General features: G+C 44.2%; 6 protein-coding genes across 7 annotated transcripts in view; 2 read left to right on the forward strand and 4 right to left on the reverse strand.

Annotated features, from left to right (window-relative positions):
• Positions 1-11,105: 11,105 nt before the first annotated feature.
• Positions 11,106-67,733, reverse strand: WASF3 (WASP family member 3). Its single transcript, XM_066583406.1, has 9 exons — positions 67,590-67,733; positions 36,864-37,006; positions 33,144-33,278; positions 24,874-25,027; positions 23,347-23,464; positions 21,964-22,139; positions 18,963-19,229; positions 16,177-16,538; positions 11,106-13,610 (listed from the first exon to the last, which is right to left on the reverse strand). The coding sequence occupies exons 2-9, from the start codon at positions 36,994-36,996 to the stop codon at positions 13,453-13,455; spliced, it is 1,503 nt and encodes a 500-aa protein (XP_066439503.1). The 5' UTR covers positions 36,997-37,006; positions 67,590-67,733; the 3' UTR covers positions 11,106-13,452.
• Positions 67,734-165,355: 97,622 nt separating this feature from the next.
• On the reverse strand, positions 165,356-231,211 carry CDK8 (cyclin dependent kinase 8). The gene is made up of 13 exons (XM_066583420.1): positions 230,944-231,211; positions 214,932-215,007; positions 208,055-208,165; positions 205,064-205,204; positions 186,694-186,751; positions 184,580-184,711; positions 175,021-175,164; positions 173,159-173,228; positions 171,567-171,639; positions 170,368-170,465; positions 169,750-169,828; positions 168,854-169,012; positions 165,356-166,708 (listed from the first exon to the last, which is right to left on the reverse strand). Exons 1-13 carry the CDS (start codon positions 231,069-231,071, stop codon positions 166,583-166,585), a joined length of 1,395 nt encoding a protein of 464 aa, XP_066439517.1. The 5' UTR covers positions 231,072-231,211; the 3' UTR covers positions 165,356-166,582.
• A 111,851-nt stretch (positions 231,212-343,062) lies between these two features.
• On the forward strand, positions 343,063-908,826 carry ATP8A2 (ATPase phospholipid transporting 8A2). Its single transcript, XM_066588982.1, has 38 exons — positions 343,063-343,185; positions 343,309-343,450; positions 359,798-359,942; positions 416,089-416,188; positions 428,423-428,521; positions 439,098-439,143; positions 440,114-440,154; positions 442,750-442,823; positions 449,178-449,247; positions 454,078-454,205; positions 458,006-458,117; positions 461,781-461,946; positions 465,189-465,316; positions 467,042-467,119; positions 468,834-468,922; positions 472,234-472,278; positions 478,243-478,315; positions 488,638-488,743; positions 492,866-492,948; positions 494,924-494,973; positions 501,141-501,210; positions 514,313-514,397; positions 520,937-521,076; positions 522,128-522,266; positions 526,452-526,516; positions 566,684-566,856; positions 642,670-642,853; positions 650,235-650,345; positions 734,912-734,986; positions 747,270-747,392; positions 750,677-750,755; positions 767,698-767,759; positions 767,856-767,912; positions 768,566-768,673; positions 850,229-850,317; positions 867,571-867,675; positions 901,508-901,599; positions 906,141-908,826. The coding sequence occupies exons 1-38, from the start codon at positions 343,063-343,065 to the stop codon at positions 906,236-906,238; spliced, it is 3,753 nt and encodes a 1,250-aa protein (XP_066445079.1). The 3' UTR covers positions 906,239-908,826.
• Positions 908,827-947,208: 38,382 nt separating this feature from the next.
• Positions 947,209-973,703, reverse strand: SHISA2 (shisa family member 2). The gene is made up of 2 exons (XM_066583432.1): positions 972,982-973,703; positions 947,209-953,306 (listed from the first exon to the last, which is right to left on the reverse strand). The coding sequence occupies exons 1-2, from the start codon at positions 973,283-973,285 to the stop codon at positions 952,753-952,755; spliced, it is 858 nt and encodes a 285-aa protein (XP_066439529.1). The 5' UTR covers positions 973,286-973,703; the 3' UTR covers positions 947,209-952,752.
• A 42,265-nt stretch (positions 973,704-1,015,968) lies between these two features.
• NUP58 (nucleoporin 58) lies at positions 1,015,969-1,063,086 on the reverse strand. Of its 2 annotated transcripts, XM_066583445.1 has the most exons (15): positions 1,062,873-1,063,086; positions 1,055,452-1,055,585; positions 1,050,796-1,050,936; positions 1,049,278-1,049,412; positions 1,047,820-1,047,921; positions 1,046,910-1,046,934; positions 1,046,648-1,046,713; positions 1,044,641-1,044,815; positions 1,043,792-1,043,871; positions 1,041,575-1,041,693; positions 1,041,402-1,041,484; positions 1,039,126-1,039,327; positions 1,026,650-1,026,748; positions 1,021,539-1,021,634; positions 1,015,969-1,017,737 (listed from the first exon to the last, which is right to left on the reverse strand). In XM_066583445.1, exons 1-15 carry the CDS (start codon positions 1,062,977-1,062,979, stop codon positions 1,017,568-1,017,570), a joined length of 1,734 nt encoding a protein of 577 aa, XP_066439542.1. In that variant the 5' UTR covers positions 1,062,980-1,063,086; the 3' UTR covers positions 1,015,969-1,017,567. The 2 variants fall into 2 exon arrangements, with proteins under 2 accessions (XP_066439542.1, XP_066439551.1); XM_066583454.1 differs by lacking the exon at positions 1,026,650-1,026,748.
• Positions 1,063,087-1,072,038: 8,952 nt separating this feature from the next.
• Positions 1,072,039-1,117,617, forward strand: part of MTMR6 (myotubularin related protein 6) — a 90,620-nt gene continuing 45,041 nt past the window's right edge. The window contains exons 1-10 of the mRNA XM_066583465.1: positions 1,072,039-1,072,155; positions 1,082,767-1,082,883; positions 1,087,771-1,087,933; positions 1,088,651-1,088,808; positions 1,091,387-1,091,515; positions 1,101,507-1,101,641; positions 1,102,010-1,102,142; positions 1,104,415-1,104,524; positions 1,114,125-1,114,250; positions 1,115,710-1,115,759. Coding sequence (XP_066439562.1) covers positions 1,072,132-1,072,155; positions 1,082,767-1,082,883; positions 1,087,771-1,087,933; positions 1,088,651-1,088,808; positions 1,091,387-1,091,515; positions 1,101,507-1,101,641; positions 1,102,010-1,102,142; positions 1,104,415-1,104,524; positions 1,114,125-1,114,250; positions 1,115,710-1,115,759 — 1,145 coding nt within the window. The 5' untranslated portion in view covers positions 1,072,039-1,072,131. The remainder of the gene's footprint in view (positions 1,072,156-1,082,766; positions 1,082,884-1,087,770; positions 1,087,934-1,088,650; positions 1,088,809-1,091,386; positions 1,091,516-1,101,506; positions 1,101,642-1,102,009; positions 1,102,143-1,104,414; positions 1,104,525-1,114,124; positions 1,114,251-1,115,709; positions 1,115,760-1,117,617) is intronic.

The raw sequence follows: 1,117,617 nt of genomic DNA on the forward strand, positions 1-1,117,617 counted from the left end.
AAAAGAACTTTTTCTGGGGACTTGATTTTGTTTTTTTAAAAAGTGTATTTCCCATATCTTTTCAACCTACTTCTGGCATTGGCTCCAAAAACTTTATCAAAAACTGCATTTTTTTAAAAATAACTGTATGAAACTTCCCTTATGGTTACAAATCAGAAAGCATAGCTATATGGTGCCTCACACAACATACAGTTCCTTAGAGCTCCAACAGAGGGTGCTGTACCCCTTTATTTCTATTTCCAGCTTTCCCCTGCACCAAACTTCTAGTAATATAAACGGATTTCGTTTGACCTTAATTGTACTGCCAAAGTATTTCCAAGTACGATTCAAAGCTCTGTCTGTATGTATGACTACATGATGCCTTGAAGCAAAATTTGTACACATTTAAAAGGATTGTCTAGGGAGCGGAAATACTTATCAGGTCCAGTATTTCCCAAACCTCCACTTCATGGCCAATTCCAACACCAGGTTATGTGGTATGACTTCTCAGTTGTCATTGGTGTCATCATAGGGGGCTGGCTGCTCAGCTCATGTAATTAAGCTAGCCCCCTTCACGGTCTCTGCATTAGGCCTGGCAGGAAAGGGGGCTGGTTAGTTACTGAAATGACCCAAGTAGCCATCTCCTGGCCTAACGTCACAGGCAATGAAAAAGTCGAAACCAGCGCCACACCCAACCACAGATTGGATGTGGTATTGCAGCGGGGTCAATTCACTTTATTAGGACTGCAATACCAAAAAAAAAAAAAAACATGAATAGGTGTGGTGCTGTTCCAAGACGAAAGAATCATGTTTTTCGAATCTTGCAGTCCTTTTAATGAAGAGATCCATTGACTTTACTCAATGTGTGAGGACTGTAGCTTATGCCAGAAGTGCAATGTCATGGATTGTCAGCTTACCACTATTGACTTTACAAAGTAAGAAGTTGTTGCTTTTCATTTTCATTTTTTAAAAAGGCTATCCACTTCTGACAACCCCTTTTTGTCCAACAGCCAAGACCCCCAGCGATTGTCTTTAACCCACAGAGAAAGTTAGGCAGTGCTTAATTACCCTGCAGCACCCCCACAGGGAAAATCAAGCATTACATACTTGAATTGTAATCAGTGGACTGTCTGTGGAATACATAGATGAGATGGGTTTGCCGCAACAAGACCCTTTCTTTGCTATCGCTAATACACGGCACCCTATAGAGTATTTGAAAATGGGTTTTCTAAGTCAGTCATCCCCTGCTCTAGAAAATCTATTATGTTAGGTCATACGTGTTGAAACAGTTCTGAAGAGTACATATAGCAAATGCCCTGTGCTCATTAATATGGTGACCTACGACAAGCTCCTTCAACTGTTTTGCTTTCAACAAAAATATAAAGTCTATATTCCAATCAAATGTCGATATGGACAGCTTCTGGATATCTGAACTTGACAGGTGAGGAACCATCCTACCTCAGCTAGGTGATGGTTTTCTAGACTTTAACCCTTTCCAATCCACTGTCTGACATCTGAAGACATTCTGATTAAAAACTGTACAGCTCCAATGTTAGAAGATATCCGGCAGGGTATTCTTACTGTATATTGCAGGACACTCTGTTGTCGGGGGCCTCTGAGGCATGTCCCATACTGCAGTACTGGTTCTAGCCAGCAGATGGCGCCATTGTATAATGGCAGAAAGAGAAAGCCCCCTAGGAAACCATGAATCTAAAATAGGATTGCAAAGGGTTAAGATGAAGTTACACGTAGTTGAATGACTTATTTCCTAATGTACTGGTAACCCTTCCCTTAAAACAACCCTCCGGGCCTGGAGAAACACGGATGGCCGCACAGCTTCTATGACTACGTGATGCACACTGTGTATTAGAATGGGTTGGTAAAGACCCTACATGGTGCTCTGGCTGGCCAGCACTGCTCATGTGCACAGCACTGGTTAAAGCAGGTTTAGTGACTAAAGGCCTTTTTACACAAAACGATCTCAAAAGCCATCTTTTGAATGATAATTGTTGCATGCAAATGTGTGCCCATCGTGCACTTACCGTGCACTTTTCATCTATCACCAAGTTCAGCTCAGCTTAAAATCCATCAGGACTGATAAGAGGGATCGCACACTTAGTTCTCAGTGGGCAACGCTAATAACATTCTTTCAGCAGCTGTCCCGCTGGAGAACAATAGCCATGTATTTAGAGAACAGACCACCTAAGGTTCTCTAAATACATGCAAACTAAGCTAGTTAGCTACTAATGGACCGATTAGCCCATTAGTACCTATGCAAAATGATCGCTCAAAACTGTCATGTTTCTGACAAATTTTGAGCGTTCGTGTGTGTGTGTTCGTGTGTGTGTGTTCGTGTGTGTGTGTTCGTGTGTGTGTGTGTGTGTGTGTGTGTTCGTGTGTGTGTGTGTGTGTGTGTTCGTGTGTGTGTGTGTGTGTGTGTTCGTGTGTGTGTGTGTGTGTGTGTTCGTGTGTGTGTGTGTGTGTGTGTTCGTGTGTGTGTGTGTGTGTGTGTGTTCGTGTGTGTGTGTGTGTTCGTGTGTGTGTGTGTGTTCGTGTGTGTGTGTGTGTTCGTGTGTGTGTGTGTGTTCGTGTGTGTGTGTGTGTTCGTGTGTTCGTGTGTTCGTGTGTTCGTGTGTTCGTGTGTTCGTGTGTTCGTGTGTTCGTGTGTTCGTGTGTTCGTGTGTTCGTGTGTTCGTGTGTTCGTGTGTTCGTGTGTTCGTGTGTTCGTGTGTGTGTGTGTGTGTGTGTGTGTGTGTGTGTGTGTGTGTGTGCGCGCACGCAAATGGATGTTTAGCCCAATGATACATACAAGTGCACAGATTGCATCAGATAGTCAGAGAAGCTGGTGTGGCCAAGTTTTGCTTCTCAAGGCCTGAAGAGTCACTTGAAAGGAATTTCCTACTTGAAAAAAAATATATGATGGGCTTAAAACAGTGTGGAAAAAAAACCAAAAAGTCACCTACTGCAGACACTCCCTGTTGAACGCTGGATTCCTGGTGCCTGCCCCTTCGCAGTTAAGTGCCGTTCATTGTGCACGCAAACAGCCAGCGAATTTTAGGCCATAGCAATGATTCTTCCTTGGCCATTGAAGCCTGTGATTGTGCATGTGACCGCTCAGTTAATGTACAACAAGTAACCACCTACCACTTCCAAGTTCAGGGCAGCAGGCCCCCCCAAGTCTCCAGCACTGGACAGGGAGCCATTGAAGTAAGTGTGTATACAGTTTTATGTCATTTTAAGCCCTTAATTATTTTTAAATAGTCAAAAAAAAAACCTTCTTGATCAGCCATTTTTGAACTTTTTTTTTTTATCCCCACCTTTCAAACTTAGACTTTGGTTTAATGTTGCCTTCTGCTTTCTTGTCTGCATGAAATCTAGAACATTTTAGGCACATTACAGTGTAATATTCCTCTATAATTTACAAGAAATCCTCACATTATGGAGCATTACAGAAACAGGAGAGCACCGGTCACATCCATTACTCTGCACACCTAAGCCATCCTTCACTGTAAAGTACAAAAAAAAAAAAGGGGAAGAGAAGGAAAATTCATAAATTGAATGCAGAACACCTTAAATGCTCACAGTTACCTTATATGAAGAGAATTTGTTAATTCTACCATTGCCTGCCCTCCCCGAGAGTGTCACAAAGCATAGCTAGAAGTGGCAGCTCCTGCAAAACCCAAAGGAGCGTGGCAGACCTTTAGTCTCCAGGAAGCAGCTAAATTATTCAGTTGCCCAAAGTAGGTCATTGGCATTAAATGCAGGACAAGGATGGAATAAAGTTGGTAGAAAGGAACACCGACAAGTACAAAATGATCACTCCGAATGTAGAGTGACTGGAATTTATATGTATACTTCTACTATGGGGTAGGTGGTAAAGAGGACATTGGTTTAAAAAAAAAAAAACACAAAAAAACCCGCTGATTCTTTTTTGCTATAGACAATAACTTATGGTAAAGCTGTATTTACACAGGCGAGTGTTATATAGGTCTGTGAAAATTGGACATATGTTGCATTCAGAAACCTGCAATTGCGATGCATTTTGGAGTTAAAAAACGCATTGCGGTATGCTTGTTTTCCATACGTGTGAAAAAACAAACAAACTGCAAGTTCTTCCAATAGTAAAAGTGGAGAAAAAAAAACAAAAACACAAACACGCCACACTCACATGCAAATCGCATGGGAATGTGATGCAATTTTTTTATACATTCCCATAGGCAATGAGTGATCCTTTGAAGGACAGCCCAAAAATAGGACACACTGTAACTTTCTATCTCTGACTTCCGGGCCATAGATGTAATGGATCAACTGTTTGGATGTATGAAAAATCCCACCACCTACAGTAAAAATTGTGGGCCATGGTGTAAAATTAAGCAAAATTATATATTTTCACATAAATCGCAGCGCAGTGCCAAAAGGTCCTCAGTCAGCATCACTCTGAACTCAGAAGAAGCTGGTAGCGGCCAATCCCCAGCCAAACGGTGGAGTAATACTGCATTCTCTTCATGAGACAGACTACACTAGCTAAGGCCGCCTGCAGACGGGTGGGTCGGATCCGGCGGCGAGAATTCTTGCCACGGGACCAGCGCATACTCACCCGCGCCCGCCGGCTCTGGCTGTTTGATGTGCCGACTTGCCGCGCAGACCGGAGCCGGCGGCGGGTGAGTGGCATTTCTGTGCGGGGCTCTGCGAGCCCCGCAAAGAAATAGGGCATGCCGCGATGTGTGCAGGAGGCCTAAGAGCTCTGGTGACCGGGGCTCCTGTGCCTGGGGAGACACTTAAACGAGTCTGGAATTTATTTATTTCACAGCATTCAGTGGGCTTGCAAATGTTCATTTTCTTTCTACGGTGTACACACTGCAACAAAAATTACATAACTATTTTATGGTTCAGTATGATGGGTCGTTCGGGACCCCCAAACTCTGATCAGGGCAATCAGAATTGATAACAGCATTTAAAGGGTTAACAGTCACGATCAGCATAAGTGCTGACTGCAGCAGTTGCCACCAGCAGGTGTAAGCTGTAAGAAACAGCTAGCACCTACAATGCCGCAGCAGGAAAAAAAGGAAAGAATGGACATGCTGCGGCTGGCGAATCCGCTTCCGCCGGCGTTGCCACAACAGACTTGCCGTCCCGCGTGGTTGAGATTTCTCAAAAATCTCATCCACATGGCTGGCTAAGCTCAGGATTAGCGGCCGCAGGCGGATTTGCCACGGCAAAATTCCAGATGGAATTTCCACGGCAAATCCGCCCGGTGTGAACCCAGCCTTACTGCTGCCCATCAGTCATTTTGTCTACCTAGGATGTCTGTAATCCTGGTTTCCCGTAGAAGGCTGCAGCTGCTACATTGTATCTACTGTAGTTCTGTGAAGTGTTTACTGTGCAAACAACAGGCTGTCATGTATGATGGAGGCGAGCAGCAGCTGCAGGCCTTCCACAGGACTAACATCTTCATCGAGTATCCATCCGTCGCTGTGTTCTGGGGGGACGCCGGGTGATGAACTGTCTGATTGAGTGACAGCTTCACTGACCGAAGTGTAAGATGAGAGAGCAGCTGTTTCAGACCAGTCAAATGTCACAATTTCATATAGGAAAAGGAGCAGAAAACAAATCCTATACAGCACAATCTAGCTTCTATGATGTATCTAGGGAAGAACACTTGCTGCACCATTAACACTTGGACTTCCGATGCTATAAGAGGGCGATCTTATAACATTATGGCATAGGGTGCAATACGGTACATGTATAAATCTAGAATACATACAGAAGTAGACTTTAACTAAGAAACATTTATTTTCAGTGTAGACCTATTGAAACAATGATTTACAGTCTTATACTAATCACTTAGTAGTTGCTAAATACAGTAAAAATTAGCCCTTTTATACAACATAGTAAACCTATGGCAGGAATCAGTGAGCACATTGCATCGTTCTCTGAGCATTTCCAATTGTACAGATGTCGGACATTTCAATTAAAAAATAATACCAACTCTTAGCAGCCGTATTCACCAGAAAGAAACCCATTAGTTCACAAGTAAATAGAGATAAAACGGTGCATGAAATTAGGAATTCGTGGCCAGTTTCTTCTAGAAACAGCACCACTCTTGACCATAGGTTGTGTTCGGAATTGCAACTTGGCTCCTTTCAGGTGGAGGGGCTTGGCTGCATTATCAGACACGACCTACGTAAAATAATAGCACTGCTTCTAGAAGAAAGCAACTTTAAAATAATCATATGCAACTCTGTTTCACTGAAGCAATAAAAGTTAAATTTAAACACTGGAACCACTTTAAACATTTGGTATAATTACCCAGAATTCCAAATTACACATATATTATTGGAATTACTTCTGTGGGATTGGTAGCAATTTAGGTAAATCAAGCAAGGCAACTGCAGAGAAATCAAATTCCCATTCCTGCCTCCTTGCAAAATACAGGTGGCAATCTTCTACCCTATAGTTTTGGAATATAGTCAGCAGTGTAGAGACCTTAACTAAAAAAACAAAGTACACAAATAAGCATCAAAATACTCCCCATAAAACAGCCATTTAGTACCACCTATACTGCCCATACATAAAGTATTCTAATACCAAGCCCCTGCAGAAAAAAAAATGATGTACCTAACGGTTTTGTTTTACATTGAATTTTCCTTCTAATGCATTTAGAAAGCCTCATACTTGGTTTACAGGCTCTCCTACATAAAAGTTTTTGGCTTTGGGGTGTTCCCAGCAATGATCAGCTGCTCTCTCTCTCTCATGAATGTGTACAAGCTCATATTCCCCTCCCCCTTTCAGAGGCTATGTAGCATAACCCAACCCACTTAACACCAGACAGCTATTTCTACATTCTCTCTGAGCAGCCCGTGGTCAGAGTAGAAAATTCACCCAAAGTGAATTAAAAACCTCTGTAATAGTAGTTTTCGCTTCTCTGCTCTCTGTCCTCCTGATCTCCTTAATCATACAACCCATTGTAATAGTTCAGTGTATAGGCAGTGAATGCACCTTCACAACAGGGGTGCAGGCTAGCAGAGGAGATGCAGGTTTACTCTGACCGTTTTCTAACACATTTCAGTCCTCCAGCCTGCAGTGCCTAGAAAAACAAATTACCAAAGGTCTTCACTTCTAAATACACACCGATTGGGGAAAAAAGTGCAAAAAAGGTGTACACAGCCTTTAAGAGTCCACATAATACCGCAATTCAATTCCCAAATACCATCACCATACACAATGTAATACTAAGTGTTAAGGTAATTTTAATCTAAATTGATTCAAAAGGCAACATCTCCAGATGCCTGGAGCAATGAAATGATAAATGGGGGTTCAAAAGGCGGTGACGGTGTTATTGCCCAAATCCCTGATGGTCACTGGCAAAGAAGGAGTTAATCGCTAAACCCCTCCTGGTCTAGGGCAGTGAAGGTATTAATTGTCCTGGATGGTATGGTGGTTAAAGTGGCCACACTGCTTCTCTGCCTACCTGATAGACTATGGATGCATGCTAATGCACAGTGTGCAAGACATTACATGCTGCTCTGATTGGTCAGCACTGCTCACATGTTCAGACTGGCCAATCAAAGCAACATGTAGTGTTTTAGACCAATACAAAATATTGCATAGTGTGTACCAAGTAGTTCAAGAAGTAGTATAGCCACCTCGGTTTGTCCAGGACCAGAGGGTTGCTTTAAATACCTAGTGTCCTTTTTATTTCCAATGAACAAAGCCAGCCTGCCCAAATACTGAAGCCGACCATAGAGAGAGATTTTTCCGTGTTACTACTGGTGTCTCATGCATAGGGAACGGCCTGCTAAAAAATGGTGGCACTGGATAACTGCCCATGGACAAAGCCAACTGCAATAGGCCCTCTGCCACCGCATTCCACTGACAGTACCGATTCCAGAGAATAGAAATTCCCGGGGACTGCCCTACAATTCCAGTAATAGATTTGTATTAGATTTCAAGCACATGGGGAAGTCATTCAAACACATTTATCCCCCGGTGGGAACTAGTGACAGCACACAGGCGTTCAGTGTAGGAAACGTCCTTTCAATGGCAATTACTGTAAACTGATTTAATGTTTAACCAAAAATATAGAACAAACATCTACGACATAAACCATAAAATTAGTATCACTAAAATGTATTAAGGGAAAAAAAGACGACTTTGCTTGACTATGCTCACAATATTTTGCACTTCACGGGCTTAACATAATTATGCAACACAGAGGTTTACCATTTTCACAGTTAGAAAAAAAAAACAAAAAAAACTCACTTCAGCAATATGGAATAGCACCAAGAACAATAGATGTATTGTGATATTCAGGCTATATCCACACAGGACATCATTGGAACAGCAGAGAGTATGTAGTGGATTTTGGTACAGATCACACGCAGATTTCCCACAGATTTCCCCCCCCCTCATCCACAGCATGATTGGACTATTTGTGGATTTTTTTTTCACTATTTGATAAAAGACTCATCCACAGAACTCCTACTGAACTGTCATACAGGATTCCACTGCATTTACGCCCCATGTGAACAAACCCTAAGGCCTCATGTCCACGGACAAAAGAAGAATTAAAATCTGCAGCGAATTTTAACTCTTCTCCCAGCACGCGGATCCGCATCTCATAGGGATGCATTGACCACCCGTGGGTAGATAAATACCCGTGGATGATCAATAAAAGTGATTTTTTTAAAAATGGAGCATGAAAAAATCTGGACCATGCTCCATTTTCGTGCGGGTCTCCCGCGGGCTTCTATTGAAGCCTATGGAAGCCGTCCGGATCCGCGGGAGACCAAAATCGGAATTTACTCACCTGCTCCGGATCTTCCCTTCGCCGCGGCTTCATCTTCACTCCGTCGCGGCCGGATCTTTTTTCTTCGGGACGGCGCATACGCGGGGCACGCAACCGACGTGCCCTGCGCATCCGCCGGGCCGAAGAAAGAAGATCCGGCCGCGATGGAGAGAAAATGAAGTCGCGGCGAAGGGAAGATCCGGAGCGGGCGAGAGGTGAGTTAATTCTTATTTTTATGCCTCATGTCCGCGGGGCAGGAGGGACCCGCTACGGATTCTACATGGAGAATCCGTAGCGGGCCTGATTTTCCCCGTGGACATGAGGCCTCAGGGTATATGCACACGGCCAATTCCACCTCTAAAATAGCATGAAAATCTGCAGCTTTCTGCCACGGTTTTTGGCGCTGAATCCACACGCAGAATTGGTCCAGTGAATGGGCAAAATGCACATACAGAATTCAGAAGTGGAAAGCAGTGTTTCTGCACCAAGAAATGACATGTCAGTTCTACATGCAGCAACACATTTTTCCGCTTCAGAAATCCACATGTGGATTTTGCCCATTGATAGGGCAAATTCTTTGTCAGGACGGTGTAAAAAAATGCATCAAAAAGACAGATTTTCAGACTTTTTTGGCATCAGAATTTACATGGAAAAATCCGTGTAAGGTATGTTCAGACGTTGCAGAAATGCTGCAGATTCACATGCTATGGGGGCACAGGCGTAACCTGAAGCTGCTGGGACCTGATGGAAAGCCTGTAACAGAGCTCCACCTATAATGCTTTGTCCATAGTACTGGGCTCCCTATATGGAGAAAAGAGGCCTTATGGGCCCCTAAGGCTCCTGGGCCCGGGTGCAACCGCATCCCCTATAGTTACGCCCCTGGCTGGGGAACATCTGCAGCAAACATTGACTTTTTTGATTTCAAATCACACTGCAGATTTTCAGAGCAGATTTCACCTCTTCAAATGAAGGAGCGAAACCTGTCAAAATCCATGCAGATCCACACTAAAAGCCACAGCCGATTCTCTGCTACGTGTGAGATTAGAGAATAAAAGGCTTCCATCATTGAAAAACAGCCCCACTTTTGTATACAGTCAATTGCATTCACTTGATTGGGTCTAGTTGCAACTACAACCCACAGACAAAAGTGGCGCTGTTGGTGAAAGACAGAAGTCCCTTTTTTCAAGTCTCATAAATGCTCTTAAATGACAAATTAACCCTATTTATGTACGTATACAATCGCCTGCCATAACCGACTGTGGAATGGGCCATTCTGTAAAAACAATCCAATTATTCATTAGCATGGAACCTGCAAACTAAAATGGACATATAAGAAACCTTTACCACATATCAGATGAAGAGAATGTGTAGTCAATACATAGTTTGGTTCAGATTTTAACCCTTTCGCTGCCAGAGGTTTCAGAAGTTTTTTTTTCTTTTTAAAACACTTGACATGCTCAAAAAACCTGAATTATAAAATAAAAAAAACATGTGACAACCCATCTAGTTTCGGAATTTAGTCACCATATGGTAAGAATGTCACCAGTACTTAATACTTAGGGGCACCTTCAGTTTATTTTCCATCAAATTGAAAGGTTTGGCAAAAAATGCACAACAAATAGTGTTTGTGACTAAAAGACTGACCCAAGCAGAGCCCGAGACACACAGGGCAGATTTATGAAACAGTCTAAGAAAAACTAACTTTGTTGCCCATAGCAACCAATCATTGTTCTGGTTTCATTTCCAAAGAGCACTTCAAGCTGAGCTGTGATTGGTTGCTATGGGCAACATTTTTTCTCTTGTCCACGGGCAAAATGTGATTTAAAATCCGCAGCGGATCTCCCGCGCGCGGATCCGCACCCCATAGGGATGCATTGACCACCCGCGGGTAGATAAATACCCGCGGATCGTCAATAAAAGGCATTTAAAAAAAAATGGAGCATGAAAAAATCTGGACCATGCTCCATTTTCATGCGGGTCTCCCGCGGGGTCGGCTCCCGCGGGCTTCTATTGAAGCCTATGGAAGCCGTCCGGATCCGCGGGAGACCAAAAATAGGAATTTAAAAGAATTACTCACCCGGAGCGGACGCTGAAGTCTTCTCTTCCTCACGGCCGCATCTTCCTTGCTTCGGCTCGGCGGATGTGCCCGGCGCATGCGCGCGGCACGTCGACGACGTGCCGGCGACGTGCCGCCGGCGTCAGGGATTCATCCGCCGGCCGAAAATGAAGATCCGGCCGTGAGGAAGAGCCGCCCGCTACGGACAGGTAAATACTTTTAAATTTCTATTTTCGGCGCTCATGTCCGCGGGGCAGGAGGGACCCGCTGCAGATTCTACATGTAGAATCTGCAGCGGATCTGATTTTCCCCGTGGACATGAGGCCTAGACTGTTTCATACATCTGCCCCATAGTAAATCCTAAAATTAAGAGTTCATGTGCCTCCATCTACACGCACACCCGTGTACAAAATCAGCAAAGCAGAAGAGACCAAAAATCTTTCTAGTGGTAAACATTCAGGTTACTGAATGGACAAGTGGTAATATTAGGCACAGGGAACTAGATGTGCAGGTGCTCATATCCTCCACCCTAAAGCAGAGGAAAAAAAATATATAATCAGAGAGCCTATAACCTCTGTAGGGGATAAGATGGGTGAACAAAACTTCCTGTACCGCCCCCGGGGGGCATCGGACTGTAAGGGGGAGACGCTAGTGGCTGGTTGTGATCTTCCTTCCTATTCTTTTTGACAACTATCACCACATATCTTACATTTTCCTTACATATATATGGAAAAAAATATCTTTTAATCTTGCTCTCAGAATATTTCAGCCATGGAGCATTACAAAAACTATGCTTGCGGGAATTAAAAAGATACCAAGATTTTACGTACGCCCTAGGCAATAAAGGGTTAAAACACCCCATGAGGAATTGTAATACAGTTCCAATAGCTTAAGGCTAGGACTCCACAATAAACATTAAAAAAAGGAGGGTGGTGGTAACAACCAAATGAGATTTTTGCAACTTTTTGCTTAAAAACTGTGCAGGTCACAGTAAGGCCGCATGCACACGGCCTGGTCGGATTCCAGCTGCGAGATATCAGACCCTGTGCCGGCCAGTGACCCCGCGTACCTGTCTCGGAAGCCCTGCATATGTCCTGGCTGGCGCGCCACCGCACATGTGCAGTGCAGAGAATGACGCACAGTCGATGACGCGGATTTCGAAATTGACATTTCGGAATCGCCACGGGACGGACGGTTTCCATTGACTGCAATGGAAGCAGTCCATGCGAGTCTCGCACAAAAATAGAGCATGCTGCGATTACTACTTGTGTACAGAATTCGCGGTGGGCGTCTGACTGAATTTCACAGCAAAAATCCGTCCGTGCACATTAGGTCTAAGGGTGGTGACACAACTGCGTTGGGGATTCCGCTTTCCTGCTCCGCTCGGCTGAATGGTTCCGTATTTGAGAAGAACCCAACAGCACTGGACGCCCCCAACTTACTATAATGGGATTCGCCCACTTTCTGCCCAGCTGCCAGTATTTTGGACAGAAGAAAAAGTGCTGCATGTAGCGCTCTTTCTTCCAGAATTTTCAGCGAGATCTGTGACTGAACCTTTGTCTGGAGGTTCCGACGGAGATGTGAAATCAGCCTAATGCTGCAATTTTCCCATGAAATGTGGGTGACTCTGTGTCACCATGGGCACATAGCCAAATTATTTTGTCCACTAGAAAAGATTTCGGTGCAACTGAAATGTATCCATAATGGATAAATTATCTTCACATCTAGGACCCTCTTTGCGCCTTAGTGTCCCCCCCCATTGTGAGACTGTGCATTAATCTAATGTCGGGTAAATGATGCCTGACACTCGTCTCCGCATGTACTCGCTCCTGTGCTGTTACACAGGAGCGAGCATTGCTGGCTCGCTCACGGAGCAGCCAGCAGTGGGCTGGGACAGCTGGAGGAGATTTCACTCCTCGCTTTCTCCCGTCCCTCTTCCTTCACTTAACACAGCAGCCGTTCAGTACTGAACAGCTGCTGTTTACACTGAACGCTCATAGTTCAGGACTTATGCAGCCAGCGATACTCCCTCCTGTGCAGCAGCACGGGAGCGAGTACACACAGGAACGAGTGTCGGGCACTGTTTGCCATAAGACATGCGCCTTATGTAAATGGGCCTTTAGCTGTGAGTTATTAGCCACCATTGGGACGTTTGTGTATTTGTACGAAAATGGATCCTATTTCCACAGCCGCAATATCATTTCAAACTTACCTGTAAAATACAACTAGAGATATACAGAATAGATACCTGTGAGTACTGCAGTTAATCCTATATACCCTTCCAGTCAAGCACTAGTTTCATGTGTCCCTGAGTTTACACTGTTGGAGATTACGCTCAAAACGAAGGGAAAAAAAAAACAAAAAAACAATAGGCTAAAAAATTTTGTAATGCCCAGTACATTTACATAATTTTCTGCACAGTTATCTAAGGCATAGCATGTCCTTGTTACCTATTTCACATACAGACTAGATTCTTAATATTCCTGCATGCCGTGGACTCAAATATCTCTTTTTTCCATCCATGCGGACACATTAGCCGGAGAAATACTATATGGACAACTGGATAGCAGACGGGACTCTACAACTACCCAAGTCCTGGAAGCAGGGAAATGCCACTTGTTTGATGGGATCAGTCAGACCAGTCATTCTCATCAAACTCTGAATCATCTTCAGAGTCGCTGTACTCCACGGCAATGCGTCTGGACAGAATGGTCGCTACGTCATTTCCAACTGGCTCCCTCTTGGCTTCCTGCTCGCGCTGTTCTTGTACCTTTTTCAACTGGATTCCTGCATAACAAACACAAACAGTGAGATCCCAAATCACTGCACAACAACGGCACCATCGCGATCGTCACGCTTTGCGCAAAACAATATTATCTGTAAAAGCACTATAATCCTAATACTGGGGCTGACGGCAACTGTCACTCGTGAGTCGCTGGAAAAAAACACTGCATTATTTCAACGTTTCCCTACAGGGCAAGTGCGCAAATCATAGAAATTCTAACATGGTCAGAACCCTTGTGATCGATGCGAGTTACCTGGGACTTTTTCGCCTTCATAGGGAATTACCGAAGTCATGTGTGATATACATCAAATTTTACAGCGACATGTAATGCAACGAGATTTTGCATAGAACACCCTTTTCAAGTATTTCATGTTGGGGAGCGCCACTTATCAAAAGGCAGCATTTATGCCGGTCACTGTTAGACTATTAAAACAAGTCTTATAACGACCGATACCCTAAGGCCGCCTGCAGACAGGCGGAAATTCCACGACGAGATTTCCCGTGGAATTTCCGCCCCTGGAAGCTGCCATAGGATTGCGTTAACAAACGCAATCCTAAGCAGACGGACGCGATTTGGCCGCGCGAAATCTCACGTGGCAAACAAATCTCGGCTTGCTCTATTTCTGTGCGGGGCTCGCCGAGGCCCACACTGAAACGTCACTCACCGGCCGCCGATTCCGCTCTGCGCATGCGCCGGCTGCCCGGCAGCCGGCACATGAAAGAGAGGCGAGTGCCCGCACTGCTCTCTGCAGACGCTTGGGTCGGGTCCCGCTGCGAGAATTCTCGCAGCCGGATCCGATCCGGCCGTCTGCAGGCGGCCTTACCCTTCCTGACCCATGTCATAGGCCTCTCACTAGCCAAGCCAGAAACCTACTGCACATTGATGAGGGCCAAAAACCCCAAATAGGATTTCTGGCTTTGGCTTACAATTTCCAGTTATTGTTATAAGACTTAGTATAAAGTCTAACATTGACTTGTAGGAATGCTGCCTTCCAATAGGTGGCGCTGCAAAGGTATTGTTCCTTCTTTCCATTTGCATACTTCCCAAGGGAGCATGGACAGCCTTAGAAGTCTCCTCACACACCTTGTAGGTGCTCTCTCCAAGGAGAAATGATACCTTTCTAGACTTCCATCTTGGAGGTAATGGGGGTCAGCATTATTTTCTCAAAAAATGCTGTTCCTTCCAGAAATTTGTATTTATCCCTTTGTATTTCTTTAACACCCCTCCCCCCTTTTATATTGCATAGAGGCTTACGTGTTCGTCAGCCAACCTTAACACGTCTCAGCAGTAATCCAATGTATTCTCTTAAAACCTCTACTTAATCCAACCTAATTGTAGCCTTCTGCTATCATACTCTTTGATTGCTTCCATGTTTTTGCTCCCACAACCCTACACTATACGTCTTTACGTATACAGGTTTCAGTGCATTCTGTTCCTCCCTGAAGGGAGATGTTCTAGAAGTTCTCCAAAGAGAACAGGGAACTGAGTGAGAAAAACTAGAAGCTGAGCCAGCATTAGAACCCAGCAAACTCAGGCAGGTGGGGTCTGGGGTGTCCATTGAGGGGTGGGATCACTCCGGTCTTCATTCTTTTAAATTACCTATACCCATGTCTTTGGGATATTAAGGCGCTCTCTGTCACACAAGTGGCGTGATTATGTCATCGCACCACCTGCGTTGGACTGCAAAATCCTGGATAGAAGAGACCAATACAGAGAAGAAGGACATTGTGTAAGCATGAGAGAGGAAAGTTTATTATTTTACTGCCAGTTTAGAACAGAGCCTATAAATGACTCCTGGATCACAACGGGGCCTATAAATTACTAATGGAAGACATTTTGACTCTGTCACCCAAAGGCCCATGTAAAGCTGAAGCTAGACCTGACTTGAAAGTATAAGGAATAAAAATATATAGGGACAAACAGTTCCTAAATGCATGAACATAGCCTTATGCAGGAATAACAAAGAAGCTATTGTACCTATATTAAAGCGCTAAAGGGGTTAGCTAGGATCAAAGCTATCCTCCATCCACAAACTAAAGGAGAGGTTTCAAGTCGGTAGGGGTCCAACCACTAGGAGCCCCACTGATCTCAAAAAAGCGTAGGTCAAGCATGCACACCACCGTTCCAGGCATTTCGATTGGAACTGCTGGAAATAGCTAAATTCAAACTTTAGACTATCTCCTGCAGTCCCATTGAAATGCTGTGCATGCGCACTGCCACTACATACAATTCAATGTGGCTGCCCCATTCACATGGAAGCTTCAGGACACCCATTCTTGGGAGCAGTGGGGGGTCCCATTGGATAGAGGATGACTTCTAATCCTGGCACACCCCCGTTAACATACTAGAACGCCTTCTCCAGAGCACTTTTCACATGGCTTTCACCCACACACCATATCCTGTCGGCATAAAGTCTGATTTATCTGTATTCCAAGTTAAATTTAGTTAAGCTGAGAGGTCGAGGTTTGAGGTTGTAATAGAAGAGCTACAATGCACTTGGTTACTTGAAAGTGGCCTCCAGGAACGTACAACAGGATGGGCTAAGCATGTTCTATCAACGGACTCACCCATCCTAATAGCGGAGAGGAGATCACTACGAGCGTCGCTTGTCAGGCCAAGGAGATGAGCACCATCAAGACGTTTTGCTTCTAACACTTTGACAAAGTGCATTGGAGATGAAGAGAGAGACAGAGCGGATGAAGGTGGTCCTGGTGGTGGAGGAGGTGGCCCAGTAATAGCAGAAACAATGACCCCGCCTGGAGGTGGAGAAGCTGCATATGGAGACCCAGACAACGGCCCTCCAGGGGATCCAGGGACTGGGTGCTGAAGTGGACTAACAAAAGCAGTTTGAGCTGAAGGGATGACTGGCGGAGGTGGGGGTGGTGATCCAGTGGGATAATATTCCATCATCTGTGGTGGCAGAACCCGCCTGAGAAAAGATTTAAGATAAATTAGCTGTTATTTCCCATTTCTTAACTAAGCTTTCAGCCATAGGTCTCTAACACACTTTCTGATTTGGGAATGTGTACGGTCTGTGTTCATCCACAGACAGAATACTGACCCATTATAGCCTAAGAGGCTACATACATGGAGTTTATTGTATATTGGACAGCACATGCTGTTCGATGCAAGTTGCGCCCAAAACAGGAATAAAAAGTAATCAAAAACTCGTAAATACCTCGGAATGGTATCATTAAAAACTACAAGTCATTCAGCAAAAAACAAAGCACTCCTAACTCTAGCCACAGAGAAAATAAAAATGCTATGGTCTTGGGATATGGTGATGCAGTTTTTTTTTTTTACACAAAAAAGTGTTTATATTGTGCAAAAATTGAAAAACATAAAACTTATATAAATTTGGTATTGATCTTTAACACTTAGGCATCTCCAAGAGTTTTTTGAGATGGATATTTTGAAGAGGAGGCCGATTTTTGCATGTTGGTTATACTGACAAGTTACCGTATTTTTCGCTTTATAAGACGCACTTTTTCTGCCTCCAAAGCGGGGGGGGGGGGGGAAGTTCCTGCGTCTTATAAAGCGAATGTGGCGAAAAATCGTTCCGATTGCCATTTTTAGCGCAATCGCGAATTTAACGCGCGGACGCGATTTGGCGCGATTGCACGTTAAATTCGCGATCTCGTGAACAAATGTGCGATCAGTTAGAAGATTTCTCTCCTCCTGTCAAAAAAAAAAAAAAAAAACAGTACTCACCTCCCCCGGCGTTCTGCGGCGCTGCTGCAGGCTGTCGCTCCCTCCTGGTCCCCGGCAGAGCATTGCTTTCTGGACGCAGGGCTTGAAATCCCCACCTCCAGAAAGCTAATACTGTGATTCACTAACACACGCCGTCAGCCAATCACAGCCATTCAATGACATCATTGAATGGCTGTGATTGGCTAACACACGTGCGCCTTCAGCCAATCAAAGTATTAGCTTTCTGGAGGTGGGGATTTCAAGCCCTGCGTCCAGAAAGCAATGCTCTGCCGGGGACCAGGAGGGAGCGACAACCTGCAGCAGCGCCGCAGAACGCCGGGGGGAGGTGAGTACTGATTTTTTTCCCCCTATTTTCCCGCTCTAAAACGGGGGTGCGTCTTATAGACCGGTGCGTCTTATAAGGCGAAAAATATGGTATGTCTTTTTTATACACGTTTTATAGGTCCTGTGAGACCTTTTTGAGTTTTGTATGTCTTGTAATCTATCTTATTGAAAATTTCAATAAAAAAGGACTGAACATAACAATTATGATAATATCAAATTTAAAGGGGTTGTCCCGCGCCGAAACGGGTTTTTTTTTTTTTTCAACCCCCCCCCCGTTCGGCGCGAGACAACCCCGATGCAGGGAAGTAAAGAAAGTTTACCGGAGCGCTTACCTTAATCCCCGCGCTCCGGTGACTTCAATACTTACCGCTGAAGATGGCCGCCGGGATCTTCTCCCTCCGTGGACCGCAGCTCTTCTGTGCGGTCCATTGCCGATTCCAGCCTCCTGATTGGCTGGAATCGGCACGTGACGGGGCGGAGCTACACGGAGCCGCTCTCTGGCACGAGCGGCTCCATAGAAGACTGCTGAAGACCCGGACTGCGCAAGCGCGGCTAATTTGGCCATCGGAGGCCAAAAATTAGTCGGCACCATGGAGACGAGGACGCTAGCAACGGAGCAGGTAAGTAAAAAACTTTTTATAACTTCTGTATGGCTCATAATTAATGCACAATGTACATTACAAAGTGCATTATTATGGCCATACAGAAGTGTATAGACCCACTTGCTGCCGCGGGACAACCCCTTTAACGATCTGAAGAATAAAGTTAACATATTCATACCACATGGTGAACGCTGCAAAAATAAATCCCAAAACACAATGTTTTTTTTCCCCATTGTTGCCCAGGAAGAAAAATTAGTGAAAAATTAGTGAATACGTTGCATGTATCCAAAATTGGTTCCTAGAAAAACTAAAACTTGTCACGCAAAATAAAAGATCTCACATAGCTATATTGATGAAATAAAGAAACAGGTTATGGCCGCTGGAACACAAAAGGAGAAAGGATTTTCATATTTTCAAGGCTGAAATTAGTTTCATCACTCTGGCGTTTAAAACGAACTTAAGGGAGTTATGCAGGCAGTAGCAGCCAGGATACACAGGGGGCCGAGCAGTGCTTCCGCGCCAATCCTGATGTATCGCACCGACCGCTTCCTGGATAACCCCTCTAAAACGACTGAGGTATGAGCAAAATATTTTACATGAAAGAGGAGATCAAAATCTACAATTAAAAATAAAAATAACATTGGAAAAACATTCCCAAAAATGGCAATGTGACCGTTAGTGGGTTAAAACAGATCAGTAGCATAAAGGAGCATTACCGGCACTCAGCAGAAGTTAGGGGAGGTGGATGCGGCCCATCTATAGTTGACGGTGGTGGTGGCGGGGGTGGTTGTTGCGGTCTACTCAACGTCCCATGTCTTAGTGTGCCAGTTGAAGATCTATAATCGTGTTCATGGACTTGACTAGTGCCTATATGATGCAGTGACTCTCCAGACCCAACATACGTTGGGGTCATGGGATGTTGATGCATGGAGTGGTTTGGGGTTGCAGGGTAGGAGTATTCTGTCAAATCAGAAACATGAGACCTTCGGAAAGGAGAAGAAAAAAAAAAATAGTTAGACCCCGCTAAATCACAGATTACTTAATGTATGAGCCAATCACAATTCCACTCTATATTGGTTAAAGAAAAACAAAACCTGAGAAAAGTCATTTAGCATTGTATGTAAAATACGACACCACATTTGGAGCCTTTTAGTCAAATTAATTCATTTAGTAAACTCCAAGACATGCCAAAACTACAAGGTAGTAAACAATGATGGAGATATATATATATATATATATATATATATATATATATATATATATATATATATATATATATACACATACATACACACACACTACAGACTTTCAGGGATGAATCGACTGGGTTACAGCATATGCCATGCGTTTCAAAAAAAATTCCCATAGGAAATCAAAGTCACTGGTATCTCTTAAGGGGATTCCCTGTCAATGTGGCATGGCAGCTTGCTAGGAAGGATAAAACTGAATTAAAGAGAGCTCCGTTAGCACCACCACTAAGCCATCTGTATATACTGTGTAGCCCTAACTCTCCCCATCGTGCTTTACGCTGGCTATACACTTGGAGATATCATACAGTCATTGTCCATGAGTTAAAGAAGTCACTGCTCTCCGCCTTGATCTATGACCTGGGCTGGGCATTTGTGGTTTAGAAACAACTTTGCAAGTAAGAACAACTGCACCCAACTTCAACTGTACAAAAAAAAAAAATCAACATGTTATTGACTTTCCATAAAAACTGCAAAGAAAGTAAAAAAAACTGGTCTAAAATGTCCTTTTTCAGCAGTCTGAAAACTATATGTATGGCCAGCTTTAGGGAACATCTCACTGATGCCAATAGAGGCGCTATCCCAAGATTTAAACTAATTTCCTATCATATGGATTGGGGCTAAGTGTCCTGATAGGTGGGGGTCTAACTTCTAGGACTCCCACGGATTACAAGAATGGAGACCCTGCATCTAACAAGTCCCTCTCCCCTTTATGTCTTGGGCTAACCTCTCTAAGCAGCGATTTAGACAATGCTGATGGAATAAAACCTGAGAATGTTGATTATAAAAGTAGCCAAAATTAATTGGATTAAAAACGTGTTATTGATCACTATGGGGCAGTTTTATAAAAGGTACATAACTATAATAAAAAGCAAACACTAGTGATCTGTAACAATACATCAGATCAGAGGAAGACTGACAAACCGCTTATTAGATTACATATAAAGGACTACTTTATTACTTTCTATACATGGCTCACAATTACCGGTGACTAGTATCCCACTCCCGTTACATGTGCAGTTAGAAAGTAAGGGGCCCTATGCTGTCCGCATCCGCCTCTTTATCAGATTACAGTGGATTTTATAAATCCCCCTTTTTCTGCAAACCATGCAAGTAACACCAGCACACCACAGGCAGAGGCACGTTCAAAGCAATAGAATAAATGTAACTAACCCTTCTTTTATTTTGTCTCCAGCTGAGTTTCCCTGGAAGAGCCTGAACCACCATGTTACTAGATATTCAATCCTTCCATATTATATTATAGCTGTTCCTGTAGCTGCTGTTCCACTTACCAGATACGACCACTTTTAGGTCAGACCCGTGCTCAATTCTTCAATGCTAAATTACATGGCCCTTTTTCAAATAATGTCTAGTCCACTTTAAAGAGATTATAATGGAAATGCCATAAGCGCAAAGTAAAAAAAGAATGTGTCACTAGAACAGCCACATTGTCGAAATCAAGATTTTGCGTTAAAATTGCCATGCTGCTAAATGCTGCGATTTTCACTGAGCCTTATGATACTCTAACACTTCCTGGTCTGTAGCGATCACTTCTCAGTATTCATGTCATTATCGTCACAGGCAGGATTACAATGAAAGGTGACATCTATTTGTAACACAACAATAATGTACATTCACTTCAATGTAAGAGTTACAACATTATTCTGGGCCACTGCACAGTAGACAATGTTGAGTCTTCCAGCAGGCTGCAGTTCCTTCACAACAGCTGTTCAGTTGGGGAACTAGGGTCAGATTCCCCCAATCCGATACTAATCTGTCAAGATTAAAAATTTTAGCGATCTTTTTGCATAAAGTGTTAATGGACACTAATGACCATTAACACTTTATCATCTTCATTTGCATATAAATGGGCCTCCAGGAGCTGTTTGCAGAGAAAAATAGAGAAAAGTGGGATGTTGGCAGCCTTGGCCCTTCACTGCCCTCAGATTTGTTTCAATTTAGCCGAGAGTGAGTGATTCAATACAGAGTAGCTACAAAGTTTTGCAACCGCAAATCAGAGACCCTTGCGCATGCATTCAACTTTTTATCTGAAACACTCCTGCTCCTAGGGTCCACGCAAAAATGAATATATGGACAGTCTTCTCTTTTAGGACCCCTTTCAGGGAAAAAAAAGGCAAAAAAAAAAAAAAAAAAAAAAGTACAAACACAAAACATAATGAATTGGGCCCAAAAGGTGAGCCCATGCTTTACTGACATAAAATAAATAACAGCATATTATTTATATTACAATGCGTCTTGGGTCATGGAAAAATAACCATTACAAAGCATTACTTTTTAAGTCATTTTAGAAAGAATTTTTAAAAAGTTAAAAGGATATATAATGAAATGCATTATAAAAGTGATCTGAGTGATGGATCAGTCATTTGATAATAATTGCAATTTCAAACAGCACAGTGCAATACTGAGCTTTTGCTGAGTAGATTGGACAAAGACAGAGTTAAAGACAGACCTAGTGTCCGGGGACATGGATCCCTCAGAAGACGCTGCTTGGTAGACATTTGGAGACAGCCTGCTGTCAGGCCTGAGCTCTTTGTCATAGGCCATTATATTCCACTCCTGACGCCTGTTCCTGGCTTTCCTGACTTTTTTCACTTCACGAGTTGTGCCGTCGACGCGCTTTTGTTCCTGGCACAGGAAAATGAAATGGGTTAATCTGATAATCTGTTTCTGCAAATAAACGTTAGCCAATTATATAAACAAAAAGTAAGAAACTTTCATGGTTTACTCCAAGGGCATTAAAAAAATAAATTAATTAAAAAATAAAAATTGACCCTGGCCATATGATGATCGCATAGGTGCAGAACTTGTTGCAGTGTAACGACTCGGTGCGTGCACTGCCCCCGCAGGGCGCCACTGCTCGGGGGACACACTGCCCCGCCGCAGGGCGCCACCACTCGGGGGGGAGGGGGGGGGAGAGACACACTGCCCCGCCGCAGGGCGCCACCACTCGGGGGACACACTGCCCCGCCGCAGGGCGCCACCACTCGGGGGACACACTGCCCCGCCGCAGGGCGCCACCACTCGGGGGACACACTGCCCCGCCGCAGGGCGCCACCACTCGGGGGACACACTGCCCCGCCGCAGGGCGCCACCACTCGGGGGACACACTGCCCCGCCGCAGGGCGCCACCACTCGGCGCACACGCGCACACTGCCCCCCTGCAGAGTGCTATCACTGAGATAGACTAATATAATTAAAAGCTTTATTTTGAACTTCCAGCCAAAGATAGTCATGGTGTAATGGGGCCCTATTCAAAATTTTGCTATGGCTACTTGTTAAGCCCTTAAAACCAGCTTGCCTCTTGCCTAACTTTGGTAAGGTTCGTTCGCACGTAAAAGGCGTTTTCTGCCACATCATTATCAAAGCATGTAAATAACAGGCCATTTACAAGTAAAGATTGTCGCTTAAAACGAAGGAAAATGCATGATCATAGTTACATCTAAATACAAGCCATTGCGCACTTTTTATTCGCTTTGTCGCTCAGTTTCAGCCTGCATAAAAACCATCGCCGGCGCACTAACTTTCTGTTACTTTTAAACAGTTCCCACTCAGTGTTTCACATGGGAACGTGAAGCACTGAACGAAAAGTGAACAATTCTCAACGATGATCTGCCAGTTTAAAAATATTCTGCGCAAGCAACTTCGGACAAATTAGCGGTGATGTCACTCGCTCGTTGAAACGGAAATCGCCCCGTGTAAAGACCTTAGTCTAGTAACCTGCTACAAGGACGGTATACTAAAGGTTTACCTCCATGCATCCTTCAGCTTCCTGTTCAGAAACAAAAATCAGTAGAACCCAGAAGGGAAAAAGCGCCGATACCACCACCATTACCTTCTGCCGCCTCTTCTCCTTTCTTTTATCTTCTGTGTCTTGTAACATCTTTTCCTTCCAAAGGTCAAAGAAATAAGAAGGATCAGTGTAAAATTTCAAGCCATCCTTTCTGTCATCCCTGAGAGCAAAAAGGGAGAAAATGCATAAACGTAAATTTAAAAACTTCCAGGAGAAAACACCAACAATAAAAAATACTTCATGTCTTATTAAACAGGGTGTCTCAAAAGTATGGAAACGCCCAAATAAAATGAAAGTGGTTTGGCAGGCAAGCTGTGAGGGAAAGGATGAACCTGTTGGCCATGTCCCCAACAGGACAGCCATTTTGAATACATCATCTTTAATTTAACTCTGATTTTTCAACGGGAAGGTAGGTGTGTGATATATCAAACCGGTAGAGAATTTCACTAGAAAAAAATGGTGGGTTTCATCTTACCAACGATGTTAAGATGTTCTCAGGTTAACACTGATTTTTTTTCATTACAGGCAGTGTGGGTGATGACGTTGTCTTCAAGCAGAACATGTTGAGATGGTCCATATGGCAGGTGAATGAAGCACATGCGTTGTTGCAGAGGATTCCAACCAACGTCACCCAACCAGACCTCCCATGACCCACTGTGCAGTTGCTAGGAGACAGATTTGGCAAGAAGTTTGGCAACTTCAGATAAATCCTCATTTTCCATATAAGGTGCTCTTCAGTGATGTAATCCATTCTGCAAATTCTAACAGTCTGGGCGGTCCTGCGTGACGATGCCAGTTATGCATAGGAAAAGAAAAATTGCTACATGGGGGCATGGCTAACTTCACATTCTTGAGACAGAGGAGTGTTACATTGTGGGTTCTTGCTGAATGAGGCCAGAACAGCGGTTGCTTCTGTTTCATCAGTAACTGTTTTTGGCCAATCAGCCAAATACTTGGGAAAGAAGTTTGGCCACTGCACTGTGGGTAAAGGGAATTCTGGTTGTGTGGCATTGATTGAAATCTGCAGGGATGACATGTGCTTTTCGTTCACTTGACCTAAGCTCAACAGGTTCAGCTTGACATAATGTCGTCATTCACATTCCCTGTAATCTAGCCACTGTGCTTACATGGGAATGAATAACGTTATGTTCAAAGGAAGCACACAATTGTTTTTTTGGTGAAATTCTCTGCCACTTTGATATATCACACACCTACCTTCCCATCAAGAAAATCAGAGTTGAAACCAAGGCGGCTGCATTCAAAATGGCCGTCATATTGATGACATGCTTAACAGGTTTACCTCTTCTCCCGCAGATTGCATGAAAAACTGGATCACTGCCTGCCAAACAGTTTTCATTCAATGTGGGCGGTTTCACACTTTTGAGACACCCTGTCCTATTTTTTACTATCTATATCATACTTTTATAAATTAGTGAAATAATTGCAGGAAAGGAAATCCCTTTTAATCCTGCAGGTTTTTGAAACATTATATACACTGATGGCAGACAGAGATAACTAATTGGTATATCATCGATATTTATTGTCTGAAAACCCCTTTAGGTCCCTTACCTGTAAGGTGAGAGTATATTAAGTGGAGGTGGCTTATCACAGGTGTTGTATATGTCAGTGATCGGATGGGGAATGCTATTCTTGGAGACAACTTGCTGGTCTTGGATGGTTGAACTCTTGAAAGCTTTTCGCATATTAATATCTTGTAGGGAAACTAGAATTGAAGCACCAAAAGTAAAAAAAAAATTAAATTAAATTAAATAAGACATGGCTCCAAAAGAAAAAAGTACAGATATTCAGTAACTGTCAGGGTAAGATGAAATGTTGCCACATCCATGGCATCCAATTACTGGGCGGTGGGAGGAACAATACAATCGGGCACTGCAAGGGTCTCTACATCCCCATTTAGCTTCCTACAAATAAACCATAACCAGTAGTTCAAGGGCAGATATATACTTCAAAGGCGTTGATGCAGCCATCTAGCAGACAACGGTAAACACATTAGAAGGGGTTGTGCCAAGTTATAAAGTCACCCTCTATCTACAGGAATTTTAGGATTGGTGGAGGCCCGAGCGCTTGGACTCCTGCTGAGCCCGACAATGGAGTCCTGAAGGCCCCTGCATAAATAGAGCAGTGGGATCCCATTGCATGGCCCAACTCCAATTATTTCAGTTGGACTGCCGAAAATTGCAGTGGGAATGCCAGAGATTATGTCAGTGCAGCATACATGTGAGCCCTCTGCACCATTCATGGACCCCCATTCTTAGAATCGGTGGAAATACCAGTGGTCAGACTCCCAGTGATCAAAAAATTGTTCCTGTGGATAAGGTATTACGTTATAACTTTGGCACAACCCCTTAAAATTGTTTTTTTTTCCCTCAAAAAATGCTAACGCCACTGCAGTTTTAGACACAGTTTTTAGAGCAGAGCCAGAAGTGAATCCAGCAAGGAAGAGAAGGTTAAGACCTTCCTTTATCATTTCGATTCACTCTTAATCCAGTTCTCACACCGGTATGAGAAACTACTTTGACAAAAACAACAAACAAACAAAAAAAACCCTGCAGCTTTTTTTCCCCCAAAAGGCATGGCCTAAAACCACCCTCAGGGTGCATTCAGACGACCGTATATCGGCCGTGTATTCATGACGGCCGATATACGGCGTCTCTCTCTGCAGGGGGAGAAGGCTGGAAGAGCCAGGACCAGTGCTCTGAGCTCCCGCCCTCTCTCTGCCTCCTCTCCACCCCCTCTCCGCCCCTCTGCACTATTTGCAATGAGAGGAGGCGGGACAGGGGTGGGGCTAAATTACGGGAATTAGCTCCGCCCCCGTCCTGGCTCTCCTCATTGAAAATAGTGCAGGGGGATGGAGAGGAGGCAGGATCTCAGAGCACTGCTCCTGGCTCTTCCAGCCTCCTCCCCCTGCAAAGAGAGACGCCGTATATCGGCCGGCGTGAATACCCGGCCGATATACGGTCGTCTGAATGCACCCTCAGGCTGATTTCAGAAGCTGCATCACTGCATCCAGACATTAAGTGCAGATCATAAATCAGGCCATTGAACAGCGGATCTGCAAGGTCTGCCGCTCAGCATAGGTTATCAATAGTTAGGTCCTGGAAAATCCCTTTAAAACTTGCATTTATTAAAAAAATAAATAAAAGTATCATTAGTCAACAGTCTATTAAAACAGACATTTGGTGTTTTGTCAGGTGCACAGGAAATACACTAAAGTCCTTCACGGTGAGCCAGGAGTGTGACGCCAATGATTACACATTGTCTTATACATCCACCTTACACTACCATTACATGCTGTAATTTACGTCTCTTTCCTCCCCCAGCTTCCCATCGGCAACATCCGTCAGACCTTTGTACATACTAAATGCACCAGACTTGCCGGTGGGGCTTCTTTCACCTGCTAATTTCATTTCACAGCTTGAGGCTTCTACAGAAAGCATCTTCACCTTCCTCCCCACAGACGCCAGTCCACCCTGCTGCTAATCTATGCTCCGCAGTTATGAATTGCTTCTAACGGACACAGATTTTACAGCCCAAACCTTTTAGGATCACCTGCAGGGTACTCCAGCACTCTAGAACAAAATGCATAGACCCTACATGCCGTTAAATTCAATAATATCAAGAAAATGAAACATTTCTCACTTATTACTGAAAGAACAAATCCCAGTCTGTATCCAAGCATGGCCTTCAACATGCCAGAGAATGAAGAACCTCCTAACAATAAACATGAAAAATGCCTCTACAGCGCCACCTCTTCAAAGGTATATGTGGAAACTTTCTCCATAAGAAAAAAAATGACAGGAAGTTCCAGGGTAAAAGTGCAGTGCAGAGTAGGATTTTGGTTGGCTGAGTAAGAGGCCATAGATGTGGGTCGGAACAAGGGGTCGGAGGTTGAAGAGGATGTGGTTACTGTTTTTCCTTGTGGAGAGCAGAAGTGCATAGGGTGTCTTAAAGGCCATGGAATACTCCTTGGGGAAATGGTACACAAATAGAATGATGGAAAGTTGTCTTCACAGTAGCTGCCTCTGGTTTGGCCTATATGCTTAGTCATATTGAAGAGTCTGTTAAAAAGGTCAGACATTGACTTATGGGGTAGATACCTTCCAATAGGTGGCACTGTGGAGGTATTTTTTTTTTTCACCTCCCCATTTACATACCTTTTCCCAGGCAGCACTGCATGGCCTATAAAACTCCTTATGCCCTCAAGGCTCTTTCCACAGGGAGAAACAGTCCACCCCACCCCCTCTGTACCATAAGAATGATAATCATTGTGTCTGTGCTACTAAGGCCTTATCCAGATGGGCGTATTTTATTTCCATATATTTCACGGATAGCACACAAACCCATTATAGCTTATGAGGCCGTTCATATAGGTGAATTTTCACACGGATGGATGATCCATGTGAAAAAAATAACATCAGGGCATGTTCTCTGGAACACTCTACACCAGACAATCGGTTTTAAGCATGCCCTTAAAAAAAAAACCAAACAAACAAAACACACATCTTTTTAAAAAGAGGCCTACCAAACTACTACATTCCCCCTTAGTAACCTGAGCCCCTTCTTCCCACTGCATCCCCCACAAACCACGTTATTTGTTTATTCACTAACAAGACTAGTGAGCCGCTTACACAGCTGTATGTATCCTTTGCAAACAGAGGACTCATTGCTGTTGAGAGGTAACCCAACAACGAGCAGCTTTTGAAGCATGTGCTTGATGTAAAGGGTGGTTGTTTTAAGTGTGTGTGACTTAAAAATCAGGTGGAATTTCGGCTTATTTGTGTTTTATATCAAGTCACAGTGGTCTTCTAGCTTATACATTGTAGGTATATTTGTCTTTCCTAGAGTTTAATGCATTGTCCTGAGCGAATATATTAGGGATTATATTTAAAAACACATTGTTACATTTACAAAGCACAGTTCTGTAGTGTGTTCAGTCTCCAGTTACCAGCAAAGAGGAATAATTAAGGTCTGATAAATTGCACCTGTCCTTGTGCAGGATGCATTTTGGACTTAATATTAACCAATAGACCTGACAGAATAACAGGAGTGCAGATCAGGGGGGCACCTGGGAAATAGTGACCATAATATAAGACTCCCTAATGAAAGACAAGTTGACTTTTATCAGGGTGCATCAAAATACTAAACTTTAGGCTACCTACACATGGGCAAGCGTGGTATCAGGCCATGAAACTCAGCCCAATATCGCGCTCATGAACGTGATTCACCAGCAGATTAGAGGCGTTTTTAAGGCAAAAAACGCATTGCATCTGTGAAGTTCCGATCCTCTTGCACGATAGAGGATCGAAAGGGTTTCCCATTGATTTTAATGGGGAACCTCGCATACGTTACAGAATTAAAAGGGTTAGTAGGAGAAAACCAATGTGGCTCAATAAAGATGTAAGGGGGCAATGAACAACAAAAAGAAAGCATTTAGCTACTAAAACAAGAAGGCAGCGAAGAAATAAAAAGACAAAAAGAATCATTGCCAAAGAGTAAAACTAACCCTAAAATGTTCAACTATATAACAAGCAAAAAAGATTAAAAATGAAAAGTTTTTGCCCTTTAAAAAAGTAATGAGAGAAAAATAATAGAGGCTGACGAGGAGAATGCAAATGTGTTAAATAGTTTTTTCGCCAGTGTATTCACTCAGGAAAATGAAATATGAGATGAAATGCAAAGTGATAAAGTAAACTCTCCATTAAATGACACCAGGCTAACCCAGGATGAAGGGGAGAGCCGCCTTAAAAAGATTTTAAAGATTAGAAAAATCACCATGTCCTGATGGCATACACCTCCTGGTTCTAAGGGAATTAAGTAATGTGATAGACACTGTTGTTTCTTGCATGTAAGAACTCTATAGTGATAGGGTTTGTTCCACTAGATTGGCACATAGCAAGTGTGGTGACAATATTCAAAAAAAAGGGGTCAAAAGGTGAAGGCCAATAATTAACTTCTATTGTGGGTAAAATGTCTGAAGGGCTTTCTAAGAGATGCTATCATGGAGTACCTCAAGAAAAATACCCGTAGAGGTCCAGATCACCATTTATGAGAGGTCGCTTCTGTGAAACCAATCTGATTAGCTTTTACGAGGCGGTAAGTTCTAGCACGCACCAGGGAGAGTCATTGGATCTTGTATACCTTGATTTTTGTAAAGTGTTTGATACTGTGCCGCATAACAGGTTGGTTTATAAAATGAGAACGCTTGCCCTGGGTGAGAATATGTGTAAGTGGGTAAGTAGGTGGCTCAGTGAGAGAAAGCAGAGGGGAGTTATTAATGGTGCATATTCTGTTTAGGTCACAGTTACTAGTGGGGGAGCACAGAGGGCAGTATTGGGCCCTATGCTCTTCAATAATTGATAATGACTGGGTAGAAGGATTGCATAATAAAATATCAATATTTGCAGAAGATACAAAACTATGTAAAGTAATTAACACAAGAGAGGACAAAATGCGGTTACAAATGGAGGTGGATAAATTGGGGACTTGGGCAGAAAAGTGGCAAATGAGGTTTAACACTGATATACGTAAGGTAATGCATATGGGCAGAGGAAATATATGTCACCATTACACACTAAATGGAAAACCACTGAGAAACACTGACATGGAAAAGGACTTGGGGATTTTAGTTAACAATAAACAAACTGGAGCAACCAGTGTCAGGCAGCTGCTGCCAAGGCAAATAGGATCATGGGGTACATCAAAAGAGGTCTAGGGGCACATAAGGAGAACATTGTCCTTACAAATCACAATATTCCATGTGTGGTCCGACTGTTGGACAGTTTTGAGCATCGTTACTCAAGTATGACATATCAGAGCTTGAGCGGGTTCAAAGATGGGCAACTAAGTTAACAAATGGAATGAGCAGACTACAATACCCAAAGAGGTTATCAAAATTGGGGTTATTCACTTTAGAAAAAAAAGGTGAGGGGCAAATAACTATGTATAAGTATATCAGGGGACAATACAGAGATCTCCCCATCTATTTATAACCAGGACTGTGACTGTAACAAGGGGGCGCCCTCTACATCTAGGGGAAAGCAGGTTTCTACTCAGGCATAGAAGGGTGTTCTTTACTGTAAGAGCAGTGAGACTATGGAACTCTCTGCTTGAGGGCGTGGTGATGGTGAACTCACTAAAAGAGTTAAAGAGGGGCCTGGATGCTTTTCTTGAGTGTTATAATATTATGTTATAATCACTAATTAATTCAGAAGGGTTGGTGATCCAGGGATTATTCGGATTTCCAGATTGGAGTCAGGAATGATTGTTTGCCCTAAAATGAGGAAAATGGTCTTCTACCACATGTTTTTTTTGCCTTCCTCTGGATCAACATTAGGGGGTAATAGGCTGAACTAGATGGACATAGGTCTTTTTTTCAGCATTACACATTATGTTACCATGAACAGAATCCTATGCGTATGCTTCCATATAGTCTGTAAGCTCTTTACCCCTATTTGTTCAAGATGTGTATTGGTTTGTTACTGGATATTCTGACCTATTTTGTATGCTTTTCCCAATTTGTAAAGTGCTGCAGAACATGTTGGCACTATATAAATAAAAATGATTATTTTTACCATTATTCAGGTCCGTATTATGTACAACAACAGGCACCTGTTGTACAACAATAGGGCTTGCAATGTATACTGTTCCAAATGATCAGACAGTACATGGGCAGGTGCCTGGATGCAAGTTGTGCCCAAGATTTCTATGCACAACTCGCATTCAGCCATCTGAGTGAGGAATGAAAGGGATTGGAAACTATCAACCAAATTTTCTAACATTCCAATGGACTTTAAAATAAAATGATGCATTATTTCCATGTATGTACTGATCAGGTGTTCACTAGAGAGGAAGCTGGACAGGGCAAGTGCTGCTTTTATACAGCTTGTCCAGTATTAATGTATTCAAAATAATGGCAATAGGCACTAAAATAGCACTGGGAAGGTAAAGGCGATAAATATAGATCACAGATCTAACTGTAGTAGATGACAAGCTGAATATGAGTCAACAATGTGATGCAGCAGCAAAAAAAGTCAAACACAATTCTGGGATGTATTAAGAGAGGCATAGAGTCTAGATCACGTGAGGTCATAATCCCCCTCTACTCTTCCTTAGGCCTCCTTCCCACAAACGGATTTACGCCGCGTAAATCTGCGGCAAAAATTCGCTGCGTTGCCCCCTGCTATTAGGTTCTATTGAACCTAATAGCACAATGCTCACGATGCGTAATTCCACCGCGGAATTACGCACCGTGAAATCTCCCGTTCTCACCCGCAGCATGTTCTATTTGCTGCGGGTGTACGCGCTGACGGCTTCCATTGCAGTCAATGGAAGCCGTCCGTTCACGCTATCTCCCGCTGCAACCAGCGGAAGATAGCGTGAAAAAACGCTTCCCCGCCTACCGCCGCGCGTCATATGACGCGGCCGGCGCGTCACGTGACACGGCCGGCCGCGTCATGTGACGCGGTGGGCGTGTCACATGACGCGACGGCGGTGGGTGGGGAAGCGTCTTCACGCTATCTTCCGCTGGTAAGTATGGGGTCTCTGGGGGGGCGCCGTGACGGGCTTCACTGCGGAATATTACGCGGCGGAGCCCGTCACGCTCGTGGGAAGGAGGCCTTAGTCAGATCTCATCTGGAATACTGTGTCCAGTTCTAAGCCCCACAATTTTTAAAAAAGACCGACAAACTGCAGCAATTTCAGAGAAGAGCTACCAGGATGGTGAGCAGTTTGCAAATCATGTCCTATGAGGAACAGTTAAAGGGTCTGGGAATGTTTAGCTTGCAAAAAAGAAGACTGAGAGGAGACTTAATAGCTGTCTACAAATATCTGAAGGGCTGTCACAGTGCAGAGGGATCAGCCCTATTCTCATTTGTACAAGGAAAGACTAGAAGCAATGGGATGAAACTGAAAGGGAGGAGACACAGATTAGATATTAGACAGTGAAGGTGATCAATGAGTGGAACAGGTTACCACAGGAGGTGGTGAGTTCTCCTTCAATGGAAGAGTTCAAACAAAGACTGGACAAATATCTGTCTGGGATGATTTAGTGGTCTTGCACTGTGCAGGGGGTTGGACCCGGTGACCCTGGAGGTCCCTTCCAACTCTACGATTCTATCTACATAAATTGCTCAACTTTTTATGTAATACTAATCCTGCATTACAGCCTCTAACAGTCCTCAATGTCCAACTGCATTATGGGAGTTCAGCTGAACTGCTAGGGATCGGTTTGCCGATTGGACAGTTTTCTATGATGACCATTAGATCTGTGAACACATTTCTAGGTTATTACGCAGGCTGTGGCTCAGGATCAGTACAAGACACTGTGAAGTAATGCAGTATATTTACATCGTTACTCAGTTTATGTAAGGGATATCTATATGGAAGATATAAAATGTTCCTTAAAAAGATTGACATACCCTTTGAACCCCCACACAGCAGGGGTTCACGGATGTGAGGGGCAAACCACAATATTATGTCAATTAGTGCAATATACAAAAATGGAATTCTCTTGGGATGGGAGAAGTAAACCTTAGCTGCCATAATATCAGTAAATGTGATTACATTACATTACAGTGCAGAGTGTGTGGGTGGAATCTTGGCTGCTTTTGAATTAGTCTGAACAAGTTTTCATACAAATTATGGAGATACAGTAAGTTACAATATGTTGCTGGCCAATTAACATTTGATATAGTAACGGCATGCTCAGCTTCCTAGGAAGACAGAGGCGATCTCCTGCTAGGAGGCAGCTGCTGCTGGGTAATTAATAGCATTTGTACGTAACACACTTCCAATAGAGCAGCTTCTGTGCAGTCACCCACCCTCTTCCACCGTTGAATCCAGCTGGGTGACTTTGACAGCGAGCCGATCGATTCTGTCTTGAAGAGAATTTGCTCTGATGTAGAAAGTATTCGCCTCATTAAACAGCTCGCCAAATATGTCTTCTGCATGTTTGCCTGCCAAATAGAGAAAATATGTCAACACACCCTGGCAAGGATTGCTGATGTGACTGCAGCTTCATCCCCAAACACTAATACCTCATCTTATCCCACTACAATGTAGAAGGAATTATTAAATGTGAACAATGGAATTAACTAATGCTTACACCACTTTTATTTAGACTTCTGTTAAAAAAAGGGGTCCACTTAACCCCCCCCCCCACCTCCCCAAAACAGCTCCACCTCTGTGCAGGGGCAGTGTCTGGTATTGCAGTTCAGCTCTATGCACTTGAATGGGGATGAGCTATAAAATACTTAAAATTAAGACTTAAAGGGGTTGTCACGCGCCGAAACGGCTTTTTTTTTTTTTTTCAATAGGCCCCCCGTTCGGCGCGAGACAAATACAAGGGATGGGTTAAAAAAAAAAAAAAAGTACTTGCCCGAATCCCAGCTCTGCGGCGACTTCTTACTTACCTTACCAAGATGGCCGCCGGGATCTTCACCCACGATGCACCGCGGGTCTTCTCCCATGGTGCACCATGGGCTCTGTGCGGTCCATTGCCGATTCCAGCCTCCTGATTGGCTGGAATCGGCACACGTGACGGGGCGGAGCTACGCGATGACGCGTAGAAGGGGGCGGAGCCAGAACTCCGCTCGTGCCGAGACCCAAGAGAAGGGAGAAGACCCTTCTGCGCAAGCGCGTCTAATCGGGAGATTAGACGCTGAAATTAGACGGCACCATGGAGACGGGGACGCTAGCAACGGAGCAGGTAAGTGAATAACTTCTGTATGGCTCATATTTAATGCACGATGTACATTACAAAGTGCATTAATATGGCCATACAGAAGTGCTTACCCCCACTTGCTTTCTCGGGACAACCCCTTTAAAATTGCTCTACAGACACTCTGTACTTCCTGGTTGCTCCTGACCAGGACATGCAACTGCTGCAGCCAATCACTAGCTATAGAAGATCACTGCTGTGGCCAGTGATTGGCTGCAGCAGTCGCATATCCTGGTCAGCAGCAACCAGGAAGTAGAGTGTGGCTGTGGAGCAATTTTAGGTAATGGAAAAACCCCTTTAAGTATGGAAAAACTTATTTAAAGAGTTCCATCAGATCTCCTTACGCCTTTTTAAGCAAGGGACACTGTTTTTTGGGGGGGTTTTTTATGTCCTGCGTGTCCACCAGGAATGCTCCTAGCAATTATGCCAAATGTATCCATAGGCCCCCATTCAACCGACATTCATTCAAAGAGTAATACTATTGCCCAATGCTGAGTTGTAAGACAAGTCCACACATAATTATTTAATGGAAAATACTAATATTTACTAAAACAGACATGTCGAGAGGCAATGGGCTCTTTTCAAAGGGGTTGTCTCACTTCTAGTTGTTTTCGTACATTGCGCAATGGCCTGAGTTTGTACTGCAGGCCGAGACCTATTCACTTCAATAGGATTCAGTCTGCAATACCAACCCGGGCCACTGTTCAATGTACAGAGCTGTCTGTTGTGTGACAGCCCCCCTAACCCTTTCTAATCCAATTGTAGATTCAGGTTTTCCTAAAAGGTTTTCCCTTTTTCCTGTCATACAACGATGCCATCTGCTGGCTATAGCCTGTGTATGTGCACCAGAGAGGCTCCGACAGTGGAGTGGCTGCAATAGACGGTAAGAATACCCTGTTGGATGTCTTCTGACATTGGACCTGTACAAGCTTCAATCAGAATGTAGGAAGACGTCAGACGGTGGATTGGAAAGGGTTAAAGCCAATCTCCATAAGTAAAAAATCTCAAGCTCAATTTGGGCATTCTAACCTTGCAGCTGCATAAACTGGTGTCACGAGCCACTTAGGTTTTCAGCAAATACGAGCTTCCTCCCAAGAAATTACAGGATTTGACCAATAAAAAGAAAATTTACAAAAAAAAAAAAAAAAAGGAATATTTCCGTCTAGATTTCTTGTGCCATAAACTATCTAGTGCAGGTAGTAAGAACACATTTTCTCTATTAGAAGCTGAATTATTATGTTACAGTCAGGGGGTGGGAGAATTGTAACTTTTGCTTTTCCCTAAAAAAACAAAAAAAAACAGCCATAGCATTCAATTTGCAGTGCAAGTGTGGAGTTCCCAGAATAACTACACTGTCAAAAGCCATTGCCAATTCCTTCAGACAATCTTACATAGAACGTACGTTACCCCAAAATAAACAGGCCAAAGGGTTTCCCACTGCTGGGACCCCTAGGAATCACCTGTAATATGTGGAGGAACTCAACAAGTGTTAATTTTTCCAGAAGTGCCATCACAGGAGAAATGAGGTATTACACAGCTGTAATTTAAATCAATTGGATGTTTGTGTAATACATTAGCACCCCAGGTATTCTGGGGTAAGAGATACTCTCGGTAGACACTCTTTTCTGTGGTTAACAGATGAGGGTCCTGTACTGGCGACCCCCCTCTATCACCTTAGAATTCCCTAATAGAATACTTTAAAAATTACAGTGCACACCAAAATGTAATCCCTTCTTTGCCACATTATGAGTCCTGGCAGGTAAAGCCTTCTGTAGCCTAGGACATGAATAGGACAAGAGCTGCTAACTAGTGGCGAACAAACTTTTGCAAAGTTCGGTTCCGCCAGTTTGCCAAACTTTTGCAAAAAGTTCTGTTAGGTCAAAATTGGTTCAAACCCGAAGTTCATTAAAACCCCTAAAGCTGGTGTATAACACTGTCTAAAAGCCATAAAAGCCCTATATAAACACATTATAGACAATGTTATACAACAGTGTTCAGGACTAGTGCTGAGGGAATAGAACCAGTAAAACCCTGTATCCACCAGGACTTTATTAAAAAGTTTGGTTTGGGTTTGCGCTTTGCCAAACCGAAGCTTTAGCCAAGCCTGACCCAAAATAGGGTTCTACTGCTTTGGTTCACTTAAGACTACTACTGACAGAAGAACAAAATGTGCTGCATCTCCAGATAGCAAAAGGGTAAATTACTCCACCCCCAAGATCTTTGAAAGTACTGTAAATGCCCTTGTGCTTTCTGTCCCGCTCACGGTGCCTTTGTTTTAAAGTCGCCCGCCTGGTCCGTGCTGAAACCCGAAGCAATAAGGTCATATTTATTGGCTGCATCAGTCATGGGAATTACTGGCCACTGTGGTCCTGCCATGTGACAGCAGAGGTCAGAAATCGGCTGCCTCATTCCTGCGAGTGAAGAGCGTGACCTCATTGGGGATGGTTCAGTGGTGTTGGACTAGAGGCACCGTGGAGAAGGGGAATCATTTTTTTCCAGCTTTTTTTTGCGGCATTACCTACTCAGGGGTTATTTTTGGTACGTGCTGGAAAACCCCTAAATCAGAGGGAATCCTTGGTTTATTGTGAATGGTCATAGTTTTGCAATGCAGTTTTCAGCAATAGGACAAGCACAGCTGAAGTATATGGTTTCTATATCACTCACCTGTACCAGCTGCTCAGTCATAAAACCGCGGCAACTCCAAGCAAAACATTCAGTTTATGTTGCACAGCACAAACAACTGCATGTATGGTTGCCCTAAATTTGACTTCCATTAGAAGTATAGAAATGTATAACTACAACACATATGAAGCATTCTTACTTAGGCTGCTAAGTTGTCGGATGATGGCGGCAAGTGTATTATTGGTCACGCATTCGAGTTCACTGGTGATCCCATCCGGCACGGCTCCCCGGCAGAGGTGCCTGGGTTCTATGTTTCTCTTGACCAGTGGCATGGCTTCGTAACTATAGGAACAAAAGAGAGAGAAAGGGGGAAAAGAAAAGAAAAAAAAAAGATGTAAGATAATGGTGTCAAACTCACGAAATGCAGAAATACAGCATATGGCGCCACATGGTGTTCAGAGTGTATAGTAATGTGCGTATCCACCTACTGGGAAGGCACACATGCTCAGACATTCTCCCCACAGCCAGGTCTTTACATAATGATCCCCTGTTCTCTGCAGGGCTTTCTGATTGTTAGGGAAGGAACAGCCTCTGCAGTAAATGGCAGTACAGCTGAGAAGACTCCTCCTGCAGGGGTAGGAAAAAGAGTCTATATTGTCAACTGCCAGAGGGGGAAGGAGACCAATTCATCCCAGAGCCCACCCTTCAGCTGCAGCATGGGGAATGTCTAGAAAAACACTTGTAAATAAGGTTTTCATCATCTCTTTGCTTCTGTTAATGTTTTGAGCCTGCATGATGCAGAAGACATAAAAACAAAGATTTCTATTAACTTCCTAATACCACACCTGATTGATATTAACAAGCACTTTTTGTTTCTATTGCTGTAGTTCATAGGCAGTTTTTTTTTTTCTTAGGTTGATATCACTGCATAAGGCCGGGCTCATGGGTCAGATTCCGCATGTATGAGGCTCACAGCGGATTCCGGATGGGAGCTCGGCCGGTCACCCTGCGTACCTGAGTTCTCTGTATAGCGGATGATCGCAGCGGCTCACCGTCAATTTAGTGCCGCAGCGTTTTGTTTTTTTCATTGTTTGTATTTCCCACGCTGTCGCTAAGTGATCATGCGGGTACCCACAGCCCTCATGCAATGTTAATTGTGTATGGGCTGTGGGTCGGATATCTCCTTTGACTTCAATGAAGGACGTTCGCGGTGAAATAGAGCATGCTGCAGTTTTTCTTCTGCCTGTGGGATACGCAATTCGTATCTGCAAGTGCGTAGGAAAAAAAAATTTAAGGTTCATGCCTTTAAATGCCCGCATATCACCGCGGATTGCAGATTCTGCAATTAGAATCTGTTCACGTGAGACTTCCCTAAGGGCTTGATTTCTGCAGGACAAGTTGTAGATTTCACTTGCACCACCTGGGAGCACATGTAATTAGATTTACGTTTATTTTTGGGAGGGGGAACTTAGTCAATATTTACCGGACTGCAACAATAAATAAGTTTATTCTATGAGTCAACACAAATACAACAATACCAAATAAGAATGGTTTCCCCACCCAATCGGCATACTTGTGGAAGGTTTTGTTTTTCGTGAGACATGAAAAGTTTATTGGTATTAATGTGGGGCTAAACTTTTTTAGACTTTTTTATTTGGGTGAGGTGGGGGGAAAGTGATGCAGAACAAACATTATTTTCTGCACCCCCCCCCCCCCCCTCCTGTTTGATGTGTGATAAAACTAACATATTGTCTTTATTCTGTAGGTCAGTGGTGGCGAACCTATGGGACGCATGCCAGAGGCGGCACACAGAGCCCTCCCTGCTGGCACGCGTCACCATCAGCCGCTCACCACATTAGTGAATGCCTGCAGGGGCCGCGGCTCCCCTGCCGACATTCACTCAGCGCTGCTATCTGCGCTGATCCCGGCGCACACTGTGACGTCAGAGTGCAGCCGGGATCCTCCTCCCCCGTTCCCCGACGTCTCCTACTTGGTTCCGCGAGAGCAGGGGAAGAGGCATCCAGCAGCACACTGACGCCAGTGTGCACCAGCGATCAGGCAGAAGAGGAGCGGCGCTTCAAAGAAGAGGAAGGGTAAGTATGTGGGTCTCGGGGTGGGGGGGAATTATGATTGCTGGGGGACTACTGGGGGGGGGGGCATTATTACTGCTGGGGGACCGCTGGGGGGGGGCATTATTACTGCTGGGGGAGGGCATTATTACTGCTGGGGGACCGCTGGGGGGGGGGGGGCATTATTACTGCTGTGGGACCGCTGGGGGGGGGCATTATTACTGCTGTGGGACCGCTGGGGGGGCATTATTACTGCTGGGGGACCGCTGGGGGGGGCATTATTACTGCTGGGGGACCGCTGGGGGGGGCATTATTACTGCTGGGGGACGGCTGGGGGGGGCATTATTACTGCTGGGGGACGACTGGGGGGGGGCCATTATTACTGCTGGGGGTGTCACTATTATTACTGCCGGGTGACCGCTGGGGGGGGGGGGGGTGTCACTATTAACACTGCTGGGGGCTGCTGGGGGGGGGGGGTGTCACTATTATTACTGCTGGGCCGGTGTCACTATTATTACTGCTGGAGGGCCACTGGGGGGCTGTCACTGGTATTACTGCTGGGGAACGTCACTGTTATTACTGCTGGGGGGCCGTTGGGGGCTGTCACCATTATTACAGCTGGGAGGCCTCTGGGGGGGGGGGGGTGTTACTATTATTAATGCTGGGGCGTGTCACCATTATTACTGCTGGGGGCTGCTGGGGGGGATGGTCACTATTACTGCTGGGGGGGGGGTCACTATTATTACTGCTGGGGGGGCACTGGGGGGGTGTCACTGTTATTACTGCTGGGGAACCGCTGGGGGCTGTCCCTATTATTACTGCTGGGGGGCCATTGGGGGCTGTCACTGTTATTACTGCTGGGGGGCCGCTGGGGCGGTGTCACTATTATCACTGCTGGGGGCCGCTGGGGGTGTGTCACTATTTTTACTGCTTGAGGGGTGTCACTATTATTACTGCTGTGGGGTGTTACTATAATTACTGCTGGGGGACCACTTGGGGGCTGTCCCTACTATTACTGCTGGGTGGCTGTTGGGAGCTGTCACTATTACTACTGCTGGGGGGCAGCGGGGGGGGGGGTCACTATTATTACTGCTGGGGGCCGCTGGGGGGGGGGGGGTGTCGCTATTATTACTGCTGGGGGTGTCACTATTATTACTGCTGGGGGGAGGCGTCACTAATATTACTGCTGGGGGGGGGGGGGTCACTAATATTACTGCTGGGGGGGGGTCACTAATATTACTGCTGGGGGGGGTCACTAATATTACTGCTGGGGGGGGTCACTAATATTACTGCTGGGGGGGGGGGGGTCACTAATATTACTGCTGGGGGGGGGTCACTAATATTACTGCTGGGGGGGGTCACTAATATTACTGCTGGGGGGGGTCACTAATATTACTGCTGGGGGGGGGTCACTAATATTACTGCTGGGGGGGGTCACTAATATTACTGCTGGGGGGGGGTCACTAATATTACTGCTGGGGGGGGGGTCACTAATATTACTGCTGGGGGGGGGGGGTCACCAATATTACTGCTGGGGGGGGGTCACTCTGGGGGTGTCACTATTATTACTGCAGGGTGGCCGCTGGGGGAGGGGGGGGGGGAACACTTATACTGGGGGCCTCTGTGGGATATCACTATTATTGCTGGGGGGGGGGGTTTACTATTATCTCTGGGGGGGTGTAGCTAATACCGCTGGGGTATGTTTACGTGTGGTGGAAATGGGCGGGGCCACTTCAAAATAGACAGTGTGCTGATTTTGACTGCTTTTTGGATGTGGAAATGCTGCAGAAATTTCCACAGAAATTCCCGCTGAGGACATTTGGCAGTATTTTTGCATCCAAAAAGCAGTTAAAATCTGCATACTGTCTATTTTGAAGTGGCCCTGTCCTTTTTAGAATTATGGAGGTAAAATCATACGTCGTGATAAGCCCCGCCCACTGATGTGTTGGCACTTTGCGATAAATAAGGGGGTTTTGGGTTGCAGTTTGGGCACTCTGTCTCTAAAAGGTTCGCCATCACTGCTGTAGGTCGTCATGATTCATTGCAATGGTGTCAAATATGCATTTTCTTCACAGGAGAACCATATTAAAAAAATTAAGTAATGAAAAATGTTTACATGTTTATTTCCTTTTTTTTGCAGGGTGAGAGGTTATTTAATAAGCTTTTTTACTTTGAAGCAGGATCGGTAATGCTTTACGGTCACAAACGGTTTTTAATTTTGTGGCCTAACTAAATAAACTGACAAGTGGAATTCTTCTCTACAGGGTTCCTCGCCGTAGAAAGTAAGGGTACATGCAGTAGCAAGATATGCCATAACTTTCTGCTTGGTGTGGGTGTAACTGACAGGACCCCCACTAACACCAAGAGCTGTGGCCCCCTTACAAAGTTTCCCTGTCACCTGCCAAACAACGAACTGTAGCATATACCCAGTCACTTTAATGGAGCTATGCCGTAGTGGAAGGGGCCTCGCCAGAGATCACAAGGGGAGAAGGAAACCATCACTTCGACAAAGATTTCTATCTTCTAAAATACATTACAATTGTCTAAAACTAAATAATATAGAATGTACTTTTCACTTGTCCAGTAGTGTTTATGCCCCCTCCCTGGCATATGCCAACCTCCTGTATTTCAGCAGGGGTCTAGGCTCTCCATTGTTTGCAAGGTCTGCCTGGTAACGTGTTCTCTCTTTCGCCACACAGCAACTAGATTAAAGTATTAAGAAGATGCTGACGTGTTAATCCTTCTCTTATGGACACTCGTAATGACGTTCTACAGATCCAGAGGGCTCACAAGGGGGTCTCTAGAAGATGGGAGCTACTCCTACGGTATGCCAGCTGCCTATGATACCAGGTTGTTCTTCTCCACACAAATAGCTTTATTGGGATTAAAAAGCTTCACTAATTCCAATCAAGCCATCGTCAAAGAAAGATCTGGAGCTGGAAAGCGGTTAACAGCAACTACTCCACTTAGTTAATGTTCATAGACAATACTTCCCCTAAGGATGTGCTGAATCTTGAACACTGCTTGAACTCTATGCAGCCTATTTCTTGAAGTTTGAGACACCCATTTGAGCTTGATTTGGCTTATGAATATTAAACCAAGTAAAAGTGGTAAAAGTTAGGAAGACCAAACTAGGAGCCAGCCTGATTTTTTTTAGTGGTCCTGCAAGAACTTTGAGATAGCAGTAAACAATGCAAAAGATTTGGCAGCTGCAATATATTTCTTTTTTTTTTTTAAAGCACACAGGCCATCCGACTCAGGATTTGTCAATTTTTTAACCCGTGGAAGAGATTTATTGGCTGGCGTTTTACATGTCATAAGAAGCCCTACCCACTTTTCTATCCATTTTTAAAGATGGAGAGTAAAATGTGCAAAAAGTTTTGCATAAAACTGTCATGCACCAAAATCAACATCTTCTTAACCAACATGTGACGCAACTCATTCACTAGCCCACGCCCCAAGTTGACCTCCGTTGTTCCCACATGGACCTTGGCCTTAGTTTGAAGGTTAAGATTAACTTGAATAGCTTCACGGTCAATGAGAACCTTATTAGTATTTTAATTGACATGAAAAGTTCGGTTTGTTGGCATCCTTAAGAAATTCAATATCTTATTTTTTGAGATGAGCAAGTGTACTCGCTAAGGCAAAATACTCGAGCGAGTAGTGCCTTATGCAAGTACCTGCCCGCTTGTCTCTAAAGATTCGGGTGCTGGCGGGGAGCAACTCACCGCTCTCCCCTGCCGGCACCCGAATCTTTAAAGCTGAGCGGGCAAGTACTCGCATAAGGCACTACTCACTCGAGTAGTTTGCCTTAGCGGGTACGCTCGCTCATCTCTAATTATTTGTAATCCAATCTCCATCTCCCTGCTGACTCAATTACCTTTTACATGGCCCGATGACCAGGAAATAGCGCTCATATGAAAATTCATTTGCCCAATCAATGGGCTGTGTGAAGGTGTCCCCAACCACCCAAAGAGAGAGAGTGTCAAGGAATTAATGCCAGATATGAGTGTTACCAGCAAGTCTATTGAAGTTGTCGATGACTGTAGAACCTGCAAAGTTTGGAACTGTTTCAGGATATTTCAAGTGTCGAGTAAACACTGTGCCTCCAGTTTTACCAAAGTTCTTAGAGTCTGAATTCTTTATTTTCCTCATTACTTGATACTCAGAGGCACTGGCGTCACATGGAACCCTTACTACTGTGGTTTCTAGCCATCCTTGTGTGATTAGTCTACTGCATGGTCTTTCGTTCTACGCAGAGTAGACTCCACTATGACCATGCTACCATTAGTTTATCCACTCAGGCTTCCTCTGCCCTTTCTGATTGCTGCAAAGTCTATTTAGAGAAGTGCCATCTTAGTTGATTGGTGCTTATCAAATAGATACTGTTGACTTATATAAAAAGGTTCTTATAATGGGGCCTGTTAAAAAAAAACAAAAAAAAACAAAAACACACAATTGTCCAAATAAATCATACACTACTGTGGTTTCTCTACCCAATATGTTTCCAATAGCCTTTTTTGACAGGCCTTCATTGTCATTTGGATCTCGCGAAGTCCCACAGCTTCCACTGACCTCATATCCATCAGAATTTAGTGTGAAGCGAATAGGTCTGTCCGAACATCCAGCCTGTATTCAGATCAGATGGACAGGGGGGCAGAAGTGGATGTAGCATGTGTAGTGGGGCAGAACTAATGCTGAATGAGATGCCAATACAACGCGACATGGTAAATATAGTAGAGCATGTGACGCAAGGAAGCCGTCATGCTGCGCGTCAAAAGCAGTCTAGAACCAGTGATATAAGGTATCGGGCATATTATTCTGCTGCCATATAATGCCTTCTTTCAAAATGGCTACCACTTCAGACAACCGCTTTAATAAAGATGCCTTAATTGGTCTCTAGCCAGACCTCTTTATACCTCCAACCGATGCCCTAGCAGATGCTAGGCACACCATGGCATTGTGCGGTATGTAAAAGTTCACCAGCTCGCCATTTTTGAGCCAATCCCATAATGCTTCCCAGTCAGTCAACACCATTTTAGAATGTGCCCTAAGAAGTGCGTTCCCTTAAAGGCACTGCAATCAGTTTGGGTGGGCGATCAGTGGTTATTTATCCCACAAGAACCATACAATTAGAAAAAGTTCTTTAAAAGAAATAGATATCTTGCAATGTCAATTATACAAAAAAATTGCTGCATTTCAGCCATAGAAAAAGAAAAAGTCTACTATATAAACCATGCCGATATATAACCAATCTCATGACAACACGGTTAAGTACATCATTGATGAGGACAGAGGAAACACCGGATCAGGCAGGTATGTATACGATGATATTTGCTGGTTACAACAATGGGAGCAAAGGACTCGAAATTATCGGCTTGATACAATGGCGCACACCTGTTCTATCACAGCGTTCCAATCACTTCAGAGGCTCAAAAATAACAGCCATGCAAAAACACAACTTAGACACAAAACTTGAAGATGCAGAGAGTTCCTTAGGAAATTCCATCCGCAACACTGAGAAGAGAACCCAAAGCAAGAAAAGGAAAGTTTGTGTCCCTGTTCTGTACTTCCTCTGCCTACAGATCTAGAGATACTGTACAGCTTCCCATCACTGTGAGGCTGACGGAAACGTTGCGGAATGCCGGCTACGCAATTTCAACTGGGCGGTTGATAAACCATCCTGAAATGCGCAAGACAAATTTAGTTCGTTTCGGATTTCATGGCGTTTTCTCGGCTGATGGTGCGTTGTTAAAGTGCGATGTTGATTTCCGTGCGTTCATGCGGATTTTCTACTATGTTCCTCTATGTTAAAACCTGCTGCGGAAACATGCAGAAAAAGCCACTTATACGTCGCTTTTCCACAACATTACAATCCGCTCCGCAAGCACAATTCTGCACCGGATATTTTCCGCTTCACGTAGATGAAAAGCCACTAAAACTCACTGGGATTTAAAAACGCTGTGGATTGTACGCCGGATATTCCGCAGCGTGACCGTCCTGTGCGACTATATATAGCTCAGTCACATACACCATGGGGAAAATATATTAAGACAGTCGTCAGATCATTGCCACCGGCGCATGCTACATGAAGAGGCACGCACACATCTTAGGCACACATATAGCGGCTCCAAGTCCGATCTGGCAAACGTTTTTGACATAATTTATACCAATTTCTCTGTAAATTAAACATAAATGCGTCAGTCTGAGGCAGCCACTCTCCTCAAGCCACATTCTCTTTTCCGCAAAGTGTTGTAGACCGGCATAGAAGGCAACAAGTTGACTTTTTTTTTGCTTTCACAAAATTTGACAACTTTTTTGCCAGAATTCAGCGTAAAAAGCTTTTACAAATTTCCCCAAATAATATGATGTTATGCATTTTTTGCAAGCAATTAGCAAAGCACAATTCACCTAAAATTTAAAAGGAAAAAAAAAAAAAGAGAAAGCAACTTTCCAAAAGGGACTGACCCTATTGTGTCCACAGGCTGTATGCTTCTCCATGGGAACAGATGACCAACAAACTGCCTCATCTTCCGGTCATACACCTTGCCATAAAGCCCCATTCTTTTTGTTAGGTTAGCAAGAAATGGGAAACCGATGGAATAATGCATGACTACAAGATGAAACCCCACAGGGTTCTGTTTGTAGTCTGTTACCATGGAGACATACCAGTTTGCAATGCAGCTGTAGATAAATTCTTTAAAATTGGTCATTGGCCAGGCTCACAGCCGGAAACTGCTGCAGGCCTCCCACATGAGGAATCAGACCCGCTCGTGTGAGCCGGGCCTAAATTAGGGGATCCCAACAGGTCATGTTATCAGGATATCCTATAGTAAGAACACCCATGTATTGTGGTGGAGCTGAACACCCCTGCTCTATGGGATAATGAGATGACTGTTGAAAAGGTGTTTCAGCCTATTATTAGGGTAGTTTCACTGTGTGAAGGCATCCTGATGCTTAGTGATCAGTGTGAAAACTGCAGGATTTGATGAGCTTTTTTAAAAATATAAATTATGAAAAGAACAACAAAAATCTTGCTATCTGTATAGCGCCAACTTATTCCGCAGCGCTTTCAGGTCATTTTTTTTTATTTATTACCCCCCACCAAGCTGGGTACTCATACAAAAAAAAAAGTCAATCTCATCAGAATCTTAGGACCTTAAATGGCCTTTTGCCAGTAATATCCTCCCACCCCCAAAAATCAAAAGAGGAAAAAAAGAACAAAAAAGTCGCAAAAAAGACACATGAACTTTATTATACACTCACCTATGAAATGATGCACTGCTGTGATGTATGCTTCTTCACACCAGTCATCCTAACGGCTCCCGCACACGGCCATATTACCACTCCCAATGCTAAGCACTAAATATACAGCCCAGGCATCGGCTCCCATCCCGGGAGAACAAGAAATGTTTTCCCAAAGCAAGCTTACTTGTTCTGGTTCTCCTTTGAGTCGAATTTGACTTCGCAAGAGTCAAAAAAAAGGGGGAAACAAACCGTTCTCTTTAATTATTAACATCTATAGTGAAAAATAATTCATGAGTCATCCGGAAATACAGAAAAAAAAAAATCAATCGTGGCTCTTTGACAAAAAAAAAAAGAGAAGAGATGCGAAGCAGCAGACAGATGAGAGCTGATATACAAATCTTCTAGAGATATAGTCACATAACACAGCTTTATTGCAGAAACCATTCCCGAAAGTCATCCGAAAGGGGTTGTTTAGGCGGGAAGCACATGGATTTCAGTACGATTAACGGTACAATCGCTGAAAGTTCTCCAACAAATGTGAATATTCTCTAATCATAGTCATCCTCTGCTCCCGCTTTCAGAAACCTCTCCAATTAAAGGGCATGTCCAATGAGTTGAGCAAAGCCATTATTATAGAGACTTTCATGCATTCCAAGAAAGGTTGCATTGATATACAAGCTTTGGCAAACTCTGATGCAGCCGGCTCCACATAAACTGACACTTATAGAGGGTCCTCTGCAAGCAGTAACCTCCTCCATTAGCTCATCACTGAACTACATCCCCCAGCATGCTTCACTCCCTGGGGAAATACCTGGCAGCTATCAGTGCAGGGCTATATATTATTCAGTGTGTGCCTTCAATACTCATACATTATTTATATGCTTTGTACATTCAACTGGAGTTACCTTATAAAATGTATAAGACCAACACATTCCTTCTTACAGCAGTCACAAATCTGAAATATGCAAGATCTAATGTCCATAATGAACTACAGATTTAGTCAGTCGTGTCTTCGGATGGAAGGCTTTACTAACTCTGATTGGTTGACAACGCTTGTTTAAAAGCAAACTCCTGGGAAACTTTTTAGCATTTCTCTGGGAGGCAATTGCCATAGGGCATCTACTAGGGGTCATAACATACTTACCGAATGCTATCGGACAAGTCGTAAAAAGTGTCTTAAAATACATGATAAATGTGGCGCAAAGTACATTTTCTGCTGCAATTTTTGCCAGAAAACTGTTGAATTATCAATAGTACATTTTCACCAGTGACTTCCAGTCTGCTGAAGGATTCGGCTGGTGTGGGTCAGGTGGGATGGCGGGGTCCGGAGCAAAGGGGCCATTTCATCAGTACAGCATTTGGTAAGTATATTATCTGCCCTAGCAGGAAACGTACAGCAACTGTACTGCAAGGAAACTGTAAAGACTTACCTGGGAGTGGCCCTTTAAAGGGATTATCTGAGGAGGGGAAAAATTAAAGGGAACCTGTCAGTATCTGTGAGCTCCATAAACTATGGTGCTGTGCCCCGCACGCACGTACACACGGTGACTCTTTTCAGAACGCTATGTATGCGCGCCTCTCTGGTTGATCTCTATGGGAAAGCGGATGCACACAGCATTCTGAAAAGAGTCACGATGTGTGCGCAATTTCACCGGACCGGGGCGAGGCGACGGAACAGAGGAACCAGCGAGTATAAAAAGCAGCTCCCCAGACTCCCCCGTTCCTTTACTTTTGAGCCCCATAATGTAGTTTATGGGTCTGAAAAGGTGCTAACAGGCTCTTTTTAATTCGGAGTCTCATACGTACCTCATCAGATCCCCTGCTGCTCTCCGCTTCCTACTGCAGCGATGCCAACATCACCAACGGCTCGGATGTGTGTCTGCCGCAGCCAATCACATGCTCATGTTTGGGAACATTATCACTGCTGCAGCAAAAAGCAGAGAGCAATGAAGGATTTTATAGCCTGATTAGGAAAAAAATATTTAAAAAATTTGTGACTCCAAGTGACCCCTTTAAGGACCAAGCACGGTAAATATATATAGCACTTGGTCCGGGGCTTTAATCCTGGCTAATAGCAAAAGTACGGCGCATCTATAGGGAGCAGGTTGGGTCTTTGGCTGATAGTCACAGCTGAGGACCCAGAGGAGAAGGAAAAAGCAGTTTTTAACCACTTTTGCCTTCTCCTTTACAGGCTACATAGCGCTCAACAAGTGCAATGTGGTGCAGAGAGAGAGCAGAAGTGTTATTTCTGCTATTCGACCCGACTTGCAGGTGCCCCAAAGGGCATAGCAGAATTACAGGGTCCTAGCAGATCCTGATCAGCTCTCACAGTGACTACTGTCACTAGAAGGGGATGTTTTCCCCTTTAGGCCAGCTGCACACAGCCAGATTTGCATTGCAGAACCTGGAGTGGGCGTCCACCTCCGGACTCCACAGCAAATACCTTCCATAGCATGCTGTGGAAAAGCGTTTTCTTTTTTTTGCTCATGAGCGGAAATCAACTGCGATTTTCGCTTGCGGAGTGGGGGAAAAAAATGTACCCCGGCCGGCACATTTGCAGGACAGTATAAAGAGGAATCCGGAAAGGTACGTGGGGTCACTGGTAGCGTGCAGGCGACCTTAAATGGAGCCCCTATGGCTGTGTGAAATTAAAAACAATAACAAAAATAAACGTCAATGTGAATGACCACCCCCAAAGATTTTATATTACGTCAAATAAAATAAAAATACATACCGTATTTTCCAGCGTATAAGATGACTTTTTAACCCAGGAAAATCTTATCCAAAGTCGGGGGTCGTCTTATACGCCGGGAATAAGCTGTAGAAAACAAATAAATAAATCAATACTCTCCTCCTGCAGCATTCTGCGATGATCTGCGGCGCTGCTGCAGGCTGTCGCTCCCTCCTCTACGCCGACAGAGCATTGCTTTCTGGATACGGGACTTGAATGCCCCGCCTCGAAAAAGCTAATACTCCGATTGGCTAACTCAGAGCGGCATCAGCCAATGAAAGTCGGCGCTGCGTTAGCCAATCAATGACATAAGTCAATGACATCATTGAATGGCTATTATTGGTTAACGCAGCACCGGCTTTCATTAACTGACGTCGCGTTGAGTTAGCCAATCAGAGGATTAGCTTTCTGGAGGCAGGCCATTCAAGCCCCGCATCCAGAAAGCAATGCTCTGTCAGCGTGGAGGAAGGAGCGACAGCCTGCAGCAGCACCGCGGAGAGGAGTATTAATTTTTTTTTCTCTACAGTGTATTCTCGGCGTATAAGTCGAAAGTTGGGGGTCGTCTTATACCCTGGAAAATACGGTACATAAAGAAAATAACCAAACACCAACCAAAACTGTTGCCACATGCATCCTGTAATATAAGACTATACAAATTATATATCAAAATGTCGGAAACAAAATGAATTTATTTTAGTCTAAATATACAAATTTAAAAAAATAAAATTATACATTTTTTTTTTTAGCTTTTTACCACCAAAAAAATTTTTTTTTTAAATGTCAGTGTAAAAAGATAATAAAATAGTCCTATATATCGTGGGGGATGGGGGAAAAAAAGCAAAAAAAGAAATGAATAAAAAAGATGGATGGATGGATGGATATTTTCCTCCCTCCCCCTTTTGCTACAAAAGCAGAGAGGTAAAATCACCACGTGGGTATAATCCCTAAAAAGTGTCTGGGCCTTTAGGACCAAAACACCCTGGTCTCTAAGGGGTTAACAACCATTTACACCTGTAAAAACCATGTGGTCAGAAATGATCTTTTGGCTACAACATAACCACCGCAGCCACATCTCAGCTATGTAGAGACTCGCCCTAACGGCACGCAAGGATTCAGTACGTGTTCCACATATGGAAGTAATGAATAATAAGGGGGTCGTGTCACAACATGTTCGCTCATCCACCATAAATGAGATCTGGAAACAAGAGGATCAATTACATTCATTTATAGCATCCAAATTAGCACAGCTGGATAAGGTCCAAAAGAAAATTTGTGCCCAAAACCCCATGATTATCGACAGAGACCTTGTATCCAGACACCAAAATTACAGATTACATCTTCTGCTGGCTGGCTAGGTAACATCAAAGAGCACCGATGGATATAGAAGCTGGTTATTAGTGGCGGAGGTCTGTCAGATAATGCTGAGCCAGCTGAAAGGTACCACGAGTCTTGTGGAACGTCACACAAACCGCTGCCAACACGGATTTACAATGCTGGATCTTTTGGCAGCGTTTGCCGTTCAGCACGCTGGCTGACGCAACAGAAAAAGCGCTAAGAGCTTCAAAATGAACAAGACATAATTACAATTATTGTGTGTGTCAATGCCGGAGGAAGTCAGGAGCTGAAATTGCCTATGGCTGGAAAGATTAAGCAAATGTTCCAAAAGTTTCTTGAAAAGAACCTGCCACCATAATGTCTCGTGTCAGGCAGCACGTTATAGAGCAAGAGGAGCCGAGCAGATTGATATATAGTTTTATGGGGAAAGATTCACTATAACTTGTATTTTATTTATTCTGACCTCCTTGTTCTGAGCCTAGAAGTCCAGTGGGCGACCCTATCACTGATAGGACCGCCCACTGGACTTCTAGGCTCAGAAACAAAGTTAAAATAAATAAAATGACTAAAATGCAAGTTCCATTGACTCTTTTCCTATGAAACTATACATCAATCTGTTCAGCTCCTCCTGCTCTAAAACATGATGCCAGTAGATTGGACTGCATTTTCTTGGCCCAGAAAAGAGGTAAATAAAAACGGGGCGGGTATCTCGAAGATATGAAACTCCATGTCAATAGAGCAATTGATATATCTTTATTGCTAAGCGTTTCAGTGCCTTAAGACCCATTTCGAGAAATAGGTGGAGAGAAGTGGAGCGAACCCACAGTGAAGACTGAGACTAAAGGCCTGGGAAGATACCCTGGTTTTAAAGTACTTATATTGGATATGGTAGATAACAGGAGGTGCTGCCACCTAGATTACCCCACCGATGGTGGGAGGGTAGAATATGCTAAAAGAAAAATCTGCTGTGTAGGCGCAACTCTCTGGAGGTTCCAATAAAGGTACCAAAACGATTAGATGAATTTCAAACTTCTCGTTTTATTTAGAATATAAAAATTTAAATCCAGGCATTAAACGCGTTTCGGGGTAAACCCCTTCATCAGTAGTGCTGGGATGACTAACAGTACATGGGCAATGGCAAAACACATCTGAATATAAAACAAGGGTACGATTATCGCTCATAATTCGCTCTAATGCCATCCATTGAGCGATAATCGCTGCATCTAAACATGTGCGCATCGTGCACTGTTCGTTCATTGCTGACTTCAAGCCAGCTTGAAGTCAGCGATGTGTCTTATCAGGACCGAATGCAGAGTTCTCAGCGGGAGATCGCCAATAGCATTCTTTCAGCTGCAGTCCAGCTTGAGAACAAAGCAGATAAATGCAGATAACAGACCTCCAGCTGTTATCTGCATTCAGCGAAAGGCTTCATTTGCACGCTAAGAAAAACTCTTAAGTAGCTACTTAAGATTTTAAGCAAAATGATCACTCAAGACTGTCAAAACTGAAGAAGTAGGGATGATTTAAATACAATAAAACTAAGAGGAATAGGAGGGATGAATAACGACACCAATAAGATTAAAAGCCAGTGAATAAAGATATCTTAATACATTATTGATATAATGTAAAACAGAACACTTAATTTACAACAAGTATATTCCAACAGTGACCGGTCAATAAGAACATAAAACAATGCCGAGATCGAGTGCATGAATATCAGTACAGGGGAAAGTACTAGAGACACTCGGAGAGGCCGATAGGGAACCACAGATGCTCAGAAGTCCCTATGGAAGCTTGTATGACGGGTTAGCTACACCTTCAGCTGTGTTCACACGGGTGAAATTTGCCATGGAGTGTCCATTCTGCAGCACAGTCGCAGTGCAAAATCTGATTTTGACATGTAATTTGGTGCGGAATTCAAAAGGCGGAATGAGCACAGCAAAACCGCTGCTAAAATGGACATGCTGCGGATTTAAATTTCTGTACCGCGGAATTTCCAAGTGCTGGTACCAAAGACTTTTGTGCCATCGAAGTGGAAATATTATCAAAGATTCCTCAAGGACAATGCAGCCATCTGATCGTCTACCACTCACTACGCAATCTACTTCTATCCAATCATCTTCAATCCACAATCTAATCTTTGGCTATGGAAGTCTGATTAGGCAGGAACCTTTCTCCAAACATTTGTCTAACAGTTGGCTCATACAAAAGGTCCAATGATCAGATGACAAATGAACGAACACTCGTTTCAGCAAGCGTAAAAATGCTTGGCGATTTGGGAGACAGGCAGCTGTCCTATAGGGGCGAACAATCATACTAACAATCATTCATCTTCATAGCTGCGATTTTTGACACTTGTAACGGAGAAGGAACTTAAAGCGACTGTGAAGAAACAAAGATGGCCGAACCACTTCTCTGACTACCTGATGCACACTTTGTATAGTACACATTGGTAGTCTAAAACATGCTGATGTGACTGACCAGTATTGCTCACATGGACAGCACTGGTCAATCAAAGCAGGAGTAGTGCATTAAGCCCCATTTACACGCAACGATTATCGCTCAAAAGCCATTGTTGGAGCAATAATCGTTGTGTGTAAATGCTCCCATCTTTCATTCTTCGGCTGAACGATTTTTAGGCGAGCATAAAATCCATCGTTTAGCCGGGGAGCTGATAGCAGGGACCGCACGCTGTGTTCTCCACGGAGAGCGCTGATTACATTGTATTCAGCTTGCAGCTCCACGGCATTAAACTAATGATTCATACTAGTGCGCAGTGTACATCTGGTAGTAAGATAAACTAGTGTGGGCATCTTCGTTCGTCCTGGCATGGACAGCTGCTTTATCACTAAACAGCAACATGAAGATCTCAGAGTCTTATTGTAACATTGCATCTAAAGATACACATTGCAACAAGACTGTTACAAGAAATCCAAAAGTGTTGGATGTTAGCAACACAACTTTGTCAGCATAGACTGCGTGGGACTTACCTGCAACCCTTCTGTGATTTGGCTGTTTTTTAGTTTACAGCCAAAATATCAAATGTAAAAAAGTCCCAGATGCAGACAAAAAAGGAATATGGAAAAAATACATCTACAGCGCCACCTATTGGATGGCAGCATTCCTTCAAATCAAAGTGACTTTATAACAAGTCTTAACAATGATTGAGAATAGGAAACCAAGCCAGAAAACCATGCACAGACAGACTGTTTCAGGGTGATTGCCCCTCATCAGTGTGCAGCAGGCTTCTGGCTTAGGGCTCATGTCCACGGGCGGGTTTGAAATCCGGGTGCCCCATGCGGATGATCCGGAGTTCGAGCTGCCTATAGACAATCATGGGCGCCCACAGCTTAAAGGGGTTGTCCCGCGCCGAAACGGGTTTTTTTTTTTTTTCAATAGCCCCCCCGTTCGGCGCGAGACAAACCCGATGCAGGGGTTAAAAAAAAAAAAACGGATAGTGCTTACCTGAATCCCTGCGCTCCGGTGACTTCTTACTTACCTTGCGAAGATGGCCGCCGGGATCTTCACCCTCGGTGGACCGCAGGTCTTCTGTGCGGTCCATTGCCGATTCCAGCCTCCTGATTGGCTGGAATCTGCACACGTGACGGGGCGGAGCTACGAGGAGCAGCTCTCCGGCACGAGTGGCCCCATTCAGAAAGGAAGACGACCGGACTGCGCAAGCGCGTCTAATCGGGCGATTAGACGCTGAAATTAGACGGCACCATGGAGACGAGGACGCTAGCAACGGAACAGGTAAGTGAATAACTTCTGTATGGTTCATAATTAATGCACAATGTACATTACAAAGTGCATTAATATGGCCATACAGAAGTGTATACCCCAACTTTGTTTCGCGGGACAACTCCTTTAACTAAAGGATGCGGGTTTGTTTTCCGGACCTTCCGGTCTGAAAAGCGAATCGCGGCATGTTCCATGTTGCCGTGGATCCCGCAGGGATGGCTTCCATTGTAGTCAAAAAAGCCGTCTGATCTGCGGCACACCATAAAACTCTTACTCCGGGTGTGCTGTAGGTCCCGCGGGAAAGTAGGAGATTTAAAAAAAAAATCTCCACTGAGAATGTGCGGGGGGCGTGCCATGCATGGAGGAGATGATGGACGACCCGCACGCATCCAGCAGAGTGGGATACCGCGGTGGGGCTCCCGCCCATGGACATGATGCCTTAGTTTGTGAGAGGCCAATAATGTGGCTCAGGAGGGGAGACACAACACCCCGCCAGATGCAGACGAGTCACACAAGTATCTTTCTGTTGCACAACCCTGTTATCCAGTGACAGGTGCTCTTTAAAGGGAATCTAAATGCTACTTCTTGGAATGGGTACGGTGCTCATCTTTCAGCAAGCAATATATGGTGTATGGCCTGTGGTCAGCTCTCAGGGCAGAGAACTGAGCAGAGTGCTCACACCTTTCATTCTAGCAGAAGGTGGGCGACTTACGGCCTGGACCCCCACCAACAATTTGTAACATGCCAAAGAGGGATTTTCCAAGCAGATCCTAATTTTCACAACTTCCCCATCTCTTATGTCAGACAACCTTGTATAATACATTCCCAATGTCAGACATAGAACAACCGCACACAGAAACCCTGTTAACTAGAGAGTTGTTACTGCTGGATCCACTGCACAGGCTTCCATTGCAAACACCCCCAAAACTGGTTAGGTTGGGTTCCCAAATATCAGTTGTTCTATGCCTGAGCTGGACACAACCGGTTATGTACAGCAGTCCAGCGATCACAGCCTGCAACATCTGCCCCCGTTGTGACAACATCTGCCCCCGTTGTGACAACATCTGTGCTGAATCCCATCAGTTCTGGCATCAGCTTCCCTCCGGCATTTTACTAGCACCTGCAAAAGGTGAGAAACTAAATAGAAAAGCCAGATAAATGGAAGCCCAGTCCTCTACTTTATAAACGAAGAATAGGTACACTGCGCAAAATGTCAAATGCAGGAGGCCAAGAGGAACAACGGTCGGTACGTGCGAATGAAGATCAACGTAGTGGTTAGCGGCACAAGAGGACTGCCCGTTTCACACAAACGTATTTGCGCAGCATTTTGCACGCGCAATATGCAGTGAATAGAACCCATTGATCTCGAGTCTATTTTGCGCACCCATTTAGTGCGCGCAGAAAAATACGCATCATGCTCTATTTTCCTGCATATTTGCGCAAAGAGCACATATTGAATTAATTTGATTGTCGATTTCAATTAATGGGAACATGGAAGCATTCTTTTTTAAATGCACAAAAACCTGCGTAAACGCACTAATGTCCTTGTGTCGCTATATTTGCGCACGCCAGAGCACTGCATTTGCAGAATGAACTATGCTTTTTTATGTGCGCATTTGCGTATTTTGCTGCACTTTTTCCGCAGGTAGTGCACGGTTATACGCACGCGGCAAGGCAAAATGCACCGTTTGAAATGCGTAATTGTTCTAATGAGTTCCAGGTGGGTTCTTTTTCCTGTGCAGTTATGTCGTGCTTCACGCATCACCATTGACTTCTATGGCATGCTGCGTGTTCATTGGCACAGGACAAATACGCGCATGTGAATGAACCCATTGAAATTGAATACGCCCGTGTAAAGGCGCCTTACGGTGTATTTAAACAAAGCATTTTCCGCCATGCACGTTTCATCAGATCACTTGGGGGAAAAAAAATTATATATTTTTTTTTCCATTTAAGCACTAGTTTACAAGTGTGATATCGGTCCGAGTTTCTCAGCCCAATATTGCGCACACTCTTGTGAGTACGGCCTTACAAAATTCCCATACAAATCGCCTGGCTAAGGGTGGATTCAGATGACCGTATATCAGCTCGGTTTTCACGCCGAGCCAATATACGGTGTTCTCATCTGCGGGGGGGAGTGGGGGATGGAAGAGCCAGGAGCAGGAACTGAGCTCCCGCCCCCTCTCCGCCTCCTCTGCACTATTTGCAATGAAAGGAGGAGGGACAAGGGCGGGGCTAAGTTCCTTGATTTAGCCCCACCCCTGCCCCGCCTCTCCCCATTGCAAATAGTGCAGAGGGGCAGAGAGCACTACTCCTGGCTCTTCCAGCCTCCCCCCCCCCCTGCAGAGAGAGAGGACGTATATCGGCCGGGCGTGAAAATCCAGCAGATATACTTTTGTGGGAATCCAGCCTAACAGTGTGCCACAAATACTTGAAAGCTTCTCCGTACCTCGCAGTGTATCAGGCGTATGTGCTCTGCGTATTATGCGCAGATTTTTCACGCATGTAGAATACACAGTAAATACATGTTCAAGCATATTTGCTGTGCATGTTAAATCCCCATAGCCCATACTGGTGTGCAATACGCACCAAAAATTGGACATGCTACGTTTTTTTTTCGCGTACGTAAAAAAAGATATATGTGCGAGTAGCCCAGACGAAATCAATGGGGTTTTAGCACCGCTTAATACGTGGCACACATATGCCTGTGTGAGTGAGCCCTAACGGTCTCAAATCTAAGAAGGAACGTGGGAGGGAGGCATGGATGCTACACATGGAAATATGGTACCAACTCCATAAGAAATCTTTAGACTAGTTCTAAGAAGTACAACCCAGAACTATACTTTAAGTAGTTATACAAGATATTAAAGGTTTTTTTTTAAGTAATTGTCAATTGGCCGGTATCCACTGCTTGGGACCCTGACCAGCTATTTGAACGCCAGCTGTCAATGCAACACACAAAGTATCGAGCTGAAGCAGTTAGCACCAACCCGTGTGTAGTGGCCAGTGCTGGTCATTGCAGATACAAATTTAAATTAATGACAGTTGCACCTGCAATAACCAGCACTGGCCACTACACAGGGATTGGCGCCATCTGCTTCAGCTCCATACTGTGTGTTGAGGTGCTGATAGTGGGCGCCTTAACAGCTGATCGCTCAGGGTCCCAAACAGCAGACCCCAGCTGATCAGCTATTCATGGCCTATCCTGAGCATAGGTCATCAATAACAATTGCCTGGAAAACCCTTTTAACTTCCCCCCTATCCAGTGGAAGGATAATAAGTGCCCGATCTGGGAAGGGGGATGGTGGGGGTGATGAAGGAGCTGACCCCTGGGACTCTCACTGGTCCCTTATCTCCGCGTATGAATGGAGCAGCCGTCAAGCATATCTGATATGGTTGCATTCATCTCTAAGGAACAGCCAGAGATTGCGTCTCTGCAGCCGTCCCATAGAAGAGATGAGTGAAGTGGCGGCACACATGCTTGGCCGCTGATCCATTCATATGCCGGGACACAGCGGCCCATCACACAAGATGTCATGTGCTGCAATCTAAGGCTAGGTGCACGCTTGCGTGAGAAAAAAAAAATGCCCATGCTATGTCCGCAAAAAAAATATGTAATATACTGCGGAAATATGCCTGTGTGAACGAGTCCTTAGATAGCTGGAGGCACTGCAGCACATACATGCGCCACACTACAAGGTATCACCCTCTAGAGGGTACGTGGGCAAGGAAATACAAGTCATTATTTGCGTTGGGTGTTATTTATATGGCAATTTCTCTCTCGCTGCGAGACGGAAAAAAATTGCAGCATCTCCTATTTTCATGCAAGCCTCGCATGAGACTAGAGAACGTGTGCATTTTCCTGGACTTCTCACAAAACGCGGCCGCTGTCGCTCACGTGAATGCACCCTAAGAAAAAAAAACATTTTGAAAATGTTACAATCTACAACCTCATGATAAAAGCAGAACCTTCCTGCCCAGGCACCGCTCGCCCTCTTTTTGGGGCAGGACACGCATTTATCTCCTGTCGTGTCGCATGTTTCTGGTTCCCACCAATTATGTAAATGTAGATGCAAGTGAATACTTTGAGAACAATCCTTTTGAGTTCCAGGAGCGAAAACCAGGAAAACCGTGGGAAAGCCCAGGACACAATGAGGGGGAATCTATCAAGGCTGTCCTGTAGTTCTCGGTCATCGAAAAGTTTTTGCGCAAGCAGGATTTTGCTAAAAACAACTTGCAATGGATAACGGCGATCACGTAAAAGTGAAAGCAAAAAAGTTTAAAAAGTTAGAGGAGTTTCCGGGCAAAATACTATTGATAACCTATTCTCAGGATGGGTCGTTGGTTGTTGATCGGCTGGGGTCCTTCGCTTGGGGCCCCGACCTATCGGCTTGTTGCGCACCTGCTGACAGCGCTGCAGTTGCGTGGAGGACGAAGCAGCGTGGGGGTGGTCGGGCTCTGCTTAGACTTCTGATGCGTTGATTTCAATGCGAGCCGTACTGGCAGTTACAAGCGCCGGCTACTGTACAGGGTCAGAGTAGAGACTTCCGCTCTGGCCCCTGTGTGGTTGCGGTGCTGTCAGCGGGCGTACAGTCGGCTGGTTGGTCGGGGTGCCAGGCGATTGGCTGTTGATGACCTATCCTGAAGATAGTATTTTGCCTGATTTGAGCGGTGAGGGGAGAGGAGAAGAAACGTATTACCGGAGGTATCCAGATTGCCACCAATGCGATCATCCTTCCCGGGCCTTCCCCGGCTTCTGCCAGCAAAATTGCAGACACATGCGCAGAAGGCGAAGAAAGCCAGAGAAATAAAAAGTTTAAATAAACCTTGCAACTTTTTGCTATTGCACAATTCTCGTTTCATTTTTCCCAAAGTGTCTAGAAAAGGGGATGTAGTTTGAGTGGAGTGACGTTTTTAGACAAAGAAATGCGACTTTGTGCCAATTTACTCCAGTAAGTGTGCGGTGTATGAAGGGGACTCCACATTTCAAGACATATTTAAAAGATACAAATAAAGTATAGTAAATGTGCGCCATTTGAAAAATCTGGCGCATATAACAGCAGTATGACAAAAAAAAAAAAAAAACGAAAAAAACCCCACAAATGATAAATTCCCCCCCACCCCTCCCCATTATCATGTCTCCTGTTAGCTGAAATGTTGTTACTTAAAGAAATTTACTGCTGATGACCTATCCTCAGGATTCTATTATCAATGGTTGATCAGCAGGGGTCCACTGCTCAGAAGTCCCACCAATCAGCTGATATCGGGCCAGCTGTCATTGCTGACAGAGCTAGTACTTCAATTCGATGGTAGCTCCGCCTCCATTACCAAACCAGGCCTGTCATCTTCCAGCTCTGTCCACAATGACAGTGGGCCCGGTGAAGAGCTGATTGGCAGGGTGTCCACCATTCAGGTGCCACACCAATCAACTATTGAGGACTTATCCTGATAATAGGCCATCAACAAAGTCCAGGACAATCCCTGTAAGATCTGAAGTGCAGATTGAAGCCTCAGGTTCACAGGCAAATTAACATTTACAATCCGCAGCGTTTTTCCTGCACGCGGATCCGCGCCCCATAGGGATGCATTAGACACCCGCAGGTAGTTAAATACCTGCGGATGTCATTTTTCCCTGCAGGCGCGGGTCCGCGTGCAGGAAAAAATCTGGACCATGCTCCATTTTAGTGCGGGTCTCCCGCGGGGACGGCTCCCGCAGGCTTCTATTGAAGCCTATGGAAGCCGTCCGGATCCACGGGAGACCCGCACCTGAATTAAACTCACCTGCTCCGGATCTTCCCTTCTTCGCGGTTTGATCTTCTCTCCGTCGCGGCCGGATCTTTTTTCTTCGGGCTGGAGAATCCGTAGCGGGCCTGATTTTCCCCGTGGACATGAGGCCTTAAGCCTCTCTTGAGGCAGGCTATATAAAGCACAGACTGTTTTGTTCTTTTTGAAGAGTAAAGTCCAATTTACACGCAAAGATGATCGCTCAAAATTCGTTTTGCAACCGTGTGGAGAGTATAACCAGAGTTATATATTTGAGGAAAAACATCCAGTGAAAGAGGATCCTGTGGACTTTAATGATTCATCAATAAAAGGGGTCAGAGGAGGATGTCAAGAATCAGGTGGTGCACAGTCAGTAAAGCAAATTGCAGCCACATTAGTACCAAATTGTTGTTCCTTAAGAACGAATAGGTTAGAAAGCAGACAACCAGTTCGGGTACCATTGCTGACTAAGAGAAATAGGGTCGTCCGCTGCATTTTTTCCCATCCTTCTAAGGCCTAATGCACACGGCTGGATTTCCGCCACGTAAAATGAGGTGAAAATCTGCGGCGTTTCACTGCAGCTATTAGGTTCCATTGAACCTAATGGCTCAATGTACATGCTGGGGAATTCCGCAGCATGAAATTACCCGCAGCATGTTCCATTTGCTGCAAGCATACGCGCGGACAGCTTCCATTGTAGTCAATGGAAGCCGCCTGTCACGCTATACTTCCGAGGTAGCACAGCGGAAGTATAGTGTGAATACGCGCCCACCTCCGGCCGCGTCATATGACACTGTACTGCGCATGTGGGCCGGAGCGTCATGCGGGACTTCGGGCAGCGGATCCGGAAGTATGGGGTCTTTGGAGGGGCATCGTGACGGACACCGCTGCGGTATTCTGCTTGCGGAGCCCGTCACGGCCGTGGGCATAAGGGCTAAAAACACTGAAACCTTGTGATAAGGAGACCAAAGAGGTCTCCGTTTCACACATTAAAGCCTATGGTTCTGTCCAGGTTTCTGTCTCAATGCCGTTTTCGGCACGTCAAATGGAAACCCGAGACAGACAGCAGAGGCAAAACCTTATTTTCTGGAGCAGAAAGATCCTCAGCTTGTGGCCCTCAAGCTCTCGGGAAACTACAACTAGGCTGGAGAGCAGCGGTGTAGCACTTGCTCTGGTGTGAGGCAGTCGTTATGGTACTTTTAGAGGCACCTACCCTGGCCCGCTACAGAGTAACAATATACAACATGATGTGTTCTCAGGATTAGTGCCATAATAGTGCCCACAGCAGTCTGTGCCCCCCACTAGGGCACAGAGGAAAATTCATAAAGCCAAAACTGGTACACTATTGACTCAAAATGTGGCGCAAGCCTTACTTGTGGTAAAATGTTGCAATTTTTTACTTTTACGGCAACTTTACGTAAAGGGAGAATGGTTTTTCGGAAGGGGGCGTGACTGCCCGATCCGACAGATTCACATGTAATTTACATGAAAAACCAACATGAATTATACCAAAAATCTGTGCCAGCTCATACCTGGCAGAATTTTCAGCATGGACGGTGTGCACCTCCTCATAAATTTAAGGGGTTGTATCACAACTACAAGTTATCATCTATCCACAATCATCTCGGTCTCGAGAACAGGACTCCCATCACCACAGGCTCGCTTCTTCCCCACAATGACATTACTCTGAATGGAGCAGAGGGAAATACCTGAGCAGGTGCTGCTTAGGCATCACAGCAGTCCCATTGAAAAGGAATGGAGCACTGGTGCATTTGCACAACCAGGCTTCTCCTCACTGTGGAGGGGTGCAGTAATCCTGAAGTGAGGCGGACGAAGAACAAGGGATCACTGGGGATCTCACTAGTGAGACTCCTACCAATCAGCAAGTTATCTCTTATTCTGTGGATAGGAGATAACTTGTAATTCTAGTACAACTCCTTTAAGCGCATCCTGTACCATAAAATGGCAGCGATGGAAGGAACCTGCAGACTCTACTAGAACCCCATTTACATGCAACCATTATCTCTCAAAAGCGATCGTTTGAGCGATAATCGTTGCGTGTACATGCTCCCATCTTTCACTCTTCGGCTGAACAATGATTTTTAGGAGAGCATAAAATCCATAGTTCAGCCGGAGAGCTGATAGCAGCAACCGCATGCGGTGTTCTCCACGGGGAAGGCTGATTACATTGTATTCAGCTTGCAGCCCCACGGCAGAACAAAGGAACTGTACGCAGAGAACGGACCACCTGCTGTTCTCTGTATACAGCTCCGGAGGCTCATTTACATGCAAATGAAGGTAATAATCTGCTAACAGGCATTAGTGCCTATTAGCAGCTTATGCAAAATGATCGCTCAAACTGTCATTCTACCTATCTTTTGAACGAATTTTGAGCAATCATCTTTGCGTGTAAATGGACCTTAAATCATTCCAGACAAATGTTTATCCAGAGTCTGTTTGAAAACTTCCATTGAAGAAGAACTCAACACCTCCCATGGTAACCTGTTCCACTCATTGATCACCCTCACTGTCAAAAAGTTTTTTCTAATCTGTGTCTCCTCCCTTTCAGTTTCATCCCATTGCTTCTAGTCTTTCTTTGTACAAATGAGAATAGGGCTGATCCCTCTGCACTGTGACGGCCCTTCAGATATTTGTAGACGGCTATTAAGTCTCCTCTCAGCCTTCTCTTCTGCAAGCTAAACATTCCCAGATCCTTTAACCGTTGCTCATAGTACATGATTTGCAGACCGCTCACCATCTTGGTAACTCTTCTCTGAACTTGCTCCAGTTTGTCTATGTCTTTTTTTGGTGTATGGGCGACGGAACACTCAAATTCATTGACTTCAATGGGGGCCGTCTGCGCAATACGTGCTAAAATAGATTATGCTGTGATTTTTCTTCTGCTCGTGGAATACTTAATTGTACTCACAAGTGTGAATGAAAAATCAAAAATACATGCCTTTCAATGGCAGCATTTTATCGTGGATCCCACAATTAAAATCTGTTTGTGAGAGGCCCTCCCTAAGGAAAAATAGAAGGACATAGTTACCTCTCGTGCTCTAGAGACTATATCCCAGAATTGTATTTGTCTTTTTCACTGCTGCATCACACTGTTGACTCATGTTCAGTCTGAGATCTGTTAATCTACCCAAGTCTTTTTCACATGAGCTGCTGCTTAGCTCAATTCCTCCCATTCTGTATGTGCATTTTTCGTGCCTAGATGAAGGACTTTGCATTTCTCCTGGTTAAATATTCTGTTAGTTCACCCACTGTTCACGCTTGTCTAGATCTTTTTGAATCCTCTTTCTCTCTTCACTAGTATTAGCTACACCTCCTAGCTTTGTGTTGTCGACAAACTTGATCAGTTTCCCCTTATCTAGATCATTTCTAAAATTGTTGAACACTGGTTTGTGACACCAGTCTTAATAAATTCTCCCTATAGTACCTATGCAGTAGTGCCAACTGTATTGCTCCATGATGAAGCACTATCTTAGCTATTCATGAATGAATAGCTAAGCACTAGCTGCTATTGGCTGAGCACTTAGCCAATAGCTAAGCACTAGCTGCTATTGGCTGAGCGCTCAGCCAATCAGCACAGCCCTTTCAGGAGGCAGGGAGGCCGGAGGACGTGTCTGAGCGGCGGAGAGGTGAGTTTTGGGTTTTTTTAACCACTTATTGATGCTTTTCAGGGAAGGGCTTATATTTCAAGCCTTTCCCCGAAAATCATACTGCAGGGTTTGCTACAAACCACTGCTTTCAATGGGACCGGCAGCAGCGCCGATCCCAATAAAAGCAATGGGATAGCATGCTGCACTTCTGCCACAGCTGTGGTAGAAGTCCGCGGCATTCTCCATATCTTTTTAATGGGGCTAGCGCTGCTGCCGCTGGCCCCATTGAAAAGACTTGTGATATCACGGCGTGATCCTGTTTTTTTTCTCGCACTGCGCTGAGAGAGTTTTCACTCACTCTCGCAGCGCAGTGGAGAAAAAAACGCCAGTGGGTGTCCACCCTAATAGTCCGATAGAGAAAAATCTCTGCGTGCCCTGGCCACCCCACCTCCATGCCGGCAGTGCTTTCAGCAAGGCTAGCGATACTCGCTTCTGTGTGACAGCACAGGAACGAGTATCACATCACTGGGATGCACTATCGTGTATAGTTTGCCTGAAAGCTCATCCCATCTAAATGGGGCATTATTTGCATGCCATGCAAGTGCGACGTGTTTTTAATGAAGGTGACTGCAGGAACCCATATAAATATCCATTTGTAGGAGAAATAAAAACCCGCAGTCTGTGCTAATTCTTTCCAGAGAAAATGGAAAGCGAAGAGAACGGATCTGAACTGAGCATAAATGAAGCTCAGAAAATCCTACTGAAATCAATGGACAATAGAATCGAACTGGAGAGCAAAAGCGCTGATGCAGACGAGCCCTAACAGTTTCCATAACTCAGCACATTAGAGAAGACAAGTTGAGCAGAAAGAGGACTGTCTCGTTGAATCCTGGATCCTCGTTTGTGATGGGAAGGACTAGTCAGGAGCCACATGACTGGGGCCCCCAAACCACACTAGAAAAATCGAGAGCATTGCCTGGTACTTATTCTTCTGGCCAACACTCCAGGTCCTCCTCATTTCTTGCACTTCTCAGTCCGATGCATAAACAGTCTGACTGCCACAGCTGTGGTAGAAGTCCGCGGCATTCTCCATATCTTTTTAATGGGGCTAGCGCTGCTGCCGCTGGCCCCATTGAAAAGACTTGTGATATCACGGCGTGATCCTGTTTTTTTTCTCGCACTGCGCTGAGAGAGTTTTCACTCACTCTCGCAGCGCAGTGGAGAAAAAAACGCCAGTGGGTGTCCACCCTAATAGTCCGATAGAGAAAAATCTCTGCGTGCCCTGGCCACCCCACCTCCATGCCGGCAGTGCTTTCAGCAAGGCTAGCGATACTCGCTTCTGTGTGACAGCACAGGAACGAGTATCACATCACTGGGATGCACTATCGTGTATAGTTTGCCTGAAAGCTCATCCCATCTAAATGGGGCATTATTTGCATGCCATGCAAGTGCGACGTGTTTTTAATGAAGGTGACTGCAGGAACCGCATGTAAAAGAGAACTAGGAAGTGCCCAGCAAATAAAGTGCGGTTTTCACATGCATGAAAAAAAGTTCAGTTTTTCACCGACCAAAATTTGCCCTTGCCCATATAAATATCCATTTGTAGGAGAAATAAAAACCCGCAGTCTGTGCTATTTCCTTCCAGAGAAAATGGAAAGCAAAGAGAACGGATCTGAACTGAGCATAAATGAAGCTCAGAAAATCCTACTGAAATCAATGGGCAATAGAATCGAACTGGAGAGCAAAAGCGCTGATGCAGACGAGCCCTAACAGTTTCCATAACTCAGCACATTAGAGAAGACAAGTTGAGCAGAAAGAGGACTGTCTCGTTGAATCCAGGATCCTCGTTTGTGATGGGAAGGACTAGTCAGGAGCCACATGACTGGGGCCCCCAAACCACACTAGAAAAATCGAGAGCATTGCCTGGTACTTATTCTTCTGGCCAACACTCCAGGTCCTCCTCATTTCTTGCACTTCTCAGTCCGATGCATAAACAGTCTGACTTTACTCCGGCGCTGGAGACACTTAGAGGCAGGGATGTAATGGATTTGACATGAAATATTTATGGTGTGCCACCGAATTCTGCGCGGTGACAGGTTGCATTTTGGCAGATTTATGTGGTGTTCAATTCTCAATTCCCCTGACTTCTGAGGTTGGAGCGTCAATGATACTCTGTGGGAGGGATCCAGAGTGCACCTGCTCCGCCACGGCCACGCTAAAAGGCTTTCAGCCACAAATTGCCCGCACACGAGATGACTTGGAGCCCACTAACAGCCCGCTGCCACATCAAACCTCATCCGGCATTAACACTTACTCTGCTAAACACTTCTAGCTCCCACTACTACATAATCACTTGGACTCGGATAGACCTGATCTTTCCAAATCCCAGCTTGTCATCAGTCACAGACTGCAGGGACAGCTGGACGACTAGCGAGAACTGCATGATCTACACATGGTCAGTGCCTGGCAGGACGAGCGGCTACAGGAATTCCTGAGGACACAGCATGGATATTGCAGCCGGATCTAGTCGCCCAGAGACAATTGTGCAAAGAGCCGTGAGATCTCACTGAGGCTCATTCCTCACCAGACTATGAATGAGTAGAACAATGTGCAGTCTACCCCCTATTCACACTGCGCTCCCAGCAAATGCCCTTCACATAACAGAAGACTGGCGTCAGATGCAGAGATCGACCCCCACCCCCCTTCCTCACCGTACAAGCACAGTCAGTAGCAAGATCAATACGACTGAATATTCGCTTTACGAGCAACTGTTATAATAGGAAATCCCCTGTTCATAAATGTTATAGGGGGAGTTGGGGGGCTGTAGTTGCTGATCTCCGGCCCCAAAGAGCCTGGAATGAAGAGGGTTACAGGAACGTTTCTGGAACCAATAGGTTCTACAAGTCAAAGATTTCCACAATAGCGCTGGATTGGAAAAGCGAGTGGATATATCCCACAGGGAAGCAGCAAATCTGTGGGAAATCCATAATGGCAAAAATCACACCAAATGGTCGCGGATTGGAGGAAAAGCTGTGGACGTGCAGCAGATTTCGTGCTTGGCATTGCAAAATATGGAATCGGCGAGGACAAGCTACACCATAAAGCAAGTTTAGAGTCTGCACCACAGGTCAAGCTCTGTGCGGACTCTTTACAGTGTGTGGATGAGGTTTAAGAGTGCATGCAAATATGGCGGATTCTGGTGCACAAAAATCTGCAGTGTATGTTGCACTGTAGAATTTGGTGCCAATACGCAGTTTTTGGATAATTCAGATCAGCAGCAGATTTCATCCTTTCCATTAAAGGGATAAAGTCTGCTGCGGATCCATGTCAAAATCTGCATCAATGGTTTGTCAAATTGACATAGATGTTTGTACGAATTTTCCGCTACATTTGAACTCCCTCTAAGGCTACGTACCGTTTAGGTGTGTGAATTCCGCCCATAATCGGTGCAGTTGAAGCATCCCTTTACATCCAGTGGGATTTCAAGGCACAAATCGTGTAGTTTTAAGTTTGAATCGTGGGAAAAAGTTAAGGGGAAAAAAAAACAAAAATTGACATTTTCAATTCTTGCCCTGCTTTTAATATTAGGTTGTTGCCCACGGATTTGCCTCATTGAATCAATCTACACCCACATGGGGGATCGGTGGCGTTTTAAAATACAAGCCCACAGCAAAAATCCAAAGTTCATCCTCGGATATCTGCTGCGAGTCATGTGACAGACCCCCGCTAAATACTCCCAATGCAGATTACGGTCACATGACCGAGACCCGACTCTCATCCACTACAATGCTGCCGTTTTTTAGGGTTCATGCCCGGTAGAACCTTACCTATTGATTTCCAACACCTTGCGGCTCATCCAAGGGGGTTCAAGGGTTAAAACGATCGCTTTTATTCCGGCCGTTCAGCTGGGTCACAAGTTATTGATGCCATAACGATGCATCAGATTACCCTTATAGAAACTCCCTTTAAATGCGTCATTAGTAAAGATTACAGGCTACACGGCGACTTTGACTGCGACAGTGGTCAAAGATCTCACTAAATCGCATTCTAGCAAATGCGTCGCAAGTTGCCAAACCGCAATATGACCATTTGCAGAAGCCCAAACCTGAAGGATTTCTTGCGGTCTTCTAGTAACTTGCAATGCATGGAAATAACTGATACATTGTTGCAACTTGATACACACAATGGATACAAATTACTGACAAGAGAAACAAACATTAACCATTCAGTTACCGGTCACCTCTGTGCAGATGATACCCATGACCCCACATACACAGAGGCCTCAGTGCAGCAGCAGCCACAACAACATCATCACCCAACCCCCCCGAACAGCAAGTCCATGGGGGATTAATAAAGCGACCTTGTTGGGGATGGAGGGCACCTGTGCTGCACTTCACCACTGTTCACATTAAGCAATATTAAAAACGCACCGTGTACAAGCCGCAGCCCCGGCCGAGCTCTCCCGTCTGACAGAAGGATAACGGCGGCGCCGGTCACCGTCCTCCCCCGGTAATCCCGCTCTCCATCACTGTCCTCAGCACTGGCCGCTCACACAACGCTGTGTGGGAGGGGCCAACGCGGCACCCGTGACGTCACCTGCTCGACACAACCAATCCGAGCAGAGGGCGGGGATTGGATGTACAAAGCCCGCCTAATGACTTTGATAGATGTCTAAAACAGCCAATCAGAAAGCGCAAGGATGCCACTGCTGGCCAATGGCATGACAGACATAGTGGTGACGTCAGACAGTGTTGTGTGAGTGGAGTTAGCGGTTTGTAATCCCGTTTGTTCTGTCCAGCGGTAGTAATGCTGGAGCCTGGGGCTTGTCAGGCGGCATCAGTGAGGGATGCCTGGTTATACGGCGCTCTGTGAATACTGAGAATTGCACAATGCACATTAGACAGTATTAAAATGCGTCAGATTTATCACTGAGACTCTGCTGAATGATGAATCCTTAGACCGGCTAGTGTGACGTCATAGCACCGAGTAATCGGTGTGGTTTATGGCTAAAAAACTGCACCAAAATGTTGCCTCAGATTTTGCACAATTTTTGGCGCACGATGTCGCCTTTAAGTCCCGCCTACTTTTCACAAAGTTATGCCCAACCACACGTTCTAAAATGTGGTGCAAAACCGCGTAAGGCAGTGTTTTGTGCAATGCGCTATAGTAAATCTAGCGTTAGGCTACATTGCACACGGGTGAGAATATAGCGCGAGGTCTGAGCGCTGCGAGACGCACGGACATGAACATTCTTTTGAATGAACGTATTCACGTGAGCGCTTATTTTCCTAACAGCGATGCTGCAAGCTTAAAAATCGCAACATGTTCCATCTTTTGGCGTCCCTCAGAACGCATCGCCCATTATTTTCAATAGGACCATTGAAGAATGAAAACAATGGGAGACGCTAGCGATCCTCGGACACGCCTGAGGCCACTCTCGCACGAGCGTCTGTAAAAACTACGCTTTACGCCTTTTTGTGCGCGCTTGACTGCATCTTTACTGCATGTTTTTGCACAGCAGCAACGCAAGCAAGCTGATGATGTCACTACTTTTTTCCCCCTCCTTGTGGTATGCTGACATGCATAAAAACACAGTAAAACGCAGTATTATGCGTGCAATTGCGTATTTATTGCGTTAATTTTACGCACCCCATTCATTTTAATGGGCGATTTAGTGCATGAATTAGAGGCTGAAATGCCGTAAAATGCGCCAGTGTGAGAGACCCCATTGAAATACATAGAGCCTTAGTGCTGCATAATACGCGGTAAAAACCGCTTGTCAAAACGCTGTACAATGTGTTCAAAAATGCGGCTCAAGATTGTGGTAAAATGCATTTTCTAAACGTATTTGTGAGAGTGGAAATTCCGCAGCATTTCTGCAGCCATGGTGTTGATTCTGATTCCGCATCACCTGACCAGCAGCGCTGCGCTCACTGGAGGCCGCTGGGTACCAGGTGAAGTAGAGCGCTGACAGCCGCAGACAAAGTATCTCATACTTATTGAAAAAATCACCAAATATGGGATTGAGAAGGCAACTGTTAGTGGATTCACAACTGGCTGAGTGATCGTACTGAAAGAGTGGTCATAAATGGCTGCACATCCAAGTGGAAGAATGTATGCAGTGGGGTACCACAAGGCTCTGTCCTAGGCCCAGTGTTGTTCAACATTTTTATAAATGATCTGGAGGAGGGAATTGAGGGGAAACTGATCAAATTTGCCGACACAAAACTAGGAGGGATAGCTAACACTAGAGGAGAGAGAGAGAGTATTCAAGAAGATCTAGACAAGCTTGCACAGTGGGCAGCGACTAAGAATGGTATTTAACAAGGAGAAATGCAAGGTCCTACATCTGGGCAAGAAAAATGAAGAAAGCACATACAGAATGGGAAGAATTGGGCTAAGCAGCAGCACATGTGAAAAAGACTTGGGTATTCTAATAGATCATAGACTGAACATGAGTCAACAATGTGATGCAGCAGCCAAAAAGCAAACACAATTCTGGGATGTATTAAGAGAAGCATAGAGTCTAGATCACGTGAGGTCATTATCCCCCTCTACTCTTCCTTAGTCAGACCTCATCTAGAATACTGTGTATGGTTCTGGGCACCCTACTTTAACATGCAACAAGTTCAGAGAAGAGTTACCAAGATGGTGAGCGGTCTGCAAATTATGTCCTTTGAGGAACGGTTAAAGGATCTGGGAATGTTTAGCTTGCAAAAAAGAAGGCCGAAAGGAGACTTAATAGCTGTCTACAATTATCTGAAGGGCTGTCACAGTGCAGAGGGATCAGCCCTATTCTCATTTGTACAAGGAAAGACTAGAAGCAATGGTATGAAACTGAAAGGGAGGAGACACAGATTAGATATTAGACAGTGAGGGTGATCAACGAGTGGAACAGGTTACCACAGGAGGTGGTGAGTTCTCCTTCAATGGAAGTGTTCAAACAGAAGCTGGACAAATATCTGTCTGGGATGATTTAGTGATCCTGCACTGAGCAGAGGGTTGGACCCGATGACCCTGGAGGTCCTTCCAATTGTACCATTCTATGATTCTATCATTTCAGAGGTGAGGGAAGCACTGTATCCTCTGAGATCAGTTGCAAATATACAGCTGATTTTGACACTGTTTTAGGTGCGGAAATGCTGTGGAATTTGCAGCAGAATTTCCACTGCAACATTCCACAGCATTTCTGCCCCGTGTAAACATACCCTTAATGGGGCTTTACCAGAATAACAGGTTATCCCCTATCCACAGGATGGGGGATAGCTTGCTTATTGTGGGGGTCCTCCCACTGATCTTAACAATAGGGGTCCTGTTTCTCTCTCTTCTCATCACTGTGGGGTTACTGCACCCCCTGTAGTGAGAAGGAGACAATGATGCACTGGTCACACCAGCGCTCCATTTACTTTCAATAGGACTGCTAAGATGCCTAAGTGGCACCCGCTCAGGTATTTCTGGCTGCCCCATTGAAATGAATAAACCACTGACTGCGCAGTGCGGCCAACACTCCATTCACAGGACAGGAGAGCGGAATATGGGAGTCCCATTCCCGAGATCGGCGGGGGTCTCAGTGGTGATACCCTGGAGATAAATTGAAATTCTGGTACAACCCCTTTAAAGTGTTGTTAGATGTTCCTAATAAAAGTGGGTCCCCCATGCAATAAAGAGCTCATATCGCTCCCCGTATGTCCACCGCTGGTTGTTCTGGGCCTCCTCTGTTACTGCAACAGTCTGACTATCCATCACTGAGCTGTCATTGGCTACAGTAGCCTGTTTATGGGACCGCACATGCTGACTGTAAACAGAGGAGACCCGGAGCCACAGGTTGAGTATGAGCTCATTATTATGTTTTTCACATGAGCGACCTGTTTTTATAAAGACGTTTAATCTCGGACAACTGCTTTAATCCAGTTTTCAGCAGATCGGCCCCATTTTGAAAAAGATTGAAGTATGAAATGCAAGTCTAAGGCCTTATTCCCACAGGCATATGCAATTTCGGTCTTATAAAAACGCACCGTTTTCAGTGCGTTTGTACTGTAGGTGTGTGTTTGGTGCATATGTAAGTATTTTACATCCGTGCTGCATCCATATTCACTGCATTTTTCACGCGTCCCAAAAAATGCAAGAAGGCCCAATTGATGTAATTTTATTTTTCTCACTGTCTCCTGGCAACATTCGCAAAAAAAAAAAAAATGGGCCGTTTTGGTTCATGACACAAATCAAAATAGGACATGGTGAAATTTTTGTTACGCATGAAAAAAACACACATCTCACTACACAACTGCAGATCCATGGTGTTGTATGCCGTCCATATTACAAACATTACGGACCTAATATGTACAGAAAATACGCCTGAGTTAATGGTACCCAGTTTATGCTGGCATAAGTGCAATGAATGGGTTAAGAGGTGTAAACCAGGCTGAAATCTATGCTAATCATGAGCTGGTGTAAATATATATATATTATAGTAAATCTGATGGGCCTATAAGAGGTGACGTCCTTTCTTGCTTAGCCCCACACACTGTTAGGAAAGTGCCAAAGGCCAGCGTAAAAAGGCCCAAATTCATACACCCATGTGGATGAGCCCTAATACAGATGTGAACGAGCCTAGAGATGTGTGCAGTTTATGCACTGGATAGATTGTAACACATGATATTTGTCAATATGTGAGCAATACTCATAACAAATAAACAGAAATATTGCATTTGAATCAATATAGCTAAGGCTCAGTTCACATTTGTGTTTGAATTTTGAAGTCTCCATCACAAACAAAGGGGGGCAGAATCTCTCTATTGGATGTCCCCTGCATATAGGGATGCTTGTGCTCCTGCTTCCCACCACACACTGCTGTTCCAAGACCTCCAGCACTAAGGCCTCCAGCACACTTCCCATGTGTGAGCTGTGCCCAAGAGGTTTGAGAGCAACTTGCGCCTGATAGCACACGGATACCTTTCCTTGTGCAGTCTGATTTATGCACAGGCATGTCTTATTGAGGCTTCTTTCACATGAGCGCATACCTGCCTGTCGTTTTTACGGCCAGCCGATATGCGCTGTGATCTGATGCATTGGATTCCAATGCATCAGATCACATGGGTGTATTTGTGAGATGTAAAATCGCCCGGCCAAGCCAATATAGCACCGGGCAATTTTACATCAGACCCAAAACATAGTCCTGGAACTATGTTTTGGGCAAAAATACGTCGGCCGCTGCATGGGCTCCTACGGGAGCCCGTGGCAGCGGCCGTAGGTGGGAGGGAGTTTAAACTTCCTCCCTCTGTTCTCCTCCTTCCCCCGTGCAGGGTCACCTCTCTTCCTCCCCGTTCGTTCTGTGCAATGGGAGGGGGCAAGACGGGTGGCGGATCTAAGCGGCAATCCGCCCGCCTCCTCCTATTAGTAGCTATGGACAAGGGGCGGGACATGGGCAGAGCTAACGCCCACCTCTCCCCGCCCCTTGTTCATAGCCATCAATGGGAGGAAGTGGGGTGGGCTGGCGCTTAGTTCCGCCCCCTCCCATTGCACAGGAAGAGAGGTGAGCCTGCACGGAGAAGGTGAGGGGAAATGGGTGATGGCCTGATGAGGTCACATGAGGCCTCACCAGGCCACATGAACGGGCACACAAACGTCTGATTTGTGCGCCCGTTCACCAGTTTTTTCTCCCCCAACGTAGCCTATATCGGCCGGCTGTGAAAATGGCCGGCCGATATCCGCTCGTATGAAAGAAGCCTGACAGTGATACGACTTAGGAATAGGGCATTCGATGAGTTATTCATGCGGATTGTTGAGTCACAACACAAGTGTAAGCATGCATTACTGTATGCAAAAATCAACATATCTTACAGCAAGAAAGAAACACACTGAAAATCAAGTGGAGAAATTCTACACCTTGTACGTGGGCATTCATACCATGTTTTGGTGTTTATCCCTGGTTCTGTCCCGGGGTTCAGATAGAAACTTTGACAGAACCATAAGCTCCCTTTGCTCAAGCAGACATTTGTGCTGGACATAATAGCATCACCAACCCCATTATTCTCTTCGGCACAAATGCCAGATATGAACCAAAACCTGCCCAAATGGAGCAATGAAAGCCTACGAATACATCTGAATGCCATTTTTTGTAATCCTGATGGAACCCAGGGAGATACATCAAAGTACGGTATATACACCCCCTTGAGGCGGGTTTGATTTGTGGAATCTGCACGGGGTACCAACAAATCAAGCCACCCATAAAGGAGCATGGTCGTCTGTAAATTAATTAAAGCATGCAGACTTATTTTGTGGACCTTTTGGTCTGGAAAATAAAATTGCATCATGCTCCATTTCTGTGCGTTTCCCGCACAGACGGCTTCCATCGATAACAATGAAAGCCGTCTGATCAGTGGCCCGCCCACAGCTGCAGGATCCTGCAGGAAAGAGAGAGATTTTTAAGAAAAAATCTGTACTGCGCATGTCCGACAGCGAGCCGTGCAGACCATCCGCAGTGCAGATGTCGCGGCAGAAGATAGGTCCGCGCCGAAGCTGCTGCCTGCCTGCACAGGTATGCAGGGTCCTCGGCCGTGGGTAGGGTGGGATTCCGCTGTGGGCTCCCGCACGTGGAATCCGACCTGCCCGTGGACATGAGGCCTTACACACACCCTATGATTTTATGTTCTAATCATTGAAGATCTGGTTAATGGCTCTTAAAAATATGGACGAAACCTAATAACTGGGTGTACTAATGTAGTCTAAAGGCGAAGTTATCCACAGCTCTGGATCACAGGGCCTTCGGGGGAAAATGTTCATGCTAAGTTTAACCTGTTTTTCTCCCCATCGCATTGTTTCAAGCAAGAATATTGAAAGTGAAGGCTTCTTGCTGTCCGCTCATGCTACCCCATACACACTGCTGTACTAGATAGGTCTGCCACGTACTTGCCCCATCCCAACCCATCTGTGACATTGCATGACTGAGGTGACAGAGAAGGTCTTATAATTTAGTTCTGGATGTAACTTCTGTCATTTTTGTCTGTCAGTTACTAAATAGGCAACTAAGAAAGCTACCACCTGCAATGAAAATCATCCTTCTTCGTAACACTGAACTAGTGTGCGAAACCTCGTAAGACACCAAAACACTGTGACTAAATCCCCATTTCTTACAATCTTACGGCTCAGTCAGACAAGTTTGGTTTTTTTGCGCACCATGCATTAGCAAAATGCGCATGACCATGGTGCCATGCCAATTGCTTTCAATGAGGCCAGCGCTACAGCCGCCGGCCTCATTGAAAGTAATGGAACGCAGGCAACCCCCACAGTGATTTTTGGGGAAGGGCTGGAAATGTAAGCCCTTCCCTGAAAATCATCCCTAGCTGCTGTAAAAAATTTTAAAACTATATACATCACCTGTGCGCCGCTGTCGGGGTTCCAGCGCGACTTGTCTCTACAATCCTGGCACTGTTCTGAAGCTCTTTCAGCAGGCAGGGATTTAGAAATCCATGCCTCCTGAAAGGACTGTGTCTGGTTGGCTGAGTGCTCAGCCAATCACAGGCAGCACATTTATTGAATGACACCTGAGCGCTGCCTATGATTGGTCACAGTGCTCAGCTAATCAGAGGCAGCGCTCAGCCTTTTTTTGAAATCAGTGGATTCTGGCTCTGACCACGGTCGGCGACACCGCGTTCCTGCTTTTTCAGTACTGCGGATGACGACGGACACTCACCGTCGGTCATGCACCGTACAGATTTTTTTTTTTAATTGTTTTTCCAGCGCTGTCGCTAGGCAATGACGCGGGTACCCACAGTCTATTCGCAATGTGAATTGTGGATAGGCTGTGGTCGGAGAGCTTCCATTGACTTCCAAGGAAGCCGTCCATGTTGAGTACACAGCAAAATAGAGCATTCTGCGATTTTTTCTCCACTCGTGGAAATCGCTATTAGTTTTCACGAGTGTGAAGGAAAGAGCAAGTTTAAATAGCAAACTTTGAACAGTATTTGCTGCAGATCCCCCATAGGGATGCCCGCTGTGGATTGTGCAGCAAAAATCAGTTAGTGTGCAGCCATCCGTATTGTTTATGCCGATAGAATTTTTTTATTCTACATATAAACAAATAAAATGCTCCTATATGTCATAATTAGAGATGAGCGAGCGTACTCGTATCAGGGTAATAAAATATTCTAAGTACAGCACCAATCAGGCCCACCCCACTTGCCCCGTTGCCGGCGGTAAGAATAGACACCACACAGAGGTCTGGTATAGTTTCTCACACGGGACATGGCTCTCAGCTGTGCCGACGTGCTTTATTACAGATTACATGAGATCTTATACCCTTTGTCCCATCCCCACCAGGGGGTGATGGGCTCATAACCATATATGGGAAGTCCGGATTTCCGCCTTAGACAGTGAGGCGCCTCTGGCTTGTACAGAAAATCACGTATTTAATTAACTCCAGTGCAAAGAATCACCCACTCAATTCTAAGAAGTCCGGATTTCTGGCCTGGGACAGTGAAAATTATGTACATAGTGGAACATCTTGATATGGGCTTCTGGGAAAACGGCCAAGTACACGCGTCCTTCATGTCTGGTTCGGTATCATCTCTGAATTTCTAGAACATCTCTCTCAGCCTTCTAAAGCCTTGGAATATCTGATGTAAGGCGACATATAAGTTTTTTTCATTTGGAATTGAATAAAACTTGCATATAGGTATAAAAGTATAAAGAACATATGGCAATATATATATATACCCTCACAAACCCCCCTAAAAAACTTAATATGGAGATCAAGCATCAGACTTTGCACTCTTCCTCGGTCGTCTCTCCCTTGCGTCAGGGTTTCTCCACTGCCCGTAAGTCCCTACTCCTAAAAGGGAGGGATCCCTACCTCACCTCAGAAGGAGGCCATGGATTCCCTGGGCTTATTTCCGGGCATCCATACCCTCTATCTGTACGAGTTAACACCCCGCAGGGTGTGCCCTCGCCGGAACCTAAGGTCCTCTGCACTTTCCCTAGGCAAATGGGAATTCCACTGACAGTCCATCTTATGAGATCGGGGCGGGCGCAGTACTGATACATTTCTCCATTCTTCTGGTAACGTACGTGGTTGGCATTATCGGAACTGGCTCTTCATTTTTTTTCAAACAAGGGAAATTTTGGTCACATTGTCCAGTCCCTTACTCATACTCTTTTTGATCAAAGGGATAATACACAAACAGGAAATTACATACTGGTGCAGTTTACAAACCTCTGCTGATTGTAATAGATATAATTCATCCAATCTACATTATTATTAACAGTGACAATAGCAAATAAGGACTCAAAACCTGCTTTAACCTAATCTCTAGAATTAAATTCATCTGGCACCCCCCTTGGCACTCCTATTGCATCTATGTATACATGTGGATCAAAGTTACCACCTGGAGCGTCAACTTCTCTCTTAGCACGATGCGGTGTTGGATTCTCACCCTCAGGGTAGTCTTATTGATTGTATTAATTTGTTCTGAAACAGGGGGCTAGTGTACAGTAGTCAAAGGTGTGTGTTAGAGGAATTGTGCCACATTATAGCATGTAACGGATATGCAGGATCATTAGTTTTTTCAGTGCGAAGTGTGGATCCAAGTGGGCTTTCCTTCGAGCTTGACTGCAGTTGGGGTGGTGAACAACATCTGGTAGGGACATTCAAACCGGGTTTCTCGCTCAAACTTTTTGCATAGACCCTGTCACCTGGTTTCAGATAGTGACACTCATCTGTAGGACCTTGGAGAAAAGCAGAGACTACAGAATACATTATTGACAATTCCTTAGAGAGGCCTATGACAACATTAACAAGAGAATCATTCCCCAAACTCTGCTACTTTGGCATGTATCCTCCTAAGAAAAAGAAAAACTAATGAAAGACACTCAATTCAAGATTTACCCATTTTCTTCATTGCCTTTTGTATCTACTTTCCCACTACTCCGCGGATGGTAGGGTGTGTGAAAAGCCTGGAATATACCCAAAGCAGACATGATGTGTTGCATTATTTCACCTGTGAAGTTTGTACCTTTGTTTGACTCAATCACTTCCGGTACCCCATATCTGCGGATTACCTCATTCATGAGCTTCTATGTGGTTACCTGCTTATTTACTTTGGTAACAGAGTAGGTCTCCAACCTGAAAAGACATCAACAACAACAAGCACATTTTCATGCTTCCCAACAAGTGGTAGCTGAGTGTAGCCAATTTGCAATCCCTGAAATGGGTAGAGTGGCCTAGGCAAGTGTGATGTGGCAAATTTTACTTCTGCACTGTTGCTTACGGCAAAGATCATGCAAAACTGGACAAATGATGCAGCAGCTACAGAAAACCCAGGAGCCACCCGTCCTTGTTCAAGCGTCGACATCATTGTTGCTTTGAGAGGTGCGTCTTTCCGTGCGTCAGCTGGGCCATCATGAGGCACAGGGACTATGGTAAGCAAGTTCTGTTGACTGTTCACCATACGCCGTCCCTTTTTAGTCCATTTGTCTTTTTCTTCACTGTAAAGTCTTTAGCATATCAAAGTCCAAGTTTTTTATCAAAGTCCAAGTTCAAATCAAAGTCCAAGTTCAAATCAAAATCCAAATTTATTATCAAAGTCCAAGTGTAGCCAAAGTCCAAAGTTATTATCAAATTCTTCTTTTCTTCTTTCTTCCACGGCTTGAGGGCCGCTGCCTTTGCTGTGTGGCCTGTGATGGCGTTGCCTCTTGCTTCTCCGGTGTAGGAATTGGTGTGAGCTTTCCACCTTGTCAGGTAGAAGTAGGGTTTCCATGAGACTGCACCGCTGCATCATTCTTAATTGGCTGTCCTGCTGAGGTAAAAAACTGTCTGGCCTTCCATGTTGGGCCGTAATCATGAGCTATGCCAAATGCATACCGGGAGTCAGTGTAAATGTTTGCCGTCTTACCTTCCTCCACTCTACACGCCTCAGCGAGGGCCTTTAGCTCCGCTTCTTGTACTGCGACATGCGGAGACATTCTGCTTTTACCGTGTCATGTTGTGTTACGACTGCATAACCGGTGTGGAGTCGTCAATCACCCTGGGTACCATCTATAAAAAACAACTCAAAATATACATTATTAACAAGGGCTTTCAGTAACTTTTTTAAAACTTAAATTTTCTTGTTGCATCAATGCTAGACAATCAGGCTGATATTCTATTTGAAAAAGATCAGAATCTTGTTGCAAAAAATGTAAAAAAATTTAAAAATGGCTTGCAAAAAATTTAAAAATGGCTGACTTGCAATACCTAGATTACCTATGCCTTCTCCTCCCCCCCTTTGAAACAGGGTACTCAATTGGAACAATAGTAGCCGGGTTTAAGTTATTACAACATTATAACATTGTAAAAAGATTTGATGGATGCAGATAAGGCCTGTAAGATGTTAGCACCTATAACAGAAACATGAGTTACATCGGGACAGAATAATCTACAAACACCTATTAATATTTAAAATGTGAGATCCCTTTAAGTGAATTCATTATTAGTCTGTTCCTGCCTGCAATTTCTTATCAAATCTGAGACAGGAGAAAAAACAAAACAAAAACAAAAACTTTTACTAGCTGCTCACGCTCCTCACCCCCTCCCTTGTGGACAAGAGGGATGAAACATTACGTACTATTACATCATCTAGCTCCACCCCCTCGATATTGGCACATTGCGTCTCTTTTCAGAACCCATTTCAGCGTAACAGTCCACACGTCCACATCTCAACCAAGCAAAGTCCCATGCATGGGGAGGACTTTTATCCCCAGTCATTACCTGCATCACACACTCCACACTCACCGCAGCTTGAACACGGGTCACTAACTCTCATCCATCCATGCTCTCAAGTCTGCTCCGTCACCCCCTATTGAAGGTGTACCAATACATACAGATGCACGGACAAAAAAAAGTTTGACAAACATACATACATCAGTTGGAAAACACCGAGGTGAGTGCTATTATAAAGTACATGATTCTATTGAGATGAGATTGTGAATGAGCGCTATCTTTGACAAATTATGTGAAAAAAAAAGTTTGCTGAGTGACTGAGATATTCTATATTTCTTATCTACTGAAGCTATTATATGCTGTATTAAACGCTGAAGTATTTTAGAATCTCTGGGTATTTTTCAACCCCCCTTATCTCTCTTTCTCTGTATTTGACCCTGAACAAAAAGTGAAGTCTGAAAGCCCCCACCTTTTCAAAATAAATCTCTGAATATGCATTCACTGACTGAACAGCCCTGCATTTGAACTCATAAATACAGCACAACATGTTCTTCATTTTCAACCCCTGTATAAGTAAGAATATAACTTAGAAATTGATTGCTATATTTCCTGCCTACTAAGACAGTATAACTAATTAAATTCATTTCAATTCATTGTAAGCAAGCAAAGATATTAACCAAGGTTGTTATTGCATTTTCTCTCTCGCTGTTATCTTCCGACCTTGGAAAGCTTACACAGACTCGCAGCTACATGTCAACAATCTTTCTCATCTAAAAGCAAGCTCAGTTAACTATTTGCACTATTTGCACATACAGTATATACATATATACACATATATATCCATATCTATTATCTATCTTGTATTATACACATTTTCATCTCTCTTTGCCAACAAATCACGTGCATTGTAACTTTCTTATCGACTTGCTTGTTTCTCATACTTCTCTCCCCTACCTAACTGCCAATATAACCTTCAATAGACACTCTCCTGACGCCCTCTTGATCACTTACTGTACTTTTCAACATTTCACTTACGGATACTTTCTTAAACAAATAATGTGTACATACCTAACTTACTCTGACTGTCTCTCTCTCTCTCCTCCTCCTCCAGCACTGTCTAGCAAAACCTGATCTTCCAAGGCACCTCTGGGTCCTAAAGACCTCCCTCCCAGACACCATTTTGTAATCTGCCGTGCGGGTCGGTGTCACACATTTTCATTAGAGTTTTCTTCCATTCTACAAATTCATCCACACGGCGGCAGCCCTTGAGGGGCTCTGTCTTCTTTAATAAGATCTTACGCATATTACAACAACAACAACAATAAAAATAACACGCTCCATAGAGTGCATCCTTCTGACCCGAATTGTCAGCCCCTTATATACCGGCAAGACAACCGAAGGCATCTTCTTCCATGGAACCAATCTCATAGAGTGCGTCTCCTCCTCAGCTAAACTATTAACTCTTAACTAAACTAAACCCGAGGGTCCCTTCTTTTATGAGACAAAATAAAAAGTAAGAGAAAAAAAACTTCTGCAGATACAACAATCTCCACTATTATTAAAACGTTAAAACTTCAAAGTACAAATAAACTACAGACTAGTTTCCGGGTGACCGATTGGTGCGCATATCACGGTCAGTGGTCCATGACGGCAAACCCGGAGCCCACACGAGTTACCGTGTAGAACTCTTAACCCAACCCGTCCGGTCACAAACCACAGATAGTCAGTCCTGCTGCAAGACTCGCAGTAAAACACAACATAAATATATGCTGGCCTTACCTGGAGTTCTAAGTGAGTTGATCAGGCTCGGTTTGCAGCAGGACGGCTTCTCTGCGGCGTGGATCCGGGTGGAATGCGTTGTAAGCTCCGGTTTTGTCGCCGCACGTTCGGGCGCCATTTATCAGGGTAATAAAATATTCTAAGTACAGCACCAATCAGGCCCACCCCACTTGCCCCGTTGCCGGCGGTAAGAATAGACACCACACAGAGGTCTGGTATAGTTTCTCACACGGGACATGGCTCTCAGCTGTGCCGACGTGCTTTATTACAGATTACATGAGATCTTATACCCTTTGTCCCATCCCCACCAGGGGGTGATGGGCTCATAACCATATATGGGAAGTCCGGATTTCCGCCTTAGACAGTGAGGCGCCTCTGGCTTGTACAGAAAATCACGTATTTAATTAACTCCAGTGCAAAGAATCACCCACTCAATTCTAAGAAGTCCGGATTTCTGGCCTGGGACAGTGAAAATTATGTACATAGTGGAACATCTTGATATGGGCTTCTGGGAAAACGGCCAAGTACACGCGTCCTTCATGTCTGGTTCGGTATCATCTCTGAATTTCTAGAACATCTCTCTCAGCCTTCTAAAGCCTTGGAATATCTGATGTAAGGCGACATATAAGTTTTTTTCATTTGGAATTGAATAAAACTTGCATATAGGTATAAAAGTATAAAGAACATATGGCAATATATATATATACCCTCACACTCGTCCGAGCTTGATGCTCATTCGAGTATTAGGGTACTCGAGATGCTCGTTACTCGAGACTGCTCGACTCCATTACATTTCCTTCCCTGAGAAACTTGCGCGCTTTTCTGGCCAATAGAAGCACAGGGAAGGCATTACAACTTCCTCCTGTGACGTTCCAGCCCTATCCCACCCCCCTGCAGTGAGTGGCTGGGGAGATCAGATGACACCCAAGTATGTAAATCTGCCCCGCCCGCGGCTCGCCACAGATGCATGCTGACAGAGATCAGGGAAAGTGCTGTCTTGCTGTAGCTGCTATAGGGAGAGTATTAGGTGTTATATTCGTCTTCAAGAACCCCAACGGTCCTTCTTAGGGCCACATCTGACCGTGGGCAGTACTGTTGAGGCTGCTTTTAGCAGTGTTGCACATTTTTTTTTTTTTTTTGTATATCGGGCGTGCAGACCATAGCGTCCTCAGTCTGCAGTCATTTTACTCAGTATAGGGGCAGTACTGGTGAGGCAGGGACAGTGGTACAGGGAAAGAGATATACTGGCTATATAGGCAGTGGGCTTTTTCAAAAACATACTATATTTAGGCTGCCTGTGACCGTCTTCAGTTTACTGCGTGTCTGCTGGGGGTAGTAGTTGCTAATTAATACCCATCTAAGCGTTACAGCAGGCTTGCGCATAATTGTTTCCTGGCTCTGCTGTGCCCGTTAAATGACTGCCTTCATCCCGCCACAGGGAAACAGTACACATTATATCCGCTGCATGCGTTGTCTCTGGTTTTTCACCTCACCATTTTAAAAAATTGAGGCAAAATACTTAAGGCCTACCACTGGGCTTTGTCCACTTCACTGGTTCTGCGCTGTGAATTGCAGCAGCTCAGTCATACGCACCTAGGTCTCACTAGAGGCTTGCGCATAATTGTTTCCTGGCTCTGCTGCACCCGTTACATGACCGCCGTGATCCCGCCACAGGGAAACAGTACACATTATATCCGCTGCATGCGGTGTCTCTGGTTTTTCACCTCACCATTTAAAAAAATTGAGGCAAAATACTTAAGGCCTACCACTGGGCTTTGTCCACTTCACTGGTTCTGCGCTGTGAATTGCAGCAGCTCAGTCACACGCACCTAGGTCTCACTACAGCCTTGCGCATAATTGTTTTCTGGCTCTGCTGTGCGTTCTGTAAGCGAAGTCAGCCTCCAACCACAGGCCAATAAGCGGCACATTTAATTACAGCGTTCTGTTTCTGCTCTACTCGTAATACACCATGCTGAGGGGTAGGCCTAGAGGACGTGGACGTGGACGCGGGCGAGGACGCGGAGGCCCAAGTGAGGGTGTGGGCACAGGCCGAGCTCCTGGTCCAGGTGTATCGCAGCCGACTGCTGCGGGATTAGGAGAGAGGCAAGTTTCTGGGGTCTCCAGATTCATCTCACAATTAATGGGTCCACGCGGTAGACCGTTATTAGAAACTGAGCGGTGTGAGCAGGTCCTGTCGTGGATGGCAGAAAGTGCATCCAGCAATCTATCGACCACCCAGTCTTCTACGCTGTCCACAGCTGCAACTCAGAATCCTCTGGCTGCTGCTCCTCCTTCCTCCCAGCCTCCTCACTCCATGAAAATGACACATTCTGAGGAGCAGGCAGACTCCCGGGAACTGTTCTCGGGCCCCTGCCCAGATTGGGCAGCAGTGGTTCCTCTCCCACCGGAGGAGTTTGTCGTGACCGATGCCCAACCTTTGGAAAGTTCCCGGGGTCCGGGGGATGAGGCTGGGGACTTCCGGCAACTGTCTCAAGAGCTTTCAGTGGGTGAGGAGGACGACGACGATGAGACACAGTTGTCTATCAGTGAGGTAGTAGTAAGGGCAGTAAGTCCCAGGGAGGAGCGCACAGAGGATTCGGAGGAAGAGCCGCTGGACAATGAGGTGACTGACCCCACCTGGTGTGATAAGCCAACTGAGGACCGGTCTTCAGAGGGGGAGGCAATTGCAGCCGCAGGACAGGTTGGAAGAGGCAGTGGAGTGGCCAGGGGTAGAGGCAGGGCCAGACCGAATAATCCTCCAACTGTTTCCCAAAGCGCCCCCTCGCTCCATGCCACCCTGCAGAGGCCGAGGTGCTCAAAGGTGTGGCAATTTTTCACTGAGAGTGCAGACGACCGACGAACTGTGGTGTGCAAGGTTTTTCGCGCCAAAATCAGCCGGGGAGCCACCACCACCAGCATGCGCAGGCATATGATGGCCAAGCACCCCACAAGGTGGGACGAAGGCCGTTCACCGCCTCCGGTTTGCACCACTGCCTCTCCCCCTGTGCCCCAACCTGCCACTGAGATCCAACCCCCCTCTCAGGACACAGGCACGACCGTCTCCCGGCCTGCACCCACACGCTCACCTCCGCTGTCCTTGGCCCCATCCAGCAATGTCTCTCAGCGCAGCGTCCAGCCGTCGCTAGCACAAGTGTTTGAGCGCAAGCGCAAGTACGCCGCCACGCACCCGCACGCTCAAGCGTTAAACGTGCACATAGCCAAATTGATCAGCCTGGAGATGCTGCCATATAGGCTTGTGGAAACGGAGGCTTTCAAAAACATGATGGCGGCAGCGGCCCCGCGCTACTCGGTTCCCAGTCGCCACTACTTTTCCCGCTGTGCCGTCCCAGCCCTGCACGACCACGTCTCCCGCAACATTGTACGCGCCCTCACCAACGCGGTTACTGCCAAGGTCCACTTAACAACGGACATGTGGACAAGCACAGGCGGGCAGGGCCACTATATCTCCCTGACGGCACATTGGGTGAATTTAGTGGAGGCTGGGACCGACTCAGAGCATGGGACCGCTCACGTCCCCCAGAATTGCGGGCCCCAGCTCGGTGGTGGTATCTGCGGCGGTGTATGCTTTCTCCACTAAACCACCCTCCTCCTCCTACGCAACCTCTGTCTTGCAATCAAGACTTGTCAGCAGCAGCACGTCGCCAGCAGTCCGTGTTGCGCGGCGTGGCAGCACAGCGGTGGGCAAGCGTCAGCAGGCCGTGCTGAAACTACTCAGCTTAGGAGAGAAGAGGCACATGGCCCACGAACTGCTGCAGGGTCTGACAGAGCAGACCGACCGCTGGCTTTCTCCGCTGAGCCTCCAACCGGGCATGGTCGTGTGTGACAACGGCTGTAACCTGGTGGCGGCTCTGCAGCTCGGCAGCCAAACGCATGTGCCATGCCTGGCCCACGTCTTTAATTTGGTGGTTCAGCGGTTTCTGAAAAGCTACCCACACTTGTCAGACCTGCTCGGAAAGGTGCGCCGGGTCAGCGCACATTTCCGCAAGTCCAACACGGACGCTGCCACCCTGCGGACCCTGCAACATCGGTTTAATCTGCCAGTGCACCGACTGCTGTGCGACGTGCCTACACGGTGGAACTCTACGCTCCACATGTTGGCCAGGCTCTATGAGCAGCGTAGAGCTATAGTGGAATACCAACTCCAACATGGGCGGCGTAGTGGGAGTCAGCCTCCTAAATTCTTTACAGAAGAGTGGGCCTGGTTGGCAGACATCTGCCAGGTCCTTGGAAACTTTGAGGAGTCTACCCAGATGCTGAGCGGCGATGCTGCAATCATTAGCGTCACCATTCCTCTGCTATGCCTCTTGAGAAGTTTCCTGCAAAGCATAAAGGCAGACGCTTTGCGCTCGGAAACAGAGGCGGGGGAAGACAGTATGTCGCTGGATAGTCAGAGCACCCTCATGTCTATATCTCAGCGCGTTGAGGAGGAGGATGAGGAGGGGGAGGAGCATGAGGAGGAGGGGGAAGAGACAGCTTGGCCCACTGCTGAGGGTACCCATGCTGCTTGCCTGTCATCCTTTCAGCGTGTATGGCCTGAGGAGGAGGAGGAGGAGGAGGAAAGTGATCTTCCTAGTGAGGACAGCCATGTGTTGCGTACAGGTACCCTGGCACACATGGCGGACTTCATGTTAGGATGCCTTTCTCGTGACCCTCGCGTTACACGCATTCTGGCCACTACGGATTACTGGGTGTACACACTGCTCGACCCACGGTATAAGGAGAACCTTTCCACTCTCATACCCGAAGAGGAAAGGGGTTCGAGAGTGATGCTATACCACAGGACCCTGGTGGACAAACTGATGGTAAAATTCCCATCCGACAGCGCTAGTGGCAGAAGGCGCAGTTCCGAGGGCTAGGTAGCAGGGGAGGCGCGGAGATCAGGCAGCATGTACAGAGCAGGCAGGGGAACAGTCTCCAAGGCCTTTGCCAGCTTTATGGCTCCCCAGCAAGACTGTCACCGCTCCCCAGTCAAGGCTGAGTTGGCGGGAGCACTGTAAAAGGATGGTGAGGGAGTACGTAGCCGATCGCACGACCATCCTCCGTGACGCCTCTGCCCCCTACAACTACTGGGTGTCGAAGCTGGACACGTGGCCTGAACTCGCGCTGTATGCCCTGGAGGTGCTTGCTTGCCCTGTGGCTAGCGTCTTGTCAGAGAGGGTGTTTAGTGCGGCTGGGGGAATCATCACGGATAAGAGTAGCCACCTGTCAACTGACAGTGCCGACAGGCTTACACTCATAACGATGAACAAAGCCTGGATTTCCCCAGACTTCTCTTCTCCACCAGCGGACAGCAGTGGTACCTAAACAATACGTAGGCCGCACCCGCGGATGGAAGCATCGTTCTCTATCACCATAAAAAACGGGGACCTTTTAGCTTCATCAATCTGTGTATTATATTCATCCTCCTCCTCCTGCTCCTCCTCCTGAAACCTCACGTAATCACGCCGAACGGGCAATTTTTCTTAGGCCCACAAGGCTCAGTCATATGACTTTTGTAAACAATGTTTATATGTTTCCATTCTCATTAAAGCGTTGAAACTTGCACCTGAACCAATTTTTATTTTAACTGGGCTGCCTCCAGGCCTAGTTACAAATTAAGCCACAGTAACCAAAGCAATTAATGGGTTTCACCTGCCCTCTTGGTTGGGCATGGGCAATTTTTCTGAGGTACATTAGTACTGTTGGTACACCAATGTACAGTGTAATCCTAGTAATTTTTATGGACTTCGCCTGCACTCATGCTACAGCAAGGTGTGTGGGGTTGGCCCACACTTTTGCTACATAAATGTAACTGGGGCCTTGTCTATACTGCAACTACTGATATGTGAAAGAGACTGTTATCTCCCTAAACTGTTGCAACGGCAATGTTACTGTGGCCTGTCTTTACTGCTACTACTACTGAAATGGAACTAAGACTGTGCTCCCCCTATACTGCTGCTAGTGATATGTTACTGGGGCCTGTCCCTAATGCTACCGCCGAAATGTTACTAATTCTGGGCTCTGACTATACCGCTGCTAATGCTATGTCACTGTGGTGTGGAAACGGAGGCTTCCCAAAGACATGATGGTGGCGAGGCCATTACCCACCAACGCAGTTACTGTTAACGTACATATTACCAGTCTGACTGGGGCATGCACTGTGGGCCGAAACCCACCTGTATTGTATGTGACGTTAGCTCTGCTGAGCAGGGCACTGCAATGGGATACATTTATGTACCGCCGATGGGTTCCAGGGAGTCTCCCTTGCTGTGGGTCCACAGTGACTTCACATTAGTGATTTGTACCTGCCAGTGTCTATGTATTAAAAACCCCGGTCAGACTGGGGCATGCAGTGTGGGCCGAAGCCCACCTGCATTTAATCTGACGTTACCTCAGCTGTGCTTGGCAATGCAATGGGATTTATTTATGTAACGCCGGTGGCTTCCTGGGACCCACCCATGCTGTCGGTCCACACGGAGTTTTACCTGCCTGTGTCTACTTATAAAGAACCCCAGTCTGACTGGGGCATGCAGTGTGGGCCGAAGCCCACCTGTATTTAATCTGACGTTAGCTCTGCTGTCCAAGGCACTGCAATGGGATTTGTTTATGTACCACCGGTGGGTTCCAGGGAGCCACCCATGCTTTGGGTGCACACAGACTTCACATTAGGGAGTTGTACCTGCCTGTGTCTATGTATTAAAAACCCCGGTCAGACTGGGGCATGCAGTGTGGGCCGAAGCCCACCTGCATTTCATCTGACGTTACCTCAGCTGTGCTGGGCACTGCAATGGGATTTGTTTATGTACCGCCGGTGGGTTCCAGGGAACCACCCATGCTGTGGGTGCACACAGAATTCCCATTGCGGAGTTGTACCTGCCTGTGACTATTTATAAAAAACCCCGGTCTGACTGGGGCATGCAGTGTGGGCCGAAGCCCACCTGCATTTCATCTGACGTTACCTCAGCTGTGCTGGGCAATGCAATGGGAATTATTTATATACCGCCAGTGGCTTCCTGGGACCCACCTATGCTGTCGGTCCACACGGAGTTGTAACTGCATATGTCTACTTATAAAGAACCCCAGTCTGACTGGGGCATGCAGTGTGAGCCGAAGCCCACCTGCATTTAATGTGACGTTACCTCAGCTGTGCTGGGCACTGCAATGGGATTTGTTTATGTACCGCCGGTGGGTTCCAGGGAGCCACCCATGCTGTGGGTGCACACGGAATTCCCATTGCGGAGTTGTACCTGCCTGTGACTATTTATAAAAATATGAGGCCAGCGTGTGGCATGAGGGCAGCTGAAGGCTGCGCAGGGACACTTTGGTGTGCGCTGTGGACACTGGGTCGTGCGGGGGGGGGGGGGGGTTGAGCAGCATGTAAGCCAGGAGAAGTAGCAGCGGAGTGTCATGCAGGCAGTGATTGTGCTTTGTTGGAGGTAGTGTGGTGCTTAGCTAAGGTATGCCTTGCTAATGAGGGTTTTTCAGAAGTAAAAAGTGTTGGGGGGGGGGACCCACTCTTGCCACTATTGTGGCTTAATAGTGGGACCTGGGAACTTGAGATGCAGCCCAACATGTAGCCCCTCGCCTGCCCTATCCACTTCTGTGTCGTTCCCATCACTTTCTTGATTTTCCCAGATTTTCACAAATGAAAACCTTAGCGAGCATCGGCGATATACAGAAATGCTTGAGTCGCCCATTGACTTAAATGGGGTTCGTTACTCGAAACGAACCCTCGAGCATCGCAGAAAGTTCAACTCGAGCAACGAGCACCCGAACATTTTGGTGCTCGCTCATCTCTAGTCATAATTCATCTACTACCACATCCTGCCTTCCTTTCTGCTCATGGCATACACTTATCATCCACTCTCATTCACATTAACTTTACTCTAGAACATTTATCAGAGATCTAATGGAGTGACCTCTATCAGGGTATGTTCACAAAGGCCAGTAGTTCACAAAGTAGAGTAGTTTGCCATTGCTTTCTCCACCCCTCCCCATTAATCTGGGCTTTGGATTGGCATGTAGCTAGCTACACTGCTGGGTTCCAACACAAGTAGCATGGCACAAAAACAAGCCAAGATCAGGAGTGGAGAAGACAGGAAAACTGAGTAGAACATACATGGGTCAAACAAGGAGTCATTCAGAAGAAGAGCACACCTTTGCATACCAAACTGAACTAGTTGCTCAGATGCCTTCTAGTAGTGGGAGGGTGCCTTAAACAGCCAGAAGCTTTTCTTAATTGGCCAGAGATGGAAATCTGGGTGGACAGACTGGCCCTTCAAGAGGTAGGCATGCACCCTTTGCAGACCAGAACACTGACAGGAGATGAAAAGCCTACAGCAGACAACATGGAGGACATCATAAAACTGACCATGCCAGGAGGAGGTAGGGAACGCTGTCATGAGCAGCAGCCATGGCAGGTAGCGTCTGGGGATCCTCCCTTCTCTGGCCTTGGCTTCTCTTGCATTCTCCAGCATGGGCACACCACTTTAAGGCCGCCTGCACACGAGCGGGTCGGATCCGGCAGCGAGAATTCTCGCCGCGGGACCCGACCCGAGAGCCTGCAGGGACGAGCGCGTACTCTCCCGTGCCTGGCGGCCCCAGCTCTTTCATGTGCCGGCTGCGGCGCAGACGGCGCATGCGCAGACCGGAGCCGGCGGCCGGGTGAGTGCGTGCCCCGCACAAAAATAGGACATGTCGCGGTTTGTTTGCCGCGCGAGATTTCGCGCGGCCAAACCGCGGCCGTCTGCATAGGAGTGCATATTGTAATGCACTCCTATGCAAACTTTCAGTGGCGGAAATCCCGCGGGAAATCCCGCGGCGGGATTTCCGCCCGTGTGCAGGCGGCCTAAAAGTAAGAATTTCTGCAAATGCAAAATGTTGTTTTTTGGGGGGGGGGAGGGCGGGTGTAAGGCATGTGTGCTCTGCGTGTGTCATACTGCTTAAGGGCTTATTCACATGAGCGTATATTGGTCGCTATACGCTACCATCTGATGCATTGGATTCTAATGCATCAGATCACACAGCGTATTCCCATAGCGTAAAAGTGCCCAGCCGGCCAATATAGTGCTGGGCAGCAAAGATAGTCCTGAAATTATCTTTCTCTCCCCAATACGTCAGCCGCTGCATAGACTCCTATGGGAGCCAATGACAGCTGCTGGAAAAGGGAGGTGGGAGGGAGTTTAGCAGCATGACTGCTAAACTCCCTCCCTCTTTTCTCCTCCGCTCTGGCTGTTTTCAATGGGAGAGGGTGGGACTGGGATGGAGCTAAGTTCTCGCCACCTCCCTACCGCTTGTCCACAGCCAGCAATGGGAAGGAGCAGGGCGGAGCGGGGTGAAGCTTGGTTCCGCCCTGCTCCTTCCCATTGCTGGCTGCGGACAAGGGGTGGGGAGGTGGCAGGAACTTAGCCCCGCCCCATTCTATTGCAGCCAGAGGGGAGGAGAGAGGAGGTAAGTTGGCGAGGGGAAGGGAAGAGGGAGACAGCTTAGCACAGCTAAGCTGTCTCTCCCTGCCCAACGGCATTGCGGCCTCGGCATATATTCGCCAGGCCTGGGCCATCTGAACAGGCGCACAAATGTTAGATTTGTGTTACCGTTCACACGTTTTTACGTGCGCCCGCTGGCCAGATAGCGCTGGTGGGCGCACGTAAAAGCATTCAGACAGCGCCGGTGGGCGCACGTAAAAACGTTCAGACAGCACCGGTGGGCGCACGTAAAAATGCTACGTGTGAAAGAGCCCTGATACTATGGCGACGGATTGAAAAGGATTTTTCAGGTGACAGATTCCCTTTAACAACAAGAGGCATCAGGAGTGACTATGAAGAAAACAGAATGACACCAAAATTCGGAGAATTCTGGATAATGTTAATATCCGGAAGGAGATCAAATTACTGCATGATTACAATTGCGAGACTATTCATGGGATAAAATTTAGCCTTGATTCTGTCTATTGCTACATCGCCTCAAGACCACTAAAATATCTCAGGAGATGTCAGACAATGAAAACTTGATTGGAGAGGAAGAGATTCAATCATTCCGCACTTGTTGACATTTAGCATGGGCCCCATTTAAGTAGCAGAGTTAAATTTAGATTACTAATTGAAGAGTCTGGTATTGCTGGTAATTAGCCTAAATTGCCAGCTGTTTGTACATACACAGCAGAGTGATTAAGAATTGATGAATGCATGCGGAGGGCACATTTAGTGGGCTATTTCCTTTAATTTCCCTTTTAAAAGACTCCAAACATCATAGATGCAATTCTCTCGTTTGGCAATGGTAAATATCATTACAAGTTCACAACGTATGTCATTTGTTCCAAAGGAAGGAATAATATTTCCAGATATAGAACTCTCCATTTCTACAAATATAGACCATGATGTCATGGAATCCATGGCTTTAAACCAAACTGTGAACAAAGGCTATGAGCCAATTGTTTGGCAAGATTTCCTGATGACCATTGTGAATAATGCGGACATGCACCTGGGCCACCCGCTTATCATTTCAGTGCTGCCAATGAGCAGATTGTAAGGAAAACCGTACCATACAGATATATTTGTATTATTCACTAGCCATTATTATATGACACAAACATATTCCTTAGTAATCCATTGAGAATGTAATTTTTCACTCTAGCCATTGGCTACAAGAGCCTACAATAGAAGTTTTCCTTGGTTCATATGCAGGGTAGTGCCCTTTTTTAATGGAAACTTATCAGGATCAGCTGAGGTGGATCCACTGAGCCACAGACTGGTTTGGCTTTGGGCCACATCCTGTGGCAACACCTAAGGTAATCCGGTCTTCAACTTTTAACCCCATCAGTTGGGATCTGGGCTTCGCTTCAGGGTACCCAGGCCCTTACTCAGTATGTGGTCTCTAGTACTAAAGTCTAGGCATGGTATCTGAGGGCATGAACAGTATCATAGTCTGACAGTTCAGGTCAAGGCAGACTTTAGCATGAGGAACAAAGCCAGAGATCAGATCACAAAGAACAGGTTTAGTATCATAATACAGGCCAGAGGTCAGGGCAGGCAGTGGACAGAAGTGTAGTCAGTTGAAAAACAAGTCGAGGTCAGGAGCGGAGCCAGGAACGAAGGTAGGTATAGCCTAAGGGAGTCAGAACAACCTAAAAGCACCTTGAGCGGGCCAGAAGGACCTCAATACTCAGGCACTTCTGAGAGGCGGAGGATGCCTGATATAGCCACAGACAGAAACTGATTGGCTGGGGAAGATTTTGACTGAGCTGCACTGGCTTTTTAAGAAAGACAGCAAGTGAGCAGAACTCGGGAGTGGATATCTGCCGCAGGAGGATGCAGAGTGCGAACTGCGGCCACCAGGAGTGTTAACCCTTTCCAATCCACTGTCTGACGTCTAAAGACATTCTGATTGAAGGCTGTACAACTCCGATGTTGGAAGACGTCCGGCAGGATATTCTTACTGTAGATTACTGCCCGCTCTGTTGTCGGGGGCCTCTCCAGCATGTCCCATACCGCAGATAGCACCATTGTATAATGGCAGAAAGAGAATGCCCCCTAGGAAACCCTGAATCCAAAATTGGATTGCAAAGGGTTAAGTCAGCAGCCACAGCTGCAAGCTGTCACAAAACTAGTCAACCTTCTGGTATGTTTTTGAATTCTGGGATAAATCTGAATAGCTTCCAAATACACAAGGAAAATGTATTAATTTACTGCAGAAGGTTCAAGGGACTAGTGTCAAATGTGTCCACCACAGGATGCTTGGTGTGCCTAGGCTCAGACACAATAATGGACTCCAATAGTCCAACGGAACTCGACCCAATTTTGAGTTGTATCCAATGACTTACATGGTGAGCAAATGAATATGTACACATGGTAGCAGAACAAACAGCTGCTGTGCTTGTTGCAGGTTTTGCCACTAAAGGTCAAGAACTGCTGCAGGATAAAAACTCTTGGGCTAATGCTCAATAATCTTTGGCCAAAGGGGTATGGAAAGGGCCTGGTGGGTAAAGCCGAGATCCTACAATTCTGTCTCGGGTGTCAAAATTAGATACTAGAATGGGACCCCATTTTAACCTTCACTATGCCCTCTATCTTTCATTTATGCCATTGACTGAGTCTTCTCTTTGTTTATCATGTCATTAGCCTAATGTTTGTTTTGACATTCTATATTTCTTTATGTTTACTCTGTTCTGAAAAAGATTATTATTACTAGTATTACAATTAACCCCTTAGTGTCGAAGCCTGTTTACGCATTCATGACTAGCCCACATTTTGGAAATCTGACATGCGTCACTTTAACATGGAATAACTCCATAAAGGTTTTGCATATCCAAGTGATTCTGACATTGTTTTTTCGCCACATATTGTACTTCATTTAGATGATGAAAATAGACCGATAGAATATGTGTATATATTTATTAAAAGCAACAACATTTCAGAGATTCTTTTTAAAAATTGGTCATTTTTTTCACATTTTCAACTGCTGTATCTCAAATATGTGCAAACATACTATACATATTTGTGATTAAATATATTTTCATCTGTTTACTTCAAGTACATTTGAAAAATGTTTTCGTTTTTTTGAGCAATGTAGATGTGCAAACTTAACATTAATTATAATTTTGAGGAATATTTTCTTTTTTCTGCACCAAGCCAAAATTGCAAAGGCTCATAGTTGTCACAATGACTGATACAAATGACCCCAATTTAAATAAATACACCCCTTAATATATTTACTGCGGGATGTCATGAGCATTTTGATCTCCCTTTTTTTTTCAAGAGTTATTGCAATTTAGAGAAGAGAAAATAAAAAATATTATAGTACTGCAAATATGTTATTTTATAGACAGTTTTTATGCATCCATCACATGAAAATGAGGATGTACACTCTAAAATTAATACCCCTGTTTTACAGTGTTCAGAAATATATTTTGACCCCGTAGATTTGAAGAAAAAAAAACTGAACAGGGGCATTCTTTTACTTTGTGGGTGACGGGGGGTAATCACAGGGTGATGAAGGGTACTTTCTTTAACTTAATACAGCACAGGATTAGTAGCTCAATATGTCCCTCCTCTCTTAAATGCACTCAGTGAGGGGAGAGAAATAAGCAGCACTAATCCTGTGCTATATTTACTAAAAATATGACTGGGCAGATGTTTTGGGGCGCACTGTCCCCTGCAACATCTGTCCAGTTCTGGATGAACTACAAATCACAACACAAACATACATGATGTGTGTGCTGGAGGCCTCAATACCGCCATCTATACCACAAGATTTGCATGCCTTGATAGATTAATGACAATACTTTCACCACCAGCCCCACCGCCCACACCCCAAAGCAGTCATCTGCACACACCCATGTATAGCCAGGGGTTTTCTGAGCAGCCCTCTATGGGGTAGTATAAGTCTCCAGTTGTTGGCCATCAGATTTAGTGGCCACATATAGCAGTGACCCAGTGACCACCCTATAAAAATCTCACTATGGCCTCCAAGTTGCAGTGGCACAGATTTCAGGCCGTGGTTCACAGATTTATAGTGTCTGGAGGGGGGTATATGTTACATGAGTTTTTGTTTATAGTTATTTATATTTTGAAATGTTTTAAACAATTTATATTTACATTTTCTCTATTTATTAAAAAATGTTGGTTTTCAGCCTTTGTGTTTTCATTAATGGTTAAAGCGGTTTTCCTGGGAGAATACTATTGATGACCTATGAGGATAGGTCATCAATAGTTGATTCGCTGGGTTCTATCACTTGGGATCCATCGCTCAGCTGATAGGTCTGGGTTCCAAATGACGGTCATCAGTAGTATTCTCCCTGGAAAACCCCTTTAGGGTCTTTACCTCTGGACTTTTCACACAAAATGACTGTCGTGTGAAAAAACAACTGACAGCAGTTTCAGATTTGCAGCATGATTTTATTTGTCCTCTACAAAGCCCATATTTAATGGGCATTACTGGCAAACTTCTTCAGCCTGCATATTTAAAATTATAATACTCCTCCAGCCTGTTACACTGGTTTTCAAGAAACATCTTTATTTTTTTAAGTGGCCTGACAAAAAAAAGATAATCAGATATTAGTTTATAATGGGGCCAAATAATGCAAAGAAGAAAAAAAAAGGTATTTTAAATAACATTATTTTCAGAAAAACTTTGGATAGCTAGACCATGTTATATAAACTCGCAACCCACATCAAGGTTTCTCATTGTTTTGCGAGTCCCTACCTAAAAAACAAAAAACCTTAGTTAAAAAATTAAAACAGAAAGCTGGTTTTCAAAAAAAACACGGTATAGAGAGTTTAGATCACCTATCTTCTTGGACTATCCATATGCCATGGAACTTCTCCCTGAGGCTTCAGAAAGGAGTCTGCAAAGATGTCTCCGACTCAAAGTTCAGATGCTGCAGGGGTACGCTGTGGGGTCTGATCCACTGCAACAACTTGTGAGGTTGGTGCAACCAGATCAACCACATTCCAATTCATTGTTCCAGCAAAAATTGTGCAGAACCACAGCGACTTGAATTACCACTCACACATTCTCGGTTCTATCTGAATCATGCCCAGGAAAACTCGACGCTTACTGGTAAGAAGCCCAAAGGCACATTTGACAAAAGAATGAGCCCATATGAGACAATAATTAAAAAATGGTCTCCTGGTGTCCAACCGTCAAAGATCCGCTACAATAACAAATGGGCCTGGTGGGACTCAAGAACCAGGCAGTATCCATAGCTCCGCCAGAGACAGCTGGTTGGAAAGAAGGCGCTGCACTATTCTGGAAACCCTGAAAATGCAAGCATCCGCAGTGCCTCCATAGGACCCAATATTAACAAATATAAACCAATAGTTCCTATCAGCCAAGGCCAACAGAACTACCGAAAAGTACTGTTTATAATTATAATATCGGGACCCTATGTGCAGTGGCTTCTTCACATGGATGTGCTTGCCCTGATATAGTTCAGAGACTGCACAGCAGCATCACCGATGGCTTCAGCAGCTCATAAATCATATCGTAGGACCTCCTGATGATCCCATAGATGGTTGAGTGATCCAACAGGAACTCAAAATGCACTAATGCAAATGAGTTACAGGTAGCGAGGAATCTGAAAAGAAAAGAGAGATATGAATATTAAAACTTTAAATTACAAAAAGGAAAATAAATACCAAGGAGCACATGGAGGGAAAAAGGAACTTTACACTATATAGCTTACATAAAACACAAAAACCACATGGAAACCTGCTTGTTCTTACCTCAGGGTGACCAGCAGATGCTTTTCAGGGGAGACAAACCGCCGCATGTTTGTGTTGGCGTAGCTCAATCCGGAACACATCTCCAGCAGCTTGTCAAACGATGTGGCAGAAGGCAGAGGACACATCCGGATGCTGTCTCAAGTCGCTACAAAGGCTGTTGAAGTCGCCCATACAACCTTCGCAACTTTCTTCTGGGCTCTCCCTCCAGCATTAGATGGGGCTCTACAAAGGTGAAAGAAACCAGCCAAGCCAAGAGAGCATCATCTTCTAGTGCAGACCTAGTTCTCAGAGCACAGCTAACACACAACTCTCACCAAAACACCGCGAAGTAAAGAAAATGGCACCTGTGCAGTCATGTGACCACTGAAAGGGCATTTCCAGGTGGTTGGGCAACGTCTGACATTTTGCCTGCTTGCATTCGTTTTTGCATGTGTGAATTACACAGTACATATGAAAGCAATATGCACACAAAAATGAACGCATATGTAGCAAATACAGGAATACACAATTCAATATGCAGCTAAGCTATGAATTTAACGCAATGTATTACGGTACAGTCATGTGAGCCCGGCCCTGTTCATTTTAATTGATGTTAGGGTGTGCTGCTGGGATCTGTTGTTCTGCATGGGTTTCCAGCAGCGTAGCCCCACAGGTGGGGGTTTATTGAGCTGGCTAGGTGTAGATTTCTCTAGCCAGCTAGTCCACCAGGTCTCAGACCCCTGTGGAGGTTCTGTTAAGGTGTGCTGCTGGGATCTGTATTTCTACGTGGGTTTTCAGCAGCACAGCCCCACAAGTGGGGAATGATTATGCAGGCTGTGTGTGGATTTCTCCGGCCAGCCAATCGCCAGCGTTCTGCTGCTCATATATGCCAGCCGCTTTGCTAGAGGCTGCTGGGCTTTCCTCTGTTTGTTCAGTGGAACAGTGTCATGTTCCTGCGTGTCTGTGCATGTGCCGGACGTGTGGTGTGAACAGTCCTGTTCAGGGTGCACGGTGTGCTGTGTTGTATGCAAATCCCTGGTGTGTTGGTGTGAGCTGCATTCAGTCCTGCTTTGTTTCATTCGTCACATAGGTTTAGGTAGGTAGGTCCCTAGGTTCTAGCGGGGCCGTGCCTGTTGGGACAATTGCCCCATATGCAGGCAGGTTTCATGTGGATGTTGTCTTGTTAGAGTAGGGACTCGCAAGACAACGTGGACCTTTGACGCGAGCTAAAGTATCACGGGTAAAATATGAACTAATACCTTGTACATTCTACAGTTATTCCATCTGGCTATGTGAGCAGGTATGCAGGTGAGTGTTTGAGCCTTTGTTAGCCATGATTTATGTCTATTTCTTAGTTATGTCTGCTGTTTCTGAGCTCTGCCATAGTTTCGCCAGTTTGTGAGTGTGAAAATCCTAACAAATAAACATGGTATGGCAAGTGTTTTCGGCCTAATTGTATATATTAGCTAGTTAATGGTTATTGAGCTGCTAAAAAAAACACTACCAGCATGGTCAATATAACTATATACAGGCGGATGTATAACTGATACCAGCTGCCGGGCCCCATTAGTGCACAAAAGGGAGACTTGCTCCGGTTTTGTATTGCAGCAGCCAGAGCAGTCATCCCTCGTCACTGGCGATCCACACAAGTTCCCTCAATGAGGGAGTGGCAGCAGGAGATGTCATACCTTAGCCAGATGGAGGAGCTATGTGCGGAGCACTCTCGAGAGCCCGAAAAACAAAAGGAGAAATACAGAAAGACCTGGCAGCCCTGGATTATGTTCGAGTCCTCAGCAGAGTTTGCCAGCTTGTTCTACTAAACGTACTCACGAGCCCTGTAGGGGCCGCAGGGCCTTTGAAGTTGGGGACCGACTGGAAGACGCTCAGGGTGCTCCCGCCCCCCCCTCCCCCCTTTTTTTTCTTTGTTGTTGTTGTTGTTGTTCGTTCTCTTATTTTATGTGTGAGTGTATGTGTGGTTCTGTCTGTGTAGAGGTGTTCAGTGAGCTATAGTCAAAGTACCTTGTCTTCCTGCGCTATCTAATTAACTTGCTCAGATCGTTTCTATATCTTCCCCCCCCCCCCTCTTTTTCTCTTCCTTCTTTCCTCAAATGAAAAGGATTCCCACCACATAAACCATAATATTCATCACGACATAGACCCCACCTTTACCGTCAGTTAAATATGCGTTGATATAGTAAAAGAACAGTGGATTGGGGGCAAGGGGGTCCGGGGATCATCTATGGGCTAGACGAATTGACTGTTTTATTTGTTGTTTACAAGAAGATGTGCCCAATTGTTGTACAATATGAACCATAGGCCCTGCGAGGCCTATTTCCATTTTCCCTTTTATTGTTTTTCCTTTCTTCTTTTTACTGATATTTCCTAATGTTTGTAAAATATTCTGAAAACTTAATAAAAAGAGATTAAACATAACTGATACCAGCTATACGTATATAATTATATACAGCAGATAACCCGGTTACACTAGCATGGTCTATGTCACTATTTACAGGAAGATGTAGAACTGATACAACAGGGTACTAGAGCCTCCATGCCTGGCCGCATCACATCTTGTATCCAAGCTAGAGGCGATACAACAGGGTACTAGAGCCTCCATGCCCACCCATATCACATCTTGCATCCAAGCTAGAGGTGGTACAACAGGGTACTAGAGCCTCCATGGCTGCCTGTAGCACATCTTGTATCCAAGCTAGAGGCGATACAACAGGGTACTAGAGCCTCTATGCCCACCCATATCACATCTTGCATCCAAGCTAGAGGTGGTACAACAGGGTACTAGAGCCTCCATGCCCGCCTGGATCACATCTTGTATCCAAGCTAAAGGCAGTACAACAGGGTACTAGAGCCTCCATGCCTCCCTGTATCACATCTTGTATCCAAGCTAGAGGCGGTACAACAGGGTACTAGAGCCTCCATGCCCGCCTGTATCACATCTTGTATCCAAGCTAGAGGCGGTACAACAGGGTACTAGAGCCTCCATGCCCGCCCATATCACATCTTGCATCCAAATAAGAAGCGGACCAACAGGGTACTAGAGCCTCCATGCCCGCCCATATCACAGCTTGTATCCAAGCTAGATGCAGTACAGCAGGATACAAGAACCCCCATGCCTGCCCGTATCACATTTTACATCCAAGCTAGAGGCGGTACAACAGGGTACTAGAGCCTCCATGCCCACCCGTATCACATCTTACATCCAAGCTAGAGGCAGTACAACAGGGTACTAGAGCCTCCTTGCCCACCCGTATCACATCTTACATCCAAACTAGAGGCGGTATTATAGCCTGCCTTCCAGGGGTCAGTTTTTCACAATAAATTGTGGATAGGAAATAACCTGCAGTAAAGCTAGTCAAGGGTATAACCCCTGCACCTCTGAATATTAGCCTTGGGGAGAAATGACTTTTTTTATTTCACAATGCACAAAGACAGGGCAGTCAGACTAGTACAGGATGTAGGACACAGTCATGGGACCACCACACCTGAAATGGCAGTCGTGACCCCAGAACCGGACCGCTGCTCTGTACTACTTTGACAGACAGCCGTTCACTAGTGCCCAGCCGCAACGTGAGGAGAGCATTGCACACAGACGCTGTGTTCTTGGTTTTCAGGAGCAGCGGGATGATGACATCTTCACCTGGCTACACTCCACTGCGTGCACTGTGTCGGCATCCCCTCCTCCAACAGCCACACACTCTGGCCACACCAATCACGCGATAGGCAATGCGACCGGCCGGTAAGTGTGCATTTTGTATATGACGGGGGCCTCTGGGCCCCCTCAGCACACTGGCAAGGTTGCAATTGTGACCCCTAGCGGTACGTCTATGGGTCGGAGCCAGAAGTATCTTAGAAGCTCTGCTCCCATTGAAATCTATGTTAAACCTTCTATTGCACTTCCAGCTCCTCCCCAATGTGGTCACTAGGGGTCCTGAGCAGCAGCCCCCGACCGATCAACTATTGATGAACATCAATACTGCAAGAGCTTAAATGCCCAGAATACCCCTTTAAGCTTCTAGTCACCAGTTATGGAGACAGACTCATGAGTTGGCTTTAACACCAATATATTGATTTTTCTCCAGTCTATGAATCTGTATGTTTTCATACATCTAAGCACATAGACAGATAGATGAGAAAGATACGATGGATATAAGAAAGTTTTTATCATGCTAAGAAAATCTGACCCAGATGAATAATTTCATATTTATTTCCTCCATCACTGTGACCCGTTATCTGTGCAATTCCATTGAAAAAAAGGCTGAAATCTTTAAGGATGGAAAAAAAAATAAAAAAATAAAAATAATGTGGTTGGTAAAATATACCCAGCCTAAAACTAATACCCATTGCCCATTCTTCCTTGCAAAATCTGTCAGATTGCGAGGGTATCACGTTTGTAGTGCCCTCTTCAGGTTGACCCACATATTTTCAATTGAATTGAGGTCTGGGTTTTAATCCTTGTTACCGGCACTACAAAGCATAGGTTTTAGTCTTCTATATAAGGGCCAATAGTCCAATCAGATAAGAAATACATACACTTATTGCATTCTGAAACATAACAGTTTATGTGCTGTGACATGAGCGTATGCACCATTGTGCATGCCTGAGTCTGACATATTTCCTATATGAAGGAGGTAGATTTGTGCATATATTACGCATTCTACTGTACTTTTTGCACACGCAGGGCAGGGTTTTTTGCACGTGGGACATTACCATGCCCCCATTTTAAAAGGCTATTTAGCGTAATTAGGTCTAGGTGTGCATTCGTGCACCTCCCATATACTTTTATGGCGACCCTTGGTGCACAAGTCCACACAAAAATAAAGCGCGCTGCATTTTTTTTCAAGTACAATTGAAAATATTGCATTTGAAAAATTTGCGTAAGCAAAAAAAAGGAAATTAGTACACTCTAATTGAAATCAATGGGTTCTATTCCCTGCGTATTGCACACGCACATAGGTCTATGTGAAGCCACCCTAACTTTGATGGGTATGATTTCTGGCAGTTTCAAAAGCTAACAGAACTTGGACTTTAAAACCATCCGTGTAAATTAGCCCTTAGCAACTAATAAAGATCAGACCAATAAGAATGATCCTGCTTTGCCTGCAGCAAACTAGATACACATATATTGCCTACACCATAAAGACCACTGCAAAGGAGAGGCAGAGATTGTGTACTCACTGACTGCAGATCTGAGGGAGTGTGAGTGCAGGGAGGAGCTTGTGAAGATAACCCCTCCCCCACAGCTAACAAACGTCCTAGAGTCCTGGTTACTAGAGAAGCTAAATGCCTAACAACATGCAGTGGATTGCAGAGGATCTGCACTTCAACCTTGATTTACAGTGGTAGAACAAAACAAATTAATGAAAGAATATTACAGAATTGATGATACATGGTGAATGCCGTAAAATAATAAAGATATATTATTTATACCATCATATCGCTGTAAAAATAAATTCCAAAGCATATTGGAGGAATTTCAGTTTTTCTATCCCTCCCAAAAAATAAATAAAAGTTATACAATACATTATCTATAGCCCAAAATGGTGCCATTTAAAATACAACTTGTCTCACAAAAAAAACAATCTCTCAGGCAGCGATGTCAATGAAAAAATAAAAAAAAAATGGCTCATGAAATGTGATGAAGAAAAAACTGAAAAAATGTTGGTTTTTGAGACTTAACATGGGTTGGTCATTAAAAGATTAAAATAGGGAGCATAACCAGGTATTCCCAAACCACCATACGATGGAGAAACCCCAGTTACAATGTGAGGATTTTGAGCAGACCCCAGTGATAATGTAACTGGTAAGAACAGGAGATACACATTCATTGACAAGTCATTGGACTGAATATTGGACAAAACTGGCCGTCGCCCGGATTGTTTGCTTCCTTCATCCCCCAAACTGCCCTGATTTCCATCAACTTTACTTATTATCAACCTCCAGGAGCTAGAAATGAAATATGGGCATCACTGCCAACTCAGATATACCAGTCATACCATCTTATCTTCCCTCTCCTATTTGTTCTTAATATTACACCAGTGGAAAACCCATCCATGAATTTCTGTGCCCATCCACACCCCAGATGCCACTCATGATGCCTACAGTACAATGTATATGGCAAGAGAGCAGGTACATGCAGGACCAGCATGGCATGTGCCAGGAAGCTTCTATGACTCCTCGGCCTGATGTCATGAGACCAGCCAACTGCTATTGACTTTTCAACAGTCGACTGCCATGTGCGGAAGATCATTGGATTGCTCTGCAAGATTTCTGCAGGATGATGTCCAATGGACAAAACGAAGACAAGAAGAGGAGAAGATGGAGGGAGGAGAAGTGGAAAAGAATGGAGAAGAGAAGGTGAAGAGAAAAGGTGACAGCCTGGATGAAGACCTCAGGAGGAAAAAGAGGATTGGACCCAATACCAGAGAGTTGGTGGATGAGGAGCCAAGAGCAGGTAGGGAATATCCTTCATTGGGAACCATTTAAACTCTCTAAAGTGGTTATAGTTGTATTTATGGTAAATGTTCCCATATAACCAGTATGAGATTCATCCAGGGTCCATGTATTACATGTAACTACATATATATGTAGTCACATGTAATACATGCACTGTATTATTATGATATAGGTATGTAATCAGACTGTGAGGGGGAAGGTACAATTTATTACCGGGATGCTACCACCACACAACGGTTTGTTCTTTTTACTGCACTAACCATAAAGTTAAAATAATAGGGCAAGTTTAGGAAACTTTCTAAAAGAAAATCTGTCTTAGTTGCCCCCCAACAACCAATCACAGCACAGTATTCCATTAACAAAAGCAGAATACAAAATGTAAGCTGTGCTGTGATTGGTTGTTAGGGCTAACAATGACAGTTTGTCTTTCAGACAGTTTCATAAATCTCCCCCAATATTATAAGCGTCATTATGATTTTGGTGATACCATACTTTTGGGTATCACTTAGCAGGTCGCAGACAACAAATAGCTCCTTCTTCAGTTTTATAGAGACTAATCTCATGTTCTCTGTTTGTTTTATTACATTTCTTCCAAATAAACTAATATGTTATTCCTTATTCTCTCCCTTTAGGACCCAGCACCGCTGTAACACCCAGGTTCAGTGCCTAACTTTCCATTAACGGGTTCAGGTTCCATCAGTTATTGATTAGGGCGGCTTCAACAAGGTAAGTTTTACACTTCTCTATTTCATCTGAATCGGATATAAAATCCCAGACACAGTGCTATAGCGCAGATATTCAGTACGTTCCCCACACTAAGCCATTTTAGTGTGGGGATGGTTAACAGTAATTTTCTGCTAATTGTATATCAGCGATTTGAAGAATTGAAACACTTCTTTTGCATTTTTTTTTCTTAGATCGTCCTGGCATCTGTCCATTGCCAAAATATCTTCAAGGCCATTAAGATAATCAACAAGGAGGACAACACAGAAGAGCTAGAGCGCGAGAGACGACTACTCCTAGTGGCCAGAGATTGCCCGTTCCTTTGTCATCTCAGTGCCACACCACGGTCTCAGGTATACATAGGAGTCTCCCTGCTCCGGTCATCTTTATTATAATAGGTGACGGATGAGAAAATATGTTTCACACGGGAGAGCGTGAGTCGTGTCCAGCATTCCCAGGGGGCGAAACTCACATGGAAATAGAACATGCTGCAATTTTTCCATCTAGCAGCATCGTTGTGAGAGAAAAATCGCCCATGTACATAGATGCATTAAGAAGAATAGGTTCTATTTTCAGGTGAGTTTTGTGTGCCTTTCAAAGCACAAAACTCTTGCGATTTTATCGCCCATGTGATTGAGCCCTTACTATAATATTATGCTTTGTATTACACGACCATGTCTTCTTCATCATGGAGTACCTGTCTGGTGGCAGCCTTTAGACCCTAATTGATGTGTCCAGTAAACTGAACCGTCTCACTATAGAGTGAGTAACTAATTCTGGGATATGGGCAGATCGGTTATGTCAGAGGTAAGATGATAGTTTTCTTTATGGCAGTTATCCAGAATGATTTCATCATTGATACTAAACACTTTCCTCTCTTCATCAGGTTCTTCACAGCAGAATTGATTTGCGGCCTCCAGTTTCTCCATCGGCATGGCATCGTCCATCGGTAAGAGGAACAGAATTTATGTTGTTGTTGTTTTTAATGAGCTGTGTCGGGTATTGTGGCTTAGCTTTATGCACTTGAATAGGGCTGAGTAGCAATACCAGATACAGCCATGGACAAAAGAGGTGCTGTTTCTAAAAAGGACTTCCATTTCATTACAGAGACATCAAGCCAAACAGCATCATGCTGGATAGAGATGGCCACATCCAAATAATCGACCTAGGTCTAGCGCAAGATGGTCTGACCACGTCCAACAAGATCACTGTAGTAGTGAACTGCTGGAGTATGAGTATAGTTGTATCCAACATGGCAGCTGGACATTCACCATTTTTTGCTGCCAGGAGTGAAATGGAAAAAAAACAAACTTCCGCCATTTTTCAGTGCGTCTTGTTTCTACGGCGTACACACTACAAAAAAATGACACAATATCTTTATTCTATGGGTCAGTACTATTACTACGATACCAAACTTATATAGTTATTTTTTGCTTTACTACTTTAATTTTTTTCAAAGCCATTTAATTTTTTTAAATGATTTTCTGTTGCCATCTTCTGACCGGAATAGCGTTTTTATTTTTCCCTCGACATAGTTGTGCGAGGGCTCATTTTGTGCGGGATGTCTTGTAGTTTCTGTTGCTAATTTTGAATACATACAACTTTTTGATCACTTTTTATTACGTTTTCTTCTTGGAGACGGGGTGATCAATAAAGCACAATTCTGGCGTTCTTTTCTTTTTTTTTCTGACAACATTCACTGCGCGGGGTAAATAATGTGTTACTTTGCTAGATCGGACTTTTACGGACGCAGCGATACCAAATATGTATTTTTATTTTATTATTTAGATTATTTTGCTCTAAATATAGCAAGGGGGGGGGGGGGGGGTTTAAACTTTTTATTTTATTCATTTTAATAATTAGTAAAACTTTTTAAAACTTATTTTTACTTTTCTTATATAGTCCCCAGAGGGGACAACAACTTGCGATGGCTTGATAGCTTCTGCAGCTTTCCCCAGCGATCTCCCTCCATACATACCCCGAAGCTGCAGGATGTAACTGTATGTTCTGCAGCGTTAAAGGGTTAATAAGTTACGGAAAATTTACCATTAGGCAGGCAGGGGGGCTACGGAACAAATAACGGAGCAAAAAAGCTTGGAAACCTCTGCTCTAGAAGCCTGATTCCCTGTGTTTAGTCACTGACACTTCAGACAGCAAGTCTTCTCTTGGACTGATGTTCCTGCATTCGCATCAATCTCTGAGCATTGCAGTGGAGAGAATAGAGGGGCTTCTCCCATCTCTAAAACTTTATCTAGCACCTGTTTGAAGGGTGCATGAAGGCATGATGTAAACCAAACCTACGAATTCCGAAGAAATAGTCAGGGAGGAATACACCATTTCCAAGACGATTTGCGCTTTAGTATATAAGAAGCAAAGAAACAGTGCAGAAAGATGGTGCATGCATGATAAAGCATTACAACTGAAGGGTGGGGAACTATAAAAAGACATTGTGGGGAAGTGGCATTTAGAAGAACACGCCGGATTATCTATGCTAAGCAGAAAAATACAGATGCACCAAGAAATAGAGAAATACATTCACTGATCAGAGGGAAGTCAAACAATGACCAATTTGGCAACTCTGGACAATGACGGATTAGAGACCCAAATATAGCATTTCCTCATGCAAAAACAGTTCTGAAGAAAGACATCTGGACATTCAGTTTCGACATATTACAACCACATTATGTTGTTTTTAAGCAATTTTATTTAACTTCACCTCTCCGTTTCGGTCAAATCTTGCAACTGATTTTCCTCACTTTCGCTGAAGCGATTCTCTTTAGATTTTGCATACATATTCAGCACTGATGATAATGCCATACTTTAGTGATTTTGACTGAAAATACTGAAACTTTAATAGAGGTGCCATGTAGAGATGAGCGAGCGTACTCACTAAGGCAAACTACTCGAGTGAGTAGTGCCTTATTCGAGTACCTGCGGGGAGAGCGGGGGAGAGCGGTGAGTTGTGGGAGTGAGGAGGAAGGAGCGGGGGGGGGGAGAGAGTGAGAGAAAGATCTCCCCCCCCCCCCCCCGTTCCTCCCCGCTCTCCCCCGCCGCTCCCCGCCCCACGCCGACACCCGAATTTTTAGACACGAGCGGGCAGGTACTCGCATAAGGCACTACTCGCTCGAGTAGTTTGCCTTAGCGAGTATGCTCGCTCATCTCTAGTGCCATGTCATCTCAACTTACATAACAGCTCAAGAAAAACAGTATTCCTCAACACTGGTAAGCCTCAGCTGCACTACAAAGTTCTAAAATTTGATGAGGCAGGTCAAGCTACAGGATACTGGGCAAACATGTTTGCGGGGTATGAAAGGCGTCTGACAGAACATTCTCTTTATCACTTCAACAATATCAGTTTGAAGGAATTTGCGAGGTTGTTTGAGACATATTATGCAAGGCAGTCTGAGGAAAACGGAGAAAAGGCTAAGGTGTCGTTCACACGAACGTCATTTTAGCGTTCTGGTAGCTGAGCTAAAAAATCACGGCTATCAAAGCGTTAAATCACTTGAACGAAGAATAGCCGTGAGTTGGTCGCGCCTTTTTTTCACAATTTTAACATGGCTGGCTGCGGCGTCTTGCAGTGCAATGACGCCGCAGCCCCAAGATGCAGGGAATCCCCGTTGACATGTTAAACTTCCTCACCTTCCCTTTGCCAGTCAGCTTGCATAGGCTCCAATAGGAGACTATGGAACTGCCGTCATTGTGCCATCAAAAGATAGGACAAATCCTATCTTTTGACGGAGAGAAATTTCGGGTTAAAAAAATAACGCCTACGTCGTCACGAAATGACGCTTGTGTGAAAGAGGTCTAAAGGCTCATTTACACAGATCGATGATCACTCAAAGATCGCTCAAACGACAGTTTTAGTGACAGCTTTGAGCGATCATTTTGCATAAACTATTAAGTAGCTACTCAGCTACTCAATAGCTATTTAGCGTGCAAATGAAGCCTTTAGCTGAATGCAGTTAATAGTCCGAGGGCTCTTATCTGCATTCAGTTCCATTGTTCTCCGATGGGAAAGAATGCTATCAACGCTACCCGTGGAGAACTACTGATAAGGCTGAAGGACGATTTTTAGGTTGGACTGAATTTAACGATCAGCTAGCAGTGCACAAAAAGTGCACGATGGCCAGGCGTTTAGATGCAACGATGATCGCTCAAATTATCACTTTTTAGCTATGTTTGAGCGATTATCGCTCCATGTAAATGAGCCTTAAGGGTGCTTTAATGCAGGAGGATCTGTCAGGTAATAGGTCATCCCAGCGATAATCGTTCCTGTGCTTTTGATTATTGCTAATGAATGGGGGTCTAGTTCCAGCCCACTTGCCTCCATTCACAGTAAGCAGGCAGTCGTTCTTAAGTGAATGACTGACTGTTTACACTAAATGATACGTCGCTCAGTTGGTGCATGCATTTACACTGACTGATAATCATTCAGATTCTTGCTGATCCTCTGGGATCCGACCGATAATCCTTCTGTGTAAAAGCACCTTAAGGATATTCTTCACTGGTGGAGCTGCTGTGGGCAAGACATTCCTGTTGAACCTGCTATAAAATCAAATCAACAGATGTTTTGCAAAGGACACAGTCTAGGTGTGTGCATTAACTGGAGTTGCTGCTGGTCTAGTAATTGCCTCATAAATTCATGCCACCTTGAAGCTACCTGTCCAACAGGATGGCCAAATCACTGATATGTCACCACTGAGTTTTCAATGGTGCAGAAACTACTTACATGCAACTACAATGTGTTACGTTCGTGGGAGCAACGACCTACGCGAACGTAAAGGAAATAGAAGACTAAACAAGAAACAGAAAAGGGTATGCACTAGAGATTAGCGAACATACTCGTCCGAGCTTGATACTCGTTCGAGTATTAGGGTGTTCGAGATGCTCGTTACTCGTAACGAGTACCACGTGATGTTCGAGTTACTTTCACTTTCTTCCCTGAGAAATTTGCACGCTTTTCTGGCCAATAGAAAGACAGGGAAGGCATTACAACTCCCCCCTGCAACGTTCAAGCCCTATACCACCCCCCTGCAGTGAGTGGCTGGCGAGATTAGGTGTCACCCGAGTATTGAAATCTGCCCCTCCCGCGGCTCGCCACAGATGCATTCTGAGATTAGTTCAGGGAAAGTGGTATCGTGTTGGAGCTGCTATAGGGAGAGTGTTAGGAGTATTTTAGGTTTCAAGAACCCCAACGGTCCTTCTTAAGGCCATAAATCTTCTCTATATGCGCTCAATGGGGCCGGCGGCAGCAGCGCCGACCCCATTGAGAACATATAGAAGACAAATCCTTCTTCTCTGCCACAGCTGTAACAGCTGTGGCAGAGAAGAACGATGTTTGCCCATTGAATTCAATGGAGCCAGCAATACAGCAGGTTCCACTAAAAGCAATGGTCTGCCGGCGTGCGCGGGGATGAATTGTCGGGAAGGGGTTAAATATATAAGCCGTTCCCTGCAATTCATCCAGAAATGTGTTACAATAAAAATATATACCGGCGTATAAGGCGACGGGGCGTATAAGACGACCCCCCAACTGTCACCTTATACGCCGGCAATACAGTGGAGCAAAGAATAAAAATCATTACTTACTTCTTCTGACGTTCTGCGGCGCTCCTGCAGGCTGTTGCTCCCTCCTGGTTCCCGGCAGAGCATTGATTTCTCTACGAAGGGCTTTAAATCCCCGCCTCCAGAAACACACGTGCCTTCAGCCAATCACAGCCAATGACAATGATGTCATTGAATGGCTGTGATTGGCTGTGTTTCTGGAGGCGGGGATTTCAAGCCCTGCGTCCAGAAAGCAATACTCTGCCGTGGACCAGGAGGGAGCAACAGCCTGCAGGAGCGCCGCAGAACGTCAGAAGAAGTAAGTAATGATTTTTATTCTTTGCTCCACTGTATTGCCGGCGTATAAGGTGACAGTTGGGGGGTCGTCTTATACGCCCCGTCGCCTTATACGCTGGTATATATTTTTACTGTAACACATTTCTGGATGAATTGCAGGGAACGGCTTATATATTTAACCCCTTCCCGACAATTCATCCCGCGATCGCCGGCAGCCCATTGCTTTCAGTGGAACCTGCTGTATTGCTGGCTCCATTGAATTCAATGGGCAAACATCGTTCTTCTCTGCCACAGCTGTTACAGCTATGGCAGAGAAGAACGATCTTTACGCTGACAGTGGGTGGGGGGCCACTCTTGCCACTATTGTGGCTTAATAGTGGGACCTGGGAACTTGAGATGCAGCCCACCATGTAGCCCCTCGCCTGCCCTATCCGTTGCTGTGTTGTTCCCATCACTTTGTTGAATTGCCCAGATTTTCACAAACGAAAACCTTAGCGAGCATCGGCGATATACAAAAATGCTCGGGTCGCCCATTGACTTCAATGGGGTTCGTTACTCGAAACGAACCCTCGAGCATTGCGAAAATTTCGTCCCGAGTAACGAGCCCCCGAGCATTTTGGTGCTCGCTTATCTCTAGTATGTACCCATGTGCACCAAAAAAAAGAACAGATATGCATACCAACACCAGACGACCAAATACCTACCAATGAACCAATACACACAGGCAAATAGAATTGCTAATAAGTAAGTACGAGGTATTGGTTTGTAGTTTGGCCAGAATACGTTAGCTCACGAGACCACACCAAGGGTCCTCATCTTGTGAGTCCCTACTCTAACAAGACAACTAAAACCACAAAAAGGGAGTCCTGCCTACAAGCAGGGCGATCGTCCCAGTAGGGACGGCTCAGTGCTGGAACCTAGTGGCCACTGGCTTGCTCTAGATGGTAACAGGCAGGGAAAATAACACAACAGGCATCTGTTTACCTACAGACACAGGGGAATACAACATACAATATAAAACTCACCAGGTATCAACACACCTACAGACACAGATGTAATCACACAGAAAGTCAACTATGTATACAGAAACAGAACAAAACATTGTTCACACCTAATCCAAGAGAGTAGATGTTACTCTGTAGCAGCATATAATAGTGCCAAAGTGCAACGTAAAAAAACAGCCTTTATTTCTCCATTAAAAGCAATGTTTTGATCACACAATGTGATCTTTTTCAAGCTTCCCCACATAATTACATCACATACCTTTATAAAAGACAGACACATGCCCCAACCAATCATACAGAGGCTAGCACAAATGTATATAATCAACACAATACAACACCATATACAAATTACCCAAAGACCGACCCCTAAATTGGGGTATATTATGCATCAGGTGTGACTCCACCCCTCTGGAATAAATACAACTCTGCGGCATCACACGTCATATCCCAATGCTCCTCTTCTCCAACACAACTGCACATCCAGGGAAGATGGTCGAGTCACTTCCATGGAGCCAGCTGCTCTGTGTGAGATGAATCACTAATGACGATATGATGGATAAGCGCCTGGATGAAATTTGTCAGAAATTTACAGTGAGAGGGTACCCGGAGAATTTATTAAATAGTACTGTCTGTAGAGTTAGAAGGCTGAAAGATGACCTATTGGGTGAGAAAATCCAGAAATCTAAGAAAAACAGAATTCCGTTCACATCTACATATGGCCCCTTAAGCCAGAAAATCAGTAGCATTATTAAAAAACATTGGCCTCTGCTGACTAGGTATTGTGGCAATATTGTAGAATTTCGCCGTTATCCAATGGATAATGGCGATCACACAAAAGTAAACAGAAAGTATAATAAAGTTAAAGATTCAGCTCCCCTCACGGATCGGATCCATGAGGGGAGCTAAGAGTACTCACCTCAGTTTTTGGTGATGTCCCACAGCATTCTGGTCATATCCATGAGGGAAGATGAAATTACATACCTAAGGCCCCTAGATTTATCTGCGGACCTTACCCCGTCTTCTGTACACGCGCCCGTAGCAAAAATAGCGGGTCATTTGTGGGGGTATTTATCATTCTGACACTTATGAGCCTTTACAATCTTGGCTTGGTGCAGGAAAACAAAATGTTCCTCAAAATGTTTTTAATAATTAATGTTAAATTTGTATGTCTCCTAAATGGGTAAAAAAAAAGTTTTTCACATGTGCATCTAGAATAAAGTAAACAGATGGAAATATATGTCTTATCAAAAAATTTTACAGTATGTTTGCACATATTTGAGATATTGCAGTTGAAAATGTGAAAAAATAAGTTTTTCAAAATTTTCCCAATTTTGGTACTTTTAATAAATATACACAAATTCTATTGGTCTATTTTTACCACATAAATGAAGTTCAATATGTGGCGAAAAAACAATGTCAGAATCACTTGGATATGCAAAACCTTTACAGAGTTATTCTATATTAAAGTGACAGATGTCAGATTTCCAAAATTTGGTCATTAAGGTACAAACAGACTTCATCACTAAGGGCTTAACTTGATCAATAATACACTCAAAGGTAAATAATAACTTTTTCTTGTACCACAATTTTGATATATGTCACTTTAAATAAAATTGTGGAGCGCCCATGAATTCATTCGATCAGTCATAGATGTCATAGAGTTTTGTTTTTTTTACTTGTAGTGCATTATTGATCAAGTTAAATACCATTGTTTACCTTCAAACATTTGTTTTTTTTTTACTTTAATACAATAGAAACTGAGCAAAAAAGATATTTACCTCACAAAACATTAGGCAGCCATAGACAAGAGGTAGAAATCAGCCCTTTGCATGGGCATCAAGTAATTGTTTGACGATACTACGAGTATTTCAAATATACAGTGGTGCTTGAAAGTTTGTGTTGCAGACGTTCTGGAATTGTTGCCTTGCTGAGAAGTCTGGTGCTGGTTTTGGAACTGTTTCTACATCTTCTGGCTCAGTGGGTGTGATGCTGGGTGTGACGTACTTATTCGCACCTGTGAGTAATAACTAGGGCTAGTTTACCTGGCCTGATACTGAGCTGAACTGCAGTTGATTTTCACTCTCTGTCTAGCTGAGCTAGCATTCAGAGCTCTGGTCCTGGATCATTCACTTACCTGCTGCATCTCAAGCTAAGTACTGTGCTTTTTTTCATTGCTAGTTTTGGTTTTCTTGTGTTATTTCCCTTTTCCACATAGGGTCGACTAGGAACCGAGGCACGCGGTCAGGGCCATCCTTATTAGGGTGATCACCCTGCGTTCAGGCATGGCCCTTCCCTGGGTTTGGTTATATAGAAACAGTGTTTCCCATATTTTGGTTCTATCCCTGTTTTGTTCATTTGCATTTTTCAGAGATCTGTAGGTGACAGGTCCAGAGCATCTTGGTTGCATGTAACATAATCAACCACCTCACTTACTCGGTGGGATATTTTCATTTTCCGATATGAACCCCATTGAGGCTTTGTCAAACCAGCTGAGGGCGCTGGCAATTGAAGTTGCTGAAGTAAAACAACAGCAACCAACCCTGGGGGCTTCAGGTAAGGAGCCTAAACTCAAGCTGCCTGGCCATTTTTTTTAAGATAGACAGAGATTTGTTTGCTTTAAAAAGTCATGCAAGCTGTATTTCATATTACGCACTGTGTCTTCTGGTGATGGGTTACAGAGGGTTGGCATCGTCATTTCCAGGCTGCAGGGGGCTCCACAGGTGTGGGCTTTTTTGCTGCCTCCCTCCTCTGAAGCTTTTTCCTCCATGGATCGTTTCTTCAATGCCCTTACTGGCAGAGGGAAACCTCAGAGGTTTACATCAGGGAGACTCTTACATTGAGGATTTCTGCGCTGAATTCCGCTGTTGGGTGACTGAGACTCAGTGGAATGAACCTGCTTTGTGAAGCCAGTTTAAGGACTCATTGGTGGTTTATCCAGTTCCCCAAAGTCTTGATGAGGTAATGTCTTTAGCCATCAGAGTAGGTAGATGGATTAGAGAAAGGTATAATGAGCTTTCCTCTACTTCTGTTTTCTTGCCTTTTGAGGGGGGAGAAACCCATGCAACTGAGTTCATTAGCTAGCAAGGTCAGTAGAAAGAAGAGGGGTCAGGTAAGAGGGCGGTGCTTTCTCTGCAGTCGGACGGGAAATTTTGTGCAGAATTGTCCTCGCAGCCGGTCACAGTCAGAAAACTAGGTGGCCTGGAGGTTAGAGGGAAGATTCCTCTAGGCCCACAGATAGCCTGGATGTCGTCCTTCAGGCTGGTTTTTCCCACTGAGATACTCTTTGGGGGTGATAGTGGGCTGATTACAGTCTTTTTTGACTGTGGAGCTGGTGTCAATCTAATTCATCAGGAGATGGTAAAACGTTTGGGGTTAGAGGTAAAACCTCTGGATTCACCCATTCCTGTCTCTGCCATCAATGCCTCTCCACAATCACAGAAATGTTTGAAGTTTTATGTTCCCAATCTTTGTCTCAAGATCGGATTATTTCATACAAAGACTATCACCCTTTATATTGTGGAATCCCTTCCAACACAAGTGGTTTTAGGATTGCCTTGGTTGCGGTTGCATAATCCCGTGGTGGGGATTGGGAGAGGGCAGACATTTCTAAATGGAGCCCTTTCTTTAAAAAGTGTTGTATTTCTGTAAAGTTGTCTTCCGTGCAAGTGGATGATTTGCCTGATTATTTATCTGACTTCTCTGATGTCTTTGCTCTATTGAACTCATCCCACACTGTAAACTGCCTAAAAGCCGCATCTACAATCTGATTCCTGAGAGACAGGCTCTAAAAGTTTATATTCGGGGCAGTTTAAGAAAGAAACACATATGCCCCTCAAATTCGCCTCTGGCCGCTATTTTTTTTTGTTGTTGAGAAAAAGGATGGGGGTTTGTGGCCCTGTCTTGATTTCAGGGAGCCAAACAGATCACCAAGCGTAATCCATATCCATTGCCTCTCATTCCAGATCTGTTTGGCAGTTGAATGGTAACAACTGTTTTTCAAAATTAGATCTACGAGGAGGATATAATTAGATTCAAATTAAGGAGGGGGATGAATGGAAAACCGCATTTAACACCCCTGAAGGGCACTTTGAGAAACTGTAGTTTTCCAGTTGTTTATTAATTAGGTCCTCTATGAATTTATTGGCCACTTCATTCTGGTATACCTCAATGATATTCTTATCTTTTTGTTAGATTTCGATTCACACATTTGTCATGTTTGTCAGGTCCTCCAAGCTTTGCGCGATAATAGTTTGTTTGCATAAAAGGAAAATTGTGTTTTTTTCCATACAAGAGATCACATTTCTGGGACCCATTATTACCCCAAGGGGGTTCAAGATGGATCCAGAGAAGGTGCGGGTGGTGCAGGATTGGGTGTTACTAGAGAATGTGAAGGCGCTTCAGAGGTTTCTGGGGTTCGCAAATTATTATCGGAAGTTTAAAAGAGGATTTTCGGTGGTGCTTAAACCATTTATGGATATGACAAGGAAGCGTTGTTTCCCTTCTAAATGTTTAACAAGGGTATTACAATCTTTTCATGCCTTGAAGGGATGTTTTGCGACTGTCCCGATTCTAGTGCAACCAGAATCATCTAGACCATTTGGGGTGGAGGTTGAGGCCTCAGAAGTTGAGGTTGGGGCAGTGCTATCCCACGGAACAAGTACATTGCAAGATCTTCATCCTTGTGGGTAAATTCTCTACTGCTGAGCAAAATTATGACGTTGGTGACAGAGAGCTGCTGGCGATTAAGTGGGCATTTGAGGAGTAGCAGCACCTCTTAGAAGGGGCTCAGCATAAGGTGATGGTTTTTATGGAACACAAAAACCTGATTTACCTAGAGTCAGCCAAAAGATTTAACCCAAGACAGGCTTGGTGGTCACTATTTTTTTTGCATTTTGACTTCTTGGTTACATACTGTCCTGGCAGTAGAAATGTTAAGGCCAATGCTCTTTCCAAGAGTTTTGTTACAGTGATTTTGGACAAACCTCCCACTCCCTTTCTTTTGGAGGGGGTTGTGGTGTCCGCGGTTTCCCTACATTTGGAGGAGCAGGTCCATAAAGCGAAGGATTTAGCTCTGGCAAGTCTTACTGTGGGAAAGCCGTTTGTCCCTGCTCATTTGAGGTTGCCAGTGCTCTCTGAAGTACAGAGTTCCATAGTGCTGTTCATGCAGGGATTAATAAAACCCGTGGGTTACTCACAAGAATTTTTTGGTGGCCATCTTTGGGCCGAGATGTATTCAGCTTTGTCTCGTCCTTTGAGGTTTGTGCGAGGACTAAATCGCCTCGTAATTCCCCTGCCGGGAGTTTGATGCCTTTGCCATTACCTGTGAAACCTTGAACTCATTTCTATGGACTTCATTACAGATTTGCTGCTTTCAGGGGGGTAATACTGTTATCTGGGATGTGGTTGATCATTTTGTGGCTCTACCCTGTCTTCCCAATGTTAAAACTTTGCCAGATTGTTCATTACTAAAGATGAGCGAACACCAAAATGTTCGGGTTCGCGTTATTCGAAACGAACTTCCCGCGATGTTCGGGTGTTCGTTTCGAATAACGAACCCCATTGAAGTCAATGGGCGACCGGAACATTTTTGTATTTCGCCGATGCTCGCTAAGGTTTTCATGTGTGAAAATCTTGGCAATTCAAGAAAATGATGGGAACGACACAGTGACGGATAGGGACGATGTTAGCCCATTGAATTCAGTGGAGCCGTCAATACAGCCGACTCCACTGAATGCAATGGGCTGCCGGCGATCGCGGGATGAATTGTCGGAAAGGGGTTAAATATATAAGCCCTTCCCTGCAATTCATCCAGAAATGTGTAAAAATAAAAAATATATATATACTCACCTGGTGCCCGCAGACGGAGTTCAGCGCGGCAGGCTGCAGTTCTCCTGAACTGCTCTGAACAGCTGTGAGTAGTATTCAGCAGCCGGGGATTTAAAATCCCCGCCTGCTGAATAAGATGCCTCTGATTGCTCACAGCCTGACCAATCAGAGGCCAGCCCTCACTCACACCCATTCATGAATTCATTTTAAATCCCCGGCTGCTGAATACTACTCACAGCTGTTCAGAGCAGTTCAGGAGAACTGCAGCCTGCCGCGCTGAACTCCGTCTGCGGGCACCACGTGAGTATATATATATTTTTTATTTTTACACATTTCTGGATGAATTGCAGGGAAGGGCTTATATATTTAACCCCTTTCCGACAATTCATCCCGCGATCGCCGGCAGCCCATTGCATTCAGTGGAGTCGGCTGTATTGCCGGTTCCATTGAATTCAATGGGCAAACATCGTTCTTCTCTGTCACAGCTGTTACAGCTGTGGCAGAGAAGAACGATTTGTCTTCTATATGTTCTCAATGGGGTTGGCGCTGCTGCCGCCGGCCCCATTGAGCGCATATAGAAAAGATTTCTCAGGGAAGAAATTAAAGTAACCCGAACATCCGAACATCGTGTGGTGTTCGTTACGAATAACGAACATCCCGAACACCCTAATATTCGCCCGAGCATCAAGCTCGGACGAGTACGTTCGCTCATCTCTATTCATTACTCATATTGTGAGATTGCACGGGTTACCAGCAAATATTGTCTCTGACTGTGGGGTTCAGTTTGTTTCCAGGTTCTGGTGTTTTGTTTGCTCTTGGTTGGGTATTAAGCTCTCGTTTTCCTCGGCTTATCATCCAGAGACTAATGGACGAACTGAGAGATGTACCCAGAGTCTGGAACAATACTTGCGGTGTTACATCTCAGAGAATCAGGAGTATTGGTCTGGGTTTTTGCCTTTCGCTAAATTTGCACTTACCAATAGATTGTTGGAATCTATGGGGACATCACTTTTCTTTTGTAATTATGGGTTCCATCCATGTTTGGGTCCCTTTTCTAAGGAAGTGTCGGAGGTACCTGAGGAGAATGACTTCTCCTCTAATATTAAGGGGCTGTGGGAAGATATTCAAAAGAATCTTTAAAGAGCGGTTAAAAATTTCAAGCGGGTGGCGGGTAATAGACATTCTGAGGGGACTAATTTCTTCGCTGGAGACTTGGTGTGGTTGTCAACTAAGAACATAAAAATCAAACAACAGACTTTTAAGTTAGGTCCACGTTTTATCGGACCTTTCAAAATTATTGAAAAAATGTATCCTGTGTCTTTTCGTTTGGAGATTCTGAGTTTGATGAGAATAACTAACAGAGACTTATGAAACACATTAAAGAAGTTTGTTGATTCAGGAAATGGTTCACCTCCGCCAGCCACATTGGTGGTTAATTTGGATATTCATTTTGAAATAAGTCACATTGTGGACTCTTGTCCAGTTAGGAGATCACTACAGTTTCTAGTGCATTGGCATGGTTATGGAAGTGTTAAAAGTATGTGAACCCTGGCTTTCAGTAGCTGGGGTGACCTCCTCATGCAGAAATAACTGCATCTAAACAATTCTGGTAATTGTTGAGTAGTTCTGCACGTCAGGTAGGAGGAATTTTAGCCCATTCCTCCATACAAAACTGCTTAAATTCTTCATCAACCATTCTTTTGTAGAACGACTTGTGTGCTTTGGGTCGCCATCTTGCTGGTTGACCCATGTTTTTTTGAGATTTAGCTTATGGACAGATATCCTAACATGTTCCTTCAGAATTTGCTGGTATATTTCAAAATTCATTCTTTCATCACTGAGGGCAAGCTGTCTGGGCCCAAATGCAGTAAAACAGGCCTAACCATGATGCTACCACCACCTTGTTTCACAGATGGTATGAGGTTTTCATGCTGTAATACAGTTTTTAATTCTCCAAACATAACACTTCTCATTTAAGTAGGATTAATGCTTCTAATTTAAGGCAAAAAGTCTTATTTTGATCTCATTCATCCCCAAAATTTTGTTCCAATAGCCTTCTGGCTTGTCTAGGTAATCTTTAGCAAACTGCAGACAAGCAGCAATATTCTTTTTGGAGAGCAGCAGATTTCTCCTTGTGATTCTGCCATGCACACCATTGTAGTTCAGTGTCCTTCTGATGGTGGACTCATGAACATTAAGATTAGTTAATGTGAAAAGGCTTTTAGTGGCTTAGAGGTGTTGTAATATCCATCTACTGACTATTACTATTTCTACATTGGTATTTCATCTGGTACTTTGTGTGCTTATTTAACATGTATACCATACAGATTGTTACATATTGTACCGTAGTAAACATTATCCCTGTTTTCCAAATAGGGAAAGTCATGGTAGTCTCAGGTTCTTGATGTGGGGTTGCCTTGTCAGGACGAGTGCTCCACTTTTAGGTAGAGTCTCTGATGTATCAGTTTGAATCCTCACTGTGCATTTATCTCCTCTAACTCTGATGGGTGTGTCAGCTGTTGGTGTACACCTGGGGGCAATTAGGGAGGGTTTTTAGTTCCTTCTTGGTCTGAGCTCAGTGTTGGTCAATTTCAGTTCAGTCTCCTTCTATTGTGGAGTGAGGATGTCTCTGGTTCCGGCTTCCATGGTTCTCTCAGCAGTCCTCTCAGGTTCTGAAATGCTGTGCTGAGATTTTTTCGTGGAGGGTTTTGTTTATTGTTATGTTGGGTTTTCTTTGTCACTTGCTAGGGTTATCAAGTGGCCAAGGCACGCGGGTGGATGCGTCCTTATGAGGGCGGACAATCTACGAGTAGGTAGGGGCTGTCACCCTTTAGTTGCCCTTAGGGAAAGTTTCTTCCCGGCAGTGTGGTGTGAACACTGCCAGAGACTTAATATTTTGGTTTGCAGTTAGTGCACGCCCTAGGGGACATGACATGCTTCATTGTATTAAAAAGATTAGGGTGAGATTTCACATTCTCCCAATTATGAGTTTCATTATAGATATTTTTTGTTCTCCATGTTAGTATATTGTGTATATGTCCATCCTTTTAGGACAACAATTATGTTCTGATCCGGACAAAGTGTTTTGCATCCAGCTCGGACATAACATATAGCTTTAGAGTGGCCACAATGCTATTCGGGGTCCAGATGCAGCTACTAAACCTCTTTCAAAAAGCTACTGAACAACTTTCTCCATAGCAAATACATTTCTAGGCAGAAGCATAACTTGAAGCTTCTGGGCCCCAATGCAAAACCTATAACAGGGCCCCCAACTATAATGCTTTATTCATAGTACTGGACTCCCTATATGCAGAAGAGAGGCCTTATGGGCCCCCTAAGGCTCCTGGGCCCGGGTGCAACCGCAGCCTCTGCATCCCCTATAGTTATGCCAATGTTTCTAGGATTCAATGACATGCTCCTAGATTCCCGGTACTTACCTGTCCTCCGAACGTATGGATGTGAGCAGAGTCAAAGTTCTTTATAGTGAAGTAGAGAGCAGGATAGGATCAAGGAGGTGAGACGTGTGATGCATTATAGAGGCACTATAGCCGGCACATTTGTACGGGCATTTAACAATTTCCTTTTAAGCTCTCTATTAGCTACACTCTGTGGGCACTACTACCGTATGTGACTGAAACCTTTATATGCACACTGAGTCATGGCTGGCACAATGTTAAGTGTGATTCTGTGTTATAGGTAGAGTTGTATTGATATTTCTCTATATACTGTATATATCACTGCAATTTCAAAGGCCCAATTAGATTCAATGTGCTACTAGATGAGGGTCTCTAATAAAGTAGCCATGTAGTGCACATGATATACTCTGACATCAACCTCCCCTATGGTCTGTGTAGCCGACGGGCTTGTCACCTAACCAGGGTTTTATATCTATATCTTGGACCTCTTGTCACTGTAATAGTCCTCTAACAACTAGGGAATTGTCAATACATCTCTGATGAAAAGAGAAAGAACTTAAATTACACTACATTAAATATGGGTCACTGAAGACAAGTGTATGCAGGAGTAGTTCAAACTTCAATAGCTCATATATACGTGGAGAATTTCACAGAATGGGAGTTGGCAGAGTATTCTAACAGTCGTATAGACAAGCTAAGTCTTATTATGGATGGCCATGACTGCAATTAATTGCTCAGCCTTCTAAGTGTCAGTCGTTATTAGCCTTAATTATAAGTAAGACCTGCACCTTCCCGTGTGAATTATTTGCAAGTTACCCTAACTCTTTTGTAAAACACGGTTTTAATGACTACGGGGGCTTTGTGTGATTTATGTGATATTATATTCTGACTGAAAGGCGCTTTTGGAGTTGCTAAGCAACATGGTTCTAAAAGCTCCATTCCTGAAAGTCACAAGTGTAGAATGAGAATTAAGGCAACTCAATACTTATTTTTTTGGCACGGAGGTCTAAGTGCACATGTACTGTATAAGGTATTGTCCTCCACATTAACATTACTCAGGTATACAATGTTCCTAATGTAGGTAATGAAAGTCAATTTGCAAAGTAGTCCTCGCAAGTTCCTCGCTCCTCTTATTGTTGCTTTTAAAAGTAGACAAAAGTGTGTTTTACAAAGGAGTACTAAACTTTTAGAGTTGTAAGTGGAAGTTTTCACTTGCGATGGGTCCTACATGTGAAGCTTAAGATTCTTTAACACATAATGAATTGATTTGTTTAGGCCATGTTTTGTGGATGAGTGTTCAGAATATAACACAATGGAAGAGATGATGTAATCCTAGAGCCGGTAATCTTTCCTGGGGTCTAGTCATGTCACCATCTGGACTTGGCAGAATCTATGCTTACATAATACCTGGAAGCGAAGAACGTTTTTGGGACGCTGTGGAATTATAGAGGAAAGAGGTAAAAAAAAAAATAGCAGAATGGTGCTAGTTCCCACCATGACTACCATTATACCATACTTTTGAGTTCAGTACTTCTTCAATATGCATGTAGGATAGAATGGCTGGTTGGCCCTCAAGCTGCTTCCTTGCTCTCAGTACTGCTAACATTATGGTGCATCCAGAGGAGAGGAAGCCTGCAAAGTTTCACATCACCCATAGGGAAGGATAATGGAGTCAATGTAAGTTTAGAAGGTCTTCACAAAGTTATTTCAACTGCAGCATCTGCCTTTACGGCAGTCGTGGTCAACCTACTGTAGAACATGGTGGTGGCTTCAGATGACTCCATCCAAGGGCCACACATTACATTCTGTGTCCTTTGTCCCCCACTGGCAGGGAGCGGTGGTCATACATATGTAGTCATTCTTCATTATCATCTATTGGTGATGCATAAAGAGTAGAGATGAGCGAACGTACTCGTCCGAGCTTGATACTCGTTCGAGTATTAGCATGTTCGAGATGTTCGTTACTCGTGACGAGTACCACGCAATGTTCGGGTTACTTTCACTTTCATCTCTGAGACGTTAGCGCGCTTTTCTGGCAAATAGAAAGACAGGGAAGGCATTACAACTTCCCCCTGCGACGTTCAAGCCCTATACCACCCCCCTGCAGTGAGTGGCTGGCGAGATCAGGTGTCACCCGAGTATAAAAATCGGCCCCTCCCGCGGCTCGCCACAGATGCGTTCTGACAGAGATCAGGGACAGTGCTGCTGGTGCCGGAGCTGCTATAGGGAGAGTGTTAGGAGTATTTTAGGCTTCAAGAACCCCAACGGTCCTTCTTAGGGCCACATCTAACCGTGTGCAGTACTGTGGAGGCTGCTTTTTGCAGTGTTGCACTTTTTTTTTTTTTTGTATATCGGCCGTGCAGAGCATTGCGCCCTACATACTCCAGGGCCAGTAGTGGTGGTGAGGCAGGGACAGAAGACATATATTGTGAGGCAGGGACAGAAGACATATATTGTGAGGCAGGGACAGAAGACATATATTTATTGAATATAGGCAGTGGGCCTTTCCAAAAACATTTTGGGAAAAAAATCTATTTGGGCTGCCTGTGACTGTCCTCAGTGTTCTGGGTCTGTGCTGGGTGTAGTTGTCCTCCTAATTCATACGCAGCCAGCTAAGTGTTACAGCAGGCTTGCGCAAAATTATTTCCTGGCTCTGTGTTGGCTGTTACATCACCGCTGTATTCCTGTCCACAGTGCAACAGTCTGCAGTTATTTTACATACTCCAGGGCCAGTAGTGGTGACGCAGGGACAGAAGACATATACAATGTATATAGGCAGTGGGCTTTCCAAAAACATTTGGGGAAAAAAATCTATTTGGGCTGCCTGTGACTGTCCTCAGTGTTCTGGGTCTGTGCTGGGTGTAGTTGTCCTCCTAATTCATACGCAGCCAGCTAAGTGTTACAGCAGGCTTGCGCAAAATTATTTCCTGGCGTTCCGTAAGCGAAGTCAGCCTCCAACCACAGGCCAATAAGCGGCACATTTAATTACAGCGTTCTGTTTCTGCACTACTGGTAATACACCATGCTGAGGGGTAGGGGTAGCCCTAGAGGACGTGGACGCGGGCGAGGACGCGGAGGCCCAAGTCAGGGTGTGGGCACAGGCCGAGCTCCTGATCCAGGTGTATCGCAGCCGACTGCTGTGGGATTAGGAGAGAGGCACGTTTCTGGCATCCCCACATTCATCTCACAATTAATGGGTCCACGCGGTAGACCTTTATTAGAAAATGAGCAGTGTGAGCAGGTCCTGTCGTGGATGGCAGAAAGTGCATCCAGCAATCTATCGTCCACCCAGAGTTCTGCGCCGTCCACTGCTGCAACTCTGAATCCTCTGGCTGCTGCTCCTCCTTCCTCCCAGCCTCCTCACTCCATTACAATGACACATTCTGAGGAGCGGGCAGACTCCCAGGAACTGTTCTCGGGCCCCTGCTCAGATTGGGCAGCAATGGTTCCTCTCCCACCAGAGGAGTTTATCGTGACTGATGCCCAACCTTTGGAAAGTTCCCGGGGTCCAGGGGATGAGGCTGGGGACTTCCGGCAACTGTCTCAAGACCTTTCAGTGGGTGAGGAGGACGATGACGATGAGACACAGTTGTCTATCAGTGAGGTAGTAGTAAGGGCAGTAAGTCCGAGGGAGGAGCGCACAGAGGATTCGGAGGAAGAGCAGCAGGACGATGAGGTGACTGACCCCACCTGGTTTGCTACGCCTACTGAGGACAGGTCTTCAGAGGGGGAGGCAAGGGCAGCAGCAGGGCAGGTTGTAAGAGGCAGTGCGGTGTCCAGGGGTAGAGGCAGGGCCAGACCGAATAATCCACCAACTGTTTCCCAAAGCGCCCCCTCGTGCCATGCCACCCTGCAGAGGCCGAGGTGCTCAAAGGTCTGGCAGTTTTTCACTGAGAGTGCAGACGACCGACGAACAGTGGTGTGCAACCTTTGTCACGCCAAGATCAGCCTGGGAGCCACCACCACCAGCCTCACCACCACCAGCATGCGCAGACATATGATGGCCAAGCACCCCACAAGGTGGGACGAAGGCCGTTCACCGCCTCCGGTTTGCACTGCTGCCTCTCCCCCTGTGCCCCAACCTGCCACTGAGATCCAACCCCCCTCTCAGGGCACAGGCACTACCGTCTCCTGGCCTGCACCCACACCCTCACCTCCGCTGTCCTCGGCCCCATCCACCAATGTCTGTAAGCGCACCGTCCAGCCGTCGCTAGCGCAAGTGTTGGAGCACAAGCGCAAGTACGCCGCCACGCACCCGCACGCTCAAGCGTTAAACGTGCACATAGCCAAATTTATCAGCCTGGAGATGCTGCCGTATAGGGTTGTGGAAACGGAGTCTTTCAAAAGTATGATGGCGGCGGCGGCCCCGCGCTACTCAGTTCCCAGTCGCCACTACTTTTCCCGATGTGCTGTCCCAGCCCTGCACGACCACGTCTCCCGCAACATTGTACGCTCCCTCACCAACGCGGTTACTGGCAAGGTCGACTTAACAACGGACACGTGGACAAGCACTGGCGGGCAGGGCCACTATATCTCCCTGACGGCACATTGGGTGAATTTAGTGGAGGCTGGGACAGAGTCAGAGCCTGGGACCGCTCACGTCCTACCCACCTCCAGAATTGCGGGCCCCAGCTCGGTGGTGGTATCTGCGGCGGTGTATGCTTCCTCTACTAAACCACCCTCCTCCTCCTACGCAACTTCTGTCTCGCAATCAAGATGTGTCAGCAGCAGCAGCACGTCGCCAGCAGTCGGTGTCGCGCGGCATGGCAGCACAGCGGTGGGCAAGCGTCAGCAGGCCGTGCTGAAACTACTCAGCTTAGGAGATAAGAGGCACATGGCCCACGAACTGCTGCAGGGTCTGACAGAGCAGACCGACTGCTGGCTTGCGCCGCTGAGCCTCCAACCGGGCATGGTCGTGTGTGACAACGGCCGTAACCTGGTGGCGGCTCTGCAGCTCGGCAGCCTCACGCACGTGCCATGCCTGGCCCACGTCTTTAATTTGGTGGTTCAGTGCTTTCTGAAAAGCTACCCATGCTTGTCAGACCTGCTCGGAAAGGTGCGCCGGCTCTGCGCACATTTCCGCAAGTCCCACACGGACGCTGCCACCCTGCGCACCCTGCAACATTGGTTTCATCTGCCAGTGCACCGACTGCTGTGCGACGTGCCCATACGGTGGAACTCTACGCTCCACATGTTGGCCAGGCTCTATGAGCAGCGTACAGCTATAGTGGAATACCAACTCCAACATGGGTGGCGCAGTGGGAGTCAGCCTCCTCAATTCTTTACAGAAGAGTGGGCCTGGTTGGCAGACATCTGCCAGGTCCTTGGAAACTTTGAGGAGTCTACCCAGATGGTGAGCGGCGATGCTGCAATCATTAGCGTCACCATTCCTCTGCTATGCCTCTTGAGAAGTTGCCTGCAAAGCATAAAGGCAGACGCTTTGCGCTCGGAAACAGAGGCAGGGGGAAGACAGTATGTCGCTGGATAGTCAGAGCACCCTCCTGTCTATATCTCAGCGCGTTGAGGAGGAGGAGGAGGAGCATGAGGAGGATGAGGAGGAGGGGGAAGAGACAGCTTGGCCCACTGCTGAGGGTACACATGCTGCTTGCCTTTCATCCTTTCAGCGTGTATGGTCTGAGGAGGAGGATCCTGAAAGTGATCTTCCTAGTGAGGACAGCCATGTGTTGCGTACAGGTACCCTGGCACACATGGCTGACTTCATGTTAGGATGCCTTTCTCGTGACCCTCACGTTACACACATTCTGGCCACTACGGATTACTGGGTGTACACACTGCTGGACCCACGGTATAAGGAGAACCTTTCCACTCTCATACCCGAAGAGGAAAGGGGTTCGAGAGTGATGCTATACCACAGGACCCTGGCGGACAAACTGATGGTAAAATTCCCATCCGACAGCGCTAGTGGCCGAAGGCGCAGTTCCGAGGGCCAGGTAGCAGGGGAGGCGCAGAGATCAGGCAGCATGTACAGCACAGGCAGGGGAACACTCTCTAAGGCCTTTGACAGCTTTCTGGCTCCCCAGCAAGACTGTGTCACCGCTCCCCAGTCAAGGCTGAGTCGGCGGGAGCACTGTAAAAGGATGGTGAGGGAGTACGTAGCCGATCGCACGACCGTCCTCCGTGACGCCTCTGCCCCCTACAACTACTGTGTGTCGAAGCTGGACATGTGGCCTGAACTCGCGCTGTATGCCCTGGAGGTGCTTGCTTGTCCTGCGGCTAGCGTCTTGTCAGAGAGGGTGTTTAGTGCGGCTGGGGGAATCATCACAGATAAGCGTACCCGCCTGTCAACCGACAGTGCCGACAGGCTTACACTCATCAAGATGAACAAAGCCTGGATTTCCCCAGACTTCTCTTCTCCACCAGCGGACAGCAGCGATACCTAAACAATACGTAGGCTGCACCCGCGGATGGAAGCATCGTTCTCTATCACCATCAAAAACGTGGACCTTTTAGCTTCATCAATCTGTGTATAATATTCACCTCCTCCTCCTGCTCCTCCTCCTGAAACCTCACGTAATCACGCCAAACGGGCAATTTTTCTTAGGCCCACAAGGCTCAGTCATATAATTTTTATAAACAATTTTTATACGTTTCAATGCTCATTAAAGTTTGAAACTTTCACCTGAACCAATTTTTATTTTAACTGGGCTGCCTCCAGGCCTAGTTACAAATTAAGCCACATTAACCAAAGCGATTAATGGGTTTCACCTGCCCTCTTGGTTGGGCATGGGCAATTTTTCTGACGTACATTAGTACTGTTGGTACACCAATTTTTTGGGGCCCTCGCCTACAGTGTAATCCAATTAATTTTTTGCCCACCTGCATTAAAGCTGACGTTACATCAGCTGTGTTGGGCACTGCAATGGGATATATTTATGTACCGCCGGTTGGTTCCAGGGAGCCACCCATGCTGTGGGTCCACAGGGAGTTGTAACTGCATGTGTCTACTTCTAAAGAACCCCAGTCTGACTGGGGCATGCAGTGTGGGCCGAAGCCCACCTGCATTTAATCGGACGTTACCTCAGCTGTGATGGCAACTGCAATGGGATAGATTTATGTGCAGCCGGTGGGTTCCAGGGAGCCACCCATGCTGTGGGTGCACACGGAATTCCCATTGCGGAGTTGTACCTGCCTGTGACTATTTATAAAAAACCGCGGTCTGACTGGGGCATGCAGACACCTTGACAGAATGAATAGTGTGTGGCACATAGGTTCCCCATTGCTTTGCCCACGTGTGCAGCTCCAGATGGAGGTGGCACAGGATTGGATTTCTCATTGCTTCTGTACAGCATTGTGGGCTATCGCCCCACCCCTTTTAAAGAGGGTCGCTGCCTAGCCGTGCCAACCCTCTGCAGTGTGTGCCTGCGGTTCCTCCTCATGGCAGACGCACTTATAAATAGACATGAGTGTGGCGTGGCATGAGGGCAGCTGAAGGCTGCGCAGGGACAGTTTGGTGTGCGCTGTGGACACTGGGTTGTGCGGGGGGGGGTCAGCATGTAACCCAGGAGAAGTGGCAGCGGAGTGTCATGCAGGCAGTGATTGTGCTTTGTTGAAGGTAGTGTGGTGCTTAGCTAAGGTATGCATTGCTAATGAGGGCTTTTCAGAAGTAAAAGTTGTTGGGAGGGGGGGGGGGGCACTCTTGCCGGTATTGTGGCTTAATAGTGGGACCTGGGAACTTGAGATGAAGCCCAACATGTAGCCCCTCGCCTGCCCTATCCGTTGCTGTGTCGTTCCCATCACTTTCTTGAATTGCCCAGATTTTCAGAAATGAAAACCTTAGCGAGCATCGGCGATATACAAAAATGCTCGGGTCGCCCATTGACTTCAATGGGGTTCGTTACTCGAAACGAACCCTCGAGCATCGCGATAATTTCATCCCAAGTAACGAGCACCCGAGCATTTTGGTGCTCGCTCATCTCTAATAAAGAGCTGAGTGAATGTGGTTTGGTGTTTCCATAACGGAGGATGGTGGTGCGTGTACAGCCACTAATGTGGGACCTTGTTCTCAGTATCAGCAAGGTTCTTATTAATTGGACTTTCGCTGGTTAAGTATTTTTTGCAGATTTTTTTTTTTTTTTTTTCAAATCCAAGTTTTTTATTGTATTTTAAACAAATAAATGTACAATAACAAATTGCCAAAAGCATATATCGAGTCACTGATGATCCTGGCAGGGACAATGCAGCCAATTAGGCAATAGCCTATGCAGTGAGAGCCAATCTGTCTTAGTGTGGCATCATCTTACAAACATAGGAATATAGGGGGGGACATACAACGACTGACAGAGGGGGTAGGGAGGGTGGGAGTAGAGACGAGGGGGTAGGGGAGGGGTGGGGAGAGTGCCCTGAGGGCTTGTCTTTTAAAGGCGTGGGGGGGGGGTCAAGGACCAATATGGAGATGCACCCCGCTCCGAGGGCCCTCCACATCTCCCTGTTGTCGCAGACACAGCGCAGCCGCGCATCTCCGGTTCCCGAGGGAACTCAGGGGCCGATCGAGCCACGTATTACGCTCCAAGGGCTCCAGGTCTCCACAAATTTTTCATGGGAGCCCGTGGTTTTAGGCGGATTTTGACGATAGCCATAACTAACTCAATGCTGATGATATACCAAAAAAATTAAAAGTTTTACCTTCTGGGCTCAGATGATGATTTATGTAATGTCCTAGACCGTCCGCAACTCAGAGCACGCACTTTTCTATCCTACATAAATACATACAGATATGGAAAAAGAGAAGCAGCAACCATGGAAAGAGCAGCTGAGGGTCACATGTGATTAACAATTGTCCACCTCAGCTCTCTTGTACACTATCCTGTAGTAGTAGTGTTTATTTCAATATGTTAATACTTAGTGGGGCCTCCTTTCACACTAATGGCATCAGTTTTCTCCATGGTATACTTACTACTAATGTCTGATACACTTTGGCTGGTATTTCCCTCCATTCCTCCTGCAAATGGCTCGCAAGTTCTCTCAAAGAAGATATGCTGGCCTGTCTATAATGGTGTAAGGAGTGTTGACATTGGACAGTTGAGCAATGAAAGAATGTTCTATGGCTTGATGAATCACACTACTCCATCCTCACATCAAATGGACGTACCTGGTTGTTGCAGAGCTCCAAAATCTGCATCTGTGCTGCATCCTGCGGACAATTCTGTCCCATGTGAAAGGCCCCTTATAAGAAATCCTAAATGCACATGCCCAGTCATCGGTTGGTGAACTGAATGAAACTAAAGCACAATTGGGCTACACAGCAGCAACAAGGCAATAATCAGGTATGACTTACTTATGTTAAACTTTGTTTGCACATTGAAACACATATACAGAAATAGAAAAACCAGAGAAGGTGCAAATTCTGTTTCATAAATCCCTGCATGTTTAGCTACATATATGTTTGTGATATAGAGACTGGTAGGCAGTCAGCCATTTCGCGTGGGTCATCCATTTTGTGTGTGTCAGGTCTGGCTTCTCGCAGACTCTCAGGAGACGGAATTCAAATTAGGGAAAAATCCTTGAATAAAGGTTACTGGTTGTGTGAAGGTCCTAGCCAGAACAAAACGCACCTAAACTCATTGGGGTGCGGGGCCCAGAACACCCCCAAATGGCGTATCCGCATACCTGGTAATAACATCTGTATCGCACTTGGTATCACTGGCTAGATAAAATCATAACCGGAAATATGCCAAGCATATATATCAAATCGGAAGATCTGGCCGAAACATTAAATTGGGTTTCCATCAAAATGGGCTATGCATACATTAAACACACCCCTCGGTGATGCCGGAAGGGGGCCGGAGGAAGTGTGGTTTGAGGAGAACTTAAAGTAGAGGGGTTCCCTCTCCCATGTGTCAGACCTTCGGAGATATGCCCAGCATAAGGACTTTCCCATTGCTTCAGTGGCTCTGCACAAATCAGAACCTTAGGCCGACATCCCAAATCCAGTAACTAGAGATGAGCGAACGTACTCGTCCGAGCTTGATACTCGTTCGAGTATTAGCGTGTTCGAGATGCTCGTTACTCGTGACGAGTACCACGCGATGTTCGAGTTACTTTCACTTTCATCTCTGAGACGTTAGCTCGCTTTTCTGGCCAATAGAAAGACAGGGAAGGCATTACAACTTCCCCCTGCGACGTTCAAGCCCTATACCACCCCCCTGCAGTGAGTGGCTGGTGAGATCAGGTGTCACCCGAGTATAAAAATTGGCCCCTCCCGCGGCTCGCCACAGATTTGTTCTGACATAGAGGAGGGAAAGTGCTGTTGGTGCCGGAGCTGCTATAGGGAGAGTGTTAGGAGTATTTTAGGCTTCAAGAACCCCAACGGTCCTTCTTAGGGCCACATCTAACCGTGTGCAGTACTGTGGAGGCTGCTTTTTGCAGTGTTTTTTTTTTTTTTTTTTTGTATATCGGCCGTGCAGAGCATTGCGCCCTGCAGTAATTATTCATACTCCAGGGCCAGAAGTGGTGGTTAGGCAGGGACAGAAGACATATATTGTGAGGCAGGGACAGAAGACATATATTGTGAGGCAGGGACAGAAGACATATATTGTGAGGCAGGGACAGAAGACATATATTGTGAGGCAGGGACAGAAGACATATTTATTGAATATAGGCAGTGGGCCTTTGCAAAAACATTTGGGGAAAAAAATCTATTTGGGCTGCCTGTGACTGTCCTCAGTGTTCTGGGTCTGTGCTGGGTGTAGTTGTCCCCCTAATTCATACGCAGCCAGCTAAGTGTTACAGCAGGCTTGCACAAAATTATTTCCTGGCTCTGTGTTGGCTGTTAAATCACCGCTATATTCCAGTCCACAGTGCAACAGAGTGCAGTTATTTGACATACTCCAGGGCCAGTAGTGGTGACGCACAGAGAGAAGACATATACAGTGTATATAGGCAGTGGGCAGGCTGGCTTGCGCAAAATTATTTCCTGGCGTTCCGTAAGCAAAGTCAGCCTCCAACCACAGGCCAATAAGCGGCACATTTAATTACAGCGTTCTGTTTCTGCATTACTGGTAATACAGCATGCTGAGGGGTAGGGGTAGGCCTAGAGGACGTGGACGCGGGCGAGGATGCGGAGGCCCAAATCAGGGTGTGGGCACAGGCTGAGCTCCTGATCCAGGTGTATCGCAGCCGACTGCTGCGGGATTACGAGAGAGGCACGTTTCTGGCATCCCCACATTCATCTCACAATTAATGGGTCCACGCGGTAGACCTTTATTAGAAAATGAGCAGTGTGAGCAGGTCCTGTCGTGGATGGCAGAAAGTGCATCCAGCAATCTATCGTCCACCCAGAGTTGTGCGCCATCCACTGCTGCAACTCTGAATCCTCTGGCTGCTGCTCCTCCTTCCTCCCAGCCTCCTCACTCCATTACAATGACACATTCTGAGGAACAGGCAGACTCCCAGGAACTGTTCTCGGGCCCCTGCTCAGATTGGGCAGCAATGGTTCCTCTCCCACCAGAGGAGTTTATCGTGACTGATGCCCAACCTTTGGAAAGTTCCCGGGGTCCGGGGGATGAGGCTGGGGACTTACGGCAACTGTCTCCAGACCTTTCAGGGGGTGAGGAGGACGATGACGAGACACAGTTGTCTATCAGTGAGGTAGTAGTAAGGGCAGTAAGTCCGAGGGAGGAGCGCACAGAGGATTCGGAGGAAGAGCAGCAGGACGATGAGGTGACTGACCCCACCTGGTTTGCTACTCCTACTGAGGACAGGTCTTCAGAGGGGGAGGCAAGGGCAGCAGCAGGGCAGGTTGCAAGAGGCAGTGCGGTGTCCAGGGGTAGAGGCAGGGCCAGACCGAATAATCCACCAACTGTTTCCCAAAGCGCCCCCTCGCGCCATGCCACCCTGCAGAGGCCGAGGTGCTCAAAGGTCTGGCAGTTTTTCACTGAGAGTGCAGACAACCGACGAATAGTGGTGTGCAACCTTTGTCGTGCCAAGATCAGCCGGGGAGCCACCACCACCAGCATGCGCAGACATATGATGGCCAAGCACCCCACAAGGTGGGACGAAGGCCGTTCACCACCTCCGGTTTGCACCGCTGCCTCTCCCCCTGTGCCCCAACCTGCCACTGAGATCCAACCCCCCTCTCAGGACACAGGCACTACCGTCTCCTGGCCTGCACCCACACCCTCACCTCCGCTGTCCTCGGCCCCATCCACCAATGTCTGTCAGCAAACCGTCCAGCCGTCGCTAGCGCAAGTGTTGGAGCGGAAGCGCAAATACGCCGCCACGCACCCGCACGCTCAAGCGTTAAACGTGCACATAGCCAAATTTATCAGCCTGGAGATGCTGCCGAATAGGGTTATGGAAACGGAGTCTTTCAAAAGTATGATGGTGGCGGCGGCCCCGCGCTACTCAGTTCCCAGTCGCCACTACTTTTCCCGATGTGCCGTCCCAGCCCTGCACGACCACGTCTCCCGCAACATTGTACGCGCCCTCACCAACGCGGTTACTGCCAAGGTCCACTTAACAACGGACACATGGACAAGCACAGGCGGGCAGGGCCACTATATCTCCCTGACGTCACATTGGGTGAATTTAGTGGAGGCTGGGACAGAGTCAGAGCCTGGGACCGCTCACGTCCTACCCACCCCCAGAATTGCGGGCCCCAGCTCGGTGGTGGTATCTGCGGCGGTGTATGCTTCCTCCACTAAACCACCTTCCTCCTCCTCCTCCTATGCAACCTCTGTCTCGCAATCAAGATGTGTCAGCAGCAGCAGCACGTCGCCAGCAGTCGGTGTCGCGCGGCATGGCAGCACAGCGGTGGGCAAGCGTCAGCAGGCCGTGCTGAAACTACTCAGCTTAGGAGATAAGAGGCACACGGCCCACGAACTGCTGCAGGGTCTGACAGAGCAGACCGACCGCTGGCTTGCGCCGCTGAGCCTCCAACCGGGCATGGTCGTGTGTGACAACGGCCGTAACCTGGTGGCGGCTCTGCAGCTCGGCAGTCTCACGCACGTGCCATGCCTGGCCCACGTCTTTAATTTGGTGGTTCAGCGCTTTCTGAAAAGCTATCCACGCTTGTCAGACCTGCTCGGAAAGGTGCGCCGACTCTGCGCACATTTCCGCAAGTCCCACACGGACGCTGCCACCCTGTGCACCCTGCAACATCGGTTTCATCTGCCAGTGAACCGACTGCTGTGCGACGTGCCCACACAGTGGAACTCTACGCTCCACATGTTGGCCAGACTCTATGAGCAGCGTAGAGCTATCGTGGAATACCAACTCCAACATGGGCGGCGCAGTGGGAGTCAGCCTCCTCAATTCTTTACAGAAGAGTGAGCCTGGTTGGCAGACATCTGCCAGGTCCTTGGAAACTTTGAGGAGTCTACCCAGATGATGAGCGGCGATGCTGCAATCATTAGCGTCACCATTCCTCTGCTATGCCTCTTGAGAAGTTCCCTGCAAAGCATAAGCCTGGGTTCACACAGGCCGCTAATCTTGGGATTAGCCAGCCATGTGGATGAGATTTCTCAGAAATCTCGTCCACACGGGACGGCTAATCCGCTGCGGTAAATCCGGTTGAAACCACGGCTGTGGCGGCCGCAGCCGCGGTTTCCAGAAATTGAGCAGGTCTCTTTACCTTTCCTTTTTTGTTTATTTACGTCGCGGCCCCGCTCTCCTCTATGGGAGCGCCGGCCGCAACGGAAAAGCATGCGGCCGAGCCGCTTCAAAGCCGGTTCTCCCGGCGGAAATCTTGAGGTTTTTGCTGCAGCCAAACCGCGAGATTTCCGACGGGAATCCACCCTGTGTGAACCCACCCTTAAGGCAGACGCTTTGCACTCGGAAACAGAGGCGGGGGAAGACAGTATGTCGCTGGATAGTCAGAGCACCCTCCTGTCTATATCTCAGCGTGTTGAGGAGGAGGAGGAGCATGAGGAGGATGTGGAGGAGGGGGAAGAGACAGCTTGGCCCACTGCTGAGGGTACACATGCTGCTTGCCTGTCATCCTTTCAGCGTGTATGGCCTGAGGAGGAGGAGGAGGAGGAGGATCCTGAAAGTGATCTTCCTAGTGAGGACAGCCATGTGTTGCGTACAGGTACCCTGGCACACATGGCTGACTTCATGTTAGGATGCCTTTCTCGTGACCCTCGCATTACACGCATTCTGGCCACTACGGATTACTGGGTGTACACACTGCTCGACCCACGGTATAAGGAGAACCTTTCCACTCTCATACCCGAAGAGGAAAGGGGTTCGAGAGTGATGCTATACCACAGGACCCTGGCGGACAAACTGATGGTAAAATTCCCACCCGACAGCGCTAGTGGCCGAAGGCGCAGTTCCGAGGGCCAGGTAGCAGGGGAGGCGCAGAGATCAGGCAGCATGTACAGCACAGGCAGGGGAACACTCTCTAAGGCCTTTGACAGCTTTCTGGCTCCCCAGCAAGACTGTGTCACTGCTCCCCAGTCAAGGCTGAGTCGGCGGAAGCACTGTAAAAGGATGGTGAGGGAGTACGTAGCCGATCGCACGACCGTCCTCCGTGACGCCTCTGCCCCCTACAACTACTGGGTGTCGAAGCTGGACACGTGGCCTGAACTCGCGCTGTATGCCCTGGAGGTGCTTGCTTGTCCTGCGGCTAGTGTCTTGTCAGAGAGGGTGTTTAGTGCGGCTGGGGGAATCATCACAGATAAGCGTACCCGCCTGTCAACCGACAGTGCCGACAGGCTTACACTCATCAATATGAACAAAGCCTGGATTTCACCAGACTTCTCTTCTCCACCAGCGGACAGCAGCGATACCTAAACAATACGTAGGTTGCACCCGCGGATGGAAGCATCGTTCTCTATCACCATCAAAAACATGGACCTTTTAGCTTCATCAATCTGTGTATAATATTCATCCTCCTCCTCCTGCTCCTCCTCCTGAAACCTCACATAATCACGCCGAACGGGCAATTTTTCTTAGGCCCACAAGGCTCAGTCATATAATTTTTGTAAACAATTTTTATACGTTTCAATGCTCATTAAAGCGTTGAAACTTTCACCTCAACCAATTTTTATTTTAACTGGGCTGCCTCCAGGCCTAGTTACCAATTAAGCCACATTAACCAAAGCGATTAATGGGTTTCACCTCCCCTCTTGGTTGGGCATGGGAAATTTTTCTGACGTACATTAGTACTGTTGGTACACCAATTTTTTGGGGCCCTCGCCTACAGTGTAATCCAATTAATTTTTTGCCCACCTGCATTAAAGCTGATGTTACATCAGCTGTGTTGGGCACTGCAATGGGATACATTTATGTACAGCCAGTGGGTTCCAGGGAGCCACCCATGCCGTGGGTCCACACGGAGTTGTAACTGCATCTGTTACCACTTCTAAAGAACCCCAGTCTGACTGGGGCATGCAGTGTGGGCCGAAGCCCACCTGCAGTAAGCACGACATTACCTCAGCTGTGATGGGCAATGCAATGGGATATATTTATGTACCGCCGGTGGGTTCCAGGAAGCCACCCATGCTGTGGGTGAACACGGAACTCCCATTGCGGAGTTGTACCTGCCTGTGACTATTTATAAAAAAACGCGGTCTGACTGGGGCATGCAGACACCTTGACAGAATGAATAGTGTGTGGCACATAGGTTCCCCATTGCTATGCCCACGTGTGCAGCTCCTGATGGAGGTGGCACAGGATTGGATTTCTCATTGCTTCCGTACAACATTATGGGCTATCGCCCCGCCCCTTTTAAAGAGGGTCGCTGCCTAGCCGTGCCAACCCTCTGCAGTGTGTGCCTGCGGTTCCTCCTCATGGCAGACGCACTTATAAATAGACATGAGTGTGGCGTGGCATGAGGGCAGCTGAAGGCTGCGCAGGGAAAGTTTGGTGGGCGCTGTGGACAGTGGGTCGTGCGGGGGGGGGGGGGGTAGGGTTGGGCAGCATGTAACCCAGGAGAAGTGGCAGCGGAGTGTCATGCAGGCAGTGATTGTGCTTTGTTGGAGGTAGTGTGGTGCTTAGCTAAGGTATGCATTGCTAATGAGGGCTTTTCAGAAGTAAAAATTGTTGGGAGGGGGGGCCACTCTTGCCGCTATTGTGGCTTAATAGTGGACCTGGGAACTTGAGATGCAGCCCAACATGTAGCCCCTTGCCTGCCCTATCCGTTGCTGTGTCGTTCCCATCACTTTCTTGAATCGCCCCGATTTTCACAAATGAAAACCTTAGCGAGCATCGGCGATATACAAAAATGCTCGGGTCGCCCATTGACTTCAATGGGGTTCGTTACTCGAAACGAACCCTCGAGCATCGCGATAATTTCATCCCGAGTAGCGAGCACCCGAGCATTTTGGTGCTCGCTCATCTCTACCAGTAACTTTTGTATATAGTTCTCCTTGTTGTATTTTAAAGTACTGTTTTGTTGTGTATGCCTCCCGTGTAACAGCCTTTTTGTATATCATATATATATATATATATATATATATATATATATATCTGCACTGCTAATCTTTTTTAGAATAAATCTGCAATTACTAGTCAAGCCTTGTCCAGTTTAAAATGAACCATAACTGTGAAGTTTTAGTTCATAATTCATAAGTTTGGGTTCCAGCTTACCTTTGAAAGTTGGTGGTGGCAGCATGTGTATGAGCGGCATTGTGGAGTGCTAGAATAAATTACACCGGATCAGGGGGCGATTTGTGCGATTTTGGTCTGGCAGGACCCCGTGAAAGCTAGTTACAAATCCACCTGTAGTTTGGGGACTTCACATTCGCAATCTCGTTGGAGCGATCGGACTCTGCTGTGACAAATTGGATGCGGCGGTTAGCGCGATTATCTCTCCCCTCTCTATCTATGACAATGTTGTGTCGATCTTATAAACCTTCTAATTTATTAATGCAGTGTCCGAGCAAGATGCACCAAAGTGGGGGAGACCACGGGGATTGCAAGATGGATGTCACGGGTGGCTCTGCAATCTCTCCTAACAATGACGGCAAAGGTGTCCTACTCAGTTGCAGCACACTGGCACAAAATGAACATAATTTTACTGTTAAGATGAATGGTGGTTTGTCAATCACATGCTGCCAGCACTTCATCCAGGACTACAGTAGTCAATGGCAGGAAATAATTTGACACGAGTCCTGGTAACTGTTTTGTTAGCAAACCGGAAGTGCACAGTTTACTTCAGTATTTTAAAGTAGTTGAAACATGGTACAATTCACAATTGCAGTCTTGCAAAATGATAGCAGAACGGTTATGCAGTACAGTGGATCCACTTGTAAACACAATTTTCCTCTTCAACACTCTCTCTTTCTATTTGGAACTTGAAAGGTTACTCAGTATGAATTCCCACAGGCCTAGTTATCTATTGGGCTGCTTTATTATCCCTGGCTTTGAATTCACCATGTTTTGTTTAACTCATTGTTTAGTGGAACAGATTCAATCTCACTCCTCCACACTGCTGGTAAGACTAGGGAGCTGGTGATCCTGGCTTCCATGAAGAGAAAACGCTTTCTTCAGCTGCTCGCACTGCAGACCTCCTCCCTGCACGACCTCCTCCAACGACTCCCTCTGCAGACTGACTCTCTGAAGACTGCTCTGACTCCTCCTTCACTTCCTGTCTTCTTCACACACTTTCTCTCCTCCCCCTCTGCATAGAGGCTCACTGTGTAGTTTCCCGCTATGAGCTCTAACCAAACCCCCTGTCCAATCTGTAAGAGCATGACATACAGCCAATTAGCAGCCAGCTGTTGCCAAGCTTTTAGCTCGGGAAGGGGAGAAACAGGGTTTCTCTGACCTAAGGCACCTCCTATGCCTCCTTGAAGCACATAGGCAGGTGTGACAGGACAATGATTGTGTGGCTCTTCTGGAGGACCTTCTGGGCCACTATAGTTATGTGCTTAGTAAAGGACCTTTCACACAGGACGGACCTGTCTGCAAGATGCAGCACAGATGTGGAATTTGTCAATTAATGTGGATTTTGTCGTGTTTTTTAAAATGCAGAAAGCGTTCTGTGGATTCCTTGTGTTTTTTCGCAGACTTTAATTGCAGAATTACATCCCCTGTATGTTACAAATCTGCAACAACAATTCCACAACACGTCCTTAATTTCACAGCAGAAAGCTTTTTACACTGAGGAATTTAATCTTACGGATTTTAACATGTGCGGAATTCAAGCCCCTGAGGGATAACATTGTGATGCAGAAATCTCCGCACGGACTGATTCTGACCTGTGTGAAAGGTCCCTAAGAGATTTCATGCCCCCTGCTGGTCATATGTTTTACTTAAGTTTTTCTCCTTTGATCTTTTTTAAGCTTTTTTTTTAGCTGATTCCTTTCCAGTGGGATGCAGTTTTATGAATGGAAACTGTTAACTCCTTGAGTGGCAGGTTTCTTACCACCCTGTCGTGCCCACCAGGGCAGGTTTTTTAAATCGTCTAATCATGTAATTTCAACTAATTTTGCAGTCGCGTTCCAAGAGCCATAACTTTTTCATTTTTCCATTGCCATATGAGGGCTTGTTTTTTGCAGGACAAGTTGTACTTTTTGATGGCATCATTTTTGGGTTTTAATAAAATATTGCATAACTTTTCTAAAAAAAAATTGTAGGGAGATTGGGGGAAAAAAATTCTGCCATTTGTTTTTTAGATTTCATTTTTACAACGTTCAGCAGAATAATTTATGTGATAACAGCACGATTCCGGCGATATCAAGTTTATACAGTTTGTTTATGTTTTACTATTTTTGTACATTTTTTCTTAAAGGTTTGCTCTTTTGTCGCCACATTCCACGAGCCGTATAAATTTTATTTTTCCATTGCCAGAGCTCTAGAAGGCCTTGTTTTTTGCAGGATGAACTCTAGTATTTATTTATCTAATTTTTTTGGAACATGTAAAATTTTTATCGCTTTTTATTCCATTTTTGCTAGTGGCAAGATTAACAAAATCTGTAATTCAGGCAAGTTTTTTATTTTTATTGCATTCTCTCAACAGTATAAATAATGTATTAAAGTAATTCTACAGGCCGGTACAATTATACCAATACCAAATTGTAATAGATTTTTTTTTTTTTCACGACTTTTTCGCACTTAAAAAAAAAAAAAAAGTAATAAAAGTTTAAATCACCCTCCTTTTGCCATATCTATAATAAAAAAATCTAAATCATAAAAGAAAAATACATATTTGGTGTTGCTGTGTCCGTAAATGTCCGATCTATCAAAATAGTCCATTATTTACCCCGCACGGTAAACGTAGTCTGAAAAAAAATAAAGAACCCCACAAATGCACTTTTTCAGTCACCCTGTTTCCCTGAAAAAATGCAATAAAAAACAAACAAAAAGTCGTATGTATTCTGGATTGGTACCAGCGTAAACTACAGGACATCCTGCAAAAAATGAGCTCTTGCTCAAGTACGTCAACAGAAAAATAAAAAAAGTTATTGCGCGCAGAAGATGCATTAGAGAATAATTTTAAAAAATTAAATGTCTTTGAAAAAAAATACAAGTACTACAGCAAAAAAAAAACTATACAAGTTTGGTATCGTAGTAATCGTACTGACCCATAGAATAAAGTTATCATGTCATTTTTGTTGCAGTTTGTGTGCCGTAGAAACAAAATGCACTGAAGAATGGCGGAATGTCATTTTTTTGTTTTTTTTGCATCTTACTCCACTTAGAATTTTGTAAAAGTTTTTCAGTACATTATATGGTAAATTAAATAGCACCATTGAAAAATACAACTTGTCCCACAAAAAAAAAGCCCTCATACAGCAACGTCGATGGATAAATAAAGGAGTTATGATTTTTTAAAGAAGGGGAGGAAAAAAAGAAATGGGGGGAAAAAAGAAAAAAAGGGGCCGTGTCATTAAGGGGTTAAATAATATACTAAATTCCTCCTCTGGGTCATTACGACGCAAGGATACCACATGTGTAATTTTATTTTTATTTTTTTACAAAGTAAAGGGAGACAAATGTTTTTATTTTTTTAATAATTTTTTAACTTTTTTTTTTTTTTCTTACTTTAGGGGACTCCCACAGAGACCCATCAGGACTCCTGATCACATTCTGGGGGTCAGATGGTGACAGCCCTTTATATGCTGCAGTCACATAGATCGGAGGTTTTCTCTGATACCTGCTGTAAGAGCTGATGCCTGGCTGTCCTCTGACAGCCGAGCACCAGCTCTCCCTGCCACAGAGACCATCGGCTTGCTTCTGACAAGCCGATGGTCTCTATGGCAACCTATAAACAAAGCAGTGCAGGGACTTTTGAATTCAGAAGCGGGAGATTGCCGGCAGATCGGCAATATCTCCAAGCTTCAGTTTTTCAAAGTCTTGAGCTGTTTTATAAGGGACTGTGCAGGCAGAGCACACTGCCACAGCTTGTGGCAATGTGCTCTGCAGCTCCCGTAGTGATACATAGCCCGGAAATCTTCCGGGCTATATCGCTATGGGCAGTGGAGCTCGTCCCGGAAAATTTCCAGGCGTGCCACTCAAAGGGTTAATAGACGCTAAAGGGTCTTTTACACTGCCCACTTATCAGACATGAACTTTCGCCATAAAGTTTGATTGTCTGATAATCGAAATGTGCTGAGGTTATCAAATGGCCGCGTCTTCTATAATTGTTGCTGGCAACATTTGACAATGATGAAACTGTATGTGGACAAGCAATCATAGAGTCTGAATTGTCCTATTTAAAGGCCAAGCAGACAAGCATTGATCTTGATGATCAGCGCTCATCTACCAAAGTAAATTGGTGCAGATTAAAGGACCCTTAGGGGCGTTTTACACAGCCCGTTTATCAGGCAAGATCATTAACTTGAACACAGGGGTGTAACTATAGAGGGTGCAGGGGATGCGGTTGCACCCGGGCCCAGGAGCCTTAGGGGGCCCATAAGGCCTCTCTTCTCCATATAGGAAGCCCGGTACTATGAATAAAGCATTATAATTGGGGGCCCTGCTACAGGTTTTGCATTGGGGCCCAGAAGCTTCAAGTTATGTCTCTGTGCAGCATGGTTTAGGTATGGGTACGGGTACAGATACAGATAGAGGGGGGGTCCCAGCTCACATTTTGCATCAGGGCCCCTGAGCCTTTAGTTACGCCCCTGCTTGAAATTATATTTGCCTGAACGTCAGGCCATATAAATATGACTTCAATGAGCTGATGAACGAGCAAGAAAAAAAGAATCATTGTCTGCATGTGAATGGAGCATGTGCAGCTGACCATGGCAAACTGTAATAGAGACGAACGATCATATTGATGATCATTTGTCTCTAAGACAGCCAGCATTGCCCTGTGTAAAGTCCAGTTATACTAGCACCAATCTCTTTGATCGTGTAAAAGGGCCCTTAGACCCTCAGTAGTGTCATTTGTGATTTCTCTGTTTACTCTGTTTCTTATAGGTAAATGCCCCAGAAAGGAACAGCATTGGATGTAACAGTTGTCCAAAAGGACGGATATACACGTTAATAGAAAACTTGGAGACAAAACTATTCATAAGAAAACTAAACAATGAGGAAAGGGAAATCTCACCCTATCATACTAATATGAGAAAACCCTGCAGGGCAATGAGCCGGATGAGGGCAGCCCCATATCCAGAACATGGGGGTTATCTAGTCTGTCCCTAGATGGTAAAAGGGGGGGACAACTGACAGATGTAATTAACAAAAGTCACAACAGTATTAGGAAGCAAGCGTTACACCAAGTAGAACAGCATGGACTTATGAGATGACACCACGAGGACATGGACCTGACCAGAACTTCACCATGTAGAGGAATAACCGGCGTCCTCTGAGAGGGGGAGACAGAATTTATATACTACAATAAAGGCTGATTGGCCAGTTTGGGGAAACCAGCTCTCCGCTGACCAATCAAACCCAACACAGCAAATGGATGTTTATACATTGGTATTCTGTGTGGAATGGCAAGGCACAAGTGCCAATGTTGCAGTTACATAAGCCACGCTGAGCTCCTGATGTCAGCCTGGGCCTGCTTCTATGACCATGACAGGCATGTTGCAAAGAAAAAAAAATCCCAGCTTAGTCACTTTTGTCCTATTGGTAGACTAGAATTCCCTGGCAACTCTCAAAATTGCAAAGGAGCGTTGAGGCAATGAAAACAATAGGGTTTGATTTCACTTTATTCTCAAAACTGGTATTCTGGGATTCCTTGTAAATGGCCAATTGGCTCCCCAACCAGTGCAGCTAATGGTCCCATATACTCGTGAAATAAGTTGTGTCTTCAGATATTAACTCTTCAGTTCTTTTCTCTTCCCCTCCACCTTATTTTTATCTCTCATATGTCATCTCTCTTGACCCCAGCTTCAATATGACACGCTGGAACTAAACATCTGACTGGTTGGGATTCATCAAAGCTGGTGCAAAGGAAATATCAGGGTCCCCACAGCCACCAATCAGGCTGATGTTATCTCCAAAAGGGCCTCTGAAAAATAACAGCAAGAGTATGATTGGTTGCACTGTGCAACAAATCCCTTTTTCCTTTGCACTACTTTGATAGATGTCCCCAATTGTGGATTCCCAAAAGTTTTTTTTTACTTCCCTTTTTGTTTTTAAACAGAACCAACAATATATGTCGCAAGTACATTGTCATCACCATTGTTATTTTGAGACAGAAATTGCGTTCATACCCAGTGTGCCGATCTTGGTTTCTGGAATGTGCTGTGTGAATCTCAAATCTACTCCATGCAAACTACAGTAAAAAGTTTTTATAAAGTACTTTTTATAGTTGTGTTAGGTGAATGTAGCCCCCAACCTTCATTATAATACCATTCCGCAGAAAGATTAAGGTTACCTGGTGAGTCACACGGCTCTGACTGAAAATGATCAAAGACAGCAATGTTAGTGTCACAGCAGTACCAAGGACAGCGATTCGTGTCAATGCACTAAAAGTGAGAATAGTTCCTTAATAAAGACATGTAATGGAATCATAAAGAATCCAAGATAAAAATGTTATATATATATATATACCCCCTTATATGAACTCATAGCCAAGTGAAGATATACTTAGGTCCCATGCACTTCTATTATGGCTCCGTATAACCCATACAACTGTGTTTTTGTTCTAAAAACTCTACTAATTTTTGCAGATATTGTAATAGGAAATATAACGTTATGGGCCATTTACATGGAAGATAATCGCTCAAAATTCGTTGTCAGTGTAAATGCTCTGCACGAGCGCTAACGACCTTAGCAGTGACGTCAGCACTCGTGCAGTCATTTACCCGACTGTCGGTCCGTCTAAAAGGGACAAAACTGTCCTACCAGGACCTTCCCTCCAGACAAAGTCATCATGAAGCACTAGTTCCCTGCACTCTTTTGGTGTGGGTTCTGCATGCCTCTCTCCTTGGACATATGCATGCTACGCCCAATAGAGATTGCAGGTGCAGACAACGGAGTGGGACTCACATTGATAGACTGCGACATGAGAGGAGGAGGGTGTATATTCCACAGAACAGATCCGATCACAGGTTGGAAAAGAGAAAGGGAAATCACAAAGACTTATCATGGCAGGAATGTGTGAGATGAACGATCCACTGAAATCAATAGGTTCTATTCACTGCGTATTATACACTCAAAAATTGTGGGTGGAATACGCAGCGCAAATACGCTCATATGAACAAGTCCTAAGTAAGTATGCACCATAGACTACTAAATATTGAATATAATATTATAGTTTTAATACTACAAAAACACAGCTCTGCTTTTAAGGGGGTTGTCTGAGGCAATTGGCAAACCCTTCTACTACCAGGAGCAAACAGCCGCTGCGACAACATCCCATAAACTGTGTATTATTCAGGTGACCTTTGATTTCAGTTAGTGCAATATAATGCTTCATTTTTTATTGCAAAAATGAACCCCTAGCAAGATGTCCTCAGTAAAAATAGCTTCCAGGGGCATAGATAGGGGTGCTGGGGTACCGTCCGTGCCTTAACCCCTTTAGTGGCATGCCCAGAAAATCTCTGAGGGCTTGCTGCACTGACCATGCAGTTAAACCCCGGAAGATTTTCGTGGACAGCTGTAGTGCTGAAATGCTGGCCAGGACACACAGCTATTGTGCCACTGTACACGTTAGCCACTTCGAATTACCTCAGGAAAATCTCTGGGGCTTGCTGCACTGACATGGTAATAATATACCTACCACTGAAGGGGTTAATGGACCCCATAAGGCTCCAGTATTATATAAAACACATAGTGCAGGGGGTTTTGTTACAGATTTTGCATTGGGGCCCAGAAGCTTCACCTTCTGCCTCTGACCCTTCTACTACTAGGGTTGTCCAAGCTGTTGTTGAGTAGAGGGGCTTGCGCCAACAAAGAGACATAGTCCCCCTGCCAGAATGATGAATTTGCATGTGCAGATTTCTTTGGAGAATCTCATTTCTTCGCACTGAAGCTCCGGCATCAAAGGCTCTGGGGGTGCAGTTCGCCATAGCGAGTGCTTTATTACAGATAATCACAATTAAATCCCGGCTCTACACAGGCTTTTTACTTTTAATGAAAGTCCTCATTTGCTTCCAGCTTTAGGACATCTTCAATTGGGCGACCTCACAGTTCTCCTCTATTGGCACCTCCATTGCTTGTGATGTTTGCTGTGCATGGGAAATGCTAAATACCAGATTTAATATAGAGTGTGCCGGAGTAAGATGCTGCATTTATTAAGAGCTGCACCCCTCCTACTAAATCTGCACCATCTTTTAGCAGTGAGTGCATCGGGAAAAAAAGGCAGTTATGAGATGTTGCATAAATTAGTAAATCTGTCAGTGCTGCGGGAGCCTCCGCCCTTCTGCTGAGCCTCACCTGCTTTTGGCAAGGGCAGAGTAAAAGCGAAAAAGTAGCAAATTTTTGCATTTAAAAAAGGAAGCACTAAAATTTTCCCATAAAAGGTTTATTAGTAAAGAAAAATTTCCTTCATTCTTTATATTTAGTTTTGCATCATTAACCCCTTCCCGCTCCAGGATGTACATTTATGTCCTGGAGCATCAGGGCATGTATGAAGAGAGGTCGCGGTGCGACTTCTCTTCATACAGTGCTGGTGTCAGCTGTTTATTACAGCTGACACCTGCGGGCAACAGCTGCAATCGGCCACGCATGGCTTTTAACCCTTTAAATGCCGCTGTCAATTCTGACAGAGGCATTTAAATCTCCCGAACGATGTTCGGGGGTCCCGTATGGCTCCCCCCGTGGTGAGATCGGGGGAGCCGTGCAGGTGTTATGGCAGCCGGGGGCCTTCCGAAAGGCTTTAGGGCTGCCTTAGGAGACTGCCTATCAAATCGCAGTATGACGTAATGGTATTACGTTATATTGCAGGAGTGATCAAAGCATCGCATGTTGTAGTCCCCCGGGGGGGGGGGGGGGGGCTTAAAAGAAAAGTGAAAATAAGATCAATAAAGTTTTATTAATTGTAAGAAAAAAAAAAGTACTAAAAGTTTAAATCGACCCCCTTTTGCCATATCTATAATTTAAAAAATCTAAATCATTAAGAGAAAATACATATCTGGTATCGCTGCGTTCGTAAAAGTCCGTTCTATCAAAGTAGCACATAATTTACTGCACGCAGTGAACGTCGTCCGGAAAAAAAATAAAGAACGCCAGAAATGCACTTTTTCAGTCACTTTGTCTCCCAGAAAAAAACGCAATAAAAAGCGATCAAAAAGTCGTATGTATTCCAAATTAGTACTAACGGAAAGTACAGGACATCTCGCAAAAAATGAGCCATTGCTGAACTACGTCGACAGAAAAATAAAAAAGTTTTTACGCGCACAAGATGACTATAGAAAAAATTTGGAAAAATTAAATGTTTTTGAAAAAAAAAAGTAGTATATTAAAAAAAAAATATACAAGTTTGGTATTGTAGTAATCATACCGACCCATAGAATAAAGTTGTCATGTCATTTTTGTTGCAGTTTGTGCACAAGACGCACTGAAAAATGTGGGAATGTCGTTTTTTTACATTTTACTCCACTTAGAATTTTTTAAAGGTTTTTCAGTACATAATATGGTACATTAAATAGCACCATTGAAAAATACAACTTGTCCCGCAAAAAACAAGCCCTCATACAGCGACGTCGATGGATAAATAAAGGAGTTACGATTTTTGTAAAGGGGGGAGGAAAAAACGAAAATGAAAAAAAAAAGGGGGGCTGCGTCATTAAGGGGTTAATAGCACTTAGAGGCAGCACACTGGGGAACATTTACTAAATCTGTCTATAGACAGTGCAAGCTTAGACTAGACTGTCTTAAACCGGTTTCACACGGACGAGAATCTTGCGTAAGATTTGTGCATTGTACAACGCACATATCTCACGCAAATATGAACCCCATTTTTTTGAATGGGGTCATATACATGGGCAATGCGATGCAGGGAAAAAATCGCGGCATGTCCTATCTTTGGGCATGCCCTCGAATCGCCCATTGTTTTCAGTGGGGACAGCGAAGCATCACACTGCATGCAAAGTTTCCCATTGAAAACAATGGGAAACACTCCGTGTTGCACCACTGCGGCTGTCAGACGCATCAGAAGATCGCTGCTTCCCTAAAAGTGATGTGAGGCGCAGATGTGGGGAAATTGCATGTTGGCAAGCATGATATTAGCCCGAGTTTCATGACCCGATATCCCACTCGTCCGTGTGAAATTAGCCCTAAAAATGCACCCGTTTTATCACTGTGGCTATGTTAGATGAGGAATCTGGCACATATTTAGATACCTTTATCTAACTTTCGACTATTGATTAGTTGACTTAGTTTATGCCAGTTTTTGTTGCAAAATTTTGGGCATTTAGGCAATACTCCATTTTCTGGGAAATCATGTACTTTTCCACAAGGGACATGGTGAAAAAAGTGCCACAAACATAATAAATTCAGAGCAATACACGTTAGACAGTTTTCTGGCACAGGGAGGGGGATTTATCATCAGGGGATTTTTTAATGCCAGTTTTCTGGCCCAGGGAGGGGGATTTATCATCTGGGGATTTTTTAATGCCAGTTTTCTGGCAGCTTTTTCCCCCTTTTCCAGTGTAAAAAATGACAAATTTATCAAATGTCACCAAATGCGTGTAGAGATGTGGAGTCACTTTGTACACCACCAGATACTGGAGTGAGATTGTAATAAATTGTACAACTTTTAAAAAAGTCTCTAAATCCTGACCAAGCAACAATCCGGGAGTGAAGTGTAACGTCTGTTCTTTTTGGCACAAATAAATCGTAAATCTGTCTAAATTGATTTGTGGTAAAAAAAAAAAAAAAAGATGCAACTTATGCCAGAGTTCTGCCCAGCACCCTGATAAATGTGCCCCATTGTGCTATCTGGCCACTGTATAAACTGATAACATATGCTCAGACTATTAGCTGGTCGGGAACACTGAGCACATTGTGTTGGCTTGTCCCATAAGATAAGACGTTTGTCAATATTTAGGCACTTGGCACAGCGGTAACTCCTGACTTGTTACATTCTAGAAAATTGTAACCAGTCATGTCACCTTGTATAACATAAAGATATCCATAAGTTACTCACACGGGGTTCTAATGCTAAAGTGCCGAATTGAAAATGTCACACTGTTTCAAAATCTACATTTGTAGCCAGTGTGCAAAGTGATTTTTTCCCAAAGTTTAGTTGTTTTCCTACCGAACAACCAATATTATATAACTTTTCCCCCCCTTTCAGGGAGCAGGTTTGTGTGTGATTGCTACCTCTACCCTGTTAGGGCTTTCTCACACAAGCGTATTTTGGAGCGCACTGCATGCGTATCTCCCACGCGGGAACACGCAGTAAGTATGCAATAAATTGCATACTTGCTGCGTGCTGACAATCCCCATACACTCATGTATGTGTGTGTAATATGCTCCAAGATAGTGTATGCCGCAATCTTTTTTGCATGCATTTTGCGTGCTGTGTAAGGCACAATTGAAAGTCAATGCGAAGATTGGTATCACATATTACACGCGTAACGCAGAGTAGTACGTGCTCTTGTGAGAGCCTTAAGGTCAATACATAATAAAGAGTTCATACTCCCCGCTTGTCCCCTGTCGGTGGTTTGGGCTCTTCCTGATGATGTATTCTTTACACACTGCAGTCAGCCTGTGCCATCCCATAAACAGGCTGCTGCAGCCAATAACGGCCCTCAGAGATGATCGCTCTGTCATTGGCTGCAGCAGCAGGTTTACAGGATCGCACAGGCTGAGTGCAGCCTGTAAACAATACGTCACCAAGAAGACCCCAAACCACTGGTGACGGACAAGTGGGGAGCAAGGGGTTGTATGAGCACTTTATTATCTTTGCACATGGGGCACCTGTTTAAGAAGAAGCTGTAGCTCGGACTATCCTTTAAGACACATAATTTTCTTTATTACGCTTACATCATTCAGATGGGATGGAAAATGAAATAGCTATGAAGGTCCCACTGCTACAGCTATGAAGCCCACCAATAACTTTTATATTGTTTACTACAAGTTACAAGCAGTGTGTAGACTGCCGCCCCCCCCCCCCCCCTCATGAGCGTTCGTGGCCGTATCCGCAGATCAGTTCCCAAGTTCAGCTATGTGCAGACTTTGCCCATCAACCCATCCTATGCTTGAATAGGAACTTATAGGAAGATGTCTGACTGTGGTCACTATATGAACGGTGAAAAGTAAGCCCTAGGCACTAAGTATAGATATTCCCCTGCTTGTCATTATCTAGACAGTCTTACTCATACTTTCAGCCTTTTTTCCTACAAGGAGATTAGTAGAGCATGAAAAATAGGGGCAACCACCACAAGTTTTATATTAATTTTTTTAACCCCTTAAGGACTACGCACAGTAAATATATGACTTTGATTCCTAGCAGATCCTGATCAGCTCTGCCAGTAGCTATTTTGATTACTGGGGAAGGTTTTTTCCTGTAACTGGGCCTCCTATAGATGCCCCAACTTCAGAGGAAAAATGTGTAAAAAAAAAAAAAATGTGAATGACCCCCAGAGGTCTTATATGACTTCATGGGGGACATAGATGTTAAAAAATATTAACAAAAATGAGTTTTTTTTAAAATTACATAATAAAATAAAAATCTATATAAATAAAAAAAGAAAACAAGCCAATGTCGATGCCAATCAATTCAAAACAGCCGCCGTATGCGCCATGTAATACGTGACTATACAAATTATTTATTAAAACGTCCGAAACAAAATAAGGGACCCATTCCTGTACTTTTTTAAAATAGTATATTTATATTAAAATAAACAACTATAATTTTTTTTTTCCGTTTTTTTAGCTTTTTATCGCTAATAAAACTAAAAAATGGAAAGTCGGTGGGAAAAAAAAAAAGATATAAAAAAACAGAGGAAAAATAATTTTGGTAGATGAAGAAAAAAAAAATGTAGGGCAGTAAAACCACCACATCGGTAAAATGAGAAATCATTCAGTCATTCACATTGGCTGTTTAAACTGAACAATAAGCGATCAAACCAATAATGATTTTTATGCCTGTATAAAATGAACAAACGAGAAGTGAATGATGGTCAGATGTGAGATTCTGCGTCATCGCCTAGTGATGGTGCAGGAAAAAACTAGGATTACTCTTACCATTAATTCCTTTTTCCATGAGTCCATCCTGACAGCACACATGGAGATTGCTCTCTTGACCTTGTTGGGACACTAAGAGCTCAGAAGGCCACCTCCTACCACCATTCAGCAGTGACTTCAAATTCGCAACAGATACGTGACTTTTATTGTTGCTGAGAAAACATACTGTTATGTTACATGCATAGTATCTTTAGTATCATAGGTTCTAGCGCTGAGTCCCTTATTTTGGCCCTCTTGTAGGAAATCTAAAATCTTAGTAAGGTCCGGGCTGCTCAGGTCCAGACTGTTTGATCCGCTCCAGGTACGGAATTTCCTCCATACCTTAGAGTATATGGATAAGGTAGAGATCTTCTGACTCTTTAAGAGAGTGTTAATTCCTTTGGACGATAGTCCTTGGTGCCTCAATCTCTGCTGCTCAGCAGCCAAGGCGTCAGCTTCAGCCAGTGGATCTCCTGGCAGAACACCGGACCCTGGGACAGAAGGTCCTGCCTAAGAAGCAGCAGAATCGGTTGTCTGAATTGGCAGAGAGGACAACAACGGGAACCAGGGTCTTTTTTGCCATCCCAGGGCAATGAAGATAACACTGGTCCGGCCGTTCTGGATTTTTTGCAGGGCTCGAGAGATTAAGGGAAAGGGGGAAAAAGCATACGCCAGGTCCATGTCCCATTCCTGGGAGAGTGTGTCCAGTGCTAGGGGATTGTCTGCTGGGCTTAGGGAAAAGAACATGCGGCACTTTAAATTTGTCTTTGACAAATTCGACGCAAAGAGGTCTATCTGGGGATGATCCCACTGAGACGTCAGTAGATCGAATACTTCCAAATTCAGAGACTATTCTCTAAGTTTTTCCTGCTCATAAAGTCTGCTATAGTGTAGCAGGTAGAACGTGGCAGATCATAGTGTATTGTTTATGGCAGTTAGCTTTTTAGGTATCAAAGTTGTTTCTGTTTCCCTGGAACTGGTTCCAGGGTGTCCATAGGGCTGTGAAGTCGTCTCTTGAGCCAGTTTTCAAGGCTAATATCTCTTCAAATCGGAAGATTTGTGAAACCCTCTCTATCCAGTGAGGGATTTGCGGGGTATCTTTTTTCCGCCAGAAAAGTGGGATCAAAAGTTTGGCTGCAGTTAATAGGGTTGTCAGCAGGTTTTTGTGGGATGGTTTGAATTGGCTTGTGGGTAGCCAGATTAGGATCTCGTCTGGTCTGAAAGAGCACGTTGTGTGGCAGATTTTATTAATGAGATTGGTGACAGATCGCCAGAAGGGTTTAATTTTAGCGCACTGCCACCAGATGTGTAGGGCGGTTCCTCTCTCTTCCTCACACCTCCAGCAAGTGTCTGATGAAGCAGGGGTCATTTTGGAAGTTGTGACAGGAGTCCTATACCACCTAGTTAGGGTCTTATAGGAGTTCTCTTGGATATGGACACATCTAGAGAATCTGTGTGAGTTTTTTAAGACTGAGGATTTCTTCTCTGCTAAGATTAAGTCCAAGTTCTCTCTCCCACTCCCTGAGGAACCAGGGCCTCTCGGGGGCGGTCAGTAAGAGGAGGCCTTTGTAGAGTTGACTGACCAGCTTCTTCAGGTGCGAGGTTATGGAAATGTATGTCTCGAACCAAAGAGAGTCTCTCAGGTTGTTCAGATTAGTTGATTGGAATCATCTCAGAGAGTGGTAGAGACTGTCTCTGTTCAAGAAATTTAGGGGGTGGTGTGGGAGGTAGGTGTCCAATTGCGCCTGGTTTGTTAATTTGGGGCCTTTGAGGATGTCGTGTACTGTGAGGTCTTCAAATTTGTCCCATACCTCTTCGGTTTTAAGTGGTCTATTTGCTAAGATGGCTAGTATCAGAGAGGCCGGAGCCATTGGGGGGAGGGATTTTCCTCCTGTTGCCTCTTGGCGGATAAATCTTAGTATTTTTATTGTGCAATTTGTGATGAGGCTAAAGTATGTTTGTTTACCGAGGGGGGTCCATTGATCCAGAGCAGCACTTGTTTGTCTTTGCCTAACATCGCTCTTTCCATATCAAGTGTGGGGGTGGATGCTCCCTTATCTATTAGGGAGTTCCATCTGGTGATATGAATCGCTTTTTTGATAGAGCTGTAGGTTCGGGAGGCCAGCGCCTCCTTGGGGGCGTTTTTGAGTAAGGAAAGAGAATGCCAGCCGCGATTTATGCCCTTCCCATGTAAAACCCCTGAACAGTTTGTGTATTTGTGAGAAAAAAGTTAGGGATTTCTATTGGGACCGAATGTAAAATGTAAATGATTGGTGGGAGTATATAAGTAGAGATAAGATTTTTACTACCCAACCATGAAATCAGCAGTATATTAAATTGTGTAAGTTGGTTCTTCACTTTTTTGAGCAGCGGGATATAGTTAGCCTCGTATAGCTGAGAGGGGTTGGCAGTAAGTATAATACCTAGATATTTAATGTTGGATGTGGGCCACTTAAAGGCGTATCGCTCTTTCAGTTTGTTGATTGTATGAGGCGAAGCGGAGATATATAATGCTTCTGACTTTTAGTAATTGATTTTAAAGTTGGACAGCCTGCTGAAAAGGTCGAACATCTCCATAAGCACCGGTAGTGCCCTGTTTAGATTAGTGACCAGCACCAGTAGATCATCTGCGAAGGCCGCTGTGGTGTGTGTAGTGTCCCCTATCTTGAGGCCTTCAATGTCTGAGTTTTGCCTAATTTCTTGGAGTAAGGTCTCCATTACCAAGATAAAGAGCGTAGGGGACAGTGGGCAGCCTTGCCTGGTGCCGTTTTCGATAGCGAAGGGCTTGGAGAGTGTGCCATTCACCTGAACTCTAGGCGTTGGTTCCGAGTATAGGGAGAAGATAGCTCTAATGAACAGGGGCGGGAAGCCAAATTTAGTCAGGGTATTCTCCATGTAGTTCCAGTTGACCCTATCAAAGGCCTTTTCGGCGTCTGTAGAGATCAGAACTAGCGGGAGTTTATTACGTTTAGCGTGATGTATAGCGTGAATTATTTGGGTCGTGTTGTATTTTCCCTCTCTGCCCGGCACAAATCCCACCTTGTCTGGGCTTATCAGCTTAGTAAGAAAGGGTGCTACTCTTTGGGCGAGTAGTTTCACCCATAGTTTAATGTCCGCGCTGAGTAGGGAAATGGGTCGGTAATTACTGCACTAATCCTTGCGGATTAGTGAGATATGGGGTTCTAAGGATTGTTTAGGTAGCGCCAAGCCGGATGGGAGGGAAGTGCAAAGTTTGGTTAGTTGTGGGACAAGTATACTGGTGAATTTTTTATAGTAGAGGATAGGGAGCCTATCAGGGCCTGGGCTCTTTCCGCTAGGAATAGAGGCTAAAACCTCAGCTACTTCGTCTTCCATGACCTGTCGTAAGAGCGAGGAGGCTTCTTCCTTGGATAATCCAGGGAGTTTTAGATTTTTTAAAAAGTTAAGTGTGTTGTCCTGTGGCTCCTCTGCATCTCTACCTAAATTATATAACGTGGTGTAGTATTTTTCAAATTCTGTGGTAACGTCTTCCATAGACGTCACCGTCTTTCCTGTGGGGGGCTTAATTTGGGAGATAAAGGATTTCTCTTTTTGTTTTTGGATGAGCCTCGTCATTGTTTTTGATCCTCTATCACCATGTATATAAATTTTGTATTTAGATAAGAGCAAGGTCTTTGCCGATTTTATATTTAGGACCTTTTTAAGTTTGTCTCTCAGATTTGTGAGCTCTTCTAATGTTTCATTATTAGGGTTGTTTTTGTGGAGCGTTTCTTTTTTCGAGATCTGGGCAAGGACGGAGTTAATTTCCTCATTTCTCAGTCGTTTGACTTTGGTGCCTAGTGATATCAGTTCCCCTCTGATGTAGGCTTTATGTTCTTCCCAAATAATTGGGGCAGGGACTTCATGGGAATCGTTGATTAGAAAAAATTCTTCCAATTTCTCAGATAGGTTTGAGAGGTTTTCCCTCCGCCAGTTACATTTCCTTCTCGGCAGGTTGTCCACTATCAGAGAAAGAGAGATTGGGGCATGGTCTGATATAGTAATGGAGCCGTTATCGGCCGTGGTGACTGAGTGTAGATATTTGCCTGAGATTAGTAAATAATCAATTCTGTGGTAAGTTGTGTGGATATGGGAGAAGTATGTATATTCTCTGAGACTAGGGTTTTTCAGTCTTAAAGCATCTCGCAGGTTCAAATCCGACAAGAGGCTCTTCAGTCTATGGACTTGTCTACAGGAGGCCGGGGCGGAACCCGAGGTGGTATTAATTGAATGCTCTAGTGCTAGGTTGAAGTCGCCGCCTACTACCTGCAAACCCTCTGCAAATTCTCCAAATTTAGTAAAGACCCGTGATAGCCACGGGATTTGGTTTTATTTTGGGCATACAGGTTGGCAAATGAAACCACACTGTGTGCCATCATACCTTTCAAGAATAGGTATCTACCACCTGAATCTAGCTCTGACTGTGTAGGGGTAAAGGGGCCTTTTTTGCTTATTGCGATAGAAACCCCTCTTGAGGCCGAGGAGTGCGTACTGTGGTGCCATTGGTTGTAATTGTAGGTTGGGAGGTTAGGGATATGATTGTGGCGGAAGTGGGTTTCTTGAAGAAACAACACTTCCGGAGTGTGTTTTTTCATAAGATTAAATGTCTGGGATCTTTTCTGGGGGTTGTTCCAGCCTCTGACATTAAATGAAATGACTTTAACCTCTGCCATGATCCAGTTCCAGGTAGTCCACTCTAAAATCTAGATCTGCCTTATCCTTGCCTAATAAATTGTATACAAACTTGCTGTTCAAACAGGGAATAACAATAAACTCCACATAAAGTGGAAAAAAGAGGAAACATGTTAAGAGGGAGGGCCATTGCCTAAGGGGCCCCGGGTCTGTTCCTCAATCTGTCCCTGGGCTGGGGAAAAAAAACCCTGGCTACTCCCATTCCTAGTGAATTGGGCGGGGGGGGGGGTGGACGCACACCTTTCAAGTAGTTGGGTGCAACCCCCAATGACCATGCGAACTTCAATTGTCAAATGCATAAATCAAACATTAGCGTTTTCTTTCAAAAAGTATTTATTGATTTTCCTTAGACGAAATATAAACCGTACAGACAGTCGAATTAACAATAGGTAAAACTCGCCAATCAGAGTAATAAAACATTAGCGTTTTCAAGATGTACATATAAGTGTACAGGAAATGTAAACAGAACAGGGTAGGCGCTCGGTGAGCGTGAATCACCGCACAGTGGTGAAAAATTCAACAATAGAAACTAGGTTATGTATTGATTAGAGATGAGCGAGCGTACTCGGAAAAGCACTACTCGCTCGAGTAATTTGCTTTATCCGAGTATCGCTGTGCTCGTCCCTGAAGATTCGGGTGCCGGCACGGAGCGGGGAGCTGCAGGGGAGAGCGGGGAGGAACGGAGGGGAGATCTTTCTCTCCCTCTCTCCCGCCTGCTCTCCCCTGCGACTCACCTGTCAGCCGCAGCGGCACCCGAATCTTCAGGGACGAGCACAGCGATACTCGGATAAAGCAAATTACTCGAGCGAGTAGTGCTTTTCAGAGTACGCTTGCTTATCTCTAGTATTGATAGCATAACTAAAGTATAAGGTGGATCTGGAATCTTGTAACGAGCGTACGGAATAGAGTGAGAGCCAGGATGTGCTCACGGAGAGGGATGAGGGGGATGATGGGGGAAGAGGGGCATAGCCCCAGTCTCCCCTAGTATTAAGTTGAGGTACTCTGGTCTTATGTCCCCGCCTCCGATGCCCATTACGTGGCCAGATCCTCCTCTCGGGTCAGCGAAGTGGTTGGGGGGTCTTCCTTCTCTCCATCCTCTCTGGGTCCCTTCGTAGCTTGAGCAGTTGGCGTTGTTGATCTGAATGAAGAGGGGGGGGGGGGTGGGCGCAAAGGGGATGGGGGTAGGGAGGGGTGTGGGTAGTAGAGAGAGAGAGAGAGGAAGGGTTCCCCAAGTTGCCTGAAAATGGGTTGAGAGGAAAAAAGTTAAAGAAGTACCCCTTTTCAGGTTTCAACTTGTGGTCTCTTTTTGTGTCTGGGGGGTCCTAGGAGCCTTGTTGATTGTCCAGTTTTCAGGCTTCTTCAGTTGAGGCATTGGGGTTTTGGGCTGGCAAGGTAGCCAAGATGGTATGTCAATCAGGGGTATCTCGAGCTTCTCCCACACCTTCTCGAGGTCGATCGGTGTTCATATAGTTATTTGTTGACCGTCTTTAAAGGTAGCAAGTCCAAACGGGTAGAGCCACCTCACCGGGAGCTTTTTGGCACGGAGTGCTTCTGTCAAGGGTTTCAGTGTATGTCTTTTGGCCAGCGTACTGGGAGCGATGTCTTGGAATAGAAGGATTTTATTCTCTTCAAAAAGAATCTCATTTGATTCTCTGGCTTTTTATAGGATTGCTGAGGTGTCAAGGTAACTCAGTAGGCCACATATGATGTCTCTCAGGGGTTCCCATGGTGAGGACTTAGGTCTCAGGGCTCTGTGTATTCGTTCTATCATGACTGTCCGCTTTGTCTTCCCCCAAGGAGGGATTGGAATATATGTGAGGCAGTAGAATTTAATGTCTCCGGTGCTCTGGATTCTGGCAGGCCTCTAAAACGTATATTTTTCCTCCGGCTTCTGTTTTCTTGGTCTTCAATTAGGAGCATTGCTTGATTTATCTGGTCTTATTGCTCCGCTAAGGTAGATTGAAGGGCTAGGTTGTGTTGTATCAGTTCTTGTTGGGTGTTCTCGAGGTCTTCTACTCCATGGCCGATTTGCTTAACTTCTGATTTTATATCAGCTAGCTCTTTCATAACTGGGAGAAGATGGCTTGAGTCAGGATTTTTTTAAGGAAAGAGCGAGAAATCGGGTCTCTATCTTGGTCCTCATTGTGTTCTGAGGCGACAGAGGCGCTTTCTGCGTCTGAGTCCTCTGTGTGCAAATCTGCTGCATTTTCATGAGAGGGTCTCTGCCTTTGTGCCGCCGGGGAGCTGTGTTTTTTTTTTTTTTTAATATTTGTCCATCTCCGCTTGGTTTTTGTTGGTCTTGGACGTTTCCTGATTTTCACCATTTTGTGTAGAAATAGATTAAGTACTTCGCTGGAAGCTGTTAACTCAGGATTATGCATTTGTGCGGGGTTTGTTTTGTCTGCTTGGCAGTATTCACATGGGTCTCGGGGGTCTGTTATCACATAGTAGGGAGTTAAGTGTCCATTTTAGGCCTTCTGCGTCCCAGCAGTTTAGTGGCAAGGTTTATTGAAATTTGCGGGTGTATCCGGTTCTTGAGATTTTGAAGATGCTCCTACTGAGTAGGTAGCGCTCCCTGGCCACTGCGTCTGAAGTAGTACTTGAGCGTGTGTGAGGTTATAGAGAAAACGCGAGCGTGATAGTAGGACGGAGGATATGCTCAACGTATAATGCGGAGTGGCGTCTGTAGGTGAGGCAGGGCAGTAGGCAGTGCTTGTGCTAGTTCTGCAGTGGCCCCTGCACATTGTGCTTCTAAGACGTTTACTGCTGGCAATCTGCCAGCAGGGCCTCAGAGTCCTCTTCAGGCTTATGAGCCTGTCAGCAGTCCCAGGTTTGGAGTGTGGGGGCTCTTTTAGATGGTGGTAGTGAGGGGTGTCCTGAGTCCTGTCTGTTTCTCCCCCCTTTCAGTCCTGCTGGCTGAGGTAAGGCTGATGGTGGCGATTGGAGGTGGTGGTGGTGGTGGTGGTGGGGTTGCAGTCCCCGCATTGTACTTTTCTGCTCCTCTAACATCCGGCACCGGGGAGGGGGAGGAGGGGGGTGGGGCGACACCGGCGCTGAGCCCTCTTGTGTCCTGCTGGCAGGGCAGGATGTGTGCCTACCTCTGGCTGCTTGTTTGCAGTCTCTAGCGTCAGCGCCAGCCGGCTGTATCCAAAAATTGAGGCCGGGGATGCAACTGCCTGAGTAGGCCCCACTCGCGATCTCCTCCAAAGCGGTGTCCCTCTGTTCCTCTTCTGGTGAGGAGTACTTCGGGAGGGTAGTCCGGGCTCTCAGGGGCGCAGGGAAGGCACAAAATCCCGGTTTTCACCGCTTCTTTAGGGAGCTCAGCAGGCTGCGTCCTCCTTCCTGCTCGGCTAGCTCCGCCCCCCAAAGGATTTAAAATTAAGTATTGTTCTGAAGGCTTAAACTGTGAGGCTTAGAAACCAAAAATAAAGAAAAATAACAACCATAAAAATGTTCCTTTACAGAAACGGGGATAATGGCTCCTAACTGTATTCAATCCCGAATCTCTTGCTCCAATCTCTCTTGCAGAAAAGGGGTCTGGTTCAGAGTAACTAAAAGTTCTTTAGGGGGAAGGGACCCCAGTAATCTGGCTCCATCTCCCCCAGAACTGTGAGAGCCTACTTCCTACGGGCCCTCTAATTTTATCTGGGCATGGGCTGTCTGGGGAAAAAAAAGGGACCGCTTACCCTTGCCTCCTTTAGGGTAGGACCATCTATCCACCTTGCCTTTACTTTTCTGTTCCCTTGGCTGATACACCTGTTTATGAAAGAGTTCTTTTAGGAAGGTAAACAGTTGGGAACCCTTTCTTCTTGTCCCCTGCTTTTTCCAGAATTTTATCAAGCTCTGGCCCAAACAGATACTCCCCTTGGACGACGGAACATAATTTATTCTTGGAGATAGGGTCTCCTGCCCAGGCCTTAATCCATAGCACCCACCTAGCAAAGTTCCCCAGCACTACATTTTTGGCAGAGAAGCGCACAAAATCTGCTGAGGCGTCAGCCAAGAATTCGGTGGCCATTTTGAGTAATGGCATAAATTTGAGTATCTCATCCCTGGAGGTTTTAAATGCTTTTTCAAGTTGCGAAAGCCACAAATACATAGAGCGTGCAACGGAAGTGACTGCTATATTTGTTTCTACCAGACTATATGTGGTTTCCCATGATTGTTTAAGGATAAAATCTGCTTTCTATCCATGGGATCTTTCAGTTGAGACACTTCCTCAAAGGGCAGGGTGGTCTTTTTAATTATCAACTTTGGGCACCTCATTCCGAAGTTTCGTATCTTCTGGTGCAAACAGGACTCGGTCTTTAAATTCACAGGAGATAGCCAGCCTTCTTTCAGCATTTTCCCACTCATCTTTCATGAGGCATTTTAGAGTCTCATTCAAGGGAAAAACTTTCGTCCTGAACCGAACGTGGTTGCTGGACGTCCACCACCTCCATAGTATTATGAACCACTGATACTATTTTTCTAAACAAAATCTTGTAGAATTGCTATTTCTTATAGTCATCTACAGTTAAGGGGGTTGTTAACTCGGAAAGTTCCCCCTCTAAATATTATAATTCAGATGGCGCAGATGTGGAGGATACATAACCCTGAGTAACGGCCCTTTTGCCAGCTTAGGGTGACTACCCACTAGCGTTTGCGAATTTGCTGCGTTTTTTTTTCCAGGTGTCTATAGGGCTTTCATCCGCAGTACAGAAATAAGAGTTTGGCCATGGTCAGAGCCGGAATCCGCTGCAAGAACCCGCATGCGGAATCCGGCTCTGCCGTGGGCAGGCGGCCTTAGACAAAAGTGTCTAAAGATGCACCATATTTACCCATCATGAGCCACTGTAAATAAATTTGGCACACTTCTAGAATGCCTGATTTAGGTTTACATTGTCTATCTGACCCGATTAGTAAATCTGCAGCAGTGTTTCCAAGAAACGTAAGCAGATTCATAGGAATCATTGCCTCTAAATCAGGAATGTCCTCCGATATCTCTCCTTACATGACATTTTCCAAATACGCTTGGTACCACCAGCATTTACTATAATAATAGCGTGTCTCAGCCATAAACACATCTTAATCCGGTTTTGGTCAGCGCAGCTGAGACTGCAGAATATGTAGCTTGTTCTAATCACAGAAGCAGCAGCTTATTGAGGAGTTTATTACAGAGGATATAAAATGCTATAATAGACACGACATCATTGGTTCTACAACTATTGGATCGGACACAGTGATTTTATCATTGAATTGAATATTCCATTATTTCCCACATACCGGGGTACTGCACATAAGATTATAAACCTTTTTATGGACAAGGAGACAGAATGCCGAGATCCCATTAGCATTTTTTCAATTGATTTCCGTTTTTTTAGTCTTCCATTGACTACAATGTAAAAAAGAACTGGAAACAAAAGTGTAACAAATCCACAGCATTTCACTGCAGCTATTAGGTTCTATTGAACCCAATAGCTCAATGTACATGCTGCGAAATTCCGCAGCATATAATTACCCGCAGCATGTCCTATTTACTGCAGGTATACGCACAGACGGTTTCCATTGTAATCAATGAAAGCTGCCCGTCACGCTATACTTCCACTGTAGCACAGCAGAAGCATAGCGTAAATACGCACCGCGCCCGACCGCTGCGTTATAGGACATGGCCGGCGGGTCATGTGACACTGCCGGCGCTGTACTGCGCATGCACGCCGGAGCATCATGCGGGAGTTCGGGCAGCGGATCCGGAGGTAAGTATGGGGTCTTTGGGGGGGCGCCGTGACGGACTCTGCTGCAGTATTCCACTTGCGGAGCCCATCACAGCCGTGTGCATAAGACCTAAGAACCAGTTGAATGGAGTGATCTGTAGATATGGTGTACTAGAAGTAATAGCATGTGATAGAGGTACACATTACACTGGTCAGATACCTTAGGGGCTCCTAGAGGGATTGGGGTTCACTCAGGCGTTCCATACTCCATACCACCCCCAGAGTAGTGGCAAGGTAGAGAGACTGAATAGCACTTTGAAGTTAAAAAATACAAAAAAAAAATAAAAAAATAGAAGGGACGGGAAAACCATGGCCAGAATGTATTTCTTTAGCCCTTTACTCAGCAAGAACCATACCCAATAGAAACACCAGGCTGTCCCCGTATGGAGTTATGTTTGGTAGGGCCCCTGTAACAGGATTATATACTTTCTCCAGGCCCAGCATGGGGACCCTACATGACACATGAGTGCGTCACATCAGGAGTTAACTGTCACTCAAACGTGTATTTTCCTCAATTCTAGAACCAGACTCAAAAAAAGGGTTGCATAATATGGAAAGGATGCCTGGATATATGCCAACCATTGAAAAAAAAATTAGTTCCAGAGCTCAGGAATGCTTGGAAGGCTGCTTCGACTGTCATGGACAATCCCCAATATTAAGGGACTCAATGATGCGTTAAAAGACTTGAATTGTTTAACCTTGTGGCTAGATGGAAAGCAAAAGCACTAATGTGAAATAGATACTGTCATTCTGGAGCATATTTCTCTGCCATCCATGGCACAGTACTACATGTGTTGGCATCTATACCACTGGTATCACTATGGCAAAATAAAGTGTGATTGTTCTCAGTAAGAGGAACCAAGTGATCTTGTAGATATGATACTTTTTAATGGCTAACAAAAATACACGATGATGTTGTGAGCTTTCAAACCTACACAGAGTTCTTTCTCTGGATAATGGAACAAATCTAAAGACGTATTTATATTAAAACACATACACATGATCACATGGGAGGGTACAGACATGGTGAACTTAATTTGCATTAGATAAATACCAGAGACAGGACAAGAAGGCACAGACATTGTGATTAATAGCACTTGGATAAACACCATGGAGGGATGACCATAACAGTAAATAATTAGTCCAGTGACCAGGTATGTGAATGTTTATGGTCTGTAAATTGCTGTTAGGGGGTCACTACCAGGTCAACCTGTTACCTTTGCTCTGGGTTTCTCATAATCTCCACTGTTGTAAAAAAAAAAAACCTCCAAGATTCATACCATTTCTGATACTATCAAGGCGGTTATAAACTTATATTCCCAAATTCTTCTGTGACGTTGGAACTTAAAATTGCCCTTAAGTATGATAACTCTCATGTGCTGTATGTTGTGTCTGTGACTAAAAAAAGTGCTCGGCCACGTGTAATTCTGTCTTTCTCTCTTTAATTATGTGGCGATGAGATCTCATCCTCGCTTTCAGTTTCTGTCCTGTTTCTCCAGCATAAAGGACCCCAACAGGACATTTACTGCTCAGGATCAGGTACACAACATCAGATGTGGAACATGTGAATATCACAGGGATTTTCTAGTCCCGCTGTGTGTTGGGGATTTGTATCCTGTCCGCAGTCAGTGCATGTGAGCAGGTCTTGCTGCTCTTTACATTGCAGGGATAAGTTCCTTTTTGTGTGCCAGATGCACTTCTGATTATAAGGTTCCTCAAATTTGGAGGTTGCCTGTAACACAGAAGGGGAGTGTCCGGGAATATGGTTTTCAGACAGTCATCCTTGTGTAGGGTATGATGGAGTTTCTTTACAGTTTTCCTTGGTACCTCTAGCTGCGGATTGTAGGTCACTACTAGAGGCACACGACCGGTTTCTTCCTTCTCTGTGTTTTGTAGCAGTTGATATCCGAGTTTCCTGGTGGCTCTGGTCATCAATTGAGGTGGGATGGTAGCCCTGGTTTAAAAATGTCCTGTTAAGATGGTATAAATGTTCCTCTGTCTGTTGGGTTGGAGCAGATCTGGTTGTATCTGATGGCCTGGCTGTAGACGATGGGCTTTTCGATGCGTTTAAAATGGGAACTGTCCCAAGTGAGGTATGTGGGGCAATCAATTGGTTTTCAGTATAGGGATGTCCATGTTGAGTTGTTTGAAATTTTAATGGTGGTGTCCAAAAAGTTGATGTCTGTATAGGAGTAGCTTAATGTCAGGTTTATGGTGGGGTGAAATGCATTGAACCTCTCATGGAATTTTACTAGTTCTTGTTTGGTGTTTATCCAGATGATTAAGATGTCATCAATGTAGTGGAAGTAGGCCAATGGTTTGCTGGAGCAGGCAGCCAGAAAGTCACTCTCCAGTTTTGCCATGAAAAGGTTGGCATATTACAGTGCTATTTTACTGCCCATGGCGGTTCCGGTGAGTTACAGGAACATCTCTTTGCTAAATGAGAAATAATTGTGTGTGAGGATGAATCTTGTGAGCTGTAACACCGATTCAGAGGCAACTCCATTGGGCTGAAGGTGCATCTGGCAGGCGGTCAGTCCATCTTCGTGTGGGATGTTAGAGTATAAGGATTCCACATCCATAGTGGTCAGGATGGCACCATAGGAGAGGGGACCAACGGTTGACAGTTTGTTCAGTAGATCCCTGGTGTCCTGCAAGTAGCTGGCTGTGTTTTTCACCAGTGGTTTGAGGACACCTTCTGAGATTTTTCAGTGAGGGATCCCACACCTGAGATAATTTGCCTCTCTGGGTTGCCAGTTTTGTGTAGTTTGGGAAGCACGTAGAATACACCAAGCATATTTTTGAGTCGGGTCTTGGTCCAGTCTGGTGTAGCATCTGATGTCCATCAGCTGTCCCTCTACTTCTTTCTTATAGTCTGATGTGTTCATGAGGACTATAGCACCACCTTTATCTGCAGGCCTAATGGTGTAGAATACCTCCAAGCTGGTAATAGTTGAGGAGCCACTGGTTGGTGATCACTGATCCAGAAGATGAAATATTGCCATCTCAGTACATATTATAAATGAGGATATCGCCTATTGGTATCTGACTCTGTACTAAAGCAAGATGCAGCCAGCACAACTATTCCCAACCCATTTAACTTGTGCACAAACATTCTCCCTTAGAAGCAATGCATCTAAAACCCTGTAACTATGTTCATGACGCGGCCCATTTTTTCCTCCCCACTTTAAAAAAAAAAAAATCATCCAAAATAGTGGAAAAGCGTCCGTCTGGTAGGGGTACCAGCGTATCACAAGAACAGGGATTTCATGTACCCTCAAATTAATGGAACTTTGGTCAAGAATGGACACTGAGAGATTGCAGATCGGCTATCTTAATTAGTCCCATAATGTGGGAGTGTACACGCTCCGTCACTGTTCCTTGTGTTCCAGGGGAGGAATCAATGAACCCCTAATTCTTGCGATTGATGGGAGCCTTTGTACCCCCACTGACCAGGATGTGGAGATAGAACTTTAATCTTGACTCAACCTTATATTAAAAAGGGAGCGTCCTGCCCATTGCATGCTATATATGAGTGTATTAAATCAGTATATATTTTCAGCCTTCGCTACAGCTTTATAGGTTGCTGTATTTACAAAAGGACTTTTTTGTTATGAGCACATGTAATTAGAATTCACAATTAAAAAAAAATGTAGGTCAAAGTTAATTAAAAACTTCAAGCTTAAGTTTAATTAGCTTCTTATCTTTTGATTTAAAGCTCAATGAGCTAAACATTTATAAGCTTGATTTATTCCTCAAACAAGGTTTACTTCAGAGCAGGTGCGCCATTATCAGATCCAGGAGTCACAGATTAGTAGTACACATGCCTAGGAGGGCAGGGAAGCAAGATTGGGATCACCCTGCATTAGAGCTCAGTTCAGGTTTGTGTTTCTCTGCTAATTTTTTTTAAAAGGAGAAAAACAAATGAAACGAAAAAAAAAAAAAACGAGATCCGTTGCTTTAAATATAGGGCTTCAAACAAAACTAAGCAAAACAGAAAGGCCTCTGATCGCTTCCATGCCGTCAGATTACTGAAAAAACAGAAACCTAACAGAATGGAAGCAAACAGAAGCCTTTCCGTTTTTTGAATTCCCATTGAAGTCAATGGGTGGGTGGGGATTTTTCCCCCATTTTATAGGACTTTCTCTCCTCTAAAAACAGACTTCTAGAGCCAGAAACCCTGAACTGACACTGATGCATGCGTGAAAGCTGCCTAAAACAGGACACGGTGGTTTCATACCAGGCTATGCTTAAAATAACTAGGCATCCATATCATAAAGGGCTACTCCCTAATCTCAGACTTTCATGGTATATCTACGGGATAAGCCATAAAAGTCTGACAGCTGGAGAGCACGCTGCTAGGACCCCCCTTATCACTAGTTCCAGCCCCCACTGCCCCTGACCCAGTACAATGCAGTTAACAGAACTGGTCAGGAGTAACAAACAGCCTAGCGGGCTTTGCTACGCGATTTCTGTAATTCCCATAAAACTCAATGGAAGTTACAGAAACTGTCGCACAGCGACTTACTCTGTATATGTAATTCAGCAACTTCAGAAACAGCATAGCTTACTGCTACGCCATTTCCGTAACACACATTGACTTCTATAGAAGTTACGGAAATAGCATAGCAAAGCAAACGTGACGTAGGGGAGGGTTTAACAGGTAAGTTTTGTCTGTTTGCTGATGACACAAAACCGTGCAATAGGGCCGATACTCCCGGTGAGGTCATCAACATGAAGAACAATTTAGCTTTACTGGATAAATGGTCAAAAACAATAGAAACTGCAGATCAGGGTTTCCAAATGTAAAGTAATGCACTTAGTCTGAGGGTTTTGTCTTCCTGAGTTTTGTACCGGCTGTTCTGTGTTACCTGGGAGTTCGTGGGAAAAGGATTCAGGGGTTCTGATTTCTGACAGCTTCACAATGAGTCCACAGTTGTCAGACAACAAAGAAAGTAAGTAAGTAGGAAGCTCGGCTCAATAGCAGGAGGTATAACCAGTAGGAGACCAGTAGAAGGAGGGAGATTGTGATCCCGCTGTATAGAGTTCAGATAAGACCACATCTGGAATACGGTGTGCCGCTCTAGGGGCTGAGACCTCCAGCAATCAGACATTTATCACGTGGATTGGGCGCGCACACACACAGGCTTTTGGTTTTTTTAGCCACTAAGCATGGGACAACCCTTTTCAACTACCCATAGCCAGATTTGGTGCTCAATGAGGAGATGTATAAGACATTTCACTCAAGTTCAATCCTTATTTTAACTCCTAATGTGTATAACTGCATTAATTTTTATTGGGGACTCCTGTCCCATTTATCGAAAAGGTCTATTATTCATTAGGAGGCAATGCATATGGTTTACAGTTCGAATTTTTTGGAGAAAGTAGGGCTCATTTACCAAAATTAACAGACTGTCTTTGTTGCACATAAGTAACCAGCTGACCTTTCATTTTACTTGTTTCCAGAATTGCTGAAAACTAGGCCATCCTCAGGAAGGGTTGGACATCACATGATTCACAGACAAAGCAAGGTTGTCAATGTGGCCACGTGCATAACCAAAACACACAGATTTTGGCCACAGCTAACCTGCATGAAATCCATGAAAAAAAAAAAATTTGCATCCCGGAGAAGTTGTTGTGTGGTGTGCATGGTCCTGTCGGCACCTCACTGGTATCCCTGAAGAGGACATCAACCCTGAATGTTACCCAACAATCACTGAAGTCATGAAGCAGCTGGACGATGAGCTGTAGAATGGTAGCTTCCATCGAGTTGTGGCAATTTCTCACAAGTCCAACCACAGTATGGGAAAAATGTGTTTTCTTCAGGGACAGGATCATCTTGAAGGGCCTGTTGTCACCAGCATGACTGACCTTACATGGCAGACCTTTTGCTGTAGGGACACTTATAGGGTACAGAGTTCAGTGTGCGGGGTTTATTGGTGAAGACTAGACATGTTATTGCTTCGATCGATGCAGGCATGTTCCATCACACAACATGAAGCGTTGGGTTCAGAAGTCCTTGGAGTTAGGTGATGGCCACTTTCAACATCTTCAGTGATGACTCTTGAGCTCACCAACGACCGCGGCAGTATTCCCTTTTGTGAGATCTTGGCCTGAACACAAATACTGTGAAATTACTAGTTTGTGCTTCAAATGAAACACCCTGTAGCTAAAAGTTCACTGATATCAGTCTGTGAGCCCAGCAGGTCAGATGCAAGAGCATTCCCCCGTTCTGCACAGCGCTGCCGAATAGAGTGGAGATCCAGAACAGAACTTTGTGACAAACAGACACAAATTATCCTTTTGTTTTATGAAAAATAAATTTATTACTTAACACCTTGCTTTAACAATGTTGAATTTCTTTAAATCAGAATACTTGTCATTCATGTAAAATAGTTTGATACAGTACATTGTATGTTACAGTTTCTGTTTTCCTTGTAAATTCTAAGGCTTACCTCCCCAATGTCCTTTGCTGTAACAAGATCCACCCTAAAAGTAAGGTGCCGACCGAATAAAACAAAAACAAATAGGAACTGATTTGAAATCCACTACACCAAGCCAGCTGAGAAAGATCCGAACAGACGCAGCGTCTGAGGAGGAGCAACTTTCATGCTCATTGTTTTTGTTTTTTTTTTTTTGTTTTTTTGCTTCGTAAAAACTCCATAGCATGCTCACAAGTCAGCAACATCAACAGGGGGAAAAGAAAATGGGACAATTGAGGTTTTTTTTTTAAACATTTGCTTTAATTAGAATTTTTTCTTTTTTTGCTTGTTTGCTGGAGCAAACGGATTCAAATCAGTTTCAGACATTTACTATCATATAGCAGCTTTAATACCAGTCAAGTTAAGAAGTTATTTAAAAAAAAAAAAAAAAAGTCAGGTTATATAATCTTTGGGAGGTTCATAGTGAAAACGAAAGAGTTTCTAATTAAAAAAAACAACTAATTGCTGGTCAGAAAAAAAAAAAAATAAAAAAATACTGATTACGGTGATAATCTGCATCATCACACAACGCATACAATGCAAAAGGAAAAGGAGGGGGGAGAGGGGGGGTGGGTGAAGGTACCAAAATGATCTGGATACGTTTCTTCCAGCCTTGTGCGATGAGGATGGTAAATATTTAAAAAAAAAAAAAAAGTGTAAAAAGAAAAAAACTAATTGGTCAGATAATATTCTTACGATAAGAAGTCACCACATACGATAACGAAAAACTGTTTGTTCCAAGCATACTTCACAGCTTCACCTGCTAGCATCACTGAAAGAAATGCATTGGTCAATTTAAACCATTTTCAAGTATACTATGGAAGTAGCAAATTCACAATATCGACTGTGCTAAAATTTGCGCGCTCTCTTGCGTCGAACCTCCACGTGGGATCTACATTCTGCGAAATGTTGTGTATTCTTGGCTTTTGGACATTTTCAAGGTGTGGTTGTACAGTACATTCCAAAGCCAGGCTCCAGGCAGCTACAAGCTCAGTCCTGTAGCCCAAGCAACAGTGCATCGACGTTTCCTGGTCTCTGGGTACAGCTCAGTACCGGTGAGTCTGATGGGAGTATTGTGGAGGCTGCTGGGAGGTAGTCGAATATCCCATGCTGCTCTGAGGTTGTGATGTGCTTGGTCCAGGGTTTGGATAGGCAGCATGTGGATTGGAACGCTGCAGAAGAAAATACGATGTTGAACATGGATATATACGTGGTTTTACAAGGTTGTAAATGGCCGTCTCATCACCGACAAGCCCTTCAATATGAACACCGACAGATACAAGATCACCTGTAAACGGCCTCCGGCAGCCACTGCAGAGGGAAGGAGCAGCAACAGGGGAAACGTAGCACTACATGATGGTCATCTACACAAGCTACGGAGAGGGAGAATCATTGCCTCTTCATGGCTCACAGATTGTGTAGAGTCGGGTCCTGCAGCGTTTCCTAACTCCAGTTCTCAGGGACCGCCAACAGGTCATGTTTTCAGGATTTCCTCAGTGTTGCACAGGTGATGTAATTATTGTCGGTGCCTCAGACATTGCCACAGGTGTTCTTACTATAGGAAATCCTGAAAACATGACCTGTTGGGGTCCCCAAGGACTGGAGTTGAGAAACACTGTTGTAATGAAACTAAGAAAAATAGTTGTACCTTCTGGTCTTTTATTGAGCACATTCAGTAAACACTGTGCAGGGAGAAAAAGTAAGTGAACCACTGTGTTAAGGCCCATTTATACACAAAGATAATCTTTCAAATGACTGAAAGATTTTGCGATCTATTTGCATAAAGGTTAATGGCCATTTACATGCAAATGAAGATGAAATGTTAAAGGGCCTCCAGGAGCCGCTTGCAGAGACCAGCGTGTGATTAATCACACGACCCAGCTGCATTGTTCTCCTGGAGGCTGACTGCAGATTGCAATGTTATCTGCCGGCTTTAACTCTGTGTCTGAACAATGGATTTAAATTCACCCTAAAATCATTGCTCAGACAAAAAGTGCATGAAGCCCGCATTTACATGTAACGATTATCGCTCATTTTCGGTCGGTTGAACGAATTTGAGTGATAATCGTTACATGGAAATGGGCCTCTACTGACGTCAAGAGCTAATTCGTAAAAGATGTGATTAGATTAATATTGCTTCTCCGTCCCCACATTACAAGACCCAGAACATTTTTATTTCTTCATCTACATTCTGTATATGAATTTATTTTTTGCGGGACAAGCTGAAGATTTTATTGCTACCACTTTTGGCTACAGATGACTATTGCGCTTTTTGGGAGGCAGAAGTAGCACAAAAAATAAATTCATTCTAGGATTGTGTAATTTTTAGTTTTCTTTTGTGCCACACCTTTATTCTGCGGGTCAATTTGATTAGTGATACCAAATTTATATATAGTTTAAGCTTTTAACTATTTTTACACAATAAAAAAGAAAAAAGGGTATCGCTGCGCTCGTAACAGCCTGAACAAGAAAAATATTTATCTTGCATGGTAAACGTTTACAAAAACGTATAAAAAAAGAGTCATAATTGCTACTTTTTTTTCTGTCCAACTGCCTTGCAACAAAAAACAAAAAATATAAATAAAGTGTCGAAAAAACAAAACCCCAAAATTGTATTAATAAAAACTACAACTCTTTCCGCAAAAAAACAAACAAAAACCCTCACATAACTGTGTTGGTGGAAAAATAAAAAAAGTTATGGGTCTTGGAAAGAGGCAATGCAAATTCTTGCATTGCAAACAATCTCCACCCATCCTTGACAAAAATCCCTTTGCTTTCCTTGCCCTCTGCTAGTTAATGAAGCAAATTCGGATTCCCTAGGAGGATGTGTCATGGCACCTCTGATGGGTCCTCACAGCAGCTTGGTTTGGACTCGCCACACTACACTATAATTAAATTAGCTTTGGAACACGGTGTCACCACTTGTATTACCCAAGTAATGCTACTTTTGCACGGGCAGAGAATCTAAAGATTCTCTTTTGCCCGAGCGAACGTGCTGGTTACGTCAATCGCCAGCTCATACGCACTAGGAGAGCGTGTGCAACTCTCGTGCACCAGTCGTTCAGGGTTTCACATCCCTATGTGAAACCCTGAAGATCAGTGTTGAAACTGCAAGATAAGTGAACGAGCTGCCACTGATTTTTATACCGTCTGAAACTGAACAAGAAGCGCACAATTTTTGCTTGTCGTTCGGTCATTTGCTGTGTTTAAACTGAATGATTATCGTTGAGTTTCACTCGTTTGAACGATTTTCTGAATGATAATAGTTCAGTCTAAACGCAGCACAAGACATAACAAGAGAGCTGAATGGTCCTTACCTGATAGTCTGAGGTCATGATGAGTCCACCTGAGGTAGTGGTAGGGGGAACAACCCTCACTTTCTTCAGCGGTGGCCCTTGTGCGTGGCTGTTATCTTGGTTTCCTGGGTGCCCGGTACCATTAGTATGATTATTGCCTTGTTGCTGCTGTTGATTTTTCTATATAGATTTAAAAAAAAAAAACAAAAAAACAGAAAGTTAATAATTCAATGGTACGATGTTATTGTAATAAGCAGATACAAAACCGATATGCAGAGTACATGTCGACCGCATTCAAGAAGCTGAGAGTTGAAAGAGGACTTCTGACATCTGATGTGAACCAGGAATGTCAGCACCATCATTCCAGTTCTCTTCCAGATGCTACTGAATTAGGCTATGATCACATCTTCATTAGGGAGTTAAGTTTTCCTGCTCCAAGCCAGTTTTATGAGGGTACCAAACAGACCACCAAAGATTATAGTAGGGTCCGTTGGGTCGGCCATCCCATATTTTACTGGACGAAAGAGTCCTGCATGCTGGATCTGTGATAGAGGCTCCAAATGCAGATGTGAACACAGCCCAACCATTCTATAGCCAAGAGCTTAGCAGTTTGTTTGCAGGCAACACTACTACTAGCAATCGTTCCAAACATTAGGCTGGTTTCACACCAGCCGGAGGTTCTGTTACAGATCCAGCTGCAAATACTGGAAGAAAAAGTGCTGCATGCAGCACTTTCTCTTCCATCCGAAAACCATCTCCCCCCCCCCCCCCCATATGGACCTATCAGCCAAAGACAACTAACATGGTAGCAAAATTCAATTAGTTGCAAATGAGATCAATCATCCATGTATTTATGATGGACATCAATATCTAGACAGACAGTGACTGCATTAATCCCTTATAGCTGTGAGACATACCTTGTCCCCCTTATCATCAGGTTCCTCTTCTGTGAGGAACTCCCTCTTCGGGTAAGGAATCTGGCAGCCAGCAAATACACTGCAGGAAGACAACGGGTCGTTACAATCATACATGACATCTCCTATTGCTTACTGGTGGGCTGTATATCTGGTGTAAGTAGGGAGATGTGCAGCTGACCAATGTTCGCTGTATGGGGACACATCTTACCCCCCCTACTGCAAATCTGCCATTGTAGACATAAGGAGCAAGCACCGACATGCTCACTGTCGATCAGCACTTGTTAGCAAGGGCAGATATGGGCCCACGTAACACCGCTGTACATCTACAGTATATAAATCTATATGTAGTATAACAATTGTGATCAATAAAGCCCAAGTCTAATTAATGAACGTTCCACAATAAAGGACGACTAATCTGCAGGGACATTAAAGTATCTGCATTAATCCCGTCTTCCCGTATCTTAGAGAATGAGAGCCCCGGAGACCAGATTAAAGATGGCTATGATGAACTGGTTCATGAACACTCCATTCAGATCTACACATGTACCGCTATTATCCAGCTTAGAATAATGCATTTAACTATATATAAATGAACAAAATCCGGATTCTGGCGCTTACTCTGATGTGGGAAGCGGGTCTTCTAGAAAATATGGATCCTGCATAGCTTGCTCGGAGGAAATTCTCTTTATTGGGTCCATTGTCAGCAATTTCTGAAGCTTTGCAGAAAGAAAAAAATTATATATATTTTAACCACCAGCAAGGTTTTTAGGAATCTGGGCTGAACTTTAAACTTGTCTGTATTCTGCATGATATACAGCATGTAACCCTTATTGCGGAAAACACAAAACGGTCCCAAAGCTGCATCTGATGCAAACTGCAGCAAAGCAACTGGAATTCGTACCCTTTTTTAAGCAGTTTGTAGTTTTGGGGATCGTTGCCTTAGCAGGAACGCTACACCTGAGCTCAGCCTTAAAGCGTACCCGTCTTTTCAGGTGACTTCAGATGAGCTGTTGTGTGTACATGAAGAGCAACACTATTTCTGCCCATTATGTGACTGGTATAAATCATTTTTCACCAGCTTTTCCAGGTTTTAGATTCAATTGTCAGTTTTCCCTGAGCTATTGGGTGGAGACTAGCTGCTATATCATCTCCCACTCCCATTAGCTGCTATAATATCTCCAACTCCTCTCTAAAAAGAGAACAAAAAGGATCAGGAACTGAACTTCAGCAGTTGATCCTTCTTAACCTCACCCCCTCCCTCCCCCATTTCAAAAATACCTTATTTTCTTAAAACCTTGTATCTGTTTTAAAGAGGTTTACTGCTCATTGCTAGGGGTAACCAACCACCGCCACTATGGAGTAGAGATGGCCAGCACTTACACACTTCTAACTCCGTGCTGGGTTGCCAGGATCTCTGCTGCGCATGTGCAATAGCTCCTGACCCGGCCACCAGCTAACCGCTACCTTCTGCAGTATCTTTGCATAGAAGGGCTTCTGAGCAGTGCAAACAACGAGCTTCTATGGAAGAATAAAGCAGAGCGCAGACGTAGCTGGCAGCTGGACAGTATTGCACATACGCTCCAGAGATCCTGGCCACTCAGCAGATCCTCACACTCGGAGTTGGCAGGCGCTTGCACACCATCACCCCTCCATAACGGATCTATAGCCAGATCCTCTAGCAACGAGCAGTGAACAACTGTAAGATATAGGTTTTCAAGAAAATGGGGCATTTTTGAAAAATTGGTGAGTGCTTCAGTTTCCTATTTGCATCAGATCGGAATGGAGTACCCAACATATAAAACCAACTTGACACTTACCAAGTGGAATGTTTTGCTGTCTGGTTTAACTTTATGCTTTTCCATATATTTAATAAGGCTGCAGTTGGTATAACTGAAATATAAAGCGGTATAATGTGAGCATTGCAATTAACTGGGATATACCTGCAGAAATGCCATTTGTACCTACAGACACATATCTAATCTCTATGGAGTACAGAACTTGTGCACATGGTTCTCATACAATGACAGAGCCATAACATGATGGGTAGGAGGAAGTAGAGAAGGCCCAATATTGTATGGAGCCATAATAGGGCAACTGTAGTGGAGTATGGGGTATTAGTGTACTTCCATAGGCCTCCCATTCCATACAAATAGGACAAAAAACAAGTCGTGCAATGTCCAACGAAAGGCGTCAAATTCATCATATGGCACACAGAGTACCGCAAGTGTGGCTCTATAGTACAGAGCCACAGCGCCCCTTCCCCCCCCCCCCTCCCCTCCTAGACACCTTAGTGCACATGGCTCTGTCCTACATAAGAGACTTTATAGCCCATATTCAGCAGCCCTTGTCACAGTCAAGTGGATACATATAAATATATACGTAAGGCTGCCTTTGAGCACAATGACAGGCAATTTAGAAGGGCCATTTGCATGAAGGCACTCTTAGTAACATAGCATAGTAATATAGTAGGTTAGGCTGAAGGGAGACAAAGTCCATCCAGTTTAGCCCATTTCCACCCCCATGTTGATCGAGGTGAAGGCAAAAAAAATAAAATAAAAAAAAATAAATAATGAGGTAGAAGCCAATTTAGCCCATTTGGGGGAAAAAAATTCCCTAATGGCGGTCAGAATAATTCCTAGATCAACGTTTGAAAGTTCCTACCTGTCTCCAAGACCAGTAGTTGGAAGAATTCCGGATCAACAACCCCACTGGTTATTTAATGTCTATATACTGTAATGTCATAACGCTCTAGAAAGCGGTCTAGTCCCCTCTTAAACTCCTCCATCGATTTTGCCATCACCACGTCCTCAGGCAGAAAGTTCCACAGTCTCACTGCTCTTACAGTAAAGAACCCTCTTCTGTGCTGGTGATGAAACCTACTTTCGGCTAACTGCAGAGGATGCCCTCTTGCTACTGTCGCAGTCCTGGGTATAAACAGATCATGGAAAGATCCTTGTATTGTCCCCTCATGTATTTGTAAAGGGGCGACCAAATAACTATGTACAGTCTTTTTTCCAGGGTAAATAATCCCAACTTTGATAGCCTCTCTGGGTATAGTCGTTCTCCCATTCTGTTTATTAATTTAGTTGGCCTTTGAACCCCCTCCAGCACTGTAACATCTTTCCTGAGCACCGCTGTCCAGAACTGTGCGCAGTATTCCATGTGGAGCCTGATAAGTGCCTTATATAGTGGAAGAATAATGTTCTTGTCCCTCGCCCCTATACCTCTTTTAATGCACCCCAAGACCTCATTTGCTTTTGCAGCAGCTGACTGGCATTGGTTACTCCAGTTGCTAGAGATAAAAGTGCATTCAAAGTCAGAGAATATGGATCTGCGTATCACAAACACGTGTGGAACCTGCCATATTCAGTCGAAGGGAATCGCAAAAATGTACCATCTATAGACTTACGTATTTCTGCGAAAATCCTTCATAAGTGTAGAGTGTTCAGGCATCTTCTTAATGTCTTCCCAGTCTTTATCTAAATAAATAAAAAAAATAGAAGTTTTCTACTTGTCCAAAAGGAATTCAGAGTTCTCTGAAGTGTGAAAACCGTTATATTCTTATGTCACACTTATAGAGCAGTAAAACATGAAAAATGTGAAGATCTCAGACACTTAAGGCTAAGGCTTTACTCACACGAGTGTATATCAGCCGTGTTTTCATGGCCGGCCGATATACGCGACCATCTGAGGCTTTGGTTTCCAATGCATCCGTTCACATCGGTGAATTTACAGCACATAAAACCGTTGCATCGTAAAAAAATTGGAACATATGTGACCAGAATGCGCATCAGCAATTATACAGTAGGAAAAAAGATAGTTCTGGTTCTATCTTTTGACTGATACGGTGGCAGCTCCCATAGACTCCTTTGGGAGCTGGAAGAAAAGGGAGGGGGAGGGAGTTTAGCAGCATCCAAAGCTGCAAAAGCCTTACAATGCCTCTATTTAGGCATTTAAAGTCATTCCAAGGATTTATGCCGAGCGAGGGATTTCCAGGGTGCAACGTATTTATTCACGAATATCGTCGCAGCAGACCGCGTGAAGGGATGAGAAAACGCTTATTTAAGCTCGGGAATTGATCACAGAAAATGTTCATTCAAGCGAATTTACGGCACGGACGTGCAAACATAAAAACATACGCTCGTGTGAAAGCCATAATCACGATAAAAAATAATTGCAAAGAGGTACAACGTCAAAAGGCTTTTTTTTTTTTAAATTCCCAACCCCTTATTTTTGAATATAAAATACAGCTGTAATGATTTGGTAAAACCACCATATTTCAAGGCACAGATAAGGCACCTCCCTTAAAAAAATAAATAAATACAAAAACAAACAAAAAAAAAAAAACGAGGTGCAATAAACCATTACCGCCTATATATGCATAGCATATTAGTCTGACTGAGCCCAAACCCTCTGGAGGATGCTGCATGCAGCAGTGAAATAAGTCAAGGGGGCTTGGTACATACATATTAGCAGTTATGTGCCTCCTTATGCGGGACTCTGAATGCAGTAATAGGTTCCCCTATTGATATTAATTACTCACTGGAGGCAGAGTGCGCCAGAGATATCTTCCAGCCCGCCACCTCCGTTCAGCATAAACAGGCAGTCATTCAGATAAAGGACTGCCTGTTCACACCAGCAAATAGTTGTTCCGTTTCTTATTTTTTGGCATAAAAACCTAATTATCGTTTGTTCAGCTGTTGACCAGGTTTACACTGAATGATTATCACGTTACAATGCTTCATGGACCGGTAATTGTTCTGTGTAAAAGGGCCCTAACTAATTGGTCCCCCAGGCAAATCACACACCTGATAGCTGCTTGGTAAGCGAGTGGACCCCAACATGCTCCATAGACCCTCCGAGGTCAAATGACATTTATGTTACGTAGTTGAAAAGCTAACCAACATATCATCAGAAATCTCTTAATGACAATTCCTGAAGATGGCACCAGGGAAAGTTACATAGGCCCACAGTGCAATCAGCTCACTTCTAGAGATTACTCTCCTCTTAGAGCCATGTTGATGGCAGTTCCATGGAGTTAAACCATAAGCCTTTTTATTTTAGTGATCTGAAGGGACCTTCTTGTGATCGGACCAAAGATGGCTTAAAATGGAATTACACTCATCAGGGTCATAGTGATTCGTGGTGACTACTTCATGTGGTGAAAATACAATCTGCCATTTATTAAAAAAAACAAAATTGCCAATAGAAGTCAGTAGAACCATTTTGTTTGCCCTCCGCAGTCACCTCACATCCTTGTAGATACCGTACCTGCAGGAAATCCCATGACATTAAATATTCTATCTAGCTGGTCATGATGGTAAGGATTACTAGTCTTTATGTCTTCTTGCCGACAGTGAAAAATTGGCTCAGACGTTAGAAGTTCTGCAAATATACATCCTATAGCCCATATATCTGGAGGACAAAAGAAAAGAAACCACGTAAGTCAGAATAGTATCACATCCGTAACGAGTTTAGGTCACCTTCACCCCATTTTGTAATGCTATGTTGGCAGTATGCTCTAATTATGGCAGGGGAGGGTCGTCTGACCTCTGGGGCCGCTGTTGTTCCCGTGAATGGGGTAGTATTGCAGTTTTTGCACTATGGATGGACAGAAGCTTCATTCTAAGGCCTCATGTCCACTAGAAAAATACAATCCGTGCAGAATCTGCCGCGGATTTCCGCAGCGGACTTTCGCGCGCATTTGCTTTAAATGGTATTTTTTTTGCATGCAGATATCCGCACACATTGTGATAGCAATGTTGCCGATCCGCGGCAGAATGGAGCATGCTGCGTTTTTTCTCCCGCGCGTGAAAAACGCAATTCTTTTAAAATGCCATCCGCGGGTGGAAAAATCAATTTAATGGACCGCGGATGGTCAATGATTTCCTATGGGCGGAATCCGCAATTCCATTTAGCTAGTGGACATGAGGCCTAAGGACTTATTCGGACAAGGGTGAGCAATTTTGTACCAATGAAAAAGAAATAAACATCCAGATTTTAAAGTGGCATTGCGTGTCAGTTTTTTTCCCCACGTGGAAAGAGCCCAAATTTTTTGTAGCACTGCAGAGCAGAGATTAGTGAATAGTGGAGCACTCAAATGTCAGGTATTATTGTATCTCAACACTGCCGAAAGCTATGGATTTGACAGGACTTTCATAGAGGAACACGCCCGTCACACCCTAGCTCCCGATTGGTAGACATTTTTCAGGTCCTGGAAGATCAAACCACCCTTGGTATTGATTGTACAATGCCCTGGAGGGTTAGGGATTCGTTTTCCAGTTAGGCTTATACATTCTTTGCTGTAAATGTTTCCATGTTACAGAGGAAACATGGAAGCATTTAGAGCTTATAGCCAAAGCCCAACCCTAACCCTCCAGGGCATTGTAAAATCAATACTGACCCTGTGCTCCCCATGATGTATCACAGAGAATGTTGTGCGGCAGGCCAGCCGGCTGCCCGGGAAGAGTTTTTCGGCCAGGTAACATACACCCCGGCGCCGATGTTGTACCCCGTGCTGTAGCGCTGAGAGCTACTCCTCTCCCCAGCTGCCTCTCAGCAGCGGCACCGGTGACACCTGCTGAAGGGAGAGAAGGCAGAGCAGCGGAGCAGCCGAATCCCCTCTAACTGCGGAGCAAAGCAGAGTGCCGGCGGCAGCATTCATTCACCGCTAGGCAGCAGCGGACCACATAGCCAATGGCCAGGGTGATGGAGGAGTGCAAAGCATCCGCCACAGCAGCGGGGGTGGTGGTGGTGGTGGGGTGTCAGTCCAGTGGAGGATGACAGCACATAGACAATAGCAGGAAGGGGTGAATGTCAGCAGCTGAGTGAAGATCACCACACTTAGAACTTTCAGGACCTGAAAAAGATCTACCAATCGGGAGCAAGGGGTGTAACTGGGGCATGACTCCATCCAAGCCCTGTCAAACCCCTAGCTTCCGGGTGGTGACCAGATACAATAATACCCAAATGTCATGTGTGCATATTTTAGACCCAATGACCTGAATAGGTGACTGTTGTCTAAGAAATAAGACCAGAACAGGAGATGCTCTTTTTTTTCTTCTCTTCCTTTGTATAGAGGAAGTCTAATGGGCAAACCCCTTTAAAGAAGACCTGTCAAGTGATAAAAATCAGCAGGGCTGGCTACATTGCTCTACAGTCACGGGCCTACTAACTGGCCCCATATTCACCTTCCTTCACCCAGACAGGTACTTCTTAGATTCAGCTCCTCATGTAGCTCTCAATGGTTGACTTGGAGCGGTTTGAAGTCATCCAATGAGAGCTAGCTGTGCAGACCGCCCACTTGGCACATTGAGATTGTTGTTAGGCAGACCCAAGAAGTGTCTATCTAGCACAGGAGGAGAGTAGTATGGAAAAAAAAACAACAACAAAAACAAAAAACTATACCCCAGGGATAGAATTAGAAGGGCCGCAGCTGTAGAGCCATGCAGCTAGCCTTGCTGATTATATCCCAAGTGGTCCTCTTTAAGCGTCATTTACATCAGAGAAGAGGACTCGCTCAATAGATAAGTTATTTGGGACTTTAAAAAAAAAGGACAACAAATGGAGTAAAACAATAAGCTATCTAGTGCTCACCTGTTAATTCTCCTGATGCCAAAAGTCTCTGCAGCAGTTGCTGTTCATTATCCAAGTGACTGCAGCAGCCTCAGCAGTCATTAGCCAAACACCGTAATTGGCTGCAGCAGTCATGTGACTGATGAACGGCACGTGACTGCTGCAGGAGCTTGCTGGACAAGGATGGCTTTGTTGGAGCAGAGGGACATTTAACTGGAGTGCTGGATAGTTTATAATTTTATTTTCACGCTCCACCCTTCCCAGAGAGCGAAACACATTACATTTTTGTAAGCTTTTTATTTTCGGGTTGTAGTTTTTTTTTTAAAAGTTCAATTTCCCTGCCCTTTAAGCCCCACGACTTAGTACATGGCGTTTCTACGATGTGGCGGGTTCCCTTTACATATGCTTAGCAAAAACAGGTTTTCTACAAGAGGTCATTTTCTGATGACACCTTCCCTTTAAAGTTGAAAATCTTCAAAACAAGCCAAGGAGTAAATGAAGAACACTTACATATTCTATTAAATGCAACCAGCAGGAATGTAAAATTCATGAAATGTGTCTTGTAGGATTTGCACAGTTTGAGATTTCAAAGAACATGATAATTAAGCATCAAGGAGGGAATTCCCTAGAAAAAGCAGCGAACGTTCTGCTGACCTTATTTTTTTTTGCTTGGCATAATCTGCGTAAGGCAGCGAAAACCCCAGCGAACCGTGCAAAATGTTATTAAGAAACCCTAAAAGGAACCTAGATAGTAATCTATAGTATTACAAACACATACAAGAATAGATAAGGAACAAGTTTTAGGTTAACACAAGACATTCCTGCTTCTAGCCAGAGGCCGACACCCAATACTTCTTCCTTGCTACAATTGTAGCCCGTCTAGGCTGTCTGTCAGATATTTTTCTGACTGATGATCATGAGTCCCACAAGCATAGTACAATACTGTGGGCTTAGGAGTCCAGTGGGCGGTCCTATCTGTGATTAACAGCTATTTCTGTAAAATACCACATATCTGACAAGGAGACCGTCAGCAAGTCAAAAATATTTGGAGCCAAAATTTCAAGGTTGCGTCTCCCATCTGTGCAATAATTCTTCCTTACATGTATTCGGTGGGTTAGCAAGAAGTAAGCGACAGGGATAGCAACAAAATTGCATATTTTAAACAATGTAAAAAAAAAAAAATATTTGTTACTATGAACGAATTTTTTTTTTAAATTCAGGAAGTTTTCATTTAAAATTTAGACACCCGACAGTCGTCCCCACGGATAAATCGCTCAGTGAATGGAGACGGACGGAGATCTCTTCCTCCTGACCCTCACAGCAAGCAGGCAGCCTTTCATAGATGGACAGCCTTGGCCGATCTTCATTTGATTTCTAGGCCTACAAACACTTCACAACGAAATCATTGTCGTTCAGCTGCTGGCAGCATTTACACTGACCAATTATCATTCAGATCCCCACGATCCAGTGAGTAACTGTAATCGATCAGTGTAAACAGGGCAAAGGGCTTTAAGTGTTGAAGTTTCCCTACAGCGCCACCACAAGGAAAATGAAGCACGACGCTGCGCCTATTCATCTCTAAGCCAGACATCCCTATAGTTTATTTACATAAAAATCAGAAAATCTATTTAAAAGAACAATTCGGACCAAACATCCTATATCAGTGGTGGCGAACCTATGGCACGTGTGCCAGAGGCGGCACGCAGAGCCCTGGCACGCATCACCACCGGCCGCTCACCACACTAGTGAACGCCTGCAGGGGCCGCGGCTCCCCTGCAAGCATTCACTCATCAGCGCGCTGCTATCTGCGCACACTGCGACGTCAGTGTGCAGCCGGGATCCTCGTCCCCCGACTTCTCCCACTTGGTTCCGCGAGAGCAGGGGGAGGAGGCATCCAGCAGCGCACTGACGTCAGTGTGCACCAGCGATCAGACAAAAGAGGAGCGGCGTTTCCACAAGGAGCAGGGGTAAGTATGTGGGTCTCAGTGGGGGGCATTATTACTACTGGGGGGACCGCTGGGGAAGAAGGGGAGAGCATTATTGCTGGGGAGGAGGGGCATTATTACTGCTGGGGGGAGTGCATTAATTTTGTTGGGGGATTGCTGGGAAAGGGGGAGGGGGCATATTGTTGGGCAGGGGGAGGACCTTTCTTCCCCCTCGCCGACTCTAGGCAAGGGGTGGAGGCGGGACGGGACCGGAGCTAGTGTACTAAGCTTCCGCCCCTTGTTGCCTGCCAGCAATGGGAGGGGGGCGCGACCAGCTCCCGTTTCCCCCCCTCCCATTGCAAACAGCCGGCAAAGCGCTGAGAGGAGGAGGGAAGCAGGTGGGAGTTTAGCAGACACTCCGCTAAGCTCCCTCCCACCTCCCTTCTTCGGCAGTTGTCATAGGCTACCATAGGAGTCTATGGCAGTGGCCGTATGCCGTACGGAAGACATAGTTCCAGAACCATCTTTTCTGGCAGGCGTAAAAGCGCCCAACAGGAATGTGCGCTGTGTGCACCATCTTGTCCGGCTGGGCACTTTTAAGCAGAAAAACGCCCATCTGAACTGGGGCATTGTTTCCAATGCCTCAGATGGGTGGCGTCTATTGGTCGGCCTTGAAAACAGGGCCAATATACACCAATGTGAAAGAGCCCCAAGTGAGTGGAATGCCTGTTGGGATGATGGCCAGCCAGAGGACAGTGGGGGGGAGGGTTTCATTATCATTACTTGGGCTACTATGGGGGACGCTTTTTACTACTGGCCAATATAGGGGGACACAATTACTACACGACCCACCATGAGGGGCACCATTCCTACTGGGGCCACCGATATGGGGGACACCTACTAAGGAGGCCACTATGGGGGTTACTATTATTACTGGGGCCACTACAGGGACCCTATTACTATTGGGGCCACTATGGGACAACTAACTTCTGGGCCAGTGTGTGTGTGTGTGTGTGTGTGTGGACTATTACTACTAAGGCCATTATGGGGGTCACTATGGGAGCACTATGACTGCTGAAGCCATTATGGGGATCACCATTACTGGGCCACTATGGGTGTTACTACAGGGGCTGCTATGGGTGACTCCATTACCACTGGGGCCACTATGCGGGACCCTATGGGGTTCACCATTACTGTCCAGTCTTACTATTAGAAATCGGCCCTTTGAAGGCAACCATAAGGCCCAATGTCCACAGGCGGATTTGATTTGTGGCACCCGAGCGGGAGATATGCATATTAAACTGCTCATAGAGATGCATTAGCATCTGCAAAACAATTTAAAGCATGCGGATGTGATTTTTTTTCCTCGATGTGCGGATTGCACATGCGGGAAGAAAATCGCAGCATGCTCCATTTTTATGGGGGATCACGCGGGGCGGCTTGCATTGAAGTCAATGGAAGCCGTCCGATCCACGTCACAGCGGATCCACGGGGAACCAGGAGATTTAAAAAAAATTAATAAATAAAAAAAAAAATTGCACTATGCATGAGTCCGGCACATCGCCGGCACGTCTGGACGCATCCTCTGTGCTCAAGAAAGAAGATCCGTCTGGCACGGAGGAGACCCGCACTAGATCTAGACAGGTAAGAAAATGTCTTTTCCTGTCCATGTTTGCGGGCATGGCTGGATTCTGCTCTGGGATTCAGCAGTGGAATCTGTGTGTGCCAGTGGACATTGGGCCTAAGGCTGATGTGGCCCTTTGTGAAAAGGAGTTTGACACCTCTGGCCTAGAGCATTTAAAAAAAAAAAAAAAATCATAATAGCTACATTTGTAAAAACTATCATCGGTTATATTCTGATACACGATATAGTAAAAAGCTTTGATATCAGGTTTTACTACTGAGCCTTAAATAAATTCTCCATCTCTAATAACCGGGATAGAGGACATCGCACGACACTGGAAGAAGAGATGTTAGTGAAGTGTGCACGCAGCCTAATAGAAAACCACATTAGTGTGATCTGGAATACAAGAAATTGCTGCCTTGTATCCAATGCCAAGAATCCCCAGTGTTACAGTCCAGATAGCCAATTGATGTATTAATCTATACAATGCTTGACCGCTTTGCACTATTTGACATACATGTACGTGGGCCGTGTGTGCTTTGCATGGAGCAGGCTTGGGAGTCTAGCTCGCTCCATGCAGAATGCTTATTGTAAAACACATCCGACGGCAGCGGCCTGAACTCCGATACCGTCAGTTTAAAGGGGTTGTCCCGCGCCGAAACGGGTTTTTTTTTTTTGTTTTTTTTTCAATAGCCCCCCCGTTCGGCGTGAGACAAACCCGATGCAGGGGTAAAAAAAAAACAAAAACAAAACGGATAGTACTTACCCGAATCCCCGCGCTGCGGCGACTTCTTACTTACCTTGCTAAGATGGCCGCCGGGATCTTCACCCACGGTGGACCGCAGGTCTTCTCCCATGGTGCACCGTGGGCTCTGTGCGATCCATTGCCGATTCCAGCCTCCTGATTGGCTGGAATCGGCAAACGTGACGGGGCGGAGCTACGAGGAGCAGCTCTCCGGCACGAGCGGCCCCATTCAGAAGGGAGAAGACCGGACTGCGCAAGCGCGTCTAATCGGGAGATTAGACGCTGAAATTAGACGGCACCATGGAGACGGGGACGCTAGCAACGGAACAGGTAAGTGAATAACTTCTGTATGGCTCATAATTAATGCACGATGTACATTACAAAGTGCATTAATATGGCCATACAGAAGTGTATACCCCCACTTGCTTTCGCGGGACAACCCCTTTAACCATTTAGATAACTTAGTCAGTGCTCACCACTGCATTAAATTAATGGCTGGACGTTGGGTCCTGATTGCAGGTTGCTGTTCGGTAGCCACTGAAGTATTGCAGTATTGAAATAGTATAGCAAAAAAGTGAGTTCCATTGTATCTGCAGCTCTCAAGTTACAAAAACAATGTAACTCGCTGTACTACAGTTTCCATAATTGCACTAGAACTGAATGCAAAATTTCGAAAACCGAATAGCAGAGCCCAGTCACCCACTCAAGTACCGCCAGACACCGGAGGACCGAGATTTATTTCCATTACAGTCTTGCTGGGAATCCCCTAAATTGTATTGCCGCCACTTAAAGCAATATAAATCTGACAATGCAGCCCTCACACACACACAAAAGAAAAAACAAAACAAACAAACAAACAAAACAAAAAAACACGATCAAAACCATCTTTTGAGCAATAATCGTTGTGTGTAACTGCACTGGAATCGTTCAGTTTTCGTTAAGGAATCGCTGATTGTTCTTGTTCAGCATGCTGAAATACAACGATGAGCCTTATGAGGAATTCACAGCAGGATACAGCTGATACTATTGTTTCAGCTGTATCCTGCTCCCTGATCACAGGCGGAGTATGAAGAATACAGCGCTCCAGCTGTTTTCTGCATACCCCACTCGGAGTGCTCAGCTGTATAACAGCCAGGCACTCCGAACAGAGAACAGCTGGATGCAGAAGACAAGTGGCAGAGCTTGTCTTCTGCATCCCCCACTCGGAGCGCAAAGTGATCGCTCAACATTTGAGCGATCACCTTGCGCGTAAAGGCACCGCACACAACGATTATCGCTGAAAAGTTGCTCAAAATATATCTTTTGAGCGATAATCATTGTGTCTAAACCAGGCTTTAGTGTAGATACCGCAAGATCCTTCTCAGCCAATTAGCACGTCTGACAGCTCATGCACAGAATCGGAGTTGGTACCCTTGCAATCACTACTGGGATTTTTTTTTTGAGGACTCTTAGATAGATGCAATTGCACCCACTAATATAGCTAGCTTCATACTGAAGGGAGGCTGGTGGAAATACACAAAAAAAGTTTGAGATGAATTTGAAAAAAAAAAATTCAAAGTTCTGTTTTCCGCCATATATATGATTTAGGGTGCCTGCACACGAACGGAATTTCCAGCGCGTTATTTTAGGCACATTATCTGCCCCAGACCGCAGCCAATATACTCCTATGAGGATCCGCAGTTGTCCCCAGACGGACGGATTTGTATCGCGTTTTTTCACGCGCGTGAAAAAAATCTGCGACCTGTTCTAATTTGGGTCGGATTCTGCGCGTGAAGCCTCCAATACAAGTGAATGGGTGCGTTTTTTTCACGCAGTACATCCGCAGTGCAGCTGCAGATGGAGTCACTGGTTGCTATGACTACAGGAAGTAGGCATGGTAGGAGGCGTCCCAACACACAGCACTGAGCTTCACAGGCAAATTTGTAGAGGGAGATAGGTAGTATTTCTTGCCAATGCAGGATCTAAGAATGCAAAATCTGTAGTAATGAATTCGGCCGCCTGCAGACGAGCGGGTCGGATCCGGCGGCGAGAATTCTCGCCGCGGGACCCGACCCGAGAGCCTGCAGTGACGAGCGCGTACTCACCCGCGCCTGGCGGCTCCAGCTCTTTCATGTGCCGGCGGCCGGGTAAGTGCGAGCCCCGCACAAAAATAGGACATGCCGTGGTTTGTTTGCCGCACAAGATTTCGCGCGGCCAAACCGCGGCCGTCTGCATAGGAGTGCGTATTGTAATGCCGCGGGATTTCCGCCCGTGTGCAGGCGGCCTTCCTCTTGTGAATTTTTTTGCAGTGACCGAAAAAGTCACGCTGGAGAAGCGCCTGAAAAAAGTTACATGGATCAACCATGCCCACAAAGACATCAATAATTTAACGGTGCTCGCACAAGCAAGAGGGACAAAACGGAGTCTGGGTGTTGGTTTTTAAGCTGTTTTCCAAGGAATGGGCAGTTCTCTAGGGGTTGGGTTTACAATAAGGGGTGGCTGCTGGTTTTTCTGCGCATTTTATTCCGCAACACATCCGCGTATATCCGCGCGTGATTTTTCACGCATCCGCACCTATCCGCAAGCACATTTAGGTACCATACGCGCGTGAAAATCCGCTAGTGGAATCCGGAACGCTCGTGTGCAGGCGGCCAAAGTGCAATAAAAAAAGTTATAAAACTACCGAACTAACTACTAAGGAAGCATTCACATCAGTGTTGTGGTAGCTAAAAAAAACTGAATTTCCTGGCTAAATGGATCCACCTTATGCAGAACGCCGCCAAAAGGATTGCACTAACTAATGGGGGTATATTTGTTTTCCATCATGTTGTCTTGCATTTCCCTGGATGAATTAGCACCCAGTACGATGTGCCATTCTGTCCAGGATTTTAACGGCATTCATAGATGGAGGCTCCCAATGCTTGGTTGTCCTGTATTATGCAAATAATCTTTAGTCCCCATGCATCCATCTTCTCTACTCACCAATAGCTTTGGTATAATGTCTGGCCCCTAGGAGCAGCTCTGGAGCTCGATACCAGAAGGTAACAACTACGGGATCTAAATCAGCTAAAGGCTTTAAAGGTGAATTAAATAATCGGGCGAATCCCATGTCCGCTGCAAGAGACAAAGAAAAAAAAAAATGGACATTAGTTAAAAAGCAGGAAGAACACCGCCCTTCAATGTACCCTACAGGGAGACACTTCTATAATCTTCCTATACCTATCAATCCTAGTTACCATCAACATCACTTGCCAATAAATGGCATCTGGCTGCCTGTTCAAAGGCTTGCAAAAATAGCACCTTTCCTGCCCTTTTTGGATTGGTTTTGCCCATAAAGCTAATGTTTCCAAGAACCGTAATAAGTTAGTAGAGAAGTTTAGTGAAAAGCAGCGTCTCCCATGTAACTTCTTACCTGAAGTCTTGATATACGGAGATTTATGCGTAAGGTATTTGCTGTAAATAAGCTTGGATTTTGCACAGCAATGATCTGTGCATGTGTTTAGCAACTATTGCGGATCTCTGCTATCCTATGCAAACACTGTTTTTGAGATCCTACAGGCAGACCTGCCCTCCCCTATAGAGGACTATGTAAAAATCTAGCCATACATCACCCATACTGTAATGAGAGAAGAGGAGTCGGGCTATGCTGTGCGCGGTTAGACTGCACGCAAATGACAGGAGGTAGAAGTGGCGCTAGAATAGGCTGCAAGTACTAGATTGTGCGAATTAGATTGAGCTCTTCCTGTGGCAAGTGGACCATTGGGGCAAATCCCTGCATGGGCTCAGGAATACTTTCAGAAATCATTGTCTATGAACACCATTCACCATGCAATCCTCAAATGCAAGTGGTGAAGCTGTATCATGCAAAGACACAATCCAGAAATGCCAGCATCTTCTATGGGCCAAAAGTAATTTAAAATGTCCCTTTCAGGAAAGGCCTAGCATATTTCAGCAAGAGAATGCTAAGCCACATATGGCATCCATCACAACAACATGGCTTCACAGAAGAGCCCGGGTGCTGAACTGTCCAGACCTTTCACTGGTAGAAAATATTTGGCACATTACGAAACGAAAAATCCAGCAAAGACGACCCCGGACTGTGGAGCAGCTAGAATCCTACATCAGACAAGAATGGTTGTAAACACCTGGGAAGTGAGACAGACTGTTGTAAAAAGGGGGGATGCTAGCATCTACTCATTTGAACATTTCCCAGAGAAGCTTAGATGGCCTTATAGAAGTCTCCTCACACACTTTCTCCCTAAGGAGAACCGATAAATCTCCTGACCCACATCATAGGCTTCTCACCAGCCAAGCTAGGACCTTACTGCACACTAATGAGGGGCAAACACCCCGAAACAGCAGCCTGTGTATGGTATTCTGGCTTTGCCTTAAAATCCCCCAGTAATAACGCTCATCTAAAAAGTCTGACATTTACTTGCAGGAATTCTGCATTCCACTAGGTAGCACAGCAGAAGTATTGTCTTCTCATCAACACAAGGCTAGATATGGCCCTGTGACAACTTTTGGGAGATGTGTTGCTGCCATTAATTTCTAAATTATTTAATTCTGTTTAAAGAAGAAGGTCGCTTACAACTTTGACCATTACATTCACAATAGAACATAACTCATCACTATATGAGCGATCAAAGTCCTTGCATTTCTCCTTTGACTTTTTATACAGCATCCCACCTTTTTTGGAACAGATGTCAGCAGGTGAGGCTGAAGCTTCACGAAATTAGAGTTTGGTTATAAAAGGTTATGTGGGGTTATTAGTGCAGGTTCACCTTTACGCACAGAGAGATATACAGAACATACAACTGAGGCAACGAGTCATTAGGGACTATGAGAAACTGGATTAAAAACCCAGGCCCTGCCTTTTAGCAATTGTCTATCATGACATTTGTGCATGCTGGTAATCCATTAGCAGAGCGGGTTTGCCATCAGTGTGTAACAGATTTGTAAGCCTGATGACTGGATATGCTGAGGTTTGTAGGAAAAGCCACTTTCTACACAAGTTCTTCTTGGCTGGGCTGTCTGGCTTGGCATACTATTAATAGGATTAAACAAAAACGTGGGTTTTTTTTTTTTGCACAAACCTATTTTTACTCGTCCTCGTTCCGGACCTTCACCCATGACTAAAATGTTGGCAGGTTTCTGTGGAAGAGAAGAAGGTGGTTTTACTATCTGGGTTTTAGACCTACAGACCAAACTGAGAACCAGGATCATAGAATTGATTGCAATAAGACCCCCCCTAATACCCTATGTAGCAGGAACTGAATCTAATGCCTTTACCTTCCAAGCCTGGAAATAAAGAGTACAGAACAGTCATTGACCAACCCCATGGACCATGCCTGACGATATATGAAAGTACAGGGATACAAAGACAATGGTGTATGTTAGGAGCAGACATTTGAAGTGAATCCCTAATGATAAGCCAACACTCTTGATCCTTAACCTCTTAGAACCCCAGGACATATTTGTGTCATTGATGTGCAGAGTTTGCATGGAGCAGGATCCAAGCATACTCCATGCATGACAGGTGTCGGCCGTGTTGGACAGCAGGCACCCGGCCACAACAGCTGTGATCAGCATTCCACACCGATCGTAGCTATTAATCCTTTAAATGTCATTGTCAGTTTTGACAGCAGCATTTAAAATGCCCCGATCAGCATTTGGTGGAGCCACCACTACAAGGAGATCTGTACAGTTGACATGGCAGCCCAGTGTCTTCTAGAGGCCCCAGGGCTTCCTATTACGCAGGGTCTGCAGCTTAAAAGAATGCAGGCAGAAATACCAATACTGATGTATTGCAGTATTAAGATACTAACGACCACCCGTCTGTGAGCGAGTTACATGTGATCAGTCAACAGGCCTCTGAGCGCCGCCGCCGCCCCCCCCCCCCCCCCCTCCTGATCACGTTTGTGAGGGACGGAGCTCAGAGCCCCGGTGACATCACAGGTCCTGAGTTGCAAGTTCAAGTCCCCAAGCAAACAAAAAAAATTTGGTTTCACATGGCCTAGAAACTCGCGCAAGGTTTGTGGGCTGAGAGACGCACGAATATGAACCCCATTCTTTTGAATGGAGTCATATACATGAGCAATACATGTCCTTTCTTTTGATGTTCCTTGAAATGTGTTGGCCATTACCTTCAATGGAACTGTAAAACATGGCATGGCGAGGCAGTTTCCCCAATGAAAATAACGGGAAACACTTGCCGATCCTCTAATGAGCCTGAAAGCCGCGCTGGAGGATCGCTATTTCACAGAAGTGATGGGAAGCATTTTTTGCCCGAAAAAACCCCCTCCCTCGCCCGTGCATAGGTAGCCTAAGGCGGATGACCACAAGTACAAGCTGTATTTATGCATCCTTAACACCTTAGTGACGAAGCCTGTTTGCGCCTTAGTGACAGAGCCAAATTTTGGAAATCTGACATGCGTCGTTCAACGTGGCATAACTCCGTAAAGGCTTTACATATCCCAGTGATTCTGACATTGTTTTTTCGCCACATGTTGTACCTCATTTTGGTTGTAAAAAGAGACCGATATAATTTGTGCATATTTATTAAAAGTACCAATATAGGAAAAATTTTGAAAAAAAATGTCATTTTTTTCACATTTTCAACCGTAATCTCAAATATGTCCAAACATACTGTACAAATTTATGATAAGATATGTATTTCCATCTGTTTACTTTATTCTGAATGCACACTTGAAAAACTTGTGTTTTTTTTAACCATTTAGAGGACGTACAAATTTAACATTACTTTTCAGCATTTTGAGGAGCACCAAGCCAAGTTTGCAAAGGCTCATAAGTGTCAAAATAATAGATACCCCCACAAATGACCTTATTTTAAAAACTACACCCTTTAATGTATTCACTGAGGGGTGTCATGAGTATTTTGACCCCATCCTTTTTTTTTTCAGGAATTAGTTCAATTTAGGGGAGAAAAAATAAAATTTCATATTTTTGCAAATATGTCATTTTAAAGACATTTTTTTCCTATCGAGCCCATGAAAATGAGGATTTACACCCCAAAATGGATACCCCCGTTTCTCCCGTGTTCAGAAACATACCCATTGTGGCCCTAATCTTATGTCTGGATGCACAACGGGAGCCAAAATGAAAGGAGTAGTCAGTGTCTTTCAGAACATAAATTTTGCTTGAAGGCGTTTTATGCCCCATAGCACTTTTGCAGAGCTCTTGAGCGGCCAAAACCAAAGAGAACCCCCACAAATGACGCCATTTTGAAAACTAGACTCCTTAACGAATTTATCTAGGGGTGTACTAACCATTTTGACCCCACAGTTTTTGAATGAATTCAAGCAAAGGGGAAAAAAAAAAAAATTGTGATTTTCGTTTTTTTGTCAATTCTGTCATTTTAAAAACAGCCTTTTTTGCACTGCACACGCATATGCGAATGAAGCCGTTCACCCCAAAATGGATACCCGTTTCTCCCGTGTTCAGAGACATACCCATTGTGGCCCTAATCTCATGTCTGGATGCACAACGGGGCCCAAAACGAAAGGAGTAGTCGGTGGCTTTCAGAACATAGATTTTCCTTGAAGGCGTTTTAGGCCCCGTAGCACATTTGTAGAGCTCTTGAGCGGCCAAAATCAAAGAGAACCCCCACAAGTGACCCCATTTTGAAAACTAGACCCCTTAACGAATTTATCTAGGGGTGTACTGACCATTTTGACCCCACAGTTTTTGAATGAATTGAAGCAAAGCAAAAGTAAAAAAAATGTGATTTTCGTTTTTTTGGCAATTCTGTCGTTTTAAAAACTGTTTTTTTGGTACAGCACACATATGAATGAAGACTTGCACCCCAAAGTGGATACCCCTGTTTCTCCCGTGTTCAGAGACATACCCATTGTGGCCCTAATCTTTTTTCTGGATGCACAACGGGGCCCAAAATGAAAGGAGTAGTCGGTGGCTTTCAGAACAGAAATATAGCATGAAGGTGATTTAGACCCCATTGCCCACTTGTAGAGCCCTTGAGCGGCCAAAACGACAGAGAACCCCACAAATGATCCCATTTTGAAAACTAGACCCTTTAATGAATTTATCTAGGGGTGTACTGTGTATTTTTACCCTACAATTTTTGAATAAATCTAAGCAAAGCAGTAGGAAAAAAAATTACAATTTTCATTTTTTGGCAGTTGTATCAATTTAAAAACTGTTTTTTTTGTACAGCACACATAGGAATGAAGACTTTCACCCCAAAATGGATACCCCTGTTTGTCCCGTGTTCAGAACCATACCCCTTGTGGCCCTAATCTACTTAAAGGACGCATGGCTAGGCCTATAATGGAAGGAGCACCCGTTGGATTTTAGGGTACAACGGAATAAATTCCAGGCCCCATTGCCCACTTATAGAGCCATTGAGCGTCCAAAACGATAAAGAACCCCCACAAATGACCCCATTTTAAAAACTAGACCCCTTAACGAATTCATCTAGGGGTGTACTGCGTATTTTGACACCACAGTATTTGAATAAATTTAAGCAAAGCAGAAGGAAAAAATTACGATTTTCATTTTTTTGGCAATTTTGTCAATTTAAAAACTTTTTTTTTTGTACAGCACACATATGAATGAAGACGTTCACCCCAAAATGGATACCACAGTTTATCCCGTGTTCAAAAACATACCCATTGTGGCCCTAATCTACTTACAGGAAACATGGCAAGGCCTGTAATGGAGGAAACACCCGTTGGATTGCAGGGCACAACTGAATAAATCCCAGGCCCCATTGCTCATTTGTACGGAATAAAAATTGACTCCCTAAAAATCCCCCCCCCCCCCCTCCGCGCCCTTTTCGGCGTTCCCCAAATCTTAGATAAGAGTAATAATGTGAACTGTGAAGTATTTCCAAAGACGGGTAATTATGGAGGCTGGTTGGGATGGGTACATGGGGCAATAAAACCGTGTATCCCCCCTCCTCTCATGCTTTTTGGGGGTCATTTTTTGACCTCAGTGGCGGGTATGGGGTGCGCTCTGTGAGTCTCCGTAAGCTTGATGAGGTGCGGCGGTCTCACACAGAAGGCGCTCAACAAGCTTCTCCTGGAACTGCAGGAAGGCGAATGTTCCCGGGGCTTCTTGTAAATTACGTATTACAGGTAGCGGTCTGAATAACGCCGGGCTCACGCAGCCGTAGGTGGAATCCGCTTGCGGAGGCCTGCAGAGGATCCCAGCTGTGAGCCCGGCTGTGACCCTGCGTACGGCCGCGTAATGTACTGCGCATAACTGCCTACTCACACAGGCGGTCATTCGCAGTACACTTTTTGTTGTTGTTTGTATTTCCTGCACCGTCGCCTAGCAATGACGCGGGTACCCGCAGCCCGTATACAAGGTAGTTGCATATGGGCAGCAGGTATATCCACGACCACGGAGCACAATGGGCTCTATGTTGCGGATATCCGCGGTAAAATAGAACCTGCTGCGTTCTCTTTTCTGCGAGTGGATTACATAATTCCAACCCACTAATGTGAGCGGAATTGTGTAATCCAATGCGATTGATCTGCGTATTACCGCGGATCAGATGCATGCGGAATCCGTAATTCCTATCCGGTCATGTGAGACCGGCCTAAGGTAGATCGCTACCATTTTTTCACGTGTCCGAGGACCGCTCAATGAGGCCACCCGCTACCGCTCCAGGCTCTCGGTGACCAACGGTCGCCGAGAGCAAGGAGATTTTAAGTTTCCTGGGCTCCCCGACTCCTGCGCATGTGTCCGGTGTTTTGCCGGCGGTCGCATGCGCAGAATACGGGAAAGTTCACGGAAGATTGCGTCGGGGTGCAAATACGGAGGCCTCCGGTAAAAAGTTTCATCTCCTCTCACCGATCGCATCAGTGAGGGGAGATGAACCTTCCCCTTTTTTTAACTTTTATGTGATCGCCATTATTCTTTGGATAACGGCGAACACGTGACCAGGAACCGCTCACCGCGGCCCCCCGTGAAATCTCCAGGCTCTCGGCTAAGTTTTGTAGCCAGGAGCAGGGAGATTTTAAATTACCACGGCTTTTGCGCATGCGCCTGCCATATTGGCGACGGGCGCGTGCGCAGAAGCTGGGGCGTGGTCCGCCATTTCATCCTCCCTCACGGATATGATCTGTAGGGGGGACATGAAACCTAAGCTTTTTTTAACTTTTTAAAAAAAAATTTTTATTTTTTACCCCTTTTTTTTATTTTTATTTTTTTACTTTTTGCACTTTTTTTTTACTTTACATGATCACTGTCATCCATTGGATGACAGTGATCATGTCCCCAGTGACATCCCTCTGCTCTTGGCTACACATGGCAGTCAGGAGCAGAGCAATTTTGAATTTCCCGGGGCTCGAGCCCCTCTGTGCACGCGCCCGATGTCAATCATCGGGCGCGCAGGCGCAGACGGGGATTTCGGGTCCCGGGACATCGCAGAGGACCGGGGGTGAGTATTTTCACCTCCCCTCATGGATCCGATCCATGAGGGGGAGGTGAAACTTTACTTTTCTTTTTCAACTTTTTCGCGATCATCGCTATCCAATGGATAGCGGTAACCGCGGGCCCCGGTAACACCTCCTGGTTCCCGGCTACCTTCGGGAGCCAAGAGATTTTAAATTTGCCGGGGACACCCGGGCTTCTGCGCGTGACGTCATCGTCTGGTGCGCATGCGCAGAAGGCCGCCGGCGGGTCCGGGAGGACCAGATCTCCGGGGGACACCGCCGACAAGCTGTGTGAGTATTTTCAGCTGCCGTGATGGATCCGATCCATCATAGCAGCTGAATTACTACTTTTTTACACTGTTATTAACTTTTTTGCGATCGGCGCTATCCATTGCATAGCGCCGATCGCAATACCGGGAGGGACTGCCCGCATCCTGGGATGACAGCTCCATGCTGTCGGCTACCTGCGGGCACCGACAGCATGGAGCTGTCACGTCCTCAGGCCAGTGGGCATCAATCCAAAGAGGATGCATAAAACTACGTCCTCTAGGATTAAAGCCCACTTACTGAGGACGTAGTTTCCCGATGGGGCGGTCGTTAAGGGGTTAATATAAGGATACATGCCCTACCATGCCGCAGGTCTCCTGACCCAAACACCGAGCATCATGGGAATCTACAATGCTCAAGAGTTCTGGTTCTGATCAGAAGACCCAAAGTGAGACTGGGACACTCATCTGCATTACGGACACTTAAATGTGGCTGGAATAAGCCCGTGTGCCACTGGCCTAAGGCCACTGTGCTGGAGGCTTGGTTTGGAGCCTCCAATACAGGGCTAAGTGGGAGTGGATGGACCTTATTATAGTCAACAGGGTGTAGTGTCCTTCCATCACAGGACAGTTTCCACACTACGATCTTCTAGGACAGAGTAGGAAAGCACGATATGCAACAGTGGGCTTCCCTAATAGACGGTAAAGCCCACGTGGTGCACTGCATGTAACCATGTGGCACGCTATACGCAGTGCTGGATTAAACACTGTGTAGGCCCCTAGGTAGTCGAAATCCCAATGCGTGCCACTTCCCTCTCACAAACTAATAGGTTTTTAAATCTTACCATCCAATAACTTTTAATAAACTAATGTTAAATACACAAGACTATTGTTATTAACAAAAAATATAGAATCTGAGTCAAGCTGCTTGAGAATTCTCCCCGCTGTCATCTCCCTGCTTGGCTTTGAATTCCCCGCCGTCGGCGCTGTGTAAGTAAGCACTAATTAGATTGAGCGCCGGCCAATCACAACCGGCGCTCGATCATTCACAGCCATTCAGTGAATGACATCACTGAATGGCTGTGATTGGCTGGCGCTCGATTCAATCACAGCGCTTACTTACACAGCGCTGAGGGCGGGGAATTCAAAGCAGAGCAGGGAGATGACAGCAGGGAGAATTCTCAAACAGCTTGCCGCACCACCAGGGAGACCATCGCACCAGGCACACAGACGCCGGCTGGGAGGTGAGTATTTCATTTTGTTTTTTTTAACTAGCGTTTTTCAAACAAAATATGTTTAAATCTCATCCACATGTGCAAAATATATATATGTAATGCACTTAATTGATTTGCATTGGGGTATTCAGACCTGCGTATTTACACTCAGAAAAAGCCTATTATGAGCAGAAATAGCCCATTGAAGTCAGTGGACTGTGTAAATATACATGATATATGCGAGGAAAATCAGCGTATCCGCTTAAAGTTTTTTTGTGCGGGTCAAAAAACACGGTTAATACATGCAAATACAAAGCAATCAGGACCAGATACAAAAGGAAACGTGTAGTGTTTCGGTCCGTGAAAACGCTGCATATTCACAGACTGCGCCCGTGTGAATGAGCCCTTAATCGCAGCATACTTCTGACTATTAGAATAGCTGGTCTACGGAACCACCGAATAAAAGGGGATTTATAAACAACTGCCCCAGAATAAACTACAAAGACCCGCCGGTGACTAGGCCAGTATTACCATCCATTTATAGAAGGGCTTCTTGCTGCAACAGGAGCGAAGCCCGCTGAATATAGGAGCTTAAGAAAACGGCCAAAAGTGCCATGTGCAGAAAAATAAATAGCCGTTCGCCAGTTAAACAAAAGCATGACCTGAAGTGAACCGCAGGTGCAACTCAACCCCAGACAATCATATCCCACCGCAAGCCAAACTATTCCTGCAGGCCATAAGCTGCTCATCTGGTCAATTCTCAATACCAGTCTACCAGCGGCAAAGCATATGGTCCAAACAGGAACACTTATGGATCTGTGCGGCCAATAGTGGAGGTACCTTTTAAGCCTTCTGGCGCGACTTAAGGGCAGCTACTTATAGGGAGCACTATATACGTGCTCCTAGTAGGCCAAAGTACCATATATACTAGAGTGTATGAAATATAGACATATGCCCTACTTGCTTGACTGTGTGCCACGTTTGTCAAACCTTGACATCCTCCTCTGACCCATTTTCGTTGTTTACGTCCACAGGATCCCCTTCTGCTGAATGGTGTGATGGAGGAAAATCATTCTCAGTCTAGTACCCACACCGTTGCACACAAAAGCCCCACAAAGTTGGCAGTTTTTGAAATTCATGGCCCCACTCCTCTAGTACCGATGACCGGGCCTCGTTGGAAGTTATTTAGAGGACTCGATTTTTCCATTCTAATGTGGAGTCACACTGAAAACAGATTCGTGGAAAACTTGCAGATTTGGTTTCATGCTGTAATGTGTGTGGAAGGAGGTCACCTGTTTTAATTTCCATACAGGGAAGCTCCAACTGTGAAAAGGCCCAATGCCTCTACTGAAGTGGCCATTCACTGTAGAGAAGGATGCTGATGCTGATGCGGAAGGTGAAGCTGCATGTACCTACATTAGGTGTACATTACATAATTAGATTAGCCAGTGTACACAGCCTGTACATGGTGATATACAATGAGATATACTGATGGCACCATTACTCTGTTAACAGTAATATATTCACTTCAACTATCAAAAATGCTCTTAAATATGTTATGGCGCCCACTGCTGTTCTTTTGAGTCCCTCTCAGATCCACCATCTCTGTCCTGTGCCCGTGAGATGCCACTTCCAGTGCACAGATTTATATTGACCACTCTACAATAGCAGGAACCAGTCCATTGCCCGTGTGCAAGACAATGTAGCCGATGGGACTCTGCTGAGTCGGTATGACCACCTGACTCTAAGGAGGACTCAAAAGAACACCAGGGGGTGCTATAACAAGTATGTAACCCAATACCTAGACCAAAAGGAGCATTGTTTTAATTTTATTTTTAGAAATCCAATTCAAAAACTGTTATGCTTTGCTTAAGCCAACAATTTTAATATGTAATCATGGACGGGCCCTTTAAAAGTTGCAGCTTGGTCATTTGTGCCATCTATAATATTCCATGTCTTCACCTTCTCTATACTTTGCATGGGGAAGCTGCACAATAAGATGAACAGCCATGAAAAATAGCAAAAACTGGATATCCCAGACTTCAAGCAGCCACTGCCAATACTGGCCAAAGAAGGGGTTGTGGGGGACTTAGGTGATGTCTGAACACAAGAGCAACGACTTATTTGCTGTGTACTCGGCCCTACTAGACTATGTTATGATATACAGTCATTCAGCGGTATGAAGGCTTCTCATTTCTGACATTTTACACTGCTAAAGTTTTTGAAAGTCTATAAATAGTTCCGCTATTCTTCACACAACTTTATTTTCCCAAGGAATACAATAGCTTCACAACTACAAGTGTATATATATTCTTTCAGAGTCAATTTGTATGTCAGGCTCCGAGAGTTCCAGAAATACATCAGAAGCGGTTCCCATTGTCAGAACCGCGTTCGAGGAGAATATACTTGAACTTATGAAAATGGAATCAAAGAGAAAGCATCACAGGGCGATAGCAGACGAATGGAGCTAAAGTAAAGCGGATTTATTCCTGCGTGAACCGACATCCAACAGCCGGAATGATATGAAGAGATAGAAGAACTCTTCACGTTTTTACTGCACCTTCCAGATGTTTGATGTGGGTGCTGCTGGCGACGCTACGTGACCTAAAACAATGCATCCCCGCTGCAGTGGGATCCATAACTGGGGACTGGACTACCAAGTTGACATCTGCCTGCATCAAACATCTGTAAGATGCATTAAAAACGTGGGAGTTCTTCTACCTTTTCACGTCTTTTTGGCTGCTGGATGTTAATTCACGTAGGAATAAGTTAGCCTTCCTTTTGGAGTCCCCCTGTATTTGCAGACAGGATAATGAATGCTTGGGGCCCCAGCAATCCCCAAATCTCATCTCATTCAGGGCTCACACAAGCCTTTGTCAGATGATCTGGTGTTAAGTAGATGGAGAGCACTTGTAGGTTTATGGAAATGTCTTCCATTCAGTGTAAGAGGGACATTCGAGTGGCCACATCCGCGGGGATCTTAGCTGAAGGACCTCCTAGGAGAAAAAGGCTTCTAAACACATCAGACCTGATTTATGCATTTTGTTTTTGGGTAAATAGAGGAAAATATTGAACTAGCATCTACTATTTATAATAGAAAGTGATCCGTGCCGAGCCAACAAACTGCAAGCTACAAAATAATCCAAACCAGCCACTTAATGTGTTCATTATGTAGCCTATACAGATGCCAAATGAGTAACAGGCCGCTCTCATGTCCTCCACGACACGACGGCTGGCTCTTCTCAAAGTCCCACCATGATCTAATGTCCTTGGAATGTTCCCCACATTCCCATCCCACCAAATTGCCTAAACAGACTAATTTTGTATGGACCCCTCCGCAATATCAGAAGTGTGAATTACTGTGCATCTACACACAGCTAAAACGCTCTAAAAGAGGGGAATACTCTATCCTCCGGAGGGCAACCCAAACCCCACAGCTCAAAAAGGGACCATGACATAGGTTGGGGGGGGGAGGGGGAGGCTTTTTTCCCCCAAGCAGCACCCCTACTCCGGTTTCTGGGGTGTATTTAGTAACGAAGTTCAATGAATGGGAATGAGCTGCAATACCAGACAAGCCCATCAGCACAATGGCGGTTACTGAAACATTTTTTTGCAGCTCACACACAACTTTTCAGAGATCCACGCTTGTGTGAATGCAGCCTTACACTACGTTTTCTTAACCCTTTCCAATCCACTGTCAGACGTCTGAAGACATTATGATTTAAGGCTGTACAGCTCCGATGTTGGAAGACGTCCGTTGAGGTTCTTTACTGTATATTGCCAGCCTCTCTGCTGTTGGAGCCTATCTAGTGTGTCACCTCATGCAGTACTGGCTTTAGCCAGCAGATAGCGCTGTTGTATAATGGCAGAAAAAGAGTAAGCCCCCTAGGAAAACCAGGATACAAATGGGATTGGAAAGGGTTAAATGTAGGTGTGGCTGCTGACAAGCAAATCTGTGGTACTACAAATCCCAAGACATCTGCATTAATAAAATACTTCAATTCCCCATGTAACAACTCATTTTTCTAACAACTCTGGACAAACTGACAAGTGGGTATTACCATTATCCTTGGCAAAGGGGTGTGTCTACACTGTCAAAACAAATTAGACGATGTCAGACTGCATAGTCAGACGCCCCCAACTGGTTATGCTGACTGCAAGTCAGCGATAACGAGAAGCGAGCGTTTTTTTCCCTTGCAGTTACACGGGACGATTATCGCTCAATTTTGTTCGTTTGAACCAATTCTGACCCATGATTGTTCCGTGTAAATGGCTCTTTAGAAAAGATGCTCCAGGATTGTTATTTTATGGAGAATGCAAGTATTTACCAAGACAGACTCGTAGAGAGATGATCACTCACCTTTTAGCAAAATGGCTGCAGTACTAGTCATATACAGGACAAAAAAAGCACTGATACAAATCAGAGGAAATACGGGTGAAAAATTAAAGAAAAAACATAATATCTCATCTCAATCTAGCCCACCAATGCACAAACATAAGCTCTGGCTCAGTCTCACAAGAGATCACAACGGAGCAGTAAGGCAAGTCTTCACCACCGTTATGGGGAACAGAGAACCGCCACTTTGTGGAAACTTACCAGCGGCTACAGACACCCTCCAGAAAGAGACAGACTGAAGATCTGCACTTACAGAGATTTCTGTAACCACATGTAAACAGCAAATAAATAAAATGCATGTACAATGCGAGTAAAGGTTAACCGAGCATCAAGCTGGGTGGTCCCCATTCAGTGAACAGAGGGGGCTTCCACTTAACAAGGACAGGGGCTGATTAAGGCAACAGGAGTGCGCCATTTCTCCTGATGTTACTGCTGTGCGGCGAGGCACACGGAGGACGAGGCTTGTTTGCTATAATCTAGTGACAGTGGGGAGCTATTGATTATGGCTTGTAAACTGGGACACATCGAAGAGACATGGCACGGCGTGATTTGTTGCTACACCTTCCATAATGACAATGCAGTAGCTGTAAATAAGGCTGATTGGATCTAATTCCGAATATGAAGCTGCAAACAAATTGCCACACAGGCATGGATGGATTAATCAGCGCAGAAAAAAAAAAAAATTAAGCGTTCTTCTGAATAAAGACGTTAGATTGCAGATCTGCAGGAGAAAAAAAAAATTATATATATAAATTTTTTTTTTTCTCTTTTCCCAGTGGGTTGTAGAAATTTAAATATAATATAAATAAATGACCCTCTGATCCTGGAGAGACAAAGATGGCTGCACAACTTCTGACTACCTGATGCACACTGTCCATAGTAAATATTGGTAGTCTGAGACACTGCAAGCTGCTCCGATTGGTCAGCACTGCTTATGTGTCCAGCTGCCATGGGAGCCGATTGGTACACCTTGCGAATGGCATTGTGGGGATGCTGGTAAAGGGCAGGAGGAGTTACATGTTGCAGTTGCTATTGATTGTGGCATGTAAGGGGTTAAACTGACAGGATCTGGGGGTTTCTACGTTCCGGTGGTTAAAGCAGGAGCCTGGCTGTCAGTAGTCAGCCAAGTCACAGTCTTCCAAAGATGTATGTGCAAGTTTAAAGCCCATTAGTGAGGTCAGTAAAAAGGCGTATTGGTCATCACAGCGCTATATGGGGCAGTCTTCAGTTATTCAGAGGCGTGCTCCAGACTAACTGCTTGTCTACGGATCGGAGTAACTGCAGTTTGTGTTCACAGCAAGTTATCCATTATAGTATAAGAAGCTCCAAAGCATCAATCTCAGCGTAAATAAGTGCAAACCTGCATAACCAGTCGTTAAGAAGAAAAAGCTAATACCACAGCCTGAGACAGGAATTACATGGTCCGACTAGTGTATTGCTCCCCTCCTGTCCCTGCTGTAAACACACAGCCAATCCTATCACATTTTCTGCATCTGGTTACTATGCAAATATTGCTTAACAACCAAAAGCTTTTCAAGGGTGCTGCTATGCAGTGTCCCCCTAGGAACCAGTCTTCTCATATTGTCATTAGTACAAAATTGATTTGCCACTTGAACGGGTGGGTATTTCGATCAAGGTTATCAAAATACTAATGACCACTTGTCTGAGTTACATGCCCCGCCCCTGGTCACATGACGGTGACATCAAAGGTCCCAAAACATAACATATGCAGAGCCTGACAGCAGCCATGTGCTTACCGGACCATTGATGTCACAGTCATGTGATGAGTTACTGATGCTGAGCTCCGCCCCTTATCACATGACAGTGATGTCCAACACAGGTCCTTCACTTTTATTAAGAACCTGCAGAGCCAGATAGCAGCTGCGTAGCAGAGTCACTCATAATTCGGTTAAAAGCCGTCTTTTGAGCGATAATCATTGGTAACTGCACACACATCGTGCAGTTTTCGTTAAGCAGTCGCTCATCGTTGTCTTTCAGCGTGCTGAAAGACGACGATGAGCCTCATCAGGGATTTACAGCAGGATACAGCTGATACTATTGTTTCAGCTGTATCCCGTCCCTGATAACAGGCTGGGTATGAAGAACAGAGCAGTCCAGCTCTGTTCTCCATACCTGGCACGGAGCGCTCAGCTGTATAACAGCCAGGCGCTCCGTGCAGAAAACATCTGTATGCAGAAGACAAGCTGAGACACCCCGCTTGTCTTCTACATCCTATGCTCACAGCCCAAGTTGATCGCTCATCTTGAGCAATCATCTTGCACTGTAAATGACAACGATTATCGCTCAAAAGACATCTTGAGCTATAATCGTTGTGTGTAAATGGGCCTTAACTTGGGGTTGTTCACATCAGTTTTCACTTCCATCAGATGAGCTGCAAAATAGAAAAAATGGTTCACTTTTAAAGGAGATGTCCCGCGCCGAAACGGGGTTTTTTTTTTTTTAAACCCCCCCCCCGTTCGGCGCGAGACAACCCCGATGCAGGGGTTAAAAAAACCACCCGCACAGCGCTTACCTGAATCCCGGCGGTCCGGCGTCTTCATACTCACCTGCTGAAGATGGCCGCCGGGATCCTCTGCCTTCGTGGACCGCAGCTCTTCTGTGCGGTCCACTGCCGATTCCAGCCTCCTGATTGGCTGGAATCGGCACGTGACGGGGCGGAGCTACACGGAGCCGCTCTCTGGCACGAGCGGCTCCATAGAAGACTGCTGAAGACCCGGACTGCGCAAGCGCGGCTAATTTGGCCATCGGAGGCCAAAAATTAGTCGGCTCCATGGGAACGAGGACGCTAGCAACGGAGCAGGTAAGTAAAAAACTTTTTATAACTTCTGTATGGCTCATAATTAATGCACAATGTATATTACAAAGTGCATTATTATGGCCATACAGAAGTGTATAGACCCACTTGCTGCCTCGGGACAACCCCTTTAAGTCATTGATTTCAATGGGATTTTCAGAGCTTCAGTTTGACGGCGTTCACTTCAGTTTCGTTTGATTTCCTATTCTGCGCAGTCTGGGCCATTACGTCTGCTCAAAAAACTAAAATCAAAACAGACCTTTTTTTACATTATAGTCAGCGGCTGACTGAACAGAGGTTTCTGTCCGCTTCGGTTTTTGATGTCCGTGTAACGAATCTGTTTTTAAATGAACACGTGCAGAAGGTAGGATAGACGAGAACACAAACGAATGGAGGCAAAGAGGAAAAAAACAGCTTCTATCAGTTTTACAAGTTTGCCCTCTGTTTGAAGGGCATGCTCACACGTAGTGGAATTCGCTGCGGTTCTACACCAAAACCCACACTGTTTGGCACAGATTTTTACGTGGATCCGCAACAGATTTCACCCGTTCATTTGAAAGGGTGAAGGTTACTGCAGCTCTGTGTCAAATTGAGCAACAGAATTGGCACCAATGGGTTCTGATGCATTTGTTCATGGATTTTCTGATGCAGAAGATCGGCACAATTCCACCATGTGTGATGTACCAGAATGCCATTTTGCTGTCCATTCAATTTATAAACTAAGGGATACGTTCAAAACTGAAATCAAAATGCAGATGTGAACAAGCCCTCATTTAATGGTCACTTACTAGACTTGAGCTCTACCCCACCCCCTGGGATCATTAACAATAAGATCAGAGCTACCCCATCTCTTCCGCTGCAGTTCCTGCACGCCTACCAGCATTTACAATAAGCTACCATGCGACTACTCTAGCTGATCAGTAGCCGCAGCGGTCATGTGCCGTACTCCTGGCATCATGGCTCCCAGCATCTGAGAGGTTATTCCAGGAGCATGGCACATGACTGCCGAGGTCACCAATTGGCTGCAGTCGTCACATGGTAATACTTCATAAACAAGGACTTGGAGCAGCGCAGGATCCGCAGCACTGGATCGCCGGCACAAAGAACAGATAAGCAGCCCTTGTTTTACGACCCTCACAGCAATTTATAAAAGTCTACAAAAGTTAAAGAGCCACTTTAACACGGCCGTGCAGCTTAGATAGCCCCGTGTCCCACCTGCCCACCAATACATGTGCTCACTTAGCTCAAGCGTCATCTTTCCCCTCCTCCAGCTCCCCTGATATCTGCAGTGGTGGGGTGCCCTATACATGTACGCGTTAGTCGGCACACAGATTTGGCTACCGTTTAATGTGAATGGGCACCGTTGGATTAGCAGATCAACAGGCTTGGCAATGCTGGCACACAACTCTGGAATCTTTTTCAAGTGCATTTTTCCCTACTTGACCATCCAAAAATAAATATTACTCACCAGCTCTTAATGCGAAACCGTTTTATCACCCAATTGTTTCAGGAGTTTTCCACAAGTACTTGAATTAACAAACACTTAAAGGGAATCTGTCAGCATGTTTTTGCAGCCCTCACCGAGAGCACCATAAGGTGGTGCCTGTCACACTGATATGTCCGCTATTTAGATCTGTGCTGTGGTTTCTGAGAAACTTACATTTATTTAGTAGCAGCCAGACACAGAAGTAGTCCTACATGTTAATGAGCTGTAGTCTAGCCACACCCACCCCACCCTCCAGCCAATGACTGTCAGATCTCTCTATGCATAGCAGAAAGCAGTCATCACAGCTGGAGAGCAGGGAGGGGGGTAAGCTAGCTGCAGCTCATGGATATCCAGGACTACTTTATGTAGTCCTCTCTGCATTCACTGCTATTAATAAAATGCAGTTTTCTCCAAAAGTACTGCATAGATCCAGCAGACCCATCCCTGTAATCAGTGTGCCTGTCACTACCTTGTGCTGCTCTCAGAGAGGGGTGCGAATAGATGGTAACAGAGAATCTTGAAGGTTTGGATGAAACTTGAGATTTAGTTTAAACACGAGACAAGATTATTTAGATAAAATCTTTACCAGTTCCTGAAATCTTAGTTTTTCAGCAGATTTATTCGTTTTCCCTCGTCTGAAGGAATGGGATTGGATGGAAACTTTGGCAGCAATGTGATCCCGGGTCCCTGTAGTGTGTACAGAACTGCGTGTTCCCAGCAACACATTGGCCCTGTATGGTCCGGCAATCAGCTGACTGGTGAGGACCCTGGGTGGCGGACCCCTGACACTCAACTACGGGTTACCTATACTGAGGATAGGCCTTCAATAATTCAGAAGTAGGAAACCCCTTTAATGTCCCCACATAAGGGCCACTATCCATGACAGATCAGATGTAGATTTTGCTGCATTTGTAGTCTTTGAGGACGGACGGACGGACACACGCGCACACACGTGTTTCTTTAACGCTGCATTTTTTTTTCCATGCGATTGTCAATGGAACTTTCTAATGTTAAAAACAGATCGCACAAAAATCGCGAAGCGCAAACTTGCGATGCATTTTTTTTTTAACATTAGAAAGTTCCATTGACAATCGTGTGGAAGCCCTTCAACATACAAGATGAGTTTTTTCTGTATTTTAATGTACAGGGCGATTAAAAAAAATAAAAATAAAAAATATGGGTCACCCAGAATATCTTCTGAATGAAAAGAGATACAAGTAAGAAAGTTTGTAGAACACTTAAATGGGTGGGAAACTTTCATACTACAAGCCTGTCTGACATCTTGTAGGCAGCCATCTTGGATTCAGGCCAAGATGCTTCAGCAATAAGAGGGTCATGAGCTATAGGATTTAGGGGTAGAATGTCATCAGACATTTGTAGGCGCAGTCATTTTTTCAACACCAGCAACCATTTTTGAATTATAAATGTCATGTCGAGACCTAATAAAGTTACGTTGAATCACGTGGTACAGAAAACACTAATCATCACGTTTTTTCAAAAAAAAAAACAGAAGATGTGGTTAACAATTCAGGACAGACTTGTGATCATCCTGATGGTCAGTAACAGAAATTCATTTGAGGTAACCGAGGCTTTCAGTCAAACAGGAAGACAGTCGGTGAACACGAGCCGTCAGGAAACGGATTCAGACGTCAGGTGAGGAACCAAGAATTGGGAGCGCTTCCGATCCCCAGATGTCAGAAGCTGTACTTTTCTGTGGATTCCTCATGAAAACAGTTAGCACAGCTCCTCAATCCTGGGGATCAGACTACCAGTCCTCGGATCATCCGGGACATTACCAGTTCCCTGAACTTCTGAATCAGTTGCCTGACAGTTCTTGCACTCACCGGCCGGCTTCCTGAGTGTTCAGCCTCAGTCACCAAATGTGAACGTCTGTCACTGACCATCAAGACCATCTCAGTTCTGTCCTGGATTGTTAACTGCATCTTCTGGTTTTCCATACTACATAAGTCAACCTATTAGATCCCAACAGGACATCAATTAACACTCAAAAAGGTTTGCAGATATTAATGAAAATGATGGCACCTACAAATTTGTACTGAAATTCCCCCATTAAATCATGTATCGCATGATACCCTTAACATTGGAGTTTCTTGTGCTGAATATAAGGTGGCTGCCACCAAGATGGCCGACAGGCACCACCAGAAGAGCAAAAAGTTTCTCTCACCCTCTTAAGAGTGCCACTTGTATCTTTGATTTAAAAGTCAGGGCCACCTGACCAGAGACCCACAAACTTACTACTGTTGCCCGCATGATATGGGTGGGGCAGTTTCCTTTCACCATGATAATACAGGGCATATAATAAGTCTGACCATACCAACACCATGTTCCTAGTAGAAGGAATTAGAAGGCGTTTAGTTGGGAGATCATGCATCAGTGTCCTGAACAAAGAAGGCTTCATACATTTTGGTGTAACCCTGAATAATAGAGTGCCACTGGGCATGGGCATCGATATACTAATTACTACTTCAACCATTCCACCATTCAATTGCCTTTGAAAACTTGCAATGTATTTTACCTGCTAAGGTGTTTTTAGGAAGAGCTGGGCGAGAGGAGATATGCCAATGACTGGAGGATTATGAGACCAGATGGGATAGGGGGAATCACTGCATAAGTAAATCAGTCTGGGAAACCTGTGCATTAACTCCTGTTACACAGCCACTTTGCAAAATCTTCAGCAAGTTCCCTCAAGCCTTGAAACTCCTAATTAACTTCCTAGGAAAATAAGGGGTACTCTCTAAAGATCTGAATTCTCTCTTTGGATAAGAGAGAATGATTGCTACGCTTAACAAGCTTTCCTCCATTTGGCTCTCAGACCCGTTAGTAATGCAGAGCCGCTGATCAACTTACCAAATCTCTATGTAACACCCAGTTGGCATGCAGGTAGTGAATACCATCTAGAATCTGATACAGTAGTGACTTCACCATTCCTCGAGGTAACTGCACTGGTTTCTTGTTGGCTTTAGACGCTCTGTGAAATTTGATTATGTGCTGAAAGAAGCAAAAACATATTTGGCAATGAGACGAGACATGGGAAAGGTTATTTCCATTCAGTTGCGCAGTCTTTTTCCTGGAACCTTCTTTGAATGAACTTACGGATAAAAGGTCAGACAGCGGGAGTATAAAGGAAAGGCAGACAATTTACATTGCTATCTGGTGAAAAGGCAGCAGAAAGAAGCTAAAATTAGAAAATGGGTTAAGGTCCATTTACACGCAACGATTATCGCTCAAAATCCGTTCAAAACTATGGCATATGAGTGATAATCGCTGCGTGTAAACGCTGGCATTGTTCACTCTTTGGCGGAACGATGATTTTAAGTTGAGCCTAAAACCTTTGCTGGCCCAAGGGTCATAATGAACCACCCCCAAGGCCACAATAAAACTTTAGTGGCATTACCATTCAGTGTTAGGTCACGCAGTGACGAGAACAGGGCGGAGGAACCCCCGTTCAGCAAGTTATCCTCTATCCACAGAATAGAGGATAACTTGTCATTCTGGTACAACCCTTAAAATGCATGGAGTACAAAAAAAAAAAAACTTGCATATCCCCTTGAACTGTTCCTTTAAGACATGTTGCATGAACGTGGCCTCAATATAGAGATTTGCTGCTTTTTTAAAAGGTAATCATTTCAAGAAATAAGCCAGCAATTCATTAACATGCTTCATAATAGGTTACAGGATGAAAACAGGAACCTGGGAGGGAAGAGCAGCGAATAGCTGAAATGCGCGGCTCAGGAATCGGACACCTAATCATTCCCCCAACACAAAAGAAGGCATTTAAGAGACAGAACCAGCAAAGTGCATCCATTCTACTTGTGGCGGAGGCTGATGAAAGGCGAGATGCTGGAATAGTGCCGGCTCTGAAGTGCACTTTCAAAATCCCTTTTCTAAGAATCGGAGCCAGGTCCGGAAGCTTGGCCGCTGCCTCTGACACAGTAACAGTGGCTCAGTATACTTGGCTGAAAGGCGAGCCGGGCCCATTGAGGTCATTCTACGGCCTGCTCCCCCTATCTTTTCTTTGGTGTGTTTATCCAGAGCAAAAATGAAAACAACTGACTGGAAAAAGCCAATGAAGGCCGAGCCAAAAAGAGAAGAAAATAACCCTTCCTGTGACTAAATGGAAGCAGCATTAAAAATCTGGAAGCCAAACAAAAAAACTGGGCACTGGAGAAAGCATTGTACAGACACCTGTAACAACACAGCCATGGCCTGACACACAGCAGTAAACGAAGGGCTGTCAATCAAGTCCCACACCTCTTAAATAAGGAGTGCAAGATCCGGAAGGGATTCATAAAAGAAGTCTCATTAGACCACCGAAGTTCATCAGAAGAACACTGCCCTTCTCCTATGGTGGCACCATGATACAGGAGGTGGCATGCTGCAGCCCCTTTACCCGGACCGGCTGCCTAGTCACACAAACAGATTTCCAAGTATTTAAATGGCGTTACCTTTGCACAGATTTATGCAATCTCAGTCAGATGAATGGAGCAGCCACATAAGCCTGCCGTGTGCGAGTATACCCCGTTTCTATACTTTCATTGGCTGACTGGATCTTTAATGTGGGTATGAATGCTCCCTCATTGACTGCACAACCCCCAATATAAAGCAGGGATTTATGGGGCCCATTAATGCGATCTGTATGGGAATGAATAATCCTAGTAATGACCATTCGTCCTCATACCAGTAATCCTCTGCTATGGGGGACGAGCACCGACTGACATGTGCCATTTGTTGGCCGGTGCTCGTTATATTGGCAGAGAATCTGCCGCTATACCAGGGGCCTTACTCTCAATTTGTATCTATAGCCAAAATCAGAATTGTGCCGCTTTCCAGAATCCGGCAGATCTGAAGCGGCTCATACACATTAGATAAACTTCGGAAACTTTTACAATTAAACGAGTGATTTTGACCAACTGTTTCCTTCTGCAAAAGTGGGAGCCAAGAGGGTACGGAGGGAGAAACTGTTTATTAGTCACTTTATTTCAGCTTGCTGAATCACGTTATCTTTGAGCGACTGCCTGCTCACAGTGAATAGAGGCAGGCAGGCAGAGATCTCTGGCGCACTCCACCTCTATTCACTGAATGGCCATTACTTACTGTATGTGAAAGCACAGAAGCGGCAATCGTTGGGATGGCTGTCGGGCGCTTAAGCACCCAGCAGTTGGCCTGTGTACAAGCGCCCTTAGACAAGAACATCAGACCATCTAATGTGCATGCATAGTGGTGAACCAACTTTTGCCTGCCGGCAGATGTCAAAGGGGAGGAGTCTGCAGCAGCTTCTCCCCCTCCCTATTAAGGAGGCATGCATGCTCAACCAAGCTAAAATGTTTACTGAACAAGTGTTTGGTGGACAGCCATCCAAGGCACACATTGACAGCAGGGTGGAGCTAGACTGGCAACCAGCAGAATATAGAATACATACGGCTGTTGGACAGCATGAGGTCCCCGGCTCAGGACCCACTACTATTAGCCAGAGCACAGACTCTGCCGTCTAGATAGGACATGGCCATCCATATATTGGAATTGGAACCACCAAGTACATTTAGATGTCTTCTTCTGGCGTGTTATCCGCTAATTGCCAGGAATTTCAGAAGCCAGACCTACGGTGCTCAGTTTTATTTATCTAATGGACTAAGTTTATTGAAAACGGCAGCATAGAAAAGTTAAAGCAGTTGCCCATGGCAACCAATCAGGTTGCTGCTTTAGCTTTCCAGAAAGACTATCAAGTTGAAATTGGAATCTGATTGGTCACTAGGCTTTACACTACTTGTGGTAAAAGTCTTCCAATGGCAGCATGGTATATAGATATTACTGAAGTACAGATGGCAGTTCTGGCCTTACCCATAAGTCGTGCTCTGCAAAATCAAATAGAAGATACACTTTTCTGTCAGCATGAGAGAGGAACACTTTTTGTAGAGAAATAACATTCGGATGTTTCAGCTCTCGTAGAAGCTACAAATGAAAAGAAACAATAGATTAACAATGAACCATCCTGAAAACTGATCACAGAAACCACATGAGAAATACGGCAAAAAACGTAAACTAGAGGAAACGGAGATGTGTTATTACTATGGGTACTGGAGGCCAAAAGTCCTTCTACACGGGTCAGTAACATTAGCATCAGTTTGACGGCATGTCAACGAGCCCTTGTATATATGTGCCTATGCAGACCAGGAATCTCTGCTATGGAAGGGGTGGGGGGTGGGGGGGGAAAATCACCACTACAATCGTTCGTCGCCATAGAGACGTCCGTGGCTCTTATCCTTGTTAAAAAAAAAAAAAAAAAGCAAGTGATTGCTTGTTTGCTGGCTTACTGCAGGGTCTTTTACACGGACCAACGATTAGGAGAATAAATGTTCATGCAAGCATTCTTGCCTGGTAATCAGCCTCAGTAAGTTTAGAGCCTTTAGAGGGTTTTTCAACAAAGCAATTTTATTAAAGCGAACTGTTGGTTTCAAGATCTAAAGTCCATTGCAATGCTACTGCTGCGGGATGATCTAGTAGGGCCCAGAGGTGGTACCTGCTCAACTTCTCCTTGAGGTGCCATCTGGCAACACGGGTGCTCCAAAAAAAAAGCATGAAGATTTGGCCATCTAATGCCTGCCCTCCACCCCACCCCTTGCCCCCCAACAGAGTCACAACTTTCCATCTCAATCTAGTTCACAATGTAATGCCGTATTTGCAGAGACCATAAACCTGCAATGAAATTTGTTCCTTACATGAAGAATTGCACTTTTTTTTTAAAGTTATTTCTTATAACGCCTGAATCAAATCATACCTGTAAAAATGTGTAATCATTTCCTGTGCGGCATGCTAATGCCCGGACAGTCTCTGCTGGCTTAAGCATGTCCTTGTGCCATGCGTGGTGCTGGAAATGTTGTGCAAGCACCAGGAGTTTTTGGAATGGCGCATCCCTTTTGTGCACAGATGAAACTACACTCGGCGGTGCATGCGCCAATCCAGGATCTCCTGGCGCATGAGATTACCTACGTCATCCACAACACAAATGGCAGAGAGGGGTGGCGTCAGAGGACGGACTTCGGTCTGCAGACACGGTCTGGCCCACCACCAGATGGCTCGCCAGTCATTAGCATGCGGTGCAGGAAGTTATAATACACTTTTACAAGCATGTTTTGATTAGGATTTTTAACAAATAGCTTTGAAAAAGTGCAATTCACCATTGTTTAATTGGTGCAGACAGTTTTATAGCTGCCGAACTGCTGAGAGGGTCCCTTTAAGAGTTACTACATGCATTCCTATGGATGGTCTGACAAGGTTACCCACCACTTCAAGTTCACATGATAGAAGTCATCAGAAAGCCGCAGTATGAAATTGCATTAAAAGCAGGAAAAAGTTTCACCTACGTAGTTTTAAAAGGAGTTTTCTGCTTTGAACACCTACTCATTTAAAGGGCCCATGGACAGTAAACAGATTACCAAGTGTTTCCCGCTTGGGACCACCAGCAATCAACCATTACTTGTGGAGAAACCTGGAAGTAAGTGTTCAGTTTCCCTGCAGCGCCCCAAAAGGGGAAATGAAGAATTACACAGTGCCTAATCAAATCAGTGTGTGTTGTCTGTGTATTGCAGGACGGTCCTTCAGAGCGAGACACTCTTTGTAACAGTTCTCTGGCCAAGAGATCATCGCTGAGCTGTCACTGGCAGCTGGTTTAGGGAACATCACAGGCTACCTGTAAAGAAGGCATCAGCAGAAAGACCCAGAGCTGCCAGCAGGGGAAGAGCAGGGATTAGCAAGTATGAGCTCCTTATGTTTTGCACGCGGCGTACCTGTTTTTATTAAGAAATTGTATCTCGGACAACCCCTTTAACTCAAAAAAGTATGAAAGTAAGTTTTCCAAGCCGGACAATCCCTTTAAGTGGGATTTAGAGAACAAATGGAGGACACCCAGCAAGAATATGAATTTCACATGGGAAACCTTGTTTATATGAATCCTTTTATTAAAAGGATTTACTCCATTATCAGCTCATAAAACTAGGCTCTACAGAGGTAAACATGCCATAGTTTAGGGCAGGACATGCAGAAAACCAGAAGAGTTTCCCAACTGGGGGAAGAAAAAAAAAAAAAAGTTAGCTTCAGGAACTTTACCTCTAAGACTTCCCTCGGTCACAACGCTCTCTGGTGCGACAGCAATGAACGGTGCAATGTGGAGGACAGCAATATTGGTGAATAAATCCCCTTAAACCTCCCAACGTTCCCTTAGCCAAAGCTTACAAGTGTGTTATTGCAGTAAGCAGGCACACATCCTACTCTGCCCTGAAACATGAAGACCTGCAGGAAGGAGTCAAAACCGCATTAACCAGCGCACAAAAAAAATAAACAAACGACCAAGTAAAACATCCATAAAAAGTGGATTAGGTGCTTTTCACTCGTCTTCTCACTCTTAGCTGAAAATAAAGCTACACGGGGTGAACCCATAAAAGGCCACTTATGAGGTACTGACAGTTTAATGAGCAGTAAAACATGGCTGTGGATGTCCATGTTTAATTGGCTCGCGCCAATGCTTTTCACGCTGCCCCAGAAAAAGTCTAACAAACCAGCAGGAAGGTGATCAATCTGTAGTGTGTGCTGCAGTTCTCCGTTCTACTGATGAGGATGTATCCCAAGCGTGCAGAGGGGAATTATAAGACCAGTGGTCAGACAAAGTCCAGAAGTAATGGGCGCCAGAACCCGTAGGGTCACCGGTATCCAGTTGTCCATGCACATCTGAAGATTAAAGCGGTTGCTCCCACATAGACTCAAAGGAGCGACTGCAATATCGTTACAGAAAATACAAGTTCTGCCCACTAGTTATAGTGGCATTATGCTGTGCCATGTCCTCCTTGCACATCACCCAGCTCTCAATTGGCGGCACCATGTGCAGTTGTGAGGATTAAAGACCCTTAACCCTGAGGAATGGAAAGAGGACACATTGCAGGGGTTCTTTCCTTATACCCTGGTCTGCTACAGATTGCCTTGGGAAGGAAATATGTTTCCAGCTATTTTCCTATGACTAAAAAGTTAGAAGAACACAACTTTAAACTGTGCGGAACGAAGGCTAAAGGAAACACACTACGGTAGGTGTGAGGGACTGTGGAGCACACCATGGTGGCGTAAAGAAACTCCCAGGCTATGCAATGCTCCTGTGGGGAAATGTGTTATGCAAATGAGATGCAGAATCGCCAACTGGAAGGTGGCTTCCCTTTAAGGCTGGCTGCACACCAGCATATTTGCATTGCGGAGTCCGGGGCGGGCGTCCACCCTCGAATGCTGCAGCAAATACTGCCCATAGCATGAAGTTTAAAAGCGCTTTTTCCTGCATATGAGCCAAACATCTATTGTGATTTTCCACTCACTGAGGGGATGAGGTGTGGTGAAGGCTATGATTTGGCTTATATCCATAGTCACATTACAAAACCTGTTAAAGGGTCAGACACCGACTTCTGGAAAGCTACCTTCCAATGGGTTGTCCTGCAGAGGCGTTGCACCATTTCCCACTTGTATACACAATGGTCCTTCATTGTGCAAACATTAACAGGATATTAACAGTAGGACCCCTTGAAGCTTTAATGCATTGCCATTTTAGCAGTTTGTCTGAGGTTATTTTTTTTTTTTAAACCACATTCCCAACACAACAAAAAGTTATATACTCACCCCTCCCGGTTCCCTGCATCTCCCGCACCACTGCTCGGTCTGCTGTCCCTGCCGGTCTATACTGCAGACAGCCAGTGCATAGGAAGTCATAGGCTGCTGCAGCCAATGACATGGTTCAGTGATCAAGCTCTGTGCTCTGACATTAGCTGAAGCAGCCTGTGATGTCCCCACAAACTGGCTACTGCAGCCTGTAAGTTTACATCACAGGTAAGGGGCAGAGGAATGAAGCTGGAAACAGAAGGGAAAGGCAGGTATTCTCATTTGCACAAGGAAAGACTAGAAGCAATGGGATGAAACTGATAGGGAGGAAACAGATTAGATATTAGAAAAAAACTTCTGACAGTGACCAATGAGTGGAACAGGTTACCACAGGAGGTGGTGCGTTCTTCAATGGAAATCTTCAAACAAAAGGCTGGACAGACATCTGTCTGGGATGATTTAGTGAATCCTGCACTGAGCAGGGGGTTGGACCTGATGACCCCGGAGGTCCCTTCCAACTCTGCAAGTCTGATTTTAAGTATATGACCATTTGTTATTTTGCCATCTTGTTGCATGGAGAATGTGCTTCAGAAAAAATAAATAATGAGACATCTCAGAAAATGCCTTTCAACACAACTGTTACTGAAATCCCGTTTTACAAGGTATAGTACTTCAAGTAAGAGGTCAAGGAATGTCCTGCGGCTGTTCAGCTATGCCATCAGAATGCAGGCGTTATTACAACACCTTGCATGGAGTATGAATCAGCCACAATCCTGCAGACAGGCTTCTTGCAGGAACCGTTGCATGCAAACAAGTGGCCATAAATGGCATCTGCATTTTGCCGAGTATGCGATACTCCTGCTGCTGTCCTACTCCATAATACAAAAAAACCTCCTGCTTATAAGGAAAGGTCTACCAAAGGTCAAACGGCACATTAAAGGGGTTGTCTCACGACAGGTTTTTAAAGGTTACGTAGAAAGCCCAACTGCGGCACATCCCAAAGTGCAAGTCAACAGTGGCTGTGCAGGTACTCCATTACTTCATTAACTTCAATGGGACCGCCAAAGACAGCCAAGTCCTCAGACAGTCTCCTTAACCCCTTAATGACCAGGCTTTTTTGCTTTTTTCCATTTTTGTTTTTTCCTACTCCCTTTTAAAAAATCGTAGCTCCTTTATTTATCCATCGACGTCGCTGTATGAGGGCTTGTTTTTTGCGGGACGAGTTGTATTTTTCAATGGCACTATTTATTGTACCATATAATGTACTGAAAAACTTTTTAAAAATTCTTAGCGGAGAGAAATGGAAAAAAAAACAAACAAACTACATTCCACCATCTTTCGGTGCGTCCTGTTTCTACGGAGCACAAACTGCAACAAAAACGACCTGATATTTCTATTCTATGGGTCAGTAAGATTACTACGATACCAAACTTATAGGTTTTTTTAGCTGTAGTACTTGTATTTTTTTTTTAAAGATATTTAATTTTTTTCAATTATTTTCTGCAGTCATTTTGTGCGCGCAATAACTTATTTTTCCGTCGACGTAGTTGAGCAAGGGCTCATTTTTTGCGGGATGTCCTGTAGTTTCCGATAGTATTAATTTGGAATACATACAACTTTTTGATCGCTTTTTATTGCATTTTTTTCTGGAAGACAGGGTAACTAAAAAAAGTGTATTTCTTGCGATCTTTTTTTTTTTCGGACGACGTTCACCGTGCAGGAAAAATAATGCACTACTTTGATAGATCGGACTTTTACGGATGCGGCAATACCAAATACGTATTTTTATTTTAGGATTTCGATTTTTTAGTAACTGATATGGCAAAAGGGGGGTGATTTAAACTTTTACAACTTTTTTTTTTATAATTTAAAAAACTTTATTGATCTTTTTTCTTACTTTACTTTGAAGTCCCCCTGGGGGACTTTAACATGCGATGCTTTGATCGCTCCTGCAGTTTGACGTAATGCTATAGCATTACGTCATACTGCTTTTTTACAGGCAGTCTATCAAGCCACCCTGTGTGGATAGCTTGATAGGCAGTCTGCTAAGGCAGCCCTGGGGCCATTCATTAGGCCCCCGGCTGCCATGACACCTGCACGGCTCCACCGATCTCACCGCGGGGAGGGGGGGGGGGGGGGGGGGGGGGGGGGGGCCGTGCGGGACCCCCAAACAGCGTTCGGGGGAGTTAAATGCCGCTGTCAGAATTGACAGCGGCATTTAAAGGGTTAATAGCCGAGTGCGGCTATTGCCCGCGGGTGTCAGCTGTAATAAACAGCTGACGCCCGCGCTGTATGGAGGGAGATAGCGGCGCTACGTCCCTCCATACACGTCCTGCAGCTGCAGGACGTAAAAACACTATAGCGTGGTCACTAAGGGGTTAAGCAACGCAGGAGCCCTATATGATGAAAGGACTCTGAAAATGAGACATTTTGTATATACACATTGTATATATAGATTGAGAACTTTAAAAAGGGGCTTCCCGACAATCGCCATTTATCACCCATGCACTGGATAGTGGATAAGGGTCTGATCACTGGGACAGACCCTAATGCCTACAACCTCCTTAATGCTAGACTGCAGCGGGCGAACCTTAAATTTAGTGGTGTGAGAGCCCACGCCCTGCTGCTCCATTCACTTTCTACAAGGCTGATGGAAGCAGCTGAGCGCTCCACTCTGTCAGTATGATAAACTGATTGGAGCAGTAGGCTATATGATCGACCACTGAGCCACCAAACCAACAGTCTTCCTTCCCTATTGCAGTGCCGACTGGCGGGACTCCCAGGGATCAGACATTTATCACCAATCCTGTGGTTACCTGATAAATATCTACTGTGAAAAAAAGTTTTTTTAAAAGTTGACTCCAGTTGGGTTCCTTCACCTATCAGTCATGTATTACATGCTACAGATACCATAAGTGTCTATGGGCAGACTACAGCTTTAACTGATGAAATAAAACAAAGCAAACACCTTATAAAGACATTTTGTGAACTTTGGGATACGTATCAGAACAGCGACCAGAAGGCATCTATAAACTATCAGAATGAAGTCTGTAGGGTGATCATGTACGCAACACAGAATTGTACTTACAGCAATCTCTCGGCATGCAGACATAGAAATTCCAGTACCTTCTATTTGTTTCAGCGCATAATCTCGGTCATCTTTCCTAAGGCAAGGTAAAGACAAACAGAATTAGAGTTATGTTTGCATACTGTGCCGATAGGTCCGTGCCAATAGCCAAAGAGCGCGTCCAACAAAAACAGCAACTCTGGAAACAAGCAAGTTAAAAAAACAAAAATGCAACCAATGATCGAAAGGTAAGATTACAGAAAGTTATGATTAACCGTAGACCTCAAGTACAACTATAGACAAAGTATCGAGAGCTGCAGGAGTTGTAGGGCTGAGCGAGTTATAGAGCGAGTCGGTAGAAAAATACCAACTACTGTTCCAAAATAAAAGCATTCCATATATTAAATATATAGTAACGGGATGGTCAGGAGAAAAATAAATAGTTTCATTAAAAGCTAACAGTTTTCAGTTTACGTCGATTTCTGTTTTGTTTTTTGAAAGGAAAAAAAAATTATCCATCTGCAGCGCTATTTCTTTCATTAAACTAAAAAAGGAAAAGAACTAAAGCTTTGCATTTCCTTTCATTTTGTTCAAAAAAAAAAAAAAAAAGAAATCTATGGAGAAAAATGCACCCTTTAAAGTGGTTTTAAAAAGCACACAATGCTTACCCCCCCCAGGCAGTCTACTTACCGCATCTTCTCCATAGGTCATCTTCTCCCTGGGTCACGTCACCTCCCGCTGGCCGGTTCTTCTTCCTGCAGGTCAGTGTAGGCTGGGGTATTGCAGAGACTGCGCATGCGCAGTGTCTCATGGCAGTCATCTAGGAACACTCACACTGAGCCGGCGCGCATGAGCAGTCTCAGCATTAGCCAGGCATAGCGTTCAGCACTCCCTGCTTGGCAGCGAACACTACGTCACTAGTGACCGGGTACAGTGACCTGCAGGAAGAATAATGCTGGCAATGTACATAACAGGAAGAAGAGGATCCGGCCGGCCGGGCACGAGGACTGCAGGAGCTAGGAGAAGATCGGGGAGGAGGCAGAATACTGATGGGGCACGAATAGATAAGTATTATGACAGAACCCGTTTAATTCCATCCTAATTCAGTCTCTTTGCTTCAAAGGAAAAAAGATGGGACAGCCTAGAACCGCAGGCGTGAACGAGCCCTTAGTTTGATTGTCCAGTTAGAGAGCTATTTCATCATATAACTTGATAGCATATCACTAGGTTATGGTTTTTAGTTAGTGGGGTCCGCTTTAGGGACCCCAACAGACCCCCGAGTGTGATGGTCCTACATTTCTGATCACCAAGGCCCCTTCCAAGCTTTAACCCCCAGTAGCACTGCTGGAGAGCCGATTGTAGGCAGAACTGCGCATGCACTTTATAGGAGCGCCGCCAGCTAGGGCTCCATCACTCAGCATCATGGGGGTCCCAGCCGTCAGATCCCTCACCAATCAGTGCGATAATGGGAATAACCCTATAAAGGACCGTGACAACGCTAAAGCTACAACCCCCCCCCCCCTCCTTTAACAGTCGACATTTTTCAATATGGCAGATGGAGCTGAGGAAACGGCAAGGAGATTGCAATGCATCAAGTCTACTATACTGTATCTAGTTAGGGGACGCATTAAGCTGGAATTCCTCTGAAGTCTGCAAATCCATTACTTTCTTTTTTTTTTGGCTCTGCAGTCCCTATGAAATCAAGAAGAACCCATCAGTGTCATCTGAAGTACACATTACTCTCATCTTTCTGCATTAAACCATAAAATCCTTCCAACGGCACTAGAAATCATTGCAAGAACCGGAGGAGGATTACTGTCCTCAGCAGAAGTCTCGTCCTATTAAAGGCTTTTTTGGAACTTTAAAATAAGTTACTGGATAGTTATGCCGAAATTGTCCACACAGGACCCCTTTGGCATCCGTCTCATCCATTATAGGGCATGGACACGTGTGATGCAGACGCCGAGGACATGGGCAAAACTATCAGGACATTGAGAACTCGGGTCTATATGACGAATGCTATACAGATTGTAAATAAGAAAATCGTCGCCTTCTACAAGTCCGCCACATAGTAAACGCCTCGATCCGGGCCGCCGGTGTCGGTGACCTTTACCTCTACAATTGCTCATTCATGGCTTTTCTTGATGCGTGATATAAAAGTAAACCCCGAGAAGTATGAGCTATTCTCCTGTGTCACCAACTCTGGTCACATCTGTGTTTGGGGTTTTCCGTCTTCCTGTTCCATCACGGAGCAAGAAAAGGAAACCCTGCAAGGAACAGATCCATCCGGTGACAGAAGCGGACACCGCTGGCTAGAATGGGCTCCGTCCGGCTTCAGTCATACTCCAGACAGATAGCACAGCATGCTGCACAATTTTGGACAGAGACTTCAATGCAAATGTCAGCAGCGCCTTAATACCCAACTCTCCCCCCCCCCTGTATACACAGCAAGTCATTACCCTTAGGATTAGGGGTCAAGTAGGAATGACAGATCCGATTCTCGGAACTCATTGGATGCAAGTCAGAATGTAGGTGGTTAGTCCAAAAATAGACGTGTGGCCACCAGGATACGCAACTGAATATCTGAGTGCTGGGGTCCGACCTCATGGACCTCTAATCCCTACAGCGCTAGTTAAAGGGCCAGTAAGGGATGACAAACATATGGCTCCCTTCTTCCAGAAGCCTCGCACACCTGTTCATTTTACCCTTCCAATTTAATTCACTCTGAAGGAATAAAGTCCACAGATCTGAGCCGAGATCCCCGACAACCTGCAGCAAGTCAACTGCAATTACTGCTCAGAGTCCACCATCCAGCAAAAACCTGAAGAGCCAGAATACAATGCAATACAGTATATAACAGGAGTATAGCTAGGCAATGCTGGGCCCCTTGGCAAACTTGATGGGGCCCCTATATAGAGTCTGACAATATACAGTATATTGTATACTGTATCTACAATCCCATTACCTTTGTATGCCACCAGCTCCTTGCTCATGCTTGTGGGAATGGAAAAGGGAGGTTTGGCATGCAATAGCTGTATAGTGGGGCCGCTCATGGCAGGTGACCCCCCCCTCCCCCCTTTTACAACGGGGCAGCTCCTGGCAGGTGTCCCCCCCCCTCCCTTTTACAGCGGGGCAGCTCCCGGCAGGTGTCCCCCCCCCTCCCTTTTACAGCGGGGCAGCTCCCGGCAGGTGTCCCCCCCCCCTCCCTTTTACAGCGGGGCAGCTCCCGGCAGGTGTCCCCCCCCTCCCTTTTACAGCGGGGCAGCTCCCGGCAGGTGTCCCCCCCCCTCCCTTTTACAGCGGGGCAGCTCCCGGCAGGTGTGTGTCCCCCCCCCCCCCTCCCTTTTACAGCGGGGCAGCTCCCGGCAGGTGTGTGTGTCCCCCCCCCCCCCCCCCCCTCCCTTTTACAGCGGGGCAGCTCCCGGCAGGTGTGTGTGTCCCCCCCCCCCTCCCTTTTACAGCGGGGCAGCTCCCGGCAGGTGTGTCCCCCCCTCCCCTCCCTTTTACAGCGGGGCAGCTCCCGGCAGGTGTGTCCCCCCCTCCCTTTTACAGCGGGGCAGCTCCCGGCAGGTGTGTCCCCCCCCTCCCTTTTACAGCGGGGCAGCTCCCGGCAGGTGTGTCCCCCCCCTCCCTTTTACAGCGGGGCAGCTCCCGGCAGGTGTGTCCCCCCCCTCCCTTTTACAGCGGGGCAGCTCCCGGCAGGTCTGCCCCCCCCCCTCCCTTTTACAGCGGGGCAGCTCCCGGCAGGTCTGCCCCCCCCCCTTTTTACAGCGGGGCAGCTCCCGGCAGGTCTGCCCCCCCCCCCCCTTTTTACAGCGGGGCAGCTCCCGGCAGGTCTGCCCCCCCCCCCCCTTTTTACAGCGGGGCAGCTCCCGGCAGGTCTGCCCCCCCCTTTTTTACAGTGGGGCAGCTCCCGGCAGGTGTGTCCCCCCCCCCTTTACAGTGGGGCAGCTCCCGGCAGGTGTGTCCCCCCCCCCCCTTTACAGTGGGGCAGCTCCCGGCAGGTGTGTCCCCCCCCCCCCCTTTACAGTGGGGCAGCTCCCGGCAGGTGTGTCCCCCCCCCCCCCTTTACAGTGGGGCAGCTCCCGGCAGGTGTGTCCCCCCCCCCCCCTTTTACAGTGGGGCAGCTCCCGGCAGGTGTGCCCCCCCCCCCCTTTTACAGTGGGGCAGCTCCCGGCAGATCCCCACTCCCTCACAACTCTACTGTAGAAACTTAACTAACTAGTTTGGAGTTGCTGGTGGTAGGATTTACCTGAAGTAACTCCATGCCAGTCACACCCCTAGTGAAATGTCCAGAGTGGATCTACTAAAGGGAGGACCTGCCAGGAGCCACTCCAACCTAGATGGGACCCTGACAGTTCCCTGGTTGGACATCAGAGCTACTAACGATGTCATGATTCAGAGGAAACTCCGAGTTGTGTGGCATTAATGTGGCAAATTAATAGATTTTGATCACCCAGACCTACAGCAGCTTTTATTATAGCCATTAGTGCAGCAGACATGAGCTCAGCCTCCTAAAAGCTTACAGTAGTTTGCGTTTATTTCCCTTTATTAGCATGGCCGTCCCCTTCTTGTAGTGGTCAGCGCCGCCGCAGTACTTGTCCAACAATGCCAGCTTGTTACGGATGTACAGCTATGTATAATGACTTGTGACACGCTAACATATACCATGCACTGTGCGTCGCTGTATATTTCACATATGGGTAGAGCTATAGGCAAGGGATGTCAGCGAGCCACGTCCGAGAGCCACGGAGGCTTCACACCTCATCTCAGCCAGCAACAACCTCACAGCAGCCGGCGCTCCGATAAGTAATGACTGTAGGGTTTCTTATCAGCACCCCAACACTGCGGAGAAAACATGGATGTCAGCGGTAGCAAAGTAACACAATCATCCCAGTCAGTGCGGTGGCGTCATGGGTCCAGATAGTTAGTCCGTGCGTAGACGATGGCCTCTAGAAAACATAGCAATAACTAATACAACGTGACGCTAGGGGTCTGTGTGCCATGAGGAGAGACAAGGCAGAACCACCAGGGGCACACAAAAAAACATTAACTATGAATACCATATCCATTTCAACTGCGGCATCTAAGGGGTTAGGCCAAGAGAGGGGAATGCAATCATGCCCACCTTAGTACATCTATTAGGCCCTACGAAACACAAAGCCTAAAAGGATACCTGTCAGCCACGTATGACTAAGGCTGCGTTCACAAAGGGCAGATTTGCTGCGGAAATTCTGTCCAGGCTTTCGCTGCAGCAGGTCCGCCTGCGGCCGCTAATCCCTTGGTTAGTCAGCCACGTAGACGATATTTGTCACAAATCTCGTCCACATGGGACAGCCAATCCCTCGCGGCAAAGCCGGCGCGGATTCCGCAGCAGGTCAATTTTTCTTTTTTTTTAATGTTGCGACCGCACTCTCCTCTATGGGAGCGCAGGCTGCAATGGAGAAAAAAAAACAAAAAAAAACAAACGACGTTTTGAAGCAGCGCTTTCCTGGCAGCAATCTCACGGTTTTTGGTTGCGGCCAAACCGCGAGATTTCCGGCAGGATTCCGCAGTGTGAGAATCCAGCCTCAGGGCGCCTTTACACATACATGTGTATATAGATTCACGTGCGCCTCATTGCAAAACGCGGATGGGCGTACTTTGAGCTTTTGCCCACGGCAAGCAAGACGCACTGCTTGAAACGGCCAATTAGTTCCAGGTATCTTTTTTTCCAGTGGAATAACACAGAATATTACGCATTTCCTCACCTATTGCTTGTGTATATGCACACCCCCCATTAACAGATCATACAGCTTCCCCCCCCCCCCTCCCCGCAGTTGAAACGCGCACAAAATACAGAAATGTGAACAAACCCAGTGTAAGTCAATGGGTTCTATTCTCTGCGTATTGCGTGCGTAAATACACTCGTGTGTAGGAGCCCTACGACTACAAAAACAATACATAAGGCACTAACGCCTAGAACACAATCTACCAAAACGTTATCCTCTAAGGTAAAGAGGAGTAGTACATAATGCAGACCAGTATATTATATATATGTTTTCACTGCATGTGCACGAGCATTTCTGGTGCATAGGTGCAACTTTTATATCTGCGTTACGGAAAAGCAGAAATTAAAAAGCCAGCTTAAGAGTTAGTTTTGTCACAACCCACAAAAAAAAAAAAAAAAAAAAAAAAAATTTAAAAAAATAAAATAAATGTATGCGAAAAAAACGGATGCCAGTGCACATCTGCTGTCGCCTTTTTAGGCGCCCAAAAGAAATTAAAGAAGGATCTTGGTCTTTGACTGTGGATCCAGAAGTAGGAAGTGCCGTGATTTTTCTCCTTTTGTTTTGCGTACCTCAGTCCATGTAAAGTTAAACCAACAAGTCAGGATTGGAGAAAAATAAAATATATATAAATCTCGCCATGTCCTGAAGGGGTTAAGCAAGAAAACTGCAGAAACCAGCCGAACCCTCCGCCACCGTCCTATTCCTGAGGCGGCTCGGAAGGAAACTGCAGCAATCTGTAACCTTTTCTTAGCTGGTGTTAAGCTTAGAGGTCCTCTATAAAAGTGCTGGCTGGCGGAGATACAAGATCCAAGATCCGAGACGCTTCGTTGTCCTCCGTAACCAAAGGGATCCAAAGATATCCAGCATGGCATGAAAGGGAGGGGGGGCGGTAAAAATAGACCTCTGTTGCTCCGTACCTTATACAGGTGTGCGCTGATCAGACCGCGAGATGGAAATGGCTCTACCGTACTGAAAAGGTGCGATAAGCTGATGACATGTTTAGTCACCGCCGAGGCATCCCCCGGTGACACCAACCCCCTGCCCAAGCACATTGGTAGTTGGCCTGGAGACACATCTGACCCCACATCTATCAAACCATATGGCGATGCAGAGCAGGACGGAACGGCACCGGTAGTAGACACAATGTTGCTAAAAAAAAGGGGGAATCCCAAAATGGCCACTTTATTAGAGACACCTGCCCTTTCGTGATTTGAGCTTCCATGTATGGAAGACTTGTGACAAGTTTCAATCCACATCTGAATGGTTTGGGCTACATTGACTGCACCACCCGAGAAGCTCAGATGCAACTCAGATACAGCCTTATTACAAAAGCGGCAGTCAATACCCTAAGCCCTGCTCCTGGGGAAACCATCCGCTCATCATTCATCTACCCAATATTATTGCATGGCGCCCCCTGTTGGTTATCGTAAGCCAACGGTGAGCAGCCTCTTACCAGCCACTGCATATACATTCATACCCTTCAAAACGCCGGAGTCATCTAGGAGCAGCTCGGTGATCTCCATCCCTCAGAAACGGTTTGTGGACAGTCTGTAGGACTGGACAAAAGCCAGTTGTCAAGTTACTATGGCAACTAAAATATTGGCCCTGGAGACCAGTGTTTGTCCAGCCATGTCCTCTCGGCTGTGACGAGCCTGAAGTGGATGTCACAACCCCAGCTTGTTGCTAGAATGACTGAGTAGTCCTACAAAACACTGAGATCCTCAGACAGGGGATGAAAGCTGCACGTACCTTGTAAGGTATTACTAGGGGGTCAACTAATATCCATCTGATACTAAAGGTGCATCTATTAGGGCATTCTGTCACCAGGTTTATGCCACCCGGGGACAGGGAGGACGATAGTCTCCGTGAGGGTTTTAATCTGAAAGGCTGTGATGTTTCAGAACACTTTGAAGTTCTACTTGGATCTTGGCTGAGTCTCGGGCCGCGCCGGCCTCTTCCCCGCCCGCTTCTCGCAGGGTGATGGCATCCCTATACTCATGCAGGGAGAGAAGCCGTCAGTTTATATGCAGCAATAATAAAACATCCAAGGGGAAACAGGTATCCCCGTCACAGGTTCATGCTGCCCGATGACAGGATCCCTTTGGAATGGCAGTCCGCTTACCGGCCAACATTCCCCTATACCGCCATGAGAACAAAATGGCCAGTAATAGTACTGGACTCGGGTCTGTACGCAATTTAATGTGGATTTTAATCTTACGGATAATAAACTATTGGACTTGGCTGGAACACCTAATTGTTGATTACCTCCGCTTGAGCCAGCGCTTCTCCAGCAAGGACTCCTTGTATTAATGGTATACGTTTTTCCCTTCTCATATACTGGATGGACCTGTTTTAGCAGAACACTAGTCAGCGGTATCCAACGTGGATTATGCCAAGTGACTGCCACCTTTAAAAAGGCACAGCTGAACAGATTAGCCAATGGTGAAATCCACATGCGAAATCACCGGCTATGCCAAAATCTTGGTGAACATATGCTGTAGTGACCTCTTTCTCCACTTGTATGGAGCTTGTTGACCACTAGACGCCTCTACGATGCGACCAAAAAGAGATTTTGACCAGTTACCAGAGTTTGAGAGGGGCACATTATTGGGATGCGAGAAGCTGAATGGTCATACCGATGAATTGTCCCCCACCGGGCCGTTCTGACCAGATTGTTAGAAGGTGTTGGGACCAGTGGATGGGTGAGGGCACACAAGGCGACCGGGCTCAGAACACCCCCTACAGACCACCAGTAGAGGGGATCCAACTTGTCATGGTCCACCATCCAGAGACAAATGGCACCATCGTTACAGGCTCCTGTGTCTGTCGGAACCATTTCCAGACGCTTGGCTGAAGGACATTCGGTCTCACAGCGCCCATTACATGTACTGCCTCGGACACCCGCCGTCACCTCCATTTGCAGTGGGGTCATGAAAGATAAGACTGGATGCTACAGAACGGTATCGGGTTGTCTTTCACAATTAATCCAGGTTTAGTTTGGGCACGGATGATGGCCGGGTTCATAGCCTAGAGACCTAGGGATAAGCGCTTCAATCCTGCCTTTGCTGTGGAGCGGCACACTGCCCCCTGCTGGTGGAATGGTCTGGGAGGCCATCACATATGACAGTTGGTCCCCCCTAGTGGTGGTACGAGGGACAATGACAGCTCAGAGATGTTCAGCACATCCTGCAGCCACATGTGTTCCTCTCATGGTGACTTCCAAGAGGCAGCAGGATAATGCTCGGCCACACACAGCCTCTAGCTTGTATCCAAGCTAGAGGTGGTACAACAGGGTACTAGAGTCTCCATGCCCACCTGTATCACATTTGTATCCAATCTGCAGACGGTAAAACCGGGTACTAGAACCTCCATGCCTGCCTGTATCACATTTTGTATCCAAGCTAAAGGCGGCCAAACAGGGTACTAGAGCCTCCATATCTGCCTGTATTACATCTTGTATCCAAGCTAGAGGCGGTACAACAGGGTACTAGCGCCTCCATGTCCGTCCAGATTTTTTTTTGATAATGAGTATCTCTGCCTGACTCCCCCAACCTCTTTCCCCTCGGATGGTCATGTGATCTCCGTTCTGACCAGCTCAGATCTACTTGGGGTCATGGATTCATTTTCTAGTCAAGGTCTCAGTTTGTGTGATCCTCTTATATTGGTCTAACACAGAAACTGATAACTACCAGCCATTTTTCAGCTTTTTGGTCTTTTTTCATCCCCATCTTCCAAGAGCTAGAATGTATTTTTCCATTAACATGGCCATACTAGTAACTGTTCTTGCAGGAGTTGTATTTTTTTTTTAATGTACCATTGATCACACCATATCATGTATTTGGAAAACTATTTTTATTTTTTTTCTTAAGTGGGCGAAATGGAAAGTAAAATAGTAATTTTTTTCTTAAGTGGTAAAAAAAACCATATAAAAGTCAAACCCCAGACACAGGAATAATAAATGGTGCATTACCACAGCAGGAGCTTGCTTAGAGGGGTATTCCCATTTCGGCAAGTTATCCTCCATCTACAGGTTAGGAGCCAACTTGCCGCTTGGTGGGGTCCAACACCTGGGATCTCCACCAATCCCAAGATATCGTCTGTGGTGTACCCTTAGTGTTGACAGTGATGGCCACGCATGCACACCAGTACTCCCTTCACCTCAATGGGAACTGCAGGAGTTCAAGTGCTTGGCCATTTCCCACAGTCCCTAGTGAAGCGAGCGGTGCCGCATTGTGCATGGGAGGCCGCAGGTGTTGAAGTTCTGGGATATGCCGGGAGCCATATGTCTACATTGGAGGGGGTCCCAGCGGTCAGCCCCCCACCGATCAGCAAGCTATCCACTATCGTGTATAGTGAATAGCTTGCCGAGATGGGAATACCCCTTTAACTACCCCTGGATCAGAAATCACGCCATCACGTTTTTGTTTTTTTTTTTAATTCACAGGCTAGGCGATAAATGTCTAATCATGTAAATTTATACGAGTAGATCCAATTTAAAAAATATATAAAAAAATATATATATTCTCCAGAATTGTTATATTGCGAACAATACACTTATTTACTAGTTCAGTCATGTCAGCAGAGGGGACGGGTGCCCCTAGTCCTCCATAAAGATCATACACCCAGGCAGTATATGCTGTATGCCTGCAGTCACCACTAGAGGGAGCTTCATGCACACTTCTAGCTGAGCTCCATGGATGACAGTAAGTAGTGAACTCCCTTGCTCCCTCTAGTGGCGGCTGCCGTAAGGTAGAGACTGTAACCTATAGTTTACCCACGGTCCAGCGGAAACAATGCAGTTGGAGCCCATTGTAAAGTCTCTTTAATAAGGCTATAGTCACAAGTAGATGGTGCAGACTGCGCTGCGGTTTCCGATACCGGCCCACCGCAGCTTCCAGGGGTGATGTCACATATGGATTTTGAAATCATGATTTTGGTGCAGACTTCCTGCATTTTGACTACAGGGGAGCCCACCCCAATGTCGATTTCTCATCTGGCAACCAAAAACACTATATAACATGGGTCGTAAACTAGGCCTGCATACAAGTGACTACGGCCAGCCCGGAGATCCCTTCTGTAGGAGGGCAGAGCAGGAAGGGTTATGAGGAAGGCACCAGGAGATGTGCTGCACAGATTACCAGCGTAGGCTAGGGGCCTGATTACACAGAACCAGTAATCTGCTCATACAGGCAATTACAAGTATTTATAGCAATGATTGCCTCATGTTCACATGCCGTGTGTATGCTGCAAACACGTCTATCATTACTTGTGAACGCTTCATGTCAAACAGTGACAAGTCTGCCGGGAGCCGACGATTCAGGTGCATTTGACACAAAAACGAAAAAAAAAATTAAATAAATTGCGCCGCATGGAGCGCTGTCTTTTCTGGTGACACGATCTACCCTAACTGACCCCACAAGTCAACGGGTACCGCAGGATTGGCCAACTACCTAGTGTGTATGAAGGTCTGCATAGGCTCCCTGACATCCAGGTGACTAAAGCCCCATTTACACGCAAAGATGATCGCACACAATTCGTTCAAAAGACTGGATGATTGGCAGTCTGAGCGATCATTTTGCATAAACTACTAATGGGCACTAATGGGGATTAGAAGCTTATTAACTTCATTTACATGCAAATGAAGCTCCCTTTGCTGTATGCCGCTATCAGTAGGTGGTCTGCTATCTGCATACAGCTCCATTGTTCTGTGGCGGGACAGCAGCTGAATACAATCATATCAGCGCTCTCGCGGAGAATCACAGCATTCGGTCCCTGCTATCAGCTGGCCGGCTGATGGTTTTTATGCTGAACTAAAAGTCATCGTTTGGCCGAGAAGCCGACAAGGGTAGCATTTACATCCAACAATTATTGCTCAAAAGACATTTTTTTTAAAGAATTTTGAGCGATAATCGTTGCGTGTAAATGGGCCCCAAGGCGGAACTCTCGCTGTCCATGTGTGGTCTGGGGAACAGCAACATTCCCTCATCCAAGAAATAGGGAGTAGACGTGGGGGGGTTAGGTTTATTGTTATTTTTCTTCCATGGTGTGCCCCATACAGGTTGAGGGTATTTTTTCCCTTACGGGTGCTTTCACGCCGGCCGATATACGTTGTCTCTCTCCGCAGGGGGAGGAGGCTGGAAGAGCCGGGAGCAGTGCTCTGAGCTCCCGCCCCCTCTCTGCCTCCTCTCCACCCCCTCTGCACCATTTTCAATGAGGAGAGGCAGGGCGGAGCTAATTCCTGGAACTTAGCCCCGCGCTTGTTCCGCCTCCTCTCATTGCAAATAGTGCAGAGGGGCAGCGGGAGCTCAGAGCACGGCTCCCGGTCTTCCAGCCTCCTCCCCCTGCAGAGAGGGACGCCGTATTTCGGCTGGGCGTGAAAGCACCCGTAAGGGAAAAAATACCCTCAACCTGTATGGGGCACACCATGGAAGAAAAATGGGAGTGAAAACCCAGCTGATAAACAGTCGTCTGAATGCGCCCCAAACGTCGTCATGATCAGAGATACCAGATGGGTGAGGATTTTTTTTCACATATATAGTAAAAAGGTGGAGTTTTAACGCTTTTATTTTTATTATATTTTTTTACATTTACTTTAGCTTTGATGGTTCTTATACACCGCAGTACTTCTGTATAGCAGTGCATCATATTGCCTATGAAGCTCAGCCTCATAGGCCAACATATATGGCAGTCTTCAAGCCTCCAGGCGCTATGGCAACCCATTAGGACGTTGTAACCACATTGCAGGAGTCCAATGAGTGCCAGAAGAAGCCCCCTCCCCATCAGCCTTTTACATGCCATGGTTGTAGTGACTGTAAAGAGTTAAACAGCGTTGATTGGAGGTTGTTCCAGTCCCCACTGTTAGAGCAGGTGCTGAGCCGTCACCAGACCACCGGGCCCCCGACCCCGTCAGCGTGGGAGAACTGTGCCGTTATCCTAATGCCGCGCCGTAAGAAGGTGCCACATCAGAATAAAGTCTGTTAGTGACCACCGTCAAATGGTGTATGGACGGTCACTGCGGGGTAAAAGTTGTCAGTCCAGCGCATCGCTCTCCCTCTGTGTACGCCATCTAGAGGAAGAAGTGTGCGGTGCAGTATATAGTAGAACACACTGGGTCTAGGAAAACCTGCACTTTTTCAGGACACAATGTAGTCCGCTGCGCCCCAGGGTACGGCAGAATTAAAGTGAAGCGCAAACCGGTGAAACATAGAACAACGCACCACATTTTAGCTGTAAAACTTTTTTTTTTACATAAATACAAACAGTTTAATGTTTTCAACAGAATAACCCCTTCAAAATGGTTGTCCAGGATTAGAAAATCATTGCTACCTTCTTTCAAGAACAGCGCCACCCCTATCCGAGTGTTTTATGTGGTACTGCAGATCAGTTCCATTCAGTTGAATGAAAGCCTTACAATACCTGACTCGCCCATGGACAGGGGTGGCGCTGTTCTTGAAAGACAATAACCATGATTTTCTAACAACAGCATTCTGAATGCCGCATGTGTAATCACACTCACTGCTACCGGACGGGGGGCACGTCCGGGACACCAGCACCACGCTCCAGTCATGCCACATTCAGGGTGCGCCACTGTCAGGATCATTGAGGGTCTCAGCACTCAGATCCCAATAGGCCACAGATGTCTTTAGTGGAACCCCCCCCTTTATGTTGACTTTCCAAATCCTGGAGAATTGGTCGTATTTACCATCTTCTCATCTACTGAGGATCTGCTACACCGACCAGCGATAGACTAAGGACATTATTGTACCCTATAGACTCCCAGTCATTACAGGAACACGTTGTTGTACCCTATAGGTGCATTGTTGTAGCCTACAGACCTCCAGTCATTATAGGACATTACGGACGCACAGTTATAGGGGGACGCTGAGGTGCTCTACAGATGGAGGACATTATTGTACCCTATAGAACGTCAGTCCTTATAGGAGGACATTACTGTATCATACAGACCTCCAGTCATTATGGGGGACATTATCGTACCATATAGATACACTGTCTTAGCCTATGGACCTCAGGTCATCACAGGAAGACACGGTTGTACCCTATAGATGTATTGTTGTATCCTACAGTCATTATAAGAGTACATTGTTGTACCCTACAGTTATGGGAAGACGTTGACACCCTATAGGTGGAGGACATTAGCGTACCCTATAGACATCCAGTCATTATAGGAGAACATTGTTGTGCTCTATAAAAGAAAGATATTCCTGTACTTTATAGAACTCCAATCCTTATACAATGACATGACTGTACCCTATAGAACTCCAGTCATTACTGTATCCTACAGACTTCAAGTCATTACAGGAAAACATTGTGGTAGCCCTAGAGATGGCAGGCATTGTTGTACCCTATAGATGTGTTGTGTCCTACAGATGGCAGACATTGTTGTACCCTGTATATGTATTGTTGTGTCCTAGAGATGGCAGACATTGCTGTACCCTATAGATGTGTTGTGTCCTACAGATGGCAGACATTGTTGTACCCTGTATATGTATTGTTGTGTCCTACAGATGGCAGACATTGCTGTACCCTATAGATGTGTTGTGTCCTACAGATGGCAGACATTGTTGTACCCTGTATATGTATTGTTGTGTCCTAGAGATGGCAGACATTGCTGTACCCTATAGATGTGTTGTGTCCTACAGATGGCAGACATTGTTGTACCCTGTATATGTATTGTTGTGTCCTACAGATGGCAGACATTGCTGTACCCTATAGATGTGTTGTGTCCTACAGATGGCAGACATTGTTGTACCCTGTATATGTATTGTTGTGTCCTAGAGATGGCAGACATTGCTGTACCCTATAGATGTGTTGTGTCCTACAGATGGCAGACATTGTTGTACCCTGTATATGTATTGTTGTGTCCTACAGATGGCAGACATTGCTGTACCCTATAGATGCATTGTTGTGTCCTACAGATGGCAGACATTGTTGTACCCTGTATATGTATTGTTGTGTCCTACAGATGGCAGACATTGTTGTACCCTGTATATGTATTGTTGTGTCCTACAGATGGCAGACATTGCTGTACCCTATAGATGTATTGTTGTGTCCTACAGATGGCAGACATTGCTGTACCCTATAGATGTATTGTTGTGTCCTAGAGATGGCAGACATTGCTGTACCCTATAGATGTATTGTTGTGTCCTACAGATGGCAGACATTGTTGTACCCTGTATATGTATTGTTGTGTCCTACAGATGGCAGACATTGCTGTACCCTATAGATGTATTGTTGTGTCCTACAGATGGCAGACATTGTTGTACCCTGTATATGTATTGTTGTGTCCTACAGATGGCAGACATTGCTGTACCCTGTATATGTATTGTTGTGTCCTACAGATGGCAGACATTGCTGTACCCTGTATATGTATTGTTGTGTCCTACAGATGGCAGACATTGCTGTACCCTATAGATGTATTGTTGTGTCCTACAGATGGCAGACATTGTTGTACCCTGTATATGTATTGTTGTGTCCTACAGATAGCAGACATTGCTGTACCCTATAGATGTATTGTTGTGTCCTACAGATGGCAGACATTGTTGTACCCTGTATATGTATTGTTGTGTCCTACAGATGGCAGACATTGCTGTACCCTATAGATGCATTGTTGCGTCCTACAGATGGCAGACATTGTTGTACCCTATAGATGTATTGTTGTGTCCTACAGATGGCAGACATTGCTGTACCCTATAGATGTGTTGTTGTGTCCTACACACCTCAAGTCATTACAGGAGACCAGTATTGTACCCTATAGCTAGAAAATATGGTTGTGCCCTATAGCCCTCCTGTCATTACAGGAAGATGTATCCTATAGATGTACTGCTGTATCCTACAGATCTCCAGTCACTATAGGGACATATTGTTGTACCCTACAGACACTGTAGGAGGGTAATTATAGGGCACACTATTGTACTCTATAGATGTATTGTACCCTATAGCTACAGAGCATTGTTGCCCCCCTATACCCCTCCAGTCACTATGGGGACACTACTGCCCCCTATAGATGGCAGACACGGTTGTATCCTACAGACCTGCAGTCATTATAGGGAGTGTTGCTGTACCTTATAGATGTATTCTTGTACCCCACAGCCCACCAGTCATGACAGGAGACCATTGCTGCCCCCCTATGCTAGAGCCCATTGTTGCCCCCCGTATGCCACAGACCATTGTTGCGCCCTCCAGTGATCCCCCCGCACAGACGTGTCCTCCGCCTCCTGGCAGCGGCGCCCCCCAGCACTCACCCGTCCTTTCTCTTGGCTTTGAACACATGCCCGTATGTGCCTCTTCCAACTTTGCAGCCTTCGTATTCAAACAGGTCCTCCACCCGCTCGCGCTCCCCCGTCAGCTTCACCTTGAAGTCATAGTCCATCGTGAGCCGGGAACATGTAGCGTCCTGCTATCCGGGGCGGGAGAGGCTGCCGAGCGTCTTCTGGTTCACCACAGCAGCAACAGCCGCCGGTCTCCCTCCCTCACGCACACAGCAGACGCCGCTGCCGCAAACACTGTCGTGAAGAACCACGCCCCGCCCATTTCCAGAGAGTAAGCGAATAGTCCCGCCTGCCGCTTAGCGAAGCCCCGCCTATTTCTATGGAGTCACTGAGTGGTCACGCCCATTCACAGTCAGGAAGCGATTACCACAGGCCGTCAGAGCTAAGCCCCGCCCACTTCCAGTGCGGAAGCGGATGGTCGTATCTGGGTTAGCCCGGTGTGGCCGCGTCTAGAATGGAGTGGCTCCTGGGAGGTCGTCCCTGCAGACCTTACACTAGAGAACTGGATAGAATGGAGCAGCTTGTGGTGGCTGCCCTCCATTCCAGACAGTTCAGTAGTGAGGACTGAAGAGGCTGCCAGGATCACCTCCATTATAGATCTCTCATTACTAGAATGCAGTTCCTCATAGGATCTACTAGAAACTCCATTGCTGTATTCCATCAAAGATGATATATATTGTGCCTGTATGCTGTATGTGCAGGAGGCAGTGGGATGGCATACTGACACTAGGACAGCTCAGTGAATAAATACAGTACCAGAACCAAGCTCCCCACTGATCCAGACCGCTGTGTACAGTTGTGACGTGTGTTTACCCACGTGACCGTTACAGCCCATGGGAGACCACCATGGACGTCAGTGACATCCCTTACACCTACATTAGAAGCCCCAAGAGATAGGTTTATGGGACCGTCACCTGTTAGATGCCATGGTAGCGCACCGCCAAAACGGCGGTCCGGCGCCAGAGTAAATGTATTACTTTTAGAGATGAGCGAGCATACTCGCTAAGGCAAACTACTCGAGCGAGTAATGCCTTATTCGAGTACTTGCTCGCTCGTCTCTAAAGATTCGGGTGCCGGCAGGGTCTCCCTCTCTCCCCTCCCTGCTCACCGCAGCAACTCACCTCTCACCCGCGCCGGCAGCCGAATCTTTAGAGACGAGCGGGCAGGTACTCGAATAAGGCACTACTCGCTCCAGTAGATTGCCTTATCGAGTATGCTCGCTCATCTCTAATTACTTTTATACAGTTTTGGCCACAGGGAGCCCCAAAACTATACACAAGCAATAACCCGGAAAGCCCCTCTTCAATACAGCACCACAATGTAGTCCAGTACATAAATATAGCACTAGAACCAAGTTCATAACATAAATACAGCACCAGAATCAAGCTCATAGCATAAATACAGCACCCTAACGGCTCTGCATAAATATAGTGCTAGAACCAAGCTTTTGTATTTAAATACAGCACCACAAGCAAGCTCAGAACATAAATACAGCACCAGAACCAAAGTCAGCACATAAATACAGCACCAGAACCAAGTTCAGAACAAATACAGCACCAGAATACATCAGTGCATGAATACAGCATCAGAGCCAAGCTCATAGCATAAATACCGCACCAGAACAGCTCAGTGCATAAATATAGTGCTAAAACCAAGCTCTGTACATAAATACAGCACCAGAACCAAGCTCATAACACAAATACAGCATGAACCAGTATCAATACACATATACAATACCAGAACCAAACTCATACATTAATACAGCAGCAGAACTAAGTACTTGGTGAGTTAATGAGCCATCAGCAGCACCTCAGAACATTAGCGGGGAGGAGCTGGAGCCAGGAGGAGGATGATTCATGAACCTCCACAAAATGCTGCTGCACAGAGCAAGAAGATCATCTGGCTGGACCTAAAGGGGGCCAATCATCCCCAACCTACATCTGCCGGGTACCCTACCTACAGGACAGCAGACGGTGTGATTGCATGGGTCACACATAGCCAGGGCCGGCCATGCCCCACATTTCTGGTCCTGTTAACATGGTGTTTTATTGATGCAGATTCCAACTTGGTTCCTGCGCCACTTTAGCAGCTTATTGAGGTCAATGGGAATCCACGTAATTCATACAGAATGGATTTAAAATCCATGCTGCAGGAGGTGTAACTTAGGTAAGAAGCTTCTTGCCTGAGCTCCAGCGAAAACCCCCCAGGTTACAGCGGCATCACAATCCACAGGCAGAGCGGACTGACAGAGATGTGTCGGCAGAGGAAATCCTGGCTCCGGCGGTGACCAAGGGAGAAGGAGGCTCCATTGAGTGGTTTTTTTAGCGCTCAGACCCAGTGGTGCAAGCAGCCGCAGAGATCCAAGACGCCTCTTAGGGACAGTACTCCGCCGCCCGATCAGCCAGGCTAAGCGCAGCTCAGAGCGGCACCCAGGAGGGATTCCCCGAGCTTTCCCCTTCTCAGGTCAATGAGGTGCAGAGTCCAGAAAGGGAGATACAGACCCCTGCCAGCAGATCCCCAGAGACAGGATAGGGGATGAATACTCAGGCCTCTTCTCCAGCAATGAGTGAGGACCAGGACGGTGGATGATGGCCCTGGGCTGTCCCCTTGGGTGGCGGTAAGCAAGCATCAACCTAGCCCTTCTCACATGCCTACATGTCATCAAACACTGAGTGGACATGTGTAGGGCAGCCATGCTCATTCCTCAGGCTCAGCAGAGAAGGGTGATTAGGACTAGAAGGCCAATTTCTGAGTTATACCAACAAAAGTGGAGTTGGATGAGATTTTCAACTATTTAGCTACCTCCGTCAAAGAAGATATGGCGTCCCTACAAAAAGTGATAAAATCCATAGACGAATAGAGGTAGAGTAAACTCTAGATCAATTAGTCACACTTATTGACAACCACCATACTATTTTACTAGATTGCTCCATACAGATCTCAGATACTCTCACTCATTTGGACGACACTGAAAACCACCATAGGTGGGACAACATCCATATTAGGGGCAAAGCAAGGAAGTGGGAGCTGCAGGCCTGGAGATCTGGGCTGAAAAACGTTTTAGTGATCTTTTACAACGCCCTCGGAGAAACCTGCGGAATTCAACAGGACACACAGATCCCCGAGTCCCAAATCTTCATATCGTTCCCGTCCACCCGATGTGATTTGCAGGATCCATTTTTATAGGGAGTAGCAGGACATTCTGAAAATGATCTGGAAAAAGGGGCCTATTAAATTTAAAGGTACGGCTCTTACTGTTCTCCTGGATCTCACCAGAAGGACTCCGTAGAGCGCATTACTCACAGCTTTAAAGAAGAGAGAAACACCATATAGATAAGGCTATCCCTTTCAACTAGTGGCCAAGAGGGACTGGAGATCGACCGCTTTTCGAGGCTTGGGAGACCTTCCTAAATTCCTAGCAACCATTGAGCGGGCCATGATATCATTTGTTTTTCTCTCTCTACCAAAGAAGGCAAATTCTGCATGCAGGAACAAGGGACCCCCTTCTACACCCATTTCAGACACTTATTTAAGGGTTGACTTATGCCCCCCTCCCTTGAAAGGTCATCATGTCCTCCACAAGGACACTATTTTTGCTTCTGTTTAGAAACTGCTTATTTCTTGCTATATGTCACATTAAGACTGAATGCACACGAGCACGCATGGATTGCGCATAGGGAATCCCGCATGGAATCCGCCCGAGGGCCAGCGATCCTGCATACCTGTCTGTGTCTTCTTTCTTCTGTACTGCGGATGTGCCGGCCTGTGCACATGCGCAGTATAGATTTCACTAGGTGATGACGCGGAATTCGTGACCTCTCCGGAATTGTCATTACGGTTAGGCTGCGGACCGGATGGTTTCCATTGACTTTAATGGAAGCCATCCCTGCGGAAAACGCTCCGAAATGGAGTATGCTGCAATTTTTCCTCCGCAAGCGTAAATCGCAGTGTATTTTCGCTTGTGTGCGTGGAACAATCACTTTTGCATTGCATTCTATGGACAGACATTGCTGCGGAACTCGCGAGCAGACACCTGCCGCAGATTGCGCAGCAAAAATCCGCCCATGTGCATTGGGCCTTAGTTACAATATGTTAAGAGGTGGACACGCTGCTCCTTATTTATACTAAATATCTTTAAAGTGCATGCCTTGGGTCTTCCCCGGGCTTTCTCCTTCCTGGGAGTTACTGCGGGGGGCTTTGGGCAGACCCACACCACAAGGAGCTGCATGTTTGCTGCCATTACTCACTACAATGTTTCTTGATGCCTAAATTTACCTCTCATTATTAAAGATATAATTTCAACTGCGGGTTGGGATGGAGCTGGGACCTTGACATTTATTCCTCTTCTCCCCAACACTGGTGGTGTGGAAGACATGATTTGAACATCAGGTTTAGTTTTGGGTCGCCTCCTTGCAACTTTGGGTTTAGTTATACTTAGGAATCTTAGTAACTTTTGTAATACTTCTCTCTTTGTTTTGTCCTCTCGCCTTCCTTTTTCTTCTTCTTTTCACTTTCCTATGCCCACTTTTGTGATGTCTCTGCAGGATAGGCCTGCTTACCTAGTGGTATGCTATTTAAAATGGTTATGGCGTCCTTGATTTTTAGTATATACAACACCAGGGGTCTCAACAAACCGGAAAAACAAAGACAAAGAAAATAATGGTCGCCATGTTTCAAGAGACCCATTTTGTGGCCTCTGGGACTCCTCGATGTATTAATAAATATTATCCTACTTGGTAACATGCTCCCCATCCAACTTGTAAGGCATGTGGAGTCTCGGTGGCATTCCACAAATCATTCAACTTGTCCCTCTTAACGTCACAGTTTGATGAAGAGGGAAGATATATATTTTTTAAATTACTGGTCGTTGGCTTGCTATACAGCATTGCTAACCTTTATTTTCCCAACCAGGAAGTGGTTACTTTTAGGTCTAGAGTCCTCTAGAGACTAGCTGAGTTTGCTGAGAGTTTGAGTATCACACTGGGCGGAAACTTTAATGTTGCATTAGACCCTCTCCAGGATACTTCCACGGATCGATCGTCTGTCTCTCGCTCCGTGACCCATAGGCTAAGGAGGGCTCTGGTAAGACTACACATAGTTGACTTATGGCGGGTCCAACACCCTAACAGTAGAGACTGTAGTTTTCACTCCCTAGCACACAACTCATTAGGTAGACTAGACTACCTCTTCATATCACACAACCTCTTGTACTGCAATCCTTGGTGTTCCTTAGACATGTTCTTATAGTCGGATTGTGGTACGAGGACTTATGAGCTATGTTACCCGCAGCACCAACGCATGTAACTTCATCAGTCCATGCCGGGCGGCTCAGAACCAGGTTGGGTTTGGATATGGGAGAAGGTTCTAGGAAGATCGTTCTCTGGAGAGCTCTGGATCAAATCTTACATAATGTCATATAAATTGTCCTTATCCTGTAGATAGCAGGAGCCTAATTACAAACATTATGTCACAGTGGTACAGGACCCCTGAGAAACTACACAGAAATTTTCCCACTCTTCCAGATCAATGCTGGAGATGTTTCTTAGATGTAGGTTCGATGATACACATACAGTGGGGGTATCCGCACGTAGCACGCCTCTGGAATTATATCTCTAGACTCTACAGAGCCATAAGTTGATCCTAACTAGACATTACACCAGAAATTGCACTTCTGCGATCCCGGGCTCAGTTTCGAAATTTAAAAAAAGGGCTGCTCAGGCACTTCGTAACTGCAATGCGCCAAATTATTCCTAGATACTGTAAGCAAAATGGGTCTATCCCCAAGATAGCCAGGTTGAAGCTATGGATGCTCCGACCTTGACACAGGCTTTTACTCTACCTGCTCGTTATGGTTGGACTTCCCTGACTCACCCTCCTTTGTTGGATGGATGCTAAATGGTACTGTGTAGGAGGCATACATTTGCTAAACATGAGCAGGTCTTTCAAGACACCATTTTCCTTATTCTTACTCTCTCTACCTTCTTCTCTTTCCCTTTTAGTTTTCCGGAATTTTCCCTTCTAGTTTATAAGATTTCTCTTCTTCTGTTATTATCTTATATTTCCCCTGGCGGGGTGTTTCGACGGTTGGGGCTTGTTATACTAATGACTGGTCCCTGGCTGGCAATGCCCCCTCAGGGCAGATTTGATATATTAAAATATAAGCTATCCAATGGGATCTAATGCGAGATGACAAATATATATATAACCTATTATTATTGTTTCTACGCAGTGTAATAGCCCATTGAAATCAGTGAGCATGTGAAAATATGAAGGAAACTTGCGTATTTGCTGTGTATTTACATTAAAAAAATGGGATTTTGTGCGTTCTTTTATGCCCGTAAATATGCTGCGTATTTACGAGCACAGAAAGTCTGTTAATAGGCAGAAAAACACAAGGCAACATACACCCATGTGAATGCACCCTTAGGCCAGCTTCACATGAGCATAGGTGTAGTTGCGTGCGCCTAAGCTTTGTTTTTTTACGGAAAGAACGCTTTTTTGTAACCGCATCAGCATATTTTACTGTACATTTTGCCCCCACAAAGCATGTTAATTTGTGCGCGGCAAACAAAGACTCACCGATTAAAATGGCTAATTAGTTCCAGATGTGTTCTTTTACCAGCACAATTCCGCAGTGTTTTTAAGCATATCCTTGCATATTGCGCACGCGTTTGCACCCCCATTAACTTCTATGGGGACCTTTGCTGCACAAGTATTCAGAAAAATAGAGGATGTTCTATTTTTTCTTTTGCATAACCAAAATCCGCACACAAAATACGGAAATTTGAAGGAACCCATTGAAATCACATGACAGCACATGGTAAAACACGGGCATTGAAAGGCCACCGGTTGCTGAGACATGTGAGTAGGAATTGCGAATTCCGTGAGCTGAATAATAATCGCACATGTTCTATTGTAGCACTGATCTCGCGTGGACGGCCTCCATTGAAGTCAATGGATGCGAGTGTTCCGTGGCCCATACGTAATTATCAGCTGTAGAGGAGCGAGAGATCTTACTTCCATGCAGACAATACACTGTGCATACTGCATACATCCACATGGAAAAACGATTGTATTCACGATCCTCCGCGACCAATCGCAATTACTTTCTGCGATGTATTGCAGGTCTTGCGTTGTGGAAATCCACATTGGGAAATCTGATCCGTTCGTGTGAACCCGGCTTACACGGATAAATATATGAAAGTGTGGATGGCCCCCTAAGAAAAATCTTTCCCAGCACACAGTTTTTTCCCAATCTACATAAACTCCCCATCCTACTGCTACCCCTAATTCTGTGCCTTTTGCTGCCCTATGAGATGACAGAAGGAGATCCCTACACAGATTAACGCAACACAATGACATCATCATGCTCCTCAGGAGTGGGAGGAGTCAGAGAGTGCGGGAAATGGAGCTTGCGGGAGAAGGGAAGTGAGGAGAGCATGGAGGAAAGTGAAGAGAGAAGCAAGTATTGGAGAGTGCAGAGGCCCAAGGCTGGCGGTGGCCAGTGCCCTGAGCGGGAGAGGAGTCTATTTCACCCTGCCAGGAGGAACCTGAGCCAGGGAAGACCCTCATGTAAGCTGGAAAGTTACCAGACACCGTAACTGTGAGTTTCAGATATCCCTACACAGTCAGGAGTTAGTTTTCCCACAGGAGAGCCTGCAACATACTCCTCAGCTCCCCAAAGGTGTTCAGCACACCAAGGTAACCCATTCGTTACAGTGTTAGTCTCAGCTAGGAGAATAGCCCCAGCGTCCAGCAAGTGTCCTCCTCAGTCTTGCAACCTAATCTCCTCCTACAGTGAAGGTAGAGAAGTTAATGGTCATCTTCCACTGGGATGAGTGAATATTTTGTGTACTTTACCGGTTCCTGTAACAAGAGTGTGTGCATTGTAATCATTTGCCAAACCCAACTAAACTATGTGCCTTCAGATTTATTGCATCACCATCTGACTTGTCTCCTTATTCCACCAAGGGAATACCTAAGATGAAGGCACTGACGTCACGACAAACCAACACCAATTTCATTAGCCAAAAACCCCTTTACAATCCCGCCTGCAGCTCGAGCTATCCTCGTAGGCCGAGTAGCCACCACCGTGGACAGGCAAGAGTTGCCACCCCCACTCGAGCTACTCCCCATCAACTCCTGTTCGCTGCACATACAGAAGATCCATCCCGGCATTCTTATAGGCTTAAAAGGCTGAGCTCTGTTCATTATGGGACTAGGTGAGTAATGTTATTACTGGAAGTACAGGCCTTACTCTTTTGGTGGTGTCCAGGGATTTAGACAACGGCATGGAGAGTTTTTGTTATGTTTTTTTAAAATAAGTCCTATTTGGTAAAAAACTTTTATTTTAGGGGTCTATTGAGGTTTGAATTAAAAATGACTCTCAAGTTGAGGTTATTCAAGTTTAGATAGTAGGTTCTTTTTAAATAATTGATGTTAAAAATATTTTTCGTACTTAGTTGCTGCTGGGTGTCGACCTGACGCCACGCCTTACCAGATGTTACCTAATTGAAGTACCCAGCTATTTTCTTTTCAGTTTAAGGTCTGGATAATACATCATGAACAAAGCTGTTTTATCAATCATAGATCATTTGCCTCGAATGCCTCTGCCTGCACTGTGGGATTTCATCATTCTTTTGTGTTTTAGTCCAAATGTCTTTTTTGCAGAGAAGAAAGCCACAGGTGCGCAGTTATCTACCATAGAGACACTCAGACAAAGGAAGCTCTGTACAAGGCCACAATATAATTATGCTTCCCAAATCAACACATACTTGTTACAGGACAAGATGATTTGGTTTCATCTTCTTAGGAAATAATATTTTTTTTTCCATATTGAAAATCACTTGTCTTCCATAATAGTATGACGGTATGTGGGTGTAAGGGGAGCTCAGGTTTGGTAACACTTTTACCGGTTTGTCTCATCAAGACTGGCCATATATTTTGGGAGTGAAGATCCATCGCAAAAATACAAATTTCCATTTACAGCGGTCTGTGTTCTGTCAACTGACTTGCAGACGTAGACTAAACTATAAGAGCTAATCAGACACTTCAGCAAGCAACTAGATCACATATAATTTTCTCATCTCAAAATAGGAAAAGGTAGTCTGGTTGGCTGCTAGGAATAACATTGTGCCAGCACTACGTAATAATTCCAGCTAAAAAGCAGAACTTGACTTCACCTATAGCAGAACACCTATAGATTCTGCTTTCCTGGGTACTAACAGTGCCTCCCAGTAGTCAGATATCCCCAGCACTTATAAAAGAGCCAAACGGTGTAACTACTAGACAGCTGCAAGAACAAATAGATGAAACACGTATCACTCATAGCCATCTTTTGAGCGAGAATCGTGTGTGAATGTGCACCCACTGTGCCCTTACCATGCACTTTTCGTCCATCACTGAGTTCAGGTCAACATGAAATACAATGTTGCTGATCAGACGGACCACACGCTGAGTTCTCCGCGGGCAGTGCTGATAACATTTTTTAACAGCTGCTGTCCCACTGAAGAACAATAATGATGTATTTAGAGAACAGACCACCCGCTGGTCTCTAAATAGATGCAAATGAAGTACTAAATGGCTGATTTAGCCTATTAGTATTTATGCAAAATGATTGCTCAAAACTGTCAGTTCCTGATGAATTTTGAGCAATCATCTGTGTGTGTAAATGCACCTTTACTTTCCAGTTGTCTTTTCCTAATCTATTCCTAACACTGACCCTAACACCATACACCACTATCTCTATGTATACTACAAATATCCCTAATGTCAACCCTATCTTTCACTGTCCCTAAGATACAATGAGGGACACTGAGACCAAGACAAGTAAAACCAAGCAAAGAAAGGATGAACTATAACACAAGACTAGGCAGATATAACAGGGAAGGAGCAGAAAAAAACACAAGGCCAGGAAACATGGACTGGACTACCCATAACCACAGAAACAAGATACTAGGAATAAACAACCACATAGGGGACCACTATTACTACTAATGAAGATCACAGCGAGGGGCACTATTACTAATTAGGGACACAATGGAGATACTATTATTGCAGGCTACAGAAGGGGGGACTACTAGTAATTGGGTCCACAATGACAGGCATTATTACTATTTGGAGCCGCAGAGGGAGGAGCTATCAGTATGGCCAAGGCTCACACGAGCGGGTTGGATTGTGCGTGTGAGTTTGCGCAGTGGAAGACTTGTGAATGATCATGGAAGCAAACTGCGTATGGTTGCATTTGGTCGCGTATGCGTTCGGTTTTCTGTGCAGGTGTACTGTGTACGACACTGTATCGACCACATGGAAAAATGATGGCAAGCTGGGAATGACATCAGAAAGTTGCCCAACCCCTTGGAAACACCCTTCTATCGCTCAGACGACATGGAGGCCTATGGAGGGTACTAAGAGGGGCAGAAGTGGCAGCAGGAGTGTGCTGAGACAAGTTTTGGCTGGACAAAGTTGTCATCTCGGTCTCAGATATAGAAGAAGAATAAAATAGACATCACCAATCAGAGAAGACATCACCTGTGATCACTTCAACGTTAGCGGTAACTTGCACTGTAATCACTACCATAAAGGTATGTTAGAACTGAGCTGCTGTATCTGTGTTATTAAATAGGTCTTAAAGAATATATATGTTGTTGTTTTTTTTATTTTTTTTGCTATGGGGCACCATGACTTCCATGTATGCCTTTAATTATAGTAGGTCACAAGTAGTCCCTAATCTACCAGGGCATTTTATTGAAGGCATCAAAGCTTCAAGCTTGGATTGGCCCACAAGGATGCCGGTGAATCCCCCGGTGAGCCCTTGAGCCAAGAACTGGGTCTCCCTTTTAGGTCAACACATGTTTACCTGCAAGTCCCTCCTCCAACCGCGAATGAGTGGCACACACCCCAATGAACAGCGATCTGCTTGCAGTTTATCAACTCTTCTGGGGAGAGTATGTATCGTAAGGCAAAGGACTGTCAGATTGAGGTTGCTGAGTGCTGGACCTGCCAAAGGAAAACATGGTGAAGCGATGTACATATTTATTGTTGTGTGTGTGTGTGTATGTGTATAAGCATATTTGTTTCCACTTGTGAGTGTAGTATTGTGCCTATGTGTATATACTAGTATGTATGTATAAAAGCATGCCTGTGAGTTTGTAAACACATGCTGGTGTGTTTATGTAAAACGTGCGCTATTTGTGAGTACATATCTAAAAGCGTACCTCTGTTTGTGCTTGCAGGTAAAGGTGTGCTGCTTTGAGTGTATCAGAAAGTTTAGGACCATACACAGGTGCGTTCAGAGATTTCAGCCACAATTCCAGTTTTCTGTTCTGTTTTTGGAGCAGAAAAAATGAATTAGGATGGAAATAAATCTTTGTTATTTCCTCCTCAGGTGTTATTTCCCACACACTTGCATGCTTTTAGCGCTGCGGTATTTTTAACGCGAATGTCCATGGGACTTTCTAATGGTAAAACGCATCACACAGAAATCCCAAAGCATAAACTTGCGATGTGTTTTTAACATTAGAAAGTCCCGTTGACAATCGCGTGAAAAAACGCAGCGTTAAAAAAACGCAAGTGTGTGGGGGCCCTCATTGATTTCAAAGGAGTTCCATTGAAATGCTTTTAGATTGCTTCTGCTCCTTTTTGGTTTCCGTTTTTTTTTTTTTTTAGGCTTCAACGCTATTTGTTCTTGTAAAAAATGGACACCTCAAAAAAGAGAAACAAACTAAAAGCTTTCTGTTTGCTTTCCTTTTTTTTTTTAAACGAATTGAAATCTACAGAGATAAAAACCAAAAGATTTATTTCCATTTCATTCCATTTTTCTGCTTCAGAACTGGAATGGAGAAACGGAATTGTGTCTGAAGCCCTAAACGCAGCCGTGCATAGGCCCTAAGTCTGCTGCTGTGTTTGACCAGTGTCAAACAGACGTAAGCGCATTCACTGGTGCATTTGCGTGCACAAAAAAACACACCACCCTGCTCCCATTCATTGAAATGGGCAATTAAGGTAATTAGTCCAATATGTGCTAATTTCGTGCGCAAATGTGCAGGAAGATAGAGCATGCTGCATATTATTTTGCGCAAACAAAATGTGCGCACAGAATACGCTTACATGAACGAACCCATTTAAAGCCGGCTGCACACGAACGGGTCAGATTCCGGATGCAGTATCCCACGGCGACCTGGCAACCTGTCATTTTCTTCTTTCTTCTGTACTGTGGATGGTCTGACTGGCGAGCTGTCAGACATGCGCAGTACAGATTTTCCTGCACCTTCGCTAGGCGATGATGCAGATCCCATGAACTGTCCGCAATGTTAATTGCAGAAGGGCTGTGGGTCGGACGGATTCCACTCAAAAATAGAGCCTGCTGCGAGAAAATGCAGCCATATCGCCCCCAAATTGCGGGAACACAGCTGCCATATTGCTGCGATTTGTCTTGTGGTGTTATTGCAGTCGCCTGTGTGAAAGATGCCTTAGAAGAATTCTTCTTTTACCCTCTACACTACACTACCAAAAGAAATTGGGCACCTGAGCAAGAATCAAACACCTGGATGGCCATCAGGCCATCTACAGTGGTGCAAGGAGCGTCGTCATTGGACAGGTCAGCAATGGAAGAACGTTCTATGGAGTGATGAATCCCACAACTCCATCTTTACATCAGATGGTCATACCCGGGTGTGGAGGATGTCTGAGGAACACCTTGTGCCTGAGTATGTTGCCAACAGTTAAGTATGACTTGGGTACCGTTGTGGTCTGGGGATGTTTTACGTGGCATGGTCTCGGTCCGTTGGTTGGAGTGGCAAGAACCATGAACATGGAGGTGTACCCTGACATTCTAGACACTAATGTGCTGCCGATAATGTGTTAATACTCTGGGAATGGTCAGCCATACTTCCAACAAGACAACGAGCCTTGTCACACATCCAACGTTGATTTGGGGACATGGATGTTCCATGATTGGACTGGCTGCACAACCTGAACACTTCTGAACATCTCTGGGACAAACTGGAACATCGGGTCAGGAAATATAAAGAGTGTCCATCTTCTGTGAGAAAACTCACCAGACGTGTATCAGACGGTAGTAGAAAGTATGCCACGGAGATTATCCGATGTCATCAGGGCCAAAGAAGGCCCCACTAAGTATTAACATATAGAAATAAATACTATGTTTGATCCTGCTCAGGAGGCCAATTACTTTTGGCAGGATACTGTACATCTTTCCAGAAGTTTAGGCTTTCCATGGATTCATTTTCTACCTGGATATAATAGTCTTAACAGCCCCCCGCTGACTGATAACACAGAGAGGTGAAATGTGTATGCCTATGGATACATTCACATAGACGAGCGCGGTATCAGGCCAAGACAAACACCTCTCATTACTTCTGTATAATTGCTTCACGTCTGTCGGAGGATTGGCAAGTGTTTCTGACTGATTTCAATAGGAAACATTACACGGGATGCGATGTGTTTGACTGTCCTATTGAAAACAATCGGTGATGCGTTTCGAGGGACATGGAAAAATAAGACATGTAGCGATTTTTTTACCCTGCAGAATCGCTGTGGGAGAAAAAAAACCAAAACGCTCATGTGTATGACTCCATTCAAAAGAATAGTCAGGGCTCTTTCACACGGGGAGCTACGCACACAATAATCACATGCGTAAAGAAACACAGGGATTAAAACCAGTGGTTTCCTATGAGAGTGTTCAGATGAAGGAATCATGTTTTTTAAGTGTGTGATTTTTGCACGCGTAGCTCCCCGTGTGAAAGTGCCGTGACTATCTGCGCGCGAGAGATTCATGCTCGCGTGAATGTAGCCTTACAGATGAATGTTTAGCTGGATAGTAAGCTGTGGCATTCTCCCTCATGCATGGCTGAACATGGCTGAACAGGAGCTGCGTCATCGTCATAGCGCTGGTGCGGCGTCCTCTCAATTGCACATGTGGCGGCCAGTACTCCGGGTGGCACATTCCCAGCAGGAGAACATTCTGGACAGGTAAGCTGGGGTCACCGGCCGGGCACCGGGTTGAACTCCACTGCGGGAATCCCACATGCGGGGTCCAACCCACCCATGTGTAGGCGGCCTAAACCTGCTGATTTTGGTGGGAAGGACTGGCCATCTGATTATGTTATGGGGGCTCTCCACGCAGTGGATGTTGGGGGGAGATAAAGATTGGGCAGTTGGATTTCAACTACTTGATCCTTTTGTTCCTGGAAGGATAAGCCAATGCTAGAAGTGTCTGTCAGCTGCTTTCTTCCCTCTCTACCTTCAGAGCATATGTTCACCAGAGCCATGCATGTATGTGAATAGAGAAGGGGGTCAAGAGGATAGAGGTTGCCAAAGCTAGTTTTCTGCCAAAAACTAATGTGTATGGCCAACCTTACTGGATATTGGAGGCAACCTTCCATTGTAGAGGCTCTTCCATCTTCTGCAGCCACTGGTTGTCTACAAAAGACAGTGCCCGGGGGTCTTACATCCTGTTCTTCTGAGAACTTACCAAACTCCAAGGGCTCCTCTAACTACATGCCCTGCCTATTGAATATGTCAGCTGTCCTTTGTGTGGGGAATAAAGTACTTCACTGGTGCCTGCTCCTATTTGTTTGCTGTCAGTGAATGAGAACACTTGTACAGGCTGAACATGTGAACAGTACATAGCTAGTCCCGCCGGCAGCTGAGAACTGGATACAATTGTATCGGATCTAGACAATGCTCTGTGAGCTAAATAGCTAAATCAGCTGAATGTAGTCTGCTACAATGTATCAGTGTGGAGTTCAGGCAGTTTTGCTCAAGCTGCTCAGATAAAATGAAAACTGCGCTGTGATTGGTTGCTATGGGTAACAAGAACATTTTTTTTGTATATATTCTTTATTTTTCAATTTTAATAGGGTGGGGGGGAGGGGTTACAACAGAAATAGAAATAAATCAGTGGTAAATCACATTACAAAACAATCAATCCTGTAACATACAAAGAACAATGACAGCTCTGCTGAAAATACACTCCAATATCAGAGAAAAAACTATTAGAAATATAGAATAGAACATTTATGCATTACATACATATAGTAGAGTACATAAGTAATCCAATGGTTGGGGGGGGGGGGGGCGGGTATCAATTATTTATGGTGTAACAAGAACATTTTACTGTTAGACAGATTTGCTAAATGAGGCACAAAAGTTTTATCCCGCCGTAATCGGTGCTCGGGGGATATAGTACAAAATGGCTGCCAACGAAGACAGCAGAGCATTGTGTCCTTGACTGTGAAGTCCACCAGTCTGTTATTAGTGTGCAACGTCATTTTGAGGAAACTGTGGTGAAGATCCACCCAGCGGGCGCAGAATTCATAAGTGGTCTTAATTTAAGGAACAAGGTGGTAATTGTAAGAGAAAATCTTCCGCCTGTAGACCAGTAAGAGTGGAAACAATGGAGCATGTCCATGCAAATTTCACATGAAGTCCTCAGAAATCCACCGTAAGAGCGAGTAGAGAATTGGACGTCCAGCAGCCGACTGTGTGGAAGGTTCTGCGCAAATGTTTGTGATGTTATCCCTACCAATTGTAATGATTACCGGCCCTGAAAACGGACGACGAAGCAAGACAACATTCTGCGAGTATGCGAACTAATGGAAAGATTTGGCGTCATGGAATCTTTAGTGTTTAGTGATGAAGCCGCCTTCCACATTTCGGGCACAGTTACCAAACGTAATGTCGGAATCTGGGGGAGAGAAACTGCTATGTCTACGTGGAGTGTATGAGAGACTCCACCAAGGTGAATGTGTTTTGCGCTATAAGGAAAGTGTACGGCCCCTTCCTTCTCCATGAGGGAACAATCCCTGGGATTTTGTACCTGGACGCTACAGGTATGGCTTCTGCCGCAGCCGGAACAGGAAATCTCATTTTCCCAATGAAGTCAGAAGTGAACTCAATAGGTGACCACCAAACAGATGGGTTGGCCATGACGATGGTGAACGTCTTTCTTGGCCTTCATGTTCCCGGGACCTTACACCTTGTGATGTTTTTCTCTGGAGCAGTGATAAAGATGGAGTCTACATGCCCCCCTTACCACCCACAATGCATGATCTGCGAGTACACATCACAGACACCATTGTATCAGTCAGTCATGATACACTGCAACATGTATAGCAGAAACTTAACTACAGGCTCCATGTCTGTCAAGTGAGAAAAGGGGCTCACATGGAATAACTCTGATGTGAAAAATATTTTTGAAGTTGTGCAACAAAACATTTTGAGTTTCTGGTTCCATTGATCACACATTTATGTATCTGAATGTGAGTAAATGGGAGTTATGAGAGTTTCAAATCAGGAAGACCATTTGTAATAACCTTGTAGATTGGCAGGGGTGTGCCACCTGGGACCCTCGCCAATTAGTTGTTTGCTGGGCCAGTGCTCATGAACTGAGCTGTTTTCTGCAGGAAGCAGACAGCTCTATTTTCATTGCAGTGGCCAGGCTTAGTATTGCAAGACAAGTTCCCATTCACTTCAATGCGAGTTGGGCCTGCAGTACCAAGTCTGACCACTGCACTGGGAGAAGTCTGCTTCCTGCAGAAATCAGCTAAGTGCACAAGAACACAGGCCCAGCAAACAGCTGATTCGGAGAGGTCCCTGGCAACAGATCCCCATTAATCTACTATAGATGACCTATCTTGCTTATAAGCTACCACTACTTTCAAACTGGACAACCCCTTTACACAATTGTATTCACTTCTTAGATGAAAGCAGCACCAACACCGATTTGACTCTATAGAATTTAAGTGTTCACATTCATGGACAGCAGAGAAACAGCTTGACAATAGTGAGGAACTGGAATCCAAACTATAGTAGAAAGTTAAAGAACTTTTCAATTTTTTCTCTCACACTGGCAAAAAAAATCATGTGATTTTTGAGCGATGCAAAAGTGAGTGAAAATGCAGAATTATGAAGCCTATGCTTTTCAATGGTTTCCTTCACATTTGCGATGTTTTCACTCATTCGATATTGCGTAAAAATAATTGCAGCTTGACCTAGATTTCTGCATTTTGCTTTTTTTATCTCCCATGTTTCCCTATGGAGCCTCCTTTCTATTGCATCACAAAGCATGAAACTGCGATTTGCGTGTGATGTGTTTTTAACATTAGAAACTTCTATTGTCTTTCTTGTAAGAAAATTGTGTCAAAATTGCGCGGAAAAAAACACACGAGCAAAACGCAAGCGGCAGCGATATTTTTGCAATAAAATGCAGGGCTGACACTCAAAAATTGTGGGAAAGAAGTTGCAAATTAATTGTGATTTTCTCACATTATATCGCGATCGCCATTGTGATACTAGACTCAAAGGGAATTTGGCACCACCTATGAGCACCATAAACTTATAAAGTTGTGGTGCCCATTGGTCAGGCCCTAAGGAATCTGGGGATGTAGTATTTATACACACTCCCATAGAGAACTGTGCGCGCACATGCAGCCTGCAGAGATGAGTCCGCTGTACGCACACACACTGTTCTCTATGGGAGTATATGCACAAAACTGCAGTAAGGAAGTCTACTGGTGACGATTTACAGCACAGGAATAAGGAGCTGGGTGAGTATAAAGACTACAACCCCGAACCCCCGGATCCTGTACTATGGCCTGTGATGTAGAGACTGTTAGGCTATCAGTCATTTTGTTCTCTGTGTCAGGCTCTAGATCTATATTCTGCATCCAATTTTGTTATCTACTGTATAATCCCATGCCGGCTTTAAATAGTTGGAATGCAGTTATAGAGGTTTATCAGCTCCCCCTGCATGTTGATATGCACATTAAGAAACAACCATTGTCTCACCTGGACAGCTGTGCTAGGATGTAAATAACCCCCTTTCTTTCTTCTCTCACCTGTATTTGTTTGGATAGTATTAGCATGAAGATACTGAGTTGTTGACCGCGCACTAATTCAGATTAGGGAAAATCTTTTAATAAGAATTATTAGTTGCACGAGGGTCCTAGCCCAATGTGAAATAGATTTTCAGAATCGGGCGGCCCAGCTGAAAAAAAAAAGCACCCACAAACATTTCATTACAGGTCTCCGAAACACCCTCAAACTACGTATCCCCATATCTGCTCATAATTTATGTGCCATATTTGATATTGCTGTGTACATTAAATCATGACTAGAAATAGGCTGGGCCTATATTCTCGAATGGAGGGCCTCCCGCTGAAATATGGCTGAAAATGTGGAATTATGGTTTTCCATAAGTCCATATGCATTTACTCCACTCTTCTCTGAATCACGTCAGGGAGGGCGGGGGGAGTTGTGTTCTGGGAAACTGTTAAAACTAAGGGTCTCAGAGAGACCCAGTGCCAGGCAACAGAGATATACTGTGGCATATGGACTGTCCCTTTGCTTCCTATAACTCCACCAATCAAATCCATTGAGCCATGTATCCCAAAATCTGGTAACTTTAATTTCTTCCTGTTTATTTTAAAAATACTGCTTGTTGTGTATACCTGTATTTCCTTATACTCCCTTGTGACATCTTTTTCTGTATACCTTTGTACATATCTGCACTGTTAGTCTTTTTCTAGAATAAATCTACAATTTATTAGTTAAGCCTTGTCCGTTTTAAAACAAATCATAACTCTGAAGATTGTGTTCATAATCCATAAATCTGGGTCCCAGTTTCCCTTAATAGCTGGTGGTGGCAGCATGTGTATTGTGCATGGCATTGTAGAGCACTGGAATCCATTAGAACTAGAGATGACCGAGCATGCTCGGTAAGGTCAGTTACCCGAGCGAGCCTCGCTCTTCTCGAGCGTGCTCGGGGGTCAGCGGGGGGCGGCAGGGGAGAGCGGAGGGGAGCCGGGGGGAGAGTGAGAGAGATCTCTCTCCCCCCCCCCCCCCCCCGCTTTCCCCCCGAACATGCTCGGACGAGAAGGCAGTTACTCAAGAAGAGCGATGCTTGCCGAGTAACTGACCTTACCGAGCATGCTTGCTCATCTCTAATTAGAGCGGAACAGGTGGTGGTTTGAGCTTTCGCCTTGCATGCTTGCAGGAGCCCAGGAAAGCTGGATACAAATCAGCCTGTATGCTAACGACTAAGCTTGCAATCCTGCTAGAGTGATTGATCGAGGCTCTGCGGTGACAGTTTGTAGTGGCAAGTGCGCTCGAAGCAGTCGATCCATGAGTAATCAGGGACAGAGGGGGGATCGATAGGTATTGTCCCCTATCCTCTTGTACGTGACATGAGCAGCAGAACTTGGTTTACCATGCTCAGAGTTGGTGACAGATTCCCTCTAAACCCCTGATACTACCCTGCAGGGAGATGCAGTAAGTAGCACTTGGTAGTGCATTCTGCCACCATTTTGCTTAAATAACAAATTTTTAAAAATCCTGAACCCATCTAAAACCAAACACACCTAACATTGAAAAAAATGATTATGCAGATTGTGCGGAACGTGTGAAGACACAAAGTAAAGAGCGTCCCATCACTACCAGAGGCCTCTATTCCCCGTTAAACCTATTTCATGTTGATGGTGTAATTCCTTGTAGCAAGTATTTAAACGTGATGTAAATCTAGATTTAATGGGCACATCTGTTAAATATGCACATTCCCCTAACTTGGGAAACATTTCTTTTGTAAAAGTGCGGCATAAAAAGAAGCAGAAGATGACTGCATTTCATAAACATGGCCATTAATGAGAGCTAAAACATCGGTCACATCTGTCTCCTTCTCCACATAAAATAACATTTCAAGGTCTACAATGTTTCAAATGTTTTTATGAAGCGTGTAGCAGGAGACGGGAGAACAAACAGGAAGGAACACACCATATGCAATAAACTAGTATCTGCTCAAGAAAACACACAGCTAAGTGTTCCTGCAGACGGACGCAAAATATATAAGCGCAATTTGTAGAGATGTCAATGAGTTTTTCCATATAAACGATTTTTCATTTTTTGCGTGTATTTCAGTCATTTGCCAAAAAATAGGACCTGCTTTACTTTGCTGCGTATTTGCACACCAAAGAGCCCCATAGAAGTCTATGGGAGGTTTGCAAATACGTGTGCAATACGCAAGTGGATGTGTGAAACACTCGGGAAAAGAACACATCTGCCCCTCATTAGGCTCAATAGCCTATTAAAATCAGGGCAGTGGGGTATTATGCGCACATATGTACATGCCCTGTGAGCGCAAAATGTATAGTACTATGTGCAGACACGCGCACAAATCAGCCGCGTTCACTGTGCTAATATGTTGCGCTGAAATGTGCATATTTGCAAAAACGCTTAACTGAAGTCGCCATAACAAGACAGTGCAAGCAATCTCCCGTTGAAATCATTGGGAGTGAAGCCTTCTATTTCCCTTTCCACTGATGTGAACATGCAGCCTCATTGCAGTGACAGTAGGCCAGATGATCAGCTGATCCATGGGGATATTGAAGATAGGTCATCAATAGTAAACGGCTGGAAAATTCCTTTAAAGGAGTTGTCCGGCCACACAGGGTAAAAATTTTTATAATGCTGCTGCTTCCCTTTCAGTAAGGATAGTAACAGACAGCATACTAGGGCTCAAACTGGCCGGCAGATCAGCTGCAATGTCAGTTTATTACCTTAGACTGATCTTCTCTGCAGTTTTCAAAGATGGCGCCTCTGTGCTGCCTTCTCACATGCCCTGCGCCCCCCCCCCCTCTTGTGCGCGCTCCCGATGGTAGTAAGACATGAAAAGGCAGGATTTCCCTCAGCTCACGTCCTAGCCCCGCCCACGACACGCCCACCTCTATTGAACTGCTCTACAGTCCTCCCCGCCCAGGCCCCGCCCCCTGCTAAAGTAAAGTAAAACATTTCCCCACACACACATGCCCTCATAGTGCCCCTCTCACAATGACCCCCCCCCCACACTTCTGTCAGCCGGGTCAATGCACATACACATCACTGCACCCCCCCCCCCTTCCCCTGCACACATCCATCCATCCATCCATCGATCTCTCCCACTCCACACCCCCCCCCCTTCCCCCGGGACTTCTGTCAGCCGGTCCGTGCACACCACACACACATCACTGCCCCCCCCCCCCTTCCCCTGCACACATCCATCCATCCATCCATCGATCTCTCCCACTCCACACCCCCCCCCCTTCCCCTGCACACATCCATCCATCCATCCATCTCTCCAACATTTCTCCCCTTCTCCCCTACTCCCCTTCTCCCCTTTCACATACTTTTAAAGTCCCGACGGTCCCGACAGCGGCAGGCAGACACTCACTCCGCTCTGGTATATGAAACCAGGAAGTGAGTGTACTGCGCATGCGCCGACCGGCGGCGCGCGTCCGCTGCGATGAAGAGGTAAAGAGCGCGGTCCCGGCAGAAGAAAGAAGGACTGCGCATGCGCGGAAGGGAAGAGGAGCGTTCCAGCGCCGACGAGAGCTGCTGCCGGCCCGACAAGAAATGCAGAAGATTTCTTGTCGTAACCTGGGACGACCGAGGGTCAACACAGGGGGGGGCACCCCTAAAGGTAAGTCCAAAACTTCTGTTTGCTTCATTTTCCATGCACAATGTATATTACAAAGTGCATGGAAATGGGCAAACAGAAGTAATGAGACCTGATGTTTCTGGCCGGACAACCCCTTTAAGGGCTTCTACCCACTAGCAATATTTTTTCTTGCGATACGAGAGCGATGATTATGAGACCAATGATTTTCAATCGTTTCATAATCATTTGCGATTTTTCACTCCAGCCCCGCAGTGCAGAGAAAAAAATCTGCAATATCGCGCAGTGTTTTCAAATGGGGCTAGCGGCAGCAGCACTGGCCCCATTGAAAACAGGGAGTACATCATGGACTTCTGCCACAGCTGTGACAGCTGTGGCAGAGGATTTCTTCATGTCCGCAGGGACCGCGGGGCTGAGGGAATCTTCTGTCACAGCTGCGGCAGAAGTCCGTGATGTACTCCCTTCTTCAATTGAGCCAGCGCTGCTGCAGCCCCATTAAAAAGCAGTGAGTTGCAGGCAACTCCTGCAGCGATGATTTTTCGGGGAAGGGCTTGAAATATAAGCTCTTCCCTGAAAATCATCCTTAGATGGTAAAAATGTATTTTATATATATATATATATATATATATATATATATATAAGCATATTGTGAGACGGTGACCGGCAAGGTGCTGGAGGGCAGGTATGTGTTGCCTAGGATGCTCTCCTATGAGGCGTTGGGGAGCGCTTGGGCAGATACGTGCCACCGAGCAGCCTGGGCTCGGTGGAGGAAGCCGGCAGTATAGTGTTAGTGGCATTAAGCTACTAACACGCTGTAGCAAGTAAGTGGCTCCAAGCCGCATAATCCGGGCCGGCTTTTCCTGGAGTGACCAAAGTGAAGGGTGGGATGGTCACTCCCACGTACCAGGTGAGGCTGGTACCAGGCCATATAAAGCCTGGGCCTACAGGGCCTAAGGGAGAGCTGAGACCTTTGCAGGTCTGAGAGTCCTGGCTGGCGGTGTGCAGGAGCCATTTGTTACCAGTGTGTAGACAGGGACGCTCCATGTATAGTAAGTGCTCAGACGAGCAGGATTTACGTTATGTTTGCCTGATGTTAAGGCCTGTCTTTTGCTTTTGTTTGCTTGGAAATAAACCCAGGCAAAGCCTGGACTAAAGACTTTATCGCAAGTGTCACTGTCTCTGACTGATTATTTCCAGGTTGCTACCGATCCTAAACGCTAATCCCTCACATATGGTGTTTGGATGCGGGCAGCGGTCTTAAAGAGACATACACCAATTAATGGACATTTTGCTGCAGCAGCTGGAGAACCGTTGCTAAGGGCAACCGCCCAACTGAGATTGACGGGAGAGTGCTGTAACCCCCAGGTCCTGGGTGAAAGCTGCAACGGCACAGCCATCAGATACTGCCAAGATGGAGGAACTGATAAAGCAGCTGGTACCCAGCAAAAGATCCATGAGGAGGCCATGAGAGCTCAGGCCGAGACTAATGCTCTCCTGGCGCAAAGTGTACAGAGTTCGTCTGGTTCGCTCCCCACCACCCGTACCGCGGTACAGGCGGCCCTACAAAAGATGACGGCCACTGATGACATCGAGGCCCATCTCGCGGTCTTTGAGAGAGTGGCCGAGAGGGAGAAATTACCAGCGCCTCAATGGGCTGAGGTAGTAGCGCCTTTCCTGACAGGAGAACCCCAAAAGGCCTACTTTGACCTCGGTGAGCAGGATGCCAAGGACTATATCAAGCTCAAAGGTGAGATCCTGGCACGCTTGGGCGTGGACACCCATGTGCGGGCCCGACGAGTACACGCCTGGACTTTCGCAGACGACCTACCAGCTCGCTCCCAGATGTACGACCTGCTCCACCTAATGAGAAAGTGGCTGCAGCCGGAGGAATCGTCCCCGGCGGAGATCGTACAAAAAGTGGTTCTGGACAAGTTCATCCGCTCGTTGCTCCCCGCAATTCAGCGCTTGGTGGGACAAGGGGGTCCCCAGGATGTGGGCCAACTCGTGAGCCTCGTCGAGAGGTATAAAGCCACGGAGGACTTACTGCAAGCCGTGCCTCCTCAACGTTCCAACCCCGGGAACAGCACCTGGTAAGACTGTTCCATATGTAAGGGGTGTCAAAAGTGTCCCCAGGGGAGGCAGCTCAGAGGGGGATCGTTTGGGGCAGAGGAGGAGCCCCAAATGGACATTCGGGTCCCGGGTAGAACCCCAAGGAGACCGGGCCCCCATACAATGTTGGCGCTGTCATGAGCCCGGGCATCTTGCTGCCAACTGTCCCCTCACTGTGGAACCCATGGACTGTGACTCTGCCCGGCGGAGGTCGATGTTCGCACGGTCAGTATGTTCTGCAGAGACTGTGTCAGAGACTGATCGACCATTATGTCACCTAAAGGTGAATGACTTTGCGGTGACAGCTCTACTGGACTCAGGGAGCTTGGTTACGCTGGTGCACTCCAGCCTGGTCGATCCCACAAACTTCACCGCCTGTCGCATGGGGGTTGTGTGTGTGCATGAGGACACCAAGGAGTATCCTATTGCCCTTGTAAGACTTGAGACTCCGTGTGGACTTCCCACCCATGAGGTGGGTGTCGTAAAATCCCTAATGCACACCGTGATCCTCGGGAGAGACTTTCCCCTATTTTGGGACTTGTGGCGACAACGAGGGTCGTCTGCAAATAAGGTTCATGATAATGCAAATGTGTATGATGTGTGTCCAGAACCGTTTGAACCTGAGGGTACGGTTCCAGCAGTAGGGGTGACCCAAGAGAATGGGGATAACTTTCCCTTAACAGTATTGGCGGGTGAGACGGAGGTACAGGATGAAGTAGTTGCTATGCCTGACTTAGAGGTCTCACGTGCCAATTTCGGAACTGAGCAGCTCCGAGACCCCACCTTAGTAAAAGCCAGGGAAAATGTTAAAGTGATAAATGGGGAGCCTCAATTCCCAGGGGCTAATACTGTGTTTCCACACCTTGCAGTCAACCAAGAATTGTTGTATCAGGTTGACAAGGTCCGTGGGGAGGTTGTGGAACAGCTGGTGGTACCTCAGTCTTATCGTAGGATGGTCTTAGACCTGGCGCACAAGCATGTGCTTGGAGGTCATCTCGGGAGCGAAAAGACTAGGGAACGCATCCTTCAGCGTTTTTTCTGGCTGGGGGTACATGGTGATGTAAAACGTTACTGTGAGTCGTGCCCGGAGTGTCAAATAACAGCTCCTATGCCCCATTACCGGAGCCCCTTAGTGCCCTTGCCCATCATAGAGGTGCCGTTTGAGCGGATCGCTATGGACCTAGTTGGGCCCTTGGTAAAGTCTGCCCGGGGTCACTAACATATATTAGTGGTTGTAGACTATGCCACCCGTTACCCCGAAGCCGTTCCTTTACGCAATACGTCATCGAAGGGTATTGCAAAGGAACTACTTCACATGTTCTCCCGCACGGGCATACCAAAAGAGATCCTGACGGACCAAGGAACCCCCTTTATGTCAAAGGTCATGAAGGAATTGTGTAAGCTGCTGAATATTAAGCACTTACGGACGTCTGTGTACCACCCACAGACGGATGGTCTGGTTGAGAGATTTAATAAGACCCTAAAAAGCATGCTCAGAAAGGTAGTCAATAAGGATGGGAAGGACTGGGACTGTCTGCTGCCATATTTAATGTTCTCAATCCGTGAAGTCCCACAATCCTCCACTGGGTTCTCTTCCTTTGAATTAGTTTATGGTAGACATTCCCGAGGGCTCCTTGATGTAGCTAAGGAGACCTGGGAGCACAAGTCCACCCCCTACAGGAGTGTTATTGAACACATCTCCCTCATGCAAGATCGAATTGCGGCGGTCATGCCCATTGTTAGAGAACACTTACAGCAGGCTCAAGAAGCCCAAAGTCGGGTATATAACAGGTCCGCCAAGGTGAGAACCTTCAACCCTGGGGATCGGGTACTAGTGTTGGTGCCCACCCTAGAAAGTAAATTCCTAGCAAAATGGCAAGGGCCCTATGAAATAATCGAGAAAGTCGGAGAGGTAAACTATAAGGTGTACCAGCCAGGTAGGCGGAAGCCAGAACAGTTGTACCATGTAAACCTAATTAAGCCATGGAAGGACAGAGAAGCCCTGACTGCAGTGAGCACCCCCCATGGTGGGGTCCCAGAGGTGTGTGTATCAGGGTCCCTGTCCAAATCCCAACAACAAGAGTCGAGGGAATTTATACAACGTAATTCAGATGTGTTCTCTGATATACCAGGCCGTACTGGTGTCATAAAACACGACATTATAACTGAACCAGGGGTAAAGGTTCAGTTGAAACCGTACAGGGTTCCAGGAGCCCGCAGACGAGCCATCTCAGAGGAGGTCAAAAAAATGCTAGACCTCGGAGTAATTGAGGAGTCGAAAAGCGAATGGTCCAGCCCTATCGTGCTGATACCAAAACCTGATGGCTCTCTGCGCTTCTGTAACGACTTCCGGAAGCTAAATGACGTGTCAAAATTTGACGCATACCCAATGCCGAGAGTGGACGAGTTAATTGAGAGACTGGGTCATGCCAGGTACTTTTCCACTCTCGACCTTACTAAAGGCTACTGGCAGGTTCCCCTTACAGAGAGCACGAAAGAAAAGACTGCGTTTGCCACACCAGAAGGGTTGTTTCAGTACATCTGCCTACCCCTCGGTTTGCATGGAGCCCCAGCAACCTTCCAAAGATTGATGGATATCATACTCAAACCCCATCGTCAATATGCGTCAGCATATTTAGATGATATCATCATCTTTAGCGAAGACTGGAACAGCCATCTACCCAAGCTACAGGCAGTACTGAACTCCCTTAGAAAAGCAGGGCTCACAGCAAACCCAAAGAAGTGCGCCCTGGGTCTTGAAGAAGCACGATACCTGGGGTATATAATAGGTAGGGGTATTATAAAACCCCAGGTCAATAAAGTTGAAGCCGTTCAGGACTGGCCACAACCCACAACTAAAAAGCAGGTGAGAGCCTTTTTAGGCATTGTAGGGTACTATAGGCGGTTCGTGCAAAACTTTGCTAGCATAGCAGCGCCCCTAACAGACTTGACCAAGAACAGTAAGTCAGTCATGGTCAAGTGGAACCCTGACGCAGAAAAGGCGTTCCAAGAGTTAAAACGGACCCTCTGTAGACGTCCAGTGTTAGTCACACCCAATTTTAAAAGGCAGTTTATTGTCCAAACAGACGCGTCCGACGCGGGACTGGGAGCAGTTCTGTCCCAAGAAGTAGAGGGAGAGGAACATCCCGTGATTTATCTGAGCAGGAAGCTCACGCCACCAGAGAAAAATTACAGTATAGTTGAGCGGGAGTGCCTAGCCATCAAGTGGGCCCTGGAATCCCTAAAATACTACCTGCTAGGTTGGCACTTCAGGCTGATCACAGACCACTCCCCCTTAACCTGGATGTCACAGGCAAAAGAAAGAAATGCCAGAGTCACTAGATGGTTCCTGACCCTTCAAAATGTTAGTTTTTCGGTAGAGCACAGGGCCGGAAAGCTACAGGGCAATGCCGATGCCTTATCAAGGACGCATTGCATGACGGCGAAAGGTGTCCGACCCCACAGGCTCGAACAGAGGGGGAGGGTATGTGAGACGGTGACCGGCAAGGTGCTGGAGGGCAGGTATGTGTCGCCTAGGATGCTCTCCTATGAGGCGTTGGGGAGCGCTTGGGCAGATACGTGCCACCGAGCAGCCTGGGCTCGGTGGAGGAAGCCGGCAGTATAGTGTTAGTGGCATTAAGCTACTAACACGCTGTAGCATGTAAGTGGCTCCAAGCCGCATAATCTGGGCTGGCTTTTCCTGGAGTGACCAAAGTGAGGGGTGGGATGGTCACTCCCACGTACCAGGTGAGGCTGATACCAGGCAATATAAAGCCTGGGCCTACAGGGCCTAAGGGAGAGCTAAGACCTTTGCAGGTCTGAGAGTCCTGGCTGGCGGTGTGCAGGAGCCATTTGTTACCAGTGTGTAGACAGGGACGCTCCATGTATAGTAAGTGCTCAGACGAGCAGGATTTACGTTATGTTTGCCTGATGTTAAGGCCTGTCTTTTGCTTTTGTTTGCTTGGAAATAAACCCAGGCAAAGCCTGGACTAAAGACTTTATCGCAAGTGTCACTGTCTCTGACTGCTTATGTCCAGGTTGCTACCGATCCTAAACGCTAATCCCTCACAATATATATATATATACACACATGAGCGATGTTTTCCTGCAGCATGTACTATCTCCCTCTGTGCTCTCGCATCGCAGTGCCCATTGTCTCCAATGAGAGCGGTGGCATCATTGTGAGGTCCTCCACTGAAAACAATTATTGCGAGGCTGTTTTGACATGAAAATGCCTTGCATCCACGGGGCTTTCACATGATGAGGAGTGCAATATGGGGGCCGGATTCACAACCCCATATCGTGCTCGCCTGTGTGAAGTTCCAAAATTGCTGTGGACTTGAGGTCCTATCCAGACATACTGTAGTAGAAAAATTCAAGAAGAAATCTAATCTTAGGCCTCCTTCACACAAGCGTGACGTAATCACGCTAGGGAGAGCATGACGTAATTGCGCTGTTAATGCATTCCAAGCACGTCTTCTAGCAAGTGATCCTGTGCAGGTAAGTATCCTTTTCTGCACTGCCAGTCCTCTTCACCCACGCCATGTCTGAACAGACGAGACATTCTAATGAGTAAGTGGGCCAGCCTAATTAGTCACCAGTGTTACTTGTTAACACCACAAAATTGCGCTGTGAATAGTGCAATTTTGTTCAGAATGAAGGCACATTTGCGCACACAATAGACTCCTATGGATCCTTGGGTGCGCAAATGCAGGCCAAAATAGAGCATGTCGCAGCTGGGCGGCTTGGGACAGCTAGGCCGCTCTGCACCTTCCTCTAACAGAGGATGGTACAGAATGGCCGCTCCAGCGCGCTCCCGAGCAGTGACAGCTCGTCTGCGCATGCGCAGAAGAGCTGTAGCGGGGAGCACACTGAAGCGGCTCATGCTGAAAGGAGAAGAACGGACTGCGCAAGCGCGTCTAAAAAAGCAAGCTGCCAGCGAATTTAGACGGAACCATGGAGACGAGGACGCCAGCAACGGAGCAGGTAAGTGAATAACTTCTGTATGGCTCATATTTAATGCACGATGTATATTACAAAGTGCATTAATATGGCCATACAGAAGTGTATGACCCCACTTGATTTCGCGATACAACCCCTTTAAGCCTAAAATAGGCCATGTCCTTAAGGGGTTAAAAAAAAATTTCTTTTCATGCGGATATCCGCACCTATTGATTGCAATGTGATAGCAATGTGGCCGATCTGCACGGAATCCGCACTAAAATGGAGTCTTTTTTTTTTGTGCGTGAAAAACGCAAATCAATTAAAATGCCATTTGCAGGTACAAAATTTAATTTAATTGACTGCAGATGGCCAATGATATTCCTATGGACAAAATTTCATCCGCGGAATCCGCATGCAGAATCCGCAATCCAATTTTGCTAGTGGATATGAGGCCTTAGACTGTAGAAGCTCAAAACAACAGATTTTCATAACACATTACCCATTGCAGTGTACAGTACAGGGCGAAAGCCGCTGCAAAATCCACATGTAATGGGTTTACTAAGAATCTGCATAGAATCCGTTACTGGAGCCAGCTTCTGAGCTAACTTTAACCTATGCATGGTAGAGGTTGAAACCTATGAGTTTTCTGCAACATAATGAGATTTGCTAATTTGCATCAATCTCATATACAGTGGTGCTTCAAATTTTGTGAACTCTAGACTGTTATTACCCTCCCCAGGAGTGATTGACCAACAGAGATCAGGCCAAGAGCAAGGCAAATAATAGTCTGCGAGGTTACAAAGAAACCCAAGATATCTTCTAAGCAACTAAAGGCCTTTCTAACATTAGTTGATATCCATGAGTCCACCATCAGGAGGACACAGGACAACAATGGTGTGCATGGCAGGGTTGCAAGAAAAAAGCTGCTGCTCTCCAAAAAGAATTTTGCTGCCTGCAATTTGCTAAAAATCAATCAGACAAGCCAGCAGGCTACTGGAACTATGTTTTGTGGACGGATGAGACCAAAATAAAGCTTAATATTTGGAGAAATAAAAACACTGCATTATATTCTATCTGTGAAACAAGGTGGTGACAGTATCATGGTTTGGCCTGTTTTGCTGCATCTGGGTCAGGGCGGTTTGCCATCATTGATCAAATAATGGATTCTGAATAATACCAACGAATTCTATAGGAAAATGTTAGGACATTTGCCTGTGAGCTGAATCTTAAGAGAACCTGGGCCATGCAGCAAGACAACGACCCAAAGTACACAAGTCGTTCTACAAAAGAATGGTTGAAGAAGAATAAAGTTCAAGTTTTGGAATGGCCGAGTCAAAGTCCTGATCTTAAGCCTATAGAAATGTTGTGGAAGGGCATAATGGGAACAGTTCATAGGAGGAAACCCACCAAAATAACAGACTTAAAACTTTTTTGTGTGGAGGAATGGGATAAAATTCCTATATGCCGATGTGCAGGACTGATCATGGATTTTTGTCTGACATTTTCACAAGCCCATTCATATGTATTGTATTGTAAATTACCCTAAGAATTCCATCACTCCTGAACATACCCTTAAAGACTTGTGTGTCTCAGCATAAATCCAAACTTTAGCTTCTGTCATTAGGTTTTTCTCTCCCACCCACTAAAGCAGTGTGTCGCGGTCTGCTCCTGGGACCTGTAATTCTAGTTTCTGGGAGCACACTTCCACAGGTGTGGAATGATTGAGCTGGTTGGGTGTGTATTGCTCCAGTCAGCCAATCAGCATTGGTCTTCTGCACATAAATGCTGGCCGCTCTTACTAGAGGGAGCTGGTCATTTATCTTTCTCCTCATTCCCCTCCAAAACCCTGGTGTTTGGAGTCATGCATGTTTCGCTTGGTGTTGCTACATGCATGAAGTTCTGGGTGGGATTCCCTTGTCTGTTGATGTGAACAGTGTTCTGTTTAGCTTGTATGCAGTTTACCATCTATGCCGAGCCAGGCCCCTAGGTTCTAGCATGGGATGATCACTGCGCTTGTAGTTGTTGTCATGTCAGAGTAGGAACTAACGAGACAATGAGGACCCTTGTCGTGGGCTCGTGAGCTTAAGTATCTTGGCCAAAATATGATCCAATACCCCGTACATATTTTAGCTATTCTATCTGTGTATGCATGTTGGTATTCTAGGTAAGTGTTTTGGCATTTGTCAGTCATTTTTGGATGTTTGCTTGCCAGTCCCATTTACTGTTCAGTTTGTTTCAGTTTTCATTTGTGTGCATTCCCCTTCTATTCGCATTCGACTTGGGCATAGTGTGAATTACACTCAGGCTGGATGTGACACAGTGTTTTCCTCCCAGGGTTTTTAGAAACTTTGGGGTTCTTTGAGCAGTTATTAGGGTTTTTTCAGGACTAAATAACAAGACCTGTCATATTTGCAGCAGGGAAGGAAAACTGTTTTTTGTCTGCGTAACAATTCTTTGCAGATCTGAGTTCACTTACAGTACTGGACAAGAATGACACCTCTGAGTCATTAACAGGCCACCACAGTAGCATGAGTAGGTGGCACACGATCAACTGCACGGAAGAGCAGCAGAGAACCCTGCAGTAGTGACACTGGTACAAGCCCTTTAAATCAAGTACACTGTACCTAGCAATACATGTCATAGCTGCATAACACATCAATAAAAGAAGACATAGAGCAATAAAAAGGATGAAACTGAAAACCCATAAGGCAGTGCGAAAAGAGGGCAAATCCTGGCATGAAAACATTTGGGTATCATAACTCAATGTATACATGCCACACTTTTGCATGCATATATGTACTTACTATATAATCTCTGTGATGCTAAACTGACTTCAGAAAAACTCAAAGAACAAATTAATGGCTTCGCTGCTGATATTTAAAGTTAGACATAAATACACAGAACACACAAGAAACCCAACGGAGTTTGACTTAATATTCTGAGACACCATCTCCCCTCTGTTTACGACTAGTGCCAGTCTCTTGGGATCACCAGTGAACGCATTCAGCGCTCCGACATGCCCGATAAGCATCAATAATCTCCCTAGTGACTGCATGTCTGTCTGCAATCATATCTATGACACAGAGATAAACAGCAAGGAAGCGTACTATATATGATGACTATGACAGATGCCTGGATACTCGGCTCTGCAGCAATCAACATGAGGTCGATGAGAAGGCTGATTACCGCCTGATTTAACCCTACAAGTAAAAGGTAGTGGAGATTGTCTGCTTTTGGATGCAGCACAAATTGGACTCTAGATTCACAGTGAGTCATAGAAAAGAAGTTAAATGCTAAAAGAAGGACTTTTGTTCAAAATACGTTAAAAAAAACAAAACACCCCTATGTCAGGATGGGAAGCCATGATAATGTGCAGTATTAGAAAGAAAAAGTTTCTGGAAATAGCACCACTGTTGTCCATGAACTGTGTGTGGTATTGCATGTGATTTAGTAACCCTGGACATCCCCTTTAATTCTGACTCCATCTAATCATCTAGATTTTATTATCAGCAGAAGTTCTACTGATGCATAGACATCTCCATCTAGTTTGTTGTTGCCACAGTTGCTTTGTAGATGATCCATTAGTGAGTCAGCTGACTACACTGCTCAGTCCAGTCTGTTTGAAGATTAATTAGTCACTGGCTAGCTTCTCTTTAATTATTCCTGGTTTCTGCAGTGTGGTGCTGGTTATAGTGAAAACTATGTGTTTAAGGCTGGGCTCACAAAGGCATACAATTACTGCGTATTACGCAGTTCCATTCAGATTAGCTGTAAGAATTGTGTAATACACAAGCTCAAAGAAGAACACAGCATGTTCTATGTTGCCACATATATACTCGCGATAGAGCCCATTGTTCTCTATGGGCGTGTATATATTACATTGCTGGCTCCACAGCTGTAAAAGGGTGCATGACCCACGTAGTATTTAACACTTATGGCCACGTGAGCCCGACCTAAATCAGTATTCCTTGTTTTTGTTTTTTTCTAGCATCTTGTTTTAGTCTAGCTTGTTTTTGTTAGTGTAGTCTTGTTCTTATATTTGTCTAGTTGAGTCCTTGCTTCCTGGCCTTGTTGTTTTTGTCTGCTCTTTCTCTGTTGTATCTGCCTATACTTGTTTCATAATTCAGCTTGCTTTGCTTGGCTTTCTTGTCTGTGGCTCTTAGCATTCGGATATTGTTTGTCAGGGACAGTGTTTCAGATAGGGTTGCCTTTTGGGATAACTGAGGGTTACTCGGAGACAAAGGTTTCTGGTGATAGGATCAGTGTCAGGCATTGATTAGGAAAAGACTTTGGGTGAGCTAGCAATAAGGTTATGTATTGTTAGGTTGTTATTTCTGTTTCCATCAATCATCTGCTCCATTACTGTTGTCATAATCATTATCATCAGACAATTATGTTCCTGTTATTTATGGATGAATTCTTAGTCTTGCATTTGTGTTTTTTTTGTGTGTTGCTACCTAGGCAAATTGGAAATCGGGGTAAAAATAGGTGGCAGAAACATCAACAATATGCAGGTGATACAACTCTGCTTGCAGAAAGACAAGCAGGTCTGAAGCAGCTGATATGGAAGATTAATACTGAAAGTGAAAAAATGGTCCCTTTACCTGAATTTAAAGAAGAGTAAAATTATGACAATTGCAAAAAAATGGCCAAATTCAAAATTAACCATTAAGCTGAAGAATGCATGCCAGACTTCCTCTTCCTTGGTTCAAAAATTAACCAGGATTGAGAATCTATGCCAGAGATAGCATTGGGGTGAAGCGCGATGCCAATCATGGACAAAATCTGGAAAAGTAGGGATATCGTTTTCCCCATAGCCATGTATGGATGTGAAAGCTGGACTCTCAAAAAAGCTGATAGATGCAGGATTGATGCGTTTGAGCTGTAGTGCTGGCTGCGTACGCCCTGGACGACGAGAGTAACAAACAGAGAAGTCCTGAATCCTATAAGACCCGATATATCACTGGAGGGCAAGATGGCCAGACTCAGGCTCAGGTGTTTTGGCCATGTAATGTGAGCAGAGTCACTAGAAAAATTTGTAATGCTTGGACAGATCAGTGGCAAGAGAGGACCCGGCTGCCAAAGAACACAATGGCTGATACTGTCAGCTGATACTGGCATGGATATCACACAACTGAAAGAAGCAGTGTGAAACCGAAAAACATGGAGGGAGCTCGCCTTTAGGGTCACCGAGGGTCGTGAATGACTAAACAGCTAACAACAAAAACTATTTGTGTTGATACATGTTTTGCATATTTTTTCTTTTGACTGCCTGGTTCCAATACAATTCTGTCGTTCTTGTAAGTCCTAGGGCTATATCAGTACTGGGAGACACTGTTAACAAGGAAAGGTGGCTGCTACAGGTGAGTCTATTACTCCCATCTAGTGTCCAACCAGCGTTTTAATGCTAGAACCTTCTCTCACTCCTCTGTCCAAAATAGGTAACCTGGAACAATAGGCCATGCCGCTTACATAACCCCGCCCCCTCAGCTGACTGCCACATAAAAATGGAGAATATAAAAAAATATAACAGCGGGACTATCTGTAATAATTCTACAAAACTGTTAACATAGGGATTTTTTCTTTGGTATTTTTGAATGTTGCATTATACCCTGTCCCATCAGGCCCTGCACTAGATATAATATCATGTATTAGTTTTACTTGGAGTATTACTTTAACCATAGACTATTTTAACCCCTTCCTGCTGCTGCCTTTATTGATGACCTATCCTAAGTATAGATCATCAATAGTATTCTCCCTGGAAACCGCCTTTAAGCCTGCGGGCCCACTTCAAGAGTCCTCGTCTTGTGCGTCCCTACTCTAACGAGATAACTTCCACATGAAATCTGCCTACAAGCAGGGCAATCATCCCAATAAGGATAGCCCCGAACTGGAAACTATGGACCTAAGTGCCCAGGGTGGAAAACGAACCAAAGCAGGACAGGGCGCAGTTCACACCAACACACTAGGGATAGCATGCAACACAGAACACCATTTACACTGAACATGCCTGTACACACCTGATTTCTGTCCGCCTGCACAGACACTGAACATGACACTGTTCACACACATATATATTGAACATACCACTGTGCACACCTATAAACACACAACACATAACAGGCATGCAAGAAAACCAAACCCTAGAGTGAAGGGATACCAGCTTCCTCTTGCAGAGGGACATGTATATATATGCAGCAGACCTGTGGGGATTAGCTGGCTGGAGAACTCCACACCCAGCCAACACAAACATGCAACACCTGTGAAGGTGTGCTCCTGGAAACCCATAGAACAACAGGTCCCAGCAGCACAACCTGACAATTTTATGGTATATCGGACTTTTTGGATTGCTTTTTATTCTATATTTTCTTGTTTACAGGGTGACTAAAAAAGTGCAATTCTGGCATTGTGTATATTGGTTTCGGACGGTGTTAATCATGCAGGATCAATAATGACACAATTAAATAATCTAGAGGTTTTTTTTTTTTTAGTCCCCACAGGGAGACTTGAACTCTCGGTTGTTTGATCCCTCCTACAGTATAATGCAATACAACAAGGCATCACAGCTAGTTTTAATTGGGTAACCAACTGTGAGAACATGAGTGTTTTATCCAGGTAAGAAGCTGTGACATGACATCTCTATGTCACAGTTAGTTTCGGCCAGCTCGAGGGTGAACATAATAAGGGATGCTTGTCATCAGGCTAATTTTTGCCGCAAAGTTTTCTGGCAGCTTCCCTTCCCTTCTTCAGTTTAAAGCGACACTCCTGTTTTGGGACAAAACTCTGTCCTGGGACCAGAGTGGTAGTGGGGGGTGTATATTACTTGCATTCATTCTTCATCTTGCGGTCATCTAAGATGGCTGCAGCCATGTTCTTCCTAGCTAATGCACACTGTGCACTGCTGATTGGCCAGTGCTGTTCATATGACCAGCTCTGGCCAATCAGAGAGCAGTTAGAGTCCATTAACCATTTCCAATCCACTGTCTGACGTCTAAAGACCTTATGATTTAGGGCTGTACAGCTCCGATGTTGGAAAACGTCCGTTGAGGTTCTTTACTGTATATTGCCAGCCTCTCTGCTGTTGGAGCCAATCCAACATGTCACCTCATGCAGTACTGGCTTTAGCCAGCAGATAGCGCCGTTGTATAACGGCAGAAAAAGAGTAAGCCCCCTAGGAAAACCAGGATACAAATTGGATTGGAAAGGGTTAATAGTCTATCACTACCAGTGCATTGTAAGGATTAGGTAGTCTAAAGATTGCGTCGGTCATCTTGGACAGGCAAAAACAGGACCGGACCCAGGGGTAGCAGAGAACAACTGCAGGTAAACTTCTCTCAATTTCAATATTTTCTAACCTTACTAATGGTCTATATAAATGTGAATTGCCCTTCAGAGACTAAGCAGATCATTGGAGCACATAACTCAGGAGTCATGACCAGGATCTCAGCCCTCCCGAATATCCCTGGTAGATTCACATCCCCTTATTTCTACATTGAGCCTAGTTATTTGGTTGATTTTGCAAAAGTAACTTCTACATTTACTAAAGACCGCTCTTCTGGACACTGACATAGTGATATAGTATGTAAGGCTGTAGAAACAGACATGTCCCTCCGGTTCAGCCTATTATTCTGCAGTGTTGATCCAGATCCCAATGACGTTGAAGCCAATTTTCCTAATTTTATGGAAAAAAATCCTTCCTGACTCTAATCTGACATTCGGAATAATCCCTGGATCACCGACCCTTCTGAAGTTATTAAGGATTATAACTAGAGATGAGCGAACACCAAAATGTTCGGGTGTTCGTTATTCGTAACGAACTTCCCGTGATGCTCGAGGGTTCGTTTCGAACAACGAACCCCATTGAAGTCAATGGGCGACCAGAACATTTTTGTATTTCGCCGATGCTCGCTAAGGTTTTCATGTGTGAAAATCTGGGCAATTCAGGAAAGTGATGGGAATGACACAGTGACGGATAGGGCAGGCGAGGGGCTACATGTTGGGCTGCATCCTAAGTTCACAGGTCCCACTATTAAGCCACAATAGCGGCAAGAGTGGGCCCCCCCCCCTCCCAACAACTTTTACTTCTGAAAAGCCCTCATTAGCATGGCATACCTTTGCTAAGCACCACACTACCTCCAACAAAGCACAATCACTGCCTGCATGACACTCCACTGCCACTTCTCCTGAGTTACATGCTGCCCAACCGCACCCCCTCCCCCCCACAGCGCACACCAAAGTGTCCCTGCGCAGCCTTCAGCTGCCCTCATGCCACACCACGCTCATGTCTATTTAGAATTGCGTCTGCCATGACGAGGGACCTCAGGCATACACTGCAGAGGTTGGCACGGCTAGGCAGCGACCCTCTTTAAAAGTGGCGGAGCGATAGCCCACAATGCTGTACAGAAGCAATGAGAAATAGAATCCTGTGCCACCGCCATCAGGAGCTGCACACGTGGGCATAGCAATGGGGAACCTATGTGCCACACACTATTCATTCTGTCAAGGTGTCTGCATGCCCCAGTCAGACCGGGCTTTTTAATTCATAGACACAGGCAGGTACAACTCCCTATTGTGAAGTCCCTGTCGACCCACAGCATGGGTGGCTCCCTGGAACCCACCGGCGGTACACAGAAATATCCCATTGCATTGCCCAACACAGCTGAGGTAGTAATGTCGTGCTTAATGCAGGTGGGCTTCGGCCCACACTGCATGCCCCAGTCAGACTGGGGTTCTTTACAAGTGGACACATGTAGGTTTAACTCCCTGTGGACCCACTGCCTGGGTGGGTGCCAGGAAGCCACCGGCGGTACATAGAAATATCCCATTGCATTGCCCAACACAGCTGAGGTAGTAATGTCGTGCGTAATACAGGTGGGCTTCGGCCCACACTGCATGCCCCAGTCAGACGGGTTCTTTAGAAGTGTACAGATGTATTAAAAACTCAGTGTGCACCTACAGCATGGGTGGCTCCCTGGAACCCACCGGCGGTACACAAAAATATCCCATTGCATTGCCCAACACAGCTGAGGTAGTAATGTCGTGCGTAATACAGGTGGGCTTCGGCCCACACTGCATGCCCCAGTCAGACTGGGGTTCTTTACAAGTGGACACATGTAGGTTTAACTCCCTGTGGACCCACTGCCTGGGTGGGTGCCAGGAAGCCACCGGCGGTACATAGAAATATCCCATTGCATTGCCCAACACAGCTGAGGTAACGTCAGCTGTAATGCAGGTGGGCTAAAAATTAATTTGATTACACTGTAGGCGAGGGCCCACAAAAATTGCTGTATCAACAGTACTAATGTACATCCCAAAAATTGGCCATGGCCAGCCAAGAGGGCAGGTGAAACCCATTAATCGCTTTGGTTAATGTGGCTTAAGTGGTAACTAGGCCTGGAGGCAGCCCAGTGTAACGAAAAATTGGTTCAAGTTAAAGTTCCAACGCTTTTAAGCTAATTGAAACTTATAAAAATTGTTCTGAAAAATTATTTGAGTGAGCCTTGTGGCCCTAAGAAAAATTGCCCGTTCAGCGTGATTACGTGAGGTTTCAGGAGGAGGAGCAGGAGGAGGAGGAGGAGGAATATTAGACACAGATTGATGAAGCACAAATGTCCCCGTTTTGGATGGTGAGAGAGAACGTAGCTTCCATCCGCGGGTGCAGCCTACGTATTGCTTACGTATCGCTGCTGTCCGCTGGTGGAGAACAGAAGTCTGGCGAAATCCAGCCTTTGTTCATCTTGATGAGTGTTAGCCTGTCGGCACTGTCGGTTGACAAGCGGCTACGCTTATCGGTGATGATTCCCCCAGCCGCACTAAACACCCTCTCCGACAACACGCTAGCCGCAGGACAAGCAAGCACCTCAAGGGCATACAGGGCTAGTTCAGGCCACGTGTCCAGCTTCGACACCCAGTAGTTGTAGGGGGCAGAGGCGTCACCAAGGATGGTCGTGCGATCCGCTACGTACTCCCTCACCATCCTTTTGCAGTGCTCCCGCCGACTCAGCCGTGACTGGGGAGCGGTGACACAGTCTTGGTGGGGAGCCATAAAGCTGGCCAGGCCCTTAAAGACTGTTGCACTGCCTGGGATGTACATGCTGCTCGATCTACGCACATCCCCTGCAACATGGCCCTCGGAACTGCGCCTTCTGCCACTAGCGCTGTCGGCTGGGAATTTTACCATCAGCTTGTCCGCAAGGGTCCTGTGGTATAGCAACACTCTCGAACCCCTTTCCTCTTCGGGAATCAGAGTGGGCAGGTTCTCCTTATACCGTGGATCGAGCAGTGTGTACACCCAGTAATCCGTAGTGGCCAGAATGCGTGCAACGCGAGGGTCACGAGAAAGGCATCCTAACATGAAGTCAGCCATGTGTGCCAGGGTACCTGTACGCAACACATGGCTGTCTTCACTAGGAAGATCACTTTCAGGATCCTCCTCCTCCTCCTCCTCCTCAGGCCATACACGCTGAAATGATGACAGGCAATCAGCCGGTGTACCGTCAGCAGCGGGCCAAGCTGTCTCTTCCCCCTCCTCCTCATCCTCCTCCTCCTCCTGTACGCGCTGTGAAATAGACAGGAGGGTGCCCTGACTATCCAGCGGCATACTGTCTTCCCCCGCCCCCGTTTCCGAGCGCAAAGCAGCTGCCTTTATGGTTTGCAGGGAATTTCTCAAGATGCATAGCAGAGGAATGGTGACGCTAATGATTGTAGCATCGCCGCTCACCACCTGGGTAGACTCCTCAAAATTACCAAGGACATGGCAGATGTCTGCCAACCAGGCCCACTCTTCTGAAAGGAATTGAGGAGGCTGACTCCCACTGCGCCGCCCATGTTGGAGTTGGTATTCGACTATAGCTCTACGCTGTTCATAGAGCCTGGCCAACATGTGGAGCGTAGAGTTCCACCGTGTGGGCACGTCGCACAGCAGTCGGTGCACTGGCAGCTTAAAGTGATGTTGCAGGGTGCGCAGGGTGGCAGCGTCCGTGTGGGACTTGCGGAAATGTGCGCAGAGCCGGCGCGCCTTTACGAGCAGGTCTGACAAGCGTGGGTAGCTTTTCAGAAACCGCTGAACCACCAAATTAAAGACGTGGGCCAGGCATGGCACGTGCGTGAGGCTGCCGAGCTGCAGAGCCGCCACCAGGTTACGGCCGTTGTCACACACGACCATGCCCGGTTGGAGGCTCAGCGGCGCAAGCCAGCGGTCGGTCTGCTGTGTCAGACCCTGCAGCAGTTCGTGGGCCGTGTGCCTCTTATCGCCTAAGCTGAGTAGTTTCAGCACGGCCTGCTGACGCTTGCCCACCGCTGTGCTGCCACACCGCGCGACACCGACTGCTGGCGACATGCTGCTGCTAACACATCTTGATTGTGAGACAGAGGAGGAGGAGGAGGAGGAGGGTGCTTTAGTGGAGGAAGCATACACCTCCGCAGATACCACCACCGAGCTGGGGCCCGCAATTCTGGGGGTGGGTAGGACGTGAGCGGTCCCAGGCTCTGACTCTGTCCCAGCCTCCACTAAATTCACCCAATGTGCCGTCAGGGAGATGTAGTGGCCCTGCCCGCCTGTGCTTGTCCACGTGTCCGTAGTTAAGTGGACCGTGGCAGTAACCGCGTTGGTGAGGGCGCGCACAATGTTGCGGGAGACGTGGTCGTGCAGGGCTGGGACGGCACATCGGGAAAAGTAGTGGCGACTGGGAACTGAGTAGCGCGGGGCCGCCGCCTCCATGATACTTTTGAAGGACTCCGTTTCCACAACCCTATACGGCAGCATCTCAAGGCTGATGAATTTTGCGATGCGGACGGTTAACGTTTGAGCGTGCGGGTGCGTGGCGGCGTACTTGCGCTTGCGCTCGAACACTTGCGCAAGCGACGGCTGAACGGTGCGCTGAACTACACTGCTGGATGGGGCCGAGGACAGCGGAGATGAGGGTGTGGGTGCAGGCCATGAGGCGGTAGTGCCTGTGTCCTGAGAGGGGGGTTGCATCTCAGTGGCAGGTTGGGGCACAGGGGGAGAGGCAGGGGTGCAAACCGGAGGCGGTGAACGGCCTTCGTCCCACCTTGTGGGGTGCTTGGCCATCATATGTCTGCGCATGGTGGTGGTGGTGAGGCTGTTGGTGTTGGCTCCCCGGCTGAGCTTTGCGCAACAAAGGTTGCACACCACTGTTCGTCGGTCGTCAGGCGTCTCTGTGAAAAACTGCCAGACCTTAGAGCACCTCGGCCTCTGCAGGGTGGCATGGCGCGGGGGGGCGCTTTGGGAAACACTTGGTGGATTATTCGGTCTGGCCCTGCCTCTACCCCTGGCCCTGGCCACCGCACTGCCTCTTGCAACCTGCCCTGCTGATGCCCTTGACTCCCCCTCTGAAGACCTGTCCTCCTGAGTAAGCGTTGCACACCAGGTGGGGTCAGTCACCTCATCGTCCTGCTGCTCTTCCTCCGAATCCTCTGTGCGCTGCTCCCTGGGACTTACTGCCCTTACTACTACCTCACTGCAAGACAACTGTGTCTGATCGTCATCGTCCTCCTCACCCACAGAAAGTTGTTGAGACAGTTGGCGGAAGTCCCCAGCCTCTTCCCCCGGACCCCGGGAACTTTCGAATGGTTGGGCATCAGTGACGATAAACTCCTCTGGTGGGAGAGGAACCGCTGCTGCCCAATCTAAGCAGGGGCCCGAGAACAGTTCCTGGGAGTGTTCCCGCTCCTGAGCAGGTGTCATTGTAGTGGAGTGAGGAGGCTGGGAGGAAGGAGGAGCAGCAGACAGAGGATTCGGATTGGCAGCAGTGGACGGCGCAGAACTGCGGGTAGACGATAGGTTGCTCGAAGCACTTTCTGCCATCCAGGACAGGACCTGCTCACACTGCTCATTTTCTAATAACCGTCTCCCGCGTGGACCCATTAATTGGGCGATGAATGTGGGGACGCCAGAAACGTGCCTCTCTCCTAATCGCGCAGCAGACAGCTGCGACACACCTGGATCAGGAGCTTGGCCTGTGCCCACACCCTCACTTGGCCCTCCGCGTCCTCGGCCACGTCCACGTCCACGTCCTCTAGGCTTACCCCTACCCCTCAGCATGCTGTATTACCAGTGATTAGATTTCCCAGGCAGGAAATAAATTGGCGCAAGACTGCAGGCCAAATATAATTTTTGCCCTTTTTGGAAAACGAAAGGCCCCACTGCCTCTAGTGAATGAATTATCTAAGTTTAATAACTGCGCTGTGTCCCTGCTTATGTGTCACAGAACGTGAGGGTAGCAGAGTTATTAACTGTGGCAGAGCAGGTATTTTTTTTCCCAATTAAGGAAAGCAAATGGCGAACCCAGCAGTAAACCGTAGCTGGCTGCGTATGATTTAGCAATGTTTTTCACGCAGCTCACACGTCTCCACAGGCGTAAGGACGGACACAGGCTGGACAAATAGATTTCTTTTCAGTTTTTTCCCACCAACAGGCAGCACTGCGTATATTCAATGAACCTGCGAAGTTTAATAACTGCGCTGTGTCCCTGCTTATGTGTCACAGAACGTGAGGGTAGCAGAGTTATTATAACTCTTGGAGAGCAGGTATTTTTTTTCCCAATTAAGGAAAGCAAATGGCGAACCCAGCAGTAAACCGTAGCTGGCTGCGTATGATTTAGCAATGTTTTTCACGCAGCTCACACGTCTCCACAGGCGTAAGGACGGACACAGGCTGGACAAATAGATTTCTTTTCAGTTTTTTCCCACCAACAGGCAGCACTGCGTATATTCAATGAACCTGCGAAGTTTAATAACTGCGCTGTGTCCCTGCTTATGTGTCACAGAACGTGAGGGTAGCAGAGTTATTATAACTCTTGGAGAGCAGGTATTTTTTTTCCCAATTAAGGAAAGCAAATGGCGAACCCAGCAGTAAACCGTAGCTGGCTGCGTATGATTTAGCAATGTTTTTCACGCAGCTCACACGTCTCCACAGGCGTAAGGACGGACACAGGCTGGACAAATAGATTTCTTTTCAGTTTTTTCCCACCAACAGGCAGCACTGCGTATATTCAATGAACCTGCGAAGTTTAATAACTGCGCTGTGTCCCTGCTTATGTGTCACAGAACGTGAGGGTAGCAGAGTTATTATAACTCTTGGAGAGCAGGTATTTTTTTTCCCAATTAAGGAAAGCAAATGGCGAACCCAGCAGTAAACCGTAGCTGGCTGCGTATGATTTAGCAATGTTTTTCACGCAGCTCACACGTCTCCACAGGCGTAAGGACGGACACAGGCTGGACAAATAGATTTCTTTTCAGTTTTTTCCCACCAACAGGCAGCACTGCGTATATTCAATGAACCTGCGAAGTTTAATAACTGCGCTGTGTCCCTGCTTATGTGTCACAGAACGTGAGGGTAGCAGAGTTATTATAACTCTTGGAGAGCAGGTATTTTTTTTCCCAATTAAGGAAAGCAAATGGCGAACCCAGCAGTAAACCGTAGCTGGCTGCGTATGATTTAGCAATGTTTTTCACGCAGCTCACACGTCTCCACAGGCGTAAGGACGGACACAGGCTGGACAAATAGATTTCTTTTCAGTTTTTTCCCACCAACAGGCAGCACTGCGTATATTCAATGAACCTGCGAAGTTTAATAACTGCGCTGTGTCCCTGCTTATGTGTCACAGAACGTGAGGGTAGCAGAGTTATTATAACTCTTGGAGAGCAGGTATTTTTTTTCCCAATTAAGGAAAGCAAATGGCGAACCCAGCAGTAAACCGTAGCTGGCTGCGTATGATTTAGCAATGTTTTTCACGCAGCTCACACGTCTCCACAGGCGTAAGGACGGACACAGGCTGGACAAATAGATTTCTTTTCAGTTTTTTCCCACCAACAGGCAGCACTGCGTATATTCAATGAACCTGAGAAGTTTAATAACTGCGCTGTGTCCCTGCTTATGTGTCACAGAACGTGAGGGTAGCAGAGTTATTAACTGTGGCAGAGCAGGTATTTTTTTTCCCAATTAAGGAAAGCAAATGGCGAAGCCAGCAGTAAAGCGTAGCTGGGTGCGTATGATTTAGCAATGTTTTTCACGCAGCTCACACGTGTCCACAGGCGTTAGGACGGACAGAGGCTGGACAAATAGATTTGTTTTCAGGTTTTTCCCACCAACAGGCAGCACTGCGTATATTCTATGAATAATAACTGTGTTGTGGCCCTGCCTATACAATTCTTTCCCTGCAGTATCAATGGAGGGTGCAATGCTCTGCAGAGGCGATTTTGAGAAGCCCAAAAAAAATGCAGCACAGCCAACAGCAGCCTGGACAGTACTGCACACGGATAAATATGGCCCTAGAAAGGACCGTTGAGGTTCTTGAAGGCTACACTCACTCCTAACACTCTCCCTGCCTATGCAGCACTTCTGTCCCTAATGCCAGGTGCAACGGTCTGCAGAGGCGACTTTGAGAAAAAAAAAAATCCCACTGCTAACAGCAGCCAACACACAGCTATCAGTGGCCCTAATAAGGACCTTTGGGGGGTCTTGAAGCCTACACTAACTACCAATTCTTTCCCTACAGCAGCTCCGGTATAAACAGCACTGTCCCTCATCTAACTCACACCGCATCTGAGGCGAGCCGCGGGAGGGGCCGACTTTTATATTAGGCGAACACCTGATCTCGCCAGCCACTCACAGCAGGGGGGTGGTATAGGGCTTAAACGTTGCAGGGGGAAGTTGTAATGCCTTCCCTGTCTTTCAATTGGCCAGAAAAGCGCGCTAACGTCTCAGGGAAGGAAGTGAAAGTAACCAGAACACCGCATGGTGTTCGTCACGAATAACGAACATCCCGAACACCCTAATATTCGCACGAATATCAAGCTCGGACGAACGCGTTCGCTCATCTCTAATTATAACATATACTATTGTATCTCTCATGAAAGGCATCCAGGTCCCTCTTGTACTGTATTAGTAAGTTTGCCATCACCAGGCCGAGAGTTCCATAGTCTCACTGCTCTTACAGTAAAGAACCCCCTTCTATGTTAGTGTAGAAACCTTCTTTCCCCTAGATGTAGCAGATGCCCTCTTGTTACCGTCACAGTCCTGGGTATAAACAGATGATGGAAGAGATCTCTGTATTGTCCCCTGATATATTTATACATAGTTATCAGGTCGCCCCTCAGCCATCTTTTTACTAAACTAAATAATCACAATTTTGATAACCACTCTGGGTATTGTAGTCCACCCATTCCATTTATTGCTTTAGTTGCCTGCCTTTGAACCCGCTCAAGCTCTGATATGTCCTTCTTGAGTACTGATACCCCAAACTGTCCACAATATTGCATGTGTGGTCTGACTAGTGACTTGTACAGAGGAAGAACAATGTTCTCGTCATCTGCCTCTAGACCTCTTTTGATGCACTTCATGATCCTATTTGCCTTGGCAGCAGCTGCCTGACACTGGTTGCTCCAGTTAAGCTTACAGTTAACTAAAACTTCCAAGTCCTTTTCCATGTCAGTGTTCCTTAATGGTTTCCCATTTAGTGTCTGATGGTGACATGTATTTCCCTGCCCATCTGCAGGACCTTGCATTTATCAGTGTTAAACCTCATTTGCCACAGAATGAACAGATTGTTAGTCCACATTTGAGATCACTGCAAAATCCAGGCAGTTATGCAGTTCTGAACGGTAATCAACTGCAGAATGATTTTATTCAGTGCTCCGCTAAAAAGAATACTTGCGCCATCTAGAGGACATAAGCAGTATTGCATTTAAATCAGTTATTGTAATTTTATTTTTTAATTACACTGAACTGTAATAGGCGCGCAGTAAATTAAGTGAGGATAAACCGTAATAATATCATTAGCCTTTTCAATTGTTTCCAAAATAGTTTTAATATTGGATTATAAAAGCTTAACTTTTATTTCTGGATGAATCCCAAGCAACTCGACTTCGATATTACTTTCTTCTCCCAACACCAGGACTAATCATGTTTAACTGCCACATTTGCAGTAAAGTAAACCTTTTTTTTTTGCTCACCCTGTCAGTTACATTGTGGTGCCCAGCTGTAGTGACTACATCTTCCTTCTTGCTCCCCTGCATTTTGCATTCTGATTTCTCCTACTCTTGAGGTACATTGACAATGAAACAAGATGCACATGTTGCCAGTGGGTGCCCAGATGTGATAGACCAGGTGATTAATTGTCTAATGCCTGTAAGAAAGAAGATCACTACAGTAATGTATTAGCGAGTGCTTTCAAGAAATAGGGGGAGATCGGCCACAAATAGGGGCTTATTACTGTGGGGGCCACAAATGGGGGATTATTACTATCAGGGGCTACAAAGGGTGGCTTATTATTATAGAGACCACGAATGAGGCCTTATTACTGTGACATATAAGAACGGATGTGTGGCCTCTTCGCTATCTATCTATCTATCTATCTATCTATCTATCTATCTATCTATCTATCTATCTATCTATCTATCTATCTATCTATCTATCTATCTATCTATCTATCTATCTATCTATCTGTCTGTAAAAGCTGTAAAGCTGAGCTTGTAACCCTTTAGCTGCTGCAGTGCACTAACTATAGAAACAGCTGCCGCCTAAATATAATATGGATTGACATAAAACATAAAAACAGAATTTAACCTCATTATTGCATAATAAAGCATCATTATTTCACATATAGCCCGAGATCTACATCTTTAAAGGTACCAGGTGCATGCTTTCTGGTACCACATGAAGACCTAATAGACTCATTGCTAGCCGTTTACCTGCAGTGGTGACATCATGTTTGTATCATCCGCACATCACATAACTCATCCTTCAGTGACTCCATACACCGCCATCCTCAACCTGTCACTGACAAGTCACTTCTTTTCAGCCTGGGAACACAGGTACCAGCAGGTGAGCACACAATAAAGGGGCCTCCTGGCTCTATTGTCTTTTAACTTTACCTTTATACAGGCAGTCATACATTACATGGATATATATTTATGGCATGTACTAGAATGGGGCTACATACTGAAACTGGCTATTGGTCGGCGCAAGAAACACGTGTAGTGCAACAGTAAGTCTTGGAATGATAAAAGTTAAAGAGACTCACCTACTTTTAGCTATAGCCTATAAGCTAAGCATATGGGCTAAAAGTATCTGACCCGCTGAGGCCGGGGATGTGGGTGTTATACTTTCTTTCCCCGTTGTTCTCCTGGTGTCAGCGCTGAAAACCGCCGCTCAGTGCATTGAGCGGTGCTGCTAAATAATCAGGGTATTCTAATGTTATATTGGGCGAACTACTTAGCAGCGCCACTCAATGCACTGAGTGGCGGCTTTCACCGCTGACGTCAGAGGGAAGAATGGGGGAAATAAGTATAACACTTACATCCCTGGACTCAGCAGGTCACCGACTTTTAGTCCATACGCTTAGCTTATAAGGCTAAAAGGAGGTGACAGAGTCTCTTTGTGCTAAACTCACTAAGTAGGAGGCAAAAAACATCCACAAGTAAACCTGTGTGTTGGTACAGGATTCTCCTGATAGAACTCTGTGCACACCACATGGGGGATGCCCTCTCCCTCAACACTCTCATCAGTTCTCATCAGAAACTTATCCTAAAGGGTTAATGTTGCTATGGGATCCAACTGGAAAAGTGCACCAAAAATTATGGGCAAATTGCCAATGAGCATGCTCGCTGGACTGATTATGATTGGCGAGTGCCCCAATATAAAAAGTACAATTTCTGACAGTGTAGTAAGTTGAGCAGGAGCTGGACAGAGGCAGGAGAAGCTGCTGACTATGAGGAGAAGGCAAGGAAGAGCAAGGGGGCCGAGTTGCTGCTGGAGCGGGGCTGAGGAAGCTGGGGAAAGCCCAGTAGCCCGAGTAGGAATAGTGACCTTCATAGTGGCCTCAGTAGAAATAGTGGCCCTAATAGTAATAGTGACCCCCATAGTAGCCCCAATAGAAATAGTGACCTTCATAGTGAAGCCAGTAGTAATAGTGGCCTCAGTAGTTATGGTGACTCCCATATTTTTGCCTTAGTAGGAATAGTGACCTTCATAGTGACCTCAGTAGGAATAGGGACCTTCAGAGTGGCCCCAGTAGGAATAGTGACCTTCAGAGTGGTCCCAGTAGGAATAGTGACCCCTATAATGGCCTCCGTAGCAATAGTGACCCCATAGTGGTCTTAGTAGGAATATAGACCCCCACAGTGGCTCCTGGAGTAATACTGATGCCCATAGTGGCTTCAGTAGTTATAGTGACCCCAGTAGTAATAGTGACCCCCATAGTGGCCCTAGTAGTAATAGGGACCTTCATAATGACCCCAGTAGGAATAGTGACCTTCATAGTGGCCCCAGTAGGAATAGTGACCCCTATAATGTGGGCCCCATAGTTCTAGTGACTCCATTAGGAATAGTGACCTTTATAATGGCTTCAGTAGTAATAGTGTCCCCCATAGTTATAGTGACCCCCCATAGTGGTGCCAGTAGGAATAGTGCTTCATAGTGGCCCCAGTAGGAATAGTTACTCCCATAGTGGAACTCCAGTTGGGCAGCAACTTGACAAACATTTCAGTCCCTCCATCTGTAACTCTGGTTAGGTGCCCACTGTGGCTGGCATTAGTCTGTGACCCCTTACCTGTTCCTCCGGTGTCTGCTCTGTGCATAGGAACACAAAGACACTGGGGGAGAGGTCAGGGGTCACAGCCTGCTGACAGCCATGATGGTCGGAGCGGCGCTACAGACCCAATGAGTGAAATATTTGTCTGGTTGCTGCCCGGCTGGCTCACACCTGGCAGTTATATTTTACCGGCCATTAATACGACTGGTAAAAAAATAAATACCGACTTGACAGTCTCTTTGGTGGCACAGTAGCTTTGCTTTGTCACCATTGTCTCTCACTTGCTTACATGCAGGGAGACCCTCTCTCCTCCCACATACAGGACTACTGATCTCACAGCCGTGGCCTTCTTCTGTTTACTGCAGCCACAGAGACTGTTACTCGTCCCCAGTTGTGGACTCTGTCCAGACCTGGACTGCTAGGTCTGGTTTACAGTCCTCTGTACAGGTCATCTCTCCGGCCGCCCTGCTGTCCTTACATGGACCTCCCCGACCCTATTGTGCCATGCACTACTTTCCTCTGTTGCAGCAGCCACTACCGTAGGCATTCCTAGTGGTCATCCCAAGCAGGAGAGGAGGTGAGTGCACATGTGTGGCAGTGCTTAAAGGGGTTGTCCCGCGCCGAAACGGGTTTGTTTTTTTTTCAACAGCCCCCCCGTTCGGCGCGAGACAAACCCGATGCAGGGACTTAAAAAAAAAAACGCACAGCGCTTACCTTAATCCCCGCGCTCCGGTGACTTCTTACTTACCGGTTGAAGATGGCCGCCGGGATCTTCTCCCTCGGTGGACCGCAGGGCTTCTGTGCGGTCCATTGCCGATTCCAGCCTCCTGATTGGCTGGAATCGGCACGTGACGGGGCGGAGCTACACGGAGCTGATCTCCGGCACGAGCGGCCCCATTGAGAAAAGAAGAAGACCGGGACTGCGCAAGCGCGTCTAATCCGGCGATTAGACGCTGAAAATTAGACGGCTCCATGGAAACGAGGACGCTAGCAACGGAGCAGGTAAGTGAATAATTTCTGATAACTTCTGTATGGCTCATAATTAATGCATAATGTACATTACAAAGTGCATTAATATGGCCATACAGAAGTGTATAGACCCACTTGCTTTCGCGGGACAACCCCTTTAATAGTGCCCCCTACTGTCACCAGAGCAGGTGACATGCTGGCTGCCTCACTGCTCATCATCCAAGCAGGCTGACACTTTTCTTTCCCTGCTTGGCTTTTACCATGCAGTCCTTTTCACTGGTGATGCAGCAGCACTATCTATACCAGTGCTGCCCCTGCTCCATACAAGGGCACTGTGCTGCTGGTCCACAGGGGCTGGATGGCGGCACAAACATTACCAGGTCTGTGGGAAATATTTGCACCTCAGACCCCTGGTGTGGCGAACTCCTCCACTGCCTTGCCGTTTTTTTGCAATAATACACATAGTAGGCTGCTAAGGTTATTAGAACCACAAAATATGCATTAACCTTAAGGCCTGTTTAACACAGGCGATGCGATATCGCCGCGAGAAAATCGCAACGTTACTGCTTTGGTCGTCCCTGTGATATGGCTACGTTTTTTTGCTGCGATACCACAATTTTGTGGCACTACAAAGTCGAGCAAGGATTTTCGGGGTGGGACTTGAAATTTAAGCCCTACCCCGTAAATGAGCCCTAGCTGCAGAAAAAAAACACATACATTACCAAAGAAGCACTGTGAGCCTGGCACTGGTCTTCAGGCATGTCTTCTGGCCGGGAACTGGAAAATTCCTGCCTCCAGGAAGCGCTGCCCCTGATTGACTGAGCGTCGAGGCAGCGCTCGATGAACTAATCACAGCCATTCATTGAATCAATCACAGCCATTCACTGAATGGCAGTGATTGGTTCATGGCGCGTGCACAGCCAATCAAAGGCAGTGCTTCCTGGAGGCGGGGATTTTCCAATCGCCAGCCAAAAGACATGCCTGAAGACAAGTGTCGGGAACCGGGAAGAAGATGCAGCGGAGCTGACAGAGCTTCTTATATGATTTAAGTGTTTGTTTTTATCCGCAGCTAGGGTTTAGTTTAGGGCTTTGACAGTGGGATTTTCTACTGTCAAAGTTGCATCGCACCGCACAAAAACAGCGTTTTCGTCTGATGCAACAGACAGGAAGGTTAAATAGGGAAACATAGGCTACAAAACATCGCAAGTCACAGGCATATTGCAAAACCCGCAAGGTTTTTGACTCGCAATGTTGCATGCTGGCTGGAATCGGCACACGTGACGGGGCAGAGCTATGCGATGATGCGTAGAAGGGGGTGGAGCCAGAACACCACTCGTGCCCGGACCGACCAGAAGGGAGAAGACCCTTCTGCGCAAGTGCGTCTAATCGGGCGATTAGACGCTGAAATTAGACGGCACCATGGAGACGGGGACGCCAGCGCAGGGAAGGTGAGTATATAACTTCTGTATGGCTCATATTTAATGCACGATGTATATTACAAAGTGCATTAATATGGCCATACAGAAGTGTATAACCCCACTTGCTGCCGCGGGACAACCCCTTTAAACTTTGACGCCTTGAGGGAAAATCCAGCACTCGAATGTCAATATAATATCGCAATCGAAAACCGGTTCCACACTCTGGGGAATCTCACAAGAGATGCTATCCGTGAAACCACAAAGACCGTTCTCAAATACTGGTGTTCCCGTAGGCAGTCCTGGCTAACGGACGACACTATGCAGGTCCTTGAAGCGAAGGCGAAAGCCCACCTTAAAAACGACCAAGTGGAATGTAAGCGGCTCAAGGGCGTGTTCCGGGCAAAAGCCAAGAATGACAGGGAGCGGTACTATAATGCTCTGGCTGATGAAGCCGAGGAAGGTCTGAAGTCAAACAATCTAAGAGCAGTATACAAAGCAGTCTCCAGAATCCGAGAGTCCTCAGGGACAAGCCGGCATACGCCAATCCACAAATCTGATGGCAGCCCTTGTACTAACCATGATGAGACTCTTTAACGCTGGTGTTAACATTTCTCATCCGCCCTAAATCATTCACTGGCTAATCTGTGCCATGACCTTGATGATCTCGCATCCGTTGCTGTGGATGACCATTCTGTGCCTACGGATGCTCTGTCACAGAAGAGGTCCATTCTGCCTTTTTAGAAAATAAGGTACGGACGCGCCGCCGGCACAGATGGCATTCCACCTGAACTGCTGAAATGTGCAACTGAGCCGATAAGCACTGCTTTACATCAACTATTCTACGCGTCTGGTCTTATGGGAAAGTGAATGGAAGCAGGACATCATCCTCACCCTGTACAAGGGGAAGGGCCCAAAAACAGCATGCACTAGCTGCTGGCCGATAATGCTCCTTTCGGTTCCTGGCACGGTCTTTGCGCATGTTCTACTACCCTCAAGGATACAACCACTCCTGACCTCCAAGCGGAGACCCCAGCAGTCAGGCTTCATGGCAGGTCGCTACACCATGGATGCCATACTCGCTCTTAGACTCCAGTCAGAAATATATAGAGAATTTAACAAATCGCTCCTTGCTGCGTATGCCTATCTCAAGGCGGTGTTCGTCTTGGTCAACAGAGAAGCCCTCTGGAAGGCCTTGCATGGCATTGGCGTCCCCACATCCCTTCTAAACCTACCAAAAGACATGCTTCAGGGCACATCCGCCAAAGTCCGTATCAACAGTTCAACCCCTGCTAGTTTTGAGACCTCGTCTGGTGTTCAACAAGGTTGCGTCTTCGCTCCCGCACTCTTCTGCAGGGCCATGGACTGGATTCTTCAGCGTATTGTCTAATGTAATGGGGTGACTCTTCTGGAGTACCGCTTCACCGACCTGGACTACGCCGACGATGTTGCACTCTTGGATACCGAATCTAATAATCTAAGACACTCATTGGAACAGTTTAATTTTGAGGCATCCTGTCTTGGGCTTCACGTCTCCTGGCAAAAAACCAAGCTGCAGAAACTAGGAGCCGGTGCAATCCCTCCGGACCTAGACATAAACGGCCAGAGAGTCGACGCTGTCAGTGAGTTCGTGTACCTCGGAAGCGTTCAGCACACAGATGGGTGGGCGCTTCCAGACATCCTGCTGAGAATAGCGCTGGCAGCCTCGGCGATGAGGTCCCTGGATAAACTCTGGCGGAAGCATAACATAACACTCAGGACTAAGATTCGATTCTACCAGACCTGCGTCATGCCAATATTATTGTATAGCTCGGAGACCTGGACCTTGCTGTCACATACCACTGAGCGTCTGGAGTCTTTTCACTTGCGATCCCAACGCCAGGTTCTCTGTGTCCGTTTGTTTGACGTCATCAGAACAGTGAGATACAGGCTTGCATGGGGCTTGAGTCAATCACAAAAACAATAACAAGGGGACGACTTGCACTTTTTGGTCATGTTGCATGCTTGTTAGAAGCCGTCCCGGCCCACGGTGCTCTAACCGCAGCAATTGCTAGGAAAATCGAGAGACGACCCCTGCTGGATGACGGAGGCCTCCCGGTCGTCCGCGGTTCTCATGGGTGCAACAGATAGGCAACGGTACCTCCTCTGACATCGACACTGAATGGAACAATGCTCTTGGTCGTGGTCATTCTAGATCGGCGCTACGGACCTCGTTGTCCAAACGAGATAACTAACCAACTAACTATATCTTTAATAATCCTTCTGCCGCATCATAACCTGAATCTGCATTGCAACACTACCACCTGCGACGTGTGCGTACATGAGGAGTGGCAAAATTTCTAGGCATTATATGTTTTGTATTATGCATTTTTTAGCAGTTTTATCCCCCTTAAGGCTCCATCTATAATTGTCAGCTTTCATTGAGCTGCTCCCTGGAGCTATACACAACACAGAAAAAAGGAGATGCTGCTCTTCTAGCACTCTGTAGCACAACCCAGAAGCAGCAGCATAGAGGACATTGTGCAGCAGAACTAGCAGTATAAATATGAACCCAGCACTGGTGTGAGAAAACACGCTAAAACAAGCAGTGTCGCTGTATATTTCTGCCACTGCTCCTTCCACCTACCCTTGCACCTCTCCATAGACTTCTACCAGCAGCAAGTAACCTGATCTCTTTGGCCGGCTGCACACAGGTGGGCAGGACTCCCGCAGTGGAATCTGACCCTTGTGTTGAGTCGGCATTCGCGTGTACCTGTCCAGTTTTTTTTAAACCCCTGCTTTTTCCGTGTCATGGCCTAGCGATGACGCGGAATCCACGACCTTTCCGCAATGTCCACGGATCAGACAGCTTCCATTGACTTCAATGGAGGCTGTCCGCGTGGAAACCGCACAAAAATAGTGCATGCTGTGATTTTTTTTTCTGCGAGCGGAAAAATTGATTTCCGCTTATGTAGAGGAAAAAGGGATTTTCAATAGCATGTTATGGACAGTTTGTGCTGCGGAATCTGGAGGCGGACGTCCGCTCCAGATTCCGCAATGCAAATCCGCCCGTGTGCAGCCGGCCCGTAGTGAGCTCATAAATCATCTTGTCTCTGCCTCTTTCAAAACCTTTAAAAAACATTAGTACTGAAGTGAGAGTGAATAATCAGTGCAGGAAGCAGGGGAGGAGAAAAATTGGCTGATAAGTGGTGTAATAAGATACAAAGTTTCTTATCTTCATTGTAGCTATTCATTTATATAGTTTGTGAAATGACCGCACCCATTCCAACTACCCTACAAGCTTGTATATAGTAGAGGGCAATGAGAGATGACCAAAATGTATGCTTTTTTTTTTTTTTACATACACTGAATAGCCACTTTATTACAGACACCTGCCTTCTTATGATTGGAGAGTTTCCCTGTCTTGAAATAAGACACGTGACCCCGGAGTGCAGCTTAGCTCCACCCCCTCCCATTGCAAACAGCCGGAGGGGAGAAGAGAGGCAGAGAGGTGGCGAGGGGGAAGGGAAGGGGGAAGACAGCTCAGATGGTAGCTTATATAGGCCGGCCGTGAAAATGGTGGTCAATATACGCTCCTGTGAATAAGCCCTTATCCAAACTTTTCTAGCTCCAAAGGCTATATCCACACAAGACATATTGTCTGAAGCGGATTTTTCTGCACTTCTGAGGCAAAACCTGCAACAAATCCATGGCAAAATCAACGTTTGCTACAGATTTCACTCCATTCATACTGCAGATTGATTTTTACTGCAAATATTTCTGCAGTTTGGGAATCAGATTTCTTGGCTTGTGCTGTAATATGCTGCATATTTTGCACATCCAAATCAGAAGCAGAAAATATGCAGCTGATACATTAGGTATGAACATACCCAAAGAGTATCAATTATGACAACAAACAACAAAACAACATAGATTGTTGCCTAGAAGCACTCTAGTATTGTCAAAATGTCTCCTAATTGCCATATAAGATAGATAGATAGATAGATAGATAGATAGATAGATAGATAGATAGATAGATAGGAGACATAGATAAAAAGATAGATATGAGATACATAGAGAGATAGGCCGCCTGCAGACGAGCGGGTCGGATCCGGCAGCGAGAATTCTTGCCGCGGGACCCGACCCGAGAGCCTGCAGGGACGAGCGCGTACTCACCCGCGCCTGGCGGCCCCGGCTCTTTCATGTGCCGGCTGCCGCGCAGCTGGCGCATGCGCAGACCGGAGCTGGCGGCCGGGTGAGTGCGAGCCCCGCACAAAAATAGGACATGCCGCTGTTTGTTTGCCGCACGAGATTTTGCGCGGCCAAACCGCGGCCGTCTGCATAGGAGTGCGTATTGTTATGCACTCCTATGCAAACTTTCAGTGGCGGAAATCCCGCGGGAAATACCGCGGCGGGATTTCCGTCCGTGTGCAGGCGGCCAAAGATAGATAGATATGCGATAGATAGATAGATAGATAGATAGATAGATAGATAGAAAGATAGATAAATATGAGATAGATAGATAGATAGATAGATAGATAGATAAATAGATAGATAGATAGGAGATAGATAGATAGATAGATAGGAGACATAGATAAATAGATAGATATGAGATACATAGAGAGATAGATAGGAGATAGATAGATAGATAGATAGATAGATAGATAGATAGATAGATAGATAGATAGATAGATAGATAGATATGAGATACATAGAGAGATAGATAGATAGATATGCGATAGATAGATAGATAGATAGCTGGATAGATAGATAGATAGATATGAGATAGAAAGATAGATAGGAGATAGATAGATAGATAGGAGACATAGATAAATAGATAGATATGAGATACACAGAGAGATAGATAGGAGATACATAGAGAGATAGATAGATAGATATGTGATAGATAGCTGGATAGATAGATAGATAGATAGATAGATATGAGATAGATAGATAGATAGATAGGAGATAGATAGATAGATAGATACATAGGAGATAGATATATACACACACACACATATATATATATATATATATATATATATATATATATATATATATATATATATATATACACCTTGGGTGGTAAAGGCTTTCAGTGAAACAGCATATATTTACATCATATGGATGGTGTGGGCTCAGGAACTTTGCCACTGTCATCTACGGGCTTATTCAGACAATCACATATTGGTCGGGTTTTCATGCCCGACCAATATACGCTGCCCCTCTCTGCAAGGGGAGAAGGCGGGACTGGTCAAGAACTAGTGCCTTGAGCTTCTGCCCCCTCTCGGCCCCTCGCCACTGCTTCCAATGGGAGGGCGCAGGACAGGGCGAAACTTAGCTCCGCACCTCCCCTCCCATTGCAAACAGTGGTGACGGTCGGAGAGAGGGCAGAGAGGGGGCGGGAGCTCAATGCACTAGCTCCCGTACCGACTTCTCCCCTTGCAGAGAGGGGCAGCGTATATTGGTCAGGCATGAAAACCCGACCGATATATGATCGTCTGAATAAGCCCTACAGCTGTGGCCAAGATAGCCCATACGAGCGCATTTCGACCAGGCACTTTTACGACAGCCAGGAAAGATAGTTCAGGAACTATCTAACTGGCCGGAATACGTCAGTCTGTGCCATAGACTCCTATGGAAGCCAATGGTAAATGGCTTCCCCTTCCCATTGCTAGCAGCCAACAAGGGGCAGAGAGGGGGCGGTAGCTTAGCACATTAGGCCCTACCCCCTTTCGTTGCCTAGAGCAGGCGAGGAGGTGAAAAGGGGGAAGGCAGTTTAGCAGAGCTAAACTGTCTCCCCCCACCCGACGGCAATCCGGGCTCAGCGTATATGTCTGAACAGGCGCACAAACGACAAATTTTGTGTACCCATTCACACGTTTTTACGGCGCGCCTACACTCGCTGAATAGCCCCTCAGGCCCATACAGGAACATAAAAATATCCCAAAGGAAAACTTGTTTGCGCATTTTTTGGTTAAAGAAATGATAGAAAAGAAACACGTTGGCCTTCACCACATTCGTATTGATCATACAATAAAGTGCTTTTTTAATTTGTTTTGCCTTTCAAAAACCGCAATAAAAGGGAACGACAAAAATTGTATGTATCTCAAAAGCATACCAATAATAGCTACAGCACAAAAGAAGCCCTTGTACTGCTCTGTCCAAGGAAAATTTTTAAAAAAAGTATGGGTTTTTGAATGCAGTGATGCAAAAAATCCATTTTATTCCAAGAAGGATTTTTTAATTGTAAAAAAAAAGTAAAAATGTATATAATTTTGGTATTACTGTAGTCATATAATTATACCAACCAGCAGAAAGTGAGTTATGTCATTGCTAACACATAGTGAATAGAGATGAGCGAGCATACTCGATAAGGCAAACTACTAGTGCCTTAGCCGAGTATCCTCCCGCTCGTCTGTAAAGATTTGGCGCGGTCGACAGGTGAGTTGCGGCGATGAGCAGGGGGGGCGGGGGGGGAGAGAGTGAGATATCCCCTCCGTTCCTCCCTGCTCTCCCCCGCCGCTCCCCGCCCGCCGCCGGCACCCAAATCTTTAGAGACGAGCGGGCAGGTACTCGCATAACGCACTACTTGCTCGAGTAGTTTGTCTTATCGAGTATGCTCGCTCATCTCTAATAGTGAAATCTGTAAAGATACAAAATAAAAAAAAAAACCTATGGCAGAATTCATGTGTTTTTTTTTCAACCTGCCCCTCCAAAAAAATAAATAATAAAAGTTATACAAAACATTATATGTAACCACTAAAACCTACAGCTTTCCACATAAAGAACAATCCCTCATACGGCTAGGAGTTATGGATTTTGAAAAGTGGAGATGAGAATCCCCCAAAAATCGTAGCATCCTTAGGTCCCACGTCGTCGAAGAGTTAATACTGTAGATTAAAAAATCTGTTTTTCTACCCAACAGGCCACAGTAAAACAGCTCCAAAGTAATTTCCATTAAAACTAATATACACTTTTTTAGTTGCTCGCTCTGTGGCTGTTTGCTCAAAAAGTACAAAAAAATTACCCTAAAATTAAACAAAAAACTGCTGACTTTTGCTGTGCAGACATCTGTGCCATCCAGGCCTGTGCTGCTAATACCTGTGCTGAGTATAAAGCTATTAGCCCTGGCTGGCAGCAGCCTCCCCGGTGCAGCAGTGACTTCCTGTGCTCCCTCCCTCCTGCCAGAGCTGTGGCACAGGGATGCATTAGCCGCTTGCTGCAGCCAGGTTTTCTGTATGATCACATATCCTGAGCTCTTTAAAAATGTCCTTGCAGAGGAAATCAAAGAAGATCCACTCCTCGGGGGGTAAGTGGCTCTTTAACGGAAGGGGTGGGGGGTTGGTTGTGCAGAAGAAGGCGTGCTTTTACCATAATGACATCCTCTGCTATCCGGCTACAATGTTGACACTGCGTGTTGCTGCAGGCTGCGCTGTCTGCACTTGCGTTAGGATGCCCATAAGTCGTCATACGATTAGCGTTTGTAAACAAAGCCATTTCTAGCGTTTCTTAGGCGTTTTAGTCAATATCGGATCCACAGTGTTTTTTCATTTTTTAGGATTGTAAGGTGCTGCGGAATATGTTGGCGCTATATAACTGATTATTCGTATTGCTATACGTGATTACCAGGGGATGCGATAAAGCGGTGATGGAGCTGTAGGCATCTGTCTGCTCCGGTTACCTACACTGCAGAATTACTTTCAGACAGGAAGCACTGACTCATCAGTTCTGTAATTGTATACATGGGAACATATGACTGTACACCAGCAGCTACGCCAGGTAGTGCCCTGTCAGCAGAGGGCATTGTTGTGCTGGACATGTGATTTACGGCATCAGTGTTACTACTGATAGAATGGACATACATAAATCCTGAATTCGATTTTCATTATATCCCATGATGCATCATTTCCAACTTTTTGCAAATCTTATTTAAAGGGATTGTTTGGCTGTTTTTTTTCTATCATCAGGATAAGGTCATCAATAGATGATCGGTGGGGATCTGCTGCTCCAGATTCCCGCCGATCAGCTGCTTTCCTGGTGCTGCTGTCAATGTGGTAAGGGTTGGAAGAAGATGGCGCTGAAAACATTGCAGTGGCCCAGTACAGTACTGCAGGCACAGCTTTCATTGAGTCCATGGGAGCTGTTCCTGCAATACCAATCCAGTCCGCTGCACTACGGATAGGTCAGTCTGCGCTGTCCATGTTGACAACTGCAATCAGCTCATTGGTGGGAATCCTGAGCAGTGAGGAGTTCTGACATTTACTTACATAGTATGGCGCCACCTGGTGTTCAGCATGTATAGCAATATGCAAGTCCACCTAATGAGCCCAGTACTGCAGGACGTACATGTCCAACATTCTTCACATATCTAGTACTCTACATAGTGATGCTCTGTTCACTGCAGGGCAAACAGAAACAGCTTTCTGTTTGTCAGGAAAGGCGCAGTCTCTGTAGCACATGACAGTATACGGCGGGATTTACATGGGTGAGGGCGATATTGGTGCAAGAAACATGGACTGATATCCCATTCTTGAGCTTACCATTTTGGATGCGAGTGCATTTTTGCTTCCTGCATCACATTGCATCTATGTAGTTTCAATTTTTACACGCATGAAAAAAAAATCACAAGTTCTTCCAATAGTTTGAGTGGTAAAAAAAAAAGCATCATACACGCCTGGAAATCGCTTGGCATGTGAGTGTGATGTGAGTTTTTGAAAGATCTCATAGTAAGCAATGGGGGATTCTTTCTGAAGAAATATGATACGGAGCATCGCTGCGAGAGAAAATTCGTTCATGTGAATAAACGCATGACAATCAATGTGTTATTTTCACGTGTGAGTTTCATTCATATTATTGGACTGACGTTGCATGTGAAAATCACCCATGTGAATCCATTCTAACTGAGAAGACTCCTTCTGCAGGGGATATAAGAAGGGACTGCGTTGTCAGCTGCCAGAGGGGGAAGGAGACTGATCCTGTCCAGAGTTCCCTCCCTACAGCGCCAATTAAGATTAGCACTAAAGGAAACATGTAGATGATATATTCTGATGCCTATGTCTTTTACGGCGCTGTATTACGAGGCTTGAGTGGATCTCCCGTGCCAGGGAGTGCTGGGGCTTGGCTGTCTGTTGAAACCCAGGCTCCAGTTCTAACGGCAGAGAAATCTCGGATTCTTTACTTTAACCCTTTACATGCTACGGAGTGTGATACAGAGGCTTGAAGATGGATCCTGGGTTGCCATCTATGGTGGTCTGTGAGGCTCAGCCTTAGGGTGGCTACCCACTAGTAATATTTTAACTAGCGATGTGAGAGGGAGTGCATCACAGTGCAGAGAAAACTCTGCAATGTCGCTCATTGTTTTCAATGGGGCTGGCGGCAGTAGCGCCAGCCCCATTGAAAACATAGAGAGTACATTGCAGACTTCCTAATGCTATCCCATTGCTTTCAATGGGGTCTGCACTGCTGCAGCCCCATTGAAAGCAGTTGGTTGCAGGCAACCCCTGCGGCACCAGCCCAATTGAAAACATAGGGAGTACATCGCGGACGTCTGACACAGCTGTGACAACTATGGCAGGAATCCTCTGCCACAGTTGTCACAGCTGTGGCAGAAGTCCGTGATGCTATCCCATTGCTTTCAATGGGGTGGGCACTGCTGCAGGCAACTCCTGCAGCGATGATTTTCGGGGAAGGGCTTGAAATATAAGCCCTTCCCTGAAAATTATACTTACCTAGAAGAGCCGTCCGGCTCTTTTCTCTGGCACGGTAGTCTTCTTCTGTGTTCTGGATGCCGGGGATTGAAAAATCCCTGCCTCCAGAAAGTGCTGGTCCCATTGGCTGAGCGCTCAGCCAATCACAGGCAATGCTGAGCCATTGAATGACAGCTGAGCACTGCCTGTGATTGGTTACAGTGCTCAGCCAATGAAATCAATGAATGGCTGAGCGCTGCCTATGGCAGAAGTCCGTGATGTACTGCCTGTGTTTTCAATGAGGATGGTGCTGCTGCCGCTGGCCCCATTAAGAACACTGAGTGATATTGTAGATTTTTTCTCTGTGCTGCGAGGCTTGAGAGTAAAAATTGCAAATTAATATGAAACCATTAAAAATCATTTCATAATCATCGCTCTCGCATCGCAATAAAAAATATCGCTAATGGGTAGGCACCCAGAGGCTGAAGTATTGCAGTGCATTATAGAAAAATCAAAGCTAATGAAATTCAAGTTCCCTAGTGGGACAAAAATAAAAAGTGAAAAAAAAGTAGTAAAAAAAAAATTTAAATAAAGTTAAACCCCATCTTTCTTCTCTTAGGCTTCCCTCACACAGGCGTTTTTGTACAGAATTTAGCGCTGCGCTGTGTGTCGCCCATTGAAATGAATGGACAGCGGTTTCAGCGCTACTGAAAAGGCAGCACAACTTGGTACCGCGTTTTTGGCAGCGTTAAATGCACCCTGATTTTCGGGGGGGGGGAAGGGGCTTGAAGCCATACCTTGAAAATGAGCCCTAGCTAAACTAGATGAAAAAGAAAAACCTCACCTAGCAGGCGCCATCTGTGTCCCTCCTGCTGCTCTCCGGATCTCTGTGCAGGCTTCCAGGCACTTGTCATTCCCGACAGGGCATCTCTTGATAGTAACGGGGTTTGAAGACCCTGAAAACTCTGGCAAAATGCATACCAGCGCTGCTGAAACTGCAATTGACGCAGAGTTGAAAAACGCTGTGTTTCTGCAAACGCCTGTGTGAGGGAGGCCTCACTATGTAGAAAAAAAAAATCACAAACTTGGTATCGCCATATTCATAATGACCAACTAAAAATGTTAGTACATTATTTGACATGTACAATGAACACCATGAAAAAAAATATTTTAAAAAATGGCCAAAATAGCTAATTTTGCATATCTTGCCACATTAATAACGAAATAGAAAGCGATTAGAGATGAGCGAGCGTACTCGTCCGAGCTTGATACTCGTTCGAGTATTAGGGTACTCGAGATGCTCGTTACTCAAGACGAGCACCACGCGGTGTTCGAGTCAATTTCATTTTCTTCCCTGAGAAATTTGCGGACTTTTCTGGCCAATAGAAAGACAAGGAAGGCATTACAACTTCCTCCTGTGACATTCCAGCCCTATACCACCCCCCTGCAGTGAGTGGCTGGGGAGATCAGATGACACCCGAGTATTAAAATCTGCCCCGCCCGCGGCTCGCCACAGATGCATGCTAACAGAGATCAGGGAAAGTGCTGTCTTACTGTAGCTGCTATAGGGAGAGTGTTAGGTGTTATATTCGTCTTCAAGAACCCCAACGGTCCTTCTTAGGGCCACATCTGACCGTGTGCAGTACTGTTGAGGCTGCTTTTAGCAGTGTTGCACAATTTTTTTTTTTTTGTATATCGGGCGTGCAGACCATAGCGTCCTCAGTCTGCAGTCATTTTACAGAGTATAGGGGCAGTACTGGTGAGGCAGGGACAGTGGTACAGGGAAAGAGATATACTGTCTATATAGGCAGTGGGCTTTTTAAAAACAATTTGGGAAAAATACTATATTTGGGCTGCCTGTGACCGTCTTCAGTTTCCTGCGTGTCTGCTGGGGGTAGTAGTCGCTAATTAATACCCAGCTAAGCGTTACAGCAGGCTTGCACATAATTGTTTCCTGGCTCTGCTGTGTCCGTTACATGATCGCCGTCATCCGGCCACAGGGAAACAGTATACATAATATACGCTGCATACGGTGTCTGTCTGTTTTTTCACCTCACCATTTTAAAAAATGGAAGCAAAATACTTAAGGCCTACCACTGGCCTTTGGCCACTTGACTGGTTCTGCGCTGTGAATTCCAGTAGCTCAGTCATACGCACCTAGGTCTCACTATAGGCTTGTGCATAATTGTTTCCTGCTCTGCTGTGTCCGTTACATGATCGCCGTCATCCCGCCAGAGGGAAACAGTATACATATATACGCTGCATACGGTGTCTGTCTGCTTTTTCACCTCACCATTTTAAAAAATTGTAGCAAAATACTTAAGGCCTACCACTGCCCTTTGGCCACTTGACTGGTTCTGCGCTGTGAATTACAGTAGCTCTGTCATACGTACCTAGGTCTCACTACAGGCTTGTGCATAATTGTTTCCTGGCTCTGCTGTGCGCTCCATAAGCGAAGTCAGCCTCCAACCACAGGCCAATAAGCGGCACATTTAATTACAGCGTTCTGTTTCTGCTCTACTCGTAATACAGCATGCTGAGGGGTAGGGGTAGGCCTAGAGGACGTGGACGGGGGCGAGGACGCGGAGGCCCAAGTCAGGGTGTGGGCACAGGCCGAGCTCCTGGTCCAGGTGTATCGCAGCCGACTGCTGTGGGATTAGGAGAGGGGCAAGTTTCTGGGGTCCCCACATTCATCTCACAATTAATGGGTCCACGCGGTAGACCTTTATTAGAAACTGAGCAGTGTGAGCAGGTCCTGTCGTGGATTGCAGAAAGTGCATCCAGCAATCTATCGACCACACAGTCTTCTACGCCGTCCACAGCTGCAACTCTTAATCCTCTGGCTGCTGCTCCTCCTTCCTCCCAGCCTCCTCACTGCATGAAAATGACACATTCTGAGGAGCAGGCAGACTCCCAGGAACTGTTCTTGGGCCCCTGCCGAGATTGGGCAGCAATTGTTCTTCTCCCACCGGAGGAGTTTGTCGTGACCGATGCCCAACCTTTAGAAAGTTCCCGGGGTCCGGGGGATGAGGCTGGGGACTTCCGGCAACTGTCTCAAGAGCTTTCAGTGGGTGAGGAGGACGATGACGATGAGACACAGTTGTCTATCAGTCAGGTAGTAGTAATTTCAGTAAGTCCGAGGGAGGAGCGCACAGAGGATTCGGAGGAAGAGCAGCAGGACGATGAGGTGACTGACCCCACCTGGTTTGCTAAGCCTACTGAGGACAGGTCTTCAGAGGGGGAGGCAAGTGCAGCAGCAGGGCAGGTTGGAAGAGGCAGTGCGGTGGCCAGGGGTAGAGGCAGGGCCAGAAGCACGTCGCCAGCAGTCCGTGTCGCGCGGCGTGGCAGCACAGTGGTGGCCAAGCATCAGCAGGCCGTGCTGAAACTACTCAGCTTAGGAGAGAAGAGGCACACGGCCCACGAACTGCTGCAGGGTCTGACAGAGCAGACCGACCGCTGGCTTTCGCCGCTGAGCCTCCAACCAGGCATGGTCGTGTGTGACAACGGCCGTAACCTGGTGGCAGCTCTGCAGCTCGGCAGCCTCATGCACGTGCCATGCCTGGCCCACGTCTTTAATTTGGTGGTTCAGCGGTTTCTGAAAAGCTACCCACGTTTGTCAGACCTGCTCGGAAAGGTGCGCCGGGTCAGCGCACATTTCCGCAAGTCCAACACGGACGCTGCCACCCTGCGGACCCTGCAACATCGGTTTAATCTGCCAGTGCACCGACTGCTGTGCGACGTGCCCACACGGTGGAACTCTACGCTCCACATGTTGGCCAGGCTCTATGAGCAGCGTAGAGCTATAGTGGAATACCAACTCCAACATGGGCGGCGCAGTGGGAGTCAGCCTCCTCAATTCTTTACAGAAGAGTGGGCCTGGTTGGCAGACATCTGCTTGGTCCTTGGAGTCTACCCAGATGGTAAGCGGTGATGCTGCAATCATTAGCGTCACCATTCCTCTGTTATGCCTCTTGAGAAGTTCCCTGCAAAGCATAAAGGCAGACGAGATCAGGCAGCATGTACAGCGCAGGCAGGGGAACACTCTCCAAGGCCTTTGCCAGCTTTATGGCTCCCCAGCAAGACTGTGTCACCGCTCCCCAGTCAAGGCTGAGTTGGCGGGAGCACTGTAAAAGGATGGTGAGGGAGTACGTAGCCGATCGCACGACCATCCTCCGTGACGCCTCTGCCCCCTACAACTACTGGGTGTCGAAGCTGGACACGTGGCCTGAACTCGCGCTGTATGCCCTGGAGGTGCTTGCTTGTCCTGCGGCTAGCGTCTTGTCAGAGAGGGTGTTTAGTGCGGCTGGGGAATCATCACGGATAAGCGTACCCGCCTGTCAACTGACAGCGCCGACAGGCTTACACTCATCAAGATGAACAAAGCCTGGATTTCCCCAGACTTCTCTTCTCCACCAGCGGACAGCAGCGGTACCTAAACAATACGTAGGCTGCACCCGCGGATGGAAGCATCGTTCTCTATCACCATAAAAAACGGGGGCCTTTTAGCCTCATCAATCTGTGTATTATAGTCATCCTCCTCCTCCTGCTCCTCCTCCTGAAACCTCACGTAATCACGCCGAACGGGCAATTTTTCTTAGGCCCACAAGGCTCAGTCATATTACTTTTGTAAACAATGTTTATACGTTTCAATTCTCATTAAAGCGTTGAAACTTGCACCTGAACCAATTTTTATTTTTACTGGGCTGCCTCCAGGCCTAGTTACAAATTAAGCCACAGTAACCAAAGCGATTAATGGGTTTCACCTGCCCTCTTGGTTGGGCATGGGCAATTTTTCTGAGGTACATTAGTACTGTTGGTACACCAATTTTTTTGAGCCCTCGCCTACAGTGTAATCCTAGTAATTTTTATGGGCTTCGCCTACACGCATGCTACAGCAAGGTGTGTGGGGTTGGCCTACACTTTTGCTACATAAATGTAACTAGGGCCTTGTCTATACTGCAACTACTGAAATGTGAAAGAGACTGTTATCTCTCTAAACTGCTGCAACGGGAATGTTACTGTGGCCTGTCTTGACTGCTACTACTACTGAAATGGAACTAAGATTGTGCTCCCCTATACTGCTGCTAGTGATATGTTACTGGGGCCTGTCCCTAATGCTACCGCTGAAATGTTACTAATTCTGGGCTCTGACTATACCGCTGCTAATGCTATGTCACTGTGGTGTGGAAACGGAGGCTTCCCAAAGACATGATGGTGGTGAGGCCATTTCCCACCAACGCAGTTACTGTTAAGGTACATATTACCAGTCTGACTAGGGCATGCACTGTGGGCCGAAGCCCACCTGTATTGTATGTGATGTTAGCTCTGCTGAGCAGGGCTCTGCAATGGGATACATTTATGTACCGCCGATGGGTTTCAGGGAGCCACCATGCTGTGGGTCCACAGGGACTTCACATTAGGGATTTGTACCTGCCAGTGTCTATGTATTAAAAACCCCGGTCAGACTGGGGCATGCAGTGTGGGCCGAAGCCCACCTGCATTTAATCTGACATTACCTCAGCTGTGCTGGGCAATGCAATGGGATTTATTTATGTACTGCCGGTGGCTTCCTGGGACCCACCTATGCTGTCGGTCCACACGGAGTTGTAACTGCATGTGTCTACTTATAAAGAACCCCAGTCTGACTGGGGCATGCAGTGTGGGCCGAAGCCCACCTGCATTTAATCTGACGTTACCTCAGCTGTGCTGGGCACTGCAATGGGATTTATTTATGTACCGCCGGTGGGTTCCAGGGAGCCACCCATGCTTTGGGTCCACACAGACTTCACATTAGGGAGTTGTACCTGCCTGTGTCAACTTATAAAAAACCCCAGTCTGACTGGGGCATGCAGTGTGGGTCGAAGCCCACCTGTACTTAATCTGACGTTAGCTCTACTATCCGGGGCACTGCATTGGGACAAACTACAGGAGCAATACAGCGCTAATGAGACGTGCACAGCTACGCTAGCATTGGAGTCCGCTGTAGGCCCGCGATTGCTGAGGGTTTGTGCAGAGGCCTATGTCCTGGGTGCAGTGAAAGTCCGCTTCCTGCCTAGGATTGCTGAAGCTGTGGGCCGAGGCTATGTTGTGGGCACGGTGCAAGTCTGCCATGTTTGGCCGGTCAGATCAATTTTTGGTTCATGTCTTGGGTTTCCTAGGACCCACCTATGCTGTTGGTGCAAACTTAGCTTCCATCGCGGTGTTTGACCTGTCTGGCACAAAGACACTGACTGACTTGGGTAGGGGGCAGAGCGCAGACGGCTTTCCCCTTGCAGTGTCGATTGAGCTATGCGACACCTTGACAGAATGAATAGTGTGTGGCACATGGATTCCCCATTGCTATGCCCATGTGTGCAGCTCCTCATGGAGGTGGCACAGGATTGGATTTCTCATTGCTTCTGTACAGCATTGTGGGCTATCGCCCCGCCCCTTTTAAAGAGGGTTGCTGCCTGGCCCTGCCAACCCCCTGCAGTGTGTGCCTCCGGTTCCTCCTTATGGCAGAAGCACTTATAAATAGACATGAGGGTGGTGTGGCTATGAGGCCAGCGTGTTGCATGAGGGCAGCTGAAGGCTGCGCAGGGACACTTTGGTGTGCGCTGTGGACACTGGGTCGTGCGGGTGGGGGTGGGGTTGGGCAGCATGTAACCCAGGAGAAGTGGCAGCGGAGTGTCATGCAGGCAGTGATTGTGCTTTGTTGGAGGTAGTGTGGTGCTTAGCTAAGGTATGCCTTGCTAATGAGGGTTTTTCAGAAGTAAAAATTGTTGGGAGGGGGGGCACTCTTGCCGCTATTGTGGCTTAATAGTGGGACCTGGGAACTTGAGATGCAGCCCACCATGTAGCCCCTCGCCTGCCCTATCCGTTTCTGTGTCGTTCCCATCACTTTCTTGAATTTCCCAGATTTTCACAAATGAAAACCTGAGCGAGCATCGGCGATACACAAAAATGCTCGAGTCGCCCATTGACTTCAATGGGGTTCGTTACTTGAAACGAACCCTCGAGCATCGCAGAAAGTTCGACTCGAGTAACGAGCATTTTGGTGCTCGCTCATCTCTAAAAGCGATCAAAAAGTCATAAGTCACAAAAATGGTACCATTAAAAAGCACAAATGTTCCCACAAATAAAAAGGTCTCACACGGCACTGCTGACAGAAAAAAACATGTTAGGGATCTTTGAATGTGATGATAAAAAAAAAACAAGATATCTTTTTTTAAAAGTAGAAAAACATTTTAAAAAATATATTTCAATTTGGTATCAATGTAATAATAATCAATTTAACATTATTTATACCGTACTGTGAATGCAGTTGAAAAAAATGCCAGAATTGCAATTTTTTAAAAAAAGCTTGCCTTCAGAACAAAAGAAATGGAATACAAAGGGATTAAATATTATATGTTCCCAAAAAATGGGATCAATGAAGACTAGAGCTTATCCTGCAAAAAACAAGCTCCCATAGAGCATGGTCAATGGAAAAACAGAAGCATTACCCTTTCCAATGCAATTTGTATCCTGGTTTTCCTAGGGGGCTTACCCTTTTTCTGCTGTTATACAACGGTGCTATCTGCTGGCTTAAGCCAGTACTGCATGAGGTGACACGTTGGATAGGCTCCGACAGCAGAGAGGCTGGCAATATACAGTAAGAGAACCCCGACGGGCGTCTTCCAACATTGGAGCTGTACAGCCTTAAATCGTAATGTCTTCAGACGTCAGACAGTGGATTGGAAAGGGTTAATATATCATGTTGTTTTGTTAGCCATTAAAATGTATCATAACTACAAGATTACTTGGTTTATCTAGCTGAGAAACAATCACAATTTCATGTAAAACAATAGTTAAAAAAATAAATATTTACACTGGGAAGAGCCCACTAACTAATTTTAAACATAAAATATAACTTTTATTCACTCTGTTAAAAATTGAGCTCACTGACAAACATACACAGATATATATCAATCTAAATGATCAATTTACGATCAGTAAAGTATCAACACTGTAGTTCCAATATCAATAGATTCTGTTGGTGGACAAAAAGTATATAAATTATGCACGATCAACTTGTTTTTGTGTATCGTGCAGAAATTAATTTATTCTCCCACAGTCGACGCGTTTCTTCAGTCACCTCCAACCTGTGACTGATTCATCAGGATGGGGAGACAGTATATTACAGAAATAGGTCCACTTTGATGATGGATAGTGAGGATGTATTAATCACTTATCAAAAACTCCCTTTTTTTTTTCCTGTGGATTTTTATATAGTACGGGAGTTTTCTTTTCCCCAAAATTTGATGATACTTGTGTTGCAAATGGTCTGAATTATGATTTTAATTGGTTTCAGCTCAGTACTTGAAGTATCCAGCCCAGATTGATTTAAGTTTAATCATGGTTAACGGATGCCATCCGAGCTAGATCTCTAACCACATTAATGATATCATTCAGGAATCATGTGGTTACGATAATACACGGACTGGCATCCAACTGATGTATGTATCTTCACTGTGACTCTGTTAGACTAATGGTCATCAGTGTGATCTTATTCCATAAATTATTCTAGTAACTTACTGGGGTACTTCTGTGTAGCTGTCCCTGATGTTTGTTTATAAACCATCAGTAAGTAGCTAACAGATGTTACACAGCTACTTGAAATGTTTTTATATAGGCGGTCATAAACACAGTTGGGCCTCAATATTATGAGCCCATTGATAAACTGTGTTATCATTAGTGTCCTTAGTGCAGCTTTAGGTTAGTCTAAGTCAAAAGAGCTAGATACTTTGGCTCAATTGCAGTGACTGAACACTAAAGCTGACTTAGTTTGCTGCCCAGATCACTAAAGAGAGCTGTAACATAGTACTGGAATCGGATGTGATATCTGATAGCACCCTTCAACCTTTCCCACACAGCACAGCATGTGCAACCGCTGGGATCAATGTCCCACAATAAACTGACAGACCAAAAAACACATTAAACACAATAAAAGACAAAAATTATCTGTATAAACTTTGTATCGTTGAAATCATTGCTGACCCAGAGAATAATGTTATCAAATTCAGGGCTTATTCATACGGGCGTTTATAGGCCGGGTTTTCACGCCCCGGACGATATACGCTGCATCTCTGATGTGACTGCCAAACTCCGTCCCCCTTCTCTACTCCTCTCTGCCCTTTGCCGTTGTTTACAATGGGAGGGGCAGGGCTGGGGCAAAGCTAAGTCACGCCCCTTTCACACCCCTCCCATTGCAAACAGCAGCAAGGGGCGGAGAGGGGCGGGAGCTCAGCACACTAGCTCCCGCCCTGTCCCACCTCCTTCCCTTGCAGAGAGACGATGAGGGGAAGGAAAGGAGAAGACAGCCTGACGGTGTATACACCATATGCATCACACGGTAGCGTATATCTGGAATACCTGGCCTATCCAGGTGTAACGTCTACAGCCATTCATCTGAAAGTAAGCTTCTCCTGGACAACAAATGATTGCCAGGGGCTTCTCAAGCCAGACCCATGACAATCAGCTGATCAATCAGAAAAAGGGATTGGCTTCATTGGTCGACCCCTATAAGTATTTTATTTGTTCTCATAACTTTTTTCTATATTGCACTCCTGGAAACCACTGCATGATTAGGCTGATTTTTGAAGGTCATGAACACATACAAAAGTGGTCTTACGCAAATGAAATCCCTAAACACATACTTGTCTAGGCTGTGCTTATGGTTCTATTTATCAACAAATATCTTTATAGTGTATATGTCTTACAGGTTGAGAAAGGCGTAATAATTGACACCTTTTACAAGATGCTTAATATCTCTGCTGCGTAACTTAACTCTCTGTAGATGTAATCTATGCGAAGATGGCACAGGCACGCTCAGCAGCTTAGCTCACCTGTCAGATCAGCTCTATTGCTGACTAAGCTGGAGGAATGCCAATTAGGCCGGCATCAGTCACAAGCAACCATTAAAACTGTTAGGTTCCAGCGCAGCACAGCCCCCCATACGTGGAGGTTGATTGAGCTAACTGGGTGTGAATTTCTCCAGCCAGCCAATCTCCCAGGTCTCAGACACCTGTATGTTGAGTGCCTGTGTCTCCGGAGGTTCTGTTAGGATGTGCTGCTGGGATCTGTTGTTCTACATGGGTTTCCAGAAGTACACACCCACAGGTGGGGGTTGATTGAGCTGGCTGGGTGTGGATTTCTCCAGCCAACCAATCCCCCAGGTCTGCTGCTCATATATGCCAGCTCCTCTACTAGAGGCTGCTGGACTTTCCTCTGTTTGTTCAGTGTGTTCGGTGTGAACGGTGTTATGTACCCACGTGTCGTTGCATTTGCAGGACATATCGTGAGAACAGTCCTGTTCAGGGTGCATGGTGTGCCGTGTTGTATGCAAATCCCTGGTGTGTTGGTGTGAGTTGTGTTCAGTCCTGCCATGTTTCGTTTGTAGGTCCCTAGGTTCTAGCGCAGGGCTATCCTTGTCAGGATGATCACCCTGAATGCTGGGAGGTTTCATGTGAAAGTTGTCTTAATACTACCGTGGTGTGGGCTACCGTAAAAAATTTGCATAGCGCTGCTAGAGTCGTCCCTCTTTTTGCTCTCGTGTGGCACAGAGTGTTAAGGCAGCAAAAATGTAGTCCTAAGCTCTCGCTCACAACCTGAAGGTTGCAGATTCAATCCCTGTGTGGTTCAGGTAACCGGCTCAATGTTGACTCAACCTTCCATCGTTTGAGGTCAATAAAAAGAGTACCCAGCTTGTTGGGGAGTAAAAAGATGACTGAAGAAGGCAATGGCACTACCCTGCAAAAACAGTCTGCCAAGAAAACGTCACAATGTGACATCACCCTATGGGTTAGTCATGACTCGGTGCTTGTACCAAGGGACTTTACCTTAACCTACAGTAATAATGTACAGTGGTACTTGCGTTGCCGAGGTTCAGTCTATGTCTTATGTGACATTTGTTGACACTATTGCTTTAAATTCCATAGAGTCTGTACATAGGGCATAGAGGAAGTACTCCAGGGTCCGTTTCTCTAACACTGGAAATCTGACTGGTTTCCGGGAAGAGGTCAGTGTTTGGTGGGCTTCTGAAGAAGCAGAAGGCAAGTTAGGTAGCCCTCCTGAATTCTGCCGATTAGATCCTACCGGTGATCAGTACCTCAAGCCCTACGGGTATAAGGAAAGAAGTTACGTATGACCTGCATCATTGACACAGAGCGTACACTGCAGGATACTTCCACAGCCACCTTTATAAAAAAGACTGGCAATTGATAACCTTGCAAGAACTCGGACTCCTGCTATTTTTGGAATGGCTGTGCATGAAGACTAACTAAACAGATTTTGTTTGGTTACGGAATGTGTCTGGGCATAGCCTTGTTTCTGGTTATTGTTTCCCTTCCAGTGATATAGGTTCTATAGATTGGCCTATTTCCAGTTTTGGTTAATAAAGTTCATGTTGTCAGCATCACAAGTTATGTTGCCATGTGACCACTTTCACCAACTCATGCTAGATACAGCTACCTAGAAGTTACTATAAAGAGAAAGCACATGCCCTACTCTGTCCTTATTGTGGCCTGACACCAGTCATAAGGGGCTGATATACCTGTTACTTGAGAAAGTTGACAAGAGCAGGATGCCCCCCTCCCTGGTTCACCTCCAGATCCAGACATAGGGGAGCCTTCTAGTTGCACCACCAGCACCGACCAAACTGACCATTGGCAAAGCATCGGGACAGATGTACTCTCAACTTCCATATCGGTCCACCCATTAATAGAAATGCCCCCTTTTATGCTCTTTAAAACACCAACAGCATAGTCACTTCTTTCACTCCCCCTGCCACTCCGGTCCAATCCTTCCTCCCTTCATTCCCTGGTAACATGGTCATATGTCAAGACATGTGACTGCTGTAGCCAATGCCTGGGCCCAGATGCTTATGTGCCGTCTAACATATGATCATGCTAACTGGAAAGAGGTAAGCCTTTTCCTATTTAAAGGCTGCATTCTCAGACAGGCCTAGTAACAGCCGATATGGGTAATACGAGTGGTAGTTATGTATTTTAAAGTGCAAATTGCCTGTACAGGTGTCAGTAATGTTACATGATGTCTCTTTAAAAGGTGTTTAGAAAGTTATGGTCAGCTGGTTGTAAGGTGACTAATGGCTTATGCGGGACGATACGTTACATTCCATATATAAAAGGCTGCTACCATCTTGTGTGTCGCAGAAATATCTTGCATTGGTCTCTGCAGGAGACTTCTATACAAGGAAGAGGTATGAAAATTGGCCCACAAGAGCCTTTTTCCTAGTCAACGAAATTCCTTCAGTTAGAGTACTGGATAGTCTGACTGCCAAGTCAAGCCAGAGCCCGGACAACTGGTCTATTCCACCAGGAGTGATTCCTAACCGTACTGCGCATCCCTGGCCTCAAAAACTGTCTTTGTTGGACCATTTCAAATTAAATTTTCACCAGCAAGCAGAGGCCGTGTTGTTCTTATCAGCGGGTTCCCACACAAGTGATATATTACCTTCTCTATTATGCCCAGCCAGTCATCCACCAGTACTGCCATTACGAGCATCTGGTAACCACTGCACGTGTTGCATCCAGCGCCCCAGGGTCGAGCACACCTTTGCCCACAGCTGTGAACATTTTTCTATGCCTATTCAAAATCTATTGGATACTTTCACTTTTGCCTGTCCCGGACTGAAATTTACTTGACATCAGCTATCTCCAGCAGTACCATTGAGATAAATGCAATGGTAGAGCGCATGCATGAACATTGCGCCTTAATACATTTTATATTTTTGTAACCCTTTCCAATCCACTGTCTGACGACTACAGACATTCTGATTGAAGGCTGTACAGCTCCGATGTCGGAAGACGTCCGGCAGGGTATTCTTACTGTATATTACTGGCCGCTCTTTGTCAGGTGCCTCTCCGGCATGTCACGTACTGCAGTACTGGCTCTAGCCAGCAGATGGCGCCATTGTAAAATGGCAGATAGAGAAAGCTTGGATTGCAAAGGGTTAATACTAAAATTTCACCGAAGGGATAAAAGGTTTCAATAATGACTTGTGAAAGACCCTATGAAACCCTCCATGTAGCTGGCAAATCAAGTTCATAAGCGAGCGGATTTACTACCCGCGTGATGACAAGGGGTCCCACGTAACGTGGTGCCAGTTTCAACGTTGGAACCTTCAATTTGAGATTTCTAGAAGACAAATATACATTCTGTCCCACCCTGTACGGTTCAGATACTGACAGACTCCTCCCACTACGCAACTGCATACGAGCCCCCGTTGCTTCCAGATTCTTCCGTACTTCTTTCCATATTCCCTGCAGTGCATCTGTGGCGACATCAGCTGTAGGACAGGCAGACGGAGTACAAGTGGCAGAAATTTTGCCCACTGATGAGCCTTTTTGCTAGCAAACAACTGTAAATATTACACTAAATCCTGGTTCTTCCTCTCAGTCTGACCATTAGTTTGCGAGTGAAATGCTGACGAGAAGGCAAGCGACGTTTCCAGGTTCCTACAGAAGGCTCGCCAGAATTGCGCAACAAACTCAACCCCGCGATCAGATACAATGTTCTCAGGAACCCCATGTAGACGAATGATTTCTTTTACAAAAATCTTGGCAAACTGTACAGCGGAAGATAGCTTCTTTAGCGCCACGAAATGTGCCATTTTTGAGAAGCGGTCCACAACAACCAGGATCGTGGTGAATTTCTGAGACTCAGGCAGATCGGTGATAAAATCTACCGATAAATGCGACCACGGGTGAGACGGCAGCGGTAACGATCTCAGGGGCCCCTCCGGACGCCGCCACCGACTTTTACTGCATGCACAGACAGAGCATCCCTTAACAAAGTCGCGGATCTCCCGAGACATGCCTGGCCACTAGTAGAACAAAGATCCAGAGTCCCCTGAACCCCTGGATGACCTGCGAGAACAGATGAGTGAGACTCTTCAATGACCCTGAGACGCATGGTCTCTGGCACAAACCATCTGCCCTCCAGCACCCCCAAGGTAGCGTCCTGCTGACAACTTCGTAGACGAGGAAGGAGATCAGATTCTACAGCTGCCACCACCACCCCAGGTGCCAAGATATTCTCGGGAGCCACTGTCTCACTTGCCAGCGAACCGAAACTCTGTGAGAGGGCGTCCACCTTCACGTACTTCTCCCATGGAATATATGTAACGACGAGGTTAAACCTGGCGAAAAACAACGCCCACCTGGCTTGATGGGCTGTGAGTCTCTTCGCATTGACGAGATATACCAAGTTTTTATGATCAGTATATACAGTAATGGGATGCCTTGCCCCCTCAAGATGGTGACGTCACTCTTCTAGAGCCCACTTAATCGCCAATAACTCACGATTACCCACGTCGTAGATACCTTCTGCCGAACTGAACTTCCGCGAGAAGAACGCACATGGGCTATACCCAGATCTCCCGCTGATCTCCTGAGACAGTACAGCCCGCGCCCCTACCTCAGATGCATCAACCTCAATGAAGAACGGTCGCAGCGCGTCAGGCTGTACTAGTACCGGGGCAGCAGTAAACGCCCTCTTGAGGTGACTAAACGCCTCTAGGGCATCTGACGACCATCTTACCAAGTTGGCCCGCTTCTTGGTAAGATCGGAAAGGGGTTGGGCAATAACAGAATAATTCTTAATGAATTTACGGTAAAAATTCACGAAATCTAAAAACCGCTGGAGAGCTTTCAGGTTATCCGGTCTGACCCATTGGAAGATTGCTGCCACTTTATCAGACTCCATTTGAATCTCCGTGGGTGAAATCACATAACCCAGGAAAGACACTTGTTTAGTGCCAAAATTGCATTTCTCCAACTTGACAAAAAGTTGGTACTCACGCAAACGGGTCAGAACCAGCCGCACATGTGAATCCCAGTCTGGGGAGTACACCAGAATGTCATCGAGATATATGACCAAAAATACCCCCAGGAAGTCGTGGAAGACCACGTTCATAAATTCCTGAAACACAGCGGGGCATTACAAAGTCCGAAGGGCATGACAAGACATTCAAAATGTCCGAACGAGGTGTTGAACACGGTCTTCCATTCATCTCCCTCTCGGATGCGAATTAAATTGTAAGCCCCTCTTAAGTACAATTTGGAAAACCAGTGGGCCCCTTCCACCTGATTCAATAAGGCAGGAATCGGGGGCAAGGAACACTGGTTTCACATTCTACTATTGCTACACACAAGCATAACAAAGTATTCCATGAAATGGGCAATTAAAGTCTCTGCAGGCCTTACGAACTTTACAATAGCGAAATGCCATGTACAGTACTTTGTTAACAAAGAGGCTGTCCAAAACACCTGTACAAATACGATCCGCAGATAGAATTTTAACACAAAGTCCTGGCTTGTCTCTAGTTCTGTGAAAGTACATTACAACGTGCATCATCTAACAGAACTGCGGACGTCCGATTGAATAACACAGTATGTTCCTGTCCCTGACTAGCAGGCCTGCTTGCCATCTAACACCAGTTGTTAGTGTGCACACTTTCTGTTTTTATAGAGGTCTGTCCTCACTGACAACGTCTGGCATTTTTTGTTCTGTTGTGAAGCTGAGGCTCTTGGCAGTCTCCAATCCGGGTAACTGTTAAATGACACGTCTTTCTCTGCGGCAGTTTCAGACATTGGGAATTCGAAACATGAACTTCTGCAGCAGATATCTCCCACAGTAGTCCTTCCTGACTCAGGGTTAGCGTAGGCAGCAGCATACAGCCCGCTCAGTCACTGAGCTGCCTCTCCACTCACGCAGTCACAACCAATCCTGAGCTGCCCTCCACTTGTAGAGTCTCTCCATCACACCACCTTCCTCTCTCACCTGCAGGAACTCATCCTAGTTCCAGGTTGCAGTCTCATTGTGATGCTAAAACAATTGCTCCTGCAAATATTCATTTGCATGAGCGCACACATTTTTGCCCTGCTCCCCTTTGCAGTTGGACAATGCACATTGGGTTTGACCACCTGTACATGGGCGGATTTTCATTGCAGTATACGGAGTGGGCATCCACCTCCGGATTCTGCAGCAAATACTTTCCATAGCGGGCTATGGAAAAGTATTTCTTCTTGCACATCAGCGGAAACCAATTGCGGTTTGTGCTCGAGGAAGAAAAATCGCTGCACGCTCCATTTTTGCGTGGATTGCGCACAGACTGCTTCCATTGAAGTCAATGGAAACCGCCTGACCCGCGGCCTTTAAAAAAAAAAAATCTGTACTGCGTATGTCCGACGGCGATCTGTGCGGACCATCCACAGTACAGATGAAGAAAAAGAATGGTATGCGCGAACGCCGCTGCTGCCGGGCCGGAATACGACTCGCCCGTGTGCAGGCGGACTAAATGAGAATCATATGGTTCAGACAAGCAATCATACATGAATACATGGCAGCACCCTGGATGGTATCACGGACTCTGTAAATAAGAGGCACTACAGCATGTTGGCAGGTGTGATGTATCCTCTGCCAAACATTTCTTGGCAATTTCTTCCTGAATCCTGTTGTCTGCAGCATCTTACTGCTGATTATTCATGGTGACCTTGTTTGTACAGAAGCTCTTGTTCTGCTAACTGCACCTTCAAAGCCACAATATCAATGGCCCACCACTTTCCTGTTATAATGATGCATTATTGATTTCTTATTTTTCTCTTTTCTTCCTTTCCTGTTTATTTTGTTTGCTTGATATTGGCGGATTGCAGCTTAGTCACTAGTTCACCTGTGCTAATTGTTGGCCAAACCTTAGGACACTATTGCACAGGCGCTGTTAAAGGGGTTGTCCCGCGCCGAAACGGGTTTTTTTTTTTTTCAACCCCCCCCCCGGTTCGGCGCGAGACAACCCCGATGCAGGGAGGTAAAGAAAGCTCACCGGAGCGCTTACCTTAATCCCCGCGCTCCGGTGACTTCTCTACTCACCGCTGAAGATGGCCTCTTCCTCCGTGGACCGCAGCTCTTCTGTGCGGTCCACTGCCGATTCCAGCCTCCTGATTGGCTGGAATCGGCACGTGACGGGGCGGAGCTACACGGAGCTACACGGAGCCCCATAGAAGACTGCAGAAGACCCGGACTGCGCAAGCGCGGCTAATTTGGCCATCGGAGGCCAAAAATTAGTCGGCTCCATGGAGACGAGGACGCCAGCAACGGAGCAGGTAAGTATAAAACTTTTTATAACTTCTGTATGGCTCATAATTAATGCACAATGTACATTACAAAGTGCATTATTATGGCCATACAGAAGTGTATAGACCCACTTGCTGCCTCGGGACATCTCCTTTAACATAGCGCTAATTGCTGGGTTACACTTGCGGTTGCATCCTGACAATTACTGGGAAAACATATTTGGCAGCAACCACTGGCACACATGTAATAGTAGCCTTGGACATGTAAAGGTTGTATTCTATACATCCTATACAAGGCTGATATGCAGTTAAAGGGAAACTATCAGCTTCAACACGCTGTCCAAACTGCAGGTATCATGTTATAGAGCAGAAAGAGCTGAGCATTCATTTACATGCCTGCTCATTTACAGCTAAACCCCTTGGTGACCAAGGCTGTTTGCGCCTTAATGACTAGGCCAAATTTTGGAAATCTGACATTTGTCATTTTAATAGAGATGAGCAAGCATACTCGCTAAGGGCAATTACTCGATCAGCATTGTCCTTAGTGAGTACCTGCCCGCTCGGAAGAAAAGATTCAGCTGCCGGCAGGGGGCGGGGGAGAGCAGGGAGATCTCACTCTCTCCCTCCCACTCCCCCCTGCTCACTCCTGCAACTCACCGCTCACCCGCGCCGGCAGCCGAATCTTTTCTTTCAAGCGGGCAGGTACTCGCTAAGGACAATGCTCGATCGAGTAATTGTCCTTAGCGAGTATGCTCGCTTATCTCTACACTTTAACATAGAATAACTCTGTAAAGGTTTTGCATATCCAAGTAATTCTGACTTTGTTTGTTTCGCCACATATTCTACTTCATTTAGGTGGTAAAACTTGACCAATAGAATTTGTGTACATTTATTAAAAATACCAAAATTGGGAAAATGTTTTAAACATTTTCATTTTTTTATTTGCAACTGCAATATCTCAAATATTTGCAAACATACTGTACAATTTTTTTTATAAGATCTATATTTTCATCTGTTTACTTTATTCTGGAAGCACATTTGAAAAACTTTAGTTTCTTTTTAACCATATAGAGAAGAACAAATTTAACATTAATTATTAAAATTTTGAAGAACATTTTGTTTTGCTACACCAAGCCAAGATTGCAAAGGCTCATAAGTGTCAGAATTAGAGATGAGCGAACGTGCTCGGCCCCGCCCCTTTTTCGCCCGAATACCGCGATTTTCGAGTACTTCCGTACTCGGGCGAAAAAATTCGGGGGGCGCCGTGGCGGCGCGGGGGGTTGCAGCGGGGAGTGGGGGGGAGAGGGAGAGAGAGAGGGCTCCCCCTGTTCCCCGCTGCTACCCCCCGCACCACCGCGCCTCTCCCCGCCCCCCGGCGCCCCCCGAATCTTTACGCGCGAGTACTGAAGTACTCGAAAATGGCGGTACTCGGGTGCGTAAGTACTCATTACGAGTACGTTTGCTCATCTCTAGTCAGAATTATAGGTACCCCCACAAATGACCCCATTTTAAAAAATACATCCCTTAAATGCACTGAGGGGTGTCAAGAGTATTTTGACCCCACAGTTTTTGTAGCTAGGAGCAGGGAGACTTTAAATTTCCTGGGGTCTCCGGGCTTTTTTAGCATGCACCTGATATCTTGCCGATGCCGGTGGCAGATCCTTGCAGGACATCACGGAGGCCAGAGGGGAGTAGTTTCATGTCTCCTCACGGATCAGATGAAACTTTAACTTTTTTTAACTTCTATGTGATCGCCATTATCCATTGGATAACAGCAATCGTGTGACTGGGGGCCAGACACTGTGGCCCCGATGACAAATCCGGGCTACCGGATACCTCTGGTAGCCGATAGCCAGGAGCTGTCACACGCACAGACCCCAGGGCTTTAGTCTACAGGGCCAGCGTTTTTTTACAGACCTGTAGATCAAAGCTCAGACACCCAGGATGTGAAAGCATGTATGGGTGGTCACTAAGGGGTGAAAGGTCCAGTAGACGGTCATATCAGTGACTGACAGATTTTTCTGTGAAAACAGTCATATACAGACAGTTATCATTCACTGATAGTACCACCCATTGGACTGTTCAGCTCAGAATAAGCAGAGATGTAAATTAATAAAATACTGTTACATCCAAGTAGGCCATGAGAACAACGACCTACACGAACACAAGCTAAATATAAAGAGTAGGATATAGAGGAGTTGGGACATGCAGGAGTTGGGACCTAATCAGACAATAAACAAGCAAAAAACAGACATGCTTTCAAACACCCACAGGTAAAACAGGGACATCAGAACCAACAACACACCGGACAGCTTCATACATACCAATATACTAAACAACCAGACCGATAGAAAAATCTATAAGTTAGTATGAGGTTTGTATTTTGGCCAAAACACGTAGGTTCACAAGCCCACGTCAAGGGTCCTCGCTGTCTTGTAAGTCCCTACACTAACAAGACAACTACAACAAAAGGAAAGGGAGGCGCTGCCTACAAGTGAGGTGATCATCCCAATAGGGACGGCCCCACGCTGGACAACTGCCTCACCCTAGATGATAATAAGCAAGAGTACCAAACAAGGGAAATACTGCATGATACACACTGAACAAGGACCTTGTTCACACCAATTGCAGTCCACACTGTCAGACATACATTGACCAGGGCCTTGTTCACACCTAGTGCCCTCCACACCTGTAGAGATTCACTGGCCAGGACCTTGTTCGCACCAAGTGCAGTCCAAAACTGCAGTGTGCTGTTGCATCCTTTGTGATTGTACGTGTTTGCATTGCAGCCACAGCAGCATGTATTCACACCTTATTTGCTGCAGTGTACATTTGGAGATGTCTCCATCTTTGCACATGCATTGCTTTCCATCTGTCCAAGGCTGTTTTTAATTAGAGCAGAGTATAGCTGGACCTTACCTGGCCTTAGTTCATTTTTGAGGCCTTGGCCTAGAGGTATGTCTGTTTAGTATAGGGTCCCATCTGAGGAGGTCTCCTTGTCGCTGGCAGATGGGCTCTCACAACTTGATTAAAATATGTGCTAAGAACATCATATTGCTTCGTATCGTGAATATAGCAGTAATGCAATGCAAAGTCTTATACTCAGTGTTTGCATATTTCTTAGTATTCCTTGCAGACTGCTGTTATATTCTTTGGGATTTTTTATTTTCTTTAAGATCCCTGCCTGTCATGGAAATCTATCATCACTCCACAATTTATGTCCAAAATGCACAATGCCCTTAACCCCTTAACGCTCCTTGACATACAGTTATTATCATTGAAGTTTGAGATTTGTATGGAGGGAGATCGGAGGTCGATTTTGCTCCTTATGCAGTGACCGAGAACCAGGCCTTCAGCTGTGGAGACAGTGGGGTACAAGATGGCAGAGGTTCACGGTGGCTCTACCATCTCTTTTCCCAAAAGCTGATGTATAGCCCAGCTTAGTCACTGACAGGGAAAATAAGATTTTAGCAGGTTTGATTACCACAGATCAGTCCTAGATTGTCATCGTGACGCCAGTGTCCCTAGACAAGCGACAAGTCACTCGCGATAAATAAATGAATCCGCAAACAAAATGATTTTCAAAACCTGGGACACACGGTTTCCTTTTACTCACGGTTCAACTTTGATTTTCCAATACAGGCAATTACTTGTAAATAAATGCTTCTGAACATATATGAGCTCTACCTTTCCGGACACATGTGACAACAGGAAGTTCTTTTCCCCAAGGCACACATATCCTCAGTCGCTGTTATCTGATGGACACTGTCTTGGCACAGCCACTCTTGTGTTACATGGCCTTTCAAAAACTCTTACTTTTGCTGCTAGCTGTAGTGTTTTTTTGCACTTCCCCTCTGAATGCAATTCAGTGGGGGAGTGTGTGGTACTTGCACTCCCACACCAATTTCTAGGAAGCATCCCCTGCGCTGCAGTCCCCAAAGGGGACAAGCCTCCGAACAGAAGAGATATTACCGCGGCGCAGCTCCAGGAGAAGCATCAGCCCGTCTCAGCTGCGCGCACCTCCTTCACTGTCCACCAACTACTCCTCCCCCAATCCCCATACTACCAATCACATCACACCATCAGGATGGGGAGACAAACAGACTTACACAAGGCTGACGTCATTCACATAAAGACAAACAGGCTTACAAGTGATGGAGGGCCCCTAACTCTGGGTCACTACACTTACAATGCAAGTGCTGTCTGTTTCTTACAGCTGACACCACAACAGCTGCGATCAGCCCTCCCACTGATCGCAGCTGTTAACTCTTTAACCCCTTAAGGACATGGCCTATTTTGGGCTTAAAGGGGTTGTCCCGCGGCAGCAAGTGGGTCTATACACTTCTGTATGGCCATATTAATGCACTTTGTAATGTACATTGTGCATTAATTATGAGCCATACAGAAGTTATAAAAAGTTTTATACTTACCTGCTCCGTTGCTGGCGTCCTCGTTCCCATGGAGCCGACTAATTTTCGCCCTCCGATGGCCAAATTAGCCGCGCTTGCGCAGTCCGGGTCTTCTGCTCTCTTCAATGGAGCCGCTCGTGCAGAATGCCGGCTCCGTGTAGCTCCGCCCCGTCACGTGCCGATTCCAGCCAATCAGGAGGCTGGAATCGGCAATGGACCGCACAGAAGAGCTGCGGTCCACGGAGGGAGCAGACCCCGGCGGCCATCTTCAGCAGGTAAGTATGAAGAGGCCGGACTGCCGGGATTCAGGTAAGCGCTGAGCGGTTTGTTTTTTTAACCCCTGCATTGGGGTTGTCTCGCGCCGAACGGGGGGGGGGGGGGGGGGTTAAAAAAAAAAAACCCGTTTCGGCGCGGGACAACCCCTTTAAGGAAGCAACGATTTTGGGGGGGGGGGGGATTTTCATTTCCACTTTTCAAGAGCCATAACTTTTTTATTTCTCCGCTGACTTGGCTGTATAAGGGCTTGTTTTTTTGCGCGGTGAACTATATTTTTTATTAGTACCATATTTGGGTGCATATAATGTATTGTAAAACTTTTTTTTTTTTTTTTTGAGAGCAGGGAGAGAAAACACATCAATTCTGCTATTGTTTTTTAATTTTTTTTTTAATAGCGTCAATCAAAGAGCAGAAATGACACCATACATTTTTTTCTGCGGGTTGGTACGATTACAACGATACCAAAAACATTGTAATTTTTTTAGGTTTTTCCACTCTTGCGCAATAAAAAACATTTTCTTTCGGAAATTATAATTATTTTTGCATTGTGGCATTCAAAGCCGCATAACTTTTTTTGATTTTTCCATGGACAGAGCTCTGTGAGACTTTGTTTTTTGCATCACGAGCTGTAGTTTTTATCATTTTCAGATATATGCCTTTTTTATCACTTTTACTGTGCTTTTTTAGAGGTAAAATGAATAAAATAAGGATTTTTCCTCTGTTTTTCTTTTACAGTTTTTGCTATGCAGGATAATTAGTGTGCTCAAATTATAGCACAGGTCGTTACGCACACAATATTACCACAAGTGTTTTTTTTCTGTTTAGCTATGATCGCTATGGTAAGGCATTGCAGGACTTGTGTCCTGCAATGCCTTATCGCTTGTTATAGTAATCCTAGACAATGGCAAAGCAGGACGCTGGTATCTGGCGTCCTGTTGCCATGGCACCCATCAGCCCTTCCTGATTATATGGGGGGGTCCGATGACTACACAGAGGGAGCGCACTCCCTCTGTGAACCCTTTACACGCCGCGATCTACATAGATTGCGGTGTGTAAGGGGTTAACAGCGGGGGTCACTGTCCCGATGAATCTCCGCTGTTGTAGCGGGAGGCCAGCTATCAGTAACAATTGGCTCCCGCTGCTGAATGTCGCGGGATCTGAACCACATGACGTAAGGTTGCGTCATGTTGCTTTAAGTACCACCCTGTCATGACGTAACCTTATGTCCTGTGGCATTAAGGGGTTAAATGCCCCTATCAGAGTTCAGGGGTCCTGAATGGCCCCTCCCGCAATGAGATTGCAGGTTGCCATTCGATTGCCTTCTAAAAGCCCCAGGGCTGCCATTGCAGAATGCCTTTCACGCCATGCCTGTGACATGGCTTGATAGACTCCCTGTAAGATCACAGTATAATGTAATATTATGGTATTACATCATACTGCAGGAGCCATCAAAGCATTGGACGTTCTTGTCCACTGTGGGGACAAAAAAAATGTAAGAATCAGTATAAAATGTTTTATTCATTATTTAAAAAAAACTATTTGGTAATGCTGCATCCATGAAATTCTAGCAAAGTAACGCATTACTTACCCCGCACTGTGAACGTCATCAGAAAAATAAATCCATGTATACATTCCGCAAAAAACAAGCCCTCATACAACTATGTTGACAAAAAAAACTATATAATTTGGTATCGTAGTAATCATGCTGACCCACAGAATAAAGTTATCATAGTTTTTGCTGCAGTTTGTACAGCGGCAAAAACAAGACCCTGAAAAAGATGGCAGAATTCTGTTTTTTTTTTTCAATTTCACTCCGCTTAGAATTTTTTCAGTACATTAGATGGGTTTTTAAAAGTGGGGAATAAAAACAAAAAAAGAGCCACATCCTTAAGGGGTTAATTAGCAACTCTACTTGGAGCTGCTCTCTAATTCAGCCCTTGTTCAGCTATATACAAACCTCCCATAGATTCTCCAGTCATCTCTTTCCCTATACTTAGATGTGGACCCCTATTCTCTTATATCATATGGGTTGGTGCCATGGGATCCCCAAAAATGTAATTGCAAGTTGCTCTAGTTAGCTTGATTCACTACATGATCATTAGTACTAGGCTGTTATGCCCATTTTGACATGGCCACATTACACAAGACACAGAGAATGCTACTATCCAATAAGTGGCGCTGCAGAGGTATTGTTTCAGCTTCCTTATTTGCATATTTCCCAGAGGACTATGGATGGCCTTATAAGTCTCCTCACACACCTTCTAGGTGCTCTCCTTAAGGAGTGATGATACTGTTCCCGACACAAGGCCTAGCATAACCCTTTAGGCCTCCTTCCCACGAGCGTGACGGGCTCCGCCGCGTAATATTACGCAGTGAAGCCTGTCACGGCGCCCCCCAGAGCCCCTATACTTACCTGCGGGAGATAGCGTGAAAACGCTTCCCCGCCCACCGCCGTCGCGTCGTGTGACACGCCCACCGCGTCACGTGACGCGGCCGGCAGTGTCACGTGACGCGCCGGCCGCGTCAAATGACGCTGCGGCGGTAGGTGGGGAAGCGTTTTTTCACGCTATCTCCCGCTGGTTACATTGCGCTATCTCCCGCAATGGAAGCCGTCAGCGCGTACAGCCCGTCCTCACCCGCAGCAAATAGAGCATGCTGCGGGTGAGGACGGGAGAAATCGCGGTGCGTAATTCCGCGGTGGAATTACGCATCGTGAGCATTGTGCTATTAGGTTCAATAGAACCTAATAGCATGGGGCAACGTAGCGGATTTTTGCCGCGGATTTCCGCGGCGTAAATCCGTTCGTGGGAAGGAGGCCTAAGTCATTCCTCTAGCTTTCAGAATTCATTGCTTCACTTCTAAGTTGTACATTTTTATTCCTGGCTGTTTGTTATTATTAAATGTTTGCTTTTTTCTATAGTTGACTTTTTGTACTTTTGATTTTTTGTCGGTTGCTCGTTACTGAAACAACAAATCAATCACCTTTTATCTGGCTTGTAGCAGAGCAGACACGTCTCTGGGTACAAAAACAAAGAGAATAATTAGGTAGAAAACCGAACGGTATTTAACTGCAAAAAGGAGATCAAAGTAAATTCTTCCGTCACGTAAATACAAAATGTGCACTTCAAGGGGGAGATAGATATACAGTTGGAAATCACTTCATGATCGCTTATAATGATGGTTAAAAGAACCTTACAGGGTTGACTTTTATCTTCAGTTTATTAGGAAATGACTGTCCAGATGGAATATGATCTGTTTAGAACTACTCTTTGAATTTGGTCTTTTAGCCAATTTTGGATCCAATTACAGATTGTACTGTTTAAACCCATGAACCTTAAAGGGGTTTTCCAGCTCTGAAAGATTGATGAGTTATCCTCAGGATAAATTATCAATGGCTGATCAGCAGGGTTCCTCTACCCAGGACCCTGGGCCACTGTCAAAGTGTACGAAGCGCGAAGCAAAAAATTACGCAGTGTTCCAGCATGGTATTGCAGGGATGGCTCCCACTGAAATGAATGGGAGCTGTGCCTGCAAAGCTATGCTGGGCCACTGCACAATGTTCGGAGCTGTCTGCTTGCTGCTCTGCACAGTGACAGCAGTCTGGCAAACAGCAGACCCTTATCAATTAGCTATTGATGACCTAATCTGAGGACTGGTCATCAATCTTTCGGAGCTGGAACATCTTGTATAATATCTGAATGTAACTGACAGTATCAAATCCACATATATATGAATGGCCAGACATCTATCTGGTAGTGGGTTGGACCTCCTTTAGCCTTCAGAACTGCAAAAATTCATTGTGACATACAGGGGGGTGGACAGAATTATGGAAACACCGTACAAAATGCATGCATTCAAATCAGTCTCTGCATCTCTTATTGAAATATGATTTATAAACCCATGTAATTTAAATGGAGGTAATATGACACAGATGCTGCCGGGCAATAAGGTTCCACTGGTGAGGGGTTTGAGACACTCAGCTGCTGTTACCAGTTGGCACCCCAAAATCCCCCAGAGCAGGGCAAGAGGTGGAGTAAACATAAATTTGATAGGAAAATTCTCCACCAAGCAGGGATCAAAAAGGCAGTTCAGTGCTAATGATTAAATCCCATTCATTTCTAACGTGTTTCCATATTTTTGTCCACCCCTTCCACTAGGTGTAGAAAATGTTCTGCAGGAATATTGGTCCGCGTGGAAAAGATAGCTTTAGGCAGTTGCCACAAATTAGATGGAGGTACCAACGGGCCCTGAACAGCAGAGAGAAAGGGTTCATCGTTCCATGCTGCTTGTGCCCAATTCCGATCAGCTCGGTGCAGCAGAAATCTGGATTCATCTGACTAGATGATGTTTTTCCACTGCTCAGTGATCCAATTTTTGCCGTCTGGAGTTTCGTCTTTCTGTTTCTATTAGGGTGGCGTCATACGAGTGTATTGCAAAAAAAGCTCACTCCACCGCAACTTTTTTGTGCAGTCACCGCTAGTTTCATGAATGGGGGAATCACTCCACCCTGATTTAAATGGTTACTAAGCCAAATAAGGGGCCAATGGGCGTGGGTTAGCGTAGCGTTTTGTGCAGAGCCACGCACCTCCCATAGACCTCTATAGGCCTCTTTGGTGCGCAAATGTGCACAATATAGAGAAGGACCTAATTTTTTTTGCCCACGAGAACTGCACGTACACAAAAAACTAAATGATAATTAACCCTTTTATACCAATGGGTTCTATTCTCCGCGCTCTGCCAGCGGGATTTTTCCGTGCTCAAAAAAACAGGTTGTGCATTCAGACACAGTTGGAGCACTGGCATTGTATTCAGCTACAATTTGCCTGACTGAGTACCGCCTGTTCATCAAAACGATTCTTGACATCCTCCTTTGCCCCCTTTTTTCGGTGAGTTGCATATGTCCATTGGATTCCCTTTCACTGGATGTTGCAAGATGCAATTTTCGTGCAAGTGTGATACAATGTTACATTTTTCCTATAGAAATAACTTTCAAATTTCACGCGTGTGCAAAACACATGTAAAAATAGTATGTGCAACGATGGGTTTTACTTGCTAAATGCATTGAACTCACTGCAAAAGTCGTAGTATTGCAAGTGCAATATCGGTGCGATATTCCACTTTCCCATGTGAACGCACCTTAACTCTGCACTGCCACAGGGAGCAGCAAGAACAGACTTTCCATATATGCCTTAGGCCGGCTTCACACTGGCGATAGGCTGTATTGCATTGCGAGAGTGAGTGAAAATGCATGAAAATGAAACCAATGATTTTCAATGGTTTCATTCTCATTTGCGATGCCTTCACTGGACACTCGCAGCGCTAAGAAAAAGTAGCGCTATCGCCCATTGTCTTCAATGGGGCCGGTGCCACAACTCTCGTCCTGGTCAGGGAGTACAGCGGGAGCAGCGGAAGTGTCAGCAGCGGGGCCAATTCCAGTGCCGTCCTGCTCCTGGAAGAGAGGCCAAACCTCGGCAACGGCACGGGTGGCAGAGACAGAGACGGCGGCGCCTATTGAAGATCCGTCCTGGCAGCGACGGGGCCTCTTCAAGTACCATCCTATCGGCAGTGGCACGGGTGGCAGAGACGGCGGCTGCGCAGCTGTGGCCCCTATTGCAGTAGCGTCATGGTCCTGCAGTACAGACGGCCAAAAATGGGGAGTGCCAGCAGCGGCACAGACACTGGCCAAAAGAAGTTTGACGGCGTGCGGCCGGAACAAAGCACACAGGTGGCACAGCAGGTGCCAGAAGTGGCGGGGTAGCGGTTGACCAGCGCTGATGCAAAGGGGACTCTTAAGGCCAGGTGAAAAGAAATAGGGGCCCGCAGCAGGCGTCCCCCTTCCATGTGGGTTGCTGTGAGATGCCGCTATTACACGGGGGCTGCTGTGGGATGTTGCTGTTACACTAGGGGGCCGCTGTGGGATGTCGCTGTTACACTAGGGGGCCGCTGTGGGATGTCCTTGTTACACTGGGGGCCGCTGTGGGATGTCCTTGTTATACTAGGGGCCGCTGTGGGATGTTGCTGTTACACTAGGGGGCCACTATGGGATGTCCTTGTTACACTGGGGGCCATTGTGACATGTTGCTGTTTGTTACACTGGGGAGTCGCTGGGGGATGTCTCTGTGAGGTTTCGTTGTTACACTAGGGGGCGCTGTGGGATGTCCTTGTTACACTGGGGGCCGCTGTTACACTAGGGGGCCGTTGTGGGATGTCCTTGTTACACTGGGGGCCACTGTGGGATGTCCTTGTTACACTGGGGGCCGCTGTGGGATGTCCTTGTTACACTGGGGGCCACTGTGGGATGTCCTTGTTACACTGGGGGCCGCTGTGGGATGTCCTTGTTACACTGGGGGCCACTGTGGGATGTCCTTGTTACACTGGGGGCCACTGTGGGATGTCCTTGTTACACTGGGGGCCGCTGTGGGATGTCCTTGTTACACTGGGGGCTGCTGTAGCTGTTACACTGGGGGGCCGCTGTGGGATGTCGCTGTGAGGTTTTGCTGTTACACTAGGGGGCCGCTGTGGGATGTCCTTGTTACACTGGGGGCCGTTGTGGGATGTCGCTGTTACACTTGGGTCCTGCTGTGAGGTGTTGTTGTTACACTGGGGGCTGCTGTAGCTGTTACACTGGGGGGCCGCTGTGGGATGTCGCTGTGAGGTTTTGCTGTTACACTAGGGGGCCGCTGTGGGATGTCCTTGTTACACTGGGGGCCACTGTGGGATGTTCTTGTTACACTGGGGGCCACTGTGGGATGTCCTTGTTACACTGGGGGCCACTGTGGGATGTTCTTGTTACACTGGGGGCCGCTGTGAGATGTCCTTGTTACACTGGGGGCCGTTGTGGGATGTCGCTGTTACACTGGGGGCCGCTGTGGGATGTTGCTGTTACACTGGGGGCTGCTGTGGGATGTCACTATTACTACTTGGGGCCGCTGTGGGATGTCGCTGTTACACTAGGGGGGCGGTTCTGGGATGTCGCTGTTACATTGGGGGGCCTCTGTGAAGTGTTGCTGTTACACTGGGGGGCTGCTGTAGCTGTTACACTGGGGGGCTGCTGTGAGGTGTTGCTGTTACACTGGCGGGCCTCTGTAGGGTGTCGCTGTTACACTTTGGGGCCGTTGTGCAGGGGGGGGCACTATTACTACTGGGGTATGTTTACATGTGGCGGAAATGGGCAAGGCTGTTTCAAAATAGACAGCGTGCAGATTTTGACTGCTTTTTAGATGCTTTGCCAAACTTTGCCACAGAAATTTCCGCTGAGGACATTCTGCAGTATTTCCACATCCAAAAAAGTCAAAATCTGCACGCTGTCTATTTTGAAGCGGTCCTTTTTTAGAATGACGGGGGTAAAATCATCCGTTGTGATAAGCCCCGCCCCCTGACGTGTTGGCACTTTGCGATAAATAAGTGGGTTTTGGGTTGCAATTTGGGCACTCGGTCTCTAAAGGTTTCGCCATCACTGTTCTAGATGATAATGTGCTGCCGACAATGTGGTAATACTCTGGAAATGGTCAGCAATGCTTCAGACATGACTCTGTTTTACGTTGATATGAGGATATGGATGTTCCACTATTGGTTGACCTACACTCTTCTGAACATGTTTGGGACAAACTAGGACATCGGTTCAGGAAATATGAACAGTGTCCTTCTTCTTTGAAATAATGTGCCAGACATTTTCTGGATGAATGAAGGGAAATACCAGCGAAGTGTATCGGATGTTAGTAGAAAGTATGCCATAGAGAGTATATGTAATTAGGGCCAAAGGAGCCCCACTAAGTATTAACATATGGGAATATATACTACTTTTGGTTTTTGTTCAGATGTCCAATTACCTTTAGCAGGGTAGTGTATAATAATACAGGATTGTAAGATCATAAGGAGACCTGGAGAGCTGCATCTCCATGAGATCTAAAGTTCACAGTAGAAGAAGACTTCACACTCTCATCACATATGAGGATTCTGGAATTGTCATTGTTCATATGGGGAAGGGTATTAACATAATATAGATGTCCGAGGATTTACAATGAGTCCTACTTCATCTTCACCCTGGTTCAGCCCATTAAGATGCAGTAAGCTAATCTTTTATTGGGATCTCTCTATTTTCGTAGACACGGCCCCTTTCTTATAAATAGTTTCTACATCTGCATTACATTTATAATTCAATATCCGTGACCAATGCCGTTCTAGTTTATGGTCTCGGCTCGACCTTGTCTTTATTTACAGCATTTCCCTGGCATCCTGTGGTTGGAAAACAAATCACATGCGGTGCGTTATCTGCTCAAATTTAACTTAATTTCCCAGCGTCCTCTCCTCTGGCAAATTTCATCTTTTAATAAATTCAATTACACAGACAAGGTGATGAAGTCTGTATTAAAATTCTCCAAAGGAGATAATAAAGCAGAAAAAATCCGAATCCATCATGCAATTTCATGGGCTTTAACTTCACTGGTTTTGCATACATTTTCTTTAGTAGTTTTTTTTTTACGTAAAATAAAATTAGATTCAGGTATTTTTTTTTTAATGAAACATATTCAGAAACAAAACCTACCTATAGCCTGCAGCATCGTAGGTATACAGCATTGTTTGAAGCCCCCTGATGTAAGAGGATGGTGGGATTATCATACAGCTTCTACTGAAATCCAATATACACTGAATGGACACTTTATTAGAGACACCCATCTAGTAGTGCATTGGACTTCGGAGCCGTCCGTTTGCAAATAGCCTAAGGGTCACTTTAGGGATAAGTATAGTCTGAATAGTCAACCAAACAACTGTTGTTTGTGTGTATTGTAGCGGTGTAGTGCACAGGGGGGCCTGTAGAGGGCCAGAGACAGGACTCCTGGTGCGAGGGTTAACCTAGGGGTGGAGCAGGAACCAGATAAAAGCCGGTTCCTGCCAAAGACAAGGGAGAGAGAGGGCCAGCGCATCATAGGGAGATGCTGCAGGCTGGTGGCCTGAAAAGGCAAGAGTCCGACAGGGATGACGCCCTGGACTCCCACCAAAGTTGGGGTGCTTACTGACATAATGGACATTGTGTGATTTGCTGTGCTGTGACGTGCTGTAAAATAAACGCTGGCAGGAGCCAGACAAAGAGATACGCTATTCCTGAGCCGTGTTTACCCGTGTGGTGCGCCATTTCTGGTATGAGAGGTCAGCGATCTCGAGGCAAGAGTACCCCCCTTGCTATAGTACTTACACATTGTTGTTAAGTTGTGGGTTAATTGTTGAAAGACAACAATTAGCTGTTTACACTAGATGATAATTAATCCACCGGTGACTATTCTTAGGTGAGCTGAAATGAAGTGACTAGCAACTAGTGAATGAATTCACACTCCTCACCTAGATGGTGCCATGTTTACAACTGTCATTTACATTCAATAAAAAGAAACTGTACTGCACATGTCCAACGGCTCGCGGTGCGGACCATCCGCAGTACAGCTGGCCAAGAGGAAAAGCAGGTACACGTGGATTCCAGCTGGGCACAAGGTCGAATTCCGCTGCGAGCTCTCACATGCGGAATCCGACCCGGTTGTGTGCAGCCGGCCTAAGACTTCAGTTCCTCATTATTTTATCAATGGTTGTGAATAAATGTTCCTTAGAACCAATGGCATACATAGAAGAAATGGGGTCCCATAGCAAAAACTTAAATGGACCTCTCACCATTATGGTGTCCATTTTTGCCACCAAGGACGAGAGGGCCTGGTGTTTGTTTCCTGTTCCATGCCCTTTAAAATGACCCGTAGGTCATTTCTCCATTTCTCAGCCCTGCGATCTCTCTTCATATATACCCCAATGCTGCATGATGTAAATGTACGCCATATAGCGGGAAGGGGTTAATGTCATTGACAGTAAACAGTATCTTTAAAATGCTGAGCAGTTGAAACATAAAGCATATTAGATTGCTGGATAACCTTTATTATACTGTACAGATATTACACTGTATCTACATAATTATAGAAAATCCCTTTAAATAAGATTCAATGTGATGGCTGTGATTGGTTTATCGAGCGCTGCAGTGATTGGCTCGACCGCTCGAGAACCAATCAGAGGCAGCGCTTCCTGGAGGCGGGATTTTTGAACCCCCTGACCACAAACAAGTGCCGCAGAACTGCTGAAGGAGAAGTGCAGCAAAGCGGACAGCGCCTGTTAGGTAATGTATTGTTTTGTGTTTTTTTTAATGCAGTTAGAGCTTATTTTAGGGACAAACAGTAAGACTTCCTACTGTAAAAATTGCATCGCATTGCACGAAAATCGCAATTTCGTGCAATGCATTACAAAGGAAGGCTCCATAGGGAAACATGGGCTACAGTACATTGCAAATTGTGGCTGTATAGAGCATGCCGCAATTTTTTATCTCGCAATGTAGCAGCCTACAAAACATCGCTAATGTGAAAAAACCCATTGGAGAGCATGGACTTCACATACATGCGATGTGTAGCACTGTCACATCATGAGAAAATCGCGTGATTTTGCTACCCGTGTGAAAGCGGCCAAAGGGCATCTTCACACTGGTGATAAAATTGAGTGATGTGAGAGTGAGTGAAAACGCAGAACTATGAAACCAATGATTTTCAATGATTTCCTTCACATTTGCAATGTTTTCACTCATGCGATGTTGCGAGAAAATAAATCTGCATTTTACGTTTTTTTTTATCTCCCATGATTCCCTACGTAACCTTCTTTTTATCACATTGCAAAGCGCAAACCTGACATTTTCATGCAATGCGTTTTCAACATTAGAAGGTCCTATTGACTTTCATGCTAAGAAATTGCAGCAAAATCGGGGAAGTGGGGCAAATGGGACCCCCCCTTTTCCTTTTACGGGAGTGGTGGGGGGTCCCAGTAGTCGGATCCCCATCGATCCATCAGTTTTCACCCATCCACTGGATGGGTGAAAAGTTGAAAAAAACACTTAGTAACCAGATTACCCCTTTAACTGTAGCAGCATCTGTGTTAGTCTCTCTACTTCTCTCTCCCTCCTCCTCTCCCCCCTATGAAAAGCATGAGACAGCACCCCCTTCCTGTTCTCTGTCTTGTCAGCTCTGTTACTAGAGACACTTTCACATGACAACAGGCAGTGGACAGCAAATTCAAAGGAAGGGATGCCCCTAGTGGACAGCACAGGTATTATCTGGCACAAAAACATCATTTTGCTAGTTATCACATTGACTATCATATTAACACATGTTGTCTCAAAGCAAAGTGACCATTTAAACTAGTGGCAGTCTGAGATGCCCACCCCTTTATGGGGACAGCAATGCCAAACATTTCTTCAACTTATTTCAAAAGTGTAACTTAAAGGGGTTGTCTCACGAAAGCAAGTGGGTCTATACACTTCTGTATGGCCATATTAATGCACTTTGTAATATACATCGTGCATTAAATATGAGCCATACAGAAGTTATTCACTGACCTGCTCCGTTGCTAGCGTCCCCGTTGCCATGGTTCCATCTAACTTCGGTGTCTTCTTGCTTTTTTAGACGCGCTTGCGCAGATGGATCTTCTCCCTTCGGCTGGTCTTGGAAGCATCGGCGTTTTGGCTCCGCCCCTTGTACGCGTCATCGCGTAGCTCCGCCCCCGTTACGTGCCGATTCCAGCCAATCAGGAGGCTGGAACCGGCACACGTCATGGGGCGGAGCTACGCGATGACGCGTACAAGGGGGCGGAGCCAAAACGCCGATGCTTCCAAGACCAGCCGAAGGGAGAAGATCCATCTGCGCAAGCGCGTCTAAAAAAGCAAGAAGACACCGAAGTTAGACGGAACCATGGCAACGGGAACGCTAGCAACGGAGCAGGTAAGTGAATAACTTCTGTATGGCTCATATTTAATGCACGATGTATATTACAAAGTGCATTAATATGGCCATACAGAAGTGCATAGACCCACTTGCTTTCGTGAGACAACCCCTTTAAGCATGATTTTTTTTCATCAAAGTTTCTTGCAATGTGTGCCCCCCCCCCTCCTTCTCCCAGACATCGAAATGTCTTCAAATTAAGAATGTGAGTTATCAAAAATGGAAATGGTTTATTTAGCTTCTCCCCATTTTTGCCAACTTTATCCACCCAGCACTTGCCAGTTGGAATTGTACTAATCCTTTAAGCTTTCATAGGGTCAATGCCAGGCATGATGTTCACTTTTGCAGCCACAATGTTCTGCCACGTCGCAATCTATATTGCCAACAGAACAGAGCCCTGCGGTTTAACACATTCATGTACCCATTTACTATCAGATAAACTATTCATTTATTGGCCTTCTCAATTATAGGAGCGCTCCAGCAAAAAAAAGAAGACCTGATACACTATGGTGTGCCTAGTAGTACAAGGCAGAACGGCACAGTTGTCAATTTACTCATACACTTCCAAGAGGAATAACAGAGGGATGGTGCAACGCAGAGTTTCAAATAAAACATGTTGTTTTAAAGGGAATGCATTATTGGAAAATGATGACCTGTTGTATAAAACAATGTTAGACAAATTTTTGAAGAATTTTTGCAGCTTTTTATTATTTTCAATATCCGGATCTATAGTTTTTGAAACCTTCTAAATCCTGCAGTTTTCACACTGACCAGTCTGACACGTCCTGTTCTGTAGATGAAACTTTTCAGCAGTCATTTCATTACCATCACAGCTTACCTCCTCCTCATTCCTGCACATTGACCTCTGCACGGGTCACAGAGCATGCTCACAAAACTCTTCCATAGAAGTCAATGAGCCTGTGCGTTGGATTTATAGTCCATGAGGCTGCTGTAATGCAACTCTGTAAACGCTGTTAACTGGAGTGCAGGCAAGATGGCTGCCCACATGGTCATGAACAGATAATGGAATAAAAAATCCACAATCAGAAAATAAAAACTAAATAGAAAAATGGAAAATGTTTCATTATTTACTTTTAATTAATACAAAATAGAGATGATACATGACCTTTAATACCTTAATGACGCGGCCTCTTTTTTTCAAATTTTCGATTTTTCCTCACCCCTTTTATTTATCCATCCACATCGCTGTATGAGGGCTTGTTTTTTATGGGCCGAGTTGCATTTTTCAAGGGTACTATATAAAGTACCATATAATGTACTGAAAAACTAACGAGTGAAATGGAAAAATAATAAAATTCCGCCATCTTTCAGTGCGTCTTGTTTCTACGGCGCACGAACTGCAACAAAAATGACACAACTTTATTCTGTGGGTCAGTACATTACTCAGATACCAAACTTATATAGTATTTTCACTGTACTACTTTTACTTTTTTTCAAAGATCTTTAAATTTTTAAAATTATTTTCTGCTGCTATTTTCTGACCGCCATAATTTTTTTACTTTTCATCAACATAGTTGTGGGAGGGCTCATTTTTGCTTGATGTCCTGAAGTTATTGCTGGTTCTGGAGTACAAACGACTTTTGAACACTTTTTACTACATTTTTTCTTGGAGACGGTGTGACCAAAAAAAAGCGCAATTCTTTGATGCTTTGAACGCTCCTGCACTATGATGTAATGCCATAGCATTACATTATACAATGGTCTGACAGGCATTTCGCTAGGACAGCCCTGGGGGCCTCTGAGAGGGCCATTACACTTGCACGGCTCCCTACGATCTCATCGCGGAGGGGCCGTACGGGACCCTGGAATATCTATGGATTTAAATGCCACCATCAGAATTGACAGTGGCATTTAATGGGTTAACGGCTCCAATGAGCAGTGCAGCTTATGGGAGCTTTGACGGGTGGGTGTCGGCTGTAAGAAACAGCCGCTTTGTTTAGAGTGGGATCGACCCGCAATCTCCCTTTATACACATTCCGAACATGCAGGACGTAACTCTACGTCCTATAGCGTTAAGGGGTTAAGGGGAATACAAGTATTTGCTAAAAACAGACATATGAATGCACCATTGCTCTGTTTTCATAGACAACAAATAAAGTAACAGTCATGTACCTACATGTCTATAGTGAGAAGACTCCTCATATCCCCTGCACCCCTGTGTATGATTGTAAGGGAGTGAGATCGTAAGATTAAGGCCGGTTTCACATGGGCAACAAAATCACGTGATTTTCTTGCGATGCGACATCACTGCAAATCGCATGTATGTGAACCTTATGCTTTCCTATGGGTTCCTTTATATTAGCAATGTTTTGTAGCCTGCGACATTGCGACTAAAAAAAAAACCACAGGTCCCTAAATATTGCTGCGATTTGCGATGTTTTGTAGCCCATGTTTCCCTATGGACCCTTACTATGTGTTGCATCACATCACACGAAAAAGCAGTTTTTGTGCGGTGCGATGCAACTTTGACCGTATGAAATCCTACTGTGAAAGCCCCAAAATAAACCCTAGCTGCATTAAAAAAACCCAACAACATCACCTAAGAACCGCTATCAGCTCCGCCGCGTCTTCTCTGCAGCTCCGGTACTTGTCTTCAGGCATCTTTTCCTGGTCAGGGATTTAAAAATCCCAGCTTCCAGGAAAAGCTGCCCCTGATTAGCTGAGTGTCGCGGCGCTCAGCCAATCAGAGCCAGCGCTCCATGAACTAATCACAGCCATTCGTTGCATTGGTTCATCGAGCGCTGGCTCTTACTGGCTGAATGCCGCAGCACTCAGCCAATCGGGGGCAGCTCTTCCTTTTCAAATCCCTGACCAGAAAGAGATGCCTGCCGACAAGTACCGGAGCTGCACAGAAGATGCGGCGGAGCTGATAGCACTTCTTAGGTGATGTATGTGGGGTTTTTATGCAGCTAGGGCTTATTTTGGGAGTAGGGCTAATATTTCCTCACATGTGGGCCGGAGATCAGTTGATTGGCAGAGATCCAGAGCGTTACCCCGTTGATCAACTATTGATGACCTATATCATCAATAGTAAAAGTCCCACTAATTGCTGTCTCTTCTGAATTTTCAGGTTTTGACTTTAATCCCCCCCCCCATCCCATACAGTTATAAACCAGGAGAAAAAAATAGTCTCCTGCTAAAGCGTACAATTCATTTAGACAGATAAGACTGCTGGGAGGTCTAGCCTGAAGCCTAATGGATACTCATCCAGACTTCATTCATCTGCCAAGATGCGGCCTTGGACCTGGTTTATTACATATAACACTATACCGCTACGAGAGGAATAAATTCATAGTAACAGCAAGGATGTGTTATACATGAAGTGATGGCGTATATCGTAGAGCCACGAGGCTGCATGCGCTTGTATCATCTCCTGAAGGCCCTTTTTAATTACCATTCAAAATATCATTCGTACGAGCAAAAGTGAATGATAATTGTTTGGTCTAAATGCAAGCCAACGACCAAAGTATGAACGATAATCATTCACTTTTCATTCTTCGTTCGGTTTCTGCAGGCGTAAAAATCATCGCTGGCTCGTTTACTTATCGTTCCGTTTAAACTGCGCTCGTTCAGTCGTTCTCATTCACTTATACAGAGAATGCGAATGACTGAACAATTTCTCATTTGAATGAGTCAATGAGCGAACTCTCATACGCTCATTCACTCTTTGGAACGATAATCATTTGGTGTAAAGGAGTCTTAACTTTTTGAGCTTTTCAGAGTTTTCAAACGTAGATCTGCACCAAACAGGAATATAACCTGAAGCAAGAGCGGTGGAGTCACTCATCACAGCATATTACGTACCGTACATGTAAAGGAGGTAATACACCGCATTTATGAAATACAGCGCTATAACTTGTCATATGCTTAGCAGAACTCCATGGATTGGTCAATATGCAGGAGAATATGACAAGGGCTTATTCACACGAGTGTATATCAGACGCTGTTTTCACGGCCAGCCGATATACACTACCATCTGAGCAGTCCCCCTTCCCTCCCCCTCACCGGCTCTCTGTCTCTCTCCTACCCTCTGGCTGTTTGCCATGGGAGAGGGTGAGATGGGGGCGGAGCTAAGCTCCAACTAATCCCACCCCCTCTCATTGCTAGCTGTGGACAAGGGGTGGGGAGGGGCCATGAGTTTAGTTCCACCCCATCCCATTGCAAACAGCCGGAGGGGAGGAGAGAGGCAGATAAGCCTTTAGGATAGACCATTAATAGTAGAATGAAGGAGAGGCTGGCTGTCTCAAAGGACCCCCACTGTTCTATGGGCCAATGCACTCATACACTGAGCTGAATTATAAAGGAAGTAGACTGCCGTTCCCACTGTAGTGGCCAGACTTGGTATTTCAGGCAGACATCTGATTTATTTTACTGGGAACTTAGCCTGTAATATCAAGTGTCCTGTAGAAATCAGCTCAATGCACACTAGCCCATGGAGCAGCTGATCAGCAGGGCAGTAGACCCTGCTGTTCTGCAATTGACTGTCTACCTGCAGATAGGCCAACAGTGGTTTACAACTGGTTCAAGGCACAGAATACATTTCTACTTGAGTCTCCTCCGGTCCCAACAACAGTATCACCATTGCAATGACAGAAGCACCCAACTGTTAATTTAGGTCGTCCTAGAGGCATACCTTAAGGGTGCGTTCACATATTGCCAATTTGCTGCAGATTTTTTCACAGATTTTACTGCAGATCTGCAGCAGGTTTCACCTTTTTAACTGAATTCAAATTGAAGTGGTGAAATCTGCTACAAATCGGCATCAAAATCTGGAAAACAAATCTGCAGCAAATCAGTTGTGTGTAAAAATACCCTAAAGCTCCTGCGCCCCAATGCAAAATCTGTACCAGGGCTCCCCATCTACCGTGTGTCATTTATAACACTGGCATCTTCTTAGGCTATGTTCACACTCATGAAATCTGTATTGGGAAACATTCAACACAGATTTCAATGGATATTCGCCTCAGAAATCTGCATTGTACAAGGATTTCTACCTTACATTACAGCTGCCACAGATCTGCGCAGGGATTAATTCCGTTAAATTGGGCTAAACTGTGTGTGAAGAACCTTTGTTATTTTGCGACATGGATTTCAAGCTCACAGGGGAAAAATTTGACCATGCAGATCTAAATGACATTATTTGACATAGATATGGTGTGGAAATCCTTTGCAAATTCTGCCATGTGTACAGGGCCTTATGTGGCAGAGAGGTCCCTTTAGGCTGTTAGCATTGAAAAATGGAGCGGCAGTGTGTATATGCTTTGCTGCCACTTCATTCAAGTCCCTCCTTACAGGGGGTGCAGTGAGTAGACGAGGGGGACACAGAACCTCCTATCCTCACAGATCAAACTTTTATCTCCTATCCGGTGGAATACCATTTTCACATGACCAAATGCAGTCCTGGTGATAGATTACTCCACCGCCCACGGGGCTCCTTACATGAGCGTATGCCTCATCCTAATGTATTTGCGTGCTGAATGAGGCTGCGTGTGTCTTGTTGTATATTACCGTACTTTACATTTCCACCCACAGGGCATGTTTATTTGTGCGCATCAAACAAGATGCACCGCTTGAAATGGTAGTTTAGTCTGATGAATTCCACATGTGTTCTTTTTCAAGCGGTATTATGCATTATAAATGCGCAAAATACGGAAATATGAAAGAATTCATTGAAATCAATAGGTTCTATTCTCTGTGTATTGCGTCTGTACATACGCCCATGTGTAGGAGCCCTTACAGTAAAGAAGCCTTTTTCATAGCTGGTGACTCAACCTGTTTATCTCTGGCCACAGAGCAGATCCTCCTGCCTTTGGAAATGTTCTTTTAGTCAACAAAAATATTCTTTCATTGACCATGCGCCCTATACACTTGTCATCTCAAGTCTAAATAATGTATGACTAGGGTTGTCTGTGCCCCATATTACTTTTGTTCCCTTTTGTACTGTTTTCCACTCTAGAAATGGCCGCATATTCCAGGTGAGGTTTAGTAAAGTGTCGGTATTGTGACCCTGTCTCTCATCTGTACATCTTTAAATACAAATAAGTTACCCTCGACTTTACAAGCTGTTATGTAGTCTGTCTCCACTAGGGACTCCCCCAGTTGAACCTTACTACCACAACGTAGGATCCACATATAGGGTTGTGCCCACTCTTATACACATGTGTAGATATTTTTTGTTCTTCTACCCTCATGGATCAGTGTGGCCCGGGTCTGTTACTATAGGGAACTCTAGTAAGAACATGTGTGCTGAAAGCTACACATGTCACAACCGTTCCTTGGTCCTATGAGACCCTATCCACTCTGAATGGCCACTTTATTACATACATTTGCCCTTTCATGAATAAAGCCTCCCTCTATGGAAATAAGGACTCGTTCACGTGGGCTACAAAATCTGGCAAAAGTTGACCACGCAAAAAATCACAGCTAACTCGCGAGAAAACCGCATGACTGGACGATTTCCCGCTATCAAGTCCCAAACTTAATTAGTGGGAAATTGACCATTCATATGATTGGGAGTTCCGTGTTGCAGAAAAAAGTGCTGCTGCTCCTAGAGGAGAGAGAAGCCTCGTGAGCCTTTCCTTCATCGCTGGTTACTCCCTTCATCTCAGCGGGAATGGAAAGATTCATCTGCAGAAGAGATGGATGGATATCCACATTGTGGGACTGGAGGGATTCCCCTGTAGCCAGGAGAGAGGGGTTCCCATGCAGGGGAATCCCTCCCTCCCCACTACAAGGATATCCCACCAGGTCCCTTGCAGGGGAATCCCTCTTTCCTCACTACTGGGATATCCCGACAGCTCCCCTGCAGGGAAATCCCTCTCTTCCCGCTATGAGGATATCCCTCCAGCTACCCTGCAGGGGAATCCCTCTCTCCCCACTGTGGGGATATCCCTCCAGCTCCCCTGCAGGGGAATCCCTCTTTCCCCACTATAGGGATATCCCTCCAGCTCCCCTGTAGGGGAATCCCTCTCTCCCTGCTGTGGGGATATCCCTCCAGCTCCCCTGCAGGGGAATCCCTCCCTCTCCGCTGCTGGGAAATGCCTCCAGCTCCCTTTGCTAGCTGTATTGCATAGTTTTGAATAGGAATCTATGGAGGCTTCTTTGATTTTATGTCAAGACTTATTTTTTGTCACAGCAGCCTTAGGCCCGTGAGTGCAGCATAAGGGTGACTACCCACTGCAGTTTTTTTTCACTGCAAAATTCGCGGCGTTTTTTTTTCTGCAGGGGTCTATGGAACTTGTAATGTTGAAATCGCAATTTTGCGGTAAATTGCGATTTTGCGCGATCGCGATTTTAACATTACAAGTCCCATAGACCCCTGTAGAAAAAAAAATGCTGCGAATTTCGCAGTGAAAAAAAACTGTAGTGGGTAGACACCCTAAAATTGAAGTAAGCAAGTTTTTCATGGATCAATTTCCATGTTAATCCACATTAGAATGGGAAAATCGAGCGGTGTAAGCAACTTCCAACGAGGCCGAGTCATCAGTACTAGACTAGCAGGGTCCAGGATTTCATACACTGCCAACCTTGTGGGGTTTTCACATGCAACGGGTGTCAAGTGTATACAGAGAATGGACCTTCAGAATAGACTGAAGGTCTGCACACCTAAGTCTCCTTCGATTTATCTGACGGTCAAACTTTACAGTTATCCTGCCATGTAAAGTTTCGTTCCGGCCATATATCTGGTTCTCTGTAGTCAGAACGATTTATCTTGTGTGACGTTTGCAGTTTAGATGCACTTGTTGTTTATTACAATACTAAAAAGGATATGAAATACTCAACCTTACAAGGAAAACATTTCATAGCTTGTTTCTGGATTTATGTTGTAGTTTCCAAAGTCATTTACTGCGTCATACTCAGTAGATGTCAGGTCAGTGCATTGATCATATCTGTCCAAGGCCTATTTTTGCCTTTCTAGCTTACATAAAGCAGGACATGAGAAAAAAAATATTGATTTTTGTTTTACCTAAAATACTCTACAAGGCCAATAGTAAATTAATGTTATATTGATGTTTCTTGTAAAAATGAAGCAATTAAGATGCAGCACTCTGTAACAGACGTTGTGAAGATCCTAGCAAATGGAGGTCAATTGATTATTTAAGAGTTGAGGCATCCCAGCTGTCTAAACTCTAGGAATCTGAAGTTATTTTTTGGGGGTTTGGTATATAAATTGTATATTTTGCAAACTGCTTATCCTCATGAAACTGGTCCCAAACAATTCTATTACTCAATAAGGCCTGTCAACATAGGACATGTTTAGACCTTTTAAGCTATGCTAGGAGATACCTCATTCCAGGGTCAGAGGGGCCTAACAGAGTATTGGGGAAACCTCCAGTTGGGCAAGGCTCGGACACAATGTTGGGCCCCAAACAATCCCATTTGGGGGTGTTGAAGTAAACTTAATTTAGGTGATACTCATGGGATATTATAATCTTGGCAATTAGGTATGCCTAATTATTATTCGATGCACCAGAGAAGAACACAGTGAGAAACATTCGAGTGATGTTTTCAAGCTCTTCTGTTTTATTGTTCTAATCTAAGAGGTTATATAGTGTGGCAACCCCCACAAAGTAAATAATTCAACGTCTACTACATGTGTGAGACTTCTCTCTTAATAAAACATTACAAAGGTTAATTATGACAAATCTGCATGCTCAGCGTCTTCACCTATAATGCAGGTCTTTTGCACACGTACTTCTTGCTATGCACACAGCACAAATGTTATGCACATGACACTACTGCATAAAATATAATTCAATACTTTCACATAAGTAACTTGGAATCAATCACTTGTCACTAAGATCTATTTCCTATGGGATAATTTATACATAACCTTGTCAATGATATGTTCTGTGGGTCCAATGATAAAGTTTATGATGCTAATAAAACTGGAGGTGCACATGTTCTGTATAGTCTGTATAGCTGGAGGTTGGACCCTCAGAATCATTTGTTCTGGTGGGCCCAAGGAGCCCAGTCCAACATGGTGTCCATAGTTAGTTGATGGTGGTTAATGGGAAATAGGGGAAAGATTAAACCTTTAGACTTAGAGGTTGGGACCTCAGAATCGTTTCCTCTGTTGGGCCCTATCTAACATTGACTCTTATTTTATAAATTGTTCTTCTTGCCTTGTGCAACTTTGTATTCAGCCATATAATAACTCTATTTATCACATATAATTTATTTACCCTCAGCATTGTCCCTTTGCCTTTACTGCCGGAACTTCTCTACAAGGCTGGCTGGTTTGCCAGATGGCACATATGCAGTTCCCCTGGCTTGTTGGTCAAAATCACTCTTTGTGGAAGGCGGCACTATTTGAAATCCATATGATACTTCACTAGATTTAACTGTTGCTTGTTAGTTTTGCACAATCCTCTAGTGGTGTACCTATCTGTTTGGTTTAGACCCAGTGAATTGACTAAGGGATTGATTTTCGCTAGCTGTAATCAACTGCTCATTTATGTTCCCCACACCTCAGTTTCTCCTTATCCAGAGAATTAACTACTGGGCAACTAACTATTCTAGTGCAGTTCCACTTATCTTAATAACTAAGCCAGCCCCCTTTTCTGTCACGGCCAATGCAGAAACAGAGAAGGGGGTTGTATTAGTTCATAATATGAGTAAGCCCCCTCCAATGACTTGATAAAAATAGACAAAGTCCATACTATGTAACACAGTATTGGAACAGAGCCATAAGTAGGTTCTGACACTGAAGGTCCAGGTATGTATTCTGCCCCCTTGGACAACCTTAAGGCCTTAGTCACACGGGCGTTTTTTCACGCGATTTGCGGATCGCATGACGGATGCGCATCCGCAAATCGCGTGACCGGTGCGCGCAAGTCGCCCGAAAATCTGCTCCTAGCCGCGTTTCATTAGAAACGGGCCGGAGCTGTCCAGCGCATTGCATTCAATGGAGACGGCAATAGAGCCGGCTCCATTTAAATCAATGTGCTGCGGGCGAGCCCGGGATGAATTGTCGGGAAGGGCTTAAATATATAAGCCCTTCCCTGCAATTCATCCTAAAATGTGTAAAAATAAAAGATATATATATACTCACCTTCTCCCGGCAGCCGGAGCTCCGCGCGGCCGTCCTGCAGTGGGTGTGAAGGGGGTGTGAGTCAGACCTGCCCCCTGATTGGCTCAGCGCTGAGCCAATCAGGGGCATGTCTCACTCACACCCATTCATGAATTCATGAATGGATGTGAGTCAGACCTGCCCCTGATTGGCTCAGTCACTCACCCATTCATGAATGGGTGTGTAAGTGAAACCTGCCTCTGATTGGTCAGGGCTGTGACCAATCAGAGGCAAATCATTCAGCAGGCAGGGATTTTAAAGCCCTGCCGGCTGAATAGTGCGGAGAAGCAGTTCAGGAGAACTGACAGCGGCCGCGGCTGGACTCCGGCTGCAGCGGAAAGGTGAGTATACAATTTTTTTTTTATTTTAACACATTTTAGGATGAATTGCAGGGAAGGGCTTATATATTTAAGCCCTTCCCGACAATTCACCCCGCGCACGCCGGCAGCCCATTGCTTTCAATGGAGCGGCTGTATTGCCGGCTCCATTGAATTCAATGGGCAAACATCGTTCTTCTCTGCCACAGCTGTTACAGCTGTGGCAGAGAAGAATGATTTGTCTTCTATATGTTCTCAATGGGGTCGGCGCTGCTGCCGCCGGCCCCATTGAGCGCATATAGAGAAGAGAACAGGAATCGCAGATCGCAGATAGGTGCGATCTGCGATTTCTGTTCTATAATTTATCGGACGAGCGCATAAAAAGCGCTCATGTGTCCGATACCATTGCAAAGCAATGGTTTTATAAAATCGCCGGACGCATGCGCAAATCGCGGCTAAAAACGCCCGTCTGACTAAGGCCTAATAGGGTATATAAAAGTATCAGGTGCAATCAACCAGTTCTGGCTCCATAGTATGTATGGGTGCATAATTTTTTATATCCTATGTGGTGGAAGTATGTCCGAGTATCAGTTTTATGGTCCTTTTAGACTGGCTGAGTTCTCTAACAAGCGCCAATTGAAATGCATTTTGATCAGCTCTCATTTAATTTTTCTTCACGCAGGACCAAGAGTTGTATTATTGGGAAAAACAATCATAATGAGGAGATGTACAGCTGATCAAGGAGCATATTTGTGCTTGCATAAAGTAAAGATCAGCAGATGAACAAGCGTTCACTCAATCATTGGCTAATGTTGGACCTGATTGCCGAGTGAAGCCAAAAATCTTTATTAAGTATAATAATACACAAACTTGACAAGCAATTAAAAACTTAAAAAAACGAGAATTACTCAGTAACATAGTATGTAAGGCCGAAAAAAGACATATTTCCATCCAGTTCAGCCTATTACCCCCCAATTTTGATCCAGATGAAGGCAAAAAAAAGACCAATGAGGTAGAAGACAATTTTCCCGATTTAAGGGAAAAAGTCCTTCCCAACTCCAATCTGGTAATCCAAATAATCCCTGGATCACTGACCTTATGTAGTTATTAATGATTATAACATTTATTATTGGGATCACACAAGAAAGTCATCCAGGCCCCTCTATAACGTTTTATAGAATTTGCCATCACCACAGTTCTATAGTCTCACTGCTCTTACAGTAAAGAACCTCCTTCTATGTCAGTGTAGAAACCGTCTTTCCTCCAGACCTGGTTACTGTCACAGTCCTGGGTACAAATAGATCATGTGAGCAATATCTGTATTTTCCCCTGATATATTTATACATGACCCTGGCCAATATACAAAAATAAGATAACCGGCCTTTAGTGGTAACTCTTAATTAACAGATAAGTGATATTAAAAGTGCAACAACAAGTCCAACCAAAGACAAATATGGATCTATACAAGAATATCTAAAAGATCCTAAAGTGCAAATGCATAGGGTAGACAAGTAGAATATATACCTATATCTATAAGGCTGGAACAATGATATGGTATTGGAAATAACAAAAGCAAAGTCTGGAAATCATAAATCGTAAGTGAGAATAGCCAGTACTGTATGTTGCTACAGAGCTTAATAGACTGCAATACATACCTTTCCTACGCTCAGAACTGCCCGCTAAATCCATTGGCACCCTGCAATTGTGTTACGGAGGGTTGGCCAATAGGGTGCCATAGTGGTCCCCCGCTGTCGAGTTTGATAGCGGCATCTAAACATTTGGATCTCTACGGTTACAGACAGATGTCAGCTGTCAGAAACAACCCATTGGGTATGGAGCGGGCTCAGCTCCCAAGCCTGCTCTATATACCACCCGCCATATGTTTACCTTGGGTGCTCCTTAAGGGGTTAATATATTATAGTATTAAATAAAAAGAAAATACCAATTCTTAGTTATTCACCGCGCAGCCTATTAAGGAAAGCGTCTGTCAGCAGAGGCAGCGTAGAATGACTTTTCCTGCTGAGAAGAACTGCTGCTACTCTAATTCGATTTTATTGATTTATTTTGATGTCCTGTCAACGTTTATAGCACAGAGGAAGAACAAATGATATTTTTTGCTCCAATGTTTATGATCTGTTGGCGCATTGCTGTATTAGGAACATGCCAGTATCAGCAGAGCGGCACGGAGAAGGGCACTACCTGTTCCCAAATTAGATGTAAGAAGAAGAGAGATGTTTCATTTGGTAGCTTTTATCCTCCTCACTACTAGACCCAGTTACGGCATTGATGATTTATGAGATGACTATGAGATGTGATGTCTTCTACAACTCTTTATGCAAGTTTTGTTTCCTCTGAGATGAGTTATTATTGTATCAGAAGGTCCCCATTATTCTCTCACTGTTGGCAGATGTTTTACTTTATGTCTACCACTGCTTTGTTGAAGTTGTAATTGGATTTCATATTCCAACAAAGCCATAGCTAAGCTTTATTTCACCTGGGACAAGGTTCAGTTTGCTTTTCCCAGTCCTGTATCTAATTACCCTAGCCAAGGCAAAGTGGCTTGTTGGCGCCTCCCCTGGCACTCAGCTCTGTTCACATCAACTTTACGTTTTCTGCTCAGCACATACATCTGGGAAATCGCCAGATCTATTTGCCAACTATAAAGGCACAATAGATGTAAATTGCGTATATCATCCATAGATTCCTATGTTATAAAAAAGCAACAGTATACATAACTGTGTGATATTCAATTTTTTTTTTTTGCGCTGGCCAACTATATAGGAAATGATGATATATGCTTTCCTAAGCAGTAAAAAGGGTACACTAACAAATATGTGCCCAGCAGATTCCAAAAGGGGTCTATGGACCCTTTAGCATGTGTGAAGAAGGAACTTTGGTACCCGAAAATAAGCCTTAGTCCTTTGGTACCTGAAAATAAGCCCTAGCTGCATTACATTTTAAAAAAAGTTATATATTATCTAGCAGGCTCAGGCCGGGTCCTCCCACGTCTCTCCGGAGCTCCGGCGCGCTTGCTGCCTTCCTCGGCTGCCCACAGAAGATCACTCCTGGTTACGGAATTCATAAATCCCGCCTGCAGAGCCGGCTCATGTGATCCGCGTTGCTATGCTGACCACAAGTCTTGCATGCTGCTTTCCTCGGGACATTACTACTGGAGTGAGTAGAGCCGGGACCAATGGCGGATTATAATAGTGGCGATTGGTGGCGACCGCCCCGGGCCTAAGACTCCAAGGGAGCCCTCAACTGTCCCAATCTCCCCTATTTTAATATGCTATCACTACTAGGGTCATTTTCACTTTCACTGCACCACTGGCCGGACTAATGACGCGACTGGCAGTGCAGTGATTGACTGCAGTTGTGACCAATCATAACTGCAGCCTTTTAGTGGGAGGGAGGACTGTGCACCGGGGAAGTCTACAGCCTATAACTGGATGCCGGTTTCCCAGGTAACAGTCCCTCCCCTCCCTGGATGCCAACCACAGCTGTCCCGCAGGCTGGTCGCAATTGCGACCCCTAGCAGTATGTCAGTGCCCCTAGAGGAGGCAGACAGGAATATTGTCTCATGCAGATAGGAAACATCTTGTAGTTGCAGCAAATTAGATGGATATACTGACATGCTCTGAACAGCTGATGGAAAGGGGTCATCGATTCATGCTGCTTGTGTTAAATTCTGACCCTCCCATAATCAAGCTGCAACAGAAATCTGGATTCATTTAACCAGGCAATTTTTTTCCCACTGCTCGGTGATCCAATTTTTGTGTTCTTTTGCCTACTGTAGTCTTGTCTTTCTATTTCCCTTAAACAGCAATGGTGCTTGAACTGATTATCTGCTGTTGTAGCCCATCTGTGATAAAGAATAGCATGTTGTGCATTTGGACACGTGTTGGTGCACCAGCATTGTATTTGGCTGCAATTTGCTCAACTGTGCACCGCCTGTTCATCAGAGTGATTCTTGATATCCTCCAATGACCCCTTTCTATGATGAGTTGTTTGCATCCACACAATTCCCTTTTGCTTGATGTTTATGCTTGATTACAGCATCCTCAGTATTAAAAAGAAAAACCCACAATATTGGCATTGAATACTGCCTCGGCTAGTCTAGCACCAATGACCAGGCCTCATTGGAAGTCGCTCAGATGGCTGGATTTTCCCATTTTAATGTGGAATCACACTGAAACTGAGCCTCAGAGTACGTGCTCACTCGATTCTATGCTGCACTCTGGGGCTACATATCTAATTTCCATACAGGGAGGCTCCAATCAAGAAAGGTCCGGTGTCTGTGATAAAGTGACCATTCAGTGTAGCTCAAACTATTTACTGAAGTTACTAAGACTCTTTGATACACTTCTGAAGTCTCTGTCTGCTCCTGGCAGATAATACAGGATTAAAGCATTACCGACTGCCCATCTGTCCTCAGCCCTGATCGCTTCATCACCTTCTCCAAGTTCACACCTGTAACAGAAATGTTAACTAACATGACATTATAATAAAACTCTCCTCGTAGTGGAATTTCTTCTGTAGTTGGAACATATAAAGGTCTGGCGGTACTGGGAAGGGACAGATAAAGAGCAGCCTGTCAGCGTGCAGCACTATGGCAATGGGATTACACTGAATCTGATTACACACGATCCCTGTGGTAATGATCGGGGTTGGTGCTGCATTATGTTAAGTCAGCTTACTGGGTCATTGGTATAGAGGATAAGCTGATTCTTCATCATCCAGAACATAGACTACATGGCCAAAACTCCATGGACACCCAAACATCACATCTGCCTTCATTATGGCTCCACTATCATCCCTGGTCATACATCACTACCCTGAGCTCTAAGATTTTCACACTATGCAGTGTATAAAGCATACCTGAACGATGCTTTTTTGTGCGCTTCGGTATATTTTACTGTACGTTTTGCACCTTCAAGGCATGTTCATTTGCACGCGGCAAACAAAGGCGCACCAATTGTAATGGCTAATTAGTCTAATGAGTTCCAGATGTGTTCTTTTTTCTGTGCAATTACGCAGCATTGCACGGGTCTCCTAGCATATTGCGCACGCATTCGCGCACCCCCATTGGCTGCTTTGGGAACTATGGGTGCGCAAATGTGCTGCAAAATAGAGCATGCTGCTGGTTTTTTGCGTGACCGAAATGCGCAGGAAAAAATACGCGCATGTGAAATCAATGGGTTATATTTTCTGTGTATTGTGCAAGCAAATAGGCCCTTGTAAAGGAATGCCTTAGGGCTCTTACAGACTTGCGTTTTTTTGCGTGCTTTTTTTCTTGAGATTCCGCAGCTTTTTTTTTTTAACGCAAATGTCAATAGGACTTTCTAATGTTAAAAACGCATCGCATAAAAATCGCAAGTTTATGCTTTACGATTTTTGTGCGATGCGTTTTTAACATTAGAAAGTCCCATTAACATTTGCGTTAAAAAAAACGCAGCGATATCGCGAGGAAAAACGCAAGTGTGTAAAAGCCCTTAAAGTGCACAGTTATATCATAGCATCAGAGCTAAGCACTAGAGATGAGTGAGCATACTCGATAAGGCAAACTCCTCGAGCAAGTAGTGCGTTATTCGAGTACCTGCCCGCTTGTCTCTAAAGATTCAGGTGCCGGTGGGGGCGGGGAGCGGCGGAGGAGAGCGGGGAGGAACGGAGGGGAGATCTCTCTCTCCCTCTCCCCCCCCCTGCTCCCCCCTGCTCACCGCCGCAGCTCACCTGTCACCCGCGCCGGCAGCCGAATCTTTAGAGTCGAGCGGGCAGATACTCGACTAAGGCACTACTCACTCGAGGAGTTTGCCTTATCGGGTATGCTCGCTCATCTCTACTAAGCACCCATTATAGAACATATGTAATATTCACATTTTGCAACGCATAAAACTGGCATGGGAAACTCGCCTGTGTGAAAGCACCCCTAGCCTGTATTTACATGGACAAGAGAATCGTGCGCGTTTTGTGAATTGCGCGGCGCACAAAACTCGCATGGAAATAGATTCCATTGTTTTCAATGGAAATATCGTGGCATGCTTTGTTTTTCTGTGTGATTCTGCAGAAAACTCGACCAATATTTCCAATGGGCAAGTTAAAAAAATCCTATCACACTAGCATGAAGCCTGTATGCACATGTGAGCTTCATGCAAGTGCAATGCGATTTTTAACTGTTCCTTTTGAAACGATGTGATTTTCACAAGCGGGAAAAACGTGCGTAAGAGTCGCAAGTTCACCGATGTGATGCAATTTTCTTGCAAATCGCATCTCAATCACATAGAAAATTGCATTTTTACAGGCGTCATATCAGTCTGAGTTACTATCATAAGCTTCAATGAAAACTTTCTTTGCACTTCTCCTGTGCGCTGAGCATAGCTGCATGATTTAGCTCCCTGATATCCGCCATCCTGTAGATACACCTGTATTTCAGCTTCTCTCATCTCACGTATGTTGGCTTGGATGTCATATCTAAAAGTGCCACATGGTGTCTCCCTGAGTTGTATCCATTCTGATTCCTCGTAATAGAACTATTTTTCACTATCGCTACTCATTAGGTTTACTATGGCTGAAAATCCATACAGACGTGGTAATAGGTATACACATATACAGGACTCTAGCCAGGCGACACTCAACTCTACAGTCTGCACGGCGCACTTCTTGTGTTTATTGATTGTGGTTTTCGTCGTCTCTTCCAGATTATCTTAACTGGATTATTAAAGATATTAAAGCAATACTTTGTATTATATCCAATAGGCTGTAAGTCTCTAACGGGTTCAGTCTGATCATTGCCTATGTCCTTAAAGTATATTTACAGAGGTACCTGAAGACTACCATTGTGCAGCCAATTCATTTTAGCTATCATAGGCTCTAGATTGGATAGGAATATGACTTTATAGTGGGTGCAGAGAATGCAGTCCCCTACGGCCGTGGAAATTTAGGGAACCCATAAGGTCAGAATTCGGGGATTCCAAATGGCTTCCCTCATGATGAGATCGAAAGTAGTGTTTTGCTTAACTTGAGTGATAGATTTGTCTTGATTTTTGAAAGATCAAATTGGGTTAGTCCAAACCGATTTTTGCTGAAAATCGTGGGAAAATCGATTTCCCATAATGCCTGCTGCAAAGGTCAGTGTGCAACCAATGAGCGGACAGGGAGCCTTGCTGATGTCACCAAATGTGTCCTCCATATTGCATATGGGCAGCAGTGTCATTGTATGCCTGCATCACATGACCAAGCCATATATAACATAGGCACAGTGTAACCAGCGGGCATTTTACAGTTGAGCACAGGACAGAGAAGCTGCATCACATCTATATGCCTATAAAACGCAGTGTCTGTTGTTGGGGACAGATATTCTACAGAGGATATATTGCTGAAATCTTGTATACCAGCAGAGAACTTAAATGGGGGAGCAGAGAAAGTTGCTGCATCATGTTTATATGCCTATATGAAATGTGGTCTTTACATTGGGGAGGGTATATTTCTGCTGCTGTCAACGTATATAGCAACAAAACAGACAGTCAAAATATGTTTTGGCATGGAGAATATTGCGGTTCTCTGTTTGACGCCTCAGACATTTTTCAAAGTCACTCGTCCGAACACTATGTGTTATTTGCAGACCATATGCAGCTAGCAGTGGGGATTTGGGGAATTCACTTACTCTGCCAGACAGGGATAAGTCACAAAGATACAAGCTATACTCTGTGGCCTTCTGTTCTCACATATCATGCCTCCCAGGAATTGAGGCTTATTTAGTTGTTGGTGCTTTTTTTGTTAATATGAAAATAAAAGAAAACAGGGAAACAGCAAATACACACAGTGAGTGTCAGCGTCCGCAAACGTCTAAAGTCACCAGTCCGGCCACTGTGAATTATTTGCAGGCGTTATGCAGCTAACACTGAATTTCTGCAAACTACAAAGTTATCTGATACGTTATATAAAACTGTACTGAAAAGTAAACCAAAGAAAAAAATAAATAAAAAGGAAACATGAAGAAATCAAGGAGTAGGGGGCGAACTGGTGGTGGTGGCAGATGTGGTCGAGGACAGGCCAAGTTGGCACTTCAAGCGTCTCCCACTGAAGCAACAGCTCCACATTCTGCTGGAGACAAGGTAAGCCCACTGCCATTCCTTAGAATTGGTTTTGCCCGTGCGTTACATCAGCAGGACACAGAACAGGTCATAGAGTGGATGACACAGCATGCCTCAGGAACCACCACCTCCTCTTCTTTCCAGTTGCAGACACACAGCAGTCAGTCTGCACCAGTCGGCTATGAGCATCCCCCCTCTACTTCACCCCGAGGCAAATCCCCCGCACTCTCCAAAGCAGTCCAGATGGATCAGTCTGATGTCAACTGGGCAGTCCAAACAACCAGAGGTAAAAGACCAAGCTATTTAACGCCTTCCCGCTGCAGGACGTATCGGTACGTCCTGGGAGCCTGGTACTTCCCGCAACAGGACGTACCGGGACGTCCTGGGGATAGCGCGAGATCACATAAGATCCCGCGCTATCCCGCAGCGGAAGCCGGCTGTCAGTCACAGCCGGCGTCCCGCTGCAACAGCGGGGGGGGGGGCATCGGAGATGCGCCCCCCACTGTTAACCCCTTCCCTGCCGCGATCTAAGTAGATCACGGAAGGGAAAGAGTTAACAGAGGGATCGCGCTCCCTCTGTGTCTCCGGCCGGCTCTCGCGATGTCATCGCGAGAGCCCGGCCTGTCACCATGGTAACAGGACGCCAGACACCGGCGTCCTGTATTGCCTGTGCCTATAATCGCTGTACAAGCGATAAGGCATGGCAGAGCAGTAGCTCTACCATGCCTTATGACAGCGATCATAGGCATAGTACTGCAAGTCCCTCAGAGGGACTCAAATTGTGTAAAGAAAAGAAAAGAAAAGTGTAAAAAAAAGAAAAATGTAAAAAAAAATGTAAAAAAACCCTTTTTATGCTTTTTCTAATATTAGCATAAAAAAAGGGAAGAAAATTAAAACCCCACATATTGGGTAGTGATGCGTCCGTAACGACGTGTACAAAAAGCTGAACATGCTTTTTATTTTGTACAGCAAAAAGCGTTAAAAAAAACGCTAAAAAACAGAGGCAAAATGCTAATTTTTAGCATTTTGCCTCACAAAAAATGCAATAAAAGGGATCAAAAAAGCCGTACATTCCGCAAAATGGTACCAATAAAAACTACAGCTCGTCTCGCAAAAAATAAGCCCTTATAGAGCTCCATACATAGAAAAATAAAAAAGTTACAGGACTTTGAATGCAGCTATAGAGAAAAAAAAAGATTTCCAAAAAAAAAGGGGGTTTTATTGCAAAAAAGTGTAAAAACCTAAAAAAAATATAACAATTTTGGTATCGTTGTTACCGTACCGACCCGCAGAAAAAATTTAGTGTGTCATTTATGCTGCATGATTAACGCTGTAAAAAAAAGAAAAAGAAATCTATGGCAGAATTGATGCGTTAAATTAAAAATTTTACGATATTGTCTATGTACCCAAAAGTGGCACCGATAAAAACTACAGCTCGCCACGCAAAAAACAAGCCCTTATACGGCCGCGTCCACGGAAAAATAAAAAAGTTATGGCTTTTGAAAAATGGAGATGGAAAAATACCAAAAAATCACTTGGTCCTCAACGCCAAAATAGGCCATGTCATTAAGGGGTTAAAGCACTAATGCCCAACCAATGTTTTTCCTCCAAAGAAGAAGATGACGGTGGGTCAGTGCACGTGGTCAGCCCTCCACAGGCAATGTGTAGTCAGAGGGATGTGAAAACGCCTTCCGCAACATGATGTTCCCTGCTAACCCACAGTACCACATACTCGGCTACTATTTCTTTGCCCTAAAAGCCATCCCTGTTCTGCACCACCATGTGAGTGTCCCTGGCATTGAAGAATGCTGTCAGTGGCTGGGTGCACCTGACCATGGACATGTGGTCAAGCAGGCATGGCCATCGGCATTACATATCCTTAACAGCATGCTGGAACAATGTCCTGCAGTTAGGGCATGAAGCCAAAAGTGGTGGTCCACATTTCATGGTACCCCGAAAAGTTGTGGGACATCCTTGTCAGCCCTCTCCTCATCCCCTCCTTCTCGCCCCCTACCTCTTCATACCACCTTTCAACACCCTTCACATCGGCACAGATATCCATATGTGACAAAATCTGACCTCCATATAACGGTGAACATAGTGAATGCCAAAATACTGTCCTAAAGTCTAGAGGAGTGCTGCCACGTGGGCAAAGAGGTGTTAATGTCTCTGCAGGCCAAGGCTGACATGTAGCTGACCCTGCAGAATTTGAAGCCAGGCAAGGTAATGTGTGGCAATGGGGTCAACCTGCTAGTAGCCCTTCAATCTCATTGATGTGCTGTAAGGAAACTGGTAGTGCAGCGCTTCCTAAACAATTACCCAGATGTACATCTGCTGGAAAAGGCCAGGAAATTGTACTCACACTTTTGGCGATTACACCCAGCCACCCTTTCATCTGGCGGAGGTGCAGCAACAGGTATGGCTACCACCCAATTGTCTCATCTGTGACATGCAGTGAAATTCAATGTTTCATAGTTGCAGAGGCTAAGCTAACAGCAGAGAGCGATTATGGTGTACCAAATGGTATGTCATTAGCAGTTGCTATATGGAGGTCGGTCACTTGATGCTTGTGGCTGCAGATCTAAGATGTGTATGCCATTTTAGCCTGCTTTGGGGAAGAAAACAAAGTGGTCAGTCGTGATAATGCACTGATCAGTATGACCATCCCTGCTGTCTGCCTGTTGGAGGAGATGCCATGGGGCCTTAGGAACAATGACATGTTGTTGTCACAGGAGAAGGAGGAGGACGAAGATATACCAATCTCCCAACTCTCTGGACAGTCGACCATTACTCAACCCTCTTAGGGAGGGTGGCTTTGGGCAATAAAAGGAGGTGTCTTCTCCAACACTTTTCTCCGCCCATGGAAGAAGTATAAAAGAGGGTTATAGTATAGGACCAGAGGCAGGAGAGGGGCTACTCAATGTTCCTTTCATTCCTCACTATCCCCAGCTATTTTACATGAATGGCAGGACCAGCCGGAGGACACTCTTAGGCTTGACCTCAAGGAATGTAGGCCATTACCTTCAGGCACTTTGAGGCATATCAGTGCTTTTATGCCCGAGTACTTGCAGAAGGACCATCCTATAGCCCACATCAAAACATCTAATGATTACTGGGTGGCCACCCTCCTTAATCCCTGCTACAAGGCTAAAATGACAAATCTCATTCCGGCAGTGGGGAGGGCTCTCAGAATGCTGCAGTATCAGGACAGATTGTTAAGCAACATGAGCACAGCATTTTCCCATAGCCGCATGGATGCATCCACAATGGATTGTAGCTCTGAGGCTAATGAAGGATGAGCAAGAAGCCACAGCAGGAACACCGGTGAAAGGGGAAGTCTAGCAGAGGTGTCGCATCATTTTTTCAGCCTGGCGCAGCCTGCAGCAAAACCACAGGGCAGGCCTGACAGTCACAGGCAGCATTTATCCATGATGGTCCTAGAGTATGTCAGCTCCCATGTTGATGTTCTCAGATATGGCGTTGACCCCTTTGACTTCTGCGTGTCTAAGCCGGACGAGTGGCCAGAGCTTGCACAACATACTTTAGGCCACTCTCTCACCCCTTTTTACAGTAATTAGCATGGCGTCCTGAACGCCGCGCTAACCACGGTACAATGGCGCCATTGATTCCGAGTGCTGTCTGTTCTATTTTTGTTTTTTAACACACCTCATCACCTATCACAATGATGGGATGTGTTAAAAAGCGCTGTCAAACGCTGCACAATGCATTAAAAAATACAGCTCGAAATCTCTGTAAAATGCCCCCCCCCCCCCCCAGCAGTCTCCACTGATTAGCTAGCACGCTGGCAATTATTACTGACATATGACTGAGCATATATTTATATAAAAATAAAACACTGTGCCGCCAAGGTGCTGTTGATGGTGTTGGTGGTGCTGCTGCTCTTCTTCCCCTGCTTCTGCAATGTTTCTTTCTCCTATTACCTCCCAAATGAAAGATTTGTCAATATGAAAATATGGAGCTACAGCTCTCCTGTTTCCACAAGGTGTTGTTGCTGCTGGTGGTGGTACTCTTGCTTCTGCATGTTTCCTCCTTCTCCTCCCAAAATGAAATGTTCTAAATCTCAAGAAACAACTGTAGCTCTTGAATTTTCCTTGGAGAAGGCCCGTGCTTGGCTGTTCTTTTCACCTTGCAGAATTTTTATTTTACATTTTACAATTTGTGTAGCAAAATGTTTTGTAGCTCTACAGCTGTTCCTTGGAGCAGGCCTGTCCTCCAGTGTTGTGTTCACTTGGCATCACTTCTCCTTTTAAAATTTATGGCATTGCTTTTAAAACAAGCAGCACGCCTGCTATCTTGTTTGCCTCAACTTTTGATCTAGGAGTGCTACAATTGACCCTTCACCACTGTACACTATTTTGACCAATGTTTAGGAGGAGCACAGTGTTCCCCAGATGTGTAGTTGTATTCACAAGCAATTTTGGAGCTTTGGTTGTATTGGGGACCTTTTGGAGAGCAAATTACTGAACCCAATTTTTTCTTCACTTTTATGGGAGTTGCAATCGACTTTCCGAATTCACAAAGATTTTTGTGAAATTGGCCTGATGCCGTCACGAACCAATTTGTTCCACTAATCACTCATCGCTAATCACAAGATACCATTCAGTTACCTTCTGAAGGCCCCCAGGATTGCCATGTATTTATGACTATTGAGACAGACCTGTGGCCTGTCTTAATTGAATGCTGACAGAAATACCATATACTGCAATACTGCAGTATATGATATAATTGATCCGATGATCACAAGTGTAAGTACACTTTGGGGACTATAAAAAGTAAAAAAATAGTCAAAAAAATAAGTTTTTTTTATTACTGTAAAAAATAAATGATAGCATAAGATTTTTAACCCCATAAGAAACAAGCACGATAAATATACAGCGCTTGGTCTTGGGTTTTAATTGCGGCAGATAGCAGACGTATGGCACGGAATTAAAGCCGCCGCTCCTGCAATCAAGTAGGAGCAGATCGGGTTCTCAGTTGTCAGACACAGCCGAAGACCCAGAGGAAAAGGGAGAAGTAGTTTTTAACCGATTCTACCTTGTCCTTTCCACGCTATTGAGCGCTCTGTACTAAAGAGTGAAAGTGGAAGTATTACTTCCACAATGCAACCCGGCGATTATGTGACCGCCGGCTGCCCCCTGTTACAGCAGTCCTGCATGGTCCTAGTAGACCCATATGCCAGTGACTACTGTCACTGCAGGGGGATGCTTTTTCCTGTAACTGGGGCTCTTGTAGATGCTGCTCCTATGGATGCCCCAGAAAAGTTTGAAATAAAAAAAACCAATATGAATATCCACTCAGAAGTGTAAAGTGTAATATGATGTCATGGAGGTCATAGATATAAAAAACATAGTTACAAAAATAAGTAAAAAAAAATGTACAGAATAAAATAAAAATATATACATAAAAAAAAGAAAATGACCCAAAGCCGACGCCAACTAAAATCGTCACCATATGTGCCATGTAATCCAAAACCATAGAAATTATATAACAAAATGTCTGAAACAGAATTAGGAACCCATGCCCACACTTTATTTTAGCATAAATATACTAATTTTAAAAATAAACAACTATAAATTAGAAAAATATATATATATATTTTTTAGCTTTTTAACCTCAATCAAACTAAAAAATGGAAAAAAGTGGAAAAAAAGCTAATAAAAAAATAGCCTTATATGTTACGGGAAAAAATGCAGCAAAAATAATTTTGGTAGCTGCGGAAAAAAAAATAGGGAAGTAAAACCACCACATTGTCACTTCACTGCCAGCACACCTTTACTGCTGTGGGTTCTATCCTGATTAGCTATGGTTAATATCTTAGGTCCTGTTTAGTTAGGGTTAATTAGTCCTGCAGCTGTTAGCTGAGGTAATGCCGGTGACAGATAGCTGTGTCAGCCAATCAGTTTCTTCTCACTATATAACCCAGCTCTTCCTGGCTGGTAGCTGCTGGTTATATTTCACTGTTTCTGATCAAGTAAGCTTGCGCAGTTCTCCTGCCTTCTGGTTGCCCCTGTGTTTTTGTTTGTTTTGCATTCTGTGTTCTTGTCTTTATTTGATGTCAGTTTCTGCTTTTCCCTGATTTTGTGTATACTGGCTCCCCTCTGATGATGGACCTGTCCTCGTGGAAGTAGTGGGGTCGTTCCTTTCGGGCCGGGTGCTCCACTTCGAAGTGGGTTCTTTCGGAGGGGTTCAGAGTGCCCCACTCAGTTTGCTACCCCTTGATTCTGTCAGCTTCTGCATCTAGCCACCTGTGTAGCAAGCAAAAATGCCTCTCCTGACTGCTGCGGTACCTAAACACCTCTTGGTTTTCTTTGCAGTCCAGAACAGGCGTGACACACGAGTAAAATCCCTAAAAGTGTCTGGTCCTTTAGGACCAAATAACTCTGGTACTTAAGCAGTTAAAGCCCCCTTTTTCCATATTTCTAATAAAGAAAAAGAACCCCCCCCCCTCAAACCCCCCGAAAACAAAAAAACAAAAGCATACTGAATTTGGTGTTTGATCCATAAAATTCTGATCTGTTAAAAGAATGCATTTTTTATCCCACATGGTGAACATCATCAGAAAGAAGAATACATAACACCAGAATTGCATTTTATGGTCACCCTCTCTTAAGGAAAAAAAAAATAATAAAAAGTGGTCAAAAAGTTGTATGTACAGTACTCCAAAATGATACAAATAGGTCTTACCATAAAAACCGAGCCCTCACACAACTCCATCAAAGGAAAGATAAAGAGGTTATGACAGTCAGAAGATGAAAACAGAAAATCACTTTTAAAAAATATACTTTATTTTTTAAAAGTAGTAGCAAAACAGCAAAAAAACCCTAAATAAATGTAGTATTGCAATTGTACTGACTCACAAAATAAAGTTATCATGTCATTTTTGCAGCAGTATATACACCGTAAAAACATTACTCCCCAAAGATGTCGAAATTACATTTTTTTCCATTTCATTCCACTTAGAAATTTGTAAAGCATTTTCAGTACATTATATGGTACAGTAAATGGTACCATTACAAAAATTCAACTCGTTTTGCAAAAAAACAGACCTTCAGACAGCTGCAACAATGGTAAAATAAGAGTTATGATTTTTTGAAAGTAGGACAAAAAAACAAAAATCCCCCCCAAAAACGGTCATATCCTTAAAGGGGTTTTCAGAGTTATTACTTTTATATAGTGTTGAGCTCTCCATGCCCAAAACCATAAAAAGTAATATACTCACTGTGGCTTTGGACTGCCATTTCAGCAGTCCTGCACAACAGCATGATGCCTAGCCAGCAGAACATGTGATGGCCCATAAACCTATCACGTGGCCTTCTAATGTAGAAGCCGCGAGGAAGGTTTGCGGAATTTCAACGATGACGTCGCTGCCAGCCTCCCATTGGCTGCAGCTGTCATGTGGGTAAACAAACCATATCATGGCTGCGACCAATGTAAACAGAAAACCTTATTAGCTGCAAGAGGCAACAGGAGAGGCACCATGCAGACGGAGGTGAGTATTCTGTTGTTGTTTTTTTACCCCACTGTGTGTTCCCCACATTGCTACCAATGTTTGGGGACTCAGAAAAGAAAACCCCTTTAAGGGGTTAATGTATCACTTACAATGATGGCTGTGATAAACTGACAGGTATAACAGCCCTATTAGGACCAGCGCACGTTTGTGCAAAGTTGCACTGGTCTATCAGAATACTAGAGGATCCCCCGATGGGCCCAAACTCTAAAACAGTAATAGGTTTAGCAAAAGACCACCCCATTTGGAGATTACCTTGCCACCGGGGTCTATTTCTTAATTGTTGAATTCACAGTTTGACTTCAAGAACGAAGATTTAAGTAAGGGGCTACATTTCTACTGCAGGCTCACTGATGGCTGGCAAGTCCAATTCGGGATAGGCAGATCCTGCCAAAGCGATTGCAAGGGAAAGTTTGTCCTCAATTCGGTGCTGCAGTGTCATGGTTCTTTTTCCGTTTCCTCCTGTACTTGAAAGCAATCCAGAAAATGTTCTCAAAAGAGGAGGCAGCTTGGTACATGATTTGCCTCCAAGCTCTGCGATCATTCTGATCAATATGACAGGCTGCAAGGGGCTTCTTTAGAGAGTCTTTATACCTTCTCTTCAGTGTTTCTCTGTTTTGTTGACCAGTTCTGAGCTCGCCATAAAGCACTTTATTGGGCAGACTATAATTCGCCAGCCTGGAGATATGCCCTGCTTAACGTAATTGTGTCTTCTACAGCATGACATCAGTACTGGTGATTTCAACCTGTTTGAGAACTTCAGTGTTGGTAGTGAAGTCATACCAATGAATGTTAAAAATGGTGCAGAGTGCGCTGATGGAAGTGTTCAAGGCGTGGTGGTGATGATAGATGATGATAGATGACTGATGATGGTGATAGATGGTGATAATAGGTGGTGATGATAGATGACCAATGACCCGGCGCCATATACAAGGGTTGTCAATACGACAGCTCTGTAATACACACTGATCATTGTGCTTTTCTTCAGATGTTTGTTGCACCATACTCTTTTGTATAGTCTGACAAATGCGCTACTTGCCTTTGCCAGGCTATTGCCAATCACTTTATCAATCTTGGCTTCTAAGAAGATGATATACCGCAGATAGCTGAACTGCTGAAACAGCCTTCAGTTCTGACTCGCCAATGGTGGTACAGGGAGGACATTAGTCTTCTAGAGTTGTGGGTTGATAGAGAACTTCTGTTTCCTCCAAACTAGTCTCCAGCCCAAGTAGGCTGGCGGCTTCTGCACAGCAGACTATTCTATGTTGCAGTGCTACCTCTGAATGGGCCACATGCACAGCATCATCAGCAAAAAGTAGCTCTCGGAGGAGTTATTTCATTGTCTTACCATGGGCCTTAAGTCTCCTCAGCTAAACAGGTTACCATCAGTGCGGTATCGAATGTAAACACCATTCTGGTCACCCAGATCTGCTGTAGCTCTATTTGACCTTATTGAAGATATGTCCTACATGTATAAAGCAAGTAAAAGCGCATATTCTGTATAGATCGAAGTTGGACCCTCAGAATCATTTCCTCTGGTGGACTTAAGGAACCTCCAACATTGATGGCATTGATGACACTGATTGATGATGCCCACAGTCAATTAATGGCACCTTAAGGGAAGCGGTCAAAGGAAGAAGCCTTCAGACCACTTTTTCATGCAGATCAATATCTCAGCCTGGTGTAATTACTGTAACACTTTTTAAAATGCAAAAAGTGTTTTCTGCGGCTTTCTGGATCACCCGAGATTAAGGTTGACAACTCCATTTAAGACTGTTAGCTACCAGAGATATATACTGAATATATACACCCTTATTATAAAACAATAAAGCTCCTGGCATCTACTTAGAAGAGCTATTCAGGGGGGCTTGACTCTGCAGTAGAATCGCCGCCTGATATTGTATATTATATTATAGCTAGGGCCTCCTGGGTTGAGTAAGCCTTGCATTGGGCTACTCCTTGGTCCTTCAGCATTTTGTCAACATACAGTGTCCTAGGATAATCTGCCAAGTCATTTTCCATTTGGTTTTGCATTATTGAACAGTCATTACCTTTTCTTTTACATAAGGGATTGTGATTAAAAATAAATGTTCAGTCCACAGTCTGCCTTCCGTGCAACGCTGTGTAAATGTATAGCCATAACACGGCTGAATTTGTAATTTGTCGCTACTGATGGTGATATCAAAATGCACTATATGTAGTTATTAGAGATGAGCGAGCATGCTCGTTTAAGCCTGATGCTCGATTGAGCATTGATATTGTCGAGTAACTGATTACTTGACCGAGCAAATCCATCTCTCTCTCCCTCTCTCTCTCCCTCCCTCTCCCTCCCCCTCCATCTCTCTCTCTCCCTCTCCCTCCAATCTCTCTCTCTTTCTCTCTCCCTCCAATTTACCCAAGCACCGCATGGTTCTCGGTCGAGTAATCAGTTACTCGACAATATCAATGCTCGATCAAGCATCAGGCTTAAATGAGCATGCTCACTCATCTCTAGTAGTTATATGCGTTATATGTAGATCTACACAAGCATTATCTGTACAGATATTACTATGCATCTGTCCACTTCGTATTTATCCATCTAGGCTCAGACTGCCCCAAAGGAAAACAGGTTAATCCCCCGGTGGGCACTGGGCTAAAAGTAGGCCCCCACACATGCACAAGTGGTACATGGTGCGGTATATTCACTGCACTATGGTATATATAAATAGGCAGCATATTGCATCTCCGCCAGCCAGCTCTTGTCAAACCAACCTGATCAGCTTCTACGAGGAGGTAAGTTCCAGACTGGACCGGGGACAGTCACTGGATCTTGTGTAACTGGACTTTTCCACAGTGTTTAATACTGTGTCGCATAAAAGGTTGGCATATAAAATGTGAACGCTTGGTCTGTGCGAGAATGTGTGTAAGGGGGTAAGTAACTGGTCAGTGATAGAAAGCAGAGGGTGGTTATAAATGGTACATACTTGATTGGGTTACTGTTACTAGTGGGGTACCACAGGGGGCAGTGTTGGGCCCCATTCTTCTTAATATATTTATTAATGACCCGGTAGAAGGATTTGAGGAAATTATTTTTTTCCCTTAATTAGGAAAATTGGTTTCTACCTCATTACCCGCCTTGGTGGTGGGGGCTGATCAGATGGACATGTCTCTTTTCAGCCTATCATACTATGTTACTATATAATATATATAAGCTTACCCGAATGCTCTCTCTCTCTGAGCCCTGCTTTGTTGATGATCATCTTGCAGCTTTTTGCTGCTGCCGCCTAATGTATGACAATGACTGCACCTCTTCATAAATTAGGCGCATTGTATGCCAGGGGAATTAATATTAAGAACGGTGCTTGAAATGCTGTTCTTAATACATTTCCCTCTATGTATACTGTGTGAGCATGTATCTCCAACTTACAGAGCTGAGAAGGCCCTTAGTCCAAGGCAATTGTCAGGCCACAGGTTATTGAGAGGGCCCCAGGACAGGAACAGCCCAAGGCAAAGGCCAAGCAGCAGCTACTACTGGAAAATGTATGTGTCCCCTCCAATTACGGAATTACTTGTATAACCTATACAAGATATACCATAAGTGCCACCTCTGGGATTTTCACCCCTGTGGTGAATGGGAGTCCACCAATTCCCACCTGCCTCATTCTTCATATACTTCAATGGAGACAGGATTGCATGCAAATGTAGCCACATTTCACGGAAGCATATGAAGAATATGGGAATTTTGCGAATAAGGATCAAGTGGTAATTGCATGCAGCTGTACAGTGGCCCCCATAATGAACTTTATTGGTGGACCCTAGGCATCCCATATCTATTTATCTATCTATCTATCTATCTATCTATCTATCTATCTATCTATCTATCTATCTATCTATCTATCTATCTTTCTATCTTTCTATCTATCTACAATATTTCAAAGGGCTGTGTGGTATAGGACTGAGTATACGTTAAAACTTTAAAAAGCGTACTCTGCCTTCGGTATCCTGGATCACCACTTACTGGCTCCCAGTGCTCCAACCCAGGGGCATAACTATAGAGGATGCAGGGGATGCAGTTGGACCCGGGCCCAGGAGCCTTAGGGGGCCCATAAGGCCTCTCTTCTCCATATAGGGAGCTCAGTACTATGAATAAAGCATTATAGTTGGGGACCCTGTTACAAGTTTTGCCTCGGGGCCTGGGAGCTTCAAGTTACGCCTCTGCTTCAACCCTGTCTTTCGCCACAGGAAGTCAGATGCCTGCTGTGACAATCCGAAGCCGCAGCAAACTCCTGGCATCATGATATCCATGATGTGAGTGCTGATGCCAGGCGTTCAGAAGGTGATGCTGCAGCCAATCAGGGGGTCACTTGACTTCCAGCTGCAGAGGACGGAGCAGCAGGAGCTGGTTAGCGGAGCACCAGGGGAATGAAGGCAGGTGAGTATGCTTTATTTTAACGTATGCCTAGTTTAACGTATAACTGTTTTTATATTGAACCCACACCCCCCCTTTAATGTTGAGCTCTGCATCCTTTTTGAGTTAACTGAGCCACAAATCCTCTAATCCCTTCCATTCAGCAGAGCTAATGTAGACAAGGCAGCTGACAGTGATGTAAGTGGGTGGCTGGGAGCATCTTTTCTTTGTTCACTTTTTTGCATTGTTACCTTTGTGTTTATTTTTAGATGCGTGCCCGCTTGTGCCAGTAATAGGTTTTATGTATGCCTGCCTGGGTTAGTGATAGGTTAGTTTGTACTTTGTGCCAGCTTGGGATAGTGATATATTTATATGTGCTATGTGGCAGTGTGTGAAAGGGAATATAGGTTTTACAGGCACATTTATCAAAACTGTCCAAGAGAAAAACTGACTTCGTTGCTATATTCAATATTGTGTATGTGCCGAAACTGAGACTTTTTATCTATTGACGCTACGCTCTTCCACTTTTTTAAAAAGTGGGCAAGGCTCAGATTTAAGCACCACAATCTATCACTATAATCTACTCAAGAAATTGGAGTAGTGCATAGGAAAAAACTACACTGCCAGTACTAAGAGATTTGCTTCTTAATATATTTGTTGCAAGTACGGATGTAGCAATCCTTAACATGACTGACGATAACTCGGTTTACATTATTGTAGTACATTGTAGTTGAGTTACCGGTATCAAAACATGTTTAATGATGAGTTAACGTTTGCTACATCTGTAGAAGGGCTCTGCGTTTACTTGGACTGGCAAAAAGAACGCTGCTGGAAATATGCCCCATTATTTATCAGTCTGATAGTCTAGGTAGTCATAGGTTTATAGATATTGGAGCAGATTTACTGGCATAACTGCAGGGGATGCGGTTGCACCCGGGCCCAGGAGCCTTAGGGGGCCCATAAGGTCTCTCCTCTCCATACAGGGAGCCCAGTACTATGGACAAAGCATTATAGTTGGGGGCCCTATTACAGGTTTTGCATTGGGGCCCAGAAGCTTCAAGTTACGTCTCTGAGTTAAGAGGTTAAGAGAAGTTGGGGGGCCCCAAGATAAACTTTTGCACCTGTGCCAATAAGCCTTTAGCGACGCCCCTGAGCAGATTTACTAATCTTGTTTAAAGCCACTTACAGATCAGCGTATTTGTAGTCAATATGTCTGGTCTGTGTTTAATGGACCATAGTAGGGAGCTAATGTATATCTATGTATTTATATGGCTGTATTTTTCACGGCCATGTTTTAAAAAAACAGCATGGCTACTTCTGTCCATTTTTGCCTCCATATTTGTATTCATTGGTATCACTTTCCTTAGGGAAGAGATGGATCCGTATTTACCCAGTAGAAAATTAAACCAATGACGGTCCATTGATTATATGCACAAAGACACACTGAATATGCATGCGTATCATGCGTATTCACTGCAAATTTGTGCATTCTCATTGACTTCAAAAGGCTATTTCGATCTGTAATATGGACCAAAATAGGACATGCTCTATTTTCTTTTCACGCGACTGAAAATTGCATAAAGAATACATTCATGTGAATAAACCCATTGAAATCAGCAGTTTCTATTCACTCCATATTAGGCCTCATGTCCACATCTGTATCGGTAAAACACTGTGGGTCTCTCTGCAGCGCTTTCCCAATATCTGTAAATAGAAGGTCTGCCAGCAGAGACGGCGTATGGCTGCGAGTGTACTGCGTATGCCTGCATATCATACGCACATGGTCATGCGCACTATGACTTTTTAAAAATTTTTATTCACTGCTCCGGGGTTGTGTATGAAAATTCAACCAACACTCAATGTATTGCGATTGACAGGGTTGCATATGCTGCCTATACAAATGTAAACGGCTCACACTGCCTGGTACACAGAGAAATAGAGCATGCTGTGATATATTCCTCGTGCGTATCGATGCGTAGTGTCTACATGCTGGTGTGCATTCATTTTCTTTTACTCCACCCACCGTGTATCACACGCATATGTAATACATAGTGCAAAATATCCATAGACATGAGCCCTTACGCGCATAATACGTTGCACAAATACGCCCGTGTGAATGAGCCCTTGAATGTAGACTTTGTGTCAATAGAAGATAATGTATAATGTATGTGTTCTGTTTACTTCTACAGTATATATAGACAAGTTAAACACACTATGTAAAGGTATTTGCCAGTATGTTTGTGTAGGTTCATATATATGCTGCATGCTAGGCTATGCCAGGATTGTGTATATATAGGTTTATAATTCTATACTGTGAGCCAGTTGGAGCCATTGATATGTAAACTGTGTAAGGGTTCCTTAACACGACCGTGTGGTGACAACGTGTTACTCGTACAGGATTTGCGCACAAAATACACTGTACGAATCTGCCATAAGCTCTCATGTTGACCCTCACACATGTTGTGCAAAATATGCTTGCAATAAAGATCACAGCATGTTCTATCTTGGTATTATGCCCATGCCTATTTCTGCCCATGCCCGCTGCCATAGGATTGCGCCCGATAATGCAATCCTATGCAGACAGCCGCGATTTGAACGTGTGAAAACACACACGGAAAACAAATTGCGGCATGCCGTATCTCTGTGTGAGCCTCGCAGAGTCCCGCACAGATAACATTACTAGTGACAAGCCGGCTCGGCTCTGTGCATGCGCCGGCTGGGCGGCAGTCGGCACATAGCAGAGCGGGGAGACGCCGGGAACAGGTGAGCCGCAGCGGTCACTGTAGGGGCACGGCTCGCATCCCGCTGCAAGAATTCTCACAGCGGGATCCGACCTGGCCGTCTGCAGGAGGCCTATATTGCACTGATAGGTAGTCTGTCTGTATTTTGCTTGTGACCAAGGCAGCAAGATAGGAGCATACACACAGAAGAGCTCAGTGAATACAGAACTGAACCAAGCTCATAACATAAATACAGCCACAAAAACTAGCTCATAACATAAATACAGCCACAGAGCCAAGCTCATAACATAAATACATCCACAAAACCAAGCTCATAAGTACAGCTACAGAACCAAGCACATAACATAAATACAGCCACAGAACCAATAACATAAATACAGTATTAAGCAATTGTGTTGTGTGAGCAATAATGGGCTTACAATGGTGCCTTGGATCATCAGAGGGAAGGGGAAAGAGCCAGGAGGAGGATGATTCATGTAGCTCCACAAGATGCTGCTGCATGGAGGAAGATCATTACACTGGGCAGGCATAAGGGTGGGAATTGCTCCCAGCCTACATCTGCCTGGCACCTTCCCTACAAGCTGGTGGCCAATACAGGTTGCATGTAGGTGTACATGGACTTTGATGCACTGATAATAATAATAATAAACTTTATTTGTATAGTGCCAACATATTCTGCAGTGCTTAATAAATTGTGTATGTCATGTGCCAGCCATAAGCCAATGGTATCTTTGTATATGCCGAGTTCCAGCTTATGTAATTGTTGACCGTCAGCTTATGCCAGTTCTGTGAGCCAGTAATATCTTTGTACATGTCTTGTGCCAGCCTTTTGACAATACTGCACCATGTGCTAGGCTATGCCAGTGACATATCAGCACTGGCTATGTGCCACCATGTGCTAGTCAGGTTTACATATGTTGTTTGCCAGTAACATCTTTGTATACACTGTGCCAGCTTGTGACAATGACATCTTTGTATATTCTGTATGCCATCCCATGTCAGTGCTGTCACTTTATGCAAATTATATGAGTCAGTAATATCTTTGTATATGCTGTGCCAGCCTGTAGGAATGGCACCTTTATATAAGCTGTGTGCCAGCCTATGTCAGTGTAGACTGTCAGGTTTTGCAAGCCAGTAACCTTTGCATTTGCTATGTGCCAGCCTATGACAGTGGTACACCTTATTCCACATTATGCCAGTGATATAGTTACATATGTAGTAGGGATGAAAAAAGACATATGTCCATTAAGTACAACCAAAGGATAGGAAATAAACCAAGCGACCATATCAGTGTTGGCTGTGTGCCATCCTATGCTAGTCTATCTTTCTATATATAGTTTTATATAAGCCACTTGCCAGTAGCATCTGTGTATATACTGTGTGCCAGCCTGTGACACTGACATCTTGTACATATTGTGTGCCAGCCTGTGCCACTGACATCTTTGTATATACTGTGTGCCAGCCTTTGCCACTGACATCTTTGTATATGCAGTGCAGCAGCATATGTCAGTGTTGATTCTATGCCAGTATATGTCATATCCGTGTGCCAGGCTGTGATGATTGCATATTTGTATATGCTGCTGTATGTGCCATCCTAAATCAGTAACCACTGTGCCAGGGCTGCATGTAGTGTAAGGTCAGATCACCATCCATTGTGTGGGTAGATTAACACTATCCTCCCCAGCCATGTCGAGAGGCTGCATAAGATTAGGTGACCCCAGCAGTAGCAGCATCAGCTGTCTGCTGAGCAGAGAATCTCATCCAGTCTTCAGGCTGCTGTCTCCTCCTCTCTGTAGTGCTGTCTCTCCACCCTCTGCATCTCTCATCCTGTGCCCATGTAGTGGTGCCTCCCTCCCAGCTCCTGATGCCTCCTGCCTCCTCCCAGCCACTCCCCTGTGTTCATTAGCCTCTTGTGTGCTGTCTGCCCCCCTCCCCATATATCACCCCCCTGATCACATCCTTATCATTTGTGTGCAGGTCCAGTCTACTCCTCTTCTGGTTACAAGAAGGCAGATGATGAGATGTCCGGGGCCACGTCCAGTGCTGACCAGGTGGAGGCAGCTGCCCGCATCATCCTCATCAATCAGCCCCAGACATGCAAATTCAGGGACAACAGGGTCAGGTAAGAAGCCCCCATACCCCATCCTTCCTCACTCCACATGGTGATGGGCATGGATTTACAACTGATGCACTGCATTATGCCCAGGTTGCTCCAAACTTCTTGTGCTTAGTGCAACTCAGTTCCTACTCTTCTAGCCTACAAGTTATTAAATGCTGATGTCTATACAGATTGTAATAAAGTCATCAGAAATAATATTATTGACTAATATTTATAAATATACCTCTGAATGCTAAATATTGTACAATGTACCAGCAGAATGCAACATTGTTGCAAGTTATTAGCTACAGTATTTTCATATATTCTTATCATACACTAAAAGGATTACTGGTCCATTATATGCTATCTAGAGGAGTGGCTGCATCAATGTGTAGACATGATGGATTTCTTTGCATGTTTACAGTATGCCCATATAGTGATTTCATGCAGATTGCTCATCATCAGGTCCATAGAATTGTACGGAGATGTGTAGGCAAATATATGAATGATCCAGGACATCTTCTCCGTAGGACCAACTGATTGTGAAAGCACATTGCAAAGTTACTGCTGATTGTTGCTACCTCTATAGGTAATACTAATACTAATACTAATGTTGCTTCAAACTTTCTGTACTAAGTAGAACACCTGCCATTATTATAATTTATAATATTCTATACCAGAGGTCCACAACCTGTTATACCTTGTGAGACACATGCAACTCTATGTAATTTTCGGGAGCAATATTTAACTCAAAGATGCACAGAAAATTTTAGGTTAGGGCTACATGGCATGCTTGGGCATGACACTCGGCATGCGGCCAAAGATCGCACCATGGCTCTACTACATCGCAGCCTAGTGTAAGTGAATAGGATCAAGTCAAGCAAGTTGCTGCAACCCAACAATTGCAAGAAATCCAAACCTGATGACCTTAATCACTTGCATTCAGATGCAATATAGTGGGGCTATAGAGCAATATTTGGCAACTTGACAGGTCGCATGGAAAGCCACAATGTAGACCTAGTATTCAAGTGGAGAAAGTATTACATCTGGTATTATGATATCTGAATTGGTACGGTTTGGTGGTTAGGATATAACTGCCACAATTTCAATTGCCAGAGCATATGGTTACAAATCAGGACTCTCATGGAGAGGACCACAGCAAGGGGTTGTGAGCCACTGGTTGTGGCAGTGATTGGCTGCTTTAGATGACTCCTAATATAGTGGGTTCCCTGACCATAGGGAAAATCTGCAGTTGTTGGTCACCTGGGCGAGTAATGTCTGTGTTCAGAGTGAATCATATTGTGGCCTTTGTAATCAATGGACAACCATTGCATTAATTGCGTTTATTAAATACCCTATGGCTTGGCACTGCTTACTCAATATTAGAGGGTCTGAAGTTGGAGCAGCGATTTTTGCAGTGATACCATCTGCAATAAACCAAGCCCCATACACATGGTATATGACAGATATAAGCTACTACATGGCTATAGCGCATCACTGTTGTATGTTGTTATCTGTTGGTACAAATATTTTTTTTTTTGTGACCAGATACATAAATATAGACAAAGACTAACACTAGTCATGGATGCGACAATTTTGCCCAAGATATATTTGGTGATCACTAACTATCGTGTTTCCCCAAAAATAAGACCCTGTCTTATATTTATTTTCGTCCCAAAAGAGGCGCTAGGTCTTATTTTTGGGGGATGTCTTATTACACTAACCTAGCAGGCTTGGTCCAGGTCCCTGCTGCTCTCTGGAACTCCGACATACTTCTTGCAGTCCTCGACCACAGATCACTTCTTGGTTACGGGATTCATAAATCCCGCCTCTAGAAAGCAATGACTTGATTGGTTCTAGAATACTGCACTGCATTTCTTGGCTACGCAGCGCTGGAAAACCAATCAGAGCCACCGCTTCGTAGATGTGCGATTTATGAATCTCATAACCAGGAAGTGATCTTCTGTGGGTGGCCGAGGACTCTGAGAAGTGCATCAGAGCCCAGAGAGCAGCAGGAGGGACCTGGATCAAGCCTGCTAGGTAATGTGTACCTTTTTTTTTAATGTAATGCAGCTAGGGCTTATCTTCAGGGTAGGGCTTATATTTCCAGCCTCTCAAAAAATCTTCGTAGGGCTTATTTCTAGGGTAGGTCTTATTTTTGGAGAACAGGGCATATCAAAAATTATCCACAACATCCCATCTGTAGTCAATACTGAAACCACTATATACAATTGATGAAAATCCATAAAAGACATCTAAAAAAATTGTACTGTTCATTGGTCAATATCAGGGCAGATATTTGAGGATCACTAACAGTAACTCACTGTGAAGTACAATAAATATACTTGTCATTTATTCAGATATAGCATGCAGGCATGGGCAAAAGTTATACTTTCTCCATAAATCATAGCATCTGTTTTTGTTTTATGGAAGCAATTTTAGTACTAAGCAGCAATTTAGCTGAAGCACAAAGTTTGACACAAAGTTGCATATTACATCCTTGGGGCAAATTCAAATCAGCGTCGATGCAACTACGATTGGTGGCATGGAACGTAATGGAACCTGAAAGAGGAGAATTTCTTCTCCTTCACTGGCTTTTCAAACACCGCGCCAGAGCGCAGGAGTTTGACAATAACCGCAGGAAGATATGTGCGGCCCAATCTTTCCCGCACGTAGTATGCACTACATGTCCTATCTTTTCTCGCCCATACAATTAATGGGCGAGATTCCCGATACTGAAAACAAAACCACTGAAATCCATTGATGTCAGTGGTTTAGTTTTGTCCTGTTATGCAGCCGTGACAAATCCACGTTCGTCTGAATTCGTCCTTAAGCAGTAATTAAAGCAACCTTCCGGTTTTGGGACAAAATTCTGTCCTGGCTCTGGAGGGGGGTAGATTACTTGTAGCAGTTCTTCTCTGTTATCCCTCCAATCTGCTAGTTCTGGAGCCTGTTTTTGGCCATCCAAGATGGCTGATGCAATCTTCAGACTACCCAATCCCCATAGTACATTGATAGTTTTAGACTTGTAATGCACTATGCCTGCTCTATGATTGGCTAGATCCGTGATCAGCAATGGCCAATCAGTGTACATTAGGTAATTAGATTACTGCTGCAGCCATCTTGGACTGTCAAAAACAGTGCCCGAAACCAGCGAATTGAAGGGAGGGTAGAGAAGAACAATTACATGTAATATACCCCTCTAGGACCCGGGACATAATTTTGTTTTAAAACATGAGGGTCATTGTAAAGGGGTTGTCTTAGCGTAGACAAATGTAAGATATGCAAGCAATGTCTGGTCAGTCGGGGACCTCAGAGCCCCCCACTGATTGCTAGACCCAGTAGCTCAGCTTTTAAAGGAGGTTGCAAAAAACAGTCATTGACTACAATGGGCCTATCATGCAGCTTCCATTCACGTAATGCTGGATAACCCCTTTTAACATGCAACAAGAAGGATTTATTAGGTGCCTCCAGCCCCCACTGCAACTTCAGCTCACTATATGCAATATAGCTTGCTATTAGAGATGAGCGAGTACACTCGCTAAGGCACATTACTCGAGCGAGTAGTGCTTTAGCCGAGTATCTCCCCGCTCGTCTCTAAAGATTCGGGGGCCGTCCGGGGGGCGGGGAGCGGCAGGGGAGAGCGGGGAGGAACGGAGGGGAGATCTCTCTCCCCCTCTCTCCCCCCCGCTCCCCGCCGGCCCCCGAATCTTTAGAGACGAGCGGGCAGATACTCGGCTAAATCACTGCTCGCTCGAGTAATGTGCCTTAGCGAGTATTCTTGCTCATCTCTACTTGCTATATTACTGGTCAGACAATACATTTGAGGGACTTCTGAATGCGTGGAATCTTAAAAAAAAAAAAAAAAAAAAAAATTTGCGCACACTGGTTGCATCTAATTGCCAAAACGGACAGACTTATGAATTTGGATAGAGTGCTAATAAGTCAGAGAATCAGTGAGTCATTTAGTGAATGCAAAAGTGCCCACTAAATTCTGTGTGTTACAGTAGTTGTCCATGAGTTTAAGAAATGTAACAGCAGGAAATGTGTTACAATCAAACCCAAACCGTAAGGCTCTCGCTCGTCATTCAGTTTCAGTGACCTAAAAATGGCATAAAATTCAGTTTTCAGTGGCATAAAAGTTTCAGTGGCATAAAAATCAGCACCGACTCGTCCACTCGTCAGGCAGTTTAAATACTGAACGATCAGACAACAATAGCTGCACGATTATCAATAAAAATCGTGCAGTCTAAACTGGCGGCCTGAGCGCGAACTAGCTGGTGAGGATGTCACCAGTTCATTCACTCGAGCAAATGAGTCTTGAGAGTATTGGCCGTGTGAAAGCCATTACTCACCAGTTAGACCCCTCATAGCCCCAGCGTGATGCTCCAGGGGTCTCCACCGATCTTTGTTTCTGGATTGATGACGTGCCATACATCTACATGCCCACTGCAGCCACTCACTAGCTTCAGCATTGCTATTAGTATGTACCATACTTAACATCTGAGGTCAGTGATTGCCCGCGTCAGTCATGCGGATACACAGCACATCACGACTCCAGCAAAATAAACACTTGCGAGGTACACCGGATTGTCGGTGTTGGAGTTGGGGGGTTTAACATTTCTTGCAGTAAGGCTAGATTCACACAAGGCAGATTTGCCGCAGTTTTTCCGTTGCGGTTTTGCCGCAGAAGAACCGCTACAAAGGTTCTTTTTGGCTTGCGGATTTTCTTGCGTATTTTGGCCGCTTTTTTGGCTCAGAAAATCCGCAGGCGTTTTTTTCCGCAGCGCTTTTTTACTTTTGCAGTGTATTTAAGTGTTAATTTTGCTGTGTCCATGAAGGCTATGGGAAATAAAGTGCTGCGGAGAATCCAAAAGAATTGACATGCTGCATATTCTAAAGCCGCGCCACAGCTGCATTTCCGCAGTGCGGCAGTGCAGAAAAATTCTGCTCTGTATGAACAGCTTTTTGGCCAAACACATTTGCACTGCATTGCACTGCAAATGCAGCGGTTTTGCCGCAATGCACATATGCAACTGCAAACCGCAGCAAATCCGCAGCATGTGAACCCAGCCTTAGGCCTCATGCCCACGGATGTGACAGACTCCGCCAGCGGAATATCACAGCGGAGTTCATCACGGCGCCCCCCAAAGACCCTATACTCACCTCTCCGGATCCGCTGTGCGCGTCCCGCCTGCCGAGCTGGCACGCATACGCAGTAGAGCGCGTGACGTGCCGGCAGTGTGAGATGGCGCAGCCGGTGGTGGTTGGGGACGCGTAATCACGCAATACTTCCACTGTGCTCACAGCGGAAGTATAGTGTGATGGCTGGCTTCCATTGACTACAATGGAAGCCAGCTACGTGTTTTTCCACGGCAATTAGAGCATGCCGCGGTTTCCATGGTAGAATTCTGCAGTGTGAACATTAAGCTATTAGGTTCAATTAAACCTAATAGCTGCGGCATAATGCCGTGGATTTCCGCCACATGAAGCGTGGCAGAAATCCTGCCGTGGGCATTAGTTCTTAAAGAGAACCTGCGTGGTCCTATGAGCCCCATTAACTAAAGTTATAGGGTCACAGGAAAGGGGCTGCTGAGTCCATTTGGGATTTGACTTTCATACTCGCCTGTCTCTGTTTTCTTGCTGTGTACCTTGGAAGCTGCCACTCAGTTCTTTCATCGGATTCGGCTCCTCATTCCTTGCATGCATACATACTGTCCTCTAATTAGGGACAATGTGTGTGCAAGCACATGGAATGAAAAGATGAGTCTGATGCATGCATCAGCTAGTTTATTTGTGGAGGAACAGCGAAGAATGGCGGAGGGAGGGGAGTATGAAAGTCCCATTCCAAGACTTAGTGGCCTCTGTCCTGTGAGCACAAAACTGTAGGTTAGTGAGCTCATAGGGTCGCACAGGTTCCCTTTAAAGTCTTGGACAATCCCTTTAAAGAAAGTGCTGAAAATTGCTGACAGTGCTGTATAGGGGAGAGGGAGAGGAATGTAAATGTATCTTTATCTATGATTTTAGGGTTCCCAAATGTGATGCCTTTACTGTAAGAGCTATGGAGGGTAGAGGTGGGATTCAAGTCAAGTGGGATGTCAAGTACTCTCTTCTCTGTTCATTGAGCTACTCCAAAACTTGGATTGGGAGCTGTAGAATTCTCCTGGTTGGCTTTATGAGACAACTCCTTTATTATATAGCTAAATATGTCTACAGTTGCTACATATCTCACAGCGATGTGCAGATTGGCGTCACTCCTGTTAGTCCCTTTCACTAATGGGGCTCACAGCCTAGTTTCCCTATCTCACACACAGCATGCTGTTGGAAAGTAAGAGGAAATCCACCCAGACACAGGCAAAACATGCTAAATCAATGCAAATGTTGTCCCCAATTAAAGGGATTGCCTGGTTAGAAAATTACCTATAAAACTTAGAGCTATATCATTTAAAACAATAAAACAAAAGGTATTTATCCTCCTCGGTCCATGTGATTCAGTACTGCAGCCACGCGATTTGCTTAGTCTTTGTAGACAGTGGAAGTCAGATGACCACCGTCTGCCAATTAGAGGCTACTGCGCCACTGTTCCGAACTCCTGGCATTATGGCACCCAGGATGTTAGCACTAATGCCAGGAAAACTAGCGGTGATGATGCGGCCCCTGTTTGGCAGGCGGTCACCTGAAGCGCCAGGACTGAGCAGGGTAAGTATCCATGTGATGCGACTCTAGGGGTATGTTAAAAGAAAATTCTGCTGCAAATTCCGTAGCATTTCTGCATCCAAAACCGAGTCAAAATTGGTACCCTTCGTGCAGCTGATTTCAGCAGATACAGCGCTCTCCCTCACCTTCCAATTCTTCACACTATGAGCGCAGCTCTTCACCCGGCGCTCGCCGGCCTGTAGTGAGCGCAGCACCGCTGGTCAGGTGATGGTCACCTGACCAGCGGCACTGCGCTCACTATAAGCCACTGGGTGCCGGGGTGCTGATAGCATGAAGAATAGGGAAGTTAGGGGAACACTGTATCTGCTGAAATTACATGTGATGCACACTCAAAGTGATTGCTCTGGGCATTCTGCAATGGAATAATCGCAGCAATTCCACGGTGGTCAAATCCGCTCCTACATGGTGTGCATTTGGCTGCGTTTTCACTTGTGGAACAGCTGCAGAATTCAACCCTTGTGTTTCATAAATAGACATGCTGCGGAATCAGAATCTGCAATGTTTTATAAATCCGCTGCAGATTCATTGCAGAAACTCTTTGCACCATGTGAAGAGCATTTTTTAAGTCCCCTCCACGTGGCTTATATTGTATACATTGTGGAATTACCCCTGCGATTTGGCTAGCCAAAATTCCGCAGCGGATATGGTCACTGTGAAGCGGTTATCTGGGATGGAGAAAAGTTTTTATGGTGGAACAATATAAAGAAGTCATACTCCTCTCCACTGCTCCCATTTTGCTGGTACCCTGTGCCATAGTGCTCTTCACTTCCAACTTCAGCATGCCAGGAATAATGGCACCAATGCCACGAACATATGACCCCTTCAACTCATCACCGGCTCACTTTATCCAGTTGTTGGGATGTCAGGGTGTTGCAGCTGGAAGTGGAGAACAGTGGGGTATATGGAACTGGCAGAATGGGAGCAGCAGGAGAGCGTATGAGGTGGGTATAACTTCTATTATACAGGGAGATTCAAAAAGTACAGTGCAAAGGTAAAGCTGATTTATTCCTTCATGAACTGACAGAATGACATGAAAAGGTAGAAGAACTCTTCAAGCTTTTACTACATCTTACAGATATTCAATATGAGCTCGTTGGTGACAGGGCAGTCTCAGCATATCCTCTGTTATCGATTCCACTGCAGCGGAGTTGCATTGTTCTAGGTCTTCTGGGCTCTGTGGCATCGAAGATCAGTAAGATGCATTAAGAACTTGAAGAGTTCTTCTATCTTTTCATATCATTCTTGCTGTTGGATGGAATACCGGTAAATCAGCGTTACTTTTGCACAATTTTTTTAATCACCCTGTATTATTCCACTATTATGAGCCTTTTTGAGAAAAACGTTTTCTTCCTGGATAGGCTACATTCACATCAGCGACAAACTTGCGCAAATATGAACTCCATTCTTTTGAATAGAGTCATACACATGAACAATGTATTCATTCAAGGTGAAAAAAAATCGCTGCATGTCCTATTTTTTCGCGTTGCTTCAGAATGCATTGCCCATTGTTTGCAATGAGACAGTCAAACACCGCATACCACACAATGAGATTTTCCAATTGAAATCAATGGGAATCGCTTGCCAATCCTCTGAGGATTCGGTCGATTGCAATTTAACAGATGTGATGTGGGGCATTTTTGCAGGAAGCGCACGTTAACAATCGTGATATTGGGTCTAGTTTCTCGTTCCAATATTGCGCCCCCACCTGTGAATGTAGCCTATAAATCATTGTAACATTTTGGCACTAATCTAAAATACTTCTTGTTTTTTCATTCTCTCACAACCTCTGCTGGCAGTTTGCTTTCTGCAGTCTTGCTTACATTCAGAGACTCAACACAGTCAGACAGGAATCCAGCACAGGAAAACGTTTGCCTAGATTGATACATTGTAACAAACCCTCAACTGTGAACAGTACTATATCCGGATGGAATTCCAGCCTCTGAATGTAAATAAGAATGTTTGCTTGAATGTTTAATTACAACTATCCAAACTGCACTTCATCCTCTCAGTACACCTCGGAGTGACTGTAGTACACAACTGCGAATAATTAGATTAAAACTTGTATGATACATTTCAAAGGTTTTCATTTGTTCTTATCAATTTTTTATTGTTACCATAGAAACATATTTACAGGGATCTACATTGTGTACCAAGATGTAAAACAGGACTGACAGGAGAAGCTGTTCTTATGCAGAATTAGGATGGGCACACAGGAGCTGGATGCATGCAGGATAAATTGAATTAAGAGGGTGGAATTTGCACCTCTGATACGTGGCTGTTGATGACTACAGTGGAACCTCTAGTTAAAATATTAAAGGGCTTTTCTGACAGTGAAAAAAAATTCAATGGGTTAAAAAATAAGCCATACTCACCAGTCACATGCCTCCCTTGGTCCAGTGGCACAAGAGCCCCAGTCCTTGCCGCTCCACCCCCAGAAGAAGCTGCAGTGGTCACGTACCAAACACTGGCTTCAGTAGTCATGTGCCGTTCATCACAGTGTCACCCTGAAGGCTCAGTGGCCATGTGTGTGATGAACAGCACATGACCAGACTGGATCAGTGAGGAGAAAGTCTTCTGCGCTGAACTAAAAGGATATTTGACCAGTGAATAAGGCTTTTTTTTAATTTGAACCCATTACCTGCCCATAGAATTCTTTTCAGTGTTGGCAAACCCCTTTAATTTGAACTCGGAAAACCATTGTAAGTTGAAAACATCGTAACTTTTGACCAAATTTCTATGGAAAACTACTAATTGGTTCTGAAGTCCCCTAAATGTCCCACAAAGAAAAGGAAGTAAGTGAAGCTTGAATATAAACTAGCAAATACCGTAACTAATACATATAAAGCAATTCCCTGCAAGTGAGAAAGATCTGCTGGAAACTGTAAATCACTTCCTATGTAGGGGACAGCAGCGTCTTCACGGTCAAGTGCACTACACATAGTGTACCATAAAAGTAAGGCCTCTTGACCATGGCCGTGTCGGACTCCGCCAGCGGAATATCGCAGCGGAGTCCGACATGGTGCCCCCCAAAGACCCCATACTCACCTCTCCAGATCCACCACGCGATTACCGTCCAGCAAGCTGGCGCACATGCGCAGTGCATCGCATGACCCCCCGGTGGTGGGCGGTGACGCATAATCACGCGATACTTCTGCTTTGCTCACAGCGGAAGTATCAAGTGACAGACGGCTTCCATTGACTACAATGGAAGCCGGCCGTGCAATTTTCTAGAACATGCCGCGATATCTTTCACTCTGCAGAATTCCGCGGTACAATTCCGCAGCGTGAACATTGCGCTATTAGGTTAGAATCAATAGAACCTAGTAGCTGCGGGATGACGCCGTGTGAAATGTGACAGAAATCCATCCATGGGAATTGGCCATAAATGGAGCCACTCTTACTTGGTGTCCAGAGTAGCCGCTCATCCTGGCATAGGTAAAGTTAGTACAGAACACGTAGTACCGCACTATACTGTAGAGAGGCGCTACTAGGCAGCCAATCGGTGCATGTACTGCAGTAATGCAGGCGTTTTACCAGCAAACTGTCAATGCTGATTATCCAGTCAAGTTCATGTGCCGCAGATCGGGACTGCCTGAGACCTTGTATAATGGGTCTGGTTTCAAGTTACAATGGCTTGGGAGAGACCAATGTATGTTGACAATATTGTAACCTGAGACCAATGTACTTTGAGAGATTATTGATGTCGTACTCTAATTATTATTGCTTTCTCTGTTTCTTCTTTACCATCCATATATTTATACAATAACACGGTTGTTGATGTTTCTTCTAAAATGTTTTTTTAGCATTTCAAGTGTTTTCAATAAACACAATGGAAAAAAGATTTGGTACCGTGTTACCAGTAGAGCAACCTGTGATTGTTCTCAGATCTACAAGACAACTTGGTTTCTCTCACTGAGAACAATCAATAAACACATTTTTACACCGCATATGCTGTAGTTTCCTAGGGCACTACTACAGTTCTCCGATGAGGGAAAGGTTAGTTAGGGTGGTTTCACATTTGCAGTCGGGGTTCCGCTTTTCTACTCCATTTGGGGAGCAGTCAAGGGGAATACCCACAGCCGAACGGGCCTGTCTCTGGACAGCCACAGACAGAACCCGTGGGCTCTAACACAAATGTGAGACCAGCTAAGGTCTCATGTCCACGGGAAAAATCAGGCCCGCTACGGGTCCCTCCTGCCCCACAGACATGAGGCATTAAAATAAGAATAAACTCACCTGCTGCGATCCGTGCGTGTCTTCCCTTCTTCGCGGCACATCCGCCGAGCCGAAGAAAGAAGATCCGGCCGTGAAGGAAGGAAGATCTGCATCGCCCGGAGCAGGTAAGTTTAATTCAGGCGCGGGTCTCCTGCGGATCCGGACGGCTTCCATAGGCTTCAATAGAAGCCTGCAGGAGCCGTCCCCGCGGGAGACCCGCACCTAAATGGAGCATGTCCATTTTTTTTCATGCTCCAGAATTTTTTAAATTCACTTTTATTGACCATCCGCAAGTATTTATCTACCCGCGGGTGATCAATGCATTTCAATGGGGCACGGATCCGCATGCGGGTGATCCGCTGCAGATTTTAATTCTTTTTTTCCCCGTGGACATGATGCCTTAGACCTCCTGCACACGGCAGAGTCGGATTCCGCATGCGGTATACCGCAGCGGAATCGGGCCTTGACCGCAGCCGGCAACCCCGCATACCTGTCAGTAATCTTTTCTGTACTACGGATGGTCTGGATGGCTTGTCGTCAGACATGCGCAGTACAGATTTAACCACGCCGTCACTAGGCAATGGCACGGGTGCCCATGACCTTTCCGTAATGTTAATTGCAGAAGGGCGGTGGGTCGGGCAGCTTCCATTGACTTCAATGGAAGCCATCTGCTTGGAATCCAGAGAAAAATGGAGCATGCAATTGATTTCTGCTCATGTGCAGGAAGGATCACTTTTCCATAGCATGCTATGGATGGTATTTGCTGCAGAACCCAGGAGCGGATGCCTGCCTTGGATTCTGGACCAGTATAGCATTATGTTTAGTTCCTGTGTTTTTCTGTTGTGCTTCACCCTCTGAAAACTTTGCTCTGGGACCCTTTATTATTGCTTCTGCTCACACCACAACTTCACACGCAATCCTATGATTTTGCTAGTTTCTAAATATTTTGGCCATTTTATAACCCCCCAGTGATTTGATGTAAGCAATATCTGTGATATTACCACATGACGCAACTATCCTACTGGTCATATGCCCACCATGTAGTTGATCCTGGCACAGGCTAAAATCGATCGCATCTTCAAAAATGAGTGGCCAGCCTACCCTTTCAGACACATTCATGTCTTGCAAAAAGTGGCACAGGAGCTTTATAGTATGGCATTGAGTTCCAACACTATACTTTTTAAGTATTATTGCATATCTCCCACCTGTCCTGTTTTTTTGAGAGATTCTGCCACAAAATGGGCCTACAAAATAGGCAGAGCTTATCAAGTTACAGGAAAGTGACCGTTTTAGGGGCATTTTATGGATGTCCTAAGTGGAGTGAGAGGCGGGGCTTAAAAGTGTCCTGTGAATCAGGAAGCCAATCTTGGGAAGTATGTTGCTAGCAAACTGGAGCAAAGATGTTACATATTTATAACGTTGATCAAGATTTTAAAGAGGATTGTCGATTCTTAATCCTTGTCAAATTTCACAACTATCATATATATATGTATGTCCTAGCGTGTCCTGTGTCAGTTTGTAGCCAAAATGCTGTCGCCATGAAACGCTGAGTTATTTATATATGTGGGCCAATAGAGGGGGATTTGACGCTGAATTGTTTATACTGTAGAGCAGTGGTCCCCAACCTTTTTTGCAGCAGGAACCGTCATTTTTCCATGGACCCGCGGGGTGGGGCAGGGACGGAGCTTTGGTCATATGGGGGCAGGATTTCAGTGGCTTCAGTAGTAATGCTATTTCTACTGGGGCTGATATAGTGGACACTATTACTAATAGTATCCCCTATATCAGCCACAGTAGTAATAGTGCGTCCCCCCCGAGACACATATACTTACCCCTTCCTACTCGTGCAAGTGCTGCTACTCCTCTGCTTGGTGCTGCTAGCGGTGCTGATCCTGGTGCACGCTGTGATGTCAGTGTGCTGCTGGACGCCTCCTCCCCCGGACGCTCTTGTGGAACCAAGTAGGAGACATCAGTGGAGGGGGAGAAGGATCCCGGCTGCACACTGACATCACAGTGTTTGCCGGGATCAGCGCAGCTAGTAGCACTGCTTAGTGAATATCGGCAGGGGATCCGCGGGCCCCTGCCGGTATTCACTACTAACATGGTGAGCGGCCGACGGCAGCGCCGCAGACCGGCAAAAAAACTCCAACACTGCGGACCGCTGGTTGGGGACCCCTGCTGTAGAGGGCACTGTGGCCAGCACTCACGAGTCAGAGGGTGGGCGTTGAGGGCGTTGAACAATGCTGTGACACCCACTCAACTCAACAGTGTAGCAAAGAGCAGCTCCTGCTACTCTCACAGTCAGTGCCCACCTCAAAGCGCTATACAGAAATGTACAGCGTGATATAGGTGGTACCAAGCAACAGGGGGGAGAAAGCCGTCTCATTCAAACTAACTCCACTATGCTCTATGCCTTGCACTCAGCAGCATAGCAAGGAACAGCTCCCGACACACCAACCTGTGCCTTTGGCTCCACTGCTTCTGCATCACCATCCTGTGGCTGGCCGCTCCTGCTGCATTCAGCTTCCACATCGAAGCATTCCCCAGTGGTAGGCCAGTGGAGAAATACGTAAAGGGACCTCCACGTTGGTTTATCCTGGGTATTTTGTGCATTCGAAATAGCTGATGCCTTTGCATTACAACTATTATTTCTAATTCCACTAAGTAATTTTCGTGAGCATGGATATTTATATATGTATATAATTGCAATCGCCATCCTGGGAAAAGAACTCTGCCTTTAAGTGGATGCATTTTCTATTACAATTGGGGACCGACTATCTACTAGACTTAACTACTTTTAATTAGTTTTTTTTTTTTAATTTTCTAACTATCTCTGCTTACAATCGTTTTCCTTATTCTTATTCTTTATTCTTGTTTACACTCAAAGACTGAAAAGCCTGGAATCCACAACAGAAGAATGATTGCCTAGACAGATACATTATAACAAACCCGGGCACTTTTCGCAGCATGTTTTTGGCTCTACCTCCCCTCTCTTATATCAGGTTTCTGTTTTCTATGCAGAAAACTGCATAGGAATAGAAACCTGCATAGAACAATCAGGTCTAAAGCAATCTTGCAGTCAGGAGCTCAAATTTACTGTAACAGCCTAATAACACGGGTGTATTTTCTGTTTCTATTTAGTCCTCAATGTTTGCTCAGTGAATACAGAAAGCTCACAGACTGTGGAATTAAATGTGTGTATTCAGATTGCAGACCAATGCTGCATATAAAAAAAAATAATAGCATGGCCTATGTTAATCTGTATTCACGGACCAAAATCGCCCAAGTCTGTGGGTGCTTGAAAAAACGCAGCAAACACACGTTAGCATCGATGTTCACTGCATCCTTTCTGTTTGCGCACCCCGTTTCCTGGGGGTTGGGACAAAACTTAAATCACTTGGGTCGACTTGCATTTTTTCTTTTTGCACGCATTAAAAACAAATGACACACAGATGCAAAATGGGCGTAAAAAATGCACATATATGCACCAAAAATGCTGAGACACGCGCATTTAAAATGGTAAGGTACTCATGGACCAAAACTGCAATGCCCGTATGAATGAGACCTGGATCAGTGCCTACAGAAGATAATTACTGCTATTTATGTTTCCTCCTATCTTACTCTTCGGCTACATTTTAGCTCATCTGTGTTAGGACAGCGCTGTGGTCTGTGACTATAGGTTAGCTAAAATGTCCCAAAGTACGTTGGGACACACCCTCTGTCTAACCATTGGTTGAGGCTGCCTCCTCTGCACCCTAAACCAATGATGAGACAGGGGGTGTGTCCTAGACTACAGAATGGGCATTGTAGCTAACCTATATTCACAAATTATAGCTCTTTCATAACAGAGATGAACTAAAAAGCAGCCATGGAGCCAGATCTGAGAAAACAAAAATAGCAGGTAATCATACCCCTTAAGGACTAGGGATTTTGAGTTGACTGTAAGGTTGCTTTAATGTGTGAAATGGAGACCACTTTGGTCTCCATTTTACTAGGTTTATGTCCCTGCAAAACCTTTTAGCTGGGTAGAAAAGCGCAGTGGACGACACTTTTCTCTCCAGCTAGAATATCTATCAGAGATGGAAACCTAGTGAAACAAAGAACAAAGTGGTCTCTTTTGGAAATCCTATGGTTCAGTCCAAGTTTCCTTCCCTATACAGTTTTCTGCATAGAAGATGGAAACCTGAGAAGGAGGCCAAAAATTTAATATGAAAAGTGCCTCAGCTGTGAATATGTCTCGGTCAGGATGGTATTCCTTTCACTCACAGCAAAGGGATATCTTGAAAATTTTAACTGTAATGGGTGTGTTGCATAACCTTTTACTATATAACGATCCGGCTACATTTACATCAAGCTATATCACCTCTCTGAAAGTCATTTTTATTCAATATGCCGTATTAATCTTCTCATGGAAGGTCTCATCTCTGGGGCCCCATCAATCCAGCATATCTAAGTGCCCAGTTCTGCGGTCCTAAGGCAAAATTGGCCATGTGCACAGTCATTCTACATCGCAGTGTATAAGAGAATTGGAGACAGTCGAGTAAGGCGTGTTCTTATTAATAATGTTCTCTCTCCTGGTTTTCTGTTTCCTCTGCTTGTATATTTGGGTAAGAAACATTCTGTTTGCAAAATGGTTTTCTTCTTCATCCTGTAAGTGTGCCGCAGGTGTTTAATCAGCGTTAGCTTTTATGGAAGATGTTGTCAGGCAGCATAGCTTCAGTGTACGTCCTTGTAATATAAAGTATCAACGCCTGATAGTGCCAATGCATTGTACTGATACAGCTGCTTCTCCTTTAAGAAAAGATACCTACATGTTCACATAGTAGAGCCATCCCAGCAGTTCTGTATTACGGCGCCGTAGGCATTATGTATGCATCTGTATGTTGTCTCCGTTAGGGTCTGCTGCTTGGGATCCCTAATGATCAGATTGTTGAAGAGACCTTGGCAATCAGATGAGTGCTCCAGCCTCTTCTCAGGCATCTGACATCACGTCCATTGGTCTAATGGCTCCTATGCAATGTATGTCGCTCTGCCTGGTATGGACTGAAATGACAGAGGTGCTCACAAAAGTGCCGCTATCCCTTCAATCATCAGGGATCCCAAGCAGCAGACCACCGCCAATGAACTAGTGATGACCTATCCTCAGGATAAGTCATCACTAGTTTACTCCTGGAAAAAACCTTTTGTTCCTCAAGAGAAGATTTATATGCTATGTACACACCCCCTGTCTCATCATTGGTTCACACTCCCTCCTCTGCAACTTGAACCAATGATTACATGGGGGTGTGTCCCAGACTACTTCAGATTAGGCATTGTAGCTATTGTATAGTCACAGATCACAGCTCTGCCCTAATAGAGATGAGATAAAAAGCAGTCAATGTGCAGGATCAGACAAAAATGTATTAGTAGGTACTGACTCGCTTATCAATTTTGAGCAAAAGACTGGACGGTCACTTTAACTTCACTAGTAGTTTTCATTTCTGAAATGACGAAGGCAAGTGATAAAACCAGCCCTATCTATTGTTTCTTACCTGGGACGCTTCCTTTAACAGACCTGTCACTTTTGTTGTTGCTGTATTTGATGGACTGGACTCCTAGTCTTTCTTCACTACAAATTACTTAATCATATCAAATCCAGTAAATAAGAGCAAACATAACCCATCTCTTCTGATGCTAGAAGATGTTTCTTCTTATTACGGTCCTCTAATTCTCCTCTGCTCATCTCGTCTCTGCTGCCAGCCCGAAGATGTGATGGAGCTTATTAAAGATAAAAGATATGGCTTCACAGTCCTGTTTCTGAATATTAAGTGATGTGATGGTGGGAAAAGTTATACTCAGTGAGATGTATCACGTCTTTAATATGTATCAGATTATATTACTGGGCGCGTTTTACAGAGCATGGTTGAAAAATGCATTTGGACAGTACAATGGCTTCATGCATCGCTGCAGACCTGCACTTACTGCCATAGAATATTTAGAGCAAGCATTAGGCCATGTTCACATGGGGCAGATTTGCCATGGAATTTCTGTGCCGACCCTCCACACGGAAAATCCGCCACATTTACAGTAACAGCAAAGTAGATGATATTTTCAAAATCTTGTCCATGTGCTGCAGAAAAAAATCTGCGGGAAAATTGACATGCGGTATTGAATTTAAATCCGCAGCATGTCAGTTTTAGCGCCATTTACGATTGTGGAATCCACCTCTTCTCAATGAGAATGGGAATTCTGCATCAAAATTCACATTAAAAACCATGTCAAAATCAGCAGCAAATGGTGTGGGTTTTGATGCAGACTTTCAGCTGCGGATCTGCTGCAGAAAGCTTGCTGCAACCATTCCGCAGCAAATCCGCCCCATGTGAACATGTCCTTAAGATGACATTACTCAACATTTTCTTTATGGCTGAGGTATTGCTGGATCATGGGATATTACAACCGCTATGTAATCTCTAGACAAGGACTGAAGCCATTGTGTTGCTGTCAAATTTGGTTGAGTGGTAAATAAGAAGACAAAGTCTATGGAATTTCGTGTTCTTCATGTTAAAATGCCCCAATATGGACTTTGTACAGGGAATCCTCAAGTGTTGTCTACGAAGAAGGGTCTAATAACACCTGATGATGACTTGTAGATGGTTTCTTGATGCAAGCTACAAAATCATAAGGTAGAGGTCCTATTTGGAGATGAGCGAACATGCTCGTTTAAGCCTGATGCTCGATTGAGCATTGATATTTTCAAGTAACTGATTACCCGACCAAGCGCCAATCGACATACTCAGTCATTGAGTGAGCAGAAACTATTTGTTGTGTTCTATCCCATTTAGAGAGTGGTTGCAGAATTCGCATTGCTTATAGAGGCCAGAAGTAGTGTGGGATGTTGTAGAGCATCATTGGGAGCAGGTAATATTTTTGAAGCATACATACCATAGAGGCGGGCCAGGAGGAAAGTAATTCAGGTTGGCTACATCAATTATTTTAAAGTGACCCTCCGGTTTCAGGACAAACTTCTATAACGGGATCGGAGGGATAGGGGGTATGTTACCAGCAATTATTCGTCTCTGCTGTCCGTCCATTCTGTCTGTTCCCAGTCCTGTTTTCAGATGGCCAACACCATTTTTAGAGACCCTAATCCCTAGCAGTGCATTGGTAGTGTAAGATTACTAATGCACTATTTCTGCCCTCTGACTGGCCAACACTGCACAAGTGGTCCACACTGGCTAATTAGAAAAAAGTACATAGTGTGAAGTAAGTAGTTTGAAAATTGTTGCTACCATCGTGGGTGGCCGAAAACAGGACCCAGAACTGGTGGGAGAATAACTGCAGGTAATATACCCCCTACCTGTCCTGCTCAAAGACAAAATTTGGTCCCGAAACTGGAGGGTTGCTTTAAGAGTTAGTAAGAACTTGGTGAATGTATTTCCTCTCTTCGCAGGGTCTACAACATTGTGACTCAAGGCTGTGGAGCAGTGATGAACGATTAGTGGAATTATTTCACATATACAGCAAACATCTTGTGAAACATAGACAATCTCAGGGTTCACAACCCATAGGGTCCCCGTCACTATTCCCCACCCGGTGTGTCTAGACAGCATTCTCCTCTGTCAGTCCTTTTTGCTGGGCCCAGACTGGTCTGCGCCAACCTCAGTTCTGATACTGCTGCTGCAGCCAGCTTCCTCCTGAGTGTGGCTGAAACTTTTAGTACCTCCTGCCACACCCACAGGTGTTTTCTCTCATCTCTAGTACCTGAATACTGTCTACAGCCCTCTGCAGTCCATTCTGTGTACTGCATGCCCCTACACACAACTGCCTCTGCATGCTCAGGGAGGGAGATGGAGGAAGACGCAGCGAAAGGACTCATGCCACGGCCAGGTCAGATTCCGACTGCGAAATCTCGTAGCGGACTCAGACGCTGTGCCCCAGCAGTGACCCCTGCATGCCTGTCCTGTTGTCTTAAACTCTGATCTGTGTATGTGCAGTGCAGAGAGCCCCCCCCCCCCACAATGACGTGGATCCGTTGCGACTCGCAGCAAGACGGATTGCTTCCATTGACTGCAATTGAAGCCGTCAATGCAGGCCTTGCACTAGAATAGAACATGTTGCGATTTTTCTCCACACGTGGAGAATCGCTGTTGATTTTCGCTCGTGGGCATGGAAAACCGTTTTCCTTGCATGTCCTATTGGGAGTATTTGCTGCGGGATCCGGATCTTCCATTGGTCTGAAGAGGGGGCAGGCTGAGGATGGCTCTTTGCCCTCTGGCTCAAATGGGCTCTCCAAGGTAGTGGGTGATAGGAGTTCGTGTGAATTATTTATGTTGTGTTGAGCTTGTTTACGTTCTTGCTGTGTTTTAATTGTTTAGCGCAAATCTTACAGATGAACACTCTCCCATCATCACATGCGGTTTAAAAAGAATGCCCAGGCTGCACAACTGGGCAGAACTAGCTGTAGGTCTGATATGCTGCTGCTGTGACTAGTAGAACCTGAGGGTGGTGGCACTGCCCTTTAATCTTCCTGTGGCACTCTACCCACTGCCTTGGCAGGGTGCTGCCTGCAACATCCATCTTTTTCTTTCCCCTCCTGCGAACTGTTATCATGACATTCCCTGTCTGTCCATGTTGGGTTAAGCACCTCATCATCTTCAACCTCTTTTTCCCGTCTGTCATCCTTCTCCTCTTGAATGTCACAGTGAGCACACGGAGCTGGCACCTCCGTTTCCACGTCCCCCTAGGTACACCTTGCCAGTAGAGAGTTGACCGTGTGCACTGATGCACCCTCATCTTCCTCTTTGGGCATCAGTGCATTTTATGTCTTAGTCTTTTCCCCGCTGGTTATTTGGACTGCCTGTTTGACATATGACACTGACCGTCAGACTGTGGGCTTATTTACATGAGCGTATATCGGTCAGGTTTTTACGGCTGGCTGATATACGCTTCCATATTAGCAGTCCCCCCCTTCCCTCTCCCTCACCGGCTCTCTGCCTCTCTCCTCCACTCTGGCTGTTTGCAATAAGAGTGGGCGGGATGGGGGGAAGCTAAGCTCCCGCCCCTTGTCCGCAGCCAGCAATGTGAGTGGGCGGGACAAAGTGGAGCTTAGCACCGCCCCTCCCTCCCCCTTCCATAGCAAATGCCGAAGTGAAGGAGAGAGGCAGAGAGCCAGTGAGGGGGAGGCATATATAGAAGCACTAGCTGATACAGTATACCCGGCTTCGCCCGAGTTAATTTGGTACTGGTGTTTATCTGGTGTTCACACGGAAAATCTTATGAAGTCATGGTTACTTTAGAGATACTGAGGAAAAACATATGTTCACCATTTTGCATAGTTCTCTGCGTTACCCAGGAAACACCACGTGGAGGCAACCATGCGACGTTTCTTTATATAAAATGACATCAGGAAGTGAGAGAATTAGATTACGTACATAAAATTTGGACACTAATTCTTTTGCACTTGGAATGGAATAATCGAGTTGGGACCCATTAACTTTTCATATTTATGACACAATCAATGCTTGTGCCAAATTTCCCATTTCTATGACACCGGGAAGTGAGAGATTTAGATTATGTACGTAAAATTTGGACGCTAATTCTTTTGCGCATAGAATTGAATAATGGAGTTGGGACCCATTAGCTTTTCCTATTTATGACATAATCAATGCTCGTGCCAAATTTCCCGTTTCTATGACACCGGAAAGTGAGAAAATTACATTCCGCACGTAAAATTTGGACGCTAATTCTTTTGCGCATAGAATTGAGTAATGGAGTTGGGACTAGAGATGAGCGAGCACCAAAATGCTCGGGTGCTCGTTACTCGGGACGAAATTATCGCGATGCTCGAGGGTTCGTTTCGAGTAACGAACCCCATTGAAGTCAATGGGCGACCCGAGCATTTTTGTATTTCGCCGATGCTCGCTAAGGTTTTCATGTGTGAAAATCTGGGCAATTCAAGAAAGTGATGGGAACGACACAGCAACGGATAGGGCAGGCGAGGGGCTACATGTTGGGCTGCATCTCAAGTTCACAGGTCCCACTATTAAGCCACAATAGCGTCAAGAGTGGGCCCCCCCTCCCAAAAACTTTTACTTCTGAAAAGCCCTCATTAGCAATGCATACCTTAGCTAAGCACCACACTACCTCCAACAAAGCACAATCACTGCCTGCATGACACTCCACTGCCACTTCTCCTGGCTTACATGCTGCCCAACCGCCCCCCTCCCCCCCACAGCGCACACCAAAGTGTCCCTGCACAGCCTTCAGCTGCCCTAATGCCACACCACCCTCATGTCTATTTAGAAGTGCGTCTGCCATGAGGAGGAACCGCAGGCACACACTGCAGAGGGTTGGCACGGCTAGGCAGCGACCCTCTTTAAAAGGGGCGGGGCGATAGCCCACAATGCTGTACAGAAGCAATGAGAAATATAATCCTGTGCCACCGCCATCAGGAGCTGCACACATGGGCATAGCAATGGGGAACCTATGTGCCACACACTATTCATTCTGTCAAGGTGTCTGCATGCCCCAGTCAGACCGCGGTTTTTAATTCATAGACACAGGCAGGTACAACTCCCTATTGTGAAGTCCCTGTGGACCGACAGCATGGGTGGCTCCCTGGAACCCACTGGCAGTACATAAAAATATCCCATTGCATTGCCCATCACAGCTGAGGTAGTAATGTCATGTTTAATGCAGGTGGGCTTCGGCCCACACTGCATGCCCCAGTCAGACTGGGGTTCTTTACAAGTGGAAACAGATGCATTTATAATTCCCTGTGGACCCACAGCATGGGTGGGTGCCAGGAAGCCACCGGCGGTACATAGAAATATCCCATTGCATTGCCCAACACAGCTGAGGTAGTAATGTCGTGCTTAATGCAGGTGGGCTTCGGCCCACACTGCATGCCCCAGTCAGACTGGGGTTCTTTACAAGTGGAAACAGATGCATTTATAATTCCCTGTGGACCCACAGCATGGGTGGGTGCCAGGAAGCCACCAGCGGTACATAGAAATATCCCATTGCATTGCCCAACACAGCTGAGGTAGTAATGTTGTGCTTAATACAGGTGGGCTTCGGCCCACACTGCATGCCCCAGTCTGACTGTGGTTCTTTACAAGTGGAAACAGATGCATTTATAATTCCCTGTGGACCCACAGCAGGGGTGGGTGCCAGGAAGCCACCGGCGGTACATAGAAATATCCCATTGCATTGCCCAACAAAGCTGAGGTAGTAATGTCGTGCTTAATGCAGGTCGGCTTCGGCCCACACTGCATGCCCCAGTCAGACTGGGGTTCTTTACAAGTGGACACATGTAGGTTAAACTCCGTGTGCACCTACAGCATGGGTGGCTCCCTGGAACCCACCGGCGGTACACAAAAATATCCCATTGCATTGCCCAACACAGCGGATGTAACGTCAGCTGTAATGCAGGTGGGCTAAAAATTCATTTGATTACACTGTAGGCGAGGGCCCACAAAAATTGCTGAATCAACAGTACTAATGTACCTCAGAAAAATTGCCCATGGCCAACCAAGAGGGCAGGTGAAACCCATTAATCGCTTTGGTTAATGTGGCTTAAGTGGTAACTAGGCCAGTTTAACGAAAAATTGGTTCAAGTTAAAGTTTCAACGCTTTAATGAGCATTGAAACATATAAAAATTGTTTAGAAAAATTGCCCGTTCAGCGTGATTACGTGAGGTTTCAGGAGGAGGAGCAGGAGGAGGAGGAGGAATATTAGACACAGATTGATGAAGCAGAAATGTCCCCGTTTTGGATGGTGAGAGAGAACGTAGCTTCCATCCGCGGGTGCAGCCTACGTATTGCTTACGTATCGCTGCTGTCCGCTGGTGGAGAAGAGAAGTCTGGGGAAATCCAGGCTTTGTTCATCTTGATGAGTGTAAGCCTGTCGGCACTGTCGGTTGACAGGTGGGTACGCTTATCCGTGATGATTCCCCCAGCCACACTAAACACACTCTCTGACAAGACGCTAGCCGCAGGACAAGCAAGCACCTCCAGGGCATACAGCGCGAGTTCAGGCCACGTGTCCAGCTTCGACACCCAGTAGTTGTAGGTGGCAGAGGCGTCACGGAGGACGGTCGTGCGATCGGCTACGTACTCCCTCACCATCCTTTTACAGTGCTCCCGCCGACTCAGCCTTGACTGGGGAGCGGTGACACAGTCTTGCTGGGTAGCCATAAAGCTGGCAAAGGCCTTGGAGAATGTTCCCCTGCCTGCGCTGTACATGCTGCCTGATCTCTGCGCCTCCCCTGCTACCTGGCCCTCGGAACTGCGCCTTCGGCCACTAGCGCTGTCGGATGGGAAGTTTACCATCAGTTTGTCCACCAGCGCCCTGTGGTATAGCATCATTCTCGAACCCCTTTCCTCTTCGGGAATGAGAGTGCAAAGGCTCTCCTTATACCGTGGATCGAGCAGTGTGTACACCCAGTAATCCGTAGTGGCCAGAATGCGTGTAACGCGAGGGTCACGAGAAAGGCATCCTAACATGAAGTCAGCCATGTGTGCCAGGGTACCTGTACGCAACACATGGCTGTCTTCATTAGGAAGATCACTTTCAGGATCCTCCTCCTCCTCCTCTTCCTCCTCCTCAGGCCATACACGCTGAAAGGATGACAGCCCAGCAGCATGTGTACCCTCACCAGTAGGCCAAGCTGTCTCTTCCCCCTCCTTCTCATCCTCCTCATGCTCCTCCTCCTCAACGCGCTGAGATATAGACAGGCGGGTGCTCTGACTATCCAGCGACATACTGTCTTCCCCCGGCTCTGTTTCCGAGCGCAAAGCGTCTGCCTTTATGCTTTGCAGGGAACTTCTCAAGATGCATAGCAGAGGAATGGTGACGCTAATGATTGCAGCATCGCCGCTCACCACCTGGGTAGACTCCTCAAATTTTCCAAGGACCTGGCAGATGTCTGCCAACCAGGGCCACTCTTCTGTAACTAATTGAGGAGGCTGACTCCCACTGCGCCGCGCAAGTTGGAGTTGGTATTCCACTATAGCTCTACGCTGCTCATAGAGTCTGGCCAACATGTGGAGCGTAGAGTTCCACTGTGTGGGCACGTCGCACAGCAGTCGGTGCACTGGCAGATTAAACCTATGTTGCAGTGTCCGCAGGGTGGCAGCGTGCGTGTGGGATTTGCGGAAATGTGCGCACAGCTGGCGCACCTTTCCGAGCAGGTATGACAAGTGGGGGTAGCTTTTCAGAAAGCGCTGAACCACCAAATTAAACACATGGGCCAGGCATGGCACGTGCGTGAGGCTGCCGAGCTGCAGAGCTGCCACCAGCTTACGGCCGTTTTCACACACGACCATGCCCGGTTGGAGGCTCAGCGGCGCAAGCCAGTGGTCGGTCTGCTCTGTCAGACCCTGCAGCAGTTCGTGGGCCGTGTGCCTCTTCTCTCCTAAGCTGAGTAGTTTCAGCACGGCCTGCTGACGCTTGCCCACCGCTGTGCTGCCACGCCGTGTGACACCGACTGCTGGCGACGTGCTGCTGACACATCTTGATTGCGAGACAGAGGTTGCGTTGGAGGAGGAGGAGGAGGAAGGTGCTTTAGTGGAGGAAGCATACACCGCCGCAGATACCACCACCGAGCTGTGGCCCGCAATTCTGGGGGTGGGTAGGACGTGAGCGGTCCCAGGCTCTGACTCTGTCCCAGCCTCCACTAAATTCACCCAATGTGCCGTCAGGGAGATATAGTGGCCCTGCCCGCCTGTGCTTGTCCACGTGTCCATTGTTAAGTGGACCTTGGGAGTAACCGCGTTGGTGAGGGCGCGTACAATATTGCGGGAGACGTGGTCGTGCAGGGCTGGGACGGCACATCGGGAAAAGTAGTGGCGACTGGGAACCGAGTAGCGCGGGGCAGCCGCCGCCATCATGCTTTTGAAAGCCTCCGTTTCCACAAGCCTATACGGCAGCATCTCTAGGCTGATCAATTTTGCAATGTGCACGTTTAACGCTTGAGCGTGCGGGTGCGTGGCGTCGTACTTGCGCTTGCGCTCAAACTGTGGCACTAGCGACGTCTGGACGCTGCGCTGAGAGACATTGCTGGATGGGGCCGAGGACAGCGGAGGTGAGGGTGTGGGTGCAGGCCAGGAGACGGTAGTGCCTGTGTCCTCAGAGGGGGGTTGGATCTCAGTGGCAGGTTGGGGCACAGGGGGAGAGGCAGTGGTGCAAACCGGAGGCGGTGAACGGGCATCGTCCCACCTTGTGGGGTGCTTGGCCATCATATGCCTGCGCATGCTGTTGGTGGTGCCTCCCCAGCTGATCTTGGCGCGACAAAGGTTGCACACCACTGTTCGTCAGTCGTCAGGCGTCTCTGTGAAAAACTGCCACATCGTAGAGCACCTTGACCTCTGCAGGGTGGCATGGCGCGAGGGGGCGCTTTGGGAAACAGTTGGTGGATTATTCGGTCTGGCCCTGCCTCTACCCCTGGCCACCGCACTGGCTCGGCCTGTGCCCACACCCTCACTTGGCCCTCCGCGTCCTCGGCCGCGTCCACGTCCTCTAGGCCTACCCCTACCCCTCAGCATGCTGTATTACCAGTGATTTGATTTCCCAGGCAGGAAAGAAATTGGCGCAAGGCTGCACTCAACCGTAGCTGGTTGCGTCTGATTTTTTTACGTTCTCCACGCAGCACACACGTACCCAGAGCCCTTAGGACTAACACAGGCAGGGCAAATATACTTTCTTCCCTTTTGTTTAAAAGGATAGGCCCACTGCGTCTATTCACTGAATAATAAGTTTAATAACTGTGTTGCGGCCCTGCAAAACTGTCACAGAACTTTACTGTTGCAGAGTTACTAACTGTGGCAGAGCAGGTATTTCCCAGGCAGGAAAGAAATTGGCGCAAGGCTGCACTCAACCGTAGCTGGTTGCGTCTGATTTTTTTACGTTCTCCACGCAGCACACACGTACCCAGAGCCCTTAGGACTGACACAGGCAGGGCAAATAGAATTTTTTCCCTGCTTTTTACAAGGAACACCCACACTGCGTGTATTCAATGAATAATAAATGTCTTCTGGCCCTGCCTACACAATTCTATCCCTGTAGTATTAATGCCGGGTGCAATGCTCTGCACAGCCGGTTTTGAGAAAAAAAAAAATATATGCAACACTGCTAACAGCAGCCTGGACAGTACTGCACACGGATAGATGTGGCCCTAGAAAGGACCGTTGGGGTTCTTGAAGCCTACACTAACTCCTAACACTCTCCCTGCCTAACCCCCACTTCTGTCCCTATTGCAGGGCGCAATGCTCTGCAGATCTAATTTTGGGGAAAAAAAAAAAATACTGTGCTAACACAGTACTGCACACTAGTAGATGTGGCCCTAAGAAGGGCCGTTGGGGTTCTTGAAGCCTACACTAACTCCTAACGCTCTCCCTACAGCAGCTCCAGCACGATAGTACTTTCCCTCAGCTAAGTCACAAGGCATGTGTGGCGAGCCGCGGGAGGGGCCGATTTTTATACTCGGGTGACATCAGATCTACCCAGCCACTCACAGCAGGGGGGTGGTATAGGGCTTGAACGTCACAGGGGGAAGTTGTAATGCCTTCCCTGTCTTTCAATTGGCCAGAAAAGCGCGCTAACGTCTCAGAGAGGAAACTGAAAGTAACCGGAACACCGCGTGGTACTCGTTACGAGTAACGAGCATCCCGAACACCCTAATATTCGCACGAATATCAAGCTCGGACGAGTACGTTCGCTCATCTCTAGTTGGGACCCATTAGCTTTTCCTATTTATGACATAATCAATGCTCGTGCCAAATTTCCCGTTTCTATGACACCGGAAAGTGAGAAAATTACATTCCGCACGTAAAATTTGGACGCTAATTCTTTTGCGCATAGAATTGAATAATCGAGTTGGGACCTATGAACTTTTCCTATTTATGACATAATCAATGCTCATGCCAAATTTCCTGTTTCTATGACACTGGAAAGTGAGAAAATTAGATTCCACATGTAAAATTTGGACGCTAATTCTTTTGCGCATAGAATTGAATAATCGAGTTGGGACCCATTAGCGTTTCCTATTTATGACATAATCAATGCTCATGCCAAATTTCCCGTTTCTATGACACCGGAAAGTGAAAAAAATTACATTCCGCACGTAAAATTTCGACGCCAATTCTTTTGCGCTAGAATTGAATAATCGAGTTGAGACCCATTAGCGTTTCCTATTTATGACATAATGAATGCTCGTGCCAAATTTCCCGTTTCTATGACACCAGAAAGTGTAAAAAATTACATTACGCACGTAAAATTTCGACGCCAATTCTTTTGCGCTAGAATTGAATAATCGAGTTGGGACCAATGAACTTTTCCTATTAATGACATTATTAATGCTAGTGCCAAATTTCACGTTTCTATGACACAGGAAAGTGAGAGAATTAGATTCCGTACGTAAAATTTGGACGCCAATTCTTTTGCGCATAGAATTAAATAATCGAGTTGGGACCCATTAGCGTTTCCTATTTATGACATAATCAATGCTCGTGCCAAATTTTCCGTTTCTATGACACCAGAAAGTAAAAAAAATTACATTCCGCACGTAAAATTTCGACGCCAACTCTTTTGCGCTAGAATTGAAAAATCGAGTTGGGACCTATGAACTTTTCCTATTTATGACATAATCAATGCTAGTGCCAAATTTCACGTTTCTATGACACAGGAAAGTGAGAGAATTAGATTCCGTACATAAAATTTGGACGCTAATTCTTTTGCGCATAGAATTAAAAAATCGAGTTGGGACCCATTAACTTTTCATATTTATGACACAATCAATGCTCGTGCCAAATTTCACGTTTCTATCACATTGGGAAGTGAGAGATTTAGATTATGTACGTTAAATTTCGACGCCAATTCTTTTGCGCTAGAATTAAATAATCGAGTTGGGACCCAATTACTTTTCCTATTTTGGAGATAATCTATGCTCGTGCCAAAATTCATGTTTCTATGACATCGCGAAGTTGGAGAACTTTTGGCGAGTCAGTCAGTGAGTGAGTGAGTGAGTCAGTGAATGAGTCAGTGAGGGCTTTCGTCTTTATATATATAGATATATCGGCCGGCCGTGAAAACGCCAGCCGATATATCCTTGTGTAAATAAGCCCTGATCCATGTGGACTGCTGTGAAGGGTGTGGGGGATTTATTGGCATGGGATGAAGTAAAGTGGGGAAAGCTCATGGCTAACTGGTGCAAACTGACTCCTGGGTGCCTGCACCTGGGCCAAAAAGGAAGTGATGGTACTTTAGATATGGTGTATCATCCACTCTATGACCGATTCTCTATGCTGCTGATGTAATGCACGGTACAACCACTTCTAATGAATGGCAGTAATTTAGCCTCACCTCCTGCAGACCGTGAAGCTATTGCTTCAGTTGGAGCCATTTGAAGTACCAATTTCATCTACCACTTCCACCATCACCACCACCTCTTCACACGTCCCCTCTCTCTTGCGTGCTAAATGTTTTCTTTTTTATTTTTATATATTTCCTTACTTAGTTTTTTTTAGTTTACTTTTTAGTATAGTTTTATGTAACTTATCAGCTAACTTTGGAGTTTGCAGAAAACCAATGCTATCAACGTATGGCCAGCAAATAATTTGTAGTGGCCAAACTGGCAACTTTGAACTATGTCTGAAGCCGCTAACACGCACTGTATGTATTTTCTGTTTCCCTGTTGGGATTTCCTTTTGTTTCATTTTAACAGAAAAGGCACTGCAAACTAAATACGTTGCAATCCACGAGAGGCACAATATGGGAGAACAGAAGCCCACAGAGTGTAGCTTGTAACTTTGTTAGGTGTCCCTGTTTGGCGCAAGGTAATTGAATTTTCTAAACCCCACTGCTAGCTGTATAAGGCCTGCAGATAATGTGTAGTGGCCGGAGTGGCAACTTTGTGGCTTCAGACGTCGTTCAAACAGTGAACTACAATATTCCCTGCGACAAAACATATATTTGTCTGTCTGCTTTGCTGCTATATATATTGACAGCAGCAGAAATATACCCTCTCCCAATGTACAGACCACATTTCATAGAGGCATATAAATGTGATGCATCAACTTCCTCTGCTCACTCCAATATATCCCCGATATACAAGCTTCCACACTAGCAGCTATATATCCTCTGTAGAATATCTGTCCCTAACAACAGGCCAAGTATTATATAGGCATATAAAAATGATGCATCTTCTCTGTTCTGTGCTTAGCTGTAAAATGGCAGTAGGTTACACTGTGCCTATGATATATATGGCTAGGTCATGTGACGCAGCCGTCCAATGAAACTGCTGCCCATATACAGGATAGAGAACATAAATTTTCCCACGATTTTCACCAAAATTTGGCTTGGACTAACCCAAATCAATTCAATTCAAATTTCGCTGGGCTGATCAAAATGACCAACACTGGTATGGAAAATTAACCCATGGATCATGGCAAAGGTGTAACACGTACCCATGAGGCCTCATAGCAAATCTTGGAATCGAACCCCCAAACACAATGGCCATTTCCAACAGCAAGTTCAGCTTATTCACATGCACATATTTTCTGTCCGTGTGTTGTCTGTGTACACCAGGAAGCAGAAAGGCAGAAAAAATGCACATTAGGCACCACATACCCAGCAAATGTAGAGTTGTAGCATGAAAATGTGGCAAATTATGAAATGACAATCTGCAGCTTGCCAATCACGACTGATGGATTTGTGCCAGGGATCTGGCTGCTACAATATTATCCTAAATATTAGTATTCCCTTCTCTATTAGCAAACAACGTAATTATACTAAGAGCTGCAAACTACATTGCCAATTCAGAAAGCATTAGAAAGTCAATAAGGTATTCCCTGACCGCGCTCTGACGTCGGCTTCTAAGAGTTCGGTCTTCAAATGATAGCTGAGCCGCCAACGATTTAGGGCAAAATTAACTAAGAATAGCAGTGGGAGAAGCCGCTGGAGGATCTGTTAAAATCCAGTGTTAATTAACAAAATAATGATTTGCATAATCGTCCTGTTTATATTAAACAAGTTGTTGGATTTATGATCTCGCTGGAAATAGAAATGGAGTGACATCAACAGGTATTGGCTCCCATGTCTCCTGTGCTAGCTTATAGTCTTACAGGATATTGTGCGCAGAACTGGCATCAACTCTGAATAGGTAATGGCTGACACACGTTCTGACGCCACTTACACACACTTATCATTGGGGATATGGGTAAAGTGTTCAGTTTCTATTTGGGAATTTTAAAGAGTAAGGGCTCTTTGACACGGGCGCTGCGATTTTCGGCCGGCCGTGTCATGGCCACAGTGTGAACGAAAATCACATGGACAAGGGGTATCTCCCATTTATGGGCCTGTTCGGATGGCCAGGGTCTGGCGAGTATACGCCAAGCCCGGGATACAGTTTGGAGAGGAAAGAAAGTTTAGCTCTGCTAAACTCCCACCCCCTTCCCTCCTCCTCTCTTCCCCCGTGCCGGCTGTCTGCAAGGGGAGGAGGCGGGATGGGGCAGGAGCTAGTTTTTTAAACTCCTGCGCCCTCTCTGCCCCTTGTCAGCTGTTTGCAATGGGAGGGGGGGGGAGCTAGTATACTAATTTCCCGTCCCGCCCCCTCCCTTTGCCAACAGCCAACAAGGGGGGAAGAGAGGGACGGAGTTTACCAGAGATGCTGCTAACCTCTCACAGACCACCCTTTTTTGGCAGCTCCCATAGAAGTGTATGGGACCGCCCAACCTATTTCGTCCAGAAGATAGTTCTAGAACTATCTTTTCCGGTCGGAGTAAAAACAGCCAACCGGAATGTGCACCGCATGCGCTATCTTTACCGGATGACTGTTTTTACACACTGCAAAAAACAGCCATCTGAACTGAGGCATTGCAAACCAATGCCTCAGATGGGTAGCATATATAGGCCAGCCGGACGTGAAAAATTAGGCTGCACAGATATGTTCATGAAGCCATTGAAATCAGTGGGTTCTGTTCACTGCTTACTGCGCGTGCAAATTTTTTGTGTGTAATACACTGCGCAAATATGGTCGCGTGAATCCGACCTTACATTACAGTTATGTGTGTGATGTTTCCACCTTTGTAAGTGTATTGTCAAAAGAAAATACATCTGCTCACCAGGCTGAAAAATTGTAAAATAAGTTCTATTCTCCTCACCTGATCCACCAGTGATTCGGTTCCGCCGGTACCTGGTCCCTCGCTGCAATCTGCTTTCTGCTGTAGCCATGATCTTGTCCTTAAAGTGGAATATGTGCGCTGGCTCTTGCACTGGATATAGAATAGGCCGTGACAGCCTTTCCTGTATTATCTTTTTGCGGTCCTGGAAAAGATAAGAATGTACGGATCCTCATTGTATTCTTTCCTATTCGCAACACTAAAACTACCATGCTCAAGCCCGAAACCAATCCATATTCAGAAGGGCACTACGCAAGGGTGTCTCCTCTCCCTGGCATTGTTTGCCTTAGCTATGGACCCCCTGGCTTTGCATCCCCCCCCCATCCTTCCACCCCCCTTCCCGAGTATGCAAAAACTGATTGAACTTAATTTCGGTTTTCGCTGCCCCTCACACTATATAACCTACCTGGGTATTAAAATCACCCCTACCCTGATCTCCCTATATAAATAGGATTACACACCTCTGTTTAGCACCCTCAAACTAGAAATGAAAAAATGGAATCAACACTCCCTCTCCTGAGTAGGGCGCATAACCTCAATTAAAATGAACGTTCTATAACGACTCCTCTATCATTTTAGGAGCCTCCCAATTAGCATCCCCCCACCAGACATGAGGGTTTTACAACAGGCCATTTTACAGTTTATCTGGAACAACAAGAGACCCTGGATTAAACAAAAAATAATGTTTTATCACAGAAGAATGGGGGGGGGGGGGCTGATTTACAAAAGTACTACTTAGGGGCACAGATGGCCCAAACCCCCCTTTTTTTGCAGGCTCAGGAGCCCCCCTGATGTCACCAGTGGACCTGAGGGCTGTATTCTGGAACAGAAAATCTAACCCTTCTACTATACAACACCTTCCACCTCCTTACAATATGTAAATTAAATAGAATTAAGCACATCTGAACCTCAGATGACCAATCGCTATTGTCCATTATCCGCAACCAAGCCTTCCCCCCAGCAGGCTGTGTGTTTTTGTCACCCCTTCAGTCAGGGATGATTTCTCTCCTATAGAATAACCTGAATCAACCCTCACATGACGACAAACTCACGTTCACGGGACGCTGGGAGGAGGACCTGAATGTATCCCTCTCAATGGCAAGATGGCGCCACTGCTGTGCATTTCTTGCCAAGGGCAGCCATCAGGTGAAACCTAGCCGAAACCTTCTACAAGATACTGCATAGGGCGCACTACATTCCCACAACTATTCACAAGTTCTCCCCTACTACCTCCTCTAATTGCTTTGTCCGCTATGAGAAATGATTGTATGGAGGGTTTCCTCAAGACTTGGCAACCATGGTCTCACTATCTAAATATTCCGAATATGCTGACTTCTGGCTTCATAGGAGAAAACTCCCTGAGACACACCACACGGTGTTAACAGTAACCCCTAAAATACATATAAGAGTTATTTCATGGCAGACACAATAATGAGTGGAACCTTTTTTGATATGTTTCCTGTTTACTTGTTTAACTGTTTGTTCGACAAATGTTTATAATACTACGATTGTTATGTCTAAAGATCCCCCTGTGAATGGTAAGACCTCCTGCACACGGGCAGATTTGCATTGCGGAGCCCACGGTGGGTGTACGCCTCCGCAGCAAATACCGCCCCATAGCATGCTATGGCAAATCACGATTTCATCTCCAGGAAATTGATTGTGATTTTCCGCTCATGGAAAAGAAATCGCAGCATGCTGCAATTATGTGCTGGCAGCACTTCCACAGTGATCCGCGCCATTGCCTAGCACCGGTGGCTACTGCACATGTCGGCACATCCGCAGCGCTGACAGAAGACACCAGGCAGGTATGCAGGGGTCACCGTCTGGGCACCAGGTAGTATTCCACTGCGGGAATCCTGCTACGGGGTCCGACCCGCCCTGACGCAGGAGGGCTAATGTGTAAAGTTATATAAAAACTTTTTTGAAACCAGAGATGGAACATGTGAATTTTGCAGCTAATCTCTGGGCAAAGTGTGTAGATTGGCTGCCTGGCACCACACACTCATGAAAGCTGTATAACCGAAAATCTGTTGTCTATAGCAACCAATCACAGTTCAGCTTTGATTTTACCTTAGCAGTATAAGAAATAAAGAGCAAGTGGACAGACTATGAGATGTGATACCTCTCACCTTCCCACTCTGTTGGTCATGGCCAGTGGCTTCTACAGTCTCCCCAGAGCGACTGACGCTTCATGACTTTCCCTGCTGTCATTGCCTTCCAGCTTTCCAATCCCCAGCCAATCCAAATATTTCTTTAGCTATTAAAGGCACTCTTCCCACTAGACGGAGCCTGAGCGATATGTTCTGTTTGTTCCTGTAAAGGTGTTTCTGATTTCTGCCTTATTCTGGGTTCGGACCTGAGCCTGATTCACCCAACTTTCCCATCTTCTCCAGTCCTGACCTCAGCTTGTGCTTTGACCATAATATATCTGTTTTTTTCCTGCCTTGATCCTATGCCTATCTCAACATTACTCAAGAACTCCACCTGTCCTGACCTCAGCCTGTATATGGAACACATCTCTGCCCGTTCCTCTAGTACTGCGCTTCTGACCTATCTGTGTCAGCTGCTACTGAAAGAAGACTGCTCTTAGGATAACAGTCTAGTGGTCCCTGCAGAAAAAGACTAAATCCCAATTAGAGAGGTTTAAGGGTGCGTTCACACGAGCGCATAAACGGCGCGTTTTTGCGCCCAATCGTATAAACGTGACTATCTGAGGCATTGGTTTCCAATGTATTCGTTCACACGGGCGATTTTACGGCGCGTAAAAACGGCAACCCGAAAAAAAAACAGAACTTATGCGACCGAAATACGCGCCAACGCATATTCGATGGCCGAAAAGACCGTTTGAAAAGTAGGAACAAACGAAAATACACTTTCTAGCTCTGGTCGTGATCGGTGAAAAACGTTCTTTCCGGCGATTATACGCTGCGCTCGTGCGAACGTAAATACGCCTACGCTCGTGTGAACGCACCCTAAGAGTGTAAACCAAGAGACCCCTTAGGTGTTGCCCACAGGAATAGCCCAAAGCCAAATTGGTCAGTTGCTGCTGTGACATGAGATGTGGCAAAATAAAAAAGCTAACTCCTTCCTCTATAAATGTACTGGTTGGCTTAAAAATGACTGCAGGTATAGTAAATGTAGCCAATATGCAGTGCATGGCTGCAAATACAGTATATAAGTACACTGCAGACATCAGATATGAGGACTGTGCATTTCTTCATAATTCTGCTATGTTGGTAATAAATATCTAAATTCTCCAGATGAATTAACCGGCCAAGGGGTAGATCTGACTGATTTGCTTAATTGATGTAATTTAGGTTTCAAATACAAGATCCATACTCTACTAAACCCAAGTTATATCAGACAGACAAAAATCCTATACTCAAAAGGTAACTCTACCATTGTCAATAGTCAATATCTTGCATACCAATATTCTGTACGGCACACTCTAAATAGAGTAAGGCCTAAATCCATTAAAACCTGACAATCCAGGTGTATGTACCTTTTAGAGGGGTTGTTCTACAATAGACTTTTACCACCATGGGATGGGTGATAAAAGTCTGATCAGTAAGGGTCTCACCACTAAGATCCCCATCGATCCTGAGAATGGGGTCCCTTATCCTCGTCTTATTATCACTGTTGGTCACTGCACTCTTCGCAAAGAGGAAAAGATTAAATAAAGTGGCAGTCGCGCATATGTGGTGCAGCTCCATTCATTTCAATAGGGCTGATGGAAATAGCAGAGTACGCAGCTTGCAGACTGTACTGTCCGTCGGCTGATTTCCACGGATGATGCAGGAACGGAAAGCTGGGTAAATGTGCAAAGCACATCCCCAAACTCTTCAGGACTTGTCCTATCATCACCGTGACGTTCATAGTTGATGGCAGGTTCGAAAACTCAGTCCACCCCTACATATGACTTATAGCTTGGCACTAGTAACAAATACATTTTGACTGGTGTACAAAATCTGGTAATAGGACATCCAACCATCATTTTGGATACCCCCAGGCTCTAGGGCCTGAGTGCGGGCACAACGCTCGGTTCCCTGGTTTCTACAGACACTGCTGTGTGCTTTCTTCTGCTTTTCACACCATGTGCAGACAGAATACATTTGACCCTGTGCAGTTAATAATTAAACAGAACGAATGATTCCCATTCTGTGTGATAACACAATGCTGGCGGATGAGATTTCCTCATGTGAAGAATGCAGTTAGTTAGCCTTTTGTACTTTAAGTTTGGTTTTCCTGGAATTAAACCTCATCAGTCTCTCAGTGCCAGGGTGGCATCTCAGCTTTCATTTGGCACCGCCTACCATAATAATAGTGCATTATATGCTTGTAAGATGACCTCAGTGTCATAATCAGCTTTAATTTCTATTTCTTTCATATAAATGCAAATAACATGAAATACAGTGGGAAAAAAAAGTATTTGGTCAGATACCAATTGTACAAGTTCTCCCACTTAAAAAGATGAAGGGCCTGTAATTGACATCATAGGTAGACCTCAACTATGAGAGACAACACGAGAAAACACATGAGATTTTTAACGAAATTATTGGCAAATTATGGTGGAAAATAAGTATTTGGTCAATAACAAAAGTTCATTCAATACTTTGTTATATATACTTTATTGGCAATGACAGAGGTCAAACGTTTTCTGTACGTCCTCACAAGGTTGGCACACACTGTTGCTGGTATGTTGGCCCATTCCTCCATGCAGCTCTCCACAAGAGTAGTGATGTTTTGGGGCTGTGGCTGGGCAACACATGCTGAAATAGATACTGTCATATAGTGACCTTTACAGGCATCAGCCGAGTCTAAAGGTCACTATATGACAGTAGGTAGGCAAATGACAAGCGCCCAACAAGCGCCCAATCGACTGCTGCCCAACTATCACTCTTCTGCTTACACAGAAGCGATAGTCATTCAAGTGAACGGAGGCGGGCAGGTTGGGAATGATTCTGGCCATCCGCCCCTACTCCCAATAAACAGGAGTCTCTCAAATATTGAGCGGCTTCTGTTTACACGGCCCGATAGCCGCTTTTAGTTTTTTGCTAAAAATCAAGCGATTACGGCAAGTGAGCGATTTTCTTAGTCAGTGCCTGGTTGGCAGCTGCTTGTACATAGGACGATTATTGCCCAAACTCGCTATTTCCAGTAAGAATTCCAGGATATTCTTCCCGTGTAAAGTACCCTTTATGCACAAACACTTAAAGGGGTTGTCCCGCGGCGAAATTTTTTTTCAACTTACCCCCGCATTCTGCCCTGTTAAAATCAATTCCGTTTGTTATTTAAAAAAAAAAAAAAATCGCTTACCTGCATCCCCGTTCGCGCAGCATCTTCTTTTCTTCTTTTAAAGATGGCCGCCGGTCCTTTGCCAATGGTGCACCGCGGTTTTCTCCTATGGTGCACCGCGGGTCTTCTCCCATGGTGCACCATGGATTGTCTTCTCCTTCCTTGCGTTCCACTGCCGATACAGCCACCTCATTGGCTGATCGGTACCACGTGACGGAGGCGGAGCTACGATGACGACGTGCAGACCAGCTCTCCGGCGCGAGCGCGCCGGAGCGGTCCCATTCACCAGGCAGAAGACTGCACAGCGCAAGCGCGTCTAAAGCAGCCAGAAGACACAGAAATTAGACGGCACCATGGAGACGGGGACGCCAGCAATGGAGTGGGTAAGTGAATAACGTCTGTATGGCTCATATTTAATGCACGATGTATATTACAAAGTGCATTAATATGGCCATACAGAAGTGTATAACCCCACTTGCTGCCGCGGGACAACCCCTTTAAGATATTTATCTGTGGACCATTGGCACATCCAGCTAAATATAGTGAAATCTGCCGAGAACCTGATGTCTGTCATGGTCATACACTGATTACAGCAGATGATCCTAAAATAGACTGGATCTGCCAATGATTGGCAGATAAATATCTAATGTACATGCCAATTTAGAGGCCATATTTATCTGCCTACACATATTTATCTTACTGCCACAATATAATTATTCCCCTTTTATGCCCAATACAAAGTAATAATCCTCCTTCGTGCACCACAGTGATAGTGCCCTCCTCTGTGTCCCCACACAGTAATGCCCATTTGTTCCCTCCACAAAGTAATAGTTGGCCCCTCTATGTTCCACAGTAATAGTGCCCTCCTCTGTGTCCCCACACAGTAATGCCCATTTGTTCCCTCCACAAAGTAATAGTTGGCCCCTCTATGTTCCACAGTAATAGTGCCCTCCTCTGTGTCCCCACACAGTAATGCCCATTTGTTCCCTCCACAAAGTAATAGTTTGCCCCTCTATGTTCCACAGTAATAGTGCCCTCCTTTATGCTCCCACAAAATACAAATTCTGCCTTTGTGTCCCCACAAAGAAATAGTGCTCCATTTGTACCCCGAGTAATATACCTTTTGCATCCCAGGCTTTACTTAGACCAGTGTATGAAACACCAGTCTAAACCCCGTATCATGTGGGCATAAGTGTATTTACTTTCGCATTTGCGCAATGGACGTTTTATATCGGCATGTGTGTGTTTTACTTTACTTTTTGCACGCGCAAAAACACGCAACCATGCTCCAATGAAATGAAATGGGTAATTAGTTCAATATGTGCTCTTTCTCTGCACAAATGCACAAGAAAATGAACATGCTGTGTATGTTTTGCACCTACAAAATACACTTATGTGAAACACCACATTGAAATCAATGGGTTCTATTCACTGCGTATTCCACGCACATGTTTTTTGTGCGTAATACGGTACGCTGCGCAAATATGTTTGTGTGAATCTAACCTAAGTAAATAAGCCCAATAGGTACTTATCTGTCAGCACTTTTTTAATATATAGCATTTGATGCTATCTTGCAGACTATTGCCACTTTCATACCACCTGAATAAAATTATAAATATTTAGGTTTTAGAGAAATTAACAGTTTAAAAAATAGTGTTTTTTATGTATTAATGTATTGCTAAACATTTGTGAAATTATTTTTTTTTTAAATGGTGACAGATAACCCACAAGCACCCCCCAATATGGATAGTTCTTACTAGGGCCACATATACCCAGCTGTGTTATGGAGGTCCATAATATGGCACTCAACCAGAGCATATGTTTAGTGGAGATGATGGCTGCAAATGAAGGGTCTAAAACCTGGTTTAGACACAACTGCTCAAAATCTTTTGAGCGATTTTTGAGCGATAATCGCTGTGTTGTTTACAGCGCAAGGCGATCGCTCAAAGTTGAGCAATCACCTTGCGCTCCGAGTGGGGGATGCAGAAGACAACTGTATAGTAGCCTGTGCATACTTAGTCCATGTATACCTATGTAACACTCATGGTTTAGTTAAACAATGTATTTATTTACTGCTTCTCATATATTACATCTTATTCTATGGACTAGTAAGGCGGGATTATGTAGTGCAGTCGTACGTGTACAGCGTGGAGCCCAGGGAGCTGTATCCAAGCAGTGTACCCAGCTGGCAAGACGTAAGCCGAGGACCTTCTTTATGCCAGGCTGTTCCTGCCGCCTTTACAATTATTCTCTTTCCTTTCAGAATCCAAATGTGGCTTGTAATATTGGAGATTATGAACTATTTACAGTTTGCGCATTGTCTAATCAATAAGTGACAGTTCTTGCGTTGCAGCATTTTAAAGAGAACTAAATAGGGGATAAAACGGCCTGATTCAGCATTACAGAACACAATGGCATTCAGTGTCTGCGTGTGCCAACATGGGAAAGAAGCAGCAGATGTACTCTGCCTCATAGAATGACTATTAAAATGTGTACCGCAAAGGGTGTTCTCAGCGCCCGTGATGGAAACTAGGGTTAGAGGTTATGTTCATTGAACTTTAAGGGATGCCCACAAAGATATGGCTCTATCACACTATCATGGAAGTATCTAGGGATATAAAAACCGTCCCCTACAAATCCGTCCCCCATGGTGTTCTATTATTTAGTTTTCTCACTAAAGACATATTAGAGGGGTTTCACATCTGTGCTGGGGAAAGCAGAACCTAGCGGCTGAACGGCTCTGTCATGGATTGAACTGAAGAGCGCTTGATGGCCCCCATTGACTATAATGGGGTTCGTCTGCTTTTTGCCCAGCTGGCTGGCTTTTGGGTGGAAGAAAAAGCGCTGTATGCAATGCTTTTTCTTACTGGTATTTTTAGTCGACCCTGTGATGCAACCTCCGGTCAGAGGTTCCAACGCCGATGTAAAACTGGCTTTACCTATCCATACAAGAGGTAATAACTGTATGACCCCCAGGCAGAGGCGTAACTTGAAGCTCCTGGTCCCCAATGTAAAATCTGTAACAGGGACCCAACTATAATGCTTTATTCCTAGTACTGGGCTCCCTATATGGAAAGGAGAGGCCTTATAGGCCCCCTAAGGGCTCCTGGGCCTGGGAGCAACCGCATCCCCTATAGTTACACCCCTGGCCCCAGCTATGCCTAGAATAATGCACTGCAATGCGTGACGGTGTGCATAGAAGTCAGTGAATCAATGGTCACACCTGTGCATTGCCATTCCAATCACATGTAGCTTTTGAGCTTTTCTGTATTGCTGGGGGTCTCAGTGGTCTTCCCAACATTGATGGTTTTTGCTAGTAAAATCAGTAGAAAAACTGCACATTCCTGTGTGAACAGGGCTGAACACACACCTTTAGCACACGGCCCTCTTTAGCTGGTGGTCAGGTGTTAAGGTGTATTTATATGATGCGGCAAAAAATGCTATTTGACCCTGCAAAATGGTGGTTTCAGATATTGTGGTTTTAAAAAAAAAAAGCCATGTTTGTAGTGGCTTTTTCCAGGCATTTTTTCTGCATGTAGTGGAGCAAATAACACTGCGGCTAGTTACCGATTTGTGCAAAAAATGGGAAACTCTATTTTCTAAATAGAAATATCACTTATGCATTTTTGGCTCAGTGACTTTTTTGCAATCCCAGCAGGCTGGAAGTTTGGTGTTTTTTTTTTATTCCAGCAATTGTGCAAAGACTTTTCTGTAAAACAGAAAAAAACACCACAATAAAAGCACACGTGAAAAATGTTACCAAAAAAGTGTAGGTGAAGAAAGCCCAGAGGGGAAATTCTAAAGATCAGACTCGGATATTTTTGTAGCTGCTGGACACATCAGAACTTTGACAGCGAAATCAGTCACCACCTGCAGTAATGACAAGAGGGTGGGCAGCAGGGTAGCACTTGCAGTAGTACAGACCTTGACTGTGCTATGGAGATCAATGTTGTCTTTATTCCCATCCAAGCTGTGCTTACTATGCAGTGAGCAGGAACTTTCTGCAGCCAGAGCAGTAACAGGCGCCAGTGTTTACTTGTCTAGCACCTCCGCTCCAGCTTCATTAACTTATGGAAGTACACAGGGCCAGATTTCCTCTGAGCTGCTTGACCTGTGCAACAGTAACGGCTTATTTACACGCAAAGACAATCTTTCAAATGATTGAAAGATTGACAGTTCTAGTAATCATTTTGCATACAGTGCTAATGGACACTAATGCCCATTGGCACTTTATTAGCTTTATTTGCATGTAAATGAGCCTCCAGGAGCTGCTTGCAGGACACAGCTGATGGTCTGAGCTCTGCAATCAGCTCCTTTGTTCTCGCAAGGGCTGTCAGCTGAATACAATGTAATTGGCGCTCCCGTGGAGAACACAGCCTGTGGTCTGTGTTATCTACTCTTCAGCTGAACAATGGATTTTAAGCTCACCTCTAAATTATTGTTCAGCCAAAAGAGTAAACGATGGGAGCATTTACACACAATGATTATCGCTTATATGCCATCGTTTGAATGAATTTTAAGTGATAATTGTTGTATGTAAATGGGGCTTAAAACTCTTAAATTGCTGCTGTTTGGTAACTAAGGATCTTATAATCTGTGTAATTGGAGTATATTTTCAGAATCTGGCCGGCCAGATGAACAAAACGCACCTAGACGCATTGAGCTCCAAAGCCCAGAACACCCCAAATGGCGTATCCGCGTAACTAGGCATAATTTACATGTCATGCTTAGTACTACTGAATAGATAAAATCATGACCGGAAACATGCCAGGCACAAATTCACAATCGGAATATCTTCAACGAAGATATGGGAAAAATGTGGAATTATCATTTTTTTCACACAGGATGCATGGCCCCACCCCAACTCTCCTAAATGAATCAGAGGGGACGTGGGAAGGTGTGTTCTGAGGGATCCTTTATAAGTTGGGCCTCCACAGATCCCTGTTGTCAGACTTCAGAGATATGCCGTAGCGTAAGGCTGCTCCCATTGCTTCAGTGACTCTGCACGAGTCAGAATCTTGGGCCGGACATCCCAATTTATATATGCATGCACTGCTAGTTTTTTTTTAAATTAATCTGCAATTTATTAGTTAAGCCTTCTTTGTTTTAAAACAAAACAAACTTTGAAGATTGTGTTTGATAGGGGTCAATCATTATTAATCAATAACCTAACATAAGAAAGATAAGGAAACAGTGTAATAAATGTGACATTAGTTATTTGGTTATATAATGTTATGTATTATATGTAAAACATTCCGGAAGTTGCTAGTAGAATTTGGATATAGAATCATATGTAAAAAGGTATATTCAAGCGTTTATTTGAATATTGATTTTAAAATACTAAATGTATGATTAATTAGATTTTATTCAGCTATCTTACTGAATACCAACTTACCAACTTTGTGCTGACTCCCAGTAGGTGGCTGGACCAGTTTTGTCTATGTGAAAAGTAGAAACAATGTCCCCTCTTTTGATGTGCAAATTGTTGATGGATCTTTAAGATTACATTCTGATTAAGTAGGTACTCAGGCAGCCAGGAGACAACCTTTATTATCACATGTAATTGTTTTATGTATAGTTCAAACAGCTTTGTTGATACCTTTTGTTTAAAAGGCTTTTGATTTACAGCCCTATTGTAATCTGTTGGAATGAGGGTTTGGTCAGCAAAAGTAGAATGAAACTAGGTATTGGAAACGCCTTCTTTCCAACTTGCATATAAACTAGCAATGTACAACAATAAACAGAATTCATTCTGATTTACTAAGTCTGTGTATAGTGGGTCATTATGGTTCTCAACTATGAGTACTCTATATAATATTTCCTCTTAATTTGGATACAGGCAACATTCGCATTTCGGTCTGCGTTCCAGACCCCCCACAGTTTATTTGGCGCCCGACAAGTGGGGCAGAAGCTAACTCCTTACCTGCAGCCGATACCTGACTACACTACCTGCCGACCAGCCGGACGAGAGGCCACGGGACCCCAGATCTACAAAACACCGGTATACGGTAAGCTCTTGACTTGCCACTCAAGCTCTGGGCTCTCCTGACTTCATTCAGTCCTCGTGTCGACAGGGGGTGAGTTGCTGTATGTTATATAGGACGCTTCTGCCTGTTATTTACGGTGTTCTTAGTGACCGTGCTAGACGGAAGAACCCTTGTGTGTATATTGCCATGTTGCCTGTAGTAATTGTTGAAATCTGTACGTTGATAGTCTGTGTCGTGTTAGCCATAATTTGCTTTTACTGAGTCTGTTATAATATCACCAGAAGTCCCCTAAACCCCCCCTTAAGGAGTCCGTAAAACTATTCCAGGACCAGGGACCAGGGGTCCTTAGTTTACTAGGTGATATCAGGTCCTGTTTACTTAGTGATGAATAGTGGGAAATAAAATAAATAGTTATCCTGCCAGTTTCGGACTTGGCAGAAGGGACCGCCAGATTTATCTGAGGAAAGCCGTATGCATCCTCAATGCTGTGTTACAGTGGTAAATCAAGAGGTAAGTCCATAAGAGAAAGGGAAGGGGGAGACGTATGCAGACAAACGTATAAAATATATAGACAGATAGGACTTAGAAAAGCGGGAACCTTTAACTATGGGTTCTGGCAATAGTACGGGAAAAAGCATATGAAAGATATCAGAGACGCCGGTTTAGATAAAGGAACAGACAATATGGGAAACGTACAGGGCAAGCAGTATGCCTATATGGAAATCAGCCAGAGAAATAGTAAAAGACAAAGAAGGCACGTTAGCTGTGGGAAGAAGAATGTAGTAAGGTGTTTTAGAATTTTGGGAGTCTTAGACCAGCACGTTTGGGGAAAAGATTCAGAGATAGTCAAAAGGTTGTATAAAAATATGTTAGACAGATGGATTAAGGCAAGTATAGATACGGCAGTAAGGGGTTATCAGAGAAAGGGAATCCTCTTATAGTTTGTGTCCCTCTGGGACATAAAGTAAGTTCATGCAAAATCTGTGGACAATTATGTGACAAATAACCACTATTGTTTGTCTTGTAAGTCTTGTTGTTATGTAAACTAATCTTTGTTGTACGTCTTAGTGTTCTTGTAATGTCTAATTTCTAAGTGTAAGAAAGTTATACCCCACTCACATCTGTGGGGGTTCAAAAGAACAATGCACGGTAATAATAGTTGCTATCTGGAGTGGTGAATATCAGTATGTGGGTAGAAATGGGCATAAGTTGTATTGTGTTTGTCATTGGGTAGCCTATTCTGAGCGAATCGTGTAAAAACCGCGGTACTAAGAGTTTTTCTTATCTATACATAATTCGCTCATTATTGGAAGTCTGGTGTACAGTAAATACAATCCCAATTTCTACTTCACATATTATCAGTCCGTATAGGAATGGAAAAAACAAAACAAAACAAAAAAAAAAAACCCCTTAGTGAGTGCAGTTTAGAAGATGTTTACAGGCAGTGGAACCAGTTATACAGCTATTTGTCTGGAGAAGTTTCTGTGTTCTATAGAAGATAAGATACATTTCAAAGGGTGGGGAGTACTGGGCTTTAGAAGACCTACTTGTCTTTGCAAAGAAATGTGAATTAAGAATTGGTTATATTTGGCTACACAGGAAGTATGTTGTATTATATATATACTGTTCAATAGCTAAAAATGAAATGAGAAAAGAATTCAAAGCACAGGTATATAATGTTCTCTCATTGTGGGGTCAGTTCCCTCTTCAACCTTCACCCCCTCCTTCATCTCAATTCCAACCGTCTCCTTCCCCCCACCCTATGCCAAGTCATCCACTCCAAGGTCAAACATTGGACTGGAGGGATGGACCTGCTGGCATTGTGGACAACAGAACCCGGATTGGAGAGAGAGCTGCCCTGCTTGCGGAGCTCCTCGGTGCAAACCGGTTATGCCTATGCTCACTAGATCCTAGGCTAGTGAGTGGAAGCATGAGGACAAGAAAGAGATGCAGGGAGCGGAGGGTGATATAGAAGCAGATGTAAAACAGGGAAGGCAGTGGGAACTATAATCTAAAATTATGTGAAAGACTATTGTGGCACAGATTGGGATAAAAATAAACATAAGAGAAGTAGTAGAGACGAGGGAAATAAGCAGGGTTGGGAAGTACCGACACTTTTAGACAAGTGAGGAAGTACTGACACTTAAAAAGTAGTAACTGACATGCAAATGTTTTTGTCTTTATGTGTGTGTATTAATGAAGGGCCCGTATGAGAGTTAGATTGTGTTATATGGTGTATACTGTCCGGTGGCTAGAAACTAAATGAGGCAAGAAAGACCAAACACTGAGCCAGACCACAGGGGGTGGAGCTAGGTGATGTAAGGAGATGGGAGGGAAGAACAATAGGAAGAGGTCTTCCACCCTCAACACAGACCAGCCTAGGAGAGAAGTATACGTCTTGTAATTACTAATAATTAATGCTGTTTAAAGTCTGAATGTTTTAGTTGCTTATTAATATCTTAGCTATTGTTCTGTTTCATAGAGATAAAATTCAGTGTCATAGAAAGGAAGACAGACGCTGATGAAATAAGAAACTTGTAATGAATTACACGGTCTTAAAAATAGAGAACATATAGGGATTTTTAAGATATATTTTAGTTTTTTTTGCTTTTTGTGTAAATGTCAGTTCTGTAATTGGTTGGACGTCTATATCACTGCTAAATGCTGTTAGTACTGCACTGTCTCTGAAAGAATGTTCTGTAGGAGAGACATGCAGATGACCAGCATCGAAGGGGTGGAGCTAGATAATGTAAAAGTAGGTAATGTTTCATCCTTCTTTTGTCTACAAAGGAGGGGGTGAGGAGCTTGGGCAGTTAGGAAATTTGTTTTCTTCTTAAATTTGATGAGACATTGCAGGCAGGATGTGGATTATTCTGCCTTGTTGTAATTCATGTCTGTTATTTGTACTAATATCTTACAAGCCTTATCTGCATCCATCAAATTTTCACCGGATGGATCGGTACAGGTTGAGACCTCAAGTGACAGTTCAGAGGAGGTTTGTAAACTAACTGCTCTCTTGGTAGATCCGGCTCATGCATTTGTCTTGATAGCTACTGCAGAAACTCAGCTTTCCGCAGGTCCTGACAAATAGTAAGCCACCTCCAAGACAAACTCCAATTCCTGAGTCATTGCTTAGCACAAGGAACTGGATATCTGACATAGGTGATCCAGGTATTGCAGGTCAGCAATTTCAGAATTTTTAAATTTAATTTTTATATTTTTTTTGCAACAAGGTTCTGATCTATTTTAATAGAATACCAGCTTGATTATCTAGCAGTAATTGGTGCAAGGGGTTTCAGGAGTGCCAATTCAGCTGGCAGAAACTGAACCACTAGAGGTAATGTTTAAAGGGTCACGATGCCTCATGCGCTTCCTTGTGCTGGAAAGTCCTGAAAGCATATTGGGAACCGAAATGATGGGATCCTTGGGATCTTGTATCGAACTTCACTCGTCCGGTGAGGCTCGTATACACCCCAGGTCTGAAAGTCACCCGACCTTCGGTCGGATGGCAGCAGACCTAGCGACACCTCTCCCTGTCTTCACTTTTACGCACGCAGAGAAACAAGTTCTTAGTGTCGTTCCTTTGAGCCTTTGGGCTACCAGTCAGACGGACCTCGACAGACTGTCTGTATTTGTTTGTATTTAATTTCAGAGGAAAGCAGTACTGTTGGATAGTGCTGCCACAAGGGGCACAGTATAGCCCAATACCAGTTCACCAGATTCATGAAACTGGTATTAGACGCCTGGCCAATTCCCGAGGGCACCGCCCTCTTGTAATATGTTGATGATTTGTTTTTATTTTCTTTTATGTACTGCTGACACAAATAGTTACCTCAATGCATCACTAAGCCTTTTGTGTTTCCTCCATCAGAGTAGAATGGCTGCAAAGCCAGCAAAGAGAAACTTCTTAGATTACACCATGGTGATCTACACCCCACATGACATACATGGTATCCTGACACAGGTAAGCCGTAGACATCTGTCTCTTGCTAGACGGATCAAAATGGAACTTGCATTTACACTCTTCATCCAATGTCTCATTTCAACGTTGCACCACTTTGAATCCGGCCACCTTATTGCCATTAGGTGACACTGATTCAAATGGGGGAGTAAGTACAGAGGACCAGCTTTTTGCAAATTCTCTGACTGATGAAGAGGAGGCCTTTTGATGCAGAACACCAGCATGATTGTGACAGCTGGGTTCGCACATGTCACTGACAAACCTCTCCTAAACCCCCACCTTGAAATGTTTGTGGATGGATCTAGATACCTGAATGACAAAGGAAGGTTTGTAACAGGTTTTGAAGTAGTCACACTGAATGAGATGCTTGTACAAAAGCCACTGCCGCCACACATGTCAGCGCAGGAACTGAGGCCTGTACGATTGAAAAATATACCACTACTAATATCTACACTGATTCCAGGCTCGTCTTTGGTACTGCACACGATTATGGACCCATCTGGCGGTCCAGGAGCTTTCTCACGGCACAAGGCAAGCCCATTAAGCTATCATGTTGCCAGGACAGGTGGCCATAATAAAGGTTAAAGCACACACGCAGGGGCAGTCACCAGAGAACAAGGGGATAGGGCAGCCAAGGCTGCAGCCCTCCTGGACAGTACGCAAGACCCCTTGTGCTGTAAGTTGGATCTTGGTCCCACCACTCTTGTTGATTTGGGATTTGGCGTCCTACGGGACGTAGATGATGTACCAGCGGCTGCCTACACCCACCTCGCCGTCCTAGCTCACGGGAAAGTGCATGCCTCTCGGAATGCCATGGTTTCTGTTATGGACAAGGTATGGTATGCTCCAGGGTTCGACAGGTTGGCAAAGGCATATGTGAAGGTATGTGAAGTGCACACCCAGACCACTGTATCCTATTCAGAGATTACAAATCGATTACATCCAGCTTCCCAAATCAGGCAGGTACGAGTACGTCCTTGTGTGCGTGGACCTGTTCAAAGCCACCGCACAATGTACAGTGACTAAACTTGTGTCAGAACTTGTATGTAGATTTGGGGTACTAGAGACAATTGAGAGTGACAGAGGTACACAATTTACAGGTTAAGTGATGCGAGAGGTGATGTCAGCCTTGGGGTGGAACAAGCGTTTTACACTCCATACCACCCGCAGAGTTTAACAGAGTTGAAAGAACTGAAATGATATGCTTAAGTTAAAAGAAGTGTTTGGCTCTATGCCAAGATTAGGCCTGTACCATCCACAGGCCCTGCAGCAGGGGTGTGATAAGGTTATTGAATATGTACAAGAATTATGTCGTAAACTGAAAATAACACCCGATCTAGTGTTTTCCCCAATTCCAGACCCTGACAATCTAGAGGGGACTCATTTCTTGCAGCCTGGAGACTGGGTGGTCGCAAAAAAAAAAAGACACGTAATAAAGGCCTTGGACCCAAGGTTTGACGACCATACCAAGTTCTGTTGTCAACGCCTACTTCTGTAAAAGTGGATACATGCCTCCCACTGCAAGAAAGTTCCCGAGCCAGAGGAAAAGTGATGGGTGGGATCCCGGCGTTGTTTGGGTGGGGGAGGTAATGGACATTTTGATTTTCACTTCTGCATTTGTCTTATTGGACTGTCTTCTTATTGGGAAACACCACTACGAACGATCCACATGGACAAGCGATGGACTGGATGGGCAAATATTTCCCACACGTGTATGCCCAACCTCAGGAGTGGAGAGGACATTTTGCGGACTTTTCTATTATCTGTCCCCACTCCTGTAGAGACTCTTCGAGACATACGCTCAATAGTTCACAATGATAGTGATGTAGTAGATGACAATGTTGTTCAGGAAAACACCTTCCTTAATTTATTTGAATATTGTTCCCATTGCGATACCATTGAATATATACATTGGACGAATATAACTCGGTTTTAGGTGAGAAATGTTGCGTTGGCTGAAGAATGTTGTAATTTTACTTGTGACTCTAATGAAATCGGGAAATGCCAACGAATTAAGGCAACAGAAGTAACAGCTACTCTGCAATCGTCCGACTAGTATAATCTTATGTGTGTATATATATATATATATATATATATATATATATATATATATATATATATATTGCAATTAAGGTAATAATTTTATGAATAGCTAAATGTACTGAATGCCGATTTTCTACACCCCTTTAAGTGTCTAATATGACGATGACGATATTGATGTTGATAAATCTAAGATTACTGTATTGTAAACTTGATTGACTTGCAATATTTGATATTATGTCTTCATATCTTGATGGACATAGAGTGCACCATTCCTACCTGGGAACCCGGCACCTATGGGTGACAGAACCAGGAGATAATGGTGGCTCTGATGTCCAAATGGGGGAATGATAGGGGTCAATCATTATTAATCAATAACCTAACATAAGAAAGATAAGGAAACAGTGTAATAAATGTGACATTAGTTATTTGGTTATATAATGTTATGTATTATATGTAAAACATTCCGGAAGTTGCTAGTAGAATTTGGATATAGAATCATATGTAAAAAGGTATATTCAAGCGTTTATTTGAATATTGATTTTAAAATACTAAATGTATGATTAATTAGATTTTATTCAGCTATCTTACTGAATACCAACTTACCAACTTTGTGCTGACTCCCAGTAGGTGGCTGGACCAGTTTTGTCTATGTGAAAAGTAGAAACAATGTCCCCTCTTTTGATGTGCAAATTGTTGATGGATCTTTAAGATTACATTCTGATTAAGTAGGTACTCAGGCAGCCAGGAGACAACCTTTATTATCACATGTAATTGTTTTATGTATAGTTCAAACAGCTTTGTTGATACCTTTTGTTTAAAAGGCTTTTGATTTACAGCCCTATTGTAATCTGTTGGAATGAGGGTTTGGTCAGCAAAAGTAGAATGAAACTAGGTATTGGAAACGCCTTCTTTCCAACTTGCATATAAACTAGCAATGTACAACAATAAACAGAATTCATTCTGATTTACTAAGTCTGTGTATAGTGGGTCATTATGGTTCTCAACTATGAGTACTCTATATAATATTTCCTCTTAATTTGGATACAGGCAACATTCGCATTTCGGTCTGCGTTCCAGACCCCCCACATGTTCATAATTAATAGTCTGGGTCCCAGCTTCCCTGAACAGCTGGTAGTGGCAGCGTGTGTATATGTGCTTTTGGTCTGGCAGGGCTGCATGAAAACTGGTTACAAATCCACCTGTAGTCTGGTGACTCCACACTCGCAATCTCGCTAGAGCGATCGATCAAGGCTCTGCCGTGACACGTAATAGGGATGAGGCGCTCAGAATACTCGATCTGTGACAAACTGGTGATTCAGGCGGGATCTGTTGGAGTTAGCGCCGCTAATACACAGAGGTCGAGGCTGAAGCAGTGCATTTTTGTGGCGTGTTTTTGCGCTTTTTTTCTGCTTTTTTGGGGTCAGTTGCACTTTCTTTTCCAAAATGCAGCATGCTCTAGGTGTTGCATTTTTCCATGTCTTTCCCATAAACTACTCTATAAAACTGGAAATATGCATGAAAAAGTGCATGCAAAAATTAGAAGTGGTGGAAAAAAAGGCTTTTGTTCACATCTGCAGTGCAGGCTTCTTTCAGAGCTTCCAGCACAGATCCAGTTGAAAATCCCAAAAGAAATATCAGGGAAAATGCCAAAGGGCAGGACGGAAGCTGGACAGATGTTGTTATAGTCTATGGCCGCGTTGGCGAACCTAAGGCACACATGCCAGACTCAGCACTCAGAGCCCTCTCTGTGGGCACGCGGACCGATATGTGGTCACCCTGAAAGTCATTACCATCCGGGGTGCCACGGCTCCCCAGCTGGTAATTACTCAGTGGCACACTGATTCCTCCCCTCCTTTGTATCGTAGAGAGAGAGGAGGAGGAGGGAGGAGGAGTCCAGGTGCACACACTTCTGCCCTCAGCAGTGCCAAGTAGAGAAGCAGCGTCGCTTTGAAGACAAGAAGGGAGTAAATATATTGGCTGCAGGGGGGCACTATTACTGCTGGGGCTATTATGGAGGTCACTATTACTACTGGGGCTGATATAAGTGACACTGTTTATGTAGTCATATTACTACTGAGGCCAATATAGGGAAAACTATTACTACTAAGGGAACTGAGGGGGACACTATTACTACTGAGGCCACTGTAGGGGGTCACTATTACTACTGCGGCCACTGTGGGGGTCACTATTGCTACTGGGGCCAATATAGGGGACACTGTTACTACTGAGGCCACTCTGCACGTGGCAGCATACCTCAGGCTGACTTAGTATGTTTACACGTGGTGGAAATGCTGTGGAATGTCCTCAGTGGGAATTTCCGCAGCACATTAAGCAGCATTCCGCATCCAAAAAAGAAACAAAATGCTCAGCTGGGAACCAGGAGCTGGGAGCACTGACAGTGGGAGGCCTATGGAGAAGGTTAGGGGGAGCGCCGCATAGTATGAAATTATTGCGGGTACGCAGCGGATTACCAGTCAAAATCCGCACCAATGTTACTCCAGTGCTCCAGCTAGGAAAAAAACACAGTGTGTTCCTCCCTGTCTATTTTGAAACAACCCTGTCAAACTACTAACGACCACTTGTCAGTGAGTATGTGAATGCTTCTCATGCTCCACCCCTGGTAATGTGATCACTCTGCCCCCCTGGTGACGTCATTGCAGGCCCTCAACATATATAAAACACAGAGCATCGCTCTTCTGGAGTAACCGCTTACTGGTCCAAGCAGGCTCGAGGGGGCGGCGGGGGGCGGAGGACAGCAGGGGGCGGCGGAGGGTAGCTGGGGGGAGAGTGAGAGAGATCTCTCTCCCCCCCCGCTACCCCCCGCCGGCCCCCCGAGCTGCTCGGACCAGTAAGCAGTTACTCGAGAAGAGATATGCTCGCTTGAGTAACTGCTGTATCTGAGCGTGCTCACTCATCTCTAGTTATTATCTCAGACACAACTCAGCAGTCCTGACAGAAGACACTGACCTAGCTCTTCTACCACAGAGATCCGGTGAGCTAAAAGACCTGTGGCGACGTCACTGCTGTGGGAGGAGCCACTCTGCAGTTTGGTAGAAAGTACTGTATGTGGGTTTTTCTCATGCTCCGCCCCCTAGTGACATCATTGCAGGTCCTATAGGATATATAAAACACAGAGCCTGATTGACAGAATAACACAGTTAGGGCTCTTGAAAGGGGTAGGACAAAAGTAACAAAATGAGAATACAGCTTAACCATTATTATCTCAGACACAACTCAGCGGTTCTGACAGAAGACACCAACCTACTGCAACCACAGAGATTCGGCGGGCTGAAGGACCTGTGGTGATGTCACTGCTGTGGGAGGAGCCAAGCTGTGTTTATCTTGTGTGGGAATCAAGATGAATGCAGTACATCTGTGTGTGTGATGTGTGGGGATCATAATGGTTGTACAGCTGTGTGGCACCACCAGAAACACTGGTACTATAATTTCCTAATAATTACTAGTCCTTTTTATAACGACGGAGGTAAAGTCCTACTTCGTCACAACGCCCCTTAACATTTTGGCACTTTGCTATAAATAAGTAGGATTTGGGTTGCTGTTTGCACACTCGGTCTCTAAAATGTTATCCCAGCCTACAGGTGTTTTTTGCAATTCAAGTTTAATCACTGTATAATGAAAAAATCAGCAACTTCCTTCCCTAAAAGATTGCTACAGTGTAGCTAAAATAAGGTTTACCTAGACTTGATGCATTTTATAGTAAACCCTCAAATGTGAAAAGTATTAGTCTGTTCACATATATTCCAGCAGTAAATCCCAAATGAAATACTACAGCATGCCATGCTATTTGGCTCCTGAGAACGACGGGCAGCATGACGGCGGCCTACGGACCCCATCATAGTTCATGAGGTTGGTCAGGCGCCATTTGTAGGACTGATCGGTTCCCGGCTGGCATTCCGTTCTCCTGTTCCCATGATGGAATAAGAGAACGGACGTCTACAATGCAAGTGTGAACTAGTGTGAAGGCTTTCAGCTTCCGGGTGTTAACAAGAATGTTCCCATTTGGTGACAGGAAGCAGACGGCTCAAAAACACTACCCAAACAAGTTGCAGAACTTGTCAGCACTAAACTTTATTTGCATGAAAGTTAAAAAAACCTTTTTATTGCCCTGGCTTATTAACTCATGAATACGTAAAGCAAGTATTACTAGCGCATGCAGTTTGAATTGTAACCCCTTAGTGGCCAGCTGATTTTGTGCCTTAAAGGGGTTCTGTCATTAAAAACAAAAAATTTTATACTTACCTATTGCTCCCCAGGCAGCCTGCTTACCTCTTCTTCTTATCCCAAATCTTCTCCTGGAGCCGCTTGTCAATTCGGTCACGTGACCTCCAGCACCCGATTTTCTTCCATCCGGTCAAAAAGCGTACACTGCCTACCTTCCGCTTCCTTCAGGTCAATGTACGCATACGTCACTAGTGACGTGTGCGTACATTGTCTTGTGAGGAAGCGCGGAATGAAGGTAGCAGCGCGAGTCAACGGCACGACTGCGCACGCGCGAGACAGCGGCACACGACTGCGCATGCGCGAGTCTGCGGCGCGCTCGCGCTCGCCTGGGAGCACGTTACACGTGCACACTCTCTGCCAATAGAAATGTATCCCTGACACTGTTGTCAGGCAGAATACATTTCTATTAGCCAATGGAAATGCAAGCTTCTGCTGCCTCTCGGCCAATAGAAATGTATCCCTGACACTGTTGTCAGGCAGAATATATTTCTATTAGCCAATGGAAATGCAAGCTTCTGCATATAAGCATATATATATTTTATTTATATAAATATATATATAAATAAAAGTATATATATAAAAAAGCATATATGTGTGTGCATATATAAATATATGCATATATATATATGTGTGTGTGCATATATAAATATATGCATATATATATATATAAATAAAAGTATATATATAAAAAGCATATATGCATATATATATATATATATATATATATATATATATATATATATATATATATATTTATATGCATATATATGCTATCTGTATCTGTCTACCCGTCTGTGTCTATCCGTCTGTATTTATCCGTCTACCCGTCTGTATTTATCCGTCTGTATTTATCCGTCTATCCGTCTGTATTTATCCGCATTTTGAATCCAAGCTAGAGGTAGTACAACAGGGTACTAGAATCTCCATGTCCACCCCCGTATCACATCTTGTATCCAAGCTAGAGGTGGTACAACGGGATACTAGAGCCTTCATGCCTGCCTGTATCACATCTTGTATCGAAGCTAGAGTTGGTACAACGGGATACTAGAGCCACCATGCCCGCCTGTATCACATCTTGTATCTAAGCTACAGGTGGTACAACAGGGTACTAGAGACTCCATGCCTCCCCATATCACATCTTGTATTCAAGCTAGAGGCGGTACAACGGGGTCCTAGAGCCTCCATGCTCCCTGTATCACATCTTGTATCTAAGCTACAGGTGGTACAACAGGGTACTAGAGCCTCCATGCCCCCCGTATCACATCTTGTATCTAAGCTACAGGTGGTACAACAGGGTACTAGAGCCTGCATGCCCGCCTATATCACATCTTGTATCCAAGCTAGAGGTGGTACAACAGGGTACTAGAGCCTGCATGCCCCCTGTATCACATCTTGTATCCAAGCTAGAGGCGGTACAACAGGGTACTAGAGCCTGCATGCCCCCTGTATCACATCTTGTATCCAAGCTAGAGGCGGTACAACAGGACATACATATATACATACAATAAGACCAGCTTTATACAGATGTAAGTGCAGTTGCGCACACTTTTGTGCACTTTTTTGTCTCTCTGAGGGCAGCCGCACATGGGTGTAAGCGTGGAACGTACATGTCCTATGCAGTGTGTAGATATATTACTATACATATTATATGTGTGTGTGTGTATGTATGTGTATGTGTATATATATATATATATACACACATACATACATATATCTATACACACACATCTTGATACATATACGCATAGATAAATGTATATATACATACACTCATACAATACATTGCATGGGGAATATTCCTGTTTTTACCATGTGGAGTGACTACTGTGAGTGACTGCTATGAGTGACTGCTTTGAGTGACTGCTTTGAGTGACTACAGTGAGTGGCTACTGTGAGTGACTGCTATGAGTGACTGCTATGAGTGACTGCTTTGAGTGACTACAGTGAGTGGCTACTGTGAGATTGCAGGGAAGATCTGGAGGCCCTTGGGAAACTCTGGGTGTTCAGAGACCCAGGGAGAAACACTAGCAGATTTTGGTAGACTGCAGGCAGGACTATTCACTGCACTGGATGGGCGGAAGTAGCTTTGTGAGGGCGGAAGTGGTCAGCACAGCAAGGGGTGCTGGGAGATGACCTCCTAGCAGGAGGGGCTGAAGATGTAAACAGAGCATGGAGGTGAAAAATGGAGCCTAGGTAAGTACTACTTCTGAAAAAAACGTTTTATATGTGTTATTTACCACAGGTTGTGCCAGCGGGGCAGATTTACTGGAGAAAAAAAATACAGATTGTAATGACAGAACCCCTTTAAGTGATTTTCATCATCGCCATATGAGGGCTTGTTTTTTGGGATGAGTTGTATATTTTAATGACACCATTCTGGGGCACATATAATGTGTTGTAGAACTTTTTTATCTCTTTTTTTCGGGGGGATAATGGATAAAACGTTTAGAAATTCTTCCATTGTTTTAAGGTTTTGATTTTAGAGTCTTCGCTATTTTGTACAAATAGCCCTATAACTTACTTATCTGGATCAGTACAATTACTGCGATAGGCGGGTCTTACATGATCGATTTTCGTGCGTTGTCTGCTCTATTTTTGTGTGTTTAGGAGCTTTTTAACGCACCTCAACACCCATTACAATGATGGCGGGCGTTAAAAATGCTGTCGAACACTGTACAATGTGATTGTGAGAGTGGACTTAAACTAACTTCACATAGGCGTGCGCAATACTGGACTGTGAATCACGGCCCGATATTGCGCTTGCCAACATGCAATTTCCCTGCAGACGCAAGGGATTTTATCTCAAAACCGCCTCGCATCACTTCAGGGAAGCAGTGATTGCAGCATTTCTCCTATTGTTTTTAATGGGGAAACCGCGTATCGCACCACGTACACCGAGCACGTGGGGCAATGCTGCCGCTGGCCCCCTTGAAGACAATGGAAGTTCTGATGCGTGAGCATGCCCAAAGATAGGACCCGCCCCATTCAAAAGAATGGGGTTCATATTCATGCACGATTTGTGCGTCTCACAATGCATAAATCTTGCGTGATTTTCTTGCCCGCGTGAAGCAAGCCTAAGGGCAGAGATGTATGTGCAGGCTTAAAGCCCATTAGTGACTGCTGTAAGAAGGCGTATTGGTGGTTAATGCATTCCTGAAGCTGAGGGTGGTATAATGGGGCATCAGCCATCATAAGAATAAAAAATAAATCCATAATATCTGTGAAGAGCAGCTTCCCTGCTTGATGACTGTTTCCAACGGAAAACAGCAAAAGAGGCAATGTCAACAATGAGTCCAATTAAAAAAGACTTGACTTCAATGAGGTAAAAAAAAAGTTGCAAGCCATTCATATAGTCTGCAATGGTCAGTTACAACTTTTTCCTTAGGGAGACATTGAGGTTGCATCATAGTAATCCATTATTTTACTGTCATTTTTTGTATTATCAGTAAATTACTTGTAAGTTGGTAATTTTTCCTTCCTCACAGTAGTGAGCTCCGGCTGTATATGTTTACTAGTATTATTACGCTAACTCTTGCTCTTGTCCCTGCAGCACAGCCAAGTACAGCGTGTTAACGTTCCTACCTCGATTCCTCTATGAGCAGATCAGAAGAGCTGCCAACGCTTTCTTCCTCTTCATTGCCTTATTACAGGTACAATCCCCTATTTTACTTGCAAATGAAATGCTAGTGTGAGGTATGAATGCATGTGTCTGGGGGTTAGTCATAGGCCTTTCCTGCCACATGCAAATTCCTCTTGTGCTTCTCCGGACATCCGGTGTGCCAACATTTATCAGGCCTGGGCTACATACATGTCACCATCAGCATTCATTTCAGTCCACTTTATAAGGAAATTGCTTAAAGGGGTATTCCAGGACTTTTTTATCTTTTATATTGCTGACTGACAGGTCGTCAATAGATGATCGTCAGGGACCCGCCGCTCAGATCTCTATCGATCAGTTGATTACCGGGGCTGCTGTCAGCACAGTAAGCAGAAAGCGCAGCACCCCGGGTCGCTACTGCAGCATGGCTGTTATTGAATTCAATGGGCACTGCGCCTGCAGTACCAACCAGAGCCATTGTGCTATGGTCAATTACCAAAACAATTGCCAGAGGCAAGAGAATAGCCTAATGGTTATACCCTCCCAAATACATAATGAATTGTATACTTTATTAATAATGGGAACCATGAGGAGAGATGAAACTTCTCACCTCCAGTCCCCACGACGTCCCATAGCCATCTGGTCTTGCAAGGATTTGCTGCCGGCTTCTGTGAATGCCTCTGGTGCGCATACACAGAAGCTGGTGGCAGGTCCCTGCAAGGTGGCCGAGGGAAATGTTAAATCTCCTGCCTAGTAAAGGTGGCAGAGAGCCTGGAGAAGTGACTGAGGGCCGCGGAGAGCAGTCCCTGGTCACGTGATCGCCATTATCCAATGAATAACGGCGATCTCGTAAAAGTTTTTTAAAAAGTTAGTTTAAGCTCCCCTCACTATTGCAATCAGTGAGAGGAGATGAAACTTTTTACAGGAGGACTCCACATTCGAACCCCAACTCGATCATCCTCTGCGGACCTTCCCTGGCTTCTGCACATGTGTTCACTGGCAAAATAACAGACACATGCGCAGAAGCCGGGAGGGCCCAGGAAATTTAAAATCTCCTTGCCTGGAGAAGTGACTGGAGGCCTCGGTCCCCAGTCACGTGTTAGCAATTTTCTAATGGTATAAAAAGGCAGCGATCTACCTAAGGCCAGTCTCAAAGGACCAGATAGGAATTGCATATGCCGCATGTGTTTGATTCGTGGTAATCCGCAGATCAATCAAATGCATTGGATTACACAATTCCGCTCACATTAGCTGGTCGAGTTATATAATGCACTCGTAGAAAACAGAACAGCATGTTGCAGATATACCTGTTGCCTATACATAACTACGTTGCATACGGCCTGCGTGTACTCGCGTCATTGCTAAGCGGAGGCGTGGGGAATACAAACAAACGAAAAAAAAGGTGTGCTGCGCATGACCACCTGTGTGAGTACGCGGTTATGCGCAGTTCTTTACGCAGCCGTACGCAGGGCCACAGCTGGGCTCACAGCTGGGATCCATTGCGGGCCTCCGCAAGCAGATTCCACATCCGGCTGTGTGAGTCCAACGTTATTTAGATCGCTACCTGTAATACTTATTTAATTTACAAGTAGTTCCAGGAACACTCGCCATCCTGCCTTCTGTGTGAGACCGCCGCACCTCAGGCAGCTTACGAAGCCTCACATTGCACCACTTTTTACACCCCATCCCTGCCGCTGAGGTCAAGAAATACCTCCAAAAAGTGTCAGGCTTGCAGCGCGCATGGGAGGAGGAGGGATACTCGGTTTCATTGCCCCATGTGCCCATCCCAACCAGGCCTCAGTAATTACCCCTATTTTAACCCCTTAGTGACGGCCCCATTGCCTTTTTACGTCCTTTCTAAGTGGGCTTTAATCCTAGAGGACGTAAAAACATACATCCTCTTTGGATTAAAGCCCTCTTAGCTGAGGATGTGACAGCTCCATGCTGTCAGTGCCCGCAGGTAGCCGACAGCATGGAGCTCTCATCCTGGGCTGCGGGCAGTCCCCCCCGGCATTGCGATCGGCGCTATCCAGTGGATAGCACTGATTGCAATAAAGTTAAAAAAAAAAAAGTTAAAGATTCAGCTGCCCTGATGGATCGGATCCAAATATGTTTGCACATATTTGCGTAATTACAGTTGAAAATGTGAAAAAATGACAAATTGTTCAAAATTTTCCCAATATTGCCACTTTTAATAAATATTCATAAATTCTATCAGTCTATTTTCACCACCTATATGAAGTACAACATGTGGCGAAAGAACAATGCCAGAATCACTTGGATATGTAAAGCCTTTACAGAATTATGCTATGTTAAGTGACACGTGTCAGATTTTCAAAATTTGGCTCCGTCACTAAGACGCAAACAGGAGTGCGCGGGGGGCGGCGGCAATTTGTAGAGAGTCAATTTTTTTCTGCACAAGTGTGCAATGGGGCCTAGAATTTACCCGGTTGTGCCCTGAAATCCAATGGGTGTTCCCTCCATTATAGGCCTAGCAGTGTGTCCTGTAAGTAGATTGGAGCTACAACGGGGGTATTGCTGAACACAGAAGAACCAGTGCTATAAAATTTGGGGTGCATCCCCCCAGTTTTCCCTCCTGCTTGAAACAACGTAAACTGTCATGAAAGTGACATTTATGAATAAAATATTACATTTTATTTCTATTTTAAAAGGTTCCTAATTATTTTTGTTAATTTGTAAAATAATAATAATGCAAAAAACGGTGGGCTCATAATGCTCAGTACACACCTACATAAATCAGCTGAGGGGTCTTGTCTTTAAAACGGGGTTACTTGTGGGGGACATTCTATCGTTTCCGCAGCTTAATGGCTTTACAAGTGAGCAATGGGGCCTAGAATTATTAAGGTGTGCACTGAAAGCCAACGGGTGTTCCCTCCATTATGGGCCTAGCCATGTGTCCTGTAAGTAGATTAGGGCCACAAGGGTATGTTTCTTAACACAGGACAAACAGGGGTATCCATTTTGGGGTAAAAGTCTTCATTCATATGTGTGCTGTACAAAAAAAAACTTTCTTTGAAATGACACAATTGTCAAAAAAATGAAAATCATAATTTATTCCTCCTTTTTTGCTTAGATTCATTTAAAAACTGTGAGCTCAAAACACACAGTACACCCCTAGTTGAGTTTGGTTCATTTGTGGGAGTTCTCCATTGTTTTGGCCGTTCAAGGGCTCTGTAAGTGGGCTATAAAGCCTGAAGCACCTTGAAGCAAAATGTCTGTTCTGAAAGCCACCGGCTGCTCCTTTCGGTTTGGGCCCCGTTGTGCATACAGACATAGGATTAGGACCACAACGGATATGTTTCTGAACACAGGACAAACTGGAGTATCAATTTTGAGGTGCAAATCCTCATTTTTATGTGCAATATAGATTAAAAAACAGTCTTCAAAATGACATATTTGCAACAATATGAAATTTAATCTTTTTCTCCTCTAAATTGCATTAACTCCTGAAAAAAAATTGTGGGGTCAAAATACTAATCAAATGGGATCATTTGTGGGAGTATCTATCATTCTGACTCCTATGAGCCTTTGCAATCTTGGCTTGGTGTAGGAAAACAAAGTGTTCCTCAAAAGTTTAACAATTAATGTTAAATTTGCATGTCTCCTAAATGGTTAGAAAAAAAAACTAAGTTTTTTCAAATGTGCTTCCAGAATAAAGTAAACAGATGGAAATCTATATTGGATCAAAACTTTGTACAGTATTTGACATATTGATATATTTCATATATGAAAATGTGAAAAAAAGATAATGTTCACGCTTTTAATGAATGTACACAAATTCTATGTCTATTTTTACCACCTGAATGAAGTAGAATATGTGGCGAAAAAAACTATGTCAGAATCACTTGGATATGCAAAACCTTTAGGCTACTCTCACACAAGCGGCCGGCAAAACACAGAGATTTTACTTTCGCTTTTGGAAGCAGGTCCCTGCCTCCGACAGCAGGTTTTAGCGCACCCCATAATTGTGACGGGTGATTAGGTGCATTAAACGCTGTGGAAATCGCAGTGAAAACAGATTTGTTTTTATGTTAAAGTGACACATGTCAGATTTCCAAAATTTGGCCTGGTCATTAAGGTCTCGTTAAGGTGCTAAAAAAATTGCATTTCGCTCGTGCAAAAATCGCGTGATAAGTGATTTCCAGCTATTAAGTCTTGGCTTAATTAGCTGTGAAATTGCCTGTTCACACGATCGGGAAGTGCATGGATTGTTTTATTTAGCTTCGATAGGAGTCTATGGAAACTCCCACGCATCACACACCAAAGATAGGCCAGGTCCTATCTTTTCTTGCAGCACAGACCTTACATGTGAGCTTTGCAGTCGCATGTTTTATTTTTGTTAGATGCAAGTATTTTGTGCATCTAAAATCCTGTGAACGCTTCTATAGGAAACCATTGTTTCTAATAGACACAATCTTTTCACTTGCCAATTATGCGCTGTCTCTCCCTGCTATGGGTTAATTCCCCATAGCCCTACTCTCCCTCCCAGCTATGGGGATCCCCAAGGAATATCCCTATAGCGCAGAGAGAGTGGGTGGGGCTAGAGAAAGGGGCAGGGCTATATGATTTCTCACAGAGATTCCCCATAGCAAAGTGAGAGGGGTGGGGCTCGAGGGGCATGGCAAGAGCACAGATCCCTTTAGTCCCGACCTCTCCTCCCATGCTCTCGGGGAAGCCCTGTAACCCGTCCCCTTTTCTCTATAGGGAAATTCTATGGGGAGAGAGGTGGAGTTACCCAGCAGCAGGGTTGGAGGAATTCCTAGTTGCTTACAGCAGGACATTTAAAACGTGCTGCCCAGAAGCACATTTTAAATGTCCCGCTGTAGATTCCTGTTAGTCTCCGCGGAGATTAAGGAAACCCTCGGGGAGTCCCTCATGCCCACGGGGACTAACAGGGGTTTACAGCGGGACTCTTAAAATATGCTTCTGGGCAGCACGTTATAAATGTTTCGCTGTAAGCAGCGGGGAATTCCTTCTTTCGGCAGACATCCTCCTAATGAGATTTGTAATCTCATATTCCTGCGCAGGAGTTTCCATAGATTTTTCTTCCCATAGGAGTCAATGGAAACTCCTGTGCAGCTCTTTTCACATGCCTCTAGTGCTCGAAAACAGTGCTCATGTGAGCGAGGCCTAAAGGTGTTTTTAGATGGAACAATTGGCAGTGAAAAATGTGTTCAAACCAACAAAAGTGAATGATAACACTGTTAAATAAATTTTCATGAAGTTTTTGTAAAGGCATTCAAATTAGGTTATTTACATTTCTATGGCCATAGGAAAATAGAATATCACCATATCACTAAATCATTAGCTCTAGTATTTAAGATTGGAGTTGTGGGAGAATGAAATCAATGAAACATACAATTCATGGTTACAAGCTGAAATTTCCAAGAACCTTCCACACATTTATTGGGAATTTTTATGACAAACTATCATTACATGGGCCAAAGTACATAATAAATAAGTAAATAACTACATTTATTGCGACTTCAAGTTTGGTGCTTTCTCTGCGCCTGTCGTTTGTATTGTATCTCTGGAGTGTCTCTCTTGATTATCCAGCAGTGGTCTCCTAACATTGCCGAGCTCCATTTCCCTTCATACCTTTTCTCAATGGCAGCAATGTCCTGATGGACCCTCTCACCGTGTTCATCACTGACCACTCCACAGTTTTCTGGGAAGACATCGAGGTGGGCATGGAGAAAGTGACTCTTCAGAGACATGTGAACCCCAGTCTTGTGGTAGCACATCAGCATCTCATCCACCAGCTCTTTGTTATTGGACGCACACTTGTTTCTCAAAAATCCCAAGCAAACACTCTTAAAACTATTCCAAAAACTAGACTTTTCGTTAACCTAAAGAACATCATGGAACAGATTTTCCTTGAAAGGCTCCCTAATCTGTAAGCCAACAACTTGAAGCCTTCACTTTCTTGTTGCAGGCTGCTTACAAAGTTTTTCATTAGTCCTAGTTGGATGTATAGCGGAGAGAGTAAAATCTTCTTAGAATCAACCAGTGGTTCATTTGTTACATTTTTTTGTACCAGGTTGGAGTTTTTTTTCTTGCAGGCCAGTCTTTTTTAATGTAATGAAGCTCACTAACCCTACTGTCCCATTCACAAATGAAGCAACAATACTGGGTGTATCTCAACTGCAATCCTGATAGAAGAGCAATAACTTTGTATTACATTTAGGAAAAGATCAAAACTGCCAAGGAGGAGGCAGAGAGACTGATTGCAAAGATAGCAAGAGTAACCTTAACTATATTTTAATTATATAAATGGTAAAATGATTTGCACTGAGAGCACTGGCCCTTCAACAAATAATGCAGGAGAAACCATAAAAGATGATGGGGAGAAGGCAAATCTATTCATTTTTTTTCTCATGTATATTCACAATAGAAAAAAAAATGTCACATGAGATGCAAGGGGATAACCCCCACTAAATATCACCTGCCTAACGCAGGAGGAAGTGTAGAGTCAGCTAAAAAAAAATTAAAATTGACAAATTGCCAGGCCCAGATGGAATACACCCAAGTGTTCTAAGAGAACTAAGTGATGTGATAGATAGGCCGCTATTTCTTATATTTAGGGACATTATTGAGACTGGGGTTGAACCACTAGATTGACGCATTGCCAATTTGGTTCCAATATACAAAAAGGGGTCAAGAAGAGAGCCTGGTAACTACAGGCCTGTAAGTCTCACTTCAATAATTGGAAAAATATTTGAGGGGTCTCTGAGAGACCAATTTGATTAGCGTCTATGATGAAGTAAGTTCTAGGCTGGACCTGGGAGAGTCTATTGATCTTGTATATCTAGATTTTTTGCATTTAACACCGTGTCCCATAGTAGGTTAATATATAAAATGATGCAGCTTGGTCTGGGTAAAAATGTGTGTATCTGGGTAAAGAACTGGCTCAGAGATAGAAAGCAGAGGGTGGCAATAAATGGTTCGTACTCTGATTGGGCCACTATCGCTAGTGGGGTGCCACAGGGTTCAGTATTAGGCTCCATTCTGTTCAATATATTTATCAATGACCTGATGGTAATTAATACAACAAAGGGCAATGGATGACTGCAAACGGACCTAGATAAGCTCGGGGCTTGGGCAGAAAAATGGCAAATGAAGTTCAATATTGATAAATGTAAGGTTATGCACATGGGCAGGAGAAACGGATGTCACCAATATACACGTAATGGGGTACTGGTAGGAATATGGAAAAAGACCTGGGGATACGAGTTGACTGTAGACTTAACTGGAGCAATAAATGCCAGTCAGCTGCTGCAAAAGCAAATAAAGTCTTGGGGTGCATTAAAAGAGGTATAGGGGCGAGGGACGAGAACATTATTCTCCCACTATATAAGGCACTTGTCAGGCCCCACATGGAATACTGCGCACTGTTCTGGTCACCGGTACTCATGAAAGATGTTGCAGTGCTTGAGGGGGTTTAAAGAAGGGCAACTAAACTAATACATGGAATGAGAGGACTGGAATACCCAGAGAGGCTATCAAAATTGGGATTATTCACCCTGGAAAAAAGAAGGCTAAGGGTCAACCAAATAACTATGTATAAATACATGAGGGGACAATGCAAGGATCTCTCCCATGATCTGTTTATACCCAGGACTACGACGGTAACAGGAGGGCATCCGCTACGTCTAGAAGAAAGCAGGTTTCATCACCAACACAGGGTTCTTTACTGTAAGAGCAGTGAGATTGTGGAACTCTGCTTGAGGACGTGGTGATGGAAAAATCGATAGAGGAGTTTAAGACAGGACTAGACGTCTTTTTAGAGCGCTATGATATTACAGGATATAGACATTAAATAAAGAGAAGGGTTGTTGATCTGGATATCTTCTAACTGCCGGACTTGGAGTCAGCTAGGAACTTCTCAAATGTTGATCCAGGGAATATTCTGACTGCCATTATGGAGTCATGAAGGAATTTTTTCCCCCCAAATTGGGGTAAATTGGCTGCTGCGTCATTGATTTTGTTTGGGTCTTCCTCTGAGGGGGTTGGGGGGTGGATACAATCTGAACTGGATGGACATTTGTCTTTTTTCAGCCTAGCATACTATGTTACTATGTTACATTTAATGCATTAGAATTCTCCACAATTGACACTTGTAAAATAAAAACTAGAGCTAATTATCAATTTTATCTGTCATTTATGTTTATAGCAGCATCAAATCTATATAAATTAGCTACTTTTGTTCAATTTACAATTTTGTTGTTGAACAGTGCAATCGTTCCGTCTAAATGGGAGTGAACGACAAACAAGAACTGTTTGCTTTTTGTTGGTAGTCCATTTTATTTATTTAGGCATAAAAACCATCGCCGGCTCGTTCGCTTATCGTTGGGTTTAACCAGCGCTGCTTCAGTCCTTCTCAGTCACTTATACAGGGACTGAACGATTCTGAACGGTACTTGTTTAAACGAGCCAACGACGCATTTACCTGTCTCAGCAGGCTGCATAGGAATGAATGAGTTAGCGGTGACGCCACTCGCTCGTTCAAACTAGAATCGACTCATCTAAAAGGATCCTAATTAGAGATGAGCGAGCGTACTCGTCCGAGCTTGATACTCGTTCGAGTATTAGGGTGTTCGAGATGCTCGTTACTCGAGACGAGTACCACACGATGTTCGAGTTACTTTCACTTTCATCTCTGAGACGTTAGCGCGCTTTTCTGGCCAATAGAAAGACAGGGAAGGCATTACAACTTCCCCCTGCGACGTTCAAGCCCTATACCACCCCCCTGCAGTGAGTGGCTGGCGAGATCAGGTGTCACCCTAGTATTAAAATCTGCCCGCCCGCGGCTCGCCACAGATGCATTCTGACATAGTTCAGGGAAAGTGCTGTTGATGCCGGAGCTGCTATAGGGAGAGCGTTAGGAGTGATTTTAGGCTTCAAGAACCCCAACGGTCCTTCTTAGGCCATAGAAATCGCAGATCGCACCTATCTGAGATCTGCGATTCCTGTTCTCTTCTCTATATGCACTCAATGGGGCCGGCGGCAGCAGCGCCGACCCCATTGAGAACATATAGAAGACAAATCATTCTTCTCTGCCACAGCTGTAACAGCTGTGGCAGAGAAGAACGATGTTTGCCCATTGAATTCAATGGAGCCGGCAATACAGCAGGTTCCACTGAAAGCAATGGGCTGCCGGCGTGCGCGGGATGAATGGTCGGGAAGGGCTTAAATATATAAGCCCTTCCCTGCAATTCATCCAGAAATGTGTTAAAATAAAAAAAAAAAATATATATATATATATATATATATATATATATATATATATATACTTACCTTGTCCCGGCAGACGGAGTTCAGCCACGGCGGCCGGCAGTGGGTATGAAGGGGGTGTGAGTCAGACTCAGCGCTGAGCCAATCAGGGGGCAGGTCTGACTCACACCCCCTTCACACCCACTGCAGGCCGGCCGCGCTGAACTCCGTCTGCCGGGACAAGGTAAGTATATACCGTATATACTGGCGTATAAGACGACTTTTGAACCCCGAAAAATCTGCTCTGAAGTCGGGGGTCGTCTTATACGCCGGTAATACAAAAAAAAGAAAGTGTCAAAAAAAAAAATCATTACTCACCTCCCCCGGCGTTCTGCGGCGCTGCTGCAGGCTGTCGCTCCCTCCTGGTCCCTGGCAGAGCATTGCTTTCTGGACGCAGGGCTTGAAATCCCCGCCTCCAGAAAGCTACTGTGATTAGCTAACACGCCGTCAGCCAATCACAGCCATTCAATAACATCATTGTCATTGGCTGTGATTGGCTGAAGGCACGTGTGTTTTCTGGAGGGGATTTCAAGCCCTGCGTCCAGAAAGCAATGCTCTGCCGGGGACCAGGAGGGAGCGACATCCTGCAGCAGCGCCGCAGAACGCCGGGGGAAGTGAGTAATGATTTTTATTTTTTGCTCCGCTGTATTCCCGGCGTATAAGGTGACAGTTGGGGGGTCGTCTTATACGCCCCGTCGCCTTATACGCTGGTATATATGGTATATTTTTTTTATTTTTACACATTTCTGGATGAATTGCAGGGAAGGGCTTATATATTTAAGCCCTTCCCGACAATTCATCCCGCGCACGCCGGCAGCCCATTGCTTTCAGTGGAACCTGCTGTATTGCCGGCTCCATTGAATTCAATGGGCTAACATCGTCCTTCTCTGCCACAGCTGTTACTGCTGTGGCAGAGGAGAACGATCTTCATGCTGACAGTGCGGGGGGGGGGGGGGGCCCACTCTTGCCGCTATTGTGGCTTAATAGTGGGACCTGGGAACCTCAGATGCAGCCCAACATGTAGCCCCTCGCCTGCCCTATCCATTGCTGTGTCGTTCCCATCACTTTCTTGAATTGCCCAGATTTTCACAAATGAAAACCTTAGTGAGCATCGGCGATATACAAAAATGCTCGGGTCGCCCATTGACTTCAATGGGGTTCGTTACTCGAAACGAACCCTCGAGCATCGCGATAATTTCGTCCCGAGTAACGAGCACCCGAGCATTTTGGTGCTCGCTCATCTCTAATCCTAATACAATAATCGATCACAGGGTTTTTTCTACAAACGATCCCACCAGCAACAGTAAAGAGGGATATTTTGGGTAGGTTCAGATGAGTGTATTATAATACAGATCTGTTATACGGACGCGTTACAGATGAAATTACAACCGTGTGTCCTCTATAGTTGATCGTTAAGAATGCAGTCATGTGATTAGACAAATAGATTTACATTAGAGCACCAAATATGGAGCTGAAATACGCTCGTCTGAAAATGGCCTAATAGTTGCCCCTGCTTTCCTGACGCTCCCATTCCTCCCCCGGCCGGTCACCAGCTGCACTTCCTGATGGTCATGGGACCGCTGCAGTCAATCACCTGCTCTACTGTAGAAGTCACATGACCCTGTGTCAGGACATATAGCAAACTGGCCACGAGCGGACCCGAAGCAGCAGGGCAGCAGGGACAGATTAGTAATCTTCCTTAGAAGCAGGTCTAACCAGTATCGCAAATATTCATTGAGTTTTCAGCAGATCATGCTGAACAATTACAATTTTGACTGCTATTGGGCGAAATTTTCCGACAGGACAGATTAGGTCTTTGCCAGATTATGGTCTGTCATCATCCATTGTGAACAATCCATTGCATTACTTTTTCGAATGATGGTTGCCCGAAATGGCCAAACTTGTCCATTTTGGGTGGCCATTATGGCTACCTATAGCCAAATCATCCATTATGCTTTACACAGTAAGAGCTAGGATGACTGACAATGCCAGCTTTTGGGTAGCTGCAGTACCTCTGGTCCTAGACACTGCGGTTGGGAGCACAAGCAGCTGTCATGGGTGAGACTGGATTCATTGTCAGGGTTTGATTTCTTTGTGTAGTCAGAGATTCATTTGCATAGAATCTTTCAATGAAACTGCAAACATTGCTGCATGCAAATGTTACATACATATAAGAGGCTGTCTTACATGTCTGCGGTAGGACACATTTAAAAATTATGTATATATATATATATATATATATATATATATATATATATATATGTGTGTATGTGTGTGTGTATGTATGTTTGTATGTATATATATATATAATTTTTTTAATACTTCACTTAATAAAAACTGCAAACCGCTTGCAGATCCTCTTCCCACTTTATTATACTTACATTGGAACAATAAAATATTTCTTTTGCATCTGCAGCATCTATGAAGATCTCTTTCTCTATACCTGTAACACAATGTTACAATGCAAATTTAATATATTATCACAACACGCTAGTAAAACCCACAACAGGCTGCAACTCTCATCACAGCCACTGGGTGGCTACATATGGAAACATATAACAATAGATATCTCCCAACAGAGTAACACTTCAAAATCATATTTTTTTCCTAAACTGGTCATCTCGTGCCACGCATCTTGTGATATGCCAAGTTAAAAGGAAAAGTAAAGGACACATCTGTAGATGCAAACTATAAACAAATCCTGTGCAGTGAGGTCTATCAGTCATACTGCCATCCATCAGCTCTGTTTCCTGCTTACATGCATTCAGAATGTAGAAATGTACATCATGTCTCATCAGCTCTGTGTTCACACCTGCTTTACACCTAATTGGACACTGTTTACACATAAGCATATGTCCGCCAGAAGTTGACCCAGAAGTCCATGCTGCGGAACTGATAACTATCATGACAAGGAAAAATAGGAGCATTAATACTGCCTACATTCTTACATTTAATATACCAGTCATTAATTGAACTTTTTTTTTCCTTACAGCAAATCCCTGATGTGTCTCCAACAGGACGATACACCACTCTGGTGCCCTTAATCTTCATCCTGACTGTAGCTGGCATCAAAGAAATTATAGAGGACTACGTGAGTTCTATCCATCCTGCGCATCTTTGTGTTGTGTTTTTAGCAAGTGTTACGGCACCTTTGGCGCTGATGCGGATCAAGTGCATGTGTGGGTCCATTGTGACATCATGGCGCGTGATGAGCTTGCTGGCGTGTGTGCAGTGGTATTTGGCACTGGACACCGAGGGAGAAACCTCTTTCTGTTGTAAGGCTGGCAGGCTGGCGGAGCTATAATCTCAGTGACTTGCTTATGGCATTTATTCCCACTCCTCTTGTAGAGGATGCCAATACTGGTTCTGCTCACTGTCTAGGTGTGGTTTGCCTTCGTGCTTCTAAGTATTTCTTTCAGTGCCTTCCTATTTTGACCTTTTTGGACTAAAATTGTCTACTTCTCTGTCTGGTACTGAGTTTTGTCACTCTGGAACTCCAACCTTGGCTGCTGTATTTGTTTATCCTGTCCTGCACTACATTACACCTAGGAAAGCATAGGGAACTAATATAGGTTCAGACGTGGGGTCGCCCTTTTCGGGGCGGGTATTCAACTTTATTGGAAATTGTTAAGAAAATTGTAGATCAATGTATCAGTTAATTGTTTTTGCTATTAGCTTGTACATTAGAAAGATATAGCATCCTGCTAGTATAAGTAGTGAAGGGGTTAAATGTAACCATTTCTGTATACCAATGAATGGTACTGGGTTAGATATAAGATAAGATTGTCCTTTAGACCCCCTCCCTTGCATTCCTTCCCAATGAAATAATAACGGTTTCTTTGTATGTTATAGTTACACCTTAAAAGGTATGAACTTATGTTAATCATTTTTAGTTATAGCCTATCATGTATTCTTATAAGTTTTGGAGGTATGTACTTTTCCTGTGATGTCATTTATGATATATAAACCACATGCAACTTTGAATACATTAGAAATCATTTGATACCGCATCAGGCTGGTGGGATTTGTATTTCTCATAGGGGTCCATGCTTCCTACACGGGATCTGAGATTGTCTTCTTCTTGGTAAACACATAAATTCTCCTTACAGAAATTTAGTCAAAGCAGAACAGAGAAAAATCCTAGGCCTCACCTCTGTTTCTACCAACCTCGTTTATCTTGTCTGTAACGTCTAGCAACCTAGAAACCCCCTGTGTTTTACACGTCATTCAGTCTGTCCTTGTCTCCTAGTTCTGAATCTGTTGGTCATTTTTATTGACAGAACTGGACAGACATGACAGCAAGGATCACAGATTTATAGGGATCCTGGCATTGGACTATCACCAAAAAGAAAGTGTTGGCATATCCTTAGATTGATGTGTAAAATCAAGAATATTTGTAGTACTCACTTTTTTTTTTATGCATTTGTAAAAAAAATTGTCTGTACCTGGAAACCATCAACAAGCTGCTTTGGACTGATCTGTTCTGATCTTTACTATCACTTATGACTCTATATTGTACTTAGATTATATAACGGTTTCCAGTTGTGAGTTAGGAAATAATAGCAGATAGGCATTCAGCTGCCCCATCCGCCATGAGTAGCCGACTTATGGCGGTGCTATTTTTTAGGCCAGTGCTTCTCAAACTGTGAGCAGGCTTCATTGGTGAAGGGCAATATTATTTCGAATTCTGAAGACAATTTTAAGATAGATTGGGTTTAATATTTTGCACAGAAAAGGATCCCTGGTAAGGCCCGGGCATCAGCATGTACTGCCTGGTGAGGCCCTCGTAGAAAACAATTGAGAAGCCATTATTCAGGCTGGATTCAGACGACTGTATATCGGCTCGGTTTTCACGCCCAGCCGATATACGTCGTCTCTCTCTGCAGGGAGAGGAGGCTGGAAGAGCCAGGAGCAGAGCTCTGAGCTCCCGCCCCCTCTCTGCCTCCTCTCCGTCCAATGGGGACAGGCGGGATGGGGTGGGGCTAATTCTTGGAACTTAGCCCCGCCCCCATCCTGGCTCCTTTCATTGCAAAAATAGTGCAGAGGGGCGGAGAGGGGGTGGAGAGGAGGCAGAGGGGGCGGGAGCTCAGTTCCTGCTCCTGGCTCTTCCATCCTCCCCCCCCCCCCCTGCAGATGAGGACACTGAATATCGGCTCGGTGTGAAAACCGAGCCTATATACGTTCGTGTGAATCCAGCCTTAGGCTGTATTCACATTACAAGGTTTGTTGAATTTTGATGCCTTTGTATTGCAGTTTTGATTTTCTTTTCGTATAGTGTTGCACAGTTTTTGTAGTTTTCTGTTATTGTTGTAAATAAACGGTGAAATATTGTCTAAAAATGCACAAAACAGAGAGAATTGCAAGAAAAAGTGACACAGCATAAGACATGCGCACTCCAAAATAAAATGTAAGCCAAGTTTTATTAGGGACAGCGGTATTAAGAATACTAAACACAAAAGAAGTAGACGCTGCTAAGAGGGGTGTAAGCAGTAGCAAGAGGTAATTATGCGAAAGGCACCAATTTCATGTTGGATAAACATAACATTGGCCCATACCTCCCTGATGAAGCTGTTGCATGCAGCGATACATGTGCGGGTCATGCGGAGCAGCTGTAGGCAATGGCTTTACTTTGGTCTGTGCACCTTTGTTTCATGTCTGGGTTAGCATTTCACTGGGCGCTTTCTCTTGTTGGGATTGTTTGTATTTTGTGATCAGTTTGTACTTCATTTATTGTGGCCATTGTGCAATACAAATCTATCACTTTGATTTATTATCTAACATGATATTGGTGCCTTGTGCTGCATCTTATTTTTGTTTTGGCTGCTGTGTTTTCATGTTGACTGATAATCCAACAGTTTGTTCACATCAGCGCTCAGGAGTTACATTTCCCTGCTTCTGTTCGGGAAGCAGGTAAACAGCCCCCCCTGACCGAACTGAACCATCTTATGGCAGAACGAATGGCGCTGAATGGACCCCATTGACTAGAATTTCGCAGGAATTTAAAGAACAAAATAGTCCCCTGTTTTCTAGAGGAAATCAGCGACGGAAGTTCTGAACGCAACCTCCAATGCTGATGTGAACGGGCCCTTGGGGCTTATTCAGATGTGCCTATGTTGGTCGGTTTTTCACGCTTGGCCGATATACGCTGCGCATCTCTGCAAGGGGAGGAGGCGGGACGGGAGCAGTGCACTGAGCTCACACCCCCTCTCTGCCCTCTCTGCCCCTCGCCACTATTTTCAATGGGAGGGGTGGGGGCGGAACTTAGCTCCACTCCGTCCCGCCCTGCCATTGCAAACAGTGGCGAGGGGTGGAGCGGGGGTGGGAGCTCAGTGCACTGCTCCCGGCCCGCCTCCTCCCCTTGCAGAGAGGGGCAGCGTAAATCGGCTGATATACACCCGTCTGAATAAGCCCTTAGGCTGTCTGTCCACGGACGACATGTCACTGCGTTATCCGCTGAAATAATCCGGCTGCAGGTAACGCAGTGAACGTCTCACATAGGCTTACTATGGAAAGCGCAGCCCGACGTCCACAAGCGGAGAATCATATCTATTCTCCGCTCACGGGATTAAAATCGCGGAATGCTGCATAATCTGTTAGATAGGCTCACCGCGGAGATCTGTCAGTGCTCCCCCATGGCGGAATATCGGGGATAGGGGACCTTAGTGGTGGTCACTTTTCCTTTTTCGGATTTTAGTATTTTTACAGCAGTGTTGTTCTTCTTAGTAAAGTTTCGCTTCCATATTATTTTCGAGGGTGTAAGTTTTATGCTGTGTCGCTTTTTCTTGCAATTCGCATAGTTGTTTTGACCAGCAGGTGCGCCTCCTATTGAATATTGAGTGATGCCCACTTTATTGCATTTTTACAAATTGCACAAAACATGCATGAAATCATCAAAAAAAATGGATAAAGGGATTCTGTCATCAGTTTTTCATCAAAAGCTGCCACCATGATACCATAGCGCTACTAGGCACATGTAACACTCCCTGGACATATGTGTTAAAAAAAGAGAAGAATGTCAGTTATATGAAAAACAGGCTTTAATTTTCTGGCACACTGTATACTACAGCAGCCACCGGAGCCCCAATTCACTGCGTGCTGTGCTTATTCACACCCCCTCCACACCTTGGCTGCTTTACCCTGCTGCCGACATCACCGCAAGTCACAGTGTGGCTCACAGCCACAGCCAGAAATGAGCATGGACACTGAGGTCCAGGCATGTACAATTCTAATTCAGTGGTGTATTGCACATGCGCCATAAGCAGAGTCCGGGCTCACACTCACTTGCGATAGCGTTTTTGCGAGAAAAAAAAATCGCAGCGATATCGCAGGTGCGAACTTGCGTTTTTTTGTGAAATTGCGATGCGTTTTTGTTCTCTGAAAACTCGCATTGCATGGTAGGAGTATTTAATGCCTCTCTTGCGATTATTTTTTTTTTTTTTCAGTCTTGCTTTTGTCCAAACTTCCTCCACATTCCTGACGTACTGCTGTGTCCTTGTAAAAGCCTGCCCTTCCCATTAGTCACTATTCCACACAGAAAACATAGCGCCACTGCATATCATTCTCGCACGCGTTATGCGTTTTGCGATGCGATATTACAGCACTCCATTGACTTACATGGGTGAGAAGAAAATAGCACATCGCAAAGAAATAGGACCATAGCACGCGAGAAAAAACCTCACAGATGTGAAAACATCGCAAATGAGCGCAGCTACATTAGACTCAATGCATTTCAATGTCATACAAAAAAACGCAGCCTTGCAACATTGCAAAAACGCTACCGCAAGTGAGTGTGAGCCCTGAGCCCTATCAGCAGATCATTAGCATACAAGGCATCGGGAAATTAAAGTCAATTTTTGATAAAATTGAAATTCTTCTCTTTTTAACACACCTATGCCTGGAAGCACTCTGGTAGCGGTTTTTGATGCAGAATTCTGAAAACAGAATTCCTTTAAGAATAAAGTCATAATAAGATCCAATAGCCACAGAAACTTCATGGCACACTTCAAACTTTTCATGCAGAGAAGAGCAATTTCTATTGAATAACTGTTTACTATATCATCGTGTAGACTCCATCCAAAAATATATTCCAATCTATTCCATATTTGGACTTCAGACTTGTAAATGTAGATTACCATAGACTGGTGGAGTTGGAAGGGACCTCCAGGGTCATCGGGTCCAACCCCCTGCTCAGTGCAGGATTGCTAAATCATCCCAGACAGATATTTGTCCAGCCTTTGTTTGAAGACTTCCATTGAAGGAGAACTCACTACCTCCCGTGGTAACCTGTTCCACTCATTCATCACCCTTAGGGCTCTTTCCCACTAACGGATATACAGAAACAGTGTTTTTAAGTTTTCCCGCCTGCTCCATATAAGCGCCTGAATGGGCATCTTTCCGCGATCACGTCCAGCATTTTCCCGTCCATTTACACAACAGTGTGCGTTGTTTTTATCAAAAAAAAAATACGCTGCACCCCAGAAAACCCTCGCTCTACCAAAATCCTCGGGATGCCTTCCAGTGGCTAAATAGAGGCACCTGTAAGCTTTTTGCAGCGTTGGATGCTGCAAAAATGTCTCCCGCTCCATTCTCTTTCCCTGCTCCCATAGGAGTCTATAGGACCTTCTGGCATATATTGGCGAAAACATAGTTCCAGAACTATCTTTTGGCTGAGCGTATATGTGCCGGCCGCGTATATGTTTGTTTTTTTTAACACTGCCGGGGTATTTACGTGTCGTGTAATCGCCCATGTGAAAGAGTGCATTGCGAACCAATGCTTCACATAAGTAGCGTATATGCGCCTGAGCGTTAAAACGCGCCATATATGCGCTCGTGGGATTAAAGCCTCCCTGTTGGAAAGTTTTTATAATATCTAATCTGTGTTTCCTCCCTTTCAGTTTCATTCCATTGCTTCTAGTCTTTCCTTGTACAAATGAGAATAGGGCTGATCCCTCTGCACTGTGACAGCCCTTCAGATATTTGTAGACAGCTATTAAGTCTCCTCTCTGCCTTCTTTTTTGCAAGCTAAACATTCCCAGATCCTTTAACTGTTCCTCATAGGACATGATTTGCAGACCGCTCACAATCTTGGTAACTCCTCTCTGAACTTGTGGCGGTTTGACGATGTCTTCTTAAAATTAGCGTGCCCAGACCCGGACACGGTAATCTAGATGAGGACTGACTAAGGAAAAGTAGAGGTGGATAATGACCTCATGTGATCTAGACTCTGTGCCTCTCCTAATACGTCCCAGAATTGTTTGCCTTTTTGGCTGCTGCATCACATTGTTGACTCATGTTCAGTCTATGATCTATTAGTATACCCAAGTCTTTTTCACATGTGCTGCTGCTTATCCCAATTCCTCCCATTCTGTATGTTCTTATCATTTTTTTTTAACACTGCCGGGGTATTTACGTGTCGTGTAATCGCCCATGTGAAAGAGTGCATTGCGAACCAATGCTTCACATAAGTAGCGTATATGCGCCCGAGCGTTAAAACGCGCCATATATGCGCTCGTGGGATTAAAGCCTCCCTGTCGGAAAGTTTTTATAATATCTAATCTGTGTTTCCTCCCTTTCAGTTTCATTCCATTGCTTCTAGTCTTTCCTTGTACAAATGAGAATAGGGCTGATCCTTCTGCACTGTGACAGCCCTTCAGATATTTGTAGACAGCTATTAAGTCTCCTCTCTGCCTTCTTTTTTGCAAGCTAAACATTCCCAGATCCTTTAACTGTTCCTCATAGGACATGATTTGCAGACAGCTCACCATCTTGGTAACTCTTCTCTGAACTTGTGGCGGTTTGACGATGTCTTCTTAAAATTAGCGTGCCCAGACACGGACACGGTAATCTAGATGAGGACTGACTAAGGAAAAGTAGAGGTGGATAATGACCTCACGTGATCTAGACTCTATGCCTCTCCTAATACGTCCCAGAATTGTTTGCCTTTTTGGCTGCTGCATCACATTGTTGACTCATGTTCAGTCTATGATCTATTAGTATACCCAAGTCTTTTTCACATGTGCTGCTGCTTATCCCAATTCCTCCCATTCCTAATACGTTCCAGAATTGTTTGCCTTTTTGGCTGCTGCATCACATTGTTGACTCATGTTCAGTCTATGATCTATTAGTATACCCAAGTCTTTTTCACATGTGCTGCTGCTTAGCCCAATTCCTCCCATCCTGTAAGTGCTTTTTTCATTTTTCTTGCCCAGATTTAGGACTTTGCATTCCTCCTTGTTAAATACCATTCTGTTAGTCGCCGCCCACTGTTCAAGCTTTTCTAGATCTTTTTGAATACTCTCTCTCTTTCCTAGTGTTAGCTATCCCTCCTAGCTTTGTGTTGTCTACAAATTTGATCAGTTTCCCCTCAATTCCCTCCTCTAGATAATTTGATGCCGATCTCTAATTGTTCAAAGTTTTTGCACAAAACCACTATTGTGCTTTAGTAATAACCCCACAGTGTGTATGAAGAGCCTGCAGGATTGAATGTCACAGTTTATATTTTTGCAGTTAGTAATTGTGGTTACATAGGGCGGCACCTGGGAATGTTGTTTTTAAAGGAGATTAGTGGAGTTTGTGATTAGAGTGCATTACTACCGGGGCTGCAGGTAAAGTCATCTGTTAATTAGATTTTTGATTTGCCAGAGGCATTTATGATCTCCACATGTGATGCTCTTGTCTGTCTCAAAGCAAAGCAGCACTTAACAAGATTAATTTGTAGATCGTTTTACCGCTGTCAGTCAACTGAGCTGCTAATTGTAACACATTCAGTGTTCTTCTAATGATCTGCCAGATGATTGTATTTCACAATCCAGTATACATGTTATAAACCTCATGTTCCCGCTCGGCATATCCACCTATATAAAAAAACAGCTCTATTTACAAGGCTGGAATTCATGTCTGAATTTTCTTCATACTAACCTTATATCACGTATGCTAGGATAAAGGACTGTGGTAATGGTGACTAGGTACCGCCTAAAAACAGCCCAAACCGGACTGGCAACTAAAGCCGAAGACCCGATCCAAACAGGGCGACCCCACTACTGGAGAGAAGCCAAATCCAAAGTGGCTAGGACAATTAAACACCAATGCTCACAGTGCTTCAGAATTAAGCACAGAATACAGTTGACTTAGCACAGAACCACCTAGTACTGACCAGAACACTAGAAGCACAACTGGCATCCTTAGCAAAAAGAAGTGGTTCAAATAGCCTCACAAAAACACCAATAGGCTGACTGAACCATAAGACGACCAAGCCAGTCCATCAGTGCCAGAACTAAGGGGAAATGTGTATCCCTCGATGAGCAGTGCAAAATGAAATTGAGCATGCATTGGCTGGCACTTTGTATGGTCCGGAGTTGACGCTGTGATGTCAGCCCTGACTGGCACCTGAAATAAAGAAGTCATGGAGATACTGATGCTATGACAGGGTTGCCAACCATTCGTTAATTCCTGGAAGTCCTGTACAGGACACTTCTTTTTCCAGTGTTTATAAAAAAATGGATTGGCCACCAATAATTGATGCACAGTTCAAAACCTCCATCCATCAACTGATCAGCCCACTCTCTGGTGCAGCATGCTGAATGTTGTCAATAGCGGACAGGGGTGGAACTGGGAGCATCGGCTTTACTCCCATTGAGATCAGTATGCCCCTCAAGCACTGATGCTGCAGTTGGGATTATTCACCCTAGAAAAAAGACGGTTAAGGGGCGACCAAATAATATGTATAAATACATGAGGGGACAATACAAGGATTTCTCCCATGATCTGTTTATACCCAGGACTGTGATGGTAACAAGAGAGCATCCCCTACGTCTAGAAGAAAGAAGTTGTCATCACCAACACAGAAGGGGGTTCTTTACTGTAAGAGCAGTGAGACTGTGGAACTCTCTGCCTGAGGACTTAGTGATGGAAAAATCGATAGAGGAGTTTAAGAGGGGACTAGATGTCTTCCTAGAGCACTACCATATTACAGGATATAGACATTAGGTGACCAGCGGGGTTGTTGATCCGGGTCTTGGAGTCAGGTAGGAACTTTCAAAACGTTGATCATGGGATTATTCTGACTGCCATTATGGAGTTGGGAAGAATTTTTCCCCCCAAATGGGCTAAATTGGCTTCTGCCTCACTGGGTTTTTTTTGTCGTCTTCTGGATCAACAGGGGGGGGGGGAGGGGGATGGAAACAGGCTGAACTGGATAGACATTGTCTCCATTCAGCCTAACATACTATGTTGCTATGTATGTAATAGGAGTTCCGCATTGCTATTCTACTTTCTGCTCCTGATAATGACATCTTGTCCTGAGGAGGAAGTTGAATAGCAGCGTGGCACTCCCATTGATTTCAATATGAGTGAAGCCAGTGCCTCCACTTCCTCCCCTGTTCGCGGGCCAGATGATCAGCTCATGGATGGGGATCCCAACTACTTATTATGGTTTTCCAATAAGTCCATAAAAATTTTTGGATAAGTTGTCCTGAAAAAAAAGAAAAAAATAAGGTTGGCAACCCTGACCATGGGAGAGGAGTCAATCAGAATGTGGTAACATATTACTGCAGGAGGAACTACACACTGGCCTCGGTAAACCATGGAGGCATGTTAGTAAGTGTTCCCAGATGAAAAAGATGAAGAAATGGTGTTGTGGATGAATAAAGTATTCTATTTAATAGCTGTGGTCACTGTAATTATGCAGAGGTTTCCACACTGCTCCCAACCCTCATCTTCACATCCAACATCCCAAAAAATGGAAACCTAATAAAAAGGAAGTGATCTGAAGACAAATGTAAAAAACTGAAACCCCACTGAAAAAAATGGAGAAATAAATGGAAGCGTTTTTAAACCTGTACTTCACTAATGCTCCTAAATCTAAGAGCCACAAAAGCCCTGTATAACACTCTTGGGTCACTAGGAGAGTATTTAATAACTTTTTTCCTGATTTAAGGCAAAGTTAATGAATAGAGATGAGCAAGCGTACTCGGCCACGCCCCTTTTTCGCCCGAGCGCCGCGATTTTCGAGTACTTCCGTACTCGGGCGAAAAGATTCGGGGGGCGTCGTGGGTCAGTGGGGGGTTGCAGCGGGGAGTGGGGGGGGAGAGGGAGAGAGAGAGGGCTCCCCCCTGTTCCCCGCTGCTACCCCCGCTCCGCCACGCCTCCCCCCGCCCCCCGGCACCCCCCGAATCTTTTCACCTGAGTACTGAAGTACTCGAAAATCGCGGTGCTCGATTGAGTAATTACTCGAAGCAAGTACGTTCGCTCATCTCTATTAATGAAGAAAAAAAGAAGGGAAAAGATTTTTTCTTCCTCTTTTTTTTCTTCTTCTGTTAGCAGGGTCAGCCGAGACAAACCACCCGAAGTTCAGGTTCCGGCCAAACCAAACTTTTAGGAAAGTTCGACCCAAAACAGATTTCTACTGTTTCGGTTCACTCAACACTAGTCACTAGATTACTGGAGATGGTTCAGTGATCCAGGGGTTTATTCTAAGTGACAGATTTGCCATTGGGAGGAACTTTTTCCGTAATATGAGAAAATTGAGCTTCTACCTCATTTGTTTGTTTTTTTTGCCTTCCTCTGGGTCAATATTACAGGCGAATTTGCTGAACTGCATGTCTTTAGTCAGCCTTACATACTATGTCACTATGTTATGTTTCATCCTCTGATATTTTATCTTTGTACAGAAAAGACATAAGGCGGACAATACTGTTAATAAAAAGAGAACAATTGGTAAGTTACTACGGACCCGCCATGGCGGACATCTATAGAATCCATGTTGTAAATTTAAATGTATACTGTATATTGTCATTAGTGTGTATAGCTGTCAGACAAATATATTTTTGGGTGATAGTTCTGTCCAATGACCTTCCCATAAAGACAAACGTTCATCTTGGCATAGTGTTCACCATTATTTAATAGAGAGAAAACCTGCTGTCAGACCCCCAGAATAAAGCATCAACCATGTGAGATTGAAAAATCACTGCATGTCCTATTTGTGCGCAATTCATAGCAAGGAATCTCCCCATATTACCTATTGGATTATTTAAAAAATTGCATCGTACTCACATGCCACGCGATTTGCATGCAAGTGCGACTTTTACCATTGAAACTATTGGAAGCACTTGCAATTTTTTTTTTCAAGTGCGTTAAAAAGATATGTGAAAATTGCAAGTAGATACATTTCAATAGGTTCATTCACATGAACGTATTTTTCCTATGCATGTCGGTCAACAACAAAAAAATAACAGTTTGCTCCGTTTTCCTGCACTTTTGCACACCTAAAGTCCCCATAAAAGTCAACGGAGATGCACAAATGCGCGCACAATACACTAGGAGGTGTGCGAAACAGAGGAAAAAAAGAACACATCTGGAACGCATTAGACTAAGTGGTCGCTAAATTTTTGTTTGCCGGGCGCAAAAACTACAGTAAAATACGCAAATGCATGCGCACAAAAAGGATTTCTCATTCCGCCAATGTGCAAAGCTCAGGCGCGTGCAAATATGCATATTGTGAGTCTGAGGGGGCGTGAAAGTGCCATATCGGTCTGAGGTTCTCCCACCAATATTGTATTTGCCCAAACTCACAATATGTTAGAATATCAGATATCTGACGAATTTTCATGAATCTAATAAAAATTATTTGCAGTTTCTTAATTAGATCTAAAATGGTAACATTTTGCTTTTGTACTTTTCCTTGCAGTTTTACGAGGCGGCTCATGGCAGAACGTGATATGGAGAGAGGTACTTACATTCATTCGTCCTAGTCATGTGACAGGACATAATTCTTTAGGACTGTCACTTTTACAAAGGAACTGCATTTATTGAGTGTTTGTATGTGTCAGGTGTATCTGCCTATCTCCCCGTTCAGGGGGAAGCTGATTCTGACTTATCTCCTCCACCAGACAAGTCAATAATAAATCTCAGTACAGTGTTTATAGAATGACTGTCATGTATATAGAAAGGCATTGATAATAGGTGAAGACTTTCTATGAGATAAGCATTCATTGGTTAGGGAGTCATTCTACTAGACCTTAAAGAGCACCTGTCATGTATGTCTACCGTTTTTCAGCTGCGGCCCGGCTGGCTCCAGTTATGTCTGTCTTTTGTTCATACTGATCCCCATTCTCCCATATAGGCACTTCTTAGATTCCGCTCCTGGTGCTGTGGATGTATCAAGTCGGCGATCCCTATGATTACTGTCAATCCAGTGTAACGTCACCCTTGTGGATGGCCACTTGACAGATTGACAGCAGTGGGAGTCTATCTAAAAAGTACCCATACAATACAACATTGTTGGAGTCTGCAGGCCAAAAGCTATGCAGCCTACCCCATCTACATGAGGACAGGACCGGTGCTCTTTAAATAAACTTGCAATTTGCACCTAGTAAAAAATTGGTTCTTAAGGGCTTGAGCGCATTGTCTTCTGAACCATCCCTTTCACATACAGAGTGAAGAAGTGTGTCCTGACCAGACCGTAAGTCTCCGGACCCCAACTCAGAGCATCATACACACATATTATGCTGCGAATTCGGGTTCAGAGACCTACATTTAGGCTGGGACACACTTCTGCACTCTGTAGGTGAAACGCATGGTGCGGAAGATAGTGTAGTTGGACCCTAAGCTCAGAACTCTTACTACGCACCCAATCATCCTATACATTATTCTCTATGCGCATAGCTTATATGTGGCTCATCCATATAGTTAGCTGTATGCCTGAGTGGATGCGGGACAACACTATCCATCTATGCAACACCAGTCCCTGAGATCTGCAAAGTAAACTGCAAAGTTGGTTTAAAGGGGTTATTTCATTAAAGGGGTATTCCGAGACTTTTACTCAGGATAGGTCATCAATAGTTGATCGGCGGGAGCCTGTTATTCTGGATCCCTGCCCATCAGCTGATGTAGTCATCAGTGGTCATGGCCAGAAGTGTAATAGACTGCTTTACTCCCATTGAAATCAATAGGCGCAATGCCCTCCATTACACTTCTGGCCCCTCATTGTGGTCAGAGCTGAATGTGTAATACGAGGCATCACTCCCATTGATTTCAGCAGGAGTGAAGCTGGCTATTACATTTTTGGCCCTGACTACAGATGACATCCAGCCCACTGCATTGACAGTAGGTCAGACAATCAGCTAATTGTCAGGCATCCAAAGCAACCTCCCCCCCGCCCATCAACTAGTGATGACCTATCCTGAGCATACATCATCAATAGGAAAATCCTGGAATACCCTATTAAGACCACTCCTGTCCAAATGCCCCATTAGGGCAGATGATATCATAGATGGATCTTCCCCACTCACGACTTCTCTGAGCCAGAATGAAAGCTGCTTTGTAAGAATGGCTCCTTGTCTGGCAGACTCAATGTATTATATGGATGGCTATTCGTGCCTGGATGGACTCAGCTTCATTTGGTGGTGTCAGGTGTAATCGCCATATAAAAAAAGGTTGTCTGTGATTAGAAAAAATAACTTTAAACTCAGGAATATATTACGGAATGTAGAGGCTATTCACTAACACATTTGTACAATGCAGTAGTAACCAATAGCAAGCAGTCAGGAACTATGGCCAATCATAGATGGTTACTTTCTCCAACCCCTTGACTGGTGAATGCCATCCTTCCAGAAATGAGAAAGACTGAAGTGAATGGGACAAGTCTGCATCAGAGGCTGCTATAAACGATACGACTAGCTTTTTTGTATTCTTTTGCCTTCCTCTGGATCAACATTGGGGGGTAAAAGGCTGAACTGGATGGACATATGTCTTTTTTGGGCTTAACATACTATGTTACTACGTTACTATGACTTTCTGAATACCAACACAATCCTGCTCAGATGTAAGCTTGCAGGGGCGTTGCAGCCCCTTCAATCAGCTGATCAGCAGGGATCCTAAGCGGCAGACGATCAGATATCGCTGGCCTATCTTCAGGATAAACCATCAATTTTTTAAAGGCTGGCTAACCGCTTTAATTGTATTTAGTGTATGCAGTAAGCTCCTGAGCTCCCCCTAGATGTGGCTGCAGGCAGACTGCATTTTATCATGTAACTTGCCTATGTAGGAGACTTGGTATTAGAAGATTGGATCAAAATCAGAGATCCCAGTGCTGTTAAGATATACTGAGGTATTTATCAGTCCAGAATGCTGGACTATTGATTGGTTGCTATTGGTTAATGCTCTCTGTACATTTGCACCTATGCTATTAACTTGTAAGTCTATGTTTTATTATACTTTGCTTTTGCTCCTTGGAAGGACTAATGGTGTGAGTGATGATTAAGGACACACAATGTGTACTTTCTTTCTCTCCTGTCTGCTGCTTGGCTGCCCCTGGACTGACAGGTGGCAGTGGGAGACATTGTGAAGGTGACCAATGGGCAGCATCTTCCAGCCGATATGATCATTTTATCTTCAAGGTCAGATGTTATATGGTCGGGTGTCTCTTTTCTCATCTCCACTGAGCTGAATTCATGATTGCGTTGTCTATGTGCATTTGCATTGCCATTTGAAATAATAGTTTTATGACTTTAAGTGTCAACGTGAAGGAATTGGGAAAATCATATTGTGTGCATTTACAACTAAGATAGACGTGACTGGAATAAGGCCAGTAGTAATATTATGATAGCGTATGGAAACTCCATCTATAGCATATAGAATGTGAGCTTGTGTATCCCTTAGGTTAGAAACAATTGGCCATCAGAGATGTGGAAGGTTCCTTCATTAAATTTCCATTATAAGACAGAGTTGATGATAAAGTAACTTGTAATCTAGGGATTCTTTTTCCGTGATTAATAAAGTAGTGCATAGCAAAATCATTGGTGTAACTACTAGAATATGCAACATAGCTGCTGCTCTGGGGCCCAGCAAGTGAGGGGACCAACCTCCAATTGGTGGGGGCTATGGATAAGGGGTATCCTAGATTGTCACCTTGTGTATTGCCCTGCACTGTGGCTTCACTTTTTGTTTTAGCCCTGTATTGTAAATCACTGTGTGCATTATCCCTGTGCTGTGACATCACTGTGTGTATTATGCTTGTGCTAGTACAGCATTTTGTCCACTATCCCTGTACAGTGACATCATTGTGTATATTATTTTTCAATGGTGACATCACAATATGCATTAGTATACCTGTTATATTACTAAGCTGCAACCTTGTTGAGTGGATTATCTCAGTGCGGAGAAAACACTGTGAGCATTATCCCTGTGCTGTGACATCAATGTGAGCATTATCCCTGTGCTGTGACATCACTGTGAGCATTATCCCTGTGCTGTGACATCACTGTGAGCATTATCCCTGTGCTGTGATATCACTGTGAGCATTATCCCTGTGCTGTGCCATCACTGTGTTTATTATCCCTGTGCTGTGCCATCACTGTGTTTATTATCCCTGTGCTGTGACATCACTGTGAGCATTATCCTAGAGCTGTGACCTCGCTCTGAGCATTATTTATTCCTGTGCTCTAAAATCACTGTGAACATTATTTACCCCTTTGCTGGGACATCACTGTGAACATTATCTCTGTACTGTGACATCACTGTGAGCATTATCCCTGTGCTGTGACATCACATCACTGTGAACATTATCCATGTATTGTTACATCACCGTGTGCATTATTAATGTGCTGTGACACCAATGTGAGCATTATTCCTGTGCTGTGACATCACTGTGAGCATTATCCCTGTGCTGTGACATCACTGTGAGCATTATCCCTGTGCTGTGACATCACATCACTGTGAACATTATCCATGTATTGTTACATCACCGTGTGCATTATTAATGTGCTGTGACACCAATGTGAGCATTATTCCTGTGCTGTGACATCACTGTGAGCATTATCCCTGTGCTGTGACATCACTGTGAGCATTATCCCTGTGCTGTGACATCACATCACTGTGAACATTATCCATGTATTGTTACATCACCGTGTGCATTATTAATGTGCTGTGACATCACTGTGCATTATCCCTGAACATCCTGAAAAGACGCTTGGCACAAACTGGATATCAGAAGATGTGATTAACACACTTCCCGCTGAAGGCAGTCATTGTAGAGGGGGGCACTCCTGGTCAAAATAATATTGCTATAACCATGCAAAACAGCTATTTTGTTAGTCAGGAAAACATAGACTTTACAAAGTAGTTTAGATCCTACTTTCTTAGGACCCCTGAGTAGATAGTAGGACTAGGACAAGTATCATTTTCCCACGTACTATATAATAATGCAAATAAGTGCATAATGATCTTCAGTTCAGTGGAGATATTCTGCATGTTTTGGAGTAATGTGGTGCATTCTTTATTACCTATGTATTTTGTGTATTTTATAAGTAATGTAGTCACTTGTCATAATGTGTCTGTTATATTTCTGATTGCTACAGTACAATTACGCACAATAATGATTGGGTTTTGTGGTTTGTCTATGAGTAACAATGACTCAATTAAATTAAGGGCCAAAACAAATAAAAATGTGGAGGCTCACGGACAGAATATTGTGTTGGGGCTCTCCACTTTTTTTAGAAGGAAGAAATGGTAAAACAGTGCAAAAGTCATACAGTTCTAAAATATTACTACCAGACACTACTAGCTTAAAATACTGAATGCTTCAAAAACTATACCACCCTAATACTTTATAATGCCAACATAATTTCACCATACCATGCTGAAAACTGTAACAATGTGGCCATAAATTCACAGAAACGCATGCTTCAGTACTTATACACATTTACTATCTGAATAAAACTGCACAACTGTTTATACTAAACGCATGGTTCTTAGCACATATTTTGATCAAAACATGTGTGCCCATCCACCTTATCCTGGCAAATGTTAATGGATGGGTTCCTAACATTTGATGAGCGAGCATACTTGCTAAGGGCAATTGCTCGATCGAGCATTGCCCTTAGCGAGTACCTGCCTGCGCGGGAGCAAAGATTCGGCTGCCGGCGGGCAGGGAGCTGCGGGGGAGAGCGGAGAGGAACGGAGGGGAGATCTCTCTCTCCCTCTCTCCCCCCGCTCCCCCCTGCTGACTGCCGCAACTCACCTGTCACCCACGCCGGCAGCCGAACCTTCGCTCCTGAACGGGAAGATACTCGCTAAGGACAATGCTTGATCGAGCAATTGTCCTTAGCGAGTATGCTCGCTCATCTCTAGTTCCTAACTCTAAAGACACCTCTCCTTAGGCAAAAAGCCTCAACTAAATGGTATATGTCACATCCATGGCTTTTTGTAACCCTTGCATTTAATTTATTTGTTAGGAGTGCTGACTTTGTTTTGTTATTGCAGCACTTTGTAGTATCCAAATACCATCATATACTGTACAGTGCCTAAATAATTGTGCCAAACACTGCCAAAGCAACAATGTTAAAGAAAGCCCCAAAGCAGTGCTACGTAATGCCTAAATATTACCAGCATGCAGCACCTAAGTAACAGAATAACACTGAAAAAATAATACTATACAATAGCCAAATAATACCGCTACATAATAGCACCATACAACAACCAAATAATAGTGCTTCATAATAGTATCATACTGCACTCAAATACGACATAATGCCACCATACACCAACTAAATAATAGTGCTACATAATACCACCATACAACAGCCAAATACCAGTGCAATATAATACCAACATACAACAACCAAATAATAGCACTACATTATACCACCATACAGCAATCAAATGCAACAGCCAAATAGTATTATGCAGTATTACCATACAGTTACCAAATAATAGTGCTACATAATAATAGTACCATAAAACAGTGAAATAATAGTTCTACATAATGCTATCGTACATTGTTTGAATATTCCTAACATATGCTCCCTAACTAGTTTTACTTTTACAATGCTAAAATAATACCTTCATGTAGTACCCAAATAACCTTCTCATATACCTAGAAAATATAGTGCTCAGGCACACAGTTCTCAGGCCTGTCCATAGAGAGCATACTTGTAGTTACCCCTAGCTGTGAATTGTCCTGAGGGCCAAGAGCTTTGCTCATTTTGCTCCTCACAGTTCGTTATCTCCATTCCAAAAATAGAGAAAAAGGAAGTAGTAGCCAGACTCTAAAGGGCCTTTTACACAGCCTGATAATTGGGCAAGATTATTAATTCATACGAGCGTTCATGTTATGTCCACACGGCACAAGAACACCATGCCCAGCACGGATGCAGGGCGGTGTTCACACTGAAACGCAAAAAACACACACAATACTATGAAATGTACTACACAACTTCAGGCAATAATTAGATGGAGAAATCTGTCCCTTAGGGTGGCTTCATGTGAGCGTGTTTTTGTGCGTTCATACGCACGCACAAAAACATGCTTGTATTTGCAACAATGCATTCCCTATGGTGTGTGCACATGTCCGTAATTTGCAGGTGCGTGCCTGCAAAGATAGGACATGCGTGTACCATTGGGAAAAACAATGGTCTGCCGGCTCCCTGCATTCTTTTTCAGGGAAGGGCTTTACAAATAAGTCCTTCCTGAAAAAGAAACATTTTAGTGTTAAAAAAAAAAAATACTTACCTGTCCGCCGCTGCCGTGACACCCGCGGGGATGAAGAACATATCTGCCGCATGTGGCAGATGTTTCCTTCACCCCCGCTAGTTAAAAGAATTCCTTGCTGCTACATCTGCCACATCTGTGACAGATGCAGCGGAGGAATTCTTTAATTCTCTACTGTAGCTGTCACACATGAGAATCCTGCTCCCGACATCCTCGTCATTGGATTTCAGGGAAGGGCTTTAAACATAAGCCCTTCCCTGAAAATCTAATAAAAATAGTGTAAAAAAATAATACTCACCTGCCTTCAGCTGCCGGGGCGACAGATGTGTTCTTCATCCCCGCGGGGGTCATGGCAGCGGGGGAGAGGTAAGTTTTTTTTTTTCCTTTTCTTTTACACTAAAATGGTTCTTTTTCAGGGAAGGGCTTATATGTAAAGCCCCTCCTTGAAAAAGAATGCAGAGGGCAGGCAGAGCATTGTTTTCAATGGAGCCGCCAGCAGCAGCCGCGGCTCCATTGAAAACAATGAACGCGGCTGCATACACGCGTGTTTTTGCTCGTACGTAGGTGCGCACCTATCTACGCACCTTTGTACGCGCAAAAACACGCTCCTGTGAAGCCACCCTTACAAATCGGGGAATAGGTAACTTCTGCCTAAAAGTGGGGTAGGTGTCCTGGTAACCATAGCCCCATGTCTTCACCTAGGACCTGACTATCCCTGATAAGGCACCTGGAAAGATGCACTAAACACTGCACAAAAACTGTGTAAAGACTAACAAAAGCAAAAGGAAAGAAAGCCACTACTGAACTGAATGTGGAAAACTTTCACCCAGGATAGAGGTTCCAACCTGCTCCAACTACACCTCCAACTGAACTGAATGGCTGCAAACAGAACTCGGAGACAGACATAAACCAAGACTGACAAACGCTCAAGGCACTCACCAAGCATACCATCACGCATAGATAGTTGGAATTACTACAGAACACATGAGGTATTGGTTCATGTCTTGGTCAAGACACTTAAGCCTATAAGCCCACGACAAGGGTCCTGATTGTCTCGTGGGTCCCTCCTCTCTATAGACAACTTATCCATAAATCCTGCCTGTATGCAGGGTGATGAGTCCCTGTTGGAACCTTGCACATTCTGAATCGCCTCATGTGAATGCCATGCAAGCGAGTGCCGATCTTGTTGACCGGCCCTTGTTTCACAGCTCAGATCAAGCCTTGTAAAAGGACACTTACTACAGCTGATCTTATTTTGTCATGATGGCACCGGCAGCGCAGCATTGTTTCAGGAGAAAACATCAGTAGCCTTTTACATTGCAGCAAGATCATAATCAGGCAAACACATTGAGCCTCGTATGCCTGCTTAAAATGGTTGTACAAGAACAGAAAAACATGGGTGCCTTCAGGCACAGCGCAATACTTGTCCAAGGGATGTTCCCGGTATTGAAGCTCGGCTCCGTTGAAATGAATGTAGCAGAGCTGCGATTCCACACATAACTTGTGGACTAGTGTCGTTTTTATTTTTCTAATCCTGTATAACCCCTTTAAAATTGTTACATAATAAGTAGAGATGAGCGAGCGTACTCGGAAAAGCACTACTCGCTCGAGTAATGTGCTTTATCTGAGTATCGCTGTGCTCGGGTCTGAAGATTCGGGTGCCGCTGCGGCTGACAGGTGAGTCGCAGCGGGGAGCAGGGGAGAGCAGGCGGGAGAGAGGGAGAGAAAGATCTTACCTCCGTTCCTCCCCGCTCTCCCCTGCAGCTCCCCGCTCCGTGCCGGCACCCGAATCTTCAGGGACGAGCACAGCGATACTCGGATAAAGCAAATTACTCGAGCGAGTAGTGCTTTTCCGAGTACGCTCGCTCATCTCTAATAATAAGTGTAAAATATGACAGTGTCTACAAGGGAGTTGAGACATTCACACATAGCATGCAACAAAATAACCAATTATAGGTGTCAGGATGGCAGAAATTTCATCAATGTTCTGCAGTCGGAAAGCGTTACATCATATTAACATTGTGGCCTTTCACAATAAAAAGATTAGGGATGGCAAAGTCACCTGCTAGTTTCTCTGAATACCAGGTTGTATTTGAAGACTGTGACTGTTATTGATGTCTCTGTTAGCAACCGCTGCAATTAGATGAGAAATGCAAATGTTCAAAAAATAGACTGATGTATGTCTGTGCCTAGCTCTAGCGTCTGCATGACTTCAACGGACAATGTGTTTCCATTCACGTAACCTTCTTTTTTTGCTTTCGCAGTGAGCCACAGGCCATGTGCTACATTGAGACATCCAATCTTGATGGTGAAACAAACTTAAAAATACGCCAGGTAGAACTTTGTAATTGTTTATTCCAACCCAATATTGGAGTTGTATGGGGTATTGAAGTTGTAGTTGCACCCCTCAGCCCAATGACTGCTTAGGAATGTTCTTCTTCTTGGAGTTTACTCAGTATTTCATTAGTTAGTTTGTGTTTTAGAGCTGGTCTTCCTATGGAACAGAAAAGTGCAACTACAGTCAGCTATTTTGAAGCTAGGTTACACTCACAAACCAACATGAGGGCGGTGGAGAAAGTGGCAGCCAGACAGCTCTGGCAGTGGCTTATCTCTAGGAGAACCAAGAAATGAGACAATCTTACTTTCTCCCAACTCCATCTCTCAGGGGAAAGTTGGGAGGCTCCCATACACATCTGACAGTCGGTCAATGTTGCAAAATTTGGCATGTTCAAATGACTTTTGTTTAATTTGTATGGGAACCCAGAAAGGGGTGTTTATTATTGATGGACTATCAATAGTTGATCAGCGGGATTTGCCACTCGGCATCCCTGCCAATCAGCTGTTTGCCGAACCAGCTGTTTGTATGGACAGCTCTGGAAGCAGATAATGTTATCCTAATTGCAGCAGCCTGGGTTGATAGTGCAGGCACAGCTCCCATTGAATTAAATGAGAGCTGTGCCTGCAGAGCCAACCCGGACTGCTGTAATGTTGACACTGCTATCTACTTAAGTATTGTCCACACTAACGGCAGCCAAGCAACCAACTGATTGCCTGGCATCCCAAGCGGAAGACCCTGCTGATCGGATCCTTGCATGGGAAAATAACACATTCATTTGAATAGGTTAATTCACAAAAGCAATTTTTCTCTCAGATCAATAGTCAAGTTTGAAAAATCGCTGCATGCCATATTTTTATGTGATACTTTATGAAGAATTGCACATTATTTTCTATGGAAACATAAAAATGGTTTGCAATCACATTCCATGCAAATTGCATGTGTTTTAAATTAATGCATGTTACTATGGGGATCACAAGAAAAAAAACAGGAAGTGCAGAGCAGTGAAAAACGGATGTAAAATGGGTGCACATAATGCTTGAAAATCTCAAAAACGCGTAGCAGATGCATGAAAATCACGTTAAAATTGCATGGAAAACCTTAAATTTTTCACTGGTAAAAATTGCACTTGCCCATGTGAATACAGCCTTAATGTGGGAGGACAAAAAACAGCCTACTGGCCAGGTAACTTGACTGAACTACAGAGGACAGATCCAGAGGAAGATTAGTGAGGAACATTCCAGACAGACCCAAAGATCAATAAAAAGACCATGGGAGAGAAAAGGAAAGAAATCAGGAAATGCAGTGAACTGGATGCTATTTTCTCCAGCAGGTTTCGGGGTATTCTGTAGCTTCCAAATTGTATAGTATGGAATGCGCACACCTTGCAATAACCAGTCAGGCACAAGCTATAGGTCTCGGGTCTAAACTGGGTCTGGGCGGTACATTGCTCAGGCCCTCACTTTATTGAAACAAATAATACCTGCCCTTTATGGGCGTATAACATATTACATCGATAATGTATATAAATTTTCATTCATTGGGCCATATAGAATCCCCCGCTCCTCCCCACACCCCTCTCAGATCCAGTGTATGAGCCAGTCTTTGTCTCCTCAACAAGTGGTCAGGCAAAAGCAGCTTCTTTGTCTCAGAAGTTGAGGGGGAGGGGGAGGGGGGGGGGGCTGGCAAAACACCCAAAGTGGATACAGTTCTTACAGTATAGCAATGTGACTTTAACCCTTAAGAGGCTGCAGAGGAGCTTTACATTCGGCTAACGTTATAGCACACATCTTTCACCATGCCATTGTCCAGCAATTACCATAATGAAATGATGTGGCCATTAACCTCTACAGAGTTAAAACCACTACAGCTGCGTAATACATCTAGTTTATACAAATCAATAGACATTTTACGCTAACTAATCATCATGTCTACCACAGCAGCTCCCCATGGGCTAGTGGGGATAGCAGCAGCCAGACAGCTCTGGCAGTGATTTACCACCAGGAGGACAAAAAGTTTGGGCATTGAAATTCAACGTGCCAGATCTTTCTTTAAAGGGGTTGTCTCGCGAAAGCAAGTGGGGTTAAGCACTTCTGTATGGCCATATTAATGCACTTTGTAATATACATCGTGCATTAAATATGAGCCATACAGAAGTTATTCACTTACCTTCCCTGCGCTGGCGTCCCTGTCTCCATGGCTCCGTCTAACTTCAGCGTCTAATCGCCCGATTAGACGCGCTTGCGCAGAAGGGTCTTCTGCCTTCGGGTCTGTCCGGCAGCAGCGGCGTTCTGGCTCCGCCCCCTTCTACGCATCATCGCGTAGCTCCGCCCCGTCACGTGTACCGATTCCAGCCTCCAGAAGTGCTTAACCCCACTTGCTTTCGCGAGACAACCCCTTTAACACCCCAAAAATTGGGAGACCCCCAAACACATCTGACAGTCGGCCAGTCCCACAAAAACCAACAGCCTCTGATGACTTTTGTTTAAACTGTATGGGGGCCTTTAAGGTAGGATTGTGAGTAGAATCAGAAAATTCATAAAATATACATTTTACCTACAACTTCCTTGGAAATCAGATAGCTTCAACCGTGCAATCAATAGAAAAAAAATCCAGTGACTTAAATTACTTGATGTTGTTTTTCTGGATTTTGCTAAACAATAAAGCAGATATACATTTACCATGAGCCATTTGGGAATAGACAATTACACTGCGGCGAGGGAGCTTGTTTTTCTCTGCGATTCAGTACAGAATGCTGCAGTTTAAAAGACCATTATAATAATATCTCCATATCTCCTGGTAATAACACAATAAATTATCCACAATCAGTCTGTCCCATTTCTCTACTTTATAAATGTTTTGGGTAGGAGCTGTGTATAAATATGCTTTGTACTTGAATGAACTGATAAAAGTCATAACTAATCCCCATAAGAGTTGTCATTTTTTGTACTCCACTGAAGATAGTTGTGAGGGTAAAATTAATATCAATTACTATATAGTTATTGCTGGTCCTCATTAAAAGTATAAGACTTTTTGTTTCAAGTACCCTCAAGTAAATCGAATCAAAACTAATTGGCTCTAGTAAAGGACTTTGCCACAGTTCAATACTAGGTGGGGAAGGTCTCAGATTTCAAAAAGTGTTTGGAAGGCCACCAATCACACATTGGTGGTGTGATAAATTGATATTCTTTTAGTGTTTATACTCAGGATCAAGAGCATTAGTGATGAGTGAACTTTTGGAAAGCTTGGTTCAGCTGACTTAGCTCGACCCGAACCGGAAGTTCACCAAAACCCATAAAACTGGTGTATAACACTAAGACCCATAAATTCCCTGTATAACACTGAGAAAGTTATACAGGCTTTTGTAACTTTTAGACAGTGTTATACACCAGTGCAAAGGACTAGTGTTGAGTGAAAAGAAGCAGTAGAAGCATGTGTTGGGTAGAACTTTGCTAAGAGCTTGGTTTGGGTTTGTGCCGAACCGTACTTTTAGGAAAAGTTGACTCAAAACAGGGCTCTAGTGGTTCAGTTTACTCAACACTAAAAGGGCATATATGTAGAATTGAAGGAGCCTATAGAAGAGCAGGCCCATTCCATCTTGGTCTTGTTCCCCTTATGATGGGTGTCAAGCACATGCATAGAGATGTGTTCTCCACTGTGGCTACAATATTAGCAAAGAAGGAGTCATGAAAATGTAATGGTGACACCAAGACCTCCTGGTTAAAATTGTGTGGTTGTCAGTATCTGAAACATGTCTCTTTTTTATCTTTGATATGGGTCTTCCTCATCCTTCATGTACACTGCTACTGGAAACCTTGATTTCGAGGTCTTCTAATTTGCGTTGTTGGCTCAGAAGTACACCAGTAGCAAGGTCTTCAAAAGCAAACTTTGACACCATTAGTGGGCCTCATATTTCGCACAACTAGAACTAGGAAAGAGTTTGGCCCACACACACAGACAATTTACACTCCTGTATTTTTCTTTATTCTTTGCCCAAAAAAGTACTGGAGAAAAAAAATAAAGGTTTGCTTACTTCTTGAAGGGAACGCGAATCCAGTCTTGTAGATAAGTGTTATATGTCTGCATGTCATTCACAAATCCAGACAAAGTAATTCTTTGAGCTTTCTTACTGTCTTTTAACATGGAATGATAATTGGGCCTGAACATTCCTATAACTGCCTGTGCACCCAACATTTGGTCCATGGAAAAGGCCAAATGATGAGCAAATGCACGTTCATTGGCTGAATGTGTCATTTAGTTGAGCATAAATCTGGTTGGCTACGAGGAGGCACGCAGGCGATGAATGACAGTTGTATGGGGACAATCAAGGGTAGTAAATTATGTTCTTCCGAAGGTAACTTGGTTATTATTTATAGGTATGACCTTTAACCCTTTCCAATCCACTGTCTGATGTCTAAAGACATTCTGATTGAAGGCTGTACAGCTCCGATGTCGGAAGACGTCCGGCAGGGTATTCTCACTGTAGATTACTGACTGCTCTGTTGTCGGGGACCTCTCCAGCATGTCACATACAGCAGTACTGGCTCTAGCCAGCAGATGGCGCCATTGTATAATGGCAAAAAGAGAAAGCCCCCCAGGAAACCCTGAATCCAAAATTGGATTTCAACGGGTTAATGAATTTTGTATATCGAACAGTCAATGAGTCACACCTGCTATTACATCAGTTGTCCATAAACATTTCTTTACAAATGTCTTCTCTGAGTATTCTTACTTCTGTATTGGAGATTCACTTTTATGGCAGTGGTAATGTATTTGTTACCATAGATACTGTATCAGCTGCTTTTCTATTCTTTATTCTTTGACTGCAGGGTTTACCAGCAACCTTACATCTTCAATCTATTGAGGATTTGATTAAATTGTCTGGAAGAATTGAATGTGAAGGACCTAATCGCCATCTCTATGATTTTACTGGAACCCTACGCCTAGACAGCAACAAGTTAGTTATATACTTTGCACATGAGATTTCTCTAAACATCTCTGAGATAGAGCATTATTAGGGTTAAAGGATAACAAATTCCCCATTACTCAAGCAATTTGGATATCAGAGAGATTGTCTTAAAACAGAAGGTATTTGAATGCTCACTTACTTCACATGTGCACAACAAAGGACTTAATAGGATTGTCCCACAATAGACACTTAAGGCCCATTTAGACACAACAATTATCGCTCTAAAGATGTCTTTTGAACGATAATTGTTGTGTGCATTTACAGGGCAAGGTGATCACTCAAACGTTGAGCGATCACCTTGCGCTCCAAGCGAGGGATGCAGAAGACAATCGGGACCGCTTGTCGTTTGCATCCAGCTGTTCTCTGCTTGGAGCCCTCGGCTGTTCTACAGCTGAGCGCTCCGAGCGGGGAACGCAGAAGACAAGCGGGGCCGCTTGTCTTCTGCCCCCAGCTGTTCTTTGCTCGGAGCGCCCAGCTGCAGGGAATGCAGAAGACAGCTGGAGCGCTGTGTTCTTCATACCCTGGCTGTTCATGGAGCGCACAGCTGTATACCAGTGTACACAGGAGAATGAAGAACACACCCCACCTGTGTTCAGGGAGTGGGATACAGCTGAAACAATAGTATCAGCTGTATCCTGCTGTGAATCTCTGATAAGACTCATCATTGTCTTTCAACATGCTGAAAGACAATAAAGAGCGACGGGCTAACGAAAACTGCACGATGTCAGAGCAGTTAGACACAACGATTATCGCTCAAAAGATGGCTTTTGAGACATCAATTTGGAACGATAATTGTTTCTAAATGGGCCTTCAGAACATGAGCCACCATTTCTCCTCACAGCACAACCGCAGTGAGGAGGAGTTTGAATGTCCCAGTGGTTGAACATGAGCGATGCTTCTAGATTCAAAGTCTATGGGACTGATGGAGATCGGTGAGCGCTGTACTTGGAGACACACACAGAGGCAGGGCGCAGCTTCTAGTGTTTTATCTCACCCCAGTGCTGATTTACATCTACACTGCTCAGTACTGTTGTATAATGTCCTCCATGCTGCTTCTCTGTACAGTAGATATAAAAAGTCTACACACCTCTATTAAAATGCCATGTTTTTGCTATATTAAAAAAATCTGACAAAGATGAATTATTTCAGATTAATTTTCACCTTCAATTCCATTGAAAAATAAACTGAAATCTTTTAAGATGGAAAAAAAATAATGTGGTTGCATAAATAAGCACACCCTAAAACTAATACTTTGTTAATGTACCCTTTGACTTTATGACAGCAGTCAGTCTTTTTGGATGTGTGTCTATTAGCATGACACATCTTGACTTGACAATCTTCCTTGCACAAGCGCCCTATAGCTGTCAGATTGCGAAGGCATCTGGTGTGAAGCACCTTTTTCAGGTCAACTCACAGATTTTCAATGGGATTCAGGTCTGGGCTCTGGCTGGACCATTCCAAAAGTTTGATCTTCTTCTGGTGAAGCCATTCTTTTGGTGATTCGGAGGTATGCTTTGGGTCGTTTTTTAGCAGAAGCCTGAAGGTTTTGTGGCAAACTAGGCTCATATTTAGAATTGTTCATAACTCCTTCCACCTTAACTAAAGCCCCAGTGGTAGCAGCAGAAGAGCAACCTCAAAGCATAATGCTGCCTACACCATCTTCACTGTGGGTATGGTGGTGATCTTTGGTGATGAGCAGTGTTGGCTTTACACCAAACATATCTTTAGGAATTATGGTCAAAAAGTTCACCCTCGGACTCATCACAACATAACACGTTCTCCCACATACTTTTGGCAGACTTGATGTAGGTTTGGGCAAAACATAGCCAAGATTGAATGTTTTTCTTTGTTAGAAAAGGCTTCTGTCTTGCCCCCCTACCCCACAGCCCTGACATATGAAGAATACTGGAGATGGTTGTCACATGCCCTACACAACCATTACCTGCTAGAAATTCCTGCAGCTCCTTTAATTCTTATGTAGGCCTCTTGGAAGCCTTCCAGACCAACTTTCTTCTGGTCTTTTCATCAATTTTTGAGGGACGTCCAACTCTTGCTAATGTCACTGTTGTGCCAAATTTAACTCACTTCTTGATTGAGTCTTCACTGTGTTGGATATTGTTTGGTTCCCTTGTCCTGACTGATACCTTTCATGAATCAGATCCCTTTGATGTGCTGTAATCTCTTTACGGCTTTTGCTGAAAAATGCAACTAGGAAAATGTCAGGAAAATCCTTCTAGAAGAGCTGAACTTTATATGGGGGAAATCAGAATCCCTGTAACTAACGTTAGTGGAGTTCTGACTACTATTTATCATGAGTTTACATGTGGTTGGCACAGCCCGAAATATAAGAGGGTGCTCACACTTATGCAAAAAAATTTTAATTTTTCGTCCCTCAAAGATTTCAGTTTGTTCTTCAATGGAATTGTACAGATAGCAGATCACATGGAGGGTGGAGATAAAGCCGAAACGATTCAGCTTTGTCCAATCGTTTTTTTTTTTAACATGACAGAAACCTGGCATTTAATCAGGGATGTGTAGACTTTTATATCCACTATATATAACAAACTTAGGGTGCATTAACATGAGTGATGTTCCTGTATGATTTTTGTGCATTGCGAGACGCACAGAAATTGTTTTCAATGGGTGCATTTACAAGTATGTTTTTTTTTTTCTTGTAGCATTACAAGAAGTGATGCAAAAGAAAAATTGCAGCATGTCCTATGTTTGGGAGATTCAGTTGAAGAATCGCCCATTCTTCCCAATGGGAGCTGGAAAAAAATATCGCATTGCACTTGCATGTACATATGAGTTTCATGCAACTGTGATACGCTGCATTTTTGCTCCCTTAGGCTAACTGGACAGGGGCAAACATGGATGTGAGGCTGACAGCCGCGGCGGAGGATCACAGAGTTTCTACCATTGTTTTCAATGGGGAAAACTTGGATGGCATCACACCACGTAACCTAGCACGTGGTACGGTGCTGCCCCCGGCCCTATTGAAAACAATGGGTGCTGCGATGCGAGAGCACACACACGATACAACATGCCGCAATTTGTTTCCCACATTGCATGGCAGTACCATGCAGGAATACATCGCTCATGTGTATGACCCCATTCAAAAGGCGTCAGCTATTTTGAATACACATACTACTCAGGGAAACCATTGGGGATTTAATGAGAGCGATTACTGGTGAATGATATGAGCCTCATGTGCCGCAGAGTGTTAGAGCAGCAGAAATGCAGTCCTAAGCTCTCACTCACACCCTGAAGGTTGGGGGTTCAGGTAGCTGGCTCAAGGTTGACTCAACCTTCCACCCTTCTGAGGTCAGTAAAATGAGTACCCAGCTTGCTGGGGGGTAAAAGATGACTAGGGAAGGCAATGGCAAACCACCCTGCAAAAGCAGTCTGCCAAGAAAACGTCACATGGTGACGTCACCCTAGGAGTCGGTCACGACTCGGTGCTTGCACCAGGGGACTCTACCTTTACAGGTGAATGGAAGATTGGCTAAAACAAAAAGAAAAACAGCACTGGAATCAGTGGGGATTCAGCAGTAAAGGTAGACAGCCTGTACCGCTCCTCAAAGGATGTGACAGGTTCCTGGCAACTCATAGATTTATTCCCGTCAGCCTATTGAACTTGGCTTGAGTTTGGAAACTTCTTTCACACAGTATAGAAGTATTCACGTCAAAGAGTAAAGTATGCTACATTTGGAATACATTTTATGCAATGTCTTTTGTTATATTGATCAGACGGAATGCTAAAACTTCCAATATCTTTCTTCTTGTAGCCCAGTTGCTGTTGGCCCTGATCAGATATTATTAAGAGGAGCTCAAATCAGAAACACTCAGTGGGTCGCAGGAATTGTTGTGTACACAGGGCATGACACCAAACTTATGCAGGTAATTCAGTTTGTAGAAGACTATTCTGCTCCTTAGTCACAGTCCGTGATACTCAGAAAGTATAGCACAAGTGGCCTCTGTGATGGCAGAAATGTTAAGACTCTGTTCATATATACGTTCAGAGGCTCCATTAAGGACCTTCATTGCAAATTCCGTCATATTTCATGGGAAAAATACCACTATTTTCTCATCACAGATGTGGATAGCTTGGTAGTCCAACAAATACAGCAGAATTTTGTGAAAATTGGTCAAATAAATCAGTCACTTTTCAGGAGTGTAAGAGGGTGGTGCATAGCTACTGGATATTGTTGGAGCATTGATTGTATTGTACACGATGTCTCTTTAGGATACTGTTTTAAGATTCTGTTCAAGAGTGTATCTCTGTGGGGTGGGTTGGCCAACTCGTGTCTGGTGCAACATGCCAAAATTCCTAGTTGCTCTGGTGAGCAGGGTGTGATATAAAAATGTAGGGCACTGAGAAAGCCAGTCTAGAGCCAGTTCAGAGTAAGTGAGAGACTCTATGTGTTGGGAAGATCCTACGGCTGAGCTGTTATTGGGGTGGCGACTATCTCCTGAGCTCCACTGAGTGTGCCACCACAGCACCCAGAGAAAACCACCTACTATGGAAGCTGCTAAAATTTCGTTAAAAGTTAATGAAGGATGTAGGTGCATTTTCTTCCTGTGGTGATGGAAACCGAAAAGAGAACTGGTTACCTAAAGCGGGAGACAAAACGGTTGCTGGAAAACCGTTGGTAAGCTGACTGGATGACGCGAACCCCAGATTCCCCATGGAGTATTCTGCATCTCCGGATCTGGGTAGGCCCCTTAACCCCTTAGAGACTACAATACCTGTCAGCTGATCCCGATCCTGGGGTGGAGGACTCTGTGTTAGCGGCACTGTTTCAGAAGCACAGCAGGAACTGACAAGAGGTGGATAAGTTCTAGCACAAAAGTGAAATAAAAGGGCTCAAAGAGCAAAGTAGTAACAGAGCTATCAGAAAAACCAAGTGAACAAAACTCACTTATCTCTGAGCAAACAATGTTCACTTAGGGTACCTTTAGACGGGGCCATTATCGCCCAAATAATCGCTGGAAACAGAAAATTTGTGCAATAGTTGTCCCGTGTACACACAGCCGCCAACAGAGCATTGGGCAAGAAATTGGTCATTTGTTAGAATTGGCTAAAGGCCCATTTAGACACAACGATAATCGCTCGGGTGTCCCCGCTTGTCTTCTGCATACAGCTGTTTCCCCCTCCAAGTGCCGGCTGTCATACAGCCGAGTGCTCGGAGCGGAGATGCAGAAGACAAGCAGGGTGTCCCTGCTTGTCTTCTGCATCCAGCTGCTCCCCGCTGGGAGCGCCCGGCTGTCATCTAGCCAAGCGCTCCGTGCGAAGGATGCAGAATACAAATGGGGTTTTCCCGCTTGCCTTCTGCATCTAGCTACTTCCCTGCTCCGAGTGCCGGCTGAACAGCTGAGCGCTCGGAGCGTAGGATGCAAAAGACGGGTGTCCCCGCTTGTTTTCTACATACAGCTGTTCCCTACTGGGAACGCCGGGCTTTCATACAGCTGAGCGCTCCCAGCGGAGGATGCAGAAGATAAGCAGGGTGTCGCCGCTTGTCTTCTGCATCCAGATACTTTCTGCATGAAGCGCCCAGCTGTTATACAGCCGAGCGCTCCGTGCCAGGTATGGAGAACACAGCTGGACCACTCTGTTCTTCATACCCAGCCCATTATCAGGGAGCAGGATATAGCTGAAACAGTAGTATCAGCTGTATCCCGCTGTGAATCCCTGATAAGGCTCATCATTGTCTTTCAACACGGTGAAAGGCAACAATGAGCGACGGGAGAATGAAAACTGCACAATGTCAGTACAGTTACACACAACGATTATCGCTCAAAAGATGGCTATTGAGCGAATTTTGAGCGATAATCGTTATGTCTAAGAGGACCTTAAGAACCAAGTGACTATCGGCCTGTGTAAACAGGCAATTGTTCGTCTATGAATGATTGACCGTTTGGCGGATGGCCAAAAGACGTCCAGTGCGCTCCACCTCTGTTCTCTGAAAGAAAATTGAAGGCACAGGAGTGATGGTCTCTGGGATGGCTGTTGGGCACTTATGCATAAGAGAGTCGTTCCATATAAAGGGACCTTTAGACACTCAACAGATGTCCCAACAACTATCGCTCCTGTGCTTTCAGAGCTCTTCCATCCGCCAGCATCCATTCACTTCAAACAGGCAGTCGTTCAATGTGGTACAACTACCTGTCCATAATGAGCAAGAAGTCGCCCACTAGTTGTCCTGTGTCAGTGACTTCTCGCTCAGTACCCTGCAGGATGCTGTGCTTACGCAGGCCAACAGTCGCCTATAAATTCTCATTTACGCGGGCGACTATCAGCCCACCCATGTAAAAGTACCCTTAGTCCTCGTGAGAAAGCAGCAGTATGAGGTGTACAACATGTTCCAGGACCTTCAAAACCAGCTGGCCAAGTTAATCAAAACCACCAGAAAGTACCCATAGTGTAGTACTGCAGAACATGGGTATTTCACACAAGTTTTTTTATTATACACATAAGAGGTTAAAATATAAAGTAGCATCTCCACATAGTGTCAGACCGCCCGACTCACATTTCACTGTTTGAGCTTCTCTAGGGAATGCAGTTTTAACCTCTTGTGAATATAATAAAACAACCTGTATAGAATATTCACTTTTAATTGCTGTAGATTATTATCCAAAGTGAACTTTACCCCCCAATGTACTCAATATGCTCATCGCAAATGGATATTATTGTACTATCCTCTGAATTTTAGGAAAACCCTCACCTATTTCCCTGCGCTACCAATACTGATGACTTGTTTCAGTAATTGTATCTTTTATTGGATTTTCCCTTTGACAAACAAAGCAATTCGATCAGCTTTTTTGTGATTGCGGCTAGACTATATGTCTCCCTCCTGAGAACCTTGGTGCCACACACGCCAATACTAGCTCATACTATGGTCATCCAAGTGCCAACGTCTCTGTGTAGTCAATTAGATTAAATCAGCTTTCCTCGCAGCCCCTCTAAATGTAAGAACCGTAAATGGTATAAAGCATTCTTTTACATTAACTTCAAAAAAGTGTTCTTCAAGTATGCAAACACGGCTAACATTCCCCTGAAACTTAGCATCAATATTAATACTATTTCAGGTTTACCTTTTGGAAAGGTCTGTAATTAATAGGGAACCTGTCATTGCCTATAAGCACCATAAACTAAGCTATGGTGCTCATAGGACAGTTCCTGAGGAGTCCAGGAATTTATTTTTTGAATTGTAATTGCGAGATCACTTGTACTATATACTGCAATACTTCAGTATTGCAGTATATAGTAATTTTCAATTTTTCCTATTAAGCCTTATCACAGACTCCAGGCTGCTATACTAACTGAGTGGCACCCTATGATGGACGCCATGGACAATAGTGGTGCTTTTTCTTAAAATAAAGACCCTTTCTTGGATGTATCACCTATGTAGGAATGCCTGCCTAGTACTCATTCCAGATTGTATTTTGAGGACCAGCTACTGTAGAATTACCAAAACCCTTAGGACTACTTTGATTGGTGGAGTTCTGCAGTTTTTAGTATGTACACCATTTGTATGATCATTTTCTTCATTCTTTATGTAGAACTCTACTAAGGCACCACTGAAGAGATCCAATGTAGAAAAAGTCACCAATGTACAGATCTTAGTCCTGTTCTGCATCCTCTTGGTCATGGCGCTTGTTAGCTCTGTTGGGGCCTTGTTATGGAATCGGAAATATGAGGAGAATAACTGGTATCTGGACGCTAATGGTAAGTTTCTAACTTGTGTAATACAGTGAAATAGGAGATGCCTTCTTGACTTATGAAAATCAATGTCTGACTTCCAGTACCTTTTTTTAACCCCTTCAAGACCAGAGATTTTTTAATTTTTTTTTACTTTCATTTTTCTGTCCCCACTTTCTAAGGCCGAATGCACACGGGCGGAAATTCTGCAGCGAGATTGTGCGCAGAATTTTCGCTGTAGCAAACTGCCATAGGATTGCATTAGTTTATGCAATCCTATGCAGGCAGCTGCGATTTGACCACGTGAAAACTCGGCTCTGCTCTGCACATGTGTGGCTGTGCGCCAGCCGGCACATCGCAGAGCAGAGAGAAGACGCCGGAGAAGGTGAACCGCAGGTCACTGCAGGGGCATGGGTCGCATCCTGCTGCAAGAATTCTCGCAGTCGGAATTCGACTTGTCTGTCTGCATTCACCATAAGAGCTATAACTTTTTTAAATTTCGACATAGCTGTATAAGGGCTTGTTTTTTGCCAGACTACTTGTATTTTTTTTAATCGCACCATTTAGTGTACCATAAAATCTAATAAAAAACTAAAAACATTTCTGTCAGGTGAAAGGAAAAAAGATGCAATTGTGCCATTTTTTTTGAGGGGTTTCGTTTTTACAGCGTTCACATTGCAGTAAAAGTGATATGCGAACTTCATTTTATGGCGCAGTATGATTACGGCGATGTAAAACTTCTATAGTTTTATTATGTTTTCCCACTTTTAATAAGCAAGGCCGCTCTCACACATGTATGAGGCAAAACGCTGCGACTTTACTTTTGTTTTCGGCATACAGCGGGTTCTAGTGCACCCCATCATTGTGTGAAGAGGTGCGCTAAACGCGGAAAAATAGAGCAGAAAGTGCTTGAAAATAACACTGTGGTAAAAAGTGCTAGTGTGAGAGCATAACCCCCCCCCCCCCCCTTTCCCCCTCGCCCTGCAATTCTGGCATTCTGCTTTTTTTTTTAGTGTTCAACACATGAGATAAGTACTGCAATGTTTCCCTAGTTTGGACCTCTATGAACATGTTTATATGAAATGTTTTTTTTCTTTGTTTTCATTTTTATGGGGGAAAAAAGTTGTTTTGAACTGTTTTAAAATTTTTATTAAACTTCTTTTTATATATATATATATATTTTTTTTTTTGGCCACACAGGACTTGAACTTGTAATCGGTTGATCGCATGTACTATATACTGCAATACTTCTGTATTGCATTATATAATAATTTTCAATGCTGCCTATTAAGCCCTGCCATACTAACCAATCGGCACCCCGTGATGATGTCCAGAGGAAAGAATCTGATGGGGCATTCCCATCAGTCAACCGGATGGGAGGGTGGGAGGTTGACTGTTTAGATGTGCAGTCAGTTAACTCCAATCGTGGCAATTGCGGGTTCTGTCAGCTGTTAAAAACAGCCACTAGGTATGAAGTGGACTCTGCTCCTGCGCCCGTTCCATACACCCTTTGCGACCACATGACCTATATTTACATGATGCAGTTGAAAAATGATTATTTGGTCCAAACTTCTGTGTTGATACATTTCTTCATATATTTCTACAGAGGTCGGAGCTCCATTTTCCTGATACAGAGTTCAATAAAGGGGTAGAGCATACTCCAGATTTATTTTTACAAAAGCCCCCAAAAATTCTGTTCTCACCACTATGTGTGATTTGGGGCTTATGTGTAAAAGTGGTCTGTCATTTTTCCTGCTTGAAAAGAGTTGTAATTCAATGTGTGAACTCGTACTCAAAGCCACCATCATTCCCAAGGGACGTTGGGGAGACGTGATTGCTCTAAAACCAGTATCCTTATTCCCCAGATATCTGCGCAACTTCTTGAACTCTAGTTAACCCGTGCAATAAGCCCATTAAGGGCGCTGAGTATTATAGATTTCTCCATACCAGGAAACCTGTGTTTGTCTATTGGTCGGTGTCTACATTACTGTGCTCTGTGAATCCTTCTAGCACCAGGGTTGCCAGCTTCAATATTTCATTTTCCCAATATACCCAAAAGCGCTTGTGTTACCAGAAGGCGTTTTGAGCCTGACCAGGGAACACCAGTGCCTTTTGGTAACACCAGCGCTTTGGATATATTCTCCAGCACCAAGAGGTATGTCTAACCCAGCTGACTGATGAAGGGGCTGACCCTGAAACATGTATCTGCTGGTCTTAATTGACACAATAAAAAGAGAAGTTGGATAAGTCTTATTCCACTGCCTGTCATTGGAGAGCGGCGCCGGCTACCAGTATTGTTTCTCCATATACAAATCCTGGACACACATGCCTCTGTTTCTAAAAAAAAAAAAAAAAATTTAACCCCTTCCTGCTATAGGACATACAGTTACGCCCTGCGGGGTTGGGGTATCTATGAAGAGAGATCGCGGGGCGAACATTATTCATACAGCAGGGGCGCCAGCTGTTTATTACAGCTGACCCCCGGCGGCAAGGAGTTACGATGTTTTAAAAAGGGGGGAGGAAAAAACGAAAATGGAAAAAAAAGTGCCGTGTCATTAAGGGGTTAAATCCTAGATGACGCCGTTAACTAATTATAGGATACATTTGAAACAGCTGACATAAACTGAATGGCTACTTTATTAGAGACGCCCACCCTTTCACTATTAGAGCTACCCTGTATGGAAATCAGAAACGTAAACATGGAGTGCAGCATACAATCAAATGAGTAGGTTTTCTGTGGATCAGCTTCACAGTGAATCCACATTAGAATGGCAGAATCAAGCAATCTGAGCGACTTCCAACAAGGTCTGGTCATTGGGCTAGACTAACCGAGGCCAGGATTTAATTCACTGCAAATTGGGTTTCTCTAATTAAGTGTCCATTTCATGTAGTAGGTCTGCTCAGAGAATGAATGGAAATAAGAGAGAATTTTCCCTGAAAATCATCACTAGAATATGTTACAAATAAAAAACAAAATCTACTCACCTCTCCTCAGCTGCCAGGGCTCAGGAGCGTCCAGCCTGTCTTCTCCCTGTACTGCTTTGAATCTGTTTCAGCAGGTGGGGATTTAAAATCCCCGTCTGCTGAATGGGCTGTATCTGATTGGCTGAGCGCTGAGCCATTGGATGACAGCTGAGTGCTGCCTGTGATTGGTCACAGCACTCAGCCAATCACAGGCAGCACTTGGCCATTCATTGAATTCAATGGGAATTGCTGACCTAGACAAACGAAATAAGTAACTATCTTACTGGGTCTGTTTCTCTCCACAGATGCCGTATCCAGTAATTTTGGATACAATCTACTCACATTCATCATTTTGTATAATAACCTCATTCCTATCAGTCTTCTGGTGACCCTGGAAGTGGTGAAGTTCACTCAGGCTCTTTTTATTAACTGGGTGAGTAATACCAAAAAGTTTATGTGAAACACAATGACAGACTTTATTTAAAGAAGACAGGCCATCTCTGTGAACTTTAAACCCAAGATAATGCCAGAGAACTAGTGCCCACTTACAGAACCCTGCCTACTGGACCTGGGTCCGCATAAGTGTCCAGTGCTTGAAGTACTATGAACCAATACCATCCTATGTCCTATGAGTCATGGCTACTGTAAGTGCTCAAGGGGGTTTTCCAGGGGAATGCTGTTGATGACCTATTTTCAGGATAGGTCATCAACAGTTGATCAGCTGATTCCACCGATCAAGACCCCAGTTGATCAAGTGATCGGGCACTCGCTGTCAGCACCACTACACACAGGGGTTGGAGCAGAAGCTGTTGCTGTGACCCTTGTCTAATGGTGACACTTGTAATTGCAGATGGGAACTGTACATGCAATTACAAGTGCTGGCCACTACACAGCGGTGACAGCAACAGCTTTCACTCAGACCCCTGTGTGTAACGACATTGATCCGTGGGAATTCCAAGCAGGGGACCACATCCAATTAACCATTGTTGACCTATCCTGAGTATAGGTCATCAATAATATTTCCCTGGAAAACCCCTTTAATTTTAGGGGTGCAGAGATAGTAATTGCCTCTGGGCCTTAGTATTTGATGGGGCCCAATGGAATATAAGAAGATACCAGTAAAATATATGGCATATGGTAAGGGAAAACCCTGTTACAGACTTTGCATTGGGGCTTCAAGTCATGCCTCTAATTACTTATAGGTCAAAAGGGTTACTGAAAGAAATAGTAGGGTGACCAGTAGGGTCACAACACAACCCAATACTATGGAGATCCTGAAAACATCACCTGTTGGGGAGTCGTAAAGCACTGGAGTTTGGGAAACACTGCTGTAGTTTATAATGTTCTTGTAACAATTCTAGGCTTTGTCTTTATCAACTATAAGAATTCGCAGACAGTAGTGGGCAGTAGTGAGCTATGTACTAAAGTTAGGAGCAGATTTGACTAACGCCTTAATGTTTCACGATGTACAGTTACGTCATGGAGGTTTGGGGTTTCTATAGAGCGAGATTGAGGGTCGATCCCGCTCAACACAATATGGGTGTTGGCTTTCTTTGACAGCTGACACCCGCCTATGACAGCTGCGATCACAGTTCATGCTGATTTCAGCTGTTAACCTTTTAAATGCCGCTATCAATTCTGACGGCAGCATTTAACTGACCTGCTCGGAGTTGGGGGTTTAGAAGTAGTATAGCCCAAAAAAAATATATATATACACATATATATTGTATGGTAGTAATCGTACAGTGTGTACAGCATAGAAACAAGGCCACTTCAAGAATGGCAGAATTGTGTTTTATTTCACTCCACTTAAGAGTTTTTTTAAGTTTTTTAGTACACATTAAATAGTACCATTGAAAAATACAACTCGTCCCGCAAAAAACAAGCCCTTGGACATCTATGCTGATGATTAAATAAAAGTTAGGATTTTTTGTAAGTAGGGAAGGAGAACCAAAACTAAAAAAAAGAAGTGTCTCATTAAGGGGTTAATGAAGTCACGTAATTGCAGTTGCTACCTTTCCAGGCAGATTTTGTACCTAATACTAGAATTGTGTGGATAGTGTAGAGCAAATCCTCATAAACAATGGAAGAAAATAAAGTCATAGATGTCAGCGGTGATACCAGCATGAAATATTAACGAGGATTTCCTCTGTTCCAGGATAGAGATATGTATTATGCAGAGACAGACACCCCCGCCATGGCCCGAACATCCAACCTGAATGAAGAGCTGGGACAGGTGGGATGATTCACTTCTCACTTCCTTCCATCTGTTTTCTCTTGCTGTCATATATTGCGGTCTCTCCATGTGCTGTCCTAGCTGGTACTCGCTAATATCTTATAGTCATAAATTGTATTATATCACTAAATCCCGGATTGTGAAATGCAGTTAAAGGGCTGTTTCATACTTGTATAAATAAAGTTTTTTTATTGCATCCTGGAAAGTTATGGAAATTGCTAATGTACTTCCAGACTGAAGACCTATCTTAACATACTTCTGCTTGTATCTGCAGTGTATCAGTTTAGACATTTACTGGAAGCCGCAGCATACAGGTAGTCATACACATTAGATAGAATTAGACTGATGGTTCAACAACCATTGAATGATTGAAGAAGTGATTTTCAAACTGACTTCAGTTCAACAAAATACCATTTCCACAAATCAGGATTTGCTGTGGTGTTAGGGCCCTTTTACAGGGGCCGATAGGTCTGTGATATATCACAGTGTATATACCAGGGGAATACGTTATCAATGGGCTCCCATTGTAAAAGAACATGTACTGTGTGCTATATTTTTTTATAATGTATACATGTGGATAACAACTCCCATTACATTCAATAGGAGCTGTGCCCGCAGTACCAACCCTGGCCACTGCAATGTTGACAGCACTATCTACTTCCAGGGCTATCCCCACTGACACCGGACCTAGCAATCAGCTGATCAGTGGGGATCCCAAACGGTGGACCCCCACGATCAACTATTGATGACCTATCCTTTTAAGCTTTAATTGCATGAAACAACTCATAATAAGTCTATAGATATACTGTAGATTGTAGGCACATAACCTTATATACTTATCCCGTGAGGAATCGGTTTCCTCGTATGCAAATGATCATGTTTTATTTTACATTATGAGTTGTATGACTGTAATGTGATATATTGTAACATACTAATAGGTACGGCATACTTAACTCTTAAGGGCTTGCAAACACAGACAATCCTGCTTATCCAGCTTATCATCCACTCATATGAATGCATGAATCAGGCCAGGTGGAGATATTCACTGTAGTTCTTTTATATTGACATTACCAGTGAAATTGCTGCCATCATCTGGCAGACAAACGGTATTTCAGTTGTCATTTACAAGAAGAATACATTTCTTAAAGAGAATTTGTCATCTCAGAAACGCTGTCCACACTGCATGCATGATGTTATAGAGCAGGAGGAGCTAAGCAGATTGATATATAGTATTATTCACAGTAGGAGGTGGGCACAGCTCACCTCCTCCCCTCTCTACACAATAACCTGCAGTCACAGAACATGCCCACAACATTCTCCCATAAAAGTCAATGAGTCCCATTCTGTATGTTTTGTCTGTGGCTCATGAGTTCTGCTGTAAAGCATATTCCTAAATGCTCTTAAAAGCAAGATGGCCGCCACCTTATTCATGTACAGAAAATAAAATAAAAATATAGAATCAGAAAATAAAAATAATTGTAACTAGAAACCCCTGCACTGAATGACAAATGCCTGAAATAAAGGGTTTGCTCCCTAATTTAGCATAGTGATTGAAGCAATTCAAATAATCCTTTTTTTTGTCATTTTGACCAGATTTGTATCCAGAATCAGCAGTTACACTTTTACAGCAATATTTCCAAACATGGTTTTTTATTTTCCAGATTTTCAGTAAATGTTTTTGACATTTGATTTAAATCTCCTTTTGCACCTGCAGGTCAAGTACTTGTTCTCAGACAAAACCGGGACGTTAACGTGTAATGTAATGCACTTCAAGAAATGTAGCATCGGTGGTCTCACGTATGGGTGAGTATGTCAGCGCACAATTTACACAATACTATGACCCCACTGGTTAAACAAAGGTGACAGCTGGTACAAAAGTCAAATTCTATTATTTCTAATCTATATTTAATTTAGTTATCAAACAGGGATTAATAATCATTATTAGCTTTTTTAACACTTTTATTAATTTTTGTTCCCATATTAAAATTTTTGAAAACTTTTGAAACCGAATATTCTGAGCCTTGAATGTGGGAGCAGCTTAAAGGAAAGGAGATTCTTATGCATTTTCCTTGTTCCACTATCTAAAATGAAACAAGCTTGAAAATATACTTAAAGGGGTTGTCCAGCTGTAAATTATTGACATCCTATCCTTAAGATAAGCCATCAATAGTAGATCGGTGGGGTTTTGCCACCCAAGAATCTAGCTGATCAGCTGTTCGGTGGGCCAGTGTGCTCGTGCACTGAGCTGATTTCTACAGGAAGCATGCAGCTCCATTTCCACTGCAGTAGTTAGGCTTTTAGTATTGCAGGTCACACACTTTGAAGGGTTCTTTGCCTGTGATACCAAGCCTGGTGTTACGTTCGTGTGGGCAAGTGAGCCCCAGGCCCACACGAACATTACCAAAGAGATAGGGACTGCCAGCAGGAGCCAAATGCTCACCTTGCATACAAGCACACAAAACAGATGGAAAAGCTAAAAAAGTACGAGGTATTGGTTTTTGGATTGGCCAATTCACTTAAACTCACAAGCCACTACAAGGCTCCTTGTTGTCTTGTTGGTCCCTACACTAGCAAGACAACTGACCCCAAACTGCCGGGAGAATGGCAGGGTCCTACGTATAAACGAGGCAATCGCCTTGATAAAGGCAGCCCCGCACTGGAAACTCAGTCCTGACTATCCCTGAAGGGTTAATACATAGAACCAGACAGACTGACACACAGGACACAAATTACACAGCAAGCTGCACAGACAAGGTAAACTGACACCAAAGACACAGCAAGCTGCAAAGGAAACATGACCAGGGAAACCAAACTGTGAAGGGATGCCAGCTTCCTCTTGCAGAGGGCGGATATTTATCTGCAAACAGACCGGTGGCGATTGGCTAGCAGGAAAACGCCACACCCAGCCAGCTCAATCATTCCACACCTGTGGGGCTGTGCTGCTAGAAAACTATTTAGCACAACAGATCCCAGCCAGCACAACCTGTACAATAATTCCCCTTTAAAAAAAAGGGGGCCACAACCAGGGTAGGCGTAGAACAGGACTTATCCTACTGACCTGATGCAAACACACAACATATCCTGACAAGGAGGGAGCATATGTAACACTTAACGTGCATGTAGCCAGAGCGGGAAAAAATGAAACACCCCTCTGCTGACATAATGTGCACAGGACTTATCCGTATGGGCCTGATGCACACAGGTACTTATCACAGTGGTCTGGTGCAAACGGCAGTAGGCTGGTCATACTGCTACGTCCGCTGAGCGCACCTCGCCGCAGCACGGACGTGGATCCGGTAACGTGTCCCCACAGAACGCGCTTGCTGGAAACATAGAACTAAGAAAGACAGCACAACGAAAAGACAATGTAGTGCATAACAAAACATATGAACACCACTCAAAAGTCATGCATGCCACCAATACCACCAAAGCTGTATGGAGCCACCACACCTACCGTACAAGGGAAAGGGATACCAGGCATCACCCATCTGTCATACAAGGAATACCATGGCCGGCATCACCAGCCCACAACACACACAAGAACATCCGATGTTTGGAGGCCACACCTGCCAAGGAGATAAGGAGAAACCTGTGAGTGAATGCACCTGTGTGGTCATCATACCATACACTACTCGATGCACCCACCCCAGAACGAACGCAAGGAGGGAAGGAACAGCAGGTGTCCAAACCATCTACAGGGAACACGGGGGAACACGCTCTAACAACCGCATGCAAAGACACTACATACCGAGCTAACACCAGAAATAAATGCAACAGTCGAGAGACTAACAGACACACCAGACCATCTGCAACATAGACATGTTACCAACATAACATATTGCAACTTACCATAATACAACATAGACCAACATAATGCATACCCACACAATGCATACCAACATAATGCATACCAACATAATGCATACCTTCATAATGCATACCTACATAATACCCCTCTTTTGAGACTGGGGGGCATTTTGGTACGTTTTTATGGGCAAGTGAGCCCCAGACCCACACGAACATTACCGAAGAGATAGGTACTGCCAACAGGAGTCAAACACTTACCTTGCATGCCAGCACACATAACAGATGGAAGCAGAGTGCAGCATAAAAGTGAGCAAGTTTTCTGTGGATCAGTTTCACATTAGGATAGAAAAATACGGCAATCTAAGTGACTTCCAACAAGACCTGGTCATTGGTACTAAACTGGCCCGGCCAGGATTTCCTACACTGCCAACCTTGTGGGGTTTTAATTTGATTGCGGTAAAATACAATGCTGGTGGTTCAACTACTGTGTCCAAAGGCACAATTCATTATTCCTTAGCTTGGATGGGCTATAACAGCTCACGATGAGTTCCAGCACCATTGCTGTCCAAGAGACACAGAAAGGCAAGACTCCTGTGAATAAAAGAGGAAAAATGGAATCACTGACCAGTGGAAAAACATCACCTGGTCAAATGAATCCAGATTTCTGTTGCACCGTGCTGATGGGAGGGTCAGAATTTGGTGCAGAGAGCATGAAAGGTTGACCCTTCCTGCCAGCTGGTCAGAGCGTGTTAGTACATCCTTCTAATCTATGGCAACTACCAGAAGCCTCCTGTCCACATGGGCCAATATTCCTGCAGAGCGATTTCAACCCCTAGTAGAATTTATGCTAAATTGAATTGCTGCCATTTTGAAGGCCAAAGAAGATCCAACACACTACTAGATGGGGTCTCTAACAGAGTGTCCATTCAGTGTATATGGTATTACATGCCAATCAAAATCAATAGGTGACCATAAAATATAGGAGCAGCTGTTTACTCCTACTGGTAGAGGAGGGTCCTGGGCAGGGGTCCATCTTCTATGACATTCCTGTGCCATTCCTTTAAATGGAATTATACCAGAAACTTTTACTAAATATGTCCAGGATAAATTGATTGTAACTTTGCTATTATCATTTCTGGAGTGCCCTGTTCTAAATAATTATCTCCATTCAGTCTGCTGCATCAAGTTGTATGAGCGATCTGGAAAACTAGAATTCAGATGGAAGCAATTTTTTAATTATTTCAAAATATGTATGAAACATTTCTTCGTGTATTTTACCCTTTTTCTTATTTCCACATAACTGGAAGACACTTTCCAGAATTTGAGAGAGAGCGCTCCTCTGAAGATTTCAGGTAATTTTTGGCTAATTTTTAAGATTTAATTTGCTAATACTCAGACTCAGTAGCCATTGTATATACCTTAGTCATAATTATTTCCTGACTTAGATGAAATCTTCGCCTTCTACCGATCCGTTTTTTTTGGCGGGTCCAAAATTCTATGCAGATTAATTTCTTAATATGTCTTTATAGTGGCGGATGCTTTGTTTTCCCGATACCAAGCTCCAAATCCCCTGTATAGGTAAATTAATATACCATTAATGTGAATCCTGCCATTTTTCGGAGTTCTTCTCTTGCTGTCCTGTCTATAAACAGCCCTCTCTATACTGGTCATGTGACGCTTCTTATCCATGTAATGTCATACTCTGGGAGATCACCTGACCCAAACGTCCATCATTTAGGTTCTAGTACACATGCCTGAACCAATAATTTCCCTACTGGGGTCACATGCAATAGACGCAATGTGTTCTGTAGTGAAGGTTGCCCTTTAGTATGAGGCACAACTTCTACTGCACACGCATCAGGCAGGGAAATCAGTGCTTGTATGATAAAAGCTAAGTGAGAGCTATACTGAGACACATCTACTGTACTACGCATATACTGAACAGGAATCCAAGCATGCGCACTACAAACTAAATCACAGTGCATGCATTGAGACATGGATGCGTGGACAAGGTGATCCGCAGGACATGCTGTCACATGGATAAGAGGAGACGCATGACCAGTTTAGAGAGGGCTGTTTATGGTTGTGTAGTAATAGGAAAGCTCAGAACTGGGCAGAATTTAAAAGTAAAGGTATATCCCCATTTTTTTCTAAAAGCGACCAATCCCTTTAATACAGTCTGCATAGCACCATTGGTGCCTCTAGTGGTGACTGCAGGCAGCCAGGAGCATATCTTCTATAACCATGTCTATGAAAAAAGATTAGAAGCTCTATATTACAAAAATACGGGTCCAACCACTATTAAGATGTAGTGAAAAAACTTTAAAAAAACACAAAAAGGTGTTAGATGTTGACTTTAAAGCCGTTTTCTGAGAGACAGAAAAAATGTCAAGGGTTGGCAGAAAATAACAACTTAAAGAGGTTTTCCCACTTCTAGCTATTTTGCTGTAGAAAGTAGACAACTCCATTACCCAGATTGGTACTGCTGGCTGAATCCTATTAAAGTGAATGGGTCTCAGCCTGCAATACCAGGCCAGGCCACTGCACTATGTACAGAGCTGTCTCTGTCAGCAAAACAGCTAAAAGTGGGACAACCTTTTAAGCCATACTCACAGGTCAGACGTCTCCCAGGTCCAGTGCGGCCGCTCTGATCCCCACCACTCAGGTCCAGGAAGTTGCTACAGCAGTCACACAATGTTCATTGTGTATGCCTGCATGAATGGCACATAACCACTGAGGTCAGCGATTGGCAGTGACTACAGAAACGTCCTGAACCAATGGGGTTGCACTGGACCTGAAGAATATATGACAGGTAAGTATAACTTAGGCTCTGTTCACATTACATTGGAGGCTTTGTTCAGGTTCTGGCCAGAAATCCCAGATAAAATAATGCAGCATGCATTATAGTCAATCAGATCTGGCTGGCGCTGTTTGGTTCCGTCATAGGACTGATCTATTTAACATAGTCACATAGTATGCTAGGCTGAAGAAAGACAAATGTCCATCCAGTTCAGCCTGCCCCCCCCCCCCATCCTTCTTGTTGATCCAGAGGAAGGCCCAAAAAATCAATGACACAGAAGCCAATTTATCCCAATTTGGGGGGAAAAAATTCCTTCCCGACTCCATTATGGCAGTCAGAATAATCCCTGGATCAACATTTGAAAAGTACCTACCTGACTCCAAGACCGGCATCCCAAATCCACAATCCCTCTGGTTATTTAATGTCTATATCCAGTAATGTCATAGCTCTAAAAAGACATCTAGTCCCCGCTTAAACTCAGTGGTGTTTCTCTTTTCAGTTCCTATGGCGGAACAAAAGAAGGGAAACCCAAACCCGGATGTGGACAGAGCCTTGGTTTGTTACTCTGTGCCATCCCCATCTTTCGGCCAACTTTTTATGACTCTTGGAAAACCCTTCTAAAGTTCCTGAAACGTTGGTATTTAACCTGCGGCTCTGAATTCCAAGAAACTACAACTCCTACTGTACAATGATAAGCCGGCACTCTGGGAGATGTTTTTTTTTTCTCCCAAGAGCTGATTGTAGACCGCTGTTCTTGAATTTTAATTGACACAGGAATTTATGTCAGAAGTTTGAAAACCTTTGAGGCAAATGTGATCCTTTGTTAGAAGCCATGAGTCATAATTTCATAATTCCTGACTGACTGAAAATCTTAGTGTTAGACAATCTCGTTTCTTCCATTTCCAATGAGCCACTTTGCTAAATACCCAAAGCCCTGATTATTTGATATGTTTGTATAACAAAAGCGCTTTAATCTTTGTATTTATTCTTCACACACAATTATTTTATTCCTTAATCCCATGCCAGACAAGGCCTAAAGAGTGTAACAGAGGGGCGTCTTGTAGGGTCCTGGCAGAGGACACTTTAAACATGCTCTCCCGTTTTCTCAAGACTGGCCTGTTTATTTTACATACAAGAACATGCATTGAAAAGAGTCGGGAAGAACGTAAACTGCCTGAACGTTTCATTTTAGTTTTTCTTTCTTTTTTTTCCCCCATTTGGTAAACGCACCTCCTATGCCAGCGCTAGCTCTTTATCACCGCTCTACATTAATAATAATTTGTTACTATGGGACAATTCTTATAAATGTTCCTACCGACTCTTTACCGGAGCTCGGCCTTCCTTATGTAATCGTGAAAATCGTGAAACGCGTAAGCCCCGATCATTAATGCTGAACACAGAGCTGTTCCTGGCAAATTCTCCTTGTTCTGAACATTGGCCACACTGTTATTAGTGGTCAGCAGGCCCATATTTAGTGAAATCTGGCTGCAAATATTCCATTTAGCCCGTGCCAAGACCTCTTCTTTCAAAGCTGAAAGGTTTATACTGTGTAGTATTTCTTAGCAGTCTCTTAATCCACTCGAGGCTTCACAGAGCAGCGTGTTTGACTTCCTCTCTCCTCGTCGACATATGTGTACGTTATTCTCCATGAGTATATGACCACATGCATTCATGTGCATACAAGGGGAAAAGTCATCATGGAGAGGCCCAAATGACATCCACTGATTAGGTGTTTGTCTTCTTTTGGGTTTATTTAAAGGATCTTGCATAGTAATTAGTTTCAGGCAAAAAAATAAAAAATTCCTCTTCGGAGGATTTAGTGCTTTGGCTGACTGCTCAGGCCTTTATATCCTGTGTGCCGTAAGAGCTGTTTCTCAATGGTGGGGAGATTCACTTCCAAAACCCCTTGGATAACTGTAGATTAGAGCACCGGCTTAGACGTGATTGTTGACATTTCCTCTTATTCTTGGACGAAAGTGACTGCATGTTTTTCTTTTTCTTTGTAATATAGAGAATCACACGCCAATTTAAAATACGGAGGGAATTCTAGAAGAAGGGAGTAAGACGCAACAGGCAGGAAATCAGCCTGCGAGACTGTGTTTGATCTGGGTCACATCAGTAGAAATAAAGGGGCTCTACGATTTAATACTGTGTTGCCCCAGAGGCAGGAATTGGTGCAACCTTTTTACATACACCTTAACTTGATTCTCCCTCTATGCATTAATTATGGGGTCTGCTGGTTCAGACATCAGAGGAGGAATATATACTGGACTTTATATGGAGGGGGATTGGGGGTTAATCCCGCTCCATACAATGCAGGTGCGGCTATTTCTTACAGCTGACACCCGCCTGCAACAGCTGCGATCAGCATTCCCACTGATCCTGGCTATTAATCCTTGCCATCAATTCTGACAGCAACATTTAAATGCCCTGACCGGAGTTCCAGGGTCCTGAACAGCTTGTTTGCCATGGCATCCGGGGGCCTTGTGGAAACCCCCAGGACTACTATTGCAGTTTGCCTATCAAGTCATGCCATAGGCATGGGTTAATATGTGCCTGTCAGATCACAGTATGATGTAATACTATGGTATTGCTTCATACTGCAGGAGCAATCAAACCACCCTATGGGGACAAAAAAAGAAAAATCAGTTTTAAAAAATTGTATTAATTATTTAAAAAATAAAATGTAAATAAACGTAAAAAAAACCTTTTCCCATATTTCTAATTAAAAAAACAAACAAACATGTTTGTCTATAAATCTCTGATCTATCAAGGTAACACTTTAATTATCCTGCATGATGAACGTCATCAGAAAAAACCCACAACATTACAATTGCGCTTTTTTCGGTCACCCAAGACAAAAAATGTAATAAAAAACTATCAAATAGTCATATGTACTCCAAAATGGTACCAATAGAAACTGCAGGACGTCCCACAAAAAACAAGCCCTCGCACAACTACCGACGGAAAAAACAGAAATGAAAAATAAAGTGTCACGTCCTTTAGGGGGTTAACGCTATTTTTTGGGACTTTCTTACTGTACTGGTGAATAGGGAATTATGAAAGGCACTACAAACAGTAGCTTTTTAGTGGCTCCACTTCTCGGGAATTTTTGGGATTATTGGCTTTTTTTGCCACCACAACAGGCTGCAGGTTTTGCTTATTTTTTAGGCGGTTTACATGGGGGGGGGGGCGGCGTGGCGGAGCGGGGGGTAGCTTTGGGAAACAGGGGGAGCTCTCTCTCCCCCCCCCACTCCCCTCTGCTCACCCCCGGCGCCCCCCGAATCTTTTCGCCCGAGTAGTCAGTTACTCGGAAAAAGCGGTGCTCGAGTGCAAAAACGCCCTAAACGAGTACGTTCGCTCATCTCTAGCTGTGGATTCTAAATCCGTAGCATGCCTATTTATGCTGTGGAATTCAACCCTTGCAGTAGAAGAGTAAATTCTGCAGCAGATCCGCAATTAAAAACGCAGTCATTTAGGCTACCCACACACGGCGAGCGCGATATCACAATCAAGGTAACATTCTTCCCATCTGGACCACCTGTGAAGGTAGCCATGGAGTATGTCTTCGGCGGAGTGTCCTGGAGGTGATGTAACTTAGCTTCCCCTTTGTCACCACTCCCCATAAGTCTTATCACCACATGGCAATACAAAATCTAGAGAGGGTGTATATAAAAAAGAAATCCATAGCTCTTCCTGTCTGCTGCCATGATTTGATTAAAGTGTATAGCCCTTTTAAGCAGTCGAAAGGATTATAAAAAATGGTGCATATGGAAACAGAGCGGCTGCTTATACAAACCAGTCTGATTACAAGTCTCCTTTTTTTTGCGAAGGTTGGAGAATTAAAGTAGTGACCTGATTAGGTGATGCCCCGAGTCTTCCTGCACTAGTTTTTGTAACTCTCATGCCCATTAATTTGATGTGTGTAGGTTTTGTGTGTTGCATTGTATATTTGATCTTGTGTTTCTTGTACTTGCTGTTGAACACTGTATGATGTCAGATAGTAGAACTGTGTACCGAAATCTAGTAGTGTGCAGTTATATGAAAGCTCATATACAGAATAGTGCCTAGCCACTGGCTACACCATACCTAATGTAATCTTATGATTGGTACAATGATAGATATACAGGACATAGTGGTTTTCCCAATGTAAAGGTGGTTTCACATCTGCGCTCGGGGTTCCGCCTTCTTGCTTCGTTCGGGGATCAGAAAAGAGGAATCCCTGCGGCCGAACGGCTCCATCTCAAGACAAAACCGAACAACGCCGAATGGACCCTATTGTATTTATTGAGGTGCTTTCGGTTTCCGTTTAGCTGCCCCGCCTTTAGCCGAAAGAAAAAGCGCTGCATGCAACACTGCTTCTTCTGGTATTTTGAGCCGGATCTGCGGCCGAACCTCTGACCGAAGGTTCCTGCACAGATTTGAAATCACCCTAATGTACATTCAATTTACTGATGCTTTCCTTTTTTACATCTCACTAAAATAATTCTGAAATCTTACTGTATTTTGTCTTCAGCCAGCTGCCAACAACAAGCGAATCCTGTGACTTTGATGACCCAAAGCTATTCCAAAACATTGAAGGGGAAAGTGTAAGTCTTTCCGCATGTAAAGTTATTGAAATTCCCACAAACAAGTGAATATCTATCTATCTATCTCTCTATCTATCTGATATCTATCTATCTCATATCTATCTATCTGTCTCTCTCTCATATCTATCTCTCTATTTATCTCTCTATCTATCTCTCTATCTATCTCATATCTATCTCTCTATCTATCTCTCTATCTATCTATCTATCTATCTATCTATCTATCTATCTATCTATCTATCTATCTATCTATCTATCTATCTATCTATCTATCTATCTATCTATCTATCGCCCTCACTGACTGACTGACTGACTCGCCACTAATTCTCTAACTTCCTGGATGTCGTACAAATATGAAATTTGGCACGACCATTTAGGTCCTAAATAGGAATTATACAAACTTGAAATTTGACACATCCATTCTTTAGGTACTAAATAGGAAAACTAAATGGGTCACAACTTGATTATTCAACGCTAAGTGCAAAAGTAAGTCACACCCTGAGTAATGTAACTTCCTGGTGTCGTACAAACCTAAAATTTAGCACAACCATTCTATAGGTCATAAGAAGGAAAATTCTTTAGGTCCTTCATAAGAAAAGTAAAGGGGTCGCAGTTTGACTATTTAATTCTAAGTGCAAACATAAGTGCACCCCTATGTTATGTAACTTCCCGCGGAGTTGTACAAACATGAAATATTACACGTGCATTCTTTAGGTCCTACATAGAATTGAATAATCAAGTTGCAACCCCTTTGCTTTATCTATGTAGGACCTAAAGAATGGTTGTGCCAAATTTCATGGTTGTACGACATCGTAAAATTACATTACATAGGGGGTTACTTACTTTTGCACTTAGAATTGAATAATCAAGTTGCGACCTCTTTACTTTTCCTAAGTGCAAAAGCAAGTGACCTCCTATGTTATGTAACTTCTCGGTGTCGTACAAACCTGAAATTTGGCACGACCATTCTTTACGTTGTAAAAAGGAAAAGTAAAGTCGCAACTTGATTATTCGATTCTAAGTGCAAAAGTAAGTGACCCCCCTGTGTAATATACCTAATCTATATCTCTAACTTCCCAGTGTATCTGTATATACTGAGGAGAATCTACTTTGCCTCTATGTGTATATGCTGAGGAGAATCTCCCTCACCTCTATGGGTATATATGGAGGAAAATCTTCCTCACCTCTATGTGTATATATTGAGGAGAATCTACCTCACCTCAATGTGTATATACTAAGGAGAATCTACCTCACCTCAATGTGTATATACTGAGGAGAATCTACCTCACCTCTGTGTATATACTGAGAGCAATCTAATTGACCTCTGTGTGTATATACTGAGGAGAATATAAGTGACCTCTATGTGTATATAATGAGGAGAATATAACTGTCATCTATGTATATATACTGAAAGGCTGTAAAGTACATAAGGACATGGCCATGGACTGCAGGGATGGAGCATGCCTTTAAAGTTAAAAAAGGGCTGCAACCTCCCGTCCGGAGCTTTACCTTTAAGGGTAAAAAGTGAGGAGAGTGGGAGGGGTGGCACATTCTGCAGAGGGACATCGGTACATGCAGCCTGAGTAGAATCTTAACACTCTTCTATGTGTATACATATTTTATTCCTCCGTTCTTCTGAAGTAACCATGACTTCATAAAATTTTCTGTGCCAACAACAGGTAAACACCTGTATCAAATTAACTCTGGTGAAGCTGGGTATATCAGCAAGTATTGTATAAAACTGGCCATACACATAAGATAGCTGTCAGTAAAACACCTATACCATACTCGTTCTCTCCATATACTGTACATACATTAGTGGATTGTCCAAGTATGATATGCATATTTACTGCCTAAGAAGGACTCATACTCTGCTTATAAATAGCTCTGACAGAGATGTACTGACTAGGGGTAGAAATGAATGGACATGTTGAAATCCAAAATTCTTAACCTTTTCCAACCCAATTTTGCATTCAGGGTTTCCTAAAAGGCTTTCTCTTTTTGCTGTTATACAATGGTACCATCTGCTGGCTAAAGCCAGTGTGTGTGCGATAGAGAGGCTCCAATAGCGGAGTGGCTGGCAATAAACTGTTAGAACACCCTGTCGGACGTCTTCTGACATTGGAGCTGTACAAGCTTCAATTAGAATGTAGGAAAATATCAGACAGTGGATTGGAAAGGGTTAATCCTTTTTTTTTCCCTAATGACAGCTGTCAGGGGTCACTTGGGCTTCCACCTTACTGATCAATGGGTTTGACTGACACCATTCCCTTTAAGTTGTGCAGCAGTTCTAAAAAGAAACTTACCAACCCTCCTCACTCACAGGGAGTATGCTCCCTGAGCTCTCCCAGTAATAATCAGGCAGAGTGCTCCTGAATCGCTCTGCCTTATCATACACAGAACTGTGCAGCCACAGGATCCTCCCTGTCTTTCCCTCTCATCTGTACAACCATTGCAGGATGGAAACAGGAAGCTGAACTATCAGAGCTCAGCTTCTTGCTGCAGACTGACGTTAGCTGGAAGATGATGTGAGATGGGGCATACAGGATCTCCGGTGAACCGATTGTGTGATCCTGAATTCTTAGCTCTTCCCAGAGGCAAAATGGTGCTGACTGGTGAAGTGCTGGTGATATTGTACCTGAACTGGTTGTCAACACACGATGCGGTTGAGTGGTGTATCTTGAGACCTGAGAAGCTTGTGGCTGTAGAGCACCCCAAGCTGCTTCCAGTACTTACCCGTTTCCACCTGGCCATCTACAGATGTATGCTATGTTCCCCCTGCCCTGATACCCTCTGTGGGGGTCCAATCTGACAAACCTAGGGCACCAGTTCAGGAGTATAGGGAGCGGTGTGTGTAAGCGAATGGGAGTAAAGAACAGTTTGGTTAGAGAGGGCGCATAGGGAGCAGTCTTTGTAAGGGGATTATAAGGTGCTGGCTGTGTGGGCGAGTAGTTTGTCTTATAGAGGTAGGACCATTGGGAGCAGTCTGTGAGATAAATTAGGGACCACAGAAGCAGTCTGTTAGAGAAAAGTTCAAGTACTTAGCTACCTTCAGCAAGCCCATTCAAGTGAATGGAGTGGCGGCATACATATTTGACCATTGCTGCCCATACTTCTGGATGCGTTGGGGTTTGGGGGGTCCCACTGGTCAGACCCCCACCAATCTGCCAGTGATCCCCATAACTTTCTATCATGGCTTGATGCTGTAGATCATTCCTTATAGGGTTCCTTGGGGTTTTTATGATATATGCTGTATAAAGGGCCAATCAACACTTAGGGTGCGTTCACACAAGTGTATTTTTGTGCGTACTTAGGTGCGTACATACGTCTGCACCTGGATACGAGCAAAAACACGCGTGAACACAGCTGCGTGCTTGTTGTCAATGGAGCCGCGGCTGCTGCCAGCGGATTTGCTGAGGTGCTCAGCCAATCACAGTCAGCTCTCGCCTGTCATTCATTCATGCGGTAGAGAATATGTAAAGCTCTTCCCTGAAAACCAATTCAGCTGTGCCAACAGACCGTTGTCTTCAATGGAGCTGCCGGCAGCAGCAGCACCTCCATTGAAGAGAATGCCTGCATTTTTTTTTTTTTTTTACACTAAGATCTTTCTTTTTCAGGGAAGGGTTTATATGTAAAGCCCTTCCCTGAAAAAGAATGCAGGGAGTCGGCAGACCATTGTTTTCAATGGAGCTGCCGTCAGCAGCCGCAAAGTACGGACATGTGAACACACCATAGGGAATGCATTGTTGCAAATAGAAGCGTGTTTCTGTGCGTGCGTACGTATGCACAAAAACACGCTTGTGTGAACGCACCCTTAGAGGGTAAATGAGAAATTAATTCACACCTCTGCAATCACGGTTGTAATGGATTTCAACTTGATCTAATTATCCTTACTGCCCCTCCATTATCAGATCTCAGTGGTATTCAACATGATAGTAGTTATCTTATGAAGAAATATTCTTAGTGATAGTGTTAAGCGAACCGAAAAATTCAAACCTTGATTGGGTCCAACTTTGCCAAAGGTTTGTTGCAGAGTGAACTTGAACATCAGGTGCTTTGTCGTGGCTGAACTGTGGTTATCCAGTGTTAGCACTGCTGCCTTGCAATGCTGGATTCCTAGATTCAAATCTGACCAGGGACAACATCTGCATAGAGATTTTGTATGTTTTCCCTGTGTTTTTGAATGTTTCCTCCCACACTCCAAAAACATGCTAATAGGTGAATACAAATTGTGGGTCCCAATAGGGACAGAACATTTCAAGCGATATAAAGGTGATTATGATGAAACACAGGGAGAACACACAAGCTCCATGCAAATACTGTCCTTGATCAGATTTGAACCTGGGATGTCTGTACTGCAAGGCAACAGAACTAACCGCTGAGCCTCACCACCTCCAGTGTTATTTACGTATTCTTAGGGTTATTCGTGAAGTTCCATTTTGGACCTAATTGAACTTTCTGCCAAAATTCAGTGAACCAGCCCAACCAAAATTTTCAAAAATTCGCCCAACACTACTTAGTGTATTGTATACAGAATAAAAAATGTCGGCCTCTACACTATTGATGATCAGAGTTGGTGATCTGTAACCTACCCTAAGGTAGGTCATCAATAATTGATTGCCTGGGGGTCGGCCGCTCAGGTCCCCATCCGATCACCAGTTCTGCTGGCGGGTGTACAGAGCAGGAAGCAGAAAGCTCTATATTCCCTGCAGCGGCCCGAGTTGATAAATACGGACACTGTTGCCATTGAATTCATTGTTATTATTTGGGAAATACAAGTATTTACTGATACAGTTGTGAAGGATACAATCATTTAAAGGTACCATCCAATTCATTTACTGCATGGACATGTGTTTGTATAGTTACACTCAGCCCAGTTGCCACCATAGACCCCACAATCCGTTACTGTAGGGATAATGTCCTGATAAATATAGTTAGGAGCAGATATCACTGTGGAAGAAAGATTATAGACTGCTGTATAAATGCCTGGATAATGCCTTGTGACAGAACAGGCAACACCAGGTGATTTATGATCCATGTAATTAATGGCTGCTGTTATCTGAGCAACACTTATAGTGTTATAATGGCATTTTCGGCATTCCTTGCATGGTGGAGCTGACAGTGATGTATAGGGTTACACTTGATGGGTATATGCTGCCCCTCATCTCTATGTGGCTCTCTGAAGTGTCTGATGTCCATAAAACACATTTGCCAGGAATGTGATACTATTCAGCAGAGTATACTGACAGCTCCGGGACTGTCACAATGTGAGTGCTCGGATTTTTTCCTGTTATTTTTAGCTTTTTCACATTTTTTATGCTTTGCAGCGTTCTGTGGTTAGAACAGTAGGGAGAAGCAGAAGTCTCTTTGGTATTATAAAGTCTTGGCACCTTCAGGCAGAATGTGCAGAGTTGTCATTATTTTTTAGTGCTCGCCAGTATACTGTAATATGTTAGTTATTTTTTACAGTTATTTCTTTTTTTACATTAATTCCAATGAAAATTTCTTGTTGGCAGGACTATAGTGCGGACGTATTGAGTCAGATCCAATTTAACCCCAGGTTGTTTGGGCTTTGGGGAGGTTTTCTGGATTTATGTAAAAAAAACTTTATTCATGGTATCATAAAAAGTTTTGCAAAACTTGTCTCAAACTTTGTGCCCAGATACTCCTAGAAGTGAAATGTATCCTGACTATGAGCTGGCATAAATCTGCGCTATAAGGGCTTCTTCACATGACCATATTTGCTCAAGTGTTTGCACACGCGAAATATGAGTGCAGTAAACACACGGAATAGAACCCATTGATTTCAATGCTTTCGCTCCTATAAGCATGTTTTGCGTTAACATTTCATGCACACGGAAAAAAATAGGACCTGCTCTATTTTCTTGTGTTTTGCGCAGCAAAAGTGCCATAGAGGTCTACAGGAGGTGCGAAGATACGCAAGAGGAAGGGTGTGCTACTGCGCAAAATGCTGGGGAAATGACACCTCTGGACCTTATTAGGCTTAAATAGCCATTAAATCCACGGAAAGCATGCGTCGCTTGCAACCACCAACCAAACATTGACATGACTAATTAGCCTAATGAGTTCCAGATCCGTTTTTTTTTTTTGCAGTGGAATTATGCTGTCTTTCATGCATCCGCTTGCATATTGCATGCGCATTTGTGCACCCCCCATAGACTTCTATGGCGAGCTTTGATGCGCAAATGCACAGCAAAATAGAGCATGCTGTGGTTTGGGGTTTTTTTTGTGACTGCAATGCGCAAAAGAAATATGTGCATGTGAACAAAGCCATTGAAGCAGTGGGTTCTATTCAGTGCGTGCGGCAAGCGTAAATTTTACGTGTGCGAAAATGCTCCCAATTGCGCCCGTGTGAAGCCGTCCTAAGTTATAGTAAGGTGACTGTCACACCCAAAAAGTTTAGGTGCAACTCCTATCAAACTACACAAACACCTGTCCGTCTGCTGCCCAATTAAAACGGGCGCAGCGCATTACCATGTATTGATATAACCTATTTCTTATTCGTGATACGGACAGGAATAGGACATGTGATGAGTTATTTCATGCGGATCATCAGTCTGCTTACTCCATATACTATAATGGGGCTGGGTGCTGCCTAAGGGTTAACACGAACAGCACACGACCCCAAATACTCTAGTGTGTGGGGGGCCTAAACCTGTTGGGCTGTGAGAGGCCATGCCAGTCCTACAAAGCCCTTCTCACATTTCTGAAAAGTGGCGTATCTGGGGTAAAATTTGAATGCTGCTAATTTTTTGATAAAAGATGCAACAAAATGTATGCCATCTCTTTACTCCCGGAAACTGACACAAGTGCCTTGATACATTTCCGCCTTTGGGTTTCTATTTGTCATCATTTTCAACATTTTTGTTTAGTCCTAGTAAAAAGCAGCACTCATTGATACCCGCAGAGTGCCTCGCATGACATGTACAACACATATCCGACGTTGCGGTCGTATCGTGGTTTATTGCCATGACTACTACATAATCATGGCAAAACACAGCGCTCTTTTCAAAGTTGCAGCAAAACTGCTGCATTTTCTCTGCTTTTGGAAAAATTGGACATAACTGCAACTTCTGAATATACCCCAATGGGCCATTTACCCAACAAGCCATGCAGGCGAGTCAGTTCATGCTGGGATGTTTCTACTTTGGTGCAGAATTACCGCAGATTTCCCCCTTTGTGTTACACGGAGTGGAGCTCACGCTGAAACTCTCTAGCAGAAATTGACACGCCGTTCCTTTATAAATCTGCATTGCAGGTCAATTTATGCTGTGGGTTTTTTTCTGCAGCACGTTGATAGAATTTCTTGAAATCTCCTCCACATTGCTGTAATCTGCAGTATTAACACTATGTGTGGACTTACCTACAAGTACCGCGCTAGAATAGGGCCCAGTCTTTTAACTTAGTGGAGGCAGTAGTGTGGAGGAATAAGGCCGCTTTCAGACACGCCGCTTTTTATGGTGATTAGCGCAGTGTCCCGAGCGCCGCAGAGTTCAAAAACGCTGCTTAAAATTGTGGTAAAAATGCAGCGATTCCGAGCCGTGTTTTCTGAATGCATATGTGAGAGTGGCCTATCATCTCTGTGAATCACGGCCTTGATATCGCGCTTGTCAATATGCGATTTCCTCGCTGGTGTGAGGCGTTTTTATATCAAAACCTCCTCACATAACTTAGGGGAAGTAGTATTCCTTCGCCGTGGCTGACCGTCGCTGTGGAGGATCGCAGAGTGTCTCCCATTGTTTTCAATGGGGGGACTTCGCACCTCACCGCCTGCACCTAGTATGTGGTGCGATTCTACCGTTGGCTTAATTGAAAACAATGGGCGATGTGATGTGAGAGCACGCTGAAAGATAGGACGAGATGAGATTTGTATCTCGCATCACATTGCGATGCGGGATACAATTGCTGATATGTGTGACCCCATTCAATAGAATAAAGTTCATATTCATGCAGGATTTGTGTGTCTCGCAACTCACAAATCTCGCACGATTTTCTTGGCCATATGAAAACAACCTGAGGGTTCCTTTGCACGAGCGTGTTTTTGCGCGTACATTAGTGCGCACCTAGGTATGAGCAAAAGCACGAGTGTATTCAGCTGCGTGCATTGTTTTCAACCCCTGAATTGTTTTCATGGAAGGGCAGATGTTTCATTCATCCCCGCTAGTAAAAAGAATTCCCTGCTGCTACATCTGCCACATCTGTGACAGATGCAGCAGAGGAATTCTTCTATTCCCTACTGCAGCTGTCACACATGACATCTGCGGTAGAGGATCCTGCTGCCAGCACCCGTCAATGGATTTCAGGGAAGGGCTTTAATATAAGTGTAAAAAAATCCCCCTGCTGAAAGAGCTGATTGTGATTGGCTGAGGCATTTAAAAGTGTTTTAAAAGAAAAAAAAAATACTCAGCTGCCGCGGCTCAGCCACGACTTCTGGTGTTGTCCCCGTCTCTGTAGTTCTAAGCTATCAGCAGCCGGGGATTTAAAATCTGCGTCTGCTGGTAGATCTGATTGTGATTGGCTGAGCGCTTCAGCCAATCACAAGCAGAGCTCCTAGCAGGCGGAGATTTTTAATCCCTGCATGCTGATAGATCAGCAGGCTACAGAGTCGGGGACAGAGCCAGAAGTCGCTGCTGAGCCCTGGCAGCCGTCAATGGATTTCAGGGAAGGGCTTCATAAGCCCTTCCCCGAAAAGCCATTAAAATAGTGTAAAAAAATAAATAAATAAAATACTCACCTGCCTTCAGCTGCCAGAGCTCAGTGGCGACTTCTCTGGTTAGAAGGGTCCCCTAGTGATGCGCTGGAACACACAGTGATCAACTATGATAAATTCACCAGCAGCACTCCTACAGTGAAATAAAGCCTTAGGCTGCGGTTACACAGGGCGGAATTGCCGCAGAATTTCCACATGCATTCTTAAGCCTGAGACTAAGCAGCAAAGCGGACGAGATTTGCAAAAACATTGTCAATTGTATCACCATTTTTGCTGTGGACTCTCTTCTTTCTATAGGGGGAGAGATTCCCGTAGTGGAATACAGGCGAACAAGCCGCTTCAAACGCGCGTGGGTTTTGAAGCAGCTTTTCCACTGCGGAAATCTAGCGGAATTACCGTGCGGTCCTGCTGCGGACATTCAACGAGATTTCCATAGGATTTCCGTCCTGTGGGAACCCAGCCTTAGGGCGGCTTCAGACAACCATAAGCGTAAAAACGATAGTATGACCATCGCATCATAAAAAGTTGCGCAATTGGTAGCATTTTGGCGCATTTTACTGTACTTTCTGCACTGGGGCCGTTCACATCGCACCATGATTGAAAAGGCTGTGCAGTCTAATTAGTGCCAATTGTTAACGATCTCCCTACAAAATTGCACATTGTGCAATTTCGCGGGCGTCTGGTGCCTTATGTGCGCAAATGTCTGCGAAAATACAGCATATTGCTTTTTTTTTGTTGCGTGAAATGCGTGCACAAAAGCAGAAGTGTGAATGAACCCATTGAAAATCTGCCTTTAGGCTGGGATCCCACAGGGCGGAATCCCGACGGAAATCTCGTGGTTTGGCCGCAGCAAAAAAAACGCGAGATTTCCGCCGGGAAAGTGCTGCTTTAAAACCTGTGGCACTTAGCCGGGGGTTTTGGAGCGGCTTGGCCACATGCTTTCCCATTGTGACTGGCACTCCCATAGAGAGCAGTGTGCCTGCAAAGGAAAAAAAAAATTACCAGGCTGCGGGAGTCCGCGCTGCAGCACCAGCTAATGCCAGCTTTGCCGCGACAGATTGGCCGTCCCGTGTGGACGAGATTTTTGACAAATCTCGTCCACATGGCCGCCCAATACCGGGATTAGCGGCCGCAGGCGGATTTGCTGCAGCGAAACTCCGGACGGAATTTCCGTGGCAAATCCACCCTGTGTAAACTCAGCCTTATTACACATCTTTCCTAAGGTGCAGGTAACAGTATTTATAGATATACTTTACAGCAGCCTCATGGGCCGTTGCACAGTAAACAGAAGGGGACTCACTGACTTCTATTGGTCGTGGACATGCTCTACGACTTGTGTAGAAGTCATTGCGTAGGGAGGGGCAGGAGGTGGGTTGTTTTCTCTACAGAACAGCTGGTATTAGGTTTAGTGGCCGGAGTGAAAACTGCAGGATATTAGAATTTTCCTACAGCTATAGATCGGGACATCAAAAATCTAAAAAAAAAAATTGCAAAAACTTTTTACAAAATATGTTTAATATAAAAACTCGATTTATTCAATAGATCATTTTTTGATGATATAGTCCCTTTAATTGTCTGCACTGTTTTATTCCAGCCTACAGCACTGGCGATCAAGGAGTTCCTTACATTACTGGCGGTGTGTCACACAGTAGTGCCAGAAAAAGAAGAAGATAAAATAATCTATCAGGCCTCCTCCCCAGGTGAGATACGGGCCAACACTGCAACCTCTTCACAAAATTGGCATGACTTTTTCTATACTGTAGGGCGACATCCTGATAGGTATATGCCATTCTGCTGGGTGGGGGGTGGAGTCGGTGGGGAGGGGTCATGTAAAAAAGACTTTTCCGGAAGTGGTTGAGATTTTTAAAAAGCATTAGACAAGTTGCTATTAGCAGTGTATTAATACATGGTGGATTCTGTAGTGGATCTTTGCTGCAATTTTGTGCAAACCCCTATAAAAATCCTTAACCCCTTGAGTGGCGGGTTTCCTAGCACCCTGTCGTGCCCACCAGGGCAGGTTTTTTAAAATGGTCTAATCATTGAATTTCAACTAATTTTGCAGTTGCGTCTCAAGAGCCATAACTTTTTCATTTCTCCATTGACATGGCCATGTGAGGGCTTGTTTTTTGCGGGACAAGTTGTGATTTTTTTTAAACAGGGGGGAGGAAAAAAAGAAATGGGGAAAAAAGAAAAAAAGGGGCCATATTAAGGGGTTAAATAATGTATTACCTTCCTTCTCTGGGTCATTACGACGCATGGATACCACATGTGTGATTGTATTTTTGATTTTTTACAAAGTAAAGGGAGACAAGTGTTTTTATAATGTTTTTTTATAATTTTGTACCTTTTTTTTTTTTTTTTTTTATTTATTTTTTCCCTTTAGGGGACTTCCACAAGGACCCATCAGGACCCCTGATCACATTCCGGGGGTCCGATGGTGACAGCCCTTTACATGCTGCAGTGACAGCCCTTTACATGCTGCAGTCACATAGACTGCCGCATGTAAAGGGTTAACACAGCAGAGATCGGAGGTTTTCTCTGATCTCTGCTGTAAGAGCTGGTACCTAGCTGTCCTCTAACAGCCAAGCACCAGCTCTCCCTGCCACAGAGACCATCAGCTTGCTTCTGACAAGCCGATGGTCTCTATGGCAACCTGTAAACAAAGCAGGAGATTGCCAGCATATCGGCAATATCTTCTGCTGGTTTTTCAAAGCCCTTGCTTTGTTCTCTGTGGGACTGTGCAGGCAGAGCACACTGTCACAGCTTGTGGCATTGTGCTCTGCAGCTCCCATAGTGATACATAGCCCCTATGAGCAGTGGAGCTCGTCCCGGAAAATTTCCGGGCGCGCCACTCAAGGGGTTAAAGCTGGCCTGTGTAAATGCAATTTTAGGCCTCCTTCAGTTGTAATGCGTTTTCTGGCATTTGCTACTAAGAAAAAAACAGCATCGAAATTAGATCTTTTTAGATGATTTCTGCATTTTAAAGTTGTGTTGAGGATTCCGTTCCGGGAGCAGGAAAGGGGAATTATCTATTGGTCCAGTGCTTCTAAAATAAAGAATGTAAAAAAACATTGGAAATATTCTACTCTTGTTGTTGAGTCCACAGTTTGTTTTTTGACCTTTTATGTGTCTCTTCAGTCTTTTCAGACCCATAGTAAGAGACCGCAAAAAACCACCCCATGTAATCTAATCCTGGACACATACACCCATCTGTCCCCTATCCTAACCAGAAGGGGACAGGTGGAGGATGACTATGGTATCAGACCACACAAGGCTGATAATCTGCAACCATTGAAACATGAATCTGATATGGATCCGCGTCGGGACTGGCTGGGATATTTATGTCAAGAGTTCTTGCAAAATTGTTTGTTTCATTAGATTAGTAAAAAATTGGTTGCCGAGGCAGTAAACGGGGACAAACCTCAAACATGTGCAACTATTTACGAGTTGGTAGGGTACCCAAAAGAAATGGGATTCTTTTTTTGGATGGTCGGCGTTACTACTGTAGTACGGGCTTCTGTTGCTGGGTAAACGTCTGCTGAACCCTTCGGAGCCGGTCTACCCGCCGACGTTGTTGGGGAAGGCTGCATTCAGATTTTTTTTTCTTCTAACAAGTTGTTCAGTTTTCCGCCTATTTTGTGATATCTGATTCATACGAACAACTGGAAGGTTTTGTTTTCTATTCCACTGCTCAAAGCGCTCGGAAACAGAGTGGCACAGAGCGAGATCGGGTGAATACGGAGGGTGAGGCACGGGTATTTTATACTGTTTTGTTTGTCAAAAATTGCTTAAGACTCTGAGTGGACAAACAGATGACTGGTTCTCCCATCATGACAACACACTTATGCATCCCGTCTCCTGGCAGCTGCTAGTGAGCGTTGTGCTGAAGGCCAGGGGATGTATAAACGGTATCACCCCACAATCACCTGACCCTTAGGGCTCATTCACACGGGCGTCAAAATTGTGCAGAAAATAGCCATGCAAACAAAAACCACAGCTAACTCACGCGAAAATTGTGTGAATGGATGACTTTTCCGTGCTGAAGACCTGAGCTGTATCAGTGTTGATGAGTGATGGAAAAAATGCACTGCTGTTCGGGAGTTTGGGGATGGGAAAGAAAGATCTCGACTGCAGCCCCGAAGTCCCTCTGAGCGGCAAGTTTTCACTTTTTAAATGTCCCGCTGTAAGCTCCTGTTAGTGCCTGGCGGGGAGGAAGGGAGTCCCTGCAGTGATGAAGTAAACTCCTGCTGGAGATTCTCTTCAGCCCTGCTGGGGCTTCCCTTCATCTCCCCAATGGTTCCCTTCATCACGCGGGATGAGGGGACTCCCTGGGGCTTCCCTTCATTTCCTCGGAGAGTCCCCTCATCCCCACAATGAGAACCCACCGGGAGATGAAGGGGGTCCCCCAGGGCTTTGCGCACCCTCTATAGACTTCTATGGAGCCCTTTGGTGCACAAATGCACACAAAATAGAGCAAGTTCTATTTTTTTGCGTGAAATCGTGAACTGCTGAGGAAAAATTTCCTCTGTATGTGAACTTGCCTAAATGGAGATGTCTCCTGCAGAACTTTTATCAACAGTGACCCGGATTCATACGGGCGTACTTTCATATGAAGTTTTCCGTGCTCAACATACAGAAAATAGAACCAATTGATTTCAACGGGTTCATTCACAAGCGCGTATATTGCGTATGCAATTGTGTAATGCAAAAAAATCACCCAGCTTGCTCTACTTTCCTGCGCATTTTACGTCCTCACTCAATAAAGAACTTGGCCATTTCGATGGTGAGAGTATCGGTGTGAAAAATACATTGATGTAAGTGTGCATTAAATACACAACGTTCATTCTGCTAAAATGCAGTGCAAAAACATGCACAAATACACTTACGCTCGTGTGAAGCTAGCCTAATACGTTTTTTTTCAAAGACGCGTATTTCTGCGAACATTGACGTATTTTATTTTTCTGCGCGCACATATAGTACGGATTAGCGCTTGCTAAATATACGCACCAATGCTTTCAGCTATTGAAACGGCCAAATTCTTTAATAAGTGCCAGATGTGTTCTAGAGCTTGCTACTATTTTGTTTGCACTATGCAATTTCATTGTAGCGCATGCTCGACGGTTTCTTGCACAAATACGTCCGCGTGAATCCAGCCTAAGTCAAATTTAAAGAAACTTAATTGTCATTAGTCTTTCCAAAGCGAGTAAAGACTAGTGATTGAGGTATAGGAGAGAAATTGGGGGTGAGGATTTGGAGATAAGGGACATATTCAGGGTAGGGGGTATAGAAGTTCATGGCATATCGTACTCTTTTCAGTCTATGGCAGGCAGTAATATATAGCCTCCTCCATGTAGCTAAGATCCAGGTAAGGATCAGAGGGTCTTCTGAAGTGAGTGTCCCTCACCATTGAGTATTTGGGGCATCTCAACAGTACGCAGGCCTCATCCTCCATGGCCTCCTGGTTGCGCTGTTGGCACTGTCTGCTCCCCCTGGGCTTGTACTTCTGTCTGTGCCACCATAATTCATTGGACGGACTGCGGGCGTTCAGTCTTTACCAATTCAGGATGGGCTGTTTTCTGGGGTTTGGTAGTATTTCCAGATATCGAGATGTTTGTAGTCATTATTCCTATCATGTTCTGTAATCAGTCTGTGTATAAGGTGGGGATGTGTTCTGCTTCTACATATGTTACTCTGGTGATTGGGATATAACTCTGGGCTGAAAGTACAAGACATAACAGTAAGTTGCCTCATGTATCAGGAATGGCGCGGCCCAGATTACTCTGTATTTTCTGTTCTATTCATAATCTCATTGTGTTCTGCAGATGAAGGAGCTCTAGTAAAAGGAGCTCGAAAATTGGGCTACGCATTCACCGGCCGAACGCCAGACTCCGTCATTATCGATGCAGTAAGTGTAACTATTCTTTTTTTATACACGGACCCAACTTTTATGGCTCATAAAGTGAAACTCTCCTAATCCAGTGCCCAGAAAATCTGATAATAAAGCACTTGTTTTGCAGCAGAGAACTGCAATATGGTAAACTATAAAGACCAGATTGAGCAAATACAACCAAAGGGGAACAATGATATTAGTAGTTTTGTGCTCTCTTCCTGAAGGTCGGCCAGGAGCAAATTTTTTATGCTTTTAAATTGTTGTCCAGGTTTACTGTTGAGCGACCCGAAGCAGTCAACTTCTATTTTGGGTCGAGCTTTGTTAAAACTGAAACCGAACCTCCGGCGGTTTGTCTTTGCCAAGCCCGCTAAAATAATTCTACTTTTTTACCTTTCTTTTTCCTACATATTCCTTTTCCTTTTTTTCTTCATTAACTTTACCTTAAAAACAGCTCAAAAGTACTTAGATACACTCCTAGGTGACTTAAGAATGTTATACAGGCCTTTTATGGCTCAGAAACAGTGTTATACACTGGTTTTAGAGGTATTGGTGAAGTTGCGGTTTTGTTCGAGCTACTTTGGACCAGAGCAAACTTTTTGTCAAAACTCAACCGACCAGTAGAACTAAAGTTTTCAAAAGTTCACTTATCACTGTCCCAGTTATTTAATATGTGGCTGCATCTAGATCCCATTGATTCTAGATGAAAGGATGTCTATTGTCCATCACAGGGTCTACTGTGACCCTATTGCCCAGAAGAACAAGAGCAGGATCTTTTAGCATAGTGCAAGTAAGGCACAAGAGGCAAAATTAGTCTCTTCAAAACTTAATAGCTCAACTAAATCAACCATCACTGGCAATGAAGGACAGCTTCTTAATTTGATTACTTAGGGGCAGTCCTTTTTCAAACTACACTGATGAGAGGCAACACCCCCCAAAAAAAGTCTGTCTGTACCTGGTTATCTTTTCCTTCTGGAGAAAACTCTGACATAGGCCGCCTGCAGACGGCCAGGTCGGATTCCGCTGCGAGAATTCTTGGAGCAGGATGCAGACCCGTGTCCCTGCAGAGGTCTGAGGCTCACCCGCTACCAGCATCTTCCATCTCCTGCTATGCGCTGGCTGTCGACCAGCCGGCGCAAGCGCACAGCGGAGCTGGCCCGGCAGTACTGACATTTATGTGTGGGCCACTGCGAGACTCGCACAGAAATAGAATATGCCACGATTTGTTTTCAGTGTGTGATTTCACGCGGACAAATCACGGCCGTCTGCATAGGATTACGTTTTGCAATGCAATCCTATGCAGGCAAGCATGGGCAGAAATTCTGCAGGAAATCCCGCTGCAGAACTTCCACCCGTGTGCAGGGGGCCTTTGGCTTATATTCCCCGTATTGTTATAAGGCTTGTTAATAGATCAGACATTGACGTGCAGGAATACTACTTTCTAATAGGTGGCGCTGTAGAGGCATTGTTCCATCTTCTCATTTGCATAATTTTCCCAGAGGAGCATGCATGGCCTTGAAAATCTCTTCACACCTACTAGGTGCTTACCCTGAGGTCCATGTAAGCAACACTGCATATCGAAGCCCTTGCAGTTTCATGCTGCTTGAGGCTAACCACAATGACATTCCCCACCAATCATGCAATTTGCCATATTGCACAGGACATGATCAGACTAACACACCTGAGAACCACTGCCCTCCACAACATAACTGTGTGCTTTGTCATATAAAGTATTACGACAGATTACATATAATAAAAACATAAAGTTTATCCCCTGAGCTCCACCTGCAAAGAAAGAAAAGCATGAAATCATTTTTAACATATCAATCAGAACATCACTCCTATATTTCCATGAGTATGTGCACCACTCCTCTAGACCTTATGGAACCTGTACATATACCGTGATTGTTTCTTTTGTCCACTAGGTGGCAGTGTTACCACAATTACATCTATTGGCTGTTAAAATCTACATTTAAAATGTTTTGTTTTCTAGATGGGGACCGAACAGACCTTTGAACTTCTCAATGTATTGGAATTCTCAAGGTAACTTTACCCAGCGCTTATCAGCCATTTAATTGCATATCTCCCACATGCAGCGAGTTTATCTTTTTGTTCGCACTATCTGTTAGTTCAATCAATATTCTGCTCCGTAATGTATATTATTAAATCATTATTTGATCATCGAGAGGGGAACCGTGCATTGGTTCGCATTACCCCTCTTACCGCAAGGAAAATATTTCTGGCATATGAAAGGGAACTCAGAGTATCTTTTACACATCTAATGTTCAAGGATAATAAACTTCAAGAAGGGAAATAATGAACTGATTATTAGAAGGTTCTTGGGTAAATCGTTCTTTCCTATCTTGAGATCCTGATGTATTAGAGAGTCTTTAAAAAGTGTGAATTTATTCAGTTGCCACAGGATCCTATGTTCACGGATGAAACGATTGAGAGGGATTAATACTAGAAGAAGCCGCCATATGGTTCACAAGTTTGAATGAAATTCCATATTCCGGAATTTTAGGTTGCACTGAGTTTTAAAGTCTTTTAAAGGGATGTCCACCTGAAAAACTAGATTGATATTACTACTTTACATCCAAAATTTTAAAAAAATGAAGCAACTATGCAAATGGCCTTGATTAAAAAATCCCTACTTTTGTGTCTCCAGCTTCTATGCAGACCTATGTGTAAAGTGCATCCAAACTCTGTAGTCTGATCGCCACATGCCGTCTCCCTTCCATCTGTCCCCTACTTCTTCACATCATACATATTGCAAGATCAGACTGCGCAGAGTTTGTTTGTAGTTTACACACATTTGCAGACATATTGTTCTGCGTTGAGATTTTCTTCACTTTTTGTCTTTCAGCTGTTTTGCCGAAATTTAAAAATAATAGTTGCAAAAGTGAACATAACATTTTAACTGCTTCACGACCGCCAACGGTAAATTAACATTGTGCCGTTATACAGGGCGGACTCGGCAGCCATCAACAATTGCCACAATTGAAGCTAGCTCCCATCGCAGCAGTTAACTATCTAGATTCTTCGGTCAAAGCTGATTGCGCTTCTAAACAGAAAGCCTGAGGGGGGTCCTCTTTGGTGATCCTTTAGCCCTCCCCCGCAATCAGGTGCTGGGTGCTGATGAGCTAGCATAGCGGCCTAGGGCCTAGTGAAGACTCCCAGGGTTGCCATGCATGGATGCCTATCAAGTCCTGCCTGTAGCAGGGCTAAATAGGCATAATTGAAAATCACTATATACTGCATTACTGAAGTAGTGCAGTACATTGTACAAGTGATAAGGAGATCACAACAACAAGTGCTTTATGGGGAACAAAAAAAAAAGGTAGAATTATTCCAGTTGCCAGATTGGACTCAGGAAGAAATTTTTTTCCCTTAAATGGGGAAAATTTGCTTCTACCTCATTGGCGTTTTTTGCCTTCCTCTGGATCAACATTGGGGAGTAATAGGCTAAACTGGATGGACATATGTCTTTTTTTTTTCGGCCTTACGTACGATGTTACTAGAAAAAGACTTCTTTTTTTTTTTAAACATTAAAAAATCTAAAATATTATAAGTTTAAAAAAAAAAAAATTCCCATTTTTCCCATACAAATTTTAATAATGAACAGCCCACAAATAGTTGGTATCACTGCGTTCATAAAAGTCCAAACTGTTAAAATATCACTAGATACAGCCCAGGACTTCAGATTACCTTAAAATCAATGGAGTTGCTGATCAATGCATACTATGTTAACAGCCGTCTCCATATGGTTTTGGTCCCTATAAACAAACCTGATTGGTTTGATCATATAGATTAGTATGATATAGCCATTTCTATCCACTCCCCCAATAGCATTCCTATAGATATATCTCAGGGGACAAACAGCAGATGTCTGGGGACTCTTGGGCTGCCCCTTACCCATCAGACTGTTGGCTGACCCTGCGGGAATCAGAATGTTTTATTATCATTTATCTAATGTGTATCCTAATATAAATTCCTGTCCACAAGTCCTATTAGAACATATGGATAATATGGGTCACACACTGAGGACCGCCCTCTCTTAACCAGAACGAAGAACCACTAACAGAGTATCTCTTGCTGTGATAGAACCAGCTTCACCCTGTATTACATGTTCCACAATTCATTTGCATACCTTGTTCCCAGGGAGCATTGCATCGCCTGTATATAAGACATCTGGCGCCAACTTGACACCATCCACATGGAGAAACTTTATTCTTCCAGATCCACATCAAAGGCCATTTACCTAGCCAATCAATACCCATCTCTGCACTGATAAGGGGCAAACACCCTGAAACAGCCTGTCTGCAAATGGTTGTCCTTTCCCTATGGAGAAGACCCTGATTTGACTTACATCCCAGTCATATTGCCAGCCCATTGAAAGGTCGCATATTAACTGGCAGTGTGGAGGGAGGTACTTTTTGTCTTCTACTAGCTCATTAATGCTGGTCTATAATGCTACACATGCAGCAAACTTTAACTTTACTTTTTTAAAGACGTTTCTTACGTTATATATGTCATTTTAAAGCTTGCTGAGGCTGTACATTGCATCCCTATCAGCTATTTGCTGGTGGTTTGACAAGTGAAACCTTCCACCAGCCTTGGTTGGAATAGGAGTTGCCATAATGAGATGACACCTTTTAAGAGTTTTATACTTTTGTATGAATGGATATGAAATAATTGAGAAGTTTTGACCATCCACCACCTACGAAACTCCAGTAATGCTGGAATTCTCTTGTATATATACTGTATTCAGCAAATACGGATGCGACCTAGAAATATTGATATCTATAAAGTCACTTTTCCATATAAAGCATTCTTCCAGTTTCTACCTTCCTGATGAATGTATTATTCAAAGAGTATGCTATAACAGCCTGATGGCTGAGGGTCCAGAAGGGGGAACCAAATCTATCCGAAAAACTCCTGTGATCCCCATTCCTTGATTCACGTTTATTTCTGTTAGAGGTGACATAAATTGGCACTAACATCCATAGAGTTCAATGGAGAGGGCTGCGAACAAGTACAGCGTCTTGTCTAAGCACTTCTATTAGAACGTCGGCTGGTCTAAATTGGGAAATGGGGCAATGGACCTCTGTTCTTCTAGGTGAGACCCTAGCGTAGGTGAGACCCTGACCTATTCAAGGCGTTATTACCGTGTTTCCCCGAAAATAAGACAGTGTCTTATATTAATTTTGTTCAAAAAGGTTTAACTTTTTTTCATGTCTAGCTGCCTGGACACTATTTAAATTGACTTTTTAAATTAACTGTTAGCAGGGCTTAATTTTGGAGTAGGGCTTATATTTCAAGCATCCTCAAAAAGCCTGAAAAATCATTTTGCATCCTCAAAAATTCTGGAAAATCATGCTATGTCTTATTTTCAGGGTGTGTGTTATTTTCAGGGAAACAGGGTAGGAACGTTGGGGAATTTTCCTATTGATGACCAATCATCAGGAGGTACGCCACTGGGGAACCCAGCCAATCAGTTGATACCTTGGCCCGTTTTTAGTAAAGACTGCGTTGGAAGCAGATAGTGCTGTCAACAATGCAGAGCCCAGTTTGGAACTACAGGCACAGCTCCTATTGAATTCAATGGGAGCTGGGCCTGTACTACCAAAGCAGGCTATTGCAGTATGGACCATCTGCTTCCAGTACTGTCTGTACTGACAGTGAACTCAGATATCAGCTGATTGGCATTGGATCCAGAGTGGAAGACCCCTGCCGATAAACTATTGATGACCCATACTGAGCATAGATCAGCAACTGGAAAATTCCCAAAAGTTCCGGACAACTTCTTTAAGTGTTTATGGAATATTTTGTGCTTATGCCATTTATGTTAAAATCGAGAATGCTGCCTTAAAAAGATAGCCACATGACATCACCTAGAACCAGCAATTTGCAACAACATAACTGTTGATATGTTGTATACAAAATCAAGAACGACGTATATAAAGTTGGGAATAAAGGCTTTACTGTACAAGGTCCTCATTAACCCCATGACCAGGACAGGCTTTCAGATCCAGAAGAACTCATTTCCATCACCTTTAATGTCTTCTAGGAAAGCTACTAATGAGCAACCCACATCCAGGTCCTCCTGCCAAACAAAAGTCATGAGCCATACTTATCCACTGAGCCAAATTGTGCATTTGTATAAAAGAGAAGGTCATCTTGTTACTCGCTGCCCTGATTTGTGTATAGACTGTGCTGTTCAGATTTTCTCAGAAGCTCGCATGGTAAAACATGAAATAATAACCCTTCCTTCTCGATGGTCTATTTATGTTAGATGTAATGTATAATGACCTTTTTAGCTAAAGTACCCTTTGATTCTCTGAAATATGTATATAGTAAAATACTGCAATTTGCTCCAGTTGTGGAAACATTAAAGTGTAACTTTCAATTAGCCCTGATATATTACTCTCCGGGCATGTAAATGATTGGAAGCAAAGTCAACTCGAAAGGTTTGAGAAAACATGCCCCAAAATAGTCCATTGTGCCCATGAAGTCAGAGGCTAATAACCTGAGATTGGAGGTTGCTCATGAGAGGCAGGTACATAGGGTGTCAACGGCAGATGGAGTGGAATGGGCAACACTTTGATCTCAAGTAAGATGTATTCGGCTTTTTCAGGAATAATTTATATCATCTGTTAGGTAGGTTTCATGCAAAAAAGTGCTACAACTTTCAAATATACTTTATATTCCCAAATGGCGACTCCGGCAGATCAACTATTGATGGATGACCTATCCTATGGATAGGTCATCAATAGCATTTGTGCCTGAATAACCCCTTTAAATGGTCACCATGCTTTGCAAAACTTGAGCTTATGTGATATCCAGTTATCATTTATCGGTGCCAGCCACCGACCTCCTTCATCTCCTTCCAGCAACCATGATACCCATCTTGCTACCTCTATCCCCAGCCAATGCGCTCAGCTTTTCTGACCCCTGCCAATTCATGACAGTTCCTGCCATAGTTTAGGCTCCCTTTTCCACGAGATGATTAATCCGTCTCTCTAGTGTGCAAAGGTGTTTGATCTTCTGACTGTTCTCCTGGTTTTGATCCGTGCCTGTCTCGCCCAGCTTTTCCTTACTCGTTGAAGTTTGCACTGCCTGCTCCCTGACTTTCTGCCTGTTTCTCGGGTACTCAACAATTCCACCTGTCCTGATCTTGGCTGTATTCCTCAACTATGTCTCTGTCTACACCGTCCAGTACCCCTTTACAGTAAATCTGACCAAGTGGTGTCAGCGGCCTCTTAAATGAGACTATTTCTGGAGTAGCGATATGGAGTTCCCTGCAGCAACCACCATATCCCATTTAGTGTGGTTAAAGGGTGAAAACCATGGACCCCCAGGTTCAGCTTTTGGATTTGTCAGTCTAGCCCTAAGAAAAATCGATGTAGAGGTGCAGCAGATCCACATCGGCTACCTTGACACCAATGTAATAACTAGCAAAACTGCAAATCATGTTATTTACCTAAACCTATGTTTTTTGGGCTGAAAAATTACTCTAAAGTGCTGACTACTTGAGGGCTCTCTTCTAATATACTGTCGGCTGCCTATTGTCAAATAATACCCAGTTTGAGACACCAAGATGGAACACAGAAAAAGAAGGGTTGGCTGCTGTCTCGTGCTGCTTATAGAGCTCTATGGAGAGGGGGAGAGAGAGACTGATAGACTAATAGTAAGTGATTTACTACCACTGATATCACATCTACACTTCTCACTACTGCTGTATAATATCTTTCATGATGCTGTTATGTCACTGTGTGTACTGTAGGCAGTTAGGGAACAGAATCTGCTATTTTATTTATGTGCAATGTGTAGAAGAATCTCTACCCACCAGCTCAGAGAAAAAGAAAAATTAGAGACCCAGCCTGCAGAGGTGAAAAGTAGTGATACATGCAGGAATCAAGTCATATAATGGACAGAAATAGAGTTATAGCAGCTTCTTCTGAAGGGTGACCTGAAAGTGCAGCTAAATTCTTCAGCTATATTTATAATTTGGTACAATGTATCAGTGCATGAAAAGTGCAACCTGACGTTCAGGTTATAGAACACATGAAGTATAGCCCGGACTGGATACAATTATAGCAAACCCTTAGCTGTGAGAAGTAGGCAGTCTGTTTTGGTTTACAAATTGTTGTCCCACTAATATCATTGTCACTACTAACTTACTAGAACTATGTTTTTGGTTGTTTCAGCGACAGAAAAAGGATGTCTGTGATCGTCCGAACACCGTCAGGACATCTGAGACTCTACTGTAAAGGAGCAGTGAGTATTTCTGCTTTGCTACTTATTGTATATTAGGATTTTCCTTATGGTATATAGATAACTGTAAGGATAAGTATCGGAATATCTATATTCATACCCCTATAGAGTGCTGAATAAATACAATGGCGTATCTCATTATAGTCCAGTTATCATTGGTTGAAGTTGCGAGCCATCTTTGAGATAAGCCTCTCTTGTTCCTGTGACATTTTCTCTTCTTGTCATTGTTATCGTAGATATATCATAGAACTGCTGGACCATATAGTAACAAATTAAAGGCTATGGACACCTTGGGGTGGCGGGGGGGGGGGGATTTATTTTTCACTTAAACGCTTGCATTTTGGCTGACGATAATTTTTGCAATAGGGATTAATTAAAATATTTGTACCATTTGCCTTATGTAGGCTCTACAGCATATATTGGAGTATATAGACACTGCTGTCTAAAGGTGCGTTTAGATAAAACAATTATCGTAAAAAAAAAACAAAATGCTGGATCGTTTCAATTTGAAAACATAAACACGGCTAACGATTGAACGATGATTTATTTGCTTATTATTCATCATTCACTTCATCAGACATGAAAATCATTGTTGGCTCATTTGCTAATTGTTCATTTTAAATACCGATCGTTCAGTCATTCTCATTTACTGGTATAGTGTAAAAGGACCCTGAAGGCCCCTTTACATGGAGCGATGATCCATCAAAAATCGCTAAAAAGCAATCGTTTGAGCGATCATCGTTGCGTCTAAACGCACTTTTCTGGCACTGCTAGCTGATCATTATATTCTGTCCAACCTAAAAACCGTCCTTCAGCCTTATCAGCAGTTCTCTACGGGGAGTGCTGATAGCATTGTTTCCTGCTGGAGAACAAAGGAACTGAAAGCAGATAAGAGGCCTCGGGCTATTAACTGCATTCAGCTAAGGCTTCATTTGCACACTTAATTGCTCTTAAGTAGCTAAGTAGCTACTTAATAGTTAATGCAAAATGATCGATCAAAGCTGTCACTCACACTGTCGCTCCGTGTAAATGGGCCTTAGGGCCACCCTCATACTCATTGCTTTAAACAAGCGCTCAGCGCGGTGTTTCAAGTGCCTGGCTAAACGCTGTACAACGCCTCCATAGATTTCAATGGGGCTTTGCAGACTAGCCTTCGAACTCAGGGTTTTTAACACTGTGATTTTTGAACGCTGTCTGCTCTATTCTTGTGTGTTCAAGCGCTTTTTAATGCACCTCGTCACCCATTACAATGACGTGGTAACAACGTATCATTCCATGTAAACAGGTAGGCATTCACTTATGGACAACTGCCTGCTTACTGTGACCGGAGGCAGGCGGGAATGATTTCCGCTCTCTCCGCCTTCATTCATTTAGCGATGCGCGTTCCTGTGTAAGAGCACAGGAGAGATTATCGCTGGGACGGCCTGACGGGCATCTGCTGCCCGACAGATCATTCTGTGTAAAAGCATCCTTTGGCCACCGGCACACAAACGGATTTACATAGCGGAATTCTTCGGATCCGCAGCAAATACCATTCATAGCATGCTATGGGAAATTGATTCTTCCTGCACTCTGTTGCGGAAACCTATTGCAGTTTCCGCGAGCGGAAGAAAAATCGCAGCATGCTCTATTTTCATGTGTCCACACGGACGGCTTCCATTGCGTCCCGTCCACAATTACCATTGTGGATTAGTTGCGAGTACCCACATTATCGCCTAATGATGGCGCAGGAAAGATAAACATTTTTTTTTTAAATCTGTATTGCAGCGAGCCGCAGACTTGCGCAGTACAGATTCGAAGAATCGATTTCCCATAGCATGCTATGAACGGCATTTGCTGCGGATCCATGGTGCGGATACCAACCGTGGATTCCGCAATTCAAATCCGTTCGTATCTGATGGCGGCTTGCAGTAGCCATCTGCAGTAAAGAGAAAAGAAGAAATGACCGGTACACGGGGATGCTGACTGCTGTCGGGGTCAGATCCCGCTACAGGCTCCTGCATGCTGAATCGGACCCATTTCAGCCCTTATCTCTTTTCTTATCTGCTAACTTTTAACCACAACAAAAGTTTATCTTTGCCGTGTTCATAAATTAGCTGATAAGAAGGTGCAGGAGAGGAGAGAGCAGAGGGAAGCCAACCCCTCAGTCCAGCCGCACTGGCCGATCTTCTATTGAAACTCAGACTATATATAGTGATAAGCAGAAGTAATAGAAAATAAAAGAGGCACATTTTTTAATCAAAATATATTGTAATAGTGATTGTCAGCCCAAAATATACGTCTTTAAGTTAAAAAAAAATTGCCCGCAAAGGTGTCCACGGCATTTAAATCTTTAATTTTCCTTTTAGCAGTAGATAAAGGGAAGCTGAAATCTGATTGGTTGTCATGAACATGGAGTCTTCTCATGTGAACACAAACACAGAAGTGTATTTGGGGTTATCATTAGGTTATACCGTATAGTGATAAGGATGCATTTAATATAAGAGAGAGAATGGTGCTCGGTTGATCCAAGGAGATTATCTGACCACTGTGTGCCGTCACAAAGGATTTTTTTTACCTTATGAGACAAAATTGGCTACAATCGTCTTGATTTATTTTTTGGGGGGGGTTACCTAGACTTGGGTCCTTTTTCGACCTATGATGGAAGTGATGCATACTGTAGCTCAATCCATTACACTGCAGTCCACAGCGGGATTTTGTCTTGCTTATATCTGCGCCTCAGGCCTCATTCACATGAGTGTTTTATCACAGATATTTTGCCGCGATAAAACGCCATTTGAAAATCGCGACCATCTGAAGCATTGGATTCCAATGCATTTGTGCAGATGGGCGATTTTCCCGTGCGTAAAATCGACCAGCCGGAAGACATAGCGCATACGATGCGCATTCCGGCCAGCAATGATAGGACTTGTCCTATTTTCTGTGGGAATATGCCAGCTATTTTCATAGACTCCTATGAGAGCCCTCAGAAAAGGGAAGGGGGAAGGAATTTAGCAACGCTAGTCGCTGATAAACTCCCTCCCCGTTCCCTTGCCAGCAGCTCCCATAGGCTGAGGAGGGAGGGGAAATAAATTTAGTATGGCAAGCACTGCTAAAGTCCCTCCCCTTGCCGACAGCTACCATAGGCTGGCAAGGGAAGGAATTTAGCGTGGTAAGTGCTGCTGAAGTCCCTCCCTCTTTCCTTGCCGGCAGCTCCCATAGGCTTCTATGGGAGCTTCTATTGCCGCTATCAGCCAGCAAGGGGAGGGGGAGAGACTTTAGCAGGGCTAAGGTCTCTCCCCTCGGCCCATGGAATATACGCCACAGTCCAGCCGTGTGAACGGGTGAGAAAACAGAAGATTTAGCCATGAGTTGGTTACGGCTTTCTCCCATGCATGCGATTTTCGGCTAACGGTGTGGGCGGCCGAAAATCACAGCGCCTGTGTGAAGGGGCCCTAAGCAAGGGATTATGTAGCTGTGGGTTCCTACCCACTTGGATTTTTTTAACGCAATTGTCAATGGGACTTTCTAACATAAAAACGCATCGCAAATTTGTGCTTTGCGATTTTTGTGCGATGCGTTTTTAATAGAGATGAGCGAGTATACTCGCTAAGGCACATTACTCGAGCGAGTAGTGCCTTAGCCGAGTAGCTCCCCGCTCGTCTCTAAAGATTCGGGGGCCGGCGCCGGTGAGAGGTGAGTTGCGGCGGGGAGCAGGGGGGAAGGGGGGAGGAGAGAGGGAGATCTCCCTGCTCTCCCCCACTGCTCCCCGCCCCCGCCGGCCCCCACATCTTTAGGAATGAGCAGGGAGATACTCGGCTAAGGCACTACTCGCTCGAGTATTGTGCCTAACGAGTTGCTCCCCGCTCGTCTCTAAAAATTCGGGGGCCAGCGCCGGTGACAGGTGAGTTACGGCGGGGAGCAGGGGGTAGCGGGGGGGAGGGAGAGAGGGAGAGAGAGATCTCCCCTCCGTTCCTCCCCGCTCTCCCCCGCCGCTCCCCGCTGGCCCCCCCCGAATCTTTAGAGATGAGCGGGGAGATACTCGGCTAAGGCACTATTCGCTCGAGTAATGTGCCTTAGCGAGTATACTCGCTCATCTCTAGTTTTTAACATTAGAAAGTCCCATTGACAAGCGCGTTAAAAAACACAGCGATATCGCATCATTAAAAAAACGCAAGTAGGTAGGAGCCCTAACACAAATACAATTTTAATAAATATATCATATTAATTAGTGCACAATTAAAGAAAATCAAATGTTGGGTGGACATTCACTTTAACGTGAGTGCGAGACGTATTTATAGATCTATTTTAGTATATGGAATAGGAGTTATCTTTATTTTTCTCTACTGATGTTTTGTGAGCTTAACATTGTCCTAATGAGTAAAAATGTTGTGATTTGGTTAATTCCGCAGTGAGTAAGAATGGGCTGTTCTAGAGAGTGTTATAATGTAAAATTAACATGACATCAAATAATAAAAATAATGGAGGCTCCAGGGAAGGTTTGTAAACGTGTTTCCCAGAAATTAGACCGCAAAATCCAACCTGCCCATTCCATCCCAATTGTACCACACCACAGAGCATTGCATTACACTTACTCACTGTGCCGCAGAGGGTTCCTTTAGGTGATTTACTACATGATTGGTTTAAGCACTTTTTCAGAACGGCCTCTGGTTACAAAAATCATCTACGTTAATTTGGGAATAAAAAGTATATTGAGTTTGGAGACCTGGTTCCTATAGATAAGTGGTGGGAAACTGAGCTTCTAATTGTGATCTCATGTCCAGAAGTTGTTGCTGTTGTAGAATTTCTGAAGACTTGCTCAGTATTAGTCACATTGTGCAATAAAGAAGTAACAAGGGAACTGCAAAATGGATCAAGATGAAAGTAAATGATCGTTACATTTGGGGTTTCTCTTACACTATGTTCACATTTGTGTTTAACCCCATTGAGTGATCCGGCCAAGTTTTCTGTCACGTTTGACATGAAGAATGAAAAAAGTTTAGTACGGTGTTAGCTAGTAGAGCGAAATGTGATTGTTCTCAGTAAGAGAAACCAAGTGTCAGGACTCGGGGTCCGGGAAACTGGAAGTCCCTAAAAAACCCGCAACCCCTGTCCCTACCTACTTGCCCCCCTGGGCTAAGCCCCAGGGCGACAACTGGGCGACGGTCCCTACAATCACTAAGGCAGGGGAATACTGGGACTAACAAACGGACAGACACTGGAACAAACAACAGCAAGGGAAGTCAGACAATCCGGGTCGGTAGCGAGAGGGTACGCGGTCAAGAGGGTCAGGCAAAGGCAACATCAGGTCCAAAAGCAGAGAGTCAATATCAGGAGTCAAAACACAAAGTACGCTGGTGTAGCAGGAAGACCAAACGAACACTGGCACTGGCACTGGTCTGCAGACACAAGCAGGTTTAAATGCTGTCAGAGCTCCCGCCCCAGCAGCTGATTGGGGCGGGGAGTCTGACAGCGGCTGAGTGCACTGAGCAGCACTGGGGAACCCGCCCCAGCCCTGCAGGAGGCAGGAAAGGAGACACATGCCTGGTTGCCATAATACCGAGGACGCGATGTGGGGCAACACCCACCACGTCTGAGTGGGGTCTCCCATTTGGGATTCTTAGTGTAAGACAGTGACTGACAAAGTGCTGGAGGGTGGATACGTGCCACCGAGCGGCCTGGGCTCGGTGGAGGAAGCCAGCATTTCTGTGTCAGTAATGCTATGTTACTGACACATTGTAGTTTTGTAAGTGGCTCCAAGCCGCATAGTCCGGGCCGGCTTTCCGGGAGTGGTCGAAGTGAAGGGTGGGATGGCCACTCCCACGTACCAAGTGAGGCTGGTACCAGGCCTTATAAAGCCTGGGCCTGCGAGTCAGAGAGAGAGAGGGAGAGCATCTGGCTGAGAGCGTCTGGCTGAGAGCCAGAGAGAGGGCGTCTGGCTGAGAGCCAGAGAGAGGGCTCTGTGGAGCAAGGAGCCCGGCTAGCCCAGCGTGTGGGCTGAGAGAGCCAAAAGGCGAGGTTGACAGGGTGACGCCCCTAACCTCAACACCCAGGAGGGTGTGGTGAGACCTCCACAGGTCTGAGGACCGGACTGGCTGTGTGCAGCAAGCAAGAAGTATTCTGACAGTGAGTAGTCAGGAACAAGCAGATGTACAGTGAGTGCTCAGACGAGCAGGTGTTTATTTCCGTTTTGGTTTTGTTTCTGCTGCAATAAACCCAGGCAAACCCTGGACTAAAGAACGTTGTTGCCCGGTGTCACTGTCTCTGGCCATGGATGCCCACGCTGCTACTGCCCTAAACGCTAATCCCTTACATTAGTCATTAAGTTGTTTTTACGTGGGCGGACAGATGTAGACTGAAAAACATTGACACGTGCAGTTCATCTGAATGCAAGGACAGTCCATTTCTAGCGGCTTAGTTGATAACATACTTGTACACCAAGCCCCTCATGAGATTGTGTTTGTGATGTCAGCGAAAGTGCAGTGGATTTAACAACGTGGTCATAAGATCATAATCCCAATCAGCTACCTGGCACATATTTTGAATAGTCAGTCAATTACAAAGTTGCTTCATGTAATATAATTAAGGGAATAAACACAGTTTTTTAGGGTCCAAGACAACCCCTTTGAACATGCTTTTAAAGAATTTTTGATTTTCAATGGCATGCTCTGTTAGAAGAAAATCCTGAAGTTTTTACACTGACCAATAAGCCTAATAATAGGCTCACACTTCCTGTTCTATAGCGAAAAGTTTTCATCTGTCTCCTTATTATCATCACAGGCAGGATTACAATGATAGATACCATTCATGATTGGGGATAAACACAGCTCACCTCCTCCCCCTTCCTGCATAGGTCACAGAACATGTCTATACCATTCTTCCATAGACATCAATGAATTCCCTCTTGTCTATTGTGTGAATGGCCCACCACTTTTGTTGTGAAGCATCTCTCTGAATGCAGTTAACTGCAGCTTAGGCAAAATGGCCTAAAACATAATTTTGTACAGACAATAGAGTTAAAAAAAATCTGCCATCAGAAAATGAAAACTGATTGGAAAAATTGAATATGATTCACTATCCGGTTTTAAACCGTAAAAAGTATATACAGGTGGTACATTTTGTGCTAGAGACTTTAAGCAACTTGCCCACATAAGCAAGAAAACTTTAAGCAAGTTGCTCACCTAATAGGCCATATGGCTACTCCCAGCCATACATAAGGAATAGACAGTGTTTATACCTCTGTATACTGTGTGTAGTCTGTAGTTACATAGTAACTGTCTGTAGTCCTTCCAATTTGTGCCTTGTAGTCTTCTACCTTTGGCTTCTTATACAAGACGTTACTTCATGCAGTCATATTACCTCCAATTGGATTAATTTCTCTGGCTGCCTGAGCCTATGTTGGCATGCAAAGTTTAAAGGGTTTTTCCAGAAGTAAAATATTGATGATTTATCCTCAGAATAGACTATCAGTAGCTGATTGAAAGGGGTCTGCCGTTTGGGACCCCTGCCAATCAGCTGTCTACAGTGTCCACAGTGCTCACCCAACTGGCCACTTCACTGTGTACCAGACACAGTGCTGTATACTTCATAGCGGGTGTGCCTGCTATAGTAGCTCATTCCCATTCACTTGAAATGTCCATTACCTTGGACTTGTTTTCACCTTTTTTCCACTTTCCTTTCTATATCCCTGTAGTAGACTTGGACCCGCAATCAATCCTATGATTGCTCATATAATACACTGCAGTACTTCTGTATTACAGCATATTATCTTTTACACTAATAATCATGGCTGGCCTAGAGGCTACTGTCTACCCTCCATGATTGTATTGCAGAGGGCTGATGATGGGACAAAGGGAGTTGCCTCCCTCTGTTAACATGTCATGGTCAACAAGAAATTATTGGCCGGGTTCCCAGGTTCAGAGTTATTTCTGATCCCAGCTATTGCAACAGGACCTAGGCTGTCAGGTACAGCCGGCTCCTGAACTTGCACCATTAATATGACGTAAATGCATGGCATTGCACATTATAGCGCTTCCGCCTATTGCGTAAATATCCACCATGGGGTGGAAAGAGTTTATACCCACAGCTTGTCAATTTATGGATTTTCACCCCAGATTTCACCCCTTTACATGACCAGGGTGAAATTTAGCGCAAAATCGGATTTTGCAGCGAAATCTGAATTTACATCTCCAGTGGACCTACCCATTGTCTCAGTATAGTATTAAAAAAAATACAGACATGCTAACGTTGCAGTCTGATATCAGATACAAAACAGAGGTTGCAGACCCCTAATAAAAATGAGTCAACCTATATGCACAAGCACACATTGACATTCGTCACTATTAAAGTATGAACCTTCATTGTTTTCTTGCAGAGGATGAAAATCCACCTCCGTCATGTGATGGGCATACAGCTCAGTACAGTGCAGTTATCATAGCTGCATCTTGTAACGAGCCACGCACTTCTGCATCCATCACGTGACCCGGACACATTTTCATCCTCTCACACTATATAGTAAATGTTCCAATTCATTGACGGTCAACAGAGATCTTAAAACCCAGAGGAATTTCAAATAATTGCAACTTTTCATTCTACACAGAATAAGTTTTATTTGCTAAAATCGGAATTGTGGAGTCGATTTCCATAAAGTCTCAGTCTCTTTTAACTATTAACCCGTTGAAAACCAAGTGCTGTGAAACATACGGCAAGGGTTTGACCCTTTCCAGTCCACTGTCTGACGTCTGAAGACATTATGATTTAAGGCTGTACAGCTCTGATGTTAGAAGACGTCCGTCAGGGCTCTCTTACTGTATATTGCCAGCCTCTCTTCTGTCAGAGCCTATCCAACGTCTTACCTCATGCAGTACTGGCTTTAGCCAGCAGATAGCGCCGTTGTATAACGACAGAAAAAGGGTAAACCCCCTAGGAAAACAAGGATACAAATTGGATTGGAAAGGGTTAAAGTTCCTGCAGTCTAGCTGGAGCAGGCCAGGTGATCGGCTGTTATACAGCCAAGAACCCCAAGGAAGGGACAGAAGGGGTTTATAACCATTTCTATGTTCTCTTTTGCAGTCCATATAATGCTCAATGAGTGAATAGAAGAAGCAGCAGCACCATGTCCTCTATTGGACCTGGTGATCACATGATTGCTAGCTACTCCCGTCATGGTACAGCTGCTAGGTCTTAACAGCCCAGCTCTGCCAGGGACTAATGTCACCATAGGGGAATGTTTTCACCTGTAACTGGGGCTCCTACAGATGCTCCAGTTACAGTGGAAAAGTGTGAAATAAAAAAATGACATTGTGAATATCCCCAGAGCTCTTATATGATGTTAATAAAATATATACAGCGGTAATTAAAACATTATGGGATAAAATACAATATTACAAAAAGAAAAAAAAAAGCACCCACGCCAACCTAAATAGTCGCCATAGCTGCCCTGTAAATCAAAATTATACTAATTATATATCAAAACCTCAAACAGAATGGGGAACCCATTCCTATACTTTATTTTAGTATTGATATACTAATTTAAAAAAATAAAGAACTATAGATTTAGAAGAATTTTTTTTTTACTTTTTTTTGTACATTACCCGTAATAAAACAAAAAAAGAAAAAGAAATCTGTGAAAAAAAGTATTCAAAAAGAGCCCTATATGTCACAAAAAATGCAGCAAAAATAATTTTTGCTAGCACAAGAAAAAAGAAAATAGGGCCATAAATTCATGATAGGCATAAAATCATTTAAGTGTCTGGTCCTGCATGACCGGGTGATGTCACCGCTAGTGGTTCGTATTTGTACAGAACGCTTAGACAGGCAGATCACTGCTGGGAATCACTAATTTCGTACTAACTTCTAATGAATAGCGCACGATGGCTTTGCATGTAGACTAGAGATGAGCGAACGTGCTCGGCCACGCCCCTTTTTCGCCCGAATACCGCGATTTTCGAGTACTTCCGTACTCGGGCGCAAAAAATTCGGGGGTCGCCGTGGCGGCGCGGGGGTTGCAGCGGGGAGTGGGGGGGAGAGGGAGAGAGAGAGGGCTCCCCCCTGTTCCCCGCTGCTACCCCCCACGCCGCCACGCCTCTCCCCGCCCCGCGGCGCACCCGAGTACTTTTCACCCGAGTACTGAAGTACTCGAAAATCGCGGTATTCGGGCGAAAAAGGGGCGGGGCCGAGCACGTTCGCTCATCTCTAATGTAGACACAACAATTAAGGGAGATGGAATAAATCCTCCACAGTGCCACCTATTGGAAGGCAGCATTCCTTCAAGTCAAAGTCAGACTTTTTATACAAGCCTTGTTACAATGACTGGGAATTAAAAGCAAAGCCAGACTCCATGTACATACAGTCTGTCTTTGCTTTTAATTCCCGGTCATTGTTACAAGGCTTGTATAAAAAGTCTGACTTTGGCTTGAAGGAATGCTGCCTACCAATAGGTGGCACTGTGGAGGATTTATTCCATCTCCCTTATTTGCATATTACCCAGAGGAGCGTGCATGGCCATCTGAGTCTCCTCACTTAGTTTATAGTATAGTTGCTCTCCCTAAGGAGAAAAGATAGCGTTTCTGACACAACAATTATTGCGCATTTTCGTTCGTTTGAACTCATTTTGCACTAAAATCGTCCCGTTTAAATGGGGCAGAAGGGGTTAAAAGAATCACATGCCTCCCACATTATACCAATCATCAGAAGCATGTAAAAGAACAAGTTTTCTAAGTGTGTAATGACTAATTTAGATGAATTGTTAAATGAATTGGGTTTTCCGCCTCTTAGAGATAAGGATGAGCATAACTTATTCCGCCCAGCAATCCCCACATTTGTGAGATCATGTACAATGATAAAACATCTTTATGGACAAGCAGCCCGCGCATATTATTATTACATATGATTTATACATAGGCTTTATCCCCAGAGTCGTCATGACTTATAGCTGCTGTACGCCTGATACAAACCAGAAGTAACATAGCAGAGAAGGCCTTTTGTCTGCAAGATGAAGATAAAGATCCAGCTTCCATTAAGCATTCTACACATTCATATATATCAAACTTATCACAGCACTTCCCCAAGCAGAGGCTTTTATAATGCCATACATTAGTAGATTATCTTCTTCACATCCAGTCTGTCTGTGGACTAGCTATTATTATGATCTGCATAGGTTATTATGATGTCCGAATATGATGAATTAAGCTGAAACGATACATGTAACTCACTGTAAGCATGCTGAATAAGTTGTGACCATGTATGGTTAGATATATAGTATACAGTAAATATAGAGCCACAGAGGGATTCACTTCCAGATAGACTAGTAGAATAAATCAAGATGTCTATCTTATACCACTAAGCCCCCCCCCCCCCCCCCCCATGCAATACTGGTGATCGCATTAAAGTCAATGAGAAGTGAAAAAAAGTTAAAGATTCGGCTCCCCTTACGGATCGGATCCGCGGTCAGCTCATCATCCATCGTTTATGCTGCATAAAGGATGGACGATGAGCTGAACAATGTTAATTCAATGGAGAGGGGTTGGGGTGAACGGGGAGTGGAATCTCCTGCAGCCTCCCTGCCCCCCTGCTGCCTGCTCTGTGAGCGAGCCGGTGATACTAGCTCCCGTGCAGCAGCATAGGAGCGAGTGTATGCGGGGATGAGTGTCTGGCCTCATTTGCCCAACATTTCTTCCATCTAAATGGGCCTTTAGATAACAATCAGATCACATTTTATTAGAAATAAATTCGTAAATCAAATTAACTCCCGATAATTAATTTGCACTTCCCTGCAGCTGTGTGATGGCATCTTCCCTCATAACTCTGTGTTGTGCAGTTCCTTTGTTATTCTTAGTAATTTCTGAATAAATTGACAACTGGGTGTTACTATTGTCCTTGTCAAAGATGCATCCCTACAGAGTCTGATATTGTCAGCGCTGATGGCAAAGTGTCAGTGTATGTAGGGATACTCCCCCCCCCCCCCCCTCCCCTAAGGTAACACAGAGTCGCAAATTTTATACATTTGCAGAAGGAATGGCACAATGCAGAGTAGTAAGAAAAGATGTTCAAGTTTCTTTGGTGAAAACAGGTATTTTCTAATATAGACATGTCAGCTAAGTGTCAGGGAGCTAGGATCCGGGTACCTGGAAGTCCCTGAAAATTACCCGCAACCCCTGTCCCTACCTATTGCCCCCCTAGGCTAGTCCCTAGGGCGACAACTGGGCGACAGTCTCTAACTTCGCTAGGAATGCAGGGCAGGAGTCAGACTTACAGACAAACAAGGTACACACAAAACACAAAGGCAGGTCAGGCAATCCGGGTTGGCAACAGAAAATAATGCAGTACAAGGGGTCAGGCGAAGACAAGGTCAGGCCTGAAACAAGTGGGTCAGAAGGCGGGAATACAATCCAATAACGGGGGTGTAGCCTGGAGACAAGCATACACTGGCAAGGATCTGGAGAAACTGAGGAGTTTAACCCTTTACAATCCACTGTCTGACGTCTGAAGACATTCTGATTGAAACCTGTGCAGCTCCAATATCGGAAGACGTCCGGCAGGGTATTCTTACTGTATATTACTGGCCGCTCTGTTGTTGGGGGCCTCTCCAGCATGTCCCATACCGCAGTACTGGCTTTAGCCAGCAGATGGTGCCATTGTATAATGGTAGAAAGAGAAAGCCCCCTAGGAAACCCTGAATCCAAAACTGCATTGCAAAGGGTTAAATGCTGTCAGAACTCCTGCCCCAGCAGCTGATTAGGGCGGGGAGCCTGACAGCAGCAGGAGCAAATTAGATGCTGGGAGAACAGCCCCCAGCGCCTGCAGAGACAGGGCAGAGCAAAAGCGCCCAGGAGTCATGGCAACGGGGATGCGCGCGTCTGGAGCCGGCGGCCAGGGGAGTTCACCAAGACTGGGGCTCCCCTGCGCGGCACCCCAGCAGCCCAGTGTGATAGGACTGGCGGTGCGGGCACAGAAACGCCAAGAGCCGCCGGTCCAGACAGTAAGCTGGCAAATCATCTTAAGATATACTGCAGTGTACTTGGCTTAAAGTATAAATATGCACATTTTTATAATGCTATGCTTGAAATTATCTCTATACAGTGTGATGGGTGAATGAAATAACTTATTTTTTGTTTTGTTTTTTAAGGATAATGTTATATTTGAAAGACTATCGAGAGAATCCCAGTACATGGAACAGACGCTGAACCATCTCGAACAATTTGCTTCTGAAGGTAAATCATGTTATTTTTTTATTGATACTCCTTAAACTTCTAACCATCATGCAGCCATATGATTAAGTGGGTTTTCCAACTTTTATCATTGATGGTATATCCAAAGGATTTTCCTTCAGTATTTCTTTTCGGACCGTCACATGAACGAAGACAGTGGTGTCTTCTGCTTTACACTGTCCAGCCACAGTTTTTGATACTGCAGTTCAGGACCATTCACTTAGTTCTCATGATCAGTTGGGCAACCACTGATCATGACATTGATGCCATAATCTGCCATTAACGATTAAAGTAAGAAAACCTCTGTAAGATCTAAGCTAATGAAGGATATTATGAATGGTAAGGAGTCCATCAGGATAATGATGACTGCCAGGATACAACCAATATAAGACCAAAGTCTTGGATAACAGGGTGTTACCATCTACCAACAAACACCATCGAATAACATATCTGTAACTGTTGCAACTTCATAGATGAGGCTAGATGAACTAGAGAGGTATGCAGGAAAACAGCAAGAGGACAATCATTCCTGCAAGAAGCCAGAAGACTTGACCAGAAGGTATCGGCCAAGAATGGTCAAATGTCAGGAGCAGGATAGGTTGAATTTCAGAAAAATGCTGCATGCAACGCATATTGACGCATGCAGCAAACAGCCACTGCATGCATACTACACACATAGAACTGTTTCCAACTAATCATCCTCCATCTTTTCTGCACATGAGTTGCCAACACCCCGTTGTCTGCTTTTACCATATATTTTAATGCCACCAGCTTGGGATTTATTGGAATGAAGGGGTGGTGTGGGGGGCAATTCAAGCCTAAAAGGCCATGGAACATTAACCTTAAAGCACAAATACCATTTTTCTTCAGACACTGTATGAATTTCAAGTGAAAAATGCCATTCCAAGTGATGGAAAACACTTTACGGAGAGGAGAAGGTTTCCACACAAGCATGTTTTACCCATTCTGCAGACACTGCTGTCACTGTTTAATAAAGACACTGTATCTCTTATTGCCCATGTGTCATCCTACAGCAGTGCCGCATTAATGACAGTGCTGAACAGAAACTTTTAAACACGACTTAAAATTTTCCATGTGTCCCCATCCGAAGAGAAAATATTTTCATCTTTAAATAAAAAGGAGCAAATATTTGGCTGTGAAGACTAGGATCTCTCTCCATATGCTTGAAGTAAAGTCCTTTTTTCCCCTCAAAACCGCATTAAAGCGCACGTTCACTTTTAGACAAGTGGAGGCCAATACCTATAAAATCTGAAAATATACCACTTTGCAAATGGTGACTGGACATTCCCTTTAAGATATATTACAGATGACACAAAACAATGTAAAGATATTAACACCACACAGGACACAAGGAGATTGCAAGAGGATGTGGATAAGTTGGGGACTTGGGCAGAAAAGTGGCAAATGAGGTTCAACACTGATAAATGTAAGGTTATTAGAGATGATCGAGCACGCTCGTTTAAGGCTGCTAGCAGTCTAATCAAGTAACTGTGTACTCGCCCGAGCAGCCTGTGAGGGAAGGGGGGGAGAGTGAGAGAGATCTCTCGCCCCCCCCCCTACCCCTCCCCACCCCCCCACCCCCCGGTGGTCCCTGCTGCCCCCCAGCATGCTGCTCGGGTGAGTACACAGTTACTCGATAAGACTGCTACTCGATCGAGTAGAAGCCTTAAGCGAGCGTGCTCACTCATCTCTAAAGGTTATGCATATGGGCAGGGAATAACATATCACTATTACACACTAAATGGGAAACCACTGGGGACACTGAGATGGAAAAGGACTTGGGGGTTTCAGTTGACTATAAACGTAACCGGAGCAACCAGTGTCAGGCAGCTGCTGCCAAGGCAAATAGGATCATGGGGTGTATCAAAAAAGGCCTAGTAGCACATGTTCTTCCTCTTTACAAGTCACTGGATAGACCACACATGGAATATTGTATACAGTTTTGGGCACCAGTACTCAAGTCGAACATATCAGAACTTGAGCAGGTACAAAGACGGGCAACTAAAGTAATAAACAGAATGGGTGGACTACAATACCCAGAGAGGTTATTAAAATTGAGGTTATTTAGATGACTGAGGGGCGGCCTAATAACTATGTATAGATACATCCTGGAATAATACAGAGATCTCTCCCATCATCTATTTATACCCAGGACTGTGGCTGTAACAAAGGGGCGTCCTCAACATCTAGAGGAAAGAAGGTTTCATTACCGACATAGAAAAGGGTTCTTTACTGTAAGAGCAGTGAGACTATGGAACTCTCTGCCTGAGGACGCGGTGATGATGAACTCGCTAAAAGAAACAGTTACTTTGTAAGCATAAAGTTAAACAAGCATCTTACAAAGGTCTGAATCATGGATAGCCGATCTATAATTAACATGTTTCAGTAGTAAATTGAACCTTCACTTTAAAGCCAATTAAACGCAAACGTGTTGTGTTATGATGTTTCTAGCCGTATACCTTATCATCGCCTGAGTCGATAAAGCCTCTAAACAAGACCACTAAACTTTGTTGAAGTGATAAGAACTACTATACTGTATCTCCAAAGGAGGATCACTTCTTGGATGAAAGTCCTCTGCATAGGAACGATTTAAAGGTTTTATCAAAGCCTGACACTTCTAAGTGTATTAACATCATGTTGAGTCTGATAAGTGGCCTTACAATGAAGCTATGTCTCACCACCACAGCTTTTTATACACTCTGTGATAGTGCTGGCCAGGCGGCAGCTAAACAAAATACTGGCTTCATAATTTCCTTTCCATGTCCACAGCCAGAATATATATCTCAAGGATACTGGAAACAGAATTTAGGTAATCCGCAGCAAAATCTGTAGCACTTTAACATCTTGGATTGGTTACATAGTTACAGTTTGTTAGGCTGAATGATGACAATGTCCATCTAGTTCAGCTTGTTTCAACCCCCCCCCCCTTCCTGTTGGTCCAGAGGAAGGCAAATTAATTGGTTGTGAATTTTGACTTCCCCATTGAACTCTATGACAAAAGTCCACAAACAATCCACAGCATTAATTGACGTGCCGTGGATTTAATATCCGCACCACAAGTTAATTTATACTGCAGATTTTCTGCACAGTGTGTGTGAGTTGTCTGTAAATCCCATTCTAACACACTACATATTTTCTGCATGCAAATTTGGCGTGGAAAATACATAGCGTCTGCATCCTATATGTATATACACTAAGGCCTCGTTCACACGAACGCTGCTTTTGCGCATTAAAGGTCCGTGAAAAGAGTGCTTCTATAAGATCCAGTGGTTTCCTATAGAAGCGTTCACATGAAGGAGTAATTTTAGACGTGCTAAATACTTGCACCAATCAAAGATAGAACATGCTTCGCTACAATGCCTGCATCTAAGATCCGTGGTGCGAGAAAACATAGGACCTGACCTATCTTCGGTGCAAGCTGCGCAGGAGTTTCCATTGACTCCTATGTGAGCAGAAGTCTATGGAAACTCCTGTGCAGGAAAAAAAAAGATTTCTGCTGACTGAGGGAATACCCCACATTTAAAACGTGCTGCCCAGAAGTTCATTTTAAATGTTGCGCTGTAAACTCCTGTTTGTCCACGCAGGGATGAGGGGACTCCACAAGGGTTCCCTTAATCGCCGCAGGGACTAACAGGAATTTAAAATGTACTTCTGGGCAGTAGGGCACGTTTTAGGTTCCCTGCTGTAAGCAACAGGATATTCCCCCAGCGGGGGGCAGTAGGGGACTCCCTCCACCTCTCTTCCCAAGGGATTTCTCTATAGCAAGGAGAGAGAGAAGAGGGCGGGGTTACAAGGCTTCCCTAAGAGCATGAGAGGAGGGGGAGGAGCTAGATGAATCCACCATCTAGCACCGCCCCTATATTCCCACCCCCTCTATCTTTGTTATGGGGAATCTCTTTGAGAAGCCTTATAGCCCCGCCCCCTCTCTCTAGCCCCACCTCCTCTATCTGCACTGTGGGGATCCTCGGGGATCCCCAGAGCAGGGAGAGACAAAGCGGGGCTATAGGTTAAAGGGGTTGTCCCGAGGCAGCAAGTGGGTCTATACACTTCTGCATGGCCATAATAATGCACTTTGTAATGTACATTGTGCATTAATTATGAGCCATGCAGAAGTTATAAAAAGTTTTATACTTACCTGCTCCGTTGCTGGCGTCCTCGTCTCCATGGTGCCGACTAATTTTCGCCCTCCGATGGCCAAATTAGCCGCGCTTGCGCAGTCCGGGTCTTCTTCTTTTCTGAATGGGGCTCCGTGTAGCTCCGTGTAGCTCCGCCCCGTCACGTGCCGATTCCAGCCAATCAGGAGGCTGGAATCGGCAATGGACCGCACAGAAGCCCTGCGGTCCATGAAGACAGAGGATCCCGGCGGCCATCTTCAGCAGGTGAGTATGAAGACGCCGGACCGCCGGGATTCAGGTAAGCGCTGTGCGGGTGGTTTTTTTAACCCCTGCATCGGGGTTGTCTCGCGCCGAACGGGGGGGGGGGTTTAAAAAAAAAAAAAACCCGCTTCGGCGCGGGACAACCCCTTTAATTCCCCATAGCCCCACTGTCTCTCTCCCTGCTGTAGGGAAATCCCAAAGCCTGTGGGACTTTTTCTCTCTCTCCTCCTGGAGGAGCTGCACATTTTTAAGCGCAGCTGTTCCAGTGAGCAGCTGCCCGTTCACATTTTTATTTAGTGCGGTATAGGCACGATTTTTTCACGCACCTATACTTCGCTAAAACAGCGCGGATGTAAACGAGTCTTAAGACTGCCTTCACATACGTCCACACCTAGGTACGAGCAAAAACACGTGTGAACACAGCTACGTGCTTGTTGTCAATGGAGCCGCGGCTGCTGCCGGCGGCTCCATTGAAAACAATGCTCTGCCGGCACCTCTGCATTCTTTTTCAGGGAAGGGCTTTACATATAAGCCCTTCCCTGAAAAAGAAACATTTAAGTGTAAGAAAAAAAAAACCTTACCTCTACGCCGCTGCCGTGACCCCCCTGGACATGAAGAACACATCTGCCGCATGCGGCAGATGTTTCCTTCACCCCCGCTAGTAAAAAGAATTCCCTGCTTATGAAGCCCTTCCCTGAAAAGCCATTGGCGGCTGCTGGGGCTCAGCGGCGACTTCTGCCGCTGTCCCCGGCTCTATAGTTCTCAGCTAGCAGCATGCGGGGATTTAAAATCCCCGCCTGCTGGTAACTCTGATTGTGATTGGCTCAAGCACTTCAGCCAATCACAATCAGCGCTACCAGTAGGCGGGGATTTTAAATCCCTGGCTGTGGATAGCTCAGAACTGCAGACCTGGGGACAGCGCCAGAAGTCGCGGCTGAGCCCTGGCAGCTGAAGGGAGGTGAGTATTGTTTTTTTTTTGTTTTTTTTATACACTTTTTTAAATGGCTTTCCAGGGTTTGTGAAGCCCTTCCCTGAAAAGCCATTGACAGGGATGTTGACAGCAGGATTCTCTACCGCAGCTGTCATGTGTGACAGCTGCAGTTGAAAATTAAAGAATTCCTCTGCTGCATCTGTCACAGATGTGGCAGATGTAGCAGCAGGGAATCCTTTTTACTAGCGGGGGTGAAGGAAACATCTGCTGCATGCGGCAGATGTGTTCTTCATGCCCGCGGGGGTCACGGCAGTGGCAGATAGGTAAGTCTTTTTTTTTTTTGCACTGAAATGTTTCTTTTTCAGGGAAGGGCTTATATGTAAATCCCTTCCCTGAAAAACAATGCAGGGGGGCCGGCAGAGCATTATCTTCAATGGAGCCGCCGGCAGCAGCCGCGGCTCCATTGAAAACAATGTGTGCATTCCCTGTGGTGCAGGCATGTCCTATCTTTGCAGGCACGCACCTGCAAAGTACGGACATGTGCACACACCATAGGGAATGCATTGTTGTAAATACAAGCGTGTTTTTGTGCGTGCGTACGCACGCACAAAAACACGCTCCTGTGAACGCACCCTAACAGCCATAAAAGTCCGGTATAACACTCTGAGAGTATTAAACAGGGCTTTTATGGCTCTTAGACAGCGTTGTACACCGGTTTTAGGGGTTTTGGGTAACTTCTAGTTCGTTTTGAACTAATTGAGACCAAACTTTATGCAAAAGTCCAGCGAACCAGCCAAACTGAACTTTTCAAAAGTTAACTCATCACAAAAACAAGCTTTTATATCTACTATGTATCTATGCTTACTAGGTATATATTCTCTTTTCTACCATACAAGTAATAATATTGCTCTGCTATGTTGTTGGTGATACCTCCTTCTCACCAACTGGGACCCTACAATTGGCACCAAGTCACAGGTATCAGAAATTTCCACACTTATGACTGAGCCACAGGCCCAGGTTTTCAGCCCTAGGCTAAATTGGCACTGAGCTGAGAAAAGATTCAGAAAGGTTTGGTAGCTCTCAGACTGATTTTTTTTTCTCTACCTTTTACTGCTTTAATAATTAGATCTTTGGGGAAATATATTTAAAGGTTAGATGCTAGTTATTCCATCTATCTTTGTATCTAAGCGTTGTATTTGTTTGATTTCTTTAAGGCTTGAGAACATTATGCATTGCCTATACAGACCTTGATGAATCCGAGTATAAGGAATGGCTAAAGGTCCATAATGAAGCCAGCGTGGTTCTGAAGGACAGAGCTCAAAAACTTGAGGAGTGTTATGAGCTTATTGAAAAGGTGAGTAGTGTGTAGTCAGATAACCTTAGACTTTCCAGCTCTTACTGTACCACAACTCTCAAGGTCCTCAGACAGCATAAGGCAAAGGTTGTGTTTTTAAGAAGTCCCCAAGCATATGGCAGCACCGTTTTATTACCAATGACACCTTTATTCTGGAAAGTTTCACAATATTGTCTGTATTCTCAACATTGTTTTTGTTCCCTGAAATACTTGCGCTCCGGGCTACAAGACCCTTCGATCCTTGAGATATTTTCTTACAGTGACCGTCGGCACACAGAGGGAACGGGGCCACTTGGGAGAAACATAGAGCAAGCCATGACATCACCATGAACTTGATATTACAGCTCAGTGTGACACCATAACCCTTTATTACTCGGTTGCAATTATTGCAAAAAGAAAAACATAAAATACCTCCGCTATCATGTGGTCCCTTAAGCATTGGGTTTAGAAAGTGAAGACCTTGAGCCTTTCCTGAAAATATGAAACCAATTAATATCCTGTATGAAGATCCCTCTGAATAGTTATGGATAGCTGACTGTCAGAAGGGCAGAGCTAAGGTGAAATAGAGGGGATTAGGAACGGAAGGGAGGCTTGTAGCCTGGGTTATTAATACTGCAATTGAAGCTAAATTAGTAACAGGATTGAGTTAAAGGGAAATGCTACCTTAAAGGGTAATTCCTGTTTAGTTGAGGAAATTGCAAGTTTTTATCCATTCACTGCATGGATGAAAACTGCTATATTGGTGGGGGTCCAATTGTTGGGACCCACGTGATCCTGAAATGTTGACAACTCATGTTTCCCTATTTCACAATGTAGGATCCCTTCGCTGTATTTCCATAATGTAGCAAAGAATGGGCCGCGGGTTGCGCATGTGCAGCTCCATTTATTTCAATGGATTTTGCCATTTGCAAATCCACAGTAATTTTAGTGGAAATCCATGTCAAAATCCTCATGTTAGAGACATGAATTGTGGTGTGGATTTTTTCCGCTACTTGTGAAAGTATCCTAAGACATTGAAGTTGTTTTTCTGGTTTTTTTTTTATTTCTCCAGAATTTGATGCTTCTTGGGGCCACAGCAATAGAGGATCAGCTGCAAGGAGGAGTCCCAGAAACGATATCCACATTGATGAAAGCAGAAATTAAAATATGGGTTCTAACTGGAGACAAGCAAGAGACTGCCATCAACATAGGTATTAATTGTTGCTAATTAATATCAAGCTAAAAGAATGGAAAGCAAGTTTAACATAAATTTATCAAAAGATGTTCTATTATGTCTGTAAGACTTTATCTGGCCTTGGTAATATAAGTCTCCAAGAGATACTGAAAAGCCGAAAGAAGGAACCCCATTTTTTTCCGACAGGGTGCCTCTTTAAACCCCCAACAAAGCCCTATTAGTTAAATAGCTTTTGGTATTTAAAGACTCTTATGGAACACCTTGGAGCTCCCTAACAAATGATAGGACATGTGAGTGAAAACTTACATGCCAGCTCCGAGGTGCGCTCAAAGATATGTCCTTTCTTTGCTGCGTGCTTTCTATAGGCTCCTATGGGAGCTGGAAAGCAAGAAGCACACACTTCGGATCATGTGAACTGGCTACTTCACATAGCTTGAAGTAACTCGTTCATTTGATCGTTATAGCCTGCCTGCTTACTGTGAATAGAGGCGGACAGGCTGGAACGATTCCCAACCCACTTCACCTGCATTCACTAGTGATGCTCTTTCCTATGTGAGCGCTGAGCCAATCAGGGGGCAGATCTGACTCACACCCCCTTCACACCCACTGCAGGCCGGCCGCGCGGAACTCCGGCTGCCGGTAGCAGGTCAGTATATATATATTTTTTAGTTTAACACTTTTCTGGATGAATTGCAGGGAAGGGCTTATATATTTAAGCCCTCCCCGACAATTCATCCCGCGATCGTCGGCAGCCCATTGATTTCAATGGAGTCGGCTGTATTGCCGGCTCCATTGAATTCAATGGGCAAACATCGTTCTTCTCTGCCACAGCTGTTACAGCTGTGGCAGAGAAGAATGATTTGTCTTCTATATGTTCTCAATGGGGTCGGCGCTGCTGCCGCCGGCCCCATTGAGCGCATATAGAGAAGAGAACAGGAATCGCAGATCGCAGATAGGTGCGATCTGCGATTTCTGTTCTATAATTTATCGGACGAGCGCATAAAAAGCGCTCATGTGTCCGATACCATTGCAAAGCAATGGTTTTATAAAATCGCCGGACGCATGCGCATGCGCAAATCGCGCAAAAAAAACGCCCGTCTGACTAAGGCCTAATGATGTATTTTAGCCCAGCCTGAAACGGGGCTCTAGTTTGGTGAAAAGCATGCATGATTCATATAAAGAGGGTGAGGCTTAACCCGTTCCAATCCAATTTTGGATTCAGAGTTTCCTAAAAGGCTTTTTCTTTTTACTGTTATACAACAGTGCCATCTGCTGGCTAAAGCTAGTGTCTGGCAATAGATGGTAAGAATACCCTGTCGGACGTCTTCTGATATTGGAGCTGTACAAGCTTCAATCAGAATGTAGGAAGACGTCAGACAGTGGATTGAAAAGGGTAAAATGTGACCCTGCATACAAGAAATTGTGCTAGCATTTTGACCCAAGAACTGGTATAAACTAAACCAACTAATAGACGGTATAAAGTCAGACAAAGGTGCCTAAAGACGTGCCACATTTATTATCCAGCAGGAACATCCGTGATCATTTTGGCGTGTTTTGAGACTTTCTGGAATAACTTTACACTGTCTATGGCGGACAATTGTTTTCACCCAAATGAATGTATGTTGCGCATTGTCCACCATCTGTCTTCCGCAGCTTCTACATGTCACTGTATATAGACACTGGGGTCTAAGGGCTCTTTTACACGGAACGATTATCGTTCAAAAAAAATCGCTTGATTGTGCGAATTTGAATACCAATAATTGTTCAGTGTAAACACGGCCAATGATTGAAAGACGAACGCTAATTCATTCGCTTATTGTTCGTTTTACGCAGGCATAAAAATCATCTTTCGCAACGTGTAAAAAGCGATTGTTCAGTCATTCACATTCAATGAGCAACTGAACGAACGAGCAAACTAAATTTTAACTATTTCTCTGCATGTATAAACTGGCTCCCTGCAAAAGGACCCTAATAGGAGATCTGTCCGTGAGGCTTGACTGAAGACTTGGTTTTCAGTCCTTATTAGAGATGAGCGAACGTACTTGTTTCGAGTAATTACTCAATCGAGCACCGCGATTTTAGAGTACTTCCGTACTCGGTTGAAAAGATTCAGGGGGCGGGGGGAGGCGTGGTGGAGCGGGGGTAGCAGCAGGGAACAGGGGGGAGCCCTCTCTCTCTCTCCCTCTCCCCCCCACTCCCCGCTGCAACCCCCCACTCACCCACAGCGCCCCCCGAATCTTTTCGCCCGAGTACGGAAGTACTCGAAAATCGCGGCGCTCGGGCGAAAAAGGGGCGTGGCCAAGTAGGTTCGCTCATCTCTAGTCCTTATGTTTTCTCTCCTGAACTTTTTATCAGCTAAGTTATAAGCGCAACTAAAGATTAAACTTTGCTGTGGTCATAAGTTATCTGCTAAGAACATGCAGGAAAGGAGAGAGCAGAGGGATAGCCAGCAGTCAGTCCAGTCGGTCGTTCAGGGGACTGGGCCAGGGAATGGGAATGACTAAATAACAGCTTGCAAATGATTGACCGACGAGCTTTATGCCTGCATATAATGAACAGCGATCGATAAGCAAACAAATTATCCTTCAGTTTTGCACAATCCGATGCTTGTTTAAACAAAGTTCTGTGTTAACCCTTTCCAATCCACTGTCGACACATTTAAGTTGGCACAGCTCCGATGTTGGAAGACGTCCATCAGGGTTCTCTTACTGTATATTGCCAGCCTCTCTGCTGTCAGAGCCTATCCAATGTGTCACCTCATGCAATACTGGCTTTAGCCAGCAGATAGCGCCGTTGTATAACAGCAGAAAAAGAGTAAGCCCCCTAGGAAAACCAGGACACAAATTGGATTGGAAAGGGTTAGAGGGCCCTTAGGTCGGATTTACACGAGCGTATGTGTATTTGTACTGTGGTTTTGCGCATAGGGCATTGTGTATTTGCATGCACAATAGTGTTTTGTACTGTACGTTTTGTGTGCACCAGTATCGCATTAGGGTGATTTCACACGTGCAAGAAAATTGTGCGATATTCGTCTGATGCGAGAGTAAAGAAGCAGATTATGAAACTGATTATTTTCAATGGTTTCCTTCCCATCTATGATGTTTTCAAAGATGCAATGTTGAGAGAACCACGGCATGCTCTATCTTTCTGCGATGTGCGATTTTTAAAAAATTAATTAATTAATTTTTTTTTAAATTAATTAATTTTTTAAAATCTTCCACGTTTCCCTATGAAACCTTCTTTATTGCATCACAACACAACAAACACGCGTTGTGATGCGATTTTAACATTAGAAAGTCCTATTCACTTTTTCAATTAAAAATCGTGTGATTTTATCGTGGGCGGCAGCGAGGCGAGGCGAGATTATTCGAAAAACAAAAAGCATTGCTGACGTTCAAAAATCATGGGAACAAAGATGCGATTTTGCCCCAAATCGCGATTGCCCGTGTAAAGCTAGCCTTATTGCACGCTCAAAAAGACGTGCTCTGATGCTCCCATTGAAATGGACAAGTAGTTTAATGAGGTCAAGATGTGTTCTTTCCCTGCGTAAATGCGCAGATAAGTAGAGCACGCTGCATGGTTTTTTTTAGTTTTTTTTTGCACGATGGCATTGTGCATGAGTTCAAACCTATTGAAGTCAATGGGTTCTATTTTCTGCCTATTGCCCACACAGATTTTTCATGCGCAAATACATCCGTGTGAATCTGGCCTTAGACTGCAGTGTCTATAGACAGTGATATGTAGAAGCTCCAGAAGACAAAAGGGTGCAACATTTTTAATTAAACCCTACTGCAAAAATGATTGTGAGCCAAAAGTGCATACAGAAAAAAATGTCCCCCAAGGTGTCCACAGCCTATAAATTGTACTTTTTTTAGTCTTAGAAAGAGAAACCAGAGGGCATTGTAACGGTATATACACACGCAGCAGGTTGGTTGCAGATATTTCCATACTTGGGTTCTTTCTGCAGAATGCGCATGGATTTATACAAACCTGATTCAATTGAGTGGAACAGTCACAAAAATGTCTGAATCAAATCTGTCATGTGAGAGTAAAACATAAAAAGAGCGAAAAACCCCACTTTTTGCTGTAGTTGTTGCATATCGGAGACAAGTAGCTAGATTATCTTTACTGTGATATACATGTAATTCCATTCAGTGTTGTTCTGTTAGCTCGCTGACAGCTGATACTTTGTATTTGGCAGGATACTCATGCAGGCTAGTTTCGCAGACAATGTCACTCATTATGGTGAATGAAGACTCCCTGGATGTGAGTACCTGTCATTCCTTCTTGGTGTTACTGTGGGAAAAATAAATGTGAGTGAAGTGGGGAAATCTGTCGGCACCCAGAATGGCTGTTTCCATATTATTATAATATTCTACATGTATAATTAGCTCTCCCAGTGAAGCGCTGCCAGTGGATTTAGGTACTCTGAAGCCGAGTTCCTTAAAAAGTAAAGCTAAAATGTAAAAAAATATTTGACCATTCATTACCACGGCCTACACATCAACAGAACAGAACAGGAAAAGAACTAAAACTGAACTTGATCTTTAAAGGGGTTTACCAGAATCAACTTTTATCACCTATCTGTAGATAGGTTGTGAGTCCTCCAGCAATCCTGAGAATGGGGTCCCATGGCCCTCTCTTGTCACTGCAAGGTTGCTACTCCCACGTGCATTGATGTCAGATTGAATGGCCGCTCATAGAAGGCCTCTTCATTCATTACATTAGGGCTTACGGAAATAGCTGAGCACTTGTACTTGGCTATCTCCACACTCCAATTGAAAATGAATGGAAAGGTGCCATGTATGCATGACAATTGCTCCAATTAATCTCTTCCTCGTGTGGAGGCGCCATAAACCCGCCCTCAGGGAGGAGGGGGGACATGGAATTCCCATTTTCAGGAAAGGTCAGGGTCCCAATGGTGAGACCCACTGATAAAACGTTTACCACCTATCCTAGGGATATCCTAGGGATAGGTGATAAAATGTGATTTATTTTTTTTTCCAATTAATTTTTATTGGTGTCACACGGTAACTTGCTTTTCAGATGAAATCAAGTACAGTTATATCTTTATCAGACAGTCGGCATAGAAAATAGTCAATGCTAACCACTATTGACATATACTTTGTTACACTGTGTAATACAACTTTTATGGATCTGATTAAAGGAAAAGTCTTAAGTTATACAAGAGATCAGGAAAAGATAGGGAAGTGAAGAAATAAGAGGGGAGGGCCGGGATAGGAACAAGTAAATTAAAATAAACTTAGAAGACATTATGATGAAAACATAACATTCTACGGATTCCACACAGCATCATATTTTAATAATGTATTATTTTGTAGAACCTTTTCGTAATTGCTGTGTTCGGATATCATTTGTATCAGTTCCCTGACTGTTGGTATCTCATTTATTCACCAACGTCTAGCAAGGAGTAATTTTGCTCCCATTAGAATATGACTAATTAGTAGTCTGATTGGTGGATATATCGTTTTTAGGTCAAGGAGCAGAAGGGCTGTCCCCGGAGATCTTGGAATTCTGTGATTTTATCAATGAAGGAGAAAATTTCACTCCAGTATAGCTTAATGTGTGGGCATGACCAAAGGTTGTGTATGAGGGAACCTTCCTGCCCGCAAGCTCCCCAACATAAGGAGAAAGGTGTCTGTTTCTGAGTTGTAAAGGCGTGAGATACCATCTTGTCAGAACTTTTAGATGTGTTTCAACCATTTTTGCACATTTAGAAGCTTGATGGGCCCACTTAAATGATTCTTTCCAACTCTCTAACGAAACAGGCCTTCCCAATTCCCTTTCCCAAGTGAGAAGATGGCATTTTTTCCCAACCCTAAGGTTACCTGTCATATAATCATAAAAGACCCTAGTTTTGGACTTAGTAATTCTCTGGAATTTGAGCAGGCTTTGCGCTACTGCTTCTGGGATTTTGATATCCTTTAGATGGAACAGTTGGAGAAACGAGTGAATTTGTAGATATTTGAACAAGCCATTTCTAGAAATTGTGTATTCTTTTACTAAAGCCTTAAACGACTTAACATTGTCATCGTTAAGGAGGGATGAGATATGTTTTAGACCTTTTTTGGACCAGGAAAGAGTTCGGAGTTCTGGGATAAAGTATTCCAGTGTTTCTATAGGGATTTGTTTTATGTTAGAAGTCATGGCTCTGTCAGAGAGTTTATAAATTTCACCCATGCATCCAGGGTGGCTCTAATGGGGAGCGATAGCGGGGGATCAGTTATTCTCTTTTGTAAAGGAGAGTGGGCAGTTGCTAGGGTTTTTGCAAATATCAGTGATGTTAAAGATCTTGACCCTGTCCACTCTGTTTCCAAACTAGGCCAGCTTAGTGAGGTAGGCTGTGCAAACGAAGAAAACGATTGATTTAAAATCAGGGCATTTCGGTAGGCCTCCAAATTTGGGAGGTCAACTCCGCCTTGAGTTTTATGTAAAGCTAGGGTAGATAGAGATAGTCTGGGAGGCTTTCCAGCCCAAATATAGTGCGACAGCTGCCTTTAAAATTTGTGTATTATAGATTGAGGAACCAGAATCGGCAAAGTTCGGAAGTAATACAATAGTTTCGGGAAGATCATCATCTTATAAAGGACTATACGTCCGATCCATGTGGTTTGCTGTTTTTTCAAAGAGTCGATTTCAGTCTGTAGATCCTGTAGTAGAGGTAGATAGTTAACATTCGCTAAGTCTTTTGAGGGAACACAAAGTTGTATTCCCAGATAAGGGATACTTTTTTTGCCATTGGAAGGGAAGTTCTTGCTTTATATCTTTTTCCCGTTCCTCATTCACATGTTTTTCCAGGATTTGTGATTTGGAGACATTCAATTTATAGTAGGAAACTGCAGAAAATTGGGAAAGTACCATATAAGCTGTTCTAAGTGAACTTGAAGGAGGGGTCAATGTTAATAGGATGTCGTCCACAAACAAGCTTATTTTATGTTGTCTTCCTCCCATGTGGATACCATGAATATCAGGGGGCAGTCTGATATGTTCAGCCAGAGGTTCTATTACCAGAACAAAAATGAGCGGAGAAAAAGGACAACCCTGTTGGATGCCATTTGTGATATTAAAGGTATCGGATAAGGTACCATCTATCAGGATTATGGCCGGGCAGGCAGGGCACGGGTGGACTTGCGGCGGGACATCAGCAGATCGGCGGCGGAGAGGGACTGTCAGCGCAGGAGATCGCGGCCGCTGAAGGAGCCTAGAAGTTGCTGAAAAAAGCCTGGCTCCCCGGAGCTCCGGATTATACGACCATCCCGGTACTCAGGTAGACCACCATAGAATGTGATTTTGGTACAATCCCTTTAACCAGAAGACAGATCAACAAAGGTTAAAAAAACAACCTTTGCTTTCTTTTTGGAATCGGTATTAATTTTTCCTGCACTTTGCATGCCCATTGTAGGCAATCTTTAAAGATCTTTAAGGGTGCTTTCACACGCAAGTTTCCTTGGCAGGTTTTGAGCAAAACCAGAAGTGGATAAAGCAGAGGAAAGAGTAGTAAAGTATAAGTCCTTCCTTTATATTGCCCATTACTTTTAAATACACATCTAGCTTTGGCTCAAAAACTGCAGCATTTTCCAAAAAATGCTATGTTCACTTGCCATATTGTGTTTTCGTCAACTGAGCTCCCACAATGCACTACTCTGTGTTTAGAGGAATCCAGCAGAATTCTGAATGCCTTGAAATATTAGAGCATTAAAATCAATATAAAAATATTCTAATTTTAATCAAATATTTATAACCTTTCTTTTAACCTGTGTAATGCATGTAAATTTGCTGTGCCAAAGTCAGATCCTCCTTCATGCATGGTGAGATGTCATCTATGGTCAAGGAGACATCTCTTGTTCTCAAACATCACTGGGATTTTCTCTGGCCCTACAGGATATTTACTACATCTGTCATTACATCAGTAGGAGATCTCCAGCCTTGAACAATGACCATTTAGGTATTCATGATATTCTGACTGCCATAGGTAATTCCAAAAGGGAATATTACACTAAAGCATATCAACTTTTAGCATCCTATCCTACATACTCGTTCTTCCTAAGCTCTGTTCGCACTAAACTCATGGCTTTTGTCCATAACAGCTATATTTCCATATTTGAAAGTATAACAAGAACCCCAAGACAGCCCATTGACTTTTAAGAGATTCTCGAGTCTTAAAAAAACATTTTCAGGCGCCATATTGGATAATTCTGGGTTATTGGACAAAAGTCTCAAGTTCCTGTCCCTCATCTATTGACCAGAGCAGAGAGTGGCGTCAGATAGTGTCTTTCACCCTGGAGGACTCTTCATGGATTTTGACTGTGCAATACTTTGTGTAATGCCTGATCTCACTGTGGGTCACCTGGTTCTATTATCATCAGCGGGCCGCTCAACAAAGGAGTTTGCCCAAAGGGTACATCCTTTTTAAATGGGGTCTTTCAGGTTTCTGCCGAGGTTTTCCTATTTTGACAGCTGCAGGCTACACTATTCTTGCAATCAAAAATACTGGAAATTCAAGCTAATTCTGGTAACTATATTGTGAATAGAGCTTTTAAGGGGTTGTCGAAGTCTTGAAAATAGAGTGTTTTTTACTAGAAATGTCACCAATTTTGTCCATGGTTTTGGTTTTGAGCTTCAATGCCAGATACAGTTTTCTAATGCTGGACAACCCCTTTAATTCTACCAATTATGTTCAATGTATAGGAGGTAAAAAAAAGGGAAATTCACTATTAGCGCTCCTTCACATAAGTATATGTTCAGAAGAACAATGCTTTTTTGCCCACGTATCAGCAAATTTTATTGTATTTTTCTACCCACAGGGCATGTTCATTTGCGTGCAGCAAACAAAGACGCATCGCTTGAAGTGGCTAATTAGTCTGAGTTCCAGATGTGTTAATTTTCCAGCGGAATTGTGCAGCGTATTAAGCATTTCCTTAGTATCGCGCAGGCATTTGCGCACCCTTCCCCCTTCCCATTGACATCTATGGGGACCCTTGGTGTGCAAAAGTGCAGAAAAGTAGAGTATGCTGTTGGGGTTTTTTGCGCGACCAAAAAGTGCGCCTAAAACATAGAGATGTGAACGAACCCATTGAAATCAATGGGTTCTATTCTGTGTGGATTACGCAGGCGAATACTCCCGTGTGAAGGAGCCTTTAGCAGCACTGCAATGCACTGTACACCTTGACCCCTAAGAGTTAATGTTGTGCACTTCCAACAATACTATGTTATTCTGTCATAAACGGCCAGTGATTAATGACACTTCTACTTAAATTTACATTTTTGGACAGAAAATAATTGAAAGTGGTTTGTAGGACTTGGAGATTTTTAGACAAATATTTTTATATACATAAAGGAATGTTAATTTGAAATTTAATGAGTTTTTGATCGCATTTTGATTCTATGTTCAAATTATATTTTCTTAAAGTCTCCATAAATCATGTTAGAAATAATTTGGGCCTCGCACTACCAAATGCCAGCCAACTTTTTAGTAGGGAAACCCGTGCCATATTTCATTGATTGAATGGTGCATTCACAGGGCTGGCCTAAGTAATATATGTGTCCATCGTTTGGGGCGGGGGGGGGGGGGGGGGCTACATTAGCTGCTTATTTCTCTTAGGCACATTGAAAAAAAAATTAAAATTTGAGGGAAAAAGAAACCCAGTTTATGATCCTTCATACTGTTATGTGCAGGTAGGTGGTGGTGTGTAGAGATGAGCGAGCATACTGGCTAAGGACGATTACTCAATCGAGCATTGCCCTTAGCGAGTACCTGCCCACTCAGAAGAAAAGATTCGGCGGGCGGGGAGCGGCGGGGGAAGCGGGGAGGAACGGAGGGGAGATCTCTCTCTGTAGAGAACGGAGCAGCATTTATTTTATACTTAAAAAAACTGTAAAATAAATTACAATTCATGGTTTTTACAATTAATGCATCACATTGAATATAAATACATTTTCTCTATGTGTATAATATAAGCAGCAGTGTAGAAAAGCCTCTGGAGCCTTCCAGGCAGCAAAGTCCCTAGGGATCCATATTTCAGAACATTAGGCACTCTGTGTGCCTCCATACGGTGTCTCAGGGGGAGAATGTCCCCATAATATGGCCTAACATGGACTATGGCATATTTATTTCCATGTAAATATTTAATATTTCTGTATAAAACTGGAGATATTCTGAAGTTCTGTAAGCCTCCTCCCCCCTCCCCGAAATTTCTGTGGGTGCCATATTATAACTCTGTTCATATCACCATATGCTTGAGCCTTTATTGCTGTAGATGTCATTCATTAGACTTCTGGCTCAACTGGCAACATTCACCTTGAATGAGCATGCAGAAGGAAAGAACATGAAATAGAAAATAAGTACAAAAGTTTAAAATTAGCCCAAATCATTCTTACATCCAATTGAACTGAATGGGAATCCATGACATAGTTCACTGTAGATTCTTCAGCATGCAGACTTTAACCCCTTAAAGGGGTTGTCTCGCGGCAGCAAGTGGGGTTATACACTTCTGTATGGCCATATTAATGCACTTTGTAATGTACATCGTGTATTAAATATGAGCCATACAGAAGTTATTCACTTACCTGCTCCGTTGCTGGCGTCCCTCGGCTCCATGGATCCGTCTAATTCTGATGTCTTCTTGCTTTTTTAGACGCGCTTGCGCTGTGTGGTTTTCTCCCCTTCTCCTAGGTACAGGCACGAGCGGCGGTCTGGCTCCGCCCCCTTCTATGTGTCATCGCGTAACTCCGCCCCGTCACGTGTGCCGATTCCAGCCAATCAAGAGGCTGGAATCGGCAATGGACCGCACAGAGCCCACGGTGCACCATGGGAAAGGACCCGCGGTGCATCGTGGGTGAAGATCCCGGCGGCCATCTTGGTGAAGGAAGAAGAAGGAAGAAGGAAGACGTCACAGAGCGGGGATTCGGGTAAGTGATATGTTTTGTTTTTTTTTAACACATCCCTTGTGGTTGTCCTGCGCCAAACGGGGGGCCTATGGAAAAAAAAAAACGTTTCGGCGCGAGACAACCCCTTTAAGGGTGTGTCCCTTTTTTTGGGGGGGGGGGGGGGGGGCGGGGTTCTCCTCTCCACTTTCAAAAGAAATCATACCTTGCTTTTTTTCGCAAGATGAGTTGTATTTTTTAACGGTACTGTTTAATGTACCATGTAAAGTACTGAAAAAGAAATTTTGCCATTTTTGGGGAGTATTGTTTTTACAGCGTACACACCGCAGCAAAAATAGCATGAAAACTTTATGCTGTGGGCCAGTACTATGATTACGATGATTCCAAATTTTTTTTTTTTTGCTGTAATACTCTTAAAAAGTGAAATATCTTTTTTATCTCTCCGTTGTTTGGTTTGTGTAAGGGCTTATTCCTTGTGGGATGACCTGTAATTTCTATTGGTACCATTTGAAGTACATATCACTTTTTGATTGCTTTTTGTTAAATTTTGTTCTTGTAGATGGGGTGAAAAAAAAGGGCAATTTCTGCATAGTTTTTTTTTTTTTTACTGAAAATGTTCACCATGCATGGTATATTTCGATGTTTTTTTATTTTATTAAAAAAAGGGAAAGGGGGGTTAAACTTTTAATATTTTTCATTTTTTACAATAATAAAATACTTTTTTTTAACACCTCTTTCCTTTTTTTAGTTTCTTGAACTTGTGATTGTTTGATCGGTTATACCACATTCTGCAATAATTCAATATTGCGGTATATCTAATTCCTGTAGGCATTCTATTAGGACAGGCATGTGTCCTAATAGGCAGAAATATATGGTAGCCCTAGGGGCCTTCCTCCAGAAGGCCCTTGGCAGTCATGGCAACTGCATGACCCATCATGTTGGAGGGGAGGCATTCGGGATACATAAATGTAATCAAGGCATTTAAATGTCACTGTCAGGAGTGACAGCGACATGTAAAGGGTTAATAGCCACGATCGTCGTGAACACTGATTGTAGCTGTTGCGGGCGTGTGTCTGCTGTCAAAGCCAGTCAGACACGTGGTGTTTGCAGCAGGCCTGAATCCTGGGCCCATTCCATACAAGCCCTGTTATAGAGTTAAAATCTGCGCTGCGGGAAAAAATAAGTTGCACGTCAATTCTTAGCTAGAGTTGAGTGAATGTACTCTGCCGAGCTTGATGCTCATTCAAGTATTAGCGTACTCGATGGTGCTCGTTACTCAAACGAGCATCAAGGCGTGTTCGACCCCGCCCCAGTTTTTGGCTCCTCCCCTGCTGTGACATGCCTGTTTTGGCCCCTCCCCTGCTGTGACGTGCCTCTTTTGGCCCCTCCCCACCACACCATTGGAAATTTTTTTGGCAAGCAGAGAGGCAGAGAGAGGTAGAGGGAGAGGGAGGGAGAGGGGGGGAGAGGGAGAGGGAGGGAGGGAGGGAGAGTCCCAAATATGGTTACACTCTGTTTACATTGCGTTCGGACTTTGCTTTCGGCACTAATGCTGGGGAAATCCCCTGGTGTATATGTCAAAGATATAGATAGACATGACATACGTCAATGTATGGCATACAGAGGCTGCCACATTTTTGGTGTTGGTTGACTGTCCAGGATCTATACCTGCCCAGTAGATGCCAAAATTACACTCAGGACTGCTTTCTTGATGCAGAAGGTGAATTTATACTCAGCTTTTTGTAGTGTTAAGGCAGCAGAAATGCAGGCCTAAGCTCTCGCTCACGACCTGAAGGTTGTGGGTTCAATCCCCGCTTGGTTCAGTTAGCCGGCTCAAGGGTTGACTCAGCCTTCCATCCTTCCGAGGTCGGTAAAATGAGTAGTGCTGCGGAATAAGTTGGCTCTACACAAATAAAGAAAAGAAGAAGGAAAAGAGTATACAAATAAATTTCATGTAATACCTTCCTAAACCCCATGGACATGACATACAAAGTACTGTAAATACCTGGAGCATGAGACAGCGTCCGCAATGACCTAGATGGAATAGATCAGGTGTATTCTATCCGCTCACTACGTTCTATTTCTTTTTTTCGCATCATTATTTCGGTATTAAACACTTCTACCCCTTAGAATTGTAGCGCAGCCTTTGAAGCCGGTGCTGATGTGTATTTCTGATGTGAGTTAATGCTGGAGGATTGAAGATATTTATATTTTCTTGGGTAATTGTTATGTTGGTTAAATGAAGCAAATCCAAACCAACAAAGGACTCTCTTCCATTTCACGTATAGAAATTGAGAGATAATTGTAAAACATTCCGTTTTAAGTTTGATGTTTTCCTTTTCTGCGATTTTTATTTATTTTCCTTTTGTCTTTTTTTTTTTTTTTTTAAATCTTATCTTCAAGCTTTGCGGAAAAACTGGTGATTGAGTAACTGTTTTGATCTGCATCTAACCACCTCAAAAAATGGTTATTGATGAGATGCAATCAATCACGTCTGTTCTTTCCATTGCAAACGGCTTCTCCGCAGGGAGCCATTCCTGCAGCTTTGTAGGAATAGAATGGAAAGGTATGGTGTTATTTTATGAAGAGTTATCCCTTGTAGATTAGCTGGAGAAATGAATTCTTGTAGGAATGTTTTGCTTCAAACCATCTTATACCTTTGTGATTTTGGAATAGTTTCTGTCTTTTTCCGACACTGAATGAATCAAGTTAATCTCTGAGTCGGACAGTATTTTAAGTATTCTGACATTTGGGATCCTTGGGGATCACTTAAGGATTTGTATATGTTGTGAAATGCACAAGCATGTGTGTGATGACCTCTGGTATGCTTTTCCAGTCATCGTTGCTAGCATGTGCTATAAAATGTGTATTTATGTAACTTGTATATGAAGAAGTACGCCACTTAGTACATCAGGTACATTATGCACCAACAAAGAAATGTACATGAGCTATGCGGTGTGTAGCAAGGGGGGTACTCTTGCCTCGGGATCGCTGACCTCTCATACCAGAAATGGCGCCCCACATGGGTAAACACGGCTCAGGACTAGCGTATCTCTTTGTCTGGCTCCTGCCAGCATTTATTCCACAGCACAGCATATCACATCACATCATGTCCATAAGCACCCCAACTTGGGTTAGAGTCCAGGGGCGTCCCCTGTTGGACTCTTGCCTATTCAGGCCACCAGCCTGCAATACCTTCCTGTGCTGCGCTGGTCCTCTCTCAGGTGTTGAGGTTAGGGGCGTCACCCTGTCAACCTCTGGCCTTCTTGGTCTGCACCAGACCCTGGGCTAGCAGCCCTCCCAGCTCCTTTGAGCTGTCTCTATCCCTCTTGTCTTTGGCAGGAACTGGCTTTTATCTGGTTCCTGCTCCACCCCTTGGTTAACCCTTGCACCAGGAGTCCTGTCTCTGGCCCTCTACAGGCCCCCCTGTGCACTACACCGCTACAGGTGGTATATTTATGGTGTAATTTATGCTGGTTTCTAGCATGACCTATTGTTAAATCTGCCCACTCTTTATGAAACTGTAACAAGTGGCATACAAATAAAAATGTTTCAATTTCTTGCACCAAATATTGTTACTTTTATATCACTTTCCGTTTCATAAATTCCCGCCCTACCCCATTGTATTTAGGTAGGTTTCTTCAGATATTTTGATTTTTTTTCATGGTATGTTAGTTGCAGAAACCAGCAACCAGATGTTAGTAGTGAATACAAATTTCCACAAGCAGAATATATTTTTGTTTATTCCTCTTTTGGACCATTCTTTTGGCTCCTTTTCCAAAATTCAACATTTTCTAAGTATAGTGTTACGGTCTAGAGCAGGTTCGAAGCCTCATATTGTAACCAGAGTGCACAGATAGCAGATGGTATCTGTTGCAATACAAGGGGGCAGGTGAGTAGCGTAGTCAGGATTTAGCCAGAGGTCGAGAACGGACAACATTAATCGTGTGGGAAGGAGCTGAAGGTAGTAAGCTTGACTAAAGGCATAGACTACAATAATCTTGTGATGGTGCAGTGGAACTGCCAGGCTTATATAGGAAGTCCAATCAAGAGCAGGGCAGAGCTAAGTCAGGGAACTGGATGAGGGGTATGGGAAGCAGGCTAAGGTCCAGCAGGGGAGCTGTCCAGAAGGCTGTATAGCTCAGTAGGGGGAGCTGTCGTTTGGAGTACAGGAGCTCCTGGGTTCAAGCCCTGACATATAGTGCCTGCTTGCCCGAAAAGATTCAGGGGCTGGCGGGGAAGAGCGGGGAGGAACGGAGGGGAGATCTCTCCCCCGCTCCCCTCTTCTCACTCCCGCAACTCACCGCTCACCCCCTCCGACCGAGCAGGCATGTACTTGAAAATGGCGATACTCGCTCGAGTAATTTGCTTTAACGAGTACGCTCACTCATCTCTACATCTTTTACATCCACTGGGGGAGGTTTACTTAGACTGGTGTTTCACATCCCAATTTAGGTTCTAAATACTGTACATTGGAGTAAGATGCACAACATTTATTAAGAGACGTACATCTCTTAAATGGAAACTAACTTTTCACACAACTTCTGTTCATCTAACAGCCCTTTTGTGTATCATCAATCTTATAATATACTTGCATTAAAAATGTATTTTTTGTGTGTGTTTTTGCCACTGAAAATCAAGTTTCAAATACCTACCACTAGGGGGTCTCCCTTCCAGCACCTTTGCAATCCACTGCCTGTCCTTAGGCATTTGGCTTCTCTAGTAACAGGGAAATGAGAACAATTCTAGATTCTAGATGCAACAAAGCAGTGGGCATTCGGATGCAGCCCTGCAGCTGATTGACCAGGGCTATGCATGGCAGTGTGGGAAGTGTGGAAGTGGAAGTTCTGGCCAGTACAGAACTGGCAGAATGGCTGCTTAGGACATTCCGCTTGTAAATTGATTGCAAACAGCAGGGCAGCAGAAAAATGGGAAAATCTACATTGAAAACTGAATTGAAAGAGTTCAAACTGCAGCAAAGCAGCAGCCCATGAAGACCTGAGTTGCTTTTGAAACTTTTTGGAAAAGTCAGGTGCACTCGAAAAAATTTCGTGCCTCTTTAGTTTTCTTCGCACTATAAATTAAAATCTGTTTACACTGGGAAGAGCCCACTAACTAATTTTAAACATAAAATATAACTTTTATTCACTCTGTTAAAAATTGAGCTCACTGACAAACATACACAGATATATATCAATCTAAATGATCAATTTACGATCAGTAAAGTATCAACACTGTAGTTCCAATATCAATAGATTCTGTTGGTGGACAAAAAGTATATAAATTATGCACGATCAACTTGTTTTTGTGTATCGTGCAGAAATTAATTTATTCTCCCACAGTCGACGCGTTTCTTCAGTCACCTCCAACCTGTGACTGATTCATCAGGATGGGGAGACAGTATATTACAGAAATAGGTCCACTTTGATGATGGATAGTGAGGATGTATTAATCACTTATCAAAAACTCCCTTTTTTTTCCTTTTCCTGTGGATTTTTATATAGTACGGGAGTTTTCTTTTCCCCAAAATTTGATGATACTTGTGTTGCAAATGGTCTGAATTATGATATTAATTGGTTTCAGCTCAGTACTTGAAGTATCCAGCCCAGATTGATTTAGGTTTAATCATGGTTAACGGATGCCATCCGAGCTAGCTCTCTAACCACATTAATGATATCATTCAGGAATCATGTGGTTACGATAATACACGGACTGGTATCCAACTGATGTATGTATCTTCACTGTGACTCTGTTAGACTAATGGTCATCAGTGTGATCTTATTCCATAAATTATTCTAGTAACTTACTGGGGTACTTCTGTATAGCTGTCCCTGATGTTTGTTTATAAACCATCAGTAAGTAGCTAACAGATGTTACACAGCTACTTGAAATGTTTTTATATAGGCGGTCATAAACACAGTTGGGCCTCAATATTATGAGCCCATTGATAAACTGTGTTATCATTAGTGTCCTTAGTGCAGCTTTAGGTTAGTCTAAGTCAAAAGAGCTAGATACTTTGGCTCAATTGCAGTGACTGAACACTAAAGCTGACTTAGTTTGCTGCCCAGATCACTAAAGAGAGCTGTAACATAGTACTGGAATCGGATGTGATATCTGATAGCACCCTTCAACCTTTCCCACACAGCACAGCATGTGCAACCGCTGGGATCAATGTCCCACAATAAACTGACAGACCTGGTATCCTCTGGTTTGCCAGGGTTTAAGTATACCAAACTCCTCCCCTCTCATACTTAAACCCTGGCAAACCAGAGGATACCAGGTCTGTCAGTGCAATTGAGCCAAAGTATCTAGCTCTTTTGACTTAGACTAACCTAAAGCTGCACTAAGGACACTAATGATAACACAGTTTATCAATGGGCTCATAATATTGAGGCCCAACTGTGTTTATGACCGCCTATATAAAAACATTTCAAGTAGCTGTGTAACATCTGTTAGCTACTTACTGATGGTTTATAAACAAACATCAGGGACAGCTACACAGAAGTACCCCAGTAAGTTACTAGAATAATTTATGGAATAAGATCACACTGATGACCATTAGTCTAACAGAGTCACAGTGAAGATACATACATCAGTTGGATACCAGTCCGTGTATTATCGTAACCACATGATTCCTGAATGATATCATTAATGTGGTTAGAGAGCTAGCTCGGATGGCATCCGTTAACCATGATTAAACCTAAATCAATCTGGGCTGGATACTTCAAGTACTGAGCTGAAACCAATTAATATCATAATTCAGACCATTTGCAACACAAGTATCATCAAATTTTGGGGAAAAGAAAACTCCCGTACTATATAAAAATCCACAGGAAAAGGAAAAAAAAGGGAGTTTTTGATAAGTGATTAATACATCCTCACTATCCATCATCAAAGTGGACCTATTTCTGTAATATACTGTCTCCCCATCCTGATGAATCAGTCACAGGTTGGAGGTGACTGAAGAAACGCGTCGACTGTGGGAGAATAAATTAATTTCTGCACGATACACAAAAACAAGTTGATCGTGCATAATTTATATACTTTTTGTCCACCAACAGAATCTATTGATATTGGAACTACAGTGTTGATACTTTACTGATCGTAAATTGATCATTTAGATTGATATATATCTGTGTATGTTTGTCAGTGAGCTCAATTTTTAACAGAGTGAATAAAAGTTATATTTTATGTTTAAAATTAGTTAGTGGGCTCTTCCCAGTGTAAATAATTAAGTTTAAAAAGAACCCTACTGTCACAGTGATTAGTGAAATAAATTAAAATCTGCACCTATGACAAACAAGCTTAAAGGGGTTGTCCCGCGCCGAAACGTGTTTTTTTTTTTTTCAACCCCCCCCCCCCGTTCGGCGCGAGACAACCCCGATGCAGGGACGTACAGAAAGCTTACCGGAGCGCTTACCTTAATCCCCGCGCTCCGGTGACTTCTATACTTACCTGTGAAGATGGCCGCCGGAATCCTCTTCTTCCGTGGACCGCAGCTCTTCTGTGCGGTCCATTGCCGATTCCAGCCTCCTGATTGGCTGGAATCGGCACGTGACGGGGCGGAGCTACATGGAGCCGGCATCCTGCACGAAAGGCTCCATAGAAGAAAGCAGAAGACCCGGACTGCGCAAGTGCGGCTAATTTGGCCATCGGAGGGCGAAAATTAGTCGGCACCATGGAGACGAGGACGCCAGCAACGGAGCAGGTAAGTAAAAAACTTTTTATAACTTCTGTATGGCTCATAATTAATGCACAATGTATATTACAAAGTGCATTAAAGGGGTTGTCCCGCGCCGAAACGGGTTTTTTTTTTTTTCAACCCCCCCCCCGTTCGGCGCGAGACAACCCCGATGCAGGGAGGTAAAGAAAGCTCACCGGAGCGCTTACCTGAATCCCCGCGCTCCGGTGACTTCTCTACTCACCGCTGAAGATGGCCTCTTCCTCCGTGGACCGCAGCTCTTCTGTGCGGTCCATTGCCGATTCCAGCCTCCTGATTGGCTGGAATCGGCACGTGACGGGGCGGAGCTACACGGAGCTACACGGAGCCCCATAGAAGACTGCAGAAGACCCGGACTGCGCAAGCGCGGCTAATTTGGCCATCGGAGGGCGAAAATTAGTCGGCACCATGGAGACGAGGACGCCAGCAACGGAACAGGTAAGTATAAAACTTTTTATAACTTCTGCATGGCTCATAATTAATGCACAATGTACATTACAAAGTGCATTATTATGGCCATGCAGAAGTGTACAGACCCACTTGCTGCCTCGGGACAACCCCTTTAATATGGCCATACAGAAGTGTATAGACCCACTTGCTGCCGCGGGACAACCCCTTTAAGTTTGCTCTATAATTTATGCCAGCTTCTGACATAGGTCATAGTAAATCTGTTGGTATGTGGGAGGTCCCGTCCCTTCCACGAAACCCCAAGTTTTAAAAAGTGGAAGGAGAAATGTAAAAAGGCAAAAAGTCAAAAATAATTGTGTAAATTGTGACTTTTTAACTTCCAAATCCTTCAATAATACATTTTTTTCCATAGACCACAATTTGCAACTGCCTGTATGATGTGTGGTGCTGTTGTTGGAGTAGTTCTTATACTGGATTCACACATACAGTTTTTGGAGAATTTTTCAATGCAGTTTTATTAGGCAAAGTCAGGAGTGAATCCAAGTAGAAGGAAAAGTATAAGAAAGACTCATACTTCTCTCTTTTGTATAAACACTTAACTTAATGATCCCTTCTTCCTGCTGTCAGTACAAGTCCAGTATAGCATGTAATTGAATTGCGTAAGCTTGAATGTAGCTCTAGGATTTGGCAGGATTAATCGCATTCTTCTTTCTGCATTACATTGGCTGCACAAGAGTGACAGTGTCGACAGGAGACAACGAGGGGCTTCATCTGTGGAAAATAAGGCCACCCAATCTGTTTAAGTGCTAAGGTACACTAGATTATCCCAGTGTGAGGGGCATTGACTTGTGGAGTATAGCTGCATTTGAACCTCACTTTACTGTTTATATGTATATAATATCTTCATAAACAGTTTCAGCGACTTTGTACATTCATTCGTTGCTTATATTATACGGATCCTGATTTACAGCCTGTATTATACCCCAGAGCTGCATTCACAACTCTGCTGGTTGCTATTTTAAACCGTAAACAGTTCACTGACAGATACAACCCTAGCAACCTAATTAAGCTTCTTTACTTAACTCAGTGTTGCACTGCTTTCCTGGAGACTTTGTACATGAAATTATTGTACAGTACCTTCTCAGGGTTCATTCACATATATCAGTCCTATTTATCGCAACTGATGGACAAACGGATGCAAAAATATGGCAGATATCATCAATTTTCATACATTATTTTCATTATTTCTTTTAACCCTTTACTCTTTTTCTGCTGTTACACAACGGCGCTATCTGCTGGCTAAAGCCAGTACTGCATAAAGTGACATGTTGGATAGGCTCAAACAGCAGAGAGGCTGCCAATATACAGTAAGAGAACCTCGACGGGCGTCTTGCAACATCAGAGCTGTACACCCTTAAATCATAATGTCTTTGGGTTAACCCTTTCCAATCCACTGTCTGATCTCTGAAGACATTATGATTTAAGGCTGTACAGCTCCAATGTTGGAAGACATCCGTTGGGGTTCTCTTACTGTATATTGCCAGCCTCTTTGCTGTCGGAGCCTATCCAACATGTCACAGTACTGACTTTAGCCAGCAGATAGCGCCGTTGTATAACAGCAGAAAAATAGTAAGCCCCCTTGGAAAACCAGGACACAAATTGGGTTGGAAAGGGTTAAACTAATGATTCCGATTATTTGATTCTATGTCTTCTGTAAATTGCCCTAGCAAATTTGTGGAATTACCAGGACTATGCCAGTGTGTCAGCATTTCACCATAGGAAAAAAAAATTGCAAGCATTCTTACAACTATCACACCCTACTTGACAACTTGCAATGGTTGCACGATTACTTGCAATAACGGCATTTGGATTTTATTATGGCGGTCTAGTTTTGTTCGAGACTACTTCTTTTCTATAGGATATCAGGAAAGTTGTGATGGATTAAGTAGGCGGTAGGCCCTGACCTGTTCCCTAAATTTGCCCTTCCACCCTCACCACATCCCTGCCACTCCATGTCTATCATTAACACCACTTGAGTTAGTTTAAAGGGGCTTTCTGTGGGAAAAAAAAGGTTTTCTAGAGCTGCTCAGCCTGCTGTAAAAAAAAATAAAGAAGCTTGTGGGATGTTTCACACAGGACAGAATATTCAGACTTCAGACCCCAGATTCATTCAGACCCAAGACTAGACCCCTAGATGAATTCTGACCCCTAAATAAATGTAGATCCCAGAAAAGTCATTGCAAGGCACAAACCACAATGAATGGGGGACAGAATGGAGACAAATGTCTGACTGAGTGTACTGTTTAATGCTATGAGCAGGTCCTCTTCGCAGCATGGGCAGCTTCTCCTGCTTAGTGATAGTCAGAGCTGCCTCCCCAACTTAGCTCAGTCTCCTGAATTTCTTAATTTCCTCCGCTCAGAACATCAACCGGCAGTGTATTACCAAACGGACCCACTCATAGCGTTAAAACATACCATCAGTGAGCATTAGTGTGCTGGGGGGGCCTGTGGGCTCCCCTGGCTTAGGGTCCATGTCGCACTTCCAACCCTTATAGTTACCCTACTGGTTTTGTTGCTGCATTTATTTTATGAGGTTGGTTCTTGTGGTGTATTTATGTACTCATAACCCCTTTATATCAAAGCTTGGTTCTAATACAGTATTTATTACCTGGTGTGGGTATGCTCCTATCTTGCTATCAGAATGTATTGCTATCACTGCAATATATTATTTAGGTTTTTTTTCTTATTCTTAAAAAAGATTCCGCACAGCATGTCATCTAACCTAAGGCCTGCACCGGGTGTGTGTCAGGACCTAGTGCAGTGCCTAGAGCTGAAGAGAAAACAAGAGCAAGTAGGATAAGTATCACCAGACATTATTGGGTTAATCTTCGCAAACACGGGCTTCCTGTGTAGAGCTACAGTACAACAGTGCTCCCCTGATCCTCCATATATTTATCCAACTTCCTCCAGTCACACAAAGCAATGTAGCCTAAGTTGACCTCTTCACTGGGGGGGAAATCACAAATGGGCAGCAGTTAGAAAATTATTAAAAACGTCAACACTAAATAAACCTTATCCTTGACCAGATGGGAATGATGAGTGTCAGCTCTGGGGATATGTTGCAGCCGTTACTCCCTCTGGCTCTTCATTCAAGTCATTGGGGCTTAGCAGAAGCTGCACCAGATGGATAGAGAGTCATTGCATGTATCATATCTCTGTCTGGTGCCAAAGACGTCTGACAAATACATTTGATAAACTTTTGATACAAAACTTTTTGATCGGTTTCCCTCCAACTTTTTGATAGAGAGATTAAGGGAACTAAAGGAATGGAAATGTGTGAACAAACCCTCAGAATGTATCTTCAAAGCATGCTCTGTAAAGACATTGAAGAGGGAGGGGGACCCAGGAAATATTAGGTCAGAAGCAGGGGCGTAACTTAAGGCTCAGGGGCCCTGATACAAAAGGTGAGCTTGGGCCCTCCCTCGATCTGTATCTGTACCCGTAGCCATACCTAAACCATGCTGCACAGAGGCATAACTTGAAGATTCTGGGCCCCAATGCAAAACCTGTAACAGGGCCCCCAACTATAATGCTTTATTCAGAGTACTGGGCTGCCTATATGGAGAAGAGAGGCCTTATGGGCCCCCTAAGGGTCCTGGGCCCGGGTGCAACCGCATCCCCTGCATTCTCTATAGTTACGCCCCTGGTCAGAAGTCTACAGAGTCAGGAACGCAGCTGTGGATAAGAATGATACCTAAGACATGCAACGTATACCTATATATTAAATGAATTAAAAAATCTGGAACTTTGCCTTAAAATAAAGGTCTTACAAGACTTCCAAAGTAATATCGCTGTGTCTAGTAGGCATTTCCCTCTTGGGTGCTATAACACTTCTCAACACCTCTGCCCAGTATTTATGAGTATAGGCAATAAATGGAAGTGTAAGTCTACATTCACACGTACTGTTTTTGTTTCCTTTCTATTTTTTTTGTTGTGGTCTGGCCCCCGCAATAATTTACCACAATGCCAGATGTTACATTGTAGTTAAAAAACGCAGCCAAAAACTGCACTATGCTGTATCTTGTATTTTTCTCACAGCTCTTCCATTAACTTCAATGGTCAAAAGCTTATACAACACCATATTGATGACACACAGTACCATAATGCAATTCTACAAACCGCTCCTAAACCTTCTACTTTAAGAAAAAGGTGATCCGAAAATGGAAATCTACCTGTTTTTACCAAATGACAAGAAACTACCCTAAGTAGAAAGATATGTTGAAACTTTGAGTGACACAATAGATGTAGATTGGCCGAACTTGCCAATTTTATGTATATAGGGGCTCCCAATTCTCTCCCAATAGCAGATATTGGATGAGATAAGGATCAGGCAGTTGGTGTTCAAGTGCCCAATCCTTCTGTTCTCGCGGAAATGAGCAGCTGCCAGTGGTGTCTGGCATCGACGTATATCAGCTTTCGACCAACAGGTATCTAATGTAATGTACAGTGTCTACAAGGTAACTCAACTTTCTCGTTAGGTTTGTGCTCAAATTTGAACCTTTGCATTAACCCTTTTCAATCCAATTTGTATTCTGGTTTTCCTAGGGGGGCTTACTCTTTTTCTGCCGTTATACAATAGTGTTAAAGCCAGCACTGCATGAGGTGACATGTTGGATAGGCTCCGACAGCAGAGAGGCTGGCAACATACAGTAAGAGAACCCCGACGGACGTCTTCCAACATCAGAGCTGTACAGCCTTAAATCATAATGTCTTCAGACGTCAGACAGTGGATTGGAAAGGGTTAAACGTGTGAAAGAATTTTACCATTAAAGAAGGTTTTACAAGATTAAAAAGAATTACAGAAAAACCCTCTACGGTGCCAGTTCTAGGAAAATACAGATGTCTAGAAAAATGTGTAGTCTTGAAAAAAACTGCTCCCACCACGTCTTATTACTTCCCTGCCACAGGTGATTTGTTATAATATCAAGTAGTGACATCACGTCACAGAGCTGCCGAGGTTAATGGCCCTGTGGAGGCTACGTCACAGTATGTGTCCTGGGGTGGTAGTGGGCTTGTTCTACAATTAGGCTGAATCTCTTAAAACCCTTTAAGGCTCACCATGTAATTTAGTTACATTTTATTTGCATTTGACCTAAAGTGATAAATGCTCAAATTGCCAAGTTAGACTTTTAAGAGTTCTTATACTTACTAATAACTGCCACTACTCACATTAATCACCATTTTGCATAAACTTTGCATTAAAGTCATACTTCTTTTAGGTCATTCAAATGTTTTATCCTTACATTCTATGTATTCAGATCATCAGTCGTACCATTGTCCACATATCAATTACTTTTATTTAAAAAGAGTTATTCCAAGATATCAATTGTCTCCCATCCACAGAATAGGGGAGAGCTATCTGAACGGTGTGGGTCTGACAACTTCTTGAGAACGCAAGTCTATTGTCCCCCACTCTCTCCCGTATGAATGGAGCAGTATTCGAGCTTATGCTCTGCCGCTCCATTGATCTTTATGGGACTGCTGGAGACTACTAAGTGCTGTACTCGGCTTCTCTTCAGTGGTCCAATAGAGGTTAATTGAGTGACCGTGTAAATGCTCAACCCCATATATTGGGACATGAGACTCCCTTTCTTGTGATCAGTGGTGGTCTTAGTGGTCAGACCTCCACCGATTGGACACTAATCCCCTACCCTGTGGATAGGAGATAAGTTGACCTCTTCAAATAAGACATTTAAGTGAATTAGTATTTGAACAGTGATGGAGTCACTGATTTGTAATGCCATGTTTAGACGGAATGATTAGTGACTGAACGGCGAGCAAGAATCGTGGGGTTTTCACTTGCCCTTTATTTTCACCGGCATAAAAAACACTGCCGGCTTGCGCACTTCTCGTTCAGTTTAAGCACTGAGCATTCGGTGTTTCACATAGAAATGTATGCAAATCAGAAAGATAGATTAAAAATTACAATCATTGTAGACTTTTTTGAATTGAAGGAGTGCTACCATCCAATGGATGGCGCTGTAGAGGTATTTTTCCATCTTTATGATTTGCATAAATTTCCCAGAGGAGCATTGCCTTTTCAGGCACAGAAAAGAAGCCATACTGTGCATGAAGGGTTGCAGAAGGGGGGACACCATGACGATGAAGAAGATACAGAAGGGGTGGGGGGGCACCGGTGGGTACTAGGAGATAAATATGAGGGTACATTCACATGTAGCAGATCTTAGTGCAGAAATTGGCACAGATTTTGGTGGTGATTTTCTGTAATTCTGCAACATGTGAATATACCCTAAATGTATTGAGGCACAGTTTGGGATACAAATGCAAGCATTATTACTATGGGAAGTGCTCAGAGACTAATCTGTTTACAAGAAGGGAAAATTAATGACACCAATCAGAGCAGATTGGTGTCATCTGTGATCACTGGAGGTAACTGCACTGTAATCACTATCACTGGTATCTGACTGTTATATGGTGACTGCATTATTTACAGTTATACTAGAGCAGAGGTGCTGTATCTGGGCCTGCAGTGTTATAGAAGGCGTCTTATCTTTCTAAAAATGTTGTTGCGTGTGTGTATATATATTTTGGGTGAGGGTGGGGGTTAAGGCATATCCTAGCATCATCCATGGCTGCTAGTGTGGCGTCAATAGATCCCTTAAAAGACCCAATGACACAGTATAAAGTTGTTTGCAGCCATGAAGGGAAGTTGTGAGGGGATCGGGAGGGGCCTTAGCTGAATTTATGCACCCCGTCCCATAAGCCTTTACCTACACTCCTGATGAGCCCCCCATCCCAAGGAAAGAAATCATTAGGAGTATTCAGCATTATCTAAACGTTGCTTCCTCTTGCATGTGGGATTTCAAATGAGTGTAATTTGTAATGCTTTGAGCTTTTAGAGGTCCTTAACTTCTTTTTTGGGGGGAAATCAAAGAGCACCGACTCTAAAAAGTTGCAGGAGCTGTCTCTAGTAATTTGAAGAAACATGAGCCCAGGAGATGAATGAGCGGGAAGGTTTTTCAATTGTGTCCTAATCTTTTGGAGGGGTCCGGGGACAAGTATCGCCCTTTTGTAGTGCTGATTAGAAGTATAGTTAAAGAGAGTAATACAAATCTGCAATTAACTGTACTATTCTCCTCAGTCGGCCGCTATTGTCTAAAATTACAGGCACAGGAATAATTACTGAATTCCTGATGCTAATTGGCTTCTTGAGTTGAAGTACATACAAGCATGAGCAATTCAAGTGTTATTAAATTACCTTCCATTTGGGAAATCATGTTAGTGTGGAAGCAAATTCTGAGGGGTATTTAATCACGTTTGGCCTTTTTTTTTAACTCCTTACTGCCCATGGGAAAGACACAGATGTTCTAGAATGGGGTCTATGCAGGTTTTCAGAGAATTGGGGGTTATAGATTTCGGAAACTTCTATAGATTCTTTTTTTATACTTCAATCTTCCTAAAGCTGTCCATACACATTTAACAACTGTTCGACGAACAATTGTCCAACAGCTGTTTCTCTTGGATGTCCCATACCATTCACATGAGCGTTCAGCTCGGATGTCACACAATATCATTTTTATTGCATCTAAAACATAAAATATAGCAACTTTTTATATAACATTAGTATTGATCAAAAATCTGCCACCACTTTGTCTGCAGTTGTTAGGCTGACTTATGTATTACCCTACTTTCATACTGCCTTCCATATTTTCCCTAATGTGTACAATACGAACCTACAAAATATATGTTAACATGTAGGAGACAAATGGACATGTGTGTGTATGCATGTATGTGTGCTTCTCTTCGCTGCTCTTCTTTATCAGTAAGATGTGATGAAGGTCTTGAATTGACCGAAACGTCAAATGAATCCTGACTATGGATTGCGTATATATAATACAAATTTAAACAATATTTCTACAACACTAATGAGTACTGGATTTTTCATAACTGTGATTATGTGTGTATATATAATGGCCCACACTAATGTGTAATAGTATCATAGAGTTATACTAAGAAAGATCAGAAATTGCGCTCAAAATTGTAGTATGTGCCAAAATTTGGCACAATAAAACTTGGCATGTTCAATGGACACTTGCTGTTTTTTTAAGGCTCTGACTATAAAAAGGACTAGTAATAATTAGGAAATTATAGTAGCAGTGTTTCTGGTGGCGCAATATGCCACTTACCACACTGCTCTGCTACATGCATGTGTGACACACACACCACAGAGCTCTGCTACATGCATGTCAAACACAGCACACGGAGCTGTGCTATATGCATGTCACACACACCACACATAGCTGTGCTTCATTCACGTGTCACAGACACACACAGCTCTGCTACATGCATGTGTGACACACACAGCACAGCATACCACACACAGCTCTGCTACATGTAGGAGTCACACACAGCACACACAGCTTTGCTACATACATTTATCATCGGGCTCTGCTGCTTTAGAATTTGTGATGAGGTCACAGTCATGTAATAAGTGACATGACGGTGACATCTACAAAGGGGTCGGGGCTAAGAGACTGTGAGTGATCACATGATGGTGACAGCATCACAGGTCCTGTCAGCGCATGGCTGCTGTCTGGCTCTGCAGGGTTTTTAATAAAGGCAAGCAGTACCTGTGATGACGTCACCTTCATGTGATTGGGGCGGAGCTAAGAGTTGATAACTGATGACATGACGGTGACATCATCACAGGTGCTGTCAGCGCACGGATGCTATCAGGCTATCCTGCGATGATGTCACTGTCATGTGATCAGGGGCGGAGCATGTAACTCACATAGTAACTCACAGACAATGGGTCATTAGCACTTTGACAATTTTCTGCGGAGTAGTAGTTGAGCTGCCACCGAGGCAAGGACAGAGCAAGCTGGGGACTGTGCTGCCTGAGCCTAGGAATGGCAGCAGCGCAACAGCTCCAAACAAGTAGAGCACAATGCTGACAGCAGGGTAACAAGAGACTGATCGGAAAATGACCCTTCCACTACCAGATCATACCGCCGACTAGCTTGGGATAGGAAGGGCTTGGATTCACAGCGCAACAGACTAAGTGAAGCCTGCTTCTGCAAGGTTTATAGGTGTGCACACCATAGGGGAAACTACTAACTAGCCAGCAGGCCTACGGAATTATCCACAGTTCGTTGAGGAAGATTGTAAGCCTTTTGTTGCTTTAACTTCTGAGGGTCGCTATGGTATTGGGGAGCAGGGACATCTCCTGATTTCTGGACTGAGACACTTTACACAATAGGGAAGTCGGAATGACTTGCTCTATAACCTGTATTTCAGTTAGACGGTACTGATATTTGCAAAGCAGTAGAAATGTTGCCCGAAGGTAATATTAAGTAATGATAGAGTGATTAGATTATAGAAAGTGAACTACACGTGCTTGTTTTTTTGAACCAACTGATTACTTGTATCTGTTTTTTTCAGTAAACACTTCATGTTCTAATTACTCCATCTGCTGTATCGTATCCTGGCACTTGCTCCGCCAACTCTCGACCTGTAACATATGATTGCAGGATCCAACCAGACCAGTTTGTGTATAGTCTGTAAGGATGTAGACACATCTCTCTTGTCGAAAAGGCAGGATTGGCCACACCGCCGCTTGATTTATATATTCTGCTTATTTATGAAGCTCCCACATATTCTGCAGCACTGTACAGAGATTGTGATCACTCACACTGGTCCCTGTCTCCATTGCGGCTTACAAGTTAAGGTTCCTTTGACACCGCACAATCCAGGTACAACAAGATCAGTGCTCTTTTACCTGGCCTTCACGCAGACCACTTCAGTATAGAGGACGAGTGATCGCTCATGCGATCATTGATTTGCCATACTTTTTCATTGCTGTCAACAGCACATCCCCTTTCACGTGCAAAGATGTATTGTTGACAACAATTAATAAAATAATAAAAAATCTTTTTATTTGTATACCGCCAGCTTATTCCGCAACGCTTTCAGGTAACTTATTACCCCCCACTAAGCTGGGTACTCATTTACCTACCACGGAAGGATGAACTTGCAACCTTCAGGTCCTGAGCAAGAGCTTAGGAATGCATTTCTGCTGCCTTAGTAGTCTGCACCACACAGGACTCAGGTTCATTCCACCAGTAGACTGGTTAGAGGACTGACACTGTTCATGGCTGAAATCCCTCTATCAAATGTCAAGAAATATTGATTGACTAAAGAAGACAAACAAGGTTGTCTCATGAAGACAGCAATGAATTTTTGGATTGTTTTTGTGTGCTTATTTGTCAGGTGTTTGTTGGCACCTTCACACAGCTCCGTGATTGGGCAAAAAATGGTTCTTGCCCAATCGCCAGCTCATGTAAAATGCCCTTAACACCTTCGTCGTAAATGGCACCCATTAGCTTCCTGCTATTAGGACACCTAATATACTGTAAATAGAATACGTATACACATACGACATTTTGAAGAATTGACAGTATGGATAGAATAATATTTACAACATGGCATAAAAGGTGGATTATCTTGGACTTACAAAGAGGTAGCTCCAGTAAATCCCTGATTGGGTGACAATGTCGACAAAAAAAATTGTTTAAAGGGAGAACAGATCAGCAACATTTCTAACATGTCTGAATCCTCCGTGTTTCGGTATGGTTAATGTAATGCTGAAAGGTTTACACTAATGTTTCCATTAGTAGCGTTTGATGTGTGTGAGATAAGGCTGAAAAACAAAGAAGGAACCCGCTTAGAGCGCATTACTGTAAACTACTGAAGATTGAGTCACAACTTGGCTGAACGCTGAGTTGAGAGATTCAACACCCATTTGGATTAATCTCAATAGTAAATGTTGTCCATTGAGCAGTAAATGTCTCCATGTAGGCTTTATAGCACTGTGATGGATAGTGTTAGTGTAAGAAATAATCCTTTGTTTTCATTGTAAGGCTTCTAGGATTGACCTTGTGTAAATGCTGGGCTGTAGATGGTCATGGCTTCCCGTGGGTTCTGTATTTTACCAGTAGAGTCAGCTAAACACTGTTTCCATTGATGTACTTAAAATCCAATAAAATGTAGATATTGTATATAGATAGAACTCCACTTGTTGTTTACCAGAATTGCACTTTTCAAAAGGTTGTTACCAGAGGCGTAACGTGAAGCTCCTGGGCCCCAATGCAAAACCTGTAACAGGGTCCCCAACTATAATGCTTTACTCATAGTACTGGGCTCCCTATATGGAGAAGAGAGGCCTTATGGGCCCCCTAAGGATCCTGGGCCCGGGAGCAACCGCATCCCCTGCATGCTCTATAGTTACACCCCTGGTTGTTACATCATAGTCAACTCATGTTGGACAGGAACCACTGTGGCTCTCGGCAACCCTTTAAAACAGCTATTTTTTTGCCTGGCAAGACATTTCCCATGCAGTGACCACTACAGGAAAAATGCAGTATTACATGGTGGCCAGATGAATGGACAACCATATTATACATGAATGGCTCGAATCCGTCAGAGTGGAAGCTGCTTTTCCCAAGTAAAGGACCCCCGTTTATGATGTTGAATATGGACAGGGGTTGTCTTCATGAGGCAATCTCGTTCGTCTTCTCTAGTCAATCAGTATTTCTTGACATTTGATATAGGGATTTTAGCCGTGAGCAGTGTCCGTCCTCTGACCAGTCTACTGATGGAATGAACCTGACGTTATATACATTGTGGTTTTGTGTATTTACCTCTTCGGCAATGTGAGCATCTCTTGGGTGCACCTGATTTGTAAATGTGGTTTTAAAAGTGGAATATTAAGCAAAGTTTAGAGCAAACTATTATCACTTTCTTTGTATGTGTTGTATGTGTAATATTTAGAGATGAGCGAGCACCAAAATGCTTGGGTGCTCGTTACTCGAGACGAAATTTTCACGATGCTTGAGGGTTCATTTCGAGTAACGAACCCCATTGAAGTCAATGGGCGACTCGAGCATTTTTGTATTTCGCCGATGCTCGCTAAGGTTTTCATTTGTGAAAATCGGGGCAATTCAAGAAAGTGATGGGAACGACACAGAAACGGATAGGGCAGGCGAGGGGCTACATGTTGGGCTGCATCTCAAGTTCCCAGGTCCCACTATTAAGCCACAATAGCGGCAAGAGTGGGCCCCCCCCTCCCAACAATTTTTACTTCTGAAAAACCCTCATTAGCAAGGCATACCTTAGCTAAGCACCACACTACCTCCAACAAAGCACAATCACTGCCTGCATGACACTCCACTGCCACTTCTCCTGGGTTACATGCTGCCCAACCCCCCCGCACGACCTAGTGTCCACAGCGCACACCAAAGTGTCCCTGCGCAGCCTTCAGCTGCCCTCATGCCACACCACCCTCATGTCTATTTATAAGGGTGTCTGCCAGAGGAACCGCAGGCACACACTGCAGAGGGTTGGCACGGCTAGGCAGCGACCCTCTTTAAAAGGGGCTGGGCGATAGCCCACAATGCTGTACAGAAGCAATGAGAAATCCAATCCTGTGCCACCTCCATCAGGAGCTGCACATGTGGGCATAGCAATGGGGAACCTATGTGCCACACACTATTCATTCTGTCAAGGTGTCTGCATGCCCCAGTCAGACCGCGGTTTTTTATAAATAGTCACAGGCAGGTACAACTCCGCAATGGGAATTCCGTGTGCACCCACAGCATGGGTGGCTCCCTGGAACCCACCGGCTGTACATAAATGTATCCCATTGCAGTGCCCTGGACAGCAGAGCTAACGTCAGATTAAATGCAGGTGGGCTTCGGCCCACACTGCATGCCCCAGTCAGACTGGGGTTTTTTATAAGTAGACACAGGCAGGTACAACTCCCTATTGTGGACTGACAGCATGGGTGATGGGTGGCTCCCGGGAACCCACCGGCGGTACATAAATATATCCCATTGCAGTGCCCAGCACAGCAAAGCTAATGTCAGGTTTAATGCAGGTGTGCTTCGGCCCACACTGCATGCCCCAGTCAGACTGGGGTTCTTTAGAAGTGGACACATGCAGTTACAACTCTGTGTGGACCGACAGCATGGGTGGCTCCCTGGAACCCACCGGCGGTACATAAATATATCCCATTGCAGTGCCCGGACAGCAAAGCTAACGTCAGGTTTAATGCAGGTGGGCTTCGGCCCACACTGCATGCCCCAGTCAGACTGGGGTTCTTTAGAAGTGGACACATGCAGTTACAACTCCATGTGGACCGACAGCATGGGTGGGTCCCAGGAAGCCACCGGCGGTACATAAATGTATCCCATTGCAGTGCCCAGCACAGCTGAGGTAATGTCAGGTTTAATGCAGGTGGGCTTCGGCCCACACTGCATGCCCCAGTCAGACTGGGGTTCTTTAGAAGTGGACACATGCAGTTACAACTCCGTGTGGACCGACAGCATGGGTGGGTCCCAGGAAGCCACCGGCGGTACATAAATATATCCCATTGCAGTGCCCAGCACAGCTGAGGTAATGTCAGGTTTAATGCAGATGGGCTTCGGCCCACACTGCATGCCCCAGTCAGACTGGGGTTCTTTAGAAGTGGACACATGCAGTTACAACTCCGTGTGGACCGACAGCATGGGTGGGTCCCAGGAAGCCACAGGCGGTACATAAATATATCCCATTGCAGTGCCCAGCACAGCTGAGGTAATGTTAGGTTTAATGCAGGTGGGCTAAAAATTAATTGGATTACACTGTAGGCGAGGGCCCAGAAAAATTGGTGTACCAACAGTACTAATGTACCTCAGAAAAATTGCCCATGCCCAACCAAGAGGGCAGGTGAAACCCATTAATCGCGTTGGTTAATGTGGCTTAATTTGTAACTAGGCCTGTAGGCAGCCCAGTTAAAATAAAAATTGGTTCAGGTGCAAGTTTCAACGCTTTAATGAGCATTGAAACGTATAAACACTGTTTACAAGAGTTATATGACTGAGCCTTGTGGGCCTAAGAAAAGTTGCCCGTTCGGCGTGATTACGTGAGGTTTCAGGAGGAGGAGCAGGAGGAGGAGGATGAATAGAATACACAGATTGATGAAGCCAAAAGGTCCCCGTTTTTGATGGTGATAGAGAACGATGCTTCCATCCGCGGGTGCAGCCTACGTATTGTTTAGGTATCGCTGCTGTCCGCTGGTGGAGAAGAGAAGTCTGGGGAAATCCAGGCTTTGTTCATCTTTATGAGTGTAAGCCTGTCGGCGCTGTCGGTTGACAGGCGGGTACGCTTATCCGTGATGAGTCCCCCAGCCGCACTAAACACCCTCTCTGTCAAGACGCTAGCCGCAGGACAAGCAAGCACCTCCAGGGTATACAGCGCGAGTTCAGGCCACGTGTCCAGCTTCGACACCCAGTAGTTGTAGGGGGCAGAGGCGTCACGGAGGACGCTCGTGCGATTGGCTACGTACTCCCTCACCATCCTTTTACAGTGCTCCCGCCGACTCAGCCTTGACTGGGGAGCGGTGACACAGTCTTGCTGGGGAGCCAGAAAGCTGTCAAAGGCCTTAGAGAGTGTTCCCCTGCCTGTGCTGTACATGCTGCCTGATCTCCGCGCCTCCCCTGCTACCTGGCCCTCGAAACTGCGCCTTCTGCCACTAGCGCTGTCGGATGGGAATTTTACCATCAACTTGTCCGCCAGGGTCCTGTGGTATAGCATCACTCTCGAACCCCTTTCCTCTTCGGGTATGAGAGTGGAAAGGTTCTCCTTATACCGTGGGTCGAGCAGTGTGTACACCCAGTTATCCGTAGTGGCCAGAATGCGTGTAACGCGAGGGTCAAGAGAAAGGCATCCTAACATGAAGTCAGCCATGTGTGCCAGGGTACCTGTACACAACACATGGCTGTCCTCACTAGGAAGATCACTTTCAGGATCCTCCTCCTCCTCCTCCTCCTCAGGCCATACACGCTGAAAGGATGACAGGCAAGCAGCATGTGTACCCTCAGCAGTGGGCCAAGCTGTCTCTTCCCCCTCCTCCTCATCCTCCTCATGCTCCTCCTCCTCCTCAACGCGCTGAGATATAGACATGAGGGTGCTCTGACTATCCAGTGACATACTGTCTTCCCCCGCCTCCGTTTCCAAGCGCAAAGCGTCTGCCTTTATGCTTTGCAGGGAACTTCTCAAGAGGCATAGCAGAGGAATGGTGACGCTACTGATTGCAGCATCCCCGCTCACCATCTGGGTAGACTCCTCAAAGTTTCCAAGGACCTGGCAGATGTCTGCCAACCAGGCCCACTCTTCTGTAAAGAATTGAGGAGGCTGACTCCCACTACGCCGCTCATGTTGGAATTGGTATTCCACTATAGCTCTACGTTGCTCATAGAGCCTGGCCAACATGTGGAGCGTAGCGTTCCACCGTGTGGGCACGTCGCACAGCAGTCGGTGCACTGGCAGATTAAACCGATGTTGCAGTGTGCGCAGGGTGGCAGCGTCTGTGTGGGACTTGCTGAAATGTGCGCTGACCCGGCGCACCTTTCCGAGCAGGTCTGACAAGCGTGAGTAGCTTTTCAGAAAGCGCCGAACCACCAAATTAAAGACGTTGGCCAGGCATGGCACGTGCGTGAGGCTGCCAAGCTGCAGAGCCGCCACCAGGTTACGGCCGTTGTCACACACGACCATGCCCGGTTGGAGGCTCAGCGGCGAAAGCCAGCGGTCGGTCTGCTCTGTCAGACCCTGCAGCAGTTCGTGGGCCGTGTGCCTCTTCTCTCCTAAGATGAGTAGTTTCAGCACGGCCTGCTGGCGCTTGCCCACGGCTGTGCTTCCACGCCGCGCGACACCCACTGCTGGCGACGTGCTGCTGCTGACACATCTTGATTGCGAGACAGAGGTTGCATAGGAGGAGGAGGAGGGTGGGTTAGTGGAGGAAGCATACACCGCCGCAGATACCAGCACCGAGCTGGGGCCCGCAATTCTGGGGGTGGGTAGAACGTGAGCGGTCCCAGGCTCTGACTCGGTCCCAGCCTCCACTAAATTCACCCAATGTGCCGTCAGGGAGATATAGTGGCCCTGCCCACCTGTGCTTGTCCACGTGTCCGTTGTTAAGTGGACCTTGGCAGTAACCGCGTTGGTGAGGGCGCGTACAATGTTGCGGGAGACGTGGTCATGCAGGGCTGGGACGGCACATCGGGAAAAGTAGTGGCGACTGGGAACCGAGTAGCGCGGGGCCGCCGCCGCCATCATGCTTTTGAAAGCCTCCATTTCCACAAGCCTATACGGCAGCATCTCCAGGCTGATCAATTTGGCTATGTGCACATTTAACGCTTGAGCGTGCGGGTGCGTTGCGGCGTACTTGCGCTTGCGCTCAAACACTTGCGCTAGCGACGTCTGGACGCTGCGCTGAGAGACATTGGTGGATGGGGCCGAGGACAGCGGAGGTGAGGGTGTGGGTGCAGGCCAGGAGACGGTCGTGCCTGTGTCCTGAAAGAGGGGTTGGATCTCAGTGGCAGGTTGGGGCACAGGGGGAGAGGCAGTGGTGCAAACCGGAGGTGGTGAACGGCCTTCGTCCCACCTTGTGGGGTGCTTGGCCATCATATGCCTGCGCATGCTGGTGGTGGTGGCTCCCCGGCTGATCTTGGCGCGACAAAGGTTGCACACCACTGTTCGTCGGTCGTCTGCACTCTCAGTGAAAAACTGCTAGACCTTTGAGCACCTCGGCCTCTGCAGGGTGGCATGGCGCGAGGGGGCGCTTTGGGAAATAGTTGGTGGATTATTCGGTCTGGCCCTGCCTCTACCCCTGGCCACCGCACTGCCTCTTCCAACCTGCCCTGCTGCTGCACTTGCCTCCCCCTCTGAAGACCTGTCCTCAGTAGGCTTAGCAAACCAGGTGGGGTCAGTCACCTCATCGTCCTGCTGCTCTTCCTCCGAATCCTCTGTGCGCTCCTTCCTCGGACTTACTGCAATTACTACTACCTGAGCGATAGACAACTGTGTCTCATCGTCATCGTCCTCCTCACCCACTGAAAGCTCTTGAGACAGTTGCCGGAAGTCCCCAGCCTCATCCCCCGGACCCCGGGAACTTTCCAAAGGTTGGGCATCGGTCACGACAAACTCCTCCGGTGGGAGAGAAACCATTGCTGCCCATTCTGGGCAGGGGCCCGAGAACAGTTCCTGGAAGTCTGCCTGCTCCTCAGAATGTGTCATTGTAATGGAGTGAGGAGGCTGGGAAGAAGGAGGAGCAGCAGTCAGAGGATTCAGAGTTGCAGCAGTGGACGGCACAGAACTCTGGGTGGTCGATAGATTGCTGGATGCACTTTCTGCCATCCACGACAGGACCTGCTCACACTGCTCATTTTCTAATAAAGGTCTACCGCGTGGACCCATTAATTGTGAGATGAATGTGGGGACGCCAGAAACGTGCCTCTCTCCTAATCCCGCAGCAGTCGGCTGCGATACACCTGGACCCGGAGCTCGGCCTGTGCCCACACCCTGACTTGGGCCTCCGCGTCCTCGCCCGAGTCCTCGTCCTCTAGGCCTACCCCTACCCCTCAGCATGGTGTATTACGAGTAGAGCAGAAACAGAACACTGTAATTAAATGTGCCGCTTATTGGCCTGTGGTTGGAGGCTGACTTCGCTTACGGAACGCACAGCAGAGCCAGGAAAGAATTTTGCGCAAGCCTGTAGTGCGACGTAGGTGCGTATGACTGAGCTAGTGGAATTCACAGCGCTCAAGCAGTCAAGTGGCCAAATGCCACTAGTAGGCCTTAAAGGGGTTGTCCCGCGCCGAAACGGGTTTTTTTTTTTTTCAACCCCCCCCCCCGTTCGGCGCGAGACAACCCCGATGCAGGGACGTACAGACAGCTTACCGGAGCGCTTACCTTGATCCCCGCGCTCCGGTGACTTCTATACTTACCTGTGAAGATGGCCGCCGGGAACCTCTTGCTTCGTGGACCGCAGCTCTTCTGTGCGGTCCACTGCCGATTCCAGCCTCCTGATTGGCTGGAATCGGCACGTGACGGGGCGGAGCTACACGGAGCCGCTCTCTGTCACGAGCGGCTCCATAGAAGAACACAGAAGACCCGGACTGCGCAAGCGCGGCTAATTTGGCCATCGGAGGCCAAAAATTAGTCGGCTCCATGGAGACGAGGACGCTAACAACGGAGCAGGTAAGTAAAAAACTTTTGATAACTTCTGTATGGCTCATAATTAATGCACAATGTACATTACAAAGTGCATTATTATGGCCATACAGAAGTGTATAGACCCACTTGCTGCCGCGGGACAACCCCTTTAAGTGTTTTGCTTCTATTTTTTGAAAGGCTGAGCTGAGACAGCAGACAGATACTGTAGGCAGCGTATATATGTATACTGTTTCACTGTGGACGGAATGACGGCGGTGATGTCACGGGCAACGCAGAGCCAGGAAACACTTTTGCGCAAGCCTGCTGTAACACTTAGCTGCGTATTAATTAGGACTACTACCCCCAGCAGACACGCAGTACACTGAGGACGGTCACGGGCAGCCCAAATATTTTTTTTTTCCCAAATTTGTTTGAAAAAGCCCACTGCCTATATAGACAGTATATCTCTTTCACCTTTCCCACTGTCCCTGCCTGACCAGTACTGGCCCTATAGTATGTACAATGACTGCAGACTCAGAACGCAATGCTCTGCACGCCCGATATACAAAAAAAAAAAGTGCAACACTGATAAAAGCAGCCTCAACAGTACTGCACACGGTCAGATGTGGCCCTAAGAAGGACCGTTGGGGTTCTTCAAGCCTAAGATAACTCCTAACGCTCTCCCTATAGCAGCAGCAGCATCAGCAACACTTTCCCTGATCTATGTCAGCATGCATCTGTGGCGAGCCGCGGGAGGGGCAGATTTAAATACTCGGGTGACACCTGATCTCCCCAGCCACTCACTGCAGGGGGGTGGTATAGGGCTTGAACGTCGCAGGGGGAAGTTGTAATGCCTTCCATGTCTTTCTATTGGCCAGAAAAGCGCGCTAATGTCTCAGAGATGAAAGTGAAAGTAACTCGAACATTGCGTGGTGCTCGCCTCTAGTAACAAGCATCTCGAACACGCTAATACTCGAACGAGTATCAAGCTCGGACAAGTACGTTCACTCATCTCTAGTAATATTCTCACATTTTCCTGGCTCCTATGCATAATGCCGCTTTCAGATGAGCGGCATTTTTGCTATCTATTTGGTGTATGTTTTACAGACCATAATACAGAGCGAATGTACATCTATGTGTCATTATATATGACCATATATTTCAGAGCCATGTTTGAAAACTTCAGCATTCACTTCTTCTGTACATTTTTGCCTCTGTATTTGCCATTTTCTAGCGGGAAAACGGGTTTCTGTAGTTAGTCGATAGAAATACCAATGACAGCAAATACAGATCAAACAATAGAGAAATACCGATGGTTGCAATGTCAGCACATCCTTATTACAGACATGTGACTACGCTTATGGGAAATTGGCCATTTAGATCAAAATATTTGAATTGTCTGTGACATTCTAATTTTTTTTTACTTTGTTTTAAGGCCGGCTGCACATGACCGGGTTTGAATTGCAAAATCCGCAAATGTCTCCCGTGAGGACGATCCGCTGCATTCTGTACCAATTCAAACCGATGGAGCATCCGCATGTCCACTCACACAAGCGGACAGCGACTGCGATTTTATGCTTGCTTTGAAAAAATCGTGGCGTGCTCCATTTCCATGCGGGCTCCCCACAGATGGCTTCCATTGAAGTTAGGCCGGCTGCACACGACCCGGTCGGAATCTGAACCTGTGTCTGATCGGTGACCCCGCATACCTATCATTTTTTGTCTTCTCCTGTACTGCGGATTCGAGCCGTTGGACATGCGCAGTACAAATTTTACCACGCCGACGCGGGACCCATGTCATTGCCTAGCGACGGCGCAGAAAAATCTCTGCACTATGCATTTCCGCTGGCTGGACCATCCACAGTACAGAAAGACAAGAGTTAACAGGTACGTGGGGTGGTCACTGGACGGGCACAGGGTTGGATTCCATTGTAGCATCCCGCATTCAGAATCCGACCTGGTCATGTGCTACCAGCCTAACTGGCAAGCTGACAGGTCATGGAAGTACCTTAGGTGGGGATCCAATCTTTGATCCCTACTATTGCCACAAACAAATTCCTATTCTTAGCAAGAGAGTAGAGTAGAATAAGTATAGACTGTCACGCTTCATAGAGTGACAGTGTATACTGTTGTTAATGGAGGTGAAATAAGTGGTATTGAAGTAGTTAATAAATGGTGTCCAAATTATACATATAAGATAGATGACAAGTACAACACCCAATTTAAGAGGGTCACAGAATAGTCTAGATTTACTCCGATTGGAGTTCTTCTATGGCATTATGGCTCTATGCCGGGGATGTCAGGAGTTGCCAGTTTTACCAGGGTGATCGAGTCCTCTGATATATTGTACAGTGTTCATACTGTAACATATTTCACATTTGGAATCGTTCTCTCATTTTGACCTCTGCCCTCGGTATGACCAAGTATTTATTCTGTTTTGTCTGTGTCGTAAATATGTTATCTGGCTCTTGTTAATGTAGTTACTAACCCAATATGAAGGTCATTCTGTCAAACCTCTGGGAATCTTACAATTATTGTCTGATATGTGGCTCTTTAAAGCCTTTCTCCGCATGATGACTAATATTAAACATTGCATTATTCAGCGTTGCCTAATTGGATTGTGATCTGTTCCAGTAAAGGAATATGGTAGCTGGGTTGTGTTTCAGGAAATATTTATTTTTTCATAGCAATTAACTTGCTATTGTCATCCGCTGACATTCTAGACGTATATGAACATCAAACAGAAAGCGTGAGGGCGGAAATAAAATATTCAAAAAGAATACGGAAAATTGACTGTCAAATAATTTTGGATTTCACAAGAAAAAAACGAGTCAGCAGAGACTGTACCGATTAAAAAGTGATAGCATTTTATTTTAGACTGTCTTTATACAAATCTTGCGCGAGTCTCTTGGCCGTGTGAAACCGGCCTAACATCAGAAAAAAGACTGAAGAATGTCTTAAAGGGGTCTCCTAGAAGTAACATTTTTTACATGCCACTTAGACTTGCCATAAGGGCTTATTTCCACGAGCGTATATCAGCCAGCGTTTTCACAGCCGGCCGATATATGCTTCCATTTAAGCAGTGCTCCCTCCCCCTCACCGGCTCTCTGCCATTCTCTCATCCACTCCTGCGTTTGCAATAGGAGGGGGTGGGAGGGGCGGAGCTAAGCTCTACTCTGTCCCACCCACTCCCATTGCTGGCTATGGACAAAGGGCGGTGAGGGGGCTGGAGCTTAGCTCCCCCCTCTGTCCCGCCCACTCCCATTGCAAACTGCTCAGAGGGGGGTGGAGAGAAGCAGAAAGCCAGTGAGTGGGAGGGACAGCGTATATCGGCCGGGCGTGAAAACCCGGCCGATATACACACGTCTGAATAAGCCCTAAGAATCACATCAGCTGGGACTCCAATGTGGTCAAACTATGTCTGTCAAAGCTTGGATAGACAAGCAAGTATTACATTTTTCAACTGCAGAGTCCTAAGCAGAGGCGTAACTTGAAGATTCGGGGCCCCAATGCAAAATCTGTAACAGGGCCCCCAACTATAATGATTCAATTTATAGTACTGGGCTCCCTATATGGAGAAAAGAGGCCTTATGGGCCCCCTAAAGCTTGTGGGCCCGGGTGAAACCACATCCCCTGCATCCTCTATAGTTACGCCCTTGGTCCTAAGGATATTGTAGATGGAAACATTTTTGCCCATTTTTGTTTTCTAACAAACTAAACAAATATGAAATAAAAAATGAAGCAGCAGAAGGAACCCATCGGGAATTAAGTGGTTAATATATTATGCAATGATTTGCAGGCAGGTCTAGGGTGAGCAGTGCTTTGTTTCATCGTACAAGTCTTGGGAAGCTAGATACTGCCTTAAATGTAGTGATTCCTGAAGTTGACGGTACAGCTGGGACCACACATGATCTTTCCTTCAGGATATTTCAGTACTTTGCCTGTCAACAAATTATACTCTTTTACGTGGATTTACAACAGCGCACTACAGTGGCATAACAGGGGCCGCCTGGCAAAACTCAACTGTTTACATAGAGCATGGAAACTAAAAAGTTTCCTCATACAAGTAAAACACAGAGAGCAAAATTAGCACCGAACAAGTTCAAATGATCAAAAGAATGCGAGTGTATGTGAAACTTTATCACATGATCCGCTGGAGCTGGGGACTTTTAAGACTGAAATGTTGAAAGAATGATTATGGTCTAGACTTGTTATAACAGGAAACGGCAGAAAATCGCTGAAGTCAAACATTACAAACAGCAGCATAACTCTCCTGTTCTACAAGGCAATTTTATTTACATCTTTAATGTTGCATGTAACGTTAAAGAGGGTTTCCCACCAAATACATTTATCACATGTCCACACAAAAGACTCTACGGAGCAGAAAATGATCCATTAGGTGAATCTTCTCAGCACTTCTGATTGGCTCCTAAGGAGGTTTCACAAATTAGAATGCTGCAGACCTTACCTGTAAATGCAACACTGATGTGATGCAGTCAGAGGCAGAATACACATTGACAATGAGTGACTCACAGGTGATATCCTCTGGACCTGTTCCTTTTCTTCTCTCTCTGGCCCAGATCTTCATGACTTCTCCAACTACTTTTTGCCTCTGCTGAGTTTTGTAGCCCAGACATCGTTGCCTCTTCTTAAAATAATAGCGTCACATACCGTTTCACCTGCCATTAGCATAAATAACTGTGCCCCTTGAAAGAAATTGTAATACACACTGTGCACCTGAAATAAATTGTAATATGCTGTGCCCCCAGATATAAATTATAATATACATTGTGCCTCCAGAAATAAATTATAATACACTGTGCTCCCTAAAATAAATACATAGTGTGGCCACTGATACAAAGTATAATACACACTGTGCCCCCTGAAACTAATTATTTTTTTTCTTCCTCTGAGTTCAGACTGCCATGAAAACTCTTTGCAGTCATGACTTATCTCTGTACACTTTCCTCATCCTGCTGTTGCCCCTAAAAAAACTCTCAGTGCTGTCTACAAAACAATAGTGCCCCAATAGAGTAATTATTATCCCTTTGGGCACCACATGGTAATTAGCCCCCTTTTTGTTTCCCAAAACAGTAATTAGCACCCTTTATGACTCGCACACAGTATTTAGTCTCTTCTGTTGCCCCCATACAGTAATTATTCCCCTCTGTGGCCCCCCACACACAGTTATTAGCCACATTTTGCGTGTTCCCCCCACAATAATTATCCACCTTTGTGACCCCTCACACAGTAATTGTACCCCTCTGTGGCCCCAAGCACAGTAATTATTCCCCTCTGTGCTGTCCACAAACTAATTAAGTCTCACTATGATTCTCACTGTCCTTAATTTCTGGCTACACTCTTATAACAACTATAAAGAGTGCCTTCCTTCCTTATAGTTTATTAGATCTATCATCAGCTGCTCTTCTGCTGTTCATATCTTGTGTGATTTCAATACTACTCCCCTGTCAACTTCTCTCTAGTACCTTCTTCTTTGAGTTGCTGGAGAGGAGGAGAAGACAAGGGAGCGGTACTGAACATACACATGATGCCGGGCCATGGGTCTCAATGCAAAGAGCAGGTGTGACAAGTCTAATAAACTGCAAGGAAGGAGTATAGCATTGTTATAAAAGACTCCCTTCTGTGCAGCCTTCCCCCCAGGGCGCTGGAAAACATGAACCTACTGGATCCCATACTTGAGAGTGGGCCCTTCCAACTGCAACGGGGCTTATTACCTGCCTAGGTTTACCGGGTGCTGGCAGCGGCCTTGGTTTACTCAGTTGATGTAGGACTGGAGAGGCTCTCATTGAGTTCACTTGATAGGATTTATAGAGACAAACGTGAAAGCGTGTGTGGCCACCTCTCCATTCATCCTCCACCCGGATGTGGCAACCACCTTACCATCAACAAAGGGGTAGGGGGATCCTCTTTCTTGAAATAGGTGTGGGTCCTAGAGATGGGACCAGAATCTATCAAGTAGATATGCCATAAACCTCTATAATGAGAATGCATATTGGTACTAAAGAAAAATCACCATCTCTTCTTAGGCAGCTGAAGATGTTTGATACAGTGCAGCCAGATATGTTGGATATAAACTCCATGTTTTAGGTCTTTTCCTTCCCCCCATATCATTTCTGTACATGTTCATTTCTGCTCTCCATACTTGATAAGTGGGTGGACTCTTCTATTAAAGCTGTGCTATGTGATCTGTGCTAATCAGATGTCTCCCTTCCTATTGCTCCCATTTCCCTATCCCAGCTTAAGCTTTACACATAGGCAGGAAGTCAGTAACATTATCCTCCTTCCTCCCTCTCGTAGCATGAGCTTCACATAGACAGTGAATGAGAGATCCTACAGACTCTATTACAGGGTTTCATATTATTCAGTTGTGATACTGATTTGTAACAAAAAAAAAATCAAAAAACAGTAAATGCAATTTAAAGGGAATATCTGAGTATTTTTATTTCTAAGCCTGCAGTAGCAATGTAAAAAAAAGATATACTCATTCCCTTGTTCTGCCATCGCTCATGTTACTCTGGTGCTCAATCCCATGTCTTCTGCACTTCCAGATAGAGAGTGATGATGCCCCGACACCAGGATATGTGACCACTGCCTAAAGTGAGATGATGATGATCGTCTGCAGCAGTCACATGGCTTTAGTGTCGGGGACACCATCGCTGGCTTACAGTACCCAGAAGTGAAGATGAGCAGGGGACCAAGCAACGGAGGAATGAGAGTAGCGGGAGAGCGGGAAAGATGAATATGTCTTCTCCAGAGCAGTAACTTGAAGCTCCTGGGCCCCAATACAAAACTTGTAACAGGGCCCCCAACTATAATGCTTTATTCATCGTACTGGGCTCCCTATATGGAGAAGAGAGGCCTTATGGTCCCCCTAAGGCTCCTGAGCCCGGGTGCAACCGCATCCCCTGCATCTCCTATAGTTACGCCAGTGGTCTTCTCTAACATTGGTACAGCATGAGCATGTTTTGAAAAATAATGGTCCACGGATGACTTCTTTTAGTGCTCATTCACATAGGCATATTCAGCTTCAATACATTAAATATATAGTGTTTTCACAGATCGAAACCCAAGGAGGCCCACTGGATTCATGCATACGTACGCAGTGAATAGAGATGTGTCATGCATACGGTCCAAAATAGGACATTTTGAATTTTTTTCATGCACATAGATCCCTCAACGCAAATCAATGGGGCTTCAGCTCTCTAAATTACGCATGTTATATGGTGCGCACATATGCCCACATGATTGAGCCCTTAGGCTCAAAAACTCAAAAACAGTCATGAAGTGGTTTATATAACTAAGTTTTATTCTCTGTATTGTTTTTAAAGGCAACGAGAGAAACCCTAACGAATCACTGCAATAACCTGGGAGAGACGCTTGGAAAGGAGAACGACCTCGCCTTAATCATTGATGGGCAGACCCTGAAATACGCACTCTCGTTTGAGGTCCGTCAGTGCTTCTTGGACCTAGCGCTTTCCTGTAAGGCTGTCATCTGCTGCAGGTACAGAAACTACACCATTATATGTACATTTCATTTTGTAACGTAGTTCTATCTGGAGTCGGGCTGTAAAATATATACTGGATCCTGCAAAATAGTTTGTTTGGGAAATGTATAGCGCAGAAAGACTTAACGGCCAAATCAATACCGAGAAAAAAGCCTTTAATTGGAGGATTTTATTATGAGCAAAACAGAAACTTTAGATCATCTCAGCTGGAAAACTACCATGTCACCAGATGTCGGTTTGTTTTATATTTCCCCAAGCATTTCTACTTTGGGAATGTTGCTTTTCTTGACATCTAAGGTGTTATTTTTGTCACTTTTCTTCTTTATTAACTATTTTTTAAACAATTGGATTTAAAGTTTAACCAACAAACCTGCTATACAGCTCAATGTCATTTAAGGGGGGTTCCAAGAATAGAAAGACAGGTCTGGATTTCCCAAAATAGTGCCACTCTTGTCCGTATGTCATGCCTGGTATTGCACCCCTACTCCAGTTACATGAGTGCAGATGAGTTGCAGTGCCACACTTAGGCTGCCTGTCCACAGGCGAGGTTAAATTGCGTTCCCCGCAGCGATAATCCGCCCGCGGGGAACGCAGTGAAGGCTCTCCATAGCGTTGCGGAGAAGCATTGCAATTTGCCGTGATTCTCCGCGGTCAGCCTATCTGATAGATAGGCTGACCGGCGGAGATCCGTCTACCGCCTCCTGCTACGCCCGTGGACAGGCAGCCTTAGCCTGCAGGCAACAGTGGTGCAAAAGGCTTTGTATAGGATTAATTAAACATGGCTGATTTCTTCTAAAATAGTGCCACACCTGTCCATAGGTGTGTGTGTGGTATTGCAGCTCAACCCTATTTAATGGTATTGAGCAGAAATACAAGCTACAACCCATGAACAGATGTAGTGTTATTTTTGGAAGTTTTTCTAATCCACCGCAGTGCCTTAAACTGAAGAGAAAGCAGATCCAATTTTTTCCAATTCTGGACAATCTCAAAGTGAATTTTAGGTTTTTAGAAGTTAGGATAAGTAATGTCGATGATAATTGAAGTGACTTAAACCTTTAAAACATTGGTGGTGGTGCTTTTTAAAGAACTTTTCATGTCATTATCTATATTGAAACATTAATTGTGAACTATTGTAGTAGTCACATTGGGCATTGAGCCATTCGAATAGGATTATACGTACTGAAACTTTAGCTCTATTATGGTGGTTCCACACGTCTTTGTGTGGCAGTTTCTGAACCAAAGCCAGAAGTGGATCCAAAGGGAAGTAGACGTATAAGTCCTTCCTTTATATTTTCCATTGCTTTTAAGTACACTTCTGACTTTGGCCCCCAAAAAGTACATGAAAAACAGCCATAAAAACTACCAATAAACTCTGTGTGTGAAGCCACCCTTATGAAGACCTTGAGGATATGTGATGAAGACAGCGCACCTGTCCCTTTCTCTTCACATTGAGTACGACACATGAGCATGCATTCCCAAAACTTTCCCATATAAGTCGAAGGGTCATTTTCTTTCTGGCATCTTCTTCAATGGATTATTTTCTAACGTTTTTCGACAGCCTCATTACTTTTGTGCTGTCCAGATGCCTGCTGGAAGGAAAATCTATAGAGCTGTAGCTAAGGCAAGGTGGCTGCCATTAAAACTATTTGGGGAATATAGAATTTAAAAAAATTACAGGCAATGGAAATTGATTTAAAAGCAAGAATATATTTTACCTCCTCCTCCCATTGATGGCTATGGACAAGGGACAGGACATGGGTGGAGCTAAGCTACCACCCTGTCCCCACCCCTTGTCCATAGCCATCAATGGGAGGAGGTGGGGTGGGCCCCTGCTTAGCTCTGCCCCCGCCCCCTCCCATTGCAAAGAACGAGCGGGGAGGAGACGAGAGGTGAGCCTGCGATGGGAAGGGAAATGGGCTACGGCATAGTGAGCTCAGTGCATATGCACTGGACCGCATGCTGTGTGAACAGGTGCACAAATGTTAGATTTGTGCGCCGGTTCACGATCTTCTACGCTGCAGATGAAAGCGTATATTGGCCGGCCATGAAAACGCCTGCCAATATGCGCTCGTGTGAAAGAAGCCTTAAGATCATGTTAGGAAGGACGTAAACACCCGCAGCAGCCAAATTGCAGAAATTCACTTGCAATGTGAATGTCCTTGCATAATATCACCTTTGTATTGTTTCGGTCACTTTGTATCAATATACGCAACACATTTCAACTGAAATGTATTTGAAGTTTTTTTTCTACTTTAATTATTATTACTACCTGTCTCATGCATATCTGTCAAGAGGAAATTGAGAAAATAACCCTTGCTCTGCGGTCTGGCTTTTGTTCCTCTAACTTTTGCCAGACTTCGATAATCACAACTGCCAGATACGTTTCTGAAAGGTGCGCTGTTTACTCAGCAATTTTAAGTAATTTAGTCCAGCACATAAGACTTGAATTCACTGCCTAGGATAGTACTGGAAGTAAATCCAATAACTGGCGTTTTATCCTTCTTATGTTTAAAGTTATAATTTTTAAGTGAATTTAAGCAATTTGCAGACTTTCCCATAGAGAAACTTGGCCTACTAATACTATTTCCATGCGCCTTAACCATTTCCACGTATGCAAACAATGAACAAATTTATTCTCTCTCTGTGATAACTCTTTCGACAACTCTAAATAGATTGTAAAATTTAGTACATAGTTGCTATTTAGTTTGTTATTTAGTTACTTTGTGAAGTTGTGTAAAAATTAAATTAAAGGGGTTATCTGGGACTAAACTGTCCTCAAGATAATAGATCAGCAGTAGTTGATTGGCAGTGGTCCACCATTCAGGATCCCCACCAATCAACTGATTGAAGTGACAGAAATACTGGGGTAAGCACCAATGTCACTTCAGTCCATACTAAGCACAGTTCAGTACATTGTATAGTGGCTGGGCCGGGTATTGCAGCTCAATGCTATTCACTTGTATGGGACTGATCTGCTGTCAGGCCATGTGACCATTGAACATGACATCACATGTCTGAGAAGAGGCCCCAGCACTCAATCTAGGCTCTTCAATCAGCTAGTCGGTTGGAGTCCTGAGCAGTGGACCATTGCTGTTCAACTATTGATGTCTTATCCTGAGGATGGATCATCAATAGTGTTGTCCCAGAAAACCCCTTTAATATGAGTGTTAATTTTCAGGCAATACAATGATTTTTGTGTTAAGTCAGCCTATCTGACTATCTATTGGAGCCTGTAGCGCAGATCTGGCACAAAATCGCCAACAAAATAATCAAAATAATGCAGTATATTTTATTTATATATATATATATATATATATATATATATATATATATATATATATATATATATATATATATATATATAATGTGTGTGTGTGTGTATATATATATATATATATATATAGATATATATATAATCATATCCAGAGCTTCATCATACCACCCCCCTTAAAGGGGTATTCCCATCTCAGCTCTCTGTAGCTCTGGTTCAAGTGAATGGGACCTACAGAAATAATATAGTACAGTGTTCTACTCTGTTTTCATAGCTCCTATTCACTTCAATGAGCAATACGGAACCAGCAATGGGCTAAGCACTTGGCTCTCTCCGTATGCCCCGGCTGGGTGGGCTTTACCATGGCAGTAGTTTTTCATCTTGGTTATAAAAAGCAGAGATGGAAATATCTCTTTAAGTTATCGTATACAGAGCATTAGTATTTCCCGGCTCCGCAGGAATCACATACGCTGAAGAAGGAACAGAAGGAAGTCAACAGCATCTGCAAGATTCAATTAGTGAATCGGCCACACTCTCCGACTCTTCTTTGGTGGGCAGTGTCGGGGCGGTACTTCTAGCAGACATGCCTAGATTATTGGGACATGTAACTTTAAACTGAGTTATGGGACGGGTCGCGCCAGCAACTTCCCACCCACTGCATGAAGCCTGACAACTCTCGCAAGAGGGGAGAGAGCTGTCACTCTGAATGTTGCCGGTGGGGAGAGGCTGGTGTGGCCCACCTCCATAACTCAAAGCTCAGTTCCAAGTCAAACCTCAAAATGTTTTTTTTTTTCTGAAGTCCAACAGTCTCTCAGAATCAAACACCCGCACTGGCAATAGGCATCCCTGTCCCGGGTTCATGCTGCCTGTGGTTTGGGCATCATGAATCTGATGACTGAATCCCTTTAAGCCTTTGCTCCATATATTTTGTTTTCTGGTTGCTACTCGTTGTAAATTCCATTTTGATATATCAGGGTGGTAGGTGTAAATTTTAACATATTCGAGTTCTCGAAAAATAAATAACTTGCCCAGTTTTATAATTTTATGTGCAGCATATTGTAGTAAGGCAAACGTTGGCTGAACAGAAAATTAAAAAGAAAAATGTGAGAAAAAGGCCTTTAAGTTGTCGATCTAATTATCATTTTGATTTGCCTTGCACTAATGGTCATCGTGTTAATTGCTTGTATAGCCTACAGTTATTAGCATTTATGGATTTGCATAAATCATATCTTACTAATTTCCATATGATTAGTAAAAATAGACTTATGAGAGCTGGTGACCTAATAAGTCATGCTTAGCTTAAACTGTGACAGATTCTGGTGTCTGTAGAGCGTGCGATAAAAGGAGTGGCGGCACACTGTAAATATCAGTCACGGAAAATGTTTCTCCTGCTGAACTACAGAAATGTTTACATTGTTCACTGACTTTTATTAGATGAAACTCTCAGAGTGTAATAATTGAGAAAATTGACCAGATGCAGTAAGTATCTAAATAGATAACTCCACTTAAAACTACACTGTTCCATATGCTGTGTACTGGGACTTTGCTCAATATGTCCAAGTAGAGAGTTACTGCAAAGGACAGTGTAAGAGGGGTGAGCAGTGCCCCGCTCCCCTCTTACTGAACTGGCTCAGACACACTGATATGTAGCCATGTCTGTTGTGCTAAGCTCTACCGCCTATCAGACAGGGGGAAGTGGAGAGTAGAGACAGGGCTGTGCGCCAGATTCAGGTGCATGGCAGTACATTTGCGTATGTCAAAGCGCCTGTAATTGATACAGCGTTGAGGAGAGAATCCCTGTCTTCAGCCCCAAACATGTGGGAACATTCTTGGCGCCCTGTTAGCACCATCTGAAAGTGTGTGCTGTGCCACAGCAGAAGGAGAGCAGAGACACACAAGAAAGAAGACTCTGGACTGTGGTGGGCGGTAGACCGGACTTAGGGCGAAAGAAGAGAGGAGCGCTATTGTCCATTCTCCCCCCAGCAGTACTGTTGGGGTCGGTAGAGGCTGTTACCCCCACAAAATTAATTTTAATTGAGGTCAGCCTCGAAGGGACCCAAAAGGGGTTAAGAACAGTTTGTAGGCCTGTTGTAGGAAATCAAGTTTGTACTAAAGACACCGAAAAGTTGGCGAGTTTCTAGTGCTCAAGGTTCTATCCACAGGCTTGAATCATTTGCTAGCAAGGAAAGTGTTAATTTTCACACCATTGCAAGGGTATACTGTAATCGGCCTTTGTGTTAGACTGCACTGGAGTGTTTACCCCAAAGGGAGACTATTCTATTTTGTAATCTGCATTTTTATGAAATGGTGTCGTTACTGATATTGTTCACGAGGCATTACTGTTACTACGGATTGCTCATAAGGTATTACTATTTCTACATTTAAGTTAGCACTGGATAGCGCTTAGGTACTCTAAGAGAGGGGTGTCAAACTAGTTTTAGAGGGCCACATCAGCCCTCGAAAACTAGTTTGACACCCTTCTTCAAAGGGGTGTCAAATTTGACAGTCTTCAAAGGGACGATTGTAATTGTAAGACTGTATAGTAATAGTGACCTCTGGAGTGGATGTAATAGTAATAGTGACCCCAGTAGTAATAAGCCCCCCCCCCCCCCACAGTGGCCCCAATAGTAAAACGGTCCCTCATATTGGCCCCAGCAGTAATAGCACCCCCAAAGTGACCCCAGTAATAATAGTGGCTTCAGCACTAAGTGTCATGTATGTTGGTTGCCCTAGTAGTAATAGTGACCCTCATAGTGGCTCCAGTTGTATTACTGTCTCTTTTATTGGTACCTGTAGTAATAGTGACCTCCACTATTGGCCTCTGACCATGCAGCTTACCTATAGGCATTCAACTCACCCAGTCTGCAGCATCAGTGCAGCAGCTGCTGCTAATTCTGTAACTGCTGACAAGACGGCGCACACAGACACAGGGAAGGTCAACTGGTCACTGACGGTCCCACTTCTGGCACCCCTAGAGAAATAAGTGATGATGGTGGGGAAGTCAAACCGCTGCACAACCATGTAGTATTACATGGTGGGCATTTAGATGAATGGCCAACCATGTAATACAAAGATGACTTGAGTCCACCAGAACTGGAGCCTCTCTCCTACAGTGTTTCTATGTTCTGTCTTAGGGACAGGGAGGACCCTAATAGGGTATATGGACAGGGTTATTTTCATGTAGCAATCCCTTTTAAGAAAGCAGAAATGGCAAGTTATTTTGAGACTTTACTATGGAGCATGGCTTTAATGGTCTAGCATTAACATGTTTGCCCTAGCCATAGTACCCTGGTTCAACTTTACTAAACCTTGCAAAACACGCTAGAAAAATGTTTATATTGCAATTACCTAATATAATGCAATTATCACAATTATTTTCTTTAATTAGGGAGTAACCCGATAATTATGCAGGGTTGGCAGAAGAATTCGGTTTCTCCACAGTTGCCAGAGGTGAATGGTTTCACAAAATATTTAATGTACACAAATATCATTTAAAAACATAATATTAGTAGAACAACCATGTGTGCGGACATTTAAAGTAAAGTTCCAGATTCTCCTCTTTATTAAAGCTTAGTTGGCGGTGCATACATGTGGAATTTGCCTTCTTTTCCAAACTGGTACTTTGGTCCCTTGGTGTTTATAATAATTGTTTCTCTACTGTGGAAATGATCTCACCATGCAGTGATTTCCTGGTGAGCTTGTGGTGGGCTTGTGCTTATTCCTAGCCGCATATCCTGACAGGCCGAGCTGCAGTATAACACTGTCTGAGCTGCCCTGTGATTGGTTTACGATACAGTACCTGTGTGTTTGAGCAGTCTCCAGACCTAGGTGGTGGGGCTTGGGGAAGGAGTTCTGCAGTTGTCAAACCTCTTTGCTGCCCTAGACCACCAGGGATGTTATCATTCAATTCATCCAAATGCATGAATATTCAAAAAAATATTAAAAAAAGCCATTTCATACAGAATTGATGAGTCCTACTTTCTATGGAACAGAAAACAAATCAAACAGAATATACGCCAACTGACAACTTATCGCCTTTCATACAAAGTAGCACATATGAGGTTTAAAGTCATGATGAAGCCCAGTCATGGTAAAAATGCAGCTACAATTAGGGATGTTGTCGGTGAACCCTTCACCACACAAACCCACTGAGGATTTTATTCTTAAAGGGGTTGTCCAGGATATACCATGTTTCTTCAAAATGTATGGAATATTAAAGACTAAAAAAATATCATTGTTCCCAGTAAGAGAAACCAAGTAATGTTGTAGATATGATATCTTTTAATGGCTGAGAAAAATACATGATGTTATAGCAAGCTTTCGAAACTCTCAGGGTTCGTCTTCAGGCAGTGGCAGTATATGACACTGAGGCCAGTGATTATCTGCAATGGTCACATCGGTGTATTGGCACATCACTGCTGCAGCCGTGTAAACAAAGCACAGCTAAGAGGATTGAAGCAACGGCACTGAGATCATGGAGGATTGGACAGATGAGTAATAGCTTTTTTAAAAATTTGATAGCATTCCTTACTTTTAGAAAAAAAAGTGTATGTCTTGAACAACCCCATTAACCCCCTCTCTTGCCTAGATGACCATGGCTGTTACTATCAACCTCTTCACCAGGGCCGATGCTTATTCCTGCAGGGAAATGAACTATTCTGACTTTTTCCTGGAAAATAAAAGTAACACATATATTTATAGTCATTTTTTATTTTAAAGAGTTATTCCCCCAAATTGACTTTAAGCCTAATCCTGAGAACGAGGGTCCTGTGTCGCCTCTCTCCTCCTTACTACGGGTTCACTGCACAACCTCAGCCCCTGCAGGAAGAGACTGAAATAAGTGGCAGTCAAGCATGCATGGTATCTCTTGATTTATCTTTGATGGGACTGTTAACCCCACTGAAATGAATGGAGTGTCACTGTACATCTGCAACCGCTGCTCTATTCAATCACTTCCTCACTCCGAGGGGTGCAGTAATCCCATAGTGAGGAAGAGAGTTAGACATGGGAGCCCATTCTCGTGATCGATGTGGCTTTCAGTGGTTAGACCCCACCCATCAGACTTTTATTCCCTATCCATTTTGGAAATACCCCTTTGAATATGTGAAGATGTAAGTTGCACTGTTTTTGCACAGGGGCTCTCATTTGTCTGGTGCAGGTATAATAAGAAGGGAGTTTTCTGTACTATTACATGTACCCTACCCCAGAAGACCAGGGGTGTTACCGTTAATCTTTTCACTACCCTAGACTACCAGGAATGTTACCTACTGTTGTAGGGAAAATTAAGATTATCCAGACCTTTTTTGGTTAAAATAACAGCGAAAAATATTTTTTGCAATCCTTCTTAAATCTAAGAAGCTGTAAGTTGCAGCCATGCTGGTGGTAGGGGCCCCACACACTGTTTTTTTGCACAGGGGCTCTCACTTGTCTGTCCCCCCCTGGAGCAGGTAGAACAAGCTGGAGGCTTACTGTACATGTTTCTGATTTTAATATCAAAGATGGAAAAACAATCTTACTGCTCAGATGAAGACATTCTCTGCCAGAACAGCATACCTTAACTCACGTCTTCTATGACCATTGAATTCGTTTTTATGGTTATAAGGAAATGAAAAATGTAGAAAATGTATCCTAGTCTGGAATTAGTGGTCTTGGTATTTTTATATGTATTTGCCATTTCGTAAATTTGTATCCTGTCAGTGGGTGCTGGACCATGGCTTTTTTTTTTGTGGACGAAACCTTATTAGTACAGCAAAAATTCCTTGCTATGTTTTACACCTCCAATTATATAGTTACCAGTTGTTCTTTCCATGCCACAGGGTCGAGTCTTGTTTGCCAATGCATAAGCTCAACATTTCTTGAGATGTGGGTAACGTGGTTGCTAATATATAAGGATTGATGTCTATCAGGGTGGCGAGTTACCATTATGTAATGACAGACAGTACAGAAAATATACAGCAGAGCCTCTATTAGCAATTCAGGGCTACTATATATGAGTTATGGGACTGATTAATGTCAAAATTTATGTTTTTTTTTTATTTTTGGAGAAAATATTGTCCAGAATCTGTAATGATGAGATCATATTTGCATTGCAGTTTGGCTGATGTGATATTTTTTTCTTCCTGAAGACTTTGCCTAATAGATAGTTGTGGGGATGGAGCTGCAGAGCGAGGCGGATAATTGTGAGTTTGATTTTTGATTGTATGCAGAATAGTCGAAGGAGGCTCTTATTGAAGCCAGTTTATTTACAGTAAGAAACAAGTGTAGGGGTCTCTTTAAATGGCATGGTTGTTGAGTGCTCAAGTGCCCAACAGTCATCCCAACAATTACCGCTCCTGTGCTTTCACATGAGCGATAATCGCTCACCGAATCGAGGCCGAGCTCACCTGAGATCGCTCCCAGCTGGCCGCCTCCATTCAGAGTTAACAGGCAGTCATTCGTAGATGAATGACTGCCTGTTTACACATGCCGATTGTCGATTGATTTTTATGCCTGCATAAGTTGAACCAGGAAAGATGAGCAAATGAATTATCATTCATTGTTCAGTTACTGGCAGTGTTTACACTGATCGTTTCATACAATCCAGTGATAACAATAGGGAACATAATTTTCGTTGACTTAGATCTTACACTTGTTTTTCTACTAACTTTTGGCTTCTGAATCCAAAAATGACCCCAGTCTATCTGTATCACATCTTTTAAGATGCAGGATACTCTCCATTTTTCTCAAAAACCATACAAAATGTACAATGGAAAATCAAAAAAATTACCTGAATGTAATGTTTAAAGTTAACTTGTCCATATAAAGGATATATTGGTTTTTTACTTCAAATTGTGTGCAAGTAGTAGCAGATAAGGTAAAAGTTTACCCGCATAGCTTTTCCTGGATTGTTCAATCTGTGGACAATCTTGCCTGATGCTCCAATAGTATTCGGCCATCATATCTACATCCCATCTACCCTGATACCGTCCCTCCATGGCCTTCAAATCTTGGTGGAATCGTTCCCCTTTCTCATCACTGACCACACCAAGGTTTTTCGGGAAGTTATCTTTTCAGGTAAATGGGCCCTAAAGAATGGGAGAAGAATGACTATGGTATTGTCCATTGTAATCTACACTAAAAAGGAACCCCATACCTAAGAATGAATGATAAAAGTAAATCGGATAGAATCCAGGCCTCGGTGTTTGTCATTCTACTAGATTTTGTGCATGTTCCTGAAACAAACAGTCTTGTAGAAATGTAGCAGCGAACACAGGGGTTAATCTCCTGCTGACCTCCTCCTTTTTCAGTTGAGGATTAACGAAAAAGGTGCAACAGCTGCGAGCTATAACACCGATTATGGAAAGGCTTCACACAGGTTTATACCAAAAACAACAATTAACTAAAAGTTGGATAACGAAGCAATATCAAGAGTACCTTGTACTCCTACAATTCTAAGCAATGTGAACAGTTTCCTGCCACTGAAATAACAGTATACTAGTATGCATATACAACTGTTGCTTAAAAAACAGGTACCTGAAATGAAAGGTGTGCACCCTTAAGTGATCCCAGTCAATATAAGGTTCACCCTGGTCAGGGGTAATAACACACAATGAATCCTAACTCGCACTAAAGGGTAGCTCCTTTGGTATACTCTACAATCTCTGGTGACACTTTAATAAGCATTTCCTGATGCTGTCTGTAATAGCTTCCTATCTCGTTACCAGGTATAGACTATGTCCTTAGGGATAGTCTTTATCCACACACTAGCATGTAGCACAATAGCTCAAACTGTATAGTGTCCTTTATGGGTAACTCTATCCAAAAGGTTGAAATATGATAGAATGTGTTTTGCTCATGACCAGGCACTTCTATGCTTAGTCTCCACGGCAGTCACTTCGGTCCTTATGTAGGCGCCGGTCCAGAGTTCCACTCTCTCTGCTGTGCAGTTTGCCTACAGAGTCCAGCTTATGTCCATACATAGTGTGCCTGCAGTCCATGCTGTCAGCTTGAACCACTGCAAGTCCTTCCTGCTCTATCTTTTATACCAAGCCCTTCAGCAAATCAGTGTACAGCTCAGGCCTTGTCAGTCCACAGAAAGAGTTACCAAAGTTATGTGAACTGTCTCTGCAGGTCTTGTGGGCTCAATACACACAGCATAGCTGTATATATATTGATGCTTAATCTCATACAAAGGGTACGGCTTAATACTTTGGTTTAGCAAAGGGTGTGGCTTAATACTTGTGTGCCTTCCTGCAAAGAGAGCAGGGGAGGAGGCAGCCCATTATCTTACAGCCAGGCTGTATTTTCTAAGCCTTCCCTTAGATTCCATAGAGGTCCTATTCATATTTTTTCGTTCAGTCCTTTTTACTAAAAAACGTAGAGAAATACAGTATTATTACCTTTTAATTTGATTTGAGCGTTAGTGCCAGCAGTTGGTTCGTCAGGTTCTGGTCCCTCAGATTTCTAATTTTTTGAAATGTGTAGTATGCCAAATCAAATTCTATTAAATATCTGAAAAATCATATAATTCCCATTTAATATTTTAACTTAATGAGATCATATATAATATATATACACACACCATCTTAGTGCTTTATCTTTGGCAATAACTTTAGCAAATGTGATAGAATGATAGACATCCAATGCCAGCCTATTGCCCTCAGAAGTTTGCAACCCATAACTAAGCCTTGCTATGCTTTCAAGTCTATAGACATATTTAAAAAATTCCAAAAAATATCATATTTTATGGTCCAAAATATTACCATAAGTTTAGGGGTAGGCTGGGTGCGGGGAACAACAAATCACATTCATTAAGTGACAGTTCCAAACAATAACATAAACAAGCCTCTGGTTTCAAAGCAATAGAGCACGGGCCATGATGGCAGCAGGGGAGCACATGGGCAGTCAGGGACATCCAAGGAAAGCAACCGTTGTCTCAACAGCACCAGGATACCCTGTACTCTCAGCAGCAAGTTCTCACTTCTAAAGGCCATAGGCCTGATTTCGATGTGGCCATACCTGTGGGCCTGATTCAATACCAAGCAGGCAGTCAATGATTTCCAAAAAAGGTAAGAAGGTGGATCCAGAAAACTACAGGCCTGTGAGCCTGACTTCTATACGAGGAAAGATCTTTGAACAAATTATTAAACAGCATGTATGCAAGTACTTGGATGAAAATGGAGTAATTAACCAGAGCCACTCTGGGTTTGTAACAAACAAGTAATGCCAGGCGAATCTAATTTCCTTCTATGATAGTTTAACTGACTTGGTTGATCAGGGAAATGTGGTGGATATAGTTTTTCTTGACCTTAGTAAAGCATTTGACAAAGTATCTTATACTATACTTATTGAAAAAATGACCAAATATGGGATTGACAAGGCAACTGTTAGGTGGATTCAGAACTGGCTGAGTGATCATACTCAAAGAGTGGTCATAAATGGCTGCACATCCAAGTGGAAGAATGTATCAAGTGGAGTACCACAAGGCTCTGTCCTAGGCCCAGTCTTGTTCAATATTTTTTAAATGATCTAGAGAAGGAAATTGGTGGGAAACTGGTCATATTTGCTGATGACACAAAGCTAGGAGGGATAGCTAACACTAGGGAAGAGAGAGAGTATTCAAAAAGATCTAGAAAAGCTTGAACAGTGGGTGGTGCCTAACAGAATGGTATTTAACAAGGAGAAATGCAAAGTCCTACATCTGGGCAAGAAAAATGAAAAAAGCACATACAGAATGGGATACTGTGTCCAATTTTTGTACTGAGGTCAGTTCTGGAGTTCATCGTACTATATTTATGTTAAATAGATATATTAAGGATGGAAGGACATTGTGTGTCTTACTGTATGCCGCCAGATTAGATCTACCCACAAGAGCTAGTGACCACACAGTTTCGCCATTAATTCGTGTCGCTATGGTTTGGTTGGGTGTAGCCAGCCGCTCTGTGTGCTTCCTCCCTTAGAATGTGTTCATACAGTGGAATCCAATGCAGACTTTTTTGTATGGACTCTGCCTCTAAAACCCCAAATATTCTGCTGCAGATCCGCAGAGTAGTTTTACTTCTGTCCATTGGCTAAATCCGTGTGGCATTTCTGCCGTAGAAATCCGCCAAGGCTAAAACTGTGTACAGATTGGTTACTGAAAATTCTGCATTGAATTCCGTTGTGTAAAGATCCTCTTATGGTGGGCCAATATTGAGCCGATGCTGTGTACTTGCCCTGCAGACCAAAAATTGGCCAGCCAGCCCTTACATATTTCCCTAATGGCAACTCAAATTCTTTTTTATTTCATTAGCAGGTCAAATTGTACTTGCATAAAATTAAAAAAAGTCCAAAAATATCATAGTATGTAAGGCCGAAAAAAAGACATATGTCAATCCAGTTCAGCCTATTACCCTCCAATGTTGATCCAGAGAAACGCAAAGAAAATACCAATGAGGTCAAAGCCAATTGTCTTCATTCAGGGGGGAAAAATTCCTTCTTGACTCCAATCTGTCAATTGGAATAATCCCTGGACCAATGACCATTCTTATCCCTTTTTGGTTCTCCATAATAGCTCGTACATCCTCATGCCATGTACAGATGTTTTATTCGTATTTGTACTATGGCTACTTGAAGTGTTGGCTCGTACTATAAACTTCTTGTATATGCTTTATGTTGCTTATTTCTTCTGGTTAGACATATTCTTTCCTCTTGCTGCCAATCTCTTGTATCGTGGGAGATATTGATTTTTAGTGGAGACTGTAAAAGTCAATATTTTACAAGATGCCGGAGAGCTGTAACCATGGACGGAGTCTCAAGGAATCCAGGCATCGCAGCGTGCTTCTTAGAGCCGTGAGACCTGCAGCTGATGGAGTCAGATCAATATCTTCTCCTGGACTACTGCTGTCTCTTAATAATTTAAGTGTGATAAGGGTCCGAGGCGTTGCGGCCCCAATACGGTAATATTTTAATATGGATGACTGAAGATCATAAAGTTCGTACTGGTGTTCATCTGATGCTGCCGGTGTAGTCTTGTTTCTTTCTTCTAGTGTGAAGGAAGGTGAATGTGCACATACTGGAATACTTACTGAGCGGAAGGCTCATGGCAAAAGCAAAGCTTCTGTTAATTAACATTTTAGTGGTTTGTAGAAACGAAGCAAATGATCTCAGAATTTTCCATGACTGATTACTTGAGCAGAAATGGAAGAATCAAGCCCCAATTCCTAGCGGTAAGATTCAGGCTGGTCTTTTATGTGGGTTCCTTTTACATTATCAGCTTTACATCATACAATAATACAATTATTTTCCAATTAGAAGCAATTTGTAATGAGAAAAAAAGGTAAGACTGGGTAAACTGATAAATACTAGCACTTTACGGAACTTACTGGCATGCAAGGGAGTATTTATTACCTTAGCTCGTATTTAGAATATGTTTCTATGTCCCATAATGCACATGTTCTGGTCTGCTCTCCTCTGGACAGTGTATGTGACAGCTCACCAATGGAGTTCATGAGCTGCTCTTAGAAGCTGGAGCTTTATGAAGATGGATCATGGTAATATCAAGCAGGGTGCAACGCAAAAAAACCCAATTCCTATATGAATACATTTCTCGTAAGGTGTGAAAAAAACATTGGGTCATACTTATTTATAGCTTATTCAGATGTCCGTATATTGGCCAGATTTTCACGCCCGGCCGATATACAGTGTCCCTCTCTGCAGGGGGAGGAGACTGGAAGAGCGGGGAGCAGTGCTCTGAGCTCTCGCCCCCTTTCTTCCCCTCAGCACTATTTGCAATGGGGGGGCGGGGCGGAGCTAAGTTACAGAACTTGGCTCTGCCCTGTCCCATTGCAAATAGTGTCAAGGGGCGAAGAGCGGTCGGGAGCTTAGAGCACTGCTCCCGGCACTTCCAGCCTCCTTCCCCTGCAGAATCTCACAGCGGGATGCGACTTCTGCCCTGGCATTGACCTCATACTTACCCATCCGGCGTCTTCTCCCTCCGCTCTGCGATGTGCTGGCTGGCGCACAGCCACGCGTGCGCAGAGCAGAGCCGATGCATCAGTAGTGACGTTTTTTGGGTGAGGCTCACACAGAAATAGGACATTCCGCGATTTAAATACCGTGCGAGTTTTCACGCCGTCAAATGGCGGCTGTCAACATAGGATTGCATAAACTAAGGCAATCCTATGGCAGCGGGCCACGGCAGAAATTCTGCGGGAAATATCGCAGCGGAATTTCCGGCCGTGGGCATTGGGCCTAAAGTGCTGACCACAAGGGTCTGCCTTCCTTCTAACTTGCTGTCCAGTGCTTATTTTCATGTGAAATCCATCTCCAGTACCAGAGATAATATAGAGAACATAAAGTTAAAGAGGGTGATTACTTATGCCCATAGAAGTCTATGAAGATAAGAGGGCAGGAGAAAGAGGACATAGCTGTAGCTAAGGGCATGTTCACATGGCCATTAGCTGTCAGATCCATGTAGTATTCTTTCAATGTGGATCTGATAGTTTGATTCGCAGCAGAACTCTGAAGCTGAGCCTTGCAGTTCTATGGCGGATTTTTATACCGATCCAGACTTGGATTTAGCCCCAGTCAATCTGCATGCAGCCGTCTGATGCGGTGCCCGTGCCAATTTCACATGGAATCTCTGCCAAGAATTGACACATCGATTTTTGTTTTATGCAACGGGGATTTTAGAAAACGAACCTCATGGACAACGGCGTGGATTTTAAGATTACTCAATCTAATGCTAAAATAGTATAGATTTTGTGGATTTTCACCAAAAACCCTCAGCAAAATTCCTCTGTGTGAATGAGGTCTAATAGTGATTAATTCTGTTACAGCTATTGAGATCACATCTACACTGCTCAGTACTGCTGTACTCTATCCTGCATGCTGATGTTATTTCTCTGTGTGTACTACAGAGTTAGGGAGCAGAATCTGCTGTTTTCTCAATGTCCAGTACATAGAAGGCATCATAGCAGCCAATCTCCTTCCAGCAACTCAGAGAAAGCTGAGAATTAGAGATACAGCCTGTAGAGGAGAATAATGGGGAAAATGCTGGATACAAGTCATATAATGGCCAGAAATAGTGTGATTCTTAATGTACACACACAAGCTAATTTTGAAAAGTCATCCGAAATTATGTGTACGCTTTAAGATCACTATCACGCCAATCGCACCCCATGATAATGAATGTGGTGATGTAGAAATCCACTAGGGTCGTGTTTCTGCCAACTGTCCTGTTGCAGTCATGACAATTTGCTGCTTTCATAATGTTTGGGTGCAAACTGACGTGGGCAGTTCATTCTGCTGCCATCCCTACATATCATATTGTCATACAGTGTACAAACAACAATATCATATAAAGCCCCCTGCACACGGGCGGAAATTCCGTGGCGGGATTTCCCGCAGAATTTCTGCCTGTGGAAGCAGCCATAGGATTGCGTTAGAAAACGCAATCCTATGCAGACGGCTGCGATTTGTCTGCGCGAAATCCCGCGCAGAAAACAAATCATGGCATGCTTTATTTCTATGCGGGGCTCGCAGAATTCTTGCAGCGGGACCCAACCCGAGCCCCTGCAGGGACCAGCGCGGCACTCCCCTGCCGCTGGCTCTGCTCTGCGCATGGGACAGCTGGGCGGCAGCCGGCACATCACAGAGCGGGAGCCGTGGGAGCCGTGGGAGCAGGTGAGTGCCGCGCTGGTCCCTGCAGGGGCGCGGGTCGGGTCCCGCTGCGAGAATTCCTTTCAAGTACTTTCCCATGAGGTCCTCCAGGATAGCATCTCTTAGATACCATTCAAACATTTTACCCACAATAGAAGTTAGACTTACCAGCCTGTAGTTTCCGCTTTCACTTTTTGACCTCTTTTTGAATATTGGCATCACAATGGCTATGCACCAATCCAGTAGAACAGACCCCATCAGTATAGAGTCCTTAAATATAAGAAACAAGGGTTTGTAATAGTAAGTGACCCCCCCCCCCCCCCATTGTAGTCCCCGTAGTAATAGCAGCTCCTCCTATTGCTCTCACTCGGACTGTAGCACCAGTCCGGTGGTGGCAGTGCAGAGTCTGTGACTGCTAACCTCTCCTCTTGGTGTCTGCACAGCAAACAGGACGGCGAACACTCAGATGCCGAGGGGGAAGAAGAGGTCAGCGGTCACAGCCTCTGCGCTGCCACCGCTGAACTGGGTGAGTAGAATGCCTGTAGAATGCTGCCCGGTCAGCAGGTCACATAAAATGAGGTGGAGGGCTGATTTGGCCCACGGGCCTTATGCTTGACATGTGTGCTGTGCATTGTCTCAGTAGCAGTACTACACAAAGTCCAAGTAAATACATACAGTTACCAATATTTAGCTTCATACATAAGGTTATATAACAACTTTACAAATTTTCTCTAATTTACATTTCACACTTTATTAAGATTGTATGGTATTTGCAAGGCTTAAAGGGGTTGTCCCGTGGCAGCAAGTGGGGTTATACACTTCTGTATGGCCATATTAATGCACTTTGTAATGTACATTGTGCATTAATTATGAGCCATACAGAAGTTATAAAAAGTTTTTTACTTACCTGCTCCGTTGCTAGCGTCCTCGTCTCCATGGTGCCGACTAATTTTCGCCCTCCGATGGCCAAATTAGCCGCGCTTGCGCAGTCCGGGTCTTCTGCAGTCTTCTATGGAGCCTTTCGTGCAGGATGCCGGCTCCGTGTAGCTCCGCCCCGTCACGTGCCGATTCCAGCCAATCAGGAGGCTGGAATCGGCAATGGACCGCACAGAAGAGCTGCGGTCCACGGAGACAGAGGATCCCGGCGGCCATCTTCAGCGGTAAGTATTGAAGTCACCGGAGCGCGGGGATTAAGGTAAGCGCTCCGGTAAGCTTTCTTTACCTCCCTGCATCGGGGTTGTATCGCGCCGACTGGGGGGGGGGGGGGGGTTGAAAAAAAAAAAAACCCGTTTCGGCGCGGGACAACCCCTTTAAGTGTCAGGCTGTTTATGGCGTGCCTTGAATAAAGGTGGCTAATCGACCACATAAGCAGCACACACTTAAAGGCTATGGAAATTTACTGCATAGGCCATCAGAAAGTAGATCAGCAGCGGTCTACCGCCCAGGGCCCCTGCCTTTCAGCTATTTGCTGGGCCAGTGCATTTGTGCACTGAGCTGATTTCTACAGGTTGCTGACAGCTCCATTCTCACTGCAGTGGTCAAGCTTGGTATTACATGCAAAGTTTCCATTGAAGGGAATGGGAATTTTGCCTGTAATATCTAAGCCAGGCTACTGCATTTGAAATGCAGAAAGCAGTTCAGTGCCTGGACATAGTGGTCCCTCAAACAGGTGATGAGCAGGGCTCCTGGGCGTCGGACCACCACTGATCTACTATTGATTGCCTATCCTAAAGCCAGGAAATCAGTATTTTACCACTGCACAACCCTTTAAAAAAACCTTTTACAATATCAGGTATTTTTGAGTCAGGAACACTATCTTTTCTCCTTAGGGAGAAGGTGAGTGAGGAGACTTATAAGGCCACCCATATATTACCCCTGTGGGTAATATGCAAATAAGAAAGATGGAACAATACCTCTGCAGCGCCACCATTTGGAAGGCAGCATTTCTGCAAGTCAATGTTAGACTCTTTATACAAGCCTTGTAACAATGACTGTAAAATTGAAAGCCAAGGCAGAATCTATACACAGACAGCTGTTTCGGGGTGTTTGCCCCTCATCAGTGTGCAGTAAGTGTCTGGCTTGGCTAGTGATAGGCCTGTGACGTAGGTCAGGAATAGGTGGCGCTGCAGAGGTATTGTTCCATCTTTCTTATTTAGGTTTTTTTGAGATAAGCTATGGAGCACAGAAAGGTATCCTGCACTTCCAGCTCCTGTGTGCTCTTTCTGCTTGCCAGTGACCACTAATTAATAACGTGAGGATTTTTAAAATGAGTTTTTCTACATCCTACAATAGGTAGACTTTTATATCAGCATGATTAATTGCCCTCACAAAAATCAGTCCACCTTTTTTCGCAAGCATCCGGTTATCCCACCGCTGATCTTGTCAATATAAACACAAAACTCGCACGGCGGCCATTTTTTCGTAAAATATTGCTCATGTTCAGTAAGATCAAACCGTCCGTTTAACCGTGTGCAGATTTGTCATGTAATATATACTGCAGCAATCAGCTCCTGCAAATCCCCTTAGAAGTCAAGCATGTTATTAAGTGACAGTGCACCATTATTTTTAATTATCTTTTGTTTGGTGTCCTGCTCTTGCCCTCTGCGCTCACTCTGTGGGAGTGATATTAGAAGGGGACAGACATTGTTTTTAGGGAAGCAGGAAAAGAGAAACCACAGAGGAGCCAAACTGCAATTCTGTGGCTTGGAACAGCCCCAAGCCAGATTAGAGAAGTGGTAATGTATAAGTTTAGTGGATGGGACTTGAATGTTAAATTAACAGCACTGAAAGGAACGAGAGAGTATTAAATTATGATTTGTAAGGTATTACTGGTGAAATACTTTGCAGCTCCTTCACTAATGATGCCAGGTGCAGTTTTCTCCACAGAGCTCCCCAATTTGAGTTACGGCGCATCACAACCCGTGATATGTGTCACCGCGAGGTTAATGTCCCACGCCAAATTACGAGCACATTCGACTTGTTCCTTTTCAATTCAACCAGCTTGTTATCTTATTTCGTAGTCAACAGCTGACAGCAACGCATGAATGAGTCTCTGCAGATGCTTACATAAAACCTGTAACGGCGTACTGACACACCGGTAATAACAGATGATTTGTGGAAGACTGATTTTTGCTTTCCAAATTTTGAAAAAATTCTATCCGGAGAAAGTTAATTTGGGACCGGAAGAATGGAGCTCCATTAGGCTCTGGTCACAGATCCTCTTTTCTTTTCATTCAGCACTGTGCAAAAGTTTTAGGCAGATGTGGAAAAATGCTGCAAAGAAAGAATGCTTTCAAAAATAGAAGTGCTAATAGTTTATTTTTGTCAATTAACAAAATGCAAAGTGAGTGAGCAAAAGAGAGATATAAATCAAATTATTTGGTGTGACCACCCTTTGCTTTCAAAGCAGCTTCTTCTCGGGACACTTGTACCACAGATCTGATATGGATGTAGACTTGCTCAAATCCTTCTGTCTCTTCATGTAATCCCAGACAGACTGGATGATGAGGAGATCAGGACTCTGTGGGGCCATATCATCACTTCCAGGACTCCTTGTTCTTATTTATCTTGAAGATACTTCTTAATGACATTGGCTTTATGTTTGAGATTGCTGTCCTGCTGCAGAATAAGTTTGGAGCCAATCAGACACCTCCCTGATGGTATCGCATGATGGATAATTATCTGCCTGTATTTCTCAGCATTGAGGATGCCATTAATCCTAATCAAATATCCTACTCTATTTCTGAAATGCAGCCGCTAAACTTGCCATGAAACTCCACCATCTCTCAGTGTTGCCTGCAGACACTCATTATTGTGTGTCTCTAGCGCTTTGGTGAACAAACTGCCGTCTGTTACAGCCAAATATTTCTAATATTGACCCATCAGTCCAGAGTAGCTGCTGGCATTGTTCTGCACCCCATTTTTGTAATGTTTTTGTACATAGTTGAGTCGCTTGGCTGGTTTCTACAGCAATCTTTGCCTGGGAGAAATGTTGTAGATGCAGTCTAACCACCTCGTCTTATCGCTGTGCTCAGTCTTGCCATGGTGTATGACCTGTGTCATGAAACTGTCTTCTACAACCTCACCTTTATAGCAGAGTTTGGCTGTTCTTCACCCCATTTTAAGCCTCCTACACAGCTGTTTCTGATTTAGTGAATGGTTGTCTTTCAACCTACATATGTAAATGTTGTTCATTATCACCTGTTTGGTATAATTGCCTAATCATACACCTGACTGTAATCCTACAAAATCCCTGACTTTGTACAAGTGTACCTAGAAGATTTGATTCTGTTTTCAAGGCAAAGGCTGGTCACACTAAATATTGATTTGATTTAGATTTCTGTTTTGTTCATTCACTTTGCATTTTGTTAACTGACAAAAATAAATGAACACTTCTATTTTTGAAAGCATTCTTACCTTGCAGCATTTTTTCCACACCTGCATAAAACTTTTGCACAGTACTGTAGGTACTGAATGTAAAGCCCCAGTGTATACAACTGTTTGCCATGGGCCACCACTGTATGAAAAATATACTGTACAGTGCACTTTTTGGGGGTGGCTGAGTATATAAAAGTTCTGCAGGTTGCAGTTTTCTATACAATGGAAAACATGTATACAAGCTATGGCAGCCTGGTGGTACTAAAAGGAGTTTTTTGGTATCTGTTAGACCCATTCCGTGGATATACCAAGAGAATTTCCTGGCAAGTATGCCAAATTTAAACACCAGATGGTATAAAGACATAGCCTTATCTGGGCAATGGAAACTATAAACGTTTTGATAAATAACCAAAATTAAGACCCTGCTTTTTGTGCCCATTCTAATTATATGGTAGTGTTACTCTTAGTTTTGTTAGGTAGAGCTTAGAGGTATTAGTGTAATATGTCGATACCTGAAGTGTGGGCGTGGCTGGGCTGAGCTACTGGTAACGCCCAGGTCACACCCACAGCTCCTGATTGGCTACGGTGTACCCAGCTTGACCGAGCTCGGTGGATCATAGGGATGGCAGTAACCGCTTACATGCCTCGATCTATTTTGATAGCGGCGTGTAAAGGGTTTTCACAGAGGGAGGGAGCTCCCTCTGTTTTTGTCATCGGACCCCCGCGTAAAAAATCACGGAGGCCCGACAGGTTGTCATGGCAACAGGATGCCAGATATAGGCGTCCTGCTTTGCCATCACCTCCACCAAGCTATCTCTCTCTGGGCAGCTCAGTGAAGGCGTATGCTTCTCACAGCCAATCGGGAGCTGTGGGTGTTACCTGTAGCCCAGCCTGCTCATGCCCACACTTCCGGTGTCGACATATTACACTAATACCAAGCTCAGCCCCTCTCGGTAGCCTTAATCCTCCCCTGACTATGATGTTAGTGTGTAACTATTTTTCATGCTATACCTTTATAATCGGTACATACACTACCGTTCAAAAGTTTGGGGTCACCCAAACAATTTTGTGTTTTCCATGAAAAGTCACACTTATTCACCACCATGCGTTGTGAAATGAATAGAAAATAGAGTCAAGACATTGACAAGGTTAGAAATAATGATTTGTATTTGAAATAACATTGTTTTTACATCAAACTTTGCTTTCGTCAAAGAATCCTCCCTTTGCAGCAATTACAGCATTGCACACCTTTGACATTCTAGCTGTTAATTTGTTGAGGTAAGCTTGTGAAATTGCACCCCATGCTTCTAGAAGCATCTCCCACAAGTTGGATTGGTTGGATGGGCACTTCTGGCGTACCATATGGTCAAGCTGCTCCCACAACAGCTCAATGGGGTTCAGATCTGGTGACTGTGCTGGCCACTCCATTACCGATAGAATACCAGCTGCCTTCTTCTGCTGTAAATAGTTCTTGCACAATTTGGAGGTGTGTTTAGGGTCATTGTCCTGTTGTAGGATGAAATTGGTTCCAATCAAGCGCTGTCCACTGGGTATGGCATGGCGTTGCAAAATGGAGTGATAGCCTTCCTTATTCAGAATCCCTTTTACCCTGTACAAATCTCCCACCTTACCAGCACCAAAGCAACCCCAGACCATCACATTACCTCCACCATGCTTAACAGATGGCGTCAGGTATTCTTCCAGCATCTTTTCATTTGTTCTGCGTCTCACAAACGTTCTTCTTTGTGATCCAAACACCTCAGACTTGGATTCATCCGTCCACAACACTTTTTTCCAGTCTTCCTCTGTCCAATGTCTGTGTTCTTTTGCCCATCTTAATCTTTTTCTTTTATTGGCCAGTCTCAGATATGGCTTTTTCTTTGCCACTCTGCCCTGAAGCCCAAAATCCCGCAGCCGCCTCTTCACTGTAGATGTTGACACTGGTGTTTTGCGGGTACTATTTAATGAAGATGCCAGTTGGGTACCTGTGAGGCGTCTGTTTCTCAAACTAGAGACTCTAATGTGCTTATCTTCTTGCTTAGTTGTGCAACGCGGCCTCCCACTTCTTTTTCTACTCTGGTTAGAGCCTGTTTGTGCTGTCCTCTGAAGGGAGTAGTACACACCGTTGTAGGAAATCTTCAATTTCTTAGCAATTTCTCGCATGGAATAGCCTTCATTTCTAAGAACAAGAATAGACTGTCGAGTTTCAGATGAAAGTTCTCTTTTTCTGGCCATTTTGAGCGTTTAATTGACCCCACAAATGTGATCCTCCAGAAACTCAATCTGCTCACAGGAAGGTCAGTTTTGTAGCTTCTGTAACGAGCTAGACTGTTTTCAGATGTGTGAACATGATTGCACAAGGGTTTTCTAATCATCAATTAGCCTTCTGAGCCAATGAGCAAACACATTGTACCATTAGAACACTGGAGTGATAGTTGCTGGAAATGGGCCTCTATTCACCTTTGTAGATTTTGCACAAAAAACCAGGCATTTGCAGCTAGAATAGTCATTTACCACATTAGCAATGTATAGAGTGCATTTGTTTAAAGTTAGGACTAGTTTAAAGTTATCTTCATTGAAAAGTACAGTGCTTTTCCTTCAAAAATAAGGACATTTCAATGTGACCCCAAACTTTTGAACGGTAGTGTATGTCACATAGGAGTAGCATGAAAATATAACCGTAGCATGTACTTGCAAATTTACTCAACAGTTATCATCCTGGTTTTCATGCTACAGAAAGTGCATACCAATAGTGGCCTGATAAACTGTTGCGCAACAGTCACTACAGTTAGTTATGTCGGAACCGTTGTAAAATGATATGCTATTGCGGAAGATGAGAAAAAAGTCTCAAGAAAGTTGTGCACAAGTTGCGAAACAACTATTGAAGCTGTCAAATGTGTATATATAGCTCATTAGGGTCAGAGTGACCCAACATGGTTCCTCTGATACCCCCGGTTTCTGACACAGTAATTGATCTTTAATGCAGCAGGGTCCTAAATATCCAACAGACGTCACCCCCAGTTGAAACTGACTCTGGAGCCCAATTACTGGTCACTACGGTCCATGTCATACAGGATGAAATCTATCTCTCTAAAGCCACCTCTAGTTAGCTATGTTGTACGTCAATGTACATCCCATTAAAGAGCCTTGAAACACGACTAGGGATTTTAGCCAAGGAAGTGTCTCCTTTGAAAGGAAGAAACATCCATCTGTACACAGATGTTCTGGGGTTATTGCCGCTCTTCACACTCGCGCCAAACAGTATCCATCCTGCTTGTCTGAAGTCTTTGGCGTACTTGTATAGGGGGTGGGGGGTGGTAATTTTTGTATTTGCAGAGACTGCCAGCTAGCATAGGGAGTCTTACAGATACTGCTCGCTGGGAAAGGGTGTACACATCTTCTGTATAGATGGATGATGGGTCTATAATTTCCTCCGGTGTTCCCAAGGAACGCAAGTCCAAAGCTGGTGGCCATAAATGTCATGCAAGCATCAACCATCTGTAAAACATCTATATTCCTTCTGCCAGAACCTTTGTCTCCAGCCAGTTTTTCCCTTTAATTAAAACCATTTGTATATTATTTTAGTAGCAGTTAACTACTATTAAGATTATAGTGACAATGACATCATAAAATAGGCCTCTCTCGGGTTCCTCATACTGTATATTTTCATTGGCCTCATTTTCTGAATGTCATATTTTAAAATAATGAAAATATATCCCAGTAAGCCGGCGAGGAAAAGAAACCTTATCTTCAAACTACTGTCTATAAATCCATAATTTGTGATGACTTTGTAATAATTCCCTTGAGGATGGAGAGAAGGAGATGAGTGATGACCCCAAGGGCTTTCTTCTAGAGATACTGCATATTCAGGGATGAGCACAGGGCAGAACATCAGTATCCTCTAGAGATTGCTCAAGACAGCTTCATGCTTACAGTGCTTAGGAACAATGTCATTTAAATGCATGCCATTGTAACTCAAAACCCCGCATAATGGTGCACCTGGAAACCACAAGCATTGCAGAATGAGTAAATGAGGATACATTATATTTGCAACGTAAGCATTTAGAAGTCTTGTACACCAACAGAAAATAGTGACTGCTATGCGTAATAATTGTTCATAGTGTTTGTGTAATATAATTCACAGTGGTGTGACAAATGATCCCTGGACCTACCCTGTTTCCCTGTTTCCCTGGAAATAAGACATACCCTGAAAATAAGACATAGCATGATTTTCCAGAATTTTTGAGGATGCAAAATGATTTTTCAGGCTTTTTGAGGATGCTTGAAATATAAGCCCTACTCCAAAATTAAGCCCTGCTAACAGTTAATTAAAAAAGTCAATCTAAATTGTGGCCAGGCAGCTATGCATGTAAAAAAGTTAAACCTTTTTCAACAAAAATTAATATAGGGCACTGTCTTATTTTAGGGGAAATACGGTACTATACAAAATTTTAGCTCAGCCTTTTAGATATCTTGAACCAGGGCAAGCCTTAGGCTGGCTGCACGCGGGTGGATTAGTATTGCAGAATCCGAAGCGGGCGTCTGCCTCCGGATTCCGCAGCAAATTTCGCCCACAGCATGCTATGACAAACCACTTTTTCCTCTGCATGAGCAGAAATCAATTTTCGATTTTCTGCTCACAGAGAAAAATCGCAGCAGGCTCTATTTCTTTGCGGATTCTGCACAGACGGCTTCCATTGAAGTCAATGGAAGCCGTCCGACCCACGGCCCTTCTGCAGTGACATTGCAGAAATGTTGCGGATTCCACATTATCGCCTAGCAAGGACGTCGAAAAAGCCGGGGGAATCCGACCCGGTTGTGTGCAGCTGACCTTAGGTTGAATGTTGCTTTGTATAGTACCTTCTATTAATGCCTTTTTCCCTATGGCGTACCATATAGTGACCAAAGAAAACTGCTTTAAGGTGCTAAAATAACACAGTTGCCTAAATAGCACTGTCCAATTAATAAACTAGAGAATGTAGGAATGTAGCTGCATGCTGAGCTGTTGCCTTTCCTTAGCTTCCATAGGGAACAGGGTTGAAAGATCTGCATTCTCCAGCTACCAGGGCTAACAGAATCGTCTTCAGTAGTAATATGTGATATGCCCTGAACAGCCACACAGGTCACACACTCCTATATTAAACCATTCATGTATAGTGCATTTTGGAATATGTGTCATTGTACAGTAATGTTGGCTTACAAAGCATACTTAGACCAAAGTTCACAAATCACTAACCAATTTTGTACCAGGTATCAAAGGGTACATATCATTATTTAAATCCTCTGCCCCAGTCTACACAGCTAAGCTGAAAATGCACTGCAGAAAGCAAAACGTGTTAGTCTCATTTTTCTGGTCTATTAGAATATTTCAAGATTTTTTTTAATGGCTAGCTACATGTAAAATACAAAAAAAACACCAAAAATAAAATGCTATAGGTTTATGATAAAAAACTTGAAATAAGATATCATTTTCTGAAGATACATTCACTTTAACCTTCCAGTACATACGATAATCATGGAAAAATAGGCTGTTAAATAGAGATGAGCAAACGTACTCGTTTAGGGCGATTTCGCAATCGAGCACCGCTTTTTTCGAGTAACTGACTACTCGGGCGAAAAGATTCGGGGGGCGCCGGGGGGTAGCGTGGTGGAGTGGGGGGATAGCAGTGGGGAACAGGGGGGAGCTCTCACTCCCCTCTGCGACCCCCCGCTCACCCCTGGCTCCTCTCGAATCTTTTCGCCCGATTAGTCAGTTACTCGAAAAAGCGCTGCTCAATTGCGAAATCGCCCTAAACGAGTACGTTCGCTCATCTCTACTGTTAAATTAGAATATGAAAGCTATAAGGTGGTAATGATTAAAATGAATTTTACTAGGCATACAGTACGTTTCTACAGCAGACCTTTTTTATACAATGTGTTCTACTTCTACTGTGTGTAATTGGCATGCTGATGCCTGGTAATGGACTGTTTTGATAAAAGGCCAAAGTGAAATCCTCTCCCTTTAACTTGGCTATTAAAGCAGCTCTAGCATTCAGTGTAGCAGAAAAACTGTAACTCAGAAAGTCAGTATACCCTTCAGGAGATTAAGTAAAAGGGCTGTGGAGATGTGTAAATATGTCACCTACGTTGGTGATGGAACGTTACAAGACTAGCCAAGAAACCTTTCAACCGGGATTAGTAATGGCGAGAAATACCTGTTGCAACAGAAGAAAAAAGACGATCAGTATAGAAATGATGTCAAGCTGCATTGTGAAGAAAACAAATAAGACCTCTCTTAGCGTGAGAGCAGAAAGAAAGTATAGAATCAAGAAGATTATGACAACTTTTGTGGGAGGTTAATACAGCAGAACATTTTGTTTTGTTTGTGCCAGATTCCGCTAAGTGGTACTTTGTTGGTTGAGCTAATGGAATTTAATCCTCATTGGGTACTTATGTTTCTTTACAATGATTTATTGAGTTACTTTTTTATGTATTAAGTAGATTTGACAGAGATAATTAACTTCTTACATTTACTGCTAGAAGCCAAGATTTGTATGTGTTCGCTTCAATAAATTGGGGTCACTTAACAATTGGCTTCAGAGAAACTTTGTAATGGATGTAATTGTAGAATGGCATTCCGTTTTAATATGCATTCAGGTGGCCCTCGTAGGTCAGTGTGACCCTTTTCGAAAGCGAAAAGTAACTGAGAAAAGTTTGGGGTTTATTGAAAGGGCTTTGCCTAAGGCCTATTTAACCCTTTGCAATCCAATTTTGGATTCAGGGTTTCCTAGGGGGGGTTTCTCTTTCTGCCATTATACAATGGCACCATCTGCTGGCTAGAGCCAGTACTGCGGTATGGGACATGCTGGAAAGGCCCCCGACAACAGAGCAGCCAATAATATACAGTAAGAATACCCTGCCAGATGTCTTCCGACTTTGGAGCTGTAAAGATTCAAACAGAACGTCTTTAGACGTCAGACAGTGGATTGGAAAGGGTTCAAGAGGACTTGTCACAGGATAAAATTGGTATGACTCCCTGGATAGCTCTGTAGCCATGTCACTGTGACCCGGCTGACTCTTACAATTTCTTTTCTGTCATGCACACCTCCCTTCACCCCGGATGAGGTCTTCTTGGCTCCCGATGCTAGGTTGTATGTCAAGGTGGCAGTCCCAACTACTCACTGTGAATGGTTGATGTTGGTCTTCGTTGACAGTCCAGTGTCGCCCATTGACAGTGAGTGGCTCTAAAACCCATTGACAGCTCCAGAAGCTGGCTTGAAGAAGAGCCATTCTGGACAAAGAGGTAAGTATGAAAAAAACAGGGATAGAGTTGGTGGGGCCATGGCTGCAGAGCAGTATGCAGTATGTAGTCAGCAGCGCTGATTTTATTCCATGACTCTCTAAGTGAATAGGAGGCAGGTGGTGTAATAGTTGCAGCCCATGTAGATGAACTGGTACTGTTACTTGAAAGAAACAGCATGATTTTCTATCTCATACTACCCCTTTAAGTACTGACAAATATAATACATTCTGCCTCAAAATTCAGCAGTAGTACTGCAAATGTTTAACAAATCTACATGCCTCTCTTAAAGGGAATGTTTCATTATTAGATGGATGTATGTAGAAACAAGTGTTTTATTGTTTTATTAACTGTTGTAGCTATTTATTCTTTAGATTAAAACACTTTCCTAAGGCGGTTATATTGGAGGTAATCACGTTCTACTTGTATTGTCTATATACACAGTACAGCAAGGTTTGTGTGCTGCATGGCAGCTGAAACCGATGGATGTCAATTGACAAAGAAAGCTAAAAGATTATTATAGACTTTAATAAGGGATAGAGTTCACTGCCTCCCCCAGAGACCGGGGAATCACAGGGGAGCTGCATGCAGAACCTTATATGTTGTATAAGACAGAAGAGCTTGCTATTTTAATTAATCTCGGTCTCCAGCAGCACAATAGAGCTGTCAATAATTCCCCACTCTTGAATATTAATTGGAGAGCTCTGTACATAATGTCCCAATCTAAACTGTAAAGCTGACGTGAGCTGTAGAAAACAGGAATCATCAGCCTATTGTGTCTGCTCTGCTGAAGAGTGTGAAAACTGGAATGTTTCAAGTTTTTTAAAGTGGGTAATAACATAACAAAATAAAAGAAAACACCAAAGATTTTTTTTCTTAAAACGGTCATCTGGGGAGATAAAATTGAAATGAAATGTCCTTAGTGCTGGATATAAACATAAAAAAGTCATGCTCATCCCACCCGGTTCTCCTTGGTTCCCGGCTCCAGTTGTGACATCACAGGGTCTTGTAAGACTGGTTCAACCAATTACTGGCTATATGTGGAAGAGTGCAACATAGGACCAGGCAGCATTACGGGGAGCTGAGGGGATGAGGTGTAATGAGTATGACCTTTTTATGTTTATATCCAGTGCTAAGTGCATTTCAGTTCAGTTTTGACTTCCCTTTAAATGCTAATAATGTAATTTTTGATTATATATAGCCATTGAATTATAAAGCGTATACCGGTAAGTATGTTTTAATGTGATTTACATAGTCTTTATTTTCATAGGAGATTTCTGGGCACATTCTTCTGCCAGATTCTGTACCTTTTACAGAATTAGAATATACTGACTGTTCAAAATTTTTTTTGTGTTCCCCAATTCTCTTGTTAACCACAAGCTTTACAGTATGATATTGCACATTGAAAAACATATCGAATTGTTACCTCTCGTCATGCCCTGGTCTTGTTCTCTGAGTGCAAAAACAGATGGAAGTAATTTCAGAAGCAGGAGATCCCCATAGTAATCTCAAATTTATTCACTTTCAAAGGTTTCCTTAGTATAGTATGAAAATCTTAAAAGATAAATAATGGGATTTATAAAAAGTGATCTCAATCTCTTATGTGGTAAGAGCCAAGGCACTTCCCAGAGGGACTATGAGCTCTCATAGAGCCAGGACATGGAACATACATGTGTTTGGTGTCACGTGGAATGGGGATTCCCAAAAGTCTTTCTATGTAATATCTCAATTTTACAAGAAAACAAAGCCCACTGCATTAAGGGTAATTACATGACACCATGCCAATGGGTTTTACTCCATTAGTTATCCCATAGCAGTTGACACTGAGCTGTTGGATAGTATTAAAGGAACACTCGGACAGTGCCTTGTTATGCCAAGTACAAGGCTTTAAGGGGCAATGCATGACAACATCAAGCACTCAATGTCTAACCACCCTGGCTTGGAAGCATATTTGGCGTGGAGGATTTTAAGGGGTTCACTGAATTGATATACCTGTTTCTTTATGGCTAAAGTGTATATATGTAGAGATGAGCGAGTATACTCGCTAAGGCACATTACTCGAGCGAGTAGTGCCTTAGCCGAGTATCTCCCCGCTCGTCTCTAAAGATTCGGGGGCTGGCGCGGGTGACAGGTGAGTTGTGGGGGGCAGAGAGGGAGAGAGATCTTCCCTTTGTTCCTCCCCGCTCTCCCCCGCCGCTCCCCGCCCGCCGCCGGCCCCCGAATCTTTAGAGACGAGCGGGGAGATACTCGGCTAAGGCCCTACTCACTCGAGTTATAATATCTATCGTTAGCATATGTGATCGGCACTTTTCCAGCACCTTAGGGGGTATGAAGTAGCCTTGGTGCTTGAGGGTGCCCAGAAGCTCCTCTGCCATATTGTACATTGTGTGTAGCAGGTGAAGGTCAGATTTTGCACTAGGGCCCAGGAGCCTCAAGTTATACATTTGACTTCCCCTTTATTCAAAATTGGACAGAGCTTATTTTCTTTTGCTTGTCTCAAGAGATAGTAAGGACGTCCTAGCGCAGGGAGGGTGCCATGGTACTTAATGTACTGCAGATAATATAAGAAAGAACCTAAATGTGTTGTGTACTTTCAAACTTGGATGGTTGACAAAGCGTATGTGGAGTGCCAGGGGATTGACTGTAATGGTAAAGGTTAATGTATACAGTACTTTAATGGCTGAAGCACTTTAGTTTCAGTTCAGCTGGAATCCAAAATAAAGTTTGTATAAGGTGAATAGCCCCTTCTTAGCTGGGAGCGCTCTTTTTATAAACACACATGGACAAATTGGGTATTCGTAGGAATTTGGTTTTGTACAATTAACATATAGAGGGATTTCTTTAACTGGCGACTTTAAATGAAGAGTAGAAAAATAACGTGCTTCCTGCTTAAAGGGTTTGCTTAGGATTAGAAATGTTTGATAGAAAAGTGTTTTTTTTTCTTCCACATACAGCTCCCCACTTGCCTACAGGCCATGGCTGGTATTGCAGCTCATCCCTATTTATGTTAGTGGGCTGAACTCCAGTTCAGTTCAGACAGGCAAAAGTCCAGCTGTTTCTGGAAGTTAAAGTATATATAAGTTACCCACGCATTTTTTTTTCTCCTTCAGAAATGTATTCAAAAGGTGCAGTTGAGATATGGAAAAATGCACCAAAATCTGAGCCGGGAGAACTATGTAGAGTTTTAGCTGAGGACTGTTTTTATACTAGCAGATTTTGTGCCAGACGTAGGCATCAATTCATGTTTTTGCAAGTCAGTTGGCGCTTGTTCAGGTTGTGTGTGCTCAAACAATTCTTAGTTTGATAAAAGATGTGATCACCTGAGGCCTCAGTCACACGGGCGTTTTTTCGCGCGATTTACGGATCGCATAACCGATCACATCCGCAAATCGCGTGACCGGGGCCAACGATTTGCTGAAAAATCTGCACCTAGAAGCGTTTTCAGCTAAACGGCCCCGCTATCCTCTGCCACAGCTGTGGCAGAGGAGAACGATGTTCACCCATTGAATTCATCCTGAAAATGTGTAAAAAAAAAAGAAAGTATACTCACCTTTTTCCTGCAGCCGGAGTTCAGCCGCGTCCGGCCCGCAGTTCTCCTGAACTGCTCTCTGTAGTATTCAGCAGGCGGGGATTTAAAATTGAATGACAGCTGAGAGCTGCCTCTGATTGGTCCCTGCGCTCAGCCAATCAGAGGCAGCACTCACTCACCCATTCATGAATTCATGAATGGGTGAGTGAGAGCTGACACTGATTGGTGAGAGCTGTGACCAATCAGAGGCAGCCCATTCAGCAGGCGGGGATTTTAATCCCTGCTTGCTGAATACTACAGAGAGCAGTTCATGAGAACTGCCGGCCGGACGCGGCTGAACTCCGGCTGCAGGAAAAAGGTGAGTATACTTTTTTTTTTTTTTACACATTTTCAGGATGGTTTTCAGGGAAGGGCTTATATTTTAAGCCCTTCCCCGAAAATTCATCCAGCGCTTGCCGGCAACCCATTGCTTTCAATGGAGCTGGCTGTATTGCCGGCTCCATTGAATTCAATGGGCGAACATCGTTCTTCTTTGCCACAGCTGTTACAGCTGTGGCAGGGGAGAACGATCTTTAGTATATGCTCTCAATGGGGTCGGCGCTGCTGCCGCCGGCCCCATTGAGCGCATATATAGAACACAATGATGCGCAGAACGCAGAGGGGCGCGTTCTGCGAATCGTTGTGTCCTATAATTTATCGGACATCCGCACAAAAAGCGAACATGTGACCAATCCCATTGGGATGCATTGGGTCTATAGATCTGCAGATCGCAAGCGCGTCTGCAGATCGGACCAAAAAACGCTCGTGTGACCGAGCCCTGACAGATGAGTGTTTGCTTGTTTGTCAGTTGATGGCTGGCATCTTCACCTGAGACAATTATCAGGGGAATTAATAATAATAATAATAATAAACTTTATTTGTATAGCGCCAACATATTCCGCAGCGCTTACATAGACGGGGGATACAGAAAGACAAAAGTACAAACATTACAGAACCACAGTTACATAGTAATCAATTGATGGAAACAATAGGGCTGCGGGTCCTGCTCCAATGAGCTTACATACTACAAGTAATGAAGTGATACAGAAGGTAAAGGGGCTAGAGATGTGCACGGTATGGCCAAGTGGAGAGTGAGGGATGTTATACACATAGACAATGGTCAGACATTTAGCCGTGTGACGGCAGAAACAGTATGACTGCAGGAGCGGTTTATGATGGCTAGCAGGGATTGCAGTCAGTAGGTCAGGGAGCATGTTATCAGGCGGAGTACAGAGGGGTTTGTTTAGGGAATTCGGTATGCCTCCCTGAAGAGGTGCGTTTTTAGAGCACGCCTGAAGTTCTGCGAGTTCTGGATTGCTCGGGTAGCCTTTGGTAGTGCGTTCCAGAGGACCGGTGCTGCTCTGGAGAAGTCTTGGAGGCGGGAATAATGTTTCTACCCAAGTAAAAGGCCCTTAAAGCAACTATCTGCTTTTGGTACAAAATTTTATCCAAAGTCTACAGAGGGAGTAGAGTATATTGCCTGCAGTTGTTCTGTCGTTCCTTTGAGCTGCTGATTCCAAGCCCTGTTTTTGGGCATCTAAGATGGCCAATGCAATCTTTAGAATACCTATCCTTTACAGCACTACTGAATGGTATTCAAATAAAACAATGGAGGCAAGAGTACACAGCAGAACTATATACAGATAATCAACCACACCAATCAGCCAGCCAGGAATATTTGACAACCCTTTGAAGACAGATCTCGCAGACCAAGCAATGGCCAAAGGACTGGACAAGATCAGTCTTTGTGCCAATTCGCAAAAAAGGTGATGCACAAGAGTGCAGCAATTTTTGAACCATCACTCTTATAACACATGCAAGCAAAATTCTGCTAGAGATCATTCGAAAACGTATGACCTCCTTATTGAACTCCCTAATGTTGAAGCTGGGTTCTGCAGCGGGCATGGAAACAAGAGACCAAATCGCAAATTTGCACTGGGTCATGACGAAGATGTGTGAACAGCAAAAGGACATGTGCCTGTGCTTCATCAACTACAGCACAGCTTATGACTGTGTTGAACATGACAAGCTGTGGAAAGGCCTAAAGCAAATGGGAATATCAGAGCATCTGGAAGAATTGATAAGATCACTTTATGAGAACCAAGAAGCCACAGTCAAGACTGCCTTTGGTAACATTGACTGGTTGGAAATCAGGAAAGGCGTTCGACAAGGCTGCATTCTTTCCCCAGCCCTGTTCAACTTGTATGCCGAAATGATCAAAAAACGATAGAATCTGGATGAAGCCACAGTTGGAGTCAAAATTAGTGGAAGAAACATAAACAATCTTCGATATGCTGACAACACAACTGTACTTGCAGAAAATCAAAAGGATCGTGAATACCTAATTCGAAGAGTCAAAGAAGAAAGTGAGCACATGGGACTGTATCCCATTATTAAGAAAACAAAGCTGCTGACAACAGCAAACAATGTTGTACCACACAACAATTGACAAGTAAGAAATTGAATCAGCCCAAGATTTCACTTTCCTTGGATTCAAGATCAACTGCAGTGGCGAATCGGGGCCTGAAGTCAAACTAAGAATCAGCCTTGGCCATAGTGCCAATGCAAAGAATGGTGAAGATATGGAAGAGCAAAGACCTCAGCATTACAACAAAGATCCGAATAATCAATACAGTCATTTTCCCAATAACTACTTATGCATGTGGGAGCTGGACACTCAAGAAAGTAGACAGAAGGATGGAGGCCTTTGAGCTGTGGAGCGGCGTATGCTACGCATACCATGAACAGAGATGGTCACCAATAAGGCAATCCTATAACGTTGCAGACCAAATGTATCACCAGAAAGCAAAATCACTAAACAATGGCTTTCATGCTTTGGTCGTGTCATATAAGCTGATTCTCTGGAAACAACATTAATGCTCGGCACAGTCAGTGGGTCCAGAAGAAGAGGGTGCCAAAGAACACGATGGCTAGACACAGTCATGGTTGACATGAACATGACTGTGGAAAATATGAAGGAAGCGGTCAAAGACAGGGAAGCATGGCGTATGCTGATCTACAGGGTGACCGAAAGTCAGCAATGACTGAACGGATAAATCATCATCAACCTTTACAGTGCATTGGTAATGTTAGACTACCAATGTGCTGTACCTGTTTGCTGATTGGCCAGAGCTGCTCATGTAATTAGCACTGGCTAATAAGAGAACAATGCACAGTGTGTATTAGGTAGTTAGAAAATTGCTGCAGCCATCTTGGAAATAGGGACTGAAACTGGTAGATCCAAGGGGAGACAGAGATGAACAGCTGCAGGTAATATACACCCTGCAATTCCTGTCTTGGGACAAAAATTCTGTCCCAAGACAGGGAGGATCACTTTAAAACTTTCTTCCTCCACCCAAATAAAACCCTGGGTCCGCCCCACTACTACTAATGTGTCATAGTGCTATAATGCTACCATCCGTCATTATGGAGATCTCATTGGACATTGCTGAATTAGCAGCTGTACGTGCATAGCATTGCTTCATTTCCGTTCCAGCCTCCTAATCTTGGTCCTTGACAATTGAGTTTTTGTTCAACACACAAAATAGTTGGCTCTTCTATCTGATCGCTGTACTTACGAGTAAACCTTTTCTAGACCCGCATTGTAGATCTTTTGTAGGTTTGGTTTTAAGCAATGTTATGCTTCTCCTGAAAGGATTAGGATATTTATTATGTGAATCCATGCGTAGTTCATGTCCTTTTCCGAGAAAAGTGGGTTTTAAGAGATTTTCATGTCAGTGATTACTCATTTTGTGCTCTGGTGATAATTGGCTGCATCCTATGTGCGTAATTTCCATACACTTTTAGTTCAGGTTGGCTTTGCGGCCAGTTATTGATCATGATACATGAATGTGAAGGAAAGATCATCCATGCTCAGACTAGAGAAGTCGGTTTGATCTTTGGGCAGCTAGAATTTGTGTTAAAGTCCATTTAATGTCTCTGTGGTTGGAGGGCGAGCGGTTTGCTGCATACTAACCTTGTTACATATTGCTCTGTGGTTACAATGGATCGAAAGCACAGGACTGACTTAATTCAAGAAACGTCTCTTGGCAATGATCTCAGTGAAAGTTTTACAAAGTCTGTCATTTTAACAGCCAGCTCGGCCCAAGGTCGATTGGCGTCTAGGTTTACTGTGATTCGAGAAATATTTGCAATCGCCACCATTAGCAGAGTCTCTATGAAAGCCCTTAATGTGTCATATTAGAAAATCTGTTGAGAACACATGTCTTATGAATAGAGATGAGCGAGCATACTCGGTAAGGACAATTACTCGAGCGAGCATTGCCTTTAGCGAGTACCTGCCCGCTCGGAAGAAAAGATTCGGCTGCCGTTGGGGGGCGGGAAGAGTGGGGAGGAATGGAGGGGAGATCTCTCTCTCCCTCTCTCCCCCCCCGCTCCCCCCTGCTCACTGCCGCAACTCACCTGTCACCTGCGCCGGCACCCGAACCTTTTCTTCCGAGTGGGCAGGTACTCGCTAAGGACAATGCTCGATCGATTAATTGTCCTTAGCGAGTATGCTTGCTCATCTCTACTTATGAAGTTTTCTATTTTCCTTTTTAGTAGTAGGAATAGTTTATAAATCTGATATTATAATATAGATCTTTTTGTTTAGCAACAGTACTGTAGGAATCTAGTCTTAGATATACATTTTGAAGGTTACCATTAAGTTTTTGAAAGCATGGAATTGCATAACCTTCTATGCTGTTCAGCCAGTCAAGTGCATTAATGCCATAAAGGCAGGCCATGTGGCTGCTGTGGGAGCCCTGGAGAGAGGAAGTCCATACAGGTTGCGGAGAACATCTGCAAGGATACCTTCTTAATAGATCCTACAAACATGGAAGTGGCTTATTAACCCAAGGATTATGAAAAGTAAGCACCGAGTCCTCCTGGTTACAGGTGCTTAACCCCTTAATGACATGGCCTATTTTGGGCTTAAGGACGCAACGATTTTTGGTGGATTTTGTTGTTTTTTGCGTGGCGAACTGTAGCTTTTGATGGTGCCATTTTTGGGTACATAAGACTATATTGTAAAACTTTTGTTATTTTTTTTTATAATAGGAGGGAAAGAAAACGCATCAATTCTGCCATAGATTTTTTTTTTCTTACAGCGTTAATCATGCAGCATAAATGACACAATCCTTTTTTTGGTACGATTACAACGATACTAAAATTCTTACTTTTTTTTTAGGTTTTTCCACTTTTCTGCAATAAACCCTTTTTTTGGAAATCCTTTTTTTTCTAAATCACTGCATTCAAAGTCCTGTAACATTTTCATTTTTCTTTGTACGGAGCTTTATGAGGGCTTATTTTTTACGCGACGAGCTGTAGTTTTTATTGGTACCATTTTGGGGTACATACGGCTTTTTTTGATCACTTTTATTGCGTTTTATAGAGGCAAAATTCTAAAAATTAGCATTTTGCCTCAGTTTTTTTGTGTTTTTTTTTAACGCTTTTTTCCCTACATTTTTCTTTTTTATTAATTTTTCTTTTCATTTTTTTTACACAATTTGTGTCCCTCTGGGGCACTTACAGTATAGCACTGATGATCGCTGTTATAAGGCATGGCAGGGCTACTGGCCTGCCATGCCGTATCGCTTATACAGCGATCACAGGCTATGGCAATACAGGACGCCAGTGTCCGACGTCCTGTTGCTATAGCAACCAGCTGGGCTCTCTGCGATTATATCGCGAGAGCCCAGTGACATCACAGGGAGCGCACTCCCTCTGTGAACCCCTCCCATGCCGCGATCTACATAGATGGTTAGCAGCGGGGGGCGCATCTCCAATACACCCCTGCTGTTGCAGCGGGAGGCCGGCTATCACTGACAGCTGGCTCCCACTGCGTGATAGTGCGAGATCATAAGTGATCTTGCGCTACCCCCAGGACGTAAGTTTACACCCTGTTGCGGGAAGTACCCCGCTGCCAGGACGTAAACTTACGCCCTGCAGCGGGAAGGAGTTAAGGATAAGGTGGAATCCACCGGCATCAAAAGGGGAGACCGTTTTAATATATGCTAAGGGGCTCTCACACTATGTATAACCCCTGATTGTCTTTTTTCATCTTTGCCTTCCAAGAGGTATGACATTTTAATTTTTCCATCGATATAGCCATATGGGTCTTCTTTTTTGTGGGACAAGTTGTACTTTTTAATGGTACCATTTATTGTACCTTGTAATATATCTAAAAATTGTAAAGTGTGGGGGAATAGAAAAAAAAAATATTCTGCCGTTATTTTTCGGGTTTTGAATTCACAACATTCACTGTGCTGTAAAATTGGCATGGTAACTTCATTTTGTATGATACAGCGATACCAAAGTTATAGTTTTTATTAGGTGTTACTACTTTTAAAAGATAAAAAAAAAACTTTTAAAATAATTGCTTTGTATTGCCAAATTCTAAGCTCGAAAACCTTTTTTATTTTGCCTGTCGATGGAGCTGTGTGAGGTCTCGTTTTTTTGCGGAGCGAGCTGTAATTTTTATTGGTATCGCTTTGAGATACATGCAACCTTTTCATCCTTTTTTATTCTATTTGAATTGAAAAGCGAGGTGCCCAAAAATAGCAAATCTGGCATAGTGTATTTTTTATGGCATTCATTATGGGGGATAAATACCATGATATTCTAATAATTGAGAGTTTTGTATGGTGGTGATACCATTTCTATTAATTGTAATTTTTTTTTGTTTTAGATTTGTTAAATGTTAAAAAAAATAAAATGTTTAATTGTTTTCTTAACTTTTTTTTACATTTTTACTTAGCCCCCTCAAAAAGACTAAACCATGCGATCACTTGAGTATTTGCACAATACACTGCAATACTTCTGTATTACATTGCATTGTGCCTGCACTGTCACAGTATTACACCCTTTTTCTTTTTATTTATTTATTATTGTTGAAGTTTTTGAAATGCGTAATAAGGAAAAGAAGCAGTGAATGAAACACATTGTAAATGTATTGTGCATCAGAAAAGTACATCAAGTAGTAAAATAAGCAAACAGTTGATCCTCCTGAAGACCGTTTACTTTACATTTAGTGCAACCACTTGTACTGGGAGGGCTACAAATTAAATAATAGCTTGGCCGGAGTTCAACTGCAAAAAGAAGGAACGGGATGGAAAGGAAAAATGGAGGGTGGGGGAACACCTTCTCTCACAGAACGCGGGGTAGGAAATACAAGGCTGTGTGATGGTGCCTCTAAGGACCTACTTTAAGAAGATTACAGATCTGTTATTTGGGGTAGGAAGCGCATAGTCTACCCATGGCGTCCAGACTCACAGAAATTCCTCATGTCGATCAATAACTATAGATGTTAATTTTTTTTTAAGTATCAATTCATTCATCGCTTTACCTCAAAGAAGTCCAAGGAAGCCTGTCGCCATGATTGGGTAGTGGTTTGTTTAGTAGCTAGGAAGAGAAATAAGATCACGTTTCGTGAGTCTGGAGGAATATTTGTAATACCTTTATTCAATAGGGCTTCCCATGGGTTTTTACATATATTGCAGCTAGTTACAGAATAGATAAGTGAATAAACTCTAATCCAAATTCTCTTAACTCGATGGCAGGACCGCCAAATATAGCATGGGCTATTCGGGTGGGAACTAAATACCAGCAAAACAAAACTTTAAAAGAGGTCTCTAATATTAGTATGTTGCAAGCACTTTTATTGACTGATTTCCAAATCTGAGACCAGCCCTCTTCCATCGAGAGACATACATCAGTTGTGTACAATAGGAGGAGTGGGCCAGTCTGAAATATATTTGTAAGATAAGGCCACTAGTGTGTGGGTATTTCAGCAGAAAGACTCAAAAATGGTTCGAGTCAGTGGGATGTTAGTGTTCTTAAGGAGTGAAGATATGAAGTGTTTGAGCTGTAAATAGCGAAAAAGCTCAGAGGAACGTAAATCAGAGTTTTTTTGAAGGGTGGGAAACGAGGTGGTGCTTTCCAAAGTAAGCAGATGGTATATTATGATGAGGTCTCTATCTGTCCAAGCCTAAAACTCTGGAGAGTCCTTGCCATGGGGAACCTATAGGGTACCATAGAAAGGGCAGAAGGGGGAAATGAGGGAAAATCAAACCACTTGAATATTTAATAGAGTCCCAGGCTTTAAGATAGTGCCACATCATAGGGTTTGTAATAGGTCTATGTATTGGTGACATCCACAAGACTGAATCAATAGTAAAAGAATACACCTTAGTGGCCACTAAAGAGTGCCAAAGATGAGCAATAAAGATGAGCATTAGTTTTAGAATGAAGTGCCAGTTGGGCTATCTGGGCTGCCTGGTAATATTTTAAAAAATGTAGAACGCTCAGACCTCCTTTCAGTTTGTGCCGGTAGAAAGTGGAGCATGAGATCCTTGGAATACAGTCTTTCCAGATAAAAACAGAGACATTTGCTTGAATGCTTTCAGAATATGTCCTGGGACATGGACTGAAGGAGCTCTTAAAAAAAGAGCTAAGAAAAGAGTTAACCCTTTCTATCCATGAACTATGGTAGCAACTCCTGAAGTTCCGGAGGAGAAGGGGATAATTCTGGGCATATAATAATGTATGAGAGTTAGTTAGGCGAACGCCCAGATAGTCCAATGACAATAATGACCATTGAAAGGGGAAATTTGATTGAAGTTCTGAGACCAGATGTTAAGGCAATGTACGATTTAGGGCTCCTGCTCATGGACGAATATTTGCTGCGGAAATCATCATCTCTTCTGGCCGGGGATTGAAAGTCCCCGCCTCCTGGAAGCACTATCTCTGATTGGCTGAGGGCTGTGATGCTTAGCCAATCAGAGCCAGTGCTCAATGAATGGCTGTGATTGGTTTATTAAATGCTGGCTCTGATTGGTTGAGCATTGTGGCACTTAGCCAATCAGAGGCAGTGCTTCCAGGAGGTGGGGATTTTTTAATCCCCGGCCAGAAGAGATTATGAAGAACAGTGCCGGGATCGGGAAGAAGATGCAGCAAAACTGAACAGCTCCTCTAGGTGATGTATTTTTTTTTTCTGCAGCAAGGCTTTATTTTTGGGGTAGGGCTTATATTTAACCCCCCCCCCCCCCCCACGCCTCCTTGAAAATACTTGCAACTTTGTAGTGCCACAAAATTGCGGTGTTGCTGTGGGAAAACACAGCAATATTGCCCAGATCACCGATGCGATACCACTGCGATTTTTCTTTCGGTGATAGTGTTGCCCATATAAAGGAGGCCTTTGTTCGTCAGGCAATATTTGCAATTAGTGCTCCTGCTGAGTATGGCTCAAAGGTAGGTGGCCTGCAATTTCTTCAAATAGCATTAGGGAATGCACAAAACAAGTCACTATACCTCATCCAGCTACTAGATGGAATTTGAATCCATGGTCTGTCAAGTAGCATAATAAAGAAAATATCCTTTCTACAAAAATTAGGACCAAAGTCCCTTCTATATACAGTAACTGGAAAAATACAAATATTTAGGAAGTTTAATACCTTAAAAGTTAGAGCACAGCTCTGAAGTGGGTTTGTGTGTGGCTAAAGCATACCTCTTCTATTTCTATTGCTGTCTAGGCAGAAGCAGAATAAATAGAGATGGGGAAGGGAGGTAACAGCACCCTGTTGGCTATGAGGACAATGATAAATATGGCCTTCTGTCCTTCTAGGTCACTACTCCATTTTCCCACTCATACAGTCACCTGCCCTCAGCAGAACCCGATGATCGACTCAGTTACCAACACTGGTGTGGTCACCCCCTTTGCCGCTCATCCCGAAAGGTCTGCAGACAAGATGGCATTAGTCTGTCTCCTCATTCACGTATCGCCGAAAAGCAGGGACTCGTTCTATAGGTGAGCCCTCACAGCGCCAGTGAGTTCCAGGCGAGGTGAAAGGTAAAGGGGCCCATGCCAACTGGGTCGCACTCGCCCATATACCTGGGGAAAGTGTGGGCTGCGCCACTAGTGGGCAGGCTATGGAGTCCCGGCTCTGAAGTTGAGGGATCCGGAGATCTACCTCCGACCAGGCCACAATGTGGTTCAGCAAAGAGTGTTGGTCTTTCCTCCCACAAAAAGGTATAAAGTACTCCTCGGGGTGCAGGGAGAACTGGGAATGCCACCTCAGATCCTGATGCAGGTCCAGATATTTGCCTGTATATCAGTTGAGAGCAAGAGCTCTGCTGCAATAAATCTGTCCTAGCTGGTGTTCAAGACATGCTCTCGGCCTATTGCACCCTTTTTCATACAGTGACTTCCGCCACACATCAATGGCAGGTTTCTGGAATGAGTTAAACGGCTAAGACTGAATATTTCTCTAATTCTTTCTCATGTTAAGTATATCAAAATCCAGGGATGTTTTCCTGAATGTACTCTTCTCTATTTGGTAACAACTTAAAACCATCAAACATAAAATGAATACATAAATCAATAAATATTCCCAGAAATCCATGCTGTACTACTGGGGAACAGCAGCCATAGTCCTCCCTTAGGCACTGACTGCAGAAATTCTTCATCAGTGCACAACTTCAACCCCAATGCAGTTTAGCAGGTGATATCGATGATCTGTATTGGAGGCCTGATCTGGCATTGCTACCTGTATACTGTGCATATGTTAGGGAGATGCGAACAGGCAAGCATCTAGACTATGCAAGTAAAAGAAATAAAGAATCTGTGAAGATGCACTTGCATATATGGATAAGTAAATCTGTATTCACACCACACTTGAGCCTTCCTTCAGATTTCAGGATTTCTTGAAGAAGGAAGGTTCTGACGTATGTCTCTGTATAGACATACATGGCAATCATCACTCAAAGTTTCCCATGTTTTTGCAGGAAGCCTTGGTATAGAAAAGCATGATCCGCTACTAGAGATGAGCGAACGTACTCGTTTAGGGCGATTTCGCAATCGAGCACCGCTTTTTTCGAGTAACTGACTACTCGGGCGAAAAGATTCGGGGGGCGCCGGGTAGCGGGTAGTACGTTTGCTCATCTCTATCCGCTACCCCTTCCTATGCAGTTGAAAGAAGATATGCTGATATCTATCGCTCCAGTGAATGCCAAAAGGACTGTATTGGCATATACTGCATGAATGGGCCCATTTGGATACACGTGACATATGCAGCAGGATCTTTGCTGAAATGTAAAAATGTAATATCGACTAGACCCTAAATGCATGAAGATTAGAGATGAGTGAGTATACTCGCTAAGGCACATTACTCGAGCGAGTATCTCCCCGCTCATCTCTAAAGATTCAGGGGCCGGCGTGGGTGACAGGTGAGTTGCGGCAGGGAGCGGGGGAGAGAGGAAGAGAGAGATCTCCCCTCCGTTCCTCCCCGCTCTCCCCCGCCGGCCCCCGAATCTTTAGAGATGAGCGGGGAGATACTCGGATAAGGTACTACTCACTCGAGTAATGTGCCTTAGCGAGTATACTCGCTCATCTCTAATGAAGAAAAAAGGAAAGTTTTATCCATTTAATGGATCCTTGTAAGCGCATAGTGCGGTTAAATTATAAAGAGTAAATTACTTTAATGGAGTTGCTTCGAGACGTTTTTTTTGTTTTTTTTTAAAACAGGTTCCCCATGCCACAAAGTAACAAACTAGCTCCTACTTACCTCTCCTAACTTCCCGCTGTGTCCTGTGAATAGGGAATAACTTGATATTCTTGCAGGACTCCTTCACGTCTGCTCACTTGAAATGTTTTCACTCTTAAATATCTTTATATCTAATTTATGACCATATAATGGTCCCCGAGATGCAGACGACAGTTTTGTTACACATCACAGGCTGTATATAACAGGGGGTTTAAAGTCAGTCTATATCTCAAATTCTTTCCTCTAAAAGATTTTAATACATAATTGAACTACAGGTCATGCAGAAGTCAAAACTACCAGTACATGTCTAAGACCATAAATTATATATGTAGCTCCAAAGATGAACAGAGGAGCCACATGTTCTATTGGTTTTCACTTCCTTTTTGCTTTGTTCTTAAATATAAACTAATCAGCCATAATATTAAAGGGGTATTCGCATCGTCACCAAACATGGCTGGGAATGGGAATACTACCTGTATGAACTGGCTGGGGGTGGGGGAGGGGGGGGGGCAGAAGGACAGAAATGGCGGAATGTGGCTGTGCTAAACTGTTTACTTAACTCCCATAGAAGTAAATGAGAGTTATCTTAGTGATCTATGCTGTTGATCATACCAGGAAGGTGATGAAAGAGAGTAGATCACTCTGCTATGAGGTCTCTGTAGCTCCCATTCACTTCTACGAATGTTACAAGAACAGCCTGCTTGGTTTTTTCTGTAATTCCCAACCATCCTCAGCCCCTGAATTTAGCCGGGCCATGGGGGACACTACTCAAGGTAGGTAAGGGTTCCAGAGGTGGGATCTGCACCTATGAGACTTTTAGAACATGTGAAAGCTAGAATCTGATTGGCTTTTGTGTACCTCCTCCCCTTTGAGAACCGTTTATTTGATTGATTTTATTTTACTGATTGGTCTTAAAGGGGTTGTCCCGCGAAAGCAAGTGGGGTTATACACTTCTGTATGGCCATATTAATGCACTTTGTAATGTACATCGTGCATTAAATATGAGCCATACAGAAGTTATTCACTTACCTGCTCCGTTGCTAGCGTCCTCGTCTCCATGGTGCTGTCTAATTTCAGCGTCTAATCTCCCGATTAGACGCGCTTGCGCAGTCCGGTCTTCTCCCTTCTGAATGGGGCCGCTCGTGCCGGAGAGCTGCTCCTCGTAGCTCCGCCCCGTCACGTGTGCCGATTCCAGCCAATCAGGAGGCTGGAATCGGCAATGGAACGCACAGAGCCCACGGTGCACCATGGGAGAAGACCTGCGGTCCACCGTGGGTGAAGATCCCGGCGGCCATCTTAGCAAGGTAAGTAAGAAGTCGCCGCAGCGCGGGGATTCGGGTAAGTACTATCCGTTTTTTTTTTTTTACCCCTGCATCGGGTTTGTCTCGCGCCGAACGGGGGGGCTATTGAAAAAAAAAAACCCGTTTCGGCGCGGGACAACCCCTTTAAATTGTTTCCCTTCGGATAACACATCCTCATATAATGCTGGAAAGAACTCTTTTGCCCTGGGTAGATATTTCTGTGGACGCCCTGTATAATTTTTCTTTTACTTGATCAGATATAACAGCATGTAATAAACACGATCCATTCCTCCGCATCTTCGTGCAGCTTACTGCTTTTAGAACTTTACAAACATATGCAACTGATCAGTTCATCTAAAATGTGCAAATGTTACAAGGTGAAAGTGATTTGTCTAGCTTTATTGAATACTTCCCATGCAATAATGTTCCATTTTCTTTACTACGTCTGCACATGTTTCCAATATGTATCTAATAAGAGACGGCGGTGTGGTTTGTTGGAGACTTCAGCTCCACACTGTGTGCCATCCCGGGCTACGAGATTCTGCACACTGCAAACTAAATAATAGTTTCATAAAATGCAGTGTTTATAGAAAAGGACGTCCTGCACTTAGTCATATTTCAGACAAATATTTCCAGATCAGACTGAGAGTCATACAATACCTCCCGCACAAAGGGATTCCATTAGTGTGATCACACAATCCTTTTTTTGGAGCTGGTTATTGTTTTGTGCCAATATCTTGGTCATTACCAGACCTGTATGCATGCTGGTAATAAATGCCTAGTGGTATCATCTAGTCGTAAGAACCTGTGGACGAATCCAAGAAAGCAGTGGCAAATTCTAGAAAATAGAAGTGGCAATGCAGAAGAGTAGGAATGTACTGTTCTTATAGGAAGCAGTGACCTTGTGTGATATATTAGTGAGGACAGGGCTGCCTGCAACAGAGTAATGAAATGGGCAGGGAAAGAATAGATGGATGGATGGATGAACACTTATTACTACCACACAATGACTGCATAATACCACCATACTGTTACTAAAAAAATAATACAAGTTGTACACAGGAGACCTGCACACCATAGAAGTACAGTTACATTCACTGACTCACAGCTGATATTCATTGACATCTTCTTTGGGAGGAGTTGTTCATTTTCCCTTTTCTTCTCCATCTAGCCAAGGCTGCCGTGAAAACTTCTTTGAGACGTGACTAGTCTCTGCAAGATTTGCTCCCTGATTGTCTTTGGCTCCTTTCTTTTCCAGCACCCCACCCTCCACATACTCCTACACAAACTCCCTATGCATAGTGCTCCAAATGGTTGTAATTAGAGATGAGTGAGCGTACTCGGCCACGCCCCTTTTTCACCCGAGTACCACGATTTTCGAGTACTTCCGTACTCGGGCGAAAAGATTCGGGGGGCGCCGTGGGTGAGTGGGGGGTTGCAGCGGGGAGTGGGGGGGAGAAGGAGAGAGAGAGGGCTCCCCCCTGTTTCCCGCTGCTACCCCCCGCGCCGCCACGCCTCCCCCCGCCCCCCGAATCTTTTCATCCGAGTACTGAAGTACTCGAAAATCGCAGTGCTCGATCGATTAATTATTTGAAACGAGTACGTTCGCTCATCTCTAGTTGTAATGTCCCCCTCTGCCACACACAGCAATAGTAATCCCCTTTAGTGCTATAATTAGGCCCGCAAAGGGCTCCTTCTATTGCTTTCACACAGTATTAATCCCCCTTTGTGCCCTCAATCAGTAATAATGCCATTTGTTCTCCTACTCAGTATTATTGCCCCTGTTTATGCCTGCTGCACAGTAATAACATGGTAAATAAAAATAACCACGCTCTTAAATAAGTGGCAAAATTTGACAGCCGTACTTACTGAGGGAGAGGGAGTTCTAGTATAGAAATAGACGCCCCCCTCCAGTGTTGCATTAAAACAGCATAGGCAGGGTGGTACTTAAGACAGGAAGGTTTATTTGCAAAAGAAGACGAGTGTCCAAATGGTTGCAATGTGCTTTGGTGACAAAATGACCTTTTCCAAGTTTGATAACTCCTTTTTGCACACTCCCCAATAATAGTGCCCCATTTGTTTCCCTAAAATTAACCTCATTCCCACAATGAGCTGGAGTTTTTTCTTGTGTGCCAGTTAGAGGCCTGATGTGATTGTTCTCAGTAAGAGAAACCAAGTAATCTTGTAGATATGATACCTTTTAATGGCTAACAAAAATACATGATGTAATAGCGAGCTTTCGGTCCTTCCTCTGGCATAATGGAACAACTCTAAGACATATTTACTATAACCCATGATCACATGGGAGGGCACAAACATGATGAACTTAATTTGCACTAGATAAATACCAGAAACAGAGGGTAAGAGGGCACACACATATTGGGATTAATAGCATTTAGATAAATACCAAGGAGGGATGACCATAGCAGTAAATAATTAGTCCAGAGACGAGGAATGTGAAATCTCTCCTTCAGATCTGCAAACAAGGAAGATGGAACCTATTGATGGCAGCATTGCTTCAAATCAATGTATGAGTTTTTACCAAGTCCGTAACACAATTATAGGGCATAGCACCCCTTCTGGGTGCTCTACTTCGGGCTACTGACAATGCCATCCCCCAACCCACTCACCCCCCAGGTGTCTCCACACCCCCCCTGGGTGCTCTCCTTTAGGACACCCCTCTTTATCTCCTTCAGACCTTTCATATTCTCCACTGATGCAAGAACTTGCTCCGAGGTTCATTCCATTCTTGAGGGTATCAAAAATGGCAATAAATTTATACTCCCAAATTCTTCTGTGATGCTGCGACTTAAAGTTACCCTTCAGTATGATACCTTCCATCTGCTCTATGTTGTGTCCGTGACCACAAAAATGTTTTGCCACAGATAATTTAGTCTTTCCCTCTCTAATTGTGTGGCGATAAGACCTCATCCTGGCTCTCAGTTTTTGTTCTGTTTCCGCCAATCTAAAGCCTTCCAACAGGACATTTACTACAGCAGATCAGGTACACAACATCAGACGTGGAACATGTGAATGTCCTAGGGATCTTATAGTCCTGCTGTGTGTTGGGGATTTGTATCCTGTCTGTGGTCAGTACATGTGAGCAGGTCTTGCAGCTCCTTACATTACAGGGATAAGTACATTTTTGTGATTATACACACATTGATTCCTCAAATTTGGAGGTTGCCTGTAGCGTAGGAGGGGAGGGTCCGGGAATATGGTTCTCAGACGGTCATCCTTGTGCAGGGTATGATGGAGTTTCTTTGCACTTTTCCTCTAGCTGCGAATTGTAGGTCATTACTAGAGGCACACAATCGTTTTTTACTTTCTCCGTGTATTGGAGTAGTTGATTCCTGGGTATCCTGGTGGCTCTGATGATTTGGTCATCAATTAAGGTGGGATGGTAGCCGTGACATAAAAATGTCTTTTTGAGGTTGTATAAATATTCCTCTCTGTCTGTTGGGTTGGAGCAGATCCAGTCAGGGTCCTGAATCAAGTGACTCATTGCCCCGCATATGCTCTCAACATGCTCCCTGTGTCTTTTACAGTGGGTCGCAGGCCTTAATTAGCTTGTGGCCTACAAGGGAAAGGAGCCAAGGATGTGGACATACTTGAAAGTTGTGCTTGCCCAGAGTATTTGGCAAAATATCCGGGGATGCCCAGTGCAGCTCGTGCCCGTTGAGACCATTCGTCTCGTAGCAGCCACTATGGTGGACTTGATGGTAGTTATGCTACTGATATTTTTTCATGTTTTGACCCATTGGTTGGTCTTTGTCAAGCAGACTTATATACTGGATAATTCAGTTATTTCTGTTGGATTTTCATTTTTGGGTGAAACTTTTTTTACATGAACACTTTTCGCAAATCTAAACATTGTGTTTTAGATAGCAGGACCTAAGGGATAGTGCATGGCACAGGGACTACACAAACACCAAAGAGAGAATCACTCACCCCCACACCCCCAGGTCCCGTATAACACAATATATAGGTTTTGGCTGGAATATTCCTTAAAAAAAATGATAATTTGTATTAGCTTGTCTTCTTTCTATACCTGCTTTTGGCATTTGGTTTGATTTTACTTTGAAGACAATTAAAATACATCCGCTGCAGATTTCTAGCATATCCTCAACAGCTGCTGTGCTTTAGTAATAATTTCACCCTCACATTTAAAGGATTTGTAATATGAAATCTCACATTACATTTTGTCAGATGACATTTAGATGCCTTTGAAAGTATGTGTGTTGGTCTAAATCGCTTTCTCATGTAACAAATCCACAATGCTGTTCGCTGTTAGAAAGGAACTTCAACTTTTTTACATGCATAAAATATTCTTTAAGCAACCAGTTTTTTCCTACATAATGGTCGATGATCGCCGTTCTGATGAATTTTGTACTTATAACATTTTCTTCAGCAATAGCTACAGTGCTGACAAATGTACAGTTCGAAGAAAAAGTAAGTGCACCCAGAGGCGTAACTTGAAGCTCCTGGGCCCCAATGCAAAACCTGGAACGGGGCCCCCAACTATAATGCTTTATTCATAGTACTGGGCTTCCTATATGGAGAAGAGGGGCCTTATGGGCCCCCCAAGGCTCCTGGGCCCAGGTGCAACCGCATCCCCTGCATCCTCTATAATTACGCCCCTGAGTGCACCCCTTTGCAATTACCTGGATATCTGCATTGATTGCTGATAAAATATGGTCTGATTTTTAGCTAAGGGCTCGGTCACACGAGCGTTTTTTGGTCCGATCTGCAGACGCGCTTGCGATCTGCAGATCTATAGACCCAATGCATCCCAATTGGATCGGTCACATGTCCGTTTTTTATGCAGATGGGCAATAAATTATAGCACGCAACGATTCGCAGAACGCGCCTATCTGCGTTCTGCGAATCGTTGTGTTCTATATATGCGCTCAATGGGGCCAGCGGCAGCAGCGCTGACCCCATTGAGAACATATACTAAAGATCGTTCTCCTCTGCCACAGCTGTAACAGCTGTGGCAGAGAAGAACGATGTTCGCCCATTGAATTCAATAGATCCGGCAATACATACATATATTTTAAGCCATTCCCCGAAAATTCATCCAGTGCTTGCCGGCAGCCCATTGTTTTCAATGGAGCCGACTGTATTGCCGGCTCCATTGAATTCAATGGGCGAACATCGTTCTCCTTTGCCACAGCTGTGCCATAGCTGTGGCAGAGGATAGCGGGCATCGCTGGACCGTTTAGCTGAAAACGCTGCTAGGTGCAGATTTTCCAGTGAATCGTCGGCCCTGGTCACGCGATTTGCAGATGCACATCCGTTATTCGATCTGCAAATCACGCGAAAAAACGCCCGTTTGACTGAGGCCTAAGGGCGCCCACCCACTGGCGTTTTTTTTTCCCTGCGAAATTCGCAGCATTTTTTTTCTGCAGGGGTCTATGGGACTTGTAATGTTAAAATCGCGATCGCGCAAAATCCGCGGTAAATTGCCAGTGGGTGGGCGCCCTTAGGCACAATTTCTGTTCAACACAATCTAACTGAATGTATAACACACAGTTGTACAGTTCATGTCTTTTATTAAGCACACTTAGAAAAACACCCACAGTGCAAGGTAAGTGAATCCAAATGTTTCCTGGAGCTGCAGATAAGATTTACACGGCATTGAGAAGGAATTTTGTTGACCATTCTTCCCTGCAGATGTGTTTCAGTTCATTAATATTTCTGGGATGCCTTGCATGCACAGCCCTCTACAGGTCATGCCACAGCATCTTAATAGGATTATGGTCAGGATGCTGACTTGATCATTCCATAACACAAATTTTTGCCTCATGGCTACAATGAACTTGATAATGGATGAAGTGAACATAGACTGTTTTGATAAAATAGGGTTAATTGTGTCCAACAGAAGATCTGATCTTCTTGCCTGTAGCGACCAATTTAATTTTTGCAAAGGAGATTAAATAATATAAGCTGAGCTCTGATTGGTTGCTACTGACAACACAGCTAGTTATTCCTTCAGACAGTTTTGATATATTGGGCCGATTGTGTATAGCAGTGTTTTCCAACTCTAGTCCTCAAGGCACAGGTCATGTTATCAGGATTTCCTATAGTAAGAACACCTGAGGTAATATCTGAGGCATCGACAATAATTACATCACCTGTGCAATACTGAGGAAATCCTGAAAACATGACCTGTTGGCGGTCCCTGAGGACTGGAGTTGGGGAACACTCGTGTATAGACTGATTGTAAGCCTTCAAAATCATTTGCTCTGGTGTTTCCAAAATGTAACAGCCTAGCAATGCTCTTTTGGCATCCTCCTTGCTAGTTGAATTCTATGGACACTTTTAGGCCTCATGCATGCGCAGTACAGCGTGTGACGCGCCGGGAGTGCACAATGACGCAGCCGGCGGTGGACAGGGACACGTAATCACGCTATACTTCCGCTGTGCTACAGCGGAGGTGTAGCGTGATGGCCGGCTTCCATTGACTACAATGAAAGCCAACTGCGTGTATTCCTGCTGCAATTAGAGAATGTCGCGGTTTTTTTCACGCTGCGGAATTCCGGGGTTGAAATCCGCAGCGTGAACATGTGAAAAATGTTAAATTCTCAAACAAAAAGTCTCTAGATCCAAAAAGAGAAAGCAGAGCGATCTGATACCAGAATTTCTAGGTCCTTATATTGACTGTACAAAAACTAATAATCAAAGCTCTTCATTTGTTTTTGAACTTCTTTTCTTAGTTTTTATAAGATTTTCAGCCAAAAAACTAATAAAAAAGTAGTTGTCACCTATCCCTGATTCCCTATAAAGGCCCATTTAGACGCAACTGTTAAAATTCTCTCAAAAGCCATCTTTTGAGCGATAATCGCTACACCTAACGCGCGCCCATTGTGCAGATTTTGTTAACAATTTGCTCATCGTTGTCTTTCAGCTAGCTGAAAGACAACGATGAGCCTTATCAGTGCCGCGCGTTGAGTTCTTAGCGTGAAACAGCTGATACTATTGTTTCAACAACAGCTGTATACAGAAGACAAGCGGCCCCGCTTATCTTCTGCATACCCAGCTCGGAATGCTCAGCTGCATACCAGCTGCTTGGGATCCCCACTGATCAGTTAATTGGGTGCCTGCTGTCAGTGCCACAAGGTCAGAGTGGAAGCGCTTGTAACTGCGGGCGCAGATCCCATTAAAATCAATGGGAGCTGCACCTGCAGTTACAAGCATCAGCCACTACACAGGGGTCGGAGCATCAGTTTATGCTCCGACCCCTGTGTATTGTGGTACTTATAGTGAACACCAAATCAGCTGATCGGACGGTATCTTGAGTGGTGGACCCCCAACCGAATAACTATTGATGACCTATACTGAGGATACATCATCAATACTATTTTCCTGGAAAACACCTTTAATATCTCCTGCCTGATTGTATGCTGGAATTTTTGCTATCCTTTTTGTATATTTTTGGACTTGTATAAAATAAAAAATAACACCTTGCTCATGTGATATATTCCCCGCCACTGTATCACCAATGCTCCAGTGGTCCCATCAATCTGTGTTTGCTTTTCTCGAGGGATTGCATGCTCCACATCTATGTGACCGCTGCAGTAAATCACTGGCCTCAGCGGTGCTGCTAGCATGGAATGAACATGACTGCTAAGTCCAGGGATTTGCTGCACCAGTCATATTGATGTGTGTGTGGCACATCATTACTCCATCCTATATCTTTGTGAGCTGTCCCTGCTGGCGCAGTGTAATCGAATTTGCCAGACCCCACTACTAGCTGCATAAGGTCCTCAAATGACACGTAGTGTTGAAATTGGTTAATTTGCGTGACATCTGAGGCCACAAACAGACAACTGCAATATTCCCCATGCCAAAGCATATTTTGTCTGTCTACTTTGCTGGTTTATATGTTGACAGCAGCAGAAATATACCCTCTCCCAATGTACAGACCACATTTCGTATAGCATATAACCGTGATGCAGCTTCTTTCTCTATTCCCTCTAATAGAACCCCATTTAAGTTCTCTATTGTTATGCAAGCTTTCACACCAACAGCAATATATCTTCTGTGGAATATCTGTCCCTAACAACAGACCTCGTGTTATATGGGCATATACATGTGATGCAGCTTCTCTGTCCTGTGCTCAACTGTAAAATGGCAGCAGGTTACCCTGTGCCTATGTTATATTTGGCTAGGTCATGTGATGCAGACATCCAGTGAAACTGCTGCCCTTTTGCACGATGGAGGACTCATTTGGTGACATACATACAAAGTAACATAATATGTGAGGCAGAAAGAAGACAATTTCATCTAGTTTAGCCTGTTTCCAACCCCCCTTGTTGATCCAAAGTAAGGCAAACAAAACCCAATGAGGCAGAAGCCTATGGGGGAAGAAATTCCTTTCCGACTCCATAATGGCAGTCAGAATAATCCCTGGATCAACGTTTGAAAGTTCTCACATGACTCCAAGACCCGATTCAGCAACCCCGCTGGTCACCTAATGTCTATATCCTGTAATATCATAGCGCTCCAGACAGACATCTAGTCCCCTCTTAAACTCCTCTATGGATTTTGCCATCACCACGTCCTCAGGCAGAGAGTTCCACAGTCTCACTGCTCTTACAGTGTTGGTAATGAAACCTTCTTTCCTTGAGACATGACGGATGCCCCCTTCTTACCGTCGCAGTCCTGGGTATAAACATGGGAGAGATCCTTGTATCGTCCCCTCATGTATTTATATATAGTTTTTTGGTCGCCCCTTAACCGTATTTTTTCCAGGGTTAATGCTCCCAATTTTAATAGCCTCTCTGGGTATTCTATTCCGTTTATTAATTTATTGGCCAAGGCTGCTGATTGGCGGCACGCTGACCTCTGCAGCAGGCGTTATGGCATTATTTCCTGCGATTTTTGCCAAAAAACGGTTTGGACTAACCTGATTTTGTGAAAACTAAGATAATTTTATTGCTCAGCGCTCAAAATTAGCAACACTAAACAGTATGTTCTGATCTTCCTTGGCTCGCCTGCATCTGTCTGTGTGGTACAGTATATTTGTGCTACATATTTGTCTTCCAAAATTAATATTAATGAAGGGAAATCACCTTTTCCATTTTATCCCTTCACTAACTTTTTCATAACTGGCATAGCTACATAGTTCCTTTGCCATCGTTCTTACATGGTTTCCTTGCCAAGTGCGCTCTGTGCTAGCCATTGCAGTTGGAATACATATACAGACTAATCTCTTATATCTTTGTAACCCCGAGCATAGATGTACAAGTCTTTATCTGATACTAAGTGTTCGTACAGATCAGGCCGCATGCACATGTGCAGCCTATTACATATCTGTGTTGTACTCGTGTGTGCATGTAACACAGCAATCATATCCTGCTATAGGACCTCACTATGTATCTGTACGCCTCCGATTTGTATGACTGTAAGTAGCGGAGGGGCTCTCAGAAGATCCTGAAGTTCTTATGTTACTCTGTATTTGCTTTGTGTATGTTTCACTTTACATGTGACATTTTGGAGAAATAGCCTTATGTTTTCAGTTAGTGTGCTCTGTCTGTCGTAATGTTATGCAACCGGGACCCATGTCATGTTGTAGGGTGCAGTGATTCTCAACTCGAATTAGTCAGCCGCACTGAGCAGAGGCATAGCTAGGGGTTCAGCATTGGGAGAGAAAAATATCCTGAATGGCTGACCAACCCAGATAATGCATGTTTATAACTACAGAGGTGCACCCTAATCATAATTGCTATACAAAGACCAACATTACCATCATTCATTGACCATATAGTGGTAGATACCAGTTTTACACAGGCGCTCTGCATACCATATAAGTGATTACAATACAGTAAAATAGTACTGTACTGCTGACTGCAGTTGGTCACTTTTCCTCTCTTTTCCATCCAACCCAGATCACTATGATGAATTCTGCCAGGCACAACTTGTCTCCGCAAAGTTTGCAACACAGACATCTTTGACCTTTCACTTCTCCAGCATTTTACCCTACCTTTTGCCAACCTACACAAACTTTCCATCTTGCTCCTACCACTAAATCTGTGCTCTCTTCTGCCCCATCTACCCCAATTACTGCACCTGTTGTGTGGCACGGTGCCCCCAAATATGTCATAACTGTAATTAGCCCAAGACAAAATGGTGTCACACAGTCTGAAACCTTGAAAACAGTAGTGCCATATGGATATTGCCTCATATTGTATTATAAATAGTAGTAGTGCACAAAAAAAGTGCCATCTTTTCTACTCCAAACAGTAATAGTGCCAACATTTGTACCCTACAAAGTAAAGTGATCTTCTCAGTGCAACACACAGTAATAGTAGTGCTCTTAGGGCCCTATAAAGTAATTTTGTCCCCTTTTGTGCACCAGCCTAATAATAATACCTACCGTTTGTGCCCTTTGCAGAGTAATAATGCCCCTTTTTGGCCATTAGAAAGTAATAATGCTCTCTTGAAAGGGATAATGCCTTAAAGGGGTTGTCCCGCGGCAGCAAGTGGGTCTATACACTTCTGTATGGCCATATTAATGCACTTTGTAATATACATTGTGCATTAATTATGAGCCATACAGAAGTTATAAAAAGTTTTTTACTTACCTGCTCCGTTGCTGGCGTCCTCGTCTCCATGGTGCCGACTAATTTTCGCCCTCCGATGGCCAAATTAGCCGCGCTTGCGCAGTCCGGGTCTTCTGCTTTCTTCTATGGAGCCTTTCGTGCAGGATGCCGGCTCCGTGTAGCTCCGCCCCGTCACGTGCCGATTCCAGCCAATCAGGAGGCTGGAATCGGCAATGGACCGCACAGAAGAGCTGCGGTCCACGGAAGAAGAGGATTCCGGCAGCCATCTTCACAGGTAAGTATAGAAGTCACCGGAGCGCGGGGATTAAGGTAAGCGCTCCGGTAAGCTTTCTGTACGTCCCTGCATCGGGGTTGTCTCACGCCGAACGGGGGGGGGGGGGGGGTTGAAAAAACAAAAAAACCCGTTTCGGCGCGGGACAACCCCTTTAAAGAGAATGTTGTCCTCAACTATGAGCACCATAAACTAAGTTATGGTGATTATATATTTTCTGTGATGTGACTGCAAAAAGACAGTCATTCAAAGATTGAAGAATTGCTGTTTACACCGAGCAGAAAGAAAGCGTCTAGTGACTACTGAGCGCTTCATCCATCAGTGCCTTGTCACTGGCTGTGTGTACAGGGGATGGCTAGTGATTATTATAATCACCCCATGTAGATTACCTCTAAGTCTTGCTTCTGAATGGAATATGTAGGATTAATCATCATGCAGAGGATATCTGATTCCCTGCAGTATAGAATACTCCATTTACATACATTGTCGACTGAATGTCAGCAGAGTTTTGCTGCAGAATCTTGGTGGAAACCTCATTGTGTGATGTGGACTTACATGCATTTATTTTGTGCTCCTTCAGACAAGCGTATTTTCCTGTGTTTTTGTACGTGGAAGAATACCGCTTGCAAAACTCTGAGAATAGAACCCATTGATTTCAATGAGTTTATTCTCATTCTACTTTATTATGTGTGGGCGCAAAAAAATAGGACCTGCTCTACTTTGTGTGCATTTGTGCACCAAAGAGCCCCATAGAGGTTTATGGGAGATGCTCAAAACATCGCGCATACCTGCAAACAACGGCGCCTCCTTCGGCTTAATAGCCATTTAAATTAATAGCCATTTAAATTAGGGCAAGGTGATTCCAACGTCCATGTGAACTTGCGGTGCCTGCGCAAATACGCACAATATTGCACACTCGCAAAGTACACTTGTTCTCTGCACAAAAACGTTGCGCAGGAGCGAGTGTATTTTGCAATATGCTTGTGTGTTTCTGCCCTTAGAGCAACTTCACATGACCGTATTTACATGTGCAATACACAGAGAATTATTTTAATGGGTTCATTCTCGCCAGCCTCCTTTATTTGTATGCACATTTGCGCAAAAAAAGGTCCAAAATGTGCACTTAATACCTGAGCAGTTGGGCAATATGCTGCACAATTCAGTGGGAAAAAGAACACACCTGGAGCTCATTAGGCTGAATAGCCTTTAAAATTACACTGCAGGGGTGTTCTGCGTCTATGCAAGCATAAAAAGTACAGTAATGTGCGCAAAAATGCATGAAAAGTGCTGCGCTTACATGAGCATGCTATATCTTCATGTGAGTCTAGAACTTGAGTGAGTATCGAACTTGCAGATGTGTGGTCTCCCACACAGCATACGCACAGAGCGTCCATGTGCTATGTAAATAAGAGAGATGGAATAATACCTCCACAGTGTAACCTATTGGAAGGCAGCATTCCTTCAAGTTAAAGTCAGACTCTTTATACAAACCTTGTAACAATGACTCTGAATTAAAAGCAAAGCCGGACTCCATGTACAGACAGCTGTTTCATGGTATTTGCCCTTCATCAGTGTGCAGTAGGAGTCTGGCTTTGCTAGTTAGAGGCCTGGGATGGGGGTCAAAAACGCTATCTTTTCTTCTTAGGGAGAGCACCTAGACTGTGAGTGAGGAGACTCAAAAGACCATTTATGCTCCTCTGGGTAATATGCAAATAAGGCAGACAGAATAATACCTCCACAGTGCCACCTATTGGTGCTCTCCCTAAGGAGAAAAGAAAAAGCATGTGCTATGTGATACGATTCACGCCTGAGAATGTTGGTAGCAACTCGCTCTCACTTGTATGAATGCGCCCTTAGGCCTTAGTCAGACGGGTGTTTTTTCATGCGATTCGTGCATATATAGAACCAATGGTTCGCTATGGGATCGGTCACATGTCCGCTTATGCGATAAATTATAGGACACGACGAATCGCAGATCACGCCTATCTGCGTTCTGCGTTTAATGTGCGCACCAAAATCATTTACTGCAGCTAGCTGCGTTTTTTCGCTGGCGAGCACGCCGCACTGTACTACCGTCATTTGGCGAGTGCATAGTCTTCTAGGATGTGAGAACTTGAATGAAATGGCAAAGGCTGACAAGGTGCTCGTAATATGGAGGCAACATCTTATCCATGCACGGCGAAAATGGTGCGAAAAAGTCCCGCAAAACTAAGCTCCAGCTAGTCTAAGTTTCATGCGCATTTTAATGCGCACGCCGGTCAGACGGGCGTTTTGCTGTGACGATAAACGCGGCTAGGTGCAGATTTTTCCCGCGATTTTTCGCCCCCGGTCACGCGATTTGCGCATGCGCATCCGTCATGCGATCCGCAAATCGCGCGAAAAAACGCCCGTCTGACTAAGGCCTTATCCAACATATTTGAGCTTCCCAGGTGGTTTTATCCTTGATATCCCTACATCTAATAATCTAGACTAGGCCAGTGACATCACTGATGCGATGATATCACCAAACTCTACGTAAATTTATTTATGTTCTGTCAAAGCTGGACAAGATAAAGCAGAGCGTATGGAGCCTGAAGTAAACACAGTGTGTTCTCAGCAACATATGTAAATCATCCAGATCTCATTAAATTGCAGTTAAGAATAATAGTTGAACTTTAATGTTCTCTGTCTGTCCCAGGGAGAATGTAGTCAACTACAAAGACAGTATGGACGGATTTCACAGTTCACTACACAATTGGGATGAAAGCAGATGTACTTAAAAAGAGAATTCTGCAGTGAAGCAAACAGTGGATTAAATCATTTCTTCATTCTCCGGCATGTAAAACATATGACACAATTACTGGGATAAGGCCAGGAATCGCTGACTATCTGTGAAATAACTTCTGGTTGAGGGTTTGGAAGAGTTTGATGCATCTATCAATTTTGCTGATGAATTGCATTAACAAGTAACATCCTCCCTGGTTGCTGCGGTGTTTTTGGCATTGGGACACATCATTTTTTTCTCAGTTTTCCATATGGGTTGTGTCCTGCTTGGCTGGGCATTGTATGCTGACAGAATGCAAGTCAACATAATTTACCAGGTATCGTAGATATGATAATTCTTAAAGGGTTCCTTTTGAGAATAGATGTTTTTCTTCTTTTCCTGAAACAGCACCCCTCTTTAGTAGATGGGCTATGTCTGGAATTGCAGCTGAGCACCTTCCCCCCCCCCCCCTCCCTCTTCTAGTCTCTTCCTACCCCCATTTGTTCCCATTGGATACCATGAGTTTCAGTAATGGATAGAGTACAGTTTCCAAAGCCCAGTTCAAATGGCTGAAGTGAGGTTCATTTGCACCCTTATACTTAGGCAAAAATTTTTACATGACACTGAATGGTCATTTTATTACATCCATCCATCTAGTAGCACGTTGGACCTCCTTTGGCCTTTGGAACTGCAGCAACTCTTTTTGTGGCCTAGGTGTTGAAATCGATTTGCAGGAATGTTGGTCCATGTGGACAGCATATATTCTTGCTCTTGTTACAAATTACTGTAAATGGAGCAGGAAGAGTTAATTGATTCATGCTGCTTGCGTCAAAAAGCCTGACTATCCAGTCATCGTGAAGCAAAATAAATCTGGGTTCATCTGACCAGTCTTGCCTTTGTGTTTCTCTTAGACCACACAGCAATCGAACTGGTTGTCTACTGTTACTGCTCATCTGTGCTAAGGAATGACGACTGGTGCATTCAGATATGTTAGTTGGAGCATTAGCATTGTATTCGGTTGCAATTTGCTTGACTTTGCACCGCCTGTTTGTCAAAGTGATTCTTGGTTGACATCTTCTTGCCCATTTCGTCAAAGAGTTGTATATGTCCACAGGATCTCCTTTCACTGGATGTTTTTCCTCTGTCACACCACTCTTGGTATATGCTTGACACTTTAGCATGGAAAACCCTACAAGGCTGCCAATTTTTAAAAAGCCTGGCCCCAACTAGTCTAGCACCGATGACCAGGTCTTGTTGGAAGTCACTCAGATCGCTTCATTTTCCCATTCTAATATGGATTTACACTAAAGCTGATCCACAGAAAACTTGTGCTCTTGGTTTTATGCTGCACTCCGTGGTCACGAGTCTAATTTCCATGCAGGAAAGCTCCAATCATGAAATGAGATGTGTTTCTAATAAAGTGACGATTCAGTACCGGGTACTGGTGTATCTTGTCACCATCAGAAGAATGGGTGGAGACAAACAGCACGCCCATAAACAACACCCACAACGTCATTGGCTGAGCAGGAGAATGGGTGGAGGCAGAGTGAACGATCCCAACTTTTGATTGAGTGTCCCGTAGCTCCCGACACTGCACTGACTGACAAGTCAGGTCCCATCGCCGGTCTCCCTAATGCTCTCGGTGGCAGCCAGCTCTTCACTCACTGCCCATGTAAGCTCCCAGCTCCTGTGCTGCCACATTTTCCCGCTGCTGTAACCGGCCCTTTGCTCACCAACCATGTAAGCTCCCAGCTCCGGTGCTATAGCATCCATGCCATGCTGCTGTCAGGCTCCGCTTCCGTAACCTGGTACTGTGCCGGAACTGTTCTCTCCTCACTGCTTGGCTGCTGCCCATAGATCCGCCGGTGCTTAACCATGCACCACTGTACGATGCATGTACGTATGCACCGAATGAGCTTCGCTCCCGTCCCCCACTGTCATTCTCCCCGGAGACCCCCCATCAGCGCACAGAGCTGTAATCCCCTACGACAGCACAGCTTACGGCAACCCCGTTGTCTCTTCCGACCACTCGCCGTGCACCCCGGCTGAACAGCAGCAGAGAGTCTTCACAGCACAGCGCAGGAGGGGGTGGTAGTAAGCAGATCCGTAACCGTAAGACTAACTCTAACCCTAAGACATCCCTAACCCGGGGGGCATAACAGGGGTGTTCCCTGTCATTGTGGACGGCCAACTCATGTCTCCACCCCTAGTTCCGGTGGAGACAAGATGCACCAGTACCTCAGTACCGTATATAACTCAAATGCAGGCAAAGAGCGAGCAATGCTAACTCGTTCTCTTATGGTTACTATTTGTATCAAGAGTCAGGAAGGGGAGAAGTTATTGAATATTGCATGTGATTTCAGCTCTGCATTATTTTGTGCTTCATATAATTCTTTAAGTATTGTATATGATGCTATTCTCCGACTATTCGTTACATATACAAGTCACTTTGGAAAGCTCTCCAGCTTCCACTGTAATCTCTGACTGATCTTGGCTAATAGCTCTGCAAATTGAGAGATCCTCAAAAAAACAATTACATTTCCTTTTAATCAGCACTTGCTTATTAGCTGAGCTGCATGTATGGCAAAACAGATGTGTTTTATTAATAATGGAATAGCAGCTAACCAGGCAGGGCTTTAGGCCAAAATTGACTAAATGTTGCTAAACTGTAGCACACTCTAAAGAGACATTAAAAATTAAAGGAAGTACTTTATACTCCAACGTTAAAAACCTGAAAATCTCAATGGCTTTCGTAGACTCAGAAATTAAAGACCAAAACACATGATCCCCCAGTGCCCTGAAATATCCCACATATGGTTTTTCTGGTAACCATTTGGTGTATGTCTTTATTTTTGTTCTTTATTGAGAGTTCCTACTTAAACGACCAATTGTTAAGAAACCACTGAACTATGTAAGTTACTTCTTGTGCATCTATGATGGCTTCTTCTGTTACATTCTGAATATGTTAAAAAGTCTTTAAATATAAGTTCATATTTAGTGAAACTGCAGTAATAGATTAATAAATGTAAATAAAGGGACAGTGCTCTGAAATTGGGATACTAGACGTGTGTCATGTGTGTATCAATGATAGATAAATAAAATGGGTCTCAGCTTGCGTTTGCGGTCGGACCCACATAATTGAGTTGACCGCAAACCTTGATGGCATCCCAGAGACTGTGGAACGTTTCCTCCATCCACCTTAGGCAGAGAGCAAACAGACCAAAACACCAGGCAGTACAATCGGCGATCCAGGGAATAATGCAAGTAAAGCATAGGAAAAATTGGTCTTGTGCTCACAAGGTTTAGTACATTTGGTTAAAAAAGGTGAAACTTACTGATAGGGGAGGTCTCTCTCCTCGAGACTTACCAAAACAATTTTCCTTTGATCTGAAGTAGTTTCTTCTGCAGTTTGTATACTATTTAAACTTCTCAAACCCACTATCTTCTAACCTCAGGATAGGTCATCAATAGTTGATCAGCAGTAGTTTGCCGCTCAGGATCTCCATCAATCAGCTGATCGACAGGCCTGCTGTCAGTGTGGACATTGCTGAAAGCAGATGTGCTGTCTATATTATAGTAGCCTTGTTTGGTACTGCAGGCAAAGCTTCCACTGAATTCAACACTTCTAATGCTGTCTGCATTGACAGTGGGTCTGGCAATGAGCTGATCAGCAGAGATCTCAAGTGGCAATCAATTATTGATGACCAATCATGAGAGTTATTCATCAACAGCTAAAGTTCCAAAAGTACTAGACAACCCCTTCAATGCAAAAACTGCTTTCACAGGACACAGCAGTTACCAGACAGTCTACAGAACAGACTTGTTAATAAATTAAATCTAATCTGGGTAGAGCCGGTGAAGTGCAGGGTCATCTGAGGAGGGCTGGTGATATCACATCATGAGGGATGGGGTTATCTGGAGAGAGGTGGTGATGCTGTAAGGAGGGAGCCCAGGTTAGAGTTTGTGTTGTAATGAGCTCTGTTATGGTTCCTATAGTTATGTAATTTGGATGGTATAAGGGCGACCTCTACTGGCAATCCTACATTACTGCAGTTTGTGTGTTTCTCTATGGAGTGTTGTATGACTTCCCATTGGCTGCAGAGGTCAGGTGGGAGATCTGGAGGACTTGGGATCACAGAGAAATGCAAGCTGGAGAGCAATTCCAGTGATACTGAGCCTTAAAAGAGACTGCATTGCCGGGAGAGAGCTGCCAAAGGAGTGAGGAGTTGGTTCAGGGAGCCGTTGAGGACATGTCTTGGAGAATCTGTGCCTGTTAAAGAGAGACAGCAACACAAAAAAGGAGGCAGCTGATATTTGTGAAGCGCAGCTACATAACACACCAGAACCAACATCTCTAAGAGAACAAAGCTGCAGAGACTACAGCTAGAGAGGCTGCTCCAAAGGATTCACATTGTCCTGCAGCTCTGTGAATCGGGGTCTCCCAATAGACATCCAGAGATGCGTACCCTATGGTACCAAGCATTCTGGAGATATGTAAGTAAGGTGGGTCCTCAGGAAAGGGCGCGATGAGTGCACACGGATAGTGACTTAAATTCAGGCCTGCCAGTTAAAATATGCGAGCTTGAGCCCAAACCAGAGATACACATATTCATCCGCCAGTTGCGGACACGTTTGGACAACACTTGCAATGCTTTCGGATTGTGTGTGGGCAACTACTGTTGCTGGGTTGAAACGTTGGGTGATACTACCACGTGTTTAGGCCTCCTTCCCACGAGCGTGACGGGCTCCGCAGCGTAATATTACGCAGTGAAGCCCGTCACGGCGCCCCCCAGAGCCCCTATACTTACCTGCGGGACATAGCGTGAAATCGCTTCCCCGCCCACCGCCGCCGCGTCACCGCTCGTCACCGCCCACCGCCGCACGTCACCAGCCGTGTCACGTGCACAGCCGGCCGTGTCACGTGACGCGGCCGGACCGCGTCATTTGGCGTCATATGACGCTCGGCGGTGGGCGGGAAAGCGTTTTTTCACGCTATCTCCCGCTGGTTACAGCGGGAGATAGCGTGAATGGACGGCTTCCATTGACTGCAATGGAAGCCGTCAGTGCGTACAGCCCGTCCTCACCCGCAGAAAATAGAGCATGCTGCGGGTGAGGACGGGAGAAATCGCGGTGCGTAATTCCGCGGTGGAATTACGCATCGTGAGCATTGAGCTATTAGGTTCAATAGAACCTAATAGCTGCGTGCAACGCAGCGGATTTTCGCCGCGAATTACGCGGCGGAAATCCGTTCGTGGGAAGGAGGCCTTATAGTTAAAGTTTGATGATCTTTGTGATTTATAACAGATTATCGCCATACCCCACTTACGTTAGAGTTAAGCATATTCTTAGAGTCAGTTAGATTGTCTAATAGAGATGAGCGAGTATACTTACTAAGGCACATTACTCGAGCGAGTAGTGCCTTAGCCGAGCATCTCCCCGCTCGTCTCTAAAGATTCGGAGGCCGGCGGCGGGGGAGAGCGGGGAGGAACGGAGGGGAGATCTCTCTCTCCCTCTCCCCCCCCCTCCCCGCTCCCCGCCGCAACTCACCTGTCACCCGCGCTGACCCCCGAATCTTTAGAGACGAGCGGGGAGATACTCGGCTAAGGCACTACTCACTCGAGTAATGTGCCTTAGTGAGTATACTCGCTCATCTCTATTGTCTAACATTTCTAAATAACTTCATGTTGCTTATCTGCTGAAAACTTAATCTCCAAGTTTATTTGTTAAAATAAAAAGTTTTTTTTTTTTGAAAGCCTGGCGTCGGCATCGTACCATGATTTCTACCCCTACCGCGACAATGCCACTACTCCTCTAGTTCAAGGCTCAGCTGTAAAGTATCTATCTTCTACTGTGAAGTACGTTTGAGCATAGTCCCATTGAGGACTTTCTTAGGGCCTAAATAAAGCTTATTGTAATTAAAATAAACTTTTTGAATTAAAGGAAAAAAATGCACTTCTAACAGTTTTTTGTAAAGGAAGCTTGCCACCAACATCTTACCCCCAGAACGAACTACAGTGGCTGGCAGGGTATGATGAATCAATCCCTTAAAATGTTCTGTCTTTTCCTAATAAGTCCCTATACCTCCACAATTAGGTTGTCCTGTGTAATATGTGAATGAGCAGAGATATTTGTTTTCGGCTAAATGACTCTTCTCTGCTCATTTGCATATGTCATGAGATCACTTTGGAGGTTAATTGCACAGGAACGAGGGCTCATTAGGAAAACAGAAGGCATTAGAAGTGATTGATTTTGTTTTCATTCCTTGTGGGCCAGTGGAGTCAGTTTTGGGGTATGATGGTGGTGACAGGTTCCCTTTAAATAAGCTAAAAAATATCTCCGTAAAAATGCACCTTTGACAATAAAGTCATAAACTGGATATGTAGGAAATTGGCGTAGTTACCAGAGAGAAAAAAGCCTAATATCGCCACTTACAATGCAGCCCTACCTCTGCAGTCTGAGAAGGGATATGAAAGATCTTAGTTATGGAGAAGGCTGCCAAAATTAGCTTTATTAGAAATGATGAAGAAGTGACCGTTGAGAACTATCATCACAGTACCTAGACTAATACAAGACGCATTCTAGATCCTGGGATGTGTTTGATCTCAGATATGGGACTGGAAAGACTTGAAACAAAAAATACATATTTTATATAATGAGTTTTATTCCATTTACCATATTGGGGATCCATATCTTTACATGCATGGCATATCTACAGGATGTGCCATAATAAGCCTGATACATGCCATTTCCACCTCATTTGTGGTATGTGCTGTCCCCATGGAAATGATGGCAGGTCTATAAATGCAGGTGCCAGTGGGGCATGTATCGGGCATCTCTGGCATACTCACATCAAAATGGAGGGATTTCTCTGCACGTTACATGCGTTTTTGCCGAATGTGTTCTTTGTCCGTGTGCCATCTGCTTTTTACGTGCACTAAGAACATGCAGGAAGTCCAAAGTGATGTCTACTGACGAAGGGCTTCTTCACACCATCCTATTTGCGCACGTTTTTGTGCACGTAAAATATACGCGAGAAATGCGCAGAGAATAGAACTCATTGATGTCGATGGATTCGCTCTCATGAGCGCGTTTTAGGCTTTTCCAATGTATTCCAGGATTTTTCAGTGTATCGTGCAGCAAATATCCCCATAGAAGTCAATGGAATGCAAAATACGCTTACTCCGGCACCATTTTTTCGAGCAGTAAACATATACGTATTTATGCAGGCGCCACTAGTTCACATAGGAAATCACTCCTTCCCTGCTTTAAATGACGATTAATGTGGATTCAGACTAACGTATCTGCCGAGACGTTTCTGCACGTGAAAATCACATAACGCAACAAAGTGACGCCTTCGATTTCAATAGATTCGTTCAGACGAACATGATTTTTTCCGCGTAAAACCTTCACCCAAGAAAAGAGAGGACTTGCCCTAATTTTGTTACGCGGAAAGCTTCCATAAACTTCTATGGTAGCTCGAAAAAGCGGAGGGGGAAGAGTTATCCTGCGTACAACGGTGGGAAAAGAAGAGAGACCCTAATTAGGCATTTAATTGCCATTCTATTCCACGGGAAGCGAGCGTGTGAACTGGTATTTCGATCCTAAAAAAAAAAGAATTACTCTGCTAGCACGGACGTATCAGCCGGTGTCTTGCCATTTCTTAACTTTGTTCATGCGTACCGGCAAAACGTATTTACACATACGCTCGTCTGAATAAACTATTAAACCGATGGAGATGCGATGTGCGCAGGTACTAGAGATGAGCGAGCGTACTCGATTCGAGCACCGCTTTTTCCGAGGAACTGACTACTCGGACGAAAAGATTCGGGGGGCGCCGGGGGTGAGCGGGGGGTTGCAGAGGGGAGAGGGGGGGGGGAGAGAGAGCTCCCCCCTGTTCCCCACTGCTACCCCCTGCTCCACCACCCCGCCCCCCGGCGCCCCCCCAAATCTTTTCGTCCGAGTAGTCAGTTACTCGGAAAAAGCGGTGCTCGAGTGCAAAAACACCCGAACCGAGTACGCTCGCTCATCTCTAGCAGGTACCCATGCATATATACATACACATTTGTGCACCTCCCATAGACTTCTGTGGTCGTCTTTTGTGAGCACAAAGTAGAGCAGGTCCAATTAGCTCTATCCTCCGTGTATTGCGCACAGATACGGTCGTATGAAGACGCACACGGATGGTAGACATGCAGGCCTGCTTGCGTGTAGCCCTCACATGTGCGCGACTATTACTGATGCCGTCCAGGGCTGCAGTTTGCCGTAGAATGTGCGTTGCATTAACCTCCGTGTCACATTTGGTAGAGATCTCGTTGTCTGGAGTTGCTTTGCCTCTTTTTTATAGTAGTGAATGTTATATGTGAAAAATAAAGCTTGTCTAAACATTTCAAAGGCTTCAGGCACGTTTTTGGAAAGAAATAAAACCAATATTTTTGCTGCGAGGCACAATTAAAACAATCCTTTCGCTAAGTACAGTTTCCAGACCAGCTTTCCTAAACACAATGGCACGTGCAAATATACCGCTGGAGACGCCTAGAGAGGGGCTACGGCTTTCACAGGCAATCAGTGTTAGCGCGAGCCGTGCGTATAGGGGACATATGGAAGATATAGAAGGGAAGGATGCAAATAGAACGTGTGTTATTCTAGAATCCTGACATTCCGGGGGGGAAATAAGAATGGCGGCATAATTATAGGCTTATAACGAAACATTCTGAATCGGGTTAAGGCCTGCGTCACAAAGGCGTATTTGTGCAAGAATTTGCACGCACAACATTTTTGCGCGCAATAGGCAGAGGATAGAAGCTATTAACTTCAATGGGTCCATTCACTTGTGTGGTTTTTGCGTGTACAATTCTGTTTTTCCTACATATTTGCGCAGGAGAATAGCACATAGGGAACTAATTAACTTAATTGCCCGTTTCAATGAATGAGAGCATAGTACAGCAAACCATGCACGCAAAAATGCAAAACTCAGCACAAAGGTTACGACTACACCTATACAAACGGATATGCACACACTGAGGCTTTATTTAGACAAGCGTGTTTTTTTTGCACGCCTGTGTGTGCAAAAAAAACCCCCGACTGCTCGCATGAGCAGAAAATGCGTAAACGGGCAACGTTTGCGCATGAAACTTTGCCTGTTCACTCGAGCAGCTGCTCCACGAAGGTCCCCTGATTACTGAACATAGCACTGTCACAGTGTTTAGTGATGATGGGACTCCCCGCGTTGATAAAGGAATCCCCTGCCACAGCTGTCACAGAGGACTGCGATGCTATCCTATTGCTTTCAATGGGGATGGCACTGCTGCCGCCTCATTGAAAGCAATGGGATGAAGGCAACCCCTGCAGTGATGATTTTTGGGGAAGGCTTAAAATATAAGCCCTACCTCGAAAATCATCCCTAGCTGCAGGAAAAAAGAACATTAAGGCTGAGTGTCCACGGACGGGCCGGAATATCGTGAGCGATATTCCGCCGTGGGGGAGCACTAATCGCGATTTTCCACGATGAACTTATCGTAATGATCGGTTCATCGCGGAGAATTGCGGCATGCTGCGATGTACATTGGGCTGCACTTTCCATAGTTATCCTATGGAAAGTGTGTCATGCGTGCTCTGCGTGTGATTTATCATCGTGGATCACGCTATGACAAATCGCCCGTGGATACCCGGCCTAACTCACCTAGAAGCTCTGTCTGGCTCTTCTCCCCATCCCCGTCAGTCTTCTTCTATATTCTGGTGGCTGGGGATTGAAAAATTCCCGCTTCCAGAAATCGCTGCCTCTGATTGGCTGAGCGCTGGAAACTCCTGCAAAATGCATACCTATGTCCTATCTTTTTTAGGTGCGCGCTGTTTTGCGCTTCAGATTGCGCACATATGAATGCTTCTATAGGAACCCATTGGTTCTTTTAGAAGCGTGCATTATGCGAGCTCAAAACACACACTCGTGTGAATCAGGCCTTACACACCACACATATATAATATTCACATACCGCGATCATGTGTACGAGAAATTTCCGCACACATACCATGGAGAATAGAATCCATTGATTTCAATGGGCTTATTCTCTTAATTTTTTTTTTGCACCCGATTTTCACGGGCACAAAAAAATAGCCCTATCTTGTGTGTGTTCGCGCACAAAAAAGCCCCATGGAGATCTATGGGAGGTGCACAAACACGCACATCTGCCCACGCGGATATTTACTAAACGCCTTTTATATCAGGGCGAGGGGGTTCCCCCGCCCATATGAACTAGCACTTGCTGCACAAATATACTCCAAGCTCATCTGTCAAAGCCCTAAGGGGGCATCCATACAGGTGAGCTTGATATAGGTCCAAGAAATTTGGACCAATGTCATGCGTGTAAACCTGCAATTTTCCTTGTGGCGCATTTAGCGTGGATTTTGAAGCAGCTTTGCGGCCTGTATTCTGCTGCTGCCATCTCTGTCCATAGAGAGGAGAGAGACCTTTGCGGAAACGGCGATACAATTGACATGCCGTGGGCATGTCAATTTCAGCGTACTGGCCGCAGCGTGTAGATGAAATTTTTGCAAATCTCGGCGACTTTGCTGCTTTATCCCGGGATAAAAATTGCAGGCGGAATTTCCATGCAGAAAGTCTGGACAGAAATTCCGCGGCAACTCCACCCTGTGTGAACCCGGCCTAAAGGAAGGGCTTGTACGTCCCCTTCATATGAGTGTATGCAAGTTCAAAAAATTCAGTAAAATATGCCAATGACGCACAAAAAACCTGCTCGTTCCACAAAAACGCAGCGCTTGGTTGCGTGCAATTATATAAATGCTCGTGTGAAGGAGCCCCAAAGTGTCTATGATGCAACCCAAGGCTAGAGGACTGACTCTGCAGTGAGCCTGCAGTTGTTGTCCATGCCATATGAGCTATCCAGCAATCAGCCCAGGACATTGTCATCTGGTTGATCTGCTTTACTCTATAAGCCTCATCATGTTTTGTTTAGGTCCTTTTATATGTACAGAAAACCCATGCCGAAAGTGAGAGAGCGCATTTCCATATGTATGAGCCATAAACACCAACACAATATCCATAATTGGTACCCAAAGGCTTTGCAATAAAAAATTAAGATGGATTCTATCACATCTTTCCAAAAGTAAATAAAAAACAGTTTGTTCCCCAAAGACTTTCTTTAAGAAAGTCCAACAATCCATCTGGCCACATAATTACCATCTCATTAAAAGGAATGGAGGAAGGTGTTCACACGGCTCTCCTAGCATTTCAGGTGTGAAGCATTTCCATTGCGAGCCATGTAACCACACAACGTTACATAAGGCAGAGGCCAACATCTGAGCGGCGAGCGGCAACGACCGGATTGCAACTACTCTATCACAAGCCGTCTGAAACAAATTGAATGGGCTGGAAGAATAATAACCTTGGTGCCTCTAGAAGTTTAAATGTCATCTTGCAGGTTTTGTTATTTCAGAAGTCATCTGGAAGACATTTCGGGAGCGCTGTCTTGGCACACCTGGGGCTAAGCCTAGCCTTTCTTGGCAAATAAGTTTATAACAAGGTATTTATCAATAGAAAATGATAGTCTAACCAGATATACACACAATAGCAGCTAAGTGTTACCGAGCAGGACGGCCTATGTGTTACATTATTCTCCGTAATGAACTGTGGAGAGCTTGATCTGTGCTCACACTAGAACACAAAGATAAACTCAGTCTGGAGGAAGGGACCATAAATTGTTTTCCTATAAAGGACTTTATAGCTCTTGTTCCATTGCATGTCTTTTTTTGCACCTTGCTGGATTCAAAAGGATGACTGCAAGCTGTGGAGGCAAACGACTTGGCAGTGAGAACCATCTGTCCAATGCACATACACACCCAAATGCTACAGTGCACAAGTAATAGTATGGATACAATTGGCAACGGGAGGCTCAGAAGATATTTTGTGGATCAACCTCCAAGTTGTATGGGTCATATAAGTATGGAAAAAAGTTGGACTTGAGATCTATTTGCTCTACAAAATACTATAAAGATCTGCTTCCACTTTCTGGAAAGTAATTCATGAAATTCAGGTTGTGTCAGAATCTGAACTGTGAATTTTATATAAATATCGGGTATGAAAACCACAAGATTTGGTTACTAGTAATGTTGAGCAAACCAGAACCCTTTGCTTAGAGTTCGGTATGGCGTGAACCCAAACCTTGGGTGGTTCATCTCAGCCCAACCTACTAAAATGTGTTTCTCCTCCACTTCCTTTGGGGAGGTTGTTGAAGTTCCGTCCGAACCAAACTTTTTGCTCAAATTCTTTTTCGCGAACTTACAAGTTTTCTTGGGTTTACAACATGTTCTAGTTAGAGTACAACTATATAAAGCACAGGCAAGAAAGAAAGACAAAAGTATTGTCTTAATCAACTCGCTTCCTGTGAACACTCCGATGCGAACCTGAATGGAGTGGGGTTAGACCCAGCAACTATATATTAAAACACTGAAGTGAGTAATAAGGAGGGGGGGGGGGGGCCCGTAATGTATATAAGGTGCGCCCGTGTGACTGAGCCCTTACTGCAGAAAGAAGACAGCCGTACTTCAAGACGGACGACTCCCCGCAGCGCTGAAGAAAGAACACATGACCGACAATGAAGCCGGTCACATGTTCTTTCTTCCGGCGCTGCAGAGAGACGTCCGGCCTGAAGTGTGGCCGTCTTCTACCTGCACTAACACGGGCGCTGATGCGCCCGTGTGACTAAGCCCTTACACAACAATGTAAATTGGATGCAGCATGCAACCAGCAGTGACTTACCAATCGTATATCGTTCACTTGGCATGCATTTACATTGAACAATAATTGAGTAGTTTGGATCATTCACTAGATGATGACCGCCTCTAGTCAGTCCTTCCGCCACTGATTTCTATTTAGTATATTGTGACGATGGCTGTTTAAATAGAGGGGTTGAACGATGATTTTAGGTCCATATGAAAGATCCGATCAGCATTAATCCAACGATTTTTCAGTGTTCATTCGCTTGCTGCATGCATTTACACATAACAATTATAGTGCAAATTACTGGATCTTTGCCCGATAATCGCGCCGTATAAAAGGCCCTTATTGTTCTAGTTTTAAATGTAAAATGTTATTAAACTGCTTTGGTCTTGCTCACTATTCAACATTACTTTGTTTTAATTGAAGCGTTTTTTTTTTTCTGGAGGCAATGGGCTCCCTACTAAATATCTCACTGAACTGTTGCCTATTGCTGGAAGGTGCTCAAACTGCGGCTTGACATGCCCATCATGCTTATATGCATTGTATACATGATCGCCAATTTATGTAATTGTTCATTATAAGTGTCATATCAGTGTAAGTTTCATATAAAGAGGTCAGTTTCTCTGGATCACCTTTCTTTCAAGGCCCTGAACTACTTTGTGGGAAATTAATACATTTTTAGCTAAAACGTTTAATTGCAATTGAAACTGAAATTTGCTTTGCCACTAGAGATGAGCGAGCATGCTCGTCCGAGCTTGATGCTCGTACGAGCATTAGCCTACTCAATGTACTTGTTACTCGAGCCAAGCACCATGCAGTACTCGGGTGCTCAAAATAATTTCACCCTCTCCTCCCCACATGTTTTCAATGGAGCCGCGGCTGCTGCCGGCTCTATTGAAAACAATGGTCTGCCGGCACCCCTGAATTGTTTTTCATAGAAGGGCTTTAAACATAAGCTCTTCCCTGAAAAACAATCATTTTAGTGTAAAATAATAAATAAATTTACCTCTCCGCCGCTGCTGTGTCCCCCGCGGGGACGAAGAACACATCTGCCGCATGCGGCAGATGTTTCCTTCATCCCTGCTAGTAAAAAAGAATTCCCTGCTGCTACATCTGCCATATCTGTGACAGATGCAGCAGAGGAATTCTTCAATTCCCTACCGCTGCTGTCACACATGACAGCTGCGGTAGAGGATCCTGCTGCCGGCACCCGGTAATTGTTTTTCAGGAAAGGGCTTTAAACATAAGCCCTTCCCTAAAAACAAAAAGAATACTCACCTTTTTTCAGCTGCCGGGGCTCAGCTGTGTCCAGCCGGCTCTTCTCCCTGCACTGCTCTCAGTAGTATTCAGCAGGCGGGAATTTCAAATCCCCGTCTACTGGATTGGTTGCCTCTGATTGGCTGAGCACTGTGACCAATCAGAGGCAGCTCTCAGCTGTTGAATAACAGCTGAGAGCTGCCTCTGATTGGTCCCTGCACTCAGCCGCGGCTCCATTGAAAGCAATGCAGAGCATGGGTCACCTTGAAAAATGCTTGAGTCTCCCATTGACTTCAATGGGGTTCATTACTCGAAACGAGCTCTCAAGGATTACAAAAAGCTGGGCTTGAGTAACGAGCATCCGTGGATTTTGGTGTTCGCTTATCTCTATTTGCCACAAATCAACTCAAAAGATCGTTCAGGAGAGGATAGAGGGGCTGGAGATCAAGCTGTCAGATGAGCTCATTGATAGATTTCCTAGTGAACTGCAAAAACCCCCAAAACAAGCCCCAGCATGATTTTTCAGGATTTGTTGAGGATGCTTAAATTATAATCCATACTCCAAAAATAAGGCCTAGTAACAGTTAACAAAAAAGAGTCAATTTTAATAGTGTCCAGGCATACGTGTAAAAAAGTTAAATCTTTTGGAGCAAAAATAAAATAAGACCCTGTCCTATTTGTGGGGAAACAGGGTAGAAACTGCTGAAGTCAAACAGTTGAAAATCTGTAATGAAATTTAATACAAATAATTATTTTTAGCCAAAAATATATAGAGTTCAGTAAAAAAAAAATTGCTCCCAGTCCTGTCTAGCGCCTTTAAGGGGTTCCCCAATTTATAAAAAATAACCAATAGTATTGCCCGTAAGTGACGTATGGTCCCTTTGGACTGGCTGAATTCTTGGTCCACCGAGCACCAATAGAAATGCATGTCGATTGGCATTTGTTTCATTTTCCTTCACACGGGCCAAGGATCTGCTTATGGCATAAATGTCGTAATTTATCCCTATAGACTGGCTGCACATCTCCCTGTTCACATAATGAGATGTACAGCCTATGGCCGCCTGCAGACGGGCGGGTCAGATCTGGCGGCGAGGATTCTTGCCGCGGGACCCGACCCGAGCGCCTGCAGGGACGAGCGCTTACTCACCCGCGCCTGGCGGCCCCGGGCTCTTTCATGTGCCGGCTGCCGGGCAGCCGGTGCATGCGCAGACCGGAGCCGGCGGCCGGGTGAGTGACGTTTCTGTGCAGGGCTCTTTTTTTTTTTAACTCCTGCTCTCCCACTGCGGGGAGCAGGAATTCAGCTGCGGGTGTGCCGCGGATACGGATGGCTTCCATAGGCTTCAATAGAAGCCAGCAGGAGCCACCCCCGCGGGAGGCCCGCACTAAAATGGAGCATGCTGCTGGTGTTTTCCTGCTCACGCAATCCGCGCCGCAAGGGAAAATGACATCTGCAGGTATTTAATTACCTGCGGGTGTCCAATGCATCCCTATGGGGCGCGGATCACGCGTGTGGGTGACCCACTGCGGATCTGTCCCCGTGGACATGAGGCCTAAGGAAGTCAATGGCTTAGCTTTCTTTATAACACACCAGGCGCTGGATAATCTCAGCATGCATGTTCGTTGTAGAGTTGGGTAGGAGAGCCGTTGGCCAGTCTCATGCATATGGCTGCTCTTTGTTTATTTCATCTCGTGGAACAAAAAAATGTGGTACGATGTTAGCCAGAAAAATCTATGTGATGTTAAAGGGGTTGTACCACAATTTCAAGTTATCCCTTATCCGCAGGATAGGGAATAACTTGCTGATCATTGGATGTCTCACCACTGAGACCCCCAAAGGTTTCAAGAACAGGTCTCCTGCATCCTGCTTTTCTGTCATTGTGGAAGTCGCTTCTTCCACCCAGTGACGTGACTCTGTATGGAGCGCTGGCTGCACATGCCTGATCAGCACGGCAATCATTTCAATGGGGCTTGCGGAAATACCCAAGAAGGTGCCGCTCGGATACCTAGGTAGTATCACTGAAAGTGAATGGAGCGCTAGTGCTTCATTCACTCCCCTCCACACTGCAGAGGGTGCAGTAACCCCCACTGATCAGCAGGATATCCCTTGAAATAACTTGAAATTCTGGCACAACCTCTTTAAAGACTCTTGCATATAAAGACAGAAGTATTATGGAGGTGGTACTTATATTAGCTAAGCGGAAAAATCATACATGCAAGCTTTTGAGGCTGCTTAGACCTCTTCATCAGGCCATATTAACAAATTATATCCTGACAAAGAGGCCTAAGCAGCCTCGGAAGATTTCATATATAGTTTAGCCAAAAAAGATATCTCCCCCATAATACGTTTGCCTTTTTATACATGAGTAATTAAAGGGGTTTTCCAGAGAGAATGCTATTAATGACCTATCCTCAGGATAGGTCATCCATAGTTGATCAGCTGGGGTCCGACCAATCAGCTTAGCGGACGCATGCTGTCAGCGCTGCCAATATACAGAGGTCAGAACTAAAGCGTCAATAGTCTCCACGCTGACCTCTAGGTAGTGGCCGGCGCTTGTAACTGCAGTCTGGGGTCTCATTGAAATCAATGTGAGCTATGCGCCAGCCACTACACAGAGGTCGGTGCAGAAACTTCTGCTGCTTCAATTCCGACCTCTGTGTATTTGCGGTGCTGACAGCATGGGCCTGCTCAACTGGACGGTTGAGGTCCCGAGCAACGGACCCCAGCCAATCAACTATTGATGACCTATCCAAAGGATAGGTCGTCAGTAGTATTCTCCATTGAAAACCCCTTTAACACCACATCTTAGAAAATGATTATATTTTTGGTCTGATATCCCTGTGTTCAGCGATTATTGTTATATTTTAACATGCATCAACGTGAGTTCCTGTTCTTGGTGTGAAATATTCTTCCCCAACTGATTTCTGTCGGCGTATTGCAGAGCGCTCCTAGCTGCTGTGTCGGGGTTCTGAAATGTTATCTCGCACTTCTGTGGAGGAAGGAGTTGGTTTTGGAAGTTGCTTGCATTATAACACAATATGGAATGCTTAAGATTGGAAAAGTGTTAGCGAGGGAAACGTGGTGGAATAGAAGGATTTCATAAAGGAGATATCTTAAACACATTGTTTGACATCTGCAATACATATTCATTATTGAACTGGAGCATTTTCCAAGACACGCAGGTTGGGTTGGTCTAAATCTGGTTTACAGCTGTCACGTTAGAAGACATGTATAATTTGTAACTTCACAGTAGCTGACTGACATATTTGCTTCTGCTTTTCAGAGTGTCTCCGCTGCAGAAATCTGAAATTGTAGACATGGTAAAGAAACATGTAAATGCCATCACGCTGGCAATTGGAGATGGTGCCAACGACGTAGGAATGATCCAGACCGCACACGTCGGAGTTGGGATCAGTGGGAACGAGGGCATGCAGGCAACCAACTCCTCCGATTACTCCATAGCTCAGGTCAGGAGCCGAAATAAGCAGCTGTTCTAGACTGTTGACAGAGGTATCAGATACATGTATCATGAGGCAGCCCCCGAATCTAACACAAATCATGTGGGGATATCATCTTTGGCGTCACCAAAACCCCAAAGCCAGCACCTTGGATGCCCTTGTGTAGTTTTCTTTTTTTTTTTAATCTGGCAGTCTCAAAATGTTTTGTAAGAGATTACATTTCATATTAGCAAATGTGGGGCTCGAGGAAGCAGGGGAGAGGCGCCTCTCAGGATGCTATTGTTTAAACACCCTTACTAAGTATGATATATATCCCTCCTGGACAACCTTCTATGGTTCTGTCAAAGGGATTTATGACTCCTGAAGTTTGTAGAAGTTCATAGAGGAGATTACTCTTTCCCCCAAAATATTATCAACATTTCCACTACACCCAGCTAGCTCTACAGCTTTACTAAACTATCCGTCTTATCAACAGAATTGGGTTGTTTTTCATGTCGATATGCACAATATACACGCACTGCCGAAATAATGCTCCAAGACAGAGTTCTTGGAATCCGAAGAAACTTTGTATATGTGAATGTAGTGATGATATATATATGCAAGTGATTACAAAATCAGAGCGAAAGAAGAATTGGGGAAAACTGTACAATTTAAAGAAGGCTCTAGTACGCTGTTGGGCCGCCTCAAGCTTGGATGCATGATGAGATATGGTCGGTCCTGGAGGCATGTAGGCTCTGTATGTTATCCTGCTGCACATTTGCCCACAGATGTTGCAACTAGGCCTCTAGATCCTGCATACTCATTGGCTGCCAAAGCTAGCGTCCCCACTGGTGCAATATAAGCTTGATTAGCGATAATTCTTCTCCCAAGACCATCAGATCAGTAGTTGGAGCAGTGTGATGCTCCACAGCAAAGGCACCATTGAAGTGCCACTAGGCCACCAAACACGAACACAGTCATCGGCGGCTCCCAATCATAACCTGGATTTGTCACTAAAGACGATATGTTTCCAGTCCATATCAGTCCAGGTTTTTCGTTCACAATACCACTGCAAATGTAGGCAATGGTGTTGGGGTGTTAATGGCAGGACACATAATGAGCACTGTGATGACATATTTCCTTCTGCTAAGCACCTGGAGATGGTCTGGGCGGAAACAGGGGTGTGTAATGAAGGTGCCACAACTAAACTGTTGGATCTGCTCGTGCTTGTCAGCAGACCAAGCAATCCTGTCCTACTGGTAGTCTGTCTAGGCCATCCGGGACCCGTGTGTGTGTGTGCCCTCATGTAACCACGGCTCCCATCACCTCCTAACAGCTTGGACAGAACAGCTTAGATTGGGGGCATTTTATTGAAACGACCATCCTGCTTCTCTCATTCACATAATGTGCCCCCTCTCAAAGTCTGTTAATTGGGCAAAATGTGTGTCAAAGAAGCATGACTTAAACAGTCAATGATCTCTCAACAAAAGGTACAACAAACAAAAGTAGCCTCTGAGCGCCTTTTTATAGAGCAATGGAGAAGTGCTTTCATGGTCTCTGGTGGCAAGAGACAGAAAGGGAGTGGTGATGCTAGATCTACAAGTTCCACTGTTTTAGGACCCAAGATTGACCAGATATGAGACCACTACAAACACAAGTGGAGAGGACCAGGACCATTAGCATAGTGCGCACATGGCGACACAGGTCCCAGTCTTCTCCACTATTTGGCTTGAGAAAGGGCACCTTCAGCCTAAAACGTGGCACCTTCAGCCAAATATGTCTTTGTCGGAACCCCAGTTAAAAATGAATGACCGATTTGCAACAAATATAGCTTCTATATATGGTCCTCCTTCTAATATTTGGGTGGATTAATGTTTCCAATTCTGTGCTTCTCCTGGTGTTCCCTTGAGTTTTTTTTTATTATCATCCTCTTACAATAAAAATAATATGGAAGCTCAGGTGACTTAGCATTGGGAAACATAGCCTGCCAGCAGAATTTTAAATATATGTATACTGGAAAATTATATGACTTCCTATTCAATAAAAATCAGTAGGGAGACAACCCTTTTAAAGTGCATGTCCAACCTATTTTATTTTTCTAATCCAAGGTTCTCAATTTTGCACGAGTTCCTTAAAGGGGGTTTCCAGCCCCGAAAATGAATGAGCTATACACAAGATAGGTCATAAATAGCTGATTGGCGGGGGTCCACTACTCAGCACCCTCCGGTGAACTGCTGTCACTGTGTATGGCACAGGAAGCAGATAGCTCTGTACATTGTGCAGTGGCCCATCATGGTATTGCAGACTCAGCTCATATTCACTTCAATGTGCCTGCAATACTATGCCAAGCTATTGCAGAGTGTTCAGCACTATCTGTTTCTTGCTCCCTACAGTGTGACAGCAGACCGGCAAACAGCTGATCATCTATTTATGACCTATCTTGAAGACAGGTCTTCAGATTTGTAGAACTGGAAAACCTCTTCAAATAGGGCTTGTCATGTCCTCTTTAAAATGAAACTGAATGCATCACTTTGCAGCTGGGTTCTAGCCGATTCTCTCACTCTTTAATATATATTTTTAGCTGCCATGACTCTCTTTTTATGGTATAGAATTCCAATTGCCAATTGTCATGGCAGCCTGGGGCCTTGTGAAGGCCCCTAGAACTGCTATGTATTTCTGCCTATTAAGATGTGCCTGTGGCCTGTCTTAATAGAATGACTGGAGAAAAATAATACACTGCAATACTGAAGTATTTCAGTATATTGTATAAGCGATCAAGTTCAGCAAGTTAAAGTCCCCTTATGGGACTGAAAAAAAGTTAAAATAAGTTAAATAAAGCTTGTTTAAAATAATAAAAAAAATATTCCAAATTTTTAAAACTTTTCCCTATATGTATAATGAAAAAATCAGAACAAAACTGTTCTCGTATTGCTGCGTCAATAAAAGTGTGATCTATTAAATTAATACGGTATTTATCCAACATGGTGAACACCAACAGCTGCATTTACCAAATAAGGCCTCCATTGGGACCGTATATGTCCAAAAAAAAGATAAAGCAGTATTTATGCAGGCAAGTGTGATAGCAAGCCGAGAAAATCGGACCGATTTTGCACTCGTAAACCTGTGATTGTTCTGCAGTTCATTGCTGTACATACAATTTTCACGCATGTTCTTCCAATACTGAAAATATAAAAAAAACACATCGCACTTGGGCTGCTTTCACACAATCCAGAAAGTCGTGTGAAATGTGCCTGTTGCGAGATGCACAAATCTTGTACAAATGTGAGCATGTCCTGTCTTTGGGCGTTCCCTCGCATTGCCCCTTGCTTTCAATTGGGCTGGCAAAGCATTGCATGGCGTGCTAGGTGCACGCGAGTGCAATCCGAGTTTTCCCATTGAAAACAACAGGAAAAACTCCACGCTCCTCCGCCTTTTCTAAAGGCATGTGAGGCGATTTTACCACAAAAAGTGGGGAAATTGCATATTGGCGAGCGGGGTATTGGGCCGGGTTTCACGGTCTAATATCGCACTCGCCCGTGTAACAGAAGCCTTAAATACAAATTGCATGGTATGTGGGTGTGATGCGATTTTTTATTTTTTTTTGTACACTCCCATAATGGGTGATTCATGAACAGAATTTCCATAATGTATAAACTCATTAAAAAAATAATCGGATGAAACTCGCACAAGGAAATTGTAATATACCCATATAGCTGTAGGGTGGCCTTCCAGAATAAATTCCCTTGGTGGACCCCAGGCACCCCAGTCTGACACTGAAGTTTGGGATCGTCCTAATGATATCGACACACAGAATAATAATATCGTGTCAATGTATGCCGCAAAAACAAAACCGCCCTATCCCCAGAAAAAAGGCGCACCTATGTTTTCTTTTTATTATTTGGCTCCACTTAGAAAAGTCTTCCAGTACATTATGTGGAATAATACATAGCACCCAGGAAAAATACAACACCTCCCGCAAAAAAACAAGCCCTCAGACAGGGAAAATGTGGAAAAATTGAAAAGTTATAATTCGTTTTTGTTGTTTTTTTTAATGAGGAGAAAATAAAAAGTGGTTAATCAACACAATATATTGACCTTGCCTTTACAATGTGGACAGTAACTTTAAAGTTCATTAATTTATCCCCAACTATATTTTACCCTTTCCAATCCAATTTGTATACTAGTTTTCCTAGGGGGCTTACTCTTTTTCTGCTGTTATACAACAGTGCTATCTGCTGGCTAAAGCCAGTACTGCGTGAGGTCACACTTTGGGTAGGCTCCAACAGAAGTGAGGCTGCCAATATACAGTAAGAGAACCTTGACGGGCGTTTTCCAACATCAGAGCTGTACAGCCTTTAATCATAATGTCTTTAGACGTCAGACAGGGGATTGGAAAGGGTTAAAGAGGAATTTCCATGTTAGAGTTTATGGGTTATATGACTGAGCACACAGGGTAGAATATACAAATCAGTGTGCAGATCTCATCTCGCCTATTGATTCATGACCCTAAAAGTAAAATTTCCTTGTAAGGCCCCCTGTCCACGGCAGTGACGGAATATCACCAGGGGAGTGCGCTGACAGCTCTTATTAGTGAGCCTATATAACAGATAGGCTCACCGCGGACAATTACGGTAAATTGCGGCATGCCGCGATTTAGACCCCGCGAGCGGAGAATCGCTATGGAAAGCTTCACACAATGTGATAAATTACCGGCGGATCATCGGTGGACATGCAGCCTAAAGCTGAGTTTATACTTAGCAATTTTTATACCGATCTGATGCTTTCATTGAAAATTGCAATTTGTATCCGCTCCCTGGGAATGGATTCATCAGACATACTGATGGAGTCATCTATTTCGCTTGATACAGAAAACACTACTGTGTGGCGTAGAGGGGCTTATTCCGTATCCCCACCTCTAATCCCGATGTACCTTACATTTTTTATTTATTTCCATGCTTTATTTTGAAGGAATCCTTTTTTTGTATTTAAACTTTGCCTTACCTAATAATGATTTGTAAAGCCCCGGTCACAGCACATTTGTATCTGCTGATGCATTCTTTCCAGATGAACTCCCGATCTGTGTCTTATGAAAGCAATGTGTGTATTCTAAATTCTCTGCTATCTGCCGGGACTTAGCACCTTCCAGACTGCATTTCAGAGCATGCTACTCATCTGTTACATTTTCATTCTGGCTGTAACACGACTTAGTGGGAGCCATAGGATTATGGCTACATTGTGGTGAAGCTCGGAGTGGATTGTGATATACCTCATTAGGGTTACTTGATTAATTCCGTATGCTTCCTCCAAGCTTCTGGGCCCTCATGCAGAATTTGTGTTAGGATCAATCACTTGCCATTTGTCCTTTGTGGTTAGAACCAGAACATATGCTACTTGGGTCTGGTGGCCCAGGCTAGCTTGTAGGTTGCCACCTAACTTCTTCACTATATATTGCTCTCTCAGTTACTTTGAGGCTTGTTCATTTCACAGTCCCAAGTTTATCTTCTGTCCTCTTGTCCAGGGTACAACTTAATAAATTGCATTAAATCATATTACATACTACAGAGTAACATGATCTTTATACTGCATAGCGTGACCCCCTTACACACAACGCCCTCCTTCAGATGCCCACAAATGTACATTAATGGGTGCAGGATGGAATAAAGCACATGAAAGTCCGAGTTCAAAGGCCATGGCCATGAATTTTCAAATGGCGGCCATGTTACTGTGGCAGAGTTGGTGTTGGGCTACCCAACCAATGACCAGCAATGACTGTAACATCTGTACCCCATATAGTCATGTTCCTGGGAAGCAGTTATGTTCCTGTATGTCCAGATTTTAGTGTGGCCTGGTGTTAAAACATTTTCTGTAATACGGTTTCACAAATGTTCTCTATACTTTTTTACTTTTATTAATATTTTAATTAGTCTATAATGCGCACCTCATCGTAGAATAATTCATTCCAAATTAGAACAATGCTGGAAATTTCTAAGCAAAATGCTCCATATTTCTGAAAATGGGGGTAGAAAAACTGGAGTGCATGGCATGCACTGTTATCAGCCCCTTGAAATACTGGATATCCACAGAAATGTCTATCCAGGGGCAAAAGAACTTTTCAGCATTGTTAATAGAGATGAACGAACGTACTCGTTTAGGGCGATTTCACAATCGAGCAGCGCTTTTTTCAAGTAACTGACTACTCGGGCGAAAACATTTGGAGGGCGCTGGGGGTGAGCGGGGGGTTGCAGAGGGGAGTGGGGGGGGGGAGAGAGAGAGCTCCCCCTGTTCCCCACTGCTTCCCCATGCTCCACCACGCCTTCCCCCACCCCCCTGCGCCCCCCGAATCTTTGCACCCGAGTAGTCAGTTACTCGAAAAAAGTGGTGCTCGATTGCGAAATCGCCCTAAACGAGTACGTTCGCTCATCTCTAATTGTTAATGATATATGTGTGATGTTGTTCCAGCGCTAATATAACCAAAGGGAATCGGCTAAAGATGAATTGGCATAAGAAATAATTTCTGACTGTAAAGGATAAAGACAAATACACAGGATAATGGATAACTTTTTGATCGGTGGGGGTCTCACTACTGAGACCCCCACTGACCTAGAGAATGGGGTCCCGTTTTTCTCGTTCTGCTCATTGCAAGTTCACTACATGCCCCACATTGAGGAGTAAAATGAGCGGAGTGGCAGTCTCTCAAACCAGCTCCATACACTGTCAATGGAATCGTGGAGATAACTGAGTAGCAAGCACTTGCGTATTTCCCTCAGCCCCATTAAAATGAATGGAGCGCCAACTACACATATTCAGCCAGTGCTCCATTCACAGTGGCATCACTGTGGGTGGGAGACACATTCCTCCAGTGTAGAGAAAAGGGGAACACGGGACTCTCGTTCTTGGGACAACGGGGGTGTCAGTGGTGGGGGGTCTTACTAATCAACAAATTATCCTTTATCCTATGAATAGGGGATAACTTGTCATTTTGATACAACCCCTTTAAAATGGCTCATTCCATCCAAACTGTACAATTGGTTAATAATTATGGTCACCTTTAGCTGTACTCTAGAGATGAGCAAGTATACTCGCTAAGGCACATTACTCGAGCGAGTAGTGCCTTAGCCGAGTATCTCCCCGCTCGTCTCTAAAGATTCGGGGACCAGCGCGGGTGAGAGGTGAGTTGCGGGGGGGGAGAGAGGGAGAGAGAGATCTCCCCTCTGTTCCTCCCCGCTCTCCCCCGCCGGCCCCTGAATCTTTAGAGACGAGTGGGGAGATACTCTGCTAAGGCACTACTCGCTCGAGTAATGTGCTTTAGCGAGTATACTCGCTCATCTCTACTGTACTCCTAACAAGAACTGGGGCAAAAATATTTAATGTGACTATCCCAACCAATTTCTCCTTATGTTCTCCTTTATAGTTTTCGTATTTGGAGAAACTTCTTCTAGTCCATGGAGCCTGGAGTTACAATCGAGTAACCAAATGCATCCTCTACTGTTTTTACAAGAATGTGGTCCTGTACATCATTGAGGTAAGATTAATGGTAAACTAAACAAGAACATCAAGTCAGCATGCTAAGTATCGTCTACTAGATTGCGAGGGATATCCGCTGCTTGGCCTTAACGTAAGCCAAGTATAACAGACGACACTGACACAGACATATATCAGGTGGAGCGTTTCCCTTAACATCATTTTCACAGATCCCTCTAAAAATGGCTCAGCTTACTGTACTCTCAAACCCTCCCGAATGATATGCACCAAGCACAAAATCCATTAAGTGCATAAAGACAGCTGCCACAATATTGCACAGGCACATGTTCCAGGCTGCTTAGTATTGGCCGTAGATCTTCCCAGCTCTTTATATTTCAACTTCAAACACAAGTTTGCATAGCTCTATCTTGGCTGGCATGGGGCTGTGCAGTTATGCTTTCTGCTCAGCAAACAAATCCATGTATAAATCCCAGACTAGACCTTACAGCTACTAAATACAACTTGAAAAACGTCTTCTGCTTTGATATGTATATCACTGATGAAATGATACTGGTGACCTTTACTGTCTGGAGGGGTCATAAGAAGGCAGTGATCCCTGCTGCACTGGACATACCAGGTCTAGAAACTGTCAACAATGTTGTTTGCAACACACCCGAAATTCGAATCATGTCGTAGAATGGGTATAGTGTCGGGAAATGTGTATGTGCGTTACTATACGTGGCTGTTATGCATGACTAAGGGTGATCAGGAACTTTATGCTCTCCAGTGACTTAAAGGAGTTTCCAGGGTTAGAGCAACATGGCTACTCTCTTCCAAAAAACTGTTTTTCTTCTACCCATTGGTTGTGTTTGGTATTGCAGCTCAGTCCTATTCACTTTAATGGGGCTGAACTGCAATACCACATACATCCTATGGACAGGAGTGATGCCGATTTTGGAAGAAAGGCCTAGTTTTCTAATCCTTGACAAGCTGTTTAATGTTGGTGGGGTTGTCTAAGATTAGAAAAACATGGCTGCTTTCTTCCAAAAACATTGCCACGCCTGTCAATAGGGTGCTTGTGCTCAGCTGCATTTACATCAGTTAAGCTGAACTGAAACCAAATAAATCCATAGACCATTGTGGTGCAATTTTTGGAAGAGAGCAGCCATAGTTTTCTAATTCTGGATAACCCCTATAAGTTAGGCACGGACAACAACCAACTAATGTGCTGACAGACGCCGCTAACCATTTGTTCCCAAGGGGGGGGGGCAAAAGAGTCAAGGTAGGAATTTTCTTAGCTAAATGGGTGTTAGGTTCTGGGGTAACCAGACCACCTTTGGCCTTGAGGTATCACGTGTCTATCTCTACTTATAACATGTTTTAAAACATATAACACTTATACGGGCTCAATCTCCGCGTGGTTCAGGTAGCTGGCTCAAGGTTGACTCAGGTCAGTAAAATGAGCACCCAGCTTGCTGGGGGTAAAGATGACTGGGGAAGGCAATGGCAAACCACCCCGCAAAAACAGTCTGCCAAGACTGTTATAAACGTCACCCTAGGAGTTGGTCACGACTTATGTGCTTCTTATCCACAGAGTTGGGTAGCGGTTGGGTACTAACATTTGGATAACCAGCATGATATTAGTATGCGGACAGTGTGAAACATCAATAGATGTGGTAGCTGCAATAACAGCTATAGATCAGCCGTGGTTACTAATAATGTAAAAGAAAATCTGAAAATATTACAGTATTACACTTTTGTTTTTGGCAATATTTTTTTTTTAAATCTGACCTTTTGATTACCATTTTGGGATCCCAACTGCTTCCTGAATTATTTCTGATTATATATTATGTACATGGTGGCTATGATATGAATGCATTTTATTACTATTTAAGTTATATCTAGCTAATATACCGATATTGCCTGAATTTCCACTCCTAGAGAACATTCCCGGAAACTCTGTTTTAAATTTCTTGACATGACAGTAGGCAGACATATTTGGTCCATTTGTCCAATAATAACATTCAGGTGTTTATCATCATAGTCCTTGTGAGGATCATATTGAAAACCTTCCAGCAACAAGTTGGAAAGCCTTGTTATCCTTGATGCATTGTCTGTCTTTCTCTTTTTGAATTTGGGCGTGTTCAGGGTCTCTGCAGCCCTTGATGTCCTGGCTCTTTCCCACTCATACTTACGTCATTGGTCCCATAATTCACTTGTCTCACTCGCTCGCAGTCATTTTATTTTCTTTGCTTTCAGCTTGACTTGACCATTTTTTCAGAGGCATTTCATGTTCACCACACATCTAAACTATTCACCATGCTGAATCACAAAGCATCTTATTGTACTATAGATTATACAATAGGCCTTATTTTTTTTTATAACTGTGTTACAATAACTGTGCTTGTTGCACGCAGCAACTGAAAAACATTTCTCAAGCTGCTCTAGTAAAATGAAAGCTGTACTGTGATTGGTTGCTATGAGAAATAAGCTGCTGAAATCCCTTCCCCCCCATGTTTTTTTTAAGTTGGTCATGAAGAGTATGTGTACCAAGTTTGGTACAGACTGTTGTAAAAAGAAGAGTAAATGGCACACAATACTAGATATGACCCCGTCGCAACTTTTTTGAGATGTGTTGCTGCCATTAATTTCTAAATGACTTACTTTTTGTAAATTAATAAAAGTAAAAGTCTCACTTTCACCTTCTGAAATGTGTTCGATGTTTTAACATGAGTAACATATAGTTATAGCAGATTTCCAAATCACTGAATTCTTTTTTTTTTCTTTACATTTATTTACATTTTACACAACGTCCCAACTTATATGGAATCAGGGTTATATATAGATTTGTTTTTTTATAATATAATTTGAAAAAAATGTTTTAATGAGGCCTGTCTGAATGCTGGACTTTTTTTCCTCCTATATTTTTGTGTTTTTTGAGCATATTTTCAAAAAGCTTTTTGGCAGAATGGCAAATCCTCTACTGGTCGCCATCATGGTGCTTTCTTACCCTGGTGAATTTAGGGCCCTCCCAGCGATAGTCACTCCTATGCTTTCACACAGGAGCGCTCATCGTTCAGTGAATGGAGGCCACGGTGGACTAGAGATCGTTTTGGCTGCCTGCCTCCATTAACACTAAACAGGCAGCTGATCATAGATGAACAACTGCCTGTTTGCACAGGTTGTTCGTCATTTGATTTTTAAGCATGAACGATCTAACATAGTAACATAGTTTGTAAGGCGAAATGAAGACAATGTCCATCTAGTCCAGCCTGTCTATCCTCCTATGTTGTTGATCCAGAGGAAGGCAAAAAACCCCAAGAGGAAGGAGCCAATTAGCCCTTTTGGGGGGAAAATTCCTTCCCGACTCCCTAATGGCAATCAGACTAATCCCTGGATCAACCTCTAATAGTTCCTACCTGTCTGTATACCCAGATTAACACTTAACCTAAGATTTATATTCTGTAATATCCTTCTGCTCTAGAAAGACATCAAGTCCACTTTTAAACTCCTCTATGGATTTTGCTATCACCACCTCCTCAGGCAGATAGTTCCACAGTCTCACTGCTCTTACAGAAAAGAACCCTTTTCTGTGTTGGCGATGAAACCTGATTAACGAAAGAGTTGTCTGTTCAGATTGTGCAAGCATTTACACTGAATGATTATTGTTCAAATTCCAGTGATCTAAGGATCCTCGATACATTTTTCAGGAAGGACTAAACATGAAGCCTGTCAAATAGTACTAGAAATAGTTACCACTGTGAGTTGTAAGATATTCAAAAGACTGTTGGAGTCATTTCATTTACCCACATTATATCGGAGAGGTACCCCTGTACTAGACCCCATATAAGAGTCAGAGCAGAGACCTGAAAAAGTTGCTTGTGCTCTTGCGCACTCCAATCCGGCTATGAATTACGTTGTCATTTGAATTGCCGCCATGGAAGACTACATTCCTCCTGGGGTGGCTTCTGCAGGAATACTAAGAAGTTGCACAGAGCTTCTCTTAGCCAAAGCAGCTGTTCTCTGGAGGTTCAAAAGGCAAGTTGACTGGGATCAGTTGGCTGCTGGGGTAGCTTCAATGTAAAAAGGGGTTAATTATGCATAAGTCTCATTGTGTGTTGTTCAGAAACTCAGTTTCTGTATTCTATTATATAGTAGGTGTGGCAGTGAAAGGCTTAAAAATACTTTTTTATTTCCATAAAAATATTTATGACTTCTGTTAATTTTATACAAGGAAAAGTAGGTGCAGCTGAACACAGCGCGCGGCTCCTGGGATCTAAGAATAATACATAGCTCTGCAGATGTCTTATAACAGGAAGAGCCGTCCGTCCAGGCATACTGCAGGATCAAGTTAGGACTTCTACTGAATTTCTTATACAAAAATAAACCAACTTGTGCCTTTCCACGTATGCACATTGTTTAGGAATGATTCTTGTGAATAGCCACTAACTGTGTAATGCTCATTTAGCATGGATGAATTACTAAATCTCTTGGCTGGTGCATGTCTGTTTATTTGGCCTGTTTTGGGGGAGGATGGAAGCGTTGTGGGTATATGTGATTGCTCTTTGACTTTTTGCAGGTCTTAGTATTTTGCATAATATATTCCATTTTAGTAAATGTGCTTCTCATATGTCTACCATGGTATAGTGGAAGGACTGTCTCTAGTCGCTGGGAAATATATTAAGGGTGGTTTCACATTTTGTGACTTCTGTCCTTTATGGAGAAGACCTCATGGGGACAGAAACCAGGACAGGACTGGAATGGCACCATAGTGGTGAATATGTGAAACGGAGACCTGCTTGGTCTCCATCTCACATAGCTTCCGTGTCAGTCTTTTATACTGGACAGAAGAGTGCCATCTTGGGCCTACCATTGTGCTACATAAGTAATCATCTAAGACTTGTATTTGATGATAGAAACTAAAGAAACTATTGCGATACCTAAGAGTTTAGCAGTCTCTACATCAATACAAAATGAACTATATAGGAGCTTTCAAGAATATGTACTTTTGGTTTGCACCATTCCATGCTTATCCCATAAGATTTGTGAGCTTCCACATCTCTGTATCTATTAGCCACACTATCTAAGCAAGTAGAAGTGCCTAATCTTAAATATTTTCTTGATGCGTCTTTCTGGATTTCCTCCAGTACATATACAATATTTTACTATGGGAGACTATGTCGACTCATTCAGTTCACTGCCAACACATAGGATTCTGAGCAGCATTAGAAAGTCAGAGGGCAGACTATTTTGGGAGATGGCCAACGCCTGGGAACACTGAGCTATGGCTGGAATTAATTTTTGGAACTTGTCCATTCTTTCAGAAAGATATAGCATGAGGATATGTATATATATATAGAAAGAGAACAAAATATAGAAAAATACTTACCTAGGATTTTCTACCATCTGGCTTTGTGCTTAAGATTGATATTTCTTACTAAAGCCAGTCTGAAGGTATTACTCTAGAGTATACTCAGTGGCATGCCACCGATATAAGCAGACCGTGTGACTACTATGGGGCTCCTAGGACAGGGGTGCCTGAAGCTAAATAACCCCACCACTGAATCATCTTTATCTTTCAGCAACACAAGTCTCACTGATATTCTAGCTGCTGAGGACACTGCTCTCTCAGTCAGTGCAGGCTGCTCCTTCTCCCTCTCTTGGCAGTGCTACACTGAGAGCAGGAAGGAAGGGAAGAGCAGCCTGCACTGATTGACAGCGGCATCCCCAGCACTAGAATGTAAATGAAACTTGTGTTTCTGGTCGTTCAGGGTAAGCAGTAAACACAGAGGGTACTCCCAATACCCTATGGGGCCACATAGGAAAACCCAGTGCTTTGGTTGGCCACAAATGGAATACCAGTACTATGGTGGGCCACTGAGGAGACACTAGCCCTATGGGGGACTACAGAGAAGACACTAGTGCTACATGTGGTTTACTGAGAGGTCTATTGGGAGTATTGGCAAGATAGTAAAGGCCCTTTTACACGCAACAATTATTTTCTCAAAATTCATTCAAATGGTAATCGTGTAAACACTGGCAGTCGTGCATTTTTTGTGTCATTTCACAAAGCTCCTTGTTTTTTTTTTTTTTTTTTGCACCAAAACTATGTGCTCCCACATACTCTGAAAGGCCAATACACACCTGTACAATAACAATGTTTTTTTTCCATCACAAACGCACACGCCCTCCTATCAAACTATCGTCCACTTATCCTTACATGTAAACGCTACCAAGCGACACACAGAATGACTGAAATGCCCAGATGCCATGTTTATTTCTAGCGATAATCGTTAGGTTTAAACACTCATCTTTAAAAGCAACATTATTGGTCATTTTCGGCCATTTGAACGAATTTTGAGCGATAATCGTTGCGTGTAAAAGGGCTTTAGGAGTGATCAGACACAAGTCATGGCATTCAAGTGGTATTCATGGATAATTCTAGGAAGTTTGTAAGGGTGGTATTATATGAGAGACTGTAACTTCTAACTAAAGGCCCATTTACACAGGAAGATGATTGCTGAAAATTCATTCAAAAGATAACTTGAACGACCGTTTTGAGCGATCATTTTGCATAAACTACTCAGCTACTTAGTAGCTTATTAGCGTGCAAATTAAGCCTTTCGCTGAATGCAGATGACAGCTGAAGGTCTGTTATCTGCATTCAGCTCCATTGTTCTCAAGCGGGACTGCAGCTGAAAAAAATACTATCTGCGCTATGCCACGAGAACTCAGCGTACTGTCTGGTAAGACCGCACAATGGTTTTCAAGCTGTCTTGAAGTCAGCGATAAACGAATAGTGTACGAAAAGTGCATGATGGCCATGCGTTTAGACACAGCAATTATTGCTCAAAAGATGGCTTTTGAGCAAATTTTGAGCGATAATCGTTGTGTCTAAATGGACCTTAACAGTGGTTGTAAATAACTAAATACAATGTAGTGGGGTTGGGACCAGGGAGGTAATATGGGAAGATGGGAATATGGGGAACTATGTTATAGAACTGAAAGATGAAGGAACGGAGAATTCAGGAAATTACTTTTTACACTCACCAGGTCACCCATTCCAGCGCTGTTCTCCCGAAAAATCATTACACATATAGTGTGACTCTTGCTACAAGGCTATGTGCACGTGCTCTCCCATAGAGATGAATGTGAGAGGTGCATGGACACAGCCTTATGAAAAGAGCGCTGATTTATTGGGGGTACAGCACTGGAACGGAGAACCCTGGTGAGTATAAAAAGCAGCTTCCCTGACTCCCCGTTCCCTCACCTTTCAGCACTTTAAAGTAGTTTATGGGTTCAAAGGTGCTGACAGGCTCCCTGTAAGTGTGTTGAAGCCATGAGTGTAGATAACAGCTGGAGTGCTCTAAGAGGGTGTGGATGCCACCAATGATAGATATTTTGGAGAGTTAGGGAAAGTTTGTGCTATCCAGACATGTTGAAAAAAAGAGAAAATTGTGTTGAGATAGTGCAGCCAGCTTCTCTAGGCAGTCTAGTTTATATCTCCATTATTTATCCAATGAATTACATGTATAGCTGCCTGGACATTATTTCAATTGACTTTTTTAATTAACTGTTAGCAGGGCTTAATTTTGGAGTAGGTCTTATATTTCAAGCATCCTCAAAAAGCCTGAAAAATCATTTTGCATCAAAAATTCTGGAAAATCATGCTATGTCTTATTTTCATGGTATGTCTTATTTTCAGGGAAACAGGGTATTGAGGTATAAGATTTGGGTCTTCATAGGGTTGGGATGAGCGGTTTCACTCTTAAGAGGGGATGTATTAATAATATATGTTAGTTGAATTATTGCAATTACTCAGAGGTAAGTTCAGGAAAATTTTTCTGGCATAAATAAGTTAGATGTATTGTACATACAAAGGTCCAGGATGTCCGGAAGGGATAAAGAGCTAGGCAGGACCACCAGAGAGGATTTCTCTGAGTTGAGATTAAGGTTTGGTGAAAGTAGGTACCTGCCTAGGGGGCCACCTTGTAAATAGATTGGTGTCAGAAACAGCAAATTTTTCTATGAATTGTGGGGTCTGTATTTATTCTGGGGTCTATATGTGTTCTGGGACCTTTTTTATTATGGTGTCTACAATTATTGATAGGTCTATATTTTGGAGTCTCGTCTGAGGTATGTATTTATTCTTGGGTTTGTATTTGTCCATAGGGTCGAGTTTTGTATTTATTTGGGGGTATAGCCTTAGTCTTTTTAGTTATTTAGGGGAGGGGTCTGTATTTACTCTGCAGTGTAGATTAAGGTCTGTATTTATTTTGAGATCTGGATTTTGGGTAACATTCCAGGGTTATTCTGGGGTCTTTGTTTATTCTGTGGTCTGTATTTACTTGAGGTCAGATCTGAGTTCTGTATTTATTTCTGAGTTTGTGTCTGTTTTTTGGGGGTGCATTCCAGGGGTTATTCTGACTTTTGAAAGTTTGGTTCAGCCAGTTCCCTGAACATTTACAAAAAGTAAGCTTTGGTCCAAATTAGTTCGAACGGAGCCAGGAGTACATCAAAACTCCTGAAGCTGGTGTATAACCCTGTCTAATATTCATGAAAGCCCTGTATAACACTCTGAGACAGTGTTATACACCTTCAGAGTAGTGTTGAGTGAACCAAACCAGTAAAACCCTGTTTCGGGTAGAACTTTGCTAAAAGCTCATTTCTTGTTTGTTCCGAACTGAACATTTAGCAAAGCTTCACCCGAAACAGGATTCTACGGGTTTGGTTTCTTCAACACTATTCTGGAGTCTCTATTTATTTTGAGAGGGGAAACGTGATTTTTTTATTTTTTTTTATTTTGAGGAGTAATAAAGGCTATATGCACTACTTGGTGCATGGTCTATGTCTAGGCATGGCCTATGTAAATTGTGGGCATGTGTTGAAATAATTAGACGATATATGAGTAGATAAAGGGACTCACCAGGCTCATCTATCAATAAAATCCTTGTTTTGGTTTAAATCTATAATATCCACTTTCTTACTCCCTATGTTGGGACTTTCATGTTAGAAGACCTTGATTGGTGGGTCCACTGGGAAAGCTGATTTTGATATTTGGGAACCCTATGTTTTCTATTTGCCTTCATAAAGTTTTTGAATATGTCCAGGGAAGAGGGAACTTCGATGAGAAACGTCCAGGAAAATGGACAATTGAGGCCATTGGCAGACATCATTGGAGTTAAATTATGATGGCGTAAGGCATAGTTCTTTTATTTTCAATTAAGAGATTTCTTTAATTCGATCACCTCAACAGAGGCTCTAACAAGACCATATACAATCTTTAAAATTATGTGAACTCAATCAAGTTCACCTGGTCATATTGTTTCTGCAATCTTTCAACTTCAGACTGGGATAAGACTTTCTGAGGCCGCTCTCACACGGGCCGCTTTTTACCGCGATTAGCCTGGCGTCCTGAGTGCCATGCTAAGGCGCCATGCTAATCGCAGTACAATGCCCTCATTGATTTCAATTGGGCCTCGCAGACCTGCGCTCGAATGTGGCTTCTCTAACTCCACGATTTCCAAGCGCTGTCTGTTCTATTTTTTTGCATTTTCTGCATTTTTAACACACCTCATCACCCATCACAATAATGGATTGCGTTAAAAGGCGCTGTCAAACGCATTCAAAAATGCAGCTCAAAATTGCGGTAAAATGCTGTGGTTTTGAGTGGTGTTTATCTGAACGCATATGTGAGAGTGGTCTTACTTACACAGAAAATCTGCAGCTCATGTGGAATCCAAGAGAACTCATATAAGATTCTTTCTAGGTGGTACAAGATCCTTGGCTGGCTCCATTCTGTCCAACAGATGTTGGAGGTACAATAAAGATCAGGGGACTATGGAATACATCTGGTGGAGCTGCCCGGGGCTTAAGCACTTATGGAAAGATCTCGAAAAACTATATAACCATTTGCACTACACAAATATGCAATTCATATTACAATTGGCCTTACTCTCTATCTTTCCATGATCAGTAAAGCGGGCAAAAAGTGGTTTACTACACCGTTTTCTTGAAGAAAAAAAGCCTGGTCATTCCTAGGGCATGGAAGTCAGTGGATTTCAGAACTTAATCAGATAATTCGAATGGAAGATATGGCCTTTCCTGAGCAAAATACATATACTAGCTTTATTAATACATGACTCTTATGGCCCATCTTTCAAAATTACCCTTAATTGAAAAAGTGGTTGATTACAGGCTGCCTTACCTAAACTTCAAGATGTTATGGCAGCATTACATTGTAAGATATTCCAATGATATCATAGGCTTATATATTACGGACCTTGTACCTTACATTCCTCATCCCACCCCCTTCAAGTATTTGTCTGTCTTTTGTCGTAATCTTGTATCTTTCCTTATAAGAAATGAGATGCCAACACAAGTAATCTATTAAAACTCGGATTGTAATTGTGTTATGTCTAATGTTGATTAATGAAAACTTTTTGTATTCTGACTGTGAAGCACCAAGAAAATCTGATTTAAAACAAAACAAAAAAATTAGGCCAATGCTTATCACTCCTCTACTGGGGATTTCAGAAACAGATGTTGCCACTCACAACTGGCCAACCGTAAAGCAGGATCCCTGAACTCTCAGATCTAGTAGTAGGCCAGTGATTGGGGCACAGACAGTGATGAAGTTCGGGAGTAAACAACTGGACACCAGGCACTTGACTTAGAAATGTGCCTATTAACCCATCCACTTACATGGATCACTAGTAATTTTTCCATTAATTTTAATCCACCAATGACCCAATCACTAACATTCCTAATTGATTTAGGGTTGGAGGTGCAATTTTCCTTATCTGTACACGGCACAATATCTGTTCAAATAGTAAGTGATCTGGGAGTAGAATCAAAGGGAGAAAAAAAATTGAAAAAATGATCATCCTTTCCTATTATATTGCATTGTACTATTAGAGTACTTTATATTGTCACACATTTATACATTGACATTCATGGTGGGACACCACAAGATTACTTTTAGCTGGATTTCTGCTTTAAGGATTGGGTTTGTAAAGATATTTGGACATAAAGGGGCAATTTAAAAGTCTCCACCCCTATAAGTCTCCACCTTATGTTTAGATGGAAGTGGAATAAGTGTTTTTAATAGTTTTTATTAGATATTTTTAATAATTTTCAAAATTGGCAGGCATTTTGAATTTGCTCTTTAGCAATCACTTATTGGAGTCAGATTTTCAGCATTGGCTGTTTTTAGTGTTGTAAATTTCACAACATGTAAAATAAGAAAGATTTTTTTCCAGTAAGTATATAAAGAAGTACTGACTTGGGTGGTCTAGAAAGAATGTACCTCAAAGAATCCCTAATGTTGTGGCTGGTCCAGACTCAAACCCACCACTGGTTTATTTTTCTATTTTTTGGAGAAATACACATTTACATCCTATGTATTTTGTTTAAAAGCACAAGCAGTAGTATATACATATTAATTACCCTATCAGTTACATGAGTTGTTACTTACTTTCCTCTCACTGAATGAAGGTCAACTTGGCAAATTTTATTAAAGTCGGTATCGTATGAGTGTATTATAAGCAAATCTATGCATCCATAACACGGACAAGTGTCAAGGCCTGACCGCAGGTCTCCTGAGCTGAACTTGGGAGCATTATAGACCTCTGTGGTGCTTTGAGTTCGGGTCAGTATACGCATGATAGCGTCACAGCACTCGTCTATAATGAGCTTTTGTGAAACTGGCTATAAAAATTCTGTTATGGCATCCTGCTTTACAGCAATTTCTGATTCATTCATTGGCTGTATCTGTTTTTGTATGATCACCGCCTCTCAATCATTATTTGTCACTTTTTTTGTTTCATTGCTGTTACAGCTTATCCACATATCCCAGTGTTGTTCAATGGCAAGGGCCACTCCACAGTGTCACTGATTGGTCATCCATCAATTGACTCTATTTATACAGTCAATCGCTTGATGAAACATTTTAGTAGATTTTTGACCTTCAAAGAAATTTCATCTCTTGGTGAAACACACATAGCTGTCTAAAAATGATAACTTTTAGGGATCCTTACTTTGTCTGCCACAAACTCTGCCATTTAAAAAAAAGGTCTACATGCTTGTGTTTCTGCATCCTTCTTTTGTATCAACCTATATATTTAGAGTTGCACAGGACTACCATAGCACCACAAGGATCCTCAGGTGGGCTCTAGTTTGGGGTCAGGTTTGAGCCAAGCAGAAGACTCATTTAAGGTATGTTCACACATTGCAGAAAGGTTTTCCACAGCGTAATTGGTGTTTGTAACTCCATCGACGATTTTCTTTCTTGTCACCAGTGGAAAAATCTTTTGTCGTGGCATTTTTCGTAGCCTTTCAGGTAGGTGAGTTGATTCTGGGTTTAAGCAAGATGATTTGCAGTTGCCGGATGTGGAATGTTTGTTGGACGGGGTGTTTTGTTGCATTTGGCGATCTAAGACTGACCAAACTAGGACAGGCATACAGATAGCTTTATATGGTCGGCATGGCTTTAATGCCTGTTCAGTAGAGTGCTTGATATTCTTAATATCAGAATCTTGGAAGGGGGCAACTTGTCACTCCATGTGAATGAAAAATTACTTTCTCAATTTTAGTTTGTGTTAGTTTTTAAGAAGCTGTCTCATCCTTTTTTGGTAATTGAATCCCACTCTTTTCAGGTAGGAGAACTGACGGAATCTGCAAAATGGGGGTTGCTCGAAAAAGTGGTGATGAGAATTGGAGAAAGAGAGTGCAAGCATTATTATCTGTATGTTTCTGTCCTTCCTTTTTTTAAATTCTGTCCCTTTCAATTGTTTTGTGTCACCCTCCTTTTCATTTTTTTGTTATAGTGACTGTTTTGGCCATTCCATCTTTCTTGGAGGTAGAGGTGTATCTTGTGTGGATCTTGGGACACTCTTACAGTATGTCTATTGGGGTGCCCTAAGAACTGAGGTCAGGCAGGATGGAAGACATTGGGGGCATAACGTGTAATTACTCTTGATAGGTGTGCGGGGTATGCTCTAGACCGTGCCAGAGCTCTATTTCTATTCCATGTTGGACTAATCACAAGTCATATTGGTGATTCATGTCTGGGGCAACAACCTATGTGTTTGATCATCTAGGAAGATTATTCACAATATAAAGTATAAAATGTTACATCTTTCGTCATTGTTCCTGAGTGTGGTCATCCTGTGGTAGGAGGTCATTGCCCAGCTTTCTTACTTTATATTGGTGGTAGTTAGGTTGAACAAAGCTAGATGTGAGGTCAATAAGGGGATATCAACATTTTATTGCAAGGAATGGTGGAATAGTTGTTCACTATAGATCTTAAGATACCAGATAGAGAAAGGATGGGGTTCATTTTAAGGATGTTAGAATGGATATCTAATGTTTGGGTCACTAAAAGGATATAGAGCAACCTCTTAAGTTGTGGTGGAATAGACATGCATAAGGAGGTCATGCATGTTCACTGTGGCAGTATGGATGTCTTGCAGGGCACTTCTTAAACTCTGTTTTTGAATAAAACTTTTTGGCTATATTGCATCCCTGGTAATAGTGGATATGCAACTTGACAGAACATTGGTGTTCCCAATGTGATAAGTCCTGGGGAACTGGGAAGTGTAGTATGCAGTACCAGTGCTGTATTTGTCACCTCCCGAGTCAACATGTTGCTGCTGGGCCATTGGTCATCTATACTGCTAATAAGGGTCATGCCAGACCTTCCTGGTCTTTGTTGGCTTTAATCAATGTACGTTATTAATATCATTTGTGTTTGATATTGTATTTTATTACATTTTATGGTTTATGTAACTTAATAAAGAGCCTGTTGTGTCCATTTATTCCTTTGTCACTTAGTGGACACTGTTGTAGCCCCATGTACCACTTGTCACTGTTCAGTTATTGTATTTATATTGTATCTTTTGGTTTGATAATGGCCCTGCACAGTGGAAAAGTGAGTTACATTTTAAAGAAGAGATGAACAAACAATGATTTTATTTTTCAGGATGTTTCTGGTGTCTTAGATTCTACTTCCATCGGTACCTAGTGTCTTAGTCTGTCATTTGTTGCAGTATGGTGGTATTAGGGGTTGCAGTTTGGAAGTTAGTTGGCTGCACAGCTAGGCAGTAGTCATGTTCTGTGTCTGCAATAAAAACTACAGCATTTACAATGCAATTAAAAGTGACAAACATATTAAGTCCTAGATTAACCCCTTAACGACCGCTGATATGTCTTTTGACGGCCTGCGGTGTTGGGTTATGTACGAAGAGAGATCACTGGGCTATCTCTCTTCATACAATGCGGATGCCGGCCGTTCTTTTCATTTAACACCCGGCTGCAACAGCTATGATAAGCCACGCCGCTTATCGGAGCTGTTAACCATTTAAATGCCGTTGTCAATTCTGACAGCGGCAATTAAATTCCCCCAACAACGTTCAAGGGTCCAGTATGCCCCCCCCCCCCCCCCCCCACACACACACACACACACACCTGCGATGAGATCGCAGGTGTCATGGCAGCCGGGGCCTTCTGAAAGGCATGCCCGAGGGGTGGCTTGATAGACTGCCAATAGCAGTATGATGTAATGCTATGGCATTACATCATACTGAAGGAGCGATCAAAGCATCGCAAGTTGTTGTTATAACAAAAGAATCTAAATGATAAAACAAAAATACATATTTGGTATCGCTGCGTCCGTAAAAAAACCTTACTATCTAAGATAGTAGTAAAATGGCAGTTAAATTGGTGGGATATAGACAGATCTCAGCAGAAAAATGGTTACCGAGTCAGCTGCAGCAAAAGAAATAACTCAAAGTTATCACGGGGCTATGTAAACACACTGAAATCTTTACACACACTCCATTCCCAGGCTTCTACTTCAGGTTCTTATTGTTTAAGACGTCAATCGGAAGTGTTGAGAAGCTTCATAAGGAGTGTATTATCAATGTACCCCTCTGGAGTTTCTTAAATGCTTTTGGTGCCCTCATTAGAATGATTTCCTAACAAGAAGACAAATTAGTATGAGAGTGTATCCAAGTGGAATACACAGAATAATATCCCATTTCATTCATCTTGAATAGATTTTGATTGGCTAGCTTTTGCAGTGATTCTCTAGAAAAAAAAATGCTTTGATGGCTTATTTGCATGTCATTTACATAATGAGCTGTATAGTTCGGGGTAACACCAGGCATCTTGTATTTGAAAGTTTACGATCCCCTATCGTAATTTTTCATTTTAAGCGCTACCTCAAATTCGACTCGCACATCTGTAAAACACAGCAGAAAGGATAAGCTGCATGATCTACGAGCCGTGTGCACAGCTGCAAGGAACAGGTGTAAAAGTGACAGAACGCCATTACTTCATCATCCGTCTCCACACAACTCTGCACAGTGGCCTTTGTAGTCTCGCTTTTAAACACATAGGCACAAATAAAACATGCTTTAGCTATAAGTAATGAAACGAATATCACACGAGGACCACTGACTAGGAATATTAGATACAGCTTAAGAAACAGACTGTGAAATGTATCAATATATCACAACCAATCAGCAATCAGGGTTTAGTTTTCAAATGGAAATCATTGTGTGGGCTACTACAGGGTAGAACTCAAACGTTCATCCAATTAGACATACTTTCGACTATAAAGATATATATAATAGATTAATATATTTGCAATCAAACAGAATTTCCGCCCATACCCCCTGCCATAGGTTTGCATTAGATAATGCTATCCTATGCAGACAGCCACGATTTGACCACATGAAAACTTGTGCGGTAAACAAATCGCGGCATGTCCTATTTCTGTGCGAGCCTCATAGAAACGTGACGGCTGACACGCCGGCTCTGCTTTGTGCATGTGCCGGCTGGGTGGCAGCTCACACATAGCAGAGCGGAGAAGACGCCGGGAGGAGGTGAGCCGCCGGTCACTGCTGGGGCCCGGCTCGCATCCCGCTGCAAGAATTCCCGCAGCAGGATCCAACCCGGCCGTCTGCAGGAGGTCTAAAGTAGCTTTTGCTGTTATGTTGATTTATCACAAAGTAGCTTTTTTGTTTATTTCCAGGAAAAACAAAGATTTGGGTGGTGCATCAAAATTAATGAGCCTTAGTGTGAGAATATGTGTGTAACTGTCTGTGTTTAGACACATACAGAATTATAGACCTATTTAGGATGAGGAAAATACTCTGGCACCTGAAGGGGCTATAGGAAGACCCCATTATTAATAATGAAATATTGTAGTTGTTGGATTCCTTCTTGTTTTGCATTGGGACCTAGAATCTTCAAATGACATCTTTGACTCTATTTAAAGGGGCTGTGAGAAGTTTAAAACTTGTCCCCCATCCACAGGATTAGGGGATAATTGCCTGATCAGTGGGGTCTGACTGCTAGGACCCCCACAATTCATAAGAACGGGGGTTACAATGTCCCAATGTATGAATCAAGTGGAAGTAAAGCATGTGCAGTCCTGCTCTATTCATCTCTATGGGATTGCTGGAGATGGTCAAATGCTGTAGTCGGGTATCTCTGGCAGGTGGATCGAGCAGTAGTGCATACAAGTGATCACCACTTCATTCATAAGATGGGACATAGGACCCTATTTTTTGTGATTAGTGGGGGGTCCTGTGGTTGGACCCCTACCAATCAGACACTCTAGAGGCCCCATAGCAGTTGCATTGGCCACCTGTATGATATGTATGCCCCTACTGATGAACATCTCACTTCTATAGAGAAGACCTCCAGTACATATTTAAATACAGTATTTCTACCATGTAAGGCCAGGCTCAGATGGCCATACTTCGTTGCCTGACGCCCGCAAGAGACATGTAATGACATTGTGTACTTGCTGTGTGTAGCCAGTCACAGTATTATTGTATCTTGATGCCACCGGAAGTACTGGTAGAGTCAAGATACAGGGTGTTTTGACAGGGAATTGATGCCCCCTGTTCATCATTGGCTGGCCGCCTGTCTCTCCGTCCTCAGCCTCACAGGTCCTGTAGAAGCCAGCTGGCTCCCTGCACCGCTGAAGCTGATGGCCTCCGCTCTCTTGTAGTGGTCCCTCAATGACTCTCCCTGGTGGCTGCGCCATGGCCCTTCCGTTCCCAGTACCAGGTCCGCGGTGGAGGAACTTGACCGGCGGCAGTCAGAATTTTTCTGCGCTAGCTGTACAGGAAAGGCAGAGCCACTGGTCGGCACTGGTGAGCGCTGCTGCGCCACATCTGAGCGCTGGGCGTTGAAGAAGGGGACAGCCGGCGGACTACACTTTGGAGCGGATGTTGATCGGTGGTGACTGGTGATAGGGTAGGGGTGCTGAGGGCGCAGTGTAATGAGCAGAGCTTGTAGTCGACAGCGGTGCCGGGGATGGGGGGAAGCCAGAGTGTAATGATCGGAGCTTGTTCGCAGCAGCAGCATCGGGGTGCATACTCCCACGCCACGATGTGCATGCATTTTTGCTTGGACTCCAGGGCTAGGGTTAGGGATTACTTTTCCTGTTAGCCTTATGTTCTTGGCTGTTAATGCTTCCATGTTAGTGCTGTAACATGGAAGCATTGACAGGTAATACAGCAAGCCTAACACAAGCAGCAATCCCTAAGCCTGACCCTGGAGCCCAGGCAAAAAACTATCCAGACACGGCTGCTAGGACCTTCTTCTATTTTTCCAATCAGGAGCTAGGGGCGTGACAGGGGCATTCCTGCATGGGAGCCCTGTCAAACCCCTAGCTTCCTGGTGGAGTCAAGGTACAATAATACCACCAATCACCATGCACTATATTGGCGTAATGCTGCAATTTTTCTGGTGAGTGTATTTTACACAATTCATATGAGTGGCAATATGGCAGCCTATGGCAGATTGGTACAATATATTCCACCTGCATAATACGCTGTGACCATTCACTCGTGTGAAGTCGCCCTAACTGTTCTACCTTGAGATCAGTGCTTAGAAACCAAATTTTATCAGCTTAGTAAATAAAGTAACTGTTTCTTAAGTATATAAAGTGACACACTGATGACCTCCCGGTGTGTGAGAAAGTTTATGATGGTACTAAGAACCTGATTGAGTTCTTCCTCTGCAGTCATCGACACATAATTCTGATTTTCAAGGATGTTGAAGGAATTGACATTTGTCTTTCTGGAGAAGCTGAAATGATTCTCCAGGTTTCCCTTCTTTATCTGCAGTTCATCACCTAGGTTGTAGGTTAAGCTTCCTTCTTCCATTATAGGGATTAGTTATGTTCTGAAATGATGAAGTGAGTAGAAGGAATGTTCCAACATATAACATGCCCTCTGAGTAGTTAATGTATATAACTGTATGAAATGTGTCAGATCTGGAAGAAGAATTTGCAAATCCAGAGCATTGCCTTTGAAGCGTGTTACATCCTGAAAGGATTCCTCTGCGGTATCACATTGCTTCAGAATATCACATAACATAAAAATGTACTGTCGCTTAACAGGCTGCATTAATGCATGTACTGAGAATCTGTACAGTGGGAATCTTCTATGACAATCTTGACAGGTACAAGCTGTGTTCCCCTGATTATATCAATATAACGAACTGGAGAGACAGCAAATATATAACAATAGAGTAATACTATTACCACTGGTTGTCATTAGCTCCACACGTACAACATTAAAAAAATAAAAAGATATATTATTTTCAGACCTTACCACTCCTTAAGGCTTTAGTAAAACTTAAGTAGTCACTAACTTTTCAACAATCTTGTACTCAGGTGAAAACTAACCAGAGAGCAAATCAATCTATGTCCCTAAAATTACATTTCTGTGCTTCAAAATCGCTCTTACGTGCTGGACACTAGGGGTCTCGCTTTCTTTTCATTTTCTGTCCACTGCCTGTTGTCATGTGAAGTGCATCTCTAGTAACGGAGCCACCAAGGCGAATTACAGGAAGTAGGAGGGTGGCTTTGCTTGCTGCAGTCTCATGCTGCCTATAGACGTCTGTGAATAATTGATGCAAGCTGCTAGAAGGAGATAGAGAATAAGAGACTCACACAAATGTGTTGCTGCTGCTTCTAATAAGTGAGTTACTAACTCACAGCTATTGAAATCACATCCATACTGTTTAGTACTGCTGTGTAATGTCTTCCAAGATACGTTTACTTATGAAGGTGATCTAGAAGAAGATATCCTGCTGTCTTATGTGTGCCGTGTATGAGAAACATCATCTACACCCAGTAGCTCAGGGTAGATAGAGCTTGCAGAAGAGAAAACTGCTGAAAATGCAGGATATAAGTCGCATAGTGGGCAAGAATAGTGTAACTTTTCATGTACACACATGACAGCATAATTTGAAAAGCTATCTGAAAAATTAGGTACACTTTTGACTTAAAGGCACAATCAAGAATAAGAAGGGTAAGGTAGTCTGTGAAGTCATCTGTAGCTAAATTCCCTTACTCTATTATATGAAGGTTATTTTATTCATAGTACAACATAAATAGAGAATAATCATTACGTATGAGGTACCTTTACATGGCACAACTGTCAGGCACATAAGTGCCCAACAGCCGTTCCCACTGACTATCGGCCAACTATGCTTTACACAGGAGCAATAGTCGTTCTGTGAATGAAGGAGGAGTGGGCTGGTGATCGTTCTCTTGCTCAGCGTCCTGTTGGCAGCTGCATGTATATGTGGCAAGTATAGCCCACATTTGTTGTGTCCAGTGATAATCTGGGCGATAATCACCATGTGTAAAGGTACCTATAGTCTTTCCAATCTCCAATGTCCACTTATTGTAACTTTTTGTCTGTTTTTTCTCATGGAGCCCAGTATCATCTTCTATTTGGGTTGCCCATCTACTTGGAGGTTCAGTGTGCCTTAAGAGTAGCTCTTTTATAGTAAACCATTGGGGTACAGTAATTGGGTTATTGTTGCCTTTTTGTTAGTTTTGATCTCTTTTGCAAGCAAGGCATTAACTCACAGAATGTTTTTCCCACTATTCTCTGCAAAATCTAGAAACCATTAATAAATATACCAAGACATCTGGAATTTTGGAATTAAGTCACTGACCTGGCAACCAAAATTATTAAACTGTGGTCGAAACTCCAACTAAAACTTTTGACCATCTCTGCAGCTTTCATACATTGAGATGATGACTGGCTGACGTATGTATGATGATCAGCTGTTATTTATATAACACTGATACATCCATAAATATGGCTTCACATGCAGCATTATATGTAAACTCACTTATGGTTTTACGATGCAGAGCCAAAGCCAAAAGTGGATACAGCAGGAAGGAGAGAAGTATAAATCCTTCCTTTATAGTTCTTATTCTTTTTTACTCCACTGCTGGTCTTGAATCAAAATGCTGCATCAAAAACTGCAAGAGTGTTTTCCAAAAAATACCGTGTGTGAAGCTACTCTAATGCTGTCTTCACCAATATCTGCCCCTTATACTGGTGAGACTCACAATCTCATATTCTAATATCGCGCATAAACACATTTGAGGCAAGTTCATAGGAATACATCTAACTTTAATGGTTTTGGACTGTGGATGGAAATCTGAATACTTGGAGAAGAACCATACAAACACATGGAGAACATATAAACTCATCGCCTATATTACACTGTTTGTTAACCTCGTATTCACAGTCTAAATCTTTCCAAGTCCACCTACATAGCACTAAATAGTATCCTAAGTAGTATTTTTCTTAGAATCCATTGAATGTACTTCGATGCCTCAAAAATACAGTTCTGTTTTTTGAAATTTTTAGCTTTGTAGTTTTGACCTGCCACCAAATGAAGAGCTACCATTTCCCTCCATTTGTTGGTGCTATCATCAGCAGGAGGTCTCTTGCTGCAAAATTATCTCCTGCTTTTTACTTTGTTGTTGGAGCAGTTGGTATGCAACTGCCTCCACCACTGACCGGTTGGAAAGGATCCGTTGACCACACTACGCAGCCTCATTTAGAGAAGAGTGTCTGACTGGTTAGCCTCTCTTTAAGTATTCATGGTTTCTACAGTGTTGTGCGGATGATTGCTGTGACAAAATGTGTTGAATCCACTATTCTTTGTTCTAATTCTGTCCCAAGTCAAAAGATACAAATCCTCAGCGCTCTTAGGTGGAAATAGGGCAATTTGTAATGCTACTCAGCAAGAAGATTTATTGATGTCCGTTTAAAAAAAACATGATATGTAACGCATCAGACGCAACATACTCGCGTCACTGATGTCCCGCGACACAACCCAGAAGATGACGTCACAGTGATCTGATCCACTTCAGAAAGACGCAGACTGCGTCAAAACGCATTACATATCATGTTTTTTTAAATGAACATCAATAAATCTACTTGCTGAGTAGCATTACAAATTGCCTAACTTCCACCTAAGAGCGCTGAGGATTTGTATCTTTTTCTCTGTGCCTGCTGGATGCAACAAGCATATACACCATGCCAGCTCTCCTAGACCAGGAGCTGGATGGGATATAAAGGCTTCTTGTTACTTTGAAGCATACAGGGATTTAGAGGTGCCAGTGGGGCTTTACAACCCCACTGGGCACCAGGTAAGTACCCCCTTTTTACTGCATTTTGCATTGTTCTATTGCCCTTAAAGATTTGAGCCGCTGTCTGTAATACCGTATTGTTCTAATTCTGAGTACCTTGTTCTAGTCCAGTCTAATTTGTCCAGTCTGTGTCTTGTTGCTTGGCTATTCTTAGTGTGGTTTGTGCTTTCTAGTCTGTGGTTTCTTGTCATTCTTTGTTTGGTTCCATCTGCCTTGGTTCGTACTTCAGCATTGCTTATTTGCTTCTCGTCTGGATTCTTAGCACTTTCTTCTTCTCTGGGATAGTGTTTCAGACAGGAATGCCAGTAGGGACAACTGAGGGTTACTTGAGGGTAATGGTATCTGATGTTGAGAGGTATTAGGTAGAGATTAGGGAAAAATGTAGGGAGAACTAGCATTAGGGGCAACGTTTTACTGGTCGTCGTATATCTAACCAAGGACAACATCTGCATGGAGTATGTATGTTCTCCCTGTGTTTCATAACAATCACCTTTATTTATACAGCACATACATATTACACAATGCTTTACACCACTTGATATTTTCTGTCCCACAGATGTTGTCCTTCATCATATGGGAACCTAGCATTGCAAGGCAGTAGTGCTAACCACTGACCCACCGTGCTTATTCTTTATCCTCTTCCTTTTCTTCAATTAATGTATGCACTATATAAATACAAGAGATTATTATTATTATTATGTGAAATAAACAGAAACAAACATAAGGAGAACATACACACTCCATACAGATATTGCCTTTGGTCAGATTTGACACCAGAACCCCAGCACTGCCAAACAACAGTGCTAACCATGCTTCTCCTTCCTCTGTCATCTTGTTCTTCCTTCTTCTCCAGGGGTCTTAGGTTCAAATCTGACTAAAGACAACATCTGTGGGACAGAAAACATCAAGTGATATAAAGCACTGTGTAATATGTATGTACTATATAAATAACGTGAGCCACAGGACCACCACCATCATGTTATTTACTAATTTTAAAAAGTGATTGTTCCCAGCAAAAGAAACCAAGTAATCTTGTAGATACGATACCTTTTAATGGCTAACAAAAATACATGATGTTATAGCGAGCTTTTAAACCTTACAGGGTTCTTCCTCAGGCATTATGAAATAGATCCAAAGAGGCATGCATATATATTCACACATATTTATAAGGAGCAGACATGATACGATTAATTTGCACTTAAAAGAATACCACAACAGGATGAGTAGAGAAATAAATAAATACTTAAATAGTCCACTGGTAAAGATGTGATAGTTTTATGGTCTCTAGATTAGTGTTAGGGGGTCACCAGGCCAGAGTGTTATCTGTGCTATAGATTTCTCATACTTCCCAGTCACGCATTAATGGGGACATTAATGAAGCTCTGGTTTGGTTCAGACTAATTCAAGCCGTACTGAACTTTTTGCCTAAATTTGGTGAATCGGCCAGACTGAACGTTTCTAAAGTTTTCTCTACACTACCCTTAGGCAGTATCAGATTGTCCATGTGGTCAGTCTGTCCCTTGTTTGGGGGCACAGATAGAGGCCCCTCAATTTGGACTATACTGCAGTTCTTTTAAGTAAGACTTCTGGTAATGTGGAATGTCAATCACTTGTATACTGATAAAAAACCAAAGATGACATGTTTTTATCAGAAATTACAGAAAGCGGTTGACCCTGAATGATTTCAGAAGTATATGGAACAATTGCTAACAACTTAAGCGGATTAGTGTGTGGTATAAGTAGTGCTGTGCTTCCATTTCCTGCCTGATTATAGTCTTCCTCATGAAAACATGTTTTGTCTATATCCTAAAGCCTCTAACCTAAATGTTGATATATTCAATCTAGCAGTCAAGGAACAGGGCAAGATAGTGTATTTAGCAATGAGAATAGGTTTGTAAAGTTTTTGTTTCCCTCGCCACAAGGATATCTCCGATACCAGCTTCCTAATTATGTGTAGTTTATAAGTTCCTTTATGATACTACAAGTAAAACAAAAGCATTCATGTCTCGAAGAAAGCGAGAGATTGTTTTGTCTGTCAGAAGTCTCCAAAAATGAGCTGCATCATTGCCCTTTAAATCTGATCCTCTCTGTCGCTGCCAGATTCCATTACATACATAGACTGTGATAGAAATTCTCATGCAGCTTTTTATGGCATTTCTGCAGATCTTATCTGTTCCTCTACAATAAACCATTCTGTGCCATGCCATTTGCACCCTATATCCCCCTAACAGTCACTTCCTAATATACACACCCCTCCTAAGCCAAAGCTTTTACTCTATCTGCAGAATGACCCGATGGATGGCAGAAGGAAGACAAACTCTGCCAAAACTTTACATAATGTGAACAAACGAACTGAGATAGTGAACAATGAAGGACTTTTCATTCCTTTTATTTGTATGCATTGCGCAGCGCAGGCCCTACAGAGAAAGACATGTTCCAGACCATAGCTGCGTACTGTATATTATGCTTTCTCTCGTTGGGGAAATGAAATATTCATCATATATTGTTTTATGGATTTCTATTTACACTAAGTAGTTGGAATGGGCCTCTATATACTGGCAGCATCCTCAAAGTCAATAAAAGAAATCTATTAGTCAAGCAATAAATGATTGCAACGGTTTTCTATCTCACATACAAAGGTTTTCATTTATGATCAAGATATGTGAGTAAGCTTGTATCGTCTCTGATTTCCAAAACTTTCCACTTTTTAACACTTCTGTAATATTTAGAACTACTAGTTTGTGTCTGATTAAATTTTTTATGTTACAGTAGATTATCCATTTTTCTGATACCACGTAGAACTGATTATTGAAGTTGCAACCCCTTTACTTTTCTTATTTAGGATGTAAAAAATGCCATGCTTGTGAGGTTCGGATGTGAGGTGTTAGTTACATTACATAGGGGGTCACTTACTTTTGCACTTCGAATTGAATCATTAAGCTGTGACCCCTTTACTTTTCCTATTTAGGACCTAAAGAATGGTCGTGCCAAATTTCATGTTTGTACGACACCGGGAAGTTAGAGAATTAGATTAGGTACATTACATAGAGGTACCAATACTTTTTGCAATTAGCATTAAATAATCGAGTTGTGACCCCTTTACTTTTTCCTATTTGAGACCTAAAAAATGCTCAGACCAAATTTCATGTTTGTACGACACCGGGAAGTTAGAGAATTAGATTAGGTACATTACACAGGGGTGCCAATATTTTTGCACTTAGCATTGAATAATCGAGTTGTGACCCCTTTACTTTTCCTATGTAGGACCTAAAGAATGCTCGTGCCAAATTTCATATTTGTATGACATTGGGAAGTTAGAGAATTAGTGGGCAGTCAGTGAGTGAGTGAATCAGTCAGGGAGGGATTTCAGCTTTTTATATATATTTATGTATGTATATTAGAGATGAGCTAGCACGCTCGGTTATGGCAGATACGCAAGCGAGCATTGCTCTTCTTGAGTAACTGAATACTCGTCCAAGCAAATGCGGGGGGGGGGGGAGGCAGGGGTGTACGCGCGGACGGCTTCCATTGCAGTCAATGGAAGCCGTCCATCACGGTATCTTCCGCCGTGAAACAATTTGCTTTGTTTTTAGTTGTTCAGAAACCTTGTGGGGTTTTCTCATCTCATGCAAAGGAGGTCCAATGCATTACTAGATGGGTGTCTTTAATAAAGCAGCCCTTCGGTGTATACTCCTTGGCAGACTTTCACAGTCTGACTTTGCAATACATTTTTCAGTTTATGGTACATTTTGGAAAATGACAATGATGAAATTGCAGTATTTCATAAAAAGAAGAAAATCATTCTTCATAAGTGTGTAATAGTAATGGCCTGGCAGAACTACCAGATGAAATTTGGAGGATGTTTTTTATATTACAACCTAGGGCTGAACGTCGGGGGATGTTTAATAAAGACATCATTCTGATGCAAAATCTGGTTCCTATAACCTAAATGCCACCATATACTTGATGGAAAACACGTCTTACTTTTGGTTGCCTATACTTATTTTGCTTTTTATGACCTCTTTTTATACGATGCTGTTTTATTAATGGCAAAAACACCTATTGCTGAGGATTAATGTAATCAAACATCTCAGCATGACAATGAAATAGAGGCACATCATACAGAAGCAGGTGGCATCCATTTGTGTTGCCTGTTCTATTCTGCCTTTTTTTATGAGCAGCTTAGACATACAAATTGGAAACCTGCATGGAAAATTTACCTTAAAAAGTAGTCCTCTCCAGGGACAGGCTTGAAATGTAATCTAATAAAGGAGTCACTTTCCTTTTTTTTTTTTTTTAAATAAATTTCGTATTAGACAAATCACTTTTTTTTCATCAAAAATAAAATCCAGGCACGTCCGAAACAGATGTGTAAAGCAGGGCTGAATTACTTTGGAGCCCCATGTACTACTATGCTCTTTGACTTTTTGTATCAATTTGGTTTCATGGTTCTAAATCACCATCTTTGTTCTTAAAGCATGCTATAAAGTAGCAAACCCACTCATGTATTCTTGATTTTACCTACATAATGAATCCTTGGGAGGTGTGTTTTTTTGAAAATCACGTTTTGATCAGGGATTAAAAGTGTCCCACGTGGGAGGCCGGATACCGAGATCTCCGGACTTGTTTCTTCTGGTAACTGTTCCAGATGTAGTCACATTTGACAGAGAACACAAGAAGTGCAATAAACTTATACAATTATGCCATGTCACGTCTGGTAATAGTTACTTCACTGAAAGTATTATTTGAAAATGAGTCTGAGAACAGGAAGCAGAGCACATAGGGATACAGGTGCTTGTAACTTCACTTCAGACCAGATCCTCCTTAATATGTTCTTCTGTAGCAGTCTAAGAGGTAAAGTGTTTTTGTTTAAAGACACTGTCAGCATGAACCGCAGCAGCCAGGTGGATCTGACTAATGCTTTCCGTTGCTCGTTACATCAGTTGCATCTCCTAATCTACAAAGGTCTTTATAATGCTGCACCATCCATCATACATCTCCACTCTTACCATCTTGTACCAACCCACTTCTGCAACCAATTTCATTCTCCCTTATTACATTCTCTCACTCCTAGCTGCTGAACTTCTCCTGTGCTGCACCTGTTGTGTGGATTTCACTGCCTTGGACCACTACTCTTACCACCTAACTTACCCCGTTTTAAGAAAAAAAAATGGTACCGTATAACATCTGAGAGATCTGATCCAGGGATAGTGGGGGGAACCAGAGCTCTCAACCAACATCAGTTTAGAAACCATAAAACTCGAAAGTGACTGCAATCTACATATATATATGTAGATATGTAGTGGTTTCCATAGAGGTGCTCATTAGAGATGAGCGAGCATACTCGCTAAGGACAATTGCTCGATCGAGCATTGTCCTTAGCGAGTATCTCCCTGCTTGGAAGAAAAGGTTGGACTGCCAGCGCGGGTGACAGGTGAGTTGCGGCCATGAGCTGGGGGGGTGGGGGGGAGAGAGGGAGAGAGAGATCTCCCTATCTCCCTCCGTTCCTCCCCACTCTCCCCCGCCGCTCCCCGCCCACTGCCGGCAGCCGAATCTTTGCTCCCGAGCGGGCAGGTACTCGCTAAGGGCAATGCTCGATCGAGCAATTGCCCTTAGTGAGTATGCTCGCTCATCTCTAGTGCTCATCCTCCAACACCCTGATCCGTTTCATTGCAAGTCAGTTAAAGGGGTTGCAGCAAGATTCCAAGTTATCCTGTATAGGATAGGGAATAACTTGCTGGTTGGTGGGTGTCTCACTGCTGAGACCTCTACCAATCTTGAGATCATATCTGAGCTACCAAGTTACATTAACAAATGTGTCTACTCTTACCATATCTTTAAAGGAGTTGTCCATTTGTAAACGATCAATGGCCTGTCCTCAGGACAGATCATCGAGGTCAGCGGTGGTTCGTCGCCCAGAACCCCCTGCTGATCAGCTGTTCACTGAGGCCTATGCGCTCATGCACTGAACTGATTTCTGCAGGATAGTACAGCTCCATTCACACTGCGGTGGCCAGACTTGGTATTATAGGCATTGAAAAGAATGCTTGCAATATCAAATCTGGCCACTGCAGCAGGAACGGAGCTGCCTGCTTCCTGCAGAAATCAGCTCAGTGCACGAGCGTGAACAGCTAATCGGTGGGAGACCAGGGAAATAGACCCCATCGATCTACTATTGATGACTTGTCCTGCGGATAGGCCATAAATAGTTTACAAATGGACAGCTTCTTTAATTTGGTTAAGGACCTGTAATTTGTCATGAAAACAATTCAATACAATATTGCAACAGGCTAGCAAAATCCTCGTATTCTGTAATGCACAGCACAAGCCCGTTTGCCCTGAGCTAGATTGTCTGACTGATAGTAGCATCAACTACCAGATTACTGGGACCAATTCCTGAGTAATAGCCTGGGGACCCTGCAGAAAAGCCCACATCTCAATTGGTGGGGTTAAAAGGTGAAGACCGGGGTACGTCAGGTGTCACCTCTGGAGTTGTCCCTCAGCCAAACCAGTATGTGATACAGTGGATCTAAGCCTGCTGGTTCTAACACCAGCCAATAGAAAAGGTAAAGAAGGCCCAGACTGTAGTTTGTAAACTCTTATTGTAAGCTCTTTCTTTTAAACCATTGTTCGTGTATTTATATTACTTGTCATTTTACTTATTTATTACTTCTGGCAGAAATGATAGGAGGATATAAATTTGAGTTGAGGTCTGAGGTTGTGAAGAGGACAGAAGGAAGTTTGTGTAGATCTCTGTTAAAGGAATTGTCTGCTTTGTACAATCCCTACGGGCGGCTTCACACACAGTGTAAACGCTGATGAGTATCCACATGTCGTGGTTAAACATATGTGTTGCTGCTATGCCATATGTTGTTTTTTTTTTGGGGGGGGGGTAGCTACATACAATTGCAATTGCTATTTTGCAACTTGATTTTCGATAGAAGGGGTTCTCGAACTGAGTCTTTAAAAAGAAAAAAATTATTTAAATTGTGTGAAGATTTTTTTGTACTAATGTGTGATTCCCTGCCACTCCACGGCTATAGGTTGTCCGCTTTAAGTAACGCCTTTTTATTAGAAGGATCTTTAAATTATAAATTTATCACAAGCATCCAGAAATCAGCTGTAATCTGTGGTGGAACCGACATCAAGTGTTCTATTTCCCCGCAGAGCCACTTCTAGAGAAATAAAGCATTATATAGTACTGTCATGGTGCGTCGGCCACGACTCTGGACCGGGTTAACGTCACTTTGTCAGCCCCAGCCCTCGGAATCATGGGACAACTCAGCCAACCAATTGGCATTAGTTTGTGTACATTTATTCTGGCTCCTCCTCACAGAAGGAAATGGTTATTCGCTTGGCCCAAATGACAAGGTTAACAGGGAGTGGGAAGGTAAGGGTTAATAGGAATTAGGAGAAAGGGGGAGGAAAAAGGGGGATAGGAAGAGTTAAAAGGTGGAGAAAAGTGTGGGAAAGTCAGTTAGGAGGAAGAAAATATGGGAAAACACACTCTCCCACCCTTAAGTTGTTTATTAAACAGGGAGAGGTTAACTGTAAAATGTTAGGAAAGGGAATTAACAGGAATGGGTCTTGTTGGACATTTTTTAATATGTCATGGCAGCGGTTGGCGGGTGGGTGGGGGTCCTTGGAGTCGGTTATAAAATTGGTTGGGGGGAGAGTCAGGGTGAGGATAACCCACCTTTCCCCTTTTATTGGATGGTGTGTGGTGGTGTCTGGTGTTTTGGGCTCTGACAGGATGGAGTCCTTCAAAGCTGATTGATGGTTATTAATTAGGGCTAGTAGTGCCTGTGGACTGCGGCTGAAGGTAAATGGGATATTTCCCTAAAACGGTTGCGACACCAGATTTTGAGTCTCCAAGGACCTCCCCTCGTAGGTGGAATGTTAATCAATATCATTGAAAGAATTATTTATGTTAAATATGGATTGTGATAAAAATGGCTGCTGTGGCCAAAATTATCCAAAAAAAGAGTTGTTGGTGTTTTGGAGAAGATGGGTGAGGGGTTGAAAAGGGGGTATAAGGTGTATGAGTTTTCAGGTCAACGACAGGGAACAACTCTGGAATACCTGGGTCGCACAGAGATATGGCAGGTCCTTCCAGAACGAGAGACTCTTAGTAGCTTCTCTCACCTGTGGCTTAGAGATGGGGGTCCTGAATGGGGGACCTCTTGTATTAACTGAGAATTCCCCAGTAGAGTATTTTAAAATAAGTCGTCTAAACCAGTGTTTCCCCATTCCAGTCCTCCGGGACCCCCAACAGGTCATGTTTTCAGGATTTCCTCAGTATTACACAGGTGATGTAATTATTGTCAGTGCCTCAGACATTGCCACGGGGGTTCTTACCATAGGAGATCCTAAAAACATGACGTGTTGGTGGTCCCGGAGGACTGGAATTGGGAAACACTGGTTTAGACGAATCATTTTAAAATACTCTACTGGGAAATTCTCAGTTAATACAAGAGGTCCCCCATTCAGGACCCTCATCTCTAAGCCAGAGGTGAGAGAAGCTACTAAGAGTCTCTCGTTCTAAAGGACCCCTAGTCTAAACCATCAGGACTGGTATAACATACCTGGGTAATGTCTTTAAATGTGTGCGAGAAAGGTTAATATTTTATAGAGGCCACAACTACATTTTCTCCTCGTGTAAATCCCATGGGCTGTCAGAACTGTGTGTCTTCTTTACTAGACACGATTCAGAAAGCATAATATTTGAGGTTAGAGTGCCTTTAATATGTGACACATGCAGAAAAGTAAATGACATTTTGACAGAATTTAACAGTATGAAGGAACCTAAATGACGAACTATAATATAAATCCTCCCCGCTGTAATGTGAAATCATGTACAAATAGGAACTTAATTAAAAATATGCCCTTCAGAAGCGAATCACAGTGACAGGAGAGAAATGAATTATGTGGACCCCAAGCTACAAGTCTCACAGTGACAGGTAGTCAGAGTTTACAGTTCCAGGCTGTAGTCCTTCTAGAAGACGTTCTTCTTCGGTAATTTTATTGTAAGCGCTTATTCAGTTAATTTCTGATACTTTTTAAAATAAAATTAATCACATTTTTATTAGTTTGACCTATTAATTGTTGCACTTTGCTTGGCCCTGACATATCTTCTGCTTCTAATGTTCTTAACTTGACATCCAAGTCAAGTTTTCTTTTCCTGTGGGGAAGGGGGGTGGGGGGTATTGCTAGAATGACTTTTAGGATTGCAGCTAAATGCAGTATGTAAGCATTTTGTAGACACCTATGCTCAGTGTCAGACCGAGGTCCACTTTTAATTACATTGTAAACTTTGTATTACAGACAGGATATGTCACAAGTAAGGTCTATTAATTAAGTTTTTTTGTGAACTATTCCATAGGAAATACATCCAAGTGGCAAATGATTGGCTCTAAAATCCCCTCCATTGGGATGTCTTCTGCTGGACCTTTAGGATTCGGTATTGATATCAGAGCCTGGGCCGACTGGGGGATCCTTTGGTACTCTCATGGGTGTGGAGGGGATTAGCTTGGGATCGCCCAGGATAGACACCACAGGTTTTTCAAACTGACATTTATTGCTCTTTGCTTGAGGTGCGGCAATATAAGCATCAGGTGCTTCTGGTAAAAATACAATTAAAGGTCTACCTGTCTGGCGTTAACTTAACGTAAATGTCCCTCACTACCAACTGGTAGGATAATCCTCCCAGCCTAAAAATATAAGTAGGACAAGTCCAGATAACAGTCCTGTACTCAGACATGTATTGCCCCAGTGTCGAAGCTCCCACAGCTTAGGTCAGTGATGGTGAACCTATTAGAGACCAAGTACCCAAACTGCAACTCAAAACCCACCTATTTATGGCAAAGTGCCAACATGTCATTGGGACGGGGCTTATCCTGACATGTGATTTTACCTCCGTCGTTATAAAAAGGACAGGGCCATTTCAAAATATACAGGGAGGAACGCACTGTGCTTTTTTGCCTATATGGAACACTGGAGTACCACAGGTGCAAATTTAGATTTCAATCAGCTGTGTATTCGCAACTGATTTCATACTATGCGTTGCTCCCCCTCACCTTCTCTGAAGGCTTTCCACTCTCAGCGCTGGCTTCCGGTTCTCAGTGGTCTGTAGTGGCCTTACCTGACCAGCATCAACTGACCAGTGCCGCCATACCTGACCAGGCCACAGGGACTGAAAGCCACAGAATGCTCACTGCAGGAAGCCTTCAGAGGAGGTGAGGGGAGCACCGCATAGTATCAAATCAGCTGACTTTCAATCAAAATCCGCACCAGTGGTGCAAATTTTGGCTGTTTTTTGGGCTTTGAAATGCTGCGTAATTTGCCACGAAAATTTCCGCTGCAGACATTCCTCACTATTTACGCCACGTGTAAGCATACCCTAAGTCAGCTGGAGGTATGATGCATCATGCAGAGTGGCCTCAGTAGTAATAGTGCCCCATATATTAACCCCAGTAGTAATAGTGCCCCATATATTAACCCCAGTAGTAATAGTGACCCCCACAGTGACCTCATTAGTAATAGTGACCCCATAGTGGCATCAGTAGTAATACTCTTACTACAGGGGCTGATATAGGGGACACTATTAATAATAGTGTCCCCTATATCAGCCCCAGTAGTAATAACGCTCACCCTGAGACCCATATACTTACCACCTCCAGGATTGCATACAGTACCGTGAAAGTTATTTGGTTCTTAAACTGCCTCTTCGATTGCATAAAATAGTGTTTTTCAGTTTTCTTTAAATAAAAGGTTTCTAATTTTGTAACTCTGTCATCCATGTTATATCCTGTAACCTGTGTTGCCCATCACCACCCGTGACACCCACATGAATGGAGTGAAGGTTGAGCATGTGTGCCACTGCTCCATTTATTTCAGTGATAGTGCTGGAGATTGCTGGTTACTCATACTCTGCAATTTCTGGTGCTTTCATTGAAATTAATGCAGCAGTGGAGAGCATGAACGACCTCCACTACATTCAAGCGGAGACCGTCAAGACCCCATTCTAGGAATAAGAGGAGGCCCCAGCAGTGATTCCCTCTCCTATGCACAGGAAATAACTTTAGAGCTAGGTAAAACTCCTTAAAGGTTCTTTTACATGGGATGCTACTTGGCCTCCTGTAAATGAATGCTGATCGACAAGCATTTGAATCGACTCTCATTTGCTGTGGGTTACGCTGAGTACAATTATTAATACAATCATTCATCTGCATTGGCCGGTTGTACATCTCCCTGTTCACACGGTAAGATGTACGGCTGATCGGCAAGCATTTTATACTTGCTAAGAATCAACGTTTTCGCTCAGTCATCAGTTGATCATGTTACACAACCCAACTATCAGGTCAACGCACATTCAGAGGTTCCCTAGCTGAACCGGTTAGGTGTCAAAGTACATTGTTTACTATTGATTGCCCAAGTCTGTCTTTTAAGAAAACATAAAAGGGACCATTAGTAAAAGTATCACACAGAACCTATAGAAGCCAATGAACTCAAATTAACAGAAGGCCGCCAACCTCTTATAGCAGGGCCACTGTTGTACATGGCATATATCCAGTATTGCTTCCCAGTCCCGTTCACTTGAATGTGGCTAGGCTGCCATACCGGACACAGCCCATGGAAAAGAGTTTGCTGCCTCATCTGCCCTCTCTGAAACATATACAATAAATGAGTAGCACTATGAGGTTATTTTTAGAGATGAGCGAGCATACTCGATAAGGCAAACTACTCGAGCGAGTACCTGCCCGCTCGTCTCTAAAGATGCGGGGGCCGGCGGGGGGCGGGGAGCGGCGCGGGAGAGTGGGGAGGAACGCAGGGGAGATCTCCCTCTCCCCTCCGCTCTCCCCTGCTCACCGACACAACTCACCTGTCACCCGCGCCGGCAGCCGAATCTTTAGAGACGAGCGGACAAGTACTCGAATAAGGCACTACTCGCTCGAGTAGTTTGCCTTATCGAGTATGCTCGCTCATCTGTAGTTATTTTACCTTTTGTGACATTTTCGGACATGCCGGAGGTAGATCTTAGATCCATAGACAGCTGTATGTTTGGCTAGAGTCAGTACTTACCAGCGTGATGCCTTTGTTCTTAAATTTGCTTTTAAAGTGGAATCCTATTTATTTTTATGCCTATTTAACTGTGGCATTAAGGAATACAAAACCAATTTTAGTTGTTTCAAGTCAGATGTTAGTTGAAATATAGAAGGTGAAGAAATTAGGTCACTGGTGGAATTATTCCCAGAACCCTTTTAAGTAAATATACATAGAATACATTATATATATACACTTTATTGATTCTTGGACTCGTTCTGTATGATTGTAAAGCCCCAATTATAGGATACCTTGATATTTTTTTACATAGCTCTCTGCTGTTTTATATGATGTTCATCAGATGTATTCGAGGCTTTCGGTTTACTGTTGAATCCGATCGATGCCAAATATCCCTTTATTTCGTCGTTTACTGTGACTTCTCCAGAACAGAGCTGCAAATATATTTTAAACATTAATAAAGCAAAATCAGATTTCCTTTGGTGCAAATGAGTTCCTGACAGACCACAACAATCTCTCTAAAAACCACTACAAAAAGGGATTATAAATATTCAGTGCCCGGGGCAGGTTGTAAAGTAGCACCCCACCCACCAATACATAATAGGAGTATATGATATCAGAATAACATTTACTATGACAAAAATAGTCACCCGCAGCTTTACAAAATCCAATGTTATTTCTTGGGTTTTTGCATTGAAAGCTTTGCAGTTAAAGGGCTTTTCCTAGATTTTCAATTGATGGTGGATAGATGTTTGTTGGGAATACAATCAGTGGAAAAATGAAGGGCTGTGACCTCTGTACTGCAGAACCTGATGTGTCTGCTGATCAGCCTCCCCCACATCATACTCTCCCCTCTCCAATCCATCCTGAATGTGGCAGTCAGGCTTATCTTCTTGTTCGGCCGCTACTCAGACGCCTCTGCCCTGTGCCAGTCATTGCATTCGTTGCCCATCAAATACAGAATACAATTTAAGCTCACTACCTTCATCCATAAAGCTCTCCATAGCACTGCGCCGCCCTATTGGTGACGTACTCGTGATTTCTACCACATTGTATAAGACTGAATGCGGGTATGCCAGCACAGCGACTCACCTATTAATATGAAGTAAAGAGTAAATGAGTTTGTAAATCTTTTCAGTAGCAGGTCTAGCTATAATTATAACTACAATCATAGTTGGCGTGCCTTTGTGTTCGGGGTTTGGTTGGAGGTAGTAATGGTTTACTTAGCACCCTTCCCTTCAGTTGCTTCTCCTATACATTCAGTAGTCTGGAACACATTCCTTCAGTCTCTGGTTTCTAATCCAATGCTGCAATGATAGTGATTACAATGAAGCCTTAATCCTCTCTCACTAAAGGAGTTTGTAAGATTGTTTTCTTATATACTGTACATTTCTACCATCTGTAATCCTGGCATACCTAGGAGGAGCACGTGTGTCAATCTGGATAAATAGTCAACCAGCTTTATCTGTTTAACATTAGCCAGGTCAGGTTTTTATATAGCGGTATTAATTGCATCATAACGGAGCAGATCTATTTTATTACATTTCTCTTTAAGTACTCAATATGATACGGCCAGGGACGTATAAAACAAGACCAAACGAGTAAAGGAGTTTTGGCAATGGCAGACGCCAGTCAGATTATTGGCTTGAAGAGCGTGTCCATCCTCGAACACCATTTTTTAAATCTTAGTTCTGACATTCTTTCTTTTCTGATAGGAAGCTCCTGCCTAGCCATAGTGTTAAATTATACAATTATCTCTGCCTATAGCCGCCCCTGGCGGGAGATTAGAAGCGTCCTGAATACTGTTTGTACATTTCAGTAAACTCCTATGCTGTCCCTTGTGGTGGCGTCAGAATGTTATCGTTCCACTCTGCTTCTGTGTAGGAGAATTAAAGTTTTGTATCAGAAGGACAGAGCTCTGATGATTATAAAGATATATTAAGAAATTAATCAGCTAAACCTAAAAATGACATGGTGTTAAAAAGTTGACATTCAACTTTCAAAATATACTCAATTTCATTGACAGCAGATGTCATGCCAACACCAAAGGTTTATAATTAGAGATGAGCGAGCATACTCGTTAAGGCAAATTACTCGAGCGAGTATTGCCATTTTCAAGTACATGCCCGCTTGTGCCAAAAGATTCTGTGGCCAGCGGGGGTGAGCAGTGAGTTGTGGGAGTGAGCATGGGGGAGCGGGTGGGAAAAAGAGAGAGAGAGATCCCCCCCCCCCCTCGTTCCTCCCCGCTCTCCCCCGCCGCCCCCAGAATCTTTTGGCATGAGTGGGCATGTACTCGAAAATGGCAATACTCGCTCGAGTAATTTTGCCTTAGTGAGTACGCTCGCTCATCTCTATTTATAATACATCTGCCCATGCCACCACAACTTTAATACAGTCCAACACACAATTTTCTGTCTTCCAGTATATATGAAATAGACATATCTGCACAAAACATAGTATATTGCAAAGCGCATTAACTTATTGCATTTGCAATATTTGCATTATTTCAGTGAGTTAACTATTACTGTATTTTTCGTTCTATTAGACGCACCGGTCTATAGGACGCAGCCCCGTTTTAGAGCGCGAAAATAGGGGGAAAAAATTTGAACTCACCCAGGGACAGCGCAGGGTTAGTGCCGGGTGACGGAGCAGAGGGAGCACCAGAGGTCTGAAGCACCGGCGCTCCATATCACAGCGGCGCTTGTGTGCAGCAGGAGGAAGGAAGCAAGCCGTTTGGTGGAGACGGGGAGCAGCAGTAGTACCCGCCGGCGCTCACGACCAATCACAGGTATGTATGGGCGGCAGTGGGGAGGAGACTGGTTGCACATTTGTTCGTGCGATTGCGAGTTTAACTTGCAATCGCGCTAACTAAATTGCGTTTGCGCGTTAAATTTGCGATCGCGCTAAAAATGGCGATCGGAACAAATTTTAGAACTTTTAGTTTTCTTTCCATTTTCAAGAACTTTATAGTCAGTGAATGGTAGTAATTTTTACAGAGGCTGAAAGCCTACATACAACTAGTTAATCTCAAATATAAGGGTTTGCTACATTTGTATCCAGTCTGGATAATCCTCTGTGAGCGGTCGGTCAGCAGCACAAATGTCTTCCATGCCCTGACAGTTTGCTACAATGGATCAGTGTAGGTAAAATACATGCACACTGCCAAGTTATTGAGTTCTTTTAAGGATTGCCTAGACCAAATACAGTTGGTGCAAATTGCAGATCTGAGAATTATTCAATTGCCTGATGTATTCAATCTCCATGTGAATCAGCATATTTCCATTCCCTAACCGCAAACAGTGATCTTGAAAATGGTGAACAACTGAGACACAAAGTATATTAGAAAGCTCCTTAAAACCCCTTTGAGAAAGGTAAGCAATTACTACATGAAATGATGGAGTCTGATAATGTTATACTAGCTTGGAGGACTATTGACCTCTTGACCAGCAGATATGTAGTTCAGCAAGAAAAGCCTCTGGTTCTTCAATCATTAGCATAAATCACATTGCATGGAAACGTTAGTAAGTGTACAGAAGAGGTTTCATTGGAAAAATGCAGCAAACTAAAGAACACATGTTTAAGGTCTTGAGATTCTGCTCTAAGGTCAGCAAATAAGGAGTTGTGTTAACCCGGGGTACTGAGTGCAGAAAGGTCACCGGAGGACACTTATGTCTGTGGCCTTCAGAAGCCCTTCATTGATCAGTCACATTGGATGACACTCCTCAGTGATCTGCTCCCTGCTTATTGTTTCGAGCATTTATGACATTTCTAAAAAAAAACCTCCACTGCACATCTGCAGCAGCGCAGCAGACTGCACTTCCGCACACATCCGCAGGGAAGAAAAGAGAAGACCCGGATGGATAAGTAGAATCCCGCAATGTTATCGGCCACGGGCCAGCCATGGACATGAGGCCCAACAGTGTGCACCCCTAGTATTGAAGTTGAGGTGGCTGCAGCGTCCCGTAGGGTAACCCCGGACACGTGGCGTACGCTAAGGAGCTGGGAGGGCAAGATGCTGGCTTGTCACAGTGGCACTTTCCACGCTCCCTCCCGGAGAGACGCACACAGCCAAGACCAGGGCAGCGCTGGGCCTCTTCAGGACACTCCCAGCATGGAGATGCCCAATAAACATTAGGACAGGTGACAGGGTTGTCACGGGTGACACCACCGTTCTGGCACCCACCGGCATGAACTTCGTCAGGGAAAATAAATGAGCCACAGATGATATTATAGTACCTCAGGTCCCTAAGAAGATCAGGGCCTGGAATAACTTTACTTGAAACTCCAAACAATACAAGGCAAAAATAGACACTAATCCACGTGCAGGCAGAGTTATGAATATTCACAGACAGATGTGACGATGAGTACCTCCTCCCAGCAGTCCCAGACTTCAGGACACTTGGGTGTGAACAGTTGAAGGACAAAAAGAGTACCTCTGCACAGGGCCTTGAGAAAATCCTGCTCACTCGTTGCTCACTCTCTCTCTCTTGGGGCTCACTTCATCTTCATCTCAGAAACAAGCACTCCAGGAAACCTCTCTTCCTCTTCCATGCTTTGCTACATGAGGGCTGAAGGTGTCCCCATGTAGTTGGACCTCCTGACTCCGACTCCAGGAGACATGGACTAACTCCCTTTCCCGCTCTTAAGTACTCACATTTATGGGCTCTTTCATACCACGTGACAGGATAGAATTGTTACATTTGCAGACACAATACAATACACATAACAGAATTACAAGACAGTTTTTGCACAGAGCATCTACATAAGACAGACATGTATGAAATTATGGAGGGGGCCAGGAAAGCATGTACTGGGCCACTACATGGCCTCACTTACGATTCTGTTGTGTGGGTCACTGCTACTACTGACCTGAGCTTGTCCTGGGTCAGGAGAGTAACTAACTATACTGTGGCTTTTTTGCTCAGCCTCCTTGCCATATCAGTCAGCCTTTTCTGATCAGGCAGTCTCTGGTTCCTCGGCACAGTGTCCCAGATCCTCTTGTGATGGCTTTTTTGCCCTCTCCAAATGGCTTTCCCACCTCCAGGAATCCAGGCACCCGTTGCCTTTTCTTATTTCTTTCCAGCAACTGTAGCTCCTCTGCAGTCTGGTGCACCAGTTCCCCGCAGAACCTCTGCTTGTTTATACAGTCTCTGCGCTCTTCTGGTGGTGCCTCAAAGAATCCCTTTTATCTGCTAGGTTTCAGTCAGTTGGTAAGAGTCTACTAGGCATGCTATGTTCATCCACACTAAAATGTGGCACAAACTTTGGTGCACGTGATAATTTGGCATATATCTCAGTCCATTGCCATAGCAACACTTTAACCCTTCAAGGGGTAACTCTTTACAGTAGTATGGAGAATATGGTTTTCTTTTCACTAAAACAGACATGTCGGGAGTGGTGAGAGGTCCTCTGTAAAAGATAAAATTCTATTTACCTGCAGCTGCCACTAGAGGGAGCTTACAAGCTTATTACATACTCAATGTATAAAGAGTACACTATGTAGACAGCTCCTAGTGGTGACTGCAGGCAGTTGGAATTTTATCATCTTTTAACTCTATGAGGATACAACCGGCAATAAATGCATGTACAGGAAACGTTTGGTGCAGGTAATTTTTAGTAAAGAGGAATCTACAAGGTCTTAAAGGTTCAATTCAAAGGTTCAGGCCCCTAAATGACACTCGAAGTACATTTTCATCCTGTGCATTTGGTGTTTGTATGGAAGGGTCGGTGATCCGGAGATTATTCTGATGCCAGCTTGGAGTTGGGAAGGAACTTTTTCTCCTTAAGGGCTTTTACCCATTAGCAGTTTTTAAGCACTGCAGCAACAGCACAAACTTGCGACTTTTGAGCGATGCGATTTTAACATTAGAAAGTCCCTTTAAAGAAAAACTCAGCAATATTGCAGTGTTAAAAAAAAAAAGCTAGTGGGTAAAAGCCCTAAATGAGGAAAATTGACTTCTACGCCATTGGGGTTTTTTTCACCTTCCTCTGGATCAACATTGAGGGGGTAATAGGCTGAACTGGATGGACATATGTTTTTTCAGCCTTACATACTATGTTCCTATATTAGTTAGATTGTGTTTGTCTGTGATTATGACTTAAAATGTGGTCTGCTTGTTATCTTTTAGTAATCAATGCAGTAATCCAGATAGTTCCAGTACATTGACTTACTTTTTCTTGCAACTGTATGTCATTTTTTTAATTAGTAGTGGTAAATCTTAGAACTTGTTTAACATTTCCAATAAGCAGTTATGATGTGGTCTGTTACACAGTCTAATCATCAGTTCTATACATGTTCTGTTCCACCATCCTGTTCCTTTTGGTGGTAAGATTTCCCTTAACATCTGCCAAATTCCAGTAGGATCTTTGCTTTCATTAGCCTCTTTTACACTAGGCTGATTAAAATGAAACCTGCCTAAAATAGCACAGGACCTAGTAGGTAATCAGCTTTTTCATTTCCGCCCCTTTATTTCATTCTCACCTGCACAATGCCAAGCAATTTACACTGACGCATACTCTTGGTTAAATTTCCCAGTTTTATTTCTTGGGTTAATTTTCAATTCCATTTATCTTTTTGAATTAATATTTGCAATTATAATGCTGCTACTTCTGTGATAAGACATTTCTGGCATCTGTAGACAATTGATGTTTCTTTACAATTTGGCCTGTTTTAGCCCTAAAAACTATTCTAAGGGCTCATGCAATCATGCGGAATATGGCTTTGTGCAACCTCTGAGTACAGAGCTGTTATACAGAACACCATAAGCAACAATGAGGTCATAGTGCAAAAATAATAGGTCAGCACACAAAGGTTCCATAACAAAACTTTTCTATAGTTTATTCATTACAATTAAAAAGATGTTACAGTACAATAGAGATGAGTCTCCAATGTGCAGCAGACAGGCGGAAGGAAAGCGTACAATATATCAATGGGGTCATAGTGTACACCTGTATTCCTCCAGTTTTATACATGCAGTATTGTATACTTATATACATACAGCCTTGCACAGATCACTGTTTGGCGGATACATAGTACAGAGCCAAAAAGCCAGGCTCCACGCACATTACTGTACCATGTGTGTGAGGCTTTAGTCTAACTTCCACAAGTTCTCGCAAAGGTTGAGTTTACGCAGTTGTTTAGGGATTGGATTCTAAAGAGAGGAGAGATATAAAAGGAAGACTTAGGGCCTGTTCACCTGGTACAGATATGCCCTAGGCAAAACTAGCATAGATTCTGGAAGCAAATCGCTGTAGCTATATCTTTCTGCTATGGGGTGATCAGCGGACCTGCCCACGGATTAGCTTCATTACAATTCAATGATGATAATCTGTAGCTTTTCAGTGCAGAATCTACAATAATGGCCGCCTGCACGCGGGCGGAAATCCCGTGGCGGGATTTCCCACGGGATTTACGCCGCTCAAAGCCTGTCCTATTTTTGCGAGCCACGCACAGAAACGTCACTCACGCAGCCGGCGGCTCCGGTCTGCGCATGCGCCAGCTGCCTGGCAGCCGGCACATGAAAGAGACGGGGCCGCCGGGCGCGGGTGAGTACGCGCTCGTCCCTGCAGGCGCTCGGGTCGGGTCCCGCGTCGAGAATTCTCGCCGCCGGATCCGACCCGCTCGTCTGCAGGCGGCCAATGACTGTACTGTGGACTAGTGTTGATCAAAGTGAATCGGTAGAATCCTGTTTTGTGTCGAACTTTGCTAAGCACCAACTCAAACCCAGATTTTAGCAAAGTTCTACCCGAAACAGGGTTCTACTGGTTCGTTCAACACTAGTCCTAAACAGCAGTGTATAACACTGTGTGAGTGCCATAAAAGTCTTGTAAAACACACTCAGTAATACAGGGCTTTTATGGCTCTTAGACAGTGCTATACACCAGTTTTGGTGAAGTTCTGGTTCAGTTCAAATTAATTCGGACCGAACCAAACTTTTTACAAAAGTTCACTCATCACTACTGTGGACTTATACCCCACTTATTGTGAATGTGTTCTCTATAAAAAGGTGTTACCTTTCATTATTATTCTGCCTGTGATGATAATAACATGGCTGCTGAAAAAGGCACACAGCTCTACATATATAAGTCACATCTTGGCACCTCCATGCACATACATGTACACCAGGTTCGACCTGCATACATTTTTTATATAATTTATACCTGTTTCTGGCATAAATTATAAATAAATCTGGCAGTCTGAGTCAGCCGCGCCCCAGCAAGTCCCCCTCCGACAAGTCCCGCCCCCTTTTTTAAAAAGCTAGTGCAAAAAACTAAAAAGTTGCAAATGTTCTTTACGCCAAAATCCTAAAATATGTCTACAGAAATTCCTCTATTTACGAACGTTCCAGTTATGAACTTTGGTAGATACGAACAAACCTGTCCTGCAGTATAGCATTACATCATACCGTGCAGCGATAAGAGAGCCATAGGCACGGCTTGATAGGCACTCTGCATAGGCAGCCCTGTGGCCTTTTTAGAAGGCAACTGCACGGTCTCACGGGAGGCCGTACGGGACCCCCGAACGTTGGGTGACGGCTGTTTCTTACAGCCGGCACCCAACCGCAACTGCTTCGACAAGCCACATCGCGCATCGGAACTGTTAACGCTTTAAATGCCGCCGTCAATTCTGACAGCAGCATTTAAAGCATTAACAGCACTGATGAACAGCGCGGCTTGTCGGAGCTGTTGCGGCCAGCTGTAAGAATCAGCCGGCACCCAGCGTTGTACGGAGTGGGATCCACCCGCGATCTCTCTCTCTCCCCCTCACTCCCCCGCCCCCCGCATGGTGCTCAGACAAGTAAGCAGTTACTCGAAAAGACCGATGCTCTCTCGAGCATCAGCCATGAACAAGTGTGCTCGCTCATCTCTAGAAACCACTCCTAGAGCGTGCTGAATTTGTCCATCATATAAAACGAATCTGGACAAATTTTGCAAAACTGAGCTAGTGTGATGCCTACTGCTGGAGCCGGTTGGTGGGCACAGGGACACGCTCTTTGGTGTCATGCACCACTCCCTCATTGTCTGCACTAGATGGAGCACCATAGTATTAGGTTTCCTTTAAATACTGGAGTTCTTTCCTAAAATTACCTTGCAGCGTACTGAAAACTGTCAAATTTTTCATTTTCCAAGGCATACAGTAGTTGTCAAGCACAGAAGCAGAGCAGAGGAAATAAAAACACATTGATAGTCTTAACCAATTTAAGCTTAATATCTGTTTTCAGCGGGGAAAGCTATGGTAAGACAAATGAACCCATGAGTAATGTACGAAGGAAAAGGAGATGTAAACTATAGTCAAACACAAATGCCCAAAATGTGTCAGGAGTAATCCTGCTGCTTACAGTAGCACACATTGATTCATACATCCTGACACCGGCTCGGAATTCCACCGCTGCTTGGGTAGAGTTTTGCCAGAAATCACCGCCGGTGTTGTCCTAGGGAAGGAAAGAAAGGGAAATGTATTTGCTTATTTTAGTGGTACATTGGGAACAAGCACACTGCATGGACACAGGAGAAAAGGAGACAGCATATGTGAGCGGGAACAGGCAGCTTCACTCAATGCTCTGTGATTCCTCCTAGGAGAATAAATAAACTAGGAAGCCCGGAATCCCATTGAAGACCTCGGCCATGTTTACCTTCCAAGACCAGAGTGGTGAAGAGCGGCCTTGTGGATGCATGTTTTACCAGATCTGATTTCAGTTCTCCCTGGCATCTATCATCACATAGCCCCCGAGAGGTTAAAAGGGTCACCATGTAGGCACTGACGGAAATATTAACCCCTACCTAACTGTGATAGGGAATTCCTTTGTGATTGGTTACATGGGTCATTTAGAAAAGTACCGGCCTACCTCAACACAGGTTTGTGTTGTTCTAAGCTTACTAGAGAATGGGCCATTTGTTGATATGTTAGCTTGAAGTGCAAATAATACATAAACAAACGGAAGGGCCACACGTGTACTACAGACGCCAGCTTTGTATCGGTTGACATGTTCCTTTCAACTGAGATCGATGTCACGGGCAGCAACCTCTTTTATTTATCTGGAAGCCATGCAAATGACTGATGGAATAATCCTCCACATTGCCAACTAATGTTATAGTAGCTACCGTGGGAATCAATATTCTACCTTTTCACTGAAATGACTAGGAATATTGCGGTTTCAGGGTTATTGACCCTCATCAGTGTACAGTAGGATTCTGGTTGGCTAGGTTAGAGTCCATCAAGATGAGTCCATCTGTGATGTAAAGTGTAGAGCGGTTAATTAAATATTCGGGTCGGGAATACTTAACTCGATTTTCTAACAATTAACGTAATGGCCAATTCTGACTCCCAATGAAATCAATGGGAGCTAAAATCAACTTCAATAGTGTGTGTGTCCCTGGTTTCTATTAATGTGGCTCAGTTGTTAGCACTCTTTCTCTGCTGAGGTCCTAGGTTCAAATCCCATCAAAGATAACATCTACATGGACTTTAAAAAACTCCTTCCAGATGATGTGCTTGGTCAGATTTGAACCTACAGCTCTAGCACTGCAAAGCAGCAGTGCTAACAACTGAGCCACCACACTTATCTTTCTGCTCTGGATGAGAAAAGCTGGTAAAGAGCTGATTAACAGGGGTCCCGGGCAGTAGCCACCTGCTCATCAACTATTGATCCTGCAGATAGGCCATTAATAGTTTACAACTGGACAACCCCTTTAAGTATCAAACTTGGCTGTATCCTTAAGGGGTTAAACACAGGGAGGACATATAACCTCCACACAAATGCTGGATTCAAAGTCAGGACTGTAAGGCAACAATGCCAACCACAGATCCACTGTAATGATATCCATAATTATGCAGTATATGGCTCTGTGCATATGCGTCCCCCTGTTTAGGGCTCTATAGTCGCTTGTTCGGAAGTTCATACATTACCAGTCAATGCAGAACGTCCTTTTCCCTGAAAGTTGGTTGCTCCGTTTGCATATGTTTTACTGTATTAAGGAACTCCCAGTGTCATCGATATGAAATATTGAGCAGAGCCCTCAGGAAACGCACGACCTGCAGAGGTTATACATTAACATTCCGTATTCAATCTCTATTATTACGCCTAAATGACACAAATGGTAGTGAGATAGTACAGCAGTTTAGGTTGATGGACGTGTAAGAATTATTTACATCACCAATGAGGAATCTGTGAAGAAGGTAGGACGCAGAATCCCTTTCACTAAGACGAGCGTGTCTCCTTGATGGGTTGCACAGATGTGTAGTGAACTCAAGGGCAAGGCTTGTGTAGTGGGCTGATGATAATGTGCCGTGAAACTGCAGCCTTTAAGTGGGGACATGCAGAAGTAATAGTATGGCCATTGTTAACGAAGCGAAACATCGCAGTTACAGTATGGGGGAGAGGGCATAGTTTTTCAAAGAAACAGTTGCAAGAAACTTCTTTTGCAGAACTGCAGGGAAGATGCAGAACATACATGCAACTTAAATGTTTCATTCTTTCATTCAAGTCAGTGAGAAAAGAGTGCCACAAAAGTATCATCACATCAAAAAATGTAATATGCTGTTGTATCTTATTTTTTCAATGGCCATACAAAAGTATGCAGTACGAAGTGCTACATTTGAGTTGCCGCCTTTGGGGCAAGCTTCAGACTCCTTTATTTTTTACACTCTGTCTCCTTCATAAATGGCTAACAATTAGTAATTAATTCATTTACTGTAGTAAAATAGTAACATCAGGGTTAAAGCAGCCATGTGATTGTAGTACAGAATTCTGTCCTTGGACAGAAGGGTTGGATGAGGGGTCTATTAACCGCACTTGTTCTCTGCCAGCCCTCTGATCCAACGGCTCTTGGTTTTGCTTTTGGCTACCGAAGACGGCCAAACAATCTTCATAATACCTACCCACACAATGCATTGGTAGTGTTAGACTATTATTGCACTATGCTCTCTGATTGGCCAATTAGAAAGCAGTACAGAGTGTGCTTTAAGTAGTTGGCAAACTGTGCTGGTCATTTTGGATGGCCAAAGATGGGACCCAGAATCCCTGGATCAGAGGGACAGCAGAGAAATTCAACTGAAGGTAATATACTTCCTTCAGACAGAATTTTGTCCCTTTAATATATGAAGCATATTTTTTTAATTTTGAAGCTAGAGTTAGAGGCAGTACATTTCCACCCAAGACTGACTCAGACTCTACAGACCTGCCTGAGATGAAGATGAAATGCAGCACTTAAGAATATCATGAAACAATAAAGGAGGATCTGTCCCATCTAGATGTCACCTGCTATTTTGAAGTATTGATGAGAGGGGTCTTAACAGATCTTTTATGAAGCATTGCATGCTGTGCGAAGTAAATTAGGAATAAGGAGTTCTGTTGCTACAATAAAATATATGACATATGTTTGAATGCTGATTAGTAGGAAAAGAAGAGTCACTGCCTCTTTTTTTCCCCATTGACATCAAAAGTTAAAAAGAAAGTACAAGTAAGGGTTCATGCACGTATTATGGCTCCATAGAACCTCCAAGTCTGTAGTCTTCTAATAGACTCTACTGTACCTCTGCACGAGCAAACAAAGGCCGTCTTCTGCTCCATGTTCTGTACTACGGAGCTCTCTGTGTACAGCTATATGGTTCTCCATACGGTATTATTGGATTATTCTTCCCTAGCAACAACGCCCCTAGTGAAGAGTAACTCCATAATACTTCGAGCACCAAATGATGGTACATGAAGTACAGTGGCGGCGCGATCTTTGTTAGGGAACAGCTCAGGAACCAGAGAGTAGGAGAGTATTAAAAATACCTTATCCGGCTCCCTGTTACGTCCCCAAATCAACATAACTTAGTTTATGGTGCTGTAGGACATGACAGAATCCCCAAGGGGTTTACTTTCTAGTGTTGTAGTTGTAGTACAATGTCTAAAATCGGACACTAGAGGGCATAGTGAAAGTCTGTTGGGCAGAAAAAGAGTGCCTCCGCTTGGAAATAAGGAGGCACCTGAGGACTTCTGAGCTTCTGGGATTCTGCCACCCAGAAGAGACGTCCTCTGTATTACAACAAAAGTTTGGTAATGGACTTTGATTTTGGTGATGTAAAAAGTAATGGGATTAGGCCTGTGAGTTGCAGCCAAGTATGATGTGTAGTTAGAGGCCAGACGGCCAAGTGTTGAGTTATGTACCGGTTTACTATCAAGTGTGAAGTGTTGTAAACCATTGCGGTGATTCAATAAAACTGACAGGCACCAGATATAAAGAAAGTTCCAGTTGTCAAGTGAGTTCCTAAGAATATCGCCACCTTCTGGTGAGGTAAAATGACAGTCCCAAGTTGTAACTAATCGCTTAGTGTCACACTATGAATACTTGAAGAAAATGAGAAAAACCTAGCAGAGGAACTTACATGCAAAGACTACTGTTGCTCTTCTTGCAATGCTGTAGTGGTGAACCGATCGTGACTTTTGCATCTCTCAATGGACAGATGTTCTGCGCCGATTCTATTTTGCCGCATAATCTATAGAAGACCATGTATAATCAGACCTGTGAATGTCCTGTGAAAACTTGAGTCTTTTATTGCTTATCATGATTTGAAAATCTGTATTCTTGCCTGTGACCCAAATTCAGAATTCCAACAGACTGAGTGATTTGCAGTCTCAGTAATCTTTATCAGCCTCTCATGTCAGGTTTACTAACGAGCCACAAAAGAGCAGAAGAACCTGGCTTGTTTCATATTAATTGTGGCCAAAGACAGGGGAATTAATTAGTGTGGAGCATTACATGATAGAAATATCTAGTGACTCCAGATAAGCATATTTCTCCTCTAATAGGGAGCATGAGGACACGGGGCTGTTCTGAAAGCATTGTGTAGGTTATGTAATTGGACTAGTTATCAGCCCATATCAACAGTCCAATAATGCTTCCAACCGGACTGCCTAAGACCTGACAGCATGTGCGTGCACAGTAATATTTCCTATACCATACTTACCCTTTGCTGCATTATAAATATAAGCCTTATCGAAAAAGCTTTATTATACAGTGGTGTCTTGGGTTGAGAGTTTAATTTGTTCCGTAACGGGGCTCTTAACCCAAAACACTTGTAAGTCAAATCATTTTTCCCCATTGAAATGAATGGAAAAGCCAATAATCCGTTCTGGATCGCGAAGCTCTCCCACTGATTTCATTGGAGATGGTGTTGCCCCATTGAAAGCAATAGGACGCCGACACCCCAACAGTGATTTGGGGGAAAGTGCTTTAAATATAAGCTCTTCCCTGAAAATCATCCCTAGCAGTGGTAAAAATATATATATACTCACCTGTCTGCCGGGGCTCAGGCCACTTCTTCTCCCTGGACTTCTTTGAAGCTTTTCAGCAGGCGGGGATTAAAAATGCAGGGAGGACACGCGGCGGCTAGAAGCGCCTGAGCACCGGTGGACAGGTCAGTATATATTTTTTACTACAGCTAGGGAAGATTTTCAGAGAAGGGCTTATATTTAAAGCTCTTCCCTGAAAGTCACTGCAGGGGTTGCCGGCAGGCCATTGCTTTCAATGGGGCCTTCGACTGCAGTGGCGGCCCCATTGAGAGCAAGGCTTGTAACCCAAGTTTTTGGTTTTGAATCAGAGCACAAATTTGGGAGAGAGCCTGCTCTCAAGTCAAAAAGCTTGTAAGCTGAGGCACTCGTAACCCAAGGTACCACTGTAATTAGTTTATCTGCTTTGAAGGCACTTTAAATATTACGCTACAAGATTGTATTGCAGGATTTGCACAGTATCACGAATGTGTCATGAATCATACAAAAAGTGCACAAAAGTATGGTCTACCTCAATCCCACTCTAAAATGAGGAAGATGCCCCTAACCATTCCCTAATCTTATAAGCCAATATGGTCCTGCAATGCTCAGAGACAAATGGCCACCCATTGTCAAAGCTTAGGGAAGCCTATCTGTGCCTTCTGCCTGTGAAACCATCCCCACGGCTCAAATTCCAAGTGACCTCTTTAAAACGAAGCAACAGGGGTATCAGGGGGGTGCAGAACCTAATGGACTTCCCTCCTTGGCATCATAAACAGTCCTTGCAATAAACCCAAGGCAGACACAGTGAACATAAAATGTACCAAAATCGACTTTCCAAGCGCTTGGCTATTTCTGGCAGTCCCATTGAAAATGAAAGGGTGGCATTATGCATGCTGGATCGTTGCTCTACTCAATCTGCTCCTCACTGTTGGGGGGTGGGGGGGGGGGTGCAGTGAGCTTGAAAAGAGACCCCCTTTCTCAGAATTGGTGTGTGTGGGCGGGTCATACTGCTGAGATGGATTGATGATAAAAAATCGAGTTTGGTACAACCATTTTAAACTACGGCCCAAACATGTAGACATGTTTCTATATTCTCCGTAGCCAGTGCGCCCAGGAAAAATAGGGATGAATGGTGCCTACACACGTGTAAAGTCCATGCAAATGTGCCTTCAATCAGTGAGCTCCAATTCCCAGTGATTTTATGCATCCATCTGGACACCACTCCTATGGCATTGCCGTCTTCATACATGAGCAATTCCACCGGTGTTATATCCGTGTTATATCCACAATGATTAACATAAGCAAGAAAGGTTTAGTATTCCACTTTAAGAGGTGCAAACCTTATCAAAAATGAACATAGTTGGCAGCTTGGGACAGAAAAAGGAAAACAAACAGTTTTACTGCATACCCTGATACAAATGGGTATAATTATAGGGGATAAAGAGGGTGCAGTTGCACCCAGACCCTTGAGGCCAAGGGTTCCCTCTGCCCCATATGATGAAACGAGTACTATAAGTGACATATGATTTAGAGGAACTGTTACAAATTTTGTTTGGGGCCATGAGCTTCAGTTTATGCCTCTGCTGAGACACCTGACCCACTAGACAGAGAGAAAGGGCCCCAAACAGGGATAGAAGGTCCTCTATAATGGGTAAATGGCCATCTCTTACTGAAAGATTAGAGTGCCCTGTTTGTGCCTTGGTGTCTTCTTAAACATGAAATTACAGCAAAAATGGTTTTCCTTAAACACATAGGTGTAAGGAATTGGTCCCAAGAGACTAACATGGCTATGTACCAAGGCAAGAATGAGGTAGGTGGGCAAGAGGAATAATTAATTCGGGGTAGACTAAGTTGTATGGCTGCAGTAGGCTTGGGAGGTGCAGAAGTAGATGAGCCTGTGCAAACGGCCGGTCGAATGGATTCCAATGTAGAGCACATACTGTGCCGTTGTTATCGGGCGGGACCACATTTTCAAGACAATCCACTCCGTTACTTCAACTCTTTAACCTATTCACCGTAGGAGAGTAGAAAAACGATAAAACATAACTTTTATTCTCTACATATTAAAAACAATCGGACAGACTAATCTGAAAACTGGTAAGCGAACTATCACTGCTCTGGCTAGAGTCAGTAAAGAGGCAGAACTCTGCTAGTTTGATAACATGATTAGTTCCTTGGCATTAATGGACATCCCTTCTCGGATTTGTATGTCTTCATGTGAGACATGAACTGAACTCGTCAGTCACATGTTTGTATTATAACATCTTCTGATTTATTATTAGCGCTATTGTTTTTTTAATATTTACAGAATAAAAGTTATGTTTTATCAGTTTTCCACGCTCCTACAGTTAGTAGAGTATTAAAATATAGGGCATTATTCTTTTTCAATGAAGAACTCTCTTTAATTAACAGTTCAAACTTGAATACAAGTGTCTCTCACTGGCGATATGGTCCGCAAAATCTTGGCAGCATGGGTCAAAATTGGCCGTGTTGGTCTCAGAATGTCCTTTTTTATGCTCAGCGTCTTTCAGCAGAGTGTCACTCCTTTCTGGAGGGTCCGGCTTGTCCCATATAGGTGCAGTGTTGAGAAATGGAAGAAAAAAGGTGGAGCAATCCTAATGAAGAGGAAAGAGGATAGAAAATGAAAGTAGGGCGCTAAACCACTGTCGTGAGATAGTGGAATAGTGCATATGGAAGGTGCCGCCCACCCCAAATGACATTATACCCGATGGGTAAAAGTGTGAAACAAGGAGTGAGGGAAAAGAAAAATGTATTTTCTGAAGGTGTGAATGTGGCGCAACCGTCAAATGTGATAAAAGTACTTGAGATTAGGTGTTTTACCAAAAAGATCTCACTTTATTAGGACTCCAATATTTGGTCCTGCAGACTTTTTTGATCCTCCCAGACGACCACCACACAGGCCAGGTATTAGTGTATCTTGACGCCACCGGAAGCTAGGGGTTTGACAGGAGGAACGCCCCAGTCACATCCCTAGCTCCCGATAGGGTGAAGGCACAAAGATCTTGCTTCAGCCTGAAGCGCAGTGGGATGTAATGGGATGTGACAGAGGAGAGCTCGCAGTGCAGCCCCACAGTTAGCCACCTTTCCCCCGGCTCCGCCGTTGTTTTCTCCCTGGTGCGATCATGCAGTCAGTGGTGGAGGGATGTCCCATTGTGTGCCGCGCCCCAGTCGGGTCCCTGAGGGATGTTCCGTTGTGTGCCGCGCCGCTGTGGGGTCCCAGCTATTGTCCAGCAGTGTACATCCACTGCCCTTCATGCAGTCTTCCCTGCTGCAGTGTCCTCCCTGGTGCCGAGCACAGTGTAATTAACAGACATGGGGTGGTGGGGGGCCCAGCACTGCCAAAGCTGCTGGACTGCGTTCTGCTGTCCCTGAGGTTAACCCCACTCTGTGCTTTAATACAGAAGGGGGGTTCCGCGGGTGGCTAAGCGACTTTCAGAAGTGCCAATGTGCGCCTGCAGCAGGTGCCGTGCATGGCAATCAAAGGATCTGAGGGTCTTTCCGAATGCCTGAATGTGCGGCAGCAGCTGGAGGGGGACATCCATCCATACTCAGGGAGCTGCTGCTGGGGGGGATGTGGATGGAAAGAGTGGGAGCTGCTGCATTACCTTAGTGGGCTGCCAGGACCTGCAGCCCTACCTCCTCTCCAGCCAATAATGAACTAGGGGCGTGTCCTCCCACTGTGTCTTGTCTCCTCCAGGACTTCTCGGTGGCGTCAAGATACACTAATACCCACCGGCCATAGGTCTCTTTCCATTTTATGGCTTCTAGACACACTATTACCAAAGAAACTCTCCCAGTTCTACCGACACTTTTCTCTAAAGGGAGAGTACAACTTTTTATACTGACAAAAAAATAAACAATATAGAACAAAGTAACACAAAAAGTTTTTCAATCGAGAGAGGCGCAGGGAGACCATGCTATAGTCCAAATGGTCCATCTGCTCTCTATGAGGAAGATAGTACTGTAAATGAGGTGTGATAGTTTGGGGGCCGGTTAACTTTTATTACTATGGGGTTTAGGATTATAATTGCACACCTATGTAAAGACACAAATAGTTTCCTCAACAGTTCTTGTTAGAGCAAAAAGGAAGTACCCTTTAATTTAGTGATAGATGTCGCGTCCATGCACGGGGTAGCCTGAGATAAGTGCTGATGCAGCTTTATATGACGAATGTTGTAATGAAAATCTATCCTCGTAGATCGTTTTCTCACACATTGGTGATGGCAGAGACGAGGCAGATAAAGTGTGAATCCCGCAGAACTCTGCTTGGCCCATGTTCATACAGCTATAATTCATTGCTAGTCTGCTGGCTTTTTCAGCCTTTTCTCCTCCAAATTAAACAGCGTGTGATATTTTAGTTCTCTGCTGTCCACATTTATCATAGAAGGCGCTTAATTTACAACATAAATACATCAAATCCACAAAGTAAGTTTTTACTATGTGCGGCTCGCTGGATGTTCCTGGTAGAGTGCAGTACTGAGCTGTGTGTCCTGAGGAAGCACATACCATTGGGAATCTGCAATATGCTGATGAGCCAAGTTCACCCTTGGAATGTAAAGAAATGTAATTTAAGGGTAGATGCACTTTTTTGACGCTATTATCACAGTCATGGAAAAATCCAGTGTTTTCTTGCTAATTTTTGGCAGCAATTTTGCAGCAATTCTGCGGTCATAGTGGCAAACAATGTGATTTAACAACACCTTGTGAACATACCGTAACGGTAATTGATGCAGTGTATAGTTTTTTTGTGTGTTTTTTTAAACAAATAGTTTTTGGAAACATTTGATGAACTATTTCCAACTGAAAATTAAAAATGAGTGGCCTCTATATTTGGCATACATACACTTCTAATGTGTTCATACTCGTCTCTCTATGTAACACCAAGCCCCCTGTCCACGGCCGTGGTAAATCGCCGGCAAATCACGCCGTCTGAAGCTTTCCATAGCGTTGCTGTGAAGAGTGCCGGCCCCGTGTCCAGGAGCAGAGAATCATTTCAATTCTCTACTCGCGGATGGCAATTCGCAGCATGCTGCGAATTGCCTCGATTCTCCGCGGTCAGCCTGTCAGATTAGGCTGACTGCGGAGATCTGTCTGCGGCTCCAGCTCCCGGGCGGGGGCTCCCGCGGCGATCAGCCGCAGGACACCGCAACGCCCGTGGATAGCGGGCCAAAGACTGCAATAGAGAGAGAGATGTGAGCTAGCATGACTACCTCTCCATTGGAGTTTACGGAGAGTGTTGGTTTTGGGAACTGGCCAATGGGGTCACAGACCTGCAGTGCCCCTATAGTTCTAGGTCTGTCAGGCATTTATAGACTATCTTGTGGATATTCCATAAATGCATAAAGGGGTTCTCTGGAACTTTTACTACTGTTGACCTATGCCCAGGATAGGTCATCAGTAGTTGATCAATGGGGTTCCGCCATTCAAGATCCCCACTGATCAGCTGTTCACCAGACCACAAATTCAATGTGAGCTGTGACTGTAGCACCCACCCAGAAGAGGTTGGATTCAGTGGCAGCAAATGTTTGGTGCTCAGGCTTGAAAAAGACTGCTTGCTGGTTGAAACGTTGCAAATCTGTTTTACTGATGGAAGAATAAACTTTTGTGGATTTTATTTGCACCAAATGTTTGCTGATGCTGAATCCAACTTCTTTTGGTTCTGCTCTCTTGGAGTCTTTTTGTCCATGGACGCTACAGTGGTTTTGCAATAGATGTGCTTCACCAAGAAAGGTTGATAACTGGAGTGCTGGTGGTAACCAGATTATACTTTGTAGTACCCACGCAGACTGCTACAATATGGACAGTACTGTCTGCATCGATGCTGGTCCAGCAAACGGCTGATTAGCAGGGATCCCGAGCCATGTATCCTAGCTGATCAAGTATAGATGACCTATCTTGAGGATAGAATATCAATAGTAAAAGTTATGCACAACCTGTTTAATATGGGAATACCACTTTAATTAGTCAAACATGTCAATTGTGGGTTCTCTTGGCAGACGTTTGACCTGCATATGTTGGTATATCTATTTCTCAACTGTATTGAAAAAGTATAGTGTGTAAAATCTGCATCTGACCTCACTCAAGTCGGGGCATATATTTAACGGACCCTTTCAAATGGGAGTCATGAACATAACATCTGGAGTTATAAATTAATATGGATGTTTCTTTTATTGCAAAATGTATTTATTTATTAAAGGGGTTTTACACCAGACATTTATTCCTATCCACAGGATAGAGGATAAATGTCTAATCGCTGTGGACCCCCTTTAATCTTAACCCTTTCCAATCCACTGTCTGATGTCTTCCTACATTCTGTTTGAAGCTTGTATTGCTCCAATGTCAGAAGACGTCTGACAGGGTATTCTCACCGTCTATTGCCAGCCACTATGCTGTTGGAGCCTCTCTGGCGCACACACACACTGGCTTCAGACAGCAGATGGCACCATTGTATAACAGCAAAAAGAGAAAGCCAATAGGAAACCCTGAATCCAAAATTGGATTGGAAAGGGTTAAGAGTGGTGCCCCTGAATGCCCCATGTGAATGGAGCACATACATGACCACTAATTCATTCACTTCTAAGGCACAAAAGGAGATTACTAAACACATTGGTCACCGCCTCTCCCATAGAAGAGATGGAGCAGTGGTCACGCACTCACATACACCACTACACCACTCACATAGGAAATTCGAGGGTGCCTTTCTTAGGATTTCAGTGTGTCCCAGCAGTTGGTCCCGCAGTGATCAGACATTTATCCCCTATCCTGTGTGGATCCTATTACGTCTTTCTGCCACGTAAGAAGACACAAGTATTATATATGGCACATACTAAGTAGAGGGCACTGTTCCAAATTTCGCACTAGGGCTCAGGAGCTTCAAGTAATGCCTCTACCCAATTTGTCTCCCCTTGTAAACCAATGAAGTGGAATCAACCAGTAAAATGATTCCCTTAATTTAATCCGTTCACTGACTATGTTAAGAATGTGAACTATATATAGAGCAGTGCATGCTAGGGATACATATACAAACACCCACACATGTGACGTAGTGGGTACACATTTGTTTGGACCCAGCAAACTTTTTTGTTTTCTTTACGTTACTTCACAGTGTTACAGATTGACATGTTGATTTGCTACATTAAGTCAATTTGGCCTCAGAAAACTTTGAGTTGAATGTTCTTTGGAAGACTTCATGTGGGAAAAACAAATTCCAGAACATTTGCGCACAACCTGAAATTTTTATGAGAACTGTCTGTGGAAACAAACTTATAATTTCCCAACCCCTAAATCTAAAACAGCCTGTGTCTTGGTGTTTAAGGGCAGTTTTCACCTAGACATGCCTTTTATAGCGAGTGAATGAAAACATTTTCCTTAAAGTAGCCGTGCATCTATATTATTGTATCATCCAATACAGCCTTTAATGTGCTGTTTAATGTTTATTGGTAACTTTGGTATTGGCAGTAATCGTCTGAGTTCAGTAGAATGGTGCCCATTGGCAGGGGTTAGTGGAAAAATGTGATTTAGTTCTATAAAAATGTAAACTTTACAGTCAGCAACCCATATAGATGTATGTTCCAGAATACAGTCTATTGGGACTCATGCTCCTAGATTGGAAGGTTGGAAATGTATAACAAAATCAGGCTGAAACTAGACTTTAGCAGATGTGTCTACCTATTTTTAAAATTGAGTTTTTATATCAGATATCTACCAACCAAGGGGCATACAATTTTTACATGGCGTTTTACGTTAGAGGCAATTGGATGAGAAGACTAATTGAAAACTGGCCATGCATGTGATACAGGTCTGCCAAACTCACTGGTTTCATCAGCACTGGCCAAGGATCTAACATGTATGGAGCCTCCTCACTGTCCATCTGGTAGATGTTGGGAAAAAGAAGGCCTGGGCATGTTGGGTTTCAACATTTTTGACCTTTTGTTTTTATGGAAGATTTACAGGGGACGACTATCAGCTGAATAATCACTTGAAAGAGTGAACTTTAATTATATTCGTTCAGGGTAAAGACAGCCACCAGCAGGGTAAGCTACAATTAGTTGCTAGCAGTTTCATTTCAGCATACCAAAAAATAGTCACTGGTTGATCAAAAGTCATCTGATGTAGAGTCATAGTCATTCATATTTGAATACTTACATGGAGATCCCCTTTATGAACGATATCTTGGCAAACTAATGAACAGTCATTGCTCTGTGTAGAAGAAAGAAATGACAGTCATTCATACTCTTGAACAACTTTTCTAAGTGACTATCAGAATGACAATTGCTCCATGTAAAGGTACCTTTAGTCCCTTATCTCTCAGGAACAGCAATGCTTCTGCTGTATTATCTCCTGTTTACTAGCTTGGAGTGGATCATCTGTGAGAGAGATGCATAATAATTGTCCCAACAGCAGTGGGTCAGCTGACCACACTGCTGCAGCCCAGCCTCATTTATGGAAGATTTTTTTCATTAGCTAGCCTCTATTTAAAAAAAATCCTGGCTTCTGCGATGTGTTGCTGGTTATAGCATATGCTATATGCATTTTAATCCAGTATTCCTAGGCTAGCCTTGTGATCCATTGTATTGTTCTAGTGCTGGTTCTAGCCCAGCTATATTTCTTGTCAGTATAGTTTACTCCTGTGGTTTTCTAGTCCAGTCCTTGCTTCTAGCCTTATAGACTATTTAAGGAGTTCAGTTCTGCTCAGCTTGCTTTTTTTGTTTCTGGGACCTAATGCTCTTTAATTGTTTGTTATGCATATCATTTCAGATAGGGTTTCCATTACGGATATTTTAGGATTACGAAGGGACAATGATGTCTGGTTTTAGGGTCAGTGTCAGGGATAGATTAGGAAAAGACTTCTTAGGAAGAGCTAGTATTGTGGTCAGTTATTGTCAGTTTGTTATTTGTGTTTCTATGAATCTTTTGCTTCAATATCTGATACCATCATCATCTATGTGTGCCATGATCTGATTACCGTTATTTGCTTGTTCTTGCCATCTATTGGCGAGTTTCTACTTTTGCATTACCTAGTAGTGTTGATGTTTGCTTCATATACTTGTGCATTCCGCTGCCCAGATATTACAAGACCCGACCCTACTGTAAGTCCTGGGGGTATCTGAGTACTGGGAGACATTGTTTGTACCAAAGAAAAGCAACTGCTATAGGCCAAGTCCAGTGCTGCTGTCTTGCATCCAGCTAGCATTGTTGCTTTATCCCCATTGAAATAAACATGGACTTTCAGCCAACAACCAAACATTTCGTATTTGGCCAGGATAAGGTATTTCTTACAAATTTCTCCCAATGAAGTTTTTGACTGTCAGGCAAACATAATAGCAATGTTTTTATAGATATAGTCGAAAAAACCTTCACTTATAGAAATGTACACAGATGATTGGTCTTTTTACAAGGACCAATTAATATCACAATTTGCTTGTTTCCAAGTGAGCGTAATTGCCCAGTGTGAATGATGATGAAGAAGAATGATGAATCATAAAGCTATCTTTGTAAATTGATCTTCGTCTATCGCTGTGTTGTAAAAATGGTCAACAGCGCAATCAGTAAATGTAAATGCTATTTGTAGCGCTATTAACCCTTTCCCATCCACTGTCTGACATCTTAAGACATTATGATTTAAGGCTATACAGCTCCGATGTTGAAAGACATCCGTCGGGGTTCTCTTACTGTATATTGCCAGCCTCTCTGCTGTCGGAGCCTATCCAATGTGTCACCTCATGCAGTACTGGCCTTAGCCAGCATATAGCGCCGTTGTATAATGGCAGAAAAAGAGTAAGCCCCCTAGGAAAACCAGGATACAAATTGGATTGGAAAGGGTTAACATTTACAACAAGCATTGCTGACGTGTACATGGCTCTAATATTGTCACTAGGCAGTAATAATAGTTCTCACCTAACAGAAAATAGTTTCCTTCCCACCGAGATTCATGATAGTCCTTATGGAAATTACCTCCCAATAGCTTACATGTATTCAACACTTGATGTGTTTATTATGGAAGGGCTGCTATCTGATTAATCTGTGATATTTTAGTGTATGCTCTTCAGCTTTTAGTATCATATTCAGCTTTATACACAAGTAAATACACTGCGGTTAAAATGTGGCATAGATCTGTTGTGGTTGAGTTGGCGGCTGCATGTGCAACCTCAAGAATCCATCAGATTGGGCATCAGTGGATAAACAATGACTTTTTGGAACATTAACATTCACCTGCCAACTGCTATTAAAGCAGCATTACATTGGATTTGCAGCTTCCATGTGGTCCTGTTGTAGAGAGTAACCACAAAACATTCAAAACTCAGAACTGTTTCCAAGATGTCCACATATGGATTCTTTATTACAGTATTTTTTATATTGTTTGGTAAACCAGACAAAGGTCTATGGTCCTGAAAAAAAAGATCACATACCGTATATACTCAAGTATTAGCCGACCCGAGTATAAGCCGAGACAATAAGTTTCACCACAAAAAACTGGGAAAACGTCTTGACTCGAGTATAAGCCGAGCTATACTCGAGTATATACTAGGTAAAAAAAACCCTCCATACTCACCTCCCAGCCGGTGTCTGTGCGACAAGCTGCTTGAATTCTCCCCGCTGTCATCCCCCGCTGTCCTCTCTGCTCGGCTCTGTGAGTGCTGTGTAAGTAAGCGCTGTGATTGGATTGAGCGCCAGGCAATCACAGCTAGCGCTCCAATCACAGTGCTTACTTACACAGCACTGACAGCAGAGGATTTGAAAGCCGAGCAGGGAGATGACAGCAAGGAGAATTCTAAAGCAGCTTGATTGGCTGTGAATGACTGAGTACTGGCTGTGATTGGCTGACGCTCGATCCAATCACAGCTCTTACTTACACAACGCTGACAGCGGGGAATGACAGAGCCGAGCAAAGAAGACGATGGGGGATGACAACGGAGAGAATTCAAGCAGCCTGCTGCACCACCGCCGGAGACACAGACGCCAGCTGGGAGGTGAGTATGGAGGGTTTTTTTAAATTTTTTTAAGCCTTGCCTGACTCGAGTATAAGCCGAGGGGGGCTTTTTCAGCACAAGAAAATGTGCTGAAAAACTAGGCTTATACTTGAGTATATACAGTACTTGTATATTAGGAAGCAATGCTGCACAATTATTGCAAGTTCAAAAGTCACTTTGGCTACTGTTGCAATGTCTGATTTACAGATGTATGTCCTTTATTTGGTTGCATGCCTTTTTAATTTGATTGGACATGATATTCATCATCTATAAGACTAACCTCTACACATGAGTGATATGGGGCCGTGAATCCTGCCCTCATATCACGCTCATCATCCATCTGAAATCCCCAATGGAATGCAAGGTGTTCATGTGAAAATAGCCTCGCATCACTTTGAGGATTCAGGGGTCCTCCGCCGCAGCTTTCAGCAGAGGATCGCAAAGTTTCTCCCATTACTTTCAATGGGGCTAGCGATGCTGCCGCCGGCCGAATTGAAAACAATGGGCGCTGCGATGTGAGATCACGCAGAAAGATAGAACATGTCACAATTTGTTTCCTGCATCGTGGTGCCATGCAAGAAAACATCACTCATGTGCATGACCCCATTCAAAAGAGTGGGGTTCATATTTGTACAAGATTTGTGTGTCGCACAACGCACAAATTTCACGCCATTTTGAAGCCCATGTGAAGCCGACCTAACAATGATAGCAATTGAATATCTATTGCCTACCCATATATATTTTTGCCTTCCAAGAGTCAAAAGCTTTTTATTTTTATTGACGTAGCCATATGGGGGCTTGTTTTTCAAGAGGAGTTGTATTTTTTGTTGGTATCATTTAATGTACTGCGAAGGTTAAAAAATTTTTTAAGTGGGAACAAATGGAAAAAAAACCTCAGTTGTTCTCCATGTTTAAGAGTTTTGGAGGTATTTCATATCTGGGTAGCTGTGTTCAAGTGTCAGCATTAGTGATGAGCGAGCATACTCGCTAAGGGCAATTGCTCGAGCGAGCATTGCCCTTAGCGAGTACCTGCCCGCTCTAGAGAAAAGGTTCGGGTGCCGGCGGCGGGCAGGGAGCTGCGGGGGAGAGCGTGGAGGAAAGGAGGGGAGATCCCTCTCTCCCCCCCCCCCCGCTCCCCCATGCTGACTGCCGCAACTCACCGCTCCCCTGTGCTTCTCTCAAACGGGAAGGTACTCGCTAATTGCCCTTAGCGAGTATGCTCGCTCATCTCTAGTCAGCATTAGAGATGAGCGAGCATGCTCGTCCCAGCTTGATGCTCGATCAAGCGTTAGCATACTTGAAAGTACGCGTCACTCGAGCGAGCACCAGAAGGTGCTGGGGTAAATTTCAGTAGAGAGAGAGGAGAGAGAACCATCCCCTATGGCGAGCATGGGGCACCTTGAAAAATGCTTGAATCTCCCATTGACTTCAATGGGGTTCGTTACTCGAACCGAGCTCTCAAGCATTACAAAAAGCTTGGCTCGAGTAACGAGCACCCGAGCATTTTGGTGCTCGCTCATCTCTAGTCAGCATTGTTACACAGCCAACATTCCTGAACCATACAAGCCCCATGCACATCTACTACACACACATATATATAAATTCGTAGAAATGTGCTTTTGCCTAGGAGATGTACATGAAATGATAGTTCTGCTTACTGTTTCTTTTAGGAGGGCCTAAAACTTTTTAAGTCCTTCTTCTTTTATTACATTTTTAACCTATGTAATGGTCCTGCTAAACTACTGGTCCCTATCGGGCCTGTGTGGCTTAAAGGTCCTGGCCCTCAATGGAAAATCTGTAAGAGAACACTTACCTACCATTTACCATTTATAATTCTGGGGTCTTTGTATGTGGCTTTTAAACCCCTCAGGTACCTGAACTTAGGCTCAACTGCTCCACTTCATGCATATACAGTAGTGATGTTATGTACCTAATGACGCAGTTTCTACTGCATGGATTTGATGTCGCACTGCATGATCTTATGTCACTGTAGATGCAGTGTCACTGAGACTTAATGCATACACTCATACAAGGGGAACTGGCAGCCGAGCAAGAGTGCTCTGGAATTTTGAGGGTATATATATATTCTTTTCAGTTTGGGGAATTTGAATAGAAGAAAAACTCTTTGAAGTTGGAGATTTCCATATACTAGTAGTCATTTTCACTTAGGACATAATTAGCTTAGACCTGCTATCTGATTGAGGGTAAGCAGGGTTGGACTGCACTACCTTGGCCAACCAATGGATTCACCAAACAGCTATACAGGACAGATGTGTCACAGCACCACAAGCACCAACAGGGGCTGCCGCAGGAGCATCATTACATCATTGTTGGTCTTGATGCATCTTTTCGCACATGTGCAGTTTCATTCTTCACTTGTCACTGGGGGAGAAACCTCTCCCATCCACGGCTGCATTGATAGTCTGGCTGAGTGGTCAATCAGCTCTGTCAGCCTTTCAGGAATCTGTTGCAGGGTATTTAAGCCAGCTCCTCCTTACAGGGTATGCCAATTAAATTTTGTGTATACCGGTCAAGTGCTTGTGTTTTCTTGTGGTTGGTGTTCTCTATTGCCCAGTGCTCACTAATGCTTAGTCTTCTTGGAGTTTAGTATATTCAATGCTCAGTATTCTGCATTTCACAGTCAGTGTCTGGTAACCCTTGTACCTCCCTGACTTAGACTTGGCTGATTTCAAACAATGGGGTCACTCATTCTGGGGCGGGTGGTCAGCTTAGTTGCGAGTTCTGTTGGGGTAGTGCAAGGAGCTCCAGTTGGATTTTTTTTACAGCTGTTAACCATCACCACCTTTGTCTCCTACATGTGGTTGATTTCTTTGACCGTTCTGGGTAGTCATGCCAAGATGCATGTCCACTTTAACTGTATTATATACTCTGCTGGACCTTAATGGGTCCTGTTGTAGCTGGTTTCCATTTTGTCCATTTTCTTATTAGAGCCCGGTCCTACCGAGAGATCCTCCTGTCCTCTGCTGGACCACAAGTTTGATGGTACTCAATTTTAGTATACTAAGTACATCATTGCGATTTTATTGAAATTCCTTATATTAAAGACTATTTTTTTTACCCTTGGACTTTCTATTCATTGCAATAGTCTCTTTTAGGTTCGTTTTTGGCAACCCTTTAGTTGCAGAGATTTTCTAGTTAGTGTGAAAAACACAACTGGCCTGTGTCGTTCGTAACGATGTAATGTAGTCTACAGAGAAGTTCCAGCAGATAAGATCTAATGATCATTTCAATGTTCTATATGAATACAAGGACGTTGGGTCTTGGAGACTTCGGAGCCAACCCCCTTTCAATAGTTTATTTGTTAAAATTTGTCCCTAGAGTTTAATTCTCTGTTCCTTAGAAATTGGCAGTGTTTAGTAATTGGAAACTTGTATATTTAAATTGCAGTATGAAAGAAGCTGGTCGACATTCTGAAACAACATATTTAGTGTCGGCTCCAAAGTCAACATTTTGAACAACCCTTAATGGCAGAATTCTGTAAATAGCATAATTTTGCATCATTCCCAGCCATGTCTCAGTATTTTTATATTTATAGCTTAAGTTATGAACCTAGATGTATAACATATGGTCAAGTAAGTGCAGGGAATGTATTTCAGCTCAGGCTTATCATATAATTGGTTGTCTTTGGTTACGTCTCATGCAGGCATTTAGCACATTCTAAAAGCAGAACATAACCTGTTATTGGAATATTAGGTTTTCTTAATTTGGTGCACAGAATTTGTGTATTACAAAAAATGAGCCAATCAAAAGTAGTCTTTGTTTGGTATCCAGGTTATTAAAACTTGTTTGCCAGTTTGGGAATTTAGACATCAAAGGTACATTGTATATTAAATTCTTAAATCATGCTAGAAAGGCTTCCATTATGCAATAGGGATTCAATAAGAACATGCTATACTTAAAGTGTTCTTGAGTTTTCATCAAGTTTTCTAAAATAGAGCAGGTTCTCCTTACCCGCTCATTTACTGCTTTTTGCACCATTTCATGTAGGTAAGGTCTGATTTTAAGGTGGTCTTCTTGCTGTTTGCAATCCACATTCATGCAAGAGGCATGTGGAAAGCCTAGTAGTAGTTCATTGCCATGTACTTCCCTGCCCTGATTTCCCATGCTGCATTGCACAGTGTGTGGTCCAATCAGAAGGGGGGCAGTATCTCTATTCTGCTCTTCCAGAATGATTCAGGCATTCTGACCAAATAATGTATGTACACACACAGACACTCACACTACAGAAGCTCTGCACCTAACGACAGAAAGGGGATTGCAGAGAAGCTGGAAAGGGGACCCCAGGGGCAGCCACTTCAAATGTGACTTACCCCTGCAACAACATTTTTAATGCAAGTATATTGCAGAAATTATGTAATTAACACAAGCTGGTAGATGGGTAGTCTGAAAAGTTAGTGCTCATGTATAATAAAATGGAAAAAAAGAAATATATGCATACATCATAACTAGAGATGAGCGAGTATACTCGGTAAAGGCAATTGCTCGAGCGAGCATTGCCTTTATCGAGTACCTGCCCGCTCGAGATGAATGGTTCGGGTGCCGGCGCGGGGGAGCAGTGAGTAGCGGCTGTCAGCAGGAGGGAGCGGGGGGGAGAGAGGGAGGGAGAGATCTCCCCTCCGTTCTGCTCCACTCTCCCCCGCTGCTCCCTGCCCTCCGCCGGCACCCGGACCTTTCATCTCGAGCGGGCAGGTACTCAATAAAGGCAATGCTCGCTCGAGCAATTGCCTTTACCGAGTATACTCGCTCATCTCTAATCATAACCGCATGTGTGTGTATATATATATATATATATATATATATAGGGTGTCACTTGTCACTGAAAATACCTGTCCATGGCAAAAAGAGATCTTTCAAGCATTGCCAGAGGGTATATGTGTGTTGAAAGGCTAAAATAACCTAAGGGAGTCCATTTAAAACAACTTAACATGGCAATACATTTAGTCATTGGTGGTTGGATGGGTGTTTCTGTTGACACCCTCTGTCTATCCTTAGAGAGGGGTCCCTGTTTAGGAACCTCATCAAAGAGTGATGGGCATTGCTTGCTCTGTTGGACCTGCCATGTCTGAACGTTGCATGGAGCATTTCCAGATGCATACCTCTGGTGGAAGGCTCCTATGTATGCTCTCTTGAGAAAGAAACCTGAAAATGGCTGTCCACAGATGGCCCCCATCCAACCTGACAGAGCTTGAGAGGTGTGCAAACCTTGTGGCATCCTACCCAAGACGACTGGAGGTTAAAATCACTGCCAAAGGTGCTTCAACTAAGTACCGAGTACAGGGCGTGAATACTTATGTCAAGGCAAAATGTAAATTTTTCACTTTTTTAAAAGATTTCTAACATCCTGTCTTCACTTTGTCGGCATGGGGTTTTGAGTGCAGAATGATGGGGAAAACGTGAATTTTCTTAACATTTTGACAAAGCTACAACATAATAAAATGTAAAAAAAAAAGGAGAGGGTCTGAAGGCTTTCCAGACCCACTATAGGCATACATAGGCTCCCATGTTATAAAAGAGAATAGTGCACAGTATGGTTTGTGGTTTGTGTTCTTGAGCTGTTGTAGTAACAAACTAAATATATACTGTATATACAATATACTGTATTAATTTAGGTTGGAGTTACCTCTGATTGCAGCCATTACAGATGAGTGTCAATAGTTTAGCACAGACAGCGCCTGCCACATATGGCTACAGAGTCTTTCGATATTCCCTCTGTAATACATACACATATGTCATTGTTTGTTAAGGGGTTAAACAAATAAATCTGTAGGGTAAGCTGGGAGTCCTAAGAGCTCCATTACAATTCTATGTAAAACAAAAATAGTGGCTGGCATCCAGCTGAAAAGGACTTTTGGGAGGAGAATTTTAAGATCCTTTCCGTTGGCTGCTCTCTGACAATCAGTATTACCAGGAGTGTTCTCAGCCGTGCTGATTGGCTGACAGCAGCCCTCCTCACAATGCTCATTTCAAATGTCCCTTTCAGCTAAATGCAGTATACAAGTTTTATAATCGCCTAAGCAGTACGGTGAAGATAAATGTTATGGCTGTCAGTCTTCTCACTTTCCCCTCCCATTGGTCTCAGCTGCCAGTATCCTCTGAGTCTTCTGTGTGGCAGATGCCACACTCTTCACCAAGATGTCTACAATAAACTAACAAGAAGTTATTTTGGATGGATTTTCCATTCATGTAAGAATGTAGATACCTCTTCGGGGGCTGTAAAACTTTTCTATAAACCTACAGACAGTAGTATATGTTTTTGAAAATGCTCCCGACCACCTTACCTAGCTTCAGTAATCTGGACATTTAGCTTTTAAAAGTTCGAAAAAAGTTAGTATTTTCTTAGTTTCTATACCCCTTTCTACATAGCAACATAATAAGTACTTTGTACGATCATAATTCAACTTGGCAGCATAGGTGGTTGCTGGAGAACATGTTGTCTGAACGACCTGATCGGCACGGTTAGACCACAATACAAGCAAGGCCAAACTGCACATTAGCTTATTTGTTTAGTTATTGCCCCAAATATCCATCCTATTCAACATGAAATGGGAACGGCATGACCAGCAGATCTCTATGGTAGCACCATGGTTTGGCTTTCAGAAGTTCCTCGCTCAAGAGTTTTATCTCTGGATTCTTGGCCTATTACAGGAAACAAAGATGCCATGAATAAAAAGAAACATTATACAGAAATGTTAATGTTTCCCCGGCCTCTATTTGCTTTTTTTTTTGAATGCTTGGAAACTGCACTGATTGCTGGGGTAATATGTCTCCACATTGTTTATTTCCCAGCTGAACAGTTTAGCTGGCCAGGAAGAAGCATTTCTGGTTCTGACAAACTATTCAGAAGCCTTGCGGGTCTCAAAAGTTGGAGAATAACCGCGGACAGGCCTGACGGGATATGTTTTAGAGATAGAGAAATTGCTTTAGGATAAGTGGCATGCAAGTGATTTCAGCAATGATATAAGCCTGGTTTAGACACAACGATTATCACTCAAAAGATGTCTTTTGAGTGATAATCGTTGTGTGCCTTTAAGCGCAAGGTGATCGCTCAAAAGTTGAGCGATCACTTTGCACTCCGAGCGGGGCCGCTTGTCTTCTGCATCAATGTGTTCTCTGCTCGGAGCGCCCGGCTGTTATCCAGCTAAGCGCTCCGAACGGGGTATGCAGAACACAGCTGGAGCACTGTGTTCTTCATACCCCGCCTGTGTTCAGGGTTCGAGATACAGCTGAAACAATAGTATCAGATGTATCCCGCTGTGAACTCCTGATAAGGCTGATCGTTCTCTTTCAGCTTGCTGAAAAAGAAATATCAGTAATTACTTAACACGATTATCGCTCAAATGATGGCTTTGAGCGATTTTCGGTTAAAAAATGGTTGTGTCTAAATCAGCCTATACTGTATAGTATTTCCTGTAGATCAGGAGTGAAAATAGCATTTGAGTACCCATGATCTTAATAAATGACAATAAGGGTAGTAATTAGAGTTGAGCGAACATACTCTGCCGAGCTTGATGCTCTTTCGAGTATTAGCGTACCAGATGGTGCTCGTTACTCGAACGAGTATCAAGCCGCCTCAGTTTTTGGCTCCTGCTCGCTGTGACGTGCCTGTTTTGGCCCCTCCCCGCCACGACGCAGTGCGTCATTGGCAAATTTTTTGTCAGGCAGGCAGACAGGCCCACATGCAAAAATGCTCGAGTCTCCCATTGTAGTCAATGGGGTTCGTTACTCGAGTAGAGCTCTCGAATTTTACGAAAAGCTCGACTCGAATAACGCGGACTCGAGCATTTGGGTGCTCGCTCATCTCTAGTAGTAATGTTATGAAAAAACAGTCATATAATTAGATATACATTACGATATGAGTATTTTTTAAATTGGTTTTACAATGGCACTTCATTTGTTAATATAATTTTTTTTTGCATCCAGGACAATTACCGTAGATATGAACTGAGGAACACTGTGCTGCTTACGATGCACCATTGGTCTGCAGAATATGACCTATGTTACACTCTATGCCATCCTATGGTGTCCATTAGAGATGAGCGAGCATGCTCGTCCGAGCATTAGCATACTCGAAAGTACTCGTCACTCGAGCGAGCACCACACGGTGCTTGGGTAAATTTCAGGAGAGAGAGAGATCCTCTATGCCGAGCATGGGGCACCTTGGAAAATCCTTGAGTCTCCCATTGACTTAATGGGGTTGGTTACTTGAACTGAGCTCTCGAGCATTACAAAAAGCTCGGCTTGAGTAACGAGCACCCGAGCCATCCATGGAAGGTTATTTAGTCTTCTCTAGAAGGATACCTCATACCTTCCTCCCCCTCATGCGGTCTAGCATGTCATGATCACTTCTTTCAAACCTCTGTGGGCACATGGGGTACAGTATAGACGCATACTCTTGGCCTTCATGTCTGGGGTTCATGTGACCACAGATCCCTTAAACAACCATGTGCATTAGACCTAGTGGTGGTGTTAAGATAAAGGCCTTCAACATTGGCCCCAAAGAATATCTTAGCTTTGTTCTTTTGGTCATTTATAGTACTGTAATTACTAATATGTTATTTTGTGGATGTAATGGTAGACTCACTTCTGCAGTAATTAAAGGGGTTGTCTCATTGAAGATATTGCCATCTTCCATAACAAATAGCTGATTTTGCCAGGAGAATGTTGGGCCAAGCCAAACATTTCCTTTAGTATTAAATGTTGACCATTCAGTTGAATGGCCATCAATGTAGTAGATGGATGGCTCGAGTTTGCCAGGGCAAGAGTCATTGCATGTTATTAGGTCTCTGCTGTTATTCATAGAAGGGATCCCAAGCAGATAATCCCATCTTTATCATATCCATATGCACTATAAAAGCACTTGGACAGGTGAACTGTTCATTGAACAACTCCCTTAAGGAATTTTCTTGATCCTTCATCAGAAGAGGCACCCAGATGTAGATCTTCAATAGCCCTAACTAGCATATGTAAAAAAAAATTTACTATTATTTACTCCATTAGTGTAGTAGATAGTCTTTAATGATCATTTTTGTGCTGTTTTACATTAGAATGTTTCCTGGCGTTCAGTAAATCTACTTGTCTGTTCCACAAAGTCCATACATTGTAGGTAAGGATTTGTCTTCTGCTCATGTGTTCTGTACTCACAAAAGTGCACAGCTGTCAAGAAATCCGCACCATCTGTTCTGAGATCAGACACTTTGGATTTTTTACTTCAACTCTTTTCCTGATGAAGTTGATTCATATAACACCATCTTCACAATCACTCGCAGTAAATCCGCTCTGTCATGTCTCCGGATGCTGCTCATTTTTCTGTATTTCAAAGATATCTGCAGGACAGGAGTAAAATTAATTCTAAACCTGCGGAGTTCGAAAGACCTGTTATGTTTTACTATCAGCAACTGGCAATGATTTATTCCAACAGATGTCAGGTTTTTAGGATGTCTGGTCCGTGAACAAATTCCCCCTACTTATTTCTGACAAGAGTGGAAATGTGGAAAAAAGTGGGACTTATTTACTTTTTATCTGTTACTTACGTAGCACTGGCATAGTCTGCAGAACCGTATGTAGCCTAGTCGTTCACATCTACCCCTGCTGTAGTGGGGCTCATTATATACAGTCATTTCCTTATCTCAGCCATGTTACAGCCAAATTCATTGGAAGCTATTGAAACAGAAAATGGTTTTAGAGTCTGAAAGTAACCCAGTGTTGTCTAATAACTTGTCTGCAACTGGTGGGTTAATATGTGTTCTTCTGGTGTCATCTCAAGCTCGCTTATTTTACCTAGCAGGCCTGCATTTAAGTCACTATCTGTATTCATACATCGAGTCTTTTCCTGAGGACCCACCTCACTTACATATTTCCAGCCTGTTCGGTACCGTAGGTTAGGTGATACGCTTTTGGATATCTGTTGGGGGTACCCGAATATGCAGATCTGCAGGATAATGTAAGTTCTTTATAGTAGCCTCTCTAGCTGTAGTCCCTGCAGTGACGCTGGTTTTCGCGCATTATGGAACTGTGCTGCTTAAACATCAGCTGCCTCCTTTCTTGTGCCCCTGTCCCTCTCTAACAGGCACAGATTCTCCAGGACACATCCTCCGTGGCTCCCCAATCTGACTCCTCACTCTTTTGGCATCTCCCTGTCCTGGCAATGCAGTCTCCCTTAAGGCTCAAAATTCTTCCTAAACATTGTGCAAATCTTATTTACAGCTACAAGAAACGTATGGTGGAGGCAATTGCTGCTAAAAGGGGATCTACAGAACCTAGAACTCAAGCAATCCCTTTAAGGCATTAGGCCTGGTAGTTAGTTTTGAAGAGTCTGTTTAGTTAGTGGCCATATGGCCAGGCATTTATGTATGTGCTTCTTTAATGCAAAGTCCAAAGTACTGTGAACTGATGCCATCATGGAAAACTGGCAGGCGACACATCCTAAAGAGAATACCAGTTGTGAAATGTGTTCCTGGTGTGTTGCCGGCAATTATATATAATAGATGGCAACCTATATACATTCACTCAGTTTGTGCAGATTTTTTTGTGGGATTTTTTTTGCAGATTCGTACAGCTTATAAAATATCGGCCGGCATTTGCGCCGGGCTCACCAGGCTATCTGAACGGGCGCACAAATGTTTGATTTGTGCGCCTGTTCACCAGATTTTCCTCTCGCAACATAGCATATGTCGGCCAGCCGTAAAAACGGCGGCTGATATGCGCTTGTGGGAAAGAAGCCTAAAAGACGTGAACAGTACAATTATATGTGTTATTAATTAGGCTGTGTTTGTCTGGAACGGACTTAGTTAACTTCAGATAATCCCAAAGGGTTCACTGATTTTTTTTCACGCAATGTGCTCCAATTTGACCTTTTGATGCATCCGTTTTCCATATTTTTCACAAATATGCCGTTTTCTATCACACACTCTGCTGCTTTCCTGGGGCATTTAACTTCATAAATAAAATCCTCTGATTTTTTTTTTCGCCCCCTGTCCAACAAAATAGGGTCAAGACAAGAGTCAAAAATATTCACATTCATATCAAGTTGTGCTTTCATGACAGGTAATGTTTTTGCACTGGGACGCAAGAGCTTACACCTCACATTGGATCATAGCCTCGTTCCTACCGTGTTTCCCCGAAAATAAGACAGTGTCTTATATTAATTTTTGTTCAAAAAGGTTTAACTTTTTTACATGTATAGCTGCCTGGACACTATTTAAATTGACTTTTAATTAACTGTTAGCAGGGCTTAATTTTGGAGTAGAGCTTGTATTTCAAGCATCCTCAAAAAGCCTAAAAAAATCATTTTGCATCCTCAAATTCTGGAAAATCATGCTATGTCTTATTTTCAGGCTATGTCTTATTTTCAGGGAAACAGGGTACTACTTTTATGTACAACATCATTCACATTTGACGTTACATGCGGTTTGATATTTAAATGATTATCAGATTTTTCTAACATATACGTTACATATTTTTCACACAAATATTGTCAGTATGCCCCTTTCCCGGAATCCAGTTCTACCTTTAGACTTTATCATGTAACCACACTGGTTGGCATACATAATGAGATAAATACCGCTGGTAATGATATCATTATTTATTACCAGCCCTCGATACATCTGGGTAATAAAGGCCAGGCTGGGGTAATTCTGACCCCCTTAATTCAGCAATACAGAAAGGATTAAAAAGCTGTTTTCCCCATAGAATGAATTAATGGCTTGTGTCATTAAAAATATTTAAATGAAACCATCACCATCTGTAGTCCCGCAGCCTGCAGCTGTTCCACCCTGCTACTAGACACAGCGCTCCAGTATACCACAAGCTGCAGTTACTGTTACACTTTTAATCGTCCAGACGCCCGGTTCTTATTAAAATCTATTTCATCTATATCCATATGGCCTCAGAATGACAGATAGGAAGATATATGCGCAGATACTGTATATCCGCAGTGACAGTCACAGCACCTGATAGGGATCAATTACTTACTGCAGTTTTTTCACATTTGTATTCATCCATTGCGGCAAACCATGAAATCAGAGTATATTCTGTAAATGTAAAGAGGTTATCCCTTACGACCCGAAAGTTGCAGAAAGCTTATTAATAACTTCTTTAACGTTTTTTGGGTAAATGCACACATTGGATATTTGCTTTATATTTGCAGCATGGATTTGTGCATACATATATACATATAAATAAATAAAATGGACAGCAACACACCAGGAACACACTTCACAACTGGAATTCTCTTTAGGATGTGTCGCCTGCCGGTTTTCCATGATGGCATCAGTTCACAGTACTTTGGACTTTGCATTAAAGAAGCACATACATAAATGCCTGGCCATATGGCCACTAACTAAACAGGATCTTCAATACTAACTACTAGGCCTAATGCCTTAAAGGTGTTGCCTGAGATCAAGGTTCTGTGTAAAATCCTATACCTTCAGCAGTAACAGAACAAATTGACTTATACTCACTTCTCCCCACTCCTGTTGTGTCTTGCGCTTTCGCTCGAGCCTGCTCTCAGTGTTTGTGTATCGGCTGCAGCCCCGCCTGGTTTACGAGATGTCAAGGGCATTGCAGCCAATAACAGAGCTCAGTAACTGATTGCTGAGCTCTGTTTTTGCTGCAGATCCTGTGATGCCCTGTAACCAGGCTGAGACATTTGGTTTCTCGCATACTAATTGCCATCCCAGTGACGATCAGTGGTTTTGTTCTTGACTATTCTGGGGGATTGTCACATGAGAATCTAACCAGGACTGTCCATACCTTCTTGTAGGGTTTAAGGGTAAAGAATATGCTGTTTATTGAAGTGGCTCCAAAAACAGTGTCTTCTTCTCAAACACTGCCCCATTAGCACTTTACTGCAGTTTTGATATAAAATGTTGGCAGCTCTACCTTGCCTCAGCCATCTCACAACTGCTTCTCTTCTCACTCACCCTCCTCAGTAAAATGCTGCCTTAAATATCGGACAGCCCTCCCTGATTTATTGCCATGCCACACTTGTGCTGCTTTACATATTCAACACATAACATTCTAATAACATTTTATTAGGTTTAAAGGGGTTGTCCCAAAATAGCAAGTTGTACCTTATCTACAGAATAGGGGATAACCTGCTGATTGGTGGGGGTGTCACCACTGAGATCCCCGCCAATCTTGAGAATGAAAGTCCCATGTGCCCCATCTTCCTCAATATGAGATAACTGCACCCCCCACCATGAATGGGGCGCTGGCCATGGAAGCACACTAGCGCTCTCTTCACTTTCAATGGAACTGCCAAGATAGCTGAGCGGGTGCCACTTGGCTATTTCCATCTTCCCCATTGAAATGAATGGAGTGCTGGCGATGCATCTTCAGCCAATGCTCCAGTCGCATTGCTGTCATTGTGGGGGAAGAAGCGACTCCTGCATTGACAGAAGACCAGGACATGGGAGTCCCGTTCTCCAGATCAGTGGGGTTCTCAGCGGTGAGACCCCCGCCAATGCACAAGTTATCCCCTAATTTATAGATAGTGGATAATTTGCTCTTCTGATAAAACCCCTTTAAGAGTTCTATTTACGCGCAATCACCCTTTTCATATACAGAGGGCCTTTTTGAGTCCTTACACTCTAACTCCTTTAAGCAAATGTCTGATATTTTCTTGTATGTCCCTCGAAGTTGAACCTTCACTTTCAACAGAGAGTAAAGGGTCAGAGGGTCCGATATAATTACTGCACGTAACACATGGATAAATATGCTGTCAAAATACAGTATAGTTTTATGATGAAAGGCATCTATGTGACACTTCTAATAATCTCCATCCTTCCATTTTGTATTGAATTTATATAAGGTCTCCAGGCTGAATAATACATAACATCATTAGGGTTCTAAGATTGATGTATTATTCCTCTGGGAATTTACTGTACTATGTATTTTATTTATAATCTACCAAATAAAGATTTCTTGGAGCCAAATTGGGGTACAAAAAGTTATCCAAGAACTGGCAAATCTACAACAACAATACGAAAATGTGTCTGTTTCACTCAGCGTGACCCTTTCACCATGAAATGATTACGTCTTAGGTTACATTTTTTCATCCTGTTACTTTGAGAGGGAGAGGGATTTGCAGTGGACTCCGGCGCGGGTTTAGTACGGATGGGATTAAAGCATCATTGGATAATAAGGTCATATTCCCCATCAAACTGTAAGGTAATTTGTTAGTCATCTACAATAAAAAGCTTCTGCCTCTTAGGAGCCTCTCGTGATCTGGTTCTCTGACTATAGCCTGAGTAATCATGATGAAAAACCAAAGCGCTTCAGACCATTGTTGGGATAAGACCGGAGACAGAAAGGAAGTTATTCTGTAACGGTCTGGCTAGACAGAAAATGACCACCAACATTCTTGAAGTAATGGTCACAATGACAATGGTCTCAGCTCTTATTAAGACGATTATTGCTGCATGTACACATGCACCTAGGCTAATTCTTCTTGCTTGGTTAATTAGAACCAGAGTGGGGATTTAAGAAGGTTTTAAATATTGATATTTGCACTACATAGTATCCTGCTATTGTAATGCAAGTGTAGAGAGGATGTGGAGTCTTATGCAAAAGTTTGGGCAGTGGTTGAAAAGTTAGGTTGCATTCACATAGAGTCATATACTTAGAGCCAAAATGGGATTCACTTCAGCTGTGTGTTCTGGGAGGAGTTTTTTTTTAGCACACATGGTGGTCTTCAATCCTGTTTTCAGCTGCTGGTCAGAGCTGTATTAGGGCTGTGTAAATGCAAACTTAGATTATTTAGCATATGTTTGCAAATTATGAGTATGAGACCCCGTGTACATGACAGACAAATGCATGAAACTTGTACAGAATTACATAAAGACTCTCTAGTATAGAGTGGTATGGCCACCATGTGCTAATGTACAGTACTCTATTGGATGTCATATCTGTACGGAGCTACAGTACCTGGCCAGTTTATGAGCTGTTCTATCGGAGATATGTCTTGTCCTCCATGACCTTCCGGTGTCCATATACAGTACATTAGAGTAAAGTCAGCTGAACCCACTGATTTCGACAAGATCGTTTGACTATCTTATGCGTATAGCCTGCCCCAACTTTACCATGACAGGAGAAGTCTAGATGTGATACAATAAGCAATTAAATAACAAATTCTGATGTATCATTACCTCCTCTCTTGTTGGGGTAGGTCCAACTGTCCGACTCTTGATGCATTAGAGTGGGTCAGTTAAGCACACCGCTGCAGCCCAGCGTCATTTGGGGAGGAGTTTCTTATTGGCTAGCTTCATTTTAAATATTCGTGACCTGCAATGTGGTGCTGTTCATTGCAGAAACTTGGTGCATTTAAATTAATCATTTCTTGTTTATTTCTAGCATTTTATTCTTATCTAGTTTCTTTTGATCAGCATAGCCTTGTTTCTATGGTTATGTTTGTTCCAGCGCTTGCTTCCTTGTCTTGTGGTTTTTATCTGTTCCTTCGCTATTTGTATCTGCCTAGTTTAATTCCATAGTTCAGCTTTGCTTTGTTTGACTTTCTTGTCTCTGAGTCCTAGTAGCCTCTCATTGTCAGGGACTTTATTACAGCCAGGGTTACCATTAGTGATATCTGAGGGCTGCTTATGGACAGTGGTGTGTAATGTTAGGGTCAGGGATAGATTAAGGAAAAATTTAGGGAAAGCTAGCATTGTGGATCGATATTGGCAAGCTCTCGTTCCTCTTTCAATCTACTATCCACTTCATTATGTGATTGTCATCATTATGATCATCTACATTAGCCGATTACCACCATCATTCCCATTTGTGTTGATACATAAATTCCCCCATGGTGTTATTCTTTTAGTTTAAGATTTTGTCAACATAAATTAATAAGCAATGAAGTAGAAATCCAACAAAAATCAAAAAATTCTGACATGTTAAAAAATCTGTTAGACAGGAATCAATGATGGGCTTAGTCCTTTGTTTTTAAAGGGAACCTGTCATGTCCCTACAGCTCAGTAAACTAAGTTATTGTGCTGTTAGATGATGGGACTGGCAGCCGGGTGATGTATTTTTTTATTTTCATCCGCTCCCACGAGCCAGCACTGTCACCCCACTGAAGTAGGCTCGTGGCATGAAAATTCGACTCTAATAGTATTTATTCATGATATATTCTGTCCGTACATTGATAACAAATAGAGATGAGCGAGTATACTTGCTAAGGCACATTACTAGAGCGAGTAGTACCTTAGCTGAGTATCTCCCCGCTCGTCTCTAAAGATTCGGGGGCCGAAGCGAGTGACAGGTGAGTTGCGTCGGGAAGCGGGGGAAGAGAGTGAGAGAGAGATCTCCCCTCCGTTCCTCCCCGCTCTCCCGCGCCGGCCCCCAAATCTTTAGAGACAAGCGGGGAGATACTCGGCTAAGGCACTACTCGCTCATTTCTAATAACAAAGTGTATGATGCAATAAACTTAAAAAGGTTTTCTGGGACCAAAGTCAAATTTCAAAACAGACAAATCAGCTCACAAACCACACTATAGTAAATCCATCCATTAGCTTTCCTTTGGCTTTCTGCTCTTCATTTTGAGGAATCCACAGTGCACTGTGTACTTCCTGTTCACAGACTTCCTGTCCGCTGCTCTCTACTAAATTTCCCATAATTCATCGACTACATCTCAGAAAATGCAGCATCCTCCTGCAATATCTCATTAATGCTAAACCTCACCCACTACACACAGGATCAGCCTATTCCAATCACTGTTTCACTCAAGTGATTAGGAGACATCCAGTATTATCCTTCATAGAAGAGAATTATCCTGGTGTTTAGTGGATCATCATGCTCTGATATTCTGTGGCTGCATTCCACTGTAGTTTTTGAGGCCCCCAGTTGCAATAGTGCTCCTCTTGTGGCCAGATGTAGTAACAGTGCTCCTCATGTTGCCCTTGGTAGAAATAGTGCTCCCCTTGTGGCCACAAGTTGTAATAGTGCTTCCCTTGTTCCCTGAGATAGTAACAGTGCTCCCCATGACGCCCCTGGTAGAAATAATTATCTCCTTTTGGCCTCTGTTAGCAATAGTGCCCCCCTTGTGACCCCTGGGGAGCACTATCCCATACCTAACCCAAGCTGCTGGTTGGGTATGGGATATGAGACCTACACCTGGACAAAGACAATGAATGCATTGGTATCCAGAGAAGAACTGTGGTGGTGACTAATGACAGCTCTGCACTAGTATCTCAGGGGGAAGGAGTTAATTGAAAAGCTAGTACACTATTATTAGGGAGGGTCTTGATGAAAGCATAGCACTGCACTAGTACCTTGGTAGGGTTGGTGAATGAAAGCACTAAAACCATGGGGGCAAATGGTGAGTAAATCATGCGCCCCCATGGTTCTAGTGCTTTCATTCACCAACCCTACCAAGGCACTAGTGCAGTGCTATGCTTTCATCAAGAGCCTCCCCAATAATAGTGTAGTAGTGTATCAATCAACTCCTTCCCCCATAAATACTAGGGCAGAGCTGTCATTAGTCGCCACCACCATTCTTCTCTGGATACCAATGCACTCATTGTCTTTGTCCAGGTGTATGTCTCATATGCTACTCCCAACCAGCAGCTTGCCCCCTCTTCCTCAGTCACCAGTTCTCTGCCATGAGGCACCGGAGGCAGAAGGAGTGGACATAAGCCTCTGGCCAGATAGCGCACTGTCAGACGGAAGTTGTTGTGCTTGATAAGTGAGCCTGCACAGTTCCAACTTTAGACATTGAAATTGTGCATGCTCAGAACCCCTGCAATCTTTCGGTCTTGTCCCCCCACCCAACTAATAAATATTCATACCAGAGAAAAGGAGGGGTCAGAACTAGAAGATGAGAGCCTCTGTAGCATGGTCATTACATTAGTGGAACTCAAGATTTTGGTACAGAGCGGGTCACGTGACACACATTGATAGGGGCAGAACAATGCATTTTAGACTGGGGACACTAAGCTAACCTACACGCTCCCTTACCTTAAAAAACATATCATCAGACTTCTTGCTGTAAAAACGTGGGGTAGGCCACAGCTTTATTAAACATTTTAACATATATTAACTCTTTAATAACTTTAAACTATCAAAACCCTTTCCATGCCGTAAACCGTTATAATTATGAGTCCGTAACAAACCAACGGACGTTCATAAGCCCCGATCTCCTTTGGGCTTGCCAACCTTCCTCGACTTTCCCGTAGCCAGCATGGAAAGCTCCAGGCCTCTAGCCAACAGCTGTGACAACTTCTGAAACTCTTGCTTCCTGTAAAGTCCTTGTAACCATCCTTGCCCTAACCCTCCGGGCGTGCGTCTTGTTAAGCTCCGTCTTCCTTTCTTCACCGCGTTGCTCCTCTGTCGTCTTCTCCGTAAGCTCTCTCTCCTCTACTTACTTTCCTAGCTCCACCCCTTCCCATCTAAGCTCGCTTCCCCCTCTTAACCCTTTCGTCCCTGTCCCCAGTCACTTGCAGCCACATTACTTATTTTGCTGCATACAAAGAAAATATATTAATGATACTTGCAGTGCTGTTCTAAGTTAATTGAGTCACGAAATACCCCTTTAAGAGGATGTCCACATGTACTGTAAAGATGGAGAGTGGGGTTTCCTATTCTGACATTGCATGGAAGTAATCGACAAGCTCCGAAGAGGTTCATGCACTCTGCAGCCTCTGCGATCTAGCACCAGATCTCACTAATGACTTATTTTTAGACATCTCATTGGAATGTCAGAATGTGTTTTAGCTTTATTTCCCCTTTAATATTACGATACAATGGGCTTTCAGCAGTCTGTCAGGATAAAAAACATTTTTTATTGGAAATTGGATTTACTCCCAGTCAAACCTCCATTTTCCATTCTGAGCACAAAAGTGTTTGACAGCTGCCAAGGCTTGTGCAGTATGGTAGGTGATAACTAGCTTGGAGGAATTTCCTCATGTGCACACACAGGGAGAGAGAAGGGTTTGTTTAAATGCAGCTAAATTGACTGGATGTAATTGGATTGGTGCTTCAGATCTTGCAGTGACTTCCTGCTGTGAGAAAGGGAGAGGGAGCTGCTTCACTTACAGTCAGGGCTCAAAGATGTCCTGTTGACTGCTGCAGAGACCTAGCAAATAAAAATTAAAAGCTGACGATGCTTATTCCTTTCTTGAGTTTTTACAAACAGTAATAAATTGCTTGTAACATAAGGAAATATGCTATGATGCACTCATTCAGTATAAAAGATAGTAGCTGGCGTACTCCCAGTCCCTTTTCATTTCAGTGTAGCTTGGTAGACTGCCAGCGTTACATAGTTGAACAATATCGTAGTTCTCTGCAAAACAGTGATTGCTGCTTAGAAAATACATCTTTATGTCCTTTCCATTGTGAATCTATCAATTAGAGAATATGAATTAAAAACTTTTTTTTGCAGTGTAAAACTTTTTAAAGGGTTTTTTCTGGACAATTATATATAATAATAATAATCTTTATTTGTATAGCGCCAACTTATTCCGCAGCGCTTTCAGGCATGGATAAATGCAAAACAATACAACAATTACAATATAAGGTACATTGGGTTAGACACAAATGGGTTGAGGGTGGTACAGGAGGTGCAGGGGGTGGGGGACACAGGCAATAGGAAATATTATGTACAGATCATTTATCAGAAGGCAAACAGGGTGGGGCACCATAGGGAGGGGCGAGGGACTAGGTCAGGAGATTTGGTATGCTTCCCTGAAGAGGTGCGTTTTTAAGGCACGTCTGAAATTTCGTGCATTGGGAATTGTCCGGATGCCTTGGGGTAGAGCGTTCCAGAGGATGGGTGCTGCTCTGGTGAAGTCCTGTAGGCGAGCATGAGAGGTTCGTATTACAGGGGCGTTTAGTCTGAGTGTGTTAGCCGATCGGAGTGAGCGGGCTGGGTGGTGTACTGACAGGAGGGAGGCGATGTATGGTGGCGCAGCGCCATGCAGAGCCTTGTGAGTGAGGTAGAGGAGTTTAAATTTAGTTCTGCAGTATATAAACAATTAAAGGGACGTGACATTCATACAAGCCCTGGAACTCATCCCATTAAACAATGATACAGAAAGACTGGAAAATGGCGCAACCTCTCATTTAAAAAAAAAAACATTAGTCGAGAAAATAAATCCAACTTCGCTTTTTAATGTGATTGTTTAGGCCAGCAACAAAACATGTTTCGAGGTGCACAGGCCTCTTCTTCAGTGGTGCTGGAATATGTACAGCTGGAGGATAAACAGTTGTTTAGCTGTACATTGGGGGGGTGGGGGGATAAGCATGAGGCACCAATGAGGAGATATTCTGGACCCCAGCCAAGAGGACCTACTTCTCTGCTAAGCTGGAGGCCAGAATATCTCTTTACCGATACTTCACACTTGTTACTCCTTCAATGTCCAGCTGAGCAACTGTTTATCCTCCAGCTGTACGTGTCCCAGCATTACTGAAGAAGAGGCCTCTACACCTCGAAACGTGTTTTATTGTTGACATAAACAACCACAATAAAAATAGGTTTGATTTATCCTGACAACTCCTGCTTTCTTTTATAGAAGGTTATCCTCATTCTCATTTGCTCACTTTGTGTCTCTGCATGTTCAATATTAGTTGGGCGGTTATCGGGTTGGGCAACACCTCCATATTTGATACAGTAACCTTTTCCTCCACCACTTTTTCCATATAGTCATACAAACCTTTAGGCACCACCACAGGCTTTCTTCACCCAACTTTTTTGCCTCTTCATTAACTCTTTTGGGACCGTAAATGACTCAATTGAATTTTTGGGCAGTTTAAAACTATGAGACAAATATGTCCCTTGGTCCTCAAAAGGTAAAAGGATTTGTACCAAGTTTATAAGTTATCACCTATCTGTAGGATCTCGAGAACAGGGGCCCCGTGTCTCCCTCTGTCTGTCACTGTTGGATTCACTTCTCCCCCAGCAGTGATGTCAGAATGAATGGCTCGCCAGCCAACCACGTGCGGTCTCCGCTTCATTATTTTCAGTGGAGCTGATGGAAATACCCAAGGGCTTGCTGCTCGGGTACCTTTGCTTGCCCATTAACAGTGAATGGAGCATTAGTATACTTATATGGCTAGTGCTCCATTCAGTCTCCTCCTCACTGTAGGGGGTGCAGGAAACCTGCAGTGAAGAGGCCAAGGGACACATGACCCTTGTCCAGAGGCAAGGATGATTTGCAGAAAACTTTGCTATACACATTATAGCACATAGGGACACAATATAGAAAGACACAATTACTTTTTATGTTGCAAACAGTATGTCAGTCAAGCCTTACAGCCACACAGGATGCAGTTCATAAGTCTTGCAGCCAGCAAGGGTTAACTTATATACACAGTCTATAACGTCCTGTAGTCCATGATACAGGGGTGATGTTCTCAGGCCAAACAGAATCATCCACAGCAGGAGACAACCTCTCCAGATATGGTCTACCACAGGCCATGTACATGTCTTGCTACGCAGGTTGCAGAGAGGCTTCTGCCCACCCCCGTGTCGCAGCAATCTACATTTCACTTTCAGCCTCTTGTCCATCTTACGAGGAGGTCCCTGGCAATCTGAATTTGTCACTCCTAGCAGTGGTGAAAACAGGTAAATATTGCTGGTTTTATTGTTTTAACAGATTTAAATTATGGTGTTTTTTTAAAAAAAACAAAAACATATGGCACCCAGGCAACCCCTTTAAAACAGCCTCTGGTTTGGGACAAATTTCTTTCCCAAAACCAGAAAGTGGGGAATATTACCTGCTGCTGTTCTCCTCTGCAAATGTTCCTCTGATTCGCTAGTTCATGATCTTGTTTTCAACCTTCCAAGGTGGTAGCTTCAATTTTCTAGCTACCTAACGCACACTGTACACTACTCTCTGATTGGACAGCACTGATCACGTGAGCAGTGCTGGCCAATCAGAGAGCAGATATAGTGTATTGGTAGTCTAACACTACCAATGCACTGTGGGGATTGAGTAGTCTTCAGATTGCATCAGCCATCTTGGATTACTGAAAACTGTACCCAGAATCAGCGGATCAGAGCTGCTTTGGCGCAAAAGACCAACAGCAGGTAGTATAACTCCCCCCTTCAGTCTGAGGACAGGATTTTGTTTTGAAACTGGAGGGTCTCTTTAAGGCCTAATTCTAGCAGGGGCACAACTATAGCAGTAGTTGTAGTTGTTACACCTGGACCCTGGTGCTTGAAGACCCTAAAGGCAGCAGAGTGACCCTGCTACAGATTTTGCCCTTAAACTTTAAATTAAATATTTTAGGTTTCATAATCTGGCAAATAAGTAATTTAACCCCTTATTATATTTTCATCTAAGAACCCTTTCTATATGTATGTTTGCTTCTGATCGTTCTCGCTTTACGTACAACCTTTGTGAGACTCCCTATAGCAGGCAGAAGTCATGACAAGCACATCACAGATTCCCTTTTCTTGTATGGAAGGTGGTGCGAACAACTTTTGTCCCTGCAACCAGCGATTTGCATTGTAATCCAAGAAGAGATCATTTAATAGCGGCATCAGGCTGATTATGCAAAGCATGACACAGGACACAGCTGCTGGAGAACACGCAGACTCCACGGCTTGTTGGGCCCCGAGACTTTGCTAATTACCAGACCTGCTGTTTCTCTATCCGCCAAACATTGTCAAACCGTTCCGATTTTTTTTTCCATTAAGCAGAAAACCCAAGGTGAATAAAATTGATTTTCTCTCTTACTAAGGGGCAAAGACTTGTTAAAGAAGCTCGCTTCTCACTTTTCCATTATAATAAATCCTGAGGGGACAGCTATTCTAGACCTAAACTGACCTTACTATGGAAATGCCGGAGAATTAATTCAGTGGTTCTGCTGAGAAATGATTTTATGAGATGAGAAAAGAAGAGAGTCACATGACCCTAACTTAATAAGACACTACAGTTTAGGAACTACGCTAGAAGTGAAAGAGGCCGCATGGCAGGGAAGTGAGCGACAACCTGAGAGCCACTGGGGTTTACTGTTCAAGTCAGCATCTCAGCTCATCTATATGATTAGCCATGAAAGCGGAACTCTGTATAGAGCAGCCGTACGCTATGCATGCTCAGGAAATGATAAACACCGGGCACTGAACATTTGGTGTCACAGTCATTAAAATGTAACCTTTCAGAACATGTACACAGAATGAGCGTAATGCAAACCAGATTGAGAAAATCACCTAACAAGCACACAAACTTTATTTATACCGCACGACCTTTGTAGAAAGTTTGATGAAATGATATGGTTTCTCCATAGTATATCATATATCACAAGCAAATTGATGCTACTGCAAATGTAAAAAAAAGTCAAAGTTGTGTTAGTTATACTGCTGTTAGAATATTGCTAGACTGTTTATGTGTGAGCCTTGATTTACATGGTGGCAATATATTCTACACCTCTGTACAGACAATGCGCTCCCATAAGACCATGTCCTAAAAGTGGCTAAACACGTTAGATAGGGATTGGCCAAAACCGCTGTTTATGGCAAGTTCGACCAATCATCTGGTGTGTAAGGCGACCTTCCAACTTTCCCCTGACGGCAGATGTTGGGGAGGTAAGGATTAGGCAGTCGGATTTCAACTGCATGATGATTTAATCTTGGGAGGCATTCTTCCCTCTCTACCTTCATAAGGCATGCATGCTTGGCCAAGACGAGTGTGGGGATAGTCAGCTGAGACAGTAGCCAGCTGAAGGAGCTTTTGCCTGCTGGTAAAGGTAAAGTCCACAACGTGACGTTTTCTTGGCGAGGTTGTTTGCCATTGCCTTCCCCAGGCATCTTTTTATACTCAGAATTCCGCAGTGTGAAGTAAACCGCAGCATGTTTTAAATGCCGCAGGAAATACGCGTGTAGCACAGCTGAAGTATCGCATGGACACGCAGCCCTGCCCACCACCGGCCGCATCATCTGACACTGCCGGCGCATCATGTGCTGTACTGCGCATGCGCCCCGGCCCTACTTACAGGATGCGTATGGAGGATCTGGAGTGGTAAGTATGGTGGTTTGGGGGGGGCGTCGTGGTGGACTCCGCTGCGATATTCTGCTGGCAGAGTCTGTCACGGCATGAGCCCTTGTACAGTGTTTAAACTTTTTTTATATAAAACTGTTCAACCCTTTCAGTGACATGAGTTATTGTGTCATGCCCCATAAGGGAAGAAATGAATGAATAGAAATGAATCGCTAGAATCATGCAGGTCTACTTTGTTAAAAAGCCATTTGCTGTTTTATTACTAGTGTGAACAATGCCTTAAAGGAACACTAAACCTAGAAATGAATGATAAAACTAATCAGGAGATAAAGTTGTCCGCAGTGTTTGTCAGTCTGCAAGATTTTCAATATGTTCTTGAATAGAGATGAGCGAGCCTACTCGGCCACGCCCCTTTTTCGCCCGAAGACCGCGATTTTCGAGTACTTCCGTACTCGGGCGAAAAGATTCGGGGGGGCGCCGTTGGTGAGTGGGGGGTTGCAGCGGGGAGTGGGGGGGAGAGGGAGAGAGAGAGGGCCCCCCCTGTTCCCCGCTGCTACCCCCGCGCCGCCACGCCTCCCCACGCCCCCCGGCGCCCCCCGAATCTTTTCACCCGAGTACTGAATTACTCGAAAATCGTGGTGCTCGATCGAGTAATTACCCGAAACGAGTACGTTCGCTCATCTCTATTCTTGAACCAAACAGTTTTGTAGAATTCCTACTGATTTATTCAATGTTTTGCTGGGGAATGGCTGAGGAGGCAAGGCTTAACAATCTTTGTGTCCTACTACAGACAGTGCAAAGGGGGGAGGCTCCTGCTGCGGCCAGTTATCATGCAGTCAGACATAGGACAGTGTGGAGGAGGAAGGGTTCATAGCTGATCGCCTGGGACACAATGCTGGGATGTATCTTGTGTTTTTAGTTTTTTCATTAATATGATGTTAAGTTCATACGCTTCTATTAAAACAAACACTAAGGCTTGCTGTCCAGGGGCGAGGTGTCATAGCGAGATCTGCGGTGATAAATATCACACAGAGCTATGGAAAGCGCAGCCTACTACACACGAGCGGAGAATCATGACGATTTTCCGCTCACGTGATTAAAATTGTGGCATGCTGTAATTTGCAGTGATTCTTCGTGGTGAGCCTATTATTAATATAGGCTCATCGCGGAGACCTTTAGTGCTCCTCCCCCGTAGCAGAATATCGCTAGCAATGCTGAAGCTGTAGGCATTCTATGTACCACTGTATAGCGTTCCATCCTGCATCATGTTTTAGGGTTATTCTCCCTTAAAAAGCAACCATTCCAAGTAAGAATAATTTTTCTATTGGATGTATATGGAATACCCCCCCCCCCCCAAAAAAAAAGAAAACACTGTATGAAGTTGCAGACATACAGATGTACAGTATGGTCCCATAGACGTCTATGAGTTCCTAATTACGGCTACATACATCTTGGAAGTTGGACAAACCAGTAATATGGCTGTATGCCTGAGCTTTTAATGTTGAGAATTAAAGAGAAGTGAACACACTCCAATGAAGGCATAATTAAGGTCTCAATATTTTAGCTTACATCTGGGGAAAATTACCTTAAAGGTCTTTCTTGGTAAGGCTTCCAATCCATAGAACACTACTTATAAGCTACCGAACTTCCAAGTAGCTCAGGTAAAAAAAAAATTAAATCGTCAATATACCAGAACAGGCCGATGTAGCATACCACCTTTGAATTCACAATAGTAATTATGTTCTGGCAATGTTGTACAGCTGCTTCCAGCTGGTGGTCCACATTCCATCTGAACCCTCTGTCTCCCCCTTTCCTTTTATACATGGAAGCATTTAGTGAAGTATCAGAATGTAACATCATGCCTCTGTCTTATGTTTCAGCTTTGGTTCGCATTTGTTAATGGATTTTCTGGACAAATTTTGTTTGAACGATGGTGCATCGGATTGTACAATGTGGTAAGTGACTCATTTTGGGGTTTTGATTACACATAAAGGTTCAAGGAGGGCTCCCTCACTCCTCCCATGTCTGATGTTTATCACAGTCCATTATCAGACAGGTTATGTTAATGTATGGTATGAGAAAAACATCTTGTTCCCATGGATTGTAGGCTCAGTATTTGAAACAGTTGTTGGGAAGTAAATTCATAGAAAACCACATTTTCCATAAATGAAGTTGCACATCGTGGTTGAAGGCCTGGCATGGTTGAAGTTCCTTTGAAGGAATTTTCTGTTTTGCTAGAAGACTATTGAGGTCAATATAAATATACTGTATGTGAAAATACATCAATGTGTTGTAGTTAGTCACATAGTAGCATGTAGCATATAAAAGGGGACCTAACATGGAGAGCAAAAATATATATACATGTATCTACAGGACCAAATGCTACAAAGCCAATACATCATGTCGTACAAATGAGACGTATGTTAGATTTGCCCCTCTGCGATGAAACCTTGGGATAATGATTCCGATAAAGGGTAATGCAGGATCCAAAAGAAGTAAACTGTAACAAAACAATAGAAAATGTATGCATCAAGAAAGTACAAAAATCAGAACCGGAGAAGAACTGATCAAGATGGATATTATAGGAATATAGCCACTACAGCATGCATGTCAAACACAAGGTCCATAGGCCAAATCTTGCCTACCACGCCATTTTATGTGGCCCGCAACAAGGTCCGGATGCAGAAGGATTGGCTCTCTCTGTTCCTTGGAAGATGCAGTCAGCGTCTGGCAGAGGGAGGGGTGCCGGCACAGGAAGCGTGTGCCATCTTGGATTCTGAGCAGCAGCACACACTTTCATACTGCTCTGTTCAGCAATTCACAGGTGGTAGCACAGCTCTGACATCCCTACACTGACACCCTAGTCACCATCCAAGGTAGGAAGCTTGGTGCTATAGAGGTGGAAGGGGGGATACACCATCATAGTGCATAGAGCTCCATGGCCACATTAGGGAGTACTTACATTTAGAACTCATTCACATGGGCATATGCACTTCCGGGGATCCCGGGGACATTCACATGTTCCACGTCTGATGTTGTGTACCTGATCCTGTGCAGTGAATGTCCTGTTGGGCCCTTTATGTTGGAGAAAAAGGACAAAAACTGAAAGCAAGGATGAGATCTCACTGGCACACGATTGAAGAGAAAAAGACAAAATTACCTGTGGTGAAGCATTTTTCTAGTCACAGACACAACATACAACATATGAAAGTTATTATACTTAAAGGCAATTTCAAGTTCCAACGTCACAAAAGAATTTGGGAATACAAATTTATAACCATCTTTGATACTGTGAAAAGCAGAATGAATCTCAGAGTTAGTTTTTTGCATCAGTGGAGATTATGAGATATGAGAAATCCAGAGCAGAGGTAACACGTTGATCTGATGGTGACCCCCTAACATCAATTTACAGACCATAAAACTTTCACATTCCTTGTCACTGGACTAAATATTTACTGTTCTGCTCATCCCTGTCTGGTATTTATCTAAGTGCTAGCAATCACATCATGTCTGTACCTTCTCATCCTGTCTTGGAATTCATTTTAAGTGCAAATTAATAATACCATGTGTGTGCCCTCCCATTTGATCATGTGTATATGTATTTATATAAATGCATCTTTAGATCTGTTCCATTATGCCTGAGGAAGAACCCAGAGTAGATTTGAAAGCTTCCTGTAACATCATGTATTTTTGTTAGCCATTAAACGGTATCATATCTACAAGATTACTAGGTTTCTCTTACTGAGAACAAATCACACCTTGCTCTACTGGCTAACACTGTGCTATACTTTTTTAGTTTTACCTAAATAAGCCCTTATAAACAACTCTTTGAAGGCAACCATAATGCTGATGTGGCCCTTTGTGAAAATGACTTGGACACCCCTGAACTAAAGGATAAAGCACATAGGAAAAAAAAGATAGTACCAGACCACGATAAATCAAGTAGGCAATAGGATCCAGGAGAGGGTGGACAAATAAACAATTGCAGAAAACAAAACCACTCAAAAACCAACAAAGAACAGAAGCACCAATAAGGGGAAAGCACAATTTTCAATAACAAGGGGAGGAAGACCTAAGAAGATTCAAACTTCAAGGTTGGATTTCAGAAAGGCAGATTTTAATGAGCTCAGAAAGAGGGTAGGAAGAATCCAATGGCTGGATGTTCTTAAGGACAGAAATGTCCAAGAAGGTTGGTAAATATTGCGAAATGAGATTATCAAAGCACAATCGTTAGCAATCCCTAAAAGAAGGAAGAATGGGAAGCATTTAAAGAGACCAGGATGGATGAACACAGAACTCGCACACATGCTAAAAAGGAAGAAAAATATGTTTATCACATGCAAAGATGGGGGAATATCTAAAGAAGAATATAATGCGATCTGCAGAAACTGTAGGACAAGTGTCAGAAAAGCTAAAGCTAATAATGAATTGAGGCTTGCAACAGAGGCCAAAAGCATTAAAAAAGGATTTTGTGGGTATGTCACAAGCAAAAGAAAAGTCAAAGATGCTATACGATGTTTATAGGATGAAAATGATGTATTGGTTTAAAATGCTGCAAAGAAGGATGAATTTTTAAATTCCTATTTTGTATCTGATTTCTCTCAGAAAGTAAATGTAACATCAGCTGATCTTCCCTGTGCTATTGGGGGAATAAAAGAATGCAGGCTATCTATAAGCAGAGAGATGGTGAGGGAACACTTGCTAACTTAAATTAATTCAAGTCTCAAGGTCCAGATGAATTATATCCTAGGATACTAAAGGAAGCAGCCAAGATGAATTGCTGAACCACTCACCATGATCATTGAAAATTTCTGGAGAACAGGAGAAGTCCCAGAAGATTGGAGAAGGGCAAATGTTGTCCCTATCTTCAAAAGAGGGAAGAAGGTGGACCCTGGAAACTACAGGCCTGTGAGCCTGACTTATCTATGAACTTCTCTATGAATAAATTATTAAACAGCACATATGCAAATATTTGGATGAGAGTGGCGTAATTAATCAGAGCAAGCATGGGTTTGTAACAGAATGACCAACTGGCTCGATCAGTAAAATGCAGTAGATATACTATATCTTGACTTTAGTAAAGCAATTGTAAAAGCATCTTATGCCATCCTGACAATAGAAAAGAGGCCGAGAGGATTTGAAAGGATCTAGACAAGCTTGAACAGTGGGTGGTGACTAACAGAATGGTATTTAACAAGGAAAAATGAAAAGTCATACATCTGGGCAAGAAAAATTAAAAAGCACATACAGAATGGGAGGAATTGGGCTAAGCAGCAGCACATGTGAAAAAGACTTGGGTATACTAATAAATCACAGACTGAACATGAGTAAACAGTGTGATGCAGCAAAAAAATCAAACACAATTCTGGGATGTATTAAAAGAAGCATAGAGTCTAGATCACTTGTTGTAATTATTCCCCTTTACTCTTCCTTAGTCAGACCTCATCTGGAATACTGTGTCCAGTTTTGGGCACCCAACTTTAAAAAAGACATAGACAAACGGGAGCAAGTTCAGAGAAGAGTTACCAAGATGGTGAGCGGTCTGCAAACCACGTCTTATGAGGAACAGTAAAAGATTCTGGGAATGTTTAGCTTGAAAAATAGAAGGCTGAGAGGACACATAATAGCTGTTTACAAATATCTGAAGGGCTGTCACAGTGCAGGGGGATAAGGCCTATTCTCATTTGTACAAGGAAAGACTAGAAGCAATGGGATGAAACTGGAAGGGAGGAGACACAGATTAGGTATTAGAAAAACATTTTCTGGCAGTGAGGGTGATCAATGAGTGGAACAGGTTGCCACGATAGGTGGTGAGTTCTCTTTCAATAGAAGTCTTCAAACACAGGCAATGATTTAGTGGATCCTGCACTGAGCAGGGGGTTGGACCTGATGACCCTGGAGGTCCCTTCCAACGCCACCATTCTATGATTTTATGATAAGAAATCAACAGGGAGCCAGAGGAGAAAAGTGAGCAATTGCCAGGGCATTTACCTGATGTGCGTATGAGCAGGAGACAACAGTCACCAGAAGATTGGGAGCACAAAGAGGGAAAGCTGGTGTAATAATGTAGGACCAGAAATGATGGGCTGGACCTGATGCTGTAAGTGGGGCAACCTTGGCTTCAATACATCACCATGTTAGAGCTTCTGCAAATTTGAGTAGGGGAGGAAAGAGTTGGACCAATTGTAATTGAGAGTATATAAACAATGATAGAAATGATAGAAAAGCAAACAAAAGAAAGGCAGAGTCAGCAACTGGAGAAACAAAACAGAAAAAGGTGGTTGAAGGAAGCATCTACTGGAGTTGCACAATAAAATTGTATTTGTGTGCATCCTATTTTTTGTGGGTGCCCATATGCTTTAATAATTGAAATATTGACCCGTAACTTCTCGCGAAAGTCGCAAATCAGATGAAGGTACTGACATGCTCTGAACAGTTGACAGGAAGGATTCATCAATTCATCTTGCTTGCGCCAAATTCTAACTCTGTCATCAGCATGGTGCAACAGAAATCTGGATTCTTCTAATCAGGCGATGTTTTTCCACTACTCAGTCACCAAATTGTTGATCTTTTGCCCACTGGAGTTTTGCCCCTCTTTTTTCCCTTAGACTGCAATGCTATTGGAATTGGATCGTCTGCTGCTATAGACCATTCACACTAAGGAATAACGAGTTCTTCATCCGGGAACATAAGTCAGAGCACCAGCCCTGTATATGACTGTAATTTGTTGGATTGTGCACAGCTTGTTCATTAAAACAAATCTTGACATCCTCCTCTAACCCCTTCCATTGATGAGTTATTCACGTCGTTAGATGATTTTCCTCAATGACAGTATTCCCGGTATACTCACAACATCATAGCATGAGGAAACCCCAAAAGGTTGGCAGATTTGGAAATACTGGCCCCGGCTAGTCTAGCACCGATGACCAGGCCTCCTTTGAAGCCCCTTGATTTTCTCATTCTAATGCCGATGGACAGAAAACTTGCTCACTTGATTTTATGCTGCACTCCAGGGTCATGTGTCTAATTTCTATCGAGGGAAGCCCCAATAGTAAAAGGGCCAGTTTCTAATGAAATGGCAATTATCATATAATAGACAATAATAATAATAATAAAGTCTAAAGAAAAATAATATGAGGCTTAATGAAGGAGTTTTTCCGATGTTATTTCCTGGGGCTGTCCCAGAAGACTGGAACCATTATGAAGAAGGCAGAACACAAATGAAGAAAACCTCAATCTCCATTAGACTTCTTCAAAGAATAGTGCTATAAAAAGTACAATGAATACATTTGCTAACTGGATCACTTAGGCTGGTATGGCAGAACATGTCTACCTTCTTTCAGGAACAACAGCACACCTGTGCATAGGTTATGTCTGACATTGCAGCTTAGTTCCATTAAAGTGAATGGGATTGACCTGCAGTACCATACACAACCTGTAGGGAGATGTAGCACTGTTTTTGGGAAAAAAAAGTTTTTGTTTTTTTTCTTTCCAGGTAAAAATCTGAAACTTAGACAGGTTTATGGATCTACACATGCTCCCAAAGTTTAATTTATCAGAGCAGAGCCACGCTGGAGATCACTGGGGGCCCTCTACTGAAGTTTGAGCTGACTGTGACATTGGATCAGTTGTACTATGAGCCAGGATATGAAATGACCGATGTAGAAAGTACTAGAACAAAATAAAGAATATACTGCAACGGCCATTTCTAGCCATCACAGATATTAGGGAAGATCTATTGCGACTGTAGTTTTATACACCAGTCTTAAACCAATGTGCACTGGAATAAGTGCACTACTTAATACATTTGGTGCAGCCTGGGGTGTCCATGCACCACAAAATGAAATCTATGGGTGCCAAAGATTTGTGATTTAATTTATACGAGTTACTGACTTAAATTCTAGTGTAACTGTTCTTCTACCAAGACCCCGCACCCCTCCAATAAACCGCACCCATTTCTGGAAAGTGATATGAGAAGCGTAAAATTGTAAAAAGTCACAAATGTGGTGTGTGTGCCATAATTTGCAACTTTTTTATACCAATACGATAATTTCCCAATTATGTGTATATACAGAGCTGTCACCGATACAGCTGACTGACAGTTGGGGACATCAGACCACTCAGAAGGGGGATCTGATGGGTAAATACACAGCAGCAGGGGTCAATAACTGTTAGCATTAGATTACAGAAGAGTGGTTTGCAAGTGAAATCCTAATATATGCAAAGAACATGACGCCGAGCTGTCAGATTCCATATTCATTTTAGCAAATAATGTATAAACTGCAGTTAATGCTCATTACCTCTGCAATCGCTGTGACTTTATGCCTGAGGCAACTGTTCAAGGTTTCAGGGTTTGTGGCCTCGATGTGTTAGGAGTTTAGTTCAGAATTGATAATGTTATTGTTTCTGATTGTTCTGTATCTAGTTCAGCCTCATTAGTAATTGTAATAAGGGTGATCTGTATGTTGCGCAAAAAAATGTATGGGTGTTTGTTTTGTAGAGTATACGGTGTATTCACATCTGTACCAATCATGCTCTTCATAGGAGGAAGCTATAAAACCAAATTTGTGTTTAGACTGCCGTCTTTGTTGGCTTCATTTGAGGCGCTCATCTTGCAAATTTTTTTATTGGTCCATCTGAAATAAGATTGTGCTATTGGTTCTGATTAAACATGTACAACTGATTAGTATTGATATATCCTAGGTCAGTGGTGGCGAACCTATGGCACGCGTGCCAGAGGCGGCACTCAGAGCCTTCCCAGCTGGCACTCGCCATCATCGGCCGCTCACCACATTAGTAAATAGCGGCAGGGGTGCCGCAGCTCCCCTGCTGGTATTCACTCAGCAGCGCTGCTAGAAGTGCTGATCCAGGCACACACTGATGTCATTGTGCAGCCGGGATCCTCCTCCCCCCTCCTCTGACGTCTCCTACTTGGTTCCGCGAGAGCACGGGAGGGGAGAAGGTGTCCGGCAGCACGTCACATTGTGCTTCTGGGATCAGTGGCAGCAACAGCACCAAGTAGAGGAGGTGGGGGGTGGGGAATTTAGGTCTCAAAGGGGGGCGCTATTAGTATAGGGGCCACTATGGGATGTCGCTATTACTACTGGGGGCCCCTGTGGGATGTCACTATTACTACTGGGGACACTGTGAGGTGACACTATTACTACGGGGGGCTGCTGTGGGATGTCACTATTACTACTGGGCTGATGTAGGATGTCACTATTACTACTGGGGCCACTGTGGGATGTCACTATTACCACTGAGACCACTGTGTGGTGTCACTATTACTACTGGGGGGCCACTGTGGGATGTCACTATTACCGCTGGGGCCGCTGTGCGGGGTCACTATAACCACTAAAGCTGCTCTGGGGTGGGTCACTATTAGCACTGGGGCTGCTCAGGGGGGGGGGTCACCCTTACTGCTGGGGCTACTCTGGGGGGGGGTCAATATCACTGCTGGGATATGTTTACATGAGATGGAAATGCTGCAGAATGTCCTCAGCGGAAATTTCCGTGGCAAATTTCACAGCATTTCCGCATCCAAAAGCAGTCAAAATCTGCACGTTGTCTATTTTGAAGCGGCCCTGTGCTTTTAAGAACGACGGGGGTAAAAATCATACGTCATGATAAGCCCCGCCCCCTGACATGTTGGCACTTTACAATAAATAAGTGGGTTTTGGGTTGCAGTTTGGGCACTCGGTCTCTAAAAGGTTCACCATCACTGTCCTAGGTAGTCCTGTGTGTTTCCATGGTAACAGACTACAAACAAACTCTGTGTAGTCTTATTCTGCAGTCATGCTTTTATCTGACTGATATAAAATATATGTCTGAAGAATCAGACCACACAGGATTTGTTCTTGGTATTCTAGCCACAGATGTATGATAAGGTCATTGATTTTAGATGGCCTCCAGATTATCTGCCATAGAGATTGCCACCAAAGTTCCATCCACAGATGCCCCCTTACAGTTGTCCAGCTTCAGATGCCACATTAGTGCTTGCCATAGATATGAGTGCCTACCACAGCACTACCCCCAAAATGCCAGCACAGGTGACCCCATACTGTGCTCATTTTCAAATGCTCCCCATGTGGCCTGCCACATGTCCTCCCATAGGCTGAGTTTACACGTGTTGGAATTGCCGCAGAATTTCCGTGTGGGCTTTCTGCACGGAAATTCCACCAACAATTTTTATCCTGGGATAAAGCAGCACGCCGTGGCCAAGCCGCGCTGAAATTGACATGCCGTGCAGAATTCAAAGCATCTCTCCTCCCTATGGGGAAGTGCTGGCTGCAGCTGAATAAGCCACTTGAAAACCCGCACCAAAACCCGCGGGACTTCAAGCGGTGAAAATTTAGTGCAATTTCAGTCCGATGCCGCTGCGGACATTCAATGGCATTTCTGACCCGTGTGACCGCAGCCTTAAAATTCCCCCAGATAGTACCAGACTGACATTAAAACATAGGGCAGATGGAGGAGAGTAATGATTGACTGCAGGATCAGACTTCATATGGGTCTGCATAGGAGCTGTAGACAGAAAATGGTAGGCCAAGTTCAAACTATTTGTATGTTTTTAATTGTCAGATGCACAGGAGCAACAATGGAGCCACAAGTGGTTGCTAAAATGTCCATATCTTTAAGACATTGCTGTATTGTCTAACTGTGTGGTTCAAAATAGTGACACATATATTTTTTAATTACACTAAACCCGTGATCATATTTACATCTACAATATAACTCTAGTGTTTTACCCTAAGAACATTGTGTTCACTTATCTTCGTTGGGGACAACTTTTTTCAAAGTCTGACTGATGTCCAAATTGTGTAGAGGCTGAAAGCTTAAAAACAGTTGAGATGGATGAGGTGTTACTCCTCTAGCTTGTTCTTCTAGAAGGTCACAGAAAGCACAGGGTTCCGATATGATATACTGTCTAGTTTTCATCCAGTAGATGCATATTTGTTGACTACTACTTGGCTCTTCCTGCTCAATTGTCCAGGTATCATAGCCCTAGAACCGGATATTTCATTACAAACTTCTTCCTTAATTGTTTATTGGACAATAATATATTATTTTTATTTCTAATTGCCTGTATAGCGGCAATATATTCCACAGTGCTGTACGGAGATTGTCACAGTTAACCCCAATCAGTCCCTGTCCCCCGCTTACAGTATAGAGTAACAGAAAAAGTAACACTCTTCTCACCATTTCACTGCTGCTCCTGTGCCAATTCTTCGCCATTTCTCTGGCCATCTTTGTTCTTCCTGCTGTACTGATGAATAGTCAACATGATATGTGACGGCTGCAGTCAGTACAGCCAACAACTGTCGGCAGCGGTGACCTCTTTGGTGTTGACACACCAGAACAGGAAGATCAGAGACGGTTGGGGGAATGGGAAAGTGTTGGAATGGTAGCAGCAGGGAATTGGGGAGGTGGGTACTTCTGTTATACCATTGTAAGCACTTAAAAAATCATGGGGTTAGACAATCCCTTTAAGTTTATGGAAGCTATGGAAAGATCAACATTTATTGTTCGAATTTGAAGAAAGCAGAGAAGGAGAACGACCATATCATAGTATCGCAGCCTCCTCTAGAAAATGATACCCTGCAAGCAGGGGCTTAACTATAGAGGATGCAGGGGATGCGGTTGCACCCGGGCCCAGGAGCCTTGGGGGGCCCATAAGGCCTCTCTTCTCCATATAGGGAGCCCAGTACTATGAATAAAGCATTATAGTTGGGGGCCCTGTTCCAGGTTTTGCATTGGGGCCCAGGAGCTTCAAGTTACGCCTCTGCCTGCAAGCATTGGTTGGAAAAAGGCCGCATTCACATCGGTGCTGCAGAACTGGCACTGAAGTCTGTGGAAAATCCAACAAGTGTGAACGGGGCCTAGATCTGTCAGCAAATAAAACAAAGACAGTCAAGATACAGAAAATGCAGGCTTGGAATTTATACCACAAAGGAAACATTAAAAAAATGACCAATATCAGACATTGTATTTTCCACAATGGAGTTTCTGTACAAGCAAGCAGTCATGATGCGTCAGTACGCCTTGTGTCAGTTTAGCTGTAGAACTAGATACCTTTTTTTCTTCTTCTCCAAATTCCATCTTGGAATGTGTTAGCAGAAGTTTATTTCAGACACCTTTCACACGGCAACATTTTGCATTTCTGTATTTTGCATCAGTACTTGCAAACCAAAACTAAAAGTGGCTGAAACACAGAGAAGCAGTCCAGATGTTTCCATTATTGTCTTCCTCTGCTTATGTTCCACTCCTGCTGTTAGCTTACTAATACCGATGCTGAATACTGATCAAAATACCGTTTCCCTGAAAATAAGACATACCCTGAAAATAAGACATAGCCTGATTTTCCAGAGTTTTTGAGGATGAAAAATGATTTTTCAGGCTTTTTGAGGATGCTTGAAATATAAGCCCTACTCCAAAATTAATCCCTGCTAACACTTAATTAAAAAAGTCAATTTAAATAGAGTCCAGGCAGCTATACATGTAATAAAGTTAAAACTTTTTGAACAAAAATTTATATAAGACACTGTCTTATTTTCGGGGGAAACACAGTAGTGACGTGTGAAAGTGGCCGAATAGAAAGCTTCGCACCTCCCTTGTATTTTGGACCCATTCCTAGTTTTGGATTACAAATGCAAAATACTGGCGAAGTGCAACTATTGTGAAGGTGGCCTAATACAACATTCCATACTAGTCTTTTCAGTTTTTAAAGAATATGTACAATTTTAACCTTTTTTTGCTGTTGCTCTAATAACTCAAAAATAAGAAAATAAAGGAATTTAAGGCCCATTCACATGACTAAATAATAATCAGATATGAACTTTTGTAGGAATGCTTGTTGGCCCCAGATCAACCAACAAACAAACGCTCATTCATTGAATGATTGGATCATATGTAAAAATCATCATTTTGGGCAGCACATCTCTCCATGTGAATGGCAGATGTGCTGCTGATATTGATGAAAGTGTATGGGGGATGAATGATCATATCAACCAACGTTCTTCCCCTACAGGAAGTCGGCTCGTTTAAAAAGGCCCTTCGTATCGCCATTAAAAAAAAAGATTCTACCATTTTTGTGTATGCAGCAACTATGAAGACCTATGTGCCTCTATAGTTACAGACTACAAACAAATTCTGTATAGTTGGATCCTGCAATCATGTGTTAGGCTACTTGGCTATTTTTCAAAAAAACTTTTTTTTTTCATCCAGTACTGGTTCTGTATTACATTTTCATCTTTTATGCCAAGAACAGAATAGGGAATGCAAACCTCGATGGAACTGGGATGGAACCATAGGTTTCAACCCTTTCCAATCCAATTTGTATCCTGGTTTTCCAAGGGGGCTTACTCTTTTTCTGCCATTATACAACGGTGCTATCTGCTGGCTAAAGCCAGTACTGCATAAGGTGACACGTTGGATAGGCTCCAACAGCAGAGAGGCTGGCAATATACAGTAAGAGAACCCCAACGGATGTCTTCCAACATCGGAGCTGTACAGCCTTAAATCATAATGTCTTCAGAGGTCAGACAGTGGATTGGAAAGGGTAAATGTATGAGATGCAGTCTTCTTGGGTCTACTTTTCACAAAGTTTTCTGCCTTTAGCTGGATAAAAAAGCATTGAGGATAGTGCTTTTCTATCCAGCTGAAAAGACCGATAAGGACAAGAACTTTGTGAAAAGGAGACCAAAGAAGTCTCCATGTCACACGTTAAACCCTATGATTCCATCTTGGTTTCATCCAGGTTTCTCTCTCCATGCTTGGTAAAAGACGGAAACCCGGGACGGAACTGGCACTGGATGACAAACACTATGTGAAAGTAGCCTTATTCTTCTTCCCCATGTTACTAACCTACAGAAAATCAAAAAAGGAACAGATAGAGAGAAGTGACATATAATAGGAGGATTAGACTGCACAGTTTGTATTCTCTAGCCATGGAGACACATAGGCCTGCATAGGAGCTGCATACCCAGAATAATAAATTTCTTTTAATTCAGAGTAATTTGCTTCATTTTTTTTATTTCATTTGCATTATAGAACTAAAAATAAGTTCTTTACAACATCGTACATACCATTTAAACGTCTGTATTCCCCAGCTGATACTAGTTATCCTCTCAGTTGTCATTGACCATGGACTGTGATACATTAACAACCTCTCAAGGTATTTTCTCTGGTCTTTCCACATTGTTAGCACCTCCACAATGATCACCGTTACTCTCTTGACAGATTTTCACTGCCTTACCACCTTTCACACTGGGAATCTTTGAACGATCCTGCAGCCAAGATAGCATGTTAAGGTTTCCACAGCTCTACAAAATCACACAGAACGCAGATGGATTTAACACAAGGGTAAGTGTAACGGAGGTAGCAAATGGCAAGTGCTGGGCCTTAACTCTTATTACAGGGGATGTGTCTACACTGCTGCTGGTGATGAGGGGGCTTACTTTCAAGCATCAATAATATGAAAAAAGAACATTCATTTAATAGAAAATTAGTGAACACTAAAAACAAAGTTCTCTTAAATGTTATGTGGTTCCAAAATACAGATCTATGACGAGCCAAGACAAATAATTGAAACATTTTATAGCCTTGAGATGATTAATGAGAGGAATACCTTGTGTACGGGGTCAATCCTTCACCCACAGGGCAGGTTAAAGTTGAATGTGAGCCGTTGGTGTAATGGCCTGAAGAACCAAATTTTGTCTGACAGCTATTTGCACATACAGCAAAACAGTTCTAGCTCCCTAAGCCTTTTAGAAAGATCATGGCCAATTTTTTTCATTGATCCCCAAAAAAGGTGATAAAGAAAATTGTTTACTCAACATGCAACAGAACTAACAGATATAGCATGTGGATTAACAATAACCCATGAAAAACACCATTAACCCTTTCCAATCCAATTTGTATCCTGGTTTTCCTAGGGGGCTTACTCTTTTTCTGCCATTATACAATGGCGCTATCTGCTGGCAAAAACCAGTACTGCATAAGGTGACACGTTGGATAAGCTCCGACAGCAGAGAGGCTGGCAATATACAGTAAGAGAACCCCGACGGATGTCTTCCAACATCGGAACTGTGCAGCCTTAAATCATAATGTCTTCAGAGGTCAGACAGTGGATTGGAAAGGGTTAATCACTAGATTGCAGGAACATCTTAAAGTGGATCTATTACCTGAATATGCTTCCCTATGCATGGGCAGCATATTACAGTTACAGTTTAGCAGTCCTGTTGACCTAAAATGTATTGTGCCAATAGGCTAGTAGGACTCATCAAGGAATATAGCGAACCCCCCCCCCCATCTGCTCTCTCCCATCAGTGATTGACAGTCTGCTCATGAATGGACGGTAGCAAACTCATAACTACGATTCCTCCTAATTTTTTGATTGCTCATTTTAGCCAAACGGCACAGTATTTTTGTGCCAGGAGATCAGACTTGTTTCTATCATGTGATGATGCATATAGGGTAGCATATTCAAGTGACTCATCTGTTTTAAAGGGGTTTCTTAGGCAAATTCATCCCCAGGATAGGTTATCAATGGTTAATCGCTTGGGACCCACCACTTGAGATTCACACCAATCACTTGATTGTCCATCCACTGTCTGTGTAGCAGAGCCAAACATTGTCATACGTTTTGGAAGCATCACAGAGGGCTTCACGCCTATTGAAATCAATAAGAGCTGAAGCCTCCTATTACAATTCTAGCACTTCTGCATCCTGCACTGGGGTTGATTGTCGAAGTGTGATAGGAGGCAGTGCTGTCATTGATTTCAATGGGAAAGAAGCCTTCCATGATGCTTCCACCTCGAACACCGATGACCACGCTGGGCTGCGGTGCACTGACAGTGGGTCGCACGATCAGCTGGTCGCCAGGGATCCCGAGTGTGGGTCCCCAGAGATTAAGTATTCATAACCTATTCTGAGAATAGGTCATCAATAAAAATTGCCGGAGAACCTCTTTAACATACTCAAGTTATTTTTTCTGATGCAACCAGTTTGGCAATGGAATCTATGCTATGGAAGTCGAAAAAAGAAAATGTCCAACCTGTGATAAGTTTTTCTGAGTAAAAACCCATTGAAATTTAGCTGTATGAGTTTGATGTGAAAATTAGGCTGTTAATCTGCCTGGAGCTGGTTGACACCATAGTAGCATATAACTCCTAATATGCTACTATAGGGCCTGAGGAGGGTATAGAGTGGGCTTAGGAGCCCAGCCTACTCCTTACTCGACACCTGCGTTCAATGACCGTGATCAGCGGTAACTCTGATCAAGGCTGTTTACACACTTAGATGCTGTAGTCAATGATGTTTGTGGCATAAAATCGTTAGCCAATGACTGAGGGGCTCTCCCGCCATTATCTTCCCTTGGTACCCCTGTGATGTGATCCTGGTTTTCTGATGGGTTTCCATAGCAGCCATTTATTCCCATTATTTCAGAAGTGAATACAATTGTATTCAGTCCAGAGAATGATCTGTGAGCCAAATACTTGACAGTTGCACAAATCTCTCTGCTAGTGTGCGACAATGTACGAGTCTGGACTCCAGGCTGTTTAGCTCACATAGCATTGTATAGATTGGTTACAGCTGCTGAGAGCAGCACTAGCTATATACCACTTTGCAGCCTCTGAGCGTAAAGAATGTTCTCACTCACTGACAGCAAACAAATATTAATAAAGTGGTGAGGAATTGCAACAAAGTATATTTGAAATGTTTATAATTTTTCATTATATATAGTATTAATAATCCGAATGAAAGTATTGCAGGCACCATTATACAATAAGGGTGCATTCACACGAGTGTGTGTGTACATAGGTGCACACAAAACCGTGCACCCACGTACGTGCACAAACACACATGAATGCAGGTCCATGTAGCCGGCGGCCCCATTGAATGCCATAGGATGCCGGCAACCCCTGCAGTGATTTTCAGGGAAGGGCTTTAAATATAAGCCCTTCCCTGAAAATCCATTCCTTTCTGGTGTAAAAAATAAAAAAAAACATACTCCCCTCTTCGGCACTGCTGGGGCTCAGGCGTGTCTAGCCGCTTGGGGCCCATCACTGTAATGTCAGTCATGGTATGCCATAAATCAAGGGTGCCTCCAGCCCTCAAGGAGTTTTTTGAGTTATTTATTTTCTATAGAAAGCCTGGGGACGACCTTTACACTGGTCATGTGGGATTCTAATATAGAAGCCCCAAGGCAGGTTTACGGAACATCACTGAGGACGTCCCTGCTGGCCTCCCATTGGCTGTAGCGGTCCCATGCGTTAACAACATGACTGCTACCACTGATGCAACAGTCGCGGGGAATCAGCATGCAGCAGGAGGAGAGTGTGTGTTTTTATCTACACACAACCCGTCCTCCATTGCTACCAATGATGTAAATGTAGAAAAGCCCCTTTCAATAAGTTCCCTCTATAATGTTGTATTCTGCTGCGTGGTTCTCAGATTTTCCATTGGTTCCCCTGCCTTGAACGATAACATAGAAGGAAAGCTGAGACTGAAAATTCTGTAATTCTCTTATCATCTTTCTCTGGAAGCAGGAAAACTGTGAGGCTGATTAATGTAACAGCAGAGCACTTGTTATGTCTTGAGCGAGGGTTACACTTTAGTGATATCATTGTTTTATGTGGTTTTAGGTTTTCTGGGGTCACTGTATCAACGCCTTGGTCCACTCTCTTATTCTCTTCTGGTTCCCGCTGAAGATGATGGAGCATGGTAACTATTTTATCACTACAGTCATTGGGACACAACACTGAATTCTTTCCAGTTTGGTTGTGGATATTATTAGGAGACATAATGAATAGAAACCAGCCTTACGGGAGGTTGAAGTCATTGTCAGTGATTGACAGGCTATTAAGTGACTTTTTTTACCAGTTCTCTGACTCATCAATCACTCGCCAGCATTATCTCACATTTAACTTTTTGCACTTAGTTGACTTTTGGTACTTTCTTAACTTTTAACTGTCGGGAAACTTTCCCTTCTCCTATTATTAAGGACTCTCCTACCCTGGAAAGAATGGAAGCAATGTTCTTGTAAAAGACCAAATTATATAAGCCTTATATTATATTGAGCCTTTCCCATAAAACTTGCAAATTAACCTAAACAGAAAAGTATTGGGGCAAAATAAACTTATTTTTGGCCAGTATATTTCTAGGACTTTTTATGGTGCAAACAATATATTGAATTTTTTTTACCGTATTGACATCTAATAATGTTGTAGACTTGTTTACTTCATGTTTTTGGCCCGTATATCTTAACTCCAAAAATATGTTATGCCAGATTACTAATGTTCGCAGTAATGAATGTAATGTGGTGTTTTAGACCTGGATGCTGGCCCCAATGGAAAGGCAGCCATATTTGCTGTTACTTTTTAAAAACATAGAAGCAATCAAAGTTGGACTGGAGTTTCTTGGGCCCATCCTAGGAAATTATTCTGAGTTCCCTCCACTTAGAAGTAATGGAATGAAACTGAAAGGAAGGAGAGACAGATTCGATATTAGAAAAAAAACTTTCTGACAGTGAGGGTGATCAAGGAGTGGAACAGGTTACCACGGGAGGTGGTGAGTTCTCCTTCAATGGAAGTGTTCAAACAAAGGCTGGACAGACATCTGTCTGTGATGACTTATGCCTGGTTAAGGCGCAACGATTATCGCTCAAAAGATGTCTTTTCAGCGACCTTTGAGAGATAATCGTGTGCATTTACAGGGCAAGGTGATCGCTCAAACGTTGAGCAATCACTCTGCGCTTTGAGCCAGATTTGCAGAAGACAAGTGGGGCTGCTTGTCTTCTGCATCCAGCTGTTCGCTGCTCGGAGCGCTCAGCTGGTATACAGCTGAGTGCACCGAGCGATGTATGCAGAAGACAAGCGGGGTCGCTTGTCTTCTGCATCCAGCTGTTCTCTGCTAGGAGCGCTCAGCTGTTATACAGCTGTGTGCTCCGAGCGGGGTATGCAGAACACAGCTGGACCGCTGTGTTCTTCATACCCCGGCTGTGTTCAGTATCAGCTGTATCCCGCAGTGAACTCCTGATAAGGCTGATCGTTCTCTTTAAGCATGCCGAAAGAACGATCAGCGATTTGTGAACAAAAACTGCACGATGTCAACGCAGTTAGCCAACGATTTTCGCTCAAGAGACGGCTTTGAGCGATTTTTGAGCAAGAATCGTTGTGTCTAAATCAGCCTTTACTGAATCCTGCACTGAGCAGGGGGTTGGACCCGATGACTCTGGAGGTCCCTTCCAACTCTACCATTCTATGATTCACCTATATAGAATATATGCACCTGCACTTCTTTTATTGCTGCAATCTTTGTTATCATTTTACACACAGGACATATCATAATTAATGGAGTAGTCTCATCTGTGATATTTCTGGCATATCTACAGGATCTGCCATAAAAGTTTGATAGATGCAGATTCCAACCTCTGGGACCTGGACCTATCTCTAGAATGAGGAACCCCTGACCCTTTCCCACTGTCCACCACGCCCAGGCTCTAAGAGGTAGTCAGATTTACGGAAACAGCTGATCATGTTGTGCTACAATGTTTCTATAATTCCCATAAAAGTGAATGGTAGTTACAGAAACAACATAGCTCAGTGTAGCACATGTAAAAACAGTGTAGCTGCAATACCACATACAACCAGTGGACAAGTGTAGCGCTGTTTTTGGAAGAAAGAGTTCCTGCTTTTCTTGTGTTGTACCACTCAATTAGCAAATGCCCCAAATAATAGTGTAGGTAGCAGAAATTAGTTTGTGATTTAGTAAGAAGACATTTTAAAAAAAAGAACTTGTTAGCCGATGTGTTTTATTATGCTTATTACTGAAATAATCAGCAGTAAAGATACTTTGCTGTTTACCACATCCATAAATCTGCTGTATATGGAAGTCATGTTTCTACTGCATATTCTACTTTCCCATCTGCCTGTAGGCAAGTACTGTACTGCTTGATGAATGACAATCACTTGTTGGACTCTTTAATTTTAAATGGCTTTTTTTACCCGATGTCCATCCTTAAGCACCATGTTGTCATTTATTTTTCAGTATCAGGGTCCAATATTCTGTTCTCATTAATTTTTTGATCGTTTATTTTATCTGTTACCTCTATCTATGTAGGTGATTTGGAGCTCTCTATCAGAAACAGGAGCTCTGACACTGTAAATTGAGAAATTATCCAGCACAGAATGATGGACACAAAATAACATGGTGATTAACCCCTTCCCACCCAATGACGTACATCAAGGGGGAAGGGGTTCCCATAATATGGCATACATGTATGGCATGTACATGGCTGTAACTGACAGCTGGAGTCCCGCTGAAACAGTGAGGATCACAGAGAACTATGATCCCCGTCATTAGCCCTTTGCATGCCATGAGCAATATTAATTACATCATATACTGGGTTAAAAGATATAGGGAGCTTCCTGTGTGACATCCGTCCTTCACCATCCAATTGCCGAGGGCCAATGGTTTGCTATGGCCACCGGAAGCTAGACAATGGCCTCTGGGTTTGCTTTGGCTGGTCATAGTCAAGAAAACATATAATACACTGCAGTACAGAAGTACTGCGGTGTATAATCTGAGCAATTATAGGATCACAGATTTAAGTTCCTTAAATGTAATGTCAATGGAAAAATAAAACAGTCATGACTTTTGAAAAGTGGAGATAAAAATCCCCCCCAAATTGTTGCATCTTTAAGTGCCAAACTAGACTTTGTCCTTTAAGGGTTTTTTTAAGATTAAAAAAGACACTAACTGGATAAACATTTAAAAAAAAGACAACAGCCATACTCACCTGTCCAATGGCCTCCCCTGTCCAGCGTTGCTGGTTTGATGCTGAAAACAACTATAGTGGTCATGGGGCATTCATCACATATGTGACCCCTCATCAATTACGAGCTTCAGCTGTCACATGCCGTTTATGTATACATGCTGTTGAGGCGAGTGATTGGTGAGCAGTCACTTTAGCGATGAACAGTTTGTGATTGGACCAGCAAGGAACGGAGCAGCGGTGCTGGACAGAAGTCACCATTGAACAGGTGAATATAGTTCTTTCCTTTAGTTTACACCATCATCTGCTTGCAGTTGTTTTTTTAATCTCTTAAACTAGTTTGGGGCATAAAAAATGAGGATGTTTATCCTGGAAGGGACAGACATGAACAGATATTTCAAAGCGTATGAACAGTTTTCCCATGGAATACGGTTTGTATCATGAGAAATACCATTATCTCTATGAAGCGTGAACCATAATAGATATCCGGATTATAATTAAGGGACTGATCCACTACCAGAGATTCAGGGGTGCATGTTCTGCATTGATGGAAGGAAGGGCTTACACAATTATGTTCCCTGGTGGCCTCGAGGAAAATGTATTAATGATCCTAAAATCGTTCAGATCAATATTACCTCTATAATCAGCTTTACAAGAGTCTGCAGAGTGGGTTTTGTTATGACCTCCATTGCGTAGTAATGATGGAACCACAAGCATACCCCAACCCTCCCATCCCGTTCCTGCCCTAATGACTCTTTCACACGAACGCATGCATTTTTATGGTTGCCTACAAGCGCTGTAAAATCGCATGAATGACGAATAGCCGCGATCAAGTCCCGATCTTTAACCGTGTCTTATCTGCTGCTCACACGGGCGTCTGCTGCGTATCAGCAAATGAATCTGCGGCAGCAAAGAAATCCCTCGATCGGTAGAAGTCCTCGCAATGACTGCTAATGCTTCAATAGAACCAGCTGCCTTCTTTTCAGTGTTTGCTCAGCTAAACTCCCTCCCTTTTTTTCAGCTCCCACAGGAGTCTATGGGAGCTTCCAGCATATCTCCGCCAAAGATAGGGTGAAACCTATCTTTGGACACAGCGTATAAAATCGGCGACTGGTAATGGTCGCTGTTTTGCTATTTTTGCCAGCGCAATTTTTTCACGCGGCACAAAATAGGCCATCTGAATCAATACATTTTTTATCCAGTGCTTCAGATGGTCGCGGTATTCGCCCAATTTTTGGATGCAGCTAAATAGTTGTGTATGTACGGTCATGTGAATAAGGCCTAATAAGTATGAGTGGAGACTGACTGGGTTGCGTCCATTCTCCAAGCAAGCATGGAAGTAATTGCTGGAGGTGTAACAGCTTCTTTTTTATATTTTCTTTTAATTGTTTTTAAGTCAAAAATGGAGTTTTATATCGAACATTGAGACCGCATATCATTTTAGCTTCTAAGATTTGCTGAGAACCAACTGGCATCTATTATAAAAGGGTCATTGAAGCAGAGAAAGCTATATTACACTCTAGAGATACCGGTAAATGAATAATCTGGTATTAATACATCAAGTCAATGAGATACAATATGCTGGAGGTGATTGTGATGACCTACATGTAAGCGGCTCACAGGCTGATTATCGCCACAGTGGAGTGTTGAGTGTCGGCATCAGTGGGCTATGAACTATTTTATTCTGCTGCAAATCCTCTGATAGATTCTTTGTTCTTTGCTTTACAATGTGTTTACTGATTTATGCACTTTGGAACGGGGCTGTGTCTCCCGGAGCAGCAATGCAAGCAATGTGGAAAGTTGTTTTAGAGGATCGTATCATAGAGCTCTGTCATCGCGATAAATCATGGTATTTAATCATTGTATTGTTGGGTGTGCTACGTGGACGCCAAATTCTGAGGGCCATAAATCATTGAAGCCTCTGACATGTTAGTGATGGCAAAGAAACCGTAAGGCAGAAAGTACGGATCTCCTTGCCATGTCCATGGCATGTATTCTCCTGAGAATGAGTAATGACAAAGAATAAACAGAGACGGTTAGCCGAGCCGGTGAATGCACTGTCAGGATATAAAGACATTAGAATTAAAGGGGCTTTCCGGGCACAAATTGGAAATTCTGAAAATGCGGAAATCTAGTAGGTACAGCTAAGGAGCGGTAAACTGTATCTTTTATCTGTTGCTCTGGACCCTCTTCTTCATCCCGTGCAGAAGCCAATCTGCCACTATGTTTACACGCATCACGTCCCTAATAAACGCAGCAACAAAGTGTTACCTATAACTGCCAGCATGCATAGCAGGGGCGTAACTATAGAGGGTGCAGGGGATGCGGTTGTACCCCGGCCCAGGAGCCTTAGGGGGCCCATAAGGCCTCTCTTCTCCATATAGGGAGCCCAGTGCTATGAATAAAGCATTATAGTTGGGGGCCCTGTTACAGGTTTTGCATTGGGGCCCAGAAACTTTAAGTTATGTCTCTGTGCAGCACGGTCTAGGTATGGGTACGGGTACAGAAACAGAGAGAGGCGGGGGCCCAGCTCACATTTTGCATCAGGGCCCCTGAACCCTTAGTTACACCCCTGATGCATAGAGTTTGCATTCCTACGACTGCTCCATTATCGGGTTGTGTAAAAGGATGAATGTTAAGCCAATGAATGAGCGAACACTGATTCATCGGCTGATTGGGTCATGAGCTCAAGAATTTTTTGCCGGGTGGCTGCACAGCTCCCTGCATAAATGGGGAGGTGTGCCGTTGATCAATGTCAGCTGTATTGGAAGGAACGATCGTGCTAACAATCGGCCATCCCCATAGAGCAGAAAATATGTTCGGGAATACACGCTGACCGTCATGCTCATTATTGGCTAGTGGTCATTAGCATAGATTATGTACCCCTGTAAAAGGACTCTAACACCCCATTTAGACCCATAGATTATCGTCCAATTTCTGTTATGACGATTAAAAGTGAGCGCTGGTTTTGCTTTTAAAGGCGGATGTTTTAACCTAGCGGAAATTGTTGGAAAATGGCCGTAGCAGCCGGGCTTTTCAGTCGTTGTATTATCGTTGTGTAGTGTTTGTATTGAACAAAAAAATAAGCGATAATTGAGCAATCGTTTGGTTGAGCACCAGGTGGGCGTCTTAAAAACGAAGCTTTGTCTGCTCATCAGCCAATCACTGGGCCTGTAACCTGTTGAATGTACACCCCGCCAAACGATTAAAAACTCCCCTCAAATCGCTGAATGACTAAATGAATGCCATTTTAACCAAACGAGAAGCAAACACCCGAACGATGGATTTAAGTGGACTAAAAGACAACAATGAGCGAATCGTTAACGAAAACTGCACAACAGGCGCAAGATAGACGCAATGATTATCGCTAAGACGATGGCTTTTGAGCGAATTTTGAGCGATAATCGTTGTGTCTAAATCAAAGATGGCTTTTGAGCGATCATTTTGCATAATCTACTACTTACAGAGTGTGAGCCGCAGGGAGCTGTACTCAGGGAACAGACCTCCCACTGTTCCTTGATTACTTTCGCTTTGATCTGCTGGAGGGGCTGATAGCTGAGAACAGCTGACACAATGTTATCAGCTGTAATCAGCTCTCTGCAGGCAGAACACAGTGTGTGGTCCTGCTTATCAGCTGTTCTGCTGAAGGATGGTTTTCAAGCAGAACTGAAAACTGTCGTTCGGCATAAAACTGAAAGATGAGCACATTTATGCATAATGATTATCACTCAAAAGACGGCATTTTAGCGAATTTTGAGTGATAATCATTGTGTCTAAATGGGCCTTAAGACTACAGCTAGGAGGAGTTTGAATAGAGCTGTAATCGCAGCATGCTCTATTTTGATGTCAGTGGATGTGTGTGGCCCGCAGACCATACACAATTGACACTGCGTATGAGCGGTGGAATCGCCCGCAAACCACATAGAAAATCTGGTATTCTGGGAGAATCTCACCTGAGCTTTTTTTCTGGTGTCATTTCCTGCATATGACCTTTCTTCCGCACGGACGATATGCTGTCCATACGCTTACATTCTCACGCATCCGTGACCGAACGCGTCCATACACAATTCGTTTATGAGATAGCTTGCAGGTCTTCCACTACAGATTTTTATACAGGCTGATAAATTTACATTCCGTTCCCTTACTCTTTCAGTGAAGGGAATGAATTAGGCAACTCTTAAAAATGTGCCCTCTTTACTGTGATTACCGCTGCAATCCGACGATTCTTTGAGCCATAATCGTTCCGTGTAAAAGGGCCCCATGTTGTACAGTACAGTTACGTCAGGCTGATGATGTACGCCTAGCAGCTGTGCACACACGATGAATGGACAGTCAGACTTCCACTGCAATATCAAGATCAAAGCCTTCTTTCCTGGTCATTTAAATTCTTAGATTACTGATTTGTTTCATGGTCGTTAGCGATGGCATTACAGTCACTGTGGCTGATGGGCATAAAGGGGGTCATACTGCCTAAATTCGCTGGAGCAGGGAGCCACTAGCAGGGAGTTATTCTTGCTCTGATGTGATGGACCTATTTTGTTTCATCTCAATGGTCGTCAGTGTATGGCCAACCCCAACTTCCGATGGCAGGGGTTTCTGGAACTGAACCAGGTGATCAGCCGGTTGTTGGACTAACTTCAATTTTTAAAGGGGTTGTCCTCATGAGACAATTCTTTGCACAGTTTTTGGAAATATCCATGTAATTCATCAAAGTTCAGATGTGTAAATCTGCATCCAAAACCAAAAAGTAGTGCTTCCTACAAACACCAGTCCGGCAGGAGTTATTTGTCTTCTCAGGATTCTCGAGTAGAGTGGCAAAGCCTTCCTAATAACTTACTATTGACTTAATTGCATTGCAACTTTATAGGTCTTTATTTACTTATGTAAAGATAAGAAAACTATCTCTTGAAATTACAGAACAGCCCAGTTCATTAAATCTTGGTGTGTACAACAAAAGCTTGCAGAATAGTCCTGTTTCAGCAATGTAATTACGTACACAAAGAATCAAGCCTCTTCAATTCCTGCTTCCAAGCACACTCAATAGTATTAGATTTCAGTCATTTCTGGAGGTCTCTATGGAGTACAACAACTTCAAAATATTGGAAGAGGGTTTCACATTTTAATTCCACGTCACCTGGATATGTGATATCCCCGACAGATGAGCAGAGCATACCAGGAGCCACTTCATTGCAACACGTGAAGGGATCTCCTTTCCTTCTGAAAATACAGAAGAATTAAGTTTATCTAACTTTTAAACTTCTTCCTTACTTTTAATAAATAGGGGTCTGATAACAGAGAATTGGTTAAGCTGTAACTTTTTCATATGTTAAGCGCTGCAGAATATGTTGGCGCTATACAAATAAAGTTTATTATCATATGTACTTACAGTATGCTATATGTCTTAAGTACATTTGACATGTATAGGTTTGGGCAGAGGTCTCATTGTTGGGTCTAGGAGAAGGGAATTCGTTTGTTTGCATGCATCTTGTTAAGATCTGTACACATTCCGAGTGGTGTGATACAAACCTCACATCTATAGATGAAGGAATGGAGGTAAACCAGCCAGTATTTAAAGAGGATGTCTATTTTTGGCCAATCCCTTTTTGATAGAAGGGTCCCCCAACAATAGGTCGATTACAGCGCCTCTCATTGTTAGTCTCCAGCAATCAGCTAAAATCTGTGGAGAAGCATTGCAAAATGTCACCGGCAGTTCCCCCACAAGGCAAACTAAAGTGATTCTCAAGTTTCAGGATAAAATCCTGTCCACGGACTGGAGGCCACAGATGGTATACTTGTTCTCTGCCATCCCTTCAATCTGCTGGATTCAGGTCCCAGATGGTCCAAGATTAGCAATGCAATCTTCAGACTGCCTAATCCCCGTACTGCATTGCTAATGTTAGATTACCAGTGCACTGTACCTGCCCTCTGATTGGCCAGTGCTGCTCCCATAATCAATACCTGCCAATCAGAAAGCAGTGCACAGTGTGCATTAGTCTGATAGAAATTTACAACAGCCATCCTGGTTGGTCGAAAACTGAGACTAGAACCGGGGGATCAGATGGACTGCAGAAAAGAACAAGTGCAGATAATATACCCCCAACCCTTCCTGTCCCAGGACAGAATTTTGTCTCAATACCAGAGGGTTGCTCTACGTGCTATATGATTCTCATTAACATTGATTGACTGGTGAGTCCTCTACTTTGCTGTAAATATATAATGATATTTAGATCAGTGATAGATGTGATATCTGATAGGTAGATATGAGATAGATAGATATGATACAGATAGATAGATATGAGATAGAGAGATAGATATGAGATAGAGAGATAGATGGATATGACAGAGATAGATAGATAGATAAATTTGGGATAGATAGATAGATACTGTGTTTCCCCAAAAATAAGACACTTGCATATAAATTTTGGTCCTAAAAGAGGCACAGTGTCTTATTTTCGGGGGGGGGGGTGTCTTATTACTCACCAAGCAGGCATCGTTCGGGTCCCTCTCACTGGTCTCTAGCGCTCGGGCAGTCTTCCGCGTAGTCCTCGGCACTGAGACAACATTTTCTTTCAGGTAACGGGGGTTAAATACCCCGCCTCCAGCCAGAGATTGCTGTGATTGGTTCAGGAACACCGCTTTAGCCAATCAGAGATGGTGCTCGATGAACCAATCACAGCCATTCAATGCTGTCAAGCTAGATCGATAGATAGTTAGATATATAGATAGATAGAGAGATATATGAGAGAGATATGAGAGAGATAGATAGATAGATAGATAGATAGATAGATGATAGATATTAGATATGAGATAGATAGGTAGATAGATATTAGCTATAAGATAGATAGATAGACAGATAGATAGATAAAGAGATAGAGAGATATGAGAGAGAGAGAGAGAGATGAGAGAGACAGATATGAGATAGATAGATAGATAGATAGATATGAGATAGATAGATAGATAGATATGAGATAAATAGATAAATAGATAGATAGATATGAGATAAATAGATAGATATGAGATAGATAGATATAAGATAGATGGATAGATAGTGTTTAATACCAGAAGATTTTCATTAGAGAAAACAGAATAAATGTTTCTCTTTCTCACTGCTCCATCGCTGCATGAATAATACGGTGCAGCAGGCTATACGTCTTTTCCCATGTATGAGAAAACATCCTAGGGGGAAATACAGAAGACGAGTATGGTAGATGATAAGATCAGGAAGAAACTCAGGCAGTGTTCCAGTACAGGAAGGGAACTTTGCAGTGAGTGCGGATATTTGCATATGTCTTTGACCTGCCACCTGCATCAACCTGAGAATGCTTCACTGTAGATTAGAGCCAACCGGGGGGGCTGCCATTTTCCCACTGTATATTTATTTGAAAGGGATCTCACTAGAAATAATGGGGATTATAGCCATTAAATAAGTTGCGGAATGTAAATAGTAAAAGGAAATAGCAAACTTTTAACCGTAAAATGTATAATAGAACAGCTCTGGCGCTTGAGGTTTATCTGCACTGCTTCCTCCCGGCTCATTTTCATCCATATGGTTTCCTGAATTTTAGATGAGACTTTATCTGTCATTATATTTTTATTTGTCATGCTACTAGAAATGGGATGTTGTATATAAGTTTGCACTAAAACTCACAGTATAGTTTTATTTGGCATTGTGAAGGATTCTATTCTTGACAAAATGCCAATGTGGAGTTCTTTGCAGGATATCACTGGGTCTGAGCACCCTGGAGTTCTAGTCTGGATACAAGAACATGAATGTCATAGAGATAGACCTCTCAAACACCACAGTGACATGTGGACCTCATGAGCATATCAAAAGAAGGCTATATAGATGTGTAGGTGACAGGTAATGTGCTGCTATTAGAGATGAGCGAGTATTGCCTTATGAGAGTACCTGCTCGCTCGTCTCTAAAGACTCGGTTGCCAGCAGGGGCGGGGAGCGGCGGGGGAGAGAGGGGAGGAACTGGGGGGAGATCTCTCTCTCACTCTCCTCCCCCCCTTCCTGCTCCTCCCTGCTCACTCCCGCAACTCACCGCTCTCCCCTGCCGACACCCGAATCTTTAGAGATGAGCGGGCAGGTACTCGCATAACGCACTACTCTCATCTCGCTCATCTCTAGCTGCTATACATTCTTTAGATGTAACTAATGCCAAAAAGTTACATAATTTGTCAATAATTAGCAAAACAGTCTGTAGCCCACAAGTTCCGCTTTTTTTACAACAAGAGATAGGTAGGAGAATCAAGCACAAAACTGACCTGTTGGGATGATGGTATGGGGGCATGAACCAGCACCAGGTGGAGGTCCTAGAATTCGTTTGCTCTTGCGTGCATGCCAAGCTTAGTGCCCCAACCTTTAATTAAAGCAACTACTTACGATTCAGCTGTCTCCACTAGTTTAGGCTAAATTTCCTACCACCCAAATATGACTCGGGGTCTTGTAATATGAAGATCATTGGTCATCTTCTTGCCTGTTTCATGTGGTTCTTGATCTTCACCCAAGTTAAGTAAGTTCTCTGTACAGGCAATGATGGTGTCATGATCAAAAGATCACAAGACCTCTCCAAATCTGTCATTGTGTAGCCTATAGCTGGCCAACTGGCCTTATGGGGTGCAATGCTTCACTGACGCCAGCTGCTGTTGATACACTTGACTGTCTGGTTGCACAATGCAAAGATCCATTAGTTACTCAGAGTTTATACAACATGGGAAACATATTAGGAGCAATAGCTGCTACTTATGATCAAAGGAGGTTTTACGATATGCCTGCATACATAGTCAAATTATGAGTCTGATGGGGCAGGAAAACCAGCAAGTATGAAGAATTCATAGTGAATAGGTTACTAGTTGACTGCAAAGACAAATTTACACTTGGGCTCAGATAACCCTTTAATAGACTATTGCGTGTGACGAAAGGAATGCAGCGTTATAAGGAATAATAAAAAAAACATCTATAACAATGGCAAAAAATTAGTCTTATTTCGAAATGATTCCCCAAACCCTTAAAAAATGATAGAAGCACATGTTGGAATTCAGAAGTAATCGGAATTAGTCATGAAAAGTACATTATTAGTGAAGTGGAGCTGAATTTGAAGTCAAGTCAATGTAACGTCTGAAGTTTGGCCAAGTGCAACAGGAAAGAAAATGTGATGTTTTGTGTATGTAGGAGAAGCTGCGTCCTTATAATTCAGTCTGCCTGCAGACACCTGGCCGCTCTCCTCTTACACCGCGTCCCCGGAGAAGAGCTTGCAGAAACGGTTATTGAAACAGTAAGCTACATTAATCAAAGCAGCAACCACAGGGCTGCATAATGCTGCGTATCCCAGCGACACCTGAGAAACACGCCTGCGTCCGGCCCGCGTGAAGTAACTTATATTGTAGTAGCAAATGAGGGACTTGTGAATCGTGTAACACCTCTGTTTGCTTTGTAGCAGGGGCAAATTCAACAACAGATATCACATTATACACAATGTAAAGATATCCATTTCTTCTTGGTCCTGGTAAACTTGGCCACATACCTTCAGGTGAAGAATTAACTAATAAGATATTATGGAGTTGAGTAATGCATGCAATATATTGAGCTGATGGCACCTTCATCATGAAGGTTCTTCATAAGTCAAATGGTGATATAGATACTTGTCTATAGATAACTACAGGGGAGAGGAGTCAGCCAGTGATCGGGTAGGACTAGGGTGCCTAGGGTCCATCAGTAACATTAATTCTGGGGCCCACTGTACATGGGTTCCCATGTAAATATTTTCTGATCCCATTCACCAATTCTCATCTGCTGCATTTTTCATACTCTTCAATGGAAAGAGAAGTCCCAGGGAAGAAAGATACTAGACAGCCCCTCTGTGTGCCTAGATGTCATCACAGCCAGCCTGTCCATCCATGGCCAGGGCACGGTGATTTAGCGCCCTAGGCAAGTTAGACAAATTGCAACCCCTGAATTCACAGAATTAATTAAAAACTATGTTACTGTCTAGTAAAAGAGATCTAAACACGTTTTAAAAGAAACCAATACAGACAGATTAAATTTTGAATCTGGTGACTCACTTTACTTTTCTTCTCCATTTTGCCCATACCGCCTTGGCAATTTATTCCGTAGACGCAGTTTGCAGCCAAAACCTCTTTGGCCCAGGGCATAGCTATAATGGGTTTAGAAATTAGGCCCATCTGTTGCAAAAGAAGGCACCAGCATTATAGATGACACATGGTAGCAGGGTAGACCCTGTTGCAGATTTTACACTGGCCCCAGATCAGACTGTATAACTAAAACAGACACCCAGATCACACCCCATAAAGGGCTATTACCATTCCAGCATTTCATGACTGAGATGAGATATCCATGGCTGTTTTTTTCTGACTATCTCACCGGATGTAATAGGAACAGCCAAGGCGGCAGCCTTACACTTTTTCCTTGACTCATATTGAAGCGAATGGGAAACACTGTAGCACAGTGTGCTACACGGTCTCTGTAACTCCTAAGTACCGTGTTATGCTACACCGTTTCTATAACATCTATTCATTTCAATAGGAGTTAAGAAACAGTATAAGACTGCCACCTAGACTGTTACTGTAACACTTGCGAGGTGGTCAGGAAACAGTCGCAGGTTTCTCATCTCAATTATGAAATGCTAAGATGGAACAATCCCTTTAATTAAAAAAACAGAGCCCAAGATCTGACCTCATAATTAAAACAGACACCAGATTAGACCCTATAATTAAATGAGACCCCAGTTCAAACTCTATAATGAATATAGTCCCCTTTCAGACCTCTGACCAGACTATTAAAGAAAACCTGCTTTCCTCACTCCTTCGGTCCAGGTTCCACTCCTACTGCTCTGTGCATGCTTTACGTGGCACTGCTCTAATCCTAAAGGTCCTCCTCTACTGCGCCATGTCCTTACACCAATGCACACTGCATGATAACCTGGCAGGTGTTGGAACTCAGTACAGTGCCTGGGGCCCAGAACAGAGGAAGACCACCTGGGAGTGAAGAGCAATACACCTCGGACTGCTGTAACAATGAGCACTTCTGTGACTAACAGAAGTGTTTATTGTGTAGAAATATATAATGTGTTGCAGAAAAAGGTTTACCAACAATATTGTGTTCCCCTCTCAACTAGGCAGTCACCTACCTAGCCTGCCTACCCTGCCCTGTGTGCACTTATATAAATAAACTAACTGGTCTATTATACGGACATACAGACTTTCTGAAATGCTGCCTACTGTATCTGTAGGTAATGCAGAGAGTTTATTGCTCTATGTGTCACTCATGTGGGAAGTTGGGGCCCACTTTTGGCTTAGGACCCACCAAGGGATTTACCTGTAAACCTGTGGGCCAGTCTAAGCCTGGTTGGGGAGATCTCTTACTGACAACTAGAAATTATACAGGATAATGGAGAGTAAGGGTAAGAAATTAAATTGACAGAAAGTTGTATGGAGATCTGCACTGGCAAATCATCACTGTGACACCTACTACTAACCACGACACATCCATAATATGCTTGTATGGAACTGGCCTTAGTGAAAGTGGCCCCCGGGTGAAGACCTGGGCCTTTGGCAGGTCGTGTTCTAGGGGACTGTAGCTGACCTGAAGTTCTTCTCTCAATTATGTTGGCACCACCAACGGCAGAGATGAGTTGCTTTCAACCTAAGGAGTTGTTTGCAGTGCGGCAAAGCGCATGTTCGACTCTAGGCCATAGCATGCATGAAATGCCTGGTCATAGGGCTATAAAACAGCGGTCAGAGGCATGCAACAGGTATTGTACACGGGCACTGTCATGCTGCTTTATGAACTTGACTAAACAGTGGAAATATAATCAAAGTTGTTTCACCAAGTAGGCTTCACCAAGTTCAGGTGTAGTCTCTCTGTAAGCTCAGTCCTTCGCAAGTCCTCTACACTGATGGTCAAGTCTTGTGTTGATAATGGCGGGCCAGCAACTGGTCATCGGAAGTCATTTAATGAAGTGTGTAAAAATGGAGTCCACCTTCCCAAATCAATGCCGTTTTCCTATTCAGTGACAGTCACTCTTGCAGAAGTTGCGTTTATTCTCCCAACTACGATACCAACCCTGAATACCAAAGATTGGTACAAGCTAGTGAACACCGGGACTGGTTCAAAGATCCACTGCCACTCTTTGCGCATGTAGTCTAACATCATATATGCCTTAACATAATCTGTTGTAGTAAATACATGCGGCGCCTGTTCTCAGTATGACCACGCCTCACCACGTGATCCTTCGATCCAATAGACACATGACAAAATAGTACTAAAAGACATCAATGAACATAATAGAATAGGAATAGTCATAGTAGAAACAATCAGACTTCGACTTCACATAAATTGTAGAACCCAATACGAGCAGTACACCATAACATTCGTTATGTCACGCCACTGCTCTATATTAGCATATATTCACATTATCTCTGCTTTTTGGTGGTTTTAGTTAAAAAATATCAGGAAAATACAGTCATTTTAGCAAAAAAGACAAAAAAAGCTTCAAAGAATGCTGTTGCAAGCGTCTTGTGAGAGTATAACCTTAGACAACCCTTCCGTGAGTTGACCCCTCATTCTGTGATTTCAATAAAAATCCAATTCAACACCCACGTTTAATTGTTTTTCAGGAATCACTTCGACTTTTACTTTAGCGGTGATTCGAGAATCACGTTTTTATTGGCATAATAAATTATATCACATTCTGTAAACTGTAAAATATTTATTGGACCCCCAGGCCGCGATCGCTGGCTGCAGCTTTTATTACCAGTTTTGGGTAGACAGAATATAGTGAATTTGTTGGCGTTTCTCACATTTGTGGAATGAGTTAAGATCATTAATAGGAAAAACTATACCAGTGATTTTCTGACATACCAACAACTTCTTACTCCACACAGTATCCCAATATACCAATATGTTCGAGTGGTATTACACCATGTTTTTTGGGGAGAGTACCTACAAATAACACACTATATGATGGGGCATACAGTTTTTTCTCATAAGCCTTTATGGGCCTTTGTATAAAATTGAAGACAAGGATGTACCGTATGGGCCTCTAGCAGGCTGTAGGCGCCATATTACATATCTTATAACAGAGATTCGTGCCCATGCAAAGTGTGGCTGTGGAGTGTTTAACACCATGATCACTACTGATAGTGGTATGTGCGACCACTGGCCCATTGAATCTCCAGGTCACTGAGGATGGGTGGGGAGAAGGGACCCACATTCTCAGAATTGGTGGGGTCTTAGCCACGAGACCCTCCCTGATCAAACTTTTCTCACCTATCCTATGGATAGGTTACAAAGGTCCATTGGGGTTCAACCCCTTTAAGGCCAAAATTGGTTGTTTGCATCTTAAAAGGGTTGTCCCACCAAATCAGCTTATCTTTTTTCCATAGTATAAGTGGTAGGTGTCTGGTGGGAGTCCAACAGCTGGGATCCCCACTGATCACGAGAACAGGGGACCCATGTGTCTCCATATAAGTGAAATGATAATCATGTATGTACAGTTCCATAAAGATGAATGAATTGGCAGTGTGCACACATAACGGCCACTTCATTCATGCATGAACTGTTTTCATGATCGAGGGGTCCCAACGTTCAGAATCTTATCCTGTAGAAAAGTGATAAGTTGTTTTGGTGGGAAAACCCCTTTAAGCAGTTAACGGTGAATCTTAGGCCACCCCCCTATTTTGCAGCCACAGTCTCAGCATTGCTGTTTCTTGATGGTGAGGCTCATGTTTTACCATTACAAGACTGTTTTATATAGTTTTTTCCGATAGCCCAGACCAGGTCTAGCAGAGTGAATCCCTACACACACAGACTATGCATAATGCACAAAGTATTTCTGACCAGGGTCTTATATCTCCCTCTTACAGATGCCGTGTTCACCAGCGGACATGTCACAGATTACTTATTTGTCGGGAACATTGTTTACACTGTAAGTATTTTTGTGGTTGAGCAGATGATAAATACTATCACATGATGTACTTAATATGCACCATATGTGTATCTTTTACCCTTTTTCTCTTTATAGTATGTTGTGGTGACAGTCTGTTTGAAAGCTGGCTTAGAAACCACCGCATGGACTAAAGTAAGTGACCTCTACTGCCATTACTTTAATTAGTTGAAATGATAAATAGATGGTAGTTTCATCTTGGTGAGATGGGAAATTGGGGCTCAAACACCCTGGTTTAGGTTAGAGTTCCATTGTGATGACCGGATGGGAAGAATAGCGTGGCATGGTATGTTATTCTTCCCATCTAATGTGCTGATGAAGGGTACAAACATTTTATTCGGGTACTCGATTGGAACTTGTTGTCATTGAGGGGTACTTGGCTTGAACAGGTTGAGGAACATTGATTTAGGTGATATTTGTTTTGTTTTAGATGCTATAACATACTATTATATAAGTCAGTTAAGTTGTGATTAGAGATGAGCGAGCATGCTCGTCCGAGGTTGATGCTCCATTAGGATACTCGAAAGTACTCGTCACTCGAGCGAGCACCATGAGGTACTCAGGTAAATTTCAAGAGAGAGAGCAAACCATCCCCTATGCCGAGCATGGGGCACCTTGAAAAATGCTCAAGTCTCCCATTGACTTCAATGGGGTTCATTACTCGAACCGAGCTCTGGAGCATTACAGTAAGCTGGGCTCGAGTAACGAGCACCCGAGCATTATGGTGCTCGCTCATCTCTAGTTGTGATTACAAACCTAATAAAAATGAATTCCTCTTGATCTTGCAGTTCAGTCATCTGGCTGTCTGGGGAAGCATGCTGATGTGGCTGGTGTTTTTTGGTGCTTATTCCATTATTTGGCCCATAATTCCCTTGGCTCCAGATATGCTTGGACAGGTCAGTGACTTTATCTACTGTTTCATATATTAAAGACAAGCTGTGTATAACTTGGTGTCCAAATCGCTATTCAGTTATAGGACAAATGGATTACTATAGATTTCGAAAGACCATAGAAATGAAATGCATGTCACAATGCCTTATCATGTAGTACTTCATATGTATATAGCAAGAGAGAGAACTCTGTATGCATTCAGAATTGACTTAAGTACATCCTCTAATATACTGTACATAATAATCCACTCCCTGCCATTAAGTGCTGCACACAAGACTAGTGAAAGGGGTGAGAACAGCTGTCACTACCCCCCTGAATATAGATTTATAACTATTAGTGCACTGTATAACCTATCACGAAAATATGCTGCCCTTAAAAAGGTTTTTCCAGGCACAAATACTATTGACGACCAAAATTATTAATTGATGGGTCATCACTAGTTGATCGGTGGGGCTATACTACTCAAGAAGCTGGCCAATCAGCTGAGCAGGTTCATGATGTCAGTGCTGCTACACACATGGGCCGGATCGGAAGCTGCTGCTCCGACCCCTTTGTAGTGGCCGGTGCTTGTAACTGCAGGCGCACTTCCCGTTGATTTCAGTGAGACCCCAGCCTATCAACTTGTGATGACCTATCCTTCGGATTGGCCATCAATAGTATTTGTGCCTGGAAAACCCTTTTTAAAAAGGCATATTCAGGTGACAGATCCACTTTGAAATCTATGATATAATTTATTACACGAAGTTGCCTATGAGTGAAAATGGAAAATGCTGAAAAATCTGTCAAAACTGCCTAATTTCCCACCGTGCCTCTTGCAGTTTTGTACCCAATAGGGAATACATTGCAGTCGTTATATCCCAGTGATGACCCTGGGTCTCTCTCCTGCTCTACTATTATGCCGTCACTGAAACATTTCTATAGCTGCATACTGTCATTTGCAGTCATGATCAGATCCCACATATGGGCTAAGCGATATATCTACAACTTAATGAGGTTTGCTGTTGTTGGATACTTTGTGGTTTTGTGCTGGTTGGTGATTTTTCCTTCACTAGGACTTAAAATGCTTCATCAAGAAAGAGTTAAAAAAAATATTCATCTATCCTGGAAACTTTTTATAGTGCCTGTTTTAATATTTCGTGAACGGCATTTATAATGACGATCCGTCTATTTATGCTGTTGGATAAGAAATCGTGAATTTTGCAGAAACTCCCAATAACCGATCGTACGTCTGGTATCGCTCTCCAACGTGGACTGAATGGGAACTAACAGCGGGATTTGTTGCCATGGATTTGAATACGTTAATTGTAAACCAAAAAAAAAAAATCTGTCCTCCAAAGTATAGATGCAGCTAGGTCATAATGGCATTTCTCAGCCGCTCCTCCATAATTATGCTCTATAGCTAGTTCATTAATTTTCTCATTTCTCTGGTAAAGATAACGTTGCTCCAATATCGTTTTATGAAGGATTATTAACGTCATTGTAAGGAAGCGATGCTAACCGGCATAGAATGTAATTACATGAATGTCAACGTTTCCCCCCAAGGAATTAATTGTGTTGAACTAATACATTGTATCAATGTGGCTGACACTTGTTCCTCTGCATAGGTAACTCATGATGTACCTTCAGTGGTAATAGCTGAAAATGCATGTTATTAGGGTTCTTTGGGACTCTAGCATATCCTTATGACAGGCTACATCATGACTCCTACAGATCAGCACAATAAGATCCACTTCATTGCTTATAGAGGAACAGCACCTCCAGCATGTGAGTGGTTGTGCCTGGTACTACAGCTCTTCCCATTCACAGAGCTTCTGTGCCTTTGTAAACACTGAAGCTCCTGCACCCAATCATTGTGTTGGTAGGAGTCTGCTATATTGGATCTTAGCATTCATAGCATATCCTAAGAATAACTAAATCTATGAAAACGTTGTCATATTAAAGGGGTTGTCCAGTTTTAAACTATTGATGGCCTATCTTGAGGATAGGCCATCAGTGGTAGGTGGGCAGGGTCCACCCCCACCAATCAGCTGTTGTGCTCGTGCATAGAGCTGATTTCCACAGGATGCAGACAGCTCCGTTTCCACTGCGGTGGCCAGGTTTGGTATTACAGCCAAAGATCCTATTGAGGTGAATGGAAACTTTGCCTGTAATACCAAGAAAGAATGTACAGGCCTGGTGAACAGCAGATTGATGGCGGTCACAGGTGATGGATACCCGCTGATTTACTATTGATTGCCTTTCTTGAGGATATGCCATCAATATTTTAAGGATGGGCAACCCCTTAAACTTTTGAGCACATGGGTAGCTCACTGAACTAACATAATGTACAGCCAACTCAATAGAGATGTGGAATCTGGTTGGTCTGTTTCTAAGTTTTTATAACCTCCCCATAGACTTTAACCATCTGAGTCTGCGGTCTCTTCCACAAGTTGCACTTTTTTCTTTAAGACAAGCACTTTTCTCAGCCTTGCCGGTTTTAGATGTTTGTGCTGTACTTTTTTCTAAGCTGTACTGAAAAGACCAACATTTGACAGGTGTTCCTTGTTGTAACTCGAGAGCACAAAGTTAATAGGATTAATTTCTATTTGACTAAAGGCACAATAAATGTCAGGCTGGAGCGCATAAAGGCCCTTTCACACAGAATGATTATCGTTTTAAAAATGCGTTCAAACAAGCGAAAACGAATGATGATCGACGCAGCCAATGACGAACGATAAATCCTTCACTTTTCATTTATCATTCATTTTACACAAGCATAAAATAAATACTGATCGTTCACAAGTGTACGCCTATTTGCGCGCCCATGAGCATAGCGTTTTAGGGAAACGAACACTGCTTTGTAGCTCATATCTGTATTTTACTGTACTTTTTCCGTGTAAGGTATGTGTATTTGTGCGTACGCATTGATTTCAATGGCTAATTGGTGTAATGAGTAACTGATGTCTTATTTTTCCTGCGCAATTACACAGTGTTTCACGCATCTCCCAGCATATTTTTTGCCCATTTGCGCATCCCCATTGATATCTGTGGGTGGAAAAATAGAGCAAGTAGAGATGAACGAGCATGCTCGGGAAGGGCAGTTACTCAAGAGAGCATCGCTTTATTCAAGTAACTGCATGCTTGTCGGAAAAAATTGGGGGGGGCTGCGGGGGTGAGCGGGGGGTTGCGGGGGAAGGGAGAGAGAGAGAGATCCATCTCACACTCTCCCCCATACGGCCCCCTGAATTTTCACGGACGAGCATGCAGTTACTTGAAAAAAGCGATGCTCTCTCGAGTAACTGCCCTTACCGAGCATGCTCGCTCAACTCTAAGAGCAAGCTGTGTTTTTTTTTTTGCGTGACTGATATGCACAGGAAAAATACACGCATGTGAACGTACTCATTAAAACCACACAATAGGAAGTCCTACTGTAAAAGCCCTAAAATAAACCCTATCTGCATTTAAAAAAACAACACAATACATCACCTAACAGATGCTGTCTGCTCCGCTGCACTTCTCCGCAGTTCCAGCAGCGTTGCTTGTAGTTTTCACCCCTGATCAGGGGTTCAAAATCCCTGACTCCAGGAAGCACTGGCTCTGATTGGCTGAGCCACAGCACTCTAGAACAAATGAGAGCCAACGCTCGATGAACCAATCACAGCCATTCAATGCGATGGCTGTGATTGGTTCATCAAGCGCTGCATTGATTGGCTGAGCCGTGGTGCTCGAGAACTAATCACAGCCAGCCCTGACCAGGAAGCACTGGGTGAAAACTACAAGCAAGTCTGCCGAAGCTACAAAGGAGTTGTTCGGTCGGAGCCGGACAGCGCCTCTTAGGTGATGTATTGTGTTTTTTTTTTTACTGCAGCCAGCGCTTATTTTCAGGGTAGGGCTTATATTTCAAGTATTTCAGTCGCACGACTTTTAAGTGACACAAAATCGCGATATCGCCACGTGTGAAAGAGGCCTTAAGCTAGACCGTTCTTTGATTCCTGGTGGCATAGTCCTTTTCTGCTGCTTCGGTGGTCTAATTCCTAGCCTACCAAGTACTCTATATCCAGACGTCGTACACGCGTCTATAAAGTAGAAATCGCTTGCCTTTATAGAGGGCATTTAAGGTTATAATCCAGCACTAAACAATCAGTGAAATAAAAATATGGATCTAAGCGTTTTAGAAGCAGGAATTGTTGTGATGTGAAGGCATACTTGTGGTTTGGGGGTCTTCAAAGCAGCTGCTATCCCTACATTGTAGCACAAGGTTCCAGACAGCTCCTAAGACGCACAGCACTCCCTTTTCATTGGTCGTTAGTGGTATGTATTTTACTTTAATTCCCACAGTAACTTTATACACTTGGCACCAAAAAGAGAGTAATATGACAAAGCCAAAAGCAATGCAATGCACTAAAAACCTTAGAAGTTATTAGATGTTATCTCCGTACTGTATTGAAAGAATACCGCATATAATTGTGCCTAGACTATCCAACATAAGCTCTATAATGACACTGGAAGATCTTATCACCGGAGCCCTCCTCGTGCTTGACAGAACCGAAAAGGACTCAGCGTCAAGATAAACATTTGTTTTCTATTCTCCTTTTTTTGCAAAAGTATTTTCTCTCTTTTTTTTCTGGTGGGACGGGAACTTTCATGTGGGAATGAATTGCAAGGAATAACTTTTTGATTTTGCAGTATAATTAATGAAGTATTGCAGTGTATTGTACAAGCGATCAGATGGTTGCAAGTTCAAATCCCCTAGTGGAATTAAATAAGGTTGATAAAAAAATGTTTTAATCTTACAAAAAATGTAAAGTTTTCAAATTAAAAAAAAAATCAATACAATAAACCTAAAACGTAATTGGTATCACCATGCCCATAAATGTCTAAAATAAAATACTGACTTTTTTTTTTATCCCATGTGGTGAAATGTAATGCATTGCCAGAAATGTGTACTTTTGGTCACCCCCAACCATAATGGTACCAATAAAAACTAGACCTCCTCCATAAACAAGCCCTCACACTGCTCCATCAGCAGAAAAATCATAAAGTGACTGGTGTCAGAATGTGGAGACAAAAACTACTTTCAGTTTTATTATTTTTTAAGCAGTAAAATGTACTAAAAACTATATATATTTGGTATTGCCATAATCATACTAACCCAGTGAATAAAGTTGGCATGTCATCTTTATTATAGAATAAACACCATAAAATAAAACACACAAAAATTAGCAAGAAATTTTTAAAAAAAGGAAAAAAACTAAAATTGTCCATGCCTGTGAGGGTAACTTCACACGGCCGAGTGCGTCTCTCGGCAAGGGAAGGGGACAGGAGCTAGTGTGCTAAGCTCCTGCCCCCTCTCCGCCGCTTGTCGGCTGCCAGCAATTGGAGGGAATGGGGCGGGAGCTTAGCAACTAGCTCCTGTCCCGTCCCACCCTCTCCCATTGCAAACAGCTGGCAAGGGGCATAGGGAATGGGATGGGAGTTTAGAAGACACACTGCTAAACTCCCTCCCACCTCCCTTCTCCAGCAGCCACCATGGGCTCGCATAGCAGTCTACGGGAGCCGCTGACGTATTCTGGCCAGGAAGATAGTTCATGAACTATCTTTCCTGGCCATCATAAAAGTGCACTCCTATGGACTATTTTGGTTGACCGGGCGCATTTACGCCACGGGAATACGCCCATCTGAACCTATGCATTGTAAATAAATGCATCAGATAAGCAGCGTGTATCGGCTGGGTGTGAACGTGCGGCCGATATATGCTTGTGTGACTAAAGTCTAAGTGTATACATTTCTAGTGGGGATGTTAATAGATGCTCATATTAATAATAATAATGTAAAAAAAGCTCAAAAGTAAGAATACATCAGTGGAATATGTCTCTGGGCCATCTAAGGGTACCTTCACACTAAGGCCTCGTTCACACAAGTGCTTTTTTCGCGCAGCTAAGCAGTGCTTAAATCGTCCTTCCATAGGAACCAATAGGTTTCTAAAGAAGCGTTCACACAAGCGATTTTCAGATGCGGTGAATCAGTACGTCTGACAAAGATAGGACATACAAGTGCAAACTTGCATGTCGGCTTCGAGGTGCGCGCAAAGATAGGACATGCCCTATGTTTGCTGCATGTTTTCCATAAACTCCTATTGGAGTCTTGAAAGCACCTCGGATCATGTGAACACGCGAATTCCCGTAGCTTGAAGTCGCCTGTTCACGTGATCTTTTCACGGCTATAGCAGCGCGAAAAAAGCACTTGTCTGGACGATGCCTAAGCGTAATCTCTGCAGGCTTCTTACAGTGGAAAACCCATAGCAACTATACTGGTAGACCACAGTGGGAAAATCCGCATCTAAATGGTAAATTTTACTGCGATTTTTGTATCAGATCTGCTGCAGATTTTAATCCTGGTATTTTAAGGCCTCATGTCCATGGGGAAAATCAGGGCCGCCGCGGATTCTTCATGCAGAATCCCACAGCGGGTCCCTCCTTTCCCGCGGACATTAGGCAAAAAAGTAAGCATTACTTACCTGTCCGGACGCTGCGGATCTGCCCTCCGTCGCGGCCAGATTTTCTTTCTGCGGCCCGGCGGATATGCTCGGCATGCCGGCAGCGTGCCGCGCGCATGCGCCGTGCACTCCATTTTTTTCTTAACTCCTGCTCTCCGGCACTGGAGAGCAGGAATTCAGCTGCAGGTGTGCCGCGGATCCAGACGGCTTCCGTAGACTTGAATAGAAGCCTGCGGGAGCCGTCCCCGCAGGAGACCCGCACTGAAATGGAGCATGCTGCGCGTGTTTTCCCGCACACACAATCCGCGCCTCAAGGGAAAATGACATCTGCAGGTATTTAATTACCTGCGGGTGTCCAATGCATCCCTATGCGGCGCGGATCACATGTGCGGGTGACCCGCTGCGGATCTGTCCCCGTGGACATGAGGCCTAAGGGTTGAAATCTACAGCATAAATAGGCATGTTATGTATTTAGAATCTGCATCGTTTTTCAAAAACTTCTAGAAATCACCTCCACATGGCTTGCACTGTACATGCTACAGAATGTCTGTAGCAAAATCCGCTGCAGAAATCGTGCATTTACATTGCATGTGAAGCTGCCCTAAGAGCCTATAACGTTGGTTGTGGGGGAACAAAAATTGGGAGGAACTACCCTAGAAAAATAACTTTCAAAAACTTTTAGGTCTACCTTCACTAACAAGATAGTCAAGGCTATAACTAGATTTCATTTGGCCCAATTGAAAGCAACACCTGGGGATTCGGGTGGGCCTCCTTCCCCTTAGGGGCCAGCTGCATTTGTACCTCCCCCTGGACCGCAATCATAATTTACTCCTGCAGATGCGCGGTACAGTTAGACTCTTAAAAATGGTTACATTCATTCCGACCATGCATCAGCGTTAGGGATGAGCGAGTATACTCGCTAAGGCACTACTCGCTCGAGTAATGTGCCTTAGCCGAGTATCTCCCCGCTCATCCCTAAAGATTCGGGGGCCGCCGCAGCTGACAGGTGATTTGCAGCGGGGAGCAGGGGAGAGCGGGCGGGATACCCGGCTAAGGCACTTTACTCGAGCGAGTAGTGCCTTAGCGAGTATACTCGCTCATCCCTAATCAGCGTCCATTGCAGTCTATGAACTGATTTCACCTTTTATTTCCTAGTGGAGGGGGATCAGATATACTACTGTGGAAGTAAACATGGTTAGATACTTGATCAGTCTTCTAAATTTACAGTATATTTTACAGCAAGTTCACATGGAATAAATCTGTCCCTGCCGGCTCACCTAACCATCTAAGGGCTTGTTCACATCAGCGCTAAAAGGCTCTGTTTTCATTCTCCTTTATGGAAACAGAAGAACAGAATTCACTGGCCTACCTGACCCCGTTGACTATAAGGTGGTCCATTCAGATGTCCGATTGGCATTTGACAGGATTTGACAAAACAAAATAGCACTAGTGCCATTTCCTACTAAACTTTAATGGATTTCGGCGATGCAGTTTCTGATGAGAACAGGCCCTAAACTGATTGTAAACTGAACCATCACTGCATTAGGAACAACTATTCAATAACCGGTTGGTCCAGACATCGGGGGTCAGATGCTCACTCTAGGATCAACCATACAGGGCCTGTCACTGTTTGACCTACTGTCCGATGTCAGTCCATGGTAGACTCTTGATACTGTGGTTTGGGAACATCCAACAAGTGTGACTGTTTCAGTAATACTGGCACCACACCTTTGGTCACCAACAGCCTGCCTATGGTTAAAATCACTCAAGTCACCACATTTACCCATGACTGGCAAATGTTGCCTTCTGAATTGCAGAGGAGAGGTCAACAGATTATCTGAAAACAGACTGTGATGTTGTCATCATGCGGTACCGTATTAAGGCCCATTTACATGCAACTATTATCGCTCGGAATTCGATATACGATGGCATATGAGCGATAAGCGTTGCGTTTAAACACTGCCATCGTTCACTCTTCAGCTGAATGATGATTTTAAGGTGAGCTTAAAATCCATTGTTCAGCCGCAGAGAGATAACAGGGACTGCACGCTGTGTTTTCAGCAGGTGCTGGGAGATTACATTGTATTCTGCCGACAGCCTATGTGAGAACAAAGCAGCTCTGTGCAGAGCTGAGCCCACATGCTGGGCTCTGTAAACAGCTCCTGGAGGCCCTTCTACATGCAAATGAAGCTGATAAAGTGTTAATGGACATCAGTGTCCATTAACACTTTATGCAAAATGATGGCTTAAACTATCAATCTTTCAATTGTTTGAAAGATTGTCTTTGCATGTAAACAGGCCTTTACTGATCACACGTACCAGCGGTTCCTAATGCAGTGATAGTTCAGTATATAATAGAAAACAATAGATAATGACATCTATCGTTACATACTTAAGGCTCTTTCCCACGAGCATTTATGGGCCGCCGCTTTCACGGTCGGCCGATGTACGCTAACATCTGTGGCGTTAAAGCTTATGAATGGGCACACAAATCTAATGTTTGTGTGCCCGTTCACACTGCATTGGCCCCAGCGCATATGCGCCGAGGTCACCATGCCGTCGCCCCTTACCCCTCCCTCCCCATCGCAGGCTCACCTCTGCTCTCCTCCCTGCTCGTTATTTGTAATAGGAAGGGCAGGACGGGGCGGAGCTTATCTCCGTCCATGTTCCGCCCCTTGTCCGCAGCCAGCAATGGGAGGAGGCGGGACTGGTCCTGCCCCCTCTCATTGCAAAGACCAAGCAGGGAGGAGAGCAGAGGTGAGCATGCACGGGGGGAGGAGAGTAGAGGGAGGAAGTTTAGCAGCTACGCTAAACTCCTTCCTGCCTTAGGCCACTATCATTGGCTCCCATAGAAGCCCATGCATCAACCGACGTATTCCGGCCCAAAAGATAGTTCCAGGACTATCTTTTGGGCCCAACGTAAAAACGCCCGGTGGTGAAAACGGCCGGCCGATATACGCTCGTGGGAAAGAGCCCTTAAGTGTATATAAAGAGGAATTATTCTATTAAGGGCTCCTTCACACGGGCAGATTCACGCTCCTTTACTGTACTTGGTTGTGCTGTTGGGCCCGTTCAAATTGCTGCAGGACTCAACCGTGCCATGTTTGAACCAGTGGGGCCGCATACTTAGTAGGTGGGCCAGCCTAATTAGTCCGCAATGTTACTGATTAACACAGTGAAATTGCGCAGTTCAGCGTGCAATGTCGTTCGGGCCTCGGGTGAGCAAATGAGCACAAAAATAGAGCATGTCGCGGGGTTTTTTTTACCTGAAGGAAATGCGGGCACAAAAACGGTCCATGTGAGGGGGAACCTATGGAAATCGATGGGTTTTAACGGATGCGGTTTGTGCAAGCAATTTTGTGTGCCCAAAACCACAAGCAAAATCACTCGTGTGAAGGAGCCCTAAAGTAGTCTTTCACAGATAACGCAGTTCTGGGCATATCTTCTCTTCTCCCAGCTTGTATGGCAGCGGAGGGCAGGTAGGAGAGCTGCCAGCCGAACATGGTCAGCTTTTGTCTATGCAGCAATGCTAACAAGTCAGCACAAAACAGCCTATTGCCGTGTGGCCGGAGCGAAACTGCAGTTTTACGTTTTTTTCATAGATATAGTCACATAAGAAATAGAAATGGTGACAATTAAGAAAAAAACCCACAAAACTAAAATCTGGTTCAAATATTCTCTTTTCTAATAATACATGCCATTAAAGATGAGTGAAATGTGTGCAATTATACGAGACGGTTTATGTCAGACTGCCTGCTAATTCATTGTGGAGCGCTCTCTTTGTAAGGCAGCGGCTAATGACAGCCGTGTCCGTGGAATGTTAGTCGCTACGTGTTTACGCCTACGTTCTGCAGCGCTCGTCCTGGAGGAAGCGCTGTTACCATTTAGCTAATTATTACAGGAACTGGTCATTTCCAGGTTACGGATTCTAGAGGGGAAAAAACAAACAGTGTGGGCTGCGAATTCCGGACCAAAACGCCTTTTTACCGTCTCAACATCCCTTTTCTTCAGCATAGCCCAGCGATGCTTATAATGGATGCAAACAAGGACCCTGCCTTCTGTGTAGGCTGCAGGAATAACATTTTTCGGGAGCGGCCTGTTCATGTGTCCAGGGGGTTGAATCGTCGCCTTTGTTACCGGAGGCCCACAAGCACCACATCGCAGTCACACGCTGGTTACTTTGGAGGAGGGGGAATTTTTTTTTCCTCTCCTTTCATTTGCATTCGAAAAAAATGTGCAAACGACATGATGTGTGTGAAGGAGATAAGGTTACAGCGCGGCCCTGTACTAATGGAAATATCACAGCCCAGGCCGACCATTGTCTGATTGGCAAAGTCAAAACAGCATTCCTGCGCTGATACGTTACGAGGGGTTCTGTTCACTTTACATTTACGTCAATTATTGTTTTATTAGGTTCTGTTAGCGAGTCCCATAGTGTGCGCAGCGTCTTGCCACAATGTTTACCCGACACCACATTGTTACGGGCGTAACTTGAAACTTTGGACCAAAAACAAATTCTGTCCCAGCACCCCTTAAAGTAGTGTATAGCAGTCTTCTTATGTGTTAAAAAGTGCCATGTGGCCCCTGAGGCACCAGGGCCATATGATCTCTGTATGGCATGGGCTTGCTTCTAATGCCTTCGTAATTCCACATCCAATGGAGCATGTCACAATTTTTTTTTTGTACAGTATCAGGGCGATCTCAAAGGAGCATATGCGCAAAAACGCTTGTGTAAGCGCAGTGTATTTGCACTGTGAACAATGCATTTTGCGCATGTTTTGGGACATATTACTGTGCTTTTTGCACTTGCAGGGCCATTTCTCATATTCACAGGACTCAACCGTGCCATGATTTAAAAAGCTGTTTAGCCTAGTTCTAGATGTGTTCTTTTTCCCGCGGAATTGCACAGCATATAGACTTCCATGTGGCCTTTGGTGCGCAAATGCATGATCGCATGAATGAATTTTTGCCACGATCGAGACCTGATGTTTGTTCGTGTATTTTCAGCCATTCACAGGGGGACAGCTGTGCATAGGCAAAAACAAAAACGGGACAATGAATGACCAATAATGCCTAATTAGGGCGAGCTGTCTTCTTTTACCAGCGTTGTACTCCCTGCCCCTCCCTTTTTTCTATCTTCCATAGTAGTCTATAGGAGCTTGCTGCGTATCACGTTAAAAGATAGGGCAAGAACTATCTTTTCACACAGTATATAAAACCCGCAACCGACAACGGTTGCGCATTTGTTATTTTTCCCGGTACAATTATTTAACACGGCAACAAAAACTTTCATCTGCATGAACTGCATTGGAATCCATTGCTTGGCATGGTCATGTTTTTTTTTTGTTTGTTTGGTTTTTTTTACCGCAGCTAAATCCCTGCGTAAATATGTTGTCTGAATAAGCCCTTACATGATTTAAATGCACAGTGACTTTTCTACAACACATAGGTCATGCTGGGGATTTGAAAACCACAATATGACTCGAATCCAGAGCAGAATTTTTCCTCTGATAGTGGATTTGTTAAGATGCCAATTACTAACATTGTACTGTACACAGCGGTGGAATTAGTTTACTTTAAAATGTAATTTTATTGGAGTTTTTAGTGCAAATTAAACACTTAACATAGTAGATAATTAAGATAATTAAATACGCAAATTCTGAAATTAGCAGAAAATTACAATTACAAAATCCAGAACAAATTACAGATAAGAAAGCTATGGCTTGCCGCGCACAACACCAGCAGGCTAGTTGTAGAATTTTCATGTAGAAAAAAATTCCCCAACTTGTCCGCTATTTGTGGAACCAACCTTACGTTCCTTTCTAATACCAGACACACCCCATTAAGTGTTTCTGGAAGGGAAATACAGATGAAAAAAAAACTCTGGACAACCCCTTTGCACTATTTGTAATCCAGAACGCAGCAAGATAGCCACATACCCACACCAGAACAGCTCAATGAATAAATAGCATATCAGAACCAAGCCCATAAACACAAATACAGCACCAGAAGCTCATAACATAAATACAGTATTAGAACCAAACTCAGTACAAAGATACAATACCAGAACCAAGCCCATAAACACAAATACAGCACCAGAAGCTCATAACATAGCGTACTAGAACCAAAGTCAGTACAAAGATACAATTCCAGAACCAAGCTCATAACATAAATACAGGACCAAAAGCTCATAACATAGCGTACTAGAACCAAACTCAGTACAAAGATACAATTCCAGAACCAAGCTCATAACATAAATAAAGCACCAAAAGCTCATAACATAGCGTACTAGAACCAAACTCAGTACAAAGATACAATTCCAGAACCAAGCTCATAACATAAATACAGGACCAAAAGCTCATAACATAGCGTACTAGAACCAAACTCAGTACAAAGATACAATTCCAGAACCAAGCTCATAACATAAATAAAGCACCAAAAGCTCATAACATAGCGTACTAGAACCAAACTCAGTACAAAGATACAATACCAAAACCAAGCTCATAACATGAATACAGCACCAAAAGCTCATAACATAGTGTACTAGAACCAAACTCAGTACAACGATACAATTCCAGAACCAAGCTCATAACATAAATACAGCACCAAAAGCTCATAACATAGCATACTAGAACCAAACTCAGTACAAAGATACAATACCAAAACCAAGCTCATAATATAAATACAGCACCAGAAGCTCATTTTGTAAATACAGTACTAGAACCAAACTCAGTACAGAGATACAATACCAGAACTAAGCTCATAACATAAATACAGGACCAAAAGCTCATAACATAGCGTACTAGAACCAAACTCAGTACAAAGATACAATTCCAGAACCAAGCTCATAACATAAATACAGGACCAAAAGCTCATAACATAGCATACTAGAACCAAACTCAGTATAAAGATACAATACCAAAACCAAGCTCATAACATGAATACAGCACCAAAAGCTCATAACATAGCATACTAGAACCAAACTCAGTACAAAGATACAATACCAAAACCAAGCTCATAATATAAATACAGCACCAGAAGCTCATTTTATAAATACAGTACTAGAACCAAACTCAGTACAGAGATACAATACCAGAACTAAGCTCATAACATAAATACAGCTCCAGAACCATGATTCATGTAGCTCCACAAGATGCTGCTACACGGAAAAAGAAGACCTAAGGAGGGTGATCCAGTCCAGTTCCACAGTCTACATCCGCCTGGTGCCCCCCCCACACCTCTACAAGCTGGTGAACAACTTCCTGTGCGACTGCTTAGGTCGCATATACCTAGGTCATTTACCAGTCAGTTACAAAGCAGTCTGCACTTGTACCAGCCTTGGCTGGGAGCTTGCAGTCTAATTTTTGAGCAACATATAGGATCATATACGGGAATAATCTTTCATCTTTAATGAGCCAATTTGCATGTGTTTCATTAGTATACTATCTGAGTTGTATTTTATGTGCACCATGTAACTTTTATCTGCATAAGTTACAATTCTCCCGGGCCTTATTGGACCCTTCTGTATAAGTCAAATCACAATGGTTCCTGTGTATTACTACTGTAAGAGCAGGCAATAAGGGAAGCTGGACATGTTTTCCTTCACGTAAGCACATGATCTCACAAAGTTTGATACCATTTAAAGTACTTCAGAGCCGGTTTACTAAGTGTGCTTGTTGTTATTCCTCCTTTCATTTGCTTTGGTGCAGGAAGTCTGTGGTTTACAAGTGTTTTCCTACCTTAACTAATTACTAATAGATTCCTTATTAGTGTTTTCTTTGTACCAGATACTAATGGAAATGGTAAACAACTTTGTTTCTAAGAAAAAAAAATTCTTCCCACTTCCTTCCTTCCTTCTCTTTCTTGCATTGGAGTGGAAGAATTACTTTGCCTGTAGGCTATGTTTTCACTCAAATTCCGATGACTTCAGACAGTAAATGCTCCATTGCTGATAGTTTACATGACTTTTTTTAACATAATGATCTAAATTAGTGTTTGTCAACCAATGGCCCGGGAGCTGCATACGGGTCACCCACCCTCTGCATGTGGCTCATGAACTGTTGGCAACTACAGATATGTATTTGCATAAGCCTCACCGAGGAGGTCACAGCATTATGAATATGAATTACCTCCTGCGTATGATCTCAACATTTGGATTATAGTCCCAGATGATGGCCGGCCTTAGCTACATGGGACCTGAGGAGTTACACAAGGCACTGGCTACGAGCTTGCATGCGGGGCAGTGAGGAAGATTGGTGGGGGCCTTAGTGATGAGACCCCCACCGCTCACACTTTTATTACCTATCCTGTAGATAGGTGATAAAAGTGTTTTCTGGTAAAAGCCCCTTTTAGGCCTCCGTCACACGGGCGTTTTTTCCCGCGATTTGCGGATCGCATGACGGATGCGCATCCGCAAATCGCGTGACCGGGGTCGAAAAATCGACCAAAAAATCTACTCCTAGCCGCGTTTCATTAGAAACGGGCCTGAGCAGTGGAGCGCTGTCCAGCGCATTGAATTCAATGGAGCCGGCAATACAGCTGGCTCCATTGAAAGCAATGAGCTGCAAGCGATCTCACGATGAATTTTCGGGAAGGGCTTAAAAATATAAGCCCTTCCCTGAAATTCATCCAGAAATGTGTAAAAAGTAAAAAAAATATATACTCACCTTTTCCCGGCAGACGGAGTTCAGCCGCGGCCGGCCGGCAGTTCTCCTGAACTGCTCTGAGTAGTATTCAGCAGCCGGGGATTTAAAATCCCTGCCTGCTGAATGCGCTGCCTCTGATTGGTCACAGCCTCACCAATCAGAGGCAGCTCTCACTCACCCATTCATGAATGCATGAATGGGTGAGTGAGTGCTGCCTCTGATTGGCTCAGCGCAGGGACCAATCAGGGGCAGCTCTCAGCTGTCATTCAGCGCTGAGCCAATCAGAGGCAGCACTCACTCACCCATTCATGAATTCATGGCTCCATTGAATTCAATGGGCAAACAGCATTCTTCTCTGCCACAGCTGTTACAGCTGTGGCAGAGGAGAATGATTTGTCTAGTATATGTTCTCAATGGGGTCGGCGCTGCTGCCGCCGGCCCCATTGAGCGCATATAGAGAAGAGAACAGGAATCGCTGATCGCAGATAGGTGCGATCTGCGATTTCTGTTCTATAATTTATTGGACGAGCGCATAAAAAGCGCTCATGTGTCCGATACCATTGCAAAGCAATGGTTTTATAAAATCGCACATCGCATGCGCATGCGCAGATTGCACGGAAAATCGCCCATGTGACCGAGGCCTAATACTGCATGATTATTGTGCAGATCGCTGGTTATATCAAGAGGTTTGCGCATTAATTGTGCTGTGTGAATGCATGCAGTGAAAGACTGATCAGTGATGAATTGCTGATTGGATCTTACATGCAGACCTTAAAAATCCTTGTAGGTCTGCCGCTCCATTGACAGTAAACAGGACATTTGTAATGACCTGGTTCTGGGTTGGATTCTGTTTGTCGTAACCGATGCGGATCAGTAGCGTGGTCAGGGAAAGCCAGAGGCCGGTACGCAGGTAATATCGGTTGCAGTACAAGAGGAGCAGGCAGGTGGCGTATTCAGGGTGAAGTCAATGGTCGATATCTGGGTAGTATTGGTTGCAGTAAAAGAGGAGCAGGCAGGTGGTGTAGTCAAGGTGAAGCCAATGGTCGGTATCCAGGTACTATCGGTTGTAGTACAAGAGGAGCTCAATAGTCACGCAAGATAGGTAAGTACAGGGCCAGGCTTAAATAGGAAGTGCAATAAGGAACAGGGTTGAGCTAATCAGGAACTGGGTTTCAGGAACAAGGAACCCTGGGACATGATTCAGCAGGGGAGCTATCCAATAGGCTGGGTAGCTCAGCAAGTAGAGCTGCCGCCTGGCTTTGAGTCCCGACACTGTTGTTCATCTATGAATGACGGCCCATTTATTGTAAATGGAAGCAGGCGAGCAGGAATGGTTCCTGACCCGCTCCGCCTCCAGTCACTGAGCAATGATCACTCCTGTGCAAATGAATGAAGTGCCTGACAGTCATCCCATGTAAAAGGGGTTTTAGTCATCTATTTTAATATGCACAGTTAAAGTGTTTGTCTACTTTCTACAACCCCTTTATATTAGAAGGTTCTCCTAAACTATTCACAGGTTGCCCCTTAGCTGTGGCCCTCCAATATTATGTGTAAATTGTGGAGGAATCTTATCAACAAGCATTTGCAATTTCCCTGCAGTGCCCCAACAGGAGAAATGAAGCATTACACCATTCCCCTTAAAATCAAAGAGCTCTCTGTATAATGCATAAGTTTTTTAAGCTGCCAAAAGTTAAGCACTCATTATGGCTGCTTTCCACGCTTGTTAATAAGGATCATCTACGATGGATCCCATCTACTAACTAAGAATTCCTTAATAGGTTATTTGGACATAGGTTATTAAACCAGACAAGGAATCAATCTAGAGTGTGTTCTGTACTTGGCTGATTACATATATAATGAGTATAGGCAGTATTCCTTTATATATACTCTGGGTTGTAATTTTTGCAAGTCCCAATCCACAAGCTTTTGGCTTTAGAAAACAGCATGAAACATAATACAGAGCGTCCATCTGTAGTTCTCGGCAATCACACAAAAAGTAAAAGGCTCAATCATGAGGCATTAATGTCAATGTGTGACAATGTAGCTGACAAGTGAACTACACGGTCATGTTAGGTCAAACTCTAAAAGCTTATAGACTGTTAAAGAGAAATTTAGGCCATAGTGGCCTGCTGCCTTTTTCTTCAGTAGACCGTTGCCATATGATAGGGGGGGTACGGAACCAAACAATGTCGAACGGACCTCATTGACTATAATGGTGTCTGTTTGGGCCGGCTTTTAGCTGGAAGAAAAAGTGCTGCATGCAGCACTTTTTCTTCCGGTACTTTGTGCCGGATCTGCAGGTAGACCTCCCACCGAAGGTTCCAACACAGATGTGAAACCACCCATAGCTGGTCTCCTGGCTAGGGGACATGAAACTTACACATAGGGCAATGGACTCTTGTCTTCACATTCAGGCATTTGCATCTGTGATTTACAGTTGTGGAAGGAAATGTAAATCTATATAGACGTTTTATTGAGGGAACCAAGTGATGTTTTATTCATGTCATGTATTCCTGTGCCTGAGGGCGGCTTCACTTGAGCACACTCGTATTTGCTCACGCATGAGCGTAGCATTTTTGTGGAATGAACTAGGCTTTTGTCCTTGTGCATCGGCGTATTTTACTAGACTTATTGCACCTGCAAGGCATGTTCATTTGCGCAAGGCTAACAAAGAAATGGCTAATTAGTCTTAATGAGTTCCACATGTGTCCTTTTTTTCCCACGGAATTATGCAGTGTTTCATGCATCTCCATGCATATTGCGCACACATTTGCACTCCACCCTCCTCCATCATTGACTTCTATGGGGAACATTGGTGTGCAATTACAGAAAAAAATAGGACATGCATGCCGGCCGAAATCCGGTGAGCATACGCCGAGCCCAGGATACCATCGGGTGGGGGGAGAGAGTTTAGCTCTGCTAAACTCCCACCCCCTTCCCTCCCTCTCTCCACCACTTGCCGGCTGTCTGCAATGAGAGGGGGGAGCTGGTTTTCTAAACTCCCGCCCCCTCTCTGCTCCTTGCTGGCTGTCTGCAATGGGAGGGGGTGGGATAGGGAGGGAGCTAGTGTGCTAATCTCCCGCCCCGTCCCGGCACCTCCCGTTGCCAACAGCCGGCAAGTGGCGGAGAGGGGGAGGGAGTTTAGCAAACTAGCTCCCCCCCCCCGCCCATTGCAGACAGCGGGGGGGGGGGGAGCTAGAAATTGCTAAACTCCCTTCCACCTCCCTTTTTCATCAGGAGTCTATGGTACCTGCCACCGTATTCCAGACGGAAGATAGTTTCAGAACTACAACACTATCTTTGCCGGCCATTTTTGCCGTGCGTAAAAATGGCAATCTGAACTGAGGCGTTGGAAACCAATGCCTCAGATGGGTAGCGTATATCAGCCGTTCATGAAAACAGGGTGATATACGCTCATGTATATGAAGCCTAAGTGCGGCTTCACACGAGAGCAAAAACATTCAAGATAGTGTGACTTTTTGCGCAGTAAAGGTCGCTCTATCACGCTCATTTTAACGCATTTTACAGTACTTTGCTGCCGGGGACCCTTCACATGGGCTGTATTCTCTATGCAATGTATGCTCAAATTTTGCCTATGCAAAAACGTGCGCAAAGGTGCTCATGTGAAGGCCCCCTGTGCAAATGCGCTCGTGTGAAGCCACCCTTAAAGGGTTATTCTATTAATCATGGCCCATGAACCATATGTCAATTAACTTCATTTTTTGCACATAGAAGTAACTAACAAAAGTGAAGCTACCCAGAGATAAGACCTGATAAAACACAATCCCTTGTGTTTGTTCTTACCTAGTTGACCCTGGTTACGACCTCCAGTACTTCTTTTCCTACAGACCAAGTGCGCATAACTCTTCGCTTCTATTTCAGAAGAGCAGCCCTCTTTTCTCGCTCTCTACATTGAGATTGACAGACCACTGGAACCATCAATGAGCAGTTTCTTCTAAAAAATAATGCATAAACATGAATTTGACAGTATATATAATGGCCAGGAGCACAGAGAGCTCAGTCACATGGCTGGAAGTCCTGGGCCTCCCATTCTACCAGCATTCATGAAACAGTGTGACAAAGCTGCATGGGTTCCGATGTTGGAAGTCACTTATGAAGTTGATAAATGAATATCTAGAGTCTTTTTTTTTTAATATTCGAACATATTTGGGAATTTGAAAAAAAAATCAACTATTGGGACACCCCTTAATTGTTTTTTGATCCCTTCCATTTTCTGCTGGCAGATGGTTTATTATAAGGTTGGGACTCTACTAAAAGATGGGGTTTAAAATACTTGCATTGTAGCTCATTCGGTTAGACCAAGTTTACTCTTGGTGGAGTGAAAGTCATGCAGAACTAAGGCTTAGTTCATATTTTCATTGGAGGTTCCTTTTAGGACGTCTAATGCAGATCCGTCCAATCTTTGGGATTTGCCAGACAGTATAATAAAAGCCGTTATATATTTATAGTCAATGGGGACCATTCAGTGTTCGCTGCTGTCATAGGACAGATCAGTTCAGGCAGGGATTCCCTTTTCTTGCACCCATAACTGAGCAGAAAAACAGAAACCTGAGCCCAGCCCTTAACACTGCTATAAATCCAGCCTAAGTTACACCACCACGCTATAACATTTTTAAGCATATCTAATTGTAAAACCTTATGCCCGTGACTGTATTATGGCTCTCTTCAATCCCCTGATTTGATAAACAGGCCCCCAGAAGCTTTTTATGTTGAATTTTGTATGGACCCAACAGAAGCAAGAATGTGGCATATGCCATTAAATACCATATTACTGAGTTAATCTCCCATTATGTATTGGAGAAAATACTGCTGTAGTACAGAAGACTCGTATTGAGTACCTACAGCTGTGTTGCATGGAGCCATAGGTACTACATAACCTATAGGGTTTTTATTGCTCATCAGAGCTGGCCTCAGATTAGATGACACCCCTTTGCAGAATGTTTTTGCCCCTTCCATCTGTATTCTGTATGTGCAGAATGCAACAACATAGCAGAAAATCCATACCAGAACTGCTCAGTAAAGAAATACAGCACCAGAACCAAACTCATAACACAAATATAGCACCCAGAACCAAGCTTATAACACAAGTGTAGCACCAAAACCAAGCTTATAACACAAATGCAGCACCAGAACCAAGCTCATAACATAAATACAGCACCAGAACCAAGCTTATAACACAAATACAGCACCAGAACCAAACTCATAACACAAATACAGCACCAGAACCAAGCTTATAACACAAGTGCAGCACCAAAACCAAGCTTAAAACACAAATACAGCACCAGAACCAAGCTCATAACATAAATACAGCACCAGAACCAAGCTTATAACACAAATACAGCACCAGAACCAAACTCATAACACAAATACAGCACCAGAACCAAGCTTATAACACAAGTGCAGCACCAAAACCAAGATTAAAACACAAATACAGCACCAGAACCAAGCTCATAACATAAATACAGCACCAGAACCAAGCTTATAACACAAATACAGCACCAGAACCAAGCTTAGTACATAAATAGGGCACCAGAATAAAGCTCATTACATACATACAATACCAGAACCAAGCTCAAGGTGGCCGCTTGTAACATCAGAGGGAAGTTGACAGAGCCAGGGGGAGGATGATTAATATAACTCCACAAGAGACTGCTGCATGGAACAAGATCATATGAGCGGGCACACCTAAGATGAATGATTACCTACAAGCTGGTGGCCAGAGCCCTATGCGGCCGCATGGGTTGCATGCTGCATATGGCCTATAAATTCTGTAATATTGCGCCAGTTGTCCAGTCTGATGCCTCCACAGTTTGTCCCCTTTACAGTAACAAACTTCATTACTTTGCAGCTACATACGTTTTATGTACTTCTGCTGAAATCAGCTCCCTTCGTGAAGGGCATCTGGGTTGGTGGGGTCCTTGTTGAATATGATCTAGCTGCGGTAATACATCTCATGTAGCGCCCAGATGGAAAACGTAGATCTCATTTTATGGTATAAGATATTTACATAAGCATCAGGAGGTGCATATTCTTACTTTAGCGGCAGCTGCAGAGCTCTCTACATCCATAAAATAGCTACATTTTTATATATCCTCCTGGTTGCTGGAGAGCAGGAGTCAGACAGTGTGTTTAATGGGACACTTTTACTCCATATGGGTGCACTTTATATAGGAAAAAACATTTATTGGAGAAATACACCAATGCAATTAAAATGCTAAAATGTACAGCTGGGACACATGATCTTAGCACAGTCCCAATGTCACCATGCATCCTACGGCGCTTTGCTGATTTTTTTTTTCCATTGCCTTTTCCATGTTTTACCCTTTCGTTCACATAGTACAGACAGCTGACTTCCCATGAGCCAACATACTGATAACACACATACTGTGTCTGTTAATACAGGCAAAACCTAAATGTAAGGGTGGTTTCACATCTGTGTTGAGGTTCCACCACAGATCCGGCTCAACAGATGGGAAGAAAAAGTATGTATAAAAGCCGCCAGCTGAATGGAAACCAAATGGAAACATTATAGTTAGAGTGGACGCTCACTTGCAATTTTTTTCTTTCTTGCGCTGCGAGAGCACGAGAAAACGCTCGCCTCGCAGTGCAAGAAAGACGCAGGTATAGAACCGGCATATCGCTAGTGGTTTCAATGGGGCCAGCGGCAGCAGCGCTAGCCCCATTGAAAACATAGGGAGAATGCTGCAGACTTCTGCCACAGCTGGGACAGCTGTGGCTGGAGCTTCCTTCATCCCCGCAGGACCCCGCAGCATTCTATCCCATTGCTTTCAATGGGATCGGCCCAGCTGCAGATCCCATTGAAAGCACTGCTTTGTCAAGCCCCGCAGAATGATTATCGGGGAAGGGCTTGAAATATAAGCCCTTCCCCGATAATCATCAATAAGTGGTAAAAAAAAATATATATATTACTCTCCTCTCCGGCGCTCAGACGCGTCCTCCTGCTGGCTCCCCTGCACTGCTATTAAGCTCTTTCAGCAGTCGGGGATTTAAAAATCCCCGCCTCCTGAAAGGGCTGTGCAGATTGGCTGAGGGCTCAGCCAATAGCGCCTACTGCTTAGCTATTGGCTGAGCGCTCAGCCAATCACACATAGCCCTTAGCTATTCATTCATTCAGCTGTGACAGCTGTGGCAGAAGTCCCCGGCATTCTCCATCTCTTTTCAATGGGGCTAGCGCTGCTGCCGCTGGCCCCATTGAAAAGACTGGTGATATGCAGGCGTGATGCCGATATCCCGGCGTCATGCTGGTTTTTTCTCGCACTGCGCTGTGAGAGTTTAACTTTACTCTCGCAGCGCAGTGGAGAAAAAAACGCCAGTGGGTGTCCACCCTTAATGAGGTCTATTTCCACTGCTTTTAGGTTTGGATCCGAGACGGAGCCATTTGGCCACAGCGACTCCCCGAATGGAGCAGGAAAGTGGAGCCTTGGGTTCAGGTGTGAAACCACCCTAAGAGGAGCCAACTGCATTGCCATTCTCATCCAACATATCAAACTGCTCAAATATTTCATTGTCAGTCACTTGAAAAAATCCATTCCTTGTCCAGGGGCAGATCTAAGCATGGGCTAGGTATTGCTTTCCCTTTCACAATATATCATGTCTTCCTTTCTCACCTGAAGGCAAAACAAAAGACTTACGAAGTCTCATATTCTCAACTCAACATAAAAACCAGCCCGAATGTTTGAAAGGTCACCTAAGAAGGAATCAATCTGTTTAATTTCTGGTGGGAAAGTTTTAGCACCTTTTCAAGACAACTTACTTTTTTGAGATTACTCTTTAATTAGCGTTTTAGAAGTTTACGAGTTATCATGTTACTGTCAGATATTCACACATGGATGTGTAAGTGGAAATATAACATTTCCATTACCCTTAGGGCATTTTACTACTCCCTTGTTTTTGAGCAGTTCAGTACCTCTGAAGAAGGGAGTCCTGTACTGGTTCTAGTCACCCAGTAGGAAAGGCGGTGAGACAAAACATTGTTGGGTCCTCTCTCTTCATGAGCCGCATAGCAGCCACATGGTCTGCCGCTATGATATGTAGCCCCTTGCAAATTGCTTATCAGGGAAGCAAAATCTATGCAATGAAAGGTTAACTCTAGGAGTATTAAGATGTTTCAGAATGGCAACAACTTTGTAGTGCTGATTCTACACTGCAAATTTCTGCAATTTACAGTACAATGGATAAGGTTTCAAGCACCTCAGCCAATCACAGGCAGTTCTTGTTGAACGACTGACAGGCGAGAGCTGCCTGTGATTGGCTGAGCGCCTCAGCCAATCAGAAGCAGCTCTTTCAGCAGGCGGGGATTTTAAATCCCCGCCTGCTGAAAGAACTGATTACAAAGCCGGGGACAGCGCAGAGAGGACGCGGTTGAGCCCCGGCAGCTTAAGGAAGGTGAGTATGATTTTTTTTTTTTTTCAACACCATTTTTTCTTGTTTTTCAGGGAAGGGCTTATATTTAAAGCCCTTCCCTAAAAAACAATTACAGGATGCTGGCAGCTGGATCCCCTACTGCAGCTGACATCTGGGACAGCTGTGGTAGGGAATTCTTTATTCCTGCAGGGATGAAGAATTCCTTTGCTGCACCTGCACAGATGTGGCAGGTGCAGCAGGGAATTCTTTTTCCTCACGGGGATTAAGGAAACATCTGTCCCATTCCGCAGATGTGTTCTTCTTCCAAGTGGGGACAGGTAAGTATTTTTTTTACACTAAAATTTTTGTTTTTCAGGGAAGAGCTTATATTTAAAGCTCTTCCCTGAAAAACAATTACAGGGTTCCGGCAGTAGCCGCGGCTCCATTGAAGACAATGCGTGCATTCACTATGGTGCATGCATGTCCTATCTTTACAGGTGCATGCATTGGAATTGGTAGTGCTATAGTAGGTATAGCTCCCATTGATTTCAATATCTGAAGCATTGGGACTAGTCTTGATGGAAACTTTTGAAGCAGGTGAAAGCCATCTCAGGGCACAGATTCTAATTAAAAAAAACACTAAAAAAGCAGGGGTATTATAGGGCTTCAATGGGAACTAAACCTTGTATAGCCCTTTTGGCTCCCACTTGAATGTGACTGTCCGGCCTCGCTGTAGTGACTGTAAGTGCTGAGATCAGGTGATCACCGGCAGACCCCAACTGACCAAGGATAGGTAATCAGTACTGCAAGGGGTTAAATGCTCGGAATACCCCTTCAAAGGGTAACCATAATAGGCCCACTTGCCGTTCCTGGTTGGTTGAGCCCCTATTACTTAAATTTTCTCCTGAGCTATTCCTTCTGTGCGTATGATACAAGTGACGGTCACACAGGAGAGAATCCTGATCTGACTTCATAGGAAATCAATTGCTTTGCATATAAAAAGCGAATAAAACAAAATATGAAGGCGTGGACAAGTCCCCTTTAAATTACAATGGATGGCTCCAAGGTCCACTTTGTAACCTGCGCTGTGAATTCTAGAAGAAACCTGATATAACTGTATTAAGATTAGTCAGACAAGGGGCCAACACATGGCGGTTGTGTCAGTGTGAAACTTTTCTGTTCTGTGCCGTTAATTACAATGTGTCATAATTTAGAACACAGTCATGGAAAGAGTTGTCAAGTGATACAAAGAGAGGGCTAAAAGGACATCGGCCGCCCGAAAATTACCTTCATTAGCTCAATTTAAGGCTGGAATGTATGTAAATAAACAGCGGCAGCTGCTCGGCTGCCATTTCTCAGGACCCTCCAGGAATGCAGGACACACAGATCTCAGCTATCTTCGGAATAATACCGCCTCGCCAGCCCGCGCCGGGCACCAATTTATTTCTTGCTTCACTGTCAGAATGTAACGGACCCGACCACACAGCTGGATTGGAGCGCAGACAGTAACCATATTCTGTGTCATTTAATTCTTATTTTCTTTATCCCTGCCTTGCTGAATGGTGAGAATCTCGTGGTTGCCAAGTTGCAGACCCCGGCTTTTTTTGTGTGTTTTTTTTAATTATCCAATAATCTGTGCCCTGAGATGGCTTTCACCCACTTCACAATTTTCCATCCAGACTAGGCCCCACATTTCAGACTCAGCTGTAAGTGAAGCTTTTGCTCTCCAAAGCTGGCTCTTCAACTAGCAATTCAGCAATCATAATAAAGCGAAACGCGTTTCATCTGGCATTTGATGATACAGAAAATCTGATAATCTGGCACTTTTGACATCAATTGGGCGGGGGTTTTTTGCATGTGAAAAAAGGATGGCGCGTACATAATAAATGCACACACACAACAAAAATGCATGCAACATGAACGTACACAGCATGGGCGTAACTATAGAGGGTGCAGGGGATGCGGTTGCACCCAGGCCCAGGAGCCTTAGGGGGCCCATAAGGCCTCTCTTCTCCATATAGCAAGCCTAGTACTTTGAATAAAGCATTATATTTGGGGGCCCTGTTACAGGTTTTACCATGGGGCCCAGAAGCTTCAAGTTACACCTCTGGTACACAGGCAGTGGACCGGTCAGACCGAAATTGCAGGTGTGAATGAGCACTTACCTTTCCTTTTTAGTGTTCTCCTTGAACAGTCTCAACAATTAAAGGGATATTCCTATATCAGTCTTTCGTGGCTGAGCTTGGAGTACCTGCGCCTGGAGTCCACCCTGGCCGGTGATTTTCAGAAACAGTCAAGGTGTATGCTGTTCCCGTAACATCTATAGAAATGAATAGGAGACACTTACAATAAGCTGGGTTGTCCCTGTAACTCCTGAGTTCCTTAAACTTTTATGGTAGTTATAGAAACAGGGTAAGGGCGCCTTCACACTTCAGAGAAACATATTTGTTCGATGAACAAGGTAGATTTGCGCACGTCTTGGCGCATTTTACTGTACTTTTTGTGCATGGGACACTACTATGCCCCCCATTTCAAAGGCTATTTAGCCTAATGTGGACCACATGTGCTCTTTTTTACACAGTGTTGAGCAGCATATTGCGCATTAGCGCACCTCCATTAGACTTCTTGGTATGCAAATGCACACAAAACTAGAGCATGCTCCACTTTTTTCCATGCACACAAAAAGGAAGATGAGTACAAACCCACTGAAATCAATGGGTTCTATTCTCTGCCCATGGCATGCCCAAATGCACCCATATGTAGGAGCCCTAAGGGTCCTTTTAGACGGCCCGATCTTTTAAGCAAACAATCTAGCTCATTGGCTCGTTCAAACAAGGAATCCTTCAGAATCGTTCAGTCTTTCATATTCTCTGTATACGTGACCGAGAGGGGTTGAGCAAGCGCAGGTTAAATTGTGAATGCGCCAATGATGGTTTTTATGGCTGCATAAAATAGACAACGAATGAAAAGTGAACACGTTTGGTCGTTGGCATTTAGACTGAACGATTATCATTCATTTTTGCACATTTGAATAATTTTTTGAATGATCGTTCCATCTAAAAGCCTATTAAGACGGCTTCATTCCGTCGTTTCTGTAATTCTGTCTATAACCAACTGCCACATACAGGCAAGACGGCGCTGTTCTGGGAATAGGTGCAGGTCCCAGAGATGGGACCGATATTGATCAGGCTTTTATGACATATCCTGTGGACATACAGATATACGCAGCACCAAACAAATGTTCAGCGTGCCAGAGCTATTTGTGGGCTGGAAGGGTATCCTCTCTCCTTAAGGAGAGCACCTAGAAGGCGAGCGAGGAGACTTGTAAGGTCATCTATGCTACTCTGGGTAATATGCAAATAAGGAAGATGGAACAATACTAGAGATGAGCGAGCACCCAAATGCTCGGGTCCACGTTATTCGAGTCGAGCTTTTCCTAAAATTCGAGAGCTCTACTCGAGTAACAAACCCCATTGACTACAATAGGGGACTCAAGCATTTTTGTATGTGGAACGCAGGGTCCCGAGCTTTTTTTTTCTTGGTTTGTGTCTCTCCTCTCTCTCTCTCTCTCTCTCTCTCTCTCTCTCTCTCTTGCGCTGTCCTTGGCTCTGTAATGCAGTTCTTTGAGCAGATAGGGATTTAAAATCCCCACCTGCTGAAAGAGGTGCTTGTGATTGGCTGAGGCGCTCAGCCAATCACAGGCAGCTCCAGCCTGTCATTCATTCAGCGAGAGATGCCTGTGATTGACTGAGGTCAATTTATTGTTTTTCAGCATGGCTAGTACCAGAGGCGTAACATGAAGCTTCTGGGCCCCAATACAAAACCTGTAACCGGGCCCCCAACTATAATGCTTTATTCATAGTACTGTGCGCCCTATATGGAGAAGAGAGGCCTTATGGGCCCCCTAAGGCTTCTGGGCTCAGGTGCAACTGCATCCCTGCATCTCCTATAGTTACGCCAGTGGCTAGTATATTAGTTTTCAGAACGTATCTGTCATGGATCCTCTAAAATATATCAGTCTTTATGCCAATTATGTTAAATCTCTTTTATTTTGTCATGTGATTGAATTTCTATTCAACCATTTCTTCGCTATATATGTGTTACTTACAGAACCTTACCTGACTCTGTTGCCTATCTGTCCATATTGACCGAACATGTTACATTAGAGCGGGAAATTAATCCTACATCTCCTTATACTTGTCAACAATTTCCTTTGTATCCATTACTTTTTCTCTTCTAGTGAGTTCTTAGATGTTCTTGCTCTGACCAGTTGTTTCACTTCTGGTACTAGTTTCTGTACTTCTCCCTAGTTTTGACGTTTTGGTTGCTAACTTCAGATCCTGACCGTGTGGATACATTTTTGAGTTTGTCTTCTCCTCTATGCCGGCTGGGTATGTAATTACCACCAATCACAGACTATCCCAGAGAATGCAACATTGGAAATATCATGGAAAAATGACCAACCATACTATCATAAGGGGGTTGAAGACAAAAGCTCTCATTGACTGCGCACATACCATGTAATGGCAGAAGTCTTGGTATTCACCCAGTGATAACTGGGCATCCATGAAATAACGCAAACAAAAGAAAGGGCCGGACACATGATCCATGCGATTACACAGGGTGCTAGATGCCTACCTTTAGGGGGGCACCCAACTGATTCAAACTGGAAACTATCACCCTTCTTAAATTTGTCCAGCTAGATGATCCTCTTCTTCTGTGCAGCAGCATCTTGTTGAGTTATATGAATCATACCTGGCTCTTTCTCCTCACCTTTGATGTTAGCTCATTGGTGCCCATGCAACTTAGTTCTGCTACCGTATTTATGTTATGAGCTTGGTTCTGGTGCTGTATATATGTACTGAGGTTCTTTTGTGCTGTATTTATGTTATAAGCTTAGTTCTGGTGTTGTATTTATGCAATAAGCGTGGTTCTGGTGCTGTGTTTATGGAATGTGTTTGGTTCTGGTACAGCATTTACTCACTGAGTTCTGGTGTAGGTATGCTGCTATTTTGCTGCTTTCTGCACAAGCAAAATACAGGCAGTTTGTATATTAGTGAAATATATATATACTTGTGTGCCGCAGAGTGTTAAGGCAGCAAAATGCAGTCCGAAGCATCCCTGCTTGGTTCAGGTAGTCGGCTCGAGGTTGACTCAGCTTTCCATTTTTCCAAGTCAGTAAAATAAGTACCCAGCTTGGTTGGGGGTGGGTGGGGGAATAAATAAAAATTATCTGAAAGTGCTGCGGAATAAACGGGCGTTATATAAATAACAAGATTTATTTTATATATATTGTTTATATATTATGACGAGGGGGACAGGGGCAAGAAAAAAATCTGCACAGTGTGCCATCTAACCTAAGACTGGCACTGGACACAGACTTTCTTTAGACTTTTTGTAGTCAGGCATTACTGTGTTAATGAAGAATATAAGCTAAAGCCATTATTCTGAGATTCTGAAGATAAGCCCCAAGCCATTCTAGCCCGTCCCAAGTTGCCTGCTGAACGTCTGACAGTACAGAATGCAGTGACTCCATTGACTGCACTGCCAAAAAAGCTGTGTGTGTGCACCTTCCTGCCATGCCAACAGCAAAACTGCTGCAGCCAAAACCGCCCTTGTAATAAAAATTGCTTACAGACAAGCAATCCAAATAAGCAATCCATCTCGAAGTAGAGTGCGAACATCAGCTCTGAACTCTACCCACCAGACGCAAAAGCTGTATCCCCCGGGGCCGTGAATCTCTTAAATTAAAATCATAGCACAATTTCCAAAGTAATAAATTGTAAAACCGTGAAACTTCCCCAAAAGCTGCTGTGCTGCAGGTGAAATGTCCAACACATCTTTTCTTCATTTATTCGCTCACTATTGTGGTTAATAACAATTGGCGCTGCATTCTGGACATTTGTAAGTATTTGCAGATGTACCAAAAAAAGCCTCGGCTTCCATCAGGTTCGCCTCAAGACTTGTGACCTTTCCATAAATAGACAACTCCACATCGGGGTCTTTCGCTGCAGTCAGCTCCGGTCGTACGGCGCAGAAATGCCGGGATTACCAACAGATTTTTTTTCTTTTTCCTTTGGAAAAAGAAGGAATGTTCTTTATAGGGGATTTTAAATCATATAACCTCTAATGATCATCAGGGATTGCAGGGGGGACTTTACCGCAAACCTTCATTATACTTTCGCTTTACAATGTCCTCATTGAAGTGAAATGCGTGGGCCGTATGTGTGGGAGGGTAAAGGGCTCTATTTGGTTTTTTGCTGATATTGCTGGACATCAAGAATTTTAGAGGATGATTGCAATGTGTATTTTAGAATCTCATACAGTGGTGACATATCGCTAGGAAGAGACTGAATGAAGCAGTGGGTAGTCAGGACAGCAGCTTTAACCCCTTAGGCCGCCTGCCCATGGGCGGAAATCCTGCGGCGGGATTTCCCGCGGGATTTCCGCCGCTCAAAGCCTGCATAGGAGTGCATTACAATACGCACTCCTATGCAGACGGCCGCGGCAAACAAACCGCGGCATGTCCTATTTTTGTGCGGGGCTCGCAGAGCCTTGCACAGATACGTCACTCACCCGGCCGCCGGCTCCGGTCTGCGCATGCGCCGGCTGCCCGGGTGAGTACGCGCCGCTCTCTGCAGGCGCTCAGGTCGGGTCCCGCGCCGAGAATTCTCGCCGCCAGATCCGACCCGCTCGTCTGCAGGCGGCCTTAGGATGCAGCACTTTTTATTTTTTCATTTTCAGTTTTTCGGCCCCACTTTTAAAAAAATCATTACTCCTTTATTTATCCGCCAACAAAGCTGTTCTGGACTTGTTTCTTGCAGGATGAGTTCTATTAGGCTACAACATTCAATAAAAAGGTTCCAGCAGCACTCTTCAATTGTATCCCACATAGGGAGAGGAATAACAGGGTCTGCAAAGCCACTTATGGGGAGTCATGGACCTCGTACTCCCAATATAGTCCACAGAATAGATAGGCAGTGGCAGCAGCAATGGTGCAAAGAAATAAATAAATGTATTGCCCCATGTGTCAAGGTCAGGCAACGTTTCAAACCGAAGGGCTTTTTCAAGCCTGCAGGGAGCCGCCCGGGAGCTAGAGCCGGCAGACGGATCTCCGCTGGTCAGCCTATCTGACAGATAGGCTGACCGCGAAGGGCCGCAGAGAATCGCGGCAAATTGCAGCATGCTGCGATTTGCTGGCCGCGAGCGGAGAATCGCAATGATTCTCCGCTCGTGGACAGGGGGGAATTGCTCTCCATAGCAACACTATGCGTTCCCCGCGGCCGGATTATCACCGCGGGGAAAGCAATGAAAACCCTCCCGTGGACAGGCAGCCTTATTCAGTGGTACTATTTAATGTACTGAAGTTAAATGAAAAAATAAGTGCAATTCTACCATCTTTGGGGGAGGTCTTGTTTCTATAATGTACACACTGCAGTAAAGATGCAGTAAATGGGGTACCACTAGGGAAAAGTGATATGGAAAAAGACCTGGGGGTACTAGTGGACTGTAGACTTAACAGGAGCAACCAATGCCAGTCAGCTGCTGCAAAAGCAAATAAAGTCTTGGGGTGCATTAAAAGAGGTATAGCGGCGAGAGACCATTATTCTTCCACTATATAAGGCATTTGTCAGGCCTCACATGGAATACTGTATACAGTTCTGGTCACCGGTGCTTAGGAAAGATATTGCAGTGCTTGAGGGTGTTTAAAGAAGGGCAACTAAATTAATAAACAGAATGGGAGGACTAGAATATCCAGAGAGGCTATCCAAATTGGGATCTCTCCCATAATCTGTTTACACCCAGGACTGCGATGGTAACAAGGGCATCCTCTACGTCTAGAAGAAAGCAAGTTTTATCACCAACACAGAAGGAGGTTCTTTACTGTAAGAGCAGTGAGACTGTGGAACTCTCTGCCTGAGGACGTGGTGATGGAGTTTAAGAGGGGACTAGATGACTTTTTAGAGCGCTATGATATTACAGGATATAGACATTAAATAACCAGCGGGGTTGTTGATCCTGGTCTTTGAGTCAGGTAGGAACTTACAATGTTCATCCGGGGATTATTCTGACTGCTGCTATGGAGTCGGGAAGGAATTCCCCCCCCCCCCCCCAAAGTAGGGTAAATTGGCTTCTGCCTCATTGGGTTCTTTTTGTCTTATTCTGGATAAACAAGAGGTGGTGGAAACAGGCTGAACTGGATGGAATTTTGTCTTTTTTCAGCCTTGCATACAATGTTACATGCATGTTACAATGTAAGCAATCTTGACTACTTCATTCATGGGTCATGATGAATGTCTATCATAAGATGTAATGCATGTATGTGATTGAGTAGCAGATTTCTAACAATGGTCGGATTTCTCTTAGTAAGGATATTGCACTTCTATTTTCAGAAACATTCGCATTGTATTTGGAAAACTAATAATTGTATTCATATTAATCAGACATCAAAATGTTTGCAGGGAAGGCTATTGCTGCTTGAAACATGTAAGATATTTTTTATAGCTGTGTATGATTTTTATGCCATTTGTTTTCCATAATAAAGCTTTTTCATGTGATTTTTGAAGTGCTGGACTTTCTGTAGGTAAATGCATCTACAGAGGCAACCTGTTTCCATGCAGCGATATCACACTGCAGTGTCCATGCGCTGGTGCAGCCAAAGGAGGGGCAGATATTTTAGTTATTCAGATGTGCATTGAAGGGAACCTGTCTCTTTGTATATATTGTGTGATGTGCAAGCATCATGTTACAGAGCAGGAGGAGCTGAGCAGATCGATATATATAGTTTTATCGGGAAAGATTCAGTATAACTTGTAATTTATTAATTTGAATCCCTGCTCTTGCCGTACTTAGGAGTCCAGTGGGCGGCCTTATTCAGTGATTGACAGCCTTCCCTGTATAAGTGTGTATATTGAGATAGATGTTAATCGCAGTGTAGGACCACCCACTGGACTCCTAAGTATAGAAAGAGCAGGGATTTAGACCAATAAATTGCAAGTTAAGCCAAATCTTTTCCAAAAACTGTGTAGGCCCACATGACATGGGTTTGTATGGAGAAGCAGGAGATTAAGGGTTAAGTTAGTTAGTGGGAGGACCAATGGAAGGGGCATTAGGGGGTAATGCTAAGGGACTGGAGAGCAGGAAAGGCTGTTAGGAGAGCTTTGGGAAGAAGATAGAGGTACTTAACCAACATGTCCGATATGTCTCTCCACATACTCCGACCAGCAGGGAGAGTCTGCCTGGGAGTACTTCTAGGAGGCGCTGGGCTCAGTGGTGGTTGGTAGGCCTGTTCTGAGGTGGGGGCGGGGCCTACCACTCATCAGGCAAAAAACAGACCCAACCCAGTGGTAAGTTCCCCCAGGGAGGCCCCGGTCTAGGAGCATTCCAGTCGGCTTGTGAAGCAGATGGCAGAAGAGGATGTGAGGTATCACGCAGCAGCTCGGTTGGTGGTCTGGAGGGGTCATTCAAAATTGGCCTTTCAGCGCAGAGGAGAGCTCACTTATTTAGGGCAACAGTAACAGCTTCCACAACAGCTTCTTCGTCAAGGAAGTAAGCTCCATTCAGACAGCAATATTTTTGGTCAGTATTTTTGCATCAGTATATGAGAGCCAAAACTAGGCATGAGAAAAAATATAATAGAACGATTTGCATCTGTTCTGTGTTTTAGACCGCCTACAGCCTAAATACTACCATGTGAGTGATCCATAAGTGTTATGAATGATAGGATGGATGGATGGATGGATGGATGGATAGATAGATAGATAGATAGATAGATAGATAGATAGATAGATAGATAGATAGATAGATAGATAGATAGATAGATAGATAGATATGAGATAGATAGATATGAGATAGATAGATATGAGATAGATAGATATGAGATAGATAGATATGAGATAGATAGATATGAGATAGATAGATAGATAGATAGATAGATAGATAGATATGAGATAGATAGATAGATATGAGATAGATAGATAGATGGATGTGAGATAGATAGATAGATGGATGTGAGATAGATAGATAGATAGAGAGAAAGATAGAGAGAAAGATAGAGAGAAAGATAGAGAGATAGATAGAGAGATAGATAGAGAGATAGATAGAGAGATAGATAGAGAGAAAGATAGAGAGAAAGATAGAGAGAAAGATAGAGAGATAGATAGAGAGAAAGATAGAGAGAGAGAAAGATAGAGAGAGAGAAAGATAGATAGATAGATATGAGATAGATAGATAGATAGATAGATGGATGTAAGATAGATAGAGAGAGAGAAAGATAGAGAGAAAGATAGATATGAGATAGATAGATAGAGAGATAGATATAGAGAAAGAGAGAGAGAGAGAAAGATAGACAGAGAGATAGATGTGAGAGAGATAGATGTGAGAGAGATAGATAGAGAGATAGATAGAGAGATAGATATGAGATAGATAAATAGATATGAGATAGATAGATAGATAGATAGATAGATAGATAGATAGATAGATAGATAGATAGATAGACTGTCTAAAGAGCTAAACAAGAAACTTTTCACAACAGCTGTTGGCTGTAATACTTTAGAAAACAAAATTCCAGACACGTCAATGAAAGCATTCGCTGAATGGTGACTTGAAGCCGCCTGGTATAGATGACTTATTGTTGAACTGGGAAATATTCCATGGAAACATCTTTTACGCCAAGCACAGCTGAGAGGCGGTAGACATTGTAGGAACTTAATTAGCACAAAGAAGGAAGTGCCCCATAAGTGAACATTTCCTTGGCACCAGTGTACTGCATCAATGACAGCTATGTAACACCGCAGCATTTCATATAAGTTCTTGTCGTAGGGATCTCTTTTCCCAGCTGCCAAGAATGACTGACAGCTGTCCGGAGTGCTGCAAGGACTTCTGCATGTAAACTGTGCAGTTGTAAAGATACAGCTGCCACAGTGACTATGTATAAAGCATTGCATCTGCTGGAGTCAAGATATTCATTGCTATCTTCAAGGAGTTGTAAGTTGGGTATGATACTGTTATTTTTATTGTTTATATAAGTTGTTATATGAAGAGTGAACTGTGACTTTAAGGGAGTAGGCGAGGAGAGTTGTTCTGAGCAGGAACAAACTGGAACTAGTGTTCTGGGCAGCTATGCTGCCAGAGGAGGAGTGGGGATACTCCCTTTTTAGAAAGCCTGCTGTTTGCAGGAATTGCCAAGGGTGTGGGCTCCTCTGGAGTACTGATTCTGTTGAGCAAAGTCCAGTTTTGCTGAAGGTGCTTCCGAGAAAGACTTCTCCTCAACATTGGCCCTTTCTTGGTATTTGACGACGTCAGTGAGCTACTCCAAGGCTGCAGACTACCAGGCCCTGTATCCTGATAAGAGACTGTTTCCAGTGATCCTGGCAATTGGATTTATAAGTCCCAGCGAATTGGAAGAGTAATAGTAGACTATACCTGGGGTTCCGGTAAAGACATTTTACAGATTGTCAGCCTGAGCATGTGCGGTTGTTATTGTTGATTCTTCCAGTTTGTTATTGCATTAAAAAGTTTATTAGCATTCATAATGCAGTCCAAAAAGTTTTGGAACTACCCATGGCGCCTTCGCGCTACTGAGACCCCTCAGGCTTATTAGAAAACGAGGCACTCCAGTGAGGCGGTCTGGATGGGACAAGGCCACTAGGCCCTGCTGGCTCCTGCACCTACCTGTGGGGATCTGGAGACAATGGTGACCCTACAGGAGTTGGACTTAACACTCTGGGACATGTTTCCCATCTCCAAAGAGTAGGAGAGATCCTAGACTTGTCCCCAGTGCCACTTCATAAAGCCAGACCTTTTAAATAGGTAATTACAGGATGAGGAAGATTTACTAAAACATGCTATATTTAGTCGTTCACAAAACTCAAGTAAGGGTGCGTTCACACCACATGTGGATCCACGGCCCAGGATTCCATCTGCATCTAAAACTAAATCCAGACAGAATTCTGTTTTCTGACTTTCAGTTGCCAAACAATGACAAACACAGTTTACGCAGTACAGAATACCATAACTGAACTTTTCCCTGTTCTTGTCCAAAGGTGAACAGGTGGACATGCAGGGTTGTGGTCAAGTCTTTTAGGGCTCATGCCTACGAATGCATCAGTAAAATGTTGCGGGTATCCCTGGAGAGTTCTAGTGATATCTGTAAACATTGGCTATGCCGGCAGAGACTGCGTATGGCCGCCTGCAGACGGCCGGGTCGGACCCGCCGCCGTACAAGGACCAGTGTGGCTCTCACCTGCTCCTGCGGCTCCGGCTCTCTGCAAGACCCGCACAGAAATAGAACATGCTGCGATTTGTTTTCCGCATGTGTTGTCACGTGGACAAATCACTGCTGTGTGCATAGGATTGCGTTTTTCAATCCAATCCTATGCTGGCGGGCACAGGCGGAAATTCTGTGGAAAATCCCGTTGCAGAATTTCCACCCGTGTGCAGGGGGCCTATGGCTGCTTGTGCACTGTGCATGCCTGTATATCACACGCACACGGACATTGGTCGTGTGACTCCTTTTTTTTTTTTTTAATTCCCAGCTCAATAGCTGAGAGCTGTCATTCAATAGCTGAGAGCTGCCTCTGATTTAAAATCCCTGGCTGCTGAATGGGCTGCCTCTGATTGGCTGAGCACTGTGACCAATCAGACGCAGCTCTCAGCTATTGAATGACCGCTCTCAGGCCTCCTTCCCACGAGGGTGACGGGCTCCGCAGCGTAATATTCCGCTGTGAAGCCCGTCACGGCGCCCCCCAGAGCCCCTATACTTACCTGCGGGAGATAGCGTGAAATCGCTTCCCCGCCCACCACCGCCGCGTCACCGCTCGTCACCGCTCGTCACCGCCCACCGCTCTCGCGTCACCAGCCGTGTCACGTGACGCGGCCGGACCGCGTCATTTGGCGTCATATGACGCTCGGCGGTGGGCGGGAAAGCGTTTTTTCACGCTATCTCCCGCTGGTTACAGCGGGAGATAGCGTGAATGGACGGCTTCCATTGACTGCAATGGAAGCCGTCAGTGCGTACAGCCCGTCCTCACCCGCAGAAAATAGAGCATGCTGCGGGTGAGGACGGGAGAAATCGCGGTGCGTAATTCCGCGGTGGAATTACGCATCGTGAGCATGGAGCTATTAGGTTCAATAGAACCTAATAGCTGCGTGCAACGCAGCGGATTTTCGCCGCGAATTACGCGGCGGAAATCCGTTCGTGGGAAGGAGGCCTTAGCTATTGTTTTCATGAATTCATGAATGGGTGAGTGCTGCCTCTGATTGGCTGAGCGCAGGGACTAATCAGAGGCAGCCCTCAGCTGTCATTCAATAGCTGAGAGCTGCCTCTGACTGGTCACAGTGCTCGCCCGCTGAATACTCCTCAGAGCAGTTCAGGAGAAGAGCCGGCTGGACGCGGCTGAGCCCCGGCAGCTGCAGAGAGGTGAGTATAGATTTATTTACTTTTTTACACATTATTGGATTGATTTTCAGGGAAGGGCTTATATTTTAAGCCCTTCCCCAAAAAATTGCTGCAGCACTTGCCAGCAGCCCATTGCTTTCAATGGAGCCGGCATTGAATTCAATGGGAGAACATCGCTCTCCTCTGCCACAGCAGAGGATCGCGATCTTCAGTATATGTTCTCAATGGGGTCGGCGCTGCTGCCGCCGGCCGCATTGACCACAGGTGAAGCCCCTGGATGTGACAGCATCCAGGGGTTTAACATCCAAGGAATCTCCTGCTGCAGCTGTCACAGCCACAGCAGTGGATAGTGGGAAGCGCTCTTTTTGAGCAGATTAGCACTGCTAGCAGTGTTTTTTCCGCTGTGACGCCCGCTTAAGTCATGCGAATTTTTGAATGCATCAGTTATGCGTTCAAAAATTTGTGCGTCACAATGCCCCTGTGACTGAGCCCTTAATACATGATGAAAACGCGGTCGTGGACATAATCTCCTAGGGCTGCTTCAACCTGTCGAGAGCGACATTAGCTCGTGAATCATGGCCTGATATTGCCCTCGCCATCCATATGAAACCTGTGGATGCGAAGCATTTTCATGTGCGAACAGTCTTACATCCCTACGGGGATCAAGGAATACCCCGCTGCGCCTGTCACAGCTGCGGCAGAGGATCACTGAGTTTTCACATTGGTTTCAATGGGGCTGGCGCTGCTGCCTCCGGCCCCACTGCAAACAGTGTGTGATATCGCAGAAAGATAGGGCATGCTGCGATTTTTCCTACATAGCATTGCATAGCGAATGTGAATGAACCCATTCAAAAGAATGGGTTTCACAACGCCCAGACTCACACTCTGCATGCTTAACACAGCTCCCTGAAGATCATCATAGGTTTTTGATAGTTCCCGTTCCATGGTCCAGTCATCAGCTTGCTCATTATATCTTGGCGCTATACTTGCAGCTATAATACAATTCCTGTGGTTGTTTTTCATGTTTTGTGTAAGTTTACCTCCACATGGAACTTCCTATCAGATCACACTGGGTGATACCAAATCCCATTTACGTTGGTGCTAAGTGCTACATTGCTGTTCGAATCATATAAGAATCATTTCATTTGATACTTTGCTTGATTGGAATTCATTCCAGGTCTTACAAGGTTACGGCGATACGGTCATATTTGGACGGACTCCTAGATCTCCTGTATGATACTTTCACAGGATATTATGTGGCACAGCGGGAGATTTTACAAAATATACTAAAAAAGAAGAAAACGATATATTCCTAAAATACAGTGAAACTTTTTTCTCTGTAATTATTGAAAAAAAGATCTTTTTTTCTGTAGGTAATGATGTGTATTTTGGCTGTAGTCTGACATTTTGAAATATAAGTATATATACACAACTCTAATGAGTTAATTGCTGCCCCTTCTGTTGCTTGGACTTTTAAAAAGTTAAAACGTTAACTTATTTGCTATTTGCGTGGAGCACTTTATATATAAAACGCCTGTCCAAGTAAATTCCCATCATATACTTTACTAGAGTTTTCCAGGAGTTAAATATTGATTACCTAAGCTTAGGATAGGTCAGCAATAGCAGATCAGTAGGGTCTGACTCCCGGCACCCCAGTTGAGTTCTTTGTAGGGGCTGCAGCACTTGGGCCAGTGCTGTGGTCTCTTCAGTTTACACCAGCACAGTGCCTTACACTGCATTTCAATGGTGCTTGCTATTGTAGTTAAATTTTACTAATAGGGTCCCAAACGCTGAGCATGCAACTTTGTCATAATCAACCTTTGTGATGTTTTATTAAGATAGAAGTATCACACATGCTGTAGACTTTGAATTGTTGACTGTGGGGGATGCCACAATATAAAAACTCTTGCGTTGCAACAGTAAAACAGAAGAGCTTGGAAACCTTACTTGAATGTTTTTCCTTGTTCTCTTCTCCAATGCATTGCAATAATAATTAGGTATATCTGGTTGACAAGGCTACAATACTCCTTGAGTATCACCTAAGTGAAGTGATTACTTTAACATCCTCTATGCACTTGATAGATCCACTTGAGGAAAAATGTCTGATCAGTGCTGGAAGTCACACAGATCACAAGAAAGGAAGTTCCCTGCTTGTGCTTTATGAATGGAGCAGTAGTCGAACATGCATGCTGCTATTAATCTCTATGGGGTTGCTGGAGATAGCTGAGTGCTGTACTTAGCACCTCTTCTTCCATGAGAGGCTCTAATTGCCTCAGCAGAACCCTATAAACCCATTTATGGGTCAGCGATAGACCAGCGGCGTACATCATCTGATAGATCCAGCACAACATTGCACCTTCCTTTATAAATGGAGGCCACAACACAGATGCAAACAGAGATTTAAAAAGTCATGTGTGTTGTCTACCTGTCGAATCAGCCCAGGCTGAATGTAATGTGCAGCCCACTGATGGATTCAAGGGCTGAAGTTACGGCCCCCACAATATGTTGGGATGACCACCATTGCCCTAAATCTACCTTATATTTGCTGGAGATAACAATATATGCTTTGATTATATAGATATGGGAGAATCAGCAGTTTGTGTACTTTTTTCTGTCTATTTCTTATAGGAAGCATGAATTGTATACCGCAAAAACAAATGTCTATTTATGGAAAAATGTCATATTTCATGATAATCTATTTTATCAGCGTCTGCAATCCCAGCTCCCATGATCAGCTTCTCACAAGGCTTTTTAATTACGTCTACAGGGTCATAGAAGCCCAAGCTGTTTGCTTCATTAAATCCTGAAGGCGTGCTCCCAAAACACTGCACTGTCACACTTGTATCTAAATTAGCATCTGACTGACCCTCTTTCATACTGGTTTTAAATCCCATCTGACAGGCATTGGCGAATGAAACTAATTGGCAGGGTCTGCCAGGGAATAGTGGGCTTTGCCTTCGTGACAAAAGAAGAAATGTTGCTTTCAATATGCTCCCAGATTCACACAAGTGCTCATTTTTAATGATCTCAGGTTATTGGTAAATTTAGTCAATAGAGTAAGTGACCCTTAACTTTAGGCTTGTAAATGGTAATTGGTGATGGCACAGGCCAAGTCAGAGGAGCAGGTACCAAGGTGGAGTCTCTGGGATTTGTCCAGCCGAGGTCTTATGGCAGGGACTAATTTGCAGGACCGCAAGACTTGTTGGGCTTGCCCATGAGATGAAAGACTTGTACATAAAAGAAATTAAGACGGTTCATTGACACATTTTGTAATTAACTCAATGTGAAGGCTAGGTATTACTACAATAAACAGTGGTGAGCATTGAAGTAAATTACAATGCTTTACAACAAAGAATTAGTGCATATCGAATAGTGTCACAAACTCACTATTGCATTAGAGACCAAGTGTTGTGATCTTAAAGATATAGAAAAACACAGATATTACTGCCAATGTTGAAAAGAAAATTTCCAGGAATACTTGACCACTGAGCCTTTGTAGACATATCTCTTGGAAAGTGCTGTACAAAACAAGAGGGGGTTCTGAAGCAAAGATCAAAATAAGCCATCCATTGTAGTACTGGGTTTTCCCATCTAAGAAGAGTTTGATGTTTGTTTCCCCCACTGCATCCTTACCATGGCCCACTTTACCACTCCTTTGTTTGGGTATGCAAAGAAGAGTCTTTGCAATCCAATTTTGGATTTAGAGTTTCCTAGAGGGTTATCTCTTTCTGCCATTATACAACAGCACCATCTGCTGGCTAGAGCTAGTACTGCAGAATTGGGCATGCTGGACCCCCGACAACAGAGCGGCCAGTAATATACAGTAAGAATACCCTGCCGGACGTCTTCTGACATCGAAGCTATATAGCCTTCAATCAGAATGTCTTCAGACGTCAGACAGTGGATTGGAAAGCGTTAAGAGCCAGTCAGTGGTGATGGGTTGAGATTACTAACCTCAACACTGCTGCAGTGATTGCCTGCAGCATTGACGTATCATCGGTATAAGCGAAGACCAACAGGTGACAAGGGAATCACCAACCAGGGATTGGTGGGGGATTTGACATTTTTATAGTGTTAGAAAAACCCTTTAATAGCTAACTGAAGTAAAATGGATATGACCAAAAAGCAAGCTTTCAAGATTACTTAAGTATCTCAATCAGACATGGTGTAACATAATATGTACTATAAGCCTATTATATGTACCCATATTGTTTGTGTTACATCCATGCAGAATGTGTTGATAGCATCCTTTATGGATGAAAGTACATAAGCCACTACAAAATGTATATAAGAAACACAAAATGGGGAAAAAAGGGAAGCTGACCTTGACCTCACCGATACAGAAAGACCCTACTTATAAGTGTAAACCCTGACTTTACCTAGTTGGTGACTGTGAGTAGTGACAAATGTAAGATGACGCTAAATATATACTACCACTAGTGGAGGGATCAAGATGTAAAGCACCTGAGATAAATAAATGAATAACTAACAGACTTATCTGCAACTGAGACACAGGTCAGGACCAAGAACCGCCAATTGGACCAGAAACACCTTCAAACTAAGAGTCTATGGCCAAGTCAGACAGGAGGCACAAGCCTGACCAGATCTTCAATATTGTAATCAGACAGGGAATTGGACCAGACCAAGTGAATAACCAGAACCCTCTGAAATGAGGATCCAGAATAAGTATGCACAAACTAATGCCGATTGGTTGGGTAGGTTGCCCCAACTCTCAGTCATTCAACCTGCCCACACACAGTGTGAGTAGTATCATGTTGTTGTCCAACACCGGATTGACAGTGAGCATGCACCGATGTGAGGACTCCCTTGGCTGGGGCTGATGTAGCGATGTCATCCCGGTCCAGATCCTCAGTCGCGGTTCGCTCGCCAGGACAATTTGGCTTCTTTTATTCTCCAGAGTTAACTTGTGTTAATGACTTTCAAGACGTTGTGCTTCTAAAGCTGCCCAGTACTCTAGTTACGCTGCCCATACATATCAGATGGCTGTCAGTAGGTGCGTAACTAGAGTACTATGGGCCACAGGGCAAATTTTGAACCCTGTCCCTCTCCACTAGCTGGTTGCTCAGATAGGTGGGTCAATTGCATTACTAGGGCTATAAAGATATGCTTTGAGACTCTCCCTGCCCAAAAGAAACTATCAGAGATAACATGACCATAAAACAATTTTCATTGTACAATAATACACCTCTAAATAAAGTCATACAGTTAGCAAATGATGGGTTAGTGGGCAAAACCAACTATACCAAGGCCAATATTACCAATAATACCACTATACAAGGAGCAAGTAATACCTCATCTACACTATGATCACATATTACCATCACGTAGTGATGGAATAATACCACTATACTGTTACTAAATAAGCACCACTAAAATACTACCCCCGTACAGTGGCCATATAGTGGTAGATACCAGTTCTACACAGGCGATCTGCAGGTCGATTAGGTGATTACAGTACAGTTATACCCAGCTAGTACTTACAGCCAGAGCTCATCACTGCAGACATTGCCCCTCAGATATCTATGGCTCCTCACTATTCTGGCATCTTCCCCACCTCTTGATAAACTCGACATCCATTACCCAGAAGGTAATAATATCTCACAGCCCGCTTCTGTGTACCACAAAGTAGTACCAAAAGACTAACAACATCCTATTCAGACCCCACTGCAGTCACTAGGGCTGTTCACTTCACTTTTTTGATTACGTCTAGCATGTACATTGGGTAATTTCCTGACATACACACTAAATGTGTAAATATGGCTCCATTAGTCAGGCAGAGGCCAAAAATTGTCTTTTGGCCCCCGTCAACCTAGTTTCCATAGTATACTGCAAGAAAAAAAAAATGGAATGTCATAGTAGAGTACGCTATTCTGCCCATTAAATGGATCCCATATTAGTCTATGGGTGATGAATGCTAATGGTAGACTGTTTTCAAACTGTATTTTTGGGTGCATCCCTAAATTATATATGGAGTGTGCAAACTTGTTTTTTAGTTATCTACTTGCTACTTTGACACAGCTGCGGCTCTTGTATTTGACTTATCTGTGTCCGTCCTTCTCTTTTGTCCTAGATGACTAGTAATGAGCATTCCTGGAAATTGTGCTAACAAAAGGTTCATTTCTGCTGGGTGGAAATTTGGTTTAAAAGTTAGTTGGTGTTAACTTTTACCATGTGAAATGGTAATTAGACCTACTGATCTTTTATGTAAGCAACACAAAAAAACATAATTAAAAATTTTGTTAGAATACATTATTCATTTGATCATAGCAATAGCAACAAAAACATTGCAATATTACAGAGTTTTCACTCTTTGAAGAGGCTTGTGGGTAGAATTTTCAATTTTCCCTAGACTAAAACGAACCCCCCGCTAAATATTGCATACCTAACACAGTAGAAAGTGCAGAGCCGGTTAAAGAGGATTAAAATCGATAAATCGCCAGGCCCAGATGGAATACACCCAAGGGTTCCAAGGTAACTAAGTGACACGATGGCTAGACCGCTATTTCTTATTTTTATGGACACTATCAAGACCGGGGTTGTATCATTGGATTGGGGTATTGCCAATGTGGTTCCAAAATACAAAAAGGGGTCCAAACGAGAGCCTGGTAACTACAGGCCCGTAAGACTCACTTCAATAACTGGAAAAATATTCAAGGGGTTTCTGAGAGATGCCATCCTAGAATACCTCAAGGAGAACAACGGTGTAACTCCTCACCAGCATGGGTTCATGAGGGGTCGATCATGTCAGAAGAATCTGATCAGCTTCTGCAATGAAGTAAGTTCTAGGCTAGATCTGGGAGAGTCTATTGATCACGTATATCTGGATTTCTCTAAAGCATTTGACACCGTGCCGCATAATAGGCTGAAATATAAAATGAGGCAACTCGGTCTAGGCGAAAACATGTATATCTGAGTAAAGAAAGCAGAGGGTGGTAATAAATGGTTCATACTTAGAGATGAGCGAGCACCAAAATGCTCGGGTGCTCGTTACTCGGGATGAAATTTTCACGATGCTCGAGGGTTCGTTTCGAGTAACGAACCCCATTGAAGTCAATGGGCGACCCGAGCAATTTTGTATATCGCCAATGCTCGCTAAGGTTTCCATTTGTGAAAATCTGGGCAATTCAAGAAAGTGATGGGAATGACACAGCAACGGATAGGGCAGGCGAGGGGCTACATGTTGGGCTGCATCTCAAGTTCCCAGGTCCCACTATTAAGCCACAATAGCGGCAAGAGTGCCCCCCCCCCTCCCAACAATTTTTACTTCTGAAAAGCCCTCATTAGCAATGCATACCTTAGCTAAGCACCACACTACCTCCAACAAAGCACAATCACTGCCTGCATGACACTCCGCTGCCACTTCTCCTGGGTTACATGCTGCCCAACCCCTCCCCCCCCCCGCGCACGACCCAGTGTCCACAGCGCACACCAAAGTGTCCCTGCGCAGCCTTCAGCTGCCCTCATGCCACACCACCCTCATGTCTATTTATAAGTGCGTCTGCCATGAGGAGGAACCGCAGGCACACACTGCAGAGGGTTGGCACGGCTAAGCAGTGACCCTCTTTAAAAGGGGCGGGGCGATAGCCCACAATGCTGTACAGAAGCAATGAGAAATATAATCCTGTGCCACTGCCATCAGGAGCTGCACACGTGGATATAGCAATGAGGAACCTATGTGCCACACACTATTCATTCTGTCAAGGTGTCTGCATGCCCCAGTCAGACCGTGGTTTTTTATAAATAGTCACAGGCAGGTACAACTCCGCAATGGGAATTCCGTGTGCACCCACAGCATGAGTGGCTCCCTGGAACCCACCGGCTGTACATAAATGTATCCCATTGCAGTGCCCTGGACAGCAGAGCTAACGTCAGATTAAATGCAGGTGGGCTTCGGCCCACACTGCATGCCCCAACCTGACCGGGGTTTTTAATTCATAGACACAGGCAGGTACAACTTCCTATTGTGAAGTCCCTGTGGACCCACAGCATGGGTGGCTCCCTAGAACCCACCGGCGGTACATAAATATATCCCACTGCAGTGCCCATCACAGCTGAGGTAATGTCATGTTTAATGCAGGTGGGCTTCGGCCCAAACTGCATGCCCCAGTCAGACTGGGGTTATTTAGAAGTGGACACATGCAGTTACAACTCCGTGTGGACCGACAGCATGGGTGGGTGCCAGGAAGCCACCGGCGGTACATAAATATATCCCATTGCATTGCCCATCACAGCTGAGGTAATGTCATGTTTAATGCAGGTGGGCTTCGGCCCACACTGCATGCCCCAGTCAGATTGGGGTTCTTTAGAAGTGGACACATGCAGTTACAACTCCGTGTGGACCGACAGCATGGGTGGCTCCCTGGAACCCACCGACGGTACATAAATATATCCCATTGCAGTGCCCAGCACAGCTGAGGTAATGTCATGCTTAATGCAGGTGGGCTTCGGCCCACACTGCATGCCCCAGTCAGACTGGGGTTCTTTAGAAGTGGACACATGCAGTTACAACTCCGTGTGGACCGACAGCATGGGTGGCTCCTTGGAACCCACCGACGGTACATAAATATATCCCATTGCAGTGCCCAGCACAGCTGAGGTAATGTCATGTTTAATGCAGGTGGGCTTCGGCCCACACTGCATGCCCCAGTCAGACTGGGGTTCTGTAGAAGTGGACACATGCAGTTACAACTCTGTGTGGACCGACAGCATGGGTGGGTGCCAGGAAGCCACCGGCGGTACATAAATATATCCCATTGCATTGCCCATCACAGCTGAGGTAATGTCATGTTTAATGCAGGTGGGCTTCGGCCCACACTGCATGCCCCAGTCAGACTGGGGTTCTTTAGAAGTGGACACATGCAGTTTCAACTCCGTGTGGACCAACAGCATGGGTGGCTCCCTGGAACCCACCGACGGTACATAAATATATCCCATTGCAGTGCCCACCACAGCTGAGGTAATGTCATGTTTAATGCAGGTGGGCTTCGGCCCACACTGCATGCCCCAGTCAGACTGGGGTTCTTTAGAAGTGGACACATGCAGTTACAACTCCGTGTGGACCGACAGCATGGGTGGGTGCCAGGAAGCCACCGGCGGTACATAAATATATCCCATTGCATTGCCCATCACAGCTGAGGTAATGTCATGTTTAATGCAGGTGGGCTTCGGCCCACACTGCATGCCCCAGTCAGACTGGGGTTCTTTAGAAGTGGACACATGCAGTTACAACTCCGTGTGGACCGACAGCATGGGTGGGTGCCAGGAACCCACCGAAGGTACATAAATATATCCCATTGCAGTGCCCAGCATAGCTGAGGTAACGTCAGCTTTAATGCAGGTGGGCAAAAAATTAATTGGATTACACTGTAGGCGAGGGCCCAAAAAAATTGGTGTACCAACAGTACTAATGTACGTCAGAAAAATTGCCCATGCCCAACCAAGAGGGCAGGTGAAACCCATTAATCGCTTTGGTTAATGTGGCTTAATTTGTAACTAGGCCTGGGGGCAGCCCAGTTAAATTAAAAATTGGTTCAGGTGCAAGTTTCAACGCTTTAATGAGCATTGAAACGTATAAAAATTGTTTACAAAAATTATATGACTGAGCCTTGTGGGCCTAAGAAAAAATGCCCGTTCGGCGTGATTACATCAGGTTTCAGGAGGAGGAGCAGGAGGAGGAGGATGAATATTATACACAGATTGATGAAGCTAAAAGGTCCACGTTTTTGATGGTGATAGAGAACAATTCTTCCATCCGCGGGTGCAGCCTACGTATTGTTTAGGTATCGCTGCTGTCCGCTGGTGGAGAAGAGAAGTCTGGGGAAATCCAGGCTTTGTTCACCTTGATGAGTGTAAGCCTGTCGGCACTGTCGGTTGACAGGCGGGTACGCTTATCTGTGATGATTCCCCCAGCCGCACTAAACACCCTCTCTGACAAGACGCTAGCCGCAGGACAAGAAAGCACCTCCAGGGCATACAGCGCGAGTTCAGACCACGTGTCCAGCTTCGACACCCAGTAGTTGTAGGGGGCAGAGGCATCACGGAGGACGGTCGTGCGATCGGCTACGTACTCCCTCACCATCCTTTTACAGTGCTCCCGCCGACTCAGCCTTGACTGGGGTGCGGTGACACAGTCTTGCTGGGGAGCCAGAAAGCTGTCAAAGGCCTTAGAGAGTGTTCCCCTGCCTGTGCTGTACATGCTGCCTGATCTCCGCGCCTCCCCTGCTACCTGGCCCTCGGAACTGCGCCTTCGGCCACTAGCGCTGTCGGATGGGAATTTTACCATCAGTTTGTCCGCCAGGGTCCTGTGGTATAGCATCACTCTCGAACCCCTTTCCTCTTTGGGTATGAGAGTGGAAAGGTTCTCCTTATACAGTGGGTCGAGCAGTGTGTACACCCAGTAATCCGTAGTGGCCAGAATGTGTGTAACGCGAGGGTCACGAGAAAGGCATCCTAACATGAAGTCAGCCATGTGTGCCAGGGTACCTGTACGCAACACATGGCTGTCCTCACTAGGAAGATCACTTTCAGGATCCCCCTCCTCTCCCTCCTCCTCCTCCTCCGGCCATACACGCTGAAAGGATGACAGGCAAGCAGCATGGGTACCCTCAGCATTGGGCCAAGCTGTCTCTTCCCCCTCCTCCTCATCCTCCTCCCCCTCCTCCTCCTCCTCCTCAACGCGCTGCGATATAGACAGGAGGGTGCTCTGACTATCCAGCGACATACTGTCTTCCCCCGCCTCTGTTTCCGAGCGCAAAGCGTCTGCCTTTATGCTTTGCAGGGAACTTCTCAAGAGGCATAGCAGAGGAATGGTGACGCTAATGATTGCAGCATCGCCGCTCACCATCTGGGTAGACTCCTCAAAGTTTCCAAGGACCTGGCAGATGTCTGCCAACCAGGCCCACTCTTCTGTAAAAAATGGAGGAGGCTGACTCCCACTGCGCCGCCCATGTTGGAGTTGGTATTCCACTATAGCTCTACGCTGCTCATAGAGCCTGGCCAACATGTGGAGCGTAGAGTTCCACTGTGTGGGCACGTCGCACAGCAGTCGGTGCACTGGCAGATGAAACCGATGTTGCAGGGTGCACAGGGTGGCAGCGTCCGTGTGGGACTTGCGGAAATGTGCGCAGAGTCGGCGCACCTTTCCGAGCAGGTCTGACAAGCGTGGGTAGCTTTTCAGAAAGCGCTGAACCACCAAATTAAAGACGTGGGCCAGGCATGGCACGTGCGTGAGGCTGCCGAGCTGCAGAGCCGCCACCAGGTTACGGCCGTTGTCACACACAACCATGCCCGGTTGGAGGCTCAGCGGCGCAAGCCAGCGGTCGGTCTGCTCTGTCAGACCCTGCAGCAGTTCGTGGGCCGTGTGCCTCTTCTCTCCTAAGCTGAGTAGTTTCAGCACGGCCTGCTGACGCTTGCCCACCGCTGTGCTGCCGTGCCGCGCGACACTGACTGCTGGCGACGTGCTGCTGCTGACACATCTTGATTGCGAGACAGAGGTTGCGTAGGAGGAGGAGGGTGGTTTAGTGGAGGAAGCATACACCGCCGCAGATACCACCACCGAGCTGGGGCCCGCAATTCTGGGGGTGGGTAGGACGTGAGCGGTCCCAGGCTCTGACTCTGTCCCAGCCTCCACTAAATTCACCCAATGTGCCGTCAGGGAGATATAGTGGCCCTGCCCGCCTGTGCTTGTCCACGTGTCCGTTGTTAAGTGGACCTTGGCAGTAACCGCGTTGGTGAGGGCGCGTACAATGTTGCGGGAGACATGGTCATGCAGGACTGGGACGGCACATCGGGAAAAGTAGTGGCGACTGGGAACTGAGTAGCGCGGGGCCGCCGCCGCCATCATACCTTTGAAAGCCTCCGTTTCCACAACCCGGCAGCATCTCCAGGCTGATAAATTTGGCTATGTGCACGTTTAACTCTTGAGCGTGCGGGTGCGTGGTGGCGTACTTGCGCTTGCGCTCCAACACTTGCGCTAGCGACAGCTGGACGGTGCGCTGAGCGACATTGGTGGATGGGGCTGAGGACAGCGGAGGTGAGGGTGTGCGTGCAGGCCAGTAGACGGTAGTGCCTGTGTCCTGAGAGGGGGGTTGGATCTCAGTGGCAGGTTGGGGCACAGGGGGAGAGGCAGCGGTGCAAACCGGAGGCGGTGAACGGCCTTCGTCCCACCTTGTGGGGTGCTTGGCCATCATATGTCTGCGCATGCTGGTGGTGGTGAGGCTGGTGGTGGTGGCTCCTCGGCTGATCTTGGCGCGACAAAGGTTGCACACCACTGTTCGTCGGTCGTCTGCACTCTCAGTGAAAAACTGCCAGACCTTTGAGCACCTCAGCCTCTGCAGGGTGGCATGGCGCGAGGGGGCGCTTTGGGAAACAGTTGGTGGATTATTCGGTCTGGCCCTGCCTCTACCCCTGGCCACCGCACTGCCTCTTCCAACCTGCCCTGCTGCTGCACTTGCCTCCCCCTCTGAAGACCTGTCCTCAGTAGGCGTAGCAAACCAGGTGGGGTCAGTCACCTCATCGTCCTGCTGCTCTTCCTCCGAATCCTCTGTGCGCTCCTCCCTCGGACTTACTCCAATTACTACTACCTGAGTGATAGACAACTGTGTCTCATCGTCATCGTCCTCCTCACCCACTGAAAGCTCTTGAGACAGTTGCCGGAAGTCCCCAGCCTCATCCCCCAAAGGTTGGGCATCGGTCACGACAAACTCCTCCGGTGGGAGAGGAACCATTGCTGGCCATTCTGGGCAGGGGCCCGGGAACAGTTCCTGGGAGTCTGCCTGCTCCTCAGAATGTGTCATTGTAATGGAGTGAGGAGGCTGGGAGGAAGGAGGAGCAGCAGCCAGAGGATTCAGAGTTGCAGCAGTGGACGGCGCAGAATTCTGGGTGGTCGATAGATTGCTGGATGCACTTTCTGCCATCCACGACAGGACCTGCTTACACTGCTCATTTTCTAATAAAGGTCTACTGCGTGGACCCATTAATTGTGAGATGAATGTGGGGACGCCAGAAACGTGCCTCTCTCCTAATCCCGCAGCAGTCGGCTGCGATACACCTGGATCAGGAGCTCGGCCTGTGCCCACACCCTGACTTGGGCCTCCGCGTCCTCGCCCGCGTCCACGTCCTCTAGGCCTACCCCTACCCCTCAGCATGCTGTATTACCAGTAGTGCAGAAACAGAACGCTGTAATTAAATGTGCCGCTTATTGGCCTGTGGTTGGAGGCTGACTTCGCTTACGGAACGCACAGCAGAGGCAGGAAAGAATTTTGCGCAAGCCTGCTGTAACACTTAGCTGGCTGCGTATGAATTAGGACAACTACCCCCAGCAGAGACGCAGTACAGTCAGGACGGTCACAGGCAGCCCAAATAGATTTTTTTTCCCAAATTTGTTTGGAAAAGCCCACTGCGTATATAGACTGGATATGTCTTTCACTGTCCCTGCCTCACCACCACTACTGGCCGTGGACTATGTAAAATTACTGCAGACTGTTTCACTCTGGACAGGATGACAGCTGTGATGTAAGAGGCAAGGCAGAGGTAGGAAAGAATTTTGCGCAAGCCTGCTGTAACACTTAGCTGGCTGCGTATGAATTAGGACAATTACCCCCAGCAGAGACGCAGTACAGTCAGGACGGTCACAGGCAGCCCAAATAGATTTTTTTTCTAAAATTTTTTTGGAAAAGCCCACTGCGTATATAGACTGGATATGTCTTTCACTGTCCCTGCCTCACCACCACTACTGGCCGTGGACTATGTAAAATTACTGCAGACTGTTTCACTCTGGACAGGATGACAGCGGTGATGTAAGAGGCAACGCAGAGGCAGGAAAGAATTTTGCACAAGCCTGCTGTAACATTTAGCTGGCTGCGTATGAATTAGGACAACTACCCCCAGGAGAGACGCAGTACAGTCAGGACGGTCACAGGCAGCCCAAATAGATTTTTTTTCCAAAATTTTTTTGGAAAAGCCCACTGCGTATATAGACTGGATATGTCTTTCACTTTCCCTGCCTCACCACCACTACTGGCCCTGGACTATGTAAAATTACTGCAGGACGCAATGCTCTGGACGCAATGCTCTGCACGGCCGATATACAAAAAAAAAAAAAAGTGCAACACTGCAAAAAGCAGCCTCAACAGTACTGCACACGGTCAGATGTGGCCCTAACAAGGACCGTTGGGGTTCTTGAAGCCTAAAATCACTCCTATCGCTCTCCCTATAGCAGCTCCGGCATCAGCAGCACTTTCCCTGAACTATGTCAGAATGCATCTGTGGCGAGCCGCGGGAGGGGCCGATTTATATACTCGGGTGACACCTGATCTCGCCAGCCACTCACTGCAGGGGGGTGGTGTAGGGCTTGAATGTCGCAGGGGGAAGTTGTAATGCCTTCCCTGTCTTTCTATTGGCCAGAAAAGCGCGCTAACGTCTCAGAGATGAAAGTGAAAGTAACTCGAACATCGCGTGGTGCTCGCCTCTAGCAACGAGCATCTCGAACACGCTAATACTCGAACGAGTATCAAGCTCGGACGAGTACGTTCGCTCATCTCTATTCATACTCTGATTGGACCACCGTCGCTAGCGGGGTGCCACAGGGCTCAGTATTAGGCGCTATGCTGTTCAATATATTTATCAACAACCTGATAGAGGGGCTGCACAGTAAAATATCAATATTTGCAGATGACACAAAACTATACAAGATAATTAATACAATGGAGGACAATGTACAGGTACAAACGGACTTGGATAAGCTGGGGGCTTTGGTAGAAAAATGGCAAATGAAGTTCAGTGTTGATAAATGTAAGGTTATGCACATGGAGAGGAGAAACGGATGTCACCAATATACACTAAATGGGGTACTGCTGGGGAAAAGTGAGATGGAAAAAGACCTGGGGGTACTAGTGGATTGTAGACTTAACTGGAGCAACCAATGCCAGTCAGCTGCTGCAAAAGCTAATAATGTCTTGGGGTGCATTAAAAGAGGTATACGGGCGAGGGACAAGAACATTATCCTGCCACTATATAAGGCACTTGTCAGGCCTCACATGGAATACTGTGTACAGTTCTGGTCACCGGTGCTCAGGAAAGATGATACAGTGCTTGAGGGGGTTCAAAAAAGGGCAACTAAACTAATAAACGGAATGAGAGGACTGGAATATCCAGAGAGGCTATCCAAACTGGGATTATTCTCCCTGGAAAAAATATGGCTAAGGGGCGACCAAATAACTATGTATAAATACATGAGGGGACAATACAAGGATCTCTCCTCTGATCTGTCTACACCCAGGACTGCGACGGTAACAAGAGGGCATCCGCTACGTCTAGAAGAAAGCAGGTTTCATCCCCAACATAGAAGGCGGTTCTTTACTGTAAGAGCAGTGAGACTGTGGAACTCTCTGCCTGAGGATGTGGTAATGGCAAAATCAAGTTAATCGAGTTTAAGAGGGACTAGATATTTTTCTAGAGCGCTATGATATTACAGGATATAGACATTAGGGGACCAGCGGGGTTTGTAGTTCCGGGTCTTATATTTAGGTAGGAACTATCAGAGGTTGATCCAGGGATTATTCTGATTGCCATTATTGAGTTGGGAAGGAATTTTTCCTTCGAATGGGATAATTGGCTTCAACCCTTTGTTTTTTTTTTGCCTTCTTCTGGATCAACAAGGGGGGTGAAACAGACTGAACTAGATGGACATTGTCTTCATTCAGCTTAATGTTGCTATGTTAGTCTCTTCTTACTTTGGCAGAATATGCACAGGCAAGCGTCATATCGGCCCAAGAAACTCAGACTGATATCATGATTGTAGAGATGTGATTTTCAGGGCTTCTTCACATGATCATGTTTGCTAATGTATTTGTGTATGGAAAATGCGCAGACATGAGCGACACACAGATTATGTAACTCTTCAAACCTCTTCCATGCACAAATATGCTGTGGCGAGTGCAATTTTTCATTGAACATGCGTGAAAATTGCATGAACTTTCAATGGGAAAAATTTGCATGTAAATGCGAGTGCAATGCAATCTTTCTCACCCATTGAAAATAAAAAATGAAATTTCTGCAGGCTCACAAAAAAATAGAACATACTGTGAATTTTCTATTTTGCAGCATCATTGCGAGAGATAAATCGCAGATGTAAATAGAGTCATTGAAAACAATATTTTTAATTTTATTTCGCAATGCAGAAAACTCGCACGGAAAACTAGCCCATGTAAATACAGCCTAAGGCTTCTTTTCCACGATCGTATATCAGCCGGCCGTTTTCACGGCCGGCTGATATGCACTGTGATCTGATGCACTGGATTCCAATGCATCAGATGACATGGCCATATTCCTGAGACGTAAAAGCGCCCGGCCAGCCCAACATAGCGCTGTGCGTTTTTACGTTGGACCCAATAGATAGTCCAGGAGCCCATGGCAGTGGCCGTAGGTGGGAGGGAGTTTAGCAGTGTGGCTGCTAAACTCTCTCCCTCTGCTCTTCTCCCCCTGTGCAGGCTCACCAGTCCTCTCCTCCCCACTGGCTCTTTGCAATGGGAGGAGCAGGACGGAGGCAGAGCTAAGCACCATCCCGCCTCCACCCACTGCTGGCTGTGGACAAGGGTTGGGATGTGGGCGGAGCTACGCTCCCGCCCCTTGTCAACAGTCATCAATGGGAGGATACGGGACAACTCTTAGCTCCACCCCTGTCCCGCCCCCTCCCATTGCAAAGAACGAGCGGGGAGGAGAGGACAGGTGAACCTACGATGAGGAGAGAGGGAAAAGGACGACGGCATGGTAGTCTCGGCATGTATGCACCAGGACCCATGCTGTCTGAACGGGCGCACAAACGCTTGATTTGTGCACCTGTTCACCAGTTTTAGCTCTCCCAATGTAGCGTATATCAGCCGGCCAGGAAAACGGCGGCCGATATACGCTCGTGGGAAAGGAGCCTAAGGGTACATGCATGCGGACATTTATAACACTGTGCCCAGGATAAACAATGCTATGTGTTTTTCTCGTAAAATGCATTGTACTCGCATAGAAAATGTTTACCAGTTCTATATTGATCCGAGGTTCTTGGACCGATATTGCGCTTTCCCCTGTGAATACAGCTGCACATTTAGGGCTCATTGACATGGCCATATTGCGCATTTCGGTCCATGAATATCATAGACTGAAATACACTAGACCGAAATACACTTCAGGGACCCGGGCGCGGGTGAGTACGCGCTGGTCCCTGAAGGCGCTCAGGTCGGGTCCCGCGGCGAGAATCCTCGCCGCCGGATCCGACCCGCCCATCTGCAGGCGGCCTTCCTGTGTAATTACACAACGTAGGTTTCTTGCGTATCTACACGTGCTCAACAAAGATCTGGTACCGTGTTAGCCAGTAGAGCAAAATATGATTGTTCTCAGCAAGAGAAACGACGTAATCTTGTAGATATGATACCTTTTAATGGCTAACAAAAATACATGATGTAATAATAGCGAGCTTCCGAACCAACGCAGGGTTCTTCTTCAGGCTTATGGATTGGATCTGAAGAGGCATGGATATTTATACATATCTATACATGTCTATATCATAAGTATGTATGTTATAAGTGTGTATAAATATCCATGCCTCTTCAGATCCAATCCATAAGCCTGAAGAAGAACCCTGCGTTGGTTCGGAAGCTCGCTATTATTACATCATGTGTTTTTGTTAGCCATTAAAAGGTATCATATCCACAAGATTACGTTGTTTCTCTTGCTGAGAACAATCATATTTTACACGTGCTCATTTACTTCTATGGGCTAGTACATGCTGTTTGTTTTTTTTCACACGACCGAAAATTGCGTGAAAAATGCACAGCTGTGAATGAAATCACGTAATACACTGTGTAAATACGCTCATGTGAACGAGTCCTTAAGCGCCTCGTCTTCCCAGTAGCAGGTCCGAGAATTCACTCACCAAGGGGAAGCACATAAAAGACACTTTGGAGAACACTTTATTATCCATTAATTGGATTTTGTTTATATTCCCCAATCACAAATGTCACAATCATTAAACTATGCACACACTCACCTAAAAAGGCTTTTAAGCAACCAGCAGATGTTCTTATTAGAGGGATTAGTTCCATAAGGAAGAACAAGCTAAAATAAAGACTTCTTATCAGTTGACTGCACTGCTTGAGAGTCCATTCTTCCCATCCCGACAGCTCAACATGTGACTCTTGGGGTCTTTGTGTTTAGAGAATTTTCCAACATATAAAAGCACACCAGGACACCGCCGTCACTAGAGCATGGAAAGAAGAGGACGGAACCGTCCAAGAGAATGTATAACAATGTCCGTATCATTTTTATAAGATAAGCTCAACTAAAACCCTATATATAACCGCAAACAGAAAAGTATCCCAGATGAGGAAACCATTCCCAAGTCTTCCCTTTGGAAAGGCTTACCTCTTTCTCACTACTGGGATCAGTTCCCAGTTTGGTTAAAAGATATGGAATGGATAGTAGACGTATATTAAGGCTTAAGTGCAAAAATTGAACGTTGAAGCCAATGTTCCATCACAATCTGCCTCTATTAATCCTAAACATAGTGGACGTAGTAATGGACCTGGTTTGCTTCATTAGTAATTGATTACTTTATTACTGTGGGAGCTCTGTTATCTCTACATACCAACATGATGATTATGTGCTTATGTACATTTAGTCACTGTTTAGATTTTGTATAGCGAGTCCTGAGAAAATTTTTGGGGCTATCGCCAACTGCCTGCACTGTAGATATGGAGAACCTAATGTATAATCAGTTGCTTTATGGTAACCAATATAAGAACTTTGTTTAGTTAGCAGCAAATATCTTTGCTTGTTGTGGAAATTTCAGTGAAAGGGGCAGTTGAATGGTTCAGCAGCATGTAACGATGGTGCCACCTGTCTCTAGATGACAGACAATGAAACAGTTGGAGCTGCTCGAGCTTGTTGGACGATCAGATGATCCTCTCCATTGGTGGTCTATCGAGGGCATCCTTAGTCACTCACCATGGGTGCGCCCTCATGCATCCACTTGTCCCAACACCTCTTAACAGTCTGATCAGAACGGCCCAGGTGGCCGGCAAATCGTTGAAACGACCATCCAGCTTCCCGCATTCCAATAATGTGCCCCCTCTCAGACTCTGTTAACTGGGCTAAATCTCTTTAATTGCATTGTAGACTTGTCTAGTGGTCAACAAACTCTACACAAGAGGTACAAGAGGTCCACTACATACAAGTGACCTCTGAGAAACTTTTTATAGACCAAGGGTGGAATCACTTTTAGGGCCTCAGGTGACAAGACTGTTCATCTAATCATACCACAACTCTAATAATTTGCATATCTGCCTGAGATGTAACTGCATGCCGAGTTTTGCAGTAAAACTCCTCCAAGGTGCTTGATTGTTTTTTACAAAGAATGTATTACACACAGACCATTGATTCAGTGGTAACTGTGTAAGGGGCCATTCACATGGTCATATATTTCAATCAGTGTGCTTTCTGTGTATTCCATTATAGCCAGGTTATTCAGATGAATGATTGGACGAGCATAGCATGTGCTATGTGTGGGGTCCAAGCAGCTCGAACTGTGCACGGGCTGATGTCTATGTGCTATCTGATGTGAGTTGTGCTTGAGACTTTTCGGGCCCGACTCCCACATGGCTATCTGAATACAGCCTAATTCTTATTTTCTTTTGCAGTAGGATTGTTGGGCAATTGAGCAGTTCCTGCTGTTATGACATTGGATGTGGATATGCTGTGCCTCTATACCAATTTACTTAGGCCTAGATCTGAAGGTTTTACGTGAGGATCCATAGTTTCTACTCTTTAATCCCACCAATCTAGATCTGGTGGGGTTTGCTGAAAGTAACCTCAGACCACTACCATAGAAATAGTCTTGGTTAAGAGGCAGTTGGCGCAATAGGCTCAGGTTTACCATAATACACTATCTTAGTGTGTAGACAGAAACTTAGTCGAAGAACACAACTGAAGGTGGATTTCTTACATAGTCAAGGAACAGGCCAAGAGCCAGGCCAGGCAGCAGATCGAGATATCCTGGTCAGTAAACTAAACAAGGTCAGGAAGGAGAAACCAGGAAAGACAAGTAGGGCAGGAATGGATTAAAAACCATGAGATAAGATTGAAAGACTTTAACCTCACCTTTGCACCCTAGGAGACTAATTGCTTAGGCTCAGTGGGGGAGGGTGCCTTAAATAGGCAGGAACATTTTTATTTTGGCTTGGGATTGGAAAACTGTGTGCGCACTGGCCCTTTAAGAGGTGGCTGAGCATGTGTGTACACCTTTTAGGCTGCAGTATCAACTGGAGTGCGAGGAGGTAGGATGGGGCATCTGACCCATGGGACATAGTGCTGGTCATGACCGATGGCAGGAAGAGGTAAAAGATGCTGTCAGCCATGAGCAACGGCCTTAACATCTATCATGTGATCCCACAGATTACATCTGATTGCTGGGTTCCAGATAATAGAAAACTGTTATTAGCCTATTGTTTTGGACTCTTCTAACAAAGGGGCATCGTCCTTTTAGGAGCTTTGCAAAATGGCTCGTAATTTCTGAACCAAAAACCTTTTAACGCACCACTTGAAATAACCACTAGAGTTGAGTAGACGCAGCATACTGCATGTAGGTTGGCCTCAGCCCACAGTTTGTGCACACAGCTATACAATTCTGTGAAGAAGTGGCATATTTAGTTTAAAGGGTGGGGTCCGATCCCATCTTACGGGAACAGTAATGCCTTTCCAAAAGCCAACTTTGGAACAGCATGGATTGGCCCCGTCATCCATTTGGCAGTTGCCAGTCCTGGCTCATCAACAACAAATGTCTGGATCAAACGTTTGTGCATGAGAAATGGCAGGTGCAGCGGAATTGTAACAAGGATCCTGTAAGAAATATTTTACCTATAGTGGTATTTTTAGTTTCTAAAACTTTTGGTACGCAAAATCAGTTTTCTTTCTTTTCCCACACATTAGGCAGAAACCTGGAAAAGATGAGAAAAAGTTACTCATTCCAAAAAGAATAGGGCAATTGTCATTTTTGGAATAGAAATTAGGAAATTTAGAGAATAATTACTATGAGAACTTTAAATTGGGAAATCTTTTGCCATAGCATATTGTATAGAGGCCCACAGATGGAAATGGAAATGGTTCCTAAGTTACTTTTGTGGCGTGAGAGTCCAGCCTTTGTAAAATATACTGATGCTCATGTTACCAGTTGACTGGATTTCCTTCTGTTGTGTGTTTTTTTTTCACTGTGAATTGGGCAAAGGGCATATGGCCATAATGAGAGGAACTGAGTCTCCATACTTTAGTCATCTGAGAACCCTGTCAAGAGCTGTCCAGACAGCCAACAAAATATGTGCTGGGCGAATATCCATAGTTTTGGTAGAACATGTTGAAAACCTTAACTGCCAAACTGCTTTGCCTACTACTCCAATATCAACATTAGCATTAAATTGGCTTTCTGAAACAACAAATGTTTGATTGCAAAGTGTTTTGATTGAATATGTGTTACACAGGCCGGGCTTAAGCAAAAGGGCTGTTTTTGTAGTGTTTAGTGTATGTGTCAGGAAATACACGTAATACAATTTTATTGTGCTAGAGTAGGCATCAAATGAGTTGGAAGACTCAAATACTTTGCTGAGTAGTCAAAATCTCTTGCTTAAGAAAGTGTTTGTAGATCTGTTTTGAGTTTATTGGCATTTTTATGTAGTGCTAACAATTCTATATGGCAGGTTTAGGTGTATACTTTGGTCAATGCACCAGTGGAGCTTGCAGTCTACTTTCAGTGGTACAAGTAGAGAAACCCTGGAGCTCATTTTATGTAAAGTCAAAACATTTCCTAGTATGTATTTTAGACCACTTTGGGAAATCAGGGATTTTGCAAGAAGCCAATACTACTGTGTCATCAAGTTTCAAATTTAGGAATAGGAAGTTTAAAGCAAGCCTTTGGGCCTGGACAAACAAAGATGGCCGATTCAGCTTCTCTGACTACCTGATGCACATTGTGCATTGCTAGTGCATCATTGACCAGTGCAGCCCATATGGACAGTGCTGGCCAGTCGGAGCAGTAAGTAATGTCTTAGGCTACCAATGCATACTAATTAGAGATGAGCGAGCGTACTCACTAAGGGCAAATACTCGAGCGAGTAGTGCCTTTTGCGAGTACCTGCCCGCTCGTCTCAAAAGATTCAGGTGCCGGCGGGGGGGCAGGGAGAGGCGGGGGAGAGCGGGGAGGAACGGGGGGGGATCTCTTTCTCTCTCCCCCCCGCTCACTCCCGCAACTCACCACTCACCCCCGCCGGCACCTGAATCTTTTGAGACGAGCGGGCAGGTACTTGCAAAAGGCAATACTTGCTCGAGTATTTGCCCTTAGCGAGTACGCTCACTCATCTCAAATACTAATGCTCAGTGTATCTAGGCTCGGAGGGCCGCTTTAACATTCATGGTGTATTTTCTTCATATAAGCCAGGAAAAGCTTCAGACGTATATGCCTACAGTCCCCATAGCCTATTATCGGCCTTATGTAAGCCAAAAGAGGGTCTTTATGTTATACATTTGGCTGATTTTTCATTATTATATCTATCTTTAACTTAGAACTTGGAAAGAAAGCAAACATTTTCCAAGTTGTATAAGTTATATTTACAATCGGAATCAATTGACAACGCCTGCAATTGCATAGCACGCAGTAGCATACTTCAGGGTTGGAGTATAGGTTAGGAGATATCCAAGCATTTGCAGCAAACATACAATACAACACAAAGTGGTATGAACATAGCCTGAGGCTGAAGAAATACACGAGCCACATCAAGTTAAAACAATGTAAATGGCAATTTGGACGGTGAACCAATAAATGTCAATATGATGGTTTATTTATTGCCTGCAGAAACCTCTTGTAACATTACATCTAATTACAACTCTGCTCTGAATAGTCAATCAAACAGACTCTTAAGCTTGCTATAAATATTACATTAATATTAGCCAAACCTGTCGATTTCAACTGGATTTGCTGATCATTTAATGTGTATGGGGCTTCTTGACTCCCCCCCCCCCCCCCCCCCCCCCGACAGCTGAGCCAAGCTTGCATATGTATGGGGGTGTCAGGAGACAGCTGTCAGCCGAACAAACATTCCCTTTTTAGGCTATGAAAACCTTTGTGCATGAAAAATCAATACACACATATCTTTTTAAGTCCTTGTATTAAAAAAGATTAAATTACCAGTGTTTTGTATTGGGTTTTCCATCTTATACATTTAGAAAGCCTCATACTTGGTTTGTAGACTCTCCTACTTTCAAATTTCTAGCAGGAGGGCATTCAGAGCACTCACTGATCAGCTGGTCACTCTCATGAATGTGCACAAGTTCAGCGCCCCTTCTCCTTTCCTCTTGTAGGGCCCATGTAGTATAACCAAACCCACTTAATACTACACAGTATATCTCCCATATTTCTCATCCTCTCTATGAGTAGCTGCTTGTCGTTCCCCCTCACTGCTGGTAAGAGCAGAAAAGTCACCCAAAGTAAATTACAGCCCTCTGTAATAGTAGCTTTCTCTGCTCTGTCCTCCTTATCTCGTCCACCATCCCCAACACTGTCATACAGCCAATTGTAAAGGCTCAGTGGAAAGGCACGATATCTGCCCTATCTTCATCAACCACAGTCTAAAGTCGCCCCTTACACATGTCTGAAGTTTGTTCCTCCCTTTTGTCAGGAGCTGCTGAACTGCACTGAAGCCCCTCTTCAGTAAGCACGTAGTTGGAAAGCTAACACGAGCAACTTAACTTCCTGCCAAAGGATAGGATAGGAATTCTTCACTTTCACCCCAAAACATTCATAGCCATATTGTTGGAAAAGTGCTTGGGCTTCACTATCATAATTCAAGTCGATCATCTGCTCTTATAATCTAGGATGAAATTCCCCTGCGTCTGCTGAAAATGGATTGAGTACCCATGTTGGTATTTCAAGGGTTCATAGATGATAAAACCTAGTTTACATGTCTTCTTTGGCTTGCTTGAGGTGTGAGCAAAAAACTTTGTCTTGAAGTTTGCCTCCGTCTTTGCGTGCAATTTCAGAATTGGAAAATGTACAGCTGGGAGATAAAGACAAACAATCATAAGCCAATTCTCAGCCCATGTAAAAAAAAACAAAGAGATGTGCCAATCAACATATCTGTCGATCGGCTTTTGTTTCGGGCCAAGTTGGCCCGTGTAAATGGATCAGTAGACTGATATAAGGAAATCTACCTTGCATTCACAATGGCTCAAGAATGTATCGTAAAAACTTCCCTTCCCAGAGAAAAAACTTTCCACAAGTCTCTGACGGCACTAGTTATATCTAACACGTCTTTCACCTAGGAGTTTTTTGGCTCATACCTAGTTAGCTTTGTTACCTCAATTACAGTAATTCACTGTCATCCACTGATAGATCCATCTGCTGCGGTTTTTCAAGAGACAATTTAACTATTAGTACAAATTGTGCTCGCTTCAAGTTTCATTATTTATAGGAGTTCATGGTATTGTGTTCTGATGGCTATTCCAGGAGTACTGGGCGACTTGTGGATTCTGACTCTTGGATAGCTTGTTTTTGTTCCAGCTGTAGAGGTTGTTTTTGGTGGGAAAGAGTGAAGATGCACATGCAAATAATTAGACATACTTAAGGACCTTTCACACGGGCCAAAATTGTCCAGAGGATGCAGCGTAGATGCAGATTTTGTCAATTAGTGTGGATTTGGTTGCTTTTTTAACTGCAAAATATGTTCTGCGGAGTGTCTTGCGGAATTTTTGTGTTTTGTTCTTCATTTAAATGTGAAATTACATCTCCAGTAATTTAAAAATCCACAAAAACAATTCTTCAAGACGTCCTTAATTCTGCAGCAGAAAGCTTTTCCGCTTCGGAATTCAATCTTGCAGTTTTGAAGTAAAGGCAAGCAAATTTTAACAGGTTCAAGCCCTATTGGTAATACATTGTGACACAGAAAAGGTCTTGAGGACAGGATTCTCAGGAACAAGCAAAGTACTCATTTACACAGAGCGTTCTTCCTGCCAAAAGAGGCAACCGTGTGGCTAGTATACCATAGCTACACACTGTCTCTTGCTGTGCACTCAGAGGGCCGTGTACTCTGTAGAGGACATTGTAGCTTCATCGCTATAGCCCCTGTTTAGGGGTTTTATCCTTCACTCTTATTGCCCGGTGAACACCGATGAACATGCCATTCACTATCCTGGACCACCTTGGAACCTACCATTCACCCCTTCACTGCCCTAGACCAACAGGGACTTTTCCAGTCACCAGTTTACAGCCCTAAGCCACCATGAAATATACCACTGACTCTTTCACTGCTCTAGTTCAGAAAAAAGTACTATTAACTTCTTCATTGCACAGACCTCCAACTTCATATCATTTTGGCACTGTATGGTAGAATCTTTTGCGCATTGGATAGCTGATTTACATTGACATTGTGTATGTCAAAATGGCACTTGGCCATGATGCTTGTCCACTTTCTTTTTATTTCTCAGCTCTTGCACATTCTTTTTTAGCAATGACCAATACATTAAGCAGAAACTAAAAAAACTAAAGAGTTTATTTCATGCGTTTCCACTCTTGCATATCTGCTGAACCAGATCTCCTAATTGAACTATTATGTCTGAAAAATTTGTGGATCATGAAAAGTTCTACTTCTTATTTCCCAGAAACGGCACCATTTTTATCCCTGGGATGTGTTTGGTATTGCAGCTTAGGACCATTGAATGTGACTGAGCTGCAATTCCTAACACAGCCCATCGAGTAGAGTGGCGCTGTTTCTGGAAAATGCTTTAAAAAAAAAAAGACCCTTTTTTTCTATTCTCCCTTTGAAGGGCAACTTCACACCAACATATTTGCGTGCGCTTTTGCACAAAACACAGCGAATATAACCCATTGATTTCAATGGGTTCATTCTCATTTACTTTTTTTTACAAGGACCTACTCTATTTTCCTGCATATTGGCACACCAAATGGCCCCATAGATGTCTATGAAAGGGATTCAAATGTGTGCGCAGTACGCAAGGGGATGCGCTATATGCTACGCAAAACAATGGGGAAAAGAATACATCTGGACCTCATTACACTAAAAAGCCTTTTAAATCAGGGCGGGTGGGTGTCACACCTATATGATCGGACATTGCATGCGCAAAAGCGTAATGTACTGTGCGCAAATCAGCCTCATTCACTGCGCTGAGGCGATCATATTTGTGCAGATGCTCATTTTAAGCCGCCTTGAATCATTTAGTAAGTTTACTCCTAGTCATTGTAAAACCACATGATGTATCCAGTTGCATTGAATGACAAACTGAGATTTGCCGAATTGACACATTCAGCTCTGCTACATCTGCATACCATAGCTTCAAACGGTCAATGAAAGTCATTACAGCACTAGTTCTATTTTATTAGTGCCTTACACAAAATCGTGTGGCCTGTGCATTTATTCGAGCGCGGTTCTATACATTCTAGAGTATAAAAGGAATTCTTCATGTTGGCGGGACTCTAATGAGACAGGCAGCTGTCTCGCACCGTTGAAAGATATGTTGAAAGTGCCCAAAGTCTCTATTCACATGCAATAAAGCAGCCTTCCAGCCCGGCACCAGACATATGTCAGTGACTCTAGCATTCTAATAAGAGAGCTGCTTCTATGGATTCCTATCTTCTGCGCTGACACCGCCGAGAAAATAATAGACCTCGCACCAGCTGTCATAGAAAGCCGAATAAATCTTGTCCTACACACAAGAAATATTTTTATGTTTTCCTTTGAAAGCCATGAAAGAGATTTGTATTGGCTGCTTGTAATAATTGCTCGTTCTTCTCTCCATCCGATCTGTTTGCCTTAGCGACATATCAAAAATATGTGTGAGGCTGTTAAATAGAAGCCTTACTCCTTCACCCCATGCATGCAAGATTGAAATCTTCACATCTGCATTCCTGTGGATTATACTAATGGAAGCTGAACTAAGTACCAGAAAATTCACTGATTGTATATATTGGATGCTCTCCTAGGTGGGAAGTTTAGAACAGCAATGGCAGGAATAGCCGAAGCATTTATTTAAAGGTAATAGTAATCCTTGAGCAGCATTCATTTTTACATAAATCAGTCCAAAATAACATGCAGATTAATTTCTTAGTATATTTTTATTGTGGCTGGAGTTTAGATTGACTCAGACCTCCAAGTCGTCTACATAGACCTAGAGTTGAACAGTAAAAGATCTTGGAGTTGTTCTTAAGGCTCTTTTAGACGCAACAATTTTCGCTCAAATATCGCTGAAAGCAATGATTTGAGCGATAATCATTGGGTCTAACTACACTGACATCGTGAAGTTTTCGTTAAGCCGTCGCTGATCTTTCAGCATGCCGAAAGATCAGCGATCAGTTATCAGGATTTCACAGCGGGAAACAGCTGATACTATTGTTTCACCTGTATCCCACTCCCTGATGACAGGCAGCGTATGAAAAACACAGCGGTTTAGCTGTGTTCTTATACCCCACTTGGAGCGCTCGGCTGTATAACAGCCAGGTGCTCCGAGCAGAGAACAGCTAGATGCAGAAGACAAGTGGCCCCGCTTGTCTTCTGCATCCCCTGCTCGGAGCACTCAGCTGTATAACAGCCAGGCGCTCCGAGCGGGGAACAGCTGGATGCAGAAGACAAGCAGCTCCACTCGTCTTCTGCATCCCCAGCTCAGAGCACTCAGCTGTTTAACAGCCGGGCGCTCCGAGCGTGGAACAGCTGGATGCAGAAGACAAGCAGCTCCACTTGTCTTCTGCATCCCCAGCTCAGAGCGCTCGGTTATATAACAGCCGAGCGCTCTGAGCGGGGAACAGCTGGATGCAGAAGACAAGCGAGGCCACTTATCCCCTGCATCCCCTGCACGATTAAGCGATCACCTTGCGCTTACTCTCCCACGCATTGATAAGTCATAGACTCCTATGGAGACCATTAGTGCGCTAAAGTAGAGCATGCTGCGGGTTTTTTCTTCGCACGCACAAAAGCGCATCATGTGGAAGAACCCATTGAATTCAGTGAGTTCTATTCTCTGCGTATTGCGCACGCAAATAAGCTCATGTGAAGCCGCCCTTATAGAGACATCTACTATTGTCTTGACTTTCCAAGTCTACAGTGAAGACTGATGCAAAAGTAGAGTCAAAGCAGTAATTGCATAAAAATGCTGATTCATATGTTATTCAATTTCTAAGGAAAGTTGGGTGTTTTATTTACATATACAGTAAAATACCTGTAATTTGGTATCCATGGAGGTGTGGAATTGTTAGCTATTTTGCATTATTGGTCACAGAAATTTTATACAACTTACTTAAAGGGAACGTGTCAACTCAAACACACTGTTCAAATGCAGCCACCATGTTATAGAGCAGGAGGAGTCGATATATAGTTTTATAGGAAAAGATTCAGTATGACTTGTATTTTATTTTAATTTATACTCATTCTGAGCTAAACAGTCCAGTGGGCGGTCCTATCAGTGATTGACAGCTACCTTTGTATGTATAGTCATACACAGATGGCTGTCAATCACTGATAGCTCCGCCCATTGGACTGTTCAGCTCAGAATGAGGAGGGATTAAATAAATAAAATACAAGTTATAGTGAATATTTCCCCATAAAACTATATATCAATCTGCTCGGCCCCTCCTGCTCTATAACATCCTGATGGCAGATTAGGTAGTGTGCTTGAGCTGCTGAATTCCTTTTAAAGGGATTGAGAAACTTCAGGAAGAAAGCAGAAAAATAAAGGAATATTACTGTAGTGGCCACAAGTCTTTGTTCGATTACTTTCACTACTACAGAACGCAGTGACTGTCCACTGTCTCTAACTCTATGTCCGCTCTCTATCTTAAACTGAATCTTTTTAAGACTGAACTTCTTGTTTTTCCACTAACTAACCTACTTCATTCCAACATTTCATTCCATTCATGTGGCACTACCATAACTCCTCCTGTCTTGGGGTCATATTTAACCCTGAGTCTTCCTTCACTCCTTATATTCAATCACTTGCTCGCTCATGTCATCTGCACCACAAAAACATTTCCAAAATCTGTCCTTACCTAATGGTAGAAACAGCAGAAACTCTTATTACTATGAACCACTCTCGGGTTAGATTACGCGTTACAGATCTGGCTTCTGCTCACTAAACTCTCCCCTTTCCAATCCATCCTGAATGCGGCAGCCAGTCTCATCTTTCTGTCCAACCGCTACACTGATGCCTCTTACTGTGATTGCCCATCCACTATAGAATTCAATTTATATTCATCACTCTTATACCCGTCCTCGTCTCTGTCTCTGACACCCTACCCATTCGGCCAGTGACTTCAGACTATGTTCCGCTGAAGTCTGAACCTCCTGCTCCCATCTCCAAAACTCTAGAACGTGCTACCCCAGACTTATCAGGTTAATCTCCCAAAACCACAGTTTTAAGCGAGCCCTAAAAACACATCTTGTTAGGGAGTCCCATCACTCTCCTTAATCTAACTCTTGCCCATCTACCCTGTTTCTACACTCTTTGATCCAAACCTAGTCACAGTATTCCCCTTGCCCCATACATATGAAGGCGCTTAGGTACATATGTAGATATTAGCTGGTGCCCTGTCTCCCTGGTTCATTTATTTGTCTTCCTTGTATAACACTAACATATTCTGGAGCACTATACCCATATTTTCATTACTCCCTGTGGAGCTTACAATCTAGAGTCCATATCTTAGACATGGGCCAGTTTAACCTATCAGTATGTTGTTGGAGTGTGGGAGAAAAGCCTAGCAAAAACATATAAACTCCACTCAGATGTTGCCCTTGATTAGATTCAAACCCAGGACCCCAGCTCTGCAATGCAACAGTGCTAACCACTGAGCCACCGTGCTACTTATGCACCCTTTCCTCCCAGCCTGGAGGAACGTGCCATGATATTTTCCCAAAAAATACAACTTTTTCAGACAATGCCCTTCTCATAACGGGCCTTCCAGACAAAGAGAAGAAGACCAAACACCACAAAGAATCCAACCTCAACCACTACTGTAGTAATCAATACAAGGTATTGAGGTTGAAATACTATCTGCATTGTAATGGTCCAATGGATTCCAGTTTCTCCTCCCTGTAAATAACCAGCAGTGCTCTATGCCATTTGCTCAGACCCTGCAGTGATCTTGTTCAAATACCATATTCGGTCTCTGCACAAGGCGAAAGCAGTCAGCCCTGCAGATTCTGGTCCTGTCTAGGCTGATACATTATACAAGGGGTTTAAGACATAAGCAGCCAACACCTGTTATCACCCAAGACTAGGAGGGCAGCGCAGCAGCTGTTCTGCTCTAACATGTGTTATAGAAGTTAACGGAGTGCTTGCCGGCAAAGTTTTCAGTGTCTAATTTCTCCATGCCTTTGGCTATATTGACTATTACAACGGGATTCATGAAAATAGCATAAACCGCTCAATAAGGCAAAAGAATAGCAATAAAAGCACAAGAATTGTATTTTTCATATTATTGTAATGGTTGGTAGTAATATCTGTTATAAAGTATTGCGGTTGTCTTTATAGGAGTTATCTACTTCAGTCAATCCTTTCCTGTCCCTAGGATCCCCAGTGATCAGTTGTGATCGGCTGGGCAATGCACCAGCAAGTGTTAAATATCCCTGCAGCGCCACCACAGGTGAAATAATGCAGTACATCATTCTCATTTAAATAATGCGTTTTCTATGGAACACATGCCAGAGTGGAAAGGGCTCTTTGTGCCTGCATTCTTCTCTGGTTAGTACATAAGCATCTTCAATGTGCTGACTGTGGTGGAAAAAAATAAGACATAAAATAAGACCGGCTTACCTCACCCAATCCCCCTTCGTTCCCCATTTGTTAGTACTTTTCCTCAGCTACTCTCCACTTCCTGCTGCAGTGATGACATCACCAGTACCAGGATATGTGACTACTGCAGTTAATCATCAGCTCAGTTCAGCCAGTGATTAACTTCAGCAGTCGCATGCCCATTGTTGCCACAGGAAGTGGAGAGCAGTGGCGGACCGGCACCTTCAGAGTAGTAGTGTCGGCAAATCAGGTGAGACATGCCTTGTTTTCTGTTTTTCCACCTCTGAAAGGACCTTTCCAAAAATTCTTAATTCTCTAATAAGGTATTTAAATATGGATTTTATACATTAGAAAACTCTCTTAATACGAAAATAAATATCAAAATAAATCTTCTGCCAATAGCAATGAGTGGATGTCATTGACTGAATGAGGCCACAGCCAACAGATAAGCCAAATGAACAGATAACAATCAATGCAGATCAAGTTTTGGACTGCTAAAAGATTCTTACTGTTTCTTAGGCATTATTGCAATTGTTATAGTTTAACCCTTTGCAATCCAATTTTGGATTCAGGGTTTCCTAGGGGGGTTTCTCTTTCTGCCATTATACAATGGCGCCATCTGCCGGCTAGAGCCAGTACTGTAGTATGTGACATGCTGAAGAGGCCCCTGACGACAAAGTGGACAGTAATATACAGTAAGAATACCCTGCCGGACGTCTTCTGACATCGGAGCTGTACATCCCTTAATCAGAATGCCTTTAGATGTCAGACAGTGCATTGGAAAGGGTTAAGGTCAATAAACCAAGAATTTATTATTTAGTGCAATTCACATGTTAACCAAACTATGGTCTATATGTTCCCATTGGACATTTTAATTTCTGCATTGCATTTGTGCAGTTTAAGGATTAAGTTTGTTCATCTGATCAGAGCTAACTCTTTGAGCCTCTGTCCACAGTAGAAATTAGAATCAATAGGACATATCATGAAACAACGATAGGTGTCTAACGAAGGCCAACTGGAGACATTGAATCAACTGGATCACTGACGAATTTAATACAAAGGGGTTTTCCAGGACTCCAGTGTTAATGACCTATCCTGAGAGCCTCCATCAAGCAGACATTTGAAGAGGCTGCGGCTCCCGGGCGAGTGCTGTGGCCTTTTCACTGCATACCAGGCACAGTGCCATACATTTCATAACAGTTCCTGGTATAGCAGCTCAATCCCATTCACTTGAATGGGACTGAGATGCTTTCAGGCCACCTGAGAAATGAACGTGATATCACTAGGTTGAAAAAGGGCTGTGGCGCTCACCCAAGCTCTGTGGCCCCTTCAGACACTTGATTGGGTTCTGAACTCCGAACCTCCACTGATTAATATTGAGGTCATCGGTATTGGAATTCCAGAAAACCCCTTTAATCGGACAGCAGTCTAAGGGTACTTTTACATGGGATGACTGTTTCAACAATTACTACTAATGTACATTTATACAGCAGCAATATCGTTCACTGAATGAAGAGATCTCTACCGGCTGCTCACCTCCATTCAGAATAAATAGGCAGTCACTCTTTCGAACGATTACTTGGCCAACAGTCGGCCCGTGTAAAAGTTCCCTAAGGGATTGTGTGTTCTTCACCCTTAACCCTTGTAAGTAGGTGTAGACTTCCCCATAGGGATTTTGCAGATACCCCTATATAGCACGGTGGCTATTCAGATGAATGGCTATGAAGTTAATAATGGACAGCTTCATAAAGGGGGTCTTCTCTATGATGTCCATATGCTCTTAATGAGACATACAATGCATTTATATATAATGCATCTGTCACAGGCATCATTAGACATAAGCATCACATTCTGTTTCTGCCTGTCAATGCGGCTGTCAATCATTTTAGTTGGTGTCACTTGCATAGCTGATAAACAGGTGCTTTGTAAAGTTTTGGAATCTCAGCTTTCTCAAGATTTCAGCTGAAATCACGAGGTGTGACAGGCACCTTGGCATGTTTATTCATCTGTGCCAGCGCAGACAACAGTTGGTCCGGTTTATGCTGGAACAGATGTCTGCTGGACGTAGCATATATCTGCCAGGACTGTGACATTTGGAATATATAGGGCTACGTTTTGCTTAAGTGCAGCGTCTGATATAATGTAAGGATTTATGGTGTTTTTCTAAACAATGTAAAAAGTTTGGTATTGTTTTTTGTCAGTTCAGCAAAATGTTATTTCTCTTAGTTAATGCCCACTTACACTTAACGATTATCGCTCAAAATTCGTTCAAACAGTAGAAAATGAGTGATAATTGTTACGTGTAAATGCGGGCATTGTGCACTTTTTGTTTGAACGATGATTTTAAGGCGAACTTAAAATCCATCGTTCATACACTGAGATATAAAGTATCTCTGAATAGGCCGCCCGCTGTTATCTCATATAACAGCAGATAAAACTGTAATTTGCAGGCAACTGCGAGCAGAACAATGCAGCTGTGCGCACGTGCTGGGCTCTGCAAACAGCACCTGAGGCCCTTTTACACACAAGTGAAGACGATAAAGTGTTAATGGCCATTAACAATTTATGCAAATAGATCACAAAATCTTTCAATCTTTCGGTTGTTTAAAAGATATCTTTGCGTGTAAATGGTCCTTTAGCGTTACAAAATAATCTTGTAGATTTGACACCTTTTATATGGCTAACAAAGAAAATGATGTTAACAGTGCAAGCTTCATCACCATCCTGATGAAAAGATCTAAGTAGTCTCGAAAGTTTGCATTGTTAAAGATTAGAGATGAGCGAGCATACTCGCTAAGGCTAACTACTCGAGTGAGTAGTGCCTTAGTCGAGTATCTGCCTGCTCATCTCTAAAGATTTGGCTGTCGGCGCGGGTGACAGGTGAGTTGCGGCGGTGAGCAGGGGGGAGAGAGAGGTCTCCCCTCCGTTCCTCCCCGTTCTCCCCCGCCGCTCCCCGCCCGCCGCCAGCACCCAAATCTTTAGAGACGAGCGGGCTGATACTCGACTAAGGCACTACTCACTCGAGTGGTTAGCCTTAGCGAGTACGCTCGCTCATCTCTTTTAAAGATGCTTTCACTGTACATTAGTATGCATCGGTGGTCTAAGACACTACATGCTGACTGGCCGGTGCTGTCATGTGAACAGGAAGTGACAGACTAGTATTAAGCTCTGTAGTTAGTGTGATAAATGCAGGATTTGGGGATTTTTTAAAATTAGATTGTGCCCAAAAAAAATAAAAAAATCACCAAAAATACTTGAAAAATATGTTTAACACAAAAATGTGATTTCTATAGTAGGTCATTTTCTGATGACGCATTCCCTTTATGAATGGGTAATTCCATAAATGTCATATGTCAGTGTCAAAAAAAGCTGTTCCCCCCGGAACATAATGTTAAATAAATGGACCCTCCCCTGACTGCCAGCACTCAGTTGTATGTGTTCTCTTTTTCGAAGGGTCGTCAATCTAAAATGTACATACAGGTTTAAGACAAATTCTGCCATCTTATTGCGATAGACCAGATGTTTACACTAGTTGGGGTCCATAGGCTGGGAACCCCTCGATTACAAGAACAGTGCAGTTCCTTAAACTTTTTTTTGATCGCCACAGTCCTTCTATTGTTAGCTAAATGCTTGTGTTTAAGCTGCTTTCATAGACTTCATTGGCACTATAACACACATAATCAACATGCACATTCAATGATTTAGGATTCTCCTATTTGGTTTGTAAATTCACAAGGAACGGACTCTTGAACCATTCTCAATGCTTTGTATGGGACAGGGGGCTCAGGCCTGCAAAATTACTTAGGCTGGCCATACTATAAGATACTATAGAATCTCTAGTGAGTGGCTAGCTTTAAAGTGTTGACGATCATTTTAATTTATCCTTTCCTGATGCTGCTATTCAACTATTGGCTTATTTACTAGAATTAATGGCTAACTTGTGGAGCACTAGATACTTTCATGAATCTAAATGTAGCCATAAATGGGAGGATTTCCTCCAAATCCCCCATCAGTGCAATATTTTACAAATATTGGGGTGATGGTCATTTAATGAGCATAGACTAAAAATATTTACAACGAGAGTGAATTTCCATGTGGAAGATGATTCCCCATTGTAACCATTTTCGCATTACTACCTCTGACAGAGCCTTAGATTATAGAGCACAATTATGGGTTCTTGCTGGATCGGTAGCAATTACTATTATGCGTGTGGCCACTAGCTACAGCTTGAAAACTGAAGCCATAATTATTCTGCCCAGCAAGGGCTAGCTATAGGGTATCTGTGTATGTGTGTGTGTGAGTGGGGGGAATTATAGCAGACAAGCCAAGGCCTTAGTATACAGTTGGTAGGTATGGTGCCTTGTTACAGATTTCCATAGGGGCTCAAGAGCTTTAAATCGTACCTAGCTTTTCAAGTGACTTTCCAGAATAAGCTCTCTTGTGTGCACATGAGGAATAACACTATTTCTGGCCATTATATGACTTGTATCCTTCATTTTCAACAGTTTTCCCTTCTGCAGGCTTCATCTCTGATTTTCGGCCTTCCCTAAGCTCATGGGTGGAGACTGCTGTTATGATGTCTTGTATAGACTGTACACATAGGAAAGCAGGATATCCTCTCTAGCAGTCTGTGGCACACTGTCATAAGTAACAGCAGCAAGGAGGACTTTATACAACAGTACTGAACAGTGTGAATGTAATTTCAGTAGCAGTGAGTTAGTAAATACTTACTATCTGCAGCAACATCCGTCTGAGTCCGTCTACTTTTCTCTCCCTCATCAGCAGTTTCCTCCTCCATAAAATTCTATGGACAACATGAGATAACATACTGTTACGGCACTCTGCCCCCCGAGCGCCAGTTGGGGTGCCCTGATCTCCCGCACCCCCACTGTCCCTGCCTACTTGCCTCGGCCCTGGCTAACCCCAGGCGGACAACTGGACGGCGGTCCCTGCCCTGGCTAGGGGCCTGGCGACTGACAAGCAGGAACCTACCTAATGGGGGGAACAGAGTGCCGACAGAGGAGGCAGATGAATCAGACCAACAAAACTGACAAGGCTGGAGATGGAACTCACAGGCAAACTGGCAGGGTGCTGGATAGCAACTAGTGCTGACTGGGCCAGACTAGATTAAAGGCAAACAGAACCAACTAAAACAGACTGAGTAACAGGGGACCAGAGGGAGCTGACCGACAACTAGGGACTGACTGAGGAGAACCGCAGACAGACTGGCTAGGTGCATGCAGAACCAATAACTGGCAATGAGCTCAGTTCACTGCCAGTCTTTTAACCACAAGGTTCCGCCCAGGGGCGGAGAGTGGGAGGAGGCAACTCCACCCACTGCTGTATAAGAAGCACAGAGGAGTGCGGGCGGCACCCTACGGGCGGGCACGCCCACGCCGCCGCCCACTGGCCAACCCAAGCTGCTGGGATGACCTCGACACAGGGCTCCAGGCTGCTGGAGCCGACACCGGAGCGACGCGCGCCGACCGCGGGACCCCATGCCGCACTGTATGGTAACACATACTCCACCACTTACTGTATTCCATCTTGGTGTCTCTGTTAATAGAGACAGACTACCTATAGCAACAAGCGGTAAACAGAAAATTAAGACAGGACATCTCTAGTTGCCAGCGCTTTAGAGGGATTTTTCAGTTAAGGAACATTATTTTAGGTAGATAAAGTAGTGACCTGCACTTTTGTTAGTTATCATATTGGCATTTGCATAAGCACAAGTTTCTTGAATAGTGACTATTTCAGTTATGTCTCTACTGCCCAAAACCCAAAATGATAATGTACCTGAATATATAAAATGGCTAAAGGACATGTACATTACTTGCAACAACTTGGCTTGTAACACCTCCCAGCAATTGTTTCAGGAAAGTAACGTTTTAAAAAAGTAGTGGCTACAAAGTGCTTGTTTCCTCAGATCAGACGCTAATATGGCTGCCTAGGGAAAACTTCACAAAGTTACCAGCATGATAACACTTCCTTCCAAACATAGCAGAAGACTGTCACAGATCCACAGACAAGTATATGTGTAGGTTTACATGAATGCAGGAGATGGATGGATGGATAGATATTAGATAGATAGATATTAGATAGATAGATATTAGATAGATATAGGTTATGAGATAGATAGATATTAAATATGAGATAGATAGATAAATAGATAGATAGATATTAGATATGAGATAGATAGATATTAGATATGAGATAGATAGATCGATAGATAGATAGATAGATAGATATGAGATAGATAGGTAGTTAGATATGAGATAGATAGGTAGTTAGATATGAGTTAGATAGATAGATAGATATGAGACAGATGGATTGATTGATGGATGGATAGATAGATATGAGATAGATGGATGGATAGATAGATAGATAGATAGATAGATAGATAGTAGATAGATATGAAATAGATAGATAGATGTGAGATAGATAGATAGATAGTAGATATGAGATAGATAGATAGATAGATAGATAGTAGATATGAGCTATATAGAGGGATTAATATGAGATAGATAGAGAGATAGAGAGATAGAGACATATGAGAGACATATGAGAGACATCTGAGAGAGATATGAGATAGATATATAGACAGAGAGAGAGAGAGAGAGATATGAGATAGATAGATATGAGAAAGATATAAGATAGATATGAGATAGATATCAAATAGAATATTCTACATGATTGAATTATCCCATGAAATAATCCGTAGGCCGGTGCTATATATTTCAAACTGATAAAGTTGGCATTCAAATCAAAGGATTACCAATCCCGCTGCCTATAACACGGCCCACATTGCCTGTACTGCAGTCAGAGTCATGTTAGACATGTTCTGTCATTTTTCACAGATTCCCCCAAGAGTATCTTTAAGATAGGATCCCATTAACTGTTATTGCAAGGAGTTCAACATATCCGCTGACTCGCAGGTGTATAAGGCTATTAAAAGTATAATAGACCCTTTGAAGGATGTTGAAAAAAGTTACACAAATAAACTCTTTCTGTGTGTGCCAGAACCTCTGTTCAGTATTCCCTGGAGATCCTCTGCGCCTTTTGTGCCTGCGTTTGATAGGACCCAAAGAGGATAAAAGCCAGACGGTGCAGAACTTAATATTTAAAGCAGATTTCCCTTCAAGTAACATAAAGCCATCAATACACAGTTAAGCAGTTTAACAGTGGATATTCTTGTGTGTTGGGTTGGAGAACTGTTTTCCAACGCCGCCCCGTGTTTTAAAGGCAGTCAACCATCAGAAGAGACAGGAATTCCTACTACACAGCATGGCTCACTGACTCTGCACAGGACCAGAAAGCCTTACACCTACAAGATGCCTTTTACATTTCAGCCCAGAGTAAAGTGGTGGCTGAAAGTCATCTCCGCCTGACAGATCTCCAAGGGCACTTGTGAAATTAGTTGGTGGTCCCAATTTATGAAGAAAGGCTCAGTGCATTAGTGTTCATCATTGAATGGGTGCCAGCCTCTATCGACAAGCTGATGACAAATAAGTGCAGGACAAAGGAGAACATAAGTTTGGAGGGACTCTGAGGGTCATTATCAAGCCAATGGAGCTTTGCCATGTTATATGACATGCATTGAAGTCATTCTAAAATGACTTTTGTTTAGTAGAGGATTTAAGGGACAGTAATACTAAACTCCATCTTTTTTACATTTAAATACACTTTAGTATTGTTTTGCTGTCATGCGTTGCTAGGTGCAGTGTTGTAAGGTAGTGGAGAGGGGTAACTATAAGTGTTCAAAGGTAGCAGGTGCTACCAGGCCCTGGTGCCCTACGGGGCCCAAAGGCCCCTCTTTCATATAAGAAAGTACCAGTATTATAAATGGCACATGGATTGTTGAGGGGCTATGTTGCAGATTTTGCATCCCCCCCCCCCCCCCCCCTCCTACATTTAGCCTCTACACAATCTCTTATGATTCTAGCCACCGATGTAACTATAGGGGATGTGGTTGCACCCAGAACCAGGAGCCCAGTACATTAAATACTGCATTATAGTTGGGGGCCCTGTTACAGGTTTTGCATTGGGGCCCAGGAGCTTCAAGTTACGCCTCTGCGTTAAGAGGTTAAAAGAAGTTGGGGGCCCTAAGATAAACGTTTGCACGCAGGCCCATGAGCCTTTAGCTATACCCCTGATTCTAGCAATGCCCCCGCCTGCTGGTGTTGCATCTTAAGAGACCCAACAATGCAGAAGTTAGTTGTGAAAGGGCTCCAATGCTGAAATATTGCATCCGACACACAAGCCTTAGCTACACCTCTGGAGTAGGGGGGCCTTTCCATTGATACTCTTGATTTTATCAATGCGTGCACTAAAGGTTTTGAACAGTTCTGTGATATCATATCGGGTAGTAACATGTAGGGCATATGGGAAGGTATGGCCAGTTGTCATGATTGGAAAAGTAGGTGGATACCAAGATGCTGGGCAGTATGGGACTGCAAGGGCCTAAGGGAGTCATGTATCCCACCTGTGAGGGAGGAGCATTGTATATTGAGGGCCCTGTTCCCACTCTTGTTGTCAGAGCATAGTAGTGTGATATGCTGTAATTGCATGCTGTGGGAGGCCAGAGAAATGCCGGTGCATGTGCTAGTCTTCCTACAGATACCCACATGGGTGGAGCTGTGGAGAGAACTCGGAGAGGGAACCCTACATCATATCAATCAAGGTTGTCAGAATCAGGGGCACGTGAGCACTGCGCAGCTATCCTCCAGGGTACCACCACTACCTAGTTTGCCCATACAGCCCTGTAATATGTAAGGCTAGTTGAGTAAGAGCATTGGGTAAAAAAACATGTTTGCAAGTTGCCAGGTCTCTGCCTGTTATTCTTCGTGTGACAGCACTGCGTCTGGCTGCTCCCCGGTTTTCAGGGTTATTAGCCACTCTGGACCCAAGGAACATAGTAATAAACCGTGAAAGGAGGTGGATTTTAAATAAAAAGAAAGTTTATAAAGTTTTCTCATTCTTGCCAAGTTTCTGTTTATCTGTGTGGCATTTTTCAGTTCTTTTACTTAGGTCTGAGGGGGTATTCCTGCATATAGCATTGATGGCTTATATGATAGTTAAAATATGTGATCTCATCACTTCTATAACAAATGCAGAACTATTACAGCTGTCTCCAGTACTGCAGCTCAGCCCCATTAAAGTGAAGCAGACTAAGCTGCAAAACCAGATTCTATCATGTTTAGCAACACTGTGTTGGATACTGCACTATTGCATTTCCTGATGAGGGTCGCGGTTTTTGCTCATCAATTGACGCAGTGGTGTAAAAAGTAAGAATAATGCCCCATAACAAAGTTTGGAAATAGTTCCCATTCGATTTATAACCACTATGAGCTGCACGGTAGCACTTGATTTAATTCCCATTTACACACTATGATTTTCGCTCAAAATTCGCTCATAAGCCATCTTTTGAGCAATAATCGCTGTGTCTAAACTCCTGGCCATTGTGCATTTTCATGCACTTTTCGTTCATCTCTGATTTCAAGTCAGCTTGAAGACAGTGATGAGCCTTATCAGTGCCGCACGCTGAGTTGTCAGTAGGATAGCACTGATAGTATTCTCTCAGCTACTATTCCGCTCTGAGTTCTCAGCGGGATACCGCTGAAAACTCCGAGAACAAAGCAACTGAATGCAGATAACAGACCTCCAGCTGTCATCTGCATACAACAGGAGCCTTTATTTAATTGTTAAGTAGCTAATTAGCTACTTAAGAGTTTATGCAAAGTGATCACTCAAAACTGTCACTCAAACTGCAGTTTGAGCAAAATTTGATTGGTCATCTTTCAGTGTAAATGTCCTTTACTCCTATTTGTAGCCACCAAACCCTCTGTATTTACATATTTAGATTCCAGCCACTGGACACAATAAGCAATATCTGCCCTTCCCCACCATTAAAGGGAATGTGTCATCAGAAAATAATGTATTGCAACGGCCCATTTACATGCAGCGATTATCGCTCAAAATTCTTTCAAAGCATGGCATATTAGCAATAATCATTGTGTGTAAATGCTGCCATCATTCACTCTTCGGCTGAACGATGATTTTAAGGTGAGCTTGAAATCCATCGTTCAGCCGGAGAGAGACAACAGGGACCGCGCGCTGTGTTCCGCATGAGAGTCGGAGATTACATTGCATTCTGCCCACAGCCAGTGTGAGAACAATGGAGCTGTGTGCAGAGCTTAGAGCACATGCTGTGCTCTGCAAATAGCTTCCGGAGGCCCTTTTACACGCAAATGAAGCTGATAAAGTGAGGCTTGTGTGATGCAGAGTGTTAAGCCAGCAGAAATGCAGTCCTAACCTCTCACTCCCGAGCCTGCAGTTATCACACTGACTACTAAACCTAATACGTAATATGACAGTTCCTATTCTGTAGAGAAATCTTTTCAGCAGTTATCTCATTATCATCACAGGCAGGATTACATTATTATAGATCACACAGGATCCACCATTCTCTTTAGGTCATGGTCACAGTTCACCTCCTTGCACAATGACCTTTGCACATGTCACAGAGTATGCTTAGAACAGTCTTCCATAGAAGTTAAGGGGTCATCTCAATTGTCCATTGTGTGAATGGTCCATAATTTCTGTTGTAAAGCATATCTATGCAGAAAAGGCAAGATGACGTCCATTTAGTCATGCACTGACATCAGAAAAAAAAATCTATAATCGGAAAATAAAAACAGATTAGAAAAATAGAAATTATTTCTCTATCTGGTTTTAGGGTGCGTTCAAATGCTGTGGAAACACTGGGGGAAAACTGCAGCTGAAACGTTTGCTATTAACCCTTTCCAATCCACAGTCTGATTGAAGGCTGTACAGCTTCCGAAGTCGGAAGACGTCCGGTAGGGTATTCTTACTGTATATTACTGGCCGCTCTGTTGTCGGGGGCTTCTCCAGCATGTCACATACTGCAGTACTGTCTCTAGCCAGCAGACGGTGCTATTGTAAAACATCAGAAAGATAAAGCACCCTAGGAAACCCTGAATACAAAATTGGATGGCAAAGGGTTAAAGTGGATGCGATTAAAGCAAATCCTGTTCACATGTAAAGGAAAAAAACACGGAGGATTTTCTGTTGTAGCTATACGGTAACTCTGAGGGCTCCTTCGCAAGAGCATATGCGCAAATGCGCACAACTCAGCGCAATGTATTTGCTCCCTGAACTGGGATTTGTTGAGCGTGTGCCCACGTATCTTACTGTTCTTTTTTCACATGCGAGTGCTGCGCAATTGCATGCACAAAAAAAAACAAAACATGCAACAACCGATCCATCACTTGACATGGCTAATTAGCCTAATGAGTTCCAGATGTGTTTGTTTTCCAGCAGGATATGCTGTTTTTCACACATCTGTGTATTGTGTGCATTTATGCCCACCCCCATAGACTTCTATGGGGACCTTTGGTGTGAAAATAAGTACAGAGGTAGAGTATGCTGTGTTTTTCAAAATGTATGCACAAAACACAGAACTGTGAATGCACCCATTGAAATCAAGCGTATTGCGCGCTGTAATTTTACACCCGTACATACGCCCGTGTGAAGTTGGCCTTACCTGCATTTTTGTAGCCTTTCCACGTGTTAACACATTCCGTTTAACAGTGAAGCTGGATGTAACCAACAACGGAGCAGTGCAGCTAGTATGTAGGTGGAGGGGGCATCTGCCCTGGGCCCTGGCGGGGAAGCACCATCAAGTCAGTTTATTTTGGCTATGTTACTTAGTTAATGAGCCAGAGGAGTAATCAGAATTTTTGCCAAGAATAAAGGAAAGCCTAGCTGTGCCTCTAGTTGCGCCCTTCGATGGGGGTACATCAGCTGTTGGGCCCTCATCTATCACATGTTAGATCTTTTCTTAAATGCAGTTTTTGAAATGTTCTCTCAGCGCAGGGCAGTAGCCATCTACGGAAAATGTGATTTTGCTAAAGAAAATTTCTACATTTCCATTTTGCCTTCAAGCTAAAATAAATCTTTTCCAATCTATGGCAGTCCTCCTAATTCCACAAGTAGGAAACAAGACAATCCAAAGTCAACCCAGGAGCAGCCTGTTTATTTTCTGTACGTAGAGGAGTTAAACAGAACAGCCAGTCTGAGATTTCAGCTGACAAGGCAGCAAAAACTTTACAACCATCTTGTCACTTTGACAACAGCGAAGGATTTAGCACCTAACAACTGATAAATGACTATGTGACCACCTGCCATTTGTCATCCCTGAGCTGCTAAGTACGGCTCAATGATTGCACTGCCGCCCAGAAATAAACCCATAGTGTGTTAGGCTACAGACCTTCGGAAGTCTACATCACTAATGAGGTTTATAAGCCATTGAGAGCAGCGGCGCATGTATTGGGCTGGAGTGATATGCCGTTACATGTCACATTCTGAGGCAATTAATACATTTTGTCAATCTTATGCTAGTCTTTAGTAGCAATGCACCAAGTTAAGAGGGGCATACCTGTTAATAAGCTTGGTACATCATCGGCTGTGAAAGCAAAGCTACCTGTATGCGCTGGATTTCCGGTGTAAATTAAAGTAAATATCTTGGTATCCAGAAGGCAAAAGTTGAAATTTTTTTTTGCAAACGTGGGTAGGGGATAATTGTATATTTTGGGACAAATCCCTTTAAGGGCTCCTCCCCACTGGCGATAAGATGTTACAGCAATACGAAAGTGAGTGAAAATGCATGAGTTTTAAGCCAATGGTTTTCAATGGTTTCATTCTCACTTGCGATGTTTTAACAAGTTGCTATAAGAAAATCTGCAATATCGCCCATTGTTGTCAATAAGGCCGGCAGCAGCGCTGGCCCCATTGAAATCAATGGGAGAAGATTGCGAAAGAGCTGTGGAGAGAGAGGGGGTTGAGCTGCAGAGGATCTTTTACATATCTCCCCATATTTGGAGAGATAGGGGGCAGAGCTAGAGGACTTTCCCATGGAGAGCAGGGCTGTTCTAGAGAGGGCACAGGGCTAGATGGGTTCACATAGTCACTATGAGAACCTCTCTAGACCTGCCCCCACTATGACACAATTGTCAGGCGTTAAATTATCCAACAGTTGCCCCAATGATAATTGCTTGTGAGCTTTCACACAGGAACGATGATCATACAGTGAATGCAGGCAGAGCCGGCTGGAGATCGTATCTAGTCGCCCACGTCAATTCACAGTAAACAGGCAGTCATTCATAGACGAACGACTGCCTGTTCACACAGACTGATCATTCCTCAGTTTTTATGCCCATCTAAACTGAATGATGAATAAAAAGCGAACAAATTATCATTCGTAGTTCAGTTGCAGGCAGCATATACATTGAATGATTGAATCTGAACAATTATCATTCAATGTAATGTATCGCACGAAGAAAATGGTGTACAGAGCCTGAATTGGGCAATTATTATTTTCAACTACAGTATAAGAGCAGCACTGTCCCTTCACTTCCCACTTCTAGAATCCATATAAGTCATATGAGCTCCAGTGGATACATAGTTTTCGGGCCTCTTGTAGAGATGAGCGAGCACGCTCGTTTAAGGCTGCTGCTCGATTGAGTAGCAATCTTATTGAGTAACTGTGTACTCACCCGAGCAGCATGCGGGGGCCAGCGGGGGGGAGAGATCTCTCTCACTCTCCCCCCGCTCCCAACCCCGCATGCTGCTCTGGCAAGTACACAGTTACCCAATAAGATTGCTACTCAATCGAGCAGCAGCCTTAAACGAGCGTGCTCGCTCATCTCTAGCCTCTTGCTGTCATACATTTAGGGCTATGCAGATATGGGCTATGTGTTTTCTCTTTTCTGTTCTTATGACTGTCCCTTTATTGCAGGCCGGGATGGTGCTGAAATGTGGATACTTCTGGCTTGGACTACTGCTGGTCCCTGCTGCCTGCCTCATACGAGACGTGGTGTGGAGAGCGTAAGTCACAATATACTTCCCATTGTACAGATTAGGCTTATTATCAATACAATGTCTACTTCATAACACCATAAGGAGGCCCCCTGTCCACGGCCGAGGCGAAATATCGCTAGGAGGAAGGGGGAGTGCTGACAAGTCTCCATGGTGAGCCTATCTAATATAGTCTCACCGCAGAGAATCGCGGCAATCGCAGCATGCCGTTATTTAAATCCCACGAGCGGAGAAGTAGAAGTCTGGTAGACTATTGGCGCTTGTCTACCAAAGCTAGTTGCTTGTAAAAGGACAGTAAGTCTTTAAATTCTACTAGAATTGTGACCATCAAGTTGTTTAACCCTTTGCAATCCAATTTTGGATTCAGGATTTCCTAGGGGGCTTTCTCTTTCTGCTATTATACAGTGGCGCCGTCTGCTGGCTAGAGCCAGTACTGCGGTATGGGACATGCTGGAGAGGCCCCCGATAACAGAGTGGTGAGTAATATACAGTACAAATACTCTGCCGGACATCTTTCGACATTGTAGCTGTACAACCTTCAATCAGAATGTCTTCAGACGTCAGACAGTGGATTGGAAAGGGTTACACTTGTTTTGACCCCCTAGTCAGTCATACTTGTTTCTAGGAGAACTAAGAAACAACCAATATCTTATCACTACAGCTCCTAAAAGTGTTTTCTTAAAACATTTGTAGTATCTATTACTACAAATAAAAAATATAGTGTAGGTAGAAATTGTCTGTCTATTCCATGTTTTTGGATATTTGTCCTCCTATCTACATGTCTTTTCAAAATACATATTTTTTATCCAGCCCAGTGATCTCCCTCACCCCCTCTAGATCTCTTTTATTCACCCTACTTGTCTTGATAAATACTAAGGCTGGGTTCATACAGGCCAGAAATTCTGCAGAAATCTCATGAAATACCAGCAGCAGGACTGCACAGAAATTCTGTAAGATTTTTGCAGCGGAAAGGCAGCTTCGAAACCCGACGGGAGTTTAAAGCGGCTTGTCAGCCTGTATTCCGCTGCGGGAATCTCTCCCTATAGAGAGAACAGAGCCCGCAGCGGAAACAGCGATACAATTGACATGTCGCGGATTTGAATTCATTTCAGTTTCTGTGTGGTTTGTCCGCATCGTGTGGATGAGATTTTTGCAAATCTCGTCCACTTTGATGCTTAGGCTCGGGCTTTAGAATGCATGCAGAAAGTCTGCATGGAAATTCCACGGCAATTCCACCCCGTGTGAACCCAGCCTAAAGGGTACACAGGATGAATGCCAGACACTTAAGCGCCCCACAGCCATCCCACGAAATAGTCATTCAACTGACTGAAGATGGAGTGGGCTGGGATCCTCCAACGGCTGTTGCTCAAATATTGAGTAATTTTTTTTTTACACAGCCTGAGGGCTTATTCAGACAGGCGTATATCGGCCGGGTTTTCACGCCCGGCCAATATACGATGTCCCTCTCTGCAGGGGGAGGAGCCGGGCCGGGAGCAGTGCACTGAGCTCCCGCCCCCTCCCTATCCTCTCTCTGCTCCTTCTCCGCCCCTCACCACTTTTTGAAATGGGGAGGGGGAAAGGCAGAACTTAGGTCCGCCCCCTCCTGCCCCTCCCATTGCAAACAGTGTCAAGGGGCAGAGAGGAGGCGGGAGCTCAGTGCATTGGTCCCAGCCCGGCTCCACCCCTTGCAGACAGGGACAGTGTATATCAGCTCTCCTCTAAAGCAGGCTCATCACCTTTTTTCACCCCTCTCTAAGAGCAGCACAAGGTAGTGACAGGCTCGCCGATTACAGGGATATGTCTGCTGTGTGGATCTGTGCATTGGTTGGAAGAAATTAGCATTTTATTAGCAGCAGCTAAACATAACAGGATCCATCCATCTACTGATTGACTGCTCTATGCCTATTACTGTGCATGGAGAAATAGCTGTCAATATTTGGCTGGAGGGTGGGTGAGGCTAACCTGCAGCTCATGAATATGCAAGACTAGTCCTGTGTCTGGGTGTTACTAATAAAATGACATTTTCTCCAAAACTACTGTACAGATACATACAACAGATTCATACAACAGACATATCAGTGTTCTCAGTGAGGACTACAAAAAGTTGGTGACAGATTCCCTCTAAGGGTACTTCTACACAGGCTGATAGTTGCTCAAATAATTGCTCAAACGAGCTGTGACTGTTGGCACCTGACAGGGTACTGAGCGAGAAGTTGCTTAGTAGTTGCTGGTCATTCTGTTTCAGAATAATAAACTTTTTTTCTATAGCGCCAACTTATTCCACAGCGCTGTCACTTTTCGCTCAGTATAAACAGGCAGTTATTCTTCTTTTTAGGACTGCCTGTTTGCAGTGAATGGAGGTGAGTGGCCCAAAGAGCTCTCCAACATGCTCCCCCTCTATTCACTGAACAACTATCGCTCCTATGCAAAAGCACACAGGTATGATAGTCGTCCTGCCTAAAACCATCCTAAGGAAGTTTATGAAAATCTAGAAAAGGTCTGCAGACAAAGGGAAAATAGAGGCAGCTGGAGGGAAAGAAAGATGACACTTTCTCCTAATTGTGCTGTGATACATTCTTGCTGCCCATTTGGCTCATTTCTAAGGTGACAACCCTATATGGCGGCTGTAGTAACAGTCATATTGTTAGCCACCCAATGAAGTGAATTTGTGTTTAATTTCTAAGCTAAATTATTTTAGGGTCACATTTGGGGCTTTTAAGTAATCAGGTCTGAGACAGGATCCTTTCACACCATCGAATGTTATCCTGTTGATGAGCACCAATCATCGTGATCAACACTTGTCTACCAGGCTTTACACAGGACGATTCAGACTCTAATTATTGTTCATGCTATCGTTTCTTTCCATAGTTTCATCATTATTGGCAGCATGTCCCCTCTTTACATGAGGAGACGTGCCACGGCTGACCATGCTAATTTTTTATGAATGATGCGATCATCTAACGAACAAGCATTTGCTCATTTATCCATTGATCGGTAGCACCTTCACATAGCCCAATAATCAGGCCAATGGACGTTCCTAGGAATGGTTTTGCCCAATCGTCAAGCCATGTAAAAAGCTCTGTAATCTATCTATTGACCTTATGTAGATAGGTCTTTCCATAAAGTGGAAGATGATAGCCGGGAATACATTTTTCCTCCTCTTCTTCTCATTACTTTAAGTGCCGGAGATCTTTAGATCTTTTTTAATAGATTTATGGGAAATCTCATTGAACACTCTCATAGATCTTAATTAGAGGTGGAATAATGTTTCCTTCCCTTCATTCTGGCCACCATTCAGTATTTATAGTGTTCATCTAGAAATGACACCAACATTGCAGCTTATATAAATGGACAGCTTTGTAAGCATTGTGTTTCTTCAAATGATACTTTACACGTATTAGAACCTCCTAATAGGAAGCACATATTACATCTCATTATATCTGACGGTACCTGCTGATCTGACATTCCATCTGATTATTTATCTGAACTAGCGTACTAAGTGACTGTTCCTACAAACGGATTTCTCCCAGACGCAGCTAAGTCGTCAGCACAACTGTCAGCCCATTAAACTGTGCAGATGCAAGACGCGAGTTGAAGGGCACATCTGTTCATATAAATATTTGCCTACTCAACAGTCTGACTAATCACTAGACAACAGTCTCTCAGCTCCTTGTAGTTACAGAGCAGAAAACACTTACTTTGTACCAAGGCAAAACACTATTACCATGCAGCATATCCTTACAAGAACTCATTGCCAATTGGCAGAGCAAGTATCACTTATGGCATTAGTGCAGGGCCATTTTTAGGGCAAGCACCCATGGCCCTCATCTCTGAGGTGGGACCCCAGGAGCATTATCAATTCACCATTTACTCCTTTGTTGCACTAGACTAGTGTTCTTCTTCTCCAGTCCTATACCCCGACATGTTATGATTTAAGGATATCCTTGAGCGAGGACACCTATGGCAATTTCTGAGGCACTGACAATAATTACTTCTCCTGTAAGTAAGAAAATCCTGAAAGTATTACCTGTTGGTAGAACTTCAGTACTGGAATTCATAAGTACTGCTCTATGCAACCAGGGATTTTAACATTTTGAGAAATACTGTCTAAAGTTGTCAACCGGTGAAGAGAACAGGCTCCGTTTTTCTTACCCAGGGCACCATTTCTGACCTTGCAGTAATACATTTTGTATTTTCTTATAAATAGCATAGCAAATCTACACTGAATGGCTACCTTATTAGACACCCATCTAGCCTTTAAAACCCACAGAAGTTCAGCATGACATAGATTCTACCAGGTGTTGAAATGGTTCTGCGGGATTATTTGCCTATGCGGACAGGATAGCTTATTGAAGTTGCTGCAAATTAGATGGAGATCCTGACGTGTTCCGAACAGCTCCATCAAATAGTTCAAAGTGATGTCAATATCTCCAGTTGGTGTCTTTTATTGTCCCAGAACAATATATACAAAGAAAGCTGATAAAAGTACATGCCATAAATGTATGATAGGGGCAAGTTCCTCTTCAAAGACTCCCATACATGGAGAGATTGGGTCTTCCTTTTCATTCTCCATCAGCACTCCAGAGAGGAGGAGACCGTGCATGGCTATAGCTCTCTCCATTGTATATGATGGGTGTTGTGGTAACAGTATTTCACAACTCCCATAAACTTCATTGGATACATAGATGGCCACCTCTAACTCATAATCCTTATTTTGCAATGCCAAACAGAGGTCCTGAGACCCGATTCTGCTAATATATGGGGGAACCAGAGATAGGGACACACTTCATCATTAGTACTTACCTACTCCTGAGTGTGTGCCACTTCTCTTTGACAGGGAAAGCCACATAGAAACGAGCACTTCTGTGTCCGGATGGTTGGGGACCACATATAATGGCATCACAGGTCGAATGTAGCCCTCAGGCTGCAGGTTGTGTGCCCATAGGATCCCATTAACTCAACTTTTGTCCCGGCAGCAAGTAAAATTACGAAGTCATGTTTTTGGATAGCAACAGTTGTTAAAGTGTAACTAACTTTTTAGTAACTTCTGACATGTCATAGTGACGTGTCAGACGTTTTAGTCAGTGGGGATCTGGATGCTGAGACCCCTTTTGATCGCTAAAACAGAAGAAGCACTATCTGACTTCTGTACTTGTTTGACTATTTCTGTCACTGCTTGGGCAGGTGTACATACTCCATAGAAAGTCCATATAGTCCATACATCACTAGTGATGTCAGCTAAATGGGTACTTCTGCCTGTTTATTTTAGCGATCAGTGGGTATCTCCTCACTTGGACCTCCACCATGTAAAACTTCTGACATGTTACATGTCAGAAGTTTTCAAAAAGTTTTTAAGCGTAAGTAATAAGATGCATATTCATTCCCATTCTCCCTGCTGTCCATTGTATTATTGCATGACCTATAAAAGCCAAGCTGGAGTCCCTCAAAACCGAAATCCCATGCCCCATTCTCAAAGCAGCGTACGAACTGTATTAATATATTAACCGCAAATAAACAGTCTGCAATACGCTGTATATGTACCGCATTTCCATGACGTTTTAAAGAAAACATTTTGCATGTGCAAAACATTAAATATTTATACATCTGCAAGAAATATTCATCAAGAAAAACAATGTCATAAAATTTGGAACATTCAGCGAAAAACCAATGAAATCCTCCAGCTGAGGCGTTTACATGTGACTTGTCGTAGTCCACCGCTGTCAGAGTAAATTCCCTTTTAAACAAAGTTTCCATAACACTTCCCAACTAATTGATGTAACAAGCTTACTCAAGCCATTAGACAACAAAGCCGATTGTGATGGATTTGCTCAATATCATCTCAGGCTTGGCTAGGAAGTTCTCCACAAATCACCAGTCGCACACAGCAGGATTAGGAGGTTGTCAGGGTAACAATAACATAATTCAGGCCGGGTGACCCCCAAACACTTCTGCTACTACTAGCTATAATCCAGGGGAGAATAAACATCCCGCCTAGTGGGGGGCGCACACTGGGCTCTTATCTACACACTGCATTAGCCAAGCAGGAAGAGTTTACCGTGATTTATAAACCGTCGGGGAGTTCAGGGATTTTATGTCGGGGACAGAAGTGCGGAGGCAGAATGTTCTCTCCTCAATTTATGGATACATGATGTATGAATGGGTTATTTGCAACTTGAAAGTTTGCAACACACTTTCCACCTATTTTTTTAATATTTCCCCTGTGGTTTTTGACATACTGAAATTTGGTAGCTTTTTTGCCCCCCTATTTTTAATTCTTTTGCATACAGTCAAATGTACTGTGAGAATATTACATGTATTATTAATGGGGGTTTCCAGCATTAGATTAATAAAGCTCATTTACACAGCAGCAGCCGCGGCTCCATTGACAACAAGCACGCAGCTGTGTTCACGCGTGTTTTTGCTCGTACCTAGGTGTGGACGTATGTGCGCACCTAAGTTTACAAAAAAACACGCTCGTGTGAACCCACCATAAAGCAGTGGGTCAGCAGTTAGAGTTAATTTGTATTCTTTGGGTCTGGATGTCCTTGCATTTGTGCCTTCTTATCACAAGGCAGGAGGTATGATGAGTTGTCCTTTGTCTTTAGACCCCAGATGCACTGGCATTGTTCCCAGTGTTCTCTAAAATGTGACCTAAAAAGATACATTCTAAACTTTAATTGTTACATTACTGGTAAGACATTCGTAATGAAATGCTTATTAACACACACAATATTCTTACTATTATTCACTGTAGAATGCTAATTGTAATTTGATTATATGCTAAGGGAGGGGTGTAAGGGGGGGGCGAGCATGTCATCAGCGTACATCAGATTTCCTATAATAAGATGTATTCAATAGACGTGCTTCAGAAGAGAGCCTGAGGCACCATACTGTGTCACATGTTTCCTCCTCCGATGCATCGTAATAATAATTAGGCATACCTGATAAGGCTACGATACCCTTAGACTATCATGAAAGTTAAGTCATTACTCTAAATTACAGGGTACATATGACTTTTTCATCACTTTTTACTCCTTTTTTGGGAGAACAGGAAGCTTAGGCCTTATGTCCACGGGTGGATTTGAATTGCAGAATTCAGGCCGCCCATAAGGAGACATTGGCGTCCGCAGCTTAATCCTTCTGGTACGGAAAACAAAATTTAGCATGCTCCATTTTGTGGTTCCTACACAGGCGGCTTCCATTAAAGTCAATGGAAGCCGTCTGATCCATGCCTGTCCGCAATTAAATTGCGGATGGGACACAGATTCCGCGGGAAAGCAGGAAATTTAAAAAAAAATCTATACTGTGCATGTGCGGCAGCTCACCCACACACATCTGCAGAGGAGAAAATGAAGACCCGAACAGGTACGTAAAAAAATCTGCAGGGTCGGATTCTGCTGCGGGTTCCCGTATGTGGAATCCGATTCGCCCGTGGACATGAGGCCTAAAACTGTGCAATTATGGCATTGTGTATTTTTTTTCTGAAAGCGTTCATCATGCAGAACACATAAGGCCTCCTGTCCACGGGCAATAGTTCATTGTGTTATCCGCGGCAATAATCCGGCCGCGGGTAACGTAGTGAACGTTTTACATAGACTTACTATGGAAAGCGCAGCCCCGACGTCCCCGAGCAGAGAAACATAGCGATTCTCCACTTGCGGGATTCAAATCGTGGCATGCTGCAATTTGCCACGATTCTCTGCGGTGAGCCTATCTGTCAGATAGGCTCAGCACGGAGACCTGTCAGTTCTTCCCCCTGCTCCCCTGCGGTGGAATATCGCTAGCGATACTCCGTCATGGCCGTGGACAGGGCGCCTTATGCAATATTTTAATAGATCAGACTTTTACTAATGTTGTGATAACAATTATTTACTTTTTTTCACTGTGTTTTTTTATGCGTATATTCGTAAAAGTTTTCTTTTACTTTTTTCAATACTTAAAAAACTTAAGGACGTGGCCTTTTTTTCCATTTTCGGTTTTTCATCCCCCCTTTTAAAAAATTATAACTCCTCTATTTATCCATCGGCTTCACTGTCTGAGGGCTTCATTTTTGCAGAACAAGTTGTAGTTTTCAATAGTACTATTTAAAGAAACATATAATGTCCTGAAAAACGTTAAAAAAAAAGTGGGATGAAACGGAAAAAAAACTAAATTCCAACATATTTGGGTGCATCTTGTTTCTGCGACGTACACACTGTAACGAAAATGACATGATAAATCTATTCTTGGATCAGTACGATTACTACAATACCAAATTTATGTTTTGGATTTTTTTGCTGCACTACTTTCATTTTTTTCAAAGATATTTAAATTTAATTTTTTAAAATTACTTTCTGCCGCCATATTCTGCGCACAATACATTTTTAATTTTTTCGTCGATATAGTTGTGCAAGGGCTCATTTTGTGCGTGACATCCTGTAGTTTCTGTTGGTATTCTGAAGTAGATACGACTTTTTGATTGCATTTTATTACATTTTTTCTTGTAGACGGGGTGACCAAAAAAGAGCATTTCTGGCCTTCTTTTGTTTTTTTTCTTCTGACTTTCACCGTACAGTATTACTTTAATAGATCAGACTTTTACAGACGCAGCAATACCAAATATGTATTTTTGTTTTATTATTTAGATTATTTTTTTATAAATATAGCAAAAGGGTTTTATTTTAAACTTTTATTACTTTTTATTTTGTTTAATAATTAGGACAACTTTTTTCAACTTACTTAACTTTTTTTAGTCCCCAGAGGGGACAACAACCCCCGAAGCTTTGATTGCTTCTGCAGTATGATGTAATGCCAAAGCATTTTATTATACTGCGATCTAACAGGCATTCTATCAAGCCACCCCACTGACATGGCTTGATAGGCATTCTGCTATGACAGCCTTTTAGAAGGCCCATGGCTACCATGACACCTGAACGGTAACCTGCGATCTCATCACAGGGGAGGGGGGCATACAAGACCCCAGAACATCAATCAGGGGATTTAAATTATAAAGGTTATTAGCTCCGATTAGCTAGTACTGACCGCCGGGCTGCCCCAGTATTTTAAAGCCTGACTGCTTTCCGTAAAAATAACAATAAATACAGATAAATAAAAGGTTTTGGTTATTATTTTGGACAAAATACACAAGCTGCAACCTATGTCACGGGTCCTCATTATTTTGAGTCCCTGCACTAACAACACAAACAAATCTTGTCACAGGGTGCCAATTGGGGGACAGAGGAAGCCCCCTCCCTCTGTCCAGCCATTTAAATGCTGCTGTTATTGTTGACCACAGCATCTACAAGGTTAACAGCCAAGTTCAACATTATCTCCGATCTCAGGCACTATGGCACGGTGTCAACTATGTTTGACAGCTGGCACCCACTGTGTATGGAGTGTGTTCGGCTCTTGAGCCCGCTCCATTGAAACCCCACACACATCTGATGTTAATTAAAGTCAGATTGTGTGAAGAGGTCAGAGAATATTGACACTTTTGCAAGTATTTTACTGCTCCAAATCATTTGAAATTAAAAATATATATTAAACAACTTTGCAAATAGTCATACTCAAATGTATGTCCTGATCCAGCCCGATCCTTGACCCCGGAAGAAGCTGCTGCCCTCACATGCTGTTCATGGCTTTATAACCGCTGAAGACGATGGTTTACTGAAGGGTCATATGCATAATGAATGGCACTTAGCTGATGCAATCTCCTCCAGCACGGAATGGGGCTCTTGCGCTGAATCGGGGAGGCCATTTGAGGGAGCCCGAGATGTTTTTAGATTTCTTTTATTTTAAAGGGGGTAGTCCTACTGAAAACATTTTTTAAGTAAGTGGCCGTGTTAAAAACTAACAAAATAAACCATATCCAACTCTTCTAACCCCCCTGCCAAATGCAGCAGTGGGTCCTGCAACTATGCCGGTGACATTGGAAGTCATATGACTGCTTCAGCCAGAGGCTGCAGTGTTGCCACCCATTCTCCTTGCATCAGCTCTCACATCCTGGGCGCCATGATGCCAGGAGTTCGGAACTGTGATGCTGTGGCCTCTGATTGGCTGCAGCAGTCGAGTAACTTCCACTGTCAGCAGAGATCGGCATCATTGGGCCCTCCGCGGGAAAAGAGAGGCGAGTATGGTTTATTTTGTTATTTTATAACATGATCACTTGTTTAAAAAAAAAAATCGTCTGACAACCCCTTTAACCCATTGCCTGCCCATAGAATATTGGAAAACCCTTTAACCAAAACTGTGTACAAAGTTCCTTCACATTCTATTTTGCAGGGCCGTATAAAACAGTTGCAGAAGTTACACCGTCTTTAAATCAAGCTGCCTTGTTGATCAGATGCAGCTTCTTAGTGACCAATGCAGGGAAAGTTTCATATTGCACAATGTATTGAGTAGTCAGGCATGTGGTATATACAGTAGTCGCATCGAAAACTTCACTTCTCATCTGAATAAGTGACATATGTTAAATAGTCCTATTCTCCCGGCTCCTTCCAATCTATATACTGCTGTCATATTTTTGTAATGTCTTCTTTTATGTTTGTCTCATGTCCCCTCATAGTGCACTGATACATTGTTGTGCTAATAGCCTTCTGTATTCATTGGTGGCATTCCATAACTATCTGCTGTGTGGCCCGCGGAGCTTATTCCAGGACACCCTGCTGGAAGATGATTGTTCTATTATCTGATTAGCTCCCTTTTTTGTTAGTTGACATCTCTAGTGCCTGTCTGAATAAACAAATCTGGGGCATGCTGCTCTTCAATTCACATGTTATGACATTATGGAGAGCGTTCCAAGGCACAATTACACCTCCCGCTTCTGGCACGGCTGCTGCAGAATTTCTCACTGTCAATAATTGAAGCGAATGTCATTCCCTGAAGATGGGATCCTTGTTTGTGAAGTGATGCTTTTTGTAGCTCTCAGCGCTGAGAGTCTCAATTATTTTATTTCTGTCTTTTCTTGACTTTTCAATTGAGAATGGTTTTCTGGTTGCAGTAGTTTTTGTACTATTTTAACCCACTGTGAACAGGTATTGTCAACTAGGTTGAGCCGTGTCATTTCCAAGGGGCTTTTCAATAGCACTTATGAGGGGGGTAAGCTGTAGTTTCTGCTGGTACAATTTTGGGGTGAATACAACTTTTTGATCTTTATTCAATTTCTTGTGTGACGAAAACAGCGCAATTCTGGCATTGTGTATTATTTTATGACGGCTTGTACCACATGGGATATTATATTTCAATATTTTAATACATTGGACTTTTATGGATAAATCATAGAATGGTAGAGTTGGAAGGGACCTCCAGGGTCATTGGGTCCAACCTCCTGCTCCATTGAAGAACTCACCACCTCCTGTGGCAACCTGTTCCACTCATTGATGTGGCAATACCAATTCTGTTAATTTTTTTTAATTGTGTAAAGTTTTATTTATATACTGTAAAGGGTTTTGTAATGTTTTTTTGATACTTAGAAACACTTTAATAAACTTATTTTTACAATTTTTTTTGTCCCAATAGGATACATGTACAATATACTGCTATACTTTTGAACTGCAGTATATTAGATATTTGTCGGTGTCCTATTACTCCATGGCACACAACTACCTGTCAAATATGTTGAGCTTTGTCAGTTCCATGGGCAGGAAAACGTCACCTTTAGGCCTCATTCAGACGAGCGTGTGTTTTGTTTTGTTCCTATAAAAGCGTTCATATGCGTGGAATTTGAAGCGCAAAACAGCGCGCACCTATGTTCTATCCTCGTTTTGCAGGAGTTTCCATTGACTCCTAAGGGGAGCAGGAGTTAATGGAAACTCCTGCACAGCGAATAGCTTTGCCTCTGCTTACAGCAGGGCATTTAAAAGGTGCTTCTGGCCAGAAGCACCTTTTAAATGTCCTGCTGTTAACCCCTTAGTCCCCACAGGGATGAGGGAACTCCCGGAGGGTTCCATTAATCCCCGCTGGGAGTCTCCTCATCACTGAGCACTGTGACAGCACTTGTTCTGTATTCTGGTGGCAGTGGATTAAAAAAATCCCCTCTTCCATAAAGTGCTGCCTCTGATTGGCTGAGTGCTGGGACCAGTCAAAGGCAGCGCTCAGCCATTCATTGAATGGCAGCTGAGCACTGCGTCTGATTGATCACAGCACTCAGCCAATCAGAGACAGCGCTTTCTTGAGGCAGGGATTGATTTTTCAATTCCTGGCCACCAAAAATACAGAAGAAGACTGCTGGGGATGGGGAGAAGAGCCAGACAACGCTTCTAGGTGAGTTCACTTTTTTTTTCTACAGCTAGGGATGATTTTCGGGGTATGGCTTATATTTAAAGCTCCCATCCTCCCAGAAAATTATCGCTGCATGGGTTGCCTTCATCTCATTGCTTTCAATAGAGTGGCAGCAGTGCTGGCTCCATTGAAAGCAATAGGATGGCATCGCAGTCCTCCGTGACAGCTGTGGCAGGGGATTCTTCCGTCCCCACTGCAGTCCCATCAACACTAAACACTGTGACAATGCTGTCACAGTGTTCAATGATGGGGGCACCGTTGTGAAGCAGCTGCTCTAATGAATGGACAAAGTTTCATGTGTAAACTTCGCCTGTGCATGCATTTTCAGCATAAGCGAGGAGCACATTTTCTTCACGCACATAGGCACGCAAAAAAGTACGTTTGTCTGAATGAGGTCTTAGGGTGAATCCACATGATGTGGAAAAACTACAGATTTGGCTATTATCAAATAAACATATTGTCACATGTTTATAATAAAGATCTGTAATACGGACATGTTAGGGTGCTTTTACATTTGCAGGAGCAAATGATGTCAGAGTTCCCTTGTTTTCTCGTGCAGCCTGTTTATACAGGCAGATAAATTGTTCGCTCGCAAATTGTTTAGTCATTCACATTTACATGCACAATGTTTACACTGAACAATTATCGCTCAAATTCAAGCGATTTAGCTATTTATTTTATTTTTCTTTCAAAAATGTATTTATTGATTTTCCTTTGGTAAATCGCATTCAACACAATATCTTGAACAAGACCGACTTATCGAGATTACAAAGGAATACATTGCGGTATTGAGTGACATATAGTCGGTTGCATTCTATTGGCATACCCAAAAATGGGGGGGAAATTGAATAAAATTTGGTTAATAACAGTGAAAAAACATCCTAGATTCAGGCCGAGGCCTGGTTCTGAATTTAATAACAAAATATTGCAGAAATTGGCATATATAGCGAAACACATTTAATAAACATGGGAATGTACCATGCGACCTGCTGGCCCATGCCTCCCTGGAGGGGGCCACTTAAGGGCCCCTCCAGTATTGGGCTAAGACACCCTAAGGATAAATTGGTGGATAAATCCCACGGCTAGATATCGCCAGGGTATAATGAAGGGGCAAAAGTATGTATGTTTATATGGGCGAGCCTGTCGCATGCCACCGACCTCTTGTAACAACATTCTGAAGCAACTTAATGGAGAGAAAGGAAAAGAAGACGAGGAGAAATGAGGGGATAAGGGGAGAGGGGGGAAGGAGACTCAAGATACAAGGGAGAGACGAGAAAAGGGAGAGAGAGTGGAGGGTGGGGGGGGGGAAGAGAGGGGGGAGCAAGACTCTCCGCCTCGAACCTGCGCCTGTTAGAGTTGAGGTAGGGTGCTGTTCCAAGGTCGGGGGGGGGGGGCTCGCCACCCCGACTCCTATACTGAACCATCAAACGCCGCAGAGCCCTTATAAACTATCCACGCTGTCCAGGTGTTGGAGAAGCCGTCGACTCCCTGATCCTCATCCAGGTCGGAACTCCTGAGCTCCTCCATGTACCTGATGTAATGTAGTGACTCTGCTCACATAGCCCTTGTTAGCGCTCCCCTCTGCTTCCAATGCAGGGGATAATATGGCGCATTGCCATAATAAAATGTCTCAGGAGGCCCTTCTTGGCTTGTGGGATAGAGCCTGGGAGCATAGACAGGAGAGCAATCTCAGGAGTGAGGACCAGGGATATCCCGCACACCGCTCCTATAGCCTAGTAATGTCGCCTCAAAGCGGTGCAATTAACGAGCAACTCCACCAGATGTTGAGCATATTTCCAGTATCCAGGCCGCACCTCCAACATTCTCCAGGGGTCGTTGGGAATATTCTGTTAAGTTTGTCCAGGGTCCTGTACCACTGCCATACTATTTTATAATTTAGTTCCTGTGCTTTAATCGAGATAGACATTTTGTGTATAAGGGCGTAGGACTTGTTCCAGAGCTCCTCGGGGACACGTCTTCCGAGCGACTCCTCCCACACTGGCTCCTATCTCGGCCATTCTTCCCCATTCTTAGTGTCCAACAACAACCCGTGCAGCAGAGAGACCACATGAGGGGGAGGCTCCGAGACCACGCACAGCTTTTCGAAAGGTGTAAGTTCTGGTCTTAATGAGGCGGGGGCTTTTAGTGATCCTAGGTAATCCCTCACTTGGAGCTATTGCATCCATGCTCCTGGTTTCGTTTCCTGGCCTTCTACAAGATCTCTTAAGGAGCGCATGCCCTGCAGATCCAAGACATTGCAAGCATGAGGCCTAGGATGGTTGGTAAGAAGGACAGAACCTCCGTCCTCAATGTAGCCTGGATCTGAGAGTTTCCGGTAAGAGGGGTCAAGGACCAAGGGCACGTAATCACCCTCTTATTCCTACTCAGGTGGGTCCAGGCCCCGAGGATGCTCAGGGCGAGTGGCTTAGCTCCCACTCCTCTCCAGTCTACCCCTCCCAGGATCCAAAAGGCTCTCCCCAAGTTGAACTGGTTCTGACCTATTTCCAGCGGTACCCAGGCCTTTCGATCTACGCAAAGCAATATGTCCAAGATACACCTTCCCATGGCTGCTTTATGATAGAGTTCAAGATCTGGCAGGCCAGTCCTGCCTGAATTTTTGGGTCTAGTTAGATTTTTATGGCTTATTCTGGGGGGGAGGCCTCTCCAGACAAATCTAATCATAGCCCTCTGCAATTGTGTGAATAAATGCCTGGGGAGGTCATATGGAACTGTCTGGAGGACGTATAGTAATCTAGGGAGAATGTTCATCTTTAGAGCATTAATTCTTCCAAACCATGATAGGTTAATTTTTGACCAATCCTCCAGTTCCGTCTCAAATACAGATAGCAGAGGTCTGAAGTTTAGATCGTAGGAGTCAGCTATGTCTGCCGGGATATGTATTCCCAAGTATTTTAGAGAGTTCTCTCTCCAGATAAAGGGGAAGGATTCTCTCAGAATATTGACTTCGTTCGTTGGAAGAGAAATATTAAGAATTTCTGATTTTTGGGAGTTAATTTTAAAATTGCTGAGCTTCCCGTACCTGGACAATTCTGCTATAATCCCCGGTAGGGAGATACGTGGATTTGTGACATATAACAGTAGATCATCTGCAAAAATGGTAACTTATGGGTTCTGCCCTGATCAACCACCCCACGCACATCTGGGTTCCTTCTCAGGGCCTCTGCCATGGGTTCCATTGGTAGAATGTAAAGAATCGGGGAGAGTGGGCAGCCCTGTCTGGTGCCGTTATGAATTTTGAAGGGTTCTGACCGGAGTCCATTAACTCTAATTTGCGCGGACGGGGAGCTGTAAAGGGCGATTATTCTGGAAAGGACCCTCGAGCCCAGACCTACCCCCGCAACACCTCCTCCAGGTACCCCCCAGCTCACCCTATCGAAGGCCTTCTCCACATCAACGGCCAAAAGGCACAAGAGGGCGTGGGTGTTGCGTGCCTTATTGATCAGGGACAGTATTTTAATTGTATTGTTCCAGGCCTCTCTACCCGGGACGAACCCGACCTGATCCGGGTGAATCAAGCGAGGGACAAGAGGTTTCAACCGGGTTGCCAAAATCTTGGAGAATATTTTAAGATTGCTGTTGATAAGGGAGATGGATCTGTAGCTATTGCAAGAAAGAGGGTCCTTCCCTGGTTTTAATATCATCACTATATGGGCCTGCAACGCCTGAGGAGGGAATGGACAGCCCCTAGAGGCCGCGTTAAACGCTTCCAGTAAGAGATCTGACAGTTGTCCACCTAGTTTCTTATAGAACCGCGGTGTGAACCCGTCCGGCCCGGGGCTCTTCCCTATTTTCAGGTCCTTCAGAGCTTGAGATAGCTCCGAAGGAGTGATATCCTCCTCGAGGGCTGCCGCCTCTTCGGCCGGAATAGTATTTGCGACGTTTTGCTGTATATATTGTGTTGTGGTGGCTTTTAATTCTGCCTCGTATGGAGTTGATGGGCGCTGGATGTTATAAAGTCTGGAGTAGAAAGTTCTAAATGCCTCCAGGATTCCCTCTGGGGCGTGGGCGACCGACTCATCGGATGTGTTGATGGAGAGTATGTTTGTCTGGGACATTCGGGGATGTAGAGCCCTCGCCAGCCATCTCCCGCTCTTATTGCCATACTCGTAACATATTTATTTTATTTTTAACGATGATTGTTCAGTTTAAAAGCACCCATACAGATGACATTCATACCGTATGTCGTTAGAATTTCATCCATGTTTGCCTCCGTATTTGGTTTTATTTTCTACTAGCCAAATACGCATCCATATTTGTCCCATAGAAAATAATATCAATGACCGTATTACGGTCAGCAAAATATAGACCAAGTGCAGAGTTAAAGTTCGCTTGTCGGAAAGTAGTCTGCAGATTTGTGCATGTAAAATCCACAGAGAAGCACATTAGCAAACAAGGTGATGAGATTTTACAACTCTTTCACAATAGAGGAGGTCATCAGTATCGGCTTGGTGGTGGTGCAGGCTCGGTGGGATCAGTGTCGGTGGGCTCGGGATCCCCCTGATCAGCTGATTAAAGGGGCCGCAGTACTCATGCAAGTGCCATGGCCTCTTCAGTGTTGCCATCTGAGCATGTGAGAGCTCAGAACACCATGTTATTTATACTGGGCATTCTGAGTGCCACAGTCTCTTTAAGGAACTGATTGGCAGGATTCCAGAGCCCACCAATCCCAATCCCACCAATCAGATATTGATGGGCTATCCTGATATAAGGTCATCAATATTTGTCGGTTGGATAACCCCTTGAACTAGACTTGTGTACAGTCAAGTGTAGACATAATACAAACAACCAATACTTTGTAAATCTAGACTTCCAGCTCAACTTTTATATAGCGACTTCTCCATTGTAATTAAACTGCACTCTATAGGACTAATTTAAGCAAATGTACTTGATAGTTAAAATTGGGAAAGTCCGGCCGCTTTGAGTAAATAAAATTGAAAGATTAGATCTTTATGCTTATTATCTATTTATGCTTTATCTTTACAGAGCCAAGCACTCCTATGATAAAACACTATTAGAACAAGTCCAGGAGATCGAGACCAGGTCCAGGGAGATGAGCAAAGCTGCACTTCGTGATTCCAATGGAAAAAGGTAAAATCATTGTATTTCCATCCATTGTCCTTTCTTAGATGTTATGTATAAGCAGCAATGCAGTAAAGTGAGGCTCAAGGAAAGGGGGTTCGCCAGGTTTGTATATAAATAGTCCACTAAAGTGAGCGCACAATCAATGTCTCAAGGCTTCTTCTTCATAAAGCTCTATATTCCTTGTCCTGGACTTGCTCTCTACAAGTAAGCACTACTGTCCTGCTCAGGGTTGCCAACTTGAATTTCTCTTTTTTTTGGACTACTTATCCAAAAATCACCGTCAGACAACATTTTTTACGGACACATTGGAAAAGCGTAATGAATAATGAAGATTATAGGTGATAGATGTTTATAGGCCAGATAATGATATGAGCTCATTACCAGCATTTACCGTCAGCTGGAAATTATCAATAATGACAGTCATAGTAACCCGCTCAAGTTCCACCAGCCTCAAAAAAATATCATAGAACCATCTTTTTTTTTTTACAGACACTGGAAAAAAAGTGCCTTATTTTTACAGACTGTTCAGGAATTTCAGAACGGTTTGCAACCCTAATCCCGCTATGCACAAAAATGATATTACACTGAATAGCACATTAAAACTGGGTGCTCACTTGCATATTTTGGAGCCGTGTACTGTCTGTGTAATTCTATTGACAGTACATAGACACATTATAGTCTATGAGGCTGTACACATAGACGTTTTTCATATCGTCCGCAGGAAAAAACTCATGTCATATCCTTGTCCTGTGTGTTAAATAGATGAGAGATAGGGCATGCCAATACATTTGAATATGCTATGTTTGTGTATATCAGATTTGTGTCCGTGTATATCACTGGAGGCCAAGACGGCCAGACTCAGACTCACGTATTTTGGCCATGTAATTCAAGCAGAGTCGCTAGAAAAATCTATAATGCTTGGACAGGTCAGCGGCAAAAGAAGACCTGACCGCCAAAGAACACAATGGCCGATACTGTCAGAGTTGATACTGGCATGGATATCAGACAACTGAAAGCAGTGCAAAAGCTGAAAAACATGAAGGGAGCTCGCCTTTAGGGTCGTGAACAACAAAACGGCTAACAACAACCACCACTGTCCAGTGCAATTTGCGTTCTAGTCTCACAGGCGCAACTCGCAGATATGTCTAGTGTGCATCAAGCCTACTACTAATGTTTATTGAAGAGAACATACAATGACTGCCTAGTTCACCACTTATTTACTATGGTGAACCCAGCGCCTTCATCCATTATGTATGGCCAGCTGGAGCTTTCCCTAGTTGTTGGGGATATCTGATGTCGAATTTACCTGGTTGTCTTTAGTATATAAAGGAGTTATATTAAGGAGACAACACCTTTTAAATGATTGAAGTTTAAGTGATATATAAAACAGAGCCTCGTGTGGCGCAGAGTGTTAAGGCAGCAGTCCTAAGCTCTCACTCACGACCTGAAGGTTGCGGGTTTAATCACCGCATGATTCAGGTAGCCGGCTCAAGGTTTGACTCAGCCTTCCATCTTTCCGAGGTCGGTAAAATGAGTACCCAACTTGCTGGGTTGGTAAAGATGACTGGGGAAGGCAATGGCAAACCACCCCGCAAAAACAGTCTACCAACAAAACGTCACTGTGTGACGTCATTCTAGGAGTTGGTCACGACCAGGGGACTTTACCTTTACAATATAGAAAATGTGGTTTTATATGGACACTAAAAAATCCAAGATATAAATGACTACTAAGTTAAGCCATAACCATGTCAATCCTGACAGACTGGAAATGTTTTTTAAAAAAGTTGCAATTACATTTAACGTTTCAATCCAACACTTCCATGAGTTCAGGAGCTGAATACCTGCTTGAGATCCTCTCCCCATTCTGACGGTATGAACCTCTGCGATTGTGTATCCTTTTCCATTGAGCCATGTTGTGTCTGGCCTCTGTGCCAATAACCTATAGGCCGCTTTTAGACGAGTGTATTTCTGCTCCGTATTAGGCCCGTGTCGAGGGGACCATAATTTGGAGCTAATGTAAATCTATAGGGCTAATCAAATGAAAGTGTTTTTCAAAAATATAGCATGATCTATTTTATTTGCCTCCACAATACGGATCTCTGTTACGGACGTGTTTCTATACTCTTGTGTGAAAGCGGCCATAACGATGTTCAATGTTTTAATGTTAATTTTATTTGTGTTCTCAACGCAGACTTTCATTTCTATTTCCCCATGCAGATTACATTCACAAGGCATGCATAGATATGATGTAAGCAGCCCACCTCTGCTCTGCTTCTCATCCCCTTAAAATCACCCCCCTTCCTAATTACTGCCAGATTCACTGGGTGGTCCAACTGTGATCTAGATAATGGTGGAGTGCTTAAATCTTGCGGAGTTTGCAGTGTGTGCCATGGTGTGGCCTCTTGAGTGCTCTTTCTTTCATCTGTTCTGTTTGCATCTTGGCCCTTTCACACCTGCTTCAATTGTGCATGTCTCCGGGGAGGGTACTTGCAGTCTTGAGTAGATGAGTAGTGTAGTGGGATTTTGTTCTAAAGCTTGTTTGTGTTTCAAATCTGCCCCCCCCCCCCCCCCCCCCCACTGTTCTCATGGAGTGTGTTTATCTGTGTAATAACCACCCTGCTGCCCGGGCCTGCTGGGCACCTCCTGCCAGTCACTCTGATAGTTTTCTTTAGCTTAGAAATGTTTTAGCACAAATGAGTAACCAGAATCTTTTTGTTTCCAATAACGTTGTTCCCGTTTTATTAGAACCTTCCCCGCAGAGACAGTTATTTCCAGCTCAGCTTCTTGTTAAGTGTTACCGTTTTATCACATGTGGCCGCAAAACAACAGGTTGTAACTTCATTCACTTTGTGCCACGTGCAACAATTTGGATGTCGAAAGTAGATATGTGCCAAACCTTGTCAAAGATGCATTTCAGTAAGTTCGCCAGTATTCAAAATGTATCTTCTAATACAGGGTGATTCAAAAGGAATGGAGCTAAGGTAAAGCTGATTTCTTCCTACATGAACTTACATCCAACAGCCAGAATGACATGAAAAGATAGAAGAACTCTTAATGCAGAGCTGTGGAGTTGGTAAGCCAAACCTCCGACTCCAACTCCCTAATTTACCAGACTCCGGCTCCTTCATATATAACTCATGCCTTTTACTGTATTAAAATGGTAACATCCAGCTTTTCATCACCATTATGATAAAATAATCAAACTGCATACTAGTTAGCAGTGCTTTTGATAAATAAGGGCTTAGATGAATAGAGTATATATATATATATATAATTTTTTAAATAATTTTTTTTATAGGACTTTTCAAAACTTTCTTAAACCTACAATGCATGAATTGTTTTTTTTATTGTGTGCACTTTGCACTTTGAATCATATGTGTCCAAATTTCTATAACATGCATTGTAGGGTTAAATTCCTATGAATGGAAATATGCAACAAATTCTGCATTGAATTAAATATACCATATTTAGAATATATATAGATTTTTTATAAGCCAGAGTTGGTACATTTCTACTGACTCCAATTCCACCAAAATGGGACTCTAACTCCGAATACACAATTTCCGACTTCACAGCCCTGTTTTAATGCACTTTACAGATGTTTGATGTGGGCACTGTTGGTGACACAGAAGAAGTCAAGTTGCTACTCCAGTTTTACCCAATCCTCTTTTATTGATTCCACTGCAGTGGAGATGCATTGATTTAGGTCATGTAGCGCCACCAGCGGCGCCCATATCAAACATCTGTAAGGTGCATTTAAAACTTTGAAGAGTTCTTCTATCTTCTCATGTCATTCTGGATGCTGTAGGTCAGTACATGTAGGAAGAAATCAGCTTTACTTTTGCACTATACTTTTTAATTCACCCTGTAGCTGATCAATTGTAAAACCGTGCCCCTCCTTCTTGGTGCCAATAGTATATGGGCATTAACTAAATTAGTACCGGAGTAGTGATGTCAAGCAATGCTTATGTTGAGCAAAGTGGGCATGTTCTTCTCAGGGTATAGACTGCTCATTCTATTCTTCATACTTGCAAATATTAGTACTAGAAGTGATTTTATAAACTGTGTTGTTCATTATGCGAATCATTCTGATTATTTGTGAATCTTGAACTTAGCTCATGAATTCTCCCATCTCTGATCAATGGCCAATAATAATCTTATAATAATCAAAGAGGGTTGCACAGATACTGTGCCACTCTTATCTATAGCCTGTGTCTGGTATTACAGTACAGTCCTTTTCGCTTGAGTTGCAATACCAAGCATTAGCTTGGACAAGAGTGGCGCTGCTTCTGGAAAACCTATTGAGTGTTGCATGATGCTTCCATTGGGTAGGTTCAGCCTGTACGTTATCACAGTCATCTATTCTGGAACTCCTTAATTATAAAGGTGGCCATACGCATTAGACTTCGCCGAGCCTGCCAACTTTGGTGGTACTGGTTGACCAGATGTGCAGGATACGTTCAGCCAATGTTCATTTGGCATATGTCAGGGGAATAAAATGATAGGGCATGTTGAATTTCAACATACTCAGTCCTTTCAAGTTCTTAAGGTAGGCAAATTAGTGATGGAATAACAGCAGCTGTTGGGATGGTAGATACCCTACAAGTCAATATTTGACCCTTTAGCAGGCCTTGTAATATGAGTAGGGATGTAAGACCAACCAGAATATCTATGTACATACAGCTGTTTTAGGGTTATTGCTCCTCATCCATGAACAGTAGGATACTGGTTTGGCTAGATGAGATTCCATCAATGTGATTCCGGGAAATGGAGGGGGGGGGGGATTTTCCCCCTTGTGGAGAGATCACAGGAGAGAGTACAGGATGTAGGGAGTCTTATATAGGTCATGCAATGCTGCTTGGGAAAAAGCCATGCAAATGTGTGATGAAATAATAATCCATAGCACCACCTATTGAGATGGTAGCTTCCCTGGTCATATGGCAAGGCCTGTTAAAAAACTTCATATTGACTTATAGAGTAGCTTGACTTACAGTCTCCATATACCCTTGTGGTGCTCTCTCCTATGGTCTCTCCACAAGGAGAAATGTTTTCAAAGTAGATAAGCCGTTGTAGGAGATGTCCGGCAACTCTCTTCTCTATTGAAAACACATGTATACTCGGCTGAACTGAGTGTGCATGTATACAGTATGGGTAGTTCATTAAGAATACACAGCTATTGAGAGTGTATAAAAGATAGTTGGTGGAGCTACCCTTAAAATTTGTGCAGGGCCATGATGATTGAACAATAGTTGTGATGATGGTAGTGCTGCCAATACAGGGGTGCGCCACACCCATAAATGGCTAAGTCTGTCTAGAGGTTAAAAAAGTGACCATCTTAACTTTGTGGGGTTATCGTTTCACTTCTCCAAAAAAAGACGTCTGTTTGAAAACTGGAAGTCCCGTCAATGTGCTCTCTCAGGTGTGCATACTGCTTCATGATGCTCATAAAGGGGTCTTAACCCTTTCCAATCCAATTTCTATCCTGGTTTTCCTAGGGGGCTTACTCTTTTTCTGCCATTATGCAATGGCGATATATGCTGGGTAAAGCCAGTACTGCATGAGTTGACACATTGGATAGGCTCTGACAGCAGAGAGGCTGGCAATATACAGTAAGAGAACCCCGACGGACGTCTTCCAACATCGGAGCTGTACAGCCTTAAATCATAATGTCTTCACAGGTCAGACAGTGGATTGGAAAGGGTTAAAGGAAGTGCTGCATGTGCAGATTCTTATGGGGTAGCTTGCAAATAAACATCCATTAATGTAGGTTAGCAGAAATCCCCGCACTTTTAAATTTTAGGGATATACTTGTTAAAGCTTAATGAAGTATTAGGGCTGATATGACCACATTAGTGCACATGTACTTTAAATGCAATGACACTTGCCGTTGAGACATATAGAGACATGATGCGAAGGAGACAGCATAATAATACAAGGTACCATACATACATTACCCTATGGAAGAGACAAGATCTTCAAGAGTTCCCTCAGTACCGGGGCAATCGCAATTACTTTATTAGTTATGAAAGATACTTTTAACTTCATTATTTCTTAAGGACACTTATGGGAACTACATTACACAAAGGTGAACAAACATTCTTAAGTCGGCTTGTGATTACAAGTCCTAGCCTGGGTCCACAGATTACCTTGCTTCATTGAAAGTCCTGTTTGATGTTGCCTGTCCTTAGTGGGCTGCTGTTCAGATCACAAGTGGAGGTGTGTTACCGGAGATGAAAGAACATGTTATATCCCGATCCCTGTACCCAACATAATAAGACATACAGCGAGAAATATGTTCATTGTCATTATGAAGCTCAAAAAACCAACAAAGTGATCTTAAATGTGCACCAAATGTGATAGAAGGAAATACAAACATGCAAAAAGCCAACACCTTGCCGAAAGAAGAAGAAGAAAACGGCAACATTCTTCAGTAAACATTCCATCAGAGCCCTAGATCCTCTAGTAAAACATCTTAAGTGTTTGTTCATTGGATTTTCTTTAATTAATAAGCCTTCCTTGTACGGTGATTGTTAATACTGTGTGTCTACAGTTGCAAACAGTTGGAGATTTGGATGCTCCTCCATGGAAACTCGGCTAGTCTAGTGAATCCGTTGATAGGGTTCATACAATAGACAACGGTTATAGGCTATCCATTCATGATCAGATTCTTTGTATTCTTTACATTATTCCCAGTATAAGGAGTGGCATTAAACCTTTATAATAGATGTATATGGCATATTACTTGGATATGCCTTCAGATTGTAACTGGATCAGGTCTAACTGCTGCCTCTTCACTTTTATTACGCACGGTTCTGAGTCCATCTTCTATGCAATGTGTTTGGGACTGGTGGTGCAATACCACACACAGCCTATGGACAAGACTTGGGACAGTTTGATACTCCCATACACATTAGACAAAAGTTGTTTGAACCCACCAATCCAACTATTCAATGTGTACAATGGCCTCCCAACTTTCCGATGACAGGAGGGAAGAATTATCAGCGTATTGAACTTCAATGCCTAATCCTTTTAGTCTTCCTGAAGATAAGCTACCGCCAGAGGTGTCTTGTTGTAGCTCTCTCCATTGTCCACATGGAGAACGCACAAATGCTCAACCGCGTCGAACATGCATGTCTATGGGGGAGTCTGGGAAATAGCTTTGAGCATTTGGCTAACAGCTGTTGCAGTGAATTGTTACATTTAGGCCTTAGTCAGACGGGCGTTTTTGCCGCGATTTGCGCATGCGTCCGGCGATTTTATAAAACCATTGCTTCGCAATGGTATCGGACACATGAGCGCTTTTTATGCGCTCGTCCGATAAATTATAGAACAAAAAATCGCAGATCGCACCTATCTGCGATCTGCGATTCCTGTTCTCTTCTCTATATGCGCTCAATGGGGCCGGCGGCAGCAGCGCCGACCCCATTGAGAACATATAGAAGACAAATCATTCTTCTCTGCCATAGCTGTAACAGCTGTGACAGAGAAGAACGATGTTTGCCCATTGAATTCAATGGAGCGGCAATACAGCCGCTCCATTGAAAGCAATGGGCTGCCGGCGTGCGCGGGGTGAATTGTCGGGAAGGGGTTAAATATATAAACCCTTCCCTGCAATTCATCCTAAAATGTGTTAAAATAAAAAAAAATTGTATACTCACCTTTCCGCTGCAGCCGGAGTCCAGCCGCGGCCGCTGTCAGTTCTCCTGAACTGCTTCTTGGCACTATTCAGCCAGCGGGGCTTTAAAATCCCCGCCTGCTGAATGGTCTGCCTCTGATTGGTCACAGCCCTGACCAATCAGAGGCAGGTTTCACTCACACACCCATTCATGAATTCATGAATGGGTGAGTGACTGCTGCCTCTCAGCGCTGAGCCAATCAGGGGCAGGTCTGACTCACATCCATTCATGAATTCATGAATGGGTGTGAGTGAGGGGTGCCTCTGATTGGCTCAGCGCTGAGCCAATCAGGGGGCAGGTCTGACTCGCACCCCCTTCACACCCACTGCAGGACGGCCGCACGGAGCTCTGGCTGCCGGCAGAAGGTGAGTATACAATTTTTTTTTATTTTAACACATTTTAGGATGGATTGCAGGTAAGGGCTTATATATTTAAGCCCTTCCCAACAATTCATCCCGGGCTCGCCCGCAGCGCATTGCTTTAAATGGAGTCGGCTCTATTGCCGTCTCCATTGAATGCAATGCGCTGGACAGCTCCGGCCCGTTTCTAATGAAACGTGGCTAGGAGCAGATTTTCGGGTGATTTGCGGGCGACTTGCGCGCACCGGTCACGCGATTTGCGGATGCGCATCCGTCATGCGATCCGCAAATCGCGCGAAAAATCGCCCGTCTGACTAAGGCCTTACAGTTACGTGATGCAGGTTCGGAGTTTGAATGAAGGAGGATCGGGAGCCGATTCCCGCCCCATGCAATGCGGGTTCAGGGTGTTTTTTTATAACTGACAGCCCCCCACCGCCCCAATAGCTGCGATCAGCACCCCCGCTGAACGTGGCTGTTAACCCTTTAAACGTCACCGTCTATTCTGACAGAGGCATTTAAATGCCCCGATTGCAGTTTTGGGATCCCAAACAGCTCATCACGGTGAAATTGCGTGGTGCCATTAAGTTGACCTTTAAACGCCACCGTCTATTCTGACAGAGGCATTTAAATGCCCCGATCGCAGTTTTGGGATCCCAAACAGCTCTTCACGGTGAAATTGCGTGGTGCCATTAAGTTGACTTGGCAGCTGAGGGCCTTCTGAAAGCCCCCAGGACTGCCATTGCAGATTGCCTATCAAGCCATGTCTGTCCCCTATGGGACTTTAAAAAAAAAAGGAAATATAAATTTAAAAAGGTCCTAATTTTTAAAAATATAAAATGTAATAAAAGTTTAACCACCTCTCCTTTTGCCATATTTATAATTAAAAAATCTGAATTAAAAAAACCAAAAACGTATTTACTATCGCTACGTCCGTAAAACTCTATCAAAGTAACATACTATTTACCCCGCATGGTGAACGTTGTCTGAAAATAATACACAACGTCAGAATTGTGCTTTTTTTGGCACCCTGTCTCCAAGAGAAAATATAATAAAAAGCAATCAAAAAGTCATATATACCTCAAAATGGTACCAATAGAAATTACAGGACGTCCCACAAAAACGAGTCCTTAACAACTATGTCGACGTAAAAAAAAAGTTATGGCTGCCAGAAGTTAGCGTCAAAATATAATTACATTTTTTTTTCAAAAATATTTTATTTTTTAAAAGTAGTACAGCAAAAAAAAAAAACTAAAAGTTTGATATCATAGTAATCGTACTGACCCATAGAATAAGGTTAGCGGGTCATTTTTGCTGCAGTGTGTTCACCATAGAAACAAGCCCCCTTCTCTCAATGGTGGAATTTAGTTTCTTTTCCATTTCGCTACACTTAGAATTTTTAAAGGGGTTGTCCCGAGGCAGCAAGTGGGTCTATACACTTCTGCATGGCCATAATAATGCACTTTGTAATGTACATTGTGCATTAATTATGAGCCATACAGAAGTTATAAAAAGTTTTATACTTACCTGCTCCGTTGCTGGCGTCCTCGTCTCCATGGTGCCGACTAATTTTCGCCCTCCGATGGCCAAATTAGCCGCGCTTGCGCAGTCCGGGTCTTCTCCTCTTCTCTATGGGGCTCCGTGTAGCTCCGTGTAGCTCCGCCCCGTCACGTGCCGATTCCAGCCAATCAGGAGGCTGGAATCGGCAATGGACCGCACAGAAGCCCTGCGGTCCATGAAGACAGAGGATCCCGGCGGCCATCTTCAGCAGGTGAGTATGAAGACGCCGGACCGCCGGGATTCAGGTAAGCGCTGTGCGGGTGGGTTTTTTAACCCCTGCATCGGGGTTGTCTTGCGCCGAACGGGGGGGGGGGTTTAAAAAAAAAAAACCCCGTTTCGGCGCGGGACATCTCCTTTAAGTTTTTCAGTACATTATATGGTACATTAAATAGCACCATTGAAAAATACAACTCGTCCTGCAAAAAACAAGCCCTCATACAGCGACGTTGATGGATAAATAAAGGAGTTATGTTTTTAATGTGTGGAGAAAAAACTCAAAATGGAAAAAAAAAAGTTCTACATCTTTAGGCCTTGTTCACACAAGCGCGTTTTTTTGCGAGCATATGTGTGCGCAAAACATGCACTCCTCTGAACACGCATGAACGGGCAAAGTTTGCGCATGAAACTTTGCCCGTTCACTGGAGCAGCTGCTCCACAAAGGTCCCCTCATTACTGAACACTGTGACAGCACTGTCACGATGTTCAGTGATGAGGTGACTGCAGCGGGGACAAAAGAATCCCCTGCCACAGCTGTCACAGGCCGGCAGCCTCATTGAAAGCAATGGAATGCAGGCAACCACTGCAGTAATTTTTGGGGAAGGGCTTTAAATAGGGCTCCTCGGCACTTCTCTGAAGCTCTTTCAGAATCGCCACCTCCTGAAAGGGTTTTTCTGATTGGCTGAGCGCTCAGCCAATCACAGGCAGTGCTCAGCCATTCATTGAATTCAATAGTAGGGATAGCACCACAGTAGATGTAACAAAGTATAACTTGACTCTCAGTGCATTATAATTACTTTCTGTGCCACTATTCATTTGCCGTTTCAATTGATTGACAATGTTTTTTTTATATAAGATAGCTTGTCACAGAAAGTTTTCATAGTCAAGCTAAACTTTGTTATACATGTACATCATAGCATGTTTTGCTTCTGCCACCAGATTGGCACCAATGTTGCCGTAGGAATTGATGGTGAACTGACTACATTTTCTCCAACAATACCTGCACTCCCTCCTGGTTTCCTCTAAGCTCTTCCCAATTCAGATGTTTCTTTTTAAAACTCGTACAAAATTCCAAGCTGAATGTCAAGCCAGTTCCTTCAGGGGTCAGGGGATAAGCTTGCTCCAATGTTTCCCTTCCTCTGAACCAAATGCCTTCAAGAACCATTTGCGGGTCCGTGAAGATAAACCACAGCGTTCCATAAAATATTTACAGAACTGGGTTTCTCCACATAATCAAACTTTGTTTCCTTTATATGCATAAGCTGGTTTTTAAACAGGATGCAAAAAAATTATACCAAGTAAATAATAAGCTGTCCTTAATATGTGCTTCTCTGCAGACCAGATCCTGCTTATAATGAAGTTCAGTCCGGCTGGTTTGCCAAATCTGGGCAAAAATTTGGTCCAAATTAGTTTAAACTGAATTTTAACTTCACCAATACCCCTGGAACTGGTGTTTAACACTGTCTAAGAGCTATAAAAGCCTTGTATAACACTCTTTGGTCACCTAGGAATGCATCTAAGTACTTTTGAGCTGGTTTAAAGGCAAAGTTAATAAAGAATATGAAAAAAGAAGGAAAAACATTAATTTCCCTTCTTTTTTCTCCTTCGTCTTCCCCTTCTTTTTAAAAGAACTTTAGTGGTTCGTCCAAGACAAACCACCTAAGGTTCAAGTTTATGCCGATCCAAACATTTAGCAAAGTTCAATCCAAAACAGGGTTCAACTGTTTCACACAAGATACTTTCAAAAAATGAAGAAATGCTTTTGTATGAAAATCTTAGCCTTTATTCCTTTAGTGTCAGTACATTAGAGTCAAGTTTAGAGGACGCGTTTTGGTCTGCAGTGGACCTTGGTCACCAATGCCGTGTCTATGTCTATGTCCAACTTCAGATCTACTATAATCTCATGCAAAGTCATAATTGGGGGGGGGGGGTATATCGCTAAATTACTGACAGATTTCAGGGCATAGCTCTTTTTCATAATATTGAGTACTGCTACATATATTAGTTTTTGGACTAATCAATGAATCCTAGATTCTTTTATGTCAACTCTAACTTGTATTTTAGGCTTTGTAGATCTCCTCAGCCATAATCTTCAGCTCCACCCTTGCTTGTTCTTTACAAACCGCTCTCTAGACACTGTGTCACCACTGACCCATCGTGTCTGCAACCTTTTTTCCCAGGCCACGCTTATCTCTCAGCCTTTTAGCATTCGTCAAGAACCTCCCTGTACTTTCTTCAATCGCCTCTCCAGAAAACATCCTTTCCCAGATAAGAATTCCAATTATAATTTGTAAGACATTCCTCTGAATGGTGTATGTGTGATCTCATCTTCTCCTACCATAGTCTTGTCTATAGTCCTCTGCTCCTTATCCACTCCAGTTGTGATAAAAAGCTTCAGTTCCATCCAAGGAACATCATATTTAACGAGAATTTCTAGAAACAATGAACAGAAATGAACTGAGATGATGACATGGCGATTTAACAACTGTGCTGAAGAACAAAGTAACAAAATAATATACTGTAACATAATGCATCGTTTTTAAAGGGTTGTGAAGTGAATTTTCTAAAATTTCAGATATGAAAGGTATTTTCGCCATGTTCATGGGTATAAATCAAGTAGCCATCATCTTAATTACTTGCCCCCCATCTCTGATATTAACCCACATTGGTGTTTTCCAATATGGCTGCTGCATCCCTGCCTATCTGCAGCTCTGAACTACATTTTTCACAATTTTCCACTCTGCACTTCCTTCCTGTGTGCGTCCCCACTGAGCCCTGTCTGGCTATTGGTCAGCAATCCAGTTCCAAGAGCTGAAGACAAAAAAAACATCCCTGCTCGTTCCTACTGAGCACGCCCGACCTGGTTTTTAGACATATAGAGACAAAATCCAGAGCAGAACCACATTGCAAACTTTAATAACATTTGATTAGCATTAGAGATGAGCAAGCACGCTCGGTAAGGGCAGTTACTAGAGCGAGTCTCGCTCATCTCGTGCCTTCTCCTCCGAGCAGAAGTGAGAAGTGAGCGGAGGGGGGGGGGGGAGAGCTCTCTCTTACTCTCCCTCCCCGCTCCCTTCCGTTCTCCCCCGAGCACGCTCGGAGGGGAAAGCAGTTACTCAAGATGAGCGAGGCTCGCTCGAGTAACTGCTCTTACCGAGCGTGCTCGCTCATCTCTAATTAGCATTGCATCTGATAGCAAAGTTGGCGTAAGTGGAATATCCCTTTAAACCATTCTATATAAAGTCCAGTACAAGAGGTCAGATCCAACCAAGGGCAACATCTGCATGGACTTGTATGTTTTCCCCATGTTTGTGTGGGTTTCCTCCAGTTTCTTTTCCCTCTCTAAAAACGTGCTAATAAGTTTGTTTGTAATTTATATAATGAGCCCAAGTTTTACGTGCGAGAAAAGATAGAGTAGGACCGATCTTCTTGCGTTTTTTCCCCTTTAAATTACATACAAAGGTGCTGGGTTTGAATAGTCAAAAAAGGAAAATAGAGAAAAAAATCACTGGTTCATGCGCTAATGCACTCCATAGTGGCGAGCGTATTTGTGCAAGCGCCCATGTGCTTTAGCCCTCATTGTGCAAGTGATCACTTAGCCAATCAGTCTTCAACAGTCACGTGCCCTGTATGGCAATATCACTGCCGAAGCTGGTAATTGTGCATATTGAATGGGTTGTCACTGCAGTACCTTCCTCTTGGACGAGAGCAGTGGGAAATAGGGCTCCTTTTCTGGGCTAGGGGTCCATTTAAGGAGGTGAGTATGGCTTTTTTTTCTATTTTATTACATTCCTAGCCCGAAAGATTTTTTTTTCAGTTCTGGAAAGCCCCTTTAAATAAATATATGCCAAAAAAAACTAAGAACTTTTGTTCTTACAGCAAATGGCATAATAAGCGTAACACATAATATAACACTGCTGCTCCAACTAGCATGTCTGAATGCATAACTTGTTACTTAACACAGACGGGCTTGACTGCAGTCAATCAGTCTGAGTGCTAATGTGCCTAATTCTCATTTTACATGTGCGGCGTATTGAGGACAAAAACCTATTTGAGGGCAAATACAGAACGTATTTTTTTTTTGGAGTATTCTAACTCCATAGCTTGCGAGTTTGAAAAAAAAAAGCAAGAAGATAGGTCCTGCCCTAGCTTTCTCGCACGTAATATTACCAGCATGCAAGAAAGATAGGGCAAGTCCTATCTTTCTCGGGCGTAGTATTGACATGCGAGAATCCCTATAGTAGAAACAAAACCATTAAAATCGATGGTCTCGTTTCATCCCGTTATGCGGTTGTGATTTTCACGGTCACATAATGGGACTAAAACACGCCCATGTGTTTAAGCCCTTAGACTGGACGGTTCTCAATGATTCTTGTGCACTAATCGTTCAATCTTTCACATTCCTCGTGTGGCACAGAGTGCTAAGGCAACAGAAATGCAGTCCTAAGCTCTTGCTCACGACCTGAAGGTTGCGAGTTCTATCCCTGCCTGGTTCAGGTAGTCGGTTCAAGGTTGACTCCATTCTCTATCCCTGCATGGTTCAGGTAGCCGGCTCAAGGTTGACCTTCCATTCATCTGAGGTTTGTAAAATGAGTACCCAGCTTTAATAAATAAATTAACTGAAAGTGCTGCGGAATAACTTAGCGCTATACAAATAACAAGATTTTTTTTTATACTGGATCACTAAGCAGTGGAAAAACACGGCCTGGCTAGATGAATCCAGATTTCTGTTGTACTATGCTGATTGGAGGTCAGAATTTGGCACAGGCAGCATAAATAGATGAACCCTTCCTGTCTGGTGTCAACAGTTCAGACTGGTGGAGATGAAGTCATGGCATGGAGAATGTCTTATTGGCACACCGGGGTCCTCTGATACCTGTGCATGGATGTCACAATCAGATGCTGCAGTAATTAAGACCAAAGAAGGTCCAACGCACTATTAGGCCTTAGTCACACGGGCGTTTTTTCGCGCGATTTGCGCATCGCATGACGGATGCGCATGCGCAAATCGCGTGACCGGCGCCGAAAAATCGTCCGAAAAAACGCCCGAAAATCTGCTCCTAGCCGTGTTTCATTAGAAACGGGCCGGAGCTGTCCAGCGCATTGCATTCAATGGAGCCGGCAATACAGCCAGCTCCATTGAAAGCAATGCGCTGCGGGCGAGCCCGGGATGAATTGTCGGGAAGGGCTTAAATATATAAGCCCTTCCCTGCAATTCATCCTAAAATGTGTTAAAATAAAAAAAAATTGTATACTCACCTTTCCGCTGCAGCCGGAGTTCTGCCGCGGCCGCTGTCAGTTCTCCTGAACTGCTTCTCGGCACTATTCAGCTGGCGGGGCTTTAAAATCCCCGCCTGCTGAATGAGTTGCCTCTGATCGGTCACAGCCTGACCAATCAGAGGCAGGTTTCACTCACACACCCATTCATGAATTCATGAATGGGTGAGTGACTGCTGCCTCTCATTGGCTCAGCGGGACCAATCAGGGGCAGCTCCCGCTGAGCCAATATATTTATTTATTTAAGCCCTTCCCGACAATTCATCCAGCGCTCGCCGGCAGCCCATTGCTTTCAATGGAGACGGTTGTATTGCCGGCTCCATTGAATTCAATGGGCAAACATCGTTCTTCTCTGCCACAGCTGTTACAGCTGTGGCAGAGAAGAATGATTTGTATTCTATATGTTCTCAATGGGGTCGGCGCTGCTGCCGCCGGACGCATTGAGCGCATATAGAGAAGAGAACAGAAATCGCAGATCGCACATAGGTGCGATCTGCGATTTCTGTTCTATAATTTATCGGACGAGCGCATAAAAAGCGCTCATGTGTCCGATACCATTGCAAAGCAATGGTTTTATAAAATCGCCGGACGCATGCGCATGCGCAAATCGCTGCTAAAAACGCCCGTCTGACTAAGGCCTTAGATGGGTGTCTATATAAGTGGTCATGCAGTGTAAATAATATATATTAAATGTAACATATAGTTAATGTAATATATAAATCATGTAGTTAATGCGACTTATAAAATATAAAAATAGTGTAAAAGCGCATAAAATCATACAAGTAACGTCTGGTACTATTCGTAATTTTCCTGTCATGTGACATTGGACGGAGCACATAAGAGAATCAGATTTATTTGTGGTTGGTAATAGTATGCAGCACTTTTATTATACAATTAGGCCTACTTTTTTCTGCACAATGAATTAATTTACCCCCGTCACAGCTATCCAGATGTGCAAATCGTCTGCATATTCCTACTCGTTTTTATTTTAATGACTGAAATATGCATGGATTACAAAAGTGAAAAAAATCAGTTGTAAGCACTGTATATTATCACATTTACACCTCTCACCCCTCATTCATTTCAATGTTGGTTCCGTACAAAGTCGTACTTGTTTCGCTCTCATTTCACTATTAAATAACCTGGGAAAGTTAGAGGACTGTCTTTCTTCATGTGTCATACTCTTTAATGCATTGCTTTATGTGCGCAGAATTAAGCACATGCTTCATATTAAAAACTCCCCAGGGAGCAAACAGATTATTAGGAAACAGAGAAAAGTGGTGAAATAGTGGTATTTAAATGTGTACTCTTTAGGATGCCTTCACACGTACCAGAATATTCCAAAAGTTGCTATGGAATATTGCACTGTCAAAATCCACATTTCTAAATGCCAATTTTTTGCCATCAGAACTAAGACAGTTTCAAATCCACGTCAAAATTCACGTTAGATATGCGGATTTTGGTGTGAATTCTTCCGCACCGTAGAATATTCTGCAGCATCTTATGGAATGTTCCGTTATGTATGAAAGTGACCTCAGAGGAAAACTCTACCTTTGAGATACTTTAACCCCTTCCCGCCCTATGACGTAAGGGTACATCATGGCAGGCTGGTACTTCGCGCAAAATGACGTACCCTTACGTCATCGGGATAGCGCGAGATCATGACTGACCTCGCGCTGTCCTGCAGCGGGAGCCGGCTGTTAGTCACAGCTGGCGTCCCGCTGTTAACACCTTCCCTGCTGCGATCTAAGTAGATCATGGCAGGGAAAGAGTTCACAGAGGAAGCGCGCTCCATCTGTGTCTCCGGCCGGCTCTCGCAATGTTAATTTTTAGCATTTTGCCTCCCAAAAAATGCAATAAAAGTTATCAAAAAAGCCGTACATTCTCCAAAATGGTACCAATAAAAACTACAGCTCGTCTCGCAAAAAATAAGCCCTTATAAAGCTCCGTACATAAAAAAATTTAAAAGTTACAGGACTTTCAATGCAGCTATAGAGAAAAAAGATTTAAAAAAAAAAGATTTTTATTGCAAAAAAAGTGTAAAAACCCCAAAAAAATATAAGAATTTTGGTATCATTGTAACCGTACCGACCCACAGAAAAAATGTAGTGTGTCATTTATGCTGCATGATTAACGCTGTAAAAAAAAAAAGAAAAAGAAATCTATGGCAGAATTGATGCGTTTTCTCTCCCTGTTATCATGAAAAAAAATAATAAAAGTTTTACAATATGGTCAATGTACCCAAAAGTGGCACCAATAAAAACTACAGCTCGCCACGCAAAAAACAAGCCCTTGTACGGCCGCGTCGACGGGAAAATAAAAGAGTTATGGCTTTTGAAAAATGGAGATGGAAAAATACCAAAAATCGCTTGGTCCTCAACGCCAAAATAGGCCATGTCATTAAGGGGTTAAACAGATGATGGCTACACAAATGGTTCATGTATTCTGCTGATAGTGATGAGAGGGCGGTACATCTTCCCATAACTATCACCCAAATCTCCACTGTTATAGAGATGCACCAATGGATACTGTATATCAAGGATGGAATCTAGCAGCCTATGACTGCACAAAAATATACCAAACCACCGAAGCCGGAGTGCAGCCCAATTACCGACACGGACACCATAGATGTATCTCATATGAACAACTTTACCTAATAGGTTAAACATGTTTATTTAACTAATTGGTTGACTCAGGGTTCGGCCACCTAAAGGGCGTAAAGATATCCAATAGCCTTTGCCAAACATATTAGTTTTAGAAGATGAAGCCGGAAAAGGACAACGGTGACGAATAATACAACGTCCTTGAACAAATGACTGCGAGGGCAAGATGCACTCGGGAGAACAAGCTCGGAAACACACAAGGCATTGAAAAAGGCTGAGGAAAAAGATGCACAAGAGCGATACCTCGAAGCAGAAGAACAAACCGAATGCAACACAAAGAGCAACGTAACTAAATTAAGGAAAGCATATGGCCTCCCATTGCATCACTTCCCTCTTCCACTCTTTAAGAACCGGCGTGAAAAGAATAAAGGACATGGTGACGTCCTTCCAACTGTGGAGGTTAAAAAAGAAAAAACGTGGCACGTGCCAGCCGACGTTGCACTACTAAGCTGGACACTCCTTGAACATGCAAAGCATTTAGGTACTCCAGAGTAATTGACTGCAATGAAGAGCCATCATTACACAAAGGTTGTGACCCAGCCACCCCAACCCATTCTCTCCATGCCTTACCAGGCGCATTCCAGATGGAAGGAGCCAAAGATGACCATACTAATGGGAGCAGCTGGTTTCCATCATAGCCTAGACTGAGTCTGGACAAGGGGTTCCTTCCATATCCGCCTGTGGGTAAAGACTGCCAAAGACCTGCCAGCGGGAACAAGAGATGATATCAGCAATTGAATTGTCAAGCCCAGGCACATAACGTGGCCTCAACTGCATATTCAACTGCAGATAATGCAAAATCACTGGCTTAGAAAAGGAGGACAAGTTATTTATGGCTTGCACCGCACCAAGGTTATGATTGTGGGGGCCAGAGCCGCTGACAGGTGAGCATGTGTGCCAGCTTGCTCTGTGTTACGACATGCACAGAAGCCAAGTATGGTCTGCAATGGCTAGATGGATAAAGGCGGGAGGACAGGCATGAGCGACGAGCAGAGCACTGCTGATCAGGAGCCCGATTAGATGCAGGGGGAGACAGAAGTTTATCCAGGAAGGCTTGATGCCAAGTGGTCCATTACTGCTCCATTTTCTAGAGGACCAAATCCAGCAGGGCTTAAGGATCATTGGACATGGCACCAACTACCTTCAGGAATGATCGCAGCAAAAGGAGCTGTCCCAAGCTGCGTGCATGTTAAATATACTGCCCTCCACCCCCAGCAGATCCATAATGCTGTGCAGACACCCCCTTAAGGAGGAACGTCAATTACAGCTGTTTAAAGCCATGATTGGGAAAAGAGGTAAAGAAAGAGGTGGGAAGGTGGGGGGCATGCACCGGCACCCGTAATCTCCTTAAGGGAGCGCACATTGCGCTGTCAAAGCCCCGGCATCTATACACCCACGGGCCTAGCAAAATCAAATCTATTTAAAGGGGTTGTCCCGCGCCGAAACGGGTTTTTTTTTTTTTTTAACCCCCCCCCCCCCCGTTCGGCGCGAGACAACCCCGATGCAGGGGTTAAAAAAACAAACCGCTCAGCGCTTACCTGAATCCCGGCGGTCCGGCGTCTTCATACTTACCTGCTGAAGATGGCCGCCGGGGTCTGCTCCCTCCGTGGACCGCAGCTCTTCTGTGCGGTCCATTTCCCATTCCAGCCTCCTGATTGGCTGGAATCGGCACGTGATGGGGCGGAGCTACACGGAGCCGGCATTCTGCACGAGCGGCTCCATTGAAGAGAGCAGAAGACCCGGACTGCGCAAGCGCGGCTAATTTGGCCATCGGAGGGTGAAAATTAGTCGGCTCCATGGGAACGAGGACGCTAGCAACGGAGCAGGTAAGTAAAAAACTTTTTATAACTTCTGTATGGCTCATAATTAATGCACAATGTGCATTACAAAGTGCATTAATATGGCCATACAGAAGTGTATAGACCCACTTGCTGCCGCGGGACAACCCCTTTAAGGGCTCAGCAAACAAAACATTATTATTTTGCTGCTTGATTTAAAGGAATTATTCCCACCACAGAAAGTTATTTCCTTTCACCAGGAAAAGGGATAACTTGCCAATCAATAGGGATCCAACTGCTGGGATCCCCACTGATCCTGAGATGGCAGCCATGGTGCATTGCAAAGTGTGGGCAGAGGAGGACTTGGATATGCCATTTATTTAAGTGGGACCGCCAGAGATAGCTGAATTCTCCTGCTGTCCCTCTGAAATGAGTGGATTGGAAGCGCATAAATGCGCCCTCCCCTGCCCACACATTAGGGGCCATTGAGGCTGCATTTCTGGGATCAGAGGAAGTCCCAGAGGTCAATTCTCAACCATTCAGCAATTTATTCCCTATCCCGGTGATGGGGGATAATTTGCTGTGGTGGGAATATTCCCATAAGCTGGCCAACAATTATTCTATCTGATTCATCCATAAATATTTACAGCATAGTGCTCATGTTTTTTCAATGGTGAAATGAGCATAAGCCACTAACACAACCAACTGGTAGAGGCTTATCTCCTGTGGGAACAAAAGATTAAGCATACTGAAATCCAACATGTTCTGCCTTTTTTCTTTGGTATCTGCCATTATAGTGGTTTGGAATCAGAAGAACCCCATACACAATAGTCAGCCAATCCCTCCAAAATGGATGGATGTGACTGATATTTATTTATTGCATATGGACCACCTTTAAGGGTGGCCAGAGGCAGTAGACCTTTCTAAGAGTAAATAGGACTTTCCTATTCAAATGAAGTCAGAATCACTTATTACTTTCTACTACATGATTCAGTTCTTGACTCAGTTGTCATTGCGCAATAGTGTCATATCATATTAGTGATTTCAAGGCGTTCATCTATCTTTTCACATAAAAAGGCCCCATCCTTGTTGAAAGAACTGTGCAGTTTTGGAAAAAGTACATCCAAAATGTTAGTGTAAAAAAGCTCAGATGCTTGTAGTCTGCACTCATTAGTGATCTGTTGTGTTCTTAGAATAATACTAGTATTCACATACTTCATCCATTTGTTTTCCACTAGTTACACTTAATTGTTACTGCTAAATGTTCTGCTCCAGGTCTGACCAAATTGATCTTGTGACAGATGTGTGTATTTACATATAATTGGCTGAAACCTGGTGATTGATTGCAACAATTTACAGGGGTAAAATGAAGAACATTTGTGTCTAGAGAATAAACTTGATTCTTAAAATGGATCTTTGTGAACATTGATGTGCTCACGACTAAGTACATCAGAAATTATGCAAATTAGTCAAATAACATAGAGGTCAAAATATGTGCCACATTTATCAGCTTATAGTGGCAATTTTTATCCCAGTTACTGGCACCTACGATACTCATCACCAGTGTCGGATTAATTAGACTATAAGCCATAGGCTGTTCCCAAAACGTGCTCCACCACTGCCATGCTACACTGTGGTCAACACTACTATTCTATGGCAGGATGGACAAGAAGGTGTTGCCACTCTTCTTGTTAAAAGGCGGTGCTCTAAACTCTGAGATTGTCCAATTCAGTAACTCACAGGTGATACTTTCTCTTGTAGCTGCTGACTTTCATTTTCTTCTCCATCTAGCCCAGATCGCCATGATGAGTTCTACTGACATTTTCAGAGTTTTCTGCTAAGACATCTTAGAGAAAAGAGACAGCGGCACATTATGATGAATATATACTGAGGCAATGAATTTTACAAAACTGCCAGTGAAACATTATAAAAATTGTTTAAACTCGTATCACCATAATCATTATTTTATGGTCATATGGATGATGTGAAGAGTGGGACATTGCGCAGATTGCATAATGTGTATTGCAAAACTTTTTTTCTCATTAAAAAAAAAAAAAAGTTAAAATATTGTCAAATTCAAAAAAACACCCTTTAATTGTAATCCACTAACGACACAAAGTAGCCTCAGTCTTCCATGCAATTAAAGTAGCTCCAACGCAGGAGTACAAACAGGAAAGTATGTTAATGTGTCTTTACATTAAAGAAAAGATGGCTGTTTGTTCCTTTCTGTAGCATTGATGGGCGGCTCATGTCAGACCCGGATTAAAGAGCTAGGACCACTCCTTCTGTTCCCTTTTTCTTGTTCCTTTTAACAAGGGACACAATTACTTGTGAGATTCCCTTTCACTTAAGTGGTTTTCTGCTGAACTTTAAAGCCGCTGCACGGCTGATTAAGAGGGACTGCATGACTAGTTTCACCCTTGTACTGAGGTATGTTACTTATCTCCTCTTCCTTTATACTCAGCCAATGAATACAGATGCATATCTAGTCATTTCAATAGCCATGACCCCAGCATTGACCAGTCAGCTCGTATTATTGGCCCAATTACTCAATGGGTCTCTTGAATCCATAAAGAGAGAAAAGTAATGGAGAACTCGTTGTAAACAGAAAGCAGGAAATCTAATGCTCGGGGCCTCCCTCTTCAGAGCTAGTGAGAGTATTGTGAGAGGACTCTCTCCAGCATACCTGAAGTGCAGCTAATGTGTGCCGCCGCCGTGTAGGTGAATGCAGCCAAACACTTTGCCTGTTTCAGAGCAGAAGTATTTTGTTGATCTTCACATATGTGTTGTACATGTGTCTTCTGATGAGTGATAGCATTATAGGTGAGCCTGGGACGTGATTATTGCAATCAGAGAGAAATTGTGTGAAAGATTTACAATAAACAGGGGTATAGACATGGGCGTAACTATAGAGGGTGCAGGGGATGCGGTTGCACCTGGGCCCAGGAGCATTAGGGGGCCCATAAGGCCTCTCTTCTCCATATAGGGAGCCCAATACTATGAATAAAGCATTATAGTTGGGGGCCCCGTTCCAGGTTTTGCATTGGGGCCCAGGAGCTTCAAGTTTCGCCTCTGGGTATAGCTATGTAACAGGTGTAGAATATGATGCCGGATTTGAAGAGGCTTTACACCAGTTTGGTTAAACTAACTGAATGTACGATAAAGAATAATATGGCAATAACGTACAACAGTATATTTTTGGATACAATGTGGTTTACTAAAGTTTGATTCACACTATAACTCGGTCCATACCCCATGATTAGGGTGTCCTTAATATTGCGTACACAATATACTGTAGAATTATCATAATCAATAAATTATTTTCCTTAGCCAGGGGTAAATAACTCCACAGATGCTGGTTGAAAATAGGAGTCTCCTCCTAAATATTGTAGTCTTGCAGGAACTTCAGTTACCAAATTACTAAATCCACTAAATGAAATATGCTGTCACTGTCCCCAGAACAAATTATTAGCACAGGACCTTTAGGGAGGCTGTACAGTGATGAAGTCAAAATAATCTATTTTACCAGTGATGAGCCAGGGTGATGGTACACATTATTACATACTACCACAACTTGAATATATCCGGATACTTGCTGTCTATCTGCCCTCACTGGTGTCTCTCTCACAGGGATGGCTCGGTGCTTGCAATAGGTAACTGCAGCTGGCCTTTCCTTGTATGAAGGGCAAATCTCCCTCTGGCACTTGCATTGCAACAGCTGGGTAGCGCCACTCCAGGAATCAGAGTCATACTCTTTCTCTCTCTGGTACAGGAAAACTCGGCTGTCCAGTTGCATTGGGGCAACTCACTCCTCACAAGGCTGTCTGCAGAAACTGCTGAGTCACCCAGGACCTGCCTTTTATACCTAGCCGATCAGCCAATCAATGAGCAGCTCACTCCTTACTTATCCACTGCAGCAAAGTAACAGTAAAAAAAAGTCATGTTACCCGTTTGGAAGCTTCTAACAAGGATATTTACTGTATAAAGTCCAGCAATACTATACATATATATGTGCATGAGTAGTTAACCTATACAGCTATAGGAGGTTTAGAGGTTTCAGTCACACCTAGACACCTAACCTGAATAAGACACTACATTGTTGCACACAGTAGGTACGGGGCTGTAATAAATATAAATATTCAACATTTTTTACAATGGATTTCACCTCTGAGACCCTCACCGATCCCAAGAACAGGGGTCACATCCCCCCCCCCCCCCCCCTCCTCTTTATTGCAGGCTCACTGCACCCCCCACAGTGACATCAAGATTGAATGGAGAGGTGGTCAAACATGTGCAGTGCTGTTCTATTCATCTTTAATGGGACTGCTGGAGATAGCTGAGTGCTTGTACTCAGCTATTTCTGTCAATTTTGGAAATATCCCTTTAAAGAGGTTATCTTATTAAGACAACCCCTTTTGCAATTGAAGCCTACCTGGCTGGTGCAGATTCAGAAACTGCTGAGGCCGGCAATGCATTTCACTGTAAGGGAAATGTAGTATCGCATGCCGGGCTTTCAAATAAATGGTCGTCCAACAATACAGGAACTGGCGGGAACCGCTCTTTGTTAGTGGCTCTCCGCTCTCCTGGCCAAGCAGGATTTCCCACACTTTGAGGGTTATATGCCCTAATACGAATCACTTTTATTGTTATTTAGGTCAATGCTCAATCCCTTTAAGAAAAAAGGCTAGTTAGTAGAAGTCCTTTGACATGTCCTGTCCAATTTGGACAAGCCATATTCATCTTCTTCTAGGACAGCAGAATGATTAACAATATGGCTGCCATTACCGCTTTTCAGAGAAATATAACATTTCATATTAAATCTACAACTATTTATTAAAATGAAATAGAAGTGGTGGTGTGACAAACATAAGGACATGGAACACAAAACACACTGAGATGTAGGGTGAGAACAGTGCTGAATCCATTAACGAACCACCATAGGGTATGGAAGTTGTAGCCGGCAGTCAATTGTTCCCCTCCAGTAATGGACGATGATGTGTGCAGATATACAGTAATCCCCTGCAGTTAGTTCATCGAGCTGACTGGATATATTAATCTCTAGAGATTATACTCTGGTGATGGCCATTTCATCATTTGTAGCAGATACAAACAAGTTCTGAGGATGGTCTTAGTTTAGATAAGATAATAATGTAAGACATCAATCAATGCAGCTAGTTTTCCCAGGACAACTGAAAGCCCTCATTGAAGGCTGACTCACTGCCGCACTGATTCTGACAGTCCTTCAACATGACACATGGATGAGGATTATGGTATTTATCTAATGATTATGGCTGTGTGTTGAAACAGTTGTGATTAACGCTCTTTCAGGTCACAAATAAGTGTGCGAAACTTTGTGCATTGTTCTCAAGTTTTGTGAAGGCTGCTAGAAATGTGAACAATGGAAGTTTTGCTCATGATCATTTGATGACTTTCATTTCAAGTGGACAATATAAGGTTTGCATTCACGAATTCTCTGGTTTACCTGCTACTAGTCCTATCTTGACATTTGTGGGCATTCTGATTCAGTAATCTGCTTCCTGATGTCAACATTCCAACTCAACCATGTTCCTTTTATGGTTGACCCTAAACTGGTCAATACATTCCAAATCAACCATGTTCCTTTTACGGTAGACCCTAAACTGGTCAATACATTCCAAATCAGCCATGTTTCTTTCGTGGTAGGCCCTAAACTGGCCAACCGTGTTCCTTTTATGGTAGGCCCTAAGCTGGCCAGTTGTTCAACCAACAGCTATTCCTCCTGACATCCCTTTATACCAGCTTAATCAAGCATACATGTGTTTTCAGCGGGGAGAGAAGACGCTTATTACCCACTGGAGCAAAGGATCAGGCATGTTAAAATGTAAAGGTCCATTTAGACGCAACGATTATCGCTCAAAATTCGTTTTAGAGATCAAAAGTGAGCGATGGTTTTGGTTTTAAGAACGACCATTTAAACGTAACGGTTATCGTTGGAAAATGGACGATAAACGAAAATCGAACGATAGTTTGTGTGAATGGCGTGTGCATCAGTGAAGGTAAAAAAATAAGGTAAAATCGTTAAACGACTGAATGATTTGCATTTAAGCCAAATGATAAGCGAACTACCAAACGATGGATTTTAAACGGACTGAAAGACAACGATGAACGAATGACTAACGAAAAGTGCGTGATGGGTTTACACGTTACGATTGTCGTTCACTTTCGACGCTTTTACCAAATTTTGAGCGATAATCATTGCGTCTAAATGGGCCTTAACATGCCCTATCCTTCATCTACCATCACAGGAGAATCAGGACACCACTATGCACATTGAAGAGCCATAGGCCCTCAAAAATCAGCAGGCTCCGACAATATTTTTCTAATGCACCGTTACAGTCTATGTAGTCCTAGGTTATGGAAAATTGATGAATACTAAAAATATAGAAGCTGCCAGAGACGGTCAGTAGCGTCAGCAATATGACCACGGGGTACTATTAAGATGGTGATATTGACAAAAGTAATAGCTATATTGGTTTGAGTGATAATTGCTCAGTGTAAACACTGCCAGCGACTGAATGACAAATATAATTTGTACACTTAACTTCATCATTCAGATTATGCCGGCATAAAAATTCAGAAACTCCTCCATGAGCGACTGCCTGTTTACTCTGAATAGAGGCCGGCGTCCGGAAGCGATCTCTGGCGCGCTCCGCCTCTATTTAGTGAACAGTTATCGCTCCTGTGTAAAATCACAGGAACAATAATTATTGGGATGACTGTCAGACGCTAAAGTCTATGTAAAAGGACCCTTATATCACTCCAGAACAATATTCTGACCTGTCCTGGAATTCCAGAAGTGTTATAATTAAATGTCAGGAGAGATTGGAGCCATCCGAAGCTTAAGGTAAATTAGCTCTACTTAAGGGGAATATATCACCAATAGATTTTATTAATTTATTAGATTTTATTAATTAGAACCAGGTAGAGAAACATTTTTTTTCTAATCTGCTTTTATTTTCTGGTTGTACAATTATTTATTCTATTGTCTATACATGACTATGGGGCGGACATCTTTCCTAAGCTGCATTTCGCAGCATTTAGAGAAATGCTTTACAGCAGCTTCATGGGCCGGTCACACAATGGGCAGGAGGGGACCTATGGACTTGTCTGGAGACTTGTAGACATGTCCTGTGACCTGTTCAGGGGCATTTTGCAGTGGGGGGAATAGATTATCTCTGCTTATCACCTATTGTGAATGGTGGATCCTGTCTTATCTACATATATGTAATATCTGTCAGTGTAATCCTGCCAGTGCTGTTAGTGAGATCACTGCTGAAAAGTTTTCTCTACAGATCAGGAAATGACAAACTAGTATTATGCAAACCAATGCATCAGATGGGTAGCGTATATCAGCCGGCTGTGAAAACACAGCCAATATACGCTTGTGTGAATTAAGGATAAGGAAGATGGAATCTTCGCTAACCAAGCCAGAAATGTACTGCACACTGATGAGATGCAAACACCTGAAACAGCTGTCTGTGTATGGATTCTGGCTTGGTTTTAATTCCCAGTCATTGTTACAAGGCTTGTATAAAGAGTCTAACATTGATTTGCAGGAATGCTGCCTTCCAGTAGGCGGCACTGCAGAGATATTGTTCCATCTCTCTTATTTGCATATTACCCAGAAGAGCATAGCATTCCTGACCCACATAGGAATGTGAAGCACTGAACGAAAAATGAACAATTCTCAACCTTGATCTGCCCGTCTAAATATATACGAGTGTGAATGATTTCAAACAAGCTAGCGGTGATGTTACTTGTTAAAATGTGAATCGGCCTTTAGGCCCTCGTTGTCTGTTTGAAAAATGTAGAATTTTAGTATAATTTACAAAAACAGATTGTGAGCGGGAAAAAAATCACCAAAATTTCTTTAAAAATATGTTTAACACAAAAATCCATTTATATAATAGGTGATTTTCTGATGACACGTTCTCTTTAAACTTTCATTGCTCCGCAGTAATTGTTCTGCATCATTATATCATTAGTGCTAATTAGTCATTTGTTGGCAGAAGTGAAGGTGATTGTGGATAAAAAAGAAAAGCCACAGGGCGCACTCCACTTACATCAAATAGAAAGTGTCATAGCACTGAACTGCCGGCCCGGGGTGACAGAACAGGGCACATTTACGCAGTGTATTATGTGCACAATATGCAGAGACTAGAGCCAATTTATTTCAGTGGGTTAGTTCACATTTACATATTTTTTCATGCAATGTTCGGTTTGCAGAAAAAAACAGCATTTCCAATTTTAATGCGCATCAGGGCTCCTTCACAAGAGCATTTGGGCGCGCCTCAGTGCTGCGTTTCTGCAAAATGAGGGCTCCTGCAAACAAGCGTATGCGTAGATATGCTCGCAATAGCATGACGGAATTGTGCTATGAAGAGAGCGCTATCGGCGGCTATCGTGAATGTATCCGCGCATTCTGCTGTACTTTTCTACATTGCTGGGCCCATTCACATTGGTGCAGGACACACCCACGCGGTGATTGAACAGTCTGAGCAGCCTAATCAGTCCCGGGTGTTACCGATTAACACCACAAAACACCACCTTACTTCTGTCACGGTTTAGCTACCCATAGACAAGATCAATTTTGGTGACCATTGTAGAGGTGCACTACAGAGAACAGCCTGTAGGGGGCAACAGACAGGCATTCTGGTGCCTGAGAAAAGGGAAAACGCCCATAGGTGTGGTCAGGAAGTTTGGATATAAGAGTACATTCCTGCTATGCCCAGAGAGATGTTGGCTGAGAGAGCCAGAGAGACAGCTCAGTGGAGCTGGGAGGGCTGCTAGCCCAGGGTCTGGTGCAGACCAGGAAGGCAGGAGGTTGACAGGGTTGACCACCCTAACCTTAACACCCAGGTGGGGTGTGTATATGGACTTTATGTTTTACTGAAGTACGTTATATGGACTCTGTTTACGTTGTTTGTGCTGTGCATAAAGACTGGCAGGAGCCAGGTTTAAAGAAAATCCACGTCTCCAGAAAGTGTTCTACACGGCTGGTGCCCATTCCAGTCTGGAAGTTGGCGATCCGCAGGCAAGTAGACCCCAGCTTGCCACACCAAGATTTGAAAAAAAAAACCCACAAACTCTTGTTAATAATGGACAGTGGTGAACTATAGTTTACCAAACATGTAATCCATCTTTTTGAAAAGCCTCAACAGTTGTGGTCAATCAGAGTTTTACATATCTGAACGGCTTCTATGTGTTGTACTGTATGTAAGAACATACAGGAAAGCAAAAATATTGTCTGCAAGGGCTCGTGATAAGCCCATTCCACGGAGCCTCCCTCACTACATCCTCTTCTCCCATTATCTGGTATTCTTCAAGTAGTCTGTCTACTAATAATTAAAACTGGCCAACACTAGATTTCTCATTGACAGCTATAAGATGTCTTCCAGTTCTCCGATCACCCCAGTGACCTCCATATAGCAGGATCTAACCCTTCCCCTTTTCTATTAGAAAGAAACCATACGTATTGCATATGATTGAGCTTTCCATTAGTACAGCCCTTATAGCCAACGAGGAGGAAAGAAATACCTAACAGGCGTTTTCACAGGACAGTCCTGGATTGTTTTTTAGGGCTGAGGGTAACACAAAGGGAGTCCTTTCTTGGTGTACACACTCTTAATGTGAACATACTCATCGTCATGGGCCAACCTTTTAATGTGTATGAAATTGGCCTAACTCTCCCCAATGGTAGATGTCGGGGGAAAGACTGGTTGGCCATGTTGGATTTCAACATATGTGAAATCTGTGAACCTTGTGTTCTCAAGGTAAATAAGCCACTGCTAGAGCCTTCTGGCAGTGGCTTATTTCCCTCTACCTATTGAGAACACATAGATGTATATGGCAGGGTTAGATGGATTACTTATGCATTCAGACCAACAGTTTTATAGGTGTTTGGCCACATTTCAGATGCTCTGATCAGTATTGATTAACTAAGTGGGAGCAAGATTTATTTCAGTACCAGTCATTACTGGTGGAAGACACCAATGAATCACGGCTTTCCATGCCCTGTGGTTGATTTCATGGGCACAAATGCTGTACCCTCGTAATCACACCACCATAAAAATATGGCTCTCAGTGTTAAGAACTTCTGCCTTTAATATAAATGTAATTTATGTTGCAATGCAGGAAAAGGCCAGTAATAAACATTGATCAACCTGACTTTGAGAGGACCATTGAACCAGTGATATGGTCTCCAAAAGTGCCTAACTCGAAAGCAATGAGCTGGCACATATGCCTCTACACTTTGTAACCCCCATCAGCCATTTAGCAGAAACTATTTAAACCATTTAATGCACTCTGATCAGCGTTGACCTTGGTTCAGATGACACCATGTAAGGAATTTTTTTGCCCTCCATCATATGAAATAATAAGTAAGATAGCAACATACCCACATCAGAACAGTTCAGCACATACAGCACCAGAACCAATCTCTGTACACAGATACAATTCCAGAACCAAGCTCATAAAATAAATACAGCTCCAGAACCAAGCTAATAAGATAAGTACTGTAGCAGAACTAAGTGATTGTGTTGCTGGGGCACTGATGGGTTGACATCAGAGAGGTAGAGACAGAACAGGGAGGAGGATGGTTCATGTAACTCCACAAGATGCTGCCACACAGAGGAAGAAGATCATCTGACCAGGTGTATCTAAAGAGGGGTGATCGTCTTGGTGCACCCCTCTACCAGCTGGGGGGTGGCACCCTATGTGACCGTACAGGTGGCACATAGCTAAGGCTGGTCATGATTCTGATTCTCCAGATTTAGTTTGCCTGGTCTCAGGATTGGCACTTTACGGAGGTCCATTTAGTGGGTGCCAGAGTTCCTAACCGTTCAACTATGATAGGAAATTATACTACGCCTTAATCTCGTCATGGAGCCCTTTGCAGCTGATGACAGTAGTAAATACATTACCAGTCAGAAACGTTCTTCATTAATCAGTTTACGATGCAAGACATGTGTGATGTGAAGAATATTACCATGTATTACACTAAATTGCAGTTAACGAATATATGGCATGCTCTTTGTGCGGCATGTCACGTTGTAATTAGGCTTCGTATAGATCTCCGCTGTGGTCACACTATGTGGTTATGCTGTAGTCGATACCATGATGTCCTTAATCCATACTTTGAAATTCCAATCATCAGCATCCCCCAGGAGAGGTGACAGTATAGCACCCAGTAGCTGCTCTTAGCAGGGACTTTATGCAGTATTAATTGTCAAAAAATGCTAATTTTTTCTTCTCTAGCAATTTTTTCAAATCCGACTAAGTGGATTATGAAATTAGTTTTGTAGATCCTTATGTCATCAAGAATTTCTAATGCCATCACATACAGACTGCTTTAGTACAGATTCCTGCATCGAATTAACGTATGAAACGATAAGTATACATATAGTAAAATTATTTTCTAGATGCCAGATTTTGAAGTTTTCTACATTACTGGACAGCCATAGAAAAGTATAGAAAATGCCCTTGTAGGTGGTAGAGAACCAGGAGGACCAAAGTCCTAAAAAGTCAATATCAGTTTTATGTATAGTAGTACACAGATGTTTGGAAAGCCTGTCCATAAACTCCGATGACATGAAGTGGAGGACTTCCGACCGTTTCTGCGGTATGTAAAAGGCTACTGATCCTATCATACATCTATAATTGAGTATCTGCAACATATATCCCAACGCTGGGTAAATCCAGTGAGTCCCAATCATCTCTCCTCATGACGGCAATAAATGTATGCGGCTTCAAGACAATGGAAGAGCAGGAAATGAAACACATTAAAAACTGAATGTCAATACAACCTAAGGTCTGCTGATTGTCATCTATAGCTTGAGAATGTATGGAGTATTACTATGTAGAATATGATATCTGCTGACATCCGTTTTACTGCCTGGAGCAGATGAAACATTAAAGTGGACAATCTCCTCGTATATCAATATCAGTTGGACATCAGAACTCAACCTAGCGCCTCCGGTGATCTAGTACTCCATTATTTCCGATCCCTACTAGTAAGAAGATAACATGGCGGCTTCCTCTAGTTACATGGTTTAATATAAATATCTGCAGTAAAGGAAAATTAGGAATAAATACAGATGGTAAAGGAAGAGGGCTGAGAGAGATCAAAAAGGAACCCAACAACCCGTTCCACTCTGATGTCATGTATTTTACTGTGGGATGGAGGTAATGTAATATAAGCCCGAAGTTGGCTATAGGCAATAGATTGCTGACAAGTGAATGGACACAAAGGGGGAATGGGGTCCTGGTTCTCATTAGGGAGATCCATTGGATGTATGAAAACTTATTTTCAGGCAATGCTTCATGGGAATAAGCATGAAAATTAGTTCATATCAGCTAAACTTTAGACTCCTTCAAAAGGAAGAGCGACCAATCTGTAGACAAACTCTTTCGGTGTTCTTGCCCCTCATCAGTACAGAGCAAGGTATGGTAAGCTAGAAGAGATGCCTTCTGTATAGATATATACTAAGACATTCATCAGCATGAAAGTTTAGATCTGTTCAGACAAAAAAATACTAAATGGTGTTCTAAGGGGGATAAATTTACTTTGAATGGACTTTCATTGACTGCATTGACTGCGTACATCGCGCACGTAATAAGCAATGAAATTAGGCTTGTGTGAGCTTGCCCTAAGTAGCAGTGAAACGCAATGTCTTAAGTAAAACCCCATTCACATCTGCATCGGAGGCTTCGTACAGAGCCTGCAGCATGGATGCGGCAGTAAATCCTGGACAGAATAGCTATTTAATTCAGGAAACTGACGACTGGATTGCCAGAAGCTGGATGGACCCCTTTATAGTCAATGGGGTCCTTTCGGCGCTATTCAGGTCTAGGATGTGCCGGATCTGGCATTTCCAATCTTTTTGTTGTTTGACTTGGAACACGGAGCTGTACAACATAAAAAGGCTGGAACTGTGGGCGCACATGTGAATGAGGGCTAAATACCTCCTTATACGGCTTAAATAATACCAATATATAGCGACCAAATGAAAACAAAATAGATTAAGTGCTAAATAATACTGCTATTCCGTTGGTATTAACATTAGTGATACTCACAGGTTTCTGGTGCTAGGCTTTCAATAGACATGGTTGATGTGCCCTGTGTGACTGCTTTCAATTCCCAGTCATTGTTATAAGGCTTGTATAAAGAGTCTAACATTGACTTGCAGGAATTCTGCCTTCCAATAGGTGGCGCTGCAGAGGTATTCGTCCATCTTCCTTATTTGCATATTACCCAGAGGAGCATGAATGGCCTTATAAGTCTCCTCACTCACCTTCTAGGTGCTCTCCCTAAGGAGAAAAGATAGCATTCCTGTACCGACTGCACAGGCCAAAGGCCCACACAGTGTACTTGTGCTAGATCCATTTCTGGTACTTTACTAGAAAATGTTTTGAACAACTTAAAAAGTAATTAAACTTTTAGAAAACATTTGACATATCAGAGTGACATGTCAGAAGTTTTAATCAGTAGGAGACTGGATACTGAGACCCAGGGGCGTAACTATAGAGGGTGCAGGGGATGCGGTTGCACCCGGGCCCAGGAGCCTTAGGGGGCCCATAAGGCCTCTCTTCTCCATATAGGGAGCCCAGTACTATGAATAAAGCATTATAGATGGGGGCCCTGTTACAGGTTTTGCATTGGGGCCCAGGAGCTTCAAGTTATGTCTCTGTGCAGCATGGTTTAGGTATGGGTACGGGTACAGATACAGATAGAGGGGGGGCCCCGGATCACATTTTGCATCAGGGCCCCTGAGCCTTTAGCTACGCCCCTGCTGAGACCCCAATTGATAACTAAAATAAAGAGGTAGAAGCCCTCAGCTGAGTGCAATGCCCATTTGGCTGTGATCGGCGAGTGTCATACTGATTTAGACCTTCTATGAAGCCCTTATACTGCTCCAAGCGGGCATGAAAAGAGCCAAATGAGCGCAGCGCTGAGAGGAGCAGTTCTGCGCCTTGGTTTTGGTGATCGGTAGGGTTCAACACCCACCAACCAATGTCACTATGAAGTTTTCTAGAAGTTTTCTTAAAGTTTAGTTACCTAGTGCTAAATAAGTCCCAAGCTGATGCCAATGCAGCAGCAGGTTCTTCTTTAGTTCTAGCTTTAGTTTTCCACATCATTGATAAGAAAAGTGGCCCCCTTGTTTGCCAAAAAGCTTGTCGCCTGGTAAGAAGAGAGCATCTCAAATGTGAAGCAGCAGCTGTTTCCGGCAGGGTTGACATGCATTGAAACTAATGTTTATTTGATCTCATTGCAGCTTGAATGAACGTGACCACTTGTTGAAGAGACTTGGCAGAAAAACCCCTCCAAGCCTGTTTCGTGCTAATTCCGTCCAGCAAAGTGTATCATGTAAGTATGTGAGCGTAAATAATACGGCCGGCTGCTTCCTGGAGGCAGGTGGGGATTTGATTTTAATTAAAGTGCACATCAGGTAGAGCTGATATGAGAGGAAGCTTTTAGTTTGGAGACTCGAATTTGCATTGTGATCTCTATCTGACCCCGGGCTAAAGGTAAGCTTTGTTAGAAAGGTAATGCCTGTGTTCTTGTGCTGCATAACAGGTAAATGCATTCTCCTTCCTCTTCTAGATAAAAGGTGAGTCAATGAGCCCTTCACCCTAAAATAATGCCAATCACCTGGAAGTATAGACCCGGGAGTTGTATCCCTGCATATAGACTGTCTGCTCTCTTGTCTGTTTTAGTAAATACTTGCATTCCCCATGAAATAACAATTCTGGAGCAGCTTTTCTTGGAACTCTGCATTGTGCTGTTCCTCAGTTATGCCTCCTGGAAATGAATGAATAAATTAACAACTGGTTGTTACCATTCCCAATGTCAATAGGGTGTGTCCTTACACAGGCCAGAATTGATGGAACTGTGTTGGTCTGCTTTCACAAGGCTGAGAAAATTGCACAACGCACAAATTTTGCACGAATATGAACCCTATTCTTTTGAATGGGGTCATACACATGAGCGTTCTTTTTTCATGCATTGTATCGCGGTGCTAGAAACCTATCTTTGGGCGCGTCATCGGAATGCATGGGAACGCCTTGCCCATTGTTTTCAATGGGGCCTGCTCCTGTGAAGAAGGCCTAGGGGTGTGAAGTGAGCAGCCCTATTGCCAACACCTAGGGATCATTCATTAACACAGGCATGTGCAACTTTGGCGTGTGAAAAACGCACTGTTTTCAATACACGTGTGTGCGTTTTTGATTTGTATTTGGTGTGGATGTATATTTTTTTAATGTATATATTGCAAAAAGAAATGCACGCAAAAAAAAGCAAGAAGGTCCAAGTATTGCCTGTTTTTTGTATTGCCAGTTTTGTCACAACCTACAGAAAACAGGGTGTGCGGAAAACCCATAGTGAATATGGACTAATGCGTATTCACTATGTATTTTTTATGCATCCATAGACTTTAATGGGTGATTGTGATCCATGAATAGAGACCAAAATGGGACATACTGCGTTTTTTTTTCTTTATGCCCAACATTGATCCGTGTAAAAAAATATTTGACTACACCGAATAAAATCACTGGGTCTGTGTGCTGTCTGTATTCTGCCAGTCAAAATACGGACACAAAGTACACCCACATGAGTAGGTCCTAAGTCCTCAATTTAGTTATAAAAAATAAATCTTGTTATTTGTATAGCGCCAACCTTTTCTGCAGCGCTTTCAAGTAATTTGTTTATTACCCCCCCCCCCCTGCCAAGCTGGGTACTCATTTTAACGACCTCAGAAGGATGGGAGGCTGAGTCAACCTTGAGACGGCTACCTAAACCAAGCGAGGATTGAACTCGCAACCTTCAGGTCGAGAGCGAGAGCTTAGGACTGCATTTCTGCTACCTTAGCACCCTGCACCATAGGCGGCTCAAACGTAGTCATATGTTTCCAGGAACATTGATAGTAGAACAGCACTACGATGCTCCAGAATTGTTATTTCATGGAGAATATCATGCATATGGGGCCACCCAACAGCTCCTGACAGGTGTTGTTGGAGGACTTTAGGAAGGGCCCCATTCGGATTAGATTGATGATAGGTTCTGCTAAAGGTTGGATGACATCTAATGTTGATAATGAGCTTGAGTCGACTACTTCCCATACCGCACTGGCAGAGCCAAGCACTATTCAAAGTGTGGTATTACAAAACTACATATGCACTAGGGAACAGAGGTGGGAACGAGGTACATGGGGAGAAGTGGGGCCTATTTCTAGCATTTATATTCCAAAGCACGTGTTTCTCTTGGGAATTTCTTTTATGGTTACTTTCGAATGTGAAGTAAAATTCTGCCACGGGCTAATCCACACTATAATCTACATGTCTTTCATGCAGATTTGCCATGGAATTAATGCAGCTTTTTCCATTAGCAAATCCACGGTAATTCTGCGGCAAAACCCAAGTGTGAAACATGCACATTTTGTTGCAGATTTGTCAGTAACGGAGTTTTCCACCACATGTGAAAGAACTCTAAAACTGGAAAATCTAAACAGTCTGCAGTGCTCAAACTGGCAACTAGACGCTGTTCCACCCTACCCATGGGGCACCGTTATACCAGTGCCTAGTGCAACTAGACAAGCACGACTAGACCTGACCTGTCTCTTCCATACCTTTCAACTAAAAAGACTTATTATATTGCTAGGGAGTCCTTGCTTTGTTTCTTTCAGTTACCCAGTACTATAACTCTTACCTTGTAACTTCAGACTTTCTTTAGACCTGTAGATCATTTTGATGTAGCAATCACCAAACTGTACTTGGTGGGACCTTTGTGTGACTTTAGATCTCAAGGTCTGTTGAAGGTGAATGGTCTGTGGAATGTAAGACATGCCTTGTATGACAGTCACTAACACCTGGAAGATGTTTTTCTCTCACAAGGGGCATACCACGGGGCAATGATGGGATCGGGGGAGGTATAGGATTCCAAAACACCCTAAAAATATCACAAAAATCAGCGAGTGGTGTAAGCTGGCCATGCACGTAGGATGGTCATAATGTTATCTTCTCTGACCTCCCACCTTCCCTCAATTGGGGTGGAAGATAAGTAGCTGTCAGATATCTTTGCTTCTTATCTCCCTAGTAAAGCAAAAAAGGTTTTACAGGTTAAAGACCTTTTACACAGGCCGTTATCATTGTACAGTGTAAACATGTGCAGTGATTGAATGTCAAACAATAATTTACTCATTTGTCGTTGATTGTCGCTGACCTAAAAGAGCCCTTAAAATCCAACCAGTCCAACTTTTGTTTACTCCAATCAGTTAGTGGTGCCCATATACAAGAGGTTGCTGGCAGAAAACAATCTGAACCTATATAGATAAATAATATCATGAGTATAACACGTCTTAAAGGTCTTTTACATGGCCCGGTGATTGGGCAATCTTCGATCATCAGGCCTTGTGAAGATGCCACCAATCACCCAATGAATGTTGGGTGAGTGAATGTTGGGTGAGTGAATGTTGGGTGAGTGTATTGTTGGGTGAGTGTATTGTTGCCAGCGACACATGTCCGCGTGTGAATGTGGGATGTGCTACCAACAATTATGCAGCTCTATGGGGAATTAATGATCACATGACCCGTAATAGAGTTTGAGTAGCCCATGTGAGGGCCTAATAGACAAGCACCAATTGTGTTTGATCATATACCTGTCATCACTGGCACATTGATTAAGGTAAAGTAACTCTTAGGGCGCTTTTAGGCGGATTGATTATTGTTCAAAAAATCGTTCAAACCAGCAAAAGTGAACGATAATCGTTCAGTCTAAACACGAGCCAACGACCGATTGATGAACGATAGTCTTCACTTTTCGTTCATCGTTCATTTTATGCCGGCATAAAATCCATCGTTGGCTCGTTCAGTTTTAGCAGCACTCATTCAACCCCTCTCAGTCACTTATACAGCAAATGTGAAAGACTGAACGATTCTCCTTTGAATGAGCCAATGATGCATCTGCCTGTATAAACAAGCTGCACAAGAGCGAACAAGCTAGCAATGACGTGAAAATGAACTAGAGGGCTGCCACCTGTGTATCTAACACAACACTTCGGTGGGCCTACAAAGCAGACAGATGGTCACTACAACTATATGATAACAAAGGTGCATTGTAATACAAGGCTTTAATGTGTACCTCCGTATCAGAACTGGACCACCGCTGATTGCAAAGAGTTGCCTTCTCCGATTAGTCACATTTTCTGCTTCATGAAAAGGATGGACATTGGCGTGTCAGGCGAGAAACTTCAGAGATGAAATGCCCTGCAACCATTGATGGAAGAGCTGGTAATGGTAGCATTATGGTCTTGGTGGCATTCTCTGGGCCCGCTCATCCATGTGGAACCACTATAAACCAATTTGATTATAAATCCATTCTTGAAGATCACTACACCCATACATGCTGTGTGTTTACTGGGGCAGATAGGATCTTCTAGCAAGACAATGTGACATGTCACATGGCTAGAAATGGCCCACAGTGGTTGGAAGAACACCTCCAAAACTTCCAAGTACTTCCCTGGCCCCCTAATTCCCCAGACTTCAACCCAATTGAGCATTGTATTCATCGTGTTCTCCCTATGGATCTTTCCTCATGCACCCTCCAGTAACTGTAGGATGCACAGCAGTTAGCCTGACTTCAAATACCTGACACAAGCTACCAGCACCTTATTGACTCACTCCCTACCCATCTAGCTGCTGTTTGTATGGCACACAGCGGATACTCTGGATATTAGCTGGTGGCCATAATAATGTGACTCAGCTCTGTATATAGTAAGATGGTACAATGTAAGAATGCTGCTTTCACAATCCCCCTCATACAGTAGGTCATAAAATGTGCTGCTCCCTTTTATCACAGTGTGCCATTTTTGACGTATTCTTCCACCCTTTCTCACTTCTTTTTTTTTTTTTTAGATGGCTTTGCATTTTCTCAAGAAGAACACGGTGTTGTTTCCCAGTCTCAAATTGTCCGATCCTACGACACAACAAAACAGAGAAGCGGGGTAGAATAACAAAAGACCTCAGTGACTGGTGGCTGAAATAATGAGCATTGGACAATACTTCTACTGTTAACAGATATTTCACTAAGTTTGGCCGCAGCAGCCAAAAACTGGGAAACCCATTTCTGTGGCCTTTGCCAATAAATTTCTTACTTTTATTTTTATTTTCCACCAGCAGGACCTGCATGAGATTTCAATTAAACTATGCATTACAGGTCTGTCTGGGAGCTAAGAGGTTAATATGTGTACTTTTCGCTAGGGCACAGCCTGTTAAAAAAATGATTCTTTTGCTGTGTTCTGCTTCCAACTCGTTTTTTTTTCTTTTTTTGTACCGCCGTTACATACCTGTCTAGCAGCCACATTTTTACATAGTTACCACAATGGAATAGTGCAGTCAGGGGCCATTCTCCATGATGCGGGAACACTGTGAGTTGAGAAAAGTTTGTGTTAGCAGCAAACATGCAATATGTGAATTTAAATGAGGTTTGGGGTACACAGCAATGCTGCGAAGTAATGTTTTCCCCATATCAGTGCATTCTTTGCTGTTAAGTTGATTCTTACTCCACTTGGCCACCAACTCTGAGATCAGACCATTCAGAAAATAAATCACTAAATTGAGATGTACTGAGGTTGACAGCAAAATGGCCAAAGTTAGATCCATACAGCTAAGTCAAGGCCCTTTTACATGATCATAGTCATAGGCAAATGTTAGCCCCAAAGTTTGTTTTCTCGATCATCAGCCCTTGTGACTATACACACGATTAGCCAATGGACAAGCGAATGCTTGTACAATGGCTGCACATCTACCCATGTAAATGCATTAAGTTTGAAGATGAATGATCGTAGTAATACAATAATCTGCCCATGTACACATGATTAACGAGCACCAACCGGCATGCCCGTTGTCAGTCAGTCCTTGTTACCATGGGCAGATTATTCTTTACCCATGTAAAACCACTCAGTCATAGCCAGCCACCAATTTATGAAAAGTCGCATTAAGTCAGTAAAGTCTTACTTTCTTCAACAGAAAAGCTTGGGACTCTACACTTTGGTGATACATAATTGTTTAGAGCTTTTTATTATCTTCAGATGTATAAGACATAAAGGTAGTAGAGCTTCGGTGCTGGAGCGGTAAGGGATTGACAGGTGAGTAATGTTTTAGTTTCTTACTTTTCTTTACCCTTTTTTTTATGTTCACAGCCAACTCCCTTATTGGCCCACTGTTGGCCATGAGTGAACTTTTGAAAAGTTCAGTTCAGCTGGTTCACCAAACTTTTGCGAAATGTTCGGTTCAATCCAAATTAGTTGGAACCGAACAGGAAGTTCACCAAAACCCCTAAAACTGGTGCATAACACTAGTGTATAACTCTGAGAGTATTCTACTGTTCTTTAATGGCTCTTAGACAGTGTTATACACCAGTGTTTAGGACTAGTGTTGAGTGAACTCAACCAGTAGAACCCTGTTTCGGGTAGAACTTTGCTCAATCCTATATGTATGGAAAACGTAGAGGTTTTCCCAGACTCATCTATTAATGACACCTCTGTCATGGTGTCCGTTGCTTTGATAAGAAAATTGCACTGTGCACAGCACTATTTTCCAGCAAATCTATCGGAGCCTTTGAGCCAAATGTGAACACAGCCTCATTATTACAATCTAACGTCAGTTTGAAATAAGTAAAAAGTTTTGATTCCGTGGAGTCTGCAGTTAAAAATATCCCAAATCTCAAGTCTTAGAGAAGATACAAGAACCTTTATGTAGATGTTCTTGAAAGCCGTGACATGAGTTCAAATTGTTAATTAAATTGAACTTACCCAATTTATTTAGTTACATTGGGTAAGTTCAATTAACAGGGGACACCTTAAAATGTGTTCTATTAGAATATAGTCCTCGAATTCTGGTCTCAGGATCTTTTTATTTGCATATGGTCATCCATGCAGATTGCTCTGGATGCAGAATACATTTATAAAACCCTATAGAGCTGCCTCCTTGCACCCCGTTTTGCCATGTGATTTGCCCAGGATTGTTTGGAGACTGAATCTTGACACTGTACGTATTAGTGAGTTACATTATATATTTGCTTTACAGCATTAACACTTTACATTATATGGGGTAAAATGCATTTTAGGGCTTGTGACCCTTTGCAATCCGTCAGGCAATAATGGAACAATGTAAACTTGTGTACAGCAAAAAAAATGTACTCTGTGGCTTTCGACAGCATCAAAAATATACCGTATGTATTGGTGCTAGATGACCCTTATCTACCAGTTTCTAGCGAGTGGCTTGACTACAAAGCTTGCAATTATCATATGTAACCCTGGAGCTTGCAATGAATTGGAAATTTGGCAGCTAGCTCCTAAATAGCCGTATAATAACTACATCTTACTCTCAGTAACCATAAGACTATATTGGCTCGAAGGAAGAATGAAGAAGAGAGACAATAAATGGGCACACGTGCTTATCAATCTCCATATCCAACTTGGCTTATTGGAACTGTCATAATGTGTTACCTGCAGTCTGCAAAGTGGACATCTCTTCTCTATTTATGACATGTGGTGTTTTATTTATTTATTGACTATATATTTTGGTTTACATTGGTTTTGCAAAAATGTACTTAACGTTCCAAAAATAAAGAGTAAAAAAAAAATGGAGTTGTCTATGTAGGTGATGATTTTGCTTGTGAGTAGGCAGGAAATGGTGTTGCTATATGTTATTTGAAACTGCTGACAACAATTGGAGGGAGTCCTGGGAAGGCACAAATATCTGCAATTGCAAAGTCAGTGATAAAAGTTATAATCTTGCTTTTATTTCCAGTAATTGGTTTACTCAAAGAACAATCATTTCCAATCTTCTAAATGGTACCTCCAACAGACAATAGAGGGGGCAGCACAAGGCTCAGAGAGTAAAGGCCCATTTACACGCAACGATTATCACTCAAAATTCGTCCAAACGATGGCAAATGAGTGATAATCATTGCATGTAAACTCTGCCATTGGTCACCTTTCGTCTGAACGATGTTTTTACGGTTAACTTTAAATCAATCGTTCAGCCGGAGAGAGATAACATAGACCGCATGCTTTGTTCTCAGCGGGTGCTGGAGATTACATTGTATTCTGCCGACAGCCCATGCCAGAACAATGCAGCTGTGTGCAAACAGCTCCCGGAGGACTTTTTACACGCAAATGAAGGTGATAAAGTGTTAATGGACATTAGTGGCCATTAACACTTTATTCAAAATGATCGCTAAAACTGTCAATATTTCATTCATTTGAAAGATTGTCTTTGCGTGTAAACTGGCCTTTAGGTTTGAGGTAAATTTAAGAAAACAATAGGCAAATTGATTTTGCATTGTAATCTATGGACTGGCAAATCTACGAACTAGCAAATCAGCCGAAGTACAGATCAGTAAACTTTACATTGACAACACAGTAAATACACTGGTTCAGGAAACTTTAAATCAGTACATACAACAAAAGCCATTCAAAAAGTCAAGTTAAAGTTTGAAGCAATTGTGTCTCTAAGGTTCCGTTCACACGTGGTGCCTTTTGTTATGGTTTTCAATTTAAAAAAAGCATTTAAAAAAAACGCATGTATTGTTGAAAACCGCAACAAAACACGACCGGGTTTGAATTGCGGATTCCGTGAACGGCGTCCATGTGGACGGTAACACGGGGTTATTGAAAGGCATGTATTTTTCAATTTTTCTTCACATTCGCAGATATGAATTATGTATTTCGCAAGCGGAAGAAAAATGTCAGCATGTTCTGCTTTACCACCAATTCTGCACGAATGGCCTCCATTGATGTCAATGGGGGCATCCGACCTACAGCCCATACGCAATTAACATTGCGTATGGGCTGTGGGTACCCAAGTCCATCCCACTTGTGTGAGCCCGGCCTTAATCGTAACCATCCACAAAGTGATTGCTATGGAGCAAGGCAGGCAGAGGCATCTGTCAATCATATCCACTTTACAAAGTATCAGTGGTTGGGAAGCTGACACAGTTGGTACTTGAAGCAGGTAAGTATTTTATTGCTGTGCTTTTATTTTGTAGAGGAGGGTCTAGGAGTTGTCAAGTTGGGGGTCTGAGCAATTACTGTAGTTTGATTCCGCCCCATTTGACATGTACAACATCCTGGAATTATATTTAGAGAATATAGTGGAATATGAGCGCTCGAGATATAATAGTAATGATATCTTCACGGAAGGCATTGTGTGATGTCATGGCAGGAAATATTTTTGGGTGGTTAGTTTTTGCATTAAAGCCCAAGAAATTCAGGCGGATTTGCTGCAGAATGCTTGCAGCGGGTATTTTGTAACCATCATAATTTGACGGGAAATTTAACGCGGATTTCGGTGCGTAATTTAGCCCCTCATTAGAAGTAGTTGGATTCTAAAATTGACAGGCCGCGACTTTAATTCTGCAGCATATATCAATTTCTGTACAGTTTTTGTCCAAACTTTTTCGGAGCATGTGGACAAGATTTTGAAAATCTCATCCACCTTTTTCCGTGCAGCAAATCTGCCCCATGTGGCCATACCCTCAAAGTACCTGTGTCCTGCAGACAATCCCTATCCATATGCCTTAATACATGATAGAGTAGGTGGGGGCCATTGCTTGTGACCCCACTCCACAAGCCAGAAGAGTAAATTCAGTAAGAGTGGCTCCCATACTGGTGGACTCCAGCCATGTATTACATGAATGGCCATTTATCTGCCCAAGCCTTCCCTCAGCAAAATTAGCTGCTTGCCAGAAGCCAAATTTTTTAACCAGCTGATCCCCATTGAGACTCTGAAAGGCATTTTCCGGGATGACACAACCCCTTTAAATTACACCTTTGGTTTCAGACTGATATTTTTTAAATTGTCTCCTTTGCAAAAGTTTCCTTGGTAATGTAGCTGGGTCCGTTGTTCCTACCATGTGATTTATGAAGACAGTTTAATCCTGTTGTAATTGAGGTCACTAATAGTGATGCTCCTTCCTTGGGACTAAGCTATTTTACATACGTTACTAAAGGAGACGTCAATGAGAATTGCACATGGCTCCTATCACTTGGCCATTGACAGCGTGACACGGGGTCGCATTTTATCAGCATTTTAGGACAGTAAAGTAAACCTGTACTAAGCCTGGAGATCCTCCCAGGTCAGGACCCAGCATTCCTCCTGCCTCCGTGGATGGAGGTGAACACACTGACTGACCCCAATCTCTTGTTCTTCCTTTTGTTTTCCTGCACAAACTTGTAAGCAGAAAATGGAAACAAAGAAAGATTCGCTTCCTGCGGGATCAACCACTGAATAGCGAAAAGCTTGTCCTTGTTAGAGATGAAAAAAATGTGGATTTTTTTTTAGATAAGTGCTAACCTATTTCATTAGGATTTTTATTTCTCTTTTTTTATTTTTAGGGATATTGCTGTTTTAAAGGCATTGTCCAGAACTTTGGGCATTTTTTTCTATTCATGATCTATGTACAGGATAGGTCATCGATAGATGATCAGCGGTGGTCCACCACTTGGGATCCCCACCGATCAGCTGATTCCTGGTGCCATTATCAGTGCAAACAGTGCTGGAAGCAGATAGTGCTGACAACATTGCTACGGCCCTGTTTGGTACTGCATTCAATGGAAGTTGTGCCTACAATATCAACCTGCTGCACTATGGATAGACACAACAGTCTGTTTCCTCTGCTGTCCATGCTGATAGCCTCACCAGGAATCAGCTGATTGGTGGGAACCCCGACCGGTGGACCAATGTCGATTGTCTAATGATGACCTATTCAGTGGATAGGTCATCAATAGAAAAAACACCCAAAGTCCTGGAAAACCCTTTTAAGCATTTATGGGATATACAGTGATTCTGATAGGTTCAGATTCTACCTTTGAAGCCCTCTCCTATCAAGAGAATGGGGTAATCTGTAGCCGCTGCAAGTGTTATGGAAACTATATGACTCCTACATAAATGTATATGATGGGAATACCTGTGATTAGTCTGCAGCATACACTAGTTGTCCCATGAAGATAGCCCATTTACTTATGCCCTACTAGCGTATATAGATGTCATAGATTTATCTGTCATGTACACAAAAAGATCCCTCCCCTAGAAGGAGTTGGCAAAATCAGAGGAAACGTTCTCTGTGTGATTGTAACGTTGATGTAAATAAGTGATTACAGGAGAATTTATTGCAGAAAACGTAACAATTGAAGGGCATCTCTAGTACCCTGTTGTACCGCCTCTAGCTTGGATACAAGATGTGATACGGGGGGGACATGGAGGTTCTAGTACCCTGTTGTCCCGCCTCTAGCTTGGATACAAGATGTGACACGGGGGGACATGGAGGTTCTAGTACCCTGTTGTACCGCCTCTAGCTTGGCTACAAGATGTGATACAGGCAGCATGGAGGCTCTAGTACCCTGTTGTACCACCTCTAGCTTGGATACAAGATGTGATACGGGCAGGCATGGAGGCTCTAGTACCCTGTTGTACCGCCTCTAGCTTGGATACAAGATGTGACACGGGGGGACATGGAGGTTCTAGTACCCTGTTGTACCGCCTCTAGCTTGGCTACAAGATGTGATACAGGCAGCATGGAGGCTCTAGTACCCTGTTGTACCACCTCTAGCTTGGATACAAGATGTAATACAGGCAGACATGGAGGCTCTAGTACCCTGTTGTACCGCCTCTAGCTTGGATACAAGATGTGATACAAGTGGGCATGGAGACTCTAGTACCCTGTTGTACCGCCTCTAGCTTGGATACAAGATGTGATACAGACGGGCATGGAGGCTCTAGTACCCTGTTGTACTGCCTCTAGCTTGGATACGAGATGTGATACGGGCAGACATGGAGGCTCTAGTACCCTGTTGTACCGCCTCTAGCTTGGATGCAAGATGTGATACGGGCAGGCATGGAGGCTCTAGTACCCTGTAGTACTGCCTCTAGCTTGGATGTAAGATGTGATACGGGAGGGCATGGGGGCTCTAGTACCCTGTTGTACCGCCACTAGCTTGGATGCAAGATGTAATACGGGCGAGCATGGAGGCATACAGGATCCATATGGTATCCTGTAACATATCAGTCCACATTTCTTTAACTGATCATATAAACTCATAGGCTGTCAAAGTTGGAGTCCCAGTTGGTCCCATACATGTTAGATTGTTAATAAATCTGGTGACCGGGCAGCCAAGTGTGACAATGTTGTGAAAACATTCCTGTGACCCCATTGTGTGCGAGTCTGAGCATTATGCTGCTGGAAAATGCCTCTTGGAAGCCGCCATGAGAGGAACACATGTGTCTGCAGGATGTTTTGAACATATCGCTGAGCTGTCATTGTCCCTTGTACCACTACTCGGGGTGACTGTTGTATGCGATTGCCCCCCCAGACTATCACACCAGCAGTGGGCAGTGTGCCGATCCACAGCAAAGACAGGATTGAATTGCTCACTTTTAGGTCTTCAGACACATACTTGGCTGTCGTCAGTGCCCAAACTAAACCTGGATTAAGCAACCTGGTTCCACTCTGTAGCAGTCCAGTTTTGTTGTTCACGATGTCACTGCAAACAGAGGCGTTGGTGGATGTCAAAGGCAGTATACGTAATGGGTGCTGTGAGTCCATATGCTATTCAGCCAAGTGCCTAGAAATGGTTTCAACAGACACAGGAGTGTAACAATGGTGCCACCTGTCTCTGGATGGTGTAGAAGGAAACAATTTGAGCTGCTCATGTTTGTTGGACGATTAGATGATCCTCTCCACCGGTGGTCTGTTGAGGGCATCCTGAGCCCGGTCACCTTGTATGCCTTCACACATCTACCGATCCGAACAGCTCCTAACAGTCTGGTCAGAACAGCCCAGGTGGCGGGCAATTTGTCAATACGTCCATCTATCGAAAAAATCTCTTCTCTGCGCCGTAGAGGCACCTAGTAGTCAACAAGTTCTACACAAGCGGAGAAAGAGGTCACTACACACAAGCAGCCTCTGAGAGCCTTTTTACAGGCCAAGGGTGGAACCACATCTAGGGCCTCAGGTGGCAAGACTGTTCATCTAATCACACCACAACATTTTCATATCTGCCTGAGATGTAACTGCATGCCAAGATTTGTAGCAAAACAACAACTCCTTATAGGAGCTTGATTTTTAATTTTTTTTTTTTTTTTACAAAGAGTGTATTACTTGCTTGGCCATTCTATATAACTGTCTGTAGGTTCCCTCTCATCCTTGGGCAGGATTTCATTAAAGAATGAGCCTTCTTCATGATACAACCCCTTGGACAGAAGATGTCACTGGATTTATTCTTATTGCTAATTTTTAATTCATTTCTTTGACCATTTTTCCATTTTTATATTTTCTGACAGGGTTGGTAATAAGTGCAGTATCTCCCTAGCTTGAGCAGTCTATTATTAATTATTCATGAACTGTGTTATGTGTCCATCTAGGGCGATCTACACACAGGCGAGTGCGATATTGGGCCCGATAGCGATAGCGTGCGTTTTCATGTCGGTGTGAGGCGTTTTTCCCATCACTTCTGTGAAATAATGATCCTTGGGTGCAGCTGTCAGCCGCGTTACGGGATTAGCAAGTGTTTTTTCCATTGTTCCGAGGAATGCAAAAAAACAGGACAATCAGTGATGCAGGAAAACATTGCTTATTTGTATGACTCTATTCAAAATAATGGGGTTTATATTTGCACGAGATTTGTGCGTCTCCCAACGTACAAACCTCACACGAGTTTCTCTTACGTGTGAAATAGGCCTAAGGGCTTATTTACACGTCCATATATCGGCCGGATTTTCACGTCCGTCCGATATACGGTGTCCCTTTCTGCAGTTGGGGAGGAGGGCCAGGCCGGGAGCAGCGCACTGAGCTCCCACCCCTTCTCCGCACATCGCCACTATTTGCAATGGGAGGGGGTGGAACTTAGCTCTGTCCCCGTTCCGCCCCTCCCATTGCAAATGGTAGTGTGGGGCGGAGAGGGGGCGGGAGCTCAGTGTGCTGCTCCGGGCCCGCCTTCCCACCCGCAGAAAGCGACACCGTATATCGGACAGACGTGAAAACCCGCCCGATATATGGACGTGTAAATAAGCCCTAAAATTGAGCGAACTGTGATGGTCATTACATTAAATATGGTATATATGGCTATAAGACAACTTTATGTGTAGGCATGCAAAGTTTTCTTTTTACTTCTGGATCCTTACAGAATTTGGAAAAAATGCCACTGCGTTTGTTATACTGGTTTTTGAACCCGGGCCAAAAGATATGGGAGATATAAAGGAAGGACTTATTCTTCTCCTTCCTGCTGGGTCCACTTCTACCTTTGACTCAGAAAACTGTAGAGGTTTTTTAATAAAAAATTGCTGTGTCTACAACCACCTATAGGCCTCTTTCACACATACCGTGTTTCCCTGAAAATAAGACATACCCAGAAAATAAGACATAGCATGATTTTCCAGAATTTTTCAGGATGCAAAATGATTTTTCAGGCTTTTTGAGGATGCTTGAAATATAAGCCCTACTCTAAAATTAAGCCCTGCTAACAGTTAATTTAAAAAGTCAATTTAAATAGTGTCCAGGCAGCTATACATGTAAAAAAGTTAAACCTTTTTGAACAAAAATTAATATAAGACATGGTCTTATTTTCGGGGAAACATGGTATCAGCATTTGCAGCAGAATTCGCTGCTGTGTGGAAAACTCTGCATCATAATCTTCATGATTAATGTATGAATTTTGATGTGGAAATGAGATTGGCTAAATTCTGCTGGCAATGACACATCAGAATCAGAAATTTGGTGCCAATTTCTGTGGTGGCATATTCTGCTGCAAATTCTAGTACACGAGAAAGAGCATTTCTGGAGATCTTGTTCCCTGCAAGGATTGTTTCTAGGAGAGCATACTTCAATAAGGGCTTCAACAAACGAGTGTGTAAAGTTATACGCTCGCTCATGCGCAATTTTTTCCGTAATGAACAAGTGTAATTAGCACTTATTTCAGCACAAATGCAGAGCGTATTTGTGCAGGCACAAGTGGGAAATCACCCCGCCCTGATTTAAAGGGCCAATAAGCCTAATGAGGTGTCAGTGATCGCAGGTGTGCAAACACACACAAGATAGAGCAGGTCCTATCAGGCCCACAAAAACAATGTGTGCAACAAAAATAAAGTGAGAATGAACCCAATGAAATCAATGGAGATGATTCTCCGTGTTATGCGCACGTGATTCGTCCACAACCGACAATCGCGTGAATGAGAGGCAGCCAAGACCAAGTTGTGGCTGCATCTCCCGTTTTCTTGCTGATTTAGATGGCCAGGTGCGGCGTATATACGCTGCAACCCAGAATACTGTTGGACAGGGAGAGAAAGTTCAGCTCTTCTAAACTTCCTCCTCCTTCCCACCACCTCTCCACCCCTTACCGGCTGCCATCACAGGGAGGGAACAGAAGCTTAGCAGAGCTAGTGTGCTAAACTCCCTCCCCATCCCTCCCCAGCCTATGGGAGCTGTTGGTAAGGGGAGAGGGAGGGACTTTAGCAACTCAAGGCCACTGCTAAACTCCCTGCCCTTTCCCTTTTCGAATGGCTGTTATAGGAGTCTTTGGAAACGGCAAGCGTATTCCGGTAAAAGATAGGACAAGAACTATCTTTTCTACTCAACATTAAAGAAAATCGCCCTTCTGAACAAATGCATTGGAATCCAATGGTCGCTATTTTGGGCCGGCGTTTTATCCCAGCAAAATTGCCGCAATAAGACGCTCGTGTGAAACTAGCCTTAGGCTGAATGCACACAGGGCCGGCAAACCAGTGCAATGTCTTCTTCTCTGTGCTGCGGATATGTTGGCTAGCGCCCTGCCGAACATGCACAGTACAGAGAATGACGCGCCATCACACTGGCAATGACGGGGATCCACAGCAATTTCAAAATTGACATTTCGGAATAGCCGTGGGATGGATGGTGTTACCATGCAGGGCGGCGCTGGGTCCCACGGCCAGCGCGCGCCGCTCCGGTGTCGGCTCCAGCATCCCGGAGCTCTGCAGTCGGAGCCGTAGGGTGCCGCCCGCTCTCCCCCACCTTCTTTATGCAACAGTGGGAGAGTCGGCTCCTCCCACTCCCCGCCCCTGGGCGGAGGCTTGAAGTTAAAAGGATGGCAGTGACCTGAGCTCACTGCCAGTTATTGGTTCTGTTAGCCACTAGTTAGTCTGTCTGCAGCAAGTCTCAGCAGCTACTAGTTAGCTAGTCAGCTTCCTCCAGCCTGTCTTTGCTCAGTCTTTGTTTTGTTGGTCTGTTCCACCTGCCTCTTCTGTCGGCACTCTGTCCCCCGTTAGTTAGTTCCATCTAGGTTGTCGCCAGGTCCCTAGCCAGAGCAGGGACCGCCTCCCAGTTGTCTGCCTGGGGTTAGCCAGGGCCAAGGCAAGTAGGCAGGGACAGTGGCATGCGGGAAATTCAGGGCACCCCATCTGGCGCTCGGGGGGCAGAGTGCCGTAACAGACGGCTTCCATCGACTGCAATGGAAGCCTTCCGTGCGAGGCCCGCATAAGACTAGGACATGCTACAATTTTCCCCCTGCGAACGTAAAATCGCAGTTGGTTTCCGCTCATGGGTATGAAAAAGCGTTTTGCATAGCATCTCCATGGGCAGTATTTACTGCGGGATCCGGATCCCGCAGTGCAAATACGCTCGTGTGCATTGGGCCTAAGATTGAGAATTTTCCAGCATATTTCCAGCTATTTATGTGGTGGTGTTTTCCAGTTCTGCCATCGTATTTGGGGCTGGAAGCTCCTCTCATCTCCTATTGCACATTCATATAACAAAATGATGAGGTTTTGCTAGATAATTTAGAGATAATTGAGATGTAAGGGATATATAAGGTGCATTTACAGTTCATTGATTTGTTGGCTGGGGATGAAAAGATTATCTTCTGATGAAATTAAAGTAGAGATGTCTAAACGGACATCCTAGCCCCGTCTATTTATCCTGTGAATGAGCTCTATGAACCCGGCAGACTTCTAGGGCCCTCCGCAATAAATGCAGGTTTGTGAAAATGACTTAATAATAACAATTTTACTACAGACATGGAATAAGGAAAAAACAACTCAAGTACCTTGAGGCCAGCGGGACAGGCGCTCGGCAGAGACAACATTGCCCGAGTTCAGCAAATAATACGCCATCCAGGATGCCGGTCATTGGAAGTATGTCCTTGATGACCAAAGGATAATATTCTTGAACAGTATCAAATTGAGCTTCCTAAGCTTTTATTCACAAGGACGAGTGCATTTTTGTCTTTTGCATTTCTAACACGCAATTGTCATCTGAGTGCGATACGTTTTTCACACACATGAAAAAATGAAGTTGGAACAATTGATGCAATTTAAAACGTCTACTAAAATAATGGGGTGCGTGGAAAAAAAAACCAGAACCCACTCCCATGCCATCAGGGGCGTAAGTAAAGGCTCAGGGGCCCTGATGCAAAAGGTGAGCTGGGCCCCCCCCCCCCTCTATCTGTATCTGTACCCATACCCATACCTAAACCATGCTGCACAGAGACATAACGTGAAGCTCTTGGGCCCCAATGCAAAACCTGTAACAGGGCCCCCAACTATAATGCTTTATTCATAGTACTGGGCTCCCTATATAGAGAAGAGAGGCCTTATGGGCCCCCTAAGGCTCCTGGGCCCGGTGCAACCGCATCCCCTGCATCCTCTATAGTTACGCCCCTGGTAACCCAGTACTATGAATAAAGCATTATAGTTGGGGGCCTGTTGCAGGTTTTGCATCGGGGCCCGGGAGCTTCAAGTTACACCTCTGGTTACGCCCCTGCATGCCATGCATCGCACAAGCATAGGACATACTGCATTTTTTTTTACATGGACTATTAGTCTGTGAAAACCATTTCACTGCCCCCTGCACCAAGTATAGCACAGTTGGGGAGAAAGGAGTCACCCAGACAGCCCCCATCAGAATACACCGGGGTCGGAGCGGACGCGCTGCTCTGACCCCTGTGTAGTGGCCGGTGCTCGTAGTTGTATGCGCCGGTCCCATTCATTTTAATGAGAGCTGTGCTTGCAATTACGAGCACCGGCCACAACACAGGGGTCAGAGCAGCGCTTCCGCTCTGACCCCAGTGTATACCAGCAGGCGCTGCCTGGATGACCCCTTTAAGTATGGTGTTCTATTTGCATGTCTAAAACTGGAGTAAATAAATTTATTAAAGGCATGTTTTAGTCAGTTCTAAAGTCAGTAAATGAAATCTTATGTTCACACTAAAATTTACACCAGTTTCTGTCTTTAGAAATAATCTGGAGGTATGTTTTGACCACGCCCCTACATTAAACCCCACCCACTTTTCTCACCACTTTTCAAAATTAACAAGAAAAATAACAAATTTTCGTGCATATTTGGTGTACGCCATGATTCGCACCATGCCCTACTCATCACCATCGCTGCTTCATATCAGCACTGTGTAAATAGAAGATAGATGGAATCAGCTGCTTTGTGGGATACATTGGCACAAATATAATAATAAGATGGCATGTCGACAATGTACTTTACCATGAACTATAGCGCCATTGGTTCACTTTAGTCTATGCTGATCCTGTAAACTAATGGCATGTGGGTGAGCTTACTACAATGTAATGTAGAAGCCTTGTGTAATGTAACATGGGCTCCTTGGTTGAGACCCATGTGTTACGTATGCCATTTACCAGTAGCTTTAGAAGTAACTGTATTGTCAAAGGGTGGCCAACAATGTCCTGCCTCTCCATCTATTTCAGGGATCACAATGGACCTTAATTCATCTTTGTTTTCTTTTGAAATCCTATTTTTGAGTTGTCGGCCTCGTCCAGTAATGTGGCCTATGTGACATGTTAATGCTGGAAAGAAGACAAACCAATGATATATAGACCAGCAGCCTATACTGGAATGCATTATGTCAGCTGGAGCCGTCACTCAGTTCTATGGTGCAGTGGCATTTCTCAGTTGACATTTTCTATGTCCTCCATTATTAAAGTTGACCGGACAAAACTTTCTGGTTGCAGAAAATGAATGGGACAAATATTCATGAATAGCTTTCTACTGCAGTATAAGGGTGACTACCCACTACGAAATCGTGATTTTAACATTACAAGTCCCATAGACCCCTGCAAAAAAAAAAACGTTGCGAATTTCGCAGTGAAAAAAAAAACGTAGTGGGTAGTCACCCTAATTCTGATAATCCAGTCTAGTAATTTATGTAATTTACCGAGTACATCTCCAACAACCCCCCATATGCATCTTTAGAATAATCAGATTAAATGCGTTGTGCCAAGATGGACAACCCTTCCCAGAATTTGGGGCCTGAAACAAGCAGCTAATTGTCCCGGGTCCCGCTCTTGGCACCCTCCTAATATTTCGGGGGCAAACTGCAGCCTACCACAGAAGGGAAAATGTAGTATTATAGAATGGTCATTCAAATGACACCAGGGTCATAGAAGGTCCACCAGAACAGGAGCCATGCTTACTGGGCTGCTCTCCTAGCTGACAGAGGAGGGGTTCCGAGCAGGGAACCGTGTACTATGACATTTATATGCTCTTGGCACAACGCCTTTAAAGAGAAATTCTAGCAGACACGTAAAATCTTACCTGTCACCCCCTTTTCTTTGGCTTTTTCCAATGCCACCTCTAACTTGCTTTTTAGAACAGAATATTCTAGCTTCTGACCATCATCTTTATGTAGGAAGGGTCCAACAATGATAAGTTGATCACAACACAAGATGTCCCGATACTGGATCCAATCAGCAGTATTCCTCAAGAGAACCCAGCAGTAAATGGTCAGTTTTGTTGCACCCCCACAAAGGGAATTAAGTATTGCATGATACCCATTAAAATCAATGGGTACTCTAAGTAACACGCAAACATGATGGGTCCTCCAAGGCAAGAGACACTGTTCATTCTGACTACTAGAAGCCAAACAGTGTCTTTTTTTCTACCTTCCTCTGAATCAGTAGAGATTCACATTCCGTCCATTCCATTGGTTGAACTTGATGGATATTTGTCTTTTGCCAATCACACTATGAAACTATGTAAACCTCACTGTTGTCTCTGATGAAACATATGTGAGTTTTGGGATAATACTAAATATAAACTGAATAATTGGTAAAAAGTATATGCAGTATTAGTCCGTATTTATGGTATTTGGTTCGACACTTATCAAAAACATTAAATACAATGTTGAATACCATAAAGGGTGTAACAGTAAATACACTGAAAATAAATAGTTTTGCATATACTCGTATGCCATTTGATGACTGGTATACGGTATATCTGACTGGTCTACATATATGAACTTGGACTGGCCATGGATGCACAATGGTAAGCATTATTTACTGCTCCATTTTTGGTTCACTGAAAACAATTTTCTAAAACATCATGTCTTTCATTGGGCATTGAGCATCCAGCCTGACATTCATACCACAGGGAAATAAGCCAAGGGCAGCTAGTCAACAGTCAGAATGTCTTTGGCTCTGTTGAACCGGGCAGCTGACAGGAAACCCATGAAAATGTGGTAAGAATAGCTTCAAAGAGATTATACTGTGAGGTGGTATTAAATTCAAGCTCCACGTGGGACAAAGTGTTTTGACGCACAAGTCAATGATGTGTAAATCTGCCCTTACATTTTGGCTTAACTGCATGGTCAGAGTAGGGCAATGCACATGTCTTATAGTATAACATAGTTTATTTACATCCTTAGGCTGGATTCACAGGACTGTGATACAACCACAACGTGCAAATCCATCATGCTTGTGCTGAACCAAACCCAGATAGCCATAGTCTCCAATGGTGATCTAAGTTTGATTCAGCAGAACCATGGGGGTCCAAATTTGGTGGTCATATTATGACCGGCTTTACGTGGGCTAGACACATCCTACAGATGTTGGCCAAACACTCTTTAGGCCAAGTATGATTTCACCCAACTATACCATAAACATGCACACTTTGCTTGGCCAAGTGTGCATGTTTATTTCAATGAGAAGAAGGGAATGAGCGACTGTTGATCTTTCTTAAAGGGGTTGTCCCGCGCCGAAACAGGTTTTTTTTTTTTTCAACAGCCCCCCCGTTCGGCGCGAGACAACCCCGATGCAGGGGTTGAAAAAGAAAACCGGACAGTGCTTACCTGAATCCCCGCGCTCCGGTGACTTCTTACTTACCTGGTGAAGATGGCCGCCGGGATCTTCTCCCTCGGTGGACCGCAGGGCTTCTGTGCGGTCCATTGCCGATTCCAGCCTCCTGATTGGCTGGAATCGGCACGTGATGGGGCGGAGCTACCAGGAGCCGCTCTCCGGCACGAGCGGCCCCATTCAGAAAAGAAGAAGACCGGACTGCGCAAGCGCGTCTAATCCGGCGATTGGACGCTGAAAATTAGACGGCACCATGGAGACGAGGACGCTAGCAACGGAACAGGTAAGTGAATAACTTCTGTATGGCTCATAATTAATGCACAATGTACATTACAAAGTGCATTAATATGGCCATACAGAAGTGTATAACCCCACTTGCTTTCGCGGGACAACCCCTTTAAAGTAGCCTAACTTTAGCAGTCACAAAGCATTGGGCATGTTGAAAGCCAACATTTCCAATTCTTCCTCCGATATCTGCTGCTGGAGGACAGTTGACTAATCCCACTGGAATCGCCATTTATGTCTGACTTGGATCTGATGTATTTACACAGCTTTAAACTGTTTAATCATTCATGATAATGTAGCCAACTTCCCTTATTGATGATGGTCAATAAGCAATTCTTCTCTAATGGTATGCAGCAAAGTATAAGTATTATATTCTTTGGTAATCTAGCATCACCAAGTCTACTTGGCTTATGGCTATTGACATCCAAATCTGGGTAGCCACCATGCTACCTCATGACCTACAACATGAGGAGTGTAAATTGTTCTCCACAAAACTTGGCTTGTTTCGGTGTCTGCCGAAGGGGCATCGTGTTGTAGTAACATAAAACCTAATGAGGGTCCAACTGCAGCTTTTGTTAAATCTAATTTCTTTTACCCTGCCCTCATCGTCTCTGCATTTTCATACATACTTGGCCTGGTTTCAGCAATGACCTAAAATCATATATGTTGACAATACTTAGCCATGCAGATGATTTAAGTAATAAAAGATCTTTGTCTCATTGCTAAATAGCTGCTCTGTGAGAAGTAATGTAATCTACTGACATATAGAGCCGCGAGAGGGCAAGGAAAGCTTTATCTCAAACTGAAATGAGAGATGCAACAATATGTTCTTGATCGTGATAAATTACTGGTTGGGCGCCAGGATTTCTTGCACAGACAGAATTCACAAAGACAACCATGTCATTGTACAGGACTAGGACAATTGTGCAATACAGCAAATACTCTATAAAACCTCTCATCATAGATAGAAAATTTAGTACACTCTCATTAGAATGGCTTGAACTTGATTACCAAATTCCTGATGCCCATGGCAGCTACTCATAGTGATATGCAATAGCAGGATGATTACCTTTATGGGAACCAGCTACTTAGAAAATGTGGTGCAATCTTCGTACAGCATGGTATAGAATAGGAGGAGCTGAGCAGATTGATATACATATTAATGGGATAACATTCATTAGAACTAGTAATTTAATCATTTACAGCTCCACACATGTTGGGATTAGGAGTCCAGTGGGCGGTCCTAATAAGTGATTGATAGCGATCTTTTCATGCACAATCGTACAGGGAGGTCTGTCAATCGCTGAGTTTGGAGAAAAAAGAACACCGTACACCAACTTCAAAATCTCATCCTAACTGTGAAGTATGGTGGAGGTAGCATCATGGTTTGGGGCTGCTTTGTTGCCTCAAGGTCTGGACACTTTAGGATCATTGAGTGGACAATAAATTCTGTATCAGATCATTTTACAGAAGACTATAAGGACAGCCGTCTACAACCTCAAGATGAAGAGTTGTTGGGTGAGGCAAGAAGACAATGACCCAAAGCACAAGTAAATCAACTAAAGAATGATTAAAAAGCAGATTTGTGTTTTGGAATGGCTGAGTCTAAGTCCCGGCCATAACCCTATTGAGATGATGTGACATGACCACAAGAAGGCTGTACACACAAGGCATATACTGATGAATTGAAACACGTTTGCAGGGAGGAATGGTCCAAAATTCCTCCAACATTATACAGTTACGTGAAACATTTGTTAAAGTTGATTGCTTATAAAGGGTGAGATACTGATTATTAAATTCAAGGGTTCAATTACTTTTTCCTGCATAGGGGTCATTTACTCAATATGCTTAATATGAAATAAATGGTACCAGAGGCGTAAATTGAAGCTCTTGAGCCCCAATGCAAAACCTGTAATAGGGCCCCCAACTATAATGCTTTATTCATAATACTGGGGTCCCTATATGGAGAAGAGATGCCTTATGGGCCCCCTAAGGCTCTTGCACCCTGGTACAACCACATCCTCTGCATCCCCTATAGTTACGCCAGTGGTACAACTGTCTGTGTGTTATTAATTTATTTAGATTGTGTATGTCTATAATTACGACTTAGATAACAGTAAGACCACCTTTTATTAGTACTCAATGTACTCAATCGAAGGGTTCACTTTCTTTTTCTGGCAACTGTATTATTTTAGGTCTCCTTAGATCTTAAGGCCCATTTAGACACAACGATTATCGCTCAAAAGATGTCTTTTGAGCGACTTTTGAGCGATAATCGTGTCATTTACAGCACAAGATGATCGCTCAAGATGAGCAATCACCTTGCGCTGCCAGCGGAGGATGCAGAAGACAAGCAGGGGTGTCCCCACTTGTCTTCTGCATACAGCTGTTCCCTGCTCGGAGCGCCCGGCTGATATACACCTGAGCGCTCGGAGTGGAGGATGCAGAAAACAAGCGGGGTGTCCCCTCTTGTCTTCTGCATCCAGCTGTTCCCCACTCCAAGTGTCTGGCTGTTATACAGCTGAGCGCTCGGAGTGGAGGATGCAGAACACAAGCCGAGTGTCCCTGCTTGTCTTCTGCATACAGCTGTTTCCTGCTCTGAGCGCCCGGCTGTTATACAGCTGAGCGCTCGGAGTGGAGAATGTGCATCCAGCTGTTCCCCACTCCAAGCGCCTGGCTGTTATACAGCTGAGCGCTCGGAACGGAGGATGCAGAAGACAAGCGGGATGTCCCCGCTTGTCTTCTGCATCCAGCTGTTCCCCGCTCCAAGCGCCTGGCTGTTATACAGCTGAGCGCTCTGAGCGGAGGATGCAGAAGACAAGCGGGGTGTCCCCGCTTGTTTTCTGCATCCAGATGTTTTCTGCACGGAGCGTCCAGCTGTTATACAGCTGAGCGCTCCGTGCTGGGTATAGAGAGCAGAGCTGGACAGCTGTGTTCTTCATACCCCGCCTGTGATCAGGGAGCGGGATACAGCTGAAACAATAGTATCAATAGCTGTGCACACCTGATAAGGCTCATCGTCGTCTTTAAGCATGCTAAAAGACGACGATGAGTGACGGCTTAACGAAAAATGCACGATGTCAGTGCAGTTATACACAACGATTATCACTCAAAAGACGGCTTTTGAGTGAATTTCAAGCGATAATCCTTGTGCCTAAATGGGCCTTTAGATGGGAGAGCATACTTTGTGCAGGGATGCAAAACGATATGTAATGTGGCAAAATAGTGAGGTGACAAGTGTTGCTGCTCTCTCCTCAGACAATGCTCTTTTGTAGAAGGGTTTCCTAAAAAATAAACTGATCGCAGATTGTTAAGGCAGGATGATTTTTTTATCATTAATATTAATAAAGGTTATATTTTAGTTTCAGGCACTTTCAGTGACAAATAGTTTAAATTGCTCGAAGAGCCTTGGTTGTCACAGTGATTACGATCGCAGATTGTTCTACTACTGAGAACCTCCGTGATCAGCTGTAATCAGTGCAGGCCCAAGAACAAGTGTTTACTTACACTGCAGCACCTCCACAGGTGAAATAGATACCCACTGTAATCAATTGGCCATCCATGAAGTATGGGGTCCTCCAGAGACACATATCCCTTGATCCGAGAGAAGGGCTTACCTCTAATAACCCCAAATTCCTTAGTAGGGTACTTAAAAACAAGACAACCTCTTAAAAAGATTAAAATACGGAGCAAAATATACACAGAATTTAATTCATCCCCATTAACCCCTTAAGGACCAAGCATGGTAAATATACGGCGCTGGGTCCTGGGATTTAATCCCAGCCAACAGCAGAAGTATAACGTCCATAAAAGGGGTTAAACTCTCAAGTAACTTTTTTTTTCTGCGTACAGGCTTTTTGCAATAATAATTTTCCTTGAATATTAATTTTCTTCCCTTAGGCACTAATTACACTTAGTCCCTTGATACAGAGAACATTAGAAGAATATGAACTATCTCCAGCATATATATTGATGTGGTCCCTGACGTCCCCCAAGAACTGCCCCTGATTTGGCCGTATGTATGTATGTATATATATATATATATATATATATATATATATATATATATATATATATATATATGGATGTAATTATATCGTTTTATATACATTAATAATATAACTAAACAACAGAAGCTCCTGATTACCTGAGTGCCTAACAATCGCGTCAAAACAAGAACATGAAGCTTGATGACTGCTATTTTGGAGAGGGGGATATAAGACATGTTTTCGGAAGTGAACACCATGAAGCTGACAGCCTGGTGTGACTCATTGTGTAGGGGGTCACATACTTACTGCAGCTGGTTGAGTGACAGGATGCTCTAAGGGACCATCTCATCAGCAAGCAAAGTCATGTGCTCGCTGCTGCTCCCCTGCCTCCTTCGCGCTGCCTAAATATTGTCTTAGACATGGAAGTTTTAATCTGGATATGCAGAACAAGACATGCTGTGGGGAGATGTTTAATTGGCTCCCAGCAGAGCGCTGGCTGCTTCAATTGCTTGTTTTTTCCCTCTCAAATTGGTGCCATTTTCACATCCTATTAATGCCCTCTGGTAGTTTAAATACAGAACTACATTGGGCATTTTTTCTCTCTTTCCCATAGTAATTACCAGAGAAGGTCGTATTGTCCTATTTTTTTTGTTAAAAATGGATTGTTTTGTTGAGAGTTTTGAGTACAAAATCAACAAGCAGCTTTACTGGTGTTTTAGAGACATTTTAGCTCATTTTTGTGAATTATCTCGGGCACGGAGATCAACACAAAGCCAGGCGAGGGGCAGTTGTCTGATAAGAGAGCACAAAAAGGTGTTGTGTGATTTGAAGATTGATTTGGAAACAGAAAAGTCGAGAAATGGAAGATTTTTATTAAGGGAAATCCCAGGATAAATTTTGGAAGTCTTCTCATCTTCTTGCCAGAGCAGAAAACGGAATTGTGTAGAGTTGCACAAAACCGTAGAGTTGCATAAAATAAATTAAAGGAGGCAAGAAGCTAAAGAAGCGTTGAATAAAGTCTATTGAAATGGTTATAGGATGCTGAATTTTGCTATGGGAGGGGGTGTCAAATATTAACATACCTTGACAACCATGGAGGAGAGTTCAACTTCGTTAGGCCAGTTTCATACGGCCAAGAAAATCGCACAAATCTCACATGAATGATCTTTTGAATGGGGTCATGTACATGAGCAAATTTTTTCCCACATTGCAGTGTGGAAAACATTGCTGCATGTTTTATCTATGGGGTTCCCTCGGAACGCATCACCCATTGTTTTCAATGGGGCCGGGCAAAGCATCGCAGGGGATGCGAGGTGCAGGCGAGTGCAATGTGCGGTTTCCCATTCAAAACAATGGGAAACACTTGCTGATCCTCCAGTGCGGCTTTCAGCAATAATAATTTTCCTTGAAAATTAATTTCTTCCATTAGGCACTAATTACAGCCGTGCCAGAGGATCACTACTTCCCTGTAGTCATATGGGGTGTTTTTGACACAAAAACGTCTCGCATCCACAGGAAAATCGTACGCTCCCAAGCGCGATATTGCACATGCCCGGGTGAAATTAGCCTTATGCCACCCTGCGTGCAGATGTGTATGGTCAGCAAATCAGAGGTCAATGGCAACATAGAGACACCTACTTGCATCTTAAGTGATAGCCATGAAGGTTCTCCCCATTATTGTATAGGTTTTCTCCAGGTTCTATGGTTTTCTCCAACACTCCTATTGATTGGTTAATTGGCTTCCTATGAAATTGGCTCTACTGTATGTGTGTCTGATACAAGGAAACTAGACTTATTCCCTTCTCCCCACTGAAAGCCCATGCACACTTGGCCAAGCTATGAAGAGATAGGGAGTAATAGCTGTTGGCAGACTGCTATGCAAGATGTATTGCTAGCTAAAGACTCATCAATAGTGTTGAGCGAACCAAAATAGTCTAACCCTGTTTCGGGTTGAATTTTGATAAAAGTTTGGTTTGGTGTGAATCTGAACCTCAGGCAGTTCGTCTCAGCCAAACCCATTAAAATATCTATCATCACCCCCTTCTGTAGGAGTATTGGTGAAGTTTGGGTTCTGTTGAAACTAATTCAGACCAAACCAAACTTTTTGCCCAAATTTAGTGAACTAGCCAAGCCAAACTTTTGAAAAGTTTTCTACTCATCCCTACATCACTATTCATCAGTTATCCTAATAGCTTACCAACTTAGCAAAGATGAAAGAAAGAAGTACATAATACTCATGAGCTACACATGGTCAGAAAGCTACATAGACATTGCCATTATGGATGAAAATTAGAGATGAGCGAGCACGCTCGGTAAGGGCAGTTTCTCGAGCGAGCCCGCTCATCTCGAGTAACTGCCTTCTCCTCCGAGCGTGCTCGGGGGGGGCAGCGGGGAAAAGCAGAGGGGAGCGGAGGGGAGAGTGAGAGAGATCTCTCTCTCCCCCACACGCTTCCCCCCGCCACCTGCCGCTCACCCCCGCTGCCCCCTTCCCCCCTACACCCCCCCGAGCACGCTCAAAGGAGAAAGCAGTTACTCGAGATAAGCGAGGCTCGCTCGAGTAACTGCCCTTACCGAGCGTGCTCGCTCATCTCTAATGAAAATAAGTAAATTGTTGAGACTTTTTCCTTATAGTTTCAACTGCAACCACTGGCTCGTGATTACTGAGAAAGCCAAATATCTGTGCACAGGAACGGAAATAACTGAGCAGTTGCCCGCTTCCTCAGTGGTTGGATCTGAAACTTTAAAATGCCAAGGTATAAGGAAATAAGGAAATTAGTGGTGAATTCAGTATTATTGTGCAACAACATTACCTTTTGCCAAACCAGATTCACAATGGTAATGAATATCGGCTCCTGGCAACATTTGCATAACAGAACGGGAAATAAGTTCAGAGGGCTACAAATTAATTGAAAATTCTGTGCCAGTTAATTACAAAGTTTGTTGAGTTTGGAGTATTCGTCTGCCATTACACTGCAGCTAAAGCTATAACTGCTCATTATATGTATGTTCAAACAGGCCTCCAAGTATTCATATGCAGCAGCGCTGAGACTGTCAGCGCACTTGGTTTAATTTGTCATTTGCCACAACTTATCCTGTTACTCCGGTATGACAGCTATCACCATTAAGACATTTCCTGACACATTTATCTTCTTGTAACAACGCCGATTGGACGATAAATGGCAGAACTCAACTTCACCTTTAGCAGCTATCTTTCCTGGGTACTAACAATGTCTCCTAGTGCTCATATACCCACAGGACTGAAGAGCCGAATTGTTTAACATCCGGACGTCACAAGAAATACTGACATGAAGCACGTGTCAACACAGTATAACACAAATGATACTAGCTGTTCACCACTAGGTGAAAGAAGCAGAGGGTGATGGTAACTGAATGCTGAATATGATGAAATTGGCAGTGGAGACTGGAGCAAATGATATGGAACTGAAATAACAACTTAAAAAGGCTGTCCAGGATGCTAGCACTCCTTATGTTTTTTCTCTAACTTCTCCCTCAACATCAGACACTACTGTACCTAGGTACCCTTTCTGTTGTCCCTACTGGCATGCCTGTGTGAAACACTATCCCTAAGAACAAGAGGGCACTGGGACCCAGATGAGAAGGAAATGAGCAATGCTGAAATATGTACCAAGGAATAAAACGAGAATCCACAGCATAGGAAACACAGATTGGACTAGCAATAATCAAGGAACAAGACACACTAACTAGAAAAATTAGACAATACTAGAACAAGGTAGAACTAGAACAAGGAATACTCTCACAACTATCGACTGCACTGCACTGCTGAAGCCATGAATACTTAAAAAGAGGCTGACCAATCAGACACTTCTCTCTGAATGAAGCTAAGCAATGTGATCAGTTGATCCCCTCCAATCACTCAGCTGTGAGAATAGTTATATAGCAATTGCCCCAACAACAAACTTAGAAATGAGGGAGTTGTAGTGGCCCAGAGTTTAGGGGTCCTCTCCATCATCTCAAAATACATGTTTCATGTTCGTCTCGTGCACTGTCATGTTTGTAGGATGCAGCAGTTAAGTGTATTGGATGGCTGCAGGCATGAATGGGTTAATGTCTGGTCATTTCTGAGGATGTCTAGAAAATGTATTGTTTTGTCTTTGTGTGTTATATAAAAGTGTAGTCAGATGGCAGCCCAGTAGTTCTAGGAGTTCTGGTCGTACTAGGTGTTCCAGCCTGAGAAGAGAGTACTAGAGAGAAACCAGCGAGAGTTGAGAAGACATAGAGGAAGCGGAAAGGTGGTTTGCTGCTCCCACTTGGGCCTAGCCCTTCTGAAGAAAACACCCTAGGACCGCTATCCTGGAAAAGAGTGAATGTGCCTGGGGCCTAAAAGACGAGTGAGAAACGCTTGAGTCCGGAGAAGGAGAAGAAAACACTAGGAAGCGAGAGATGTGTAAGTGACTGGCAGCAGAGAGAGAGAGTAACCGGGAAAGAGAGGACCAACGTATAACTAGGACTGCAGCTGAGTAATTCCCCAGGAAGCCTCCTTGTTCCAGCACCATTTCTCAGGAGTGCTGTTTCATGTTAAGACTGTTACGTTTTTCTATTCCTATGAAGAGAAGTTAAGTAACAGAGTAGAGTGGAACCATCCCGCTTCCTGCTCAGAAAAGTATACTTTGTGTGTGGACTATTTTGTTCCCAGAATGGATGTCAGAGTGATTGACCGTAGAGGATGGAACGTTGGTGTAACGAGTGACAAATACTGGTCTACAGTTAACCATGGTTACTATCCCCGTGAACTTCCCCAGTAGTAACGAGGTCAGGTCCCGAGCTACCTTTAGGGAGGAGACGGTAGAGCCCCGTGACAAGGCAAACACTCTACCCCACTATCTCCTTGGCTGAGAGCCTGCTCCTCGGACACTGCAGGGTAGAAATGCAGCAAAACAATACCTGCTTACCATAACGCTCCTCTGCTTTCTTGACTATTGACTTAGGGCACTTTTACGGGGAATAATATGTTCAAAACTCTTTGGATCATGCAAATTTAACCGATAATCATTTAGAGTAAATGTAGCCAACGAGTGAACGCCAATGATAATTCATTCACTTATCGTTCATTATTCAATTTTATGCAGGCATCAAAAACATTGTTTGCTTGTTGCATGTAAATGGCAATCGTTTAGTCGTTCACATTCACTGATACCTTACCTGTATCCCCAATGATCATCAGAGCTTTTCCTGCGAAATATTTTTCAATGAGAGATGCTCATTGCAGCCACTCTCTGCTCTGGCTAAAGGCCCTTTTACACGGAATGATTATTGTTAAAAAAAAATCAATCAAACACGTGAAAATGAATGTAAATTATTCAATGTAAATGTAGCCAATGATCGAACGACGAATGATAACTCATTCGGTATTCATTCATCTTATGCAGGCATGGAAATCATCCTTGACTCGCTCACTAAGGGCTTTTACACACGGCCGTATTTGTGCACACACAATACTCGCACAATAGAACCCATTGATTTCAATGAGAGCTGTGCCTGCAGTTGCAAGCACCAACCACTACAAGGAGGTCCGTGCTGAGGCTTCCTCTGCTATAGCTCCAACTTCTGTGTTATTGTGGCACTGACAGCATATCCCAAGCAACAGATAGATCATCAATAGTATTTTAACTGGAAAACCCCTTTAACTTTTCTTATCAAGCATTGATACTAGGTGTGATTGAAGATTGTGATCTTAACTATATCTTGTGGCTACAACATTGCCTTGATTTCAATCTACACTCTTTGTAAAAAAATAAAATAAAGCCCCTAGAAGGAGTTGTCATTTTGTCGCAAAACTCGGCATGCAGGTATGCGAATGATTAGAGCTGTGGTATGATTAGATGAATGCTGTTTCTACCTGAGGCCCTAGAAGTGGTTCCACCCTTGGTCTATATAGAGGCTCTCAGAGGCTCCTTGTGTGTAGCTGACCTCTTTTTCCGCTTGTGTAGAGCTTATTGACCACAGCTGTAATTGACACATAATCAGCATGGCAGTTTACTAGAAGATTGTAACACAACTGCTTATATAGCACCTCTAATAACTGACACCCTGTAGATCCCACTGTTGGTGGCCAATAGTTATGTCATTTCCCCAAGCACTGCATGCTGTGTGAACATATTAGTGGCTAAAGACAATTGTCCTCACAACCTGCCTAGCAATATATATTTAGTTCATTAATGGACTTAGTAAGGATTTAGTTCAGCCCCCTATTCCTTAATTTTAAAGTGTCTTTGTATATGTCAATAAAGTATATCATTTTATATCATTCTTTTTTGGGTGGGTATAACCATCAGGCTATTTTTTTGCCTTTTGCAATTTTTGGGAAATTATGATTATTTAGCCAGGTTTACCTTAGGGCTGCTCCCTTTTTATATAAAACAAATAATTGTCCGCCACCTGGGCCATTCTGACCAGACAGGTCAGAGGTGTTGGGACCAGTGGATACATGGGGGCACACACACACAAGGCGACTGGGCTCAGGACGCCCTCAACAGACCACCAGTAGAGAGGATCGTCTGATCATGACAACCACAAGGAGGTAGAACTGTTTCGTTGTCCACATTCCAGAGACAGGCGGCACCATCATTACAGGCCCCTGTGTCTGTCGGAACCATTTCCAGACACTTGACTGAAGAACATTTGGTCTTGCAGCACCCATTACAAGTACTGCCTTTAACACCCACCATCACCTCCGTTTGTAGTGTATCATGAACGATGAAACTGGACTGCTACGCAATGGAAGGAGGTTGACCTTAGCGCCGAAAGCAGGTTTAATTTGGGCACTGACGATGGCGGTGTTTGTCCAAAAGAGATAAAGGATAGGCAGCACCAGGGAATCTAAAAACCAAATCAGCAGAGATCAAAAGAACTCCATACTTTATTGTAAAACATCCAACATGTCTACAGGCGACGTTTGGACCATAAAACCGTGGTCTTTGTCAAGCTCACACATGGAAACACATCATTTAAATAGTAGACAGAACCCCCCATAAAATCAATACAGATAAGACTCACATGTGGGTATCCCAGGAGAGGCGTCCAGAAAATGGCTTCCATCGCACCACTATTACACACTGTGACTGCGCATGACCAAACCAAGGCCACGCCCTCAATACTACGGGGAGATGTAAGTCTATAGCAGTGACTGCGCATGCGCGGGTTTACAGCTCATCTCGCGAGCGCTTGTCTTAGCTGGCAGCCATATCATCTGGCTTACTAACGAGCGCACGTGCGAGGGATATAGGGGGCCATCGCAAGGATAGCACACCGTCATACCGCCCAGTGCAGGCAAATCTGGCGCATGCGCAGAGGGAATTACTCGCGCCAGATAACATTTCAATATTTCGCCCAATAGAAGCGGATCCAGCGCATGCGCAGAAGTAATTACTAGTGTTATATTCAATGGCCAATACACAAATTCTTTGAAGAACAGCTGGATTATGTCAGTCGTGAAGCACATGTGCAGAATGCAAAGATAATAAACCTATCTATTGAGACAATCAGCTGTACAGGACGAAGACCATATACAGAACATAAAAAACGATCTATGTGGCAACAAACGACCACAGAATATTCCATTGTATATTTATGCCCATATATCAATAATCAAATGCTAATACCAAGATAGCTCAATAATATAACGTTTTATTTATTCAAATACAAAAACCCGCAAAAAGAATATACTAGAGAAAATAAAAAATGCGCAAAATAAACAAAGAAAGTGAAAGAGAGACAGAACCGTACGTACATCCATGAGGATACCTAAGATAAATAGAAAAACACATAATTAAAGTCACATACAAAGAATCCATCGATCCTACATAACTACTAGGAAGGAATTGTGCAAAAAAAGGAAACTATAAGCAGAAAGGTATTTAAGATAGGGAAGTACATCGTACTCTAGGTTAAGGCCTTTGGGCTGTAGAGTATCTAATTCATAGATCCACTTAAGTTCTAAGAACTTCAGTCTCTTTTCCCTATCTCCACCTCTAATGTTAGATGGTACCTAGTCTATAATCCAATAGCGCAACTGGCTTATCGAATACCCCACGTCACAGAAATGTTTGGCAACTGGCACATCAGATCTGCGGGTTCTCACCGTGCTTTTGTGTTTGCTGATCCGGTCCCTGGCTGCGTTGGTGGTTTCACCCACATACATAAGCCCACATGGGCAGATAATCACATAAATTATGTATGTGGATGAACACGTATACCGATGCCTAATCTTATATACCTTGCCAGTTTGAGGATGCGTAAAGCTCGACCCCTTAGATAAGTTGTTACAACTCGCACAGTTCAGGCAAGGATAGTTACCAACTTTGCTATCCTGAGCAGTAAGAGGGTCCCGTAAATTGGTTTGCCAAGGTTAGTGCGTACCAGTTTGTCTCTCAAATTGCCAACCCTGCCGTAAGGCATTAGAGGGGAAGATTTAAACTCCGCAACCTCTGGGTGACAACTGGCAAGCAACGGCCAATGTAACAATGTAACACCTGAGAGATCTCACCACTCAGCGGACCAAATGTGCTAACAAAGGGTATTCTAGTTGGATGTTTAATCTTATTCTTATTGCCTGTCAGAAGGGTATTGCGATCGCAATTCTTTACACAATCACTCAACTGAGAGACTAAATCAGCTGGATAGCCTCTACTTACAAACCTTTGCCACATCTGCTCAAGATGACCATCAATATGTTCCTCATCTACAATCCGTCGATCCCTTAAAAGCTGGCTCCATGGGAGCGATCTAACCATCCTGGCCGTGTTTGTGTCTGAAGACCTAGGGATGAGCGCCTCAATCGTGCCTTTGTTGTGGAGCGGCACACTGCCCCCACTGCTGGTGATGGTCCTGGGAGGCATGACATAGTACAATTGGTCACCCCTACTCGTTCAGGACATACTGCCACATGTGTTGCCTCTCATGGCAGGGCTTCCAAGAGGTATTTCCCAGCACGATACTGCTTGGCTGCACACACGAGTGTCATAGGAATGCCTCCACAACATTACCACACATTGGAAGACTGCCTGGTTGGCGGATGTATTGCCAATAGAACATGTATGTAAGCATCTGGGACAGCCTATTAGTTTGCCTGATCTAAAGGCTCAGTTGCAGCAAATGTAGACCGATATTCAGCAGGATACCATACAGAACCTGAGCCTCCATGCAGATCGGTATCACATCTTGCAACCAAGCTATAGGTGGTACAACAATATTCTAGAGCCTCCATGCCCGCCTGTATCACATCTTGTATCCAAGCTAAAGGCGGCCCAACAGGATACTAGAGCCTCCATGCCCACCCGTATCACATCTTGCATCCAAGCTATAGGCAGTACAACAGGGAACTAGAGCCTCCATGCGTGCCCGTATCACATCTTGTATTCAAGTTAGAGGCGGTAGAACAGGGAACTAGAGCCTCCATGAAGACCCATATCACATCTTGAATCCAAGCTTGAGGCGGTACAACAGGGTACTAGAGCCTCCATGCCTGCCCGTATCACATCTTGTATCCAAGCTAGAGGTGGTACAACAGGGTACTAGAACCTCCATGCCTGCCTGTATCACATCTTGTATCCAAGCTAGAGGTGGTACAACAATATTCTAGAGCCTCTATGCCCGCCTGTATCACATCTTGTATCCAAGCTATAGGTGGTACAACAGGGTACTAGAGCCTCCATGCCTGCCTGTATCACATCTTGTATCCAAGCTAGAGGTGGTACAACAGGGTACTAGAGCCTCTATGCCGCCTGGATCACATCTTGTATCCAAGCTAGAGGTGGTACAACAGGGTACTAGAGCCTCCATGAAGACCCGTATTACATCCTGTATCCAAGCTAGAGGCGGTACAACAGGGTACTAGAGCCTTCATGCAGACCCGTATCACATCTTGCATCTAAGCTATAGGTGGTACAACAATATTCTAGAGCCTCCATGCCTGCCTTATCACATCTTGTATCCAAGCTATAGGTGGTACAACAGGGTACTAGAGATGCTCTTCTAGTATTCTTTTCCACCAAAAATGATCCTTTTGCTCTGATACTGTAATCACTTATATCAACGTTACAATCATATAGAGAAAGTTTCATTCGATTTCAGCAACTCCTTCTAGGTGCCTGACTTTTTTTTGACGAGTGTATTATGTTCATATCTGCCAAACACTATAAAGGTGTAATTTACTTTTGCGGGAATGTTTTCCTCACCAGAGCCCATCAATAATGTGTGCAATCAGTTTTTTCAGGATTCCAAACGTCAATAAATAGTCTGTGCAGACTGACAACGTTATCTCCTTTGGCGGAGCGCATCCTTCTCCAGCATCTTCTATCTGACTTCAATCCTATAGCTTGTGTTTCATTTCTAAATCCTCCAGCTACCTCTGCACCTCCGCTCTTATGTCCTACGAATCGCGTGTAATCTGCATTATGACTGATGTTACCTGAGGACATTCTTCAATCAACAACCTATTGTGGGGGGAGCGATATAACAGGGTCTTATGTTCACCATGTTAGAAATGTGCCACTAAGTACTTTATTTTCCACCTAAGTGCAAATTTCCATAAATGTGTGTAGATCTATTTAGTTCATATGAATTTCCAACCATGTAATAGCTGTATGGACTGAGTTTGTTGCTCTTTCTTAGCGTCTCCATTCTCTAGCAAATAGATAGGGTTTCATGTGGGAGACCCTATTCTATGACGTCTAGATGTCCTAACAGAGCAGGTGGATAGGGGTTATCTTATTAAGACAATTTCTATAATGTCAGATGCAACTTTATTCAAATAAGGCTATCCGGTGCTGACAGTTGCAAAAAGTTTTGGGAACAAGTCGAAGCTTCCTCTCTACCGGTGTTTTGGAACCAGGTGATCCCCCATGAAAACTAATAAGTCTCATCTGGTGAGCGGAACCATAATTGTTCATGCATATTGGAACTGGCTAAACCAAAATGACTGTTCTTTGACAATGAACTATTTGCAACCAGTCGTTGCTATCGTTTAAGGGAATTTACCCCAATTAAATTACCAGTGCAGAAACTGTTTAAAGTTTCATTGAATAAAAGTTAATATTCATTTTGCAATGTGGAATCCATGTGAGACTCTTTAGCCAGCAGTGGAGACTGAAGCCTGAACGAGAGCCCTAGGAATGCAGCTTCCATAAAGGAAGCGTACGTGACCACCAGTAGCCCCAAGCCTTTGCCCACACCAGTCCCCCAGGAAAGCTCGTCATCACCCTGAGCAAAATGGACTAGGTTCCTGAGGCCATCCCAGGACCTGGGCCACACCATGTCATAGGTTACCTGTAGTTCCCCTGCAGTTTGAGGCCATTTATTTGTGCCAAAACCAGAAACAGCATGTTAATCCAGAATTAGACTCCAACAACAGGAGTGCCCCTATGCAAGGACAATATAAGGGCTAGTTCATACTAGCGCTATGGTTTCTGTTTTCCTGCTCCTTTATGGAATCCACTGGCCAAATGGAACCGTAATATGATGGAAACAAACGGATGCACCGTATGAGGTCTAGCCAGTTTCAGGCCGGCAAGCATTCTCTGAACTAAATATTGCTACATGCAGTGCTGCTTAGTCCTGTTTTTTGCAGAACTTAGTGACGGAGGTTCCAAATGGACCCTCCAATCCTGATGTGAACACGTTTTTAGGGGCATCCTGTTTTAAAACTACCAACTTAAAATTAGCAGGATGCTAGCCATAGACCACGTCACTAATTGCTCTCATGTCTAAAGGCCCTTTTATATGGCCTGAAGCGTTCAGTGTGTCAATGGTGGATATGCTGCCAACAGCAATGAAACCGTATGTGGGACAAATGGTCACGTGAACGATCTTTAGTCCTCCGTATAGCCATCATTGGTCCATATAAAAGCCATTTAAACGTTGGTCGGCAGGAATCGGACCGTGTAAAAGGGACCTTAAAGTATCAGTAATTATAAGATGCATTGAAATAAGTTTAGCTGTTACATGTGAATTAATAGGCAATATGGCGCACTTTTTTAAGGTACAGAAGCAGTGTGTCCCATTGGCCACTAGGGTACCTCTGCAGCTGCATAGGTTGTGCATACAGTATGTCCACCGCATGTCAATCTCATATTCATGCAGTCTTATTTTTAGATCAAGTGGAGAAACAAGCCATGTACCGTCCAGATAAGGGACTAATTATAAAGCCTGGATGTACATTATAATATAAGTCATTGCCTTGCAAAAAAAAGTTCCATGTTGGCTGCTTAAAATACATCTGTTTGTCCGCTCTAATATATCCGAAATGGAAAAATATTCAGAAAAATAGTCTCCAACAATAAAGTTGAGTCATGGCAACAAACAGGGAGCTGCTTAATACCGCTCACACATATGGAAGGACAGTTAAGTATAGATATGTCTTCCGTACACAGACACATTCTGTTCAGTTTCGAGTACTTGCCCAATTTTTCTGTCTGGTCTACCAGCAGCCAGAATAAACAAGCTTCCTAGTGAGCTCACTTGGACGGATAGGCTCATACTGAATATGTGCTCTCTCCTCTGTGACATTGAGATTTATGACCCTTAAGGTAGACTGGTCAACATTAATTTTCAGCAGACACATTTAACATAGCTCACTTCTTGCGAGTCGAGTGCTACATGCTGAGAATTAAGTTGCTGCTACTTAAATGAAGAGTATTATTTTTCTATGGATTTCTGTAGCAAGACACAAGCAGCGCCGTAATGTAACCAAGAAAAGAACCCATAGAAAGGAGTGGACAGTTGTCGTATAATAAAAACGGACAGCTTATGTATCATGCCTTGTGCTATTAGCATATGACAAGCCATCAGGTTGGAAAATGTGCAATGTGAACACCATCCTTTTCCTTTCCATGAAAATAAGATACCTAATCAAGTGGGCAGGCGGATGCTTCACCAACAATTCCTATGGGGAGGGTATGTACACACTTGCAAAATTTTTCTTTATTACTCCAATGCATTGCAAATAAAAAAGGAAGCGATTTAAAAATTTCCCATCGTTTTATGTGCACAGCTCCTATGTAGATTTATGTGTTTTTTTATTATTACAGACTACAAAAAAATCACTATTTCATCTGATCCTGTAGTCATGTTACTCTCTTATTTCTGTTTGCTTTTCTATATACATTCATTGTGAAAAAAACAATCCCCGTCCCTAGAAGGAGTTGTCGGAAAGGAATGAAACTTTCTCTGTGTGATTGTAACATTGATATAAGTAAGTAATTACAATATCAGAGCAAAAGGAGAATTTATTGTGGAAAACTGACCCCTTGAAGAGAGGCTCTAGTACCCTGCTGTACTGCCTCTAGCTTGGATACAAGATGTGATACGGGGGGCATGGAGGCTTTAGTACCCTGTTGTACCGCCTCTAGCTTGGATACAAAATGTGATACGGGTGTGCATGGAGGCTCTAGTACCCTGTTGTACCACCTCTAGCTTGGGTGCAACAAGAGTTACTTGCTCCAGGGCTTTCAACTGCTGTAGGACTTTTGCCAATAGCTTCAGTGTTGTTGTGAGTTTGTTCTCTGACACCCTGCTTAGCTCCTGCCTCAGCATTTATTCTGTTATTATCTTGTGTCCTTCGGTTTGGTGGTCTTCTGCCTTTGCACTCTTCCAGGCAGTAATCTCAACACCTGTTCCCCTGTCTTGTTCTGTCTTTTGGTTTATAGGTGTATTTGTCCTGTAAGGATCTGCTAACGCCTAGAGAAAGACTGTGGGGTCGTCCTTATTGGGACTCCAGCCCTGCTTCTAGGCAGTGCTATCCCTTCTTCCCTGTGCTAGCTTAGGGCAAGGTATCTTTCCTAGTTCTCCTCCTCAGACAGGGTTACTGTCATCTGGTATCTTACTTCCATTCGCCAGAGGGTCTGCTGTCGGCCTTGCTGGACAGGGTCGTTGCCTACACGATAGGTTGATCCAGTGGTTACACATCCACAGTCCTAACAGTACACTGAAGCCATGGATCCCACTGACTCTAAACATGGAGGACTTACTCAGTTGTTCCAGGAGATGGCGTAACGATGTGAACACCAGGATGAAGTGCTGGCATATCTACACAATGTGACTACCCGCCTAAGCAGTATTTCTTCCACCGCAGCAGTACCGCAGTCCTCCGCAGCTGTGGCAAGTGTTGCAGCATCACCACCAGCAGTCTCCACTTCTGGATCCTGACCTCGCCTTGCTGCACCGCCACGCATTGAGGGGAATCTCAAACAATGCCGCGGGTTCATTAAACAATGTACCCTTCTTTTTTAGCTTCCGTCACTCCTGTTCTCCATGGATTTGGGCCAAAATAGTATTTTTGATGTCCCACCTCTCTTGAAACTCTCTGGCGTGCATCAATCTCCTCTGGGAGAGGAATGACCCATTGTTTAATGACTTCAGCACATTCGTGGAGACTTATCAGAGAGTTTTGACGAGCCTGGTCGTACATCTTCAGCTGCCTTTGCTTTTTTATGCCTCTATCAGAATACTTTCACTGTGGGCCAATAGGCTATTCGATTCCAAACCCTGGCTTCAGAGCTAGAGTGGAACAATGAGGCTCTAGTAGCAACATTTTGGGAGGGTTAGGCAGGGTGCATCAAGCACAAGTTAGCTGGTCACGAGATCCCGACCTCTCTGGGTGTCCTGCTTTGTCTGGCCACAAGAATTAGCCTGTGGTTTCAGAAGAGATCTAGGGAGGTTACGCAATCCGCCTGGCTCCTAGATTCCAGAGACCGCTTTCTCCACCGTCCACCACTTCTTTGTCTAGCGATCCTGAGCCCATGCAGGTGGATCGGCTCAGACTAACTGAGGAGGAACACATGTTTCGATGTGTAAAGAATCTATGTATGTACTGCAGAGCTCCGGGTCATTTGTTCATACTTGTTCCCTCAAACTGGGAAACTCCTCCACCTATGGTCAGTTGAAGAGGCTACCCTAGGTGAGGATTGCTCCTCTCCCGGGTTGAACTTATTGGTAACAGTAGTTCTTACCAGTGTGTCCAGGTCAAAGTGGCGGCCTTTCTGGATTTTGGCTGGACTGTCAACTTCTTACAGCAAACCTTGGTGGACCGCCACCAAATTCCTGTCCAGTGTCTTGAGAGACCCCTGGTAGGCATCACGGTTAATGGTAGCACCCTCTCTGAAACTACGCAATTTGTCACGGAGCCGATGGAGCTGAGGGTAGGTGCCCTTCATTCAGAGACGTTTTTCCTACTGGTGCTTCCCGGGCCCACCAGTTCTCTACTAGTGGGTTTGCTGTGGCTCCAATTACACAACCCAAGCCTGGATTGGAGCATTTATGAGGTGTTTAGTTGGGGAACATCCTGCTATTCTAAGTGCCTGCTTCCCATTCACCTGGTTCACCATATTACTGCATCTCAGAAGCTTCAGGGTCTGCCAGAGTCCTACTACGGCTTTGTTGACATCTTCGATAAGAAAGAGGCTGAGTGCTTGCCACCGCATCGCTCCTATGACTGCCCCATTGTGCTCGTGCCTTGTTCCATACTCCCTTGAGGCAGAGTATACCCCCGGTCTCTTTCCGAGACCCGGGCCACGCCCAAATATGTTAAGAACATCCTGGCCAAAGGGTTCTTTCGTAAATCCTCCTCCCCTGCCCGGTGGGATTTTTCTTTGTCAAGAAGGACGGGTCGCTTCAACCCTGCACAACTATTGGGGTTTGAAGGTGATAACAGTTAAGAATAAATACTCATTACTCTAAATTCGAGAGTTGTTTGATCCCCTGCGCAGTGCACAGATCTTTACCAAGCTAGGTCTGTGCGGGGCTTATAACCTAATCCGCATCCACAAGGGAGACGAGTGGAAGACCTCTTTCAATACACAAGATGGACATTATGAGTATTTGGTAATACCTTTTGGTCTCATTAATGCTCCAGCCGTCTTCCAGGAGTTCGTGAACAACATTTTCTGGGATCTTCTTCATAAATGTGTTGTCGTGTACATAAATGAAATCTTGATCTTTTCACCAGATATTCACTTGTGCCAGAGACAGGTCCGTATTGGTACTCTAGCGATTAAGGGAAAACCACCTTTTTGCCAAATTCGAGAAGCGTATTTTCGAGTGTGAATCCCTCCCTTTGCTGGGTTATATTGTGTCCAAAAAGGTTTACAATTGGTTGCAGAAACAGTCTCTGCCATGTTGAATTGGTCCCGTTCATCAGGTCTTTGGACAATTCAAGGATTTTTGGGTTTTCCAAATTACTACTGGCAATTCATCCCACACTTTTCCACCCTAACTTTGTCCATCTCTGCTCTCACCAGAAGGGAGCTGATGCCAAGCAATGGTCTCTGGAGGCGGAATCCGCTTCTCCAGCTCTGAAATTAACCTTCTTGCCAGCGTTCATGCTGCACTGACCAGAGTGTATGAAACAATTCTTTCTGGAGGTCGATGCTTCTTTCACGGGAGCAGGTGCAGTCCTATCGCAAAAAGGTGCATCTGGTAAGAGGGTGATGTGTTTTTTTCCAAGTCTTTCTCTGCGGTGGGATGAAATTACTCTATAGGTGACCATGAGTTACTGACCATCAAGATGGCTCTGGAATTTTGACGGTTTCTGCTGCAGGGAGCCTCTCAGCCCATCGTGATTTACTCCGACCATAAGAGCTTGATATATCTACATATCTTTGTTTTTTGCTCGGTTTGGCTTTATCTTACATTTTCATCCTGCTAATCAGAATGTTAAAGCTGATGCGCTATCCAGAACATTCGATTCTAATTTTTTTCTGAGGAGACTCCACAATTTATCATTGATCCTATCAGGATGGTAAACATGGCCCCTGACTGGGTTAAAGATATCCCGCCGGGAAAGCCTTTTTGCTCGAGGCCAAGAAAAAATTTGTCCTGTCCTGGAGTCATTGTTCCAAGCTAGCTGGGCATTCCAGCCAACGCAAAACTATCAAGTTAAACTGCCACCTTTGCTGGAGGCCGTCCATGGTAAAGGACATTTGCAACTTCATGTCTACTTGTACCTTCCTGCGCCCAGAATAAATCCCTGAAACCCGCTGATCTGCTTTGTCTGTTACCCATTCCCAAGACTCCATTACAGCATATAGCCATGGATTTTATCACAGATTTACCTCCTTCCAGAGTTGCACAGTTATCTGGGTGGCAGTCGATCGATTCTCTAAGATGGCCCATTTTGTGCCTTTGCCGGGGTTGCCTTCCGCAAGCCAAATTGCAAAGAATTTCATCCACCATATTTTTCACCTCCATGGTTTTCCCAGGAATATTGTGTTCGATAGAGGGTTGCAATTTACATCTAAGTCTTAGAGATCTCTTTGTAAACTCATGAATATATCTTTGGACTTCTACTCATCCTATCATCCACAGTCTAACAGGCAGGTGGAACGCAAAAATCAAATCCTGACCAGTTATCTTCGCCATTTCACTAACGCCCATCAAGACGATTAGGTCAGTCTACTGCCGTGGGCAGAGTTTTCACATAACCAGCACATCAGTGACTCCATGAAAAGTTCACCCTTTGCCATTGTATATGGGCGGAAACCCTGAATTCCCCTGCCAGTTTCCACCACTTCTGAGGACCCAGCAGCAGCTTCTTCGGCAGAAAATTTTTCAAAGATCTGGCAGGAGACCAAGGTGACTGTGGAGAGATCAGTCGCTTCCATGAAAAAGTTTGCCGAACGCAGGCGTCGAACCTCTCTGTAGTTTTTTCCAGGGGATAAAGTATAGCTCTCATTCAAACATATCAGGTTGAGAGTGCTGTCTTATAAGCTCACTCCACGATTTAAAGTTTAAAGTTTCTGAGAAAGTGAATTCCGTATGTTACAGGCTACGACTCCCTCCCTCTGTGCATATCCCCAATTTCTTCCATATATAACTGCCTAAACCACTCATGCTTAATAGGTTTTCCAAAAAACCCAGACTGGTTTGTACTTGGATAAACTCATAAAATATCTTTGAGGTAAAAAATATTCTATCAAGAAAGTTAGGAACAAGACTTTCTTCCTAGTGGATTGGAAAGGGTACAGTCCAGAGAGGTCATGGGAACCCTCTGAGAACACCAATGCTCCTCATCTGGTTCAGGAATTTTTGCAGAGAACCGGTTGGAGGAGAAGGTGAGCGTAAGGGGGAGGTACTGTTAGGTCCGCTGTTCAGACTTGCTCCTCTCCTCCTGTGTCTGGAAGGCGCAGACGTAGTCCTGATTTGTTTGTAACCTGAGCTTCTACATACCTTCTTCCGGAACCTCAAGGGTTACTTGCTTCAGGGCTTCCAGCTTCTGTAGGACCTTTGCCAATTATAGCCTTGTATAGCTGAGCCTGGAATTCCATTCAGTGCTTCAGTTTTGTTGTGAGCTTGTTCTCTGACACCCTACTTGACTCCTGCTTCGGCCTTTATTCTGTTATTATCTAGTGTCTTTTGGTTTGTTGTACTTCTGCCTTTGCACTCTTCCTGTCAGTAGTCTCAACTTCTGTTCCCCTGTCTTGTCGTTGTACGCCAGTCTGTCCCTCTATTTCTTTACTTCTCCCAGTTCTGTTCTGTCTTTTGGTTTATATGCGTTTTTGTCCTGTAAGGGTCTGCTAGTACCTAGAGGAAGACCCGTGGGGTCATCCTTATTGGGACGCCAGCCCCACTTCTAGGCAGGGCTATCCCTTCTTCCCTGTACTAGCTTAGGGTAATGTATCATTCCTAGTTCTCCTCCTCAGACTGGGTTACGATCATCTTGTATCTTTAACTCTGTTTGCCAGAGGGTCAGCTGTCAGCCTTGCTGGACTGGGCCTTTGACTACCCTGGTAGGTTGATCCAGTGGTTCCACATCCACAGTCCTAACAAAAGGTTAACAAGGGGGTGAAATGAGGGATTTAGTTCAGTTGCTTTTGGTTAGGTTAGGATTATATGGCCTCACAACAGACCTTATAGAGCATCAAGAGAATTGGAACCACTTTGGAACACCCCTGCCAGTATTCCCACCTCCCATCTATTTATTGACCTCTTTGTCCTTGCTATTGGTTGTTCTTTTATAAAAATGAAAAAAAATTATAATGACTTGCAGACATACATAGTGTTCACATCCCCAGACATTTGCACAAAATGTATAGCCTAGAGAGTTTTATATGTCATCCTTACATAACTCTTGTCAAAAATGTATACTACTTAGGCCAGCTTCACATTGGTGAGATTCTTGCGTTATGAGATGCACAAATATAGCACGAATATGACCCCATTCATTAAATGGGGTCACACACGAGCAATTTTTTCCTGCATCACACCGCAATGCAGTGCGGGAAACAAATTGCTGCATGTACTATCTTTAGGAGTTCCCTGACATCGCATTGCATCGCCCACTGTTTTCAATGGGACTGGTGGAAGCATTGCACCCCGAACCTCTGCTGTGGCTGACAGGATCGCTACTTCCCCGAAGTAATGTGAGGTGATTTTTAAAAACGCCTCGCATTTACGGGGTAATTGCATGTTGGCAAGCGTGATATCGGGCCATGATTCACGGCCCAATATCACACTCGCCCGTGTGAAATTAGTTTTAGTATAACTTTTTTGTGGGATTCCATTGTATCAGAAACCATAGTTGACTATGCTTTTCCATAATGTGAAAATAGTGAACCTATGTATAAAATATCAGTTGGATCAATTCAAGCTAATGGATGTTTTCAATTTTCACATGGCAATTGGTTCTGTATGTGGTGATCAAGTGGCACAATGATCATTACTTGTTTTGAATAAGTTATAAAATAGCTGTAGTCAACCTCTATGCATAAAAGAAACTATTTAGTCTCCATATCTCTTTCTGGTTTGAGTTCGGCCTTCATGATAAGGAAGGGAAGGGACTTGTAATTTGTATAGCATCAACTTATTCTGCAGCACTTTCAAGTAATTTCATTACCCCACCCAGCAAGCTGGGAACTCCTTCTACTAACCTCGGAAGGATGGATAGCTAAGTCAACCTTGAGCCGGCTACCTGAACCAAGTAGAGATTGAATCCACAACCTTCAGGTCATGAGTGAGAGCTTAGGACTGCATTCTGCTGCCTTAACACTCTGTGCCATATGAGGCACTTAATAAGGGTGCATATTGCTGTTGTAGACCTCTAGGACCAGTATGAGGCAGTATGCACTTTTGTGGACAGAAATTAAACCACATCTCTTACAGATGTATTTTCCTTTAGCTTGACTCTTAATACGATGTGATATTACGGTGTGCCATGCTATCACAACAAAACTAAAACAGAACAACATTGTATGTGCAACCACCCTGAGGAATTCGTATCAATTAGTCTTATTTTCAGAATCCACTTCAAATAACCAGATTATCAGGTTCTACAAAGAGTGTCTTCTTGCTGGATCCACTTCCGGAGGACACAGCTGGCCATCAATTTCAGTGAGAACTATGTAGTACCTCATTTGTCCTGTGGCAGTGCTGCAGGGAAATTAAACACTTGATATTGAGGTCCACCAGAGAATCCTGCTGTTTGCTGAAGGTTCCAGGATCAGGACAACCTTTACCATTGCAGGACCCTTCTAACATAATAAAATGCCTAAAGTGTGCAACCACTTCAAAGACAGAGATAAGGATATAATAACAGCTGCAGAGTACATGTATCACACCATAAAACATTTATTAAAAATTGAGAATTTACTTCACTTTAAGAAACACTTTAAGTTAAGTGCCCTTTCAAAAAATGATGGTAAACATGAATATTTCTTTTACACTATAATACAGGACACATAGAAATTGTGCAAAACACCACATATCACAATTTGTATTTCAATTCATTTTAACCCCAACATATGGAAAATAATTTGTTAACCTTTAGAAATTTAAGTTAGTTTTATTTTTTTACAGTTTAAAATATACAAACGACTGACCCCTGATGGAGATGAATCAGAGAAGCTTGTCTCTAGCAGGTTTGTGCAATGAATGCGTTTTCCCATGACATCTATAAAATGGGCTAACATGTCACCCTAAGATTACAGGCTTCCAGGAGATACAAGAAAATTAAAACTTGCAATCTCTATAAACACAAATTTTGGTAAAATTTTTGGTCATAATTTTGCTTGAATTTACAGGAATTTGCTGGTGATGTAATCACATGGTTAAGATGTTTATAAGGAACATGGCACACTTATATTGGAAGAACACATGCCTTATATTGCTGTAAAGAGAATACAACACCATGCCAGGCAATTGTAGTTTAGATTAACTTACAGATGCCCTAATAATAGTGATATATAATTGTGATCACTGAATGGAAGTGCCAATTGGGATAATAACATTTCTTGCCTCTTACGCTGCTCTACCTTGTGAGTGGTGAAGTGTCCAATTCTCAAGTAGTCAGGCAATTGGTTGTTTGGCCTACTGACTGGCACATATTGTGGATGAGAAGGTAAAGCTAACCTACTGTATAGGGAACCTGTCCTGGTATTGGACTAAAAAAACTGCCCATGATAAGTAGAGTATGACCAGAACGCATCGTTAGCATTGACCAAGAAAAAATACGAGTTTCTTAATCTCTCCTATTGAGTTGTTTATAAAATTAAGAGAGGTAATTGGTTAGAGAACTTGCACACTAGTCAGCATTTATCAGTATAATAGGGACACCCTAATACAAGGCTTTGAAAATCCCAGGAGCCGGGTAATCAACACACCTAGAAATCTGCCGATGGGACATACATTTTTGAGTTTTCTATTTATGCCTGTGGAAGTTCTAGTCTGGAGAAGACTCTGGCTTTGGCTTATATTCCAAGCCAATGTTACAAGGTCTGTTAAAAGGTCAGACATTGACTTGCAAGAATGCTGGCGCTGTAGAAGCATTGTTCCATCTTCCCATTTGCATATTTTCCAGAGGAGCATGCATTGCCTTATAAGACTCCTCACATCTTCTAGGTGCTATCTCTTAGGAGAAACTATAACCCTTCAGACCTAAAGTTCTAGTTAGTAAAAGAGCTACACCGGCTCCAGGAATGGGCTGATGTCCTCATAATGTCTACAGTAATTTGTCGATTCATGGCTCACTAGTGGTTTTTCACTATGACTGGATAAAACCTGACCAACCATAGTAATATTCAATGGGTGTGTAAGAAATGGATGTTTACTACATGAGAAAATCTGAATTTCAACGACTGCATGGGCAAATAGTTGGGCACAGAGTGGCAATGGATGAAAACAACAGTGGTAGTGTGCAAAATACCTAAAGTTTTCGTATTGTGTTCCCTATGTGCCTAGAAAGATCTGCAGAATAACTCGGCGCTATACAAATAAAGATTATTATTATTAAGTCTTCCAAGGATAGCCTTTCAATATGACAGCTGAAGTACAGGGGTAACATTAATGCTCTTATCTGCAGTACGAATAGTAAATATAGCTAATAGGCCCGAATAAGGCAGGATTATTGTTTTAGATTATTGGAAGGCCTTGTACACTCCGGACATTTCATATATGTTGTATTGATGTCATATATAGGCAATGTACAAAGCCGCCATAACTTTTTAGTACTGATTCAAGAAACAAACCGCTCTACAATATGTAGTGTTTTGTAATATACAAGGTGGGCCATGGAAAAGTAGCCCGGCACCACAGAATTATGAAAGCTGTCTAGAAGAAAATCTGTCTTTGTTGGTCATAACAACCAATCACAGCGCAGCTTTCATTTCTTATACTGCTGAAGTGGCATCCCCTGACCAGCGACGCTGCGCTCACTGCCGGTGATCGCTGACAGCGTGAAGACTTCGGAGGTAAGGTGAGCTGTATCTTCTGAAATCAGCTGCAGACACACACCAACAGTGCAGATTTTGACTCATTTTAAAAGTGGAAACGCTACGGAATTTGGCGCTGCCGTAATTCGGTAGCATTTCCGTTATGCGTAAATGAACCCTTAGGTAGCATTTATAAGAGTGTGGTGACGGGCTACTTTTCTGTGGCCTACCCGCCCATATAGATTACAAATCTGTGTTGGGGTTCAAACACATGTCCCTATTAAGGATCCATGCAGGATGCATATATATTTATGGCTGATGAGAGGCAAGTTGTTCCCAAAAACGTTCCGTGCAATCCTATTCTTGACACTAAGTACTTGGCCAAAATCCTAATAAGTCTGTGTGTACAGAGCCCTATAAGATCACCATGTACCAATCCTGAATGATGATATACACCCACATATGCCTAAACAACCCATTTCGGACACTGCTGATATCTTGTACTGACCATTGTAGGACATGATCGTGGCTCCAGGGAGTTTTCATCTAAACCATATGGCATTTCTGTGATTGGGATAACTCTACGATGCAAGTTTATACTTGGATGCTTCTATAGGAGCCACTTGTTTTGCCTCACCTAACACTGCATTGGGTTCATATGCATTAACTGGGGACTGCTGGACATTAACTAACCAAGCCTTACCTAAACATATTCCTTCCACTATGTTATGGCGCAAGTCTAGAGTCCTACATCTATAAGGATATGGTACGGTTTGGTTTACCTTTGGTTTGATAAATGCTGCTGTACGATATTACTTACTGCCGCAATGTCAGACTATGGAAACTGGAAGAAATCCCTTTTCGAATGCATCATAAATTTAAGTTACAATTTTTTTAAGCATCATTATTTTTGGAATCAATGTAAAATGTATTAAAGCGACCCTCTGGTCGTGGACAAACAGAGATGGCCACACAGCTTCAATAGTAGTCTAAGACCCTACATGCTGCTCCAACCGGCCGAAACCGCTCATCAGCACTGGCTTATCAAAGCAGGTGTAGTATCTTAGGGCACTTTTACATGAAACAGTCTGTCAGGCGCAGATGCCCAACAGGTTGTACCAGCGATGATTGTTCCTGTGCTTAGAAGCAGTCATCGTTCAGTGACTGGCCCGCCTACCTCCATTCACAGTAAACAGGCAGTTGTTCATAGATGACTGACTGCCTGTTCACATGGACCATCCAGTTTTTATGCATGTAGAATCTGAACAAAGAACAAATTTGTCATTTAGTTGTGCAGGCATTTAGACAGAACATTAACCGTCCAGATTCTGGCTGATCACGGGAATCTGAATGATTTCTCGGCCCATGTAAAAGGGCCCTTAGACTAATGATGTATACTAATACACGGTATGCATCAGGTAGTCAGAGAAGCTGGTGCCGCCATCTTTGTTTGTTACAGACTTTAAGATTAATTGTAAAATATAAGAAACTGAACGTCTTACTGTAGCATTTAGTAGCAGCTGAAGTCTTGACAATATTCTACCATTATGTAGGATATAACATCTTATTAGGGCTCACAGATACATTCATCCTCTGACCTGAGGTTGTAGGGTGCATTCACACGAAGCTGGTTTGCTTTGCAAATCTGTACCAAAATCCGCATCACGATCTACAACATTTGGTGCAAATCTGCAGCAGATTTCCCCGTTCCTGCTGAATTCAAATTGGACGGGTAAAATTTGCTGTGGATTTGCACCAAATGGTGTAGATTTTGGCAATGATTTTGGTGCAGATTTTTTCAGCTGCAGTAAATCAGCTACATATGAAGCCACTGCTATGTTACCAATACACAGGGGTGACAGCCATTTGCCAAGGATGTAGGCGATCAATCCAATAAGGCTGGCATACAACATATGATGTTCAAACCCAATCTTGGCAATAATTTGGCCATGTAGGAAGTGATCATGAAACCCTCTGATGAACCAAAGGACACAATTTAGAAGAGATCTTGGTGGATCACATCACATCTGCCATATGCTCACCATTCTCTTTCCTCCAACATATAACAGAGCTAAAGATGGAGAGAGGTCTAACTACTTGTTTGTGATATGGAGGAAAGTAAGCCTTTGGTTTGGCCTTAGGAGCAAATTACCTCCCTAGATGCTAAGTGAAATTCTTAAGAATATTAATATATTGCAAAATTGCTGCCTTCACTGTAAGTGATTGGTGTATTTAAAGGGGTATTACGGTTATGCAAAGTTGTTGTCAAATCAATGCTAATTGAAAGATATTAAAGTTTGCAGTGTGGTTCTCCTTTTGGATTTTGGTTCTGTAGCTCTAAAAACTATCAGCTTCTCCTGGTACTTCACAGGTGTTTATTCACAGGCAGGGGCGTAACTATAGAGGATGCAGGGGATGCGATTGCACCCCGGCCCAGGAGCCTTAGGCGGCCCATAAGGCCTCTCTTCTCCATATAGGAAGTCCAGTACTATGAATAAAGCATTATAGTTGGGGGCCTCGTACCAGGTTTTGCATTGGGGCCCAGCAGCTTCAAGTTACGCCTCTGTTCACAGGTTGCCTATGGATACGGCCTGTAGGCATTCAGCGCTACAGTAGGAACGACCAGGAATGGCTTTTTTTTGGGACTGGATTACTGATCAATAGCAAAACAGCGCTTAGCAGGGGCGCACAGGAAGGAAGTATAGAGCAGGAAATTGTGTGAAATGTAGTTTCAAGTTGCATGTTAACAGGGATGTAGAAGCCATCTTGGAAAAAAGTGATGCGGGAAAACAAGAATCTCTCAATCCAAGAATCTATAACAAGGCCCCTATTTACCATTTGCAATCCGGTAAAAGGTCTACTGGACCCACTGCTACCTCGGCATCCTCCAAAGCTACAGAGACCCACTGTGACAGATTCCCTTCAAAGCAAATGGCCACCCAAACTATTATTATGGCTTCTTTCAGATTCATTTCCTATTTTAACCCTTAATGATCATTACATTTATTTTTTATTTTTTTTAGCTCGAAAATGGTTAATTGCACCTTCTCAATGTGTGATTGTCTGAATGATTGTCTTTCCGTATTAAATAGAAACACATTATTTTCTCCTTATTTTATACACTTCAAATGAAGACAAAATAATTATCCCCATACCTGCTATACCAGAATATACTAAACCTGCTCTCTGCCGAAGACGTGTGGCGTAGTTCAGCAGCGAGCAAGTTATTGGCTCAGGCAATATAAAGTAATGCATTTCCCCTCCCCCAAAAAATAAAATAAAAAGCATATGCACAACTGTTAAAAAAAAACAAAAAAAACTTTTGTCACCATCATGCATTTTACAATAATGTAATCCAACGTCGTAAGTAGTCTGTAAGCCCTGTAAAATGCATTGTGTCCCACAGAGTCCGTTTCCACGTGGCGCGTAGTCAGCTGCCTATGGCTCATCTTAAACAGTCACTGCCGGGTACATCATCTGTTCGGGGTTACTGTGAGGGTACGGTGATTGCATTTGTCTATATCCACCTTGGAGTCCATCTAAAAAAGGTGGCACTGTGGTCATGGGGACAGAGTCATGAGGTACAGCATATCCCACAAACTGAGGGTGAAGATATTGTCCTTGGTGCGGGACCATTTGGGTCGCTTGTTGACAGTTTAACACTGAATAATTGGTGGGCATGTTAACGTACACATTATTCATGGCTCCTTCTGGTAGACAGCAGTTGGTTTGTGATCTAGTCGGAGGAGCTCTTGCCCCTGAGTTGGCGCTGGAGCTGGAGCTGGTGGCTGTGCTGGACTGCCGAGAAGAAGAGCCACGTGAGGTACTGGCACTTGATATCATGGGGATGGTTTCCATAAGGCGATTATTTCCTGGAGCTCTGCTCTGCTGGGGTTCCTGCTTCGGTCTTAGGCAACGACAACAGCAAATAGCAACAAAAGACCCCAAGATGATAAACGCAACAAATACCGATCCAACAATCAGGAATGGCACGTAGATGGGAACTGGAAGAAAAACACAACAAATTTAGAATGAAGAAGCTAAACTAAGGTAGGTATTTACATAATGTTTTCCTATTAAAGGGGTTTTCTGAGATTGAAAAAAAAGGATGGAGCAGGTGAAGGTGGAAAATTAAGAAAAAAAGCCATACTCACCTGTCCAATGGCCTCCACTATCCAACACCGCTGCTCTGTTCTCCACCAGTACAATTCGGAAAGCGGACATGACCACTCATCAATTACAGTAGTAGCCGCAGCAGTAAGGTGCTATTCATGTACCAGTGACCACAGAGGCCAGTGATTGGTGAGTGATGAACAGCAGGTGACCACTATAGACACTTCTGGAATTTGACCAGTGGGGAACAAAGTAGCGGTACTGGACAGCAAGGTTATTGGACAGGTGAGTATAGCTCTTTTCTTTATTTTGCACCTTTCTGCACCTTTAATCTCTGAAAACCCCTTTAAAGAGGTTTACCAGAATTAACGTTTATCACCAATCCATATTAGGTGATAAAAGTCTGATCAGTGAGGGTCTCACTGCTGAGACCCCCACCAATCTCAAGAAAGAGGGGGGCCCATATCCTCGTCATCACTGCAGGAAAACTTCTCCCACCCATAGTGACATCACATTGAATGGAGAGATGGCTGCACATACACGGCCACCGCTCCATTCATTTTAATCCTGCTGATGGGAATAGCGAGTCCCACCGAAAATGAATGATGGGGTAAAGTGCATGTGCGGCCATCACTCCATTTAATTTCTTCCTTGCTTTGGGGGTTGCAGTGAGCCCGCAGTGAGGAGGAAGGGATAGGGGTAGATAATAAAAGTTAACTCTGGTACAAAACCTTTAAATAAGATAACATATAAGTGTGATTGGTGGAGGTTCTATGACTGGGACTTAAACTTGGCGACCACTTGGGCACTGGGCACAGCAATTCATTTTTATGGTTGCCCCAATAGTCAGACCACAATAGTAACACTTCTATCTAGCTGATATGTCATAAAAGTATTTGTTGGGAAACCCCCCATGAGAAGTTTTACAAAAGTAAGACAAAGTCTCCAAACAGATATATCAAATCTTAATAGTGAATCGATGACAGAGTCTGGTTTAGAAATAGAAGTCAGCGTCATGCGTAGACCTGCCAAATAAATAAGCGGAGGACAGATCATGTTGTACATGGTCTCTGTTTATGGGACACAGTAGACCTCCTTTACTTCAAGGTAACTTAACCCAACGACCGGACTATAGTATTATTCCACTACGCAATCTTCAGACAAGGAACACTATCCTCCCCAACAGGACCCAAGCACTGCACATATGCCACTTATCATGTATATATATATATATATATATATATATATATATATATATATATATATATATATATATATATATATATATATATAATTTGTGTATGCCTGGCTGCACTACATAAGCAACTGGAGATAAATCATTACATACAGAAATAATGAACTAATCACTGACTGTAAATCCATATAATCACATGTTTCTCATCATTAATAGGAGCAAGGGTGTAGCTCCAGTATAAAGGGTGCAGAGGTCACACAAAAGGCCCCGCTGCCATATAAGAAGATACCAGTATTATAAATGGCGCATGGTAGGTATACCTCTAGTATTAGTTGTCCCATCCACTGTACATGGAGAATTTCACTTAAGCCCTCAGTGGCCATCAAAACGCCTTTTGGGGTGGTTATTAATGGGCTTTAAACCTGCTTATACATCTTTTTAAGGCGTTGACTTGGCTGACCACCGACAGCCAAACTCCTGCTAGAACTGCCAGGAACAGAAAACCCTCAGATCCTAGTAGCTTAACCCCTTACATGCCACAAAGGGGGCTCTTTATTTCACCCATCTGCACCCTGCAGTGTGATCACAAGGTACCAATGGATTCCCATGGCAGCAGGAAGCCTTACAAAGGCCTCCATGTTTGCCATGTAACTCGGCCTCTTAGGCCCCGCCAGAATCTAATAGGTAGCTGTTATAGGCTTAGTAGAATGCACTACATAAGTAATGCAGTGTACTATCCTGACGATCGCACAGTCACATTTTTCAAGTCCCCTATAGGAGCTAAAAAATAGCATCAAAAAAGTTCAATAGTGTTTAGTTTAAAGAAAAAAGATCCAGTATAAAAATACCTATTTTTCCTCATAAAACCTGTTTTAAATAGATAAAATACCAATTCAATTTTAAAAAAACAACACATAATAGATAGTAACGCATTCACAACGACCCAGACAATGAAAATATTTAATTTTATTTGCATGGTGAACACCATGTCAATTTTTCTTTTGTTCCCCTCCCAGAAAATGTAACAAAAAGCAATCAAAAAGTCATATATACCTCAAAATAGTACCATTAAAAACTACAACTCTTCCCACAAAAACAAGCCCCCACAGAGCTCCGTTGCCAGAAAAATAAAAATGTTATGGATCTTAGAATTCAGTGATGCAGCTTCAATTATTTTTCATTAAAAATGTATTTTTGTTATGCAAAAGTAGTAAAAAGTAATAAATAAAAATCTGCATAAACTTGGTATCGCAGTAATCAAGCTGATCCAGATAAGAAAATTGTCAAGTTATTTTTACAGAATAGTGAAAGCTCTAACAACAAACCCCAAAACAATGGCAGAATTTCAGGACGTTTTTTTCTGTCACTCCCAAAAACTGTGATAAGAGTTATTCATCATTACATGTACCCAAGAATAGTGCCATTAAAATATACAACTCATCCCCCCCAAAACAAGCCCTCATTTGCAATGCGATGATGAAAATTGTTTGGTCCTGAAGGCACAAATTAGGCTGGTCACTAAGGGGTTAATAGTCTCTCATTGCCATATTTAGGTTGAGAACTTCTAAGAAGTTTCCAAAGGACAAAATGAACTGCCAAGTTATTTATGACATGGAGAACCTTCTGTGCATGTATAATCTCCACACTAAAGCATCTATAACAGGGTTTCCCAAACTCCCATCTTCACGACTCCCAACAGGTCAGGTACATACAAACCATCTGGAAAGTGGGTTCCAGCTCTAAATGGTTTCACACCCTTGTTTTAGGCAGGAGTCTGTCCAGGACTCGCTAACAAATTGCACTACTGGTAAACAAAAGGGGGGAATTTGACCCAAGAGTTCTAGATAGAAGGTGGAGGGGGCAGATGATCAAGGCCCTTCTGTCTTGGGTGGTGAAGCTCCTCACCATAAGGGGTGCCCAGTTTGATCCTTGCTATGGGTCCCTCTCATCTATGTATGTCACACAGGTAGAATCTGATGGCAGTTTAATGTTATGGTATCCAATTAAAATTCTGTGAAATTAGGCACCTGGACGCCTTTTATGAGTGATACAATATTATATGTTATAATCACTTATGACTTCAGAAGAGTCGGTGATCCGGGGATTATTCCAATTGCCAGATTGCAGTCAGGAAGGAAATTTTTTTCTCTTAAATAGGGATAATTGGCTTCTACTACGTTGTTTTTTTTTAGTCTTCCTCTGGGTCAATGGGGGGTAATAGGCTGAACTGGTTGGACATATGTCTCATACTATGTTACTAATCATCCATTGACAAATTCATCCATTACCAAAAGTATAATAGAAAAAGTTGAAGATCCCGTGTTTTGGGACCACTCCTGTCTTTGGCTTTCTGATCAAATATTGCCAAGTGGAAATGGCCTTAGGTTTCCTTCATAAACACAGTTTTGTGGTTTTTGTACCATGAAAGCCAACATCTTTTTAAATAGTACATGTGGTTTTAATGCGATGGTTTAGTGTACAGTCGGGGTGCATTGTCCTCCTTACCATGTATATCATAATCAATAGAATACCACAGTCTAAATTTTCAACAATTAATAATTAAAAGTCTATCAATTATATTGTCACTGGAAATCAAGTAACAGATAGGGGGATGTAAGGCCAAAGGGACATTTAGGAGCTGAGGCCAAGTTGGATGCAGGCGCTAAATGGTTAGTTTTCCCTCTATTTCGAGGATGCTTGTGTAGCCCACCTATGTGGAGAGCTCATTACAGGGTCGGCTAAGGAATCCTTGAGCACTTTTCGGAACATTTGTCTGGAGAATCAGGTGGCTTGGTGACAGCACTGGGTTGGCTGTCAGGAAGATCTGGAGCCCATAAGAAGAGGAGAAGCGGGACCCCTGCATCCCAATGTTGATTGAAGACCACAGGGCTCCCCATCTCCCCCCCCCCCCCCCCCCCAAAGTAGGCTACAGTCATGGAGTTAGTTTAAGCAGGTTGTCGACAGCTTCACGTGGGTGGACATTGTTTAAATAGTTTTATTCCATTTTGGACTTGGTAGACTTGAGTTTGCATGACTAAGGGCTCCTTCACATGGGCGTATTTGCACGCTTAGTTGTGCACGCAAAATCTGGATGCGCAATACACAGAGAATAGACCCATTGATTTCAACAGGTTCATTCTCATTTCCTTTTTATAGGACATGCTCTATGCTTCTGCACATTTGCGCACCAAAGGTTCCCTAGTAGAGATGAGCGTACGTGCTCGTTTAGAGCAATTACTCGATCGAGCACCGCTTTCTTCGAGTAACTGCCTAATCGGGCGAAAAGATTCGGGGGGCGCCGGGGGTGAGCGGGGGGTTGTGGTGGGGAGTGGGGGGTGGGGGGTGGGAGAGAGAGCTCCCCCCTGTTATCCCCCGCTCCATTCTGCCGCCCCCCCGGCGCCCCCCGAATCTTTTCGCCCGAGTAGGTAGTTACTCGAAAAAAGTGATGCTCGATCGAGTAATTGTCCTAAACGAGCACGTTCGCTCATCTCTATTCCCTAGTAGTCTATGGGAAATGCGCAAAGTGCAGCGGGATAGGCAATACGCTGCACAAGTCTGTGAAAAGAAGAACACATCTGGAGCTCATTAGGTTATATAGACTTAAATGAGGAGGTGATCGTTTGCCATGTGCAAATTAACATGCCCTGCAAGCGCAAAAAGTACGGTACAAAATGTCAAAAAACCCTCACATAGCGCAAATACATTGTGCTGACGCATACGCCTGTGTGAATGAGCCCTAAGGATCCATTTACACCAAACGATATATTGTTTGAATAAGAGAACGATGTCAGAGTTCGCTCGGGCAGCCTGTTTATACCGGCAGATACATTGTTAGTTCGTTCAAACAAGAAATCGTTCAATCGTTCTCATTAACTGTATAAGGGCTTATTTACACAAACTAGAAAGTCATGCGAGTTTTGTGCGATGCGCACACAAATATGAAATCCATTTTTTAAATGGATTTATTTACATGAGCCAATAAAAATCGCACCATGTTCTATTATTGGGCATTCCTGACGGACGATTTGCCCGTTGTTTCCTATCTGAACTTGGGGGGGAAAAAAAATCACAAGGCATTGTGATTTTGAAGTCATTTAGTGAAGTCTATGGGAAACACTTGCAATGTGTGTGAAGATCGCAATATCACAAAAGTGTATTTTTAATCAAAAAGGCATTGCGGTAAAAATTGTATTTCAATATTCGTGTGTCATGACGCATAGGACCCCATGTTTTCACTTCTGTACAAATGTGTAAACAGCTGCTGGACAGCTCATGTGAGACCACAACTCCTAGCATGCTCGGATTGTTTTCAATGGTTTCAGTTAAGGCCCATTTACACGTAACGGTTATCGCTCGAACTTCATTCAAACATTCAAATTTGAGTGATAATTTAGTGTGAATGCGAGAAAAATTGCTCACTTGTTTGTTAAAAACCTCGTTAGCACTCGCTGGCTTCTCATTTTGTGTAAATGCACCCCGATTAGCGTTTCCCATAGGAGATGAAGCTCTAAGCAAGAAGTGTACAAGAAGCCTGTGAGCCGGTGGTAAGTCTTTCAGTTCTTGAATGCTCTGCACGAGTGCTGACGACCTAAGCGGTAATGTCAGCGCTCGTACAATCGTTTAAAAGACTGTCTGCCCGTGCAAAAGGGCCATTGCTCAAAAGCCACAGATATCAGATGAGGATAAGCATATTTGTTGAGTTGTAAGTGAAAATTCTACTATGAGGCACATTAAAAATTCTAGTACATAGTAGACTACAGCTGTATTGCCTAGTGCTGCCAGGCCATGCTGGGAGTTGTAGTTTTACAACATCCTAGGAGTCACAGGCACAGGCTATGGCCATTGACTGCAGTGCAGGAGAGAAGGTCTGGCCATCTTCACTCCTTAATGTCATCTGACAGCAGCGGGATTTATTCTATCAAATTAGTCAGGCATCTGCTTCTCTCTGCATATGGAATAAGGAGCTATATACTGATATTTAATATCACACCATGCATTTTAATGCCTCTAATACTCAGTTTGGGATGTGCATAGAATAACAGGATTACACTAAAATCACTTTCAGAATTCTCTATTTTCCAGCCAATTTCTGAGGAAGCGTACATGACCAGAAGATTTACATTAGGAGATGATGGATGGATGGTTAGGCGGCGACCAACAGAATTGTATTTAACAGGGAAAAATGCAAAATCCTACATCTGGACAAGAAAAATGAAAATAAAACACATACAGAATGGGAGGAATTGAGCTAAGCAGCAGCGCATGTGAAGAAGACTTGGGTATACTAATAGATCATAGACTGAACATGAGTCAACAATGTGATGCAGCAGCCAAAAAGGCAAACACATTTCTGGGATGTATTAAGAGAAGAATAGAGTCTAGATCACGTGAGGTAATTATCCCCCTCTACTCTTCCTTAGTCAGACCTCATGTGGAATACTATGTCCAGTTCTGGGCACCCCAATTTAATAAAGACATTGAGGAAAGGTTAAAGGATCTGGGAATGTTTAGCTTGCAAAAAAGAAGGCTGAGAGGAGACCTAATAGCTGTCTACAGATATCTGAAGATCTGGATCCTGGAAGTCCCTTCCAACTCTACCATTCTATGGGTGGTTGGATGGGCGAACGAAGAGACCGATAACCATTTCTGTTTTTGGATTTGTGAAAGTGAGAAAAAGATGGACCAACCTTGAATAATTTTCTCTGTAAACTAAAAAAGAGGTAGGATATTTTAGTGACCAGATGAACATGGAAAATGAAGGCAGGAAGGGTGCTGGAAGCACATTGAATTGCTGCGCCAGGGATGAGGAGCACGATGACAACTTGGAAGGCTGATGTGTAAAGCATCAGGGTGCAGGGCAACACTTTCACGAACAGAATCATAGAGCCAAGGGATGAACACACCTTCTCTTTTATCGTAAACCAGCAATTGAAGCGTTTCGAGGCTCTTCTTCAGATATGCCGGACTGTGCACAAATTCTGCTGTAATGACATGATTATTTGTGCTCAGTTTCAACCTCTATAGAGAAGAAAGGTACTGGGCACCAGTGCAGACCTTAGGTTAGATTACACCCTGTGCAGAATTTCTTTTTGTGCTCCCCCATCATAAAAATAAACAATATATGTTGTATTTGATAGGCAGTTTGGCTGTATTCCGCTTGTGAAGAAACTAGCGAAATAATAGCATACCTGCAGGAGAAGAGCTCAGTAAATAACTACTGTACCAGAACCAAGCTTGGTACATAAATACAGCACTGGAAGCAAACTCAGTACATAGATACAATACCAGAACCAAGTTCATAACCTAAATACAGCCCGCAGGACCAAACTCATAAATAAAGCATGAACCAACCTCAGTACATAGATACAATACCAGAACCAAGTTTATAACATGAATACAGTAGCAGAACTAAGCGATTGTGTTGTGGGTAGTGCAGATGGGCTAAGAGTGCTGCCTCAGAACATCAAAGAGGAGATCACGGAGCCAGGAGGAAACTGATTCATGTAGCTTTACAAGATGCTGGAAGAGGATGCTCATTTGGTTGGGCAGGCTTAATGGGATGATCGTCTTCAGCCTACATCCACCTGGAGCTCCTCCTACAAGCTGGTGGTTGGCAAACTACGTGACTGAACGGGACGCATGTAACTAAAGCGGGCTATGTTGGGCATAAATAAGTCTTCACTACTGCATCATTTGTGCATAGTCCAATATATCTGAGGAAGAGGTGCAAACTTCAAAACTCTCCACTTGCCATTTCACAATAAGAGCTCAGTTAGACGAGCTATTTTTTTTTTGCGCACCTATGTTCAAAATGCGCGTGACTGAAGTTTCGTGCCCATTGCTTTCAATGGGGCCGGCGCTACTGCCTACTCAATGATTTGCTGAGCGCTGCCTTTGATTGGCAGAGCGCTGTGACCAATCACAGGCAGCGCTCAGCCAATCAGACCCAGCGCTTTCTGGAGGTGGGGATTTTTAAATCCCTGGCCAGGTCAAGATGCTTCACAAGAGCACCAGAGAGCCAGAGAGAAGACGCGCCGGAGCTGGACTGCGCTGGAGAGGTCATGTATATATATTTTTTAATTTTTTTCAAGCATCTTGGGTTATTTTCAGGGAAGGGCTTATATTTCAAGCCCTTCCCCGAAAATCACTGCGGCGGTTGCCTGCATCCCATTGCTTTCAATGGGGTGGCAGCAGCGCCTGCCCTATTGAAAGCAATGGGAGAACATCACGATCCTCTGTCACAGCTGTGATGGGATTTTTTCGTCCCCGAGGGGAGTCCCATCGTCACTGAACACTGTGCTGTCACAGTGTTCAGTGAGGAGGAGACTGCAGGTGCAAAGATTTTGCGACTGTAAAAACAGACAAGTGAGCACTACATAGGAAACCAATGGTTTTAATAGACGCGCTTTTTTTGGCACACATAGGCGCGCACAAAAAATGCTTGTCTGACTTCGCTCTAAAAGAGAAGTTGGGTTCATCCCTTGGCTCTGTGATTCTGTATGTGAAAGAGTTGTACTGAACCCCTGTGCTTTTTGCATCAGTCTTCTACGTATTATTGGGTTTGGACTGGGTTTGAAAATCTAAACCATCATTGCAGAAGGGACAATAAAGTCTGCCTAAACACTATCAAATATCGCTAATGATCTGCAAGAAGCTGATTATTGGAAGTCTTCCCCTTGGAAGCTAAGCAGACTACTTGAGGCATAAGATACTGAAATCCATAGCAAACTATACTGGCCAGGAATGTTTTCATGGAGAACTCCTTGGATGTTCTAAGTAAGTTCTCTCTCTCTCGGTTAATGCTCGCTGTCCAATGTTGAGACAACGCAATACTCTATGAATGGCTTTGTATGACCTTATACTCTTGGAACCACAATGAAGAGCTGCTTCCACCGCCGAGCTATAACCACACTAATAACTTGTATCATAGGTTATAAACTTTACATCACATTGCAGCATAATACCCTGGATTACTAATAGGATTTATTCTCCTCCGGGTCGTTCATCCACAGCAATCTTGGACTTCTGCTGAACAACATTTTAGTTCTAAGAGCTAAATAAATTGTGAGATGTTGAAAGTGTTTATCATATAAAGTGCTGGATGTTAGTGTGATGACTGCTCGGAGGTCCCACATGGGAGTCTGCTCAATGCTCTTGTTGAACTATGTAGGTGTGACGAGCATTCTTTCCGCTGACAACCATATGTTTGGCTGATCTTTGGTAGATGCAGGTGTTTGTTCTCTACTTTCGGCACTTCATGCTAACAAGCTTAGTCAGTATAATCTACGACTGGGGCCACACATGGATTTTAAGCAACTTTTTGAAACCAGATATAGATTGGCAACATGGCACTGTGCAAAAAGCCTATGAGTAAGGAAACTTTTACATGTGCTGAGAGTCTCTGGAGTAATCACTCAAGCAAGCGATTAGGGGTGAATGTCGGCCAGCGTAAACACAGGACATGCCAGGGCAAGTGAGTGAGACTCGCTCACTTGTTGGAGCCGCTTGATTTTTAGCTCACGCATCTAAACAGGCAGTCGTCTATCTAATGACTGCCTGTTTACTCTGAATGGAGGTGGGTGGCTGGAAGAGATCTCCGGCCGCTCCTCCTCCATTCAGTGAACGATCATCATTACTGTGCGAAATCACAGGAAATATAATTGTTGGGACGACTGTCAGTTTAAAAGGACTCTAATGCTCAACAGATCTGAGTTACCAAACTTTCTATAATAATAGCCTTAAAGGAGTTATCCCAAAATCTAGTTATTCCCTATCCACAGGACAAAGGATAACTTAATGATTAATAGGGATTACTGCACCCAGCACAGTGAGGAGGAGAATAAATACATTGACGGTTGTGCATGTGCAGTGCAGCTCCGTTCACTTTCAATGGAACTGTGGGAAATCGTTGAACACAAGTGCATTGCAATTTCCATCAGCTACATTGAAATGAATGGAGCAGCATCTGCAGATGCATAACCAGCACTCCATTAAAGGGGTTGTCTCGCGGCAGCAAGTGGGGTTATACACTTCTGTATGGCCATATTAATGCACTTTGTAATGTACATCGTGCATTAAATATGAGCCATACAGAAGTTATTCACTTACCTGCTCCGTTGCTAGCGTCCCCGTCGCCATGGATCTGTCTAATTCTGATGTCTTCTGGCGTTTTTAGACGCGCTTGCGCAGTCCGTGCTTCTGGCTGGTGAATGGGGCCGCTCGTGCCGGAGAGCTGGTCACCGCGTCGTCATCATAGCTCCGCCCCGTCACGTCTGCCGATTCCAGCCAATCAGGAGGCTGGAATCAGCAATGGAACGCACAGAGCCCATGGTGCACCATGGGAGAAGACCCGCGGTGCACCATGGGAGAAAACCGCAGTGCATCCCTGGGAAAGGACCGGCGGCCATCTTAGGGAGAAGATTTTTATAACTCCATATTTCGTCGGATCGGTGAGTAGCAAGCGGTTTAAAGACCGCTTTAATTTGCTATTTTATGCCAGGGGGGTGACAGGGGGAATGGGCTAAGGTAAAATTTTGATGTTTGCCGCGAGACAACCCCTTTAAGTCTGACGGCACTGCAGGTGAGAGAAGCAACCCCACAGTTATCAGGAGCTGTGGAAACTGCGTAGCTCGTTGTGCTAGGCTGTTTCTGTAACCCCCATTTGTGTCTATGAGAGTTATGGGAAAAGCCTAAGACAGCTCATTCAGTTGTTTCTGTAACTCCTGACCACCCTTGGCCACCAAGGCAAGAAAGGTGCATGTTGCAGGGATGGGACCCATACCTTTCAGACTTTTATGGCAAATCCAATTGATATGCCATAAAAGTTCTAGATGGGAATACCCTTTTACCCCTTTAATGCAGGACTGTGGAGTTGGTAAGCCAAACCTTCGACTCCATCCCCTCAGTTTTCCCAAACTCCGACTCCTTCATATATACCTCATGTTTTTTACTGTATTAAAATATTAGCTGTTCATCACCATTATGATAAAATAATGAAGCTACATCCTAATTATCAGTGTTTTTGTTAAATAGGGGCTTAGATGAACACAACATATATTTATAGGAGATATCAAAACTTTCCTAAATTCCTATGAAAGGAAACACGCAACTAATTCTGCATTGAATTAATTATACCATATTTATAATATATATTTTTATAAGCCAGAACATTTCTACCGACTCCAACAAAATGGGACTCTGACTCCAACTCCCCAACTCCAATCCATGGCCCTGCATTTAATGACGTTTTGCTAAACCAAAGATGCCTGTTTTTTTCTCACATGTACAGTATAACCCAAAGCTGTATACAGGGTTGGTCAAGGAAAATGATCCCAAAACCATACCCTTCATAAGAGTGTGGTGCCAGGCTACTTTTTCCATGGCCCACTTTGTATAACATTGGTGCCAATTACCCTACACTGATGCCCTTCAGCACTGGCATCTATCTGTGTATGCCATTCTGCTGCTCTGAAGAGTCTACGGAGACCAAGTGCTTCTTTCTCGGAATTAACAGTATAATTAACATGTTGTGTAATGGTAATTGCTGATTAGTGACTATAGACATTATGTGAATGACCTAATTGGAAATGTAATTCAGGAAAGTCAGCAAGAGGATGATTGCTTGAAACGTCTGCACTCATTATTATGATAATCCTCTCGTTTCTCAACATCGACAACGCCTTCATCACCTTGGAGGTTAGGAGAAAGAAAAAAACCTTCCGATTGCTGGCTGGCAGTATGATAATTGGTGTGCCCGGGTAATACTGTCATAATCCCAGCAATTCATCAAACACATTCCTTAAATTCTCCAGTTTGTAGTGTTGATTCTTCTAATCAGCATTAGTAGCGTACAAGACTTTGTAAGGTGCACAGAAGCCGCTACCGGGTCTTAAAGGGAAAGTTTCATCAGAAAATGACCTATTGTATAAATAAAGTTTTTATGTGAAGGATATTTTTTAAGGATTGGCTCACCGCAGAGATCCATCTGCCGGCTCCTGCTCCTGGGCGGCAGCTCATGCGGCAGAGATTCGCCGCGGGATTTCGCAACGCCCGTGGAAGTCAGCCTAAGACGTGTTTACACTGGCCAGTTATCATCCCGATTCACTCATGGTTACTAGATGGGTCTTTAGTGTCCAGAAACCATAACTGGAACATAGGAAGAGGGAAACAATACTCTGCTTAAACAGGTTCTATCAGTTCTCTTAACATGTTTGCTTTAGACAATACTTGTATACATCATTTCTGAAGCAACATTCTGCATTGTGTCATCCCTCTGTTATTCATCCTGGAAAGGTCTGAGCAAATTGACTACTGGGGGTTACCATTCATTGTGTTAGTAAGTTGGGTGCCTACACATTGTCAACACTGATTGGACAGTTCCAGGATGTGTAGGGACACACCCTATTGACAATGGGAATAGTAACACAGTTATCAACTGATTTATATATTTCCAGGAGGAATTGCAGAAGTACAACTAAATATGTTCCAGAGATGTTATTCCATGGGTTATAGAAGTATTTAATGAATCAGAGAAAGGGTTACTTTAACCATGAGGGATGTTGGGCGCAAGAGCGGCCAACAGTTATCCCAATGTTATCTCTTCCGCCTACCCCACTCCATTCTCTGTGAACAAGCAGTCATTCAAAGATGGTACTTGCTCTCTTCACTAGTCGCTTCATTTCAATGAGCAGAAACAAAATAACTAATGAGTGATTTCTCGCTGTCGGATCTCCAGTTTACACGGGACAAGTATCGGTCAAAATCACTCGTTTAACTTATTTTTCGGCTGATACTTGTACCTTGTAAAGTCAGCCTTATCGGAAGAGCTGTCAGGCCCTCTCTACAATTGCAGCTCCCTCAAGCGATCCCCCAAGTCATTTTTGTGTCTATAGCCAGCTTCTGTACCCCTTTGGCTGGATGTAGGACTCATCATGAAACATGCAATGCATTCACATTAATTATATTGTTTATGGCAGAACTGGACGGATATCACAAGCCAAGTAGCCTATGTGCAAAAAAACGTACAGGCTCCGCACAGGCTACTGATGGATAAGACTGATCAGGTGTCAGTGTGTTCCGGTATAGGGTCATGCTAACTGTTCTCAATGGGACACATCATGCCAGCTTCACATTATATGCATAATGATAGTTACATCACATATTTAGTTCCTAAGTACACTTTAAATTGGAATGCACAATGATGAGAGGTATACTAAGTCATCTCTCACATTTATAGCATAGGTAGGGGTGGATTTTCCAAAAGGAAGCCCATTGACTAGGGGAGATTGCTCCTCGGGGGCAGGAGCAGATAATTGTTCACAGTGGGAGTTGGTGCAGTAGTCTCCATTGGATGGATTAGACCAGTGTTTCTCAACTCCAGTCCTCAGGGCCCCTCAACAGGTCATGTTTTTAGGATATCTTATAGTAAGAACACCCATGGCAATGTCTGAGGCACCGAAAATAATTACATCACCTGTACAATACTGAGGAAATCCTGAAAACATGGCCTGTTGGGGGTCCCTGAGGACTGGAGATGAGAAACACTGGATTAGACCCAGAGGCGTAACTTGAAGCTCCCAGGCCCTGATGCAAAACTTGTAACAGGGTCCCCAACTATAATGCTTTACTCATAGTACTGGGTTACCTATTTGGAGAAGAGAGGACTTATGGGCCCCCTAAGCCTCCTGGGCCCGGGTGCAACCGCATCCCCTGCATCCTCTATAGTTACGCCCTTGATTAGACCATTTCTGCTAAGATTATGAACATCCATGGAAAGCAAGCTATATACCAGTAGAAAGCAACCCAAAAAGTTAGGCAACAGCAGAAAATTTCTAATGCTCTATTCATTTTGAAGGATAAGTGATTGCAAGGGCTACCAATTCAATTCTGTGATTCCTATCTGGCTAAAAATAAGTAAATATGATTATGTAAAAGTAAGGATTTTTGTATGAATTGAGTATTATGTTAAGTGAATTGATGTCACATTGGTGTGGGTCTGGTAGTGGAGACCATGGTCTGCTCTTCACTCTCAGTATGGGGTGGCTACACATGCTACAGTAAGTGACTGACAGCACTTGTCGTCTACTGAGGTGAAGGTTGAGGGGACAACGTATGCGCTTTGCTATACACTGAATGACCACTTTATTGGAAATGCCCATCTGGTAGCACGTTGGACTTCCTTTGGCCTTCAGAACTTCAGCAATTCACTTTGGCATCCATCTACATGTATCAGAGGACCCAGAGTGTGCAAAGAAAATCTTCCCCACACCATTACTCCTCCTCCACCACCCTAAACTATTCCCACCTGACAGGAAGGGTTCATCCATTCATGCTGCTTGTGACAAATTCTGACCTCCCATCAGCACGACGCAACAGAAATCTGGATTCATCTGACCAGGTGATGTTTTTCTGCTGCTCCAATTTCTGTGCTCTTTTGCCCACTGGAGTCTAGACTTTCTGTTTCTCTAAGATAGCAACAGTGCTGGAACTGGTCGTCTACTGTTCTAGTTGTGCGTTCAGACACATTAGTTGGAGCACCAGCATTGCATTCTTGACATCCTTCTGTGACCCTTTTGTCGAAGAATTGCTTTTACATCCACAGGATTCCCTTTCGCTGGATGTTTTTCCGTGATTACACAATCTCTGTATACTCTCCATGTTACTGCAAGAGAAAACTCCTGAAAGTTGGCAGCTTTTGGCACCGGCTCTGTCTAGTCTAATACTGATAATCATCTCTAGTTGGAAATCACTCACTTTGGCCAATTTTCCCATTCTAATGTGGATTCACACTGGAACTTATCCACTGAAAACTTACTTCATTTTAAGCTGCACTGCGGGGTCGCGGGTCTGGTTTCCATACAAGGAAGCTCCAATCGTTAAAGGGCAGCGGTTTCTACTAAAGTGGCCATTCAGTGTATATGGAAGAAGGTATATTATTGACACTACTGGTGGTCCCAGCTGAAACTCACTGTAGAAATGTATATATATATATATTGCCTTGAATCATAATGGTAACCATATGAATAGTATATAATTTATGGACATTGATGCTATAAAAGCCTCCTAGTCTACTTACTAGGTGACAATAATAACCGATAGGCTTGTGTTCTTAGGTCTAGTCTAAAACATCTAGCAGTAGTATGACTTGTAATGCAGATCAGTATAGAAGCTAAGAGGTGAATGTATAGAGGCTACACCCAAATTTCACTATCAAGTATTTTCTAATTATTTGCCTTCTTAACCTTAATAGATGGGGAAATAAGCATTTATAACTGTTTAACATAGTAACATAGTATGTAAGGCCGAATGAAGACAATGTCCATCTAGTCCAGCCTGTTATCCTCCTGTGTTGTTGATCCAGAGGAAGGCAAAAAACCCCAAGAGCAGAAGCCAAATAGCCCTTTTGGGGAAAAAATTCCTTCCCGACTCCCTAATGGCAATCAGACTGTTCCCTGGATCAACCCCTAATAGTTCCTACCTGCTTGTATACCCGGATTAACAATTAACCTAAGATTTATATCCCCAAAAAGCAACCCACAACTGGAAGAGACTGGATCCCCCAAGGACCTGTCATTTTTTTATCTAGTGCTTTGTTTAAAGGAAAAAAGTCTAGAATCATTAGTGCCTCCTATCAGTCGTGTTAATGATTGCAACACATTAGTTGTCAAGTTCCCAGATAACTAATTTCCATAGTAAATACTGTGATTATACCAAACCTGGGCTGTGGTGCCAGAGAGTCTGCCAAAAGGCAAGGACAGTTTGCTTGGACTTTAGATAATGCTGCCAGTCAAGCTTGTGATTAATGGCCCTCACACAAGCAGACAATCTGCCCCTGCTAACAACCACTGACTGATCATAAGCATGTTGGTCAGCACTTATTCCCTCCATGTACAAGGGCAGATATCTGCTCTATGGGGACATCCAATCATTCGTCCCTCATTGATTAGCTGCACGGCTTTCATTTACATGAGAAGAATGAACAGAGTTATGATTGTATGAACTAGCCGATCCGTCAACGAAGGAGCACATGCTCATTCAACGGCTGATCGTCGGTCCCTTTACACAACCCAAATGAGCATTCGGAAGAATGTTCAGACCTGAATCAATCTATGTAAAAGGACCTTTAAAGTTTGGAGCCACAATAGTTATGATCTGTTGGTCTGCTACAGCAAGAATGGCGTTATACCTAAGCATTTCCTAAAGCGTAACCCCATGCCATATGTGTAGTCACCTTAGCTCTGAACTCTATGGGTTACATCAAAGCATCAGCAATGGTCCCAACTACAATATAGTCATCCCATTTAGTAAACCAGTTACTCGGTGAAGATGATCCCTACCTAAAGAGAGTGGGATCTGGTTCCTCAAGTCTCTGGCAATCAGCTGAGGAAGTTTGTTCAGCCATATATTTTGCTTGAGGGGAATCAAATGTTTTATGTAGGCATTCAAATGATTGACTGGCCATATAATACACGAACGAACCAGATTCATGCCAACAGACGTAGCTCTTACCCAGATTTATAAAAGGGGTCCCAAGCAAGGGATCCCCTCTAATTTCCATATGCCTCAATAGGGAATATGGACAGGGATTATCTTTATGAGTGAACCCCTTTAAGGGCATAATTTTGATAGGAGATACATGTAAGAGGGTGCATTTTTATACAAGCTGTCATTTTATGACATTACATGAAACTATAGGTAGTTAACACTTAATTAATCAGTTTCTGACTGCCCATAGACTAGAAATATCCAGGTGGCCCATGCCTAGTAAGGAAAGGGGGTAAAGCTTCAGGTCAGGAGGTATTTAAGGGGCAAAACGGGTGACCATGTAATACAATGCCAGCCAAGTCTGTCAGAGTGGAAGCTGTTCTTATTTATTAGCACCCTTCCTTGCTCAGTGATGTCTTAAGCACAACATTCTCCTTTATAATGCCTATATACCTTGATAAGGCATATGGATAAGGGATTTCCTGGTGTATTCTGGTAAGACAGTGGAGATAGTAGAGTTTATAATAGTCTAAGCACTGCACAGATGCAGAAAACGTTAACTTGACATTGAACCATTATAACTTCACTGCAATGCTGCCAATCAAATTGTCATGATATGCCAGCCAGATTAATAGTTGCTACATATGTACATGTAGCCATGAAATACACATGAGCATTTGGTCATCTATGGATTATTGTGTTCCATAGTCATGCCGGTCATCACCAAGATTCAAATCTCAAAGCTAATGAAATATTAATTACTATGAGAGGTTACCCCTACAATGCTCCTATCACTCCACCATGAATGGACTTATTCGGAAGTAATCACTCTTACTCCTTGCCAGAGCAGACGCCCGACTGTTGTATTCTGGGATCAGGATCAGGACTTCCATTCCAAAAAAGTTGCAAAACAACATGCTTCTGACACCTTTCTCCCAGCAAACAGCTCAGAAAAACCCTATGCAACACCGTCCAAGTCACATCCAACGACACAGGCAGCTGCTGCTCTACTTTCCTTCAATACCCAGAAAAAGATTTCCATCAAATCTCAGTCCCCAAACTTCCTTCCAGCCTCAGTCATCACACTCCATTGCACAGCTCATGTATTGATCTTGGAATACCCCAGAGAAATGCTTTATGTATTAAGAAGTGGAAAAATCTGCCAGTTTTCTACCACTCTCATGTATAAAACATGAATACACTGACACCTTTGAAATACATTCTGAGCGCTGAACTGACTCTTAGCAGTCATAATATTCACACATTTTACCAGGAATAAGAGCATAATCTACAGAATCAAAGTAGGGGCACCTATGTGGGTCACCGCCTGCTCCTGCCTTGCCAAGTGTCACGAGTCTACCCATAGACCTCTCTTCTTCACTGAAAACAATTAACAACTCTGTCTTTCTTTAAGCTAGTTGTGAATCAACTGAAAGCGTCCTATCAATGAAACAATTAGCTCTAATGATGCCAATAAAATTGCATTTTCATTAATAGTCTAGTTAGTATATTCAATGTGCCTCACAGTGTATCAAGAGTGCAGATACAAACAATAAACATTGTAACACACGTATAATAAACATAGATAGATAGATAGATAAATAGATGGATAGATAGATAGATAGATAGATAGATAGATAGATAGATAGATAGATAGATAGATAGGAGATAGATAGATAGATAGATAGATAGATAGGAGGTAGATAGATAAATAGATAGATATGTGATAGATAGATAGATATGAGATAGATGATAGATAGATATGGGATAGATGATAGATAGATAGATAGATAGATAGATAGATAGATAGATAGATAGATAGATAGATAGATAGATAGATAGATATGAGATAGATGATAGATAGATATGAGATAGATAGATATGAGATAGATAGATAGATAGATAGATATGAGATAGATGATAGATAGATATGAGATAGATAGATAGATAGATAGATAGATAGATAGATAGATAGATAGATAGATAGATAGATAGAAGTTGCTTTCTATGATATTGGATGGCACAGCCCCACTGTAGCCAGAGACTAATATGACATTATAGCACTACAGAGTATGTTGGTGCTCTGAAGGTATAAGGTCCTGTTCACATCAGTGTCACAAGTTCCATTCCGGACCTCTGTTGCTGAATTCTGTCAAAACTAGGACAAGATATAGGACTTCCTCCTGTAATACGCAGGACTATATAGAAACCAAATGAACCCTATTATAGTCAAAAGGGTCCATTCAGCGCCATTCAATTCCGTCATAGGATGGATCCGTTTAGCCAGTGGGTGATGTTTTCCCGGTCCCATAACAGAGCAGGAAAACGGAATCCAAGTGTGAATGAGCTCTAATAAAGTATGTATTTTCCTGGACTGTTCACGATGTACAACAAAAGTACTGTGTTAGCAAAAAAAAAATCTATGTGATGTTAAATACTCTTATATCAAGAAGACAAGCATTAGAGTCCGTTCACATGTAACTGATTTACTGAAGACTTTATTGCGGATTTTAGTGCAGATCTGCAGCAGATTTGAATTCAATTGAAAGGGTGAAATCTGCTGCAGATCTACATCCGCAATGTGTGAACCCTATAGAAGTGATACCTTTACTGCCCAACCAGGAAAATTATATTGGCATGCTTCTGGCACACAGGGGCCCCTTCATTATTAAATCACCCAGTGCATGGGGACGTCTGCAGATTATTGCACTTTGCTCTCAGTTCTTGCAGCTATATATTTTCTGAGTTTTGTCTAAGTGTGTTTATCAGCACATCAAGCAGATAACTCTTGCCCAGGTAGAAATCCTAGCTTGCCATCAGGTGTCACATCCCTTGTAAATGCCACCCACTGGCTTCCTACCCCAGCCTAGCTGGCACTGCCCTCCTACCTGCTGCAGAGTCCGGGCTGTCCTTGTCGGTCCTGCCGTGCTCTGGCGCCCCCTGCTGCCTGTCGTTATTACACAAGCCCTGGTCCAGCCTGGCCTCGGCGCTGTTGCAGCAGTAGCGCAGCACGCAGGTCCCGCAGCAGATGGTGGAGTCGTCCCCATCAAACCTCTCCGGGCACTGGAAGCCGTCCCTCCACACGTCCTGCGCGTCCGTCCAGCCGTGACAGTACTCCCCGCTCCCCCGGGCCGCTGCCAGCAGGAAGGAGGCGGCTGTGAGCAGTGCCAGGGGGGAAGCCTCAGCCCACATGATGGGCACAACTAATCGCCAACTTCTGATTACTTTCCCTTCTTCTTGCAAAGTTCTAGATAATCCTGCAAGACGAGAAGTTCTGCCAACTCTGCTGTCCGGTGCCCACAGTACGGGCGATAACAGCCTGGCCTCACCCTGCTGTGCCAAGCATGCAGCAGCGACTCCTTGCCGCTACCATCAACCAGCGACTGGCAGCGACTTCAGTGCGCCTTGATCTGGGGAAGTTGGCACCTTGCGCCCTGCTGCTGCTGCCAGTGTTCCTGCCCAGAGATGAGTATTCCGCGGTCCTGCCAGCATCCTCGCCCAAAATATGCCACAATCCATTCACATTGCTGGGGGGAAAGGAGCCCGGAGAGGTGACAGCGGAGAGAGAGCAGCGGCGCTGCCAGTTGTCAGTGGGCAGTGAGTGGAGCGGCTGAGTAGTAGCTGCAGCCCCTGTCCTCCTCCTCCTCCCCCCTCCTTCTTCCTCCTCCTTCTCCTCCTCCTCCTCAGTTCCCTCCAGCTCCTCACCCGGACTATGTGCACCCTCTGGCAGCAGCCCCTGACTGCAGAACATGCTGCCCAGCTGCCAGCAGGAATTTGTAGTTCCACAGCAGCTCTACAGTCTGGAAACCCTCTGGGGGCGCCTGCTAAGTGCTGCAAAGTCCAGCAAAGTTTTGCATGTGTCTATAAAGTTAATGTACACTTGTTTCTAACGGCTCCTTCACATCAGCGTTACGGAATTTCATTTTTCTGCACCATTCGGGGAGCAGGAAATTACGCCCCCTGGCCGAACGATTCCGCCCTGATGGAACTGAATGGTGCTGATGGCCTATCCATTGACTATTATGGAGGTCCATTTAATTTCCCGCAAGCAGTTTGGCATTTTGTTAATATTTACCGGATAAATAGCGCTGCTTGCCGTGGTATTTCGTCCTGTTTTCTAGCTGGAATCAGTAGCGGATCACTGACACTGATGTTTGCGCCGATCATTGCACGCATGGAATTAGGGTGCGATACGCAGAGAATATAACCCATTGATGTCAATGGGTTCATTCTCATTAATGACTTTTTTGCACACAATTTGGTCACACGCAAAAAAATAGGACCTGCTGTATCTCTCTGTGTATTTGCGCACCGATGGGCTCCATAGAAGTCTAGGGGAGGTGCGCAAATACACTGTACGCTACACAATTCCGTGAGGAATATAACACATCTGGACCTCATTAAGCTAAATAGCCTTTTAACTCAGAGCAGGGCTGTGCTGCGAGCATATGAACAGGCTCTGCTTGCGCAAAATAGTACAGTACTATCTGCAGATACGCACGCAAATCAACCTCGTTCACTGCACAAATATGTTGCACTGAGGTGACCATATTTGCATATACGCTCGTCTGAAGCCGCCATAAAGTCTGCAAAGTCAGCAGCGAATCCACAGCTGATCCGCAGCAGCTAAATCTGTATCCAAATGGTGAAGATTTTAGTGCTGATTTACTAGTTTTCAATTTTTGCATTCCAAAGGTTGAAATCCGCTGCCAGACTTTGCAGCATAAATCGACTTTCTGTGGATTTAGAATCTGCAGCTTATTTCAAATACGCTGCATATTCCATGCAGAATGTTTCCACTCCATGTGGACGTGATATCTTCAGCTTTTTTTAAACCCTGTCCACACATAGCTTCTACAGCTGCGGATATTCCAGCATTTGCAGCCTGTGTGGGTGAATTCTTCACAATGGAAAGTCCTCAGCAGTAAGGTGGTTTTGCTTTGGATCTTGGAGTGGATTCGCCCGAGTGAAGAGGTGAAATCCAAATACATCATTTAGCATGCTGTGGATTAAAAATCCATACAAGTCAATTTACACTGCGGATTTTCTTACACAAAATGTGGATGAGATTTCTTGAACTTTATTCCATATTGTCTGTAATATAATATGCTGCAGATATTCTGCAGCCAACTCTGCTGTGGAAATTACGCAGTATATACCTTGAGACTACATACATGGTGAAGATACACATCATAATCCTCATTTGAAGAGGTGAAATTCATGTTGAACATCCGTAGCATAAATTGACATATTGCAGATTTCAAATTGTCTCTGCACGTCAATTTCATGTTCTCCTATGGGAGCCAATGACAGCGGCCAGAGAAGGGAGGTAGGAGGGAGTTTAGCAGTCACACTGTTAAACTCCCTCCCTCTTCTCTCCTCCCTTCCGGCTGATTGCAATGGGAGGGAGCAGAGCTAAACTCCCGCCCCTTGTCCACAGCCAGCAATGGGAGGAGACAGGATGAGGCGGTACTTAGCTCCACCCGCCCCCTCCCATTGCAATCAGCCAGAGGGGAGGAGAGAGGAGGAGGTGAGCCGGCGAGGAGCTGAAAATTGTGCCAAATCTAAGTGTTAGGGCTTATTCACATGACCGTATTTACACAAGTATTTAGCTGCGTAAAAACAAATCACCCAAAAATCGCGACTATGAGAAGAATGATTTTTGGCCATATAAAAAAAACACGCTGGGAAAATTGCACATACATGACCGTTTTCGGTCACCAGTTTTGTATGCAGCATGGAAAAATAGGTCTTGTCCTATCTTCTGCCGAAATACGCAGCAAGCTTCTATAGACTTCTATGGAAGCTGGAAAAAACGGTGGGGGAGAGAGTTACCCTGTGTCCAACGCTGGGGAAAAAAAGACAGCTCGCTAGAGATGAGTGATCACGCTCCGATAAAGCAGTTACGCGAGCGAGCATCGCTCTTCTCGAGTAACTGCTTACTGGTCCGAGCAGCCTCGGGGGGGCGGGGGGTAGCGGGGGGGAGAGTGAGAGAGATCCACTGTAGAAAATCCACTATATGTCAATGTAGCCTAAGGCCGCTCTTGCACAGCCTGCTTTTAATCGTGATTAGCGTGGCATTTCAAACGCTGCACTAACTGTGGTTTCTAATGCCGCGATTTTCGAGCTCAGTTGCTCGAGAAAGAAATCCAGGCTGAGGCGTAACTTGAAGCTTCTGGACCCCAGTGCAAACTCTATAACAGGGCCACCCAACTATAATGCTTTATTCATGGTACTGGGCTCCGTATATGGAGAAGAGAGGCCTTTGGGGCTCCTGGGCCCAAGTGCAACTGCATCCCCTATAGTTACACCCCTGCATCCAGGTCCTTCTTGAACTCTTTTATCAAGCTTATCATCACCACATCCTCAAGCAGAGAGTTCCATAGTCTCACTGCTCTTACAGTAAAGAACCCCCTTCTAGGTCGGTGTAGAAACCTTTTTTCTCTAGACACAGAGGATGCCCCCTTGGATTCATTCATTGTTAAAGGGGTTGTCCCGCGGCAGCAAGTGGGTCTATACACTTCTGTATGGCCATAATAATGCACTTTGTAATGTACATTGTGCATTAATTATGAGCCATACAGAAGTTATAAAAAGTTTTTCACTTACCTGCTCCGTTGCTAGCGTCCTCGTCTCCATGGTTGCCGTCTAATTTTCCCCGTCTAATGGCCAAATTAGACGCGCTTGCGCAGTCCGGGTCTTCTTATCTTCTCAATGGGGCTCCTTGTAGCTCCGTGTATCTCCGCCCCGTCATGTGCCGATTCCAGCCAATCAGGAGGCTGGAATCGGCAATGGACCGCACAGAAGAGCTGCGGTCCACGGAGGAAGAAGATCCCGGCGGCCATCTTCAACCGGTAAGTATAGAAGTCACCGGAGCGCGGGGATTCAGGTAAGCGCTGTACTGTTTTTTTTTTAAGTCCCTGCATCGGGGTTATCTCGCGCCGAACGGGGGGTGGGGGGGGGTTGAAAAAAAAAAAAACCCGTTTCGGCGCGGGACAACCCCTTTAAGTTTCCAACCATGTCTGCTGGAAGTTTGTTCCAAGCTTCTACTACTCTTTCAGTAATATAATATTTCCTGATCTTCTCCAACTAATCTCAGATTGTGCCCCCTTATTTAGTGTTTAGCTTCCTAATAAAAACACTTCCCTCCTGAACTTTATTTATATCTTTAAAGTGATATTCCCATCTTGCAAATCCTTTTTCAATGTCTTTGAAATCGCAAAACAAGGCCCTCACCCATAAAATGTTTATTTCCAAAAAGCTCCATTCTCCAGATATTGATTTCTCTGTCCTCTGATCGTATACTGCCCGTTGTCAGGCAAACCGACCACCTCTAGTATGAAGCAAAGGCAGCCGGCACTTACCTACTTCTTACTCCTTTCTTTTATAAGTCTAGCGGCCGAGATCTCATGAGCACATGCACCTTAGCTCCCGGCCCAGCCACCACCTACCGCTGATTTCTGCTATTTCTTTCCATAAAAGAGAAGTTAAGTTTAAAATCCACACATGGATTTTGGTACCGAATTTGGCGCCGATGTTTTCTGTGATCTGTAAACTTACCCTTAGTCTTTCCTGATAAGTTCTACTCTTGAGACCTTCCACCCTTTTGTAGCCCGTCTTTGGACTTGTTCTATTTTATCAATGTCTTTCTGTAGGTGACGTCTCCAGAACTGAACACAATGTCCCAGATTGAACTGTATCAAAGGCACCACCTTCATCCATCTCTTTTGTGACATAGTCAAATAAATCAATGAGATTAGTGTGACATGACCGGCCCTAAGTAAGGCCGTGCTGATTAGGGTCTAACAGGTTGTTGGTTTTTAAATGGTCAAATATCTCTTTTTCAGGAGTTTTTCTATTAGTTCAACTATTACAGATGTCAAACTAACCGGCTTGTAGTTCCCGGTGTAAGTACAAACAGGCCCATTCTGAAAACTATCAGCATGGCACATCATGACTTGGCAATCTTTGCACACTCTTTGGAAAAGTGCTGCAAATCTGTCAGGTCAACCCACAGATATTCAGTGGGACTCAGGTCTGAGCTCTGGCGCAGCCATTTCAAAATCTGATCTTCTGGTGAAGCCATTCTTTTGTTTATGCGGAGGTCTGGTTGTTGTCGTGCTGAAATGTGAAATTCCTCCTCATCTTCAGCTTTTTAGCAGAGGCCTGAAGGTTTTATGCCAAAATGGACTGATATTTGGAACGGTTCATAACTCCGTCCACTTTGACTAAAGCCCCAGGTCTAGCGGCAGAAAAACTACAGCAAAGTATAATGTTGCCTCCACCATCCTCACTGCATGTATGGTGGTGTTCTTCTGGTGATGCACAGTGTTGACTTTGCGCAAAACATTCCTTTTGGAATTCTGACCAAAAGGTTCACCCTTGGTCTCATCAGACCATAACATCTTCTCCCACTTTCTTTTGGCAGACTTCATGAAGGCTTCCATCTTGCCACCCTACTGCATAGACTAGACATATGAAGAACATGGGAGATGGTTGTCACATGCACAACCAGTACTTGCCAGAAATTCCTGCAGCTCCTTTAATGTTGCTGTCGGCCTCTTGGCAACCTCCTGGATGAATTTTCTTTAGGTCTTTTCATTAATCTTTGAGGGACGTCCAGTTCTTGGTAATGTCACTGTTCTGCAAAATTTAATGCACTTCCTAAACATCGTCTTCACTGTGTTCTATGGTATATATAATGCCTTGGAAATTGTTTGGTCCCCTTCTCCTAAATGACACCTTCCAACATTTAGATCCCTTTGATGTGCTGTAAGCTCTTTACGTGCCAACTAAAAAAATGTCAGAAAAATCCTACTAGAATATTTTATGGGGTAAATCAGAATCCCTGTAAATAATGGCAGGGGAGTGCTGACCACTATTCATCATAAGTTTAAATATGTTTGGCTAATTCTGAACTCAACCACACCCCTAAATATAAGAGGGTGCTCACAGGTATTTAAGTTCTGCTATTTTTTTCCACCCTAAAAGATTTCAGTTTGCTTTTCAGTCGACTTGTACAGATAACGGGCCACACTGAAGGCGGCGATATATCTGACATTATTCATCTCGGTTGGATTGTTTAATGTGACAAAAACCTGGCATTTTAACAGGAGTGTGCAGACTTTTTATATCCACTATAAGTAAACCTGTCCCCGAAGGGCACGCCAATATTTCCACCGCACACAATAACCAATATAAGAATAAATAACATGTATAAAGCGCCAAAGTACTGAATACAGAGCAGCAAATAAGAGATACATCCTCCGTGACTCAAGAAGAGGAACATTGCAGGATCCTAAATAGTATAGAAATCCACAGCATAAAAATAACTGGGGGGTAGAGGCAAAAGGCCTTCTCTCAACCAATATACCAGTAGTTACTGTCTCTAGTTTTGTTGTTGTTAGCTGTTTAGTCGTTCACGACCCTCGGCGACCCTAAAGGCGAGCTCCCTCCATGTTTTTCGGTTTTGCACTGCTTCTTTCAGTTGTGTGATATCCATGCCAGTATCAGCTCTGACAGTATCAGCCATCATGTCCTTTGGCAGCCGGGTCTTCTTTTGCCGCCGATCTGTCCAAGCATTATAGATTTTTCTAGTTACTCTGCTCACATTAATGGCCAAAATACGTGAGCCTGAGTCTGGTCATCTTCCCCTCCAGTGATATATCGGGTCTTATATGATTCAGGACTTCTTTGTTTGTTTCTCTTGCTGTCCAGGGAACTGTAATCCAAAGCCAGAATCTTCTCTAAAAAGAGAAGATAATCGTGCACAGTCAGCTGTTTTAGAGTGATTGCCGCTCATCAGTACTCCTCACACCTTCTAGGTGCGTTTCCTAAGGAGAAAAATACCCTTCCTAACCCACGTCTATAGGCCTCTAACTAGCCAAGCCAGAAACCTGCTGCACACTGATGAAGGGAAATTATCCCAAAACAGCTGTCTGTGCCTGGCTATCTTCTCCGTCTGGAGACGCTTCTGGCTTTTACTCACATTTCCCAGTCATTGTTACGAGGCTTGTCAAACGGTCTGGCATTGACTTCTAGGAATGCTGCCTTCCAATAGGTGGTGCTGCAGGTATTGTTCTATCTTCTCATTTGCATATTTCCCAGTAGGAGCTTGCATGACCTTCTAAGTCTCCTTACACCTTCTAGGTGATTTCCGTAAGGAGAAATGATACCCTTTCTGCGATGGTCACACACATGTAACGGCAGCTGGTGTATATTATATTAGTGGACACTTTGGTTGAACTTGATTTGGGGTAGTGGATGAATCCCTGGCACACTAGGGCTGGCACTGTAATAAACACATCATTTTTTAAAAACAAGAACATAATTCAGTTTATACAACCTATAATATACCCTCTGAGCCTGCACATTCATCCCCATGCATGTAAAGGTTATGGTTGAGTATGTAAAGAGTTGACTCAGGTTCACAGTTGGGATAGTATAAGATACATGGTCACTCACCTTGCCTGAATACTAGTAGAACTTGTGTTGTTATTTTTCATTATGTTCTACAGATACAAGAGTTATTATATCCCAATGTGAACCCGAATTCTATGTGTTCACCATGAAATATAATATTGTGCTGGATACTGTTCTCCAATTTGCTGTGCTCCTCGCTGAACATCTTAGTATTATGTCAATCATTAGGGGTTTTAACAAGTAATTAACATCAGCAGCTGTCTGTGGGTCGGGACAGGCGGCAGATGTCCTTGGAAAGATATGTCACCAAGCCTGGTGCAATATACTGTGTGACTGATATGCAAAAGGCTTCTTCACAAGGGAAGCCGATCACATTCCTGCTCCATTTCTTTTCACATTTACCATGCTGGAATGTCAGAGCAGTCATATTGGCTAAGATCCCATTCACATCTTCAGGAATACTCCAGTGTGATTCCCATTGTTTGGCTCTGTTATAGGAGCCAGATAATAAAAATACAAGAACTGCTGGAACCAACACATTCCGGAACTGACTTAGACAGATCCCATTGATTATAGTGGATCTATAATCTGTCCAACTTCTGCTATGCCGGCTGAAATTTTCCTGGACAAAATAGTGTAGCGTTTTATGTCGAATTTGCGTCAATGGCTCTGAATGAAGCCTCCAGTGCAGATGTGAATGAAGCCTTAATACTTGTAACGTTAGTGCAAGGCACAACTATGATGCTCTCCACAGACGTCACTAAAACGTCAACTAAGATGCGATAAATGTCCATGATGGACCAACATATACATGTATTTTAACAAATAAGTGAGGAAAATGCAACTATGGGACAGAGAACGCTATCCATAACCAACTTCAGCTTGGCGGAGTCTGCCTAAAAGCAGGGAGATCTTCCCGGTACTGATGGCTCCATGTCTCAAACCTAGGGGACCTAACCTGTACTTAGATTCATAGAATGGTAGAGTTGGAAGTGACCTCCAGGGTCATCAGGTCCAACCCCCTGCTCAGTGCAGGATTCACTAAATCATCCCAGACAGATATTTGTCCAGCCTTTATTTGAACACTTCCAGTGAAGGAGAACTCACCACCTCCCGTGGTAACCTGTTCCACTCATTGCAAATGAGAATAGGGCTGATCCCTCTGCACTGTGACAGCCCTTCAGATATGTTGACAGCTATTAAGTCTCCTCTCAGCCTTCTTTTTTGCAAGCTACACATTTTCAGATCCTTTAACCGTTCCTCTTAGGACTTGATTTGCAGACCGCTCACCATCTTGGTAACTCTTCTCTGAACTTGATCCAGTTTGTCTATGTCTTTTTTAAAGTGGGGCCCCAGAACTGGACACAGTATTCCAGATGAGGTCTGACTAAGGAGGAGTAGAGGGGATAATTACCTCACATGATCTAGACTCTATGCTTCTCTAGTACATCCCAGAATTGTGTTTGCCTTTTTGGCTACTGCATCACATTGTTGACTCATGTTCAGTCTATGATCTATTAGTATACCCAAGTCTTTTTCACATGTGCTGCTGCTTAGCCCAATTCCTCCCATTCTGTGTGTGCGTTTTTCATTTTTCTTGCCCAGATGTAGGACTTTGCATTTCTCCTTGTAAATACCATTCTGTTAGTCACCGCCCGCTGTTCAAGCTTTTCTAGATCTTTTTGAATACTCTCTCTCTTCCCTAGTGTTAGCTATCCCTCCTAGCTTTGTATCATCAGCATTTTGATCAGTTTCCCATCAATTCCCTCCTTCAGATCATTTATAAAAATGTTGAACAACACTGGGCCTAGAACAGAGCCTTGTGGTACCCCACTTGATACAGTCTTCTACTTGGATGTGCAGCCATTTATGACCACTCTTTGAGTACGTAGACGGAGGGTAGGGAAGATTATAGAGCTCATGGAGAATATATATATCAGAGCTAAGCAAAGGTGAATAATTCCCACAATAAAAGTATCACCACTGGAATTAAGCTGTAGATGACAGCTGTCACACCAGATACCACAGGAAGAGAAAATAACCAGCACCCATGTGAAGGCAGGATTGGAATAAATACACAGCCATTATTGCTGATTGGCCAGCTAAGGGAAACACCTCCCTGTCAACCAATCATTCCACACATCACAAGGAATATTGAAACAAGGAAGAGAAGAAGGCAACATAAAACATGGGATTCCCAACAGGCGATACCCAAGAAAACATCTACAATGATAGGAGACCCAAAGAGATTTCTGACAGATGAAACCTGAAGGGCCTTCTGCCTCCACAGGAAAGAAGCATTCAACAGCACCCAAGGCGCAGCCATGTGGACCAGGCTGATGTAGAGGCTCCACCCCGTTTCCACTTCCTGATTGCAGCTGGCCACAACAAGAACAAAGATGGTAAAAAATGTTTTTGAGCATCAAAATATCTTTAGGGGGTCTATTTTTAATATTTACCATGTTCAGTAGCTTTGTCAATGGATTACATTATAGCGGTTGTTCCGCTAGATGTATTCAGGCATTTTCCCGTTGGGAAAAATGAATGAAAGAAATGTGTGTGTACAAAAAAAAGCACCCGAAAATACTTGTAAGAAATGCATAAAATTCATGGCCTTTTTGTAATAACTAAAAACTCTGCGTGGAGGAAGCCTAAATGGGTATTTTGAGTAAGGCGGGTGTCATATTGGCATGAGTGCATTTACGCATGCATTTGCACTGTGTATTTGCAGAATGGGCGTTGTTTATTCGCGCGTGCATGTGCGTGTTTTACTGTTTTACATGCTCGCATTCATTGAACTGGGCAATTAGTGTAATTAGTTCAATATTTGCTCTTTTCCTTCAAAAATGGAGCATGCTGCTTTTTTTTTTTTTGCACGAACGAAATGCGCGTGCAAAATACGCTTATGTAAACTAATCCATTGAAATTCTACATGGATTTTATTCACTGCATATTGCTTTAAAAAAGTTGCATGTTGCTTTAAAAAAGCGCTGGTACTGCGGGAGGAAAGAGAGAGAGATGCAGGAAAGCCCTGGGGGAACCCCCTTCTCCGCGGGGCTTCCCTTCATCTCAGCAGGGCTGGAGGAATATTCTCCCTGTGGGTAGAGCGATTTTTCCCTGCAGGGGAGAAGAAGGAAGTCCCCAGCAGTGAGATGCCAGGTTTCCCTGTAGGGGAGAATATGGGATTCCCCCACTGCTGGGGAGTTCCTTATTCTCCCCTGCAGAGGAACCCCTCTCTCTCCATAACAGTCATATCCCTCCATCTCCCCTGCAGCCACCTGAGCATTATATAATGCATTTAGGTTGTAGGACATAGTGTGAGCCCATGTAGCATGGCAGTCAGGTGACAGGGACTTAGGTACCCTAGAGGGAGATCCAAGTTATGAGGAAACCTGTCAGAAAGAGAAGGTTAATCAAGCTCCTTAGGACAGCCCATCTCTCCTGCAGGGGAACTCCTCTCTCACCGCTACAAAGGGAATTCCTCCAACCCCACGTGAAGAAGGGGGTTTACCCAGCACTTCCCTTCATATCCCTCTCTCTACCCGCTGTGCGGATATCCCTCCAGCCCTGCTGAGATGAAGGGAAGCACTACAGAGAGGGGGGTCCCCCAGGGCTTTCCTTCATCTCCCTCTTTCTCCCCGCTGCGGGGAAATCCCAACCAATGACTGTTTTTAGGGGAGCTGAAATAAAGTGAGTAATAAACAAATTCTTGCCTGTTACCTGGTTGGTGGCCATGGTTACACTGTTGAATTCGGACGGTAGCGTTATGTGTAAAGCCACCTTAACTTGTAGGTTCTGTACCCTAAAGCAAAATCTGTAACATAGCATGTAATATTGATGTATAATACCTTTGCAACAGCTACTTTTGCACCTTTTATAGCTATACATACAGGGGGTAGACAAAAATCTGGAAACACCATACAAAATACATGGGGTTTTAATCATTAGCACTGAGCTGCCCTTTTGACCCTTGCTTGGCTGAGAGTTTTCCTTCAAAATTTGTGTTCACTTCACCTCTTGCCCTGCTCTGGGTGGTTTTGGGAGCCAGCTGGTAACAGCAGCTGAGTGGCTCAAACCTCTGACCAATAGAACCTTGTTGCACTGGCAGATGTTCACTTTTACCCTGCAGCATCTATGTCTTATAACCTCCACTTAAAATCAGTCTCTACATCAGTTGTATTGAAATATGATTTATAATCCCATGTAATTTAAGGCATGCATTTCGTACAGTGTTTCCATATTTTTGTCCATCCCCTATACATGAAAACATAAAGCGCATATATATGGCTGGACTTCCACGGTCCTTCCGCCAGCATAGTGACAACAGCTGACTACTTTACCTTGCCTGGTATGTAAAAACACATTCACTTTATCAGGATCATCATATCCCAGATGGGGAAAGCATTCTGAGCAAATGGTTCATATGAACCTATGAAATGTCCAGTCTATTTCTGCACTCAGGAAGTGATACAGTTGCAGGCAGATAAATATAACTGTGAGAGGTAATTTGACTAGACAAGAACACATATTGAGGAGACCACAAATTATACAACAACACGCTATTAATCCAACATGGGATATGGTAAACCTGCATTCAGGGCATTCCCGTTCTGCTGAGTAACCTCCGAAATTGGTAAATGAGAATTTCTAAGAGAATGTCATTATTCATAGTAATTGATTCCCAGCCACATTCAGTGCAGGAAACACAGTGGTCTTATTATTAAGACATTAATATGAACTAACTACTGTGAAGGAGACTGTTCTTCTAGCCTAGCTGGAAGACCCCCCTTGTAGCTCAGAGAAGCTTAAAATAGATTGAAATTATGGAACCATGAAAAATATGCAATGTTAATGACCCCCTTTTTTGTTTTAGCCCTTTGTGCTGGGCTGATGAATTTCTTAATAAATATTTATAGCTGTTGGATCATTTTTTTCTAATGTAGAGCTCCAAAACCAATCCGGGCTATGGAATCCTTTGTGCATGAAAAATTAATACATGCATATCTTACTGCATCCCTGCAGAACACATAATGCGCTTATCTGCTTTTTACTTTGTATTGAGTTTTCCTTCTCATGCATTTAGAAAGCCTCATACTTGTCTTGCAGTCTCTCCTATATTCAGGTTTCTGGTGTTCCCAGGACTGATTTGCTGGTCTCACTCATGTTTGTCAAAGTGAGAAAACAAAAAAATCTCTGCGTTCAATGGATCGGTATGGAATCTGGTTGTTCAGACTAATAAATTATATTTTCATCTTTTATTAGAACAGTAAATACAATATGTGATGTGTTTCAGCGCTATAGTCCGTGTTTCTCAAGCACAAAAGAATACATGAGCGCAGAGTTTTTTGGTTTTTTTTCACTTTTGCTATGTATGCACATATGCCCTCTAAATATTAGAACTACTCCTGGACTACTCTCCAGACGCTCTGGATCAGGATGGGAACAGAAGCTGGTTACCGTGTGCTGTGAATTAGCACGGACAGGACACGGACCAAAATATGATAGTGTTGCAGGGCGGCCTATCTAAGAGTGCGTACAATGTATTGGAAAAGACACTTTCACTTTTTTTTTACATTTTGTTAGGTTGTGGTGCGCAAATTTAAAAAAAACAAACATTTTTTTCCCCATTCTGCACTTAGTACCCCATAATGACAAAGTGAAACAAAATGTTAGAATTGGCTAGTAGGACACCTATAACATTGTATAAGAGCTATGGGTCTCCAACTAGCCAAGTTATACAAAAATACATTGTGCCATTTGGCAATTAGGAGCGATTTGTATCCGCATATAATATAAGGAGGGCAGGGGAGGAGGGAGGGGCTTAATTGAGGGGTTTAATTGCGAGACCATCAAGCAATTTTGCATTTCCATACATATTAGCAGATCATACAATTAGAAGTTTTTGAATACCTGAAGATCTGTCATTTCAGTTTTGATCCCGATAAAGTGGTCATGTGCGGCGATTTATAGGCAAAAAGACAATTTTACTGTTAGACAGTTTTACGCATTGAGACAATTGTTATCAAAATGATCAAAACGTGTCAAATCAGCTCAGCTCTGCAGGCTGAAGGGAGCTTGGCGGGAAATAACAGGATTATCTGTTCTGCATCCATGGAATATTCAGTGACAGTTACCTTTCACAGCGGCAGAATTCATACGCAGCACACAGTGCAGTTGCCGATTTTGTGGCATTTTTAACTGTGGGATATGTTTTGCGAAATTTCTTTTTTTTCCCCGTGGACTTGTGGAATTAGATTTCCTGTATGTTAGAAATCTGCAACAACAATTTGCAAAACTTTGTTAATTTCGTGGCAGTACGCTTTTTGGATGTGCAGATTTGAATTACAGATGCGCAGATTATGCTGAGGATAATAATGGCGCCACTGAGTTGTTCACATGGCTCCATTCACACTAAAAGCACATTAGGAAAAACCTCATGCTTGTTCCTTATGCAGCTTCTGCATCCGAAAATCCGTACACAGAATAGGCACATTGAATGGGCGTCATCTGTGTGCGGATTGGTGAAATCGTCCAATTACAGTCTGCATCAGAAATCCGTGGAAACCACCAGATTGTCATTGAAATCCACATTAGTTCATACATGTGCAATTTTTTGCAAGCGCTTTAAAACACTTGCAGATTCTTGATGGGAATTTTGCATGGAAAGCACATCCAAATCCATGGGGAAAAATTCACATAAGGGCTCCTGCAGACGAGCGTAAGCGCAAATTCAGACACTCCTGCGTGCCGTATTTGTGCAGTGAACGGGTTTATTTTCTGAACGTAACGCCATATATTTCTGTTCTTTTTTAGTTCACAGTAGCTGCACTTCGTTATCATTGGCCCAGCCCAGCCCCATAAATATTCAACATGTGCGGCGTGACGCTATTTCGCGTGTGTTTTGGGTACTTTCTGGCTTTGGGAGCGAGCAGCTGAGGTTGGAGACATGTCTACTGATGACGAGGATGTCCCTTTGCCTTGGTAGGTGTCATTGGCGGAAGTTGTTCCGAAAAGGAGGAGGAGGTTCGGGGTTCATTCTCTGCGGTCCCGGAGTGCGGCCTCTGATCTATGAAATTTATGAGCAATTCCATCTCCACTCGATGGAAGAGGCTTCCAGAAGGAGACTCTCCGAAGCACTCTCCAAAATATCTGCCGCGTCCTTCCTGCAATTAGCTGCAAACGTTATAGCGTCCTGACAGGCGACTGCCGAGTAGGTTCGCTCATCTCTACTCATGATATAAATAAGAATGTTTCCATTCAATGACTGCAAGCAGAAATATTAAAAATACTGAGGAAGTGAAATAGAAAGTTGCAGAACTTGAAGCTTCATTTACATATGGCTTGTCACCAATCATCATTATAGTATATTACCTCCAGGAAGCTGTGAGGCGATGGCCCCGGGGTAATAAGGTTCTCCCTGTTTACTGAACAACACCTGCCTGCAGTTAAAATCCCCATCTGACCACCAGAGCGGGTAATAAATACTCCTCGGACACGGGACTCACCTATCCGGTTGCACAGAGCTAGCGGCTGCTCATCAACCATTGCTCAGCTGTTCCTCCTGGAGAGCTGTCTGGAGGGGACATCATGGGTGTCTGCTTCCCTGGCAGCCCACACACAGCAATGCTGGACTGAAGATAACATTTTCCAGGCCAGCTTCCATTTCATATTGTCATGTTTATTCTTTAAAAAAGGTTTTAAAAGTTTTCCGGAACTTACTGAGAAAAAAAGACACATGTCCATCCAGTTGAACCTATTACCCTACTCTGCATCAACATTGAGCGGATAAACCCGTATTTCCCCAAAAATAAGATCCTCCTGTCTTAAATGAGTTTTTGCACCAAGAGAGGTGCTAGATCTTATTTTCGGAGGATGTCTTATTATACTTGCCTAGCAGGCTCAGTCCAGGTTCCTCCCATTGCTCTACGGAGCTCCGACACACTTCTTGCAGTCCTTGGCCGCCCACAGAAGATCACTTTCTGGTTACAGGATTAATAAATCCCATTGGGGTAGCGGCTGTCACCCAGCAGAGAGCCGGCCGGCGCAAGTCACACCAGACAGTTGGCCCCCAGCAGGGAGCACGCAGCCAGCGGCCTGTACAGAGGAGTTAGGGAGCGGACGGCAGGGAGCCATCAGCCACAAGTAAGCATGGCTGAAATGACGGCCAACCCGCAGCACTCACAGGCAGCAGCACACTGTGGATTGATTAGTGCATGGCCTACACGCAGAAATCAATCCACACTGTGCAGCTAGGACCTTACTACGTTGACCCTATCGGCAGCTAGGGGTGTGAGAGGGGCGTTCCTCCTGTCAAACCCCTAGCTTCCGGTGGTGTCAAGATATACTAATACCCCCTCACCAACTTACCTCAAGATCGGTAGATTTCCAAGGACTATTTGCAGTGAGAGTAGGCGGGGTGGGGGTGTGGGGGGGAATTAGCTCTGCCCCATCCTGCCTCCCCTCATTGCAAATAGTGCAGAGGGGCGGAGAGGGGGCGAGAACTCAGTGCACTGCTCCCGGCTCTTCCAGCCTCCTCCCCCTGCATAGAGGGACACCGTATATCAACCAGCGCGAGTATGCGGCCGATATACGGTCGTCTGAATAAGTCCTAAGGATGTAAACAGTAAAGAGGTCCGTTGCATAGGACTTGAACTGTTGTGGTGCTCAGGGTTACGAACTGACACAGGGCACAGCGACGTGAGCCTATACAATTGATACGATCTGCTGGGGGCGAATGGGCTGTTTCAAGTGGACTGTGGTGTTAGTAGTAAAACGTTAACCCCTTAAAGTTCAGACTGCATGTTTTTTATATTTCTTTTTAACAGGATTGACCTCTGTACAGCACTATTGATACAGCTTTGCGCATTACTGTTATTTCCTATTGTTCACAGAGTATTATTGATCATAGGATAAATCTATGGTAAAAGTTAAACCGCTCGCCTGCTATTACAACATTACTGCTTTTGTCATTTTTGATTGCAACTAAATATTGTATTGTTATGTTACTTCTTCTGCTGCATTGTACCCTGATCTGCGTCACGATACCACCACCCGCAACAACTGCTCAGCCAATCGCTGACTTCAGCAGTGCTTCTGCCTTTGGTTTATTTGGTTTGATTTGAGCCCATTTCCTGCCCAGAGAAGTTTTTTTTTTCCAGTTGTTGAGCTTGCCACAAATCCACCATCCACAGCAAAGTTTTGCAGCAGATTGTGCTGCATGCTCACTAGGGATTCCACCCCTGCTATAGTACATTGAAAGTTGGGAAATCTGCAGCATGCTTGTTCTTCTATGCCAAAAAAGCCTCCAACATGTGGATGATTAGTTAAATTTTATCCACCTGTCATGTACTGTAAGGCCTTGTTGATATTATTTGGGCATATCTACAGGTAAAATTTACAGCAAATTCACTGCATGTGAATTCACCCAAAATGCTCTAGCTGGAGTGCCTGAAGGTGTTTACAGATCTTTTACTATTGATGACCGATCCTCAGGATAGGTCATTCATAGTTGATCGGTGGAGGGTTGTCACTTAGGATTCCTGCTGATCAGCTGATTGCCATGCCTGCTGTCATTAAGGATAACAATGGAAGCAAATAGCGCTGTCCATATTGCAGTGGCCCAGTTTGGTACTGCAGGCACAGCTCCCACTAAATTCAAAGGGAGTTATGTGTAGTACTGAACCGGGTTGCTGCAATTGTGACAGCGCTATCTGCTTCCAACACTGGTAATCAGCTGATCGGGGGATTCTGAGCAGCCACCCCCACTCTGATCAACTGCTGATGATCTAACCTGATAGGTCATGAATGGTAAAAGTCCCAAACAACCCCTTTAACCACCTTAACTTTTATCCAGCGGCTTGACCATAGATGTGGAACTGCAGTGCAGACCCAGTGGCTTATGGAATCCAGGGAGTTGGACTGTCACCAATCATACAAAATAAGGAGGTGGGTGCTGTAACCCCTTGTTTATCAAGGATCCATGTGTTGTGGCACCGGGTAACTGCAGCCTCCTTCATGCTGAGTCATAATGCCTTAGTTCTATATGCATGTTACATATATGTATGAGTAGTGCAAGTTTCCAAAGTTCTACCACAGACCTGTTGAGTTCCATCATTGGACACTTTGTTGAGTTCGCTCAACGTCACTGAATAATTATTTGTTTACCCTACAGTAATGGATTATAAGTCTCAAGTGTATGGCGCCAGATGCTGAATCCGGGTGAGGACATTTGTGAAGGAGATGGCTGATGTAAGATGATCTATTTAACACAATTATTACTTGGTTTGCAGGGCAGGGATTTCCATTCATTGTAATTCTCTGTGTATCGAGCCTGCGGTGTTGTTGGTTTTGGGCTTGATCCCATTTCAGCATCTTTGTCTTAAGTCCAGAACTGCTTTCTTTTGTCGGTGTGTTGTTGACGTGGATTATTCCAAGTGCAGAGAGAGAGGATGAAGAGGTAATCTTAGCTCCCACGTATATAATAGAGCAATGGCTGCACCTACTGCGGAGCGGGCAACTTCATGGAACAGGTTCATCCCTCTCACTAATCAAATAATGACATCAGCTGGCTGCCGATGGAGGAAAGCGCCCAGATAATACCCTCCAATTATTCTCTTATTAGTGCGCAGACTAAAGCGCTGTACTTGTCCAGCCCATCTCAAATGCCTTTGCTACCATTCAAATGTCCATAAAGTGGCCGAATATCAGAGTTTATCTTATGGACGCCCATTCGACTTTACCATGATATTCATAATCCAGGTTAGTGCCATAGGGATCAGTGATGCTGTAAATTCATGTCATTAGACCAATTTACAGTAAGATTATTGTTGTTAGCCGTTTAGTTGTTCACGACCCTCGGCGGCCCTAAAGGCGAGCTCCCTCCGTGTTTTTCGGTTTTGCATTGCTTCTTTCAGTTGTGTGATATCCATGCCAGTATCAGCTCTGACAGTATCAGCCATTGTGTTCTTTGGTGGTCAGGTCTTCTTTTGCCACTGATCTGTCCAAGCTTTATAGATTTTTCCAGTGACTCTGCTCGCATTACATGGCCAAAATACGTGAGTCTCAGTCTAGTAATCTTGCCCTCCAGTTATAGATCAGGTCTTCTAGGACTTCTCTGTTTGTTACTCTTGTTGTCTGGATACAGATGTATGAATGAGGTTGAAGGCCAGTTTCACATGAGCATAACATGAATTTATTTTTCCACCTGTATTATATCCACAAACCCTGACCTCGAGCCAATAGACCTAACCCCCCAAAAAATAAATTCTGCAGTACGGCCTGGTACATTATCCTGCTGATAGTCACCGCTGCCAATAGGGAATCCCGCTGCCGTAAAATAGTCCACTTGGTCTGTATAATGTTTAGGTAGGTGGTACCTGCAGTGTCAAGGTAACATCCACATGAATGCCAGGTAGCAAGGTTTCATAGAATTATAGAATGGGTTGGAAGGGACCACCAGGGTCATTGGGTCCAACTAAATCATTTACTAAATCATCCCAGACAGATATCTGTCCAGCCTTTGTTTGAAGACTTCCATTGAAGGAGAACTCACCACCTCTCATGCTAACCTGTTCCACTCATTGATCACCCTAGAGGATGGCACATCCTGGTGCCATCTCTTTTGCAGATAAGTGAAACACATGCATTCAGCTGTCCATATGATGTAATGGAAAACGTGCTTGATGACAGCAGTCCACATTCTTTCTTTGCACCAGTCCAGCACTGACGCTCACCGGCTCTTTCGCTGATGCAAACAACAATCGTGCCATCTAAAAGGCCCCTAAACTCTTCTGTGGGATGAGAGCAGACAGGCTAGCCTCTGCTGTCCACACCTCAATGAGCCTTGGGCACCTATGACCCTGTCGCTGTTTCACAGGCCGGCCTTACTTGGACTACTTTTAGTAGGCACAAGCCACAGCATACTGGAAACGCATTGACCCAGTCATCGAATCATCACTGTTTGTCCCTTGTTTCAATCAGATCCTTATTCTTGCACCTTTTTTCTGCTTCCAATACATCTACTTGAAGAACTGACTGTTCACTTGCTGCCTAATACTGTATCAGTTTTAATGTTTGTGTGTGTGTTAGTTTTTCCACATTTCTCAACTTATTTTAGTGTAGGTATAATTGTGCTTTCCCATCTGCGACAGGGGTTCTGTTTTCCTGCCTCGTTTGGGGAGCAGGAAAGGGGAATCCTCTGGCTGAACAGATTGGTCTTATGACAGAAGCGAACGGACTCCATTGACTATAATGGAGTCCGTTCAGTTTCTTTTTCCTTTCAGTTAACTGGCATTTTACCAGACAAAGTCATGCAAGCAGCGCTATTTCTTGCAGTATTTGGTGCTGGATCTGCAACGGAACCTCCAAATTCCAATGCAGATGTGAAAGCAGCCTAACAAAGATTGAAAAGTTGTAAGAGGACCACAAAATTATACATTGCAAAAACATATGAATTTAGCTCCCTCTAGTGGTAGAATTAGAAGAAGGCCCAGAATTGCTGGAAAACTGCTTAGAGGTGCAATGCATGAATGTGTGATCACCATGAGAGGAGATTTTTGACTCGGCTCGATACAAGACCCCTTTATGCGTATAATGTTCTACTGTATTTTAGACTTTTAATGTGACCTTAAGAAGAGAAGGTCACCTTCTGACTAGATCCATTAATGCAAATACATGATTAATTTCAGCCAAAGTTAAACACAATCCCGTTTAAGGAGCCTTAATGGAGGCACACAGTAACTTTGGCTCCATGCTATGGAGTTGTAGGCATTTGTTGTGCCACCATATGGTGCCAGTGTACAGCAATGTATTGGGCCTCATGCCCACGACCGAGTTGGATTCCGCCTGCATTACTACTGGGACCCCCTATATTGGTGGCCCCAGTAGTAATAGCGACCCCCTATATTGGTGGCCCCAGTAGTAATAGCGACCCCCTATATTGGTGGCCCCAGTAGTAATAGCGACCCGCTATATTGGTGGCCCCAGTAGTAATAGTGACCCCCTATATTGATGGCCCCAGTAGTAATAGTGACCCCCTATATTGGTGGCCCCAGTAGTAATAGTGACCCCCTATATTGGTGGCCCCAGTAGTAATAGTGTATAAGGGACAGCGCTCCAGCCATCCCGATAGGAGTAATGAACGTGAAAAAATGCACACAAAGGACTTACCCGGTGTCAGTGGGGTGACCTGGGGACCAGGTCCCCCACTAACCCCTCCACGTCCTGGTAGGCATATCAATCAAACTCACACATGGATGGATCCATGCGTTCCATTTGTAAGCTAAATGTGTCACAACGTGATGTGCTAACGTCTCCCGCTCAGGCACAACACCAGTAGGTGGCGTTACGGGCTGATGTTGCTCCCTTAGTTACGACACCCGGAAGTTAACACGGTGTGCGTTCCAACAGTGCGTATTGAGTACTACAGTGAGCATGGTGATGTCATCCGCTCTGCCTCTGTACCCGGAAGCGGTGTTTGGTCTGATCAGAACGCCGAGCAAAATGGTCATTGGCGCATAAACATGTAAGTCCCAGCTTTTAACTTTTTTTATGGTATATTATATTGTGTGTGTTTTATTGTACTTGAAATGCGTTGTACAGGATTTTATGTGAATTTTACGGAATTAAAGAAGCCTTCAGAGCTTATTTTCAAAGTCCACTGGTCTTCTCCTGTTGGAGCGCTGAGCCCTCTTTTTTTCTACTTTGTCTGCACATTCCAGTAGTAATAGTGACCCTCTATATTGGCCCCAGTAGTAATAGCGACCCCCTATATTGGCCCCAGAAGTATATTGTCCCCCACAGTCGCCTCGGTAATAATAATAACCCCACATAAGCCCCGGTAGTAATAATAACCCCACAGGAACCCAGGTAATATTAACCCCCTCAGTAATATTAATCCCACAATAGCCACAGTAATAATATTAACCCCCTCAGTAATATTAACCCCACAGTAATAATAATAACCCTCTCAGTAATAATAACCCCACAGTAATAATATTAAACCCCACAGTAATATTAAGCCGCATAGTAATATTACCCCCCTTAATAATATTAACCCCACAGTAATAATATTAACCCCCTCAATAATATTACCCCTCTTGGTAGCCCCAGTAATAATAGCCACCCAACCCATATACTTACCTTCTCCTTGCAGTCAGTGCCACTCCTCCTCTGCTCAGCGCTGATCCCCGATGCACACTGACGTCATTGTGTGAGCTGGAACGTTTCATCCCTTGTCCTCTCCATCGAAACCAAGGAGGAGAGGACTCAGGGAAGGAGGATCCTGCGTCCACACTGACATCATAGTGTGCACCGGGACCAGTGTCACTGCATGATTACTGGCGGAGAGCCAGTACTGCATGAGGTGACACGTTGGATAGGCTCCAACAGCAGAGAGGCTGGCAATATACAGTAAGAGAACCCCGACAGATGTCTTCCAACATCGGAGCTGTACAGCCTTAAATCATAATGTCTTCAGACTTCAGACAGTGGATTGGAAAGGGTTAACAAATCTTGACCACATGCTTTAAAACTTTTTCAGCACAGAAATCGCCCCACATTGTTAAGTTTCTGCTGCAGATTCACTTCTTTCAAGGCAGAGGGGTAAAATATGCAGCAAGTCTGCATGTTACACGTTTCATTAGTGCAGGGGTGTAGCATGGCAGAGGGATGCAAGGACCATTATGCGCTGCCCGCTCAGACGCCGCACTAGACATAACAGGGTATCAGTGTTACAAGAATGTTCCTCTGCTGAAGTTTTTCTACGTAAACCAAAACTGCAACAATATAACATAATCCAAACTTTTTGCAGACTTCCCTGCATCTGCTAAGTAACCGTCACATTCAGATTATCACTGACTACGTTAGAAGTGACAAGGGGTGCAGCAGCCTGTACAACCATACGGCGGTAGATTTCATCCACGTTATTTATTCCCAATTGACTTCAAACGGACTTCAAAGGGTTAATTTTTCATGAGTTCATGATTTGGTAACTCTTCCAAATCTCATCACAGACACCCAGCAGCTTGGAAAATGTCCATGTGCACTGGTGGTAATATAATGAAAACCAGTAACATGGAATTGTACACGTATGTGTGATCAATGCATCGCCGGGGCTCCACATTATTGCTTTCTTTTTTACAAATCCTCACGTGGTCGTTACAGGAGAACTTCAAGTCCTTAAATGATCTCCGTTTTTATTATTTGGGTCTCCTGCATGCTGCAGAACCTGCTTGTACGGAGCGACTCCATCTTTGTACCGTAGATGGCGGTCGCTGTGTTACGGGGATAATTGGCTAAAGAAACAATGCTTCTCGATAAAGGAACATCGACTCCATAAAGAACTATATGGGTCCATTGAGGCACAGTATGGACCCATAGACTGGTGTGTGTGTGCTGCAGTGCAAGAGTCAGAACGTATACACGGGCATTATATGGCTACGTGCGCAAAAAACATGCAAACACTCATATTTTGGATTTTTACATAGGAAGTAGGATGGCCAGTAAAGGAAGGTATAGAATTAGAGATGAGCGAGCACCAAAATGCTCGGGTGCTCGTTATTCGGGACGAACTTTTCGCGAGTAACGAACCCCATTGAAGTCAATGGGCGACCCGAGCATTTTTGTATTTCGCCGATGCTCGCTAAGGTTTCCTTGTGTGAAAATCTGGGCAATTCAAGAAAGTGATGGGAACGACACAGCAACGGATAGGGCAGGCGAGGGGCTACATGTTGGGCTGCATCTCAAGTTCACAGGTCCCACTATTAAGCCACAATAGCGGCAAGAGTGGGCCCCCCCCCCCTCCCAACAACTTTTACTTCTGAAAAGCCCTCATTAGCAATGCACACCTTAGCTAAGCACCACACTACCTCCAACAAAGCACAATCACTGCCTGCATGACACTCCGCTGCCACTTCTCCTGGGTTACATGCTGCCCAACACCCCCCCCCCCCCCCCGCACGACCCAGTGTCCACAGCGCACACCAAACTGTCCCTGCCCAGCCTTCAGCTGCCCTCATGCCACACCACCCTCATGTCTATGTATAAGTGCGTCTGCCACAGGAAAAGCAGGCACACACTGCAGAGGGTTGGCATGGCTAGGCAGCGACCCCCCCATAAAAGGGGCGGGCTGATAGTCCACAATGCTGTACAGAAGCAATGAGAAATCCAATCCTGTGCCACCTCCATCTGGAGCTGCACACGTGGGCATAGCAATGGGGAACCTATGTGCCACACACTATTCATTCTGTCAAGGTGTCTGCACGCCCCAGTCAGACCGCGTTTTTTTATAAATAGTCACAGGCAGGTACAACTCCGCAATAGGAATTCCGTGTGCACCCACAGCATGGGTGGGTGCCAGGAAGCCACCGGCGGTACATAGAAATATCCCGTTGCATTGCCCAACACAGCTGAGGTAGTAATGTCGTGCTTAATGCAGGTGGGCTTCGGCCCACACTGCATGCCCCAGTCTGACTGGGGTTCTTTTCAAGTGTACAGATGTAGTAAAAACTCTGTGTGCACCTACAGCATGGGTGGCTCCCTGGAACCCACCGGCGGTACATAGAAATATCCCATTGCATTGCCCAACACAGCTGAGGTAGTAATGTCGTGCTTAATGCAGGTGGGCTTCGGCCCACACTGCATGCCCCAGTCAGACTGGGGTTCTTTTCAAGTGTACAGATGTAGTAAAAACTCCGTGTGCACCTACAGCATGGGTGGTTTCCTGGAACCCACCGGCGGTACATAGAAATATCCCATTGCATTGCCCAACACAGCTGAGGTAGTAATGTCGTGCTTAATGCAGGTGGGCTTCAGCCCACACTGCATGCCCCAGTCAGACTGGGGTTCTTTTCAAGTGTACAGATGTAGTAAAAACTCCGTGTGCACCTACAGCATGGGTGTCTCCCTGGAACCCACCGGCGGTACATAGAAATATCCCATTGCATTGCCCAACACAGCTGAGGTAGTAATGTCGTGCTTAATGCAGGTGGGCTTCGGCCCACACTGCATGCCCCAGTCAGACTGGGGTTCTTTTCAAGTGTACAGATGTAGTAAAAACTCCGTGTGCACCTACAGCATGGGTGGGTGCCAGGAAGCCACCGGCGGTACATAGAAATATCCCATTGCATTGCCCAACACAGCTGAGGTAGTAATGTCGTGCTTAATGCAGGTGGGCTTCGGCCCACACTGCATGCCCCAGTCAGACTGGGGTTCTTTTCAAGTGTACAGATGTAGTAAAAACTCCGTGTGCACCTACAGCATGGGTGGGTGCCAGGAAGCCACCGGCGGTACATAGAAATATCCCATTGCATTGCCCAACACAGCTGAGGTAGTAATGTCGTGCTTAATGCAGGTGGGCTAAAAATTTATTTGATTACACTGTAGGTGAGGGCCCACAAAAATTGCTGTATCAACAGTACTAATGTACCTGAAAAAAATTGGCCATGGCCAACCAAGAGGGCAGGTGAAACCCATTAATCGCTTTGGTTAATGTGGCTTAAGTGGTAACTAGGCCTGGAGGCAGCCCAGTTTAACGAAAAATTGGTTCAAGTTAAAGTGCCAACGCTTTTCAGAGCATTGAAACATCTAAAAATTGTTTAGAAAAATTATGAGTGAGCCTTGTGGCCCTAAGAAAAATTGCCCGTTCAGCGTGATTACGTGAGGTTTCAGGAGGAGGAGCAGGAGGAGGAGGAGGAATATTAGACACAGATTGATGAAGCAGAAATGTCCCCGTTTTGGATGGTGAGAGAGAACGTAGCTTCCATCCGCGGGTGCAGCCTACGTATTGCTTACGTATCGCTGCTGTCCGCTGGTGGAGAAGAGAAGTCTGGGGAAATCCAGGCTTTGTTCATCTTGATGAGTGTTAGCCTGTCGGCACTGTCGGTTGACAGGCGGGTACGCTTATCTGTGATGATTCCCCCAGCCGCACTAAACACCCTTTCCGACAAGACGCTAGCCGCAGGACAAGCAAGCACCTCCAGGGCATACAGCGCTAGTTCAGGCCACGTGTCCAGCTTCGACACCCAGTAGTTGTAGGGGGCAGAGGCGTCACCGAGGATGGTCGTGCGATCGGCTACATACTCCCTCACCATCCTTTTACAGTGCTCCCGCCGACTCAGCCTTGACTGGGGAGCGGTGACACAGTCTTGCTGGGGAGCCATAAAGCTGGCCAGGCCCTTAAAGACTGTTGCACTGTCTGGGCTGTACATGCTGCTCGATCTACGCACCTCCCCTGCTACATGGCCCTCGGAACTGCGCCTTCTGCCACTAGCGCTGTCGGATGGGAATTTTACCATCAGCTTGTCCGCCAGGGTCCTGTGGTATAGCAACACTCTTGAACCCCTTTCCTCTTCGGGAATGAGACTGGGAAGGTTCTCCTTATAGCGTGGGTCGAGCAGTGTGTACACCCAGTAATCCGTAGTGGCCAGAATGCGTTGAATGCGAGGGTCACGAGAAAGGCATCCTAACATGAAGTCAGCCATGTGTGCCAGGGTACCTGTACGCAACACATGGCTGTCCGCACTAGGAAGATCACTTTCAGGATCCTCCTCCTCCTCCTCCTCCTCCTCCTCCTCAGGCCATACACGCTGAAATGATGACAGGCAAGCAGCATGGGTACCGTCAGCAGTGGGCCAAGCTGTCTCTTCCCCCTCCTCCTCATCCTCCTCATCCTCCTCCTCCTCCTCCTGAACGCGCTGAGATATAGACAGGAGGGTGCTCTGACTATCCAGCGACATACTGTCTTCCCCCGGCTCTGTTTCCGAGCGCAAAGCGGCTGCCTTTATGGTTTGCAGGGAACTTCTCAAGATGCATAGCAGAGGAATGGTGACGCTAATGATTGCAGCATCGCCGCTCACCACCTGGGTAGACTGATCAAAGTTTCGAAGGACCTGGCAGATGTCTGCCAACCAGGCCCACTCTTCTGAAAAGAATTGAGGAGGCTGACTCCCACTGCGCCGCCCATGTTGGAGTTGGTATTCCACTATAGCTCTACGCTGCTCATAGAGCCTAGCCAACATGTGGAGCGTAGAGTTCCACCGTGTGGGCACGTCGCACAGCAGTCGGTGCACTGGCAGATTAAAGCGATGTTGCAGGGTGCGCAGGGTGGCAGCGTCCGTGTGGGACTTGCGGAAATGTGCGCAGAGCCGGCGCACCTTTACGAGCAGGTCTGACAAGCGTGGGTAGCTTTTCAGAAAGCGCTGAACCACCAAATTAAAGACGTGGGCCAGGCATGGCACGTGCGTGAGGCTGCCGAGCTGCAGAGCCGCCACCAGGTTACGGCCGTTGTCACACACGACCATGCCCGGTTGGAGGCTCAGCGGCGCAAGCCAACGGTCGGTCTGCTCTGTCAGACCCTGCAGCAGTTCGTGGGCCGTGTGCCTCCTATCTCCTAAGCTGAGTAGTTTCAGCACGGCCTGCTGACGCTTGCCCACCGCTGTGCTGCCACGCCGCGCGACACCGACTGCTGGCGACGTCCTGCTGCTGCTGACACATCTAGATTGCGAGACAGAGGTTGAGGAGGAGGAGGAGGAGGAGGGTGCTTTAGTGGAAGAAGCATACACCGCCGCAGATACCACCACCGAGCTGGGGCCCGCGGGAGACGTGGTCGTGCAGGGCTGGGACGGCACATCGGGAAAAGTAGTGGCGACTGGGAACTGAGTAGCGCGCCGCCGCCGCCATCATAGGTTTGAAGGACTCCGTTTCCACAACCCTATACGGCAGCATCTCAAGGCTGATAAATTTGGCTATGTGGACGGTTAACGATTGAGCGTGCGGGTGCGTGGTGGCGTACTTGCGCTTGCGCTCCAACACTTGCGCTAGCGACGGCTGGACTGTGCGGTGCGAGACATTGGTGGATGGGGCCAAGGACAGGGGAGGTGAGGGTGTGGGTGCAGGCCATGAGACGGTTGTGCCTGTGTCCTGAGAGGGAGGTTGGATCTCAGTGGCAGGTTGGGGCACAGGGGGAGAGGCAGCGGTGCAAACCGGAGGCGGTGAACGGCCTTCGTCCCACCTTGTGGGGTGCTTGGCCATCATATGTCTGCGCATGCTGGTGGTGGTGAGGCTGTTGGTGGTGGCTCCCCGGCTGATCTTGGCGCGACAAAGGTTGCACACCACTGTTCGTCGGTCGTCAGGCGTCTCTGTGAAAAACTGCCAGACCTTAGAGCACCTCGGCCTCTGCAGGGTGGCATGGCGCGAGGGTGTGCTTTGGGAAACACTTGGTGGATTATTCGGTCTGGCCCTGCCTCTACCCCTGGCCACCGCACTGCCTCTTGCAACCTGCCCTGCTGATGCCCTTGCCTCCCCCTCTGAAGACCTGTCCTGAGTAGGCGTTGCACACCAGGTGGGGTCAGTCACCTCATCGACCTGCTGCTCTTCCTCCGAATCCTTTGTGCGCTGCTCCCTTGGACTTACTGCCCTTACTACTACCTCACTGCAAGACAACTGTGTCTCATCGTCATCGTCCTCCTCACCCACAGAAAGTTCTTGAGACAGTTGGCGGAAGTCCCCAGCCTCTTCCCCCGGACCCCGGGAACTTTCGAATGGTTGGGCATCAGTGACGATAAACTCCTCTGGTGGGAGAGGAACCACTGCTGCCCAATCTAAGCAGGGGCCCGAGAACAGTTCCTGGGAGTGTTCCCGCTCCTGAGCAGGTGTCATTGTAGTGGAGTGAGGAGGCTGGGAGGAAGGAGGAGCAGCAGACAGAGGATTCGGATTTGCAGCACTGGACGGCGCAGAACTGTGGGTGGATGATAGCTTGCTCGAAGCACTTTCTGCCATCCAGGACAGGACCTGCTCACACTGCTCATTTTCTAATAAAGGTCTCCCGCGTGGACCCATTAATTGGGCGATGAATGTGGGGACGCCAGAAACGTGCCTCTCTCCTAATCGCGCAGCAGTCGGCTGCGACACACCTGAATCAGGAGCTCGGCCTGTGCCCACACCCTCACTTGGCCCTCCGCGTCCTCGGCCGCGTCCACGTCCTCTAGGCTTACCCCTACCCCTCAGCATGCTGTATTACCAGTGATTTGATTTCCCAGGCAGGAAATAAATTGGCGCAAGCCTGCAGGCCAAATATGTTTTCGCTTTTTTGCAAAGGGAAGACCCCACTGCGTATATTCAATGAACAAGAAGTTTAATATCTGTGGTGTGGCCCTCAAAAAGTGTCACACAACTTTAGTGTAGCAGAGTTATTAACTCTAGCAGAGCAGGTATTTGCCAGTCAGGAAAGACAATGGCGCTAGGCTGCAGTAAAGCGTAGCTGGTTGCGTCTGATTTTTGTACGTTGTACACGCAGCACACACGTACACGGAGACCTTAGGACTGACACAGGCAGGCAAAATATAATTTTTTTCCTTTTTAGCTTAGGGAAGACCCCACTGCGTATATTCAATGAACAAGAAGTTTAATATCTGTGGTGTGGCCCTCAAAAAGTGTCACACAACTATAGTGTAGCAGAGTTATTAACTCTAGCAGAGCAGGTATTTGCCAGTCAGGAAAGACAATGGCGCTAGGCTGCAGTAAAGCGTAGCTGGTTGCGTCTGATTTTTGTACGTTGTACACGCAGCACACACGTACACGGAGACCTTAGGACTGACACAGGCAGGCAAAATATAATTTTTTTCCTTTTTAGCAAAGGGAAGACCCCACTGCGTGTATTCAATGAATAATAAATGTCTTCTGGCCCTGCCTACACAATTCTATCCCTGTAGTATTAATGCCGGGTGCAATGCTCTGCACAGCCGGTTTTGAGAAAGAAAAAAAAATATGCAACACTGCTAACAGCAGCCTGGACAGTACTGCACACGGATAGAAGTGGCCCTAGAAAGGACCGTTGGGGTTCTTGAAGCCTACACTAACTCCTAACACTCTCCCTGCCTAACCCCCACTTCTGTCCCTATTGCAGGGCGGAATGCTCTGCAGATCCAATTTTGGACAAAAAAAAAAAAAAATACTGTGCTAACGAAAGGGCCATTGGGGTTCTTGAAGCCTACACTGACTCCTAACGCTCTCCCTACAGCAGCACCAGCACGATAGTACTTTCCCTCAGCTAACTCACAAGGCATGTGTGGCGAGCCGCGGGAGGGGCCGACTTTTATACTCGGGTGACATCAGATCTCCCCAGCCACTCACAGCAGGGGGGTGGTATAGGGCTTGAACGTCACAGGGGGAAGTTGTAATGCCTTCCCTGTCTTTCAATTGGCCAGAAAAGCGCGCTAACGTCTCAGAGAGGAAACTGAAAGTAACCGGAACACCGCGTGGTGCTCGTTACGAGTAACGAGCATCCCGAACACCCTAATATTCGCACGAATATCAAGCTCGGACGAGTACGTTCGCTCATCTCTATATAGAATGCATCTATATATATATATAAAGACGAAAGCCCTTACTGACTGACTGACTCACTCACTCCCTGACTGACTCGCCATTAATTCTCCAACTTCCCGATGTCGTAGAAGCATGAAATTTGGCACAATCATTGATTATGTCCAAAATAGGAAAAGTAAGGGGGTCCCAACTCGATTATTCAATTCTAGCGCAAAAGAACTAGCGTCCAAATTTTACGTATGTAATCTAATCCTCTCACTTCCCAATGTCATAGAAACTTGAAATTTGGCACGAGCATTGATTATGTCATGAATAGGAAAAGTTAATGGGTCCTAACTCGATTATTTAATTCTTAGCGCAAAAGAATTAGCATCCAAATTTTACGTATGGAATCTAATTCTCTCACTTCCCGATGTCATAAAAACTTGAAATTTGGCACAAGCATTGATTATGTCATAAATAGGAAAGGTTAATGGGTCCCAACTCGATTATTCAATTCTAAGCGAAAAAGAACTAGCGTCCAAATTTTACGTACGGAATCTAATTCTCTAACTTCCTGATGTCATTTCATATAAAGGAAACGTTGCATGGTTACCTCCACGTGGTGCTTCCTGGGTAACGCAAAGAACCATGCAAAATGGTGAACATATTTTTTTCCTCGGTATCTCTAAAGTAACCATGACTTCATAAGATTTTCCGTGTGAACACCAGATATACACCGGTACCAAATTAACTCGGGTGAAGCCAGGTATATCAGCTAGTTATTTATATATGTATGTCAGCAGGGTATCATTAACCCATTGGCACTACGCTATGCATGACTGCACTAGAAGAATGCTGATAATGACCAGCGACATGAATTTGTGAAGGCACAGCTTCCGCACCTGTGTCATCCACAGGATAGAGGACAAGTTGATGATCGGTGGGGGTCTCATTGCGGAGTCAACGCCAACCACAAGAACAGGAGTCCTGCGTTCGCTGTCCTCCTAACTGCACCCCCCACAGTAAGGAGGAGACTAAATGCACCAGCCCTCCATTCACTTGCAACAGGACTACCGAGATACCTGAGCAGGTGCCGTTCAGGTATTTCTGTCAGCCTCAAAATTGGCTGCTGACTGCGCTTGTGCGGCCAGACTGACGTCACAGCAGAGGAAGAAGCGACTTCCAAAATCATAGAAGAGCGAGACACGGACTTCCGTTCTCAAAATCGGCACGGGTTTCAGTGGTGAGACCCCTACCGATCAGCAAGTTATACTCTATCCTGTGGATAAGGGATAACTTGAAATTCTGGTTCAACCCTTTTAAGAGCCCGTGCATATGAGTATTGCACCCAAGTTTATTAGATGCCACTGTCAATAGTGATCTCAGCAACTAAGTGAGCAAAATCTTGCCGACCCCAGCCAGTTATTCCATTTCTTAAAGATTTTTTGGGAAGGAAATTATATAAAGTTTTTTCTTTACCGGTAAATCCCCTCACCCACTGTCCGCTGTTCCCATCCTCCCATCATTTTACATTGGCCGTAGTGGTCACACTGGTAATGGTCTTCCCTGAAATGGAATGCCACCACTGACAGTCCTGGGTCAAATAACTGTAAGCCCACGTGTCCCAGGGCATCACTGGGGCCAGAATATTTAGTAATGTGTCAGGGCACATGACGTGAAGCACCGAATGAGCATTGTCTTAGATGAGCAAATTTGAAAAGTAATCTTTAGGGCAGGGGGATTAAGAAAGAATAACATCAGCCAACCCTTTTCAGGCATAAAGGAAAAATGAAAAGAAAATTGCAATTGCTTTTGTATTTTATTTTTACCCCCCCCCCCCTCCTGAAAAAAAAGTTTAGGGGTTTTCCGGGCAATTTCTATTGATGACTTATCCTCAGGATTGTGTAGGTCATAAGTAGTTGATCGACAGGGTTCCACCACTCAGGACCCTGGCCGATTATCTGTTCATGTGTCCACTGTAGGTGCCACAACATAGTGTACCTAGTGTAAGGAAATAGCTCCGACCCCTGTGGGGCACCGGGTCTGATTCTGCTAAGAGATTTTGCAGTTGAAATCCAAAACGGCTGTGGGCATGAGCCCTTAGTTTCATTCATTAAAGAGCAAAGGTGTCTGGACCACATGTGGCTCATATAAGAGGGCTACTCTACTGGGATGTGTAAAAAATGTACAAATAATCAATGTAGCTGGAAAAATTCTAAAGAATGAGGTAAAACTTCATGTAACAGTGGCATCTAGTGGCCAGTCTTATAACAACACCTCTGAATTGTTTTACCCTGGACAATTTTCACATTGGTGGTGTTCAGGTCACGTGGTTCTAAAGGGCAGGAATGGAACTTTTGAACACACTCTGAGAGGACTGGTGATACAATTTTGGAGTAGCACAGGAGGAGTGAGTGTGGATCCCCCAAGCCTACTCTGCTATTAGGATAAAGCTACCTGAGTTGAGAGGTTCTTTACTGTAAAAGCAGTGAGACTATGGAACTCTCTGGCTGAAGACGGGGTGATGGTAAATTTAATAACCGAGTTTAAGAGTGTTACAATATTGCATCTAATTTAAATATACAAATATTAGGTATCTCAATACAGACAATCAATTATTATATACCTCTAGCTAGGTATGCCCTGAGTCTTACATCATCCATTCACAGAAGACCTCCTCAGAGCAAACCATAATAGGCATATACAATCCATTTAACATAATATAGTTCTCATCCTCCATCGAGTTTCTCTGGACTGGCAACTGAAAGGCCTCAGTTCCTCAGAGAGTAATATTCCAGATCATAATCATATGCATAAATTCATATTTCACTTATTAGCATTCACACATAAGTCCGCAAATGTGGGAACCAAGAGATAGTTACATGTCGCGGTGTGTATACGTCAATCGGGCATAGCTGTGGCTCCGGTGGGATTGCAGATCAAGTGTTCGCATATTGCACACTTCGCTCCCCGCTTGTAAGCCAAATCCACTGTCACAACCAAGTAACCTACATAGGTAGATAATAACTCTGCTAGCAATGCTACAGTCAAGATAGAACTGCTAGTATGCCCTCACTAAGTATGGCCACATATCGCTAATCGGCTGACAAATGTGTGGTCTCCCGGTCACGTGATCCATCACACATGTAGCACTGTAGGATCACATATCAAGTTCTAGTAGTTAGTCTTAACATCTAACATCAGATGATTGTAATAAAGGTTAAGTCTTAATGGTAGTCCATTTTTCAACTAGCCACTGAGCCACCAAGCTTCTTACTTCTGCTCCCCTGCAATGCTAGAGTTCTAGGCTCAAATCTGTCTAAAAGCAACATTTGGATGTTTTTTATGTTTGCTTTGCTATTATTCTTCCTAGTCTTCTCTTCTGGAGCAAGAAGGCCAGATGTGGTGGCTCAGTTGTTAGCACTCCTGCCCTTCAGTGCTGGAGCTCTAGGTTCAAATCTGTCCAAGGGTAACAGTGATTTTATGTTTTATTTTTTGTTCTTCTTCTCCTCAAGTACAGAAGAGATAAGTGTGGTGGCTCATTTATTAACACTGCTGCTTTGCAGTAGTTTTTTTTGTTGCTGTAGTTGTTGTTCTTCTCCTCCTCCCGCACAGAATAGCTGCTTTGCAGTACTGGTGATGGGTTTTAGTGTACCATGTCTATACTGGAAGTATGGGTGGAGACATGGGTTGGCCACGGGGAGCCAGGTGTTACACAGGCACCCCTCAGGTGCTGCAACAGCCACTGCCCAGGCTGGGAGGATGATGGAGGCTGGGAGAAGCCCTAGAAGCAGGATGATGGAGGCAATCCAGCCCCAGGAAGGTGTCTGCGGCAGCCAATCACCAAATTTGCCCGGCACATGGGCAGTCCCTACAACTCAAGCCGGCTAACCCATGTCTCCACCCATACGACCGGTGGCGACATTATACACTAATACCCTGGTGTTGTAGGTTCCAATCTGAGCAAGGGCACCATCTGTGTTTTTTTTTCTTTTTTAACATTTACTTATGTTCCGCTCTGCAGCAGAACAGAGAAGTATGGTGGCTCAGTTTTTAGCACTGGAATAGGGGCTAGTGCTTACTCATGCCAAAGGTGGATTCTAACTGTGATAGCACATCAGGTTCAATAACACATTGTTAAATCCCTCTGTTAATTGTTTTTATGTCAAATCCATTTGTTTCAAACCTATTTTATATTAAATAAATACATAAACTGTGTTCTTAGTGTCTCCGGTTTCTCTGTCATATCCCGAGCCCTTGCATTATAACAGTCACACTACACTTACAAGTGAGCCTGATCACTAACTGGACGGAGGAGCAAGTGGCCACTTCAGAAAGTTCTCTCTTCATATGGTTCCTCCAAACTTCTTCCTATTGCTTTCTCAATCTGGAGATCCTTCTGAAATGGAGAATGGGTTTTAAACTGCTTTTAGGATATTTCCGTGCTTTTCCATTTGCCTGTGAGTCATCCATATTGGATAACCGAGGATAGACCACAACAGTGAAATATGCAATGTCTGGAGGCTCTTTTAAGAGAATGATTTGATTTTCTTCAGGATTTTCTTCAGATAGCATTCCTTCCAAACCTCAGACATTTCTTCTTCAGCTGTTCTGTCTGTGAAGGGATAATGCCGAACACTAAGTTTTGCTAAAGTGTAGCATTATACAGCTAAAACATAATAAACGCGTCTCTTCCAACACAAACCAGAATTGTGTTAATCTTTAAAATAGACCTAAAGAATGTATCAATGGAAAAGTGAGATTATTATTGGACTTGAGGACACTTTATTTTTTTATTTTTTTTTAAATTTGCTATAAAATCAAATGCTCTTTAAAAGAAAATGCTATTTAAAAAAAGGAGAGCTCTTCTCTCCGGCCCCGGCAGTCGTCTTCTTTGCTCTGGAGGCAGAAAGCGCTGCCTCTGATTGGCTAAACGCTGTGGCCAATCAGAGGCAGCGGCCAAATGTCATTGAATGACAGCTAAGTGCTGCCTCCAGAGCACAGAAAACGACTTCCAGGGCTGGATAGAAGAGTCAGACGGCTCTTCTTGGTGAGTTAATTATTTTTTTTTTACAGCTAGCCATGATTTTCAGGGAAAGGCTTATATTTCAAGCCCTTCCCCAAAAATCATCGCTGCAAACCCACTACTTTCAATCGGGCCGCCGCAGTGCCGACCCTTTAGAAAGAAATGGGATAGCATCATGGACTTCTGCCACAGCTGTGACAGAGGATTCCTTCATCCCCGTGGGGGTGAAGGAATCCCCTGCCATTGCTGTCACGGCTGTGTCAGGAGAGCACAATGTACTCCCTATGTTTTCAATGGGGCTAGAGCTGCTGCCACTGGCCCCATTGAAAACAATGGGCGATATGCAGATTCTTCTTTGCTATGCAAGGCTACAGTGAAAATATCGCTTATGAGAATGACACCATTGAAAATTATTGGTTTCATTACCATGCGTTTTCATTCACTCTAGCATTGCAAGTATATCTTATAGCTAGTGGGTGTTTACCCTTATTTGCATATATTAGCCCGAGCATGCATGGCCTTACAAGCCTCCTCACTCACCTCTCAGGTGTCTTCTCACATCCCTTCTGTGTGCTCTCCTTGGGGAGAGCCGATGCCATCCCCTGACCCACTCAGCCCTAGGTGTCTCTACACACTTTTTGGGTGCTCTCCTTAAGGAGAGACAACACCCCTCTTGACCCACTGTGTCCTTCAGGGCTTGTGTAAAAAATTTCTCCAGAAATGGAGGTACTATTACTATAAGGAAAGCTTTCTTTTATGACAGGTATAAACATATACAAGCATATTTAATTAGAACCCAATATAACATGCACTGAGACTATGGAATTGAGTTACGATGGACAGAGAACACCTCATCACAGTTGGCACTCTAGTGGGGATTAACGTTAACGTGCTAATTACTAGTAATATAATCTGTATGTTGCTATACTGAACCTTGGCGCGGCCAAACCCCGAATAAAGGGTTTTATATTGCATCGCTCGGTTCCAGCTTTCTGTCTGACCAACACTTCCTCATGCACTGTCTCCCTAATAAAGTGCTTACTTTCCACCGTCTATTGTCCGAGGCAGGAGCACCAGGCATTATGTCTGCACTTGGCTGCTTCTTGCTACAGGTAATTGTTCAGTATGATTTCTTTCTTGGAGTCACCTCATAAATAGTTTTAATTTGTGTGCTTGCAGCGCCTTGATAAACTTGGCCCACAACAAGAGAATCAATACCCGAATCGTTCTTTCTCGGGATATACAGTCCTCTTGGCTTTCGTTGAGTTCATATTCAAGCTTACACGTGGAGAACTTTTGGCTGCACGCACCTTGTCACTGGAGTACGTCACCGTTACATAGTTGATTGTGATAAACGGTTGCCAAGTTCACTACTAATACGATGAGTTACAAATCCCCGAGCTCCTACAAAGACCGCTTGGCTCTCGTGTGGCATGAACATAGAAGAGTTACAATAAATCATTGCAAGAATTGATGCGGTTTCTGTAAAGTACTTTCGTAACTACAAGAATGTTAAGACCAAAGGGGTGTAACATGGTTGCAACACCCGAAAACCACATCAACCTCCTCGTTGCTCTACTGAACTTAACTTAGGCTGCCACAGAACACGACTGTCATCCAACATCCAGTTCAGTAAAACCTCAAGGTGTATAAGCCACGAATAGAAAAAACATAGCTGCTTTCTTCCAGAAACGGCATATGGATTGTATTTGGTATTGCAGCTTAGCTAGTGAATGGGGCTGTGCTGCAGTACCACATACAACCTGCAGACAGATGTGGCACACATTGCAGAAAAAATGCAGCCATGTTTTCTTGCAATAGAGCAACTTTTTTTTCATAGGTTTCTTGGAAGAGGCTGCCTATCAGTTATAAACTTAGTTTTCCGGTAAGGTATAGAATGGGTTAGTGAGGGTGATCAATGAGTGGAACAGGTTGCCACAGGAAGTGGTGAGTTCTCCTTTAATGGAAGTATTCAAACAGAGGCTGGACAAATATCTGTCTGGGATGATTTAGTGAATCTTGCATTGAGCAGGGGTTGGACCAGATGACCAGGACATAATTCTGGATGGATGTGACACAGAAAACCAATTACCATTTCTTCACATTGTCCCTCAGTCCTAAAACAACTTTAATGGCCTAGATAGTAACAAAAAAATATTATGGTATAGCATGTAATAAGCGACTGAAGGGCATGATGCTGTTTTTATCACTACAGTGATTCCCTGACAGATGAGTATGGAAAGAATATCCAAAATTTGGGTTCTTGGCTGCAAGAAAAGAAGGGCAGGGGTCCCCAACTCCAGTCCTCAGGGACCACCAACGGATCATGTTTTCAGGATATCCTATGGTAGGAACACCTGTGTAATGTCTGAGGCATCGGCAATAATTACATCACCTGTGCAATACTGAGGAAATCCTGAAAACATGACCTGTTGGCGGTCCCCGAGGACTGGAGTTGGGGAACACTGTCTTAGGGTATGCTCACAAGGCAGATGCAGCCTCCAGAACCACTGCAGAAGTCCTTGGCTAAGCCACATATGCCAAGGATCTGCAGGAGGTTTTAGTCCTGTCAGTGGGCAAAATCCGCCTGCGGAATTTCTGATGCAGTTCCGCATTAAGTAGTGACATAGAATCATAGAATGGAAGAGTTGGAAGGGACCTCCAGAGTCATCGGGTCCAACCCCCAGCTCACTGCAGGATTCACTAAGTCATCCCAGATATTTGTCCAGCCTCTGTTTGGAGACTTCCATTGAAGGAGAACTCACCACCTCCCGTGATAACCTTGTCCACTCATTGATCACCCTCACTGTCAGAAAGTTTTTTCTAATATCTAATCTGTGTCTCCTCCCTTTCAGTTTCATCCCATTGCTTCTAGTCTTTCCTTGTACAAATGAGAATAGGGCTGATCCCTCTGCACTGTGACAGCCCTTCAGATATTGGTAGATCGCTATTAAGTCTCCTCTCAGCCTTCTTTTTTGCAAGCTAAACATTCCCAGATCCTTTAACCGTTCTTCATAGGTCATGATTTGCAGACCGCTCACCATCTTGGTAACTCTTCTCTGAACTTGCTCCAGTTTGTCTATGTCTTTTTTAAAGTGGGTTGCCCAGAACTGGACACAGTATTTCAGATGGGGTCTGACTAAGAGTAGAGGGGATAATGACCTCTCGTGATCTAGACTCTACGCTTCTCTTAATACATCCCAGAATTGTGTCTGCCTTTTTGGCTGCTGCATCACATTGTTGACTCATATTCAGTCTATAATCTATTAGTATACCCAAGTCTTTTTCACATATGATGGTGCTTAGCCCAATTCCTCCCATTCTGTATGTGCTTTCTTCATTTTTCTTGCCCAGATGTAGGACTTTGCATTTCTCCTTGTTAAATACCATCTGTTAGTCACTGCACACTGTGCAAGCTTTTCTTGTCTACGTGCGACGTAATGGCAGATGCAAAGCATCCAGTCCCCTGCAAAGCAATGCTGTTTCACTTTCGTCTTTGGCCGCAGCTTTGTGCGGCTGACAGCGGGGTTTAACATACCTCATCATTGATGAGGTGCGCTAAACGAAAAAAAATAGAGCAGACTCAGCTCAAAAATTCCCAGCACTGTAAAGTGCTGTGATTGAGTGCATGTCTGCTAGGCTCCATTGAAAACAATGGGAGCCTCTGACAGCGTTTCGCGCTGCGCTAAAAGCACAGCGTTAAATGCTAAAGAAAAACTAGAGGGGCCTTAATCTAACTTTATGGCAGCACTTTCTAGCTGTTTCAATACTACAATTTCCAGCATACCCTGAAAGCATGATAGGAGTTGGGTAGTTTTGCCCAACTTGAAGAGTCTTAAATCAGAAACCTTGAAACTATGCTGCATTTAACCCCTTCAAGTCATAGCCTATTGTGGGACACAACATTTTTGGGGGGGATTTTCATCTCCACTTTTCAAAAGCCATTATTTTTTATTTTTCTGTCAACATTGCCGTATGAGGGCTTGTTTTTTTTGCATGGCAAACTGGGGTTTTTATTGCTACATGTAATGTAGTGTCAAACTTTTATACATCCTTTTTGTAACTTTTGCATAATACAAACCTTTTTTGGGGGGGAATAAAGTTTATTTTTCCTTGGACGGAGCTCTGTGAGGGCTTGTTTTTTGCATGACGAGCTGTAGTTTTTACTGGTACTATTTTGGGGTACATACAGCTTTTTTGATAACGTTTATTAGGTTTTTTGGGAGGCAAAATGAACAAAATAAGCATTTTGCCTCATTTTTTTAGGTGTGTTCAATTTATTGTACAGGTTGTTACGGATATGCTGATACCAAATATGTGGGAATAAAAAATTTTTAATACCTACAGGAAACTACACGAAGTTTGTTTTCATTTTCAATTTTTAAGTACATGTTGGGGACTTGAACCATAGAAGCTATGATCACTATAATGCATTGCAGTACTCCTATACTGAAATGCCTTATTACTTACATTAACTATCATGGGCCATGACAGGGCGGAACGCTAGTGTCCATTGGAGGGCCGATGATGTCACAGAGGGACGCAACATGAAGGGGGGATGGGGGGGGGGGTAACATTGGGATCGCTGTTCTCATCAACCCCTGCTGTTGCAGCGGGAGGCCATCTATCAGTCACTTCTGAGCCTAAGCTATCCACAGGATGTAACTTAAAGCCCTGTTGAGTTATCTATCACCCTGTCTGCGCGTAAACTTTTGTCCTGTGGCATTAAGGGGTTAAAGACTAGATTAATTTGGCTTCCTTCCTTTATACTGTATTTCAGTTGGAGATGGCCTTCAAATTGTTAGTATTTCACTACGGTATCCTTTTCATTAGGTCTCACTGAGGCACTCCAGCCCAGTGACATTGGTCAGAAATGCATACACCGCCTATAGTAGAGCTGTGAACTCATGCCAAAAATGCACTCACCGTCCCTTTAAAAGCTCACAGTGGTAGAGTTAGCATTTGATGACGCTGTCGGAAAGCCTAAGTAATGTGTTTTATACATGAAATGACGGCTGGGCTGTATAGCTTTTACCCTTGCATGACTAATTCTCTGCAGCCAGTGTCTGATGATTCCGGTGTATTATACTGGGATGTACTGTAAGCATGTAGTATAAAGCAACAGTACATAGCTGCGGTGTCCGACCTTTTAGCATCTCTTGGCCACACTAGAAGACGAAGAGTTGTCTTGGACCACTCATTATACACAAACACTAACACTGCAGGGCATCATCCTCCGCAGTCCTCCAAACAATCCCCCATTTTACTCCTCAGTGCCCCCAAATAACCCCCGCCGCTAGGCCATATGGTCTCCAGACTGGAGTCAGTGCCTGCAAGCCAGGCTCATATGTAGCCCGTTTCTGACACCATGGGAGGGACACACAGCTTCAGCTGACCAAGATGAGCCCACCATCTCCCGTCTTGATCTCTATACCGGACAGGAGCGGTTAAGACTCGGGAGGACAGGAAGAAGACTCATCACTGCACACTGGATTCAGAATGACTTGAGTAAGTCAGACTGTCACAGAGCTGCGAGAGCCACCCACCACCTCGCCATCTGTATGAGCCAGTCTGTGAATGGCAGATGACAGCCTGGTATAATCTCCATCCTCGCCAGATTTAGCCTGCACAGCCCCCCCAATCAACAGCCAGGGCGTTGTGGAGGCGGGATTTATGAATTGGGCAGTGAATGCCACGGCTCAGCCAATCCCGCCTCCACAATGCGCTTGCTGTTGATTAGTTCATCCAGCGCTGCATTGATTGGTTCTTCGACCTATGCTCAGCCAATCAGCGCCATTCAATTGGTTCATCGATTGCTGCATTGATTGGCTGAGCAGCACTAGATAAACAAATCAGAGCCATTGCTTCCTGGAGGCGGGTTTTAGGATTCCCACAACCAGAAAGCTATCTTCTGTGGGCGGCTCCGGCCAGCAGGAGGAAGAGCTGGACCAAGCCAGCTAGATACGTTTCCCCCCAAAGAAAGGCAGCTAGGGCTTAACCTTCTTGCTATTTTAGCATGGGCAGCAGCGATGTGCGATTTTTCACAAGAAAACGCATTGCTGTTGCTACAAAATCGCGGGAACAGAGCGGCGATATCGCTGTCGCCCGTGTGACAGAGACCTTAGACTGACAGACTGCGTTGCTGGCTTCTCGCCAGTGTGTCAGCACCGAGTCAGGAGAATTTACACTGAACGAGAAGCTGGCAATCCAGCAAGTCTTTATGCTGACTGAAAACCAATGATAACGACTTGCAAACAAACAGGGAGAGATTTCTTTGCATTTACACTGAACGATTATCCCTCAAATTCGTTTGTTGAAAGAAATTTTGAGCGATAAATGTCCTTTTACACAGGATGGACTGTTGGGCAAACGATGCCCGACACTCGTCCCAGTGATACTCGCTCCTGTGCTGGTACACTGGAGCAAGTAATCCCTGGCATCACTCACAGCACTGTCACCATGGAAGTGCAGCAGGCCGGGGAGCGTTCTCTCCCCCCTTCCCCTCACCCAACTCCATTTACAGTAAGACAGTGATTCAAAAGTGACCGACTGCTGTGTACACAGACACGTCATTCAGTCGTCGCATGTGTTTATACAAGAAGGTTATCAATCGGATTTCCACAGCAAGACCTGTTTGCTAGACTGAAGGGGTTGTAGTGCTCACCTGAGTACTGCAGCCCCCTCATGCCAGTGAGTAGTAGGAGTCTCAGCAGTGGGAGGTTAACTGATTAATACTTTTGACATGTCAAAATTGATCTAAAAGTGTAGTTGCTCTTTAAATGTTATCTAATAATTTCAACTGGAGGGCTGAAATCTTAACAAAATCCGTCAGCATAAAACTGACAGCTCCTCCCGTTTGGAAGGTGCATTCACTGCCTTCCTACGGAGCTCTTACAGAGGGCTGCATGACAGTGCTAGATCTTGACGAGAGACCAGAGACCGCCTATTATTGCAGAGGGCTGTAATCCACTCCAGGTGATTTTTCTGCTAGTCAGCCTGAGGGGGTAGAGGACCAGCCGCTACATAGGGAGGATGAAATAGACGAGACAGTTGTGTAGTATTGAGTGGCCCTTGTTATGCTATACAGCTTCTGAAAAAAAAAAAAAAAGGACGGGGGAGCCCAGCTTGTGTGCATTCATGACAGACCAGATAATCAGTGTTGTGAAGACCTCCAAGTCATAAACTTGAATGTAGGAGAGACTGCAAACCACGTATGACGTTTTCTAAATGCATGAAAAGAAAAACTCAATGCAAAAAGACAAACATAAGTACATTATTTTCTTTCTGTAGTGACTTGGTAAGATGTATATATTGATTTTTCATGCAGAAAAGGTTTCTTTGGTCTTTAAGTTGTTGTAGTTGTGTTGCATTCAATTTATGTTTCATGACCCTTTAAGACGCTTCTCTTTTCACTTTTGCTTGATCGGGGTAGAAGTAGAAAGTAATAAACAAATATACAGCAACACCTCTGAGATGACCACCCAATATTCCATTTACAAAATTGACTGCTAGGGAGTTGTCTTCTCAAAGACTATGGCCAGGATTTGTAATATGTGGTGACACTTAAAATCTGTCAAGGAAATCTGACCTTAATAAGGGACTGTTCTTTTCAAAGAGATGGTCTTTATTCTATATTCTTTAAAATCTGCTCCAAGCATCACCTTTTTTAGCAAGAGGTGAACCACTAAGAGCAGCACTCCTGCTTTGGACTACCCTACAGTACATGGGTGGCCTATTAACTGCCTTGCTGCAGGGAAAATGTGGTCCACCTGAATGCTGGGGGTTTCAGAAATCAGATCTGCAGCAAGCTGCCTCTTTGAGCACTGAACTATATCAGCCAATTTAGGCAAGATCCCCATACGTCAACGCCAAACCAGCATTTCCTCTCCTCCTCCAATAGCTGTAGTGAAATGCATGCTAGAGCTGATCCAACAGTTCGCTATGTAATCCTTTGTGGCATCCGGGTCATCCGTTTTGATGGTGGGTGCCTCCCTGTGCCGGTTGGAATAACGTATGGAAAGTTCTTCTGTCCAGCTATGGATGGCTTTTCCGCTCTCGCTATTAAGACACTGCACGTTTTCTATGCTTTAGCTACTACACCACAGCACAACTAACATACATCTTAGTAATTCAGCACCATGACTAGTGCCTTACATTCTTTAATCACTTTTTTAAAAGAAGAGAAATATTACAAAAAATGTGAGGGGGGGGGGGGGGGGCGTGCTACAAAATTGTCACAGTTACACAATTCCAGTTTACATACATAGTCAGTATGCAGTACATATACATACACCATAGTGAAAACATGCAAGAGTTATTATTCTTACCAGTTTAATACTAAATGCACAGACATCTATCCATGGAAAATAGACTTCAGTGTCCAAAAACTGCCGGGAAGAAACTCAGGCAACTAAAATGTCTACACAATGTATGCAGGGTTGTGCAAAAGAAAGAAAAAAAGCCGCGCTCTCATAGGGCTGGACAGTTTGAGAATGCAGCTATGCAATGTATATGAATGCATAAGATCCTAATGGCAGAAATGACATTAACCACATAACACGGCGGAGAGCAGAGTCACATCCGCATAGCTTTTCCTATGTGAACAGAACCTCCGATGCTGTACCGCCTATAACATTAAGGGCGCTCTATCTGGATGGACCTGTAGCCGGCGGTGAGACTATAGAAGGATTTCCCCCCACATCTGGTGCAGTGTAATCCAAGGTTTTCCTTTGCAGCTGGAAATAAAGTGCTTCTATAATACAGGAAACCTTTATCTCCAGTTTCTTCACATCTGTCATTACCCCCATATACTGCAAGACTATATGAAGAGTGGCTGGCACATTTAGGCATAGGAAAGACAAAAATAAAACTTTATAGAACCATGCGGATTTTTCTCAACCCTGAAATGCACTGGGTTTATATGGTCCCAAATCTGCTAGATGCCAACAAAACAGATTGCCACTTATAAAGAAAAAAATATGATCTAGACCATTAAAAAATGTATAGGGAAACTAGTATTGGAAAGTGGTGCACATTGAAGAGGAGCTACAGTAAAGCAATTGACCTAGAGGAAAAAAGTGGCAAACTGGCAGAAAGTGGGCATGGCCATCTACATTTTTAGTCTTCAGAGTATAAGGACAATATGGAAAACAAGGCGACCACTGTACCAGACTGTAGTAAAAGGGTTATCGCTAAAGAACTCAACACAAATACACACAGCACAGTTAGTAACACTTCACTTTTAGAGGGATTTTTCAACTTCTAGCTGAAGGAAGCGGACGGCTCCATATATTGCGCAATGGCCCAGGTTAGTACTGCAGGCTAAGTCCTAGTAAAGTAAATGGGATCGACCTGCAGCACCAACCCGGGCCACTGCAAAATGTGCGGAACGGTCTGCTTCCTGTACAAAAAAAAAAAAAAAAAAGCTAGAAGTAGGACAACCCCTTTAGAAGTTATCTATAGAAATACCTTACCATTAAGGCAAATGACAACAATATATCAAATTTCTAGCTTGGAAAATATTTTTTCCATGACATTTTTTGCAGGAAGCCCCTACAATTATGACTTCCGGACATAAAAATAATTCAGGGAGGGAATGAAACATTAAAAAAAAAACAAAAAAAAAAACACGACTTTATAAACCTCTCAGGGAACAATTACAGCACTTGTTTAGAAAAATAGATCTTTCGACGTACTAACTACATTATATTGTCTAAAACGTCTATCTTTTCCCTCGCTTGTTTCCAGCTGGGGGCTTCTTAAGCTGTAGCAGCTGTGATCCAGTCCCAAAACCTGCCGATGAGGAGTTAGATACTCCGAAGGTTAAGCCAGCTGAAGCATTGATCCCGGGATTGCTGAAGTTAAATCCAGATGTAGATGAACTGCCAAATCCTTTAGGGGATAAAATACATTTGAAACCATTAATTTAAGTGAGAAAGGGTTTCCATTTAAATAACTCTACACACTAGCCAAAACATCAGATACATTTCCCTCCACTGATTTGCATTGTGGAACGGTTACATTTTCAGTGTGTGAAACTCAGCGGTGACAAAAACATCATGAAAAAGTTATTTAAAGTGAACCCCCTCACTTAAAGAAATGAAGTTTCGTTCAAGTCGGACATTCCTTTGGGCTTAGATAGGAATGTCAGAATGACTGGACTGTATTGGTTGCCCAGCCCGCCCCTTGTGGAAAGAAATCTTATCGACTAATAGTACACCTTCCAAAATTCTCTTAGTACCTTCAAATGTTCTGTGTGCGAGTCGGTGACACCCTGCCAAATAACTTACAACTCCTGGAGAAAATTAGCTTCTTGGATGAAAAATAGCCAATTACACATTTAAGTGGCAGGTTCACTTTAAATCTCAGAGGACAAAATGAAATAAATGTAAGTAAGACCGAGAGACGAAGAAAACTAATCGGTTCGTTAACTGATCAGTGGTCGCTTTTTCAAATGTAACTCGTGGCACCAACATCAAATGATTACGAAGGTCTCTGCATGCTATGTATTTCAGGGCATGCGAGGAGCATTGTATACTTTGTTTCTTATGCTATATTGCACTCTGGGATTACCACATCAAAAGAAAATGGAAAAAGTGAGAACAATTAAAATGAATTTTCCCAATTTATGTGCAAAAAAAAAATAAAGTAAAAAGCTTTCACTTCAACAATCCTTTTTCGAATTGCACCTGGCACCCCTCAGCAGTTAACTCTGGAGAAGGTTGTGTGTAGCCGCCATATGGGTCCCCTCCAGCGGTAATGTAATACAAGATTGGGCCACGTCCACCAGAGCTGGTCTTTGTTAGCACCTCTTTGTCATAGACTTTCTAAAATATTGGGTATTTCAGTTCCTCACCATTTTCAAGAAGTTTCTGCTTGTTGTGATGAATGACTAGATCCTAAAGGGCTGGGCAAGAACTTTCCTAGGAGGGTTTGCTTGCCTGGTCATCAGGCAGTGTGCTGGTGCCACTGATAACCCAACTAACAAGCAAACCCTTGTTCACTGGGTGATGGAGTCTCTAATGTTGTCAGCAGCGCATCTCCAAGTATAAACAGGCGCAGTGCTGTCGACAATGCTGAAACTATGGGGATGAAAGATTATATGGTCACTAATAGAGCCCGAATCAACATGTACCAGGACTTTACACATGAGTCCCAGTCTTGATCAGCCTCCATCTAGAGTGAATTGCATAAAAGGACCCTTTGTCATAACCACTGGTTGAAAAGCCATACAGTCTAGATGATCCTTAAACACACCAGCAGAAAACTCTTCTCCTGATGGACTTTGAAAATGGCGAATCGAACATCGCTAAACTTTTCGTTCTGTAATAACCTTCACTTGGTATTCTGTTGACAATATGCGATCGCTAGGTGACCGTGGGGGTCCAACCTCTGGGACCACTAATGATTGCCAGAACAGGGGTTTCATGTTTCCCGAGAGACTGACCAGTGTGTGTGCGCTCAGCCACCCCTTAATTCATTTCAATGGAAGCACCGAAAATAGCCAAGTTCAAGCGCTTGATGATCTCCACCTCTCACTGAGATGATTGGAGTGGACTGCTGCTCCATTTATAGTGTCAGTCTTTTGGGGAACACAGGACCCCCGTTCTGGAGATCAGTGGAGGTCTGACTAGTTGGATCACCTCTGGTCAGATAATGATCCCTTATCCTGGAGGCAGAGGATAATTTAATTTCACCAAAATGCTCCTTAAATCTGGAAACTCCTTTAAAAGGGGTTCTGTCACTAGAAAAAACAAACAAACAATACTTACCTATTTCTCCCTAAGCAGTCTTCTTACCGCATCTTCTCCTGGCTCCTGCAGTCCCCCCGGGTCATGTCACCTCCAGTCATTTAGATTCTCTGCTTCCTGTGAGGTTACGTACATTGCTGGCAGTCACCTTCCTGCAGGTCACTAGTGACGTAGCATTCCCTGCCTAGCAGGGAATACCAAGCTAATTGCTAAGACTGCGCATGCACACTGTCCTGCCGTGAATGTTCATATACTTTTGACGCGAGACAGCACGCATGCGGAGTCTTAGCAATAGCTCGGCACTCCCTGCCAGGCTGTGAATACTACGTCACTAGTGACGTAGCTTACATTGACATGAAGGAAGGAGACTGCCAAGAATGGATACTCCGTCACCGGAAGAAGTAGAATCGGCCGGCTGGAGGCGACGTCACACGTGGGACTGCAGGAGCCAGGAGAAGATCGTGAGGAGAAGATGCTGCCATGGCCAAGTCCATCATTTGTCTTTCAAAATAAGTGTTGATCTGACACAGACCACAAGCATTGTTTCTCTACATTTTTAACAGCAGTTTCACAGCATCTGTATTAATTGTTAAGGTGTCCTGGAGCTCTTCTAGGAACTCCGGTAAATACTATACAAAATTCTCAGAGCCCTTGGGACAGGTAGGAATATTGGGCTTTTTGTAGCTTGTGCTGTACTAATTGAGGCCTCTCTTCCCAAAGTGTATAAACACAAGTTCAGCTGAGTTTATGTTGAAAAGAAGTTAAAGGAAAACAGCAGCTAAACGGTCTTAAAAGGGGATTTCATATGAAGACAACCCTATGTCATAGGCCCCATTTAGCCATATGGACCTGGTAGATAGGGCTTCAGAACAGAGCAGCTCTAGGTCTTGTGGACTCGATCTACCCATACATTACATAGCCATTCAGCTGAAGGGCTAGCATGTAATACAGTGTTTCCCCTGAAAATAAGACCGTGTCTTAAATTAAATTTTGTTCAAAAAGGTTTACCTTTTTTACATGTATAGCTGCCTGGACACTATTTAAATTCACTTTTTAATTAACTGTTAGCAGGGCTTAATTTTGGAGTAGGGCTTATATTTCAAGCATCCTCAAAAAGCCTGAAAAATCATTTTGCATCCTCATAAATTCGGGAAAATCATGCCATGTCTTATTTTCAGGGAAACAGGGTACATTTTCCCTGCATTGCTTACAGCATTTCCCCAGTGAGAACCAGGGCATTATGAAGTAAGACCCACAGTGCAGCTCATCAGTATCATAGAGATGAATGGGAGAGCGTGTGCTTAGACCCGTCTGAAAAGAGGCGCGCTGTGTTTACACACTAGCTTCGCAGGGACACGGCACAGAAATTGGGTACCCTGTAAGTATGAAACAGCTCCCGAACTCAACATTCCCTCACCCTTGGACCCCATAATAGTTTATGGGGCTCAAAGCTGATGACAGGTTCCTTTTAAAGTCTGAAGAGAAGTGACAGTAATAAATAACATATAACCCCTGTAAAAGGTGATTTTCACCATTTTCTTTTGCAAAGCCATGGCATTAGGCCTCCTGTCCACAGGCGATTCCGCATTGCGTTATCCGTGGCAGTAAACCTCACGCGGGTAATGCAATGAACGCTTTCCATAGGATAACTATGGAAAGCGCAGCCCGATGTACACAAGTGGAAATCCACTGCGATTTTCCGCTTGCATATTACAATTTCTGCATGCCGCAATGAACCTATCATAATGATAGGTTCATTGCGAAAAATCGCGGTGACTTTAGGGTTCTCCCACTGCGTTAAAACGCTACGCCCGTGGACAGGCGGCCTTAGAATTTGCGATGACTTGTAGGCCCTTTCCCTTGGGGCATGTCTGAGAGCATTTACAGAAATGCTTTATATAGGCTACTCAGTTATATACAAACACAAACACACAATACAAACCTGCACTGAGGCTTCCAGATGGTTTATTTGCAGCTCCAAAGCCAAAGGTGGAGGCTCCAGAGGTGTTACCTCCGAAAGCAGAACTACTTCCAAATCCTAGTGGGACAGTATTAGACAAAACACAAGTAACATAATTTGTAACACAGACAGTTACAAGGATGATAAGTAACAAACAATCTACAATCTCCACCAAACGCAAATCATGCGCTAGATGTCTTTAGTGCATCATTTATGAAAAAAAGGACAACTGGAAACCCCCTTATATATTCAGCGTATCAGATGTCAAGTTGCAATGCCTACCCTAAGCTCATGAGGGGGGTCTTCAAATGAACAGCAAGTCTGGATTCACACAAGCATGCGTTTTCAGCGTATATTTGCAGCCTGTTACGGCAGATTTGACTTTTGCATATTTGCACATGGATCTGCATATTTTACAGTACTTCTACGTGCGCAATTGCGCGCACAACAAAAAACACACACCAATGACCTCGGCCATTAAAATGGCCAATTGTATTCAAAAACCCTTTCCCTGCACAAATACACAGGAAAATGGAGCATGTTGCATATTTTTTTGCACGACTGAAATGCGCAGACCAAATACGCACATGTGAACGAAGCCATTGAAATCAGTGTGTTCTATTTTTTTTTGTATTCCACGTTGTCTGAATCCGGCCTTAGGGTAAAACCGTTACACTTCATTATACCTACAGCGGGGTGCGAAGATCTGAGCATGTCAAGGGGGAAAAAAAACAAACAGTCATGCTCCACCCCACTCGGTCCCCGTTGTAGGTATAACAGTTATCAATATTGTACACTGCTCCTTTAAGCCATGGGAGTTAATATTTTTGTGAAATGGTTTCATAGATTCTATTGAGTATATTTCACATCAAAATATTGTATTACTTCATTTATTTATTTTTTTTACATAAATGACTTCTAAATGTAAGTGTATTTTAAGGCCCCCTGCACATGGGCGGAAATTCCGCAGCGGGATTCCCCGCAGAATTTCCACCCGTACACGCCTGCATAGGATTGCATTACAACACGTAATCCTATGCAGACGGCCGTGGTTTGGCCACGCAGAAAACAAACCGCGGCAGGCTCTATTTCTGTGCGGGGCTCACGGAGCCCCGCACAGAAATGTCACTCCCCGGCCACCGGCTCCGGTCTGCGCATGCGGCGGCTGCCGGCACATGAAAGATCTGGGGCCGCGGGAGCGGGTGAGTAACGCGCTGCTCTCTGCAGAGGCTCAGGTCGTGTCCTGCTGCGAGAATTCTCGCAGCGGGATCCGACCCGGTCGTCTGCAGGCGGCCATAGTTAGGCTTTCAAGGCTATCAGTCACCAGACAGAGGCTTCATGTTAGGGTTTCTTATAGACGCCCTAACAAAAGTGCTATGCATCCATGCAGCCGAAAGGAGCTGGCACATGAGCCCTCTTGCCACAATGGATGCAGCCAGAGATCGATATGGAGAAAATAGTTTCTATTGTTTCTTTTAGTGCATTTCCGGATACAAATCATGTACAGAATAAATAGCCTTAAATGTCGTGGCAAAAAAATTAAAAATAACTATACATTTCACAAATCTCCATACAAAGTAGCAAGCAAGTATCAAATAAGCAAAGATGGTGCTAAAAGAGGAAGGAAGTTTCAAGGCAACTAAGCCACCTGAATTGGCAAGGCTATTAAAGATTTGAGATTTCAGTTTCTTCAAAGCTCAAAGCCAGACAATAGTAAAGAGGAAACAGTATACAGACTAGTAATAAGCAGAGGCTGAAGGGTAACTAAACGCTTTAAAAACTTTTGAAATGTTATAGTGACATGTCAGAAGTTTTAATCAGTGGGGTCCAGGTGCTGAGAAACAGTCTGGTAGAAGCGCTCATCTGAATGTTGTACCTGTTCGGCCGTCTGTCACCGCTTGGAGAAACTCTATGGAATCTGTACACTGCGCACAATGACAGCCCAAAGAGCCGAGTGCATCTGACCGTTCATTTTATTGATCAGTAGGGGTCTCAGCACCTGGGCCGCACCAATCAAAACTTCTGCCATGTCGCTATGTCAGAAGTTTTAAAAAACTTTAGTTATACTTTAAGGAACAAGAGGGTTACTGATGCATGCAGATGTGTGACATAAAAGGAGGCCCGACAATATATTTCCATCACATTCTAAGGGCTTATGCCCACGACATGGGATATGCCCGCGGATTTACGCAATTAAACAAAAATGTGCCTGCGAGTGATCGCGGACTTCCATGGATTAATGGAGACCTTACCCGGGTAAATCCGCGGAAAATAGAACATGCCGCGTTTTTTTCCCCCCTCGGTAGAATTCCACATGTGAGCATTGGCAGGCAGAAAGCCATTAGGTTCAATAGAACCTAATAGCTGAGGAATTCACGCACGTTTTTCCGCAGCAGGAAACACGCAGCGATTCCGTTCATGGGCATTCACCCTGAGTCTATGACAAGGACAAACTTTGATGGAAGTTGTACTGACAATATAATATACATACCCACAGGCCCACATGCAAGATCCTCTATTTAACTTATGGCACTAAAGGCTCCGAGAACAGACATAAGACTTAGGGTGTCTATACTCAGATATAGATCGCCCAAATCTCACGATTTTGGTTGGAACGACCAATCGTCGGATGTGTAAGGGTTACTTCACACGGGCAACTATTGCTCCTGTGAGCTGAAGTAAGCAACTGAAGGATTTCTTGCTCAGCACCCATGTGTGCTCCATGTTTACATGTGATTTTTCAGCCAGTAGTGGACTTGTGTAAAGCTACTCTAAGGGTCCTTTTACACGGGTCAACAAATCAGATTCCAGTGATCAGCGAGAAACTGAGCGATTGTCATGCAGTGTAAAAGCATGCACAGATTAAATTATTTTTTTCTCTCTTTTCCCCGAAGGAGTGCAGGAACATTTAGGGCGCATTCAGATGACCGTATATCGGCCGGGTGTTCACGCCGGCTGATATATGGCGTCTCTCTCTGCAGGGGGAAGAGGCTGGAAGATCCGGGAGTAGTGCTCTGAGCTCCCGCCCCCTCTCTGCCCCTCTGCACTATTTGCAGTGAGAGGAGGTGGGACAGGGCAGGGCTAAGTTTCAGGAATAAGCTCCACCCCCCATCCCACCTCTCCTCATTGAAAATAGTGCAGGGGGGTGGAGGAGGAGGCAGAGAGGGGGCGGGAGCTCAGAGCACTGCTCCCGACTCTTCCAGCTTCCTCCCCCTGCAAAGAGAGACGCAGTATATCGGCTGGGCGTGAAAACCCAGCCGATATACGGTCTTCTGAATGCACCCTTAGTCTGTGGATTACTGCAATTAAGGATTTAAAGGGGATATAAAAAAAAAATAATAAAATTCCCTTTTAGGCTGGACATCCACATGCAGAATTTAATGCAGTTTTTGTTGCAATTTTTGAGCCAAAGCCAGAAGTGGATCCAGTAAAAAAGAAGTAGTTTAAGTCCTTCCTTTATATTTCCCATCTCATTTTGATTCCACTTCTGGCTTGCACTCAAAAAAACTGCATCAAAAACTGCCACAGAAAACTAGCATGTGCGATTCCAGTCCAACTCTGTTTTATGCAGCCCTCCAGATAAATCACACCTAATTCCATGTAACGTGACCATGCGCCTCCCCTGCTCCGAGCCCGTCATATATACACGCAGCTGTAACCTCGCACAGCCCACTGTTACACGTTTTACTGCCGTGTGATGGTAGACAGCTGCAATGGCTGCTCTGTCCTTAAGGTTAAAGTGATGTCTTTATGGCTATACCACGGTTTATATGGTAATGAAGCCTGAAAAACTGTTTCAATTGTAAAAGCACAACAAAGAAAGTCAGCAGAGCCAGGATGACATACAGACATGAGCCGCCAGAGCAAGAATAAGGATTTTGATTGCATCAAACCTAGATCAGCTGTTCCCCCATGCCAATGCCTGTGTGTACAGTAGCCTGTAGTGGTGGAGACCTTTTTTGTTTGAATAAAAGGCACATTTCAGGTTTTATGTAACAGAGTATGCCGATAAAAAAACGAAAACCGGAACACGTCCCTAAATGACCAGAACAAATACGGAAAATTCACACCATATTTCGATACAAAAAAGACTAACGATCCTTCTCCTAAATAGTATATGCGTAAATTGGAGTAGGCTAATGAGTATATGACTGTTGTAAAGATTGTAATTTTTTTTGTACTGCACGTACAGAAATATAAACAAATATGGTTATGATGTTTTATGTATTTTGGTTTTATTTCATAACAAATAAATGTTTTTTTTTATTTTGGGCATAAAATAACAAATATATAAAATATGAAACTTGATAAAAATATGATTTTTCGGTTTTTCAAGTGTAAATAGGGAGGTGTTCCGGTTTTCAGAGAATTTTTTCATCTTGATTTTTGAAATCCGCATACTCTATTACATAAAACCTGAAATGTGCCTTCCATTCAGACAAAAAAGGTCTCCGACACAGACCCGTAAAGAGCCCTTTTCCTGCCCGAAGGAAACACTTACGAACATGGCGCATTCATCTCGGCTGGTATTGCATGCCGAGTCACATATACTTCAGTGGGACTCAGAATGCAATACCAGCGGGGACCACTGAGCAAGGAATAGAGCTGTCTACTTCCTGCAAAAAATAGATACATACACAAAGGCCCTGGGTCGAGAGAACAACTCATTAAATCGGAGGGATACAAGCAGCGAACCCCCACCTATCTGCCATTTATGACCTTTTTTTTTGCAAGGTGGGAATATACATGGTAATTAATGTCCATTTTAGGGACCTTATTTAGTCCAAGTCTTCAGGTAAAGATTTGTTTACATTCACACTGTTTTGAAAGCTAAATTATTATATATATATATATATATATATATATATATATATATATATATATATATATATATATATATATATATATATATAATTTTTTTTCTCCTTTTTTATATTCATTTTGCCTCTTAACTGTTTGCCAGGCAGAGCTCTGCACTTTTGGTGGCAGCTGTGGCTGGTATACAGTCCCATTCCCCAATGTTCCTATATCACAAGAGTACTTTCTAATACTGTAATTTAGATTTGCAATAATAGAAGAATATAAAAAAGTACCTCCGAGATTTGAAGAGCCCAAGCCAGCCGGCTGCAGAGCAGTACTCAAAGCTGAGCCGAATGGTGCTCCAAAACCCATTCCCAGAGAAGGCCGAGGCCCTAGTAATGAAGAGTAAACAAAAAAAAGACACAAAAGGAAAAAAAAAAAAGAAACAAAACAAAAAGAAAACAAAAAAAAACTTTCCTTACTTGAAAAATTAAACAAAAAACTTAAAAAAGGCAGAGAGGTAAGACCAGCTAAGATACAACCATAAAGAGCAAACTCCTACAGTCATTGATTAAACACTAACAGGTGACCATTGGCCTTGTATAGCAACGGCTATTCCTCCTGACTCCCTACTACACATGCAGAGTGTGGGTCTGCTCAATGCGGAGAGGGGAAGAAGCTGCTAACAAAGGATCCCGATAGTGCAATCTAACATGCCAGATTTAGCTTTTCTCCTGACCCCCATACACCTTAGTCAGAGAGTTCGTCCAACATTCATGTAATGTGTATGACAACCTTAAAAGGGGTTCCCCAGGAAGGAACTTTTTGTCAAACAGGTCCAAAGTGGTGAAATAAATTAAAAGCCATACTCTTCTCCCCCGTTGCAGCAGAGTGGGGTACGGCTTCTTTTAACGTTATTTCATCACTTTGGGTGAAGGGAAGAAGTTTCCTCCTTGGATAACCCGTTTACTACAGAGCAAGGCTACTGCCGAGACCGGATCTGTGGTGGGAGTAACAGCAGTGATATAAAGAACACAACCATAGAGAATTGTTTATTCCATTTATTTTTCATATTCAAAAAAGGTTCAAAGAAAGGGTAACAAGATGACAATTCAGTTTCACACACAGGGTATCTGGAACTTCGTATGCTGGGGGGGGGGGGGGGGGATTTACATGAAACAAGTTATATTACGTGTCTGCTTGTGCACTGAAACACATAGTTTTACCCAATCCAGCATATTGTAACCCTGATGACCCAGGGGAGGTGGATGTATAGAAAAAAAATACAGCAGTTTGAAAATTAAAAAAAAATTGGAGAAAAAAAAAATGGCAAAAATGAGAGCAGAATATAATGGGATCTTCCGAACATATTAGCCACAATTTATCATCAGGCAGTTCCTACACTGAACCTGTAAGGATTCTTTAGTTCTCCTGCAGTGTACAGTTTAGTAAATGCTTTCATTCCTCATGAATTACAAAATTCTGGAGAATATTTGATTAGAATTTTGCTTGTGCCGTTCCTCTGTTATTGCTCCTGGAAACGTATCTACAAATGGGCATTACCATTCCACTTGTTAATAGGGCACAAGAGGACTGCAAGTAAGAACTAAAAACGGGCATGTCAGGAGAGCCGATGGCTCCTCTAACTTTGCTCACATCCGAGTTCATTGCCATCTACAGTAGTACCTTATCAACCAGAATGTATAAGCCGCCATTTGCTCAAGAACCCTTGGAGTTACAGAACAAACTACTTTTATGTCTACTAGACATAAAATGTAGAATAGCCTTGTGAAAAAAAAAATTATAATAATCCTTTACTTAAAGGGGTTATCCCAAAATTGAGTTATCCATCCACATTGTTAAAACTCCTAGTGATTGCGAATTGGGGGGTGAGGTGGGGTGGGGTTGGGTGGGGGAGAGTCTCGTGTTCCCTACTCTCCCTCACTGCACCTCCCAAGATGGGAAGGATGAATGAAGCATGGGTTCAGCAAGTGCATTGCCGCTCCATTCATTCCCAAAGTGTCAAACGCTTGGGCGCTGTTCCGCAGTGATGTAGAGATTGAAGGGGAGGTGCAGTGAGCCCGCAGTAAGGAAAAATAGGGAACATGGGACCCCCACCGATCATACTTCTCACCCATCCACAGGTTAGGGGATAAAAAAAGTCAGTCTTGGGAATACTCCTTTAACTTAAGGCAAATATTCTGATGACCCTCGGAAAGTGTGTGCAAATATATCAAGCATAGAAGTACGATTACTCATTAAAAAGAACTAATTAAAGCACTACCAGGAACGTTATAGGCACCAGAACTGTTCAGGTCCAACATATAGAGCATTCTAGGTCATCATCTTGTGTCGGCACATACCTATATACAAGATGGCGCAGCAGATATAGGTCATGATAAAGTATAAATGTGTTTGGTCAAAATCATCACTGAAGAAGCCTACAAGTTCCCCCTCAGACTCTGTCTCCCGAAAAGCAGTCCCCAGTCCCCTCAGGTCAATAATACAGACCCACAAACAATCCGTGTGCCACCGAATGGCACTTTCAAGGAGCACCAGCAATAATATGGCACAATATCAAGAACCACCTCTGGTTTCCACCCACGCTCTAAGAAGTGATAGGTTAAAGCGACCCTCCGGGCTGGGCAAACAAAGATGGCTGAACCGATTCTGACTACCTGATGATGCACACTGTATGTATCGGTAGTCCAATACTTGCTGCTCTGACAGATCGGCGCTGCTCATGTGGACAGCGCTGGTTAATCAAAGCAGGTGCTGTGTCTTAAGGCCCTTTTACACGCAAAGACAATAGTTTAAAAATGGCAGAACAACTGAACGAACTGCCAACAATTTTGCATAAAACACCTGTAGTGAATGTCTTTAATCTCCTGCATTTCACCCCAGGAGTTGTTTGCTCAGCTGGGCGTGTGTTTAGGAGATTGTTATTGCATAAACACTTTGCCCAGCTGAGCAACCATCTGACCGACACATTCCACTGTCTTAGTCATTGTATTCACTGAATATGCAAAGAAAAACAAAGCCATCGCATAGCCTCTGGAAACACTGAACAAACTGCATTCAAAGAATTTCCAGCCGCCAAATGATGGCCTTTATGCCAGCCTAAAAACCTTGGCTAACGAGAATTGAACGAATCGTGCACAACTGCCCGCGTTTACATGCAATGATTATCGCTCATTTTCGGCAGTTTTAATGCATCTTGAGCAATAATTGCTGCGTGTAAAAGGGCCTTTAGACTAATGATGGGCCCTCTTACACGGAACGATCATCAATAAGATGGCAGGAATCTGAATGATAATCGTTCAGTGTAAATATGCCTGCAAGATCTGAATGACGAAGTTGATTTTGTTCGTATTGAGCAGGCATAAAAATCAAACAACGATCGGTGTAAATAAAGGACTTCCCCCATGATTTTAGTGTGGCGTTTCATATTAAATATGAATCCTGCTGGAGTATGGTGCACCTTGGCACACACCTCAATTGCTCTGGTGTATGGGTGAGCAAAAATATATTTAAAAAATTCTACGCACCACTGTTTCCCAATAAAATTCCCTAAAACCCAGAAAGGGTGCTCTTATAGCATAAGAGTCAGTCACATTGAAGTCAATGGACCTCCAATAAACTCAGAAGGTACAAGTCATCTTTAAAAAATGGTCCAAAACAAGATCACAACACTCCGAATAGAATTCGAGTGTAAAGGGCCTTACATACATGCAGATGAAAGGGAACGTTCGTTCATTCTATTATCTGCTAATATATATATATATATATATATATATATATATATATATATATATATATATATATATATATATATATATTTACATTCCCATAATAAAAAAGAGCAAATGCTTGTTTGTCAGGCAATCACATTTTACGTGGCACCAAAAATTGTGCGGCGTTAGCAGCACATCGCTCTGGGTTGGGTGTCCTAATGACATTTGGGCACATACATTATAGCAGATCGCTTAATGTAAAGGGAGCTGAACAAGAGGCGATCAGATTTCCTGACCGGCGCTCCTTCCTGGTACAAAATCTGCCAGTGTAAACAAACCTTTATGTGTTTATTTGCCAAGACATGGGCACCGTACCAAACACATAAAAGGTCTTTCATCCAGTGTCGCCTTCTCTACAATTTGCCTACGAGTCGTCCACAAGCCACGATGTCAACCGCTGTGCATCCCCTTCTCTATATGGATTTGCACTGTGTATCGTCTTTAGAATTAGCGCTAGTTTTTGTGTAGTCACTGACATTGGAAGACTTTCAAGAAGGGAATAGCCTTTCAGGTTTCAAAATACACGTCAAAGCTGTAACAATAAGAGGCAGTGACGTCTCAGCCTACTGTTCCGATATAAAAAAAAAAAAATCTTCACATCTCATTAAATAGTAACATAATGTCTTAATATTAGTCTTCTAGTCACTTCTACCCGCATACTAATATAGCAACCGGTAACTGAGAACTATCAGCATCACATTTTTGGGGTTAAGTAGTCATTTAGTGTTCTCAGATCAACAATCTGTACAGTAAAGCAAGTCAGTTTAATATTCGTACAATTTTTCCTACAGTAGAATAGTAAATAAACATAAAAATGTAGCGAATGAGATAAAATACGCCAAAGCTCGCAACATTCAAGCCACAAATACAAACTCCGAACCTTGTAACTGAGTAAAATGCAGAATAAATACGAATTACTATGAACATTCATGAACTATTGTGTTAAAGGGACACTGCAATGTGTATTTGCCGTGAATCTTTCCCGGACGGACTGACAAGGGCGCATGGGTGCAATGCCAGTCCAGCTAGGAAAGAGTCGCAGCACATCTGCCAGTTTGCTCAGTGGGGTGTCGCTGAATGCACGATGTCTCCAGCAGGTGGAGCTGGAGACGTCACGAAGTACTGAATGGGCGGGGGTTTCATGTGCGATGGGCAAGGATACAGTTGGACCGCAGGCACAGAGGGAACGCCCATCAGATGGCGCTACCCTCATTTGTAGACAGCCCAAAGACCGGGCTATAATTGGGCAAGTGAAGTCACACTGGAAAATAAAAAAAAGGTACCATTATACTCTTCGTAGCATTCAATTTGCCCAAATCTGTTGGCAGACTTCCTGTAAAGGCCACTCCAGCAAAAGCATATTTTTCCATCTCGGTACCCCCTTCACCTGGTCTCCTGACTCTGCAGGTCTTCCTATAGAATGCAGACACTTACACTTGTACCATCACTGCCTGCTAGGAGGACACTGTGTATGTTCACCTAAATGAACTACACACCATAATTACAGTGATAAATACACAGTCAGGAGGATGAACCATCATCTCCTTCATTATAACTGTGTGACATGGGCCTCTAATCATCAGCAGTAACGGTGGTAGGAGTTTGTGTCCTCCTCTAACGAGTTTGTGTGATAGCGTCCCATCACACAGGTGTTATGCTGCTTGCAGAGCCCGTCACAGCCATGTGCATTAGGCCTAAAAAGTCTACAGCAGGGGAAAAAAATCTAATTCAGTGTCTTCAACGAGATGCAGGTGTTAGAAGAAAAAAAAAAACCCCACAAAATAATATTATATTTTATATAATAAATATATTTCCAAAACTGCAATACATTCTTCATTAAAAATGGGTGTTAAAAAGCTTTGAACTACTTAAGGCTCTGTCCACAATGGAGTTTCAACCTACTTTCATTCCGCCATCATTATAGTAAACCCTTTTATGTTTAACAACTGGCTCTCAGGAAAGTCCAACACTTGTTTCTATATAAATCTGACCCATCATGGAGCCTCGGGTCAGATGTGAATGAAGTCTCATGTGCGAGACCCCCCTTATGGATCTGTAATACAACACCCATAAAATCTATAGCTCATACTGCACCTCTAGTGTCATAAGGGAGCACAGAGCATGCTGTGTGACAGAAGGAATGCTTCCCAATGAATAGAAAGGTCCTGTATAAAGCAACATAAGGGGAGATTTATCAAGTAAAAACGGGCGTATAAAAGACAAATCTTGGCATGAGGCTAGCTTTCACAAAAGTTTTGCAACATTTTTTCATCTTCACCCGCCTATGCCAATTTCTGCCCAAAAGGGGTGTGGCAGGGAGGGATGTTGCCGCCATGTACCAGGACTGTGTCACATTGAAACGAATGGAGCCGCGGCCGTGCTTGCACAACCTATTTACTGATATGTTAGGGAAAATAGGGAGAGCCTGGCATTGTGAAATAGGAGGAACACAGTCCTCCCATCCTCAGGATCAGTGGGGGTCCCAGGGGACAGACCTCTACTGAGTTATCAGTTTTCACCTATAAATGGGTGAAAACTTGAAATTACGGCCATTAACCAGCTTTCACACGCCCCAGAAGAAAAAGGGAGGAGGAGGAAGATAGATAGATAGATCACACAAGACTTGTGCGATGCGAGATGCACGAATATGAACACTATTCTTTTGACGAGAGTCATATACATGAGTGATGCGGGAAACAGTCGCGTCATGCACTATATTTTCACGTTCCTCGGAATGTATAGCCCATTGTTTTCAATGGGACAGGGAAACACATCACATCACTATTGAAAACAATAGGAAAAGCTTGCTGATCCTCCGATGTGGCTGAAGGCCGTGCCAGAAGATCGTCATTATACTTTAGTGATGGGCGTTTTTGCCAAAAAATGCCTCGCATCTGCGAGTAAATCGTATGTTGGCGAGCAAAATATCGGGCAGTTTTACAGTCTGATATCGCGCTCGCCCGTGTGTAGGTAGTCTAAATCTCCCCCATGGTGTGGGTACTTTCGCTATCAATTAATTTCTTACAAGGGTTGACTCATGAATGCAACTCCTTTTCAGAAGGAAGCGGTCCTGGAAATCAGTTGACTAAAAGGTAAGACTAGCTTTAGAGACCTGGAAAGCTGCAGCGGGCCATATATATATATATATAGTATAACATTCCAGCCACTGAAACTAATGTAATTATGATCTTGTAATACATGGGTGGGCAAACGCGCAACAGTGCGAACTGATCATGGTTAGCATCCCTCTGGCTTAAGGGCTAATGCCCAAAGACGGATTTATGCCACATTCCCCGTGGCATAAATCTGCTGCGGAATAATGCAGCTATTAGGTTTTATTGAACCCAATAGCTCAATCTTCACATGCGGGATTCAACCGCGGGGAGAAAAAAAAATTTTTTTTTAAATTCGCAGCATGTTGTATTTTACTGCGTTTTTCTGCGGCGGGAGTTCTTTATTAACAGTATTAATTGAGACTGCGGATAAAAACAACCCTTTTTTTTGTGATCGCCAGCAGGGACTTTTTTGTTTAACCCCACGGTGTAAAACCGCGGGCGTATCCCGCTCCGTCCGTGGGCATACGCCCTAAAGAAAGGGGTCCGGAGCGGTAAACTCTTCACAATGACATCCATATGTAATAAGGCATGGAAAGGAGCGTTGCTACAGAACCACAGATCCCATATAGCAATACACAAAATAAGGTTCTATATGCCTTCAGCTACCACTCACAGGCGTATACCAACTTATCGTATAGAAATTTACATTGATCTCCATTATAAAATAAAAAAAAAAAAGTGCCGTTCACATCCAATTGACGTTTGGACATAATGAGTCCAAAATGAAACTAGCGAGCTTTTCCTGATTGAATCTATGGATTGTGTACCTTTAATAAGAGCTAATTAAATTATGTGTGTAAATTTGTATAACATACTATACATACGGTCACACAAGTTTACATGAATATATAAAGTATATTACTCTTGAAAAAAACATAAAATTTTAGTCACACCGCATCTATGACCATAACACATGGTACAGTAATGTTTCTGCATGTGCAATGTACCGTAAAGTATTTACAAAAATGTTATTGCCTTCAGCAAATGGCAAGCATGGCGTCTACTGGGGAATGTGAATATTTAAAGCACCCCTCCAGTGATCAGACACGCGCCCTCAGTGTATAGAATCAAGCTTCTACTCTAGTATTAAAAGTAAGTGCACCCTCCATTCATTTCAATCTAGAACAGAGTACAAGGAAGTAAATCACTACAGCCCTTTACTCTCTGTCAGCCGAGGATGATGAAAAATGTAGATGCGTACAGATATTGGTAAAATAACTTGAGTATGCTACTCAAAACAGAATTACAAACGGTGTGTTTGTAGAGGAAAACTGCTAGTGAATTAAAGTCTTGTGATTACAGCAGCATCAGCGCAGATCCACACAGTGTGTAGAAGTGTATCAACAGGAAAGAGGAGTGGTAAGGCTAAATGTGAGATAGCGGGTGATAAGGTATCATTCAGCTTCACTGTATATGTAACATGGGAAGAAGGACAGCTCTACAACTTTGAAGTGAAAAACTCCACAATGGGACTTTGCATGAAAATTTAAAGCACTGATTTTTTTTCTCTCTCTCACTGGAGGTAGGCTTAAAACAATAAGAAAACATTGTAGTGCTTCTAATAGAACACGAATAATTTAAAACTATTAAATAACATAAGGAAACATATTGGCTGCCAAAAATGGCAATTCACGATAAGCAGCCATGATTAAGAAAGTGTTAAATATTGGTCTACCCAGCAGGAAAAAAAAATAATCCAAACTATGTAAACAACCTTTAAAACATCATCGGAACAGACAATATAACAAAACATTGGCAGTATGGAAATTGTGTGCAGCAATAAAAAAAAAAATAAAATAAAAAGTTTTCTTTAAAACAATCTTCTAAGCTATGGAGCATCTGCATACCAAGACGGCAAGCTCTCCGGAATACGGCAGTCTTACCTGGCGTCTACAGATCTCTTAAATAGATTGCTTTGTTACATTCACTCTGATCATTAGATGCTTGTTATAAGAGCTCTTAATGCTGACTAGTACTGAAGGTACGGGTACAAAGTAGTAAAAAGCTGTAAATTGGGGTGGTCTTTGGCACTTCAGCGGCATGATGAGACATTATTGGGAGAAGTATGGAGCTAGAACACACACAGGGATGTTCTACAAGACAGCGCCATTCTAGTCCATGAGCTGTATCTGGTATTACAGCCCTGATCTACTTCTAGGCGATTGGTTGCAGGCGCCTGAGGATTGCACAACGTGCATTACATAGATTCAGCACCCTACATGCTGAAGCCCTTTAAGACAGATTTAAAATACTAGATTTGCAGCAATTTCTACAACCTACTATCTCTCTTAAAAAAAAAAAAAAAAGTTAGCCCTCAAAAACAACAACTTATACACAGGTGATAAATGACTGCTGAGGGTCCAACTCCTGGGACCACCTGTAAATCATGGAAGCATTGAGTTCACCAGCTAAATGGAGCGTTGGTGCTCATGTGTGACAACCACTATGGAGATAGTGGATGGCAGCGCTTGGCTATATCCATAGAAGTTAATGGTCCTGCATGCACACTGCATCGTTCTCACGATTGTGTAGGGGGTTCCTGCAGTCAGACCACCACTGTATACTGTGGGTCAGAGCTAAAAAACAAAACTGAAACTGAGAGGGGCTCCTCGAAAATCCCCAGAAAAAAATTAACAGGCTGCGAATTTAGAAATCCACAGTGCAGGTCAATTTTCATCTGGGAGATTTTGTACATCATGTACAGATCTGTTAGAGCCTCACCTACATTGTTGGTAATGTACAAGGCTGCAGATCCCCCAGCTAATACACAACGTGTGCATTAGGGTCTTGTTTCTATGGCGTACACATTACAGAAAAAGGCTATAGCTTTATTCTGTGGGGCAGTAGGATTACGATGCTAAAATTATAGTTTACTTTTGTTGTACTACTTTTAAAAATAAAATATCTTTGGAAAAGAAAAAAAAAATATTTTCTACTGCCATAACTCATGTTTTTCTGCCGAGAGGATTGTGCGAACACTCATTTTTTACTGAACATTCTGCAGGACCCATTGCTATGATTTTGGAGATTATGTGACTTTTTGATCGCTTTTTATAAACTTTTTTCTTGGAGACAGGTTACCAAAAAAGTGCAAATTTTTATTTTTTTTGGCGACGTTCAAAGTGCAGGAGAAATAATGTGTTCCTTTGATAGATCGGAGTTTCACAGATGCAGCGATATCAATATCATCATCAATAAGCGCTGCACAAATAAAATTATTATTAATAAGAAAACATGGTTTTCTTTTAAACTCTTACTTCCTCTTGTTTTTCCAATAATTACAATTTTTTTTAAACTTATTTTTACAGTTATTTTCTAGTCCCCATAGGGGACTTGAACTTGCCATTGCTTGATCGCTCGTGACGTATAATGTAATACCATAGTATTATGCGGTACAATGTAATACATAGTATTACATTAAACCGCATTTCAAGAAGCATTCATTCATGGTAGCCCTCAATCTCATTGCGGGATGGAGGTTGTCATTTAGGACTCCTGAACAATGATCGGGGCATTTAAATGCTGTCACACAGTGGTATTTAGAAGGTTAACAGCCACAATAGCCATCAATGCTGATTATGGTTCTTGTAGGTCCATATATACCCAGCACACCCAGGACATAAATGTACATCCTGTGGTGTTAAGGAGTTAAAGACTATCTGCCAGTGTCCTTGCAGTTTTCTTAACTATTTGCATGCCAGGGACACCAAACATGTGGGACAGGGAAGTCCAGGACCACTCTCTCCCATGACAAGACTCCCATTGGACCATTTTAGCCCCATTTACATATGATGCACCGCAATATCAAAGCGATTCCAGGTTCCAGATACAGGCTGAGCGGGGTGTGTAGACTGTGCCTCACCGTCAGCACCCCTGCCATACTACTGGTTTAGTAGCAGCAGGGACGCCGACATAGTCCTTCAGGGTGTGTTCCCACAGAGGGAATTGGTAGGGATTTCGTGCAGCACAAAACCCACACTGCTTGTGAAGGGTGAAATCTGTAGCAAAAACCACATCAAAATCTACCTAATATGTTGCAGATTTTGACGTGGATCCGCACCAAAACATGCTACATGTGCAGGCTCACACGGACGGGTCCGATTCCACAAGCGAAGACCGGCGATAAATCGCTGAAAGTATTTACGAATGATCATGGATGCAATCGTTTTCACCTCCAGCTGGCATTCTGGCTTTCCTATGCATTTTTTTCTTCTTTTCAAGTTGCCAAAGTTTCCGCTGCTCATACGCAATGTTAATTGTGTATGGGCTGTGGATCGCTTGCATCCACAGACATCTATTGAGGCCATCCGTGCTTAAATAGATCAGGCTGTGATTTTTCCTTCGCTCGCAGAATACACAATTCAGCCCGCAAGTGTAAATGGAAATTCAAAAATACATGGCTCACAATGGCCGCGTTCTTCCGTGCGAACAGTGATAGCGAAAAACACAATTAAAATCAGTTTGTGTGAGACATCCTCCTTAGGGCTTATTACGACGTGCGTATATGGGCTGGGTTTTCACGCCCAGCCGATATTTGCTGTCTCTCTGCAGGGGGAGGAGGCGGGCCGGGAGCAGTGCACTGAGCTTCCGCACCCTCTCTGCCCCTCACCACTGTTTGCAATGGGAGGGGGCGGAATGGGCGGATCTTAGCCCCACCCCCTCGCATTGCAAACAGTGGCAAGGGGTGGAGAGGGGGCGGGAGTTCAGTGCACTGCTCCCGGCCCGCCTCCTCCCCTGCAGAGAGGGACACCGTATATCGCCGGGCGTGAAAACCTGGCCAATATACGCACGTTGGAGTAAGCCCTTAAAGTCTAATAGTCTGTGTGCAGCTTCCACTAGCATCTTACCATATACTGTTTTATCACGGAGGTTAACGTCTATGCAGTATAGTGTTCATGTTTTAGCTGTCTACGCAAGCAATTCTGAGCTCCATCAGAAGGAGAAATTAAATTAATTGCCAACAAATCCTGAACGCTATTTACAAAGAACTAAATGGTATTAAGAAGGTGAACATTCACACTGAGGCCCAAGTTACATGGGTGTTTTTTTTGTTTTTTTTTGCAGAGGAGAGATCATGCTTCCAAAAATCACCAAATTACTGAGTGTCTAGTTTAGCACTTAATGGGACAAATATATACATATATACACACGCAATGGAACTCAGACTTGCAATCAAACTTCTGAGAAGCCTAATGTCTGAAAAGAGCCATTGCTGCAATTGTTTTCCCTACACTTTAAGTAAAGGGATAATGTAGTAAATAGCTGATTATCAAGAATTTAATAAGGAACACTTAATAAGTAGGCGATTTTGTTTGACGTAACATTCACGCATGATCGCTCTTGAAAAATATATTAATTCACAGACCTTTTTATTGCAATGATTTAAAAAAAAAAAAAAATCATCCATGTAGCTCCGGCTTACTGCAGCAGTCACGTTAAAATGGTAAAATGTGTTTACCTACATGCTTTAAATAGAAATGCCATTCTGAGATGAAGTTATTCATGAGACTAGTTCTCCATTGCATTATCAAGGCCACAATTACTTCAGATCAGAGTTTAGTGTATAGGCATAGAATAGTCTCTTCAAGTATAACAATTCACCTACAGGCTTGAGACCCAAAATGTATAAAAACAAGCAGGCAGGATTGCTGATTAAATACGGTTATGCTCACTCGAGGTGGGGAAAGTCACACAGTAAACTGCGAAGGTATAATTATTGCCAAGGCTAAACCCTGCCTATTCTAGAAGCTCTATGTAGGATAAGAAAGTGTAAAAATTATTTTGCCAGCAGCAAGACCCAATACAGAGAAGTTTACTGAGCACAGGTGTAAAGTATCTAGTACTTGAATGCATTCAGACCTGTAGCAGGCTGCTGCTGCTGGGTCAGGGTGGCAGCCATTGCAACGGCGGCCGCATTTGGCATGTTGCTGAAAGGCGTCGGTCCGGTGGTAACACGGGGAGCGGTCTGCCATTTCTTTACTTCAGCTCTCCTGGCTTCAAATACATCTGTAGGATCGCCCAAGAACGCTTTTCGGTAATCAAGGTGCTGTTCTTTGAGCATCTGAGGGAAAGTCATTTTAGTTTGAAACTGAAACGTCCATAACTCTACTATAATGGATGAGTGGACAGCGAATAAATAGTGCAAGACTTTTCAAGATGAAGATCAAACCCACAAAAATCCAAGTTATTAGTTCACGAGACGGAAAACACTTACCGAAGGCAGTTATCAGAAGTAAATTAAAGTGACCCTCTGGTCTTTGACATGCGTAGATGGCCGTAAGTACCTGATGCACAGTGTGCATTAGTATACATCATTAGTCTAAGACACTATATGCCGCTTTGATTGGCCAGCGCTGTACATGTGATCAGTACTGGCAAGTCAGGGTAGCATGCAGAGTCTTCGACTGCTGATGTATACTAACGTACAGTGTGCCTCAGGTAGTCAGAGAAGCATTGTGGCCATCTTTCTTTGTCCACAACCGCAGGGTCGCTTTAAAGAACATCACTGTGATATAGACATACAGAATGTGAAAAGGAAAACAGGACGAGTCATAGGGAATCTGTGCAGGTGTGTAAGATCATATCTACATATATCTATAGCACACATACACTCATTGTCCAAAAACAAAAAAAAATCCAGCACCTAGAAAAAGGAGTTGCCTGACTAAAATAAAACTTTTTATATGTCCAATTGCAACGCTGATATAAGTAAGTCATTACAATATCAGAGCAAAAGGGTAAGCTATTCCAGAAAACTGAACCCTATTTGGCCGCCTCTAGCTTGGATGAAAGATGTGATATAGGGGGGCATGGAGGCATACAGGTTTTATGGCCCATCTGTCCACATTTTCTGTAACTGAGCCTGTAGATCGTCCAAACTTGTAGGCTGTCTAAATTGGGGTTCTAGATGGTCCCATACAGGTTTTAAATCTGGCATCAGGTTCTATTAGTGATAAATCTGGCACCAGGTAGGACACACAAGTATCATAATGTTGTGGAGACATTCCTGTGACCCCCTTGTGTGCGCGGCCGAGTATTATACTGTTGGTAAATGCCTCTTGGAAGCCGCCATGAGAGGAACACATGTGGCTGCAGGAGGTCCTGAACATATCGCTGAGCCGTCACTGTCCCTCGTACCACTACTAGGAGTAACAGACTGTCCTATCTGATGGCCCCTCCAGACCATCACACCAGCAGGGGGCAGCGTGCCACTCCACAGCAAAGGCAGGATTAAGGCGCTCACCCCTAGGTCTCCAGATACTACACGGCAATAGTCAGTGCTCAAACTAAACCTGGATTTGTTGCTGAAGACAACCCAATTCCACTCTGTAGCAGTCAAGTTTCATCATTCATGACAACACAGGAAACTGAAGCAACAGTGGGTGGGTGTCAAAGGAAGTACATGTAATGGGTGTTGAGACCAAAATGGTCTTCAGCAAAGCACAGACACAGGAGGAGCCTGAAATGATGGCGTCACCTGTCTCTGGATGGTGGGCAATGGAACTGTTGGAACTGCTTGTGCTTATCAGACGATCAGCAGATACTCTCCGGCGGTCTGTCGACGGCGTCCTGAGCCTGGTCGCCTTGTGTACATGCACCCACACATCCACTTGTCCCAACGCCTCCTAACAGTCTGGTCGGAATGGCCCAGGTGGCGGGGAATTTGTTGATAGGACCATCCAGCTTCTCACATTCCAATAATGCGCCCCTTCTCAAATTTCGGTAATTTGGTGAAATCTTTTCAATTGCGTCATAAGGGCGTCTAATTGTCAACGAGCTCTACATGAGCGGAAAGAGAGGTCACTGCACACAAGGAGCCTCTAAGGGCCTTTTATAGGCCAAGGATGCAACCACTTTTACGGCCTCAGGTGATAGGAGCGTTCCTCTAATCACACCAACAGTCTAATCATTTGCAGATCTGCCTGAGGTGGAACTGCAGGACGAGTTTTGCAGCAAAACAACAACTTCTTGTAGGTGCTAGACTTTCTTTTATAAAGTGTGTAGAGCAGGTACCTTACATTTTATTTATGGTGTGTGTAAGAATAACACGCTCACATTTTATAGCATCAAAAAGACCAACAACTGAACAATTTTCATGTACTACAACATCAGTTACCGTTAACCTAGGCACATACCTTAACGTTTTCGTGGATTACTTGTAACTGTGCTGCTAACGCTACAAATGTCTGGTAGAGCTTTTGCATTGCCATAGAGAGGTCTAAAAGACAAGATAAGAAATGACGATACTTTTATAAACTAAAAACGTACAATCTTCAAGTGCACAATGGCTGAGCACCAGCTGTCCTACCTTGGGGTGATAGGTGCGAGCTGTTGGCCTGTGTTGCTAGGTGGTTTTCCAACTCCTCAATTTGCTGCCTGTACTGCTGTAACTGGACTTCAAACTGCTCCACTAAAGACCGAAAGTAGCTATAAAATATAGAGGGGGGGGGGGGGGGGGGTTGCTTTTATTTTTAAATAAGCACATTACATATGATAAGCGGTAGATTTTCAAACTTTAAAATTAGAGATCAAATTCATAAAGTTTCTAGAGAGTTTTAAAGTTAAGCTAAAAGTTGCATATTTTCCATCCTGCTGGTGGAACCGATGATGGAATAAATACATATAAAAGGGATATCCCAAGAAGTGTATTGTTAATCGTTAAATTCAGTTTGCAATTCTAAATGTTTTTGGTATTTACACCTTTAAAAAAAAAAATAAAAATAAAAAGTTTCTATCCCCTGATATTCCAGGAGTGATGTTAGAGCAGCACCGCCTGTTATTGAAGAGCATGTCTGGTCTGTCTCAGCAAATGCAGTAATTCTACTCTTATCACTTGCTCAGCATCTGGTCGGACATAAGACAAGACACAAACTTCAGAAGCAGCTGATGACCACACCAGGGATCCCTTCACATAGAGTGATACAGAGAGAAGCAAGAGGAGTAGATGTGACCACCTTGGAACATTTACTGAGGTGAACACAGAATAAAAATAGCAAGTGCCGCTAGTCTAAGGCCCAATGTCCAAGGGTGGATTGTAATTATAAAATCCGCACGTGGCCCCCGCATGGGAGATCCGCAGCTCTAGTTACCCATAGGGATGCATTAGTATCCGTAGGGCAACTTAATGCATGTGGATGTGATTTTTTTCCACCAGCGTGTGGGTCGCACGCACGGAAAGAAGTCGCAGCATGCTTCATTTTCAGGCCGATCCCGCAGGGACAGTTTCCATTGCAGTCAATGGAAGCCATCCCTGCCGCAGCACACCCACAGCTGTCGCTATGGAGGTGCCGCGGATCAGCAGGAAAGCAGGGGATTCAGAAACAAAAAAGTGAGCACTGCGCATGCTTCGCTGTGCTGAAGAAAAAAGATCTGGCCGGCTCAGAGCAGATCCACGCTGGACCCAGAGAGGTAAGAAACAGTCTTTCCCTTTCCATGTCCGTGGGCACGCACAGATACCACTGCGGAATTCAGCAGTGGAATCCGTGCGTGCAAGTGGACATAAGGCCTAACATTATTCCTGGAATATCTGGGGATAAGCATCCTTTAACCCTTTTCAATCCACTGTCTGACGTCTAAAGACATTGTGATTTAAGGCTGTACAGCTCTGATGTTGGAAGACATCCATCGAGGTTCTCTTACTGTATATTGCCAGCCTTTCTGCTGTCGGAGCCTATCCAATGTGCCACCTCATGCAGTACTGGCTTTAGCCAGCAGATAGCACCATTTTATAACGGCAGAAAAAGAATAAGCCCCCTAGAAAAACCAGGATACAAATTGGATTGGAAAGGGTTAATAAGTGTAAATACCAAATATGTTTAGAATTATTAGCTGGATTTAACTATGGCACTTGATGGTGACTCTTGTAAATTGCCTGCAAATGAATAGCAAAAACAATCAAAAAGACATGTATCACCCTCTCCCTTATCCACAGGATAGAGGGTTAATTTCTGATTACTGGGGGTCTGATCGCTGGGAACCTCAGCAATCCAGTGAATACCACATCCCAAATGCCTCATGTGAATGGTGTGTGGAGTGCATGTATGACCAGTACTCAGTTTACTCCTATGGGACAGGGAGGAGATTGATGCACAAGCCCATCTCCTTCCATTCCATAAAAGGGAATGGGGTGATGATCACACATACGTAGGATTGCTCCATTTATATGGGGCATCCAGGGTGCACCATTCTCAGGATTGTATCGCTTCCATCTGTCAGTTTTTCTAGCCTGGTAGGGGTTTATTAGAGTTCCATCACCGACGACTACGGAGGGAGATGTAACTGATATATGGCTGACAATTACTGGCCTGAAAATAATGGAGTAATGCTGATAGCAGCCATCTGACATTAGTAATGACAACAGGAAGCACAAGGCCTTCACAACATGTCTAAGCAGCAGATTTAAGCTCTACGTCATGGCTGATATTTCAATTCTTGCTTGGAGTGTTCCTTTATGGCAGTATCTAGATTTACTCAGACTTTATATAAAGTGTGTGAAAGGTTCATGATAAAAATGAAACAAACGTACTCAGCCGGCGCCGTATTTTCATGCTGAAGGCCGGGAGGTGTTTTCTGTGTGCGTAAGGCTATTTCCGCATTTTTGAGTTCCTAAAAAGAAAAAAGGTCATGTAATAAGTCACATAAGATGACATATTCTGTCAATGAGAAGCTTTCCTACTAAGCTGCTACCGATGACTGGCCTTGGATTCCAGTGACGCTGAGTCTAAGGCACACAGCCATAATGAGTGATGCACCCGAGAAACTCTAGCACAACGCACATAGGAGAGCACACAGCCACTTGTGAAAAGTCCATGAAAAACCAGACAAGAATAGGACTTGGACTGGCGGCCCATGTGAAAATAAATCGTGACATGTTAAAAATAGTTATGTGAATAGCCTCATAAGTTATAATGGGGGCCATGCACCTTCAGCCTAGATAGGACTTCAAACTAAAATATATGGAAATACTAAAGTGCTATAAAAAATATATACACTTCTTGGTAATAGATACAGAAAAAGCAATCACTGGAAAACGATGAGGTGTTCAAACCAACACATCTCAGACTATCGGTTTAATACTGGACATGACCACTTATTTTGTGTAGGTTTCCTCTGACTTGTAAAGTGCTGCAGAATATGTTGGCGCTATATAAAAAGACTTATTGTTATTAGAATATAGCTGAGGAGTTAAAACTCTAGATGCAGAAAAAAAAGTTTGCCAAAGTGCTTCTTTTTGGCAGAGTGCGTTACAGGCGAGTGCAAAGGTGCCTTTTAAAATCGCAAAGGTTAGCCCCAGCAAAAATAAGAAGCATCTATCATTACAAGTCATTTAAATAGAAGCTCTAAGTCACGCAGTCACTGAAAAGGTAGTAAGTACCTGAGCGGTTTCAATTTTCAGTTTGTCAATAGCCAAAGTGTTTCTTTGAAGGCCACTGGATGCCACAGACAAGAGTTGTTTTAAAGCTTTGATGTCATCCTGTACTTTGTCCATGGCTTTAGAGGACATTCTGCTGATCTCCTCCTGCACCTGCTTCTGTTCTTTCACAAACTTCCTGCACAAAATTGAACATGCTTAAAGGAGATGTCCCGAGGCAGCAAGTGGGGTTATACACTTCTGTATGGCCATAATAATGCACTTTGTAATATACATTGTGCATTAATTATGAGCCATACAGAAGTTATAAAAAGTTTTATACTTACCTGCTCCGTTGCTAGCGTCCTCGTCTCCATGGTGCCGACTAATTTTCGCCCTCCGATGGCCAAATTAGCCGCGCTTGCGCAGTCCGGGTCTTCTCCTCTTCTCTATGGGGCTCCGTGTAGCTCCGTGTAGCTCCGCCCCGTCACGTGCCGATTCCAGCCAATCAGGAGGCTGGAATCGGCAATGGACCGCAGAGAAGCCCTGCGGTCCATGAAGACAGAGGATCCCGGCGGCCATCTTCAGCAGGTGAGTATGAAGACGCCGGACCGCCGGGATTCAGGTAAGCGCTGTGCGGGTGGTTTTTTTAACCCCTGCATCGGGGTTGTCTCGCGCCGAACGGGGGGGGGGTTTAAAAAAAAAAAAACCCGTTTCGGCGCGGGACATCTCCTTTAAGTCAGTATAATGTACTTAGAATCAGGGGGTGTTAACCGTTACACAACCTTTATAGGATAATATGTAGTTAAGCATCATAGGTGTACGACTGATGAACAAACAGTATTCCGTAAACACGTGACCTTAGCTATGTATTACATTGGTTTTCTGAACCTTTACTAATGATGGCCTATTTTCAGAATGGCTCACTAATAGAGATGAGCGAGTATACTCGCTAAGGCCCAACTACCCGAGCGAGTAGTGCCTTAGCCGAGTGTCCTCCCGCTCGTCTCTAAAGATTCGGCTGCCGGCTCGGGTGACAGGTAAGTTGCGGCGGTGAGAGAGGGAGAGAGGGATCTCCCCTCCGTTCCTCCCCGCCGGCACCCGAATCTTTAGACACGAGTGGGCAGATACTCGACTAAAGCACTACTCGCTCGAGTAGTTAGCCTTAGCGAGTATACTCGCTCATCTCTCATCTCACTAATAGTTGACTGATGGGGAGTCCTAATCAGCTGTTTGGCAGTGCAAATAGAGCTGGAAGCAGATAGCGGTCAACACTGCAGAGGCCTGGGTTAGAACTGCAGGCACAGCTCTCACTGAATTTAATGACAGCAGTGTCTGCAATACCAACCTGCCCCCCCCCCCCTGGGGTCTTTCATACCCCAGATTTCTAGAAGTCTTGGATAAAAAGTTACTAAAACGTTTAGCATGCATTTGCCTTACTCCCTTCACTATGAGTCTTACAGGAGGATATGCAATTGCCATTCTGATGATCAGAGGGCGGACCCCTGCAAAAGCCAAATAACTTTATATGAACAGAATACTCCTCTATGGCACAGCCCTGTAAATTCTTGTGATCACTGATGACTACGGTGTAATGGTTCATTTCCACTTTGCTGGCACCAAGCAAGCTAGGGAGAAACATTCTTAAAAGGGAACCTGGCATTAGTTTGGGCACAACTCTGAAGGAAACAGTAGGAACAGAACGTGTCAGATATCTCATTCAATTCTAGATGGGAGGGGTGCTGCTGAAATCACAGGCACTTGCCTGCTAAAGAAATGCCCAGCGGAATAATTTGTAGATTGCGTAGGAGTGATTAAAATGTATTTTCCTAAGGTATACTTTATTACGGTCACTATACATGGTTATGTTCTGAAATGTCTTCAGGCGACCAGGCGTACAACTTAAGAATGAACTAGTTCTAGTCAAGGACAAGAGGTACAGTAAGACCACAAATACATATGTAAAGGAAAAGCTAAGATAATGTATAAAAGGTACAGATTACAAAGGATTTTCATTAGCTGTATACTTACTGAAAATTTTCCACATCTTGACAGATTAGTTGAGGTAGATTTTCATCCTTAAGAGCTTTACTGTCCCTATAAGAAAAACAAGTATAATGGATTTCAGAGGATCTCAGAGGAGTACAAAAAAAACCCAAAAACACAACAACAGCTCAGATCTAAAAAGTGAATCATTTATTCTTGCATTTGGTCTCAATGCACTTATTTTAGTATATATTTAGTCATGTACAATAAAAAGCCCAGAGTACAACAAGGCCTTAAAGTTACTTACTCTGGTCTGGTTCCAGTTTTGTCACCTAAAAGTGAAAACAAATATATTAAGAAGAAGCCTTTATATGTCCCATTTATTGTCCACCCTCCAGCCCCTTCATATATTCCGCAAATGTTAAGGACTTAAAAGGGGGTTTTCCAGCTCAAGACGAAGAGCTGGCATATTTATTTTTTGCAGCATCTTTTCATTCTTTAGTTTTATATCATTTAAAACAAAACAAACAAAAAAAAAAAAAAAAAAAAAACACCTTCACATGGAATATGTAATCAGAAAATGACCTATTGTTAAAATCAAGTTCTTCCATTGAACTTTTAACATTTCTTGTGATTCTGTTAATCTTCCATGTCATTATCTATATTTAAAAAAAACCAAAAAAACTAGTGTCTTGCAGCTTACGCTTTGACCACTATACCTAGTCCAATGCCAAAACTTTCTTTTCCTGTACAGCAACTACATGAGCTATTGACACAATAGACAAAAAGGGACTCGTTGACTTCTAAGTGAGACAGTTCAACAGGATAAGTGACAGAAGTCGGATCAGTTGGGGTTCACTCCACCGGGACTCCTCACCAATCCCCCCTCAGCGGAAGGTGCAGCGAGGAGAAACGTAGTCGCCGCAGCATTCAAGTAAGAATGGAGTGGCTGTGAGCATGCTCATCCACTGAAACATGCATGTTTTACCTCAGGGCACCTATCCCTGAGGGGGACATGGCATCCTCCTTCTCAGGATTGGTGGTGGTCCCAGTGCTGAGATCCAACCAGAATTTTTAAATCACCTCTCCCTGTGGATCACTGATAAAAGTTTATTGTAGGATAACATTTTAAACAATGGATCCTTTTATGAAGATACTCTCACTTTAAAAAGAAGAAACATCTACATTTTGTTTACGAAGCAACACGGGTTACTCACTTCTTTTGTCTGAAGAACTACTGAAATCTATTCCTCCAAGTCCTTCGTTGGTAGTAGTCTGTGTAGCGGGAACAGCTAACCCCAAAGGATTCTGTCCAAGACCTGCAATTAAATAAGAAGTAGGATAGATAGTTGTACCGGGTTTATTCAGGTCCTTTGCAGCATGAAACGTAAACACCAAAAGGAAAGATACAGCCAACATGGCACAGAGAGAGAAAAAATAAAAGGAAGATTCGATGGCAAGTGAATTGTAAAATATTTTTTTGTAAAGGTTTGAGAAGAACCTGAAATCTAAAAGAGAAAAAAAAAAAGTTCAATACCGCCACAAAGATCTCTTAATAAACTTGAAAATACTTTTACTGGTGGAAAGGTTACAAAATATAGTGCAAATATGGTATTGCCTTAATTTTCAATTTTTCTCTACACCATAAAAGTAATGCAAATCTAAAGCAAACCTGCCAGGTGATTCTTGCTGCCCTGTCTGAATGCAGGATATGATGGCGAAAAAAAGCCGCCAAGCTCTGTGTTATATATAAAAAATTATATGGATTGGAGCAGAATTTCTGCTCATAAAGGTGGTAATGTACATATGTTTTAAGTTGATCAAAATGAACTATTTTACTTAAAAGGTCTTTAAAAAAAAAAAAAAAAAATTCTCCTTTTTACTGTGCCTTGGGTCCCCAATGATGCAGGAAGCGATGATTTCACATTCACTGCTCACGAACTGCTGCAGCCAATCGCTGCATTACCACCACACTAATATATAGAATATCATCTCAAAATCTTTATATATTTTAGCATCCGGAGGGCAGCTAAAAGCATGCGAATGTGATGTATTCCCGGTGTGCGGGTCGCACGCACGGGAAGAAATCGCAGCATGCTCCATTTTCCTGTGGATCTGCCGCACGGGCGGCTCCCATTGAAGCCAATGGAAGCTGTCCATATCTGCGGCACAGCCACAGCTGTTTTTGTGCTGTGCCATGGATCCGCGGGAGAGCAGGAGATTTTAAAAAAAAGCAGAAGGTGTGCATGGCACATGCGTGCGGCACTCTGCCAGCGTGCCAAGCACATCCACCAGCCGGAAGAAAGAAGATCCGGCCTGCACAGAGGAGAGCCCCGCAGCGTTCAGCGAGGGTAAGAAAATGTCTTTTCCCTCTCCATGGCCGCAGGCACGCACTGGGGGATTCAGCAGTGAAATCCGTGCGTGCAAGTGGACATGAGGCCTAAGAGTTGTGAATGGGGACACCTTCGCCATCCAATGTTTACACAATCTCCATGGGCAGCAGGGGGCTGTAAAATGCAGTGCAGAGGTAAGATAGGAAGTAGCCAACCCCTTTAAGTAAAAACCTGCAGCCTTATCTTTCCATCAATGTTTACATTGAGTGGCAAGTTAAATCATATAGATTTATGCATATTACAACATGGAAAGGTAACATTTAGGAAAGAAATCACAATTACCTGAAGATACCGCGCTTGTATTCTGAAATGGCGATGCAGTCAGCCCCGTTAGGGCCCCAATGGACAGACCAGTAGTCGGTACAGAAGTAGTAGTAACAGGTGCAGACGTACCCAAATTCAAAGAAAAACCAGTCCCTTAATAAAAAGAAAAGAAAACTAGTGAGAAGTAGAGATCACTCTTCACACCTGCCATCAAGTAAAGATGAACATAGCAAATCATGGAGTGTAACAGATCGCCACAACAGGCAATTCTGCTGCACCCAGATAACAGGTTATACTTTGTTTCAGAGCACTTCTCCTTTAGGTTGTGCTCAGAGTTTGGAATCAACATCAGATTTTCTGTTCTGATTATTATCACCTGCATGCCGTTTTTAGCACTTTTCAATAGTTCACTTTTTTCCTCACAAGCAGATTTCAAATCCACGTGTAAAAAATTAAAATAAAGCTACATCATGGAAAGGTAGATTCACATTTGATGCGGATTCCACGGCACAAACTGTGTGAACATACACTAAGGAAAAACAAAACATAAAATTCATATCACAAATTGAAAAAGGCTACTGCTTAATACGGAGCTTCTGAAGTCGATTGTGGTCCAAATGCTGGGATCAGGAGACCAAATGAGACGAAGTCGCTTTTTCTCTGCACACTGACTCTCCTTGTCCAGGTACTACGCAGAATATTGTAGTAGCTCCAACACTAATCCCAAACTGTTGACTAGAGTGGCAATAACTGTGGAAAAAAGCTGCCATATTTTTCTAATCCTGGTCAACCGTCTTCAATGCTGGCTACGAGAGAAAAGTGTCAGAAGACACACGGCTGTGTACTCATACACCAATTAGAGTGCCCGTGCTCACCCCTATCCAACGCCAAAACCCGTACAATAGACACGTTGGCATCAAAAAAGGACCATGGAGCAATGAAAGAAGGAGGCCTAGTCTGATGGATCCTACCCAAGGAAAGATGGCATCAGAATGCACTATGGGAATGCGGTAAGTCGGTGGAGGCAATGTGATTGTCTGGGCAACCTTGTACCTCGGCATTCATGTGATGTTACTTTGACAAGTATCAGTAAAACATTATTCGGACCAAGTACACTCCTTCATGGCACAGTTATTCCTCAATGGCAGTGGATCTTTCAGAATGCGCTGGGCCACACTGTCATGTTCCTCCAATCATTCCTAAACAATTTTTGCAAAGAGTTCAAGGTGTGGATTGGCCTCAAACTTCCACATATCTGAAGCTGATAGAACATCGATAGGATGAGTTATGAAAACAAGTGTGATCCACGGAGGACCCACCTTTCAACTTAAAGGATGTACTGCTAATGCCTTGGTGCCAGATACCACTGAACACCTTCAGATGTCTTGTAGAGTCCACACCAAAGAGGGAAAAAAAAAGATAGATGACAGGTCCTCTTTAGGTCTACCATTCATGTGGTACTTTTGAAGGATCACTGCACCAGCACTTAAACAAAACTAAAGCTCAAGTATCTGTAAAACTTTTCTCTGGCCTTACCTGTTGGTGCAGTAGACGACAGTGAAAACCCAGTAGCTGAGGTAGTTGCAGCTGGTAGAGAAAAAGGTGTAGCAGATCCTGCAGGTTTACCAAAATTCAAGCTAAAGCCGGGTGTCGCTGTCGATGTTGTTGTTGGCGGTGCTGTAATAAAAAAGATCAAAGTAAAATAATATATAGATTGCCAATCTGTAAATGACACCAAGAGACGAATTTGATCCCTGTAAATTCATTGTCATACCACTGAGGATATGTGAAATATACCCATGTACCAAATTCATAAAGTGTTCAATAAAACAAAGCTAAAAATATATATATATATGGTTATTTTTAGCTTTGTTTTATTGAACACTTTATGAATTTAGTACATGGGTATATTCCACATATCCTTGGTGGTATGACAATTTATCGCCTTTCCACAGGATGGAGAATAATTTTCTGATCCCTTCTCCCACCTTCCCGGGGACCTCTGTGATCATTAGAATGGGTCCAGAGCTCCAAGTTCATCCTCACGGCACAAATGCAGTGCGAAGTCTGAATGAAGTAGTGGCAACACATGCCGTATGACTACAATGTATGTTTTGTGCACATTTACACAGAGCGGATGTTGTTCACTAGCTCCAATTTCACAATCTGAGGGAATTGGGAGAATTCACACAGACAATATATTGCTCAGCAACTAATTAGGGAACGTGAGTTTCTTTAAAATTTTAGCCCCTACCCAATGTACATTCATCAGTTGCCAAGTCCACTGAACGCACATAAATACATGCGAGTGGTCTTCGAGTGAACACTCCCTGCTGCAAGAGGCCACAGTAATGAAGGTTATGTTTTGCCCTCTTCTGCCCAAGATCACATTAGTGATGCTCTTTCTTCTAGTAGTAGTTTATTAACTTCCATGCTCCCCCCACTTCCCCAGATGAGACGGCTCTCTCAGTAAAGTTCCCCGACATTAGATCCACCCCAACAATAATTTACAGTATGCCTCATAAACCCTTCAGTAGTCACAGAAAAACGCCTTCAGGCCATTCGCTCCCAGACGTCACAACAAGCTTCATGTACAGCTCCCCTTACAACAGTAGCAGCAAGCCTCCTCCAGTTTTGCCTAGCCATCTTCCAAGCAGTCAGGCCTTCCCCGGCCCCTCTTACATCCTAGTGGAATACATCACCAAATAATTACAGTATATATATTATTTTTAACAATTAAAACCAGTTACTGGAACATTTTCCATATTACTAATCTTTTTATTTTTGGACTGTAGAATTTTTTTATTCTGTTGTGTGTGCAGGACTATGGGGGCGCCAATCTTTACAGCAGCTTCACGGGCTGGTCACACAATGAACAGGAGGGCACCCGTTGACTTCTATGAGAGGGCTTAGTTACAAGGGCGTTTTTTGGCACAATTTTTTGTGCGCAAAACTGATGCGCACAAAAAAATAAATAAATAAATTGCGTGACCGAAGCCAGCGTCACGGCTGAAAAAAACCGCTAGCCGCATTTATCAGCCCAAAGGGCTCGGTCACACAGGCGCTGTCTGCTATCCTCTGCCACAGCTGTGGCAGAGGAGAACGATTTTCTCCCATTGAATTCAATGGAGCTGGCAATACAGCCGGCTCAATTGAAAGCAATGGGCTGCCGGCAAGCGCTGTATTCATTTTCGGGGAAGGGCTTCAAATATGAGCCCTTCCCTGAAAAGCATCCTTTAAAAAAAGGGTAAAAAAAATTTTGTACGTACACGTACACACACACGTACACACACACACACGTACACACACACACACGTACACACACACACACACGTACACACACACACACACGTACACCTTTTCGCAGCAGCCGGGGCTCAGTCGCATCCAGCCGGCTCTTCTCCTGAACTGCTTTCAGTAGTATTCAGCAGCCAGGGATTTAAAATCCCCGCCTGCTGAATGGGCTGCCCCTGATTGGCTGAGCACTGTGACCAATCAGAGGCAGCTCTTAGCTATTGACTGACAGCTGCCTCTGATTGGTCCCAGCACTCAGCCAATCAGAGGCAGGACTCACTCACCCATTTGTGAATGGGTGAGTGAGTGCTGCCTCTGATTGGTCACAGCGCTCAGCCAAATTTTAAATCCCCGCCTGCTGAATACTACTGAAAGCAGTTCAGGAGAAGAGCCGGCTGGACGCGGCAGCTGCAAAAGGGTGAGTATATGTTTGTTTTTTACACTTTTTTTTAGGATGGTTTTCAGGAAAGGGCTTATGTTTAAAGCCCTTCCCCGAAAATTAATACAGCGATTGCGGGCAGCCCATTGCTTTCAATGGAAGAACATCGTTCTCCTTTGCCTCAGCTGTGGCAGAGGAGAACGATCTTTACTATATGTTCTCAATGGGGTCGGCGCTGCTGCCACAGGCCCCATTGAGCGCACATACATGAACACAGATTTGCGCAGAACGCAGTTACATGCATTCTGCGAAACAGTCATAATTTTCGTCACATCCGCATAAAAAAAAACGGACATGTGACTGCTCCCATTGCAAAGCATTGGGTATATATAGATGCGGATCGCAAGCGCATCTGCAAATCGGGCGAAAAAACACCCGTGTGACTGAGCCCACAGACTGTTGTAGACATGCTCTGTGATCTGTGCAGGAATCACTGAAAGGCAAAAAGGTTCTAGAAAAAAAAAACAGAATTCAGAATAAATCCCTAAAATATAAATCATCATTCAAAGAGGGGGACAGTTAAACAATGAGTCAAAAATGAAGGAACCTATGTTTAAGTTTCCATAGAATGGACTGTAGCTACCCAAACAAACCATTTCTACAATTATTGAGGTCAATTAGAAGATTGAGTTTCAAAGCCAAGACAGTAACCGCTTAACCAAGTAGCTACCTTATAAGGGTACTGCCCAAAAGAAAATTCATATAGAGGGAAAAAAGGTGATAATCAAATAATTAGAAACCATCCATAGGAGGATACAAGAGTAAATACAGATCAACTCCTCTTAGATAGAGAAAAGGAGAATAAACTAGCAGCTTTCTCCAACCGGACTCGAACTCAGGACCTCAGCATCACAAGGCAGCAGGGCTAACCACTACACCACATCTGGGAAAATACTAGCATCTGTTAGTAGCCCATCATATCAAAGACCGACTGGTTCCTCAAGAGACGAAATTACTGATAAACAATCTGGAAATGCAGGAGGTCCACTAGACTCAAAAGAGATAATACAAGAACACGGGAGACATGTATCCCAGCATAAGGCCTCCCTCACACAGACGATTTTTACAGCGCTTAGCGCTGCCTTCTCAGTGCTGTACTAAACGATGTACAACGCTCCCAATCATTTCAATGGGGCTGTTTACACAAGCATCTACAACGCTGCGCTTAGACAGCGATGCATGTCCTTTCTTTGGCCAGTTTTCAACCCTGCGTCGCCCATCGAAAATGAATCGGCAGCGTTGGCAGCCCTGCTGAAAGTGCAGAACAATGCGATTCCACGCTTTGGGCAGCGCTAGCTGCCCTAATAAAAAATAAATAAATAAAAATTTTAAAAAAGTTATACTCACCAATGCTTCTGCCGTCGCGGTCCTCGGCGCTGCTTTCCGGGGCTTTGGGCACTTGTCAGAGGAGCTTTTGCTAGTGACAGGGTTTAAAGACCCTGCCTCCAGCAAGAGATTGCTCTGATTGGCTAATCCAGTGCCAATCACAGCCAGCGCTGGATGCACCAATCACAGCCATTCAATGAAGGAATGCTCTGATTGGCTGAGCTGCGAGCCAATCTCTTGCTGGAATAGTCTTGAAACTCAGTTACCAGCAAGAGATACTCTGCAGGCACAGACAAGTACCTGGAAGCCTGTAGAAACGGCGCCTACTAGGTGAGTATTTGATTTTATTATTTTTTCAGCTTCCTTGGCTGCGTTATCAGGTCTGCTGAAAAACGCAACCAACACGTTGGCATAACGCATGCCAGCGCTGCTGAAACCACAGTAAACACAGCGGTGCAAAACGCTGTGTTTACTGCAAACGCCTGTGTGAGGGAGGCCTAACACTGAAAAAACAAGTAAGCCAGAAAACTCAGTGTGTTTTTAGTCTTGTTAACCACTAACTCATCATCAGGAGTAAAAGCACCCTAAAAAATAGATACAGAAAATGATAAAGTCACTAGCCAGTCCTGATGGTGGACTGGTGGTGGGTAGAGAAACACTGACACAGTGGCCACATGCATCTTAAATAGCCCTCTTAAAAGCCCACCCTAAAAAGAGTCTCGGCAGGTCTAGCCAATACTAGAATCAGAAATACTTGTCACTCCTCCAAAGGAATATCATGCAAAAACCTCTTCAGCGGCCCTCAAGAAGGGAGATGTCAATGATCCCATGGTGCAGATAAACAACAAATGACAACATGATATAATGGTGCACCTTCACAGCCCATACTCCAAAATACTAATAATGCATACCTGTTATAAGATTCACACATTCAATAAAATAAAAGCATGATCCGTCTCAAAGGCACATTTTCTAGTTACCGAGCTACTTATACATAGCAAGAACCAGTGCAACACTGTAGAGATTGTGACACATGGGATGAAGGTCTGTGGCATCAGAGTATTTTCACAGGGTCTTTTCAAGTCAAAAAACAAAAGTTGGTAATCATGGCTGTTAGATAATAAAATCGGCACCTGTATTTGTCAATCCTAATGTGAATCCGGTGGCGGGTTTTGCTCCAAAGAGATTTCCAGATAGACCTGTTGTAGGCTGTGCGGCTGTTGTAGGAGCTGCAGAGGCACCAAAGCCAAATGATGTACCAGTGTTACTGCAAGAAATAATGAATGAGCATTAAGACCTCTGGAAGAAACATGACATTCCATCACCGACCCCTCCACCCGACTGTCCATCACACTCTGGACTACTGATATATGTACTCCACTCACTTCCCTGCAGTACAGTCTCCATAGTCACTTCCTTTCTGTTCTGCTATTAATCCTATACTGTCTCAGGACAATACGGGCAACTAGTCAATACAACCTCCACCTGCCGGGAGGACAGTGAGATAAATTTTCCCCTCTATGCCCCGCTAAGTAAGCCGATTGCCCTTTTACTCCATTTTTTTTTTGCAGGAATCTGAAGTATAATCGTTCAATGTAAATGCCTGCATGAACTGAATGACGAACAATATGCACTCAGATTGTGCACGCATAAAAGTCAAAAGCTGATCGGCTGATGTAAACAGGCAGCTGTACATCTATGAACGACTGCCTGTTTACTTTGAATAGAGGTGGGCGGCCCGCAACAATCTCCAGCCTGCTCCACTTCCCTTCACTGAGCGATGATGGCTCCTCTGTAGAAGCACAGGAGCCATTCTCACTAGGACAGCTGCTGGGCACAGAAGCACCCGACAGTCATCCCATGTAAAGAGACCATAAATATACACCCCATGTCTCATCATCAGTTATAACTGATAGGATTTTACACAATATGCATCTCAAAATTGATGACATTAAATATATCGTCTTGCAAAAAACAAGCCCTCATATAGATATGTTGAAAAAGTTATGGATCTGGAAATGTAGTTAAAAAAAACAAACAAACAGAAAGCGTAAAGAAAACCCAGAACAAACTAAAGCGGTGAGGTCCCCAATAGAGCTTGGGCAGCAGGTACTGTACTACAGTATAGTGATAGACACCGATTTCGGCAGACGCACACTAAGCCTTTACATGGGGCGGGTGATTATTGTCTCAATTAGTGTTGAAAACAGCAAATGCCAGAAAACCTTCCTGCGTACATGTGGCTGCTGATGGGTCACAGAGAGAAATCGCTTACCTGTCAGTCATTGGCTTTTTTTTTTTAGCAGAACTAAAACCCAAAAACAACTGCCGGCCGTGTAAGCAGGAGTTTCTCAATCTTTGAGCGACTCCCGTTACTGTGGATGGCTGGAGCAATTCCCGGCCCGCTCTGCTTCCATTCACTTCAGCAACTATCGCTCCTGTATAAAGCACAGGGGCGATCGTTAGAGAACCAGCTTTTTGAACCGCCCCAAATATAGGAGCCCCTTAGTTTTACTGCTACTACACAGACAAGCTCTGTTTAGTATGCTGCTACAGGCCCTTTTGACCGCTCATGTGAAAGCACAGGAGCGTTAATTGCTGGGATGACCGGCAGGCGCTGAGGCACCCCATAACTGTCCCATGTGAGAGGCCCCTAAGGCCATCAAGCACTATGGTGAAATAGTGCTGGACTTCAATCTCACTCACATAGGAGTACGTGTGCTGCGTAATACGCAGTGTTAGAGGCCCATCGATTTACATACAGACCTGCTCTGTTTTGATGCACGTGAAAAACAAAAAATGCAGCATTTGCTATTTTGGTGTGTAATACAACCATTATACTCTATGGGTGTTTAAAATCTGCAGTAAGTACGGATGTTACATGTGTATTAGCTGCATACTTTGTAATGCATAGCAAACATACACCTGTGTGAGTGAGCCCTTACTATTGTGGCACAACCAACCTTGCCCTCACTGGGGTCTGTATCACACCCTCATTCCTGGTCAGTCTTGAATATGGTTAGATAGGGCCAGGCGATCAGCTGATTGGCAGGGATCCCGAGTGGTGGACACTCACTCATCTATAGAAGACTTATCCTGTAGATAGATCACCAATAGTAGAATTCCCCCAGAACCTCTTTAACCCCTTCCCGCTTCAGGGCGTAAGTTTACGTCCTGGGAGCGGGGTACTTCCCGCAACAGGGCGTAAACGTACCTCCTGGGGATAGCACGAGATCACATATGATCCCACGCTATCCCGCAGCGGGAGCCGGCTGTCAGTCACAGCCGGCGTTATGCTGCAACAGCGGGGAGGGGCATCGGAGATGCGCCCCCCGCTGTTAACCCCTTCCCTGCCGTGATCTAAGTAGCTCTCGCAGACACTGGCATCCTGTATTGCCAATGCCCATTATCGTTGTATAAGCGATAAGGCATGGCAGGGCAGTAGCCCTGCCATGCCTTATCACAGCGATGGGCAGTACAGTGGTCAAAGTCCCCCAGAGGGACACAAATGTTGTAAAAAAAGATTTAAAAAAATGAATAAAAAAAAAAGATAAATCCCCACATATTTGGTATTGTCGCGTCCGTAACGACGCGTACAATAAGTTGCACATGCTTTTGACTGTGCATGCAAAAAAGCATTAAAAAAACCGCTAAAAAACTGAGGCAAAATGCTAATTTTTAGCATTTTGCCTCACTAAAAACGCAATAAAAGTGATCAAAAAAGCCGTATGTACCCCAAAATGGTACCAATAAAAACTACAGTCCGTCCCGCAAAAAATAAGCCCTCATAGAGCTCCGTACATCAAAAAATAAAAATAAAAAGTTACAGGACTTTGAATGCAGCGATTTAGAAAAAAAAATTTCCAAAAAAAAAAAAAAAAAAGGTTTTTATTGCAGAAAAGTGGAAAACCCTAAAAAAAAAAAAAAAAGGTAAGAATTGTGGTATCGTTGTAACCATACCCACCCACAGAAAAAAAATGGATTGTCTTATTTGGCCGCGTCGATGGAAAAATAAAAAAATTATGACTTTTGATAAATGGAGAAGAAAATCCGCCAAAAATCGTTGCGTCCTTAAGCCCAAAATAGGCCATGTCCTTAAGGGGTTAATCATAAAAAATAAAAAACCATACCTCATACAATTACCTTGTCTGGGCAGTAAGATCATTAATATTTCTCAGGGTGGAGTTGAACAAATTTGTCATTTTCACATTGTGTCAATCTACGTGTTAACCTCCGGTCAGTGACCAAAGACTACATACAAGCAATGAGAGCTGTGACATCATAAGTACGAGTTCTGATGTAATGTACACAATGAAGGTAAAACGTCCTTCTCTATAATCACTTGTACTACTAGATGCTAGCACGGTTTACACAAGAGAACGTATGAACAGCAATGATACTAGCCGCCAATGTAAAACTGGGCTGAACAGCAGTGCTAACATTTATAATAACTGCAGGAATCTGGGGCATAAAATGAACCCGTCCCATTACACTCTGTGTCCCATCTGCAGCCATCGTGTTATAGAGCAGAGTGCTGTATAATAAATTACCCTGTTTCCCCAAAAATTAGCCCTAGCATGATTTTTTTTTATGAACGCTTGAAATATAAGCCCTACCGGAAAATAAGCCCTAGTTAGAGTTCATTAAAAAATAAGTCAACAGCAATGCTTTAGGTGCATGAAAAATGAAGTAAAAACGTAATTGCTGCATTTTTACAGCTCTTTTCACGCAGGTCAACCAAGTCACTTACCCAGAAAACTCTGTTAAGGTCCTTCCCGCTGCTCTCCAGAGCCTCAGCGCGGTTCTCGCAGTCCGCGGCTCAACCAATTAATGCAGCTCTCAAAGAACCTATCATAGCCATCACTCTGTGGAGGCGGGATTTATGACTCCTATAACCAGGAAGTGATTCTGTGTGGGCGGCCGAGGGTTTTGTTTGCGCAGTAAAGCCACCGATAACAAAGGTCGTAGCACTGGTGAGAACAACAATAAGGGCTGGAGGTGCCGGGCTCTCACAAACAAATCAGGTAGTCCCGCTGTAGTCAAAATAAGACATCCCCTGAAAATAAGCCCTAGCACATATTTGGCAAAGAAAAATTATAAGACCCTGTCTTATTTTCAGGTAAACAGGGTATGGTAATAACTGTATATCGCAGCTTCTGTGGATGGAAGGAGATCAAGATACTTCTCTTTCTCCATCACACAGACATGAATGGACATGAGGAGGACCGGTTGCTACACCACAAAAATGATCTGAACCTTGATGCAAAGGGTATCCAGGAACAGCAAAGAATTCATGGCAGCATACGATGTAAATAAAACAGTCTTTATTGCTCCATATTCCAATAAAAAGGCGATGTTACGACCTGGTGTAAAGACCGTTACCAGGCCGAAACGTCGCCTTTTTAGGACAAAACATATTAGGCTACAGTCACACTGGCGAGAATCCCACATGACTTATGTGCGTTGCAAGAAGCACGAAATTTTAACTCCATTCTTTTAAATGGACTTATTCACATGAGAGCTTTTCCCTCACACCGATGCTGCAAGGAGAAAAATCGTAGGCCTTTAAAAATATTGCATGGGACTCGCATGCTGTGCGATGTGATGTTTCCCTTTGAAATCAATGGGAAGCACTTGTGATCCTCTGACGTGCAGGAAACATGCCAGAGGACTGCAATTTCACAGAAGTGATAGGAGTTTTTGGATGAAAAACGCACATTGGCAAGCATGATATGGCACTGGCCCATGTGAATCTGGCCTTACTAGAGGGGGTAGTGGCACTGAGGTTTATAATGGCAATGACAAGTCTCTGCTGGTTCTATTCTACTATGGATGCCATTGGCTCCCCAATGACTTCCATAGTACAATAGAGTGCCACAAGTCCCAATTTCAGCTACATCTGTTCTCAGGACGCAGTTGTATCAGACGGCAGAGCACAGTGCTGTCGGCATCCGGCTTGTTCCCTGCAGTACACGGATCGATAAGCAGCAGATAGTGTAGCCAGGCCTTGATGGCATCACTGTCCGAGCAGGATGAATGACCCCCATCCCCTCAGCTGCCCAAGAGGATGGGCGTTCTGGGGGTCTGCCCAAGAGGATGGGGAGAATATGTATTCCCAAACAGACTAAAGTTGATGAAGATGGACGAATTGTCCATCAGTGGAGTTTAACAATGAGCAAGTCTTTCAGCCAATCGATGACAAACATATGAAAAAAAAATATTTCATCGTCCATAAAAGAACACTCCCAGAAAGAGGTTTTATCCTATGGCAAGTCAGAAGTCATCCGTCTCCTTGGTGCAGCTGCCCAGGTTGGTGCTGTAGGCACAGTGACCACTAAATTCAATGAGAACTGTTGTTCAATACCAAACAGGGTCAAGGCAATATGGGCCGCGTTGTCTGCACCGAGGGTGGCATGGAGAACAGCTGATCCACAGACCAACTATTGATGACCTATCCTGATGATCCATACAGTAGGTCATCAATATTAACAGTCTGGGACAACCCCTGGAGGGGATGCTGTCACCATGGAGCAGCACCATAAAATAAGTAATGGTGCTGTCCCGGGTGGTGATGGACCCCCGGGGGATGTGGTTTTTATACTCACTCGCTCCTTAGTTTCCACTGTGTCTTACCATAAAGTCTGCAGGCAGTCTAAAAATGCGACTCTTTTCAAACCTCTGTGCGCACTCTATGAAGTCTATGATCACAGCCGTTGGGCATAGAGTGGGCTCAAACCCAAGCCCGCTACATCTACCACCCACTGAATATTTACATAGGGTGGGCCTTAAGGGGTTAAAGCAGCACACAAGAGGTTTCAATTAGGGTCACCTATCAGGCCTGCTTCACACAGAAGCATTTGCATGTGCAACACACAGAGAATAGAACCCATCGATTGCAGTTGGTCTGGTCACATTTGCCGTATTTGGCGCACACATTTCAAGCACGCAAAAAGGAGGCGCGTGAAACACTGCACAATCGGGCAGGAAAAAGAGCACATCTGGAGCTTACTACACTAATTAGCCCTTTTAATCGGAGCATCTTTGCCTCGTGTAAATGACCACGCCCTGCGGGCGCAAAACGTGCGGGTAGATACATTGATGCATGTGCAAAAAAAAAAAATTGTTCATTAGGCAAATACGCAGCGCTCAGGTGCGCGCAAATATGCAAACACCCGCGTGCAGCTGGCCTAACTGGGCTGAGGAGCAGTAAGCCTGGGTTCTCACACGCCGGATTCACGGCAGAAATCTCGCAGTTTGGCCGCACCGAAAAACCGCGAGATTTCCGCCAGGAGAAGTGCTGCTTCAAAACCCGCGGCATTTAGCTCTTCCGCTGTGGCTGCGCTCTCCTCTGTGGGAAAACGAAAAAAATGAACATGCTGCGGCCGGCGAATCCGCGCCACAGCCCCGGCTTTGCCGCAACGGATTCGGCGTCCCGTGTGGACGAGGTTTCTGAGAAATCTCGTCCACATGGCTGGCTAATCCCAGGATTAGTGGCCGCAGGCGGATCTGCCGCTGCAAAATTCCGGACTGAATTTCCGCGGCAAATCCTCCCCGTGTGAACCCAGCCTAAGGCCGCCTGCACACGGGCGGAAATCCCGCGGCTGGATTTCCGCCACTGAAAGCCTGCAGAGGAGTGCATTACAATACGCACTCCTATGCAGACAGCCATGGTTTGGCCGCGCGAAATCTCGCGCGGCAAACAAACCGCGGCATGTCCTATTTCTGTGCGGGGCTCACCCGACCGCCAGCTCCGGCCTGCGCATGCGCCGGCAGCCGGCACATGAAAGAGCCAGGGCCGCCGGGCGCGGGTGAATACGCGCTCGTCCCTGCACGCGCTCGGGTCGGATCGCGCGGCGAGAATCCTCGCCGCCGGATCCGACCGGAGCGCCTGCAGGGATGAGCGCGTACTCACCCACGCCCGGCGGCCCCGACTCTTTCGTGTGCCGGCTGCCGGCGCATGCGCAGACCGGAGCCACCGGCTGCGTGAGTGACGTTTCTGTGCGAGGCTCATGTGCGAGACATGCCGCGGTTTGTTTGCCGCACGAGATTTCGCGCAGCCAAACCGCGGCCGTCTGCATAGGATTGCGTTTGATTTCCGGGATTTCCGCCCGTGTGCAGGCGGCCTTATACATTTGAATCGCTTAATTTACATTTGCGTATTTTACACCAGATTTTCCGTCATGTAAATAAAAATATGCAGCACATCCTGTTTTGGCGCATATTACGTACCAAAATAGCCCATAATATAATCAATTGCGGCATTTTTATTTTAGCGCCTGTAAATACACGCACGATACAAAGTGGTGCGCAGCAGAAATACGCGCACTCCAGCTGCATGTTGAGGTGACTGAAATACATATACAGCCGTGTGAACGGGTCCCAACAGACGCCATTACTACGAGGGACCACAAGCGGAGGGCTTTATAGTAAAAGGGTAACAGCGTGCAGTAAGTATTGCCTGTTGCCCGCCATGTCTGAGGGAACGGCAGGGTCCTGTAGTGCTCACCAGGCGTTGACCTGTCAGACATAAGCTCACGCCCGCCGTTCTCCTTACCTCGCTGCCGCAGTGCCTCCAAAGGAGAATGGCGCCGCCGTGGCGGTTGCCGGATTCAGGGTTGTGGTGGCGGCGCCCCCTGTCCCGAAGCTGAACCCGCCAGACATGTCAGTCCTGAAAGCGTCTCCCCGCCGTGCGAGACCCACGCAGGAAACCAACCGAAGAGAACCGCGTTCACAGCCTGAAAGACGGGCGCCAAATGATGACGTCACCAACCAGTTCTAGCGCCTGTCACCAAGACTCGACGTCATAAGTAATGCGACGGCTTTTTTCACTTTTTGCCGCGCAAATAACCTATTCAGTGTGCGCGCGGTGATGACGTCACACGATGATGTGTCGCCTAGTGATGGCGCTCCTATCAGACTCAATGGGGAGGTCGCTGCGCATCTGTGTCCAAATGGCCACGTTTTATGTGGATTTTGGTGCAGATTCATGGCGGATTTCACACATAGGGGCAACTTTATTAAAGCTATTTGGTTTCAGACGAGGGTATTGTCACGTGTCTGCAAGGGTGCTTTTACGCCGCCTGCACACGGGCAGATTTGTATTGCGGAATCCGGAGAGGACGTTTGCCTCTGGTTTCTGCAGCAAATGCCGTACAGAGCATGCTATGGCAAAATGCAATTTCCTCTACACGAGCGGAAATTGATTCCGATTTTCTGCTCGCGGAGGTAAAATCACAGCATGCTGCGATTCTGTGCACCTCTCTTGCGGACGTTTCCATTGTAGTCAATGTAAGTCATCCGCCCCATGACCATTCTGCAATCATCATTTCACACAAAACGCAACGCACTCACATATCAATCATTTCTTTCTAAGTGCAAGTTTGGTCTAAGCTTCCCTTCTGTGTAAATGCACCCTAAGGGCTCCATTGCACCGACCATTGTGGCAAAATCCCAAATTTGCTCAGGAGAAGTCTTGGGTGACAGCGATCCCTTTTATTGCAAAAGCATCGCTGTCGCTTGCGATTTTCTCACGTGTTTTTCTCGCAATAGACAATAGGAATTTCTGATGTTAAAAACGCATCACACAAAAATCGCAAGTTCGGGCTTTGTGGTGCGATAAAAAGGCCATTTTTTAATGCCACATCACATGAGTGAAAACTTTGCTAATGGGAATTAAATATAGATGAGCGAGTATACTCGCTAAAGGCAATTGCTCGAGCGAGCATTGCCTTTAGCGAGTATCTCCTCCGCTCGAGACGGAAGGTTCGGGTGCCGGCAGCGGGCAGGGAGCTGCGGGGGAGAGCGGGCGGAATGGAGGGGAGATCCCTCTCTCCCCCCGCTCCCTCCTGCTGACAGCCACTACTCACCGCTCCCCTGCGCCAGCACTCGAGCCTTCTGTCTCGAGCGGGGGAGATACTCGCTAAAGGCAATGCTCGCTCAAGCAATTGCCTTTAGCGGGTATACTTGCTCATCTCTAGAATTAAACCATTGAAAATCATTGGCTTCATAATTCTGTGTTTTCACTCACTGTCGTGGTGGGGACAAAGAAAAAAAAAAAAAAAAAATCGCATGAGATTTGTGCGTTGTGAAAAGCACGAAAATGATCGCGATTCTTTTGAATGTGGTCATACACATGAGCGAGGTTTTCCTTCTTGGCACTGCAAAGCAATGCAGGAAACAAATTGCGGCATGTTCTATCTTCCTTACGTGCTCTCGCATCGCAGCGGCCATCGTTATCAATGGGGCCGGCGGCAGCATCGCACCACATACTAGGTGCACACGATGTGATATCTCTCATTGAAAACAATGGGAGAAACTGCGATCCTTAGCTGCAGGGGAGGATCGCTACTTCCCCGAAGTGATACCTCACATCCGAGGGGAATTCACATGGTGGGGAGCGCGATATCATGCCGTGATTCACGGCCCCATATCACGCTCGCCCGTGTGATGTTAGGCTAACACAGACGTGTTGCGAATGACCTTACAACTGTATTTCAGCCGTATTTGCCTCTGGATTTTCTGTCATTGGTTTTGTTTTTTACTAGATAAATACTGATCTCTATTTGCGTAACAGAAAATGATACCAATACGGAGGCAAAAATGGCAAAATAGGTCATGCTATGCAGGGGCGTAACTAAAGGCTCAGGGGCCCTGATGCAAAACGTGAGCTGGGGCCCCCGCTCTATCTGTATCTGTACCCGTACCCATACCTAAACCATGCTGCACAGAGACATAACTTGAAGCTTCTGGGCCCCAATGCAAAATCTGTAACAGGGCCCCCAACTATAATGCTTTATTCATAGTACTGGGCTCCCTATATGGAGAAGAGAGGCCTTATGGGCCCCCTAAGGCTCCTGGGCCCGGGTGCAACTGCATTCCCTGCACCCTCTATAGTTACGCCCCTGATGCTATGTTAAAAAAACAGCCCTGTGAATTGATCTATATATTTAGGCCAGCTCCATATCTGCGTGGAAACCTCTGGTCTGAGATTCCATCACAAATCCGGCTCAAAATACCAGCTGAGCGGAAAGAGGATGGACCCCATTATAATCAGTGGGGTCCACCCAGCTCTGTTTGGTTCTGTCCAAAGGCGGGGCCATTTGGCCACGGAGATTCCCCTTTCCTGCTCCCCGAACGAAGCAGAAAAGTAGAACCCTGAGCGCAGATGTGAAACCACCCTAACATTTGCTCCGTGTTACGGTCCGCAACACAAATACGGAATTAAAATTCACTAAAAGTGACCCAAAACCTTCTTTAAAATGGCCCTATTTTTTGTCCATGTGCTGACCATATATTTCACGGACAGCAAACTGACTTATTATAGAGGCTTTTTTACACAGACCATTGGTCCACGAAAAAAATATTGCTGTATATCCTTTGCGAATAACACGCAATGCTGTTTTATGCGTCTTATTCGCCATCTTGCTTCCTATGGATGTAGAGACTAACTGGAACACATACATGACTCATACATGGGCAGCATTACCTTCCATTACAGAGATGGGGTGAGATAGAAATAAAATTGTACAGTGTCTCACCGACAAAATATCACACAGCATTATCGCATTGTCGCAGCATTATGCAAGTTGCATTTTGGGCCAATCACATCATCTGGGAGCGTAATTAAAGGGGAAAACCATCTGTAAAGCTACTGTTGGAGACGTCATGGCCATGGAAACTCCTTTCTGTTGTTTTTTTGTATCTGCCATTCAGTCATTTCCTCAAACAGTCGCATTCACTAAAGGTTTCATCATAGGGCTACATATAGCCAGTTGGCCTTTGTGCTGTAATGTGGCATAAAATCAACATGGGTCAGATTTACAGACGTCGCTTAGCAGAATGAAATGCACGTTGCTGTAGTGGGACCCGAGCATTGAGGCGAACGCAACGCAAAAGTCGATGCACCTGGCACCGTACAGCGGTGGCTTCACAATCCACAGCCGGTGACATTCAGTGGCGTATACGGACAGATTTGGATGCTCCAGTATCAACGATGATAGTTTCTTGTTGATTGACTGAGGCAGGTGGTCAATAGTGATGAGCGAGCATACTCGCTAAGGGCAATTGCTCGAGCGAGCATTGCCCTTAGCGAGTACCTGCCCGCTTGAGAGAAAAGGTTCGGGTGCCGGCGGCGGGCAGGGAGCTGCGAGGGAGAGCGGGGAGATCTCTCTCTCCCTCTCCCCCCCCCCCCCGCTCCCCCTGCTGACTGCCGCAATTCACCGCTCCCCCGCGCCGGCACCCGAACCTCTTCTCTCGAGCAGGCAGGTACTCGCTAAGGGCAATGCTCGCTCGAGCAATTGCCCTTAGCGAGTATGCTCGCTCATCTCTAGTGCTCTACCTATTAATGTATGCAGGGGTGTTGCTCCAGAGCTACCAGGCATGATGAACAGTGTGGTATTGAGCGGCAACCCAAGATTCCATCTCAGCAATGATAATCGCCAAGCGAAGATCTAGAGGCAACATGGCAACCGGGCTGATCCTTCCCTATTTGGGAGCACCACACAGCCCATCAACATTGAGTCATGGTTTGGTTTGCCATCAGCCCCAGCAACCCATCAAAATCGGGTCATGGTTTGGTGTGCCATCAGCCCCAACAGCCCTTCAGCTCTAGTACACATCAGGGGCACATTGTCAGCACACCGCTATGTGGATGAGGTGCTTCAGGGTGTACCCAACACCATTTTCCAGCAGCATAATGTACGGCCCTATACAGCGAACATCAGCTGGCATGCTTTGTAAAGTGGTAGGAGATTCCTTGGCCAGCGCAATCTCCAGAGCTCTCTACTATCGAGAATCTGTGGGGTACGATTGGACGTTGAGTGAACGTTCTCCTGCAGCCTCAATGAAGAAGAACTGTGGACCATGGTCAACACTATGCCAGGATAGTATTCTAGCACTCAGCAATTCAATGCCACGTCGTGGTAACAATTGTTTTGCCTAACATGGTGGCCCCACTATTTACTGAACTTCCTGTTTATTGGGCCAAAGGAGACGTGTAATTGTTTGAAATGAAAATTAAATGTTTAGAAGTTCATTTGTCTCATTTTAACCATTTCTTCATGGTGTACTTTTTCTCTTTACAAGACACGTACGTAGGGGGAAGGTGGGGGGGTAGAAGCTTACACTCCCATATACTCCCACTGTAAGGGCTCATGCCCACAGCCGTAACAGACTTCAATAGAACCTAATAGCTGTGTGGCAATGCTGCAGAAATCCGGCTGTGGGCATTAGCCCTAAAAGAGTTATCCTGGCTTACCGCTGCAAGGAAAATGGAGTATTATAGGACAGCCAATTGAATGGTCATCGTGCAATCTAAGGATAGCAAAAGGTCTGCCAGGACGGGAGCCATTCTTACCGAGCAGCTCTACTTTCTGAATCATGGGGGGGGAAATTGCAACTTGGGGAAGCTGTTCTATGGTGTTCATATACCCTAAGGCCTCCTGCAGACGGGCGTAGATTCCGCGGCAGGATTTCCCACAGAATTTCCGCCCTTGGAAGCTGCCATAGGATTGCGTTAACAAACGCAATCCTATGCAGACAGCCACGATTTGGCCGCGCGAAATTGCGGCATACAAATCGCGGCTTGCTCTATTTCTGTGCAGGGCTCGCAGAGCCCCGCCCAGAAACGTCACTCACCGGCCGCCAGCTCCGCTCTGCTCATGCGCCGGCTGCCCGGCAGCCGGCACATGAAAGAGCCGGGGCTGCGGGAGCAGGTGAGCGTCACGCTGCTCTCTGCAGACGCTCGGGTCGGGTCCCGCTGCAAGAATTCTCGCAGCCAGATCCGACCGGGCCATCTGCAGGTGGCCTAAAGCCTCCTTCCCACGAATGGATTTCCGCCGCGTAATTGGCGGCGGAAATCCGCTGTGTTGCCCGCAGCTATTAGGTTCTACTGAACCTAATAGCTCAGGGTTCACGGTGCGGAATTCCACCGCGGAATTCCGCACCGTGAATTCACCCGTCCTCACCCGCGGCATGCTCTATTGCAGTCAATGGAAGCCGTCCGTTCACGTTATCTTCCGCTGTAGCACAGCGGAAGATAGCGTGAAACCGCTTCCCCGCCCACCGCCTGCGCGTCATGCAGGAGCGAGGACGCCGGATCCGCAGGTAAGTTTGGGGTCTCCTGGGGGGCGCCGTGACGGGCTCCGCCGCGGAATTCCGCGGTGGAGCCCGTCACAGCCGTGTGCAGCCGGCCTAATTCATATACCCCTTTATTTATAAACTTTGAAGAAAACTTGTTTGTGGTTCAGATGGCATAAATCCAATAAAGGCCTGTGTCACACAAATGTAATTTATTATTATATATATGTTATATTTTATTATCATATTATACAAAATTGTATAAGCAGTGAATAAGTTTGTATTTATGTCACGTATTACACCCAGTCAGGCACAGGCTTTTTGGTTTCATTTTTTTCTATTTCCGTTCTGTCACTTAGTGACATGGAGTATAAACGCCGCACATACACAATGTAATTGCGTATGAACAGCTTTTTGTACACACCCATAGGCTATCACACGTAATATGTGGTAAAATAGAACATGCTGCGTTCTTTTTTATTGCCATATTATACGCAATGAAAAACACTAGCGCGAGTGTAACGGCGAAAATCAATGTCTTTGAATTGCCGCGATGTACTGCATTTTATATGCACGTACATCGTGCGCATAATATGCGATTGAAATTCGCTCGTGTGGGCCTAGCATTATGCACTATGTTAAAAAATAAATAAATAAATCAAGCACCTAGAAGGAGTTGGCGTTTTGCTGCAAACCTTGGTATGCAGTTACATTTCAGGCCGGGCGCACATGAGTTTGTTGTCATAGGGTATGTTTTGCACGCAGAATACGCTGTACCAATCTCCCATAGGCGGCCATATTACCACTCACATGAATTGCGCAAAATACTTGTGCAAGAAAAATTGCCGAATGTTGTATCTTGTCGCGTATTATGCTCGCATACACGCCAAGATAGTACATGGCGATGGCCAGCACACAGCCAGTATGCAACGTCATTGCGTACTGTCTGCGTGCCGTGTGCGTATATCTCGCAGCCGGCACTACTGTGAGATATGGTCTTGTGAGCCTGGCCTTAGGCAGATATGCAAATAATTAGTTGTGACTTGATTAGATGAATGATCTTGTCACCTGACACCCTAAAAGTGGTTCCAGTCTATATAAAGGCTCCTTGTGTGTAGTGACCTCTTTCTCTGCTTGTGTAGAGCTTGTTGACCACTAGACCCTCTACGACCCAGGGAAGAGATTTCGTCCAGTTACGAGTTTGAGAGGGGGAGCATTATTGGAATGTGAAAAGCTGTACGGTCGTATCGATAAATTGCCGCCACTTGGGCCGTTTTGACCAGACTGTTAAGCGGTGTTGGGACCAGTGCAGAAGCGTAACTTGAAGCTCTTGGGCCCCAATGCAAAACCTGTAACAGGGCCCCCAACTATAATGCTTTATTCATAGTGCTGGGCTCACTATATGAAGAAGAGAGGCCTTATGGGCCCCCTAAGGCTCCTCGACCTGGGTGCAACTGTATCCCCTGCATCACCTATAGTTATGCGAGTGGACCAGTGGATGCATTAGAGCTGTGTTCCCCAACTCCAGTCCTCAGAGACCAGCAACAGGTCATTTTTTCAGGATTTCCTCAGAATTGTACAGGTGATGTAATTATTGTTGGTGCCTCAGACATTGCCACAGGTGTACTCATCAAAGGATATCCTGAAAGCATGACCTGTTGGTGGTCCCTGGGGACTGGAGTTGGGGACCCCTGCATTAGAGCACACACACACACAAGGCAACCGGGCTTAGGATGCCATTGACAAACCACCAGTAGAGGGGGATCATCTGATTGTCCGACAAGCATGACCAGCTCCAACTATTTCATTATCTGCCATCCAGAGACAGGTGGCACCATTGTTACAGGCCCCTGTGTCTGTGAGAACCATTTTCAGGCACTTGGCTGAAGGACATTTGGCCTCATGGCGCCCATTATGTGTACTGCCTTTGACACCCATCGCGTCCTCCGTTTGCAGTGGTGTAGTGAAAAATGAAACTGAACCGCTACATAGTGGAACTGGGTTGTTTTTAGTGACGAATTCAGGTTTAGCTTGGGCACTGATGACGGCCATGTTCGTGTCTAGAGACCTAGGGGTGAGCACCACAATCCTGCCTTTGTTGTTGAGCGGCACACTGTCCCCACTGCTGGTGTGATGGTCTGGGGAGTCATCACATATTACAGTCGGTCACCTCTAGTAGTGGTGATCTAAAGGCTCAGTTACAGCAAACGTGGACCGATATAGCACAGGATACCATATAGAACCTGTATGCCCACATGCCCACTCATATCACATCTTGTATTTAAGCTAGAGGCGGTACAACAGGGTACTAGAGCCTCTATGCCTACCCATATCACATTTTGTATCCAGGCTAGAGGTGGTACAACAGGGTACTAGAGCCTCCATGCCCATCCATATCACATTTTGTATCCAAGCTAGAGGTGGTACAACAGGGTACTAGAGCCTCCATGCCCCCCGTATCACATCTTGTATCCAAAGTTAGAGGCGGTACAACAGGTTACTAGAGCCTCCATGCCCACCTGTATCACATCTTGTATCCAAGCTAGAGGCGGTACAACAGGGTACTAGAGCCAACATGCCCACCCGTATCACATCTTGTAGCCAAGATAGAGGTGGTATAACAGGGTACTAGAGCCTCCATGCCCACCCGTATCACATTTTGTATCCAAGCTAGAGGCGGTACAACAGGGTACTAGAGCCTCCATGCCCACCTGTATCACATCTTGTATCCAAGCTAGAGGCGGTACAACAGGGTACTAGAGCCAACATGCCCACCCGTATCACATCTTGTAGCCAAGATAGAGGTGGTACAACAGGGTACTAGAGCCTTCCTTCAACTGTGCAGTTTCCCTACCATGATCTATTTATACCCAGGACTGCGACGGTAACAAGAGGGCATCATCTACGTCTAAAGGAACAAACGTTTCATCACCAACACAGAAGGGGGTTCGTTACTGTAAGAGCAGTTAGACTGTGGAACTCTCTGCCTGGGGACGTGGTGATGGCAAAATCCATAGAGGAGTTTAAGAGGAGACTAGACGTCTTTCTAGAGCGCTACGATATTACAGGATATAGACATTAAATAACCAGTGGGGCTGTTGAATCGAGTCTTGGAGTCATGTGGGAACTTTCAAACGTTGATCCAGGGATTATTCTGACTACTATTATGGCGTCGGGAAAGAATTTTTTCCCAAAAATGGGCTAAATTGGCTTCTGCCTCATTGTATTTTTTTGCCTTCCTCTGGATCAACAATGGGGGTGGGGTGTGTAAACTGGCTGAACTAGATGGACATTGCCTCCCTTCAGCGGAACATACTATGTTACTATGTATATTCTCCTTCTGCTCTGATATTATAATTACTTGCTTATATCAATGTTACAATCACACAGATAAACTTTGAGTTGATTCTGACTCCTATGTGCTTTATGTTTTTTTTTTTACAATGGGTGTATTGCTCTTTACAAGTTGTATATAAAGTTCTCAACTCCTCTCCATCATAAGGGATAGTGTAGAAGTCCAATATTACAGCCGAGACCAGCGATTACAGTACGACATGTGAACAGGCGGTGGCGCTGTGGTAGACACAGGACGTTCCAGCGCCGCCGCAGCCCGGGCTGTGTGTCATTCCTTGTTGCAGCGATCATAGCAGGAAGTGTATTGCAGCTCCAGCAGCAGGAAGCGAGGAGGGTCTGAGCCATCAGTCCTCACCCGGTGCATCTCCGAGAAGGGGCCAGAGATGGAGCACATCCGGACCACCAAGGTACTGCCATGATTGGGGGGTTCTGTGTGCTGCTGCAGTAAGTGCAGTGTCATAGCAGATCACAGCTCAGCTGCTGTCTGTGTGATGCATCTACCATCCCTGAAGCTCTGCAGGCACTGCCAGGTGCACAGGGCGATGGGTGAGATTGCATGGGCATGGATCTAGTAGTGCCAATGCCTCAGTGTTGTTAGTTTGCACTTTGTGGTGTCAGTGTTGGTTACTAAGTATCTGGTTACAGGATATCCCTGTGCAGATACAGATCATATAGTAATGACCATACACCGCTGCTGCATTATACACTGCACCCTGCAAATACAGGTGGAGCAGGGTTATCACACATAGCCTAAGCTTCTGTCCTGCTGAAACCATGGAGCCCATGGGCCTGGACGTTTGTTGCTGACCTCTCACCTATTATGGTTGTTTTGTGTTCTTGCCCATGACAGTTCTTATTGTCAGGCCAGTAAGAAGGTCAGTTTGATTGATCCTGTGATGTACACTTACACCATCCTACCAAAAGTAGTTGGAAGAGGAAGAATCAAAATTAGTATTTATTTCCATATGTTAATATTTACTGGGGCTCCTAATGACATTGGATACTTTCCGTGGCATAGTTTCTCCTAAATCTGATATATTTTAGCTGGTATTTCCCTCAATTCATCCTGCAAATGTCTAGAATGACAAGTTACACCTCCGTGTTCATGGTTCTTGCCACTACCGTCAACGGACTGAGAACATGCCATGCAGAACATCCCCAGACCATAACAGAACCATTGTTCAACTGGCCAATGAAGATTCTCCTTGCACCATTGTAGACTGGCTGATGCATCTTCTTTGAGAGAACGTGACAAATGTTTGCAGGATGAATGAAGGGAAATACCAGCTGAAGTGTATCAGACACTAGTAGAAAGTTTGTCACGGAGAGTATCTGATGTCATTAGGGCCAAAGGAGCCCCACTAAGTATTAACGTATGGAAATAAATACTACTTTGGATTCTTACTCAGGTGTCCAATTACTCTTGGTAGGATGTTGTATGCTGACTGTCGCCTCACTAATACAGTGCTATGATTCTGTTTATAATAAGCTACTGTACCAATAAGATCCTGAGGAGTCAGCCTGCAATGCATGTGAATGGGTATTTTATAGCCCTGTCATATGTCCAGAATCAAGAATTCATTACTGTTGTAGATTTTGCCTTTTGCTGTATTTGGTCGGACTGTACTCTGTAATCAGTCAGAACCTGCATTGAGCAGGGAGGGGGTTGGATCCAAAGACCCTGGAGGTCCCTTCCAACTCTACCATTCTATGAGAACATTTATATACCGTATATACTCGAGTATTAGCTGAGGCACCTAATTTTACCACAAAAAAACAGGAAAATTAGGTGCCTCGAGTATAAGCCTAGGGTGGGAAATGCATGGTCCGTGCACCATTGCTTCCGATAGGGTCATGGCTGCTGCCAGCAACCCCTGCAGTGATTTTCAGGAAAGGTCTTTAAATATAAGCCCTTCCCTGAAAATAATCCATGGTTTGTGTAAAAAATAAAAAAATATATATACTCACCTCTCCGCTGCTGCCGTGGCTCAGGTATGTCTAGCTGCTTGTGTCCTGTCACGGTAATGAAGTTCTTTCAGCAGGCGGGGATTTTTATCATTGAACGACAGCTGAGCGCTGCCTGTGATTGGTCACAGCGCTTAACCAATCACAGGCAGCGCTCAGCCATTCATTGATTTCATTCAATATATGTATATAATTTTTTACACATGCTAAGGATGATTTTCAGAGAATGGCTTATGTTTAAAGCCCTTCCCTGAGGGCTCTGTATCACTACATGGGTGCCGGCAGCAGCCGTGGACCCATTGAAAGCAATGGGAGTATAAGTGAGGGGGGGGGGGCTTTTTCAGCATAAAAATGTGCTGAAAAAGTCGTCTTATACTGGAGTATATACGGGTAACTCAGGCTTTCTCAGTTGACAGAGCGGTCACTTGCCATATGGATGGCGGCAAATAAGGTTCATTATACATTATCAGTACATGTACATTCATTAACGTGAGCTGTCAGGTTCTCTCACGAGCGGGACGTGCAGCATACCTTTCCAACCATGTCCCTACTGATTCCTTTGGTGCTTTTATTTTTGCTTTCAACCCCCCCCCCCCCCCCCTCTTCCATTCGTACATTGCCTGACATGGAAGAATCCACAGGAATGTGGCTGTAAAAGTATGCAGCCTGTTCCACTTGTCAGAAGACCTGAAATGTCCTCGTTAAAGCATACCTGTAGTTTCAAGTGACTTTTCGGAAAAATTTGTCTTGTGGGAACTTGAGGGGTAGCACAGGCCATTATATGACTTGGATATAGAGTTTATTAAGAGCCCCCTCCTTGCAGCCTGAATCTCTGATTCTCATTTTTCTTTTTCTGCTAGGATTTCTCCCATAGACTACACACATGGGAGCAAACGCTCCTGTTCTTTATGTCCCTGTAGCTTGCCATCAAAAACAGCAGCAGCATGGAGGACATTATACAGCAGTACTGAGCAGTATAAATGTACATCTAGCACTGGGATGAGATAAAATACTTACTAGAAGTTGCACTAATGTCTCTTAAAGGGGTTGTCCCGAGGCAGCAAGTGGGTCTGTACACTTCTGCATGGCCATAATAATGCACTTTGTAATGTACATTGTGCATTAATTATGAGCCATGCAGAAGTTATAAAAAGTTTTATACTTACCTGTTCCGTTGCTGGCGTCCTCGTCTCCATGGTGCCGACTAATTTTCGCCCTCCGATGGCCAAATTAGCCGCGCTTGCGCAGTCCGGGTCTTCTGCAGTCTTCTATGGGGCTCCGTGTAGCTCCGTGTAGCTCCGCCCCGTCACGTGCCGATTCCAGCCAATCAGGAGGCTGGAATCGGCAATGGACCGCACAGAAGAGCTGCGGTCCACGGAGGAAGAGGCCATCTTCAGCGGTGAGTAGAGAAGTCACCGGAGCGCGGGGATTCAGGTAAGCGCTCCGGTGAGCTTTCTTTACCTCCCTGCATCGGGGTTGTCTCGCGCCGAACGGGGGGGGGGTTGAAAAAAAAAAAAACCCGTTTCGGCGCGGGACAACCCCTTTAATACCATAAACTTTCATGGGCAGCATGTAACCTGATCTCTCATTGGGCTGGAGATGGATTTTAGCAATAGTTAGGGGGGGAATGATCAATGCTTGAAGGAGGAGAACAAGTGGAGAAAGAGGCATTTTATCGTTAATAAGATAAATTACGAAGTTCTTTATATTCTCTTGCACCGACTGGCCATTTAAAAACAGCCATTCCAAGAATTAAAAATCTCAGCAAATTCATCAGAGTGTTTTCATTGTGCTGGCAGTTGTATAGTGAGGGATCATAGCATTAAATACAACTTGGGATACCCATGTTTAATGGGCACCTGTCTCATGGCATAGCTGAATGGGGAATAAATGCAACCATGATGCAATAGTTGGCTACTTGGGGATGAAGGCCAACGTTATACAGTGTATACTTACGTAATGATTGTCCAATCTGATTCAGGACTAGGAGCTAGCAACGTTATGCTGTGGGCTTGGGTCCAAATCCATTTGAGGAGGGATTGATGCACATTATAATGCAAATGTCTAGAGTGCATTGCTGCTGGAGATGCAGAAGCCTGGTATTATACCTCTCCGCATCCCCCCACTAGTAGTTTAAGAAAAAAAAAAGTAATTCTCCCCCCAGGTCATCATAGCAAGACTTCTAGTTTCCCAGTAGTCCCAGCAGGCCCCTGCCTCACTTCCCCAGTGATTATAGCTGGTCCATCTTCACCCCCCTCTTCTGGTCTTTTAGCAGCTTGGATTGTAATCTGTCTGTAACGTAGCTCCACAGTTGAGCCCTGTGTCCAACAGCTCAGATTTAGATGGCCGCTGTGGATTGGCGAGAGACACCAATGAATTTGCAGCATATGTAAGAATATTGCTGCAGATTTTTTTTGCTCAACTGTTTCTGTGACTCCCATAAACTTTAAAATTGTACCTAACTTTTCAGAATGATCTGGCATCAGGGGGAGGGGCTGCTCAGATGGAAGCGTATGTCGGACGTCCGTAAAAACTTTGGACGATATACGCTCGTGTAAATAAGCCCTCAAGGTGTATATCTGATTATCAGTTCCCTCAGAACTGGTGGGAAGAGCCTGTTTGCTATGTTCTATTTGCTGTGCCCAGAGAACTAGCCTCTACATGCCTGTAACACACTGAGAGACATAGAATCCAAATATAGGACACTTTCTAGTAGTACTGAGCAGTATGGATGTGAATAAATAGCATTAAACCACTCACCGTTAGTTCCAGCAGCACATTTTTGTGATTTCTGCTTTTCTTCTCCTCTCCTATGCTCACATAGGTTTCAATGAGCAAGATGGCTCATACTCCTACACTTACTGTTCTCTAGCTTGCTGACTCAGTTAGGAGAGATAACATCACTTGACAGCAGGCGGTGGACAGTTTTGCTTCATTTACATGGGACAACCGTTGGCTAAACGACTGCACGAGCACTGACGTCACCGCTGCTAGCACTCGCGCAGAGCGTTTAGATAGGCAGATTACCGCTGACGGGGAGCGTTTACACGTAGCGAGAAGTCAGCGATCCAGCGATGATTTTTATGCTGATTGAAAGTGAGTGACAAGTGAAAAGTAAACGTAACAATTATCGGGCATTTTCTTTCATTTGAATTACTTTTGCTCAATAATCGTACTGTGTAAATGGCAATTTAGGAGGAAGGTATAGACCCCTACCACTTCAAAGCACAAAAACATCATTTTAGGTAAATTAAGTAAATAGCAGTTTTGCTGGTTATCACATTAGCTATCCTATAAAGCAAAGGTTGTTTGAAATGTTAGTGACCATTTAAGGCCACCTGCATGCGGCAGAGCCGGCTTCCGCATGCTGGAGCCCACTGCGGAATCCCACCCTGACGGCATCAGCATCCACATACCTGTATTTTGGCTTCTTCATCTGTACTGCGCATGGACCTGGCAGCTCGCTGTCGGACATGCGCAGTACAAATAGTTTTTTTCAAATTTTATGATGAGGCAGAATCGGCGACCTGTTCGCAGTGTTAACTGCGGATGGGCCATTGGGTCTGATGGCTTCCATTGCCCGTCGCAGATTCGGCAGCAAAAATCCACCTGTGTGCAGCCGGTCTGAAGTAGAGAGCCGCGCACATCCATGGCCACCTCTTCATTTTTCTCAATAAGAGGATCTCTAAGAAGTAGAAAAGAGACCTTTCCAATGTTTGTGGCATATCCTGTGACCATGCCAAATATGTCTAAAACTTTAATTCTCAATGTTTGAAAATCCCTTTAGCTCTAATATGTCACTTGAAACAATCTAAGTCTTGGAGTCCAATACCTGGATAGTCGAGTGGTCCTCAACAGTAGAGCGTAAATCCATGAAGGTTCACAACAGCCAGTGATCCTCAGGGCAATGGAAGGGGCTTTCAGTTCCTCACACCCCCATATTAAATGTGCACCTACAATCTACTCCTTACACTTATGTAGGAGCATAGATCATCATTTGTAGTGGGGAAGACGACTCACTGGGACGGATCAAGGCGCCCAATGATGTCACTATGTAAACCATGTGTGGTGATGTCATTGCACGCAAGCAGACTAGTTAATGTGGCTTTCCAGTTTTTCAGATAAATACTATGAAAGCTATCCTCAGGATAGGTCATTACTGGTTGATCGACTGGGGTCCAGCACTTTGGATTTTGGCCAATCAGCTGATCAGGCGCCTGCTGTCAGTGCTGCGATACACGGCTATGGACTGGAAGCTGCCGCTCTGACGTGTAGTGGCCGGCACTTGCAACTGCAGGCGCAGTACTTATTAAAATCAATGGTAGCTGCGCCTGCAGTTACAAATGCCGGCCACTGCATAGGGGCCGCAACTGCTTCTGCTCCAAACCGCTATGTATTGTGGCACTGACAGCGAGCGCCCAATCAGCTATTCGCCCCCAACCGATCGACTACTGATGACGTATCCTGAAGATGGGTCATAAATAGTAATTCCCTGGAAAACCCATTTTAATTCTTGCAGGGCATTTTCTGCAGCACAGAATAGCCCTCCATGCCTCCCCCCAGCGCAGTGGTCCCAGGTACTTGCACACCTTTGCCAGGTGACTCCTAAGTAAGCTGTTAACAGTTTTTTTTACTAACAACCAGCAAAATAAAGGACACAGCTACTCCCATGAACTTATAAAGTTTCTAAACTTCATCTGTAAGTTTATATCTGTGCGTAGGCTATAAAATAATGGTCAGAGGTGATCGTTAAATGTAATGGGACATTCTGCTGTTAGGAGCGCTATAAACTGTACACCCGCAGGACATGGGGTCACTGTGTCACACACGGCCGCGGCTTGTTATTCTGGCACAGTATGAATTGCTTAGTACACTTGGCATGGGTTCCTTTTTGTATGGTTCTAGCGATGACCACATCTGTTGTTGGCTGACGCTTCCGCTTCAGACACAGACTCCACTGCTTTCTTTGTTGTAAGCTCTGATGAATGTCCTCATTGTAGTCAGGGGTAAGTACCGGGGACTAAACCGCTGAAACCAGGGGAAACTAGTCCAGTTCTGCTGCATTGTGGATGACAGAACAGTAAACCAGATACAGAGGGGGCAATAATGCAAATGATCCCCATAGTGGGACCTTATGCGAAAGTTACATTCACAAATGTAATTACAGATTATTTCCAGGAATGCACAATTATTGACTCGTGAGCTATGAAAAAGTAAAACGGCGTGTTGAAGAATTGTTATTAAATGGACTTTCTCTCTATAGCAAGTGATGACATATCACTAGGCTAGATAGGGGGCCCGAATGCCAGCATGCTCGGAATAAAGGGCCTACAATACTAATGGTGAGGATTGTATAGATTCGACATATTCCGCAACACTTTACAAATCAGCGTTTACCTATACACACAATACAGAATAACAAGCTAAGAAACAATGTGAACAATGGGAGTAAGGAGCCTGTTCTCGAGAGCTTACAGTCTATGAGGAAACTGGGTGACATAACAGTTAAATGTGCTTGTTCTATACAAGGGTCTAGCCAGCTTTTATATAAATGTGGTACTATACATAAAACGGTATGAGCCGTCACCAGCCATAGATATGAAGTATATTAGGGTGTATCGGATGTGGGGGATGCTGTTGGAAAGAGGTATTTGGTTCTGAGGGAGAATGTAGAGGTAAGACATTAGATTAGAGACTATGGTAGGCTTCCCTAAAGAGATGTGTTTTAGGGCACGCTTAAGGCCGTGGGTTTTGTGGATCAACCTGGTAGTCCTGGGGTAACACATGCCAGAGAACTGGTGCAGCTTGATAAAAGTCTTGGAGACGGGAGTGGGAGTTTTGGATTAGGCAGGATGTTAATCTTCAGGCTCATTTACATCAGAGTTGGGGTCTTCATTCTAAGCCTTCATTGTTGAATTCTATTCAAATCCTGGATGAAAAAGTGACAGCATGACGAAAAGTAAACATACCCTATTATAATCAATGCGGTGCAGTTGGTGCCATTCGCTTTCACAGTGAGCCGGACCTGTTTGGCCAGGGGAAATTGGGGTCAGAAACACTATCTCTTCTCCTTAGGGAGAGTGAGTACTCCTCTGGGTACTATGCAAATAAGGGAGATGGAATAAAACCTCCACAGTGCCACCTATTGGAAAGCAGCATTCCTGCAAGCCAAAGTCAGACTCTTTATACAAGCCTTGTAACAATGACTGGGAATTAAAAGCAAAACCAGACTCCATGTTCAGACAGCTGTTTTTTTGCCCTTCATCCGTGTACAGTAAAAGTTCGGCTTTGCTAGACGGTGAGTGAGGAGACCAGAATGGCCATGCACACTCCTCTTAGTAATATGCAAATAAGGGAGATGGAATAAAACCCCCACAGTGCCACCTATTGGAAGGCAGCATGGCTTGAAGGAATGCAGCCTTCCAATAGGTGGCACTGTGGAGATTTTATTCCATCTCCCTTATTGACAGGAAAATAGAAACGCTAACGCAGATGTGAACGAGCCTTTAGGACTCATGTCCACGGGCAAAATAATAATTTAAATCTGCAGCGGAGCACCCGCACGCGGATCCGCATCCCATAGGGATGCATTGACCCCCCCGCGGGTAGATAAATAGCCGCGGATGGTCAATAAAAGCGAATTAGAAAAAAAATGGAACATGAAAAAATCCGGACCATGCTCCATCTAGGTGCGGGTCTCTCGCGGGAGACCTAAAATCAGAATATACTCACCTGCTCCGGATCTTTCCTTCTTCGCGACTTGATCTTCTCTCCGTCGCGGCCGGATCTTTTTTCTTCTGGCCGGCGCATGCCAGCTGCACTCGACCGGATTCCGTAAGTCACCTGTCCACTGTCAAGATGTCGTTGGTAAAGTGTACGGATACTATATGTATATGAGTGGTGCACCGTCTGATGGGCGGTCCACCTCTGCTTATGGTGCGGCTGTCTTCCTACCCAGAGTTTAAAAACCGTGTCCATTCCAAAGTTTGTGATGTCACTATCTCCGTCCGCTGGAGACGTCCACGCTCATGCGCTGTGACTCTTTCCCGGCTGGACTGACATCAAGTGCATCTGCCTCCCCGCTCAGTGCGTTGCAAGCATGGTGATAGTGGAACGCATAACGTCTCCAGCAGGCGAAGCTGGAGACGTCACGCAGCTTGGAATGGACGGGGTTTTTAAACTGGTCAGGGAGAAAACAGGATTGCAGGCTCATTTGCATATAGTGCACGCAAAAGTTGACCATCGATATCTGGACAGGGGAGACGCAGAGACACCCACTTAGGGCTAATTCACACGACCATGATTTCAGCACATATTGCGCATGCGATGCAAGGATGCGTGATACGCCGTAAATGGAGTCAATAAAAGTACATGGACTTTCATTGGTCCATTCACATTAGTATGCAGATACCCCCGTGAAAAAAAAATCGCAGCATGCTCTATTTCTCTATTGTGTATCGCGCAGTGTCAGCCCTACTCCTCTCTATGGGTAGCTGTCCATACGCTATACATTGCATATGGACGATGATACATAGCCACCCCGCTTAGACAGAGGAGAATAAGAAAAGGCAAAAGTCACACTGTGCATGAGATCCGCGGTCATACACAGCGCACTCGCTGCCATACATGGTCTCTGCCGGCTCACACAGAACGGTAAAACACTGCGTGACCCACACAGCAGTTTATTTACATGGTTGTGTGAATGAGCCCTTAATAGCCTTGAAGAATGATATAATCAACTATTAATTATATCATCAGTAATTACAAATACCATCTTGCCCCTTATAGAAACCATATATTGAACTGTTTAGCGACTATGTTGAGATGATGGCTTTAATATGAGTAGAAAATGAATGTCCTGAGCTGAACGTAGAAGTCTTGATGTATGTAGACCCAAGAACAGGCTTTAATTCTTCATGTAGCGCCGCATTTACTCACAGGCTGTTGATAGTACTGCAGCTAATTCCAGTTAATGTGAATGGGGTAGAACTGCGTTGCTAGACACAGTCCATGGACAGAAGGGGTATGATTTGGGCTCATGCCCACGGGGGGCGACAGTCTGTATATCATTCTTGTTTACATGCATGGAGTTGAGTGAATGTTCCTTTAACCCCTTGAGTGGCAGGTTTCCTACCACCCTGTCGTGCCCACCAGGGCAGGTTTTTTAAAATGGTCTAATCATTGAATTTCAACTAATTTTGCAGTTGCGTCTAAAGAGCCATAACTTTTTCATTTTTCCATTGACACAGCCATATGAGGGCTTGTTTTTTGCGGGACAAGTTGTGATTTTTTTAAACAGGGGGGAGGAAAAAAAGAAATGGGGAAAAAAGAAAAAAAAGGGCCATGTCATTAAGGGGTTAAATAATGTATTAACTTCCTTCTCTGGGTCATTACACATGTGTGATTGTATTTTTGATGTTTTTACAAAGTAAAGGGAGACAAGTGTTTTTATTATTTTTTTTATAATTTTTTAAAAAAATTATTTTTTATTTTTATTTTTTTGTCCCTTTAGGGGACTTCCACAGGGACCCATCAGGACCCCTGATCACATTCCGGGGGTCCGATGGTGACAGCCCTTTACAAGCTGCAGTGACAGCCTTTTACATGCTGCAGTCACATAGACTGCAGCATGTAAAGGGTTAACACAGCAGAGATCGGAGGTTTTCTCTGATCTCTGCTGTAAGAGCTGGTACCTAGCTGTCCTCTGACAGCTAACAATCAGCTCTCCCTGCCACAGAGACCATCGGCTTGCTTCTGACAAGCCGATGGTCTCTATGGCAACCTGTAAACAAAGCAGGAGGTATTGCCGGCATATCGGCAATATCTTCTGCTGGTTTTTCAAAGCCCTTGCACTGCTCTGTGTGGGTCTGTGCAGGCAGAGCACAATGTCACAGCTTGTGGCATTGTGCTCTGCAGCTCCCATAGTGATACATAGCCCGGAAATCTTCCGGGCGATGTCACTATGAGCAGTGGAGCTCGTCCCGGAAATTTTCCGGGCGTGCCACTCAAGGGGTTAAGTTGTATCTGACGGCCATGTCCATTTGTTCTTCTAGGTGGAGCAGGTGAAGTTACTGGATCGGTTCAGCCCGAGTAACAAGTCGACTTCTGGAACGCTGTATCTCACGGCCACTCACTTACTGTTTATAGACTCGCTGCAGAGAGAGATCTGGGTAAGTGCTGTGCCCGTGTGCCACGTCTGCCCGTCTTATCTCAGACACTTCCTTATTATAGACTGCTGTGCAAACACTTCACTGTATTCTTAGAACTAATTACAACTCCGGGACATTAACGCTTTCCAATTCAATGTCTGACATCTGAAGACATTTTGATTGAAGACTGTACAGTTCCAATGTCAGAAGACGTCCGGCAGGGTGTTCTTACTGTAGATTACTGGCTGCTTTGTTGGGGGCCTCTCCAGCATGTCCCATACGCAGTACTGGCTCTAGCCAGCAGATGGCGCCATTGTATAATGGCAGAAAGAGAAAGCCCCCTAGGAAATCCTGAATCTAAAATTGGATTGCAAAGGGTTAAAGGGGTTGTCGTGTCACTACAGCCTGTCTCCATATACCCAGTTAGGGCATTGGGACCTCATAGAGAGGCATCTCCTGCTCATAACCCTCATTCTTTCAATGGTGTAGAGCCACTAACAAGTGAAGTGCAGTACCAGAAACGGCCTGTGAACAGATGTGGCACTGTTTCTGGAAAAACAGCAATTTCTTTTTTCTAGTTCTGGACATTTATACCTTCCCCAAAATTGTATGTAGAGGGGGATACCAACTCAAAACTCCAGGCAGCTACATGCACCCCGCTACAGCAAAAGCGAGTATTCAAGTAATAGAAACTAGTCCAGCGCCAAATTGTTTTTTATTAGCGTTATTTAGATACCATGGGATGTAAACATAAAAACCAAGCTGCATAAGTTACAACAGCTTACGCGTTTGAGACACGTAATGTCCTTCATCATACTATGCTGGTAGAAGCATGCGTCAAACATGACCAATCGGAGGGTCACAATGATCAAAGCTGCATGTTCTAAAACATTAGATGTGATATAAAACACACAATAACCCGACATACATAATTCCATAAATAAATGTCGCAATGATATAAGGGGTCATGTCCACGGGCAGGTCAAATTTCACATGTGGGAGCCTGCAGTGGAATCCGACCGTGCCAGCAGATGAGGACCTTGCTTACCTGTCCAGGTTGTCTTTTTTCTGTACTGTGTATGTCTGCGGAAGCATCGGCACATGCGCAGTAGAGGTTTTTTTTTTTTTCAAACCTCTGCTTTCCCGTGGAATCCGCAGTCCGTCTGCAATGTTAATTGCGAAAGGGCCACGGATCAGACGGCTTCCATTGACTTCAATGGAAGCCGTCTGTGTGGGAACTGCACTGAAATTAAGCATGCTGCGATTTGATTTCCACACCCAAAAGTCCGCAAATCAAATCCACATGCTTTAATTCAGTTGCGGACACCCATGTTTTCCTACAGGTGGCTTGAATTGCGGTTCATCCGTGCAGATTCCACAACTCAAATCCGCCCGTGGACATTGGGGCTAAGTATGTATATTTCCATTTTTTTGTGTTCTACTCTGTGCATGTCTGAAACGCATGAGCTGGTGTCTCTTAACCCGTTTAGTAGCAGGCAGTGTCAATTTAAGGCGCCTGGTCTCTGGCTTAAAGCCCAGCTGTATGTGAATTATGGTGGGGATTTAAGCTTTCTTCCTCTGCAATCAATCAGAGACAGGATGTGCTGTCAGCTTTTTAGTGACAGCTGATAACCCAGAGGAGAAGGGAGGTGGAGTTTTTAACCCTTTCTGTCTTCTTCTTCCCCGAGTACACAGCACTCAATGAGCGCTCTGTACTGAAAAGTGGAAGTATAACTTCCACTACAGGAGGCGGGGGGGTCACATGACTGCCAGGGTTCCCTGCTACAACAGAGCTACAGGGTCATACTAGACCCTGACCAGCTCTGCCAGTGACTGTCACTACAGGGGATGTTTTCCCCTGTAACTGGGGCTCCTATGGATGCCCCATCTACAGTGGGAAAGTGTCAAATAAATAAAAACCATGTGAATGTCCCCCAAAGGTCTTGTATGACGCATAGGGGACATAGATAGTAAAAAAAACATGATTACATACATCAAACAACAAAATAACAGAATACAACAACAATATATATATAAGAAAGAAAATAACCGAAAACCATCGCTGTATGCGTCCTGTAATCCAAAACCATACATATTATATATCAAAACGAGCGAAGCAAAATCAGGAACCCATTCCTATACTTTATTTTAGTGTAAATGTACTAATTAAAAAACTAACTATAAATGTTAAAAAAAGCTATTTTTTTTTTTTTATAGCATTTTACACCCCAATAAAACTAAAAGAACGGGGGGAAAAAAGTCAGTGAAAAAGATATTTTAAAAATGGCCCATATGTCACGGAAAAAACACAGCAAAAAATAATTTTCGTAGCTAAAAGGAAAAAAAATAGGGCAATAAAACTACCACATGGGTAAAATCCCTAAAAAGTGTTTGGTCCTTAAGGGGTCAAGGTGCTTTCATATCTGCCTAATGCAATGTGGCTTTTAGGGCGTATTCAGACGACTGAATATTGGCCGCGTATTCACGCTGGCCGATATACGGCGTCCCTCTCTGCAGGGCGAGGAGGCTAGAAAAGAGCCAGGAGCAGTGCACTAAGCTCCCGCCCCATCTCCGCCAACTCTCCACCCCCTCTCCGCCCCTCTGCACTATTTGCAATGAGGGGAGGTGGGGTGGGGGCAGGGCTAATTCATGCCCACTTAGCCCCACCCCGCCCCCTCATTGCAAATAGTGCAGAGGGGCGGAGAGAGGGTGGAGAGGAGGCAGAGAGGGGGCGGGAGCTCAGAGCACTGCTCCTGGCTCTTCCAGCCTCCTCCCCCTGCAGAAAGAGACGCCGTATATCGGCCGGCGTGAATCCCCGGCCGATATACGGTCGTCTGAATAAGCCCTAATACAGTATTTGATCTCATGGAATCTAAATGAAGTGAAAAGAACCCATTAAGCGCTGGAAGAATTTCTATTAGTTGGATCTGCAAAAGTGTGCCAAAAATGTAGACCGTGTTCACACGTTAGATGTCATCGAGGAGTCGGCACTTATGTAACATCAGCTGCATGGCACATTCCCATCAGTTAGGGGTCCCATTCACTGGAATTCAACCTGGAATTTTTTCCAGCTGTTGATGTGAAATCCATATCCGACTCTCCACAGGCATCAGATCCACTGAATGAGGCAGAACCGCATGCGGATCATTAGCAGCGCTCACTGCAAATCTGCGCCGGTCTCTGCTGCCGTTTTCCTTTGAAATTGGTAGCAGGTTTTCTTCTGATGGGGATACCCCTGTGAGCGTCGCCTCAGGGTACTTGTACATGGGCCAACAGTTCCCCAAGTTCAGCGACTGTCAACCAGTATAAACATGGCCCAGCAGGCCAAGGGAGCAAAAATCGTTCACGTGTCAGAATCGCTTGGTTTTCAGCTCACCTAGCGACTATTGGCCCGTGTGGCAGTCTTTCATGCTTGAATGGAGGCAGGAGACCTGGAAGACATTTCTGCTGCACTCTGCCTCATTGTAAAAGCTCAGGAGCATTTATAGCTGGGGCGACTGTCAGACACTAAAGTAAAAAGTACCCTCACCTTGACTCCACCAGCTTCTACACCCCTTGCTTTATTAAGCCCGGTCTCACAGGAGCGGATTTCAATTGCAGATTCTGCGATCGCCAACTATGCTTGCGGTAAAGTGCAGGCATTGACTTTCAAGTTTCGCCCAGACTTGCAGGTAGGAATTGCAGATTTCGCGAGTGGAAGAAAAATTGCAGAATGCTTTATTTCACCACGGATTCCGCGCGTATGATCTCCCTTGATCTCTTTCGATACGTTCAATTTGCAGTACATACGCAATTAACATTGTGCATGGACACGGATTGTTAAGCAAGTTGCTAGGAGACCAGATAACAAATGGTATAAAGAAAGCAGGAATTTCCTGGGCAGAGTCTGGGGAGCAACACAACCATCCAGACTGCTGTCTGCAACCTCCGCTTATTCTTCTAGACTCTTCCTCCACAAGAAGTGGTTTATACTACTTCCAAAAAAAGTAGTATAAACCAGCCAAGCCCAGAGAGCAGCATCCTGTCCTGAAGGGTCTCAGAACAGCTCTCACCATGACAGCACAAGAGAATGTCGCCTGGGCCGTCGTCTAAACAGAAAGGGTGTTTCCAGGCGGTTGGGCATCTTTCTGATGTCATGTCCTGCTTGTGATCTTTCTTCCACGGAGATGATACACTGTTATACGCAGTACATCCGCGCAGAAAATCAAACGTTACCATATGCAATTTGCTTCCGCGATCACTCCCAGGTCTTCCACTGCTGATATCCGCCCATTCGTGTGAGCCCAGCCTAACTCTTCCGACACTGCTGCCCCCTGTATGTCCTTTTGCCCTGTGGCTAGGAGCCTCTTCCATTTGCACTAAAGCTAGACCTTGAGTGTGCCGCGATAATACCCCTTTAGTCTTTGTATTGCAAGTAACACACCATGTTGAGGGTGGCGCGGGCCATGTTTTCCTAAGGCCACTTTGGAAGAGGCACTAAAGTTAGAGGACAAGAAGTCTGCTATAGAGGAGGAGACTGGTGGTAGGAATGGATGCCTCTACAGGGCTCATAGGAATCGTCACCAACTCATCACCGACTCAAGGAGCCATATGTCTACCTTGTTATGCATCTTCTCACTTCTCCCGCTCCTCTAGAGATACTATGTAGGCCAAGCATTATCAGGACTATCAGGATGAGCACCGCTATAGATACTTCACCCATAGTGGTATATTACAGTGCATGAAATTAGAGGAGGACATAGACAAAAAGGGAATACAAATGATCAAATGCATATAAAACCGTCTTTATGAGTTTACGCCGTCAGTTCATGGAGTGTGACTACGTGTACGGTACATTTACTTATGCGGACTGGTTTGTACAAGCTTGAGGGTTATACTCCACCTGACTGTAAAATGTGTTTGCATTAGATATTACACCATCACATTGCCGCCGTGGAGAAGCTCGCGCTCACTACTACAGGCTGCCCCCTAGTGATCCAGTGCAAGAACTTCCGCGTGGTGCATTTCATAGTTCCCAGAGAGCGGGACTGCCATGACATCTACAACTCTCTGCTTCAGCTGTCCAGGCCAGGTAAGCAGATCAGAGCCATCTGAAGGGGTGCATTATCCTCTTGGCCTCCTACATGGATGGCAAGTGCTGCGTTACAACCTATAATGATGTCTGTTACAACATTTCCACTGTTTCCACAGTCACAATGCCTTCTCTCTTACCTGCTTATGTGTCAGTCTTCACTGATGTGCTGCAGTTCTGTTCGTGAAACGGGCAATGCAATTTGAACATAAGCAATGCAGTATCTGGGAGCTGACAAAGTACCTCTTAAATAGGTAGTTTGAAAATACATTTTCAAATGCCCTATTAGAATACCTTACAGGGGTTTTTCACCTCTGAGCTATTGATACATCTGCAATAGTTGATTGACAGGAGACCGCCGCCCTGGAACATTCGCCGATCAGCTGATCGTAAGGCCATACAATATTGGTGTGTTGCGGTAAATACATAGTGCTATCCACACTGCAGTGGCCTGGGATGGTATTGCAGGCACAGTTCATATGGAGCTATGCATTGGTGGCTAACCCCTGCCAATCGGCTATTAATTGTGAGTCAGAAGGAGAACCCAGTGCCCACATTGATTTCAAGGAACATCACGTAATGCTGCATTTTTACTGTGGTGGCACCATCAGAGAAATGAACACTTGCTGCATCATTCTCTCTGAAAGTGCATTATTAGTACAGTCTGCGAGTTGTACTAAGCTACAGTTTTGTAATTATTACTTTCACCCCCTTTAGTCCGATACGAAGATCTCTACGCATTTTCCTACAACCCCAAACAAAAGGAGGAAGAACGGGCGCTCGGCTGGCAGTGCATTGACCTAAAGAATGAGTATAAGCGAATGGGAGTCCCTAACGCTTTCTGGCAACTCTCCGACGTGAACAGAGAGTATAAGGTAAATGGATTCTAAAGTACAAGAGTTAGTTGATTGCCGGTTATTATCGGAGCACTCCTCCAGCTGTAGTGTTTAGGTCGGCTGTCCACGGGAGATGCGATATCCCGCGGCCCAGGAGCAGGAGCCGCCGCTGAATCTCCACCAGTCAGCCCTATCTAATAGATAGGCTGACCGCGGAGAATTGGGGCAATTCGCAGCATGCTGCGAATTGCCCGCCGCGAGCAGAGAGTTGCAATGATTCTCCGCTCGTGGATAGGTGCCGGCTCTTTCCATAGCAATGCTATGGGAAGCGTCGGCTGGCGTGATTCGCCGGCGGTTTACCGCCGGCAAATCAACTGCCGTGGACAGGGGGGCTTACAGTGCTAAGATTATATTATGGAACTGCTATTTATGCAATTCCCTAATATGTTAGATAACCGCTCTAATATCAGGTTTTAGCAGCTGCTTTACAGTCATGTATCAACTTTCATCAAAGGGAAGTGACGATTGTGAAGCGAATGTTCTCAGTAGTGCTGATCCTTCAAGGGGTTATCTCTAGATTTAAAATGATCTCCTATCTACAGGATAGTAAAGGATGAATGTCTTATTGGTTGGAATCTGAATGGTGGGACCCCGCAGCGATCATGAGTACAGGGTTACTAAATTCCCTTGTTTATCTCATTTTATTTGGGATAAAAAGCTTAAAAAATGATTTTTTTTATAAATTTATAGTTCATTTTTGCATAAATAAACACAATTTAAGAAATAACGTACAGGAATGGGTTCCTTATTTTTTTTGGACGTTCTGAAATATAATTTGTTTACTCTCAGGTTACAGGTTGCATATAGTGACTGTTTTGGTTGACATCTGCTTTGGGTCAATTTTCTTTATTATGTATATATTTTTATTTGATTCTGTAATATTATTATTTTTTTTTACTATCTATGCCCCCCATGACGTCATATAAGACAGTGGTCCCCAACCTTTTTGGCACCAGGGACCGGCTTCAAACAAGACCATTTTTACAGGGCCCGGCAGGGTTGGGCGGGACATGGGCGGGCCTTTGGTTATATGGGGCGGGGTTATGAAGGGAGTTGGAGTTTAGTGCATTCTTATTTAATTATGACATTTAGAATGTCCTGGCAGTACACACATAGGGCAGTATATTATCTACCCCCCCCCCCCAGCACACACATAGGGCAGCATATAATTTATCTCCCCCCCCCCCCTCCAGTAATAGACAGCTCCCCCCCCCTCCAGTAATAGACAGCCCCCACCCCTCAGTAATAGACAGCCCCCACCCCTCAGTAATAGACAGCCCCCACCTCTCAGTAATTAGCAGCTCCTCCCCCTGTAATCAGTAGCCCCCTCCCCCTGTAATAAGTAGCCCCCTCCCCCAGCCCCCTCCCCCTGTAATCAGTAGCCCCCTCCCCCTGTAATCAGTAGCCCCCTCCCCCTGTAATCAGTAGCCCCCTCCCCCTGTAATCAGTAGCCCCCTCCCCCTGTAATCAGTAGCCCCCTCCCCCTGTAATCAGTAGCCCCCTCCCTCAGTAATAAGCAGCCCCCTCCCCCAGTAATAAGCAGCCCTCCCCCCAGTAATAAGCAGGTCCCCCCCCCCCCCCGTAATAGGCAGCGCCCCCCCCCCCCACCCCAGTAATAGGCAGCGCCCCCACCCCAGTAATAGGCAGCGCCCCCACCCCAGTAATAGGCAGCGCCCCCACCCCAGTAATAGGCAGCGCCCCCACCCCAGTAATAGGCAGCGCCCCCACCCCAGTAATAGGCAGCGCCCCCCCAGTAATAAGTAGCCCCCACCCCCCAGTAATAGGCAGCCCCCCCAGTAATAGGCAGCCCCCCCAGTAATAGGCAGCCCCCAACCCATATACTTACCTCCTCCCTGCTGTCGCTCTCTGTCTGCTTGCCCTGACGTCAGTGTGCAGCCCGGAACGCTTCCTCCCCGAGTCCTCTCCTGCGGAACTAATGAGCAGGGGACTCAGGGAGGAGAATCCTGGCTGCACAGACGTCAGTGTGTGCGCCGGGATCAGTGCGATTACCAGTGGGGAGCTGCGGTGCCCCCGCTGGTAATCGCTTCAGTGGTCAGCGGCGTTGGCACGCCGCGGGCCACATAGCACAAGGCAGCGGGCCGGATTCGGCCCGCGGGCCTTGTGTTTAGAGCAAAAGTTCCCAGCGGTGCCGCGGACCGGCGCTAAACACCCAACGGCCCGGCCCCGGTCCGCGGCCCGGTGGTTGGGGACCCCTGATATAAGACATTTGTTTTTTTATTTCACATTTCCCCTGTAGTTGGGGCATCCATAGGAGCCTCAGTTACAGCGAAAACATCCCCCATAGTGGCAATGGTCACTAATAGAGCTGATCTGCTAGGACCCTACAGCGCTGCTGGGACAGGGTGCACCCAGCAGTCACATGATCGCTGGGTCGAATAGTGGAAATAACACTTCCGTTTTCTCTATTCTCTACATAGCTCTCATTGAGCGAGAGAAGGCCTCCTGCCTTCTCCCCGAGGTCCTTGGCTGTGACTAAGGTTATTATTGTGGCTATGACTAGAGTTCTTATTGTGCTCCCCCATGCTTTGCTCTTCAGGTATGTGAGACGTATCCTAGAGACCTGTATGTACCTGTTACTGCTAGTAAGCCCATCATTGTCGGAAGCTCGAAGTTCAGAAGTAAAGGGCGGTTTCCAGTGCTGTCGTATTATCACCAGGAGACACAGGTATCTATTATAGTCTTCCTGAAATGTACAATTCTGATGATGGAGGCTCAGGGTAGTTGTTGGGGCGTTGCGAATGGCAGTAATTGGAAGTATGAAAAAGGTTATCATGATGACACTATATTCATCTCTCAGCAACTTTTATAAGGCATATTTTATTGTCGGCACTCAAAATTCTTTGATTAATTTCTTAACCTCTTCACATTAAAGGGCATACATGTACGTCGTCCGGCAGCGGGGTTTGTATGAAGCAAGCCCCTTGAGCCGAGCCAGCTCCATACATGGTGGGTGCAAGCCGTCTTTAAACATTGACACCTGCCCACAATAGCTGTGATTAGAGATTAGTCCGATTGCAGTTTTTAACCATTTAGATTACGCTATCTGACAGTGGCCTGACAGACAGAGCAGGCTGACGAAGGCATCTCCCTTGGAGTGAGATTGCAGGGTGCTGTTCGAGTGTCATGGCTGCGCACGGCCTTATGCATGCCCCCATGGCTGCCATGCATTAGATGTGACTGTGACACCCTTTTAATACAATACCTGCAGAAATACAATCAACTGCAATACTGAGGTATTGCAGTATATTGTACAAGCAATTAGATAATTGCCAGTTGAAGTCCCCAATGGACCTAAAAAGGAAAAATAAGTTGAATGAAGTTGTTTTTTTTTTTAAATTATTACAAAAAACAAAGTTTTTTTTTTTTTTTTTTTTTTTTTTTTTTTTTAAAACTCCTATTTCTCGCTCGTGTCATTGGGGGACACATCAAAGACCATGGGATATAACTTCTGCCACTAGGAGGCGACACTAACCACAAAAAGTGTTAGCTCCGCCCGCTGGCTCTATCCCTCCCTGCCGACACCAGGCTAGTCAGTTTTTAGCTTAGCGTCTCCTAGGAGGACGGTCGCGCCCGTTAGGGCAGAAGAAAGGGCCCGGGCTAAACGGCGAGGTAGGTCTCTCCCCGTCAAACCCAAAGGATGGAGAAGGGCGAACAACCCGGTATTGTCCAGATTGTTACTGCCCAGCCCACCTCAGAAGAAAAGGTGGCATATCTGGATCATATATATCTGCATGTGGCCCGTCAGCGAGAGCCCCCCGAATGGTGCGAAGGGTCCGCATCCCCTACCCATGGGAGTAGGCGATGTCACAGTGGAAGGCTGCTGGAGCTGGGGAACCGCCATCCTTCAGGAGTATGACAGCTAAGTATATCTATGTGAACTTTGTCTTAATGTCTGTGCTAGTATGTCCTGCTATAAGCAGGGTCACTCTGCTGCTTCTCTGCACAGGCTCTGTTCTGTGTGAACTGTGTACTTCTGTATGTCTGTTTTGGTTGGAGTAGTGCTGCGCAGCGGTTTCTGTGTAGCCAGGCCGCCATCGGCATGTAGCTATTGGTTGCCACGCGTTCTATGGCGTTTGAACAATTCGTGTTCCGCTCACCAATGGCTATATGCCCCATTCCTAGGTGCCATGGTCCACCTCCTCCTGTAGGTTGATGGAATAGTATAACTCTCCAATCTTTCCCTACTCAGGAAGGTGAAAGCGGTCAACCTTACCGTGATTCTGGTCCTACTGAGTCCTGTGGTTCCTCCCACATGGAGAAGAGTACCTGTACACGGTACGAGATTTACACCGAACTACAGATTATCTCGTGTGGCGAACAACTGTGTTTGAGGTAAGTTGACCTGTGGTACCTTCTATGCCCGCTCCAGACTGGGTTGAGCTTACCCTATCGGTAGCTCCCCTATTGCCCCTCCTGCAGTTCCCTGCAGCCATTCATACCGCAGTGTCTGAGCCCAGGATGACACGCGGACAGGGGCCCGCCAGAGCCACATACCAAGTGCACTCTCGCCACACGACAAGATTTGTATCCAACAGAGAATACGGGTTGAGCCTCGCCTGTTGCCCTCCTGCAGTTCCCTGCAGGGATTCTTGGCGCAGTATCCAGGATGACATGCAGTCAATCTCGTCTTACGGATAAGTGTTCTAACTAATTGCCAGCATGGCTCCGGCCTTGCTGAGATCTGGTACCCTTTATGTGGGATAAGTACCGCACTGGGAGTCCCCGGACTCATCGCTCACCGGGTGGAGCCTTGCCTGTTGGTACCTCTCCCGTTGCCCCTCCTGCAGTTCCCTGCAGGCAGCTTTGGCGCAGTGTCCGTGTACTCGACACACGGACAGCAGCCGGCCAGAGCCACGTATAATGTGCGCTCTCACTACAGGCATCCAGCCAGAGAAGATCTTGTCTTGTAATTGTCTGGCTCCGGCCATGCTGACACCTGTGGTACCCTTCATGTGGAAGGAGCATTCGCACAGGGAGCCTCTGGACTCAACGCCCTTCAGGTCTGTGGCAGTCTGGGTTGAGCCTTGCCTAGCGGCTAGCTCACTGAGGGGTGCCACCTGCGGTTCTCTGCAGGCAGCCTTGTCGCAATGTCTGTGCCCATGACTGCAGGCAAGAAGCATGTGCCTGGTGCGCTCTCCATGCAGTACAAGATTACATCCAGCCATATTCAGACTAGGTATCAGCATTACTCAGGGCCTGCTGACATCAGTAGTTCCTTCCTTAGGGAAGGAGTACTGGGCACAAGACGTCCATGGACATATTGCTTTTTCTTTCCACACTGGAATGGGGGAGCTGTACCTGACAGCTAGCTTCTCTATGATGGCCCATCTGCACTGTCCTTGCAGGCAGCTTTAGCATTTTCATCACTTACAGGGCATACTATGGGCACTAACACCACTGTGTGGGATGGACATCCTGTCAGGATAGTGGTAGGCTGGGGGGTGCCTCCTCAAACAGGGTGCTGGGGGCGGTAGATCCATCTACTAGCTCTCCTCCAGTAAGCTCTGACATGCTGATCCAATATGGGTCCAGTCCTTCTCCTGGCAGCCTTGAACCAAACCAGCATACGTGGCTTTCTAGGAGGCTAGTCAGCCTTGTCAATGTGGACGTGGGTCAAATGGGCCTCACATTCTCCCCTATTTTGCATGTCAGGGCTGCTGCCGTTAGGAGTATTCTGTAGTCGGAGTGGTCTGCAACTTCACTCATACAGCGTTTTTCCACGTAGCCTTCCTACGCAGCGCTCGCCTTCCCAACTCCAGAGGATTTTGCGAAAGGACCAATGGGGCTCACATCCAGGTACTAGGTCGCCTGTCAAGAGACCCCAGCTCTTTGGTTTCATCCCCTCTTTCTGATGGTACTGATGTCACGATCAGCTCACCCGATGTACGCTTCTCTCTACTAAGCGGGATGCACTATTGGACGGAGGTTCTTCAGTCACCCTGGCTCTCTGTTGTTGCTCTTGACAACACTGGTGGAGCCAATATTTCTAGATGGGTGCCTCATTCTGACAACACTGGTGGAGTCTTGGTCTTTCTGTGGGGGGTTTCCTTGTACTAGCACTGTTTCGCAGCACTGCAGGGACACCATATGTTCAGGCTGTGTTATGGCACATATTTCTAGAACGGGTGCCTCGGCGAAGCTCTTCGTCGGGAGCTCCCCTTTTTTTCTCGGTGGTGGGCTGGTTCTTGGACACCTTTTTTGCTCTCACTGAGCATGCAGGATGCCTAGACACCCATTTGCGGTTAAAGAGCTGATTTTGCTGCTTTACATGCGGCTGCTTATGTATTCCCACCCCTTGTGTGTTGTTCTTCAATGTCTCAAGTTGAAGCCGTACCCCCCAATTATATGGGTGAGAAAAATATTTTAGGTAAGTTCCTTACAAAATCTAGTTTTTTCGGACCCGGTTATCCAAACGATGTTTAAGGCTAAGAAGCCATCCTCATCGAGGGTGTATCATCGCGTGTGGAGAGAGCTTGTCCTTTGGTGCCAGGCTGGGCTGGAGATGGGGCGCAGCCTCATTTCCCTCAAGGGACAGATTACTGCCTTGTCTGTTCTTTTTCAGTGCCCCTTGGCATCCAGGTCAACTGTGCGCACTTTCCTGCTGGGAGTCGCTCACACCGCAACCCCGTTTCACTCCCCGGTACCACCTTGGGATTTGAATCTAGTCTTGGACGCCCTACAGGATCATCCATTTGAACCTTCAGCAAGGGTACCATGGTGGTTATTATCCTGGAAGGTAGCTTTCCTGGTGGCGGTTGCTTCCCAACGATGGGTCTCCGAGGTCACGGCGAAGCCACGCTTTACAGGGTTCCACCAGGATGAAGTTGTATTGTGTCTGGTTCCTTCTTTCCTCTCCAACGCGGTGTTGTCTTTCCATATCAATAAGAACATTGTGCTGCCGTCGCCTTTCTGGTGGCAGTCCACCCTAGGCGACAAACTCAGCACGCTTTAGACCCAGTGTGAGCTCTGAAGATCTATATGGAACAAACTTCGTCATTCTGACGCTCTGATTCTCTATTCGTGATACCGGAGTGTCCGAGTCATCCAAGTTGTCCTCTCACGCTGGATCGGTGCTGGTGGAGGCCTCCCGGGCTTTGGGTAAGACACGCCGTTTTCGGGTGACAGCACACTCTGCCAGGGCGGTGTGAGCCTCGTAGGCGATCAGCAATGGTGCCTCCGCCTTGCAGGTGTGTAGGAGGGCTCCTGGTCGTCCCTACACATTTTCTCTAAATTCTACCGAATTCACACTTTTTGCGTCAGCCGATGCTTTGCTAGGCGGAAGGTTACAGACGGCTGTAAACTGACTGTGTGCCTTGGGGATTTTCCTTTTTCCCTCCCTCGGGGACTGCTATCGGACGTCCCACGGTCTTTGCTGTGTCCCCCAATGACACGAGCGAGAAAAGGGGATTTTTACTCACCGTAAAATCTCTTTCTCGCCTCGTCATTGGGGGACACAGCACCCACTCTTTCTTCCTGTCTATATGACACCGTGTTTTGTCCTGGCCAGGACCCTGGCTCTGTAAGTTGCACATGGTGCTGTGTTTTCATTACAGTTAGAACCTTTGTGTCATATTACTAACTATTGTTGTTTTTTTCCGTTCCCGCATGGCTGCTCCTACTGCTGGCGTACAAACTGATTAGCCTGGTGTCGGCAGGGAGGGATATAGCCAGCGGGCGGAGATAACACTTTTTGTGCTTAGTGTCGCCTCCTAGTGGCAGAAGCTATATCCCATGGTCTTTGCTGTGTCCCCCAATGACGAGACGAGAAAGAGATTTTACGGCGAGTAAAAATCTTCTTTTTTAACATAGAGAAAAATCTGAAAACAAAAACGTGCCATTGACACGTCCATAAAAGTCCAATCTGTTAAAATAATGTATAATACATTCCACGCAGTGAATAGATAATGGAAAAGTCCAAAAAAATAAATGTTATAAATAGTGGCCAAAATGTTGTGTATATACCCCAAAATAGTGTCAATGGAAACTACAAGTTGTCCCGAAGAAAACAAGCCTTCACATAACTATCGATAGAAAAATAAATAGAGCTCTGGGGGTCAGAAGATAAAGGCAGAAAGCAACTTCTAGAGAAAAAAAAAACCAAAAATTTTTTTACTTTTTTTATTGTATTACTTTAAAAAAAAATATATCAATTTGGCATAACTGTGAACGTACGTACCCAAAGAATAAGGTTAACATGTCGCTTTTGCTGCATGCCATGAAAACGGGAGACCCCCACCCTCATTTCCCTCCAAAAATGGCAAAATTTGGGGGGAGGTCCCATCCCATCCCATCCCATCCTACTTAGAAATTTTTTTTATCTTTTTCACTACATCATATGGTATATTAAATGGTTTACATTGAAAAATACAACTTGTCCCGCAAAAAAAACAAGCCCACAGATGGCTATGTCAACAGAAAAGTAACTAAGTTGTGACTTTTTTTTTTGAAGGTAAGGGGAAAACAAAAATGGAAAAAAAAATAAAAAACTAGAGTTGTCCATTAAGGGGTATTCTAGTCTATTTTAACTGCTGACTAGAGATGAGCGAACCTACTCGGCCACGCCCCTTTTTCGCCCGAGCGCCGCGATTTTCGAGTACTTCCGTACTCTGGCGAAAAGATTCAGGGGGCGCTGTGAGTGAGTGGGGGGTTGCAGCGGGGAGTGGGAGGGAGAGAGAGAGAGCTCCCCCCTGTTCCACGCTGCTACCCCCCGCTCCGCCACGCCGCCCCCCGAATCTTTTCACCCGAGTACGGACGTACTCGAAAATCGCGGTGCTCGATCGAGTAATTACTCGAAACGAGTAGGTTCGCTCATCTCTACTGCTGGCCTATCCCTGGACATTGATATCATTGGTCAGAGGAAGCAGGAGCAACTCTGGCTTCGCTCCCATTGATATCAACGGGCATGCGTAAATACTCAGGAAACATGTATATTCGCTGCTTATTTCTGCACAAAACCAATGGGATTTTCAGCAATTTTATTATATGCGCGGATACGCTGCATATATACATGTGTGAAAAAAAAAACTACTGATAGGCATAAATACTCAAGGAATCGCGGTATTTCATCTCTTTAATACGCTGCATATTCATTGCCCGAAATATGCTTCTGACGAACACGTGGTACACAGTCAAGTAAATTGTGGCCAAATACTACACTAGTATTTTGTTCCTTAGCCCAAACGTGCTGTAACTAGAGATGATCGAGTATACTCGCTAAGGCACATTACTCGAGCGAGTAGTGCCTTAGCCGAGTATCTCCCTGCTCATCTCTAAAGATTTCCATGTTGCTGCTTACACATATTGCGCAAAATAAAGGTTGCAACGTGTTCTCTCTGGGCACATATTACATGTGGATATACGCCATGATAGTGCATGGCGAACAGCGGCCTGCAGCAAGTCATTGCGTACTTGCTGCATGCCGCATGACTGTCACATGTAGGTGTCACGCAGCGAATTACACTCATGTGAAGCTGCCCTAAGAGAAACAGAAAAACAAGGCTTCAGTGTGCAGAAGAGCGCAAAATGTGGATCTCTGAGCAGCGGTAAAACATCACCTGGTCAGAGGAATCCAGATTTCTGTTGCACCGTGCTGATGGGAGGTTAGAATTTGGTGCAAGCAGCATGAATCGGTGACCCCCTTCCTGCCAGCTGGTTAGTATCTTCATCTGATATGCAGCAGGTGCAAAAAGCTTCCTGTCCGCACGGGTCAATATACTGTATTTTTCGCTCTATAAGACGCACTTTTTTCCCTCCACAGTGGGTGGGAAAAGTCAGTGCGTCCTATAGAGCGAACATGCTGAGATCTGAGCTGCTGGCCCTTTGTATACAAACAGGAGAGCAGAGCGGCCGACAACAGCTGATTGCTGGGGGCGGAGGAGTAGCGGGGAGCTGTTGTACGGGCAGACGGCTCCTGCTATGGAGCTGACAGTCTAATAAACATGGCCGGTACGATCCGTAGCAGCACCCGATGCTCGTAGAAACAGCTCATTAATGAGAGGGAACTTCTGCTCCCCCTCATCAGTCAGCTGTAGCGGGATCATGCCATCTCGGTCCATGGTTGCACCCCTTAGGCCTCATGTACACGGGGAAAATCAGGCCCGCTACGGATTCTCCATGGAGAATCCGTAGCGGGTCCCTCCTGCCTCGCGGACTTGAGCGCTGAAAATAAGAATTAACTTACCCGCAGCGGACCGGGCAGGTCTTCTCTTCTTCACGGCCGGATCTTCTTTCTTCAGCCGGCGGATGTGCTCGGCACGCCGGGAGCATGCCGCTCGCATGTGCCGGGCACATCCACCGGGCCGAAGAAAGAAGATCCGGCCGTGAAAAAGAGAAGACCTGCCCGCTCCGCTGCGGGTGAGTATGTTCTGATTTTAGGTCTCCTGCGGATCCGGATGGCTTCCATAGGCTTCAATAGAAGCCTGCGGGAGCCGTCCCTGCGGGAGACCCGCACGAAAATGGAGCATGTCCATTTTTTTTCATGCTCCATTTTTTTTTTATTCACTTTTTTATTGACCATCCGCGGGTATTTATCTACCTGCGGGTGGTCAATGCATCCGTACGGGGTGCGGATCCGCGTGCGGGTGATCCGCTGCGGATTTTAAATAATCTTTTGCCCGTGGACATGAGGCCTTAGGCTGGTATTTTCCTGAGCTCTCGGGTGAGGTTGGGAAGGACATAAAGCAGAGATCAGAGGACCATGACATCTGAGCAAATGGACAACACTTATCTGTTGGCTACATAACAGAGGTGGGAGAGAGCTGCATGTATGGTGTATATATTTGTGCCTAGTTATGCACACATTTATACACCATACATAACCATAATGAGAAATGCCATGCAGGATCCTGAAAAGTTGAGTGACAACTAATGGAATCCTCATTACATTGTCACTCAGCTCTTTCAGAATCCTGAATGCCAACTGCAGAGTTATGCAAGCATGTATACAACATGCATTGCTATAACTAGTCAAACATGACATTCAGGGCTCCTGGAAAGCTGAGTGATAAGTAATAAGATCACCATTACATTTACACTCAGCTTTCCTGGATTCTGAATGGCAGGTTGACAAGTTTTATATACCTCATTCTGAATTGGTACTACTGCTCTTTATTCCTCATGTATTACCTGACCAACTGCCTGGTCTGGGGGAGTTCCAAATATTTTTTTCCTATTTTCCTCCAAAACCTAGGTGCGTCTTATCATCAGGTGCGTCTTATAAAGCAAAAAATGCGGTACCTGCAGAACGATTTCAGCACCTAGTGGAATATATGCCATGACGAACTGCTGCAGTTCTGAAGGCCAACAGAGGTCCAACATGCTACTACATGGGGGTCTCTAATAAAGGGACCATTCAGTGTACTTACTTAAGTGTACTTATTCACCTGTACTGTGTTTAAGGAGCCCTACGAAGTTGAATATCACACAATGCAAAAGATTTCACTGGGCAAAAAGGTTCTCCATACAGAGCGGGCGTCAGCTGTTTATTACAGCTGACACCCGCAGGCAATAGCTGCAATCAGCCGTACGACCAATTGCGGCTATTAACCCTTTAAATGCCGCTGTCAATCCTGACAGCGGCATTTAAATCCCCCCCCCCCGCGGTGAGATCTGGGGAGCCATGCAGGTGTAATGGCTGCCAGGGGCCTTCTGAAAGGCCCCAGGCCTGCCTTGAGAGACTGCCTACAAGCCATCCCCGTGGGGTGGCTTGATAGGCTGCCTGTCATAATGCATTACGTCATACTGCATTCTATTATACTGCAGTAGCGATCAACGCATCGCATAAAAGAAAAGTTAAAAAAAAGATCAATAAAGTTTATTAATTGTAAAAAAAAAATAAAAAAGTTATAAAAGTTTAAATTACCCCCTTTTTGCCATATCTATAATAAAAAAAATCAAAATCATAAAAGAAAAATACATATTTGGTATCGCCGTAACGTAGTCCAAAAAATAAAGAGCACCAAAAATGCACTTTTTCAGTTACCCTGAACACGCAATAAAAAGCGATCAAAAAGTTGGATGTATTCCGAATTGGTACTAAAAGAAACTACAGGACATCTCACAAAAAATAAGCCATCACTGGACTACGTCAACGGAAAAATAAATTATTGCGCGCAGAAGATGGCGGCAGAAAATAATTAAAAAAATAAATAAATTTGAAAAAAAAGTAGTACAGTAAGAAAATCCTATTCAAGTTTGGTATTGTAGTAATCGTACTGACCCATAGAATAAGGTTATCATGTCGTTTTTGTTGCAGAAACAAAATGCACTGAAAGATGGCGGAAAGTTGTTGTTTTTTTTGTTTTTTTCCTTTTACTCCACTTAGTTTTTCAGTACATTATATGGTACTTTAAATAGCACCATTGAAAAATATAACTCGTCCCGCAAAAAACAAGCCCTCATACAGCGATGTCGATGGATAAATGAATGAGTTACGATTTTTTTAAAGGGGGGGAGGAAAAAACAAAAATGGGGGAAAAAGGGGTCCGCGTCATTAAGGGGTTAAGAGAAGTGAACAGTAAGTGCAGTGGTACAGTAGTATCTCAAAATAGCTTTTCAGAACGGAATTCAATCATGCGGAATGATCAATTGTCTCCAGTGGAAATGTGTATACTGTGACTTGTTGCAGTAATCGAAACACTTGTTTTCCTTCTGTTCAGGTGGCCATTTGCAGGTGCAGTCAGCCCTTGTCTGGTTTTAGTGCAAGGTGCCTGGAAGATGAGCATATGCTGCAGTCCGTTAGTAAAGCCAATCCTGAATGGCGGTCCATGTACGTTATGGATACCAGACCAAAGGTAAGTGCAAGAATTCTCCAGGGTCACTATTGTGTATATCAGGGGTGTCCGACCTGTGGCCTGCGGGCTGCATGTGAGCAAGGATGGCTATGAATGCGCCCAAAAGGGGAGGGGGCAGTGCTGGCTTAATCTGGAGGAGACGAGGCCGCAGGTGGTACCTGGCAATGGCAGGTGACGAGGCAGCAGGTGGCACTTCACATGGGAAGGGGGGGGGGGGTGTATGGAGGACAATAGGTGGGGGGGCATCGTTACTATTTGTGTATTTAATGTGCAGCCCAAGGCAACTCTTTTCTTCCAATGTTGCCCAGAGATGCCAAGAGGTGTATCATGTGATGTATTTAATGAGAACCTGTTTTGTCACTTTGTAGTTGAATGCCATGGCAAACAGAGCGGCAGGCAAAGGCTACGAGAACGCAGACAATTACTCTAACATTAAGTTCCAGTTTGTCGGGATTGAGAATATTCACGTTATGAGGTCAAGTCTGCAGAAGCTTGTGGAAGGTACCAGATGCAGTTTGTTCTATACTAATGTATTTCTACTGCAGCATTATGTAACTGGTCAGATTGTCGTGGAAATCACAGAGTTATTAACCACTTCAGAAACAGAAGCTCTTACTCCTTTTACACAACACTTACAATGGTATAAAATCAGAAAGGAGTGATGCTCGCTGGACGAATCCCTGACAACTTCTGTGCTGAAACTTCCCTGCTGGTCCCTATCTACCGCTTCTAGCCATGATGTGTCCACATTTGACCGCTGAAGTCAATCTGCAGATGCAGCAGTGACATGCCAACACCAATGAGACTAACATTGTGGCCATTGATCGGCTGCAGCAGTCAAATATCATGTTGACATGCCATCGATGGAGCGACAGACCAGGAAATTGTCAGCACAGGAACGGTAGGGATCGGTAAGGTCAGTTCTACTCCGTTTGTTATTTTATACCATTGTAAGCAGGTTTAAAAAAAAAAATTCATGAGGTTGGAAAATCCTTCTAAGGGGTATTTCTAGCTAGTGGTGTTTACAGCACACAGTTAGGATACCCCCCGCTGAGCATGAGAAAGAAGGGATCATCGGAGCTTCACTTTGCACGTGAAATACAATGTCAACTGCAACCCAACCCCATGAAAGTCAAAGGGTCTGTGGGCGGTCTCTGTGTGGGGATGCCAATTCAAACCCTCTCCACCATCACCACCACCCATATTTTAGTGATGGCTCATCCTTACAATAAGTAAAACCCTTGAAGAATACCTGTGACTAATTTTAGCTGTTTCTCTTCTTTACGATTGCTGCAAATGTACTTTTATTTCACATTGTCTATATGCAGCACATACAAACTATTATATTTGTTCTGCTCTATATTTGCTCTGTCACTTCTCCTGATATGTCTTAGCAAATTCTTTTGTTCTCCATGAAATAACAGTGCTGCTAGAGCATCTATTCTTATAACTTTGCTATGTGCCGTTCCTCTGTTATTCCTCCTGGACATGTATGAATAAATTTGCAACTTGCCCAATCAGCGCTGAGAGTATCAGACAATGTAAAGGCACACCCTATTTACAAGGGCAATGGTAATGCCTAGTTGTCCAATTTATCCATGCATTTCCAGGTGGAATAACAGAGGGATTGCACAACGCAGAGGAAAGATGCTGCAGAATTGTAATTTCATGGGGAGTACAAATATTTTCTGAAACACACATTTCAGAAGAGCTGCTAAATCCTCTTTAAGGAGCATCATAGTATCTTGAGGGAAGAGGGGAGCTCCCGTAAAGGCGTTATCCAAGCAGCGTACAGCAGGGATCAGAGCAGAAGCGCTGCTCCGACCTGTGTAGCAAATGCCACTCATTATGAGCGCTGGCCGCTATACAGGGGTCGAAAGAGCACTTCCACTCTGACCCAAGTGTATCCTGGTGGGCGCTGCCTGGATAACCCATTTAATGTATGAGATATATCTGATCATAGTGAAAAAGTTGAAAATGACTGTATGTTTCTTTTTATCCACTAGATGGCAGTATGCATCTCTGTTAGCTATCTATGTTGATAAGACTAGTGCATGCAGTAGGTGGAAGTAGTAAATAAACTGGCCAAGTAAATAGGGTTAATTTCATATAATGTATATCTACTTTAAAATTTAAGGGTCCTTTTACATGGACCAATTCATTGTTGGAATGAACAGACAAGCGCACAAATCATTTAAGTGAATGATTATCATTCATTTTCACACAATTCAGCAATTACTTGAAGGGGAAATCTCTTAGTTGTGTTACAAAGTGACAGCATGAACCATATATTGAGCTCTGAGCACCTTTTCATAGTTCTTTTTATAGCTATAGGAGCACATAACTATTTAGAGGCGTACTGCACTGCTTATTACGTACGTATTCTTCACAAAGTCTGTTAAATGGTCGGACATTGAGTTGCAGGAATACTACTCTCTAATAGGTGGCGCTGTAGAGGCTTTGTTCCATTTTCTCATTTGCATATTAAAGTTTGAAGCACACATAGACGAGAGATGCGCTTAATTGGGGTGCATGCTACTCAGGCGGGCTGTTCATTAGGGTGTTGGGTAACTTTATACTTATCTTGTGCTGATCGTGAGTTGCCTATAGTCACAATTCTGGAGGTCACCTATAGAAGTAGTTTACTACCCAGCTCCTTTTTTCACATTACACAATGGACTCCTTGCCCAGTGGTGACCTTTCTGTTCCCCTGACATAATATCCCTGGTATATATTCACACATCTTTATATTATTCTCTTTTTTTTATCACAGTTTGTGGATCAAAAAACTTATCTGTAAATGACTTTTTAAGTGGCCTAGAAAACTGCGGATGGCTGCGCCACATCAAAGCCGTGCTGGATGCTTCTGTCTGGTTGGCAAAGGTAGGAGAAGTTTGTATTCTACAGATTGGAGGACATTGCTTGGTGGCAGCAGAGGTTTGATCTCAATAGGGTGTGATCACTGCACAATAGACTCTTGTGCATCCTTCTAGTCATCTCTTCTTGCTATCAGTGAGTGCCAATGGTCATTATTTAGGTTCAGGGTCTCATACATCTGCAACAATCACATTTTCAGGACCAGTTTTTCAGCCTCTGAAAGTAAACAAGAATCTTTCCATTCAATGACAGCAAGCAGAAGGCTTAAAAATGGAGAGGAATGGAAACAGAAAATATATTAGAAAGTTTTATAACTTTTCCTTACATAGTTATTAAGTCCCATAAACCTGGAACTCCCCCCTGTCTGTGACGGCATCTGTAGTCCTGTGTGTACTGCAGGGGCTCGTTATCTCTGCACCATACATGTGGGAAGAATTTGCCTTTGTAGGCAGAAATAATGGCTCTCTTTTGCTGGAGGACAGAGGATGATCCTTTGACTAACTCCCACACATTAATGTTCCCAGTGTCCTAGTTGTCAGCCTGTTAGTCCTCCTCTCGCTCAGTCTTGCTTAAGGTGGCCATACACTTTCAATCGCCTTTTGTCGAACGCCAGCCGTTCCTCCCAGCCCCCCTGTACCCATGCACGTTCAGCACCGCCAAGTCTGATGTGTTCTCAGTAGGTCGAAGGAATAAGCCGCTGCCATACTTCTCTGGCGGCAGCTTAGCTACCATGAAAACTAAAGACTCTGCATCCCTGACGCCTACAGAATGTATATTGGCCAAACAGCCAATACACATCAGATCTTTGGAGTGAAGGGAGGAGTTTTATCACCTGCCATCCATCCCACTCTGCCATTGCCTGCGAATTCACGATTTCCCAGGACCTGTTTTTGGTTTTCCAAGATGCCTGTCACAATCTTCCACCCGTGTAATGCAAACTGTGCATTGGTAATGTGTTGAGGCTAGAGATAATGAGCGAACGTACTCGGATAAGCACTACTCGTCCGAGTAATGTGCTTTATCCGAGTATCTCTCCGCTCGTCCTGAAAGATTCGGGGCGCTCCGCTGCTGACAGGTGAGTCGCAGCGGGGAGCGGGGCAGAGCGGGCGGGAGAGAAGGAGAGAAAGATCTCCCCTCCGTTCCTCCCTGCTCTCCCCTGCAGCTCCCCGCTCCGCAGCGCGTCCCGAATCTTTCAGGACGAGCGGAGAGGTACTCGGATAAAGCACATTACTCGGACGAGTAGTGCTTATCCGAGTACGTTCGCTCATCTCTAGTTGAGGCCCATTTACACGTAACGATTATCGCTCAAAATTTGTTCAAAACAAACAAATTTGAGCAATAATCATTTTAGTGTAAATGCAAAGAAATTGCTCACTATCTGATTGTGGCTGTTTAACGGTGACTTTTATCAGCGAACAAATAATTGTTGTACCGCTGGCCTATCAGTGCGTGTAAACGCTCAGCGCTTTACGTAGAAGGTGAAGCCCTGAGCGAGAAGCTAGTGATGTCTTTCAGTCTAAACGCTCTGCACAAGCGCTGGAGACCTTAGCAGTGACGTCGGCACTCGTGCTTTCATTTAAATGACCATGTAAAAGGGCCATTAGACTACCAGTGCACTACACCTGCTCTCTGATTGGCCAGCATTTCTTATGTGATTTAGTGTTGGCCGGTCAGAGAGCAGCGTCGAGTGCCTTGAAGTAATGATGCACAATGTGTTTTAGGTAGTTAAAAGATTGCAGTGGCCATCTTCGAAACCGGGACCTGAGAATTGGTGAGTTAGAGGGACAACGAAGCAGAGGATGAATGGCAGGTAATAGAACACTCCACCATCTCTGGTCCATGGACAAAATTTCTTTCTGGGATTAAAGGGTCAATGTAAGTCTAGTGTATTTGGCCACTTTTGCATACTGCTACATAGGCCTCTTTTTAAAAATACAACCTACCACACCCCTTTATCTTTGCAGGGGGAACCCTAGCTAAAGGTGTCAATTAGAAATATTTGGCTGAACCCATTAACTTCAGGGGTCACCTGATACCAAATGTCAAGAGAAAGAAGGGTCCCACAGGAGATAACGCAACGCCAGAGAGGTCTGGCAGCAGCTGATTACCCTCTTCCCATGGAAAACACATGCAATGACTGTGATTGGTTCATTGAGCGCCGCAGTGATTGACTGAGCTGCGGTGCTCAGGAACCAATCAGGGCAATCGCTTGCTGGAGGCGGGGTTTACAAACCTTATTACCAACAAGCGATCTTCTGTCAGCGCGGAGAATTGCAAGGAAGCCTGCCGGAACTGTGGAGACCAGCGGGAGAGACCTAGATAGTGCTTGTTAGGTAAGTATAAGACATCCCCTGAAAATAAGACCCTGTGCCTCTTTTAGGGAAACAATTAATTAATATAAGACAGGCTCTTATTTTGAGTGAAAAACTGTATGTGCATGGAGGAATTGTTAGAAATAGCTGTTGGTTGAATGAGGATATTTGGCCACTATAGCTCAAAATAACATAGAAACTCTGCTTCCTGAGCCAATTCATACCCACAGGTCCAGTGCTCTTCATAGGATGGAGCCATGTGGGCAACACCTACATAAAGTCACAACAGCCCTGCTCCAATCAGCTGCAAAGCAGCATCTGAATGCCCGCCCCTCTGTTGCATGTAGTAACTAGCAGTGTCACCATGTCCCTGTTACTAGAGAAGTGCAATGTCGGTATTGGAAGGAAAACCCTAAGTGGCAGGCACTTCAGGCCTAACTATCAGTAGTCAAACAAAAAGTAATTGAATGCAAGTATATTACTAGATTGATGCACACAGCGGCTACTAGATGAGCAGGAGTGTGAACCGTGAGTGTCCACTTAGACACATTCCTTAATTTTTCTTTTAAATTGACAGGAACTATTTAAGTTATTTCAGAGGTTTTGATCGTGAAGGAACAAGAGACTCCGCTCAGCCATGTGTTTAGTTTGCTCCTACTTACATCTTCTGCCTCTCTTAGCCTGTATAGGTTCTATAGCCTGTGCACTGATTTTCAAGGAGAAACCAAAAAAAAATAATGACCTCCTTCATTTTAGTGACCGGCAGGCCTGATGGCACCCAGACCCCGACCCAACAAAACCTCTTACAAATCATGTCCAACTCTATCATTCTATGATTCTATCAGGTCTGGGATGATATAGTGAATACAGCACTGAGCAGGGGGTTGGACCAGATGGCCCTAAACATCCCTTCCAGCTCTACCATTCTATGATTCTGTATTATGGTGCTACATCTGTTTCTGGGAGGCAGCTTGCTGAACCAGAAATCTCCCCTACTACCTTGTCTACAGTGGACACCAATGAAGTTAAAGGGGTTTCCGGGGCTGACCTATCCTCAATATGAGTCAATCGCTGATTGGTGGGGATCCACGCTGATCAGTTAATTGAAGAGATCAGTGCTCGGGTGAGCACCACAGCCTCTTCTCAGGCCAATGACATTTGTCACATGACCTGAGAGTAGAGTATTGTCCTTAGCGAATATCTGCCCGCTCGGAAGAAAAGATTTGGGTGCCGTGAGCGGTGAGTTGTGGGGGTGAGCAGCGGGGGGGGGGGGGGGGGGGTTGGGGTTGGGGGGGAGAGGGAGAGAGATCTCCCCTCCGTTCCTCCCCGCCGCTCCCTGCCACCCGCCGGCACCCGAATCTTTTCTTCTGAGCGGGCACGTACTCGCTAAGGACAATGCTTGCTCGAGTAATTGCCCTTAGCGAGTATGCTCGCTCATCTCTACCTCTGTCCAATTCAAGTGAATGGGAATGAGCTGCTATATCAGGCACTGTGCCTGGTGAGGACTGTACTGACACTAGTACTCACCCAAGTGCCGCTGTAACTTCAATCAGTTGATCAGTGGAGATCCCAGTGTGGGGGATGGACTCCCAGAAAACCTCTTTAAGGGAACATTCACACATAGCAGATTTTGGTGTGGACCCAGAGCATAATCTATGCCGTGCATTTGGGTGCAGATCCGCACCCACTGTGGTTATTTTGTACTTTTATTGCTCCCCTTAGTTAAGCGCCAACTCCTTTCACTACTACAAGTGCACATAGAGGGAAAAAAAGAAGTTGAAGGATGCTAGAAGTTTGATTGTTTCTAGAGCCAGCAGATCTCTGTGCAGACTGAAGGAGACACAGGTTATTTTCCCCCTCACTTTTAGGTTTGTTTTTTCTCTTAATATGCAGATTAACATTTTACGAAAACCCCTTGAGCCTGTATAAAAAAAACATGAAAAAAAGAAAAACCTGTGTCGCATTGCTGTACAGGGATTGGACAGTGCAGTCACATCAATGGCTCTGCTGTGCCTCCTGCCTATTTAATGCATGGAAATGATGGAGACCCATGACAGAGGTAGAAGAAGAACTTTGCTGAGAAGTATATTCTCATTAGCGGTTTTAGTAAATGTCGCTTATCAGGCTTTTATAATGCAATGAAAATTTTCCATTGATATGTCAGAACCTGACAATTAAAAAGTGATGAGCGGCGCTACATAGACGCTACTTATCTTTTCCTCCAGGAGTAGTCAGTCATAGATCATTTCCTTCTGACAAGTAGTGATTTTTCTTTAAAGGGAAAGTGTGACAGGTGAACTGACTAGACTGAGCTGTCTTACTCTAAAGCGTGGCAGTGTTTCACGGAAAACATGGTTTTAATAAGTGTCAGGCTAAGGGAGAAGTGTCTGCAGAGCGGCTCCCCTCTGGCTTCTCCATGCCCAGCTCCACTTCTTTCACAGATCCCTCCCTTTACAGAAATTGAGACCGGTCATTCAAGCTGAGATAGTAAAACATAGTTCAGTGGAGTAAGGACACCTGGTGCTAGTTCCCCTTTCCTGTGGTTAGAGCAACAAGATGATGGAGACTGGTTCCCTTTAAGAACAGGGTTGTCACCAGCTGCAGCATCAAGTAGCTGCAAAACACTTGAATACAAATCTCTGATTATTTCATACCAATTAATTAAAGGGGTATTCCAGGCTTTTACTATTGATGACTTATGCTCAGGAGAGGTCATCAATATTTGATCTGCAGGGGTCTGCTGCTCAGGATCCATGTCGATTGGCTAATCCTCCGGCTCCTCTGCACTGTTATCAGTGGTCAAGGTGGAAAGCGTCATAGACTGCTTCACTGCCATTGAAATTAATGAGAGTGAGGCCTCCTATTATACTTCTGGGTCCTCATTGCAGTCAGGGCCAAACATGTAATAGGAGGCATCGCCCCCATCAATTTCAATAGGAGTGAAGTGATCTATTACACTTCCAGGTCCGACCCCAATGACTGTCTGGCCCGATGCACTGACCGTAGGCTGGAGGATTAACGCTTTGCAATCCAATTTTGGATTCAGGATTTCCTAGGAGGTTTTCTCTTTCTGCCATAATACAATGGCGCCATCTGTTGGCTAGAGCCAGTACTGCGGTATGGGACATTCTGGAAAGGCCCCTGACAACAGAGCGACCAGTAATGTAGAGAAAGAATACCCTGCCGGATGTCTTCCGGCATTAGAGCTGTGCAGCCTTCAATCCGAATGTTTTTAGATGTCAGACAGGTTCTGTGGCAGCTGAATTGTATATTACAGGGGATTCTATACCCTTCCTGTAAATTTAAGAATAGCCAAGTCACCATGACCTGTATAAACATGCTCATCATTTTATATAGTCATGTAAATCTTTAGTGACTTCTAATATTCTTATTGTCCAGCTTTAAACTAGGGATGGCTTTTCCTCAGGGTAGGTCCTCAATAGTAAATATATGTGTGTTCACCACCCAGAACTCTGCCAATTCGCTGTTCTCTGAGTTGGTGTGCTTGTGCCCTAAGTTGCTTTCTCCAGGAAGCAGACAGCTCCATTCTCACTGCAGTGGCCAAACTTATATTACAGGCAGAGCTCCCTTTGAAGTGAATGAGAATTTTGCCTGTAATACCAAGCCTGGCCACTGCAGTGGAAATGGAGCTGTGTACTTCCTACACAAATCAGCTCTGTGCATGAGTGGCCAAAGGATAAAAAAGAGGGGGTGGCGCAATTGTTAGGATAGGTCTTTAATAGTTGATCGGCTATGGTCCACTTCTCGGGACCCCTGCAGATCAGCGCTGCTACACAAAAGGTACGGAGCGGAAGCTGCTGCTCCAACCCCTGATTAGTGGCCGATGCTTGTAACTGCAGGCGCAGCTCCTATTGATTTTAATGAGATCCCAGCCAGGTGCCGGCCACTACGGAGGGGTTGGAGCCGCAGCTTCCACTCCATACCTCTGTGTGTTGCAGCATTGCCAGCGGCCTCATCAGTTGATTGGCAGTGGTTCCGAGCAGTGGACTCCAGACGATCAACTATTGATGACCTATTTATCTAAAAAAAAAAACAAAACCTTTAACAGCAGGGTATATGTTATGTCATATGTAATACATATGATGCATTAGAAAATGATGCCAAGCATACAATAATTAATGTTGATCAGATACCTGTAATATCATTTCTAAGCACCGATGTTCTCTATTGCATCACCCTGTGGTCATTAAATCCCCGTATGACATGGAAAATTCTACTGCTGTCACCGGTATTGCTGAGAACGCCTGGAAGTAATAAACCATGACCCATCCAGTGAGCATTGTGTGCCTGTCAGATGAAGAGGTATCTGCGGCTGTAATGGGAAATGAGGCGGATTCCAGCTCTCCCCTGCCAGGCGGAGTAACCAGGGATTTACAGCACTCTTTAGTATGGATACTGAGGGAGGAATGTGATGGCTGCTTACTGGTGTCAGGCCGGAGCTGCGCTCATCCCTGCCCGGAATCACAATGAGGGAAGGAATCCAAGAGCTCGCCTGCCAACCTCAAGAAACCCGCCTGCTACCCAGATATCTAGAATAAGAAGCCAAGCTGAGAACGGCAAGAGGAACAGAGAGAAAAGGTCACAGGACCAAACCCTGTATATAGGACTTGGGAAGTTACTGTTCTCCGTATACAATATATATAGTTACTGCCGTATATATATATATATATATATATATATATATATATATATATATATATATATATATATATATATTCATGTTTCCCCGAAAATAAGACAGTGTCTTATGGTGAAAATATGTTTTTATTCGAAGCAATACTTGTTACACACGATGTGGTTCATTCCATTAGCAGACCATGTAATTAACATACTATAACTACTAGTCACAGCTCAATGAAAAGGTCCTCAGGCAAGGATGGTCTTAACAGTGGTAGGGTTAACTAATTTGCCTATGTTTGGGTCAATACAGGCATGTCACCATGAGCAACTATTACTACTGAGCTGACTTCTCTGTGCTGTGCTCCTTGGTCAGCTCGGAAATGGTTAGGTTGCTTCTTTTTTCTGAGGAATCAAAATGAATATTTATAACTCAACTATAGTTCAAAAACATAGGATCGTTCCAAACGGATCCATAAATTGGGGTGGGTATAGAGGGGTTGGAGGGGCGGGGCGGGGTGGGGGGTCGGGTAGGTTAGGGCGTCAAGATGGGGAGGAAAAGGAAGGAAGAGAAAGAAGGAGAAGAAAAAGAAAGGGTCTCGTTTCGTGGAAGCCTCTAAAGGAGTCCCATTCTTCAGTCAAGCTGGCACTACTCCATTTTCGGTCCACAGGTCGAATCCGTTAGAGCTACGGAAGGAGATCCATACCTCCCACGTGGCATAGTACGCTATCCATTTGTCGTTATGTGCCTAATTTCGTCTAAGGCCATTGCCCAGTTCAAGCGTGTCGGTGTCGTCCTGGTTTTCCATAATCTGGGGATCACGGTCCGTATGGCTAGAAGGAAAAACCTAAGGATATCTTTTCTGTTAGCGGAAATGGTTCCTGGCAGGATTGACAGGAGCGCCATCTCCGCTGTGGAGGTTAAGGATTTTCTTTTCAAGGTATTGTATATGTCTTCTATTTCTGACCAGAGTCTAGAAATACCCGGGCAGGACCACCAGATGTGTACAAACGTACCCAGCCTATTCAGGCATCTCCAGCAGGTTGAGGAGGTACCAGGGTATATTTTGGCCAGTAGTGTCGGGGTACGGTACCATCTCATGATAAGTTTGTAATTTATCTTGTGGTGTCTGCGACCGACATCTTGTGAGTCAGAACAACCCCTTTAGCCCAATCTTCCTCTAACAGGGGCTGACCTAGCTCACCCTCCCAGGCTCCGCGGACTCCTCGTTCCGGGCCCAGAGTCCCCCTGGCCCACCTGTATGCTGTAGACCTTGGTGATTTCTCCCCTTGGTTCTCGGGGATTAGCACATAGTTCCTCGAAGGGAGTAGCTGGGATGGACAGCTCTGCAATTGAGCCTTGTGTTTTTATGTAATGGCATAATTGTAGGTATTGGAACCATGCACCCGTCTCCGGCCCCCCATCTCCTGTGAGCGCATCTAGGGTCTTAATTCCATTTTCTTGAAGACAGTCGTGTATCCTTGGGATGGGAGCCCCAAGGTTGACTAGGAACGTCATTCCCCAGTCTCCCGCAGGGAAGTCTGGGTTGCCGACCAGGGGAGTCCAAAGACAGTGTCTTATATTCATTTTTGTTCAAAAGGTTTAACTTTTTTACATGTATAGCTGCCTGGACACTATTTAAATTGACTTTTTAAATTAACTGTTAGCAGGGCTTAATTTTGGAGTAGGGCTTATATTTCAAGCATCCTCAAAAAGCCTGAAAAATCATTTTGCATCCTCAAAAATTCTGCAAAATCATGCTATGTCTTATTTTCAGGGTATGACTTATTTTCAGGGAAGCAGGGTACTTATTGTAACATTATTCTCACTCCTCAAGATGGACATCACAATCACTGAGGGACACTTATGCATGAAACCATTCTCAAGAATAGAAAACTATCAGAAATATGCAAAACATGTAGTAGTTCTAGGTGGTTCATACTTGGTTTTAACCCCTTAGTGACTAAGCCTGTTTGCGCTTTAATGACCAACTCATTTTTCAGTCTTTCATCGTCTCATTCCAGGAGCCATAACTTTTTTAATTTCTCTGTCGACCTAGCCACCTGAGTCCTCTCTACCTATTGTGACCTGTGGTTGTCGCTGTGAATAAAGTAACTACTGCAGCCAAACTTTAAAAAATTAAGGGGCCAAGTCATTTTTCATGAATTTAAAAAAAAAAAAAAAAAATCTTTGATAGAAAAACACAGAAAAGCTAAAAAAAAATCTGAAGAAATTCTTCTCACACGTATGAGCAAATATGACTGGACAAATCACTCAGATCGTCGTCCGTTCAACACAATGTAAAATTTCAGCCATCCATTATATTACCATTCCTTTTTATTTTCTGCTTTAACTGGACTAGCTTGTTCTATGACTTACCACTAAGAGGTACAAACGGATAGCAGATAGGAAGTCTTGGTGCTTCCATGACTCTTGGGTTGATTCTCTGCACCCTTGTTTTCTAATATTGTAGGACTTTTGGAATGGGGACCCCATGACAGGTTCTTGCCATTAAAATAAGGTATACAGCCAATCAGGATTGGACCCCTCTTTCCAGGGGACCCATTAGTTGCTTCTATGGTATATAAGCCCTTAAGTGTTTTTAATAAGTGAGCTTATCCTTTTATTCAGAGCCATGCATTTCTCTGTATTTAGGCTATACATGACGAGAAGACCAGCGTGCTAGTGCATTGCTCTGACGGCTGGGACCGCACATCGCAAGTCTGTTCACTAGGATCCTTATTGCTTGATTCATTTTACAGAACCATCAAAGGATTCATGGTAAGTCCAGCGCCACCCAATATATCTCCTCTGGGACTTCATAGAATATTCCATGTAGAATAAGGGTCAAGAATCGTAAAAGAATAAAGAAGCTATCTCCACCCGACTCTAGACCAACCTTCCTCTTCTGTATGGCCAAGTACTTCAGAATTTTTCAGTGACTTGAGCATAAAATTAGCCATGCACATAAGATTGCCATTGGTCAACATTTAGCCATCTCCCTACTAACATGCACGCTTGACCTATAGTAGGGTAGAGAGAGAGGATAAAGGATCGACATGTTGAAACCCAGCATGCCACTTCCCCTCACGTCTGCCATTGGGGTCAGTCAGGAGCACCCCATACTTGTTAGATCCTACTGACATTAACCCTTTGCAATCCAATTTTGGATTCAGGTTTTCCTAGGGGGCTTTCTCTTCCTGCCATTATACAATGGCGCCATCTGCTGGCTAGAGCCAGTACTGCAGACATGCTGGGGAGGCTCCCTGACAATAGAGCAGCCAGTAATTTACAGTAAGAATACCCTGCTGTACGTCTTCCAACATCAGAGCTGTACAGCCTTTCATCAGAATGTCTTTAGACGTCAGACAGTGGATTGGAAAGGGTTAAAGGATGGCCTCACTAAAAGACGTTCTCCCCATGCAGAGGATAAGTGATAACTAGCTAAATAATGGGCTTTCTGACTGCTGTGAAAGCTGCCAATCACAAGAATGGGGTCCACGCATGTACTCAAATTAACGAAGCGAGGGTCGTCCAGGTGTATCACTACTCCATTCATTTCAGTGGGACTGCTGGAGATAGCCGAGTCCAAGCGTTCAGCTATACCCTGCAGTCCCACTCAAATTGATGGAGTAGCGGTACACATGCTCCACAACGGTCTCTTTAGGACTCCTGTTCTTGTAAACTGCGATGGTCCCGTTGTTGGACCCCCAACAATGTGGATAGGGAATAACTTTTTTTAGTGGGACTTTCTCTTTAAAATGGTTGTCTCAATACACAACCTCCTGTCCAAATTCAGTCTTGGGGGTCATTGGCCAATCAGCCTAGAGCCTACTTACAGCACTAACTGCAAACAGATGAGTTTGTCAGGGGGAGTCACAACCAAAGGGGAAATGAAGTATTACATGTTGGCCATTAATATGAAACCATCCTCCTTGTAATAAAATGATGGCTGACACTTGACAGAACAGCAGCCCCTCGTACAGCAGTTGGCCCTCTTTATGATGTCCATGTACCCTTGTAGGGTATACGGACCATTTTGTCTTCATGAGACAACCCCTTTAATGTAATGTGTATGGGCAGCTACGGAGTTAATATAAATCTTCTGTTTCGTGATTTTAGTCCTAAGTTCTCCCAGTATTTACCCAATAAACTGTTTCTAGCATTCATGATTCTGTTAGTGACATCTCCGCAGGACTGGTCTGAACTCTATCGATTAAAAACTTCCCCTTTTTTCCAGGTTTTAATTGAGAAAGACTGGATATCATTTGGACACAAGTTCGCAGACCGGTGAGCATTGGCTGTTGACTGGTTCGTTCATGATGATCTATTTTCGTGTATTGAAAAGTTCTGCCACTTTCTAATATAGTTTGTGCTTCACTTTCTAACAGTTTTCAAGACTTCTGGTTGCTGCCCGTAAATGGGAAACTTTCTTGCTTGCATCCAGAGGCTAAAAGCCTAATCGACACGCAGCTCATTTACAGTAACAACCATGTGGATGGGATCTATGACTCCCTGTACCCGCACCTATGAGCCCCATAACGAGGCTCAAAGGTGATGACAGGTGCCCTTTAAGGCTGCAGCATGTCAATTTTAGGCCTCTTTCACGTGGGCGACAGCGATATCGCTGCGAGAAAAAAGCAGCAATATCACAGCTGTGTTTTGTGCGCTATATCGTTGCGTTTTCTTGTGGCCATATCGCGATTTTCTGTCGCTACAATGTTGGAGTTCTCTTTTGCTTGGATTTTTGGAGTTGCTTGAAATATAAGTCCTGGTTGCAGTAAAAAAAAAAGACACAATACCTCACCTAAGAGATGCTGTCCGGCTCCGCCGCACGTCTCCTCTGCAGTTCTGCAGACTTGCTTGTAGTTTTTAGCAAGCGTTTCCTAGTTTGGAGGTTCAAAATCCGCGCCTCCAGGAAGCGCTGGCTCTGATTAGTTCTCGAGCGCCATGGCTCAGCCAATCACTGTAGTGCTGGATAAACTAATCCCAGCCTTTGCGTTGAATGGCTGTTATTGGTTCATCAAGTGCTGTCTCTGATTGGCTGAGCCGCGGCGCCCAAGAACCAATCAGAGCCAGCGCTTCCTGGAGACGGGGATTTTGAACCTCTGACAAGAAGCGCTGAGTGAAAACTACAAGCAAGTCTGCCAAAATTGCAGAGGAGACGTGCGGCAGAGCCAGATAGCATCTCTTAGCTGAGGTATTGTGTTTTTGTTTTTTATTTTAATGTAGCCAGGGCTTATTTTGGGGGACTCTGCAGGATTTCCTACCGTAAGTGTTGCATTGTACTGCACGAAAACCGCGTCTGCGTACGATGTGGTGCAAGAGAAAGAAAGGCTTCATAGGGAAACATGGGCTACAAAACATAGCAAATGACGGCAATATGCAGCAACCCTCAATTTTATTATTTTTTCTCGCAATGTAGCAGCCTACAAAACAAAGAACTCATTGGAGAGCATGGACTTCACATGCATGCGATTTGTAGCACTATCACATCGCAAGAAAAGCGCGTGATTTTGTCACCCCTGTGTGAAAGCGGCCTAAGCAGCAGATTTGGTGCAGCAACTTTGCAGATTTCTGTCATAGATTTCAATGGAGAGGCTGAAATCCATACCAGAATCCGCAGCGAATCACACGCAGTAGCTGTGCATTTGTGGAGCAGCAGACTTTCCACACAGAATATGTGCAAACCGCAGATAATCCACAGCAAAATATGGCACATATCCACAACAGCAAGCACAGATTTTTAAGGGAAAGTTTAAATGCGGCGGAAATAATGCAGATTGTCCACAGTGGAAATTCGGCAACATGTCAAAATCCGATTTTGATTTGGAATCGACGGCGTACCCGCAGTTGATTTCAGAAGATGCAGCTCTCCCCTCTAAAGTCTTCGGCTGTCGGCACACTCCTTCACCCGGTGGCCTGTACTGAGTGCAGCCCTGCTGGTTGGTGAAGGAGTGCACAGACAGCTGAAGACTTTGGAGGTGAGCGCTGCATCTCATGAAATCAGCTGCAGCAACATTTTGAAACAGTGTAACCATACCCTAAAGCAGATTTTACGCAAATACTGCAGGTTGTGACGAATACCCCAAAAGAAGTGATTTGATGCACTTTGAGTGGTTGTCTGCTTTGGACAATAACTTTTTGC

Source organism: Eleutherodactylus coqui, chromosome 1 (assembly GCF_035609145.1).
Source record: "Eleutherodactylus coqui strain aEleCoq1 chromosome 1, aEleCoq1.hap1, whole genome shotgun sequence".
In the NCBI taxonomy this organism is placed as follows: domain Eukaryota; kingdom Metazoa; phylum Chordata; class Amphibia; order Anura; family Eleutherodactylidae; genus Eleutherodactylus; species Eleutherodactylus coqui.

Coding starts and splice junctions, on each gene's coding strand:
- CDK8 (XM_066583420.1), bottom strand. CDS start 231,071: ATGGACTATGACTTCAAGGTGAAGCTGACGGGGGAGCGCGAGCGGGTG. Junction 173,229..175,020: donor TGTCATGGGATTTCCTGCAG/GTACGGTATCTA, acceptor TTATTTATTTAG/ATAAAGACTGGGAAGACATT. Junction 171,640..173,158: donor AAGGATTTTCGCAGAAATAC/GTAAGTCTATAG, acceptor TTTATATTTCAG/TTATACCAACTGCAGCCTTA.
- NUP58 (XM_066583445.1), bottom strand. CDS start 1,062,979: ATGTCTGGCGGGTTCAGCTTCGGGACAGGGGGCGCCGCCACCACAACC. Junction 1,041,485..1,041,574: donor CTCGCACCTATCACCCCAAG/GTAGGACAGCTG, acceptor CTTGTCTTTTAG/ACCTCTCTATGGCAATGCAA. Junction 1,039,328..1,041,401: donor TAATCCACGAAAACGTTAAG/GTATGTGCCTAG, acceptor ACTTTCCCTCAG/ATGCTCAAAGAACAGCACCT.
- SHISA2 (XM_066583432.1), bottom strand. CDS start 973,285: ATGTGGGCTGAGGCTTCCCCCCTGGCACTGCTCACAGCCGCCTCCTTC. Junction 953,307..972,981: donor CAGCCCGGACTCTGCAGCAG/GTAGGAGGGCAG, acceptor TTTTTCTTCCAG/TTCCCATCTACGTGCCATTC.
- ATP8A2 (XM_066588982.1), top strand. CDS start 343,063: ATGAAGAAATCAAGGAGTAGGGGGCGAACTGGTGGTGGTGGCAGATGT. Junction 472,279..478,242: donor CGCTCCTCTGAAGATTTCAG/GTAATTTTTGGC, acceptor TTTTGTCTTCAG/CCAGCTGCCAACAACAAGCG. Junction 734,987..747,269: donor GCATCGGATTGTACAATGTG/GTAAGTGACTCA, acceptor CTCTCTTGACAG/ATTTTCACTGCCTTACCACC.
- WASF3 (XM_066583406.1), bottom strand. CDS start 36,996: ATGCCACTGGTCAAGAGAAACATAGAACCCAGGCACCTCTGCCGGGGA. Junction 25,028..33,143: donor GGATTCAACGGTGGAAGAGG/GTGGGTGACTGC, acceptor CTTCAATTCTAG/TTTCCCTACAAGATATTAAT. Junction 19,230..21,963: donor TCCATGTCCCCGGACACTAG/GTCTGTCTTTAA, acceptor TCCTTTCCGAAG/GTCTCATGTTTCTGATTTGA.